The sequence below is a fragment of the Apteryx mantelli genome, chromosome 5, assembly GCF_036417845.1.
Source record: "Apteryx mantelli isolate bAptMan1 chromosome 5, bAptMan1.hap1, whole genome shotgun sequence".
Lineage (NCBI taxonomy): Eukaryota > Metazoa > Chordata > Aves > Apterygiformes > Apterygidae > Apteryx > Apteryx mantelli.
Genome location: NC_089982.1, coordinates 67,986,801 through 68,898,174, shown reverse-complemented (window position 1 = coordinate 68,898,174; position 911,374 = coordinate 67,986,801). Strand labels below are relative to the sequence as shown.

The following is a 911,374-nucleotide window of genomic DNA, read 5'->3' as shown; positions in this document are numbered from 1 at the left end:
AGCAGTTCAGAACGACGTCTTTTAATTCCTTTTTCTCTCCTTTAGAAGATTCTTATTTTTTCAGTAGCTCATTAGGCATGCAAGTGTCTGTGTTTCAGCGATCCCATCTTACAGTGGAGAGCCTGACACACGATTTCACTTCTCCTAAAGTAAAATTCCCCAGCTAAGCCATTCAGGATTCTTGGCTTCTAAAAGAAATATTTATACATTGAGTTGGTATCTCCAATCTACTTAAGATTCCTGGAGTGGAAATCAGAAAATCATTGGTGGTTGTGACTATGTAGGGGCTGTCAGGAGTAAAGTAAAACTGAAGTGTTTGCCTGCATGCCTGGAGAGCCTGGTTCATCCTGGAGAGCCTACTGTTTTACTGTGCTCTTTATGTATTGTGTTCCTGGGAGAGCAGGAAGTAGTAGTGCTCATCCTTTCAGAAATGCCTGAGAGCAGAGGGATTTTGTGTCCTTTTGCAAATAAATTGTCTAGGCTGGAAATTATAGCCCTCTTTGGCCTTCAGCCAGGTTAAACTGTGTATGTATACCTTAACGTCAACCATCATCTTGGACACCAACAGCTCCTGATGTTAAAAAAGTGAATAAATCTTGCTCTCAGTTTAATAAAACGCAGATGGGAAAAGCAAACCAAACAGAGAGTTAACAGCTCTATTCACTAGTCTCCTGGGCTCCATGTGATTAAATCAGAGTTGGAGGGTATGTTCCTGCTGCTGCTGTTCTGGCCAGTGTCCGTAAGGGTGATGGCCAGCAAAGGAGAGGTATTCTGTCAGTGCTGCATGTCATTTGTCAAGCTGAGAAAAACCAGTCATCTCATTGAACAGCAAGACTTCTGGCTATCCACAGTCCCAGCAAATGTGCTCCAGCTCTGCAGTATGACACCCGTGCTGCAGGAATTCTGCTTAGCCATGGGAACAGGCTTCAAAACTGCCTCCCAGATCCACCGCTTAATTTCAAACTGTTGATCTTACTAACACTTTCTGTTCTCTCATCTTCACAACTGCATCCTCTTATTTCATTCCAACTCAGAGGTAAACTACCCTCATTTAGCTCTAAATGGCATTGAGCCTCAGTACTCTCAACAGCTGCCCTATACTATATGCAGGAGATTAAGCCTTATTTTTTGTTCCGTTTTTAGATATACATGAACATTTGCAGAGGGCTCAGAAGACCGCTCTTGAAGAGAAACGGGTTACACTTTAGTTCCAGCTACAGAGACCAGACCTTTCATGTCCTTTCTAATTTGGGAAATGTTACATTACCTCTTGTTTAATAATCTGACATATATAGATTGATATAAATTTACATATTTTATGGATTTGTAGACTCAGACCAGGGAAAGTGTTATCTGTTTTTGTCTGTTACCTTTTTTTTTTCAGTTCCTTTTAGGATACTTTCTGTATCGCAAGAGACAAGCAAAGATAGAATTAATGTGCCTGGGTTGCTTACTCTGTCATTAAAGTTCCTTAAAAAGATCCAGTAGCCTTTTTCCAGCCCATTTTTCTTCCTTCTCATACTTTTGCATATTCTGGGCTTCAATCTGTTGTTTCTGTAGGATGGCCCATTTGTCCACTTTGGTTAATTTCCAGGACAGATTTAATCCTTCTAAAGAGAGGGAAAGGATACCTTTTTTTTTTTCCTGCAGCTGTGCCTAAAATTTCTCACAGTACATCTTTAGAAGTATGTTTTCTTTCAAAGTCCTCTGAGAATAGGTTAACTTGAGCTGTTTTTACTGCAAACTTGGTTTTTTGCTTCTGATTAGCTTTATTTATTTAATCACATTTCTGTGTTTCTGCTATGGTAACAGCAATAAGAGCAGTACCAGCTGACCTATGCTGTAGTCAGTTGCTTGCTGTTTTGAAATAGCAAGTCAAAAGAGTTTCAAGTTTGTCTGTTCTCTCTTATTTTCATTTGTTTTTTGATTGGTTCTCACTCCCTCTCAGTTTGAGCAGTTTTATGATTTACTAGGACAAAGGTAAGCACATGAGTGAGTGTCAGCAATGAATAAAATTGACTACAGAAATCACATGGATCTACCCAAAAATTTGTTTCTGAACTCATAGAAAAATTCAGAAGTAATTATTCATTAGTTGTTGCCTTTTTTTTGCCGAACTCTTGCATGATTAGTGAACAATGCTAGCAAGCAGCCTCCAAATACACCTCTAGAAATAAACTGATGTTTATTTATAATTGTTTCCTAAATAAAGAATGGCAGTGTTATATTTGCATGAACTGAAAGTCAAATTTCTTTTAAAAGCTACAGGTAGAAAGGCAAAAAAGGTATTGCTATCATTAGAAAAAGCATGAGAGGAAGCTAAGCTGAAGCACATCAGCTGGAATTGTTGCAAGTTGCTACCATGAATGCAGACTCAAGAAACTAAATAAAGAATATGCTCCTGCAGAAGTAATATAAACTCTAGGAATCTTTCAATCAGTAACCACTGTGCCTCCTTGGGCAGGGAGACAAAAGTGTCAGATAAGCCTGTAACTAAGAATAAAGAGTAAAAAAATGAGGTTTCCAGTAAGAGAGAGGAAATTAATTCTGGTCAGTGTACCCATAATACAGAGACTGAACCAAGGAAATGGGAGCATTCACCGAGAGGTAACTTTACTCTTAAAGAACAGAGCTGATTATATAATGAGAGTCTTGATAATTTATGTGATTACAAAGATGAGTTCAAATGATCAAGACTGATGAGACCAAGAATTGCTTCTGGGACTCGGAAGAAAGCTTAAGATGGAAACAACAATAATTCCCTCAGGAGTGCTAGAGAAAGGGGCCTAATTCTAGCATAACGTTTATTGAGAGGAAGGTTTGGGCATGTTTATGTGTCCACAGTGTGACCATATGGCACTGCATAGACTCAACTGCAGAAAAAGGTTCAGTGTTATCCTAAATAAAAAAATAAAACTAATGAGAAACTTTGCAAAGCACCTTAAGAAAACAAGTAGTGGAAGGGTTGCTAACTCCAGCTTGATCAAAACACTGCTCATCATCCACAATGACAAACTACAGACCAGCCTTCAGCAGTCGCCCCTTCCCTTTCCTCCAGCCCCAGGCACTACTTGCTTCTCTCTCCTTCTGGACTATCTCTCCGGACTATTTCTCCCACCTCCACACCTGGCTGGTGGTGGAAGAATATTCTGCAGCTAATTAATATTTGGTAATTTTAAAAGCAGGTATTATTTACTAAACTCTTAGAGAAGATTTTAGAATAGTTATTAATTATGCTTGTAGCAATCAGCAGGAAGGGTGGCTGAAAAAATGGTTCAAGTCATAAAACACCTATTCTGTGTGACATGGATACTGGAGAATAAGGCCTGCCTATTTTCAGTCTGGAAGGCATGCATAGCCTCAGGTTAACTGAAAGGAAAAGGTGAAAGATAAAGAGACCTAGACCTAACTGAAAATCAACACAGCAAGCACATTCAAGAGCTGGGGGAATAAATTTTTTTTGACTAATGGCACAAAGAAAGAACAATCAAACAGATAACAAGTTATGAGTAGCTGGGAAAGAGGTTGTAAGAATGATGAAAATGAACTAACTCTGGATATATCAAGTTGCAGGGTACTGGACACACAAGTATGTCCACAAATACAGCTATATATTTTCAAAATTATGTAGAAAAGACTCTTAAAGCCCAGAAAGTAGTGACCAGCCACAGAACTCATCCTAGTGGTACTTTATGCTGACACAAAAGAACTGCTTGGGAATAATAGAGACTTTAGCAAAAATGACTGTAGTCCATTTGAATTTCATATGGTAATGAATAGGCTTGTTAAATGTAGAAAAACAAGGGTGTTAGACTATAGGGAAGAAAATATTACAGATTTAAGAAATCTAGGGCCAGATTCACTGTAGGCTCAAGCAGCTCCATGCTCTGTCAGTGATGCAAAGCAGCTGTAAACCCAACTTTGCTGGCCTGAAGCCACTAAAACTTCTATCTGCTAGAAAAATGAGTTAATGTTTTCAGTGCACAAAACTTGGGTTTGGAACCCAAGTTGGGTTTAGAATGTGGTCCAACTTCTCCAGCGTGCTGGCTAAAGAAGCTGCAGCTTACGTTACTTTGGAAAAATCTTTGTGCTATTCAGCACATGCAGACTCCCTCACTCCGCTTTGCCCCTCTACCCCACATAAGCACTGCCCTGGATCTGGGGGAAAGAAGCTTCCTTTCCATTGCTGCTTTCTCAACTCTAGAGGACAGAAGAGAGCTGGCAATTCCTCTTGAGCAACAACAGTCAAAAATGAAAGACAGGAGGTCTTTAGCCAAAAAATAAAATAAAGCAAGTGTGTACTATTGCAGTAAAACGGCTTTCAGTGAAGTATTTTCTTTAATATTCATTTTTAAAGACTCACTTAATTGTGGCTGCATAATAATGAATTATGAAAAACAGATTCTTCTTGTAAAATCTTTTCTTTGGTGTGTATTTATATATTATATATATATATATATACACATATATACGAATAGAAAGCACGTACATTTTTCTTTTTCAGGAGGTGAACTTATTTATGTTTTTTGGTTCTCCCTGAGCAGTTCCGAACAACAGCAGGTATGATTAAGAATTCAAGGTAGCTGAGAGTGAGGAAGTTTGACTTAATCCATCTTGACTTTGCAATCCATGCATCTAAATGCAGCATTTCTGTATAGAACACGCTGTAGTTCACTGTGGGTACAGCATATCTATTTTAGTCACATGCACACACTGAAATAGCTGTGTGCACATGGAAATCACTTCTTTCTTGGTTTTAGCCACAGTAAGGGATCAAAGCCATGTAAAACCTTTTGTAATGATACCTGAAGCCACATGTAATGAAACCAGATAGTTTTTTCCTTTCTGATCTAAAGTCTTTCCTGTTTTCAGGCATTACTATAAACCTTCATCTTGGTCCAGTCTGTAACTTGGTCCAGCTTGGATTAGATTTGCAAACAGTTTGATGAATCTGGGATGATTTATAACTTGAGGTAGAAAGAAAACAAACAACAGAATCTAAAGTTAGACCTGCTAAAGACTCAAAATCAAGCAAGCCTCCTACTGACTCCTTTTGCATTTTTAGGTCTTTTTGAATATCAGATGGAAAGCAGCCCACTGAATCTTTAATCCAACACTAAAAAGGTACTGCAGTGATAAATTTACAAGTAACAGTTTCAAAAATATCCTTTCCTTTTCTGAGAAATTTTCATTTAAACTTAAATGAGGAATTTGTAGAGAGGGAGATTAGGGAAAATATTTCTTCCTTAGTACCAAGAGCAGAATGTACTGTTCTTTATTCAGAAGACAAGAACTATATCTATCAAACAGCACTTTATTCATACTATCCACAAACTTGTTCATTCTCTTTTAATTCAGCTTAAAAGGAAGATGACAAACATCAGCGGGGAGCTGTTTAGCTAAAGGAAGTGTAACTTTCAGAGAAATCAATACCGATTTGCAAAGAGAGTGTAGCTTAAACTTTGCATGGAAATAATGTTATAGCAGCTATAAGGATTCCCATTTCCCATCTATTTTTAAGCACAGACATTTTATATGCAAGACATGCCTTCAGAAAATAAGGGGATGTCTGTGAAGAATATCTTATACCATCATTTTACAAAGTAGATTCTTTCAAAAATTCTTCTTTACTGTTTTAAAAAAAAAATCCATAGTACCAGGTTTTTCTTCAGAAATCACACTGGTTCTTGGTATTTATATGTGCTACCACTGCACATGCACCAGATGACAGTCTTATCTGGGCCAGGCCACGTTAGCTTTGGGCATCAGCAAGTCGAAAGAGAACAAACCAATCCCACCAGAGACAGCTGTGCAAAATATGCCTTGAGCAAAATGTGAGTGAGCAGAGGCTTCACTCCTCCAGAGTGGTGTGGGTGACACTTCATCCCACTTGAAGTAGAAATTCAAATGAGGAACAGATGGAAGTAAGACATTTGTTTATTCCAGGATTTGGCCAGAAGGAATGGAGTACAGGTTTCAGAACACCTTAATTTCCAAATATAACTAGAAAATAATAACAACATCAACATCTTGAAATCTAGGTGAACATAAGACTGAAGGGATCACTGATTCTTCTCATAAAAAAGGGTTTTGTACTTACAAATGAGGTCACAGAAGTGTAGACTGACAAGCCTGAAGTCAGTATATCACAGCTCTTTCCATTATCAACATTTAATTGCTTGGTTAAAAGAATTATCTGCATCATATTCCAATACATCTGAATGTATATATATATATATACTCTTTATTATTTAATGGCATCCTAAACAAGAGATCAGTGTTCATGTTCCAACGGGTCATGTTTCCTGTTACTAGCAATAGTGGGTACTGTCAAAGAATAGCTGGACAGTTGAGGCTCAGCAAACTAGCCATGAAATCTATCCACACCCTGTGGAAGGTCAATCACGCACAAATCCATTTAGCTACCCTTTAAAATACACACAAATCCTTTTATTCAATCTAGATCAAACTGCTGTTTTCCTCCATCTGTGGGGTGAAAATGTATCTAACAGATTCAGAAAAATTCCTCGTAATTATCCTGGTTGGATGTGGAGTTTCCTACAATCTTTGATCTATAATGTAGTAACATGTCAGCTCGACCAAAGCAGTTTTATGTGCAGGAAATAAGACAAGCTGAGTAGCTTCATGGTTAATTGATTAAAAGGTTCTAAAGAAGGTGCAAGATCAAAGAGCAACTTAATGGTTTTATGTTACTCTAGAGAACTGTCAGTCCACTTATCTGACAAGACTGACCTTGGGCAATGAAATAACAGGCAATTAAAAAAAAATTACAAAACTAAAACACAGATCATATTTATCTAGTTCAGCATCCTTATTTCCTTTAACAGGTTATAGGTGGCACACCCGAATGCTCTAAGACAAGTTGCATTTTGTTATCCTTTTATGCTATACAGACTAAATATCGAGTGCACAAAATTCACTGTTTCCTATACTTGCCATGGGGGAAAAGAAGAAAAAAAGCTCAGAATCACAGGATGCCACGCTGTTGGTTAAAACCCTATGAAAGCAAACAAACGATAAATCATAGCTGAAGGGCAGTTCCTTGAGCAGTCCTTGATTCAAGGAAGCACTGAGCTCCCTCAACCAGCTTCACTGGAACTGGGAACCTTGTAGCTTACAAGATTGGTTCATCCTGAGACATATATTAGGAAACAGGAGCTGCTCTGAAGTAAACTGCTCACAGTTAAGGGGGGAAAAAAAAGAGATTTGTTAATGCTTTGATTCTCAAAGAAGAATTTAATAAGGTCTTTCTCTAAATGACACTTTAAAGCCCCCACACTTTCTGGTTAGGCTGTCATCACTAGGCTATTCAAGATTCTCATGAGCACAGTTTGGTTTATATCATCTGAATATGAAGATCAGAGTTAAACAGAGGCAAAACAGAAATACTGGGAAGATGAGCTGAAGGAAGGAAAGAACTGCACACAGTAAGACTTCCAGAGCTGCACCAGGACCTGAATCCAAATTTTTCTAGTCCTGATCCAGTGTGGTATTTTTGTACCCATGACCAGTTAATATTTTGCTTTACTAAAACAATTAGAACATTTAGTTAAGGCACCAGGGATAAGACTGGAGCTAAACTCAGTCTGGCACTTGATTCTAACACTAACTTAGTCTCTGATGCTTGGGCTTCTGGAAAACTGTATTCCAGGTGCTTGTAAATCAGATGCAGACCCCTTCATGCAACAATGGCTTAACAAGTCAAATGCAGACTTAATGGGGGGAAAAAAATTACATTTTTTCCTGTTTGGCATTACTTCAGTTCTCATCAAAACCTAGGTCCTCTTGCATGTTTTTCCATCATATTTCTAACTTTTAAATAGATGTTCTTACCCCTCACCAGCAAATTCTCAGCTAGTTACTGTGATATAATAAGGCCTCTTCCCCTGTCAGTCATGACACTGTTTTTGCCTTAGCAATGAAGACAGCCCTTCTTCTAGAGAGTTTTCTTCCCTGTAACATCATCAGAAGATCTTGGCCACATGACAAGAGGTATACCCCTATGTCCATCAGATCAAGAAGTCTGAGCACAACTTCCCTTGAAGGAAAGTAGTTCTATTAGAAGCATCTAGCGAATGACTTGAATAATCTGAGCTATTGCAAACAGATCTAGATGGTCACAGAAAATGTCACAAGTCACAGCAGTTTGGGAAAAGTCCTCTCATCTGTCTAGAAAAAGCCGGTCACTTTGTAGTATGCCTTACCGTTAACATCTGCTATGTACATGAACATGACTTTCAGGTCAACCAATGCAGAAGTTCCCTGTTGTTCTATTTACTTCAGACAAACAAAACTAGCACCACTCCTGCTGGCCTGCTTTGCTCCACAAAATAAAACCCTCTCCTTGAGCTGACCCACTGACAGCTCTGCTAAGTGACTGATAAGCTGCCTTTCCTCTGGACACTGCAAAGTGGGAACTTCTGAGCTGTGTAATGGGATTAGCCTTTCCAAACCATTCCCAGAGGGCCCATTGTTGAAAGAGGAATAGTTTTATTCATGGGAAAAAGTCAAATACAAACTCTTGGGAAGTCAAATTAAGAAAAAATAAACAAACAAATGGAGTTCTGGCAGAATTTGGGATTTGCCCTATTGGAAATTTCTTTGTAAACTGATTGAGAAGTTAATTCATCTGGAATCGACCACTACATTTACAATGGAGCTAAAAGCTGTAATTCTTTACACAGCCCTCTTTCTGTTCTGATAAAAGATCTTTCATTACTTCAACTCCCCTTCTCCCCTAAAGGTCCTAAAAAAAAACCAAACTCAGCCCATGAGCACATCTTTAAGATGGGGTGGGATGAGGATTCCTACCTGTTAGATTTTCCGGGAAGAAGTCCGGAATTAATGATTTTATAGTTTTGTAAATGCAAATGGCAGGGAATTATGATTTAAGGATACAATAATTTTCAATGCACAAAATCCCTTTATTGGAGTACAAATGGTGCCTTGAGAGCACACAAAAGCACTGAACTGGGCTGGCAGAATCAGTTTTATTGTATTCTACCTTGCAGAAACAATTACTTTAGTACAAATTGTCATATGTCATTTTTCAGGCTGATCAAGTTCAGTCTTATGAATAAATTATTTTGTAGTTGAGAGATACATCCAAACATTTGTGGTTAATACTGTCTTGAATCTTCTCTTTCATAATCTAAATGCTCTTCTCTTTTTGTTTTCCTCTAGCCACAAACTGTTTTGTTTTCATGTAAAATTTTATACTTCCAGTCTGAGAATTTTTCACAGTTCTTTTCTAGTGTTAATTCCATTCTCCAGAATTGTGCTCTGCTGAGTTTCAGTGCTTAACAGTACTTTAAAGACAGTCTTTGGAACCGGTACTTCATATTTTGTTTTTCTGAATCCTTGGTGGATCAAATGTGTTTCCAAAGTGTAGCTATCAACAGATTGTCACTGAGGATTTGATTTTCAACTCTGATCTCTGGTGCTTCTATTTTTTTATAATGACTGTGTGGCCACATATATATCAGTGAAAATGTGTGCACATGTGCAATTGGATCTTAGACTTCCTAAGCTTGGTGAACCTCTCACAATTCAATTAGTGATTACGATATGTTCATATATCACACCCGTTTATGTATCAGCCAAGCACCAGGCAGGGCACTATGCAGAGATTTGCAGACTTCACAAACTCAGCACAACTGAGAGGTGGGGTAAACTGCACTGGGGCAGGTCTGCATTACTGTGAATATACAGCTTCAGGGACAAGCAAGGCTGTCTGAAAGCAGCTATGTTGTACTGTGACCTATCAGCTCAGCTGGAACTAATCTGGGAATCTATCATCACTACATGGTGTGATTTTAAGTCTGAAATATCTCAAGGTCTTGCAAAATAAGAATTCTCTCTTATTAAAATAACTGTTGCACTTTCAGATTGCAGAGAGAATTTCTTGTACCTATAGCCACCACACCATGAACTGGAGAAATATGGTGCTGAGCTGGGTTTAATAAACCCAGTCAGACCTTGACAAGAGCTTATGAACTCCTATGGCTTCTTGCTGACTGTGTGGAGCCATGTGGTTTTCTCCCCATCCTCTTCCTCAGCATTTCAGCTCCAGGGGTGCAATGTTGCACAGTAGGCTAGCTTGGGTTCATAGGCCTTATTAACACCACAGACTCTGCTCTGCCATTTGTGCTGGTCTATACCCAGTTTAATAACTCCACAAGAGCCTCCATGGCTCCACAAGTCAGCATCCATGGCACAGCTGATCCTCAACATCCAGCTACAAGGATTTGCTCTTTTTGTTTAGTGGTCTAGAGGTGGTTCAGAGAACAGCAGCTCAGAAAATTAAATTGTACTTGTAAGACTGAAAGAAATAATATTAAATAAATAAAAAAAAAAGACAACCAGAACACCTAGGTATGTTTGGGTATAACTACTATGTTCAGCAAAAGAGATTTGTCTCATCAAGAAAATGCTGTCAAAGAAGTGGACTAATTTTGTTTTTCCTTCTGACAAGGTCCTGCATCTGAGAGTACTAAAGAAATAGAATAATCATGGCTGAGAGGCTAAATGTTGTTGTAAGTAAAAGGCTGGTTAAGTGATAGAAAAAAAAAGAGTAGGATTAAATGGTCATTGCCTCTTCAATTTAAGAAAAAACTATCAAATACATTCTGAACTGCTACTGTGATGTTACTGCTACTAATTCTAAGTTATACCATAAAATCAATTGAGTGAAAATTTGCACTTTGGTGGAGAGGGATGGTGTAAGTAATAATATTATTATTTATTTAGATTTGAGAAATAATGTAAATGATGAAAAACCACTTATGCAGCACTCCTTGCCCTTGGTAGATAATTAGTACTCAGCAAAAAAATCACAGAGCATTAAAATAACAATTCAAACAGAATGTGGCCTGTCATAATAAACAAAAACAAACAAACCAAATTAGTGACCTACAAAAAAGACCCTCCAAAAATCATTGCTTTTCTTCACCACTAAGGGAATGCACAATATCTGTCCTATCAGATACATGCCTTTTGTCTGCAAAGACACCACTATATTTACTACTGTTCATCTCCCATTTGTTGTTTCACTTTCCACATTAGTAATAATACTATTAATTATTTGTTGAAGTCATCTTTAGAACATTGTATCAGTTTGCAAGGCTGAATTCTACCACATAACTTACTGTGATCATTTTAGAATTGTATTCATTATTTTGAGTTTATCTCAGAATACCAAAAAAAACAGTTACTTTATGTGTTAGCTCTTTATAACTAATTTTGTAGTATAAATGCTAAGTAAAATGGATAGAAACATAGAATGGAAAAATCCTGCAGGACTGATTCATCCTTGCTCTCAGGAACAGCATTTTTTTGATGGGATACCACACTTACCTGATTGTGTTTGCAATTATGATACCATTTTCAGTTTTGTGGACTGAAATTTGCACAAAAGAAGTTAGTGACCTTAGAGTATTTGAGGTGAGGCTTTAGAGAGAAAAAGCATGGAATGGCCTGTCCAGCAGTGTTATCTATTTCCAGAATAGCAAAATAAGCAAATAAGCAGTAGCATAGCAAGGAGGATAATAGGAGAAAAGAAGATCTGGAAGTCTTTTGTGTATAACAACATTACTATCGTGTGAGTTATCTGTCTGACTTACAAGGCATTCTGCGGCCCACAACATACAGACTGAACTGCTTTGCATTAGTCATTAAGAAAAGTGTCAGAATTTGAACAATTTGTAATTTTACAGAAAATTTAGACAAGTTAAAATGTAAAGGGGTTGGGGTTTTATGAACAAGGAATTGGAACTGGGATTCTGAGAAGTGGCAGCATATTTTTCATTATCTAGTGTAAAAAAAAAAAAGTGAGATGATATAAACTTGTCATACTTATGCTGCAACCTTGAAGCAGCAAGGTGAGGGTGAGCCCTGGGACCCCTTGTCACAAGCTACAGTGGATGCAAAAAAGTCCGCCTGGGTTCAACAGGAGACTAGAAGTCACATAAGAGAAATTCACTGAAGATTACTAAATATGCAGCAATCATCCCTAGCTCAGGATGTCCCCGAATGGCAAATGGTTGAAGACTGGGAGAATACTCAGGGGAAATATTATTTTGGCTTGCCCTGGTCCACTTCGTTTTCCCTAGGCACCCCTTTGGCTGTCTGAGACGGGATACCGACGACAATGGGATATGCTAATCTTTGATCCGATCCAGTGTAGTTAGTTACTCTTATGTTCTTATGAGCATCTGCTGTTAAGTTCAGTTCAACATTTCTTTCAATTCAACATTCTTTCTGCTAGCCAGAACTTGCAATACTATTAAAATGATTTTGGGGGAGATGGCAAGTTCACAGTATCTTTTAAATACACAGCTCTCTTGTTCACTGAATTACTTCTTAAAAGCCAAAGCTGTTAGCAAATGTTATACCAGATACTTGTCTGCACTTTGCCTCATGGTAAGTACCTGGACCTGGCTGGCTCTCAGCAAGTTTCTTCTTCTGCATCCCATACTGTGCAACTACTAGCATTTTTCCTACAAGGAAGTGACTACTAGGTTTCCAGACTTTCACATTCTCAGCCCTTTTGACAACACTGCTACGGTTCTCAACCTGCTTGTGAGACCTGCTTACTGTCTTTTTAGCTCCTACTTGCCAGAAAGAGCAAATATGATCTGCAATATTTCCACAAGGCCATTACTTAGCCATGAGATTTGCCAGTCGATCAGGTGGGGGACTACCCATCTTGGCATCCAGCATCGCCCAGTTAGAGCAGTGCAGTCTGCAGCTGCACAGCTCAGTGAGGTACCCACTCCCTATGCTTACCCTCTCTAGCTTTTCCATTTCCTTTTCCTTCATCATAAGTACACTTATGATGAAGGAAAAGGAAATGGAAAAGCTCATATTCTACTATCTCTAATAAAGATTAAGGAAGTGTATTATGATGAGGAATAGCACTGTTATAGCCAAAGCTTCTGTTTCCTGTTTCTCTCTGATCCATTATGCAGTTCCTCCTTCAAATCTTCGCCAGCCTCTAGTTTGTTATTACAGGTCTCCTCTCATATCAGAAAGTATAACTGTGCAAAACCAAAGTGTTATCTGAATTTTGGGAACTATAATCATGAATAAAGTCTACACATCATGAACTTGAAGCCTTCACTGTGCTCTGCTTGCAGTTCCCCTCCGGTTCCCTGATTTTGATTTTTTTTTAACCTCTCCTCCACATCCACTCATTCATTCTTTCTCACTGCTTTTCTTTGGAACTCTCAAGCACTGCCCCCTTCTTCCTCCCCCAGCCTTTCCTGGAAAGATAGCTTTTTCTTTTTTCTTTTTTTAAGAATGGTCTTTAACTCATCCTCCTCCAAAATCCAGTAGAGCAAGTGACAGCAGGGCAGCCTTGCTCCCCCACTTGCTATTGCTGTGTGGGCAAGGACAGAGGGCTGTGGGCTGTTGCTGCTGCTCCCTCTTTCCACCGCTTTCTGGAGAGAGAAGACTATTTCTACCACCACCATCTTTGGTTCCATCTATATCACAACATCAATCAACCATTACTGTTACCACAGCTACCTTCCTCATCACCATCACTACAGTCAACACTCCTAGGCTGTTCCTAGTTCTCAGTCACCAACCTGAACTAAGATTCCCATGGACCATAAGTCCATCTTTCAACCCTTCTGCATACCATAAGTGAAGAAAATGTTCCTCCCATCCCTGGACCTGTTATCTCAAGTGCCAGCTGTGCACAGGATGGGGGACCCATTAAATGCTTTTGTAAAGCAGCACATCCAAGCTTCATGTGGCTCAGAGCATGGCCTGATACTCTTAATGCAGCTCTACCTTACATCTGATCCCACAAAGGGGGACTTCATGGACTGGGTTAGAAAAAAGCTGAAAGGTCTGCTCATGTTATGAAAGACAACGGCATGTCCAGCTACAGCTTCTGAAAGACATACTTTTGGTTAGCCAGAGCAACAACAACTCTGCCACAACACGTTGTCTTCAGACCAGGAAGTCTGAACTACAAACATTTGTTCCTGTTGTTGGTTAAAAAAAAAATACATGAGGCATACTCTCATGATGTCCTATGACTTCATGGAGGATTTATTTCCTATTTATTATTATTTACCTCATTCTGTGCAGGGCTATAAAGTTCAGTAAGCTTGCTTTCAATCAATGCTTTATATGCCACTACTGATCTGTGTCATAGAGTGGGATAAAATTGGAAGAGATTTCCTAACAAAGAACAGTTTCTCTGACAATTGATCTATGAAGTACTTCCATTTCAATTTTAAAAACTCTCCTATTTTGCTGTGATATTTGAATTAATAGAAAACTTTGATTTTTTCCCTTATTTCCCCAAAATGATTGAGGCTGGAAAGCAATGAAGAGCTGGCTTCCGCGGAGACAATGCAGAAGCGGGAAGGAAAGACAGTGAGTGATCGCCACCAAGTGGGAAAATACAAAACTGCATGATACACCTCGTTGAACTATTTTCCCCCTGCAATCCTGTTAGGGAAGACATCTCCTTACCAATTATATTTACTCTGCTTCAGAAATGTAGTAGTTAGTTAGTTGTGATTTTCAAATAATTATAGAGAAAGCATTTGGTGGGCAAAATTAAAGTCTGTGTCTTGCATGTCTTGCATGTAAAGGACATTGCCCAGTCAAAGCTTTTTTGGTTTGTCCAAAAGCAAATTCCAACTCCACAGAAATCATCAGGAACAGAAACAGAACAGGACACTCTCTGCAGGGGAAGGAGGGAAGGCCATCCCTCTTACCCTTTTTTACATGATATGGCACCCATGATATTATATAAAACTATAAATCTGCATAGAGTATAGTGGTCAGCCTTTCTGAGTGCACACAAAAGTGTGATAAAATCTAGTCATCTTTAAATATGCTGTCAATTTTTCAGTGGTAGATTTTGGTTTTATTTAGAGACCATACCTCTACTTCTGTCACTAGTTTGTGTGACACTGAGTACCACTTTATCTTTTAGGGTTAGTATGCTTACAGACGTATCATCTGACTGTGTTTCTGTTTAAATGTTTCTGCATCTGTTTGGTGAAAAGAGTAATTAATAAAGGTTGGTACCTTGAGGGAATTCAGAGTATCATTAGGATATTCCAAAACAGTTCAAGATATCATTCAGCTATATCACCATGTATTTGTCACTTGAGAGGCAGGAGAGTCTGGGTTCAAGCCTATGCTCCAAATGAGGTAAAAGAAGATTTTGAACTTGAATTTTCCATAACCCAGAGAGTCCTCTAACTCCTGGAAGCTACTGACTCCAAAACTTTTTGTTAGCTTTGAAAGCTTTTAAGGACATGACTCCAGAAAAGATTCACAGATATAAATCCAAGTCCCTCTTGTGTTCCCCAACTGTTTGGCACCTTACTCTGTCTGAGACTACAGATTTCTTAACATTTTCCATGAGCTCGCGTTGGCCACTCCCTGCTCAACTTTGGTACTTTCTGTGAATCTTGTTCTTTGGTGTTTAACTGTTCATGCATTGTGGTTAGGATTCCTGAAACTTAACTTAGGGATGAGCAGCAGAGAGACAGGAAATCAAGCCTCATAAAACTGAGATTTAGGTCCAGTTACTCAAAGAAATATAGTTTCCTAACTCTTGTCCAGTTGTACTAATAGGAATAGATCGCTCTTCATAAATAGGTGAAGTACTCTTGCAAAAGGAGCTGTGATTGTGCCACCCTCTGAGAGATAGCAATGGAATGAATTCTCCTTCCAGTGCAGTTAGCATCGTAAGTATGAATAAAGAACTTTATTATTGATGGTCATGAAGTTGCAATAAGAATATTTAGAAGAATTAGTAGAAAAAATATCCTGATAGGTCTCATTTTATTTCTCAGTTCACTTCTGAGAAAGTATAGCTCTTTGCTGGGTGGGTATAACCCATCTATTCCATCTACTTATTGTACTAGCTAACTGTGGAGACAGGAACTTAAAATACCTGTGAAAATCTGGGTTGTAGTTCTTCTTTTAGGACTTGGGCCTGAGGATCTACTGATTTATTTAGTAATGTGTATCTTTCAAAATACTTAATCCTTGGTTGGTAATACTTGAAACAATTGTGTGCAAGTGAAAATGTCTAGAGGTAAAAAACTAAGGCACCTCATGTCCCATTTGATCTAGAGAACTGTCACCTTGTTTTTGTATGCCCATGGGTGCAAGATGGATGCAAATGTTATCAAATCATTGGAGAGGCACTCTGAACACAATAAGTCATTAAAAAGCAAAACAATAATGAATTGGTATCTCTGTATCTATTTGGACAAAACTTTCTCTGATTGACTCACGTACTGATGAAAAGTCCAAATTCCCCTAAGTATTTCAGATTAGCAATATTTCCTTGGGAGCAATCAAAAAGCCTGGTATGGAATCTTAATCAATTTAACTTCAGCTGCCCATGCTGCTGCTTGACTTTGGTCAGCCTTGTACCATAGGTTAAAAATAATGCCCAATGCACCATGTCTACAGGCTAACGCTAGACACCTGTGTACTCCCTCTTAAGTGTCTCATTCAGTTCCTAAATTTGTATGTGCTGTACCTGGATGCACATTTGTTACTCTGCAACATCAAAAAGCTAAAGTGTTCCTATGGATCAGTTTTCTTCTTGGGAGTTTGCCTTTGAGTTTTACGCAGGACTTTGATCTGCTAATCCAAAACCCTCATAGCAATTTAGCACTTAATAATAGGCAATCAAGTCTGGTACATTTCTGGTATATTACAGAAAAGTTTAAGCAATCCAGTAGTATCTACGGACTGTTATTTGGAATTGCTCAACTGAAATGGCACTGTTTCACACCAATTTTCACTGAAGATATAAGGGAATATTAACAGCTCCATCAGCTTTTGACAGGCACTGAAGTAATCATCTGATACAGCATTTGCAGATGTAAGTGCCTGGAACACCTGAATCTTTGTAAAGCAACGTGAAAACTACAATTAGGTGTCTACAGTCTGTTATGTACTTCACATTTATTGCCAAACCCTATAAAATAACTTCCCTTTTATAAAGTACTATTTATAAAGTGTGTAGAGTGGTTAAATCAAAGTAACAGCTCTGGGGAATAACGTTTGAACACTATCTAAGGAAAACATTCTTAGAGACTTCAGTTTTAAATATGCACATTTCCAGAGACCAGCAAGAATTTCTAACTTTTAAGAATTATTGGAGAAATAAAAACAATTAGGAAATAATGGTGAGTTGAGGAAACATATTTTGCTCTTTTATTATTATTGCTCAGTTGTAGGAATTGTTGATCCCCCAATTGGGGTTAAAGTTGCATTTGGCTTAGAAACTTTTAAAATAATCTCTTAACTGAAATGCATCAGTTCACACAGTATTAGATGAATATTAAAGAACCCGGTAAAATGTAAGATGAAACAATTTTTAAGACTAGATAATCCCTTCCTCGTATAAATTTACATCCTAATGTTAAAGAGCTGATTTTTATATTTGTGACAATGGGGTTAATACACTTTTATGACAACTTTGCAAGGCTGGACTTCACCCATTATTTTAACACAATATAATGTAACTTGTGGTTTGCAGCACGTGTAATGTTAATTTTAAAAATTAGGTAAAATTGTGCCTTTTCTTTGCTACTGCATAGGACTGTATTGACAGTTTATTTCCACTGAAATAAATACTCTCTATTGATGGTCCTGGATATTTTCTTGGTTTTAGCAATAAAAGCAAATGAGAAATATAAATATAAGTATCTAGACCTTTATCTAGACCTTAGGCTTTGTGAAAAGCCAAGCTTAACAGCAAAAACAGTGACAGATTGTAGAGTCAGAAGATAAATATATCACATATCTACCATGCCTGTATATCACATGATTTTATTAAACTTCTAAAGTCAGTGGAAATCATCACACTGTGATTGAAAAGCCATAGTAGTAAGTATGGCTATTAAAAATAACTACTGGGAAAAAGGCATGAAAATATTGGAACCAAGAAAATAACACTTGAAACAGGAAGAAATACCCAAGTTACCAAAATAAAAGGTGATAGTAAAATTTTGAGTCACATGTAATTTCAACAAAATCTAGCAAGCCAATCAGTATAAAAAGTATAAAGCATATATTTTATAATAAAAGGCAGCTACGAATAGAAAGGGAAAAGTTGATGATATAAATTAATGAAAGGATAAAAATTAAAGTACCACTCTTTCCCTCCTATATTCAAAAGTTTGTACTTGTGAAGAAAAGTTCTGTCTACCATTCCTCAGCCAGTATTAGTCTAATGCCAAGCCTCAGCTATACCATATGAATTAGCTTAACAAAGGTATAGATATGCTCAGAAAATAAGATCTTTAATGTGACTGTTTTTTGTGATGTTCATTTAATTAGCCATATTCCAATAAACTGCAGTTTTAATTTCACAAGCCTCAGAATCCATTTCACTTCAGTGAAATCTCCTCCTTCTCAGTAATTAACTATTTAACTGTGACTAATGAAAATAGAAGTCAAGCTGCATATTGGTTTTATCAGCAGTAGTACATAATTAATTAATCATTGCTTATATTTAAATTGGTTGAATATTGTTGTTATTATGAAAAAGCAAGTAATCAGTCCAGAATTAGCTTTCACTAAGTTAGTGGTGTTCACTCTTAGAAGCATTAATTTTTGCCTGCATTAGCAAAACTTTTAGATTTTTACATGCTTACCTGAACACACTCAAATATACATGTGACTGCATTCTTTTTAGTGAAAAAAAATCCTTGAAAATTATTCGTATTTTCATCTTTTATGGATTTCCAATTACTTAAAAGGTTTATGTCAGTTAAATTAAATGAAACAAATTAAAAAAAAACATAATGGAAAAACCAATAATAACTGCAGCTAGTGCTATATATATATACAGCAATACAGTACAGCAGTACAGTAGCTCATGACACCACACGTAAGACTATACAAAGTGATATCACTAAGATGGAGAAAAAACGCTAATATTTGTAATGTTCTATTGATGTACACACAATATCTTACAGTATTTTTCCTTCTAAAATATCCATCCACCAAATATGTTTAAAATGTTACAGACTAGTTTTTATTACAATTATCAAGAACAATGAGACACAGCATGAAAAGTATTTTTTTTAAACGAACACATTTTATTACAAGCATTCTGATCTATATTCCCCATGTCAACATTCAGCAAGATCTTACAATATCCAGGGCCAGGTATAATAATGAGGAAGCCAATCAAGGCGGGTAAGAGCTGAAAATTCATAGGCAAAGCTAACTGTAACAGCAACCTTTTAAGACATGTATGAATCGAAAGGGATTGAGACTGTGTTAGGACTCCTAACTCTTAAAATATCATGCAAGTCAGGCAAAAAATATCCATAAGTTTCATCCCACCAAATTCTAGGAATTCAGGATTATTTCAGTCTGTATTTCTTCAGTGGTGGTGAGAGAGTTAGGCCCCTCCACAAGAGGGTCGAGCCCGCCCAAGATCGATGGGGCCCTGGCCCTCAGGTGCTTGACCCTCACGGACTTGCAGCCAGAGCGTATCTCCTCATACAGTGACGCCTGGTGTCCCGTGCCCTGGCATGAGGAGTACTTCCCTGAGTGCCAGACACAGCAATTTGTCCCAGTTCAAGAAGCAAAATGTCCATGACATGACAGGGACACATCTGTCAGTCGTCTGCAATTCCGTGGATGTCTGTCTCAGAGTCCCTGATTTGACACACCGTGTCTCACTGCAAGGCAAGCAGTGAAGTCTACATATTCAATGTTCAAAATACAGCTGGGTGCTCTGCTGTACCATATATTGCTGGACCATAGCACTTTTTTTTTTTGGGGGGGGGGGGAGAGGAGGAGGATATTTTTCAGGAAACTGAAACTCTGAATTAAGCCCTGCTCTTGCACAGAGACTGGAGTTTTACTTGTCCTTTTACAACCCAGGCATTTCTATGCCTCCAGGAACTCAGTGGGAGCTGCAGACTCCACAGAGGCAATCAGGGGCATTTTGCTTCAAGCAAGGCAGCGGTTCAGACCTCCTGCTGATTTAGGAATTGTACTACTACTTTTATCCACACTTGACTGTTGCTGCAGTTTGTTCTGTATTCGCAGAGCAACTGTAGCAGATATACGTATAAAATGATGCCAAAACATTGAACGAAAAATAAACCTCACTCAGAAATGCAGTTCTGTTTTCTTGTTATGGAGGTAAGCACTCTGATTTGCATTTTCTACCAGGGACTTTCAAAGGCTTGCAAGGTATGCTTTAAAAATATTGGATTTTTCTGAGGTACTTACCAGCCTACAGAATTTATGGATAGAAGGCTATAAATCTTTCTATCATAAGAGTGCCTTCAGTAATGTGGAATAGTAAAATAATTTTGTGAAAGTACTTTAATTTCTGCTGGTTTTAGTTAAAACATTTAGAAATTGAACAGAAAATCTCCCCTCCCCTCCATTAAAATAGGGTTGCATTAAAATATGCAACCCTATTTTTTTCTTCTGCAAATGTCCTCACTTAAAACTTCCAATTATTGGCAGATATGAGTTATTTGTGTTGGACAAAACTAATTATGAAATGCCAGCATTGGCCAAAATCCAAGGCCAATGGTAGTTTTCAAATAGTCAACAACTACTTTTGAATACTGTCAGTGCATTTTCCTGTTGGTGTGAAAAATCAACAGAATAGCCTATCTTATCCATTTGTAAAGTCACATACAGTTCCTCATTATTAATTACAGATGTGAAAAAGAACGTGTGATGATGGAAAGATTGTATATCATACAATTTAAGCAATAACAAAAAAAATTTTACTTGGGGATTTACTGTTGAGTGTTTGAAAGAATAAACATCTCCTGAAGAAAGCAAAAAACATTCTGATGATTAATGGGGTCCACAGAATAAAAATATGTATTCTTTAAGCAAAAAAGTCACTTACTACATTCAGATATGTTAGTTTCTCTGAAAACAGCAACAAGAAAGTTCGATCCTTACTGAAACATTTGAAACGCAAATAAATAATTGCAAGTGGAATGTGGATCGATGCCTGTAAGCCAAACTTTTGTCTTATAAAAATAAAACCAAAATGGAACCTTTCTGAAATCTTTTCCTATGAAGAAACAGGATAAAAATGAGTGGTAATTTCATATTAAAAATTACCATCCTCTTTCTAATCACAAATATATAAGGTAGGTTGAAAGCAGCCTTTTAACCTTTAATCTTTCTTCCTGTGCGTGTTTCGGTGTCTGTAACCCAAGTATTTAAGCTTTGATTTGTTCAATATGCAGCCTTATTTCCTTGACACCTTTAACTGAAGTTTCCGATCAGGCAACCCAATTACAGCTTCCAGCACTCCAGGATGATCTCCAGGGAGTCACTAGCCTCTGGACAAACCAGGGCAAAGGCTGGAGGAGCAACTAAAATTTCTACTGCATTTTACATGTCCATCTGATTGAACTGACTGATGGGACCCCAGGAGGGAAGCTGGATGCGGTCAGGCTGCCACGGCCCCACGGCTGTTGCTGGAGGGCTCGCCCTGAGAGTGGCTTTGCCCGAGGCCCGCGCAGGCTTAAAATCCTTCAACCCCCACCCCCAAGCGCCTGGCTATCGGGGCGGACGGGGATCCTGAAGCCATAGAGGGAAGCCGCTAGCATTCCACAGCAGGGATTATTAAAGATGGGGTGATCGTGGACATGGAAATGGGCTTTCCCTCCTGCGTGCCAGGCCTGGGAAGCGCCCAGCTTCGGCGCTGCTAAACCGTCCGGGCGCCTCCAACGGCCCCGGCACCTCCAACGGCCCCCGCACCTCCAACGGCCCCCAGCACTCCCGCTCCGCTCCCCGCCCCCGGGCCCGCGGCTGCGCATGCGCTCTCCACACCGCTCCCTCCCGGGCTCTGCCCCGCGCGGAATATTGGCCTCTCGGCGGCCCGTAGCTTCCCTGGTAACCGGCCGGAAGCGTAGCGGGGCGCGGTGCCGTGGCCGCCAGGTGAGGGGCGGCGGGGGCGCCCTGCCCCGGCCCGCCGGCAGCGACAGGCCCGGGCCCGGGCCCAGGCCCTGCGGTAGCGCCTCTGCGAAGCGGGGGCCGAGCCCCGGGGCGGCGCAGACCCGCAGGCAGCCCCCGGCCCCTTCGCCCGCGGGCACTGCGCGACCGCCTTTCCCGGCCCCGGTTTCGGCCTTCGGGGCCCGGAGGAGAGGGATCGCTGCGGCCCGCGGCCCTGCCCCGCGGCCCCTAACGGTAATGGTGCTGGGAGCCCTTCTCCTTTTCTTTCTCTGCCCCAGCTGCGCTGCGGGAGGGCTGTCACTCAGCCGGGTAAGTGAGCGAGTTCGATTTCCAGACTCTCCCTCCTTTCATTCCACCTTTCTTAAGTGACTTCCAGAAATCAAACTCCAGGCCTCACTTTTTCTCCTTTGAAAGGTAGCTTTTAAATGTGCTTTTTATGTTTCTGTTCAAGGATTTCTGTCTTCTGTTTGTCGTCTCATAGTAGGATGGTTCACTTCTGTGTTCAGCCTTGTATGTCACTTGTTTGATTTATAGCTGTTTTCCTGCTGTCTGATTTCTCTCTAAATGCATGTGATTCTGTCACCGCGTGACTACACAAGAACTTTCATCTTGTTCAGAAGGCTGAGACCTCCTTGTGAAAAGCCCTTTTTTCTGCTCTCTGCTACCTCCTCCTCTGACAGTGCATGTATGCTTTATCTCAGCTGTGTTTTTTTTAAACACAGTTATCACTGTTCTTGACTCCCATCTTCACCATTACCCCGGAGGGCTGACATTGTTTCTGTCTGTTGTCACACCTTTTATTTTTTACTTCCTCTGATGGTAGGACCAGTGATTTTTTTTGAAATGCATCTAGATTTTGTCATTATTTAACCTCTTAGTCCTTGACATGTATCTTCGTTACCTCTTGGAAGAGGAGAAGTTTTATTATAAGCAACTGTATTGTTACCACATTATCTTTCCTTCTAAATGTTTGTAGATTTTCTATAAGCACAAGGTCAATTGCAAAAAAATTAACAGTACTAACTTATTTGATCTATGTACCTGATTAAAATAGACTATGACCACTGCTTGCCACATGAGAAGATCATTTGTCTCTCAACAAAGCTCTTCAGAATACTTTTCTGAGGAAAGTATTAGTGTTATTTTTTAGCAAGATAACTGTTAGCATTATAAGCAAGTGTATGTTTCAAATGTTTACACTGATAGCATTATTTTATGATGTATAATGGTATCTTATGATATGTAACGGTAATGTCAGGAACTTATCTTGCTATTTTATACTTTTATATTATAAAAAATCTCAATTCCTATTTTTCTGATAGTTAGAAATGCGTTTTCTAACTCTAGTGAAGTTTTGTGATAATAAGCTGGCACTTACAGAATCAGTACATTTTCTTCTGAGTTACTGGTTATGCTTTAGGGCTTCAGAATTATTTTTGGTTTTAACGATTTGCATTTTGCAAAAATAGTAGTTCCTGTAAGTGGCATGTATGTTTTCTATGTCTTCTGAAAAGACTTAATTGTCTAATTGTAGTATGTTAATTCTTCTTTTAAGAAGAATCATCAGTGGAGACAGCCTATATGCTAAGAATGAAATTAAAGAGATTCCAAGATGTACAGTGGATGAAATGATTCAAATCACTAGTACTGATTAAATTGACAGTCAAGAAATATTGGTTTAAACTTTCCGTTTTAGTTTTGCTTTGTATTTGGATTTCAGTTATTTTCCTACATTTGGTTGTCACTTGTTGATAATCATTATAATACATTGGTTTGTGGTGTTTGTTGAACTACATGCTACATTTACTTCTTTCTACATGCCATAAGGACATAGTGTATCTATACATGTTCTGGGACACTTTCCACTTCTGAGTGGAAGCAGAGATATTTCTAAAGATTTACTGATTTAGGTGAAGCCAAAAGACTTCATAACTAGAAGTTCTGTCTGACGGGAAGTAAGCATTAAGTGAGACCACCTAAGCAACAAGGACTGCTTTTATAAGAATCTGGCAGAGATTGGGGTAGGGGGTTCTCTTCCCCCCCCCCTCCCCCCAGGGAGGGGAAGCAGCATAAGAAAGAATTTCTGCCTCTCTAGTTCATCCTCATCTCAGTATTTGGAATTTGCCTGTGTGTTGGTAAACAGGTGCCGTTGTCTCACAAAGATGATGGCTGGATGACAAGAGCCCTGGTCATCCTTATGGCAATATGTTTGCTTATTTGTATTATTTATTCTTATTGTTTTTATTTCTATATGATGTCATTTCTTGTTTAATAAAGTAATGTCACTTCTTATTTACCAATTTTTTTCTATCCAAACTGTGCCTCAGAATAAATCAAGATGAAAATTAATAATAATGGACAAAACTAGCATTCACACTTCATCATTTTATTAACATCATGTAATATGTGTTTGATAAGTAAAGCAACATGGAATCATTCTATGTTAAAAAAACTTTATATATTAGATGAAGTCCTCAGCTAATATTGTTAATTAGTTGTGGTCACTATGTTCTTCAAGATTTTGGAAGCATTAAATAATATCTTCTTCACGCTTGTAATTTTTTGGGGAGAAGAGTTGTGCTAAAAAGTGAGAAAGCAAGATATCTTGCTTTTTCACTTTGAAACCACTAATAATGTGAACTAAGTTTAGCTGAGTAGGACAGCTAGCTGAATCAACTGAAATGAAAAAAAAAAAGAATTCTGTACCAGTAAAAACAACAACAACAACAAACCCCAGAAAAACAGAAAACAACCTCCCCCCAACTTCATCCCACCCCCACGCAGCATTTCAGAAACTGGTTCTAAATATATAATATAGAACTTCTACCTATCAATGCTTTGACTTTCTTTAGAACTTGGGCCATACATAGATGCTGCTTAAATATTTAATTGGGATTACTTCATCCAAATGTGGCAGAGGACTAAAAAGGAAAATAATTTTGCTCTTACGAGTTTTATAAAAATAGGTGGCTGGATAGAGGGAAGAGATCCTATACGGATTGAGAGAAAAGATGTGATTTCCTCTCACTTTATTTAGAAACCGAAAAATTAATGTTTATCTGTTTCGGTATGTTAGAAAACATCTGAAAATCTTGTCTTTTCCCAGGAACAAGTTACATTCTGCATCATAGTGTCATGTTTGGTGTGTTAACTAGAAAGACAATAGTCTAAACAATTTCATCCTAATTACATGTATTTTAGTATAGTCGATGCATTAATAATTAGAATATATGTGTATTTATCTTCATTTTTAAAAATGTATGCAGAAAGTTATTTTTTGCAAACTAACAAAATACTTTCATTTTCTTCCTGGAATTGGAATTTATTTTCTGTGTTCTTTTTTGCTCCTTTATATTTCTGTTCTTTTCTCTTACTGATTCTGCTTTGGTTTTTGTGTCCTGAGTCCCTCTGCTTACTCTCGAATTCATTCCTTCATCCTGACCATTCCCCAGATTGTTATGTCTTCTGCTTTAACTGTACCAGCCACAGCCTAGAAGGGTTTTTTTTCCCCCACTCTGGGCTGCTCTGCTGGGCTGAGCGCTGGTGCCGCTCTGATTCCTGTGGCTACCCTAAAGGCAAACTGTAGCCAATTTCACTTTTGCTGCAGGTGTCTCACAGCAAAGAAATAAAAGAAAGCAGCACAGGACTAGAAGATGTGGTGATGTGCATTTGAAAGATGGAGTGACTGGCTCCTCTGTCAAAATTGTGCTATGCTCTGTTTAGGATATATAAGGATAAGCACTTCTTTTGTAATATATTTGTTCAAATTTTCTTCACTGTTTGTTCATGTGAATCTTTGGACTCAGGTATTCTAACCCTTAATGTAGTATCGTGTAGGAATGAGAATTAATTTATGTTTTTCATCGTTTCTGTTCTGGAAAGTAATGTTATAAGAATGTCATCAAGCATCCGAATAAAACCGAAGACTGCAATACAGAAGAGCAAGACATCTTCTCCTTTGCCTTGTTCTCCAGAACCTGCAATTAAGCCACAGCCAAAGCCTAGTGACAAACTGAATCCCAAAACTATTGATCCGGTATGTATAGATTGTGGGGGTTTTTTGATGGCTTAAAAAAAAAAAGCGTTTTGGGGAAATATGCTCTATGCATCTCTGTTCTTGTGCTCTTCCTTGGAAAATGCTGAGATAGGAATATTTACTAGACAGACCTATGGTCTGACCTAGCATGCTATTCGTAGGCAAATTCCTCATATACTGCTTGGCTCTAAACAAATACCAAAGTTCTAAGGAAGCTCTGTAAGTAAAAAAGTGATTTTTTTTTTTTAAGAGTAGGCCAACATGTTAGATTTACTACAGTTACTGTGTTTATTACATAAAGTATTTAATGCAACATATCTCAGATGTGCTTTCCAGATTAACACTTATTACTTTGCAGTTCTCTCAAAATAAGTGTCATACCTGGGTGGAACTTCCATATTGAAATGTTGGGGCGGGGGGGGTTGTAACAGCCTTAACTTGCAGAAACACTGTTTTCTTTATTTTCTGATGTATCTAATACAGTTAGCAGATGACTGATAGACTTTTTCTTTTAATCACAACTATTGACAACTAATATTGTTTTTTCATGTCCTGAAAATTTAACTTAAATTTTTCATTTCTTTACAAAAATTATGTGCAGTAACAATTAACTTAAAATTTTGAAGTATCTTCTTTTGGCCAATAATATTGATGCCAGAAATGCATCCTGATCAGGAATGCGGTAGAAGGTAAAAAGGTGTGCAGAAGTGTTGTTTTTCATAATGCATCCTTTTCGTTTGTTAGAGTTCTCTTGTAGGAAGCAATGTCCTTACTTTAGAAAATACATGCAGAAGATGCTTCCTCTGGATGCTGGTCCAATTCTCTAAATTTAAACTAAACTTTTGTTCCCGTACATTCCTTGATATCAAAGCACAGTTGCCTGAGGCATAAAATGGTTATTACTTTCTTTTAAAAAGAATTCTTGATACAACCATGGTTTGGGTGGCAGTTCTTTATTTTCTGTGCTCCTTTCCCCACCCAAAAAAATCTAGGACTAAGAGATAAAAAGGATTATTTTCTAATTATAAACTTGTGCTTGGCCCAGTGGGGTAACTGGTCTCAGTTATGGCTTTGATAACCTGTGCCACGTTGTGCAAGAAAACTAAGACTCAGGTAGTATCTTGAAGATCATCTAGACCTCATAAAATCTAGTGAATTAGTTGACAGTGAGAATTATGTGTCAGAAGTCTCTTACTGAGTCCCTCAATCAAGAGAAAAAGGCAGTTCATGCCTTGCTTCTAAGTAGAAGTTTTTGGAAAAGAATCCCGCAAGAATCAGACATTATATTTAGTAGGATTTTGTAAATTCCTGCAGAAGGCTGGCATCTTAAAGAAAATGGCCCATTTGATGTGGATCGCCCTCACACGTAAGAAAGAAGCTAATCATTCAGGGAAAGTCCATTGAAAACGAGGGAGAGACTCACCTTAACTCCCCAAAACTGTGCGCATGTAATCCTTTGCGAAGTACTTGGGATCTCTGGAGAAGACTAATGAAAGGAGCTTCTAATTTCAAGGAAGTCCTGTGCCTGGAGAACTAGCCTTGAATGCGTGAGTTATAGCTCACCACTGGGTCATGCCAGCCAAACGATTAGGAATATCACAGGCTTTTTAGAAAACTTTCAGAGTGCAAGGTACTTAGAAGAGGTACTAGTCTGCCGTTAGCAGAGACTGAATATTTTCTAACTGTGTGGGGGGATTTTTTTTCTCTCATGAAACTTTTTTGTAAGTGCTACAGTGACTCAGTTAAGCCAAGATAAAGTCAAATCATGCATGCAAAATTTTAACAGAATGTTAATGTAAGTTCAGTCACTCAAAAGATAGGAATTCAGATTTCATAGTATTCCCTTGCATATGTGCTTTGTGATAAAGTCTTTAATCTGGAAAATTGTATTGAATGATCATGCTAATAAACTATCATAGTTCATGTGCATAAGAAGGATATATGTGATTAAAAAATAAATTTGTGTAGATGTTCTCTCACATGAAGCTCCTTGTCTCCTTTTCCAGTGAGTTCTCCCTAGATTCTCACCCAATATCAGCTTCCCCACTAATTTCCGGTGCCCTCATACCATCTTCCCAACATCTGCAGTTTCTGCCACATCTTGCTGCCTTGTATTTTTATCTATACTCAGATCAGGCTGGAATGGAGTAAATCTGTCTTCTGCACGTTACCTATGTAGCAGCAACAAGAATATCAAAAGAGTAAGAGATCCCTAATCTGTCAAGGAGAGAACTAGTAAAACTTCAGTGTTAACGTTTGCATGAAAAAATAGAAAAATAAGAGGAGCATTCCATCAGCAGAGCACTGACTATTTATTATTTGTTAATTTTTAAACCTTCCTATCCAGACAGTTTTGGGAGGCATTTAGTTTATCAGTCTCTGATAAATGTGTCAAATATATTTTTTTTTCCATCCCACATATGCAGTTCTTTTTTGATTTTTTTTTTTTAATCATATGAATAAGTTGCATTTTTACTAAACTGCAATTCTCACATATATTCAAAATAGTTATCAAATATTACTATTATGAATGATACATCTCTCCATCTCCTTTTGTCCTCACAGTTTGGTGATCATTCTAGAGCACCTTCTGCATTTGCTGCTATTTATGCTAAAGGTGGTGTTCCATGCAGGTAATGTGGGTTTTTTTTCTTTATTTTTTGTTTTACTTACTTTCTTATGGTTAGGTAGAATTAAGTAGATTGAAATAAGTCTGTTCAAAACTGCTTGATCTTTATAGATAGGCTGTTTGATTACATTCATTTCTGAAAGTATTTCTATATTTTAATTCCTTTCAAAGAAGGAAGCAATTTCCCATATGTCTGAATTTGTCTTCTTTTGGTCTTTTTTTATGCTGTGTTGATACTGAAGCTGCATGTTTTCAAGAGTAGCGAGGTACTTGCGGATTTGGTTTGCCAAGCCTTTTCCATGACAGAAGTTGATTTCTTCATGTAATAGTGTTTTCTTCCCCCTACTGACAAAGAAAATAAAATTAGTGCCATTTTAGCAAGTAAACATCTGGCAGCCTTTTTGTCTGCAGTAAGTAGTATAAGAATATTTTCTTTAATATTGCATTTCTATAATTGTCAGCAATATCAGATATTAACAAAACTACTTATAAGTAGTAGTCTGTGGATTTTTTTAATTACTTTTGTTTATTATATGTAGTAGGCACTCTTCTCTAGTGTTCTGTCAAGTGGATGCAGAGCTGCGTAATGCTTTTTAAAGTAATCATTAATACATGTATATACACCTATAATAATCATTAATGTTTAGTCCTTTTCTGTATCTTAGTAATGAATGATGAATTCCAGTATGATTTTTTTTTTTTTCTTTTGGTTTCAGCTGATTTCCCTTACCAGTTGTTATTGAGGAAAGTGTTTATTGACTTTTATCAGCATAAGTAACTTTGCACAGGGAACATCTTTTGTGTCAGTATGAGAGGCATGCTATAATTTTTGTAACTTTTATTTCTGATTTCTGTGTGATTGGGAGTAGAACTTAAACTGCCATGTTGGGAAGCTGTAATAGTTCCACTCTTATATACCATTAAAAATTTCAATAAGAAGGGCAACATATATTGAAATTGTGTATATAACATTATAGTACTCTTGCAAACCAACTGGGGATATTTCAATGTGAATAGTGTTAGCAATAAATTATATATAACAATATTTTAATCTGTTAAAACTTAATTTATGTAATAGGTTAATACATGGCGCAGTAAAGCACAGACTACAATGGGAATGCCTTCCTGAAACTGTTCCTTTTGACCCTCTTCTTATAACTTTGGCAGAGGTAAACTCACTTTTCTTTTAAAGTAGTGACCTATGTGCTGAAATGAGTGGGTCTAGACAGCTACCTTGGTGAAAATTGCCCTTTGTGTGTTACATCTGTACAATATAAATAGCTCAAATTGCGTTTTATACCAGGTTAAGGTAACTAACTCAGACTCACCTAGTAGGGAAATATGCAAAAACATTTATGGAGATCTTGCATGAATGAAGGTGGCTGGTAACCTTGGCTTTTGTAATTCTTTAGTTAGAGTATTCTGGGAGAGCTCGGTAGAACTATATAACTTTCAACATACTGGCTGGATATAAGGATCTCAGCCTTCCAATTGTTGAATGAAATTCTTGGATCCATTTGTGGACTTGGAGGTTCTTTTGTAAACAACCAATTTTGGGGGGATATAAAGCCCACCTACTGAAGTAAGAGTGCTCTGCTCCATAGATTGAACTAATTCAGGGGAAATAGAACCCTGTAAACAAAAGAAAGAAAATAAATACTATACATGTCCAGGCTTCTGTTTTCTTAGCATCATCCATGACATTTATCACCAAATACGCCAAATACGCTTCAGGAATCTGAGTGTTGAATCTAGTATGGAAGGTGGAACATAGCGCACACTGTAGAGGGCTTTTTTTTTTTTTTTTTTAATGAAACAAAACTGTCAATATCTGAAGTGGCTGAGAGCTCCTATTAAGGAAAGAAGAAAGAGATGGCTTGTGAATCTTTGAGTTCTGCTACTCAGGTCTTCACTAGGAGTGTGTATTTGTACTGTTTACAAGATTTTGCTGGTTTCTGTTCCCTCTCCTCTCCCACTAGTTCCCTTTACTCCCCCCCCCCCTTAAGAGTAGGGAAATCACTTACAAATACAGCCTATTCTTATTCATGGGCTTGTTGAAAAATGAATTTGGGTAAGTAGAATAAAGATAACGCAGTAAATATATTGATTGAATTGGCAGTATTCGTAATGTGAGGCTTAATATTCAATATTGCAAAATAAAAATGAATAAGAATATTCAGGGAGCAGAGTTGTACTCAATGGATCCACATGGTGGAGTAAGTGTATTTAATGTTTTGAATTGATGTAATAAAATCTAAACATTAGCTTGCTGCTAGTGGGATCTTTTTAATGCTGTTTTGTTTAAAAAGAAGATTAACTATTCAGCAAACATGTTTTACATTTTTAACAGGGCCTAAGGGAGACAAAACATCCCTATACATTTGTTTCAAAGGAAGGTTTTAAAGAGTTACTTATGGTTGAAGATGCTACTGAAAAAGCAGTCCCCTTGTTGCCTCGCCTAGTTCCAGTGTTAAAGGCTGCATTGGTATGTCTGACTTTTCCTGGAGAGATTTTCATAGCTTTGTTTATTCTTGTGCCAGTGAAGACTGCAGTGAAAATATTAATGTGATAAATCTGTAGGGTGGGGTGGGGGGAGGTGTGTGTTTCTTTTCCTCATGTTATCCCTGCCTTGTTTCTGTTAGACAAGTGTGTCTTTTAAGTTCAGATGAGAAACTCCTTGAATACCTTTATGTCAGTAGATCTGGGCAAATTTTGTAGAAATATTAAGAATCTGACTGGAGAAAACAGACAGAAATAAATGTAAGCATTGGTGGTGTTTTTATATGTATCCATAGAATAAAACATAAAAAAGAATGATATAAAGTAAAATGAAGATGCCAGAATAAATACTCATCTGTTGCATTCAAAGATTCAAAAATGCTGCAAGGATAAAACAGAGTATGTCAATGAGAAAAGGGAATAATAGAGCTAAAATGTTTAGGTCATATTCTTCATTTTTAAAAAGTTTGTAATTTTTGTACTCCTTCAGAAAATAAAGTGAGGTAAAAATATTGGCCTGGGAGGTAGTTTCTTTTGGGTCTTTTTCATGTTATTTTTCAGAGCCCTTTTTCTTGTTCATCCACTTTCTTTAATCTAGCTGTGCTTCAGTTCTGGTTTTAGAGAAATGGATGAACCTTCAAAAATTTATTGAGATCACAAATCAGAAATGTAGTAGATGACCAGTATTGTTTGTTATCAGTGTCTTTGGTTTAGTCTGGAAGATAAAATTCAGGAATTATTCTTGTCTTACACATCCAGTTATTGTTATTGTTCATCTGATAGCTTTCTTGTTGTGTTATTTTGGTATGATGTCTTGTTAAACTTTCTACTGCACATGCAATTGATGGCTTCTAAAAAAAAACCAAAACCTTCAGGTCCCAAATACCAAAGTGGAAAAATAACTGACTAAACAAAGGTCTGTATTAGAACAAGAAGAAACTAAGTGGTCATCAATCAATTTTTCTGCTAAGGGAAGAATAATATAACGAAACCATTAGAGAAGTCAGGTATAGTAGAACCTTCCCATGGGTGTAATAGGGATAAAGAAGCACCACAGAAGTAGCCAGGAGATTGATAATTGGTGACGAGTGGCAAAGCTGTAGTTGGCAAGGACCTAAATTCAGTGGTTCAGAAAGTCATTGGTTCCTGTGTTTTTCCAGCAAAGACAATAATTGTTATGCATTACTTATGAGTTAATCTGAATTTATTAAAGTTGCAACTAAAATGTGGTCTCCCAATTTCAACATATCCACATTTTAAAGGTTCTGTCTATTATACAGTGGAGCACAGTATGCAGGATCCATTCCAAATTGGAATATTTGAGGTAGTAAAGGGTTTCTCTTGACTGCTGAACTTGTTATTCCATCAAACATAAATTATTAGTTTCCTCATCTCATAATAAATGCAGGAGTTTCACTGATGACATTTTGTGAATGATTTTGTTTTCTACTTTTTGAAAAAAGATACTTCTACGTTTAAATGTTATATCTACATACAAATATTCAGTAGTACCTGTATTTCTAAACCTCTTGTAACTTTATAATTAGCAGTTACACAGTACTTTTAATTTTTCAAAGTACTATAACAAACTATAATGTAGAGAGTATGGTTTTAAAGTAGTTGTGCATTTGTCTGAAGATTACTCTTGGATAGGAATCTATTAATTTTTTTTCTTCCCTTTGAAGGCCCATTCAGCTGATGAAGTATTCGAAAGAGGATTGGATGCTTTAGTTCAGCTGAGTGCTGTTGTTGGCACTTCTCTTAATGATCACCTTAAGCTTCTACTCACAAATGTAGGTTTTTAATGCTGTAATAACAGATCAGCTGTATTTTTATGATATTTTTGTTGAGATGTTTACTGTAATATCTGCAGATATGGTGGAGGGCTCAGCAGTTCCATGAAAAGCATTACTTCATATATTCTTGTGTGCAAGTCCATCATTCTTTAATAATATCATGATTTATAAAGTTCTAAGAAGCGCCAAAAGCTGTTGTTAAAAAAAAAAAGAGAGAGAATAATGGAAGTGCTATCTCTACTATTTAAAAAAGATCCTGCCTTGAGCCCGAGGTGAAACAGACACTATGTTTGAAGGGATGCTTATGTTTACTGTAAAATGAAATTTGCATTTTAAAGTGTATATATTTTCAAAACTTTGTGAAAGTTGCAGTAAATTAACATAAGCAAATATTCCCACTTCTTTCAGATTCTACACAAGGAACTTTTTTTATTACATAAGCTTAGAGTAGGGTTATTGAAAATATTTTTATACTGAATTCTTCTGTGGACGTTCTTCCACTGTCAGACTGGCTTTTCACAATTTAGTTTAGCCTGCTTCCAAAGTGCACTTTTACTGCCAAATAAAAGGATGTTTGAGACACCTAGTGCAGAAGAGAGAATATGCAAGAGTTATTTTAGAGTATTTCCACTGTAGAAAATCCTTTTGATGCACATGAAAACTGTGCAAACTTTTAATGTGGACAGTATTCCAAGAATGACTTCATTTTAAGGTTAATACAACTGTAAAATTTCTTTGGTAAAACCAAAAATCTTCAAATAAGTATTTATATGGCTGCTGTTTATAAGAATTGGGAGCTTTTTTTGGATTTAAGTTTCTCATCAATGAACGTTCTACATTTTTGCCATGAATTCATTCCTTTACTTTGGCATCAGTTACTGTAGAGTAATGGGGTTTTTGCTCTCATTTTCCTAAGATAAGATGAAATAATGTAATAAAACAGAAGTATATTGGACTTTTTGTTTATATTGTACTATATTGTACAACTATTTTTTCTTTTTTTTTACTCTTCAAATAGCTTTCAAGGAGATTAATGGACAAGAAATTTAAAGAAAAAATCACTGTTGCTTTACAAAAGTTGGAGCAATATGGTGGAAAGGTGAGTTGACCAGATGGTTATTGTGTAATCTGCACAGTTGAATGCAGTTTTGCCAAGAAAACTTCACTCTCCAGCTTTCAGATTAATACCCGCATCCTGAAAAGTGCTTATTTTTACATACCATGACTATTCATGTTTTATAAAACACGAGGTTTTGTACTGTGGCAATTTGGGGTGATATGTTCCAGTCCATAATGAAATAGTTGTTTTCATCCATTTGAGGTATTGAGTGATGACAGAAATGAAATTAAATCTATTCTGTATGATCCATATTCTACCAGTTAGCTTTTTATTGTCTCCATTTTTTTTAAACTCTTTCGTTTGTATTCTCCGTTGTTTGAATCTCTGAAGAGCAGGGACCAAAATGTAGGTCTAACACTTCTGAGCTTGTATGCCTTATCAGTAGGCACCTAAGTAGGTTGTCCTGAATTTTATTTTAGTCAGACATGATTTTTTTAAATGTTTTGAGTTTAGTTACTCTTACAGAAAGGCTTTAGAATTGAGTACTTAAGGTTTGGGGGATGGAGCAGGGGAGGAAGGTTCTTCTTCATTTTTGGGTGTGTGCATATTTATTTAAGAGCAATAGCAATGCTGGTATTACAAGTTTTTAAAACATCCTGACAGATAAAGAAGCATTTTTTTTTATTAATTACTTTTATTTATTTATTTGTGTGTAGTGAGGAGAGAAGAGGCAAATTAGCTTTCATCTTGTTCTGAGAATTTAGGCTGGTTAACAGAACTAATCCACTGAATCACTATCCCACATCTAATTCTTATGTCTCCTGATTTCTTGTAGCCTGTCAGTTTTACGAGTGGGTTTTCCTGTGTGTCTTTTATAAATACTGTAAGAAGATAAGGCAGAAAACTGGAAACAAACCCCTAAATTGTGATTATAGTCGTCAATATTATATAATCCAACTAATGAATTTATCAAATATCCATTTTAAATGAGTTATGTTTATGATTACTACATATGTTGGAAGTCCCTTCCAGCATACCACTCCTGTATTTAAAATCCTTCTTATCTCGTGTCTGTATTTATACCCAGTTTTAAATATGAGTTTACATAGCTTTTCTCCCTTGGATGTTTATTGTCCTCCATTAGTCATCTTTCCTCATCATGATGCTACATTTCACAGTTCATTGTTTTCATCCCTTTTAACAATAAATTTCTCAGTAAATATTAACTTTTTTTGTTTTCTACTGCTTCGTTTAATAATAGCAAAGATAACTAAGTGGAAGTTGTGAATTATGTAATTACAAACACTATATGAATAGTCTTATATGTAGTGCTAATATTCCTTGTTTTGTTTAAATTTATTTTATTTTCATCACCAGGCGACTGTTGCTATCATCAAATCGAAAATCCCGACCTATTGTTCTATCTCCTCTTGAACAAGAAATCTGTAGTGATTTGCACTGCAAGGTGAAGCTTGGAGAGAAACTGCCTGTGTACATCACTAATATATTTGGGGTATCACATATTCTCTTACGCTAACCACAGCTCTTCTGCAGTATGATGGAGAGTGGGAAAAGTCGCATCAGTTGGTGAAAATGTAATTATGGAAGACCCTTTAAAATAATTATCTCTGTGGCTGGTATTTGTAAGCACAGAAGTGCACAAACAATGACATTGACTAATTGGCTATTTTTTCAAAAGTATAGTCAATACTGATTTGTATTTTGTCGTAAATTAAATTTCCTTTAATAGTTCTGCAGTGCTTAATATTTTATATGTTTGTTTGATGTAAAATAATTTGACTGTATTTACTTAAATAGTAGCAAACTTAGTGTTAAATTAAATGTGTATGCTTACGTTTGAAAACCTGTTATTTGTGCCACAGACACAGATGACCCCAGTTTGGATTCATCAGGATAGACGTAGATCTATGCGAACTCAGCTCAACTTTTGCAGAGTCAGCTTTTACAGATGTGAAGCTCAAGGTACCAAACAGGTAGCAAACACTGCAGAATTGAGCCTGCTCAGTGCAGCAGTGTTCTCAGCACACTGTTCTTAGAGCTGGGGAGGCTCTGGAGAGCACGGTACAGAGGCATCAAGGCATCAGGTTGCTCCATGTAGCTGCAGCCTAGGTTTTGCTGGACTAATTCATTCCAGGGAGCTAAATATAAGCAGAGAGAACTGTTTTGGTTTTGGGCTTGTTTGTTTGTTTGTTTTTGGTTTTTTACACCATACTCCCTTGCATTCAGTTCTGTAATGCTGCAGATATGCTTGGGACTAGCTTGTGAATTCAGCCTTGGAAAAGCTAATAAGCTTTGAAATGTGGAAGCTGTAGAGAAACATGCACTAAATACTGTAAAACTAAAGACAAAAAGACTGTAGAGCCAACTTACCCAGCTGTCAAGCCCCGCAGGATGTGGCATTTGTCTATGAGCATACTGGAGCTTGATTGCAAAATGCTTCCCAATAGGTCTTGTAATAAACACTAGGCAGGTTTGATATTGTTCTGAGTTACCCCATGAGGGAGAGCTGACTGAGGTAAGTAACAAAATTTGCCGTAGCATCTTTTCCCTGAGGCAAATTAAATTCTGGAAATAAATTTGTTGAAAGGGGTTTTTTTGTTTTTGTTTTTTTTAAGTCATGAAAAGATGGTGTTGCATAGGGAGTTAAAAAAATGCCTTGGTCATGTGAAAGCATGTTTGGAAAATTACCACTGGGTGGTTATATTAAATTTAATTGAACTGTACTAAGATTAGTTAAGATGTATGTATTTAAGTTTTTAAAACTAAATTAATTTTGTTAGCAAAAACGTTAAATCTGAAGAAATGCAACTGTTTGTTTTAACAGCAGAAAAATAAAAGCAACCATTCTCCTGTGTTTTTCATGTTTGTTTATTTTTTACAAAATGTGCACATTTAGTTTACACGAACACTCTACAGCAAATTTCAGGTGTACATGTATTGTACTACTCTTATTCTACACTGGTGATAGCAGAGCAACCTTCAACATGCCTCTTAACATCCCATCTCTACACCAGAATAGATACCTGATTTATTTTTGCAAAAGAATGTTTGTAGCATTCTTTCTACCTCTTTAATCCCCTTTCACATTTTCTGCAGCAATGTCACAATGAAGATTGGTCTATCTCTGATAGCATTTCACATATTTTTGAATATTAGCATATAAAATCTCTGGACAGTAAATCATAAAAATTAAATGTGTATGTGGGGCAGAAACAGTGTTATGTTTTAGATACTTTTTTTTAAAATCTTTCTAGATTCAGAATTAAGGCAGTTCAATGTAATGATCCTAAACACTGTAGACATAATAGATGATATATAGCTGAAGTTTCCATTTCTTCCTGTTTTTTCTAATAATTAAAGATTAAACAGATGTTAGCCTATCTAGCATCCATTATTAGTGATGTTACTACGTACAGATGCTCATCCTGAGTGCTGAGCTGGAATGGAAGCTTCAAAAGAACTTTTGCCTTTTTCTTCATTAAAGGCAGTAAGACACATACTTATGAAAACAATTCTGGGATCCGGTCAGGTTTTCTTTGAGAAGGGTCAGCTCAGAGGATCCTTAATTTTAAGCAGAGAACTGACACATCCAACAAGAATTAGAAATACAGTATATCAGACTCCTGATATACATGTCATAAAAAATTGAATGCAGATTTATTAGCTAAGTACAAGTGATAGAAGTTTACTAGCATTTGGTGGGCAATAAATCTACCTCTATCTGTTTCTTTTTCTATTTTTTGTTATAAAATGATTCTTCCTCTCATAACTTAGGGTTTTTTTAAGAGGAGAGAAGCAATTCAAAGGTGGAAAGCCATTGCAGGAAGATGTGCATTCACATTGATTATAGCACTTTAACTCAAAGTATTATTCAAAAAAAAAAGAGGACTACACCATACAAATGTGAAAAGAAAATACACGGTAATGCCTCTGTATAAATTAGAAGCTAACATTTAAGAAATACAGTCAAACACCTGGAGCTGAATCCAGTACAAATGAGTAGCAAAACTAGCTAGTTTTTAGTCTCCTTGTGATGGTATCTATTTTATCTAGGGGTTGGAATGATAATAAAGCTGTATAATGTCAGGTCCTATTTTGTCTGGCTTTGGAGTAGAAAGCTGACTTTTTATACCAATCTTTAACTAAGTAGCCACTGTTGAAGTGATAAATTATATAATTTAACAATTGGAAAGTTTGGGGGGGGGGGCTTAATAATAAAAAAGGCTTATTTGCATAATACATATCTCAGTGTAAAGCTGAGTAATTTTTTTTTGTGATAAACATGGGAAATCCATCCTTTAGGTAATGTTGCAGAATAGCTCTTATTTGTCCATTAGTTGCTGAGCTAATAACATCTTCGTTAAATCACATTTTCAAAGAGCTGCATGGAGCGCATTATATTCTCATCCTGGGGAAGAAAAAAAAAAAAAAGTAAAGCAAAAATCTTATGCCGTTAGAAATGTTGCTGGCAAATATCTGTAGTGAAATTGGGTAGAACTAACTGTACTTTAATGACAACGTCTACTTCTCAGGTTGTTTAGAGAAACTGTTAGAGGAAGAAGGCCATTAATTAATCTTCACTTAAATAGATATTTTGTAGGTGTTAATTAAACCAAAAACAAATCTGTCAAGAATGCATTAGAGTGCTAAGAAAATTAAGCGCAGTATTTTGGAATTATAAATTTATATCCAGTATAACATAAAAAACTATATAGCCAATAAATACTCAAGGAATATTTGTTTTATATCTGAGGTGTGAATCAGGAATTGTTGCATAGTATATGAAATTGTATAGTATTTTAGTATATGTAAGCCTTTTTGCCTTTCTGGAGCACCCTATCAAGTAACTAGGGATGATTTTAAAATAAAATAGGTTTAAGCATGCATCTTTGTATAAATTAAAGAATCAGTTAATTCCCCAAATATCACTGCAACACTCTGGTTCCTCAGCTTAGATTTTCCTTGTGTTCACCCTGAAAGATGTTGACTGCTTTCTAATGCTATTTCTGCTTTCTGATTGCTTTGCATTAGATAGATAGGTAACAAAACCTACTTCAAAGTTATGCACAATGTTTACTGAAGCATCACTGTGTATTGCTGCTCCTCTCAGTAAATAACTGAGCACAGCAGTCAGGAAAAAAGAAATAATATCTACCTTTCAGTGCAGAGAAGACAAAGTTTACTTGTAGTAGCCCATATATAGTGACACTTCTGGCTCAACAGTGCAGTTGCATTCAAGAGCAGGTTGCATGCTCATATAGCAATTGCCGATCTCCACTGTAATGATCGTCTTTTGCAATTTGACTGCACACCCCTTAGTACTTTCTTGAGGGATTGAGTTACCTTTAATTCTAGTAAATAAGTAAGACTGACTTGGATATTTTAGTAAGTTTCTTGAAAGAGGTGTAAAAAAAAAAAAACAACCCACACACTTCATAGAAAGACGATCACATAGTATTCTCCACTACTGACAGGAAGTTATGTAGGCCTCTGTACATTAATGTTTCAGTAACACATGATCCATATTAACTTACAATTAAATAATTCACTGTTCAGTCTAGCTGCTGATTTGCTTTCCAGAAAATGACAACTCTGAGTAAATTTCTTGATTTCAATTAACTTTGATTCCATCTGTCATCACAAGTGACACTGTAAGAAGAAAATGATCTGCATGCTATTTTGTGTGGATAAACTTATCAAAGCAATATCTGATTTAATAGAAAATAATTATAGAGCTTAATGCTTAAGCGATTCCTGTGGGAAATTTACTTTACTAAATTACTGGCAATTAAAATAAGTTTTTCCAATGCATTGTTTTGAAACATTGATATACCACTGCAGATCACTGATTGATGCAAGGTTAAAATGTGTGGTTTAACTAGAATCAAAAATTAGTTATGTACTGAAGAAAACTGGCAGGTGCTTAAGAAAAACAGCTGGCACTAGTGATGTAGATGTTGACTTTCTTCTTGCTTTTAGTAGCAAGGACTAGCATAGACTACTTCATTAAGGCTTTGCCAAGCTTGCACCTTATTTGGCTCTTTACATGCTGATTTCATTTATTTTACAGGCAAGAAGAGTTCATATTATTCTGGGAAGCAAATGTTTCTGTTGCTGAAACAGCTGCATAGATTACCTCTGATCTATGCAAGCCTTCTCAACTTGACCACAACTTTTCCTGAACTATTCTTTAAATTGTAAAATCCCAAAATTCTAATTACTCCTTAAGATACATGGCATAAATAGTGACAGTTTTGAGCCAACTACTCCATTTGGTGATATTGAAAGTAAGCTTGCACTTTTCCTCCAGTTGATGATAGACTGTGACTTGAGTTGAGCAGACTGTAAAGGCAACTCTGACTGCAGTGTCATTTAATTATTTACAAATGTTTTTGTCTATATATTGCCAACTAAGTTCAGCAAATGTGCAATGCAAACAACATGTACCACATTTAGAAAGTGTTTTGACACTTCCTACCCATTTTCCAGTATATGTATCGTCACTAACAAAACTAGCAGTTTTCTAACATCAGCTCCATTTATCTGAAGTTTGCTGTTTCCATAGAGAAGACTTCTAAATGCCCAGCCTTTAGTCAAATGGGAAGAGTCTTCTCAAGAAGACATAGACTTGTCATAATATTTGAAACACAGTAGCTTTTAGTATCTGTTGCTTCATCTTCAAAGGCAAAAGCTTGATTTACACTTACCACAGAATTCTGAGATGTGCATCTTACCTGCCTCTTTTTCAGTAATTTTTTCTAAATAATTTTTCATAATAGAATTATTTAATGGTGCTTAACTCAAGAAGTTAGGAGATTTTTTGCATATTTCATATGAGCACAGAACTTTACCAGATCTGGCCTAACTTCAAGCCAATTTTGAGGGGGGTTGTTTTTGTTCCCCCACACACACACACACTGAAGGCTGACTGATAATGGCTTCTTTGTCCTATTCAGACTAGCCCAGACCCATCAGCCTTGTGTATGGAACAGGTTACTTCTGCAGAAAACATCTATCCCAGAAGCCTTTTTGTCATTCACTTTTTGTCAGAAGTACCTTTTAGTCATTCACCCTGATACTCACTTATGCACTATGAATGTCTTATTCCTTTGCCTCTTGCTCCTCGCGGTGCTGCTGTAGATAAGAGGCAATACCCGAGTCAGGCCCTTTTCCATCAGCAGCAACCAGCAAAAGGAGATGGTGAAAGGAGGCAGGTAAGGAACTGGATAGGGCCTAGGCCTTGAGTTAGCCCCATATCCTACTGTTTCTCAAGACCTGTGCCCGTTACTTGGTAACCGACAGGTAACAAAGCAAGACAGATAGCATCCATTCTCTAAGACTGGTATACCTGGGGCCAGATAGCCCCCCCCTTCTCCTCTCTGAGAGCAGGTCTGGAAGGCAGGCTGGCATTCAAGCACAGAGATGTGTGGTGGGGTTGTAAGAAAAGAGGGAGAGCAGAGGAACCATCACTCACAGTACCCACACCTTCACTGGCCTCATTTATGTAGGCCATGGGCAAAGACAGGTACTTATACCCAACCACCAGAAAAGAGCTTCTGCACCTCCCCTCGCCCCTAAAGTAAGTATGTCCCCTTGGCCAAGAGGCTTTGGCCTTAAGTATCATGAAACATTAATGAAAAGGATGCACTTATAAGACCCACTAACTTGACTTCCAAATCCAAATCAAGGGATGACTGTTCTCAAAGACTGGCAAGACTTGCATGAGAGAGCATTCAAAGAAAAGGCTCTCATAGCCATTTCCTGGCAGAGCAAGCTTCTAGTATATCGTAATATTCAGACTGGATGGGACTGCAGCTTTAGCACTGGACTGGGGGGGGGGGTTTGTGGTGCTTGTCTCTTGGCGCTGTTTTGAATCCAGCATGGGCTAGGAGTTAGGGGCTGGCAAACATACATATCCTCTATATGCCTTTAGAATATTTTCACATACATCAAATGCAGCTCTGACACTGGCTGCCATATTCAGGAATGGGTGTTTCCATTCCAAGATTTGATGTCATAAGTGATGCAGATGGGCAGGGAAGGTTTTGAGCAAACTTACTCTGATCTCGACCTTAATGCCAAAGGAGGGTCCATCGAGGAAGGATGCACCATAGCTGTCAAAGCTGGGAGCAGCGTGCTTGCTGTGCCCATGTCCTGAATATCTGAGTCCTGAAGAGCATCTTCAAAAAAAGTTAATAGTGGAACCAACAATGATACTGAGAGTTTGCCAAGGATGATTAAAGGTGTGGAATGGTTTCCTTAGGAGGAAAACCTAAATAAATTAGAACTTTGCAGCTTGGAAGAGATATTGAATGAAGATCAATATTGTTATCCACTCTTTGTCATAACACAAGAAGACACAAACAGCCTAAGGAAATACCACATGGCAGGCTCAAAAGAAAGGCAAATATACTACAGAAAGGATCACTTCATTATTGCTTTAACCATTGTTAAAGACTCAAGGAAGATGACATATTTGGATGTGAACTCTTACATGCTGAGAAAAGAATGGAACCTGGTATTATCTTTTTAGATCAGTCTTGTTCCTGCTAGGATATTAGAAAAGGATTTTCTTACAGTTGTGTTTTAAAAGGAAAAGGCTACTGCATCCTTTGTGAGAAGCATAATCTTGACAAGGCTGAAGCCACATTAACAGAGCACACCTTCTGGATTAAATTTCTTAAAGGCCTCAGGCTGAATCCTAAACCCAAATCTGGTTTCTGAAACTAAATCAAGATATAAACATGAATTATGCACTTTGCTGCTCAGAACTCTTACTATCAGAACAGAGCTTAGTAGAAAGAGAGACAAAATATTTAGGCAGCAAAATAGTTTTTGTTTCAAAAAATACTGGCACCTTTGAAGTTAAGAACAAGTGAAGGTAAAGTAAGTGGCAAGGAGATCCATCCACTAAGATGAGAGAAGGGTAACTTTGTCATGTAGAGATTTAGAGGACCTCTCTCTCGCATTCTCTCTCTAAGTATTCTGAATACTTAGAAGAGGCAAATGAGAGATCTTCTAACAAGTCAGAAGCTGTGAATCACACTGGAAAAGGAGAAGAAAGAATTCCTTATTGAAGATACTAATTTTCTTGAAAAAATAATTGCTCTGCTCATCACCATCATTGCTACAGTATCCAGATTAATCTTTCATTTAATTCCCAGAACTCTGCAGACCTCAGCTGGGAAAACAGAGAAATGAATTTCATCTCTGCTTCTGGCAAACGCACCGCTTTAGCGGAGTCAATGCCCTTCATTCATATTGAACAAGAATGACAAACTAGAACCATGGTCAATGCAATATAGCACTGCTGACATATAAGACATCTCCCCATGCCTATTGCTAAGGATATACAGAAGAGCCACAGTTTGTTAGAAGAAGTTTCTTTCATGCCCAAAAGTCAGTGGATTAAAACTGATTAAAGACTCATTTACTGTCTTGCTGTGATGCCTCTGTATCTTGCTTTTAAATCATGAGGGCAATCCTAAGGAATAACTACAGAGGCACATAAAAATAGACCAGTTCCAGAGAATCTTTTCAATTTCCTGTTCAGCTTTCCATATTTGGAGTGGCTGGAAACCTATCACAGACTAGCTGAATTTATCTTGCTAGTCTTGTTCTTGTCTACTGCTCTTTTCTATAAGAAGTAAGAAACAACAGACACAGTCTATCGCTGATCTCTGTCAGCTTCATATTAATCAGAGTCAGCCTAGACAAGGCTGACATATCAGCTGAAAACTACTATGATTCATTATATTTCTCACTGTAACAGATAGTGTTGGTTTTATTTTGCCTTATGGATTTGCATAATATAATCAACCCCAGGCCTGTCTTATCACTAGATCTAATGTGACACCTTACAGCATGTTAAAATCTCTTACCATGCCAAAGACATATCATCACTACTTTGTGCTATGATGTCCTGTTTCTTTTTCTTGCATTTCTTTTAATTGACAAATTAACCACTGTTCCTTAAATTTTTGAAAATTCAACTTATCTTTCATCTTGTCATCACCTGATCTGAGCACGAGCCAGCTCCTAAAGGTCAGAGGAGTGAAAACTGGCCGTAATTCCTGCTGTAGTAGTTTATTCTCCTTCCTGGCTCAAGAGGCAATGAGCTGCTTTCAGCAGTTGAAGGAAATAATGAACAGCCACCTGGGTAGTGTAAACACTTGCAACTAAAAATTACAGTCAGTTCTTACTTCCCTGCCTTGAAAAAACTTGCCTGCTGTTAACTCCTGCCATCCAACCCTTTGGAAGCTCCTTGCAATCTTCCCTTTTTAAGGCCTCATGGCCTTAGGTCATGACCCACAGTTTGAGGAACACCCGTATAGATGACAAATTTTCAAATAATATTATTTTTAGTATGAATCTGTGCCAATTGTAACAGGAATATGTTCTCCAGCATGAGCAGAAGATAGAAGTAAATATTTAGCTGAATGTAAATAAACTGTTTACTGTTATCTACAAACAAAATGCAGTTTTATTCAAAGAGATAGAGGATGCAGACACAGTATTCTAATTATAATCAATGAACAGCTTGTATATAACATCTGTTCTACACATTCAAGCCATGAATTTATTCCCATTGTTAAGTGTTTTTGTGTAATGATGCACACACATATCGTACCTTAGGAAAATATCATCCCTGGTGTTAGGATTACCATCATTCTCACACCAAAAATTGACCGTGTAGCAGTATGATATCTTTAGCCAGCTGATGTGAGTAACTGTGGGCTGAAAACTTATCACTAGTTACTTACTTTTTGGCAGCTCTCAATGAATTCATCTATGGTAACTACTCCATCTTTGTTTTTGTCCATTTTCTGTTCAGAAAGAATAAGCATATATGTTTATCTTCCTGAAATCCTACATAAAACAAGTCCTTTTTTTTTTCCAGTTCTTTGTAAGCAAGCCTAGGCAACAACTGAGCCAAAGTACAGTAAAGAAGTAGTAAGTGATATAAACTGATTAAGGAAAGGCAAGCGGTAATAAGCAGATCAGAGAAACATGTGACTTGGAATGGAAGCACACAGAAGAAAAAGGATAACAAGAACGATATGCAAAACCATTACAACTTTGAAAATCTTTCCATACTTGCTAACAGAACATTCGTTTTGGTTTCCTGTCTGACCCACCTGGAAAAATGTTTCCACATGTTGTCTAGGTGCGTCCTCCTTGAGAACAGGATAAGTGCATTTCCCCATCATATCGTATATTGCTTTCATGATATCAAGCATTTCCTGAAGAGAAAAAAATACATCTGCGTAATGTAAGGTGCATTGTAGCTACTACTTTGACATAGGGCAGGTAAATGATTTTTAGCATTTGCATTTTAGAACAAAATCTTGAGAATGTGCCTCTGTAGATCTGTGGTTCAACAGCTTCAAGAATGAACTACATGCTACGTTCTTAGAAATTCTAAACATATTAAATCAACTTTCATAGTTTGTGTAAATGAGATTAAAAAGATAAACTTGTTAAATAAATGCAGATGTATGTTTCTGATCTTAAATGATTTAGAATATGTACAAATACATTGATTGTGGAAAGAATCTCCTGAGGTCTGCTAAAAAAAAAAATAAACAGGAAAAAAAGTTCTGTAACAACAGTTGAATAGTCGAAACACATCACCTTCTTTTGCCTGAGTTTTCCATAGAGAAAACACACATGCAACACATACGCATACATACTGAGGCCTCCTTTTTTATCAAAAGCTTTGAATTTTGTTAATAAAGAGTGCCCTGTGAAAACTGCAAGAATGATTATAAATGAGTCATCCGCCAGTACGCTGAGAAATTAATCTATAGATGGCCCTTCTATAATAATCATGAAGTGTCTTTTTAAAAATTCAAAATTAACCTCCATGTCTATAAGGATCTAATTTTGAAAAATCATATATTTTTAGGAAGCCACTCATTTGGTCCCACTTTAGGGAACAAATGTAATTTAGGTGTGTGTTTATATCCTTGCAAAATAAAGGATTTAGGAATCTTTTAATATATGTTTTGTATCAGGTAAAAATTTTTTAGGAGTAGATTCAAAAAATAAGGAACCATTAAGGACCACTTAGGTTTTTTTGTCCAAATATCCTATCAACCTACTTTATTGCAAAGTGACTGTATGTTCAAATACATATAAGTTGATGCCAAATGTTTCTGTACCTTTCTGTATCTTCTGGACTTTTACAATTTTAGGATGGTTTTCTGTGTTTGATTTTCATATATGCCTTTAAAATTAGAAAATTAGTTAGTTTTTAACATGTTTAGTCTGTTGAGAAAATACATTATTTACTACTAATTTCATAATTTTGATAAGAGTTCTTCTGAAACCATTTTTCTTTGAAGGCAGGACTAATATACACAACCTTATGTCATTTCAGTGATTAGTGTAAAAAGTAGACTTTACCTCTTTAGTTATATATCCATCCTTATTGATATCATACAAATTGAAAGCCCAGTTCAGTTTCTCCTGTACTGTCCCTCGGAGTAAAATTGAGAGACCCATAACAAAATCCTAAATAGAAACAAAAGGTCTTGGTCAGTTTGGAATTGAACAGTTTTTCACAGATACTCAGAAATCCAGCATAATAATTTCTTCAGAATCACATAAAAGTTGAAAGATGCATTGCTTCTGTTTCTTTCAGTTGACAGTAAGTCCTAGGCTTTGCTTGTTATTTTAATAAATATAACAGTCTAGGCTCTGTCTGTTATAATTAATAAACAGATTGAGTAATTTTCTATAAAATAAGCTGTAACTTTCTTCTGTTAGTGGATTTACCCTCTGAAATGCCTCGCATTAGTAGTTCCTGTTGAACTTAAAGCCAGGGAAAAGCACTTTCCCGTGGTGTAATGGTCCAGAACAAAGCTTAAGTGGAACTTTGATTAATCTAAGCACAGGAGACTGATTTTTGGAGAACTATCCACTAAGGAACATTAACTTCTTGATATATCTATAGCATGATGTAAATGGAATATGTGGTTCCTTTTAGATCAATCATCTACTGCAGTCAACCTTCCAAACTTCTTGTGTGCCGCAATATACTACAGTAATTAAACGTTTTATTGAAAATATAATAGGAAGTAGTATTTATTATGTGTCTGCAGGCCACTTTAATGGTCCAGTGCTCTATTTCTATATTCCATAGAATTAAGCCAAAAAATCGATGAGATGATTATTTAAATTTAAGTTTTGGTTATAGGTAACTGACAAATTAACATATAGTCAGCTATAAATAATGGGATTAGTCCAACTACGCTCTTGACCAGCAGGTAAGGAATCCTAAGCATTAACATACTCACATCAGTGTTAGAACTAGATTTTTGTTTCATAATTAATACTCTTTAACAGCATGAACCTCATTTACATTTAGTAAGCGTCTTCCAGATTGGAGAAAATATCAGTTAGGATGTGTTGTCATGTATCTTCTGCATTTCTCAGCGCATATGTTAACCATCAAATATGTATTTTTTAAAACAGTGAGTTTATTATTTTCTCCAAACCCTCTCTCCCACCTTCTAGTTGATAAGCTTGTAAACCCATAAACCCATGAAATCATCCCCACAACAGATCAACAAGAAAACTGCAAGGGCTTATATTTAAATATGCATTTCTACAATGTCGCCATAGAAATACAGGAAGTCTTAGAGTAATATTAAGGCAGAGGGTATAAAAGCTGAATAATTTCTTATCAACACTGGCAAAGGTTTAATATACCACAAACAAGTAAGTATACCCAATACAACCAAGCATATACAGATATATCACATCCTCAGATGGTATGGTAGGCATAGCTCTTCCGACAGCCTCAGCCTTTTTACAATTCAAGTTGTATGCTCTGCGTTTTCTTAGTCTGTCATAAATTTCTCTGTCATTGGTACATTTGCCCTTTGGGGTAAATGAATACATGGATCTTGAAAGAGTTTTACTCAACTTATCTTGTCTGTATGTCAATGACTAATTGAGGGTCACAGGGTTAAATCTCCAAACAGCTCTTTAACAAACACTGGGCTGTTAAGTATTAAAATGTTCAAGAAATTCAGAACAGATTCGATCACATTATAGTATTAACAATCTACCTTTTTACATTCAGTACCATTTCTTCCCATCTTTTCTGCACTGTTTTACATTCTTGATACAGCTTTTCCTGAAGTACTCTGTGGAGATCTCCAATAACTGTGTTATATCTCAGAACTCTGATTTTATTTTTAATTTGGCACCAGAAGCATTTTTGTATTTATTCTGATGCTCAGACCAGATCTACTTTTATTTCTCTGTCTTCCTTTTCTGATGCACCACCCCTATGTTAGCTGGCTTCCTGGCACCATTTATATCCCCATTCATGAGACAACCCTTCTATCATCGGTGTTAAAAAACATACGTTATCAAAGCTTGACTTTATGTTATTGTGCATTGTGTCCTCATACGGTGGACACTACACTTTGTTCCAAATATGTATAACAGTATACATACGTAATATGTATACTGTTCCAAATTTTATAAGGACCCTATCCTTTTACAATTTGGAACAACTCAAAACCTTCCAGGTATGTGCTCTCTCTAAACTTTGCAGTGGCAGGTCATCTCCATTCCACATTGCATTGATGCCTTTGGGAATCCCAGTTAATTCTGTTTAGGGAAACTGTTCCTGTTTGAACGTTCTCTGGAATTCCCCGGTGTAGCAGTCCATCTCAGAAACATTAAAAAAGACTTATGCTGATAGGAAGTTGTGATGAGCTGACTAAGGACCAGTTAGGAAGGTGGGGGGTTTTGTGGTTTTTTTTTTCTGTATAACTTTTCTTACTTTTATACAATTTAATAATATAGCAATACAACTATGTAGAAATGGAAAATCTGATTCAGTGAATGTAGGCTAAATCCACAGGGCATTCAGGGCTAGATTCACAAAGAGAAAAAGGACAGACCCTGCATGGTGGAAGGCAATGCATTATCAGGAACCATTTAAGTATGTTAGCTATTAAGCTGTTAAACCAGTGTAGAACACCATACTAAAGCAACAGTACTTAAGACAGCAGCTAAGTACAGAGAAAGTCTATCTATACACTTATAAGTAACAACTCAGTGAATCAGACACTCTCCTTCTAGCATAGGATCATGAACCAACTCTCCATCACTGTATTTAATAAACTCAGATGTGTTTTTCTTTCTGGTATCTGACTCTTGGAGAGAGAGAGTTTCTACTCTTAGAGACTTTATTTATGAAGCAAGATTCTCAATACTGCCGAAGCACATCTTCTAAGGGTGTCAACACTGGCCATTCAGAGAGGGACAGTCCTGCTCAGCTGAGCACCTAATCAGAGGAGAGGTGCATCGGATGGATCTAGGGTCACAAAGGAGTCCAAAACTCCAGAGAATGGCTAGAGCTCAGACGCATCTTTGTTTTTATCATTTTGTGTTAGTAAGTTCTAGGCCAGGTCTCTGTTTAGTCTGTGACGGCAGAATTAGAAGCACATGATTCTGTGCTACAGCACTTTCCTTTAGTCCTGACCACACTGTTTCTCATTTCCAACTCTAGCTTCCTGCTGAGTGTGCTGGTGTTTGTGAGAACCCCAGTTAAATGCTGAACTCTCCTGTGCCTAACTTGGACTCTACAAGAAAGGGGGATGTCTCGGTAAAGTGTTGCAAAGCAGAGCATCACAACACCCACGTTAGAGCCTGGTGCCTCTGTATGCTCGGTACACATTTCAGTTCTGCACTAGAGCTGAATAGAGCCTATACTACTTCTGGTTGTAACCTGGGATTAACTGTCTTTTATTCTTTTTTTCCCAACAATGATTAATTATCTCTTAACAAAGTTGCTGATGACTTTCTGATTGCTTCCTCCCTTGGTCCTTGGGGAGAACTATTTCATTAAGTAACAAGCTTAATAGTGTGTTATCTTAAATCCATAGGAAAGCTTAAAATTAATCCACCTGATCACGTGTTCATTTATGTCTTTTTCAAAGCCAGAACAAGTAGGTGGGTACCTAAATCCATTTTTGGATTTAGCTCTTAGCATTTTGGAAATGAATCAAGCAGTGAATTTTGGGGATGGATGCCTATTATTTATCAGTGGAACACTGATGCAACAAAGACAATGAAGGCCTGGAGGAGCTGCTGTTAAGAGGAAAAATGCCTCTCTGTAGCTGTTATACCAGCTATGTTTAAAATGCTTATCAGCATTATGTCCTTAGAAAAATTAACTTATTTCATATAGGACATGAACAAGATCCTTTTGTGTTTACTGCAGAGAATGACACTTGGATACATTCATGAAACCGCTACTCTCATGTTACTATCTTGGAGACAATGAATGTTCATTATACTTATTATTAATTAAATACCAAAGTTGTGTTTGCTCTTAAACAAGACAAAATAAGACATAACTAGCTAGGTTAATTCTGAGGTCTCCTATGGATTTGAGTTAGCATGTTTGTTATTTATTAACGCAGAATTCTCCTGAGAGAATAACTAAGGAATAAAGCCATCAGAAAGTCACCAAGAACTTTACTAAGAGATAATCATTTTTGGAAAAATGAATACAAGTTTGTTTTTGCTTAAAAATGACAAAAGTCTTTAAACATCAGCATTGCACTTGGGCACAGCTTTATATTTTAAGGAACTGAGAATCAGTGGGAATACTGAGTAACTTCCTTCTCATCAAGATCACATTTAGAAGAACCTTAATCTGCATCTAAAGCAAACCAAGGACATTGATTTGAATACATGCATGTGGGCACAATATGCTTTACCTTTGACTATATTTCTTAAAATAATTAGCCTTAACTTTCCTGACTCTCCCTGTGTAAGTAGCCTTGAGGTCCAGATCTTCAGAACTATTTATGTGCTGCTTTACAACTTTTAATGTCTTAACACACCATTAAGAAACCTCAACATCCTCAAACTTGTCACTGAACTGTGCCATAAACTTAAAATTGCCCAGGATTAGACCCAACCAAATAAATCTAATTGGGATTCCACTCTCCAATTAAAATCAGTGGAAGAGAGGCTTCTAAATACCTCTGCAGTTTTCACCATTAGATATGAAGTGTATCAATCAGGTGCCTAAAACCAGAAGATCTGAAATGTTTAACACCTTACTCGGTTGCCTACAAGCTCTAATTTCTTATGACCAAAACTCCTGTGACGCTTGTGTGTCTGCCCAGAGGAGCCTTCCACTTCTTCTAATTCTGTTGAACACACCTGAGACTTCATTTACACTTATTTTCTGCAGAGCTCTCGAATGAGGCATTCCTGAGCCTGCCTTACATGCAGTTCTTAACCAGCAGAAATTGTCAGAAATAAACACTGGACTAAGTCTACCACAAGGTGAAAAAAAAAAAGAAAAAAAAAAAAGGAGGGATTGGGGGATGAATGCCCATTTCATTTTGCTTTGGTTGTTACAATATTTGTGCAGCAAGTGGAAAACATGCTTTCACGTTTATGTGATGAGAAAAGAACTTGAACCCAGTTCATTAATGTGCCAGAAGGGCCTGTGAACAGCTGGGCCACTGGGTGTTTAGAAAGCATGTTTATCTCTCATGTTAAAGCAAAACTGTTTTGCATAACTAATGAAATGAGTTAGTCTCAAAAGAAAACATGAATAAAGGTGAAGAATTGGCACAGTCATGGGACAGGGAGACATCGGTTTGAGCAGCCACTTCTGTGAATATTTATTTTTATGCTAAGTAAAATAGCTTTGGCTGGAGAGACTGAATCTTATCAGAAAGTATATAGATTTAGGGATGAGCAAAATTTTAAGTACATAGCAATCTCACTAAGCAATCTAATCCAACAAAGGTGTGTATTTAAGTTATACAAGGTTGTGCTAAAGTCTAACACCTCATTGCTGATGGTTGAAAATTTGAAGAAAAAAGATACAAAAGCTAGAGTAAATGATCTCTTTCTTCATTCTCACAATTCCAGCTACTACAGCATAATTAGAAAAAGGAGAGTGCAACAGGCAGAAGATACCATTTTTACCTACAAGTTTTATTTTTAGTTCTTCCAGCACCAATTTAGATTTCCATGTCCATTTTACATAGAAGAGAGCCAAAGAATATTTTTCTTCATAGATCATAGTTATATTATGTTATATTTACTGCTACACTGCCCTTTTTCTATAGAAAGTAACTTAGGAAGAATGATTATTTATTCTCCAAATTTTTAAAGCAGCCCCTTTTTCTCCACTTTTTGTGCTGGTAAGACTTAGAAAATGGCAGTACGGATTGGTAGTGAAAGAACATGGCACAGCTGCATATAGGATAAAAATTGAGCAGAAAAGAAATTATGGGATTGTATTTTTCACATTTCTTCTGCTTTCCCAGTTCATAGCTACTTTCACATGTTTAGAAAAAACGCAAACGTTTTTAACAGGAGGAGGAGGATTTTAGAATCCCTTTCATACAGTTTATAAGTATTATGCTGCTACATGTTACAAAGACCCAGAACCAGATTCTTTTGACAGCAGTTGAGTTATGCTGGATTTACAATTAGTGTAAATGAGATCAAAGTCTGGGTCATTCTATCTGAATGGATGTTGAACAGAAGTAGGCCAGAGAATGTCTCTTCTGGTACTGAACAAAACACGACTTCTTTTGTTTCCTATTTTCTTTTATTCCAAAGCCTTTTTTTGCACAAGGAGCTGCACTTTGAGATATTCAAATCCCTTAAAAAATGCTTTACATCTTCTGCATTTTCTTAAGGCTTTCTTTCTGAGATTCAAATGTCAATAAAATAGTTCATAAAAGATATAAAAAATCTTTTGTTCTCACTTTTCCCAATGACAGAAAGTAACAGCAGAAATATACTTCTCAAAAACTGATGCTAAATAACTTTTCTAGCATTGCCTCTGCTGACTTGACCAGAAGGATCCCTTGTGGAATTAGCCCATGTATAAAAGGTGGGGATAAAAGCTCCCTTCCTGCTTGTAGTTTCACATGGAGGCCATTGATTTCAGCTGACCAGAAATAGGCCGGGGGGGGGGGGGGTTCAAATAAACCCAAATAATCCCCACCAAAATGCTCTGGCTATATTTCCAGTTGAAGTTTAGATTTTGTAATTACAGTGCATTTGCTTGGCAAAGGCTTCTCCTTCCATATTACATCAATAATAAAACGGTGAAAATGCTTTAAAAATTTTCAACTCTCACAACATCATTCACTCAAGTAAATCATAAAAACATTTATAGGATGTTTAAGCAAATTGAAAGTGGGTGCATTTAATAACAAACCAATTTCAAGTTGTAAAGATATTATCTATTCATTAATAAAAAAAACACAAAGCAAAACATGACAAAGCAAGCATATCTTTTATCAGGTGAACTGAGAGATTTTTTTCATTCTGTAGTTTAAAAAAATGGCTTTTTTGCAGAAACTTGTACACCCTGCTTTCATCTACACTATCGCAGGGAGCTGCCTTCTTTATTGTGTCGCCAGTGATGACATTAGCCTTAGCAGGGAGATGGAGAATTATGAAAGAAGACTGGGCAAGTAAGTGGAGGAATAATGAATTTTAAACTCCTGTGCTTTTAAATACAGTTGCCTTAAAGTCTTTTTTGCAGGGCTTCCTGGCAACTAATAGTGTGCGTGAGCAATCCTTATTTGGCTGTGTAGTCCTCACTGACATCAGCTGGAGTTCAGAGTCCTTCTCACCTTACTGGAGGCAATGAGGAAGATCAAGTATTCCTTTAGGTACCTTGCATATAAATTAGGTCACCTTTTAAATGAACAGATTTATAAAAAAATATTACAGAGAGGCATAGTTTGAGTTACAGTTCTGGGATATACAATTATAAAATAATAATGGCTTTTGTTAATACATTGGGAAAAACTTGAGACTTGAGTCACACAAGCTAAAGTTTTAATGAGCCACACAAAAAAAAGAAACCCAGACTAGATTTAATTACAAAGAGTGGCAAAATATTCAATTGTAGAGAAAGAATTAACAGTAGCACTTACCTCAAAACTTACCGATCCATTATGATCAGTGTCAAATGCATTAAACAGAAAATGTGCATAAGTTGTGGAATCTACAATTTAAAACAGTAAGAATAGTTTGCAGTGAGCACATCTTATTTCATTTAATTTCATTCCATGAAAAAAATTGATACCAGCAGGACTAAATTTTCAGCTCAGTTTTAACTCTTTTTTTTTTGGCAAAGGAGGAGGGATACATTATAAGTGCAAGTGTACATGTAACTATATTGTAAGGAATGGGAGTTATAAAAATCTGAGCTAGAATGTCTATTCATTTTCATCATAATTTCTGCATGCAAAGTAGTAATCACCATTATCTGAAAGAATGGCAAAGAAGTCATGTTACGGTACTCTGAAACAATCTGTGCTACTGAGAACTCTGCTTTATCAGTTAAATGACCATGATAGCAGATCTATCTCATATGTTAATGAAGAAAAATGTGTTCATTTATTCATTTTAAATGAAGGAAACAGACCCTACCATCTGTGCATCTGCTGCATTGTTTTTACTGTGAAGACAGGCAGGTTACCCAAGGTGAAGAGGAGCTCGTCAGAAGCTCCTACTACCCTCAGAGCTCAACATAGTGCAGCAATGACCTGGAGAGATGCCACAGCTGAGGCTCCTGCCGCATGGCTTCAGCAGTTTACTTTACACACCTGACTTATGAATGGCGGCCCATAGGTGAGATAAAATCCTATCCAGAAAAGCAGATTCTTAAAGGTGGTTTGTGGCTTAATCCCCATGAACATCATGTTAGAGCTAGCTGCTTAAAAACTTTGAAAAAAACCCAGCTGTGACTAAGCAAAGCAGTCAGTAAGACTCTAAAATACAACCTTATTTATATATTAGCTCATTTTGGAAACACAATACAGCATCCAATGTAAATATGTCAATATAAGCTTTTGTAAACATCCATCTTCCTATTTCCACTAAATTACTTCCAAGAGACACAAACTGCTCCAGGAATAATACATTACAAAGGGAAATGGAAAACTTCTCCAGAGATTGCCCTGTTGATGTAAAACCAGCTGCTCCGGTTATGGGAAGTCAACTCTGCTCTCTGTATTTTCCCTCTCACAAAACCATGCAAATTAATATAGGCTGAGGTACTGTTTACTTATAATACTTGTTGCTTTGTCCTTCCACTTCATTTTTATATTAATTTTAGGTTAATTAACACTAACCACACAAACTTTTAATAAGACGAGAAGTGTTGTGGCCCCCATTCCATAGGTGAGAAACTGAGGCAAAGAGAATTCATGCTATTTGGCCACAGTCATGACTGCAAAATCAAAGAGGAACACAACCTGAGTGTTGCCCTGGAAAATAAATGATTCTTCCTGAGGCTATAGAACAAGATCTCAGTCAGGATACAAATATTACAAGGGAAGTCTTTTCCCGACAGTATTTTGGTCCATCATGTGCAGCAAATGCTTTGAAATAAACTTTTTATAACAGCTAACCAAAAAACCCTATATCCCAACAGTAGTAATTGGTAGAAAATGCTCAGCCTTTTAGTTTTCATCTGTTGCACTTTAGTCATGCCTATTTAAATCCAGGGTAGTCATCCCTTACACTGCATTTTCTGTTTACTTCCCATTCTTTCTTCTCTTCCATCAGAACGAGGGCTCTCTTTCATACCCTTTGCTGAGATGCCTTTTCTTGATTTCTTGGGACTAAACCATTTACCCTGCATATTAATCCAGAAAACTGTATTTGTTACAGCCCAAACAATTCTTTTGAATTCCATGGAGTGATAGTCTTGGTCAGATTTAAATGCCACGTTGATCTCAAGAAACCAGATAAACTAAACTCAGATCTTTGTACCTCACAGATTCAGACCTGGCATCAGTAAGACAAGTCGCTGACCTTACCTCAGTGTGCTAATTTCGTATGATATGAACTAATTGTAACCAGATCAAACTCCGCAGCCTTTGAACCATAGCTGTGTCCATTAATGCATTTTCAGTGAATTTCCAAAAAAATACTGTTGAGACATTCATTCATCCATGCATGTAGCCAGCCACCAGTAAAATTGCCGAAGGCATGACCTAACATAAAAATTCCCACTTTAACTGAAAAATTTAAATTTGTTCACTTCAGTTTATATTTAGGATTTTAATAGTCATATTTTATGTAATCTGCTGAGACATCTGCTGTGCAACAGAATATACTCTGAAACATCTTCTGGAAGAAAAATATTACAGAGATACAATTACTGCAAACTGATCATTATGTCTCTTCCCATTCTCTTGGCTTTGATTTCATAAATAGGTGAAATATTCCTAAATATTTTCTGTGGATGTATACTGAATATCACTGCATTAAAACAAGTTTTTTTTCTTACTGTTTGTTGCCCACATACGATACAATTTAATATCCTTTTTGTATGCTGGTATATAAGTAAAAAAAAATCTGTATTTGCAGAATTTTTTCTTGCTAGTAACGTTTTTTGAAAATTTTAAAAAAATTCTCAGGTCTTTTTCAGGGTTGTTTGTTCAGGTAAAACATCTGTTGAAGTTCTCTGAAATTTTGTCTTCACAAACAGTGCAGGCCATGGCACACTAGTGCTTTAATCAGTGCTATGGAATGTGATTTCTTCCCCCACTAACGCTTCAATATTAATCACAGTAGACAAAAGCTTTATTTTATCATGAAATATGGTTTCTTTTCAGTGCCCTGATATCATAACTACTAGGCTACATTAATATTTTGACAGGTTGAGGTAGGAACAGATGTAAAATCCTAATTCCTTTGAGATACACACTTAAGGCATCTTAAATATCGGAGACAAAAAATGATAGGCATTATGTATTCAACAGTATCCCTTACTGAAATATGAACATAAGCTGTTCTGTTCATAACTGAGGAGGAATGCAATAATTATTCAGTGTTGACTCTTATTTATGACCTGCAAGTCTAAGAACAAGTCCCAGGTTATATTTCAGACAACCATTTGAACTGAGTGTTGAATGAATGCATGGGAGCTAATGGGGCTTATTCATTCACCTATACAGCAATAGTTTTCCCATTTACTAAAAAGAAGTTACCTTCACTGGAGTGCCTTTCTAGCAAAGAAAACTTTTCAAAAAATTTCTGCCTTTTAAAATACATTGATTTTGTTGCAATTCTCTATCATTTCCTTTGTTATTCATATGGGTCTGTTGCCCCCGTTTTCTTCTTCCTGGCCCTTATCCTGGATAATCTTGGAAGTCCCTTGATGGACTTGATGCATGACATGGGAAAATAACTTTTTGATGATTGCTTGGTCACCCTAAAGCTCAAATGTTACACAATATCATTCCATTTGCTTAAATGATATGAATAGTTATAATGATACACCCTGTTGTATCTCCAATTTTGCAATACATGGACTATTTGGGGCACAGATGTACATACGTGGTTTAGTTTTGATTCTGCAACATATGAACATGTTCTTTCTCTGCAATTACAAAAGTTTTTTTTTCTTTTCTTTTTAATATCCAGACATACATGAAAACAATATTGTAAGTGCAACTGAAATCCAAAGGCCTCAGCTGCATACAATATGTTGGCAATACATTCAAAGACTTAAGTATATAATCTGGCTGCTTAATTAGATACTTTGATGTGACGATCTCACCTGGCTGTTAACATGCAGGGATATACAAATACAGACAATTAATTTTGCTTGGAAGATATCTTTACTATTTTGGGGAACAAAGAATAGGCTCTGGTTCCCAGACCTCACACAGAATGGCAAAAGTCAACACAGGAATCTACAGAATGAAATGGAGAAACCTGATGAAAGACTAGTGAAAATCAGAATGAATCCAACAGAAAAGAATACAAAGATACGTCCTCGTGATTCTTGGTGTAAGATAGGGTCTTTGCTCTATTCGGTTGAAATTACTACAGTGGTCACGGATGCTGAAAATCTTCATGAGCCAGACTCTGAGGAATGATGACCAAGTAAGGATTACACTATAAAACCTATTTATTTCTCTTTTCATATTGTTGTATTTTAAAGAATATAAAAATATTCTTTTGCAAAAGAAAAAAATTGAAAGCAAAACATAAGTTTGTCATATACTTGTAATATTTATTTCCCCAAGAAGAAAAAATCATTAACACAATAATTACCTATTAGAAATAATAATTGTATAATGTATTCAAGTCTCTTAAAAAATCAAAAAATCAAATATGGATGTAAGAGAATAGAAAATATTTATATAAAATGTACTTCTTATGCTAGACTATATCCATCCATAGTAGGAACAAAATTTTAAAAAGTCACTTAATAAATTTTAAACTTTTATCTTGCGTAGTTCCACAAAATAAAGTGATATAAAAATTAGTTTTCATGAAGATTGGGAAATATATCTTTTCCCAAAGTGGACTACACAAAATTCCTTACTTTTGTAAAGGAATAAAATTTCTGCAAGATACTTTGTAAAGCAGTTCTGCTTTATTCTAATTGTGTTCCCATGGAAACCAGTATTACTTTTATCATATTCTTTTAGGATAATGGGATCTTAAGTGTTTCTGAAAAACTCACTCTGCACTGAAATATGAGCTTCTTTTAACTAAGGGTGTCAGACATTCAGCATAAAAAACTCAAAATGTTTTGAAGAGAGCTGCTGTTAACAAAGCCCTCTGAGAAGTTTAGGGTTTTGTTACTAATCATATTCAAATATCTGCAACTGCCTTTTATGTAAAATACATTGAGCAAAATATAAACATAGAGAAAGATGCCAGTCTCACTGAGCCCACGGCAGTTATAGGAAACATACTAATGATGTGAGCTGTTACACTTGAGAGGACAGTCAGTTCTTCTGCTGTTTCCTGTGAATACTTTTCCTGATTTTTTGAGCAACACTATATGAAGTGTGTACATTTGTTTACACAGTAGTGTACATAGTATTTATGTACTATTTACACTGTGCACCTGTGAGTGGAGGCTATTTAACAGGGAAAGTGGAATGAATCTTCTGATGAGGAAGAGCTTCTGAATGATCTTCACTGAGATCTCTGAAATGATTTTTAAAAAACTAAAAATGCTTTTGATAGTACAAAACAACATATATCGCTGATAAATGAATTGTCTGGATTTGATACTTTCTTACCATGCTAAAAATCAAATGCATGGGGCTTCTTTTCAAGAAACCTATAAAAAAAAAATTTCCCACTTCAGTAAAGCCTAAGGGGCTGTAAAGATGACAGGTAATATTATGATATTAACACCTCTGAACTAAACAAGAGTTTTAGACTTGACTTTCGTGGGAAGAACTCCATTGTATGGGCTCCAAAATGAATGGAAGCTAGGGATTTGCAGTAGTCTGTGGGATCCTGATTTTTTAAGACATCTTTTTACTGTATTTTACAAAAGTTAAATGAAGCAAGAGGGGAAAGCATATTTTTTCCAAAAAGCGTAGTTCCCTATTGCAGATAGGGGAAAGCCATTGTTGAAATGGCAGCAGATAGTTTAACCACGTACCTCGGTAGTACAGTATTGCCATTGCTAGTAACAGGGTTTGTACTGAATTTTCAAGACCTCCGGCAGAGGCTTGTCAGGCTTGCTCCATCTGAACTTTTCTCGACCTGCCTGCAGCTTTGCTTTAATTGGTCTAGCTGTGACTGCAATTTCTCTAATTTATCAGGTGTCTAAGGCTAATTTGTTTTACTTTTGTTTATCTTTGTGTGGTGCAACCATAGTTTTATATAGGCAGCAGAAACAAGCAGTTATTCTATGTACAATGAGATATTTCTGACTCTAACACAATGATGCAGTGTAGAGAAATGCAGGGCTGGTACGACAGCAGAGGCCTTGAAGTGGAGGCACAGGATGTGGCATGGAGGAGCACAGGCCTGGGATGATAAGGGATGGGGCACAGGCTGGCACTGGAGACCCCAGGGCAATAAACTACTCACTAATGGTCAGTTAGAGAAATGCAGACCAAGAGCTGGACAAAACTGATTTTAGGAGTAGCAAAGAGAACAAAGCAGTAGTATCTAACATATGTAACAGGCACTATACATAGTCAATTCAGATGTCACGTGGAGCTGCAGACCCATGAAGAAAGAGAAAGGTAAAAGCATGATAGCAAACATAAAAATGACCCCAAGTGGATCCTAGAGCAAGGAAGAAGACACCATGAACATGGCCACCATATTCCTCCCAGTAAAGGACTCCTGATGCTGACAACTCACCGTCCTCACCACCCCCAGAATGAAACCACTGACCGTAAGACTCAGAGGAGCAGTGGAAGTGTGAGCATAACACCGGGAAAAGGGGTGGAAACTAAGTGTGTGTATAACAATTTTAACTGCATTAGTATTCTTTCTTTTTCTGTAACAATTAGATCTGGACTAATAAACATTAGGCTTCTTAAGATTTTGATTAGACTAACAATAAATTCTTAACTTTACTTTTGACCATAAACAATTTTGAGTGTAACAAATCTCATATATTTTGTTGTTATTATTTTAAGTTTCTAAGGTGAAGAAAATCAAATGCAGAGAAGTGATTTTCACAAGCCAGGGTAACTAAAAAATATAATATCTGAAACTGTAATTGTATCTAAGCTTTTAAACCAGGCTAACAGAAATAATCACTACGCAGGTCAAATCTTTCAGCCTTTTGTTCTTACCTATTGAGCATGCTTACTTGCTGAGGATTTCAGTGATGGTAATCCATAGTGAATACTGCTCTTTACCTTCTAGGTTTTTATTTAAAATAGAAATAATTGGGAGAGTTTGTGTTCCTACCAATTAAAGTTTTTTTTAAATATAAGTGAAAAGAAAGAGCTATGAACAGTCCCAGGGAAACATGCAAATCTCAAGAGCTGTGGAAGCAGATGAAGAGGCAGGACTGAAGTGCTGTAGAAGAATATGAAGAGGGAGAATTGAATGGAAAAAGGAAGATGAAGAAAAGAGAGGAAAACAGTTCAAACTAAAAGAAAATCTGCGGTTCAAGGCAAAAAACCTCTGTTAGTTACACTTTTTTGTGTTACCTTCACTGCACTAAAAGATAATGAAGATAAAGAAATTAATGAAACCCTTGGAAATTACTTCACTGAAATTAGAGTAGCATAAAAGCCCTCATTTAAGTAGAGGAACCCCATAGAAGTCAATGGGGCTTCTCCCTTTGATATTAGATCTGAATCATACACATACTGCCTCCTACAGTTTTAATTCCTACTGTGAAATTTTTCATAGAACGAAAGACAATGGGGAAAAACATGGAAAGTTTAAAAAGAAATAACCTACTCAGAGAAACCTGTTTTTCAAAGATACATAAATCCAAATTGTAACTTCATAACTAGAGACTGACATCTTGTAGATATCATTGCATTTCATTCTGAAATATATAACCTTAAATGTGTCTAGTCATCAAGTAATCTGTGAATTCAAACAGAATTTGGTACAACCATCTTGTTAATTTGAAAAACAGGCTGTTTTGCAAGAGTTAGAAACTAAGAAACATAGTTCTCCATATATTCTCATACTAATTACGTCTGCCAAGTACTCACCTCCCTGTGGAAAGAACTGAGAATAAATTTCTTTGAAGGTGTCTTCATTGACAACACCGCTGGGACATTCCTGAAGAAAGTTAAAGACAATAAATAAATAGCATGTGCATCTAATCTGGTTCAGACAAATTATGTACACGTGAGATCATGTAACAAAGTGGTATAGAACACATATGTGATTCTCAAAGTTTAACATGCTTAAAAAGAGTCTGATTTTGCATTTTAAACCAGATATTAATACATTAAACATGTATCACTGTAAAGTATCTTCCTAAAGAGTTCCCATGGAACAAGTATTCCTTCTGCGCCATAATCTCAACTTCAGTACTGAGAACTAAGTGACAGACGTAAGCGGCAAATGCTGTGGTGCAGTGCATGGAGCTCTCAATGCAGCTGTCAACCAGGGGGGATCGCCCTCACCGCTGCAAGCAGCACTTGTGCATTATGGAAACCAACCCAGTAAAGTATACTGCATTTGCAGTTAGGTATTATTACTAGAATCTGCACTCATATTCTACCTGAAAAGGTCTATCCAAGGAATTCAAAAGACCCTACCACAGAAAGTCTCATTCAAGCCTCGCAGATCCTTCTGCCTCTTTACCTCTTGTTCATGAACTGCAATGTGTAAAAAAGGACAAGCAGCAAGCTACACAGCAGGCAGATTAAGGAGAAAATGAAAGGACGTAGAGGAGAAGAAAAAAGAGGATTAGAGCAGTGACTTTACAAAAATGACTTATGTAAAGAGATGAAGGAAACAGAAGGAGCACAGTATTGTTTATCAGTTAGTGCAGGAATATCAGAGACAAGACATCTGAGTTCTAGTCCTGAATTTGCCAGACTGAGCAGATGATCTTGGGCAATGCACTTAATTTCTTTTTGCCTTAATTCCTTCTTTAATACAGAGGAGAGAAAAAAAAAATGGCATGCTCTTTACCAGGAAAGTATTTCTAGAAACAGAGGAGAGAAAAATTAAAAGTGTTAAATTTCATACATTTATTTTTGTCTATTGCTATGCTGACTATTTGGACTGATGGCTCCAATTTATAGGCTCCTAGTCCTAAACTGGGGAAAAGAAATATTTTCAAAAGAAGATAAAGCATGATGTTTCTTAAATCAAATAAGGAACACGGAGCTATTCATAGTTATGGCAACTTATGCTAAGAAACATAGTGTAATCTAGCTAACTGAGAGATGAATGCACTGAAAAATGCATGTCAAATCTGTAAATCTAAGATTACTTTGATTTATGTCATTTACCCTCAGCCAAAATCAGATCTTCACCAGAAGAACATTAAGAGACAATTCTGTCTGATCAGACAAAGAGCAGTCATGGAGACAGAAGCAGGAAATTATTTGTTCCTAGCCACAGAGGTTGGCACTGATGGAGGCAGAATTAGATCACAGATCTCCATACAAGCAGCTCTATCCAATCTGCTGGAACACACTGCCTTTCAAATCAAAGCCTTTTGGGGAATAGGGAGAGAAGTGCAATGGATCCAGAATCTCTACCTTTCATCAGAAATCTTCCTGTCCAGGTAAGGAGCAATCCATTAATTGAGGCACAATCTCCCTGCCTATTATGTATTCGGGTGCAAGGACATCCTAAAACTCTCTATCTGCTTTTACCAGTGACACAGGACTGTAGTCAGATGTTCTAGCATCTCTGTGGTCCCTAATTAGGTTTACTATGCTGCTTGGCTTTTAATACGAAGCCTTTTGGAGTTTTATAAATGCATACAATAGACCATAATTTTTACTTGTATTTGAAGTCTAGTAAAGAAAACTTCAGTGAAGCATTCAGAAACTCACTGATATAATGATATATTTATTTAGTATAAAAAAATGTAACAAAGGTATTTCATAAATTCCTCTTCCAATTACATATTGATATATCTTTCAACATTCCCAGTTCTGCTCCCTGAGATAAATGGTGGAATGCAAAAGGGCAACACAGTATTTGAGAATTCAGAAAACAAAGCTGTTGCTTTTACTGTGAGGGTGACAGAGCACTGGAACAGGTTGCCCAGAGAGGTGGTGGAGTCTCCTTCTCTGGAGATATTCAAAACCCGCCTGGACATGATCCTGTGCAACGTGCTCTAGGTGACCCTGCTTGAGCAGGGGGGTTGGACTAGATGATCTCCAGAGGTCCCTTCCAACCTCAACCATTCTGTGATTCTGTGATTCTTTCTATTCTGCTTGTCTTTTTTTTTTTTCAGACAAAAGCTTGGAACATTTTGGGGGAACTAAAAAGAAAATCTTTATTTTTGAATTTGTATAACTCAGATTTTGCTTTTTTTTTCTGATAAACTTAATACATAATGAATGACAAAAAGTTTATTTAGGTTCACCTAACTGTATGCGTCACTAATATGTAAAGTGATTTTTCTACCTTTTCCTTGGATGAGAAAGACATACAAAATATGCACATTTTACAATGACTCCCCTTTTTACAGTAGGTCTTACAGGCACAAGTACATCAGCACCTTCAACTGTATCAATTCTTAGTATAAAAACTGTCAAGAATAAGACTTCCATTTCCTGATTGCATTCAAATGTTGACATGCTAGAGGTGAATCAAAGGTACTCTGGAAAAATTTGTCTGATTTGTTTTTTATGTTAGTTCAAAATAAGTTAGCAGCTGCCACACAGCTTCTTTTTAGAGAAACACATGATCTGCATACCTTCAGACTCCATACTTTGTTCTGTCACTTAATGAACTCATGTTTCCCCACATTGTTTGAAAGAAACATTGCTTGAGACAGCAGCCTACTTTCACAGAATTGTGTATTAGTGGAGCCAGGAGTGACCACGTGATCAGCCCAGCTGACCCTCTGTATTTTCCTCAGCTCTTTACCTCATCATTGCCGGTAACACCTTACCTTGTCCATCCTTGGAGATCTGTAGTAGTATCTCAAGAACATTCTTTAAAAATCTGCTGGGCTTGCCAATTACTCCTATCAGGAACGTATAGTTCCAGCTGCTTTTTCCATAGCTTGGATCTTTCCTCTGAGATGCTATAAGACTGTGAACAGTTCTGTTCTTAAATAATTTTAATCAAAATATATATGTAGCCAACATCATTTATCCCCAAGACTGTTCTATTCTTGACTCATAAATCTAGCTTCACTATATTTATTGGAAGATTTCTCTGGTTTGGTGAAGGACATTTAATATTGTAATTGTTAAGTATGCCCCATGGCTTTATGTCAAGTTATTGCTGACTTGATTCTATTGTACCAACTGTAACTAAAAAAATCTTTCTTACCTTTCATTAAACTCTTATAAAAGAAAGTAAAATAATTAAATAGTTTGAAAGAAAAATGTAAGACTCATTTAAACCATTTCCTATATTCTATTTCCCTCCAGCTGTATGTAATTTATTTTGTTTGAGAAAATTTCTGTTTGACAGTCTTTTAAAATTACATTAAAGATGTATTATATGTTCCTTATGGAGAAAAAAAATGAGTAAAAGTTCATCTTAGGCTGTTTTTTCTTGAGTCCAGTGCTCTCTCCTTTGAAGAGAAAATAAGATAAACTGACAGAAAGAAAAGACAGAGAATAATAAATATGTTTCTGCCTTTTGATGATCTCTCTTCTTGCAATTTTACTGCTGGGAAATTACAGTTTGAACACAAGGTCTTATGAACCATTCCAAAACCTGTAAATTATTTACCAGCTTCATGCTGTCCTTTATTTCAGTATTTCTAAGAATACTGCAAGATGTGGATTCTTCTTTGCCACCTAATCAACACTCTTTTTAGACAAGAGGCAAACTCAAAAAGACACAAAAAAGAAGAAATAGAGAAGGGAAGTGCAGGAAAGAGAATGAAGCAGAAACAAGCACAAAACTCTGACTTTGTTGGCATAATAAACAATTTTGTATGATGGATTAAGCTGTACTATGTGCTTTGACAATTTTAAATATATTTTAATTATAGGCTTCTGCATGTCAGCTTCTCCAACCCTTGCTTTATTTTCTGTCAGTGTTTGTTCTGCTTCATTTCACATATGTGTTTATGTCCATTACGTCCATTCACTTAATTATCTCTGACTTGCAGTATTTTCTCCTTTTGCATGTACTTCTATTCTGACTGAAAATTTAAATTTTCCATAAACACAAAACTAAACAGGACTTGGATCAGATCTTTATGGCTATTCCTTACTGCATAAGAGTTTAACAAATGGGCTTGATTTAATAATAAGAAGTAGGCCAAATTATTAACAACATCTGGGCCAACAGACACCTCAAAAAGTTCAACAAGAACTGCAAAATTCTGAATCTAGGAAGAAACAGTCTCTTGCATCAGTCCAAGCTGTGAAGCGACTGGCTGAGCGGCAACACTGCTGAAAAGGATGTAGGGCTGCAGTGGATGTCAAGTTGCATATGACCCAGCAAGGCACTTGGACAGCAGATAAGGCAAACGCCTACTGCTCCATGGCCAGGGGCTGAGGGAGTTATTCCCTGTCTCTGCTTGTCACTGGTAAGGCAGCAGCTGCAATACCGTGTCCAGTCTTGGGGGCCCTCCCAGGTTAGGGGGAATGTGGGGAAACTGGAGACAGTTCAGCAGAGGGCCACGAAGATTATCAGGGACAGAAAGCACACGGCCTACGAGGAGAGGCTGAGAGAGCTGGCCCGATTCAGTCTAGGTCAGTGTTAAGGCATGAGCTAATAGCAGCCTACTTGAAGGGCAGTAGCAGAGAGGAGGGAGCCACCTCCTAGTGGTAGTGGCAGACAATACATCAAGGGGCAATGGCCACAGTCCAAGTTTTGCAAGTTCACGTTGGACACTCGGAAAAGCTTTTTCACTCTTCTTTGTTCACTGAGGTGTGGTTATGATTGTGATAGCCCTTAATTTCAGTGGGAATTTGCACTGTGGAACAGTCTTGGAAAGTTGTCCATGCATGTGACAGAGCTTTTCTAAGGGTTGAGACAAGAAGCGTTGTTTGATAAGTAGATCTTGATAATTTGCCAATATGAACATGAGCATGTTGATCAGGACAAAAGGGTGCAAGTTAGTGACCTGAGACAACAAGTTCTGGAGCCTGTGTTTTTTTCAGTCTTTAATGCCTTTTGGGCTTAAGAAAATTAACTTCCAGTTTTGCGAACTCCCTACTTCCAAAGCTGCATACTTAAGATTCAATTAAATTTGCTATATTTGCAATGTTTCAGACAATCTCTCTATAGTATTTCTCTTATTCTGATGCCTGTGAATGAAACATAGACCTTCTTATGTCTTTTGTTTTTGCAGAACACTGAGCCAAATAATAATGATACAATTCACAACATGAATTGCAATACCAAATTCATTTCCCCCACTAAGACTTACAATGAGTATTTTTAGATTAAACATCTAGCTTTATTCAGAAAATATATATATATATTCTGTGTTTAATAAGTGCACATTTTTGTATACTTAGACTGTATTGACCTCCCATGGCTAGAGATCAGCTGTGTAGTAAAATTACTCAGCAAAATTATCAGCAAAGCTTTATCAAATAGGAATATTTCCTAGAGCAGCTATGTATCATATCATGCAATGCTTACAACTGAAATGTACAGTGTTTTTTCTAGGCTAACTTACAGACCAGTAGAAAATCTGACCACAAGAGAATTCAAATGATCTCCTGAAAAATCATCAGCTACAGTATTCAAGTACTACATAAATTTTCTGGAACAAGCCCACAGACACTCAGTTCACAAATTATTCCAATCTCCCTTCCCTCAGATAACGTGTCAGAAGTAGTGGACATAAGAAACTGAGGTATAAACAGCCCTCCAGATGATGGAAAAGGTAGGGACTTTGCTGAAATATGTCTACATGATCTCACCATGCCATAGATGAAGTAGAAAAACAGATAGATCTCACCCAGAAAGGACCCAGACCCTTTCACGCCTCCCACAAAGGCTGACGCATTACTGTCATCACTACATCCACCCTAACGACTTTTGCCCAAATAACTTTGTTGATAAGCAGCTGTACTTCAGCAGCTGAGCCAAGCAGGTGTTCGTAGTACAGATACGAGGCTAGATCCAAAAACAATTAGGCTTATAAATCTTACCTACTTCCACTTTCCAAACCTAAATCTAAATCTCTGACCTTCAATAGCCTGAATAGGTTTCGTCAATTCACTTCGGATGATAGTGTTCCTACTTCCCAGTGTTGCTATTCAGGTAATGGCTCTTCAGGCACAGGCTCATTATACTGTCTGAAAAATAAAGCTGAATTCCCAGCAGCCAGGAGGGTTGGTAGTTACAAAAGAAGAAGGGTGGAAGGATGAAAGAAAATAGGAAAAAAAAACTCTCAAACAAGCAGTGTAACATTTAAAAAATGGTTTGGGTTTGCTGAAATGACTAATGATTCCTAGTGTTGTTGTGATTAAGCCACTAGATCATTAAAAATGCATATTTCTCATAATCAGATGGATAATTGGCTGAGCAGAGGTGGTAAAGTTATACTGCATGAAGTTAAAGCTGCAGAATAAAAATAAAAACTGGAAGTGACAAAAAAGCCAAAGAGCAACAATGGAATCAAGGCAGTAATTTCAATGTCAAGGTTTCTGAGGTGTTTAATTTGCCTTCCTACCACTGCAAATCCACAACAGTGCATTTCAAGTAACTCCTCTGAATGCCTGGTGTTTAACGTACTATCATGCTTTCTCTCCGATCCAGGGTAGCCCAGGCTGTTTTCCTGGATTCACGAGCCCATTCTGCTCCTCTTGGGCTACTTGGTGCTGCTGCAGGATTGCTCTTGCTCCTGCTCATTTCTGCACACACTTCCCTCTGCTCTCCAGGGAGGTTTCTCCCTGACTAGCATAGTGTCACTGCTCCTCAGGCTACTGCCTTACTCCTACCTGTCTCTTTTCTCTCTACCTTTGCAGCAGGGCACCAAGTCCTACTTCACATATTCTCTGTGTTCCCTAATTCTTGGTAGAAGTGGTCTATCAAGCCCTCTCTGAATCCCTACATCTCAAAACTTTTTCTAGAGCCTAATCTTTTTTTCCCTTTCAAAAGATGCTTCACGGAGTTTAAGCAAGTTATCATTGAATTTTACCCGACTTATCAGACACAACAATCCAAGATCAGACTGAGGAGGCATCAGAGAGATGAAAACTTCCAATCCAACAGATCTAAAATCTCAGCTCACTTTTAAGAACTAGCACCTCTTGTGAAAAGCACCCTTTTAATAATATTCTTCTGCGTTCTTACTTTGTGTCACATCCTACCCTGTGCTGTTGCTGTAGCACAAGCCAGAGAAGGTGGGCAGAGAGAACCCTTTTCTGTGCATCGGCAGCAATTCAGGATTCCCGGCACAAATGAGTGTTAGCAATAGCATCATGTTACATTGATGCCATAAATTCTCAGGGCAAACAGGAAAAAACAGTGCTCCCTCAGGAACCTAAGTGGCCATGAAAGGAGGGTTGATCTTATTCTGGCAAAGAGAAGTAATACTAAAAAATTAATTATTTAATTATTAATTAGTTTAACCCATTTCTCCATAATAAATATAAATCTACTTCACCCTTCATATACTTATTAGGAATAGACTGCCTATTGATTTTGAAGTGAGTGATAGTGTGAATAACTTTATGTCCTGAAAGGACAGAGTTCACTTTTGATATTGATTTTTTTCAGTTAAAAAAAAAAAAAAAAAAAACAGAATGCAAATCAGAAAGGATCTTCATGAAGAAGGGTTGGGTAGCACTGTTAGAGTTCAGATTACATTATTGGGCAGCACAGGAGAAAGACCAAGAGTAGGAGAAGAACAGCAGCAGCTAATAAAAGTGAAATGATTTTAGAGGGACTTCAAAATAGATGGGACAAGCAAAACAAGGTTTTTGGAGGAAAAAAGGGTTTGATGTCATTAAAGGAAAATCAAATGCAGTCTGAAAAAAATCTCAAAAGTGAGATGCTATGTGTTAGCCTGTGAAACAACCTCAAAAAAGGAATTCAGAGAAACCCTTTTTCTGGAAATATTTGAAAAGTGGCTGCACAAAGTGCTAGAAATTAAGACTGGGAAAACTAACTTGGGAATAGTTAGATGATTCAAAAGATCTTTTTGTTTTCTCATTGATACAGAAAAAATATCCCAGACAAACATATGCATACTCCTTTTTTCCATTCCCTTGCTCTAAATACTTCTAGAAGAAGCAGTAACAGAAAAAGATAAGGGGAGAGGAGAGGAGCCCTTTTACTACCACAGCAATGTCACCCTATAAAGGCAATGGAAGCACAGAGATCAAATGGTAAGCACAGCATTGTCCATTATACTTAGGTGTTAGTAAAACCTCAAGGGGTTATTTTTCCTAAGGATTAACTAAAAAGAAACCCTGTCCTTCTAATCTGTTATAGACAGTCGTTTCTCTGAACAGCTTCTTTGAACCACAGTCTTCTGGACTGCTGTATTGTCAATATATGGGCTCCTGCTTTTTAACACCTCTTTTTGAAAGTAGATGAATGACAGAAACATTTAATTTCCTTTGTATTGATTTATCATTCAACACTTCCACATCAAATGGGAGCTTTGAGGAAGTTCATAGAAAATCAGTGCATGTATGAGATAACTGCAGTGACTACAGAAGAGATACCTACTTTGGTTCTTTTGATCCGGCAATTATATTATTCCCCCACTTCTCTGTTCTTCCTCAGCTTTTCTGTTTGCCAACTATAAAAGCCAGTTTGTCAAAGCAGTTGGGGGCGGTGGGGGGGATAGGCAGGAGGGTGTCTCAAACTCCACACAAAGGATGAGAATTGACTTTATTCTATCTTTACACCTATCATTTTGGGGTCTGGCCTGGCACAAAACTATTGCCTATGATACAATGGAACAAGTCCAGACCTTGCCTGCCTTTCTTCCAAAAAGTTATTGAAGGAACTGCAGTTAATTACCAAGAAAATAAATGTGCTTTGCTGACATCTGACAACACTCGTATACTAGGGAAAATGGAAACGTTACATTACAGGAATCCCTTAGTAGATATGTCAGCTGAACTCATGTCCCCTTACACCATAAAGTAGAACATCAAGGTGCAAAAGTTCAGTGGTGAATCAGACCCTGTACATCTTCACTAAATCTGTGAATTCCCTAAAAGACATTCAGTAGTTAAACTTTTTTAAAATAAGATCAATGGACTATACTCCACAGTTCTAACAAGAATAATACACAAAAACCCAGCAAGTCCCAAATGTGTTCAAAGCTATCAACAGAGGTTACTAATTCATTGTTACAGCCCTGTAGGCATATTGCTTGTTCTTTGGTCAATGTCTGTATTTGTTTATTAAAGAAAATACATAATTTTTGCTAGACTAAATTACACTGGCTTTACTTATTAATTTTTTACTAGTATAACATTAATCACAGTTAACATTAATCTCTTCCAGGCCACAAGTGTGGCAGGGCTCTGGTATCATTAAGTACAATTGTTGGCAAAGACAGATATTGTAACCAGTAGTACTGATATACCATTCTCCCAGTAGGGAATGACTGAATTTTGTGCCCTTTCACACTTCACACTGCAGTGAAATGGCCTGTCACTGACCTCTTGAAAGAAAGTGGGAAATGAGATGTGATGGACTGTTGAGTCCCCACCATGGAGAGGGAGTGGAAGAAGAAGGGAATCAGTGAGGAACAATGCACACCCAGCTCCCAGTCTTGATGCAGAGTTGGGGCGCAGTCAAAGTGCACACACCGATCCAGGGACTCAGATCTGCTCCTAGGTATAGTAAACTACTTGTAATCCAAAGTAAAGCCTCAGTTCAGGAACTGATGTGATTTTGACAGACACATCTCAGCTAGCATCCTAGAACTCTTCAGGAATTTTGGATGCTTTCCACTAGGACTGACTGGACTGACTGCTACCCATAACCTATACGCAATTATTTTTAAAGTACTATCTGCTAGTCACAAAAAGCAGAAAGGATTCATTGCCTTCCAAGTCATTGCCATAGACAGTGAGAGTGAACAAAGACTGTATATCTGCCTACTTGCCTTTGTGCAGGAACAGGAAGATAAGCAGAGCAGGCTGCAGTGGAAGCGCACACTAACAGAAAGTTTTGAACTTGGGTGCATTGGATATCTGCTTGTCAGTAGTGGCAACCACACAGACTCAAAGAAAACCCTTTTTTTATGAGGGTCATCTGTCCAGATGAAACCATAGAACTGAGACTTTTAGGAAAATCCACATTATAACGTCTCATATTAGAGTCACAAAAGACCCTCAATATAAATAAGAAAGTGTAATTTCTTTTCTTCCGATAGACAGGGAAATCCTCTCCACAGTTTACATACTCTAACACTGGTTTAGTGGAAGTGTTACTACCTACTCTAGACAACAGATATAGCTGCCTTCTTCTTCATGCCACTTACACATTAACAGAACATCAGCTGGTTTTCTCAGAAAGACAAGAAAATCAGAAATGCCTCAAATGAATCAGAAATCTCTGTTTTTTACTCTAATCAATTTATGTATTACAAAATTACAAAATTATTACAAAATAATTCATATTTTTGCTAACTTTCCTAACATTTTAAAATTATATTCTATATTTATGTTTACATGAAACAATGAATTTTTACATGAATTTTAATGCATTATTAATAATGCACTAATGCACAAAGAACTCTCACACTAATGTGGATCTGGGTATACCAGAGGCCAGAATTGGATCCAGTCAGGGAATTTTTCCCTGATGTAACTGTTTTGATATCATAGTTATTGCGATAACTGTGCTCTGTTGATGTCAATCATCTGATTTATACCTGTTGACAACCTTGCCCTTTCAGACATTTCTGTTTCCCTCCTGCCAAGTCGACTCTTTTTCAAAGACCATAATTCATGCTCCATAATTATATTATGTCTATTTAAAATAAAACACATAAAAAGCATAGGAGTTAAAACACAGTTACAGCTGAAGGAATTTCATATAATTTTTGTTATAAAAATGCTTCCTGGAGTAAAATGAAGATTAATTGGTACATCAGTGAAGCCTTTCCTACTTTGTAGGAGTGTTGAGAGACTCAGCACATTAGTATGTGTAAGACACATGAAGATACACAGAGAAAAGGAATTTTACAAGTCCAAAATACAAAGTGATTTTTTTTTTAACCACACTGCATGAAATTACTCTTATTAAAGATTTAATTCTGAGAAGACTAGCATTAGTATTCTTTTCATCTGTGGGATATTATCCCTACTATATTCAACAATATACATTATATATGAATGAATATGCTTATAATGACCTGTGTCTATCTTGATGGATTTTCACTCATTTTCTCTAAAGAGTAACCTGTGTTCAATTCAGTTACATTGAAAACCACTGGTGTTTTTAATTTCAGTTATCATTTCTACTTATAGTGTTATCAGAAGAGGGACAGCTACTAATTTAACCCTGTCTGTTGAAACTGAACTAGTTCTTAGGTTTTTTTCTACTTAGGTTTCTCATCTTAGTTTTCTCAAGACTTGTCTATAAAAAAAGCTTTCACAGCATCTTTTCTTTATCAAAACTACTCCTGTTTTACATATTTAAAACTAAATTCTGTGCAATCATTTAGAAAGATGGTTGACAGGCAAGTGAAGAGTTAACAGGACTGAAGTTTGTCAACTGATATGCAGAAGAACTGATAGCACCAGAGCTGACCTGCACAAAGCTGTTGAACAGAGGACTTAACAGGACTAAGTCGTCTACCAACCGATATGCGCAAGGACTGATATGCGCAAGGCTGCGGAACAGAAGCATTAACAAGACTGAAGAAGTCTGCCACCCCCGGGGAGGGGAGAAGCAATACGGAGGTGTTGTGGTCTTGCCTCGCTAGCAGGGTCCCCCCAAGCAGACAAACAGACAGTCCTGTGATTGTGAAACTCGCAAAAAGTCAGCAAAAGCAGTGCTTGCCCAGAGCCCCAGCCGTGTAAAAAGAGCTAGGAGAGTTTGAGCAGGGACTGGAACGTGACCTGACCATCCTCTCCGGCTGGACCGTGAGTATTCCCCCCCCACACACCTTTTCCTGGGACGCTGGGTTAAGGTAACTCCTCGACGTTGAGAGCCCTCTCACTAAGAGAGTGAACAAGAAAGCTTTCAAGTAGGGATAAGCAGTCCTTCCAATTAATAGCGCAGTAATCGATGGTTTCAGGTTATCCTTTCTAAATTAGTAACTGATGGTTTTGTGTTATCCTTCCTAAATTAGTAATCGCATTATTTTAATGGATGTTACTAATCCAAGAACTTGTGTGAGGAAATAAACATCTTTTTTATTATTATTATATTACTGTCTCAGTCGTTGCTATTGAACCTTCATAGCATGACAGTGTGACAATGGTGTATCATTACCAAGCAATGAGGAATGCAGAAATATGTTCACCAAAAGTATGCCTAGGATCAGACTAATCTGATGATTTCAATGGGGCCAAAATTTCTCCCTAAAAGAGCTTGCTATTCTTTTCAGTGATTGCAGAATTAAGCCTTACAGTTCAGAACATGTAAGAATGGTCTTGTTATATACTTGAATATACTTATGAGCCTTAATAGTAATGGAGGTGAAGAAATATTTTCTGTTGAGCCCAGTGAAGCTCTACAGGATGAAAGAAATGCAGAGTAACACATAAGGAAGATGGTTTTTGTGAATTGGTTAGGGATGGTTATCTGAGACAGTCGTGTGGCCCAGTCCCTGCTCTAACGCTTGCCTGTGTGTGTGTGTCCGTGTATCCGAGCTTTCCTTCCTGAGCCAATGCACAGTACAATTACAGCACAATTACTTTAGCAAAAGGCTTGCAAGGTCTACACCTCAGATGAATGGGTTATCATTTCTGTCACAGAAGCTGTAGGGTCTTCTTACAGCTCAGTGACAACAGCCTCAATCTCGGGGAATGCTGTGAAAGTCAGCAGGTTTAAATGGCACCTGTCTATGATAACATCCATTTGTGAAATATGTTTAAAAGTTCCCTTCAAGCCTCCTCTCATCAGACAAAACTCAAAGCTTTTTGCTACAATTTAGGCATAAAAACTATAATACTTCCCAATGGCACAGCAAAGATATATAAGATTCTGAACCTCCCAGTGAAAGATAGTCGTACAAACAAAAGCCTCTTCCCACCTCTCGCTTACCGTGGCAGCAGTCTGCTGGTTTCAGACACAACCAAGCAGAAACAAGGGAACTGGCTCCCATCCAGCATGTGTGACTTTGCGCAGTAAATACCGACCAACACTTTGGCTGCTTCTGCTATGCAGTGGCTACGTGCCAACAGTACTTTTCATTGGTGCTGCTCTTTATTTAGCAATGCCAGCTACCTAGTTTAATTTTTAGTTTCCTATTATTAGCACTGGCAGTAAAGCAGCAGTAAACAACCTGGCTAAGGCTTAGACCTTAAAAGCCACCCCAAAGCTTGCCACACCAAACTTTATGGAGAAGCCCCTCGCATCTGCAAGGTGCTTACTGGGTCTGTCCTTGCTCATCACTGCAGGAGGATGTTTTACAATACTGACTTCACAAATAGGCAGAAACTGTAATGAGATTAAATGTAGCAGAACCCAGGCTTCCAAAATTGAGTGGTGCAGTTTGCTGTAAACATTTTAGCAACAACAGGGTACTTTGCCTCTTGGGAAAGGCTGTATTTATGCTCGCCTTGCTTCTGGGGCTTGCCTTTCACACACTTTAGCATTTTTGGTCAGGTTCCTTCAAAATGCCTGAACTCATAGGAGAGGGCAGGATAAATGACCTCCTCCTGGCAAGTGCTAGTCACGCAGGTGCATTCTGTTAAACCCACTCACATAATTCACCTGAACAGGATGAAGGACATCACCAGTCCCTAATAGCAATATCCAAGTAGAGCTAAATTCACTGCTTGAAGACTATGAGGCCTTTGTTTCATTTTTCTTACACAAGGCAGTTGGAGTTTAGAAGCTTAGTCGGTGCTTTAATTTTCACTAGAAACTCCTTGTACCCTTAAAGAACAGAAAAATCACTGATGAAGAAACCATAAGAATATCCTTCTGCCAGAGGGTTTGATCCTCTCATGTTATCAGACTTGGCACAATCCATCATTATCAAATATGTTTTATAACCATATTTGAAAATGAGAAAGTCTAAGTGCAACACAATGTATTTATGAAGCAACCAGAGTGTGTAAAGCAGAAGAACTACACTTTTGATCTGATTTTTTTCCTATGTCAGAGACAACTAGATGTCAATATTTAGTGCTGACACTAAATTAAATTTTCATTTTAATTGAGATAGTAGCACACTGAGAATTTTGCATTCGAGGGACACATCTCTGCATGCAAGACATTTGGTTTGAAAGTGTGTCCCAGCTCATGTGGCTTCAATATTTTTTGAAGAGTGACTGTACTTTGTTTCTTTCAAAGACATGCAAATGGTAAAGGCAGATGGATCAATATTTGGTTGCTAGTAACTATGATGAAATGCACCTAGGAATTTCAGCTCCTACAGAATCCTGTTGGCTTGCAGAAATGGCGAAGAGCATAAAAGTCAATGGGGAGCAGCTTAGAAACTGGAATCATCATTTATATTTTGTATTTTATTATATTTATAGTGATGCATTTATCCCTCAGTAAGGATTTTTGCTTTTTCCACTATTAACAACACTTTCTCTGAAGAGACAGGCCCCAGTACTGCAAAGCTAAGAATGAAAGTGCTTGCCTGCATAAATGTTTATAAAAGAGAGTCTGAAGTTGCCATAAACAGGATCAGGTCCTCCAAGTACTCTGGTGAAAATCAGAAGCAACTGAAACGCAGTGAAGGAGGTGAAGCTACTGTGAGTTAGAGAGGTAGCTGGTCCATGGGAAGAAATGCTTCTATTGTGTTCGGAGCATGAGGACAGTATGTCCAGTCCTCAAGGCTGACTGGCATCTGCTGTCTGCAGCATACTCCTCTCTATGTACCAAAATCTCAGTGTCACTTCTGCACTCAGGCAGCTTGCCATCACATCACACCTACATTTCCCTTGTTCTGGTACCTGGAGAAGTCATCCCGGGAGCATAGGTCTATAATATGCAAAAGATACTCAACCAGTAGAGTTCTGCGGGTTTTGGTGATCATGGAAGGGCCACAATGGACTTTCTGGCCATACTTTGGGTCATAAATCTAAGTGACTTTGACAAGTGGAATGACAAGTTTCATAAGACAATGGAAGATGTATCATTGCTACTTACACGTAAGATATTGTTTTTATAGCTAAGTAAAAGACATCTGAAAAATATCAGAATATTATTTAAAGTTTAGTCAGGAATATAAACTGATAACCTCTTTTAGTACACCTATACCTCTAAATAAACTATGTAAATCAGTCTCTTTATGATTGTTCTGAAACCTCCTGTCCCACGTGTAGATAACTGATACACTGGTTTTGGCAGCGCTTCTAAAATTTGTCACATAAGTCAAAAGAATTGGAATTGACTACTGAAATAAAACTAAATAAATGGTGGTTGATATTTGCTGGGATATTTTTGTGAAAGCATGAACGGCATACGAGGCAAGAAGCTGAAGACATATTCCAGTTATAATGGATAACAAGAAGAGAAAAAGATAGCTAGAGAATCAGACACATCTGAAAACAGAATATGCAATATACAGGGTAGGCCTAAGACAGAGATTTCATTTCTCCTAGTAGTATTATTCCTTAAGGAGATTCCTTGAGAATGACATTGCTTGAGATAAAAACTTCTTGCAAAACCTGCTAAGTTTTTGGCACATAAGACCTCTCTTTGTCCCATAATTGCAGTTTCTGAGAACTAAATAAGCAAAGAAGACTTGGATTCCATTAAAGGTGATGGTACTACATCTCTTGTTTGGTGAAGCAGCTGCTATACAATTTGCTTTATTTATTTTCAGCACTACAGGAAGTTAAGTAGATTTTTTGGAAATCAAATCCAGAATGGTTATTTGATCAAGTCTAAGGGCTGATACTAGACTCAAGTCTGGAGAATTCTACTACTTAAAGGTAAGAAACAGGAAAAGTAATTTATCTCTGAGCATAACCTTCTAGCTTATTCATGGAATATCTAGTGTGGAGACAATTAAATTAGTAATAAAAGGATGGGTTTAAATCTTAGGACCCTAATTAGGACAGGGACATGGAGCAGAAAACTTCTTAGAGTGCCCTTAGTTTTCCCAAAAAATGCTGCTCTGAGGAACTCCGTCTCAATGTGGGAGACAATAGCAAAATGGCAATGGGCAGAGCAAAGCCTTCGCTTTCAGGGCCTCCAGTCAACAGCGGCGAGTACTGCAGAGGCCCAGCACGCTCACAACTCAACTGGAAGAATAGCTTGATTGGGAAGCATACTCTTTCATGGTGTTTTCACGTAGGAGGCAAGAAAAATGATTCTGAAGAAACCTGAAAAAAGATCACATTTTTTAAAAGTGCAGGGCAACAGGGACAAGTATTGTATATCTACTGTTTAAAAAAAAAAAAGAAATTAGATTATGTTTCGGTAATGCCTCATGTGCAGATCTTATGGGGCTCAGAATGGAAGCTTTTGGAGTCAACTACCACTAAATTGCAGTTGTCTGATAGACTGAAGGAACGTGTGGTTCTTTTCATCACAGACAGCTAATGCCAGGAGGGAAAAATGAGCTGAACAACATCCTAATTGCCACTTTTCTATCTAAAGCTCTGGATTCCTCATATAGGCATTCTTCTAGTTAAAAACCACATGAAGAAAGTCCAAAAATCTTCATGACATTTGGGCATGTCCTATTAAAATCAATGAAGATTTGTCACTGACTTCAAGAGAGGCAGGATTTTCATCCTAAAAGAATAACATCATAAATTCAAGAGCTAAGTGTAGCAAGTATCCAGACCAGGTGAATCTATAAGGGCAGTTAAAATCTGATAAACTGAATTTCTACTTACTCTCTTCTGTCTATCTGAGTTTAATTTTGCATTTGCTTTCATATTAGACTAAAGGGACATGCTGTTTTACATTCTGTCACTCTTTTTTATTTTGTTCTGAATAAGGTAAGTATAATAAGGTGAAAGGTAAGTAACATTGCCTGTTTTAAAGCTTCATTGATAATAATGAATATTGTACAGTGACTTTTATTAGGGTCTCATTATCCTGGACCTGGAGAAACACACTAAGAGACAACTTTTGCTCTAAAAACTTAGGAAAGTGGCAAAATAAAGAATGTGAACTAGACTGTTCAGCAGGACAGTAACAAAATTAGTTGTTGAACCTGGATTTCCTGCCTGTTGATCCAAAGCGCTGTAGTTCACTTTCTGTGCACCTGAATCCAATGCTCACTTCAGGTATGTTTAATCGCAAGCACAATCATGTGTCTGTTGCCCTGATACCTACAACTGCTAGTAGATAACACATCAGAGGCAAATGCTACTATAGCCAGCTACTGGAGGCTTACTTGTAAAAATTTTTCTTGACACCTCTTGTTGTGAGGTAAAGCTGGTCTGAACAGGGTCACAGACACATAAACGGACCAAAAAATTCATTGCTAGAAATACCACATAGAGTTCTTCCTATATCAGTGTCTTAGAAAGGAGGTTACTGTTATTTCCATTTCACAGATATGGAACTCGGTCACAGAGCGGTAAATGGTCTTGCTCAAATATGCTGTCGGCAGAGCACACATTAAGCTCTTAACACCAAGAAATTTCAGTGTTCATTTTTCCCTCCTGTAAGGGTGAACTTTGCTAGCTCCAATTCCTGGGAAAATTCAGTTTCCCACAGTTGCTCACCTCCCTACTGGTGCTCTCCACTTTGTTCCCCAGCAGGATCTGAGGAGGCCTTGATCAAAGGCTGAGAAGCAATCTCGCACAGAGCTAGGGACAGGCTAAAGTGTCTGGGCTGTCAAACCAGAGACATTAAATTAGGCAGTTGTCAATGTGGAGCCAGTGCAGAGTGAAGCACTGGTATAATGCACTCTTGCAACCCAGATGGAAAGCTTTTCCATATGAGAGCTGGGGCTTTTAAAGGTGTGTGGCAGTTAATAAGCCAGTCAGAGAGCCAAAAGGCTAGAGTCTTTTGACTTCTAGTTTCACCTTTTTCTACTGAATCATGCTGTCTTCTGAGTTATTGGTTCCTATTTCTTCTGTTATACTCTCCATATCAAAGGTCCTTTAAGTATATTTTAAAATGGATCGGATTGGGTTGAATAAATTTCCTTACTTGAAAGTTAGACACATGAGAATCAGTCAGATAATCTGAGTGAAGAGCAGTTGCGCCAATGGCCAGTTGATCTAAAGAATATTGGTTTTGTTCGATACTGGATTTTAGACTTTCACTCCAAGGTGAATCCAGGTTTGCCCAAGGCTTGTAATAATCTTCCATGATACTGAAAGGAGACTTGACCTTGATGTTTTGGCACTTTTGATTTGCTGTTTTATTTGATGATTTATCAGTATGTATTTTTAGCACAGATGTAGATCAAAAGAAATTTCTCATCTGAAATCAATTCTGTTGCAATCAATAAAAAACTTCAGTCAGTTTACAGTTTCACCATTTTCTGACAAAACCTAGACACTGCTGATGTTGTTTAAAATTATCAGGAATTAAAACAAGAAATAGTGAAAGAGATCCAAAGTCACCTGGAAATTCCTGTAATACAGAACAGATCCCTAAGTCCAGCACAGAAATGACTTTGTCTATAACCTAAAGTTTTGAAGTGTTTAGGACCCAAATAGTTGAACTGCACCATCCAGAAGCATTACCAGAAAATATATTTATTCCATCTCTAATTTTGTCAGCTCAGGACACTCACCTGAAAATGTTTGTCTACTTTGTCTGCCTGAATTGCAATGTAAAGGCGAGGAAACTCATGACAAAATTTAATACAGAATTATGATATTTTATATATACTTCTTGACAAATAAGAAAACCAATAGCAAGAAATAAAAGAAGGATTTTTTTTAACCCTGTTTTCTTGACTGATGAATTGGCTCATTTAAACATTTTAGGCTAAACTGTTTCTTGCACTGTGCAGTGTTTGTAGCAATTAGAATTAATAATCATCTCATGAAGAAAAGGGGTCAGGTGAGAGAAAGGAGAATAAGAGGTGTCTGCTCACTGCATTTTTAAATGGTAACATTCTCACTGATAACATTGCACCAAATTTTACTTCTCTGATGTTAGTGATTACACAAAACCAAGAATGCAATAATTTTGCATAACTCAAATATCAAACTTTGTGATGCTTAGTCCAGCTGCAGCAAAAAGTAGCTGCAGTGAGCTGTAGCCAAAGAATATATTGTGCTGCTCACATAGTACATAAACACTTATATTCCTCAAATATAACATTCTGATACACATGAAAGTTCTATAATAGAAAATAGCTCTACCAGTAGATGTGTTACAGTAAATAACTGGCTGGTAGAACAGATGGTATATACTGTGCATAAAGTGTCAACTCAAAATGACTGATGTAATGCCTTTAACATGAGTTCTGCTGAAAACACACCAGAGCACGGAGCCACAAGAATGGGTATTGCCAGTCTCAAAGAACATAGAGCAACACATTCCCATCAAAATACAAAAATAACTTTTCCTGAATAAAGAATACCTTTTGAGGTATTAAATGCTCTGCACTGTTATTGGCATTGGTGCTTAAAATCATGCTATTTTTATGTGGTGCTTAATTAGGGACTTAGCACCTACATTTTTCAGAGATAATTCAGAAGTAAGCAATCACTATTATGAAGGCAGTCTTTGGTACACTAGATGACAGTTTTTTCCCTAGTGAACACAAACTAAAGTACCTCCATGAACAGCAGTAAGTCATGAGCTAAATAGAAGTGTAGGGACTGAGTCCATTACTAGCTCTCAGAAAGAAGAATTCCATGTCTGCCATCAACTGCAGACTAATTGAAATGAATGTCTTCACTGAAAGCCTTAAGGTCTGTAAATTTGTGAAGACTGACAACTACACACCAGGTCTGTCAAACTGTATCTCTGAATCATTTCCACTCTTATGTTTGAAAAGTTTCTCAACTAACTCCTGAAAGAAATACAGAATGAATGTAAGCATTATTTACTACTCAGTCTGTTAAAAGATTTTCACAAAGCCCTGTCTGAAATATGGAAAAGTTCCCTCTAAGCCATGAGGAAATGAATGTCAGCGCTTCTGAAATACAGTAAACAAACTTCTATGTCGGCAAGATTTTTTTTTAATTTTTTTCTTCAGTCATCTAAAATTGAGAAAACATTTGATCTGAAGCCACTACTAGTAAATAATAACTGCATTTAAAAAATAGAGGATTGAGCTAAGTGCATTTTACAGTTTTCTTCAGAATTTATCACTAGATAGAAAAAGATGATTTACAGAAATCTGTCTGTTGGCAGCAGACATGGTATCCAGCTTCGTGCTTTGCTTGCTTGGAGTTTCATTGTGCTGTTGTCTAATATTTAGATTATTCAGGCTAAGCAAGTCACAGAAGTTTTCTAACATGGGCAAATATTAGTTTTCAGCTTGCATCATTACTATCTGATTTTCTAGCAATATTCAGAACTTCCTTTTCATTCTGTTTTATTAGTGTTCCTATGTTACAAATTTAATAATTTTCTATGCGTGAGGCACAACACTTTTCGATGTCATCACTGAGTCAATTCGAAAAGACAAGTTGTTGGCACTCCTTTGCATATACAGCCTCTGCCTGCCTGCACCACTGCTGCTCATACACTGTTTGTGCAGAAGCGTCAGCACCTCGGTAAAAACTTTCAGAATAACAGGCATGTTTCATGCACTGTTACCCAGTAGTGCAACCCATTCCCCCTTTTACGTTCAGATTCACAGAGGGATATGAGTCAGATGGTTTTAGTGTTGCTTCACGCTAGTCAGCAGAACTAGATCATAACCTCTAACTGATTTATAATTTTATTCTAGTCTCTCTTTTTTCTGTTTGGTCAGAAACAAAATCTGTATCTGGAGAGATCCTGCTCTTGTCAAAATTCCCATGCTATGTAACCCAAGGCCCCTACAGACACTTGTCAAACCATGTGGGAACCACAAGTAGCCTGTGTCTCTGCAACCGCACTGACGGGTGGTGAAGTGAAATCCACCTTGCTGTCCTAGGACTCTGCGGGGGGAGGCTGAGCATTTAAGAACATTTAAGCTATAAGCCACCTCATCTTCCAAAATGAGATTTGGAAGACTGATGTGAGGGGAAAAAATACATTTGCCCTACTGTCATTGTCCGTCATGCTCAGTTTTTTGATGTTATTTTTGTTTGCTTGTTTTCTTTCAACCTGTATTAATCTTGAATCTCCAGAGTAGTAGTCAGTGTACAAATGAATGAAGTACTCTCAAAATTATATTGATATGTTTCAGGTTTTACATAAGACAGAGTATATACTGCAAAATGCTGTATATACACTGTCTTATGCATCTTAAAGCATATATCCGGCCTTCATCTTCTCAATTAAAGAAAAAATTGCAGGGGTGCAGAAATTATTAATAAGATGAAAATTATTTTTATTCACAGTGTACATACATACTTTTCTCAGCCTTGCTCTTCTAAGTGCCACTTACTTTTAACAAATTTATAATTTTTCAAAAGAAATGACATTCACTTTTTTAAATTCTCACTACTTGGGAAAGTTTTCTAGCTACCAGGCTATTATACCAAATGTGGATACAGATACCTTGTTCTTTGAGGTATGTATTCTTAGCAGATCACTTTTTCACATGAACGAATGAAAATACCTAATATTTATACCCACAAACTTTGGAATGGCGTTAGAATTCAGATAAATATTTGTATCTGGCATTTTAGATCAGCCAGCCTAAGCAGGTTGCTCTTCATCTGTAAAACTTTCTTAATAGCACTTGATAGGCTCTATCTCTGAATAAGTTGACTGTAATGAGAGCTGGTACTAAACTTAAGTGCTCTAGATCATGCTGCTGGGCCTAGCACAGATAATTTTGGAGGACTTTAAATACATAAAAAGAGCACTTATCATAGGAAATCTAGAACTGGTCTTCGAAGATCAGCATCAAAACTTTGAATTTGACTTCCTTGTCAGCTAATGTTAATGAGGACATAAGGTACTGTATCTCTCTAGCATTCTTTTTAATGCTAGAGTGCCAACACTACCTAGATATCACAGGTCATATCAAACATTTGTCTAAATTTCCACAGTAAGTATTTATGCAGATTTTGTTTATTATAGTGACTTTTTCCCATGAAGAATGTGAAAATCCACACTGTACGTGCACTGAGGTTTTGAAGAGATTGGGCTGCTCTATACAATATAGAAACAGCAATTAGTTCCAAACAATTAGCTAATCCTGTGTATTAAATTACCTGTCTAATCTGAATTTGGACAGCTTATATCACAGACTGATAGAAATGTTGGCTGGAAGAGGCCTCTAGAGGTCATCTAGTCCATCTTGCTGCATCAAAAATATCCTATGAATTTTCTTACAGTTGGATATACAGATGTACCTTAGATGGTTAAACTCAGATGCCAAGAACCTTATGTTTTTATTTCTTACTCAGTAGATTGGAAATATATTTAACGAGATAAAACAAACTCTTTATCCTCACTTATTTTTTTCTACAAGAAGCTAACAGAGGAATAAACAAAAAGGAAGTCTTTTCCTGAAAAGACTGGTGAGAATAGTTGAATCTTATCGTACGAGACTGTCAAATGCTCTAGACAATCAACAAATGAGTTTTACAACCTAAAAAGTTCAGCTTTTCATTAAAATTTCTGTGAGACTCACAAATGCAACATACAGTAATTCAACATTTTCATCAAACCATAATTGAAATGGAAAATCTTTCAATAAATTAGCATATTTTGAGTTATGCACGCACTTATTCTTACATGGTTGGGTGGTGTGATGACAAAAACCTATCTATCTTTGACATTATCATCAGAGCTATTTCCTTATTGTCATTGTTTGCCTCATTTGCTAACAGTAATAGGGAAGAAAGGTGTCTTAGAAATGTTGGTTTCCCAATAAATGTCACAATTACAGAGCTCCCTATTTAAAGCTACAGTATGTATCCAGGGACATTTTTACGTATGCATAATTTCAATTTACACTTTCTCTGGTATGAAGTAAGGTGAGATAAATGTTCATTAAAAATATTTTCACATTTACATGAAAATCTAGTAGTTTCCTAACATGGCATTCCACAGAATTTTTGATGAGAATACTCAAACAAAATTAGAAGATTATTGACATTTAAGTTTAACACAGGAGTATCTTGCATGCAGCAAAAGCATTATCTAAGTATTTTTAAAATAGAAATATGCCATAGCTCGGGGGCATTTTTAAAACTGTGAGAGATCTATCAATGGACAAAAGAGAAAGAAAGACCACATGCTGAGCATATGCTTGATAGTCTGTGCAATTTATTGTGAAGTGCCACTTGTATTAGGCCTGCCACAGAGCCATTGGTTTGAAAGGTTAATGACTGCAGCAATCACGATTTCAATTTACAAGAAATGGGATGACAGGAAGCCAAATACAAAATGGAGAGGTCCCACTGCGATGGCAGCTGAGCAACAATTCATCAGCAACGGTGCAGGAACATTGTAAAACCAGAGTGCCAGGGACAACCTTCTGAGTCTGGGGAGAGCTTAGGACTTCCCTTAAGCTCCGTTTTCAAGAATAATAGAAAAGCTTTAAAATGGCTAAATTACTGAATACAGGCATAAGTTCTCCCCTGGTGCTTCTCCTTATAACAGTGGTTAGGTCATCTGAAGGCTCTTTTCCCAACTTCCTTGCACTTTTTTTAGTATATCTCCTGTTGTCTTTTAAATGTTGACCTTGGCCACTACCAAAACAACCATTCTTGAGATGGGCAATTTCAATACTCTTTGGACCTTCTCTGCAATTATACTCTACTTCTCGCTTCCTAGAACATCAGCTATACCACAGTGCAATCTGAGAGACTCTGAAAAGCTTTCAGGTAAGTACGTATACACAGAGATGCTATCTGAGACCCTGTGCTCCCAATGCCTGAACTACTGGCTGGTTTTGGAGTGTCATTTTCCTGCACTGGTAAATCAAATCAATGAAAACATCTCTAAAGGTTTGCCTTTTTATTTTTGTTTAAATAAAAAGCATACAGTAAATCAGACTTTGTAAAGGTCACTTACACTACAGAAATACAGTAATACTTTCCATTTTCTTATATGAAGTCAAGCAGAAGTATATGCAAGTCACTTGCAGTCATAAATAATAAATAACTGGATGTAAGCTGTGTGAAGTTCTGGTCATCCCCATCTCAGAACAGACTCAGTAAAACTAGAAGGGGTTCAGTCAACAGGCTGGAATGGGTTCCATATAATGGGAGATTATATAGACAAAAACTTTCAGTTAGGAAAAGAAGGGACTAAGTAGGAATTGTGCTAGAGGTATGTAAAACAATGAATGCCCTGGAAAAAATGAATAAAGTAATGGTTATTCATTTTCATTTTTTCATAGCAGTATGAGAAGGAAAGGCAGTAGGTTTGAGATAGAAATCAGTTATTTTTCACAGAAGACATAATTTGAAGTATGGAGTTAATTTCTCACAGGATGTTGTGGATGTCAAAAACCCCTAATGGATTCAAAAAGTAATTATGAAAGTTTATGGGAGAAAAGTTCGCAAAAGTATGTAAAATACAAAGACGCAGCTATAACTTTCAGCATAGGAAGTACTTCAGTAGCAGAATGCTCGGTGTCAGAACCCCTAGCATTAGGTATTAGGTGAACTATTGCTGCATACTTCCCTTATTCTTATACTGTTTCCCTGAGTATCAGCTACTGGTCACTGTCAAAAACAGGATACTTATTTAGATGGACCCAGTACAGCTTTTCTTCTGTTTCATCAACTGTTTTTTCTTTCTCATGACTGGGACCTATTTCATTCTGCCATGCTTGTACAAAGACAGAGAAAAAAAGGTATATACTAGAAAGGTTATTGAAAATACACAGAAAACAATTTCACTGTTCTTATTCAGTACTTTTTGACACACCCAAAGCATTAAATATTATAATATGGAGATACTCAGGTTCTTCAGAAAGGGATGTGATTTATTAACCTATATACTATCACTATAGTATGTATGTATGCATGGAGTCTTATGCATTCTATTTCTTCCAGCTTTGTCATCAGGGTTATCATTAATTGCATTATTACTGACTCATTATCTTATGGTAGTGCTACAATCTAACTGTGGAAGGCATCCTGATTTTTCAGACCCTATGCAAGGATAGAGTTACCATCTGTTCCTTCTCTAAAGGGATAGGCAATCTATGGTTTTACAGAGGGGAAGATGTTATCTGTGAAACTAGCATTTTCGTATTGGTATGGTTTAACTGATACAGTTGAAGTAGCTTAACTTCTGCATGTTGATTTCACATGATCAGATGGTCAAATATGTAGCAGTATTTGTTCTGTGGTTCACTGGTGATACAAATAATGGTCAACAGTAATGCATACACAGCAGTGCCCAGGGCATAATTCTGTTGAATTAAGCAGAACACACGTCGTAACGGTGCCAGCTGATGCCACCTATTCCACCTTCAGGACCTCAGTCTGCACTACAGCTCTCTTGAGCCCCTCTCAGGGCACTGTGCAACACTGGTGATATTGCACTGTGGGATGTTGCAAATTTAGTCTAATAGGAGTGTAATGCCAGTAGAGCTACAGCAACTTAAATCTCTGTCATAATTTAGCTTGTTTTATATTGTTATTGAAGAAATAGGAAGACAGGCAAGCATTAGATAAAATGCATAAAGCATAAAGGTAGACTCCCCACAGGGTTTGAAAGTGTCACGTTAAAGATTCTCTGCGTGTGTGCTGGTGTGTTTTGTTAAGTCTTCTCTGGGGAGTCTCCTTTGTAGAAGACTGGCTAAAGAGAAGGCAAAGCACGTAAGGGAGGAGATTTTGGCAGGACAGTGTTAAGCTGGATCAGAAAGAAGGGAAGCAAGAGGGGAGGTGGCCTGAGGCATGACAAAAGTGAATGATGGAGCAGTGTCGGGGGAGGCTGTTCAGAGTGCAAGCTTTGGGAGGCACTGTAAAGCCATCCAGGTTCAGGTGATAGGAAAGATGAACTAATCCACGCAGGCAAGATGCTGGAAGAGCTGGGGCAGACCTGCCCCATCCATTTTGTTAGGAGATTAGGGAACTGTGATCTAGCACCAAGTTTTGCAGTAGAAACTGATACAAAACAAAACAAAACAAAACAAAAACAAACCCAAACTCAGCTGAAACTTTTGAAATCATTCATTTCTGAATTCTAGCACTTGGACTAAAGATCATTGCTTTAAATTGCTTTACTTTTATAACAGTCACCAGCCCTGGGCATGTTTCACAGCATTTTTGAAAGTAATTGATAATCTTGCAATTATATTGAACACAAAAAAACTGAAGTTCATGCTCATTAGCTCTAAATATTCAAAGATATTTATACTTGCGTATCTTGGATTACCATGTGCTGTTAAGGAAATGAAACACCTGAATAAAGATGTATTATTTTGTATTACCATCAAAACTGCTTTGATGTAGCTAATCCGTCTTAGAACACAAAAGCATATAAGGAGCTGGAATTCCCCTTTTAAAAAGATGGTAAAATGTTAATCAATTAAAATACTTCCTTATAACATATTCTCTTTTTCCATACCTCATTTTACACATAGAAATACCAAGGGCCTTCATTTCTGAGACTCTCAAAATAATTATTCTTAAATTTTATCCACAATACTTAGTACATTTCTGCCTTAGATAATTAGAGACATTAGCTCATGATTTGCAATACCTAGGGAATACTGTCATTAACAAGGGAATGTTCTCTAGTACCCTGAGGAAATGAAAAGCTTTTAAGAGCAATCACTGTAAATCACTAATATGACAACATTATATACTTTCTGGTACTGGGGATGATGTATAGGAGGACATATTAAATGACTGTGTATTCTACTTGCATTGTGAGTGTTCAATAAAAATGTGTTTTAAAAATCTTTTTGCATGGTCTTCTTTCACTACAAAATATCTGATACCTAAGATTTCTCTAAGATTTATATTTCTTCTTGTACTAGCTATTGAAAACATACTATCCAAATCCATAATTGAGCTTCATTGTGTTTTTAACACTATTATGCTTTGTTACACAATTTCATTTGTACAGTAAATGCCAAGTGAAGGCCAAAAGAAAAACTAAATCCAAAGGTGATAAATGCAGTACAATTTACTTTTGCCTTCAGCTCAGCAGGATACTTAGCACCTGGAACATTGCAGTATTCACAACTGAGTACACAGATTAACATTACACTCATGATTTGCAAGCAATTGATGTTATCCAATTTTTTAAAATATCAGATATTTTATATCCAATTTTAATTGCATGCAATATCATGTAGAAGCGTTAATCACATAAAAGATAGTAGAATAGAAAAGGCTACTTTTTTTTTTTTTAAATAAACCAGCTTTTCTTGTGTATAGCATTAGTAACACCAGAGGCAGCTCCTCCCTTGGGTATAATGGGGTCCAGTCCCACCAGAACTTAATAACACTTAGTAAAGTCTTTCTGTGCCTTATTTCCCTGCTGTGCTAACCATGGACACCTCATGTGCTAGCACCAAGCCCAGCACCACAGGACAGGAAGCACTCACTGGAAAAGGAGGTATACTGCATTGGTGCACTGGGAGCCCTCAGTGGGGGTCCCCGCCGAATAAAAAACATTGTCCCTGCCAATAGAGCCCATATATCAGCAGTAAACCACAAATAATGACTTCTAGTAAATGGAGCTGCCAAGGTTATAGACTTGTGGAGCTAGAAAGGACTGAAGAGATCATCTACTGCTGTCCACCTAACTAAAAATTCCTCTAATGCAACCCCGACACTATATTCAATCCTTCCTTGATCAAAGTCCTGCTTTTCTAATTGTTCTCTTCTGGCTGCTTTCTAATTCGACAGCATCTTTTGAACACCGAACAGCCCAATTGTTGCAGGTTCATTGTTTCCTCACTTGACCAGACATGCAATATTTCACTACTTAATCTCATGAGCTCCATTGCCAGTCAATTTTCATACTACTGAGATTTCAATGGCCTATCCTCCTGTAAATGTGTGATATATTCACAAAGCAAGTGCTTACGTTCTTGAAACCTCTATATAAGATCTGAAGTTCCTTCTTTGTGAATTTACTCTGTGCTTCCAGCAGTTCCAAAGCTTCAGGTCTATGTCGTACTGTGGCCATTTCCATTTCATCTTCTACAGTGTCTGCAGGATACAAAAGACAGAGGAAAAAAAGCTCAGCAAAAATATAGGATGTAGAAATATCTATCCCTTGCAGAAAAAAAAAAGAAAGTTAAACAACATTCTTTGTAAAGAATGGCTTTTACAGCATTTGAGACAAATAACATTCATTTTGAACTCATTGGGAAAGGGAATCTATCTATTTCAGTGGCTGCACACAGCACAGAGCATAGGTTTTGATCCAGTGTTCTGGATGTTATCACAACATCAGTATAATAATAATAAACTGGAAGGTGAATATTTTACAAGAATATGCATGACCCATCTAGTATGACTTTTCTGTTTCTACAACTCTCTGAGCAAGTTAAATGATTTTGTATAATAATTTGTCACCATGTGTGTCCACAATACTGGCAATTTTCCATTGGTTAGTTAATGGACAAGAATTCAGTGCATCAGACTGGAATTCTTAGTGTTCTCGTTTTCTTATGAAGTTGTACTTTGGAAACTGTGAAAGGTTGATATTGCACATTCAACAGCAGGCCTTACTTTGAGTATAGTATAAAGTACCCTTCAGGGCAAACATGATTTTTCACAGTGTGCAGCGTAAGTGGAGAACATATGGACTTTAGTGACCTCATCATTAGATGAATAAGAAAGAGGCCTTCAAGGTTTACAGATGAATGTGGCCCTAAAAGAAATGAGAGAGAGCAATACATTTATTCCAGGTAGAGTTTTAAATGTGAAAGTTCAATACAATTGCAGCTAAAGGAATTTACTGTATTGACATGTCATATGGGGTGCCAGGCATATACCTGATCAAAAATATGAGTGTGTGCATTTATTTTTAAGTATTCCCTCCATTAAATATAGTTTCTGTAATACTGAGGACTAATTTAACCAAATAGCTTTCTTCTTGTGGTATAACAGTTGTAGCAGCTATAGAAATGTAATTTGAGCCAAATCAAGCATGCAGAATTTTTCACTTCTACAAGGCAGAGGATATGCATTTTATTTCATCAGAGTGTGAGAATACAGTCTTAGAAGCAAGTTGTATTCAGTTTAATTTTCATAAGAACACATTCATAAAATACTATTATAACAATAATACAGTTTGAGATCACATATTTTTATTGTGTTACAATGCAGTATTAATAACTTTCAGCTGCTTGGGAGAAATCTAGCATCAGGAGATATAGCTCAGCTAAACAAAAAATCCAACAACCTTTAAATATGTATACACAGAGTATATATACAATTCAGATAAATCTTCACAAAATTGTAGGACCTTGTCTTATCTCTTGCAAAAGAGGTGTTGCTGTCGGTACTCATCTCAGGGACTGAAGGATCAAAGAAGTATTCAAGATGTGAAAAGGAAGAAAACAATTGTCAGAAATTTGGGACCCACAGCCTGGGAGGTGTCCAGTAGAGAATGACTGGTTCAACAGCGGAGGCACTGGGTGACCAAAAGGTTACGGATCCATTATTTCCATTTTATGGGTGGCTTAACTGAGGGTAAGAGAAACCAGTATTCTGCAGTTTCAGGCCAGTAGATTTCTTGTGTAGGCACACCACTGCAGTGCCAGTGTCTAAGTGGCTTCCTAAACCACTGGCAACAGCCTGTGAAAGAGCCAAGAATAGAATTCAGATGGCTTGATCCTCACTTTATGGATTTAACCTTTAGATCGTATCTTTTTAAAACATGAATAATTTTTCTTACGGAACTAAGGACCTTCTACTTTGTAATCAAATAGAACGGAATAGATAAAACTGCTTTCTAAATTCTCAGTAAATGTCTGAACTGAATTTATCTAACTACTATTCTGGGTGAATCTTTGGAACAGTCTCTACCCTGCGTAAATCAGTTTCCTCTAACATCCTAAATGCTACTGCTCTGAATACAGCTTGCAAATAATTATGCACTTCAAAATGCACAGGCACCTGTATCCTGGTCATGGATAGAGATTCCAAAATCTGACCATGTATTAAGCAGGAGTATGCACACAGATCTGTGTGTATAATTACTTTGTCAGTGTGACCTACTGATTTCTATATATATTACTTTTACTTTCCAGAAAGTATATAAATTTAAACAATTGAAATGAGTACATAGGAATAAGCTGAAATAGATATTTTTGATAAACTGTATAGTCATTTGCATACACTACTGTATGAGTTTTCTATAGTCTTTTTATACAGGTATGTGTAATGTTAACTGATCTAGGTGTTCAAAGGTTTCAAGTTCCACAGTGTAACTCCTTTTTTTTTTTCCTTTCATTCTTGTGATTTTTTTCTAGTTTCCTCTTAACAGAGCATTGTCTCTCAGGACAGATGTGCCTCAGTTTATTCTGGTTTACAGCTTCCTGCACTAAATCTCAAGACAGACTAGGTACCTCAGGAGCATGAACCTTGAAATACTTCTGACAATATGACTGATAAATGAGTAAGAACTATTGCTTTTACCTTTACAAAATTAACAAGAGTCATTTAACAGTTGTAATTACAAGTGGAAGCCAAAAAGGCATGGCATGAGATATTATAAAAATGAACCTCATAAACGCTTTATGGCTTCTCAAACCTGATTCTTTGAACATATTTTCTCCTGACAGCTTTCTTTAAGTACATTTATTTTATACATTAAAGCTGTCTCTTTTAAAATTTTTTAGCTTACACTCAATGCAGAAAGATTTATTAGACTAAGAAATACAGCTCTAATCCATTTAAGTGACTTGTTTGCAGATGACATAATAAAATGTAAATGTGATCACTGAACCAGACTACAAACTCCTAGAACACTCTGCATTTCATGACTGACCTCTGAGAGACGTGTCAGTTTTTCTGGCTCTGTACTTTGACTTTTCCTAAGTCATTATTTATCTGCGTAAGCATTACAGAGAAGAATCCCTGTAGGAGGAACTGAACTTGATATTTTTCATTTAATCTGACAGAAGGTATTTTCCAAATCAGTATCACCCATATTCTTATCTTAGAATATCCATTGAGTACCAGCTCACAGGCATGTTATACCAAGTTTTTCTTTTTTTTTCTTCATAGTTTATCTCAGATGATTTAAGGACCACAAGGATTCTTATAAAAAATACAGTCTAAATGCTCTTGGGAAAAACCCAACTCTCACAACTTTACATTGACCTTATGATGTTTGTTAATATTTTTAAAGGGCCAGTATCTGAACTCGTAGGATTTCAAGAATATTTCAGCTCTCACATTAAAAAAAGGAAGTCTCTAACACTCTGAGCTGAAAAGGGAGAGTCTAGAAAATCCTACCCTTAAAGATGAAACTGGAATAAAGCTGGTTCAGGGTTAAAAAGCAGTCTTCCTAGTCTGCGGAAGGTCTAGTACAGTTCTTGAGCCACATTTTAATTATGCTTGAGAACATTCAGGGTTTATTTTGTAAGGTTATTAACATCTTTCCCTCAAGTTTTTAATTGATTTTTCTTTTTATGTTCATTATATAGTCCCTAAAGTCCCTATTACAATGTCATGTTGCAGATACACAACTAAATTATTTTTGGCCAACTGTAAGTCATCACTGAGTGCGTACACTAAATTGACACTAAATTAAAAGAATTAACCTGAGAATAAATACGGTTGCAAAGACACTGCTGTTTTATATGCCAACAGTTATTTGTGATTTAAATGCCTATTGTTTAGGTATATAGGGACTTAACTGGAAAAGAGGATCCTAAGCATCCATTTGTGAAACATCTGGCTACTTCGACATCTACAAGCTTTTCAAGAAGCTAAATGAATACACATAGTAGTAAGGCTACAGATAAAGGTGAGACAATGTGATATTGAGCACAATGTCTGCTATATCCTTGGTAATAAACATTTCTATTGTGTTTTAATGATTCGGTAAAAGTGTAGAAGAGCAGTGATGATGATGGCTTTCTGCTGATGAAAAGATTCAGTATAACAGTCTTATTACAGTCTATTCCTGTAGTCTCTTATAGTTATAAATAATTCACAAATAAGATTACCATGAACTTCTTTATAATGTGCCAACTATCCTGATTTAAATACTATCGCGTTCATGAGTCACTTGCATCTTTTGGTTTTTGTCTTCACACATTTGGCTACAGCTACGCAGACTCAAAGAAATTCTGTACTTTTAAATATGCAGTGAAACTGTGTGAAAATACATGTATTTCTAAACAGAAGTTTTACAATTTTTATAGCATTAGTGAAAAGTTACAATTTGTAATTTCAGTTCTCTAGTCTCTACAGCCTAAGAACATTAAAAGTTTAATTATTTTTTGTACATAAAGGCTAATACATGTCAATCAAAAGAGAGAAACGTATATATTCACTCATCAATATAGTAAACAAAATATTCTTACGGTTGTCATTAATTAACTTTCTTCCAGCTGAACAGTAAAGACAATTTTGAAGTACATTTGCCACAGGAGCTAAGCTTTGAACATTTCACATTTCATTAAATGACAAAGTGGTAAAAACCACTGCAAAAAACAGATAATGGTGGTTGGAGAAGCACATCCAAAGTCAGGCCTCAGTTCATATCTGCCAAAATCATGCACATGCATTTACCTGCACAACCACTGGAGTATATCCCCCCTACCCATTTAATAATTGCACAAACACACTTTTCTTTTCCCAAACCACTCTTGAATCTGGTCCACTCTCTAGCATGTAAGTATCCACCAAGCATAGTAAGTCAAGCATAGAAATGCAAATTCAGGGTTTGTATTTTTTTAACAAAATACTTGTTTTAAAAATACTCCCCTTAAAATTTCTAAAGAATTCACATTATGTTATTATCATTGTAGGTATTGCTGACTTCCTTCCTAGTATATTAGAATGTGGTTTCTCTCATACTAATAGAAATTAAATAGCACATTATGTCAAAATTGGACAATAACGTTGGGTATCTACAATAATATTCTCATTTAATGCAGCATTTTATTACTGACTAGAGCACAGAGCAAAATGCTGACTGTATCTTCTCCTTTTTCTACTTGGTTCCCAAATATGAAACTTTGATGCAAGTTTGACTTTGACTTCCCTCCTGGCTTATAACACACTTTCAGCAAGAAAATGCAGGCTTTTCATGGTCAGCTATTAAGACTGATTCTAAATATTTTTGCATTGCCTGTGCAGAAAAAATGGTTGCATAGAGATGAGCAAGGAACAAGGACATATTGCTCTCCAAACACCTTCAAACAGAGAGATCAAACCTTCAATCCCTTTTTAGTCTAGGACTAGCTATATTACTCAGGTCATTTAGTGGAAAGCAACTTTACTTAATGAATTACTATCAGTAATTACTACAGTAACTGCCCTTTTTAAGCTACCCTATTTTTAAGTAAAACACATCAACTGAAGCTACCATGAAAGTTGTCACTGTGCATCCACATCTTTAGTGCTTTTCATCTTTGAGATCTGAAATAATTTATAAAGAAGAGAAAGTACCACGGTCTTCTTTATGGAGGAACATAGGGAAGAAAGTGAAGCAGGGAAGCAGGATGAAAGCCTAGATTCATTCCACCTAACTCTAGGCACTTAATAAGAGGCCTGTGTTAGCAGCCAGGTTGCCTCAGGTTGCTCCATAATCACTGAGGACAGGTAACTGCTCTTGGACATGTTTTTTACCTTTGATTGATTGGCATGCTTTATCAAGAAGAGTATACAGGAAGAATAGGGACCACTCAGTTTCTAGTTGTAGGTGCTCAGATAAGCACCCAGAATTAAGCCAAATTAAGCTGGACTTAATTGGGTCCACAGGGATATTTTAAAATCAGTTATTTTAAACTATCAGCATTTTATAGAAGAAGACATTACTGTTATTGCTATAATTTATCTCTATGTATGTATTTACATATGTAATGTACCTATGTGTAATGTATCTGTTTATGTATGGATCTATGTATGGATCTATCTATCTACCTACCTTTCCGTCTATCTATGTTAGCTACCCTGGAGGGATTTTATTTCCTGACAGGATAGGATCAAAACATTAAAGGAAATGTCAGTGTGCTTTACCGCTACACTTTCCTACTTTGCTTTCAATCATCTCATTTTTATTTTTTGTTTAGACACACATATTAGGTCTTGTTCCCTAAATTGTTTGATGTTACATAGTCAAAATTTGCAGAGCCATACCTTTCCTCTCAGACCAGCACTGCTGATACAATCCTATCTATTGGACATCAAGAACACACAGACACATGCACACATGTACCCAAAAAGATACCACTCTTCAAATACATTGAGAACGAGTATTTAACTTAACCAATGAATCCCTTGTCAACTAGCTTGCAGAGCAGATGTCCCAACCCAGCAGCTCCTAACAGCAGTCCATGGCACTGGTACCTTGCCATCGTGCTGTGCACGAACAACCGTGTTATCAGCCCACAAAGCTGTTCATCACTATCTTTTAAACCTCAGTAGAGCATACAATTTCCTCAGCAGATATCTTGTCTCTCAAATGAGCAGTTAATGAAAGTATAAATTTTGACACATGCAAACCTAAAAAAAATCAAGTGAAAAATAAAACTTGCTTTGAGTAACAGGAGATGTCGTTTTGGCAGCCGAGCAGGGTAAGAGCTTCATAAGTCGCTCTTTAATGCTGCGTTTGGTACTGTTCTGAGCGTAGAGGAAACCTAAAAAATATATTACCAGGACTGTTAACATAGGCTTGAGAACAATTTCTGTACATGCTGCATAATTTATCATTATACCAGAATTCTGATGGGCAAAGGACAAGCAGATAGCAGCCATCCTGAATTGCAAAAGGCAACCAGAATTTTTGAACAGGACAACAAAATTGCTTTGTCTTTGCATCTTTCCAGCAAGAGGCATTTTTATATGTGTGCATCTCTTGAAAAGTTCTTACAACCCACTTTAAAAGACATATAAGTACCAGACTATGTATTTGAATCAAGGCAATGTAAGAGTATTTTTAAAGATTTTAATGATAAAATATTTTAAAGACTTTTAAATCTATTTAATTTCTTATTTTCTTTTTAGGTTAAATATGGGGCAAAAAAACCTCAAAGAGCTTTTTTGTTGTCCTTTCTGGAAGTCTTGTAGTTCCCCAGCTGTTTTTTTCCATATCATTCATTCAGCAGTTTTGATAACCAACTGGTACTTTTGCCTTTTCTGAATATTAAATATCAAACATGATGTGTAGCCAGTCTCTTTTCTTTACAATTTGACATTCTACATATAGAGAATTATGACTACCATTTATATATTTTCATCTTTAAATACAGACATGGCTGAAAAGTTAATGTTCATGTGCAATAAAGTAGGTAAATCATATTACCTTGAGTTACTGAGAAGGAAACTGTCACAGGAAGTGCCTGTGACATCTAACTAACCATTTTATACAAAATGGGTGACACAAGCAAGAAATCTCCTGGACAGATATTTGCTGCAAATTACAGAGTTAACCTCTGTAAACCAGTTGACTATATGATTTACTTTCCTGAAAAAGGCACTGCTCAGTGTGGACATTATGCAGCTCCTGCACTTCTCATCTCAACTGCAAATGCTCAGGCACAAGCACTGTTGTGTGACGGCTCTTGCTACAGCAGCAAGAAAGCAAAACAGAGTGGAGCAAGAAATAAAAGACACTACTGACAGTTTCAGTGCTAGGGGCACAGTCACCAGGATAACTCCGGGTTATCCCAGCTACTACACTTGTGCTGAATACTGGTATTTATGACATTAAGTAGAACAGTTTCCTGTCTGTCACCAGATCGAGAGAGGGAGAACCTATCGTCTCTAGCATTAAGTGGAGCTTGCAGGCAACCTGGAAAAATTATGTACTTTTGGGAGGAACAGAAGGAAAAAGTGAGAAGGCTTTAAAGATAATAAAGGTTGTAAATGATAGGAAAAAAATATTTACCAGCTTGTATATGAGTAAAACACTGAAAGAATTGAGATAAGAGAAATGGGGAAAAATAGGAAAGATCAGCTACAGTCTGGAAAAGTCAATCAGTTGCCAGCAGGCAAATTCTGCCTCTGAGAAAACTGCAGCTCTGGTGAATGGATTACAGAATCCAGTTTCAGCACAAGGTCAAATGGACCTAAATGAACTATTCTGGAAACTCTAAAACTTTTTAGTACAAATAATAACAATTAATACACTTATTATTTGTAGCACTCAACTGTCAGCTCAAATCATAATCACTGTGTAGATAAATGCATACAATAACAGACAATCTGTGATCTTATGGGTATCTCAAACTTCACATTTTTAGTTTGAATACAAAAACTGAGCCTTTAAACAGACACTTTCTGGTCCCAGCTGGTAGCGTCTGTGGTATTGCACTATGCTTGTACTGCAGATTTTGAGTACAAAGGAATTTTATCTTAAAGATTTTTTTCTTCATTAGTAATTATTCTAGAAAACACATTTTCTAGAAATATCTAATTCTAGCTTGTTAACTGAAGTTAAGGTTTACTAAGGTTTATTGTCCATGTATTACTTATATAATTACATGAGTCTACAACCTTTGTAATTGCTGGAGATGTGTACAGTGCTTTGCAAAACCTAAAGAGATGTATTGTTTTTGTAAAGGGTTTGAAGCCCAAAGCTTTGATTAAGCAAATAATTTTGCTTAATTTATACTCCCACAAAAGCTCACAGAATTCAATGAAAGTCATATAGGTTTTGTGGTGGTATGATCAAGGTCAAAATAAAAATGAAACAAATGGGAGAAAGTAATATCAGAGGTGTAACAGAGGAGGAGAGTATAATTTTGGTATTCCCTTTTGGCTCCTATTTTAAAATGTTTACCACAAAGAATAGAGCTGAGGTGAAGGAACTGGCTTATCTTCTCTCAGTAGAAGAAAGCAGCATGCCAGCTTAGAGCTGCCAACAGCTGCAGTGAGTTCAGTCTGTAAATCTTGCAGTCCACTCCTATGACCTTCATCAACTCTCAGCCTGATTTGTGAATATTTAGCATGAAGGACTGATGCTGTATCTGAGTAGTTTTAGAAAAACGCAGAGTTACCTGTGCTGTGATTGAAATCATGGAGACTATACATATAAGCAAACCTGTTCCCAAATATAGGGGCAGGGGACAGTGATGATGATGAAGTTCAGACACAGGGCAACAAGACAATAGATAGTAAGTGTGAAAAGCTATATATAATGTCATCATAAAAACAGGTTTTGCATATAAATAGTTAAAGGCTGTGATAGCACATAATGAAATCTTATTTTCAGTGATTTTCTCAAATCATCTGGCCAATAAGAATTCAGGGAGAATGATTTTTAATTAATCTGAATAGGCTGTAATTGTTCAATTGTATTAAATTTATTTTTAACTCAAACAACAACCTTCCCCTACACATAAATCCTAAATTCTTCCCACTTTAAAGCTCATCAGGTAATTATAATGCATATTATGGTAACAGCTTTTACTGGTTAAATAGGTTTTACTAGTTTTTCTAAACTGCTTCAACTAGTTTAGGAAAAAAAAAAAAAAAAAGCCTCTTAATATGTTTTAAAGACCTGATGTAATGTTTGTGAATTGTTCCACATCATTAGCCACCTTGTGGCCACATCCCGGAGAGCTGCAGAATAAACCTCCTTACAGTGCCCAGCACATGATTTGAGTGGGACTTACTGAGAACCTGAAAGGGCAGATGCAGACTTACCCGAGTCCTGAGCAGATGAATGGAGTATAATTCATGCATTTTACTTCCTGAGTAGTTCTACAGTTTTCAGTGTGATTTTTCATGACTAAAGTAGTATTCTGTACCCAGAAAGCATGTTGCACTCTCGGCCTGTGCTGAATCAGTGTTTAGTATGTGTTGAGACACTAACAAATGCTAATTAAGATGAAATATTGTAATCATATTTGTGAGTTCTGTAGCTATTTGCCTAATTTAAAATAGGCTGGGGAAAAAGAAGTGGCCTTTAACAACCTAAGATAGATTAAAATTGATTGCTTGCATAAAAATGGTTCCTGTCTTATTACTAGTCTTCAAAACGGCTTTTCATGAAATGGTGGAGAGTCACGAAACACCAATACACTGGTAATGATGAACTGATGCTGCTTGCTTCAAAGTGCTAGAATAGAATAATAGTAATTCTTAGTCTGCAAAGAAATATTTAGAAGCTAAGTTTTCCAAACTCTTCTTGATTTACCTTACTTAATAATTTATTAACTAGAAAGTTCACAGCCATTATCCCCAAGTCAATCACACACAAACTCCTTCACAGTCACTAAGTGTGAAGGTTCTTCATATTCATGTTAGCTAACCAGTGCTGCTTGCTCTTGCGTTTGATAATTTGTTCTTCTGCAATGAAAGTTAAGCCCTGAGACACACTTTTCCCCAGAATTCACTCTGGGGGTATCCTAGAATTCATCTCCTACTGCATCGTGGGCTACTGTCCCAAGAGGGTCTGGTACTTCACATAAAGCTCTGTAACTGGAGCGTGGCTTAGATATTCTCATATTTAGGCACTGGTGCATGGATGTGTGTGCTCAATATAGATATTAGGCATATTAGGCACACTTTAGGAACGGCTGCTATTTACCGTGACTTGTATTTTTAGCTGCATCTGACAAAGGCAGCAATGGTTTAAACCTCAGGTTTGCAGAGAGGTAAACTAGAGAACTATATTTCTACATCTTTATAAATACAGGTATAGTATGGATAGTATAATGCATACACATGACCAATACAATTGTTTTCTGAATTGCAATTTTTTAAAATTATATTTGGCCAAAATCATCCAAATCATTGTTTTGCACATGACATGGTCACTCTAGTACCACAAAGTTAACAGACTGATCCAGATCTGATGCTGCTGGTTACAAAAAAAAATACACAAAGAAGCACAGAAATTGTTCCTCATTAAATAAAAAAACAAGTAAGTATAGCCATAAAAGATTATAAAAGATAGGGAGAAAAGACCAGCTATATTATACAATCTTATGAAAAGTTACCATGTATTCCTAATGATAATTTATCTATGCCTAGGATATGCCTGTCATAATCTTTACAGATTTATTTTCTTCAAAGGTATGATCTCTCTGTTTTAGGAAGACAATACATATTGTCCTGTTGGTATAGAGACAGGACAGGCCCCCCTTGGAAGAATATCAGATTTTTGCAAGGCACAATGTCTCTCTTTCTAAGTGCTGTTTTCTTTCATTACAAATACTTTGCAGTCAGCATGAAAGCAAGGTCAGGTAGCCAGTTTTTCTTGGAATAGACTTCTGTTCAACAGATAAATCAGATTGTCAGCCTTGCACCCTGAACAAGAGCACAAGATGGACTATGACTACTGTGGCTGCCCTTGGCTTTACACCCTTTGCCCTGCACACCACCTCTGCCTACAGCAAATTCTCTCTGCTCAGAGAGGCTGCCTTCTGCCTCATTGCTACTTAGGTGACAAATTTCAATCTAGAAGAAACACTCAGGTGAGTACTTAAAAGAGCATGTTGGGCAGGCGGTCACTCCATTTTCACTCCTGTAAAACTACCTCTTTTTCACACTCCTTTTCCCTCCAAGTTTTTTATTGTTCTTTACTTTTGCTCTTTCTCAAAGTTTCTCTACTTTATTTGGCAAAGACAGCAGATGAGCCTTGTTCCACTTTTTACTCAGCAGTATTGTCCACTGACCACATCTAATGTCTTGGCAGTAGAGTCAAGCTCCCAGTAATGCTGGAATTTGTATTTTGTTCTTTTACAGGATTGTAAGCCTTCCCATGAAAACAGGAAAAATGCTTGTATTCATTCCAAATGGGATCTTTTGGGGTTAGTAAAAAACCTGAAATCCAAGCTGCTCAGGTCATTTTCCTAAATCTAATATATTGGTAGCAGGTGACGAACATTCTGAAAAACAGAAACAAAAAGCGTGAAGTCTTTTGTTGACATAATGGTTTGTGCCCAATTTCAGCTGTATGATCAAATTTCTCCCAAGGCCCTTAGGGCTGGCAGCCCCACTAAACTGTTAATGGTTCAGCACAGATGGAGAGGAGAGGGAAACAAAAATGAAGTGCAATTTTTCATATTCTTAGTTCATGACTTTTGGAAGAGAGCCAAATCAGAATATTAGTTCTTTCTATGTAGTGAACCTGGTTATGAAAAAAAATTATGTACAACATAAATATTTATAAGTCTAAGCCTCAGTTCTTTGGAAACACCTGCTGAATAACTAGAGATTTTAGAGTTGAAACGCAAATGCTGAACTGCAAACTTAACAGCCAACAGCTTCTTTAAGTAATAGACTGTTTCTAACAGACTGTTAAAACCATTGTATAGAATCAGAAGTTGTAAATTTGGTGCAACAGAAATAGATCAGCAGATGAAAGCAGGTGATGCCGAGGAACCTTTAATTACTTGTTGTTTGGAGGTTTCACTTCAGACTAGATTTAATTCCTATATTTGGTTCAAAGCTGTCTGAAAGACCTATCTTTGGTTTGGATCCTGATGTGCCTCTAGGACCGGAGCACAGCTGGTATGCCCTTAGAGCGTAGCTTCTGGTTTAGTTCCCTCCAGACAGAATCTAATTCATACGCACCAAACTGCGTTCAGAGCCAAACTGAACCCCAGGTAGGACCTGCCAAAGGATTCCTTCAAAACAGCACTGCTGCTTTAAACAAAAATGCTTCTGTAGACATAGTCAATAACTTTGTGTTCTGATACAGTATAAATGGAACATCTTTTGTCCATTTAGTTTCTTTTTGACAAAAAATTTGAAATACTTCAATATTTAACTGCTTTGTAGTGCTTTCAGGTCTTGTTTTCAGCTAGAAAATTACTAAAAAAACTATTGGAATTGCCAATGATAATTCTGTCTTTAGGATTACTTTAAATTGTATTCCAGCATCTTTTCCTTAACTATTGTGTGGAAATCCTCTCTGTTCTCTTCATCAGTTCCTACTGTCATCCAGCAACCACCTACGAGAGGCTAGGAGAGCTGAGTGTGTTCAGTCTTAAGAAGAGAAGTCCAGGAGAGACCTTATTGCTGTCTTCCACTACCTAACAGGAGAATGGAGCAAGACTCTTCTTGAAGGTGCACAGCGACACCTTATTGCACAGTGCAATAGGACAAGAGGCAAAGGACAAAACTCAGTAAGGGAAATTTTGATTAGATGTGGGGGAAAAAATTCACAGACAAGATAGTCAAACACTGGAACATGAAAGCAGAGAGAGAGAAATATTGCTGGAAAAAGACTAGAGAAGCAACAGAAAAAAAAGGATAAGTCTAGCAAAAGTGAGAGAAAGATGATGGAAAGGAGTCAAATGGGTGATACTAAATGAGCTAGAGAGTAAAAAAGAAGACTTCAATAGAGAAAGTCAAGAGGGAGGAAAAAGTATAAAAGTTACAGAGAAGGAAAGAATTAGAATAAAAAAGGAAATAGGGAGATATTCAAAATGGTGAGAGAGCTTTCAAATAGTTACTCCTCCCATACTTAGTTTCTTATCTAACTGTGTGTATGGTATATGTGAACACGTACAAAGCTGGAATCAGATATGCCCACATTTTCCAAGAAATTCCTCAGGAGCCTCTGCAAAATTGATCTACTTTATGACTTGAGTGCTGCTTGTGGTTTACTAGCAGCACTGTACAAAGGAAGCAAAAGTTACCCTATGGAAGAGAAGTTATCCCAGTGACCTTTCCCTATGGATCAGAGAATAAGGGAATTTATATGAGTAAATCATGAAATAATTATGGAAGTACATATCAAGATATTCTTGATAATCATATATCACTCAGAAATCAATCAATCATTTCTGTTGAAATGAATGAATGACTAATAGTCTTGAGATGTGCAGCCTTGGAAGTTATTCCAGGTAATATCTTCTGAGGACTACTATTTGTGTTTAAGATAATCTGGCAAATTAATCCACAACACCATCATTGTACTTTTTAGAGAAAAGTGTTTTCATACTTATTAGGAAAGTTAGATAACATAAAGAGATTCTTTTAATGAATAATTTGTGGAGTAGGTCTTGGTAGTGTTCATACTATTAGTCAATTATTCTGAGTGGAAATAATTAGCCTGCAGTGCTCTAGGCTATCATTGTAATGTATTTTTTAAATGCTTTATATGAATTCAGTTCTAATGAAAGATGTCTCACTGAGAGCTCTGAAAACTTTCACAAAATGGCAACACAAAACCAGTGCACGCTCTTCCTTTTTACTGAACTAACCCCAAGTGAGTTAACTGTGACCTAGATTGTTCAAGTGTTGTTCACTTCCAAGCCTATCAAAGTCAATAGCATATTTTCCACTGAGTTCAATAGGACTTGTCTGGAGCTTAATTCTTAAATTCTATACTATGATTGATAACATTTTTCTGCAAATTTTGGTGGTGGTTTGTGTAAAGTTCATTGTTGATGTTGGATGACAGTAACATGACACCACCTTTTTTGGGGGGGTCACCAGGACTTTATTCAGCAGTGATAGTTTTCAGTTGCTTTCCAAACGTGAGCTAAGCCACCAGTCTTGAGGTAAATTGCTCTAGGTTCCTTCAGTGATCTGTACCCTGTTTCTGCAAAGACAACATTTTTGAACCAGACAGTAACAGGGCACAACGAAGTAATGAAGAATACACTTTTGTCTTCTGTAAAGAGATTTAAGGAAGCCAAAAATAGAGCCATTCAGCAAATGCTTCATTACAAAACATTACAAAGAAGAAACAGAAGAGTATCAAGCCTTCCTCTTGATCAGCTAGCCTTAAAAACAAGTGTATCGTGTATGATGTTTACTTTTACATTTCCTTGCTGCAGAGTTGAGTTATTATAACTCACTAAATATAGTTATATGAAGTGCACTATTCCTCATATCAAAGTAGTAATAGCATGTGTTTATTTCAAAAATATTCCGGTTGCCTTAAGAATGATGCTTTTCTACATATAAGACATACTCTTGTAGCTTTTACAGCAACTTAGTGTACAGTGTCAGCTTGAAAACCACTTCTAATTATACAATAGATGACAGTTAACAAATACTAAGTTAATTAAAAAACCCTAGTATGTTGCATGATGAATTTTAGAGGCTTAGTAAGTGTGACAGATTTGCAACTATGTTGGGTATATGTGACAAATACATTCTTGTAAATCCCATCCTTTGAAGGGACCAGTGTGTAATTCATTATACAAGAAAGAGCCTGTGTTAAAAGACAGAACTTTTACTCAGTCTTCTAGTAAGAATTAATGATCCGGATAGCATTGTCCCAATATTGTCAATTTTTCACTTTCGTACTACAAGTCATAATTAAAGAAGCCACTTTGAAGCAACAAATTCTTAGTAGTGGTGTATATAAGAATTTAGCCAAGTCTCAATTCTGATAGAAAATTCATGTACAGTTTAACGGCTTATTAAAATTCAGAGAGGTCACATATTTGTGAATATATAAAATACTAAGATATACCTGAACAATTTTGAAGTAATGTTTTAAAAATTTACATTGTACAATGTACAAAGTGGTACGAATGTCTGTTTCTTAGTAAAATTGAGTCTGTGACTCAATGGCAGTACCAGAACTCTTTGAGGTGAGAGTTCCTGACTAGTCTTCTGTTCCCTGCTGCTGATTTCCATCACAATGTCACACTGGTTAAGAATAATCCTTTCTTTTGCAAACCTTTTTCTATTTCCTGATCCAGCTGACAGCACATCTCAGCAAATAATTTTGTCTGCATGGTGGGATGGTGATGTATTCTGGTGGGATGAGAATGAACTGTCAGCTTGGGAAAATGAGAACTTCCTAGGCCAGCATCACTGCCAAAGTTCCCGTAATGCTGAACCATGATCTCATTTTCTACAACACCAGTTTGGGGGGAGGGAGCAGAGTGTTATTCAATATTGAAGAAAGATTAAAAAAATTTTCTGCTAAACTAAGCCAAAGAAAGAATTTAAGGTATTCCAAGATATCTTCTAAGTTTAGAAATTGCTTTTATTGACAGTTTTGTTCATAAGTGTTTTGAAAGGCATCTAATCTATTTCAGCTGCAGGGTACAAACGCATAACAAAAACATGAAATTATTAACTAACAACAGCCTAAAAAATGTGAGATGATTATATACTGTCATGACAATGAGATTTATCTAACACACAGAATAGTTACGATAAAAATTCCAATAGTGCATTTCTGATAGTTTCTCTATGAATTACAAAATTTAAAAGGCTTGGTTAATTCACAGAGCATTATCAGGACATTTGGAGCAAACTCCTCCAGTGGACAAAACTCCTAATAAAATTAGTGCTAATATTGCTTCAACAAAGAGATATGAAATCTGGCTTATAAAGGAACTTTGAAGCTGGACTGCACAAAAACATTAGAAAAAAAATTCAGCTGATCATTGGCTTTCCATCCTGAGGTTTTGCTAACTGTTGCAAAAAGAGTAACAATCCTGAAACATAGAAGAAAGGTCACTTATTGAACAAGATTTTACACCTTTATTTTTTGGACTGCTTTTTAAAGTAGCTCTTCTCTACAAAGCAACACATGGGGGCACACACATTAGTCACAGCATTCTGATGATAATTACAAGTCTTCCCTATGGCAATTCAGACTGCAAGATGAGAGAAATAGACTGCTGCAACAGGTGGGGACGTTTGATTACATCCTACTGATTTTCTAACTACAAGTTTACCTTTTCTCTGTGGTCACAGGGCTTCTCAGTTATTAGTACTCAGTTTCCTTTCTTTTGCCTGCAGCTTCCATTTCTCCTTATAACCTTTATATTACGGTTCTGACTTGCTGTGTATTTATTGCATTCCTAGTTTTAGTGAATAATACTTCGCATACATATTGAGCAGGGAGAAATGCTTGATATTTAATTCAGTTAAAGAGCCTTTGCAGTGCTCTGTCCTGGGCTAAATGGAGCCAATTTTATTGAATTGAGCCTGACAGAGCTCTTAACTGTGAAGGAAGCAACCTATGGAAAATGTGCTGGGACTGCTGGCTGAATCCTTGTCTTTTGAGTCAGTTGCTTCCAAGCAAGTCATAATGTGTTGAAGATGATACTATATCTCTTCTTTCTCCTGCTTACTTGCTGTAAATCAGAAGAAATGCATCTGACTTCTGTACTTCAGAGATCCTGGTATAAACCAGATATAACTTACTTGCTATACATAAAATCCTTATATATTTTTTATTCTCTATTGCTAACTTTTTTTTTCCATTTAGTGTTTAAAATTTTCAGCTTAGCCAGAATCATATAACCATGTGAGCTAACACACAGCAGTTTGTGTGAAAAGAAATGACCAAAGGAAAGTCAATTTACAAGTGCATACGTATGGTAGAGATGGAGTAGGCAGGAAGATCACTGGGTATTGCTGTCTCGTAATGCTAGCACATAGGAAGCAACAAGAAGCAAGCTTCCAATAGAGGAACTCTCTACCCGCAAGGTCCTATGATTAATAAAAAATGTATCTGAAGAATCCCAGTAGAGCAAAGATTCTTGATTTCTGAGTTCTTGCCAGGGCAAATGTAATCAGTTCAGTGCAATTCTACCGGAAATTTGACAAACTGCACTCTTGCCATACCACAATAAATTGCCCCAGTGGGTACAGTTGCTTAGCAGGCCTAAAAGCAAGCTAATCCACTTACTATTTTCTTTTACAGAGGCCCTGAGAGTATTTTTTTTCTTTCTTTTTCTTTCTTTCTTTCTTTCTTTCTTTCTTTCTTTTTCAGACCACTTTCACTGTTAGCTCCAATTAAATAATAAAATACCTTGGACTTTATTATTAATACAGTTCAGCAATTGTCCTCACACTGCTCTCGTTTCTTCTAATAGCCCATTCACATATGGATCTCAACCATCTTGGGCACTCTAGGAAATTGTTGCCAGGAATAAATTGAAATTCCTTTGGAGTTCCTAAGACTTCTTGGAATTCTTTGTTTCCCAGGGGAACACAAAGAAGCCATGTAATAAAGAAAGCAGTGATTTCACTTTGTTTCTTTAGAGTCCTCACAACATGCTTTACTTTCTTCAGATTAAAAGCCACAGTTAACCCTTTAAACTGTGAAATATAGAGACTCAGCAATAACTCCAGGACAGTGGAAATAAGGCAGACACAATAAAGTAGAGAAATAACAGAACTCATCATTGTGTATTCTTACAGGTGTACACATGTAAGAGCATGAGTTTTGTTATTTCTTCTCTTTTTTCTGTATCTCATTCATAATGAGTTCTGTTATTTCTCTACATGCACAAACCCAAATAGCACAGCTGTCTAATGTGAGCTACTACAGACAGCAGCCTTACAGTACAAAATGCTATCTGCAAAACTAACCCTTTTTTATTGCTCAGTTTTAAATCAAGTGAGCAGACAGTGATATAACCATTATATATGGATAAATATATATGGTTATATAAACTCTCATAAAAATATGTGTGATACTAAAGAATCCAGAATGACTACGTATATTTTGCAACATTTACATGTTTAAATGATACACTTTCAATGTAAGACACAATCAAATAAACATTAAATGTAGATATTCAAAGCTGTAGCAGTTTCTTAAAAAGAACCAAACAAAATGAAAAATTTGTACAGCCTTCGGCATACAAGTGTCACCTTATACATGAATAAAGCACTCAAGTTTTCTGATCTAAAGTAAATCCAAGAAGGAGAAAAAGGAATCCATTTCTTATTACTCACTTTAGCTGTTCATGCACTAAATTAAAAAATAATAATTTGTTTATAAGAAGGCTACCAGATGCCAAATGGCTAGACAGAGAAAACATCCTGATAGTTATTTAAAACCATGGAAGCAACATAATGGTAACAGTAAAGTGTTCAATTTGCTGTCTTTTTCACATGTGGAATTTAACTCTAAGAAGTATCTGAATATAATAAATAGTTCACTGTAGGTCTTATTTTATATACAGTATAATGTTATTTCAACTCAGTGGAATAAACATTTAATCCAATTGAACAAAATCCATATTCAAGAAGATAACTACGTAATTATAGGTCTTTTGATTTGATGTTCTATACTGGTAGATAGTCATCAAACTACAGTTAATTATTATTTTGGAACACTGATAGACATAGTGCAAACCAGTAATACAGAAGTTCCCAAGCTTTCCCACCTTGTGAGCCAATAAAGAAAGTGATAAGATAGCAGATATTATCGATCTATGCAGCTGGGATAAAATAGATGAGATGTGGGATTTCTTTTAGAAATGAACTAAAAGAGAAAGAAATGGTTTGGCAAACCAGAGCAAAGGAACTGCACTGTAGATTAGGTCACTTGTAAACATGTACGGGGTACAAAAGATACACTTTGGAAGAAGTGCATTCAGGCTTGTGAGAGTTGTTAAAAGCTGGAAAACAGAATCACAGAATCACAGAATCGCTGAGGTTGGAAGGGACCTCTGGAGATCATCTAGTCCAACCCCCCTGCTCAAGCAGGGTCACCTAGAGCACGTTGTACAGGATCGCGTCCAGGCAGGCTTTGAATATCTCCAGAGAAGGAGACTCCACCACCTCTCTGGGCAACCTGTTCCAGTGCTCTGTCACCCTCACAGTGAAAAAGTTTTTCCTCATGTTCAGATGGAACTGCCTGTGTTTCAGTTTGTGCCCGTTGCCTCGTGTCCTGTCACTAGGCACCACTGAAAAGAGTCTGGTCCCATCCTCTCGACACCCTCCCTTCAGATACTTGTACACGTTGATAAGATCTCCTCTCAGCCTTCTCTTCTCCAGGCTAAACAGGCCCAGCTCTCTCAGTCTTTCCTCATAAGAGAGATGCTCCAGTCCCCTAATCATCTTTGTAGCCCTTCGCTGGACTTGCTCCAGTAGTGCCACATCCCTCTTGTACTGGGGAGCCCAGAACTGGACGCAGTACTCCAGATGTGGCCTCACCAGGGCTGAGTAGAGGGGGAGAATCACCTCCCTCGACCTGCTGGCAACACTCTTCCTGATGCACCCCAGGATACCATTGGCCTTCTTGGCCACAAGGGCACACTGCTGCCTCATGCTTAACTTGGTGTCCACCAGCACTCCCAGGTCCTTCTCTTCAGAGCTGCTTTCCAGCAGGTCAACCCCCAACCTGTACTGGTGCCGGGGGTTATTCCTCCCCAGGTGCAGGACCCTGCACTTGCCTTTGTTGGACTTCATGAGGTTCCTCTCCGCCCACCTCTCCAGCCTGTCCAGGTCTCTCTGAATGGCAGCACAGCCCTCTGGTGTATTGGCCACTCCTCCCAGTTTTGTATCGTCAGCAAACTGGCTGAGGGTGCACTCTGTGCCTTCATCCAGGTCATTGATGAAGAAGCTGAACAAGACTGGACCCAGGACTGACCCCTGGGGGACACCGCTAGCTACAGGCCTCCAACTAGACTCCGCGCCGCTGAGCACAACTCTCTGAGCTCTGCCATTCAGCCAGGTCTCAATCCACCTCACCGTCCACTCATCTAGCCCACACTTCCTGAGCTTGTCTATGAGGATGTTATGGGAGGCAGTGTCGAAAGCCTTGCTGAAGTCAAGGTAGACAACATCCACTGCTCTCCCCTCATCTACCCAGCCAGTCATTCCATCACAGAAGGCTATCAGATTGGTTAAGCATGATTTCCCCTTGGTGAAGCCATGCTGACTACTCCTGATCACCACCTTTTCCTCCACATGCTTGGAGATGGCCTCCAGGATGAGCTGCTCCATCACCTTTCCAGGGATGGAGGTGAGGCTGACTGGCCTGTAGTTCCCTGGGTCCTCCTTCTTGCCCTTTTTGAAGACTGCGGTGACATTGGCTTTCTTCCAGTCCTCAGGCACCTCTCCTGTTCTCCATGACCTTTCAAAGATGATGGAGAGTGGCCTAGCAATAACATCCGCCAGCTCCCTCAGCACTCGTGGGTGCATCCCATTGGGGCCCATGGATTTGTGGGTGTCAAGTTTGCTTAAGTGATCTCTAACCTGATCCTCCTCGACCAAGGGAAAGTCTTCCTTTCTCCAGGCTTTCTCTCTTGCCTCCAGGCTCTGGGGTTCCTGAGGGCTGGCCTGAGCAGTAAAGACTGAAGCAAAGGCAGCATTCAGTAACTCTGCCTTCTCTGCATCCTTCGTCACCAGGGCACCCACCCCATTCAGCAAAGGCCCCACATTTTCCCTAGTCTTCCTCTTGCTACTGATGTATTTGAAGAAGCCCTTCTTGTTGTCCTTGACATCTCTTGCCAGATTTAATTCCAAACAGGCCTTAGCCTTCCTCAGCGCATCCCTGCATACTCTGACAATGTTCCTATATTCCTCCCAAAACAGAATTAAAGCAATAAGAGAATAGACTGGAAAGTATTTGCAAGGAAAATATCCTTCATTTCCATGTGTTGTCAAAATTGTATATATCAGAGTTCATATTACAAGACACTACTGATCCTTACAGGAGCACCAGTAATTTTCTCTTTATGTAACAGAAAGTAAAAGAAGAGCGATATCAACTTAGTTACATAATATGCACTGAAAGAAACTGTAGCAAGGGGAGGGTCTGATTTTAATTCCTTTTGAAAAGCCAATTCATCAAATTTTATTCACAGACAGAACAAATTTAAAAGAGAAACCTAGGATGAATTAGAGTTCCTCGTCACTAATACCGAAGAATGCTCCTGATTCAGACATTAACTTGCCAATTATGAATTTTTTTACAAAAGTTTCCATATGTTCTTGTAACAGGCTGCGCTAGAACAGCCTTTCTCTGTACCTGGCTTTATCTATTTTTTAAAGAAAAGAACCCTATTAAGCATCTCTTTTGAAATGAAAAAAAACCATAGTAAAACAGACATAAAAAACCAGCTGTTTTTTTCTAAAGAATACTTAATTCAACTGGTTTCAAAGATCTGCTAAGAGATACACAGTGAATAAACTGTTGCTGGAGACCAAAGGAACTAGCGCACTGACAAAAATTAAATTTGTTTATAAAAGAGGAGTAGTAGTTTCAGGTATTATTTCTAATATGAGTTTCTAAAGACATTTCTTGTGATTTACATGTGCATTCTCTTACTTTAATAAGAATTAAATCTCCCCTCTGCTGGTTCTGGTGTTCTCAGAAACAAAGGAAAAGCAATAAAAGTAGTAATACAAAACCACAGAGTAAACATACTGAAAGAGTTAAAATATTACCTTCAACAAAACAAGCAGTATTTTCTATATATAAATGTGATGTTTAAATTGATGCTGCTGCTCTAAATGTAGGGTGTCATACCAGGAATGTTTACTTGAAAACCTGATTGTGTCAATAGGACAGAAACCTCCTAGAAAATGTGTGTTTTGCTGACTTGTGTTGCAAGGCAGCTTATTAGCCAGCTCAGAAGAGAAAAATAGCACACTTTCTTTCATTTTTCTAACAGATCAGTCAGGGTTCAGGAAAAAAACATCCAGGGAATCAACACTCAACAGTCAGAGGCTTCTAAGAGAAGTCAAGCCTGTTTGAATGGCTACAGTTTACTAGACAGCGATAGGGTCAGGCATGTGTCATTTTGTCTGCAATAGTGCATGAAGAAAATTGGGGTCCTGAAACTTTAGGACGTTCCTGAGGTTCAGGAAATGAGCCATTGTAAGAATTTCGTTTAAGAGATCTTCTTCTAATAAAAGAAATTGAAATCAGTCACCTTATGATTGATTGAGAAAAATAGTTACCCAGTTAAACATATTTTGGTTATGAAGCTGGTTGGAATAAATAACCCAAGTTAGCTGTATTAGTGTATTAAGCTTTTTCTTAATAAACACTGTAGGGTTTTGGTATTTCTTTTGCTTGAGCAATTTAACAATAGTTATGTTTGGTGTTTTTTTCAAAGCATCACTCCTGTTTATAGTTACTGATTTTTAGCAGCTCTTTACACTCTTTAATCCCTGTAGACAAAAACTGTAATGCTTTTGCTGTCTCAAGCACTAGTCTTGGATTAACTTTACATATTTGCTAAGGCTAAAAAAAAAAATGAAAGGAGAGAACAGGATAACAAGCACTGAGAAAGAAGCCTGGTCACCCATCAACCAGTGTTGCAGAATCAATAGTCACTTTACTACAGCACTTTATTACTGTGTAGCTTACTGAGTTCTTGAAATCAATCCTGCTTACTTTTCACAGTGCAAAATACCGCAAATCAGTGTCCACCGTTTTTCTTTCTTTCCTTGAGTAACCAGTGACAAAACTGTTACAGCAATTAACTTGGAAGTAAATCTCATTATTCAGCACACATATGTGCTTAGACATGTTAACAAAATATTACTGAAACTGTTTACACTAATGTGGTTTATTTTGGAGACCGAGCTGGTAGACCTGAGAGGACAATAATCTCCCCAGAGTGGCAAATGGCTTGAAAAAGCCTTGGATAATAATCTCTCCTGCTGGCAAAGCTGTAGCTGGAAGTGACTGAGCCTTTAAGGTCCCACTGATGTCAGGGTTGTTATAGTTTCTTTTGTCAGACAGGATAACTATCTATCTGATAAAATTAAAATAAATACATACACATTAGCAGATAGAAAACACACAATCTGATATAAACAAGTGTTTACATTCATATACAGAAAATCAATTCCTAATTGCTCTCCAGCTCTGAATCAACCATTGCTTGAAGCTGTTCTGTTCAAAGGAAATTTAGTTTTTAATCATGGCTACAAGGAAAACATATCAAAGAAATGGAAGCATATTTTCCACTGAAACCTTTGTTTCTGTGTTTTTTCTAAGTTGGAATGTTATTTTTCTAAGTGTAATTTTTATAAGCTGTTCTTCAAAATATTTCTATTTATTAAGAATATTCACCTGGGGAGTTAATCATGATAGACTTTTCTCAGACCTTATTTATTACTGTTTTTATGTATTCTCTATACAAATCTGTGGGACTAGCATATCTGATTTAGCATTTTATGTTTTCTTCTCATCCCCTCTACTCATGCAATGATGCTGCTAAACAAGATGCTGCACAACTTTTATCAAAATCTCTCCTTAACTGTCTTTAGCCTATAATTCCCACTAACTGCATTCATAATAAGAACAAAACAAAAAAAAAATGTAATTTTCTCCCCTCAGACCTCCTTGTTAAAGCCTTCTCGATTGTGAGCTCTTTCAGATGGGCAGAAACTATCGTTGTGCCTTAAATACTGCAGAACTCATTGCAGCTGAATAAATAAAATGTTAACAATTACTCAGTTAAAATTGACTTCACTGAATAGTGTATTTAAAAAGGCTTGTCTCTATTATTAAAGAGCTTCTTTAAGAAAATGGTTCAAACTGATAATATTGTCATTCTAACCAATGTCTGAAATTCTTTAAAAATAGTAATGTAAGAGAGAGAATTCTAGCCAAAGGGTTATAGCTTATCCTAGAGATTAGGGTTATGCCTTGTTATGATTTGTTACAACAGAGGCCTAAGCTTCCTAAAATAATCTTTTGAAATACTGTAAGAATCTAATTTGTTGAAATCCCATTTTGTTTAAAGTTTGCAAGACTGGTCCATAATTGCCATGAGTTTACTGAGGACACACGCATGAGTAAATGACAGCCTGCACGTATCACGCATGGGTCCTATCCCTGAGATTTTGTCTCACATGAGCACTAAGTCCAAGAGCATAAAGTGAGCACCACCACCAGCACCAAGGGGGGAAATTGGAGGCATTCTGCTGTAGCCTTAGAGTCCCGAAGAGCACATTTGCGTTCTCCAGAAACAGCGTCTGATGTCCTTCTGTAGATTAGAGGTGATTATACTTGATCAAAACAGTCAGATTCCCCTAGAACACTTAGGATAAAGCTGGCTGAAAGGGTCAGATTTGGACAGAATGGGGCTAAGCAAGATAAAAAGTAAAGGCTCTATATACAACTTTGTACCTTCAAGGAAGTGCCTTGAATCAATTAAGTCTTCAGTTCTGAATTTAAAGTTTCTGAGAATCCTACCTTCAATACTCATCATGCTGTACACTAGTGTCATTTAATCAAGGAAGTTTTCTGAATGGAACTAGCAACTAAATGATATGAAAAAAGTCAAAGAAAATGTGGCTTTATAGGTTAAACACTATCCTGGATTATTGCCTGATATTTCATGAGGAGCTTGTGCAAAATGATTTAAAGAACATGGAAAATATAATCATACTTTCTCTTTTAAGAAGTAAACAAGTCCTTCAATTTTATAAATTCAATATTATACGTCGCAGAAATATAGTCTAATGTGACACTGCTACAATTAATAGCAAAAAAAAGAGAGTGGCAATATCACAAGTTTAAGATGTGTTTAACTTCAAACACTGATATTTTCAAACCTAATATGCTGAATGACAAAAGCATAACTTATTCTGGGCAAAGTTAGACTTTAAGGACTGTTAACCTACTTGAGTGGTGAGTATGCTGAGTAAGACAGCAAAGCCCTAAAATGTATAGGTTTTGCTGGATTGGAGGCAGAATGCATATCACCTTTCAGGGTTGTTCTTAAGTATAAAAGCCATAAATATGATAAAGAACAAGACCTTGAAGGTATCTCCTTTGTAATGTTTAGGTTTCCCTTTGCAAAATGTGGATTCCTTCCTGCACAAGAATGTAAGAAAACTTAGATGTTAGTTAACAGTTTTATGATTACAGAAGTAAGTTTCTTGGGAACTTTACAGCAGCAATATCATTACAGGTATACACAGAAAATGGCTTGGAACTGGTAAATCAATTGACTTGCCATTCCTATTTTCTTTTATTTGTATTTTAATAAATCACCTTATCAATTGCATTTTCAATCTTCATTTTCTACAAAGTGAACAGGGCTCTTAGATAATTTTGCATCTGGGACACCGTTTTCATTTTAACCTTAAAAGAGAAAAGAAACTCATCAGCAAAAATATGCGAGAAACTCAGGCCTGTTAGATTTTATATTCTCTACGCTGTTCCTAATCAACTGATCCTTACTCTAATAGCAGTTCAGAGGAAAGAGAACATATATCCTTGCTCTTTATCTCTTTATACATCTACAGACAGACACTAAAATCCATTGCTAGTGACTGCGATTCTGGTCTTGTTCAAATGTTCTTCATTATATTTAAATGTTAAAACAAAGAGAAGTTAAGAGGATCTTTTGTAAGAAATTTTATCAGTTCTAATGAAATGTAACAGAAAGAGCACATTAGAATAGCTACTAGAGCTAAAATTGCTTCCAGATCCCAAATCCAGGGGCAGATTTGCTGGGATATCTAAAAGGCTATCCTTTTCCACCACTGCTGGCTATTTGGAATATTCTGTGTTGTGATGATGGAGAAATTGCCCATCTAGCCCCTTCTTTATGAAGGCTGCATCTAGTCCAATATTCAAAACTGTCTGCTTTTGTGTTCAGTAAAACCTATTGTGCAATAAAAACCACAGCAATAAAAGCTGTTACCTTTATTTCTCTTTACCAAGTGTTACAGCCAAAATCAAGCAAAGAAAAAACTATGGGCTGGACCCAAATAGGGATTTAGGCTCTTCTCCAAGGTGCCTACATTTGAAGCACTGGACTGCTTAAATTTGAAAGACCTATGTACTTTTGGAAGATCTTCCCTGACTAGCTAAAATACTGATTGTTTTAACAGACAGAATATCAAATTATCCTAAATTATGTGATTAAAAATGCCAAAATGAGACTCTAATAGTCTTTGAACCCTTTATAATTTTTTCCCTTTCAGATTGCTATTTGGTGTTTTCTATTACAGCTGAATTCCTTTCAATAAGGATCACTTTAATGATCTGAAAATGTGCCACAGGGAACATTTGATTAAAATGTATAATATTGAGGAACAAGGATTCATCAGTAATCATACATTTATAATACTGATGGTAGATGAAATTGTTTCTATCATTTTCCAGCAAGCAACATGCTCTCCAAGAACATTCAATTATATGGTCAGAAACTATGTGGAAGAGCATACTGAAGGGATCTTTAGTCTGGCTGAAAGCATTGTTTTATTTTCAAATTTGATGTTTCTTACAAAAATATTAACAATTTTGCGAAAGAATATTCTGGCTTGTATTCTATTACACGTACATATTCATAAAGAGTGAGGTATCTTCACTGACATCAGTGAATTTACATCAGTTGGATATCACTATTGCAAATCATTGCCTGTGTAATAAAAATGAATGGAACTACTCAGTCTGTATACCTGAGTATCAGAAACAATAGAATTGTTACTCATTATAGCTCATAACAGTTTGAATCTGCACAAAAAATGTGAGAAACAGGCACTGGGCAGATATGAACCACTTTAATTGCATTGAAGTCACTGAGGTTATGCTGGTTTGGATTTTGCTTGGTAAAAATGCAATAATAATACAAAATTGGATCTAGAAAAGTACAGGACTATTGAGTAGGGGGTGAAAATTACATTCCAAAATGTGGAAAATAGCATTTTCATAGTAGCAACTTTATCTTAGCTGCTAATTTATGCTGATCATAAAGTTTGTTATAAATTTTCATTTAATATCACTTATTAAGAAGCAAATTCATTTGCATCTTTATATAAATAATAAAGATGGCATTTTCTTGCAGTATTTCAGTTAAAAATGCTGATAGAGCAAAGCCACAAACAAGTCCAATATTCCCATCTAGTCATTAATATTGTAAATACCTTGTGCTGAGCTTACTGATGACTGATACCAAAAGCAGGAGGAAAATACATCACTACCTATAGAGCATAAATGGCTGAGTTTGCTTTGATTAGAAGGCTTTTCTACATAAAACCACATCTGTTCCAAATGATCATTTCCCAATCCCCGCAAGCTGCATGTCCTCACGGGTAGTAAAATTAAAATAACTGTTCAAGCAATTGTTTGGGAAGAACTGGAAGCACTTTGGAGACAGGATTAGAATTCAGAAAGATCCTGACAAATCAGAAAAATAATTTCAACCCCCTGACAATGCAGTTCAGTCAAGACAAGTGCAAAGTCCTCACCAAGGAAAGAATGACTTGGCTAAGTTAGTTAAGTCTCAGATACGGATCTATGTCTGCATTAGGGTACCATTTTTCAAGGACATGGATCAATTGAAGTAAGTTCAGAGATGAACATCAAGAATCAAAATGAGTCTATAAGAAAAGACTAGAAAAAACAGGGTGGTTTGGTCTAGGGAGAAGACGACTGAAGGGAGACAACGTGATGGTCTCCAGTATGTGCAACATTGCCACAAAGAGAAAAAGAATCTTTTAATGTTCATTGGGTAACAGACAATAAGTAATAAGTTTCAGAAGAGATTTATATGAAATGTTTGGAAATCCATCCTAATGTAATCAGTCATATTTTCTAGGGATGTTATAGGCTCACAACTGCTTAGAGTTGTTTCAAAACATTTGTTGGAAATAGTTTAAGGTTTAGGGCTAAGCAACAGACTAAATGACTGCCTGGCAATCTTCCCAGCATCATATTTATGTTTTGATGAAAAATGACTATGCTCTAAGAAAGGCAAATAATGCCTCATAAACTAAAAGTCTCTTTCTCTAAATACAGCTTATCCAGGATCTTCAGTTGGATCAAATGTTACTTTAGAATGTGATGTCTTTGAGGGAAGGATTGAGTATCTCCTTGAGTCTGTGATATATTTACCATAGCAGCTGTCAAAAAGAAAGTAACAATACCAATTACCCTGGTCCTGAAGAGGCTTTAATCTCCATACTCATATATTACTAGAAGAAAGCTCTCTGACCAGAAAAATGCAAATACAAGTTCCTGAAGATGGATTATTTCCATCATCTTCCCCTTCTGATACTTGGATACTGAGTTCTGAGTATTTAGTATTCCAGTACGTTAGTCATTAGTAAACATTTATCAAAAATGCTTTATCAAGTTCAGACAGGAATGCTATGGGATATACTATAAATTTAAATAAGATAAAAAGATTTCTAATTTTACAAACACACAGATCTCATGAATCATGTCAACCTTCACCAACATCAAATAATTTATTACCTGAATGTAATCTGACTAATGCTTGCTTAAAGATCTGGTCACTAACAGCCTCCTTTTAAATCAAAGTCTTTCACATTTTCTTTCTCCTGTGTGGTCTCTTCCTAATCAGCACCAGAAAACTATTTAACAATGGCCAAAATAAAGACAAAAAAGATACATTTGGGTAGTTTTGTTTTAAAAGTCTGTATATTATTTTCCTCAATATGCATTTCTGTGCTTCTATAAGCAATAATCATAAAAGAAAAATCTAGGTAGGAATCAAAATTACCTTGAAGTTTAATGAAGCAAAAGATCTGTGTACAAGATCAAGTGCACAGTTTCAATTATTAAATTACATTCCTTCTGGCTTGTAGGAACATAAATGCCAGCATCCTTTAGGGTAACCGATGGAGAAAGCAATTATTTACTGGTGTTTGAGTTTTCTAATATTTCTCTTCAGCACTTAGAAAATCTCATTTCCTGCGAACAGGGCTTATGTTATCATCCATCACATCACCTTTTGTGCTGGCTCCTCACTAATATTGCTCATAACAGCTTTGACTCATAAGATGACTGTGGTCATATCCAAGAGAAGAGGCCTGGACCCAAATCAAAACAGATACTAGTCGAACAGTGTATGTTAGCGCAGTACCGGCGACAAACAGCAAGCTTTCTCTTTTCAATCCTCCTCCCCTGATTTTCATGAAAGATCTTCTTTATCTAATTTGCAGCGGTCCTGGAGTATAGCCCAACTACTGTCACCAGACTGTATTATAATTATCTTAACAACACCAGAAGCTGGATGAAAGTAGCTGTCAACTGAATTCTAAAATCACCCAGTTATTCGATTTTGGGGGCCATATAGTGAAAGGCATGCAGCAGCAGTCTGCCGTGTACAGTCACTGGTAGGCAGGCGCATTAGCTTTTCAGAAGTCTTTCTACACATCTTTTGCAACACAAACGCAGGTATGTCAATACTGAGATCTGAATGGCTGAGCCTGGAATACTTAGAAGCACACATGCAAAACTGAGAAATATGAAAATGGCAGGAGTACAAAATGCATGCAAGCCTACTCAATTCCTCTTAGTTCTGAAAGATAAACAAAGTTACACAGCAAGTTAATTGCACCAAAAAGGCATTCAAAGTACCATTATCACTTGTTCAGCACAAGTTGGCAGAATAACATGCTGCTTCCAGATAGCAGAAAATAATACGCAAAGATTGTCTGCTTTGGTTGTGGTTTTGGTTTGTTTTCAGCTCATTGAAAATTATATTACAGTCAAAGTTACAAAATGCTTTAAAACCAAATTGCTACAAAATGCAAAATATATTTTTAAACAATTATTGATTCAAAAGATTCTGATTCTGAAACCTGGGCAACTATTAGGTTGTCAGCCACAGAAGATATTTCAGAATACTGGGATAAATCTCTTATACAGTTCAGTAAGAGATTTAAATGTCTCAAACTGGTCATCTTAGAAGTGCGTATTCTGAGAAAAAGAGCTTCCTGGAGCTGGTCAATAGCAAAGCTGCAGGCTATTTCTGCAGGTATTTCTGACTTTTTTGGAACATAAGCATTCGGCTTTGTGTTAAACTACCGGGTTGACATGCCTAAAATTCTTTGTGCTCAGAAAGCAGTCATTATCATTAACAAATGATATGTCAAAATAGGCTTGAAATGTTCAAAAAGATGCTTGACCACAGGACATGGAGAATGCCAGACTCTGTGAAAACCGAATACAGGCAGAATTTCTGTCACCTTTTTACTCACTCCTTCACCTCAGGTTAAGGTCCACATTCACAATAATCATTCTCCAGCCTTTCATGCCTGAGAAACCCTATGCATTAAAGAATCCCTACCTAAAAGATATTAGATGGGGCTTCTTATAGTACCTGCAGTGATTTCAGCAAAGCTCTAGACCTGATTCCTGGGTTCTTAAAACTTTTTTTGTGAAGTCTCCTCTTAGTCTCCCTCTACACAGCTCAGCTTTGCAAATATTCATTCCAGCTGTCTGAGTGGCGCTGGATCCTTCTCTAATATAAGAAATACTACTGATTTCTCCTCCTATAAACCACAAAAAAGCTTCAGTTGAGGAGATGGAGAGAAGTTGTACAGAGGTCACATTTACAGAGGAAATTTTAGTACAGGGACAAATCTGAGAATCTGAGTATGTGAATGGTGTCAGGGAGGAAAACTGGAGTAAAGCTTATCTCATTGCAGAAAAAAGATAGTTTTGCCTCTGTTCTGTTAATCACTTTTACAGCAAAGAAGATATCTATTGTTTGATACTGATTAGATATAATTGAAATTAAAATAGCCAGATACGCCACACTCTTTTGTATACCAGAAATTTCCTTTCTGTTCAAACATAATGTCATAAAATTGTCCCATTGAAGTCAAAAGGAAATATTGATTGTATTCTTCCATCTCAAGTTGACATGGAAACAGAAAATGATTTTCTTTGCAGACTATGTTACTGTATAGCACAAATGTAATACAATGGGGATCACCATTAAATGCGTTTTCAATCAATACAGTTGTATTCAAACCTTCTTTTTTTACTCTTTGAGTAGTCAGACAACTCCTCGTGATATATAGGTTTATACTGGTGGCTATTAACAGAAAATGGCATTTGTTCTACTTTTCAGTGGCACGGTAAAAAGTGATTTGAACTATTAAAGTAGATGAATGATTTAGCACAAGGCTAACTTTACAGAAAATTCTTGCCATTTTATTTTTATTTTTGAGACTGTACTCTAGAATGTCTCTGGATAGATTCTCATACTCACAAAAAGCCTTATGAAGCCAAAAACCCCATAATGTTTATACAATTTCTTCCTAACGACAACTTTCCAGGAGTCTTAATTAGTATTGTGTGGAAGGTGTTGGCTACTGAACTGGCGTACAGCAACACTCAGTGATCGGGAGGGACAGAGTTCAGAACAGAAATATCTTACCCATAGAAATAAGTAACTTGTGCAAAATAGTGATCTTGAAAACACCTTGCAAACCTTTGATTTATGATATCCATGAACAAACTAATGGATCACTGACAGAGTGGCAGTTCATTAGACGGTTTCTAAAACTAACACAGACAACTAGAAATACAGCAGGAAAAATTGCTAATTTTCAGTAACTAAACTGTCAAAAATTCTAGGCAATTTTCTTACAAAATTATTTTCTGTCTTTTTATTTTCATCAACACATTTTTTGTCTGTATTTCATTTTCTGATGAAAATAGCTGGTAAATTACTAATTGGCTAACAAAAGCAAACAGTGACAACAGAAGATTTTTTTTAAAACTTGACCTCAGCATTGTTTGGGGGTTGCTTTCCAGCTGATGTGGGCTTCTTTGTTGGGGTATTTTGCTTTGTTCTACCTTCACTGGATTTAAGCAACAAAATGCAACTTCACTGGTAAGGAAGTAATGAAGTAATGAAGAAACCAGAAGTCTTCCAAAGCCTAAGCAGCATGTTCCATTAAAGACAATGTGATTTGTGCTCTAATGCAGTCATCCTCCAATTTTGGGTGACTGAGGGAAAAAGAACCTGAGGTGGATGGATGACACGTCTGTGGGAGTAAGAAGGTAAGAAGTAATGAGAAATCCCAGAAAATTCTGATTTATTTGGGTAGGGAGGAAGAGGGTGGAATTCCTGCCTGCTAGATGGCAAAACACAGTATTAGACAGTGGGCAGTTGTAAAAACTCAGTTCTCTTGCCAGGGTAAGCCCAGCAGTAGAGCAAGAGCCTGCTGTGGTGCAGGAGTTGTGCTGAAGGGAAGCCCTAGGAGAATTGACTCACAGCACTACACAGAGCCAGCCACAGCTCCTCCCTTATCACCCTCACACTGCTGCACCTTAGTGCTCTGCAGACCTTTTCAAGAACCTGTTGGTCATGGGGACCTCTTACAACTATCAAAGATGATTGCTGAGTTCCTGGTATGTGTGTGTTTCTGCTCCCTTGATATGTGGGCTGAGGCTGGGGTTCTCCACCTTGTAAAATAGTCCCTATTTCATTCTCCTGACAGAACTGAGACACAAAACATTACAGAAAAGAATAGAAAAGAAAGAGACACAATCTAAAAAGTTGCATACCCAATTTCCTCCCTTCTCTCATCACCTAGAGTTAGAAAAATGTTCTTGGGGATACTTCCTGAGAACCAGAAGATCAGCTCACTAAAGACATTTTCTCATCTCCGAGCAAATCCAGAATGTTTCTGGTGATGTGCTGCTGTGAAGGAGCTCTTCTGCTTTCCTCCCTGCTTCTTTTGCACTGAGTCTTGTAACCATGTGATCATGATGACTGAGACTGATGATTTATTTTCTTGAGTTAGGATTTAGCTAGATCAATGTGCTAATCTCACCATGAGCTCACACAATCCCTACATTCAACTTGCGGATGGTAGCAAAAATGCATGGCAAGGGAGATACTTGGGGATGGACATCCTGCTGGGATCCTTCCTTTGGTACATTTAGTTCACTGTTAGATCAGATTAAGCACATTATGAAATTGCACCCTAATATCCTTTAAATACAGTAATGACATTAAGTACTAAAGACAAAATTATAGGCTATATTAGGAATAAATGTCTTGCTTTTTAATAACTGATCATCGTATCAGTTGTGCTTGGAAGAGCCTGATTCTTCTCCTTATTCTGCATGACAGATCATTCCCTAGAATATCTGGTTGAGAATTAATGGAAGCAGAAACAAAGTTATCTGTTCTAACAGTATCAGAACTTGCATACCAAGATGAACTTCTTCACAGTGGGATAACCACTACTTCTGCTAATATGCTCTTCCTAGGGAGTATGTGTGTACAGGACAGAGCCTAAAAGTGATAAATTCCTTGAATCAACATGTCCTATAATTTCATGCTTTTCAGAGCACTAAGGTAATTAAAACAGCTTTCTGTTCCTTCAGAAGGAATAATATTTCCTGAGAAAAACAATTTCACCCACAATGTGGCCCTTGTGAGCTGAGAAATCATAAATCATTTTGTACAGCAAACACGCCAACGCATACTACTTCCCCCCACCCCCCCAAAAAAGCATTGCTAAACAGCTTCTGTGAGAGCTGTTATCATGAACATTAAAACTTACTGCCAACAATTATGCCTGGTGTGTGCCAGGTGCCACAGAGGCAAGCGTGGGATGCTGGATGGGGCAGCCCGTACAAGAGGGGTTTGCTCTGGGGTGCTCCCCAAGAGTTAACGAACTCCCCCGGGTGCCCCACGGCTGGAGCCACCACACTGTGGGGTTGCTGTAGCCTGGGGGCACACCTTCTAATGACCCCATGATTGACAAGTCCAGACAAAGGAGAAGTGACACCGCAGACCCACACCATAGACATCTCGGCACTGTGGAGCCCTTCCCCGCAGAACAACCTGCTAATGGTGCGTTGTTACCCACGGAGCAGGGCTGTGGGCTGAGCACCAGGTCGCCTGCTGAGGTGCGCGCTGGTATCGACTAGAGCCCTACTGCTTTGGTATAGCTGTGGGCTGGCATTGTTTTGACTAGGTATAAAACAGAGTATGCCACATACATGTGGTGTGGACTTGGACCCACGGTCAGCTGGCCTCTGGACCCGAGGACCCACCCGTCAGCGGGGACGCCCTGATATCTACAGCATGGTGAGGAGAAGCCGGGGAAAACTATACCAGAGGGGTGGCCCATAAAGGGCGAGAGCAGTCATTGTACCATGCACCCGTGATTTAACTGTAAAGCTCTGATATGTATATATTTTTTCAGTTCTGTTATGTTTCTAGCTTTGCTGTACTTGTAGCTTTGTTATAACCTCTTATCTCTAGCAAATTCTTATGCTTGACAAAAGATGATCTCTTGAGTTCAGGGCAGCTAATCCCAGAATCCAAGAGAATCTAGGACACCCCTCTATTGGTGCATCCCAGTGTGCTGCACAAAATGGACATCCAAGGAGGCAAAGAGGATGAGGCCATCAGAATTGAAAAGCACTAAAAACACTGACCTCTAAGCCTCTATTTTTCTGCACACAAAACAAATGTACTATACTTATCAACAACTAAAGCTAAAAATGCTCAGGACTTAAGCTATCCACAGGCAGGGAGTTACATAAATTATTGTCATCCTCATTTTACAACTTGAAGAACTAAAGATCAGAAATTATAAATCTCAGTTTTAAAGGAAAATGTAGCTGAATGGAAGAAACTCAGTATTTCATGAGTTTCACATATTATTCAGTTCACAAGTTCTCACAAATATACATAGCTAATAGACACATTATTTGGGCGGAGCAACCACACTGAGATTTGGGGAGCAGCCCATTTGCCTCAAATATCAAATTATCATTTGCATGTTACTTTCCTGGCAAGCTAGAAAATAGGAATAACTTAAATGTAAATGAAAAAGCTACAAGAGCATGGATTTGGTCAATGAACAGACCTAAGACATTCTGGTGTAAAAACACCCGATGTAGCATCTTTAATGGCTGTTGCCATGGAGACAAGAAAAAGAGAAGGGAACAAAACTTTAGGATAAGAAAATGAAAGCAGTGTACATAAATGCCACTCCACGGTTATCATCTTGGTAGTTTACAGTCAAGTCTATAATTATAACAACAGACCAGAACCTTTTTGTGATCTGTAGGTAGAAGGAATCCACTCTTTCTTCATTCTTAAGGCTAGTATTTTGGCAGAGGGAAAGATGAGCAGAACAGTATTACAGGAACTCACCAAGGTCATTTAAGGAAAGACCAAATTAGTATGTGAAAAAGGGGTATGTGTGGCCTTTGCACTAGTTGTTTTTATGAATTTTATTAAGATAGTTAGCCAGTAGAAAATATTTCTTACAGTATATTTACAAATACTGTGCTCATCCAGCACCATGACTGCTCAGCTGATTGAGTGTCCACAGTTTCCTTCTTACACAAAGATTGTCACAGTTTAACAGATAGCCCTGTCTACCAGGGACATTTAATTACCCTTACGCATCCTCTTATCTCCCCACAACAAACTTTTGCTATAGTAATTCTGTCTCTTCTTGTAATCATCAGATTTCTCTCCTTCACATATTTTCACAATATCCTTCACATATCCTTCACAAATATTACTACCATAATAGCAATGCTTTCACAAAGGATTATGACACAGTAAGTAGGAATGGGCCCAATAGCACAAAGGCAGCCTGGACAAAAGATCTCCCTGGAACTGACAGAGAAAAATAAAGACGTGTGTGTAGGATTTGACCATAAAATGACCATGAGCTACCAGTCTAAAGTGGTCACAATAGAAGATGCCTAAAGAGCTTCAAAGAAAGTATGTCCATTAGAGCTAGGAAATACTGAGACTTTGGCATCAGGAAGACCCAGTCAGTGATACTGTGCAAAATTCTGGTCATTCATGCTTGTGAAAGGTGAACTGGAATTGGAATAGATGAAGAAAACAAGCAAACAAAAATCCTGGGATGACCCAGAGCTTGTTTAGTTTAGCAAAATTAATGCCAAGAAACAATATGATTATTGTCTGCAAGTATACCAGAAGCGTAAACTCAAGAGATGGAAATGATACTACTGAAACCAAAGAATAATATTGGCACAAAAATAAATGGGTATGAAAAGACTGCAAATGCAGATAAGCTGGAAACTAACATAAGGTTTTCAGCTACCATGAACCTGGAGTCCTTTAACAGAACTAGCAGGGGCAAGCACCTATCTAGTTTCAAGATGAATGCTTGATTAAATTGAAGAAAAGATTATATGATTTTGTTACTTTTGATTCAAGTAACTAAGGGATTCAATGACAGAGAATATTGCCTCTAGTCTTTTATTTCTACTCCTACCTTTAGCTGAGCTACACTTTTTTGAAATTCTTGTACATCACTTCTCCTACTTATTTCTGGTCACAGTGTATTTGTGATTTGTTTGTTTGTTTGTTTAAATGTTAACAAGTAGCAAAATCACTCTGGGTATTGCTAATTATTTCCAAGTACGGGTACACATCATTAGTTTACTGTAACAAAGTAACTGGTATTGACCAACCACTCCTCTTCAACTGATTGCTGCACTGACAGACTACTGATGAAGTCTAAAATGTCAGCAATTATGTAACAAGAGTGAAGTTACAGTTGAGACTGAGAATTCCCTGTTGTCCAAAGGTAACCAGAAGATTAGAGAAACTAAGAAGCGGAAACATTGACTAAAAATCAAAGGCCAGTACAAATAGACTGGAATAGCCTGAGAGTGATGTTATTTGAGGCCCTCTGCCTTTTTACTCCCTTTTACTTGTGAGAAAGAGAGCAGCACAAGTTTAAGTTATCTTGCTGATTCTGGAGGATCCATGAAATTTGAACTCCTGAGCCAGAAGGGTCAAGGTAAAGCCTTGGAAATAAGTATGCAAACTATGTTAGGACTTAAATAATAGAGTCTGAGCTGGACAATACTTTCAACCTGAAAGCATACTGTAGTATTCCAGCAAAACACAGCTACTAAAAATCTCCTTTGTCTTTTTACAGAAAGCATGAGGAAGGACTGCTGAGGGAATCCAGGGCATTTAGTCCAGAAATTATAGAGGATAATCACTACTTCTGCATGAATATGTGCAAAGATGGCTACCAAACCTTATCAGACAGGATTTAATAATTCCTTCATAGTCCTAAAGTTTTGCCTCTGGAATGGAAGCAACAATTACTCCTCCTGAATTATTACATTGGATTTTAGTTCAAGTTCTATAGGGACTACACTTCCAGAGGATAAAAGCCTCTGACCAGCACCTAGTCTTATAGCAATTGCTTGAGAATTTCTTAGGTTAGCTTGAAGGCACTTGATTTCTCACAGTCTCCCAGAAGATCGCATTGTGAATGTTAGTTCCTTTAGAAATTGTTAATGTTGTAAACGCATATTCTGCAATACAAGCTGATTTAAGAGCACACTGTGTTCATATTTCATTTGGTTGATTCTTATAGCCAGTAATTGTCACAGCTTTGGTAAAGCTCCCTTTGCTGAACAGACTCCTAAGGCTGCTGTTTGGGGCTTACTTATAAAACTAGTGTTTTCTGAGCTTTTTAAGTGTAAGCATGCTAAACTCTAAATCTGATTTTTACTCCCCAGATGCTGTCTCAGGATAGAGATTCCCCAGCCAGCACCCCCTTGTGAGAGGTAAGACCTCCCACAGTCTAGCTTCCTGGGCCCCATGGCTAATGCAGGCTCTCCCAAACACTTCAGTTACATACAAACATGCTTTCCCAGAGCACCACTTTTACCAGCAGTTTGGTTTACAATTTACCTCCTCAGGAACAAATTTTTGCAGCATATAATATGTATGACTTCCCAAAACCTCCAGTGCACTTTCTCTTTGCTTTAGGTAGCCCATTAAATATAAAAATTCAGGTGAAAAATTATACTTCTATTTCATTAACATTTTATTAAAGTATTAACAAATACTTTTTTATTTCTGCTTGGATCAGAGTTGTGTAAGTGGTGTGGGGTTCTTCCTTATCTCTTGGACACATATTTTCCTCCACAACAAAATCTCTCCAGTCTGCTATCCCTCTCTCCAAAATACCTGGTCAGGGAATGTTTTTTACAACTTCCATACACCTTCATCAGATGATGCCTGATAGCTCTGTTAGGTGATCAAGAACCTGCAACAACATTAGTCAGAAGGACCAGCAAGGTTTGACCATCCTTTGTTAGCTATTTGTCCAAAGTGGAGGCAGAAATATAATACAGAAGTCTCTGAGAGGCCCCACAGTAAAAATGGAGCTTTCAGCCTGACACAGATATAAGTACAGATTTCATATTCTCAAAGTGAATTCTGAAATTATACATAGGCATATTCCCTAAATCACCACAGTAATTATTGTGACCTAGAACAATTACCTTCATTTTAATGTAATTTTAGTTATGAATACTGGTGAACTACAGCATTTTCAGGAGAGAAACCGGGGCAAAGCTTCACCATATTTTTGGTGCAATGCAGATGTTCTACTAGAGTTCTGGGAAGAAAGTCTCTGTGAGCATGTCAGGATTGAAATCCTATTTCATTCTTGGTCTCATAAAACTCCAGTTAAATTTGATTTATCAGATTTTAATAATGAAACAAAGTTTTTTGTCAGTATTTTGTAAGATTAAGGTTATTAGAAAAAGCTCAAAAGATGAGTAAAAGAACAGAGAAGTAAAAAATGGGTGATTTACAAACTGCATGATAAAAGGAAAAACTGTTGGAAAACAAGTGCGGGGTAGCACATGGTGAGGCAGCTTTTACTCCCTGAGCAATCTATTGGGGAAGATGCCAGAGCTCCTTAAGGTTCTGCCAGATACAAGATTACCAACAACCATCCTCAGCTGGTGAGAACTAAGAAATAACATGCACATGATCTTCCTTAGTCCCACCAGATGGAACACTGTGGTTTTCACTTGAATAAAAAAAAAAAAAAAGAAAAGAGTTTTGATCTGTTGTGCAAAAATATGAAATGGAGAAAAGCCTTGCCTAGGCTCAGTGTCCCTTTGGCACAGACGGACACGACATCCAGCATGAAGTTCTGAGGATGTGAAAAGTGTCAGTGATAATTCTGCAAACATCAGAGTGATGTTTTCATAGATTGGAATAAAAAATGTCTATTATTTTCAGTCAACTTTCACTTAAACTGAAATATTTATGTTTATACACATTTCTTATTTATCCACAATCACTTTTTCTTATTTATCCACCACAATCATTGCCATCAAGCCTTTTAGTGCAACCAAATGCTACTAGTAATTTTTGTGGTGAGAGACTTCTACAAATCCTCCACAAGTAATGGAGGGTTGGACTGAAAAAGAAAGATTATAAGTAGAAAAAAGTACAGGAGAAATTTTTCACCAGAGCTCATGAAACAATTGTGATCTTTTTTTGGAAACACCTAACAGTCTCTCCTGCCTTTTCCACAGGAGATAATACTTCTTTCTATGCACCTCCAAGGTTATCGGAGTGGTTCTCAGGCAACTCGCCACCTGCTCCGTAAGCGTTTCTTCCCCTTCACCCTAGTCCCACAGAACTGAGCCTGAATATTTTATGATATTCACTGATACCAGGAATTGTCCCTGAGTTAGAAACCATTTATGTACCAGCAACAGCACAATCCTAACCAGCAATAATACCACTGCCTGCTTTCATTTTTATTGTGGCAGAGCATCTCTGACTCTTGCACGGCTCTGCATATTAATACAGTACATTTTTACATGGTTTGTCAAAGCCCATAAATTTTCACAGTGATCCAGCCACTACCTCATCTCTAGCACAGCCAACTGCTCAGAGGTCTGCAGGATTTATCTATGTTTTCAGCTCAGCTACAGAATGTATGGTTTGCAGAGCAAAGGTTTTCATGCTCCTATGAAATAACTGTAGTATCCCTGTATCACTCTGTGGTAATTGTTGGAAAAGGTTGATTTTATAATAATGACTAATGCAGATTGCCAGGTACATTTGAAGGAACATCAGACCTAGTTATAAACAAAAGTTCTTATAATGAATGTGTCTTGTGATCTTCCCTAGTTTTTTGTGCCATTATACAGTGGCACCACATACCAGTGAATAGTAGTATTTATGAGTTGTTGATTTTGACTGTTGTTCGCTTTATACCTGTCATCCTATCACCAACAGCTTTCAAGATAAACTCAAGACAACACCATAAATTAACTATAATAGCTAACCATATATTTGACCATGACATCTGACACTGTTCTAAGAAATGATTTAGATGTGTCTAAGTTTAAGCATCATTCATTCAACAGACTTTTAAGTGCACAGACTTTAATGGAACTAATCACTTCTCAATTTAGGCATTCATGTAATTATTTTGTTGGACAGAGGAAATGTGGTTAATACTTTGCAGCACCAAGTTCTTTGTAAGTAATCTCTTCAGAAAGAGGGGCCAGCTGAGCAATTTTAAGTCCAGAAAAGGGTCCAAGTCACATTTGAGGCATGTTATTATTAACACTGTACCTGCTCTATGGGAAAGTATAGAGCACCAGCTTTGAGGACAGACAATGCTACAGTCTTCTTTGGAAGTAAAAGTTCAATCACAATATTTTTAAAATCAGTGACTGGAAAATTTTGTTGTTTTTTTTTCCTGTGGTTTCAACTCAAATGTCTGTCTTAAGGCATCCAGAAACTAGGCAATAAGACAACACATGAGACAGCAGGCATGAAACCTCTTCATGTTAATCTCTTCCTAACTCTTTCTCTGCCTTTAACACCAGCCTGTGCAACCATAGTGGATATTTGCAATTAAGAATAAATGCACAACTGATTTTTCCTTCTTCTAAATTCATGTAAAAAGAAAAACTGCTTACAATGGAAGAAATCTGTAATCTTTTTCAACAAAAGGCAACTGAGAAAGTTTAAAAACAGCAGCAATTTAGAGTTGTTTGTTGTGCATTAATCAAGAATGCTTATGTACATTTTTGCAGGTATGCACAAACACAGTAATCTAAGTCAGACATCACAACTCTTTCTGATAACAGCTTTTTTTACATGTGTTTATAAGAAAAGAAAAACAGGCTGAATGAGATGGGATGTGTCATATGACCGAATATAATCTGGTATAAAATAATAGGCCTGACGCTTTTCTGGTTCATAGCAGGTGTGTAACTCCCACTCGTTCTGGCTAGAGCAGCCAAAAGGGACCTGTTCAGCAAAAGCTGTAACCACTCTTTCTGTCCAATCCTGGCAAAGAGCCGTCCAGCATACTGGTAACTAAACTGTAGACCACGAGAAAAGGGTAAGCGGTTTGCAGAACCTCTGTGGTGTTGTGGATAAGCATTTGATAAGGCTGTATAGTTCTCCATGACAAACTTGGATGACCAACAGCGGTCCATATTCCAAAATGTTTAGGAGCTGATACTTCAGCACAGACCTTTTTTTAGTGACCTCCACAGCGCACTGTTTCTCATACACTGTCACCATACCAGGTTTTTGTTTTGTTTGCCAGAACAGACCAAGTTCACAAGGCTGCAAGGACAGCATAACCCTATTCATTGTGGTAACTCTTATTTACATTAATTCTTGTAATCTAAGGAAATATATTTAGAAATAACTAAGTACCAAATTTTCACTGTAAGCAGGAACCTCATGAGCAGAAAAGTTAGAATTTACTGGCATTGAAAACCTGCACGGCAGGAAGTACCTATTTGTTTATCACAAGGGGGCTAAATGTAGGCAGTTACTATGGTCTCATACTCTAAAGTTTGACAAAAAGCGTTCAATAAATTAGGCTCAGGGCTTTGGCTCCAGGCAAATTCCAACATTTGGTTGACCCTGAGTGAGGGTAACTGATTTCTCTCTCAAACAGATGAGCTTTCTATGGCTCACTGACAAATATTACTGATAAAATCTTCTTCTGGGGGAAGAATTGAAAGCCTGACAGTCAAGATTACTCTATCTAAAACTGCCAAGGTAAAAGTTACCTCCAAGCTTGAAAAATAACATTGTAGAATGCTTCAGGAGAAGAGTTAATATCCCTTTTCCTCTCAGCACTTTGTACAGCATTTTCACCATTTATCTTAAAAAAATCACAAATTGATTCCAAGGGAAAAGTTTGCTTTTTGCTAAATCAATCCATTTTGTTTGGCCTTTCTCAATATAGAACTTGTAAAATATATTGCTTTCCAATCTGCTGCTGTTTGTTGCATACATTCAAATAAAATAGCTTGCAAAATATATTAAATTATGTCAGTTATTTATGGAAATTGTCAATTTTGTGCCACACATAATAATCGCAATCTTGTAATTTTTCTTAAATCACTTTTTTTCCTGAAGAACACTCATAAATCAATTAGAAAACATAGTTGTTTCTGTCCCATCACCAGTATCTACTTTAATGAAGTTGGATATTTGTGCTTTGGACAGCAACATTCCTTACTCATTTTTCAAATGAGCAAAAGGTCCAACATGACCTTAAAACAGAAGATTGTACCATTTCTTAATAAAAAATAAAGTACTGAGTAAATGAAAAAGTTTCAACAAACTCTTAGATAACCTTGAAAAACATATTCATATGTGCTTTCTTAATGCACTATACTTCATGGCCTTTTTGAGATATTAATTGCCTTTGGACTGTAGTGCATTGGGAAGTCTGGGAATGGTGCTATGACAAACAACAGAAAACAATCCACATATTACACAATGCCTGTTCCACTATATTGTACAAAGAATAAGAGAAAGGGTGAGAAAGAGAAAGAAATGAATGCAAATCATTAATTTTTCTGATGGTATTCCTACGTACACAATTTATTTGTTGTGTTATACCTAGAAGAAGCAAAAAAGTTGCATTTTTATGTATGATAAAGCTACCAGTTGTTATTATTCCCATTCTGATATACTATTTTCAGTTTTCAAATCTAAAAGTGTCTGAACTAAAATTTGACATGTTTTTGCCTGCTTGGACTGCAATTTGTGTAGACTTCATTTGAGAATCTACTAAAATTTAGCCATAGTTGTAAATCTTTGAAATTCCAAGTCACAAAAACACAGTGAAAATTGTGATAATTTTAATAGTTCGACTCCTTTTGTTCATAGGAGCCAAAGGATGAACAAGATTTTCTCAGTAGGAGGCTGCACACAGGTAACCTGAACTGAGAGTAAGGAATAGGTTCCAGCAGCAGGATGGAGAGAGCTGCTCTAGGGACAAGAGTTGGACTGGCTGAAGCAGCAGATTGAGAATCTAAGGTCAGAAGACAACAGGAAAACATGGAAAATACTACTACTAATCAACAGCAAAACAATCTGGATTAGAAAATGTTAAACAGAAACCCTGCAGGAAAACCGAGAAATAGTTTTTTAAAATAGGATGTAAGTTGGTTCCCCCCCCCTTTTTTTTTGGACAGCATTTGATTGCCCCTTTATTTTTCACTGTTTCAGGATCACGTGTTTTTTGTGGAGGTTTTGTTGTACTAAATAACTAACACTGGGTAGTCTTATATCTTGCTTTGGAGGAACAAAACCATAAATATGGTTTAGTACTCAGTAACGGGGCAATAAATATAACAGCAGAGTAATTTTTCCCTAGCATTTGAACTAGTAAAGACTGAACGCATGGTATCTTTCAACTGCTAGCAGATGAAGAGTGCTAATGACCAAGCCCAGGGAACACAAATCTATTGTTATAGCTATGCCATATAGAAATTTTCAGAGTCTTGTCGGAATAGCCTGATAGAAACAACAGCGTGTTATATAGAAACTATAAGCAAATTCCCTCAAAAAGCTTAATTTAATGCTGTTGCTTAATGCTTAATGCTGTTGCAAAGAGCATCAGAAGTGCTTCCCTCTACTATCCCTATATTTTAAGCTTCCTGGAATGTATTTTTATTGCATGCAATAACCAATTAATTTTTACAAAATAGTAGTGAAGTATGACAAATATTCAGTTTTGGAAGACCACTGTAGACAAAACAGCACAACAAGAATTTACTCCTCTGAAACCTATAACAACACAAGAGATCCAAAAAAACTGATTGCTGAAAAGTTTTTCCTAGGTGTTCTTAGTATTTTTTTTTGTCTCTACACATATTTCAGACTACGATGAGGTTTAGTTCTCCAGTACTCTGAAATGGGAATTATTTTATATTGCCTTGCAATGCTGCATTTGGTGGCATCTGGCACTCACAATTATGTTCCGTCTTCAGGCCTGATTTTAGAAAGTACGAGGGCAATTTGGAAAATATTAATGTTAATTCAGCTACATTTTCAGAAGATGACGAAGAAAGAACCATAAAAGTGCAAATTCTGTTTGTTTTATTGAAGATGACTGACAGGAGAATGGAAAATGATTAAAAGACTTAATGAGTAATGTCTTCCACAGAGAAGTAGGGAGTAAGATTCAATTATTTGTCAGACTAGCTGTCTGCTTTCAGGACATGTACAAGACAGTCACCTACGCCGTGACTCCCCTGGGAACTGAGATGCTGCTTTTTTACTGTGGAGAAGCGAATCTCACCGAGAGGCCGATACAGCTGAACAGTCCCCCAACGGCCCAGCTCTGATGCAGCACGCCACAAACTGATCTGAAAGCAGTAAGTGCTCTAGGACTAGCGCCGATTCACTAGCGTTGCTTTTTGTAGACCCTGCTCCATGTTGGTTACAGGTCAGGATGTCATCCAATTTGTCACTGCCAAGGGGAATCTAGAGCTGACGGCGTTCGCTTCATCCGTGCTCCCCTTAGATGGTGCTATCCCACACCACTCTTGGCCGAATGTCTGGGTGGCAGCCTCCATATTCCAGCTATGCTAGCTTAGCAAAACCAATTACCTTTGCTAAACTATTTTTCTCTGCTAGCCTGTGACCAAGGAAAGATTAAAGGTTGCAGAAGAAGCCAAGAGGTGATTTTCCCACAAATGAATTGCCCAGAAAGGTAGGTTTCTTCGCAGCTATTACAATGGTCAGCCACTGTGACACAGCAGTTTGCCTGAGGGATTTGCTTAGACCAAAGGTGCCTTTCAACCATAATAGATATGCTAGCAAAAAAACAAGCAACCCTCCCCCCCCCAAACCCACAGGCTGTTAATATTTTACAACAATAAATGTCTCATATTCAGAATTTGATTTTGTTAATGAATAAATTTGTGGAAGAGACTGAAGAGACTGAAAATCCTTTGACATTTAAATATTTTTCCCGTCTCAAAAAGTTCTTCATTATTAATAGGAACTATTAGACCGGCAGCAGCAAGAGAACAATTTCACTCTGTAGAAACCAGACAGGTAGAAGCTGACCTTTATATAGCTTTGAAAAACAGTAATTTATTCATATTAGCTGACGGATACTGTTTTGCTGATAACAATAAAAAGGACATACTCTGCCTTTCTTGTGCACTCTAAACTCCCAGTGACTTTAACAATGAAAATTATCATCAACAGTTCTTCACAGGGAAATGTGAATGGGCTGAAAATGCAAGACAGGCCCCAAATAGCTATACATTATGAATACATATTGTAAACTATCACCATTGTACTTCTTGTTAAAAATAGCTTTTAAATGAAATCGCTACTCAGGGGGAAACAACAGCATATGGTTCACTGAATTCATTTGAATGTGACTGGTAAAATGCCTTAGTGTGTATTAATCTAATTTAAAATAATGTTGCAGAAGGAATAACACGAGATAGGTTTTTTAACCTAAAGTTCATTTCAATTACACTGTAAGTAATATTCCTAACAGTCTGTGCTTCCTGAAATTTGCTTTGGTGCTGAAGTGATACATGGTGTTACATGTATTTTAAATACATATAGGAAAAGGAGAGGAAAGCAGGTATCTGTGTCCAGAGCACCATACCCGGTGTACAGCCCGGGCATTTTCACACCCCCAGCTCACTGCTCAGTGGCCTGTTGGCTACTCATCATATGGAGCCAGTGATTACACCAAAGGCTGAAGTGTGGTAAGATGTAGCTTTAAATGGGTACAATGATCCGTTACAGATTCAGTCAGTGAATAGCTATGGGAGGACAAGGCAGCACTCTGCAGAACATAAAGCTCAGAGAGAACAGAGAAGTCTAATTCAATAAATATTGACAGAAGTTGTACCTTTTCAGTGAGCTTTGACAATGACCTTTATTCTTCAATTAATTAAATCAGTTTAGTTCTGGAGATTAATAATTAGTCACAGGTTTTTGCTCCTTTTTATGTGATACTTTTTAATTAGAGTCCCCAGTGGTGTTTCAGGAATTTGTAGGCAAATATTGTGCTGGCAGTGTATCTTCATCCAGGCTAGCATTTACAATACTTAGAGCATTCATACTCTGGGAAGTTGTTCTTATTCTTTATTATACCGTATAACAACAACATAAATCACTATTAAAAACATATATAGGCAATCTTCTGATCGTTTCAACTTGACTTCCCTTCTTTATAACCTTCTACATTTTAAATAGATTGTCACGGTACGTTTGTATGGTCATAAAATATAGGACTGTATAGCTACAGGCTGAACTGTATTAACTGTAGATACCAATATTCAATAGCTTGGAGGTGGTATGCAATGCCTTTGGCACACATACACTTACTGAATCCCTCTTTCCTCCTTTAATGCATTTTACACTTTCATTTCACACCACACCTTTACAATCCAGCACTTTACCATACAGATTTAATCACCTTGAAGGAGAATCACTTCAGTTAACCCCAGCTTAGACTTCTTCATGAATCTGTCCCTTCCAGAGACAGTTAAAGGTCACAAACCTGTGAATTCATTTTTATTATTCTAATATTCTATTTCTTTTAGGAGAGTAAAGAAACAAATTAAAATACGTATTTGCATCAGAAAATGCTGATTTTATTTGCTAATTAAATTAAAACACTATCTGCTACCATGACATCAAAGAAACCTCATTTCTGAAATTATTTTTTAACTCTAAATTTAGTATAAAAACTTGGCCTTTAAAATGTGTTGCTTTACACAGAAGACGACAACAAATAAGGTATCATTATATTGCTCAGAGGTTGTTCCTGTCCTCCTCTCTTTCATAGACATAGCTTTTCTGAGAGTTGCAGGATGACACCATGGCAATTGAAGAAAAAGTGCCTAAGCTTTCAATTCTAATTTTACAACAGTACTTGCAGAGATACTTTCTACCTTCTATCCTGCTGTTGAATGAGAAACACTGGATAGGTTCCAAACACCTGAAGAACTGACAGACATTAAATGGAAGATAGTTATTAAGCATCTAGTGCTTGTTTTTCTTCCACAAAGTAAGTTACAACATCTGATTGCTGCTAAAACTGTGAATACACATTGGCATTTTTAGGAGGAAGAGACATTTACTACTAAAACAGGAGAAAATCTGCGGAAGATCTTAGAAAGCCCCAACATCTATTGCAAGACCATAATCAAAGTACACAGAAAGTAAATATGCAGTACATTTGCATTCTTCATTAGTCATACAAATATGCCACCCTTACTCTGTTAAAAATATCAAGTTACCTCATTTACTTCACGTACCCGATGGACATTTACATTTAAAGATATGGTAATTCAAGGAAGATTAATGATTTCCCCAGAGCACACCAGCCAGGAACTCATTTTAATTGTCATGAAACTACTATACATATAGATTACCCAGGTTGCTCTCTGTTGTCATGACAGAGCAATGTTTTGGAACTGGGAGGTTTAGTAATAGGACAAAAAAACCCACATGAGAGGAGTCATATGCATATCCAGCTGTATGAAACATCTGAGTTTAATCCAGGTCTACATAGAAGGAAGCGAAGTACAGAAGTCCCACTCATGACTTACTCTGAGGTCTTCAATAGGTCGTTGTGGCTTACCTTCTGTACAGGCTTAATATAATTATTTTTCAAAAGAGCTTTCCACCCAACAATTTCTATTTGGGCAGACAGATACAGGCCAAAATTTCAGAAGAGGTGAGTTGCCACATAACTGTTGTCCATCAGGAACTACCTGTTACAGACTTCTTCTGGAAGCCCAGCTTAAAGAGCGAGCTTGGTACTTCTGACTGCTTTTTACTACTTACATTACATAACTCTTAACTTTCCACGATCTAATCATGAAAATTGCCAATTACTTATGATGACTAGAGGACTAATTTATATTGAAGGAATCTAGAGACTTGAAATGAATGCCTTTCATTCCTGCTAATACTATTTTTGGCACCTTTTTGCATGTTTTGAGATTCTTGAATGGAAAGTACTATTTAAAGATAAAACATTTATTAAATATTAAAGCAGATATTAAGTAAGATAATCAGAAAAGATTAAATCAAATGAAACTCTACCATATTCTTCCAGTTCCCAACATGCCCCCCCACATTCCTGAATTTCAGTTCTGTGAGAAGTTTGCTTTTTAAGTTTTAGTCTCCATAACCACTAAAGGAAAATAATCTAACTAATCAACCTACTCTTCCTTCTTTCTTTTCATGATCGATCAGAAAAGCTTATAGCAAAAATCCTCTCAATAATTTTTTATGAACTAAGGTTGCAACAGAGAGATATTTTGGAAGACCACACTGAAAAGAAAACAATAGAAAACATGAATGATAATTATCTTTTAAAGTATCCAAGTACAGACAATGCTTAGCTTTTCATTCATTTTTTAGAAATAGGCTCTCCTAATCATTTTTAATCAGGAGCAATGCTCTAATTTATGAATTCTATTATAACAGGATTAAAACAATAAAGCTATTTTTACATACATTAGTTCCTCAGAAGTGTGCAACTGTAGTTGTACAGTAGTACAGTAATAATACACTATGAATCACTTTATGCTAAATAATGCTTCTTTGTACCTTGCAGGGTAAGACTTTGCTTTTACTGAAATAAAAATGAGAGGGATTATTCAAAAAACAAAGCCATAAAAACTGTTTTCTCAGTGTGAAGTAGTTTAATGCAGTTTCCTGGCAGCTTCATGGCCATCTGAGTCCACAACACTCCTCATCAATCTACTAAAACCTAGATAAACTAACTACCAGGGCAGCAGCAGACCTGCCCTGATTCATCTCACTGAAGAGATTGGTCATGTTTACCCCTACTTAAAAGTTCCAAAATCATCAACAAAACAAAAAAAGCTTACTGCTGAGAATAAATATTATATGAAAAACTATCAATGCTTAAACCACATTTTCAGGTGACTAAACTGGGTCCCACAGATCAATATCTAGGAATTTGAATCAAGGTTGCCTGATTTTCAGAAAAGCTTCTCCTGAAATCTGCAATGATTCTTTTGGTTCAGCCCTTCTAAAAATCAGGGCATCTTTATTTATATTCCCACATTGCCAACTGTAGGCTCCTTTATTTGAAAATAGTGTTTTTTCAAATATTCAATGTTATCAGCCAGTACAGTAAACCAGAATAACAATACTACTTTACAGTAGAAAATCCCAAACAATTAAAAAATAGTTTTTCCTTTGTTTTTCCCTGAGAGTTGCTTCTGTTTCAGGTCTGTGTGTTCATACACACAGACACACACAGATACAAACACACACGTATGGCAGAGGACGGAAAATTAACACAAGCCTGCCTCAAGCCTAAGAAGTCCTTTGGAATTGTACTTCAATCTTATTTACTCTCTTGCTTCTTTTCAAGTGTCGCTGCCAAAGTTTTCTAACATCGACTGCTAATATCATCATGCCCTAAACAAGACCTGCTGCGACTCCTTCCTTGCTGTTCCTTAGGCATTTGACTCCCTTAATGAATTAATCCGTGATGCTTCTAAGACTTCATTCGAAATATGCCTCTGTTGCAACACCACCAGGCCCGGGTGCAAGCCACGCAGCACGCAGAACATCCCCCCATGTCTTCGCCCCGGCACATTGCCTTACGGCGCTCATCGCCTCCTTTGCTGGGAGGACGGAGCCTCCAAGGAGCCCCTCTGACCTTCTCTCTGCACGCAGAAGCACGGCATTGGATCTCCTCCCTTGCCCTCCCATCAGATATCCCTGATTACGATGCTATGCAGGGTGAAGAGAAGATGAGGTGCCATTAATGTTGACCTGCTGCTACTTATTCCTTCTCAGCAGCAGAGCGCTAGGAGTGGGCTTGCTACTGCCTGACTCCCCAGCCGGCTCACGGGCTGCTTATGAAGTGGTGCAAAGAGAAACAGTCCTTGGACTGTAAATGCTCTGGGCAGAAACGTTCTTATTTTTTAAATAACAACCAATAGATTTTATGTGATTAGAGTCTCTGATTATATAAATACCACAAAATTGCACAATATAGTAAAATTCATAAAAGTAAGAATTTGGTACTAAGAATTTTACTTAATTATGACCTTCAGACACTTTTATGCAAGCATTCATCCATGAGATACAGGTTTAACGTGCCACAGATAAAAAAGATCTGAATAAAAGCCTTTAACAACACTAATTTCAGCAATTTCATCTTCCTTTGGAAAAAAGCAAGAAGCAAAAATTCATGATAATATATGGGTGCACAATGAAGTATCCATTTATTGGAAGTACTTTGAGGTTCTCTACTTTTATAAAAAACAGACTACACTTTTGTTTTAATTGCTGCATTTGGAATGCTGCTGCCTGGTGCACAATATCCTGCTGAGAGACTAAAGTGACGGACATGTGTAGCCTCTGAAGAAATCAGCTGGAGTTTTACCCAGTGCTATGCACTAGACTCGTTCATTTGAGAAAAGCAAGTAGAAATTTACAGTTTCCTGATTTATGTAAGGATCAGGGGCTGAATCCAATCCCAAAATGATTATTGTGTATTAATTGATTGGGCTCCATTTAGTGACTTCAGTAACAAGGGTGAAAAATTGCCCAGAGAAGGGAAAAATAAATGGAAACAAGATTATTTTTTCCAGCAGTGTAAATAATATTACTCATTGAAATTAACAAAGAAACATTTATTTGTAATGTGTCATTATAGAAATACAACAAACGAGTTTATGTGTGGTGCCACACTATAAAATATTTTCCTTTATTATTTTTAAACTATTTTACTGGTTTACGTTACAATGAATTGTATTTTTTTCATTTGGGAAAACAGAATCCCATAGAAAATATGCATACTTTAATAGAAGAATATTATCTTATGCTGAAATTAAGTGTATGCATATTAAAAATATGTTGTATTGAAAAACTATTCATATACAAAAGAGTTTAAGAAACAAGGCTTATATTTTGAAATATTTCAGAGGAAATATAAATCAGCGAAGAATTATTTTTATTTGCAATCTGTGAAATACTGCAAATCTATATACTTGCTTTTATGACACTATAAAATGAAAACTTTTAAGAATTATTTGCCACATATTTAATTACATACATCCATATACATACTGTATGTGCTATATATCTCATAAAAGAGTGTATTCATATATATATATATGATTTCAAATATGGATACATTGCTTGTAACAAAGAAGGTCTGTAAATGCCTAAAAAGAATATGTAATATGAAGCATTCATAGCTGAAGAAAGTATACAGAAGTACAACAGAACATGCTGACTAGCCTACATTAAAAATCTTAATGTACTTTACTTTACAACAGCTTTTTATTAGAATCTGAGGTGAGACTACCTGCTTTCTCAACAAGAAAATAGACAGTGTTTGTGGTAAAGAATAGTCTTGCATATTGACTGATGCCCGATTGTATTTCTGGTTGTATTCAGAGTGCCTTTTTTAATTAAATAGTCTCAACAGATTGAAGCTATTTGTAACTCTATCTCTCACCATGACGAGGTTTCAAACATGGGCTCCTACTCTTGACAGTATGATTTAAAAAAAAATCTATTGAGGTGCCTCTCTCAATACTCATGGCCTCACTACTGTAGCATCTCAAGCAACCTCTAATTTACTTATCCTCACAACAACCAGTGAGTTTAGTAGTAAACTTTTCACCATTTTCTAGAGGACTGGCCAAGGCCACAAAGGAAGGGAACTGCTAGGAGGTTTCCCAAATGCCAACCCAGCTTTCTTACTATTTCATCATGATTCTTCTAATTGTGTAACTCAAGTTACTGAAAATTGGTACCCATGTGATAGAGAAATAATGAAGCGCCTTACAAATAACTCAAACTATGGAAGAAATGTAGGGAGAGGCTGAAGGCAAATTATCCAATGGTCGCAGGATACTAATCACTCCTATTGTGAAAAATACAGCAGCAGCTATATCAGCGTAAACAGTACCACTGCTCTCCCTCTTGTCGGAAGGTCGAATCACTGGCAAAAGAACAGCCTTTCGCATCAGGCTGTATATTCTTTCCTTGCCATCTCCAATGGAGGAATTCCGATTACTGCTGCAGAAATGTAACTTTCCAAGATAAATGCTGACCTAGCCAATCCGACTTAGCTCAAGTTTCATGATGACACATAGAATCTAGAACACCATCTTTTATTGAGAGAAGAAGCAATCTAAAGAATTTACAGTACAAAATATGATAGAAATTAAACCGCTAGTACATAGGTTAAACATAACGCTAGCATTTTTCATGACCAGTCCTTCTGTCACTGTGGATGTCCTGAGAGTCACAACTTAGTAAGGTGTTCCCCATCAGATCACAAGGGAATATAATGCTCTTTTTTTTTGACTGTGGAATGCTTCATTTACTCTCGCGCTTCCTTACGCAGGAGTACATGCTTTTATGTTATATGACTGATGTGATTTTTTTTTTTTTTTTGAGGCCCTCCTTGCCTCACTACTTACTACTTTGGTAACAGATCACTGACAAAAATAGACCATTTTTCCCTCCCTACTTCTCTACCACCCCTTTTAGCCTCCCTTTAATTTCACCCTCTCCCCTCCAAACCTGGCAGTTTTATCTGCAAGGGACACATCACCTTTGGGAGCATCATAAATCAATCACTGAACTGTTACACTTCATCTTGTCTAGACTCATTTCAGCAGACTTCAGTCAATATCCTTCCTTCTACCTTTAAAAACCCTGCTGTCTGAACAATGATTTGTTTTACATGACATCACTTATTCTTTCTTAAGTGCATAATGCAAGGCTGAAAATTAATCGTACATAAAATATGGACAGATGCCTATCACAAATATTCAAAGTCTGTTTATCTATATAAGTATCCAAAAATCAGGCAAATGCACATATGGAATCCATCCTTTCACAAATATAAATATAAAAAAATATAAAAATATATAAATATGAAATGGAGAATCAAATATAAAAGAGAAGCAAATATAAAATGGAGAATCAATCTGCCCAACAGCCTTCCATTTTAATATGGAAATAGAGACTTTTCAGCAGTAACATATTTTATAGAAAAACAATAATTTGACCAGTAACTGCAATTTTCTTTTTTTTGTTTTTAATATTGAAAGTGACATTCTTGCACCTATATGTCGTCTAAGAGTTTGCCAGACTTCCCATTATATAGTTGTTCCCTTGGGATACCACAGCCATTAAAAGTTACTCAGTGTTAAAATTTGGTATGCAAGGTCTTAGTTTCAGATTATTTCTCTCTGTTCAGCCAATGTGCACACATGCATACATACATGCACTAAATATAAAGTTATGGTAGTTCCAAAAATTCATAGGCTACAGCTTTCAGAAGCGCATATTACATTTCCACAAGCTGAACAGTCAGACTCGTGGTTCTTTACGCTGTTCCAGTAACATGAAGCAGTTATACAGCATTAAGTGTCCAGATGAGACTGCAAAGCCAGCTTCATGGCTGCTTTTGCAATTTTTATCAAAGATAATTACATAAGAACTTTTATTATGAGCTAAAATCCATATTAGAATGAAATTATAGTATAATAGCTTTAAATTATGTTATTATTTTCTCATTACATGGAACAGATTCAGCTGCTTTGTAAATCCTGATGTTTCATATAGGTCTGCACACAGTACAGGCACAAATCACTATGAAATTCACTGAGTAGCTCCCGTGTTCTCATTACTATCAAAGGTCAGATAATTCTGGTAGAAAATTGCGTCAAACATGGAATAGATAATTTAAGAAGTCAAGAGATCAAAGGTGACTACATTATTTCTACATCAATGCAATATCAGGGATTTTCTTTTCCTATTCAGTCATTCCATCATTGCACATTTTTAATGTCACTCCACAATGTCACTTTAGCCAATGATTATTTATGTCTTTGCATACACCATACTCAAACAATAAAGCCTTTCAGATCCTTTGGCCTAAAAGTACATTAGTGATTAGCAATGCTTTTCACTCACCTATAGCCAGCTGACCAAGTGTGGTCATTTTTCAGGAGTGTACTTTGTCATAGCGAATCCCTGTTGTCTTAAAATTAATTACTTTATGTGGAACTACATTTTAAAAGCAAGCTGAACCTTAAGCTGCTGCAGAATTCAGAGGGAAAATCTGTAAGCAGGGCATTCTGTAGAAAGCTCCTGGTATCCATGGTCTGGGATCCACACTGGTTAGATGCAGACTTTGCTGGATGTAGCTTATATAAATATTATTTACCTATATTACAAGTGCTTGTATCTATACTCTGGGAGAAAATACCTCCATACCTTTCAAATGACAAGTTATTTTGGCCAGCAGTGATTGTTGGGCTGTTATGCCTGAACACTGAGTTTTTGTGTTAAAACAACCCTGACTTCCTTCGCTGATAAAGAAACCAGTTATTACAGTATTCTGTAACAGAGGGATGGAAGGCTATAGATAATACATCCTGATAAAATATAGTCCTCTGTTTCTCTTTGAGTGCTCAAATACATTTTACTCCAGCTGATTCTCAAATGTCTGTGTACTCAACACAGGTATTCATAACCTACTTGAATAATGACAGTAAAACAGTCCTGAAAAAGGGGTATCTGATCTAGATGATTCAACAAGGAAACTGTTTTGAAAATTTTAAATCCAATCCTTTAGCTACCTCTTATACAATTTTGGGGGGGGAAACAGTTCTGAAATGCAATGTAGAAATCAATGAGCTCTGACTTGATTTGATGGCATACTTTATTGGAGTCAAGGACTCACATGGGTACCTTCTAAAACCTGATCCTTCAGCTTTTCCAGAGTGAACTGATGTAGGAGAAGCCCTAACAACAATATTCTGTGCAGATATGAATATCTAGAAAGCAGGGCTAAACGTCCACGTGACTAGAGTACAGCATGGAGTCGAAAGGGGAAAAGCCCCAGGCATCTGTAGGGTCGAATGATCTACTTATGATGAATACTCAACATCCTGTCATGATGCTCAAAAGTAACTTTCTATTTGCAGAGATGAATGTAAGGAGCCCTAACTACTTGCAAATAGCCAATCCTTCAGGCTAAAAAAACCCAGTTGTCAAGAATAAGAAGCAAGAAGTTCAAATGGACCTAAGGACTGAGGGGGAAGAGTTCTTGCAGAGCAATGGAGCCAAAAGGCACCTGCCCAAGATAGGATGCAAATATGCTGTATGATCCTGAGCCAGAGAGTAACGTTTTAGCAAAGCATTAAGTAGTTCAAAAAATGATAATGTCTGATTCTTCTGGAAACTTTCATGTGAAGATTACATAAGTTATCCTTACAGCTGTCTTCCTAGTTTATCCTTCATAGCTTTTAAGATCTTAAATAGCATTCCCCATTTGTCATACAGCCAATATCTAAACTTTGAATTCAGAGTGGTACAGATGTAGAACGACCTGTTCCTCAGTGATTCAGAAGGTCTGGATGTTAGAAAAGCCTGGAGAAACTGGTATTGTCATTGTCATCATCACACAGACTTTACTAAAGTCCATGGGAAGTAGTCCATGAAAAGATCTCCATAAGACAATAAGGCTTTCCTTAAAACTTTTTGTAAACTTTCCTATTTAATGCACAGCTTGGTAAAATCAAATGTTTAGGCCGAAGTATGATTTTGGTATTTTTCTTCATGAAAAGAATGATTTTGCTCCTTTTTGCCTATCAAGTACATTACTTGTATATAATCTCTACATCTTATTACATCTTACATCTCTACACATTAGGTCCAGGTAGGAAAGCCACTGAAGTAAAAACAAAACAAAACCCTCAGTTTCAAAATAACTGTGTTAAGATTATTCTTCTGTTACATAAAAAGATGATGATGTTAGTCAAGAGGATGCTTCCCAAACAAGATGTTCCCAAGACCAGAAGAGCCTTGTTTTTGAGAGACATCAAAGAGAAAATAGAACATCGTCAACAACCCTGAGCTAGATGTGACAGCTGGTCAGAAGTTCTATTAAATTTCAGCCAGTCTTGCACCAAACACAAGCATACACAAACATACTTGTGCAAGTAATCATCAGTAATCAACAAATAGTTTGGACAAATGAAAATGGGTTCTGTTCATAAGTAGTAGACATTGCCTACAAGATTTAAAAAGTGGACTGGGGGAGCACCCCAAAATGGCAGTCCAGTGATTCACCCCTGAGGGGAAGAGTTACGCTTCTTGCAAGATAATATAGGAACATGATACCTTTCATTTAGCCACAATCAGTAAAAAAAGAAAATTAAAATAAAAAAGTCTATGTGGAAAGGTGCTAATATATTTGATGCTGAAGAAATTATCAGTAGTCATTTCTGGTGTGACAGCTTCACTGATGATCACAGGAAACATGACACTACTATGTACCTTGATGCTGTGACTTGGCACTGAGATAGCAATATCCATGAATGGAACTTTTTGAGGCATTTGATAGTGGATTACTCAGAAGAAAGAAGTTCTCACAGTCCTACAAGTGTCTCTGGAGAAGAAAACAGAAAAGTAGAAAGTGGACATTTTACCATGGGAAAACTAAACAGCTTACAGATACCAGAAGGACCATAATTAGTTTTATATGTAGCTGCTGAGAAAAGGCAAGAGGACATGCATTTCTGTTTGGTACATTTCTTACCTTTCTCTTTGCTATGGAGTGATGCTACATTGCATCCCATTTGGCTGACAAAGGCAATTTATGAAAGGAAGCAGCACAGGAGGCTGGAAGCTGGACTTGTAGCACAGCCACCAGTGCACCAGTAAGAGAATGTTCAAATTTGTACAATTCTTATCAGCCTCATGTAGAGAGACATACACTGCTCATGAAATCTTCTTTGCTTTTTGGGGTTGAGAATAGTATAAAACAATGGATTATTTGTCAGCAATACGTCTTTCCCTGTACCATTTATTTTTACTCAATTTACTTCCAAAACTGACTTTATACTCAAATATGTTTACGGATAACTGTAAATGAACTGCTCTCAGTTCTGCATCACAGTAAGAGAAACTGAAGATCAAGTGGTTCTACTCAGTCCTGCTGACCCATTGAGTAGAAAGACATATAGAGCATGACCAGTGGATCCTACCAGCCAAAGACTGAGTTCATGGGGCATTCATACATCAAAAATGAAATGTATATCTGGATAAACATTTGAAAGACAATAACGAGCTCTGAAAACTGTTAGCGATGAGTGGAAAGAAAAGAGGGACAATAGCAGGGTTTAGAATAGATTGCAACATTGGCTAATTATATTCACAAGCAAAGGAAAAATATTTCTATATTAAGTGTTATATATACCTCAAAACATAATTAATAAATGAGGAAGGATGTTGGTCCTTATAAGGACTGATTTACGCAGTCTCCTGATAAATGCAAGGCTGCTCAAACATATTCACACGGCCTCCCCATATATCTACTCTGTGACAGATATTCTGCACACACAAATGCATAGCAAATCCTTTATTTTGCCAGTCTCGTCCCCTACAAGTTTCTGGTGAATGGATTCCTTCTAAGTCTGGTGCTGCTACTTTACCATTCTGATCTTTGGGGATGTAGAGACTTGCAGTTGCTCCAGTTCTGATCTCCCCTCCAGCAGAATAACAAAATGAAATCTTTGGAGGCAAGCTGTCCAGAAGCAAAAGTTTCAGGCAAGGAAGCTAAAGGGAAGATATTGATTATTGTCAAACCACTTTCAAAGTAATGGAAAGAGAGGAAAAGGAGATTCGCACTCACTTCTAGTAAAAGTGATATTGATTCAGTTCTGTCCTTAACAACTGAAACAGGTTGCCAGCTCCCAGGAAGTCAGATTTCTGCCTTTCCTGACCACCCTTTCCTGCTTATTGGAGAGTGGAGGAAGTAGAAGAACACAGTACCTAGACTAGGACACAAGATTAAATCAGGTTCCCTGGCTGCTGAATGCTGGACACATTGAAAGTGCCTAGAATACAAGATTTAGGATATTTTATATTTCATTATAAGTGACTATAAAAGTAATCTAAACAAATTGCTTCAGTTTCACAGCACAAATAGATTAAGGAGCATTAAAGCTGAAGCTCTTTGCCCACCGCCATGGATGAAGAGGAAAAGTAAACTGGAAGGATGGAAACACTCAGGTTACTTAGTTCATGATTCTTTTGTGGAGAGCTGAATCACTTCACTTTTATTCCCATTTCTGCCATTGACTCTTAGTTTGGGCTTGGACAAGTCACTCTGCTGGTAGAAACTGCCATAACACATCATCACAACCCCACTAAAATCAGTGGAGTTATAGCAAGTTACTAGCTAAGAATTTGTCCTTTAGCTGTAATTTCAGTCCATTATTGGCAAGCATCAGAAAAAGCATGCTGCCCTATCTATCAATGACATTTTCAAAATGAATCGATACAGAGAAAATATTAAGACAAGCATGTTAAAGCTTTAGAAAGCCTAACTATAGATACAGATACATTTGTTGCACTGTCCTTTTTGTATATAGGGCTCATGCCCTGCTTCTGTGGGGTAGATGGGGAGGACTCATTGCCCATTTTGGTTTCAGGATCAACACTGACTGTTCAAACACGATTCTCCTTGCAAATCAAGAGCAAACTTGGCCTTGAATTCAACAGAACAACAGACCATTAGTTGTGAATAGCCTACAAAGTATTCCTTAACCATTTGGGCAGAATTCTTGTTTAATTGTATTGGCGGTGCCCAAACATGGAGGAGTTAAAATAGTATGGATCATTCTTAAGGGAATTAGAAATCCCCCAAGCCACCAGAGCTATTCACACTAGAGATGTTTTACATATTTCCACTGTACTTTATAGTGTTTAATCTGTTTACATTTAGATACTGTTATTTTGTTGCTAAGTAGTTTTCAGTGAAATTACTACATTATTATGTATGGAAATACCATGGTGCTAATGAGCATATTAACACAAAGAAGTTATACTTCAGTTGATATATCACCTTGAATCTATTGTTTGTATTAAAATTGGTACAATTTTTACGAGTGGGATTTTCTGAAGGATGATTTTAAATTTTATTTTAAATTATATACAACATTTTCTTACAAACTTCATTACAACATGATTTTGTAAGAAATTAAGTTTGGGGTGTAACTGTATAACTTCCAGAAAGACCAATACTGCATTTTATCTTTTTTTTTCATAATTATCTGTTACTATGTATTATGAAGCTGGAGTTGACAAATATCTAGTAAGAGGGGTTTTAAAATGCTGCATATCCAGAGTATAAAGAAACAAAAAGTGAGCACTGTCACGAGGGAAAAATTACTCATTTGTTTAGGTCTCAAAAAGTAATTTCACAGTTCCATAGCAAATACATTATTAGTAACTATATAGCAAATGTTATATATTCTCACCACATATGGTTTCAAGGACAATTTATTTCACTAGTTCAGTAACTTTTATAAAAGCGCTGTGTTAAAGATTTCACATTTTATCTGCATGTTGAACAGGTTTATGAGGTGATGATGCACATCTACATCCATCAAAGATCCAATTCTACTACGAAAAGTTAATGTTTCAGAAAACTGGAGCGCTCTCGGTGGCTCGGTGCTTCGGGCTGAAGCGGTTACCCAGCAGCAAGGGCTGCTTTGGGTTCACACGTACAAGCACACTGACAAAAGCAAGTCTGTGTTGAGCTTTAGTGCTTCAGTGAGTGAACAGCCTTTGTTTACTACAACATTACACAGGAGGAAATTTAGAAAGTTGACTGTCTAAGATCTTGTTTATAACAACTGAAATAGCCTATTTTATACAATATGAAAAAACTCAATTTGTATAGACAAAAAAAAACTATTAAAATTAATGTGAAGCCCTCTTTGAGATTAGATGAAATGATATGACCCATATAGTAGAGAGCAGACATGAGTCTGAGCAAGCAAATAGGAATTTTAAAACATATATTCGTTATATATATTTAAAATACCCACATTTAATGCCGACATCTATGTCTTTTTTGAAGGGTGTCAAGCAGGCTAATTCCTAAAACTGTAGCTGTATTACTTATCCTGTAGCAATAGTGCTTTGCATTTATCCATGAAAATGTTGTTTAAAGCACAGATACTGATACAGAACAAATGTCTACTTGCATCATAACTCAGAAGAGCAAAGTGTGTTATAAATGTGAACTGTACTAAGATACACTTAATGCATTAAGTTTTCTAGCAGTGGACAGCTTTCAAGGGCAACTGACAGATATGCGTATGTTCACTGCTTTCATTCTTTCTATTAAATATCCACTCACAGACGTTAGGCAATTCAGTTTAAAAAACAAATGTTACGTTAGAGTCTACTTCTGTTTTACAATAACAAAGCAAAAGCAGCAGGAACAAACCGAGATCTTTAGCCTGAATGTTATTTTCACTTTTCAAGCATTTCATTTCACAGCTTTTATACCTGATGCTAGCTAAGGCTATTTTAGCAGATCAGCTACCACACCTACAAACAGCACGAACTGTGAGTGACCACTTTACCTTCTGAAAAATCAATCAGTCCCAGCAAATGAAGCAGCTTCAGAGATGCAAATATAATCACAACAATACCCACTGTTTGCAGTCCCTCCGACTCCCACTCTAGAGTCAACATCCTTCCAGCAGGCAAATCATTCCAGTCTTCACCCCAGCTTGCAAGCAGAGCGAAATCAGAGGGTTTCACCAATATTTTGCTCTGAAGAAAGTTGCAGTGATGCACAGCAACGCTGCTCTGAGCTGTGGTAATTCACTAACCACACTAGCTGAGACAAAACATCAGGAAAAGCCCTGCATCTCATGCTTCTCTAAGCATTTCATTTCATCAGTAGTGAGTCCTCTTAGACGGCTGTGGTGGACCACTAACCCCTGGGTATGACATTGTATCCGGCAAGTAACGCTGCTTCAGAGAGGCTGGAAAAACATCTGTTTCCGACCCGGAGTCTTTGCTGTGTCAGTTCAAAGAAGAAACACTCCCTGGAAACTTGCACTAAGGAGCACGCGGCTGTCAGTGCTGAACTCGCTAACATTGCCAGACCCAGGCTTTGCAGTTCTCTCCTTACAGCTCTTCCCAAGCTCATTTTAGCACAATTTTTGTTAAGTTTGGCAAATGACAGTTTACGAAAGACATCTGTTTTCACATACACTAAATGCTGCATCACAGAAAGCTACTGCCCTCTGCATTAGACAAAACGATGTTTAGAGAAACACTGTCTCTTCCTTTTCTTAAGCATTGCCAGAATCTAATTAGACTCTTGAGCGGAAATGAGAATGAAATTAGAGAAATACACATCAGCAGGATCTGTGCCTCAAGCTAGCAACACACAGTGCTGTCAATGGGAAACCCACTGCCCAAACCCCCGCTCCGGAGCCAGGGAGAACGTATTATTGACGGCGAAATGAAAGAGAACTTTTCTGCCCAGGGACACGAACCTGAAGTGCTGAACCCCCAAACTCTGATTCATGTGAATGGGCATTAGACATTTTCAACAACTACTGGGAAGATCTTGCCCAGATCATGCATCAGGGGAAAAAGAAGAGAGGCTTGTGATCCCGGCTGATTTATTGGATAGCCTGTATAAAATTAATTGTCCTGTGTTTACTAATGTGAACAGGAAGAGGACATCCTAGAATAGGCTCTAAAACATATTTATGAAGCACCTGCATTACTGTCAGGTTGGGCCTGAATGCTTATTCTTGTGCCCATCCTAATAATCCTAAATCCTATCCACTGGGATATAAGACACTAGAATAAAGGGAAGGGAAGTCTCAGAAAAATTAATTTTAGACACTAACTATTAAAGAAAAATGTAAGATCTAACACTAAAAGCAATCTCATAAACCAGGTCTGGTACTGACCACTAATTTTAGGTCATTTAGCTCTTTCCATTACAGACACTTTTTACTAACTTTCTGAGAAGCACAGAAACTTTTATTTTTGGTCCAAAGGCCATTAAAAGTTAGATCAGGATAAAAACAAATCAACATTCTACTGTTTAAGGACTACCAGGAAAAGAGGGGAAATGCACTATTCAATTTACTATTAGCTTTTTTTAGTTTTCCTTTGATGGCTATCTATATTGAGATGCAATTACAAATGAGAGTCATAGATTTTTCCCTATAGACCATACTATAGAAGCTGCAGATTTTTATTCACTGAAAAATCATGCATGTACTTCAGTTCATACTAGGTTTTATTTAGGCAATATATAAGCACCAATATTCTCTGATTTTACTCCTCCGGGTATTTAACACTAGAATGTCATGAGTTCTGTTATTTATATGTGCTCTCAAACTGAATGTCGGTTCCTTTCCCTATTAACCTATAGAGCTAAAAGTTTTCTAGGAGGAATACACAATAAAATTAAATCAGACAAAATTCACTATCCTACATCTGCACCTTCCAAGTACATCATTACCTGTACTTTATATTGTAAAATAATTATTCGAAATATTTTCATGTTAAGTTCTATTCTTTTTTTAAAAAAAGTAACACTTTATTCCCTCTTTTCTATTTCTGGTTATTCCATATCATCTTCCCCTTTTAAGGCTCTGACATGTTTGTCTTAACTCATTCTCATCTCTGACTTCTATTTTCTCGTTAGGTTTATTCCTATTTATTTGTCTCTTCCATCTTTCAAATGATGAAGCATAGCCAAATGCTCTTGGGAGCAGAGGTCCTTCTACTTGATCCCTGAATGTGCCAACCCATAAGCAGAAAGCCACCCAGCAAGCATTACCATCTAGAATGAGTGTTTTATTTTCTGTCCTCATGTAAGGAAAGAGACACGGATCCCTTCTAAAAAAAAATGAAAGGGCCAAAGATTATGAATCCAAAGAGTTTTAGGGGCCAATTTCATCTGTTCTGCAGGTGGTTGATAGAAGAATTTAAGGAAAAAAAGTCATCTGAGAACATTCAATTTAATTAATATAGTTGATTACTGACTTCCAAGAATATCTCCTTTAAAAATAAAGGGGTAGACTTTTCTCATTGTTTTTCATCATAGCTCCATTTGCATTTGATATTTTCTAAGTTAGGGGAACCACAAACATACTTGGTGAATCTCTAAGTCTCAGCTCTGAAAAGTAATGCAATAAGGATAAGAAACTAAATTATACACAAAGAAAAAGGAAGCAGTGTATGAAATGCTTCCTTTAATACACCACGCAACAGATTCAAACAACAGTGTCATTTAAAGAAGTGGAAGCAGTTCAATTAAAAAAAATCCATGCCTCAAAGCATTTGAAAATAAAATCAATCTTGAAAAAGGAGATTTTAAGATTCACTTATAAAAAGACACCTTCTTGTATTCTGATGACTTCCTAAATTCATAGCCTAGTGTAATTTCTATGTCTCATTTCCTATTTTGAGCAATATTTAAAAAAAAAATTTCCGTGACATGTCCTTATGAGGTACCTGTGTTGGCACTATAAGCAAATTAAAAAAGCTGTTCAAAGAAGAGGGAGTTATCATCAACACCATTCCCAGGATCCTCAGGAAAACATCATCCTTCACCTGAAATGATAAAACCAGGGACTGACAGCTTATAAAATCCATACACTGTTCTAGCTCATTTCCTTTTCCTTAATTCCTGCTTTTATTTTGAACATTGCAGTACATCCTGGTGGTGACTTAATAAGGCTTTTGCCTAAACTTTCTTGCCACTTTTCAACAGGTGGTATGGGGGGGAAAAACGTGTTAGCATTATTAGGAAGCTATTACAACTAACCAGTGTGTCTTCCAGTGACCTTGAATTCTTCTCAACAATGGAGATTCAAAGCAGAACCTTTCTCGTTTGCCCAGGATTTGGGCACTATCAGACTGTGGGTTTACTGAGCCATTACACCATGGGAAAGCATAATCATGTCAGTAGCTCCACTCCAGTACGGAGCACTCCCAAATTAGCAATAAACACACACACACAAATATAGTGTTAGGCTGATCTGCCCCTTCACAAAGTAAGGAGAGCACATGCTGGAGCATGAGGCTGAGTCCTCTGTGGATGCATGGCAAACCTTGCCATGTTCCTCAAAGGATGGAGTGAAGATGATCATGGTCATGGGCCTTCTTCCCCCACCTCCTCTTCCCCTGTGATTAGCTGTGTAATCATAAAAGGCAGTGTGTTTTTTCCGCTCCTAGGCAGGTAGCCAAGAGGAACCTATGTGCAGAGCAGGAGGTGTTTTCTCCCTTGAAGCACAAATCTTCCGGGAGTTCTGGACAGGATTGTGTGGATCTGCCAGATTAGCAGGCTCTACCAGAACAATCCCATCTCAGGGTCCATATATAAAGTTTTTCCATGAGCAATCCTGATTAGTTACTGGCTACTCTAACCATTTTAAATAGAATGATTTATATATGGAATACAACGAACATAAAAAGACAATGAACATTAAATATGACAGAGTATTATGTACAAAGTAATTTCTAAATCTGATTGCTGAGTGCTTGTAGAATACCTACACTTTGCAGAAATTTTTCCCTACTTCTTGGAAACAGAAACAAATACTCAAATATTACTTATAAATCTTAGATACAGGAACAGAATTTTAATAATGTCAGAACTGACTAATAGCAAATAAAATCTGCCATTTCAGAACAAACAATATTCCCCCTAATTTAATACATAACAAGAAGTACCAAATGCTTGAGAATAACATGTAGGATGCTATGAATTGAGTAATTAAGGAATAAACTGTTTTGAAATTCTAAAAATAGCTAACTAATAATTCTGTGATTAGTGTATTAGGGTATAAAATTTCCCTATAATTTTATGTCATTACACAGTTCTTTCAAAATTATCTGGTATTATCTTTCATATATTATTATATCTTTCATATACACTGGTAATCTATTTTAATTCTAGTAAACTTCTACCTTTTAACTACAACCTGCCACTGTAATTAACATAGCAAAATTAGGGAGTTTGTATTTTCTTTTAATGGCTTTAAGTTTATTACTATTAATAACAATTTTTACTTTAGTGCTCACAAGGAATTAACACTGTAAATTTGTTATTTATAACAATTCTTATCTTAGTGCTTACAAGGAGTTTACATTGTAATTTATAAAGTCTTCCCTTTTCAATTTCTTCTGGACTTTGTACATGAGAATGGAGAAATAGGAATGCCTAATTGATTCCAATACATTTAAGTATTTTATGTATATTAAGTGTTTTTCTAGTATATTTTAACATCTGCATGTAAAACAGGCTTTCCTCAGAGAAAAATCTCTTCACACCTGTGATCATTTCCATTGCTCTTCTGCGCACACATTCTGCATTTGCTGTTGTCTATTTTAAAATGGGGCTGACCAAAACTGAACGCAGTTTTCAAGGTGAGGATGTATTACTCATTAATTAGCTTGAATTATGTTTTCCTAAATGATGAAATCTGCCCAGCGTTACAGCTAATTTAAGGGAAAAAAAACTCTTAATTGGCTAGCAGTAATAGTTCATCAGAACCTACTTGAATTTTTTTCCCCAAACGTAGCTGAAAAGGGAAACTGCTGATGAGTTAGAAATAGCAACAAAATTTGGACGTATTAATTAGCTGCCCTTCTTTCTGCACTCTCTTTTCCAGAGGGACACGTCAGTCAGCCAGAAGAGAAAGTAGCTGTCAGATCAACACAGACAAGGCACCTATGCACAGGTCAGCTGAACTCAGAATCTTCCACTTATTGCTGATACCAGATCCGAGTTTATTAGGAAAGTTCTGTGGCTCATAATGAGCTTAATCCTCCTATTAGCCAGCCAGCAAGAAATCTGTTCACAGGCAACAATCTACAGTCTTCTACACAGAAAAGTTTATATTTTAGATCTGCAGAAGAAAACTTTGCCCAGTAGAAAACATTTTGGGAACCTGGAGAAGCAATTAACTTAATTCATGCAAATCCTTTCAAGAATTATTCAGAGTGAAAGAATTCATGTTTTTGAAAGCAACACCTCCTGCATGGTCTGTAACAGCTAATCACAGAATATCGTGTAATCTTCAAAAAGTGCTTAGAAAAACAAGAGACTAATATATGGGATGACTTTGTTCATCTCAACAGTGCTGCAGCCACTAAAGAGCACAATAATTACACTACTAAACAACTTATCCAACAAAATTGTGGGAAAACTTTCTCTAAGTAGAATAGCAAATTAGAGTGTAATTACCTAAGGTAAAATTTGTCAAACTCAATATATCATCTCTAATATTTACACTAAGTGCCCTAGATCTTTAATGACTGTAAGTGGATACAGGCTGAGAAAGAAAAAAATCTGGACACCTGTACAGGCAAGATAAGATTCCACTGGTTTGTGGTCAAGGGAGAAAATAAGATATGCAAGTTTTTTAAGGCTTAGTCTCATACCTTGAAGTAAATTACACTGAAATATTATTGCAGCTATAACTGTCTAAAGTTGATTTCCTCATTCTGCTAGTCTGATTCTAGGCTACGGTATGGGATTTTACTAGTATTTTTTCTTTGTTTTCATCTTCTGACTCGCACTTGCTCCTAGAAGCTTTTGTTCTTGCTTTGATCTAAATCGAAGGACCGCTGCCATTACTGCTCTGAAAACAAGAGCTGAAGAGAATCCCTCAAGACAACCATGATCAAAACCCTCCAGTGACATAACAATTACAGGTGGTTTCATTTCTTCTATAAAATTAATTGGTATAGCACGTTATACAATTATGCTTAAAATAGTTAGTGTGCAAGTGAATTGTAAATTAAACTGAGCAGCCATGGGAGTAACAGAAACATTTTCATTTTCAAAGCTTTAGCAAAGGATTAGAGAGAGGCTATCTCTTTCCTAAACAATGTTAAATTACATTTAGTAATAGTAAGTAATCAAATTCTGATTTGTTTTACTGAAAAGCCCAATGGCCTGCTTGGCAAATTAAATTATCTCTAAATTATATGACTATGTCTTCAGCCTACAGTCCTGTTTTTCCTTTTATATTAAATCATACTTGATCTTGCAGTAGAAGAAATTGCCACTATCAAGTTTGTGAGCATAAATGCACGTCTGCACTGGAGAACCACAGTGTAATGTAACTATTTGAGGCCCACAGAACTGAACTACTTTATTAGGTGTAATATAGCTGTGTTAGTATAAAGCTCAGACTGGGTTAAACTGCCCAGTAGAGAATCAGGGAAAGAAAATTTACCCCACAGCTTGCTGTAGATTGGCTCTAAAATTAAATGGTTCTTGCTTCTCTAGCCATTGAACTACCTGAATGAGAGTGCAAGCAATATTTTTAAGATAGTTGAAGCCCAGGGCATGATTCACCTGTACATCTGTAATTCTCATCTCTTCTCCCGAGGTATTATCTGAGTAAATATCCTTGACCCATCTTCTTCTGATGAACTACTTGGTCACACTGCACTTAAGACATGCTTTTCCTACTTATAGCAGGATTTTAACTTTTTTCTGCATGACCCTCTTCTTCAGTCTTTTCACATTTAGAAAGAACACAGCAATAGTGGTGTCTGAACAGCTGATTTTCTTCTTTCACTACTATTTTTGTAAATCATTATCAACCATTTTACTTATATAATGGGGAACTGTTGGGAGGCCTACAGGTCAAGCTGGTAGAAATGAAGGGGTGAAGTAGAAGAATTCACAAGTCCATATTCAGTCATTTCTGTTCAGCAAATTATGAATATATTCATCGGTGCTTCTCCATAAATCTAAAAAGCTACATTTTTATGGACTGTGCAGCTGAGATGACCTCAAATGAGTTACTAAAGGAAGAGACAGGTGTTTACTGCCATGATGAATGAGAAAACAAATGAACCATGTATGTTAGTTGTAAAAACTAACATTCTAGTAATTGAAAGGAATTTTCGCCATCGCAGCTTCAGAACCAAGTATCTATTATTTTTAAATCCTGAAGGTATCCTGTGCAACAGATTTATTTCAGAACCAGTGTGGCTGGCTCCCTATGATTCAATGTATAGGGTTAGCAACTAAACTGAAGAAAAAAAAATATTATTAAACATGATCTTAAGAACGTCGCTGCCCTGCAACCCTCTTCTTGTGATATACCCGTCTTTCTCTCATTTTAAATAACACATGCACAATAAACATACAATAAATTTTTCATTTTGGCTTTTAAAAAGGTGAAGCATGTTATTTTTCCATAGCAACAGGAAAGTATTATAAATGGAGTCTAAAGTGGCTGACATATTTCTACATTTGATATGCTTGTTAAAAGACAAGTATATCTGTCCCATAAAGATGAGCTAGAATGAATTAACCCTTATTACACAGCTGCAGCATATACCAGAAACCTGACTAAAAACCCTGCAGTCAGGATTCTGTCCCTTAGTTATATATAATAAGACTTAGAATAAATTTAACAATTATGCTGATTTGACTACAGACCTGCAACATGTGATAACCATTCACAATAATGCAATATTCAGAATTACTCCATAGCATTTGTTTATGAACTATTGTTTGTCTGATTTATTAACAGCTTCTGAAGCATGGTATTGTTTATTTTTTACCTATCGCTGACAAAACATCATTTATATCCCTTCCAATGACAACTTAAAACTTCCTTTCTTGAGTAGAACCATTTTCAGGTGATCTAGTTTTACATAGGGTATAATATGAGGACAAGCTGCATATGATTTATCTTTATGGGCAATAATTTTAGGGTTAAATCTAATTCAAAGCACACTTAACAACTCTTTCAGGGCCAGACCTCTTCTTGCTTCTAGCTGCTAAAGGCAGCTGTTTTTTGGAGGATTGTTTGGGTTTGTTTGTTTTTTAAGTCTCTGGGGCCCTACATAGTAGTGAGTGGGTTTAATGCAGAGAAATGGTGGGAGAGGTATCAAAGGGAAATGCACACGCATACAGTGATATAGGTAGCTACCATCCCCACACTGGATGGGGCAGGAGCACTGTATTTCTTTTCATTCAGAAGTTTCTCTCTATTACAAATCTCAGAGGCTTCTAAAAGTGCTCACTGCCAATTCTCCCACAAAAAGTGTAAGGGAGGCAGCGTACTAATGATACAGTCCTGGGCACCATCAGACTCTATATTTGGCCTATCTCCTCAGGAAAATTACAGGTTTTGTGAGCTGGATGCTAATTCTTTCAAAAAAGAGAGAGGAAAAAAAAAGTCACTATTTGGGAAGGGGTTGGAAGATACAGCATAACTTGATGAAGTTTCTCAGTTACTAAATGCAATGCACCTCGACTTACAGCTCCATTGCAATTTATTGCTACAGTGATATTTGAGGATACTTGCAACATAAAACGAGAGACTTTATCTGTTGCAGCAGTTTTGCTGATCTAGCACTCTTTCAGCCCTTGCAGGAGGAGATGAACTTACAGTGTCTTGTTCTCACCGAGGTGACGGGAAGGGCCTGCGCTCTCCCCTGAGGAAGCACACCACTTTGGGTTGTGTTAAATACCACTGCAGGGATCAGCTCTTTCCTTCTGTCCTGGCTTTGCAGGGTTCATCACAGACTCGATACCTGCCGTGGTTACGGCGCAGAGGAGCGGACACTGCATTATGCACAGCAGGTTTACAGGGTTGTGAGAAGTTCATCTTCACATGCTTATTGACATGCAACAGGCCATACCCCTATCCCATAAAGGGGACACCTGCATATCCTCCTTTACGTTAAACCAACAGCTTTAAAGCATGGTTCAGAGCTGGCAAAGAGGTGATTGTAGAGCCATTTTTAAGGCCCAGAATTTGTTTGATGCTGTTAATATCTCAAACACCTCAGGCACCATTTCCCCCATTAATCATCTGTGGACCAGGCTATGCATTTTAGTTTCTCTCATCTTCTCAGCAGTAATCTCCCTAGCTTCCCAATAATGCTGCTCTTCTCTGAACTCACTCCCAGTAGGCAACACAGTTGTATAGAAATAACGTACTAACTAGTTTTTAGGTGGAACTCAATTAGTCATGAGCAGGATCAAATGATGAGATTGCCAGCCACAGACTTAGTATTTCATTCATATGATTGTCTCACCGAAATAATATTAAACAACGTTTTGTCTCGTTTATTACTCAAAAGCAAATAAAACCTAAACCCTCCCTTCCCCCCCAGTATTAGACCCCTATGGATGTCCTTAGTTTTTAGAAATTTACATTCCAGTTGAGGTACCCTAAGACTGTGCCCAGATTTCAGCCCATTCCCTCACTGCAACTGTTTGTTTTGGTAACGTTTATTTCCAAACTTATTCTTGGAAATCTTTGTTACTAGTGACAGTAACGCACATTGCCTTTCACTGAGGCAGCTCTGTGATACACTGGAGAATAATTAGGCTGCTGTTCCCCGGCAGCCTGAGCAGGTCTGACAGCTTGTTACCCCGTCCCACAGTCCCTAGCAAGTTCTCCCTTCTCTTGCACTGGCTTTGGTGCCTGTCTGATACTGCATGAGCTTTCGCAAATTGTTAAGCCAGAAGAAAAATAATTTCACACACACACTGACACAGACAGACAGACAGACACACACACACACACAAAAGGCGGCGCCCCAGCCTTTGTCCTCAAGACGCTTTGCGGACAAGAGTGCTCCTCCCACGGCTGCAGATGCTCCCCAATCAGTAATCCCACGCAGGCTCTGAAAGAGGACAAGAGCCCAAATCTGGTGATGTGAGACCAGGCAAGCACGGAAACAAATCCTGAACAGTTTTTAACTGACATGGCCAGCCCACAGATTTTGCAAGACAAAGTCAAGACTTGCCATCCTACCACATATAGATGAAGAAAAGTATTACCCAAGCAGTGAGAGCACTCCCTGCTGTGTGGGATTCAACAAGATACAGAGCCCACATACAGGCATAGCAAACATCACCATTTAGTGTGGCTTTGTATTTTTATTGTGCTTTATGATAAATTCTTATTTACACTTCTTAGTTTATGTATACAGGACATGTTTATAGAACTAATACCTCTGAATGATATTCCTTCAAGTTTCCTAGTTGGATTCTGGCTGTAGGGAGAAGTTATGTTTATATCACACAGTGTTTAGTCAACTGGTAAATTCTGTTGATGAATTAAAGTGCATTCTTCTTCCTAATGAATTACACTTTCTAGCATACCAAAACAAATGTATGATACCTGCTCTGAGTCTCAAGCAAAGAGAACACAATGGCTGTCTTGCTCCTTCCTTGCTACAAGGCTGTTTGATTTTTAATTGCTTCCAACTGCAGAAAAGGTTAAGCAATACTTGCTGCCTTATCAGTTGAATTGAAGCTCCCATTTAGCAGTGTATGGGAATTTCTGAGCACCAAAGAAGCTTCTCAACAGTATTGATGACTTAAGAACCAAAAAACTCTTTTAGGCTAAATGGAGAAAAACTCAAAAGTAGTTAAATGGATTGAGCAAATGCAGTAATTTCTTCCCATCCCAATCCCAATACATACAGGAGTATTTGGAAAGGCCTTCTCTATGAACCAATAAGTTTTAAACATTTCTATGCGAGTGCTTGAATTTTAACACATACAAAATGTCAGTCTTTAAACAGAAACTGCTCTTATACATAAATATATCATTAAATGCACCTGAGGAAACTCAGACACTGGTAGGTTAACTACAATGCATATACCAAGATCAGAGGAAAAAAGCTAGTGAAGAACTAGCAGCAAATTTTACCCTGAACAGATTTTCATACAGTGACAATATATAATGATCTGGGGAATCTTCCTGTACAAGAGATGAATTCTGCTTGATGTTATTCATTTATTTAGTTGCTCCTATGAAAATGAATGCATTTTTAAAACTTCTGTCAATGATTTTCTCCTGTTCCCTCATCTGACTAGGCTGTCTTGGCACACATTCAACAAACGAGTTCTCTGCTGCTCCTGAACTCTTAGAACTGCAAACCAGCGGAAAGAAGAGCAAACAGTATAAAGAATCGTGAAAAGAATGGAAAAGTCCAACAAGACAACAAAAAGGCAATGATGATGGCTAAAAAGTGCTAGTGGGGAGATGGGGCAAAGGGCACAGAGAGCTTCAGCAGAGAGGAAACCCTGAGTGGCTGAGCACACGTTTGCTGCAGGGTGGCCTGTTTTAGCAGCGACACAAACCAAAAGGAGAGTGAAAGCTTCTGTGGCGGCAAAGCAAAATACTCTCTTTACCACACTGCAGATGCCAGATGTAGCAGTAAGAAAGAGCAAAAAGGTGCTGGCATCCTAAAGCAGGGAGCAAGGAGGCAGCAGCAAAGATCCAGGCTGAGCCTAGCAAATGAAAGAGAAGAAGGGCAGAAGTAGAGAGCAGTGACCTAAAAGTGGGCAGAAAGGGAGACAACAGCACTTCTGGGAAGAGCTCAACAGAGGAGGACAGCAGCAAGCCCAAAGAGAAGATACAGGTGAGGAACGAGGCAGCAGGATGGACCATGAGTGGCTTCAGGAATGGTGGGAGGTGCAATGAAAGTAACAGCAAGGGGCAGAGAAAGTAGGATGAGAAACACTGGAATAAGTGACCTTTCAAGTGCTCATCCACCTTTATTTTTTATTGTTTCATTAAAAAACATAAAAATAATGCATCTTCTACAGCATCAAAAATTCCACAAGGACTACTGATAAATTTAATAGAAGAGTTAAGGAAAAGATATTCTACTTAAAAGTAACAGTTAATTTGCACGGAAATATGCCATGAAGGCCTGTCTCTGAGAACAGAGATCTAAGCCATATTAACCAACAACTATCTGTATAAGAGGAACACAAAATACCTGTTGAGCATCACTGGCAATCAATTTGCACACACTGTGACAGACAGAAGTTAACACATTTTTAATGTTTGGAATGCTACCCAATCGCAGAATAAATGCCAAACAAGATTTATATTGTTATTGCACTGAAAAGTCTCAAGAACTTAGGTCCATAAAATATTATGGCACTTTCATCAGTCTGCCATCTTTTATCTGTTATTTACATTTTGTTCTAGAACTCAGAGCAGCCTCTGCCTTGCAGCTGTAGTAGCTTTAGTTGTGCCTGGAGTACACTATAGAACAGAGACTTTTTGCATCTGCTAAAACTCTTTAATTTCCCCCCTCTCCACCTGCAAAACAATTTAAAATGAACAGCCTGTACCAATCTGCTTTTGAAGTCCATGGAAGCAAAATCTTTGTATTGCTGGCTGATCAGCAGCTTCTTCTTTCCACTCCCCCCCCCCCCAACCAGTGTATTTTCACCTGTTAGCAGATCATGACTGATCCAGTTAAAGCCTTTTTCTGCTACCAGAAAAATAAATAAATAAATAAATAAATAAATAACCCACACTCTGGTTTTGCATTCTGCACAACTGAGGACAAACCAAACTGACCAGACGCATGACAGTTCTGCTTGTGCTTCGTTTCAATCCATTGCTAAGACAAGCCGGTTATGCTTCCTTACAAAACTAGAGCGAAGGAAAGGAAAAGAAAAATATGACAAAAGTGAAGCAAAAAACCAAATACTAGTAGTTCAGCTGTGGAAATCTCTGGAGGATTAGCTCAAACTAAGGATGAGCACACAATGTTATCATTTTTGGTGATCCTATTTTTATTTCAGAAAAGGCAGGTGGTGCTCACCATTCTAGAATTACTCTGTAAGTATTGGTGAAGTACGTCGCTCACTTTATATAGCTAATACTCATTTTCACATAGCTACAGTACAGAGGAGTCTTAAAGAAAAACAAACAAGATTAAAGGTAAAACCTCCTGCTTCTAAGTTGAGTCAATTCTGATTTCTGCTCCAGACAACCAGTCCACCAAGCCCGCAAATCTAAGACTTATTTAATCAGTTAATTAAACTCTAGTCATATAATTGTGACAACACACATAAATCAACAAATTTGCATAGATACAAATAGGGAGAGAGTTCATGTAAGAGAGTAAAGTTGTTTGGGTTTTTTGTTTTCACATTATTAGATAATTGCCTTATTCCCTTCTGCTATCCAACCAACCAACCCAGAACAAAAATAAAAAATAGCCTTTTGCCCAAGATCCTGCCTAGTAATCACTGTTGCTCTTATCAGTAATTTATATCAATAGATAGGTGAAAGATGTTTCAGTGTTTGTTTTTTTTTAAATTATCAGAATAACAGCTATTTGTAAAATGGGCCCAATGCTTAGACATATCTTACATTTTGAACAATACTTTTCTAAAAGTGACCAATCACTAGAATTGCCACAAGTTTGAAGGAGCAACCTCTCATTTTAGAACATGAATTTCTGCTGTATGGCACATGTCTAAAACACAATGTCTTAGCCACTTCTGTACAGAAGAATACGGAATCGCCTTTTCATACTAAATGATCAGTACAAGTAGAGCATTTGGCTGCCGGAACTGGTTGGTAAATATGTGCGTTATGACACATTTTCTCTTTGAAATATGATGAAGTTAGGAAGATTGATGGAAGGACAATTTCCTGTGTTCTGGGCAGCCTGCACTTAATCTTGTTATGGACGCAGACTCATCCTGGTGTCACTTTAGGAAAATTGCACGGCTGAGGTGGAAGGGAAGGAACTCATCCTCACTGAAAACTAAAATTGCTGTGGTCATAAAAGCCCACTCAAATGCCTACCAAGTAATGAGCCTTGTCACAGTGCTAAAAACTAGTCAAGACCTCCTACAAGGAAAGCTGTCCATTTCAAGAGGATGTAAAATAAATGTAGCTCTCAAACAAGATATCTCGATAGGATAAAATCTGCTTTTTGTACTCAGGATGCTGGATTAAACTGTAATTTGACTTGTGCGTGCCAGAAAGGCCACACCAAGGCAGTGCAGATGAAATAAGCAGTGCAGGCTGAAACCCTTAAAGCCATCAGTGAACGTCAAGATCTATCTTTATAAAGAAGGTTATCCCCACAACTCAAACAGAAAGTGATGCCATTTTTCTTTTGAATAAACTCTGACTTTAGAATTTACCATTTGCCAGTAAAGAAAAATATTGACCCTCCCAAAATCTTAAGGGCTTTTTTTCTTTATTAAGGTGTCTTTGCAACAAAAAAAAAGAATTAATCTGTCTAAAAAGGCAGACAAAAAACTGTTAGTTTCTCAAAAGTGGAGCTCTTATTTGTCACTGCTTTGGTTTGTGTCCATAGCTCTAAAAAGAGGAGACACCAGTAACAGAGCCTGAAAATCATTCTTCAGATGAAAATGTTGCTATACGAAGCAGAAGAAAGTAAGGCTTTCTCTTTGCTTGGAAGCCGGAATCTCCTTAACGAAGTTACAAAATTGTAAGAAGGTTCATCCTGGTCTCATTTATTTCAAATTAATAAAGCAAAGTAAGCAAAACTAAAGTGTGGTTTTATATCTTAATCTGTACGTCTCAATCTCCGCCAGGGTATTTGCAATACAACTGTGTCATAATATTATGCCACTTCCAGTTTGTAAATTCTGATAGTAAAGTACTGCAACTGCAGATTAGTTTTGCTCCTGACTGCCACCTGCTATTCAGGATGCTGCTTTTGTATGTAGCAAGCTGTTGTGTTGAATGCTATTCTGAGTGCAGAGAACAGTGTTTCTGCTCATAATCACTAAGATCACTGATAGGAAAAAAGAACCTTTATTCTTGTCTGTTTTAATCTTGCATACAAAATATCATAATGATGTTAGATCCAATGGATTGATTGAGGCAATGCTGTTTCAGTATTAAACACAAATTAGGAAATACTAGCTTTAGGTTTGCAGTTGTACTGTTAATATATGGGGAGAGCAAATCAGGCAGTCAGTAACAAATGACAGAGAGGAAAAGGAAGACAAGGAGATAGAAAATGCAAAAATTGAAAAAAAGAAATAATGAGCTTGTAAGAAGGAAAAGAGAAAATGCAGGATGATTGTATGATTTCAGCATGGCAAATTTTTGTTAAGTAATTTAGATAGAACATAACAGCATCATTCAATATAACACTGGAAGCATACTCACTCTAACATTACCACTCGGTAAAGGCAATAAACAATATTATACGAATGAGCTGAGAGCAACACACAGTTGAGGAAGATAGCATCAAGACACAGACCATTCAGAGAGGAAACATTTGCAGCACTCATGAAGGTAAAGAAAGTCACCAGAAGATTTCTGGGATCAAAATCATTCAGATTTATGCCACCTGAAGACTAGGCTCGCTTTCCAGGGACTATTAATAAAAATGAACAAGTGTTGCCATTGTCCTGCATTTTGAAACAAATGCTTTTTCATAGTCTGTTCAACCTATTCTCTCAAAAGTTGTTTTTCCTTTTTCAAGTGAAAATGAAATATAAACCAAAATATATGAAGAGTTCTTCAAAAAAACAAAAAAACCCTCTTCTGGTGATATATTGCACTTTATACTTTAATTATATTTTTTGAATATTTGTAGATTTAAAGCATGAAGTACAAAAGTAATAGATTTCTATTGATACTAAAAGGGGCACCTGTCCATATGACTTTAATGTCTTTGTCAACATTTTAAAAGGCAGTACAAATTATACAGTTACACAAGCTCAAGAACACTAACAGGTACTATGACTCAGTCTGGTGCACTGAATCTCATTGATGTTATCCCAATCTTGGTGTAAGTGCTGAAATACAGCTTATTGGAACCCACTGGCAGTAACTGGAACAGACAGAACATACCAATGCCCATTCCTTGCCAGTGGTTTCCCTAATTCAGGATGTTAACTCCTAACAGCTAATACGAGCTAACGCTCAGGTACTTCAGACAGTTAAAACATAAAAATAATTAAAAAAAAAAAGTTGGATGACAAAAGTCCCTCTATTTCTCATGTTAGAAAATATTTCTTTGGGTGTTTAGTTCATTTTATGATTTGTATTATTTTAAAGGCTCTTTGACTAAACGACTATGGTCTTCAGTGCTTCAGATTTCTGACAGTTCATTGTGTGATAGTGCTGTGGCCTGTTGCAGTAGAACTGCAAAGGCAGGTTATACCAACATTGATTAATATGTACTCGATGTAGTCCTTGTCCCCACTGATTTAGTATTATACTAGATAAATAAAATTATGGAGTATGTTAACAGCACATTATCCTAAAGGTTCACAGTTTTTTTAGCTTAGAATATTTAATATTCTTCATTACACTGAGCTAATGAGAACAGCTCTGCTTCCGGACATCATCTTTCTCCAGGACAGCACTGAAGCAGCATGTCCTCAAGATGTACTGAAGATAATGAAACTTGAATATATACATAAAGTTACCAGAAGGAATTTTCTGTATTCACTGCCCACTAGATGGTTCTGAGCATAAGCAGTAGGTGGCACTGATGCAACAGAAGGAGGTGGAACTAAAGGGCGCTGCTAATGGTTTTGGAAGAGAGTAAAGCCGAGTTTCATTCCTCCAGTTCAATACCAGGATTATCTGGGGGGCATGAGGAGGGGGATAACAATAACAACAACAAATCTTACCAGCTATGACATTAACTTGATAGATATTTTCTGCATATCTTTAAAATTACATTGAAAGCTTTAAAGAGAAAGAAAAATAAGTGGAAGGATTCAGTTCCCAACAGCAATAGCAATTAAAATAATTAGTGAATATTAATCTCTTATACCACACTTCTCATCTTTAGCACACAAAGAGGTTTGAAAGTGAGGTCTTGTTGTTCTCTCTCTTCTATAGAACAGAAAGCTGAAGCACAAAAAAATCCATCTTCATGGGTGTCGGTGACATGACAGGCAGTTGAGAACAGAACCTGGGGCTGTGCTACATCCCCTAGGAGATGCTGCTAATGAAAAGGAGGAACCTAGACACTTTGACAAAAGCTCTGTTATTTGCAGGTTCTATTTAGATATATTAACATTAATAATCTCATATTGCTATTGAAAAAAGAATAGTTGAAGAATACTGCTACACTGGCAGGTTGTAAAGGTTGTGAATGCAGTACAATATAAAAATGACACAGTCTCCTTGTACATGGGATAATTTATTTTTATTATTCTGAATTTTATGCTTCTATGAGCTTTCCAGGATAAAGGACGTAAAATGTGAAAAGATAAATGTTGTAAAACTACTTTCAAGTGCTATGTTTTCTCACCTTACTTTGCAGCTTTTTGGACTTAGATAGACATACCCAGTCAGAGCTACACTAGGAATAAGGTGGATATACAAATATTTACATGCTTCAAATAATATTTTCTACACATAGAGATTTCACATGTAATAGACATCTACATAGAGCCCTTGTTTAAATTATGCACGGTCCAGGGGTGAGAGCAGGAGCTCTTGTGCTTACCTTTAGAAAACTGAAGCCCACCTTTGCCAAAAAAAACATGATATTGGAGTAGGTAATTAATTTTTTCGTAAATCTTCTTACTCGCAGGAAAATAACATTCAACTATAAGGCTTAATTTTTTAATATTTGAAAAGTGATTTCAGATCATTTTATGAAAGCCATTAAGTTATTTCTATTTTGTCATTCATGACCACCTGCTAATGCTTACAGTTCCATCACCAATATCTAATGCCACTTTTACTTTCAGTTTTGCTTGTTGAGCTTTTTTTTGGTCTTAGTCATAATTTTGCACTTTTAATTAACTCAACCCATTGCTGCCTACAGGAATTAAACAAAAGAACAAGAGGTTTGTTGTTTTTAATTTAAAAGATTTGGGTCTATATGTTTGATCATATTAAATAGATTATGAAATTAGTAAGTGATTAAAGCAAGTGGGGAAAAAAGTACAGTAGAGATTCTCTTGTTATAGTGTTCATTTACAATAGATACTGAATTTGTTTCATTAGTTAGATTATTTTTGAGGCTAATCAATTTAGTTGTTCTACACAATTAATGAAAAAATAATATAATGAATGGATAAAGTTAGTATTTCTTAAAACCCTTAATAGTTTAGAATATTGAATAACACATTAAGTATCTTCTATTTTGATTACATAAAAGTGCACTCAAACTATCACTTTGATTAATCATGCTGTATTTATTATATTTATGACAAGTCAAGAGCAGGCTTCCTGCATTTGCCAAAATTTTGGGTTTTCTGGCCTATGTTTTGGATTGTTTCAGATTCTCCTTTATCCTTCCATCTGAGTACTCTTACATGGAAAAGGGATAGCAAGCAATAAAGAACAACAGAAACCTAGGACTTCAGCCCTGTGAGTAGTCTTTTTTTCAGGCTACAGAATCAGGCTGCGTATTGCTTACTCTTTTTGGTCCCACAATCCTGGCTCTCATTGCTAGGCTGCTGTGCAAGAAAGATTTACCACTACCTTTTCTTTTCTGTTAGGGATCATCCTTATAAAGAAGGTTAGTGTTTTGAATCCTAAATGGATGAACTAAATGGATGAACTACCTCTGAGAAGTCTTAAATCAGATGTTTATTCAGGTACATCTTTTGTGCCTATTGCAATATAAACAGGGCCAGTAATTATAATGGCAAAGCAAGATGTTCCTGGTATTAGTGTTGAGATTTCCAAACATCTCTTAATTTGGCATTTACCAAATGTCAAGCTGCCAAATAGTGCACTTTGTGACATGTAAACATCCATTCGGTTCAGCACAGTTGTGCTCTATATACACACAGAAGCTACCTACAGAGGACTTACATATTTAAAACTCCACTCTTCAAATCCCAGCAGTTGAGCCTTTAATGTATAGAAAGGGATTCAAACTATTGATGGTCTTAGACTAAAAACAGCCTTTTTAGCTGGTACAGAGTGGTAAATTTGTGGGTTTTACTGATAATAATGTTTTACATCCCAAACACCAGAATAGAGAATAATCCATTCTACCCAGGAGATGGTAAATTGTAGACAGCTTGTTTTCCCCAATTCTTCTTTCAGTGCACTGCATTTTCCAACATTCAGCAGCTCTATCCATCCCTAGCGGGGCTTTCATTCCAGCACCATTCCCATTGCTTTGGTGAATTACACAACAGAAAGGTTGAGCTAGTCTATATACTTCCATATACAAACTAAATTATGTCCTTTGAAAGGCTGTTAGCTATTGCTGTTTGCCATACAATTTGAATGCATTATTATTACAGTGCTACCACTTCTTGATTTTGGAATTCAGGAGACAAGACGTGCCTTACTGCTCCTTTTATGCTGCTGTTCTGGTCTTACCTCAGCAACTCAGTGTGAGTTTTAGTGCCTTTAAAAAAAAAAAAAAGTTTGCCTTGGTCTAACTAGCTATATGAAGACTGTGTTGCTCACTGTGGCAGCATACCCAATATCATTTTGCAATTAAATATTCAAAACCTATTATTACAACTGTGCCAAAATAGGCAAAAGTCAACTACTTACCTGTGTAACATGCCAGATTTTATCTCAGCAAATGTACATACATACATGGGCATACAAGTTTTACATAATTTTAAAAGAATCCATTTGTGCAGCTGCATGCTTGAACTAGTGTCTTTGCGGTTTCCTTTTTTCTCACTTAATTGTTCCAAATTCATGCAAGTGCAGAATTTCAGAATATCTTGTGAAGTCCTGAGGACTGTATCCACTCATTTATCCCTTCTTTCTCTTTCCTGTATCTTGCTCCCTTTTAATTTTTTTTTTAATCATGAATCAGTTGCTGACAATCCATACACAGCTGGTGAATATGACTAGCACATAAATCATCTGTGATCTTAAACTTTGGTTAAAAAAATTGTTGAAAACTCTTAATAATTACTGTAATACTATTTACTTCCTGAGTGGAAGTGCACTTCCTAAAGCCATCGTAATTTCCTTCCCTCATAGGAGAAGTTGAAAAAGAAGTATTTTTAAGATGGCTGTTATCAACTACACATACAACATAATACTCCCATGTTATTGTCAGACAATTATGTACTGGGTCCAGAACCACTTCCTTGCCTTTGTTTTATGCATGGTAATCATATTTGATGTCCCCAAGAAATTGTTTCCTTTTTACCTTCTCCAAAGCAATCATGATTTTACAGACCTCTAACAAATCCCTCTCACTGACTCTTTTGCAGGATGTAAAATACATTCTGCTTGATCAGGCCCGAAATGGAAGCTGCCCAGTACATTCAAATGTTCTTGCACTGCCCTTCTCTTTACTTTTAGCAGCTCTGCTTTATCTCCTTGCAAAGGAAAAAGGCGCAGAGCACTGACGATGCAGGAGAAATCTTAGAAAGACTGAAAAATGATCATTGGAGCATATTTGTCTTTAGGAAGATGTATATGTATATACACTGATGTATGTACACACACACACTGAATTTTGTAGTTGGAAGTGCTTTCTTATCTTTACAACCATAACCAGCTACCTACTGTGTCTAAACCATAAAATTATGGTTTACACATAATGTGTTAATGAGAAGTAGAAATCTGGAACATCAGTATCAGGGTGCACAAGGGTCTAACTCTAGCTACATATAAATTAGCATTTTGTTTTGGAGCAGAAGTGCGGTTCTGAAAGAAATCCCATGATTATTCCCAATGTGTTGGCTAGAAGCACAGATTAACTTTGACATGTATGAACTAGTTTCCTTCTGGAGTCAACCCCACCTGGAAGCTCTGCTCCAGGCATACACCAAACATGATGCACCCTCTAAGGAGGGCATAAGAATCCAAAACAGTGATTGGTCCTTGGGCCCACTTCAAACCATGTGTGGTGGGGCTGTTTGGTCCAGGGAACTGGACTAAATTTACTCGGAAGTGAAAATCCCTGAACTGCACATAGTATAAAGAAAGAGGTCACGAATGCTTAAATCTACCAAGCCATTTCTGACTGCCTTACTTGCTAATATTGAAATAGTCTCCCTGCCCTCTACTTGGCAATCCAACTTCATAGTAATGAGAAGCCCCCGACTTTCAACCCTCGCAGTTCTTGCAGAGGCCTGGGCACAGCTGTGATACAAAAGCACGTTCACCAGACAATTGGCTAATCAGCTGGAATTTTGAGTCATTAAGATTCAATCTACAAGCACATTTGGTGTGCATCATTGCCTGTTTTATTAAGCTGTTATTTCTCTTCTCTAGTACAGTTATTTATGCACAGAATCCAGCATGATCAATGTAGTAGGGAAGCTTATTCGCTGTAATGTTTCAGGGTGCCCCCTCCAAGTGATTCCAGAAAGCATACTGCAAAACTGTCTTAAACTGCATGAGGCATTACTTGAACAGATGCAGAACAGAAACCTGATCACAGTGTTTTGGAGAAAAATCCTACCCTGACCACCCACTGTACAAACACTGAACTGATGTGGAACTGTGCAGAGTTTCAAATAATCTTTTCTACTTTTTCAGATTCTTACTACTATTATACCTATAACCCACATTCATACATTATTAATTCACATACATTTGAGTGCATTAACCTCCAGCTGCTACAGCAACATAGCCAATTGCAGGCTTTCCTGCTGCTGCATAATATTGATTATTCCCACAAATAATAATACACTCCTAAATAGTTTTCACTGTCTTATTCAGTAGAAGCAGAGTTCAAGGAAGATGAATAAATATGTTTGTAATAATATAGTCATCCTGTACATTCACAGTGCATCTTCTATATTAAAATCCGTTACTAATGAATGAAACATGCTTGAGAATGGGTAATATATTTTACCAACAGAAAAATCATGGGGATTAACATATTATTTTTGAAAACTTTTTGCAGCTGTTTAGCTGCATTACATTATTCCTTTGCTCCAAGAGAATTGATTGGTATCTCACAGTAAGCCAACATGCACACATTCATAAAGAATAAATCATTTCCAGCCTCATCTCAGACACATCCTGCCTGCATGGCTCATCCTCATTGCGGTGAGTTCCACGCTGGGCTGCAGAGCTGGAGAAGCAGGATCACTGTCAGCAGAGCTGCTTTCAAAGCAGATAGAACAAACAAATATTGCATGTTTGACATGCTGTTCTTCAGCATAATCAAAGCTTCCAAATGTGGCTTTTTGCCAAAAGGCAGTTTCAGCTTCTTGCTATGAACCCCTCATTTAGAGCTTTATGACTTATCTGCTTAGTTTACTCAAAACAGAAGAGGGCACTAAGATATGCCTAAGAAGATAAAACTTTCATTATGAATGAGGCAACATAGAAAAGGAGAAAGTTATTCTAAATTAATATTCAAAAAGTGCAAGTAATCAATCAGGGATAGCATTTGTTTCCTTATTTATTTCATTTTTCAGAATATACCAAGCAAGTCTTGGAAGAAAGTGGATGAATTCCTGATGGCAATGATATCAATGATAACTTTGCTATTGTTTCTACTAAACTCACGTTTTCACCCAATGTAGTTGAGGATTGAACCCAGCAAGATGTACCAATCTAAAAACAACCAACCTTCCTTCCAAAAAAATTAAACAAACAAAAAAACACAAACCAAGCCCTGTGTTCTTATCATATACCCCTCATACAGTATGTTAGTTGTTTTATTGCATGCTCTCAAGCGGTGTGAATTCGCCTTTGATCATCAATGGAAGTTTTTTAATTTGTAAGCTTACCCCTCAAAGCCAAGGTATATCTCCAAACATGGACAAACTTGAATAAACGATAATCCTAGTGCCTTCTATCTAGTACCTTCCTGCATGGCATTAATGATTTAAATGGCAATGCAGCAGTGCATCAGCTATCTCTAGAATGATCTTTTAGTTGTTACAATGCTGATCACTTGTTAATATTCTATAAAAGAGTACAAATTGTACTGTTTATTTATGAGTCCTGTCTCCTAACTAAACTTTGTTTTTCCCCTAAAGATTTGTTATGCAGGCTGCAGTATGCATCTTGCATAATTAAATAATTCCACATTAGAGAAGAATAGTTTCTTCCTGATATATTGCATAATTTACATACTTTATAAAAGCAGTTCCAAACAGAAATTATCTGATCGACCACAGAGTCTCTGAAGCAGATCAGGCGATATCTTAACAGCAAGAAACACAGGATTTACAAAACACAAGCATATGTTGTAGAGAGGGCTTGCAGCTTTGTAAAGAAGTGAAAGGTATCTTTTACCCCACAAGAATAAGAAAAAAAAAGTACATGTCTGTTCTAGGCTTTGATTTGGTTCAGTAATCAATTCAGTTACAATGATTTCTGAGACTACATCTTTGTTTAATATTTCTGCATAGGTGTTATGATCAGTGTGTAGCCAAATTGAAACAGTAACTTTATTTCAACAAAAAGATGGAATAAGTTTTGTTTAAAAAAAAAAAGAAAAAAATCTGAAATGCTGTCATGATTCTCTTGCAATGCAGTAGCACTAGCTCAATGCTAACTTAGATGAGATACACTTAATTTCATCCCAGCACTCTTCTGCTGGATAGCTGGAAAAGCAAATGCACTATTGGAGAGGGCTGCTGGCAGGGCTCTGCAGCTTGTTAGTGGAGCGGCTTGTCCCACAGGAGGATGCTGCGGGACACAGAGCCCTGTGGGACAGCACCATGGTCAGAAATCACACGGAGGGAAAAAAGAAGCAGTAGCCCAAAAGATGAGATGATTTTCTCTGACTTCAATATGCCAAAAAAAAGTGCTCAGTGATACATAAAACTTCAGATAAATCCAAACAGATTAGTACGCTTGAGTTTTATTACCCATACAAACTAATCCGACTTAAATGAAGAACATAACAAATCACACTAAAACAAGAATGGAAAAGGATCTAAGAAACTGCATATGATCTGCTAGCTGCTCTGTCACAGCTGCCTCAATATTTTCGGAAAGGAAAGCAAACATGGCTTTAGCAGTGGCCTCCTGGAACTGGGGACTAACAGCTGATAGGAAAGAAGTTGGCAATCTCCTCCTCCTTGGGAAGGTGTTAATGATGGCAACAAATCTCTCTTGATCCTTTACCAGGAGACTCGCAATCCATGTCAAAACCCAAACTCTCTTATCAGAGAACTTCAATGACTGAGAAAATAAAGTAACCCTTGTATCTCTGCTTCTGAGAGTTACTGTGACAAAATAGCTGGCCAGAATCCAATTAGTTCCAAGATACTATTTAAAAAAAACAAAAAACAAACAAAAAAAACCCAGAAAAACAAACTAGTAAAACTAGCGAAACAATTGGAAAGATTCAACTCTGAGAACTTTCAGACAGGAACTAGACACCCTCTGCCCAAAAGCTTTCCAGGCACAGATAAAAGTTAAAGGATTTGCTTCCATGGCTGGAGTTGTAGGGAGCCTCTTTGAACTATTCCAATACTTGATAAGGCCCCATGAGTATCTTTGTCTTCACGGAGAAGGTGGCTGTTGCTTGAGAAGTATATTGCTGTAAAGCTTGAAACAAACAATGCTTGGCTATACCCAATTTACTTCTCTCTTCAATAGCTATTTGTTGAAAGAAAATGGAAAAAAAAGTTATTGAAGGATATCTAGTGAAAGAGGAGGCTGAGTTCAAGAGCATTAGTAATGTGGCCTTCATTAAAGTTTATGTCCACATTACAGATCACAAAGTAGAGTACTCAGCTTGATAATTCTCTTGCAGATTCTTTGGAAAAAAAATAAAGTTTCCATTACAAAAAAATGTTGTTTGATTTTTAAGTTTTAAAAATGTGTGCCTTTATGAAAAAAGGCAAATTTTGATTGCTTAATGAGCAGAGTGTTCTAGATGTGCTCAGAGACTCAGACTCTCTTCATATTTGTCCCCCAGGAATTCTGGGTAACTTTGAAAAGGCATTTCACTTCTCTTAGTTTACTGATCTGTAAAATGAAGCTATGCCACTTTACCAAAAAAAAAAAAAAAAAAGTTCTGAGATTTAGTCTGAAGTTTGAATTATTGTGATTATTATCTTTCTTCCACTGACTTAACTTATGATCTTTGAAAAGTTACTTTATCCTCTTCCAGTATTTCACATTTATCGTTTTAGGGCTTTGAGGAAGTTACAGAGAAAAAACAAACAAAGGATCAGTGCACTATAATCAGACCTCAGAAGTATTTTTAATTATGTTTATGCAATGCCTACTATGATAAAGCTTTATTCTTAGTATCTGGGTGTTCACAGGCAAAACAAAAGCAACAAAATATCAACATTTTAACTTTGCTATTATTAGTAGACAGTCAAAAAAGTGTTTATCTTAAGTTTTCCCACACTCAGATGCACACATCCAAAATGTTTCAGTAAAATTAGTGGGAATGTTGGCAGTAAAGAAGTGATGATATTCCTAGGACTAACTATCTGGTTTGGCAAAGTAGTACAGGTTTTGTTCTCCCAAGTTTGTAGAATGATTTTTCAAAATGGATTATAGCTACAAAAGCCATGACTAAAACTAATCTTGAAAAAGTGCTACATGAGCTGTTTCATGCTGGCTTTTTTAATAAATCTCTTGAACAGTAAAGATGCAGAGGTCATAGTGAGACAGTATTCTGTAGATACAGATCTTTGGAAGAAGTAAATCAATAGAATTTTTCTTTTACTGGATGTCACAAAAGTCAAACAGCCCAGCTCAAAATGATGAAAATACAGTTTGTATTTTGCTCAGACTTTTCAAAAGCATTCATTAACTCACTGATGAGCAAAAAAGGCTAGTAGCTGGTGTAGTATTAGACTTCTTTTGTCTTACTCTCAAATAGTAGGAAAGTTTGCTGTTCTTATCACATTTTCCTTGGAAAACGCAAAACACAATATCAACTATACTTGTAGCGGAATATCTTTCTGTACTGAAGAAACATAAAAAATTGCATCTAATCTATAAAATGAGGTAGCTGACGTACCCATGATAATTGTGGGACCTCGCAAGTGTTGGAATAGCTTTCACTGTTAATAGGCTATATATAAGAAATTACTAGTTGTACATTGTGTTTTACATCACGTGCATCATGTTAAATAAATATTTTATTTATTGGTTGCTCTGTGAAAGTCATTTTCAAAGTACCTAATAGTCAGATTTTAAGAGCCATTCACAAGGTTATTTCCTAGCAGAGATAACAAGGAGATTTCTAGGAATGTGGTCTGTTTGCATAATGTTTTTGGATTACAGATTAAATTAAGGACCAAGTTTCACCAGCAACAGGTGGAAATGAGAGAAGTAGCCCTCTAGTCTCAGAGTCACTGTGAGGCAGAGACTGGAGACATCAACACAGGCTCAAAAACACAGATCACAAAATGAAACCCCAGAGAAGGTGCAAGTAGAGGCCAGATCTGCTTTCCAGCCTTGGGCTTTAATCACAAAATCATTTTTCCTTCCTATTGATTTACTGGATTTCCAGAATAAGAAAAGATTTTCAGGATCTAGTTCATCAGGAGAAAGAAAGCAATATTAGACTACCAAAGACTTTCTTCTTTCAGTAAATGAGAAGAAAATACTCATATTGCTCGCTTGCTTTTCAGTAAAATCTCTCAGCTGAACAGTCACTTTCAAAATGGGAAACATCTGGTTGATAAATACTATTTGTTCTCCTTCCTAAGCATTCACCCATCCCCACGTACCAGGCAATTAATATTTTTGTTGTCTCCCCCCTTCCCACCCCAAGTCAAGTTTTTGAAGAAAAGAAAAGCAGGTATTTCCCTACATACATTTTCCAGCACCAGCACTCTTGACGTGAGTGTAAAATAATTGTGCTAATTGCCACAAACTAATGAAAAGCTAATTTTCTCTCATATGGAAACCTAAGAAATTGAACTCCAAATAATTAGCTTCCTTCTTATGCAGAAGAAAGACCTTATTCTAATGAGCAAGAGAACACTGAATGCAGAAAGTGGCCTGGTTTTGGCCATAAAAGAATACAGCCTCAGATGCAGAAACCTATGAGACCACATATTGCCTGGGACCACAGATGGCCTTTTACTAAGGGGCAGTAACTTGTCCCTAATATTCATTCTTTGGAACAGCAATAGGATAAAGTCCATTCTTACTTCTTTTCAATTTGACTGAGATGAAGTAAGCCAAAGAAGAACTGACTCAAAAGAAAGTAGCTGTTTCTGTTAGGTATTTTGTATTCTCCAACTAAAGCTGGATATGGTATTGGTTGTAATGTTCTTTGACAACATTGACTATAGAGAAAGAAACTGGTAATATATCTGCCTAAAAATTAATATGAGAATCAACCTAGATCTGTTTTTTACTTCTTTTCTTCTTCAAGCCTCTATGCTGCATTCTAAATCATCAGGGCCTGAAGAGGAAAAAAAAAACAACCCAAAATTTTCTAAAATTTAATTTGTACTTTCATTATACTAACAAATGAACAAATATAGTACTTTATAATGTTCACATATTTCAAGAACATTTTTTGAACATCAAGCAAAGAGGAGGACTACTCACATAAGTTAGTAAGCAATCTAATGTGCAAGTATATAACACACTAACTACTCAGAAATCAGCTACTTTATATTTATCATGGATTATGTGCCTACATGCCAGCATTCAGTGCAGAGTATCTAATGGGCCATAAATCTAAACCTTAGTTTGTCTCTTAACTGTAAAGTGAAGCCTAAGTAGTATATGCCGCTCGCAAAAGGAAAGATAAAGCACTGTCAGGTGACTCACCCAAGATAATGTCAAAAGTCACAGGCCAAGAAAAATACAAACACCAGTATCTTGGCTCCTCTTCTATACTCTGTAACGCAACATAGCACGGCTTGCGCTGATAGATCTCATGCAAAGCAGGATGCATATAGTATTTACACACGCAATATTGCCAAAGAAGTAAAGCTTCCAGAGAAAATGGCACTAGAAACTGATGAAAGATTTTAGCTAATCTCTCTAATTAGTTTATTTTGAATTTTCCTGTTACACCTATTCTACACTTAAATTCATTTTTAACATACCTTAATATATTTTCTTGAAAGTGTTGAGTTTATCTGTTGCCTATCTACTCAAAAAACAAAATAGAAGACAATATTTACCAGAAGTGTTTTACATTAACTCATAAGAAATGCCATATGTTCTTTTCATCTGCACTACAGACAAAAGTGATTGAGATGAAACTTGGCAAAGAAGGGGAAGGTGCTCAATCCAGTTCTGAGGATATATCTGAGACAAGAGTTTCAAGGAGACTGAAATCTGGGATTTCCTATTGCCACAGTCTACCACAAGCAATCATTGCTCTGTTATATTATACCACAATGCACACCAAACATTTATTCATTTTTATAAACCTGTGTGGGTAAAAAGATGATGTTTTCACAAAATCCTGAAAAATAAATGCTATAGAAATTCACAATTCTGATACAGTTGATACAGTTCAGTTACAGAATACTGTAAACAACATATAACCATGCCAGAGAAAAATACTTAGGGGTGCTGTACAGCTAACAGGTCAGGAACATTGCCTACAAAAAGAAAAAACAATTATCCTAGGAAAAAAAGTGACAGTGCACTGTGTCACAGATTTTGTGTGCCAAAACCACAGCTAAATAAGAGTTGACTGCAGTCAAAAAAGAACTAAAGAGAATAAATGGTGTTATACTCTTCATGTTCCTATAAGAAAAACCTCTCTCCTAGATTACACAACACGGAGCAAAAAATCTCTTGAGAAGCTTAGGAGAATAAACAAATTGAATTCTATAAATATTTTTCAGATGAGTACTATCTATCTTAATAAAACACACTGCTGATATGGCACTGAATACTGTCTTTGACATTGCTTCAACGATGCCCCCACAGAATTAGAATTTGAAGAGTTCTTGAGCATCCACCATTTTAAAAAAGTTATAAGAGAAAGGAATATTGCTATAAACTCACTGATATCAGAGGGTAATTACTAGACAAAAAAAAATTATAGTAGTATTTTGCCCAGTAATTGTATTATTTTTAATTTCAGTTTCCAAAAAACCATTTGCAATATTAATTGTAAATTTATTACATTTTAAATAAGCTCATTCTAACTCACAGATTGGTATTAGACGCATTCTTCAAACATACCTACTACAAGATTCATTTTTTCCACAGTTTTAACAAAATAGGAAGGAATATTTTTACCCAAACTAGTGTCTTCAGAATTTTCTTGAATAGTTTTGCTTCTTAGACAAGAAGGAAGGAAGGTATGATGAAATGTTACATTTCTGAAGCTCTTTTGAACCCATCAATTTGGGATTCAAAGGCCCACATGCCCAAGCCTGAAAGGTAGTCCAGTTTACTTCCGTGAAGCAGATGACAGCTATTTACACTTATAACAGTATGTGGAAAAAATCAGTGCTAATGCTCTGTGGTTAAGTTAAAACGGAGCACAGCACATTGGTTTCAGTGGATGACAGAATCTTTTGCAGATTGAAGCTGTTCCGCTCTAATACTTTGAACAAGATAAAAACCTTGCAAGAAGTTTTCCACCTGCCAACATGACTTTAAAGATGCTTTTGAATCTCTCTGCTCTGAGGTTGTTCAGACTTCTTTTGCTTCAGTCCTTTCTGCAGCTATTTCTATGTTGTCTGCTTCAGTTGACGAGGGGGGTTCCATGCCACCAAATCGTGTCTCTAATATGCTAGTGTGGAGCTGAGATCATACAGCCAACTATGCTTCTCAAAAAAATCCCAGCAAAGATGCTGAGAAAAAGTAAGGCTCGTGACAATCCACATAGAAAATGAAGTGCTGGGGGAAAAAAAAAGATTTTTCTTTAGAAAAAGAGAGAGAGAGAGAGAGAGAGAGAGAAAGGAGAGATAAGATAAGATGACACCAATAAAACCCAGAAGTAGAAACTAGAGAAAGTGGCAAATCTTTCTCTGATGCACACTTCATTGTGAGATTTTTGAGTTTTTAATTCACATCACAAATATCCCTGAGAAAGTCAAAACAATGGCAACAACAGACATGACCAAGTGAAAACCTACAGAGAGTACAGCATAGCAGAACTAAGCCTTAACTTACTCTTTGCTATTTGCAATTTCTACCTGCTCTGCCCTGCAAGAACTAAGACACACTCAGCAAAGACAACAACAGTTAGTAAAACCACCAAAGAAACAACTGACATACAAATTTTCTACACAGAAGGGAGGGGGGAAGACAGACAGACAGAAAAAAGGCAAACCCATCATCTGAGAGAAACTGTCATATCAGAAGTAAGATGATGCTATCTACCAGTGGTATGAAAATGCCTAATTTTACTACAGGTATCTCACACGATTACTGAGTCTTGATAATTATTAGTAGTCATCTTTGAAAGTTATATACAAATGCAATTTCTTGGTCAATTTTTCTTTTCTTTTCCAGTGGAATTGAAACTTAGTACCACAATTATCTCCAGAAAAAAATAAAATAAATAAAATAAAAATTGTAACTCCACTGAGGTCAGTGGACTATATGCATCACATGGAAAATTTGCCCATGTATCAACTAGTTCTCAGTTCTGTACTGAACAAAAGTTCTCTTTCCTTAAAACTATACCATTTAGAATTATTTACATTAAAATACTTTTTAATTTGTTTTAGAAGAAATCAGTTTTAGTCTAAAACTGTGCAGTTCATACGTTCTCATTTTCTCTTTTTGTTATATTAAGGGCTCAGTATTTGTATCTCAAGATAGACCTGGGGGATCACATCTTTGGTGAAGACAATGACTATAAGAACTACAAATGTTTCCTCCAATAGTCCAGCTATTAAATAATTGGGGTCTCCAAAGAGTAGATTCCACTTTTAAGAGAAATATAGTGGTTTAGTACTGACACACATTTAGTACAAACATACCTGAATTCTTAATCAAGGGTACATTTTGCATACTGTACAAAAAACACAGCATTGTTCTCTGCGTAGGCTTGTAAACTATTGCACTTACCAAGGAAATCAACAGAATTTTCTGTTTCAGTCTCTAATTATTCTCTTTACCAATAAGTAGATGTGACTAATGAATCAACATACACATCTCCATCAGCAGTTTCCACTATATCCATACTAGTGACAATGTACATTGGTAGTATTTACTCCTACACTGATTGTCTTACAACAAGATTAAGAACAAGTACAGGGATGTCTTGCTGAAAAACCAAGCTGAACTATCTAATGATGAAAATGTAAAATTCATTTTGTGAAAGTACATCAAGCTCCTCAATACTTGCTCACAAATAAAACAGCTTTAGCTTGAATTACCTTAACTTAGTGCATCACACCCTACATCCTTCAAGGCAATGTCTATTTGCTGCATATTTAACTATTGGACCCTTCCACTGGCCCGGGAGCTGGAAAAACTCCTTCAAAACAAAAAAAGAAAATAACACAGTGACAGGAAGGGCTAAAAGGTATTTTTTCTGGAAAGTTCAGGGTGGTTCTTTGAAATGATCCTGAGATGTAAACACTCTGCAGGCCAACTTGTGATCTCACTGACTGCAATTGAAATGATCAGTTTTCTGCAGTATGCCCAAAGGTGAACCAATTAAAAGGACATTCAAAGCTGAGACAAATAGTGTAATGGCTTCACCAAGGGGAAATCATGCCTAACCAATCTGACAGCTTTCTATGATGGAATGACTGCCTGGGTAGATGAGGGGAGAGCAGTGGATGTTGTCTACCTTGACTTCAGCAAGGCTTTTGTCACTGTCTCCCATAACATCCTCATAGACAAGCTCAGGAAGTGTGGGCTGGATGAGTGGACAGTGAGGTGGATTGAGAACTGGCTGAATGGCAGAGCTCAGAGAGTTGTGATCAGTGGCACAGAGTCTAGTTGGAGGCCTGTAGCTAGCGGTGTCCCCCAGGGGTCAGTACTGGGTCCAGTCTTGTTCAACTTCTTCATCAATGACCTGGATGAAGGCACAGAGTGCACCCTCAGCAAGTTTGCTGATGATACAGAACTGGGAGGAGTGGCCGATACACCAGAGGGCTGTGCTGCCATTCAAAGAGACTTGGACAGGCTGGAGAGGTGGGCAGAGAGGAACCTCATGAAGTTCAACAAAGGCAAGTGCAGGGTCCTGCACCTGGGGAGGAATAACCCCCGGCACCAGTACAGGTTGGGGGTTGACCTGCTGGAAAGCAGCTCTGCGGAGAAGGACCTGGGAGTGCTGGTGGACACCAAGTTAAGCATGAGGCAGCAATGTGCCCTTGTGGCCAAGAAGGCCAATGGTATCCTGGGGTGCATCAGGAAGAGTGTTGCCAGCAGGTCGAGGGAGGTGATCCTCCCCCTCTACTCAGCCCTGGTGAGGCCACATCTGGAGTACTGCGTCCAGTTCTGGGCTCCCCAGTACAAGAGGGATGTGGCACTACTGCAGCAAGTCCAGCGAAGGGCTACAAAGATGATTAGGGGACTGGAGCATCTCTCTTATGAGGAAAGGCTGAGAGAGCTGGGCCTGTTTAGCTTGGAGAAGAGAAGGCTGAGAGGAGATCTTATCAACGTGTACAAGTATCTGAAGGGAGGGTGTCGAGAGGATGGGACCAGACTCTTTTCAGTGGTGCCTAGTGACAGGACGCGAGGCAACGGGCACAAACTGAAACACAGACACTTCCATCTGAACATGAGGAAAAACTTCTTCTCTGTGAGGGTGACAGAGCACTGGAACAGGTTGCCCCGAGAGGTTGTGGAGTCTCCTTCTCTGGAGATATTCAAAACCCGCCTGGATGCGATCCTGTGCAATGTGCTCTAGGTGACCCTGCTTGAGCAGGGGAGTTGGACTAGATGATCTCCAGAGGTCCCTTCCAACCTCAGCAATTCTGTGATTCTGTGATTTTATTAAAACTCATTTTTCCTTGTCATTAAGAATTATAATTAAAGTGCAAATAGCTTTTAAACCTGAACTCCATGTTATGACCTCAGAAACTATCCTCCTGTTAACATTAGTTCCTTGTTGAACCTTACTGGTTCACTTCAAAGACTTCAAAGGAAAGACAGCAGGACAGGTAAGTGTCACTTGTGGTGATACTAGATTTCTTTTGCTCAGATGTGCATGTGAAGTTAGCATCCTGCAAAGCTCTGCACACAGAGCAAGACACACCTAATATCCCACTAATTTAACACCTCTCATGAACTAATAAGGGTGATGTTAAGAGCATATTGTCAGGGCCTTGAGTGCATTAGTAGGCACTAACAGCCCTAATGAGCCTCACCTGGGACTCCCATCCATACCCTCTGTTCATGGGACCAGGGGCTCTAGTTCAGCTCAAGCCTGGCCACCCACTCCTCAGCTGAGGTATCACCTTTGTCATAGGTGCACCTGTTTCTGGCCTTGTTTCCTTGATGGACCTCAGCACCTCCATTATAGCTAGCCTTGGCTCTGTGTCCTGCTCTTCCTGACTGGACTTTCTGGATTGACCTGACTCATTACAGCACCTTGTCTGATGACCTCTAGATGGCTGATAATAACTCTTACTGTCACCATCCCCGTCCCGCTCAGACCCTCTGGGATTGTACCCTGGTCAATGAGGGCACTGCCTACACTGGGCTCCTGGATTAGTCTCCTCTGTGGAAGCAGCCCCTCTCTTTCCAATCCCTGATGCATGGTTGATATTCCTTTTCCTCTCCATCCCTCACAACTGCTTGCCCTTCTTTTTTTGAAAGCCCTCTGTTGCAAGCAAGTGGGCTCATATCTGCAAATCCAGAGAATGGTCAAGACTAGAAAACTTATAGACCAACAGAAAATAGTGCAAAGGCAGTACTTTCTATAGCCACACAGCACTTAAGTGATCTTTTTATTTTCTGTAAAGAATAAGAGATATGGGAATACATACCCTGAAAATACACAAGGGAAAGGGGAGGCTTAAAAATAGTGTCTTGGAGATACTATTAAGATACACACGTGAGACGTGGGAACATTAATTGTTCATTAGATCTCTTTATACTGTGGTCTTAGGCTGACAAAAATGTACACTTGCATGGCCACAGTCATTAACTGCCCTCAGAAGCCATTATCACACTGTGAACAAAATAAATTCCCTGAGTAAAACCCAAAACATTCTATGTCAAATCCATCTCAATTGTAGACAGACAGCTGCCAGGTCACACTGCCTTTTTCCTGTTCGGTTTTCCAGCATTCTGTGAAATACACTCAGTTCCCCACAGCTCACTTTTTCCGCTCAGCCCTAATCAGTCCAAGCTGCATCTGCCTATTCTTGTTCTTCTTCAACACAGTCCTTCAACTTGCACTTACAATCAAATCATTTTCTGCATATACTCAAATTGCAGGAATACCAGTTTGCATGCTTTCAAATATATACTAAATAGCCTGAGAGAAGGAGGAGGATACTGTATGTGGTTTCTCCACAGTCTCTCTCCACACTGGGCTTTCATAAGATGTTTAGTAGGCTGTGGGCTATGAAAGATCACTCAGCACCATGGATGCTATTAAGGCAGTGGGGCTGTTAAGAATAACTCTAATATAGCTTAAGAAACATCTGCTTTCTCCTAGCAGAGAGGGCAAGGATAACAGCAAAATCAATGGTAATTCTTGGAGGTCAATTTCTACTACAGCTTTAGTGGCAGTTTTCAGTGCTGCTGATCTTAGAGGACCAGAGAATGGCTGCTGGTAAATTAATTGCCAAATGGTGCAAACATCTGATGAAACTTGACAAGAGCAGGTATGTTTTGTTACTTTCATACAGTCACATTTGAAGTTATCTTCTAATGAAGTTTGTTACTAACAATGGAATTATTTTTATTCAGTGAAAAGCAGAATCTGCCATTTGCAATCTAAATGCAATTAAGCTTAAGCAAAACTTTCAAAATTCACTCTTTTTTGAAACTAAACACTGTGAATGATAATTGCTATTGTGAAGAATGTGGATATATTTGTTTCAGATTTATCCTAGCAAATTGGGAATAAGTTCTACTACAGATTGCATGCTAAATTGTACAGATATTAAGAAACAGAACATGTTGTCAGAAGCTGCATTTGATCATCCTTGTGATAGGACCACAGGATAATTCCAGCTGGGAGGGACCTCAGGAGGTCTCCTGTCAAACCTCCTGCTCAAAGCAGGGTCAGCTATTAGATCAGGCCAGGTTGCTTAGGGCTTAATCCACTCAGGTCTTGAAAACCTTCAAGGATGAAGACTGCACAACCTCCCTGGGCAGCATGTTGCACTGCTTGACTGTCCTTATAGTAAAAGCAATTTTCCTTATATTTATCTTGTTTCAATTTATGAATATTGTCTCTTGTCCTTCTGTCATGCACCGCTGTGAAGAGCCTGGTTCTGCCTTCTTGATGATCTCCCCATAGGTACTCGGGGGATTGCTGTTAGGTCCCCCTCAAACCCTCTCTTCTCTAGGTTGAATGAGCCCAGCTCCCTCAGTGTCCCCTCACAGGGCAAGTGTTCCAGCCCTCAAGCAGCTTTTGGGGTCCTCTGCTGAACTAGCTTCAGTTTATCAATGTCTTGTACTGGAGCACCCAAAACTGGATGCAGTACTCTAGATGCAGTCTAATAAGGTGAATAATCACCACCCTCTCTTTCCTGGCTCTGCTCCCTCCTGTTGCTACAACTCAGGATGCTGTTAGCCTTCTTAAGCCAGCAGTACGCTTGGGCAGCATGTTCAGCTTGCTGTCTATTAGGACCCCTGGGTCCTTTTCAGCAGACCTGCTCCCCAGCCAGTCAGTCCCCAGCCTGTACTCCTTCCCACATGCAGGATTTGGCATTTCTCCTTGTTGAATTTAATGAGGTTCCTGCTGGCCCATTCCACCAGCCCGTATATGGCTCTGAATGGTGGCCCACCCAATCTGGCATCACCTGCAAACTTGCTGAGAGCACACTCCATTGCTTCGTCCAGGTTATTGATAAAGCAGCTAAACAGGACAAGTCCTAGGGTGTACTCCACATGTTACCAGCCTCCAGATAGAGTATGACCCATTAACTGCTATCCTCCAAGCTTGCTCATCTCTCCAGACTGTTTTTTTTTTTAAACCACCTCCTTGTCCACCAATCCAAACTGTAATTTCCTTGATATAATACTTCAAGGCACACATGCACACTTTCAGATACCTTACCAACAAACAGAAAAGAAAAACATAAGTATAGAAGCATAGGCTGAATTCTATACCTAGCTGCAGAGATCTTTTAAGAGCTGCATAGACAGTGCAATATAGATGCTGCCTGAAACTAAGAGCTGCAGGATTAGGGATCTATCCAAATAATTTGATAGAATTCTTCATACAAAGTGCAGCATTCTGAAGTTTGTAAGACCTTCTCAATTTTTTTTTTTCAGTCTACATAAGAGGATAGGTCACAGTCGAAGATGTACTTTTTTCTTAAAGAGAACTTTCAATTCTCAAAGAGAATCACACTCACTAAGCCAATGTTTGTTTTTTTATTACAGCTGTCTTGTTGACATGTCTTACAATGATCTTTAGAGACTATCTGGATTACAAGAGAGCAGACTAGCAGGACCAGGTGTCTGATTATATTTAAAGTACTTGTAAAGGCTCAAGGTATCAAGGAAGAAAACAGCCTGACCTAATCTCCAGCTATAATTCAAGTGAAATCAGTGGCATTTTTAATTGAGCATGTAGACTGAATGTGTCAAACTCAATTTTATCTTAAATTTAACTTATTAGTTGAACATAAGAGAATCATTTATATTGGGCTATAGTCTGTTATACTCAAATATCCTCATTTTTAGTAAGTATTGAAGTACCCTAAATTTACTCATTTAACATGAAACGCTTATTTTTTAATATTTTTCTCTGTAGACTTTTGTTTGCATTTAATGCTTATATTCAATATTCACTGTTAGTTCAAGAAAATGATTTTTGTCCAGTGGTAGCCCTGAAAAAGATGGACATGCAGACAATTCTCATTCCAGAAAGCAAGATTAGTCATTAAGCAGCACATTACATAAAGTATGGCAGTGAAAAACCCAAATATTAAAAGGAGTCCTGACCAGAAACAGACTGCAATCAAAAGAACATGATCATAAGACATTTATAATATTCTGTAAACCTTCAAAAGGTGCCAGCTTATTACAGGTCTTAAAGCAAATTAGCAAAGGAAAGGAGCTGGTTTCAACACATGTAAAGATGACTCTCCAACTAATTCCCCCCTGCCCCCTGAATTATCAATGTTTGACAAACATCAATTCAATCAATATTAGAAAATGAAAACAAATATAGAAAAGTAAATATTTTCATTTGTTAGTGGCACATAACCTAAATGTAATCTTCATGTTCTAACGTGTTTTAAACACAGTGTCTGGTCCAGGAGGGGGAAAAAGGGGGAAAAAAAGGAACCTCCTATTCATTACCATCTAGTAGCTGACCTTCAAAGGATCTGTGGGTACCTCACAGATATTTCCTTGATTATCCTCTAGTACAAAAATTTGAATCCATTTCTTCCGCAGTTATCTTCTGGAACTCAGTCCCTGCTCTTCACTCAAAAGTAAACTACATTATCCCTAATGATTTTTAACAAAAGGATCTGCTTTTCTCCAATACCATTTCTTCTGTAAGCATTTGCAGAAATAATAAACCACTGTGAAAAGCCCACAGACAACATATAACCTAGTTCAATGAAAAAAATCAATTATCTTCATCTACTGCTGTCTCTAACACGTTCTGGTGTTGGCAGCAGATGCAGTGAATTTGACTTCTCTCTGGAACTATGTTTGCCTACGTGTTTTAAAGACGGTCACCTGGGATGGTACCAGTGTTTCTGAGAAGCAGGGAGCATGTCACTAGGCAATTGGGTTCCCTGCATTTTTCAGAGAATGGACAAACATTTGCAATTTCATGACGTGTTTCTTTTAGCTAAGACAGTCTGGCGAGGTGGGCTTTGCTTCTAGTAGTCTTACACTACACAAAATAGGAATTTGTCAGGGACATAAGCTTGTTAACACCCTCATGGATGTTCACCCTCCCTTTTTTGGAGGTAGACTTTCAGAAGTCATTGTACCTTTATACCTACATAATTGTAAGCCTCTCCTGTGACACCCATAGCCACCACCTGTCACCACACTAAAAAATGCTGGTGGCATTGCATTTCTTCCTTAGGAAATTCTATTTTCCAGTAATTTCTCCAGGCCACTAGGTCACTTTCAGATATGAACCACACAGCAACGTTAAACTGGTAGACAAAAAGTAGATCTATATGAGTCTTTCAAGAAAAAAAAATAACCTTTGTTAAAGTTGATGATCTTCAAGAGTCTTTATAGATAATTCACACTCATTAAAAAAATACACAAGCAAATCTTTATGAAGCCGCAAATTTCTAAGTGAAGCTTCTGCTGGTTGTTTCCAACCAAAATAAGAATTCTTTTTTATTTTCTCATTGGGAAAAAAAGGATTTCATTTACTGTAGTCCTCTCATCTGGTTACAAATTTGATTCTTCCTATTATACACTGACAACTTTAAATTCATGGTGACTCAGTTTTAGTTATTTCTGCTCTTGATTTTGGCTTATTTTCTCCTCTCTCAAAAATTCCAGAACATTATGTTAGAGAGCTATGGTCACGGACTGATAACTTCCTGTCCCACATTTCTGTCCATTTATATAGGCTACTTAACAAAACAGTCCTTACCTATATCTATTAATTGCAGGAAGGCTGCAATTTTTGATCAGGGATGCAAAGGGACTTTGTTTCTGCTACTGCTAAGCAAAACCATAAAAGTACAGTGCATGACAGCTAACATAATACTAGATACCTCCAAAACCCCAAATCTGTTTCTCTTCAGAGAAATAACTAAGCTTTTAGACTGCACAAGGGTTTCTGCCCAGATTGTCCCCTCAGGTAAAAAATAAATAAGTAAATAAATAAAATACTCTGAAGAGTGTTGTCATGGTCCCTTAATTCTCAGTGCATTCCTAATGCCACATAAATTAAAAAAAAAGAGAGAGAGACACATTGTATAAAACTGATTAATGAAATACACGGAATTAAATACATTATTAATATATGTAGATTCAGCAATTTTTACAATGTTTTTCCAAAAAATATTGTGGGTCCAAAATTTTTTTTTTCTTACCTTTTCTGATAAATACATAGCATAGGATAGCAGAGACAAGCATGGGGTGCAGAGGCAAACAAATTCAAAAGTATGATTTGCTTTATAGGAGTCTCAAGTGGCCATAGTTTTAGAGGCTATAAACAACACCATAAAAGAAGCAAATCTATAGATCCCTATAGGCCATTTACATGTGAGTATTACTCACACAATGGGACACTTGTACTTTAAGTGGCTTTTTTCCTCCAAGACTGCAATGAAGATTCAAAATAAATAAATAAATAAATAAATAAATAATTCTTATACTTACATATTAAAACAATGTTCCTCTTAATACAATTGATCCAAATTTTGAGGTAAGAGTAAACTTGCAGAAGTCATAAGACAAATTCTTTTATAAAAAGATCCTTTTTTCATCTTGCAATGACTGAAGAGTTTTTAAATAGCAGTACCAAGAATAACTGCATTCCCCATTTGCTTATGTTGTCTTACATTCCCACTAAAAATAGATATTTTCTTATTCAAAAGATCAGCTGAAGGACATAATAATAATGCTTAGCAATCACTGTTTGAGAACATATTGCAGTACATTTCCATTATGATCCACAGAATGTTTATCGTATCTCTGTTTAGTATTTGTAAATTCCTGTTCCTAGCTATACTATGAAAAAGTGAGTTTTCCCATAATGTGAGGAAATTTATCTCATTTATTTGTTTAGAAGGAAGTGTAAGCAGTGTTGCAGCTTTGTCATTTCTCTTAAGTGCTGAATTAGCTGTCCAGTAAACAATAATAAATATATCATTCAGGAAGAGTTGGTCCCAAATGACTCAATCCCACCATACACTGTTAGTTGAGAAACATTAGTTTAAGTACAAGCTTAGCTTTTTTCTTTTTCTTTTCTTTTTTAATTGGAGTTAAGACTCTTCTTAAGTGTTTTGTTGGATCATGGACAGACTAGAAGTCTTCAGGATTAGACCCTGAACTGCTTGGTATTGTGAGCCCATTTATATATCTAGAATTGGGTGTTCTTTGTTCAAACGCAAATCATTTCATGATCAAACACTGCAAAATACGTTTTTTTTCAAGTTATATCTTACAATTAAAAAAAGAACAAGAAAAAAGAAAATCAAAGCTACTTCAAGTATTGAGATTGGAAGGGAGGGGCTTTGTTTTTGTTCTTTTATATTATGTCCCTGATGTTGATTTCAAAAACCTCAGTGAACTAAAAGCTCATTAATACATTAAGTGACAAAATACTGACAAATTTATCTATTCAAATGACACTAAGAAATAAGCAGCTGCACATGTTATAATTTTGTAAAGAAATAAATCATTGACTTATATGGTTGGATCTTTTAAAGTGGCACAACAAATCACTACCGTCTTCTGTAAAATCTAAGATCTTAGAACCAAGGGCCTGATCCAAAAATAATCCCAATACCTCTCTGGATACAATAGCTTTGGGTTTCTCAGTGTTAGGGTGGCCACCACAGTTAGTTTTACAGGTACGTTCATAATGATCAAGGTGAAATGGTATTATCACATTAGTAAAGAGTTATGCAGTTAACTCATTTATATTTTCTGAAATCCTTCATTTCTAGAGCTAAAATAATGCTAAAAAGCTAGCTGAGCACACTTCTCATTTCTACTTTATACATGAGAAAAAGGAGGCAGAAAAGACTTTCTCATCCTTAGGTGACAATCACCCCAGTGGACACACCTACAGGCTGAAATCTTTTATTAACTAGTCCTTAAAATAAAACTGCATTTAAAGTTTGCAAACTATCAGATTACTGTGTTTTGGGTTTTTCTTTTTTTGGGGGGGAGGGGGGGCAACTTCTATATCCTGAGCTTAAGAATAGAAAAATTTTTTTAAAGGCAGTCAAAATTAATTAAATTATCGTGCTGCATAGTTTGTTAATATTAAAAATTAAATAGAACCTCAATCTTAAAGCATCGTTGCTTTAATATATCAGCATTCACAGAGAAACCAAGATTACAGAGCCATAGTACAACCTGGGTGGCATCACATTTCAGCGTGTGGCTCCTGGGGCAGGAGCAGAGACACCAAATACAATGAATGCAATCTAGCTAGAGATTTTTATCCCACCGTTATCATTATTACACTCTTTGAACTCCCTCCCATGGCCTCAAGGAAGTAGCATGTGGCACCATTAGATTTATGGCTGCCAGCTTCTCCTGTGGTGCAACTCTTTATTTTCAGCATCTTTGTTAGATTAACTCTGTTTACAAACTTATCAACAATATGACACTTACAAGGAAATAACGTAATTGTTTGAGTCAGGAGGCATTTTTGCCATTAATTAGCACATTTCTGCATAGGCAAACTAACACTTCAGAGAACAACTTCATCGAAACTAAAATCATTTGGTGTTACTATGCATCATCTTCATTTTGGAAAACCAGAGAAGAGAAGGGCATACGCAAGGTAGGAGAGTTAGAAAATATGAGGGTTTTTTTGTTTTTTTTGATTGGTTGGTTGGTTTTTAAGCTTAAATTGGCTATGAGTCAGCTATTAATTGTGCCAGCTTCATCACTGATCTCAGTACTATTTTTTCTTCCTCTTGATCACATCCCACTTCAGCTTTTCGTTTTGCTGTGCTAAATGAGTTGGCTTCTTTCAGTTTCCTGAAGAGGCTCCCCGCCTCCCTGGCTGTTCTCGTACAGCCATTATACCTGTCCCACTTTGAATTCATCCCCCAACCTCTAACCCGATGAGCAGAGTTTCATAAACCAAGATTAGCTGTGACAGCCACCGACTCCTGTGTGAAACAGGCCAAATTAGCAGACAGTCACAGCCCCAGATGTAAAGGGGTAGGAGTTAGGCCTATCAGTCCTGTAAATGAAGCAGGAACGCCACTCTGTTGAAGCCTTTCTCATTCTCCTTTGCCATGGCCGCTTGCTCCAGTACTTGCCACAGCAACAACTCAGCCTCCAAGGTGAACGTGGCATCTAGCTTGCAGGGTCCTGGGCAGGAGAGAGGTTGCAATCACACGCACAAGTCTGCACGCTAGATGCAGCTGAGCACCAGGGCCTCCTGTCTCAGGGCCGGCTGCTCCCCACATGCCAGCGCTCACTGCAGCTTGGTCATCCACACTGTAGCTGAGCTGGCTCTGCCAGCATACACTTAAGTCAAATTAACCTCAATTTTGAGATGAGTATAACTGGTTTTTGTTTTACCCCTATTATGTATATGTGATATACATACTATATATATGTGTATACATATATAAATAAAATGCTGCAAGATGCCTTTTGACTTTTTGCAGAGCAATCCATTCTCTAAGAGACTATAGAGCTGTTTCTGAAACTAGTGGTGTCCCTTTCTCTCCTCTCAGTCTCTATCAGTGCAGCTTAAGATGTTCACCTAAGAGAGAGGGAGACTTGAAACCCCTTCTGTACTCAAGGTAAAGCAAGGATCTTTTTTGAGTACCCAACCCACAGACAGACAAGAATTTTTAGGTTGGCTGATCGGTACAAATCTTTCTTCCTACACTTAAACAAACAAACAAGAAATCCAAGATGAACAAGCTCCCTCAAAATTTATTAGGCCAGAGAAAAAGAAAGTGCGAGCGTAACTCCATAGCCCTTATATTGCTAAGATACCACATGCCATTCTGGATTGGCCATAAAACCCAGGCTTCTGTCTTGGGGTGTGAACAATGCTAATTTCAAGGAAATAAAAAACAATTTGGAGACTGCTAAGGTAAAGGAAAATCATTTTCATATCAGACATGTACAGAGTCTTGCAAATAGGAAAAAGCTTTGTAAGACTGAAGTGTTTTTGCCTTTTCAATCCAAAATTTCAGTGTTTCTGAGCATGACTGTAATAGTCAGAATACATCTGCTCACTATCATCTTTGGATTTTCCTATTCAGGGTGTGAACAGATGGAGACTCCCAGTAACCCTCAGCAGATCTTATTGAACTATGTTTTGGAATAACATCAAAACTGGAATACACATTATTTCATTGATGAAAAAAACTCAGTTACTGGCAAAAACAAAAGGACAAGCCACAAAATAGGCTGGCATTAAAATAACTTATTTTTCTACAACAATATATCCTACTGAGGTCTAAAATTTTATTGAAAAATCTTTTCTGTTATGAACACAGGCATATTTAATTTGGAGGTTTTGTTTCTTGGCTGGTTTATGTTAAAGAAATAAAACAGCAGGCAAAACAACCAACCATATTTAAAGCATGTTATTATTTAAAAACTGCTGGTTAACTAAAGGAGAGAATAATCACCTTTGTTTAATGTTTGTAGGCTTAAGCATTTTGGATTGTGTCATTTACTAGCAACAACTGCAAAGACTGCCATTTTTCAGGCAGCTTAGGCATAGGATACATTTATCCTGCTCAAAGAGCAGCTCAGGGAACGATATGCAGTCCAGTCTCAGCAGAGCTCCTCTGATCCCTTCTTGTCCCTAGCACGAGGAAGTTTGCTATGGGGCATCACTGCACTCATCTCCCCTACTCCCCTACTGCTCCCCTTTTCTGTTTTGTGGAAGCCACCCACTCCCCACACCAGGGAGAGGCAGCAGTTTCATCTCCTGCATTAAACAGCAATTTATGAGCTGTGCAAAGGAGAAAGCACTTCTGCTCTTAAGTCCTCTATAGGGCTGCACTAGGTTGCCAACTTACCATCTGGTTCAGCGCAAGTTGTACATTTTCCAGGCAAATGCAGCACAGAGGCTATTGTATGGCATTTAGACATAAAGCTTAACTGAATAAATTAGCATTCTGCCAATGCCTAATAGCAAAACTTCAAGCAGAGCTTATTGACCGTGTCTGATTACACTTTCCTAAGAGCCTTGTTACAGTCAATAAAATGCATGTCAAGAATGACAACAGTGTTAGGAGAAGAATGCACTTCCACAGATAGAAATTTATAAATTACGGTCACTAAAATTTCAATACAGTATAGCATTCATGTTAATCTTTAAAGGTAATCTGGAATATAATTTCCCTATATAGTCACAAGTCAGAAGGTAAACACTTAACCTAGATAAAATATTTAAACAAACCCTACTCTTTTTTGAATTTTCTGTTTTGCAAAACTGTGCAAGATAAACAGTATGCATTTTGAAAAGGACAATTAGAGCAGTTGCCATTTCTGGCTGTTGTTCTGCAAGCATTCCTGTTGCAGCATATTAACCAACAGAAATGGCTTGCCTATGAAAAACAGCCCCCTGAAGTAAAAAGGTCCTCATAAAAGGAAAAGCTATACAGTGGAGCCTTGAAAGGAGATACCACTAGCTAGAGGAACATGAAACAAAACAAAACAAAAACTTTTCTTTGCCTAATGGAATGCATTATGTATTTCAAAATTATACCTTCAAAGTAACCCATGATTAGGTTTTCATCTACACTATAAACTTGGATATCACTTCACGTAAATTCAGCAGTGCAGCCAAGACTGTATTCCTTGGAGCTGAAAAGTTTGGATATCCAAAGTCAAAGAGACAGTCACATCTATCACAAAACAGCTGACCACCTTTTTTTCCCTTTACTGAAAGTATTGCAAAAGTATATATTGACAGAACGTCTTCCTTTGGTTCAAATATTTCCCCCCCACACACTCCTTTTCTTTGTTCCTACTCCAAGGTTAAAGAACTAAAGATGGTGACATCTCTTACCCTATCAAACTAACCAACATGACTTAAAGCCTGCTCCTCTTTAGCAAAGGATGTTTCTCTTTTATAACACAAAAGTGAAAACAAATTTTGTAATTTGCAGAGTTCTCTGCCTGTTTGAATACATAGAAACTTTTATAGCAGTAGCTGTGGGGTGCACTAAAAAACTTTTCATTAACCCATAAACCACAATAATTCCCTACAAATGTGAGTATTAACACACATTTTCTTCCGAGTCTTAAAGCAGCTTCAAAATGAGATGGGAATGAATTAAAAAAAAAAAAAAAAAGTTGACTAGCTATTTAAGAAAATTTTAGAATCTAAAATTTAGATGCAAATTCTGTTTCAAAATGCTTACTGGTTGCTTCATGATAGGGTCTAGTTTGATCCATCCTAGTGGACACGAACAAACAGCACCACCAAATCAGGGACAGCTTACATGTGATATTCACAGTTATGGCCCTTTCTAGAAAGATTCTTTATGTACAAGAAGACAAACTTTTTTTCACTACTGCAGTAGCAGTTGAAGTGATATATGTTAGGAACATAGTATTTATGGTAAATAATAGTTGCATGAATTAACACACATTTTCAGCTACTGGACTAATCAAATATCAATAACTAGCTACAGCTACAGCTAGCAACAGTTACTGTAACAACTGTTCACACAAGCACGATTTCCAAACATTAAGTTTTATAGCAATCTATTCAGAAAGCAAAAAGGTACATTGCAATTTGCCACTGCTGTCATTTTATTATATGAGTTAGCATAGTTTAACAATTATTACTCTCCAATGGCTTTTCAACAATCTTTGTGAAGTTAAATGATCTGAGTCTAGTTATTTATTAACATGTATCCATGCAGTTAAAAAAGGGGGGGGGGGGGAGAGGAAAGAAATAGTAAGTTGCACTAATAAAGTTAGAATGAAAATGAATAGGCCTGGAGGCTTAATTGCCTTCTCATTCCAAACCCAGCCCCGTGTCCATTAAATCAATTGGTTCCTTTCCTTTGTCTTCAACAGGTTTTGAATTGGGATACCTACGATTGCCCCTTCGTATCAGAGCTGAACTACACCTGGAATGTCTAAGAAAAGAAGCTTAGGCTGTTTGCTTCTGTGCTTCAACCTTTCAAAAAATTAACAGGCTTCTGCTCAATGTTATCAATGCAGATTCTTTAGAAATAGGTAATTTGGCATATGTAAACACCCAGGACCATTCCTTCCTTTTTAGTGGCTTATTCACTAGACTAGGGCCATGTTTTCTCCATGTTGAACTTTCTTTTCCTTGTACTGTCAGTCTGGCACTGTGGGCTGCCCAGAACTACCAGTTCACTGACTGCACTGGAGTTTAAAGTTTTCCTCTGAACTAGGTCATACAACTTTTAATCCCTTCAGATCAAGGAGGGAGTTGCAGAGCTGCCAACAGCTGAGAGACGCATCAGACTTGCATAGCATATACAGTGCGTTATTTGTATGGATACATCTGACTTGCACAGCATACACAGTGTGTTATTTGTATGGATACATCTCTAGCCTGAAGCACCAGGAATGCCAGGTCTCAGTTTGAATCAAGATCTCCCATTTTCCTGCCACAACTGGCACCACTCTCACTGGTCTTATTTTAAAAGTAAAATGATAAACTCTGCTTGGCTCTTCACAAAATAAAAATACAGAAACATCTACCCACGGGCCCTTACAGGCCCTTACACAGGATCCCTTACAAGAGGAGCCCAGTTCAGGCCGCAAGGCCTGGGAGACGAAGCTTCAGGCATTTCCCACAGGCTCAGTTTAGGCAGATCCTCTCTCAGCACACCAGCCGAGCTTAGTCACGTACCCAGACAACACAGCCCTCTTTGGAAGAGGGGAAGGGGATACAGCTCCGGTCTGCGAGTGCCGGAGGAACAGGCGTCCTCCGGACGAAGGAGTACCTTACGTGCCTCGTGTCTCGCCTCCTGCCGGGAGCAAGACGGCCATCCGGCATTTCACCTTTCCTTGCAGCAGGGACAGCAGGGTCATGAAATTTCTGCCCAAGCACTCGCAGCTTTGCATGCTCTGAAGTCGGGTTGCTGTATTCATTTTAAGCATTCATTCTATTCATGTATATTCATATTCAGCTTGAATCCAAGTGTCTTACAGGTGTTATTATGGATAAAGTCAGAGAATATTCTGCATTATAGTCTTAAAAAAATGCATGTGTGTTTGCATATATACACAGATATATATATTTTGCCTACTTGTCTAAGAAGAAATCTAGAGTACACACACAAGACATGTTTAAAAGTTAGGTTTTGCACTGTCTAACCTGTATGTGCCCAGGTCCCTTGCTGAATCTGGCTTAGAGTTACTACTAATTGTTTTATCATTTTTCCTGCAGTTTTTGTAAGTCAGACAGCTGTCTAAATACATGTAGCTGCAGTTTCACGATTTTCACAAAAGAAAATACCTAAAACTAAATTTTTATCATTAGCATGCTTATTTAACTCTTTTGTAGGAGAGTATGAGGTGAGAGAAGAGAAGATTAAATATTTTTTTCAAGTGATTAAACTGCAGTAAGGGAAATCAGCCTCCCTTCTGCCAGTTTTCTTCAGCATTCATTGTACTTCTTTCACGTATTGGGATTTGTTTAAAAATAGTGACTGTTGGGTATAACAACAGTGCAATCTGGCATTTTTAGTACTATTCCTGACCATATCTAGAAGTCTTGTGATTAGGGTCTGAAAGCACCATGATTACACGAGTTTCACTTAAAAAACAAACAAAAAACAAAAAAACCCACAGAATTCTACCATATAGTATAGATTTGCACACTGCTATGATCTGAAACTTTGTATTTGGAGTCCCTCAGATTTTTCTTATTCAAATATAGATAACTCTAAGGAGTCAATTGTTTGTTTGTTTGGTTCCCCCCCCTGAAATGCTACATATCCAAGTCTTTTTAAAAAGGGATTCAAGTTCAGAACAGGAACAGAGAAAGCACTTTCAGTTTTTAGTTGCTAGATCTTTGTTTGCATCTATGCAGAATACCTAGGAGTCCGCATTAATATCAGTCATATGAGTCCATGAATATTCAGAACATTTGAAAAATCGCCTCAGTTATTCAGAGAGTTCAGTATGAAGTTAAGGCTGAAATTTTTCACTTAACAGGCAACTACAAAAAAATGGTAATTTTCTCATTTTCAGAACTATTTAGAAATAGAATATTACTTAAGTATGCATTTGCTACATTTTGCATTGGAAGTTTATCTTTTCTCTAAAGTAAAGACTTTAATCAAGAGTGATGTTCACTGGGGCTTCTTCCCAATTAAAAAAAAAAGTTCAAATGCTTAACTAAGTTTTGAACATAGTACCTACTGCAACAGATCAAATACACCTTCAGCTTGGAAAAGCTGAAAGAAGGCAGCTGGACTTCTGTGTTTGCTTTTTTGAAGCAAACACCTTCTCCCCGACCCCCATTCCTCTAGGAAAACGGAATTGTAGCTGGAAACATCCCCCCCCCTTTTTTCCCCTTTTCTCTCCTTTTTAACTCTTTCTTATTTTGCAACCAGAAGAACTCGTATTTTTCCACGTTTCTTCGTTGCATTTCTCAACTGGGAAATGTGATGTTAGAATGCGTCTCCCTCCCATTTCCTGTTACAATTTTTACCCGTAATATTCTCTGCAGTAGCCAGCATCTTCTACTGATAGCTATAAATGCTAAGTGGAAATAGTCAATTCTAAACAAAGTCATATAAAATGGCTTCTGCATAATTGGACTCCTTAAGGCAAACAAAAAGCAAGTAGGAATGAAGTTAAACAATTCAGTGTTCCCCAAACCAACACAGAATCAACTTTTTAATAAACTGAAATTATTGCCCCTCCTTCAATGAATATCTTATTGCAAGAGTTTCAAATTTATTTTTAATCATCTGCGATTGCTGCAAATATATATTCTTTTTACTGCTACAGAATGAATAAGATCCATTCAATCTTCTTCATTGTTATAATCAAATATCATTAACCTAAACTAGGAAGCTGTGAAATTAATGTTGCAGCAGTCATAAATTTCAGTAAGTTTGTTGAGGGATATAGAATTTTTTTTCTAAACAGTAGAGCACAGGTTAATTGCTTCAAGAGAGTTGAAGAACATATTTTCTCCAGATTACTCAACAGTCTTTTAATTTATTGCTTTTAAAGCAAGGGTGTCATTTAATCCAGTTATTCAACTTTTGCCAGCACTTTCACAGTTTAGCATAACATTTGCAATTTAATTAAATGCTAATAAAAATGCATCAGTCATATCACCTGCAGACCAGGATGTGGGTGGCTCAATTACTTCAGTGTTTACAGCTCACTGAGTTGTGAAGGGCAAATGGAAACTTTTTTTGCATTACTAAACAGCAGTTATTTGAGAATTAACACCAGAGCAAAATATGAATGTCTTGTCTCAGGTTCCAAAAATGGTTCATTTAATAAACAGAGAGGCAGAATGGATATATTAGTGTTGCCTTATGGTAAAGGGAGGGGGGGGGAAAAAAACACTTTACTCTGATTAATAATTAGGACATGTCTTTTAGGAGTGACAAAAATAGCACTTCAAGAAAAAGGGAAACTGATTTCTTTTGTGTTATTAATCAGTTCGTTTCTTTACAGATCTTAGTCTCATATTTGTTCTGATTTTTAGATACATATTTTAAGCCAACTATTAGGATGCTAGAACTATTAATTGCTTATTTTTCCTTCCATGTTGGCTTTTTTTTTTTTTTAATCATTAAAATGTACAATAGCTCATCAAGGCCTGGCGATGTTCACAGGTATCCTTGGTGTTTTTATCCAAATTCGCAGCAGGTGTGAGCAGATGTGTTCTATCACCTAACTTGTTTAATGGCCATTCAGCTAAGGAAGAAAGCAGGAAGGCTCCAGTTGAAGACTCACGCTTCCCTATGTAACCTTTCCTTTCTTGGACTGGACAACATCTCATACAAATACTAATTATCTGTGTTCAGTTGCATTCATCTGGGGAATATTCAATCTCCATTCATCATGGATACCCTGGACATCCCTCCTCTTTATTCTCCCTCTCTTTCAAAGACAACTTCTTCTCTTAAAAAGCTCCTTCAGAAAACTCTGAGTTTACATTCTCCAGATACAGAGACCAGCTCTCAGCAGTCATCACAGTAAGTGCAGGACACTTGGGTTTGATGCTGCTGTGAGCGGCCCTGATGCACCACTCCATCATTGCCTGGAGCACACAGGGGATGTGTCAGGAGGTGGCACTGCCTGTGCTCTGCCTTGCCATTTGTACTGGCAACCGGGAGAAACAATTTAAACAAGCATGCTTTAAGCATATTATCTTTATAGAACTCCTATGTACAAGGGAAGTAATCGTGGACAAAGTTTGTCTTATGTACTGTGTCTAGAAGAGAGAAAGTCTGTGTTATAGGAGACATCATATGCATGCAGATAGACACAGGAACTATGAGATAATTTTGATAGGAATGATAGGAAATGCCACAGACTACTGGTAGCCTGACATGCTGTCAGCACTGGGGGCAGCAGGGGGAAAGAGTTTCAGGGGAAGATCAGAAAGAAAACAGTAAACCAGAAAGAAAAATAGTAGCACTGCCAGTATTTATGGAAGTTTTCCTTTAATCTAAACATCTCAAATCATAATCTTGACCAAATTGGTGAAGGATGCTAATCTCCCTTCTTGTTCAAGAGAGGTATCCTAGAGCAAGTAATGAAATTTATTCAGCTGGTCTTAAAGCATCACAGATAACTTTTCTGGCTCAGCACTTCCTCCTTAAATTTCTGTTCAGGAGCGATTATTCTCTTCTTACTTCCCCCTGCACACAGTAGCACAAAACATCTAAAAAGACCTCAGCCGTGGTGACAAATGAACTACTCTTGCAGTTTAATGTATCAGATGCCAATAATTCTTCTCAACCTTAATGACAATTATGGACTTACAGACGCCAGTTGTGAGGTTTCAGAGAAGTATTCAAGGTACGATATAAATATATGTGCCCTGAGCTGCTTGCAGGCAATTTGGAGAGGTTATATTTTTAAAGTTTATTTGCCATAAGCTATATTCTCTGCAGTTTCTCCACAAATTTATTACTTGTGCTAAATCTACTGAAATGAGGTGGCATCTCATTTAACACTCTATGGTAACTCTTGGTAATGTGAGGGTTTTTATAACACTGCATTATGTATCACATAATAGGAACCAACAATGATTTTAGTCCTGCTATCCTTAATTAAAAATTAAGCAAGCAGTAAAAAACACATTTCTTTTGAAATCCCTGTAATAAAGCACTTTCTTTCAGGTTGCTAGTACAGAAGAGTTCAAAAAGTGACTTCAGAGATGCTTACAAGTCTAATTTCAAGAAGCAGACAAGATATATTTTAGTTACTGGAGAAAACAAGCATCCAGTTATGGAAAAAGAAAGATAACACTTGTATTCAGGTAATGTTTGTAATCTCAGTCTAATCTTTATTTTTAACCACTTCCTTGTGCTTCTTAAATTCATGTTTCTACCAAACTTGCCTATTACTAGCTGATCTCTGCTCTACAGTTCTTCCACAGCAGAGCAGTGGAAATGCAGCCAGATTCCACTTTGGTTTACGACTTCTTCTTTCTAATCTAATTTGCCCCCTTGGAACCGTCTTTTGAAAAATTATTTTGAAGGGTTACACAATTCTCAAAATACAGGAAGTTCTGTCCTATACTCAGAAGCAGACATGGTAAGTCAAAAATAAGATGGAATGAAAATACACTAGTGATCTATAGGATAGTATTCAGACTGCCTAACATAGCTGTCATGACAAATTTGACATCTAAATTCAAGACACTAACTAGAGTCTCTATATCATGAAAGAGCTGATCAAATGGATTATTGCTGCAAAAAGGGTAAATCCATTCCTCTTCTCAACATGTTGTTAGTAGCTCTGCTACTTGTCTGATTGCATGGTAAACTTGTTTTAACTATTAACAAAAAAAAGAGGAGGGGAGGGAAAATCAGTTTCTATGTGGAGGTAGTTTTCTGCAGGTGACTGAGGTGGCTTACTGTACAATCAGCTGAGCAAGAGAACTAGCCCAGAGCAAGCAATAGGATTATATGGCTAAAAGCAGAGCAGAAAGGTGGGACTGGGAAGCAGAGCCTTTCTCTCCTAACAGTGAGCTGAAAGAGCAGCCCCTTATCCAAGGCTGTCTGCCTGTCCTTAGCCCTTACACGATCAACAAAAAAGACATTATTGTGATGTTTATGTGTGGCATTGATTCACGTAGCCAGAACATGATTCACTGTATGCATTTTATATAACGTAGTGTAATATAGACAACATTCTCACCTGATTTATATACATGAGCTGTGATAATTTATAAGCCAGCTACTACAAAAAAGTGAATTCTAAAAATCTTAGATTTGACTATATGTTTAAAATGACTCCATTATAAAGTCTGAGATATCTATTTTACAGAAGTTTGAGCTGTGATTCTGCAGAGAGGTTCAGTTGCTTGGGTGCAGACAGGAAGTTTATGAAGGCAACTGGCAGAGAGGGGAGGCTTGGTGCATATAGTAAAGCAAGAGTCAGTACAATCAATGAGAACACCCAAATAATCTCCCGAAAACAAGAGTGACAAACCCTGTAAATAAAGTATACTCTTACTGTATGATATGTTGAAGCAGATAGTCATACTTAAATTCCATTAAAAAAAAAATCAGAGAATCATTATCGAAGCAAATGAAAATAAAACCTAACCACTACCTTACTAACCAAGTAGGCTTGCTGCATTATCTGGGATGATATTTCTCAGGCTATTTTAGTTGGGGAGGCATGCTATTAATCTTTGGTGTCTAACCTGTTTTTATTTCTACCTGTTTTATAGATATTTTTATTAGCATCTTGTATTGGAAACAAAGATTTTTCCTAAAATTTATTACTTCCTAGCTTTTAGTGTTTCTCCTAGAGACCATTTACAATACAGTTTTATAGTTAACGGCTTAGATATAGACTGTCAAAGAAAATCCTGCAAAAGCAGCTCACACATTTAAGAAAAATATATGGGAAATAAATGGCTAAGCAGTAGTACTTGCAGAGAAGGATCTGATGATTATATTGAACTATAAATTGTATAAACTCTAATGAACCACAAGCAAGACCTCAGCTGGATTACTCTGTCAAGTTTTAGTCAAATAAAGACATACATAAAATCAGATCAAGCTTAGAATACGACAAGAAAACTAATAAGTTTAGAAGCCAAGATCTATAAGGAAGGGCTGCTTGCAGGAGGGGGGTGGGTGGAAGGAAGATAAGTGGGAACAGTATCCAAGTGCTTAAAATTACATTATAAAAAGAATGAAAAATTACTAGGTTTCCATGTCTAAGACAGTATAAGTAGTAACTGGTTTACTTTGTAATACAGGAAACTTTGGTTAGGTGATGGGACTCCCCCCACCATATACACACAGAGACACTTTTTAAAGCTGTTAGGCTGACCTAGCATAAGAAAAACAAGCCAGGGAAACTGAGGAGTTCTGAGCATGGGCAGTTGTGAGGAACCGATGTCATTCTTGATACCCATCTGTGTAAGGACAACTCATCAGCCTTGAAACCACACAAGAGATCTACATGCCTTGACACCGATTCCAGCCATACACGTCTAATGTGCTAAAGGGGGCCAAATTACAGTTATATACTAGTGATATTCAGAGATACTACAAGGCAGTTGGAAGAACTGAGAAGAGAAAAAAAAGCCAAATGTTTCATACTGACAAACATACAACACTAGAAGGAGAGAAGAATGTAACACATATATTGTTCTCCAGCTTTAAAAAATTGCATTCTTAGCTGGGTATTAAAAGAGAATGCCTTGATTCTCCCAGTGTCAGGTGAAAACCTAAGCTCTCCCTTCAAAATACTAGAAAATAATGCATTTTCCAATATACATTATGTATTTGCTCTCTCCACAAGAGAGCCAGTGAACTATAGCCATTTTTATGTATTCTTTATCATGCTGTTCTTCACCAGGACTGCTACTCTCTTCTCAATTTCAGTGGTGAAATAGTTCTTCAAGATAAATTTGTTTGAGGAAAAAGACTCTTAACTTTACATATATTTGTTCATAGTAATAGTATATGTATTCTTTTACGGTTGTGCAGAGACTAAGTAAGTTTCAGCTATGAACTCAAGGAACCTAAAATAGAGCAAGAGCTTTAATGACAGATAACAGTAAGAAGCCTAAAAATTTTCTCCAGAGCTCCACACACTTCTCACCCCAGGAGAGGATAAGGAGTCGGAAAGTAAGTCAATTCTTCCATCATATCCACAGGCTTTGCACTTGGGAATGACGAATGTGTGTGACAGGAGTCATCATTAGGTAAAAAGTTGGACAAAAAAGAAATACAGGTTATCCTGGAGGTTACTCCTCATTCTAACCAAAGTTTGTAATAGCCTTTCTGAAGGAGAAACAGAAACCGTATTCTCACATTCCTGCTGCTGCAATCACACAGTTTGGAGAAAATCTCAAGTTTTATTAGGTTACATTTTGATTTAAAATAATTAAAACATGCCAATAGTCAACCCATTCTGAAAATACATGATGCTGTAGGAGCCAAAGTAGCAGGCAATTCAGACAAAACTAAAAAAATGGAAGAACATCCAGAGAAAGGTTACTGTTTATACACAAGACATGAAAGAAGTCTGAGAATGAGCTAATAGTCAAAACCAATTTTTTTTTTTGTTTCTGTGTCTTCAAAAAACCCCACTGTAAGGAATTTTACATATAATAATTGCTCTAAAATAAAATGTCAGGGTCGTTCAGAAAAAAAGGGGGGGGATTATCATTTTCATACAGGTTTTGCATTATTTCTCTAGAATTCAGTAAAAACTTTGTAGGACTCCATTTGTTTCATCCCAATCCAGTCTGTAATTCTTAATTTTTATTTTCTAATTTATTGAAGAAGTTTTAAGATTTCTGTAACAACTATTCATTTCTTCAACTATTCTTTCTTTCAATTATCTCTACATTTTTAAAATTTAAAACACCATATTGCTTCTGTAGACATTCATTTTTAATGAATGATGGATGTGTGTGTATTTGTCAAAAAAGTCAAATCTAAAGAGCGAGATTATCTCAGTGTTCTGTGGATGTCCAAGAAGATTATGTGGATTTATTTAGAAGTAAGGCACAGCTGTAGCTCTCATGAGCCGGGGAAGAGAGGGAGACCAGAAGAAGGTACAGCACAGCTCTTCCCATCTGCATGCAGCAAGGCAAGATGACTTTAGCATTGGGATCACATCCTGCCAACTTCTGGCATAAGGTCTGCGCTTCTCTAAGCGCTCTGGAGCTGCGTTGCTGTCTGAAGCAGACTGCATTAGCAGCTCTTGAGGGGGTTTTGCCTGAAGAGCACTATTTAGCTCCAAAACTAACATAAATTGTGATATTGCACAGTATTTATCTCACTGAGTAATCGGGGGGTTTAATCACTTTCTGTGCAATTAACATGGAGATTCTCAGTTCTGAAAGAGAATATGAGTACTGCACCTGAGTGCAGGATCACAGAATCACAACACCATTCCTTGACAGCACATGATGGGAATTTTGAATTTCTGAAAGTTTTTTTAGTTTTTAAATAGTTTAAGATTTTTCTAAACTGACCCAAAATCTTAATAATTAGCTCCAGCAAAACAAATAAGAAAAACAGCAGGAAATAAGAGAGTTAAATGACTAAGAAAAATAGAAAATGACTTATATCAAATTCAATGCCATTTCAGATGGAATGTGAATATACTCATCCTTTCAAGGACAGGACATAGTTGTTTGGGATTGCAATATGTTATTTTCTGTGTATCTGAAATGCCAAATAATTCTTTAAAAAGGAAACAGGCCTAATCTTAAAGTGATTTTCCTCCTTTTACTTGAAAATAAGCACTTTTTAGGCTTTTATTATGTGAAACGAGTGAAACTCACTCAAAACAGACAACGAACTAGTGCAAGTTAATACCCCACAGAGGACTCCTCTGTCACCATACACCACCAGTTCTTTGATATACAGTCCATTCAAGCTATATTATCCTTATCTGGGTAGACAGCAAGGAAGTTACTCAAGTCCAAAAAAGGCTTCAATTTTCATTCAAGCATGAGATTCAAAATATAAGATGAGCAGAAAATTTACAATTACCTTGATCCTTAGAAAAAAGACATTGCCTATGTTATTAAAAAAAACAACAAAAAACAACAAAAAACCCCACACTACTGTTGCCATATAATCACAGACCATTTCACATGATATGAAGATACACCTAGGTAACTACTGTAACATCTTATATTAACCATCTAAGATACACATGGCTCACACAATAAGTTTTGCAGCATAATTAAAACCAGTATTTACAAAGATTGTTAGTGTTTGGAATGCCTCACATTAGGAAAACAGATTTCAAATATCTGGCTCTTTTAAGAAGCCTCAAAATAGGTGCTGAAAAACTGCCTGCATCCCTTACTCCTTTTCCCCAAATCACAACAGCATTATTAGAGTTTTCATTGAAGAGCCATAACTTGTCAGACGTGCAGAGACATAGAATCACGGCAAAGAAACAAAGTTAGAGAAACTGTGAATATCGTTGGATAATCCAAAGGCAAATAAGCATATAACATTCACAGAAAACTGCAAATGAGATCTGTGAAATCAAGTAAGTCTTAAATTACATTTGAACTAGAACACATTGTGGCAGAAAATGTGGCCAATAGTCAAAGTCTTTTTCAGGTCAGTGAATTACTTTTGTTCATCTAAATTCTAAAAAATATCCTCTAGCCATGTAGTTACTTTCTTTGATACCTGAAACTCCAAATCAGTACAGGAAGACTACCATACAAACAAAAATTTCAACAATAACAGCTTTCTATTCCACAGTGAATAAGTTCAGTTACTTTAGTAAAAAATAAATTTAATTTTCATGCCTTTCTTTGTATCTTTTATTATTATGGAGAAAAGTTTGAAAAAAGATGAATACCAAGTGATGCCCAGACTCTTGAAATATAGAGTACTGATCTCTACCCCAACAGGACTGCAGAATACAGAAGATTTAATCTAGAGGAGACCTGAAAGCAATCTGAAAACTGGCCAACAACTTTACCAGAATCGATTACACAAAAACAATGAAAAAGTAAACCCTCTAACACAGTAAAATTAAGTGAATGACATTAAATCAAATTCATAACCATACCTACTATAAATAATCTAAATTAAAAAAAAAATCACAGGACAATTAATTTTCTTTGCAACATCAATCATTTTGATGGGTTTCATAATTCGTTAGGGGTTTTTTTTAGCTTTTTTTTTTCTTTTTAATCTACATGTAATGCAAGAAAGCTTTCAGAGATGTGGATCTGACAGAGACGTGGATCTGACAGCATTCCGAGAGCAACAGGCAGGAGATCATCTTTTTTATCTTGCTTTGGAATATCATGCAAACTGTGGGAAAGCAATAACCTGATTTCGGAATTATTAATGTAACCTTGTCACCTAAATGTATTTATGACCCAAAATTCTAACACAGAGCACTAACAAAGGCGCTTAAAAACTCTGATGAATATTTTTACTGCAAGATCTGTACAAGAGAAGAGTTAAATACACTGGAACACTTCTGGGACACAAAAATCAAGTCCCTTGAATACCACAGCCAAACACAACTATGAAACATTCAAAACGCTGAAGACTAATTCAGCCATTGATTATAGGTGAACTTTAAGCCATCCAAACATTTAGTAAGAATGTTTTCATGGTTATTCAAGTGCTTTATTACCTTTTGCCTCTGAAGTTGGCCAAATTCTTCAACTTCATTTGCCATTTTCTTTAACTCAAGAATCTTCCATGCGCAAATTCCTTATCCCCTTTACAGCCAGACCAACATCATTAATAATATAACAATCACGGTATTACTTTGCAAGAGTTTTCCCTTGCTGCCTCTCAGCTCCTAGCTCAGCACTTCGGCATATTCCGTAACACCAACACGTGTGAAATTCTTACAATCCAGTATATAGCGACCTCTCCCAGCAGACTGGTCACATGTTAATGCCCACAGGACTGGTAATGTCATGAAACGTATTTAAAACACTTCTGAAGCGTCATGTTTATCTAATCTACATTTTACTTGGCAATTACTATATAACAAGGGTATACACACTTTCAGATAACAAGTCTCAGCTGAAAACAGCAACTTAAAAATACATCTGTTTATAGCTTAAGTAAATCTACGCGCTAACCAAAGCAATATAGCCATTTTAAACAGATATTAGAATGTCTACATAGAGGCTTGCTGCACTCTAATTAAATCCTTTTTAAACAGACTTAAATTGATTTAGAGCAGCCTCAGCACGTAAACAAGTCTTCTGGCACTCTGACATGTAGAAGCAGCTCACATAAGTTTGTACATGCCATTAAACAGACAAAGTTTTCACCTCCAGGACTAGTAAGCAGTACAATAACTTCCCTGGAAAAGTCTGGTAAACACATGAATCTCAGAGTATTTCTAGTCCCCCCCCACCTGCCCCAGCACCGAAAACTATTCCTCTTTTCTCCTGCAGCTCCATCATGAATAACCTCTAAAACCTTGCTTCGTAATTGCTGGCTTTGCTTCCTTTTCACCAAAGGTCTGCTCTGCGGTAAGAGGCCCGGTTCACCTCCCCGGACCACGCTTGCGAGGACACTTCCGTCAGAGCCGGGTGCCGCGACGCCCCGGGTTCCCTCGCGCTCGGTGGCTGCTGCATTCCGACGACAGGGGAAGGTTTACAACCCTTCCCGAGGTAAATTCGGTTGCTGCCATGCCCACCACGGCGCCTTGGGGCTTCCCACACCAGTCGTATTAAACGCTTAGAGACCGTTACATCAAGCCGACCCAGGATTCACGGAAGAGCCCGGCACCGGGGCCGAGGAGGACGCGTTTCCACACGCCCGGCCCCTCTGCAGGGCCCAGGGAGAGGGAGACCCGCACTGAGGGCCGCGGCCTGGACAGCTTCGCCACAGGTAAGCTCTTCCTTTAAAAGGCAAAACAGAGCTCACTTCTTTTGCATGGGAGGTTTATTCCCCCCGCTCTCATCTATACCCACTAACCCGGCAGCTAGATTGCAGAGATCCCAGGTCTCAGCCTTTCCCCAGTGAAATTCAAGCTCGTTCCACCCATTTTCCGGACGCCGCCTTACTCCCAATGCCGCCGTCCGCCCGGCGGCCTCCGCGGACCGGCTAACCCACCCCTTGCACCCAGCTCTGGCGTTGAGGGACTCATTCCTTCCTGCCTGCCTGCCCGAAGGAAGCTTCCCCACTCCCTGCCTGTGGCGTGGCGTGGCGCGGCACGGCGCGGCACGGCACAGCACTGCTCCACGGCGGCCGCCCTTCCCCTGCCGAGGGCCCAGAGCCGCTGCAGGCCCCAGCGCGATGCCCCGCCAGCTACGACCCCCGTCCTGGCTCAGGTGCGGCTCGGAGGCAACTTTAGTTAAGCTCGAGGATCTGTCCACTAAGAGCCCTGCTGGCTCTCTGTGCTGCCTGCTTCACGTAGTGTGGGGGAAAACACACCATTATCAGAGCAACGCTTGCGTTTTTTACTGCAAACCATCTCCCATAAAATAAGAATCATTAGATTAAAAGAGTAACAGAGAAAAAAAAATCCCTTCTTTTTTCATTGTATTGAAGTTTAGGTTTTAAAAGCATGCTTGAAAGGAAAGCTGAATAAAACAAAACCTCCTATTTCCTGATTTTTTTCTGGAAAGCTTATACTGAATCCCCTGTGTTCTGTACAAATCAGAGACCGTATTTTATTTTTTGAAAACATTTTTGATACTCAGAAACCAACTTTTCACCAATAACACTGTGTGAGTAGGTGAAAAATCTCAGAATTCACTGAAGTCAATGGAATTTTCGCATTACCATTATATTACAAAAGACAGAACAGACAGCCTATCCTTACCAATAGCCTAGCTTCTGCTTTTTTAGCAGTATTTGCTGTTAGCTGACTTAGAAGTTAAACTAGAGATCCACTGTGTAGTTTTTTCCTGTTTAGAAAGAAAGTCAGATTTTCTATTTATATCTTTTAGGCTTTTCATTAAAAAAAAAAAGTCTTAAGTTTCTTGTAATGCTGTTATACCTAAATTTCTTTAAAATAGTTTTCAACTTTTTTTCCCCAAAATGTTCAACATTGGTCTCCCACTGATGTCTTTGACTTTGAAATCTGAATTTTCAGGCCAAGAATAATTTTTTTATTAATTTATCTTTTGCAAACTTGATTTCAGCTTAGTCCCTCTCCTTTGGAAAACATATCCTAGATAGGTAGATTAGAAATGTTTAAAAGCTTTTCAAATCCTTTTCTGAATTATACTGTACTCTTTCCCCCATATACCATCTCTGAGATGGAATTTGCTTTAAAAAGCATCATTGTTTTACTCTCTTTATCTTTTCCATAGTTTTATGCTCAGAGCTATCAATTACAATTCTACAGTGTGTTCTAACACACAATACAGGCCATATAATTGCATGCAATCATTTTTTTATTAAACTTCTTATTCAACTCTTCTAGAAAGGAACAAAGTCTTCATTTAAAAAGCTAAACCTGGCAATGTTGTCCTAGTAACTGTTAACAATTTTAAAAGTTACCCTTTTGGAAATTTAATCAGAACAAACAATGGGTTTCTTTTCCTCTTGCTTTAAACTGAAAGCTTCCCCATATTGCTAATCATTTCTGCTACCCTTCTCTGACTTTTTCTTTTTCTGCTGTAAGCTCATAGTTTTACTATTTTTGCCAGGCCTCTGCTTGTAACATTCTAACAAAGCCATAGGAAAACGATGCCTGCACTCAGGGGAACAAGTAACTTCAGATTCTCATTATCCTCCCTTCAACCAATATTTACCAGATGAAGAAGAAAGAAATTCTAAAATGAAATTCTATTACAATTCAGTTTCAATCGCATTTTATTTGTAGAATTAAAGTTTATTAAAGAAGCATAGATTTGCCTCTGCTTAAATTTGACCTTCAAGTGCAAGATTTAATAGGCTGAAGATTAAAGTAAACCACTGTGGTTTGTTCATTCTTTTGTGTTAGTAAGAGCTGCAAGGAGGAACTAAAACATGAAATAAAAACAGAAGTCAAAGGTAGTTTGTAAAGAGAGATTAGGAAAAAGTATGTGGATGAGAAAGGATAAGCTAGAAATGTAAAAGGAAAACAATTATATTATTTTACTGTTTTCTCTATCCACTCATCCAATACTATGCAAAACATTATTTACAAAGAACAGTATTTATTTGCAGACAATCCCATGGAGAATAAGACACAAATATCACAAACAGTGTTTATAATAGTATAACTATATGTATCAACAAATATATAATTAATAAGAAACACATAATCTACCATTAATTATATCTAATTATATATACTTAATATAATAAATTTATAATAATAGTTATGAAATAATTATAAGCAATTTGTGTGAGCAAGCAGATACATAATATCCTGGATATCATCACAATTTTCTATTAATATCTTTGAAAAAGTTATTAATTAATAGTAGACAAACTATGTCTACAATGTATTGTCACAGTGTGCACAGTGGAGATACTGATGTTATGTCATTCTTAATAAAACAGAGACAAAACAAACCAAGAATGTTATTACATTCCGGGTAGAAAAACCCAAGTCACTAGAATGGCATACAGATCTTTGATCCAAAATAACTCAGAATTTCTGACTTTCAGGGCAGTCTTTATTTCACATGGACTGCATTTATCAGAACCTAGATTTGGACATGGTTTATTTTCTTTAAAGAATATTTTCTGCTTAGTTTACTTAATGTGAACAAGTAGATGGTACCTAGGAAATTGTACCTGCTATAACTTTACATTTTGAATGAGCTTACTTAACCATGAAGAATGCAAGAAGCTATTTTCCATATCAGCTGAATATAACAAGAAAGAGATCTAATTATAAAAATTACAACTGGTAACTCTGGGTTTACTGAACATAGCATGACATACAGGTAAAATGTCTCCACAAGACAATTATCACGTGGTGAATATCTGTGGAGAGCAAGGTCGCCAAATATGGGACCTTTCAGAGGCACGCATAGGAGCAATCAACCAAGTTGTTCAGGCTTCAGAGAAAAAACAGAAACGAAGCAGACAACAGGCCTGTGTGTTTAAACAATGCCTGAGAAACAGGAAATTTGAGAAATAAGGTGAAAATACAGGCATTCATGTTTAATCATCCACGATCTGTATTGTGATTTATATCAAATTGTGTATGTGCATAAATACACATGAATACATATATTTATGCACTGACTTTTGCACTAGAGGCTGACTGTAGGAAAATGTGGGCATTTTACTCTAATTTAATCTTTCCTTTGAAGTGAATTTGTTTTTTACACTCTAAATTAATGAATTTAAAATCAAATGTTAATCAAAGCTTGAAGGACGGAGAAAGTAATGCCAAAGCCACATGGACAGTTACTTCACAGAAGATGCTGAATGAAAACCTTTTCCCCTGTAATTTTAATTCTCCCTGTATTTGGGGCTATCTGCCCCCATTCCCTCAATCTTTCTCCTTCTGGTTGCCCTCTATACTGTTCTCTCTTTATCCAACATTTAATTTTCACATCATTTTCCAGTCTTTTTGATCTTTAATTTCTCTTCAGCTAAGTTTTTCTGCACAAAACTCCACCTAGAAATATAAATACTTTTAAAAATGAAAACCACTGTAGAAATTAACCTGACATTTGCAGGCACCACATGTTTTCATTTGGCCTCCGTATCAAATCTTTCCTTTTCTGCAGTTTGCCTTTGCTCCTTGTAAAGGCAGTGACCTTGACAGGTCAGGGACTGTATCTCATTCTATCACTTTATTATGCCTAGCAAAGTAATACTAATTTTGGATCAATACAGATATTATAGCGACAATAATTATGGAAATGATGGTTAGTAATAACAACTGATTCATGAAATAATTATTGTAAAAATTTTTAATAATCATCCAAATAATTAAATCAAATTAAATAATTAAGGGGTGAGAATTGTAATTTAATCAAAATCAAACTTGTTCCGTTCCTAATTTGAGTGTATCGTGGTAAGACAATTTGTTGAAATAGTATTTGTCAGGTTGCAGAATCAAGCATTTGTGTGCTGAAATGCCAGAACTGAATTTCCCATAAAACTCTAAGCCAGGTGCTTTCTGCATATGACTGTTGATATGATCTTTAATTACATGATCTCATTATTTTCCTTCAAGACCTTTTTTTCATTAAGTTTGCAGAAAGAATGGTACTCATTTAATGAAGAGCTATTTAATATTTTCTTTCCTCCTCTTTTTCCAGTTTGTGGTCTCACAACTAATTTGTTGCACACTATTCAAGACCTGTGTTGAAGAAAAAGAATAATATTTTCCTCATTAACTTTTTTACAGAGCTCATCATGATAGGACCTCAGTTCTTCACAAACAGGAGTGAATTTACTTTTTTAAAACCCTGTAACACAGTTGTTCCTGTTTTATTGTAGAAAAACTGAAGCAAAGAAACTAAATGTGAATTACATTAACACCCCAAAAAGGGGAGAGCTAGTGCAGTTCATTTTGGATTTAGAATAAGAGAGATTCATCAAGCCCTGCAGCGTAGCGTTACCTAAATGCAAACAGCATTTCCAGTCTGCACCTCAGAGTTTCCTGCGCACCAGCATTTAGGCCCTCACACAGAAGTGCTTCAGCGTGAGCAGATAAATGCTAGCTCCCACCCAAACTCCTGTTACATTTATAAGCATGAAGCAGCCTGAACTCCTTTTCCCAGAGGGGCCTCAGTGTGGTGAAGTAAGGGCAGATCTGTATGGCAGAATAGTTGGTGCCAAGGACCTGTTGTACACACGCTTTGGACCAGTGTCCCAGGATTGAATATTCATTAGCAGTTGGAACATATCTTCTGGTTTTATTTCATCTGAAAGTAATCCTGTTTGCAGACTCAGAGACTGCACCACATGTTGTGGGAACAAACAGAAGATTCACTCCAGAACCACAGTCCTGAATTGAACTAAAATGCTAATCTATGCGCAATCCATAGACAGCACTGGATCAGCAAAGAGGAATCATGCTTTCTTTCCAGAAGGGACAGGATAGTGGTGTTGGTAACACTTTCTCTTACCTGCTCTGTGAACTACAATATTATGAAGGAAGTGGGACTAAAACTGCACATTTTTTTAATTTGCAGGATCAGCCAAAAAGCATGAGAGCAAAGAATGTTTGTTACCTTTTCTAGAGGGCCACCACACAACCAAACATGCAAAAGTCACAGAGCCAGAAACAGAGGACAAGAGCAGGGACCACAGGTCTAACAGAGGTGTTAGGGTGCTCTCCAGAAGGGGAAAAGCTGAGGTTCTCAGCCTTCCTGCCTAGTCAGAGACCATAAAATTACAGAAATATCCCTGAGATCAGAGACCAAAAAAACAAAATAAGCACTGCTAGAATTTTTTTAATATGGGAGGAAAATGTTTTTTTCCATAGCCCCTGTAAAGGACTTGGGAATTTTGATTTAAATTTCAAAACAGAGCAAAACAACCACTGCCCCTGCATGATAGTTAGCAAAGGTAGACATCCAACATGTGACATTTAAGTTCAAATGGTTAAAAAAATGCAATCATCGTTAGAAAACAGGATCTTATAAAAGGTATTTTGGGCAGCCAAACAAATATGCTATTAGTCTCCTTATAGTGACCTATTCATATATATGACACAAAAATGATGAAAACCTGGCTTCACTTAAGTCAGAGGAAAGCCTCCTATTGACCTTCATGGGGCTAAGATTTTGCTGTAAGCATTAAAATACAGACACTGCCCCCAAAAAGCAGAGGAACTCTACAGTGAATTTATAGATTAATGTGAACACAACCATTTATAAAGAAAAAGGATGACTTAAAAATAGTACAGGGAAAAAATAAATCTTGGTGACTTTTATATAGACAGACAATTAAAGAGAAAGTATTTAACATTAAATGGCCCTATAAATGAACACAATGAAAATGGGATATATTTTGTCAGCTGCTGATTTCATATCAATACTGCTGATTTCATATCAATACAATTTTTTCCAGAAATACATGCTCATGATAATCACACACAATATTATCCACTCCTCATGCCAGTTTAGAACTGAAACAGGATTTTGCAAACAGACTCACAATTAGGTCATTATAAAGTATATAAATATATAAAGTTTATTGCTGCCCTCTGCTGCTCAAAGGGATTATTCCTTTATTTTAAACCTTGCAGAGGAAACTCAGAAAATTATGAGAGAAGCATAGTGAAAAATCACATGAATAGGAAGATCTTTTTTGGCATTTAAATCACCAGCTCAGTCATCACAATGATTTATTTTCTGTGGTAAGTCAATATTCCTGAGACCATCAAAACTAATTATAAATACCATAAATCAACCAAAGCTCCAGTTTCACAGGCCCTAACATTCCAATTCATATATGTAAACATCTAAAGTCACTTTTGCTTATAGTACTTAAATTTGAAGACTGAAAACAAAGTGGAGCCAAAAATCCCTCAAAAATCAACCACTATGAAAATATGACACTATGAGGTTCACAAGGTACACAACTGTGTATTTCTTCATTTGCTCACAGTCATGTCCATTTGCTTCTAAGTATGCAGAGGTTTGGACTGAGAATCTTTGGCCCAGTTCTAAATTCAGAACCGCAAAAGTCCAGAAACACTGATTTTAAAGATGTCAGTCATGGTTCTGAAGGACGCTAAAAAAGCCAGAGGACACCTGTCAAATTCAACCTTGGTGCACAAACAACATGGCAGGGCTGACCTCATTTCTGGAGTTCAGAAAGAGAAAAGTTGGAATGACGTAAGAACAGGAAAGTGCACAGTTATGCAGACACATGACCAAGAAACCAGATATCTGCACTTCAAGAACAGCAAAGCAGAAGGGTAGATGAAGGCAGTGGGGTAGAGGGTTTGTGGCAGGAGAGGCAAACGTAAAGAGAGCAAGGAAAACTTTAAGTAGTTAAAATGTGAAACAGCATGGCTTCTGTTGGGCCATGATCTCACTTCAGGCAATGAGGATTTGCTTGAGATTGGAATACTCACAATTTTTGAAATATAAAGGCATTGTGGTAGACTAATTAGCTACCCAGTTATTAAGGAAGATACACGGACATTAACTATGATTCAGAATCTGAACTCTGGACTACCAATGGTAGTATGGACTACCAATAAAAGAGGGAGTTTTAGATATAGCCTTGAAATGCAAGGGCAAATTTTTGTTCCATTCAGGTTTTCTAACTGCACCTTTCTTATCCTAACATATGAACAAGTGTCTCCTCAGCATTACCTTGTCAAAACCTGCTTTGAATCTTTGCCTCAGCTAGCTTTTGTCATAAAAAACAAACATATGTAGGTTCCTGACCATTTCCAGCTTCAAGCATCTTTAAGATTTTACTGGATGGCTTGATTTCTATTTGAATTTTGCTCTAAATAAAAGTCTCACTTTTGGAGCTCTGAGCTGGGTAATCCTTAATTAAGTGGTCCCACTGGGTAAGTATTGCTCAGTGTGAACTGAAATTGTACAACCAGCCCCAAAATAAACAACATAAAATTACCATAGTATGAAAATCATTTTCTCTTTTTGTAAAGAAGTATTTCATGGCAGACTAAGCTAATTTTAAAATCTGCTGAACTATGAGATGAAAATTACACCCAATAAGTATATAAAAAATTAAATGTAAGACTCTTTTCACGAATCATATCAAATAATATAATATCTGCACCTAGCAAAACACACAACTCAATTTGTTTGGTTAATCAAAACAATTTATTTAGCAAAGTACAGAAATATGAATAATTTATTTGTTTTGATTCAAAACTGACATTTTCCTCAATGAACTATCTCAGCACTTGTATATGGACACATTGAGCCATAGTCTGGGATTACAGAAATTGAATTGGCTTTGAGCATGGGACATTAAAAGAAATTGCCAGCTAAAGAATAAATTCCCAAACAGCTTAGAGAGCTTTGCTTGAGTACAATGCACTTCATTTTATGACAACATAAATAAGATGCAGAAGAACATTTTGTGATTTCTGTTACTGTTTTCTAAAACTCCATGGTGGATTAAGGAGCAATTGACCAATATATTGCTATAGAAATAAATCTCTGGGCTTTTTATACAAATGTGCATACATAATAAACAAACTTATTTATTCCACAGACATTATTAATGACTACAAAAATGTGCATGACAGAACATATATGATTACATTTTACTTCCCTTTTTCTTTCATTGTTATTTTTATGTTGTTATTGCAAGATATTTAGTCATTGCTTTTAATTTTTTTCAATTGTTAATATTAAAATTTAATCAAACATTTAATTCCAACATTCTTTAATGACAACTGTGAGGTTTCAAAATCTAAGCCTCATACATGTCTAAACTTTGTGGTTAATTTCATTTCTTAGCACAAAGAACTAAGATTTCAGAGCAGAATGTGAAAAAGTTTTAGATTATTCATAGATTAAAAACTTAAAGTTTGCCCTATCCATTTTTATTAAACAGGAGTGTTTTTCCAGCTGATTGCTAATTCCCATAAAACAATCTCAGATAGTTTTCTCTTAGCACATGTAATACAGCCAAAAACCTTTTCACATCAGCTAAGAAAAATAAAAGTTAATTCTAAACCAAGTCAACATGTAAAGCTTATTTGTCACTCGAGCCCTTCATTTCCTTTTTCAGGCTCTCATTGTTTCACATCTAAAATTCTAACAGACAGACTTCAGAGCACAGGCTATTATAAAGCTACTTCCCACATTTTAGGCTGTTGAATACAAATGACAAAGAAGAATAGCAAAATTTACAGTTATACAATACAAAGAAAGCTGTATTTTCAAAACATTCCCCAAAACTCTGTCAGTATGATGATATCTGAATGCAAGATGATGAAATGAAGGAAGAACTGTGGTCAAAACTTTCAAAACTGCCCAGTAATGTTTTGTGCTAATTTGGAAAAACTTGGACATATGGTATGTCCAAGTATCTAGGACACAAAATATCAGATAGTCATTTTCTAGGCCACAATCAAGAAATGGGATGCTCGCATTTGGAAAATGAGATCTAAGGTAATGTTCAGCTGGACAGTGCTCTCTCATTGGAGTAAACTTCTGTTGGAACAGATCATTTAGCTTCTGCATTTAGCACTGGATTTAGCACTACTATTAATGGTTTTGTGATGGTTAACTAATTGAGGTATTGTGATTAGGATCTAAAAACCACCTGTTTCTCTCCCACTGTCTGCCCAACTTATGGTTTTAGATGGAGAGCTCAGGTTCAACCTAGGAGAAATTCTAATTAATTAATTTAGCCAATTACATGAAGCTCAGAGAATTTCTGTCTTCTACTCCATTCTTTTTCAATGCATCTCTTTACTGCATTCCCAAATACAGCAGTGGCCAGTCTCCTTTTCCTCTGCTTCATCACCTCTGCATCATCATGGTCAAAGAGATTGCATCTCTTCTCCACACCTTGCTTTGACTGTTGATTTCTTTATCATCATATGCTCATTCAGAGTTACAGCAATAGCAAAAAGGTGGCTAACTTAACAGCCATCTAATAAATGCATGACAATAGTGCCTTACCAATCTTTACTCCTCATGACATTTACCATTCTACCTTTAACCTCAAGTTGATATACCATTATGATTCCCTGAAATCTGAGCTCAGCATGAAACAGGAGCAGGCTTGAATTGCACTGTGCTCTGAGTCAGATTCAGTGGTTTAAAATGAATAGCCCAGGAGACATAATGAAAGAATACAAATGAGTGCTTTTCCCATTATCATTTTCTATAATGATTTTTGTCTTGACTGATTAGCTCCATTTATTAGAGATACGGTAACAACCATCTCAAAGTTCTGTGTGGAGAGAAACAAAAGTATGTCAGAAAGCAAGACCAGAAAAACGTAGCTAAAGAAAATGGAAAAATAGAAGAAGGAAAAGTTGATGTCATGCTGTTATCTATCTTATTTATCATATGTGCACATAGTGTTTTGGGGATAAAAACACAAACTTCACAGTGGAAATCCAGTTCCTACAAATGTCACAAAAGCTTAAAACTTCCTGAGGTCCATGGGAGAGACACTGAGGAGCTGAGGCTCTAGCAGATATCTAAGGGCTCCTAAACATCCTCTGAAACATAAGGCCCAACTGCTTCTTCAGGCTGGGCAAATGCCCGCAGGGAGAGCACAGAGGCACTGACTCCGGACTCGCTTCCTTCAGGCCTTTTTAGGAGCCAAGCCACTGTCCAGGGCGATGTGCCCACTGTCATGCTGGGCAAAGACACCTGAGAATTTCCTTATCTCACAGCAACTGCTGCTGTGATAAGGGCTCCTTTGAGGCTTTGCATAGGTTTGCACAGTAAGAGTCTGCCAGCTAACTTGTGGTCAATTTATTAAAGATACACGTAGTATCTGCCGTGAAGGCATCCATAGCCAGGAACCCAGGGGCTCCACACGGACCTTGACAGCCTCATGACCAAGCATGAACAGAAGTAGCACAGGCCACTGTGCTTACGAGTACACTAATACCACCAGTGCTTGTGTCCCTTGGACAGGGAGGCAAGTTCTCTGCAGGGAAGCAGAATATGCCCATGTTTTAAAAAACACAGGTATAGTGCAATTTGTGATACACTAGTCCATGAGGGTGTTACCCATGAAAGCCCACTGGAAACCTCAGGGATGCTGGCAGCACTTCAGGATGGAGAGTCTGTTTTATGGACTAGCAGTCCCCAGGTTTGAAAAACCTGATATCAGACTTGCTGGTCCAGAACCTATTGGTGACTAGATGATGGATCACACACAGAGGATAGAGCTTGCCTTAAAGATGTTATGTCAGAGCTTCAGGACCTTGTGTAGTGTCTGAGAAGGTAGCATCCTTCTCAGGATTTGTATTTGCTGCTTGTCATCCTGGAAGCAAAGGAGGCGGTACCTCTGTTAATAAGTACTGGTCTCCCTTTCCAAGACAATAGGTCAATGAAAGCAACTAAGAAAATTACAACCATAGACTGAAATGTTGCGTAGGAAGCAAATGAGAACAGGCACATCTGGCAGAGATGTCCCTGCCTGTTGCTCTAGACTGAGAGAAGACTGCAGGACAAAGTTTTACACATCCTATTACATGTGCTACAAAGGCCCCCAAATGGTCCTCTGTTTCTAAGCTTCATGAGTGGCAGCAAAAGCAAGTGTGGAAGTGAAGTGAGAACAAAACAAAAGCAGTGAAAATGTTGGGAATGACCACTAAGCATGTTCTGGTGTAGTCCCAAGAAGTGCCTGAGATAGGTGGATCAGAACAGGGAGAATACAAGTGAGACAAGTGCTGGCAAGGTGCAAAAAGTAATCAAAGGGCTCTTACACAAGGCAATCCTGTGATTGTGATAATTCTTACAGATGCAAACTGTTTCTTACAATCTGTAAAAATCTGAACATGAGTGAATCCATATCATTTGACCGAACTGCTGAGTCTATCAAGAAAGTATAGACTTAGCCTGAAACTGCTAAACTGTTTTATTGTCTACTGTTAATAATTGACAAGACTTGCTAATTTGGCTGATTTACAGCTTTAAACTATTAGGAACAGCAAGTTAAATGTCAAGTATTCTGCTTAACAAGACGAAAGAGCAGAAAGTAGAAAAGCTCATAATATGTAATGTAAGGCTTACAATAGGGTGACAGATAAAATGCATCATATAACTCAAGATAAGTTCCCAAAGGGTAAAGCTTACTTTATCTCCTGTGCTGGCACTGCAAAAAAATTAAATGCCATTTTATTCATGTCTGCATTTGTTTCTGGCTTCTTATCTGCAAGATGACAAATAGAACTGTGCAACTCCTGCAGGGCTGGGCTGAAAAGCCTAGAAGTGATCTACCCCACTAAAGATTCAATAACTGTACATCAGGTTTCTTTAATGGGTCTTACCAGGAGTGGAGAAATGACATGCTGCAAACTTGCTCTCTACTTCTGCCCTCACTACAGTGCAAACATTAAGTTTTCTGTGCTAGCTGGATTTAACACTTCCAAAAATTTTAGCTAGGGAACACCTGGAGCTAGGAGTGGGAGTGTCTCTTTAGTGCATCTTTGAGGAGAAATCACCAGGGTTCTTTGCTTAAAATACTGGTAAGCATGGGCTTCTACTACTGAAGTTAAGAAAAACCATTTGGAAACAGTGGTTCTTTCTCCCACAGCGTTTTTTGGGGCAAGAAGGCAAATTACACATCATCCCTCCATTAAGGAAAAAACCCTTTGGCAGTGACCTATAACAGCAGTTCTTCATTCTGTTGATGATGAAAAAGCATCTGAAGATTGAATGGGGGAGGAAAGGGAGTATCTGCTTCCTGGAAGGGGACAGAAAACTTGTTTTCCCTATAACAGAAAATGCCTGAGAAACAGAAAGCTGAGAAACATGAGAGCTTCTGGAGAACTACATTTCAGTCAGGGTATTTCCCTGAGGTGATACAAAGGTCACTGGAGGTGGGCTGAGTTTCACCAACAAAAGCAGTGTTGGAGCCTGTGCTCAGAAGCTGAAGTTGATAAGAATATTTTAAACAGCTGTGCTGAGAATGCATATTAATATGAAAAGCTAACAAAACACATTAGTGCAAAAGTAATGTAGAGACAGATTATACCAAGTAACTGGACACTAAAACAGTGGTCTTGAATTATATGCATTTATTTCACTAAATGGATGCTTAACTAAATTTGCTGTTGAACTGACTACTTATTCATTAACAGATGTTTTTCATAGTAGGCTTGCTTTCTAAGATTCAGTGAAGTAAATGAAGCATTTTTCCCTTATCTGTTCTCAGACTTCTTAGCATATCACAAATAATGAGATTATCTGTATTGTTTCTTACAAATATTACCAGTGTCTCAGTTTATTTTCATGATTTTAGCCTATTTGTGTAGCATTAAAGCAAAATGGCACTGAGAAGAGAAACAAACAGAAAACCAAAGAATTAGAGATACATCTGGCGTAAATAGCTTCTAGAAAGTCATAGTGCTACTGGCAAAGGTTGTGGGTTGTTGCAGCTCTGATGTAATGGGGTGAAGCTGTGCATTCACACAACATTATGTGGTGTAGGCCCCAGCTGGTGTTAATGGAAAAGCTAAAGCTGCCTTATCTTTCTCTTGCTCAATAAATCAGTGCCTGAGTTAGACTAATAAAAAGGAAAAAGCTATTTTCCAGGCACCAGGCATAGTTACACAGCAGGTTTGCCAAGTCTTCAAGTCTAAAAGACGTAAGCAATAATAAAACCTTTCCCTTGAGCATTTGTTTTAACCCTTTTTATCTGCTTTATATAGGAACATAGGACTTAAAATGCACCTAATCCAGTCCTTTACTATTTTAGTATTCATTTTAGAGCATACTCTTGTAAACAGAGCAAGCTGTGTGTTAAAAAGTACTGGCTTCTGCAATTACATCAGACTCTCAATATTCTGCTTAAAAAATAAAAAAAGTATTAAAACATGGATAGTCACTTCCACATCATTCTGCAGTGCTCCTGATTTGAAATCATAAGAAAGCCTGATACCCCATCCATTTATAAGCAAGCCTGATTTTCTGTAATTTGTTGTGAATGTTTATTGTTTTGGTTTGAGGATGTGCCTTCAAGATCCTTGAGGCAGACATGGCTTTCCCCTTCCTTCTCCTGTCCCAATAAGGAAGGGGCAAAAGCACTAAGCTATGTTGGGATTCTCATCACACCACACTGCTTAGGAAATAAGGGGCTGCCAAGCACACACCCAGTCCAGGGAAGAGACACTGTGGGATCCTACCCTTGCAAAAGGAGAAGTTGACTAACCCTAACTAAAGGGTATATTCAGGAAAGTCTACTGTGTAACCTGACCTACAACTACACACAAATGTCAGAGCTGTTCTGTCCCTGCCCTGTGGAAAGAGTCTGTATTTTCTTATGCATTGTTCCAACTGGAAGAAATTATCAATCAGCTAGCACTTTTGTATGCAAATGCTAAGCACATTAGGAAACAAAAGATCAGGGCTAGGCCTATAATGAAATATTTACAATTACCAATGTCAGATTTCATTAGAGTCACAGTCAAAATGCTATCATTAAAGATCCATCAGGCTTTCCACTACAAGCCATGATTTAACAGGTATTAATGTCTTGGCTTTTAAATGAGCTACAACAGTACAAAGGTAGTTAGGAGAAATTTCAAATTGCCTTCCCACACAATCCTAAACATGTATCAAATTGTAATATAATTGATTACATAAGAGCCACTAAATAAGCCTGAGCTGAATCTTGCAATCTATGGATTGTGCCCACTGAAGATAAAAAATAACCTATTTGTGAAAGGTCAACTTTCAAGAGCTTGATCCATGAAGATCCATGGGACACAGGGGTATTAAGTTTACTTTGACACATCACCAGACTAAAAAGGCCAAGATTGTAGTACATTTTACAGGCAGATTCCTATTTGGTTTGTGAACTTTAGATTGGATTTGTGCTGAAAATACTCTTGAATACAGCCTTAGTACTTAATTTTAAAATGAAAATCATACCATGGAATATGTAAAACTTTTTAAATAGTTGACAACCCACTGTATTTCTTGAAAATCAGTTCTCAAGATGTCACTGACCACACAAGTTACCCCATTGCTCGGAGTCAAAAAAACTTGCCGTAGGATTTCTTGGAAGTTCAGGACTTTTGTCTAGATTAGACTTATACATTCATATTTGAATTCATAAATACGAACCAAAGTCAGTTAGGCTTCTGATTTCAAAGAACAGGCCCAGGACTTCTGAGCCTTTCAAAGTCATTTATGCTGATATTCTTTTATACTATTAGTTGTGAACGTAGATCTAAGAGACTGTTATTTTCAGCACCCATTTCTCTCTCTTTTGTTTTTAATTTCTCAAGCAATAACTTTAGTAGTTTGCCTGAGTCTGAGAACTGTAAAAATGGACTCATCAAACAAACATGACTCATGAAGGATACTAAAATTGTTACCTCAGAAACAAAGTCCTGGTTTATTTCACAGAATAGACAAAACTTAAGCTATTTCCTTGGCCTGTGCTATATGCAGATCAACAGTGAAGTGAGAGGGTTTGGTTTTCATTTCCATCCAGTTCTTGCCTTCTCTACTGAAGCTGACAAGATTTCCAGTTAGTGCAATAGGGCAGATGCCCATTTAAAGTGTTGGACTGACACTGCTAACTCATTTCATAGCGGTGATTTCAAGTATTTCATAGATTCTTATTCAAATGATGCTAAAATTAAGGATTGTAACCAACCAGCTCCATGAGCAAGTCTTTCAGGTTGTTGTTGTTGTTAGAAGACCACACGATTTTTGAACAGAAGGTTCCACTATGCGTCAAAGAATGTAAACTTCAGTGAAGGAAAGTAGTGGCTCTGTTAGCATGGTATATTCTTTATACCTTCAGGAGGTCACACTGTACTAACAAATATCCTGATCGTTCCATTTCCTACAAAAATATAAAATGCCAGTGAATTCAGCAATATCAATTGGAAATTGAATCGATACATATGTTAGAATTTGGCTGTCTCTCTAGACCCAGGAGATGGGAAGCATCCTTTTAGAAGGAAACGAAGATGTTAGTTTTATGCAAACCCTTTATATTTCATTCACCTGAGGGAAGCAAGAACAGGATCAGACCCACATGTTCTCCTATATAACAATTATAGGGATCAGTGGTTCTGTCCCTGGAGCTAGCAAAGGACTCAAATTTCATTGAAATCTCCATTATGCTACTCAGACTGCGAGGGTCAGTAGGAAAGGTGTACTATGATAACCACATACAACACCTTTGCAAAATGAGCATCTACCGAATAACATATTGTAGGGATACCACTTTCTGTAATTTTCCTTGGCTCTGTATGTTTAGCTTAGGGCAAAATGAACATTTTCTTATGTTTCAGCTTCCTCTCTGCAAGATGGCAAACAGTAACTCATTTATTTTGTTAAAGCTCCAAGGCACAGCTCTGCAAAGACCAATAAAAAGCATACTTACAGTTTATTTGTTTGTTTCTATGTTATCTATATATGTCTCCTATATTAAAGTACTTGCAGTGCCATAAATTAATGATTCTGTCTTAAAATCACATTCTGCCAGACCTGGAGAGTTTCCTTTTAATTAGAAGAAAGATAAATCTACAAAAATCCTAAAAACATCACGCTCTTAACACAAGGTTATACAGAAAAACAGGCTGAATACTAGCTAAAATAATCTTTTTTTCTAAAGAAAGAGGTTTAGGAATATAAAGTGACAAAACTGCTGTAGTTAAATTAAATTGCTGTAGTTACAAAGTCTTCACCCTAGGGAAGAGTGATGTGAATTAATGTATAGTCTAAAGGACCAAACATATTCCCATTTTAATTGCACAGAAATGAGTAAGCTTTCATATAAAAACATACCTTGAGGTTCCTGTAAGTCATGGTCTCATAAATTTCCCCTTAAGCACAAAAACAGTGATTTCAAAAACATTTTGCTCTCCATCAAAACACTGAAGTTGTGTGAAAAGAGGTAACAGTTTATTACCATTAAGATCAGCTTTAACTGAATTGTATCCCTGTCTTGTAATCAGTAATATATTGTGTACTGTTTTCTTACCATGAACTACTTCTTAGGGTTGTTACAAAATGAAACTATCATTCAGATTAGTTGTACGAATATTTAACATACTTACTATTCTGCTGTTCAGCAGCAGAACTGAATATCAGAAGGACATTCCCTAGGGAGAATGGGCGCAGTCTGGAAATGCACAGATCATTCTAGTACAACAGAAAGGTGTGTTGCTTTCAGAAGAGATGCACCAAATTCATTTCTTTACAATCTTTTATTAAGGATGAATTTAGTATTTAACTACATGCGAAGTTTTCATCATTCAAAGATTTTTTTATCATTATTTCCTTTATTTGCATCATGTCTACACAGTAAAATGTAAAAATAAAACATAGGAAGCGTATAAAACATGGGTATACTTTTAAAAAGCAGAAACTCCATGGCTTTTAGTAAGGGCTACATTTACTTATATTCTCTTTCACTCACACTAATCCCATGCAAATTAGAAATGTATTTATACTTAGAAGACACAGCTGGCTTTTCTACTATGCTCAGCTTTGTTTGAAATGCTTTATATAGGATCTGTGAATGAAAAAACAAATATTTGGAAAGCAGTGTTGGGGTTTTGTCTGAGAAATCCTTCCCTAGACCGAAAAAGTTAAGTATTGGCATAAAAGAGAACCTTGGTTTAAGAGGATAACAAAATATGCAGTCATTCAATCTTCAAAGATTTTTTACCAGTGTAAGTCATCCCTGCATATATTCTATTCTTTGTCATTTATCATACTCAGAAGCAAAACTAGTCTGCAGGGAACGTTACAAAACAAGGGGAAAGGTATAATAGAAAAATATGATACAGTGTGCAATATGGGAGTATAAACACCAAAATTTACATATTCTTCAATTAAATATTAGGGGCTTATTTATCTGTAACTTCAAGTCAATTCTGCATGGGTTTTGCAAAGAAGGGAACAATAGGGTTTTTTTTAATTGCAATTTATTCTAAGCATTCTGAATTGCTAACCATTTCATTCACTCCCCACTCAAGCCTCTCCGTTTCTTGGCTTCAATAGGGATCTTGGAAAAATATAAGATAGGCCTTTAAAAGTGGGCCCTGTTAAAGATGGAGGTGGTTTCGAATAAGTCCTTAGTAAGACTGAAGCATTTTACATCTGTGCAAATATATCCTGCAACACAGTGCAGTCAGGGGCACGGACTGAGTGGACTTGTTTCCCTGTTAAATGTCTTACTATCATCAGATGGCATTCAAGGAATGGCAGGTCACTGATGATGTACCTGGCATTGATTTCAAGCATGTAAGTGGGTGTACATGAGAAAGATAGCTCACAGAATTGAGAAGATGCAGCTTAACTGTCACAGACTTCTTGTGCTGCGCAAGAAACCTCTGGTTCAAATAACGGACTGGAAATTGGTATTGGCAATTTGGTTCTGGCACTGCAAGAACTATTCAGGAATGTGGAAAGTTATGGAAAATATTCATAACTACCACTGCATTCTCCTTTTTAACACAATTATTGGAGAAGGAAATCAGCCTATTAGATCAAGGAAGCAAATTCTTCATTTATTTCAACTCCCTTGATCTTTTACTTAATGTCATTACACATAATATTAACATGAAAAAGGATTTTTAATAGACATACAAATTAGAGACTGTAGACAATAACTGCTACAGTTACTATGATACCCTTTGTACAGTCCTGGTTAATAAAATTACAATATATGTTCTCAGAATCACAGAAAATATAGCTGGGAGAGAATCTGAGGGATCAGAGAGAGTCTCTGCCTTAATGGAAAGAAATATCAACTTAAACGTTAGTAATCCCTGGTAAGTATTTGTCTATTTTGTTTCTTTAGAGTTCCTTTAAGCAATGGGAGGGATTGCCTGGCTGCAAGGTACATGAATTGATCCTTCTACTAAGCTTTAGTTGGAATACTAATTCCAAGAAAGTTGTAGACAACTTGGAGAAAGATTGGAGGACAGCAACAAGAAAGATTAAAGGACTAGAAAACTTGACCTAATAGGAAAGACTGAAAAGCCTGAATTTAAGCTAGAAAAGATACTGAAGGGGGATATGATAAACATTTTCATGGCAAAAGCCTGCTGCATGAAACAGAAGCACTGTTTAAATCCGTAGTGGCTAGGAGAAGAAACACTGTTTTAAAACTGAAGGTGTAAATACTCGATTTTCATTTTAGGAAAATCTTTCTAAAGCCAAACACAGTGAGTCACTAGAGCTGTTGAATCTCTAGCCAAACATTTCCTTGGAAAGAGGTAAGAATAGTTGACTCTGGTTTATAGCAAATGGGATGAATTAAATGACCTCTTGATGTTCCCTCTGGTCTTGTTTTTCTAAGATTTTGTCCTTTTACTAGGAAGTTTCTTAAATCTCTCTTTATCACATTTTCTCTTCCTCCTTTCCCTGCTGACAGTGGGAGTAATTTCTCTTTTTCAGTGATATTTGACTAGTTTGAAATTCTTAAAGTGTTTCTCCTCTGCCTGCTTTTCTATAAATTAAATAACACTTTTTCCTAATGGCCTCGAGAAATAAATATTATGTGTCTACTTCACTGCCATTCCCTTTATTCTTGCCCTTTCCTTTATTCTCCATGAATAACGTAATTTGTTCCATTACACAATATTTAATAGTACATTTACAACTGGTATTTTGGAGAAATAGGAGAACACATGGTCAAATTTTCAAAAAGGCCAAGATACTTAACAGTCAACAGAAGTCTGTAAAAGAAGGGCATTGCTGATAGCTTTTATGTTCGTATCTGCCTTTAAAGAACTTGCTATTGTTGTTACTGGCGTGGACCTTTAGATTGACAAATAGCATATTTAGATATTTATCTAGAGTATTACATGGCTAGGAACGTTCCTTAGCATCAGCAGGCAATCCAAGGAGTAAAACATGCCCCCATCTAAAGTAAATGAAATTATACTTAAATTCACATATAACACACAATTTATAATAATTTAAGTAGGCACTGTGACACATTCACAGTGTGAAGTCAATAACATCAGGAGACGCTACTGCATATTTGCTGCATTTGGCTTGTGGACACTGCAGACAACAAAGCAAAGGAGGTGTTTCATACTGATGGTAAATGTGTTATATCTTTTTACTGAAAGACTAACAATTTGAGTTGTAGAAATATGCTAGCTTGTGTAGCACTACAGAATATACTGTAATTTATAACTTTATAAAACATTATTTTGTATTCTAAAAGCTATGCATCCAAACAGCAGTAAAAAGTCTGCTACTTGGACAGGCAGAAGTTTCATCTGTTCCAAGAAAATCTAGTTAACAGAAAGCAATTCAGATTTATTTAAGTCATATATATATTCTTAGGAGAAGAAGGAATTCTCATTTCCTGTTCAACAGGAAAAAAATGGTTTCAATTTTTTATATTTATACTACTGCAACCCAATTCTTTAAAAAATCAATTTGCTAATTGCTATCTTGCTAGCAGGTATTTTTAAAAGTCTCCTCCTTTGCTCTCTCTCCATTTTTATTTATTTATTTATTTTTGGTCTATCACAGCTGGGCTTCTAAACCAAGAAAGATTGCTCTGAAATCCCAAAACAATGTAAGGTGAAATATCTAATGACTGCCAATGAAATGAATTAAATGATGTTTTCTTTAAGTAGTGTTTATGTGCATCTCGGCAACGGCTATTAAAGAAATCACAAAAGCCATCACAAGTCTTGTAGATGATTATATTTTGACAGGTGTAATCATTCAATGTTGGCTGTTCTCTTCTCAGGCAAAGCTAATTACCTCAACCGCAGCACCGCGCTGATGCAGTTTTCCTGATGCAAATGCCTCTGCACAACAGTGTCCTGCACACAGCAGATAGAGTAGCTTGTTCCAAACTACATCAGGTATGTTGAATACATCAGTACTCTGAAAAGCCTTATGATGCTGAATAGCACTTCATGAAATCTAGGTGGGAGCATGTTTAAATAACTTCATGCCTTAATGTTTTTCTCCCATTTTGGGTTCTGGGTGGTTTTGACAGTGGACCTGCCAAAAACAGGAGAAAAGCTCTACATGCAGTGCTATGTTAATGATTTTAGTAGCAACATAACTCACTAGAATGTCTGTTTTTGCATAGTTTCACATGCATTATTTTAAACAGAAGAGCTTCGGTCACTGTAGAGAGTCATACAAACTTTAGCTGCTTATTCAAACTGAACTTTGGGTTTACTGAAGGTTTTTATTAACATCAGCTAAGCTTTCATTGGTTCAAAGCATCAGAGTTGTGTTATTGAATAGCTGTCTTGCATCTAATTGGAATAATTGATAGATAATATTTAAAGGGCAGTTTTATTTATAAGGAACGGTGTTGCACTGTAGAAACAAGTGGCAGTAAGTAATGAGGCAGAGAAAAGACAGCTGTAGTGAGAAAGGCAGGGAGCGGAGGTGCTCTGAAATTCATGGGTTAACTGTGAGACTGAAAATTTATTACTAATGGGTTTTGGCACAGTGAGTGGGACTGAAATTGAAATTGGTCAGAGAAAGTTGTAAGTGGTGATTAGGTTAGGAAACTGTCTTTTGGTCTGACAGCAGCAATGCAAGAGAAATAGGTAACTACTTAGCAAAGAAAATATGGGTAGGCTTAAAGCCAAGAAACTGGACAATGTGAACAGCCATGGAGATTCTTAAAAACATGAAAATCACGGTTTCCTAACACATAATTTGTACAGAGGCTAAACTTTTATTTTAAATAATGACCAAATTTTTGAAAGGACCTTTCTTCTTTTGTCTTTCTGTATCAGCATGTACCTTCAAAGTAGAAATTTCACGTCTATGTAGTTCAGGATACGAATATTTGTGCACACTTGTGGGATGTGCAGCTCAGTAAATACATAGCTGTGTGATTTCACATAGCAAATGCAGCACTGTAAACACATTGTAAAGTCACTTTAAAAAATCTGGCAGGTAACGTTTTTCCCACAGGGTACAGACACATTAGAAGGCATCTTTAAAGCAGCATTTAAAATATTTTGAAACTGAATAGAAAATGAACTCTGTTAAGAGAAGTATATTTAATTGAACACAAGGAGAAATATAAGCATTTTTAAACTCTCAGAATTACTTCCATTCAGGATGTGTTTCTTTTCTTGTTTCTCTGATTATTTTTCTTAGGACCGTGAAAGATTTCAAAACTATAAGATTTAAGAGACCCATAATGCTGCAGGTTGAACTTTTTGGAATCCATTCAACTTGTGACTACTCTTACTTTGTCCTGCTGAGGCTCCGGGCAAGGCATGGATGCTGAAAATGCTAATGCAGGGAGCAACTGCATCCCTGAGGCCAGTAGTTGACAGAGCTTAAAATACATCCCGGAAACACATAGATAGTGGCAGAGTGCAGACCAAATGCTAGAGGATTATTATTACATACCAGAAAGCTATTCAAGCATTTACAATGATGACAGTAACTGCTGTAGCTTCATTTCTTTATATGAATTACACCAAAGAATGGAATGCAAGTGCGATTAGTGCTGTTTTGTCAATGCACATGCATTAGTTGCTAAAACAATTCCGTTTTAAATCAAAATCCTCTTAAGTTTTGTATGAGTTAGACTCTCAGATGGCATAAATGAATGTAGCTGCACTTTATTAAAGCTATTTACATTGGCAAAATAACTAAGTCCAGGACTTTTTGTCGTAGAAGAGTTGCCACAAATTCAAGCGTGTTTCTCAAAACATGACATTTAATGCCAATACTGTAAAGGGGAACTGCTTATGCGGTGCAAAATACTTATATTTGTGGGAACTCCCCTCTTTCTGAAGTGCAGGATAAAGCGAACAGCAAGGTACTAAAGTCATGTAGCAGAGAAGAGAAATGCAACCATAGGAAAACAGGAAAAATCAGATCCCTCAAACTACAGGTTTTAATAGTCAAACTTAGGACAATATTTTTCCCTTCAGTATATTATGTAATCTCATGTATGGCATAGAAATCTACATGTGATATTACAAATTTCCTTCTGTATCCCATATTTTCTCTCCAAAAGTGTTCTAGATTGTCATTCCTGAATTTGTTAAAACTACTCTATGACATTAGATTCATTACTTACATTAGATTTCATAAATCTTAAGTTTAGAAACAGATTTAAGCACTGATACCTCCCCCATTAAACTCAATGGAAATTTATCAAAGAACAAGACTTTATAAAATAAGAAGACTGGCTTCCTAAATATAATCTGCCTTTAGGAAACTCGATTTGTACTATTCTACTCTCTGTACTTCCTGTGTCCACATCTAAATTAATAATTCTACCTCATGAGAGTATTGTAACATGTAATTAATGTCCATAAATTAAATTGACAACATCGTTATTGATTTATAAGCATAAAATTGATCTTTGTGGTAATCCTGAAACCTTGTGAGATGATTGTATGACAGAAAAATTGCTGGCCTTTCCTTCTCATGGATAAATTTAGATGTCAGAAAGGAGAGCTCGAATAGCATTACCTATTTCAAAGACACTGGCAGCTTGGAAGGAAATGACGTTGGGTGCTACGAATCAGTCCCCCAACAGCACAGGCACAGGAGGAGTCCTAGTCCAATATAAGCTATCATGACTTCTCGTGTGCCACATGAAAGCAAAATAAAAGCAAAACCAGTAACATTTATCCTCCCTTCATTAAAATGTCACAGCTCCACAAAGCTGAAGGCAATAATACTCTTAATCAGTCAGGAGAAAAAATGAATAAAAAAGTGAAAATGATACTGGGAACTGAGAATATACTTCTCAGTGCCCTAAAAGCCACAATTCCACAAATGCAAGAGGACGTTAGAAAATCAGTCTGGCATAAAGGGGAAGCCTACACAACAGCTCTACATACCAACAAACTAAATATAGACAAGAAGCCAAGGCTGCAGGTTTCACTGCTCACATTAGTAACACCACTGCAAAGCTACACCAATTCTCCGAGCAGCATCTGCTGGCAGAACTGCTAGAGGCGTCGCAGTCCAGTTCCAGGCTGCTTTGCTCAGCGAGAGTCGACCTGCCGGTCTCTGCCATCTACTGCTCACAGATGCCCTTCAGCATTGAGTTTTCAGCCGGTAAACACGGAGACGAATGCAATACAGGCCTAGCATTGTTAACTGTGGCTGAACAGTGCATCAGGCTGAAATAGCTACTAAATTACTTTGTCACTGGTGGGTCCTTTCCACTCATTATGGAATTTCTCCTTCATATTTGCTTGACTAATATTGTCATGAAGCTATTCCTAATATATCCAAGACTGAGAAGTCAGCTTGTCCTTCAATATCTGTAAGAATCAGAGCCCAAAACATGTTGCTTGAGCCAAATAATAGAAAACAATACTTTTTTTGTCTCTTAAACATTACATATCTCTCTAAGAACACTAGAAAGACTTACAGTAGTGCCACAGGCTTTTCTAAGAATTGACTCGCTGTCCAAAGTCCTTTGAGGATTTTTGTTGTTGTTGTTGTTGTTGTTGTTGTTGTTGTTGTTGTTGTGCTCATAATGTGAGAAGAAAAAGATATAGTGGAATGAATTGCCTTACCATAAATTCCTTCTTCACTCCCTATTTCAAAAATGTTTTCACTTTCTAGGAACTGTCCTTACACATTTTGTCCCTCTCTTTTCTCAAATCTGATTCCTTCTTTTTCAGCTTCTGTTTTCTTCATTTGTTTTTTATTTTTACTTAAAAACAGCAACAAAAAGCTTCCTCAGCACTTTTTTCCTCTTTAGGGTTTTTTGCAAGTATTTAAATCTTCTTCCATAAAATTTTCTGTTTTAAAAAAATCCTTATTTTTTCTAAGCCAAACTCCATTGTTTGAGACTTTATACAGACAGACAGGTATTCTTTGAGAGACAGAAGAGTAACACAGTTTGTCTTTTTTAACCTGTTTTTCCCCTCCAATGCTGTAAAAGTAAATGTTCTCCTTTTCCACCTCCTTTCCGGACAATAGGAGGCAAGGATCCTCAGCAGTACCCATTGCTCCTCATTCCCATTGCCCCCAGTCTCTTGCTCTTCTCCCATAATACCATTAGAACAGCAGTTCTTAAATTAAAAAATTGCAATGGTATAGCAGAGGGAAAATCTCAAGCATGAAATGGGGTGAGGAAACTAGTGGCAAAGAACACAGAAAATGCTGAGATACTCAGTACCTTCTCTGCCTTGCTCTTTCTTGGCCAAGTCTGTCCAGTGGCCTCTCTAGTCCCAGCGCCAGAGTCTAGGGGAGTGAAGTACCCATGGCAGAAGAAATCTTGGGAAACTAGGGACAACCGAAAGCAAGCTGGATGTGCACTGGTCCGTGGAACTAGATGGGACATATCCGAAGCTAAGCCAAGGAGGCTGAGAGGACTGGGGTTTTCTTTTCCAGCTTGAAAAAGAGAAGGCTAAATTGGAATCTTAATTGATACCTTCTTTACCTAGTGGGCAGTTATAGAGTAGATGGAGCCAGACTGTTCTTGGAGGCATACGGAGAAAGGACAAGAAGCAACAGACAAGTTGTAGCAAGGGAAATTCTAATCAGATATCAGGAAAAAGTCATCCACAATAAGGCTGATCAAATATTGAGACAGGTTTAGAGATACTCAAAACTTGACTGAACAAGGTCCCTGACCAACCTGATTTAACTAAGAAGTTGGCCTGGCTTTTAGCAGCAGGTTGGACTAGATGACCTCCAAAGGTTCCTCCCAACCTAATCATTGTCCTATGATTCTATGATTTAATGAAATACAAGCCTAGCTACAGTCCCAGTCTCTAGGACAAAAGGTTATATAAAAATTCAATAGTTTTTTTCTGTGATATATTAGTTTCAGTTGAATGGCAATTGTGCCTTCTGAGTAAAAACAGTTCATATGCAAATTTTCAGTTTGTGAAGCTTTTAATTCATCTGGGAAAAAGCCTCTATTCTAAAACTGAAGGTCAGAAAGCTGTTCTGTTCCTGAAGTGTTGCATATGTGGTCTGCTGTTGCAATATTCAAAGAAATGTGAACGCTTTCAAAGCTTGATTTTATTATTCGCCCTGCCTTCATCCAGAGTGTACATATATAAATAAACGGAAGAAGCCAAGGTCTGGTAGGGGCAAGCAAAAGATCTGATGAAAACAAGAAACAGACAATAAAAAAAAAGTGAAAGAGCAAGCTGTTGCAGTGCAGTCATTCATAATGGAAAGAGGAAATAACAGCTGGTAACAGTACAGCATATCTAATTAAAGCCTTTGGATAGTTCAACTGGCAAATGAAGTGGGCCCTGACATCTTAAGGACCAGGAGAACGTGCAGCAGTGTAAACGGACCGAGTATGTGATTACCTCAGAGGGCTGAGATAATGCTGCACTCGACTTCAGAGAGGATCTCAAAGTTGCTAATTTTTACGTTCTATTGAATTGGTCATGCCAGTTTAGCATGATTGTGCTTAAGGAGGAGATGGTACTAAATTCAATTTTGGTATTAATTCAGACAAAATTTCTACAGTTGTATTGAGAGGAATGCCATAAAAATATACAAGGGTCTGGACTATATCCTAATCTAAGAGATAAATTGCCAAGCCAAATAACTTTTGTTTTGACTAAGGATAAAAGGAAAAGCCATTGGTGACCAGTAGTACAACCACTCTGAGAGCATAAATTTACTTCCACAGCCTCTTGGTGGGGGGCATTTTTGTGTGTTTTTCCCATCTCAAGAAAATGTAAAACCTTCCTCTGCTTCTTGAACCTGTTCTATTTGCTAAGCTTTTTCTTTGAATCTCTGTTGAGAAGATCTACATGCAGCATTCTGTATTTTGAGCAGAAAGGGTGGGACAAATATTTGCATGGTTCCCTTCTGGTAGAGCTACATATGTTGGGTTTTTCAGGATATTGTTTTTTTGCTCTGGCCAGAAATTTTATCTACGCATTTTGGAAAGTCTGGTAAGCCAGCAGGAGCAGAAAAAATGGTTCTGACTAGCCTGTTGGATACCTTAGAGTCCTGCACACAGTCACGGCATGTGCTCCTGTCAGCTTGGCAGAGAACGCCCAGCAGGGTCAGTGCTTTATGAAAATGTGCACTACACAGAACGTGCACGTAAACTGCTTCTTGGAAAATCTCAGAAAGAAATAAAGACATCCCATTTGGACTCAGCTAACATTTTTCTACGTACCTCTTATGGGGTACTGCGTAGTATATAACTTGTCTCATCTGGTCATATGACTTCCAAGAGGGGGAAAACATACTTGGAACTGATCAATCTATAATATAATAATATCCCTGGAGAGCACGAAAAATATGATAGAAATGAAAGAACTAGTAAGGAGCAACAGAATGACTGAGAAAAATCTGAAGACCAAACTGAATCAGTCCAGGATGATGTTTACAGAACCAAGTCCAGATCTCCCTGGTCAAATAATTGCATCTACTTTTAAGTATAACAGAAGTTCTGTGAAAGGAGAATGAGACAAACTAACAGTATTTGATATGATTTAAAAATCTCTGGCTTCTTTATCTGTGAGAAATACCATCAGTAACTACAAATAATTTTAGCAAGAATATTTAATTTTAATGTCAGGGCTATTCTACTGATGTTGCTCAAACAAGTCACAAATCAAATACGCTGACAACAATACTATTACAATGGTAATTTTTTTTTTCATTTTAAAGTACTAACAATCAGGTTAGGAAAAGGGTGTATGAAAAGGGACTTAAGCAAAGCTAAGAAACATCTTGCTGGAGTTTTGAACTACAAATTAAAAGTGCCAGAATCCCTTAAAATCCTGTAAGGACTTTGCAATTAGCACATGCTGTTAGCAGCAGATATTGAGGTGTGGCATTTGAATATTGTGAGGTCAGTATAATGAAAAAGAAAAGTGGATAGGTCTCAAAGCACTCTGATATTCACTGGTGTCTGTGTACACTTGAGCTCAACAGATCATAAGAGTATGTGTGCGGTTTTTACTTGTTGTTAGATGAATGTGGACATTTTATCTAAACTCTAAAGGAATTAAATGAATTCTTTAACATTATAAAGAAGGACAAATGAATGTTAACATGTAATTAAAGTTAAAGAAACAAAAAATAAGACAAGGCACAGGTCAATGTCAGAACAAATGGAGCAATATCCTTGACTTAACAGTCATGCAGACACCCATTATTGAAAAGACCCACAGTCGCACACAATTTTGATAAACAGGACTTCATCTAATGGAGGTCAGCCACCTAGATAGATAGCTAATTTTATTTATCTATTTTTTACCAATAAGTTAAAGCAGCTACAAGATCAAACATGCTTTGAGCAAAAGTTTATGTATGCTAACTGCAAGGTGATCTGGACAATGGAAAGCCAGAGTGATACAAGTAAACTACTGTGGAAGGAGGACCTGTATGGAACGGAAATTTCCTGCACTAAAACCAGCCAATCTAAAGGTTGGAACTTAACAAAGGCTGGATTATAACAAGAAAGACCAATATGAAATCCAGTTATATATAACAGGAAGGATTTAAAAGTTTGAACATTTAGCTCTTTGAAGGAAAGAGAATGCTTGGCATGAAAATATTCAATTTTTCAAGCATATGGGTAATTTCCAAGCATATGGGAAGTTCCGAGAATGAAACAAAAGAAGCAGTGAGGAGGAAGAATGAAATGACTAATACAGCATGCAGTGAACATAGCAGGAGATAAGACAAGTAAAACAGGTAGCTGCAATGCAAATACAAGATATTACAGAACAGCAGTGATGACTTAAGCAGAAGAAAGCAGAAATTTTTCATGATTTCTTGCAAGGAGTAAACTGAGTAAATTTCTTTAAAAAAGAAGAGCAGAAAGAGTAAATCTCTTAGAGTAAATTGAGGAAAGGCAGTTATCCAAAAAGGTCACACCTGAAATTACAACAGTGAATTGAAAGACTATGAAAAGAACGACATTTTTCTGTTTTCACTGGTGTCCCAAAATATGGACACATTGAGGGATGGGATCCCATGTTAATGCCTTAAAGGAAAATAACTATAGAAGTAGTTCAATAAAAGAGTAGTTCAGTGTGAAAAGAGAGTTTCAATGTGTGATTTCTTGGTTCAGAACACACACGAGAGGATGACACTTGACATGGCATTTAAACAACAGGACAAAAACTGGCTGGATTCAGCCAATCCATCCTGCCAGAGTATATCTATCTTCTTTATTTATATAGCCTGTTGTTATCCCATCATGTGATTTGCTTTCCTCTGACTCACTCCTCTGAAGAGGTGAGTCACACACATAAACGGTGTGCTACTTTTCACCAGCTCCAGGCCAGCTAGGCAAACCTCCAGTGAGCCCTGCTATATCTACTTCTTTTATTTAATGGTCAGTTTTTCTAGAGTTACTTGTATAAGGAAAAAAGGTGGTGACATGAACTACTCAGCTCTACATTCCTTACCTGGACCAACAAAATCCAGGGTATTTGACGATAAATAGGGACCAGGGATGGGTGAAAGAAGGAAATTATATTCTTAAGTCAAACATTTTTGGAAGATTTACTGTTTATGCTTATCTTCAATTCAGTTTCTAATATAGATCCTAAAGGACTGAAAATAAAAAAAAAGCCATTCTTTTTAAAAAGTAACCAACAAAATACTGTGGAATTTTGGTAGTGTTATCTCCCTGTCACAATCATATTAATGGAAGAAGCCTGCACCTACAATTAAAAACATGAGACTGCAGGATGGGAGAGCTGGGTTCTATTCCTAAATCTCTCTGGGCTGCAATTTTTGTCTGCAAAATGGAATAACAAAGTTGTTGTGATTCACTCATAACTGGCTTGTGGTGGTATGATCAGACATAGAGAAAATTATAAATGAATTAATAATGTTAATATAGGCCATGTGCTTAGAGATGCAGAAAAATATAAAAAACTAAATAAAGTTAGGACCCATAACTTCTATAACCTCTCTCCCCAAAAAACTGAAGAGATTATCACCTTAGAAAATCCTGACATTGATTTCTTGATTCATTTATTTAGTATATCTAATTGATGTAATAAAAATATGGTGGTCTTCAAAATTATCTGTAAGGGTTTATAATTTCATATAATTAATAGATTAACTGGAATTAAGTCTAGTTTTAAGATATCACAGGCACTTATGTCCATTGATAGTTACTGATATATGATTCTGCAGCTTTACTTCCTGTATACTGTAAGAGACACGCAGCATAAATGTAACTGCTGTGAGTGAAAAACAAATATTTTAATTTGGTGCAATACAGTATTGAAACTGAGAGCCAAAAAGCTTGTGTATTTCGAAATCAAAGAAAAGGTGAAATGCAAGTCACGAGCAGGTGCATTTTTTCTCTTCTTCCTGACAGTCAATAAGCAAACTTCAAATGTCTGTTGTAAGGCAGCAATCAGATGCTCTTAGAGGATTTTGCACTTTGCTTGTTGTCTTCCTTTATTCACATGAGCTTCTTCAGCCGTTGCCCATGGAAACACATGCCGAGAAGCTGACCGACAGTCTCAGTGCATGTATCAAAAGCTGAGAAGATAATTTGGCTTATTAACATAGTCTCCTGAATTAAAATTGTTCTAAAATTTAACTTGCTTGCAAAAGAAGGTACACTTGCTTAAAATTAGTGCTTAGAGATAAAAACATGTCTCAGAACAGATCTAATCATAGAACATCCTCATTACCCTGACCGGACAGGCAGTCCCATCAGAAGCAGATTTTCTTCAGCTTTGAGAAAGTCGGGCTCAGATGAAGGCTGAATGACATGAAGCCTCATAAGATATTGCGCATAGAAATAAGTTGTTCACAGTAATGGAGACATAACCTACAAATTTTTAAAAATTTGGCCCAGGTATACTAGAAAGTTATTATGTACACTGCTGCAGATGCTTTGATTACTTCAGTTCTAATGATTTTCCTTAGAGACACTCTGGCATGTATTCACTTTGCCTAGTTAGCCACTGCCAAATATTCAAGGGGTCAGTGATACAGTTTTAAAGACTTCCTAGCCAGAAGCATATGGTTTCAACTATTCATTTATTCTAATGCACATTAGGTCAATAACATTTTGCTAACATATTTAAAAAATTATTCATGAATCAAGTATAACCACAGGATGTGAAAGACCTTTAAACAGATGGTTAACAACGAATTGTTGATCACCAAATTCAAAAGCCTGACAGATGACATATTGCTTATGTCCTGCCAATTTGGCTTTGTTACCTGGACCGGTGCTGAAGCTGTTCGTGGATGAGGATTTTTGTTTTGTTTTGCGTTGTCCCTTCTTTTCATTTGGAAACTAACTGAAATTCTTGATGTAGAACAAACATTGCAGCACAAGTAAAACTGGTATACTGTGTATCCCTAGTGCAAAATCATTATATTGTCAAAAGTACTCCATGACTTACAGGGAATTTAGTAATCCCACATTTCTTTTAGAGGAAATACATTATGAATAAAAGTTTAATGGTCAAAGAAGGTTTGACTTTAAGGAGTAGATGGGAGGAGGGGGCTACTTGTAAGTTAACCTACTGATTTCTGAAAAATTCTGAAAATCAAAAGTTTTTTCCTGATGACTAGTTCTCAGTTTCATTATTGATGTTAAAGAGCAGCAGGAAATATTCTTTCAGTCTAATCATCCAGTGAATATTTTTTCTTGCATAGCTCTCAATTTCCCATTCAACACAGAGAAGTTTAGTCTGCATTTCAGATATGTTGTACAAAATACACCTTCTTCCAGGTAGATGCTATTTGAATTTCGTTAATAAAAACCACTGTACAATGCAGTGAAAATTACCCCTTTCATGTTTAGTACAAAATGAGAGAAAAGTGTATCAGCCTCTCAGTTTCAAAGGCAATTGGGGGAGATCCAGATTCAGTCTACAAAGGAGCAAAAGGAAATCCTATTTTTTCCATCTAATTTGTGTCAGCCTTATGAGTGTAATCACAGTTATTCCAGCACAGCATTGTATGTTTGACTACATTTTCTCAGGTACTCTGTCTCACACTAAGCACTTCTTGAATTCTGTTATGAGTAAATGTAAAAGAAGAGAAAAATTTTAAAGTAGCCATTTGTTATCGACTGCAAAATGATTCTCTTTGTAAACAGCAGAAACTAAATCCCGTGCAGGTAAAAATATCTTTCCAGTCCAATTTTCTAGCAGCTCAGCTTTGGAATTTTAATTCTAACTTAACATTGACTGAATCTAAAAATAGCCCTTTTCATGCATCACGTGATACTCAGGTTCAGGTTTATTTGAGCTGATTAACAGATAATCAACTTTTGGCACAAACGCTTGATTAAAACTCACATCCAAAGCTGGATGTGGAGAGCTGAATGTTCACTGTCATATCATTAGATTCTCGGTGTTACAAACCAAATACTGCACTTTATAAATAATGCATACATATGTACTTGATACTGTTTTTGTAAAATAAGTTCACCCCGTTCAAATGAGAGGGACTGGTATGAAAACCTTTAATAGAAAATTGTGCCTCAGAAATTGGTACACCACAGAAAAAAAACATCAGACTGAATCTAAATCAGTCATTTGGAACATTACTAATTTAATACTAACCTTAAAGGGAGACAATAAATTACAGATTTTTTTCTAAGAAATTCTCTCACTTTCTTTCCCTTATGCATGCACAATTTCACACACTTTTCAACAAGGAGGAAGAAGATAAAGCAACATAGCCATTTTTGAATAAACTGAATTCTAAGACATTTATTGTATTGCCATTACAGAGACATGGTGGGATAGCTTGCATGACTGGAGTGCTGTCATGGATGGCTACGTGCTTTTTAGGAAAGACAGGCCAGGAAAGCGAGGTGGTGGAGTTGCTCCTTATGTGAGAGAGCAACTGGAATGTATTGAGCTGTGCCTAGGGGTGGATGAAGGGCAAGTCGAGAGCTTATGGGTAAGGACTAAAGGGCAGGCTAGCACGGGTGACACTGTTGTGGGTGTTTACTACAGGCCACCTGATCAGGAAGAGGAAGTCGATGAGGCCTTCTACAGACAGCTGGAAGTAGCCTCACGATCCCAGGCCCTGGTTCTCATGGGAGACTTCAACCACCCTGATATCTGCTGGAAAGACAACACAGCTAGGCACAAACAGTCCTGGAGGTTCCTGCAGAGCATTGGTGACAACTTCTTGACACAGGTGGTGGAGGAGCCAACAAGGAGAGGGGTGCTGCTGGACCTCGTACTAACAAACAAAGAAGGACTGGTGGAAGATGTGAAGGTTGGGGGCTGCCTTGGCTGCAGTGACCATGACATGGTGGAGTTCAGGATCCTGCGAGGAGGAGGCAGGGCACCAAGTAGGATCGCAACCCTGGACTTCAGGAGAGCAAACTTTGGCCTCTTCAGGGACCTACTTGGAGGAATCCCATGGGTGAGGGCCCTAGAAGGAAGGAGTGTTCAAGAGAGCTGGTTAATATTCAAACATCACTTCCTCCAGGCTCAAGAGCGGTGCATCCCTGTGAGTAGGAAGTCAAGCAAAGGAGGCAGGACACCTGCATGGATGAGCAAGGAGCTCCTGGCAAAACTCAACCAGAAGAAGGAAGTATACAGAAAGTGGAAAGGGGGACAGGCCACTTGGGAGGAATATAGGAACGTTGTCAGAGTACGCAGGGATGCAACGAGGAAGGCTAAGGCCCGTTTGGAATTAAATCTGGCTAGAGATGTCAAGGACAGCAAGAAGGGCTTCTTCAAATACATCAGCAGTAAGAGGAAGACTAGGGAAAATGTGGGGCCTTTGCTGAATGGGGTGGGTGCCCTGGTGACGAAGGATGCAGAGAAGGCAGAGTTACTGAATGCTGCCTTTGCTTCAGTCTTTACTGCTCAGGCCAGCCCTCAGGAACCCCAGACCCTGGAGGCAAGAGAGAAAGCCTGGAGAAAGGAAGACTTTCCCTTGGTGGAGGAGGAGTGGGTTAGAGATCATTTAAGCAAACTTGACACCCACAAATCCATGGGCCCCAATGGGATGCACCCACGAGTGCTGAGGGAGCTGGCGGATGTTATTGCTAGGCCACTCTCCATCATCTTTGAAAGGTCATGGAGAACAGGAGAGGTGCCCGAGGACTGGAAGAAAGCCAATGTCACCGCAGTCTTCAAAAAGGGCAAGAAGGAGGACCCAGGGAACTACAGGCCAGTCAGCCTCACCTCCATCCCTGGAAAGGTGATGGAGCAGCTCATCCCGGAGGCCATCTCCAAGCATGTGGAGGAAAAGAAGGTGATCAGGAGTAGTCAGCATGGCTTCACCAAGGGGAAATCATGCCTAACCAATCTGATAGCCTTCTATGATGGAATGACTGGCTGGGTAGATGAGGGGAGAGCAGTGGATGTTGTCTACCTAGACTTCAGCAAGGCTTTTGACACTGTCTCCCATAACATCCTCATAGACAAGCTCAGGAAGTGTGGGCTAGATGAGTGGACGGTGAGGTGGATTGAGAACTGGCTGAATGGCAGAGCTCAGAGAGTTGTGATCAGTGGCACAGAGTCTAGTTGGAGGCCTGTAGCTAGCGGTGTCCCCCAGGGGTCAGTCCTGGGTGCAGTCTTGTTCAAATTCTTCATCAATGACCTGGATGAAGGCACAGAGTGCACCCTCAGCAAGTTTGCTGATGATACAAAACTGGGAGGAGTGGCCGATACACCAGAGGGCTGTGCTGCCATTCAAAGAGACCTGGACAGGCTGGAGAGGTGGGCAGAGAGGAACCTCATGAAGTTCAACAAAGGCAAGTGCAGGGTCCTGCATCTGGGGAGGAATAACCCCATGCACCAGTACAGGTTGGGGGTTGACCTGCTGGAAAGCAGCTCTGCGGAGAAGGACCTGGGAGTGCTGGTGGACACCAAGTTAAGCATGAGGCAGCAATGTGCCCTTGTGGCCAAGAAGGCCAATGGTATCCTGGGGTGCATCAGGAAGAGTGTTGCCAGCAGGTCGAGGGAGGTGATTCTCCCCCTCTACTCAGCCCTGGGGAGGCCACATCTGGAGTACTGCGTCCAGTTCTGGGCTCCCCAGTACAAGAGGGATGTGGCACTACTGCAGCAAGTCCAGCGAAGGGCCACAAAGATGATTAGGGGACTGGAGCATCTCTCTTATGAGGAAAGGCTGAGAGAGCTTGGCCTGTTTAGCTTGGAGAAGAGAAGGCTGAGAGGAGATCTTATCAACGTGTACAAGTATCTGAAGGGAGGGTGTCGAGAGGATGGGGCCAGACTCTTTTCAGTGGTGCCGAGCGACAGGACGCGAGGCAGTGGGCACAAACTGAAACACAGACACTTTCATCTCAACATGAGGAAAAACTTTTTCACTGTGAGGGTGACAGAGCACTGGAACAGGTTGCCCAGAGAGGTGGTGGAGTCTCCTTCTCTGGAGATATTCAAAACGCGCCTGGATGCAATCCTGTGCAATGTGCTCTAGGTGACCCTGCTTGAGCAGGGGGGTTGGACTAGATGATCTCCAGAGGTCCCTTCCAACCTCAGCGATTCTGTGATTCTGTGATTGTTGTTAGGATGCTGTATTAGAGCCTTTATTATGAAACTTATATAGGAAACTAAACTGTGTGTGTTTCTTTTTCAATGTATCACTGCATTTTCTTTGTCTTATATTACCCCTGCTCTACAATACTGCATAAAATTGACATCACCACCAAATTATAATCTTCAATTCCATACTTAATTCTGTAAAAAAATCACTAAAACCTGAAAAACCATAATTATGAATTCTGTTACTGCACTTTATTTTAGATCCCCTATTGGGCTGACCAAACTCAGCTCTTATAAATAAGTATTTTGTATTGACCTTTGGCCAACTGGTTGTCATTTCTCTTTTTTTACAAAAACTAATCTAAATTAGAAATAGATAATAAAATAGCTCACCTTTTGTGGCAATATTTGGTGTTCTAGAAATATTCCTGAAAATAATTCAATAAGGTCTGCTTTTTTGGGGACTTTCTGCTTATTCATAGAGAGCTCCCTGCTAAACTACCTAAAAATAGCAAAGCAGAGAGCCTGTCAGCAAGGCATTAGCTCTGGTCCGCATCTTTCTAAAATTTGTAACTTTTGAATTGCAAAGAGCAGAGTGAACACGGAGTTCCTGTAGTCACCCTTTTCTTTCCTTCTTTTCCCTCCATGTGAGAGTGCTGCTGCTTCCTTCCCACACCAAACTTCCCTCCCTTCAAAATGAAAGAAACAACTTCAATTTGCTGGAACGTTTCAAACTTGCAGTAACAATTTCTTCCACCTTTTTCCAAACTTCACCCATACAAAAGATACATTGACCTAAGCCTTAAGCTGCATTTGCTGAATTATTTTCAGAATATATATTGCATTTGATATCCCACATAAGGAGAACTACATAACGGAATTTTAAGAACAATTAATGAAACATTATTCTCAGCAGCCCTTGGGACTTGGTATTTTCTTCCAGACTCACTAGAACAGTTTCTGCTTCAGAATATAGTTCCGAAGTGGTAATTTGCATAATTTCCATGACAAGAAGTCATAAAATGTCAAATTGTCATGAATTATAATCAAGTTTTACTATGTCTTTAATAAAACATATTTCATTTAGCAAATATAGAAACTACATTAGTAAATACACATTTTAAATGTATTAGGAGTCAATGTGTCTGACGATCTTAATCTGAGAAGTACTTTGTTAAACAACTTAACAGCCAATAATATGTACCTCCTACCAAATAACTGTTAAATGTCTACAATGTTTGGAAGACCATTTTTTTTGCCTCATGTTGATATTGGAAAGCTTTATAAAGAAGTTTTCTCTGAAGTTCTGCATGGTCTTAAATAAGGTCTGTTTTTTGGTCTTGGTCTTGTTTTTACACTGAAATACATGTTACTCTATAGTTCACTACTGAAAGTAAAAGAAGAAAAGGAAAATATGATCTATAACATCTTGAAATGTTGCTTCTTTTTAAGAAGAGGCAGCCGTAACCATCTAGATAAAGAATTTATAGTTATGCACTCAAAATGTGGGATTTCCCCCCCCCCCCAACAGTCTGGTCTCTTCTTTCTAGCATTCTTCTGTTCTGACAATATGGGTACAAACACCTCTGCTGACCAATGTATGACTTTCCTTACTCTGCCTTTTGCCACTAAACTATATCAATCACATGTTTTTCTCCTTTTGCATTAAATTTCAAACTGTGTATATTGCTCTTTGTTTTAAACCTGGAGTTATTATCAAACCCCTCTATGGAGTGGGGAAATAATCACAAGATGTACTGAATATCAGACTAAATTTACCAGAGGATTTTGCCTGACATTGCTTTTTACTCTAAAACATATGGACTTAGCCACAAAAAATTTAAGATAGTGAAATGTCTTCCTTTCTGCCTCAGAGTCTTCTCCTTTCCCCTCTCCATCCTGTCCTCTCTAAAAATGCAAAGTATCTCAGGGCTGACAAGAGCTAATACTGAAGCAATTTACAATTTCAGAAAGCTCCTATTACTGCTGCTGAGAACATAGGGAAGTCAGGAGTCACAAACTGAAACAGAACACTTATAAAGAAATAATGTTATGCTTGTTTTAATTACATAAATCCAAAATATACATTTTATCGAAGATATTAGTAGATGAATATCTGAAGATATTAGTAAATGAATTGTTTAGGGGCAAAATTATGCTGTGTTTTAGAAATCACCTTTGGAAAGATTCCCATCTACATGATAAATGCAACTGAAGAAACTTGCTAGAAAGAAAGAGGTGGCTTTTTCACAATTGTAATGACCATGAAAATAGAAGACAGATGGCAACAGGTTTGCTGTGCAAGCTTGCTGAATCTTTATAAAGTTACATAGAAGAGAAAAAGCTTATTATCAGTTACACCACAATGCTGTAAAAATTATATGTGCTTCGGATAGAAAGCAACCCAAAATGGGATGCTGAGAACAATAAATATAACAGTTGCACTAAAGAAAGACAGAAGAAAACTGACAAAAAAAAAAAAAAGAAATTGTAACAGAGGAGGACTGAAACATGCAGTCCAGCAATTGCATTTCAATGTCTGTAATGGATAATTATATGTTAGGCTCCAATGTGAAGGACATTTCTTTTCCTGAAACAATTCCTTTATCATGCATTACACATCACTTGCAAAGCATACCAGTAAAACAAATACTCCTTTTCTTATAAATACTGGGCAGTCACTTCTACAGAGATATAATGGAAATAAATGACTGCTGAACACAGTGGACCCATTACAAGTTTTTATTGCAAAAAATCAAAATTTGCTATGAAATAATACGAATACTGTATTAGCTTTATACAACAATCACATGTGCTGAGATTTTAATTGGAATGCTGTATTTTGGAGTCAGACTAGTAACTCAAGAGTTAGGCTATAACTAGCTTCCACTTAATTTTTGGCAGCCTTTTCATATTTTCAGGATACATTCCTTCTTCCTGAAAATGAGCTGCCAGCAATAGACCACCAGGGGAGATCGTTTTGTTAGACAGAAAGGCTGCTTAGAAGGTATGAAATTTTAGGGGAAGCACTGTTTTTATTTTCTATGGATGATAATAAATCAGAGCTTTCTAAATGTTAGCTGTTTCTCAGACCACTGTATCCCACAGACATTATTCTTAGGATCTTCAGTTGTGTCCTATTCATTTGTCCTTAATGCAAAGTCATGCTTCTGAGCCCCTTTGAAGAAACTGGCTAATTAACTAAAGGCTTGTAATCAACAGAAGCATAAAAAAGGAGAGAAGTTTTCCAAAAAGCATGTTTATACTCATTTCACTCAGAAGTTCCAGACTCTGTTTTGGCATGTAACCATTTGTTGACAATGTAAGAATTAGCTGATACAAATTCCTTAGGTGACAAACCTCCCCTTATTTGCTCATGTGCCATAAAGAAAATGCTTCCTATCATAAATAATTAAGACTATTGTCTCTATATTATTCCCATAATCCAGATGATCTACTATCCCCCCAAAAGTCAACATCAGAAATGCGCACATTTATTCACTGGAAGGGAATGGGCAGTTATAAATTACTCTTAGATTCTGTTATGGAGAATAATTCTGAGCAGTTCCAGCACAAATTAAGGCCCCAGTGATTAATACTGGCAACAAATAACACAACAGTTGCTGTTGTATAGTACCGTTCAAGCCTATATCTAAAGAAGGCAATCTGGAGAGAAAGAGTAAATGATGCTTGATAGCCACCTGTAGATGAGCAGCATGTGGTGTTGCAGGGCTGTTACTGGAAGGCAGAGGGCATTTGTGAGATGTTCTGAAAAGTGGAGACCGCCTGGCACAGGCTGACTCTTCAGAGTGTTTGGTCTGCACTTTTGGCTTGCCACACCAGCAGCTTTGCTTGCCCTGTGTCACCTCTACTGTTCCTTTGCACAGAGGGAACAAATATTAGAGAACTGTGCTCAGGTTTTGTAAGCAGTTACATGCAATGTTGGTGATGAGGATTATCTCTAGAATAATGTTTAACTTCCGAAAAAGAAACTGCACAGGACATTTTTGAAAGAATTTTAAAACAAGCAGTTACAATAATTCAGAACAGAAGAGATTAAGAAACTTCCTATACTGAAGCCTTTGCTTACAGAAGACGAGCCTGAGAAACTGCATGCTTAAGGAAGGCAGAATCTGAATTTTACTGAAGCATCAGTAGAAAAGGTGCCAGAACAATAAACTGAATGAGTAGTAGCAAGTTGCCAGGACAAAACAGTATCACCCTATAGTTCTATGGGAAGTCCAGTACAATATTACCAAACCTATACTATCTATAACATGTTTCTTATGCCAGAGAAATGGAGGGCAGAAAACGTAACACCAGTATTTATGATGAGCCTGAAAAACTGGTAAGTCCAGCATACAACATTTCTCTGATCTCTGTATATCATTGTCAGAGACAGGGTCCCAGCTGAGATGATCCTTAGGAGTGACCCAAAATATCTATTAATCCTGAATATACTTGTTTTGCTCCTGAAAAGTCCAGCTGAGTTTGCAGTCTCTCTTTCTTAATACTTGCTTTGGGTAGCTGGAAAATGATGTCTTTCCAGCCAACTCTGAGGATCTTTCTATGAAAGAGAACCTGTTCTGCTTATGCATTCCCTTTGCTGGTTTGTATTCAATACACTTTTGTTTCCTGATGATGAAAAGTAGGCTATATTCTTATCATTAAGTAATTATTTTATGCCTAAAATAAATGCTATAGATAAACACAAGGAGAATCAACAGAAAAGGGTACTACTGCTTTTAGAAGTCCAGTAATCATATTCGCGTGAATATGGCTGTGAAAGTTTAAACCGTCTGACATCATCTCAAAACAAAACTAATTAAACCCTGCATTAGAAAATGATTACAGTTTGAATCATATCTGATGTTGCAACAGGCTGTAACCATTGTGAGTTGGATTGGGTCAGCAGCATATGCAAAATGGTAAGTCAGGTTATTGAAGTGCTATTTAAGCTGGGCAGCCAGTGAAGATATGATGTAAGATATAAGCCATCAAGATTTATACTGTAACAGAGAAAAGCACAGGGAAATCCTCAGTGCTCACAGATCTAGACAAAACTACTGTAAATTGCAGTAGATGAACTACAAAGGAAGCTCAGCGCAGAAGAGACTGGATTTTGCTAAAGCATAGTTCAGCACTAAGTTACAGCACTAAGCAGTAAGTACATGAAGCCACTATAACAAATATAACTGTTTTGGATGAAGATAGTCCCAAATGCATTATGGATGCCATCACATATATTGTTAATGTCTCTGCCACATCAAGACGACAGCCATAGGCTAATGCATTAGTTTTAGACACTAATTTAGCAATCTTTTTGTTCCCTCAATTTATTTGCTTGTTACTCTTTGGAAGTTTTCTAGTTAATGAACCTCACTAGCATCTTCAGATGCTTGAGGAACAAAAGCTTTGTACTTGGTTGCTTGTAATAAATATGACATTTGACATATGATCCCGATGAAGTCTATATTGCACATGCTAGTAAGGCTATATTTGGTGGAGATCTTTTTTACTGAACTAAACAAACAAATAATTACATTTATTTAACACCATAAAATGATATACTGTTGAAAATATATTCAGATAAAAAAGAGCACTGAAGTCCCTCTGGTGAGCAACTGCAAAAGTGCATTTCAAAAATCTTCCATTTACTGCTAAATAACCTTCCTTTCTCTTTCAAGTGATTGTTAAGACACAAATTCACTCTATGGGTAGTTTCTATCATTGTCTCACCACATCCCCCAGACCTGAGCCAGTAAGAGGATGCAGGGTGTGAATTCCTTAAGACATCATTGCCAGTGGAACTGCCTTGCCAAGATCTCCTTTGTATCCACAAATATCTGCAATTCCATATTGTTTGGTGAAGGTATGGCTGGAAATTGAGATGGTTTCTGAGGGATGTCAGGAACCTCAGAGGCTGCCTGGAGTGCACTAGGATCACCTCTTGTGCCTCTCCCATATCAGGTCCCAACACAGTCTCCTGTTCAATGTGAAAATCTTTCAAAAAATCATTTAAAATAGCAAGTCTGTGGTGAAGACTGCAAGCAAGACTACTGAGTAGATGACAAGAAAAGAAATCGATTTACCTGGCTACATACTTTTCCTAAATGGACCTGTTGTTTAGAGGATGCTTGAAACCTAAAAGTTATCCAGTGTCTGTGTGGAAACCTGTGAGAAGCTGATGTTTGAGTGGAATCACTGAGCTGAGCTGTGTGAGAGCAGATCTGGAACTGAGACAAAGATTGAAATATCTGCCCTGAAAAGCAGAACAGATTCCTAGATGCAGAAACCAGGCTAGACTTTAGTCATCATACTTATTTTTAACTGAGGATCATCAGTAAAAGTAAGGAAAGGCATATATAGGGATCTTAATCAGAAAGCTATTCAGCTGGGATCCGCTGGACTACCTCAGGCTTAAAGGACTGACATTTCTGGCCTGCTCTCAAGCAAACAAAATGATCACAGTCTTAAAAAATGAGAAGTAGTTCATCACTCTGAATGAACTTCCCGCTTATGATCTCCTAGTTTGATATGAATTAGACTGTCTGCAAACACACTTAAGGCTTCTGGAAGGCAGACAAGTGAATGTAGTATTCTGTTCTCAAGACTGGTTGATTCCCAGCCCTAAAGAAAGGACTTCGTACTTCCATGTTGTTGGTGCTACCTGACAGAATATGAAGTCTATACATGCTGCAAAATGTAGGCAGGACTTCTAAAGGGACTGACAGATTAAGCTTCTTAGTCTAAAAAAAGTGTTGGATGGGTAACAGATGACTAAAGTTGAAAGAAAATTACCTCCAAATAATTTCAAGTACTGACACATTCTGCCAGTGCATAAATTAAATAACTGGCCAAGAGGAACAGTTATACACACACTCCCAAAATTTTGTGACTCAGTAAAGCTGGAGTCACATGTAATGCACAGTAAATTTGGTATGGAGTATAACCTTAGAATATGCTGCAGCATGACCCCATAAGCCACATAAGTCATTACAATCCTAATAGAAAGAACCCTAAATGATTTAGAAAATTTAGAAATCTTTCAGAATTTGAAAATTGTCCCAAGTGAGGTGGGTTCAACTGTAGCAAAGTTCATGAAGCAGTCCTATTAACTCTGCAGTCTGAACTGAGAAGAGGCAAAACATAGCCTTAATCTCCAAAAAGTCAGAGTCACAGAGTAATCTAGAGAGTTTTTGTTACCTCTTCTGAGCTGTTTTTGCCTTTCACCAGGCAACTGTTAAGGTAAAGATTTAATGCTACCCTTCTCCATCTGAGTCATACCTCCAGGACATTGGTGAAGACCCTCGCAGCAATACATAACCCAAATGGTAAGACTGTACTAGTAAAGGACCTGGCCCATCATAAATCAAAGATATTTCCTAAACTTTATTGAAATATAATACATATATATATACACACATATTTATACATACTGATTGTAAGTAGCAAAAGTAGTTCAGAAATTAAAGCCAATTCTTTCCTGAAGCAATGGAATTATCACAGACAGTATTACCATCTCAGTCTTGAATTTCAGAATAAAAATATTCAGCTTCCTCACATGCAAGGTGGATCCTTTTTGCCACCTGAAAATATCATCTGTAAAAGTCCTTTCTTCTGAGGCAAGAGTGAATGGGTTCTTTAGTTCCTAGAACTGGAAGATTAACTACTTCCTGCTTATGGAAGCATTCCAGGAGAGAGAGAGGAAAAGTGATGGAGCAGACAAAAAAATAGAGCAATCATGCACATCCAGGGATACATATGTCCACTCTCCAAGAGCATGATATTTTTCCCACCCTTATGTACAGAGACATGAAAGCCAGTTGCAAAAAGCTGGGAGAGTATCTGACCTCTTTTGGGACTACCTTCAATTTCCCAAAGGAAATAGAGATTTAACAGGAAAAAAAAAATATATATATAGGTTTGTTTAAGATAGGTTTGTTTACTTGATAGTAATGATGAATTTTCTGCTGCTCTTGACAGCAGTGCTTATCTGTGCAGAGATTGCAGAAGTGAGGTTCAGAGGGCTTGAACCCCTGAGTACAACTGCAAATGCATTTTCATTCTAAAATTAAAGAGAAAATTCCAGGCAGATGTATAGTGGCTTTGGAGTCATTTGGGGTGTTCAAGATGTCATGAGGATATGGAAAAAAAAGGGGGGGGTTGATTCTTGAGAGTTAAGAGAGCAGTAGACAAGAATGGAAAATGGGACTGAATGGACCTTTGTATTATCACTTAAGTGGTGTCTTATAGTACAATCTTAATGAAGGCCTTCATCAGAGGGGAACAGTCTTCTCTTGAGACAGGGAAGTCCTAGCATTTCTATAGATGCTAAAAAGGCTTCTGGGTCTAATGGGGATTTAACTCCCAACAGCCTGGTGCATGAAGGGATTCCAAGCAGACTTCTATGTCTGTGGCATCCAGCCACCAGAGAGAGGACCTGCACTATTTCATACACTTCTCTCACCAATACCTTAAAGCAAGATGTCACAGGACTAGAAAAGAAATGTTTCTTCCAAGACAGTGAGGACTTTAGAACAGTGATCTGTCCTTAAGATTGTGGCACTACAAAACACAGATCAATTCACCACCTGTTGAATGCCACCATTAACTAGCATAGCCATTCATAGCTATGTCCGTCGCTGAAAAATATCAAGGAGTCCAAACCAGGTCAGGCTGAACCAATGGTCAACTCAGAGAGAACTAATCATTCGCATGACTGATTATTTGAGAAAAGACCTTATACTGACAAGCCATATGATGGATGAGCGAAGATGTTTTCTACCTTGTATCTGCCTGGCAGGGGCTGTGCAAGAAATCTTGACTTATTTGCCCATTACAGCTCACTTCCAAGATACAGGATGAGGTCAGGACTGTAATCAGCCTCAAACATGGATAGGCAAGGCAGGGATATTACCTTTTACTTCTGGCATGTCTGAGACCAGTTTTGAATCCAGTGTCCTGTTTGAATGTAAATGCTTTAAAAAGTTTATCAAAAATTGAAAAAGCTTTAAAAAAGAACCGCAAGAATTACTTTGAATATGAATAGGAAGAGCTAAAATAGTTCTACTTATTTAGTTTCTGAAATAAAACGGTTAAGATTAAAAAGTAATCTATAAAGCTTAAAGATATCTGATGCTACATAGCATTTTAAATCTAGCAAAGAATATGCAAAGATGTAATAGATAAGATCTTGAGCTAAAGAATAAAAAAAACCCAAACCGGATACACATCTTTAGCACTGAAAGTAATTAAATGCTGGAGCAGCTTGTCAAAGGATGTTGTGATGAATGTTTAACCGGTGTTTTTACAGTGAGATTACTTTTTAAGTAGGAATATTTTAAGTATATTAATTATTGACTCAAAAAATTCTAACATCCAGAAATGGACTGGTATTTAAAATACTCCTATAAGAGATTGATAAGGAAGCAGAGAGAACAATAAGGAACATTTAAAGTATAAATTTTAGCAGATTATTATGACTTTTTGGAATAACAATTTAAAGGTAACATCTTCTCACTGAATAGGTCAGCATCCGAGTTCCTTGACAATTACTTCCCATTTTAATGATATTTTTAGCAGAACTACTAGAGCAATTTGGATTGTGGGCAGATGAGCCAGATTTCATATCTCAATTGCCAACTTGCTAAACAACAATTTCAGCATCATATTCTGCCTTCAGTTACGCCTCTTTACTGCTGAAGACGGTTACTCATGTTCTAGTAACCTGATTCCTCTCAATATAGTTATCCAGCCTTAAAATTGGGCAGAATCTGAACTCTGAGCTTTGTGATGATGAACAAGAAGAAAATTTGTTTTCAAATGCTGAAGAGTTTTCAAGCATGGCATTTAGATTGCCACATTTGGGTAACTGCAAAATAAGTCTTAAAAGTCTTAAAGTTAATTAAGACATCTAGACTGATGTTGCATTAATTATATATAATTAACATATTAAAATAATTTGTGCTCAATCACATATATTAAAAACTTAGAAAACTCAACCTGTGTAAAATTCCTTTTATCACCACCCGTAAGTCACAAATGTATCAAACCAGACCTCAAACACACCTGTTAACCATGGGATCTTGCTAGGTGTTCAGTGGCAAACATTTTTGAGAGTACATGTTGTACATCTGCTGTCTTGCAAATATAAATTTAAATCTCAGACTTCAAAGGAGACAGCTCAGATGGCACTTTAATATGTTTAAAATATTTAACATGTATATCCTAAGGCTAAATAAAATTTGACACAGTGTGAAAAAAAATCTTTTTAATGAAAAAATCGTCACGGACATTAGTCAAATGATAGATTATTTTCCAGGTGGGCAGACTACACACCCTCCTGTAGTGGCAGAAGATGGCCTTATCCTCCAAGTGACCAAAACTACTGCACTTATAGATGAGCATTATACATGAGCTGCATGAATTGAGGCTTTCCAGAATTATCAGACTCACTGTGCATGCACTACCAGATAAATCTCTGCCCACTCTTTAAGCATGACAGCTAAGGGTGGACTGCCACCATTCAAGAAAATTATGCAGGCTGCTTCTTGCTTCTGTCTTTCCTGAAAACTCCTCAGATGTAGGCAGAAACTGGCTGCATATAGATGATTTGTTCTACTGGCAGCAATTGTCTTTCCTGGTGACCTACAGCCACCCCATCACTTGGTAGATGCATAGTGAGAAAAATTGCTGATTATGACCTTCTGCTACCAGAAGAGCATATCTACCTGTGGATGGTTCTCTGTCTGCATTTGATATCCCTGACCAGGGAGGTATTTGCCAAGAAAGCGGGCCTGATAAGCAGCAATAACATGTGAGCTGCAAGACGTCTGTTCTTCTGGAAAGACTTTTTTAAAAGTGTATGCAGGGGGAGAAATGATTCATTTCTGGGTCTCACTGAAGTGAAATGTCATCTTGCTTTATAAACCAGGGTGGTAAAGAAAGCTTTGGATACAATTACTTTCAGTACTGCTTGGGCACACAGCAGATATACACACTTACTTGCATAATAATTTGTCTTTAACACAAGAGGGGGCATAAGCTTTTGTAAATGGAGATAATAGCAATTAACTTCGACATGTGTTACTGTGTTAGCTTTGAAATATTTGTAAACCAGGTAATAAGGACATTTTAATATTAAGTATTATAATGTCTTAGTGGACTCAGACTGTGTTTTTCCAAGAAACTGTTAACAGTCTCCTTAACAAAAGGGTTTTGGTCATAAGTGTCCCAACAAGTGCTCCTACAACTATGAAGCGTGACACACCTGACATGCTGTAAATAACTCATGCTTCATTTCCTCTAAAAGAAATATACCTGAGAAATTTGGGACCTGGCTCTTCAGAACTGTCCTCCAGAACATTTCCTCCCCCCTCCACGCACACACCAGGCACACAGACTCGCACCTTTATATTTGGGCAACCCCACCAATGATTTTAAGACCAGATTATATAACTTCTGTCTGTGTGTGTAAAGGTATGACTGCCATTTTAACAGCAATCGCAGAGGTCACTGATCACATAAGCTTGTTAGCCAGACAGAAAAGGCTAATGGGGGAGCAAAGACCATTGTCATGATGGATTTCATGTAACTTGGTCCTGCCCCTTCCAACAAGGATATTTAAATATAGCTATTTATACAAACACTAATTTGTAAGCAAAGTTTGTCATAACAGGGCAAACCAAATGAAATGTACTCAAAGTACAGGCAAGGAGAAGATGGATCAAGTGCTCGCAAATCCGTATCAAACCTCCCTGATATAGGGACAGACCCTGGGATACAAGAATCTATTTTGATGTTCCTACAGCATTTGATGTGTTATGCATTATCAGAATGGATTTGTCTAGTAAAGGTATCCACTTTAGAGTGGGGAGCAAATTTGCTACACGGTTCACTTCTCTCAGAACTCTTTCTCTTTTCTGTTTCAGACTTCTGGGTTTATTTTGTCGGAGTTTTCTCTATTAGAATTTGACGTTAATAATGAATGTTAAACTTATGATCATATTTCTGTATAAAAGTACACAATACTTCCTATAATAACTTTGACATAACTACTGAGAAATAAGTATCTGATTAATAAACAGGTATTCAGCTGGTTTAATTTTTTTTTTTCATTATCTCACACTACCAACAATGAAAAGATAACTGCTTGTGACGGTGTGCTCCTTCCCGCCCGCAATATGCTCCCTCCCCCTCAAGCTGACCTCCCTGTAGACAGCACGTAGGCAGGGGCTAACTGAGCATGCGCCAACTAAGACCCGTCTAGCATGCAAATACGACTATGAGTCAATCATCTCCCCCCTATAAATAGGGGGCAGCCCAGAGCCCATGGAGCTCTCCTGCGTGGCAGTGGGCTGCACTGCAGAACCTCCTCTTGAGCAGGGACGCCTCTCAAGGTTACTCCTCGAGGTTGAGAGATTCCCTACCCACCCCAGATCCTTGGTAAGTGATTAATAGCATGCTGAAACTTTGCGAACTTCGCGAAACTTTGCTGAGTTATATCTCTGATTAATTGCACACATAATCCCTTAGACATTAACCATTGACCAAGTCTGAGACCAGGACTGGATCCAGCCACACCTAGGCTCCTCCAAGGAGGAGTTTGGAAAGCAAGGGGGTCCTTTCTGAACTTTGTGACTCAACGGGAGGGTCTTCTTTGCACTTGCATCTGACTCTGTCCTCCATGCAGTAAACAACCGAGGGAACCTTGCCAATCAAACCTTGTCAAATCATTCTTATTTACAATTGAACTTTGTTAAGTTGCTGTCTTACCACAATAAACATAGTGCCGCTTCTCTCTTACGAGTGAAGTGCATTACTCCACTCATCCATGACACTGCTGTGGCCTGCTTTCGATGATCCAAGCTTTTCCTGTTTGAAAAATAATAATTTTGGGGCTATTGACCCAGAGAAGAAAGCGTGCCTGGAGAAGCATGTATTTTAATGCTTCTGTAGTGTTATCAGAAATCAAGATCAATTCAAAAATAAAGATTGGACAACAACCAAAATTTCATAAATGATTTCTAGAGATACTGCTAGGGGAAAATGACTGCAGAAAGCAAAAACCAAAGCTGTTGTACCAGATTAATTCATCTGCCTCAGCACATTTAGGCTGCATTCAGTTTGGCTGAACTGAATTTCTTATCAGATGTTGAACAATTCATCTACTGGGGAACCAGCTACCAGAGAAACAGAGCAGATAACTAAAAGAAGAATTCTCTTGTAAAAAGAGATAGCTATAACCCAAGATCTTCCTTACAATATTAAGAAGACGTACAACCATTTGTAATTCTGAAGAAATTTGGGCGGAGAATTCAGGAAGGGACCACTGGGCAATGTGAAAACACAAATTATAACACACTATACGATAGAGCTGTCTAGCACACTTTCACTGGTGATACTTAATCTTTTTCCATTGATATAACAACACATAGGGCTAAACAGATTTAGCAAATTTAGCAGACCTAATGAGATAACTGAAGAAATGGAAAAATTCAAGTAATCCTTACCCCTCAAGCAAGAGCAGGAGAAGGTAAAATAACTGGAAATAAGCCATTTATATATATGATTACTGTGATGTTGATCCACATGATTCTACCTGAACCTGATAATGGGATCTTATAGTGGAGTGCAGAAGCTCAGATATGGATCAGAGATTAGCCAAAGCAACTAGCAGAGTGTTTGAGTTAATCATAATGCAAAGCTCATAACCATCACAATACAAGGACCTACCAAAGCTTAATTAGGGTTTTCACAGGGATCCTGTTAATCCACTGAATCAAGCTACAGAACAGACTGATTCATGTAATCTGTGTCATTAGGGATTCAGCAGTTTGAAATCTCAGGAAATAAAAAAATTCATGAAATAAAAAAGAGAAGAGACACTGACCTTAACATTATGTAAATTAAATATTCTTAAATGTCCTTATACTAGAAAGACCTGGAGTCAAAGCTGGACTAGAAGTTATCGTTTGCATAAGAGCCACAGTTGATCATCTCATTGCTTTCTACGTGAGCAGACTAAGTTTGAATTCAAAGTGTATCTCTCCTTAAATCTATATCTGTATTTCTTCTGGGTGTGTCAAAAACTCTGACTTTCTGAAGCTGAGGAATATTTTAAGTGAAGGGATGGGATGGGGAAATTAGACCAAAGAAATGTAATAAAAAATAGGAATTCTCTCGAAAGATGCATTAGATGGCCAAAATGTGGCAATCCCATAATAAAGAAAGAGAAGTTTTGTCTAACAGCTCATTTTCCTTATGTAGTATAATGACCACAATAGTTATAAAAGAGTAATAGTGAACACATGGAAAAAGGGGAAATAGCAATTTGTATGACTTATGATATATAGAAAAAAATAGATAGGAAACTAACTAAAGGAAAAAAAACTGTAGTGAAAGGGTTAAAGTTCCAAGGACGTATTTGGTAGAATTTTTGTTTGGGTTGGTTATTTTTAAAATGTATTAGTAACAAAAGAAATCATATTAAGAAGGATAGTGTCGTAGGGATAATATGGTAGGTGTGGTTAATCTTCCTGATTTCTGAGACATACACCAAATGACTGACACAGAGCTAATGGACAGAAAACATACTTCCTACTTAAAAGGAAGAGTAAATCTGGGAGTGATTCAGAGGAATGAACAACATGGACTACAAGGTGAAGATTGGAAAAAAATAATAATTTAGAATGAAACACTGTTTTTAACAGTGGGAAAAAGGAAGAAATTGTGAAATAATTACTGCTTCCCTTGTTGTCTTCAGAAGAAGTCTAGGTTCTGGATTCACCCCATTTAGCTTTAGACAGCCCAGTAATTCTCATAAGTTTAGGGTACAGCTGACCCAGACAGAAAGATTCCCCCCCCCCAAAAAAAAAAATCACTTGTGCTCACTGCTCTCTCTTTTCTTTATTCAAACATGATTTGATTTTCATGATTTAGTGAAAACATCATAAATTCATCATAAAGGCAAATGCATGGAAGTTATTTCCCTGTGATACACAGGAGATTAGAAGCCATGATCTCATACTTCCTTTTTGCTTCATGAACAAACCTATAAAATTTACTACTCCCTAAGCTTCATGTTCCTGATGCATGAAAAGGAGATAATTCTATGTATTGTTGCAAAGCATTTTTAATTCTACAGAAAAAAAAGTACAGGAAGTGTTATTAGTACTAATATATTTCTAGCTGGCATGGATAGACGTAATTTCACTACTCAGATTATTTTCTTCTGCCTGCAAAGTTAGGCATGCAATTCTTTCTCCTAATCATTGACAAAACTATATTCTTAGAAAATGCTTACCCGTCTCCTTAGTAGACCATGAAACTAATTTAATTTAAAAATCTTGCTTTAAAAAAATCTATAACACCAATTTAACATATATTGCTTTTATAACTAAAAAAATAAAGATTTATTATGTGGCTATTTCAGTCTAAAGTACTGGAAAGTAATAAATGGTCTCAAAACTTGATATGAATTTTGCACATTTCAGTTTCTACCACCCACATTTACTGACAGCTAACCTACAGGATAAAAGTTAAAAAAAGAGAGTCAATAAATATATCTAGCTGGCATCTGTAGATTTTCATTAAAAGGGAATTCAGCCTTGTGGAGAGCAAGTAAAAGTAAAGGCATTTATGTGCATAATGACAGGCAAACACTGTGCTGTACATAATTTTCTTCTGCTTGTGGTGGCTCTTTGACAGTAGGAATGTAGCATCTGCTTTTTAAAAGTAAATAAATTAAATACATACAAAATATAAATTCTATATTGAGAAGTCAGTAGGAAGCAAGGGAAGTAAACAGCGAAACTGCCTCCTTGAGGGAGATAAAACAGACGAAAATCACATGCCTTTCTCATATCCAGGTTATTCTCATACTTCTTCTAAAGTCACAAAGAAATAAAACTGAGCAATAGGATTCTCTTATTCTTCCATTGAAGAGGCAATGTCCATTAATTCAAGGTCTCATCCCAAATGAGATAACTCACAACCAAACTGCAATGGGAATCAGACCCTTGTGTTCACACTGGGAATAGATCACAGCTATGCACCATAGGGGGAAGTGGCGATTCCTGTGATAAGCAGCCTGCTTGTCTGAGGGTTGGTTTGTTTGTTTTTTTTTTAAGAAAGGTTAATTATAAACCTGTAATTTGCAAGAAGTATTGTATTGATAATTTGGATGGTAGAGCTCTTTACCCACTGCTTATGATATGGAAATAGCAGTATAAATATTCCATACTAATCCTAACCATCTATCACTTCTGAGTGGCCAGCGCCAGCATGGGTGAGCTGGGAGGCAGCACAATTTGCGTCTTGCAGATTTACCCTTGCTTTATTTGCAGTTACAGTGTTTACCTCCTTTTGATCTCCGTGGACGTAAAGCACTAGAGAGGCACACTGTCATCAGCAGTGACAATTAGTTTGAGAAAAGCAGCTCTTCCGTAGACACTGAGCTGAGGCCACGAGAAGGTTTTTCAGCGACAAAGGCACAGCTTTCCCAAGACGCTTCTCAGTGTCACACTGCTTAAAGCAAGCAACTAAGGGCTGACAGCACCTATTGCAAACTCCCTTGGCTAGCAAGCTGCTTTATTTATTTACCCATTTCTATCTGTATGCAGGACCTGAGTCTTCTGGTATGAAAGTAAATAAATAAATAAAAACACGGAAGAGAGCTTTCCTCTTATTCATCCTGTCCAACAGTGGTCTGCTGGCCAATCATGCAGCATGCACATGCTGGCCAGCTGCTCACGTATGCATAGCTTTAAATCAACTACAGCACATGTGTCTGTCTACAAATGACTTACTAGTGCTGTGTTTGGAGCAGAAACATTTACTCAAGGAAAACTTCACTGGAGTGCTGTGTTAAAGATTTCTATCTACTGCTCACCCTCTCAGTATTTGTTTTAACAGCTGTTTTAATTCAATTTATCTTGTTAAATATGAAGACATAATTGAACAAGTTATTTCTAAAGAATGCCTGAAATTGCCAATATCAAATTCTCTATCATCTTTCTTCTTTTGCACACTCTCAGCTACATCTAATCATTTCACATATCAACCTATGATTGCTTTCGTACTTCATAATTCCACACATAACTCTTTTTGACATCAAGGATAAAGGGTATATCATATTGATCCTAAGCAAGGCAGAATGGCAGAAAAGCCCTATGTTTGTTACAGGCTATTTCTAGTATGAAGTGCTGGTGACTGCAAATCCTCTGGAATGAATATTTGTCCATTTCCATCCACGGACATCACTGTGAAGAAGGGCTTCACTGTGCAAGTGCTGAAATTCCCAGCAGATCATAGCTTGGATGACAAAACAACTTCAGTGGCTGCTAATTTCAGAGCAGCCACAAGTAACTGAACTGACATTTCCAGGCATGTACAGTCCTTGTTAAAAGGAGCACCAGGACATCTGCATTCATCTTGAACTACCACAAACAGCTCCCTGTGCAGCCATGGTTTGGTTCTGCTTTCTAGCTGATGAACTGGAACGTGTCAATAACCAGGGTTATTAAAATGGGATAAGAAGCTCACCGTTTAACATCGTTCAAGTGATTCAGTAATTATGTCAATTATTATAATTTTAGCTGTAAAGTTCTACATAAACTACCACCCCCATTCTCTGGGCTCTTAAGGAAGGTTTTTTAGATACTATTCTTGATACTATCATATTAGATAGATAGGAATAATATAGAAACATGGAAGCCACATTTCACAGCAACACAGATGACCACTTCTATGCCAGTTTTCCTGTTTAGCTTCATTAGAGGCATTAATCGCTATGAATATTTTCTATCACTCACATACTTTACTTTTCTTCTCCGAACCATAACTCTAATGGTGTAGGTTTTAATGCTCGCTTTAAGGAAGAGTGGGTTATTTTACAATTTATCTGATTACTAAGTAATTTAGCTTTTGAAAAACAACCACATTTTCCAAGAAACATGAGGACATAAACAATTTAACTTAAAAAGGGCTGATCTGTTGATGCTTCAACCACTCTGTCACTAACCATTTACCCAGAAAAACTGCTATCGAGGGAAGATGTTCACATTCAAAACTCCTCCCATACCTTGATCAAGTTCATATCATGTTTATATAAGATCACAATCCTTTCAGAAGAGTATTAAAAGTATAATAAATAACATAAACTGATATCCTGAATATAGTATAATCATAAGATGTTAACATACTATATATTTTATTTGCTCAGCTCTTGTATCTAATTTTAACTGTGAAAAACTTGTAAAAACTTGCCATACAAAAAGAAATATAATTAATTTTAAATCAATTTGTACCTAGGTGTCAACATATTTGCCTCATTAGGAAATGTCTTACATATAAGATACTACCATATTAAAATTTTAAAAAATAAGTTTATTAAGGAGAACATAACCTAATTTACAAAAGGTTAAATATTTAACCTGGAGATAAAATCTCTGCAATCCACGACCCACAAAAGTATAAATCTATTCTGCTACTTATCACTTTAGGAGCTGTCATACAATATTAAAAAGATCTGTTTGAAAATGCTTCTTCTATATCAACAACAGAATCACTCAGCAGTTGGAGGCAACTGGACAAAACCACAGAAAGCACACTGTCACTTAGTTCAGTACATCAAAAAATTAATATAAGAATATCCAATTTTTATTCTGCAGGTTTTATTATTTTCATATATACGATGTCCTTGCATGCTATTTATTATACACAGTTTGTTTAAAGATTTTGAAGAAAGCAGACTACTACTCGCACTTGTGATAGTTATTAAGACACTAAAATGAGGAAAATGAGATTTTGTTATTGAGTTAACGAACTGCACCTGATTCTTTCAAACTGAGTGTGGAACTAGTTCACAAAGTTCAGAATCATGATAACCCAGTGTGGGAAGGACGACGGTTAGCTTCAAGCTTTTGGTACCAAGAAGGGCTAATTCTGAAGCTTAGATCTCTACATAAGTTTCAGTATAATTTAGAGGGTTCAGATTTAGCATCCTGCTTGGGTCCAGTGTATTATAGATTATTACTCAATCTAGGGATTGTTTTCAGATAGATGTAGGTCATATTTTATATGCCATATGCATGTAAAACCATTGGTTAGTATGAAACATGCATATGCAGGGACACATGACTCTTGGGGACAAAAACCAAAAAGAGGTATCGCCTAACCAAAACCAGACAACTGCAAACATCCTTATAACAAATGACATTTTTCAGAAAACTCCCACCCACATCTTTACTGATTTATGGAAAAGTACATGGATAGTGTGAGTAGACTTGTAAAATTCATTTTTCTTAACATTCTACTTAAAAGTTTCTGTAATATTTGCACAATTTTGTGGGGCATGTACTTTTGATTATATATGGGTGTAATTGAATAGACTTGATACTTACAAAAATCATGATGCACAGTTTTTTCACCTTCCTAGTGAAAGCGTATACATTCTTTTTTCTATTGTGATTAATTCAGATCTTTAATCCTCAAGTTTAAGAAATACACGAGTAACAAACCTACACTGTTCCTAAACTACAGGAAACTAAATCCATAAGTACCTGCTATCTAAACCCCATTTTCATACATCATTGTTTATATCTATTGTTTGATTTCCACATCATGTTATCTTTTATCATTCATAGCACTCGAGCACCACTGAGGAACGAACGGGGCGTAGGCATCTTCCTGTGGTTCACCTAGCGGGCATGCTGCAAAGTTGTACCGCACGAGGCAAGGCACAACTTGTGCATGCACATGCAGACTGACGGTTTTGTGGCCACTGAAGCAGACAAAATAGGCAGCTGCACAATAAACTTATTTCTTACAGAAACTTTACTACTGCTTACAAGCGGCTCCCCTATATTTCTAATTTTCTTTGCACTATCACCTTCCCCAGCCACACACACATATAAAGCAAATACTAAATTTTACTGTGGAATCCAGCTGGATGTGCGAATCAGGTTCAACAGAACATACAGAAACATGCCAACCAATGTAAAAAGCAAATATTCTTTTTTTCAGACTCTCTGCAATGTCTAATGCTGCTGATAAGTTTTATCACAACATTTCTGGAGTTGATTTACATTTCTTTTTACTATTTAACAAAAAAAGAAAAAGAAAAGCAGAAGTTAATACATTCAGAAGGAAAGCTCTCTGGTGTCTTTCAAACCAAATATAATGCACTCTATGGATACATAAACCAACCTAAATAATCTTCTTTATAAAAATGCATTTGCTAACACATTTTTCTGAGCGCCAGCCGGGTTTTCAGAAGCTGTAATTAATACTAGTAAGTCTACACATTTCAAAACACAGCCACAGAGAGAGAGAAACAGTTCTGAGTGAACTTCCTTGTTTAAAGTCTCTTGAAGAAGAGACTGCATTTCTTGGAAGGTTTACATAAAGCAGGATTTCTTTAAATCTTTTCATAAGGGCAAATTTTGCTTAGGTTCTTACTTGTTAACACATGAAACCACAATCTCTTCGTCAATAAAGTTCCCCATTTCAGAGGTATAAGTACATACACTGTACCCAAAGGCTAGCTTGCAGGAATATTGGAGAATACAGTATTTCTTTAATATTTGAGAAACAGAGACTGTGTCAGCCTGGAATCTGATAAAACAGTAGGACACACTGAATGTCATTACATTATCAACCATGCTGCAAGCAGGGTTTTTTTTAACTACTCATAAGGTAAGAATAACAGTGCTTTCAGAAATCAGGTAAAAATAATCAATATGCCACTAGCTTTAACTAACAAAAAACACATGTAAAATACAGCTTCTTATTTCCCATTTTTACTGTTTTGTACACAAACTATATTGCTAAGAAGCAAGGAGAGGATTTGTCTAAGATAAACAAAGCATCAAACAATAAAACTTGCACCTGATTGTCCTAAGTGAACATTAAAGTTGCTTATTTTGAATCTGAGTATTGCAGTTATTCCTCCCCAAGCACATTTAAAAATTTTAACAGTAAATTAAATATTCAACAGGTTTTTGAATACTATAAAATATATATGTATACACAGATAGACAGATATTTTAACAATCCCAGCCCAGAAGACTAGTTCTCACGAATAGGTTATAAGACAATTTTAAGGCAATAGAATCATATTTGCATGTTAACATTATGCAGTCTGGTTTGGTTTCAGATTTACAGATGTAAAACAGGAATAAGGTATGCAGATTTTAAGAAATTTTTCTCAGCGTAACCTCTAAGTTTACACTTGCAGGGAAAACATTTGAATTGCTCTGCTATTTTTCCTGTGGAAGAAAATCATCACAACTTCAACATCAGCAACACGCAGCCCCTGAGGTGCACGGCAGGCTCCAGGTGGCTCCGGTGGGGTCTTACCTCTCGCTACAGGGGCCCCTGGCATCGCTGCAAGAGCAGAGCCAGAACCGAAACATCCGCGGGCACTGGCGAGCACGCTCCCTTACCTTCTAAACCTGCTTCAATCAGCCCAAACTGTTCCAACACTTTAACAAAAAGCACAATCACGACCAAAACCGCTATCATTTCAAGCCCCTCCAAGTTCATGATGAGCTAGGTCATGGTCTGACCACAGCCACTGAGAAAAGTGCTCTTCTGCCCGGCTTTCTTTGCAAAGCCATGAAACTACGTTAGGGAGGCTACGGCGAGGGAGCGGGGAGCGCGGGGGGAGCGGCGGGCGGGCGGGCGGGCGAGGCGCCCTGGCCGCGGCCGGCAGCGGCGGGCGGGTGAGCCGCGGCCCGGCGGGACGAGCCGGCGGCCGCGCCCCGACCTGGCGGTTGCGGCGCGGGGCCCGTGCGGCGCGCGGCCGCGGCGCTGTGGACAGCCCGTTGCCAGGGCAACGCAAGCTCGGGGGGACGCGGGCCCGCAGTGGACACCCAGGGACAGAAACGGCCGCGCACCAGGGGGGCAGGAGCAGCTCGCAGGTGGCTAGGGCAGGGGTGATGCTGAAACCAGAGCACTTAGAAACGCGCAGTTACAGGAAGCTCGTACCGGACGATCCCCCCGCCCCGACCTCCGCTAATTGCGGGGGGGGGGGGGAATTGTGCTGTAGGTGAGCGTTTGATGGGGCATGACTTTTCAACTTTTCAATTAGTTTCTCATATTAAAAAACTGCCTGAATATTGTAAGATACATTCTGTTCCCTCTTGCAGGTAATACGTAGCATTTTATACATTGCAGTGTTTTAAGAATCATCTTTGTAATTAAAAAAAAAAAAAACCAACAAACATGAACCTCTTTAATTCTGTTATCGCATATTCCTTTAAGGTTTATTAAGTATTCAGGCTCTTCTGAGAAACAAAAACTAAAAAGGACAGATTGAGAGGGAGAGAGAAGAAAAAGCAAGCTGCTTATTTGTGCTGGTCTCTCACTTCAGTAGCTTTTGCTAAACAAAATGTTTTCCACGTGGTTAGTTATAGGTATATGTATATGTGTTAATAACACATATACAAAACACAGGACACAATTTTAGTATCTTCTACCAGTAATGGCCACTGATACATGTACAACAAGTTGCAGTGCTGGCTTTGTCCCACATAGCATACAATGCTATTCACGATCAAGGAATTACTATTTAAATCCCTTAATAATTTAATATCGAAGAAGGAATTTACATTAGCAAAACAGTGGCTCAGTTACAGCAGAAGTGAGCAGCGATACAACTGCAACAAATCTAATGCTCTGGGGCAGAATCCTGTCGTCCCCCCCGCCCCCAGCTGGCACCAACCACTGTCCAGGGCTCTTTTTTTTTTTCTTTGCTTAGATACAAATCAAAAAAAAATTCATTATGTCATGTAAGAGCTGGCAGCAACTTTTAAGTCCCCACTTACACTAGAATTATGATGGGTGTTATCATTATTGAAATCAATGGAGAGAAATGGGGAAAGGAGGATTAACTGATAGGTACTTTTTTTTCCCCTACTGTAGATAGGTAAATCCATACAGCTTAATGTTCATGTCACTGTTCTGTGTGCTTTTGCTGGGGATCTGACTTCCTGAAGCTGCTTAGACTTTTCTGTCAAAAATCCTATGGTTTGATAATCCACCTTAAAGATTTTTACTTCGTATTTCACTGGCTGTGCTTAGGACACAAGGCAAATCCTTTAGTTTGTATTTGTTTCATTTCTGTAGGCTACTTTTCCCTGGCTCTTGTTGCCTTTATTCATTGCAAATTCTTTCCTTACATTCTTCTTCTTTCTCATTTCTTCCTCACTTCAAACAAGGCTAAACATCTTTCCCCTCTAAGCTATCTTATCAATGGCTTTAAGAACAGTAGACCCAGCTCTTCCTGAACCGGGGATTAAAATGGGCTTATTTACCATTATAAGCAATGTAACATCTGCAATCTCTGCACCTTTCACCAGGATGATAGTTACAAATTGCAACTGGGTGCATATAGCATTGCCACCTGAACTGACATATTCACTTTCATTAATTGATTTCATTAAAATGTGTCAGCTGAACTGAAAGCACACTGAACTGAAGAGTAAACACTTGAAAAAACACCCAATATTTGCTACTTGCACGACAATAGCACTCACTATTAATTTGAGTGAGCTGAGCCAGTCCCCGCAGTAGAGTCCTGCACGAGACAGCGAGGCTCCCGTGAAGGCAAGGACGTGGTGGGGGCCTCCCGAGGGGCCCAAGCAGATGCTTCCAGGACAAAACAGCAGCGGTGCAGACAGGCCAGGAGGTTTTCATAAAATTTTAGGAGACAGAGGAATTAGGAAGCTCTTCTTCCTCTCTCCTAGCAGCCACGTTCACCTCCACGACTGTGGGGGAGAGGAAGGTCTAGGACTGCTCCCGATGCTGTAAGAGGGAGGGTCAACCAAAGAGCCAAGAGGAGGAGAGCGAAAGCGGAGCTGATGGTGGTGGCATCTGTGGAAAAGGCAACTGCAGCTGCCCCACAAACTCGGATGTTGCTGCTGGCAGCGGTCACAGCAGCCGTCACTAGACAGATGGGGATGCGGGGATCAGTGGTCTGGGATCGGCCTCCTCAACCACGGGCAAAGTGGACTGTTTGTTGTCAGAGGTATAGGTCTAATTCATGTACATCTAATGCTGACTCTTCTTCCCAGGTACAACAGAGAGAATGTGGAAGAAAGAAAGGAGGCAGTATTATTCCAATTTTACAGATGGTTGCCAAAGCATGGTAAAAATAATCATTTCCAGGAAAAGCCAGGAGTTTGCTAGAAAACTGTGACTAACCTGAAGTTTCTCAAGCACTGTGAACCAACCATGAGAGTCTCCTTCTCTATTTTTCTCTCATTTTAATATACATACTATTCTGTTAAAGAGTCTTTCTGTCATTAGGTCAGTAGGTTCTTTAGCAAAATCTGATAAAACTTTACAAAACAGATTTTTCCTGCAGGAAGGCAAAATACTAGAAAGCTATGTCTATTCCCAGCCATATCTGCTTAAAAATGGAGTTGACTCCATTGACAGCTAGAGTCACAAACTGCATGACATAATTATTTCTCCCTCCAACTACCTTGCTGAAACCATTGAAGAGGTTTGCTTATTTTGTCCTTTCCTTCCACTGAAAACAGAAAGGGATCTTTATCACATAGTTTTACCAAAATACAATGGGAAGAATGCAGCAAACATACTTATTGAACCCTTGTTTTCTCTCCCATCTAACTACCCCAAACTTAAACCTTGTGGAATTGAACTTGGAAAATCTCTACAAGAGAAGTAGGAATGAAGGAAACAGGAATGTAAGGAAAGATACTACTGCATAAATTACCATGCTATATGGGTGTTTTATACATAAATGCATGTAGCTGGGTTTTTTGTATGTGTAACTGCAGATAAAAGGTTTCAGCCTAGAAAGTGTTAAATATGCTGCCTTGTGTTCAACAAAGCATTTATCAAACTGTTAGTTTTTAACATAAGAGTAAAGATACTAACTTGAAGTCACTAGTCCTATTTGGAGATCGGGACATATCTAAATGGTCACTTACAGAAAGATCGCTTAGCCTCATTCCGGATGGAGCTCTAAACCACAATACAGTGAATCTATTTACACTACTATGACTAACATCCCCAACACCATGAATCCCACTGCTATTAATTAATGTTGTATATGATGAAATGCTAAAGTTAGAAAAAGATCCAGTCAACTTGGCCTGAAAAGTGATGGCTGGTTTTACAGATGGAGTCCTGGCAATGCTTAAATTTCTACTTCATGTTTCATCTTCTTATCGCCTTTCTACTGATGAAGTAGTTTATGAGAGCCTGACTTGTGTAAGTCAAAATCAGTTGGATTTGGTTAAAAAATTGAGATTAATAATCTGAGCTAACCTTGATGAATTTGCATAAATCAAATGATGGGACGCACCCCAAAACTGCTACAGACTGGGGGAGGCTATCATTGCCAGGGGGTGGTTAGCAGTAGAGCTTAATAACCTCTGGATGCAAAAGAGGACGTCTAGGCACAGCAAGAGAAAGCTGAAATGAATAGCAGTAGTGGGAGTCCCATATCATACATAAAGCCTGAGAATAGCACCTCTAATAGAAGCTACAGTTTCTTGATTTTGACTGAGAACAACCTAAATAATATTTTTAAGCATACATTTGATGAGGGTAAAAGTTAAGTGACCTAAAGCCATGAGATTGCTTTAAAAGTGATGTCTTTGCAACTTACTACAAACACGAATATTTTTCTCCAATAAGAACTACTTTGAAAAAGTATTTCAATATCCAATAAAATTCTTCAAAAATTTACTCTGAGCAGATACTTGAAAGGAATTTATATTTTTAATCCTAAAAAGGGGTAAAACTTCTTTTCCTTCTAAAATAGAAAATGGACCAGAAAATCTTGATATATCACAAGTAAAGTGTATATACTTTATCTGTGTGGCTAACCTTTACTAGACACCTGTTTATCTCCTGTTTTCTATCACTTAAGCTTGCTACTAGCATAAGAAATGAGGAGAATAAAATAAAACTTAAAAGGTAAAGATTTTTTTTAAATATAAAAGCCAGTAAATCTTCTAGCTCATAAAATCAGTGAAGCAAAAGCAGCACAAAGATACAACCTTTTCTTTTTAATTTTGATCCTTTGAATTTAATCCTCTTTCAGTAAATAGTTTAGTAAATCCAAAGAATAGATATAAACCACTGTGATGCATTCAGTCATTATAAACATTAAATCTTATAATGGACTACACCTTGCAACTGTCCTCTAGGCAGTCAGCCAAACTGCCTTGACTTTCATAGGATCTTTCCCAGATTAAGAGCTGGAGAAAAAGACTGTAGCAATTTGCCATTATAATATCTTTTTTGCACATTTTTAGAAATTTTGTATGCATTTATGTCCAGAACCACATGTTCCACTTTTTTCACTTGTCACAACTCGAGGAGTTGTCACATTTCATTGATGCTTATGTCCTCTCAAAACAAGACTGCTTCCAAGCCCCATCTGAAAAGCCATGCTACTGATATTTACAGCTAGAGTATGATTACTCCCTAAACATGCATTTCAGCCATATATTCCCAACAAGCAGTGATAATTTTATAGGCTGCCATGGAGGATGTATTTCACTTAAAGAATCTCCATTCTTGGGAAGGTGGCAAAGATGAAGTCATGAAACAGAAATTCTAGCTCTTCACACTTAGCATTATATTTAGATGGTAATGCATGAATCCCCTATCTTTAACAGACCTGACTAAAATATGAAAAAAATGTGTACTACAGTATTCATAAGCAGGCTTTTCAGAGACTCAGTGACATAAAACATCTTCACAGGTATCCAAGTAAGATGCAGTCTAATGGAAAATTATACCTGAAGCTCTGGATAAGATCATGACACTAACTTTCAAAAGTTTTCATTTGTTATAAAAAGTCAGAAGTAGCATAAAAACTGTCAGTATTCCAGTTATTCTAAATAGTCTTTTGAATAGTCTTTAGATATTCTGGAAAATGGAATTATATTTCAGGTCTGTCCCTTTCTACACAGTGAAATTGTAACTCCCTGAATCTATTAATGTGTATTTGTAAAAGTTGGTGCAGACATCATACCAGCTGTGACCATGACCATATGATTCATTAGAAGACAGAAGTTAGCCTTTTCTTATCATGTGGAATAGAATCATCTAGATAACTCCATCTTTACTGGAAATCCTTAAACCCCATTAAAAAGCAAAAATCATTAAAAAGAAGTTCAACGTCATAAAAAATGTCAAACCACAATATTTTAAAACTCCTGGTGGAAACTGAAGCTGCAAAATGCTTCACTGTTGTAATTCCACTGTTGAAGCTCAACTTTTCTCATGATTTGTTTATGCTATCTATTTCTTAGCAAGATTTTTTCTGCTAAGAAATCTAATGATTTTTCAAGTGTTTGCACTTGAGGGAACAGATTGATCATTTTCTAAACTACAGGGAAAATCCTGTCACATAGAGTTTCAAGAGAGTTATTAACTATCATTTGTAAAACTCCTATGTGTCTTTAGCAACAAAGAGCTAATGCAGCAAGCTTTTATTTCAAATTTTGAAACAGTCAGTGTGTGTCAAGGGATGGTGTTTTATAACATTTGCTTTGATTCTACCTAAATGATACATGGCCTCAAACGTTCATGCTCAACGTCTGCCACAGCTGTGCAATGCCACGGGTGGCCCCAGCCACCCCAGCAGGTTAGATTACTAGGCTTCACCAGGCTGCTTAGTATAATGCGACCCACCCTTCCATTAAATGCAGCATGCTTTAATTGTTCAAGAGACTGCATCATTCTGCCAAAATGCATGCAGGTTAACTCTCCTGAAATAAGTAATTTCACTGAAATTTCTCTAGCTGCATCAGTCACGTAGCCTTTTAACTGGGATATCATCTCTTATCTATTTCTCCTTCTGTGCTCTCAAATCCATGCCATACCTAACTCTTCCAGTACAACAGGTCCAAGATTCAGTGTTTTTTCCTGTCACGTAACTGAAATCTTAATTTAGACTTTCATGTTTTTGCATCTCAACTATTGTGACCTCCTCTTTTCTGTCCTTGACAAGTGCTGTCTTGCCCCTCTTCTTATACACTCAGAATAGTGCTGCAAAGATCATTGTTCTGGCTTGTCACTCCAGCTGTCTCAGCCCTCCCTTTACATTTCTTTAATGGATCCACTTCATCATAGACAAAACATTTGCCATCACTTTCGAGGCCAGTTGTAACTTATTCCTGCTATGTTTGGACACTATTGACATTTAGACAATACTGAACACTAAAAGCATTAATGCTAGCCTTACTTATCCATAAATTAAATTTTATTCATAAGAAATGTTGCTGTCTCTAATATGGCCCCTTATGAATGGAAGGACTTCCCTTAATATTCTGAAATACCACTACTTCTGTTCTCCTTTAAATTCCTCATTAAAATAAATTAATATGAAGTCCATAATGTCCTGCCAAAACCTCAGAATTTAGAGTGCTGTGGTCATTGAAAAACACTCTACCCATAATAGTGCTTGTCTGCTCTCCCATCTCTGTTACTTCTACCTGAGGACTCATTTTATTCTTAGATGTTAGGTGACTTGGAGGTGTTTCTGTTGACTTTATATAACTATGTAGAGCTTTGCTTACTGAAGTCCTAAACCATATCGATAGCATCTACAGGGAAAAGAAGTACAGGCAATGATTTGTAAGAGAACTGATATTTAGCCTAGTGGGATATGAAAACTGATCTACTGATCTCATTCTTCACCATCCTCCAAAGGCAGTCATCACAGTCGAATTTTTTGTCCAGTATTAGGAGAATTATTAGTTAGTCACTTTCTACAAGACTCAGATCTAAGGGATATGTATGCATGGGAACTATAGTTCTACTCACGATTCGTGATGCACGTCTCTGAAAGACTTTGCTTTTGTAGAACAAGGCTAAATAAACATAAGCAGAGATTTCTAAAAGCAGCCAAGGCACTCAGCACAATTTGTGCTTCTAACTTCTTAGGGTCTTTTTGAAAATGCCTACTCAGAAAATAAGGCTATATATGAATTAGTAAATTAAATGTTAAATGCAACTGTTATTTTGATCCACTAGCAGAGAATGGCTGCATCCTCACTTTACATCCCTCTCATCCTCTAATGAATGGCCATGGGCAAAGCCACAGGCACAGTCTGCAAGGAATAGTACCTGGCCTGTGCCGACTCCTGCACCCTGTCCAGAGATTATTTGGGAGAGCTAGCACAGGCCAAAAGCATTCCAGGAACTCTTCTAATAATTTAAGAGAGTAGATGATAGTATCTCAATGTGCAAGAATGTTTCCTGGCACTGTTTAATTTACTAGTCTAGACACAGTCTAAGCTTATCAGCTGCATTTTAAGTGATTCAGTGTAATAATTTGTGAGCTGACATAAAAGGAAAATATCTCAAACTTCCAGAAGAGCTACTCTAATTTTGAGCACATGCATTCAAAAGGGTAGCCAGGGCTGCTTTAAAAGTCATAGACCTTGTAGGTCTTGCAACCAAGAGAAATCACTATGAATTTACCATGTAAAAAAAAATTACTAGTTAATCATGATTTTAATGACTGCAGTTCTATCAAAATTTTGCTAGGGTGATTCTCCAGATTTACCCAATCTGAACTTCACTGAGCCTGTCATGCTGCTTTTATCAGGGCATTTGTGACAGTACTGGGTCTAAGGCAAAACAATTCAGACTCATTCAGATTCTTCATTGCTCTTACAAATGAATAGTATGTTAAAAAGGTTACTTCAACAGCTTAACAGCAAGTTTTGTAAATACTACAGAAAAACAGAATTTGAACAGGGCCTTAATGCAGGTTAGTGAGCTAGTTTTGAAAACATTTATAAAGAGATCTCTATGAGCATGAGTAACCTCACAGAAGTACAAAAAGCTGGAAAGCAGCCTTCATGATTGTCACAACACTGTTAATAATTCAATTACTTCCGCACTCTTAGCTTTTGCTCTTTTTATGTGATCATGAGAGCCTGATGATGATAAAACTAATAGAAGGAACCTTCTTTTACAGAACAAGGAGAATTTCTAAAAACTTTCTATTACAGCTTTCTGCAGCTGTAAATGTTAAGTAAAGCTTTAGTAAACTAAAAGTAGTTTCCAAAAATCATGAAAAAATAAATGACTTGTAATTTTCTTTTCAAAGCTGTGGGAAATTGTCTTCTCCCATGGACCGCTTTTTAAGATATAACAACTGCAATTTTTTTTCTAATAAATAGAGAAAGGAATACTATACATTTAATTGTTGAATATAGGAAGTATGTGAGGTGGAACATTTTAGAATTGTCTTCCAAATGTGCTTAATAAAACTTTAACATTCATCTCTGTTTCTACTCAGTACCGTCTCTTTACCCTAAAAGTTATCTTTTTTCTCCATGATTATTGCCTTAAGATTGTTTACATGACATCAGTCATGGGATGAAGACAACTCAGCAGTAACAGCTTTAAGCAAAAACAGAGATAATGAACAAAAAGAGTTTCCTCAACATAAAGAGCAGTGGTCTGCACATACACTGTGGGATTCGGAGTTCATCGGCTCCTCTGAGAGGTGCCGTTAGCCTGGAAAGACCCTTCACAACCATCAACAGCCAGATCGCAGAAACTTAGCAACTACTGCCAACCCTTATTTTCTCTAGAAGCACTTAGCGCTGCATGATTACAAGTATCACTATGTACTGATAAAGCATTCATACAGTATGTGCAGTTATTGCATTTGTAAAACCACATATAACAAACTATATAGATATCTCAGCAAAAGGACAGTTTTGCTAGTAAAATTTATTAAAACTACGTTAGGGCTTTCTAAAAACACAGTTATGTCAAACACAGCTTTTCAAACCCTTGTCCAAGATTATAATCTCATCAAGAAACTATAATGAGGGATTACCATAAAAAACAAACATTATGTAAGCTTGTCTCCATCACTTCCTTTTTTTCCTTCATGCCAAAACAGGCAGATGTGCAGTTACTGTAATACGAAGCATATGGGTGCTTATACTTTTGAACCCAGAGCTCTGGACAGAGGGTAAGAATTTTATCACACAATGTCAGCATTTGAGTGAGGTAAACATTTTTGTCCAGACAGCAAAGGGGGAAGACACACTGTTAATCATTAGAAATACACTCTGCTCTTTGCTGCATTTTTTGCTGCGTATTATTTGGAAAGCTGTCAAGCTTCCTGGGGGCTTTAGCCATGAACATTGTGATAAATATGCTTTATCATAAATATGTTTAGCAAACATATCTATCACCTCAAAATTAAGGACTGACAGAAGAGTTCCTCCAGTTCAGCTGATGCAGCATGTGGATGTTAGCCAGACTTTTCCTGTTAATCCCTCGTTGGTTCATTAGTAACTCACTGCAGACAACAAGTGACTTTTATGCCAATCAACAGTAAAAAGTCACAAGGAAGCCTAGCTCACACATCTGTGGAAAACAGCTTGAGAAATTGGAACAAGACAGCATATTTTAAAGTTCTGCTTAAAAAAACACTGCCACCCAAAATAAAACAGAAGCAAAGAGCCAGGGAAATGTGAAGCCACTGCCTACTGAACCTTACAGTCTGACTTGGATCACAGCGGGCTGTTTGAGCATGTTTCTAATCTGAACAGGGAGCTTCTACTTTCAGGAAACCAGAGTTTTCCCAGAAGTGGTTAGCAGGACAAACAACACAACACGAGTGACAAGCTCAAGTGTCATTTTCAGGCAGGTTACACAGAACTAACCAATGTCTATGAAGCAAATGAAGCAAACTGACAGGTATACCCAGTTTCCAAGTCTGTTTACTGTAAGCTACCCAGAGGACTATGAAGGAGCCCAACAAGTTTGTTTTTAACATCTTGACAATCCCTCTCTAAATCCTTTCCTGCAGCCCTGCACCTCGTAAGAGCCCAATGCATACGAGTCCATGTTCCTGAGCCAAGCTCACTGCAGGTTACAAAAGTCAAAGTCTTAGTTGTGCTAGGAGCTTTGTTTGGATACCAGCGTGATGCTATTACAGAAATTCACTCAAGGGTGCAGTAGGGTGTCTGAAGAACCAAAGGATACTGGGCTATTTTTCACATGGTGAAAAACCATATTACAAATAACTTACATCAACCATATATCCAATAGTAATGTTGGCCCCATTGATGCCCAATGAACTCTAAGAAATGAGGGTTATTTTAAACTGACTGATAAGGATTGATGGCCATTTTACAGGCACAACTTTACATGAATGACCATGTATGTTAGCAGTCTCAGCAGACCGTCTGCATTAGGCTGGGAACCTAATCTAGTTCAGTTGCATTTCTTTACAGAATAGGTTTGAAGCGCCTTAGTGCAACAGTCCAGAGAGACATAAAGTACTGACATTTACTATTTAAATGAGTGGAAGATTTCAGCGCATAAAGCATTAAAACTTGGAGACTTTCCACAGCACTAAATTCAGTAAAGCTAATCTTAAATTAATAGGGAGAAAATACTTCTTGTTATCTAAACTCTGTCTCCCTCTCCTGTCTTATGCAATATACATGCCCCTATTATTGTTTACTTTCTCTATTATTACACTCTTTGGTATCAGGTGAATAATTTTCTTTATAAAATGGTCATTTACATGCCCCCCAAATTACCATTTTCAATCAGATTATTATTTTTAATTGGTTCTTTAGAGCTCATCACGCTATGCCTTTTGAAAGCTGCTTTTATATAAATTTAGATTTGTTGCACTGGAAAGATTAGGTCTTGATGTATACCTTTTCCATGACTTTCTGCAAGGTGGACACGCGTTTCAGTGTGAGATGGTAACCTCCCAGTTGGCTTGTACATTTTTGGAGCAAAGAGAGACCCATCAGAGATGTAAAGCACACACAAGACATCAAGATTTGTTTACACACTGATCTTTAAAAAGTGACAAAAGTTAGTCTTTAAAATGTGTCAAGAGTGGCTTATGTATCAGAAATTGTTATGACTTGTCTGTGAGTTCTTGTCAGATGACAGAGACTGTAATTTTATGTAACTCTTGCAGAGATATATAAAAACGATTCTCTGGGTATCACGGATGCATCATTTTCCGTTATGGCAATGCAACATTACATGTGTCTGAAAGGGACATGAAAGATTAATTTTGTTGTAAATTCAATATCTTATGGAACACCATATGTAGTCTTCATGTTTTAGATATATATAAATTAAGAACAAATACAATTTGATTGTATTGAAACTAGTATTGAAAACTAACTCTTATTTCCTTTTGCTCTAAGCCTGATATAAATGTTCCCACATTTGTCCATCTTAGATTTTCTCTAACTCTATGAAGTAGTGAGCTCCCTATCTTGTAAAAGAAAAATCAATGTTATTACAAATGAAAATGCCTAGAATAGTCAGTGAAGTGGATCTAAGAGATCAAATAAGTTCAACGTCATTCTAATATAACACACTAAGATGTTTGCTCACAGATTCAAAATGTGAGTTTACTATTTCAAGACACAAATCTGATAGGTAAGTATGTCAGCTTTAGGGATGATCTCTAAAGCAATAATCTGTAATGTGACTGATAAAACTAACCCTGAATTCAATGAGCCTTTTACATTTAGAAATAATAGTTTCATTTACTATTTATTTATCCATTGCACTATCGACTTTACCATGGTAAGTTTGATGCTTTCATCAACTGTCATATTAATTTTGGCCTCTTTATCAGATTTGATCATTTTCCAGTTCACACTGGACGTCTTTCTCAGATATATTATGTTGCAGCAGCCAGTTCCGCACTCCTCTAGACCTGACACCATCACTATTGCCATTGGGCATCTCAACATATCTGAGGTTAAGAATGAGCCTTTCATTCCTTTCTTAAAGTCCATATTTTTTCAAGCTTGAACTTTAGCATGACCTTGATTTTTGCATTCCTCCATTTATATTTGCATTGTTTGATAAATGATTCTATCTGCAAATTCAAGGTAGTTATTTTTCTGTATTCGAAAGTAAATGCTCTACTAAGATCAGACTGCCCTGTGTTCTGAAATAGTGTTCCTCATGGAAAGTCATTGAAGGAATGTGAATAGAATCTAGTTGTATTAGAACCTCTTTTTTGGTGCATTTAATTCTGTACATCTAATTACAGAAACTGATACTGTAATTGTCTTACAGTATACCTTTATTAAATTGCTATCATACTGTAGTATATGTTATCTGATCTTTAGTAACTTGGAGCCGAGTACACTGCTAGCAAGTATCACATTTGTACTGAAGAAACAACCACAGCAAAGATAAGTGTAAGATTTTACAACATATGGTTTTTACTTCTAGGTAATGAATATGCTTCATCACGCGTCTTGTATTTTAAGCTATTAATGTTCTGCATATATCATGACCTTCCTACTAATTCACAAAGAAGAAATGTAGTTACAACATCCCTGTGAAAAATCCACGTTGCTTTTTAATTTTAGTATCTCATAAAAGTTCCAAGAGAAGCCAGATAATATTTGCTTTGCTTTTATCTTCACCGGAAATATATGACAAAGAGAGTTCAGAATGTTCCAGTGAGTTTGGAAATGTATAACAATATGAAATACTACATTTAAGGCACCTCAGTTGGCAAAACACACAACAAAACCAAGCGTGACCACTGAAAAGCCTTACTACTGTTAGGTATTTCCTTATTTTGTATCTCCTATTGCCCTATCTGAATGCCTCATCAGTTTTTTGATTGATGCAACAGTGATATTCAAGCCCTGTGCTCTCTTCTGCCATGAAATGACACTAGGATCTGTGCAAATTTGTGTGCGTGTGTGTGTGTGTATGTGTATGTGTGTGCGTGTGTGGATAAACTAGATCCATAAACAACCATAACTCTATTTTGCACTATTTATGAGAAAGTAAAGATAAGGCGAAGATGACTGTGAGAAGTTGTCTGTTCCCCAGAAATAAAAAAGAACAAAGAATTAAAAGTTATGAGTAATTAAAAAGCACACAGAGATAAAGGAAGAGAGCAGCTACGGACAGATATGGTACGGTTCAGGGCTCCAATTGCCCAGGTCTGCCACATTTAAAGGATACACTGTCATGAAACGAAACATCAACCTTTTTCCCATGAGATATTTTGCTACCATTATTCTCAGAATTACAGATAACAGTGAGTACCAGAGCCCATATTATTTTCTTGCATTCCTTTGAAAACATATAAAAGGACTACCCAAATAGCAAGGTCAAGCACTGTAAAGATAGGCATCAGAAGCTCTATGTTGTGTATGATGTCCCCGTAAAACCCTCTCACCAGCCCCCTCCCTGTCAGTTTACATGACAGAGGCAGAGAGGCAGAGAAAAGGTTAATTTCCACATACTACCAGGTGATAAAATATTCTGCAGAGTAAAACAAAAAAAATTTTTTTGAATGCTTCCTGTCACACAGGAGGACTTAAAAATTTGAAGAAAGTAGATTGTGTCTGCACTTTCTGTCTGGAAAAGTGCTAACACTGAAGATGAGTTGGAAACAAGATGAGTTGGTTAACAAGAAGGTCCTTGAAAGTCCTTCAGAACAGTATTTTGATATCTGATATGAAAACAAAAAGGTCTAAAACTGAACAGAGCTAAAGAAAGAGTAGTATGGAAGAAGGAAAAAAGGTTCTAAAGCACTTTCTTTTCCCCAAATTGGGAACTGGAGGGTTTAAATGGTATCCTGAGACTGCTATTCTATAAATAAATTTTAGGATTTAATTTAGACTCAGGTATGAATATAGCCTTATCATTGTACAGGAGTGCTATGCAGTTAAATGTATACACACCTATACACACCATATGGGAGTGGGCAGTGGTAACAGTCACTAACATTGTACATTCTTCTTTAGCCTTATAAATGTGTTTCAAATATAAAAGTCCTCCTTCATAACTTCAGCCATTCCATATTTTTTTCCATCTGAGGAATATTCCTCTTAAGTAATACAAGGATTTTGCATCATATGAGGAATCCTGAGCTCCATATTTAACGCAAACAGCAAGCTCAGGCAGAGGGAAACCACAGGAGCAGAGATCGTCATGAGTAGAGAACTTCTCCACAGAAATTTTCTACGGTGATACTGATGGCTGGAGCAGATTCCACAACCTCTTGCTTCATATGAGGAAGACAACCCACAGGACGATGGCAAAACGAGTTTGCCAGTAACTTGTTTCCCAATATGCATCTGCTCCGCAGTGTGGGTTTCAGTACTTCATCAGTGAAGGGTTCTTGCAGAGCTGAGCTCTGGAGCGCACATCCATTGCAACCCAACTTCTACAGAATCCTTTTGCTTATCTTCCATCTCCCAGCAACACAAGCAGGATTTTTCCCATGATCCTACTTCTAGAAACCCTACAAACCATAGTGCAGTGATTTTTTGATGCCTGTGGTTCTGCAGTTTGCTTGTCATGGCCTGTGAGTTTGACTATTTCCTGAGCTTTCTGTGACCTTATTTTGAAGCAATGTTTTCATTTCATTGCTTGCAGCAGTTTTCAGTATAATTTTTCTTCATCTTCTCTGGCTATTTTGTGTCTTTGAACTATTTCTTGCTCACATTGCCAATCACTAATAGCATGAATCACTCTGCAGCTTCCACTTTTGGATGAGTTCTCATTGGTCTCCTTTGTCATGAGTGCTAATCACTTGAAATATGAACGTGAAATTCCAAGGAGAAAGTTTGTCCCTGCTTTTTCCAGGTTCTTTTCCAAACTGTTACTGCATGCTAAAGGCTGCTTCGAGTTCATTACATAATTCAGAATCATCATTCTTTCTGTTAAATTATTCAGATTTGCTATGAATCATTCTGTAACTAGACTCTCCTCTTTGCATCTTTGATAACGCTTTGCATACTTAGGACTTTTTTTTTTTTTTTTGCTTTTCTGTTTCATACACTTAAATATCTGTCTAAATTTTACAGCTAGAAATTAAAGCTGGCCCACTTCACACAAAAAAATGAGGCAAATGCTTTCAGCAGCTTAAGAATTCAACTTGTGGAGCAACTTAGTTAATGGTGATAGTCTTAACTCTTTCTGGAAGACACTGTCTTAGACTTTCCTAAGTTCAGGGCTACAGTCAAAAATATTTGTTCTGGATTATTTAAATCTCCTGATTAGAACAGACCACTTAAAACATCATTGGCCAAATTCCTGAAGCTTCATATCTCTCTAGGGCAACCCAGAGAGACCTCTAAGCTGATTAGGAATTTTCCAGATGGCAGATTCAACCAGATGATACTGCTCATGGTTGCAGCTGAGCCACAGAGTACTATCTTTTGACAATTTAGTTGCGTGCCAAATGACAGTGATCTGAGATAAATTCTTTATCCACCTGACACATTAACCACCTATTCCTATCCCTCACTGTTGGATTTCCAAGCTGGGGTGGGAAGTGTGTGAACCTTTTGTCCTCACCAATGCCACACGACTGACACGGAACCACAGGACTGAAACACCTTCAGGACAAATCAAGCACATCTGCTGCCCGTATGAAACTTGCTTTGAGGCTAGAATTGGTCCTATTAGTGCTGCTGTTACAGCACCTCAATATGAATGCTAGATTACTTACAGTCATAATTAAACACAGTAATTAGACTAATAATGATGAAATAATGTAACTAAATTAGATCTGCAATTATTCCTTCCCTTTTTATTTATAAAATTGTTAAAAAATCCAGTCAGAATTAGAAACCATACATACAGTATGAAGATGATCATTGGGAGAGCAGTCATAAGCAACCTTGAACACAGATCAGCAAAAAAAAGAGAAAAGTTTAAATGAAATACCAGTGTAACTTTTTCTACACCGCCAAGCAATGGATGGATCAGGCATACTGGTATATAATACAAGGAATCCTGTTTGAATTCATCAAAATACAGAAACATACATTCACTCCTCAGTAAATAACATATGTGTATGAAACTGCATGTAATGTTCTAGCCATTCAATATCAGGGTTCAATTCTACTATTTACATTCAATTATGGATGCATATACTATCTTCATGCATTAGCAATCATAACCTAATACACTTATAAGGACAAGGATTCCTTTCAGGGGAAAAACCTCGGTATGCAAAAAAAAAAAACCCAAACAAAAACAAAAACAAAAAAAACCCTCAGGGTATTCCTCACAGAGTTTCATATAATCTTTTTCTTGTATAGGAGAGCTATATGGGATCTAAAAGCTAACCTTTTCACAGATTTTTAGGTTTTCACTCCCTTTATTCTAATCATCTTATCAGGAATTCCTGTTCCCATTCTTAGTGCTGCTGATGAAAAGTAAACTGGATCCTCCTGCGATGGCTCTGCAGACACAGGCAAAATTAACTTTCTTTTGGGACTCAAACGATCACAGTAAACATCCTAAGCTGCTTCTTTAGGTATCTCAGGAGCAATATTTCCACTAAACCACTGTGCAGACATAAATCATAGGTTCTTTCATACTCCTGCTGGTGGACAAGGATTATTTTTCTGGGTCAACAGAAAGGATTGCCTCTGATTCTTCTTCCCTCAAATGACTTCTTAAAGTTTCTGAGAGTTTAGTGGGTATATAGTTTTATCTGTTTTTTTTTTCACTTTATTTCTCACTGTCTTGTCTAATAGCTAATATCTTAAAACACCTTTTGAGCTTAAAAAATGGAGAAAGAATCACCAGACGATTGGAAGCTCTGCTGTATGCTCTAAAATTTCTAATATCTTATTTCATCCTCTACCTGCATGCAAAATCTTTCTGGCAAATCACTCTTTGTTAGGAAATGGATCTGTCCTCGAAAGTATTAATTTTTATTAGTTCATCACCAAAAAGAGGTATGACATGCTTCTATCAATAAACATCTTTTTTTTTTTTGGATTAAATATATTTTTTAAAACCTTCAGTCACAGTTAGGACTATAGCTAAGTGAGTGGTTTGAACAGTAATCCTAGTCTGTTTGCATAACTAACCATAGCAATTTTCAGATGAATTGCGATAGAGGTTTTCAGTCCCTTCATCTAGCTTCCATCTTTAACAACAGTCAATAATTGCAGTCTGGAGTTAGTCCACCATACAATTTATTTTTTATTTTGCCCGTAAAAAGTTTTGTTGAAATAGCTCTGATGGAAAAAGGCAAAATCTAGCCACAAGAATCGTTAAAACAAACTATTAAACACATATTCTTTGCTGTGGTTTTCCAACATGATCTTTTTGATAGATTAGTCATTTCTACAAGGAGTTTTTTCCTATTTCCAAAAAACATACATACATACATAATATGCTCATTTTGACTACACTGAGAACTGAACTTCCATGTGCCTTCTTCACAGATCCATTCACACTGTATATCCTTGCTAGGTGGTCTTACACTTTAGTTAACTAAGACATGAACAAATACAGGATAAAATGCTACAAAAGAAAGCCCAAGATGTAGCTTATATGATTATTAAAAGCTTTAAACAAACTGCTAACTTTTGTGACAATACCAAAGTGCCTTGCTCTCATAAGTACAGAGAAAATTCTGAGGAACTATTTGATTAAATATTCAGGGAGTCTCCAGAATGCCTTTTAAAAATATCTTTAGTCCATATAACTGATAATCCATGAATCCAAGGTACCAAAGTCTATGGAGTTCAGGAGTACAATGATACACTCCTAATCTAAATATACATGTGCCAGCTCTAACCATTATTTAAGTTCGTGAGGTCAGAATAAAGCTGATTCTTTTTCTCAATCAGATGTTAATTAATGTGTTTAGTAATTGCTTAGTAATAGTGGTGTTGAAAAGTCATCAATATTAGGCATTTCACACCTCCATATTAAAAAAAGCAGGTGGACTGTAAAAAACTAACATGTGGCATATCACAACCTGATACTTATTACTACCCGATACTAGGTATGAGAGCTTTTGAGAGATATTCCTATAATCAAAAAAGTGCTATGCCCAGGGAAGGTTAGTAGACTATCTGGTATTTTTCCTTTCATGTGGGAACCATTTTCCATGATCCAGAATAAATTCAGAAGACATTTTGAAAAACTGCACAATTTACAGGGAATCATTCCTCATCCTGATGACTTACATCAGTGAAACTTGTTCTGTGCATGAAACTCTGAAGTCTGTCCTAGTCTGTCCTATTGCCAACTCACTACTTTATATTGATGCAAAAGTACTAAAAATGTCAAGGTAAAAATTTAATATAATAATTATCTGAAACCAGAGGAAGATGTTCAGAGATACACCTGGGTCTGCTGAAAGCTAAATACATATAGAACTTACACTTCAAGTATAAAAAATGGGATCACTGAAGTTGAGTGAACTCTTGGAAATCATGACTTATGGAAGACAAAAATAACAAAACAAAAGATGTTCTTATTGGAAAGAAGACTTAAAATATACCTTGGGAAAAAAAAGATATGAGAGAAACACTTAATAAAAATACTTTTCAAAGAATTCTGCAGACTCAAAATTATAAATTGTAGAATTTAAGGGATCTCAAGAATCCAACTAGTCCTTTCTCTTGTATTATACTGATATCACTCCTGACAGACATTTTAAAAACATTAAGAAATTAAAGCCTAATCCTGCCCTGAGTACTCCAGCACTTTGTAATTCCACAGAAGAGTTGACCTCCACCCCAGCCCAATATTTTCCCCAAATCCCCCAATATTTTTTGCTGTTATTTGAGTCCATTTATTGTCTTATCCACACATCTCTGTAAATCTGTCCCTCATAATAGTCAGGTCTGAATCTTTGAAGAAGTAACTTAATTTTCATATGTACTTTCATATGTATCTTGCTTATGAACCTCTGCTGCATTATGTTTTTTTATCCAAAAAAAGAATATCTAAAATGTTCGAGCTACTTTTAAAAACAGTTTTGTAAAAAAGGAAAAAGAAAGTCATTGGGAAACACATTTTTCCTCACAAATAAGTCTAGAAATTTCAGGATCATCCAGAATAAGTTCTAAAATATTCTGCTGTCTGTGGAAAACATAACTCTTACTAAAACTGACTACCGACTACTTTGTTTTTCATTATACTCCTTCCTCTATTGCTTCTCATTTAGGTTATAAGTTTCCCTAGACATTGACTGTATTGTTGTACACATTCAGAAAATCGTATCAGGTATATCATAATCTAAATTGTACATGTCAATAAAATGAAGGAAGGCAACCAAGCTTTCTTTTCAAGTGGAACATGGCTGAACTGAAAAGTCTGATGGTGACATGCTTTTTATTCCATTTGGAAGCCACTATTTATAATTCATTTTGCCTCTCAGATTCAGAACAGCTGAAGCCAGCAAAATAATTCTAGTTTTACACCGTTTAACTAAGGTCAGCATGTGTCCCTGGCTCATATAAATGTATACTGTGATCATGTCCACTGAAAAAAACAGCACATGAAGCCTCACAATATGTTTGCCCATTGCATTGGAAAGGAAAGTCCTACTTAGAAGTTCCACAAATACAGAGAATGGCTGGGCACATTGATTTTGCATTTCGAGCTCTACGTTAGTTGAAAGATAAATGAACTTAGGTGTAGCCATAGCATTCCTGACTTGCTAAAAAAATTACATATCTTGTATACATTATTTATTCAAGCAAATATTTTATGTAGTTGGAATGATTTCATATCTTGTATGAAATAAATCTGGCTTTGATATAGTAGTTTGGTGTGGAAAGCTTTGGGGTGGTTTACTACTCAAGCTGTAACAAGTATTTAAGTCAGGACCCATTTTAAAAAATTTGATCACTACATGTTTCTGACCTCATGAACTCTTCTGGAGCAATTCAGTGTCCCAGTAGAGAACCTGCTTTGTGCCAAGGCAGCTGCTGCCAAATTTTCAACATACAAATTATTCTGCTCTTGAATGTGTTGGTCTCTGGGCAAAGATGAGCCCTAAATTACTGTATCATTGCACATTAACAGTTTATGTGGCTGGATTTCAACTCCACGTACTTTACTGGACACTAGAGAGCTTTATTACAGTGTTCAGGATAAACTAAATGAAAATCAAGCATAGATGAAGTATGGGTCATCCATGAGCAGAATTCAAAGAGATGCAAGAAAGCTGAATAGCATCTGTTGCAGCATCCATAAAGACAGATGGATTTCCAGAGCATCTGTTATCAGGAAAAAACAACAACAACAACAACAAAAAAAACCAACAGAACAGTTTGGCTGAGGTTGGGCTGTGTCCTGTTAGACAAGAAGATACCCAAAGAAAGCGGGCTGAGAATCATCTGGACACACTTTTGGCTTTGCTTTAGGGTAGACCCAATCCCATTTTGAGTGCTGAGAAAGCACTGCAGGAGATTTCATAGAGCTCAGGGGAACAGTATGTATAAGATAATGTCTTTCTTCTCACAGTTGAAAGAGTTCAGCCCAAAACAAGCAAAAAAAAAAGAACCTCCCCCCCACTCCCTTCAATCTGTAAAACACTAAGCAACAAGAGCTGTATAAACATGCGGTCCCAAAGGCACTGGAGTTGGTTCACCATTGCTCTGTAATATATGGTAATTTACAGAAGTAAGAAATGAGTGTAAAATCCTACCAGTTCAGAATGGCTCACATATATTATTTAGTAGTGGAGTAAATGCTAGTATATGAGCATGAGAAAGAAGATGATTGGGGCCAGCAGAAGACTGCAGAACAAGACATCTCTGTCTTTGAAGTTGATAGTAACTTACAGTTTTAACCTCATGATATATGTTATACTTTATGAACCGCAAATGAGAGTGAAAAGACAGCATGAGATATTCTGTCCTTTTTCTTCCCAGGCATGTTCTGGCTTTGCAGCTTGCTGGCTCTGATTTTAGGAAGCACATGGTCATAAGGAACTTCTCCCTGAGGAGCACGCTTGTATTGCTGGAATTTGAGGGTGCGGGACAGATTAGTCTTGTTACAGCTGCCACATAAGTCTCAGCGTGCATTCCTCACTTATGCAGGGGATGACTATGACTTTAACCCTTGTCTCCCAGCCATGAAGAGAAGGAGTTACCGTGTCACGGCTAACGCAGCATGCACCAAAGAGAGCACAGCTATACGCAAGCAGGCACCACAAGCCTGACCTGTTGCAGCACGGGGAAATCTGCAGGACGACTTCAGCGCGGTGCTCTGGGGATGGGATTCCTCTCCCACCGTGGGGAGTACCGCTGGCTACCACAGCTGCGGCTCATGCATCTACAGCAAAGTCCCTTCTACATAATTCTCCATTGCCTTGCAGCCAGTGCAATCATTCACAAGTAAAATGCCGCCTGTCAGAGCTCTCTGCCCATACGGGCAGATACTGCCATCCTTGGATGGTGACCTGGGCCCAAACTGGTCATCGAGGGGAGGAAGAGTACCATTCCCAGCTGCTAGCCTGGAAAGCCTGCTTGCCATGATTCCTTTTTTTGCAGGAACACATAAGCAATTAACACAGATTTAGGCCTTTGTAATTTATTCACACTGAAAATATGCACCTCGTGTTTTAAATAACTGTAAACAAATAAAAACTCCAGCTTATTAAAGTTTAATTCAAATATTTAAAAAACTCCAAACTTTAATTGAAAGCTAGCACCCTGTTTAGACCAGGCTATTTTAATGGGACAGATAATACCAAATAAAGGACATTCACAAAGAGAATTCAGCTTTACATTTCGGCTTGCTTTAACACAAGCTAATGGAGCACCTTAGATTGCCTTTACATTTTCAAAAATAGAAGGTACATGAACAGACACGCACATCAGATTTTAAGAGAAATGAGTCAGGGCTCTCCAATTTTATTTCTTTTCATTGCTCCCTTATTTTAAATTTGAGAAAAGACCTAATTTGTGCATCTTACTACATCCTTATCAAAGTCCTGTGAGTGTAGTTAATCTCACTTTATCTGATCAGGATAACAGCAATAATAACACTGTGAAAAGCAATAGACCACATTGTTAATGTGGTTTATTGAAAGAGATAATGAGATCTGGTATCTTACCTTGAGAGAAAAATGGACAAATAAAACTTTTCTGGATAAATATTCTTGTCTATGACTTGGATAGTATTCAAGGAAAATTTCAATTTTAATATTCAACTTCACATTCTTAATGTATTTTGGAAATTGCTTCATTTCTATATGCATAGCACTTGACACCTACCCCAAAATCCCTAAGTATTTCTCAAAAATATTTTGCAGGAGTATTTGTTTCTCACCTTTAGAAAGGGAAATAACACTAACATGTAATGAGCTGCCTTTTGTAACAGTTACGGAGCCAAGAATACAACCTGTATATCCTGTTGTCCATCCTGGTATTCAGTCTACTATATTAAAGCTTAAAGATATCTAAGACAACACTCTAATTGTGTTACTGCAGTTCCTATAATTGCTTTCAGAGTGTTCTTAGTCTACTATGAAAGATTAGAAAAGAGAAGGTAGAGTACAGCCTTGCTGGGAAAAAAATTGTAATTTGGAAAAGGCAGAAGCTGACCCTATTTTATAAAATAACAGATGACTAAGGGATTAAGCTTAAGAGTCTCCAAGACTGTTCAAAATTTTTCATCTTGAAGGTAGAGTCTGAATCATAATGGCTTATCAGCTACTGAAGTTCACAAACTCCTTAAAATCAAATGTGTCAATAAATTGTCTATACAGATTGATGACTGTCCATTTATTTCTACCTGCTGTGTTCTCTAGCATAGTATTAACTATGCAAACAGTCTAATATTTTACTTGCTTAACACAATTTTTCCCTGAGTGCTTCTCATTCTGAGTATGAGCTCTTCACCCTCACTTGAACCCTTACATGCCAAATGAAAAGGATAAAGAAGAATAAAAGGGGAAAGGAAAGCTTTTCAATTCATGTTATGACACAGTACACAATACATGGCTATAATGAGTTTTATTTTGAATTGCACATGCTATTGAAACACCTTCTGGCAGACACGTAATATAGACCAAGACAGTACCTACAACCAATAAAAAACCTGGATTTTGCCACTCCTCAGACTGACCCATGACCACATATACAGTGAGATTAATGAGTTGGGACATGCCATACCAGCTGTGCATGAGCTGCTCTGTTGATCTGCACAGGTGCAGTAATTTCCACAGTGAAGAGATGACTTTGGATTTTTTTACAGAACAGCTCACAGCCCAATCACTTGGGGCCTAGTGAGGACTCACTGCCTAAAAACTGAGCTGCGCGTGTTTGGTGGCCATTTATCCAGATGTCAGCTTGACTGCAGCTACTTCTTTAAGTGGGCTGCCAGATGTTTAGACTGTTCCAACAAATTGCTAAATTCCTCTTTTTCCATTCTCACTAAACTTCCAGATTATCCATAGTACTCTGGAAGTCTGGGGGCTCCAAACAAATTATGCTTTCATCTCAAGGTAGTCTGAGGTTTGTAAAATTATATTCAGGCAGAGACAAACCCCTTAAGTCATGGAAGAAATAGACCTTGCAACAATGCATATAACTCAGAGAAAGACAAGACCATTCTAGTTGGATGTGGTAGTCACACTTTGGTTAAAATTATGACACCACTTTCCATGATGTGCAGTTATAATCACTCCAAATATAAAACATTTAGATTTTCTATGCATGCTTTCTGCTTCACGAAGAAAACATATGCTTTCTTAAGTCCAAATAAAAGTGGAGCAGACATTTCTGAGACTGAAGATTGTGAAAAATTAAGTAAATTGTATTTTTCCCCCTATTGAATTATTTGAAAACCCCTAGAGATTGCATGCTAGACAAGAGCCTGAAATATGGCAGAAAAAAATTACAAGCCTCAGAGGCAGACTGTGATGGATTTCTCATTGTGCTGTCAGAGAGGACTAAGGGAATCTGACTGGAAGTTTCACCCCTGTTATTTGGGTTGTGGTCAGCAGAAGAAAAGGGAAAAGGAATATTCATATGGGGCTTAGGTATTAAGAAAAGAAGGAAAAACCAGAAATTAAACCCTTAGAATACTGTCATTTAGCTACTTGCTAGTATATAAAATTGTTTCTGTCTTTAACCTGAGGCTGAAGGAGCAAAAGAACTGGAAAGAAGACATGCTTGCAAACAGCTGATGAGCTTTACACTGTAGCTCTTTTCAGACTTCTCTGTTACTTGGTTAAGAAAGTAGGACGGAAAAAGGTTCTTATCACTACCTTCTTTTTTGGGTATCAACAGGTAGGAAAGAATATTCAAATGCAGTACTTTAAGGGAGTCTTAAAAGCCACTCTTCTCCCACCGCCCCATTCTCTGTGAAGAGAAATTGCAATAAAATGATAGAACACAATGTTCATGTGCAGAGGAACGTGAAGAGCAGCCTGTGGGAGGACTTGTGGCATAGCTGAATTAAACAAGGAGGTATTTAAATTAAATATTGTGTTTAGCTAAGGGTGAAAATTATACCGAAATGACAGAAAAAGAAACAAGTACAGAGAGAAAAAGATACTATGGGGACTGGTTAAACAGAAATGTGGGTGAGAAAGGGAATGTTTGGGTCCACAGAGGGTGAAGAGATTTGAATGAGAGATTTCGCTATTCCTTATTTACTCTGTCTTTACTTTTTCCCTCCTTTTTCTTTACTTGCTGTGGATCTTTTCCTTAAGTTCTCATCAAAACTATGTAAATATATTTAAATTTACACAAATTAGCATTGATTTACATTTCAGCTTTGCATATCTATGCCTTTTTTTTTTTTTTTTTTTTTTTGCCTTGAAGACCTTGGCAGATGTACCTGTACTCTCATATTAGAAGTTACGGAATATACATAGCTGCCTAAATCATGTTCAACAGCTTCAGTTAATGTGGGCAGGTAGATTTTACACTATGAAATCCACTTCATCCATAACAATTAAAGTGTACTGCACAAGTTATGTGACGAAGAGAGGCAAAGGCAGTATAAAGAGTTAAAGCTTCCATGGTAACCTCGGCCAGGAGGATGCAATTGGCTCAGACAGTCCCCTCTGTCACATCTTGATTCCATGCCAACAAATCATGAACTGTCCATCATTTCACACATCTATTTTTAAAGCATCCTCAGCTGCTACCAATGAAATGATAAATAATACATGTTCACAGAGGGCTAATACCAGTCACTAAAAGGGCCATTTCTATCCCAAACGTAAGCTGGAGCTTAGATTAAAACAACATTACCAAGGTACTGACCTTCAGTAAAGACGGATTGGAGGTTTCGGTCAAACTGCCCTTTGCTTTTCTCAGCAGCAACCTGTTCCTAACTAAAGGCAAACAAAATCTTTGCCAAATACGACCAAATATGTTTGTAGCTATCAAAGGAATTGTTCCAAATGGCCAGTACTTCTGGTGAGTCACTATCAGGCCATAGGCACTTATATATCGCCTCATCTATATCAAAGTCTCTTCTGTATTATTAATGCGAAAGCATGCTAAATATATTTAAATACAATATATGAACACTGCAAACACAGAACCCTTAATAATGCATTTCTCCAGGAGACAGCTTTATTGATACATGATGCCCAATGAATATACCCCCAAAACTAACAGGAATTGCTACGTTGTACCAGCAGTCCTCTACTGTGTCTGCATTCCAGCAGAAAAAGGCAAAATAGACACAGACAAATTTGGGAAGAGAGATTCTTTTCTTGTGGAGGAATGGTTAAGCGAGAGAGGGCATGATCTGATTGGGATGAGCAATCCCGTCTTCAGGGTAGGGGAAGGAATGTAGGCCAAGGCAAGCGCTCCTTGCAGCGGCCTTGAGCACTACAAAAGAAGGTATTCACAAAACTGGTAAACAAGTCTAGACGGAACTAGGTTCCATAAATGTCGACGGAGCGTGGACAGCAACCTTGCACCAATCATATATCCGCTTTATGCGCGTGGACAGAAACTGTAGCCAATCATGTAGCTATTGCTAGCGCATGCTTATTGCTTGTCTATATATACTTTGTGTAAGCTCTAATAAAGGGAGAATGATCATACTCATATTGAGACTCCATCGTTACTCCAGGCCCGCCTCCCACTCCGGCGTCCTCTGACATCTGGTAGCAGAGGATGGTTTAGCTCCACTAAGATCTCCAAGCCTGTGGTAAGCAGCTAGAGGAGGGGAGTGGGAAACTTCGGCTGAGAGAAGGTGCTGGCCTAAACGGTAGCGGGGCAGACGCCGGTCTGTGGGGTCGCTCCCCACCTCTCAGGTGCAGCCATGGAAACTGAGGCTGCGGCCACGCTGCTCGTCGGAATCCTCTCTAAGAGAGGGATAGAAGCCCCGGCGAAGCAGGTACATGATTTGATCAAGTTGGGATGGCGTTGGGGTCACTTTTCTGACACCCACCTGTTGTTTTCGGTGTCTGAGTGGCGAGACTTTGGGGGAACAATGTGGCAGAAGACGATCGGGGGAAGCGAGAAGGAGGAGAAGGAGATAAAAGCCATTCACCTACTTTGGAATACTGTGTTGGAGACTTTAACCGCTATGAAGGCAGAGAGGGAGGTAGCGTCCGCGGCTGCGAAAATGCTGAGCCCCGGAGCCTCCGTTACCGGACCCCCTCCCCCGAGTAAGTCAGGCTTGATGTCGCGGTTTTTTGGCGGACCACTCCCCATTAAAGGGCCAACGGTGCCGGTATGCCGGTCTGTTGAGGAGGTACTGCAAAGGGTGCGGGAGGACTCTGAGGGGGAAACGCCGCCGGCACCTTTGCCCGCTGTATCCCAGAAGGTGGAAGATTCCCCAGAGCCGGTTGGTCCAAGCTCTGGGGCAAATGCGGAAGTGCACCCGGAGGAGGTTCGGGAGGGGGCGGTGGCCGCGCCCCTTGCTGACCTCATAGACTCGGGCGGAAAGGAGGGCCGACCCTCTCCTAGTGCTCCCCCCCGCCGCTGCCTAGCAACAATCCCCTGTACCCACCATTGCCGCTGTCTACGCCACCTCAGCGGCCGCCTCTACCCTCCTTCAACGAGACCACCCGCTCACGCCAGACTCCATCAGAGTACCCCCCACTGCTTTCGCCCTGCGAGCCTTCGGGAAATAGAGCACCGGACGAGAGGAGAGCACCGCCGTCACCAGGGGAAACCGTAAGAGTGCTACGGGAGCTATCGGAACGCCTGAAAAAAGTGGAGCTACAGGCGCAAGAGAAAGAGAAAGGGATATCTCCCTGCTTAATGAACCCCTCCGCTGGACTTCCAAGGGAGTCTTGCTGGGGTGATATTATTAAAGAAGCCATAGTGGAAGGTCAGTGGCAAGCCACCGGGGAAAAGGGCGGTTCTGCCCCGCTGGCATTACCGATATTATACCAACACGGACAGGGAAAATGGGAACCGCATGATTGGAAGATTTTATAACAGGCCCGTAACACCGTCTCTACGTATGGGGTCAAGTCGGAAGCCACTCGACAAACACTTAACTGGATTTTTTTGGCTGATCTCATGTGTCCATATGACTGTAAAAATCTGATGAGACTCCTGCTTACTCCCACACAGTACCTCCTATGGGTCGCCTCTTGGCAGCAGCAGTGCGCTGAGGCAGCGACGCACCGACAAGGGGCTAATGACCCGCTGAGGGGAATGACCCCTGATATGCTAACAGGCGACGGACAGTATTCGAGTTATACGGTTCAGTCAGGTTTACCAGCAGACCTACTGCAACTGTCTGCGCGCTTAGCAATGGACGCATTCCTCGGGCTGCCAGGAGGGAGCAGCCCGTCTTTCGGCAAACTGCTTCAGGGGGCGACAGAGAAATACAGCAACTTCGTGGATCGACTGTGGGAAGCAATCATGCATCACCCTGATTTGTCTGAGGAGAGCAAAAATCAAATGTTCAAGGTGTTGGCTTTCGACAATGCCAACAAACTAACTAAACAACTGTTGGCCAGCCTGCCAAAAGGGGCTGGAGTGGAAGAGATGCTGCTGAGAGTGGAGAGAGCTGAAGCTCAGAGGCAAGGAACTACGGTTGCTGCTGCAGTCCGAGGGGCGGTGGCTGCTGTAGTTCGAAGGGATAAGCCGCAGAACAAAGTACCTTCAAAGCGTCCTCCCGGTGGGCAGTTCCGAGGAAAGTGCTACCGCTGTGGTGAGTCCGGCCATGTAAAATCCGCCTGTTGCTCTGCCGTCTGGTGTGACCACTGCCAAAAAAACACACATGCCGCAAAAGCCTGTACGGGAAACTGGAAACAGAGCGCGGGAGGAGGCCGCGCGCAGACACAAGTGAACCCCCGAAGCCAGACGTAGGTTTTCTTCAGCGACACCAGCCTGCAACCCGAGGGAGCTTGGGAGTAGACGTGGAAACCACAGTAGATGTCATGCTCGTTGACTCCACGGTTCAGAAAGTCCCCAGCAACGCAATAGGGCCTCTCTTCCATCAAGATAGTTCCGTTGGAGGATTGCTGCTAGGGTGGTCCTCTGCTGGTATTTAAGGACTTATTGTGTTGCCGGGAGTAATCGATGCTGACTATACAGGTCGCATTTACATCATGGTCTATACTGTTTACCCGCCTGTTTTCATTCCTAAAGGCAGTAAGATCGCGCAAATAGTCGCCCTTGGCACCTCATTGGACCATCCGCCGCAACTCCATCCCTATCGAGGTGACCGTGGCTTCAGGTCTACTGGTCCTGCCGTCTGCTTTACCACGAAAATGGACCGACATCCTACAATGAGTGTTGTCATCTCCCAGCAGGGCACATCACGGCGAGTTGACGCAATGCTGGACACGGGAGCCGACGTCACGATTATTAGCCGAGCCGTGTGGCCTGTAAGCTGGCCAGTGGAGCTGCCAACATCATCCATTGCGGGCGTTGGAGGACAGTCTCTCCCTCAGGTTAGCAAACGGCCTGTCCATCTGCAATTTCCAGAGGGCCAACAAGCCAGACTTAAGATATATGTATTACCTCTACCTGGAACATTAGAGGCCTTAATTGGCCGAGATGTTCTGAGCCAAATTGGAGCAGTGTTAACTACAAAGCCTTTTTAGTCCTGGGCACTGGGGAGCAGTCACCCAACCCGCCACTGACTTGGAATACCGATGAACCCGTGTGGGTTGACCAGTGGCCCACGACTAAAGAGCGACTGCAAATCACCAGGCAACTGGTCACCGAACAGCTTGCCTCCGGACACATCAAGCCTTCTGTTAGTCCATGGAATACACCCATTTTTGTCATCCCAAAGAAGAATGGAAAGTGGCAACTCCTGCATGACCTCCGCAAAGTCAATGCACAAATGCAGCCTATGGGAGCGTTGCAACCCGGCATGCCATCACCCAGTATGCTACCAGACGGGTGGCACATACTGATAGTTGACTTGAAGGACTGCTTTTTTACCATTCCTTTACATCCTCAAGATACACAGCGTTTCGCCTTTTCTGTGCCAGCAATAAACAAGGCTGCGCCTGCAGAGCGTTATGAGTGGGTTGTTTTGCCACAAGGAATGAAAAACTCACCGACATTGTGCCAACTTTATGTTGCCTGGGCATTGCAGCCACTCCGAAACCAATGGTCAGACACCATAATCTATCACTATATGGATGACATTCTTTGCTGCAAGGAAAAGTCTTTTACGGATGAGTCATTAACACAATTAAGTGACATTCTATCGACAAAGGGACTTGTCATTGCACCGGAAAAGATCCAGCGCACGGCTCCGTGGAAGTATCTTGGATGGTCCATTGCAGAGTCAAAAATCCGACCCCAGAAAACGGAGCTCGCAACTCAGTTGTGCACCCTGCATGACGTTCAAACCTTACTTGGAGATATTCAATGGGTGCGGCATTGTGTTGGTATCGCTAACACTGATATTGCACCCTTGACAGCTTTGCTGCGAGGCACAAATCCTGCTAACAAGATTACCCTGACACCTGAACACCATGCGGTATTGCAGCGCATTACGGACAAACTACATCTATCGTGGTCCTCGCGCCGTCTCCTAAGTCTGCCCATATCCTTAATCATATGCAATGGGAAAGATTCGCCATATGCAGTCATCTGCCAGTGGCAACACAGCGACGGGGAATCTCTTTCTCCTGTTCTGGTTGATGCCACTGACAAAAGCAAAAATCACAGAGATGTATTTAACATCTTGGAATGGGTATTTTTGAGTGTACAACCAAAAACGAGTGTCCAGACCTGAACCGAAGCAGTTGGTGACTTGATACGCAAGGGACGATCAAGAATCATAGAGATCAGTGGCCAGGAGCCGGACAATATTAGCATACCCGTCAGTATGGCTGACCTAGAATGGTGGCTCCAAAACGCTGTGGCCATACAAAATGCTCTGTTAGGCTTCGGTGGTAAGGTACATTCGTGCCAGCCACAGGGAAAGCTGTGGCAAGTATTAAAGCGAAATCAGTGGCTAGAAAAATCCAAAGTAAGTGAGAAACCACTTCCAGACGGTGTCACTGTCTACACGGACGCAGGCAAGCGCTTGCGACATGCAGCATGCGTATGGAGGGAAAGTAACCAATGGAAGCAACATATTATGGAAGGACAGCCCCCGGATTCTCTTCAGACCCTGGAACTGACTGCAGTAGTTTGGGCTCTAACTAATTGGTAAAATACCCCTCTAAACGTAGTGACTGACTCAATGTATGTAGCAGGGATAGCGCCACGATTGGAGGACGCTTTAATATGGGAGACAGCGAACCCGAGATTGGGAAGTCTGTTTATTGCATTGCGGTCTGTGCTTGGCCAACGAACAGCAGCTTGTTGTGTTATCCACATTCGTAGTCACCAGCTAGATGTGGGGCTAGGCCGAGGCAATCAGCTTGCTGACAGCCTGGTTAGCTCAGTGCGTCATCTACCCCCTATGGACAAGTTTCAGCAGGCTAGGCAAAGTCACGACATGTTTCATCACAATGCCAAGGGCTTAAAAAGGCAATTTGGCCTGACAGAGAGTGAGGCCCGAGGTATTGTACAGGCTTGCCCAAGATGTGGGAACCACAGCCCGGGTATTGGGCTTGGAGTAAATCCAAAAGGGTTAAAAGCTCTAGAATTATGGCAGATGGATGTCACACATGTCCCCGAGTTCGGCCGATTAAAGTATGTGCATGTAACCATTGATACCTTTTCAAAAATGATATGGGCAACTGCATTACCCGGAGAAAAGGCACAACAGGTGTGTAAGCACCTGTTGGCCTGCTTTGCCATATTGGGCGTGCCTGAGCGCATAAAAACGGATAATGGACCTGCCTATGTCAGTCAAAAGCTTAGGATGTTTCTATCTCGATGGGGGGTTGATCATGTTACAGGGATTCCACACTCACCGACTGGGCAAGGGCTCATAGAACGTACCCATCTAGTATTAAAAGACTATCTCAGAAAACAAAAAGGTGAGGAGACGGACGCACAGCAGAGGCTGCACCGTGCGCTCTTTACCCTGAATTATCTCTGTCTCATGGGCGACCGTGAGGAACCCCCGGTGATAATTCACCACCAAAATCTTAAGTTTAATAATACAACAACGTTACCACAGTTTAAAGTAATGTATTGGGACCCAGTCTCCGGAATATGGATTGGGCCCGCCCCTGTCGTCTTTAATGGTCAAGGTTATATGTGTGTCTCCACAGATCGTGGTCCAGTGTGGGTACCCAGCAAGAACGTGAAGCCTGTCTTGTCTCACCATGATCCATCTAGTGGACAAGAAGATGGATATCCTGATTCTGGGGATACTGTTCCCGCTGGTAATGACTCTTCATAAGATTGAACCCAGACAAAATATGTGGGTTACCTGGGCAAATAAGACAGGGCAACAGGCCTTCTGTTTGTCCCTAGCTTCCGCTACTCAACCTTTTAGAACCTGCCTAATAGGGGTCCCCGGCTATACTGTAACCAGTTTTCAGGAGTACAGCACGGGCAGCTGCAGCAACAGTCCGTCAACCGCTAACTGCAGTATCACACTCATTACAGGCTTGCATAAAACACTGCCATGGGACCCACAGGAATTAAACCTGTTAGGGTCAATGAAAATTGGGAATGCTTTGGGAAATTGGACTCAAACGTGCCTTTATTTCGGGAAGCCTGTAATGAGCGGTATGCCTTTTAGCGATTCCTCGGGACAGGGGGAATGGACGGACCTTTCTCCAGACAGAGAGATTTACAACCACTCGTCGGACGACGGTTTCTGCGGCGTCAACGATACCAGAGACTCCGAAAACAAGACTTCTGCCTTCGGGGCTGCGTCAGGGGAAAAGGGAATCTGGAACAATGGTACCTCAAAGGCCCTGCCGCCAGATGTCTTCTTGATATGTGGAGACAGGGCCTGGCAAGGAATTCCGAGAAACGTAATAGGTGGTCCGTGTTATCTTGGCAAATTGACACTACTAGCGCCCAATAAAAATTGGTGGAGCAAGCTAACGGCGCAGGGCCACCATCCGCAGAAGGCGGGCGGCCATAGGGCTCTCACCAAAGTGTGATGATAAGGTTACCCTACGCAGTGCTACTGAAAGAGTATTTTTATCCTTCTTCGTACCTGGGGCAGCGGCAGGTAACGCCTTAAACCAAATAGGACGATTGGCTTGTTGGGCAGAGAAGCAAGCTAACGCCACCACTGAAGTAATAGAGAGCCTACTAGAGGACCAAAATAGCCTGCGACATGCTCTTCTGCAAAATAGGGCTGCAATTGATTTTTTGTTATTAGCTCAAGGTCATGGTTGTGAGGATTTTGAAGGCATGTGCTGCATGAATTTGTCTGATCATAGTGAATCCATTCACAAACAATTGCAATGGTTGAAGGAGCACACAAGTAAAATCCGTCAGAACCATGGGCTATTAGCCGAATGGTTAACTAACCTATTTGGCAATCTACCGCAGTGGCTAATAGGGTTGCTTACTGAAGGCCTGCGCATTCTACTAATCCTTATAATTGTAGGTTTGTGCTTCTGTGTAGTATTAAGCTGCCTGAAGAACGCTTTGCTAAAAGTAGTGCACCACGCCTGGATTGCTCATAAACAAGAAGGGGGAATTGTGGAGGAATGGTTAAGCGAGAGAGGGCATGATCTGATTGGGATGAGCAATCCCGTCTTCATGGTAAGGGAAGGAATCTAGGCCAAGGCAAGCGCTCCTTGCAGCGGCCTTGAGCACTACAAAAGAAGGTATTCACAAAACTGGTAAACAAGTCTAGACGGAACTAGGTTCCATAAATGTCGACGGAGCGTGGACAGCAACCTTGCACCAATCATATATCCGCTTTATGCGCGTGGACAGAAACTGTAGCCAATCATGTAGCTATTGCTAGCGCATGCTTATTGCTTGTCTATATATACTTTGTGTAAGCTCTAATAAAGGGAGAATGATCATACTCATATTGAGACTCCGTCGTTACTCCGGGCCCGCCTCCCACTCTGGCGTCCTCCGACATTTTCTGGAAGGAAAAACATACAAGATAATTTTTCCTCGGGTGGTCAGATCTAAACCAACAGAGGAAGTCATGCTGTGACAGGGAACGACGACCCCAAACCTTCCCCCTAACGTGCCCATAATGCGTAATGAAGATGATGCCTTAAAAAAGTAATGTAATAGCTCAATGTCAGGACCATGCATAATTCTGCTTCTCTCACACAACTTCATCATTTCTAAACACAGAATTAGCTCAATATTTTACAGGTTACTGATACTGATCAGTTAATGTGTTTGAATCACAGTTTACTCCCATGAACTTTATATAATTTTAAAAATGTAGACCAAAATGTCTTTGGAGAAGACAGAGACTAAGAGACGAGACTAAGTTCTTAGAAACTTTTCATCAGTCCCAAAACTAGTGGAAAATCACACTAACTTTAAAGGGTTTTATTAGATTAAGTCAATTTGCTTTCAGGGCTGAAACCTTTGTATATATCCATAACAGTTCATATTACACCTAGGATAGCAAACTGTAGCTTTTCAGATGATTTTACTGACAGAGAGAATACGTTCTGAAAAACAGAACAGTAATATTATCTCAGTTGCTCTATTGTACTTGCTAATCTGCCTGTTTATGTCACAGCAGAGAGCTTTTCCATATAAAGAGGTGAATTCTTTCCTATTTTAATGCCTTGTGTTTGCCTCCAAAGCTGAATAAAGCTCTTGTTTTTAACATATCCTTCTCTGTATATACCTTGTCTGAAGGCAATAAGAAAAAATATTGATGATTGAGGTATAATATAGTTTTCAAATTACAGATTTTTTTTAAAAGGATAGATGAAACTCTGTGGAACTGATTATTTCTGAAGTACAAAAGAAAACTTTAGAAATGTCACTTCATCAACGTCACTATTCCATTCTTCTTCTAGAGAAGATCAGTCTTCTTTAACTATGAGCAGGCTCACTTTAGCGTTTAAGAAAATATTTCTTTTTGCTTCCATGCTACTGGGAAGCACTGGAGTTAGACTTGTACTAAAGACATTTCATAGGAATGGGTCACTTCCAGCTACCTTAATCAAGAGGTTGTTGCATACACTTACTAATGAACCAGGGTTATGAGCTTAAAGACCCCAAAAGGTTAAGGGTTTAAAGATACCAAAACAATTCCACAAAACAAATTAGAAAATATCCTTTAAAAACTAGACGACTGATTTCATAAAATCAGCTTTGTTACAAAGCTGGTTAAAATTGTACCGATCCTTTTAAATGCAACATTCTATTAGTTTATGAATGAGTAACATTATGTCAAATCACTTTTTCCTTGGTCCTTCTAGATATTGCTATAGCACCAGCATGTAAAATTTTCAAAGTATATTAAAAAGTTTACATTTTTTTGGTCTTGCCAAGCCACTCAGGCTCTGAGTATTAAGCTGGCACAGCTGCATGGTGACAGAAACAAGCTGTTCTTTAGGTAGGACAAACGAGGACAGAGGCGCTTTCACCATACCTCTAAGACATCGACACCAGGTTTATACATCAGAGAATCACCTCGATTGGGGAAACTACAGAATCCAGACAGGCATAAGGGGTCTTCTCCTGGGACATGCTATGTCATGAAGCAGAAAAAAATGTACCCTGTCACCCTTTGGCAGAGTATGTTGAATTTCACTGCATGAATGCTTCGCACAGCTTCTTCCTTTATGGAAATGTTAATCAGCCACTCTCATTGCCACTGTCAAAGCCAGAAAGAGAAAAAAGCAAAAAAAAGGAGGAATGAGGAAAACAGAGACTGTCCTGCTAGTCACAGGGAAGGAAAGAGGGAATAGAGCCATCCTGACCAGTTCAGGTCTCTCTGCTTTCTCCTCCCCTCCACGCAGGTCCCTTCTTGGGAAGGGAAGGGAAGGGAAGGGAAGGGAAGGGAAGGGAAGGGAAGGGAAGGGAAGGGAAGGGAAGGGAAGGGAAGGGAAGGGAAGGGAAGGGAAGGGAAGGGAAGGGAAGGGAAGGGAAGGGAAGGGAAGGGAAGGGAAGGGCGCCTACTTCCCAAGCCACCACGGATCACTATCGCACATAGACACAACTGAAAGAAAATTACTAGGCAACTCTTAGAAAATATATTTGTTTTATATTTACAATACATTTTTAGTGTTTACTCTGATATTCCTGTTTAAACATAAAAGTTTTGGTTTTGGTTTTAATTTATAACTGCTTAGCTGCATGCTGGCCCTTCTGCGAGCACTGTGTTTTGTGTGCCACTCCACAGTACTCTGTGAAAATTATATGATGTACAATATGATGAGAAAGTTTATTTTTGTATAATTGCTACAGCACACATGTATAAATTAAATTCCCTAACTTATCTACCTACCCATCTAGTCACAGGTAGTAATGCTTTGTTCTTCAAAACAGCTAGAGTTATTAACAAAATACTTTTCTACTCCATGTGAACAAGCATAGTAAAATGTGGCCCTTAGAAAAATATCTCCTTGATAAAAATGGATAAACATGACTCTATTGATGCTATCATTAATAATTTGGAATATTTGCATAAATGTGAGCAAAGATGGATGACTTTAAATAACTGTCACTAATTAAAGAGATTGAAAGAAATAAAAGACTAATAATACTTTATAAACAAAGATAGGCATATTAGCATACTGTATCCCACATCATTGTTGCTATGTCAGAAAGACAAATATTCCTGATTACACCTCAAGCAATACTATAACTAAAGCAATCAGTCACAGCAAGGGACTTCTGTTTGTTGTTCATTTCACACATAAACTGATTTTTACATTGTGTCTTTTGCTGAAATATAAATATGAAAATGAATAAAATTTCTTGTAAAAATATGCTGATCGAAGGATCTACTTGCAACTGAATTATTAGTCGCCATTTCCTAAAAGTAGCTAATTAATGTGCCGATCTTGATCTAAGTCACAGAGTTAGAAGATCATTAAAAACACTACTTTTCAGAAATACTGCCAGAAAAGCTGTTTATTTTTTACATAACAACAAAATATCTCTTTCTTACTGAACATTTGTGAGATTATTTTTTAGTTAGCCAAAGGCTGAAAAAGCACTCACAAAGTGGTAATAAAAAATGATTTAACTCCAGTTAACATGGCTCATTATTAATTGATGTAGAGAGGCTATTTTGAGCTATATATTTTGGGACATGCAGAGTGTGAAATCTTGAAGACTGGTAGAGAGGCACACTAATAATGTCAAATTCAGGTGATATTTAAATATTCTGATAAGTTTTATTTCGATAAGTCTCTGAAAAGCAGTGATCCCAATCCACTTTTCAAGGACTTCTCAAAACTAAGGTTCTGCATTCTTGTATATGACACAAGCTACTTGACAAGGTTATTGGGGATTAAGAAGTTATTACTAGATTTTTTTCAGGGAATGAGACCTATGAGGGGATGGATGTTCTCTCACTCATAACCCTGAATTTAGTGAACAGCACTGTTGCCATATTTCAAATATGCAAATGGAAGGACAGTCCATTGGTGAATAATGTTAGCTACTGCTCTTTAATAATAACCTAGTCCCTTTGGAGCATGCTTCTTAAAGTGCTTCAAGGATTCATTTATTTTGTCTCACCACAAGATATAACCTTTAATATTACTATCTCCTATACCTCATTAAAAAAAAAGAAAAGAGGAAATAGTAACTAATGGGCCCAGCATTCAAAAACGTCTTTTTTTCCTGGATTCCTCAGCTCTTCAGTGCCAAGTACAGCATTTCTTTGTAAGTACATTGGTATTTTCTCTACAAATTTCATCTCTTCCCTAATCATGCAAGCAGCACCATGTATTGTGTCCTGGGAATTTGGCTAGGCAACCTAAATTGCTGTGGCCTTTGTTCTAGTTCGCATCCAGCAAAACCAAACAAATCTGCATATGCCAATTGCTGTTGTTTCCTACGTATGGTAGAAGGTGGGCACATCATTTTCTCAGGCTTTTTAGGCTGCGATTACTTTGACCAGACTCCTAGAGCTCTCTGCTGTCAGCACCCCTATTTTCCCTTGCTGAGGAGAGAACATGATGGTATTTTTGGCAGCAATGTGGGTGTCTGCAGGGAAGGACGTTGGGATGGTCGCACATTGCTTCTTCTCTTACAGACACATGGAAGAGAAAATGACAAGTTAGGCTCTTAAAGTAAATTCTAAGAAATCGAGGAAAAACATGTACCAGCAATGTGACAATAAGCCCATAAGCCACCCAGGACACTGCTTATTGTAATCTGGACTATCTCAACACGGAAACTTAGAGCCACTCAAATTTTCTCCTATATCTTCAAGACCTTCTCTATGAAACAAATTTCACCCACACTACCTACTTAAGTAGATAAATATTAGTAATAGAGGAAACCTAGCTGTTGAACCATGAGTTCATGGTTCTCTGCACTGTGGTTAGAAATTTGTGGTTAGAAACATTTCTTCTTTTTTTAGCGGAAATTTTTAGAGTAGGTTAAAACACTGGGGCTGGCCAATAATCAATGACAGAAGAAAAAAATAATTCATTTTCCTAAATGTTAATGACCTTATTTCACATTGTTTCACTATGAAGAAAAAAGTATTATTTTGACTTCAAGTCAAACTGTGAGTGACAAATTCAGAGTTCAGATTCAGTTGTGCCATTTTATAAGCCTCCTAGCCCCAAATTCAATGAGAAGCCATTGGAGGGCAATACAGTAGAATTTTTCTCTTTTGGAGGCCAGTGAAGAAAAAATGTGTTTTCTGGAGGCTCAGCAACAAACAAGCCCTCAGAATGGTGTTCCACATTTATAACCTTGATGTGATCAAAGATGGACACTGGAGGTTGTATTGGGAAAGTCCAGAAACTATTACCATTTTGTTTTTTAGTTTACTTGTCCATAGACACATTATGCAAAAAAAGGCATAGTGAATACACTTTTCCAGAGAAAGCATAAGAAACTACTACCTGGAAGATGCAGAAATGTTCTCTTGCTTCTGAAAGCCAGACATTATACAGGTGTTAAACTGTTGAGCAAAGAACTGGAGACAGGAGCTTAAGTCAATACATCACTTCTGTTTCCTTGCACTGATTCTGGCTAGAAAAAAAAAATATATATACAACTCCAGCATGCCTTTGACAACAGTGACTAGCAGTGGCATCTGCAGTAGTTTTGAGTTATACTAACTCTCACTGAATATACTTATGCAAACCAACAGCCAATCTGGTTTAAAATCAAAGGATTTTTTGACTAGTTAACAGAGTCATGAAACAGAGCCATCCCTGGATCAGCTGAAATTCTAGAATCCATGCAGAAGGTGATCATAACCCTATGCCAAAGAAATCACCTCCCTCCGAGGTATTTCTGTTCAGCCTCTGTACTTCTTGAGCACAAAAGCTCAGTCACCCTCACTGCTAGTGCTGGAGGCTCGGCGTGCTTGCTGGCACACTTGTTAGTCCCAAGCATTTAGAGATGCAAGGACCTGAGGGAAAATCTGATTCTTTTCTCACTCTTAGATCAAAGAGCTGAACAATCTTAGGAATCAAATGCCCTGCTTCCTCTCCACTTTCTCCAAGGATGTAGTTACCACTGTCTCTGACAGAAAAAATGATTAAGGTTGCATCTCCTGCTGTTCTCTGTTACTGTCTGAAGTGAAGGAAGGAGAGAGCCCTTCAGCTCGTGCTCTGCCTCTTCACATCTGTGTGTCTGCTGCTGTGCTGGGTAAAGAAAGACTGATACTCCATTCTCTTTCTATTACTTACTTAACAGTTCCTTTAGAAACAAACATGGCAGAGACAAAGTTTCCTGCTTCAAGAAGGTCTTCTTTTTCAAAAAAGTAATCATAAACTTTCTTCTTCACATAGCACAAGTGAAGTGGAGCCTTAGCTCTCCTCCCTCAACACTGAAGTCAGTTCAAACAAGAAAGAAGTCTCTGGCTGCCACTCTGGGAGCAGGAAAGAGGTCTTTCAAGAAAAGTTGTGATAACAAATCTCTCTCTGCTTCAAAATACTTTTCTTCTTCAGTCCTTATATCAGTTCTGCCTTTGTTTCATCCCTGATCCTTCTTCAGTTACTAGTGCTCTTTGCTTTCCTCCCTCCTAGGCCACATCAAATATCTTGGAAACTGGGCAGTTAAAAGGTGTATTAGTTTAATAAAAATTACTTGACATGCTCTAGTCTAAGCAATTTTGTTACAAGAAGATAGTTGATGGTATTCTGCAAAATATGCTCTTTTTTTTTCCTCCTTCAGCACTGCTCTGGGGCTTTAATTTGGACTCCTCTTAGCTAGAGAGAGATAATTTTATTTTTACTATATTAAACTGAACATCAGTGTATGGAACAAACAACAAAAAGGCCATTGGCAATCAAAGTGTTAAAGCACTACTTTCAACCTCTCTGCCATGTGTCTTTCAGCTAACTTCATCCATAAAACATCTATAGCAGTTCTTCTTTCAGGATATCTCAGAATTTTAGCCATGATTTTCTTTTCTCTAAAGCGCTGATCTCAGTCAAAAGCTGTTTCACTCTCCTCCTACAAGGTAGCAAATTGTTTTAAAGCAAGAAATTCAGACCAAGAACAATGTGAGAAACCTTGTCGCTATACAGCAGAGACCAAGGAAAAATCAGAATAGGAGAAATAATGACACAGTCACTATTCTTCCTAATTTACATTTAATAACAAAAACAAACTGCTTATGATGTTTGCTGTGGTATTACACAGATTTGAAGAGCCATTCCTTAGATCACTGCCATGCAAGAGATACTTTTCTCTAGAGTCTAGAAAATGTGTCCAGCTAACACCTGACACAGCTAAGACACTGCTGTACTCTTGCAGACCTGATCAATTTATCTTTGTTTTCTGACTTGCTCAAATTAATTAATGTCAGAAGCTGTACTAGAATTTATTAACTTTGTGTGGATGAATTAATCCTGATTATCTCTTGAGTACTTAGCATCTCTTGTTTCAGTTTTGACTGAAACCTAGAAAGTTTATTAATGAATTAGCAATGCAGGTGAGGTATTTTTTGCTTGACAGTTTAATTTTAAGGTTGATGTCTATGCAAAGTTAAATCTCTGGAGGGACATTCCCAAACCTGTGTGATCTGTAGCCTGTGCAAGACTGAAACATACACAGGCACAATATAAAAATCAGTATTCTAAATGAATTACTGAAATCAAAATATACAGAGTAAATTAACGGTAGGCAGTATGAGAACCACAGTAAGAAAAGCATGCTCTTCCTGTCAGTGCATGATATTTTGTCTGGGACAAATCTTTTATTTTACTTGCATAGGATTCTTAGCTGAGGATACTAAAGTGGTCGGAGCTACACGGCCTTTTTACATTTTTGGCTATGATCAGTTAATTAATACTATACAATGATTCTCAGAACATTCTAAATTTGTTTCCACTGATATTTCTGAAGATTAAAGGGTTCAGGAAATATGACGGCATACTTCCCATTAGTGAAAATCTGTAAAAGTAACACTTCTGCAAAAAATAGTGAAGGAAGAAATGTTTGAAATATGTGATTATAGAATATGCAAGGATAGTAATTCCTAGGCAAGAAGTATAAACACCATGGAATGAGAAGCTAACAGTTTATCATATGAAAACCAGTACACATCTCTGGCCAATAAAAATAATTTAAAATGGGCCAGAATTGGTAAAAGAAGAGGACTTTACTCTTCCTTAAAATCCTGCTCTCTATTAAGAAGAGATGGACATTGCAGACCTCACCTTTGTGAGAGGTCAGGAAAAGTTGGCTTGTTTGTTATGGCAAAACAATACACGAAGAAGACTGGTGATAGCTAAATAAAAAGGATGAATACCAGGAGGAAAGAAAAGCTACTTAAACTGAAGGAACCATCAGTGGTTAAACTGCCCATGAATAAGTTTTGACTGGAAATTGGAAGGTTCCTGATTGTCAGACTAGAGCAGCTATCCAATGGGTGTTGTCAGAATAAAAAGACTTTGTGGCTTTTAAGAAAGATCTAAGTATTTTTATGAAAAGAATTATATGTTTTGGTGCCCACAAAGGGAGAACCTTGATGACTCTGGTGGTTCCTTCCAGTCCGGGGTTCCTAAAGACTCCCAGTGTTAACCATACCGCTTTTTTTCTCCTTTGCTAGATCTGAGAACCACAGCCTATTGCAGAACTGCAGAACTTGCAGGCTTCTTATCTTTGATTGATTGCTACTAAATTAGATTTTACCTCTTTGGTTCTGTCCAGATTAAATATGTTTATAGCACAGCATGACACAGTGAGACAAAGGAACAAGAGGCAATTATTTTGTCTGTTTTGGTCTCCTTCATAGTTAACCATAATTTAAACACCAAAAAGCAGGTGAAGAGATCTCTGTGAGTCTGAAATAAAGCAAATTGAGAGAATAGAACCAGGCAAATTAACCATGTTTAAGCTATAATAGTTTGCAAATAACATTTCTCAGAATAGATTTTCTTCCAAATCCCAGGAATGATTTTTCAATGAAGAGCCAAAAAAATAGGTTTAAACATGCAAGACCTTCTCAAGCTAAAATATACTGATATCAAAAGAGTTACAAAGAGGATTAAATCAGCTTGTTGTATGCGTCTTCCAAAATTTTTTTGTTTAAAGCATATTTGTTTAACATTGATATGAGTTCAGTGTTCCTTCACATTTGGTAACAGAACAGAGAATACACAAAATAAAGGTTTAAATTACATTCCCATTGCCGTGCTTCTGCAAATCACAGAAATCTTTCTTCTCCTTGTTAGTAACCACATCTCTTGTTGGAAGCTACCCAGTAAGATATATATAAGAGTGTATATATATATATATATATATAACCAAGAGCCCTTTGGGCAGAAGGCCTTGCAGGAGACAGTTCTTTCCCATTCAGTAGATGTTTTCAGGAGATAGTACAGAGCTTTTAATGATTTCACTTGCCAGATGACTGAAATGGTGTATGGACTTATGAAAAGACAGAAGAATGTACATCTGTTTCCAGATGTAAAACCTTTGAAAGTTCTCGCCAGAAACCTCTTGCCCAGATCCTGTCAGAATCATGGCACTCATACAATTAAACAAGCCAAGAAAAGATTTGCAGGCTTTGAAAATATGATAGTATATACATGCTACTTTTTTAGCATTAAGTGCTGCAAGCCTGATTAAATAACCAGAAAACCTAGCTTTCCTTTTCTCTGACAGATGAAAGCTTAGATATACATATGGTTGGAAATGATTATCTGAGATGATGATCGGAAACATTTAGAGAGTACAATATACTTGTAATCTCCTTCCCTCATTTGTTCTTCTATTGTGATCTCCTCTCTTGTGAAGAGATCCAAAGCCCCATTTGTTTGGTTGAAAAGTTAACATGTGAAGGTTTTATTAATGTGATTTGCGGCACTGATAGTAGGCTATATGGGACTAACTCTGACTTGTTTCTCTCTACAGAATCACGTATCCACACAAAAGCTTTAAATGACCTTTACAACGGTTTCCTGATAATTGTTCCATGCACACAGTAAGACCCAGATTTGCTTGCATACCAATGCTTTTATGGATCTAGGTCTTACTGTTAGTTAACTTGCTGACACAGACATCAAGTGCAGCTTTCCCTGTCACAATAAAGCTGTAGTGATTTTAGACATCTAGACTTTAGACATTTAGAATTCTGACAAGTCAGAATTCCTTCTCAGTCCTAAGGACATTGTTCAATTCAGATAGCAAACACAGGGCAAGCCAAATTTTGATAGGGAGTTGTTGTGAGTTGCTGTTTACAGTGTGTCACAGCTGTATCTCTATTCTGTAATTTAGAAGTTGTTTGTTATTCTATCACTAACACCACTGGCTTTCATAGTTACTGCTCTTAATAACTAAGCCAGCAACTGAATAGCTGGGAACACAGAGGGGTGTGCAGTAAATCACAGTAGGGTGTTCAAGCAAATTAGATATATGGGTGGTTGCTGAAAGTGGAAATCATCCCTTTAAAAGTTTAAGTGAGATATGCATTATTTTGAGAGGAACTATCACAACAACATGTAATTCCTACCCTAGTGAACACAGGGGATGATTTAATCAAAGAAACAATGGGCATATTGATTTAACTGGGAGTTTTGGCAGTCTTCCTCCTGTCAGTTAGAATCGTAGGCTGCTTGCTGAGGCTGTATGCCAGGAAATTTCACCAGAAAGAAAGGAGAAACCTACACAGACAGCAGAGTGCCACCAACAACAGTGCTAGTGCCCACCATCTCCAGTGCTTGTTAGCTCTGTATATTAAAACATCTGCTAAGTAGCACAGAAACCACACCTGTCCTCAGTTATCTCTACTTCACAGCTGAAATTTTTTGAAGCTGAAACCCTTTGGTAGGCTGAGGGTGGGCATCCTCTGCAGGAGCTTTGAAAACTTTATTTTCTGTCCCAGTACTGAGTCCCAAAACGTGCTACAAAACCCAAAAAACAAATCCAGACACATAGTGTACTTCTTCCTTTTTTAGATCCTTAAATATTGCTTTCAGTGATAATATTTCTGCTAGCTCACATGCAGGGGGAAAAATGCACCTTCCAATAAGACAGATTTTTATGCAATGTCAATAAGGAGTCTGGTCTCTCAATTAATAAACAAGAACCTACTTCTGCTGCAATACTCTCATTTAAAATGCAGTTGGTTTAGAACTTGTCTTTCTTCCCATTTTTGTTCAGGTAGATTCAGACAGACGGGTCTGTCTGAATCAACATATAATCAACATATAATGCTGAAACAACTTCAAGGTATCAAAAGCTGTTAACTGATAGTTAGATGTGAGCTTATTTTTCATGTGAAACTGTGGTATTACATTCACTGTTGAAATAATGGCAATCATTTTCTTTGTGGCATCCTCTGGAGGAATTTTAAACAAAGCCTGCAGTAATTGCTTAGTTATTTCAGACCTGCCTAGTAATTTTCCACTGTGTTAAAAGGCATTTGTTACTGAGAGTGATGGAAAAAATGTACATGTCTGCTGGATGAAGCTTTTACTTGTTTTCCGTCAACATAATTACCTTTCATTAACACACCTGGTATCTAAACAGTAGCCTACTTTTTATTTATTTCACTAACAATTTCATAGGTTCATAACTGTAGGATGTCCATCTGAATCCCCTTAAAAAGCTGCACTGCATCAGCACAAAGCATGCGGGTCATGTAAAGCTGCCAGACCCTCTGCTTGCAAGTATGTCGAAGAGGTGGTGGATCTATAAACATCTCCTTCAGTTTAGGTATCATATAATATAGGTATCACAAATATAAACACTATTATCATGTTCAGGTAAGAGTATATATTTCCATTCTAGCAGCCCAGCTCCAACTCTTTCAGCTGTATCACTTTCTTCTTCTCCTCTGTGTTCCTTCAGGATCTAAACGCCGTCTGGCCCAAAGTTAAGAAACCACCTTATCTTCCTCAATTAGCAAATATGTGGCAGTTGGCACAATATAGGAGGTAGAATGCCATTTAATCATATTTATTGAACGCTGAAACACTGTTTCCTTGACATATTACTTATTTAGGAGTATTATAGCACATTTTCATATGACAAACAGTACTATTACAGCAGGAACACAAAAAATGGATTCAAATTAATGTCAAACAATTTTTTTTGCTTGGTAATTTAACCAAATAAAAATATAATCATTTTATTCCCTAATTTTAATACAACCTATATGGGCTTATTTATCATTTTCCTCATAAATTTCAGGTTATGGATAACTTTGCTTTTTGTTGGAAGATGATTTAAAAAAACCTCAAAATAAGAAAACCAAGCCCAACAGCCAGCAAAGAGGGTTTTTCAGCCAGTAAAACTAGAAGCTATTATTTCCCATGGGGTGCGCTGGTATAATAGATGTGTGACGCTTCTCGCATTCAAGGTCTCATTTACGGTATATGCATTTTTTGAGGAGATGCAAAACATATTCCAGAAAACGTAAATCCTGCACACTTCCTCTCCTTAAATCTGCTTTTTGCTCCCCAGCTGTGAGCTCAGATTTTCCAATTCCCATGCTGTTTTATTGTGCGCACGAGAAACTGGAATTTGTGACTGGAAAAGCAAAAGCAGCGATCCAGACTTTTCCGATAACCACTTTTTGGTCAGTATCTCTTCCTCCCTGATCTCTTTCCCTTTGCCTCCTTAGCATTAAGCCGGGGCCATTTTACTGCGCAACCATCCTAAAGCTATAGTATCTGTTTAAAAACCAGAGCGATGCAGAAGCAAAGAAGACAGCTTCGTTTTGCCTCACACCTGAGTGGCTCAAGCAGTGATCCAGGAAGGAAAGACACTGTAGACCCTTTTCAGCTGACAGCTTGCAGCTCCTTTACCACAAGAGTTCCCCAAATGACAAGGGTAAGGGCAGACGGACAGACCACTCCTCATGCTGCTGCTGATGCCGACCCAGAGTTAAGGCAGCAAGTGCCACCATGGCAGAGAGCATGGTGCCCAAAAGAGCCCGACAGGCTTCCCAGCGAGGGGCAGCCTGGAGTTCAGGTTGCTGTTCTCAGTAGCATTTATACATATTATTCAGCAAGTCTTCAGTGACTCAGTAAGCCATGTTATTTTTCATTGAGCGTGACTACAACGCAACCACTGTTATCTGACTGTATTCCAACAATCCTATTAGTGGTCATATAAAAGTGCAGCAAGGAGGTGACTCTTCCTGCAGAAAAACACATTTTCAGGAATGTTCTATTAGCTTCGCAATCATTATTTCTGAGTCACTTATAATTTGAATCTTTCTACTGAACACGGATATTGGTTTATATTTCTTCTCTAATAAAAGTATTTTTTGTTTCTAGGAGCTTCTTTGCTGCCCTCTTAAGTGCTTGGCTAGAACAGCAGAGTTGAATGAAAAAAGTTGATTAAGTTCAGCAAAAAGGGTGTTTGAAATAGCTTCTGCTTTGGCTCTGTATCTGTTGTTGATAACACAAATATTTTTCTGATTATATAAATGAACTCTCAGCCATAAGTTCCTTAGCTTTTCAAGCTACATGCTATACAGAATCTTTCTAATATAAACTATTACAAGGCAAAGCAGAGTTAAAAAAGGAGAAAGTGCATAATATGGACAAAAAGACAAAAAACCCACAACTGCAAATATTTTTGTAGTATCTCCTTCACATATGTACCAAGATTACAGGGGTTTTTTAATTTAATTTAATTTTAATTTTTCCTCTCTGTTCTTATTTCTTCAGCGTTTTTCTTTCTTAATATGTCCCCCTGCAGTAAAACAGATTCATACAACATTTCTAACCTTTCACAGGAAAGACAAAAATGACTGATCCACTGATTTGTCACTTTTTAATGTCATGAACACCTATACTTGTTATGACACACACGGAAAGAGAATTATAAATACTATCAAAAAGTGTAAAAGCTTTGTCTTCAATTTGAAAGTTTTTGTCAACTGATTCATATCCTTTTTTCTATCTTAACTAGATATTATTCCTAATTTGCTATAACCTGAACATATTATAGAACAAAAACTAAAACTGTTTATTTTAACATGCAACTTTCCTCACTTTTTCCCAACTGTAAGTTTAGACACAACTCACTCGAGGTAACAATCTAAAGATCAATGTGAGAGGGGACAGAAAGGAAAAATCATGTTTTCTTTTTCCTCGTACCTCTTTCTTAAATATTATCTGGTCTTATGACCAATTGACAGAATATATTCCATCCCTCAACACATTTTCTCTCTCTAACCTCTTCTAAAAGAAGTATTCATGTATAGCCAAACTTTTCCTATACACTGCTGAGACATCCGAAGTCTAAACTGCAGAGTGTACTTCACCATGCACGCAGCCAGAGGGACACAATGTCAAGACAGGTTTGTATAAACCCAGACGCAGCATTAGAGAGGGGAGCAAATAACTCCTTGCAGCCTGATTGTCCAAAGCCCGCTGATTGCTGAGGAAATTACCCTTGAGGAAATTACCAGGAAGTGCAACTGTGGAGATAGAATAATTCTTAACCCTTAAATTATGCTTTCAACCTATAGATCTCCCTGCATATGGAGAAACAGAAAGCAGTCCCTGAATAGCAGAGTAGGATGGTCAAGATTGTCGAGCAAACCAGAGCTCCTCCGAGATCAATGACTTCTCCTCTCTGTCATTCTGGTATAGAGGTGGGAAATTATCATCATAATTTTATTATGATATTTATGCATCTATAATACATTGGTTAATTTAGCACTTTCCTCCATAGCCTCCTGCTACCCAGCAGCTAAGAGGGCAGTTTCACTAGACTGGCAATGGCTTGTTTTGGGGGAAATAGAAATCACATGTTTAAATTACGCTCTGTAGCCGTGTGATGTTGGTTGATATAACTGTTTGCTATGACACACAAAATGACACATAAAAAGTAATGGGCACTAGAAACAGTGCCGGAAAGAAGTAGTGCATTTTGGTCTGGGGATTTGGGGAGTGGGGGTGGAGGGGGAAGGGGAAGAGGTCAGGACTGACAGTGAAAGTTTTCAGATTCATGGACTATCTTCATTACAATGGCAATAACTCTAGAGAATTTTTTAATGTCCTTTTTTTCAGAGAATCAGTCAAGAATATTTTAGGATGGCTGAATCTTATTTGGCTGATGACAAGATAAGCCCAAATAACCTGTGGACAATACCTCCATTAGCTTGATACTTGTAATATCTCAGATCTGGACACTTGTGCTTTATGCTTTGTAGACTATTATTTAGAGTAAAGGGAGTTAAGTTCTCTACAAGAAAATTTTACTTGCTGCTCCTAATCCCACTAATTCTAAGATTAGTTTCCTTTTGAGGTTTAGACTGAGAAAGTAGCAGTTGAACTGCTTTAGGCTAATTCATAGGACACACAACACAATGACAGCTCTGATCCATGTTTCCCTGAAAATATAAAGCAAATATATTCCAATACGAAGTGAATTTAGTTAGCCCAAACTGTTTTCACAGATATTATACTACAAAGTAAGGAATTCCCACCACAAAAATAAGTTTCATCCCTTAAAAGTACATTTTTGCATCTGAAATACATTTTTTATTAACAAAATACATGCTACATAATTTAAAACTAAGATTAAAAGTTATACAGGGATTCTTAGAGAAGCAATGGAAGACTCAATAAAGAACAAATCTTGCTTGAAATATCAGATCTTTCGGAATACTAGATATCTTGAAGGAAATGTTTTATTCATTATAATTGTGCATGCAAAATGCTGATATAAGGATACATGATCATACCGAGTCTGAGAAGATATCCGTTTCAAAAATTTATTCTACAGATCACCCCAAAACTTCCTGTTACCATCTTTTTATTAACACTAACTTTCTGTTTGGTGACACAAATAGTATAAGAACTTAGGTCAGCACATTATGAGTCCCTAGGATAATTTGAAGTCCACATAAGTGTTTTGTTTAAATTACTTTGAATCAAATAAAAATTGTACATCAGGCAAAAGAAACACAGTTTGCATGATAAAATGTATCTTTGAAAAAGTTAAACATTGACATACTGGAAGCTTGGCAAAAGCAGTATTTTACAATCAAAGAGAAGGGGAAAGATAATCCTTATTGACACTATTATGATGGCATGAACAGACTAGTCAAGATAAGAAACATTAACAATATGTCCTGGAAATGGAAGCTAAATCGTGTCTGCTAGAAGCACAAGCTGTGGAGCAAAGCCTGTTTCCTAGAGGGAATAAAAATTTCACAGGCGAGTTGCTCTAGATGCCACTGGTTTCCTTCATTATTTGAATGATTAATAGGAGAGTGATTTGCATCCCCTATCTTTCAGACAGAAGCCTTCACTGGAACACTGGGGGTCTCTGCCACACTGATAGAAAAAAGAAAGTCCTTCACAGAAAAGCTGTGTGGAATAAAAGGTTTTAAGATGGAAAGAGAGAGCGTAAAAATGATGAGGCCAGCTTGCCAGGTCTCTGGGCACCTCCGGTAAAGGTTCTGGAGATCCTAGTTTGAGATTCCCTGAATGACAGAAGATGAGAATGGGGGTCTTAACAGCACTCTGCTGGGGCCACACACAGACACTGAAAATGTACTTTAGCTGTATGTTTAACATACTGCATTAGTAAAACATTTTAGATTTAAAGTTCTTAATTAAAATAGAACAACTATTAAATGAACTGGAAAATAATAAACATAAATTGACTGTGTCTTTAGTGTTATTCAATGGCTGAAATACAGTATTTTAAAATCATATTTGAGAGGATATGAAAATTATATTCCCTGTTCCAGGCTTTAATATCACTCACTTAAACATTTTCATTAAAATGCAAATTCATCTATACAGAAGATGTAAAGACAAAAGCTTTGGTGAATATGGAATATCTGAGAAACTATTAGCCAACATCATAGCACATTAGATTACTGCTACTGAATTTGAAATACAATGTTCACTCCTTCACTGTGTTGAAAAGATTACAAATTAAATCAGATTGCTGTACCACCTAGTGTTTTAATTTCCACAAACTTCACTTTGAAACACTTTCTTCTCTGAATAATAACTTTCATCATCATCAAAGTGTCATTAAATCCTTAGCTTAAAACACCGTGACTCCTCTTTGTATGATTTCTCAGCAAAAAGTCTTTCTAATGTCAGTTCTATTATCAACCAGTGTAATTTAATGCAGTTGATGTGTCATATAAATTATACTTATATATATAAAGTAATGACAGAAAAGGAGAGCAGCACTGCCTGGGAATGTGAGAGCACAGCAAGGGGACAAAGGGAGGGACTTGGGGATTATAGACTTTCAATACATCATTGTAAATAAAAGGTTCGTAGTCATTCAGTTAAGACTGAATAAGAGGGCTACCAACCAAACACATGCATGATATTTCTACGGATACCTGCACAGGCAGATCATCAGGCACTGCTCCCTGCAGTTACCATAGCACCCGCATCTGTGTTCAGGTGTCCCAGATGCTGTCCCTGAGCCGGCAGGGTGCTGAGATGCTTGCAGTGATGGGCATTTTGCCACAGGCTTTTGCTTTGCTTTGTTCTCTTAACAGGTACCTTAAATGTTAATTAGGTATGAATATTCCTGTGCTTTTCTTCATACCCCCGAGGACAACAGAACTGGGTGACCTGGCCGTGCCTCTGCAGGTGGTGTCTTAATGCCCAGGGCAGCTTAAGTGTTTCCTACCTCTTTCCCACCCACTGGCATATGCCCACCACCACATTTCTCTCATTTACGTCAGCACAACTACTTGGAAACTGCAGAGTCAATCAAGCTGTGAATAGATGCAGCTTAAAATACAAGCTGCTATTCTGAAAAAAGAGAGGGTTCGGCGCAGGGCGGAAGCGGCAGTGCAGTTCCCACAGCCAGCTGAGCCTGCTCCGCAGCTCACCGTGTCACGGCCCCACTCCAGCCTGCGGGCAGCTCCTGCTACTCATCCTGAATTTCAAGCTCAGTGCAAAGTAAGCGTAGACAGATTTCCAAGGTACCTCCAAAGCTTAGTCACTTTGCTTCAGAAGTCTGTATTACTGGAATATCAAAGCCTGTAGTATCTTGCCAAATATGTGACCATGAACATAAGCATGAGCTCTCAGCGCTTGGGTCATGCTGGAAGTTCACTGCATTTAGTTCCTATTATAGTCAACACACTCTTGGGTGCTCAGCACTTGACACTATCCTTTAGCGCTTAGAGGGTGACACAACACATGGGTTGGTGTAGGCAAACATAGCCATCTGGTACATCCCACACTTGGGATGTGCAATTTAATTGTAAAGGCCAAGATCCCCTGCTTTTCTTCTCACAGATGAGCATGCCAAACTTAATGACTCCTGTAGTTTGTATTTAGAAAGTTAAGACCTTAATTTCTGGCAGCAACATAGGATGTGAGCCACCTTCTTCAAATACAGACAACCTCAGTGCAAATTTCCTTATATTACTTTTCCAGACTCAAAAGTGATAGGTAAAATCATATGTAAAGGGAGTGGTTCTAGTTTTCATGGTTCACTCACTCTTTGCTGACGAGAGCCAGACCATGAAATCATTTGTAACAACATTAGCTGTGTACAGAAGTAATATTTCAACAGGTTCTCTTTACTCATATTTTATACAGTCCTCCAGACACTTACTGCCTACTAAAACACATTAAAACACAAAATACATTATATACATATACGTTACAGATGTCAGCTAGATAGAAGGGCACTTTATGCTTGTAATTTTACTGTGGGGTAGAAAACCTTATCCAAGAGATATATTGCCTTCTCATTAAATTATTAGTCTAGATTGTTTTCTCCACTATAATCTAAACACAGCTGCAACTTCCACACAAACTTGACCTATCATAGAACAATCAAGAACAGATTTTTACGTCTAAAGATGTACTGGCTTTGGTTCCCTTCCTTCCTATCCGTCCTCTCTTCCCTGCCCTTGCTCCTCCCTGTCCATCGTGCAGACACAACAGTTTATCCAGCTGGATAGCTCAGGGATGGTCCAGCTGAAAAGCAACTCCCCCCCTCCGTGCTATTTTTCAGAGGGATTAGTTGTCTGATCTGGCCCACCACGTGGGCTGCACAACCAGCACAGTGTGTGCGGTAGCGCAATAAAGGGAGTAAGTGCAGGAAAGCTGGGGGCTCGCTGCTGCTGAAGGACTCTGCACAGAAGCACAGCCGGAGGAGCCTACTCTCAGTTGCCTCTGGTTATCTGGATTTCACCACTTTGCCTTTTAAGGAACCTGGGCTCCTGGACATGTTTTCCTCCCATCTGTTGTGAAGCAACAGTTGCTTCTGTGGCTGCGTTGTGAAGCAGGACAGAGAACTAATTCAGCTGAAAAAATGTCAAAAGAGCGATACAAAAGAGTGGTAAGACACTTTGGTATCTTTTAAGGACACAGTAAAGCCAGCAGCTGGCTAAAACAAAAACTAAAAAAACGGTTAAAATTGTAGTAAAGAGTTTTCATTGCCATAAACATGTGGAGCTACTACTTACAGACCTGTTTTCCGAAAGAGACTCTCTGTGAAGAACCAAATATGAAATGTTAAAACTATAATGGGAATAGAAAGGAAATAGTTGTCAATAAAAAAAAATGGAATAGCCAAATTATTTTCACTGCAATTATCCCAGATCTGTACAGCTAAGATTGGGATCTTATTATTACATTAATAAGAAGAAAAATGATGAAAAAAACCCACGTTGCTATTTTGTACCAACAACATAAAAGAAAAAAGGAAAGAAAATCTTTAAAGTCTTAATTCATCTGAAATTTTTAATGCCATGCTCAAAATTTTCTCATGGAGGCTGATCAGTGACAATTATTTCACTGATTCCCTGGGTGATTTATGCATAGTTTTTTCTTATATGACTGATACAACACATCTAGTATGCATTCTCTGTTGGAATCTAGTCCAGGAGTCTACTCTACATCAGTTATTGACTCAACTCTGTATAAGCTCTCAATTAAAGGCAGTTAACTAATGCTCAGCTGGTATGTAAATAAATATGTACAAATCAAGACAAATACAGCTGTAGTTACTTAGCAAAATATTAAAAATACAAGACTCTTGCTTGAGCTGCAATTTGCAGCTGTCTTGATGTTCCTAGATGATATTTTATGGATCCTCTGTCTTGTGGCTTTTTCTTCCACGTGGCTATGAACAAACCCCTCTTCCCCCCCACAATCACATATTTTCATGAAGCAGGTGGAAATGTAACACCTTTGAGGCATCTACCCCCTGTCAAATTGGAATGAAATTTCACAAGTTACCAAGCCAAAGACAGGCCCTCACACAATGCATGCATGCACCCAATTAAACACACACAGTGCGATCCCAGATGCTTCCTTTCCATAGGAAACCAAGTTAACCGAAAAGCACTTAAACACTTGGCCAGAGTTGGTGAACATTACCACACAAGGCATAACAAGAAAACTTAGGACATGACATTCTCAACTTTCAAAGTTATCTACCCCCCCTTTTTTTTAAATTTAAAGCATGAGGCCTGTTAAAATTTTTCCTTGTGGGTATGCTAAGGACTTTCAAGACCTCTCTCTTCATTTGCACACAGCCCCTATGAACTTTGCTGAATGACTGTACCTTATAAACCTACTATTTCTCTTTAATCTGGCAGGCAGATGATGGAAAACATGTTGATGCTCCATATGGCTTGAAAGCTCATAAGAACTCTTGCTCCTAAAATTGGCATTTTTCAATGCTTTTAAATCTGACAGAAGCTTTTATAGCTGCCAATTTCTTGTACCATTATTCTAATACTGAAGCAATGTTTATCACTGGAGAATACCACCTGGTTCCAGGATCTGGGGTGTGAGATATCTCACATTTCCCTCCGTGGACTACCTGCCAGTGAATCACCATGGAAACTTGTTACCAAAAGCCCAAACGGCACTGAAGGGTACAGCTGACTGCCAGCAGACAGCCTCAGTCACTGGACAGCTCGAGCCCGTTATTTCTCCAAACGTTGCACTTCTGTCAGGTTGAGCTGCTGTGCTACTCTGTCTTTCATTCTCATTTGTTATTTCGTTTTGATCTCATGTGACTCACTGGTGTGGGTAGGATGTCTGAGCTGCTGTCGGAAAGTCTGTGTGAGGCTATTATAACAACCATGAATGGACAAAATGCATTGCTTATTCTTTTGCATTTACCCTTTTTCTAAAGAATTTGCTTTTTCATTAGCTCAGTGTTAAGTTTAGGCACATCATGTCATTGCACAAAGGAGAAAGTGAATCCTTCCTTCCCACTACTTAATGTTTACTACCATTTCCCCTGAGGCTGTGAACTCCCTATTTCCATGCTGCCAGTCTCCAGAAAGGATCAGGGCCTACTACACATCAAACACAAAAGATCACCACTCATCTAGACTCATCCAAAGGTTTAGGCTGCAACCTGCATGCTTCACATCCTTTTCAAGATTCCTGTCAATACCAGGAAAATATTTTCTGTGAATGCCTAAAGGCTTCCAGAATACAACTTTCTGATTCTTGAGTCAACTTCTTCTGCCCTTCCCACCTACTCTCCATAGGTTCCTCTCAAGTACCGAATCAAAAGATAAATCTTGGATATTGGTTTTCTATGGCAATGGTTTTCCATGAGCTCCCCATGCCCATTTGTGCTTTTCCTCCCATCTTTACTTTGCACTAAAATGAATGATATTGGCTAAGCCTGAACACCCAGATACTCAACAAGAATGTATGTTAACTGCGCATGCAGGTAATACAAGAAAAGATGTGCTAAAAGTCCTCCTTCTAATAGCATCCCTACCTCTGACCTGGTGACGGGCGAGTGAAGAGTTAACAGGACTGAAGTTTGTCAATTGATATGCAGAAGAACTGAGAACACAAGAGCTGACCTGCACAAAGCTGTTGAACAGAGGACTTAACAGGACTAAAGTCGTCTACCAACCGATATGCGCAAGGACTGATATGTGCAAGGCTGCGGAATGGCAGCATTAACAAGACTGAAGAGGTCTGCCACCTGGAATCCGCACGGACCCCCGGGGAGGGGAGAAGCAATACGGAGGTGTTGTGGTCTTGCCTCGCTAGCAGGGTCCTCCCAAGCAGACAAACAAACAGTCCTGCGATTGCGAAACTTGCTAAAAGTCAGCAAAAGCAGTGTTTGCCCAGAGCCCCAGCCGTATAAAAAGAGACTTGGGAGCTAGGAGAGTTTGAGCAGGGACGGGAACGTGACCTGACCATCCTCTCCGGCTGGAGCGTGAGTATCCCCCCCCTCCCCTTTTCCTGGGACGCTGGGTTAAGGTAACTCCTCGACGTTGAGAGCCCTCTCACTAAGAGAGTGAACAAGAAAGCTTTCAAGTAGGGATAAGCAGTCCTTCCAATTAATAACGCAGTAATCGACGGTTTCAGGTTATCCTTTCTAAATTAGTAACTGATGGTTTTGTGTTATCCTTCCTAAATTAGTAATCGCATTATTTTAATGGATGTTACTAATCCAAGAACTTGTGTGAGGAAATAAACATCTTTTTTATTATTATTATATTACTGTCTCAGTCGTTGCTATCGAACCTTCATAGCATGACAGCATGACACCTGGAATAGCTGTGCCCTCTCCTGTAACACGCTGGGGCCCTGAGCATGGTCCCCTCACCGCTTCCAGGAGTGTTGCTCCCTGTGCTCCTGGCCAGCTGGCCAAGCAGTGCAGCGGGAAGAAAGCTAGGTCAGGCCGTCCTTGCTGCTCCGGGCACAACAGTTCCTCTGTCCCGAGCAAATCTTCACAGCCTGCTCCTTCTCCCAGTGATTGCCTGGTTTGTACAGCACGTCTACAGTGTGAGTGGGCTGGTACACATGAAAATATGGATAATTCAATATAGAGATAGTCGAAAGCAGTAAACTCCTGATTGGTTGCTTAAGCTTGCTGAAGTCTGTTAGTACTGGGTTTGATAAGGAGCCTCTTGTAATTATAACGAATATATTTACCTAGATATTTCCCCCTAGGCTATGCAGACGGGAAGGACCCTCCACTCCTTTGTGTGGATTTTCCCAGAGAATTTCCTCTGTTGGAACAGCAGCTGTCTGTTAAGTCTCCTGGCCAGATACCTGCTCTGCCTTAACGCCGTTCATTTCTTTTTGTCAAACCAAACAGACTTGAGGAAAGAGGAACATCTCATTTGCTCTTGGACACCCACTCACAGATTTATGTGGCAGACTTATTCTCATTAAAGGCCCTGTATCCATTAGCCAGTGTTCAGTTATTCACTACGGTTCACAGTTCATCAGTTCAAAGCTGATTCCACTAGATATTTTAAACCTCTGAACATCACTGCTCCCCAGTTTTACTGAATACAGAATCCTCAACAGAGGTCAGTTTGCCTTTCATCCTGATGAGTCTTAAAACCATTTATTAACTCTTTTCCTAGTTACATAGATCTGTCATATTAATACAATAATTTAACACCAGTTATAATTTCAAGAGTCCAAAATCCAAATTAAAGAGATTTTGCTATACCTACTTTTGTATTAGATCAAAACCAACCATTTTTTTTTTTTACCTTGAATTTAGGTATTAATGGTACATGTTATTTTTCAAATTTTGCCTTTCTCCACAGAGATTGATGTAGGGCAATTTACTACATCCTTGCTTAATGATGCCAACTTTATCTTTTTTATAAAAATCCAGCAGTGCTGGACACTGATGGAAATAGCGTAAATGATAAAATGAGAGAGACGAATGGAGGCTAAAACGGCTCAAGGATATTATGAGTAATCTGAGATGCTCATTGGCCCAAAATAAAGATCAATAGAAAGCACTGCAGAGTTACGAAGGTAAAAACTTTTAAAATCTACTGAGAGATAAAAAGCTTAGATGGTAGTTATCATCTAACCACATATCATACATTTTGAATAATAGTGAGGAAATGAAACATGATTTCAGAATGTGATGACACTAACAAGAAGAGTATTCAGGTTTGGGGTGTTCATTGTATGCTGACAGAGATCTTACAAGACACAGAGATTCAGATGAAAGTATTCTCTTGCCTCATCATATTATCATTTCAGAATGTCATCATTTTAACCAGAGATTGTCTTTAATGGACACTTAATTTCAGGGTAAAAACGAACAACTATTTGTTATTCCTCCTATTACTGATAATAAGGCTAGTTAAAGAAGTGTAATCCAATCTGTTGTGCACCAGGCATCATTGTAACAATATGAAGGATTCTTTCTCAGCACATGAATTCTTGGTAAATTACTTCCAATTAAAAAATGAGAAAATAGTTGTTTTCACTTTTTGGTCAGACACTGAGTTTAAGAGGATGGAAACAATGGTGGTTCGCTGCATTCTAGCTGGCAAAGGATATAACCAAGCCTCATTAAAGCAAATGGCAAAAATTCCACTGACTTCTGTGTAGCCGCACAGTGCAGTCATAAAATACTGCCTTTCCACACAAGTAGCCCCATTCATTTCTGTTGGTTCATTCCAGGATATAAATTTTGACACAGTTGTCTGGTTTACAGAAATCATAATAGTGACATATGAATGTCCCTGCTGAAGGCCAGATCTGGGGCACATATTTTTGAGTGGAACACCTCACATGATTGAAAGATTTAAATTGCATATTAGAGGAATAAGAACTGATACAAGAGAGAAACTGAAGAGCTGGCACAAAGTTCTTGTCTGGAACAAAGCAGAAAGCTTTGACTGTAAGACTCTGAACATCGTGCGAGATCCCTTAAGTCAGAGGAGTTTGGGAAGATTTTTGAATAGTTCTGAAGTACTCCAAGTTACTTCAAAGATTACGAGTGTTGAGCAGAAGCAGCATTATCCTTTAATCTTTGTCCTTTTTTTTTAGGAAAAAAAAAAGAGATCCTTTTTCTTATCATTTTTCCTCAGTGTTCTACTTTTTTGCTTATGGATATCTCAATTGCTTTTCATTGTCCTGGGTAGGAATGTATTTATAACAATAAGAGTGACGCAAAACATGGTATAACCTTGCTCTTGGCAATCTTATTTTTTTAAAAAATGCTGGTAGGTTGAGTTTACACCAGCAGGTGTAATGTTGGGTCATATGCCCTCAATACTTCAGCTTTTTACCACAACTGGTATTGTTTGTCCTCCCACAAGTAGCATCAAGGTGACCAAGAAAACAGTACTGGCCTAAATCCAGATCGTCCCTCTGGTTAAACTGACACAACCCACTCATGACCACCCATCTGATCAAGATCAAACAAGTATTGATTGCATGCAGGAGAGCTGATACAGATATCCTGCAACCATGGCTGTCACTGAGCTTAGATGACATTAAAGACTTAAAAGTATAACATCCAAAATCCTTTGGAAGTTATAGTTAATGTTGTAATTACATGCAAAGTGTAAATTTTAATATCAAGTTTGTATTATAAAGCTAACAAACTCTCTTTTCTTACCCTTACTCCTCCTCTGCTTTGCTTTCAGCCATACGCTTACAAGATGTGGAATTTACAGAGAACTAAATGTCAGTTATTTTAGGATTCATTCCTTCAGTGCACACATCACTATTTAATGAACATGGCTTCCTGTACTTAAAGTATTCAAGCCAAGGCTGCCTGCACATAATTAAGAAACTTGACTTGGTTTCCTATTCATTTTGATCTGATTTTCTGTCACTGTGATGGCTTTCTGCTAACAATGCATCAGTGATTACTTCTGAAATATGATGACCTAAACTGCAACAGTGTTGTTTACACAAGAAAAGAGAACATCCTGACATTTTTTCTTTTATTTAACCTATATTTTTCAGGAGTGCATGATACTGTAAAGTAATTTATCACATATCACATTCTGTTGGTCTCTTTCAAGTAAGAAATCCCTCAGATGCTTTAGTAGCTTCTGATCCACTTAAACAGCTGCACAATAGCAAAGATTTTAAATTTGAAAACAACTGCTGGAAGAAACAATACTGGGCTAAAAGTACTAAAAATGACTACAATAGTTAAAGTCTTTCTATTTTTATCAGGACTGGGAGAGCTGTGGGGGCACATCACCTGCTCTCAGCTACCACTGAAGGCACCGCAGGCCTCTGATCATTTCTTCAAGAGACAGGATGCTATCAGATGTGACCTTAATGCATCAGTGAAACGCTGGGTTGCGTATGTTCTGAAAACTAAGGTTATATAGATCATCTGCTCTTTAAAAAGTAAATGTCTTTGGAAAAGCTATGTCTTCAGGTTGCTGAAGTGCTCATAGGGAACCTAAACTGAAACAAAATCCTCTCTGTTACACCCAGTAACCATGCTTCCTGATTCTGGGGTAGTTGCTGAGCTACTATAAAGCACAAAAGTAACAAATGTGCTATGTACTCTCCTTCTACTCTCTTGTGCTGCTCTTCCTGAAACATCCTCTTTTTGGCTGCATACATATATGAACCTATGCATACATATTTACATACATATTTATAAGACACACCTAGAAACATTTGTTTTGTTTAGCTTGGAAAGTATCTCCTGAATGACTTCATTTTAAGGATTTCCTTTCCTCCTTACCCTACCTTGTGGTTTTTTAACACAAGTTTTCCCATCTTTCTGTGGTATTACAGTAATGCTTACTGCTGCTGGTTATAAAGGCACACAATGTGACAAGGACATCCAATGGCTGCAACAGGAATTCTGGCAGCCGTGGCTACAGCTATAATATCCTGTTAGAGTGTCCTTCTTGAAGTCAGTTTTGCTGTTATTTCCTATTAGTTATGACTTTATAAATGGTGGGCTCAAAATTTAAGAAATCTTTTTGCTCACTTAGAAATTGTAGGTGAATAAACATAATTTCCTAATATTCCAATCAAACACTAAACAGCATTATGGACTCCACTTTCAGTATGCTGGAGCTTGACTAGTAGGAAGAAAATTATTGTAAATTCATCCCAGTGGAGTATTTTGTTCTGTAATCTAAATAGTTGGCATTTCAATTTCCTCTGTAGTGCATTGGTTTGTCAGTTTGGATATTTAATTTTTTTCCTATCCTAAAAATAAAAAAATACCTACTTCAAAACAACAACTTCCTTAAAAATAGTATTTAATAGATTTCAGTCTCTGCCAAAGATGATTTCAAAGTCTAACTCAATATAGAAATAATATATGTATATATTAAAATAAACTGGAAACCTGCAGACAATGCATGTATGCTTACATACATTAAGTGGAAACAGGTCAACACCTTTACTTCTGCTGTGTCTCCACTAACATAAACAAGAAAAAAGTCATCATCATTATATCCACCTTCAACTTCTGTCCCAGATCTCTGTTTCTCAATATTAACCTGCTGTATCAGGGATCCTTTGTATAGAAATACGGGTAGGCAGTGTATGGAAAACGAACCAGGGTTGTGACAAAGAAAACAAAAAAAGCATTCACACCTGTTAACGCCTTCTCACGAGCATGTGTCTGTTTACAGTGTAAGTATTAATGAGCTTGGCTGTCCAGATTTTCTGTCTGGTTAGGCATACTCAGCAATCAGAGACACTCTTCAGTGGAAGAGCTTGACTATAACACAGCAGAGCATTCGGAGCATCTGCAGTAAGCGACCTTCCCGCTGCTCTTGCACTGTTAGGGTGGTCACGACACACCTCTTCAAAGAGGAGTTCAAGTGCTCTTAAGATATAAATAGAAAGGGTTGTTTATATTGCAGTAGCCTGGATATAGTGTAGCACATGGTAAAATTAAGTAAATAGGACTAGAGTGATGTAGTACTAGATAGATATGTGTGGAATAAATTCCTTCTTGTTAAAAGTTTGTAAGGAAAAAAAATAAAAAATAGGGTAATATTTTGCTGTCTTTACTAAGTAAAGGCCTCTGAATTTCATGTTGGGCCACAAAGACTGGTATTCACCTGGATATGATCATCAAATCCTTGTCCTTTGATGCTTCTTAAAAAAGAAAGTCCAGCAACTGTGAGATTGCTTTGCCTATAACCTCAGAGGGACTAACACACCCAGCTCTCAGGAAAATAAAGCAAGCCCCACCACCTCTAAGAAGTAAACCCCTTAGAAATACTAAAACTTGATCAAATACTTAATAAACAGAGACAGCACAGGTAAAATCCGCAGACAGCTTCATTGCAGTAGAAACAAACACTTTGTGTCCAACCAGTTGAACAGGTCGTATCTATCACTGATGCAGAAGGCTTCTGTTATTTCCTCTAATGTAAGTGTGCAAATGACAACAGAAGAATTCAAAAAAAAGTGCCAAAAAATTTCCTCCGCAAGACTCTCTTCAAATATAATAGTTCTATACTGTATCTAAGCATTTCTAGTTTAAACATTTAATAGAATTGAAATATAATGCACTTAATGGCTGCAATTATTCTGCAGAAAAATATTTTCATCCTCAAATCATAGAGCAGAAGGGTGAAGTGTTTAATGATATCTAATTGCCTTAGCGCATCACAGTACAACAGCTGTATTTAAAACAAAATAAGTTACAGTCCACAACTTTGAAGATGCACTTTACCTTGTTCCCAGTGATTTTAAAGCCCTTGATTTAGAAATATAGTGTATGTACAATGGTCTTGCTCCACAAACCTTGGATGTACAATTAGATTTTGCATAACTCTCCCTTCTGGTAAAGAAACTTTAGTGTGAGGCTGGCCATGCATTGCAATTATATGAAATACAAACAGGCACAGAGAAACAGCTGTTTTCCCAATATAGCAAACTCTTTAGGGACATTTGAGCAGAAGAAAGCAATAAAGGTATCAGCAACCACTGACATAGTCTGATAATTACCTCAAAGCAAAAGAACATCTGTGTGCAAGAAGGAGTAAAAACAACACTGCAACTAGTGAAAAGAAAAATGAGCACTATGATGGAGAGTAGAAATGTCCTCTTTTTGCTGAATAGCTCGCTAGCATATCACCCAAGAATTTCAGTCTGAACCATGCCATATTTATGTTGCTTGACAGCTTGTGCTTTGTTTGACTGCAATAGTTCAAGCATCAGTAACAGAAGCTTCCCTACTCCTTCAAAAATACCAACTATCCAAGACCAAAGAAACCCATCTCTGATATGTAGTAAAGCAGTAACTCTATCACCCAGCAACCATTCTTGGGCAACCTCATAGCAAATAAAATTCACCTTAGAATTTATTTAACCAAATGAGCAACCTCGATTCACCCCAAGACAGGACATAAAAATATTATGCCAAACAGCAAGTCCAGATATACTACCACAACATATTATCTGCCTGAATAACTTTGCAAAAAGTTCACAGAAGAACATAAAGCAAGATACATGTTCAAGCTGAAAGGACTGAATCAACCAGTAGACTGGAAATCTTAGAACATTTTTTCTCTTAAGAATGATTTTGCTTTCCAGTTCTGGGTTGGTTAGGGGGAAAGAAATGCCAAACTAATGCATTTGTCATCTTTCTCCTGTATCCTTCCCAACCAAAATGGAGCCAAGGAACACAGGAGGCAGCAAATATCCAAACAGATTATTTTGGATGTGTGCTGCAGTTGTGGCAATTCTCTATTTCAGAGAAAAGAGAGGCTTTTCTTCACTACTTACAACTACCGTTAGCCACCTAACCCACCCCAAAATAGTTTTTCTTAGATGTTCTTAGTTGTTTCTACGAACGTGTTTTTTAAAAAAAGGGTCCATAAAGAGGAATTAAGCACCTGGTGGTGGTGGTGGGAGGGGGGGATTCCAGTCATCTGTGTTCTCTTCTGCCTGTTTTGCATATGATTTTACATACTTTACACAACCAGATTATGACTTGAGCTCACTCTGGATCTGCCTGGGGCCTCTAGAATTCTATTTTCTTGCATTTTTTTTTCTCCCATTTTTAAATATTTCTAAAATGAAGGCCTTCCACTGGAAATATTTTAGGAAGTAGGTATAGGTAATGCTTTTTATCCAGGTAAAATTAACTATTACTACTAATAATTTTTAAAATGCAAAAAGAAGTCACATGAAGAGCAAAAGAAGAAAAAACAATGCTGACAGCTATCACATAAATTCCATATCCTGCAAATGTGATTCAGAGTGAATGATGTCAGTCTCAATTCTACTAGTGAATTAAATAATAATATTTCATAAATGTTTTAACTTTAATCAGTGTTACCCCTTCCTTGAGAAAAAAATATACATTATTTTCATCTTAGGTTGACTTCAGGATCTTGCATGATTTAAGATTATTTGCACCTCTTTTCCATGGAAAACTTAGTCAGTTTTGTATTTTAATTTCCATGAACCATAAGTAGGACAAAGATGTTACCTCAAGAGCTCTAAAAAACAAGAACAAATGCAACATTTTCTGCCAGCCAATGGATTGCTCTTTTTGTCTGCTTTTCCTATTTAAATTGGAAGCTCTTCTGTTAGTGTCTCTGTGCTCGCAGAGTACCTACAAAAACTGAACCCTGCTCTTGCTTAGTTCCTAGGTAAAGTTCCTGTAAAAAACATATGATTATTGCTCTTGTCTATATCAACTATAATTTCATCTGTTTTGTAAGCTGTAATAACTCAACTACACATTTCGGGGTCATATGAGCACTAACACACATGAAAAGATAACATGATAATGTCTATGCTGAACTTCACTTCAGCATCCACAACATTTGTTATCACACAAATGAGGGTGAAGTCAAGGGAAGATGAAGCTGTAATGGTCATGGGGAAAATAGGAGGAGGAAATACAAATGTTTCATAAAGTATGCAAATACTTGTTAAGAAATTAATTTCAAGCTTGTGTAAGTGGGAAAGTTAAATTCAAATAAATGACCTGGTTGTTTTTTGGAAATTGCTTTGTGTTTTTTTGGGATGAAATTTCAGTTATTTCAAGTTCTTTGAAAAAAATTTAAATCACTGCTGAAGTCACAACAGTAGCAGTGTCTATATTTTCACTTAGTGTGGGTGACAAAGATAGAACATAAATCTATTGGCGATATTCAACAACTAGCTTTACAATCAGCAGTAAAATCGGAGCTAATGAACCCACGCAGGGCCAATCTGCCTGTCAGCTGGCATCACCTCTGACCTCGTATCTGTAGGCGGCGGCAGCAGGGAGCCGCAGCGAAGCCGTGCGGGGCCCGCGGGCATGCTCCCGCCGGCTGGGCGCTCCCACCAGCTGCACGCTCAGCAGCGCCCGCAGAAGTGCTGAGCGCTGCTGCCCAGGCTCCTGCTGCCCAGAAACTGCACCAGCGTTAAGTTTCTGAACAGAAAATTAAAATCGACGTGGCACCGCTGGTATAGCATGCATTTAATGATTTGCTTTAAAGCAAATGATTTTTTAATTATTATTTCTTTCCTGACAATTTGTTTAATGTTCTGAGCACAGCTTACTTTGAAGGAAATGGAATGAGGGGCTGAACAGTGTATTGATTACGTTGATTAATACAGATGGTGATTAATACTCCTTGCTACTCTTGAGACTAGTCTTACCTCTGACACAGATATTCCCATTCCGGCTCTTCTTCCCATGTCTCTTGCTGTCTGCATTAAATCCTCCCGAGTCAACCCCTCCCGTGCTCTGACTCTCCTTCCAAAGAGAATTAGTTTCTGACTCAGTCTTCAGGCCGCAAACTGGCAGCACAGGGATGCCAGACAAGAATGAATGTGCAGTGTGCGGCCAACAGAGCTTTTTCCGTATTAGAAATAAATGGAACCCTCTTTCGGAAAGGCAAACCCCAAATGCCAGAAATATTCTACTCGTCAGCTGCTAAATGGCTGGAAATCGAGTTTGCAGGTATTCAAGCAAAATCTGAGAAAAAACACCTGATATCTTTGGCAATTCATTTTCGGGGCAGTGAGGGGATCAAGAAACTATTTCAAAAATAAATGCTGAACTAAGCAAAATACACAGCCAGAACGTGGCTCAAACCTCTGTGCCCATACAAACATTCCCCAACACACTGCATTAAACACTGTGATTAGACAGGCTGTGCTAAGCACTGAGGGCTTTACGGAAGGAATACAGATCCTACTCTTTAAATCATTATTATACTTAAACTACATCACCATGCCTGGATTGAAGGACAACACCTTTACTCTGCTTTTTCTTATCTGTCACGTGTTAATTACAGGGTCGCAGGGAAATTCTGGAAGTGCACATTGCATAAACAGTTCATGGGCTTGCTCCTAAGAGGCTGCTAAGCAATCTTCTCTCCATTCCTTCTGCAACTGGACAAACATTAAGAGAGATGGTTTTAGATGCTTGCACTGACACTATATGTATATTATATATATACTGTACTAAACACTTGCAAATAAGACACGAATGCTTAGAAAAGACATCTCTAATTAAGGGGGAGTTATTTTTCATGACTTACTGTGTCATCTGAAATTGAAAATTACCAAAAGTTAAACCAGCAAAAAAGCACGTTGGACATGTTTTTTTGAAAATTAAAAAGAGGTAGGATAGTAAACAGGAGCGGAAAGTGATAGAGATTACAGGAGTGTTTAAAGGGCAGCAAGAAAAGATACGAGGTGTTTCATCACAATCTCTTAGTCTTCCCTTCAATGAAATTGACCCAGTCCCACATCCTAAAGTACCTGAGAAGGTCCTGAAGCTAAGATGAAACCCTACAGGAATAAGATAAATCATGTGCAGCAAACTGATTTCTTTAAAAACCGCATAACCAAGAGAAGCAATGCTCTTTGCTAGGAGGCAGTAGTGATCTAGTGAATCTAATGTGGTCATGATCTAGTATGAGCACAGAAAACAGCTGCTATCTCAATACCATGATATTCATTCTTCTATGAGTAGAAAGCAGCTTATTTACAGAATACCATCCTTTTTTTTCCACTAGTCAGAGAGAACAGTTTATTATATACCAAGACTTCATCAGAAAGTTATGTGAAGGTACATGTGAAAGGTTAAGAGCCTTTTATCTTCTCTGTCACTTCTATGGGAAGTCTCCTTTAGTCCTGGCCAAGCATCAAAGAAGTTCATTAAGAAAATCCAGCACAGACTTACAAAGATTTACCAGCCATCCCTGACCAACTGGGTTGTTTTCTGTGATGAAAAGGCTGGCTCAGGTACGTCATTTAACATTACTTTAGCAAGGTTTTCCAGACAGTCGCCAACAGTACCCTACCAGTCAAACTGGAAAGACTGCAAGGTGAATGGAAAACTGGACTGCCAGACTCAAGAGTGGTCAGCAGGTCAAAATCCAACAAGCAGCCACTTACCAGTGATGTTTCTAAAGGGCTGATAATGGGAACAATATTGTTTAACACCTTTGCTAATGACCTGGCAGGTGGGATGGAAAGGACGCCTGCTAAATTCATGGATGACACCGAACTGTGATGCATGGCAGATACAGCGCAAGGGCAGGGTTGCCACTGAGCGGGACCTCAATGGGAAGAGACACAGGCTGATGGAGCGGTGGGATGGGACTAATAGCAGCCTTCCACTACCAAAGGGGTGGTCACAGAGAAGATAGAGACAAACTTTTCTTGGATGCACACAGTGAAAGGACAAGAGGCAACAGATACAAGCTGTAGCAAGGAAAATTCTGAGTAGACATAGGAAATTCTTTAGATATATAAAGGAAAAAAAAAATCACCATGAGAGAGGTTAAACACTGGAGCAGGGTGCCCAGAGAGACTGTGAAAATCCTTGGAGATTTTCGCAGTTTGACTGGACAAGGTCCTCAGCAACTTGATCTAGTTTCTAAGTTTAGTCCTGATTTCAGCTGGAGACAAGATCAGATGACCAGCAGAGGCCTCTTCCAACCTCCATTTTTTGATGATTCTAAGAAACTTTGAAAATGCACAGAATTTAAGCTTTAACAAATGGTGTTTATTTAGTTACAAAGTAAAACACGCAGATTCAATACTGCTATCATTCCTTTCTGTAGTTATAAGATATTTCACCATTTTTCATGAAGGAGAACATTGTCATTGTTCTCAAGTTGGAGACTAATTACAGACAGATTGACTAAAATGCTTCTTATCCTCACATTACAGTATGTACTTGATTATTTCTAGGATATGATCAATTTACTAAGAGAATTAGAACAACAAATGCAGTATGTTCTAACTACAAGGTTAAAATTTTATCAATCGTATACTTGTATTTTTACAATTTCTTGCAGCAAAGCTTGCTAATAATTGAGCACATAATAACTTTTTCCTTCCATATTAGAAAGGAGATTGGAATTCCTGGAAGAATATTATATTTTTCAGAAAATTCTACCAGAAGTATAGATTTTCCCATTGAAAATTTGTCTCATTTACAAAATTAATATTTCCCATGTCTTTGGAGGTATGAGAATCTGTTTCTCTACACCTTACAACTATGATTATAATAACAACTAGTCATAAGATAGAGAACCAGAAAATTTCATCAAAACACCAGTTGATTATCTGGCAACACACAACCTGTTTTTTTCCAAAACTTTTGCCAAAAAATCTAACGCTGGGGGAAGTACGTGTAAAGGGTAGTTATTGCATTATATTGTCTCACACATGCTCATACTAAACAATGATTAATTTTATTTTTACCTTTTTTACTACAAAGTGAGCTGAGTCCCATTGGTAGCTATATTTAACAAAGCTTTTGTTCCTTTGTTTTTTGATTTTTAATGAACATGCATAACGAGATACACAAATTACCATTCCAAATGCTTTCCTCAGTTTCTGCTTTGATTTTTCCTACAAAAATGTATTTTAAAAGTTTTCATGAACCTCTTCTTTACCACTTAACATTATATTAGATAGCAAGTAGATCTTATGCTTAGTGAAACAGGGAATAATTTTTCAGTATGACAATTTTTAAAATTCTTTCTGCAAAGAAATGATTAAAAATATTTGAATTTTAGATATGGGCACTAAGAACTTTGTGAAAGCTCTAGTATCAAAAAAAGAAAAAAAGTAGATAAGATAGACATTTTAACTGGCATTGATGTCATTAGTTGTGAGATGTTATTTGCATGGTTAAACCTGCTTCTAACACTTCTAATCTGAGAGACAGATTACACTATTATTTAATATATAATTTTATAATACCAGTTGTTTTAATATTATAATTATATAACTATAACTAGAGGTATTTTAATATTATAATTATACAATCCCAATTAATTTCATGGTATTGTTATCTATTTCTATACTGAGGGGTTTTACAATATGTTCAGAAACTTAGATTTACCAGATTTTGGAATCTAGGAACTTATTTCATTTTTTATAATCCTGAAGATCATCATGGTTTTGTGTTTTTCTTCTGTGTTTTCATGTATTTAGTTATTTTATTAAGAACTCTTGGAAGAGTGTAGATACCAATGGCTTGAAAATGTTATGAATTGGTACAATTATTTCATCTGCAGCTGTTCATTTCAACTACTTATTGTGGCTCAGCCTATGACTGATGGAGCCATTCCTTGCTTGAAGACTGAAAGCTACTGTATTAATTTCCACTTTTGTGCTAGGCACTGAAGAACATCACATAGCCCTGAGTGCTGCCCTCTTCTCCTCTTCAGCTTAACCAGAAATTTCAGTTTAAATGATAACTATAAAATAAACTTGGAGAAGGAGAGAAAATAAAACAGTATATCTAGAAAATAAATAAATACCACCATGTGAAATGAAGGATGCGACAAGTGTAACAAGTGACATGTTTAGTCGACAATCCTTTGACGTTTTGTAGTTACTCATGGCAGGAGTCCCTGCACCTCCTAACATTCCCTTCACACCCTTTGCTTCATCAGCGCCCATGTGGAATAAAATGCAAACAGCATCTTTAAACGAGGAACACAGAGAACATCTTAAGCCAGCCCAGTAAGACGATTTTATGCTTATTTCCCAACTCCCCGGTGTAGTGGTGCTCAGTGGAAGACTGTTGTACACGGAGGAGTTAGTGACGCAGGTCACAGGGGACCGAAGCGGGCGCAGGCCCGGGCTGTGCTGCGCCATGCTGCACGTAGAGCTCGGCCTCCCGGTCCGCGCTGTGCTGCCCATATGCCTTGGCCGCAAGGTAAACTTGGCCAGTTAATCATACCGGAGGAGCCTGCAGGCAGCTCCCACTTGGTGCCTAGCGATTACACCACCTGCGTGACTTTGTCTTTATCTTCCAGGGAAGCAGCACGTTATGGGAACATCCTTTTGCTTGAGTGTAGAAACGATAGATAGAGTTGCTTAATTCTAAGAAAATCCCATAAAACCTCCAAAGACCAAAATGTTGGGGAACCTCTCTATGGACTGCTAGAATGTAAAAACTGGACATATGAATTCAGAAGAGTCAAGTCAGAAAATATCTTTCACTCGTACTCTGTTTTTTTTTATTTCCAGCTTATTCTTAAGTATCTGTAACGATAGTGCCTTTGGCTGTCCCTTCTATACAAATGCTTTTCTGGGCCTGCAATTTGTGATTTAATTGATTTCTGTGGGAAACATTCCTTTGTTAAAATCATGTTCTTAGTTTCTTTGCCAATGTTTTCCTTCCTTAGGGTATACAGCTGAGGTCAAAGCTGCAACTAAAACTAGACTGTTAGCTTTCCCTATCTTGTATTTTTAGTTTATTATAGTTGTGTGGCTGTTTTTAAGGGTGGGTTGGAAGCCTGGGAGAGATAGGAACCATGCTTGTGTATTATTTTTAACTATTTTAAATGGAATAAATATTTTTTCCACTGTGTGGCAGCAAAGCCTTTTAAGAGGAAGACTGTATAGTCTCAAGAACTTTTCGCTAAGTCAATTGAAATGTATGAACCACTAAAGTCAGAGTCCATAGTCCTAAGTGAATTGGATTCTATTCGGAAGACTAATTATTTGCTCTGGAATTTTAAATCACTACAAGGTCTTTTTTCTTACTTTACCATATCTATTTATCTTTTTCATGGTTCTTTTTTCTACAGTAAAAATCTTGAAACACAAAACAGTTCACAAAAATTTAGAATGATGTTTTGCTGTGTTATATACCGTGTTAAAGACTCACAGGCAAGAATGTAAAAGAAACCCCTTTCTGTAATGTCTGATAGGAATAACTAGGAAACATGCAGGCAACCAATGTGTGTTCTGCAGTTTGGTAAATGTTATGAATAAGATACAAAAATGACACAGAGCAATCAAAGGGAAATTATGTTGTTTTTTTCCATTACCAGTACCTCTGATTCCACTCTTTCTTTTTGCAAACAAGCAAGAGAAAGTAAAAATAATAAAATTAACTCCTGGAGAATCATATTAGACGAAAACATTTACAGCCCCAGTCTGTAATTCTCTCTATATTCAGAATCACTACTTGAAATAGCAAAAGTCATAATGACATTTCTGTGGTCAGTGGCTAAAAACCTCTTGATTGCAGGAAAGTTCTAGCACGCAGTCTGATTCCAGTTTTCCATCTCAATTTAAAAGAACGTTTCCTAACTTCCACTCTCCACCTTCTTCCTGATTTACTAGGCACAACTTTTCTTCACCTGTCAGGTTGAGACTGTCTAATTTTGAGCACAGCACATTGGTTTTGGTCATCAGTTAACTTTTTACCTTTTCACAGCACTATTTAGTCTTTCTTGGTGTATGTTTCAAAGCAATGCATCAAGGAAAAGACTTTGTATAGCCATGAAAATGAACAAAGAATTAATTATGGCTGTATCAGCTAAACAAAGCTAAGCAGTACGGTTGATTAATTTTCTGCAATAGACAATAGAAAAATGATTACGATAGCATCTAATGTCTAATGTGAAAATGACTTAAAAACATACTAGTGTTTGTATTATAGTGAGGTAATTAAGAGCAGAATTTTAGGTGAAGATAATCCTATGTGACATCTAGGGTATGGATTATACAGGCATCTGCCTGAACCTGTATCTATAGTGTGATTGAATAATACTTTTTTTCCCACAATGGATGATGAAGTATATTAGAAACAAAACCACAATATTGAAAACACTGGACGATATCTCTTACACCTATGAATACATGTATATAGTTGCATATGTATCAGTTGGTCTTATTAGTATGAAACTAAATCTAATTATGCTAACTTGGGTTGTATAGAAATTCAAGAAAACAAGAATGGATATGATGCGTGACATCAGAGAGGTTCGTTTATCATCTGGGACTTGCTGACTTATGATTTAAATATACAGTGATAAATTACTTCTGAGAAAGAGGCTAATGGTGTGTTTCAATCAGAAGAAACTATTAAATTCTAATATTTAAAACCGTGAGAGGAAATAAGTATTTGCCCACATTCAAAGCAGTCTTGAAAAATGGGGAGGAAATTTTTTAAAATTAAAAAAATAGCTATTTCCTTCAACTTTTAATCTCAATGTTGTGTGTCAATGTTGAATGACTCACAATATAAATTGTTTAGAAATTATTCTATTATCATTGTCATATTCTGGTAAATCAATGCTGACTTCCTGTTTTGTCACTCTCCTTTATCTTCAATAATGGAACAAGGTTGTTTTTCCAGTATAAATCTGACTTATCAGTGCTTTGCTGCGGATAACTCCAAGTCCATTTACTATGAAACTACTACTACAAGGTCATTCCTAATCAGCTCTTAACTACAATATATTATAAAACATTTCAAATTAATTTTAGAAACATTTAATGAAAGCAGTTAAAGGAACTGAGCATATGTGCTTCCTGCAGCTATTACATGTCACTGTACCTACTGAGTTCAGAGCAAGGTATGACCTATGTGAAAAGGCTCAGAAGTTCAGACTCCTTTGATGTAATTTGAAATAGACATTTTTAGCTAATCGTTTTTAGGTTTACTGTAGGTTAAACGGTTATGTTACTCTCTGTTAAATCCCTGGATTTAAAAGGAATGATGATATATACCCAATGTTTTACAAGCATACCACTGAGAGCTTCTACTTAGTGAAGGCAGTTTGTAATGATCTATGGACAGAATCACACACTTATACTTTTGCTATCAAATATTTATGCATGCATATACACACACATGCTAGATAGCTGTATACATTTTACAAAACAGAACCTGGATTATCGGATTATTTCCTGAGTCTACTAAATACTGCCTCAAAATTATCTTGCAATAAGTTAATCATACATCTCATTTACTTTTCTAAGTTTCATAACTACAGTTCTTGCCATCTGTACCTATATGCATGAAAAAGTTAAACATATAATGGGCTTATTCACAATTTTAAGGTACAGACTTCATGTAGGTAAAAGGATATTGTAGTGATTTATGAACTCCTGGAAGCTCTAGAAATGCTCCTAAAAGCATGCAAAAGAAAATTAATAATAGCAACTTTAGCACCACTGTGTCAAAGTTCTCTATGCAGTAGTCTATTCCACTGAAAAAGGTATCCACAGGTAGACAAAAACCATGAAGCCACTGTTTCAGTAGAATTAACTAGCTCAGCCACTTGGCTGATTAACATGTAGGCACCATGTACTCACTCAGATCAAATTTGCTTGAATTTATTGGGCTTGAAGGCCTGAATCAAAATTAGACTGCTGTCTGTCTTAATAACATTTAATAATAGCTCTTCTTGCTACTATCAGTGTTCACACACCAAGAAGGGTAACTCTAGCTAACATTCAAATGAACCAAGGCAAGTACCCAAAGTAGCCTAGGTGTATTTGGAAAGTGAGTTCCTCTACCTCACTGAGCTCCACACTGCCAGGACTGCTTTGTTTAAAGTTGATTCAGCTATTTCTACACTATAACGCAGTCATTAGGACAGACATTCATCAAATATACCTTCATTATTGACTAAAGTCAAGCTGACCTACTATGCTTAAGCCTGATACCTGAACCAGTGAACCTGTCCATCAAGGACAGCCACATGCTCTGCTGAGTCCTTCGTCACAACACACTTCCTGGAGACTTAACTGAGTACCTTTGCTTCAAAATCACTAACACCATTTAAAAATAAACACATAAATAAAAGAATCAGCATTGATTATAGCTGGTAGACAGCACAGGTACACAGGGATTCGGGGGTGAAGGGGGAGGCCTAAATGTCCGCTGCCCTTCCCCTCCTCTCAAAGTTTGGTGATTACATAGTTTCAGCATCTGGAAGGTCACTGAAAAAAAAGTGACCTCAGTTTGAAATTTATGAATTAAGGTCTCTTAATGAAAAATGGATTGCAATTGGTTAGCTTGCATGAGGAAGAATTAAAGTCAACCTCAGAGAAAAGCAATTAGCAGACTTTCAGAATCCTGAGAAAAGGCTGTAATTCCTTTAGAGAGGAATAAAAACTCCAGGAAGGGGACATGATGGTTTAATGAAGTGTGAAATTCTTCTATATAGCTTGTGTGTGTGTTTTCACACAAACTCAAAATTCAATTTTCTTTTATTGGCTGGTACTGCCTCCACAAACACATGTTCAATAAAACTACAGACCTGTGGTTTATAGAGTTATTATAATTCTCCAACCATTTTCACAACATAGAAAAACAAACTAGAGAACGACACAGAGATAAGAAGTAAGTCAAAATGCTTTTTAGAGTATTAGAGATGTTTTTCAAAATAAAGTTAGCCTTAGTTAGTTCATTAGGTAATATTGCTGTATTATTCTATGTATTTACATTATTAACATACATATATTTACTCTATACACTTCATCATTGCAGTAATAATTTTATGTTTCATGGACTTAGAAGATACTGTGGAACCATAATTTTGGTCTCTTAGGTATCATATCTACTTATACTATCACTTCCTATTTTGGTAAAGGACATTTGCCTTTTTCAGTGCATGGTTAGATCATCTTCACTTTTCCTTCCTGCAATGCCCTGCCTTATCTTTGATACATGTTCTAACTTCTGCATTTTGCACTCATATTCATTGTGCAGACCTGCTCAAAGATTGGACTGAAGAAGAACCTAAAGGCACAATTTACTGTTTCTGCCTTTCTATTGAAATGTCTTTTAGCAAAAAAATAATCATAAATTCACCACCAATACAATAACAAACAGGATAACCTTAAACTTGATAAGGAAACTAAAAGTGCTTGAGTCAAACATTTAGCTGTACTTAACCATAAGCAAGAGAGCAGTAAGCAGTAGAACTTTTAAAAAAGATACAAGATTTTCTTTCTATTTCTCCATAAATGAGATAAGGGGAAGCTACTTTACTAGATTTTGCAAAGCATCACTTGAGGCTTATCCCTGAACTCTTCAGTTTGTTTTATTAAAAGTCTTCCACTTCAATCAGTCTTGGTTTAGGGTATTTTATATTAAATTATTTCGAGTGAACTGCATCAAAGAAGATGAAAAAAACTCACATCTACACAGTAATGCAGAAGGAAAAGAATTTCTGAAGCCTAAACTTCCCCACTCCCAGTCATAGTCATAGTTAGAGAGTTGTTCTGAAGAAGCACCTTTTAAATTAAAAAGAAATTCAGGGTCCTGAAGAAAATAAAGGAAAGAAGTCAAGACTGAGCTGGCAGAGGCATTGATAAGATTCAATGCCTTTAGCTCCAGCTGACTGCTTTGGGTGCTTCGGCTACCTACCACTTTAGAAAATTAAACAGGGTCAATCTGAGCATTTCTTGACAAGAAAACAGACCATCTTATATTTTTATTACATTTTATTCATAGAAATGTTAATTTTAAAAGTTCTGGCTAAGTAATTATCCAGAAAGAAGTCATTCAAAATTAGAAGGCAGCTTTAGAAATACTGGGCCAAAAACATACTTAGACTTATCCAGCAAAATTAATGCCATTACTCTGTGTAAAATATTCACCTACACCTACATCTGTTGTTCCAGAGATGCATTGTGTAGACTAGAACTAGAAAAACTAGAAACATGATCTTAGAATGCATCAGATTTTCCATGGTAGCATATCCTTTCTACTTGGTTAAAAACTTACCACTTTCTCATGGATGAATAAGCTACTTAACATTTATCAAGGGGATAAGAACACACAAATGGGAAATTACTATGTTTACTAATTTTATGGTATCCTGACTCTTAGTAACATTTAATGAGCCCTGACTTTCAGTCTTTGTTTTGGTAACAGCAAATGCAGTAAACAATTCAAAAAATAACTGTATATATTCATGTTTAATTAAAAGCACATTAGTAGAACAATTAAGCTCACAGAAGCTAGGAAGATGCATGTCTCTGCAGATTTGGTGAAAAAAATTGTTACAGTTGTACAAGCATCAGTACCTTCAACATCAAAGAGCAAAAAAAATATAGTAGAAATTAGTGTTATAGCTCTGCCAAGGATTTTGATGGATTAGGAGTACCTTGAATATTTGGAGAACATGCAGTCTTAGTAGAAGACAGTTTGGAGCCGCACTGTCTTCTCCAACTGATGCAAAGAAGTGATGCCTGTTCTTTGGCTGAGACAGACCATGTGGCCAGGATGAACCATACAAGGCAGACATATGCTACAACTTCTCCATATTGTGTTATTGGGTAGTTCCAGACTTCCAGGTTTTTGTTACAAAACAAGCATATGTTCCAACATGGGATACGACATGCAAATACCCACCAGCACACCACCACCTCACCTGCAGTGCACCTGCCCTATGGTATTTTTAAGAGGGTTTAGCTCCCTGATATATGTATTCCTACATTAATACTACTGCATATTTGTGAAAACAGATAGGTAACTAGGGAATGTCCTTAAATATTTTCCACACACGTTCTTCCGAAGAAACATACGTAACCCACATTTACTTCCTTGCTCCCAACTTCCTACACAGGCAGTAGAAGACAACTTGACAAACATTCCTCAAAGCGCAGGATGAGTCATGTGCTCTTTGGAGGCAAGGAGCACAGAGCACTCAATTGTTTTACAGCACTGCTGTCTAGTACTGATCACAGCGCTGTCATGAAAGTGCTTTATTTATAGCATATTGCTGAGTCTGACTGACATTATTTGTATCTCACAAATTATGCTCCATAAAAAATGACTGGCTTTGTTATGAGAAAACACATCTGCATAACTGATAGCAGAATTCAGGAAGGTGCTAACAACTATCAATTTTTGTTGTCAAAAAGCAGCTGAGGCTGAAATGTGCTGCTTAATGTACTAGCAAGATCATCTGAGACATATATAAAATTGTCTAAAATCCTGTCATTTGGAACCAATTTTATACTTTTCTTTTTTTTTTTTAAGGAATAAAAAATAATCTACAATATATACTAGCCTTTCCCCTAAAGTTTCAAAAATTGGTTCCAACTCTCTACTTAAGAGGGAAGATGTAAGACTTTTCAAATATAAAATATTTATCAAATAAAGGATATAGTTAGAAACATAATTATGTACTGTAAGTGGCAGAAGAAATTAAAAATATTTGTTGCTTTGCTCCTATGAATATTTAAATACTGAATATTTCAGACTCAATATTTCACATATTGATTACTTTTTTAATAGTAGGGAAAAAAAGTCACTTCATCTTTTACTGCAAAGCTACAAGGAAACTTCCTTTTTGAATTATTAAACATCCTTTGAATGCAGCTAGGGTTCACAGATGTGACAATCTGATGAAGCTCATGACTATGTTGCATTATCAAAAACTAAACATCCTTGGCAACTTGATAAAAAATTAATTGCTCTTTCTATCATGCAAGAGGATATAATCTTGCAAAAATTAGATAAATACTTTTTTTTAATGTTCCCACTTTTTCACATGGATTTTTACTATTCTGCAAACATTACCAACCTCTAAAATCTAAGCTGAAGACTGGTTATCTCTCCGGATTATGAATTTAAAAACTACTTAAATTACTAACTGTAAATTATTTATAAAATTATATAATAAAAAAGCATATGATAAAATGCCTTAATTATATTTTGCCTAATCAATCAACCCTAATTTCAACAACATAAAAAATATTTTCAAGTTTAATACCAGAGAGGAATTTTCTTCAAGTTTTAATGAGAATATTACTGTTCTTCCAAAAAATAACAATAATTTATTTTAGTAAAAGGACTGTAAATTTGGTTTCTGCACTGCAGACAGACCTTCCAGTACGGCCACAAACTAATGAAAATATTCTGACACAGAACCTGAAATTACCTTGTTATTAAACATGTGTTTCCTTTCTGAAATAAAATCCTATTTTATGGGCTTAAGAAGCTTCTGAGATATCTATGTCCTTGATGGAAATCACAGAACAACTTGCAGGTCTACCTGTGAGTTTGTAGTATAAAGTAGTCTTGCACACTATTTAATCTTGCTGCTCATGGAAGGAGCGGAACTCTGGAAGAAGGCTCTGACCTCAGTATTCTGGTCCCTTCAGTGTTTCTTGTCTGCTATGAGAACTTGATTTCTCTGCTGGACTGCAGCTCCTCCTTTTCACTTCACTTTTCACTTGCCAGGTAATTCTATTTACCCAGAATATTGTTTTTTTGTTCATTTAGCCTGTCCTAACAGATCAAGAATCTTATTTATCCAAACTAGTGGTCCTTCAAGGGGCAAAGACATTGTTACAGAGGGTTATGAGGGGATCAGCAGCCCAGAAATATATGGGACACTTGCCAATTTTAAATTGGACATGAGTGCACAAGTCAGTGTAGTATCAGCATCAGTGACAGTATAACTGAAAAAAAGCAAAGGCAAAAAAGTTGAGTATGTGAAACGCAGAGCTTACCGTCCAGATTTTATCTTCACTGAGTATCGGCTACATTTTTAATCAATATGTCATAGAAGTTCATTTTGGGGTTAGAAACATACTAGCTTCTTCCTCTTATGCAAAGCATGTGCTCAGTAGGAAAGGACAAAACTGATGAGGAAGCATTTGCAGATGCCTTAGAAGGAATCTCTAAATACTGTACAGAGCAGAGGTGAAGGCACGCAGTCATTTCACAGCTGGCATGCCTAGAAACATTCCTGCCACCTCAAGGGAGTACTGACATAACTGAGTAAGTCAGAGTGTTACATGCGCAAGACAGAAGACAAGAGGAAAGAATGAGAAGAAGAACAAGCCAATCAGCCAACCAACCACTTGGTTGTGTATAGACCCAAAAGATTTAAACAAGCACATGGAAATGAGAAATGTCTTCCTCTACAAGGGGAAACCTTGCTGGCGAGATGGCTGAAGAACTATGCCTGATGCATTAGGAGAGTTCTGGGAACTTCCTTTAGAAAAAAAATACATTTATGTACATTTGGCATTCCCTTTGGGAGAGTGTTTCTTCATATTACCACTTAGGTTCTCAGTTTTCAGAGTTAGAAAATTTGCAGGGAGCTACAAGCTTTTGATGTATAAAAGGGTACAAAGATCTACCAATATGACTTTTTGATCGGGGGAAAAAAAAAAAAACTTGAAAGGCACAACTAGAGGCTCTGATCAGGAAAGAACCAGAGCTTTTGGGCTAGAGCTAAAGACACACCAAAATTACAATGTGACACAGAAACAAGCTGTTTTGCAGAAAGTTAACACAGAAAGGTATGGCTAAGTAACAGCTAAGCCAAAACTGTCACCAAAAGGATTAGCAGAAAAAAGATCCTCATCTAGCTAAGTTAGATGCCCAAATAAATAACCTGATAGTCACACAGAGATCTTCAGATGGATACAGGATGCAAAGCTTACTGAAGACTATGAGACTCTGAATGGGTCACAATCCTAAAACACACTGGCTAAGTCTCCTTTAATCACAGAACTTTTATTAATCACAGGATGGTGGAGGTTGGAAGGTCCTTTTGGAGATTATCTAGTCCAACACCCCTGCTCAAGCAGGGTCACCTAGAGCACGTTGCCCAGCCCCATGTCCAGTCGGTCTCAAATATTTCCAAGGATGGAGACTCCATACCTGTCTGGGCAACCTGTTCCAGTGCTCAGTCACCCTCACAGTATAAAAGCTTTTTCTTATATTCAGTTGGAACTTCCCGTGTTCCAGTTTGTGCCTGCTGCCTCTCGTCCTGTCACTGGGCACCACCGAGGAGAGTCTGACTCCATGGCAATGCCGAAATTGGGATGCAGAAAGAATGACACAGCAACGTGCCAAATATGAAAGGGGCCTACATGTGCTAGGAGTATAGCAAGAAGAAAACAAGGAGGAGACATTAATTCAAAACTAAAGACATAACCAGCATCTCCAAGCTTTGTGAGTCAGATCACAGGACTAGAATATTGGTATAGAACAAACAGCTTGTTTAGCAAACTCTCTTAATGGAATAAAAATGAAAATGTTGTGCTTTATTTCAAGAGCTTTATGCATGCTATAAAATACAGAAACAAGTGAAAAGTCAGTTTGTTTAAAACCTTGGGGCACAGGGGCTATACAAAAACATATGAAAAAGGAAAAGAGCAGACATGATGCTATAAGGTCTGCTAAAACTCAACCAGAAAGTGAGACCTTGGTCTTTTTCTTTGTGTTTTTTGTTGTTGTTGTTATTGTTAATGAGAAATTTTAAAAGCATCTGACTGAGAAGTGACAGATTTTGAATGCTGAGGTACCATGTGAGAAAAAATAAAAATTTACATCTCAGGATGCTGTGCTGGAGGAAAATTTTAGTTTTAGAGAGTGAAGAAGCTACTGTACAAGTTGTTATTTTAGATTTGGCTCTACTTAACAGAAAAGCATGGATTAGTAATATCAAGAGAGGTGTTTGGGGGAAAAGCAGTCAAAACTGATATGTTAGGAAAATGAGATATGACAGCCACAGAAATAAAACAGTAATACCCTCCCACCCATCCACACCATCATCAAAAGCAAGAGATTTCAGTACACTCTGGAAACTCATTAAGTGTCTTTTTGAAAATGACCTGAAGATAAACATGTGCAGGTCTGCCGGCAGTTACTGAGGAAGATTATATTAAATGTACAAATTATCACAATGAAAGGAAAGAATAGGCCATTGCATTATATCTGCATTTGGAAATCTTCAGTGACTGAATAATCAAAAAGGAATCAAACAAAAAAGGAAAACAAGGTCACATAACAAAGGAAGAAGACAGAGGAGAAGGATATACAACAAAAAAGCCGAAGTATAAAATGAGTTTCAAATCGCAAGAGACACAATAAACAAAAAGAAGAATTTTTAATTACCTGGTATATAAAAAACACAGGTATGTGGTAACAGGAAAGGAGAGAAAATAATGGAGACACAGATAAAACTCAGTTATCTAATATCATCTTCATTCCACTCTTCAAAAAATGGTGAATCTTGACAAGAAATTCAAAACTACTTTAAGAAAAAAATACTTTGCAAGCCAAAGTATAAGAAGAATGTAATAAAGAATATTTAGATAAGACGCATTCAAATTGGTTGGGCCTGATTAAATCCACCTTAGAGAAACTAGACAAAACAATTTTTGAATCATTAACAATTACCTCTACAAGATTCTGGAGGACAAGGGAGGTCCCAGAGGACCGAAGGAGGTCAGACAGAGCATCTATCTCTTAAGGAGGAGAAAAGGGAGGACTGATGGAATTACAGACCAATCAGCCTAATTTGATTCCCACAAAGATTCTGTGACAAATTACTAGGCAAATGTTCAGCCACTGCCCAAATAATTTTAAGATTAGCTCTCTCTCACTTGAAACCGTAACCCGAAAAAAACCAAATCAATTCAAAATCTAAAACCAGGAAACATGTTTGTTTGTCAAACCAGTGTATTATTTTTTTTTTAACAGGGTAGGTGGCATGGTGGAGTACAGAATATATTTCAGTTCACGTAATACACAAGGTATTCACATAATACCCAATATTTCAGGGTTTTATGTGCCAAGAAAGATGCACAGGATCAGTATTGTCTTCAACAGAAAATAGGTCCACAGGAATATAATACTCTATATTACATATTTATATTATTATATATTCTATATTATTATACTTACGGGAAGCCACTTTAAAACTGATGTAGAAAAATTACTGTAATTGCTAAAGAGACAGAATATTTACTGAATAATGGATTTTTTTTTCCAACAACAAATAATGATTTGTAAACTGATTTCAAGACTAAAAGTAACATGCCAGTTACGTATTCTCTGCAGGGCATATAGGGCCTGCAGAGGTCCCTATAAAATTGCATACAGTCATACACTCATAGAATTATTTAGGTTGGACAGAAGCCTTTGAAATGATCTGGTCCAACCTCCTGCTGAAAGTACGGTCAACATCAAAGACAGGTCCAACTATCAAGTTAGGTCAGGTTGCTGAGGGCTTGTCCAGCCAAGTTCTGAAAATCTCTGAGGATGGAGATTCACAGTCTTTCTGGGCAACCTGCTCCAGTGATTGATCACCCTCACTGCTGAGAAGTTCTTCCTTATGCCCATTTTCTCTTGCTGCAACTTGTGTTCATCTCTTCTTATCCTTTCACTCTGCATGCCTAAGAGGAGCCTGGCTCCACCTTCCCTATAAACACCTCTTAGGTAGTGGAAGTTCCCCTTTAACCTTCTCTTCTTCAGCCTGAAAAAACTCAGTTCTCTCAGCTGCTTCTCAGTGTCATATAACCCAACCCCTTAACCATCTCAGTGGCCTCAGCTGGCCTTGTTCCGCTTCGTCAATATCCTTCCTGTATTGCAAAGCCCAAAACTGGACACGCTCCTCCAGACGAGGTCTCGCAAGAGCCGAACAGAGGGGAAGAAGCACTGCTACAAGACAAAGAATATTAAATAGAGAGAAAGCTAAGTCATTCTCCCATCTTATTAAACCTGACTATGAGGGCTCTGGAGAAGAACCTATTGGTCTCCTACTCCAAATTCAAAGTCTATGAGGTGGGAAATCCCTCTCTCAGACCCACTAAAATTTCCCCCAAGTCAAGCTGGAGGGCATTATAGCCAAAGCAACAACACCACAAATGCTCACCAATTTAACAAATATTTTTATAAATGGTGAAGTAAATCAATACAAGTTTTAACCACCATATTTCCTTATATGTTTCTTTAGACTACTATAGTTGAAGACATCTCAAATAAATCGCTATATCTATTTTTTCTTTTTTGTGTTCAAATAAATAAAAAACTAGAACAAAAACAAAATAAAAAACAGCCTCTCTCTTTTACTACCTCAAACAATCCTCAGATAAAGCAGTGCAGAAAACATCCAGCAAATTCCCAGGCCAGTGGGAAGAAATCAAGCAAGACAAGCATTCAACCTGCTAAGCATCTCCCACAGTAGGTCTGTTAAGAGGCAATGTGCCTGAGCCTTCGGTTGCTACAGGACTGAATTCACAATAACTTTTACAGAGACATGGTGGAAGTATTAAAGCTCATGGCTCATGATTAAAAGAAAAAACAACTAGTCCCTAATTTTAGACTCTGTCTCAGAGGTTGTGCCTACATTGTTCCATTTGTATTTGAAACGTTCTTTTTTGCTCTAAAATGCATGATTTTTGACAGGGAAGCAAGTCAAGGTGAAAAGATTAGACCATGAGCCTGTGATACGTGTTCATATGCCATGATCCATGCAAGCACTCTTAACATTGCATAAAACATGGAAACATGCAATGTGCAGTCCCTTTGTAAAAGCCAAGGAAAGTTCTAGGAAAGCCACAGGGATTTGGAATCTGCATGGTTTGAAAAGCCACCAAAAAAGACCTGGAATGATAGCAGTCAGCCCTGTCTGTACTCAAACAGTTTTAAGCTGGAGCACTTGGCACAGTGCTGTTTTACAGTAGAACAGAAAATTAAGCACATTCTTTGTGCTCACTTCCTAGGACAGACTATAGGAGTTATATTCTGTTTTACGTCTGAAGTTTCTAAGGAGGATATTCATCCTACACTCACATGACTTTGGAGCCAGTGAAGGCCAGGTCCGTAACACAAGAATGTAAGATTTAGTGTACTGAGTCAGGACAAATACCCATCCAATTCAGTATCTAGTCTCCACTGGTAGCCAGAGGTAGATGTGTAGGGAAGACTATATAAGTGATGCTCTCTCTAGAAAATCCCTGATGTCCTCAGCCAGGACTTTCTGAGACAGAGATAAAATTCTGGGTTTAGTTGGATTGGCCTTGTTGGATTTCTCTTCAATGAATTTATATAATTGCTTTTTTGAATCTTTCTAAACTTTGAAAAACATCAGTATCCATTAGCTTTTCAAGTTGCCTATGCATTGCAGTGTGACAGGTCCATCTCCTGGTATGCTTTGAATCTGACACATGATAATTTTACTCCTCATACTTGAATTCTGAGAAGCAATGAGCCTCTCTGTTTTCCTTCTTGCCACTCAAAATATATAACCTCCTACATAATCTCTTTCCTTTCCTCTCTTTAGTCATTTTTTTTTGAGGTTGAAGATCCCTGATCTTCTTAGTTATGCCTTGTGAAAAAGCCTTCCATACCTTTGATCATCCATGCTGCCTTTCTCTGTACTCTTTCTAGTTTTATTTTGTCCTTTTTTGAGGCACCAGAACAACAAACAGGATTCCAGATGAAGGCAATAGATTCATACAGCAGTATAATGACATTTGCTTTTGTTCTCTATTCCTTTCCTAATAATTCTTAATGTCATATTTACTTTTTTGATAGCTTCTGAGCAATGAAATGACATTTTCATAGCACAACCTATTATAATTCATGGGTCTCATTCCTGAGCAATAAAAACAAGAACACAACACACCACTGTGGATGTAATGAGAGGAGTGTTTTTAACATTTACATTGCTTTATATTTATGAGTACTGACATTTTGTCACCCATTCATTCAACACCCTTCTGCAGTTCTTCAGTGTTTGCCTTTTGGTCCTCACTAAGAGGAACTTTTCCCTCCCCCACTGCCCCATTTTGCCAGGCTGGAATAGCACCAGTGAGGATGGGATTCAAATTTAAGGAGGTCATTACAAAAAAAATTGATTATAACCCTCCTCTGTTAAGCTGGAAAACACCATTATATTTTCTGTTAATATGAGCCATTTTCACCACTTGCAAATACAAATCAATTTGCAAATCAATTTTAATAAAGGCAAAATGAAGTTTCTAAAAAGGTACATAAACAGGGTATCAGAAACATCCTTAAAATATAACTGTAGCAGTGGTACTTCATAGTTTTTTCCTCTGGAGAGTCAATTGCCATTTGAGCTGTTTTCTACTCTGGCAGTATCCTTTACTCAATATTTAAGATTTTTAAGTCATACTGGGTTACTAAGCCCATTAAAGTTTATTCAATCCTTTAGTTTAACTTGCATTAGCCACTCCTCAACCTAATAGCCCCTCCTCATAGCCATGCCTTGAACTTCTCATTCCTCATGGCCATCCCTCCAACAATTGCTTCTGCTGGCCATGCTTTGAGCTGCACCTTGCTTTGATAACCTCTCCCATTTAGCTACAACCATACTATCTGTGTAAGAAGTTCATTATGGGATCAGAAACGTACAGGGTTCTTGCTCTTATCCAAAGCATGTTCTCAGTAGGAAAGGACAAAACCAGAGTTTGTGGATTTTTCTAGTTTTCTTTCTTGGATGTTTTGAATATTGATTTCCTAGTTCTCATAGTTTCTTTGACACTTCTATTTAAGGACGCCCTTTTTTCCCCTCCAAAATCTGTTTTGATATGGTGTTACAGATTTTTACTGAGCCTCTAATATGTTTTAAAATTATTTCCATTACATCTGCAAGTATTTTACTCTTTTGGATGCTTCTTTAAATTTTCTTTAAACAAATTTCTCTTTTTTACATAGAACTCCTTTTAGAAGTTTGGCAGTAATATAACGGATTCTGCTGTTCCTGTAAAGATGCTGAATCTAAGTATATTACAGAGACCAAAAGAGATGCAGATTAGTTCTTTGGCAGTGGCATTTTGAACTGGATCCTGTGCACTATTTGAGATGAACTCAAAAATTACTTCTCTTCTTATGGTTCCCTGAGTAGCTAATACATGGGACAGTCATTTGGGAGGTTTAAAAATTTACATTTGGAACCATATTTAACCTATCTTCAAAGGGGATAATGTAACTTTTCCATTATAGTTGTACTTTTAAGTTGCATGTTCTATGGCACACTTGACTGAATACCTTTCTTAACCTCAGATATTAAATACTTATGTCTATATATTAGGAAGAACCTGAATTACTTTTAAAAATTGTTTTTCAATATGGAACATACTCCTCAAGAGCAGATGCAAAGAACAAGACATAATAAAATAGTAGCAATATTTTTTTCCTTAAACTTAACAAAAATCTCTTACAACTTTGAGAGTACAGCTGTATATTTTCACTCTCCTCATCTTTTTTGCTTTGTGCCATTCTGTTTCTGCTTTTTTCAGGTGCCATTCTGGTTTAAATTCTGTAATTAGCCTTAAAGCTTGATTTTCATAAACCCACTGATTAAATCAGGAGGAAAGAAAAACAATTAGTAGAAAGTCCAAAGCACCAAGCAGCTCATATCCACAAACAGCTACTACCACTAGAGGTGACCATAAAGATTTACAAAGGAAATTCTATAAAGACTACTGAGTTTGAAAGACACATTCTTTGACTATTAGGCTATAGTGGTCTATTTAAGAATGCACTTTGAGAAATCATCTGTTTCCTATAAAAAAGCCATACCTACAGAACAAAGCTAAATTTTTCAAAGGAATACAGGAAACTTCTATTTTCTTGCTTCACCTTCACCCTTCATTATGGCAAGAGCCACAGCTTTATCCAAGTAGGTCATTATCCTAGAACTTACAATACATCCAGAGCCTTGGCATCAGTAAAGCACGCCTGTAAAAAATCATCCCAGAACCTGATTTCTAATCATCACTTTAAACACACAGGGAAAGGGAAGTCTTGATGCACCAGTTACATTATTTATTAGAAAATTTGTATCTAAATGAAAGCATTGAATGTTCAATAACTTAGACCTTTTTACAGGAAAGTAAAGTCCCATATAAACAAGGAAAGATAGCGTTTTGAAAGCTGCATGAATATTGCTACAAGAGAATACCATTTTGCTTAAAGTCTGTTTTGCAGACCTCAGGAACACAATCTCAAAAACTGTTACTGTAATATTCCCTTTATTCTTCAAACTCAAGGATTTGTTTTCTGACATTACAAAAAGAAACGTTGGGAAAATGTGTGTTTGCACAAGTACGGGCAACTGAACTTCATTCTTCGAAAAACGTAAAATGTTTTAACCTTTGGTTGATTTGATTCAGTCAGTGACCAAACCAAAAAATATAAAATAAGCCTGATTACTTATATCACAAAATCCTTTTTCACAGCAGCGAGGACCAGAGGCATGGTTGTAAACGATGAGATAGATTTCTGTAACAGCAGACGCCCGTTCAGTCCGTGCCTGCCTGGCACATCCCTGACTGATGCCTTCAGGGAACAAGGCACAGTGCTTCACTAAACTTCAAAAAACACAGCCCCCTGTGCTTACTGTAACTGTGTTGTAAACATTTTAAGAAACATAATTGGCTTAGAAACATAGTAGCTTCTCTAAAAGTGAAACAAACTCCCCATTAACATGGCAAATATTGTATGTGGAATCCAATCCGTTGCGTATGCCAAGACTTGTAAAGTTTACATGAGCAATTGTTCAAAAGCAGCTTCAAAAAGGATCAAGTAAATGGAACATCAATGTTGTCTGTAATCAGGTAACAGGTTTTAACCACCACGTAGTTTTCCAGGTGATTTAGTCCCTCTGTTATATTATAATTGCTCAAAAATAGATTTATGGATTCTGGGTAAGCACACAACAGCACAACAGTTGCTTACAATAACTGATTTTCTCACTCCTCCCTTTCTTTTCTCTCACCAAGCAGTTTAAAAACAAAAACACACTGAGTTGAAATATGCTGAAAAATCTCTACCCAGAATAGTTATGAGCCTGTGAAAACAGCACCCTCCTTTCTGTCAAGGAAGGCAGAGGGCAGCTTTTTGACCCCTGTACTTTTTCTCTGCTAAACCACTGGATGACATTTTCTTTGACTACTCTCCCAGCTGCGTACCAATTTTAGCAGCCATCCCATCTTACAGCTGTATTTCTGCTTTGCTGGACTCTTTCCAGTGGTGATTAGATCAGATTTTCTGCCTTCCTCTCCCACCTTCTTATTCTCAATTACTCTAAATGCTCAACTATTACCAGTTTTCACTAAGAAGCATTTAGACTGGCAAACGGACAAATAAGCACAGGAATGAAGAATGTAAAAATAAACAAATACCATTTTAGCTTAATAAAAACCTAAAAGATTCATACAAGATTTTCAAGCTGTCTCTCTAATCTCACGTGTATACCCTCAGAAAAATGTAATACAATCCCTATGGCAGCCAAAAATTCAATAAAACATTACAGTCCAGCCCACAGAGAATAATAAATCTCAAATAGTTGGTGTCAGAGAGCCCTTATGTATAATGCAAATGTGTACTTCTGTGCCATTTCTCAACATGTCTCTGAACAGTTATTGAAAAGGTAAAATAGTCTAAGCTCACTCAAAATAGATAAATAAATCAAATGATGCAAACGCGCCCAAGGGACAAAGCATTTGATAACACCACTGACAACCCAACTATTTACTGTAAAACAGATCAATTAACAATGAGGATATATTCTTCACCCATAATAGTGACTGAACGAAGAGGAAATTTAGGAAAATATTTAAGAAGGTATTTGTTCTTCAGCAAAACTTTTTCTTGCAAAAGATAGCTGTGATACAAAAATTAAGAATATTCATTTTAAAAGTATAGAAAGACAGTTTCAAAGTATCTTTTACTAGTGAAATGAGTTTGAAAAACATAAAAATATGATACAGCTAAAAACGAATTTTCAAAAGGATGGTCCTAAGTTCCAAATATCCTAAAATAAAAGCAAAATCATTTGTTCGGTTTCAATTTATAGCAAAAATATAAGAGCAATGGAGAAGGGCAAGAAGCATAATAAAACATAAGGAATGAACTTCTGTATGAGACGTGACAAAATATAATCAGAAACATCAACCTGGAAAAGAAGCAATCAAAGCAAGATGTGATAGAGATCTATAAATTCATGAATGTGAATAAATAACAGCGGCTCAGGAGCTCTTCCAACAGTAAAACTAGTGGACACCCAACGAAACTAGCAGGCAGAGAAAGAAGTATCTTCACACACCGCACAGTTAAGATACAAAGCTCTCTTCCACAGAATGCTGCAGATTCCAGAAATAGAGATGCATCCAAAAACAGCTGGAAAAATTCATGGATGAAAAATATGCCAAGGGCTATTAAATAAAATGACACCATCTCTCGTTCAGGGAGCAAATTGCTGGGAATGGGAGAGTTTCCTAGGACATCTCACTATATGCTTTTTGTATTTTATACTTGTGAGAAACATCTTGATCCCTCACGTAGATAGGATACAGGACTAAATGAACTTTAGTCTGACCTACAAGAGATTTTTATGTTCTGCCTGTCATTTACATGACAAACTAGAATTTTATTTATACTCACAAAAACCTGCATGAACTCTTCAAAAAGGCAATAATAATTCTCTGCAGATAAAACAGCTATATACAGCTATATTGCCTAAAAAAAAAATTATACTTGGCAAGAAAAGCTTGAAACCAATCATAACCTATAGGGTGAAGTTACAGATTGTTAATATCATAACAGCTTATATGTAAGGAGCGTGTAAGTGATGTAACTGCTTAAAGCCAGTTAATATTATATTTTATTACCTGAACTAGGTCAATACTATACCAAGCTGTACACAGATGCATGCTATAATTTAGTTTGAAATATCTAAATAATGTATAATGTATTGTGCAATATAAATATTACACACTATTATGCGCAATACTAATATCTCTGCTAACATGGCATAGGTTGGCACTAAACTGAAAAAAATGGGGAGAGGGCCTTATTATGTCTGGAGGCATTTTCTACCAACTGAGCAGACAGCAGAAATAAAGACTTCTCTCACCTTCTTAGAGCTGCTGAAAATAAATATTTATTTGACTAGTACATAACTGTGTAGACTGTGAAGCCCAAGAAACAAATAAATTTAACACAGCCTACCAGAGAAATAGGTCACCTTATTTGAAAGGAAAGAATTTAAACAAAAAGCAAAACAATCTAAGATCCAGATAGAAATTCTTACAATCAGTGAAAGATTAGAAGACAGCTGAAAGACCATGCACAGCTTAGTCTTTCTTCATCAGATATTGGAAATATCCTGTAGCATTTAGAATTGGATTGCTTTCATGCTTTCTTGTAAAAATAGTTCTTGTATTACATGGTATTGAATAGTAACTGTGATGTGATTATCAGCCTTATTTCCTTATCTACTATGAGTAAAGAATGTCTTTGTCTAACACAGCTCATCCCATGTTGCAGCCGTACAGCAAGAAGCAGTTTCTTCCTTTGTCACTGCCTCACAGAGCTTATTCTCAAAAAAAAAATTCCCCAACATTTGCTGAATGCGTTAGGAGAAGCTCCCTAAACAAAGTAGAACAATCATTGTTATATCCTTCCAATTTTATCATTGCATATTACTTACCAAATCCCACCAAAATAATTTTCAAATTATTGTATTACGGAATGAATCTTTAATCTTGTTGCCAAAGGCAAAGACTGTTTGTCTGAATGCAGTGTAACCTGTTATTTCTTTGCTTTATGTTTTCACTTGCACTAAGCGCGCTGCCTACTCGGTTATAGTTCAACTCTTGAATGCATGAAATGACTAAGCTTTTTTGTGGCTGCTTCCCTCGCTACTGAGGAGCACAGCAAGTTTTTCATGGGCTTTCCTCTTAAAAATGTGGATGGACGTCTTGTTGCTTCATAAACATACTGCGAGATATGAGGAGTTACCACCACTAAGCCACTTTCACCATTAGGAGTTTGAATTACAAAATGATGAAATAATACTGCAAGAAAATAGTTGAGGAATCAGATTCATTAGCCAGGAATCCTGCAATTCCTGCCTCATTTGTTTATAAAGCATTTCATGTAGGAATATGCTAGCTAAAATAAGAAATCAACAAAACTAAAGATAGAAATCCACTATTAACATATCATGCACAAAAAGTAATGCTCATTCACAATGATTTATTTACCTCCATTCAGAAGAGAGTCGGGGTCGGTTATCAGAAAGTATCACCACAGTGCTTGGTAGTGGTAAAACAAACACACACACAAACACACAAAAAAGACCCCAAACAATATTAGGAGTTGTTAGGAAAGGAACAGAAAACAGAGGAGCATCACTGTACCTTTATATACTGCACTCAGCTCTTGAATATTGTGCACTGTGCTGATTTTCCAGTCTCAGACAGAAAGCAGCGTAACAAGAAACTTTCAGAGACAAGGACAACAAGGACAGTCAGATATATAGAATGGTTTCTGTATAAGAACAATTCATTTTGGAAGAGATATGGAGATATGGAGAAATAAGCAACAGAGTACATTTCATGAAAATACCAAATAACAGGTTTAAAACCTGCTACTTTGAAATATTAACTGCTTTAACTGCTAAAAGTTAACTTTTTAATTGCTATCTTTTAAAACATGTTTAAAAGACAAGGAAGCCTTATTCTGTGTATCACATAATTAATTATGGAACTCATGTCCTCATGATGTTGTGAGGTCAAAAGTCTAATCAGGCCAAAAAAACCTGGTCAAAATGAAAAGTGCTAAAAAAAAATAAGTTAGACAAATGAATGGGTTATTTCTCCTACACTTTCCATGATTGGTCAAGATAGGAATTTTACTGGGCGCATAGTCTGACACAAGATAGTTGTTATGTTCTCATTCCATTATTTTATCCTTTTAAAATAATTTTCATCTTCATTGCCTTACAACAATATTTATTCTGTAAGTAGCTATAAGTCAATAGTACTGGTTTGTATTGCCCTTAGTATATTCTCTTCTTGGGCTAAACAGACTTTCTTCCTGATTTAAAAAGGAAGAGTCACCCCCCGTGTTCCCCCCCCCCCAAAAAACCAAAACAAAACAAAACCCAAACCCAGAATAAAACATAGAAGTACAAATCAATATTTCTGAAATGCTGTTCTGACCTTCACCTCATTCACTGTAATTCCTCTATTTCTCCTTAACACTTTTCTCTGAAAATTCTTCTTCACTTGAAAATAACTGAGCCACAAAATTTAAGTGACAGCTATCCTCCATTAGAAGGTTAACTCTATTTAAAAACTGTTCTCTATTGAAAAGTACCATTTCACATGAGATGCTTAGATTAACATTGCAAATTTTAGAAACATGATTGTTGCATTATTATCATTTAATGATTTGCATTTTACAGCTAACTTTTTAATAACAAAGCCATTTCTCCATTTTACACTAACACTGTGCCTACTGACTATACATCTAACTATTGTGGAATGAAAATGGCATAAAAAAAAGTCTGCTCAGGAGGAGAAATTACCATATTCATGACTTTCTAGACAAACTTTTCAGAAAGCAGTAAGAGATACAATTTGAAGGGAAAAAGCTATTGTCCAATTTCCTGATTAAAGAGGCATTTCCTTAAAATAGAAGAACTTGTTAAAAAATATAAAGGAAAAGTTGCTTAAAAGCAACGAAAACAAGTTACAGATCCAATAGTTCTAAGACCCACGTACAACAATGCTAGACAGCAGAGATGTATTTTGTATGTGCAAATCCAGTCCATTTAAAGCCTGTAAGAAAGGAATAAAGGAGAAATATGTACATTAGAAAAGCAAAGTGGATAATGAAGAGAAATTTTCCAAAGATACAAAACTAATCATTACAAAGACTGCTTAAATACGAGTCTGTTGAAGTAACAGAGTGTAAAGCAAGCAATTAAAGAATACAGGCTACTCAGCTTTCTGAAGAACCACCTCATTGCCCTCATGTTTCTCTTTCAAAGCGTCTCTACCATGAGAGCTGAAGAAAAAAATATCCTAGAGCTATGTCATAAGATGCTGAGATATTTAATTATGCTATGGCTTAAACATCCATTTGTATTCTAAGTTGCTAAGTTTTTGTACAATGAGGTAATTAGGAGAACACCTCTGTGTATTTGCATCAGATTTTTTAAAGTCACTTGTTCGATGCCTTTAAGGAAACGGGTATCCTTCTCCAGTCTGAAATGCTTTTTATAACAAAAAAGAATTTAAGGACTAAAATCTCAAAATGATCCTCTATTAATGATTACAGTAGAGACTTTAAATCCCATTATCAAAATGACTTTTGTTTTAACAGCCCAAGTTTCTCCACTTAAATCTCCAGACCGGTCTAGCTATCCATGGGTGAAAAACAGACTAAAGAGTACACTTAGTCTCCTTGGACTGCAAACACTGCTGGAAACAAAACAATTTTATATTAGTGATTAGATGCAAAAGAAGAGGTCTGCACTGGAGCACTGTTAGCGAGGCACTGAACTTATGCTCATGCACAGGTACCTATAGGTACAAGAGCTTCACTTCAAAACAAACATCTGAAGTTTGGGTGAATTTATTCCTGCCAGGCTGGTCACTCATTATTGTTCCTTAATATCTTAAAAATTAAAATTGTTTTAATAGTATTAAGCTTCTTTTCTTTTTATCAGATTTATTAAAATATAGCACTTAATGAAATATTTGTACTACATTATTTTAATTTGTAGTATTCTATGATTACTATTATTATTTCATTTTCTTAATCAGTTCTTTGGGCTACTTTTCTTTTTGGAACTGGTTACTTGAACTTTATTGATTCACCGCTCATGTCTGGGGTTATTCAGACATTTAAGAAGCAACAGCACTTTTGAACATTTTTGCTTATGCCTTCCTCAGTATTTAGTGGCCCATGCATTTATTCGCTTTATGGAAAAAAATCCATTACCGTCCTTACAGACTAAGATCACTTGAAACGGGATGAGGTAGAGAACTACAGAATTCTGGAGCACCTATACTTATCCTTAAATCCCTACACAGTGATTTGAAATCTGTGGGTAGCAGATCCTTATTACTTCAGTACGGTTGCTATAGTGAATATCACTTTATTAATTCATTCCACACTAGACTCGTTCTTTTTGCTGTTGAGAACATCAACACAGAATGACCAGAAAAGTGAACTGTGACAGATCAGTGTCTCAATATTTGTATTTTATAAAAACTGAAACTGATAAACCACCTGTTAAAAGGGTGCCAGTCATCTTAGAGAATGACTCAATTCACTGAACAAGGTTATTAGTTTAACAACTAAAGCAGACATTCTCTCAAGTGAAATTTATGTACTGTGTCTACAATGCATTTTCAATTTATTTTTTACCTAATGCATTACACACTGTTACCACACTTGCTGACGTTAATATAAACCTATGGAGTGAACCAAGTTTTATAAATATCTTTCTCCAAGCCAGGTTTTTAGGTGAAAGCTGAAGTCTTTAAATAAAGTGGAAATTTTCACTTTTGCAGAAACTTCACATCAGAATCTATTCCCTAAACCAACACAGACCCCTCAGATTTTCAGAATGTGTGATTACACTTCCAGTGCTTGCTCAGGATATTTCTGTCACTATAATGGTGTAAGAAGTGCTCTCCCAGACTTGTGGCCTCTCAGGATTCACAAAAGATGAAGGCAGCTATGGCTGTCATCTTCACAGTTTCATGGCTGAATTGAAAGACTGATATATACATTAATTATCTTTCCACTGGCACTATTTCGTGTTTTCCTCAGCAAATCCAACAACTCATGAAGCCTACGTTAAAGCTTAAGGCAAATTAAATGTCAATATGCTAAAAAGTACAATAAAATAATAGAAGTGATTTTAGCAACACAAAACTACTACTGAGACACTGATTAGCTGTTGACAGAATCCAAATTTAGACAAAATCTCTCTCCCTCCAGGAACTTGCATCCATCTGTCCAGAATATCTAATTCCTTCCTGCTGAGCCGCTTGTGCAATGGTCAGGTGCCTCGAGGTAGGGCAGTACTCCAAACTTCTCATGAAATCCTCTCTGTACGCATGGGAACAGAGAGATCCCCTGCCAAACAGTAAGGCATATAAAGTCAAAAATTTCCTGAACTGGGCACATTAGCACCCTTTGACTGATGGAGGAAAAGTGGTTTGCCAGACTTGGGTGGGAGAGACCCAACAGACCCTAGCACAGATACAACTCCCACAGTTGGTGCTCAAGGTGTGCTCCCCAAGCCGCCGTTGACGACGAGGTCTGGAGGAGGGACGGGCACTGCCGCTCGCGTGCCTTTTCTCTTCTCCTCAGCTGAGCCCAGAACACTGTTGCCACCCGAGGAACCGTCTTTAAACCTTTGTTCACCCTTTCAAAGCTTTGCCACAGATGTGAATCAACAAGAGAAAAACCTCTTCCTCCTATTTGGGCACCTACTTGAAATGGTACTGAATATTCAGAAGCAATCTTAGACATCTATAAACGGTCATTCATACTGTCATAAAGCAGTACATATAGCACGCTTAGAGCAGAAAGTATTCACAGCATTAGTCAAGTCTGTGCATGTCCTATGAAACAGTGCTTTTGAGCTCTTGCATCTCCTTAAATAAAAGCCAGGGAGGGAAGCACAGGAGATGAGTCCTAGTGTAACAAGACAACTTTTACATTCCTCTGGAAGGAAAACAGTTTTTGTTCAAATTAACAACGGCCAGACTGTCTTCCACTACGAGGAGGATAGAGGGGTTTCAGGGTGAAAAATCAAGCCAGTCTAGAGCACTGAAACTGGAAAGCAGCTACAAAGGCTCAAGTACACCTCCAAGAGAAAAGTGAAGGCTCATACAAGGCCTGAATCAGGATTACACCTTGTCTTGAGAGAAACAGCAAGTCAGATGAATGAGGGCAACAGATACCCTGTTACACTAAACAAGGAGAACCTCCTTCTCCTATCTGGGCACTTACACTCTTAGTGCAAGTAGGTTAAGCACAGTTGCTCTGCTCTCACAGTTTGCTCATTTGTAACTTGTCTGTCTGTACTGTCATCTGAAACAACTTTAGGTGGGTTTAACAAACCTTGCATGTATCTCTAAGTGGGACTGTGTGGCACATGCTCTGCTCTGGCAGAGGGGCTTCAGTGTGAGGTTTCCTTTGCATCACAGCCCAGGCAGAAAGCTGGCACGCTAGGACCAGGGGAGGCAGGAGCACCAAGTTACTTTTGGTCGCACTGCCATTTGGTAAGATTTCAGGATACACATTTGAAGACCAAAACCACAAAAAAGTACCAGGACTGCTTGTTGAGAAGAAAAGATGCTTAGCTGCTGTGAAAACTTTTCTGAGGCCATTATGCAGTCCTAATACTAATAAAGTACCCATGTAACAACTAAGATGCAATACTAGGCAGATGTTTACGTGACCAGAACATGAAAGATGGACAAAACATTCAGGTTTGCTACCTTTACATTATTCTAAGCTGTTAGGATATTTTTCCCTGACGTACTGAATTGGAAACTAAGGATCAGACTCACTTTTAAGCTGCCTCATTTAACCAATGCATAATTAGCAATGATGATTCATTTGCATAATGAGGTAATGGCAGTTTCTTTGGTTATAATTAAAATGACATTTCCCATTTAAATTTTAAAGAAATATATGTAGCGGTTAGTGGATAGGACATAAAAAAAATGTTACATACATTCACTGATTTATCCTGCCTCATTTAATACACAGTCTACTCAAAAGGCATCCTCTCTATCCCATGATGCTAGTCATTCATGTATATATTTTGAAATACTATATAAACACTTCCTGTTTTCCTTCAAGAAATCCCCAAAGAGGGAGAAAAGGGCTTTTGTCTTTGGTGTTTCATCTACATTTCAACATTTGCAAATATAATTATGGTAAACAAAAAGCCATACTCCTAACAAGAGCAGCAGTGCTGGAAAATTTTTAACTGTATAAAGTTTGTTGTTTTACTTTGAACGTTAAAGTAATTTGAACACTGCTAGTCTAAGCAAAATTTCTGGTGTACATATACATAGAACACTTGTTTCAGTAGGCTTTTCTCAATATATATGACACTTCACTGCACAGTCACCGGGGAGAAGATGGCAGAACAAACAACAGATGACAGATGTTAGTCACATCAGCTAATGCGCTAGTAGCAGACAGGTGGATAGCAGATAGACAGGACCACAATATGACAACTTATACACATCAGTACACCATGTTAATTCATTTAATTCAAAATATGGAGTTGGATCACCCTTATGTAATCATGCAATGTACGGTGACAATTCATTTTCAGCTGATGCAATACGTTAGTTCTCTCCTGTTAGCTTCTACTCCTCCTCAACCATACCATGGCAGTCAGTCAAAAAAACTACATTTGTGCTAATAAATTTAATGTGTTGGGGAATGTCCTTCCTTGAGTACTGATCTGCTTGCATGGAACAACCCATGCCTCTGTTAGTAAACTCTCCTGTCCTCCAAAAGAGTACAGCTGCACGAAAACTGCCTTTTGAGAACGATCCCTGAAAAGTTTTAACTCCTGAGTGATGCCCAGGAATTGCAGGGGAGAGCACTAAATAGCACATTCCAGAAGCTTTCCAGCAACCACCCATGGTACCAGTAGAGATGATTAAGTCCCAGTGCCTGGAACATTCCTGGGTACTGTTTAGTATACAAATTTAGCAGCAGGGAAGTAATACTGGGAAAGCCTTATGCTTTGAAACAAACTATTTTGTTGTGTTGCAGTGCCTAAATAATCTAGCTGGGCTGTGGCCGTGCACCAAACCACAGCCTTTGGTGAGTGAGTGTCCTTCACTCAGCAGAAATGTTAAAACGCCGGGAGCCAGCTGACTACCATTTCAGTGATAGCATCTTTCACAGCATTATAATGCTATAAAAAAAATTAAAAATATGACCATCAGGAACACAAAAACCACAAGAACATTTGTGGCTATTGCCACTAATGGTTAAAGTTCACTGGCTGTGTTTGATGTTGTGCCTATCACAGTTTCTTACATATAATACATGCGGTGAAACAACCACAAACACTTCTATGTCTGTCTATATTCATACTTGTAAATCTACAGAAGCAAACTCTTTACCTAGAATAATATGAGTAAGAACACAGAAAAGATGGATGATTTATTATGTCAAAGAAACACACAAGAAACTCACTTCTAAAAGCAATAGGCCCAGTGGGGACAGACACTTAACAGTGGCAATTCATCGACTACAGATCTAATAAAAGGAGGAATGTGATATTTTTACTGGTATCCCCAAAGGCCAGATTCAAGAGGACTAATTTAGCTTAAGCAACAGGTCATGAAAATGATCTTTGCATCACAAGCCTGGCACACAGCACTTCAGTAAAAGTATGTCTTTTCTTTTTTCTATTTATTTTTAACAGCATCCTTTTGGTGTTTCAACTTCTTTATTTTAGCTATTAATCTCTAAATAAAAGTTTGTCAGCAGTTTTTTGAAAATTGAAGTACATTAACCATCCACTGAGCTTCTCTCCTCTGTCCTGGCAGTGATACCTTCAAAGCATGGCAGAAGTTTTGTTAAGCATGACCTCCCCTGACTGAATTTATGCAGGTTATCCTTAATCAACCCACGCTTTTCTGTATAAGAAGATTCAAACAATTCACATACAGTACAACAATTTTCAGTAAGCATTACTAGCTCAAAACAAGTTCAATTGAATAGTAACATAAAATTGTTGTGATTTTAGATAATTGATGGACAATCTTAATTTTCTTTGGTGGTTTCAGTCCAATTCTTAAAGAGTGGCAGAAGAAGTAACACCATTCCCCTCCCTTTGGCACTATTCCCACCAGTTAAACAAGAATTAAAAAGATGTGAAATGATACTTCATTAATCCAGGTTCTTAGTGTAGACGTGACTGAAATAATAGCGTTATTCATTTCAGTTTTCAAATCCAAGGCCTCAAAGCTGCGGCAGATCATTCTGGATTTGTACCTGCCTTTTGTATACTGATTTCCCTGCCCTGCACCCCACCCCACCCCAAGAATTTCATGTTTCTGCTTCAAAATATAAACATCAGTTACTTAAGGATTTCAGTTATTTCTATTACTGATCCTCAGTATCAACTGATAAAGTCACTCAAACAAAGTCTTTCAGTTCTAACCAATTTAGAGCAATTCTAATGTCTGGGTGTAACTCAAGAGATTCTAATTCATTTTATTGCACTGACAAAAATGAGATGATTCTGGCCCTCTCAGTCCCTTTTACAGCCTGGAATTCTGTTCTGTCAATCACTGAGTAGCAGCACTACAAAACTGCTACACTTTCATAACAATTTTTTGGGCCAGTCTTAATTTTGCTGTATCCAGTGGAGCTGCATAAAATGTTATCTTGATTGCAAAACCTAAGGACACATCTCGACTATAAATACCTGCTTGCCAAGAAACAGTCCTACAAAATGGTCATACTCCAGTAGCTAGTACCTGCTTCTTTTCTGCATTGTAGACGAGAGCCAACATTTTTTTTTCTGTGGCTTTCATAGCAACAAATTTGGTTCAATTTAGTATGTCTCAAAGTGCAAATAGAACAGTTTGATTTCAAAACCACACTTGGGTTCCTTCTAAAAAGAGGAAAGTGCTGCAAGGTGCTGAAAGTACCTGTGTAGCGAAGAGGGCACATACGGGTTCTACACTCTGTAGAAAAAGAAAAAATGTCATTTCAAAAACTATTTGAGACTATTTTTACAGGAAGTTTGCTTAGTTTGGTGTTTTCCATCTGCTTCTTTGCATGCTTCCTTTAAAACTCTCAGAAAATACTTGCAAAACTGAATCTGTTTAAGAAATAAGCCAAAACATTTCTTGAGCTGAAAAAGATTTGCTAGGATTTTTAAATGATTTTTATGAGCCAAAACTGAGTTTGAAAAAGGAGAAGACAACAGACAGTGGACTTTGGGCAGTGGCCCAGGGACCATGTGGGTATGACACTAGTGTTATGTTGCATGCACTACCACACAAATCTAAAAGAAAACGCCATGGGGGGAGAGGTATAGTGTACAGCATTAGACTAAGTGAAAATGAATTTCTTATAGAGGTTTTATAGTTAACTGTATATCTTACAATTGAATGATCAAATTTCTAGAGATAATAACTGTACTTAAAAGCTTGAATTACACACGTTGCCCTGTTCTGTATATGTAGATCAATATAAGCATAGAATGGGCAATGAGGTATAGATAGTAGGCTATACTTCAGCTACTAAATGAAGTTATCCAGCAAAAAGCATCAATTATCTATTAACAAAGAAAACAATATTTTTTCTATATATTTTCCTTCAGTAAAAGTGGTAGAGTGTTCTTAGTGGAGAAAAAAATGAGGAAGCCTTAATTCTGTCTATAAAGCTACTGATTTTATTCCCCACTGCCCGACATTCACCCTCACATTTTTCTCTGTGATTTTCTCTGCGTAAGCACACACACAAGGTCAGGTCCAAGCCCATGGTAGTTTTCGTAGGTGGCTTCTTGTCTATTACATTGATTTAATTTTCATACTTTAATTTAAATTATTCCTTCAATTCAGTAAATGCAATAATCTAATCCAGTTTGTCTGAATTGATTTTATAAATTGAAAATGTCACTAAGAATCATATAACGCTTGGCACACTGGAAAATAAATATAATGATACCTGAAATATTTGAAAATTGAAGAACAAATTCTATCTGAATAAGGGTCCAAATGTTTTGCAAAACCTGCCCCCTTCACTTGCTGTAAAAGCAACAACTTAATTCCAAAATACTGGTAAATTCACTTTCACATTTAGATAGCATCAGAAACAATTTCATGGGTCAAGGTTATCTTGCATTTCCTATTCAGCAGTGTTGGCTTTGCAAACTAATTAACACATTTTTTTTTAGAGTGCAAAATTTTAGTATTTCCTCAAAACTGTCCTCCAGGGTGAGAATCACACCAAACTCACTGCTCACTAGTTTCAATACTTTCTGCAACCAGTGCATCTAAGCTGCTCTGTAGAGATCGTTGCTTTCATCGAGACAGTTATTTCTCTTGTCAGACAGTGCTAAGCAGATGACGCGCTAGCATTGAGCCAGACTGAGCACACAGAATGCAGTAGACAGTTGCATTCCCTGGTATTCCTCATACAGTCAAAAGAGGCTTTCACACACAGCAATCTGAGGTGTACAAAGTATGTAGAACTATATTAAGTCAGTTCAAATCCACTTTCAAAGTTGCAGATAAAAACCTAAATTTTCCTTCCATAACAGACATATGATTGCATTGTTCTGTTCAAGAGCTAAACCCACCGTTTCCACAAAGAAAGAATTCTGAAGAACTCAAATACTAGACATGTAAATTCTTCTACTAATAAAAAACCTAACAGAATGGAAAAAAACTAGAGTATCCAGTAAAATGTACTTTGCCCACTGCAGTTCCTGAAGATTCTAGTGTGAAATAGCCTAGATCCAGATCCATACTGGGCATTTTGGTACCAGAAAATCATCAGCTGAGCATTTTATTAAAAATTACTATCTGATCAAATGGACTAACATCTAAACCAAAATTACCTTGACAATCTGCAGATTTATTGAGAGTATGATCATAAAACTGCAACACACTGATAGCATTAGCTTGAAAGGCGTTAACTTCTATAGAGTTAACCCAGCATTTCGAAAACATGTCCTTCAAGGACATTTGCTATCTTTTCTTAGACACACCTGGGAGACTCGCACGTACTGCTTTCATGGTTGATGAAATGCCGCCTGCACATTTCCCATTGGCAGAAAGCACCACTTGTTTAAAAGTGAGACAATAACTACACCGACATTTCTTCTGTATCTTAAAGAAAAGCTTGTTCTGTGCCACAGTGAAAGGGCTGAACTAAATGCATCTGAAATTAAAGCCTAGGACAATTATACAAGAATGAAATAGGAAAAAAAAATTGTCAGAAGGAGTTGTTTTTCCTAAATATTGGCTGCAGATGACTTTGCTAGTATAATTCTGAATGTGATCAAGATTTTTCTATGAAGACAAAAATTAACCAGAGGCATTTGTTTGCTGTGGATCTAAAAATACTATTTTATATATGCCTACTGGGATCAGTGAGGAAACTGATCCTGAAGTGAACCTCACTGTCCTGGACTTCACAATCTATAACAGGCTGAAAATATGCACCAGCAGACACGGTTGTGTGATGAAACAGTTTATCAGCAGGAGAAATAGTTTTTATCTCTAGCCAAGCAGAAAATAATAAAAAATATTTTCTATATGAAACAGTATATTCAGATTTTGTTAATTTTATGTAAGTTTTCAAATCAATCAAATCAAATAAACAAATCAAATTTATTTATTGAGGAAAACATAATGTTCAAACTTCTTATCTATTTACCCAACTCCTGAAAATTTTTTTCAGTCTGGTCTTCTTTATGCAATTAAATTTTTATACCACATGAATTGAACAATTTCCTTTAATTATTTTCCACCAGTAACTCTTACAAAAACACTACATTCAATCTAATCTTTCAACTCTAAAATAAATCCACAGTAAATCACTGTTACATCACAACTGTTAGACCGATTCCTACATCTAAATCTAAGGCTTAAAAGGAAAAAAACTTATTTTTATTCTAAGAAAAAAAAAATCTGAACAGGCACTTGTCTCCTGTGGATTATTAGGTCTCTCACAGTAGCTTGTGCAACATGCACAGGTCTTATGATTAGCTTGAAAACCCTAGAAGACATATTATTAGTCTCCTAAAGTAAAGGGCCCATACTCGCAGCAGAAATTTGAAGATAAAAATTATTCCAGGCTTTTCCAATTCCAACACTGTTTTTTACTGCAAAAATTCTACTGACTCCTACAGCAACATGTGCAGACAGTGATTAGTGGAGGCAGGGAAAGCACAGCTGAGAGAGGAAACAAGAGGCTGCTGTAACCAATAGGAACTTTTACTATTGGAAGCCTTTACCTAATGTCAAAAAAATGTGAATAAAATTTCAACTCATATGAGCCCTGGTAAATGACCAAATAACAACTAGCTTGTTCACCTAGATGACTTAATACGTTAGATACAACAGTTCAAATGTAAAAGGACATTCTTCAGTCTGAAGGGACAAATCTTTCCAAGACCTTCCTGCTCTGCAAACCATTATAAAAGTAATGATCAAAACTGTTCCGCCTCTTATCTGGCATAAGAACTCAAGAGCTGACTTCTTTGCACATTTATCTCTCCCTTTCAAATCTGAATCTACTAAATACTGCACTTTTGACAGAACAAGTTCAGCCCATGATGGCTAAGTGGGATCAGCACAAATACAAGAGCCCATTGGTTTCATCTCATTCACATCCCTATGATTTGTTATTCTCATGAACAGCACGTGAAGAGAGGTACTTTTCATTAAGGGGATCTCTAAAACTGCAGATTTCTCGGCACAATCATAGAACAGCAAATATGTGCAAGTTTGAGATTTTAGATTCATCTGAAAAATCAGTCAGCTTCATTTTTTATATTATTTTCTCCTCTTTTATTTCTTCTAGATTTTTTTATGTGTACTTTTGTCCTTACCGGTTTCAGCATGCGGTGTTGACTCCTCTGTTGCCTTCTCTCTCTTGCACCACTCCTAGCTTCTTTACCCTTTGAAAGCTCTTCGTCCACTTAATTCTGTCTCTAACCCCCTCAACCTCTTCCTCCATTGCTAGAAAATCAGCTCAGCTGAGTCATCCATAACATGCAATCATGACACTGGGAAGTGCACATGGACTAGCTATCCACAAGAACTATTCCAAGATCCTTAGGAGATGCCACAGTCAGGAGGAACCTGGGGCACCTGGGTGTCCCTTCTTAGCTCCCACTAAGAGGTTGCTGCAAGTCCTCCCAAGGCTTAACAGGACACAGCAAATATGGTAGGCGTCATTATGCTGAAATAACTAACTGCAGCAAAAAGAACATTTGACATTTTAGATCACGCTGACCACTTAATGGACAGGGAAGAAAAATTCCTGGTCTGAGAGGTCTTCAAGTCCTGTCTTGCAAACACCTACTGTTTCAACTAAATAAGGAAAGCAGGAAAACTAAGAGCAAAGCTTGAAGTCAAGAGGACAGCAGAGAAGAGCGTGCTTTTAACCAGGAGAGAGCAGCAACAGCACACTCCCTCCACCCTCCCCCAAATCCTGCTCCCTAGACAGGCAGAGATGGCTTCGGAAACCCCCACCCCCTTTGCTGAAAGGCAAATGGGCTGCAACAAACACTGTTTTCCTTTCCAGAAGGTTGAATTCTTCATCTTTTGACTTGCTCAGCAGAGATCAGCAGGTCTTGAATACTAATTTGTATCTGAGACAGTGTCAAAACTTTCTGTACAAACAGTACCCAAATTTACACTTGGAATAAAACAGCCTAGAGCAACCAAGCAGCCTACTTCTGAATCTTTTCAGGTATTAACGGGACATACGCATATATCACAAAAACTCTTAGATATTTCCAGCCTCTTAGATACCAGTTGAAAATTTTGCCCCTTGCGTAACTCTTATGAGATCAGTGGAATGATCAAGGATGACAGATCTGTAATTTCAAGGGAAACACTATGCCTACAATGGAAAAAAAAAAAGGAAAGAAAAGAAAAGAAAAAAAAACAGATGCCAGGTGATCTGCTTGTGAAAATAAACTCTCTGAAACATCAGGGTGAAAACCTGGCCACAATGAAATCAGCGGGAATACTGCCATTGCCTCATGCCTGTAGGTGTAGCCTTAAATATTACTTGTAGGCATGCATCCCAAGGTCTACGAAATGTTAAATGCTGTGTGAAGTGACTGAAATCCTCACAGGATTTAAAAATATAATCATTAATGCTATTATCTTACTCTTGCTAGACTGGGATAATCCTCAGTGACACTTGCAACTTCCATAAACAAAAAATATCCTTCTAGTTTGAAAAATAAGTCCATTCATGCAAGACTAATCTACATTTCCCAATCAAAATTGGCTCAAGGGGATTCTGCAGTTTTCTTCTTTTGCAAGCATTCCCCTAGCAGATTCTGTCATTTCTAGCTCCTGTGAAGTGATTCTTATCCTAACTTGGGCATCATTACACTGTTTCTGTTCCTCTTAGCAGATCTGTCTGTGAGTTCCAGGGAAAAGAAATTACTATTGCTGCCAAACCAGCTGTTAAATGTGAGAAAAGAATTCAAGAAGTCATTCCACAGAATATTTTCTATTATAGCATCTGGGCTTGATTAGCCTGCCATAAAATTTTACAGCTGCAGAATGTTCAATATAAAAATATATATCTATCTAAACAGATAGAGATATACACACAAACATCCCTCAATGCAGCATGACTGAGATTCAGAAGTAATCCTGCAAGAGGATAAATAAGACAGCAGATTTTTAATTAAGTCAGACAAGAATAATGTGCTGTTTGAAACAACTGCCGAGTAATTAATAGACCTGATCTTACAGTTTAGGAAAGAATTTACCATGGACAAAGTGACTGCCAAAAAAAGACTCGGAAAAATTTATGTTAAAAGTCACTGATATTGAACAATTTTGCGGCTTTTCAATTTATGAATAAATAACGTTTTCCCCTCCATTGGACACAGTAATCTTTCCCCAGAAGCTCCAAGAAGGGGATGCGTTTTGTAGGTCTCATCTGCTAATCAATTAAATATCAGCAAGACCAAAACACTACCTCAGTAGATCTTCAGTTTTCTTTTTCCATATCAATTAAACCAAATTTCTGCAAGGAGAAAATGAGAAGGCTAGGTTCCCCATGTTTTCTTAGGAAAAGGCTAGAAAGGACAACATTCTGCAGCGCAAGGGTTTAAGGAAGAGTTTTGTGCTGTCACGTGTGCTCCGCTGGAGCCCTCCCTTCCTCCAGCCTCAGCTGAAGGGAGCAGGGAGCGCATTCAGAAACACTGTATTGTCCTCAAGTCAAGCCATAACTAATGCATGACAAAAATAGATGAGAGATTCCCACCCTCACCTGAAAGTGTGAAAAATGAAAGTGCAAGGCAACATTTTTCAGCTTTTCAAAGAGAGATCAAGAAAAATTTGCTGAAATTCCTTTGGCCATATCCATAAAAGTAAGAAAAAAATGGTAGATTGCCTTTTTACAGATATAAAAATACTATAATACTTTCCTGAGATGTGTTAGCACACCCAGGCATGTGTGTATTTTGGTCTCGCATGCTCTGAGAGCAAAAAGCCTGCCACACCAAATTTGCTAGCACAACAAGTGTGAACCACAGCGGTAACTCCAAACAAAATTGTGAATCTGCCATCAACAAGCTGCAAGTCGATTTCCCTCCCTTTTCAAATAGGGAAAAGTAAAGTTGCCTACAGAGCAACTGTCTGTAAAACACAAAATTATTTCTAGTTTTCTTATGCTGAGTGTCAGCCATACATGCAACAATGAGGAAAACTTAAAAGGCCAAAATATACAGCCTCTATTGAAAAATCACACATAATGCATATAGTTTCAAAACAGCAGCTGAGTTCAAGAGAACAATATTTAAAATAACTCACTCAAAAACAAAAATCTATGGATAATGTAAATATAAATTACATATTGCCTGATATTTACACCCTATTATTTCATTTAACTTCTTTAAGAATAGACATAAACAAGTGAAGATGGTTATTCTAATCTGACAGTACTGTCTCATATAGTAATAGGTGGCAATACAAGGTCCAAGATAATGAAAAGTTGGGCAGCTACTTTCTGACATTATTCCATTTCACCAGTTAAAACAGAAAAACTAGAATACTTAAAAGGAAAAAAAAAAATCAAACTTCATTACAAAAACATCTTCTGAATAGACACAATATACAAGCTACAGCTATATAGAGATAGCCTAAGTACAGATTAACTATGCCTGACTGAGTTAGAGCAATTTCTGTAAAACCACTTTACAGCGCTTTGCATATCTATTGCTTTAATAGGATTTTTTTTTTCCTAAAAAGATATCTTTCAGTTGCTCTGACAGGTTTATCTTCATGATATATAGTCCCACTGCCCTATTTTGCATAGTACAAAAGAGACTATAGAAGAAAATTTAAATGAGTGAAAACAGTATTAGTGAGTATTACTGATTCATTCATTCACTGTACTTTATGGTATATATTTTAAAATAAAGGCGCTGCAGAGAAGAATACAGGCACATAAGAAGTAAACTTAATTTTCCCTTAAATATTAATTAAGAGAAAAGAGAAACTTAGATGAGGCTGAAAATTAAAGACCATCTTTATGCAGCTGCAGTTAGAAGGATCGAACCATCCTCTCTGCGTCCCCCATCAAGGAATCCATGGGTGGTGACTGAGAGGAAGGAAAATTGTATATGTTAAATAAAGATCTTCCCCTAGAAGCAGCTTCTTTCCCAACACCTAAGATACAGGGTTTAGAGAGGGTGCCCCGGAGGCTGCTCCCGCCCCCGGCAGAGCTTGCTCAGCACCAGGCCCAGCTCCAGCCTTGGCATCCCCGCGGGAAAGCTGCATCCACCAGCACTGTACCCCTCCGCTGCGGGCAAGCAAAGGAACAGCAGCCTGCGAAGAATGCTCTGCAGCACACAAAGATCACGAGGGCTGGAGGAGAACTCCATTTCTAGCAACTCTGGACTTTAAAAACAAACTTTACTTTTAAAACAATCTGGAATTGGGACATGGAAGTAAAATAATCTTGTACCCCTGACAAACCTGGGAACTACCCCAGGAAATCTGGGTATTGCTTCCAATTTTCCTTAGCGCTTGCTGAATTCTTCCCTTCTACGAAATTGTGGCAATAACTATTTGCCTACTGACCTAGGACGTATAAGAAGCTTAATTTACCTGGAAAGTTTAAATGGCATACCTATTTTAAAACACAATATTTGTTACTGTAAGGATACCGAAATAAAAATTCTGGTTATGAAGATATATGAAAATGTAAATTAATATTATGAGAGGCAAAGGCAAAATATTTTATTTTCTAATTAATAGTATACACAACATCCACTGAAGAGCCAGAAGACCAGGCAGAAACCCAAGAACACAGCAGTAGAAGTACTAATAACAAAACAACATGCCCCAGCGTCTCTTCCTACACGATTCTTTCATTCTCAAAAATCAGTTCATAAAGTGATACAGCTCAGGAAATCAGCTGAGACTGACAGTCTTTCCAAAAAAAAAAAAAAAATCAACCACAGTGTTACAACCAATGCTCATGAATTTATTAATGTTTAGCTCTTGCCCCCGTTTAACACATGAAGCCTTCCCATGTGCTCCCTGACATCACCCTCTGGATGGCACTTTTCTTCAGATAAGATCCACTTGTATAACTAGAGGGCAGGCACACAATTTTCTGTTTTCCTTAATCTTAATAAATCTCCATTCTCCTGTATGTTCCTTCAGTACAGTCTAATGAAAATTCATGGGACATCCGCTCATTTGTAACTAGAACAATTTCTACCTCAGAAAATTTTGGTTTCCTACTTAAAAAATAGTACAACAAGCTCTTTCTATTTAGAGATTTTCTGAAGAAGTATTCTCAATCATCCGCTTTCTTGTGCCTTTTTTTTTTTTTAAGACCTTATTAGCCTAGTCGTTTCCCATGCTGAAGGAACCTACAGGAATAGACAGGTAAGTTTAGTGCCAAAAGTAATCTCAACTTCTTATCAAGTCAGTTATATAAAGACAACATAAAATCGCATACCAAGTAGTATAAAACTCTTGAAGTAGAGAAAATGATTGTCACAACATTAAGAAATATTATAATACAGGAAAACCATATTTTTTTCTTATATTGGCTACAACAGAAAGTTGAACTGAGTATCAGTGTCTCAAATCATTATTCTATGCTTGTTTCTAACACAACTGTGTCTGGATGACCCACACAGCATGAGTTCTGTGCCAATCACTTCAAAAACGTGCTCTGTGTTAGTACGAAGTACAGGCATTAGAGCAGTGATGGCCAAAGTTTGGCTTATTCATAAACTACACTGTACAACCAGAAGGATGTCATCACCTGCAGATGAAATGAAGTTTCCTTGCAGCATAGTTGATTAATGTAGACGTCAGCTAGGAAGATTAAGTATGCAAATGGCACCAGACCTTAAGGAAGGAAAGTTTTAGCAGGGGGAAAGTACATAAGTGAAGCAAAAGTTTGAAAAAGCAGCAGTAACCTCTATGCAGAAGGGTGTGCTAATTCAAGCTGTTCTTTTAGTGAAGGATCGCTAGCATTTGGGGAACAGATGTATGGTTCACTGTGCAGAAATGACCACAATATCTATCCAATTAACTGAATGCTTCGAATGGAGCCCTCATTAACCATAACATCCTCTGTGGGCATCATGTAGAGTAGAAGACACCTTGACAAATTAAGGTGTCTGCTTTCTAAAAAGTGTACACTTAGGCTGAAGTAAGTAGCATTAGAACTACTTAGAGGTCTAATTTAGCAGAGATTGTGAAAAATTACAGCATAAATTGTGAAACAAATTGAGAATTATTCTGGATTTTTCCAAGGATTTCTTATCCAGGAAGCTCTCTTTAAACAGCAGGGAACTGGTGGAATTTATGGTAGATTTCTCATTTTGATTGTTCATTCATTTGGATTTCTGATCAGTTAAAGGAGAAATCCATGCAAAATATTAATATTTTATATAATATTTTATTACTAAGAGGTTAGTTAAATAATGAGACCATTAATTAAAAAAAAAAGTCTTTATTTGTTCCAGTTCTTATTTTTTTCCCTAAAATACTACAGCCTTATACGATGATGGAACTACCGTTGTACCATTGTCTTGAGACAATATGATTCTTCGTTGGTTTAACTTTTTTTTTTTTTGAAGAAAAGTCATTGTATCAATATTGGGGATATCACAACAGCAAGGGCACCAATATATCAGGAGACAGCAGAACCAGAGAGTTTTCTTGTTGCTGTACAGACAGCAACTTTTTGACACAGACAGGAATAAATCTCTTCTTGCATTTTATCACATTCAAAACACACCTTCTCTGAGATGCTGTTTAATTTATAGGATTTCTTTATTCCTAGGAGCCCATTGAAACACTCAGTCTACACAGTCATAAGCGCACTTCTTTTCCAGAACAAAAGGTAGCATTTATTCTATGAAACTCTCAAACAAACAGAAATACAATGCAAAAACAACGTCCCGTTCCAGGTGGCAGTAGGAATGAGGCTCTGTATTGTACTATCTTTTACAGGTACATAAATTCTTCAAGGCAGCTTCCAATCCAGCATATTTTTATTCTGTTTTGCCTTCATGGCTTTCATGTAGATTTCCATCTGCTCTTTGCATGACAGGATGGCCACTGCCAAGGCACTTTTATCGACCTTTCCGCTTTGAAAGCTGCTAGAAGCACTAATGCAGTCTATCTTGCTTTTTATCAACACTGAGAAGCAAGTTCCTTCACCCAGATCTCAGCGGAGTAATTGGCCCCAGTTAAAAACTGGCAAAAAGCCCAAGCCTGCTGACTTTCAAAGCATTCACAAAAAGACCAGTTGTTTACATCAGGCCTTTGAGAAAGCTAAATGAGGATGGCATGTAAATTAAGGGGCAGGAAAAAGCAGGGCAACTGATCTTCAAGAAAATCTGTATGACCAGCTGGGAGAATCTTCCACAGAGCTTGAGATTACAGATCCCTCCAAACTCACCAGGAAGATGCCACTGTTAGACTGATTGGCTCTGAGTGATTTGAGACTAAATGCTCTTTGGAAAAGTGGAATTAATGAAGAGGGGGGAAAAATAATGCACTTCTCATAAATGGAGGAATGAAGTGCAAATTCTCTCGAGACAAAGAAGAGAGCTGCAGAATGTTTAAAAACAGGGGGTTTTTTTCCTAAAAATACAGCAAAGAAGAATAGAGTCATAAGGAATACTGACAGCAGTTGATCCCCAAAACCAGATGGTCACTATAGTTTCAAGTTAGCTCAGCATGAGGGCTATAACATTTTATAAAAGAAAAACAAAATAGTGCCATGCAGACATAAGGAAAGAAGAGTATAGATAAGTAGCAAATCATTCTGTCTGTACCTCTTCTAAACCCAAAGAGTTAATCTAACAAATTTGAGGGATTAAACAAATTCTGGACAAGATAGAGAATTGTGACTTAGGACAAAACAAAGACTAGTAGGAGACTTAAATAACTTCTTCTCCAAGATAAAGAGTGCCTTCATTCAAAATGAAGCTGGCAGAATGACAATACTCTTTGCACAGAAAACGAGTCCTGAAAAAAAAAGTCCATGCATGCTTACCATGAAGATAAAAAGCCTACAACAAAGCAATAGACAAAAAAAGTAATAAAATTAGCAAATACAGTAAGATACCATAATGATACTGCATATATTCAAAGTTGATGTTTCACACTGTATTTTTATTCTTGTGTCTATAATGACCCAAATCTTATCTATTAAGTCCCAAATTGCTTCTTTAATTTAGAACGATCATTTTGCAAGATGATAACAACAGGGTCACTGCATGATTGTCACTCCACCCTGAACTACTGATTAGGCCATCGCCCTGAAAGCAAAGAGCATATTTATTCATGTTAAGTGGTCGGAGTTGTACAAGCCAAGAGGAGCAAGAGGAGAGTTACAAACAGTAAAGAGTCAAGAGATGAAACTTGCGGTTTGTGGGGACCAGCTGAGGAATATATGAAATTAATATACGATTAACAAGGTGGAAAAAAAATAGCCATTACTATATTAAAAAGCAAAGCAAACCTTTTGTTTGTTTTTGTTTTGTTTTCTTCAATCAAGTAACTGCTTACATTGGAGCAACAAGGGACCAAAAGCATAAAAAAGGGAGAAGAGTATTTCAGGTAGCAGAGAGCTCTCAAATGAATATAGCAGAGAGTTGCTGAACCTAAACCACCCTGAAGTAGAGGTCAGATGAGCAGAGAACTGAATCCTTCATTTCTATTTAAAGCTCAGAAAATCAAGCAAAGAAACTGTGTGGAAACAGAACAATTTCTAAGAAGAAAGACATTTCTTGAGTGAAAGCAGATTAATATCTTTCTAATATACCCAATACCTCAGAGTCTTGCAAGTCCATTAGGAAAACAAATTACTTGGCTATACTCAGAAATTTCTTTTGCAATTTCTTTTTTGAAAAAAGTTCTAATTCTTAACTGAGTAGTTCCCATGGGTTGAAGAACTGGACTGAGGAGAAAAAGCTTTTATTGGTATAGATGGCACCAAAACCTGCACAAATGGAATACACATTTATTTTTGAGATATTTAATAAATATCTCAGAAAAAAGAACCAGCTACAAATTTTCCCCAGAACAATGAATATAAAAGTGTATTATCTCAGGAGCAGATAATCTGAAGACACAGATATTTGCAGGTAATTTTTTTCTTCTCCCATTAGCTTACTTAGAACAGTATTACCCAAGGAAATCCAATACATATTGGAATAAAACCTTAATAAAGAGAGAAACTCATGAGATAATTAAAGAAACCCCAGGCCTAAAGCATTCTGACAGTAAATACCTAACAAATTTCATAGCTTATTATATGCTGTAAAATATATTCTCTGGAGTTTTTCCCTAGCCTGAACTTTATTAAACTCCTTGGATTTTTTTTTTTTTTTTACCAGTAAACATTTGCATAGCGATAGTGGAAAGAAATTACGATAAAAAAAATTTTTTTACTTTAAGTTGAGAAAATAAAATGAAAACTAAGTTTTCCACCATTTTCTACCATTGAACTACTTTTTTCTACAGAAACAAACTGAGTTTCTGGGAGCAAACCCTTGTGCATCACAGGAGACATCACACAGAAAAATGATCACCACTTCTGACAGCTTACGTGCCTTGTGTATCAGTAGTAACTGACATCCATTTTGGGGTCTATTCTTGGTTTTTCAGAAACACTTCTCTGACTTGGTACACACTAACTAGACATTTGAGAGCAAAAGCAACCTGTCATTTTAATGCCACTCCATAGCTTGACCTGGGGAAAAAAAAAAAAATATATATATATATATATATATATAACAGAAACTAGGGCCAGAAACATCTGTTCCTAAGAATGCAGAGAAACAACAAAACCAAAAAGGAATGCATGGCCTTGGTGAGTAAACACTATCCCCCTGGAACTGTCTTTTCCGTACTGCAGTTTTACACCACATACCTATATGAAGGAAAACATCGAAATGCTGGTCTTGAATAAGGGCCCATGTATTTCATTATTTCCCCTGTACCTGTAGTGTAAAAGCATCTTTCCTCTCTGTAATCCCACTCTGCATTATAACAGTTCCTGGAACACGAAGGACATCTGTGGCAGAGTGAAAACCAAAGGAGCATTCACAGGCATTAGTGTGAGAAGTAGGTGCTCTTTTTCAGTAACACACTAAAAGAAAAGAAAAGTAACCCCTAGTTTACCATCAATTCTACAGTTCATGAGTATAAATCTTATCAGAGGAACAGAATTCTTCATGCTTTTTTATTTTTCTTACAATTTATTTTTCAAATTATGATGCAATATAATGAAATTGTTCAAAATAAAATATTAAAAAAGATACCAAACTGTCAAAAATAATCTTCTAAAACCCATGACCAAAATGTAAGTTTAAAAAGTGAACTTATTTTTAAGACATATAAATCCCATTCAGATTTTTTCTTACATGGTTTTTCATTCACATAATACTTGCACAGTACAGACAGAAACAAATTAAACTTAATAAACATCCATCTGCAATTCAGGATGTTTGATTTAATTCAGTCTGTTGTGCAATTGCAAAATGAGTAGTTTAATTCAGCATCTGGTATAGTTCTATGCCTTGAAATTTTTCATAGTTTGCCATGAAATTTAAGCATACAGAATTTCCAAAAGCTACTGCTGTCAGCTCGGGGAGGGAGGGAGGGAGAAGGAAACAAAATCCACAACAAATTACACGAAATGAAATTTAAGTAGCATTAACATGTTTTTTGTGTCACTCGGAGACAGGCTACTGTGCAACAGACTAACTGTTTGAGAGAATAAAAGGTTCATAAACTAGATAGTAAAAACAAGATTCCATGTGGACAATGCCCTTCTGATAAGTGGTAGATATGGGATCAAATGACTCTTGCTAGGACAAGTAAATGCTGTAACTACTATAGCATTTTATAAAAAGTAGTTTATCAGTCACTACTGAATGAAAGTTGTCCTGGCAACTTTGCTTTGTATTGAGCCTAGTTCTGCTGTGCATATACATGTGTATGCTTTGAACACATCTCCTCGATTGGACTTGTCAGGACTCCAGCGCAGGGGTGCTAATTCCTTAATCCCACAGTTTGGGACAGACATCAAGCTATTTAGTTCTATCAGGACCACAGGGCCAAAGCACAGGCAGTTAGGCAGCAGTTTTGTGAATGTTTTCTTGGACTTCGGAAGAATGTAGGCACCTGAATCCCAGTTAAGTTACTCATGGGCCCAAATGACTTCTTCTCAAGTCCCAAAATTGGTGATGGAACAAAAAACTCAGGCCAGAGCTCTGCATTCTAACTGGCCACCTGTGCTGTGTTTTAAAACAACAGTTCTTCAGGATTCCCAGGAGCACCTACGGAAGAAGTCTTTGCATGACATTCTTGTGCCTTCTAAAGTATCAGACCAAAAGATGCTCATTTTCTTCGTATTGCATTTGCAAGAAATTCACAGTGGCTTACACAGACACACTCTGCCTCGGTAAGGTTTTAATATCTTAATATCTTTAATATCTTTAATATTTTCAAGTAGAAAACAAAGAAAAAAGGTTAAAAAAAAAGGAAAAAAAGCTCTTTAATGTGCCAATTAAGCAAATGAATGGCCCACAGCTGACACTGTATGGAGAAAGTGATCTCTTGGGGGGGGGAGGGGAGCAGGTCTCACAGCCTGGTCCCCTTCAGGGTCTGTGTGGAAACTCCTTGATCTGCATTCACTACTTTAACAGGATATCCAGTCTTAAATGCCTTAGTTTCACTCTGCTCTGTCTTAACTGCAACTCTGGACAGCAAAACGAAAAGAAGATTTATATTTAGAAGATTTATAAATAAGGAAAAAGACAGCGATAAGAAATGGGGTAGGAACAACTGGTCAGATATCACAGCACAGGAAGGTTACAAAGGAGCGAGTCCCTGGGGGGGGTCAAGGCTGAAGCTCCTAATATTCAACACATTCATAAGTTTTCTGAAAAAGAGGATGAATAATGCAGGTGACAACACTTGTTTATGATAGTCAGTCTTTTACTAGAGTAAAGTGAAGGTTTAGTGCAAGAATTGCAGAAGTACCCCATGGAACCGAGTGACGAGATGCTGAAAGATAGCGGCAGATGAGAAACAATGTAGATAAACTTCACATGAGGCAGGCAGGAAAAACAATTTTAGCTTGCACTATGCAGGGATGAACTCATTGCTGACTATAACCACAGAAAAAATCAGTTCTTGGTGCTAAAATATATATACTTCTGAGAAAACATTGGCTTATCAGCACTTTAAAAGAAAAAAGCCAACAAAATGTTAAGAATGGTTACAAAGGGAACAAGGAACTGAAGAGCAAGCATCCAGCATTATTTAGATGCAGGGGTTTGTGCATTTTAAGTACTACATACTGTTTTCCCAATATTAAAAAGAACTTAGTAGAAAACAGCATGAGACAAAGCACTTAACTCCATGTAAAACAGGGGTGGCTTCCTGCACTACATGAAGTAACCAGTGTGAACACCAAGAAAAATCATTTGAAACCTTAATATATATTAATTTTGCCAGTTCAAACCTGTAGCACTGAAAAGAGACAAGATAAGTGATGCTTAAATGGATAGAGACAATTCAGCAAATCAAAGCTGACCAGCAATTAGCCTCCTGACTAGCGGACTTTAGCAGTGCTTCTTATATTATACCGAACCTGCAGAGTGGTAAGGGCCGAAAGGTAGACAGAGTGAGAATCCTCCATCAAACTTCAAAACGTAACACAAATAGAAACACAAAGCACGATATATTAATGACATATTCCACCACTCAACATCTTTCCCATGCCCACCAAACACAACTATGTTTTTAAGTTTTTTTTCCTTCAAATCTAGCCCCTCTATGGCTCAGCTTTAGACCTTGCTAAAGCCTCAACGTTGCACAGCCCCACTAAGACCTACCAGATCCACAGGTGTTCAACAATCTGTATTCCATACTTCTGATTCACTATGCTGACACCATTTCTGTCTCTTATGCTTTGTCTTGTCACACTTTAAAGTTGGTCAATGCCTTCTGGCACGTACAGCTACAGTGTTCATCTCTCATGCTTTACTCAGTCTATTCTTGTGGAATGCCTCATTTGCAGGCATAGCTTTTGGTGCTATTTTTAAGCAGCTGTGTTGCAGCAGAAAAGGTGTTTCACTCTTTCAACTAGCTAACAGTTGTGTGGTTCCCAGCTAAGGGATGAAGACCTCGTGTCTTCGGCCTGTCTTTGCTGTCCACCACAATGATCAGTGCCATGCTCCACTGATGAGTTCTAAAACGAACAAACCCAGTTTTCTACAATGGCCCACATATTCCCTCTACACACAGCAGCATAACGCAGAAAAGGAAGGAGTCAAGCTCTGCTACATGCCTACTAAAGACTTTTTTTTAAGGAGGACATGGAGACTACAAAAAACAAACTGATGAGCACTTCTGCCCTTTCACAAAACAAGATGCTTTTGCAGAACTGACAGCCGAGAAGGTTGCTCTTTAGGAAATTGTAATCCATATTGACATGGCATGGAGTTGTGCCAGTTCCCATCACAGGAATCATGTGAGAAGCAAGACCTCAGATGAAAACTTCCTCTCAACTTTTTGTATGTAACACTACTTTGGGACTCTAGGTCTGATATCTGATGCAGATTAACTAAATCAAAAAAAAAAACAACAAAAAAAAAACCTAGCACTACAGAAGCTAAGTTAAAATATTGCATTGCCAGGAAAGAGTACTGTTGTAAAAAAAAATCTCTAGAACAAATTCATTTTTTGTTCATACACTCACACATGCAGGAAGACAGGACATATTTATCTTACGGGTAAACTGCAATGGAGAGAAAAATCTAAATGTATTCAAATCTATATTTGCTCACTTAGATCAACAATAACACAGCTAAATGGGCATGTTTAAAGACATATTTAAAGAAATGTCCTTATTATGTTGAAGTAAACAGTCAATATATAGGCAAAGAAAATTCTAGATACTATATTTTCTTGGCTCTGTTATTCTATGCTATTTTCCTTCTCCCCTCATAGGTAAACTATACCTGGTATGATACAAGATAAAATATTACTCATACTCTTTAAATAAAAGGCACATAGCAATCTGCCTACTCACAGTGTCAGGAAGAACATTTAGGAGAACTCTATCACTTTAAGGCCAGTTTCCTCCTTTATGAAAATAAAGGTTTTTGCTATATGCCATGACTAGATTGATAAAGACATTTCTGCAGATCAGTCACAAAAGCTCTGCCCTTACTCCTACATTGTCTCAAAAGGATGACATTTCAATTCCTGACACAGCATGATACTGTACAGACAACAGGTAAGTAATTTAATAGATCAGTACAGAACTTCCTGTAAGCAATGCAAACAATTCAGTTAGTTTCTCACAATAGACTACAGTGGTTATTTGATGAGTTTCGAGCACTTTGTCTGGTAATTCTTCACAAGGACAGGAATGCCCCGCTGTCTCCGTTCAGCTCCGTCAGCACTGAGGCTTCAGAACTCGGCGACTGCAGACACCGAGGACGCGAGGGCTCCCAGAGCCACACGTGTGCAGGGCGAGGGAGGCAACTGTGATGAGATTTCCAAAACCAGGAGTTCAGGATAACGGATGTGTCAAACTGAACCGGAGCGGTGATCGTCAGCCACCCCCCTGCACTTCAGTCTTCCCCAACCCAGATTTGAGCTACTGGTCCAACTCTGTGAACAGTAACGGTGTCTGTAGGATTAACCATTCATTGAGGTTATAGCTATTAAACAATAATCACTCTTCCAACATATTATTAGATGTATATGACCAGAATTTGAAAAAAACACTTTTCACCATCTAAAGAACAGTCTACATGCATACAAATATATATGCAATAGCACAAAAACATGTCAGTATAACATGTTAAGAAATATAGAATATTTCTACACTGCTTTTCAGAAAAAAAAAATCATGAGTTTCATAATTTTGTCTTAACTTTCGGCATTTTGAAAGCTGTAAAATTGAGGAGATGATGCCACCCTGTGTCCTAACTATTTTTCTTGGTTCAAGCTCTTAGTTGGCACAGATTTGCCAATGGCTTTACACCAGGAATGAACTTGTTACACAATAACATAGGTGTATCAATGTCCGTAAAAATATGTGCATTTCTATATTAGTGTATCGCCTCTTATTTTTCCTCCATCTTCTCTCCTCACCCTTTCTTATGTACTAAATATTTAAATGTTGTACTTCAGTTAGGTTTTCTTAAGTTATAATTTATATTTTCCCTTCTCTCTGGCATTAATTTGCATGTAGTTATCTTTGTTTTTATTTTTTAAGAAGTTATTAGCTGGTTAAAGAAATTTAATATCCTTTTGCCCTCACTGAAAAGCTTTGCCACCTCTTAAGGGCTCCTGAGGAGCTAAGCACACAGGCTACTCAGGAAAGTTAAATATTAATCACTAATGTGGAATAGTTAAAATTAATTCACTCTCTGTAGACACCTTCTCATTCAAAATTAAAATAGACTTTGTTTGGTTTAATTTCCCTGAGAAATGAATTATGCTAAATTAAAGTAAGGTCACTTCAGTTCTGATCCTTCTGAAACATAACAGCTTTACTTAATTTGAATGACATCTCCACCTGAAGACAATTCCTTAGTTTTCTCTTTTATTGTCTTTTTTTTTCCTGGACTGATAATAGAGTTAAGTTTAAAACAAGTTTTGTTAGATTGCTGTACAGCAATTCAACAGCAGGTTTTTACTGGTGGTTAATATTTGCTAGTCTGGACACAAGCACATAGTTTTGGGTAACTGGCTAAACGACTATAATCATTAGACTCACATTTACAGCAATTAAACTAACTTCAAATATACATTCTACAGAAAGTTCTGTAGTTTTTACTTCCAGCACAGTTTCCAGAGACATTGCTGCTACTAACATGGCTAGATTACTGATCATAGCTGACACAAGAAATGCTTGAATACAAATGCATCTAAAACTTGACTGAACATTAAAAATACATATACTTTGAAAACACCTTAAAACAAGTAAAGACCATCACAATGTACCGAGAAACAGAATAGTGATATGTAATTACCCATGTTACTATGTTACTGTGCATAAACAGGTGATTGCCAGTGTCACACAGCATGAAAGCTGGCTTTCTCCATGGCCAGAAAGCACTCTTAAGGTTTTATCAGTTCTACCGTTTCTACTTGACTGCATCTTAGTCAAACATATAGAATAACCAGTTAAAGACTAAAGTGATGCTAGCACGCAGTTCAGTGTCTGTGTATTTTCAAGGCGATGTTATTGCCATTTTCCAGATTGTCTATTTACTGTCTGACAGTCCAACGTCTTGAGGAGAAATCCCAGTTTATGTACTGGAGCTCCAAAAGAGCTCTGTGTTACCTCAAAGTCACAACCAAGAGCAGGAAATAGCATTTATCTTTTGGAAAAGTCACTAATTTCATTTGAAATCCTTTCAGTTTCCATGTGTGATAAAAAACAAGCAATCCTTCTTTTCTCCGTTTCCCCAAACATGCAAGTAAACAAAAATAACACAAAACAAGGAAAAGATATTAGATTCTAGAAAATGTTATTTTAAGGTTATAGCTAATGTGAAAGCCTAGCAAACCCAAGGCATTAAAGAAGTACATGCAATGACACCTATAATTAGATTGTGTAAGATTTTCTGCAGAGTGTTTTGTTTGATTTCATATTCGATTTACAATTCCATGCAAACTATCTGTTGTAGACTTTGGGTGGGCAGCGGGGAGGAGGAAGGGGCTCAGGAGAGATAATTCAGTCAAGAATACTTTTTCAGGAAGAAGCAGAGGTTACAATGATTAAACTGAAACACTCTAAGATTGTTCGAAGCAGTTATGGTATCCTAATTACAGGGACATTCCTTTCAACATAAAAGCCCAAGAATGGCTGTACTGGTTCAGACTAAGGCTCCATCTAAGCACAGTATCCTGTCTTCAGCCGTAGCCATAAGTAGATGCTCAGAGAAAAGGAGAAATGGGACAAGCATATGTAGTATTTTTCTGCAATACTTTTACTTTCCCAAACTCAGACTATTTTCAGCTCAGGGGATATCCTAAGCATGGTACAGTTTATCTAGTTAGTGACCCTCAATGGATCTGTCTTCCAAGCACTGGTCCAGCTTGTCCTTTTGACAACAGGAACTTTTTGCATTTACAACATCCTTAAGTAAGAAGTTTCAGAGGTTTATCAATCCCAGGGTTTCATTCCTGACTGGTAGTGGTCACCTCACCACCTAGCATTTTAAATGTAAAGCTCATTTTACCCAACATGCATCATTTCATATTAACCTACCCTGAATTTTATCTGCCATTTTATTGTCCTTGAGAATCACTGCATAAATTCGTCCAAGATAGAAAATCCCTGTAAAATAAACAAAACCTCAACAACCAGAAAAGCAGTCTGAGGTAGTATTTACTACAGCATGCACCTACATTCCCTGAAAAGCTTTTCTACTCTGAGTATGCTCTACCCTTCTATACTGTGCTACTCTGTACAATGGTTCATGGAAAAATATCCACACAATTAAGAACCACATTATATTGCATGAAACCGTTAGTGCCTTAATGCTGTCATTTCCTAACATTTTCTGTGCCTAACTGTGTAACCTTCAGATTTTTTTAAGAGTATTTTTAAATAGAACGTCAACTCCCGTGTCCTACATACAGATGAAGCTTTTAATATTATAAGGCATGGCAATAGTTTGGCTTCTTACAAGAAAGTTACAGATTGCAGAACTTCCAAAGAGAGATCATTAAGGACGGCTATAAGACACTTTTCACTCTATCACTTGTCAGAAAAGCTGAACTGCATCTTTCACTATAATTAAGATTCAAATTTGGAATGAAAGAAAAAGAATAAAAACTCAAACAACTTTTCAACAGAAATAGTATCCAGCATGGTAACTTTAATTTTGTCTGACCTTTTCCCCTTTAACATGCCCCAAGAAATCTTAAGACTTCAAATAAGTCTCTTTTGGAAGGATCTTGAAGAAAAGCTTTTGAAATAGGTTATACGATGGAATTAGCGTGTCAAAAATATAGAACATTTGAGCGAAATGCTTTCAGAGGAATATGTTTAAAGATTAAGGATTTGCCTTTAGATTCCCTACTTCAAGAGAGCTTTCTACCCACACAAAGTTTTCACTACTGCTTCAGTTTTCTGTGATGTCCAATCTGTCATATTCAGGATTATAAAATATGAAGTTTAAAAATTTTGCACAACATTGAGTTTTGCTGATCTTGCCTGAAGGAGGCAAGAAGTATGCAAATCAGGAGAAGTGGAGACAGTCTTATGCAGACCCTCTTCTGAAGAGGGAAAATTTAGTTACCAAAGGGAGTGATTAGCAGTGGTTTATTATCATGTATTTTCTAATTAATTACATCTACCTAAAACCTGAGCGATCTCCTAACAAAAGCCCTAGAAGTTCATAGTAGATCTGCAGCGGCTTCATGAGACGTATAGCCAGATTAATTTTTGGAGGAACAAAACAAATATTCATAACTAGCTCCAGGTTGAAGCAGAATAGAACGTAAACGCACTAAGTTGTTTTTCTCAGCATTCCCCAGAATGTCTTTTAAGCTAACTGCCAGTAAGTTCAATATATCCTGATCTTTTCTCTCAGAATGCTTTTTATAGTACAATCCACTTCTAAACAAAAAGCTTATTCTATTCTTTAAGCTGGTCCTATTTCTTTAAGATTATATTAAAAACAGGTTTACTAAATTCAGGTACTCAACCATATGATAAACCAAAAATCCTAGAAAATTGTTGCCATAATGAGGACTTGTGCAAAAATTCAACTAATTGTTTGTTAACAGAACTTTAAATTTATTTATTTATTTGGGGGGGAAGGAGTAAGATTTTTTTTTTCCTCCCAGAATGTCTGATCCTTTACATGTAGGTGTCTCCTTCAAATAGAAGTTTGAAACTTATTAAAATCCAACTTTGCAACATTTCTGTATTCAGCACTGCATTTCCCAGAAGTGATTTCTCTCTGAGGGAGATGAACGTCAGGACTGCACTGGCAACGGTGACAATCAGGAAATTGAGAAAGGGAAACCGTTTAAGCATAAAGCACAACGAAGAACTGGAGAGGAAATCTTGGTTGGTTTCTTTGAAATTGGTGAGACATTTCTGTCTCTGACTATAACAGGACAAAGATTTCACCCTTGCAAAGTAAAATTACCTAGGTGATAATATACAGAGCATTCCACCTCTGTAAAAGAAAAATATCCAAGACCCTAGTGGTTCCTACTAACTCACAGATGACAGGTAGGGATGCAGATCTCAAATCCGGATTTCTCTTTTTCATAAAAATATTTAAAAAAATACTAATGAGGTTGATGGACAATACTGATTTTGCATCAGGACAAGAAGTATTTTAGCAAAACAAAAAACAAAAACCCCAGCATTTGAAAGCATTTTTAAACCCACATTTTTTCGTTAATGTTGATATTTTAGCTTTTTCCATGATATCGTCAAGCTACAAAACTCTTTTAAATCATTTTATTTTAGATCCTAATTGCATAAAAAGTTTGTTCCCTTTTCATCTATCTGCTCTCTAACTTCGCTCATTGTTTAGGATTATGTCCTTTCTTTTTATTTCTTCTATTTCTCATTTTTATTTTATACCTATTATCAACAGATGTTAATGGAATGTTATTAATCTGCATTCAAAAATGGTAATTCACTTTCTCTATTTCTTAAGGTTTCCTAACCCTGGAATAACAAAGTGACCTTGAACAAAAATTACCACTTCTAAAGCTTTCAAGCCATTGTTCTTCCTCTCTTCATAGATTTTGTCAGTCTTCTGCAAGTGCTCTGCTTGGGCCGATCATTCCAATTGTGGATGCTGAATGCTGAGCAAAGTCCTTTTATTATAATTTTGCTCTATATTTCAGAATTTCATCCTATGAAATCAAAGTAGAGAAATGGAAAAGATAGTAGAAATTCTGTGGTTACATTAGAATAGATGAGGAATATTTTAAAATGTCAGTGGAGAGATGGTGTGAAAACTCATTAAAGCAAAGTTTCTTCACTGTCTGCCTTTTCCATTACACACCATACAGTAATTAAGCAGCACTATTTTTTATGGATTTATGCAGAGTAAACTGTAAATTCTATTCTCTCTGGAGAGACTAGTGTGTGTTTTCTTCAAAAAAATCCTCTGTGCTACAAGAAAATATTTCTGAGAAATGAAAATTCATTACGATGGACATACATCAGTGCATCAATATTTGAAAATCTTTTCATTATGAGATGCTCGGTTAATGTTTGCAATGGATGCTGTTAGTGAAAAGAAATATAGAAGAACTTTCTACAGGTTCGTATAATACAGGCTCCAGTCAAAGATGCTCCTCCTCTTAAATAGGTCAACGTAATTTGTTTTTTTCTTTTCCCCTGCTCAAAACAGTTGGGGGGGGGGGGAGAAGGAGAAGACACCATTGCTGTCTTTTTGTCCAGTGCTACTAAAAAAAAAAGAGGCTTGTAAGGCTTGTAAATACACTGTGAGTACACAAGCATGGTTTGGCAGTCACTAGCACAGTCCTGAGCGCTAAAGTCATTCTTCTAACAAAAGACTCTGGACATACCGTAACGTCCTCTGAACTCCGAGCAACATGTCACTGCAGAGAATAGCGCAGTGACTGTTCAGCTGTATGAGCAACACAAGAGCGCAATTAAAATGCCTGTTTGATAGGCCTCATTCTCCCACTTAATCAAATTCACCCTAGAGCAGAGACAGCTTTCCATTAGCAGCACTAAAATCACCTCATGTAATTATACCCGAATGGAGAAGGGAGGAGTGTAGCACATCTCCTGCTTGGAAAAGGGCCTATAACAGCTCAGGATGGGTCAATACGGGAAGAAGTCTGGCAAGAGCTGAAAAAGGACAGGGTGAGAACCACAGCTGCGGGTCTTGCAGGTCCCCCACCCTGGGCCAGTGCAGCAGCAGAGCCATTGGGCCCGGTGTCCGGGCATGCGTTCTCATTACAGGGTCTGGAAAAGAAAGGGAACCACGCAGAGGTCCAAGTATAAAACAGGACCGCTCTTTTGGTGAACATCTGATGGCTGAAAGACAAAGTATTTTATCTGCTCTGTTTCTATAAGGCTTGAGTTACCTTATTAATTGCTATGATAAATTTGGCCTTCCACAGCACATTCAAGATTTTTAAGTTGAAAGAGGCTATTCAAACACACCTGAAAACAGAATGACCCTTAAATACATCTAATCTATGCATTAGACAAGGGCATGTCTAACATCCAGACTGCCTAACTCTGTGGGTTAACAGATCATAATACACATCTCTTACAGCTTATATTTTTGGCACTTTAATAGCAGTAAATAAAAGCAGAACACCATTTGTAGGCCTTATTTCCTCAAAGCACTTATGCACATGCTGAGTGGGAGTCACATCGCACAACTTGTTTTAAAAGCCATTTTACCTGTGCAAAGGTGATGGACAATTTCCACTTCTTTCCTCTGTGGAGCTGCACATAGTGACGTAGCGTGCGTGATGTTACTTTGCAAGAGCTGCTGGGAATTATTTTTTCCTATTTTACGTTCTCTCATGAATAGCTGTAGTTCTTACATAATTTCTTTCAATCTTCACTTTCGAAATATATAAGAATATTCCTGTGACTCAGAGGTGGACTTAACAAGTGAATGCAATTTCTCATTCATTTATTTTACCATGAATTAAGGTAACAAATGTAAGTGAATGGAAAAAATCATCACAGGTCTTTGAGTACATCATCAATACAATTAAACATGAAATCAAAACTGAACCAAAATTTTAACTTGATTTTTCCCTTTTTATCAGACCTTTATCCCAGGACTAAATCCATTAACCAAATGCTTCACATATTTACTTTTTGTATTTTTCTAACTTTTTAAAATTCATTTCTCAATCTCTCACTATTTACCAGAGCCAAAGCTCTGGTGACAAAAAACAACATTCTTTCTCTAGAAATCCCATCTAAGGGTAAAAAAGCAAAGAAAGTTTCAACCAATATTTCCTTTCAGTTCACCCTATCACTTTCAGTAAAATTGCATCAGGAAAAGTTAAAAAAAAAAATCCACTCATACGCTACAATTCTTCACAATCACAATTCCTAAAGTCTCTAAAGGAAATAGATTCAGGGAAAGATGGCAAAGGACCGTCTCCTTTACAAACACGGTATTTGACCCTGCTTTCCCACATTAAGTTACACCAAGCACCTGGGCAGAAGCACAGTTCTGTTGGTGCAAGGCATGAAGCACCTCACGTTTTAGAGCTCAGAGATTCAGAAGACTGAAATTAGAGAGCTGGTGCTTTTAAGTTCCCGTGCTCGAGCCAGCCAAACCTCTCTCAGGCATCACTGGCTCAAAAGACGTTTGATCAATTCATTCATCAGTTCCTGCATCTTGCAGCTTTCAGTGCGGTGCAGTGAAGTAATGGAAAAGCAGAAGGAGTGCCCCTGCCTACGGCTGCCTGCAACCAGCGCAGCGCGGGATCTGACAAACGAGCAGCTCGCGTGTCCTTAGCAGCAGCAGCCTCCATCAGAGACAAGCAGATGCCTGGGGACTGAAACTGTTTCAGCCCTCTGATTTTTATCCTGAACTGCTTTGTCTGCCAGAAACTCCAAGTTCCTCTGAACTTAATTAAGCAGCATGTACTAAAATTGGTAGCATGTATGGAGACTACCTGCTCTGCAATTCAAAATGCTGTTACACAGCTATTGCCAGCCATAAAAAAAGAGAAAAAAAAAATTACAGATTTCCTTTTACAAATTCATGAGAACTTTCCATCTTTCAGTTAAGAAACAAGAAGCAGAATGTCTTACAAATATTCACCTCGAATCACCACTTAACAGCAATTCCAGATCTTTGACTTAACTGAATAGCTTTTGTGACCAACTACAAACAAAAAAATAACCAAAACATAGTGAAAAACATCACTATTAGAAAATAAAAGAAACAAATTAATTAAATAACGTTAGCTGATGAATTCAGGAATATTTCCCTCATGATGTTAGATTATTCAACTTTAAGGCCAGAAGAGACCATTTGAGAGATAATCTGACAATAGCTCCCTACATCTATTTAGGACATCCAGATTTTCAGCTCACCCTTCACATCCTACATCATGCATCTGTAAAGTTCTGCAGGAGAAATGACTGCATAGGAAAAGGTACACTGGACTCATTCCAGGATCAGCTTTATTTAAGCAGTAAACTTATCTTTTACATTAAATACTTACTAACACTAATAAAAATGATTTAAACAGTTGTTCAAATGATTTCACGTGTCATATTTCAGATGACTGTGCTCAGACTAAGTACAAAATGTTTTCATGTTCTGTGGTAAAAAGAGGGGAAAAAAACAAAGAAGAAATGGTGGTATAATTCAATGCAAGAATTAGAGCTAATTAATCTCAGATTCTCTTTTTATATATCCTCTAAGCTGTAGAAGAAACAAGTTATTCTAGAATATTTAGCTACTGTCACTAACTAGACTATTACGTTCTTGTTAAATAATTAATCTTTCGATTTTTAGGAGATCACTTAACTTCTCGCAGCTTAATTAAAAAAAAAAGTTGATAATGGGACAACACTGATATATATGCCTGTGAGGCTTCAAGCTTTACATTCGCAGTCTAAAATGCAGATCACATCCTCTGCTAAATTCTGTAGGAAGCATCACTCCAAGAGCAAAAATACTGGTGTGTTACCCTGATTTCTCTGAATTGTTCCATCAATGTATCCACAATACACATGCCTGAAACTGAGGACTGAGCTCAAATATTATATTTTAATGACCTTGGAATCCACAAACAACAGCGGAACCTAGAACTGAAGAACTGAATTAAAAAGAAATTCTGTGAGGCAGCACAGAATTTATTGTAGAATGGGGGAAAGAAAGGGGAACAAGGCAGAAAACTTGTCCAGAGGTCTACCTAGTCTCAATGTTTCCTGTTCTCCCTTGATGGACTCATGAAATGAGGAACCTCCTTTGGGGTAATTCAATCCATCTAGAATGCAGAGAACCAATACAAAACATTATAGACCTCCATTTGGCTGGGACCTATCCTGCCTTGCTCTCTTTGGAAGGTGAATGTCCAAGTGGTGTGATGATGATACTTGCTCTTAGGACAGAGATTTATTTATTTTTGTTATTGAATGATTTCATGGAGTGGAGTTTCAACCCCAGGTCTACGCCCTCCCAGATGAATTTCCTAATCATCAGAACAGAGCCAGCCTCCCTGTAACTCTCCCTTTCCAGTCCTGCGAAGTTCAGGTGTCTGGCTGTACAATGGATTGGGAAGAAGCAGACAGGGCTCTTCTCCATAACAGCCAGGTTTTGGAAGAAAGAACATTCTCCTGGGATGTCGAGGAGAGATCTCAGTCCTCTTAAGTCTAGGAAGAGTCAGCAGCATACATCATCTTCACTAGCAGATAGCCTAACCAACAGATACTACACACTCCCCCATTTCCACTTTGCATTGATCAGAGTTCAGGAGAGGGACATCTAATGAATCTATACGCCAAAAATTTTAGCAGCCTTGGAAAAAGTCCATAGTAAGCTGCTGTCTCAAACTGAAGTGGACGTTAGGCACAGGTAGGCAGAATTTTGGTGAACTGTAACAGTCATAAGAATACCCTCCTGAACCCCTGCATGCCTCTGTGCTGTTGTCTCCCTCATCTTCAGAGAAAAGTCATCCATGCTCAGAGGATGCCTTCCTACTGGCAGTAGGCATTTCTGTGCACAAACAGGCAAAATTAAAGAGTAGACATGACTTTTCAATAATATTTCAGTTTCTCAAAGGAAGTGCCATCAAAAAGCACTTCTCATTTACACAGAGAGAAATGCCCCCGCCCAAACCTAAGAAACATCCTAAGCTTGTGGCAGCCTTATCTGACACCAAAAGAATCAATTAATAGACAGAAAACCACACTATAGATTTATCTATATGAACCTAAAAGTAGTGAGATTAGCATTAGTTTCTTGGAAAGACAGTACAATTCCACCACTAGAATTGTTCTCACCTTCTTTCTTTCTCTGTGAAATGCATATACTAACTTGGAATTTAAAACTGCTCTGGAAATCCTAGCCTCCATTATGACAGGCATTTAATATGAACGTGCCTGACAAAGGATACACCTGTGGAAATTGAACAATGAAGTCAGTGACAAATTTGCTTCTAACATCTCTTTAATTCCCATGTCTAATCAGTTATGACAGTCAAGAAAAACTGACTATCCATTGCTCAGAAATTATGCTTTCTCAGTTTCACAGCTGCTGGCAATCTATTTCTTAATCTCTGAATGATTTCTTAATCTCAGTGTTTATAATTTACAAATTCATGTGGCATCTGAAAACTGAAACATTCTCCTCAATTGCAGGGCAAAATTCTTCATGACGGTGTTTCAAAGAACGGGTACTTCCAGTAGATAACAGGCTATAGAGTAGGACTTGGTCCAATGGCATTTCAGAAACGCTGTCTTCAATTATTTGAGGGAGATGTTTGAGTTGTGGAAACACATCAACTTAATGCATAGAAGAGCTTACAGAAGATGAAAAACTTTAAGAGATTTTTTTTTTTCCCCGCTACATTCTGTTTTCAATCATAGTAACATGCTGGAGAAAATGGAAGAGATTGGATTTATTCAGGCAGAGATTGCCATTGACACTCCATCATAAAGATTTATGTAGCATTTGCCTTCAAGCAAGGGGGTAGTTTCATTAATATTGGTAACAGCTGAGTTGAATATTGAGAATAAGTCCATGTTCATGCACTATCACAGAGAACTATATCAGGTAATCTCTATTTCTAGTGTAAATATTGAGATTAATTCTGTACCAAGTCCATAGTGCTGTAAATGGCTGTGAAATGTGAGCAATAAAACCAGTAATCAGTGACTTCATAGCTGGGCCTATAGCCAATAAACTGAGCCTTCCTTCTAGCTCTCTTTCTTTTGTTTTCAAATCAAGGTAATTAGACTAACCTCAACAAGACTTGTACCAATTTATATTGATGTAGATGAGGTATATATTCAACATGCCTACACATACAGAAAAGAGGTGTGGATTAGAGTCTATGTATATGCTTTCAAAGTGTAGTTCCAACTTCATACGATGCATAATTTAAAGATTAAAGAACACCTGGAAGAGAAAACAGGGGCCAAATCTTACAACATGGAAGTTACTGTGCTCACCACTGTGTTCCTTAGTAAGCATTTAAATTTTGAAAACAATTGGTCACTTGAGTCATGAGCGCACAGCTGACTGCCTGCATGTAAAAATCTAAATAAGCACACATTTTGTTTCCGATAGCTATCCTACATTTTGCAATACTCGAGATAGAAATAGCAATATCTTTAATATACAAATTAAAGTATAATTTTCTAACTCTTTCAACTAGGCTTCCTCATTCATCTTCATTAATTATCAACTAGTTATCAACATAATGAATTATGCATTAGTTTTTGCAGTGAGAACAGTAACTTACTGCAACAGTTGTGGTAAATGAGCAGACTGGGCTGCATAAGAACTGAGCAGTGGAACTCTACATCGCTCTGAGGTTCAGCTCTGAGGCACATCACATCGATCTCACTTGTTTCAGCACTTGAACACAACAGGGTCTTATTATCCTAACAACCTCTGTGGTAAAAATGAACTGAATTTCCTGGGACTGCCTCTCAGTTCTCAAGAGTTTTGTCAAAAAGACTTTTAAACTGCTACGCAGAATACCTAAGGTATTATTTTTGCTTGCTTGTTTCCTTTAACAAAACACATTTCGTATCACTCTACTGGCTTTCTGGTAATTTGAAGCTTTGAAAATGCGCTGTTTAATTATAAATGAAAGAACTTCTCTTAGTAGTAACATAAGAATCAGTATCCACAACGATTCTTGAAAACAGTTTTGAAACTGCGAGTTTAGAAAGCTTGCAAGACAAATACCAGTCTGAAACGTAAAACCATGTAACGTTTCATTTGGTAGATAGGAAAGGAAAAGCTTGGATGACTTAGTGAAATAGGAGTATATTGGCCTTTATTTTTCTAATAAAGCTTTCTTCTTACATTGTATATTAATTTCCATAGCAACCCCCAGGAGCAAGAAGCCAGCATTTCAGAGAAATCTGAATTGGTATAATACACAAAAGAGAAACCACAATAGACTAGGAATAGTACAGAAAAAGTCAAGGAATTCCATGATACTAAACCCTGAAAGTTACTGAAAGCCTGTATCTAACTATAGAAGTTATAAGTGCGCTAGAAAGCACTGGTTGTTGGTGGTTATACATGATCTTGAGAGCATTATATCTGAAAAATCTGAGATTGCACATATCAATACTTCAAAGTATTTAAAGTGTAAAGTGAACTTTATAATTTTGCTCTTAAATCTTTCTATCAGTGGCTTTCTAAGAAACAGAACAACAACAACAACAAAAATCAATAACAACTTTCAAAACATTTTTAGTAAAGTGAAAGGCATTTAATTCTCGATAATCATGTTAGTGTAATTGGTTATTATCTGCTAATGCTGAGCTTGCACTTCTGATGATTTTTCCAAGGAAAAATACATTTGAAGTCTAGAAAGAACCACAATTTATAATAATATGTCATTTGGGATTGCTAAAATATAAATTGTCATATTTATCAATCACTGGGAATAGCTATTAAAAAAACAATTTGTGGGAAAAGTGTATTTTCCAAAGTGCTAAAAAGAAAACTATACTGTCTGTTCAATCTAGCTTAAAAGTCCCATCTGGTACTGTAAAATTTGTCAAAAACAAACAAACAAACAAACCAACAAACCACCCTCCAAACACCAACTAAATAATAAAGTTCACAGCCATCAGCCACTTGTATTTCAGATTCCTTAAGGGCAGAAAGCCCAAGTATTTTTTTAAGGTTTGCAGCAACATATTAAAACATCTTACTGACACCTTGCAGTTGACTTAGAGCTTAAGTTTAGCAAAAAACTATCTGAGGAAAAACATCCGAGGGAAAGAATGCCAGTATCATCATCTTATACTGTCGTCTGCTTGTCAAGGTAAACCAGTGAAAGCAAGAGTAAAGAGATTAATCCTTTATGAATACTGTGTGTATATTCTGCATTACCTTTACTCTACACATGTGGACAGGTGAAAAGACACACACATTCAGATTTTGATCCAGGTGTGTAAATGCTTAGAAAACGTTGTTATGCTGTCCAAGCACTCTAATAAAAATAACACCGTACCTACTCTTTTATTATACTCAGCCATAAAACAGTTCACAGATTATTTTTTATTTACAAGATGAAGAGAATTATAGCATAAAATAATGTATTCAACATTTTTAAAAGCAGAAAATGTTAGTGGTGCCATACCGCGCCTCTAGACCACAAAGAAAACCAGCCGTTACCTGTGTGAAGAGAACCTGTGATTAGCCTGAGCAGGTACTGGGCAAATTTCAGTATTTCCCGTTTACACCGCTTCCTACAGCCGCTCATCTTAAGCAGCACCGTGCGCCTCGGGGCAGGGCCGGCAGGCTCGGCCAGGCAGGAGCACAGCCTCTGGCAGCAAACTTCTGGGGCACTTCGCCCGCCAGCTGCCTCGCGCGCGGCTGCGGGGCAGGCTGCCGCGCCGGGCCGCAGCGCGCCGGGCCGCGCCAGCCCCCGCGGCGGCCGGCCGCCTCCCGCGCCTCCGCAGCCCCGCGGCAGCTCCGCCGGCGCCGCAGCCGCCTCGCGCTCCGCCGGCCGGAGGCGGGGCCGCCCGGCCCCCCGCGCACACACACGCACATGCACACACACGCGCGCGCACACATGGATGCGCGCGCCCCTCCGCAACGGATCAGCGCGCCCGCGGGGGGGGGCCGCCACGGGCGCGGCGCTCTGCCATTCCCAAGCCCCGGGGGGCGGCGGGATGGAAACACCCGACTCCCCTGAAAAGCACAGACGGGGTGTTAGAACCCCCCCCGCCCCCCCCGCGCCAGCTACTCTGTGAAAGCACAGCGCTCAAGGTCGGGGGACAGGCCGGGGGCCCGCGCCGCACCTGCGGCAGTGGAAGCAAGTAGGAAGCGGCAGGTGATTCCCGAGCGCGCTGCCTTGGCCTGGCGGCTCCTCGGACCGCGAGCAGCCAGAGCTGGGGCCCGCTGAAGGGTGCGCGCATGGGGGGCCGCAGCAGCACTGTACAGATGGGGCAAAGCAGCGAGAGCCCCATTGTACCTCGGGCTGCGGAGCTCCGCCGGCTCCAGCTCCCTGGCCCGGCCAGGGTATGAGGCTGCCTCCAACACACGTAGCAGGTCTGTCCCGAGTAAGCCTCCTTAGGAAGCTATGTGCATTCTTTCCTATTGCCATATAAATTCTTTATTTTCTGGCTTGTGTGAGAGAAGTGTATCCCATTAATAAAAATGATCTGCTGAAGTCTTTATTCATGACCAAAGAACCAGAAGAATATGTTTTCATTTCCCTTGGAGTATTTCCCTGTACTATATAGAAACACAGAACAACTCCAACTATTGCATTAGGTGGTGATGCAATACATAATGCCTAATACAGTTAAAAGAAGACAGAGAACCCATTAGGAAAAGCTTAACAGAAGAAAACCACTGTTTGTCTGATCTAATTTAATGACAGCATTGACCAAACATTTTGGCAAATGATTTTAAAAATTATAATAAACATCAATGCACATCTTCAAACTATTCTTTATATTATGCACTGAGCAGGGATAAATACATTATAGACATAACACATCAAAGCATCAAAGTTGCAGTCAGATGACATAATTTCTACCCAAAGCGTCTGTTATCCAAGACATAAGCTTGCTGTCCGTGCCTGCAGTGAGGCTACACAACCAATGGAAAGAGTCAAAATGAAACAGCATCTGGAAGCCCCCCATTTTCAGCCCAGTTAAGGGTTTAGCCTGAGAAGGAACTAGGCAAATTTCAGTATTTCATGTTTACAACACCTTCTGCAGCCACTCATCTTGAGCAACAACTCTTCCTCTGAGGAGAGATAGAAGACTTTGCCAAGAACAGTTTGACAGAAAACTTCTTAGGCAGCATATATCACAGGCTGCCCTACAAGTTTCTAAAACTCCTTTGGTCTCTGAAAAGGAAATTCCTTAAATAGCTAGGAGAGCTGAATATAGATACTGAAAACTAGGTACTGAAGTGTGTCTCTATCCTAGATGAGGGTGGAAGAGGCCAACAAAAAAAGGTTCTCAACTAGACTCCTTGATCTTTATAAACCTTTGACTTTTTAATTGCTTTACAAAACTTTCAGCAGCAATGTTACTTCAAAATGAAAAAATGAAATATTGATTTCTCAAAGCTTTAAACAAGGATGTTTTCACCAACACCATGGGTTTTTTTTCCCCTCCTTAAAACAAAGCTTTATCAGTTTTGACACATTTTCCTAAGCCTTTTACATTTCAACACAGCAATAACAGTAATTGCTGTCTAAGAAAGAGTTCATGAAAGGTTTCTGACCAGTTTCACTAAGTGCCTTTTAACAAACAGTACAGTATTCAGACAAATTTGGACCTGCGTCTAGCTCCCATTATTCCTTTGCTCAACACAGATGGCCAACTAATCGTTGGAATAAAGTTGCTTATCCCAAATCAAAAAAGAGCAGATCATGGAAAAGCGGAGAGGATAATTACAATGGTAACAATAATAAAAAAGCATGGTTTTGTTGACAAATATAGTGAAACGGCCTGAAGGACAGTTGGGGAATACCAACATATAACATTTTATGATTGAACAATTTTTTGTGTGGATGGAACACTAAAGACCTCTCTCAGAAACAGTCTCTCTTCACACTGGACTAAGTAAAAACATTTTAGATCTCTAAGCAATGTCCACCCCAAGTAATTCAAAATCCATAGGCCTGAACTAAAACCTGAAACAAAGTAAGAAAATTTCTGTTGACATCAGAGGCATCTGAACCAGTTCCTAGAAGTTCTGACTTCAGAATCAGGTACTTAGAAATCCGGGTTTAAAAGCCACTATTTAAGTACAATGGAGAAGAATAAAACACACACACATGAAACAAAATAAGTTTTTTCAGACAGTAAGAAAAGTAACAAGGAAGCATGGTTTGTAAACTCTTGGATTTTCAAATGAGTTTACCCAGTCCAGATGACAGGCATCCCAAAAAAACATTAAAAAAAAAATTTACTTTATTTTGAAGTACTTGGGAGGCATGAAATGAGTGGGAGGGAAATATACGTGCTTTTTTTTTTTTTTTTTTTTTTTTTAAAGACAGACCTTGACAACAACTGACAAGTTTAAATGCAAAGTAGAAAAGCTCCTCTGAATGTACAAAGTGCATTGTACAGATGTTAAGACAAATTAATTGATAATATTAGTCAAAGATTTTCAAGCAAAATTACAAGAAAAATCTTAAATATCTCTAGGTCATCACAGCAAGAAAACACATGCACAAAAACATCAATTTGATGAAATCTAATTTGAAAATGTACCTCAGCTGCTCCCTAGTTGCAACTCCATATGGATTTTCAGAACTCGAGTTAGGATCTCAACATCACTGCTCTAGGCACCGAGCACCAATGTGTTGGCAACTGAAGCCTAAGCATATCCCAGACTAGGGATGTAGCTACTGATGTAGCTTTAAGCCCATTCTACAAAAGATGAAACTATGCAAATCCTATTGTTCAGAGTGAGTCAGTATTAGCAGATATGGAACCAGTATTTCCTTTATAGTTCCTGAGTAGGAATAGCATTGCACTGCAAAACAAAACAATCATAAAGCAGAAATCAATTATCAGCAATATGAATCATTTTAAAATAAGTAAAAAAATTGATTTCTAAATTGCACAGCTAGGTGGGACAGTCTAGTCTAGTCTTCCTTCAGAAAACCTTAACTCCAAATGCACTGTCAGTCTAAGAACAGAGCATTGTGATGGCATAGCATAAAATGATAAATAACTGAGTTAGATAACATTAGTTTCTTTTTGAGAGAGAAAACAGTTATTAAGTACAGATCATATTTAATAATGAAATAAAGCAAAACCATCACTTGTAAAATATAAGAAATTAAATTTGGCTATCATACTAGCTAACAATGGCAAACACAACTTGCAAAAAGCACAGTGTAATGCTTTAAGGAAACATAAATACTCAATAAGAAAAAATCCCTGGAATAAAGGTGACAGTGCACGCCTGATAAATTTGCCAGTCTGGTAACAAAAAAACAACAGTGTGAGTTAAAGTGACATACACAGAACACACAAGCTGATCAGCTTCCTGTTGCAGACTATTTGCCTTGTATGCTTCTTTCATTTACGTACAGTATTTAAACATTCTTCCTACTTCTAAGGGCACAGATCTCCATCCAGACTAGACTTTGCCTAAGAGCAAATCTGAAGCTTCTAACAACAGCAACAAATTCAACCTCATCGAAAGGGCAACGGCAGGAAGTCAACCAGGAACATTGAAAACTTCCATACACTGAATTTCCTCACTGTTGACTGAAGATCATCTTGCAAGTGCTTTTGTTCTTGACGCAATTGCTGAACTCCACAACTGAACATTTTATCGGAGACTTTCTAACCTTATTTCAAAGAACAGGGATAATATTTACAAGCGAAACACATGGCAAGAAATAACAGATGGGCAGAAACAAACAGATGGGTGAACACAAGGTGTCAGTGAGATGTTTATGATCAGCATAATAAACAGCTGCCACACGTAGATGACCATCATTAGATCTCCTTTCAGTAGCTCCTTATCTGTCATATACATAAGAGTCTTCCTAAATCGCAGCTTCTAATCTATTTATTTTAACAGCTCTTCTCTGGTCTTTTATTTCTTCTCAGCTCAACAGTATCTTATACCAAGGTGTCCAAAGTTGGCCAAATTATTGTGAAGTGGAAATAGGATCAAAGTCCTGCATCAGAGAATTCACTGGAAACTGCAGTACTAATTCTGAATTATTCACTGTTTGTATGAACATATCAGCCACCACTTATAACCCTAGCCAGAGAAGGGCAGCAAAAATTCTCCTGCACTCATTTGCTCAAATATAATCTTAGATATTAACACAAACCAGTGATGGCTATATGCTTGAATGTGAACTGAGGATGCAGAAATGAAGATACATATTCCCTTTCCTGCCACTCAATAGCAATGTTAGGTGATGAAGCTAAATTTACTTGGTTTAAAACGTTATTGCTCATTGTTGTCTGTCCTGGATGTTATAGTGACAACAGAGGACAAATTTTTTCCTCTTCCTTCACTCCATATTAAAATTGTTGGGATGTGGCCCCAATTTCATTCATTTCTGTGACTTGTGTGGGAATGGCAACTTCCATGGAGCGCTGGGACAGAAAGCTGGGGGATTGTCAGGGCTCCTGGTTATGAAGACAGATTTTCTTTTACCCTTTAGAGCATAATGAAAAATTTTCTAGCGTCCCAATCACTACTTATTCATACTGTATGTAATGCTTCTTAACGTGTAACACAAAATAATGAGATGTTTATCCTGTCTTATGCCACTGAAAATTAAGTCTTACTGCTTTTTGTCTACATTGCTTTTGACTCCTACTGAAAGTGTGTTAAGAATAATGTCCTCAAACAGCTCTATTGCTCTGCTTAAAACAGTACTACAGAAAAATGACTGCTATCTCAAGCTGCTTGCATAATAACAACAAATTATACATGTGCTCCATTGTAATAGCTAGTACCTCCATAAAAGAAATTACTTCCATCACTGTTATACTACCAGCCTCTGCAGTTTCAAACAATTTTAGATTACATTTTTGGAGCTTAAGAATAAAACATAGTGGCTTAGCCTGTCAGAGCATAAGACTTTTGACCAGTATAACAAAAAACAATTTTTAAAACATTTGTTTCTATTATTTCTAACTCCCCCGTAACAAGCTGAACAATCAGAGTGCTTTTTTTGTCTACTCGATGTCCTTGAAGCTTCTCCAAGGATTCATTTTCACACAACAGTCCAAGATTATACTGCAGACAGTCAACTAGGAACTACCGCTGCCTTAACCTCCCACACCATCCTCACTAGCCTAATTAAATATTCATCACTCCTGAATGTTACAATGTCAAACACAAGCAACTTCCCAACCTGACCTTCCACAGCCAGCTAGAGAATTATGCTGGAGGATAAAGAAGCCTGGGACTCACCTCATGAAACATAAAATGGCATAATGCAGTTTTCATGTTACACATTTAAGTTCTGTGCATGCACTGTAAAATTCTCACTGCAGAAGCTAGACTACTCAGTCTTTTAATGTTCAGTATAAATTGAATCCCTCTACACAAAGCTAACTATAAAAACCTGCAAGGACTGTGTTATCAATAATCTTTCTGCAGAACACCAAAATCTTCCTTATTTGGAAAATAGTTTTGTATACACAGTAATACATTCCAACTTAAAAAACAAACAAACCCATGCCAAGTATTTTAAATAAATTAAAAAATGATTAACATATACTACTATCAACAAGTATTTGATATTTGTGCATGTGTGTGTGTGTGCGCATGTGCACTGGGGGAGCTTTGGACTCCTATCTTAATTTCAAATACTCCATTCATGAGAAGTTTACATTTTGCCTTCAAGAGAAAAGACAATTCTTTTCTTTGATTAAATTCAAATCTCTCTCCCCTGTGGAAAAAATATCTGAAGTTATCATAACTCATTTTAATTGTATTAGACTCTGCATATATTTAACATCTCTATTTAATTGAAGAGACAAAGCAGAACACAAAAATCAGAAGGAATTAATTTCTCTGCTATAGCCTTAGTAGACTATAGGTTCTGCAGCTCTCTAGAGGTTTGATATGCAACTCAAACATACCCATATCATGTCCATACATAACGAACATTGAACATATTTTGCATTTTGACCCTGAACACCACACTGACAATTGGGTACAAAATCTCTTTTATCTATATATACTATGTGTGCAGCATTCTTAGGAAGACTGAATAGTCATTGTACTAAATCAGGTATGAGAATTCTGTAAATATAACAAATATACATATGTGCATGGGCCAGTAAGTAAAAATCTTCATAGGAAGGATGCCTATTCATTTATATACATATAATATAGACATCATTGAAAGAAACTGTTTAATTTCATATCTTTAATAATTTGGTCATCTATGAAAACCCTTTTGCCTCCAGGATTTCCCATGAAAGGTCAAAATTTATTTTTTATCTTCTTCAGTCAAGGGTTTCCCTTCAGTTTTCAGCAGTTTTTTTAATGTATTTTTGCTATCCTAAAACAATTGTGCTTGCTGCAGTTTGCAGATTTGGTTTGTTTCCCCAACTAAACTGATAATTAACCTCGAAAGGTCCCAGTTCTTTAAGTGAGCAGGTAACTGGAGGCTCACATGAGTGGATCTGGACATAATCATGGGACATCCACAATGTTCTAGGACCATGGAAAAGTATAGTTGCATTCCCTGCCAAGGGATGCCTGTGTAGCTTCTTCACATCTCATTTCAAATGCCATGAATTACAATGCATCTGGGTGAATATGCTGCAGCTACATCAGATAGAAGAAAAGGACAAAAATTCCTAGCAAACTGAACATGAAAGAGGTCTTCTGTTTTAAAAATGAAAGCCCTCCAAGCTTAGGAAGCAGGCAATGAGAATTCAGCCTAACAAATAGGGCAGCTTGCCTCCATGAAAGATGGAGGCAACAGCCCAAAGAGTTCTTCAAAGCCTATGTCTCACCTAGAGTCATCTTGACCCAGCTGTCCTTCATCAAAAAATTGATTCTGTTAACTGTTTTAAAACTTCTGTAGTTACATATGAAGGACCAGTATTGAGAGCAAGTTCCACTAGCATACTGCCAAGGCCTGTGGTGTACGCCTTTTCCCTCCTAGCAGGGTCCTGCAACATCAAGAAAAACAGTCTGTGCATTCCTATGGGAATCTATAGGATAGGTAGATAGCTATCTATACGATAAAGCTCTTTGGAGCACATGAGTAGTTACTTGTCTATTCTCAACTTCTCTCACTGATGCAATTGTAACACTGGCCCATAAACTCTCCTTCCACACAATACAGTTGATTAGCACTTGCAATATATCTATAATTTAACTCTGACAAATCAGAAGAATCAGCATAAATAGGCTTAGAGTTGATCAGACCATCTGTATAGCTCGATAAACCTGAGCTCAACCTTACTCACAGATAATAAGAAAGCTTCATATATGCCCAAAATTTGAAAGTAACAACCTCTTTTCTATTTTGCACACGTTTTAGTTGCAGACAATTCAAAACACATTCCAAAAAATGATTTTATGATCATCTTCAGTCAATCTGAAATTCATTTGGGTTTCATTCTATGGGTAAAGACTGACAGAGCTACTCAGCAGGAACTTCAGATAAAACGATCAAGAATATAAATCAGAGAGCAGCATACCCATTTAACTTTGCTGGCCCTATAAAGGAAACTTCTGAGTCCACATTAGGGTCTTGAAGTCATACACTATCCACAACTGCAGATTTTGATGGCCTTATACAACATCTGTGTAATATCACCATTCTTCTTTTTCTCTCTCACCACTTTCTTTTGCCACAATATAGTTGGCTCCAACAAGTACAATGGCAACGCTCTGCAGCTTCAGGCAAGCCTCCCTCTTCTGTGTAATACTACTTTACTGGTAATACTACTTTAAATCAGTCCCCAAGGACCAAAGATGGAAGGAGGCAGAATGGAAGTGAATACTGGAGATTAAAAAAAAGCAGGGGAATAGAGCAACCAGGGAATTCAGCCTCATGTGTGACCCAGAAGAATTAGTGAAAGACAATCTTTGATTCCTAGTTGGGAGTTGGTACTCATGCTTGAGACCTCAGAAAACAGTAGAAGTTGAAAAGAAATCACTGCAGTTTCTTAGCAATAACACAGTCTTAAAGATCTGATCAGATAAAGGCCCTAAGCATAAATTCAAATAATCTTTCAACTTTATAGCTTAAGGAAATGCAGTAGTTTTTATTATGAACTCAACTATTATGAGGTTACAAGTCACCAATAATAATCTGTATTTGGTCTAGCAGAGCAAAAGAACATTTCATTAGTCGACTCTAAATAAATTTCCAGCTCAGAAGTTTAGAAGAGGAAGTTAACTGCATGGCTGGTAATGACAATGGAGCATCTCATTTCTCCCACCTCCATAAACTGGCGCAAAGAAATTAAACATATGTATGCTCCTGAGCACCAGTGTTGGTGTAAGATACAGGAATACCACTACTTGTTTCATTGTCAGGAGCAAGAAATACTACAAAAAGGAAATGACTCCCCAACACTGGAAGAATGATGGTGCTTTTAAGATCTTATATAGTATAGGGGTGAATATTCCTTCTATTTAGCCCCACAGAAATTCCTTAGGATTTTTTTTTTTTCCAGTACCAGGTGCTTGGACTGTGTGCTAGATGTAGAACTTCAGTCACCAAATAGAAACCATGTTATATTACAGAAATTATGACTTCAAACTTTTTCCCATCAGAATAGGATAGCAACCTCTATGGCAGAAACTGTATTAAAAATTGAAGAGATAAGCTGTTCAGTCAAAAAAATTCTGTTAGAATTATCTTATGTCCAAGGAACTTGATTGGAGGGGAAAAAAAAAATTTTACAGAAGTTACTTGTCAGATATAAGCATCTTAATTGCAAAGATGCCCTCACCAGTTTTGGTCAATAAAGAATTTATGGCATTTTGTACAGCTTTAGTTCTTGTCTCTTGATTAAACTGGATAAACCCACTCTCCTTAAAGTTGCTTTCAATTCAGTAATCACATTTTATCCTGCACTATTCTAAATTATCATTAGCCAGACTCACTCATATGTTGTCTCCAGAGAGAATTCAGGTCGGTCACATATTACTAGCCTACCTCCGTGTTTTCCCCTAGATAAAAGAGGAAAAAACAGAAGGCAGATAAATGAGGAACAGATGGTTTTAACTGGTTGACTTTCTCTGAAGGTAAAACATTTATCTCACGAAAACACTTAGACGATTTCCTCACTTTTTAATATTAATGTTTCTAAATAATATACTGCTTTGACTTCCCCAGGAACATTCCACCTTTCCACAGACTAGAAAAAACAAGGCTGGTTTGTGAGGCTCTCTGCCTCGGAATAATTTATATAAAGTAGAACAGTACCAATAGCAAGGAACCTTATTTCAAAACATCCTGCAGTCTCAGAGCAGATTATGGTACTGTTCTGGGCAAGGACGAGACCTAAGTGAAAATACTCCTGAAAGTCTCTGATCATTCAGCTCACTGATCGTTGTGCTATGAGACCTCACTGTTAATATTATTGTAACTGCACTAATAATACTAATTGTTTTTGTATTTGGGTTTTATTGTTAAGATTTTAAATAGACTAAAAATAAATTTTTGGCTCTGTAATCATTTGGACCAGCTATAGATTTAAATATATAGTGTGGTCCCCTGTTTGCCAATAGCAAGATGTCCCTACCATGAGAATCTGTTTGCAATTTGCTTTCCTTCTAATAGTCTTTCACAGAAAGTGTCCTCATACTCTAACCACTTTCATGCTTTTGGGATGATACTGATTTCTGAACTTGCACAGCTACATAAAAACATCATTTCCCAGAACTCCAGCTTTGTACCCACTCTGAACTTGCAGTTCACGCCGACTGCTGGAGCACGTGTGCTTGTCCACGGACAATGAAGATTCCAAGAAGTCAGCCAATTTTTACTTTAGTTCAAGCAAGACACTCCTACATCTGAAGCAGCTGAGCTATCTGAATTGGAGAAATGCAGACTTTCCACATGACTCTAGGTTTTCAGGATTAATTAGATATTTCTCCTGAGACTAGGCTCTTCTTTGCACTGCCTTATCCTGAACCTCCTGTCCTGGTTTCTCTTCTGGAACATGGGACTGCCAAAGCCATCCCCACTCCTTGCAACACAGAGCTTGTTTATTTCTGTTGATGTGTCCAGGCTTCATTTACTTCTCTAAAGATGCCTTCTTATATAACTTTATCTGGTCCTTTACTAGTTAATCTATTGAGTAGTTATTACTGTCTGGCATTTAAACAAACAAACAAAAAAAATCTGGTTTGCCCAGAGCAATTGCTTTCCCCTTTCCAACAGTGCTTTATTTAAATAGAAGGTGATCAAATTTTCATGATCCTCTTTTGTTAGCTTAAACCAAGTGCAAAAATTCCTCCTGTCACTTCCCTTGGGTTTAAAGGATATCAAAAGTTAGCAGGGGTGGGGGAAAGCCAGATACTCAAAATGGCTCTGCAACTGGATGTCTTACATAAGAAGTTCAGTATCAAGTAAAACCTAAATCATAATAATATTCTTATACAATGTTACCCATTTTAAATGCCACAAAGCTGTTGGTAGTAAAAGTTCAGATTTTGTTTTTAAAAAAAAAGATGATAAAAGTTGAAATAAAAATGCTACAGAATAAAGATAAAAGTATAAGCAATCAAATAATTAGGTCAAGACATTTTTCCAACAAAAAAGCAACATTGAGAATGAATGTGAAAAAAGAACCTTTTCAGAAAGCAATATTTAGAATGAAAGTGGGGAAAAAAAAGGTATATTTTCCTCTTTCAAATATCATTCTTGTAACTGACTTTTCTCCCCATCAGCAACTGATGAAAAAATAAGACTAGGCTTAAATAAATAAAGCTATTGCAGGTCAGCCAAGTACCAGCTACCCTGAATGAGCTCAATACTCTTCTTTTTTGTTAAAAACTTCATTAAGTGAGAGAGATTTTGCTTTCTCAAGCCTTGTTTTTTTCTTCTAGACTTTATTTATGTAAAGACCACAACAAAAACTGCTCTAATCTGCATCTAACATTGGGAAAGAAGATCAATGCTTAGCCAAGAGTATTAGGTTCTTGTGAACAGCACATGGAGGCTGAGAACCCTGCATCTATCAGCAAACTCCTCTATCAGCCCTAGGATTACATGACTAGCCCACATTGTCTGGACTGTTATTTTTTAAATGACTGGTACTAGACATTTGGGCTGGTGAAGGATGTTCTTCTGTGGGGAAAAAAATTGAAATAACTTGCCTAGATAAATATACATACTGGTCTAAACCAGTCAAAGTACTGTAAAGTAATACAGCTAACAATGCTTTAAACATGCAATAAAACTATAGCTTATCTCCCTCACATAGAAATGATAACTTCTTCCTGAATCTCAGATACAGAGCAAACAAAAAATTGCCCACAATTTGTTGCTTCCTATAGATTCCTAGTTTCAAACTCCTTGGCAAGGCAAATCTTTCATTGTCGCTGTTGCATTTTGAAAGGCCCAACCAGCCCAAACACTAAAATGCGTTATCTACGCTTAGTGCTTGGAGTTGCTGGATCTTCCCTCCATTCTGGAGTCTGAAGCAGCTACACATCTTGAAAAGTTTTAATAGCCTTGAGAAGATGTAATAAAGCGCTGCTGCTATTCTTTCTTCCAGTAAGCGGACATCTCTTTCTCTTTAAAGAGGAAACCATAAATTACCTCCCCCTCCCCCCCTTTTTGATAATTCAGGAGGCAAAAATTAATGGCAGAATGATATGTAAAAGGGAATCTTCTGAAATAAAAAAGTAATTTTATTCTTGGTCTGTTCAGCTGCATATAGAAGTGAATTATGAAGTAAAAAGCACTTGACAATTTCTTTCTATTTCTTTTTTTCTTTGTCTGTAGGAGGAACATACGCAGCAAAATTAGACTTGTCAATGGATATCATACCAACTAGGAAACATGATGTGATAGTTTTCTGAATTTGAGAGCAGAGTGGCAGATCTTCAGCACTACACTGAAAACTGAAATACATAAAAGATCTTTCTAGGCAACCGGAAAAGGATAGCTGCAACAAGCATTTAACACAACCTCAGAAATGTCTGCTTGTTCTTGTAAAGGTTTTCCACCATGATGTGATCCCACTAGTAGCTGGAAATTAGTAACCTTGTTCTGCCATCTGCCATTAACAACAGTCCCAGGTCTGTCCAGGCTTCTGGAGGCCTGAAGTCCCAGTTATTTGCTGTTGACTCACAACTGCAAAGCACTGCTTGCAGGTCCTCTGGCTCCAAGGCAGAGGACTGAAATCCTTGCCAATACCTCACGCAGAAGCTTCTGGAGAAACCAAACACTACAGCCATCTAAAAATACCACCACCACCAACCACCCAGCTTTTGTTCTCAGTGTAACTAGAGAGAAGGCGGCCCCAGTTTTTCAGCATGTCACCAGAAGAACCTAGTTATTATCAAGGTTATTTCTTCTAAACTCCCAGCAATGAACCTATACCTCTTCCAGTTCCCTCTCATCATTACCATGATATAGCCTAGTATCTTGCTGAGACAACCTTTTCTCCCTCCAGCCCTTTTTCTTTCTTTCTTTAAGGAGCTTTCTATGGAGAAAAATTGCATGTTGAGGCTCTTTAAGAGAGGAGGTAGTGCTTCTCATTACAGCAACAGTATGGTTGCAAAGTACTGGAGCAGAGTATCATATTTTGACAACGTATCATGAGTTATCCCAGAATTACTTCCCAAGCGTATTAGGCAAGAGATTATGGCAGCTTCTAGAGAATAGAAGAGACATCAGGGCAAATATTTCTGATTGAAGTTACACAAAACAAATAGATAAATCAAAATGACAAGAACTTTTGTATATCAACTTTCCAGATGGCAAAGCAAGGAAAAATCAGCAATGATTAGAAGATGGCGAGCAATATGGGGATGCAATTCCAAATACTGGGAGACAGCCAGGAGACGGGCAGGTGTGCATTTCAGCTGTTCTAGGCGTAGCGGTTTAAAAAGTGGGTGCAAAGGATGGCAAAAAAAGATTCTGTCCATCAAAGACAAGACAGAGAGGATAGCTTTGAAAGGAATTGCTTTTTTTTGTAACTTTTTTGCTGTATCTTATTTAATCTAGCCAATGGAGAAGAAAAGACCAATATATGCTTTTCAGACCATTCCTTCTTTAGCTTCGTTTTTCCAAAATGCAGTAAAAGCCATTTCATTTAAGCATATTGTAGTTGAACAAATCTCATGTTTCCAAAATTGAGCAGAACCTGCAAACTTTAAGAATGCTGATGTGCAAACTTTGGGAAATTACCTTCCAGCCTACGACAATAACAAACACAAGGGAGGAAACCGAAGAGCAGGCAGACTATGGCAAGCTGAAGATGTACTGGCCATGAACTCTTAAGGCAAGTTTCTGAATACAGTGTCAACTGTTAGTCAACTTTTTCTGTCATTCAGAAACAACTTATGTGAAGATAGGATGAAAGAGAGAAATATTCATTCTACTATCAGTTTACTATTGCATGCCCAAGACTTTTTCAGAGCATTTTAATTTTGAATCCCAGAACAGTGCAGTTAAACCACATTTCCATTTCAGGTTTCTTCTAAATGAATCTGTCATTGTTCACAATTTATATTAGCCCAATTAGATCATCTCATTCCCTCAGGACCCTATTCCTACTGAGAACAGCAACAACAGATGCCTTCAGAATTCAGCCTTGTTCTTTTATATTTTTATCTCTTGTAGTGCAAATATTCCCATGTTTTAGGGGAAGTAGATAAAACCAGAAAATGAAATTATGCCCCAAGAGAAATTCTGAGTATTAAACATCACAGTTAATTTCAAATTAAAGTGAAATATTTAACCACTGAAGGAAAATTCCAATTTGGTAAAGCCTCAGGGACATTGCTACCTGTCCTTGATTTTACTGTTCCCCAGAGCTGCTATGAGGTGCGAAGAACCTTTATACTAATAACCTATGAAAGTATTCTTCTTGTGGCCACCAGAAGTAAAATCAGTATCAACAGGTTCTTGGGAAAACATTTCAAAAGATAACATATTTTGACACAAAAGCCTCCCCTATTTTCGTATGTTCCTAGCTACATATTAAGTTTTCATATTCCCAATTCCACCTGACTTTCTGATATTCCTTTCTACCTCTTTAATGTTACACAAAAAAGAGATTTCATTACAAGAGACAACTGGCAATCTTTGATTCATCCAGCCTGCTTACCCACCTTTCCACTTACCCTTTATTTAATCTAGCACTCCAGGCCCTCTTTAGCACTACAGACTTGCCTCAGTTTGTCTCACATCTCTCCAGCATACTCAACTCCATTGCTGCTCAGTTCTCACCATCTAAACAACTCAGACACTACTTCTTGCCAAGCAATCTTCAAAGCCCTTGTAGCACATTTCATTCACAGATATCAACTATTCTGATAAGATCTGACTCTGTTACTGACTTGTGCAGTTTTTGATAGTGACCAAAAATATATAGGTATTTGATAATCTGCTTAAATAAATTTGTATAAAATGCTAATCAAGAAGTTGCACAGAATTTGTAGGGCAGCTACAACAATGCACTATACCTAACGACATGGCTATTACAGCACACAGCTGATTACTCTCATCGTGTATTCCTATATCTTAGGATGTGTACATCTCTTAAGTATAAGGAAGCAGAGAGCATGACTATGGGCTTCACCAAGATAGAAAATGACCAAAAACATGCTGGGATTAGAGATGTGAGCCAAGGTTGCAAAGGGAGACTCAGGGGGAAATGGAGTTTCAGCTTCCAGTTCTTTCATAGCCTTAGAGGAATTCTGAAGTCAGACAGCAGTTAGTACAAGAAGAAACCGAATAAATCAGATATAGCCTTCCACAAAAACCTGAACATCCAGCAGATCTCAAAGATCACGTCTTGAAACAGCATTATCAGTGCTGCTTAGGAGCTTCTTTCCCTCTGGGGAATTTTATTCTAGTATTTTCTAGGGGAAATGAGAGATTCGGAGATAATTTTTACCTCTATCCTTCCTTTGACATTTACAACATGTTAGGAATGCATTTGCTCTTCAGGGATATTTTCATTTATTACAGAATATTTATGAGTGCTGCTTGAAAGAAAACCACTGGAATGAGAAATCAAGCAAAAACAGAGACAGGGAAGATTTGCATTTGCAACTATTTATAGGTTAACTCCTGGCAAGGCAAAAAGCAACCCCTAAAATGTATTAAAAATCTGTGTTAATGAAGATCTCAATGCATGAATTATATTCTCTTCTCTCTTCAGTGTTCCAAAGTTGGATATTAGAGTACACCTAGAGAATACAAAAAAGCTCAAGATATTACTATGATTTAAGTGGGAGAAATTAATCCACAAATCAATTTAAATGAAAGCAATTAAAAGGAATTAAACATTAAAAAGGGAGAAGAATTTTGTTGTTGTTCTGCTGAATTCAGTGTCCTTTCATATGTAAATCTGTGCCCAGTGATTCGGAGAGACAGGGATATTATTAAGAGATTTCACAAAAGTCTTAGAATTGATTGAGAGGGTTTAGAAATAGTGCCACGGGTATATATCCCTAGCCATACACCTCCAGAATAAATCAGTAAAATGTTCACACCCTGGACATCAGAGAAGCATCTGAAATATCAGTTTAGAGGGGTGTGAATAGTTGCATGCAGATTTCTGAGCCTCAGAAAGCAGAGAGATCATCCGATGATAAGGTCCAAGAATTCAACTTCATTTGCTCTGATTGCTGTCACAAAAGTGTTAGTTTACTGATACCCCCGTACAATTGGTACGCTGGCACTGGAGCACCGAGCTGCTTGCCTCACCTGCCAGCTCCCCATGAACACTGAGTACTAAAGAGAAGTTATGTCTTAGGGAAAGAATAAGGAAGTGGCCCTTATTTAAAAACAGTCCGAGCCCAGTCTTGCCACTGTCTGCGGTACTGCACTGCACTTACTTTTTTTCTGAATGACAATTGCAGAAGAACCAGGCTACTTTTCATGCAAGATTGCACTCCGTAGAAGTTAGGGCAGAAGAACCAGACTCTTAAAAACACCATCTGTGCATATACGCACATACCTGTGTTGAAAGTGATAGGAAATTTTGAATGTTCAGATTTTTAAGTGGGAGGGGAAACCAAGTGCTTCTGTGCATTTATAGAGTATTTATATAAAAAACTAAAAACTAATACCAGGCACTCATTTTTAAAGCTTTGGTGCGGAGTATCTTATAGAGCAACAATATAAATAAGTGAATTACTAAAATGGGAGCCACATCTATTTCTGGTGAAGCTGAAAAGCCAATGAAGATGAAAAGAGCATATCTGGCATATCTAATTGACTTGAAAGTTGGCAATATTTGTATCATGAAACTCACCAGCTTTCCAAACAGTTGGTGTACTGACATTTTAATGCCAATCCTAACAACACTGTTTCCAGCTATGCTGTTTCTAGGGAAATTGTTACAACTTCACATATTAAGAGGCAGGTACAATTAGTTGTTCTCCAAATACATAATTTCTTTATTAATTGAAAATAATCTAGAATAGAGAAACTGATGTATTATATTATAAAACCTTTGCAAAAATCATCTAGAGAATGATTATTCATATCAGTCTTTAAAACACTAAGGCTCACATGGCAACACTAATTTCAGTCAACTATAAAACTTTGACATCATCTAATTTAAATATTGTGTACTAAATAACAAGTCTTCTTATTAAAGAATGATATTGTTTGTGTGGCAACAAAATCAAAATTACATTGCCTCCAAAGAAAGGCTGTCAGCTCATACTGTTTTTATTTATTGCATGTTGGTGAGATCTGTATTTGAGAAATTGTTGAAATACCCATAGTTTTATGAAATGTATCATGTTTTTATTTTGATAAACAGCATTTTTCAGAGTTTTGCAATCAAACTTATAAAAGTCCTAGGTTCTTTCATAAAATAGGAAGGCTTTGATTTCTCTTACCTAGCACAATTATTTTCTTTGTAGCAATCAGAAATCTACTAAGCACTTTGCAAGTATAATGGCTGTTAATAAATCTTACAGAAATGAAAAAACATATACAGAACTCAGACACTGAGGATTAAGATGCATGAGGATCCTAAAATATCTAACATTTCTATATTATTGTGTTTTTATTCAAGATGAAGCAGCTCCTACTGCACTCATACAGATACTCATATATCCAAATCAATTTTTCCAACAGAGCGAAAACGAAGCAGAAAGTGCGGCCAGTACCACTACAATGAGGATTTGATCTCGGATATTATAGGGGTAGATTAAACAATACCCAACTGCATTTGAAGGCATGTGTGGCCAAAAGAGTTGAACAACTTTTGGCAGCTTTGACCTTGAGGAAACAGCTATTATCCTTTTTATTAATTATGGTTTCTAGAGGTATTCTAGTGCACTGTATGTTTTCCAGACTTAAGAACAGGGGGAAGAATTACAGAGTCTGAAGAATTTATATTCTGGGAGAGTCAAAACAGAAGAAGCAGACTTATTAAGAGAAAGCAGATAGGCACACAAGATGACCAAGTGAAATTACATTTTTAAGTGATAAAATGAGGTCATGCATATGGATATTCCAGAAGCATAAGACCTTTGCTATCCAAGACAATCAAGTGGCAGATATTCCCAAATTACTGCCATGCTATTATTGGACACCAATAATTACAGGTATTTGACCTATGAATCACTTCTAGCAAGCATTATGCTATTTGTAGTCCCACAAGACATTTTATAGAAAGCCAGATAAAACCAGAGTAAGTAAGCATTTAATAAAGCCACAGAAACACCTGTGTTCTTGAAAAAAGGGACTGCAAATAGAAGCCAAACTAAAAGATATTAATGAAAGATTGATGAGGAATACAAGTAAATGACAATTAGATGGCAGAGTATCACTTTTGTCTTCATTTACAAAATGAAGAATGGGAGTTAATATGGCAAATATTTTTGAGAAAGTTTCAGGAAAAGTTTAGACCTCAAAAATGTGTGCATTTGGGAGTTAAAGGGTTTGTTTAACTTTCTTACATTTCCCTCTCCTGTTTTATTGCTTTTAGACAAACCTCTCTTCTCCCATTAGATTATACATTAAATTGTGATAGTCTTTTCTATTATACAAGCCAAAATCGGAGTTCAAACATTATGAATGAGGTGTTGGGAGATTTGGCCTCTTTGGGTGAAGTCTGTCGTTTAAATGCTTTTATAGTGGTCTTCTGAAAGATGCAGGTGTGACCAGACTATTTTAAAGGAGAGATTTTGAATTCTTCTAGCTGTATGTGAGAGAGAGAATCAGGAAAATTATTCATTAAAAAAGCCTCATAATTAGTTATATGCTACTATTTACTCTATACTTGTATGTTTCTGTATTACACAATACTTGCATATTATAGGCCTAATATCAAAGCCTCAGGTCAGCAAAAATCCCAATATTGCCAGCAGCAATTTTGGTCCCATTTGAGCTTCAGACAACATATGCATACACAAAAAGTGTAGTTCTTACACAAGTAATGCAACATTAATTTCACTTAGGTCAATGTTACATCAATATAAAGAATGCAATAAACAATAGATTTCTCAATAAATATTAGGAAAAAATTTGGGTGGCAACCATAGTTTTTTGAGAAAATTTGAGAAGTAACTGTTATATTTCCACAAAATATATGTTAATAAGGGGGGGGGGGGGAGAGAGAGAGAAACAAATTTCAGTTTGATTTTACCACTGTATAATTCACTTAAAGGAGACAGTATAGCTTTAGACAGAACCTTGATAAAGCCACAGCTTTTAGGGAAATATGACTTGAGTAATAAGTGTCAGACACTATCAGGGGTAGAGACTGTGACAAGCTCCAGGAAAGGGCACTGCTGAAGGATTTTATTACTTTTTATGTACCATCACCCAACTGTTGTTAAGGAAATGCAATTACCAACTGAAGGGTCATTTATCCGAATTATTCAGTGCTACAAAGGAAACTTGACATGTAAACAATTTAGATAAGGGATCCTAATGATCTAGTAGCCCCAGTTGTCTGCAACTGATCACTTGAATTCTAATAAAGGTAAGCCTTCATTGCCCTTGGAAAAAACAATTCTGTTAAACGCACACTAACTGCAGTAGTTGTGAAAAAGATGTATTTTTAACTCAGTCTTATAGTTTGTCAGATTTTTTCCAGTTGTAAATATAATTACCAAGAAAGAAATTTTTGAAGGGTCCTTACTGTACTTTGCACTATGTTGCATCCCTTTCACTTTGACAATCAATGTTTGCACTGTAAGTATATATGTATTTGTAATATATAGGTGTCTCTATATGAATTATAATAAAAATAAAACTAAAAATAAAATATTTTTTAAAATAATTGAGTCTGGTTATTGAGGCATTGCATACCTGCCCTCAGCAAATATATGCATGGCACATGCACAGAAGCCATTTAAATTCACCTTTGAATTCGCAAGATCCTCTGTCCTTCACCTAATTTCTTGCTGTCCGATTAACAAAGCTACAAGCATACAATGTACTCTACCTGCAGATGCTTTTAGATGTCTAAAAACCTAGCTGTGAAGGATGAGCATAAGTCAAGGACACCACAGAGCTCCCCTTTTCCTCTGGCCATCCCCTCTTTGCTACAGACTCTGGAAAGCAGCAGGTGCAAGAGCCCCAAATCCCCTCCACAGTTGTGTGCTGCCGCGGGGCTCAGGGCAGGCTGAGCCGGACCGTAATCCCCTGCGAGGGATGGAAGGGAGAAGGGTCGCAGGAGCTTTGGGCACCGGGTTGCTTGGATGAGATGAGCACCCAACACCCCTTCCAGTCTCAATCATTTGATGGCTCTTGGATACTGGAGAAGTGATAATAGGGGACAAGAAAAGCTAACTGCACAAGCAGCACGTGGAAAAGCTGTGCAAGTGCTATGGAGCATGTGATCTCAAGTCTCTTTTCTACTAATTTCTGTTTTGCTATTGATGTAAACAGTAATTAAGAGGTCATTTTTCTGTAACTTTTATTCCGTTGAGGGACCTTTATGCTCAAACATATTCTTTAAGTGACACAGAAAAGAAAAACCAAGTCGTAAACCTAAGGAAGTGACTGTATTCACAAGGAGGGCATAACATGCTCTGACGGTTTATTGGTGAAAATAAGCTAAATATCTAGAAATAGTCGAGTTTGTTTTTCAAGAAGACTTTAAACCATTCTGACAGTGAAATAAGTATAAAGTACACTTCTTTTGCAAGAACAGATATTATAAGAGTTTTAAAAATAAAGAAGTTTAAGATGTGATGCTATAACTCTTAATTATGTAAATTCAAAGTACCCTAGGCATGCCATTTCCGTCCAGGACCAAATGTGAGAGAAAAAGCATAAAGTAAAATACAGATAATTTTAACAGAGTCTAATCTTGACCCATACATAGGATGGGTATTCATGGAATTTTGACATTTCTCAGTATTAGATCACAAAGAAAAAACTGTCAGTAGTCCACAGGAGTCAGGACTGTAGCAAAGTGATAATCAGTCTTAAAAAGAACTACACTTAACAGTAAATTCTGAAGGGTGAATTTAGGGAGTTGCAAGGAATCTGTATTTGCCTACATGTCACTGTTAACATTATTATTTGGAAATAAATAATTTTGTGAGGGGAAATATGATAATGTCTAAAAGGTATTGGCAAAGCATTAGACAGAGAGCTTGAAAGGGCTGCTTTCAAAAATAGGCAGGTAATCAAAATTTTCCAGTGCCAAAGGTTTGTGCATATTTCAGTCACATTCATACATAAAGACAGAGGTTTCAGCCAAGATCAGCAGAATATCTGAGAGAGATTTCCGGTTCAAAATCATTTTCAGTTTTCTTAAAAATGCAGATATATGCACTTCAGCACAGTAAAGTTGATCTCACCGGGGGGGGAAGCAGGTCAGATTAAAAAATCTCCTAGCACATTAGCAGCTAATTTACTTAACTGCACTTATTCAATCAGCATTCCCAAACTGGACCAATGAATGTTTCTTTAACACAGAGAACATAAAAGATATAGATATCTAAAATGTTTGCAGAATAAGAATCCAGGCCCACAAACAACTGAATACCCTTACTGAATTGGCACAATTTATCCCTAAATTTTTTCTCTGAAGTATCACCATAAGTAGTTTTCAACCTTGAAAATACTCCCTGCAATGTATTTTCTAAGCTAAAGGACACCCAGATTTTAGCTTGACAGGAGCTATCTGCACATTTGGGTTGAAATGGTGAACTGTTTCAGCTGATAAAAAACAGGGGAAGAGGGACTGAAAAGAAGAGGCATGTCATTATGACATTTGCAGAATTAAATTTTTTGACACTTTTGTTTTAAATTCATAAGTAGAGGATTTAGCATGCCACTTCAGGTCAAACAACCAGTCCCATTGGTGCTAATTTTTCATGTGTTGCCAGTGAACTGAAAAGGCAGCTAGCTCTGTTACCCAGGGCAGACAAAGCAAATGTGTGGATGGAAAGCAGGCTTCACAGCCGCATGGCCACTTCCTTATTACGTGATCCAAAGCATATATCCTACTAAAATTTATCCATCTGTAATATAAACATAAATTAAATCGTGTCTCACAGGGTCGTTGCAAGGATTAATTATCCTGTAACATGTCCAAAGTCCTTCCAAAAGGACTGGCTTGAACTTTTACAGGCAATTGTAATCACGTACATCAGTAACATAAAGACCGACCATGGGTCGTTAAAGTTTATTTAAGCCTCTCCTTTACGTGACTTTTCAGAAGAAAATATGATCATTCTCCATTTCAATATGTGAAATATCCTTTCATTACAGTAAAATATATTTTAATAACTTCTTTCCAGTTTTAAAATAGAAACAAAAGTCACTGACTATAGTTGTGTAAGTCAGTAAGTCTACACTCACAGCAATCACCCATCCATGCTTCTGACAACACCGTCCAACCTCAGCCATTCTGTGATACACGCAAGTTGTTCTGCTAGCAGATATCTATACCAGTTAAACTCACTGTGTATTATTCTAAGGATAAGGATGGCAGAAGAGTACAAACTTTTTTTCCCCCTTTTTGCCTTTTCTAAATAGATGACATTCCTAGATACTTACTCAGTTTTTCTAAGGACAATATAATAGTAGTTTGCACTTCAATTAATTCTTTCTATTTAATACTCTAATCTCACTGTTCCTTTCTCCTATTTTTCCCTCTTTTTAGTTACAACTTGCTTTAAATTGAACCCCAAAATTACACAAAAGATAGTGTGTAAGCATCCCTTTACAGATTTTACTGTGGTTCCATATAAACTCAGCATATCAACACACTATCATCTGCAGAACAAGTGATTTTATGCTGAGCATCTCTTACAGGCCCCCCAAAATCCATGGCAGCTCTCTGAACTGGAGAGAAAGCCTGGATATGGATCCCGGGATCTGACTAGGGGCAAAAATGTCAGCCAGCACTTTGCTAATCTCAGTTTACACTAGAAAACACAACTGGTGCCTGCCACTTGCCTAGGCTCACACAGCACCGGCACACGAAGCACCCTGGGAAAGGTCTTGCAAAATCACAGCCGCTGACTGAAACAGCGATCGTAAGGGTTTTGCCCCTGCACAACTCCTCCTCAGATGGGAAATGGGGAACACTGCAAATGCTGTCATTGGAAACATCCCCAAAAAAGCAATACAGGAAAGGGTGGTGTTTTCACAGCCTAGAAATGCACACCAATGAAAAGTCTGAAGAAGCTTGTAGAATTTGCTAGAAGCAGCTGAGACCCAGGTGAAAGATTCGCAGGGAAATCCATAGAGCACCATACAATGTAGACAAAAATAATCAAATTAGGCCAGCGAAGACAGAGACAAATACATGCGGCCTCTGTCATCTTTAAGTGACAGCTTCGCCTGGAGCTGGCAGAAAAGTAAACACAAGGTACTGACAGAGCTGCGAAGCACTAAGCTGTATATCAAAGCCCAAAATAACAAGCTCCATGGAAGTCTACTTGTGAGCACCAGACAACCAAACCAGGTAAGGAGCTGCTCTACACAGCTCTAGTCTTAAAAGCACCCAAGAAAAGAATCTAGTAAGAAACAAGTCCTGCAAGTGGGATGTATTTTCCTGTTAAACCAAGGGAATATTAGCAGTATACGGCACGCACAAACCAGACCACAGAGACAGTAACATCCTAACAACAACAATTTCCTCACATATTTAAAAGGAATGGAATATTTACCTTTAATAACTTCAAGGATTCAATATAATACCTTTACATGCCCAAATCTGCCATCTTTGCTCATTGTCTTATAAAAGAAGGAGGCTGACACAGGAGAGCAGGAACTGAAACGATCTTGAAGATATCCAAGAGTGCTATTGATTTGCCTTTTTATTCCAGTGCAGGCTCAATGAGAAAATTAGGTTAAATCAGCCAGCTAAATATATTCTTGAAACTGAGTTGATGGGTTTAGCTATTATAGTAAGAGGGGGAAAAACAAAACAGAAATACAAGTTGCTTTTAAAAATGTCAGTGAATTGGATACAACTTTTACTTAAAAAGTAGTGGGGATTCAGTACTTTTGCAGTGAAGTTGTGCTGGGTTATGTCTAATGTTACTGTGATAGTATTGGCAGTAAAAGGACGCATGAAAAATGCAGTCTTTTCAATAGTTCTGGCAGGTTTTGATTAACCCTAACAAAAGTTTAAAAGATAAAAGATACAAAAAAGGCAAAAAGGAGAAGTAAAAATATTTTTTCATAAGGTAACTAAAGAGATTATTTCCTGCAGAAAGAATATTAGAAAAAGCCATCACTGAACAACTTCTGAAGTCACCTGTGTTTAGATCTATCCTAAGCTCTGCTCATATGCAACTAGACAAACAAATTTCAGAAAATAAACACCGAAAGCCTAAAAAGCAGGCTGATGAGAGATCATGCTTGGCAAAAGCAACAGATCTTACAAATTGAATCAAACTGGCCATTATCCTATCCATAATCTTGCTTTTAAATGGAACAAAATGACAAACAAAAAGCAAACAAACCCAAAACTCTCCTTCAAAATCTGCGTAGATCCACAAACCCTAAGATTCTTGCAAATCAACAGTTCCTGGAAACACTTATATCTCATTAGCCTGTCCAGAATTCTTCAACAGCATTGCGTACTTCCAAATAGTTTTAATATCCCAGCTGATGCTTCCATTAGATTTTCTTCATCCTCTAATAATTAAAAACAAACAAACAAAAAACTACACTGTGAAAGACTTTTTAGAATTTATTCAAGGCAAACTCCTGATTATCAACGATAATCATTAAACTAAACTGTTTTGCATAGGAGTTGGAAATTTATTTTCCATGCTTGCGCATCTGCCAAAGGATTTAATGAATGTATGGTTCTTGTAGGTTAGTAATTTTTTTTTTTCCTCTTGAACTGGGACACTCTTTTCAATCAGAAAATGCCAATTCATTGAAACTCAACCATTCTGTGGAAAAACATGTCAGTTTAGGTAGGAAAAAGCTTAACCCATGTATTTCCAGGGCTGTGTTTCCAGATATTTCGCAGGCTCCCCATAAACAGCTCTGTACCTCCCAGGACTTGTGGGATGCCGGGATTCACTCAGTTCCTGGCGAACCCCACCGTCTTCCTAGAGTTGCCTCTTTGCAAAAGTCTGGCTTTTACTGACACTCCACAGATGAACAGATGCATTGCATAGTAACAGTGTAAATTCCCTCATATAGTCCACAACTCTCTTATTACAGTTGTTACTGCCAGGAGGCTATGACAACTTCCATATCAATTTTGATTTCCATTGAATGCTATACTAAGCTAGGCAAGAAGCAAGTATCAGAATTAGCCCTCTTTGACTTCATTCTTTTCTATCTCATTTTAAGAAGGCTAGCAACTGCAAAAAGTGGCATAGGAAAGAGAGCTAAAATACGAGCAGATCCACTGTTGCCAAATGGCCGCTTTGGTAGCTGTAAATCTGGGTTCGCTGTCCGCTTCTGCGGAGGGAGGCACCAGGAAGCACGAGCTGCCTGCTTTCATCACCCTGCAAACGCAGCACTGGTCCTCAGTACCTTGCCAAGGGTTCTGTCAAGTCTAATTTTAAGCCTTAAAAATAACCTGGCTTTTATCATTTCCTTGGGGAAATGAGTCAACAGCCTATTATATTTCACTGACAACCACCCGGAGAGAGGGTATAACACTAACATCACCAGTCCAGGAGTCAGCTCATAGGAGATAGGCGCCAAGGTCTTTTCTGAATAATTTCCCAATAGCAGGTATGTGGTTTGCTCACCTTTGAAAGGAGCTACTGATGTTACCCATTTACCCCCTCGCACCAGTTCTTCCTCTACTGTTACAATCAGTATTGCAGCTATTGTAGGTCGTACAGCAGATTTGCTTCCAGATCGGCTTTTTAGGGCAATTTAACCCTAACTACACCATTATATCCTAAAAAGGCATTCCATAACAAGCCTCATACACTGAAGAGACTTTTAGTTTGCTACTACACATTGGACAGGGGTGAGAATCCAAATGAGCACAGGTTTTTCTCAGTTGCTTGCTGCTAGCCAGTGCTGCAGTAAAAAGACTTCTGCAGAGTTTGGAGAAGGGACAACCCTTCTTCTGTATATGGAATCATGAAACAGGTCACACAATTGGGCCACCATAAATGAATTTAATGTTGCTTGGCTCAGATTTAGTAATTTTGGTACTGTAGATTTACAAGCTATGTAAATTAGGAACAGACACTTGAATTCACAAACAACAGACGGACATTAAACATAAATACAATACTATATATAATCTGTCCTACCAAACAAGACCGGAGAAACTGCTCCAATTTGCCTCCATATTGGTACATCTGATAGGATATATAAAAAAATACGGATACAATTATATTTTCATATTGTTAACATCAAAAAAAGCATAAAGTATGGGCTGTATGTCATAAGCATTTCAAAATTTTAAATAATGGAAATATACTTTGGGAGACTTGGATGAGAAAAGCACAGGTGTCACTGAGAGAACTATTTCAAGATACTCTGAACATAGACAAGTTTTGTTATAAATCGTACTAAAAGTTTTAATTCTACAATCACCATTTTAGAAATTAAATTTAGAGCCTTATTAAATAGCAGTAATCAGGCTTTCTTTTGTTATTTTATGGTTGGATTATTAAATTAGATTGCATTTTTGCCAGATTCTCAGACTTTTACTTAGCGCTGTAAGCAAATACTTAATGGCTTCAAAAAAACCAAAAGAAAATCATAAAACATATCTGAGAAATATGCACAGCATGTTGAGACAATGGAACTGAATGTCAGAGGATAGTCTTGTGTTTTATGATTATTTTTGCAATTTATTATTTTATAAGCCTTGTACAGCGTATTAATCAATTAAAGCGCTAATTACTTCCAATTTAAGTGAAGCATAATTAATCACTCAGGGCTATGTTTTGAGGATTCACAGATGTTTATCTGTTTCTTCTTAGAAACATAAACGAAAGGTTTTAACAAAGACAGTAGCTACCTATCAAATATACCTTTCCTTAGTTTTATCATGCCTTTTCATAATATTCTTCATAATCAATATGTTTATGAACTTGTACATAGTGATTTGAAAAAAAAATCCTTTTCAATATGTGAATGACTAAATATTTTAAGAAAACATATATTTAACATTGGCCGATATAAAAGCATTAGATTACTGGTATGGAATGACCTGGTAGCAATTATTTTTATTATTGCCATATATATATTATTAGGGCAGAATTTCAGATACCAATTACTGGTTAGGTACAAAGTGATTCCAAGTATGCTGCGCCAGTCTGCCACTGCGGCCACTTAAAAATTCGCTAAACTGTATTAGCATTTCTGAATGATCCCCGGGAGAGCAGCCAAGACCAAAAAAAGAGAGAGCGCTGAACTTCTGGATTGGGTCAACAAAAGCTGGCAATATGTTTCAAATAGCGAATAAAACAACACTTAATTGAATGGTATTTATTTAGCTGAAAACCGACAATACCAGCTTTCCTTAAGCAGCAGTGTCGACACAAACGGACGAGAAAAGCTGGTGGGACTCGGCTCCGCGCTCAACCCATTCCCCCCGGGGGAGCTCTCTGCTCTGCCGCGTCCACGCGCTTGCACGCCCCGGGCCGGCTACCGCCGCGGGGGCTGCGCGGGCCACGCATGCACTCTCCGGAGTAGAGCCAGAGGTCTCCATGCTAGTACTGCTCCTTCTCGCCACTGCTGCGCCCGTCTGCAGAAAGGTTTTACCAGCATTATGGTGCCCTCCTGGACACCTCCACCACCCTGGCCATGCAAACCTAGGCACCCAAGGCAGCTATCCACAGCCCAGAGCAACAGCTGGTGTTTACGCGGCAGGAGCCAGCAGACCGGGAAGACGACTGTTATTCTGGCACCTGAATAGTAATCGTACATTTTCTGAACTCTAGCATTTGACATTGAGGCACCGTATACAGTAACAAAGTCACGGTGCCAGTATGACGCATGAATCTGTCTGCATTGCCTGACCTCTGCTAAGGTAACTTTCTGATGTAAGAGCTTAAAGTGCATCATTTGCACCCAGTTGAGCACATTTGCACTGTAACGTGACATCTAAATAACTAAAGTTAGCCCCTGAATGCATAAGTAGTGGGGAATGGAGGACAGTATGTTGCAAAATAATTTCAATGATCTTGATTATAGAACAGCTCTATAAACAGTGGCACTAGCGCAGCTGAGGGAAGAGTCCAGGTAACACAGTATATGGAAACACAGCCTGAATTCGATTTGATTATGTTAATCTATTAGCCAAAATAACCATCTGAGATTTTTGTTAGACTATGTAAGGATAAACAACCAAAAAAAACTTTTTGCAAAGATCTGCAAATACACAAAGCTCTAGTCCAACTCTTAGTTCTTTTGTTCCCTTGTAGGATTTTGCCCTCTTCTTCTCCATTTGTCTTTCTGCTTCTGTCGTCCTCTCGAAAAAAGAGTTTTTATATGCCTTTGAATACTTTAATCCTTAAGAAATCAAAACATCTCTTTGGAATTTAGAGAAGTGTTAGCAATTTAAAGACAAAAAACTACTATTTCAAATTCAAATTTTTTCAGAATTCAGTGGTTCATATTAAAGCTATGAACTGTCTTACATTGTTAGGACCTCCTTTTGTTTTAAGTAATTCAGCTAGCATAAGCTGAGACCAGGATCAGTCTATCAGGTAGGCTGCTTGTAAAGGTCTAAGTTAAAATTCTACACAAGAGTCCAAGGGGAGCAGAAAGCAAGTTCAGGTGATGCTGAGAAGTGCTTTTTTCAGCCCCTTCCTTTCCCTTTGAGTGTTTCCTTTTTATTTTCAGTATTGGGACAGGCAGCAGTTAGAGAACATTTAACAGAAAATGAGAGTTCCAAGCAGCTTGAATACTAAACCATATGAAAGTTCACAGAAATCAATAAAAACCTGACAGCCTCTCTCAAGTGTGCTGCATTTTTCAGGGAAGGGGTAGAGAGAGGGATTTATGCCAATTTTCTTTTGAAACATCTTTTCTAGCCTCATTCAATTTAACATAAAATGAACAACCTGGGTAGTCTGTAATTTTACCACATCAAATTCAAGTAGCATTTCATTATATTTTTCTGATTCATAAAGCCACATGGTATTTCACAGAGATGTTCAGTGTAAATGCATTCAGTACATTTAGTGCCACTTTCCATAGTCCAATTCCAGCTGCAATTATTTGCAGTTACAGATACAAAATTAGTTAGCAGAACTGAACTTCTCTACTTGTGTATACAATCTGAAAATATTAAAGCACTTCATAAACAAGAACATTATTTCCATAGATCTATTTCCTGTCGCAGTTTCTCCATTTCAATAGGAAATAGATTATTTACCTATCCTACACTGAAAATCACAAAATAAGAATTTCAGTCCTAATGGATGTGTCCTTGAAAAAGTTTATAAAATGGAGAATAACCTTTAATTCTACCATTCTTGGACGGTCCTCCAATAGCAAAGTAAGTCAGGAGCTGCCAAGACAACAAAAGTGGCCACTCTTGTATTTCCAGCCTACCTGACCCTGCTCGCCACTGCTAGGGAAGATTTGGGGATTAATCCATCTGTGTTTCAGAAAGATGGATGGGAAAGTCAAGGTGAGAGCTGCTCCCTTCGAAGCCAGATGGAATTACTTTGACAGGGTTACGAAGGAGGCTCTTACAGCCTCTGCAGTCTGTCACATTGGTCATACAATTGCCAAAAGACATACCTAACTTCCCTCTAAGTTGCACCGAAAGAACATAACCTTTGAAAACAGGCAAACTTGTCTCAGCCTACCAGCTGCTCCTGTCTGCTCTTGAAAAAAGCATGGCACTTCCATCCCCAGTAATTCAAAAGTACTGTGTTTTAAACGCAATACAGTTATTTGACGAATAGTTGACTGTTCTTGAAAAATTCCTTTTTCCAATATCGGTCCTTGAAGAACCCAGTTTTTCCAACAGCTGCTTGAAGAAAATAATTATGATAGCTAGCTTTTTTACAACAGCCAGAGCAAACACAGAATAGATTAAAAAAAAAAAAAAAAAAGAAAAACAGAATCCCAAAAGAATATCTTTGAAAACAGAAAAAAATTTCCACTATATGATGTGTGAAATCTGTGCAACCTGAATAAGCAGGCAACATTTTGCAATAGCTCTAAACACTTGCCTACAGGCTAAATGAAGGTAGTCCATTGTTTAAAAATTGTTAATGCTGAGTTCTATCAGCTTTTTGAAGAGTAGCAGCACAAGTGGACATGTCCAAGTCTATGAATATTTGTACAATGTGAAGTTATATGAACAATCACATGCAAATTTAGGCAGCTTTATGTGAAAATTAGCTGTAACCTTCAAAAGTGAAAACGAAGCAGTCAGGTCAAACAATGATAAAAATAAAGCTTTTCAAAGCCTTTTTCTGAGGGATTAAAAAACAAAACAAAAAAAAACAAAACAAAACTACTTCTCTGTGCAAAGCAAGGAATAGAACCCACAAAAGCTGGCTCTAGCCCTGTCCTTGGATCTCCCACAGGCACATGATGGGACTCCAAGAATTCCACAGTTACAGGGAGCCCAAATCAAGCCGGATGCCATCAAATCTAACCTTTCCAAACAATAAAATCCTAAACTTTGCAAATGCAAACTTTTTAATGTTAATTGCACTTTTTAAACTGCCTCAATAAAAACATGTTGTCCACTAGTTTATTTTGAAAAAATGTGGATAATTTCACATTATACATTTATACATAAATATATGTAAAATAAATATAAACAACAATTACATAGATATTATTTTAGATGAGTCTATTGTAGAATCCTTGAGGTTTTCATATCCTGTACATGCTAAACACTTCTGAATTAATTATTATATATGTATTTAAGATGGCTACCTCTTTCTATTAGATAAGTAACATGGGAATTGACTTAGGGTTTTTTTTTGAGTTTTGGGGTTTTAGCATTGCTACATAATAGGCTGTCCATAGTTAAATCACCTAGGCATCGTGATGTGTCAGTAAGTATTAGTGTTCCTCTCTGCAAATAGCATGCAGTTAGGCATGTCATCTTCCAGCCCGAGTACCATAGCAAAACATGACAAGCAAACGGCTACAACCACGACAAACTTCTAGCCCTGCTTTTACACTTTACAGCTATTTCCCTTTTTGTGTTCAGATAAATAATATCTCTTTTCTTCTTATATTCCCACAAAAATTTTAAGAATACTGGAAAAATCAGTGAGATGCACTAGGCTCATCAGAACTATCCACATGTGAGCCAATATTCATTGCTCATTTTATGTACAGGCTAAAGTTGGAGATGGGGAGTCATCTGTTTTATAATGGATTTCAAGGGAATAAAAATACATATAATCTAAGAATTTGCTCAAAGTCAGTCAAAAGCTAGCTAATATATACACCTCTAAAAAAAATGCATATTCTCTTAACAGGTTTTAAAACTAAGGAATAAAATTAATTTTAATGTTCTTGCAATAAAACATTACTATAAGTAAGACTTGTAAGTTGGCCTACTTATTTTTAGAACTGCAACTAAGACTTCGTTTTTCATATTGCATTTCATATTCCATTTTTTGGTTGCCATAGTGCCTGAAAAGCGAGACAAGATATAGAAATACTGCAATATATTGTTAATTTCAGATTATCACTTGAAAATGCTTAGAAAAAATAAGAGCTGCACTCATTCTACACTTTCTAGATTCACTTTTCCCTATTTTTCCTTCTGCGTAGCTTTATCTTAAGCCATAGAAGTCTTTAGGGTAAAAAAAAAAAAAATTGCTGAATAATGCTTTTACTTTAGATGTACCTCAGATAAGGCAGACAAAGAAAGAGACAGACAAACAGGCCCTGAGGGGAAGAAACTAATCTCTGCTTGATGCAAGTCTTCAGCGTGCGCTGCACTTTAAACGAAGCCTGTTGACACTGCCATCTGCTGGCCATAGACCAGTTACTTGGGTGAATTACAAAAATAGTTTAAAACCAGATATTCCAACTCATGTCCATTCTATCAAAATATTTAAAGCCATATTCTTATTTCATTGCTCAATAAAATGATAAGAATTAAAATTTTTTAGAAGGTAACCAAAGCTGGTCATTTGATCGTTTTATTCCTCCCACAATTATGTGCAGATACACCTGAAGGAAGTGAAACTCGAATCTGAGAAGCTTCTTGAGGCAAGAAGCATCAAGAGCTTACACAGCACATGATAATTCTTACACCTCCCTGCCAATAAAGCAGACAGGGCTAATTTAGACCAATGTCAGCAGAAAATTAAAATATACAATTTGAGGCCATATGGTTGCCAGCTACTCCCCATGACAGGCTTTTGGGGACTTGATGGATACAGCATCCATCCGTGCAGATGCTTGTAAGACCACAACATTAAACTCTGTGGCTAGGTTCACCAAGGGCTAGAGCCTATAATCATATTTCAGAACTGTGACCTTCAGCCAAGAACAGATCTCTGAACTTGCCTAGATGCAAGATTGCTTTGGGCCAAGTGAGGGGAAACGGCATCAATCCCATGTCAGTCTTCACCAGGTGACAGAGCAGGCTGCAGCCCAGACAACTTACTTTCACCAGGATCCTTGGGGAAACAGGGGTCCAACCAAGGGGGCGCAAGCCCCGGCTACAACACAGTGACTCATCCTTTCACAGACAGGTCTCCCCAGAGCCAAAGAGAGCAGAGAGCTTCCCCATGAACCCATGAGAGCCCCACAGCACAGCGGGGACCAGCAGACTCCCAGCTATTCAGGTGCACTGTTCGAGAGCTTCAACCGGGAACCCTTTCCTGAATTTGGCTGGATCAATAGAAAACCAAGAGAGCGCAAACACAAGCGAGCATCCAAGAGAAGGAGAAAGAGAGTGCACCTATAACAAGAATTAGATTAAGAGTGAAAGAACTGATGTACTTGATCAAAGGCTTCCATATAAGGAAAAGAAAAACCCACCAGGGCAAATGCACAGCATTACTTCTCCCCATGTACCTTGCAACCACTGGTTACCTGTGGCTTAGGGGTTCCCAAACAGAGGCTTTATAAAACTACTGTTTTCAATAGCACTTAATGCATCTTTCTTACTTGAATTAGCTTCAAAAGCCATTAGACTATTAATATACAACGGGTAGCAGAAATAAACTCACCAATTTAATGATGCATTGTGTGAAAAAGCATTTGTTTTAAATCTGCTGCCTAACACTTTCATTAGGTGTTCCCTGACTCTTGTATTGTGAGAAACACTGGACCAGTCATCCTTATTTTCATTCCTCATTTCATTTGTATTCCTGTCTCCATTATAATGACATTTTTTCCCCAGAGCTATTTAATTTCTCCCTACATGAAAGCAATCCCATTCCTTTAAGAATCAATGTGCCCTTTCTCTTACCTTTCCTGCTTCTACCATGTCCTTTCTGAAGCCAGTGCAGTCAGAATTTAGGTAGAACAATGTTGATATTTTGTTATACCTTCCCTTCCATTCAGGTTCCCAAGAACATGCCCATTTCCAGAACTAACTTAGGGTTTCTAATTCTGAATACATATATTCTCCATTTGCATAATTTACATCTATTAATACTGAATTGCTTCTTTTTTAACTGGCCAGTCTTTAAGATTCATGAGATCCTTCTGCCACTACTTCTACCAAGTTTAGTAGTTAAATATGCTGATTAACTTAGGGAACATCCACAGAATTTGTCATTTCACTATTCATCTTCTTTCCCAGATAATTTATTGATGTGAAAAAGGCATAAATCCCTTTTCATTTATTCTTATCCCTTTGGTTCTTATAGTTAGTCTATTACTAATCTAGAAGAGTACATGCCCTTTTATCCCACTAAAAGTATTCAGTGAGAAAACTTATCTAAAGGTTTTTCAAAACCTTATCACACTTTAACCAACTACATCAGTTCTACCCAAGAGCTTATTGATGCCCTAGTGTGCAATTTTTCTCTTTAAAAAACACATTGATTCTTGCCCATTATAGCATATTTCTGCTAGTCCAATCATTTTAACTGTTTTTTCTGTTCCATAAATCAGATTTACTAGTCTGTACTCTCTCAAATGTTGTTAAAGACCATTTTTACTTTTGGAATCTCCTATTCCTCCACTAGCGGAGTCAATTTAAGGGATGAGTTATGCACCATAGCTTGGCAGCTTCACACTTAAAATTAAAAAAAAGCTACCATCTGACTCTGGCAATTTGTTGCTATTTATTTTATCAACTTTTTCTACATCATCTACATCATATTAATATTTCATTTTGATGCAGGCATGCACTAGAGGAATTTGTGGGAACATCTACAAGCTCTTCTATAACAGCAAGCATATCAATGACTCTATAAAAAAAGTAGAGGCTTAAAACATCTCTCCCCTGCCTACTTTGAACAAATAATTTCATTCCATGTTTCTTCTGTGTAAGCAAAAGCTTTAGTCATAAAGTTATTAGGCTGGTTGGGTGAGTCACTCATTCTCTGCTGTTTGAATTATTCCATTTTTCACAGTTAAACATTAGATTGGGACTAAGCACAAGAGAGATCAGTATTGATCTCAAAGTTAATGGATTATTGGTCTCCAGTATAATCATCTCTGGTGTCCTGTGTACAATAAGAGAAAGCTGCTGGCAATTCCTTTAGAAATATTGATTAAAAACACCCTGATTTTTGCAAAATGTAAGATTAAAAGCTTTATGGTATAAATTCAGTTTTCTCCATTTAACACTTTTGTCTCCCATTTTGCTTAGAAAGTAAGGGAACAGAAACCCTGTTTTTGTTTACTTTGTGCACATTGTTTCATTACAAAACCTACAACAGAAATATGAATAAAATGAACTTAAACACTCCACAAGCTTTCCATCACTACAACATTTCACTTCATATGGAGTTGCAGTCTTTTGAAACTCGCGTTACGTTCCAGAATGCCTATGAACTTCTTGTGCCTATGTTACGTTTTACCTTTTCCTTCAGATTTCACATCATTTTTTAATGTTACTGTGTGATTTAACATTTTAAAAAAACAAGGTATGACTTCAGGAAAGAATGAAAGAGGAGGTATATCCATTTTTCCCGACTAAGACCATTATGACGCCTGTCAGTGACTACTGAGGGATTCTTTTATGCATGGATCATTAACACATTAAGACATTAATGACTCCTTTGGAACTATTCCTATCTAATGTGTCAGTTGCTCCTGATGAAGCCTGTCATGCATATTAACAAGATTGCCCGAATCATTATATCTATAGCAGTACCATTATTCAGACTCTACATGAGTAGATAATTTAAAAGAAAACTCTCTGTAACACTTCTATAGTAAACTATTACTGTCCTGGAGGAGAAATGCAACATCGAATAAGTCTTCAATCTGCAGACAGTCACAGGACATGCTGAGGCTCAAAACCACCTCAAACCACTTTTTGCTCAGGCCAAACGGAAGACAATGAGGGCAGATCAAAGAGGTCAGTGCTCAGTGCTGCTGGTCTCAAGGGCTGAGCATGCAGTGAGGACCAAAGTTCACACTGCTCGGGACTAGGCCTGCCGTATACCTATTCCTCCCCTGCCCCCAGATAGTCGTCATCCAGCCCCAACATCCTGTCCCGTCAGAGTCCAAGAAGTGCAACTACCCCAGAGCTTTTGAAATTCTCCCCCGAAGCAGGACAAGAAGGTCGATCTGCTGAAAGCGAGGGTCCGGGGTCAATCAGCATGACGAGATGCTGGTTTGGTGAACGAGGCTCTGGAGCAGGACATCGCTGAGACCGTAAAGCACTTCTGAACAAGAGGAACTGAAGGGAAGGGACCTCCCCACTTCTTAACTTCCAACAGGGACAGCACCCCTACCTCCATAACTTTTTGGAGCCCAGTTTGGACTGACTGCAAAAAACAAGGTTATAGTATTGTTCATCAAAAGTGTATACATAGTAAATTAAGAGTAAGATAGTTTCATTTGTCTGGACTACTTGTTCTGAATCTCGAACCAGACACTTAGTCTGTAGAAAGAGAGATGTGAGGCCTGAATCCTTCTCTTGCATACAGACTTCAGAGAATAAAAAAAAAAAAAAAAAAAAAAAGGTAGAAGGAAGTATTTTCCATCATTTCCAAGTGAGAAATAAGCGATTTCTCCATTCCAGAAAAGTGATGGTTGTTTAATCAAACATATGCCAAATACTTCCCACCGGGTGTGCATAAGACATTTGGTTCATAGTCTGCTGCCCCGTGGAAGTCGCTGCTTGCTCACCCTCCCGCTTGGCCTGCACAGTGCCATGAAGCAGTCACTTGCCAGACAACGGCTGCTTGGTGTCACATGAGGTTCTGCAGGTGAGTTTTGATTGGAAAGGGGAAAAAAAACAATGGAAAAGCTACCAGAAGGTGGGGAACTTTAGACATGGTTTGAGTTTTGCAGTAGAAAAAAATAAAAAGAAAACCCAAACAATCAGCTGTCAAACCATCCCATAACTGTTGCATAAAAGTAATTTAAAGCCAAATGGCTGATGAGCCATAGTACTTCCTGTCTTGTGGGATATTACCCAGAAGTACCTGCCACCGCACATAGTTTAGCACACATTAATTTAAGCAATTTGCAGTAAAATACAATGTTTGGCTTGTTTGGTTAATACCTCATTGTCTCCAACGGGTCAGTGGAAAATAGTATGAACACACTAAAGTTCTTAATACACAGGACCTAGATCTGACTCTGACCTGTTTTCATGCTGCTGAATTACAAAAGACCAACAATGAAACCAGCATTTGAAAGCCTGACAAAAACATAAGAATAAATTCACTGTTAGATCCACTGAAGTCAACCTTACCAGAAAATTTGATAGAATCAATTAACATTAAAAAAAAAAAAAAAAAACTCAGTGTGATTTAGGGCCCAAAGAGTTTCTACTATCTCATACAATCCTTTATCACTTTTCAGGAGTTATTTTATGAAACCATCTTACACTATTAAATCATTATCCTTTCAAGAGCAATCTGTGCTCTGAATAAATATTTTAAATATTTAATTTTTTTTAATCCACTCTCAAAGGCAGGAAGAATAAATAAAAATTCATTATTTGCATAGTGTGTGCTGTATGAAGAATAAAATTGAATACAAAGTCTCCATACAAATCAAGAAAATTAAAAAAAAGGATGTAACAAACATAATTATCCCAGACTTACTGGAGATGTATTATTATTACTTCTTTAAGTAAATGCAACATAAGCTGGCTGGGCAAGCTATCCTACACACGCTGGATATACAGAGCATTTTCATTTTCTTGCTTTGGCAATGATTAAGGTGATATATGGCTATCCAGAAGCAATTGAGGTGGGATGTAAATTGCATTCCTAAGTTTCCAATTGTAATTTACTGCCAGAGAATATTATTAAGAACTAAAGAAAACTACAGAACTATAGAGATACCATATGTATTTGGTTCCAGTCAAAAAAGTCTACTATGCAATTTTATCAGCAGCTTTCTTCAGGAAATAAAACCTCAAATATTTTTTCAGTATAAAGTCCAGTCAGGCAAATTTTTAGAAGTCCAGTAGCACTGGTGTATGACTGAAGTAAAATGTTTTCAAGTAAATATCCAGATGCAATTTTACTACAATTAAATCTTATTTCAAAGTTATTTCCTAGTCAGATACAAATTTGATGATTTAAAGATACTCTAGGAAATCTAGCCATTAGTTTCCTTGGATAGCCAAGGAAAAGCCTTTAGTAGAAATCTTTTAGAGACATCTTAAATACTCTTCTGCAGGTGGGGTGCGGAATGGAGAGAGGTGGAGAACTAAGCAGATCTGTAACAGATCACAGAATCAAATGACGCAAAGAAATTTGTTGGGTATGATTAGCTGCCCTTGCTCTTTCGTTTACACTTCGATTCCCTACAAGCGTCTAGGATCCATCATTCTAAAGTCAAAGAGAATATCTGTGATTTTCCATTCTGTACTAAAGCTTTCTGGAACAATAAATATCAACAGTCTTCATCCCCTAACTAAGTAGCATCAAAATGCAACAGGAAAAAGCATACTTTATTAAAAAAATTAAAAGTTGTTTTTAATTGAAAGCCTGTGCTAGAGATTGGAAACCTATGCTACTATATTTAAGCTTTGACTGATTTTACCTTTTTCCACTGCTTTCTGAGATAAAAACTGCGAGTCTGTCAAGCATCCCATACAGCCTGACAGAGTATACTGACTTTTGCATTTTAGGATAAGTTATTCCCCATAATTCTCTACAGACAGGTACTTTATGATCATACATTGCAAAAACCCCTTTACATTATTGCATGTTGTCTATCAGAAAATGAAAAGAAGGCTTTTAATCAATGCAATTCATTCAATACATACATGTGTATTCATGTAGCCTATTCCTGCAAACTTTATGGATTTTACTGGAGAGTGTTTGTTTTTTGATATGAAGGTCGTATATCAGAACTCTACCTATATGGGCACATGCTGTTAGGTCCCAAATGCTCCCAGGTTATTTAGGTCTGAATGCAGTCTAGTCAGTAGTCTAAACAGGGAAAACTGGGTACATTCCTGGTTCAGACCTTTTGCCCAACACCACTTTTTCTTTCAAAGAAAGGTGTCACTCCAAACATTCACTGGTCCAAGACATCCCAGCCATCTCCCCATTAAAAGCACTATCTAAGTTATAAGAAACCTCAGCTTTCTCAGGAAAATGCGACATGATGGAAGCAACAGAGTTGTAGCAAAATAATTAGCTCCTTGAGGAGCAAAACTCCTTGGAGCTTTTGAAGCTTTCAAAACTGATTAGCTGCATGACTACCAATGCAAACATTTTGGGTTGGGTTGTATCCCACTGGCTTTCTTTGCCCTAAAAGACCCTGAAAATGCTTCTTCTTCACTCTCAATGCTTAACCTTCTCAATGGATATTCCTCCACCCTTCCAGCAATCATACAAGCACCATGCACAGACTCTGCTGGCCTCAGAAAGCTTCGTCCCAAGGCTGGGGGCAGCGGAAGAGGGGGAAAAAAAAAAAGAAAGGGGCAAATCTGCAGTAAAGTCACAACTGCAGGAATCATTTCTCAGCAATAGTGTCTCAAAGTGCCAAATACCTGTCAATAACAAGACACTGAATAAAATATATTTTCTTCAGTCTAAGTTTGAGTTCATACACATAACAATACAAGATACCCCAACTTGATACCAGCAAGCCCTGTTCTGTCATATAAGCCTAAAGCACTCTGAGGCTATATATGGTTATCAAACATGTTTTCACTGCTTTGCACTCACCATTTTAACTCCCCCCAAAATAAACAAACAAAAACCCACGAAAAACAAAAAACCCTACTTTCATATTAGAGAACAAGCCAGCAGAGTGGTCTGGGGTCTTTTCTCCCCATAACAGCTCATAACAGGGAAAAAAAAAAAGAAAAAGCATTGGAGAAAACAGGATTATTTTTACTAGATAATGGCTAGATTTGTTCTAACAATCTCAATAAACATCCTAGCAGCTTTGATGTCAGTCTCCCACACGACCTTCTGTGGCAGACCTCCCAGAAACCGCATAGCCAACGTGACTGGTGAAAATTCATATAATCACTAAAAGTACTAAGTCTCAAAAATGAGAGCAGTAGGTCAGACAACTATCCCTACAGACAAATTTTCACTTGAGACATCAGATGAAATTATAACAACTTCAAACAGAAGTAGAGTTTACCAGATGGTACACAGTGCTCCTGGCTGCCACCAAAACCACTTCCATTTATCACAGACTGACCTAAATTTGTGCTTTGTTTTCAGAGCAAAACACATTTACTTGGTCACATCTGCTTTCAGAAAGTATGTGCTTGTAAACATATTTCAGAAATACAACTTTGTCGGTAGTCACAGAAGTAAACCATCCTCTGCTACCAGATGTCGGAGTGGGGGGACGGGCCCGGAGTAACCATGAGTCTCAATATGAGTATGGTCGTTCTCCCTTTATTAGAGCTTACACAGAGTATATATAGACAAGCAATAAGCATGCACTAGCAATAGCTGTATGATTGGTTTACAGCTTCTGTCCACGCGCCTAAAGCGGATATATGATTGGTGCAAAGTTGCTGTTCACGTGGAGGGGCTTGTCGGCCCCCTCCTTGACTTGTTTACCGCTACTTGCCTTCCCCTTTTGTAATGGTCTAGGAATGTTCAAGGACAGTTCACATAGCCATGGGATCCTTCCTCCAGTGTGAAGACAGGATTGCTCACTTCTAAGAGATCATGCCCTCTCTCGCTTAACCATTCTCCCACACAACTTCTTTAAATTAATGGAATTACTACCTGTTAAGTTATGGAATGCTATTTTAGGCATTTGTTCTAATCCTTTAAACACTAGTCCTTTCACTGACTACTTACAGTCTAGGAGAAACACAACCGTTAAGCTCTCCTCTTAGGACCCAAAGTCTCTACAGGTCCGATCTCCCTGACTATGATCTATTTGATGGCATGCAAGTAGGTGCAACTTTGACCAAGAACCTGCAACAGTGCTAGTGCTGTATCAGACATACATACGGCCAGCTTAAATTCTTAGTTTGCTACTTGAGAGGGACAAATTAATTCACTCTAAGATGATGGTGGAAAGTCCTTCTACCTCACAGATACCTATCATTCTGCCTAGCACCATTTCCATGCACTCAGTGCCATCATGCAAACAGGGCCCAGAAGACACCAATAAAGCCACTCTGCTTTGCTCACTATTGGCAGTTACTGGGGCAGAGAGCAAGAGCATCTCTTTCTCTTCATATCCAGTAGTAAACGACTCAGACTTGGTTGCAATAAGTGATTTACAAACACACAACAGCTCCTCCAACAAAACCTTTGGAGGCACCACAAAAGAGAAGAACACATAAGGCTGTTGGCAACATGGTGGCCAATAATTGTTAGTTATACTTTTCTAACTCGTTTGGTTAAAGAAACATTTAAATAAATAAATAAAGGAAAATTAAAAAGAATGCATTTCAGATGAAAGAAGGAGAACAAAGGAATTCATGTGCGCAGTTGGCACAGGACAATGTTGAGGGAGGAGTAGGACCAATCTGGAGCCAACAGGGGCCCAAACTTTAATGTGATGTTACCACTATCTGGATGCAAATGATAGTCAGAACTCTTCCAGAAATCAGGATGCGGGGACAAAATACAAGTTCCTTGTTCCTGCCTTTTGTACCACTCCTGGCCATCACTGGTGCCTCCAGCAGACACAAACTTGCCTTGCCTTCATCTGCCACCCACAGACTTTCTATATCAATGCAATAGTCTAGTGCAATTAGAGAGAGGCAGAAGAGTATCGCACTCTATTTGATACCACGAGAAGCATTTACCAGCGCAAGATTTGTAAGCACATGAACATAGTCGAGTTCCGAACAATGCTTTGCTAATTCTTCGAATTCCCACTTTGTAACATGACAGCAGCTGAATCTCTTAAAAGATGGAGAGTATCATAATTAATTCAATACACTAACACATTAAAGAGCAATGTATCATTTTCAAAAGTTATTAAAGCCTTTTCAGACAAGATACCCGTAATCAGTACAATAAAAAAGAAGATAGTGAGATGGCAGAGGTAGAGCTAGAACACATCCTATCATTTTGCCTAAGCTAGTGGCATACACAACTTGATTTTGGTTGAAAATCTCATTAGATGTTCAATAGAAATAACTTTTAATTTTTCCAAAGCATTACTGGATTTGATGAAACAGTTACTCAAAAAAGTAAGTATTTTTAAACTAAAAAATGAAGATATGAGGTTTTTATTCCTGTCTTCCTGTTAAAACAAACAAGATTTTTATTTAGAAAGGAAGTCTCAGGTGTTTCATACTGAAAATTTTAAGATACACCCAACCAACCAGCCACTGATTTATTCATACCAGTGTTAAGTTTAAAATTCAGTGCAAAGAGTCACTGAGGTAATTGGAAAAGGACAAGTACCAGAGGAAACCTTCCCTGAAGACATGTCCAAAAAGTGTTTAGTCTAACAAAGCAGTCAAATACCTTTCTAACACACAGAACCATTTATGATCAGAGAAAATCATCTCCATGAGTGGAACATAAATTTCTTTTATGTTTGCATTATCAAAACAAATGAACAACAACAACAAAAAGTTTACCACTTCTGTACAGCACATAGTCTTCATGTTCTCAGTCTGCGCACTTTTGGGACAGCCTGCTCTGCCTTACTTTTCCTATTAGATTATTTCATATTTGCATAACTAATTTCAGCAAATTGGAACAAAGCCAGCAGAGATGGAGTTGTGTGAAGCAATTCTAACCCACTAAGAGAGGTAAGTAAAAAAAAAAAAACAAAAAACAAACCCCCCCACAAGATTAAAGCAACTAGTGATTTTCAGCACTGTTACGACTTTTCTAAAACAATAACCTATAAAGTAACAGATCAGACATTACATTCCTTTCTGCCTCATGCCAACTGTCCAAGTAATTAAGATAGTATAAGAAATTATCATTCTTTTTTCAGCAGCTTATAGAAACTGAGGATAAGTTTTTCAGTTTTTGGCAGACATGAAAAAGCTTTTTCCAAGAGGAAAGCATACAGGCAATTTGATGGACAGTGCACAGGGAGATAAGCAATGTGGGCCCAAGCACAGAACAAATGTCAGTCAGCATTATCCTTTCGACTGGATCAGTTTACCTAGCCATTGCTAGAGAGGTCAGCTTCTGGCCTGTGAAGTGAAAGGGTCGATTTTCTTATTTGTTTTTTAAGCACGCCAGCTTGGCATGGTGCAGTACCTTGTGAGACCTATAGCTCAGCCATGTAGATATAGTGGCTGACGGCTGAAGAGCTGTACCAGCGTAGCTCTGCAGCACGTTAATTCAACTTAGTCTGCGTCGGCACAGATTAGAACTTAAAGACACAAAGGCTATCACCGATATACAGCTCTCTGTGGAGGAGAGGTAAAGAGAGAGGAAAAAACAAGAAAACTCCCATATATTCAAAAATTTCCAAAACACAAACAAATTGTGTCTATGTTTCAGACATATTCAGAGGAGAGTTCTCAGGATCACTGAATCTAGCCCCTGCCACTACAGAAAATTATGTCCTACTCCTTCCATGACCACACCAAGCTTCAATGCTGAGCTAAACATCCTTCTTGGCCTATCACTCATTAGTTCACGCCAAGCACTTGTTCCTTTAACAGTTAAAAGCCTGGATTTATTAATGGCCAAATTATTCCTACTTATTCTTGGATAACTTTGCTCTTTAGTTAAATAGCTTTTTCCACTTTCTCCAAGTATTACCCCTAAAAGGTATTCACAGGCAGCACCATATCATCTCTCCCTCATAGCTCAGTTTCTCTAGGTTAAACAAGCCCCGTTTTCAGATAGTTTTTTCCTACAACGATTATCTCAAGCAAGGAATAATGGCAATGCCATTTTTATACATCATTAATGAGGATAACTATACACAAAGAGAACTGAAAAAAGCCTCAAGAGTCAGCTTAATGGAGTTGTTGGCAACAGTCTCCATCACAGTTGCATACATAAAACAGTGACTATCAAAAAGGTATAGGAATGGAAAACTAAGTATCCAGGCAAAACACACATATTCAGGTAGCTATAAAATTCAGGAACTACACAGCCAATCTACTTTCACTGGTGGGCAAGTACATTGCCTACTGTGCATACCTCTGGTGCTTGGGGCAAGAACATTTCCTATTAAAAACATATTATATAAAAATGCTGATGTAGACAATAGATAGATATTAGGCAAATTATCATAAAAGCTAGTTATCAAGAGACATAAATGGATAATCACTGATTTCACCAACTCATACTGTAATACTTAAAATAATGTCACTGCAAAACATACACAGTTCAGGGAAGGTCACGTTGTCTAACAGAGAGAAAAACATCAGAGCAGATGAATCTTTTTGTTTACACAACACATAACTTTCAAAAGCTTAAAACACATAGCTTAGAAAAGTATGACCAAAGTATTCAAGCAAGTCAGTCCAGGGTAGATATGAAATGTACTTAGTAATATTTAAAACTTTGACATTACATAATACAAGACCCCTCACCCTCTTTTCAGTATCAAAATTCCTTTACAATCAATCATATGCAGGCAAGAACAAAAAACTGGTGCATTACCTAATTATATCTATAAATAGCATTTTTAAGAGAGAAAGAATTTAATAAGCAACTATTCTATAACAAATGATCATGCAGTACAAAAAGAAGAGCCATTAAAGGATGAAGCTAGTAATGAATTACTAACACATACATGAGTTTTCATAACTAATCAAGTTCATCAGTCTTACTGCTTCTTCCTTCTCCACAACACTCTGCACAAGCACACCCGACAACAAAATAAGACTTGAAAAAAATCTTTGGGTTTTGTCATTTTCTATCACTTCGATTTTGCCACTAGGTGGTGATAGTTCAACACAGATTAGCTCTGCTAAAATAAGTGCAAATTGCAGGGACAATAGTCTAATATAAAATTTAAACACACTCTCTGAGTATCAAAAAGACAAACAATTTGCTGTTTTGACTCTATAAATTGCTATAGCAGAGACTTACCTGCTTTGGTCACATCCTTCCATTGTATTCTTCTCCATTAAAATACTCACAGATAATTCAGAATAAACTCCTCCTTCTTGGATCATTCACCCCAAACAGCCTTCCCCCTTGTTTCAGGCTGAGTCACACCGCTGCTGTGCACTCTGCAGTCCTGTCTTAGGAGATGCTTCTAAGAAATCATGACAGCTCTATCTTTAAATCCTCTTCCCACTGCACCATTTGCAAGGCTGCCGCCACAAGTCTGTTATAACCCTTAGAGGCGAGACTGCCATTTCTCATTCAAACACCCTCCTAGACTCCTGCAAGAGCCCCACTCAAGCTCTTGATATGTGGAGCTTTTAAAGAATACCCATGCCACAATACTTTTTATCAGAATAAACCTTCAAGTCACAGTGTTCCCCTCAGATAATTCAGCCACAAGGCCAGATGCTGACTCTCACCATCTGCAGGTAGCACAGCTGAAGCCACTTGTATATAAAAGCTTGCCCTGGAGCAGGCCCATTGGCCCCACCTGTGCCAAAGCACCCCTTTACACTCCATGAATGCAGCTGTAAAATAGTGCTGGGTTTTGGGTGTGGATGGGCTGTATAAAACTCTTACTGCAAAGGAACATACCCACAAAACTTTTCTATCCGATAAAAGTAGTCTTTTACATGTTATTTAAAACAAACATTTTGCATTTGTGCAAAGCTGCCTTTGCTGTTAGCAAAGACCGAAGCGTTGCCACCTGCGCAGGTACCCCACCATGCAACGTCCCCTGCGTGGCGAGGCTGAGGCCGACCTGCATGTGTCAGAGCCACACGTGCTCAGTTCTGGGCATATTAGGAATGCCATTGACTCTGAATACCTATTAGTGAAACACATGATGACTGTCAAGGTCCTGCATCTGGAAGCAACCCACCTACTGAAACCATAAAAGTTGAAAATAAGGAGAAAAATGCATAGCTCTTCTATTTTCATATTGCTTACAACTCTATCCATAATAGATGATACCTGGAAAACACGGTGACGCTTTTTCTAGGAGCAGACAAAGTTAATTTCATTTGATTTTTGCTAGGTTTCCATCTAAACAGCTGAAACCAGTTGGGTTCAATTCCATTCACAAACATAAGACTATAAAAATTAACGGAGAATAAGTAATACAACAAAATCAGAAAAAATATAAATCAGTATTTCTGTCTCCAGCATAATCACGCTTTACTGCACCAGAGAGGACACTCAAAGCCTTACCACTGGGTAAGAGCACTGATACGACTATTTGGCAGAATTTCATACAGAAACTTATTGGTAGGGTGAGTTGCAGGGCAGGGATAAAAACAAAACAAACTACAGAAGGTACCTAGGCTACAGGGTCACACGGCATCAGATAAACACTGTAGGGAAAGCAAAGGAATAGGACTGAGCTTGTGTTACAACAACCTTTGCTTGAATGTCAGCATGTAAGTTACTTGTTAACATAATAACTTTTATATAAAACTCCTCTCTTTTAACTTGCAGCCATTTGCTGGCGTGTAGTTTATAGCTCAGCACACATGAGCACTTAGTTTGGAATGCACAGGCTAAATGTAATTTACGTCAGGGAAATGGGAAAGAAGGATGTAACAGGTATGTTAGCTAACAGCACGGCTTAAATAGGTTTCAAACTGAAGCAGAGAAACTTCTACTTAAGCCACAAGTAATCCAACATGAAAAAATCAATAGGAAATCAGAGTTACAAAGCAGTAAAATACATGGATCATTCCCCAAAAGCGACAGGTTTCTCACTAGACTGTGCAAGATCCCACACTCTCCTCAAGTCTGCATCAAACCATCACCTCAAAGAGCACATAGGAAAATGATAAACTTATGGAAAAAGAGAAAACAAAACCAAACCTTGATTAGATAACTGCATCTCCTAAAGCCTTACCGTTTGCTTTGGCCTGCCTCTCTCAAGTAGCCTGTTAGATCCTCTGTCAATCCTGAACACTTTCTGTTCTGCCTCATTACAGCATCCAAGCTGGGCACCCTGCCATGCTCCCAGCTACAGCGCAGGAACCCTCCTGGCCCGTGGGGGAGGCCATACCGCGCCCGCCTGCTGCTGCCTCTCCCCCTTTCCACCCACCTTGGAAAGCGGAGTAAGCATAGACTATGAGACTATGGGCTAGCAGCAGCCTAACACCCTGGCCCCAATCCTGTCCTGTGGCAAGGAAATTCATGGAGTAATTATGGCTTGCTTAAAAAAAAAAAAAAAATCAAATCTATTTTCTCAGTTTTTGATCTGTTTCTCTTCAATTCATAGATTTTTTTCTTGGTTTTGTATTGATCTAAAATCCAGTGAAGTCAACGGAATAATTCTCACTGATGGCAAAGATCAGCTCTCTAATGGAGGGCTCACGAAAAGCAGTCAGCACGTCTGCCTGAGCAGCCCCTGGTGCATCCTGCCCTCTCTGGGTAAGCCTCTGCTCGGGAAAGGCTACTCATAATCACGTCAGGATGCCAGGGCAAGCTTTTCACACAACTAACCATTTTCACTGGCCAGGTTTCTGCTGCTTTTTTAAAGCATTTTGTTTCAGTGAGGAAGTTGTGTGTTGCCATCTTTTCTGTTCCCACCCGTTGTGCTCCCTCCCTTCACTTCCAAAAGGGAAAAAGGGACCGAGTCTCATTTTTTCAGGACACAGAAAAGATCACATGCTTTTCAGTGTTGATATGATATGGATTTTCTTTCACTGAATTAAACTCACAGTGCCGTCATTTGGTGTGAATAAGGAGGCAGTGAGGACATTTTTTAACATTGCAAATAAAAATATAAAACAAATGTTTGAATAATATTCTCAAGTGCTGTTTTCAAAAAAAAATACATGAGGGAAAATAATAATAACCTAAGACACTGTCCTCAGCAAACTGCAAAGTATAAATAGCTCTGCTGAAAGCAAAACAAAAGTTGTTTTTTGCTATCATGCAGCTGAGCCAAAAATAAAGCTTCTTTGGAATGGCTTTTGAGAACTTCATAATTCTTACAAATTTTAATACCTTAATCTTTTCCTTTAACCTTTCTCTTGCTAGATAAAAGGAATTAAAACAAAGCTGGGAATAGAAATTTTGGTATCTATTGTCAATAAACTGAGAAGAATACTAAGCCTTTGAACATTTCTTGACCAGTCCTATTGTATCAATCTAAAGATAGCATTTTTATAAGTATTACATAATTTCAGATCAAAAGTAGAAAAGTTCCCTAAAAGCCATTTTATTAAATCATTTTTCTACAGTAAATCATGTAAAAAGCCAAGACTATGAATAAAAGACATATTTTAACATTTTTTAAAAAACATCAAATTACTTTTTACCTTGAACTTCATTCACTAAAGAAGCCAATTCCAAACCACTCAAGTCTCAAGACACTCCCAACTAAAAAAAAGAATAATCATCATTATATTAAGACCAACATCAATTGTGGATGTACAGTCCTTCTTACACTAGTGAGACTCCAAAGTTGCACAAAAGAAGAAATCAACTAAAAGTAATCTTCCTTATTATATGGGTTTCTTTCCATTTCCCTCAAGTGAAAAAAAAAATGGTTATAGTCATTATGCACAGTCTGAGCATTCCCACATGTCACCTGATAGAGCTTATTCTGAATCCTTGTTGATTGTTCCAGAAGCAGAAAGGAAGAAGTTCCTCTTTTTCTTCTCCCATTTCCTATGATAAAATTAGAATTATGTGGGATATTTTGACTACCTTTCCTTTTGACAGCAGGAATACTAGATCTTTTTACCTTAAAGAATATGGTGGGTCTTTTCACTCCACAGCCATGCATACTTTTGTCTTTATCTTTTTTTGAAACTAGATAACAGAAGTTTCTCAATAATATGATGCCAAGAGATACATGATGCTCATTCATAAGAAAGAATATGATGCCTCAGAGCAAGATTATGATCTGAAAAGGCATGACCTGGTGGATCATCTTGTTCATTCTTAAATCAATCACTTTATGAACAATGCAAGTGGAACCTATTGATGATAACAAAGAATGGTTAAAAAAGACTGTCCTCTACAAAGTCTGTGTACTCGTTCCTTGTCCATAAAATGCACAGTTAATAGTCCATCTCCCCTGACTCTGCCTCAAACAGTGAGAAAAAGCTGATATTCCTGCAGGGAATACTTTAGAAGGGGCTAATCCTTATCAGCCTTTCAGAGTTGAAAAGACTCTCCTTAGCCAACAGATGACTCTTCTGCCATCTTTGCTCAGAACTAGCATATGCAAGTTTCCCATAAAAACCTCCATTTATCATCCTAGAGCTGCTGGTAAGAGAAAACAGACTGTTTTCCGCAGGAGAGGATAACATTGGAGCCAAGGAAGACACCACTTACTGACACCACCTGGGACAGACAGTGAGTCTGACCCAAATGACATGGAGATCCTTGGAGATGACAGGACCTCCTGCCAGGACTTGAAAGTCATTGTAGGCCAAAAGATATTATCACAATATTTCTTGTTGCATTTTTAGTTTGCTGAATGATTTTTTCCCCAGGAAATAACCTTCTGTATATAGTGTATATAACACTGCTTACTGATTTTATAGCACTTGGAATATATGCACTGTGGAGTAAAAAAAGCAGAGTAAATAAGTTATTAATCATACTTTACATCCATTAATTTCTTCCCAAAGTCTTTAGCCACCCGGAAATCATACCAGTGTTTTTCTAAAGATGATAAATGATGTACAATTCAGTAAAAAAAGCACGGAAATACAAAGTGTACCTAATTCATTAAGGGAGGCATTAACATCATGATGGACTTCAGTATAAATCAGAAATATTTTAATGATATCTTCTGAGTATGGCTTACCCTGAATATCTGAATTTTGGTACTCTGGCCATCTACTCATTATAACTACTCCACAACATTTTCTAAGAACTTTTTTTTTATTGGAGGTACTGACTCATATAGCTGGAAGATTTTTATCCAGAACTTTTTTTCACCAAAAAATTATGATTTGGTTCAACTGAAAGATTTTGTGGATCCATGTTTACTTCAGTCAAGCTTTTTTGTTCTAAAGAAAGAAACCAAAGTCACTCTTTTTAAAGGATCTTTTTAATTCAAATTTTGTACCAAACATCAATTTTCCTAACAGTTCAAACCTGAAGAAGACATTTACTTCTGGGCTGCATTAAGCAGTTTTCTCAATCTCGAACAATATTTTTCCTGGAGCTTCAGAACTCAGAAATAATTATCAAAAACAATAATTAGCAGTTTTCAGATCTCTGTTCACAGGCACTACTAATATCTCAGTAATGGTAATGACTTGAAGAAACGGAGATCTCCTCTGACAACCTTTGTATCATCTCCCAAAGCTGTATGGAGCTATCTATCCCATTAGCCCAGGTTTACAGACTGGGTAACAGAGATGACAGGAGAGGAAATGACTTGCTCCACTCAGTGATCAGGCGGCAAAGTCAAGGGCACAATCTGAGTATCTGGCGTACAGCTCAGCAGCAGCAGCTTCCTTGTGTGATCTGCCGAGGCAGGCAGGAATGAGGCTGAGATTCTGTGGGCACCTTCAGGTGACGGAGACCCCAGCCCACAGGTGAAAGAAATTCCATGCCTCTTTTCTTTTTCTTTTTCTTTTTTTTCAAGTTTTGGTGTTGTCTGGAGCAGCCTTCTTCCCTCCCTGCTCCAGGGGGGCAGTGAGATACCTTCAGTTAGCTCTGAGTAAGTTGTGAGGAGTTCACAAAACCAAAAATAGCATCGTGTATAGACAGTAGCTGTGCCTCAAAAGCAGCCCTGCTCTGTTTGTGTGGCATAATTCCTGCTACAGCTAGCACTGCTTAGCAGGCTAATCAGCCCAGTGAAGGTCCTGCACTAGCGCTCGTGTACTACTTCCCACTGCAGTTAGCTCAGCCATGGCATCTCTGCAAAGTACCTCACTGTCCAAAGGGACCATCCTGATTCCTGGTATCTCTGTGATGTTTTAATCAAGTGGACAAATAAGTGATATATATAATACATATAAATTCTATATATAATATTTATCATTATATTATAAATATTATTATATTATAAATATAAACAGTATTTATTATGATACATATATTACATAAAATAAAATGATGTAATATATAAAGATATAAATATAATAATGAATAATGAACTATATATATATTATATATAACAATGTATATAGAGACACATACATATATTTATGTATGTATGCATACCTGTGGTTTGACCCACATTTTTGTGAAAAATTTTTGCTCCTAAGCAGATAAAGTGAAGAAAGGAAATCCACCCTTAATTACACGTCTGAATGTTCAATTTATATTTTACTTTACATACATCAGAACATATATTTGTACATAAAACAACATATATTAAATATGTATTATGGCTTCAAGAACTTAAATTTTCACTTTTCAATGTATTTTCATAGTCTATAACCAAATACTGACTTAAAATTCAGCCCTCACAGCAGAAAGTGTAGCATACTAGAAAGAATAGAATTAGGAAGAATATTCATATTATAGAACAGAACAGAATTCAAGTGGAAGCACTGAACATTTCCAAAGTCTAATAAACTGACACCTTTAACTTAGGTAATTGATTCAGATATGAGTGCTTTATTACATGCTTTGGGCACTTCGTTTAATAAAATAGTAAGTGATAATGATCCTAAAATATTCCCTGGAGAAAGTTCTCATCATCTTATGAGCAGACTTTTTCTCCTCTAGCAATGGCTACTTTACAGGGAATAATTATGAATATAGGAACTTGTGAACTTACAGAGTATTTTGATTACAAATTCTTTCCTTGAAAAAGGAAACTATAAATTGTCTCAAATGTCAGCATTTATTCAATTAATGAAAAATAAAGATTCTCAGCTGGAACTTGTGAACAGTGAGGACAAAATAAAGATAACTAAGACAACCAAGTTATAGAACATTTCACTCAGAGGATCCCAAAGAACATCGTTAGGTTTTTAGAAATGCTGACAGATTCAATTTCTATGAAATGCAGAAGACCCATTTCTCCACAGCTTTATCCTCAGCAATGTCATTTATCTCTAGTGAAAATAGAGTTTTAAGGGTTATTTCTCCTCTGTAATTTTTTTACTCAAGTTGTAGAAGTGCATCTTGCTACAAAAAGTGGAAGGTAAAAAAATACTAAGCTCAAGTTATGCAACGAGAGGTAAGAACGAAGGTATCTATATTCTTCCAGCAAAGGTTAAGGATATTTCTACAGCTGACAATGAGAAGAAATCATTTCCTGTGCACCTCCCTCAGAGCACAGTGCAGTGAAAGGCAGCTAACACAATCAGTTCTTCTGCTCTGAAAACAGATGCGACATTCTGGGCTATACAGTTAACTTCAAATTACTTATCACCTACTGAAACACATGATATCTTACCTGTTATGTTAAAATTCAGGAAGTTTTCAATTTTATTTCTAGTCCCGTTCTAATTCAGGAAAATCAAACCCAAAAGCTATGAGTAAGCAGGATGCAAATACTCAATATGAAATTTAGCCAGGACATTGCTCCAAAAAATCACACAAATCTTGCACTTAGAAACAGGACTGGGAGCCGCCGGTCCACACAATGGACTTGTTTCCAGTTGCTGAAGCACGGCTCCCAGGACAAAGTGCTGCATCAGTTTTATCTGCAGCTTCCAAATTCTTTTTCAAAATTTCCCATTCTGTTGTAAGCTAAACTGTGTATTATGCATTTGAGGTCAGTCAAGGTCTGAAAGCCAGAGAAAATAAAACAGTACACTTTTAACATAGTCAATATAAATGGTGTGTGGAGAAGCAAGAGGTATGTTTATGGGGGGGGGGGGGGTGGAATGATGCAAAAAAAAGAAATCAATTTCTGTTTGAAAATCAGCCTCTCACTGAAAAGTGCCTCTCAGAATTATGAAGGAGGTTCACACAAGTTCAAATCCCTTATAACACCAGCTTTACAAAAACAAAAAGAGAAAGTTACTGACAATTTATTCTGAGCCATTTAATAAACTAAATAATATTATTAATAGTAATAGGAATAACAATAAAAACACACGATTGGAACATAAAACAGCTGGCATTTCAAAGCTCAGAGGGAAAATGGATCAAAGAGCTTTAGGATACTGAAGGTAGAAGCTTCTGAACTTTTTTCAAAGATGAGATCAGAACCTGTAGTTTCCAAGCAGAGAGAGAAAATGGACTAAAACAAATAGCAAACAAAGAAGAAGATAAATAAAAGGTTCAGGTTAATCTTTTATTTTCCATGAATGAAATGTTGGAATTTTACCAGCTTTCAATCTACAGCACCCCATTAAAGTGAAAAGTGAAATGGCAGAATAACAGTACGTTATCTTTACTCTTACTCAAAATTGCTCCTTCCCTGTTTCTGTGAATAAGAAAGTGTTGACTTCCTTAGTATGTTGAACATAATTCTATTTTTAATAATACAGAAGCCACGGAAATCAGATTTTAATTCATTCAACGGCAACAACTGCAAACTTCAACAAGCTATTCTTTCTGAAATAGGTGTCAGTATAGTTTCGCCTACATCAAAGTACATCAGGCCCTGTACAAACAGTAGTCAGCAGTATCTCTCACCTAAAAAAACCCAGAAACACTCCAATAATATTACAGAAATTTGTTCCCTGTTGGCGGAACCCACCAGAGAATGGTGGTTTAATGAGCAACTTCCATTAAACTGTGTATTGCAGTTCGTGTATTGCAGTTTTAACAGGAATTCATTTTGATAAGTTAATTTAATTCACAAATGGCACTCATTCACCAAATTCAGAACTTCACTCTTTCCACATTTTGTGCCCCCATTCTTTACTTACTGAACATTATTGAAAGTCTGAGCTGAAAATAGAGTTTTCTATGTTGTTGATCACTACAGTGTCTGGATACTTCACAGACATGACTACATTTATATTCTCAACAACCCTGTGAGATGAGAGGGTATTATTATGCCTACTCTTTGCAGAACAGGGGCACACTGAGATTAAGATCAAAGGTATTCACTAATTTGGGCACTTGGTTAGAAACTCATGGAAGCTCATTCTCACAATGCTGATTATGCAGCCTTTCATTTATGTTCAAAGCAGAGTTAATAACGCTGAGAGTGCTCAATACTCTGCAGATCAAACCCTAAGGATTCTCACTCAGAATGCAAGGATACACAGTGACAATCCCTAGAGTTTGCTTTAACTGACTCTTCTAACATCACATAGGAACTCTGTGGCAGAAGAAATCCAATTCACTACCATAAATTAACCATAAGTACTTCCTTTCTTTTCTGCATCCTGTTTTGTTCACTACTTTCTAACTTGTCCAAACTAAGAGTAAGGAATTGCTGCATTGTAAATATTCTCATAAACCTTTTCATCATCTGTTAACTAAAAGTAGAGAGGTTTTTTTTTCCTTTCAAACCAAATTAATAGCTGAGAAACTGATAGCTGTAGTAGCTCATTGTACCCCCATATAGCTCAATACTAGAAAGAGAGAGAATAATTTCTGGTTTTAGAGACATTTTCTCACAGTAGACGATGTTGAGATTCAGGAACACAGGGTTCAATTTTAAGTCCTTGTAGGGACATATTGTGAAGTTTCCTCTCCTCCGCCCAAGTTTGATCTTTCTCACCCATCATTTTTCATCTCACTCATGTCAGAAGTGGTATGAACTTAATGTCACTAAAGGCACATAGTTAAAAGCAGTCAAACTATCATGGCTTGGGAAGGTATCTCTTATCAGCTGAAGGGTTCTAAGTTAACACATTTTACCTCCCAACTAGAATGGGTAAAGATAAACACAAACACAGACACTTATTACAATTCAGCTGATAGGCGCTACACTCAAAAGCCTTATTAATTTTATGGTTTCAGATACATGTGCACAGCAAGTGTAGCAAGGAAGTCAGATGAACTGATGTTAGTTATACTGTGAGGAATAGGATGATGTGAAAGACAGAGGTTTAAATACTATGTATTCTTACTGTTAGCTATTCTTGCTGTTATATTCAGGATGGCCTTAACCTGTGCCTCTGCTTAGGCCAAAGGAGGATAATGAAACCAGCTTCGTGTTTCTGTTGTCCTAGATCTTGAGTTATTATATTGTCAGAAGCAGGTTTTTTCTGCTGTTGGGAATGATGATCCCAGCTCCCCAATTCATCTAACTTGCTCAGGGCCAAAGAAATCACAAATTAAAATGATGCATTAGAAAAGGATTTTTGGTGACTCATAGGTATTATACTTTTCAAGGTGTTCACCTGTTATAATTCTCCTTCTCCCAACCTGTACAATAGCACCTATAGGAATAATAGTATAATAAGGAAATCAAGCTGGCTTCAAAGGTGGAGGGCTGTGGAAAACAGTACAAAAAGTGCTTAAGCTAGCTAAATATTTCCAGCATCATTTTCTGCAACATACGCGAAACAAAGTATGCCTTCTGCTTTGCTACACAGTAGAGATTTATTGGCATTTGGTTGAGATGATCTGCAAAATTCAGTTGCAGTGTTGCCACATATGAGTAATACAGTCATTGTGCCCACAAAATGCTTAAAAGGCTCTGTGAAGAATTCCAGCTCCTTACAGACTTTTTGTTACTCTCTTGCACACAGAGAGGATGAGTAAGAAAATTAAAGAACAATTGAGAACACATCTCCTTGCCAAGAAGATAATGCTACTTGCAGGAACAGCAGGGAGGTCCCAGCAGGATGGCATTATCACAGCAAGTAAGAGCACCACGTCCTCCCACTTCCCTTCTTTTGGGCTGAAAGGAGGGGAAATCTATCCTGTCAGAAATCTCATCTCCCAGAGGAACTGTCAGGCCCACAGTGCAGACTCCAGTGGAAACAAGCATTCAAGAAAGGCAACAGCAGAAATAAATTAAATGAAAAGGCAAACAAAGCAACATGCAATTTTGTTATTTTAGTAGTTCTGGTTTATTTGTTTCTTCTGTTTTTCCCTCACTACTTCTGCCCTAACTTTCTGCTTCTGAAATACATTTTTTCCTTTCCATTTAATCTTTTGTTTAAAAGTTATCCAGTCATAATGCTTTATCATGAAAAAAAAAAAGCAGCTTTGCATTCTTTAAAATAGCTGCTTCTGTCAGCTTACTAGATCTGAAATAGAACTGCTCCTTCTAGTCTCAGGATTTTTTGCAGATGCTCACAAACACAGTTGTGTTACACCGCACTAATAGTCTTTGTTCTATACACTTCGGTAAATAAAATGCAGATATCATTAACCACCACAACAAATTCAGTTCTTTATGTGCCATACCATTTATAAAAAGACATTCAGAGCTACCATTTAATCTCGAATACTCTCAATCTATTTAGCCATTTAAATTGCTGGAATAGTGCCCAGATGGAAAGTGGCAAGATATTTAAAGTTTAATTCCATTTTCTAAGTATCCTATGAATATAAAAGTCCTTCCACTTAATCTAATGCAATTCTTTGGCCTATTAGTTTTTGATTGATAGAATGTGTTGAAATAAAAAAGCAGCAGTTGGCAGACACAGTAGAAATCAAAGATACTGTGAGCATGGAGGCTATATAGAAGTTATTTTGTTTTCGTAAAAGATATGTTTTAGTTTCCCAAGAGTGGTGATCCTCTAGGTATTATATCGCAGATTTTCAAGAAATTAGCAACCAATTAAAAAAAAAGGAAACACTGACCTTTTGTAAAACAATGAGGAAACATCTGTAGAGACAGTTAGACATCAGATTTACAAATGAAGAGATCAGAACTTCACTTCACTCTGCTTTGCAAGGTGTATAGTTTCTACCTCATACTGCAATGAGTGATTTTTAAATGTCTGCATCACATTGAAGCTGCAACTCCAGTTCAACTAGAGAAACAATCAGAATTAGAGAATCATTGTATTTCTGATGTAACTAGCTGATTAAAGCACAGTTAATCAGCTACTCATTTTATTCTTAGGCCCAAATTCAAGAAGACGCCAAGGTAATTTTTTCTAACAGTTTGAACTGATTGAAGAGGAAGGTGTTCACTGGTCAGCAGGATTAATGATCTCAATGAAAAAATAAAATTTCAGTATGCAGCGTCTTTGACACCCCTGAAAAGTCTCTATTCAGCTCAACGGATCCACATGCTGTTGGGAGGATCATACGGAGGCAGTTGCTGAAGTCCTCCAGAGCCCATTCTGACATGGGGAAACAAACCTCCCAGGGACAGAGGCAGAAGCCCCCTCTTGTGCAAGGTCTCCATAGCCACCGAAGCGGAAAGCAGAAACCCTGTAAAGCAAGGCACTCACATGTTTCTGATCCATGTTTCTCAGGGGTTAACTGTGGAGCATATTTAACCCCCCGAATGTCAAACCCTGAGGGAATCTAATTCCCATGAAATATCCTTCTTCCTACCAGCACATTCATCCTAAGGAGACCTGACCTTATAATCTGCCCTTTGCAAGCGGCTATCTTTGTATTAAGCATCTTTAAAAACACAATTACGGATAATACTTAGTTTTCCAGACACTAATAACAGTTTCAAGGGCTCGGAAGAGGCATGTACAAACTCCTCCCAAATTGTAAACTAGTGGTTATCACAAGATTTCTACAATGTTTGATTTTTAAATTTGAAAATGTTATCAAAACCTTCATCTATGTATGTACAGCATAAAGCAGCATGGGCTTTTGGTACAATTATGGCCTCTAAGTGTTTTTAAAACTTTAGAAGGTATACATTCATGTTCTTTCTGAGAAAAATACAGTAGAGTAATTAGAGTAAACTTTCTTGAGCCAAAAAATGATGCTACCTCAATTTCATACACACTTGTCAGATCCTCACACAGTCATTGGCTACACCCATTGCTCAAGTTGTCAAGTCTGTACATAAATATACACTAAAAGACCCTTTCAAAACATTAATCACTCTGCAATAATCACTTTGAAATGACTCTAAGTTGTGCGAATCAATGTTTTTTTCCAATTTCACTCTTAATGACCTGAAAGATAACAAACATTCCTACATAATACTCCTTCCTGTTAATTTGTGCCATTAACTATTACTGCTACCCTGGAGAGAGTATTAGCGTCTTAGTGAGATTAGATCACTCCATGCTGCACATCTAAAAGCAAATGACATTCACTAGGGACAGCTTCCAATTTTATTGCCATGATTTGTCTTTCAGAGTTAGCATTTGGCAAGAACGCACTGCAAGAGAGCCTTTTGGCCGAGTCTCTTCATACAAGTTCTTTGGCCTGGGATCGTGGGGGGTGAATAGGCTGGTGGACAGCAAGAAGAAAAAAAGAAAAATAGGTTATTTTCTCTTTTTTCTTTTCTTTCCACCGTGTTTTATTATCATTTCTAATACAATCTTTTCACACCTAGTAAACACAAGCAACTGCATCTCCATTTTAATATTGAGAATTACTTAGCTAAAAATAGAGCCCTAAATTGGTTTCAGGGAAAAAAATCTGAAATAAATAAATAAATAAGCACATAACTTGCATCTTTTTTACAAATAAATGAAATACATCTACATTTTTAATGCTGTTCAGTGAAATGAAATGATATGTATATAAAAAACATGCAACATTTATGCAGAAGGTGGAATTTTTGTAACATAAAATAGAATATTTGCATAGTGAGCCAGAAAGCATAAGGACAACAAAACCTTTTGCCTTTTCGAATAGCAAATCAGTGATAATCATAGTTCACTGTGAATATGCCTAACATTTTCTGAGAGCTGTCAAATCAAGTAATGCTCCACCTATTCAATATTTGTGAGTATTTTCAATGACTCCAAAGAGGCAATCTTGTCAAAAAATACTTTCCTCCAAGATTTTCATTCAAATTACATTCAGGTTAATTAGATGGTGATTTAAAAATAAATAAATAAGTAAATAAACAAACCTAGAGTAATACTGATCGATGCTCATTTTCTTTGAAGAAAGCTATTAAAAGACACAACATGAATATAATTTTTATTCTGTTACTTTTTCTGGGCTTAGTAACTTACTTAAGATTAACATATAGATAAAGAGCATCATCATCAAAATGTAAAACATTTTCATAAATATCTCAAATAGACAAAATGGGCTAAACATTGTCCATTTTCAATTCCCAGGAAAATTTCTCTTCTTCCAGTCATTAAAAAAATAGGGAAAACTTTCTCTACTTCCTAAAGTCATGAAAAACTCCATTTTTAAATAGGTTTCTATCTTATTTGTCTTCAAGAGTATAAAATCTCAGATATATTAATCTCTTCAGTGGTTAATACACTTTAAAACAATGTAAAAATAAGCTACAAAAACTGCTCAATGCGCATTCTTCAACCCAAAAGATTTGTGGGTTACTCATTTATAGATGTTGATCATCTAGAACAGAATGGAGAAGGAGCTCTGGCATGGGACATGGTCCTTTCTCTCTCCTTTTTCTTTCCTTTAAATGACATTAGAGGCTTTCATACTCAAAATAGCAAAGTTATGTGACCTTCAGTTCTATAGCCACATAGGAGAAATCTTTCTCAGTGCCCATATGAAGTTCTACCAATTAGATGATGAGATCATTTGTAAATTCAACAGCAACTCAGTATTATTCAAAGCATCTGGGAGAAAATTGGGAAATAAGCCTACAAAAAATGCTGAAATGACATGGCATAAAGCAAAAAATGACACATCTGTTGGACGATACAAATTCAATCATGGGACAAGTTAAGATCTGAAGAGCACATCAGCAATCCTTCCTTGCGAGAAGGCTGTTTGCAAAGAGCAGCTACTGAAGTTAGGAAATGAACTCAGGACCATATGTTACTCTTGGAACTGCATATCTATTACTTATAGTTGTTTTCTGCCACTTTTACCTACCCTGCTCATTTCATATTCTTCTTGTAAAGAGTGAATAGGGCCAGGCAGACTTGAGTAACTACAGCTCCATGCAAGAGCAAACACTTTAGGGAAAGAGAAGGGGTTGTGCTTAAGTATTAAAGTTAGGAAACAACTCTTGCCTCTTAATTAGTAGAGTTATGAGAATTTTTATTGAAGGCAATTGTGTTTTTTGATAATGGAAAAGACATATAGCTTTAAAACCTGTATGTAACCCTGATACACTCTACCTTTCAGATTGTCTTTGCCATTGCTTCACTGCTCAATAGAAAAGGGGTCCAAACAGACAAACAAGAATTAGAACATAAAGACACATTAGAAGAGTGTTTCAGTCCAAAGGGCACACTGTATCACAGAATGGGATTGGAAGGGACCTCTGGAGATCATCTGGTCCAGCCCCCCGCTCAAGCAGGGTCACTTACAGCACGATACCCAGGACCGTGTCTGGTTGGGTTTTGAATATCTCCAAGGATGGAGACTCCACAACTTCTCTGGGCAACCTGTTCCAGTGTTCAACCACCCTCACAGTAAAAAAGAGTTTTCTTACACTCAGACAGACCTTCCTGTGTTTCAGTTTGTGCCCGTTGCCTCTCATCTTGTCACTGGGCACCACTGAGAAGAGTCTGCCTTCACGTTTTTACACCCTTTTTACCGTCAGATATTTATACACATTGGTAAGATATCCCTGAGCTGCTCTTCTCCAGGCTGAACAGTCCCAGCTCTCTCAGCCTCCTTTGTATGAGAGATGCTCCTGTCCCTTTAACATCACTGTGGCCCTACCTTGATGGGATTCTTGATAATATTGAACAACTTGAAAGAAACTTTCTTTTAGGGGCCTGAAATGTGACTGGATTTCAAAGTATTGCTCAACATATTTGCATACAGGAAGAAAAGATAAATGAACAGGAGACAGTCTATCATCACACTCACAGGCAGTCCATTTTTAAGAAACCAGTACCAGTAATCTCCAGCAAGAATTTTTTGAGTTATCCAAGGTCTGAGAGCATATGAGAGTATCTTAGGGAGGGCAGAACATTTAACTAGTTCCAAATAACTTAGGCTATTTTTTCCTTAAATATTTTGTCAGATGTATTACTTTACAGAGAAAAATACACTGGTTGATTTACAGCTTGGAATTATTCCTAAATTATTCATATCTTAACTCATAAATACATGGTTTGAGACTATTTTATAAATAACTAACAGTTAATAATCTATAATATTTTAGCAATATTTAATGTAGAGTCAGCAGTACAATTCCTCCAAATTTATCTTTGTGATGGAGAACTTGTTGCCCTTTTGGTGTCTCTCACTTGCAATAAAATCTGCAGCAGGATGTAGAGCCATGGCATGGAAAAACCAGGAAAGCCTCACAACTGCCCTAGGTTAATTGAGTAGGCTGCCAATTTAGTGAGGAGAAGCTTCAGTGCTGCTTGTTTTTTAAAGTAAAATCCTCCAATTTTTCAACAAACTCTAAGCTTCTGCCCAGAGCTCATTGAAGTAGCAAGCTCTAACAGACGCATACCTGGCAACAGTCAGAATCTGTTCCTCAGACATTAGTTAGAAGATATGTGTTCTCTGAAACTACTCTGTGAGGAATTACTTAAATTACTGAGCCTTGAATGTTAACTAAAACAGTGTTTTCAGTACAGAATTGTTTCCCATTTACAACTATGTTATTCCCTTTACTTTTCTTTGAAATGCAATAAGCTAGTTTTTATTCTCATGTTCATCCTTTAGAGAAAATACTGTCTGGTGCATTAAATTCTTTCTGTTTAAATGCTCCATAAAAAAGGGTTAAGAATGTAATTATCTATCCAGTATTTATGTTATAACATTCTTCTCTTATTCATATGACAGATGGTGGAAGCAGGAAGACAATCCTAGTGCCAGGACATTCTAAGAATTTATTGTAAGAGTTAAGATTATTTGTTCTCAAAATAGAGTTAAAACATCTGAACATTACAGTAAATCAAATATTCATTTCCCTGCTTCAAATTTATAAATGGAATTTGTCTTTGAAAGGATAATTAATTCCATAACATTAAAACAACATGTTGACAATCTCAGTTTCAAGACCATACAAATAAACTAAAATATGAAAAATAAACTGTAGAGAAGAAATAATCTCTATTTTAAAAGATCAGATATGCTTTATTATACAGTATTTGCATCTACAAATTGTTACAGTGACAATGGTTCACCAAATAATTCAGCATTTACAATTTTCATTTTTTTCATGATTGTATGTAAACAAAACCATGTCAGTTGATTTTTGGTATTAAACTGCAAGCCTCAACAGCATAATGACTATTTTTATACCACTTTATTAGTGCAAGGTAGCTTAAGTCAGCCAATGGCAAATCAGATCTGTCTAAGGTAATGCCTGAGTGGGAAGGAGCCACCACAATACCATTTGCAAACCCAGCTTCCTCCTGTCAACAGAAAACAGTAGGTATTGACCAAATACCTCAGTACCTGGGTGCTTTGCAGCTGCCATAGCAGTTTCATGGGGACAAGAAGGAAGATTAAATTATAGCAGAGCCCTCACTGACCTGATTTATTCCAGAGAACGGATTGGCCTCTGTATTGCCAAGCCTAGGGGTTTTCAGAAATGCCCCAGGAGTTTCTATGTATGAAGTCTTACTCAGCTGCAGCTGTGGATGAGGAGCTCTGCAGGATATACCATATATAATGTGTTACAGCTGTTGGTAGACTCTGCTGCTCAAGGTCAATAAATCCTATTCAGTCACTGAGATCACCTAGAACAACTGCACTACTGAAGACAGTGCTGCAAGGAGTCAGTCTTGTTGATCCTGAGAGTACCCAAAGGTTCTTGTAAAGGTGTCCTTATGAGATGTTTTCTATCATTTGGCATTAAATAAGGCAAAATAGTTAAATTTTAGGTTAACTATCTGTCAGATTCTGATTTTATCTCTACGGGAATAATCCAGAGTAATTTAACTGAGCCTTACTTAACAGTGATTCATATATCTTCTAAGTCATTTTAGCAAGACAAAATAAATCCTTAATTGTATCTATCATTTCTTATTAGTTGTTTTTAGACTCTGTTTTCAGAGATGCAAATTATCATCCAATTTAAAGGTACTAAAGGAACAGACCTATTAACTTCAGTGCAAGCTGCTTTAAAGTAACACTCACATACTGTATAACACATACTATGAAATGACCTAGTGAACAAAACCTAAAATTCCTTTGAACAAAAGGATGAGTGTTTTGAAAGAGTTACAGCAAATTCATTTTTACTTTATTAACTCCTATAACAACCAGAAAATAAATGAAAGTGCAAGCTTCACATGCTGAAGAGAATTACAGGTACAAACTGATATAGTAACCACAAATCAAATATTATATATTTAGCAAACCATATTATTTGTGGTGATTAAAGCAGCTATTCACTGGAAATATTACCCTAAAGCTTTAAAAATGAGTGGCCAAGAATAGCTAAATTAAACAGCTTAGATTAAAAGGCATCATCAACAAGGGCATGTTTACTTGGATAATGCAGGGATAAGGGCAATTAAACAAGAGAGGTAGGTTGTATTTATCTGGCTGAAAATAAGCAACTGGAGCATATCCTTAAAATAAATGTATAAATAAAACATCACTCAAGGCATGGTGACTCAGTTCTTCATGGCAAAAGAATGTCATGCATTTTTTAAATTCTATTTTATACAAATTCAATATACTTATGGTCTGTTTTTTTCCCCTCTCATAAACTCTGTGAAAGGGGATACAAAATGCTGCCAAATCACAACAGGGTTATCCGGGATGGGTTTTTTTTGTTTTGTTTTATTTTTACATAATGGTGAAAAGTACAAATATGATGGCACAAATAGAAATCAGTGCTGAATAAAACCATAACTGTGTATATGTTCCTGAGTAAAATAATGTACAGCAGATTCACCATCACTTCAGGATGGTTGCTGTTTAATATGTTATTCAAAGAAGAGCCTGATTTTCAATGGGTAAGATATTTCACAATCCAGTTCCAATTTAAAAAGAAACATTTCTTTCAGTATTTATTAATAAATACAGTACACAGCATCAGTATGTATAAAAGTGGCAGGATGTTACCTTTCTCCATTTCCTCAAAGACAAAAGAATTGATCATGTAATTTCCATGTAAATATACTCTGACTGTGATGAAAGGAGATTTTCCTTATCACAACAGATTTTCAGATTGGGCCTTGATAAATTGATAAATTTAATTACTGTGATTTTATATTTATTGATTTATCTTATGATGAAGGATTTTTTTCTGCAGACAAAGTATTCTGATGTGCTGCAAAATGAATGCTCATGCAGTGTAATTATTTATATCACATTAGGTTAAAGCATCTTGAATCAAAGCTGTACCATTTTTAATCTCTTTGCACAATAGAGCCAAGGCAGTAGAGACTTTTTGTACCTGTAACTTGATTGATGCTAAAATCAGTAGTACCACTGTTTCAAAAATTCTGAATTCTTGGAAAGACAACAATTTCTCCTACACTAAAAATTTCAATAGGAAAGGTACCTTTAGAGCTCAAACTTTTCCAGGCAAAAATTCGCTTTATCAAGCAGCAATTGCTAAGCAATTTCTTGCAGTTTGCAGGTTTCTGATGATATTGTTGCAAATCTTCTTTCCCTTTGTGAGTTTTCTTCTCTGAGGCTGACGCTTCCATTCTAAACAAAAACTTAACCTTTAGTTTTTTCTGAAGGATATAGATATAGATATAGATATATACACAACTTAAATCCATACACAGGGGATGGAGGAGGTGGGGGGAGAAGGGAGGAGATGGACTAGGGGTAGAGAGAAAAGCTTCAGGATCTCAGCCATTGGGCTTAGTGGATGCTATTTTAGTATTTATTAACTTAAACAGAATTATTGCACTTGTTCGTTTGCAATTATTTATCTGGAACATTAATTAATTTATTTGCAAAAAACACAGACAGGAAAAAAAAACCTTCAGGTTTTATCTGTTATTTTAAGAAACTTTGATTTTGTTTAAATGGTATAAATTACATAACATCCTTAGATGGTAAATAAATATTTACCTCTTACCTTACTCAGTTGTTTAGGTAGAGGAAATAATGCAATCCTCTATGGATGTACCTAGTATCCTTCCTATCTTAGCTTCCCTTACTTCAGTGTCATAAAGGACAGCTCTCCTCTAGCTGTTACTGAAAGACAGCTGCTCTACCCAGAAAAGATGAATAGTTGGGCTTGTGTGCTGCCTTAATGCCACTGTCACTCAAATGCAGAAAGGCAGCCGAGCCACTTAGAGCCAGTTGTATGCTGGGGGACCATTGCTCTACACTACCTTCTGATTCACACAGGCAGACCGATAAATTTCTATATGACATTATTTCTCTTGACGGACTGCCACTTTGAAGGAGCCGGGGGCCATCAGCAACAGCCAACACCGACCAGGACCTAACCACAGTGCTTCTAAGGGGCCCCGAAACCAAGGAAAGGAGCCTAATCGCAGCACTCTGGCACTTCTGTGTTACTCCAAGGTCATGCAGGACTCAGCGATCCTCTCTCTGCTCTTCAGCTAGCTCCAGCAGGAGATGCCCAGGAGATCCCTGCTACCAAGGACAGAACCGAGCCGCGTGCCACTACAGCCACTGGACAGCTAGCTACACGCTACACACCGGGAAGCTACTCTAGTCACAAACAACAACTGCAATCAGCCAGCATCAGGACACACAAGTGGCCCCTATTTCATTCCCCTCCTCTCCCTCTGGCTACCTTCTCACCCACAATCTGAATCTAACAAGAGAGAAACATAGTGTTAGCCCTAAAACAAAAGGTATGAAAGACAAAAAGATTAAAAAAAAAAAAAAGAAATTGTCATTGTCCAGAGCGTACACCTGAGTTCAAAAAAAATCCAACCAACTTTTCAATTGTAAACTTATTATTTCCAAAATAAAGAAAGCAAAGTACGATGTGTGACTTCCCTGTGTATATTTACACTGGGAGTTTCCATTTTTAGGTAGAATAGTCAAGGAACATGTTTCCATTGCCTTAAATTTATCTTTACCTTATTTATCTTTTTATAAAATCCTAAAATTACAAGTTTTTTAATCAATCAGCCTCCATACTAACTTATTTTTTCTTAATTATGATTACACAATTTTGCAAACTTCATGTATTTGAAATTTCCTGCATACATGTGAACTATGGCTTGACTGTTTTGCTCAGTGCAAAATGTCACACATAAAACCGCATACCTATTTATAACAACTGCAGACATCACACATTTATCAGTTTAGGCTATGATGGAGTTTTAAGTACTTTAATTCCAACTCCAGACACAGTCTATCAATCAGCAGTGAATTCAGTTCATAACAGCAGAGAAGCATGGGCCTTGAAAACATATTTTTAGGCAGCCAAAGTAAAGGGGAGCACTTCCATTCAAATATATTTCAGGTCCATTGTTATTGAGAACCAAAAATAACTTGAACTTGTATTTCAGTAGCAGTTTTTGATATTAGGTCCTTTGAGTTCTCCAGCATGACACAGCACTCTAGTCATGGCTGTATTCCCATCACAAGGGCAGTGTCAAAGTGAGTTGAATTTCAATTTCATGGCTGAGTTTCTAGAACTTCAACATACGCAACAGAGGACTTTCTTCCAGCTTAAGCATATTTCACAGTTCTCTTGTCTTATACCTTTGAAAGGAGCCATTCTAAGAATAAATATTAAGTTGGTACTTCTCTATGCTAAAAAAGAAATACTTTGTCACCAAGAAGATTCAGTCCAGACTTCCAGATGATTCCTGAAACAGAAGTTGCAAGAGGAAAACAAGAATTTTAGCTATTGCATGGAAATAATTGCTAATATTAAAAGATAATGCTTTGAACTACTTCTACATTCTGTCTTAGAATAAAAATAACATACTCTAGACCTCATCCCTTTGAAAACTGGAGGTTTAATTCTGGTTGGTGTCTGTGCAGGGCAGGCACCAGTTGCTTCTGGTGGAACACACCTGTATCATTCCTGTCATGTGCAAGAAGACAAACAATAATATGCCCACCAGCACTGGAATATAGCACCATGTAGTATACCTCTAAATAGCTACTGCTAGAAAGTGCTGTTGAAATAATTTAAGTTCAAGTTTTCTTGATGTAAATCTGCAAAGAAACTGCATGCCCATTTAAAGGTCAACCCCAAAATTCTTGATCCTCCAGTTCAAACACTAGCTCTCATGACATACTGTGTCCTTCTCTGAGTGCCAGTTCAGAGCTGCCTTATCTCGGAGATTCATTAATCCAAAGATGGTGCGAATGGGGATGCTGACATGGGAGCTGAGATAGGCAACTGGGAAAATTGAAAAGATAGTAAACAAGAATGCATGCTACCCAGAAAGAAAAAAAAATCATTTTCTTACAGCTAGGCAGCGGCTGAGATAGACACGGAATAACTCTGTTCCAACAGAACAGGAAAGGGTTTGCTGGATATGCCCCCAGATCAGCATCTGAAGATGAGGGGCAAGGATAAAGACAAGCTTTGACAGAGATGGCTATATGGAAGCACAAATTTGACAGCACTACACAAGAGGATATAGAGAGGCAGGACTCCTGCTGAAATCTTCAGGATTTTCTTATGTACAGCGGAAAGCTGTGTCTTATTTGCCATGACTTAGAGAACTTCATGAGAGATTTTACTCTTAGAATGAAGTAATTTTTCTAGAAATGGTTCAGAAGATGTCCAGGGGTTCAGATTACACTGTATCTGTTTCTTCACTTCAAATCTTAAACAAGTCTGTAACAATTCTCTTCCACAGTAAATGTACACATGAATCGGATATTCTGTATGGGGTTGATCACTGTGTTAAAATTCTGTAATCACCGGTTAGTTTACCAGAAACTTAGGCTGCAGGATGGTAAAGTTCAAGGCACCATTTAGTTTTTCCAAGCAAATAATATTGTATGCCATATATCCAACATAATTTATAAAAGGGATTAACATCACTATTCCTAAGCAATGCACTAATCTCTTTTTCCTCTGAGTATCACATGCTCTGACTTTGAGAAAAGAAAATGGATTTGTAGTGAATTCTATATTTAGAAGCCTGAGGACTGTAAAAAATTCATTATATGCAATACCTGAGAAAAAGGGGTCATAGTGTGGGTAACATCAAGAAAAGTATCATGTGCAGAAAGGATTTCATTCCCAGTTCAGTGCCACAGATGAAGCCAGGTTAAGCCAATGATGTCTGCAGAAAACTTGAGGCCAAAAGAGACTGCAGTTTTCCCTGAGGCTGTGGTGTATAAGAAATGAATACTGAAAAATATGGCAAGGTTACAGGATCTAGTCCTGCACGAGCGTGTAGGGAAACTGCTGACATGTTGAGGATTATTACAATGAGCTGCTTCAGGGGAAAAGCAGTTCTATTTTTTTTCCAGCAGAAGCAGTTTTTAATAGTACCTTATGATATCCATTTTTGTCAGCTGAAAGAAAGGATTTGTTAATGGAAAGGAAAATTTCATTCTCTTTCTGTAAAATGAAAGTAGGAATAGAAAAAGATTTGAAGCAAAAATTTATCAGCTATTTATTTACCCGCACTGTATAGTGCTCCCTAAGGTTTTACTGTTGCATTAACTTCAGTTCCATTAACATCTTCTTATGAAGACCTTTTGAACATATTAATTTGTTTATTTATAGGCAAAAATTGGCATTTGAATAGATGAGGAATCAAAAGCTTCCTGTACTTTTAAATATTCATTAAAAATTTGGGTTCTGCTTTTGCCAAGAGGTAGGAAAAAAAGCAGGCAAATCTTTATTTCACTAGAATGCAGTTAAAACTTGAGCAGTGCCAGCCACTCTGGACAGTTCTGGGGAAGGATCTGAAAAACTACCACAACTTCAGGATTAGGCCAAAGTTTTTATAGAGAGAACTGCTATCTTCTCTATTCTCACCTCAAAAAGGTCATCCTCCCTGATGTATTAAATGTCTATAGGTCTTGTCTGTTCATGCATAGTGAATCCATATATGGTAAATGAGGAGCAAGGAAAAGAAATAGGAATATGATGTGAGGCAGCACTGCCCTGGAATTCTTTTGGTTTACTTCGCTCTGGCCCCTTTAATGGGACAGTATATGGCAATAATTGATTTCAAGTTGTAAACGCATGGATTAGAAGGAGAAGAATATCTGTGTTCACACGTATTATGTCTCAGTATTTGTGGGCAACGCAGATGACTGGAACACATTTTGACACCTTCAACAATTATTTGACTGCAGCAAGAACAATCAATAACATAAGCGGGAGCAAGTATTGTAGGTGGGAATTTCAGAGCTCTCCTTCGCTCTGCCAGAGAAATTACAGAGCATAATGAGCTCTCCTGGGGTTAGAGATATATTGGGATGAGCTCTCATGGGATGATTCAGTAGCTGAACCAAACTGAGAGAAAGGGTCTACCTCCTGTCAGATTATGGTGATGATAGAGATGACAGTGACTGTGATATGGGCAGAAAGGATTTTAATGTTAATTAAATGTTAATGTTAATTAAAACATTCCTGATTGCTCTTAGCAGTTGCCTGGAATATATTCTACATGGTTAGCTAAACTGACAGGGGGATTTGGGTGTTCAGTGGTAATAAATATTCCTCAGCAGAGATATATAGTCTATTTACTGTTGAAAGAATAGTTTTGTAGCTGCCAAGAAGCTTTCTCATCACTACTTTAGGGATTCTTATGGGATTTATTATAGATACAGAATAACCTTTCATTTTCCAAAATCATAGGAGAAAGTTGGACTAATCAGAAGAAAAAAAGGATATGCAACACCTAAGAAATCTTTTGTTGGAAGGTTTCTTTTTTTAGGTAACTTTAGAATAGCAAATTTGAGCAATCATATATCATTGTTGGAAAGGCACTGTCAACAGTCCTTAATACACTTTTTTGAAAAATTTTCAGTAGTATCAGATAGTTCAGAAGATTATGTTGGCTGGGTATTCTTTCAAAATTGAAGAGGTCCATCCTCCAATTGGGATTGACACTGGCAAGTATTTCACGACAACCATAGGTCAGAGGGATGCCTTGAGTAAAGCATACATACCAACAAGACTATACTGAGCTGGTCCATTTTATTTGTGAGAATGGTATGGTTTGATACTAAATATGGGGCAGAAACATATCTAGAAGTGCCATCAGTGTGGCAGCAGTTCATGAAGAATTAACTAATATAGTGGACTGTTTAACTTCCTAAATCAAGAATTCATATTCATCGTCACAGGACAAATATACAGAAGTCTTACATGTCTACATGCAAATAGATGCTGTTTTGTACATTTGTATATCATCATGGTTTTACAGCAAAATAGACCTATTTAAGGAGTCTGAAAATTCCAGCAGATGAGAATGAAGTCTGATGAGACTAATTATGGTGCTTTGTCTATAATAGTTACAAATATTGATAGATCAATATGCTACTTTAGAGTTATTAAAATGTGAGATTGGTCCTAACCAGTGTGTGAAATCATGGTATTTATTTGTGTCAATAGTAGTAAATAAAAAGATGGTATCACGAACATTGGAGAGGAGAAATAAAAAGCAGAGGAAGCAAATGAACACAAGTAGATTATCTGACTAGCTTCTGTAAACATATAGCTCTGCCAACAACTTCTAAAGAGCAAATTCAACTAGAATTTGCTGGTCTTCCCCTTCTTCTCCTAGTCTAAGCCATTATTTTTGCAGGTGTTACAAGTAACATCTCACCTATCAGTAAGGGTACTTTATAATACCCAGGAAGCTATAAACAAAAACAAAACAAAACTGTATGCATTTTGCTTCCACACAATGAGAGGTATTAATTTTTAAACTGGGCCTGAATTTATTATATAGTTAGGATATAATCCCACATTGTTACAGCGACTTTGACACCTTTTATGGGCTATATGTCTACTGTGCTCACAAGTATTAACATAAAGAGCAGAAGGTTCCCAAGTTAACTCATAACTATCATAGCTTCATTTCAGGTGATAATCACTAGTATGGAAAGTGCTGAATTTTGAAAGGGGTCCTTCTGTTGCTTTGTCTTAGGTCTCAAATAACCTAATATTTGCCAAAATAATCTCAGAAGCTCTTTCTACATATGTAATTTATAACCAAAGAACCATGAAACAGATTGTCCATCTTTATACAAAAACATATTCTGCTATCTGGAGTTTTCAAAATGCAACAGGATTAAATTTGGCCAGGACATTTAAATATATATTTTCTTCTCCATACTCATAGTTCATCCAATAGCTAGAGAGAGAAAAGGTCTCAGTTCTGACATTAATCCAATTAATTTTGTACAATGCAACCGAATTAAGAACTTAATCAGTAAACCTCGTAGGGACAGTGGCTTATCTATGAATGTCTAAATAATCAAAAACATATTAAACTAGCTTGCAAAGCTTTCACAGTCAAATCAAAATAAAACAAATAAACCACTTTCTCAGTACAAAAACAGGCTCCTTTTCTAGCTGGATGTTATATCTTTGAGCCATCCTTTGGCAGCAGCGGCTAATGCTAAGTGGTAGCCCAGCACTGGTAATGAGAAGGCGCAGCAACCTGCAATTCTGGCAAAACAAACTGCGTACCAGCTAGCCTGCAGTAGAAGGGCAGCTCTCTGCCCTTAATAAACGAAGCTAACTGAATGATGACAATACATTTCCATGGCCCCCTTTTTAACCTGCTTGTTTTTACAAACAATTTATTACTAATACTTGAAATAATTTTTTCTAAGGTTTGGTTTCCTTTATCCAAAGTATTGTCAGAAGTAAACAGCACAGAATAAGAAAATGCTATAATAAATCCTCTACCAAAAGAGTCCCTAACTGCTAAAATGCAGTAATTGCTGCTGTCTCTTACTCACTGAAGAACAGGAACAAAATTTGAATGATTTCAGATGCCCTATTGTTACAAGTGTTGACAAATATAGTAGTTTAAATGGTTAAAAGAAATACAAAAAAAAAAAAGCAAAAAGGGGCACAACTGAGCTATTAATTGAATGGTGGAAATCAGAAGCGTCTAAAAATTTATTTGACCATGAGAAGTGTTTTATCCATAATACAGTCACAGAAGATGGAGCTTGAGAAGACAAAGGAATGCACAATATGCTTAGGAAAGAAAGCAAAGCAGGTTTCATATTTCATTTCAAATAAAATTGATTATGAACTAGTAGACAAGAAGTTTGATGACTTCATATTTCAGCCAAACATAATTCACAGAAAATACGTTTTCCTCAAAAAGATTTAGAAGTCTCATTTAGAAGGGATATACATATTGCTTGGAGAAAGTACACATGAATCAGTATGAATACATTTTTCACTTGGATCCCTGATGAAGTATTAACTGAAGAATTCTTAAATGATGTTCCAATTATGGAGAAAACAATACAGACTATATACAAACTAGCATTTCTAGACTGCTATATTACGTTTCACTAACTAAAATCATCTTGAAAATTATCGTCTCATTAAATTTCATGCCTATTGCCTTATGTTTAGCAAAATAATGATAAACATCTCAAGGACAATGGAAATAGGAGATAAAAATGGTAAAAAATCATTAGAGACATTTTCAAATAGACTTTACAGCTGTGTTTATCTGGATACACATACAAAGTGAACAAAGTTATGAAGCAGATAAAAGCAGTAAATATTTCTGAATTTAATACAGGTTTTCATATGTTGTCATAAAATTTTACTCTTATGGAATTGTTCTCAAATAATTATATTTTCTTGAATCTGAACAGCCTGAAGGTTGAACAGAGGTGGAGAGAATACAAATTTAGGTATATAATCAACTACAGTATTTTGCCGTGCAGAGGCATCGAGGCTTGATTCTCTGATACACTCCCAACTCTTCCTGTGGATAACAGAAGGATGTAGTGTTCAGCATTTTGCAAGATCAGGCTTAGGTGAATATCAAACACTGGCAAATTATCATATGAAACTATTTTAAGAAGGAACTAAGGAGACAGAAATAAATAAAAAAAAAAGCATGAGGAGAGGAACCTCATGAAGTTCAACAAAGGCAAGTGCAGGGTCCTGCACCTAGGGAGGAATAACCCCATGCACCAGTACAGGTTGGGGGTTGACCTGCTGGAAAGCAGCTCTGCACAGAAGGACCTGGGAGTGCTGGTGGACACCAAGTTAAGCATGAGGCAGCAATGTGCCCTTGTGGCCAAGAAGGCCAATGGTATCCTGGGGTGCATCAGGAAGAGTGTTGCCAGCAGGTCGAGGGAGGTGATTCTCCCCCTCTACTCAGCCCTGGTGAGGCCACATCTGGAGTACTGCGTCCAGTTCTGGGCTCCCCAGTACAAGAGGGATGTGGCACTACTGGAGCAAGTCCAGCGAAGGGCCACAAAGATGATTAGGGGACTGGAACATCTCTCTTATGAGGAAAGACTGAGAGAGCTGGGCCTGTTCAGCCTGGAGAAGACTGAGAGGGGATCTTATTAATGTATACAACTGTCTTAAGGGAGGGTGTCAAGAGGATGGAGCCAGACTCTTTTCAGTGGTGCCCAGCGACAGGACGCGAGGCAACGGGCACAAACTGAAACACAGGCAGTTCCATCTGAACATGAGGAAAAACTTCTTCACTGTGAGGGTGACATAGCACTGGAACAGGTTGCCCAGAGAGGTTGTGGAGTCTCCTTCTCTGGAGATTTTCAAAACCCACCTGGATGCGATCCTGTGCAATGTGCTCTAGGTGACCCTGCTTGAGCAGGGGGGTTGGACTAGATGATCTCCAGAGGTCCTTTCCAACCTCAACCATTCTGTGATTCTGTGATTTAATGAGGCAATAGTAGGAGCCTTTTTGTGCAACTCTGGAGTAACAGCATTTTACATTTAATCTGATCATTAGTTTAGGAAATTCAAATAGTAAGTGACATGGGCGTTTTTGCTGCTTCATACAAAGAAAACCTCCTAATTTACCATAACTACTGAATCTATTAACAGATAGTAAGTTAAAACTGTCTGTTCAGAGACTTGTATTGGTCTCACACGGTAGCTTTCTCTATTTCTAGGGCTGCCAGTCAGTGTTTAATCTTTATTAACTTTTACTTATTATACAATATACACAGCAGTCAAAAAATATTTGCATGTGCCACGGACGTTAAGACAAAGGTTGAAGATGTTTACAAATACCCTGAGTACTAGCTGATCAATACCTCTAACTTAGGGTGAAGTGGCATCAGCATCTGGCAGGCTGAATGCCCCCACCGCTAATCACTTGTGCCACCCACACAATGTAAAATGTTTATTTTCCAGAGATTGAGTGTTTGTTGTGAATGCGCCTGACAGCAATGGAAACACAGAGCAGGGGAAGCACAAGCAGTGTGAGAGAGCAATACCTTTAATCTTTCACTGCAACAACTACATCTAATGACAGTGTTTTTGTCCTCCTAAATTCTTGGCCTAATTGGAGAGACTAATAGGGTAGTTAGTTAGCAAAACTGATGGTTGGGGTGACTTTTGTGGCAGCAATTTTTCAGAGAAAATGAGCTGAAATCACACAAAATGGGTTACCAAACAATTAGTAACTACAGGTTTACCATTAACAGAGACAGCTTTCCTCAGTAATTAGAACACAAAATATCAGCAACTAAGAAAAATCCTTTAATGGCCATGTTCTATTTATTGATTTTCAATAATAGCATAATGATCCTCAGGCATTACAAACAGCATGGATAAAATGGTATTATATGAGAGAAGAGCTTCTCATCAGTTTATTAATGCCTATCTCTTAGATTCATGCACACACAATTATTTTGAAACTGAAGTATGAAACCACTGTCCTATATAAGGCTTCTGTCCCCCTAGCATGCCCTCTAGAGCATAGTGTATCCAAAGTGTGTCGTATTGAGTATCTGCAGTCGCCAAGACTTTCTACAATTTCCATAACTGGAACACCCGATGGCATTTTCCTCAAAATAATCTAAAAATATCAAAACAGAGCTTTTCATTGCAGGAAGAACTTTATCAGCATGGGTCTTAATGCTGTGAGATATTTACATGAGATCATATCATGGAGATCATATCATCATAATATTACTTGGAGAGGAAAGCAGTATCTTGTTAAAGTAGTTTTAGGAGGCTAGGAGACTATTTAAAAATGAAATTCAAAGACAGTTTTGTAATTTGTGGACAAAGATGCTCATGGTATATTTTTATATTTTATTACTATATTCAAATCCTTATCCAAGTAGAGTGGTGAGGCGCTATTTACAGAGTTACTGTGAAATTCTAAAATGGACCAGTGATACAGGATATTTAGTACCTACGAGGCAAGTTCCATCAACTGCATGCCTTATTCTAACAGCTTTGCAACAACTGAAAACCCTCTGTAAGCTTATAGCAATTTCACTTCTACCTCCCCCCAAAAAAGTTGACACTTCCTAGCAAACTAGCAAGCTCTCAGAAATCTTCATACTGCGCTGTTACTGCACAGTAACAATGAAAGTATTACAGAACTAGGAAAGAAACAGAAAAGATGTAATTTAGTAGCTCATACACTTTTGCAGTCCAGCCTGTCAAAATGTTGCAGATTTCTACACCATTTGGAAGATGCACTTGAGAGACAAACAAAAGTCTTATCTTAATCCGCCTTTATTAAATGAAAGAAAGCTCATGTATTTCTCAGTGTTAATGAAGAATAGTAACCATTTCTCATTCTTCTCTTTGGGCAAAACATATATCATGAATTTTCTTTCAAAAGTGAGACTGGAGCTAGACTGTACTAATAAAGGATGGAAAATGAGATAAAATTATATCTATTTTTATATTGCTTATGGATGCAGCATAGCTGGGGACTGTTCATCTTTGATGCATTATAACAAACTCTAGATTCAGAAACTGCACATTTCAACAGCTGAAAATGGAGAATAGTTTGTTTGTTATGAACTCAAGAAGGCTGAATAACTATAAGCAGATTAGAACTGTGTTACCTGTCTTAAATATAGGTACTTCTGTGTGACATAGCACTTTAACTAGGTGGTGTGTTATCACTAGTGTCATCATCCCCATCAACTTACATAAGAGTGTCTTCAGCTATGTCTCTGTTCATTAAGTTTTATTGTTTCATAGTTAACATCCTTTTAAACAAAAATGGAAAAGGTCACCCAATAATGAAAATACATCTATGAATGGAGACGGGATGGGGTCTTTGTCCAACTCTTCTAAATTTTATCAGCAATTTAAAGGACACGATAAATTTCTTATATGGAAAATTAGACATGTAAAGATTGATGGAATAAGTACTCAGGAGGATATTTTACTGTTAAAGGATAAACTCAGTAATTTTTCTCAGTTCAGTATAATGCATAATAACACTTCTAGGAACAAAGAACAGAAGCTCATTCTTAGTTCCGACAAAAAAACCTAAGACTATACCAGAATACCATTTTGGTTTTGAGTCCACACCTTAAAAAAGATGAGAAACAGAATGAATTCAAAAGATCACTACAAAGTGATCCAATGATTGGAAAGCAATTATATCTTAAGGAATTCAGATTACCTGACTTACTGAATTGGAAGTTATGAAATAATCACATCTCTCTGTGAATACACATATACACGGAAGAGAGATCTGATTAATGAAAACTATTGAGACTGGCTGACATGGACCAAGTATGACGCGATTACTAAAAACTCAACCTAGACAAATCTGGAAGAGAAGATGAAGTTTCCTTACAGTCAGAGTAGTTAAACATTAGTGGTGATCTTTATTGCTTGGTTTTGTTCAAAACAATAACCGTATTTGAAACAAAGTATGTTCCAACCTCTGGGGAAAGAAAGGCCTCTGGCTGAGGGAGGTCAGTCTAGGAGATTACTGTGATCATTTTTGGACTATAAGAAATGTTATCATTTGCAGATGCAAGGAAACAGCACTATGTTGTTCTATTCTCCTTTCACAGATTGTTTGCAAGGTTACCTTCATGGTTATTAAAAGCTAGAAATGTAACTTAATGAATGTTCTGTAGCAATTCTGTTGGATTCTCTCAAAAAATCCAGAGGTACTAACAGTACTTGTAGTATATAACACCTAAATACTAACAAATGAATTCAAGATGAATCAATTTTTCAACTTTAGGCCACTTGTCTGCATTTGTTTACGCTGTCCTTCAGCAAAGACGACAGTGTCAAAATTCCATATAAATTCGTATTTTATCAGATCATCAACATTTAGCTCTATGTTAAATGACCAAGTGATTAAAACACCTGAATAATTGAAGGGATTCCTAATGGAATAATTACAATAATGTTCTTTAGTATATCCCTATTTTTACAGGTTTAGGCAATATCAAGTGGTTCAAAATAATAAACCATCTCATACATCAAATGACTTTCCAGTATCTATAGTTCAGTTCTTGAAACTGTTGGTTATGAAGGTAGTCATAAACACTGCAAATAATAATGAGAGTTTTGACCTTCCAGTGTCACGTGGATTGATGTGTGGCTGACATGGGCAGACTTTACTGCTAAACATGAAAGCTCTCAGCTTTGTCATCGTCCCCATCTTGTAATTGGATGTGGTAACTGTTAAGGAGACTAAAATAGAAGAGTAAAACCAGGGAACAGAAAGTAGGAAGAAATTACTGTTCTTTTTTAAAAATATACATATTTCTAGTTCTTGTAAAACAGAAATGATTGTGATTTCTCAGTTAAATATTTTATATCAAATGAAGTTGTATATCGCATGCTGGGAAGCACACAGGTAACAAAGCACTTGCATTTTCAGTAAGCTTATTCCCCAACACCTAGCATTTTAGATTTTAAAAGTCAGGTCCAATTAATCAGGAATATGCATTCATACCATTTGTTTGACATTTTTTCACACTTTCCTTCTGATATTCTGATTTTTTCTTTCTTTTGCATTCTCTCATTCATTTTTCACTCATTTATGGGAGTTCCTACTTCTCAGTAATTGGAGTCCACTGACTACACCAAAGTGTGAGAATCACAATATGTCAGTCAGTCACTTTCTGTTACACAATATTCAATGATGAAGCAAAACAATTATACTTAATCTTTTGTAATGATAACTGAGCAAATTTTAACTATGGACTTCAGAGAGCCATACAGAGTTGGTTAAGTACCTTTCATTACACCATATTACAGACGGGAAAACTGAGAGACTAAATTAAATGACTTGCTCAGAAATATTGGCAGACCTGAGGGGCACTAGCAAACAAAGAAAAATATTATGTATTGATAATAAAAAATATATATTCATGAGAATATACAGGCACTGTAAGGTATAAACTTAAAGTATCTGCTGCGCCACAGCAATACTCAGTATATGCGTTCATGACAGGTACTACCAGTAGACTCATCCGGCACACTGACACCAATAGAGTATGTTGATACTGCTAAATATTGTAATGCAAAGAAATGATATATCAACACTAGTATATTTTAAACAATAACACAATAATTATTTCAATAGACTTAAAGGAACTCCCAGTTGTGGTCCTACAGTAAAGGAGGGAGATGATAGAAACTAGGAAAGGAGGAAGGAAACTCATGGAAGGAGAGGGAGAAGGAGAAGTTAGGAAATGCTGCTGCAGTCTGGATTCTCTGTATTATACCTTTGTCTGTTAGACTCCAGGCACTCTTATCAAATTGCTAGTCAATAATGTCAGATCTTTCATGATAAGATACATTTTCTAAGCATTGAACAATTCAAGATTTGATTAATTGCCATTGGATTTATATATCTTTACACTCTAAACAGCTTGCATTGCTTTTAATGTTCCTACACCCATCACTATCAGCTCTGATGGTGGCACTGAAGTGGAATCTACTGTATTATAAAATTCGAAGCACAGCTGTACACCTTTGCAATTCAATATTTAAAAATTCAGTTTGTGATGCAAAATAATTACTGAGACTGGGAACAAGAGCTAAAGATTCAGGATATGTGGCACTATCAAATTTCTGCTTTATTTTCCCTATACTAAAATATTCATAAGAAGAAACACTAGCAGTCCATGTAATTAATAGGACAGTTGTCCTATGGCCCCCAAACCCTTATTCTGTTATTACTGTTAACCTCAGAATAGAAGTACCAAGAGTTCAGCCAATACTTTGAGAAACTAACACTTTGCAGAAAGATGAGAAGGTGATTTAGCATTCAGATGCTTCTCCCAGACCTAGTACTGTACCATGTTAGCGCAACAAAGTGAACTCTGGTGTTCTGATAATTTAGAATAGTTAAGTACCATGATGTTTCCTATAAGGACTGGGATAGTAGGGTCAGTATCATGAATACAAATTGTAGTTTAAGCACACACCTATGGGTTTGGAAACTTTATTACTTAATAGGTATACAATGATCCTAGAATGCAAAATTCTATGATGTATAAACTTTTACTACAAGGATGGAAAATGTGTTAACTTAATTCATCTTCATGTGATATCATATTAATTTTCACCTTACTGTATACCTCTCTACTAATTCAAAAAAGCCAAATTAACCCCAAAAGTGGAAGCACTTGCACTACTGAATAATCTCCAACCTTGCTAAGCACCTGTCAAATACATGTTCTCATTTCCATGTTAAGAGGTATATTAAAATATGAGTATACACAGAGCTGTGCACCAGGAAAAATTGCTTCTTTCCAGACAAATTTCAGACAAAAAAATACTTATTATATTAACCAACCCTTCCTTAAAGGATCATGTCAGAAGATTTTCAGAAGGCATTTCAATGTAAAAGCTATGAAACTAAAAACATTAGGTTCTCTTAAGCTATCTGCAGCCACTTATAAACTGTACCATTTTTCAGTGATAGTGATTGAAGCTTTTATATTAAAAAGAAATTTTCTGCCTGAATAAGATCAAAGATCCCATTCACAAATTGCTGAGTTAGAGGAGAGTAAAAGGCACAGGAGCCATCTGACTCTGGGCACCCAACTTCCGTAGCTAAATTGGGTGGGTAAACTCCCTTGGCTCCGTGTATACTCACACAGGACAAGAACCATCAGGGGGTGATGGAGAATACCTTCAGGTTCTGCTTTGAACTGCTCTCTCTGCCTACATATTCTGACCTGATTAGCTGCCCAAAGTTAGGCAGTGTGAATACATTTTGCTGTCTCCCTTCAATTTCCATCAAGACTTAGCACTCATTGGCACTATGGGATCATGAAATGAAAAGCCATAAAAGCGGAAGCATTAAAAAGCCATTATCTACCAACAGTTGATGTACACCAGGTACAGATAATGTCCTCTAATAAGGGGGCTCATGAGTGGAGAGGGTCAGCAGAATGGGACAACTCGGACAGGGACCACTCGAGCAGAAGCCAGAAATGCTCCTGCCTACGGGCTGCTGTCCCTTACCGTACTATGGTAGCGCCTAATGGCTTTGATATGTTAGGTACCATATCAACACATTTTAAGAAACATTCCTTTTTCCTCTGAACCACAGTGCAAGTAGGCATGATAAAGGCCAGGAGAAAGGATGTTTTCCTTTGTTTGACAGATGGGAACGGAAGCTGAAGGAGAGCGTGTGGTTTGCCCAAGGCAGTCAGTAGCAGAGCCAGGAATGACCTAGACAGCTCGCATTCCAGACCAGTGCCTTCGCTCATTAATAGCTGCTTCCTTATGCTTTTTTTGTCATAATCTACTAAGTAAAGGAGCACCATTTTGTCCCAACTTTAATAGGATCACAGTCTTAGAGATATACAAGAAGCAGTATCTTTAAAAATCAGGCTATAAATTTAGGCTGTATTGATTTTAGTTTCTTCCCTCGGCTGATATGTTCTTTAAACCGTTTCCAGTAATTTGATTCAAGCTTTGGAAGGAAATCCTTTGAGAGCTCATGAAACAGTATTTCAGTTAAACCACTAATGTGATTTTTCATCAATCAAATATGAAAGATTTGAAAAGAAAATAAACATGAACTATGAGAAATGCTTCCGAAGGCAGTCCAAAAGATGTGTATCTATGCAGTTATGCAAATATACAAGAGATTCAGTTTTGTGTCACAATACTGAGTGATTAGGTTTTACGCATCATACATCTATTTTCTGAAGTGTGAGAGAGGAAAACAACTGTAAATACGGATAAACCAGAAGTAAAGTCTTAGATAAGATAGTTGCAGACCATATTTATATAACAAGATTTTTTTTTTTCCACCAGTTATTGCAAGGCAAGAATCACGTATGCAAACAGTAATGGACAAACTTCAAAGAGTTCAGAGAATCATTATTTTGATACTCTCTAAACCTACACAGTGTAATGAGTTACACATGGCTGGATTTTATTTGAGACACAGAAGAAGAGAGCTTAAAAAAAGTTAAATCAATGAGCCAAACGCTGAGCTGATAGAAATCAGCAGAATTGGGGGATTGGGGAAACAAAACTCCCTAAACAAACCCTACTTCAGTGATTTTAACATTACGTGAAAATCTACAAGAAATTGCCAGCTAGTAGTCATGAGGCATATTGACAATAAGCTGCTTTCTGTTTTAAGAATAATATTGTTTCTCTGACTCTTGGGAAATGCACAGTATACTCCGAACTCTTACTTCTGGGATAACCGCAAAATGATATCCACATCTAAAAAAGTAATGATGGAAGAAGCAGGGCAAACGAGGCTGCAAAAATAGAGAAGTTACACAGTCACCTAGGCTCCCATTGATTTTCATGAGCAAGTCCTCAAAACTTGATCCTATTTGCTGAAAGTTAATTATCCACACCACTCACTATACAGAAAAACAAATCATTACCACGGCCAAAGGAATCAGGGTCCTTTGAAAAGAATATAATAAATGCACATTCTGCATATATATCACAAATGATGAGCAAATTTATACTGGAAATAAGAAATGTGAGAGAAAACAACCTGATAAGAAAACCCCCAAAGTATGAGGAAAAAATAATAATCTTCTACCTTCTAATTTTATCACAGCCAAAAGAAGCCTTGTGGCAAAAAATGTCAATTCCAAAGCTATAGCTTTGTCACTCTAACACTTCTTATAAGAGCTAAAAATGAATTTTGAGGCTAGCTCATGCAACAGACTAGGGCAGCTGATGAAATACTGGATGAAGAGAAATGCTGGTACAACAGTCGGTTGCCCATAATATTTATCAAAACTTTTGGACAATTTGGAGAGCGTTATTATCCACAAATAACAGTTCCTACTGCTTAGGCAGCTCAAAGATAGGAAAACAGTTGCTATCAGAAAGATTATTCACTGGTTTGTTTGTGATTTTTTTCTTCTAAACAACGAATGCATTAAGTACCACATGCTCTTCCAGGGAAAAGGTAAGGAAAGATCAGTCGCTGGTGTGGGAGGAAATCGCCATATATTTACAGCTCCTCAGTAACCTTCATTGCTTATACTAGTGCCTTGCTTACAAAAACGCTTGTTTCCTGGAATACTTCAGTGCTCAAAGTTAGGCAAACACATCCGTTTCAGGTCATAGCTGCGTACGTGGTTGGAAGATAGTCTACAAGGGTACCTCAATGGTAAATAACTGACCCTTCTAGCATATCTTCACTGCAAGCTCTTGCTGCATTCCTGACAGGTGTCAGGAAAAGAGGCGAACAGCTTTAACAGGAACACCAGCTGCTCACTGCTAAAAAGCTGGGATCTGCATGTGCTTGAAGCAGGTGAGAGCCCACGGTGACCTCTGTGAGCCCTGGCAGAATCAAACCTTTCTTGCCTAAATACCAAGTGTAGTTCAACCAAACCTAGGTCTGTTTTCACTGCGAAGCTCAAATAATCTTAACCTTAGTGACATTTCTTCCAGACCAGTTTCAACTTGCTGCCTTAATTGACTTTGGCACAAAAAGGAACATTACTTTTTTTTTTTTTTTAACTGATAAGAGAACGTCTTTTCCTCCCTGTTCTTCATTAAGAAGGCTGAACATTTCTTCCCTCCATAAAGTCCTCTAAAGTTTCATCCCAATACAGTCATGGTTTAAGAAAGTTAAAAGTAGAAATGAAAACATCTGAAGATTAGTATTATAATTCGTCAGTCGCAGCAGCAGATACAGTTGACTACTGAAATTTGAAAACAGAAATGGTAATGGTAAAGTTTTAGATTAAAGCATTTACACTGAAGTAATTGTATGGGTCTGAGTTACATTATATTATGTGCTAGTTTTAATGTCTGAGTCATGTAAAAATGTACATGCTGACCAGAAGGGAAGTTGAAGTCTTCCTCGGTCATAATATGAAACACATGTTAAATTAATATTATGAAAGCATCTCTGTGAATGCAAAGTTTGCTTTGTAGTCCAGTCAACCACAAAGCTATTTGACATATGCTTAAAAATAAAGGTTTATTCTATTGTACTTATATGGCCATCTAAAGTACTAAGTATTAAACAGAAATTGAAATACATCAAGGAAGCTATATATAATTATATTTTAGACTAAAATCAAAATATGAAGGAATTATTACTTCCATAATGGGAAAAGATATCAGTCTTTTTCATTATCAATTCTGACACTGCATAAGATTAGTAATAATTATATTAGAAAGACATAATCATTAGTACTAATACGCTTGGGGTACTGAATTCAAGTGTTATACTCCTGTTAAGACTTCTGATTTTAAATGTTTATTTAACTTAATCACCAATTCAGGACCAAAAAAAAAAAAATCAATGAACAGTTTTAAGCTATTGCTTAAAGCCTGTTCATGTCAACAATTCTGGAGAGGTCATATGTCTTGCACTCTTTACAATATTATGTAAAAAGCATTTAATCCTCTTCTAGAAAATGTAAGAACATACCTGAATAAGAAACAAATGAACCCTCTCTATTCTCTGGATCTTACAGCTGCTGTGCTCTTTCAAAGCTTCATGTACAAATCCTTCCACTCTGTCACTGTTCAGAGGTTAGACTTTGATTCAAGAAAATACCTGTATTTAGAAAGCACTCTCATTTCCAAGATTTAGCAAGTACTCAAGCCCCACTGAAGACAATCTGACAGAAGCACGTTCCTAAATGAGACCCTAGGTAAAAGAAAGCAGAGGTTGAATATTCTGCTCACAACTTTTCAACACTTTTTAGTACAGGGAATGCTTTGAAAAATGGGATAGTTCATGCATGTACCTAAACGCTTGAGCAACCATGCTCTTAAGGTAATTTACAAAGATAAGACACAAGCAGGAAAACACTTTTTGGCTTTATATATAATGAATTCTGAGCACAGAAAAATCTTGAAACTTAATTAGCACTCATTTAACTTTGTGCCAGCTGCCTACATTGGCACGAAAAAAAACCTCTCCTTTCAAGTGCCTGAAAAAGGGAGAGAGATGGTTTTAAAGCTGCAAAACATTAGATTACTTATAAAAAGATGAAAGTACAGTTCAAAGAAAAAATCATTTGTATAATCTCCTATTATCAAAAACTATTCATACACTGTGCATTGGATGGCTACTGAATTCTCTCAGTTAATTTGCACTGAAATTACCACAGCGGTGAGGCTCAAAATAAGAAGGCAGCCACGCAGATAGATAGCAGCCCACTGCTTCAAAACAATCCAGTGCATGGATATGGCCAGATGGGAGTAGGAAAGCTAACAGCCCACTGCAAGTCTTTTCCGGTGTGATCTGGAAGTGGCTTTTCTGGCTTCTCAGAAGCCACCTGTAACAGTTTTTCCACCGCCTTTAAATAGCATTGAGAATCACATCTTTGGCTCTAAGAGAGCTCTGGAAGCTAAAAAGTCTTTCCTTTCAGAGTCTGTTTAAAAGCATTTTTTCCTGTTGTTTAAATAGCATAACACATCTCTTGTTCTTCTATATCATATAGACCATATTTTCACATGTATGTCCATATTTGCCTATAAAACAATATCGATATTTTATTCGGCATATGTTGCAGAGTGAAACAACCATTTCTGTAGCAGTAAATTCCACAAAGTTTTGATTTTATTTAAACAGAAAAAAAACACATTTCTTTATTCCTGATACTGATTAAAATAACTATCTATTCAACAATATTTTTCTGATGATACTGTGTATTTTCTATGCCTATTTTTCTTACATTATGTTAGCTCCCTTATAAAAATAACCTGGATAAAATTCTGAATATAAGTACTTGCTACATGTAAAAAGATAATATCTAGGGTTTTGTTTAAAAGCTACTTTGCTGCCCTCTTTTGATCAACACTTCTCATGAAGAACAGAGACCAGCAATGTTTGTGCAGGAACTGTTTACTTGTTTGTTATTCACCTGAACACTAAAAAGTCTTCAAAGTAAAATAAAATTATCAAAATTCTCAAACATCCACTTTAACTTCTGAGTTAAGTAAAAAGCGTACAGCTGGAAACAAATGCAGGAATGCACCACAATTTCTGCTGATGTCAGCAGTTTTGACAAATGTAATAGACGCAAAACATGCCACACCAAATTTTTCCCTATGTGCAAACTATGTATTACCAGTTTTAACCAGTCCTGAACTTCATTCCTAAAGTCCACCTGTATTTTAAATAATATGCAGGATAAAAATATTCAAAAGTATTAAGTACTTCTAGACCTTCTAGACCCCAAAACTCATCGAAATGAACTGATTTCAGAACAAGTGTCCAAGAAGGCATTTTCTTTATCAAAAGGAAAAGAAGTCATAAATGCTGGTGCTCTTCAAAAATCTTTCAAAGGGTTAGCTCTTACTAAAAGATAGTGTCAGGGTTATCACACCTTTCTAAACAATGGCCACACCTCAGATATGCCTAGATCTTTGCCAAAGCCACTTGATATGAAGAAATGGCTTAAAAACCCAACAACAGACTTATCTGGGTCTTTGCAAGACTTCCACTACTGCCCAGTTATCTCTGGGCTGGAAATAAGGCTGTGGAAGAAACTTCTCTTGAACCCAGCATTTTTGCTTCCTTGATGCACTTATCTAATGGAAGCCAGAATACGCAGGCACCAACCATAACAATGTGTTTACATTTTTAAAAAAATTGGGAGACTGGAATCTTTACCACTGCTCCCCGTAATACGAAACCGAGCGCTGTAAACTTTTTGTAGTCAGCTAAGGAGAATTCAAGCTGCTGTCTGGATGCTTTGCAATAGCCCCATCCGAGAGAAAGCAGGTAACAGATTTTTCATTCACTTTATCCCTGTTTAGTTATTTTTAAGTAAAATTGTCATAATGTTATAATTTGCCCAGTAAAAACTTGGTAATTTATTTCTTAAGTAAGTCCCTAGTCAGTCTGAAAACATTTAATATTCAGGGCAAGGAAACTGAAACTTTTGTTTACCATGTTTGCCAGAACCTATATATTTGTATGAGGTACTGCTGAATGTCTCAGTGTTAAAACAAAACATACGAGTTCTTCGATTGCTCTTGCTTTACTTTATTTGAAATGCATCTTACAAAACAGTGAAAAAATCTCACAACTTGCTCTCAGTCTTTTTCAAAGGGAAAACTCACTGGGGCATTTTGAAAAGCACAATTTTATTTCGAGCACTCCAAGACTCTCTGGAGAGCCCTCGAACTCTGATGCAAGTGGAAGAGCATCATTATACTTGGAGACATCCACAGGGGAAGCAAAGAATTCAGAATACTGCTCTCCCTACCAGTGCCTAGTAGTGGTGGTGTGTTGCTGTTTCCTGTTTCAGTAAACTGTTAACATTAAGAATAGGAAGAAAAACTTCTCTAAAAATGGAATTAATCATCAAGGGCAGTTAAGAGGCCAGATGTCATTGAATGTGAGTGAGCCTTACCTAAGTTATCCCATTAAAGGCTGCTGGACTGTGCCCAGCTTTAGTCTAACTTTGCAAGTCCTCAAGTGTGCAGAAGTCTTCTATGAACCAGTAAGAGCTTTATGAATAGAGGGTTTGTAGGGGGAGGACAAATCATCAATATCTGATTGGCTTTGTTAAAGACTGAACTATATAATAGGAATAGAACAACAATGCATCTGAAGTAGTCCATCTAACATCATGCTGTACAACAGTGTTTATTACTTATAAGTACCCTAAATTTTGCAAGTCATTTTATAGGAAAAAAGATCTTAAGCTAATCGAGCAGAAGGATGAACCAGGGCAGCCAGGTATCTGTCAACTTGATTTAAACACACCATTATATCATAGGCTTGTAACATCAGACCCATCCTCTCTCGGCTTGGTTTCTCCTGCTCTTTTAAAGGGGTTACACATACACTGCAAATAAACTGATGGATGAACATGTTAAAGACTCAGTTACACAGCTATCTAGCCGTAGTAACCACGTCCTAAGATCAAAAAGCAATGAGGAAGATGGGATACTAGACAGGCTCTCTGTTTATTTTTTCCTCCATCATTCAATATCTAAATATTTTCCTATTTTCCATTTTAAATCATGACATAATAAAGCCTGAGGCAATGTGTCTTAATATCAGACATAATTAAATGCAAGGAAAGGGAAACAAGGGATATGAAACTTATCCCTTGTATCAAAAGCTTTAAATTAATATCAAATGTGCTCCAAGCAGGTGTGTAGAGCACTCATTTCAGCATTTCTGTGGTTATCTATATCAAAAAATAACAGTGCTATTATACAATAATCACAGACAAAAAATAAACACAAGCAGTGGTTCTTCAATGAAAACAATTTAAAATACAGGTGCTTCCATTATTATTACTTATCAGAATCCTTTCCTGGCTGACCTGCAAATGAGTCACAGAATAATATGCAAGCCTGCTACCATCCACTTTAAATAATTGCTGGCTCATTAGCAGAAATATTCAATTTTAGAAAACAAAACAATTTTATTCAAAAAACAAAGACCATCAACTTTCAGCGCAAATTATGCCCCAACATGTAAAGCTAAACTTGGTTGCAATGGTGAAGAAATAACATAAATAGAACACATGACTTCACTAGCTCTCTGCTCAAAATCACTGCAACTTCACTACTTCTAGAGTTATATAACTGCATTTAAGTGCTTTTAGTTCTAAAAAGTGATGTCCACATACAACACTTTGCACTAGCTTTAATTACAGTTTAATGCATCCCCAGATTGCCCCAAGCTAGTATTAACATATTCATTTTATTTAATGAATGTAGAAATCATAGTGTTGGATGGGCTCTGCACTAATCTGTTAAAAAGGTAGCAAACGAATATAACCAGATTTCTCTGAATATTTTCTTTCTTGTAGTCTAGATGAAGTGCTTCCATCTGAAGTCCGGATGATCATGTCTTAGAGAGCTTGGGGGAGTAGAACAAGGGAGCAGGCTCTCTCCTCACCAGAATACCTCTAACCCCAGAAAATTTTCAAGCATAAATTCAGGCAGGTTTTATGATTTATCCTTTCTGTGGACTACACAACCTTGAATAAAGATGTCAATAGCAAGAGAGATCCAAAGGTCTACGGCTCTACTTTGAGCTGTGCCAGTCATGACAATTTTGTCCAGAAATGAATAATTACACTCAGCTTGGGTCTCCGTAACCCCATGTACACTGCTCTGTGCAGTTATGACTTCATGAATCCAGACTTCACGAGTATGACACCTATCCCAGGCATTTGTCATACTCCCCAAACTCCCATCCTAACAGCACTTCCCACATCACTGGTCATACACACCTTGGGATTGCATCATGCAACACCACTTAAGTAGCCCAATCTATCAACGACAGAGCATGTTCCAACAAGCTGCGGCTTGCTGGGAAAGCATGGGAAAAGCTGTGTTTCCGGCAGTCTGCAGTACATGGGAGATTTGGCCAGTGAATGCTAATTTCCTTTACTAATGTGGAAGGGTATGAACACTCATAATGTACTTATACAGTCTCAAAATAACAAACAGTGAAAAAGTCTGACACTCTTGAGCATAGCTGATATCTGCAAAAAAAGTGAGTTGATACCTCTGACAGTTAGTTTAGCTTATTTATCTTTTCTAGCAGGAAAAACACTATCCAGTTCACAGGGCTAGCACAGGTACCTGGCATGTACTAAAAAGCTTAGTTGCAATATTTCTTGAATCTCCTATTTGTGGTTTTAATTATTATAATATTTGGTGGTTTATTTTAAGCACAAGTGCAGTCATGTTTTCTTATAAGAAAATCCTAGTTTTCATTTTTGAAAACTGAGTATCTTGTTCTCATTTACAGTTTGAAAAAATGAATGTTTCAAAACAAACAAACCGGTAATAAATGAAGTGACTGAATGTGAATCTCCTCTCTACTTCCATCTCTTACACTGCTAAAATAACTGGTGCAGTGTTAAGTTCTAACAAACATTTTTTTGGCACAGAAAAATACTTTGACCAAATGTCCCACTGAAGTCCTTAGTATAGGGCATGCAGGTCTGACGACAATTATTAAAGTCTGTCTGGGCTCCAAAACTGGAAGAGAGCAAATGTGGCTGTAAGGACCACCTCAGAGTACTAGTCTGTTTTTAAACTCTTATGAGTTAGTAAAATCTAATGGATAATTTCCTTAAGTGTGCTTTTGACAAGAAATATAATCTGATAATCAAAAATTTGACATTTAAACTCTCTGGAAAGGTTTCAGAAGGTTTTTTTTTTAATTTCTAGCTATGTTACAAATACCTGCAAACCAGGCTGTGTTGATTAGAGTGTTTTAAGACAGAACAAGTCTCTATGCAATACCTTTTCTGTTTACAAAAAAAGAGATTTTGGAAAAGTACAAACATTCCAGCTCATACTCTTCCCTCAAACATTTTTAAAGCACTTTTTATTAACGCAATACTTTCTAGTAAGAAGCTTTAAGAAACAAATTTTCCCTTTTTCATCAGTATAAAAAATGGTGCAAAACCATAACCATGGTATCAGTATCCAACCTAGCATAAAATAAGTCTCTAAAAGATCGCAGAACTTCAGGTTAGTGGAAAATTGCCCATATTTTCAAATGACTGTGAAGAGAAGAATAAAATACTCTAATTCTAAACAGAAATTTCTGACATATGATGCAATCACCAAATATTTTTCTTTTAAAAAGCAGGCTAATATTTACCTGTGTTCAACTGTGCAGCTCCCTGTGTTCAACCAGTAACTGCAAAATTCTTTGACTTGACTGGAGGCATCTTAATAAGTAATCTTTATAGCATCTGTTCTGATTGCATTCCTTAAATGGGTCATTATGTAATATCCTAAATGTTACTGCTGTGGGCTATAACACATTTAAGAAACTTTCAACATCACTTAATCAATCAAGGTGAAAAATGTGAGAGAACTCCAGAACACCTAATCTAGTTTAAGTTTTCCCTGGGAAAAGAAAACAGCTTAGTACATGTCCCAGACTTAGGTTTTGAAAACTTGTGCAAAACCTACTATGATCAATATGTTTACTTTTCCTTACCTGACTTAGTTTCCTTCATTTAGGGATATCGTGGATGTATTACATAATCAAGTAAAAAGTACCATACACAAAGACACAGAGAAACAGGGAAAAAAAAGATCCTTAATTTTCTTGCCCTCTATATATGCATACACATACAGAAGCACGGTTTCAACAGTGTGGCTCAAACCCCTGATTACTGATGCTCACCTAGGCCACTAAATGCTCTCCGTAAAACAGGAGACTAACAAGGTTGATCAGATATAGCAAGAGCTCTAAAGAAATGGCAAAAAGGACAGATCACATTCTACTCTACAGGTGTGCAAAGAACTAATAACAAGGGTCCTAACTGATAGAGAAACTTGATTTAATACAAGAATTTATCCTAAAAATTATATTCAGATAGATCAATGAAATACAGTTTTGGGGTTTCATTGACTTTCCAGAGATAAACATATTTTCAAATGTATAATGCTTGAGTGCTTACATCTTTGAGTAGATATTAAACTGTTATAACTTAATCAACGTTCCTTTTTGTGTGTCTATACATTTTAGTAGTTGAGAATTGAATTACTTGATATTGAACACCTAAAACAATTCTTTCCTATCCACAATCTATTAGTTACAGGGTACATTTTAAACTGTAGAATCACACTTCCAGTGTAATACATCACTACACTCTTCCTTGACATTTATTTAAAAATATTAATTCATTTTTCTTCTCTCCTCAGATGAGGATCATCCCTGGCATAATTTTTAAATACAAAATTATGCATAAAAAAGTAAACAAGGATGAAAAATGCAGCAATTTTTTGGGCCACAAAATCACAACTATCCAGAGGAACTTAATTACCATTGATGTCCTGTAATGCCACTTTTTAAAAAGTCATCCATTTCAGTCACTTTCAACATTCATGAAATTACAACTAATAATTTCTATTTTTACCTTCCATCATGGCATAGCTTTCTTCGTATAGACTTCTTGGGAAAAAAAATAAGCCTTTGTGGTTTTTCTTAAGTTAACTGACTATGGGAAACAGGGGCTGAAGCTTTCATCTATTCAAGATTTTAAAATGTTTTTCATAGTAGGCTGAGACAGCACTTACATGAGCTAAGAATAAATTTGGTAGCTGCGTCATCTCTGAAATAACAGGATTTGGAAGCGATTTAGCCATGTTGAAAAGAAGTATAATCACTGTGAACAATATATTTGATTCCTTAACACAGAAAGACATTTCAAGCAAATTGTCATTTCTGAGCTTATACAGGTGAACGTATTACAAATACCAAATGGAGTACATTGGCTTTGTGGCTGTTTCTATAGATAGCGAGGGTAATATTAGATGCTAATGTCAAGGCACGCAATTAAGACCCCACGAAACTGTTATATGGTCAAACATTAAATCTGTATACAGATGTCCTTAAAGTACTCCGTGAAGTACACAGTGCTGGCACAGTTTTTTAAAATTTCACAATATTTCATAACATACTAATGTAATTTATAAAATTAGTCGACCTCCACACTGATTTATACTCTTTGCAGTGCTATTGACTTAATTTTATCTCTGGAATTGTAGTGACTTTGTAGGTTCTCTCCTGACAAGTAATTGCATCCTGGAACACAGAAATTACAAGTTACTGGGGCATTGCTGTGTCATGCTGCAGAATATAGTCTGTGGTGCAGCCAGTCTAAGCGGGTATATTTACTGGGCCCAGCACTAAACTTCTAGCACACGTGTATTCTACCTTTCCAGTCTGTGGTGTTTATTTTTGACACAGCTATTCACTTTGCTATTCAAGAACATACTTAGCTGATGGGAGTTTTGTACCCTGTTCTGTACAGGCACGATGCTAGTCACAACTAAATAACTAGTCTGAATCCATGTAATAAGAATTAACTGCAAATTAATTAAAATAACAGTTATCAAGTAACAAGGTACAGTTTCTGCTTGGGTTACATTCGATACTAGGAATATCTCTGACAGAGAATTGGCTCTGATTTTGTAATACATGTAATTCTGTGAAAATAATATCAGCTATTAAGATTTTTCTGTATTTTAGTAAACTCTAAAATATATAGATCTAATCTTTAACAAACACACACTCATAAAAGATCAAGATGTTCCTTAATTCTCTCTCCACATATTCCCTGGCATTCAATGAACTAGGAAGGGTGAGACTTGAATTCTGCAAAACAGATGAAACTAATTCAAGAGCCTCACCCAGGTTCTGGGCTCCGGGGGAACTGGAAGGCTCCCACAGCACTGTCTGAGAAGTGCTTGTTTCCCTTCAGATCAGGAATGTGCTTTCAAAGGAAATCACCTACTAGCGCCCAGTTAGCATGCTTTGGCTCACACCAGGGGATGATCTCAGAATGCCTAACCTGGATTCCCTGTTAGACTAAACTAAACTAAAAGCTGTGATCCAGAAGTTCACTTAAAGCACTCCAACTATTAGCAGGCATTCAGCCCATCGAACTAGACTAGAGCTAGCCTGAAGTAAAACCCTGTAAAATTCTTATTCATTACTGCTGAACGTCACCAATTCACTCTGCAAGTCTGTGCTCTTATTTCCCTAACTTAGTCATAGCCTGAATGCCTAGAGTGAGAAAGTTATGATCTGATACTGAGACATTTCCCTATCAATTCCCAAAATGTTCTTCAAGACTTTGGGAAATGTCCAGTAATTTCATTTTAAGATGGTGAGATTTCTGATTAAAAAGCATTGTGAAAATATCACCCAAAGAACAATGCAGTTCTCCAGAGTACTATCAGATGCACATGATTACTAGCTTAATAGCTTAATAAAAAGTTAATTACTAACTTAATAAAAAGTTATACAGGAATGGGCACAATAAGCAGAATTCAGTGCACACTTTACTTCCAGCTAAGGTCAAATGTCCAACAAAGCTGTTCTGAATGAAAAAGGCAATGTGAGACTGATATATTTATAGAACATTAAAATAAAATTCAAAGGGAGAAAAAATACTATTTAAGCAAGATCATACAATGAATAAAATACATTACTTGTAGTGAAGGTTAACATAAAGTAATTATCAATCAAAATACTGTGAAGTTGCCAAAATATGCAAAAAAGAGAAAGATATTATCTATACATATAAAGGTCAACAGCGTAACATTCCTTCCAGAACACATTTCTTCCCAGCAAGGCTAACACAAGGCAATTTTATGGCATAAAGTCAGAGAGTCAGTTCTATGTAGGACTGTCTAAGAAAAGGCTCTGCCTGGGCTACTTAAAACAGCTTTATCACATCACACAACTGAATTCAAACAGTTTAATTTAGTAACAGACACAGATGACTATCACAGAACTCTCCTGGAACTACGAGACTGAAGATGCCAGTATTCCTAAATTATCGAACTATACAAATGAATTTGGAAAAAATTAGATACTAATTCCTCTAGGGTCAGTTGCATTCAAGAGCCATTCTAATTGTGATTTTAATCAGGCATTGGACAAAAGTGAGATATTTTGGAATATGTACACCAAAAAAATTCTAACTAAAAAGACTTTAGCTGGAATAAAATCTAAAATATATGACATCTTTCTTGATTAAAGCCTTCTAGATATATCAGCCTTGAAAATTGAGAGAGAGAGAGAGAGAGAGAGCGCGCGCACTCTATTTCATCATTATAATAATATTAGGTAAAGACACTCATATAAAGCTGCAGCACATCTTTTCAAGTGTGAGATGGTACAGTACTGATAAAAATAATCTGAATATGAAGTGTTTGAAACTTCAAAAAGCCTCACTATTGCCTGTGACATTGACTTTTCATGTTAAAAAAGGTTTAAAGTAACTGTCTTCATTTTTATTAATGGAAGAGAAAACTAAAATGTTCATGCTACATATCAAATGTTCAAGAGCTAAAAAAATCCTTATAAAAGAGACAGTTCATAAAAAGGTCACTAACAAAGTTTTCTCCTCATATCTGTACTTCCTTTCTGAAGATCCAAAGGCATACATTACCAAGTATTGGAAGTTGAAGTTGTCCTTTATCTTTTTTAATTATTTGAAGTATCTGTTCAGACCACAAAAGAGATGGGCTCTGGAGGCCCATGAGAACCTTGCAGTCTTCCAGCAAGGTTCTCAGAGGAGTAAGATGCCCCAACCTAATTCCTCAGCTTCTGCAAACCAGTTTGTCTTGAGAGCCGCTGCTTCACACAAAAGCAAAAGAGTTGCTGCCCTGCAAGGACGCTTAGTCCACAGCGATTACTCCCCAGAGCCAACAGGAGCTGGGAGCTGCTGCTCTCACTCTGTGGAAGCAGTAACTCCCACGGAGTTCTTCTAGGAAGGGAGGAATTACTGCCAATGGGGTATCTCAAGCTGGAATCTCTCCTGCGTGCAAGGCAGCAACTCCTGGAAGAAAGCTGAAAACTGTACCCTACTTTTATTTTTCCTACTTCATGTCTACTCTTGCCTGCTTAAGTTCTCTACATCATTCTCCCTTGTTTCTGAAGGAGATATATAAGGAGAAATCTAGCTCTGAATGGAGCTCTGAATTAGAGCTACCTTGCCATCTTAGCTGAGTAAAAAAATAGCTTGTATATCCTCATTGCTGCTGGAGGTAGGCATGGCTGAGCTCTTGGTGTTACGAAGTTTTCAGCTTAAGAAAATATCAAAAACAGCTCTGGAGAAGAGTTATGGTTTTATACTTGTTCCAAAGTCTACTTCACCTCAGGAGGTTTGAAATCAGCCCACAGGCTGATCTAAAACCTGAAGAGAAATAAGTATCACTGGCACTGAAAGAATTCTGACTTTGAGAACAGCAATAACCTTTGATTAGGGGAGAGGCAATACAGTTCACGGACTTTGATTTTAGCAATACCTTTGACAGTGTCACAAAATATAAGCAAAAAGATAGTCTAGGTGAAAAGAGCAGAAAATGTGTGTTTTCTCTAACAGATTTTGAACTTAGAAAATAAAAAACAACACTCAAAGACTAGCTATCATCTGTAAAGTAGAAGACAACAAGTAGGGTTCCACAGAGATCTGTGTTTGGTCTCATATTTTAGCCTGTGGAGTACTAGACTATTCATCATTTTCATTAGCAACTGAAATGAGAGGTTGTTTACTAAATCTGCAGGAAACTCCAGTGCTGAAGGACAGTAAGCCTGTTGGAAGAACACATCATAATTCACAGTGGTCTTGAAAAGCTGGAGTTATAATCTGAACAGACATAACTCAGTACAAATAAGTGCAAAGTTATTAAATTACAGATTAGGCAGGAATAACATATCCTGTAAAAACAGGATGAAGGACAACTATTTAGGTAACAGGTCCATATGTAGGAGGTCTGACACTGCTGAGTATGCTAAATCGCAAGCTGAGACAAGCCAAAGGCTGCTTCACAAGGGGCAGCCGTTCATACTCATAAGTGCAAACAAGACAACAGTCTGTAAAATGCATGAAATGATGTTTTCATTCTATTTAGTACTCTAAAACCTTGGCTATGTATAGCATCAATTTTGTGTACCAGACTTCAGCTGTAGGAAGAAGATTAACTTTAGAACTAGGAAAAACTTTCTAACAAAGTTTTCAAAGAAAGTCAAAGAGGAACTCCGCAGTAGGAATGTTAAGAAGCACCCAGCACTGGTTGATTTTTAAGTACAGGTTAGAAAAAAAACTGCCCGAACAGCCATATAAATATTTGATCCTGCCTTGGGGCATCAGGATGGATAATAAAACTTTTCAACTTCTCTTCCAAAGTATTTTTCTGTGATTTTATGTTTTTATATTACTTTTATCTGAAAAGTACAAATGCAACCTGACGTTATAAAAATTTAGAGCTGGATTTTGCATCAGCAATCTGCCCTGAGTAGACAGCTGCGAGTAATTAGCCTAGTTAGTCACTGTCTGCCTAGCATTCAGAAAAGCACATAAGCCTAGAAACTTGACTGAGTGTATGTCCATTTATTCTATCACAAGCCAGAAAACCCATAACATTGTTCCTGGTGTTGGTTTTTTTTCTTAAAATCCAAGTTCCTAAAATCATGTTATTACCAAAAAATATCAGCATTCCATGAAGAAGGTTTGTTTCTCAGAAAGCAAACAGCTGGCTGACTTTTTAAAAGTCACAGTTTTGGTGGTCTGAATTGGAAACATGCTCTGGTATTTCGAGCAGAGATGCAGATTCTATTTTGATATCTCTTTTCTCATTTTCTTTCAAATTACATTAACATTACAAGGTTACATTAGCATTACAAGGTGTAGTCACAGCGTAGCTGACTATCCTATGAAGCCATAGTCTATGTTTCTTGTTATATGAAATTATGGACTATATAAGAAAAGTTATTTCTTCCCTTTTCTGCAAGAGATTTCAGAATCTGAAGGACTAAAGTCTACTCTTCGAACACTTATTAACAAGTATTTTGCTTAAGTATAATAGGACAATTCTCAGTTGTAAACGCTATATGATTCCAGCTGTCGTAAGATCACGCTTTCTAATCATAATGAAACAGACACTGATAGATCAAGAAGATCTATATTAATTGCTTCAATGCAAGGTGTATTTAATCAATACATCATCTCTTGGAACACAAAGCATAGTTTTAGTGTTATTCCAACAAGAAACCAGTATTAGTTTATCTAATTAACTGGATGTTTAATCTTGAATACACATTTGTTCTAATACTACTTGCAAAATGGACAATATGCCATCTATACAATCAGCATGGTAACTCACCGCTTGCAGTTAGATAATGCCATCACCTTCTTTTCTTTGGTTAGGAATTAGTCACTTAACTGACATTTGTTTCTGTACATATTCTTTGTGATACAGCATAATTGAAAACACCATTAGTGTTTTGGGATCTTGAAATGAAAACACACACACATGCACACACACACGCACACACAGAGTCTACTTTCTTCACAACTCTTTTTAATGGAAAATGTCCTAACGGATTGTCAGTCTAGTGGCTATTTAAAGTGTTGTTGACTAAAGTGACTGTTAATATAAAGTGACTGTTGATAAAACACTGCTTTTAGAAATTCAGCTTTCAGATTGCTTTACGTTGCATTCTGAACAGGTCAAAATGTTCTTGCTTTTGAATTTCTAAACATAGGCAGTAGTTTTTCAATTGTGGTAATGTAAAATATACAGTTAAATTATGATTAGAGTTGTTATTTTTTAAAAGGGGGTATTAGCTGAATAATGCTCATTTTTTCAGGAAGGAAAAAAGTTACTGATTCTCAAGAAGCCTTGGATGACTCAAAGACTTTAGAAACAAGAAATGATTTTTATAATTATATATTGAAACATAGAACTGTTTTATTCCATTTTAGCATCAGAAGATTAGCTGAATGAAAAAAAAAGGTGCAACTGAAGCAAAGATTTTTAAGACTCTGCATAATTCCTATACGTTGTGGAGTCCAGCAAGCTAGATAATTAAACAAGATATTCATCTGTATAATTTAAGTTCCACCATCTTATATGGTTAATAAAGAGTTAAAATACTAGGGGGAACCTTGTGTGCCATGTAAGGAGCCAGGTACTCACATTCAGTTAGGTGTGTTCCCTCCTCCCCTTAAATTCCTCCGGGCCATTGGAATTCAGTTTTGCAAAACCTGCACAGGGTGCCATCAGCTCCCCTGGAAGCATCACATATTCCTCTCTTTTGATTGATAATCAACCGACTTAAAAAGAACTGCACAAGCAGAGAGCAACGTCAGGCTGCCGTGTGAGGTGTGCGGGTGACGAGCAAGTGCTCTGTCGGCCGAGGGCTGCCCGCACCCCTTCCCGGTGACACTCACACAGAGGCACAAGCAGGGAGCCATCGCTTGAACTCGTTGGAGGTTTTGTCTTCAAAGGGGATCTTCATCACCATGTAATGGAAGGTAGAAAGGGCAAAACCTATCACCTATTCACCAAACTGCTCTGCTATTTGACCTCCTCTTTCCCTTATGCCCAGGTAGGGAAATAAACACAGGCATAGTCCTATGAACAGAGATTGAAAGCAACAGCTTTGAAGAAAAGAAAGAAGTGGGCCTGTAGGTCCTAGCCAAAGATATAGCTCTTATTTTTCCAATTCTGGACAACAGGCTGGGACGATGATGGCACAATATGGCATATTCCAAAAAGGAAAAGGGAAAAAACTCAACATCATCAGCACAAAGATCAAAGAATGATGTAGTACATAAAGTGTGCCTATTTACCGAACCAAGGCATGAGATTCTCCATATCTCAGTCATGCCTCTAAGTCGTGAAAGAGTGTAGAGTATCTGTTTGGTTTTATTCTGTTTTATTTTGGGCATCTTAGATTTGGTGGACTACAGACCCTGGCTGTGCAGAAATCAGGGCAGCACCTAAGAGCCACTGGGTATGTATTCAGTTATAGCATCCTTTGAAAAATAACAATGAACTTTATTGTGGACTTGTTTCAGTTACCAGCAGGTGCTGGTAGCTGCCAGCACACAATATTCCAGAGAAATAGTCTAGATTTATCCTTCTCTAAAGACAGCACTGCAACATGTGATACGTTTTACAGTGTTACTTCTCTGAACATATCAAAATAACCTCAAAAGCCAATAAATCAACATGGAAAAGGAAATATAAAAAGAGAATAGAAAAAGTGAATCATTAGATATGTACATACCATTCACTTACTGAGTAGTGGAATATGAGAATCAAGAGTCAAAATGATTAAGGACATTTGGGTATCATCTGGTTAAAGCCCGTTACACTGTCAAAACTCAAGACCCGTACTGATCTGGGGAAAAGACCTATCATATTGTTACTAGCATTCAGTGAAGAAAAACACAATTCAGTGGCTGGATCTGCATGATGTACAAGTTTCATATTGCTGCAAAAGAGCATTCTTTAAGGATTTTTCCCTACTTATTTTGGATCAACTGGGTTCATTTATTTCCAGCTGAAAGGAACAGACCACCAGATGCCAGTCAGCTTGCTCAGACGGCACTGAAGTCACACACACCAAGAAGGCATTTCCCCACCTCCTTTCTCTCTCCTGTTGCATGCTCTGATCTGCTCATGTCAGTACTGCTGTCCCACTGCCCAAATCTTCATTCTTCTGTCGCCTCTGCGCGGGGATGCCAAGCGCACTTCCCCAGCATCGTGGCCCCAGCAGTGGTGCTCACAGTCCGTGCAGGGCTCAGCCTGGCACATGGCACTGAGGGCGCTACTGCAGAGCCCTTCAAAGTGCTCTGTATAATGCGCCTTGGCACCCAGACCATCTCAATAAAGTCAGTCCTTTCTAGAATATTTCTTGACAGCATGAGCAGTAACATCCATGCAAAAAGAATCACAATAGTACTGGTTCACTTATTTTGAAAACATAATTGTACATCGCTAATTTATGGTACTTTGCATGGATACAGATGGATACAGATCTCTACATACTGTAAAATTCCAAGTCTCCGTGTTCAGTTGCAACAGTATTCATTGCATATGACAGATTCATACACAACACGATTCTCAGAGGATCCTAATTCCAAATGCTATCAGGTAAGTATGTTACAAATTCCCCAGAATCTGTATTTTTCCTCCATTCTAACTCACTTTGTACATTTAAGACATTCTCCATTTAGTGTATTTCTAGTCATCATACATTTACATTTTGTTTGGTGCAATGTTGCCTTTCAACATGTTTTCATTAAATATGCCATAATATTGTTTAAAATTCTGAGGAAGTCAAATAACTATATTTAATTTTAAAGGTGAGAATTACTTAAACTTTCTCTTTATTTTTTCTCGGGTTTTTCAGCACTGAATAAATAAAACAATTTTCATAAATGCTTGTGAGATAGAATACAACATAATTTATTTGCTTAGAAAGTGTTACCTTGAACTTTAAAACACAAAGCAAAAAACTATATATTGGACCAAAACCAATAAAATATTTTTTAAAAGTCAGTATTATTGCTTTCTATACACAAGTGAGGATATTTGTCAATATTGTGGACTCCATGCCTGCAATGACTCAGTGCTTTCTGATCTGAATCATATTGTCTCTCTTCTATTTAATAAAACTATTCAAGGATCTAGAAATCAATTAATACAGGTTATCAGCAACAGTTTTGTGAGCGCATACAGAAAGCAGAAATGCTTACAAGAAACATGTCAAGGACTGCTTGGGTGAGGTCCCTAACTAGCAAAGTACTAGTATGTCTAACTTCAACTTGCTTCCTCCTATAGACCTCATAGCAGAGAAGAATAGCCACAATACAATGTATTATTGAAATGCACAGATGATGAGTGCACCTTTGGCAACAACAGTCAGGCAATAAAAATTAGGGAAGCCCTCTAGTTATTGTGTACTGTAGATACTAAGACACTAGAGAACTAACCAAGGGGAGCCTAGACACTCTGCTCACTTCACTGTCAAGTATGTAGATGAGTGAATCAATAAGAGTTTTTGGTCATTTGACTTTATTTCAATAAATAGCAGAGCTATAAAAGTTACTGCTAAGTATTTCCAGCATGGTGATTTCTTTCCTTTACAAGTAATCATGTATAAACTTGATTCACATTTCAGTCCCAGGCTTAGTGTCCTTCTCCTGATTTTCACAAGTATTAGGGATGAAATCCTTATTCAATGCCAATATTCCCAAGGGTATCAAAGGGTTTACAGTACGGATAGTCGCTTAGGCTGGATATGAAAATAAAAGCATCAGGGTTAAACAAGTTACTGTGATGCAGGGCTGTTCTGGTTGTTCCCACTTTGTGCAATGGTAAGTGAGTGCATTAAGTGTGAAAGCTGTGAAGAATCAGACCCACCATAATGTTTTAGGGCCACCGATTACCTTTTTAATAAATCCTAAACATGTTTTCTAGATTAATAACAAGAGTAAAATTTGATTAAAAAAAAGAATAACATTTGTTTTATTGAAGCCTAATGACTATAGTGATATTTAATAAAAACTATCTCTGCTTGGAAGGTAACTGTGAAAACTGTGAGAACAATACAATGTTTCAGTAAAATTGGGCTTTTTTCCTGACACTAAAATAGCAAACATTTCCTTACTGACTGCATGAAATAAATACAGCAACCACCTTGCAGTTATGCTAGACACTGCATTTTCAGTGGAGCTTCTGAGTTTACATCTTACTTGGTGAAAACATCTAGCCTACAAATAAAGATATTTTCTCCTCTAGTAAAATCCAGATTTTTAAGTGTGAAGCATTGTTCTTAACAGGACAAAGCATTTTTACTTTAAAATTACTTATTATTGAGCTTTCCATCTGCAGTTCATTTCTTCAGTGGACACATAAGCATCTAAGACTTTCATACTGTTTTTGTGACACTGTAGCATAAATTATAAACATACAGCCAGGAGTTGCATCTATAAACTGTACCTGTAAAGAAGCTGCTTTTATAGGTGAAAAAGAATACAAAATAGCAACACTATATTTTTTTGAGACCTCTGAGAGAAAACAGAAAGATCATTTTAACACTATATTAAGTCTCTGCTGGTCTGCCAGAAATAAAACACAGTATGCGTTCAAAAATACAGCTTTTATTGTGTTTGGGTTTATTCTTAGAGGGGAATGGATTCTATGTGTTTTCAGTCCAGACACATATTTTAAACTGCTGCCAATTAATAGTTGTCTACAGAGCTTCCAAATTCATAGCAGCAATCTAGAGCCCAACTTTCTCTGCTGCTGCACGCATGGAGGGGACAACACAGAACTGATCTCTCCTGTAGGGTGTGAGAATGGGAAATAAAAAAATAAAAATAAAAAAAAGATGTATATGACCCCATGATACCAGACTCCAGTAATATGATTGCAAATAATAATTAAGAACATTACAAAACAACTGTATTCCATGTTTTCCATAGTTCTGTAAATAAATATGTATTACATACATTTTTTCATCTCTTCCATATTGCACATTGCACCTGGTATACTCAGTGAGAAATATGGGCCAAGTACTGCCTAGTCAGCAAAGCAATAGCAACCAAAGATCTTGCCAGAGAAAATAGGATTCTGAAGGGACAACTACTGTCAAAAAATTAACACCTGTGTCTACCATTCACCCATTTACTTTTGATGCAACCACACAATATAGTTCTGGTCAAGCTTTATAGAGATATAATGTCCAACCTAGCCTATGAGCCTCCTCGTGAACTATCTCCAGCTCTGCTGCCACGCCGTGTTCCAAAGAAAGAGGTTTTTATACGTGCACTCCTTATCTCCCCAGAATAGACCCAGGCCTATTAATTAAGTTGTGTGCTAATAAATAAGAGAATCCTGCTTGGTTCAGACCATATTGACTACAACTACTGAAAAACAGATTTGGCTGCTGGCCCAGTTCACAACCTTGTGCCGACGTTTTCTCTCTCGTCTCAAGTAGGAGCATCTCTTATCTCTGCTAACAGGGGACAATAAATGGCCAGTGTTCATTTGGCAAGCAAGATTTCTAAAACAGTCTCTTTCAATGCCTTGTACACTCACAAGAAAGAGAAGACAAGCAGAACTGTGGGGGAGAGGAGGGCAGGCTGGCAAGAATGCACATATCTATGAAATAGTGAAGCAATCAGGCTCTGCAGTATTTTTAGATACTTTCTTTTTCAAGTGCCAAAGATTTGGAATAAATCACAATGGCAAACAGAATGGCTGAGATGGGACAGATTACAGCTGAATGTTGCACATATCAAATATTCAACTCTGCCCGAAAGCATGACTCTTCAGTGCATATCTGATACACTGTAAAAGCTTTCCATGACACATGCTATCTAGTCCTCTTATGGCTACATTAACTGTGAGATACTGTATCTGTCTCAATATATCTCATAAAGTCTAAAAAAAAATCTGGAAAGGAAGTCAGTTCACTAAGCCCAATGAAACCTGAAACTTGTCCAGACATTCGCTTACTCATATCAACTCTCCTAGTTTGGTTAGTAACTTTGAAACACAGAATAATGAAAAAGAAAACTACATATTGAGCAAAACCTATAAAATTGATATTGGTGGAAAGCCAAAGCATTTTCAGCACTCAGTATCAAATATGGCTTTCTCTACTAGAATTTTGCATTTAATTATTGCTTCATTTGCTCACTGAATACAAGAATTAGAGATGAAAATGCATTCAGTTTTCTAAAAACTTCAGTTATTTCCTCATGCATGATGTGTATTTTTATACTTACAATATTTGTTTACCTCCTTTATGATATCATAAGTCTATTTAATTTGCTCTTTCTCTTGTGCTTTTGTAACATTCACAGAAATGTATGGTATTTGGAAATTTCATTTTTAATTTACCGCGTCTCCTCTAAGGAGAACATATCTGTGTTACCGAGGGAAAGATGGAGGATCCACAGTTACATAAGAAAAAATGGCCAGAAGGTCCCACATACCTGCGCAAAGACACGAAGGGTATTTCAGGGAGGCATGATGACAGGAGCCTGGAGGGACACCTACAGCACTGCCTCTGGAAGAGCCCCTAGACCAACCGCAGCTTTTACACTGCTGCAAACACTGGTGCAAGGCACCTGGGAAGCCACTGCAGCTTTCTGTATAGGGTCAGGTGAATCCCAGCTGGGATAGCAAGGAATTGGTCCAGTGCCCCTGCACAGGATGCACTTCTGTTTAATATCCGTTGTATGTTACATGCTCTAAGAGCCCGCTTCCTCATTTCCTTCCTCTCCCCCTTTTTCCTTGCAATTGCTTTCCAGTGCACTTCTCATTTTCCTCATTTTCTTTTTAGCATCCCTCTTCCCAAATTCCTATTGTCAGCTTTTCCCTTACGTAGTTTCTCTCTTTCCTTCTTGTCCTTCTATCACTCCTTCCTCCATCTTGTAAGGATGCCTCAGGCAACAGGAGCGAGACATTCATTACAAGCGAAGTAGAGAACACTATTGCACAAGGATCTCTCAGAGGTATAGCAGAGAATACCAAACTCTAAGCAAACTTAAAATTGCATAAATACTTCTTCACAGTACAGTGAAGTTCACAGTTCTCCACCTTTTGTACATAATGTACAGGTCTCTATCCTGAAATGCAGAATTTGAGACTGACCCATCTAGCCTTTAAAAGACCTCCAAAACTTGTCATAAATGGCTCCATAGCTTTTGTAAAGATTTCTACTGTTTAAATAAGGTGGGGTATATTGGCCAGCACAATTGCTGTTTTGAATTTATGATACCCTATGGAAAGCAAACAGTGACTGTGACAGTGCTTTACTCATATTAGTATTCCCACAGCTTAAATTCATCCTAGATATTCAACCCCCAGGAAACCTTGCTGTTAGACACATTCTTACCCAGGCAAACTTTTTCTTAGTCATCTCCTTTTGCTGTTTTGGTTTTGGCAAGACCCTTCATACCAGTACTCACTAGCAAATGAATTTGGCTATCACAAGAACAAATACAACTTCCTCACAGACAAGACACGTCACAAGAAGAGCTGATAAAAGACTGTTCCTGGTGCGGTGTGATGAAACAGTTCATCCTTGCAACAGCTTAATATCTAGGAGAGGAAGCATTCTGTTACTTCAGCAGCTCCCAGCGGTGCTCCAACTGACATCAACTTGATTGTAAAAGATGTCCTGCAAGTTGCAATACAGTAAATTTAAGGTGAACAGCAGATGAAGGGAGTCATTACTTTTTTAAAGATACAAAATGAAAAAAGTTTCCTTTGTCATTAATAATTTCATTAAAATAGTTTAAAGTCAAGTGATGTTCCCATAATTAAAGCTGCTTGTGTATTACTTGCACTGTATGTCATTTGGAAAATGAAATGGAGGAACAGTTGCACTTTTGTTGATGGTTTCATTTTCTGGCTCTCAATGCACTACCATCAAATCCCTGTAACAATGCTACTGCAAGCATTACTATTTACAAAATATGTAATATCTTAAACATTGTTTGTATTGAAGAGAAATAATGGGAACGTAGCTACAGAATGCTTCCTCTTTAAGTAGCTAACAGATAAATGCATTCAGAAATGCAGGCTAGCACTGGATACATGGTGAAAGTTTGGGAGCCTGAAAGAAAGCGACTAGAGAAGAGAAAGGCAGAAAGGGAAGTTTAGTTCTAAAAGGGCTAAAATTCTCTGAAGACTAAAATGCACTCTTTCACTTAAATAAGGAGGAAGTCCAAAGGGGTGAAGCTAGACACTTGCTTAAACATTTACCTGATCCAGCACAAAATCAAGCTAGCAAATGAGATTTAAGTTTAGTGGTGATCTACAGTATGACATTCTCTTAAAGAAAGGAGGTTATTTCTTTTAGCTCTGTCATTTCTTTTTTTCCTTTTTTAGTTTCTGACATAATAGCTTATTCTCAAGAGCTGCTTTCCCTACCTACACTAATTCATGTTTCAGTTAGATTTTGCTTTTTTATTTTAAAATAGTGAAATAGTGCATCTTTCTACCTCAAGCATAGCAACATTAAAATGAATTAGTCCATCATCAATTTCTAAAAACTACAGGGCATGCTCATCAAGAGAACCAAAATGGAACACACGCAGTTCATATTATATAGTTCAACTGAAAAAAAATTTCTGTAAAAACAGCATCTTGATATTTCATATTACTCGTATGCCAAGGATTCAGATCATAGTTTCCCAGTTTACATACAGGTAGCAGCAAGGAGAAAGTATACCTGTAGCACTGCAAACTACACCTATAAGACAAAATATTAAGCTGTATTCTCTCTTTATGCTTCAACAATTCTAGTAATGACCCATTAACCAAATTATGCCTCAATAGCAGCTGTGCAAATCCATTATGTCTGAATTATGACCTTAGCTTTGTTTAGCCCAGGCTTGAACGGTTGTTGCACAGCTGTAGCTAAGAGCACTGGTGCGGTGTCCTGGAAAACCAGGCTGACTTTCGGATCTCTAACAGTATAGAGCTGTAAGGCTGACAGTGTCATATGGAGGGAAAAATCTTAATTATAAATTGGGGGAGCCAGGATCTGAAAAGCAGTAAGAAGTATCACAACATCACTTTGGTGGCTGAGTGCTTTGTTGGGAGCAAACCATAACCACAATATCTTTAAATATGTATTTTTTTCCTGAAGTGTTACAGAATTGCAAAGATAGTTTAACAACTGACAGCTGATAGTCTAAAACTAATTGCATACTCAATCACAAAAGTTTCCTAGCACCAAAAGCAAATGATCTGGTATCCTCTCTTGAAGGGCTTCAAGCCCTAACACGTGAAGAAAGCTGGGACATTAAGAAGGGAGAAAAAGCGAATACAATCCACCAGAAGACACATGGCTGTGAGTCTCCTCCAGGAAGCAGAAGCATCAGACACCAGGCAAAGGGTAGGACTCTACTGTGCTTCCCAAGCGACTTCACTGCAAGGTTGTTATTCTATGCTGGCATCACATAATTTACGAGAAATCTAGCAACACAGCAGGAAATATTCAATGGCTTTGTACTTTCTCTTAGAAAATAACTTCCCCAAATTTTAATCACCTATTTTGCAAAGTTTTTCGTTAGCTCTCCCACCTTGCTCTGCTTAACCAGCTTACTGGGCACCTTCCTTGGCAACAGCATGTTGCACACACTGCACCCAGGCAGCTTCATTTCTGAATAAATCTATTTCCCACACACGCTGGGAGAAAACTCTAACACCCTAGTGGCAATCACCGAGGACAGCAAAGCATGCTTTTCTCCTCCCTAAAATGCAAGTTATTCTGTAACCTTTTTCGGGTGTAGGTGCAACTGCACATCGCAGTAAAGGCAAGAGAAAGGCGCCAGATAGCCCTCGCCTTACCGAAGAGGCTGGCCTCCATCAAACAGTTGTTGCTCAGGCACCAGGAGAGCAAAGCAGGAGGGTGCGAGCGGGACTGATCTAAACAGCCCGCTGGGAGCCAGCGGCCGGAGAGGACGTGCGTGACGCACCGGGAGGTTCACACGCAGCCCCGGCTCAGTTCAGCGAAGGCAGAAGTACCAGTTTGGTCACAGCAGGCACCTTACGGCGGACTTTGCAGAGCGTTAAACGTTTCTAAGACGAGGGTTAAGCGCTTGCTTAGCGTGTCCCCCCCGCAGCCACCACACACGTACACACACACACACACGCACGCACGCACATTTTTTCCAAGACAGCACAGACGTTTTCACCTCACGCAAGCAGGTAACTCGCCCCGCCAAGTTGCAACACTTGCTGCTTAAAGGTAGGTGGGGGCGACCCCGGCATGAGCAGAGCGAAGCCCCGCGACCCCACCGCCGCGCCCGCCCTACCGCCTGTGGAGCCGGCCTCCTCCAGCTGCGCCGAGATGCTCTCCACCCGCCGCACGTCCATGCTGCGCGCGGCGCGGCGGGGCGAGGCGGGGCGAGGCGAGGCGGGACGGGACGGGACGGGACCGGACGCGGCGGGAGCGCGGCAGCACCGCCGCGCCGGGGCCGCGGGAGCCGCCGGGCCGACAGCGGCGGCGGGGCGCGGCGCGGCGGGGCGGAGCGGAGGGGGCGGAGCGGCGCCGCGGCCGCAGGCGGGCCGGGCCGGGCCGGGCCGGGGTGGTGGCGACGGGCTGCCGCTGCGGCGGGGGCGCGTCCAGCGCGGGGGACCCCGCCGCCCCCGCGGGTCTCGAACCCGCGCCCTCCCCCCTCCCTCCCTCCCCCGCTGCGGGAGCGCGGCCGCGCGCCGCCGCCGCCCCGGCGGAGTGCGCTCCCCGGGCGCGGAACCGGGACCGGCCCCGCCCGCGGGCAGCACCCGCCCGGGGGCAGCGGGACCCGGCGGAGCTGGGCCCGGCTCCCGATTTCCGCGCCGCCTTCTGCCCCGGCCCGGTTAGGCGGCGGGCTGCTCGGGACGGAGGCTGCCACCGAGCGCGCAGCGCGGCTGCCCCCCGCCTCCGTCACGGCCGTGAGTACGCGCGTCCTGTCCGCGGGCGGGGAGCCGGGCTGAGCGCGCTCCCGAAGCCCGAGCGGACTTTGGGCAATTGCTGCGGGGGTCGCCGGCGGCACTGGCACCGGCGGCGCTGACACCGGCTCCGGGCAGCCGTCAGCTCGGCTCTGGCAGAGAGAGCCCGCCGTGTATCAAACCCAGTCCATTCTTACAAAATACTGTATTGATCAAATTACGGTAAATTGTACCAGAGGATATGAAATTCTAGGAAACCACATGTGTCATATGGAGCACAAAAATACTACCAGAGAGAAGTGATTTACTTAGACACTTTGAACAGCTCTGGAGAAAATTGATATAATTCCTCTAAAACCAAGGAGGTTCCACCCAGGCATATCGGGACTGATTTGGCCAATGTACTTAAAATGCTCTTCTAATTTATCATGCCCTACCGTGACATATCCTTAGAAAATGCTTCCATTATGGCAGCTTTCCCAGTTCTATTTTATGCAGAAAACTTTGTTGCCTTCTTTACTATTTCTTCTGTTCTGTGAATAATGACTTGTTTCAGAAATCTCAATTCTTCTCCCTTTACATTCTTTTGTGTACATTCCCCAAACTGTATAGTAATTTTTTCAAAGAACATAAAGGTCATAGGCTAAAACCTTAAGTATTATTTTTGGTGGCTTTTTTTTTAAATGTTATTTCTTGAACCAAGTATTTTAAAGGTCCTCATCAGCTGAAAGATACAGCAGCAATTCCTACACTGTACTTGCTGAGAAACGCTTTAGGAAAAGACTCCTGTTTTCTTCTATTACATGGGACAAACTTATATGTGGATATAAGTCATGTCTTATGGCAGAATGATAGAGGACTTGAATGGGCAGCAGAGACACTACTCTGTAGTATAGCAGTAGCCAAGAATAATTCAGTGCTGAGTAGCTTTTGCCAAGTGATTTTTTTGATAGAAATACATTTGTTGCTGGAGGTTTAGGAAAGACTGTGAAGAGGCAGGAAGAGATCAATGTTACCATATTTGCTATATGCTGTCTAGAGATTTCCCTGCTGAAAGGAGAATCCTCAGGTGGCTAGAATCCATCTCTTCATCATCAGAGATATGCAAAGAAGTCAGAAGAGACACCAGGGTTTGGTTTCATTATCAGGATTTGAAATTACTTATCATTTTCAAGAAGTTTACCTGCCTGATAAATGTAATTTATCACAATTTTGCAGGAGTCCTTGTTCTCACATATGTATATACAGGCTTCGAAGTGAGGCAAATCTGATTTATGGCTGTCACTTCTCTTTGCTCACTTTGCTGTACCCTGTTGTTGTATCAGAACTCTGTGAGTTATGAAAACACTCTGCATATGCTGGAGCAGCTGGCCATAACAGAGTGAGCTAAGAAAAGAAGGGTAGTAATACATCAAAATACCTTTGCAGTTGTCAGTTAATCTAGATGTTCGTCTTGCGTCATAGCAAGAATTACAGGTACGCAGCACAACACGCAATGTCCGCTCTGCAATGTCGAGCAGGGTTGTACAGATAAGGTAGCCTGAGCCATGGCTGAGGCAAGGGGAAGAAAAAAAGTGACCCAGATAAAATGGATAGTCTCCATAAATCTACATGGTTCTCCCAAGCTCATCTCCTTTATTTTTTCTGCTTGTTGTCTTTGTTTCCACCCACCTGCACCTCCTGTTCTTGATGGGCCTTGCCTGAAATTGTTTGATCAGTTCGCTTTGCCAACTTTTTCCTTTCTGTTCTCACAAAACTGATTTTAATTAGTATTGAATGACTTTAGGACTGTCTTCACAGCTACTGTTATGGTAACCTTTTTTTTAAAGCTGCTTTGGCTCTAGCTACTGTCAACTAATTCCTTATGGCGATAGGCCTCATATTATCAATTCTTTTCTTCCTTAAATCTGCAGTGTGCTCTTCAATGGGTAGCCATTTTCCCAGCAATAACTAAACTGTGGCTAATTACTACTAAGTGCCCAACCTACAAATAAAGTGTTGTTCCCATTTGTCATCAGATTCATCTTGCAACATTGTGGTGTTATAACTTGTGCCCCAGGAACAGGGAACCACGTTTGTTATTTATGGCACTTCTGTTGGAAGAAACCATATAGTCTTTCCCAAACTTCCTTTTGAACTGTTCATATTTCTTGGCTGTTTAATCCTATTAGTGTTTTTCTTGCCCTGTAGATATATATTTTCTTGTTTCACCACCTCAACCGGAGATCCAAATGTTAGCATATTATTTACTATTTACTTCTGAATAAAGGATGCAGTACATGAAAATGAAAACCTATTTAAATGTAACAGGACAGATGCTCAGTAGATATAAATAAATATGATTTCCTGACTTCATAAGAACTATAGCAATAATAGAACTATGCAGATTTTCAGCTATTGAGCAGCTGATTTAATTTTATCTGATTCTAAACTATGAAAAAACATTAGCAGTAATTGACAAATATAAACATTAAGTATTTGTAATTTTGATGCTATATGTAAATATACACATATATATATACACGCCTCAGAATCTGATTTTTTCCAGTTGCCTTTTAAACAGCAAATTCTTTATTGTTTTCTAAACCTGACTCATTTTCCTCCATTAGCATGTCAAGTCCATGTATCTGCTCTATATAACATTCAGTAAAAATTGATATCAACTATGATTTCATCATTTCTATATAATTAAATTTTCTATGAATACACAGAAAATTTCATTCTAGTTTCTACCTTTAAAAATGAGAATATTTCAAATACGCATCTTGGAGCTATATTTTAATACCACTTTTCTCATATTTTTAAAAGGTGCATGTATGTCTAAAGGTTTCTCCCAGTCATCTATGATAAAATTTTAATTTCTTCTTTTGAAATAGTTGATGTGTTTTCCAGCTGATTTCTTTTCTTAGAAGCTGAATTGGCATATTTCTGTTAGCCTCAAATTTAAACTAATTGGAAAGATTTAACACAATTATAATTCAGTGTGTCCATATCAAGCTCAGATTTTCACACCTATTTAAAATACATAATATATAAAATTAATAGGTAAATCACAAAGCTAGACCAATGATCAAGGAGGCATTTTCATGCAAAGGAGAAAATAAATCATCTGTGATGAATAAAAGTATTCATCATGATTTCTAATGGTAGTACTAGCCTTTCAGGGAGGACTTGATTTTTTACTACCTATGCGTGTGGATGAGAAAAGGCACAGGCTCTGAAACTGTGTAGGAATATCCAAAGATTCAGTCCTTCCAGTCTCTTCTGCTCTCCCACTGGTCTTGGGACACCTGCAAAGGGCTAACACAGTAGCACAGCAACCCAAACTGCACTTGCACTAAGGAACTGAATAAATTATAAAGCACTTGAATAGAACCAGCTTAAGCCCAAATGATTTAGCCTGACTACCTTACGCTTAGGTCTCCAGAGAAGCTATTTTTCCAGTATTTCCTCTGCTGGAGGGTGTCCCTCTGGGTGGGAGCTCTCTTGATACCCAGAAGAATTTGACATTAAGCTTATACTCCATGTCACTTATAATTTTTTCACAGGGGAGAAAAAAAAACACCTAAATCAGTCTGTCGCTTACTTCTAGGATAAATATTTTTCCTCCTCCAAAAAGTGATAAAATTGCATTTTGCTAATTTTTAGTTATTCAGGCATGAGAAAGAAAAACTATTCTTCATCCTACAATAAATTTCTAAGACTATTTTTACTTTCAGAAGTGTTTTTTTATTTATTTTTAAGTCATATTGTGTAAGGATGTAGCCAAGAAAAACATTGTATTTTTACTCTTAATCAGAAAACCTTAACTATACTTTAGCCATACTCAAATATTTTAATGTCTGTGATATAAGTATTTGATGCAAATGAGTAGTCTCCTACACGTATGAGGGTCCTCCAGCTGCTGGCATCTTAGGATGGATATGGGGGAATCAAAAAATGCAAAATGAGATTGTAGGGGTAGGAAAGGTGTTGCACACTATTAACAAGTTACATGCCCCTAGGACAGTAAAGCTTCCATATTCAAGATTTCTTGTTAGTGCCCAAAGTTTTAGGGTGTTTCAGTGCTCTCAGAAAGAGTAACCTCTGCTTTTTGTCCCTACTAAATCTCATCTATGATACTTCTTTAAAAGAATATTGTGCATTTAATTGTCTATCACTACTCTTGCATAGAAAGGAATAGCAATAAACAGTAAAGGCCAGCCCTGGAATGTGGGAAAAAATTGGTCTTTAGTATTATGATACTTTGTTGTTTAAAAGAGAGCAGAGGGTGAGAGGAAAGGGTGAGAGCCTACTTCCCTTGCAACTCGATTTATTTTTTTAAAATTAAAATTTTGTAATAAGTTGTCTAGGGGTCAAAAGATATTCCACTTACCATAAATTAATGAACAAGTCAAAATTTATATGTAGTGACCAAAAGGAAAAGAGAAAACAACTATTTAACAGGTCTCCAACTTCAACATTTTCTGCAGATGTAAATCAGTGCAGATGTAAATCAGTGCAGACACGGATTGAGTTCTTTGTTGGGGCTTTTAAGAGAAAATGCAGGGAAGTAGGGGCCCACCCCTCACTCAGTGTCAATGGTAAATAAGTACTCAGTTCTTTCAGATCCTAAACTCCAGCATTTTTTTCTGCTGCTGTATCAGTGTTTCTTGGCTTTATTTCAGTATGCTGCAGGTTATTGGAGTTGCTGTGTTGTTGAGTGCCAGTATTTATATATTTGACTTTTGATTTGTCTTCTGTTTTTATATCTTATGTTTTAGCTGTAATTCATGGTTTGTAATATCCAGACTGCAGATATTTTAGAAGAAAATCATTACAAACTAATGCAAGGTTATATTTTAAAAAACACATGTAATATTCAACACCAGTCTGATGTGCTGCTCAAAGACTTTCTTGGCATAATCTCTATCACTTTTTGTAAATTGCTATTAAATTGTTTGTTGTCGTTATTAGACTGTCACTGAAGTTATTTCATTAGTAAACCTGAGTCAATATAATGTTTCATATTTAAACGAACTTCATGGAAAATACCAGCATTGCAATTTTTAAGCACCTCATTCTTAGCCTGGCAGATCACAAAGCATTTTAAAAATAAAAGCATACTGGGAGCAGCTTCACCTGCTGCTGAAATGTAGCCAACTTTAGAGGACACACACTGAAAAACAGTGCATTAGACAGGTTTAGGTTGAAGGAAAATATTGGCTAGTTATGCTGTAGCAAACCTATGTTCTTGGGAAAAAAAAAATCTTTTTTTTTTTTAAAACAGATCATAGGCTTTAAGATCTCAGGTGAAATGAGATCTCGTGCTCATAGTGATCTGCACTATGCTGAGAAAAGCAAAAAAAATCCAAACAAAAAACAGCAACCAAGAACTCTGAATTGACCCTGGTATAGGACATATTGCTCAAATTGAGCCAGTTTGTGGCAACATGATTTCTCAGCCCTTTCTCTGGCAGGTTTACATTCAGTGTATGTTGGCTTCCTATTGCTTTTTGTCCTCCATTCTCACCAGGGAATGCGGCACTCTGCTCCAGTAAGCCCTTCTCCCACTCTGCTCCTCCCTCTCCCTTCCCTACATTTTCCATTTCCCTTTCCTATTTACCTCACGCATCATTTCTTAGGAAAATCTGAATAACAGCTGAAAAGATAATGGCTTTTATGCTCAGCTAGGGGAGATCAGAAAATAGTAGTGCTGTGTACAGCCAACTGCTGGATGTAACTGAATGCAGTGCTTCATATTTTCCATTTCTTAACTCCAAATCCAAGGAGCTGTCAGACTGTAGGATTTTAAGAGCAAAAGTCCAGGGAGTCCTAGGTATTTCGAAAGCCAACTCATAGAATATGAAGCAGTCACTAACGAGATAAAGTTAGCATATTTCAGAATGTTTTCAAGCATTTTCGTTCCTACAGTTTTTCCTCTAGGGAATATAATTATTAAATGTATGTAACTAACGATTCAATGATAGAAATATGGACTATTCAGTTATGGAATATGTTTTGTTAGTATATCTATACACAGAGACATGAGGTCAAATTCTCCTTTCAATGGCAATGATACTCTTTTTTGCATGAGGAGCCCAGTGTATATGAGGAGACTAAAGGAGCTTGTGCAGCTTCATATGAAAAGGCCAAAAGAGGATATGAATGCTATATAAATACATCAGACAGGTAAATATCAGTGAGATGAAAAAACTATTTCAGCTAAAGGCCAATGTGGGCACCAGAACAAATGGTATGATCTATAATAAATAAATTTAGTCTATAATAAATAAATTTAGATCGTATATTAAACAAAAGCTGCTAATCGTTAAAGAATTCAAGCACTGGAACAGCCTTCCAAAATGAATAGGAAGCAAGGCAAAATAAATGTTTTTAAGTGGAGCTTGGTAAGTCTGTGAATTATGTGATATGATGTCTATGACAAAAAAGAGGTGTATGATCATAAATCATATATTTGTTTTCCTCTTCTTAATGAGTATTAAGCTCTTAAACAAATTACCAAATTCCTAGTACAGCATGGGTCACAGGAAGAGGGCTACAATACTTATTGCTGAGATTATGTAACATAGTATCTATAATAACAAGAGCCACTATAATAAACATAATTTCTTTGCCTAATGTTCTGAAAACTTTCAGGACTTGATAATAGTCTCTCATAGTTAAATGATCATTACAAAGAAGACAGTAATCAATTGTTCTCCATGGCCAGTGGTAGAGGGTCACAGGAAAAAGTGGCTTAGTTTGCAGCAAAAAGTAGCTAAAATTCAGGGGAAATTTTCTAATTTCTAAGGTTGTCAAAAGGTTGGAACAGACATCTGAAGAAGTTTGTGAAGGTCCATCATTCAAGATTTTTATTTGAGCTGTTATATACTGAAGAAAGTCTAGGGCTTTTTGATCCTGTCACAGCATTAGTATAGATATTGAGGTATCTTATGTCCATACATATCTCTAAGATTCAATGATTAAGAGAGTGGTACTGATACAAGTCAGAAGGGAATTTGCCCAGCAATGGCCCTATTGTCCCAGATCCCCGTCCCCATTTCTTCTACAGAACTAGTGCTTCTAAATTGTTTGGGTTTTATTCTATGAAATAGAGGTATATTTCCTGATTGTTTTTAAGATGCTTTGTTTCTTAATTTGAATACCTAAGTGTTCTGTTGTCATGGAAATCTCTTCTCTGAAGTCCTTGAAGACCAGCTCTCTGCTTCAATTCTGTTTCAAATTACTGCATCTGCTAATTTTAATTCTTCCTTCAAGTTTACCATGTATCTTCTCACCACATTTGCGTGACACAGTCTTACCACCTCTTGGGTCAAAACCTCAAGCTGTCTGTCCCTTAGAATACAAGCTTCACTTCAAACCTGCAGAGTAAGTCTAGTACAACACCATTTGTTGACTAAAATAGATGCAGATTTTTAATTCTTTAAGTGAAGGAGCACCAATCTTGATAGATATTTGACACCTCAGCAAACAAGCAAGAAGACCCAGTAACTACTGTGTATGATTTTACAAATTGAGGAGGTGCAGGAAGGCCAGTTTCGGACTTTGAGGGTTAATAATGACATGATTCCATTGCCTATTACTGGAAGTTTGGAAATAAATAGCAGTCTTGCACAAAAGAAACATGCATTTAACAAGCCTATAGAAAAGAGACAACTGTTTTAAGAAGCAGACCACTAAACTAACAAGCTTTAGCTTTTGAAGAGGTTTTAGAAGTTGGCTCGTGTAGAACTCTCATCAGCCATATGATGAGTTCAACGTCAGAAAGAAATAATCACAGTGGCTGAGCATCTGACAAAAGGTGCACTTGCAGCTTAATGTCCAAGTTGCTGAAGTCAAGCTTACAGCCAGTGACCTAGGTCAGCTAAGGGCAAATATACATCCTCAGTGAAAGAAGCAGGAACTGCCTTACCGTCCAGTTAGCTGACCCAATGTCATCTGGATTTTCAGCCAAAATGCCTTTATTTGTGCCACAGATCCACCAGAAAGAGAATAACATAATTATCTTCCTTCATCAGGAGATGGAAATGCAGCTATAAAGCTGCATGCTATCTGCATGCTGAAGCAGAACCTGCTTGCTTAGTTTTTTTATCAGCCTCCCACATGTACATATAACTTGATTAATTAATGACTAAAGTAGAGCATACAGCAGTGTCTCAGACTGTATTTTTATTTATTATTCAATGTATAAGGCACACTTCTGTCTCTTAGCTGCTTTCGTCAGCTTTCCTATCCTCCCAATTTGATCCACTAGATTAGGCTAAAAGCCAAAATTATCTCTCGTAATTATTTTGTTCCTTCACTGTAGGATTCTAACTGCTGCAGATCAAGTTAGTTCAATGATAGTAGATGATTATTTTTGTTTTCATAATAAAAAATGTGTACGTCACCACAGTGGAATTTGACTGAAGATTTTTGGTCAGTGTGTTCCAGAATTGAAGTTATTATAATGACAGGACACTGCACTGATTAAGTATAAATTGTTGTACTTATGTAGCTGTATCTCTTAGTCTTCCATATTTAAATACTTCACTCCTCTATTATATATTATACATATTACAGGTTCCTATCAGTTTGTTACCCTATTGCATCAAATTCACAACCAAATGACCCTTTCTGGCCTTAAAAGATTATATATTAATTTTATTTTTACATCGTTCAGAAGAGTGTTCAGAATAGAAAGGTGAATTCTGGAATATGTGATTCCTCCCCCAGTGTGCTTATTTATAAACTAATGCCAAATGTCAAATGACTAGTACTATCTATTAAGAACTTAGTGCTAAGAATTGCCATTCTGACCTTTCAAAAATAATGAGGTTATTTCACTTCTCCCATCAACAAAGCATGAGATTGTTTGAAATACCATAAGCCTGAAACTCATTTTTGTTTTGATTTGCAGTCGTTAGTGTGCACAAAAATCACATTTTCATACTTTTCATGATCTTCTCTATAACCATAACAACTAGAAACTTTCATGTTTAAATAAGTTAAAGTTAAAATTGACCTGAATCTTGAAGATGTGTCTGTAAGAAGAAAGACTATCATGACCTGTACAATACAGTTCATGAGGAATGTACTCAGTACTAAATGTATCATTGCTTACTGCTTTTGAGATTTGAAAGATGCAGTTTGTTAACACCTGTGAATGTTTATATTTCCAGTGGGGGTAGAAAAGATGAGGAATTATCAGGTCATGGGCTAGATTAATATGCTTCTCATTTTTTGAGAGTCACTAGAAAGAAGCTTCATAGACACCATTCTCTGTCAGATGATTTAGATAAGCTTCCTCCCTTTTTTGTCATTAAGAGTTAAACTTGATTCTAAATTACCAGTTTCAGCTCTTAGGTCTCCTTTGCTCTTGGAAATACCAGTGTTTGAACTACCTGAGATTCATGCCACCTTATGTGATGTCTGTCTTTACAGCAGTCATATAAAATAAATATATCCTCATTTTCCTACATGAGAATTTTGGGGAGGGTTGTGGAGGGTTGCACAGCAATGGGTTTGTTTCTGTGGATTTTATTTGCCTGGTTACTTCTCTCTTCTTCTATTTTCCTGCCGTTTCTGTGATACAATTCCTATTTTACTTTTTCCTTCACTAAAATGTCTTTTTTCTTTAATAAACTGTTTTCTTTTTCTTTTCAAGTCAGCTGGCCCTTCATTCCTTTTAATCATTATAGTGGTAGAGTTGAATAGTACATCATTCATTGAGTCATTTAGTTGAGTGACCAAGCACTAAGAGCCTAGGCTAGTTTCAGCAAGCTAAGGGCAGATATCAACTCAAGAAATGCCGAGGATCCATAACAATAATTCCAAGTCAGGACACAGACTTGTAGGAGCAAGGGGCAGGAAGCCAGGAGACTGTTGGAAGACTTAGGAAGCCAGAGCTAGGAAGCCGCTAGAGGAAGTTTCCAATTTCTGAAAACATGGTTAGAGGAGAAAAAAGGGTTATGTGAATGAGATAATCTCATTCTTCATCACTCTGGCTGAACGGGGTAGCACAAAAGCAGATTTCCCTAGCCACTAGCAACTTCCCAACATTTCTACACCATACTTTCCCCACCTTTAGTAGTGTGGGCAGGGAATCCCTACTTTCAGCTTCAGCCTGGCTTTTGGGTATGTCAGGAACAGAGGCAGGTTACAGAAGACAGTCTGCCTCTTTCCATTTCCCTCACACTAAGGTTATAATACTTTGGAGGCCATATCAGGGCTTTCATATTCTTTCATTTTGGGCAGGCAGCATATAAACCAGAAAGTGATGGGCAAGAGGGAATATGCGTAACCTTTTCCCAGCTTACACCAAGTGGTCCTTACTAGGACTTGATTCAAGCAGCTAGGGCTACTGCATGGTAGAGTGAAAAAATTAGCTACCTAATTATCATAAAAGTTGGTTAACTAGGTTGAGTTAACCTCCATGTTATTCCTTTTTCATAAGATCCTAAAGGCACACGATTAGTCACCACTTTGCCTCGTCACGTCAGGTATCTCAGTTCTGTCGCAAAAGTAACAACCAGTCTCTAGCAAAGGCAATTATTTCTCCATGGAGTTGACTCTGGGGCTGTTTCTGCATGCTACCTGACAGAGATTGTTTGTTTTATGAGTGACAACTATGAGAAGAAAAGAGTGCCACTCACTCATTAGGAATGACCTGACCTGAACTACCTCCTGCATTTGACACTTTTTTATGGAAAGAGGTTGTGACTGAACTGTTGAATCAGAAATGAAATTACAGGTTTGTATTCTTTAAAATCTATTATATCACTTCATCTTCTCAATCCTATTTCAGCAGGAGAAATAGAAGGACAGTTTACAGAATAAATTACTTTTTAAATGGCATGTGTACGCATTTAATACTATTAGGGCACAATCTGTCAGACAAATAGAATCAGAAATGGGGATGGGAAGCTGTTACCATGGCCAAGGCAAGTAAGGTCAGGAAACAGGGAAGGAATTGATTCCACAAAGTCAAAGGTCTATGCAGTAAATATTGTCAGGAACCGTGCCAAAGTCAAGAACTAGAAAAGCAAAGATTGGATGGGGTGATCAGGGTAAGAACCAAGCATCAGAATTGAGCAAGTAGGATGTCAGTTCAGCTAGGAAACAAGTTTAACAGTCAAAAGCAACTTGTGCAATAGCCTTGAAAATCTGGCAAATCTGTGGTAAACCAGCAGTCAGCCTCATAAGCCCAACTTCGGCTGCTCAGATTTATCAGGCCTTCGTTCTCCCAGGGCACTAACTGACTGGCAAAGGTGCAAAGGCTGACTGGTCAGGTGGATCCTGATATATCGACAAAGATGATGAACAAATCAGAAAAAGAGGAGACTGCAAGCTTGTGCTAGCTTTATAGCACTGTGTATTTTAAAATTAAAAAGCTGCTTCAAATCATAGCTGTTTCTGTCTGCTGTCACACAGTACTTACAGTGCCTGTTGTGCTGCTGCTACCTCAGCTAGCATCTCTCTGGCGAGTGTTTCTGCATGGCACTGTATTGTATCATATACAGCTCAGACTACCAGTTCTTGCTCTCTGATCTAAATCATTAGAAAGCAAGTACTGGAATGCTCAGAGGAAAAATAATAATTTATGGATATGAGGAAATGTTTACTTTTTATCTTAGACAACTGACAGAGATGGGGGGAACAGTTTAAGTAATTAATTCCTATGCTGGATTTTATAATCAAAACTCCCACTTTATACTAGAAATATTTGGAAGACTATGTGGACTTTGTACATGTGATCTGATAGAAGCACTATTTTATAAGTTGGTATTATCATGAGTTCCTGAATATTTTTGTTGTGTAACCTCATATAAAGAATACTACAGTATTCTGAAGTCCCTATGATAAGCTATGTGCAGTCTTCACCTTGAAGTAACACCCTTATTATTACTGGGCTTTTTATGATAGCTGACTGATAGCTATGAAACTCTGCCAGCGACAGCAAAGAATGATGGAATATGCTGAAAGGTGGGGTTTTGTTTGGCTGGGGTTATTTTTTAATCACATTCAGAGAGATCTGTTCTTGGTAGGCTTCATGTTGTGTTTTCAACAACAGAAGAAACATGGAGCCTTATCGGCCCTAATACTCTACTTAGGTTAAAATCACCAAAGCTGAAAAATCACAAGGAAAATAATCTAGACTAGACAATGCCAAAAAAACACAATGGTTGAAAAGAGGAGTATTTGCTAATATCATTCCCTGAACATCAAACAGCAGCAAAGTATGTAGTACATATTCCAAGTACATTTGCCAGACTAGCATATAACGTGTATTTTCTTGCTCAACAAATTTCTCCTAGTCCTTCAGCTGCTTCCTACCGGTTGATCACACTCATCTACTTACTAACCTTCTTCCAACGCCCAGTTTTAGCCAAATTTAGCCATAATTCAAATGTAGCATAGGTGGCAGATGATGGCTGTATTTCACTTTTCAATTAGCAATATAGTGGTAACATATTTGTTGAACAGAATTGATGACAAACTAGAAAATATACAAAAATAACCTGTTCAGCAACAGGTAGCTGGATTCATGACCTTGAAAAACATTTTAAAAAGAGCAGAAGGAACTCTAGCTCCAAGCAGTTCAACTTCCAAAAGATTGCCAACATTTCAAAAATCGCTCATAATTAGCAGTCTGAGATAGATAACAGATCTTAAGATACAGCATTTGTTATTTGTTATTTATTGTTATAAATTTGTTATTTGTTGTTTAGCGAGCTTGTCAAACATAAAAGCACAGAAGTCAGAATGCTGCTTTAAGGGAAGTTGTGATGTAGCCTCCTGAAAGAAGACCTAATAGTGTCCATCAGTTACTGCGCTAGAGAGCCTTGCTACACTTTCTAGTCAGTTCAGAGAAGGCTATCTGAATTCTTTGAACACCTATTTGATACTAACAGCAGATTTAGCATTTGTTTCTTTAAGATATATCTCTGTGCCACAAAACCATACAGCTTAAGCCACGTCCATGAGCATAAATACACTATCTAGAAAGAAAAATCCTCATTAGCACAGTATCTGAGCACCTTCTGTGAGTTAAAAATAATAATAATCACAAAATAAGCTGTAGGAATGAAAACTAAATAAGAAAGGCACATTCTCCCCAAATTTGCTTTGAAAAACCTACTTGCTATGGGAATAAATTCACTAACAGTTAATACAGCTACTAAAAATTGAGGCATTATTGTTTTTATAGCATGAAAGATATTCAGTAGAGTGTTATCTTCATACATATTAATCTTACAGGCCCCAAGACTAACTATATTTGTTTTTAAAGTTGTGGATGGCAGACTTTTCAATTTTAACTTGCACAGGATTGTCTCTGGAAAGGGAGTATTAAAAAAACCCTTTGGTTTTAGTGCCCAAATGCTGTTTTAGGCATTCTGCATAGTAATGAGAAAAAGAAGCTTAGGTATTAATCATAACTCAGCTTCAGTGACAGGCAATGTGTTGCAGTAACTGTCTGCAACATGCTGATTCAAACTGAGAACATCATTATAATTGTGCATTATCATGTATTTTTGAAGGAATTGAATTCTGGAGTAGGTGTAAAAGTTTAACAATCTATGGAATCACATATACAGCAACTCATAACAGAGGATGCAGTAAAATCTCCATTATGTCAGATGAATCAGTAATAGGTACTGGAATGACAAATAATTTTCAGGTCTATCTAAATGCGTTAGAAAATGACACCTCTGGAACAGTAATATCCAAATCGCCAAAATTATCACTTTTTTTTCTCTTAATACTGCTTTTCACCTGAATTACTATCAAAATATTTTTCTCTTAATGTATCAGAAATAATCAGATATCTTACTAACTATTAACATACTAATGTACCTTACTGATTAGGTTATCTAACTTACTAAGGGGTCATCTAACAGTACCATTGAACCTGGACTCATTTACCAGTTCCCTTTGTGAACCCTGACAGATCTTTCCTCCTCTGTTACATTATCCATAAAATAAAGCTGGTTTGAGTGTGAGCAGAAAAAGACCTCTAAATTCTTCGTGGAACAATCCCATTGCAGATTTTTGAATATATGGAGAGCTATATAAGACAGAGCTACATAGCACAGTGGGTACTGTAACAAAATGCCATCAGGAAGACCAAGCCAGCTATACTGCTTCAAAATAAATTGATTTTAACACAATTTTGTTATTCAAATCATGCAATAAGAACCAATTGTTTGTGTCTTAGGAAAGCAGAAGTCCTTCTGATTTGAGTAAATAGTTTGCATAAGGTCTGTAAGTTTTGACTCAGTATTGGGGCAGAAAAATAAACCAAAATGAAGCCGTCATTTTCACATTTAGTACTCTGGCTCAGGCCAAGCAAAAAAAAAAAAAGGGAATCAAGGCAACCTGTCATACTGAAATCACATCCTCAATGTAATCCAACTCCTTTATTGCCATTTAGAGTAATTTAAGGATTTTTTTATGAACTTGAATGTTTTTTGAGCTAACCAGTGGATAATGTAAAAACTGTCATAATAACTATGTGTTGATTTATTCTGTGTTTGGACAAAGAATATTAAATTATTGTCATATCTCAAATTATGCAGGAGGAGAAAAATCATTTTCCAGGGAGACCCTAATGTGTAAATGAAAATCCTGTATTCCCACTAGGAAGGAGCTTTGCAATAGGGGTGGGAAGGACCAGATATTCTGAATTGTTGCAGTAGGGTTCACTATGTTTCTGCATTTCAGTACTTACAAGTGAGCACAAAGATAAACTAAGCATAGACTGATGACTCTGCCATGGCATGAAATGGTGTTCAAAAAAGCAAAAAATAAAATAAAGGTACTTCTTTATGCAAAAGGCAGCAATTGCAAAGTTCCTTCTCCCTCAGTGAGCTAGAACCCGCTTCCTAACTTTAGACATGACTGTTTCTGCCAAGGTGTAGATAGGACAGAATTTCAGATGCAAGTGCAGACACACCATATTTCATTTTCAGCTCTGCTCATGAAATAGATAATTTGCTCTTATGCTACTGCTTAAAGAACTTTTAGTCTTTTTTTAATGAAACAAATATAACTTTTAAATTGCACAATAGTGTTTAGAATGGAATGAATGTAAGATTTCAAGGTGAATCTGCTATTCTGTTAGCATATTGGTATAGGCTATTAGGCATTAGTCAGTATATTTTTACGATGTTTATAATGTGTATGCTGCTAAATTGGTAGTCCTAAAGCAGGTTAATTTACAGTTTGCCTGGGAATTTTGCTGTGGAACTCCCTATTTTTTCCCATTATGGTTTTGCATAAGTGCCTTCGTCAGAGGCAGACTCTTTAAGGATAATTCATGTGTTCCACAGTCTGTGACTTTTATGATCACAACATACTCAAAATGGAAGCATTCTTTGTGTGAGCAGGATAGGGGAAAATAGATTACCTTTAACCAAATACTGCGTGAGAATCCAGTAATTTTCTACTGCTGTCCTTACGCAGCAGTTGTCTTTAGAAATCTGTCAAGTTTTTTGTGAAGTATACTACCTAACCTGACTATTAATATGCAATAGGGAATTCCTGACAAACATTACAAATGGAGTAATGAATTTAATTACCTAAAACGAGTGGGAAACTTTTAAGAGTAACCTCTGTAGCATACTCTATAGCTACACAGAATATCGTTTATCAAGCATTTCGTTCTCCTTTATTTCTTCTCTTCTTCCATACCGTCTGACAGCAGTGGGATTTCTATAGATAATTGATAGCTTTATATAATTTCTGAATCCAAATCACTCTTCTCCATTATAATGAATCTGGGGGTAAAATGAAAGCTCATATTGCATGACAGGACAGCTGAGCACAGTTGTTCACCAACTAGGCTTTAATATAATAATCATATATAACAGTCAACACTTGGAGTTCTTTCATTCCTAGTAATTCAAAAGAAGATTTTCTACAGAAACTATGTTTACCTAAACAGTATCACTTCAAGGAGGCAAATTTCTCATCAAAATTGTATAATAACCCTGCTAAAAAACTCAACCAATTTTTCATTAAATCTGTACATTAAACAAAATCAAAGCTGGACTGACATTTGCAAGGGAATTCTATCCAGAAAGTCCTTGTCGTTGGTGAAAACCCTGTTCATTCAGTAAGTTTCTCTTTCTTGTCTGATTCAGTGATTGCACTTTTGTCTTCTGAGACCTCGTCTACTGTAGTTCATTGGAAAAACATCCATTTTAATCTTTCATGTGCAGAGATATCGTCAGTATCACTGTAAATAGTACCAAGTTTTAAACATTTCCTATCATTGAAATAAAGTAAGATTGAGGAGCAGGGTAAGTATTGTGTTAATCCATATGATGCTTATGACTGAGATATAAAAGCAAAGTCTGTTTTTCTCATAATTTGAAATAAAGTTTTCATACCACAGGCAGTCAGTGGCGCATAATATTTCAGTGTATTTCATTTTTATGTGTGCAAGTAGTGCATTTCACTGAGGCAAATGTTGTTAATGTGTAAATGGACCTGGGTGGATTGTACATATATAAGCAGCAAGTCATACAAGAACCTTGTCACTATATTTTTTTTTTAATAAGAAATACTAAAATAAATTTGCAGATAGGAAAGCAAGTCTCATGGGGTAACAGGCAAACTTATTATAGCCTTTAATTCTCTGTAGCCTTAAAAAATATGAAAAAACATTTTAATTATAGCAAGGTATAATAAAACTGTGATCTTGTTCAGTGCTTTGCATCTGCGTGAAAAACCTATTTCAACACGCTTTTTTTTAACAGGAAGATTAAAATTGCTTTTCTCTTCTTCTAATCCATTTTTTACTTTGAATCTGGAACTATCTAGATTCAGGCTAGCCTCATCTGTAGTCTCAAAGAATCACCTGTGTGCGGACTGAGAGTTTTGAAGGAGCGCACTACTTTAGAGATTCACGGGAACCAGGAAACAAACTAAAATTTGTGCCAGGTGTGGGAAAGCATTTTGACACAATGAATAGCTAGTGAGATTTTCCAGAAACAGTCTCCCTGGGGTTATACTGCTGGCTGCTTCTGAAAATACTATGAACCACCTATTAACAACTGCTAAAAAAAAAAATCTATTTCTCAGGATCCTAGTAAAATCAGTTCAACTTACATTCCTAAATTCTAATGTAATTAAGAATTACATTCTTGTCATTTCTGAAAATGTCAATTAACTTTTCATAATAGCTTAACGATTTGTGAATGACACTGATCATTAAAATCAATGTAAATATTACAGTGACTTCAGGGATTACAGTGACTTCAGGGAGGCTTTGAAAGCAGCTTCTAACTCTCTTAGGATTGATCCCTCAATTAGTCCAGCAAGACCTACTTACAACGACTTAACTTCAGAGCTATCCTACACTTAATAAAGTAACTTAATAAACTGAACTTTGTTCTTTCTACTGCAAAATTACCTTCTTCTGTTTCTAACCCATCACTCCAATAAAAATACATTAGACCATTTACTCCACTGGTGGGAAACAATCCATACTAGCATATTCATTTTGAGAAACCTATAGTTACTTAACATGAAATTGGAATTATTTTAGAAAATAAGTATTTTTATTTGGAAGTTCTGCATCAGCTACAATATGTGTAGATGAATCAAGAAGCCTGTTATTAGCTTTACTAAGAAAGCATTGCTTATTGAACTAGAAGGACAAAATGTAATAGGTAAAGAGATTGTGTTGCTTCTATCTTATTTTCAGCAAGATATCTTAATGCTTCATCGCACATTGCAAGCTGCAAACTTTCTTGGGTGAGGACTGATGTACTTGTTATGAAAATGCTTCCTTTTTCTGATGTCAACTATTTTTAGGTTACATACTCCAGACATTCACATTTGAAAAACTGGTTTTATATCTAGAACCTCTTAAGAACAGAAGAATTTTGTTCCAAGTCTTCCATCCCTCCAATCCCTATCCCCATTCTCTCTCACTTCTCTAACTGCTTTCTGCGGAATAAAGAGTTTGAAGTCTAATAGCCAATGTAGCAGAATTAACAAAAACTGCATGGGTGTGTAATGACGGTACTATTTGACAGACCAAAGTTACAATCTTCTTGTCAGTCTTCTACTAGCTAGTATTCTTCTGCATGGCTTAAAGTAATAACACAGAAAAGAAACATCTCTTGTGCTATGTATTTTTGAAAGAAAAACAAAACTGAGATGAAGTACTTCACCTTTGGCTGAGTCACAAAAGGGTGAGGCTGCTCTGCTGCTCAGCTGAAAAGCCCAGCAGGAATGCGCTGTCTTAGCTGACAGTCAGGAGAGGAGAGACATCTGAGGATGACTGTGTCAAGCAGCTGGAAGGGTGAACCCACAGGTTCATCTGTGCTGTGAAGGTGTGTATCACAAAGAAAACAAAAAAACCCTCAGGTTTTTAATGGGGGGGAGTTCTAAAGCAGAAGTAGTGCTCTTAACCAAAACGGAAAGGGGAATGATGATGGAAGAGAAGTCATATCTCTCTTTTATTCATAAACACTGAAGAATATTGCAACTCTGTGGCTATGCCAACAGATGAAGAACTGTAACAAACAACCACAACACACTGATATGGGGAAAAAATATGAGATATGATTTTATGTATAAATTTCCATTCTACCCATGCTTGTAAGTTTGGTGATGGTCACCCCAGAGGAAGCATTATAACCTTAGTATAAACAGTTTCAAAGTACTCACTTTTATTTTACTTAAAAAACAAAGACCTTGTCAAAAAAAGTTGTACCTTACCACAAATATCAAAGTATTACAGGCTTTTCTATGAATGAGAGTTGTGACACCAGAACATGGCCAAAGACCCCACAATTAAATACACTAAATATTTTTGCAGCCTCAATGCTCTACATCTCAGTTACTTTATATTTCAGTGCTGCCAATCTCTATTAACTCTAAAAAGCTCAAAATACAAAATTTAAAATTGGGTTAGATTATTTCTATACAGTTTTCATTACATTATAAGGATCATTATTACGAATTTCTGAAAAAAAGAAATTATCAGTGAATCTTTTTACAACTATATTTCCAGATCTATATTGCTATAGTTGCCTTAGCTGTAACAATTTACGACTGAGTTGTAACTTCAATTTTCAGAGGACTTCAGGGGAGAAGAGTTCTTGGCAATGCCAACAGTATCTTTGATATGATGTCATGGAAGAGATAATGTGACTTTCTAAAGCATAAATAATATGAAGGCATATAGTATAAGATCATTTAATTTACCAGAACTCTCTTTTGGTAATATTTTAGGTCAGTTGTCAAAGTTAAATTGCTCTGCTGCTTTTGCTGAAACCTAGATGAAGAATCATAAGACACTGCTTCATTCCTAATGATTGTTATTATTGGAACTATAGTACCAATAGTCTCTCTGAAAACTGTCATTAAAACCTCCTACCTCTTTATCTCAAGTGCACGGTAACACCATATGCTTAAAACATCTTTTTCTCTTTCCTTGTGTAACTTAGAATCTGGATATTTTTAATTTGTGCATATGCTTTACATACAGTTTGATCTTCATTGAATTCAATATGAGGGTTGCTTTCCCTTGAAGGTAAAATAAAGATGCTATTGGAAAGTATTTTCAAAGTGGCGGCTTACCTAGTGGTATGTACCTGCCACAGTGCAATTTACTCCAAGGTCCATGCTTTATCCATATGTTCACAGCAAAAATAGATCACATAAATCTTGGCAAATGCACAAGACATCAATGATACATTACTGGGGAATAAGAATATCTTGATAAGTACATATAGTGAAACCTAGTAATTAAAGTGTGCAGTATTGCCAATGCTGTATGTCCTAAATTGCTATAGCAGTACAGTGTTAAACAAAATCTTAATATTTTTCTTCCATTTATGAATGGAGCAGAGTTCTCTCCACCCGCACATTTGACCTGCAATCCCAGTTAAGTTTGAGGTAGTTCCTCGAGCTTATTTCAGTTTTCTTTAGCACTCGTCATTGTGGATAGTCGCAACTATTTTTTTTTCAGGGTAAGTGGGTTTTAGCTAGGGCTCCCTAAACAATAGAGTCACTCTTCTTTTTTCCTTTTTCAGTTTATAAGGCTTCTCCTTGATTTGTTTTGGGGTAAGTTGTGTAGTTCTGGCTTATGATTAATTTAAGGGTCTAAGCTTTTCTAATTAGAATGTCAATTAGTAGACTCAGGTGGACATCTTTCACAAGACCAAGCTCAAACTCGAGTTTCCATTTCAGTTGTAGTCCTTTCAGCAGGCATCCAAGGAGCTTAGAAAGGATTAATAAGACTTACAAAACTCCAAGGATAATTATGTAAGTTTTATTTAATGATTCTTATTAATTTGAAATATATATTTCTGTTGTTTTGCAGCAGAAAAGTAACATCATGGGTACAATGAGCCACATGATAAGTGCAGTGTTGCTCTGTCCTGAGGACTGGAGTGTTTTGGGTCAGCATTGATGAATGACTCTCCATATATATGATTATGATTGATATATGATTGACTGACTGATATATATGTATATTTATATTTATATGTAAATATATATATGCAGTCTAAAATACTGAAACTCCTAACAATGATAATAGTGAAAAATGAGGCAGTTCTTGGACAAGCTTTTTCAGCAAACAGGAGTGGATGAAGTGGGATCTTAGAAAAGAATAAGAGGAAAGATTCATCAGTTGAATGAACTTATTTAAATATTTTCATTGCTTAATAGATTGTTTAATGCCAGTCCTTGTACATTACACTAAACAATAAACAGTGCAGTATGGAAAGAGATATTACTGATGTATAAAATACATGTATGCACAGTAAGCATGCATAAACTAGCTGCATACTGTGTAGCTGTGTAGTCGTGGATAAGCCATTTTGAGAAAATAGCAGTCTACAGAGAAAAAGAATCTAAAAGATCTTGAAAAGACCAGGCTGATGGAATATTAGCTAGGACAAGGAGAACCATTTGACATGGATCATATACATCACTGACAGTAAGAATTCTTAAGATAACTGACCATCTCTAACTCCTTTGGAGACATAAAAAATATTCTGAAACGGTATAAAATAGTGAACTATCATTAAGGCAATAAGCTGGTAATTAGAAACTACCTAACAATATTAGCAGCATAACTGAGTGGAAAAGAACTTTATCTCTTGATATTGATATCGATGAAGTTAACAATAACAGTAAAAAAACTAATGTGATAAAACAGGAAAATAATTAATTAAGTCCAATTAAATGTATGTATATTTAAATGCACAAACTTGATGTGCCATTAGGTAATTCTGCATAATGGTTTTACTACTCAAAGAAGAGTACTGATTGTAAAATAAAGTTAGTTAATTAACTAGCAAGCAATCAGCAGTGGATTGCAGAAGCACACTCCTGCTACTGGCATCTGTTCATCAACAGACTAGTTGACTGGATTGAATAGTTAATGAAGTGCTATAGAAATTAAGTGTAAAAAGACCATTTAGTTCACGGTAGCTTTTAAGACAGCCTACAAGGATGTGTGCTTGTCAGGGCTTCTGGGTACACCTACTTCAAACTGATTCCAGTGTTTCAAAAAACTGAGCAGAACCTGAAAACCATACTGAGACCATTCCCTGTATATGTGCAGGGAGCATTCCCTATATATATCGTCTTGTATGTGATTAATCAAGGGCTTCCCTCTCCAAATTAGTAACAACCAAAAAATGTCTTTCCTTTAACACTTATTTAAAATTTCAGTCTGCGAAAAGAAGGCATGGAAACATCTGTGAACAAGTAAGACTGCACTTAAATAGGCACTTATTACCTTTTGTATTTCAGAAAAGAGAACAAATACTTGCTACTCATTTTTCAGTACTGCTTTCAAAGGCTGCTGTTGCCCTGGAGTCAGAGATCCCAACATCCCCAGTCAGAATGTAATTAGGGAAGATGAAGTCCTGCCCCTCTGGTTAGACAGAAATGGAAACCCTGGCTCAATGCAGTCACCATGATGGAAGAGTTAGTTTATACTATTTCTTGAAGTGATCCCTTCATTATTCAAATCCATTCTATTTCTGGTGAGCTAGCCACCTGAGTGCTAATCAGTAAGACAGGAAGTTTCAACCCTTTCCAAATTCAGGTTAGGGGATGAGATGAGAGGGTGACCAACAGGCTGAGAGACAAAGACAAGGGGAAACAGAACTACACTGTGGAAAGAACACAGAAAACAATGTAAGTACCAACTGCATTAAAGTAGCTGGCAAAGTACACTCTCAGTACAAGGCAGCAGAGATAATTCATCTGATAAGCAAAAATTCAGTTACCTAAACTAAAGAAATGAGCACAAACAAGTTGATTGACTCAGTAAAAACTAAATAAGCCTGAAAAAAATATTTTTTTCATTAATTTACAAATCTTAAGTGGAGAAGAATAGAAACTTAAGAGGAGTAAGGTACTGAAAGAAGTCTTCAGGAAAAAAACAAAAATCCCTCAGCCTAGCAGCATGAAAGCGCAGCTTGCAGCAGCTGCTACCAGTGTATTTCAATCACCCTGCAAAGATCAGCATCTCCTAAACCAGCGGGGCTCAATTTTTATCCATGTGAGAGACAGAAAAGTGCTTCTGACATCTTGGCAGATGTAGTACTTTTCTCTCACGCAAAAGGAGGCAAATTGGTATTATCTGCCAACTTTCTAGCCTGTCTTCACACAGCTGCATTATGATATATAATATTGACTGAAAATATGTAATATTTGTTTCAACTTGTAACTATTCGAGTTGATATACAACTGATAGAATAGTCTGAAATACTGGAAGTGTATTACTTTTCAGAATTTGGATGCCACTAAGGAAATCAATGCAGAGTTACCAAGTGTCAAAAGTTATTTTCTTCATGAATAGCTTCGGAGTGCTGCCACACAAGTTAACTAAAAATATACACCTCCTCTTGTTCAGCTCTCTCACTTTATGCACATTTTGTTGGTGCTTCTTAAATAACTTTAAATGACTCCTTTGGGCTTTATGATGGTCTGTCTACTTCAGAACTATAGCTTTAGTAATTGGACTGGTGATGTTTTGCATGTATTGAAACACTCCATTGACAAATTATTAGCAGCACTTGTGATAAAAGATAACGTTTGAACTGTTTCACATTAATATGTACATTAAATATAGGAAAGACTAAAATGTTAAACTCAAAGTTCTTGAATATTCATAATTTTCTAATAATATACCAATGGGGCAAAACCTGAAAGAATATTATGGAAGAAAAGAAAAAGGTACTTTTAGAGTAAATAAGACATTGTGCTAACTTTCTAAAGAAAATTCAAATTTTACTACTTCCAGAGACTGTTAGGTCTGTGTAATATTGTTCCTTAAAGAAACGCTGGCCGGGCATGGAACATTGTCCTCCAAACAGGCAGAGAGTCCAGCCACTCTTAACACAGGAGAAAAATACACACAGAATGAGGGTGCAAATTAATTTCCTTAGTCACATAAGTAGCGCACAGGATACACCTCTTTAAGTCATAATACTTCAGGAACATGAATAAACTTACAAGTGACAAAATGTACATCTGATGGCTTTTATTCAGAAATATTAAATCAGTGCAAGTTTGAAGAGTATTTTTAGGAAAGAAGACGTAGGCAAGTGTATCTAAAATGTATTTGGAAAAAAATTAGTTATGTCAAATGATTTTTCTCACTAGCCTGGAAAGGCATTTGGCATGTCAGGAGGAGACATGGCACTGCACTGTAACTAGGAGCAGTAGAACCTATTACAGATTTGCTGAAGCCTGGAGCTCTACAGACCACAGTTGGAAGTCTTTTATGTTAAAATTCAATATGCACAGGGGGCTGCAAATAAAAGGCCTTTGTTTGTCAAAATAAACTTGTTTGTGCTAAAGCAACAGAACTGTTCATATGTGAAAACTCAAGATGAGTATTGTCTACTTTCAAAGTACACAAACATTTTCATTGACAGATATTCTTAACATTCACTCAAATCAATCATGGTTTTTTTCCTTAAAAGTTAAAAGCAAAATGCAAATAAAAAAACAGCACCTGGGAAAATGTTATCAGAGGAAGCTACTGGGCTACTGTCATAAAAGTAAGAGCTTTCTGATAGCTAATAGCTTTGTTAAAACAGTAGAAGAAATGGATTAAAGTGAAATTGCCCATATTACCAGTTTTCTTGTTCCAGGGAATTTTAATTCCTTCTGTTTAATTCCTACTTTTGAATACTTTTCCTGAGTAACATATATTCAGTGCGTTGAAACAGTATCTGATAAAATCTAATTTGAGTTAGGATCACAGTAATTTTCATGCTCCTGTTTTATTCTCTTCCATAATCTGTGCAGTTAGGAATTTTTTATGGTTAAATTGCACAAAAATAGTGCTTCTGTACTCTTTTAATGTAATTCTTTACAATAGAAAATTATACATTCTCTTTAATAATGAGAGTTGTATTTTGAAAGCTGGAGTTCTTATCAGTCTCTAGAAAAATCACTCATTTGAACACTAATTAAGAGACAAAATTTGAAGCAGATTACAAAAGCTATTAAATCCAAATTATTATAGGAAGCGCTGTGAATAGATTTTTTTTTGATATCCTAGCAGTTTCTGCCTTGGGTGGGGTTCTATTATCTACATAAAAACATCTGTTTTTCCTCCATGTGTTTATTCTTTCTTATCCAATACACCAGTTTTCTACTTTTATTTTATGTGGTGACTTATTTTCAGCTCAACTCATAAATGCAACTGAAGATTGTTAATGTGAAAGACAAGGTAAAAAATGTGTGGTTATTTGAAGTGCTTGGATGAACTGCAAGTATTTGCTATCCCTGTTTTCCAGGAGATGGTACCTGGCTCTACACTTATGTAATAATGATAATTATAACTTAAAAGTATTTCCACTTTTATCTCATGATTGGTAATATAAATGTATAAGCAGTTCTGAGAGTATGGAATGAAATCCTGGACTCTCGTTTTGCAGATAAATATCTTAACAGCAACTGTATAGGGACACCTACTGCTTTGAACCCCATGCCTCTTGCCTTCTTGGTGTAGGTTACCTTGACCGCAGTGATAGGAGTGGGGAGTTTCCCACTAAGCTGTTTTATAGGTTGACCAGACCTCATGATTTCCCGTGAATCCTCCTAAGCCACTGGCAAGTCATACTGCTTGATGGTCAGAACATCCTCAGGAGACGTGGGTTGAGTTCCTCTCAGGCAAGGAGGAGACTAAAACCAATCCTCCTGCTTCCTGGGCACATGCTTTACCTGCTATGCATTCATTGAAAGGGTCATCTTCTCCTATGACATTTTGAAAAAAGGAGTTAACCTTCCTCAGGCCTCATAAGAATAGGTGTAGATACATATCTTTATGAAAGGATTCCAGATTCTGCTCTTGCTTGTCTGGATCTATCTCTACAAACAGCATAGAAATCCAAGTCTTGAATTTCACTTTAGGCTCAATTATACACAGTTACTGTAGCTTAACTTGCGGACTTCTAAACCTCTATTAGCTATAGCCTTTCAGTGGCTATAACAATCATGTTTATATTGACGTATCTGTAAAATGCAAGGAGATGCATGATTTCAGAGGGAGTCAAATTACTGAATCAGGGGCAAAACAGAGAGCCACAGCTATGTGTTGATGTATAACCTCTATGAAATAGTTGCAGGTATTCTTTTGTGAATCGACAGCTTTCAGATAAAGAGAGTAATGACTCAAATGTATCTTAGTATGTATAACATCAGTCTAATTTAGGCATATTTTTGTCACTGTTACCTTCATGTTCTTTCTTTCCAGCTCATTGCTGCTCATTTCCAGCTTGCTGTCACTTCAGCTCTGATCCTGATGCTGTTTCTGCAAAGACAGCACTTCTATGTAAAGTCCTATTGATTTCAACAGAATTCTCATTGAAAGTAAAATGTTCACTTGTAGAATTAGGGCTCTAGATTGTAGAGTCCTCTCTTATCATGCAATAACTAAATACAATAATAAGATAGTCTTGTTCTCAGCTGTGGTCTCTTGATGCTACTGCAATGAATATAACACTATGAATTATAGACCAATGTAGTAAAAACACAAAACAAAGCTCAATCGACATGACACTTGAAATATTAGATGAAAATGCATTTCTTCCTCTGATGTTTTTTGACCTTAGTTCATTCTTGACATACATTTTAGATGAACTGTCCATGGGAAGAGTATAGGGAACAAGGTAGGTGTCAGAGTTAGGATGATGCTCATATATGGAAACATGCTAAATTACTTTTCTGTTTATTTAGAAGTTGAGAAGACTGCACTATTACTAAACAAGAAAGAAATATCTACATCCTAATACCATAACCACATAAAAGTGGATGAAGACAATGCTGGCAACACTTGCTTTTCATGGTATAGATTAAAGAAAGACTTTACATACATCATCTTTTCAGCTCATGAGACAATGCTGTGCCCCATCACATCCTGGGCATAGTGACTACAGCAAGGGTTGTCTTTCCGCTTTCCTTTCCTCACCCGCTTGTGACTTGCAGACTAGCTATGTCTGGCAACCTGCCCTTACAGAGCAGGAGACAAGCCACAGTACCAAGCTGCATAAACGTATGAGATACAGCCCTACTTGTGAGGGAGCGTGGCGTAGGAGTCATTGTGCAGCACTCAGGATCTGTACGCGAGGTTTGAGGGCTCTATCGTTAATCCTAGTTCTTGTTCTACAGCTCTGTTGTGCTGCACTTCTGCGAGAGACACACTGAATATATCTGTGAAAAAAGTGAATCTTCTTGTGCTAAACAAAGACAACTGACATGGAAAAAATCTTCCCTGTACTTCTACTGTGGTATCACTAATGTCTGTTCGGGCTAAGTCATAGCTACATACTCAGTTATATTTGTGCTCTTTATCATGCAGAATATACTTTTTTTTTTCTTAGTAGCATGTGATACACCTACAGTATCACATTGGGTACACCTTAATTTCAAGGGAAGTTTTTAAAGACTTCTAATTTAGATTTTATTGACTTTTAAAATTTTGTCATCTTTGGGTGGCTAATGTAGAAATAATTTTTTTTTAGTTTTATCTGCATCCTTAAAGAAAATTTTAGAACGATACATTATTCAGTTCTGTTTTGCACTATATGCCAAGCACCTCATCAATAAAAGACAGATTTCTAGAAAAGATCAGAAATACTTGTCACTGGGATCTCAGCTGGTAAAAATCAGCAAAAGCTCCTCTGAAGACAGTTTTTTACTGCACTGACTAGTACAGAATCTGATCCAAAAAGCCTTACTTAATTTTACTACTATGAGATTTAATTATAAAAAATGAATATATTTGTTCAATTCAGTCTTCCTGCTGCAGCTATGATACTTTAATTTATTTTCTGGATTAATTTCATTTCTTATTTCTCAAGCAATACTTGGTGCTGAAAGGCAACACCTAAGTAAAATTGATGAAACACTATGCTAGTGCTTAATTTCCTGTTTCACTTTCTTCTCCCCTGTTGTTTTAGGCAGTGGGGAGCCTGTAAACAATAACAACAGTGTTAAATATGCAAGGTAATGTGAAAAATCAGTCAAGTCTGAAATTTCTGGGTTTAGCTAGAAGTTAAAGGAACTTCATAGCACAGAGAAATTGGCATCATTTTGGCTTGCCTGCTTGAAGGTAATATAGCTTTACTGCTAATGTAGTCTATAATAAATATTCATGAATACACATCACATCTCAGACATCAGGATTTTCTAGATAAATTTATTTTACAGCTTTCTTTCAATCAAACTTGAGAAGGCAAATAAATAGCTATCTTTTTTCAAGAGCATCAGGATTAGAAGAGCCTAGACTTTAACAATCTGTCTCTCAAACTGCAAAATATGCATTTAGAGCTACACAGTGGATGCAAAATTATTGTGCTATGACAGAAGGACACAGTGTTGTTCCATATCCTACCTGGAATTCCCAAAGCTCATAGATAGAAAAGTCTTTTTTCAAACTTAAAAAGCCTCCAGCATTTGCTCTGTTCCATTTCCGTTCCCCTCCTCCTCCTTTTTAATTGCTTAGGGAGATTAGCACAACTGGCCCAGAATCTATTCTGCAGCCTTTCAGAGTGCTTTCTGTTCTTAGTTGTGTAGCTAAATTGATTTTACCAATAATGTCTACTTTTACATGTTCTGATCCTATATAGCTCTAAATTTATGATTCAATTTGACTTTGTTTGGCTCCTGTTCTTAAAAGGATCATAAATTTGCCATTAATCTTTGATTGTATTCCATCTGCTCTCAAGGTGACTTCTGTTGCTTTAGGACTTACTACAGAGCTACCTGCCAAACAATCTTTTCACTGTGAGGCTGTGTGTTTTTCCAGGAACAGTTGTATCAGGGTATTTCATTCTTGTTTCATAAGCTGATTATCAACTGCACTAGATCATAACATTCAATTCATTTGAAGCGCTATAATTCTGCTTTTTTGAAAGCACCTTAAACTTCTTTCTTTTTCCTCTCAAACTGATTTGAGATCCAACAATACTACCACTGAAGAAACCATAAGTATTCTTAAGTGTAGGAGCTGAACTTTTGCTTCTAGTTAGGGAGAGGTAAGGACATATATACTGTACAGCACATTTGAATTCAAAGACAATGCTTCTGGCACAGAAAACCACTGAATCACAAATTTTTGGAGCTGAGAGAGTATTCTGGGAAACATCACTACGAACTTGTTCTGTTTTTATACTCTTTCTTAGACAGCATTGGATTGGCCAGTGTCAGAGACAGGATACTAGACTATACAGACTGTTGATCTAACCTGGCACAGACATTTGCCTGGTTTTTTTTGGTTAGGGGCTCCACAGTAACTGCATGTGTGTATGCTCTTATCCTGTGGCACAAACAAAATGGCTTAATCCACAGTGAGAGAAGACTAATTATATAAGGTGATGGTCTCACTAGCACCCTGGGGTGTACTAATGAGAAGTGTAGTTTGCAGCTTGTAGCTATGACAAGTCTTCAGTAGTAAAACAGGTAGGTTAAATATTAGAGAAAGAAGACTTTTAAAAAAGAGAGACAGCATCCGACTGCTAATACTTAATTTCTGTCAATGAACAGCATAACTAGAGAATATACAGTGCTTTAAAACTGCTTCTTTCTGGAGGACAGTGTACAGGGCTGATGGTCCAAGACACATATTAAGAGTTCCCAATCAGCCACTGATCTGAACTCACTCTTCAAAGCATCTTGTTTTAGCTAATGCATTACGTTCTCAGGCCCCGGATTACTCTACTTAGGCTTTTCAGTTGGTGTTATTTGTTTCTGTGGATTCCTTTGTGATGTTTTCTGGTTAGACTCTTGGAGACTCAGAATCCACAACTGAAACTCTATCTTGATCCATCTCTTTATCATGAAGGAAAAAAAAAAAAAAAAAACAACAGAAATTTCTCCTCTATTGATCAATAGTAGCTACAGTTTTATTTCAGCATGTAGCTTCACTGAGTTCAGATTTAGATTTGGCAACAAACCTGAACTGTAACCCTCTCAAATAGATATTTTCAGCTCAAATTTGGTTAAAAATTCAGAAGGTGGCATTTGAACCCATATGCACCCTGTCTTGTTCTGCCATAGTGGGACTGCACAATTTAAGATTTTTGAAAAATAGTGATCTGAATTTATTCCATAAGTATAACCTCAAACATACATAACCTCTGTGTGAAGAAAAATTACTCAGGAGTGCTAGAAAACTCAGTAACGCTGACAGCACCTGTAAGTTCATCTCTGAGTGCTGCAAACTAGCCTGACCCTACATAACATCTCCCCCATATGAAAGACACTAAGTATTGCTTGAAAACTGGAGAGAAGCAGTGTGAATAAAATGGCAGCATTTCAAGACTTACGTCTGTAGTGCTGCCTCTGCAGGCATGGTAAGATGAAGCCTTAACCCAAACTCTAGCCTGGTACATAGAGTAGGTAACCAACAGCATTCCTAAATGAGGAAAAACATTCACATAAAATAATAACAGTACCCTACTTAGTTCTTTGGGGCTGTCTGAGTTCAAGAACTGAAACAGCTTTGCCAGACCTTCTTCCTGTAGCTGTAACCCAAACCTGAACCTCAGCATTAGCCTTCCACTCAGGCAGCAAACACAGTACCAAAAATGGAGGAAAAAACTTCGACACTGAGTGATAACAGTTTCTGGTTTGCCAAGAGAGAACCAGCTGAAATCAGCAGTTGAACAGGTTCTCTAGACTTTCCTCACCAAAACCTTTATTCTTCCAAGTGCGCTTTAATAGCTTTCCATATGAGGAAGGTACTAAGGGCTGTCTGAAAAATGAAGATAGATAAAGTGCTTATATCAGTTGTCAGGTCTGATAGGACTGGGCTCCAGAATACAGCCTAACCCGAGCCCTACACCTACTGTTACAGGTAAGCAAGGACACCTTGAAATTTCAGAGGAAGCTTCTCATAGCAACAAAGTCATCACTGTGTACCTGGCTGAATTTAGTTGAACAGATCCTGTTAGCCCAACTCTGGAACCTTATTTGTGGAAAGTTTCGATATCAAGCTTAATCTGAACCCTGTCTTTCCAGGTGGGCAAGGTTCTCAGGAAGTCCATGTAATGAGAGAAGAAACTGTTCAGGTAAGCTAGTTTTAGTCCACATTTGGCAAAGTTTTGTAACAGAATTGCTACAATAAGTCACATTCTCTGAAAACAGAACCCTTAACGGTAACTGGACTTACCCATAGGAAAAGTCCTCTGAACACTTTGAAAATTGACAGCAAAGCTTCCATATAATCCTCTAACAGCCCTCTACTTACACATCTAGCCTAACTAAACTCCTATTAAGATCATAACCCCTGGTCTCCAGAACTTTAAACCCAACTGCAAACCTAAATAATAGCTTCCAGATGGGTAGGAAACCCAGGACTACCAGAAAATTAAGGGGAAGCCAGAACACAGGTGCAGGTATCATTTCCCAAATATAGCTCTGCCAGCCTATGTGAAATAATTAAATTCACTTTAATAACTATTAAAATGAATTTAAATTACCTTTACATTAGCTCTTCAGACTTTAATAACTATTAAAGTGAATTTACATTACCTTTACATTAGCTCTTCAGACCTTGTTCTCTAGAACCTTACCTCTAGCCACAAACTTAGTCTTCAAACACAGAAGGAGACTCTCCACTCTCTGAAAATTCAGGCGAAGGTGTTCACAGTAGCTAGTAACAGCCCTTCATTTAACTCGCCAGGCCTGCACATGGCTTTGCAGACCCCAGTGTCTGAAACCCTTGCTTACACTTCAGCAAGACACCCAACATTTCGCAGAGGCTGGGCAAGTGGTCTCGTGTGAACTGCTGCTTGCCGCGGAGGCTGCACCTGTTTAACGGCTGAGGTGGATCCGCGGTCTGTACTGCATTTAACTCTACTGTCAGTCTGGACTTTCATACAAGCCTGTTAATCAGGAATGGCTGAAAAATTCAGGAAAACTGAATACACAGTGACTAATATCAGCCATGGGATTCCCTGTATTCCTGACTTCAGTCAGGAATTAAATTAGCAGTTAAATGGGATCCAAAGGCTTGACTCTCAGGATCACTAACCCTGTGTGCATCCATTCCCCAAAAAGTTACCATGGGCAGAGCTGCTTAAGGCAGGATTTTGTCCAGGCTCAGGGAGGCCAAGGCTCCTACTAGCTCTAGTCGGCTCCTGCGTTGGGGCATGGGTGCGCAGACAGGCTCTGCAATCTCCCTGCTAGGGCTCGCTGCAAAGTGCAAGCTCAGGCCAGGAGACTAGCCGCAGTCCCATGGTTTTGTGCTCAGGGGTGCCGGGATGCCATGTCCTTCAAGCAGGGTTTTTCGATCACACGCAGCAGGGTCTAAGGCAGGCACCTAGGGCTCCTTGAGGCCTCTGGGACAAAACTGGCTTGCGCCAGCTTATTCCCTCAGTCTGTCTCTTCAAAACATTTTGCACTTGTCTTTGTAGATATACCATTAGATAAAGAGCCAAGTGATAAGAAGTAACTTCAAAACAATACCTTGAAGCTGAGCTAGGCAGGATTTCTGCTAACGCATAACATGCTGCCCTTCCAGCTCACTGCTCTGCGCCCGCGTCGAGGGCTACTCACATGGCTTCTGCTTGGGCGGCTGCAGAAGCTGGAGCCAGATTCAGCCTCTTCATGCAGCCAGGGAAACCTTCCTTTTGTTCCCGCCTTAGGGTTTTTCAGCGGGAAGAACAGTCCGAGGGAAGCACTGCAGCCATGCGCAGTGCCAGGGAGGGTGCCGGCGGCCGAGGGGCGACACCTCCCCGCGGGGCCGGGCCTCGCCTCGCCTCGCCTCGCCTCGCCTCGCCTCGCCTCGCCTCGCCTCGCTGCCAGGGCCCGTCCCGCCGCCGGGGGGGTGACGAGGGCCCAGGGCACGGCCAGCTGCGGCACAGACACCACATCTGCAGGCCCGTTTGCAGTGATGGGGCAGGTCAGGTGGGGAAGCCCACCCGCAGGTCAGAGTCCAGTGAGGGTAACCGGGGCTGGACGCAGCCCTGCCACGGCCGGGCAGCGCCGTGGGGATGGCGCCGGGCCGGGGAGTCGATCTGTGGGACGGGGTCGGCACCAGCACCACTGCGGCGCGGCGGGTGGCGGCTGAGGGCCCCAGCAGGGCTGAAATGGCGGCCGGGGCCGGGGCTGGGGCCTGGGGGAGCCCCGGGGAGGCCATGAGGGACAGCGGGGCCTGGCAGGGCCCCCAGGGCCTGGACACGCCGTTCCTGAACCACCCAACGAGGATGAAGAGATTCGCTATGTTCGTCCTGGTATTTGGCAGCAGGGAGCTCCTGAACATCACCCAGACCCTTGTTTTAGAATTTCAGAATTCCTACTTGTGATCATAATGATCTTATCTTTATTCAGCATTGTTTATTCAGCGAATACCTGGAAGTCATTTGCAAACTTAGAGCGACTGACTGATAATAAGTTTTTCTTTTCCTCCTCCCCCCTCCTCTATAACCCATCTAAATTCAGCCACCTCTAGAGCAAATTGCCTCAACCAGACAAGTGTCTAATCCAAAGCCCCTTTTATTTAGTGGATAGATTCCCAAAGATGCTAATGTGCTTGGGCTCCGTCCATAAAGCAAACATAGTTAATTCAAGCTATAACTTGTTTATGACCTGAAAGGTAATCTTAAATAAAATATCACACAATCCTTGATGTCTTAAGTACTCAGAGCCTTTGCTTTATTTCTCTTCCAAAGGGCAGTGCCTCCAGTGAAGTGCCTGCTGCGCTTTTAACTGGGCAAGGCAGACTGAAGGAGAAAAGTGACAGTATTTCGTTATGTTTAAATACAACACTAGCTGGATGTCCCACTGCGATTTCTCATCCACACCTTGACACAGTCTCACCTTATTTAACTGTGTAATACCTTACCTTGAGGAATAGTTACCTGTACATACATGAAAACACTAACTATGCATAAATCCTCCTGAAAAAGTATATGCAATGTAAATTTTTGTTGAGTTAAAATACATGAATTAAGACAGATGAGGATCACTTGCTGATTAAAATGTATGATTCTGAGTAAAAATAAGATAATTGTAAACACATTTGCCTATTTGCTTTTTATAGTTAACGTCTATGCTATACCCACAGATATAATGCAAGTTGTTTCCTTAGCAACCATCAGTAACACCAAAAAGAATTAATTCTAGAATATTAATTCCATTCTATCCTGAAGTAATTAGCAACTATTCCAAACTGAATTAGAGCACACATTATTACCCTTTAGAGAGTAAATCTCTGCAAATTAGTTAATAAATTTCCTGAATTAGTTTGGAAAATTAAATGAAAATCATTTGCATATAAGTGGAAAGTTGTTTACTACCAGCTTCAATCTGCCCATTTCTGCACTTTAAATTTCAGTTAATACTTTAAACAGCATTAAAACCTATTAATGGTAACCTAATCTGTGCATTGCTAAAACAGCAGTGGGGAAATTGCTGTGGGGAAATCAAAGAAGCAGACGAAAGGCTAGCTTACAACTTCAGCTTGCCTTTGCTGGGTCCACAAATTTCTGTAATTTCATTACAAAAATTCAGAATAACACTGCTGACTTCCATCTATGTGAAGATAAACTTTCAGAAGAGAACTGAAGGTACTTCGTAATGAGATTTTCCTAAGTGCATACAAACAGCTGAAACAGTAATGCTGTAAACTTTCTCGGTTCACCTTAGAGCACTCCTGACTTTGAAGCCTAGAATAACAAATAGTGTTAACTCTTAAACTGTTGAGGAGTTTAGCAGTCTTGTCCTTTAAACGTTTATTCAATTCCACATTAGATAAAGGAAGTTAGATTTTGTTTACCTCTTCTGAAAAATGCAGTCATTGATATGCACTTTTTAGCTTTTTCACTGTCCTAATTTAGAAATAAAAAATCTGGCTCTGCTACCAGTCTGCTCAGGAGACTAATCATCAACATTAAGAAAGATTTTGCTGATTTTTTCATCCAGAACCCTCATTTACCCAATTTCTTTTGTAAGACTCTATAACTGCTCCAACAGATTTTTCTCCACCCCCTTCATTGGAATCAACTCATTATACCTCACTCTGCAATTTTCAGAGAAGAGACATCAGCCCTTAGCAAGGACTATAATCATGATTTCATGTGCGGAAACAAATATCTTTTAGAAGTACTCAGCTGGTTGTTAGTTGTACTTGTGTTTTTATTTTGTCAACCAAGGTACAGAAACATATATACTCAATGTATATATATTTACTGTGTATATCAGAAGTTGCCAAGAGATTTTAGCTCTCATTAGTCTAGACAGGAATTGAAATTTTTCTTTTCATAAGAGGAGAGAAGCCTGACAGGTTACAAGTATGGAATCTCACACTTTCCTATATGTTCCAAATATATGATGAAACATTAGTATTGCATTTAATTAATCCAAAATAAAAAAATCTATATTCCCTAGAAACAAATGCAAACCAAAATTTTAAATATGTCTCCTGCCCCATAAGGGCTCTCATGCAGGGCTTGATATAAGATCATTTCCAATCAGTGGTAATATTTACATCAATCTCTCTTGAAGTTCAATCGGTGTCTTTTGATTTGAAATCTCAGATGCAAAAACACTGAGATTTCAGTTTCTTCGGACAAAAATCTTCAATCTGAAGGATTCCAATTTGTTCATTCTGAAACTTCCCTTTTTCCTTCTGTCCTAAATCCCAAACACCAAACTATAGTCTAAACCTGGGCATTTCCTGCAAAAGTTTGCTTTATAATTCACAAGAATAAAATATTTAATTATGGCCTATATAGCAGCTAGACCTTGATGCTGTCAGTTAAAACATGGCAGCATGTTTTAGGATCTGGCTTTTTTCTGTTAGTAATAAAACAAACTTGCATAATTTTAATGAAAGCTGAAAAATCCTGATTCTCAGCTCTGTCTCAGCTATGTGTGGAGCTGAGGGAATGACCATGAAACCTGATGCAGCTCTGTGATTCACAGCCACCCAACTCAATTTTGATGAATTTAAAACTATAAGGCCATACTTCCTCTAATAGCGTAAGGCACTTCAGGAAATTCATAGCAGTCTAAGATGAAGTAAAAGGGTCACTATGCCATGCATGTTTTGTCCAAGAAAAACCCTTCCTACCCTTTACATCGGGTTGCATATGACCAATAAATTTGGCCTTCATCAGAATATTCATTTGTGTAAGAAGAATTCATATGTCTGCACAAGAAGAATTGTGCAGTGACCTTCCATGGATGTTTTAAGACCAGTTTGTACTGCTAGTAATCCCGCCATGAGATTGAACTTCACATCTGCAAGTAAAGGCCAATGACTTAGACAGCTAACATTATTTGTATAAGCTCAGTTGTTGGAAAACTTCCATTCATTCCCTCCCCAGCAGATGATATCATAGCTATGGGAATACTAGAAGCACCAAAAATTAAGTAAGATGTAATTTTTGCAGGTGTAGCAGTGAGCAGTCTTTTTTGATGTAAATTCTGAAGAGCTTACACAACAGGACAGGGATTTTTAATAAGTATAATTACCAGTTCTTTCAAACATAACAGAAAACTTCACTCTGACAATCACAAAGCATAGAGTGGGTAAAATGTAATTTAAGTTAGTACAAAAAACTCATGATTTCTAGTCTCATAACAAAAAGAAGATACTGGAAAAGAGACAGAATTAGGTCATTCTTCACAATGGTGCGGCAAAATACGACAATGTGGTGTATGCTAACCAGTTTAGAATCAGGCAAAAAAGGCTAGTGGCTATTTTTACTGCACGTAGTTACATATATTGTTTAATTTATGTATAGTGCACAAAAACTGGTTATATTTCTGGCATTAAAAAAGACCTATAGCATTTTGAAATGTTTTCTCTAAAATAATGAATTGAACTGTTCACAGTCATAAGCAAGGTATTTCAGTAGATCCATCCATACATACAGGCCTCTATGAAAGAACTAATGCAGCAGCTGTAATTAATTTTCCTTTGTTCAAAACCAAATTAAAAAGTACTTAATCAGTGGATGCCAGAATACAGACCCTCAAATAGCTTTGAAATGATACAAATACTTTGAAATTACATAGGAGCAGGCCAAAACCTTTCTCTGTAGAATCAAATTAAGTCAAAGGAGTTATATGAGGCCTGAAATGAAACTGGTCCAATTATTAATTGTTGCTCCCACACATTTGCAAAAAGATATCAAGTCAAATCTCTGTTCATTCTTTCAATTGAAAAAAGTGTTTCTGGAATCTTTCTTGTCTTGTGCCTTCTCATTGCTGACTACAGTTTGCCAGAAAACAGAAAGTTCTATTCTACAAAAATCATTTCAGTTGGCATATTTAATTTGGAAAAAATCAACTCTTTGCCTGTTTTTTTATCTAAGAAAAGTTCAAAAAAATTTTTTCATAAAATCTTGCAATTTTCCAGGGAAAGATACCTTTTTTCCAAATAAAATTTCTTTTTTTTTTTTAGAATCATCTGTGTTGTAATTCTTGTTAAAGAGAAAAAAAGTAAAAGAAAAAGACTAAGCCATGACTCTATTATTGTGCAGTGGGGATATCACAGTTTTAAGACCTACTGGAAAATCAAAATGCTCTGCTAATTAGTTTTGTACTTTCTGTACTGGGTTGTAATAGTCATAAAATTCAAGCTCTGTGGAACTTGTTGCATTGCAAACTGTGCACCTATACAACAAATTCATTTTTTTAATTATTGTGAGATCCAGCAGTAAGTATCTTATAGAACCAATGAGAAAACATACATCTGTGGCTTGAGAATTACCTAATTATCAGAAACAGCATAGTGAGGTGAGAAAGGGTACACTGGAATAAAGAGGATATAATCAGAAGAATTGGGAAGAGGTACTTTTCAACTACAGAAAGAATATGTCCATTCACACCCACAAAAGCCAAATCTGCTCATACATTGTTCAGAAAGGGACAAGGGATTCATCTTTTCTTGCAATTAAAAAACAGAAGTAGCAGGTAGAATTAACAGGATCAGAAAAATCAACATTACATCTTACATATAACCTGAGAGCAGAGAATTCAACATTTTATATGAACCATAACCTTTATATTTTTGTGATTCTTAACAGGCACACTTCAGTACTGTCCTGAGCAGCGCTGCTAATAAGACTTGTCTTCCTATGGATCATCTCTCATGTTTGATCACAAAGCCCACCTGAATCTTTTTCCATAGATGAGGTATGTATAATAACATTCTCCCATAGAGACTCTCTAGTGACTGATAAGACTTTGTGGCATCTGTAGCTTTTCCCTCGCTCAGGGCCATTTATTATTATTATCCTCTTTTACTGACCAGGCTACTCTTTTTCATGAAATAATATAGGAACATTTTAAGAACTTTATTTATTTACCATATTTGGTCAAAACTGGACAGCAGATTCAGAAGTTATTAAAGAAGGAATAGTTGTTAGAGAAGGGCTTGAACATCAGTAAAAATATTTATCAGTCATTCACAGATATAGTGTCTGGTTTTTAACAACTCATCAACACCCAGAACTCTCAGAAGCACCCTTCATGATCACTAATAAAAATCTCAGCTTCCAGGTCTGCTAAAATGAGTGAAAATTGAAACTTTGTCAAAAGCCTAAAAAAAAAGTCAGTAACAATCAACTCAGGATTACTGATGATTTGAAGTAGTGGATGTGCTCAATTTTCTCGGGTCCAGTTTTACCAGAAGGAGAAAATGTAAGCGTAAGTGAAATAAACAATTTACATTTTCATAGGTTTTGTATATTTTGTTTATTTTTGTTTATTTGATTTTTAACTTGGAAGGAACAGGAAAAAAAGAGATAAGAAATTACCAGATTTTAAAACTGTTTTTGGATAAAATGCCAAGCAAATTAATAAATTTTTTGGCAGAGTGTGGGAATGTAAGAATGAGATGAAGTGTCAGGGAGAAACAATGCAAACAGTGCAAGAATAATAAGAATTAGGGACCTTCAGAAAGGAAATGGAAAAGACCAGTGAAATACTGCTGTTACACTGCATTCATATCCCTTTCATTCACTGGAGAAAGAACATCATTATGTTTATCAATCTCAGTTCATATTCCTGGGTCATAAATAAAAGAAAGCAGACATAGCAGTAGAAAATGTGAATTTCACAGCCCACAGAAGGTCCTGTCTCCCAGTCAAAAGCTGTTCTTCAAGGTCATGAGATCTTTATTTTCTGAATTACTAAAATGACAAATATAGGTCAGGAGAAGCTTAGAATATATCTGTGAATGAGAATTGTGATTAGGTGTGCTTTTCAATACTTGCAACTGCAGCTACAGTAATTGCATCTCTCAGGTAGCTACTCCGATGCTGAGCATAAAAGACTGACAGATTCTGTCTCCTTGTACATAATATTTAATAGCTGAAAGACATACCAGCATTCTCACCAACTTGCTAACATTTTATTTTGTCTAATGAATGATGATATTCCATTCTAATTTTTTTCTTTCTTTTCCCTTTTTTTTTGACATATCAGAGAAATGGCTTTAGAAGCATAAGTTCTTTTGCTCTAGTTTAGGCATACCCTGGGAGAGGCTAGTTTGTGGAAATATCCTTTTTCTGCATTTTGATCATGCATAAGTGGGCCCCATTAGGCCCCCATAATTTTAACCATGTTAAAATTATCTCCTGCAGTGCAGGGCAGAAGTTAGTAATTTGCCTTAAGATGACTCATTCACTTAGTAGAAATGAAAAACAAACAGAAATATACAATGACAAAAAAAGAGAAAGATCTCTTTTTTCTTCTTTTTTTAAACTTGTTTACTGCAAGAATACATAAGGCCAAACCAAGAATGCTATTCACTGTACAAGCTGTTAATTCAATATTGTTTTCTTACAATACCTTGATAATCTAGTACCACTTTGGAAAAGGTTCATTTTATCATGATGCTTCATTTTTATCAAACAAGTATTAGAAAAATAAGAATGCTTAAGCAGATAAACAAAAATATTTGTGAGAGAATATACAAAAAGTAAAAAAACTGCCTCAAAATTTGCTATAAGTTTAGGTAACATATTAAAAAAATTTTAATATGCCTCTAGAGCAAGCAGTTTTGGCAGTAGAATGTGGGAACCAGAAATACTAATTAAGAAAGTATAAGTGACTCAGGTAAAGATAACAAAGCAGTGTTTGGATCACAAGTCATGCCTGGAACACAAGGATCAAAAGTAATATATTGTTCAGAAAAAATAGAAAAATTAATGTAAAGGTGATGATAGTAAATGAAAATGGAATAACAAACCAACACAGATTTATGGAAGAGACCATGCCAAGCTGCTTCTAGGGTTCTTAAATATAATAAATGTAATCTGTATGCATAAAAATGGGGTAAACACAATCTATACAGACTTCAGTAATCACTGATGACTGTTTCATTGCAAGTTACTGAGATGAATAATAAGGATATTGGTACAAAAGTAGTGGGTAATGAGCTGGCTGTAAAGGCAATTAAAACAGATTATGCCAAAAAACTTGTACTGACACTGTGATGCAAGGTTACTGTCTGAAACCATATGTATCACTATTCACCTTCATACAAGAAAGATGAACAGTATGAAGGCTGTCTTTATGCTTGTTGTCTAAACCATAGGGGGATAAAAATAAGAAGGAACGAGCTATAGTTGATGTAAAGGAAAAAGTTGGCACAGGAACATATGGATATAAACCGCCCATTAGGAAATAAGGGTGAAATTAGAAGACACTGAAATGATAGAATTTGTTGATACTAAAATTTGCCTTTTGATAGGCAAAAATATAAGCTGTTTAAAGATGGACAGAATTACAGACTGCAGTTGCATGTAACAAAGTGGATGTGCAGAGCTAATTCCTTTTCCTATTTCCTATGATCTTATGTACTTATCATAAGCAACTTCAGTGTAATGATATCCATATACAAAAGCAGCACTGAATAACACCGCTCCACGCTCTCTTTCAAAATGGATGCAGTTTATTAGCTTATATTTATAAATATTTATCATACATATAGCATGACTGGCTTAACAGGAACAAAACGGAGCATATCTAGTTGTAAATATAAATAGTGAGATACTGAAATCATTATACTCAACAGCACTTTGCCATTGAATTCAGACTGAAGTGAGGACAAGGATCAGACTTGAAAGCATGGCCACAGTAGAAGAACTGCATACGTTTTTAGAGTGGTTCTCAACTATTTTAAAAGCACTCTCAAAGTACAGCAGAACAGAACAGTATTATAATGCTTTCAAAGGTCTGGAGTTCTACTGGCTGTTGGCCAGATGCCACGATGCTGACTGAGCTACACTAAGTGCCTTCTCCTCTCCCGGATTCAGAATCTTTCCCATCTATAAGCCCTCCCATGTCTAGTTTCTGGCCAAGATTTTCTGAGAGGAATCATTACTGTCTTTTCATATGGATGGAACAAAACTTACATAATTACTCAAGCTAGAAGAAAACTAGCTGTGATGTCAGGGTATCCTGTATAAGGTTTAATTACTCTGCTAAATCACATTATAAATGCCCACTATACAGCATTAATCTGCTTTCTTTAAAGTATTTTTATGCAAAATGATGCAGTTGTTTTTAAAAAAGAAATGTTATAAGCAAGTTTACTGTCTCTGTGATTCAGGTGTTCCCTTCAGCTCTGTGTTCCAATTCCACAGCTAAATATTTTCTGTGAAAAGCTACTTCATAATTATGATGTAGGAAATAGAGGGTACCATTGGGAAAGATTACAAAAGGGGGCACACACTGTGACTCACACTACATGTCTTTGCAAGAGATATGAAGTAATGTAATGTTTCACTGTCCACACTCTTGTCTATCCTTATTCAAACAGGCCTTTCAAACACCTTTGGTGGTTCATACCTGACACAATTTATCTTTTTTTTCATTTTATTATTAGATAACATAACAGTGTTATCTAAGTTCATAAGAACTGAAGTTGTGGGCCACCTCAACTGCACAGAGACCATAAGCTCCCCATTCCTGCATTCAGCAGTCTCCCCAGCTACTTACCAAAGATTTCCGGAAACATGAGTAACAGCTAAGATGATAGATTACAGCTCTCCCATTTTGTGGCCACAGATGCTTAAGAACAAGGGATGTTGAGTAGTCTGGGGAATGCCTTCTGCTTGATTCAAGGGGAAAATCATGGATGTGGTTATCTAAATCACAGTGTTCCCCAGCAGTTTCTTCCTGAATGTGTAAGCCTGTTGTCACTCAGACCTGCCTGAGCTGTGTATATATGTATATGTATGTATGTATGTATGTATTCACACCCAGAGCACATGTTCTCATACTGTAGTATCAAAAACTTTAGAAATAAGGCTTATCATGGTACTCCTCTGATATACAGACACAGATATGAAGCAAACCATTAGATTCATTGCAGAAGAATTACAGCAAAAGTCTGTAATGACTGTATGATACAGGAGGCATCTGTCTGGCCTTGAAATCTGTGATTTGTGGCTGCATTGTAGAAGGTCAGTGAAAATATTTGTACATTTACTTTATACAGTAAGATAAGTATCTGTTTAGGAAAAAAATTACTAAAATATCCTGTAAGTATATTTTCTAATCTCAATGCCCTTTACAGTCTTTTGATTTTAAAAATCATACAGTCTACCCTTTCTACAGTAACCTTACCAAACATATTTTTAATTCTATTAAAATACTTAGCTTCAAGTTCTGCATAAAATATCAATATTATCGATTCATCCTTTTTCTCTCTTCAGGGCATGGTTTAATTTCACATCAATTTGTATAATGAAAAAGGCGGTGAACTGCCAGAAATGTGTGCTAAAGAATCAATTAAAATGCCTTATCAGCAACAAGGATATTCTATATCCTTTTACTAATGAAGGAAGATATACTGCAACATAGAAAATCAGAGATGATCTGATACCTATTTCTGCTAGCAAATTTTGTTCTTCAGTTGGCTACAACAGTTTTATGATGATGTATGATGATTTAATTTGACCATTATCAACATTAAATTTGCTGAAGGTTAAGTAGACGGTTAAGTCCAATGGAATGAAAATGAAATTATCAAATTAAATCCTCAAAAATAATTTTCATTTCTTATCCCTTTGTATTTTGTTAGGCCTTTATTTTTGTTTCATCATTCTAAAATATTCCTACAGTATGACTTCTATTCACAGCCAGGACAATCAAATATAAAAACAAATACATGGATTTTAGATACTCAGATGGTCTATTTTAACAGTGGTAGGTAATTTTTCTCAGAAGAAAATCTTGCTCTTGATTAATCATTGAAAAATGGTGAATTCAGTGGTGCCAGGATTTACCACATAAAGTATACATAAAAATATATTCATCTTATAGACCCATAGAGATGTTGGCTGGAAAAAACTTCTAGCCCAATTTCCCACCTGAAGCAGAACCATCATCAAGTTTAGCTTAGGCTAGGAGAGTAGTGCCAGTTCAGTGAAGCCAGAATTTTACTTGGTAGACCATCCTTAGAGGTGCTATAAAATGCTGCATTTTCGGAAGTGTTTTAAACCTTTGAAGATGCAGATCATTTGCCAGGGATATTCTCAAAATCACTTTAACAGATTCAGTATAAATGTTTTTGAAAATTCCAGCAGAAGCTTGCCACAGTTGTTGAGTATCTATTCCCAGCAACCTGTCTACCTAATATATCAAGATAGTGAACTATGACTGAATAACAAAAATGTAAGCATGACTTTTGTGCCATCTCTAGGTGATGTATGAACCAAACACAGACCTCTATCCAAAGCTTAGCAGTATGTGATAAATACAATTGCTTTTCAATGTAAGAAAGACAAATGTGAAATTGAAAGGCAGGTTTGTTTGTTTGTTTGTTTGTTTGTTTGTTTTTCAAAACAGTATAGCTCCTTACAGTTTAAAATCAGAAGGAGCTTCTGCAATTATTTTTAGTGACCTCTGTATAATACAGTCCATAGGACTTCCCTCTTTTATCCAAAGGTATCCTGGGGAGGAAAGGTGTTTTCAGTCAAATGGTTGCAGTTTCATTTTCCTCTTGGTTAAAAAGGAACCAGTTTGTCCAAATGTATCCTGGATGATATATTCTGCAATAGAATACAGACATTTAAACTGGATTTATAGCCCTAAAAAGTAGGCTCTAAAGACGTGCAAGCTAGAGCTAAAAGACAACCTAGAATAAAAAAAAAAATGTAAGGATTGTTTCTATGATGAGAGTTTTTTCCTCCTTGTTAACTATGGATGTTTATGTGACCATCCTTCTGCTGGGCATGTATAATCAGATAATATAATTGTCATTGGTATCTGTATTCAGGATATTTTAATTAATAATCAGGATTGAAAACTCTATTTCGATCTCTCTGCATATCTAAAATCTGACAGTCTGTTAGAGACTGTGTGATTATACCTTCTTCTATCATATTTGTGCACAAAGTTGGAATTATTTTGATAACAGTCTGATGCAGCTGATGTACCTTGACAGAACAGTTCAAATGAGTTCACCAAGATGGTTTTCTGGGACAAACCATATCAATGCTTATAAGACCCTGTTTTTTAAAAGAGGTTTATTGAGGTAGATCACGTTCTTTCACTTTTTTTTAGGTTTCTGATCTTACAAGCAAGATATCTTAAGCTAAGGAGCAATATACTTACCAAATACTATATGTTATACATTGCTCTTTTTTTAATCTTCTTGACATGAAGACAAGATTTTAAGCTCTTGGTTTCTGTAGAGTTTTGTCTAGTTTTGCTTTCAAAGCTTCCACTGATGGCAGAATAGACCTGATTATGAACTTGCTTTTGGCAGGGACCACTTTGGACTAATAGAAAGCAGAATCATCAGTATTAAAATGACATGGAAAGAAGTTTGTATGAAATAAGTTTCCAAAACACCCAGAAAATATATGTGTATACAAGTATGAAACTATAATTGCCATTTTTATATAAATTACAGAAACTACAGATTAATTTAGGGGAGAATAATCACAGAGCTGAGTTAGTTGCAAATTTATGAGATTAAAAAGAGCAGCAAACAAATCGGTTTGGTAAAAGTTTCTGCCAGAAGCTGTGGATTCAGGAAAGACTAAATGTTTTGGAGGAACATTCTTAATTTACCAAAAATCTCTCTGGCAGAGATTTTGCCAGCGTATCTGGTAGCATCTGATAAGCCAGTCTGGCAAGCATAGGAAGAGCTCAGGGTTTCCAGGCTCCTTGACACCAAGACATTTCACTATGTGGATAGTGCCTGAGCCAGATTGTCTTCCTTTTTATCATATTAGGATTTTCCCTAACATAATAATTCTTTTTGGTGCTGTTCTAACTGTTATGTATTTAGCCAGCAGTAAAGCTCAGAGGTCCCAGTGGTAAAACCCTCCTGTGTCAGCTGAGTGTCTGCGTCCAAGTTGATGTGAATATTGACTAAATGTTGCCTAAAGATAGAAAATTATGAAACGGGTGAAGACAATAAAAATAGTTTTTATTAAAACTTATTTGGTACTAGAGTCACAATGAGGCAAAGCACTTGAATGGGAACAATTTTAGGTCAGTTTTAGAAATAGGTTTGATTGATTGCATATGAAAATATACTATCTAGGCCTAAAAGCATGCTGAAATTAAATGTATCCCTTCTTGGTTTATTCCTAATTTCCATCAAAATATTTGAGAAACATAACACTAGTTTTAATGACTGATAAATAGGAGTTATTTATATGATCCAAGTAGACTTAATTTTTGTGATTTGTTGATTTACAAATATTTCATCAACTGTTGCTTGCACACATTTTTGTTAAAGTCAACATAACTATAAATGTTAAAGGATAAGTGTTTAGATTTTAAAATAAGGGTTTTAACTTGTGATGAATTTAATATTTTTAAAAGCGATTTTAAAATCACTTTATTTTTATTGCTAAAATGTGATTCACTTTTAAAGTATGGTGATAAAAGTAATCCAAAATGTCATTTGAACATTCTGACTGTCACCTAGGGCCCTATGAAATAACAGATTATATACATTTTGCTAAAAAAATTTTTCCAAATTTAATGACATTTAATTAAATCTTTTATCAGTAGTTGGCAGTGGCATATAATGTGATAATCCGGTTATAGATTATTTATTACTATTGCTGTCAATATAATGAAACTAGTTACTTTATTAAAGTAAAGCAGAGTTCCTTGAACTCAGTGTGAAACTTTAACTGCATTTAAGTCTCCAAACGCCAGCCACCACAGGACTGGGACTTTAGTTTGCAAATTGCACGTGATAGGGTCTGAGAGCCATTCTATTAATAAAAGTGGGTACTTCTAGGTGAGGTACCCACATGCTGCCTGGCTAAAAACAAAACAGAATGCAGATGGCTACCCACAGGTACCTGTAGGTTACCCATACTGCTGATAGAGCCTGAGAAAGAGATAGAAAACTGGACCACTGTTCAGTATGCAGAACAAAAAGTTTAACAAATTCAATTTACTTAGCAGGCAACTGCTTACAATTAGCCAAAATATCTCTAAAATCTCATCTTTTGGGTGGCTTAATCAAAATTGCAGGGAAGTATGTTATGTTAGTGTGTGTGTATATATATATATATATGTATGTATGTATGTATGTATATCCAGTCAGGATCCAGATGCTGCAACCTTGATATCTGGTGCTAGTACACTTTCTTTTGAAGAACAAAGTGTGGGTTACTCTTAAAATGTAGATTTGTACAGTAAACTAATATTGGAAGCACATATTCAGGAAGTGAGAAACTCAGATTTCCAGCCTCTGCCTGAGGAGATTCAAAACCGTGTCTCCTGTGTCTTGGAAGGACATCCACACTGTCAAACCATTGGGTTTCGGTGTTTTTTATTGAAACTGTGCCAGAGAAAAACATATTCATTAAGCGCGGATAGGAGCCTTCTCATGCCATTTAGGCTGCGGAGTTTTTCACCTTGACGAATAGATCCTCCATTTCTGCTTTCTGAATGCAGAACAGTTTCTGCAATTTAAAGGAAGCAAGCAGCTATAACCACTAATCTATTACATAGAGGGCACTTTGAGGATTAGATAGCGTGTAAGTGAGCTTTTTAGGATTTCAAGATTGAATTAAGGCCAACTAAGGTTAAAGTCTCCCTCCTTGTGTCTTTTGGCAGGTGTGGCCACCAGCAGTTACCTTTGAGGGTCTGTCATAATACAAATCAGTGAAATCAATAACAATTCAGAGATGTTCCCTTATATTTTCTGATGCCACTACAATCTCTTTTTAGTATCTAGGAAGAGACCTATTGAGCTAGTTCCTTAGCAGATATATATTAATTTAAATCTGAACTGATGGTTGTCTTGTTTCATATTTCTGTAATTCAGACTGCAGAGTGACATCACCATTTACTAGTATTCCTAATGGATATACATAATTAAATTATACTGTACTTAATAGATACTTAAATACAGATATAAAAAGAATACAAATACTGTCTGTTTTCTGCTTTATTATAATGTGACATGCTTTTGGCATCACTTCCTTTTATTTTTTTTATTTTTGACCAATGTTTAGGAAACATTCTTCAGAAAGGATGAAGGATTTGGGCTTCCTAGTGAATTAAATTATGAGAGTTCCAATGTCCTTTCCAACATCTAGATTTCACTCTAAGATCATGTGTTTTACAATATTGTAACTTCCAGACCTGTACTTCTTGCATTGTCCAGAGTTTGTCTTGTTTTTCAATTCCAGAAAGTAAAAGGTCTTTAATTAATTTCAAATTATTATGAATTGTGACTGCTGCAAAGGAAGTCCTAACTTCATATTCAGTCTGCAATTCCTACGTTTAATAGGTTTTCCTTGTTAACATTTATTATCTAACCATTCCTGTTTTAATACTTTCTTTCACCTCCAGTGTAAAGTTCAGTGCAGAGCAAAATTCTGGATCTTGCAAACCTTTTAATTAACCATTATAAATAAATATGCTAACTATGAGAGAATGCTGGTCTTATGGGGTTTTATTCCCTGGGAAAAGAAAACAAAGGCTAGTCTGATGTCCTGGGTGTACACCTGGGCCCAATCTCCCAGAGATCTTGTTTTTAACTTAAAATATTTGAGAGCTAACAAAAAAACCCAAACAATAAACAAAAAACCCAAACCCCAAAGAACAGGCAAACCCTAACTGCCAAGAAGCTCAGTTTTAGGAGCAGCTTTTTTTGGGTGCTTGACAAAGTGCAAGTTCTGAGTTAGACACCTAGAGAGAGAAGAAAGATTTAACCAAATGTACAGTGTTCCTGCAGTAGTGGTATTTAAAATGCAACCATACCTTGAGCACTCTTGTATGATTTAGACCCTTAAATTGCTGTCTTTTGGAGGTTTTTCTCCTCAGTTCAGTGGCTAATCCTCTCTCTAATCCCTCCTAAGGTTCCTACAGCTCCTTAGTATTGTATAAGGAATTTGCATGCCTAACTTAGGCACATGAATTTTACTAAGCTCCCTCTAAAACACAGGGGAAGTTTTGGGTGCAGCAAAAGGGATTCATTCAGCTAAATGAGAAGTCACCTAAATTAACCAGTACAAAATGCTGAAAAAAGAGACATCCACTAGAGTATTCACTGAAACCTGAATCCCTTACTTGCAGATGGGTATGCTAACTAAAAGATATACTTTTCCCCCTCCTTCTGGTTCAATATTTAGTTCTGCATAGCTATTCAGTTTGACTGTTAAAGTATTCTTCTGAAACTTGCACTCATGGCTCCACAGAGAGAGAAGAAATTTGAGCCTGTATATTCTCATAGTTTCATCCTACCCTTTTGGTAGGAGGATAAGAGTCAGGTCTGAAGAATGGAGGGGAAGTCACATCCTTCTAGCTGTCTTTTGTCTGGAGTGAGGCATGCTTTGAAAATAGCTAACAGACAATCCTCTGCAAGCAAAAATGTGGGGAATGCACAGCAATCCTGGCAAGGGTTACATGCAAGATTTATGTATTTGTTTTTTGCCAGAATTTCCATGGTGCAGAAAAATCTCCTCGGGAGTCATTTAGGTGATATGGGAATTAATTTAGTGGAAGTGTAAGAGTCAACAGACTTTAAATATCTATATGCTCTCATTTTAGAGTGTCAATTACATGCTATTCTTTGGCTGTGTCTCTAGAGCATTTCCCAATGATTAGTTGGAATGCTGTATTGGTAACAGACGTTATAGTATTTAAAAGATAAAAAATATGTACATGTGAGCCCAGTGATGCAGTGATTGAAAATTGTGGGTATGTGGAAACTGATACCTGGGGTTTAGAAGATCTGAATGTGGAGACTTAGGCATACACAATTCTTTAGAGAACACCTAAAGCATATTGTTAGGTCAGTGCGGGTTTGAGATCCCAGACTACTCATGTAACATTTAATAGATAATGAAATTGCATTCCTTAACATCTACATTTTCTTTATGTAGTTCCAGGTGCAAAAAGAAACAGTTTTGGTTTGCAACAAGGAAAAATTACTTTTTATTTTGAGACATCACAGAAGTGGAAGAAGTTTCTCCAACATACTAACATTTTCATTCCATTTGTAGAATAGATAGTTATAAAACAGTATGCATAGCATTTAATAGACACATACTCTAAAATGGAAAAACTATTTAATAAATTCTTTACACTAATCAAAATAAGTAAATAAGATTACAGTGGATTCCAAGACATTCATTAATCTTATTCAAGAAAAATATTATGTCAATGTTTTTGGCAAGTATAAAATATCTTGCATGAGGCTAGATGATGGCCTGGCTGGTATAAATCAGCCATACAACATTGAATCAATTAATTCAGCCATATGGTGATATGTATCTGCTGAGGTTCTAGCTCCCTGAGTGATTTTCTCATTCCCAAGGTTCCCAGGTTTGCACAAATTCACTTGCAGCAAGAGGGATCCAAAGTATAACACAAACATCTCATTTAGGTCCATGGGGTTTGGTAGTGTGCGAGCTCTTTCTAATTTGAACTCTCAAAGAAATTTTTCTTTCTGTCTCATGTCACTGATAAGGCAGTAGTGATATATGGGTCAGCTGGTATCTGCTGAGCCTTGCTAATCTATCACAAACAGGTAAAATTATGATTTTGCTATAATGAGCATTGACTCATTAAGTTTTAGCCTGGTAAAGTTTGTATGTCAGACAGAAAGAGCTAGTATCTGTCATAAAATGAAAGTCCTAATTCCTGTTAATCTAAAACACTGCGCAGGTCAGCAAGATTCCTAGCAGAATGTCCAACAAACAGTTCACTCACTGTGTTGATGGTCTGCTATAGGGAGATTCCCAGCAAACATTCAGTGTGTGGATGGTCTGCTATAGGGCATATTCCCAGCATACATTCATTGTGTGAATAGGCATGACGCAAACAGAGATTTTTGACCTTTCTTCTTAGAGCTCAGGGCTGAAGAGGCCTTTGAACCAAAGAACACAGCTACCCAGTCATCTCCACTGATGGAGCCTTTTCTACTCTCTCTGTTTCATGAGATGACTTCCCAAGCCAAGACAGAAGTCGGTGGTCATCAGCCCTCTTAACTCCCACAATGCCTGTCAGTGTGAGACTTGAACATTTTCTCCCCTCCACTGCAGCCACACAACACATTCACAATGAAGCAAAATGCTTTGCCTCCCACTTTGGGCTGCACCCAGTGCATGGAGCCTGAGAGCAGGGAAGATAGGTGATGCTAAGCTGCAGTCAGCCCTGTACTGGCAGGGCATGGCACTGGACACTGGGTCCACATGCTCTGAGGGGGCTCTGGAAGAAACATGCTTCCTAGTCATTGCCCTCCTGCTATTATGTGTTGGCAAAGGCCCCCCTCATGTAAACTCAGCAACCCAGGAAACCTCCCCCTTGCGTGATCTAGTTCATTATCCAGATGCATTGAAATGTCTACTGACAGTCACTTGTGCATGAGGTACAAGGGCCTGGTGAGTGGCTTATCAAAAAGTATGCTCCAGGATGAACATTTTAGTCTTCTATCCAGATATATTCTGGCTTCCCCTTTAGCAACTAAAACTACATAAACCTGATATTCCTCACATCGTTTCCTAGGACTCGGGCAGAAGAGTATGGGATCTTAACACCTGCCAGATTTAGTCACATGTGGTGCTGCTGCAAAATATGCCAGCAACCTCTTTAAAGGATAATTAAACTATTTGGTAAAAAATGTTCGATGTAGTAGATGCAGCAGAGACTATTCTAGCACCCTCCTACTCAAATTTCACATTTTAAAACCTTGACATACCCGTAAATCAATGAGCTATTTTTATTTGTTTACCTGTTGGAAAGCTGGTGAAGCTTTGAATATATTTATAAATGTTCATATCTGCTGTATTAAGAACATAAAGTTTAATACAAAACACACCTGAGCCCTCTGAATTTTGTCAGATGTTTATGTCATCCCATTACCCATCCTTTCAGACTACTTCAGTTTCAGTTTCTTAATGAAAAACAGTCATTTCTCCTGCTGATTTGATTTAATATCTTACTGTTTGTGTGTGAGATAAATTCACAGTTCTGTTACATCTCCCCTCTATTCTTTAGTGTATTCTTGTCAAACAGTGTTCTGGCAGTTTTGCTGTCTATGCGGTTCAATATTTTAACAAGTAGAGATAGACCTGAATGAGTACATCAAGTTGATGTTTCATGATATTTTAAATACATGGAGATACAGTGCAAATTTTGATCCAAACCATCTAAAATTAAATATAAATGTGTAAAATGATTAGTTAATTTCATGTTATTTTTTCACTTAGATTTTTGTATCAGCAAAGTTAAAATGATGCATAGTAAGAAAAGTTATTACTGGAGAATTAGCGTAGTTCAGATGATATTCTAAATTCTTTTTCAAGAGCTTGATTAGTATATGGGGTCAATTTTATCCAGGGAGATAAATAGCCTCTTCACCATGAAGTTGTTCATTCTGGGGAAAATTTCAGTCTGGGAGAAGGACCTGAACTAGACAACAGCTTCCCCATGGCATAGCCCAAACTACCTGAGGTATCAATAGAGAAAAAAGTGCTGAACCGCTTCAGCTGTTAGTTGCTGCTGGAAGATCAAGAAACACTTGGATAAAAGGCAAGGGGGGTAGTTGCACATATCCTTGGTATAGAGGCTTCACCCATGACAATTCAGAGTAAAACAAATCACCTTCTCATGTGTTCTTTGGGGAAAGTTGTAAAGACAGTTTGGAGGTAGAGTCCATCCAGTCCTTTAAAAGGTCTGTTTTTGAGAATCAGCTTCTGTTTTGTCTTGGAAGAGGCCACATACACACGTGTTCCCTAAACACAGACACACACAAACACATACGCACATTCATCTGGCAGAACTTCCCAAAAGAGGCTGTTCTAACTGCAGCTCATCTAACTATAAAGGCTTCTAGAAGGAGAACAATTTTATTTCTTGATCTACATTAACTCACTGCCCAAAGCATTATTTTTATTATTTCTTTTAAAGCCTGGATTAGCTGCAAGCCCTGGGTCTCAAAAGCTTTGAGTTTTTCTTCCATCTTGCCTCAACTTCCTTCTGTAAAAAGTGAATCTACCAGCATCCAGCTACATCTGCCCTATAAGCAGTTCTCAGTTCCTCCTTCTGCATGGTTCCTGTGGTGCTCACAGCTTCTCTGCATCCTACTTCTGAACTCTATTCCAGCCAGCCCATGCTGCACCCAGCATGCCATAAGCTGTTCTCCTGTTTCTCTGCTGTATAACTTCTTCAACTTTTCTGCTTTCTGACTTTTGCCCTTGCTCTGATTCCTGCCTTCTCAGAGCAGGATGTTGCAGCCTGCCAAAGAAGGTGTGCCAAGAGAGTGAAAAGCATCTGCTTCCATCTTGGCTATATCAGCAGAAAGGGGATTGATTTACTAGAATTTATGTTGGAGACTCTAGTTTTCCCTCACAAGCATCTAATATCATCAAATAAAAGAGCAAGTGAACTAAACAACCTCTAAACTGTCTATTTTGTCTCCTGTGTTTGGACCTATAACACTTTTTCAGCTCTTCCCAATATGTGTGAAAATCATGCTAACTAAAAAAGTCCAAGACACTTTGGAAGCAAATTAATTTTAACTCTAAGTGGTTAACAGAATAGGAGTGGATTTTCAAGGGTTAATATTTGATCTTTAGTTAGGAATAAGGCTAACTTAACAAGTCTATAGTCAGGACCAAGACATAGTGGTTTGAATGGAAGAAGACAGTTCAAGTAGAGTTTTATTTCCACCAACAGGGTTGGACCAGATCTTAATTCTCTAGAAAATCCCACCCTTTGTTTTTTGTAAGTGTTAAAGACTCAGTGGTATCTTTACATGGAGCGTATATTAGATGAATAAGATATTCCTGGGGTTTGTATGGTAATAAGAGTCCTTTATATAGAATATATATAGAATTCTTTATATAGAATCCTTTACCAGAGGTGGGAAAATGAACACAATAAATTAGAAAGCCAAATAAAATTGTCAAGATGCATTTTTGAAAACTCGGTGATTTTTCAAAAAGATTTTCTGTACCTTTCACAGTGATTAGATGTGACTAAACAACTGGCAGAAAATGAAAGTACTAATTGTGGGTGTCTGGGCAGCTACACAAATTAACAATAAGTCTGTGTTCACTGAAGAGGAAAGATATACAAAGGCTGTCCTGATGGGTGAGTGAAGTCTCACCGCACAGTGCAGAAATACAGGATAGGGAAAATGTTCCAAGAGTTAGAGGAAAAAGCTTGATTAAATGCCAGCAGAGCAAAGCCTCAGAAAATCATTGAAAAACTATATGTTTGAGCCTCATACTTCAGCTAGTTTTTATTTTGATTATTTATTACTTTTTTAAACATTATCTACAGTGATGCAAAAGTAGTCACTGTGGGAGTGGAACTTTTCCAACTGTCGTATCTCCAGTTTTGTTGAGTGATCCCTTTGAATCAGAAGACACACAGCCCTGCTACTGATTTATTTCTCTCGCAGCTGTGGCCCAACAGCTTCTCAGCAAGACTAGCATCCCGAATCCTAGATCTGTTCATCTCCAGATGCCTCTAAGATGAGGCAAGCAGGAAATGTCCAAGAAATTGGTGCCTGGACCTACAAGAAGTCCTGGTTCCAAGCATATATTCCCCGCTTCCCATGCATTGCCTGCATTGCTTCTGCTGGAGCCTATGGCATGACTTTGCATGGAGCAGTGTGACAGGATTTAAGTTCAACTGACTGCACACCATTTTATAGCCCAAAACTCAATCTGACACAGTACAAACATTCTGGCCTGTACTATTTACATGTTAATGGCTTTGTAGGCTGAGAGCTACTGTCCTGAGTCACATAATGCCCAGTACCTTATCTATTGATAGCAATGAAATGAATGGCTTCTCTTGAAATATGGCTCCAGTCTAGTGAAGAAACATGTAAAATTTCTTTGGAATTATTTTCCACTAGGCTATGGCAGAGGAAGGATATAAGCCGACCTCTAACTAATGAAGGTTTTGACCCAGTTTTTCCTGTGGGTAGTTTTCCTAACTGATTACCAAAGATTTTCTACTCCATTCTCTGAAGCAGTTATTGACTCCAGAAGATGGGATACTCTGTCACACAGCCTTGCTGTATCTATTCCCATTGACTATGTGATTGATCCCTCATAAAACAGTTTTCAGAGGCAGAAAAAAAAATGATAGTGGAACTACTTAAATGGGATAACATTGCTTTTGGAACATTTTTGTGGATGAATTTTGGAGTGTATCCACTCCTTCAGATAAAAGATTTTTGTCAGCAAGGTTTAAGATGGCTTTAGGCAGACCTCTGAGAAAGAAAGCGTATAGATAGTTGGAACAGATAGGAAATACTATGTATGGAAGTGCAAGATTTAAAAAAAAATGACCTATGCTTATGGTGGTCATTCTAGAGCCTGCCCAGAGATGATCTTATAGCTCTTGGATGTATGTATTTCATTGTCAGTCAACACCCATAACTGCAAATTATTAAAATAGCCCCTCATGAGTGGGACAGGGACAAGGATCACAGGTAAATTCATAAAATACAGCCCAAAGTCATTCTAGTTATTTCTAGGAGCTAAAATAAGTTGCCTAAGTTCTGATCCTGGTTGCCATAGCGTCCTTTTGTAGCCAGTGGAAAATGCCTGAGAAAGATTTGTCCCACAGAAGAGCCAAATCATCTTCTGGGGGTATCTGATTCATTTTTCAATGGAGGTGTCTCTTTCTGTCAATTATAGAGGAAGTCCAGGGCAACTAGGCTCCTGGGAACCTCAGTCAAGTGCCCAGAGCTAGAGGGAGAAAAAGGGCCCCAGGAAAATGGATCCAAAAAACTTCAAGGCTCAAAATGCATCAGGCTCTGTTGTAATTCAGTTAATGGACTTTCAGATTAGTCAGAAAACGTGATCATAGCATCCCATTAGGGCACTATTAAGAAGAGGACACTTTGATCATGACTAATGAGGTGCAAAATCGGAAAAAAGACAAAACTTCAATGAAATAAAAAGATAACTAAATGTAAGAACTAATCTGCCTCCATGCCCTCTTATTGACAGGGCAGAGGTTAATATTAGAGTATATTTAGACAGACATTATTATTGAATTATCCAGCCAGTTCTTTTCATAAAAGCTGGGGGTAATTTTCTTGAGAGTAAAAACATCCACCTAACATAAAAATTGTAGTTTATAAATGGATGGTTAAAATACACTTTTTTCCACACCATTTCAGGACTCAAGTAACAACTCAGATCCAAGGATATGGAAAAACTGGTGGGGGTTTAGTAAGTCAAGCAAGAACTAACACCAGCAGAACACCTTACCCATTGATTAAGCTTTGTATCTGTGAGAGGTGAAATGAGTGCCCCTTTTATTGACAGAAAAACTGAAACACATGGATTAAAATGATTTGCTAGTAAGAGAAAGAGAACTCTTAATTTTTAAGTCCAGCATTCATTTGCCAGATAACACAGTGTCTCTGGTTTATTGATAATAAGTATGATATCGGTGTGTTTCTTACTGCAAAAGAGAATAGCCACACTACTGGATGTGAAGGATGAGGCAGTTTCTCTGTGCCCTGAAGGACTGGCACAATAAAAAATGTGATAATAAAGACAGATTTAAAGGGAATTTAAAATGTATTAATTTATCACCATTTATCTTCACCGCTTATTGATCTGTAAAAGGCTTATTGATCTGTCCAAAAATCAAAAGTATGAGAAATGGTGCTGAATCAACAGCTCTGAAGTACCATTGCAGCTGTTGGTAGTATGAAAAATAATAAATGTAAGACAGATAATACTCAAAGTCTTAGGATAAATTTCATTCTAGTGGAACTTCTCTGCCAGCAGCTGGTTGTGATATACATTTTTATAAGAAGTGGAACAACAATTACATCCCATTTCCCCACCATCAACAATATCTAGCACAAATGTGTATAAATAATATATATTAATAATATATATTATACATAATAATGTAATATATATTAATAATCTAATGGCATTATTATAGCATATTATGAACGTTAGATTCGTTAATATTTATATGTCACCTTCTAGTAATAGGCATGTTGTAGTCTAAGTAACAATATGGAATCTATACCTGAATCTGTTGCAGGAATTTACTGAGCACATCTTTATTGAATTTGAAAATTCGTATTTTATTAAAACAAAGATCTGGATGAAACAAGCCTGCCCCTTTCACTTTGTAAGCACTAAAGCTGTGAAAAAATATGTAAATTTGTCAGCTTTTTTGCACAGGTAGAATTCAGGTTTTACCTTCTGAGAATGTGGTCCATGGCATTTTATTTTTCTACCATTTTTCTCGTAAGGGAATGAGGGACTGTACTATGAGATAAAACAAAAGAAAACAGAAAATGATAAGCTTGATAAATGGAAATGCTTTTAAAGTGTGAATAGAACTACTCTGTGGAACTTATTGCAAGAGAGCATTACTGATCATAAGAGTTTGTCAAGGGTTAATGTTTAAATAGCAAAAAAGTAGAACAGTCATAAATTCATAGGAATTTGTAAAAAGTACACTGGAAGGAAAGAAGATTCACTTGCATTAGGCTAATTTCCTCACAAAGAGTAAAAGAAATATTCCTCATGGAAGTATTATTTTGTTAAGTCTGCACATTAAATCTTCAGTCAAAGAGCCCCAGATCCCTTCTTTACTATATACTCTAAAATATTTTAAGATAATAGTCAGTTTTGATAGGAAATTGCAGGACACAGATGTCAGCTTAAAGGGAGAATTTACTTATGAAGAGCTACAGGGTTAAGTATTAGATTATTTTAGCAGTGAACTTCAATTATCTAGTTTTAATTTCCTATATTTCCAATCACTGGATTTTAAAATACTAAAAAAAAGTTAGTGTTTTCCTGTACCTCTTCTTTGTGTGGAATAAAGATTCATTAAATAAAGATGCAGAGTTTGTCAGAGAGTTATGTTTATGGTACCAGTTCCAGACCATTGACAGACAGCATTTTTATTTAATACACATCTTCAATGTAGTGTGCAAATTATGTGAATACTGAACATGAAGTGAAACATCAGTAAAGAAAGAGCAATGCGTCAGATCTCATTTGACTGCCCAAAGGTTTTGCTTCCTGTTCATATGAACGTATTTGCAAGCATATCCATGCAATCTTAATTCTCCACCAGCACAGAAACATTGCAGAAAGAAAAGTCAGAAAAGGAAGAGGACAAGAGTTTGAATTTTTTTTGCTTTCTAACATTCTGGGAAGACAGGAAAATACCACTTGCTAAGTATTTTATTGTACTTAATGAGGTGCAAGGTGCAAGTGTTATAAAGATTGTGATCAATTTTTTAAAATTATGACATACAAAAACACAAATCAAGTAGGGGTAGGTAAATTTTTGGTATCTATATTTATAGACCTTTAATATTCATCTTTCTCTGACAAAAATTAAAAGTGTCTTTCAAAGGCAGCGGGTGTTAGGAAAGCATGAGTGATGTCTGTGGGCAAAGAAATGAGTCATGGAAAACAACCTGTTCTGTGAACCTGAGCAACGTATTTGTCTGATATAAATACTTAAAAATTAATACCTGGAAAATTTAAGAGCATTATGTTGTAAAGTGCCATATGTTGTGATGAAAATATTGATGTTTTGATATGCGTGTACCTTTGGAGTAAACTGCAGAACAGGATGTTCATCTCTATAGCAGGCAAATGACAGCTTTCAAGTTAAGAAAAACTTCTGTTGGGAGACACTTTATTAAGCTGTGTGTTGTTGCCATACTTTGAGCAGAAAAGAAAGTAATAGCAATGCAACTATGAGAAGGTGATAATGGAAGACTTGATAAACTGGACTGTTGCTCTACATAACTCCATAGAACCATTCACGTGCTTTTAAGTATTAAGACTTAAGAGAGGTCCATCGTGTCTTCCTCTTCCCTCTTCTCCTGTGTCTCAGATGGAAAGGGTGATATACCCAGGCTTCTAATGCTTTCTGACTTCTCATAACAAAGTGTTTCTTTGAGTTGGAGAACAGATATCCACATATTTGTTCTCACTGTCTTTGAAGAGTCTATACCTGTTCAATTTTTCTCATTTTTAATCAGAAACTGAAAACTTTCCAAAATCTCAGTTAGACTAACAAGCATATCTGCTTTTGATTTACTTCTTAATTTCTTATGTATTATTGAAGCTGTATTAGCATCTCTCCGCTTGCTGGTGCTCTCTTTGGTTGCCTGGTTAAATGGGCTCCAGTAGCTTTCACAATTCTAAAATGCAGGGCTTTAGTCCTGGAACAGTCTCTGGTTTAAGTTGCTTTAATAATCAAACAGAAAAGAAAGATAATTTATTGAAGTGCTAGGCTTTCTGTTAAGGCAAGAAACAAAAATTATATGTACTGAATTAATTGAATAAAGCAGCAGCTTGTTCTTATGCCAAATATCAACCAGTTGCTTATTTCTTATTAAAATGTGTTGTGCAGCAGATTAAAAAAAACCACAACAAATGAAAACGAATATTTGTTTATAGCACTGATCAACATCTCTGATAACCTTTGTTAGCATTTCCATGAGAAACTGTGTTCTTTCATATTTTTGAATTCATAAATTGCTCTTTCTCCACAGAGTTTATGATTGACAGCTGGTAGCTGTGCAATGTATTTTGGAACAAATGCAACTGACAGCCTGTAGGTGGGTAGCACATATCACTGGCCAATCTCTGTATACAGTCCACATACGAATAGCACAATGTATAAGGTAATTTTTTTTGTTTCCTATTGTTTAAAATTAAATTAAAAACTCTGAGTGTGAATATAGAAATAAAAAAGGACCAGTTTCTCAGATGGTGCAAAACGTGTTCACTCAACTAATTAACAATAGAGCTAATTAATAGAAACATGTTGATTTAGATCAACTGAGGACATGACTACTACTGTATGTATTGGGAGTCATAGAAAGATATAAAGAAACACCACAGCAATTTAAAAGATTTACTGTTTTGTCTTCTGTATATAGAATGAAAAAAACTTTAATTTGGTGTTCCATTGAGTTTATACAGCAGCTAGCAAAATGGTGTCTCAGGCTCTGGCTGCAGTCTGCAAGGTGACAGACTGTAGGTGGGTAGTACGTATAGCTGGCCAATCTCAGTATACTGTCCATGTACGAATAACACAAATAAATAATCTGGATCTTCTTTCAAGGACACCAGCAGGCCATCACTAAGGTAAAAAAATATGTTGTGCAGCATTTAAAGCATTTCCAAGAAGAAAAAAAAAGGATGTGGGAAAAAGGAGTTTGGCATAATTGGTATAAAAACCTATTGATAAAGAACATCCAAATTATAATCTTAAAGTTAAGTAAACTTTACTTAGTGGGATGCTTCAAATGGAGTGATTGCTGTTTGGCAGTTCACTCCAAACACACAGATTGGAGTGAGCACTGCAGGTCAGAACCTATACTTAGTAGTGTACATACTACCCTTAGCAGTAGTGGACCCATTTAATGAAGCTAAGGGGCAAAACTTTTTCTCCTCTGACAAAAACAGACAAAAAATGGCTCTGATGATTATATTGTTCAGAACAGCCAAAAAGCTGCCCCTGAGAGAAACCATTTTCTTGGAAATCTTCTGTTCTTTGAAAGGTCAAATATAAATCTTGTAAGATCTTAAAAACTCTGTGTCATGTTTAGTTCCAGGATGCTGACATTTCATCTTACTACGGAAATTGCTTTTAAAAAAATTCTATACCTGGAACACACAGCTTTCAGATTTTTAGCATGACTTTCCTCTGCTTGTACTCCTTTTTACAAAAAGAAAAAAAATGTCACCAAGGAAATACTGACAGAGCACTGTGAAGAAAGCTGTTGCATTTAGCATTCACCAAAATAATTGGGAGAATGAGGTGGTTTTCTGACCGCCTGCATAGAGCAAAAACTTTTTAAATATTGACACTGTTGCTCAGGAAACCTGAACTTAACAGTTCAAACCAGAGACACTCAAACTAAATAACTGTTTCTGTGTTAAAACTGCAGAGGGGGTTCTGTTACAAAGCTACTTTACAATAACATTATATTTTACCTAACTCATGCTGAAGTAGAAGTTCAGGGCCAGTTTGGTTTGTAACTTCGCTCATCTTTTTGCTTCTTGAGTTGAACTGCTACTGCTCTGTTCTAGAAATTCTCTAGGGATACCCAAAGGATACAAGATACTCAAGCTAGCTAAACCCATTTCTGTACAAGTTGCCCTATTGTAATTCTACTGAAATTAAGATCTGTGTAAGAATGCTATGAACTGTGTGAGGTGCCTCATAAGGGAATGAGCTTCCAACTAAACCAGTTTTTAAATGACTTATATTAAATTTTGAAGTTTTTTGTTTCTTTTCTTCTTCAAGCAGACACACCAATGTCCTTAACACACTCAGTTCACATGAGCACTGATATTACTGGGAATAATAACTTTCCAAAGTAAAATAAAATAATGTTGATCTTCCCTTAAACATACATTGGTAGACACAGAAGTCCATGAAGTCTTTTCCAAATGACATTGCTCCATGAGAGGAAATAAAAGTCTGGTCCCAAGAATAGCAGTACTTGTATTTGAGTTGTCTCCCCCAGGGTAAGTACAAGAACCACACTCATATATCAACCTGAATAACCATAATAAATCCCATAATTATGGATCAAATCTCTTCAGCTAACCCTGACTAAGTCCAACCCCCAATAAAAAGTGATGTCTACTCTTTAAGCTTACTGGCTGCTTCCAGCATCCTCCTTTCCATCAGCAGTTAGCTTACTGTAGATTACTGGAGTACTACACAAAGTATCTGGATAAGTTTTTTTGCAAGAGTGTATTTTATTTAATGGAATTTCCTAATGGCTAGCAGCAAGAAATATGATGGAACAATCAGTTAAAATGTACTGACTCAGGCAGATTTTTTTTCTGATTCAGAGGTTAGTAACAAAACCTACAATTACGAAAGTTTTGGTAAGACCTCATAGTTCTGTTTTATTGCCTTCTATTGCACATAACAAAGGTATATGTATCTCCCTTATAAACAGACTAGAATGAAACTGTCCTGCATGCATTTTTAGAATATACTGTGTACGCCTGGGGGGAATTGTAATGTGAGCTTTGTGTGGATAAAGTATGCTGATGTGGGAAAGGTCACTAAAAGCTAAGATTAAACTTATATTAGCAATACTGTGCTTTAATTCTTAGCTTATCTTGGGAAAAAAATGCCTATTCAGTTCTGCCTCTGAGTGGGAGCCAAAAACAAAACATTTTTTCGTCCCAACAGAAAGCTCCATTGTACTCAAGGCTGAGTAAAGTTTTAGAGAAAACTGAAATAATTTTAAGAGATTCTATTTTATGTATATTCAATTACTTAGTTACAAACATCAGAAATGTGCCCATTCCCTGAAAATTCTAATTCTAGTTAAATTACACACTTCATGGCTGTAACTGGCTGTCTTCCCCATAAAATCCCCCAATTCTGGGATTAACCAGCCCTGTTCAGCTCCCCCATCTGATCTGTGCATGATTTAAGAGCTAATGATCTCTAGGGGAAGAGGGTAGTTTGCTCCTGTAGGAAACTGGGTGAAATAAGGGCTGACGGACTGTGGTTTGATGATGGATCTGAGCCCGTTGTGTTGAATGCAATGAGACAGTTGGTAAGCTGCTGAAGATGGTTTTTGTCTTGAGCTTTTGCAATGGGTCTGGGTTTTTGGATGCTGAGGGATCAGGAAGAGGTGGCAGCTATGAAGACAAACTTTGTGAAGAGGTTTTTAAGAAACAGAGAAGAAAAAGTTCCTTCTAGAAGCTGCAAGCTGGAAATGGCTGTGAAAGGGAATGTGGTCTCCAAGAGATGGAACAAGAAAGAAAATTCAGGCTATTGATGAGAATAATGCCCAGGCAGGAACACTGCAGAATACAGAAGCCGTAAAGCAGATCATCACATCGGTGCCTTCCTCGTTGGGAAAGCGCTAAAAGCTGCTGGCAGAAGTACCAAGGGCAGGAGAGGCAGATCTTTGCTACCGCTCAGAGTGGGGCATGAAGCTGATCTGGGAAGATGTCTGAGCACTTCCGACTCAGCAAATAGAGAAAGTGAAGTAAGGATAGAAAATAAGGGCAAAAACTTTCTTTTCATTTAAGAAGTTAATTTTAAATAGGCAAGGAAAACAGACTCTGAATTTGTAGAGACATCTTTCACGGGTGCCAACTCATTTAACTACAGAAAGAACTTGAGAGGTGTGCTTTCTAATTAACAGGCATGATGTGGAATTGGCTGCGTTAGATGAGGCCTGACGGGAGACCCAGAAATAAGGTGCTAGTTGGAATCAGCCTTACTGTGCCAGGTAGCTACATTGAAAGGTGAACAGTATTAAACTCTGTCTCTGGATAGTTGATGTGTGAGATGTAATCTGAGAGACAGAGGCCAAATAAGGGAGCAGCTGAGGGGGCTGAAAACCATCTGGCAAGGAATGAAGGGAAAAATGTGTTTTGTGCTATAGGACTTGGCCTGATTTTGAACAAGATTTTCAGAGGGATGTGTATAATAGCTATCTAGCTTCTTTGTGGGTTGTGAGGTTGCAGTCTAACTGTTCAGATAATTGTGCTACTTCACTGCTGTGGTGAACTTGAGAGAGAAATAAACCCAGGCAGTAAATGGCTTGTGGGTGGTTGGAGGAGGAGGGTGAAAATGATTAAACACATTTTGCATACAATCTGTCTGGAGCTCTTTGTACGCCATGAGGTGCTGAGGTATGCTACTTACTATGTGGTATTCTGAGAGATGTAGCTGCCCTACGCAGAGAAAAAAGCCCCTGCTTGAAGTTGTTTGTAGTGAACAATGTCTCAGTATGCATCTGTATAACCTGCAGCACAAGCTAACAGCAGTAAGTAATGACTGCGCTGTTTACCGTGATGAAGATTAATGTTAACATTTTATCATTTTACTTTGATAATTCATTCCAGATAAAAACTTGTGATTTGCTTCTCTTCTGGTACAAACTGATCAAGGCTATCCTGTAATTGGCTGAGTTCATCAAGTTCAGTGCTTACATAAAATAAATTGGCATGATTTCTTCCTTCTTTCTGTCAAATATAAAATGTCCAAGATATATGTCTGAAAGCAATTACATTAATGGCAAAATATGTTCCGCAATTGCTTAGTTGTTCTAATTTCGAAGGTAATTCAATGTCTTAAAAAAAAAAAAGAAGTTTAAAAGATGAGATAATCTTTGGCAAATATCTCTTGACTTTTGACTTAACAACCTGCAAAGAGCCCTGGATTTGAAAGAACCTTTGTGATACAGTAGCAAAATCTCATGCATCATCCTTTCCTTTAGAGATGTACTGAATAAAATCTTAGGCCTAGTGAACAAGCAGGACACAGCTTGTTGTTTTTATTTTGAGCTTAAAACTGAAATTACCATGACAATTGTCTGGGATGTTACATAGATATATGTAGGTGACTTGCCTGGGCTGCCTCCGCAAATATGTGAGCTTAGGTTCTTCTTGAGGTACCTCTGTAAATGCAGTCATGGCTGTATCTATCACAGTGAATTTGTGTTAGACAAACATTAAGTATTTACAGTAATAACTTATTTTGCCTCCAAGTGGAATGCTGTTAGGAAGAGAGAAAATGCTGGGAAGGATGCTGTGATGGAAAGGTTGTTATCTGAAAAAAGTGCTTGCCTGCCAGTTGATAAAGCTAGAATGAGGGGAGAAAAGCCAGGGCTTTGCTATTACACATATAGGTAATGAGAAGGAAACCACAGGTGACAGAAGCTAAAAGGATGCAAAAGGATGGGTGCATAGAAACCAAAAGGATGAGGCTGGGAGACATTATAGGCTGAATGATAAGAGCCCTTTAAGTGCACGGGTGCAAGAGAAGCACAGCTGCTGAACAGTAAACTGCAATGTTGTAACTACCTGGTGGGGAGGAGACTGGGTCTGGTTTGGAGGTGTGGGGTGGTTGACTGGTTTGTTTTTTTCTCTAAAGGGGGAAAAAAAATAACAGCTATGCAGAGAAAACCAACAATTATATTTGTTTTAATAGTGTGTTTCTAAAAACTTTCATCTTTGGGAAGACTGTCAAAGATGGCAAAAGGTGAGCTAAGTTGTTTGTGAGATTATTTTTTAGTAACATGCTGCATGGTGAGAAGGGCAGAGGAAATACAAGGGCTTTGGAGTGTATGAGGAAGGTATTGAAGCTCACTTTTATGCTAAAGGAAAAGGAGAGATTAAAAATCTGTGTTTAAAAATATTGACTTTTCAGAGCTGAATCTCTAACAGAGATTTAATGGCAGTTATCCAGCTAGATATTAAAGGAAAGGGCTAGCATTTCAGTGAAATATGGGGAGTGACCATTGGCAGTTGAAGAATGGTGATTATCCTGAGTTCTGCTGGGTAAAGCAAGCAGCTGTGGAATGAACCTCTGTAAATGAGTTGAAGTGACTCATTTTATCTGATTTTTTTTTTTAATCCAGCTGTATGACTTACTTGCTTAGAAGTCTATCCCTTCCCTGTTACCCGCTGTGTATCTAGTATTTCATTGGGAGTGCTGAACGCTCCAAGACTCATTAATGCTATGAGTGAATACAAAGCTAGCATTTGAAGTATGGTTATTTATTTTGACCAAATGACTCTGAAAAATGACGTGTGAACTCAGTGTTCATTGTTTCTCTATGAATTCCAACCCACATTTAGAGGTAAGCTATTTTGTAACTGCCAACGTGCAGATTCAATCTGGGATATAGCGATCAGGCTGTGATTTTATTTTTTTGTTTCCTCCCTTCTTGCTTATCACCTGGCACAAAGAGTCTGCAAGCCAAACTGTGATCTCATGAATATATGTGCCTGAGGATGACTTGAAAGGTATATCTGAAATGTATTTCATAACAAAATTGATCATTACCAGAGAACTTGCCTCCAACTTGCATTTTGACTTTATTGGCCCCAAAGAGAAAAATGGATGTTTTAAATGTCGAAAGAAAAATTGACAGCACAAAGATTTTTTGGCTACAGAAATACTATTTTGCAAAATTCCACTCAAAATAATACTAAGGAATGCAAGGAAGATTGTACAGGAAAAAAAAGGACTTGACACTTCAAAACACATGCTCACTAGAGAACCTTTAAGAAAAGCCACTTGACAGAGAATTTTTAACGAGATGAACTAATGCTTGCATATTAATGTGCAACATGTTAGAGTATTTTCTTTCCACTATAAAACAAGTAGCTGTGCAATTGAGAGAGGTACCAGCTGGCATGGAAATATAACATTTTTATCTCAACTTGCACATGCATAAAGTAAGTACATAACTAGACTTCAGCTGGCTAATGGCTCCTTGTAAACATGTAAGTGAATATACCTGTAAGTTTATGGGGAAAAAATAGGAAATTCCTTAAATACTGAATAGTGAGAGGAAAGAACGTGTCTGTTTTTCAAAAAAATCTTTTTTATTGTTGTTTTTTTAATGCTAGGAAAAATTCTATCGTGTGGGCCAAATGGCTTGGGTATGCTATTGCTGCATCTGGTCCTGCCTGGTTCACTTAGGTTCACCACAGTCTCTCCTGAAGACTTCAGAGTTAGGGATCCCTGCCCCTAAATCCTTAAACAGTGAATTTCCCTGTTGATCCAATAAAAAAACAATAAGATGATTCTGATCATCGTAACAAGCAGTGGTTACAAATTCACTATTTAGCCAACAAAATACAAACAATCGTTGTTTATCACTTATTGTAGCTAAATTAATATGACCATACGGTATTTCTATATTATGAAATATATCCAGATGTGGAGATTTTCACCTTTTACAGTAACCTTTGTGAATTATTATTTCTCACTGAACAGGACTTCAGGCTCTTGACGGTTATGCTGCTGACCAAAAGCTAACTGAAGTCTGTGGAAAGTTTTCATTAACTTTCAGAGGTTTTGAGTCAGCCCTGAGGTTATCCATTCCACCCTTCTGGGTGTTACTGACCCCTTACACCTTGGTTAGTCACTGGTTCTTGACTGCAGGTACCAAAGCTTTATGATGGGTATATCCAAAATAATTGCCTCTGGAATCACACAACTAAACAGTCAGCTTGATCATCATCTGTGTTTCTTGCCAATTCAGCTACCTTTTATAGATGTCTTGAGAACCAGAAAGACACCCATCCTTATGCTGTAGTTTGGTTATAGATAAGAAGCCCTATTGGCATGCCTAGCAAGTGTCCAAGTCTTTCCTGTGATTCGTTCCACTCTGTCCATGAAGATCCTTTCCTTAGATGCCTTACTCAGCCTGTGTGTGATCAGGAAATCTCAGCTCTAAACTTTACGCAGATGCATGACCCCAGACACTGCAAAGCCTAATTACTTCTGAGAATTATCTCGAGTGCCTTGTACAGTGATCAAACAGGAATTCTGTGTCAGTACTGTAAATTGAGCAAAAGCCTCCTGAGTCTGAGTCTTAACCGCAAGACTTTTTTCTGTTGATCCAGAGAACTTTCTGCCCTTGGACATGTAATTGATGACTTTATGAAGTTTTTCACTTAATCAAAATTTGCCTGTCATTGGAGTTTTAATCATAAAGGTCAAAAACTTTTCATGTCCCTTCTATCACTATTGCAAACCCTAATAGTGAATGAATTATTGAATATGTGTAGCTTACAGAATGAAATGTGCACCAGAAATAATATTTGACTTAGTAATTCTGTGGATAGCTGTGAATTAAACAATTATTTTTAAAGCATTTGTAGTGGTAGTATGGAGAAGCCATAAGAATAAAAGCCCCAAAGGGGAGACAAATGCCCTAAAAATTTGACTCTGACTCCCTTATTAAAATGTTTGCATATAATTACAGGATTGGATAAGGCACCAGAAGTCATGTTACATTTTTTTTTAGACCTCATCCATCAAAGTGAATGGCAGGTACTTAAAATATTTCAAATTAGACTTCAGGCACTGTTCTTCCCTTCTTGTTGTGTTTGAATATGTTGAGATGAGGTCTAATTGCAGTCTCTGTTTAGTGATGACAAAATTTGAAATATCATACCAGTTTATAAATCACAAAATATGGTGACTTAATTCATCAATATTTCTCTTTTTGCTCCCTACTCTGTTTCACCTTGTTTTCTTTCTGTTTAAATCCATCATACATACCTGTTCCGGTTTAGGTGTCTATGAAAACAAAAAGGTGTAAGGTAACTAGCCCTTTGGAAAATACATTGAGCATGGGTATAATATATCACATATTTGAGATGTTAATTTTCAGTGTTTTGTGCATTGGAGCATTTATTTTTTAAGCCAGTAAATCATGGTACAAGCTTCCATACAGTGATGCAAATTTTGAAGTAGACTTGAAGGAGAGTAAATGAGTGGTTAAATGTTGAATCACAGGCTCTATAACGTATCAGGAATGATAAAGACTCATACCTTTTTCTAATGTACCTTCACAATAAGGTTGCAGTTTGGCTACTTTGATTCAGTGGGAGATGTTTCTCTTCCCCCTGCACCTGGAAAGACTCACCTCATGTAGCAAGGTGATTTGATGCATTACCCAAAGTTTCAGTAAAGCTCGATTAGCTTTGGGGATGTTGAGGAATGTCTCCTCATACCACTAATTTTGCTCACCGCTGCAAGTTTCTCTCTGCATCCTCACACAGTTCAGTTACTCGGAACCATGTCTGCTCATTACTCAAGAGGAAAGCATAGCTGCTAGTGAGAACAACATCACCAGTTTGGATTTGTTCCCCAAGGACTGAAGGACAGAGAAGAATACTGTGGAACTCAAAAGAAATGAGGTGTTTGTCAATAGGATGGGAAATGCTAGCTGACTGAGCAGAGCCAGGATTACTTAGTGTACTACAGCAGCAAAATGGAATTTGGGTGAGGGAGCACAGATTGGGAGAGGCACCAGGATGCCTTGAAAGCATCCCAAGTGCTAGCTGCAGTGTGTCTGTGAAAAAGCCTTTTAATGAAGAGCAAGTACAGCCTCCTTTCATGTAATAACCTAACAGATGGCAAATCAATGACCTGTGTGAAGGGGAAGATGGAGTTCTGGAGGGAAAAGGAGGGTTCCAGAGCACAAGATATATGGGCATGGATTGCGAGAAACCAGGCAAGCAGGCAACTGTCCTTGTTGTTAATGGAAATCCAGATTTGAAAATGTAGTAGAATAGCCAGTTTGGTATGAGCAACTGACTTCATGTGCTGGGAGATGTGATTTTTTGCAGGGCAGGGATAGAAAGCTGTTTTGGCAGATCTGGCTGCTACTGAGAGCTGTCCAATTCTTTGGGAGGACTGTGTGCTCTGGGCTTTGTTTCAAAATATTGTTTTTGCCTGTACAACTATCTTCATGTACTGTGTTGCTGTAGGTGTCTCCTGGTGGTGGTGGTGGGGGGGGGGTTATGCAAGAGTTTGCTGTGGTGTTACGTGGTTTTGATCAAGCAGAACTTAACTTGCTCCTCTGGCAGGTAGTTCTTCTGCAGAATTGCAGATAAATACCAGATGGGTACTTACTTTTTTGACTCACTTTTTTTGCTTTGAAATGTGTTGAAACATTTTTTTGAGAAGGACGTGATGCCATCCAGAATTTCTCTCAGCCCTGCCTCGTTGATTTGACTGGATATGTGCATAGTTCAAGCTTAGCTATAGACTTGCCCAGCACAACTTGTGGGTTTAACACCTATTTCTTTTCTTTTCTTTTTTTTTCCTCAATGATAAGAAAGCAACTATGGAAGAATATTCACTTTATAATGACCCAAGGAAGGCAGTGAGAGTTAAGTAAATTCTCTCTTACACAGACTGGAAGATTGCACTTGACTCCATCAGTTTGCTGAAGAGTGTAAATATGGCAATCTGGAAGGCTAATAAGTGAGACTACTGTCTGAGACTGAAAACATCCCTTGGAACTGTGGAAACCTGGGTTAACTTAGGAACTTCTGAGCTTCCTGCTACTTCATTATTACCAGAAATTTTCTTCACCATTCCTGGTATGCCTTGTTCCAGAAAGTTTGATCGGTTATATAGTATTCATCATACTTATGATCACAGCTATTCAATTTGTGCCTCCCTCTGACTGCCCAAATCCTAAATTAACACATAGAAAAAACAAGATGGTATAGCCAAAAGAGGAAAAATCAGAGATGGGCACATTAACGTTACCTCTCATATTCATGTTTTCAGTTGCACAGGGATAAGAGCATCCAAATTAAGTAACAGCATTTCTGAGGTACAGTGTATTCCAGGCAAATTTAACAGTCAGAAAGGGATGACTTCTGAGATAATGAAACATGTGTAAGAACAGACTGTTATAATGCAAAGTCCTTATTAATGAGTCTATCTCAAAGTTGTAATAATTGACTCTTATCTTGAGTATTGCTGCTGACCTTCCTAATACTGCACACAGTGAGTAAGGGGATTCTGTGGCTAGACTGATTGGCATTTCCTTGAGAAACAGCTAAATGAAATGCTGTAAATAAAGGGATAAAGGCAGACTGCTGCTTTTTTTGACAAAAAGAGAGATGGATAAGATAAAAAAAAAAAAAGCTTCCTCTTTTTCACCCAGGAACACTTGGCTATTGTTTGCTGTTTATTTTGCAGTCCACCCTGATCCCTCATCTAATTTTTGCTTGATTATGAGATTGCAGTTTTGCAGATCTATTGGCCTTCTTCACCTGTCTGCAAACCACTTGCACTGTTTCCTTCTGGGTATGAGAGAGGAAAGAGAAGAGGTTTTGAAGAAAAGTGGGAAAACAGGTGCAGGAATAAAAAACTATGTATTGCTTCTCAGTCCTTTTCTGTTCATTTGAGCTTTCTTGGTATGTTTTTCTCTCTAGCACTGCTTTTGTTCATGCTATAGGAGGTTTTTGCTTGTTTTTAAGGCTTTCCTTCACTATAGTCTTTCTCCTCACTCTGTAGGGTAGTGAGCTGAAAATAACAAACTACTCCTCCTGATGAACAATTGCTCTTAAGTAAATCAATATTGATTAAACTAGTATATAGTCACTATGTTCCGTGTCTCTCCTTTCCCAGGTTCATCTCAGCATTTTTGTCAATAGGACTTATGGTAATTAAGCGTATTGCAGTAGTGACCAAAATCATCCCTTTAACAGGAGATCTCTCTGCACAAAATCCTTGTCCCAGAGAGCTTGCAATGAAAGACACAACAAACAGCTCAAAACTGCTAAAGACAGACAGAAAAAATATACAGCTCCAAACTTCAAGAAGCAAATCCAAAAAATTGTGGTAGGTGCTGATGTATGGAACCTGAAACTTACACATCTGTTTCAACTCAGAGCTGCATCAATAGTTGTGATGGAAATTTGCCTACGTGGTTTTAGGATGGGTTTCCATGAACCTCAGCTTTGCCACTTGTGACTTACAGGGCTGGGAGCTCAGCACTCCAGGAAGAATCTGCTTTAGCCGGAATGTTTCTTTTTCTCCTTCTCTCCATCTCCCCTCTTTCCACCTTTAACATTTTAGGCTTTCAAGCTCACAACAGGATACCTGATATAACCTTCACTTAAGCTTTCAGAGATCCCACGCTCCTGTGCTGGACTCCTAGGAGCACTAGTTCATCCAGAGTTTTGCTCCTAGCTTCACCACAGAAACCATTATCAGATGTTTCCCTTAACTTCCTCAAATACAGAGACTGATGTTGCAAACTGCTTAATTTAACTAATGACTCCCATTATGCATTAGTGCATAACTCCTGGTTGTTAATTTCAGTTAATCAGTTCTTCATGTTTTGTGCATCTTTCCCTTAGCAAGCTAAATCTCTTGCCTTTGTTTCACTGAACATCTGCATTATCTATATAGTGTAAAACTGTTCTTGTCAAACCACTGTTATTCATAATTAGGTATATCTCTAACACGCCAGTGCTGTAAGTCTTCTCTTGTCCCAAAATTTTGGGAAAACAATAGCATTACATCAGTTTATAATGACATATTCTTACCTTCTTAAGGGAAAAGTTAATATTATGTTGCTGAGGTTAAAGGAAATGTAAGCATCACACGTGAAACTGGGGTGTTTTTGCTTTTATTTCTGCCATTTAAAACAAATGAAAATTGCTACTCTTAAAAGAAGACTGACAAATCCTATTGCAGAACTTGCTTTAATGATTTTTAAGACCATGTACTCTCTTATCTGCTCTGTTCTCTGCTAGAAGTAGCAAGCCAGGAAATTACTAGGAAAAAGCTAGTGTCAAAACCAGTTTAAGCTGTATCTCTACCCTCTGAACAGGCCCTTACCAGCTCAAATCAATTACTTTTCCCAGACAATGATCTCTATTAATAAATTCTTTCCTCACGTGTAACATATGCTGAGCCTTCATAGCATAATGTAGTGTATACGCCTCTGAAGGGGGTAATTATTCTTTCTGATAATAGGAATTAGCAGTTGTGATCCCAGTCTAAACCATGCAGGGAGAGCCTGGTGAGAACTAAACTGAGGAGGGCGAAAGGGGTACTCCTCAGGAGTAGTGGTCTTTGTGGAGCTGTTTGACAGTGACAGATATCTGAGGAAGAGTAAAGGAGGCAGTAGAAGGGAGCTGATCATGAGAAAGCAGGGCTAGATAAAGCTCAGGTTTCGATACTTGTCTGAACAAATGAAGTGCTTCCTCCTGGGTTTCACACACAGTCCAAAGGAAGTCCAAGCTTTTTATCTGCTCTAAAAGTTTCTTGGAAGAAGCTGACATCAGGGAATGAAGTTACTGTTTATGTGCATTGTAAGTAAATATAATGCACCAAAGAAACACCAGATCCTTACCTTCATTAGCTTATCTAGCTAATGAAAATAACCTAGTGAAGTCCTAGCTATTTTTAGCACTTAAGGACCAAAAGGAACAAGGTCTGTCTTCCCCTAGATGGCAAAAGGCTCTAGCATAGAGCAAAACCATCTTATGAGGCAAAAAGGACTTTAAAAAGATTTAACATACCTAGTCTGAATGACACATTCAGTTTGGGCATTTGGGTACTTAAGATGGGGATATTTAAGCCCCCATCCAAAAAAAGAAAAAGAAAAGAAAAAGAAAAAAAGAACCAAACCCTTACTGCAACCAAGATTTGCATGATTAGGCCTTAAATACCTATCTCTTAAGTGTTCAGCTCCGAGCTGACTTCCAGTGCTATGCATGAACTGAGCAGAGTTTTTAAGGATGTGAATTGGAACAGACAGCATGTAAAGCAAAACAGCCCAACAAAATTAGCCACTGTTTTTTATTGTATTTGCTGAATCAGAAACCTTGTTCTCCTTTCCATCTAGAAACACCTTTGCCATGAGACAGCAACAGTTATGTTACTTTGAACCAGGGGTTTTTTTTGTTTGTTTGTTTGTTTTGCTTTTGCTTTTCAAAGTGTAATAGCTTCAACAAATGGGAGTTGGGGCACCCATCAATCTAGTACACCAGGAAATCAGTAAAGTACACTTTGCTTTGCTACGGACATGAAGGATTGAAAAAGATTTGCCATTTCCTGAGTGTTTGTGAATAAAAGGTCTCCTTCATGGCCTAACTCATCTTTTGAAAGGAAGGAGCAGAAACTTCTGTTTTATATTCCAGTATGGTAGATTTGTATGTGGAGAATCCTGCTGGATGCAGCCTGTGAGATAACATGGAATAACATCTAATCTGTTTGGATCCTAACAAGGCACAGGAATGTCAGTACTAAGAAAGGTTTAGTAGTTTGGGGTTTTGTGCTATGTGCAGTACTTGGACATTTGCAGAAACTGAAACTGTGTTGCCTACAGATTAATTGGTCAAAGTAGTAAGAGTTTCTTAACTAGGTTCTAGGAACTAAGTTTATTTTTGGAACTAGGTTATCAAATCCCACCTATAGACTCTATAGAAATGCTAAGATGGAGCAGCCAGCAGTATTAGGACTCATTTCTGCATGGCCTTCACCCATTTATAGATAGCTTGCTTACTTTAAATAACATATATTCCTGCTCTAGTGTATTCTAGTGGCTCATGCACTATAAATTGCAAATAAGGAAGGAGTAATGTAGCTTACGGTACCTTTAATAAACTTTAATAGCTAACAAAAGATAATGTCATAAAACAATCTCATCCCCTTCCAACTGCAACTGATTTTTCCCATCCATGATCTCTAAATAGTATTTGGAATCCATAAAAATGATATAATATTTAATCAGGTTCCAGTGCAGAAATCTCCTGACTCTCCCCAGAGACTTGTTAGAATTACAGCATGAGCTCTGTTAATCAAGCTCCTTGTTGCTGAGAGCAGAAATTGTTGCCCTCTTAGTAATGGAATTGCATACCCATTTAGTGCAGAAAGTGACAATGTACACTAATCTTACTATATTGGTAGAGAGCATGTGACCTGAAATACGTTTGCTGTCTGGAAGCTGAAATTTTCCACAGCAATTTGACTGTTTTATTCAGGCCTGTGGAATGCCTTTGTGAAGGCATGCAACTAAAGCTGCAAATCAACTAAACAGACTTCAAAAGCTCTAAGAGATACCTCAAAACTATTCTTTCCTTCAGCCACGGTGAAACTTCCTTTTATCATACCCAGCTCATTGCATATCATTTAAAGCTCCTCTCAAAGTACAGAATAACAGTGAAAAACCTCTAAAAGCACTATGAAGCAATACTTTGAAAGAATTTTCGTATGTGGACACAATACAGTGTTCTGTTTTCCTTTTGAGGTATTAAAAATACCTTCTGTAGTCAGGTTAGGACTGACTAAGGATCACACAGAGCCTAATGCTGTCATCACTTGGTTACACTGGCTCACTCTTAGTAAGTCTACGTTTCTGTCTTAAATGCAGTAAAATGTCATTTCTTTGCAAAAGCTCCTTTTCAATTACCTGACAGTAAGCCAGTATAAAGATTTATGTAGACATAAGCAATGTTGCTATTGCATCTCCTGGAAAAAAGCTGATGACAGAAAAGTTTACCCAATGGTTGGTCACTGATTATCAGATGCTGAAAAAACTTCAGCAGTGATTGTGCAACAAGCCTTCTTCCCTCCAATGGCAGTTGTGGAGTGATGATCTGAGTAGGAGAAGATGTTTGCAGCAGCGTGACCACATCAATGTCATGTGAACTGGAAACAAATGTCACCCTGGCAGATGCTAGTAGTGGGCAGAAACATCATTTGGAGGTGCCCCCTTATATCTTCTTTCTTTTTCCCCCTCCTCAGAAATCCTATATCTGGCCACCATTCAATCAGATTTGTATGCTACTTGTTTTATAAAACTAGCTGGAAAAATGGTAATTAAGGATAGTGGAGCAAGCACTGCTTTCAATCTTTAGATGAAACAGCCAATGGAATTGAAACTATAGTAGGTGAAAGAATTACTGAAAAAAATGAATCATAATATTTCTCTTATTAGACCACATTATTAATAAAAATGACTAATTCCTCTTGTAGGAAAATATAACAGTGACTAGAAATGAAAGGTGACCCTTTGAAACAAAAATACGAAGTCCCATTGGTCTTTGACAGCAAAACAGTATGTTTCTCTTTAATACAGGTGAATTTTATCTGATGAATTAAATCTATGCTCCTTCCTCACCATATTAGTATTAATACCTAACTATAAACAGTACACACATAAATACTGGGTACATATCATAATACATGAAATAAGACCACCAAATTTCAAAAGCTGATCTTAAGTTGGGCTATGTGTGTTTTGAACTTGGATAACAGTATATGTTAGCCAGCAGGAGAGAAAGCTTTAATAAGTTTCGGAATTAAAACTGAAGCATACAATATAAATTCAGCAGTCTATTCAAGAAAACATTAACATTTATAGGTCTTTGGTCTTGTTCTCAATTTAGGCTCTAGGCAGTTCAGGATGTTCAATTTATACCAATTATGTGTGATTGTCTTGTGTACTTTGTAATGCTTGGGACAATCAGGGGATGTAATCATCTCTGTTTCTGAAGTAATAATGGGTTTCACTTCAAATGTGCTCATTATGCAGCATGTACTTCTAAAGCTAGGTAAATCTGATGACTTTTTTTGTTTACTTCCAACTTAAAACCTAGAACATACCTTGACTTCTAACTTTTCTGGCCATGGAATTTTGAAAATCAAAAGGTAAATGTGAAAATCAAAAGGTAAATGTAAAAATCAGAGAAAAATAAGGCTCTGACGGGTTTGTGTTTTTTAAATTGACACAGATATAATCCAGGGAAAAAAATATTTCATTTAGTTGGAAGTGAATTGTGCTCATCTAACTAATAGCCAATGTCAACAATACTAGAAGAAAAATGGGCTAAGCACCAGGCTAATGTGGCTTCAACACCTTTTTCTCAGTCAATATGTTCCTGTCCTAACCAACAAAGAGGCACTTCGGTTCTTCAGAGATCTATCCTTATATTGGTAATCTAGTTATTATAAACAAAGTATTTGTGGTGGTCTTTGACACCAAATCTTCTATTGACTGGAGGTTTCCTGAAGCTGCTTTTTTCTGCTGTGTGGTAGGATAAAGCAGGGTTTTCTGAGCTGAATCAGAGATAAGACTGCTGTTTCTGGTATCTGTGCTAGACTTGTTCCTGATCTCTGAGCTGCCCCAGCACAGTCACATTCCTTAAACTCTTTCCTCTTCTTCACACTCCCAGCCCACACACACACTTCTCCCACTTTTACTTAAAAAAGAAAAAGAAAGAAAAAGAAAAAACACCTCAGCTCTCTACTTCCGCTTAATTTTGAAGGCTGGTGTATGCGTTGGAAGACATGGACACATCTGCCTGGAAGCCAAGTAGCCTTGTTCCTCCTCCGCCCTGCAAAGCTTCTAGGGCAGATCTGAAAAAGTTCACACCCACAAATGAAACACTGCAGTGCTTGAATGCGAGCGCCTGGCCCTTGTGAAGACTCCAGGGGAAGAGAAAGGCACCTTGAAATTAGATCCAAAATAGTCAGCTGTTAAGAGTTTTCAGAAAGAGAAACATGAACAGAGGGATATCTGAAATGCCTCCTTTACCCGGAGCTGTGGTGCTGGATACAGGTGTCCTTTGCAGAGAGGGCAATCTCTGTCCTAAGAAATAATCAGTCTTTGAAATAAGTGGATGCTTGCTTGTCTCAAAAAAGCTCGCTGGGAGGGCATGGGCAGGGGGGAGGTCAAAGAGGAACAGTAGCAGGGAGTGTTTCCTTCTATTATTATTTATTAACAAAATTTCTGAAGTGCTTCATCTGGCTGGGAGGCACAGGTTAATTTTCCAAGTCTGCCCAAAGGGATTCAGACTCTTGTCCTTCTCCTTGACCAATGCCGTAAGTGCCGGGTTTTGGGACGAGCCATTCTTCAGCTGTCTTGCATCACTCTGCAGGTAGGATTTCCACACTGATTGAGCGTGTCAGAACATGCAAGTCAAAGCATGATGACTGTCCTCTTGCTGCTCAGAGCTTGCTCATGGAGCAGAGATGAAGGCTCCAGCCATGTGCCTGACTTGCACACAGAGGTCCTGGAGACAGTGATGACAGCAGAACCCCAGATGACTTCTCTCCCAATCCACGTTACAAACATTTGCAATGGTATTGTGCTCCCTCAGATATTTGTTCCCCTGCTCTGTCGGGCTTGGTGAATCTTGGATTCCTTTTGTTTCAGCCTCAGCCACAGGGAGAGAGAGAGCCCCTTCCTGTCCCTGACAGATGAAGCTTTCTGCTGCCAAGTGATGTGGCTTTGAACTCCTCAGCCTGAGGGCAGGGCCTGAACATAGCCTTCCTGCTTCCTTGCCACTCTGCTCTTGCACAGAACATTGCTATCCTGAAAGCACTGAGACCCCCAGTACTGTTTCCTGGGTTTAACCTGTCTTTTCTGTAATTATTACTTATACTCTGGAAAATATTCTTTGATCTGCCAACAGAAGAACACCAACTTTTTGGATCTTTGTCACGCTATGAAGGTTCGATAGCAACGACTGAGACAATAATGTAATAAAAAAAATGTTTATTTCCTCATGCAAGTTCTTGGATTAACATCCATTAAAATAATGCGATTACTAATTTAGAAAGGATAACCCGAAACCATCGATTACTGCACTATTAATTGGAAACACTGCTTATCCCTACTTGAAAGCTTTCTTGTTCACTCTCCTAGTGAGAGGGCTCTCAACCTCGAGGAGTTACCTTAACCCAGCGTCCCAGGAAAAGGGGAGGGGGGGGATACTCACGGTCCAGCCGGAGAGGATGATCAGGTCACGTTCCCATCCCTGCTCAAACTCTCAAACTCTCCTAGTTCCCTAGCTCTTTTTACACGGCTGGGGCTCTGGGCAAACACTGCTTTTGCTGACTTTTGCGAGTTTCACAATCACAGGACTGTTTGTCTGCTTGGGAGGACCCTGCTAGCGAGGCAAGACCACAACACCTCCGTATCGGTTCTTCCCTCCCCGGGGGTCCGTGCAGATTCCAGGTGGCAGACCTCTTCAGTCTTGTTAATTCTTCTATTCCGCAGCCTTGTGCATATCAATCCTTGCGCGTATTGGTTGGTAGACTTCTTTAGTCCTGTTAACTCCTCTGTTCAGCAGCTTTGTGCATATCAGTTCTTTTGCGTATCAATTGGCAAACTTCAGTCCTGTTAACTCCTCACTTGCCTGTCAATGGGTTTTTGATATGGACTGGTACAACAGTTAGGCACTTAAGGAACTTCCAAGTAGTACAAGTTTTCTGAAGCAATAGCTGAAAAGAGGGAATAGCACAAAGAGCAGTCTGTGTACCAAAACCCTTGGACTTTACAAGGGTACACCATGGATTACAGAAAGGGGGAACTGGCTGAACCAAAGAAAGCAGACCAGCCACATGATAACCTTTAGGCTTCTTAATAACTTGTGGACTCACTTTTTTTCAAGGCTTAGCAAAACCAAAACCTTTTATTATGCTGCGAAGAGCTCTTGTATTTTGTTCTCGTCACAAAATATCTGAAACTTTTTTTTTCCAGTACATAATTCCAGGCAACATAATTTGAGTATTTATTTTAACCTAGAATTGTTCCATATTAGTGGTCTGTGGTACACACTTCTCTTGTATGTAATGAAGTTTACTGTGTGCAGGAACAAAGCTGTTCTGAACTGAATTAACTCTAGGAATTATTAGTAATGACTCATACTCTCTCATAGTCTCAATGGAAAGGAAATTGGTTGAGTTAATAAGTACTCAGCACAAGGGTTTATAAGAACAGGGCCCAGGTCAGCAGTCTTCATCAGTTCCTTTCCAGTCAGATAGTTACTTAGCAAAAGGTGTGTGGAGACTCTGGCTTATTTTTGAGAGTTAAATTAAAAGATTAAGTTAAATGTCTCTATGCAATTCATGAAGAGGACTTATCAAAGGTCAGTGCAGGTTGGAAAAAAATAATGTAAATCTTTTTTTCTAAGCAGAAAAATATTTCTGTCTAGCTAATCCATTAGTGACTTAAATTCTGCCTTTTGTGTTCCCTGGCACTTAGTTCAATTTTATTTAGCCTGTGTTGCTCTTCTGGCCCTTTAAATCTCTGTAAGTATAAAAGCAAGTGACATTTGTTATATAAAAGACAACTTGGTAATACAGTCATTCAAATTTACTGAAGTTTATAGATTCACAGAATCACAGAATCACAGAATCGCTGAGGTTGGAAGGGACCTCTGGAGATCATCTAGTCCAACCCCCCCTGCTCAAGCAGGGTCACCTAGAGCACATTGCACAGGATCGCATCCAGGCGCGTTTTGAATATCTCCAGAGAAGGAGACTCCACCACCTCTCGGGGCAACCTGTTCCAGTGCTCTGTCACCCTCACAGTGAAAAAGTTTTTCCTCATGTTAAGATGGAAGTGTCTGTGTTTCAGTTTGTGCCCATTGCCTCGCGTCCTGTCGCTCAGCACCACTGAAAAGAGTCTGGTCCCATCCTCTCGACACCCTCCCTTTAGATACTTGTACACGTTGATAAGATCTCCTCTCAGCCTTCTCTTCTCCAAGCTAAACAGGCCCAGCTCTCTCAGTCTTTCCTCATAAGAGAGATGCTCCAGTCCCCTAATCATCTTTGTGGCCCTTCGCTGGACTTGCTCCAGTAGTGCCACATCCCTCTTGTACTGGGGAGCCCAGAACTGGACGCAGTACTCCAGATGTGGCCTCACCAGGGCTGAGTAGAGGGGGAGAATCACCTCCCTCGACCTGCTGGCAACACTCTTCCTGATGCACCCCAGGATACCATTGGCCTTCTTGGCCACAAGGGCACATTGCTGCCTCATGCTTAACTTGGTGTCCACCAGCACTCCCAGGTCCTTCTCAGCAGAGCTGCTTTCCAGCAGGTCAACCCCCAACCTGTACTGGTGCATGGGGTTATTCCTCCCCAGATGCAGGACCCTGCACTTGCCTTTGTTGAACTTCATGAGGTTCCTCTCTGCCCACCTCTCCAGCCTGTCCAAGTCTCTTTGAATGGCAGCACAGCCCTCTGGTGTATCAGCCACTCCTCCCAGTTTTGTATCATCAGCAAACTTGCTGAGGGTGCACTCTGTGCCTTTATCCAGGTCATTGATGAAGAAGTTGAACAAGACTGGACCCAGGACTGACCCCTGGGGGACACCGCTAGCTACAGGCCTCCAACTAGACTCTGTGCCACTGATCACAACTCTCTGAGCTCTGCCATTCAGCCAGTTCTCAATCCACCTCACTGTCCACTCATCTAACCCACACTTCCTGAGCTTGTCTATGAGGATGCTATGGGAGACAGTGTCGAAAGCCTTGCTGAAGTCAAGGTAGACAACATCCACTGCTCTCCCCTCATCTACCCAGCCAGTCATTCCATCATAGAAGGCTATCAGATTGGTTAGGCATGATTTCCCCTTGGTGAAGCCATGCTGACTACTCCTGATCACCTTCTTTTCCTCCACATGCGTGGAGATGGCTTCCAGGATGAGCTGCTCCATCACCTTTCCAGGGATGGAGGTGAGGCTGACTGGCCTGTAGTTCCCTGGGTCCTCCTTCTTGCCCTTTTTGAAGACTGGGGTGACATTGGCTTTCTTCCAGTCCTCGGGCACCTCTCCTGTTCTCCATGACCTTTCAAAGATGATTGAGAGTGGCTTAGCAATAATGTCCGCCAGCTCCCTCAGCACTCGTGGGTGCATCCCATCAGGGCCCATGGATTTGTGGGTGTCAAGTTTGCTTAAGTGATCTCTAACCCGATCCTCCTCGACCAAGGGAAAGTCTTCCTTTCTCCAGGCTTTCTCTCTTGCCTCCAGGCTCTGGGATTCCTGAGGGCTGGCCTGAGCAGTAAAGACTGAAGCAAAGGCGGCATTCAGTAACTCTGCCTTCTCTGCATCCTTCGTCACCAGGGCACCCACCCCATTCAGCAAAGGCCCCACATTTTCCCTAGTCTTCCTCTTACTGCTGATGTATTTGAAGAAGCCCTTCTTGCTGTCCTTGACATCTCTAGCCAGATTTAATTCCAAACGGGCCTTAGCCTTCCTCGTTGCATCCCTGCGTACTCTGACAACGTTCCTATATTCCTCCCAAGTGGCCTGTCCCCCTTTCCACTTTCTGTATACTTCCTTCTTCTGGTTGAGTTTTGCCAGGAGCTCCTTGCTCATCCATGCAGGTCTCCTGCCTCATTTGCTTGACTTCCTACTCATAGGGATGCACCGCTCTTGAGCCTGGAGGAAGTGATGTTTGAATATTAACCAGCTCTCTTGAACACCCCTTCCTTCTAGGGCCCTCACCCATGGGATTCCTCCAAGTAGGTCCCTGAAGAGGCCAAAGTTTGCTCTCCTGAAGTCCAGGGTTGCGATCCTACTTGGTGCCCTGCTGCCTCCTCGCAGGATCCTGAACTCCACCATGTCATGGTCACTGCAGCCAAGGCAGCCCCCAACCTTCACATCTTCCACCAGTCCTTCTTTGTTTGTTAGTACGAGGTCCAGCAGCACCCCTCTCCTTGTTGGCTCCTCCACCACCTGTGTCAAGAAGTTGTCACCAATGCTCTGCAGGAACCTCCAGGACTGTTTGTGCCTAGCTGTGTTGTCTTTCCAGCAGATATCGGGGTGGTTGAAGTCCCCCATGAGAACCAGGGCCTGGGATCGTGAGGCTACTTCCAGCTGTCTGTAGAAGGCCTCATCGACTTCCTCTTCCTGATCAGGTGGCCTGTAGTAAACACCCACAACAGTGTCACCCGTGCTAGCCTGCCCTTTAGTCCTTACCCATAAGCTCTCGACTTGCCCTTCATCCACCCCTAGGCACAGCTCAATACATTCCAGTTGCTCTCTCACATAAAGAGCAACTCCACCACCTCGCTTTCCTGGCCTGTCTTTCCTAAAAAGCACGTAGCCATCCATGACAGCACTCCAGTCATGCGAGCTGTCCCACCATGTCTCTGTAATGGCAATGAGATCATGGCCCTGCGACCGCACACATATCTCTAGTTCTTCCTGTTTGTTCCCCAAGCTGCGTGCATTGGTGTACAGGCATTTCAGGGAGGTGATCGAGCATGCAGGTTTCCCAGGAGGGCTAAAAGAGGGTCCTCCATAGCCACATCCCATGCGCACTTCCCTGGCTGCATTCACCTGCTGGAGGCATCCTGACTTGAGCAGTCTTTTGCCAACTACCCTGTCACTATAACTCTCCCCTTCCCCCATCTTTCCTAGTTTAAAGCCCTCCTTACCAGGTTGGCCAACCTGTTGGCAAAGACCCGCGTGCCCCGCCTCGTGAAGTGGATCCCATCTCTCGCCATCAGTTGTCGATCTTCAAACAGGGTCCCATGGGCGTAGAAACCAAAACCCTGTTGCCAACACCAGCGGCGCAGCCAGTCGTTAACCTGGAAAGTCCGTCTCCTCCTCCTTTCATCCATCCTCCTCACTGGCAGGATTGAGGAGAAGATGACCTGGGCTCCCAGACCCTTGACCACCATCCCCAGAGCTCTGAAATCCTGCTTGATGGTCTCCAGTTTGCCCTTGGTGTCATTGGCGCCCACATGAAAGAGCAGCAGTGGGTAATAGTCCGAAGCGTGGACAAGCCTTGGCAGTCTTTGCATGACATCTCTCACACGAGCCCCCGGCAGGCCACAAACCTCTCTAGACAAGAGGTCAGGTCGGCAGATAGATGCCTCCGTCCCCTGCAGCAGGGAGTCCCCCACAACAATCACCCGCCGCTTCTTCTGGGCGTTCCGGCAGGGCACAGGGTCTGTTGTCCCAGGTACTTCCCTTGCAGCCATGCCCATCTCCTCCTCATCCTGGAGGGCACTAAACCTGTTCTTCAGCTTCAGGTCTTCAGGAAGAGTAGGAGCCTTTCTCCTCCCACGAGCAGTGACCAGTTTCCAGCCTTCTTCTACGGTGTTATGATGTACCGTTTCACACGGCACAGAGCCCTCTGGCACCTCCACTGCTGCAGGGGGTTGGGACTCCTGGAGCTGCACAGTCTCCGAGAATACCCTGTCTATCTATTCACGACTTTCCCCTTTCTCTTCTCATTCCTCTCTGTCCCTGCAAGCTTATTCAATTATGCTTGACTTTTAAACGTTCCCTACAATTTCATCCCCCAATGCCTATATTATCCTAGTTCAGAATATTCCAAACAGGGAAGGTTAGAATTAAATTGAGGACACTGTTAAAGGTCAAATGCCGCATGGGAGTTACTGAGTGTCACTGTCTTTCTCACCTCAGCACAGATTGAAGGTGTTTGCTGTCTTCTCTCTGCCTTTTGTCCCTGGTATCAGTTTCATGTTTGTTTGCTTTTTTAATTGATTTCTATAGGCCGTTTTCTGTACCAACCACTCGGTAGGGATTGGTAATGGAAAGATACCTTTATACCTCCTGCTGGATTCATGTGTGATGAGACAAATAGTGCTCCATCACTGTTTCTGCTGTCTAACTGTGGCTAGTGAGAGTAAATGACTCTCTGGTCCTCTTCGATTCCTCTGGACATGGCAGTTTCTGTTAATCCTATTGCAAGTCAGACTGTGAGACAGTTAGTGTGCTAAAATAGATGGCATTAGTTTTCATTCTCTCTCAGTTACCGATTATGAGGCAGTTCTTAAAGGCTATTGACTGACATATGCTAAAGATGACTTCTTCGCACATACCAAGAATTTATTGTGTAGGAGTCTTGTGAAAGTAATGAACAGAACAAGCATTCATTCCAGATCTTTTTCAATATTTTTGACATTATATTTTCTGCATTTTGTCAGAAATTAACAGCTGGAGACTACAGATTTAACCATTACTCAGTGGTTCATCATTATTTCAAGCATCTGATTTCAACAAAGCTGACTTAAAGAGAAGTGTTAAAGTGAGTTGCACGATAGAGTTTGAATTAGAGACCGGTCTCTCTAGAGCTTAAATTAAGAGACAGACATTTCAGTACTGAAATATCTTTTTTGACTCAAAGTGCATCCTGAAAGCTTAAACCTCAAGATTTCTGCATACTGAAATGGAGATTAGGAAAAGACAAAGTAAAAATATGCACTGAATAGGGGAGAGGATATTTTAGTTATCTGTGTCCATGAAAATGCAATTGAAATCATTGCAAAAAGTGATTTAAAGCTGTCTTCTAGTTTGCTTCAAACTAGGAGAGTGCTTGCCACCTGCTGCAGTATCTCAGTAGAGGAGAGAGAGCAATCACTTTGTGCTCTAACTACTTTATCTCGCTCTGCAATTTCATATCTGTCAGCTCAGTTTTATTGATTCCAGTGGAACATATGCTTCAGCATGTCTCAGCCCAACTGATTTGCCCAAAGTAAAAAATTTATGAGTTCCTTCTTTCTTTCTCCACTCTGGCCAACACTTTAGTTCTGGCCATCTTTTCCTCTCCTTCGTGATTTCATGAATGTTTAAACTAGACAAAGGTGGGTAGTTCAATTTTCATTGGATTGTGCCAAAACATTTGTTGGCGTAGTTAATACCCTATTGGATTTTTAAGGGTGTGGGGGGAGTTTGATATTGTTTTTTAGTTTAACTAAAACTTAACTTGAACCAGATTTTTGTCACTCAGCTGATGTGACTTGGTGTGTTGGCAATACCTTCAACAATAGTGCCAAAAAAAAATTTTTTTTCAGCCTGTCAGACTCAATGGGCATGTGCCAGTTCATACAAATGAAACGTATGATACTGCAGAGTTTTTGCTGAAATCTTGAAAAAAAAAAGGGGCTCTCTGAGCAACAAAGCTTAAACCGTATTTCACAGGCTTTGTGTCTCATCCAACATGTATTAATCCAACTATAAAATGGAAGTTCTGAACAGGTTTTCAGATAGCTGGGATATTTCTGGGTTTAGCTAGAGTGATAGTCTGTCCTCAGTATTTGCATTAAGTTGGCTGATTCTCTCAATACTCACAAAACATGTAAAAACTTACCAACTCTTGAGATATCTACCCCTCTTCAAGTAGTGTTGATACATCCCAGAGCATCAAAAAGGTTTTGAAAAGAAGAAACGGACAATGCAATTGCAGAAGACACATTTCCTGAGGAAACCAGTCTAAAAATACTTTTTGTTTGTTTTCTGTTTTAAAGTATGACTTACCTGTCAACCCAATCTCATTCTAAATTGATGTCAGGCTTATTTGAAAGGCTCACAAACGTCTTCAGCAAGCCTGGGTTGAAATCTTTAAATACGTAACAATCAGAATTTTGAGAATTTCTGCTCAGACCCTATTTTGCTGTGCATATCTTGCACAGCTCTGTCCTCCCTCTTGATAATACAAGTTGTTCTGAATATGCTTTTAGTGTGGTCTGCAACTGTTTGAGTGCCACAAATTAGCTTCTAGTGAACTGCAATATTATCGCCTCAACATACTTCAACATGCACTTTTAAAATTCAGTAAGCTTACTGAAACTGGCATCAGCCACTACATCCATGTGGGAGGATTCAAAGTCATTTTACATCTGCTCATTCTTTTTCTGAGCATTTTTCAGTTTGTCATCAAGTTTTTCTAATGGACAATGTGCAAATTCTATGGATCACCTACCTTGCTGAGTATCAGCATCAAATTCATATAAGAACTTAACCCCCCTATTTTTAAACAATTACTTTAGAGTCTCACTAGTTCTAGAAGGTGAGTGAGAAAGGTGGATTAAATTGATATAATGGAATATAATTTAACTATGCTTATTTATAACCCAAAACAAAATAAATCTCAAGGGTTTGTTTATCTCGGATGGGTATAATTTCAAGTGCTATGAATTAGTTTTGTCTGTCTCTGGAAAAAAACACCTACTACAAAAAAAGACACAATTTATTTTGCTTCTCTCTTTTGTGTTAAGGGAATAAAAACATGTCTAAAACTCACCAAAGCCAGCATCAGCATGTTTCAAACCCTTTCCTCTATCTCACCCATTATAGCTGTATGTTGATGAGAATAATTCCTTTTTTTGATCACCCTGTGAAGCAGCTTGGTTCTAATCTGTCCAGCTGGTTATTTATACATACATAAACATGGAAGTTACATTTGTGACCATTTGTTTATCTGCTCATGTAAAAGCATGTGGAAAAACAAATTAGCAAAAATTAATGTCATTAAATTTAATGCACTGATCTCCTACTTTTCCATGTAAGTGTGGTACAAAAGGAAGAATTGCTTAGTTTGCTCATATAATGGTGCAGACTACACAGAGGAGATAATTAGTGCAACCTTAGGGAATTATTGTCTGGTAAAAATGTGTGGGTGTTAGGAAGACAAACCTATATGAGTATATGGCAAGCTTGTCTAGCAAGCACTTGCATATGAAAACCTGAAATTACCAGGGTAGGTCAAGAGCAATATCTCATACAAACTGAAACAGGTGAAGGTAGGTCCTTATTTGCAAGTGATGGGCCAAAAATGGGTCATTTTCTCCTGCTTTTCTAAAAGGAAGGGAGGTTTATGATACAGAAAGCTGTGAAAGGGAAGTTTGACAGTCTTTCTCTACAGCTCTCGAGCAAAAAATTGCCTCACATACTTGCATGCATTTTTCCTGAAATGAAGGCTTAAAGAATATCCACAGGTCATCCCCCTCAAACTACTTCCATACCTCCAGGACAATGAGAGTGCTTTTCCTGCTGCTGCCTACTCATTGCAAGTAGACTGCTTGGTTAAACGCATTATAGCTTTTCTCTGGGCTTGTCAGCCATCATTAACAGGAAAGGGGAAAAGACAGAGTTGTTGTGTCATATCCATAACGGCCATGGACTCGTTCTGAAGTTTGATGGTTCCACTGGTTGCAAGTACACTTTTTGTAATTGCTGTGGCCTTCAATACTGGTAACCTCTCTCCACATAGCACAGTTGATCCTTCGTCATGGAAGATTTTGAAGTATTTTTGATCATTTTACATAGTTTAGAAAATCATCTAGAAGCCTTAAATCAGTTTCAAAAGTAATCAGCTTACTCTTTAGTGAGAGTTAGTCCTCAAAAGTGCCTGCCTAACCTAGGGCATTTGAAGTAAAAGGCTTAGGCACTGATTAGGACTGTGTAATTGTGTGAAAACAGTGCTGTTTTGTCACTGCTTGCTCTTGCTCAGAGGCAGGACTTACCAGCTCAAGCCCAACATCATGCTCATGTAGCCCTGCTGTGTTGTAGTCCCCAGGTGGCATCTCTGAATGGTACTGCCCAGCATATGCTATGTGGGTATACCCCTGTGGCTGAAACCAGCTCAGGGGGCTGACCACTATATCCCATTTCATGATATAGGTGTGGCCCGTATGCACAACTCTTTGTGTCTGCTTCTTTAAAATGCTACTAGTCGAAACACTTTTGTCTTAAATGTGAATGTGGCAACTGAAGAGATTTGGGTGTTTTACTTAGTTTGGGAATGAAAATACGTTATAGTGACTTCTTACATTCTCACATGTGTACACCTGACCTCACAATCATATAAGTATGCTGTTTGTTTCTCCTTTTGCTCAGTGGACACAGAGTCCCCGGAGGGGGTGGACAGAGTGGCAATACTAAGACAATGCTGCCCCAGTTAGATTTGGAAGGAAGTTGTATTTACTAAAGAAACTTTGGATTTCTACTGAAATTTCAACACAGTTGCCATGGAAGCACTTCTGTTTATTTCTTTTAGCTCCTTAAATGCTTAATAAAACCTCACCTGGAACCTAAATTGAGTCAAATTCTATTTGGCAGTACCCATTTTAAATGTTTACTGGGAATTTATGATCTGGTTTTCTCATTCATATCTCGTCACTTACAGTTTCCCACTACCATAAAATTATGTTTTGTTGAACAGTCTATAATGTTGAAAATGTTGAAAAAAGTCTATAAAACTATTCAGTATTGCTTTTTTTATTACCCTGACTGGTTTTATGAGAGCAGTGCTCTGTGCTCCAAATCTTTCCATTTTTTCTTCCATAGAGTTCTTCATGTTTCAGTAATTAAACTAAGAGATTGTATATCCAGCTGGCTTTACAAGACAAAGCCAAGATTTTTATAGCACAAGAGTTAAAATCATGTTTAGGTATGAGTTAAATCCCAAATATCTTGCTTAAGTTGTCAGTAAATGTTCATTCTGTGCATTTATTAATGTGATTCAACATCAGCCTTACACAGTTTTGAAGGGATTTTGAAGAAGACGACTTGTGTTAGGAGTCTTCATGAGTTTTTGCTCTTTTGCTTGAAAACTCAGGCTTCCAGCAAAACAAACCAGATGCCAAATGTTGTCTTGATTTGTTAACTGGTATGCATCACAATTCATGCTTACTTCTAAGGACACTTTTGGTTAACATTGAAATTACTGGATTTGAAACCAACTCTCTCCCTCCCAAGTTTTTGAAAAAAGATTAAATTGCCTGTAATGTAATTATTCTCTTTACTACTCCTTTGAAATAAGGAAGTGCTATAGGCCAGCTTACAGAAGGAAAGCCGAGGGACAGAAAAATTGAAAGATCAGTAAGAAAACATTCAATTTTCTGTTCTGTTGCTGTTCTGATGTTCCCAGGTGCTACAGGGAGATTATAGGTTGATAATATCTAGTACAGTGCACCAAGTACTGTGCAACAGAAACCAAAAGGAGAAGGATCCTAGTGGAATCAGTATAAGAAATTTTCATGCAAAAAGTACCAAACTTAGTGAGGTTCTTCCTGCACTAGACCACCAGCGAACTGTGTCTGCTTCCAGATGAGGACAGCTTGGAGAGCAAGGTGAGAGCATTGACAATGGCACAGAGAAAGATGGAATCTCCTGCTGCTGATGATCTTGTGTATAGAAAGCATGATTTTTATAAGCTCACCATCTTATATTAACTGTTCAAAAGTATTGCAGAGTTTCTCTAGAAGACAGAAGTAGTCAGTTTATTCCAGCAAGCTGGCCCAGATCTTAATTTGATGAGAAGACTTCAGTAACTACACTCTAACGACTAATTCATAAAATGAGACCTGAAGCACTCATAACTGCATGAAAGAGACCTTGTTAGGGACTGTGCAGACAGAATGACTAAAAGTTTTTAATCAACCTAGTCCTTGTCAACCATTAAATTTGGTTCTGGAAGACTAGTTAAATAGAGATTCATTGTGTTTTGAAACTAGAAGTCTGCATGATGACCTCCAGCCTAACAGAATTTCTATGTGACCTGTGGAATTTTGTGAGTATGTTTTTGGAGGCAGGGAACAGATTCTCTGTTTAAGGAAACTGGCATTTTTTGGTGCTGGTTCGTATCTGGGGATTCTGAGGGCCGTGGTGTCACTGGTAGCAACTCACGTCTAGCCTTGTTCATGTCCACTGTGAAGTGAACATACCTGTGGTTGGAAAATGCTTGCTGAGGTTCTCTCTTTACTTCACTATAATTTATCTAAATGGATCTTGGAGCAAGACCATCCCATGCTTTGATGCTCAGAATGAGACAGTATTATACTGAATCACTAGCTAGCTGCCTGGGGAGAGACACCGATCTAACATGACCATTGCAAAAGATGACTGAAAATTTCTGAATATATATCTGGGTCTCAGGACACTAACGGCCCGTTGCCAGGTGACTAACAGAAAGCAAGGAGGAGGCTCATGTTCATAAGCTATTGATGAGCCCATCTGTGATGAGTTCTAGGAGCCTCTTCCTCAAACAGAAGAGGCATAGTATTAATTTGCTTGGAGAACTGTCTAATCATTAGCCTAGATGGAAGATGCTCATTATTTCTTTTTATTGCAGTGCATGAGGTACAAATTCATATTCAAGGAATTTTTATGCTACTTCATACATTTGTAATGTAAACCATTACCATCCCGACTTCCACAACACAAAGTAAAACTGTAGCAGTTTTAATGAATGTATCCATCGCACAATTTTTTTCAAAACAATTTTTATAATGGCAATAAATCCTAGAACTGCCATTAAAGAGGAAATTAAAATGAAAACCCCAGACCTATTAATAAAGTAACAAATTCAAGGCAAACTACTGAAAACAGTGAGTTACTGCTGCTGTTCTACTTCAATTCATGGACTCTGTGTCCTAGTATTGTACAACTAGCTCAGTGCCAACTCTTTCTTGGAGCAATTCAATTATTTGAGACAATCGCAGCATGAGATCATATTTTTGTCTTCTTGGGTATGAGCTGGAGGTGAAAGAAAATTCAGTTTTGCTGAGGTAAATTAAGTTTCTTCCCTTGTTATTACTACTTTTGCTTAAACAAGTAATAAGGATTTGCATTTTGTTAATTGTTTACGGATGAGAGGTACAAAAAGGTTTTAATTTAGCAGAGAAAGTAATTTTGGATGGAACTTTTCCCTTCCTTCATCAAGATGAATCTGAGGGTTCAGAGTATTTTTAAGGATTAGAGCTGACTTGGGAGAGAGAACTCCCCTTTAAACAACATTACAGCGATGAGAAGACAAGCTAAATGGGAAGAAAAACTAAATAAGTGATTTGGGAAAGAGCAGAGCTCCACTTGCTATGGAGGTTGTGCAGAGATTCACAGACTGTGGTTCTTGCAGCAAGGCTACTGGGGCATAGTGAAGAACTGTACTCTAGGAATTATTTGTATATTGGCTGTAAATTCCTGTGGCTCAGCTGCCTGTAATATATCACACATGAAGGGATTTTACACTGCAGAGTGGAAAAATGTGCATCTTGCAATACAGCCCTTAGAGCTAACTTCTGGGGATAAAAATGGGCATTTGCCAATTTAGTAAATTATATTTAAAAATAAAAAAGCAACAGCAATAAATAAAACAATGTTAACTTCTAAAAATATTTTCAATAGGAAAATGCAGGATAGGATTTTGCAGTGTGCATTTTTCCATTTTAATGTGACTGCAGACAACTTTAAAAATCTGATCCCTATTGAAATCCATGGCAACACTCTTGCCTAGACTGGAATTGTCTCTCTTGACTGTCTTTCACTGGGTCCTTACCATTCTGCTATTACTCATTTTGTTACTTCAGAGCATTTCTTTTTTTTTTCCTGCCCCTTCCATATGTTTGTGATGACAGAGTTCCCATTCTTTTTTTTTTTTTGTCCATGAATGGCACACAGGGCTTGTCACTAGCAGCATTACAGTATAGCTATACATTTATCTTAACTATTTCCCTCCCTTATTCCTCCCTCTCCCCAAACCTTCCTGAGTTACTTTCTGTCCCTTGAAGCTATTTCTGCAGCCATAGCCTCTTTGGAGGTGTGGGAGTCCTGGGAGGCAGCAGCAGCAGCAGTCTGCAGAGTCCAGCTCTATTGGCACCTGTCTAGTACCTGCCCTCAGAGCTATAGTTCAACTGGCCAGGCATAAATGCAACAACCTTTGTATGCACTTCTTTTTCTTTCATATTTTCTTCTTCCAGTACCATTTCCATTCTCATTTCATCTGTCCTTCTTTGTTCCTTTGCTTCCTGCTTTTTTTTCATTAACATCCCACATTCATACCTCTTCAGTATGTCCCAATATGTTTTGCACTTTTCCTCTCCATGGGATGTGCCTCAAACTGTCCGTGTATGTTTATGCATGCGTATGTCTGTAAGGAAGTAAGGGAGCAAACAGGAGTCCTATTGCTTGTGATTTTCTTGAGAAACCCCCTTCACTCAGTCCTAAGTGAACACAGCTCCAGGGAATTATTGTCTCCTCACTATTAAATAGATGTGACTGTAATGCCACTGGAAAACTTCTGCTTATTTTACATAAAGTCTGAACAAGCAAACTTTGCAACACTTGCAATTTTAATTTGGCTTTTGAAGTGAAGGAGGGAATATTTGCATGATTAAAGGTCAGATTGCTTTTTTTCAGTAGCGAGCTTCCTTAAAATAAAGGCTGTTGCACAATGTGTGGAGAAGTAAACATTTTCCCACTACATTTAGTTAAAATCTCCTATGGCTTTGCTCTTCAGAAGCAGTGTATTTAGAATATTGGCCCTCCTTAGTTAGAGACCAGCTATTGTCATTCAAACCCTAAAGAAAGAAGGTTGTGAAATAAAATGTCAGTGTTGCTGGGTTTTTCCCCACTGGTGTGTTTGGGCAGGGTTTTTTTTTCTCACACAGCCACTGAAACTTATGCTTCTGGATGAAAATAGCAGAGTTGAAGGAGATGGGGTACAGGCTACTCTGCATCTTAAGCTCCTAAGTATGATAAATGGATCAGCAATTTTGTTTTCGTGACCTTGTTTCTTCTTTCTTTAAGTAGTTAAGTTGGTTTCCTGCACAGGCACTGTTTCTTTTTCTCATTCTTTTCTCTCTGTTTATTGCCTCCAGATGCAATGAGTCCAAAAGAAGTCTCTCTTGAATTCCTCCGTGGCTGAGTGCTGTCAGGTGATGCTCCATAAAGAAGGTTCGCTAAGGTACAGCTTTTCCAAAGTACATTTAAAAACTAGGCTTTTAACTTGCCACTGTTGCATATGATGTGTGATTTGGGTTAGGGGCGAGGAATCAGTTATGTAGGTTAGGTTTTGGAAAGGAGTATATATTTTCTTCTTGTTGAACTTTTATGTAGTCTTTCATAATATTCTGCATGAGTGAAAAGTAAGTAATAGTCAGCAGATATCTGGGGCTTTTTAGGGTTGGAGTTGATCAGCATGGCTAGAGTAAGAATATAGAGGTCTTCACCAGGATTCTACATCCAAAGAAATAAGGAGTCAGGGCCTCATTATCACCAGGCACAGTGCTGGCAGCTTCCTCTCAAACGCCTGCCTGACAGCATTCCCATTTTGGTTTTGTCTGTACAAACCACCCAAAGGAAATGGCAGGACTACAGCACAGTGGACAAGTCTGTGAGCGTTAATAACCTTTTGCTTTAGCTCTGTGATGTTGGACACCTATTCTGTAATAAAGTGAAAGACTTGTCCTAATGTAAAAATAAATCCTAATAATAACCTGGATCTTTTAAGGGGGCGATTAAATCAACTGTCTGAATAAATGCAACAGAGTATAAAAAAAGCACAGTTTGGAAAGAAAAAATAAAGAAATGTTAATTTTTTTTTTAATAGAGCTTTTTTAAAGTTACATTGGAAAGGAGGTATAAATTTAGAATTTCTCTGTGATGTGTTTACAGAATAAAAGGTTTTCAATTTTTATTTTCTTAAATTTTCTCCTGTGCATTAAGAATGTTGGGTTAGCATGCTCTTGAGAAGATAAGGCTAAAGCTGACATTTGCTTAATAGCAGAATACCTAAGGAAATTAACTGGAATAATATAGGCAGGTTTTAGAAACCTCCAGGCAATCTTTTGAATTTCTGATCCAGACTAATAATGATATCATGCATTATTGTTACCATAGAGTCTATTATCTTTACATGGGTGAACAGTTGTTGTTTCATAGAAGAAATCCCATAGTTTGCAGAAATATGCCATCCCCATTTTAATTTCAATAATATTGAACAAAACTTAAAAAAAAGCTGCCTGATTAAGTAAAAATCATCATGCAGCAAAAGTCAGAATTCTTGGGAGAAAGGGAAAGGAGAACTTGGGGTGGGTTTTTTGTTTTTTTGCTCATTAAGGTACACATCTTTAAAAAAAAAGAAGAAAAAAAGAATATTTCAGTATTTTAGGAAAATTAGATGGATACTGTTAAGAGAAGAAAGATGCTTGACATATGTGTTGGACAAGCTGAGCTACTAACTTGCTGAGTTAACAGCTGCTACCTGTAAACTTCATGGGAGGAGAGGGAAAAAAAAAACAGAACAGGTGCCTATTCAAATTGAGTATAAGCTGTTCGACAGCAGGGACAAAATAACCCCAGTCCTAGGATTATGGCAATTACGCTTTTCTAAGACATGATATTTTGGGAACACGACTCACCCTTCTGATAGCTTCAGTCACTAATTGCTCTGGTATTTCTAACATGTATCTTCATTCTAAGTAATTCGGTAGTGATGTTTTTGAGCCTGCTCGCTCATTTTCAGACAAAAGCTTTGGAAATAGGCCAGTAGGGGACTGAATTAGCACAATCAGATTTCAGTAATTAAAGTCAAGCATTATCAGCATAACTTTAGACTCTGGACATCGATGGCACCTGAACGCAAGAAGCAGCTTCCTTTTTGCCACAGTGAACACGTTGTTATCTATTAAGCAGCCTTAGAATTTTGCTCTGGCTCCTTTTGAGATGTCTCAGAAATCAGTTTGGTTTCCATGCGCAGGGAGGTTTTCTGGTTGTTTTTCAGTTTGGGGCTTTTTTTTGTTCACACTGATTTAAAACTCTTCCTCTCTCCTTCATCAGAAATATTGATTAGGTGCTAGAAAATTCTCCTCGGGTGCCTCTTGAGCTTTTCTTTATACACCAGGTTACTTAGGTCATTCCAAAATTAATGATAGAGACATAAGCTGTCTTTATTTAGTGTTTCCTGGATTCAGGGACAGGAAAGAGGAGGTGGCAAAGGTAAAGGGGAAAGGAAAATCACCCTGATTTAGCTGCTACCTTTAATGAATGAACCTCGCCACATAATTCAATGTTGAATCATTTGATGAAAACAGCTTATGTAAAAGAAAAATCTCATGAACTACAAAACACTTCAGTCAAAGAGGCAGACACAGCATTCACTTTTATTCTTGGGTGGTTGCTCAAAGGTAGCAGGAAAACTACTGAGCCATGTAATTTAGTGAACAGCTGATACCATCTATTCCACATGCAGTTACGCTTATGCGCCTTACTTCATTTCAGCTCTCCAAAATTGACAACATAAAATTGTTTTAACTGTATACTAGTTTTTTTTTAAAGTTCCTTTGAACTGCCTGCAAGGTTTAGAGGAAACTTGAGGTATATGATAATCAGATGCTTATTATACAGGCTAGCACAGTCTAAGAAGTCACTGTCAGGGATGTGTTGTTCTAGTGGTGATGGGTCCCGTGTCCAAATTATCTTTAAATTGAGAAGTACTAGCCAACTGTAAGCATGACTCCAGTATGTCATCATTTTAGGACAATCAGCTGGGTTGTTCATTATCCATAGGGGGAAGGAACAAGGTATCCCTGATTGTATCCATTTTTGGTTATGAAATCTTGAGAGTGTAAAGTCCTGAGAACAGATATTTGTCTACTACTGTATTTATTAAAAATGGCCTTTGAACTATCTTTTTTGTTTTCACATCAAATATTTCCCCTGAAAATACTAGCTGCCTTATAGTACTCACTCAGTGATTACACTCCAAGTACAGTTTTACTTGAAAACTCATAATAGTAGTATGTTTTAGCCCATATAGCACAATGGTCTGCTCTGGTTAAGTGTTCTGTGCCAACTGAAAAGACAAGTGCATGGATTATTGCTCCTTTGAGAGCCAGTAGAAGTTGCATGTCTAGCACCTCTAAAAATAAGGCTGTTAATGATTAGAAGCACAGTGCATCAGAGTATTTATTCTGGTTTTAAATATCACCTTGCTCGGCACCTCTGGGTGCTATAAGGGATCCCGCTTCCGCTAGAGTCCTTCTTACAGAAGTTTCCATTTCACCAATTGTGTCCAGTAGAAACATCATCAGCTATTAGAGGCCAAGCAAGTCAAGTCCCTCCATACTGCATGTTCCTCAGAGCTGGCCTCTGACGCAGAAGAGTCGCTCATTTGCGACTTACAGGGAAGCTGCTGCAGACAGTGCAGAAGTTGCTATCCAGCCTAATGATGCTGAAGCAGGGTGCTGAAGGAGAATGCAGTGGACAGGTATGCGGTAGTATTAATTTGTAGTTCAGCAGAAATTAGGAAAAGGGTTCACGAGAAACACTGAAGGGAACATTGAAGAAAAGAGAATAATCATTGCCAGCAAATTAAAGCTTAAGTGGATGAAGTGAAAGGGTTAGGTATGTATTATATCAAACACAGCTTGTGATACCAAGAATCACATACCAATTCTACACACCAGTCGCTTTAGCCTTAGTCCTCGTCCTCTAAGTAAGAACTCAAAACTGTATTTAGGATTTTTTTTCCCTTATAAATGTTTTTCTTTTTGAATCTTTACTGATTTTATGAAAAGCAATTTCTCTGAAACTAGTCTCTATATACTTAAATGTCCATATATTTGTTATTTTAATACTAAGTATTTTTTTTCATTCAAGCAAGTTAAATTACTATTGGACAGGAGGTAGGTAGCAACGTCTTATTGAAGAACACGTACAAAGACTGTACTAAGCTTTTAATATAGTTAGCAGTAGGTATCATAATGCAAAATTTCAAAAATGTTCATCTAATACAAACTGCAAAATTTCTCAGCAATTTGATCTCATTTTAATCTTAAGTCTTGCCTCATCTATTTCACTATATAGCTCAAAAAATGTAAAATTGTTAAGACTGCGTAAATGCTGAATTGAGAGAAGATGCAGTCTTCAACTATGCACTTCATTTGTCTACACAGACTGTGTATTTTGTGATTTGTTTTTTTCAATATTCAAGGAACTCCACCCTCATTGCAGATTGCTGCCGTGAATAAAACAGGAATATGAGAAAATCGTCACAAGCCCACAGACAGTTAAAGATGTAAATGTCAACACTGCTGTGCTAAACTGCTTTTTTTTTAATGATTATTTTTTAAATCAAAGCCCTCAGTTAATAGCTTCTACATAAAGCAAGGGAACTATTTCCCCTAGATTAAGTGCCACATGCCCACTCTTCAGCTACCAAAATCTCTAGTGGTGCCATAAGGCAGATAGCTAAGCACAGGGGAAAAAAATACACAGAGGGACTATAGGACTGCTTTTCTATTCAGTGTGCGTGCGTCTGTGTGTGTAAACATATTGAAAATGATAGAAATATGAATAAATGCAGTGCTGTAGCCCTAAATCACTAACTCTACTAAATTTGCCCTATGCTTTGAGCTTTTGATTATACTGAAAGTATGTGCCAATGTACCATTAAATACATGAACATACAGCTTCCATTTGGAAACACAGGGTTCCACAAAAAAATTTTTTTAAACTAGAGTTGCACTAAATATGTGCTCAACTGGTTGAAAAGCCCACTCATATTCAGAAAGCCCTATCTCTATTTCTGCACTGAAATTTTAGCTGTTGTCATTTGACTTTGCGATACTGTCCTCCACTCAACTCAGGATTTGGTCTGTGACTGCTGATAACAGAGAAGCCTGATTAGCAACACCAGTTCAGCACGAGAGGAAAGACTTTGCCAGGTTCTAGCCATAAATACCAGGTGTAGAGGCTGGTTTCCTCGAGTCCATACCAAAAGACAGTAAGTAGAGTTATTTTTTACCTGCTCATATGGAGGCAAGTTTCAGGTGTGAGGGGGTATTGGTGGGCTAGTATTACAGAGATGAATGTTTATCATACTCATGAGCTTGCTGACCTAATCATTTTTAAATCTTCCATATCAAGCAGTTTTTATATCTACATACATAGATGCCACCCTTCACTTACTCCTACATTTTCCTAAATACCTGTATTTGACATCTTAGAACCAGAGAAGGTATAAACCAAATTCAAACTGAAAACAAACTCCCACAACACAATGGGTCCCTCTCTTTTTGAATGTGAGGTTAAAAATATTCTCAGGATGTTTAACTTAGAAGCTTCTTTCACATTTTATATCTGATCCTTGATCTGGAAGGCAATATTATTTCTCAGTGGTGTCCATGCTATTAGTTTGTGCAAGATCTAGGAATTGTGACTAAAAAGAAAAACAGACCAAACTGATTTCTCAGTTTGCTCAGGGTTGTTAAAGAAAAGTAATACAAGGCACAAGACGGAGGGAGCTGCCTTGCACAAGCAGCACACCGTTAGCACAGAACAGTCCAAACGGAACGCAATTCTTCAAGTAAAAATGGGAGAACTCCATTAACATTGTTTTTCCTTCTGAACACTTGAAATATTTCTTAACCCACAGAAATTCAATTTTAAAACTAATTGACAGTTACAGTGCTGCAATAACCTATTCATATTCATTACTTAAGATCAAACAGTAATACTGTGAACTCTTTCTTATTGAATAAAAGGCAAAATACCTGCACCTTCATGTCTTAATCATACATCTAAGCAGCGATTGTTTGCAGGTGTGTTTCATGTGTGAGTGTTCAGCAAAACAAGGGAGAAGTCCCTTTTGATAGTTTAGCTTTTTGATTATGAAGGACACTTTGCTCAAATGGTTGTCTATCTAATCAAAAGTGATTATTTTCTAAGAGTTTTTCTTAATGCATTCCCTCAGATTACAGTTAATGGCACTTTGACCAGATGTCCTACTGCTACCCAATATCTGCTGGTGTCAGTATGTATTATACTCCAAAATGTTATTAGTCCTGTAAGCATAAGGATGTCAGTTGCTGGGGATGTTTTCTCCTCTGTGCCATTACAAATGCGTTTTAGCTCTCAGAATCAAGAATTGTTGGTTTGGCTGTGAGACTTTCACGATCTGTATTATACCCTTACTCTTCTCCTGTTTCAGTCAACTCCATTTTCTTATTAACTTTGAATTTTTTTCCACCTTAATCCCTGTCCTTAGTATCACCACCAAAATATTTTTAGCAGGAAAGAGAGTGTGTTCACAGAACGTAGGTGACCCCTGCACTTCAAAGCAAGGTTTGTCAGTCCATTATGAAAGGACAAGTCTACTTTGACTTGTATCACAATGATGTCTAGCACTGTCTACCTAGAGCAATCTCTAGTCTCTACCATTTTTATTGTAATAAACACAACTGTCTCAAAGCAAAGCTGTCCCTGCCATCCCCCAGTCTGTATTATCTACTCCCTTTTATATAGCTACTTTCTCATTGTCCCATTCTAACAGGCAAAAATGTTTTTTTTTCTTCCATTGGAGTGCTTTAGATGGTTCTTCATGCAAAGGTCTCAGATCAAAGTTTATACAGATTTTTAGATACAAAAAACACACTAATGCAATTAGAACAAGCTAATCGCTCTAATCCCATAAAAATTTGAGGCATGCCAAACTATGCTGAAATATTATGTATAGGGTTAAATTTAAAGGCACTTTTAAGATTGGCTTCGTAAACTGGTAAAGACTAAATGAATGTTTCACCTACAGACTTGTGCAAAAGGAGCCAAGTGGTAGAAGCAAAAGACAAGCAGATTCTGAAGGATAACCTGTTCTCATGCAGATCACGGTGATGCTTTACTCAAAGAATAATCTGTCTATGGAATAGTTTGAATATTTTTATGATATTGAATACTTGAATACATATGGGAATTTATATACATATGAGTGTGTGTGCACACTAAAAATCATGCCAAAAATATTTCCTACCATGTCACTGCACAGAAGATACTGTAAAACTGCTCCTACTAGAGATGCCATTTCCTAGTTGAAACTGAAATATTTTTTCTTAAAAAAAAAAAAAAACTAAGTGCCTTTAACTTGTTCATTTGCATTAGTACATAAATTTATTATAAACAAACTTGCACAGTATCTATGCCTGATTAAATATAATCTAAAAAAATCTAACTTTTAGGCTACAAACTACATATGAAGTAACCCGAATGATTAAACTGCTGATAGTTGTGTAGATAATGCAAATTCAGCTTACAGAGATCAGTACTTCTTTTAACACATGCCCTTGTATTTACTGTCTGCAATTTTCTTTCAGTCAGTCACTAAATTGAGAGACAGAGCTGCAGCATTTGGAATGGAGTATTATCAGTTTTGACTTTATAGTTCAAAATGTATTTTGCCATCAAGAGGAAAAAAACCCTGCACTGAATAACAACCCGCATGCAGCTTTCTCTAAATTACAAAGCAGCAAGTTGTCCAAGAACCTACAAGTAGCTTAAAATTTAAATATTTTACATATATTTTAGACATTTGGTTTAATCTCTTTTGGTAATATTTATAAATAACTTTTAGGGTCTGGCCATACAGTAGCTATAAGGTGGTTACAAGCAAAAGAGTAATAAACAAAATTGTAACCACCCCCAAGAAACAAGAATAGCGCCCAAATCCTAGTAACACACTCACGAGATGCACAAATAGACCCAAATTTTAATAATACGTTCCTACTTGAGAACAGAAGTTTACAATGCACATGGAGGTTAGTCCAGACTACCAAACCCCCTGGCAGAGGATGCTGTAAACCTGACAAGCAATAATTACAAACACCCCCATGAGTGCTCCTCCTATAAACTGCTGAAATGCAACTCAGCTGGGAGCGTTAGACCAGGACTGTATTGAGACAAGTATTCTTAACTGTTACATTCCCGACAGTGATAAATTAGATAACCAAGCCACCAGTGTATACAGTCCAATACAATTTTTGCTTAAACTTAAAAGGTGAGCATCTGTTAATAAAAACAGATAAAGTCCCAAGCATTATTCTACAACTACAGCCTCAAGCTTGTCACAGCAGCAAGATTCACAGTGTACTCAAAATATGATTATTTATACTGATATGCCAACAATTCAAATATAGAAAAACTATACTTATAATTGAAAAAATTTATTTCTATAATTGTATTTTACATTGAATATTTTTACATTGACTAATTTTTGTAATTATATTGTAATTAATGTAATTAAATGTAAATTTGATTGCATTGTAATTAAAGTGTAATGTAAATATGTAAATGTAAAAATTGTAAAAATGTAAATGTAAAAATGCAAAAAAGTAAATATGTAATAGTGTAATAAATGTAAATTTGTAAATGTAAAAATGTAAATGTAAAAAATGTAAAAAAATCTAAATATGTAATAGTGCAATAAATGTAAATTTAATTACATTGTAAACTAAACTTTAAATACAATGTGATTCTGTAAATTTTGAAGTTTACATCATTGTAAAAGATTGTGCATTTTAGCTATTTCTCTATTGCAGTGATTGAAGAGTTTTTTTTAATTGATAGCCTTATTAATATGACCCTTCTACTGAAAAGAAAACCTTTTTTGAACATAGATGCTGTATAATTTTGGAAGAGATTTACTCTTGAAATGACTGCATATAAATGAGTAAAAGTGGACTTGCAAATCAACAACCTCTCTCCAAAGTCAGCTCCTACAGTGACGCTGAACTTAGAGACCCTCATTTTTGCATACTGATCATGAACTTTACAAGTGTTTAACTCATTGCCCTCTATCAAGACAGCTGTGGTATTCTTCCAGATGTATACTGACTATCTTTGCAGACTAGCTCCTATTGACTGTGAACATTCATAAACTTTTCAGTACAAATGATTAAAGCAAAGAAAAAAACCCAAACCCCAGCCAAGTAATTAGGAAGGCAAAATAAAATAGAGTGCTTTCCAAAAACATCACCAGGTCAAGGAAGCTAAACTCTGTGTAAGTATGCATTAAAATAAACCACAGGTGCTGAAAATATAACTTATGTAGCAGCTACAAAACAGGTATTTTTGGAGTAACTGAGTTGCCTGTAATCTAAAAATCTGTTTAAAAGATAGCCTCATTTCAATCAAATTCTAGGACTAATACAATTGAGCTATTCACATTGTCCATTTCAGACACCAAATATATTCTTCAGCAACTAAAAATATCACAATTTTCAGGCACTGAAGTAGTAAAATCAAGATGTCATTAAGTTCAATAATCTTTAATTAAAAAAAACAACAAACAGTACAACATTGGGCTGCTGGGGAAAAGTACTATTTATTATACATTTAAATACAAATTTGAAATGTGTTGTGGACGCATCTGCAGGGTTACAGGTAAAAAATAAAAATGTACAAAGTTATGTTCTGCATCACTCAAAAGGTCTGATGCTTCAAAAAAAATTTCACAAAATACCAAAAGTTCATCTCTGTAAGAACAGCAAAGATATAATGTATACAATCTTTTAAAAGGTAGATATCTTTGTTCCCTCCCTGCATTAAGTACCTAGAGTTTGTAAACAGTCTTTAAAAGTGTTAATAGCTTTAAGGAATGTGTAATTACAGTTCATATGGATTTGTCCCATAATTATAATGCTACACAGTAGTTTCATGTTTCCATAACCCAGTTCTAATATTACCAGTACTGTCTGCAGTGAGCAAGGGTCCATTCTGTCCACTGCTTTTAAGTGGTCCATTCTGAATGGCTAAATTTAAGCCATAAGATTTTTGCTGGTTTTCAAGTTCAACCACTATTGGTTTCCTCAGAATATCTTTTTTGTTGTTGGTAGGTAGTGTTTTTTCAGTATTTCTGCCGCTTTTTGGAAGTGTACTGCAAGCATCACTGCTATCTTGTTGGGACTGGTTATACTGACGTTCTCTATATGCTAAATAGGCTCTTCGGCTCCTTGAATGCCCTTCGCTGTTGCTTTGTCGACTTTTAGGTAAGCCATTTTGCACACTTCCTTCCACACTTGTGGGAACATCATATGCATATTCCCTCAATACTGCAAGCCTGCTAGCACGATGTCCTTTGCTTCTGTTTTTATGATGCCGACTTGGGTGTCCATTTGTCCGAAACTGCACCTCTAATGGCGCTACGTGCATCTTGATATCATTATCCACTGAATGCTCAGTGAGACTGTTATCAAGTTGAGGACCTGTGTTCAATGGTAGAGAAGTGGGGTGGCACTGAGCTGCTGCAGCTTGTATATTAGTTAGCTTACAACCTTGAGAAGAATTTTTTAGGCTTGATGCACTTTTATTTGTGCAAGAAGATTCGGCACTACTGTTGGTACACTTAGGGGCCTCTCCACTGGTTCCACTGCAACTGGAGGGCTGAACATTTACTTGCACTGAATACGTACTCCTCCCAGGGCAGCAAGTTGTTATCCAAGCATGTCTGACATCTTCCCTATTAACGCAATGATGCACCATAAGAAAGGCACTAAGGCTTAAACATGTCGCCCCAAAAAAACAGCTAAAAATCAGGTCCATGGGATAATACAGGGAAACCGACAGGGCTCCGAAGATCCACAGAGCAACATATAAAAGCAAGGTTAGGCCCACTCCCAGAAGCTGGGCTTGAAAACTGTGCTCATTCTCCAAAGCAGATGTGGAAACTAGTGACACTGACAATGAATCTTGGTGAGTCAGTTCCCCATGTTCATTGGTGGCCAGACGCTGCTGCTCCTCAACTAGTTCCTTAAGTTCATATTTGCGCTCAGGGTGTCGTTTCAGTTGTATGAATATGCTAAGAAAATACATGCAGTTTATGAAAATTATAAAGCTAGCTGGTCCATAAAATGCTCCTAAGCTAGGCTCCCAAGTCATCCAGCAACTGGAGGGGGTAGGAGAAGAAAAAAAAAAAAAATCAAAATGCATGCCTTCTTACAAGTCACTTACGCTTTATCAGTTCACTTTGAAATGATCTTGGCTGAATAACGTTATCTGGAAGAATCACAATTCAACTTTTTTTTTTCCCCCCACAGTTGCAACTGATAAAAACTATAAAAACCAAAACTATAAAATCTTATTACAGAGCTCTCAGTTATACAGTACTTACTATGGTGCATTAGGTCTGCTGCCATAATTTCGGATGTTTGCTGCTGCTGTTATTCCACAAACTATGATAGGGATTCCTCCACCAATCAGGTAGAACCTAAAAAGCAAGGCCAGGATATTAGTGGCTGCTTAGTGGAAAGAGGTTTTATTCAGTCACCGTGAGGGAAAGGAGAGGTTTCCAGGATTCTAGAGATATGGAAGTTCTTTAAGAAAAAATAGGGTGAATCAGGTTTGGGCTCCAGTGAAACCAATTTTTCCAAGTCTTCCCCGCTATAGTTTTTTTTCCCCCCGAATGTAACCCATCCTCCTCTCACAGCTGCTCACCTCCCTCCAAGGCACAAAATAGACAAGTTATATACAGTTAGAACATGGAAGCAAAAGCCAGAAGTCAAAAGTTATAAACTACTAGAAGAGACTATGGAAACTTAGAAGAAAAATAAAGGGGATCTTTCTCGCTTCCAAAGATGAACTTGTCTTACAGTATTGATGCTATTTACAGAAGACCACACATAAGAACTCTAGTTATTTTCCAAGGACATTAACCTTGTAGCACATATATATTCTGCTTCCCTGTGGTAGCATTAACGATGACTTTATGCCTTCACAGGGATGAGGGCAGGGCATATATTGGTAGAGGATCTAACCTTTCATTCTAACTTCTGCGAACTCATGTTGAATTTGTTAGTGGCAGATCAATAATTACTGATGATCATTTAAATCAACGGCACTTTGTCCTCCATCTTATGTTAAATCAGTCTAAATTCAGATCAGCACACTCAGCTGAAACTACTGCTGTGACATATGGATGAGTTTATTTTGTCAACAATGTATACAGGAGACATCTATTCCTACAGTCCTGGACCTTTCCACCTCGTTTCAGATAACTCACCATAAGTTACTGCTGTCTCTCACTCGAGAGACAAAACAGCAGTCTAAAATAGTTTAAATCTTTCTTGGAAGCATAGGTACACTAAATCTTACCTAGCTGCTGAATCCTACAAGGATCAAATTCTGTTACTGGTTTATTCCACCTCATCATGCAGCTATCAGGTGATGGGCCAGATGGAACAGATCCTTTACACAGAGCTCTAACTCTACATATCTTTCACTGCAGGTTGCTAAATCACCGCCTCAGAGATGCAACGCTTTTCAAACTTGAACAGCTAGTTGAAGCTGGCTCTATATACAGCGAATGAGTATGGGGGGAGGGGAGGATGGGGGAGAAAAGCAAAACAATTTGCAGCCATAGTTCAGTTTCCGTTACTGAAGGAACATGTTTACAACTGGCCTTTAATCATGCCAAGGTATCAAGCACCAACACAGAAAAAAGCATGTGTGTTGTGAAGTGTAGATCTTCAGCAATTCCTAAGAGCCCTGTCGAGCGAGTAAAGAGTTAACAGGACTGAATTACAAACCAAAACTATGAGGGCTAAGAGCTGTATGAACAGAATAATATCTATTAAAAAAAAAAAAGAAAGCAAAGTATGCTAGAAGATGCAGTAATATTAGGATTTGGAGGCAGAATGCTGCGAAAGCTAACACTTTTACATGAGCTAGATCAAAAGAGAGAGAGAGAGAGAGAAATATTCAAATGACATAGGTACAAACAAGAGATATTAAGATGGTGACAGAAAAAAAAGAGAATTTTAATAGTGAAATTTTGTGGTTTTAAGTAGTATGTTCACCCAGTATCTGTATTACAATATTTTGCTTTACATGAAGTATTCCATGACTGAGATCTTCAGTAAAGTTCTTTTAAAAGCAGTTCTTTACTTTTATGTACAAAATTTTGAAATTGCTTCCTCTGTCTTGTTTGAAGTCTGCTGAACACCACAGTATTTCTGCATGACTAAGAAGTTCCATTCCATTCTTGTGATTGACACTTGGGGACCTCAGTTATTTTCGCACCCTCTTGCCTGGCATGTCAATGCAATGTACTTGCCATAAAGTTCTTCACAGTCAAGAAATTCCACCCAGTGCAAGTATTGCAGTATTTTCTCAACACTGGCTAGTGTGAGCCACATCAAATCTCCCCTCTACTCCCTACAGTGGCTTTCTGTGGAAAACCAAATCAATTTTCAAAGTCTGTCACTTTCCGTCTTGTTCATGATTTGTAACAAAGTCACCTAAACACACAGAATGGAGACCACGATCGACAAAATTATCTTACACATAGTGAATTTTCCAAAATAAAGAATAAAGCTCATCTGTGCTGAAGGGAAAGGAAGCATGACTAGCAAGTGAGGGGAAAAATATGTATCTACATCCATCATTTTATTTTTGTCCTTTCCAAAGAACCCTTTCCTTTTTAAGTCTGAAAAGGCATATTGGGGGGGGGGGGGAAGAATATATAGACAGCATGGAGGCAAATAGTGAATCGGTTGTTTTATCTCTCTCTATTCAAGAAATCAGGAACCTCAAAATAGTAGGTGACAAGCTCCAAAACAAGAAACTTTTGCTTAGAACTCCTTGACCATGGCCATAGTAGATAGATTTTCTTGTTTTATTTTTTTAAAGTATATGTTTAAAAGGCCATTAAATGGAAAAAAAAAATCATTCCATGGCTGTTATGTGCAAAAACATCACACATCTGACTGAGGAAGTCCCTGATCTGCAAGAATTTGGACACAGAGTGTATTTTTAGGAAATACAAAGTATACTTTCTCTATCCTTTTACTTCTTCATGGAGCTACTGCCATTTTCACAGATGAGATGCTCAGATCTGAAATGGTATGTGCATGTTTATGGTCACTTAGAGCTAAGCCTGAGAGGCTGGTAATTTTATTGTAAAATTTTTCCAAAGCAAGAACTCTACTATAGATAGTAAAGGAAGGGGGGTGAGGGAGAAATCAAAAAACAGATATTGAAAAGGCTACTCAGAACACTGCTGAAAAGCACACAGTTGGGGATGGATATGATATCCTACGCTGAGCACATTTACGTTCTCTTAAAAGGGAAAAAATAAATAAATTAAAAAGAAGCAAAGGGGGCACTTAACTGGTTAAGTATTAACCTTCTAACTCATTAAATGTTCCTGTACTCTTGTTCATAATGTTACAAAATTTTACTTACAATATTAAGAAAAGCATTTCTGATTTTCCATCTCTGTACTTCAGAAACAAGTTTTTAAAATGTTTGCCTGTATCACTAATCAAAGTTAATCAACTTCTGCCACCTTGTGGAGAATTCCAGCTTAGCAGGTTTTAATTACTACCTGAAGTAGGATATATGAACAAAATCTGTTAAGGTTTACTATTTAAACTATTTCACACAGAGGGGGGATTCACAGATAATTAGTTCCTCTCACTTCAGTGATTTTAGAAACAAAAATTCTAAGAGAAATGCTTTACAGAGAACACTATTTTCTCTTTGATAACACCTGGTATTTTTCCAGTTAATTGTAAAGAGCCTTTTGAAAATCTCTTAAACTTTATTATAGTGCTTGTTATTTCTGTGTTAAAACAGTTCTCCACATTGTTTCCCCATGATAATTTAATGAGAAGTACTGCTATCTATAATCCTAATCAAAGCCCCAGTGGTAACACTGAAACACTACCCATGTCTTAATTACCAACCAGGAATACAGCATTATAACAGTAATATGCTAAGACCAACCATCCTTCAGCTCATCCTCATTAACATAATGTTAAGGATAAAAAAAAAAGAAAAGAAAAAGAAAAATCCAAAATGGACTTTATGAACCTGAAAGAAATCTAGGCATAAAAAGCAATTGCTACAGAAGAGTACTGTTATACTTTCCGGTCAGAATACAGGCATAGCAACCTGGGAAATAAAGAATTACAGAAAGGGACTCACCTGAGCATTGGTCTGGGCGGAGGAGGTGGCTCATCAGGATCTTGACATCTTTTTGCTTTTTTAGTTACTTGCTTGTAAATATTACGAGAGGTCACACCCAGCCACAGTACTGTGGCAAGAGTGGAATAATGGAGAATTATCCCAACCTTAAAAAAAACCCAAAACCCAACAATGAAAACCCCAAACATGTCCATTTTACCAAGTTACAAAAATAATCACAGAACAAATGACTTGCATAAAAATACTGAATTTGTGAAGGCTCGCAGTTTCAGAAAAGAAAATAATCCCTCTCATTTCAGTATGACTGTTCTAAATAATAAGCCACCATAGTTTTTAAAAAAGTAAAGTGTGTTACATGAACACATCTTCATGTTAGTTGAAGAAACATGCTATAGTTGCTACTGGCAGAAGAAAAACGTAGTAACCCAGGAGACTCATGTTGTGCAATTCAACATTCTTAAGATTACAGATCAAACATGCAATTTAGGAAACTTTATTTTATGAAAAACAGATTTTAGCTTTAAAATGTCTTATGTTATAGATCAATATTTAAATCCAAAAGTGAGGGAATTGCAAATTAACAATATCCTGACCAAACTACACACTACGAGCCAAAACATAGACAGCTAACAAGCTCATCAGTGATTTCAATGTAATACCAAAAAACCACCATACTTGGGTACTTAATCAGCCCAAACACTAATTCAAAGTCTGTCTCTTAAGCAAATGGTAGTCTGACAGATCCTTTTGCATTTTGATCTGCGCTATTTTATAAACAGAAATTCCTTGGGTTTTGTTGAAGAAAAAAAAAAATTGTTTCCTGTATTTCCTTAATTAAAAGCAAGCACTGAGGTGCAGACAGCAAGAAAGTACGTTTCATAGATCTCTTAAATGACTGCACATGCATGCATGGAAGACGGGACACCTCACTTTGTTAGATGACTGGAGATATTTCTCTGCAAATTTCAATCACCAGTAAAGCACAACTCTTAAAAGCAACAACCACCAAAAGATATATCCATCCAAGTCACAGAATTTCTCTTGGCGGATTATTGCCTCTGTTTAATCAAGAAAAATATTACAGTTTTGTCAAATTATTTCCCCATCTCCTTATATATATATATATATACACCAGTACATATACACTATCATTCAGAGCTCTCTATCCTAAGGAAAACATCTGGGATGTGTTTTATTGCAACACTTTGAATTATCAAGCTTGTAGCTGTAAACTCAAACAAAAAGTGTTATGGAAAGTAAGGGTGGGGGATTAGAAACTTTTAGGAGTCACTGGATGAAAAGAAGAAGATATTAAAAAAGATTTTTCACCGACATTATTCAAAAATGGCAACTGTTACTACACTGAAACACTACAACTTAATTAGGTACAGCCCAATCTCATAAGAACAAATTGTTATAAAAAGAGGAGTCACAACAAAGCTAGTGATTTTTGTTTAGAGAAAGCACAGGTCTTTGACCTGAAATACTTCTCACTTCTTCCCTTTAAAGCTATACAGAGTGAGTAAGAATATATTAAATATTTTTATACTTGTGGAAATTAGTTTTCACATGGTCTGTAATGCCACAGATAGCTTCTTAAAAAAATTTCATAATAATTTCATCTTGAAAATAAAACCAACACATGAAACTTATTTTGTGATAGCATTTTTGTGGGACAAAAAGAAAATCTGTTCCACTCAAAGTATTTTTCCAGTTTTCAAATAAAGAACTGACTATCTTCATGGCTGGATGAAAATATGAAAAACACTGAGGATTAAAAAACTGATCGATTCTTAGTTTGAATATACATTCAGATGAAAATGCCTATACTGTTCAGTGTGGGGGGTGAGGGAGGGAAGGGGAATATATAGATATTCCAGTATGAAGAACTACTTCTTTCAAGTGAGCTTAAGTAGAATTCCAAAATATTCAAGGTTACAGTATATAAAAAGCTCAGAACTGCAGATCTTCATATATACACAAAAGCTTAGCTTAGCTTTGCCTGCCAAATTAAATTAAGAGTTAATAATTCAATATTTAAACATAGACTTTTGGAAATAACTGTAACTTATTTTCTTGTGTTGTTGTGTTTACTTACTGCTTGGCAAATGCTGGCATTCCTGGTCTGAGTTATGCCTCCAATAAACATCACACACGTCAGGAAAATATGAAAGCTCAGGTTAACTAGCATATGCCAGCTTTTTACACTGATCCTGATCACACTGTTAAAAGAAAAAAATCAGACAACATAAAACACAGCTGCTTTACTGTCTTTCAGAAACTAGCAAGATACATGCATGTTAAATGAGATATAATTACTGTTAATGATTGTTTGACTACCTCTACTTTGTAATCAAGCATAATCTTTGGTCTTCATCCCAAGAAATTAGAAACACCCTCCTATTAGCTAGCTTTATACAGTTATCTGCCTGATTCAAAGACGTTGGCTTCTAGTTTTCACTGACATCAACAGAGATTTAAAAGGTTGAAAAGTTTGTTCAATTTCACTGTTATTCTTGAAAGGGATGTCCTTCATCATGAAGCAGAAGTGAAGAATTAGAGAGATACATGCTTCTAAGAGCAAAATCTCTGGTCAAGAACAGATGAAAAAGTTAATTACTTAACTGTTAGTTTGCAGATTATGGATGAAGATTGCTATAGCACATTCCTATCAGGAAGTAAAGGTAGTCCTAAGCACTATGAAACTGTAACTTAATGTCTGCATTAGGTAAGGCTCCAGCAATTTTGATTCATACCTGTGATGGTATATATAGCTGACTATGATCATCAACAGACACATTAGCAAAACCATGGCAGTGGCATAAATTACTGGATGCAAAAGATCAGCTGGCTGGGTATATAATTCAGCTCCTGTCAAGTCCTGTCAACAAAAACAATGTCACATTAATCCATCTCATCTCCTTGCTTTATGGGTGGGAATGGGAGAGGAAACAGAATAAATAAATAACAGGAACCTTCTAGATAAAATCCCCTCCTCCCCCCACGAACTATTTATTATTTGAAGTACTGGGCTTTGTTCCACAAATACCTGTTATTCTGGCTGAACGTTATAAATGTAGTCACACATTTTACAGAACTTAATATATGCCTAAATATACAAACAAGTTAGCAGCCTACAGAGACAATGCAGTTTTATTCTTAAGATACATTTAACATAAACATAGCATGTAGAACATCTATGTCTTTTAATGATGATGATAAACATCATCTGAAGTAACCTAGAGAATGGAACAGAATGTAGCCTCACCAAGTTTGCAGATGATACTAAATAGTGGGAGGGAGACTGAAATATATTCAGCAGGATCTTGACAAGCTAGAGAAATAAGCTGATAAAACATCATGAAATTCAACAAAGGAAAATGTAAAGTTCTGCATCTGTGATGGAATAACCCAATGCAACAATACAGGCAGGGACTAGACTGGATAGAAGTAGCCAAAAAAGGAGCACAGATAATTCTTGGAGATGCACAGTGAAAGAATGAGAGGCCATGAACACAGCTGGCAGCATGGGAAATTTTGATTAGATATATAGAAAAAAAATTCTGGTAACAAGAGTGGTCAAATACTGGACTGAGGTTGCCCAGAGAAGTTGTGGAATCTCCATCCTTGGAGATACTCAAAGCTTGGCTGAACGTGACCTGGAGCAACATGATTCAACTTTGAAGTTGACGCAACTTTGAGCAGGGGATTGGACCAAGTTACCTCCAGAGGTTCCTTATTGCATAAATTATTCTATGATTACTGTTTGACTGGCATAAACAGTAGAAAAATAGATTTCAACAGCTTTTTCAATATCATTCAAGTTTTGTGAATCCATCAGTCCAAATATTACTGAAGAAAGAAGTATAAAATGGAGCCCTACAGTGTTAAAGCATAGTAATATTTAAAATAGCATCTAAGGAGAGTCTTCCATCTTAACATGAGGAAAAACTTTTTCACTGTGAGGGTGACAGAGCACTGGAACAGGTTGCCCCGAGAGGTGGTGGAGTCTCCTTCTCTGGAGATATTCAAAAGCCGCCTGGATGCAATCCTGTGCAATGTGCTCTAGGTGACCCTGCTTGAGCAGGGGGGGTTGGACTAGATGATCTCCAGAGGTCCCTTCCAACCTCAGTGATTCTGTGATTCTGTGATTTTCATTTACTAACAAGAATAGCAACAAATAAAGATAACTTTGTTTGGATACAGCTGGATGGGTTTCAGTTCAAGCTAGAGCAATTTACTAGGGTACTGTTTCCTTAATGGTAATGAACTCTGAAAGAACATTAGTCCCTCTCAGCACAAAATAAAACAAATTTAATTAAGTAAGATCGGTGGAAAAATTTATTAAATCTTGTCCTCATTCTGAAAAATTATATACAGAAACTGATCTCTTGGTTATTATTTGGAGTAAAAGTCACTTCTAAACCTCTAGAGTTGTAAAGTTCAAATACGTGTTGGGGTGAAGGAGAACAAAGTTAGCATTTATAAAGAACAGTGAAACACTAGGGAGGAAGCTTCTGTTTGTTTTGAGAAAAATCGCTTAGTGATTTTAGGTTAAAATGGGTAATCTGATTTCATAGACAGGAGAAAAGCTCTCGAATTGAGGCTTAAATTAAATTACAGTCAGCAGTGTCTTCACTCCTCCTTCAGTTGCTCTTTTATCAGAATGCAAATTTGTTATTCCTAACCGACTCACCAACCTCTTTTCACACCAATTTAATTAGATTGTCAGTTTGATTCTTATGTATTTGGGGTTCTCTTGAGCACCTGGGAAAAACACTTTGGGAAAGACTAAGATATTACACCTTAGCCAAGGCAGCCAGTGTTACATGATCTTGACAGTATCCATGGCCTGGTTAATAAATATCAAACTGGAGATGCCTAGGAACCCACTGTTTTTATAAGCATGAGTGAAGGTACTGTCACACGTTGGTAGTGTTATGTTGCCTGCAGAGCGGACAACAGAGGCAGTGTGAGAATTCTAGTTGCTGCTTCCAGGCTTGTGACAGGTAACAAGATATAACATATGCATTAGAGTAAATTTAGAAAACAAGATCTGCAAAAACCATTAGTTTTACAATAATCTTCTAAAAAGTTTGAGAGAATTAAGCATGCCTAGCTTAACTAGCTAAGGGCTTGATCCCACTGAAATCAATGGAAAGATTCTTACTGACTGAATTGACATTTGTAATCGGACCTCCTAAAAGGAGTGAGGGGAGTTCATAATCTTATTTTTAACCTAAATGGATCCTAACTAGTAATTTATTTTAGATGTCTGACAATAAAATACAATAGAGATGACATTTAAAAGATTTTGGGCATTTATAACCAACTAGCAGCACTATCTCCCCCCCCCCCCAATACAGGCCTATCATAATGAGATTTCAGATGAGCCTCCTAGTATCTCTTCTATCATTAAACATAGATTAATGAGATTACTAAATAAATAAATAGCTGTATCTTCCCAGATCCCACTTCCCACTAGACTGGAAAACTGGGCACTCAGTTATGGGTTTCCTTATCAGAGAGGAGTTTACATTACATTCTGAAGTGCATAAAGATAGAGCAGTACATTACAAACTTTTCTTCCACAGACATACACAGTCTGTAGTCAAACAGTGAAAGCAGACAGGAGAGTGAAACAACTTTGATTATGTCAACAGCGATGCAGCCAGGATGATGCAATACTGCATTCTGGTCCCTGTGGCTACTACTCTTCATGTATTTCAGGTTAAGCTTAAGTGTTGGATTAAAAGACAAACTTAAAAAATGATCCACTAAAAAGTTTCCCAGGAACCTGGGATCAGAATTCAGACTTTCTTTATAGACTGTCATAAAGGTCTGAAATATGCTATTGTGGCTTTTTGTTGTTCATTTACTATATATATTGGCACTATCAAAACCTTCAGCAGCTAACACTATGCTTTTTTATGGAGCCAAAGGTTTTTCAATGTGTTAATTGTGTGCAGGGAATATTTAACAGTTAAGCTCCACCAACCTCTTCCCCTCCAGTCTCTAGGGCCTATATTTTGGGAAGGAGCTAAATATTTAAGGAATTCTGAGCAAGCATAGGAGAACCACTAGCAGCAGAGAGAAGGAAGAAAGCTGCCCCCCCCTTTTTTTTTGATTTCTGATTGTTAACAGTTTTCTGTATGCTCGTCACAATAAGATATTGATATAATCTTATTACTTGTTAATTTAGCAATGGTCATGCACAGATTATGCCTTTCATTTTTCTTCCTCCATATGGCAGAAATGTGACCAGCGTAAAGTATAATCTCTTTTTACATATGTATTACACACATATGAAGTATAATTCAGTTTTAAAGAACACTTATATTCAAGGGAAGCATTATACGTTAAAGAAAAAATCAAAGAAAACAATATTAAACTGTAGGATTATAATGGTTTGAAGTAGTTTAAAACAGTACTTTCAGAGTAAAAGTGAAAAGTTGTTCCCATTGAGCTCTTTTAAAAAGCTTATGCTATGGCATCATGCAAAATCTTAAATTTGTTTATTTCTGTTTAGCTTTGTGGTATTTATTTAATTCTCTTGAGAGGAAAATTTATGAAAATTTAAGTTGCAAAGTAACAATTTCTCATGCACTACTCAAAAATAAACCCTCTTTTTTCCAAGTATGATTACATAAAAACATGTATTTAATTCAATAACAGCACATTAAATAAAATAGAACAAAATTTGTACCAAATTTACATTTAGTAAGTTAACAGTAGTTCCTAAAACTCTTTAATATTTCACCCAGCTTCCTACTGGTCTCCCATTTTTGTATATTGTATTTTATTAGTATCTGCTGTGGTAGCTGATGAGTTCGGTAACAGTCACTGTCTGCAAAAGAAAAGTTTCTCATTCTGTCTGTGCGAGAGCATGCACGCGGGTATGTATACACACACACATATATTTTTAAAGGAAGAACAGATGCTGTCTGCTAAGTTCTGAAGCAAAGACCTGTGGGAACAAAGAAGAAATCCTACTGCATAACTGAAGATCACCTAAAAGAGGTGCCTGCCTCCCTCCCTTCTACTTCTGCTACCTCTATCTTTTAGAACTGGTTAGCCATTTTATTGGCAAAGAATAGAGTTCAAATATAATTTCTGAGCAATATTTCAAAAATATTTTAGTTTGGACAGTAACTAGAATTTCTTCTAGTAACAAACTTGCATAGCAGGGAACAACTAGCTAATTTAGGGTAAAATAGCTACATCTGATTTTAGACCACAGGGGAAAAAAAAAACAAAAAACAAAAACACACACACCATGGAAAACACACCTAATAGAGAAACAAAATTAACAAATTTAACACAGATTAAAAAAAAAAATTTTTTTACTGTTACCTGCTCTTTATTTCAAACTGTTAATATTAGACAAAAGTTCATAAAAGCACATCTGATTAAATAGTTCATTAGAATGACTTCCTACAATACAGTGCTTTTCATTAGAAAATTCTTCGATTTCTAATCTATTCAGCAATTAATTGCACTCTGATAGCTTTCCACTTAAACATCACACCAGCATTTATATCAACACAAGCATCAACTGAAGATTGATTCCTGAAGTCTAGTTTTCTGTGAAAAGGAATGTGGGAATGTATGCTTTCTTTAATACAAGAACAAAAACAAGAGCTGTGTTTGCAATATTTTAAAGTTTTGGAAAAAGACATTAGTAATTCTAAGTGTCATACCATTAAAACTGCATAGTTGCTGAGGGAATAGCACTGAATGGTAGTAATATTTTCATCAGACAGCAGGATGCGACATCCATCCGATTTCCATCCCCCTTGTCCATTCAGTAGATCAAAGTCCCACTGAGCTGCAACAGCATCTGCTCCATGTGCAATACGCCGCAGTGTCACATTTATAGGAATGTGGTGACTGGCTAGGTTTAAACCATCTGTTACAAAATAAATGTATTTGCACATAAATTTCTCAACATATAGCATGTTAGATGCTAAATAACCTCTTATTTTTTAGATACATGCTACTTGAAACATGGAAGTCAAAACAACTTCTGTATTTTTAAAGATCATGAAAATGTAGTAGTAAAAAACGAACCTATCTTGGTGAGAATAACTGGTGTTACAACTGTACGTCGCTTCCCATCATCAGCCAGATTTGTTGAATTTCCCGTGGCTGGAAAAAGCTTTCCATTGCGAAATGCGATAAGCTGAAGCTTGTAGACAGACTCATCTGCTGGCCTGATTTCTCTTTTTTGCTTTTGGGTGAAAAGGGAAGCAGGCAATTGGATAGAAGCCTCTACAACTGTATTCTAGAAATAAACAGATTTTAAAAGTTTTAAGGAGAAGATGAAATTCTTTTTCAGAGATTAATTTGGCAGCTCCTCTAACTGAACAGTGTCAGATGTGAATGCATTAACCAGACTATGCATTATGACAAACCTATTTGACAGTATGCGTCCAAATAAACCACCTTAAAATACTTGAATTAAACTGTTAAAGCCTGTTAAATGCTGTTAAATGCTTTTTTCCTTTTTTTAAACAGAACATTAAGATTCTGTAGCTACCATACTTGCTATTGCTAATAAAGTTGGTATCAATAACCCATTCCAATACTTTTTCAAGGTAGACTTTTGGCAACTAGAAGCAACAACCAAGAACACACGCAAACACATCCATAAAGCAGATAAAGAGAAATGTTGTAATTGTGGAGAAGTATCATTAAAAAAATAAAAATAATAAAAAAAAAAGTGAAACTGTATACTAACAGGTTTTGATAACTTGTATACAAGTTGTATTTGGGTATGGAAACATGCATATAGTTTTGTATGCACCTGTAGTGCTGTTCAAAAGCACATTAAGTAATAAAAGCAAACTGGTATGTTGTGAAATGTAACTGAAAAATATTTTTATGGACTATGAGGGAGAGGGGAGAGGAGAGTGCGGAGAGGGAGACTGAGCCTTTCAGGCCTGTTTTCCAATTCATGCTTATTTACACTGTCACTCCAACCAGAGTATTTCAGATATTTGGGGGATATTAGTAATATGTAATTTAGTATGTAATTATGGTGAAAATACATAATAAAGACAAATATCATGAACTAGGCAGCATTTCAGTTTCCACACTTATGAGATATTCTGAATGAATCTTTCAACTTAAGATGTTTCAATAAAGAAAATCACACCTATTCATTAAAAACTGTGTCCATTAAGCAATTATAGCATAATCAAACTGTATTATCCCATGTCACTTTGACTGTGACAGTGGATAATTAATCTGGATTATGCAAGAGTGCTATTTTAACATTAGAAATCAATAATTTAAGCTTGCTTTCCAAATGTTTCACATTTAAGGTATTCTTACAAAGTCAATAGGGAAACAATGAGTAGCAGACCTTTAAAGCCAGGCTAGACAGCGTATTTGAAATGTTGCACTTAAAGCTTAGCTGCTTATCTAGATTTCCATCTGGATCTCTTCTCCCATAATCACCGAGTCCTGTACGGTCTGATGTAGCCACTTTCTGAAATACGGTGCACGTCATCCCAGTGAAACCAGCAGCCTTTATTACATAAGCCTCAAGAGCAATATTTGGAGAATACTGTGACAACAAAAATCAGAAACTCATTAAATATTATTTCTACACAGTGCAAAATTAACAAATAATCTTTATGGGATTCTCTGCCAGAACACTATGCAAAAAAACAAAAACCATTTTGGGTAACTGGCAGGAAGATCAGAAAATTTCTCCTCTCCCTACAAAAACAGTAAGCAGTTCAGATGATGCCAACATCTATTAAGCAAAGAAAAATAAAAAGCCACTAAAATGCCTTTAAATAAATAAATTTATGCTTACTGTAGAGTAAACTTGAGCCCCATTCGCAAGCCGATACATAGCAATTTTCTGCAGACACTGTACAATTCTAGTGCAAGCCTTGGCTTCCCTCTGTGCCATCCACAGAACACGTTCATCAGCCAACATAATGTTACTTGCTATGTCCACCATCACATCACCAAGCTAATAAGGAAGAGAAATAGACTGTTTTACATTTTTGATCACTTGCATCAAAGTAGGATCATTTAGCATCATCTTGGATCAGAAAACACAAAGCATCTGCTGGCATAAAAAAAGAAAAAAAAGGAAAATCAGTTGTTCCTATTTCAACCGCTGCTTGTTGAGAGACTGAAATACTTCAACTCAGACATTTACCTCCATCCAACAGAAATGTTACACAAATGTAACTTGTCTATTTGTATTATACTTGGAGAACAAAAGCATGAGAAATACCACTGTTTTAATAAAAGTTAAAGTGCAATACCCCAAGTTCTACTTTACTAATTATTTAAAAGGACTATCATCAACTTTGAACCTGAAATAAATAAAAATAAAATAAAACCTATAAATCAGCAATAGTACAGTTTTTGCGTACAGGGGAAGAGAGCAAGAAAAGAATAATACAGGAGAAATTAGCATACAATCCTCTTGCCCCTTCTTCTTCTCTTCCCTTACACCTTGTCCACCTTTTCTTCGATTCCTCCCTTGTTTTGCCTTCAATTTTTTGTGGACTGTTTTGGGTTGCAGGTGTTACAGTAAGTAACTATAGGTACCAGAGCTGATTTCAAATCACCAATCACATTGTTTATGAGTTTATTTCGTGCTCCTATCTTGTCTTCTGCATGGCAGACCCATACAAACCAACCAAGGAAATGCTTTCATTAGGCCATAATTACCAAAATTCACAAACACCTGTGTCGACAGGATCGGATTTTCGTAGCATTTAAGAAACAGTGACAGAGACTGGACCAAAAGTGAAGCTACATATATTTTCCATTGTAGGCATCTAATTAAAATGAATGAAATGCAATCCCCAGTGCCTAAATTTAGGAACTGAAAATTTCTATATAAAGAAAAACAAATAGACAACCCCCACCCCCAGTCTTTCACATCCATGATAACTCCTTTAAGTAATATTCTGAAAAGAAATCAGGTATTTGCATAACAAAACATTGTTGTTCTGTTTTGTTTTGGAACTGACTCTCTTAGGGACAGATGCTACAGATGCATTATCAACAGCATTTGCAGGCTGTAGCCCTTTTTATTAAATGCTCTAGAACAAATCAAAGCTCAAATAATTGCAGGAGATGCTTATTACTTGAAAACTGGTACCATTTTTTACACACCAACACATTCATTTTTACTGAAAAAGTATTAAAATCTGGAAGGTATAGGACTTGAGTTATTTCATGAAGTATATATATTTTAATATTAATATCTTATTCTTTTTTCTTATCAAGATATGCACAAGTTTTTTCAGCTGCATTCTAATGTAAGACAATCTACTAAGAACTTTCTGAAGCTTTTCAGTTTGTTTCCATTTTGACATCAAAAAGCTATTAAAGATGCATTTCATAATTTAGAGTATATCTCAGAACAGCCAGACTGTAATACAAATTAAAGAACTGACAGCAAATTGCTACAAGCATCAACATATTGCATTCACTTGAGAAAAAATGCGTAGAGCAAGACCTAAAAGAACCCTTAGCATTATTAGTAAGTATTAAAAATTATTAAATGAAATTTCACTCACATTCTTTCAACATATCAATGACTAAACATGTTTCACCAAATAAGGTGAAAAAAAATGCATTGCCTAAGAGAAAATCGAAACCACCTATGAATTTAACTGTGATGTTTTTATAGCATCTATTGCCTTCAAACATGGCAGAATAATGCCAAACTGTCAATCTACAGACACTAAATCACAGCTAAGAAAAAAATACTCTTATAATGTAACAAATCATGCAGCAATCTAAGGCATGTTCCTATTTTGGATTGGGTACAAAAACAACCATTTAATGAATTGCTTTTAAAATTCCAAAATACACAAAACATTTCTGGAGCTATCATTGTAAAAGGATGTCTAGCATGAAAATTCTCCAAGGAGTTCTGCAAAGAATCTACAGCCAGCATTTACGGTTGGCTGGGGGGGGGAATTTGTCTTCTGTTTTTTTTAAGAGCAACTTAAAAAATTGATGCACTGTGGTCTCCAGCTTCCCAACATGCACTGTACAGTGAGATCAATAAAACCTCTGTTCAGCAGTGAAACAGAGAGTTCCTACCCACTGGTGGGACTACTCAACCACTCACATTTTTCTCCCCAACAATGAGCATTCTCTAAGATTTTATTTTAATTTCTTATCTTATATCCTGCAAGATATAGGTAGGAAAACCTTAGAGATACAGCTCAATACTGAATAAAGACAGCCTATCATGGCAGGAGGGGAGAAGATAAGTCTTGTTTTATTCATTATTGAGAGGATCTCTGAGGCTTTCATTTTTTTTTTTTTTTGATAAAAACATACCAATGAAAACCTGTGTGACCCACTCCATACTAAATAAAAGCAGACTTACTGTACCTATCTCCCTGCTCCATTGCTGACCAGAGGTGTTACTCACATTACAGGTCCAGTGAATGCTGGGTCATCGCAGCACGAATGCAAAGTCTGTGACCATGGGTCAGCAACTTCAGGGACCTACTAAACAAACAAAAACATGGAATAGAATCTGATAAACCGCTAATTCAGCAGCTGCATCTAACGTTGAGAAGGTTTCATTGCTCAGTATACTTAAAGACAAACACTTCATCTGATTATCTTTAAAGTGATGGCAAATTTTCCAGTTACCTCTTTATACTTTTCAGCAAATCTTCCAAATTTCTCTATCATTTCAGCCACAAAAATAACATCCATCTTATCAGAAAAATTTGCTGCTTCAACTGTATAAGCCAAGAGCTGTCTTGCTGTTGCCACTGCATTAGTAAGGTTGAGCGGCATCTATATAAAGAAGAAACATAAGCATTTTAAAGAAGTGAAAATTAAGTACAAGATAAAGGAAACGCTTCAATAATTAGCACATCAGCACTTTCCCACAGAAGGTAGCAATCCCCACAGGAATCATGAGAGCGCAAAGAGTGTTTTAACTAGCCATGGACCACTACCTTATTTGCTAGCAACAATAAAGTCCTACAAGTCAGGGAATCAGTACTTGTATTTGCAGCCAAAAACTGATTTTTGTCCTTTTGTCTGAGAAAAGAGAGAAACTGCGAAAGAGATGTTGCACCAAGAGGAGCAAAAAAGATGGAACTGTTAAGTGTTTATTTTCCTTTGCATGAGAGCCTAGGCATAACTATACAAAGCTCCTAAAATACGGTATTTTATAACAAGAGAAGCCAAGAGAAATTCACAACCACCACTGCTGTACCATTCACTTCTAGTTCTATAATTACTGAAAGCATACTTGAAACTGAACACACACAAAAACCAAAACTACAACAGATTCTCTGTAAGATAAAGTTCAAGATTTCATTCCTGTAAGAAGTACCATGCTGGAAAATTCTTTACCACTAAATAGCATGCAATATCAAAACACCTGAGCTAGCAGGGCACGACTATACAAATGTTATCAACTCATGATCCAATGGTGTTTGTCCATGACAATCTAAACTAGAGATGCCTTGTCTCTTTATTTTGTGGCATCTGAATACTCACTCTGCCCTACTGAATTTGTAGTGCTTAGCACACGTCTGTAGATCTAAAAGCAATTAATGGAAGGATATTCTTCTCCTACTCCCAACACTCAAACACGCAATTGTAAATCACACACAAAATCATCATACGTGCTTTCTTTCCACCTAAAACCATACTTGTATGATACCCAAATAAGACCAGTGAAATATAAATTTATAATGTTACAGAGGTTTCCTTCCATTTTAAATGTAGGCTTCTACTTGACTTAAATAGCTTGTCAAAGTTTTAATGTCCAAAACAAGTACACTACCTTTGTGTTCAAAGACTCTAAAGACACTTGCATCATTATTACATTTTAGTCTCAAAGAGACAAAAAGCCTGTGCAAAATACTGTTAACAAGATTTCCAGACCTATTACACAAAAAGAAGAATCTGATGAGAAAAAAAACACCTTAAATACAAAGCATTCTGATCTTTTCTTTTTAAGAAAAACAAACAAAGAACCCCCCCCCACAAAAAATCCAACAAACATGTATTTCAGTGTAGTATACTTGTGCTCCTGTATTTAAGTAGATAATAGAAACGGTTATCTACTTCACTCATGAGAATTACAATTCTGCTGCTGCTTTTCTGAAGATACCATTCTGACCCTCACATCTTAATTTCCTAACACAAAATTGGCAACATTCTTTCAAAATCTGAAAAATGTCGGCTACCCAAGAGCAGATATATAAAATATATGAAATAACTGGCTTTTGAGCAGTTGCAGCTCTTAAGTTGGGCCATAGCATGTAGTCAGGAGTAGGGCTGAGCTGGCACAGGCCTTGCTGGAAAATGTGAATTCCCAGGTGAGGAAAAAACAAAGCAGCAGCAGCAGTTCCCCAAAAGCAAAGATGCAGCCTCGCTGTGCCCCACAGTGGGACAACGGCACCCTGGCACCATCGCCCGCCTGCCAGTCATTCATTACAGTGACTAGCCCTCCCGCTCCCCAGTTTCAACTCTCAAACATGTTTCCTGCGACTAAGCCATGAAACACACCACTAGGCCTAGGAAAGCAGTGCACAAATAGTTGCCAGCCCCCTCAATTACCATTCATTTATATTAGCAATACTTCCTAAAAGAGTTGCAACGGTCCTACACCCTATTTCTTAGTATACCATATACATTGCAAGAGGTGGATTCCTTAGTTTACTGGGTAAATAAAAACAAAGCATCACCAAAATCATGCAACAAGACAGAAAATAAGTAACAAATGACAATATTTTTCTGACTAGCTTTAAAAAGAACAGTGGCAAAGAAAAAGGTTTAACTTGGTGTGGCTGTACTGAGTATCTAAGTTTAACCGTCGTCATAACGGGCAGTCCTTTCCCTCCCTCCCACACTTTCCATTTTACTTACACAAGTGCTCACTGATCCTCAGGGAACCGGGGCAGGAAGGCAAAGTATATGTTTAAGCTCGTAACAGAACACAGTGGGAGCAAGTCAGCAATTCTCCATCTATGCTACATGTGGTTCAAGGCTTTTACTTCAGACTAGATTTAGTCCAAGCCACCAGACCACAAGTGTCCACCGTATGTGCGAATCAGAGCTGTTCAAAGGGAACTACTGGTTTAGATCCTGATGACCCTAAGTAGGGGTTGCACTGCATTTGACGCACAGTGACTTTTCTCCAAAGGAACCAGCTGACACACACTAAAACCACTCTGAACAGACGCAACACATGTTAATCCCACCCTGAGGTCAGATGAGCACCATGGCCTGTGGTAAATATGGATAGTGCTACCAACATCCTCAACTAAAATTAAAGGGGTTTAGCTGAACTACAAAAAAAACACCAAAAAAGTCCTCAGATCTCCAGAGTTCCAGCTGTTACGTTGATGCAAGTGATCTGACAACACATTAAAGTACATCAAGCTTAACCCGTAGGATCAAAGCTTTGTGGCGTATTTTACATTACAGTGCCTATGCATACAAGCTTTATGAACACTGTTTTGCAGTGATGTACCAAAAGCATACTTTAACTGGAGATAAGCCTTAAAAGAGTCTGTAATTGAAAAATGCTGTTTCATAGCTACACTAAATGAAAATCTAGAGTACTCCCTTATATCTCGGTGAGTACTGTTAGATTAGAAAAATCCAGTTAATATTTGTTACTTTTGGCACTTAAATTGTCATCATTGAAATTATTGTAGGTTTACTGCAACACAGGCAGAGTTAGACCTCTCAGCATTATTATAATGAACACAGTTGCTCTCCATTACTGCTTCAGCCTGCCATCTTGTTTCCTTATAACACACGTAAGGGCAGAATCGGGCAGCCTGCTGCCAAAAAGCAGTTATGATAAGTACCATTCTCTTATGCTTTACATATTCTTTAAACATGCGTTTTTCAAGTCCTAACTCATACTGGCCAATACATTTGTGCGTCTAATTCTCATTGTATCACAAAACACATTTACCTCCATCTCAAACTCTTATCAGTATTTGTTATCATAAAACTTAAATCTGACACTACTCAAAAACAATTACAGAAACAATACAAATGTTATCTGGTACAAAACATCTTTGTTCTCAGTCAACAGAAAATCGCTACAGATTTCTGGGGTAATAGTATTCTTCAATATACCAACATGAACAAAATTCAAGTCACCGGCATTTCTTCTGTTTTGCAGAAATGTAGACAAGGAAAATAAATCTTGATACAGGGTCAGCACAAACACAGTAATAAATAATATTTTTCTCTTCACTTTCATTCTGGGGGCACCAAAAAGAGAGGTTAAACTAAAATTTAACATAAAGCTAGAAGTTCCACGGTGGTGCTCAGAGCCATGTATTCATCGTAACTGAGCTAGAATCCCAGTATTACCAACTATAAAGTGGAGAGACAGTTTCATGCTTTTATTTTCTTTAAAGAATTGGAGTTTATAGAAATGCATGAGTTACCTGATTAAACATATACAAAACTCGAGTCACATCATTTGCATACTGGCACTTAGAGTAGTCCTCTTCTGCCCAGTATCCTCCCCTGTCACATCTGCGCCAAGCTCTTCTTTCATCTTGTGAGTTGCCAGGATATATCCCACTGCCAGCAGAGTAACGTGTACACAGCAGGTATGCGGTGATGCCTGCCAGCGTTCTAGGCCACCTGGGGAGTCAAAAGCGGGGGGGGGGGGGGGGGGGGGAAGACATTTACATGACAAGTAAATAAAAGGATTAAGCATTACAACATGAAATAGAGAGACATTCAAAACAAAGTATCTCTAAATTATTTAAAGGGCCACCTTGGCTAGCCTTCAGAACTTTCACGCTGTGTGTATTTGAATACTGTTAACAAAATGAGTTCTAATGCTGGCATGGTTTTTTCCATTCTTTCATGGGGTTGCAGATGAAGGAGAAAAAAGGCGTTCATATAAAGTGCACTGAAAATTTTTTTTACATAAAAGCAGCCAGCTCACTTCATGAACATTTCCAGATTAACGCTATATAAACAGTTGTTAAATATACTATTAGCAAGCCCTACAGTCCTTCTACTTGTCCTGTTCACATGCATTAATGCAACTTTCAAGTGACTGTATTCATAGATACTAAACTATAGATATGAAAAGATTATGTTCAAAGCAATTAAGAAACAGCAGTAGTTGTACAACCACTATGACAAATTTTGTATCAAACATCATATCAAATAGAAAATAATTTTAATGTGAAAATAAAATGTTCATAATGTTAAAAAAAGAAGTAGGAAAGAGTTCCTTCAGGATGAAATTTTCAGCTTTTAGTGATATAGCGCTAAGCATTTTAAAGAAAACTTTTTAATATTCTCAACTTTCTCTTCTGTAATTATACTATACATTTTCTCTATATAAATATATAAACAGATAAAAATGAAATAAGGAAGAACAAATACAGAAAATTAAATTGCAATACACCTCAGTGCACTGATTATTCATGACATCAAAACTGATTCAAAAGAAACATAAGAATAAAAAGAAAACACCTGAATTTAGCTGCAGTTTTGAGGAGGAAGAGGACACTGACAAGGAATGCCAATTAGTCTGCCTCCGCGACAAGATATGAACCAACAATATTTTAATCATTCTGAACATCAATACCTAAATTTTAAAACAAAACACACATACATACAATACATCAAATCCAACAACCCAACATATAAGTTTTAACTAATGAGCAAAAGACAGCTTCATTTGAGCACTGCAGGCTTTCTGTACCATAACCAGATGAGGGTAAACCAAGCCCTCTTTAAACAGCCTTGAGATTTGACATATACTTTTTCTTCAGCCTTAAGAATTTCGAATGGCTTTACTCAGAGCAATTGTCTCCAAAAATTGAAAGGGTCAAACAAAGGATCCTGACAGATTACACTGATTTAAGCTTTGTTTTTTTAATCTGGACAGCGTTTCAGTAAGTGGCCATTTATCCACTACTGCCACCCAAATTAAAAGAAGCTTAGAACATACTTAAATTTGGGAAGGAAAAGAAAAACAAAAACTGAACATTTCTGTGTTTGAAGGAAGATGGAATGAACATCCTGAAGGATGCTCCAGCTCAGGAAAGTGAAACTTAGGTAACATTAACATGAACAGAGAAACTGAATGAGTCTTGGTCAGCTTCAGTTTCCTTCCTTATTAAAGCACACCATCAGTTTAGTAACTTACTGATGATATTGGAATTTATCACAGTTCTCTCTCAAAGAAGAGAAAAATTCCAGGGGTGGTTTATGACCATGGCAAGAGGCTACAGTTTTCAATTACATTAAGTAACGCAAGAGATTAACCTCCTAGGGTATACCAAAAGTCTTTTCTATCTAAAATTCCCATCTATTCTTAATCAGCTCCAGCAGACCACTTTCAGCATCTTCAGTAGTGGAAGAAAGAGACTTACTTCAGGCACTTGGGCAAAGACTATTTAGGTTTGGGCAAAACAACAAGCAACACACAAAAAGATAACTTCTGGCATTCTTAAACTCCATAGGTCATGGCATCACCACAGAGGAACTCAAAGTCAGTAAAGGAATCTAATGGAAAAAACTAGACTGTAATTACAACAGATCAAAACAGGAAAGGTAAAGCCCTAAATCTTGGTGCCTATTATCATAGCTTTGGCATTACAAATCAATTCTCCACATTCTCTCCATGGACAGAAGAAATGGAGACCCATTATTATGACCATCACCAAAATATCTGAATATCAGAAGAGAAGAAAGATGATGATTCGGGTCTTGTAGCAGAGCTTTACCCAGCCTAGCAAATATGCATACACTTCTATTCGGAGCCTCAGGAGCAGTGGCTTGTCTTTGCTGAGAAATCAACAAAATGTCACCATTCATCCTTTATCAGGAAGGAAAGCCTATACCAGAATTGGTGGTGATGGAGAGAAGGTTAAAAGAAAAACAAAAACAAACAAAAACCAAAAGAACCAGCACAGTTTTAAAATGCCAGCCATTACATACAGGTATTCTGGAGAATGTAGAACAATTCAAAGAATAGGTGTGTGTTCTGTAATGCAAATTATTTACCATCTTTTCTCTTGTAGAGGAGAGGAGTCAACAGAAAGGAAAAAAAGTTCCTTAGAAAAAATCCCAGTGACCTTTGTGAGTTGCTGCAGTCACAGTAATGAGCTTAATGAGACATTATGTCCAGTTTAGAAAGTTAACAAGTACCCTCTTGGATCAGGATCACGTCTGGCCAACTCCCATCACGGACAAAACAACTTACATGGATCTGCTCTGAAGGAGAGAGGACACGGTACAAACCAACCCAGAATATAAGCATACAAACCAATCAGAGCATGCAAACTTATCTAAGTCTCTGAAATTCCTATATGGATAATCACACCATGTTCTGATCAACACAGACTTTGGGAAAACAGCTACAAAGATGAGCTACTTCTAATCTCCTACTTCATATGGATACAAAAAACCATCAGAGAATGAAGCAAGAAAGAAAACGGGCAGACAAGAACAACAAATAAATCAGATGGCACAGCTACTGGAAGATGTGCAGGCCCACAAATACATAATACATCCAAAACTCAGCTTCCAGAATGTGGGAAGAGTCAGATTTCTAGAAACAGAGATATTAAATTTTAAAAAGCTCCATTTCCTTGACCAAAACAATTTTCTAAACACTGATTTTTTTTGGTAAGTTTTTACCTCATCAACTATGCCATTTAGCAAGGATGTCTGCTTTTAAAGATAATTTTCTGAAAAATGTATTTCTCCAAGGCATTTTAAGTTACAGTGTGGCCAGGTCAGTTTTAACTGAATGTGCTATATTACAGATTAAATTAGCCCAAGATCATGTGGCACTCAAAGTCTGTGGTTCTCCCAGATGTTATATGGCATAAACTGCAAGACCAGACAAGTAGTATCACTGAAAAATGGCACATGTAATTCCTTTCCTCACTTCTCACTCCCAGTTCTAAAACATTAGAAAAAGAGAAACTGAAGTCAAGAACTAGGACTTAAATAGAAAACATTTTTTTCCTGCAACAGAGCTTTCATTACAGTTCTAAACAAATATAATTCCTAAGGTATATACGTGTTTTAGGACATCTGTAGACAACAAGTAGAAAAAAGGTAGAGAGTTTCAGTGTAATACTAGGTCAATAGACATTATTAGGTGATCACAACATTGTCTCTCTCCTTGCTCTTCTCTCCACTTCCCCTATTTTTTTGATTCACCTCTTTCCCTTTTTTCACTGTCCCTTTATTTCTCCTGCATTTACTTCATTCCTCTTCCTAAACAGCATTTTATCATCTTTTACCATGAACTTCTTAAAGAGATACTAACAACTTCAGACAGTCATATAACCAGTGCCTTGTGCTTCCTTACAAAATTAAATATCTACAGAAACATTTTGCAAATAAAACCAATATATTATTAGTCTAAAGATTTAGAAAACTTTCCACTAAACCTGACGAGATGATTCCCAGGCCTCCTGTCATAATTTCACATACATGGAAACAACATAAGTGAGCACAACCACTAAAAGAAGCACTTCTACACCTTCCCCATGTCCCTTATCCTCTTTCCTGTCCCATTCACAATACTCGTTGTGCTGATGCAAGTTTCTCTGCAGCTCAGTAGTGAAGCAGCCAGAGCGCTGATCCCACTCTTCCTTAATTCTGTTTTTGCTGACTGAGTGTTAATGCAGACCCTTCTCTGGCACGAACTGTTTCTTCCCAACACCTGTACGGGATGAGGCACTCGGCACTTCCCCAGAGCCCAGGAGGGCATTCTCGCAGAGAGGGCATTCCCGCAGCACCATCTGCAAGGTGAACTGAATCGCAACTCTCGTCACAGAAACAAAGGCTCTGTAAGGTCGGCTGCACTCGTCACTGCTCGTAAGCCTAAACTCCGATGTCTTTCACTGTTTACCCAGTTGCTAACAGAAGTGCAAATTCAGAATGTATTAACACTCTTACTTTACCACTGTTTATAATTAGATCCTTAAAATTTATCATATATACATGAGAGGAGACAGCTGTGGGGAAAAAGATGGTTCATTTACATTTAAGTAGTGTAATTTCATTTGAGGGGAAAAAAGCCAGACCATGAGCTTATAAAAGAATCCTTCATGCATATTAACTATTTTGAAAGCATTTATTTAAACCAACGTTAACTTTTAGCAACAATAAATGAATTTTTATATCATAATTTCATTAACTTACAAGTAGTACAATATTTTTTATTATTACAACTTAGTAATTCTCCTCTAAATTCAACATGACAATTACAGTCTTAAGATTAATTAAGCCCTGTGGGTAAGAGTTTTCAAAAGAATAATTCTTATATTCAAGATAGAGCTCTATCAACTATCAGGACAAAATTATTCCGACTACAACAGTTGAAGGATTTACAGGTTAGGACATACTTTAACATGCAAATTGTATTTTATATTTAATCATGGATTGCAACTTATTCAAGGATATTATTTGAATAAGACTTTAAAGAATATCCAAATAAAAAAATATTTCCATGATCAAGACAGTTTTGACCTACTCTTTTTAAACTCATACCAAACTACCATTAATGACACAGACTTCCTCCTTTGCTACACTGAAGTATCATCTCTGATAGGATAAAACCTAGATGTCAGTTTTGAAACAGCTTCTAAGTTGAAATGACTAGCCAGTTCCAATAGAAAAAACTATAAAACCAAATTCACCTAGGATCATTTACAGCCATCTGCTCAGAACCATTTTCTCACTAGTCAAAGCCTGAATTCCATATGGTCTCAAAAGGTGAAAAATTACTCTTTAAGTATTACTCTACCTAATCTACAAATGGGAGTCTGTTATAGTAAGCCCAAGACACAGTGAACCTTCTGATAAACTGAACATTTCCTGAAATCTTATTTCTTTCCGCTGAATTCCAGAGGGGGAAAAACCTATTACACTGAACAATCACTGAACAGCATAGGTTAATTTAATGGAAAACACTTTCAAATAAGCTTTTACCATCTGTTTTCACCTCTAATGGCAAATCAAAGAAGAACAATTCACACTTGTATCATAAAAAAATATATAAGTGATTTAAATAGATGTATATGCTCTTTGGTGAATACTGCATGCATCTGTTTGACTTTCTTCACCTTTTCTCTTAAGCAGGAAGCTCTCATTTCCTGATGTAATGCTCATTCCTGAAGTGGCAACCACCACAGTGTAAGGGGAGGATATGCTTCTTATATAAATAATTCATTACAGTGTGAAAGTGAAGCTCTTCAGGAATTCCAGACTGCCTCTGTGGAGCAAATGATCTTACCACCTCTTCCCTTATTACTCCCCAGACACCAGCTACCCATTTTCTCAAATTGTCCAACTGATGAACATAAAGACGACGAACTTGGAACAAATGTTCTCAGCCAGGACTTTACCTGAATTTTTGCTAAAACCTGGAGAAGGCCTTCTGCACTTGAAAGCTTGTCTTCTCTCCCCCCACAAACTATGTCCCAGCAACATTATTTAACTTGTTTTTCATTTCTTAAAATAAAAGATTAATGGTCTTAGATTATCTGTACAGAAAGAAAAAAAACTTTAAAGAACCCTAACGTACACAGGGAAAGGAAGAAGTTTGTAAAAGTAAACAAAAGAGCAAACAAAAGGCCAACATACCCAAGCAGCAGAAGAAAATGGAGCACATAACTGGACAAAAGCAGTTATTACATTGAAAAAAAACCCTCCAACTGTATTAAGGACATATGCTAACAACATACACTAATTCTCAGCAGGTACTACTGCAGGGAGGTACAACACAGAGTAGTTATAAAGGGAATTACCTTACTTATAGAGAATCTATACAGAAGCTATCTGTTACAGCTGGCACCTCCAGGAGTAACGTGTTGTTAGAGTGACCAGCAGCAGAAAGATCAGAAAAGGGAAAACAGGTGAAGAGATAAGAATAAAAGACAAAATACTCTGCAACATCCAACACTACAGAATATCAGAGCTGCCACTACAGTCTCAACCATCATAAAAAGGAAACAGTATTCATATTATTTACTGTAATATTAAGAGGAAAAAAATAGATATATTTTATGAGCCATAGTGATTTGACTGTATGGGAGCAGGAGAGCTTTAAAAACAGAATGTAAACCTGGTGGACAAGCCCAAATCAGTATGCATTCTAAAGCTAATTTACAAATAGTCTAAAAAGTATTGTTCTATTCCATTAATCTCATTTATACATTTCAAAAATATTATAACTTACTTTCCATCTCTTCCAAAGGTGCTGGTTAAAAAGCTCAAAGTTTAGGATTTCACAGTACAGTGTGCACTTCTTTCAATACACACTAGTTTAGCACAACTAAAAATCTGTTACATACCATTTACAAAAGAACATCTAAATAGATGCCTTTTAAGCACAATAATTTAGGGAAGGCAGGGAGAGTGTTAGGTAGACTTTTTTTCCTCCTTTGAAACAAAATTGATGTTACCAACCTGAAATCTCCTTTATTGTTCACAACCCTCTCTGGAGGACAGTACTGCGCAGAACTTTCTAAAACCACAATGTCTACTGTCCTTGTATTATTTCCACGTCTGGTTTGCACGTGGCAACCCCAGTTTCCAGTGGAGCCAGCCTGAATGTTCGAAATTGTCAGCGCACTGGGTAAATTAAAAAAAAGTAAAAATAAAAATCACCAGTCTTGCAACAAAATAAACATAAGCTTTTACCAGGAGATGAATACAGCACAAAAAGACAACGGAAGAAGCAAACAATTATATACAATTGTAAATGACTTATAAAACTCAGAACTATTTATGAATCAATGAACTAAAGGTAACAGAGAAATATTTAGTATTCTTCTAACTCTCAACTATGTGAAGGAATGAAAGAAAAACAATAGCCAAGGGAACAAAGTTTCTTGACTTCAGAAAGAAGAGAAGTCCAAATTCCCCAAGTGTTATCACCACTCTTCAACACAAAATTCTAAATAGTTGTTGTGGAAACTACAAACTAAAATAACTTTGAAAATGCAAAACTTGTGATAAAGTCAGATGCCCTAATTTTCTTAATACATTTAAAGAATATAGGATCACTCTGGAGATGCTGAATGAGTCAAAAAATTGCTGCAGGTGGAGGCACTGCTACTTATCTCTGTTGGAGAATTTCAGTGCTATCAATCATGGCATACTCAAAGAGAAGAGGAAAGAATACGTGAATAGTTCACTTAAAAGCCTTGTTCTCATTATTTTAACGTTCTAAGAGAACAAATGTATCCCACCATAAACTATCATTTTCTTTTATGCAAACAGTGTTTGGTAATTCCTTACACAGGAATTGTCCAATCAGACAGTAGTAGTTCCTCCTCTAATAGTTAACAATAGTGACCAAAACAAGATATTTTAAGAGATGATGTGTGAAATCACAGACTACTTCCCCACTAGGGAAGTTTCTGTCTACATAGGACTGCACATATGTTCGCTCAGTGAGGATAAGAGGCACTTACTTGCAATTGAAACAGTTACTAAATCAGATACAGCAAGAAATGGGGGATGGGAAATACAGGTTCTCTTTTAAGGATTCACCTTGCAATCAGTGAGCAGTTATGAATCATATTTTTTTCAACAAAAATACCCTGGGACTCATCAGTTTCAACTATTTTTCCATCCTGATACCACAGCACTTGCATGTCTTGATCAATATATGAAGCCATACATTGGAAGGGTAGACTATCTCCTTCAAAGACAACCTGACGGTGAGATGGTGTCATATAGAAAGATGGTAATTCAAGAGGAGGTTCTAGAATTCATGAAATAAAAACACAATTAACAGCCAGAAACCATTATAAGCACATTTATCAAAAGAGGAGAAAACAGCACTAGCTGGATATCAGTTGTTGATATAAGCTTTTGTCAGCTAAAGCTCACAAGATTTACATAAAACTACATATGATGCATCAGATCTTGAAAATTCAAATTCTTGGCAAATCCTTTTTCAAGCTGTTTTCCTTTAATGCAATAAATTTCAAAAGTGAAAATTAAACTGCAGTGAAAAATAACCGTTTATGGGTTTATTTCTTCACAGTATCTCAGTATTACTACTTAAAAATCACAAAGATGTATGTTTTATTATTTTGCCAGACAGAATAGCTCTAACAAAGTAGTTAAGCAAGCTGATCAAGGTTTCATCAAAATAAGATACCATTGTCAGAAACCTCTAATATGTAGGGGTTTGAAGAACAATCTTTATCAAATCTTGCCATGGCAGCTTATGAGGTTGCTATCCCTCTCCTCATCTGTTTACTCCTCTCTCTTTGCAGCATATTCTTTTCTACTGGTAGAGCACAACTAGCTCTTATGCCTCAGATGTTTAAAAAGTTTAGCTAAAACACTGCCAGAATGACTGATTTTCTCACGAGTTTTCTACTCCTGCATGCAGCTCTGAATCAGATAACTGACCAGGACAGAGGAAGCCATTACACTCACTCTCCCTATCCCTTTTATTTCCATTGGAGACCAGTCAACAACAGAATCACCAAATAAAAAAATAACTTAACAAACACAGATCTTTTAACTTCAGAAACATGGGCTTGGAATAAATTGCATGTCTGAAGTGAGACAGCTAAACTCTGGAAACAAGGAAAAAAGCCATCAGTTTCCTATTCCTAAGTTTAGGTAAAAACCCCTTAAAACAAGGTTTAGCAAGCAACAGAGTTTATCCCTAAAGAGTGCCACTCATGCTTAATTTCTACAGACTAACATTTAAAATCACCAATTTTATTTCCAAAAAACAAACAACTGGCTCAGGACTAAAGGTCAGCCTTGGAAAAAGAATCATGATCACTTTCATTTAAATGCTAAATTTCAGAGCAACAAACAAACAAACCGTGTACCAATAGTAACGGAATAGAGAATGTATTAGAAAATAAGTATTGCTTGTCAGGAATGCTTACCACAGGTCAGAAGCTCCTGCTTAACACCAGTTACTGTTTGGGACTGAAGTGACTTGGGATAGGCACATTTAGTTTCACGTACAGTTATATTTCTTTCTTTTAACCACTGATGCATCCACAATATATTACAATCACAAAGAAGGTAATCAGTCTGAAATTCTCTGCAACACAAAAGGGGTATTCACAATGATAAAATACAACTCAGAGTTCTGAAAACCTTTTAAAGAGCTTTAGAGTGCCTATCACGGTCACATATAGTTCATCAACAAGTGGTCAGACTTAATACACAAGCATGACCTACAAATGCATTAAAAGAGCACACTCTGCATGTTACCATCTCAAGAACAGGTTTACACATCCCAAGAAAAGGAATTCCAATTGTAAATATGAAGTGTCTAATATCTGTATATGAAATATATATCTTTTTTTAATGAAGAGAGTTTATGCTGCTTAAGTGAGCAATAACAAGCAATGGCTTGAACAGAGAAAACACACCTCACTGACAAAAAGTTATTTTAGCACTCAAATGCTTTAACAGTAAAATCTATAGAAATATAAAAATATCTTATCACCTATTTCCCTTATGAGAGCCACTACTCATACACTCCCCACGATAGTTTTATTCTGCACTATATGAAAATGATATAGGATTTTAATTGATTCATAAAATCGATGTAATTTAACACTTTCTACTAAAATGATATACCAAATCCCCCATAAAAATGCCTGTCGCAGTCAGCAAAATTAAAAGATGACATTAATATTTTATCTGTTTAGATGCAGTTAAAAATGCATCAAAGGTCCTTGTGCCTACATTGTTTTTACCTCTATTAATAACATATCATTTACTATTAATTTATTTTTCTTTTTACAAATGTCTAGAGGATAGTGTCACATCACAGGCAGAACACTTCAAAGACAATTAACATTCTTTAATCTGAATCTTTAATATGATTTTTTAATCTGAAACTCTGTTTGGTCTTTGTTCACAGGATCCTAAAAACACACACATTTTAAAATAGAAGCACTTATATCCAGGTTCTCTTTAGACCTATGGTGTTCTAGACAGCACTATTTTTGTACACAATTAATATACGAGGAATAACAAATTATGAACAATTATCAGGAGCCGGGGGAAAGCTTTTGCCTTTATAAACAAGAAATTAACTCAATGCCAAAGCCTGAAGAAGTCAGAGCTTTTAGAAAGTCCCAGTATGGTGAGCCAGCCATCACGATGGCCATGAAAAATGTAAACTAATAATCAGCACTAATAATTTTTCATTTATTTCCTTCCTTACACAGCATTACAGTTCATATGAAATTAAAAGAGCAAGAAAAAAAAAAGTGAGGTTGATATGTACCCACTGTTATGTGTAACTAAACTCTATTGTTCTTCAAGAACTAAGTTTTCCTTAGAAGTATTTGTTCCCTTTATTAAAAAAAGTAAGGTTTAAGATGGTATTTATTTTAAATAAAGTAATAAGCAGTACCTACAGAGTAGAATTTTCAGAAGTCTGGATGCTGGTATAGCTCTGCTCTCTCAGAGTCATGTGACAAATAGCACGTTTGGAAGAAAGTTATTTAAATGCTCATGCAAACATCTGTATCTACACTTCCCACACACCTACTCAAATAAACAACTATTGTTACGTTAAAAATACAAAACAAAACTGTAATATTATCAAGTGAGAGTATTCACATTAATGTAGGAATCTATTGTTCACAATCTGCAATACTATGGGTATTTTGATTTGGACATTTTTAGCTTCAAAACAGTGTTTTAGGAAACATGTTTTGTGATTATAATTTATAAAATGTCTTTTGTGAAGAACACAAATGATCATGCAAATTAAGATGAGAAGGAACCACTACTTACAGAGACTTTAGCGAACCAAGATGATCAAATGTTCCCTGTGTGAGTGTAGAAAACAGATTTCCAGAAAGATTTCTAAAAGATAAAAGTATAATCATTTGAACTCTTGTTCAAGCAACTGACATTTGGAATTTATTTAAATAAGTTCCCTTTTCAAAATAGCATTATTTTAAAACATACAAGATACAATTAGAAGGACACAGTGTCTTAATTTATAAGGCTTCAAAGACCATATCAGGTTTGATAGCCTAGCAAAAATCCCCCAAACAAAGAGTTCTCCAATATTTCCCTTTTAGCTGAAAAATTTTAAGATTGGAAATAAGGATTCAAAGCAAATATTTATTTTTATTTAAAGCAACAGCTAGCACATGTTTGGTATAAGCTTCAGGAAATATAAAATTAGCTTCACTGTAGACAGATAACTGAGGTGTTATTATTAACACACTGTAAGAAAATGTTTAGATATTGCAGAATACTTAACGAAAACATTTTATATCTCATGTTCTCTAAAAAGGGAAAGCACCACACAAGCATCGTAACTAGGGCAAAGAAACTTTCCATAATCTTAGAGGTTACTTTGTTTATGTAAATGAAAAACTACAGTACATGCAACAAAGCCAGCAAAGGACAGTCATACTGATGCTGCAGTAGAAGATATAAATATTTACAGCCTGTATAATCCTGAAATATTTTTCTAGGAAAGTATTTTGTACAATCTGTCACTTTTTCTTTTCCACTATACATTCTGAGAACCTGCAGAAGGAAGGTTGCAAAGCAGACAGCCCACTGAATAGGGGTTTGGTTGCAATCTCCCCCTCCCTTTTTTTTTTTTATTAAATAAGCTTGCTACTGAGTAACAAACCACAACCTGGGGCTTGCTCCACGTCTTTTAAGCACATACCTAAAACTAAGTAAATATATTCCCACTGAAACAAAGAAGGTTAACTTGCATGAAAAGTGAAATTATGGCACAACAAAATTATACTTACAATCTAATAAGATTTACAAGTCCTCTAAATATATCTGCATTCAGGCAGCCTATTCTGTTATTAGTTAAGTCTCTAAAAAAAGGAAAAAGCAAAATTAGAATAAATTGTTTCATTTCAAAATGACAGAGTCTACAGACTGAAGTGCTTCACAACTAATATTCATGAGTAATGGATTGCATCATATCTACATTTAGTCTTTTTTAGCAACATCAAAAGGTGCTGTTGTGTGGGTATGCACCCATGCACACAGACAGCAGTCCCTGTTTCGTTTCTAAAGTAGTAATGGTTTGCCTGTATTAAATGAGCCTAGCCTTTGCTTACATCACTAAGCAGCAAGCTGCCTTTTATTTTTATTTTTTTTTAATAATATATTCACATAAACTACATTGCTCAATTTTTTTCACTGGCCAAAGAATATCTACACCACCAGTGCATTTATTTTATATAAATATGACCTCTTCTATTGTATACCATAATGACCTTCTATTATATACGATAATTATTATATACCACAATATAGGTCTTAAGTCAAATTGCCAAACAGCTTTAAAGGTATAAAAATTAAGCTTCCAAGTAACAAAGATCCAGAATTGGTCCTTCAGCTTGATTTCTGAGGTTTTGAAAAGTTTAGTTACCAACAAAATTTCCTTTTAAGTGAGCCAGATCATCCGACCAGTCACAAAGAAACATAAAGACTCTGAATATTTAAGAAGGAAAGCTGCATGCTGACTGAAGGCCTGAAAAAAAATTCACCAAGACTTCTGCAACTTAAAAGCTGCCCCTGATATTTTGAAAATCGGAGGGGAGAAAAATAAATAAATAAGAAAAAACAAAAGGATGTCTGTCATGCTCAGGGCTTGTTTTTCAAGTTTCATCAGGGACAGAATTTTCAGTCAAGGTATAGATCCCTCCAAAACGCTCTAACAGATATGTTGGCACAAACTTTAAATAAAGCAGTAGTAACAGCACTGTTATCTAGGGACTCTGTGTTCTCCTACAATATTTTGGAAAAATCACATTTAACAAAGCACCATGGAATGGCATCAGAGCTCCGAATCATCATTCGGCCAGGAACGTCTCGAGTGGCCGCACCACAGACAGAGGAGAAGAACACAGAAAGCAAGGAACAAACCACAGAGGGGTCGGGCCGGGCCGGGCTTAACACGTTTACCGGGACCGATCAGGAGATCGCCAAGCCACAAGCGGTAGATGTTCTTTCGTCATAAGACGGAAAGCAGGAATATGAACTTTTACGTCGACAGTTTGGCAATGACTCCTTTGTTATATTTATCCAATTTTTTAAGAGATAACAGTTTCATTGTCTTTAAATTTCCAGAACCATGAGACACATCCACACACCTTTTTTTTTTTTGTGTGTGGTTTTTTGTTTTTTTTTTTTTTTAAACTGACTAGCTAGGCATACTACTTACAGTCTTTTTAGAGATGAAAGCCCCATAAAAGCTCCTGGATTTATAGTGCTAATGAGGTTGTTCTTAAGGTCCCTGTGGAGAAAAATTAAGACACTGTATTTATCACAAACTGACCTTTTACGTACAAACATATACATGCATACAAAGATATACCTAACCTGTTCCAACTTGTCTGAAAATAACACACACAATACCCACGACACATTTCTACTTTTTTTTAAACACAGACTTCCAAATTTTGAAATATATTGGTTACATTTTGTTCTTAACTAGGAAGAGGAATATAAACATGTGTGTTCCTTTAAATATTCTATCAATTCGCAGCAAACGGAAGGGTATATAGTCAAAGATATTTTACCATACTGTCAGAAGAGATTATAGCTACTCAGAGTATATTTGCTCATTAAACAGTACAACGCTGCTTAGTACAGAGTCTAATTTTGTTACTTTAGTGTTGCCCAATATCTAACGAGCAGCAAATCACAATCCTAAAAATGCAGCAAAAAGATACAACACTGAAAGCTTCCAAGAAAAGATAACCAACATTGCTGAAGGATAACCAATGTTAACCAATGTTACTGGCACAGAATCAAAGCCTTGGCTGAGAATCCCAAATAAAGCTGGTGGGGAAGGAAAAAAAAAAAAAAAAAAGCCACTCAGATCACAGATTTAAAATCTGAAGTTTCCAGAACAGGAGATTGCAAAGAGCGATTTAAAGTGACTATGTCATTAAACTGTTTCATTAATTGTACAAGTGATACAGGCGTTTTAGTTCGAGATATTTTACAGACATTCTGTAGTTTTAAATATCACAGAAAACGTCTGCCAGCATCTACAGTTTTGAACAACCTTTATCACTGCATGAATGCCAAAAATATTTCTGCATCCTTATTCATCCAAAACTTGTACTATACTGTCATCTGAAACCTCTCTTGCCTTTATTATCACAAGGAAATGTCCTGATTTTTTCATAATATACAAATATTTTGCATTTGAAAACAAAATTCCTAATTCCAATTAAAATCAAAGTTTTAGCAAGTGGTGACAGAAAAAGCATCTCCTAAATCTACCACAACATTAATAATTCTACCAAAAAAAAAAACAGTGCAAAAGGATTAATCAATCTACCAACACAGAAATATACATAATGAAAAAATAAATTCACCAAGATTAAACAATAGCATCCTCATCCTGCAGCCAGATAAATAAGCAATACTTTGTAGCTTTGGTGCAACAGGCAATGCCATGGTACCACAGATCATGCCTCAGTGCCTCATTCAATATGTATAAACATTTTAAATACTTGAAGTATTAAAGTAATACCTTATTATTTAAATATTGATTACATTTACCTTACCATAAATTAATTTTAAAATTAAATTATAATATTGATATACACACACACTTCTAGCAGGGACTGCCAGCTCCTTCCTAAGCAATGTTAGGAAGATGCAGAACTGTAAAGTTTTTAGGCCTCTCTCAGTAGGCACATAAATCAGGTATTGAGACCATGATGAATCTGCGAAAACCAAATATTATCCATCACTTAGTCATCATCAGTCTTTGGGACAAGGAAGAATAAATGATACTTACTGTTTGAATTTTAAAGTTTTAGTTTAAAATCATGCAACTACCACTTAAATAGAAAATCTCCTTGTGGAAAATCTGAGGGGAAAAAAAAAAGCCTTGACAGCATGCCTTAGAAATCCACTAATCTAGATTATTAGTGATCTTGAATTTCATTACTTTAATTCAAAGCATTACTCCCTGAAATGTCTTGTTTAAATCCATTGTCTTGGGGGTGGGGGGAGTGGGAGGATTAAAAGCAAAAGTCTTATTACTTCTGCTATCTGCTTCTACATGGTTAGCTGATAAAAACTGACTAGTCTAGTTTTTACACAATATTTTCTTCCTCCCCCCTTTAATATGCCATTAGAAGGATACTTACATTAGAATTAATAAATTTCTTCTAAAAAGCTATGAAACTCAATGTATAGTGCATAGCAACGCATTAATGAACAACCATATCAAAGTAATTAAAAAAGAGTCATCCTGAATACACAAAGCATTTGTTAGCTCTTTCTCAACCTCTAACTGCAACAGCTGGGGAGTCTTTGGTTTTTTGTTTTGTTTTTTTTTTCCCCAGCAGCAGTCATTAGAAAGCACTAGCTTTGTGTCCCATCTCTCTAAAATATTAGCAAATAAAAACCGTGAAACATAAGAGACAATTAAAGAGTACAAAATTAACACAGTGCTGACATGTTTGGCAGCTCTTCAGAAATACTAAAAGATGTTGATACTCAGGCTGGTAAAACTGTTAGGGCTCGAGGATCTAGGCTAGTTTCTAAATAAAGAACAGCTGCTGCTAAATTAACAAACTTGAAATTATTTTCATGTAAGGGGGGAGAAGGGGCAATACAGTCTCATTAGAAAGTTGTGTTTGGCTTTGAGGTTTTTGGTTTTGTTTTTACCACTCATAAATACGTGTCAACAGAACTACTAATTTTTAGCAACAGGAATTTAATAATCTTATCCACTGACTTTAATTATTTTTCTCTGGCAAAGCTCAACCAACAAGATATAGTTATAGATATTTATTAGTCCAAATAAAAGTTTATTTAAACACAAACACTTACAGAAATCTATCAGAAGAGGTTTTCGGTTAGGGTGATATTATGACTTCCCCAAGCTCTGGCTCATGAGCATATCTTTTATCTTACAACAACTGCATTTTCCATTTAGCAATTAGAAATACTGCTACTATAAAACACAAGCCAGGCAGTAGAGTAATCTTTCTGTGATAATCAATAAAAAATACACTAATTTTTTCTTAAATCTACAGAATACTGTGCATGAAGATGCCCCTGTATTTCTTAGGGAAGATGACTAGCTGATTAAGACTGAAAGGATCTGTTCAGGTCGTATAGTCCAACCTTTGGTTCAGAGTACAGCTAAATTAGCTCAGCTGTCATGTCCAGTCAAGTTCTGAAAAAATCTGCAAGAATGGAGATTCCAACATGTAATCAGGCAACCTCTTTCAGCATTTAACTACTCACGCTCACTGCGAAAGATTTTCTTATGTCCAATTAGAATATTTTTGAAATTTTTGACTAAGTAATGTAGGCAAATAGCAACTTAAATAACAAGCAAAAATATATATTAAATGCCTGACAACTATTCTTAACAATATTTTATTAAGATAATGAAAATATCCTAATGAAAGAATACTTGAATTTGACTATAGTTTGCCATTTAAACAACAATTTTTTTTTATTTCATTTGAATTTAAAATTGAATGTTTCAGTGGCCAATTGCCTACGACTTTACAGTGCGTGCATATGTATTTAAAAATTAATTACTTGGAATTCCATACTTAAAGGTTACTTGTGTGTGTGTACATATATATATTACAACTGACCCTTTTCTATCTCAGCCATATGAAGACTGCCTTAGTTATTACCTTATTATACTGTGTGCATAAATGCATACATATACATATGTACATTATTTAGTCCTCCCAATTACCTTTAAATAATCTTTTCTTCCTGAATAGAATTTGAAATTAATGTAGGACAGAGAAAAATGAGCTACCATGGACTCTTAATATGCAAAATGCCTTCTCAAAGAGGAAATGGGGGAAGAAAAGGAACAAAGAGATTACAAAAATAGATGAAGCATTGGATAAATCCACCCTAGCCCTCCCACAGCTCTGTGGAGCACAGATTAACTATTCTTTGTAGGCATATCCAATAAATGCTTATTACTGATTACACGCTTTTTATGTTTCCTCACCATTCACTGTGTATGATTTAAATTGTGCACTGTACATAGCCTGCTGCATTTCAGGGAGAGATCCTAAATTTACTGAGTTTTCACCATCCGTGAACCAAATATTTAGGCTACCATCAAAACTGTTGATAACTGAAAGCCCAATACTTTACTGCATATGCATCTCAGATTTTGAATTGTTTTCAGGTCACTATATTCAAATTTTATCAAGTGCTGCTGGAGCTGTTTCACCAGATTGAAGTAACTATACCTAGGAAAGGAAAATTGGATTTAATCCATCACTGATTTGGATGATCTTAACAAAACAGAAAAATACAAGAAGAGAAAGCAATTGGAGAGTGTCCAGGTTTGTAAGAAATCAAGAAAAAAAAAAGAGACACTAGACAGTTCTGAGCCATGGGCACTTTGCAAATGAAAATTTACAAGCTGTTGTTACTACTCAAAAAGTCAAGAGTTTTTTTTAGTTCTTATGTATGCCTTTTACAGCTCCTTGCGTCTAAAGTAATCAACAGCGACTTTGTTTTGCTGTGTCTCACCACATCACACTAGCTGTAGAATTCACCAGTGAATTACAACGCAGTCAAAATTTCTTGAAGATATAATGCCAGCATCATTAAGAAGAAAGAAAAAAAAAGCCTCTGACTACTACACCTCTGCAAACTACACAAAAGCTACAGTAGCCCAAACCAGAAAAACTCTTCTGTTTGGTTCTGTTTCCTTCAATTAATTTCTGTGATATTTCCAATAGTTCATAACAGTCCAAACCATTCAATTTCACATTACAGATTTTTCAACAAAGACTAAAACCACATTTTCCCTCTTGCCACTCATCTTTCAAAACTTACCTGTGAAGCAGGGGGAAGAAGTGGAAAAGAATTAACCTAACAGGCTCATCTCCTGGAAGAGCTGCAGCTAACAAAGGGATGAAGCATTCAGAATTGAAACCAAAACTATGGTTAGAACAGAGCACAAGGTCCTGACACTTATAAAACCATTTCTCTCCTCAATAATATTCAAACAAGAAACACTGACACTTTCCAGTCCCTTATTAAAAAAAAAAAAAAAAAAGTTCAATTTCACCATTAGAACCCAGGTCCATCTTTCCCCATGCTCAGCAGCACTATAACAAGAACTAAAATCAGAAGTTGTTACTGTCTGAAACACCATTAGATGATTCAATTTATATTTAAGGCATCCATATATCTGTAGATTGGTGCTGTAAAAACAGACAGAAGAAAAAAAGGACTTTTCACAAATAACACACCCTTCACACCACATATCTGCCCTTTTCCATGGTATATTAGTAAATCCCATAAATACATTGGTAAACCCTTCCCGTTATTTTCAGTTCAATAAATATCAAACCCTTCTTTTGCTATCTAAGTAACTTACTGAATTTCATGCCTGTCTCTTTCTTCTCCCTCTCCCCCTCACATACAAAGAAAAATAGTACTTCATAAATTTATAAAGTAATCTCTCTTATCCTGGCAAAAATCAACAGGCAGCATCAACTAGCCCCAGGATGGAAGACAGCAGTTTGCTTTTAAGTTGCTGGACTACAGTTAATGCCATATAAAATCAAGCATCTACTAGATGAAAAATTCTCTGCTAAAAATTGGTTGTGCAAGAAGTTATCTAAACGTTTAAACAGCAGGAAATACATAGCAAAATACAGCATTAACAACATCAGCCTGTGGAGACTGTAATATTTGATATCCTTTCATATATACACTTGGATTACTATTGATAGTAGTAAAAATCTTTGACCTGCTTACTATCATTCAGCCATTATTTACACGAACTTCTTCCTACCAGAGTAGATGTACTGACATTAGCACAACTGTTTTCCACTATAATTAATAAATATTTCATCCACCCATAGAACAAAACTCTTATTTTGGTAACCTACCAACTGTTCACAAAATAATGCATTATAAAAATCTACATTTTTATAAATTAACATGCATACACAAAACTACAAACAAACAGATTTGAAATATCTGTCTAGGGTCAGCATTTTTAATGTTGTTCCCCATAATTCTGGAACATGCAAACAACAGACGAAACAATCTCTCCCTCTTAACAGTAAAGGCAAGGAACTGTCAAACAGGATGATGTCAGCAGATAACATGCTGGCACAAAATGATAACCTAATGGACAAGAATTTGCCAGGTGCAGATACCATATGCTCAAGTTTACCTAAGGAACTGAAAGAACCCACAGAAACCACTCACAAAAATATGTAAAACTTCATTAAACAAGACAAACATTTTCTGTTCTTGCCCAAAAGTAGGACGAGAAACAGGAGAAAACAAGTTCACTGTGTTAACAGATGAAATTATGCAGTTGTGAATCTATCAGGATTCAGAATATAGCTTAAAATGCAATTAAAAAATATTTATTATGCATGTACATGTTCCTGACATTAGTTTAATTTTAAAAAAGAAAACTCTTTGTTTAAAAACATTTATACACTCAAATTCTGCCAGAAAAGCATTAAGGAGATACAGCAAAAATATATGCTATTGTGATATGTGCTAATTTGTTGCATCAAAGTGAGAAACAGCCTTGGGAATATCTTGTATTGTGGTATGTGCTAATTTGTTACATCAGTGAGAAACAGCCTTGGGAACATCTGTGGGAACATCCTACAGCCTGTGGTGGGGGGCATGTACCCCACCTGAGAAAACTGAGCTGAGCTAGCGAAGCGGCAATGTTAGTTTAGATAGCCTAATATGGCACACAATGCAGAGGAAGACTCCAGCCTTCATCCCCACGACCACCAGAGGGCTGAAGAAGACCCCCTAGCAACAGCCGGCGCAACCGCAGAAGTTACAGGAAGTGCCACATATACCCGGAGCTGGAATTGCATATAAGGAGACTGTGAGGGGGGGATCGCGCGCGCCGTTGGTGGAGCAGGAGACTCCCCGGCCGCCCAGCGCTGTTTTGCTTACTTGTGACTTGCTCAATTATTCTATTAAATTGGGATTTATGCAACCTGGCCCGAGTGGTTGTCAATTTGTCACGTTTACCTATAACACTATTAGGTATAACATTACATGAACTGAACAAACAAGTACTAAAGGCATATAGAATCTCTTCCTTTGATAAGCAGTATTGTACAGTGATGATGCTACTGCCTGAATTAACTATTTAATTCCTGGCTGAATTTACTTCTTTTATCCCCATTTCATCTGTTAAAAAGCAGGAGGAAAGGAGTATCTACAAAGAAAAAAGCCTAGAAGAGGTAAAAAGGAGTAGGAGGGGGGTAAGCAGTAAGAAGAAAAAAGCAAGCAGAAAACTGCCAAAACTGGTGCAATTTTAGAGACATGCAAATTATCATAGTGAACATTAAGGAATATAGTTTGAAACTACTTAATATAAAGTCTAAAATATTTAGTTATTGAGGAGTGCCTTTTATTTATTTATTTATTTTAAACTATTAATACCCACAGAAGAGCTACTGGTCAATTAAGGACTGTATGCACTCCCCAAACTCTGGCACATAAAACAAATTTAAAAGCAAACGTTTTCTGTAGCAAGCTGTACACATTCTTTGCTTTTAAAGGTACTATTTTGAATTAGTCAGCTGCTTATGCAATCTCATAAATGTGACAGAAGCATGACTTTTGTTTTCCTTACCAAAACTTATAACTTATTTAACTGCTTCTGTAGTCTACCCACCACTATTAAAACCCATTTTAGAAAAATAAGAGGATTTATTCAATGTCTTACAGCTTCATAAGCTTAATATTATCTTTCCCACTTGAAAGATACAACAGTCTACTAGTAAAGTGATAATTATCCCCATTGGAAAGTGAATAAAAAATATTTAAAATTTTTAGAATTTGAAATCATAGTTTAATGAGGGGAGCCAAAACTAGTGGTTACATCAGCCAGTAAAACTTTAACACATATGAAAACGGACACAGACTGAGGTAAGCAAGTAAGCGAAATTAAGCATATCCAGGAACATTCACAGCACTCTGTTTAGTGTGTCTCGGACTACACTGGACTGTTTCAAATATTGGCCTACTTGTAATTATATTTTCCCTTAAAAAAAAAAGTTTTTACTACTAAACAAGGTTATTTGTTCTTTGACTGTTTCTGCTCTCCTAGGTTGGTTAATAAAGTTTCCCTTGCATTTATTTCTAAAGTTTTCATATTAGAGAGGTAAAGAATTCAGTGAGAAAAACAGAAATCCATGAAAAACAGAAATCCAGGATAGAACAATGCTACAGAGAACAGCTTAGCATTCCAAATACAGACATACTATTATAAAATTGGGAGGGTGTTTCTGTTCCATGTCTGAAAGAGCCAGACACTTGAGCACTCCAATTTCTGCCAGCAAGCTGAAGGCCAGGGGAGAGAAACACTGCTCTGCAAGATTACTCGCTACCTGACATGCAGATCCACTGCAGAGAATAGGTGTATTTTTATTTAGGAGGAAAGAATCAAGCTTCATGCCCTTGTTCCTCTTATTTTTTTCCCTTCACATCCACCAGAACTCTGATGTCTGTTACTATTGAGGTGAGATTATTTTACATGAGTTTTTTGAAGGAAACAGTACATAGCTATTCACAGTTCCACCATCAGTCAAATATTCTCTTTCACAGAAGCATCCATTAGCCTTTTTTAGTTTTCAGCTACATGTCCACATTTTAGAAAGCTTTCAGTATCAAGGAAATGGCAATAACATTTCTATTGTGGGCTTATCTGGTCACTTCCTTGAAAGAGAACATTTGAAAACAGTCTTTTTTTCCTGGGAGTTGTGGTTGGCAAAAACTAACATAAAAACTGAAGTTTTTAAAAAAAGACCACAGTCTCTGGTTCATCATTTGTATACCTTTTTCCCCATCAGTAGGAAGGTGTCATGGCTAAGTTAAAAACTTCAACAAAAACAACAACAATATTAAAATCCACAAAAGAGATTCCAAAAGAAAAATCCTTGGAAACCCATCAGTCAAGAAGCAAATCAAATAAGGGTGAAATACAGCCAATAGATCTTTTCCAGCATATGATTAAGAGCAAGTAAGTTTTTCTTTTTTCGAACACTGCAGGTAGAACAAATACAACAAAGAAAATAATTATTTTAACTTTTAGTATCTTTTATTTTGCAGACTTTAGAAGCTCAATGAGACCTGTATAGGAAGCACACACAGTATTATTTTCTCAAACACAACCATTTCTAAACTCAGGTAAGCATATATGGGGTGCAGAATAAATAGATGTAAACAAAATACATAATTGTCTTTCTTCAAATTGTTTGCATTAACTTTAAAAGCAAAACAACATATTACCGCCACAATTGGAACCTACAAGTGAATCTACAAGTCTGTCTAGTTCATTGAAATATTCAAGGTAGAACTAAGGTTGCTCAATGAAACCTTGATACCCTTCCAGAATATGGAAGGGGCTAAACTCTCAAGGCAAGAAATTCAGAGCTCAAGTCCTGTCTGATACCAATTGTGGAAAACGCTCAGGGAAATTACAGTATTTCTGTCTTCTCCAACTGCTGAGTATCATGACTGAATATTGTATAGAACACAACCAAACTCACTGAAAACACTGGATTTATTTGGGTTTACTTAGGGAAGGGTATACTGTCCGCTTCAATTCCCACAGGAAGACAGAGTCAACTGGAAGTCTTATTCATTTAAGTCTGAAAAATCATTTTATTCACATGATTAGTTTCCATCCTCAAGCTACATGCACAGGTCACAAGAGCATGTAAAGCAGAAAGGTTTATTTTGGGTAAGATTAAATAGACAATTTTTAAATAAGAGTTCTGCACAAAAAAATGGTCATTTATGAACAACACGCCCTGCTAGCTATCCTCTTCCTTTATGATGAAGATATCTAAATAATTAATGAGCATTCACTGATGTATTAAGTCCTACACCAGTGCACACAAGAAGGTGCATTATCTCATTCAAATTAGACCACCTTACAATCTAAAATATTGCCTATCCTAGATCATTTTACACACCCAAAATATGATGGATTATTTACTGGTTTCTTTTCCTTATCATGAAAGAAGACATACAAATAACTTCAAAAAAATTTTTTAAATGACAGGAGTTAAATGGAAGAAAACTGGTTATTATTTTAAATAAAATTAAGATTAGGATTCATACAAGGAGTTTAAATGATCACGTCCAACTAATTAGAATTTCAAGTACTTCCTGTCTGAAACTTGTAATGACTTACAAAAACTAACAACTGTCAGCAGATGCTTTTATTACTTAGGGCAAGGATGCCTTTGGCACCCTTGCCAAAAATAATGTGCAGAGATCTAGAATGCAGTCACTGCTGATAGCCTTGCTTCTTTGGCACAAAGACTTGTTTCTACAATAAACTTATTCATCAGTACAGAAGACAGATCTTTCTTCTGGCATGTGGGGGATGGAATGGTGGAAGTGTTTGGATTTATTTAGGCCAGGTGACTGGGATTGCAACCTTCAAGTGTTAGAGGATGAATAAAATACTTTTAATCCCCTGAAGCCAGAAGTCCTTTGGAACTCTTCCTAGATGCTGCAAGATGATTATGAAACTGGCTACTTTCCCAGTCAACTGGCCTAGAAAAATCCCTACCTTCTAATGTTTCTGCTTACTACTCTCAGGTAGATGAACCTGCCAATCCTGACCTTCTACCAGCTGGAAATAAAGCTGACTGTAACAGAAGCTACAATGCTTCTTCTTATCCCATAGGTGAAATATCATCTGAAAGGGAAAATTAAAACAGGAAGTAAGAGGTGTCAAAGAAGTTACGCCCTTCAGGTTCGCTCCCATTTTTCCCCCCATACGTTTGGTATACACAGGGGTTGTAGTAACAAGCAAAACTGTTAACTTATGAAAGTCAACGATGAACTTACATTGCGTATAGTCCCATTTAGAGTCTTCATTACATCCATCTCCTACTTTAAATATACTTTACACTTATTTGGAAAAAGGGCTTGACACTTTGTAAGCCCTTCCCACTGAAACTGCCCTAACCTTGCCTGAAGGCATTTGAGAGTCCCGACCATCCTGTAAAGCATCACGTTTAGTTACTGCCCTGGACAAAGTGGGGTTTAGGTATTTCTTTTTGCATTTTCTTCTTTTACACCTAGTTTCAGGGAAATAGCTTTTGCTAAACTCCCTTTATGTTGTTACATAACATTTATTTTCATGAAGAAAATACTTAAGCATGCCAACTCTTCAGTTACCAAAAAAAAAAAGGGAAACTTATCTGTTAAATAAGACCTTTTGTTGTGAGAAGTATTAATGAAAAAAAACAACATTCAACTCAGTTTAAGTGAAAACAGCTTTCAAAGAAGTGCTTACAATCTTTCAAGAAGGCTTAATCCAGAGAAGGAACCATTCTTCAACTCTGTTATTTTATTGTTACTCAGAATCCTGTAAACAAAAATAGACAAGATCAATATATTACGAATTTGACAATACAATTATTTGCTGCAGCTTACACTTCTGGTGCTAAGCTTTCTACACAATCTTTTTGTTTAACAGCCTTTACGTCAAACTACAATGCCTAGTTAATTATGTGAGGTGTATGTAACAGCACTGCCCAAATAGTACAAAGGAAAAAAAGAGGATTTTCTATGTTATGTGCCCTAAAAAACATGCAAGCTGACATCATTAACATATGAAAGACAGCTTACCCATAGAGGATTATCATAATAAAATATTAGAATTAGATAACAGAAAATGAAGTATAAATAAAAACAGATCTACTTACTCAGCATCCTGTTTATCCATACCCACTTCTGTTCTCAAAACCACAAAGCACATTCCCTATTTCCTCACACGGCTGCTTCTGCTGTCACAGCAAGGCCCTTAACACTTGGTTGCTTCTCTCATGCCGTGCCTCCTTTCCCAGCAGAGTCCCTCACGCATTCATCTTTCTCCTCAATGCAATTCTTTTCTCTTACTGAAGGAACTAAGACATGTGTAAATAAGCTCAGCAAGCATTTCTCTACTTCTAGTCATGCCTTCTTTTCTTTCCTTGAAGAACCACATGGCTGCAAATTCCCTCTTCAACATGAATAACTAGATAAGGTCTTTCTAGCCCAGTACCCAGCTCTCCAGTAATGGCTGTAAGCAAGAGGGACAAGCATACGATTCTTCTCAGGATTCTCACAGCCTTCAATTATCCTCAAATTAGGAAACTCCTTGTATAGCTGGGTGTTTCCTTACTTAGATGGATCTGGTTTCTATATAGCTAAACTTTTCTGTCATGAATTTGCTCATTTTCCTTTTGAATCATGTAAAATTTTGTCATCCACAACATTCCTTAGCAATGCCCGATTACATGAAGAACCTGACATCTCATTTGTTTTAAATGTAGCTCCCACTAGCTTCATGTGATGCTTCCTAGTTCTTGCACTGAAACAAACAGTAATCAATCCCTATCTATCCTCTCTTTATCACTCATAATTATGTAGAATCCTAGATTGTCTCTTGCCAGATGGAAGATTCATATTCTACTTAATTACTCCTCATAGGAAAGTCATTTTGTGCCTTCTTAATGATTTCTAAGCTCTTTCCAGCTTTATTATCTCAAAAATTTTTGAGAGTAAGACTACCAGAATTGAAAACAGTATTCAATGTGTGGACAAGTCTGAATCTACTCAGTGGCATAATGATGTTATGTTTTGTTTCCTATAATTTTCCTAGCGATTCCTAACACCTGATCTGCCTTTATTGCTGATTCTGAGAATTGAACTGAAGATTTCATGGAACTACATCATAAATCAAACGTCATTCCTGTGTGTTAACCATCGGCTCAGTGGTCATCATTTTATATATGAAGATGGGACTGTCCCCCCTACCAATACGATTCTCATTTTTCCACAATGTGCTACTTTTGACATTTTATTGTCCAGTCATTCTGCTTCATAAGTTTCTTCAAAAATTCTTCAGGTGACCCCCATCCTTACTATGTTAAGTAACTCACCAGCAAATTCTATCACCCCCTACTCACGCTATTTTACAGGCCATTAACAAATATATTGTAGATTACAGGCCTCTAAGACTCCACTCCAACCTCTCTCCATTGAGAGGGAGAACCATTTACTCCTACACCTGCTTCTTATCTTTTAGCAAGTTAGTTGTTCACACAATGATTTTCCCTTTTATGCTGACATAATATTTTCATTACAAGTCTTTGGAAAGGGACTGCAAAAAGCCTTCTGCAAAAGCCACTATGTCTCATCATATCAACTGGATCATCCTTGTAAATACATTTGCTGATTCCATAGAATTCCAAAGACTTGCAGGGAGATAAATTTTCCAAGTAGATAAACATATCCACCACATCTATTCTTTATTATAAGTTTTGCTGATTCGTCCAGTGAAAACACCAGACTTAGAAGCATGTAGGTCCCCAGAACTCCTGATGCCTTTCTAAAAGTCAGCAATACATTTGCCACCCTCCAACCCTGAGAAATCAAGTTCATTTTAAGCAAAAGTTCAGACATTCATCATTTGACTTTTTTATCCTTGAGTTCTTCTAAAAACTCTCTAGTGAACACCATCTACTACTCCAGCACTTACAAGCACTGCTAAGAGATATTCTTTCCAGTCCGATACATCGTCCAGGCATCCTTTGCAGTTCCCATTATAAAACAAAACAACCCCCCAGAAACAGAACAAAAAAATCCACCACTTTCCTCCCAGGCATAACATTTATTATCTAGTGACAAGAATTAGTAATTCATGAATAAAACTAAAACATGGAAACACCCATCTACGAAAACAGCATCATTTTGACACCGAGTGTACCAAAAACTGTGTAACATAATCTTCTTCTGTACAACCTTAATTCTACCTTTATGTCATACCTCAGTCTTCATTTTCAGGAAGGTATCACAAGGCTATCAGTTAAGTTAGAAAATATAATTTAAGATTAATTTTTTTTAGATAGCATTTTGGGCTTAGAACATTGACATAGGTACCTATACACAGGTGCTTTGCAACAGTTGTGAAATTCATCATTCCAAACACAACCCACAGTTATCTGAAGTAGAGACAGAAACAAAAATAAAGGGAATTAAGATCGCCAGTATGCAGACTGCCCAGTTAATAGCTATTAAAGTACATTTTTCTATTGACTGTACAGAACTAACTAGGAAACAGAGCAAAGCTTGCTCAGCAAATGTACTGCAACATTAAGACATCACTATTTTTTGGTGTTGCTTTCTCATGGGTGGCATGAGAAAAGTCCTGGGGTTTGTTAAAGCGTTGCATGACTACTTATAGTGCAATCAATTCCAGATTGCAGGCAATGAATTACATCACTTGAAAATATCTAATGAGTCTTAGCTATATAATTTTCAAGTGTTTTAAATGCAACCAACTTTGAACACCCCCCCCCCCAAAACTGTGGAAAAAACACTGTGAAAAAATTCTGGGTCCACTTAAAGAATCAGGAGGTTGAGAAGGCATTTTAGGAATGGCCAGTACCAGCCAAGCTTATTAGCTCTCTCTCAAAACTGTTCTCTATTTACAGCATTCTGTTAATCTTCAAATGAGCAAACAGCGCTCACATTACTTCACATGCAATTAACAGTGTTGTATGTGTGTTCCTTGGACTAGCTAGCATTTGATTTTAGATTCATTCACCTGATTTAGCTGCCAAAATTGAGACAGTTACATTAGTTTCCTAAATAATCAATGAAGAAAGTAATTCAGGTCTTAGGTGAAATTAACTGTCCTTTGAAAAGCTTCAGACTTGAACATCACTCTTGCTGAAGAGCCACACTAACCTATACTGCATCGTGTATGTTGGCCAATTAACTTCTTGTGCTTACTTTTAAGAAAAAAAAGGGGGGGGGGGAGAATGTTATATTAACACTTCTTATCATGTCAAATTGGATAAATTATAGTGTTTCCTCCTTCCCCCATATTTCACTGAAAATATTTCCATCATGGAAATACCCACCTTCTCGAGAAAAATACTTTTTTATTTTTTGTTAATATTTCAGTATTTGAAGCTAGACTGTGGAATAATCTCTGAACCATAATCTCTACAAATGTCATTATGTTGCCATGTTTCCAAATACCCAACAAACAGGAGTGCTTAGTTTATTTCCCTAAAGAACTTAAAACAAAAAAAAGAAAATAGCTTAAAAAAGTAAAGGGAAGGTGATGCACAAAAATATCGTACCATGCATGCAGATACATTAGAATTTCTTTTTTGTTTCTTCTTCCAGAAGGAAGCAAATGATCAAAAGATTTAGAATTTAAAGAAGTAGGACCAACATGGAAAAAAAGAGCAATCTGCAAACACAAAGTACAGTATTCTAACAAGTCACACTGCTTCCTGCACAGGTCAACGTTCTGGCCAGCATTTTCTTCTGATACTACAACACTAAAGAATTTTTTTTTTTTAAATAAACATACTTGAAAGAACAGTCAGGTATATACCTTTATTAAGCACATTCCAAATATATTTCGGGGGGTTTACTTTATCACAAAATTTAAAAACATGAAAATACATTCAGAAAAGGGGGAATTTCCTATATTTGTATAAATGTATATTTCTATTAATAAACACAAGAGCCAGAAAACATCCAAGTCAACACAAGCAAGCAAACTACAAACTTTGGTAGCAGAAAAATCATTTGTATTTTAGTTATAATTGACTTCATTTTAAGCTCTACTGATTGAACCTGTACCTCTTCCAGAAAAAGGAGCAGAAGCCACTTCAAAAGTAGCTTTAATTGACTGAATTAAATTTAAACTAAATAAACATTAAAAGTCTTAGTTTTCTGACATCACCTATAAAATAATAGGCCTAAAGTAGAAGCCTTTGAATATGTGCGCACTAAGTAAATTTCTCTCTGGAGTGTGATGAACAAATTACAGTCAGGCTGATTTAGTATTTTCTCTGCAGAGGCTGTTAGTTGCTTGGCCATAAAGGTTTAGTACAATAAATGATAGATTTTACAACACTCCATATAACCTAAGGCATTTCATCACACTTAAAAATGTTATAAGTGTAATCTTTAAAAACTGAAGTTTACAACTTGCTATTAATGTATTTAGTCTATACATTATTTGAAGTGTTTAGGGATGTGGCATAAGAGGACAAAACACAAGCATTATTTCAAAGTAGACATTTTATATCCAATTTCAGAATTCGTGTCCATTAATGTACAGTGAAGTGATGTACTATTATGAACCACTTAGATACAGGCAATTATTTGTGATCAATAATAATGCTAAGTTACTAGTTTAAGACCACAATGTTTCCTATGAGGCAAGTAATGCTGAAAATATGCTAACTTCCACTATTAAGAAGTTTAGGGGGAAAAAGATAGATACTCAGCTCCATTTTGTTTAACTCTGTTTTAACAGGTGACCTTACAACATAAAATATGTTTACCCTAGAGTACCTGGAGATCTTATCAAGGTGTTTTCATAGCCCCCTGTCACTGTTGCTCTGTATGTTACTAGCTCCAAATCAGGTATTTTTATGACCAACAGTATGTGCTCAGAACAAACGTATTCTGCTTGCCCAGCTGGTAGATAAGAACACGAGGTGAGATATGAAACTACAGGATGCAAATACAGTCACAGTCACAGGAATTAAGCACACAAAACTTGAAGGAAAAAGCAGCAGCGAAGTAGGTTGTAGAATAATGACAGCATCTCAAAGTTATTTTAAAGCAACAAATTTCCTTCTCCTTTGACTGAGTGGAATGGTTGTACAGACAAAGAGGTGTTCTGCAAGGGTGCACCTCAGGAAAACAACAAAACAAATAAAGAATACCAAAAAAACCCACCTAGATCCTTCACCCATCCCAGAAACTACTGGAACGCTCCTTTGTTGAACACGCATTGGATCTGAAAGCCCTGTTACTGTTCTCCTCCACAAAATGGCACAAGAACTTAGTAAAACTTTGCAAAGAAATTCATCTCTGTGCCTTATTTATTTCCCAGACCTTCAGCAACAGAGGCACAGTTGCTAGGAAGAAAAACTTAACTGTGCAATCAAACCCAAAGTCTGTTCTCTTTTCTAATAAGAGTTGTCACAATGGATACTAAATGTGATGTAACCATCATTTTCTTTTTGATATAGCAATAAAAAAAAGGCTTGTTTTGTTTCTACCTTTTGGATAAGGTGATGTAACACCAAGTGAAAAAAGGTTTGTTCTAGATTAAACAGACTTAACAACTAGACAGGAATTCAGAATGCAATCTCAAAACTCCACAGACAAAACCTTTCATCTGATACTATTACAATCTACAAATCCATTAATACTATTATAAAAATTCCAAATGGCATCCAAGAAGTACAAAGAATGGGAGATAAAGTAACTCTGAGCTGAATGTTGAAACAGCTTCCAGAACAGAGTTTAAAAGACCCAAATAGTGACGGAGGAAGTAGAAAATAAATCAGACCATTTCATGATGATGGTCGTATACTCTAAGGACCGGGAAACCTGCAATCAGCAAAAATTGGACTAAAGTAACCATCTGTACAACCAAGAAACATGCTTTCTGCTGAAAGCAGTGAGCATACAAAAAGAAAAATATATTTTTCAAAGTTTGTCTTGTAGAAGCTATGATTTAACAGGGATAAAACCAGTATTTTTCAATAGTTAGTATTTTGCCTTCTAGTGAGTTACTGGTGTCAAAGGCAAAAAACATAAATAATATACTGATCAGAACATGAACAGTACTTGCTTAGAAGTAATTCCTGAAATGAAAACATTCCACAAATTATACAGTAGAATGTATTTTCCAATTTAACAAAAATATCATAATTGAGGAAGCTTAGAGAGGAAACTTTTCTAAACTGTAAGTTTGCAACGGATTAGGATTTATTGTGCTATTTCATTATTATGCATACAAAAAACCACCCACATTAAACAATATTAAGATTGTAAACTAAAGCATCCACAAGTAATGAAATTACAGAACTACAACTGTGTCTATTTATATCTCTCCACTTCCACTTTGAACTAGCAATGAGCTGATTTTATACAATGTAACGATGAACAATTTTTCTTCTGCACAGCCCCTGCATCATTCATTTATAAACGCAATGATGCTAACTTTGTGCACAGCTATTCAAGATAATTTTTCTTGCTATTCAGTATGTGGCCACATGCTTAAATTATTGAATGATATTCAAACCTTTAAGGACAGATTTCTTAATTTCCAGTGAAATACAGTGCCCATCACTGGAGTACCTAAGCAGTGAACTTTACAGGTAAAAAATACTTAACAAAAATTATCTATTAAAAAAAAAAAAAGGATAGAACTGAGAGGCAAAGCAGAATGCAAAAATGAGCAGCTGCACTGCTTAAGATAATGCCACCAAGAGAAATGTTTGTCAGTTATAACCCTAACAACCAAACTTCTCTTTCTAGCTTATTCTAGGTTGGAGAGACTACCTGAAACGCTTATAGAAAAATCAGAGTACACACCAACATCCAATTTTTTCCAACACTAACTCTGAGTTGCCAGCCCTAAAGCTAATGCACTGGTAACCTAACCCTTGTGGCCCCTACATTCTGGGAAGCCTCCTACAAGTTCTCTCTTCCCCACTCTGTATCTGTAGCATCTCTATCAGCTTAAGAGTTTGTGATTGACTCTTCCTGGAGTAACCCTGCCATGAACTTCAGCTCCACCCAGAGCCTCCTGTCTTACTCCCCTACCTTCTGCTCCCTCCTCAGTTTCCACTTCTTATCAAACAGATGTACACTTTTTAGGATTCTCCCTTACCTGCATTTTAGTGTAAGTTCACCCTACTGTCCTCCACGAATGCATGCAACAGCGTAACTCGCTTCACAGGAAATACTGCATGCACTTAAATCTAGCCAGATCCACTAACTGAAGCAGTTACTAAACACTCCTATACTTTTGGGGTCCAATATATTCTACATGTCATATCACAGAACTGTTAATTATAATATACAGTCGAGCCCACAGTTCTCTCATGTTTTTACATTTCTAGAGACCACACATAACCTGATGAGAAAGTACGCTGTTTAGACATGCTGGCAGGTACTTCCTTTCAACTGTTCACAAAGACGTATTTTCATAAAAGTTTACAGCCTAATCCTACAGAGGTCAACAGTTTTTTGGATAGTTTAGCTCCCTTAACTGACTCAGTGTGGGGTCAGACAAGCATTAGTATAGTGACAAGGGATGAAGAAACCCACATAGCCAGAGGCTGGGAGGTGAAGGTAGAAGTGTGGCACCCCAGTTTAGGCTACAGTTTTACAGGCAGCTGAATGTGGATGTACACTCAGTGCAGTCCGAAGGGTGAGATCTCATTTCCCCCTCCCTTGCTCCTGACCTTCTCCTCTGTGTCAGCAGGAAGAGGACCTCTCTTTCACAGCAGAGTTGCAACATCAGCTCACTGCGTCTTATGGGAACAGACTGGTATAACTAGACTATCAATACTGAATGTTGAGAATTGGTTTAAGTAATTGTTAACCTAACCTGACGGCAGAGGCTGTCATCCTGAAATAAGGGTTCAAGGTATTAGATCAGCTGGTTGAATGTCTTACAGGATGATTTTAGAAATCGCACACAACTTAAAAGATTCAACATAAAATCTCTTTTGTAACAACATGGATTAAGTCATAAAGCCAGTTTTCTTGTTCTGACTGAAGTAAGTTGCACTAATCTTGTCTTTACTGGTTCCCTGGTTACCTGCTGAATTTCCAAGGATTTTTGCCCATCTCTTCGCTAAGCCAGTTGCACATTGCCTTCAGTACCACTTACCTTATTTATTTACTCTCTTTTCATTCCCTCTTAAGTGATTCTGAGATTCTCCATCTCTATAACCAACCAATCCACTCAAATCAACTCTCCATATCATTTCAGTTCCCTCTGACCCTCAGTCATAGTTTCTGCAGTTTTCTCTACTCTTCCACGAGCCTTCTCTTAATCTAATTTCCTTGCCTTTCTTCACTCCATGTCTAGACCCTAGTCTCCCTCTCTTTACTCCAGAGCATCTTTTTCCTCTAGATTGGGCTGATCTAGCAGAGATTACAGACAGTACAAGGAGCCTTTTCACTCTTAAATTAAGCACATGAAGATGGGACAGCCCACAGCTACCTACAGCTGTAATGCTGAAGACTTGCCAGGACCAAATCTAGGGCACACTGTCTAGCACAGACAGAACTGTGGAATTAAACTGCCTAATTCCAAAAAAAGTCTTCAACAAATCTGAATAATTTTTTCAAAAGGCTCTTAATTTGGTCAAAGTTTGGCAAGTTTTCTCTTAAACAGCAAAAGGCAGAGCTTGGCCACCTTGCCAAAAAATGTCAAGTTCCTACTCCAAAAATGACACCTCTGCAGCCCTGCCAAAATTGGCTGATTAGCTTGGATCACATGTAACACCAGCACAACTATACTATTTATGGACCTACCATCTCTGCCCAGTGCTGCACTGCAGCACACAGGCATTCCCATGCGCTCTAAGACAGCTCAGAGATCTGTAAGGCGATACTGTACTGCACCATTAGACGTGCCCCGTGTCGTTCCTGGGTCTACAATGGAGTAATGTACACAGAGTAATTAATGGATATGATCCATCCCACTGTAGCAGTCTAAGGGCAGCACGGTATCATAATTTTCACTGCTAAACAGTTACATGGTGAAAACCAAGGCAAAAATAAAATATTTATCTCACCTATTTAACCAGAGTTAAACGCTCTTTATCTAAGAGTCTACAAGTTACATTTAAAATTCATTAGTTATTTCACTGCAGAAAGCAAACGTATCATGAAAAAATATTTTATTTTCTCTGAAGCTCTTAAATTTTAAATAATTTACCATCACTAATGAAAAGAAACATAACTTTTCAATCTTCATGGATTAACTACTTGTACAAAAAAAAGCACGTAGACTGCACAGATTCAAAAAACATAGCAAATATTGTAGTGAAGAGAAAGACTAATAAAGCAGTAATGACAAATTCATGAACCCGCTACATAGTTGGTCCATGCAAAGTATATAAGGGAATGATTAAATTCTGAAAAATCTAATCTTGCATCTCCATGCTTATTTTAAGTTACAAAAATAACTTTTGAAATGCAAACAAACCGCAAGCAAAAAGGAATGAGACACATGTTTTCCTCCATTCTTCATTCATCACTGCAGCACAAATTCTATTTCTATTTCTTTAAGTCTTCACGGTAACTTTTAAATGCTTATTATTTGGGCAGGTTTTGCAGATTTGAAGAACTGAAACAAAAACAGGATTACTACTGATCAATAAAAGACAACACTAAAGGAGGAAAAATGTATTATCATGAAGATTAAAATATTTCTTCATGAGGCTAAATACAGCACAATGCTTTGAACATCTAATACTGAAGGGCTAGAGAACATATAAAGGGCATTGCTTACATGGATATCTTTATGGAAGAAAGGTATTGAATAATTCTACATGAATATTTTGTCTCTGAGAATTAGAAATCTACATTTGTATATAGTCTCTGTATATAGTTGTATCTATGGTACAGAAGCCATATTTTTAATATTTCACATATTTAATTGAAAGTACAATGACCTCTTTTTGAAAGATACCTAAAACAATTCCAAAACACTTGAAGAAAAAAATAAAAAAACAGTATGTATTGACACAATCATTGTTGCATGAAGACAATTACCAATGCCAACCCATCACATATGTTAAAGATATTACTGCAAGACTAAGAAACTAAGAAACAGCAGAACACCATGCAAAACTTAATTGGGTGTCCCAGTGCGCATGCACTAACACCTAGCACTGTGCCCTCATAAAATGATGCCTTCAGAAGTTGAGTAGTCATTTAGACAGAACAATATGTTGCAATTTACCTTGAAGAAATAAAACTGTTTGAACTGTGGCCTCAGAGTTTTCTTACTGTACTCAAATATACAAGTAAGCCTACACAATCACAAAAGAACACTGTACTATGACAATATTTCCACATATCCAGTATTTCCACAGTAAAGTGGAACAGCGTATATAGTAAAACATGAATTTGATTTTGAATGCGGATTGCTATCTTCTCAAGAAGGTAAAAAAATGTACACAAAATCTAGTAAGTGCATCTTGAATAGATCATGATAGGTGTATCTTGGACAGAAAATGAAATATCCCTAATGATTTTTGCATGTTGGATGCCACTGGTAAAAAGGTATGCACAGATAACTGCCAACGAAGAAATTTTGCATACAACAGCTTTAAGTATTGTAATGTCTCTTGCCATGCATTCATGTGAGAAATACATTCTGCATAGTCCATGTATCCTTCAACTGAAGGAAATGTTAAGTTTTAACAGGAGTTATTAGTAGCCCACATCTTCAAAAATTTTTATCGCTGTCCAAATTGTAAGTGCTCAGTACCAATAACAGTCTAAAATTGACTATTTTAACTACAGCAAGGGATTAGTTGTCAAGAGTACCTTCAAGTTAGTAATGTAAATGTACTTCAACACTCCCTCTGCAAAAAGCCAAACTTTCACAGAATACACTTACTATGCCTGTATCTCATTTGTCATTGTCATTTGTTTAGCTAAGAATGCATTTTTTTCCCAAACATACACTAGGAAGGTTCAACTAAGTAAAGCAAAGTGAATCAAAACAGTTTAGGAAAGCATAAGGTGATGTCTCAAAACCAAAAAATTAAAAATCATGAATGTAAGTCAGTGCATTTGTTTCTTCCTAAAACTTTTAAGAGCCCTTTTCTGCAAGAATGAAAAGAAATACTCATCTTTTGATATGAGTGACCTTTTCCTTTTAAAATAGTAGGAATTTGTGTTACTAAAAATGGAACGGCATGCAGATATGGAAGTATGCCCTTCAGCTCCTTAATGGATACAGATGTAGTTCAACATGATTGTATTTAGGAGCTGGACAAAGCATACATTTCAAGATGTTTCTCAACAGCAGTCCAGTTAGGCATATCTTTGAACAGCTCTGAACACAAATCCAGGCCAACATTCTCTGCTTGTAAATTCTAACACTTGCAAGTGCAAGCACTCATGCTCATGAATTCCTATCAGGATATATGGGCGCATGGTTTGCAAACCAGTACAATTCCTGTCTCAGAAACACAGTTCTTTAATGCCAAGGTGCTTTTCCTCTGTTTATTTAGATTCTTATCCATAGAATAATCTATGTGTAATTAAAATTCCCAACAAATAACAAGGATTATGACTTAATGGGCTTGTCTTCAGTGGGATTACACACTCTCTTCCATAGAGCTAAGTAATGGCTAATATCCAACAAGTTAGATACCCTTATTTGAACTTGCATCTAAGAAATGAACAACAGCCATGGATACCTTATCACAGACTATTACAAGGGTATCAGGCACTCCACACAGAGCATATCAGAAAGAAAATAAAATTACATGCACCCAGTTAGGCTGTCTTCACACCAGAAGTATCTCATCTGCCCAGTTAAACTGAGAAGATCAAGGCCATCTGTGCATGTCCATGTAGATACACCCTTCATTTGAATCCCAGATGTTTTTTTATTAACTAAGCCTACAAAATAGTCTCTCCCCTATTTACACGTAAGTAAACTCAAACTCACCTTGGAATTTGACCTAATTGATCGGTAAGGCACTAGCCAAGTCTAATCAGAATCTAACAGAATCTCAATTTATAATAGTGCCAGAAATCCTAAACATCACTTTTTCCTCTTGTAGACATCTTTCTATACTTCACTACTGTTCTCCCACTGTTTGTTTTCCTTCTCAATGATAAAACAAACTTACTTTGTCTCTATCAGCTGAAATCAAGTTAAGGTATTTTTTTCTGAATTCTAACGAAAGATGTGGACTAATACCGACCTAAATTAACTAAGACAAAATGTTCTGTGGCAAACAGATGCCAATGAACTTCATAAATTAAGTGACCTTTCCAATTTATCAATATCAATATTAACTACTAACTACACCGATGTGCAGGAATGAAGAATGAAAGAGCCTGGCCAGCATCCTCAGATGCTATCTATTTATTCTGTTTTTCACTATTTTTCTTATTCCTTCACTTTTTATAGTTTTATCCCCCAAAATATTTGATTTTTTCAGTGGAGGAAAAAAACATGGAGCTGTAGATGCAAAATGCACAGCAGCTGGTCTATTGAAATCTAAGAGTTTTTCTGTGATGATAGAATAATGATTTCTGAAAAGAATATGATCACTTCATATGAGTCCTTCCTAGCTCATGCTCCAAAACATGATAATAAAAAGTCACATAAAATTATATAAAAATCTTAAGCTTCATATTTAAAACTGCTTTTTTAAAACAAAAGCCAACATAAAATTAACAGAATTAATTTCGGCTGATCTACACAATAATGATCTATTTTCAGCTACTTATCTCTCCAGTGATATACTAATCCAAAAAGCTATAACAGAGCAAGTGTTCATCTTAATAGAAGAATCCCACAAGAATCATGATTCAAGAGAACTCGGGGCAGTTTCCCTCTAATCAGACAACCTTCCACTATTCATTAAGTGTTGCATTTCTAGACATCAGCTTGGGAAAAAAAGTCACTTTTAGCAAAAGATTATAGATAATGATTAACTCAACTACTACTAATCAACATGTTAGTGAAATGGCACTTGGCAAACCACCTGATAAATCACCAAAACTTTCTAACCAAGTCGACATTGATTCAGTAAAGGAATGATCTCAGAGATATGGGAAGTCATATCACTCAGAAGTGAACAAACTTGGAAGATCCCACAACACAACAGAAATTGTGTCCACTATCTTAGGGAAAAAAATAAAAAAAGAAAAGAGCATTAGTTTAATAATTTTCACTTTATATTTAAATAAAATTTCAAAGTGTGTGTTCACATGAACTGCATCAACACAATTACAACAGTTATTACAGATAATGAAAAATCACATTCTATTTCTTGCTATATGTATAAAAGTTTAATGGTATGTATTTAAGGGAAAAATAAATGTTTCAGAAGTTATTATGAACTTCAAAGGCCAGTTAAAAGCACAAGCAACAAATTAGTTTATGTGGATATGCTCTAGATAATGAAGAAGTATGAAGAATCAAGATGAAAGATGAACCATTCTTCCAAATTCTTCTGCCACTACAGCTGCAAACAAAAGTCCATTCAGAGCAAGGCTGCTGTACCCGATACCTGCTTGTCTTTCACAGAAATCACAGCTGTGGCTCCAAGCTTTTTGAACCAAAAGACTATAGTCAACTTCAGCATTTCCCAGAGTCTAACATGCACTTTTAATCCAAATTTTAACAGATAATACCTTATTTTTAATAGTAAAACACTGTTTAGGAACCACTTAAGTTTAACAAAGACTAAATAAGTCTGTTGATTAAACATCTGTCATCTTTTACTTTTTGCTTTCTTTTCTACTTCAGAAATTTCACATTTGAATATTTCTGGTCATTTTTCACAGGTCCTTTAAAATGTTCTCTGAACCCCTGCACATTTCCAAGCTGAGAACAACTATTTTAACCTGAATTCTTTCCCTTTTTTTGGCTTTCCCTTTTCTTATAGGTCCAGGTTCATGCATCTGCTGCTGACTGGTGTCCATACCTCACTGTCACTTCCCAAGGAAGCCTTTAGTGGTGTTTCAGTGGTGTCAAAGTTCACAAAAACCACAGTCAAATTGCTGTTCTTGTGACAGAACTAGGTATACATTCTACACTTATTAAACTCAAATTATTTGGTTTGCAGATCTTTCAAAAAATAGCTGTAAACCTCTACCCTTAGAAAAAGATTCTCACCTGTGATTTCCAGACAAACAAATATGTATAAGCTATATCCCATAAGTCAGTTTATTTCCATCGATTTTCTTGCAAGCTACTTGGATGCATTTGAGTCTTCCCACAGTAGTACAGGCACCTTAGGCTCTCTAAAAGAACAACGATTTCACTTTTTTGGCCATCCACCCAAAAAATTCAGTGTTGCTGTATAGCTTCTTTGCTAGAGCAACCAGTTAATGTCTCAGGAAGAACAGGAAAACAACTTGCAAATCATCTGTCTACATGCGCACACTAAAGTTTATGTAATAGCAATAAAGTTCTTACTTTGGAATATGCTGCATATCCTGTTTGAAACTTGTTATTGAAATGCATATGCTGTGATTAGCTAAATATAACACACCTACTGTTAAGTGAAAGTAAACTGATCTTTGTCAAAGCAGACACAAAGTAAACGCCTTAGCTGTTTTATCGTGAGCAGCAACGAACAAGCTGCTGTTGGTCACTACAAAACCTCCGACGCACCTGGCCTGCCACACGCTGAGTGGTCACACTACCTACTCAAACTTGGTCCGTCGTGACTGTCTCAGAATAAGGTACCCTGAAGCTGGGCTTCGCCTGAAATAAAGCTCACAAACAACTTTTGGCAAGTTCTAAGAACTGCAGAAGCGGACGCTTAAATTAGAAAAGGAATACCCAAGGCTCTAATCACTCAATAAGGGTAAAAGTGTGAAAAGCCAGAGGTTGCCTCGGTTGCTCTGCACACACGTGTGTGTGTGGGGTGGATTTTTACTTTTTCAGCCTCTGTATGCATGGAGATATCCCGGCACAGGGCAGCTCGGAGGAGGCACCGCAGAAACGCAACGCGGCGGCAGGCCGGGCCGGGCCGGGCCCCGCAGCGGCCGTTGCCCGCAGGGCTCGGGCGCGCGGCCGGGGGGGGGGGGCGGGGCCGCGGGCAGCCCGCGCGCGCCCCCGGCGCTCCCCCGCGGCGGCGGCGGCGACGAGGCGGCCCCGCAAGCCCCCGCCGGCCGCCCGGCTCGACCGCGCCGCGCTTCCGCCGCGCCGGTGAGTAACGCCAAGCTTGTTTACTTTTCCTGCGCAGACATGGCTCATTATGCTAATGAGATTAAAAGCCTCGCACAACGCTCCAGAAATCACTTTCCTCCCGAAATTACCACATCGGAAAGCCAAACGCGAGCACAAAAGCAAACAAAACCCGCTGCCCGGGACTGCCCCCCTCCCGCGCCAGGCCGGCGGCCTCGCTCCAGCGCAGCCTCCCGCTGGGCCTGACCCCTCGCAATCTCGCCGCGGGCGCGGCCGGCACCGGGCACCCCCTTCCCTCCCCTCCGCTGTCCACGTCGCACCGAGGCCGCGCCGCCGCCGCCGGACACTACTCACAGGGTGACCGTCCGGTTGGGCAGCGCGTCGGCGGGCAGCACCTGAGCCAGCTCCAGGTTGCTGCACACCACCTTCACCTCCGGGGCGCCCGCCGCCGCCTTGCCGCCGCTCTTGGGCCGCCCGTCGTACTTACAGCCCGGGGGCAGCGCGCCGCCGCCGCCCAGCGCGGCCAGGAGCAGGAGCGCCGGCAGAAGCTGCGGCGGGCGGCGGCGGGGACGCGGCGGGCGGCAGGAGGGGCGGCGGCCCGCGGGCGGCATGGCGGGAGCCAGCGAGGCGCTCGGGGCGCCGCTCCGCTCCTGCCGGAGGCGCCGCAGCCGCCAGGGCCAGGCGGGAGAGGCGCGAGAGGGGCGACGCGCTTCGCCGCGGCCTAGAGCGGCGCCGAGCTCCGCGGGGGCGGCCCTAGGCGCGGCCGCAGCGCCGCCGCCATGTGGTGCCGAGGGGCGGCGGGCCGCGGGCGGGCGGGAGCCGCGGCCGCCGCATCCGCCCTCCTCTTTGTGTCGGGCCGGGCCGGGCCGGCTGCGCGTGGCGGCACCAGCGCCGCCTTCCGCCGCGACCGGAGCCACGGAGCGTGCCCGGCGGGTGCCCGGCGCCACTGCGCAAGCGCCGCGGCGGTGGCGGCTCCCAGCGCGCCTGCGCGCCGCCGGGCGCCGCGTGAGGGGGGAGGCGGCGGCGAGGTGCTGCTCCGCGGTGGAGAGGGGCGAGTGGTGCCGCCTCGGCGAAGGGAAGGCGGCAGCTTCCCGCAAGGCACCGCCGGTGTTTTGCGGAGGGGCTGCGCCCGGCGGCCGTTGGGGGGGGGGGGGGGACGCCGGGCCTATCCTCCCCCCCCGCCGCGCGCCCGTGGCTCCTCGGAGCGGCGTCGGCGCCGGGACCGGCCCGCGCTCTTCCAGCGGGAGCTCTTTGTCCTGCCGGCTGCCCTGTGTCCCCCGGCCGGTGTCTCTGCCCCCCCTCCCCCCCGCCGTCTGCGGAGCCCCGGGTCCCGCTAACGCCTGGTGTCGGAGCGTTGCCCCCTCTGCAGCTGGGCCGTGTGCCCCTGGCAGCAGGTAGGGCGGAGCAGCTCTGGTTTACCTCTAGTCTGCTTGCACACTCACCCCCGGCTCTGAGGCTTTTCCCTTAGGGAAGGGGCAGTTGCCACTTCATGGAAAAAGGATAATTGCTTGTCTAAGGCCTTACACAGCCGTTGGTACCATCACACTGAGTATCTTGCACTCTTAAGACCATTGTGCATAAATCATCCCTGCGAAGTAAGGTAATCCTGTTGTTCCCTATTTTACATCTGAAAAGCCAGAGGATGGAAAAAGTAATTTCAGTATCTTAAATCTCAAATGTTAAAAATAAAGAAGCCACCTTCCAGGTGTCTTTCATTGCCCACTCAGGACTGCTTTTCTGGGTGTAGTTAATGTGTTTTCATGTTTCTCTGCAGCCATGACAGCCAGGCACAAATGTCTTTGTGCAAATGACAGCTGAAGTTCTCAGATGTTCTTTGCCCAGAGGAGGTGTGAGGCTAATAACTCTTATGTAACTTGCAATCAAATAGTAAGTTTGAGAGACTTTGCAGTACTGATAAGAAGCTGTGGTCTGTTACCAAGAACTTACAGATACCCATCCTTACGGAAGAGCTGGAATAACATACTTCAAAATACTCGTTACCACACAGAAATGCAGTCTTAGATATTAACAATAACAGCAGCCAAAATGAAGCTAATAATATCTTTAACATAGGGTTTCCTTGAATAACATGAAACACCACAGGTTGCAAGCTAATTTTAAATGTAGACTAATGAAACAATAGGAATCATGGATGGGGGCAAAGTAGAACAAGGTTAGAGTAATAGCATCACGCTTATTTGGGTACGTTGTAGAGACACTACCTACCATCATGTTTTCTCTCCTCAGCTCTACCATCTCCTACAGGCAAAAATGGAACCTGTCACACTTCATGAAGTTGCTGACCAGAGTACAAAGAGACCACTGTTCCATGGCCTTTAATACTAGGTTTGTGTGCCACTAAGTCAGTCAGCAGGACCAACCTAATCTGAATCAGATGTGGGGCCACTATTACACTTGAACTGAATTAGGTTAAGATGTGAAATATAAAATTTACAATGCCTTAGTACTCTTACATGGATTTTATGCTGACTGTATAAGACATATCTGATTAGCATAAAGCTTGCTACTGTAAAAATTCATCACTTTTGAGCTTTGTTTTAAACAAACTCAAGCTGGTAGAGTGAATTTATATTGGATCAGTGGTTTGCATCATAGTACCACATCACTTTTGATCTGGCACTAGAAGTTCTCAAGCTAGATTTACTATATCAAACCACAGCCCACGATATCAGCAGTAGTGCTGAGTTAAACAGTTCTCTCTACTTTCTTCCCATGAAGTTAATTCTCAGCTAGGAATCTGCTTCATTGCACAGCTACATAAAAAAATTGTGTTGGGTTGAGGATCAACATGGAGACAGGGCATACAACTGCCTCTTTTGGCAGCAGAAGCAGCTTGTGCCAGTTTAAACCATTCATATGACCAAACCTTTAGCTTAGTATCACCACAGTTTCAGCATAGCCAAAGACTGCACTTCAAGGCTTCTGAAGGGAACATTGCCTCGTTTTTCCCAGATGCTTGTTCCTCTCCATTCCCTTGCATTTGTGATAATGTGTATGTTTCAGCCACATTAGTTTCCAATTGTATCAGTGAGATGATCCAACACACTGCATGGCCACATAATCTAGAGGTGATGACGGAAGTGGTGATGAAGAACTGTTGCTTCTGGTGACTCTATGATCATAGACCATCTTAACTGTCGGTTTTCCCATAATCATGAAGAGATAAATTCTCCCCACTACTTTTCATATTAATATCCTGTCAGCTTCCTTTCCTTTTAATTTATAGATTCAAATATGTTACTTGCCCTTGATGTTTTTGAACTATCTGCTTCTGTCCTTTCCATTCTACTGAAATTACCCCTACAAAGGTCTCTAACTTTGGATCCCAGTTGTAAAGCTCCTACTACCTTGAAACCTTGAAGGGTTGTTGTCAGTTGATTTTTATTCTATTGCCTTCTCTTAGTTTGTCTGCATCTGTTGTGAATTTCATTCCAGTGAATATTCTTCCTCATCTGTTTTCAAAATATTTAAGAAGAACTCGAGGACCTCTGCTTTCACCCCAGTCTGTCATGCAGATTACTTTGACTTCCATTCTATGCCCAAGATTTTAAAATGTATTTTTTACATTGATTTGGGAAAGCTCTTAATCCAAAATGTGTGTTCTGCAGGAGGCACATAATAGATTTCAAGTGGCTTTTTTGAACTGTGATGTATCTTTGTCAAGTTTATTTGCTCACTGGCTGTATTGTAGTTGTGATGGTGTAAAGATATAGGAATGAAGTTACCTTCTACAACTGCTTCAGAAAGCAGACACTCCTATTCCTAAGTTTTGTACCACCCCTCTCCCCCTAGGCTTGGTTATATGCCCTCCCTCTTGCTCCACCTGTGGTAATAATATGATTGTACAGTAAACTGATTCAACTAAGTAGCTAAACTAGCCTTTTTTTTTCTGCCAGTTTTGTGAGTTGAATCAACTCAGGGTAGGATTCAAAGAGTGCCAGAGCTGGAGCAAGGAAAGAACACTAGAGAAGGGAAAGGAGCCTTCCACCTGAGCAGCAAAGCAAGCCATAATATATAACTTTAAGAAAGGCAGTGTTTGTAGGGGGAAGCAGTATCTTTTATTATAGTAGCTGATATAGTTGCAAAAAAGCAGACAGGCTGTATTCCCCCCCTCCCCCCCAAAAAAATTATTAGATATAGTTGGAATAGCAGCTACTCTAAAATATTACCTCTTCCTGCAAATCTTGCTTTGTTTTCTTAAATGTTGAATTGAAGAAACTGAACTTCTTTTTTTTCCCCTCAGTCCCCTCATTCTTTGTCAGTGTCGGTAATCTACTGGTTTTAGTAATGCTTTCCTTCACATGGGATATTTAACCTGAAGAAATTTTTTGAATTGCTTTTTTCTTCCAGATTGCAAGCAAGTATACTTTATCCTTTTTTGTTGTGTCCCTTCACTTCATAAAATTTGCCACTAATACATTGAATTTTAAAAATTATTTTTTTCCTCTGTTCTTTCTAGTCTACTGATTAGTAGCTTCTTGCCTCCAAGATATCAAGAAGGGTGTGGGAAAGAGGGGAGGGCAAAAGAAATTCTTATCAGTGTTTATATGTAAACAAAGATAGCTTTGGCAGCACTTCAAATCCTTCATGTGTCCTCAAGGCAGAGAGATAAATAGGAGCTCCTAAGTGATTTTTGTCCGTCTTTCATTATGATTCTTTATTTTGCTTACTTCTGTTCTTTTTCTTTAACAGTTCAGGTTTCATATCCCTGAACATTTTTCCAGGCTGCTATCACCTTCACCATAACGATTGTTTCCTAATTCTTCTCTGTAGGGATTCCCACACTGCCAATGCCTTCCTATCTTCTCTTTTTTCTTCTCACTGCCATGAAGTCTTCTACCTACTACATTTCATCCCTTCCCTTAATGGATTAGGACATCATTAATTATGTTTTGTTTGCTACAGCAATTGTCAAGAAAGAGGAAGCATTTAGTTGCCCTCAGCTATGTCTGCAATACTGTGGTTATTTGCTATTCCAAGTACAGGGAGGTGATGATAAGTGCTGGCACATGCTGGCTTGCTATTGGTAACCACTAAATCCTAGCAGACTCAGAGTTACCTTTATACAGCAGCAACTTCTTTCACAGCTGCACGTTGTAGTACTCTGTCCTTGCCTTCTGTCTATGCCTCTATGCAATATTCTGTCTCCTGATCGTTCACTCACTCACCCCAAGATCTACTAATGCTTGTGACAAACACAGGCATTCCCAGATGCATAGCTGATGTTTGCAAAATTGGACGTCCTCCATTTGCTCTTAGACACAGAGATATTCTCTGCAAGCCCCTCTCCCCTATCTATTTCAGTCAAGGGTCAGAGACCTCCAGTGTCACTAGCATAACTGGGTGAAATACAGTTTTTACACTCATTTGGGAATCGGAAGAGAGACACTATTTTCATTTACCTGGTTGTGCCTTTAAGTGGGCATGAGAATTGCAAGAATGCTTTGGCAGAATCTTGTATGTTAGCTGTCTTAGTTTGTAAACTTCTTTCTGTGGAAAACTTTTTGGAAGTGCTTAAAAGGAGAAATGCTCTCAAAGTTGTGTATTTAGGAATGTCTGGTTTGGTTATCAGTAAATCCCAAATTAAGCCAGAATTAGACACTGAGATTTCTTATATTAAAACCTGAAATATCACCAGATGCACTTTTGCAGAAAGAAGAGTGAGGCCCTGAAGATTTTCATTCTGTTCTTTGCATTGAGTGAAGGAAAAAACAGAGTGTGTGGATCCAACAGACTCATACAGGGATCTCATTCCTCCTCTGCTGTTCTAGTCTATAATTGTAGACAGAACACTGCCTTTGAAATACAGTCTCACCATTAAATTTCAGAAAGGAGCTTATGCAGCACAGAAATATGTAAAATATGTTGTGTAAGGTTTCTTTTTGACATGCAGTCCCATTACCACTTTTTCAGTACTTAGCCTCCAAATAATTTTCATAACTTTGAAACCTCTTGACTTTCTATATATCTGATGTAAATTCTCAGCAAAATAAAAATAAATTTATAGAAATATATATTTACATGGAAGAGGAAGAAGTAAATACAGCTTTCATACAAGCTTACATGTTAAATTTTTGCTAAAGCATGTAACTGTCATTTTAACCTCTCCTGAAAAGATTTGTCATCAGCTAGGACACATAACTCAGCATTGATAAGCTTACAGGCTTCCAAGCAATAAGTTACTAATTAAAACAAGTAAAATAGTTTTCCTTCTACTCATTGTTATACTCTACTAACAACTCTAATAGATGTTATAATACAAGTAGGATCCAAACACACAAAGTTGTGGGGAAAAAAAAATTAGGGAAAACAAAAGCCAAAGTATTTCATTACTAATACATCAGTGCTTATGGCAGAAAAGTAGAAAATGGTATTCAAGGATGGTAGTGATTACATCTGGCTAGATAGATGGGGATTTGCAATGTTGTGTGAACAATACCTATGAAAGAAAAGCTGTCTGATGCTTAAGCATTCAAATGGTTCAGAAGTTAAACTTCCTTAACATGAATACTTTGAAGAATCTCCTTCAGTTCCAAATCTTATCACCTTAGATTTTGCAGAACATTAACTCTAGAAATGGCTCCTGAAGCAAGAGATTCTCTTTCTCTTCCCTCCCACAGTACCTCAAACTGAAGCAGACAAATCTGAAGGAAAAAAGAAGGAAAAAGGTTAATATGGTAGTTAAAGAATATAAAAAAGGCCACACTGCCCAGAGGCAAGAGGCAGCTAACTCCCACACTGACAAGGCAGACAATATGCTACAGGAATCTACCAGGCCTGGACTATAAGAAAAAGAGCGAAAGGGGAGATCATAAAAAGCACAGATGGACTCGGAGATCAAGCCCCAGCCAGCCAGTGCAGTAGAAGTTACAGACTGGAGAGGGAAAGGCAGGGGAACATGGTTAAGAACAAAGGATTCATAAATGAAGGTGCAGGGACAGAAATATCTAGGAAGCAGATGTTTCAAAAGGATGAAGAAAAGTGATGGTGATGGAAAAGCAGATACAGAGAAAAGGACACTATAGAAAAAGGAAGTTTACATAAAAATAGTTGAACAAAGAATATTGTAAGCTAGTGAAAATCAGTGCTTCAGTGACTTGCCTGGCATTACTTCTACTACTGCTGTTGTTGTTTTTGGATTTTCTTGTCTAGAGCCAGTTGACTGAGTGGTGCTATTTCTGTTCTTTAATTAAAATATTTTAACTGCATAAGATTTTTTTTTACCAGTACCAGTCCATCTACCCCCAAAGTCGCACACATTCATTTTCTTCTAAATGATTTTATTTAAGTGTTGCCTTAACAGAGTCTCCCCTTGGTGGTGAGATAGGAGAAACATTATCATAGTCTGTTCTAATAGAAAATTGGACTAAAATCCATCCATTATTAAATAGATTCACGTATGTACAGTCACAGCTGAAATTCTGGAGTTCGGCAGAACTACTAGTTACTTTCTGAATCAGTTCAGAAATAGAATTTGATGCTCAAATCTTTGACCTTTGTTAATAAACTCCAATGATAAATATTATAATTCTTCCAAAGCAACTGAAGTGGCATCTACAAACAGGAGAAAGGAGCATCCCTTTCTAGAATGGTTATTTCTCTTTTCCAGACTCGAGCATAACTTCTTTTCTACTTGAAAAGTGAAATATTTCACCAATATTTTAGCATGGGTTTATTTTCATTATCTGGGGATTTGTTTGCAAACATTAAATTATTTCAGAATTATTTTATAATTCAAAAGAAATTTGAAAACTGAGAAGAATTCAGTGAAGAGAACAGGAATGATTAAACAGGAATGATTGGAAGACGTGCCTTACAGTGTAAAAACTCAAGCATGAGGTGAAAAAGGGTACATAATGAGGTAATTTAATAGCAGTCTATAGAGCATGGTCAAATTCAGGAACAAATCTTTCTATCATATCTATTATCTGTCATACAAATTAATATGACCCAATAGCTAGAAATCTGTTTTTTCTCTATGCAGCCCCATTTAGAAACAAAGAACATTTTCTGGTCAGGAAGCTGAAAAAGGAAGAAACGTGATATGATATTTCCCAACTTTTCTGTCCCATGGCAACAACATCAGCAAATGACATATGGCAGACAATATCATAAGTTGCTCCTACAGCCAGCCTGTTCCATGGGAGTGGTACTGACTTCCTATTACGGCAAGCAATATTAAAGTAACACGTTGCCCTTCAGACTGAGGTTGAGGTTCTCGTTGTTGTCAAGTAAACAAGATGCATCTACGCCCTGTATGGTACAAAGGTACTTGGCACTGCCAGTACCATGCAGAGAGGCAAAAATCCAGTAAGTGGATAGAAGAAGCAATGAGCGTTATTGTGGTACTCCTTCCAAACTCAAACCCACACCTATCAGCAGGTGGAGCCACAGTAGCACGTTTTAGCATGTCTGGCTGGTTCCAGACCTAGTGTTCCTATCCTTAGAGAGGTGATCTTCATGCCACACCCAATTACATAATAAAAACATGGTCCAAGATACCTGCAGGAAGACTCATAGTGGTCTTTTCTCCCAATACATTTTATCCATAGGACTATTTTTACTTTTGGTAAGCAACTGCAAGCCATAAAAAATGAAGCAATAGAAAGCATAATAAATAGTAATTAATACATCATTACAGGTCTGCTTCTCAAGAAAAAAGGAAATGGGGAAAACAATGCATTTTGATGTCAACATCAGCAAAATTTCTGGATCTTGATTTTGTGTCCTTAATCATACTGACATCGAGTCAGTAGAAATTTCTGCAATTGTGAAATGCACTATCCAGTGAAAACTTTTTGTTCCAGTGGGCCCTACACTTTTCGGATTGTGTTCAAAACAGTGGGATTCTGTCTTGACAGACACAGCACAATAAACATATTCCATTTTCTGTTTTGTATTTCCCAGAAACATTTTCAATTGAGATTTAAGTATTTAATTTCAACTTCATAAAAGTTATTGAATATTAAATAGCAACTACATACTAAAACATATTTGCAGAGTATTATGGCTATGCAAAAGGTTCATATCAATTTCACAGTTATGAATCTATTACATAATTTTTAATCTTTGGTGAATGTTTAATAATGAGTATTCAAATAACATACATTAACTGTCCTATTAAATCTAAATTAATTGTGGCTCAGGGAACATTAATTTAAAGGTTACCTATTTTCCCAGCAGATCTGATCTCTGTTTCATATTTTTTCATTAAAATTAGTGTTAAAGACTGTGTAAATTTGTTTCATTTAGAATATAGTTACTAGGTGCCTGAAATACCTGGGAATCACATTCTCCCAAGCTTCTCTGCTAACAGAGATATTAAAGATTTCTCCCATTTCTTGTATAATTAGCATTACCTGGAGATAATAAAAACATGCATATTTGTTTTTAAAAAGTAATTCCTATTGAGTAAAGGGATTGACATTTAGCAGTTCATCAAAATCAGTGAGTGAAAGTTTGGCTGTAGGGTTTGCGTATTTTGAATTTACAAAACGACCAACTCACAGGAAGATATGTAAGAAATTTTTTGAAAGACATTTCTTCTCTAAATGAACGAGCATCACTACAGAATTGATCTAAAAGTGACTGTATCCCTTGCAGTCTTCTGCATAACAAATACGAGAAGCTAGGATAATGCTGGATTTAGACTTTGGCTTCTGCTGATTGCCAAAGACTGCACAGCAACGAGCAAGAACTGGCATGACAGTATTTTGATCTGTGAACTGAGACGTTTCATTGGAGAAAGAGACAAGATTCACTGAAATTATTGCCAGAAGAAACTCCTGAATGACATAGTCTAACTTATACTATAAGAAGACATCGAAGCCTGTTTTGACCTCAGAGAATTGTATGTGATTCAAGCTCTCTAGAAAAAGATTTCTTAATCTGAAAACATCCAGAGCTAGAGAAGCCATTGCTTCTTTTGGTAGTCTATTCCCAATGGCGATTCACCTTCAATGTTAAAAATAAACATTGCCATTTGAATTTTTTGGGATTCAGTTATGCTGATTTTAAAGAGAGTAAGGCACTATTTAGCACCCCATGTCTAATTCTCATGATTGGAACTATATAGTCATGTCACCTCTCAGTCTTTTTAAAACCAAACAGTCTCTCTCATACATAAATTTGTCCCAGCCCTTTGAATCACTTTTGTGGATTTTTTCTACACTCTTTCCAGTTTCTCAGCATCCCTAAAAAACACAGCTTCCAAAGCTATATACACTATTCCAGTACTAGTCTCATTGATACCATATGAAATAGCTTCTTTGTTCCAACTCATCATTCCTTTTATATCTCCAATGATTGTGTTTTGTTCTGTGGGTGTTTTTTGGGTTTTTTTTTTGCCACTGTGCATTGAGAATCAGTATTCAGGCACCCACTGAACAGTCTGTTGTTTTGTAGATCGACCCTGAGTTCTTTGTTCCCATCTAGATAGACCTGTGTATGTGGCAATATGAAGACACATGTAAATTTTTAACTAAAAACAGTATGGCAGCCAGCTTCATGTATTGGATGTTAGTTTTGCATGAAGGACTCCATGCGTCTGAAACCAAACTTTTGATGTTTTACTGGGAGAACTATTACAGTGATACTATAATAACATCTAACAACTAAACCACAGTCACAATGGAATTGTGTTCTGGCTCTTCCCACACAGTTTCCACTTGAAACCTGCATCTTTCAAATTGCAGTCATAGAATAATATAGATTGGAAGGGACCTCTATAGGTTATCTGGTCCAACCCCAGCTCTAAGCAGGGCCAACTTCTATGTTTGATCAGGTTGCTCAGGACCTTGTCCAGTTCGATACAGGTTCTTGTCCAAGTTCCAGGCAAGTTGCTGCAGTCCCAAGGAATCTGCTGTATTATCCTGTACATATTATCCATCATTATCACAGACATACATTTCAGCAAATATATATTTATTTCCAGAATTGAAATGAAAACATTGCATAGTATCAGGACTAAGTCTCTCATGAGATGCACTAGAAACATCTCAGTGTGAGGCCCAATTCCCGCAGGTATCATTTTAAGTGTATTATTTATTGAATGCTTAATCCAGATAGCACATTTCCAATTGATAATACATAGCATTGATTTCTTTTAAACCAGAATGCCATTTAGTATGGTGTTATAGCACTCTGCAAGGAATTATATCTATGAAGTTACCTCTATCAATCAAACTTTGTCTCATGAAAGAATGAGCTCAAGTATTTATAAGAGAAGTACTTAAAAAAAAATGTAATTTTGTCTTTGTTGATCAGTTAAATCCTGTATTGACTTTTGCTATAGTCTGCAAGGTTAAAAGTTCACATAGGTCATGCTGCTTTGAATATTGGTACAACAATAATACTGCTTCTGTTCTCTGGAGTTCGTTCAGCTTTACAAGACATACTAAAGTGAACATCTCTAAGTAAGAGATATCCTTAGCTGAATCTCCTTAGAGCCGCAGCCACAGCTAATTGAGCATTTTTTTAAATAAAATATTATCCTGAATAGATGTTGTTTGACATCCTCCAAGGTCACTAGTGATGAGTAAAAACCCAATATGTTACTCGTGCAAGACTGTTGACTTCCATATATCAAATATGAGGTTTCAAACTGCATTTTCTACATTCCTGTGCAGACCTGTTAGGTTTGTCCATTGGCTCCTATTTTGCAACATCTTGCAGCCAGGCTGTTCTCCTAAGTTTGCAATGCCATGTTGTAGTTTTTCTCCCACTCTGTAACACTGTATGCCAGATATGTCAGCTAACTACCTGTAGCTGGCATACAAAGTTACAGAGCAGGATGGTGGCTGGGGTGATAGATCAGGTGAGTGGGTAAAGGCTACCTGTTAGCACATTCCTGAAGTGCAGGCTACCATTGAGCCTCTCCCTGTCTAGCTTTGAATTTGGTATACAGAATCTTAAGAGAATTTGGGTTTGTATTTGCTGCAGGAATGAAATAGTGTTGCTGAGTACTGTTCCACAATTATTTCTAGAGATCATCCTGTGGACTCTTTTCCATGAAAGCTGAGTATCAAGGAAGCTGATGGCAGCCACTATGGTGAAGGAGTACAAGCTTCATAATCTTGTCCAGTCTGAGAAAATAGGGAGTGTTTAAAAAGAGTTAAACTGTGTTAGCTAAACATATAATATAGACAAATTTACTACTCTTTAAATTGTATAGAGGTTTGTGGCTGAACGTTGAGTTTAAGGACAAGATCTAAAAAGTGGATGGAATTTAAGTAATAAATGTCTTTGTGGATCAGTTCTCAGCTGCTTAAGAGCCAGATATATTATGCTATACAGTGCTTTTCAAACAGTTGCCATTTTCTTTGCCTTGATAGGACTTAATTTGTGTTTCTCATATAAAGCCAAAGATTACATCATTTCTGGTTCCTGCCATTCTGTTTCCTACTGTGCTGCCACAATACTGATTGTTGTTGTAGCCCTAGCTCTAGTTTGGCTATACCAGTGATCTGTAATCTCAGTTGATTCATGACCCAAAGATATTAAGCAAGCAACATAACAGTGCCAACGTTTTACTTTGCTGCCCCTCTCAACCTGAAGAAATACACACTTATGGTAAACAAGAAGTACAGGCAACAAGAGAAGGCATGGCCTTGTGAGCCAAAGATGAGAAGCCACTTCTCTATTCCAATTCGAGTAAAAATTTCTCCTTTGCTCACTAAAGTCATTTGTTGATCAAACTAGATTTTACTAGTCAAGTGTTACTTACTGTTTAGTGCTTAGTCTGAAATATCACTCTACATCTTTACTTCTGGAAACCAAGGGGGAGTTAAAATTATATTACAGTTTTAAGGATGGGAATAAGCAATGAATGAAGAGAGATGAAGAAGAATTACAGGCTACTAAATTTAACTTCAATACCTGACATTTAACTGGAACAACTAGCAAAGCAAGAGCAGTCAGTATGTAAACAGCTAGAAGAAAATGCAGTGATAAATCAGTAACACATTTGTAAAAAGCATAAATCAAGTGCAACCAAATTAATAGGTTTCTTTCATGGAATAAAGTGTGTATAAAGGAAACATGGTAGACATAACTTTTTGATGTTAGTAAAACACTGATATTGATTGCACATGACAATCTTAGAAAGAAGCTAAAAAAGAGTGGATTAGATGAAACCAGCATAAAATAAATACACAGATAAAATAAAAGAAACACTAAGAAAGTTTATGAACAGTTCAGCTGGTAGCTGGGAGGAGGTCAAATACATTTCAGATGACCAGACATCTTACATGACACAATTTAGACTTGAGGTGTGGCAGGGAGAGGTTTACTTAAAAGAAAAGAAAAGAAAAAAAAAGACCAAAAGACCATAAAACAGCATCTAATACAAGAAACACCTAAATAAAGAAACTGAACAGACTAGCAAAAATTACAGCCATTTTGGTTCTATGCCAGCACCAGAATAGCTTACATAACCATTGTTCTTCTGCTACACAACTGAGTTTCTTTATTTAGATGTATTAAATACTCTAAAGCATATCTAAATAGAGCTTTGATTGCGGCAGGATTATCTCAAATTTATTGACATTGCTTCTGTTGACTGATATTTCTGTCCATTCATCTAAAAAACCCCATGATTCATGAAATGTTTATGCCTTTTTGTTGTGACTGAGTGAGAAAAGATGTCTAGTGGCATCAAAGTCTCTGGGAACTTTTGCTATGTTTTCTTTATAAAAGCGAATAAAGATTCTCATGATTGTTTATTTATATTTATCACAGTGAATATTCACTCTGTTGGCAGTATGGCCACCTAAGAGTTGCTATATTTTGGATTTCAAGAATACAGAACAAAAACCTGTTCTTGTCGCAAAAGCTGATCAGTCAGGCCTCCAATTGCAATAACGTTATTGTAAATCAATATTCTAATTTTACCTGTCTTCCCCACCTTAAAAAAATCTGTATTATGAAAAGCCTTTTGTAGTCCACTACAGAATGATAAACACGACCCGTAATTTTTGTAATGTAAAGACAGTTCCTCCCACACAATGCTCACAATCTTAAGAAAGCTGAGTTCCACAAATATGCATCCCCATGATTTCTCCGTACTGTATCCCATCAATCCAACTCTCACCGGTCAGGAAATTTAGTTTTCATAGCATTTTACTTTAACTAAGAGTCTAACCATATCTAATCCACTTCACATTGAACAATCTAATCCTTTGTAATTTTGGAGCTGGGTAAAAGAGCTATAAGCAAGTTTATACTTCTGGCTTAAGATACCAGAGGTGCTTGAGCTGACAGTCTGTACATCTTCCTCACTTAGGTAGACTTCGTCAGTGAAAGAAAGGCCCTCATCTTTAGCATTTGTGCCCCAGATAGTCTAGCAAGCCACTGTACTCATATCTTCAGAGCATGCTGCAATTTTCCTAGGCTCTTTCCTGAATAGAGCATATAATGTCAGGAAAATAATTCTATCTTCATAAACAATGGCCATGTTGATGACTGTATTGTTTATAAAACTCACCTATTTTATGTTCAAGCAGTACATTATATAAATGTGAAAATAAAATGCACATTTTAGGGTCTTAAAGATGCACAGCTGAAGACTTCCTTCCTCTTCTAAATGCAAATGCTATTAAAATCACTTTTTCAGCAATTAAAGAGCATTAGGTAGACTCTCAGTTAAGATAAATTTACCTCAAGAATGTATTCATCACTTTCTTCAAAAGTAAAGCCCAAAAACAAAATGCACATAGTTGCCAGCAGCTTTAGTTAAAGCTAAAATTAGCCATGCTGATTAAATGGATTTTGCATAACCTTAGCTATTAATTCTTCATATTGGTCTTTTTTTCTTTGAAAAACCTTGCAGTACCAATAACCTAAAGGTTTATAGAGTTACTTTTTAATACTACTTAGTTAAGATTTAATCCTTTGTATAATAGTTAACATCGGCACCATCTTTTAATAGCCGAAGATTTCTAACATGCACTTACCTAACAAAACAGACATATTAGATTCCAGGGAAAGAATGGCAAAACATATAAAGCAGCAGAACTTTAATTTAAAGAATTAAAAATGTACTTATAAGAAATGAAATTGAAGTAACAGTAAATTAATCTTTCAGTTTTCACCCTTTCTGTAAATGGTAGTCTTTTAGAACTTCAAAATAGTATTTCTTTTCATGTTAAATTCTCTCCCCTTCCATTTTCTTTAACTCAGATCCTTATTTTCTAATGGCTAGATTGTTCTCCATCTTACCTGGCTAAGCAGGCCATAAATTCCATTTTCTAGTGAGACCAATATGGAATTTGACTCATAGCCTGTTTTGGAAAACAGCCCTTATTTCATAGATTCTTCCTCTAAGCAAGCAAGATAGTACTAGGGCTTGGATAGTCCTGAGTCTATTACTTTGCTGTCGGAGACAAATTAAATTGCCTCTTTTAAAAGCTGAAATCATTCCTATTCTCAAATCAGGACAAGGGGGAATCAGGTAAATTGTTCTTATTGAAGCGGTGTATCATTGTGAACTTGCCTCTTGTTTTGGCTGTTCCTGCTAGGAGAGGGTACTCTCCCTGAAGATTAATCTAACACGCTTTGCTTCCTGTTTGCTTCAGGCAAAGAGTGCAAACACTGTTAGTTACCAAAGCTCAGCTGACACCTGGAAGCTCATTAGTTTACAATAATTCCTTTGTGGACTCGAGCCCTGTCTCAGAGTTCCATTGCATTTTCTCATGTGACTTTTCGTGCAAAAATTAATCAGCTTTCACACTTTGTAATAATTGGCATTTTCTGATATTTATTTCTTATCACCAGTAGTTTGAAGAGAGTTTGGGAGCCTCAGTGATCCTGCTTTCTTTCACCTAGAAATATTTGAGAAAAATCCAAAAATGAGCTTCTATGGGTAGTTAATAATTATAGTTCACACCTCTCTTTTGCTAGCCAGCCAATTCAAAAAATCAATTATAAAGCAAATTATTAATTAGTCAAGCATTTAATGTTTTTATTCTTTTATATCAATTAGGCTTCTTTCCTCTGTGTTTAAGCATTAATTTATTAATTGTTTCAACCATCACTTCATCAGTAGTGAACTTGGAGCAGCTGACAGTTGCGTTTTGTTTATATATTTGATCAATACATCCAGCTAAAAACTTTCAGACATTGATCATGTCATGTTCTGCTGAGTAATTGGCCAGTAAAATTGGGTATATGGAAACTAATGACTCAGTGGTTCAAGGGTCAATTCAGTAAGAAATTGAAGTTGGCTAAAACAGACTTTTTTTCCCCTTTTTTTATTTCTTCAGTGGGTGGTCTTGTGGATGATCCATGATCTCATCTCCAGTCTTCATAGTGTTTTTTTCTCTTTATTGATGACAGACTTGTTCCACAGATCACCTTACTCTGCTGTCTATACTGCATTGCAAAAGTAGTAGCAATAGTATTCCAGATGGAGAGCACAGTGATGTTTATAGCTGAGTTTCCTTAATGTTTTCTTTCTGTCCTTTTCAGTTACTTATAACTTTTTCAAACTTTCACCTTCATAGCTGAAATTTCTCAGATATGATCATTGCCCAAACTTCAATTTTATCTGAAGTGTTAGCAAAAAACATTTCATCCAGCCCCATGATCTTAAGTTGTGTAACAGATCACCTTTTCTCATGTGAAGGATAATGTGTTTTTCCTGCAGAAATTTAAGCAACGCTCATACCAGAAGACTTTGAAATTTAGCTCAGAGAGCACTTAGTATAGACATATTCTTTTCAGTGGTTTATTAAAAGTCTGTTCCTATTTGGCAGAGTTATATAGATTATCAAAGCTATGTTTGTTTTTCAACAGTGTGGGGCATGTGTGGAAAGAAATAGAACTTTGAAAAACTAATGAAAATTATGAGATTGCCAATGTTTGGAGAGTTGAATTATTTGCTATCCTCCTTGAAAGGTTCATGTTTCAGAATAAGTTCACATGAACATTTATCTCATTAAATGATGTGGTGACTTCGCTCAGGAAACTGGCACCTAGGAGAGACTCCACAATGGTCAAAGAATCATAAAGAGACATAATGCCTGAAAAAGCGAGTGGGATGAATGAACTCATGGGACCTTAAACATATCAGATGCTGCAAGTGGGATAATGTCATTCCTCCATAGATTTCGCTGAAATTAGAAAAACTTTCTTGCCCTCTGTTCAGAAGAGCTCGCTGTGGTCACTGCAGCTTGAGTAACACTGCTCATTTTTTCTTCTCCCTTTTCATGCTGACAGTCACAATTTCTTGCAGTTATGTTAGGCTCAAGTAGCCTAACAATCTTTTGAGCTATTCCCAGCTTTCAACAGAAACTTTCCTTCATTTATCACAGTAACAGATAGCTTCAGTATATATACACAAACATAGATTGAGAAGAGTTTGGATTCAAGTTGTAATGATTGCTAAGAGGATAAATTGTAAAGTGCTGGGTAGACAGCAACAGAAATAAACCAGAATGGAAAAACATAGCAGTTTTTTTGATATTGTTCAATGAAAAAGCTGCTATTGTTTGCAGATAGATTTACCACATCTGTTAAAATTCTAGTCCCACAGTAAAATACTGATCCACCCTCTTATTAGATTGTGATCACAACTCACTTCAAAGGCAATTAGAATTATTTCTTCTGTAAAACCACCTCTTTCCCTGAAAGATTCACAAGAGAAATTTGCATGATAAAAACTACTGAAAAAGGTAATCTCTAATGTCATTTACAGTACTCCTATTTGAAATGATTGTATACTGAACACAAACTTTTAAGATTTACTTCTCAACAGGAGTTGAGATGCTGCAGTATTGACTTAAATTTAATAGGCAATCATTCATTTAACTTTTAAAATACAAAGTAAATTCAGTTCAGGAAACCTGCCATTGCAAAGTTATGGATGAAAAGATCTGTTTCAGCATGCAGTCAACAATACGTATGGGTTGCTGCATACAAAATGTTTAGAAGGGCAGAGTGATACATGATTTTGAGTTTCAGGTCTTCTTTCTGACATTTTAACATTTCACTTATAAAGCTCCATTAATGTCATTTTTTGAAGGATTATACTAAGTTTCCTGTTGAGTATTTTTACATATATACTCTCCAGGACAAAGCAGCACTGTAAACTGACTTTTAATATGTACATAAATAGAGAAGACAGTTAAATCTAACAAAAAACTATTAGCTTTCCATTTTTCTAACTGTATGCAATAAAACAAAACATCTGTTTACATGTTTTCCTAACTCTTCAGAAATGTGCTCAATGCAAGATAATTCTGCAGTAGATGTGAGAAGGTACAGATAGGTATAGTCCCCTTAAAAGGACATTTGTATGATGAAAGATCCAGATGTTCTCCTAATCCTGATATTGATCTTTTGTATGGCCTTTGAGAAATTGCCTTTTCTCTAGGAACTCTGTTTTCCTTCCAAAGGTCTTTTCAGGGACAGAGAATGAGAATCTGAGCATAGCAGCGCTGGAATCTTTGCACTGGGATGTTTACTGTGTTGTGGCAGTAAGGAACAGATATCAGGTTGGTTTTTTTTTTAGGGAATCTGTGTTTTTTGATAGTGTTATTCCCTACTTAGGTCTTACCTTTCCATTTGCTCATTCATGAACTCTTCTCTGGGAACAGTAATTCTGGTTCATAGTCATTGAAAAACTTGGCACATTCAAGAAAAAAAAAAGTTCAAAAAATTAATAGCCTCATTGTTTGTGTATTATTTTTCACTTAGGGGAGAGACTAAACCAATGGCTAGAGAATTGCTAGAGAAAATAGCTAGATATTGCCAGAAACAAAAGATATAATAATCACCAGATCTTCTCCCAAGAAAATATTCCCAGCTTGCTTGATCATGCTGACATCCTCATCGAACTTTCCTAGGAGAACAACAGTTTTGTTTTGTTTAAACCTTCTCCTTGAAAGGCAAAGTATGCTTAAGGCAGTAATCCAGCTATATAACAATTGCAAGCTTTATAAGCAATAGCACATGACAGAGCATGCTGAGAGATACACGTCTTGGGTCTGATCTAGGCATCAATCCAAGACTGTGTGCTGCAAATGCAAGAGAAATATGGATTTTTTTAATATGCACAACCTGCAGCCTGTAGAAAGCCTTTAGAAATCATATACATAACATACCTTAACTAGGTGGGTGTCTAATCTTGATTAGGAGTGGGAGAGCAAAACAACAAATCCCAATCCCTTGTGCAATATCCATTTAAGATCCCATTGCCATACTGGCAGTTCAACCATATTAAAAGAAGGCTGAGATAATAGTGTTTAAAATATCAGTTACAGATATGTGAAAAAAGACAGATTTTGGTCGAATAAACAATTCAGGTACCATTCATGTGCTATAGTTTCTTCTCCTTTCATTCAGGTTGACAGAAGGGTTTATTTTGATGAAAGCTAAGATGGGATACAGCTTCCAAAGATTTTAGTAGAAAGCTTGTGTTGATTTTGTTCATAGAGACTTGTTCTATCTATATAGACTTTGAAGTGGAATCTTTTTATATTCTATTCTACAAATAGGAAGCATGGTAGAATTTGAATTTTTCTGCCTCGCTCTGAGGCCTTCCAAGCTAGGATGTTTCAAAGGAAGAAAACAGCAAATATGGAAGGAAGGACTTTAAAAAGTAGAGATGATTATGAATTTTTAATGAAATATTTTTTACTGTTGAAAACTGATAGATCCATTAGTATACAAATATTTTTCTAGAAGCTCATCATTGTGATACACTTTTTGTCAGTAAGATATCCAGATGTCAATACAAAGGAAGGGAATTTATAAGTTCAACTCAAAATAGCCAATACCTGCTGCTTAGGACACTCAGCTGGTTAGTGAGAAATCCACATTTGAACCTGACTTGAGCAAAATAAAAACTTAATCTTTCTTTCAAGTATTTCATCTAAGACCTCTAGCCATCGTGCATCTATTCTTGGTTGTTCTGGGGGACAAGGCTGCTTGCCTTTCTCTTTTTGGTTTCAAATTTGTCCTGGTATGGAACAGAGGTGTCTGAAACATGAGATTTTTGCAAGAAGAAAACAAGATTGCCCACACACCTCCATTTAAAAGAGAAATGGAGATAAGTCCGTATTTGGGGTTGGGGTTTTTTGTTTGTTTGGTTGGTTTTTAATCTAGGATTTGTACACCTGTGTAGATATGAAAGCTTCTTTAGGGCTAGAAAGACTTATTTACACAGATCACCTGTGATCTTGTCAGCATCCAGCTACTTTTCTATTACATACATAAAGAATAAGGTCTTAAAAAAAACACTTTATCATCCAGCATTTTAATTATATGCATGAAAATTTCACATATCAGTTGACTTGATAAAAGTAATTGTTTTCTTTACAGAAGCCCTGCAAAATAACCTAGCTATTTCTGAGAACAAATCTAGGAAAATACATTGTTTTGGCTATTAATAATATAGAAGCTTTAGCATTTTCAGACACTGAAGGAATGAATTGAAATTTGGACACAAATGACACCTGCTTGTCAGCATGCGTCTCTTGCCGTATCTGTTAAGATTCGCTCAGATTTGGATCCAGTATAAAAATCGGAAAATATACACTTCATACAAACTCGGTGGAGAACTTGTTGGGGTTTGGTTGCATAACTGACCAAAGGTTCAATCTGCTTTGAGAGCGGGTCTGCCCTTCTCAGCTTCCCTGCATTAACTGCATGGGACCATTCCAGCACAGTTTGAACAGGCTTCATTCTACAGTTTAGAGACCAAACAAAACTTTCATTGCCATTTTCCTACTGCTGCCAAAGGTTGTTAAAAAACACACTAAGATGAGGAATGCAAGCCAGGAGCAGAGTATAAAAATAATTTATAATCAGTAGAGCACATGCTGCTGCAGAACTTGGAACTCAACATAAAGTTCCTCAATCTTTGGCAAGGAAACAAATAACTGAAACCAGTGACAAGCTGTAGTAATAGTCCACATAAAAGGTAACAGCTTTCTGTTGTTACATCTTCTTGCTTTGGCACAGACTAACAGAGGAAAGTGGTGTGAGTAGCAGCACCACCAGTGGCCCAATTTTTAAATACATTTAGTGAGCTGTTATTAACTTTGTATTCTGCTGAAAGAATGTTAATTTACAAAATCTAGTTCTCAAGGGCTAGAAATTCATAGATTGCCTTTGTGTCCCCCATCCCAGTCTATGTCATAGATCATGATATAATCTTTTAATGACCTAAACACCCACTATTTTTCTACAGGCCTCCCTGGCAATGTAAAGAACCAGAAACATTTCTAAGAGCTCAGTATTTTTACCCAGCCTTCACATCCTCATGTGTTTAGATATTGCCTCCTACTGGATATTGATCACAGCAGCCAAAAGCTTTAACACAACAACTAGTACTAGGTCTATTCACCAGCATAGTTTGAAAGAGGCAATTGAGAGAGAGAAGTACAAAGGAGTTGGGTACAAAGAATAGTCTTGCTTACCATAAACTCCTTTTTTTTGTTGTGTATTTTTTATAAAATTCTTTAGTATTTTATCAGAAGAGGAAAAATATGTATGATTTTATCTACGCTATGCAACTGCTCAGTTTTCTCTGAACTGAGCAAAAATACAAGGAAAGATCTGAAGAGCTTAAATTGAATGAGATACTGTATTCATCCATGTGACTTCTTTGTTAAGTAGACAACCTCTGTGATGATAAAAAGGTCAATGCTACACCATTATACCTACCGTATCCTTTAATCTTTCTTTCATTTATGTGTTTAAATCAAGCAAGAGACAGCTATGTTAAAGAGTTATATTGATTTTTTTTTTCTTTTGATTCTATTAGTTTAGCTTCAGGGTCAGGTGTATGTTTTGAGATGTTTCCAGAACAACATCATCCTAATACATCACTGCACATCTGTAATAGTGTTTGGAAGACCAAAAAATATACCTAAAGCATAAGTTATTTGAAAAATAACCTGTATTTACTGAATTCCAAATAGGTATTTGGATTACTTTGTCAAATTAAAGTACTGCTATGCTACTTATCTCACTTTCCAGGTGCAAGCAGTAGTGTTCACTAATATTTTGCAGGATAAAAATGAAGAGTACAATGTATTTTTTGCAAAAGGAAAAAATATTTACAGCATAATGGCATAGCACAAATCTTTTGAAAGTAATATCAACTACTGTCTCTCATGGTGTGCTGCTGCTTAATAGTAGATTGTTTCATATTGCTGATATAGGGAAGTGAATTTTATGTAAATGTCCTAATATAATGGGATTTCTTAATCCTGACTGGTGGAAGAAGCTTTTCAAGCATATTTGCTAAAGTCATAGTCAATGTCATTAGTCATAGTCAGTGACATTAGAAACAGCATTTCTGTAAGAAAAGAAAATGAAAGATACAGTTTCACTGCTATAAAAACTAGTTTCACTATTTCTAGCCCATTCTGGAAACAAAATGTGGTGACTTTACAGGACTTAATACATGTCATAAATGGTGAAATCATTTGGTTTAGTCAGCATATCCCAGTACAAAATAAATTTGAGCAGAATCCTTTCCTAGCTTATTCTTTGTATGTGTTAAAATAAAAAATAATATCTGAAAGGAAAAAAAAGACAAAAACTGTTAAGAATTTGTCTAGGTTATTAGTGTTTCAGTGAGAAAATCTGCATAGAACGAAAAAAGAACAAGTAGTTCCATGATCATTAACAGTTTTAAAAACAGGTTTTTCTGGAGGTTTTTGACTTTTGCTTTTTTGTGGTTTTGTGCATCTTGCTTGAAGCGTTTCCCATGGGTATCAGCATTTGTAATGTGTCTCCTCTGAGTATATTCTCTGGTGTCTAATATTATAGTTGTGCTTCCATTTTGGGCAACTTTGCATCAATCGCAACATCAGTGTGAGTATATCCAGTTTATTTAGCCACATATTCTCACAAATGTTATTTTTCTGTCAAATTTGGTTGAAACTGGCTAATGATTTCCATTGATATTAGTGGAGGGTTGATAGACACACAGAGGACAATGTTGCATCATCCTGGTAACAACATTCAGGTTTCTCAATGCCTTTTTTACCCACTATACCAGACTATGTGACTGGAATGCACCTTTTCCTCTGGGGGAATAGAATAGCAGCCAGGAGCTTTGGGCACGTGCATGCGACAGGAGCTATAGTCTGTGCCTGCTCTGCCCTGCTTTGGTTAGACTCCTGCCCACCTCTTCTTGTTGATGAGCCCATCAGTCTGGCACATGGGGTTAGAAGCCCACAAGAAAAGTCTGTGCTGTGCTGGGAAATATGTAAGTTGTGAGGGTTAGGGTGGCAGGATAATATAGAGAGAGCACATATGTGAGTCCCAGGAATAAAACTAAAGTGATCTGTTAGGTTTCTGAGAATAAATACGATTTAGTTCTTAATAGAAGAGAAGTTTCACAAAGTATCTTGATAATGGATACTGGGCCTGTGTTTTCAAAAGAGACAAAATTGACTTCCATATTTGCATTCATGTGAACACTTGAATGATGTTCCAAAGTGAGGGGACCCTTGCTTGAGATGTTGGGATTTTGAGGTGTATATTTTGTAAACAAAAAAAAGGAACATACTGGTTATAAAGCAGAATATGGTACGTGCAGGGAAGATCATATATGCATGGGTTTGAAAATTTGGCTGTGGGGAGAAATAGTGTACAGATTCATGACATAAATAGGGAAATTGTATTGCTTTCACATCCAGTAAAGATTTCTGGGCCTTCTATTTTAAAGATGATAAACAGTGCAGTTTAAAATCATTCAGACAAGTCATCCTAACCAGTTGCATCCAATTTGATTAGCTGCAACAGACATTTTCTTGGCAAAATTGTATCAAGCAACTTTGCCATTAGGCAGTTTCTGCAAACTGCTTGACACTGTCCATTTTTGCAAAATATAGGCAACTCTCCCTGTAACATCAGTGAAGGGGTACTGTCTCAGCAAGCAGGTTTCATTTACAAGGGACCTTTTCCATGTTTGTCTATGATTCTGGTATTTTTTATGTTACTTTTCATATATAGCCTCCTTTTTTTCCCCTGACATTTTTCCCTGACAGTTCATTGGTTTTAAGTTTGTTTACATAGAAGGTGAACAATCCAGAAATGTGGAACAGCAGGGAATATGGTGCATGAAGGAGCTTTTGCCAGTTTTTCTACTGAAATGTAAAAATTTAAAACTGGCTCAGCGTGCTGCTGTGTGCACACTCACTGTTGTGTCATCACAGAGAAGCAGTGACAAACTTCTGAGTGGCCAGACCTATGGAGGCAGTCAGCAATGAAGGACAGCCAAGAACTACCAAGGACTTTTGAAGACTGATGACCAATATGGAATATCACTTTATACAAATACTATACAGGCTAATGCTGTGCCATGCAGAATTATCAAAACTCTTTCTGATACAGCAAGTGGTACAACATCAGAGTTTGGCACCCCACCATAGTTCAGGTACAGTTATTCCCAGCAAGACTCATTTGTGTGAGCTCCTCTACTGGAATTAACTAGCTCACAACCAGCTGTATCTCTCCAAGGTAGTGGGCACATCTATCTGGTATTGGAAAGTTCATAGCAGCTGGCCTTAGATGAGCAGTTTCCTCAGCAATATCAAAAAAATTCATTGCATGATGCAATTACCATAAGGAGTAGGAGAATATTTTATTTCTTCACTGTCTCATGCTCTTTTACTGTCTTTTAGCCTGTCGGTCACTGTTATGTCATTCACTTCATGAAGGACAACACTCTTTGCTAATTGTATTGCTTACTTTTAATTTTTCTTCTTGGAAGAATTTCTGTAGCTGCAAAAAATACTGTTTTTTTTTCTAAACATCTGAGTGATAGTCTGTTTTTTCAGTGCCCAGACTAAATGCATCTTCCAGAAGAGGGCTAAAGGGACAAGAGCTGTTTCAAGATAAGCCATTACTTCTTTGCTTATTCTCTATCAGTTCTGAATATACAGCCCAAATTTCACTGTTTTTTTCCACTGCTTAGTTACAAATTCTTGCCTAGTTTTTCTGATATTCTTAACTTTAAATCTCTCCCAGCATTACGGCTCTCCAGATTTTCACCTTTTACCATCTGTCACTTTTTTTTTAACCCAGATATTCTTCTATTTTCTAAACTGAATTTGATTGCAAAATTCTGCCTGTGTTTCTAATCTTGCCATGACCCCTTGTATTATTTCTCCATTTTCAGCAGTGTGCTCAGCTCCTCCTAGTTTAATAGATCTGCAGATTTCATTAATGTACCATTTACTCCCTCTTCTAGCTCATTATTGAAGCTATTAAATGAGATCAGAAGTAATACTAATCTTTGTGTACCACACTAAATGCCTCCCTTCAAAGTTATTGTTTATCATTACCCTTCATTGTTTGTCATCACCCTTCATTTCAGTCAACATGATAGTTCATTTCCAATTTGATTTAAGTTTGGGAACAGAATTCTGACACATTGGAGATGGGAGAAGAAAGGCTAATCAACAGGCTCGTAGAGGCTTCTAATTTAGGCTCAATTTAGAGAATCAAAGTTAGGAGTCCTCTATTGCAGAACCAGTGTAAGGTGGAAACTGTCTCTATAAGGTAGTTAAGAACACCTAAATTCAATGCTAAAATATCCTAAAGGAGATAGTATACTGCTAAAATTCAGACACACGACAGTATAGCTTCTGCTTTCCATTCATTAATTTTGTATTACTGTAAAAAAAAATCAAGTTTGTCTGGCAGACTTCAAAGTGTTTTAGTAAATTTGTTTTCTCAATAGCTGTTCTATTATGTTGCCAGGGATAGAAGCTAAATTTATGAGTAGCAATTTCAAAGACAACTCACTGAATATGTGAATTTCTTCTGTCTTTGGCTGTTTCAAAGACATATGATCTTGCTTCCAAAGCAGCTATATCCTTCTTCTGTACCTGCACTCTACAATTTCAGGAAAGCGAGTTTAATTTTCACACTCACTGTGAAATTTAATTTCTAAATTCCATAGTAAACACTATTAAAATTATTTATAATATGAAGTTAGGAAACATAGATTCAGTCAGGAAAAGATCACCTCTGATAATGATTAATCCCATATGACCTTATGGACCAACACCAAAGTCTGTTCATCCTTCATCTTAATACAATACCCACCTTTTTAGAAAAGATAGGTTGCCAACTTTTAGCATCAGGGCCAATTACTCTTGGTCTGTATTGACTTGCCAAAAAATATTTTTATCCAAGTACACTTGGATATCCAAGAGCTGCTCAATTTTTCCAGGGAAGACTTGGCTTGAGCTCATCTAGTTACAGTCTGTGTTAATGCAAATGTAAAAGCAAAAAACCCTAAATCTAGTCTGGAAAAATTTTGCCTCTGGGTAGAACTGAAGGTTCTTATTAATTAGATTCAGCTTTGGACCTATATGAGTTGGACAAAACAATGGAATATTGAATTTTCGGTTGGGCTGAGTTTATTAGATGTGGGGAAAATTGCCAAAATAAGAATGACACTGAATCAGTCAGGCATTAAATACCAGTGTTCAGTGGTTTGCATCCTAAAGTCATGACCTGCAGTGGGTGTAATGGAAATATAATTGCAAGTCTCATTTCTGCAACAAAAAGTGGGTTCATGAGTCCAGAAATGTGACCAGAAGTGAGGTCACAAATCTGGAAATTGGGTTGCCAGAAGACTTTGAGACTAGCTGCCATACACTCAGCTTCTCTGAATTTTGAAGCTCTGCATCTTTCAGTATCTGCCTACTTATCTGACATAGTCTGCTATCTCATTACTGTGAATCTGCCTTCACCTCTGAGGCAAATTTTGTTCAGTCTTCCCCAGACTGCTTATGGAATATTTTCCTCCCACTCAATCTCTCCTAAAACCCATCTCTGTCTCTGTTGATTCCTGCCAGGAAATCATCAGTGACACTTTTTAGCCTTGTTTTTATGGTTAAGCATTTTTATAAAACTTCTTATTGGGTTTTTATTGCTACTATCTCCTGTCTGCCCCTCTCTGCCTATTATTGTGTTACATATTTATTATATCTCCAGTGAAATTGAATTGTATGATTTTCTGGGAAAAGATTTAATGTCACTTACATTTTCAAAGGTACCTACCAATAACATTCAATGATGGAAAAATATGCATAATTGCTCTAGTTCATTAATACCTATTAATCATTATTTAAGAGGTCCCTGATGAGTTTTATTGTTAGCTGTCCAGTGCTTGCAACTGAAAGATATTCAGCAGGTGCTAATTTATAATTTTTGATTTTAGGAGTTTTGGTGTTGTACTAGGATACTCATGAGGAAGCTGCTTCAACCAGAGAACATTAATTAGTTCATTCTATCAGTTTTGGGCCATTTGTATAAAACATATAAAGGATGTATGTTTGTCTAAACCGGGTGTCAGCATGTGTTTTGGGAACAAGTTTGTATGTTGTGCTTCATTCCCCCCTTTGTTCCTTTGTATTCATGGAGCTTTTACCTTTCCTTTGAAAGACACTTGAGGAAGTGTCTGCCTGCTGTGAAAGCCTGATTCATTTTGCATTGCATCTGCGCTGTCTGGTTCTGTAATGGGCACTTCAGAATTAAATCAGCTTCTCTGCAACTCTACAAAAATTTTTTTCCTAATAAGCTGACTCTTCCATTGTGTGTATTTCTGGCAAACATATGTGTATTAACTATGTTAGTGGCTCTTCTGTGTATGTTAGTGTTTGTCGTATTTTCAGTGTAAAATAAAAACGTTACTAATGTTTTTCAGGGGTAAGTCCTCATCTGGAAAGGTTTGAAAATCAAAAAGATGCACGCAAACCTAAATAATACCACACAACCAACTAAGAAGAAAAGAGTGTAGCGGTCAGGCATTATTGCCTAGTAGTCTAATAAATGCAGATACTGACCTTAGCAAAAGCAGTGTGGTTATGGTAATATAAGAAATGGGAAAAAAATGCCCGTAAGTCCCAAACCGCCCCCCCAACAAAACTTGCCATAGTGCCATCTAGTGTGCCAGGTGTGAAGGTAATTTACAGGTTGCAGGTTTTGGGGGAGGGACAGTAAACCACTTGCAGCCTGTTCCACTTGTTACAAGCTTATCTAGCCTATTCCTGCTGCTGCTGCTTCCCTCTCAGCGTGCTGCCAAGAGAGCAGTAGTAGCACTGACAGAGGGTAGAGGAAGAGACCTGAGGGCTGTTTTGCAGATGCTGATTCGGGCACACATGCCATATGGTTGTCATTGCTGCTCTAGAAAGAATGAACATCTGTGGGATGTTAAAGGAGAAGGGTAGCTGTTTGTACTCCCATGCAAATCTTCTTCTTCTATTTACTGATTTTTCATGGCTAAACATGTCCTGGTTAAAGCACCCCCATCCCCCCTACTGCAGCATGGTCAGGCCAATTGTTTTGGTGTTTGGAGAGAAAAATACTAATTTGATGCCAGAAAAGAAGAGAGACAGCAGATTTTTGGAGCTTACCAAAAGGGCTGGAAATGATTCTTTGCCAGGTGACTAAAGAATTTATGTTGGGTAGAAGCTCCACAAAGTCCTTTTCTGGGTGGTGGGAGATAGGGGGAGGTCAAGAGAAGGCGAGCAGAAACCTGTTCTGTGTTCTGATGCTTTGTCCTAGATAGAGCCCTTTTACTGTGACTGCTGTAGGCTTTTGCGCTGCTGCCTGAACCTCTCTACTTTAATCTGGAGATGTGCAAGGTGCATGGCTTACCTTTCAGTGTGTGAAACTGCTTAGGGTTTATTTTTGTTTTCAGTATAGAATCTGCTTGTACCAAGTGGGAGTGAGCTAGCCAGAAACCACTGTCTGTAAAGCAAGCCCAGATCTCCACAGTTCTGGATAATGTATTCTCCTGTCCCCTGCAGCTGGTGTCCAGAGCATATTGCTTTTCCAGTTGGATTTGCTTGGGATGCAGCTACAGCAGCATATCAAATTGAAAGTATAAACTTTTATCTGTCAAAGTGTTAAGGGAGTTTTAAGTGAACACAAGCATAAAATCTGGATCCAGGAAGGAGAGTGTTTGATCTTTGACTCATTGCATAGATGCTAAATCTGATGCAAATCCATGTAGCACTTCCTTTAAATCCTTCTGGCCTGAGCAGTAAGAAGAGAGTAAAAAAGATTTCAGATCTCAGGAATATGACTATATAATGGGAGAAGGAACCTTTCAATAATTACTGAGAGTGAGAGAAAAAAGCAGAAATAAGTAATTTCCCAATAGTCATTGATTATTTCCTTTTTCTAGAGCTAATCTAAGTAGATTACTATCAAATATTCCCAAACAGAATGGATGGGAGAACTACCTCATCAGATGTTGGTATTGACAGGGGAGTCCTCAGTAAGGAATTCGTCTCCAAGGAGTATGAAAAACAGTGAACTGAGAGCTTAACAGCTAGACTCGTGGAGACCCTCCCCAAGGATGCATATCATGTTCCAAACAATGAAGGGAGACACTGATAAAATGGTTTGCCCACCGTCATATGAAAACATGTAGCAGAGAAGGGAATGGAAAAGGTATAGGGACCCCAACAGCCATAATCCCAACCTTTATCTCTTCATAAATGTGTGTTTAGGGACCTTTAAAATACATATAGATCAGATTTTCTCATATTATACCCTGCAGCGTACAGGCACTTACCTCCCATTGATTTCAGTACCTAAATGGGAGTTGTAGATCTCAGATTGTCTTTGAGGATGTAGCCTTTAGTTCTTGGTTATTGCTGAAAGTAAGAATACTTGTCCATAGCTGGAACCTTTTAATGAGCTCTGTTAGCTTCACCTAATAGACTGAACAACTCTGCGTTCCCTGCGAATCAATATGCTGGGCCAGATTCTAATTTGAGTCCTGCAATGCGCATTGCTCTACTAACTGATTTTTAAAATGGGAATTGTGTGTGCGTGTAGAATGACATTATAATTTCCTGCCTTTTGAGTGGCTGGATGTGCAACTTTAATGTTCTCTTAATGTAATTTTAATGAGCTTTCCTAAGGCTTCTGAGTGGGAGAAACTTAAAAAAAATCTGTAATGTGATCTAGACACTACTCAAATGACCCTATTCCCACAGAAGTAAGAAACTCAACAGGGAATTCCTCCCCCTGAAAGCTTGGGAAACTGCAGCTTCTGACTTAAAGACAGCATGATTGAAGCAATAGTTCTTGAAGAGTCCAAACTCAGGTGTTGCACGTATCACACGATACACAGTGGATAAGGCAAGGGCTGACAGGCTACTTTATTTTTTACTGTCAGCTATGTATTTATGCACAGCACAACCTTCTTCACTCCGTATATTTCAAAGTGCTAAAAAATCATACCAATTGTACTCTGCATGCTCAAAGTGCAGATTTCAAAGGTTCATGACTCAGTCAAATCAAAATCAATTTGCACCAGAACACTCAAAGGCACTTCTTCTTACTGAGGGCCATTTCTATGCTAAATTTCAGCTCTCTGCTTGATTTTTTGGGGGGAGGGGGAAAGAGGGAAAAGTTGCAAAAATTCTCATAATGGTAAAAGTGGTTTTCTTCACTTCTTTCTCATGCCAGATAGTTGAACTGCATTAATTCAAACAAAAATTCACCTTCTGAGCAGAGACCAGGCCAAGACAATGTCACTCCAAAAGGTGAAAGTACAACTGAATTAGAAAAAAATGTAACTTGGAAAGGTACATGAAAACTTAAATACTCTGATCAGTAATATTTCTACACTAGCTTCATTTCAAAGGAAAAAATATTCTATCTTATTCCATTGTAATAACTGTAGAGAATGAGGAACATCCATCAGCATGTTACATGGTAATTGATTTTAATCATTTGATGACATTATTATAATATGTAATAATTTGATAGCTAAGTCTCACCTCTGTGTTTGAAATGTAAAATCAATTCCTCGTCACTGTTTTTTCTGGCCCTGAAGCCAACTAAAGTCAGTGTATGTCTACACTATGAACTGCTGTGTATGTAGCATAGAGATTTCTGAGCAAGCTTAAAGGTGCAAGCCTTGAAGCTTGCGGAAGCAGTGCAGAGCTCTGTGCAGGCTAATTATGGCTCAGCAGAATACATTAGCGTACGTGGAGCTTTCTGTTGCTGTGGCTAGATTGCTTCCTCTACTTATTTAGTTAGCTCAGATATTCAGCACTGTACAGAGGGGCTCTAAGAATAATCTGAAGCCTGCCTGAAAGTGGGTCTGTTCGCCACAGCCCCGGTCAGGGCTTTATACTGGCTAATGACCACCAGAGTAGTACAGTTGTACTCCACTGAAAATCAGATGCGTCTCCCCCTCCCTCCTACCACCTTTGCTGGAGGAAGGCAGGCAAAAAAGTAACAGTTCAGTCACTGTGCCAACTGATTATACTTAAATTAAAGTGTCTTAGCTGCCCATTAGGGCAGCTTTTAGCTTCTTTTCACCACAACCCTAGGGAAAAGGAACCATATCATAGTCCAGATTGGGGCGACTGTTTCAAATGTATTGCAGGAAATCTGCTGTTAAAGACTTTTAAATTCTAGATACCACAAAAGAATTATTATTATTTATTCCTTTATGCACTCCCCAAAAACCAACTGTTTTTTTCAGTAGGCGTATTTGAAATCAAAAGCAGCACATAGAAAAATTTTATTATTGTATTTTTCTGAGGAACGTTCAGACAGAGCACAAAGTCAGTGATAAGATCTGAGAGTCAGAGAAACTCAGACTGTCTGCATCTAAAAATTGACCTACTTTGAAGGTTGTCCCCTATAAGAGTTTAATTTACTGATCAACCAAATGTAGATGTATTGGTGTTCGTGTGCTGTGATAAAATTCTGTAAAGAACATGAAATGTGACAATGATCTTTGAAAAGCTAGGTTACAGAAGTGATATTACAGATTTTAGTAATGCTTTAAATTAAGTGTCTTCAATATGCTTAACCTTGCATTAAACTTAGATTTAATAAGACAGATGTGTATTAAGTACTGAATATACTTAAGGGAGCAATCTTGCATTGGCAGGGGATGGACTCAATGACCTCCTAATAGTTCTCCTCCATCTCTAATTTCTATGATACTAATTGATTATTAAAACACTTTTATTGAGGATTGATATGTAGCTATTATATAGTTATTAATCTTACAACCCAACTGATATTTAATTTATACATGATTTTAACACACAATGTCATTTTAGTTTTTAGAGAGTAACCCAGGACAGTGCATTCAGTGGAGCTCTGAAAAATCTTGCTGGTAAATGAAGCTGGAAATTTGGGGGTTATTTGGAATTTTATGATAAAATCGCACTTTGCAGGGGTGTAAGTTTACAGAGCTCTCCACTTTAAAAATGAAGTGTTTGCCTGGGCTACAGCATGGTTCTGGAAAGATAAAGAAGCTTGTCATGAAGAAAGGTGCATTTATTTGGTTTAAATACCGTATAATGTCACATCTCAAACAGTAGCTAAATTTCAAATATTTTAAAGGTAACCTCTATCTCAATTTTAGAACTGCAAAAAAATTTCTCAGAACTATGGGAGTGAAGAAAGTGGTGAAGGAATTTTGAACATACAAAACTCGTTTCTGTGAACATTTGGCTAAGCGAAAAGCAGAAGATTTGCAGAGCTGTGTTATTAATTCATCTTGTATATGCCTAGGGCCATGGCTCATAATGGCATTCCTTTCTTTTTAACAGACTGTCAGGATTTTCAAAGGACATCCAGAAAGCCATAAGTGCCTATTTGTTGGATGCATTTCTCATACCCCAAAGGCTTTCTTTGATATGGACTGATCTTTTACATTTATGGATGGAAGTTGCATTAGAAAATGCCCTTTGTGAAAATGTGTAGTATTTCAAGAGTTGCAAGTATCTGATTTTTGGCTAAGAAAGTATGAAGTGCGTCAGAACTCTGAGTGCTTTTTGAAACAGAATTTTCAAATAATTAACAGCAAGCAAAAATATGAATGAATGCAAAACCTAATGCAAATATATACTAATGCTTGAAAATTCCTAGTTACTTCAAATGCTATGGGGGAGGGGGAGCGAATGCTGCTTGATTTGCTCATAAGATTTTGAGATTCTTGTGCCTGCTTTGTGATAAATATTTACATTCAACATATGTCTTTTGATGTCAAAAGTGTAACAACCAAGTTTTGTTTTTCAATCAGGAGGCTGGAATGCAGATGGAAAAGGCCCTAATGTCTGGGACACATTCACCCATCAGGGAGGAGATCGAGTTTTCAAGAACCAGACTGGTGATGTAGCTTGTGGCAGCTACACTCTGTGGGAGGAAGATTTGAAATGTATCAAACAGCTTGGATTGACTCATTATTGCTTTTCTCTTTCCTGGTCACGTCTGTTACCTGATGGGACGACAGGTTTCATCAACCAGAAAGGCAATTGTTTCTTAAAAATAGAAGGTTGCAGCTTTAATTCAAGGTTATTGCTGCAGTCTGGCATAATTAATCCAGTATACTATTCTGCAGTGTAGCTTTGAAATTGCAACTTTTTTCAGAGTAATTATGGGATGATTTTTATAGGTTTGCAACAACTTACTAATTAATATTCTAGATCCCCTTGGATAGCACAGTCTTTTGGGATAGGATTAGTATTATGTTTCCTATGTATTTTTTGCTTACTCCAGTTTTTTTAATTGTAACTCTGAATCACTTTGCTTCATCAGAATGTTTATACTTACAGGGATCCTAGCCATGAGGATATTTTTGGATGGCTTACAATAGACAAATCTCTTATTTGGCCAATACATTTAGATAGTTTATCAGTATAGCCAGATGTACTGAACTCCACATCTACTGTTTTACACTGTATAAGAGAGACAGAATTTCTGCAGATATTTTCGTTAGAAAATTAGAGGGAATTCTTCATACTCGGCTAGCAATTGTGCTTAGTTCTGTGGCAAACACAAGACAGTCCCTGTTCCAAAGCGAACGGTTTTCACAATCTCAGCAAGTGATATAAAAATGTAAGTGAAAAGGGATGCAGCATATAAACAGGCTGGTCAGATTGCTAAATGTCAGATATAAAATTTTTGCACATCTGGTTTGTTTTTTTAACTCCTTTGGTATAGACTGGGGGGAAAGATGAAGGTGACTTACTATGGAAAGAAAGAAAAGGGCAGATTTGCTTGCACAATGTAGGGAATAGAAGAAAGAAGCAATGAAGGGAATTATGAAGAATAAAAGGAACTGAAGCTGAACCAGAGAGGATAGGAGAAACAGGGTAGTTAGCTGAGGCTTCCTGTATGCTGGCGGGAGAATGTTCCAACGAAAACAAAGTAAAGTAGATTTGGATGAACTTCTGAATCTCAGCCCTATCTCCTACTCTTCTGAATCTCATTTCAACCAAGAAGATATGTATCTTTGTACTTCTGGGGCAGAGTTTGCCTCAGCAATTCTTTTCTCCCACTGGTTTGAAGATGGCAAAGATGGAAGGCTGCAAAGGAAAGGATTTCTTAAAAAATGCTCCTTCAGGTTATCCTGATCTGTACTAGGAGAATACCAGCAGAAGCAGTGTCTCTCTGCAGAATTTTGGTCATGTAGAATTTCAGCTGTTGAAGCAGGCAGCAGTCTGGCCTCTGCGTCCTGCAGATTACCTTGCTCACCAGAGAGTGGAGGAGCCTCTCTTTCAAGAATTCACAAGGGGGGGCTGGTGAATCTGCTGTAAACAGGCCAAGCAGCCATTTTCCCCTGCCGAGCAGGACTGCAAAATTGTGCCAGTGTCCCACAGAGGCCTGACTGGAAGCTTTACCTTTGCTACCAAAATTTACAACATACAGCCTGCTTTTACTAGCACAGCTTGCCCTTCCCCAGGAATGCGTTTTGTGGCACACTGAATTTATATTTGGCTGAGTACTTGTGGTTTCTTCCCTGTACTTAGATTCCTTCAGCTAGTGCTGCAGGCACTGTATGTACGCCACCGAACCCCCTACTGAACAGGCTTTGTTATTTAGATGTCAGAGTGTGAGATAGCAAGCAGACATTCTGAATGCACTTGGTAAGGAAAGCTAACATTTTGACAAAACTCAGCTATAATTTTAGAAAATGTTCACTTGATCCCCAGTATAAGCAGTTGCCTGATTAATATTATGAACTTTACATTTAGCGAAAGGGCATTGGAGGAACTCCAAGTAGGCCAGTTTTCATTAGGCAGGAGTTCACTTCTCTTGTGCAGTGATCTGTTGAAGCAATTGTAACTGCGTAGCAAGGAAAGGCCATCATCTTCTATATAAACATTTTTACAAAGAGCATGTGAAGAATTAGAAAGCTTAGAGCAATGTCCTTTCAAATAAAATCATTCACACCAACTGATTCACTACCAATTTCACACCTAAAATTTAGGACATTTGAAAACCTTTAAAATCCTTCTGTTTCCAACTCATGGGGTCTGGGGGGGTTCTTTTACAGCAGCAATCCTCTTGGTGTATTATTTATAAGAAATATCAGGTTTTAGGTTAAAACTTATCCTGAGTTTGTTTTTAAAGTAGTTCTGTACAATTATTTTTACCCTAGAAGCTGCTCTGAGAATAAGTTAGTTACTAAACACTAGATGTCAGTATGGAGGAGGACAGAAGTAGTAGGCATAAGGGTATTATATCTAGGAGAGTTGGTGTTATGCCTTACTTCAGCATTAAGGTAGAGAATCAAGATGGGGAAAGAAGACGGAAAGGAGAGAAGAACAAGCCTTCATTTTCCAATGTGTTCCTTAATGTCTATAATCCCAAAACATTTGGAGTGTCTCCAACCCAACCCGTGTGTACGCACTTTCCCCAGAAGAAAGTTTCCTTCTGTATTTCTTCTTTTAGGTGACCTACAGAGATAGCCATAAAAATGAAATCAGACTACTTTGGAAAGTGTGAAACAATTTGGAAATTTGACTTGACATTTACATTTTTCAGGGATGTGGTTATATTTCTCTTTCTTTTTCTAACACAAAGCATAAATCTTTTCCATTATTGGTGTTTAATTGATATGTAAAAAATGACAGCTGGTTGCACTTAAATGTTATAAATTGTACTAAGTAATATATAATCTGAAAATTAGAATGGGAAACTTTTATTTTCTTTTTGGGACCACTGCTCTAAATATGGTAAAACAGGATCCTGTACCAGAATCCTGTGAAGGATTTTTATTATCCCCAGATTAAGTTTGTGTAGTAAACCTCACAGTCCCATCAGCAAACAGTTAACACATGACCAGTCCCACTAGAGTGAAATGGGTCACTGTTCAGGGGCAGTAGTAACAGACTGTGAATTTGCTCCTAACTGGATGCAAATTGCAAGAATTTTCTTTTTCAAATATTAAAATTCTGATGAATTCGATCCCTTTTTACATGGGTGCATTCTCAGGCATGTATCTTCTCAGAATTTAATGAGTTTTTGTGGTGCTGTATTTAGAAGCAAAAGCAAACTACCTGTGAGATTTATAGTGAATTACTGTGTAAACAAACTTATTGAGTCTTGTTGTGATAAAGGGTGTGTATGCACCCGTTTGTTTACAGGAAGGAGCACTCTCAATCTGGGGTTCATAATTGCTTGTTACAGTAAGGGTTGTATTAGAAAAGCAGCTTGACAGAAATCCTTAAGACCAGCCATTTGAAGTTAGGATAATTTGAAGTCTAACACTGTCCTTTTCAGGATAAGGTAATATAGAGTTCTGTGTCGGCATTTTAAAATACCAATACAGAGTAAGCTGAACCTAAAAACCCATGGGAAGAAGCCAGTATAGTACTAACTTATTTACTCATGAACAAGCGGCCTGTTTTGGAGTAAAAAAATCTCTAATTCACAATTTGTTAAAGATAATAATCCAAACCATACATAATTTCCTAATCATAGATTTTGTTAGTCTATGCAACCATGTCTTCCTTTCGTCATCGTCCTCCTCTCTTCCATGTTCTCAATTTCCTTAATCCTTTCTTAGTTTCGGGTTTCAATCCAGCAAAGGTTTGGGAACTTTCATTGAATTTTAGATTCCGAAGATTCTTAAGCACTTCATGTAAATTTATGTCTTATTTCTACATTCCACCAGCGTGATGGAGACCTGTTCCTAGCTGGAGTCTCTTAGCTTAACAAATAATGCAAGGCCCCTATTGGTCTTTTCCAATTCACTTACTAAACTAGATCTAGTAAAAGAGCAAGCTAACTGATACTCTTTGAACCTGAGCTTATGATGTATTTTGCAATATCTAGTGTTTTCAGAAGGTTTAAAACCAGTGCAGTTGTATTTGGGCTTAAGCAAAATTAAAAATGCTTGTATGAGAGCTTAAAGTATCCTGATATTTAAACTTAGTGACCTCTCAGCAGCATAAAAATAGTTCTTTAGGAAACATATTCATGTCAGCCACTGCTAAATCCAAACAGAAGTTAAATTCCTTTTAAGCCTCTAAAAATACATCCCCAAAGTTTTCCTAGTGTTGGTCAGCTTAAACAATCCATCCAGAAAATTACAGTTGGTGTCTGTCATGTCAAGGGTGGGGCAAGAAAGGTTGGAAGTCTTGAGCTTTTTAAGAATTGAGATGATTCCTTCTTGTAACTAGAGGGATTGAGCTGTCTGTAGCTGTAGCAGTGTAAAAGGAAGAGAGTTGGTTTCTTGGATAAACTAATATCAAGTCATTCATGTTGGTAGCTAAAGAGACCGATGCCCTAAATTCCATCTAAAAGCTACCGGAGCCCAGTGAAAAGCCATAAATGTTGTATAGATCTTGTGAGACATCCCATCTAGTGAGGGAACCATTGAATTCACACCATTCTAGATTCCCTGTAGTTAAAAAATACTGAGAGCATTGGCAGTATCCTCTTTGTCTTGATGATGTCATGGAGAATGATGGACAGTGGAACAACCTAGGGGAAACAGCTGAGTTCAAATCATAAAAGACCAGTTCAGTTACCTGGCTGAGTCTCACACTAAACTTTTTAAAAGGTACAGTTCTCAAGGAAAGAAATGTTTTCATTAAGAACAAATCCATTTGTCAGAATCTCAAGTGTCAGGATTTTTCCAAAGCATTTTGGTCTTGTACATGCCGCTATGCTCCCATTCAGGCATTTAAATGAAAGGATTATATTTTCATGTAACTAGCACCCATCAGCATTATGCTTCTCCTGGAGAGTTGCTGTCCACTGATCTATTTTGAAAATTTGCATTCTCATTTCATTTTATGTGCCTGGATGGAAGACATTGTGTCCTGAGCATTTTTGCCAGCTCTGGGGTCTTGTAACAGTCAGCATACAGTGGAGAGGGAGTATTTGCATTTGAGAACAGAGAAAAATGTGTAGTAAGGTTTCTTCATATTTTGAAATGTAATAAAGTTATTAAATTAACCCTTTTTTGTTTCTTTTAATATTTTCAGGAATCAGTTACTACAACAAAATCATTAATGACCCTCTGGCAAATGGCGTCCTGCCCATGGTGACACTGTATTGCTTTGACTTACCTCAGCCCTTAGAAGATGAAAGTGGCTGGAGATTTGAAAAGATCATTGAGACCTTTGATATTTATGCAAAGTATTGCTTCAGAAAGTTTGGAGACTGAGTGAAACTCTGGATGACTATTAATAAGCCTTATTTTGTTGGCATAGATGGTTATGAAAAAGTTATAGCCCCAGCTTTAATAGAAGCTTGTATCAGAGCTTACAAGGCAGCTCGTAATAAGATAAAAGCTCATGCTAAATCCTGGTACAGATATGAGAAGATATTCAGGGAAAAGAAATGTGGATTTGTGTCTATAGCTGTGAACGTAGATTGGGTAGAACCTCCAGACCCAAATTTTGTAGGAGATCAAGAAGCAACTAAAAGGTACCTGTCCTTTAGACTGGTTTATGAGAACAATATTTACTGATGGTGAGTATCCAGCTATCATCAAATCCCATATTTCTGGACTAAGTTCAAATCAAAGTTACTTATCATCAAGGCTCCCAGAATTCATTAAAGAAAAAACAGTGATCATGAGTACTGCTGACTTCTTTGCTCTGAACTATTACACTTCTTGCAAAATTAAAGACCATGAAGATACGGACAATAAGCTAAGTATTTCATTGGACCATGAAGCTGAACAAATAAAGGATCCTTCTTGGCCTGTTGCAACTGGGAGTTCATGGTTGGCGATAGTACCATGGGATTTCCACTGACTTCCAAATTATACCAAGGTATGACATAAGGCTCACAGAACCATTTTACTAGCTGGCCCATGAGGGGATCTGAGAATCCAGTGAATAATATGGATTTTTTTGTTGTTGTTGTTGTTTTTGGTTTTTTTTGTGAGGAGCACGTCTGAATGGCATAAGACATTGTACAAGAGTATAAATAAACAAGTCACCTTGGGATTCTTAATTTACTTTTTGCATGCTAGCTATAAAGAGTAGAGGCCTCAGTACTTTCTTATTGCCTTTGTACTTGATAGTTATTTTACAGTTTGAAATGACACACTAGTGTTATATCATCTTTTGAACTCCAGAAATGATCTTTCTGATGCCAGCAGTAAGGCTTTCCTGGCATGCATCTACTACCGGCAATGGGATGTGTGGTGACTGCCAGTATCAAGGGGTTAAGAAGCAGTGACAATAAGCAGATGCTAATGCAGGAAAGATATTTTAGTCTTCTCATTAAAATAAGTCATTTCACTGTCTTCATGGATATTTGCACAGTTTTGCTTTTCCATTGTTAGTCATAAAAGGTCAGCTCATGGAAAATTAAGTTAATAGGGTCAGTGCAATTTGATGAAACTAGTTTTAGTTTGTAGCTTATAAAAGATAGAGGGTAATGCATCTGATTTTATGGGCTTTCTTACATCTGTTCTGAGTAAAACTTCTGCTCTCTCATTCTAGGATACATATAATAACCCTATAATTTACATCACTGAGAATGGGTTTTCCCAAAGTGACCCTGCTCTACTTGATGACAATCAACGATGGCAGTATTTGAGGCTGATTTTAGAGGAAATTTTAAAAGGTACCATTTAAAATGATGAAAGATCAATTGTGCAAACTTAATACAATTTTCCTTTGTGCCTATTTGCATTCAGCAATGACCAATGATTCTTGAAGCTAAAACTCATGTAAATCAGGGTAAAGTGATGTAATTAGAAAAAAAATGTTTAGCTGAAAGGAAAGCAAGTAGTTTTATTCCTGCTTCCTGCTCTTGGGATGGAAACAGATGAAAATGTGCTCCATACACATATTATTTCTAAACTCAGTTTTGCATGGCCATAGTTTTTCATTGAACAAAGCAACCACACTGATCTTCAAAAGTGCATGTCACATACCTCTCATTGTGAAAGATAAAGTTGAGTGCACCTGAAAACCTGACCATAAGGTCTCATATTCCTTACAGAATACAATCTCCCATACTCAGTGAGGTCATGCAGTATTTCATGCCTGTGCAAGGTCATTAAGTCATTATAGTTCAGGTTCTGCCTTTATGTCAGGATGAGCCACAGCGTTCAGCACAGGCATAGTTCTATTTTTTCAGAAGATGTTTTACTATTAGCTTTGATAGAAACAAAGTTGGTGCAATACAGAGGTCTTATGGAAATTCCATCTCTATCTTTCTCATGTTGGTAGTATTCTCTGAGGTAAATCACAGGGAATGGACCTTCTTGCTATGTATTGAGTGAACTGTATTTAAAATGCCAATTCATTTAGATGACAGCCAGTCTCCCTGACATATTTGTCCAAAGTGATCACAGTCATGAATGAAATATCATAGTTTCATAGTTTTTGTAGTCATTCCTCCATCTTTATTTTGCTTCTGTTTTACTTTTGCTATGTTTATAGTTTTTTTATCCTTACCTTCAATTAAATGTTCCTTTAAAAACTCTACCTTGCTGTACTCTTCATTCAAAGTCACAATTTAGACTTGTCATCCAGGCCAATTAATTATTTTTCCTTCACTAAATAGAATATACAAAGGACCGTTCTCTGGCTTTGAAAGTAAGTGATAGGACCTACTGCTATCTATCTGTCTATACTCTCTTTCCCCCCAAAAGCAGGGAGACCATGTCCTAACTATCTTTTGAAAGCAGTATCTGGGTTGTGCTATTCTCCCAAGCCATGGCTGGAGAGCTGTAGTTGGCATTAGACAGCAGCTGTGTCAAGGAGTAAAAATTAAACTCTCTGGTCTACTGGGGGCCATTGTTTGAGTCTGAGCCTTGACCCTGTTTTATTTACTTGTAAGGTTGCAGACAGAATGTCTGGATTTGACTTTCTCTGAAGAAGATACAAAGAAATGAATAAACATTTGATTCTCATTGTTTGGGGCAGTGTACATGGGATTAATTTACCAAATCTAGACATTCTACAATGTACAATGTCTTATCCTAAAGTAAACTTTTAAACTAGGTTAGATGAATCACACCTTAGTGTGTATTCTTTGACATAGTTCTGTTCATGCACAGTAAGGTAATCAAGGGGACTAGTTCTGAGGTAGATGCCTATATGGGGACATCAAAAGCTGGGTGAAATGAACCCTACTTTGCCATTCATTCAATCTGACAAAGCTTTTAGACATGTCTGGTCTGAGTGTAATCAGTGCAACTTTATACAGGCTTAGCTGTATATGTATACTTTAAAATAATGTTGGATCATGGTCTGTTTGTACAATACCAAGCACAGTGGGACACTGGTTGAATGGGGTGTCTGGATGCAAAGATAATATAAATATTAAATCCATCAGCTGTAAGGAACTTTATAGAGAAATGCTACTAACATTATCCTCCCAATCCTTCTCCTTTCCTGATAGTCTGAATAAAGTTTGTTAAGGTCACTCACTACATATTAGCCCACAGGTGAGCCACTAGTTCAAGTTTTCAACTCAGATATCCTGCAAAACAGGATATTCCAAGATATTCACTTTATTCAAGATTTAAATGCTTATCCATTTATTAAGTGTTATGTGAAGCAGAACACTTTCATTGTTCTGCATACAATATCTACTCTACAATAATTCCTTATCTTTTGAGCTAACTTAGAAACGATTAATACAGGCTCATTCACGCAATGAGCTCTGGGTCATGACAGGGGCCTATGTGGATTCCAGTGTAGGATTTGGGCATGCCTTTTGTATAACCTTTTGGTATAACCAAGAAATAAATTTCCCTCACTACAAAGGAAAGTGTATCCACAGCCTATGACTGCACTTGTAAATACAAATATTTCAATATGTTATAATTGGATTGATAGTATCCTCACTTTATTTTTTTGTATAAAAACCCTTTTAAGCTTTTAGAATACATGCTTGCAGTAATTATGTTAATATTGTCAGCCAAGATTTCCAAAATTTTAAGGAGCCTCTCTTTTCAAGACTCTGCTTTTCAGAAAGAGCAATGCTCTACTGCTCTGAAAATCAGATACTTCAATGCCTTTCAGGCTAGGTAGCCAAGAATGCTTGCATCCAAAATTACTAAAATCTTGGCCATTGGGACTAATTAAATTACAAGATTTTGGAGGACAGGAGCAGTCTTTATGTCATTGAGTTCATACAACTACTTTCACCCAGTAAGACTGTGGTCATGCAGTATGAATAAATAATAAAGCCACTGTATGTTGCCCGTATGCTTTTTTTTTTAGAAAAAGATTTTGATGCTGCCAGAGAAGGGGAGACTTCTATCTTTTGGGCAGTGTTAGTTAAGAAGGCCAGGAAGATCAACATAAGTATGAACTAGGAAATACAGAATGCACACCTGCAACTTCTATAAATATATCACATTATAGAGTGATTATAGATGGAAAATAGTTTTTAGATGGATACAACTGCTACCATGTTGCCTCTGCACTCTCTGACTAGATAAAAGCATCAATATTTTAATAAATGTGGATATACATATTTAGCATCTCTACAGGGCCATAAGCATGCATGGTGCTTTACAGATAAATGAAAATTATGTCTTCTTACCCCAAGGAGCTGAAAATTTAGTTTTGATACAATGCATGAAGAGATAAGAAACAGAAGGCTGGATGAGTTGTATAAAGAGAACATGGATCAGAGTAGTGAAATAGACAGACATGCTTTTTACTATGGTTGCTCTTTAATTTTATGTAGTATATGTTCAGGTTGACATCTAGACCGAAGATCAAGGCCATCAATAAAAAGTTAATTGACACTACTTAGTTTTGAAAGGTGGATTGTTCTAAAAGAGATAAGAGTTTTTCATAAGGTCTATGGAGGACAGCGATGTGAACACTGGGCAAACAATTGCCATAGGCAGCTGATGGAGGAGAGCAATGAAGTTATTCTGTAATCTGGCCAATGGAAGATTAATATTAATGCTAGTGGAGAGGAAAGAATGAATTAAATGAAAGTCAGATTGCAGAGGGCACCAGAAGTAGGCACTGGAAAGACAGCTGAAGTTAGTAGGAATAGAAAGTAAAGAAGTTGAGGATGATGTCATGTGATATGGGCAGAGGCAAATAAGAGTCAGATGAAGAGCAAGAACAAATGTCTGTGAATAAGCAGGACTAGAGTTGGGAGTAAATAGAAAACATATGAGCATTTAATTTGGAGTCAGCTAGAAGGTCAACATGAAAAAATGCAGGGCAAATAGAAGAAATTATTACTATGAGAAAGAGATAGGTAAAGCTTAAGGTTCACATGCTGTTAATTTTCTCCTTAAATATGCTGGAATGAAGCAGAAGAGAAAATGAGATACAGAGAATGCTGATTGCAATGGGGTGTGCAGAAGAGAGCTAAAATGGACAGTAAGCAAGATGGTACAGTTAAGAGGATTTTAAAAATGCACCTTAAGTTACTTGCAGTCCCTTCTGGTCTGCTTTTTTTTGTTCTTTTCTCCCCCCAGACTTCTGAGAGTTGTAATAAAACCTTTTATATATTGTTGTCACTGCATACTTTGACCTTGCTCTCATGAACTAACCATTTAGTCTGGGATGTAGATACTAGGCTGCTGTTTCTGCATTTCCATGCACATAGAGCAGTGAGGCTATAATGCAATACTGTGGCCCATGAAAATATGATTTATTGTTAAATTAAATATGGATGTCATAATGTGAGCCCCTCAGGTCAACTATAAGCTTGAATGTTATTGAGAGCGCTGCAGCAACAGCTCTGTTTCTTCATTGCTGCTGACAAAAATGCCTCTACAAATAGAATACAACAATGCAGACATCTTAAGGAGTCTCTGAGATATGCTGTGCCTGGCATAACATTGCCATGTGACATTTTCAAGAACTATAAATACATGGACTGCTTTATAGTATAAAACTTAAGGAGCTTTGCAATGGTCACTGCAGAAGTGTTAAAATCAAACTGATTTTGTTGTGAATACTATGAAGAATTCAGTGATCTAAAAAAAAACCCCACAAAACCAAAACCGTGCGGTTATAGCTAGCCCAGAAACAGTGTATTTATCAGATTTTTTATATAGTTTAAAAAGGTCCAGAGTGCTTAGGTAGGATACCATGAAGTTCTAGTCAAATGCCAGTTTTATAACTTCATGTTATCACAAGCACAGCTGCACATAATTTCTTAGGAGGTATGTCTATGACCACCTTTAGACAATAGAAATGAACACTTCATTTGTTGCTGAAGATTTGTACTTGACTGTTTGCCACAATAATCATAAAATCTGAATTTTCTCAGTGTGCCAAAGTGAGTACAGTATCACCTTTTGACTCTTACCCAGCAGTTTTCCAATGCAAAATTGTGAAAAAACATTTTCTTTCTTCAAAATGCTCTGTAAGCTGCCTTTGAAAGCATCTTAACTGATGATGACAAAACACACTTGTGGGCCCATGTTAGGAGAATCACTCTTCTATTAGAAACAGGACACATACAGGAGACTGGCCAGTATACCAACAGAAGAGGACCATCCCTTTGCAACAAAGATATAGGAGTGAATTTCTTTTTTTTGCCAGTGTCTTGATTTTGATTAAAAAGAACAAATTAAAAACAAGATTATCCAATGGCCACCAGATGACTGTGGGCCGATGAAATGGTCCCTGGGGGAAAGGCTGCAGAAGACACAAGGGAGTTTGGTTTGCGCTGTTAGAAAAAGAGTAGCTGGACTGAGTGGTGAAGCAGTTTCTTCCAGGTAAGCCATTTGGCTGTAACCAGCCTTCCACATCCCTCCCTCACTCTCTGGGAGGTGCTTTGATTCAAAAGTAACTAGCCCCCAGCCCCTAGTGAACTGTTAGCTTTCAAAAGCTAATGAAAGCATCAGCAACTGCAGCACAAGAATAATTCCTACTCTATAGGGGAGAGAGAATGTGTCAGAGTTTTTGTGACTACTAGTTATCGCAGAGTATAACCTAAATAGTTAGGCATTATGAATGTTGTATTGTTGCTGGATAGTCCCTGGTTAAGTCCCCCCTTTGGGTATTATTATTGATACCAGCAGAGGATTTGCTTTGCTTAGATAGAAGTATTACTGCATTGCTGAGAGCAAAATTCAAGATTCTTCCTCTTTACTGCCGGTTGCCTCGGATGTGTAAGCTAAGATTTGGCATCTCAACAACTAACCCATCTCTAATCACCAAATCATATCTAGGTGGCCAGAAAGTTTGAGGCAATTCTTACCTGTAAATTAGAGTAGAGATTTCCCATAGGAAATAATTTGTACATTTAAAACATAATCCACAGATCAGAAGTAACTACTGTAGTTTTTTTAATTCTGTTTTTTTACCATGCAAGATGAAAGGTAATGGCAACTGCACTGAAAAAAAAAAAGCCCTCACAAATAAAAAGAAGGGATTTCAGCCTGTATGATGAATAAGCAGACTTTAATGAAAACTGTGAGTTTAAATTCATCAGATGTGGATTGCACATAGCATCACTGGGTTTGATATCAGTTCTAAGCCACATGCTTCATTTGGAGTTACCTTTCAGGAGAAAATGTACAGAATTCACAGAGGCACATCATAAAAAATTACTGTGCTGGTTTTGTGTCTTTGACACAGTTTTTTAATTTAAAAACCCCTTTTTCAAGATAATTCAGTTTTTAATAACTCAAGCCCATTATGTACATTCTAAATATCTTTCCTAGGATTATATGCAGGATCACTCATTGCAGTAACTAAGTTAATGTAAAATACAGTTTGAATAAGCTTTCCCATATATGTATACATCTCCTGGAGATGAAGATAGGTCCAGTTTATTAGAATAAACATCTCTATTTAGACACTTAAAGAGTCACAGAGTCACAGATTTCTATTCCAGAAAATGAGATTTAGCCTTACAATATACAGCAGGAAACATATTTTTGCATAGTGCAGAGCTCTACCAAATATACTGTGAAAATCAGTTTAAAAAGAGTTCAGAAAGGTATTAGAGAATTAGAGAGCTATGTAGTAATAGTACTGGTAGTAGTCCAGTTGCAATTTCAATCTCAACAAGTTCCTGAATGATGATTGCTGAGTATTTTGCCATGTAAATTTGCCATGAGAAGGATCGCAGTATTCATGTCCTGTTTCTCATCTTTCTCTCTAAATATCTGCTATTGACTTTTTAACTAGATGGAGCTATTATCTGACAGTCCTTATATGCATTTGATAGTTACTGTTTTCCAGAACACTTTTTAAACTGTGAAAATAGGCGAATTAATGAGAAGAGAAACTTCAGTTAGGGTTGACAGAAAAAAAATACTATATTAAAAGATCTATGTTTTAAACTGCTTGGATAGCTAATTTATTGCTATGTTATTTTTCCTGCTATTTTTGTGATAATACTAGCTAATCATTTGATTTAATGGGGCTTATTGTCATTCTAAAGGGCTGAAATGATGTAAATACAGCTGTACAGGGAATATTACAATGTCAAATGAAGCAGTGTCATTGCAGGTCTACATATACACTGCTACAATGTCAAGATAAAAGGAAAAGAACCATATTGATCAATAGAGCAGAGTATCAGAAATGATTGAATAAAATGCCAACAATGCATTATCTGTTGTCAAATCTTATTAAATGAAAATACAACTTTCAGGCTATAACACTACATTAGAATTTGAACTCACAGATGTCTGGACATTCAAAGCCATGATTTCCACTGCAGTTTTTACTGAGCAAGTATATGTTTCTTCAATGCCTTAACACATACATTCAATATGACCTACTTTATAATTGCTGTGGGAGTTTGCCTTTGCATTTTTTGATAGCTCTCTGTTCAGATTCTCAACCATAACATTGCACTAGTTTATTTGCACTGAATCAATTTTGCTAAAGGATTTTCCATTTTTATATAAAGAAATACTTAGCTCCATTACATATGGAGTGAAGTATCTCAATCTCAATTTTAAACTAGGGAAATTGAGGTAGCACAAATTCAGAGTAATTTAGCTAAGGTCAAATAGTAGATGGGGTAATAAAAGGAAGAGCATCTGGGTTTTTTTGGTCTCCTGTTCTGACTCTGTGTGTGCAATGTCACATTCTTGCTGTCTATACACATATTTTGAAATAAACATTCCTATTAGAGAATGTGAAGATCTACATGTATGCATGGTATACATTCCTGTATTAAAAACACTGATGGGAAAGCCATTTACTGAAGGTGTATAATAGCTGGAAATTAAATACAAAATATTACTACTTCAAATATATTAAAGACACTTATCCTTAGTCAGGCAAGTCTGATGTTTGAACAGAAGATTTTTGAGGAGTTAATAATTCTATTATACTGTGGAATCATTTGCCCAGAAAAAATGTGGAGGATTATATTTCTGAGAAATGAAAAATCAAACTATCAAAAGGTAATTTAAGTACAAGGTATTATAACTCTATGTGGATGTTGCAACTATGTGGATGCAACAACATTTGAAATATATACGTTTGAAAAAAATAAAGCTTTTACTTCATGCTAGGGTAACCACAGACTAGCTGGATGAAGTTTTCCAGACTTTCCTAAGAAATAACCTTTGGAAAGAAGTGAAAGTAAGAGAAATCTCACTCACAAGTAGAATAAATTAGTAGAATTAAATTTTTCATATTCATGAATGCTTGAAAAGAAGAATTTACTTTTACATTTAATTTTCTTAAAAAATTTTAATGTTTCCTTGTTATTCCCTGTGAGGAGGAACTGTCAGTGGCACCATTTTATTTTGGAAAGTAAGACCTTTAAAGATAATATTTATAGTATTTTTTTGTTCTACTCTCAGTTTGTACATCCTGGCACATCTACCCAGTGTGAAAGTGACAGGAAGCATCAGAATATGGGGTTTTTTTTACCATCTTGTGTATGAGATAAAATCAGGAGTGAAAGAGTTGGCCTGGCATGGCAAGTAGTTGCTTGTGTCGGGCTCAAGGGGTTAATTGCCATTTAGAGGAAACAAGTACAAGCCTCTGAAATGGCTGTGTGCAAAACAAGGTAAGGATGTCTGGAAAGGTTCTCTGCCTTACTTCCCACACCGTACCTTATATGTGTTTCAGTTAGTAAAAAGCCTTTAAGACACTTTCATGTAAGGTAGATACCATGCTTTGTATTCCCTTGGTAACACCAATAGGTTAGACATAGCAAAGACACTTGAATTCCTAGAAACTCTGTCTCCTCAGCTGAAGTGTAATTTGTGCTGTTGATGTTCTTTGTCTTGCCTAATTTATTGGAATTCAGGCAACAATTAGTATGGAATGATAAATAAAGTTTAAATGGATATTAGCAGGGGCTAAGGGAGCTTTAGTGAAGGGCTTAAGCAACAAAGAAAAGCTATAATTTTTCAGAAAGGATCAACTGTAGTCCATACGTACCTTAGTCAGATGGTCAAAAACCACCAAGGACAATTTGCACTCTCCTTTTTAGAAAGTGTAAGAAATTATATGAAACATAATTTTATAAAGGATGTTCAAAAATTACAGGTCTTTAAGTGCCATGTGTCCTTTATAATGAATCCTTATTGATTAGCTGGATGATTTAAAGAATCAAAATAAAAGGCAAAACAATGCTTGTGATCCTGTGAATACAGGGTCAGTAATTCCAGTGAAGAGCTCATGTAATATAATTTCTGCTTTGGTTAATGCCATCACAGTAGTAAGTAGCCTCCTGCTGTAACAACTGAGACTGCTATGCACTTTTCAAATTTATTCTCCAGTCACAGTGCATTGTAGGAATCCAATCTAAAGATTCTACAGGAATGAATAAGCATGGCTGAGTGCAAAGCCAGAGGCAAATGCTTTAGTCCCTACAGAAGGGAGGAAGAAAGTCCTTTTGGCTTCCAAAACTTCTGTAACAGTAATTCTAAAGCTTTCACAGACTTGCATACCTTTTATAATCACAACTCAGAATGTCACCTCTGATCTCAGCAACCATCTTTATGGTTGTCTGATGGTCTTTTTCTCCTGAGCTACCCCAGCAGTTATGATCAGCTGGATGTATAAGTAAACAGTTCCAAGGTTCTACATCCTGCCCTTTGCTCAACATAGAAGCTTTTTAAGCTTCTGTGAAGGATCTTTCGCTAAGAAATACGATTTGCAGAGCCAGAGTGGGGCAAAATCAGTCCCCTCTTTGGTTTGGGCTCTGCAGGATGAGCATTATTTGAATTCTGGACCTGCATCTCGAGACATCTGTAATTTGATGCTTTTTAAATATATATTACAGCATAAACTATGGTCATAAAATCCACTTTCCTTTTGTATTCTTTTGAATGATGTGGATTTTTTCTTTTTTTATTTGACTATTACAGTGTGTCTCTCTTTTTTATTCCCTGCTTGCCCAGTTAGTCCTGTGTTTTCCAGCAGACAGGTGCTGATTCTCCTCATCCATGTGTAATCCCAATGAAATTTTCATTTTCTGTATTTTGTAGTCTGCTGCTATTCACCTTTCTAAACACAGGCAATAGGAGTCCAAGGGAGAAGAATTCACTAACCTCCTGGGGAAACTAAGAATGATCATAGTCTAGCAAGTCAGTCTTTAAATATCCTTTGCCCATTCCACCCTCCCCTCTGCTACTCTTTAAGTATTTAAATCTGCCCCCTACCAGTCAGACTTCCTCACCAGATGGTGCCTTCTGACTAGCTCTGCCTTTCTTCAGAGGATGAATAAGTACAATGAAGAGCATAAGGAACTGGTGAGACAGCTACTAGAATATTTCATCAGTGCTAGTGTCCACTATTTTAAAAGGATGGCGAAAAATTGCAGAGAGTTCAGGAAGGAGCCACAAAAATGATTTGAGGGCTGGAGAAAATGCCTTACTGTGGGACTCTAAAAGAGCTCAATCTGTCTAGCTTATCAAAAAGAAGATTGAGAGTTGACTTGATTACAGTGTACAGCTACTTTCATGGGGAAAATATACCAGGTGCTAAAGGGTTCTTTAATCTAGTGGAGAAAAGCATAAAAAGAGCCAATGGCTGGAAGGCAGGCAAATTCAAATGAGAAATCAGACACACTTTTTAATAATGAAAGTGATTAAACATTGACAAAAATTATCAAAAGTACTAGATTCTGTGCCTCTTGCCTTCGTATCAGTGCTGAATGTTGTTTGGAAGATATTCTTTAGCCAAACACAAGTTTCAGGTGGCGTTCCAAGGAAACTAGTGAAATCTAACAGCCTGTGATTCACTGAGGGTCAAATTAGATGATCTTATCCTCTCTGTCTTTATTTCTATAAAAGTGTTGACTACAATGACTCTGCATACGTCAAGAAAAGCAAGTTGATACAAGGTATTCCCTTGGAATATGAGACACTAGTTTTGTGGAACTAAATCTGTGTAAGTAATTATTTTATTGAACTGGAGACCAATCTGAAAAAAAAAAATCAAAGAAATGGATTGGAGCGATCCAAAAGATATCATTTTAATATTCAGATTATTTCAAATTATTATTACTTTTTAAAGTCAAGTCCATTTGCAAATGAAAACCTCATTTTGTAAAGAAAAGTTAAGCTCTTTCTTTTGGGAGATATGTAGTTGGAATGTTTATACTTTACCAAAATCTTTTCTCATTGCTTTTTTCTGGCTGAGGGTATTCTACCCACCTCAAACCACAATTGCATCTACCGTATGTTTATTTTCAATGAGAAAACCACCCAAGATTTGTTCAGAGTAACAGGGAAACATGTTCCACACTACTGCTCTTTGGCTGTGCTCGTTCTCTCTGAGCCTCATTATCATTTATGTCGGCAGTGATAGGTTTTTAAATGATGTAATCATATATAGGTGTGAAATTGTAATGGCTTTAACTTTAAAGATTTTTAAAAGGTTAATTATATTCCACAAATTGTTTTAACACTAGAATCTTAACATTACTGTAAGACCCAGATGTGGAAAGCAATTCTCTTGTCTAATATATATCACTTAATCCCAGTAAACTTCCTTATTTTCTTACCATTATTGCTACTGTTTCCATTTCCCATGCTAAATAATTTCTCTCCTTTCGTGTTTATTCATACAACTGTTGATGACTGTGTTTTCTCCTCTAGCCATAGGCATCACTTAGCCAGGCATTGCACATTTATCTTTTTTCTTGGTTGTAACTCATAAGTCCTTTTTTCCATTTCTTGATCACTTTTGTTCTTCTTTGAACTTCATTCAATTTCTCACTGTCTTTCTAAAAAAAATCATACCCAGAACATGAGACCATACTAATAACTAGTGTTGCATAGTATGATTGCTGCTCTGACAAGTGAGATGCTTTTCAACAACTCTAGTGCAATTTTAGCCAAGAAAAAGGCAAGAAACAGTCTCAGGTCTACGGCTGGAGAAGGGAAAGAAGAGAAAACATGAGCCCAGTCTGGAAAGTAAAGTTATAGCAAAGACTTAGTGGATGAAGTAGGATTACAGAGATCTCAGGGCTGTAGTCAAAGCAGATTAGAAGGAAAGGCACAGGAAGAAGGAGAACATGACAGTAATGAACCTTGGCTACATAAAAATCGGAGCTCTACTCTAGCCACAACAAAATATTAGGTGCAGGAATTTTATGAGATTTAAGCCACCTATATCTCAGGAGATGAATTCTTCTCACACTTCTCCACATATTTTACCCATATTATCTCATGTCTCTTTTCACCACCCATGTATACAATGGTAACAGCTGTTCATAGTCATCCTTGTTATCTCACAAGCTTGAGCTCTGCCCTCCTTGTCTTGCATGTATTTGGCTAACACTTCTAGAGAGAAGTGTTAGCAAAATATTAGCAAAAAAAGACACAGTTCAGTGCAGCTTTTCAATTCTGAACTACCACTGTATTTTCTAGGTGCATCATAAACCCTCATGACTGGGCCGGGACAATCTGCTGGGCCTCCCTCTTCTCATTTTCCTATGATCACAGGATATTTCTCAAAATATTGGTAAAATTCAGGAAGTAGTTAAGCCTAAACAAGCAAAGACATATAGAACATAGATAGGTAGATTCTCTTCCCTTATACCAAACATTAGCTGAGTGGAGAAAGTACTGAAGTTAGAGATTAAAGTTCTTAATTGGTCATTATCTAGTCATAAGAATTTAGCTAACGTGGCAACATGCTGTTACTAGTATGTGGGGATTGTTGGTTGATTTGTTTCTGTGGTATCAGCTTTTGTTTTGATTTTTTAAAAAATCAGCTGTGATCAAAGACTGAAAAAAGGATATGGCTCTCTGCTGGCACTCAGTCTGAGTTTGTTGCCAGAACTCACGCCTGTTTTTCATTTATTCTGAGTAAGTGTCTGTACAATATCGACAGTATATTCTGTACATGATCTGTAACTGGAGGTGGCAGTGTTCTGCTGCATCCTTTCCACAGTCAGTTTTAGTCATGGAAAGTCCATTTTAATTCTTTCAGTCTTAATCTATTGCTTTTAAATAAGCTAAGTGTGTGCACCTGTTGGAAAGTTGTAATAGAGAAGAAAGATCAAGATGATATGAAAAATGTCTTTACTAAAATAAAAGGTTTTCCAGAACCTTTGTTTAATTAATATATAAGCAATGTTTATAAATTAAATACAAAAAATACTGGAGAATAACATCAGTTCTATATGCCACAAAGGCAAGCCATGTTCTAAAGCAAGAAACATCCCTCTTTGTCACGGATAGCTAGAAGTATGAATATGCTGCATGGTTGCTATAGCTATACAGAAGATTTCAGAAAATAAAGCAAGCTAGAGACTGTGAAAAGAAACCTCTGTTTCAGCCCCCTGTAATAGTAACTGCTTCAGCCCTGCTCCAGAGGTGACCTTTCTTTCTCTCCTGGCTGAGAAGTGGTTCACCTTGTGGAGTAGTGAACACTTTATTAGCCCTGCAGAATTTGACTAATTGTGAGAGATTTTACAGGAGCAGAGGATTAGCTGAAGATGAGCTAAAGGAGGAAGTCTGTCACAGAATCCCCTGCACCAGTCCCAGCTACAAAAATAACACTATATGTGTCTATTGATTTTTTTACCAGCCAAACCACTGAGTGTACCTGAATCTGTGAAACAATAGAATATTGATCTATTAAAGAAAATGATCTATTTAAAGTATATATTCTCTTTGCTAGTACAGAGTGCATATATATGTCCATTTGCAAGTGTAGCCTGGTATATTTGTACTGCAGCCACCAGTTTACACCATTTGGGTGTAAAATGAGCCCACATCTCCTCTTTAAAACTATCTAAATACTGGTAAAATCTGTCACCATCAGTTTCCAGATACCCTTAGTGGGTTACATGGAGCCATTTGAAATAGAAGACCTATTAACAAGCATAGTTGGTTTTTTTCCCAACTAGCAATTTGTTTAACAGGTTTTCACTGCAACTCCTAAATGATTTCACTTAAAAGGACACTGTGAATGTTAATTAAAAACATTCATTAGGGTTTTAATAATTCCTTAGAGGCTTTAAACTCAAATCTGTTTCTGTACCAAAAATGTTTTTCTTCTTGTCTTCATCCATCTATTTTTGGGAAACCAGTGTTTGTTGCTGGACTGTTAATACAGCCTCTCCTCCTCCTACCCCCACCTTGCTTTGAGAAAAAAAGTATACATTTGATTAGTGATGGAGAAAAATCACACTCAGATTTAAGTTGATTTTTTACAATGAGAAATCAGAAATCACAGAAACCCAGCCCTCTGCTCAGTTCAAACCTATTTTATTAGCGTGTTCTGTGTGTGATGCTGGTTAGGTATCTAAACATGATACTGTAAATCCATCCCTCTGTTAAACCAATGCAGCTCTGCCGTCTCCATGAGGATGGCATCAATATATCAGGGACAAAATTTGTCTTTGTAATTTTCCTGAGTCTGTACTGATCATTTTTGTTAGTGGTATTGTTAGGCGTGAATTGTTGTTTGAACGCAGATGTCTGAACATGCCACATGGGTGAAATTCGGGACCTTGAGTCAGCCATTAACTTCGATGTCACCAAAAGTTAGTTCTACTTGATCGTGCAGTCCCATCGATAGCATTGCTAGCTCCTGTCATCGTTCACAAATGGGAATAGGGATCTTTTGAATCTGTGGATGCATGCATTTTGAAATCTTCTATAGGTCTTTTTTGAGAGTATTTCCTGATTCTTTCTGCATATTTCCATACAGAGAAACATAATTCAAATATTTAGACTTTTGCAAAGTGTGACAATCGTGATGCCATATGACTGTCTTTATACGTCCTACTGCTGTGTTAGCAGCCCCGGGCTCACTCGAATTCCTGGAACAGTAACGCCGGGGCGCGACGGGGCCGGCGGCTCCCGGGCCGGGGCCGGGGCTCCCGCGGTGCCGGTGCCGAGGCTCCCGCAGGGCCCGCGCCGGGGCTCCTACGGCGCCGGGCCGGGCCTCGCCTCGCTGCCAGGGCCCGTCCCACCTCCCCGCCGGGGAGTAGCGCGGCCGGGGGCGGCCCCGGCCCCAGCCCCAGCCCCGGGCGTCGGGCACCGCCGCGGGGACGGGAACGGGGACGGGCTCGGCGGGGCCGGCCTCAGGGCTGGGGCCGGGGCCGGGCCGTGGCGGGGCTGGAGCCGGCACCGGCACCGCTGCGGCGGGCGGGGCAGGGGTTGCGGGCCCCGGTGGGCATGAAATGGCGGCCGGGGCCGGGGCCGGGCCAGTGGGGCCCGGCGGGGCCCTCAGGGCCCTGACAGTTAGTTTCTTTTTTTGGTGTTTCTTGTGTACTTTTGTAGTTTATGCTGTTGAAATCTAAGTCTCAGTTCCATCCAGTTACATTGTTCAAGTCAAAGTTTTCTCCTCTGTACCTCTGCTGAATTTGCTAGCTCTGCCCAGGTATGAGATAGTCATGTATATGAGTATTAAGTTATTCTTTTTTCCCCCCCTCTTGACTATGAAGCATCTATTTAAATCAATATATATCATTTGTCTGTGTATTTGATTTCTACCTCTCTGTCACTGCATGACTGAATGCTTCTTGACAGTGAGAAAGATTCTGTATACAATAATATACCAGTTCCAGAAGTTTTCAAGGACAGATGTATTTCATAGTTTTCACTTTGTGGTCTGTGAGGAATCTCATTTTCTGAATAAGTATTGATTGCGTAGTGCAAATGTACTTCCTTTTATTCAGAAAGAATGAGCTCGGCTGATGATGAACAGTATTCATGGCAGTCCAATAGGAAAGAAATACCTTGACACCTGTAATTCAGTAATTGTACTCACTGTAAAATTAGTTAAGTGCAAATGTTGATTTGCAATGACTTCTGTAAAATCAGTATGAAAAGCAGGATTTAACATTTTCATTTTAAGTATGGGACATTGTCAGTGGGTTTCTCATTCTTACAAATTTGGGTGAATGATCCAGTGTTGCCAGCTGTATTGGTAAGAAATAGCCAATCCCATCTTAAAAGGAGCCCAAAGGAACAAGAACAGATAAGCAGTGAACAAGTATTCTCATAGCAAATATCATATCCTCCTATTTTCATCAGTGTACTCAAGCCAGAGTGAGCAAGGGAGATATAACTGGCTCTCAGATTAAATCCTTAATGCAGAACAATTTGGGTTGGGCTAGGTCCAATGTTTGTTAATAGTAGCATCTTAAAAAGATGGGAGCATTCCTAAAGACACCCTAAGGTAAGGAGAACAGAAGGTGCTTTATCCAGAAAAATGACAGTCAGCTTGTCATTATGGGACGCAGTTCAACTGAGCAAAGCCACTTCCCCTGCGAATGACCCCTCCATGCTCATGGTACGCATTGACAGAATTTTCAAGTTTTTATTTTATGCCTGCAAGCTCTCTTACAGTTGCCTAGTCAGAGCTGGAGGTCATACTCTTGACAGAACATGACTGGATAAAGGGCTGCTAGTCATTCATCCTGAGTATTCATGGTCCTGGCCACCAATGACCTTACCTGGAGCACTTCCTACTCCAAATAGGTAAAAGCTGGAGAGTTCTAATAAACAGGTTTATTATATTACATCCAGTGTTTCCCCCTGCTCTTTCCCTTGTTAATATCCCAAGTGGTTTATTGATAATATTTTGCTGGTTCATACTCTGAAGCCTCCTGCTTGTGCCTCTGCAGACAATTAGGTGCTATAAAGTTGTCACTCTCAGAACAACACTTTTGAAAATGCTATTCACAGAAAATCTGCTATTTCTCATTACCCTTCTTGACTGATGCTTCGTGTTTAACTTTGCAGTGCAGCTTATAATATGAAGCAAAAATAGAGGAGTGGAAAATATTCAGCAATACCACTGTTAAAAGCTCCTCTGGACAGCCACCAGCAGACTTTCAGTATTTCACACATGCAAAGCAGAGCAGCTGGTCACTCAATGAACTACTAAGATGACAATTCAAATCTGACCTAACGTGCTTAAATGACCTAACATTTACTCAGCACCAGCAAACATAAAACTCCCTTTTAAGTGCCTAGATGCCCTTGCTGATTGTCAACTAAGTCATGTAATCAACCATGTTTCCCCTCCTAAGCAGTAATATAATTGCATAAGAGTTTTCGCTATCTTATGCCATGGTTGTTGCCATTTGAAAACGTGTTCCCCTACTATCTACCATCACTGAAAACAGCAGAGGAGTTAGATGTGGTCTGTTAGAATATTTGCCCATGATATGCAACACTCACATTCAAAATTCACTTCTGCTCTGTGTGTCTTTATCTTTCATCTCCCACTTTTCAGAAGTGTGTTCTAATATACAAGGTAATACCATACTCTGTGGAAGAGCTGTTCCTCCAGCTAAAGCAGTTGCACGCTCTCTAAAATCCAAAGACAAAATGAGTATGATGCTTCAGCCAGGAAGAAGACTGGGATTCATTCCCTGCTCTAGTGAATAGTTAAGTGTTTTACAAAAACTGGAACAGTTTTCTAAAGCAATTTTGAAGGACTAGATAGAGATATCAGCTATGCTGAAACTGTCCTGCAGGCTGGAAGCTGACATTCCCAAGTTACTGCTTGCTAGAGCTGTAAATTCAAGATGAATTAGAAATTACTGTAAAACACAGAATGTAATAGAAAAATCCTATATCATATTCACAAAGATATGAACAGTGCTATCACAGAGCTAGGGAGTTGCTCTGCCACGTTGGTATAAAACAAGCAAACAAACAAAGGTTTTTGTTAGTGTTTCAAATATTCATTGTGTCAAATGTTTTGGCCCTATTGGCTTAAAAAATACTATATTCTGAACAAATATACTCTTTTACATTTTTCAGATTCAGTTTCAAAAGACTAGCAAATACACTAAATTTGCTGATTTTGAAAGGAGGTAGGGAATAGACTTGATGAATTAGTTTTCTAACAAATGGAACAATAGACAATGATTGAAATGAAGGAAAAGAAGAGAATGAAGGTCAGAGAAGGTGTCCTGTTCAGTTCAGTTCAATTCAGTTAGAAAGAACTTAGCTAAAATTTAGGCAGAGGGAACAGAGGAGCAGTGACGGGAGCTAACAGTATTGTAGAAGGAAAAAGTTTTGGTGATTGCAAGGAGATAAAACTGAAGGAGCAGTCAAAATAACCCTGAGACTGCATAAGCTGGTGATTAGGAGAATAGGTGCCACAGATAAGGCTGCACGTTCGTCCTTAGCCATGCAACATTTAAGGAAACAGTGGGGAGTCCAGTACAAGATACCACAGAGTTAAGCCTGGGCAAGTGTCAAAGGCAGAGAAGTAGATTTAACAGTCATTAATGATGAGAAATAAGTGAGACCAGGATATCTGGCAAAGCCCCCCAGGCAGTGACTGTGAAGAGGGTAAAAGGAATGATGAGGGAGCCCTGAGAAGTGCCAAGAGAGATGGGTGGGGGGTGGGAGGAATAGAGGATCCATTAGCAGTAACATACTAATGCTGTCAGCCAGGTGAAGAAGCAATAAGTTGGTGTCACATAAACCTAAGGGGGGGAGTATCTTGTGGAGCAGTAAGTGGCCCATGGTGTCAAAGGTAACAGAGCTATCAAGGAAGAATGAGTACAGAGAAATGACCCTACAAGAAATAGGCGCTTAATGTGAAGGATGACAAGACAAATTAGATACTTGGCAGTATACCTAAAGCAACTCCTTCAGCTACTGTGACCACCTACACTGGCAGAGTAATTAGAAGATCTTCCAAATACAGTGATAAATGGCATGATAGGGGCAGACAGATCTATGCCTATTTATAAAGTGCCTGTCCTCATAGTATCTAGATATCAGAGCAGCCAGTAAAAAAAAGGTAGTTACTATTCAGTAGCAGATTATTTTCTTCAGTTTTGGTTAGCCGAGTTTGGTATAAAAAGATATCCCAAATGAGCAAAATTTTATCAAGCATGACAAAAGGAGGGTTGGCCTCTCTACAGTGATGCATCTTGTACATCCTTGGGAACAGGAGGTATTCACTCTTTGAAACTGAAATGAAAATATCTTTCATAAAATTTTGTAATGGTAAACCTCTTCTGAAGAACAAAAAAAATCTCATCTAGCCTATGCAGACAGTAGCTGTTGCACAAATTAAATAGCAGTGCTAGAAAATCGTGCTTAGGGCTTAGAAATAATGAGCTCCTAATGTGTTTTTCTAATCAAAGTATCAGCATGAAATTCACTGTATCTGGAGAATGTCCTGTTATCAAGGAAGCAGTGTATCAAAAGTTCACTGTGGATAATATTTTTGTGTCTCATCTTTGAATTTGCCTTTGCCTCTCCCTTTTAATAGTTTTAAGTCAAAAGCAGTAGAAACAAGAGAAGAGCAGTGCTTATCACATCTGTTCCAGCTTCCTAGGACCAACAGATGTTCCTGTCAGTCTCTGTTATCTTTCCATGCAACACTGTTTTGAGCAGAGATTTAATACATGGAAGTTTTTCCCCCAAGATTTAGGTACCTCATAAATCAAACAGACAAGTCACATGATGGTACTTCTTTCCCTATTTAGTCTATTGGATGCAGACAGGCTTATACTGTAGGTTCCTCAATGGCTTATTTTCTAACAAAAGCATACTATTGTGCAGTTCACACACCACAGCAAGCTCTTCGTCGGTTTTAACCATGCAGTATTTCCTGTCACAAAAAGAAGTCATGTTTCCACTACTGAATCTGCATAATTGTAGCAGTTGTGGACCTAGTGTCATTTCTGAAGACTACTTTTTTCTGTTCTTCCCTTGGCCTTACAGTAGCAGCATGATTTATTCTTGAGAGACTGATTTTCTGTGTTACATTTTGTTAAAAAATTATGCATATGTATAGTTAGTGACATGCATGATTATGTTTCCAGGAATATGGAAAAGAAAAGCAGATTAGGTATGTTTTATCTTCTTAGTTAAACCAATCAAAGGAATCCAGGTTTTCTTCACTTAATTTTTGCCTGTTTTTGATTATCCAAGTTATGTGAGCATTGTCAAATTTTATGCAATTTCTCTTGATACTTTTTCCAAGAAAATCTTCAAAGAGCTATTCAGGCAAATAATTACCTGATCATTTTTGTTAGCTGTGTCTCATGTCCACCCTCATATTATATGCAAAAAAAAATACAACTATGGCTAATACTCTGTTATATGATACAGGGGAATGTGCCACAGTCTGGTGTTCATGGAATAACAAAGAACTAGAGGGTAGCCGGAGGTTCTTTAAACCTCACCTTAGTTATTTAACAAAACATGCACCAAAATATATGTAAGCATAGAGAAGGGAAGTCAAGCGATAACATGGTTACAGTGATATGCTTCGTGGCATATGTGTTACTTAAATAGCAATTTGACGGTCAGAGGTTGTATGGTGATTAAATCATGCATGCTGCTTGTTTACTGTGCTGTAGAATGTAACTAGAAATTGGAGTGCAACATTGTGCTTAATACATATACAATGCATTTCAGACTGTGATGCCATAAAAGCTGTCATTTTGAGAAGTTGCTAAAGGTACCATTAAGAAAACCAGAAATTATGTGCTTCACTCCACTTGAATTTCACAATACTAAACCATCTCCAAATTAGGCTCCCAAACCAACCCTTTCTTGACAAAAACGCAGCTAGGAAGAGGAGTAAACACTGTCTTGTACTCATTAGTTTACTGGACAGAAGGCTCCTATATAGATTGGTTTTAATAGACAAAGGTGGAGGAAAGGGAGAAAAGTTTAATGCCCTACCCTAGTTCTCCAACTCACTCTGCACCAGAGCATTTCTAAGTGCAGAGAAGGGGAGTTAATAAGGTGGCTATGCTGTTTTTTAGTTCTGGTTGTGTAATGTTTGTCTGCGGGCAACTTGAACTTGAAGATTGTCTTTCACATAATCCACCAAGATTTAGGTTAAGCACTCTGAATACTGAGTTGTAACAGTTACTCTTAGGCAAGAAAAATTAAATTTGTTGTCATCTGTTTTCCAGCAGAGACTGGAACCCAGCTCTCCCCAAGGACAGGGTTCTATCCGCTAGAGCAGAATATCCTTTTATGCTCTTTGGGACAGTGAAAACTGAATTAATTGTTCTAGAGTTTGCAGAAGGAGTTGAGACCATCCCACAGAATAACCTATAGCATGCTTTTTAGGATGTGGATTGAAATCCTTTTGGACAATTAAAGTTCAAATCTCCTAAATTCCACATCAGTACTTCAGTGCTGGTCTCTTGTGTAAATGGGCAGTGCTGCCATCATCACTGTCTTTCTCCACTACTTACTGGTAGAGCTGACTGGTGAGCATGTTCTGAACATATCATCTGAATCAGGCCATGAAAGTAAGATCGGAGGAAAAAAAATGATTTGTGAATACCATTGCATTTAGTTTTGTGCTTGTTCAGAACAAATAAGACTCATAATTATGAGCATATCCAGCAGCAAACAGGTAGGTGACTAGAAAACTTACAGCAAAAATTAAAATGCCTAGGACCTGTAAGCACCTCCAACATTAAACAGCAGCTGAGATGAGATTATATTTTGGAATTAGACTCTTACTAAAGCAGTTAGTCCTTATCTAGCATATAATATCTATAAACATAGGAACATGAGACCAGCTACAGATCTAAACCCCCATTAATAAAACAACGTAATATTCAGGTTTCCTAACCTTACTGCCAAGGTTTCTTTATGAACAGCAAGAAGAGACTGATTGTCTGGATTATAGTCGCAAAAAGACAGGTTGTAAATACTTGGTGTTACAGTTTGGGTCACTGATGCATTTAAAACTACATTATAAAAAAAAACCAATCCATGTACAGTCCACATTTGCAACTGTATGTTATATTTTAATTCCAGCCATTTCTCTTGATGATGTCCAACTTAAGGATATTTTGTGTGGTCCCTCCTTGATAGCTTTGAACAGATGTGTGAATACAGCAGTCAATTCGGACTTTTCCACATCGATTTGAAAACCCAACCTTGACCTTGTATTTCTTACGCATCAGTAAAAGGATATACAAAAGTCATCCAAAGAATGGACTAACAAGATCAGCTAATGACAGTAATAGATGTGGGTTTTGATACCAGCACAGTTTCCTTCTTACAAAATTCTGTATCATAAAACCTAAACCTAACATTTGAAATAAGGAAATAACACTTACTGACCTGATGACTTTATATAATAATAAAATTGAAACAGGAATATCTCATGCTGTGAACAGAGAAGTAATTTTACTTACGGGATAGTCTTAGGTGGGCTTGGCAACTATCATTTAAGCTGCATGTTAAAGGGATGCTGCCAACCTGGAATTTAGTCAGTCTTAAACAATGTTACATGCCATTTCAACACCCTGTGAATTCTCTTGCTAGTTTTTGTCATTTTACAGCCACAATCTTCTATTTTCAAATGTTCTTCTTTGCCTTGAGGCAGTGTGAAGGCCCCAATCAAACAGAGGGAAATGACTGCAGGAGAAAAAAATGATTACACAGAAAATGTTGACAAGTGAACAAAGTAAATTAACAAAAATAAGGTGAAATATTGATGTTCTTTTTTTCATTTCTTTCAGCTACAGTCAATGCTCAAAGTGCATCAGTATGTCTTGGTGCTATGTAGTATTACCACTGATTTGGGGGTTGTTCTTTTAAATAAGCATACCATCTCTTCAGTATGCTCTTTGAAGGAAAGGACCATTTTGGATGGTCTCAGAAACTCATCAAGGACTGCAGCACCCATCAGTCCCTCCAGACTGGTAGGTGCCCAGTAAGTGGTGGAGTTCCCCAGCTCCTGTGGAGTTCAGCTCTCACTGCCAGCTGCCATTCAGCAGCTGCTGCTTCTCTCAGCTCCAGAACACCTCCCATGGAAGGCAGTGGCTGCTGAGTCACAGCGGTCACCACCAAGTTTTGAACCTGGCCAGAGCCACAAGAGTTAGCCACTTGTTGAGGGAACTGCTGCTTCCAGGTTCAGCTGCATTCAGCAGGCCCTGCTTCTCATATAATAATTTTTTTTAAATCTTACAAATCAGAGGCTAAGCTGGGACTGTCTGCACAGAAGCCTTGCTGAGAACCCTGGACATAGTAACTAGATCATGAGTCCTGCTTACTGCGCCAAAGAAACTGTGTGAGCAAGATCAGAGGTAAAACCTTTACCTCTTCATAGTGCCAGTGCAGTACTGATGTAGGGGTGTAGCAGCACCAGCAGCAGGTCACTGCTGTGGCTCCTCACTTTCTTTGAAGAAGAGGGCAGAAAGAAGGGAATTGTACCTCAGATGAGTGTCTCGGAAGCTTATTACCTCATGGAGCACAGACCTGGCTTAGGGTCAGTCCAAATTAACCTAAACTTAGAAAGGCATAATCTAAGCAGAAATAAGCAAAAAGTTTTCAGACAGAAGCAATTAAGAAAAAGTTGATGTCACATCCCTGTAAAATACATTAGCATAGATTCAAATTTTATGTCAGTGACCCCTTGCTTTAGCAAGGTTCACATCAGAGTCAAAGAAAAAGCTTGCTCTTATAGCAAAATGTTCATTGTACAAACTAAGCAGCCGTCTTCTTCTGACAATGGGGAGAAAAAAGTTGAACCTTTTTTCTAACAAAAAGAATTTACAATGGGAAAAACTAATGGGAAAAAACTGTAACTTCCTAGAAAAGAAACACATAGCTCTGATGCTTAGATTAAAAACAAGTTGCTTTACCATTACACACAATGCTTACAATCTGCAGCTGTTCACAAAAGACCGGAAGACTTAATATTAAGCAAGTAAGATTGTGGATTTGTTCCCTTCTTTTATTATACAGGACACGTGTACTTTACCTGTTCCAGTGTTATATCAAGGTGCTCTCCTAGAATTGAGATTTTATTTTTCTCTTTTTGGCATTTGGGAGGGGGAGAGAAGAAAAAAAGTGATAATATTTTGCTTTTACTTTGAGTAGAGTCTTTCATGCTTCATCTTTAAAGTGCTTTTCTAAGTCTCAGAATGCTAAGTATCCCCCATTTTACAGATGGGGAAGGAGGCAGATGAAAATGCAGTGCTTCACATTCAGATCTGGTATTGTATTGATAGTTAATCTTACAATTGCTCTTTCTTTTCCAATAACTGGTGCATGTCACCTCTAAGCAGTTCAGTTTCTCAGGACCTAGGAATCAAATGAGCTACAAACTGCAAAAATATTTCAATATTTGACCAACCTCTGTCATAAGGTTATCCTGGCCTTTGATACAACCAATGGCAGAGTTGGTTTTACCACCTACAGCTTGAGGTTTGTTGGCAGCAATTATTTTAGATCAGTGCTGGGATCAAGATTAGACTCCAGAACTGTAGCTCTTCACCTCATTGTGAAACCATCTCTTTTTTTATTATTATTCTTTCGATCTTTGCTGTTTTTCCCCTTTTTCACCTTACACAACTTCCAAGAACGTGATCAACAATATACTTTTTCTGTTTAAAATTTGGCTCCCTTGGTGATATCAGTATTAGGAGACCAGCACTGGACCATGTAGTCCATGCTGGCAATAGTTTTTCCTCAGCATAGGGAAGACTGAGAGTATGTGGTAAAAGCACAATCCCTGGTAATGTAAATACATCCTGTATCACTAACGTGCAGCTGAACTGATCCCTTAAGGCCCCTATCATCCTGCACTTGAGAGAAGCTCCACTACATTATTCTCTGGGTACTTCAGCTTCAGCCAAAAAAACAGATCATAAACTTGCAGCTAGCATCAGATTATCACTGTGGTTATTTACACACAAGTATGTCTGTGGAACAAAGCCGGGCAGGAGAGAATCTTAAGAAATTTTCTCCTTTCAGGAGCATGACAGAAACAATTTAAATAAAGGTTACCTGAATCAACATTCATTAGTTAATCATTACCTTATCAGTCTTGACTATTCTACTTTCCTACTGCTTAAACAGTGAAATGCTGATAAAGGCCTACAAATCTACTTTCATATTCTTATTCAAAGACTGCCTGCTTTATTAGTAGTTTCACACCCAGAGCCCTAAGTAAGTGCTTCAAGTGGGGGTGTCCCCATATAAATGTTTTCCACTTATGAGGGGATACATCAGTGGCTTCCTGCAACAGGTTATCTTACTTCTCCTAAGGGCGATTAGGGCCCAGTATGTTTTTTTTGTCATTAGAGGAATACTTGCATTTCTGGAAGGTCAGAGCTTCAGTAGCAGCCACGGTGCATCATACACAGTCCCTTGAGCTTATTACACTTTACTGAAGTCATCTGCCTTCACTTCACCTCTCATCTTACTGTTTCAAGCAGTAACTTTCTCACCCTGCCATTGTTATAGCCCAGTAGTATAATAGCAGGTATTCTGCTTGCACGGATGATTACTTCCGTGGGAAATGCAGTGTGCTGCATTTCCGTTCGCCTGTTATTAAAAAGCTAAAAGGTCTTATCAGACTTCCAAAGTCCCCAGCAGAAATACTGCTTGGAAAATCAGCCTCCATGACTACAGCGGGAGCTAAGAATACTTTACATGTATAAGACGGTGCTGTAATGGTAGTTTTAAGGAGAATCAGGACCCTTGTTTGCATAGCTTGTAGTGTGATCATGAAAGACTCCCAACCTTCCTCTTAAATCAGAGTGACCTTGAGTCTGTGATAAATTTCTGGCAAAGGAACTACTCTAAGTGTCTTAGGATAGAGAGTAAAAATGGCTGTATTAATAGTTATTTTAAACTGAATGTTGTGGAAAAACTGACTAAGGTAAAAAGTTAAAATATTTTAAATTTACTTGCTGATTTTTAATTTTATTTTTGTCTGTTAATTTTTAATTGCACCCTAAAAAGATTTTAGTTATGCTTGTTTAAAAACAATATGTGATATGTATTTTTTATCTGTGTTTCTTAGATTGTCTTGTTCAGTTTTATAACATATTGACAGTTTGCCTTTCCTTCCTGTGTTTCATATGAGGCAGGTGCACTTCTTCTTCTAATTAGGGCAACTGGGTGGTGTATCATCTATCCTATGAAGGATATTTTAATGTTTTACAACAGGACAAATAAGTAATGCATTTTTCTTTGCAGAAATTAATATTCTTTATTGTAAACAATATAATCCATCATGTTTGGTTTACTTGGTGAAATGAACATCCTGATAGTTAGCATGAAGGCTTACTGAAAGTACAATGACCATCTGCATCTCTCTGTTGGGCTTTAAAGGCCAGTTCTCTGTTCCAAAGATTTATAATACAAAGGGCAATTCGCTAATTAGTACTGTAAATTAGTGTTGCCATGAGGTTAAAAAAAAAAAAAAACTAACAGCCCCTGCAGTATTTCAATTAATGTTATTTTTAATTGCATGTATTAGCATTTGAGAACAAGATTGATTAGCTTTTGACTGTCAAAGAAACAGAACTTGAAGCTCTTAAATACTGAAATGGAAGTTGTTAATTATACTTAAAAATCCATAGATACTGTACACAGAAATCTGGAAGGTCATCTGAGTACTAAAGAGGGTGTTCTTCATTTCTCTTCTGTTTAAATGAAAACTTAAAATGTTTGTTTAAAGCCACATGTATTTCTCATGCTGTCCATTAATTGATTACACAAATTAACATCTTCAAAATGACTCTAAAAACAAAACAGCTTTATTACTGCATCTGTTTATAGAAAGTAATTTTAGAAGTTGTATAACTTTAAAGTGATTAGTTAATTCTCAATTTGTGACTAAAGTGGCAAGACCTGAAATTTATCCTAAAGCTGTTGAGTTGTCCTCTGTAGATCCCAATTTAAGGAATAGTCCCTGTTTGCTAAGATTCTATGGCTAGCACCAAGGCAGGACTTGTGCTCCCGCCTCCCCGAGTTCAAGGATGCTGAGGCTCGCTGTGCTGTGTAGCATGTTACAGAGCTCCTTGTGTCTAACAAGGTACCCACAGGGTGATATTCTCTCCAGAATAGATCTGTAGTCATTGTTTGAAAGAAACAGCCAGTATCATCACTTTCCCTATTATTTCACAGGCACAATTGTTAGAGCAGTTATTTAGGAAGCAGAACACCTGGATTCATGTCCTTCCTCAGCTTGAAAGGATTTAAATGCATCACCCATCTCACAGGGACATATATTAACAACTGAATTGTTGGGGAAAGAAGATGGAGAAAAAGAAGATGGCAAAAAATATATATTTTCTCTTCTAACCAGATCATTGAAGCTGTGCTGTTTAAGTTAATGTGTCAGATCCTCAGCTGATGTAAAACCTCTCTCTGCCCTAGATGAAGATCTGCTTTCTTAATGAATCTTGGGTACATGCATAAGTGCTTTGCTGAATCGAGGCCTTTGGCACAAATCAGAAGGGGAACAAAGGCTGTAGTTCCACTTTCTCAGCAACCGGGCTGGTCTAAATAGGCACCCTGTTCTCAACGCCTCATCTCCACCTCCAGGTTGACCCCTCAGGCACATACGTTCCATTAATTGGGTTGGGGAACTTAGGTGGCTAAGAAAACTCTTTTTCTTTCTTTCCCAGCCCAGTTATTTTTCACCCAGATTACCGCAGGTGGAGTATTGTAATTATCAAACTATGGCTATAGTAGACATACCACTTCAGCTTCTGCTTTTAAAGAAAATGGAACCTTGTACCTTTAAATTTTGTTCCGTTCACTGCCCTGAGATAAGTTAGATGGAGGAACATCTAACTGTAGAGTCTTATTGGCTTTAAATATGTGACAAATACCAGAGAGAACTGATGCACATTGGGACACACAACAATGTAGAAATGCCAATGCTTGAGAAACTTAAAAGGCTGTTGAAAAATTGTGGCCCTTAGGAAGTTCATGTGTCTCTAGGTTAGGTGGCAAATTTGAGGACTTGGTTTTGAACTTGTGTACTTCAGATCTTTCTAAGCTACTTTTTGAATTAGTCTTAAATCCAAACACATGGAAGACCTGGCTCCTGCCACTTCTGAACCGGAGAATGTGAATTTTGCCTTGGTAGCAAAGACTGTGGTACTAATTGATAGTGTTGCCCTGACTTCCATACGCTCCCTTTCCCTTGCCTGTTTGTTTCACATCCCCTCACCAACCACATTCTTTAGCTTATAGATAGCCAAAAAAATTGACTGCAGGTAATAAGTAATCATGTACCAGCTATTCTACAGTAATTGTAATGTGAGGGAGTTGTTGTCTCGTTTCCTACTGATTTATATCTTCTTCTAACTAGATGATAGTAGAAGAGAGGGACACAAAAGAAATGGAGACTAGGATAAAGACATGTAATAAAAATGAAACCTGATATTTTTCACTGTTAGGAAGATAAAACAAAGCTACATTTTAAGTGAAAAACAAAAAACTGAAAATCAACATTTCTCAGATTTTAATTTTGAAAAGGTTTTTCAGCTGAAAAAGCTTTCATACAAAAAATTTCAGCTACATTTGTCAAAACAGTATGTCAACTCATCAGAGGACCAGGATTTTTTTAGAGGCAATTAGAAGGTATATTTTAGAGCTAATTTGACTATCTAATGAGAATATCGCAAATGAAGTGATTCAAGATAGCTCAAGTACTAGTGATCGCAGTTTGTCAAGGTCAAAAGTTTCAGTTATTAATTTTTATATATATAAGTGGGCAAATCGTTTATGCACAGTTAATACTTTAAAAAAATCTCCAATGTAGTGACCAGCAAAGAATTATTATACCAATGTCTTCTAACCTGCTGTTGAATTCCTAACTGCAGTACATATGTCAAATAGAATGCTATGTTTAATTCCTGGAGAAACAGATAATAAATCAAACTAAATAGAATTAATAGTGCTTAATTACTAGTTATATACTTCACCTGGAGTATCATATTCAGTAGTGATCACCATACTTTAGGATATAATTGTCTTTTGTGGCTCATAATAAAGAGCCTAAAGTACAAAAAACCTCAGAGAAACACACTGAAAGGAGAGAGAATAAAAACAGCACTTTATTTTTAATACTGGAATAAAAATCTTGAGGTTTAAGAAAACCATCATATATGGAATTTTTAGTAAATGTAATCATAAGACAATGAATTGTGTAACTTGTGCAATTGCATCCTGCTGATCTATGAAGAGGAAAAGTAGCCTTAAAATGTTTTAATTTTTTTTTCCATATAGGGATGTGACTTTCTGGGAATATGGTACTAAATCCACTTGAAGAATTAGTGGGGGGGTTTTAATCCTTCACACTATGGTATTTTTAGCTTGACTTATGTGTATTGTATCAGGGCTGTGACTCAATTTTTGGCCAAAAAAAGAAAGAAAAATAAAAGCTTTCCTTACACATAGGCTGCTGTAGGTGTACACACTTTGCCTTTTCTTTTCGTATCATGTAAATGAGGTTAGAACAATCTAATATTGAGGAATTCTACAAATCTGTAAAGGGACATTGTCAAATGCCAGGTAATCGGTACATTGTATTTAAGTCTTAAAATAGAGTTGGAGGCACCAGGCCACTGAAGACTTTGCAAAGCATGTGTGTTACTTATGTTCTGTGCCAGTTTCCCTGTGCAGTTCTCTAACTGGCTAAGATTGTCAAGAGCTACCCTAAAAAAAAGGTTATTGTTATTTTTCTGCTTACTGGTCCCTCAAGATCTAGAGAAATGAATACTGGAAACAAGGAAGTTCTGTGTTGTCCACTATTAATTAATCATTATACTTTGCCAATATTACTTTATTACAATGCATAAAACTACTGTGTGAGTTAGGCAGATACCACTAGTACTTTAAAATGGAATAATCAAAACAAAGTTTTAAATATTTTTTTCTCAGAGAGTGCCTTCTGAGGATTCGATAAGTTATTACCTAATTTATTGTGTCAGTGAGGAGAGTCTCTTAACATCTATGTCTCTTTTTATCTATCTGTATAGTGGGAAAATGTCTACCTACTTATATGTGTCATCAAGACCTATTTCTCTTTGGTCCTCACCTAATACATAAGTTCCAACTTATTGTTTTACAAGTGCATAAAATGGGAGAGAGGAGATTTGTTATACTGCTAAACCTTTTTCTGCTTTCACTTCTTTGAAAATAAGGACATAAAAATACTTCCTCAGGCTAGACTTAAAGATTAATTTCTAAAGGGCTTTGTAAAAGCACTGGTATTTTATGGAAAGATGGTCCAGCAGTTAAGGATGAGATTAGCTTTCTGTTCACTGAAATTCTGATATGCATACAACCTTAATTTTTGCAGACATCTACTTCTTTTTTGCTAGTATGTAAGAAGTTTTCTCTTCTTTCTTAGCTCTCTCATTAAGAACAATGATCACAATATGGCTAATGATGATGCTTCTTTACTACCAGTGCTTTTTTAGTTTCAGAAAGAATGACAACCACTCAAAGAAGGAGAGGAAACTTACCTCGTCATCGATGAAACTGTAAAAGTGATGTGACAGAGAAGCTATTCTAAGTGAAATAAAAATCCGAGCTTTCCTCTATGAGAATTTTGCTAATGTTTTTATCTACCCAGGTTTGAACAGCATGGCATTTCTCTACTGAGAAGCTGTTATTTCCAGATTTTGCCTTGCCAGTGGGAAGGAAACATCTATAAAGAATGACCTTCTCTCAAGATGCGCTGTATACATATAGAGACAGACCTAAGGAACACGTGTGCTGAATATTACTGCTGGCAGAGTTATGAGTTAGGAACTACCATCCTAATAATCCAACCTCAAGCCTTTTCATGCAGCAGGTTTTACATGCCTTTGTATATTGTTAGTGCCATGCGGAACTGAAAATATTTTATTTACCACTATACCAGCAATAAATGGGACTGTGATGGAAACTCTATATAATATTTCCAGTTTTCTTGTAAGTGTATTTTCACAATATACAGTTCTTATTAGTTTAATGGACTGTTAGTTGATTTGTTTGCACTGTAGAAATAGTGAGAGTGTAGCTCTGAGAATGACATCTTTCTTGCAATTTCATTTTTTACAGTACAATAGGTCACTGAAACTCTCCTCATTTCTCTAAGTTTTGATAAATAATTCCACTATAATCCTTCCTAATGTCAGTCTTTATCTTATCCTCTATAAACTACATTTAACCCTGTTAGGATTGTCTTTACTGAAAGACAAAGATGCACTTATCTGAAGATGCTGAAAGCCTTCCCGCACCAAGATATCACACTCAGCAAATGTGAATGAATCCATTTTTAAACTTTTTCACACAAGTTTGCTACATTATCATGCTGTGTGGGACCTGGCCGGCAGCACTGGATTGTTCTGCACAAGTAATTCCTGTGCACAGGAAGTACGTTCTGTACCATGTAGGATAAGGCATGATATGCCCAGTGAGTTCTAAGCCATCATACCTCATGGAGGGGAAAGGCTGTTAGATCCATGCTCAAATTAAAATAACATGGCTACAGGGAAAACATTTATATAGATTTTATGGCTAGAATGCCTAATAATAGCCTTTTCTCATTAAGATCTGGGCAACCAAATACAGGAATTCTTTATTGAAGTTTACAGGGTTTCTTTAGTAAACTTTTGCAGTAGCAAAAAATTCTGTTTCTAATTTGATGCACTGGAAAACTATGCCAAAGCACACTTTTGTTCTTGTCATGAAAATATGGAGAATAATGTCTGCATATCACTGCTGTGGCAAGCTGACATCCAACAAGATTTATGCTATTTGAAAACCCTATTCTTGCTAAATGCATTGCATACGTAAGTTCAGTGTAATTTACTTGGAACTTTGCTGCTACAAATAATGTTAATATCTCTGTTTTGATATGACATGAAATTTATTTAATCTGGTACCTCATTTTGAAATATATTCATTAAAAGTGTTGAATGGAGGAAAAATCTGTCAGTGCAAATGGTGTTCATTTTCAGTGTGACAGTATTCACAAGTCCCAAGGAATAGAACAGTTGAATAGATAATGTCACATATCATAGTATTATTCGGATGGTGTGATCTTCTTATTGATTGGACAGCAGTTGCAAATTTAAAGCTTATGCTACATTTCACTAATACCATGACAATGAAGAACATGAGCAATGGTCTGTCAAATGTGTGAAAATTGTGCCATGCAAGTAAATAAAGACACAGTTTATAATTCTCTGAAAGGATGAGGATAACATTTGTTCTGGAATTAAGCAATAATGAAACTGAGGCTCTGCTTTGTGCTCTAAACATAAAATGGGGTTACAATGGAAGAGCAATTCTTTCATTACTAATATTAAGAAATAGCTGAAATGGTTAGCTTCCCTGTATTGTAAAAAGGCCACTTCTCAAGCAGACAAAGAGATATTTCTATTGAAACTGCATTTTGTAATCTCTGTACTATTATCAGCCTTTAAGACAGCAGGCATTTTATCCTGTTTTATTGTTGTAAATAACAGTGAAAGCTTTTCTTAGTACAGTTCTTTCTCAGTAAAAAAATAAAATCAATGTTGTTTCATATGCGAGACATTCATTGTAGCTTGAGTCAAAAGGGCCAAATTAACAATTCTACCAGGATTCTTAATCTGTGTCTTTCACTGCAGTATCCGAGAAATCCCAAGAACTGGGACAGTTAAATAAGTAATATTTGGATGGTGTGAATAGTGATGCATCAAACAACCTGACTAAAATTTTGGGCATTTTTTGTATTCCATTCCTCCCCTTGAAAGGTCCAGACAAAGAAGCAATTCAGATGTATAAATATAGATGCTCCGTGGCATTTTAAGTGCTATAGGGTATCCCACTTGGCCTCCAGCTGTCATTCTAGAAAGGCACAGGCCTTCCACAGATCCTCTGTTGTATCTGCCAGCACCATGGGGATGTCTTGAATGCTCCAGATCATCTCGATGGCACTGTGTTTAGGCAGCTGAATCCCCTGAGAGTGTTTCTGTTTGCTATTGTGTGCTTAAAACTTTAAACAATAAAGAAGAAATCAAGAAGCTGTACTATGATCTTCAGCCAGAGGCTCAGGGGCTTGGGCACAAGGGAAAACATGCTCTTGTAACTATGAGAGCGCATGTAGGTCCCAAGTAAGGCTGACTTCCTTGGATCCTTGTGTGTAGGGCATACACAGTTCAACAGTTCACAGTTCAATTTGAAAAGGTAAAGCTTGGCAGAGGAGACAGAGCTAAAGAGGCCTCCCTGTTTTGGGTTCCCAGGAGCTGGGTGAGAAGTATGTCCTTGGCTACATGAATGCTGTGCTTTAAGAGCATTTTCACAGTCACTGCTTACCCTCTGGAGGACACTCTGGAATGAAATTAGAGCAAACCAACTGAAAAACTTCAGGAAGAGGATAGAGAGTTGCCTTCAAGTGTGCCTTCAGTTCAGGTTGTGTACAAGCACAAACTTCTTATACACTGTGCCTAGCCTGGATGCCTCCTTGTGTTTCTTTGTCCTTGTTGAGATGTTACTTGACAAGCATTGACTATACAGAGGAATCTAGTGGGAAAGAAGAGCCTTAAAAAGGTTTTGATGTTGCCTTCCACAAAAAGAAACTATTTGCAGGGGACAGGCTGCCTGTGAAGATGGAGTACATGTGAACAGTGAAATCTCAGAAGAACCAGCAAACTCAGGTATGTATAGGCATAATTATTCTTCTAGTCTAGTGCCTTATCCACAAGCCTGGTTCTGTATTGTTTAGGAGGCAGATTCTGTTTGTTTTCACTTGCTGAATTACTTGCTGTACTGCATTTTTGGCAAAATGCAGATGGGAACATCCCTAGGCATCTTTTCTGATCAAGATCATGCACAAGAAACACTTGCTGTTTTGCCAGATATTGAGGGTGTGACTGCAGTCATTGACACAGCGTCCTCATTGGAACTGGCAGGACAAAGGAGAAAATTTTGTGGACGTTAGTGTTGGGATTTTTTTCTCCTGATTATTGCCATCTTTTCCTTTTCATTTCTTTGTCCCATACTCCTGCAAATCTCCACTTAGCAGCCAAGTTTTCATCTCATTTTGGCATGCTGCTAGTCTCTTTCCCAATTATTTCCTTATTTCTATGCACTTTTGAAAGGTGGGAAGGGAGGTGCCAAAACTGATTTTCTTTCAAAGGTCAGTTCAGGGAAAGAGTAGGTCTACAGGCCTGATCTCAGTCACACTGACAATGTCAGGTATTGCTCTAGACCTTTTTGGCCTGGCAGACTGCATACCCTTGTGTCAGCCCAAGGGAAAGCCATGTTCTGGAAGGATCCCCATCGCTTACTGTCCTGTTTGTGAACAATGTGTCCTACAAATGCCTTATTGCATCAAAGTACTGTGCAAGTAGAGTTGGACACTCCTGGACTTACTTGCAATGAATCTCTAGCTCCCAGGGTTCCCATAAACACAAGATTCCCATAAATCATGATGAAATTGCTGTCCATTCATTCTTTGCGTGCATAGAAATGCAGGAGGCATGGTGGATGAGATGCTCCTGAGCAAACCGCTGTTAATGCCAGACAATCTGTCTGCCCGCAGCATGCTCCTGAGTTGCCTGCTAGAGAGAGAGCCTTTGGGATGGACTTTGGGCTAGCGAGGTTGCCCTGGGAGAATAAATGTGGTCTACAGACCCCAGCTGGAGTGAATAACAATATGAAGTTAATGAATAAGCAGGATCAAGGATCATCAGATCAGTCCTTTATTCTCTCTAAACATTTGAAACTGCATCTCAGACATTTCAGCACAGGCAGTAAGTCTGAGAAAAGTTTTTATATAAATCATTTCAGGGACTATGCCTCCTAGAATGATGAACTGCTGCACAAGGAAAACGGATGATATTATATGACATAAATTTGTGGTTTACAGAAAACGAAAATAAACAATTTGAGTCAATTAGGTTTGTGCTACAACTCATTCTACTGTGTGTTTTACAAGAGAAATTTTCACTCTCCTGACACAGTCTATATATTCTCCTGCTACAGCTATTCAAATGGGTTATGACTTTCTTTTCTAAAATGGCAAAATAAGAATCCCTCTGTTTCTGGCAGCAACAAAGGAGACCCAGTATTTTTACTGCTATCAGCCACCCAATGTGATCTATCTTTAGCCAAAGCGGTGCACCAGCCATGCTGTGCAGTAGCTTCATGAGAAATAGAAGATCCCACACCTCAGCAAAACCATGAAGCTGTATGCACCCGGGAGTCACATCTGTGGAACACATCAGGAGAGCAGCAAAACATTGTGCTTCCTCTACTGGATATCAAGGGATCCTTTATCTTGCTGCAACCATTCATAGGCCCCTATCACTTTCAGATGATGGCAGAAAATCGTTGGAACTAAAGTCCCTACTGTCCAGCAATGACAAAGAAAGCATCACGGTGCATCAGTTGTCTCGTAGCAATTGTCACTGAGCACTGACAGCATGCAAAGTGCACTGCCATTCCAATTATTAAAAAGTCTTTTAGTCAAACCTGGTTTTCCCAAAGGTAATTGATATCAATTTATTTATCAAGTTTTCCTAATTACAAGAAGAAGAAAAAATTGCTTAGTGAGATGCATTGGCATTTCATAGTGTTTTCAGGGGAAAAATCTCTAGAAAAGTAGACAAAATATATTTCAGTAGGAGAATGTGATAAGTCATTCTCTATTGATTTAGAAACTTCGCATAAGGAAGGTTTTGCAGTGTTTAAAATGAGATTGAAAAGTGACTGCATTGGATTTTTTTTATCTGTATTATCAAAGTCTAGGGTTGGTTTTGATTCAGTCTTTTTTTTTTCCTGATGAAATGTTTCACGTTGTAATGTAATAGAATTAATAAGATCTGATACACTGACTTTTAATGAAATTTCATTTTTCAAAAATAGGCACATAAAAATGTCTCCATAATAAATTTAATTAGAGAAAATAGAAGATTGTATTATTTCATCATTAATACAAAGAGATGGATAATTAGGAGGATGCGATATGCATATAGAGTGAAATCAACCCTCCTGCAGGAAGCTGGAGCATAGGGGCCTTATGTGGGAAGTTATTTAAGTCAAAGTATGTGATTCCTAGCCTCATCACTAGAAGGCTTGCTATGGATATAGTGTTCAGGACTGTTAAAAAAGGCCATGCCTGAGGCAGAACCAGTGCTATTCTGAAAGATATACTGCTAGTGGATAATCTGGGCCCATATGGGGAGGGATCCTTTCATCTCAAGGGGCCTCATGGACCTTTTGCCAAACTGTTTTGCTCTCGTGCGTGTGGAAGCAGTGTAAGATAATAGTGATCAAACACCTTCCACGGGGTGTTCTCAACTGCATATGGTTTTTCAGCACTGAAGAAATGGTACAAGGCCTAACTTTTTGTCCTTTCAAAACCTACTAGTGACACCACAGCTCATGAATTTCAAATTATCCCAGCTGCATTGAAGACAATTTACACCAGGTGAGGAACTGGCACCCATAATCCAGTACTTTTGGGGGGAGAGGGAGGGGGAGGGGGCCTCTGGAGCAGTTTCTCTGTAGCCTAAATGTCTTTGTATTAGTGATTTTGTTCCATTTCCTGCCCAAAAGAATCCCCAAACATGTTGTGTTTTCCATATTCATTCAGTTTCCCTTCCTGTTTCTTAGTCTTTTACTAGAGCTCTGCTTTCTTGGTCTCAGTAATTTTCCTGACATTTGTCTTAATTTTCTTTTGTACTAGTATATCTTCATGTGCCTCAACAATGTTATTGTCAGGGTCTTCTTATTTCATTATGTAACTCCTACCTCCTTCAGTTGATACATTGCACATCAATGTTTTTATTAACCAGATTTTACCAAGGAAACAATAAAAATCCTCTAGTTAGCCTGTGACCAGATTATTTGTGAATGTAGTGTAAACTCTGTTACTCAAAATTTTATGTTGATGACTGAACCATCTTATGTTTTGCTGGAGCATGGAACAAATTTATTTCTGATGTGCTCAGAATGAAAGGTAGTTTTTCAACTGTTGAGGGTGAAATTCACTCCTGCTCACAGGGTCTGTATAGGGACCTCATTTAAATTTAGCTGATGCATGAGACCTTGTATGGGCGCTCTACATTGACTGAAATTTATAGAGCTGATTTGTTTAGGCTGTTACATTAGTACTGTTCTGAATAGGCTTGAGCTCTCATTGGTGGATTTCCTCTTGTAATTTCCATTTTTTTACCCTGCAACCAATTTTATGATTGGTATTAAATTAGTCCTGCCAGGGATGGTAGGTTCCCAGTCTGTCCTAAAAGATCCCTAACTTGCTTAAAAAAGTACAGACAATATATTTTAAAATAAATGTTCTAAATGATACTTATATTGAAAATTAGAAAATTAAGATTCTCATGAACAACACTCATCAGAAACTATACTGTAACAAAGTAGTGTAACAGGATTTGGAGAAAAACTAGTTAGTAAAACATTTCCATTTCAAGCCTACAAACAATAACAATGTTTTGAGAAGTATTTCTCATTGCTCTTCCAAACTGAGGTGCCTGGGGTAACTCCTAAAATCATTTGAAATTAATTTTTCTTCCATGGATGCAGTATGGCTTGGTCTTCCACTGTGAAATAAGTTTGTTGTGTAGCTTTTGTTTGTTTGTTTGTTTGTTTGTTTGTTTTAAACAACAGTTTTCATTCCAGGCTGCTGCAATAAGGCAGCATGCTATACCCCATTCTTACAAAGTCTGGAATGAGAATTATTGTTCAAGGAAGTACTGGGAGCGAGAACTAACTTAAAATGTCTTTGAAGCATATTTCCTACTATGCATTCCTGAAATCATGTGGAGTTAGGATCTTTAAAATGTGCCTCTCGATTTCCTCCTGACACATGTGTTTTCAGTAGATGTGTCCATGTGCTTGCTTCCCAAACCATCCTTAGCAATGCACCTTTGCCAGTTGACAGCAGCCTTCCGTAAGGCACAGTCATTTTGCTGTGTCAAAAGGCATGTCAGTGTTTTAGGATCAAATTACTATTTCCCTATTTAAAATTTTGACTTTGTGAAAAGGGCATTTTTTAAACTGAAGAATACTCCTGTGAATTGTTCCTTACCCCTTCTGACAAAGAATTAATTTTGTCACTGCACCTCAGCAGATACCCCGTGGCAAAGGGTCTCGAGTCCAAGTTCAGACACAGACTGGTTGCACCTTATTAGCTGCCTCACTGGTTAAATGTTTCTAAAGCAATTGCTGCTGGGAAGGTGTCTACCTATTAGTCTGTGGGTTTATTTCATGCCAGTTGCTGTGAGGTCACAGTCTGGTCTTGCTGTACTTTTCGGTAGTCGCCTCAAGGTCTGGCTGCAGTTCCCGCTGTAGAACTGTGCACAGCTTGCTGTGCTTCCAGGTATTCCCACTACTTTCATTTCCTTCACTTTCTGCAGAAATGTACTGGTAAGCCTACTTTTCAACAGCTCTCAGAAGGCTCAGGTCTAGAATCACAGAAATATGTTGCTTGTATTCCTCTTCATTTCCCCCATCACTGTCTTTTAAGAGGCAAGTTTGGTGCAGGGGCCTAATCCCTGGAACAGGATCCACTGCAATGAATCACAGGTAGAGGCAAGCTCTGACTACCCAATTGAGACTTTCAGTAGCCTCCCTCTCCACATGACATCTTTTGTACATCTCATTTTGCAAATCCCCCACTTCCCTTGGGTGCAGTACAGGGTAACCCAGGCATCTTGCTCCAGGCTCTCAATGCCGCTGCAGAGGTCAGACATCTAGAAACTAGGCACTGGGGCAACTGTTTGAACCTCTTCAACCTCAGCTACCTCTTCAAACAATATTAAGAACTGGTTTACTTCAGGAAGAGAGTCAGACATATGAGATAGCTCCTGGTCTGCATCAAGCCCTGATGAAGCCTGGTGCTGACCCCTCACTGGGAAGAGCCCCCCCAAGAACTGACAGAGGACTTAGCTAGCTGAGTTAGGGAGTTGAAGTTCAATGGTAGTAATACTTCTACTTAATTTCAGAGCATGTCAGTCCTTTATTAAATGTAGTGCCTGATTGCTCCACTGGTATACTGCCCAGTTTCTACCTCAACATTAACAGCAGCCTCATTTATTTAAGCACCCTCCAGATGGTGGTCCATCCTCAGATAGAAAGGAAAGGCAGAAAGGCTAAATAATTCCTCAGAAGTGTCTCCAGATCTCTCCTTTAACCTTAGAGGGAGTCTAGCTGAATAGCTTTGATTAGATGCCTGATTTAGATGACTAGATTTAGATGAGTCACACACTAAGAAAATGCAACATTCTCTGTCTCCGCGTGTGGTAGTTTGCTTTATAGCAATATAATAACGCTTCTTGAGTGGGTCTCTCATACAATGTCCCTCTCTGAATGTGGTCTAATTCCCTACCTTTTTAAAGAACCGTTCATAACTCCCTTACATCCAAAGCGGAATAAGTGGGCCTCAATGCCCACAAATAGAACAGGTGTTAACAACCCATTTTGTACAGATTTTGAACTCCTGGAGAGAAAATGGGGCAATAAAGGCTATCTGTTCAGGCCAAGATGCCTCAGCTTTTCTTCAGCTTATGGAAGCATCAGTGTACTCTATCTGGCCACAACACATAATTCAATTAGCATTATCCCTTAAATGTCTCTGTCTGCTGAGCTATTCAGACTTATTCCCTGTTTACTCTTGTGATCACCTTTATAGATTTATTTCCTATTGCCATCAGTCTCTATCTTTTTATGTCATTTTACTTTGCAAGAAGCCATATAATTCTTATCAGCTCCCATAGTACATCATCCAATCCTCCTTTGCTTTATATTGTATAGTGCTATCAATATTCCAATCTTATATATTTTGTAATCTCAAACAAGAATATTGTATCATCTTTACTTTTGCTCTGATAAAAGAAATGTAATATTTTGGTATGGAAACTACTCTGTAATCCACATGAATATACAAGAGATTTGTTTTCTGTATTGAAAAGAGGTCTTTTTTGCAGTATCTTTAAATCAGAAAAGACGTTACCTTTTTTACATGTTTTTCTCCTTAAAGGATGAATTTAGTGCTCATGAAAGCTGCCACACTGACAGCTCTGAGAAAAGAAGCCTATTTAATTGGCCATGGAAAAGATAAGTAGCAGCAGTGTAAGCTTCCTGGACTGCTTATGCATTCACCTGGAAAAATCTATGATCTTGCTCCCATTCAAGTGAATGGTAAAATTCCCTCAAACCTGCTACTTCATTTGGCTTCTGAGTCTGCCCACTGAAATAATCTTTATGGCAACAGTAGATATGACGTGTCCTTAAAATTCTTCTCCAACTGGAGATACTGTGAATTTGCTCTGAGAATTGAACAGCTTTTGTGCTGTCACATCTCTGGCTGCTATCAGCCTACACCAGATTTGCATCAGTGACATAGAGAAGAGAGGGGGGTATAGTTCTCTGCCGCTCTCTCAGGCCCTCCAGTTTATATTAAAAGTAAAACTGTAATGGTATTAACTGTGCTTCATATATTACAAATCTCCTTTAAAGTCACATTCTAGCTCTAAAAGGAGTCAGAGACTTTAATCAATAAATAGGTGATACGATGTCTACTATTGTGGTTTGTAAATGTTATGCCCAGAAGAAATCCTATTTTATAAACAGATGGATCCTTTTTACTTTATTCACTAATGCTTTACAATTAACTAATTAACAGGTTTATTGCCAAAATTAGCAATAAAATGTGTTCAGGAGTTTTGACCAAAGCAGTCTTTGGCAATTAGATAGATACAAAACAATCTGCATGATAGTTTGAGGCAAAACATTCTTCAGATCAGAATTTAACCTGCTGTTTTCAAATAAAAGTTGACAAATAGGAAAGCAAACCCTGCAGATTTCCTCAGCCATTTCATATTTGAGAGCCTCAGCCTTAATTAGTATTAATTACAGGTAACACAACAAAAGTTTGAAGGGCTGTTTATGCTGCTTCTAGACAAACAAACCAGTTTAATATCTTAGACTTTGATGGACTAGCTTCTTCCAGGCTCCTCTAATGATATAGTTCTGGGTCGGGAATCATTGTGCTTTTTGTCTTATAAATAATGCTTGGTTTTAAAGGGCATTGTATTGTATAGAAATATATAGCACAGGGGACTCTTAAAATCTAACTATTTGATATTACTTCAGATCAGGAAGAGAAGGGGGAGTCTCATAAAAATGGGCTACTGATTTCTGAATAATCAGCTGAGCGATTTGCCTGTAAAAATCAGGCCCTTTAAACTGGGCACCCCAAAAATACAAGTGAACAAAAAATTATGATCAGAGTTTAAAAAAATCTTATTCGTTCTTTTTGTGGATTTATCTCCAGAATGTATTAATAAATGAGGACCAGTGATTCACTAACTCTTGACCATGAAGGATTCAAAGGAAAACATATACCAAAATGCAACATATAGTCAAGTCAAGAACAGACTAGTTTGTAAGTATGTTGTGTCAGTGTGCATGTCCAGCCATACATACTGATTCACTAATGATTTATTATACTTATGCAGTGTGTAATGGACTCTGTCTGAAGACTGACTATCCAATGTGACCCGTTATGCTTTCTTTTATATTGTTGTGTCTTGCAAACTATTTATATTTTTCATTTTGGACAAGATCTGTCTGTGTACTTTGCTGAAGTTAACAAGTAAATTAACATTGTATTTTACAGAGCACTCAATTTTTAGTAAAATAGACAGAGAATTAAGTGCATAACTCTATTACCAAGAATAGGAGTCTTTAAATTCCATTTTCTAAAGACTACAAAGAGCATGCAGTATTATTTCCTCCTTCTACTCAAAGATTTACCGGACTGTTTAAATAGCTGGTAAGCAAAACTGTCCTTTAAGTGAACAGAAGAATAAAATATTAGTTTTCTTTTTGAATAAAGAAGTAAAGACAATATAATATGGTTTTAATAACACATGAGAGGTTTGTTATTTGAATAAAATATCACTATTACCTTTTAACCCTTTTAATCATTTAACAACAAAAAAAAATTGGAAGATTTGTTTGGATGGAAAGTTTGTTAAATTTACCTATTGTCTTAAATGGAAGTTAAGGATATATTTTTCTGATGACTGCGTTTGTTTTCACTGTTATTCTAATATTCATTTCGAAAGGACTGCTCCTTTTCTGACTCTTATTTATGTGAATGCAATATAGACTTAAGTTCAGATTGGTTTTGAAAATGATCCTTAATTTTATATTTAACAGTGTTTATATATTTGTTTATCTTACTGTGTATGGTAGGTTGCACTTCTTAAGAAGTACATTATATTATGGACTCATTTAATGAACTGTAGCATATTTGCAGTAATTTATTCCGAATGGGCATCTTGTGTTTGTATGTATTAGAGAAGGACTCTGCATGAGATACTGTAAAGATTGTGGAAGTTTGGAATTGCTTTAGGTTGCTGGAAGTTTGCTTCTGTTACTGTTCTTACCATATATACCAACCAGAATATTTTACAAAGAGCATATGTACTAAAAGGCAAAATTTCAATTTATATCAGGTTTTTTTAACTGGTGGATATTATCATTCCCTTAGTAAGGAGTGTTATAATAACAGAAACACTGAAAGGTTTAAATATAGCAGAGCTAGTGGACAGTGCTATAATATACAATTTATCCTATTTGATACTTGTTAACAAGGGCAGTGATCCATGAAGAAAATTCTTCTTTGGGTTTTTGTGTCTGAGAGTTTAAATTAATGGTTTGGGAGTAGAGTCTATTACTGTGCTATATACCTAGCAATCGTTTGAACTCAACATAAACTACAGGACTCGGGTTCTCAAGGTGCCTCGTTATATCTCTGGTTGGCAACCAATCATTTCTTCCTCATTTTCATTACAATATGTCATCAGAAACATAAGTTTGTAAGATGCTTCTTCTGTTTATCATATGTTTGATATTCATGTCCCCAGCTGCAGGGAAAAAAGGAGTAACTTAGCAGTATTAATACCTGTTTCAAATATGAAATAAGTACATACATTAGTTTTCAATCTGCCTGACCTTTAAGGACTAGTAAAGGAGAAACAGACATAAGTAAACAGTATCTGAACCTTTAGGGACAGTTGATGTAATCATACGCCAGCGTGGCCTACACAGCAGTACAGTGATTCCCAAGAATAATAGAGATATTATGTCAGTGAAACAGAAATCATAGAATGATGATCTGAGGATCAGCAAGAAGTCAGGTTTTGACCTTGAAGAGATTTAAGAATGCCTTCCGAACAGTTATCTGGAACATAATTAAAGGCATTTTAACATGATAAGCCCTGAAGAATGCAAGCCATCATCTGTGCACCTTGAAGAGTAAAAGATATTGCTTTTATAGTTGTGGAGCTTATGGTCAGAAGTGATATGAAATATTAGAAATGTGACAGTTCTATAATAATTTTAAACTCATCATAATAATTTTCATTTGTAGCTTTTTGCCAATGAATCTCTGGAATGGCATTAAGTATTTCTAACTACGCCTTGCCCAGTAATATCAGAGAGTCTCTGTCGTTTTCATTTTTTCACACTGGTGTGAGGGTAGAAGTTGCAAGCAAACAGACATTAAGATAATGTCAGTTATTCAAGCTAACAAAAGAATAAGGAACTAAGGCTTTTTGTTACAATTTATCTTAAGTTTCTATGTGAAGAATACACTCCCTGGTCTGCCAAAGTTTATTGTAAAAATGCAAGTGTGATGTTTCAAGCTAGAGAATAGATAAGTGTTGTTGACTTCTGCAAGCTAATTATTGCCTGAAATTGGGAAGATGAAAAGAAAATATGCAAATGAGGAAACTCATAGAACAGTCTTTTTTTTTCCTTTCTTCAAACTGAAGCCATCTAATCAATATCCCCTGGAACACATGGAGGGCACAATGTAATTTAGCTCATCTGTAAAACACAGGGTGAACTATGTAATCCATACTGTGGGTTCATAGCAATGAAATTTCCAACCAGTGGTACATTACATATGAATTCATTGTCTCCTGAGATGCATGCACGAGTCCAGGGCAAAGAAAAGTCCATGTAGTCATAAATGCTTTTATTATTATCATGGAAGCACCATAATTTGCCTCCCTGTTTATGACTGATAGCTTTGGCTTTTAAAATGACTCCTTGAATGTGACCCTTCCTTCAGTTAGAGAGTTACTTCTCATAAGCTAGAGCTGTATCTATTTTCTTTATTTAGATTTCCCTGATGATTCTGATACCTGACTGTAGGTCTAAACCTTCAGCAAAACAGTGAACACTAAGCAACTAAAGCATTTGCATTGTCCATTTAGATAGTTCCCTCTTTCTCTAAACAGCTTGGCAGGAAATTCATCCTCCATGTGTACAAACTAGCTCTCCACCTCATACATTCTGATTATTTATCTTAATAATCATTATAGCGCATTTGGTCTAGACCTCTTCCTCAGCAATGTTTGTCTGCTGGGAGAGATTACATTTATAAATGTCACATACCTTTCATTTTGGAGGATATATGGCAAAGACGTCCTAAAGTCTTACTACAGCACAATAAATATATTATTCTCACCGTCGGTGATCTCACACCTGATGAATGGGTTTTATTTAAACTGTTAGGGACATCAACTTTTGGGCTAAGAGCAAGCATGGAAAAGTTAATCTCAAAAGATTAGAGAAAGGTATAGGCAGATAAGTTTATAATGAACACCTGTGTTTCACCTGAACTATGGCATTTGATAAGTAACCCAAAGCAGTAATGATGTTTTAAAGGAATTAAACTGGATCAGAGAGTAGAAATGATGGCAGCCACTCATAAGACAAGCAACAGGAAAGCCCTGGCGCTCATGAGCGCAGCCTTTTGGGAGCTACTCCTGCCTCTGAGCTGATGCAACCAGTGCAGCTGGTGCCACTGACTTCAAAAGTGATGGGGTTGAACCCCACCTGAGGTGACAAGTGGATCCATATGCCTGGGTCTATGGTGGCAGAAGCCATGCTAGTAGCTTCCTGTAAACAGATAATATTCTCAATCCTTCACTTCCCCAAGCTTGAAATTCAACCCTTTTATGTTTTCAAATTTTTTATCAAAATCATATTGGTGATTTATACAACTGCTGGTATCAAATATTTGTAAAATACAAATGCAGCAAGTTATTCAGACATGCACAGTGTGCAGGTTGGTTCTGAAATGAAAGCTACCACCTTCATTTTTACTCACTAGAAATCTTTAAATTGAGTTACTTGCGCAAAAGGTATAACAGATTCCTAAGATGGTAAATTAATCTGAAAGATACTGTAGAGTCTTGCATAAAGATAAACTGCAACAAGTGTAATGTAACAACTGTGGTAGTCCCTCTGAGATGAGAAAGATTACTTCTCTCGATCAGTTTTTTATTGTTCTCTGCTGATAACGCCCTTTACTACCCTTAGGGTACTTCTCTTCTATTTAATCAAGAATGAAGAAAGCTATTTTTATCACTGAACAATATTTAGTTCTGCATAAAAAATCTTCCATTTTTTTGACATGTTTGTGTTGCTTTGAGCTTAGTGCCTGAGAGAGACTAGCTGTTCTCCTTGTCTCCATTCATGGCCCTCCACAGAAACTTTTTGATTTCCTTTGTTTATTAATCTTTACATCTCTTCTCTTCTTTATACTGAGTGTGTAACACCATTCTTAGCTTTTATTTATGTGTGTGTTAGCCTCAACACTGGTATACATGACTAATTAAAGATGCATGGCATTATTCGATGCACCGACAGTTTTCTGCCTTGTAAACTCTAAGGCTAGAATTCATTTAATCACATTAAGGGCTACAGTAACGGTTTGCCTCCTGCACATGGGTATCCAACAGGGACATAAGTGGAAAGGTGCAGTGTTTTACTTTCTGCATAAATATTATTCGTAACATAAACTACATTCAGAATGAGAATTTTTAGAGAAAATCTTAAAATAACAATGCTACCTTAAGCTTTCAATTCACTCAACTCTTTCAGAAAAAGGTTAACAGTTTCAGACCGCCTACTGACATTATTAAACAAAAGTAAATAAATATTGGTTCAAACATTGTACAGCTAAAGAAGAACAGTGGATTTTGTACCTATGCAGTGCTGCTTACATAAGCATAATGCTAACTACCTCTCAGGCATTGATTTGCATGGTATCTCTGTAAAATGCTTCAGACAGAGACAGATTAATGAGCTCTTCTACATTTAACCACCTTTGCCATTAATTCTGAGACTCAGAGGAAAGGAGAGGATAGGCATCCTACGATACAAATCTAGGCGTTCTCTCAGCTCTCTCAGAAATGTCTTTTGTATTGAGATCATTATGTACCAATAGCAAACAAACAACAATAACAATGACTCACTTTACTGAATTTTGTTCTGCAACCCATTTATTTTTATTATGCTACATCTGTATTAAGGTTTTAGGAAAATGGCATATGAGGCTTGCTAGATACTGGTGACATCGGTGAAAAGATGGCAGACTATTTACAGGAGACTTGAAAAATAATGTCTCTAATTTTTTTCCCCTTCTGCAAATTTTCATGGTCTTGTGGATTTGTGGTTTTGTAATCTGTCTTTACTCTGACAAGAAATCAGTGCTAAAACTCAAATATATTCTTTGTTTTCTTCTGGTTTATTTAGCCCTGCTCTCCTCAAGAAAATGCATATCCCATCTGTTTTTCTAGAACAGGATGGAAAGCAACTGCAAGCAGTTCCCTTGATCAGAAGCTCATGACTTCACAGCACTTTGTACCCAATAAGCTCAGTCTCTTTTCTTCTGTCTCACAACTTCTTTTTTTCTTAGCTTTCTACTTTCAGTAAGCATAAGCTCAACTTAGTTTCCAGGTGTCTTCTTTTGCTTCCAGGACAACCCCCTTACTGCTTGTAGCTCTGCTATGAGCTACTTTGATGCCTACTGCTTTTGGTAGCTAGTCCAATGACTGCAGCAAACTCTTTATTTATAAAGCAGGTTGACTGCTCTCTCCATGGGTAGGAGGAGACGTGTCAATGAAAACACAATTAAAAATTGCAAAGATGAACTACGTGGGGAAAGGGTGTTTTGATTTATTGTGGTATTAGTGACAAAGTAGTCTCCTTTTTGGAATCCCCTGAAGATAGAAAACACCACCCCTAAAAGTTCCAAAAAGCCCCTCTCCAGAAGAAGAGATCCTAAGTGTGGCAGGGGAAATCAGAAATCTCAGGCACCCCACCACTGATATACACAGATAATCTGATCTGATGTGGCATCCCTGGGTTATTCAGATAAAAAGTATCTGAATGTTTGAAACCATTTGCTCATATCTTTTAAATGGCATTGTAGTAAGTGATAAACATGGCAAGAGGCAGCTTTTAACTTTGAACACAGAACAGCGAGCTCCTAAATCATTTAGATATTGAAAATAAAAATGGAATCCAGAAAATAACCCGTGAAACTCAGTACAGGAAAGCTTTTTGTTTTTCTCCACCAAAAAGCTTTAAGACATGCAGACAATATTTAAGCAAATAACTATCTAAACCTCCTTGATGGAGAAAACTATCAGTCTTTTGGAAAGCGGGTATCTCATTGACATTGACTGGATTTCTGGTCTGATTTCTAGGCTGAACTTTGTAAAGATAAAATGAAGAACTGGTACAGTTCTTATGCTCCTTGTAAAACTTTGTACAGAATTAGACACTTCACAGACCATAGTGTCTAGGAAAACTATACAGCCTGATGAAGAAGGTTTGGCTTTCATTTTTGTTAACCAAATATCTGTTTACTGGTGTGTGTGAATAGTAACTTCTCCTCCATCCCTGATGAATTAACATTATTCACTAGTTTGAAAAAATGTACAGCAATGCAGAGCTCATGTACAAAAAGAACAGTTGAGAATGAAACTTCTTGATAATAAGATTAAAATGTTGGGGGATTGTTTATATTTGTTTCCTTTTACAGATTTATTTATTAGGAGTTAAAAAAAAGCAACCTTCCGAGGGCAGAATCCATGAAAGGAGTTGACACAATCAGCAAGATAATGATGTAAGACTAGCCTGAAAGGGTATTGCTCAGAATCACAATCAAGTTCCTAAGGGGGTAAAGGAGGAAAGGGCTTCCTCCTTCTGAAATGAAATGGGAAAGAAAATGGCTTTTTTTTCCACAGGGAAGATGGAAGGTAAAATAAAATAGAATTCTGTCTTTATTATTGAAATACAGTGGAAGACTGTGATACCGCTCTTGATGTTAATAAACACTCAGCCCCATTCAATGAAGCTTTTGGGCAGCATTTGTTATGCTTGATAATGTCAAGGAATGAAGAAATCCTAGCTGTAGTAACCATAATAATGTCTATGATCCTTCAAGAATTGTCTTTTGGCTTGAGGCTTGCAGTCTTCCTGCTGTCTGCATCTGTCTGATCTGAGCTTTTGGGGCCAAGTTATCCTAAACAGGGCTTTTTGACAGATGGAGTGGAACCTGATACTCAGCTTAGCAAATGCTGTCATTCACTAGATCCATGCACAATGAGATTTAAAGGGTTACTATTGAGATGTAATATAGTCTAGAAAAGGAATATCCTCTATATCCTAATGATTAGATTTTAGAAAACTGTTCCCTGTTCTGTCAACAAGAACTTAGAAAAGAAGTCACGGGGGAAAAATCCTAGCCTGATTCAGGGAGAAGTGCTGCCCCACACAAGTGAAAGGGTTGGTTTCCCACTCTCCCAGATAAGTGAGGGAAGTGGGAAGGCTGGATGACTGCAGGGATAGCACCATGTCTCAACGGAGAAAAGAAAACAAGAAGGGGTAAGTAAAGCAAATGAACTTAGTTGGATGTGGCTGAATGACCCAAACTAGATATCAGTGCTGAAGAGCACTGACATAATTCAACTACCTTTTAACTCCTCCCTTTGATTATTTGGTGCTAGCCTGGCTGATGGTGTAATTTACGGCTGGAGGGGTGGAGGGAAAGTTTGTAGATGCTTCAGATGTCCTCTTAAATGTATAACTTTCTGCCAAACACTGACAGCAGCCACAAAGTCTGAGTGCAATGCATTTACTTGCAAGAAAGTAACAGGCAGCCTCCTCCTCTCCATTACATGTTGTACTCTATTTCAGATGTAGCAAAACAAAGTAAGTAAGTGCCCTGACGCCCTTAGCAGCTAGTTCTCATTCAGAACAACCCTTAAGTTTGAGAACAAACAGAAGATTGATTTTTCTTTTAATGAGGAGAAACTGAGAGGTAAAGAAGGAAAAGAGGCATAAAAAACATTCAGGGACAGATCAAAATAAGTATAAATATCCCTCCCCCTGCCAATATATAGAAGAGGGAGTTGAAATTAGACACTAGAAAGTTGCAATAAGTATATGGACACTTTGTGTGCCACTGTGGGTCTGAGCCCTGGGCTTTGGCCCTGTGAGCTTCCTGCTGTGTCCAAATTAGGCCAGAGGCATTCACACATCTCAGCTCCGAGTGGGAAGCTAGTGCTTCCCAGCCAAGAGCAGTGCCTGCCCCTTCTTTTCCAATGTACCATCAAATGGGACAAGTTACACTGCAGATGGCTTAATTTGTCTGCCTTTCAACAAGGAGAAGGAGGGAAATCACAAGTTTCACAGCTGAAATTGGCATGTGTTTATGGGATCCTTTCCCTCTCCCCTATCCAGCAGAGTAGGCTAGGGGAGGAGCGGCCATGCAAACAGTGGTCTTAATGGGAGGCCCTCTGTTGAAGTTCAAAGTCACATGAGTTGCCTGAAGGCTCAGGTGGTGTGTGTGAATGTGTTTTATTTCTCACTCAGCATTAAGAGAAGTACTCTGGCAGCCAGCACTGTCTCAGCTGAGACGCAGCATCTCAGAGAACCATATTCCATACATAGGTGTTCACTGCTGGCTTTTCTTTAACCTATCAGCCACAGGGGCTTAATTACACCATCCATTTGCCACAACATAACTTAGGCTAATGACTTTTATTGTGTAAAGAGATGATAAATTCAAGCCCAAACCCAAGCTCAAGCTCAGCCCCAGAGTATGCAGTGTAGACTTCTTCGCTGACCAGTGGTACAATTCCCATCAGAACCACTCAGCAAGGTCACCTACCTCATCTCTGAGTCAGTTGTCCAAAGCTGATCAGCTAGGAATCCTAAAACGTAAACATGCCCCATCTCACTTCAGAAAAGAACTTAATTCCAGTAGTAAGGAGCAGGTATCTTCACTCTGCTGCTAAAGTGATACTTGTCAGATTTCCACTTTCCCTGACCAGCAGTGGCCAGGAAGCAACTCCTCTACTAGTAGTCCAGGCAGTCCTTGCAGGAGACACCTACTGCTGAGGATCCAGTTATTACCAATATCATTTCAGATGCTGACAGTGAACCGCTTCTCACATTCTTGCTTCTCTGCCAGAAGAGAATTATTTTCTTCATCCCTCTTGCCATATTCAGGCTCCATTACCTAGCCATAACACACCCTTTCCTTCAGAAAACCCTGCACCTGGGATAACTGTACTGCATTTCTTATGCCTATTTCCTGATAGAATTACAGGGTTTTTTTTATCATCATGCTGCACTTAAGATGTGAATAAAAAACAAATATATGTAAATGACACTGACCAAAGCTGGGTTTGCCCCAAAACTCTGAGGCCTAACCCTGCCTAACAGAGGGGCAGTGAGATCAGTCCTTCCAGGTCCTCTGATCCTCTGGCAGTGGGGTGCACCAATGCAATAATGTGAAAACTTCAAGATACTGGTAGGCTACCAGAAAGGAGGTATGGAATCAGTGGGGAAGGAACGAAAGCTGACAAATTAGACTGTGAGCCTTCTTGGGCTTGTGATGTGTCTGTGCAGTGTGTAATAATATTGGGGCACTCAGGATATGAACAGTAATCATGAGAGATTAGTTGATGAGTTGCACAATGGTTAGCTGAAGTAGTACCCTTATTGATTCTTCAAACTGTTTAATCCTTTCTTTCTAGCTTACTCAGATATCTATTTAGTTGGCATCTGTCTTAACTTCATATATCATTGTAACTGTTTTCTTCCTAGACTGGCTGCTACTTAAGGGATAATAGGACGGATGCTCTGTTTTACTAGACAATAATATGGTTCCTGCTTGAATCAATTACAAGGCTGAAGGGAACCTGATTATTGCCAGAGAAAATGGGGCATCCCTCCTATTGTGCTTAATACTCTAGAAGTGAACCAATAAAGTTGCTTTTTGGATATAAAGTTAATTACATTGAAAAATCAGCTGTAATCCAACTGATGAATACTGCTTTTAAACACCCAGAAGTATACTCATTTAGACCTATTATTTCCTATTTGTAGGAATTAGGGTCTCTGTAAAGTTAGCTGATCAATTTCATTTTAATTGTTCCCTTATTATGGAAAGAAGTATGGAAGCAAGATACTATTCCTCTACCCACCTCACAAGGGTGTCCTGGGAGTTAACCAGTTAATACTTTTACAGCACTTTTAACATATACAAGCAAATAAAAATACTATGCATTATTAAGTAATAATTAGTATTAAGCAGAAATAACCTAAATAGATATTACAGATTGCTTTCTCATGCCCTTTCCAATCCTTACTACTTATTTGGAGGAATCCCACCTAGAGTGCAGAGAATACACTGCCTTAGGAAGACAATTTACATCTGTCTCCATTTTTTTCAGTAAATGAAGCCATCCAGTTCTCCTTTTTTCCACCCACAAGTGAGAGGGACAGCTTTACAGGCACTGTAAAATTGCATCTTTAAGCAAGGCTATGTGTAGGCAAAACATATGCCTATAAACCACTAGAGGAGTAGGAACATGTTGGAAAATAGACCAGATGGCTCTTCATTTTATCTTTATGAACTCTCTATGTTATGGAAATGGGCCCCTGATAATACTGAGATTTTCTGTGATACCCCTGACCAGGGAAAGAAGAAAGGATGACATTTGTGCTGAAAATCTGAAAATGATGGGAAGGACACATTGCACTAACTTACTCTGACTTACTCTGCTCTCAGGTCCTTCATGTGATGTGAAGGAAAAACATCTAAGAAAGAAGAATAAGCTGTATGTATTACATGTTCATAAACGTGGCTCCAAAGTATGGTGAAGTTACTGGACTCCATCCAGGAAACAACCACTAGCAGTTGCAGGTGATACGGAGATGTATATCAGTCTTGCTTTACAACCACACATATGGGTTTTCATGAAGGGATAAAGACAGATTTTATGGAATACCATTGCCAATACTCAGATATACACATATAAAATACAGAAGTGATAAGGATTAACAGGAAGAAAACCATGATGATATTATCACATCATTTTACTCACAGAAGGCCTTGCTTTGAGAGACACAGTTTGATAATAACTTTATGTCATTTTCTCTGGCTGAGAGTCTGCATTTTTAACAAAATTTTATGTAATCCTCCCAGAAATTCAAAGGAGAATACAGGAGACTCTTACATGCTCCTGCCACATTTATTTATATCACAGGAACCAGTCACCTAAGCTTTCGATTTGAAGTTAATGAATTCTGTAAGCAGTTACACAATGCCAGAATTGGCAGATAAGACCATCCAGCCCACAGAAAATACTCACCGTCCCCTTCCAGGGATAAATTGTCCTGTTTCAAGGGCTTGTGTAAACTAACACATAGCTTTACATTATTCAACATGCTAAGGGCCAAAATCCATCCCAAATGAATTGAGCAGAGAGTTTCTACTGAGGCTAGGGAGGAAGGACTGTTCTTTCCAAACCACAAAACACCCGTACTTTCGCTTACTGGTGAGACCTTCCCATTATCAGAGCAATGCTTATCAGACTTGTTCTGCACCGAGGCGAAAGAGTTCAGGTTGCTGTGCTGCATAGCCAAACCCTACCTGGTTATTTGACTGGCAGAGGAATGAGATGATACTTGCAGGCAGGTTATTTTTAATAGGATCTGTTTTCCTCGAAAAAAAATGGAAATATTCTTATATGCATAACTGTGAGTTAATTATATCTTCATTTTTAACCAGCATTTATTCCATCTACATTATATTTCTGTAGCATACTTTATATGAATTTTCAATCCTGCCACATCAAGTGCTTCTTTAATGCAATTCTGCTAGTCAGAAATATTAGTAATTAAATTCTCTCAAATATGCTAGTGTAAAGCAGAGGGAGAACATCCCAATTCTATCAGCACTGGTGTTAATTATTTTAGGCAAGCTGTCATTTATGTTTTCTAAAGTGGATTTTGTTCTTGCAGTCAGGAACATTGCTTAGTGCAGAATTAATTAATCATTATAAATATAAAACCTGCAGTATCAGCTTCTGCGTTCAGTAAGGTTTCAAGAGGCAAGGTTGAAGGAGTCAATAGGCTGCTGTGGGGAATCATGGTTTTTTCATCTGATACAAGGACAATTAAATTATACACTTAATCTTTACAGGGATATGTATTTAAAGCATCATTGCAAAAAAAAAAAGAAAAGAAGAAAGAAAAACTGAAAATTTATTATAACCGGCTGCTTTTACTAACATAATATTGTTTACAAAATGCTATATAAGACAAGATTGGTGAGGAGAAAACTGAAAAGCTAAGTTTACCATAAACCTAAAAAGTTGTTTTTAAAGGTATCTTTCTCATTTTACCTCTTTGAGAAAGGGACAGCTCATTAATTTATTCACTATAATACAAATATAAGGTACTACAGGACCACAAGAATAAACATAATTACCCAACCTTGCCTAGAGCATGCTCTGCAAGAACTGAGTACCAGCACTTGAAACTTTGAGGGTGGCTTCACTAGAAAAGACCAAGCAAGACTGACAGCTTAGGAAAACTGGAATTGATGAAGAAATAGGCTCAAAATCTAATCTTGCTATTTGGCATAAATGATGTTAGCATTTTTTACCTGCACCCTCATTTTTCCATCAAAACGCAATTAAATCACATTCATTCTCAGCATAAGGGGACACAATTTCATTGCCTAAGATGTGCACTGACTTTATACCAGCAGAAAATTGGCTGATTATTTTCTCATGCAGGGATCAAAAATGTGAGGGATGGCCACTAGCCGCTTTACTGAATTGACTGACACCATCGTGTTGCATGTTTCATTGTTTTACAATCTAGATTTGCTGGCACTTAATCTCCAAAGGCAATGTTTAATCTGGGGCTTTGAAGAGGGAAGGGAAATCAGTTATCTGAAGAAACGCACTCTGAATCCTGTGCTGTGCATGTTGACCTGCTATTGAAATTTTACTCTCTACATTTCAAAGGCATTCTCTTGACATGTAGGCTGTATGTGAATGAAAGGTATGGGTCTATCTGTGCAATACATAGTATTAATTATGTAAGCTTCTTCAGTTTTATAGTTTATTATAAAAGATATTATTTTATGATTTGTATCACTACAATTATGTTTCTAATGGGATTTTAATTGATTTTGAATCCAATTAAAAAAATCCCTATTTTTAAAGCACACCTCAGCTGCTGCCACTTTGAATCTGTGCCAAGCTGGCAGACTGCAACTCATTGTGTCATCATTTAAATGTCTTGCTGCAGTACTGGCTTTAGGGATTTGGAAGTGACCTGCATTTAATATGTTCTCTTAACTTAGGAATGCTGAAATCTTGAATAAGCATGCTACATACAGTTAGTAGCATCTAGGAGGACTGTGTTATTTTACTTATTCTCAATACTTGTTGAGCTGACAATCTTTTGAAGAGGCTTTTATTAAGTAGTGCAATTACTTTTCCAATACATGCTTGGAGATTGGCCCTACCCCAAAACCTTATTTACCCAGACCCAGGTTTTGGTAGGCATACAATTAACCCAGTACTCTCTAACATCTTTCTTTTTCTTAGGCACAGCTGACATCCACATCCAAATATTCACAAAGTTTGAGGTGAGTAGAAATCAGGATCATCATTTCTTCATTTGGGCTCCTTGTTGTCACTCTATATATCTCAAATATATCAATTTCCCAACCATTTTATACCCATGTTGATTGAAAACATAGAATTTGAGCTGAGTTGGGTTTAGACAATTAGCAATACTAATATAAACAGTAGTTACTTTATACATGCAAAAACCTGTATTAGTAGTTGAGATAACTTTACATAAGCTTATCTGACTATAAACAGGGCATACAACTACCCTCAGGCTGAAGCCACTATCTAACAACCATTGAAACCAGTGGTTCTTTACCAATATCATATATATTCTGCTGTTGCTGATGATGCTCTCAGTTCATGTTTCAGTCTTCTGAGCTTTCCAGAGCAAACTTTCCATTAACTCAGAAGATTCTAAAAGGTTAATTAATCACTGGCTGGGTCTGAGGGAAATTGCAGTAAACTATTGCCCAAAGGTATTCAAGTGCTCCCCTTGATTGGCTTCAGGCAATATTACCTAATCCTAGGAATAGTTTTAACCCTCAGGCAATAGTTCACTGTGGTTGGCCTCAAGTGCAGTCAATAATCTGCATTTGCTATTAGGGCTCTGCTGGTAATTGAATTTTCATTTAGTGGAAGAACCAAAGAATTTTAAAGAACAAAAGAAAAAATGAAAAAAACCTCTTTATTTTTAGATACTATAAAAGATATCTTCTGAGAGCTTTCTTGGTAAGTGAGAAAAATGAGCTTAAAAAACTGCATGCAACTGGAAGGGAGTGTTACTTACATCTGTTTTTGAAAACAAGAATTCAACCTGCTTTCCTCCTTCTTTCCAGATAAGTTCTCTAACCACTAAGCTATGGGACATTGATTTTTCCTGTTGAAATTGTTCAACTTTTTATAAAATGCTCAGATACTAATTAGTGCAGAAGCTAGTACCTAACTACCTTTACTTCAGAACTGTGTGAGGATCCACATTAGTGAATGAAGAGGATATCAAGCTAGCTAATGAGTCAGCTCCAGGACTGGTATGGTTGGGTCCACACAGGGCTGTGCTCAGACTAATTAGCTCATCTGCAGAGAAGAGCTAATTAACTCTGGAAGAGCACTGAACGGCTGCTTCACATACGCAGCTCCTATTCCTGCCATACACCTCTGCAACTCCTGTGCAGCTCTGACTGTGCTGCTGTGTAGACCTATGAATGCAGTGTTCTTCTGTGCAGACCTATCAGTACCTTCTGTACTGATGACATGTGGATCTACTTAACCCAGGTAATCTTGTAGCTGGTCTTTGTTTCACCCCCTTCATCTTGTTTTTATCTCTGCCTGTATTCATCATACATACAAGAGATGACAAAAAATCATTTGGGTATCAGAAACAGGTGACAGAAGCCTTATAACTACATAGATAAGGAAAATTTCAAATGACCCATGTGTTTTGAATCCACAGTATTAAGAGCTGCTTACCCAACACACCCCAACTGTATGCTAGCCGTGCAGACAGGCACGTGGATAAACGTAGACATGACTTTTCTGGCAGTTACTGCTTAGAATTTTCCATTTAAAAACTTGCCCTTCTGTTTTCATGTAGCAGTACTGGTATAAAAGATGCAATTCTGTTACCCTACAGTTTCATTTTTTATATAAGCTCTGAATACAGGCTAATACATCTCCTCTCTCCAAGATACACCAGAGTGTAACCCACTGAATAAAGAATAGTTCCCTATGCAACTGAGCATTATATTATAATGAAGAGACTCAGTTATCAGCTCATTAATATTTCTAAATGAAACAATCAATCTGAAACAAGAAAAATAAAGAAATATTCTATTGTGCAGTTGAATTAGAGTGTTTTTGTCACATTATTGTAAATTGGTTCAACAAAGCTTGCACAAAGTAAGTCCATATATATAAAAAAAATGTTGAATTATTACATATGTTAAGTTTCTGGGTACCATTGTTTGCCATAACTCAACTTAACAGGCAAATGAGGCATTTAAACACCTGATGGCAATCTTTCATTAAATTTGATGAAATATGATTTGTGCTTCTTTCCATATGAGAATGTCTTAGGCATAATAATACAATTTAGTTTTGTATAGCACTTCAGTCAAAAAAAAACCTCTAACAAAATGTCTTATGATGGGAGGCTGAATGGAGAGAGAAAGCTTCTTGGATTTGGGTTCAGTGGTTCCCAGGGAGGCAGCATATGGAAAAATGAGCTCAAGGCATTAGAGAAAAAAAAATCTGGAATTTTAAAGCAGGAAAGACCCACTTAAGCATTTTTGCAGCCTAGTTAGAGTGAGAAGAAACTGGAAGAAAGTAGCAGTAGGAGGAAGGAAAAGGTGAGCAAGGTTTGTGTTAAGTGATGCAACATAACCTAATGCCGTGCATGAATTGTGTTACTTCAGAGCCTTAAACAGATGCTGCTCACTTTTTCCTAGGGCTGACTGGCCAGCTAGCCAAGCTTTCTTACTACTATGCCAAGTATGATAAACTTATTTTTGCAAAATGAATGTCATCATGTGTGACAAATTGTACCCTTCCTCTCTATCTACAGTCATCTGAAATGTACTGAACTTCGCAGCAGTGTCCTATCTGAGGCTGAGCAGAAGGCATGCTGAAGGAAAAGAGCATTCAAACGCGTTTGGTAGCTGATGTAACAAATCGTAGGTCTGGTGTTTGTCTGTCCATCTGTGCCAAAAACTGTGGAATGCTGATACTACAGAGCTTGACAGGAACTAGAAAAGGGATCGTAGCTGTCATTTTCTCTTGGCTCCTCGTACAGTTTTGTAGGAACAAACAGGGGACCCATGGTATGGACTCTTTTGCCTTTCCCTTTATGGGCTCTGAGAAGTGTTTCCACGCTTTTCCCATGCATGGACCCCTGATGAGGTAGATACCTGAATATTAAGTCTTCCTTCTCCATCTTGTAGAGACACCCAACTCAATTATTCACAGTGGACACACTGAAGAGAGATTTTTGTGTGCATATAGTCCCCCTGTCCCTGCCTGAGGGGCTCAAACAGAGCAGATGAGTCAAGGCAGATGGTGAAGGACAGGCAGCCACTGAGACAGCACTGGTGAGCTCACCAGACAGTGGTTTCATCACACCGACTGCCCAGCTGTGGAAAGAAGCATATTGTGTGCGCCAGTGACTGCGGTCACTGAGGGCACGACTTTGAATAGCTTTCAGGAAGTAGAAACAAGGATCTTCAAACAAGAACCTGTAACTAGTCATGAAAATCTAGTGTGATCCTAGAAACAGTATAATGTACAGCTCTTTTTATTATTATAAACAAGCGATCTATTGTATGAATAAATAGGGTGCTTGGTCCTGGACAAAGCTTAGAATAACCTTAATATGCTAGAGAAGTCACGCTCGTTAGTGTCTTAACATATTACATGTAAAAGATTGACTTAAAAATGTTAGTTTCTGAAACATCTCTTGCTTTTAACAATGTTCTGCTTGGGCTGGGATAAACAACTGAAATTTTGAAAGTCTTAAAAAAAAAAAAAAAAAGGGCAAAGACACATATCAGCAGAAAACCCAAGTGTGATTCTGAATATTTTACTCAAGTCACAGTAATTATTGGAACCCATTTGATCCTGATGTTTTCTTCATAATGTACTAACTCACAAATTCAATATCAGAATGAACAAAGCCTTTCTTTTACTGTTTTTATACATTTCACTAAGGGGAAGTGGCAGCATTGTAGTTATGGCCAAAGGGGTGAATTTTACTCTTGTTTCCCAGTTCAGTCAGCCATGAAGGGTTACGTAGCCATTCAGCTTTGAAGGGATACATGCTCATTTGGGATGTGGAGGAAGGATGCCAGGTGCCATCTCATCTTTGGCTGTGGGACTTGGTGTTCTTTAGCCACAGCAGCCTGCGGGGCAGTCAAGACTCAGGCAGACTGTCTTGTGTTGCAATCCTCTTTGAGTGTGTATCTCTTGGATGTAATATATATATCAGTCTTACCTCTCCAACATCTTTTATCAGCATACTTCTTCATGAAATAGTCGTTTTGTTTTATAGAAGATGAATGAAATGTGTTGAGGAGACAAACAAATCAGATCGTGATTTTTGCTTTTACCCTTTGCCTCAGCAAAAAGGCCTCCTATATATAAAAATGTGCTAATGTCACATTAATGACTTTGCATTCAAATTTTATTTAGTTCTAGAAAATCAAAAGGAGGCAATAAAACTCCTAACACTGTGTTAATAATTGAAATAGGACATTCAACCGCTGCTGCTAAAAGGGTTATTTGAGATGGGGATACATTATGAGCTGAGGATAAGGGTTGGGATAAATAAATTTAACCCTTCAGCAACAAGAACTGAGTTTAAAAGGTTAGAAATTCTGTCTAATGCTTTATAAACATTATCTCAAGCTCCCATTTAGAAGCCTGTAGAAATGAAATGCTGCTGTGGGTGCCCTGGGCAAGTAATAAGTCCACTTCACAAGGAGTGAGTACACTATCCCCCCTCACCCTCCAAAAAGTTTAATTTGCCCTTACCCCAAATAAATTTAAAAAATCAGGATGCATGTCACAGGAGATGACAAAGTTAATATTTGGGCAAGTAGTAATAAATGAGTAGTAATAACCTCACACCTGTTTTTTAGTCTTCCAATGCCAGTGTGTCTTGCAAATAAATATCTAGCAAACTTTCACTGCCTAGGCCACTTTCCTGCTCATGGTAGTTTCTGGCTTCCCAGCCCAGCCACTTTACTTGTAAGCATGTCAGCTGCAGCCAGCTGCAGTTGCTTTATTTGGCAAAAGAGACATTTGTTTAACCGCAAACCTAAATTTTAATGGAACGGCCAAATTTTTGCATGTTGGAAATGAAAATAAGACCTGGCCTATTCAGTCTTTTCTTTTTGGTGCCCATTAATATGACCCCAATTTCATTTTGTTACTGTCAGGTATCTTCCTCGCTCCTGTATATCTGGAGTTTTAAACCAACTCTCGGCCAGTTTTCTTGTCCACTGACAGGTGTCAATAGGGAACACCTTCTTTCTATGACTGCAAGCCACAGGGACTACCTGTGCAACAAACAGAGTTGTTAGAAGCATTATGTAATTGCAAATATCAGTTATAGGTCTATGGATGAATGACTATTATATTCAAATACTCTTGGCAGACCACCTGAGTGCACATATGTAGTGGAAGCTGTAGCAGAGATCTAATTTAATTTGCTTTTTTAAAACCATCCTTTGTTTTTTGGGGGTTGCTGTTCTTTTTCTCACAGCAGATTTAGTTTGTATGAAGCTGAAAAGCTGTTGGAAAGATCTGGAAACCTAAACCTTCCTCTTCCAGGAAAATTTCTTTTCTCGCAGGGTTTGGAAGGATAAGATGATAGATTTGCCATTTCTATGATGTTTGGTAGGGATTTAAAACATCGTCTAGAGTGATTCATATAAAAAGAAAATATAGGGTCACTGTATCTCTGCTAGGAAAACTGGCACATCTGGTCACCTTATTTGTTACAAAAAGTATCTTCAGAGTATGGTGTCTCTAGATAAAGAGATTTGATTCTTTCCAATGATTTCTTAACCATGACAGGAAAATAAACATTCTGTTGGTTAAAAGTAGAGCTTAATCCTTTGGTACAGTTATGAATTTCTTATTTTTAAACCAGAAACAATTATTTATTTTATTTACAATAATAAGAGATTCCTATGCCTAAGGCTGTAAGCACATTCATATAATTAACATCATAATAAATGCAGTTACTCTGCTTCTCGGCAACATTAAGATGATCCGTTTCACAGCAATATGCCCAGCTAGCTACATACCTTCTTCAAATCTTTTCAAAAACCTTTGTAAGAGGTTTATTTTGTAGTGTGCCAGAGTGGAGTGGATGTAATGTGTCACAGGCATAGAAGAGGTCCTTTGGATAGGCCATTCATAATGAAGCACAGATATGTTAATGATGAGAAAATGAAACATAACCATATAAACGCTGAAGGAGAATGTCATTACAATCAAATATATCAATGAACAAGATTCACAAGTACTACAGATGCTTGAAAGATAAAGCTGGAATCTGAATTCTTTCAGCATTTTCGTTCACAGGAAGAGACAGTTCTTTTACATTATAATTGTTGGAAAATTTCAGAACATGTATATTTAGAGAAAGCAATTCGTCATTAAAATTATGTTGTATTGAGCTGGTTTTACTACTGTCAGGGAAGATTCCAAACTTGGGTAATTTTTAAGTATTGTCATTGTGACACCAGAAATAATTTAATCCCTCATGTCCACATCACCAAATGCTTTATTGCAAGAGAGACTGTATACGTGACGTTGTTCCACCACTTCATCACCACACAGGAGAACTGCTAAATTAGTTCCGCTGTGTTGGCTTCGAGGCCCAACCTTTACTCCATCTGAAGGTTTGTTCTCGGGAGGTCAGCTCAGATTCTGCTGACTGCCTGGACTTTTTGAATGACCAGACTTTCAGTTCCTTATCATCAGGTCTGTTGCTACACAGATCCATACCTTTTTGCAACTACCCAACAAAACCGCAGCAGTTACTGTGATACCTTGACTCCTTAGCCAATCTCTGCACCCCTTGCTGTGCTGCAGCAGATAGATCCAGATGCCCAGAATCCCCTAAGCCTCCAGGACCTTCCTCCATGGCCTTAGCAGTTCCTAGTATCGTTCTTCCCTTTTCTCTTGCTACCCAAGCCTGCATCCAGCTTATCCTTTGCCATCTCCAGCCATTTCTGTGCTGCCTTTGCAGCTGTAAAATAGAAAGTAAGTGATCCTTAACTGCAGAGGGCTCCTCAGCAGCTTGCTATCTGCAAGAACCTCTTAGTCCTCAGTGAAGATTTGAATTTTGTTTGTATAATTAGACACTCCTGGGTAGACCAGACAGCAATGATTTCAGGTGCTACTTACTGCAAACTTTGCTTAACTGTGACAGAAGAATCATACAGTTTTGCCAGCTGGTTTACTAAGCCCCTTTTATATTTTTGTATTCAGATGCTTCTTCAGGGCTCCCCTTGTGCATGATATGCTGTCTATGATATAACTACTGTATCTTTTCCTTCTAGTGCTAGTTTATTCAGTTTGTGATCACTTTGTTTTATGTGTTCTTATTCACATTTGTACTGATTGTGTTACTAATGTTGCACACCATGGGGATGAAAGTCAATAAACAAAGTTAGTAAAGTAGTCTTTACAAGGTAAACCTAATTTTATTAGCTCAGGAGGAGTACGGCACATGAGCTATGCTGGGATAATATCACACAATAGGTCACACCCAAGGGCTGACATTATTTCTCAGGAACACATGCTCCTGGCATGTCTTATTAATTATATTTAGTTGCATTATAATTAATGATCTTTTTCAGTGACAACTGAGCTACTCTACAGCTGTGAGACAAACTATATTAACTTTGATTTTTATGTTTCTTGGTCTTTCAATTGTTAGATGCTTTCCCTTTATCTTCGTTCACTCTCCACTCATCCAGTATATAACTATTTTAATATTGTTTACTGTTTACCAGCTCCATTGCTTCATGCTTTCAGTAAGAAATTCTGTCTGTTATTTTTATTGCATTTATCATCTGCAGCCGAAACAGCAAACTCATCTCACCTGTGATGAATTCAAAAACAGAATGAATAACTTGCCACGTTTGACAAAGATCAGAAAGATAGTTTGCTACTTCTGCATTCCCTGCATTATTACCTCTCCAGCTTCAGTCAGGAACCACCTTGCAGTTACATCCCTATACAACACTTAAGGTCAGGAGGCTAATATCTCAATGTTGTAATGATTGGTTTTCTTTATGTTTACCTACCTATTTTGTTTTTATTTTTTTTTAATGAAAAAAAGTGTAACCAAACATACTAATTACAAGGTTAAGATAAACACTTAAATCATGTAAAAATATTATTTACAATATATTGAGAATTGTACAATGACTGGTAGATGTCTAAAATTATAAAATGAGCAAAATGTTTTCATGAGTTTAAAAAGCCCTATTCTTCAGAAACCTCATATAGGCCTTAATCCTATGGATCTTTATTTAGAGATTGTTCAATCAAATTTCCCCTTGGTTTGAGAAAGGTTTGAAAGTCATTTGCCAATATAAATAGCTAAGGGACATGATCCATAATTCTGTTAGTCTCCTTCTCCTGCTCCTGCTGGATAATCAAGGTATCTATGATCAGAAAGTGAAATGGACTAGTAACACAGCTGAAAAACAAACTTCAGACAAAGATGTTAAATGGCTGTATTAAAAGTCTAGTGCCTTGTTCTTCAACTGTTCCCAGAATTAAAGCACTAATAGCAGAGAACATAGACTCCTGAAATGCCAGCATAAAAAAACCCAAATAGCAATCTGTATTTCTGAAGGAATTTCCTAGCTTGGGGACAGAGACTTTGTTTTTCTATTTGACTTGACAGGTCCTCGTCCCTTTTGGATATTTCTATACTCTATATGATAAACTCATGTACTCCATATTCATAGAGCTGTGATACTTACTAAACAAATCTAACATTCAGGACATTTCTATTTTTGATAACCTTGTTGCTGAATATAGAGTGTGACTGATTTTATGGAGTAACTGTAAAATGCTGGGAGAAACGATGAATGAATTGAGAAAAACTTATTCCAATGGAGTATAGACGATGCTGTGCTATCACTGCTTAGTGTTATTCATTATACACTATAAGCACTGCTGTAGAATATTTAGTCGTGAACACTTAGCAAGCTCAGTATCTCTTAAGAGCCCAGAAGAATGAATTTGAGCTTTAAATATCTTTCAGTTATTTTTTAGCACATAGTAGACACCTTTCCACAGACAACCAAACTCCTATGAAAAATCCCTTTTCTCAAGTCTTCAAAATATTTCTAAAAGTATAATGAACCCCACTTTTAAAATCAGTATCTCTTCATCGTACACACAATGCAGAGCTTTCATGAACACTTGAAAGATCCACTGCAGCCCACATACCTATAAAATTTATTCTCTGTAATAATATGGTCTTAATGTTCTCACTCATCATTTTATTGAAAATATAAAAAGTAAAAAGTTTTAAATGAGTATAGAAAAATGAGTTTAAGACATTAACTGCTAATTTTTTGTGTATAACATTTTGTATGCATTTTAAAACAGCTATATGCTTGATATAGAAGGAGGAAAAAAGAACATTAAATAGGGAAAGTTCTAACAAAGTTCAAGTCAATTTTAAATTAATGCTGGTGGTTACATGTACAGCTGTATTTAATGGCATGTTTAACTTTCTGGTTCAAAACAACATAAAAAATATGAAGAGCAAAAATTCTCATAAAACTTTCAGTTTATTGCTCACTTACTTCAAAATGGCTGCTTAAAACTCATGTATTCAGTTGTTTAAGAAGTGATGCAATCCAGTATCTGTATGAGGCAGACCTGTTTGATAGCAGACAGCACTTTAAACTAGGATACAAAGATGTAAATATGTCAAATGGTCGGAAGCTGAATTTTGACAAAAATAAGTCCAACATTTTGGTACACATTCTTAAGAATGAAGGTAATTAACTACTGCAACAAGGTTCTAAGGTATATGGTAGATTCTGTTTCTAGAAGTCTTTAAATCAAAATCAGCTATCTTTTTGTAAAGAATTTCTGTAGTTAAAACAAGTTACTGACTAAACGCAAAAATTTTGATGCTCTTTAGCTTATGTTATCTAAGAAGTCAGAGTAGATTATCGTAATAGTCCCTCCTGGGCTTAGCATCTATTAATTTATACATCTTGGCCTACTGCAGAGAAAAGTTTTACTAAACACAGCTTTTCTCTGTTCATTTTTAATATTTAATTAGAACTCCATCATTCTAGACCACTGAATGCTGGTGAACTGGTTAGTGATAAATTACTTCCTGCTGACTTAATTAGCTATGGCACACTCTTCTGGAAGTCGATAAATTTACCACGGGTCTAAAATTTCTTATCAGAGATTCCTTTCACAAAACAGCAGCATGCCCTACTTTTTTGTGGAGGTCTAGAACATATGGACTTGAATTCTTTCATCTAAGAGAAGGCACCTAACTATACCACCTAAATTATTTGTAAAGGTCTATTTCTGTAGTCAGTGGCACAAGATAAGATTTGAATGTCCTTCTGTTGATACCTGTTTATCTCTATGGCTTTAGAGGGATTTTAACTACGCCTCTTATTGGGTATCTGAATTAGAATTAAAGACTTGAAGAAAAACTACATCACTAGCTGTGGAATGGCAATCTAGAAAGAGATACATGTAGAGCTCCATCAACCCATTAAATATTTTCTTAAATCTATGAAACTAGTCTTCCTTGTCCTTTTCCTCTAACAAAATATAATTTTAAAAATGAGGCACGAATATTTTCATATTCATTACATGATAATATATTGGCTAAAATGATCAAACTGATGGCAACGAAAGGTTCTTGAAGCTTTGTGAAATATGCACACTTAAAAATAAACATAATGACCACATTTTCAAAGTGACACTTTCAGTAGGAACAAGAGATTCTCACATTTTTATACAGTCAGCCATCTTCAAAGTTTTGGCTGACACTCCTAGAGCTCTAGTCCTTGAAAAGCTTTTGCGTGGGCTATGCGAAAACATCAAAATATCATTCCTCAAAAGGAAATCTGAAAAACCGATGCATAAAGAGGATCTTTGGGTCTTCCACAAATAACAAAGAATTGAAACTTGAAATGACCTCCTGGATCATCAAAAGCCTTCTATTGCAGGCAACCAGGTCGTATATTCCATTCCAAAGATGTGCTCTTTTAGTTCATTGGCAGCACCTATCCACATCTACTCCTTGGTTACTTGATTTTTTTCAGCCCTCCTGGCTGAAATCTTCTCTGGTTCTGTGAATGTGTTCTACCATAACTTTCCTTCAGCTGTTGGAGGAAGATTAACTGTTTTCTGTTTTCACACAGAAAAATTCTCTTGAAGATCGTCAGTCCAAACTTTTCACTATCATGTCCAAGGATCTTTTCTAAATGCAGCTCTACCGTCCTGCACAATTTGGCTTTTGTCTCAGAGAATTAACTTTCTGAGTGGCTATTGCTTGACTGCAGAGAAGGTGAGTTCTCTGTCACAAGGAAGAATATGCCCTCCTTTGTACCCTAAATCTAAATTCGTTATATTCTAGCAGATTTCACAATAATCCCAGGCAATGCTTGGCTATCCTTAGTTATTTTCCAGAAAGATGTGTTGTACTCCTAGGGCTCAGCTTTTTGAATGAAAGGCTTTTATTCTCCCTCCTATTTTACCCCAGCCTTAAGGATGAGTGCAATGTATTTATCTTATCCCTTCCCTTTCATCTGTGTGCATCCCACATTTCAGAGTCGTCAAAGTACCATGTGATATCTCAGTCCATAAGGAAGATATATACCACATGAGTTATGTGGCCTATAACAGAAGCATGATTTTTTTGAACTGTCAACTATAACAAAAGGCAATATTTGATTCATTTTCTTGGGAATGCCTACAGCTTTTAAAACTTGACAGCCCAGTATATATAATGTATTAGAAGATGGTGATACTCATCACTAGTGGCATGCCCATCACTAGCAAAAGGCTGTACTTCCTCTGGCAAGTGCTCTTTCTCAGGTCCATTTTTGGGATGTCTCTGATATGTCCTGGCTGCCAGGGTGTGGTAAAGAGTGCTGGAGGTAGTGAAATCTTTTCTGATAGGCAGAAGAATCACTATCCACTGAGTATGATAGATTTTTCTGACACCCAAAACCTATTATCAAATAAGCTTCCTAACCTGACCATCTTCCAGAACAGAGCAGTGTTCTGAATGCTCTCTAGAAGTCCTGTAGCAAGGCAAATCTTCTCTTGAAGGTTCTTTTCATGTCAGTGTACATTTTCTCTATCTCTGTTTTACAATGGAGTCAAATAATTTGCCACATAATATGCCAGAGAGGGCATCATTAATGCAAGGGGCAAGATGCAGTTTGGATTAATGCTGGAGCCAAGTACCCAGCATTCCATCTTTAAGAACAGATTAATTAGGTTGGTTATTTTTGAAAACTCATCTGTTAAGAGAAAATGTACACTGACGTGAAAAGAACCTTCAAGAGAAGATTTGCCTTGTTACAGGACTTTTAGATTAAAAGATATAACTGAAAAAATATTTGTAGGTAATACAAAAGATAAATCCTAAAGCAATTCTTCACAAATCATTTTCCTGTATTACTGACCCCATTGGTACATGATAGAAAGACCCCTTTATGGAGGAGTAACTCTTATTGGTGGTAGTATTTGTAAGTGCCTATTGATGACATATGGTGTTCTATAATGACAGTGCTAAAATTGGCTTTTACTTCCTTAAACCATCATTGTATTGAACCATGTAACCAGAAAATCACAATGCAGTGATCTTTCTCTACGCTAATCCTTCTACAAGAGCTTAATGACTTGTCTGTTCATCTTGGAGATAATAAACTCCACAATAGAAGCAATAGCTGTCTTGGTGACTTTGCATAAATCATTATTTGTAAAAGTGAAGGAAAACCTATACACAGAAGCTAAGCAATGAGATTACTCACCTTTTCGGTATTAACTCTGATAATTGGTTTTAAAGCATCTGTAATGCAGTGAATAAATAGATACAAAGCAAAAAAATAAATATTATCCCAAGGTGTAATCAATAAGATCTCCTACATAGTCAGTAAAATCATTAAATATCTCAGAATGATTGACCTTTCCTAAGCAAAACCATGCCATATGCTTGGAAATGCCACTACCGAGTTCAAGGACCTGGGACTATACAACCCATGGAAGAACAAAATGGAATTTAACAACACAGTAGCTGAAAACTGAACTACTACTTAAACTTTGTTATATAAAAATATTAGGGATTTGAGCCTTCTGAAGTAGGAGAGTTGAACATTATGGGTTGCATGTTTAAGGTTTACAAACTGTTGGTAGAAAATAGTGCTTAGGATATCTCCGAGAGATAACACATCTGTAATTAATTGAACAAATGCAGCAGAAAGAGCACCTACTCTGCCTGGCACTAAGAAAGCATGGCCTGCAGAGAAAATAGCTCTGGCATGTATGAGTTGAGTGCTTGAACACCCATTCAGATGCATTTGAACAGAAGAATAAATAAAATTAGTCTGTAACTTTATATCCAAACCCTAGAATGAGAGAGTGAAGGGCTCCATTCTTTTCCTTGTGCTATTGACTGATTCAGTTTCTCATTCCTCTTGTTGAATAGAGATCCTGATTCTTGGTCCTGTGTACTTTTATTCTTTAAAAGGGAAGAAAAAGATCCATCAAACTGTGCACAGAGACAGTAATACATAAGTGTGTTTAGATAGGGTCTTGCCTTAGCCTTTTCTTCCCTTATGCTGTCTGTTATTCTTCTGTTGGAGTTTATTTTAAATTAGACTATAAGCTCTTTAGGACTAGGGCTGTATCCTTATAAGTGATTGCACAGAGCTGGGTTTTTGGCTGGGAAAAGAAGAAACAGAAAAAACACGTAGGAAAGGAAAGAGTCAGGTGTGAAAGAATGAAAAATGGGCCCTTTCAGTACACTACTGGTTAGTGCTTTAGATAACTGAACAGCAAATTTGATTTGTACTGGTATATTAACAGTTCTTGCATCCTCTGTCACAGATAGCAAGGGTATGTTCGGCCTGTTCTCAAAGACAGGTACAGATAATATTAACAGAATTCTAAATTATTATTATTATTATTATTACTTGGAACTATCTCTCTTCTTAAGCATCCCCACACATTCTTTTCTTGTTTAAAAGTAATTAGGAAATCATTTTTCTCAGGCTCTGTAGGTGTAATCGGCCTCACTTCACATAAATGTACGACATATAGGCTGCTTCTTGTTAATAACTTATTTAAAATCACTTTTTACGAGAAATAGTGATCTAATCTTAAACAGGGTCACTTGACTTGTATTACAAAAATGATGTAAAAGGCAGAAATAGAGAAGCTCAAAATTTTTTAGTCAAAGCAGTTCTTTGGATGGCTGACTGCTTTAGCCCATACGGGAGGGCAAGTAGCCCTGCAGCAGGGAGAGTCAGCTCAGGTGAAGTGTGACGGGAAGATTATCTTATCCATGTTTTTAAATTGCTGCTCTGCTTTGAGCCACTAGTGGACCGTATACAAGCTCCCCTTTTCAGCCCAAGCTTCGATAAGCAATTTGGGATTTAGTATGCTGTACTCTGCACACTAAACATACCCTCATTCTGAGGAAGGTTAAAAAAGCTCCAGGAAACAAAATAACTTATCTCCAAATGCATAGTTTGTATCCCGACATGAATAGCTGAAGATTTCTTTCTTTCTTAACTGCTGCACATGTAACACCATAGGTTTAGAGGCAGGGATGCAAACCATGACTGGTGGATGTTATTAAGAAACGGTCTCATTTGTATTTTGAAATAATGAATAAATGGCCTGCATTTTCCTCTCACTAAATCTATATAGTTTCCATTTATGTTAATGTACCTCACACATAGACTGAATGAACACCGTGGTATAAAAAGCGCTGGCTCTTCTCTGTGGTAATGAGTTGGAATGCTTTCTAGTTGTAATGATTTCTATGAGTATTTTTGGAGAACGTGCCTAAAAAGGGTACATAACACACTGGGCATCCTGTATTTCCTTTTAGTTTATTAAAGGTTATTTTACACTATGAGTAATGGTTGAGAAACATTTGTTGCTTAACTAATTGCTGTGTGCAATGAATAATTTAAAGGCTGAATACTTCCTGTGGATACTTACACCACACTTCTGACATCCATTCTAGTTTCGTGCATTTATAGTATCCAAAGGCAAAATTTATACCCAAAAAATTTAGTTTCCCAAAATGCCTTTGATTTATCTTCCTCATTTATATTGCCATACCGTTTGAAGTGTGCCAGGCTGTTATCAAAGAGCCATGGAAGAAATAACCTCTCTATAAAATGCACAATCAAAAGCTTCTATCCTCGAAGCTGCTCTTCATGGGAGGACCTTTGTCCCTGAGTGGAGCTCTTTTGAAACACATCCCAGGAATAAGGAGCTGTCTCTGCAAGACTTTTTTTTTTTCCCCCTAAACAAAGAGCAAGGAGCATAAGTAAGAAAGATTTTATAATTCAGTGATCCTCTACAATTCACCACCACACTAGGAAATGCAAGATAGGTGATGAAAATCTTCAAATATTTAATAAATGCACCAAAAAGCAACCACCTAATCCTAATTATTACAATCACCACAAAAAAAACCCTATATTGAAAAAATGTTATTTGTGGTGCAAAACTAAGCAGCCAAGAAATGCCAGACATGTAATCATCCATACAATCTTAATTCTGCTCCACCTATGTGCAATAATGGGACTGAAAGTGGCAGGAGTTCTCTGGATATGATTATGCTTATTGCTGTATGGGTATAAGGCCTGCATCAGGGATGCTGGGCAACCATAAACTTGACATTTCTAACTCTTCCAGGGCTTGACTTCTGTAAACAAATAACAGTCTTCTACCATAGATTTTTCAGTAACTGTTAACAGATTTTTTTGAATTGTCATGAGGTAAAATTATTAAAATCTTTCCCGCAGCTCCTTAACCATTGCAACACAGATCTGAACTATGGGAGCTAGTAAATTGGTATTAGGTGCATCAGCTGCCAATGAAAGTGACCGCTAGCACAAAAAGATCAGGTAGAGTGAGTGATCAGAAGACTAACCAAATTTGCTGTGCACTCCCGTCATTCCTAAGCATCAGTACCATGCCTGATATTTTAGGTACTGTTGTGTTGGTAACTGTTTGGGTCCAGACCTTTAAAATGTTCACTGTCAGACAGTACTTTGCAAAATGATGAATTTTCTGTTAAAAAACAAATGATAAAAAAATGGAAATTTATACTTCAGGTAAACATGAATGGAATTTTAAGAGAAAAGAAAGGGCAATTCTACAGCTCGAGGACTTTTTTATTGCTGACTTTCAAATACTTGTTACAAACAACACAGCTGCTAGCTTTCTTAAAAGAAAGTAGCAAAAAATCTTTTATAATAAAGTTATTGAGAAATATAGATATGCATTACTACTATCTTTCAAAGCTACAGGACTTTGCAACCCAACTAACAGTTGTTTGAATATAGAGGTTTTGTGGTAACCTTAATAAGCAGTCACATCAGGATTTGTAAAAATGTAGGCAATTCATATGTTTTTCAGCTATTTGAAGATACTTGACCTTTAGTTTGGTGTTTTACAACATATTCACAGTATCCATTTATTAACACATGAATTCTAGAAGCTTACTGATTTATACAAAAACTGAAAAAAACAGTGGTTTTATTTCCAGCTGCAATCATGATTCAGGGCTTGGTCCAGCTGCTTCTTTCCTCTAAGCCTCACTTTTTTTCCAAAATGCAAAGTGACATCCTAATCTTCCTTTACAATTCCATTTAACAGCTACGGGTGAGAATGCTGTGTAAAACAATTACATTGTCCTGATGCAATTTTCAGTTTTCTGCTTTTTAGTGCACATCATCCTCTCCTTACTCAAAGCTGCACTGAGCTGTCCTCACATCACACTATACACAGGAGTAGACCACAGCCATGTTTCAGCTTCCATTTTTGTTTTAAGTGTAAAATAGGATGATAAATATTTCTTTAAGAAAGCATCTTGCCCTTTCACACTGCATTCTGTGTTCCCCTGGCAACTTTCTGTTCTTATTTTATACTATCAGACCACATGTGGGAGCTATTTAAGATTTTCAAGTTAGTATTTTCAAAAAAAGGGTGAATCCAGATTGATCATTGCATCACAATGGTCCACCACTATACTGCCAAGTAATTCACAGATACCTGGTAGTCAGCAGTGTGCCCAGGAAATGATATTTAATAAAATCTGCAGACACCTTCTCAGCAACCATCTCTAGGAACCACATCATCAGCTGCAATTACCTACCTTTGTTTTTATACCAACAAGTCTTCAAAATGTTACTGAAGAGCATTAAGAAAATGTTTACAATTAGAATGACTTTTTTTCTTGAACCGTTACTAGCTCAATTTCAGAAGCAGTTTGCAAAGTATGTGCTACCTAACCTTACCTAGGCTTCTTGTTTTCGAGCTATAATCTAATGTCTCTTTACAAGCATTGGGAGAGGCAAAACCCATTGCTGGAGCTGGCCAGGGGCAAAGATTTGTAATGGCATTGGTCAGGGTCCCTGGGGAGGAAGGGAAAGTGATAGAGTTAGTCTCAGTGTAAGCAGTGGCATTTTCAAGGACTCTAGGTTGCAGTGGCTTGTAATTGTTCTCTAAAACTTTAAAAATTATGGTAAAAGTTGACTATCTTCTATCCCTTTCAAAAATAAGCTGAAAATAGATCTTGAAATGTATAGTAGATGTCTTTTTACACTGCCCCCCCACATTAAAAAGGTTTGCACACATTTAATTCCACACCTTAAAATAGCAATATTCTACTATGAAAACTTTGGCTCGAACCAATTACTTTCAGTGTTTTGATCACTGAATTTAATTTTTTCCTAACGACAAAGAATATCTATATATGATTATTCAGAAATCTGAAAGAAAGCATAAGTTATAGCAAGGCTGAATTAGGTCTGCATTTTCTAAGATGAGCTTAAAACATAAGATTAATGGCTGTACAAATTTGTTAAATTGTCCTTTGCATTTCTATATAGATCCCATTATTCCCAGAAAATTTTTCAGGACATTTCAGTTTTTGTCGGAACTAACACAACCTCTCTTATCTACGAAGCTGGGGTTCCCAGCTGTTGGATGGAGGATGTGCTTTTCTTATTACTCTCATCTGGTACTAAATGATAAGAAGAACAACAACAGTCCATTTTAAAACTAGCTGTTGCAATGAAAAGCTTCTATTGTTATATGGGGCAATGTCAGTTGTTAATATTAATCTCTAAGAATCTAATAACTTAATGAAATCATTTGCATCATGGCTTATTTTGTATGCTGTTGCTTGCAGTACATTGCCAGTAACATGAAGAAAGGGCTTATTTTTCACAATTTAAGCATCCTGTAGCATGGGAGTATTCAACACATGCAAATGAATTGATTTAAACAATGAGAAATACTGCACCTCCTGCAAATGAATTAATTTAAACAATGAGAAATACAGCACTTCGTGAATGGATCAATTTGCAGAGTACTGCAGAATTCTCAAGTGCTAGTATTTTTAATGAGTCCCACATGGTTAATATAGGAATGTCCAGAAGATGAGGCAAACCAATTCACATTGCACTATTTTCCTTTTCTTCTCTCATTTAATAAACACTCAATTCTCATAATCAACCAAATTCACAGATGATGCCAATCCAGTCCATCATCTTCAAGGCTATATTCAACTGTGATGGTTTTGCTAAAACCCAGACTCACAGAACTCACAAAAATCTGTTGATTCTAATGCTGATCTAGTCCTGTCCTCACCCCCCTCCATAAACATTTCAGTCCCTCTAATCATGGACTACCACCAGAGGCAACTGTGGTCTTTTACTAACCACATGTGGTTAGTGCTCAGTTCCTCTACAGACTTGCATGGACGTATCCTACTCTCCAAATTACCACAGGCATGTTTAACTGTGGCAATCCGGCCACACTCTGTAAAATTATATATGTATCACTCATTTAATCACAATAAAAATAACAGTATTGGACAAAAATTTGTTAGGAGCTATCAAAGATTGAAAGATCAGTTTCTGATCAGATACTGAAGCAAAATTACACGTTGAAGAGCAACAGCTCCTCAGACTCAGCAATTAAAACTGTGTTTCTAGAAAAAAAAAGGGGGGGTTCCAGGAACCATCTTCTGAAACCTTTCACAACTGATAGGGATACTGGATGGCACAGCCCTTGGGGCTGTTCTGGAAAGGCATTTCCTGGATCCCTGTATTCAGTAGTTAATGGTGTCTGGCTGAGAATAATGCCAGTCATAGTTTTGCTTCTTCTACCATCCAAGAACCTTAAAAATCGTTTCAGTTCTTTTCATTTGATTTTACTGTTACCCAATCCAGTCTCTAACTATACTAACCACCAATAAGTCACTGCCAATCACTTCAAGAACAGGTCTTCATTTAAAAAAAGAAAAGGCCGCAACTTAATCATTGATGGAATAAAATCCTATGCATAAATCGTGTATATACCCAGAAAAAGGAGGATTCTGTTTACCTCAAAGACACCTCAAGGTGTTTATCTACAAACATATGCATGTCTGTGTGTACATATATATGAACAAAAATGCTGCAAGATGACCATCCACCTTAAACCTTTGAAAGTATGCAGTTTTATTTCTTACAAAGATATTGACAGATTCTGTTTTATTGAAATACTGCAGTAAATCTTTAGTAACTCCACTGGAATGTCTCTGAAAACAACACCAGGCACAATTATTAGAATTGGGTAGCTCGGTGAGTATTGCAAGCGCAGAATCTTAAAGAACTGGGATCACATTTGGGCCACGGAGAAACAAAGGCCTCAAGGTTTTGAATTTCATAGTAATCTGTATCAAGGGCATTCAGACTGTTTGACCCAGCCACAGTTCAGGAAATTGTTTGTTACTGTATTAATCAAATATTGTGCTGAGAACACAGAAATGCAGCATGTGATACTACATCCACTTGGATCCACCATGGAATCAATATACTATAATAATAGAATACAAGTATATACTTTGTGTATTGTACAGAAAACATTCTCAAACATCATATGTATACAGTTTTACCTCTTCTTTTAGTAGTCATTGCAATTCTTCATTGGTATAGTGGTAAAATCTCTATTTATTTAGTCTCCATTTAAGACTTGAATTTCCATTTTGTTTTGCATTGTAACTGTGTAATCAAAAGACAGAAGATTCAGAGGGGAAACAAGTGGGGAAGGAGAGGTAAAATGTTGGGGAGGACCTGATAACAGGAAATGTTCATATTCAGTATTATACTCAGCTATTAGTTACAAATGTTTCTTATTCTCAGCAACGTATTTCCTATGGCAAAAACAAGGGTTGCTTTTCCCAAGGGTTTGCATTTATTTAATGGAATACAGAGGAAACACAAGGCAAGAAAAAAAGATCTACAGAATCACAGAATTGCTAAGGTTGGAAGGACCTCTGGAAATCATCTAGCCCAACTCTCCTCCTCAAGCAGGGTCACTTAGAGCAGGTTGCTCAGGGCTATGTCCAGTCAGGTTTTGAGTATCTCCAAGGTTGGAGACTCCACAATCTCTCTGGGCAGCCTGTGCCGGTGTTCGACCACCCTCACAGTAAATTTTTTTTTTCTTATGTTTAAATGGGATTTCCTGTATTTCAATTGGTGCCCATTGCCTCTTGTCCCATCAGTGGCTACTACTGAGAAGAGTCGGGTTCTGTCTTTTTACACCGTCCCATCAGATTTGTATACACATTGATAAGACCCCCCCAAGCCTGCTTTTCTCCAGGGTGAACAGTCCGAGCTCTCAGCCTCTCCTCCTATGTCATATGCTCCAGTCCCTTAATCATCTTCATGGCCCTTCACTGGGCTCACTCCAGTATGTCCGTGTCTCTCTTGTGCTGGGGAGCCCAGCAGTGGACCCAGAACTCCAGGTGTGGCCCCACCAGGGCTGAGTAGAGGGGAAGGATCACTCCCTCAATATGCTGGCAGTGCTCTTCTTAATGCAGCCCAGGAGGCTGTTGGCCTTCTTTGCCACAAAGGTGCACTGCTGGCTAATGTTTTTGGCCTTTCCTTGCTAAGTGGAGATCTTTTATATTTATATACATATACATATCCATAACCATGAAAGTGCTTGCAAAAATGTAACCTAAATGCAGTACATTCACTAACACCAAACTACTACACAAAAGGAGCTGGAAGGTTTCAGGGCATATGATTTTCTCCACAGATTGAGAAACTGGCCCCACATGATTGAAATGATCCACTCCAACATTCACACTGCCTAGGTCCACAGTGAGCATTCCTCATCCATGATGGAATGATTTGGAAGATACCACAGAGGCTTAGGCACAAATACAAGATTTTGAGGACTATCTTCAGGGACTCCAGTTTGGAGGTTGCCACATTGGCTTAGCTCTTCTCTCATGGCTCATATCTGCTCTCCTTGACATTAGGATCAGGTGCTATGCTTCTGTTGATGTTGATAGATAATTTGTAAATTGTGTTGTCAACACAACATTTAATCTGCTCCAAACAGCTCATAAACAAACCTTTGATTAATTCTTCCAGTCTGTGTCTTCTGGACAGGATTTACAGCGTTCTACTTGTTTGGATGAAAAATAGAGAGAGACAAGCTGTCACCACAGAGAAAAAGAGTATTTTTTTCCTTCACTTTGCAGCTTAAGAATCATTTTATCATGACTTTACTGCATGAAAATGCCAGATTTAAATTTGTGACTGATGATGCAAAAGCTGGGAAACTCGATGGACTCAAGAGCGTTCCTACTGAATTATCAGAAGCTACACACATTTTAGGTTGGTCAGGAACATCCAGTTCACCATGCAATAGAAACTTAGAAGCTTTATTCCCTGATCAATGCACGGGATGATGTTAGCCAATGACATTTGAAAGAGCTGTTTATTTATAGCCTCAGCTGAACATTGCAACATAGCTGGAGGAAAAAATGAGTAATTTCAAAGACAAGTAATTCCGAAGATCTGTTACGGGGGAGGACCAAGTTTACTGTGTCCAGATACTGAATAGCATTATAACAAAGAATCCAAAGAATTAGGGTTTACTTTACTGACCTTGTCTTTTTTTATCATATTACATTTAACTCACAGCTCAGAGGATCATTGAAGTTTGTCCTTGAAATATTTTCCATTGATGTGCCCCTTTGAATCAGCACACTACTACTTCTGTTGATTTAGTCCAGTCAAGATTTATGTCTAGTTGTGAAGTAGTTTACATAAGGTTTTTATATCACCCCCAAACATAGTTACCATCCAACGACTTGAACTTGAAAATCTGAAATTGCCACTTGAATAAAATTCAATTCCTATCAGAATGATTATGATACAACATGTACAAGCAGTTTGTGGCTGATATGAAAAGATTAAAGCAAATAGCTATCTATTAATTTCAGGAGTATTAAAAATGCAAATAGGAACCTGACACACCAATTCCTTTTTGAATTCTAGCTAGTTTCTGCCATCCAGCTCTCTTGGAGAACATACACTTTTGCAATCTGCATTTCTGAGTGTAAATATTTGCAATTTTAAAGCCAACTTTGCCTTGTTTTCTACTTTTTCCTTATTTTTTTATACTGCACCTTTGGGGTTTAAAAAACAAGACAAATGCAATGAGAGCATTTTTTTAAAAGGAATTAAATTCTTATTTTGGAACATGCATTAATTTTCATAATGTAAAAATGAAAAAGTCCATTCCTAAGGAAGTATAGCAATAGATTGATGTTTGTAGATAGTTTGTATATAACACTCAGGGTAATACTAATCCAGATATAGAAAGTAATTACACTGACCTTGATATCTGTCATCATTACCTTGCTTATAGCACAAATGTTTTGCTAAGAATGTCATTAAAACCATAGTTTTAGATCTATTTCCAGAAAGAAACTCCTTCTAATCATTGCTCTACAAATATTGTGGTTCTAAGGATACAAAAGTAGCAGTGTATCTAATCGCCATAATTGTTGCAAGAGAGAATTAAGATAAACATCCTTCATAGACTTCATTCCAATGGCTTTCATGTACTTCTTGCAATGTCAAAGCATTTCAAAACACTGTTTTATAGAAGATTATCCTGTACCTGGGGAAAAAGAAAGGAGAGCAAAAACAATGATTTTAGAGTTAAAACACCTGCAGTGCACTTCATTCTTTCAAAGGGAAAGATGTCAGAAATTGACAAAACACCCCAGTGTTTCCCAACTTGTAGGAAACATTTCTGATGTACAAGGTACGTACCAACAGCATGGCTAAATGTAACACAAGCCCCTGAGAAATGAGAGGCTCATACATCCATACAAAGAGAATAATACCCAGTGATTTTCAATCTTCTGAGAACAGCAGTGGACTATTGGGCTTATTTCATGATTATAAAAGCCTCATAATCTATGATTGCTGCAAGCAGAAGTGTTTTATTGGAGCACTCTCACATATATGAGATAAACCCATAACTTGCTGGCAGCTATTTTTTTTAAAGGAGGGTATTAAAGGAAAGGCCAACAGCTTGCTTACTTTGTAGCCTCAGAAAGTGATGATTTGAAGCTCCAAAATATCAGTTTTGATGAATAGTTGTGGTGAAATTATAACCTCTGTTGTAGAATGAGATAAACTTTCACCTCCATGAAGAAAATACAGATTACAAAACCTGATTGTAAACAATCGATGCTTTATATTCTTCTTCCCTAACTGAGCAATTTTTGAGTTTATGCCAGTCTGACAAATGCATTAATAATGTTTAGCCACTAGGTATTTGTGAAAGAAATTGGAAATTGTTTTTGATTTGTTAGTCTGGTGAAGCGATAACACACTGACTCAAGGAGGAAAAATTGGTGGTATGTGATTGCTATTTGCATATGTAAATACATAAACACACACACAAATGCGTGTCCTTCTACATATATACACACACTCCCACACAAAGGAAGATAAAGTATAATAAACATAAAGAAAAAAGTCATTATCAGCTTCTTAAATATGTGGAAGAAAAGTAGCTCAAAAGCAGCAGAGTCTGCAGTGAGTTATGAAGCTCATTTCCTAAGTCTCACAAACATTTTCCATATTCCTTTTATACTTGTTATATAGTTTAAATTAGCCTTATTTTATGTTCTCATTGAGTTTTCTTCAGTCATCTCTTCTGTAAAATACAGTGTAAACCACACAGCATCTTTGCTCTGTAAAATCCATAGGATAAGGTCTGTAAAGAAAAATACAAATCCACAGAGCCAAATATTCAGCTCCTCTTGGTGTATCTGCGTACTTCTTGGTATCGCTCCCCAACTGCACCAGCTTGCACAGTTGCTATCTCCTGAGGAGGACAAACCAGAACAGGGAGAAGTGATTTTAAAAGGTGCTATTATCATCTCTTTGCGAATTTTCTGATTAATATTTTTTGTCAGGAAATGCTAGTTCAGCAAAAATTCAACTTCTTGCACTTTTATCAGTTTCAGTGAAGCATCCTTTGCAAAAGATTTCCTCAGCCACAAGGTGAAACTTCTGATGTAAGCCAATGTGTTCTCGAATAGGCCATTACTTAGTGGAGATATAATTAACTCTTCATGTGGACTAATCGCAGGCATGGATTTCAATCTCCAGGATATCCCCAGGAAAGTGCCTTAACCACAAAGCTGGTAATTCTCCTGATATTGGCATTTTTCAGCTCCTTCCAGCAGAAGCTGTTCTACTTCATATGAATTATTATATTTTCATTGTGAAAGAAGGACTGACTATTGTTTTGAGTGTAGAACACTGATTTGGGCAATAAATTTAATGTCCTCCTCCGAATCAGAAGGATTGGAGAACTACCTCAAACTGAGATGTCCCATACATGATCCAGTAGTTTATTCCAGGACATCTTGGTCTTCAACTTTTTGTAAAACACTTGAAAAGCCTTTGTTTTGCCTGAATAGAAGATTGAACTATTTTTTAATTCTTGTCAATTTTTGCACATTGCAGAAGAAATTCCAAAACATCTCAAATTATTGTCAGGTGAAAATCATTACTTTTCATAGACATACTAAACCTTTCAGATTACACCACAGAAGAATCTAGGGTTCTAACCAGGACAAACTAGCAATAAGGAAAACAGAGAATTGGGATTGTTCATAATTTGATTAAAAAGCAAAAGCTAAGCAATTAAAAAATCACTGAAGGTTTTGTACCTAAACTGAAAGCAAGTGCTGAAGAAGTTCTCAATACTTTTGGGTTAGCCCAGAACAGAAGCCTTATTTCTGTAACACTATAGGGGAGAGCACACAGCAGCAGACGACAGCAGCCAGCCTCACCACCACAGCCCCCACGCACCCTCCCCTGGGCTGGGCCAAGGCCTTTTATGCACTTCCTGCCTGACGCTTCTAACCAATCAAAGCTCATAATCGAGGCGCTTTCCTTTTATGGAATGCCTTCGCTCCGCCCCCTGGTGCCTCACGGCTGGCTGGAGCCGGTTTTTGCCGGTGACCCTGCTTACAGCTGGCCCCTGAAGGAAAGTGCTGCAATAGTAGAGAAGCATTCATATTAGGCCTCAGCCAAAGCTGTCTTTTAAATCTCAAACAGTAAGTAAGCTCCAAGGTGCACGACGTAGTCTGTATATTTTCACAGACTACCGCGCAAGTAACCCACTTTACTAACAGCTCAGTTCAAGCAAAGCCTTAAACAGAAAAACAAGGTGAAAAAATGAATGAAAAATGGAGAGTGGCTGAATTATTTTAAATGTTTTTAAAGATGACATCAATTTTCATCTTTGGCCTGATTTGCAATTTGATATAATTTAAAATAGTTTGTAATGTTGTTACTTGTATTGTACTGTTCTGTCATTTCATTTCGAAGATTTTATGATTTCCGTACAAACGGTTTTGCAAACATGTAACTCACAGGCAAGCTAACTAAAACATTTGTTTTATTCTTTCTTATTTTGTGCTCAAATGCTTTGGCTAGATTTTCATCAAAGCACAGACTTGTATCCTATGAATAGACAATCTCTCATAGCCATCAACTGCCCTTTTTTTGGTCATGAACCTAAAATAAGATTAATTATGTAATCTTCCAAAGAGAGCTTTCCAGTTACACTTTAAATGAAATGCTCCCCCCTCAAAAGGATTTAACTTAGACTTAATGAGAAAGTTATTGTATGTTAATTAAATACACACTGATTACTATGAATATTTATCGAAGTGTAACAATAATTTGCATGAAGATAGATGTTGAACAACTGAATTCCAGTAAATATGTTCCTAATAATTATTTAACATTCACTAAATTATGCAAGTAAATGATTTTTTGGCAAAGATATGGAGTATTTATTATATATTATAGACCCAATTGTATCATTACCTACACAGGTGCAATCCTGGTTAATTAAAGGGGAAGTTGTTGTCACATAACTGAGGGCAAGATGCAATCATATATACCAGCTGACTACTAAGCATATTTAATGACATTGAACAGTAGTTCTGAGATCTAAAGAAACCATTCTATTCAGTTCTTTCAAAAACTCATTGAAATTAGAGATGAAAAATAGGCTAAATGATCCAGCCCTTTTCCTTTCTAGTACACAATGTGCCCTATAACTAATTCCAGTCTTAGGATCAAGACTGTCAATGGCGTTTTGTGCCTGCTTGCATCTGCATCCTGGTTTTTGAAATTTTGACAGTTGGTTTGGTTGTAAAGGTATCCTGGCTGTACTCAGGCACCAAGCCCTGATAAAAAGGATGGTGCAGGATCACCCCAACTCAGTTTCTTTCTACGGTTGTTTCTCTGTGAAGGAGTGCCTGTATCCACAGCTAATCTAATTTACCCTTGACATTATTAATTAAAACTTTTGGATACTAATAATTAAATTTTGGTTAATTTTGGACATTAATAGTTCTCTGTATTCCCCCCTTCTGGATGCAGTATGGATTAGGAAAAAGAATATGTGTAGAGCATCTGGAACTCTAGCCCCCCCAGATGGAGGAGTTTTGAGACAATTTCTGTAGTTTCTTAGGAGAAAGCAGCAATCTTCAGGCTACTGTCAGGTCTGGCACTTTCTATCCCTTATGTTCAAGTCAGTCTAGCCAGTAGTTCAGGGACCTAACATAAGGAAAGACTAAATATAGGAGACAACCTGTTTCTGTAGGTCAGTGATGACAATATTCTTTTGGAATTGGAGAGCCTCCCTCACTCAGTCTATTATGAAATTCTATCTAGTGTCTCTTAAATTCCTAATCGGTCCTTAAATCAATTGTCAGAACACAGATTCTCCATCCTTAGACTTGCTTGTAAACAATTCAGAGAGTAAATGTCACAGGTTTTGTTCCAGGAATGGAACAAGGCTGAGAGAGCTGGGCCTGTTTAGCCTGAGAAGAGAAGACTGAGAGGGGATCTTGTCAATGTATACAAATATCTAAAGGACCTGGGAGTGCTGGTGGACACCAAGTTAAGCATGAGGCAGCAATGTGCCCTTGTGACCAAGAAGGCCAATGGTATCCTGGGCTGCATCAGGAAGAGTGTTGCCAGCAGGTCGAGGGAGGTGATTCTTCCCTTCTACTCAGCCCTGGTGAGGCCACATCTGGAGTACTGTGTCCAGTTCTGGGCTCCCCGGTACAAGAGAGACATGGCACCACTGGAGCAAGTCTAGCGAAGAGCTACAAAGATGATTAGGGGACTGGAGCATCTCTCTTATGAGGAAAGACTGAGAGCTGGACCTGTTCAGCCTGGAGAAGAGAAGGCTGAGAGGGGATCTTATCAATGTATACAAATATCTTAAGGGAGAGTGTCAAGAGGATGGAGCCAGACTCTTTTCAGTGGTGCCCAGTGACAGGACAAGAGGCAACGGGCACAAACTGAAACACAGACAATTCCATCTCAACATGAGGAAAAACTTTTTCACTGTGAGGGTGACAGAGCACTGGAACAGGTTGCCCAGAGAGGCTGTGGAGTCTCCTTCTCTGAAGATACTCAAAACCTGCCTGGATGTGATCCTGTACAACGTGCTCTAGGTGACCCTGCTTGAGCAGGGGGGTTGGACTAGATGATCTCTAAGGGTCCCTTCCAACCTCAACCATTCTGTGATTCTGTGATTCTGTGACTGGCTTAATTCTGAGCAATTTGGGCATCTGCTACATACCACTAATACTAAAAGTCTCAAAGGAAATAAAACAGGACAGAGAGAATAGAGCCTGTAGTTACGCCTTTTGCACTTATTTGTCATCCTACTTCTATATTTACTTCTCATGCCAGATCTTTTCTGAATCAGCACATTGTCATAACTTCTTTCGCTTACATCTGACAGTGAAGCATTGGAATGGGTATTGGGATTTGCATTCTCACTGCACATCCAATGCACTTCAACCAGTGATGGCAAGGAAACTGAAAGGAAAAGATACACTTCTAAAGGAAAAATCTGTCAGTCATGGTGCAATTGTCATTCATCTCATTCCTTTCTATCTGTCAGTGCTACAAGATATGTGAAAATAGATTGTGTCTTTGAAATCTCAAGGTCTTTCTAAGAGTTGTTGGAACATAAAAGGTTTCTATCCTTAGTTGGAAATTCCATCTAGAATTTTCATCTCCATTCACTGCCAAATTCCTCAAATGACTTGTTCTCTAAAAGTAAGAAAATCAATGCCATCATGTAACCTTATTTTAGTGCTTACATACATTGTGAAATCTCCCTGCTTTCTGACCTTATTCTAATTTTTAGAAATGTAGGAATGGAAAATTTAGGTCTAGGAAGTTTTCTTAGTACCACAGTGAATTGTGGATATGTGTAGAAACTACCAAATTACTTAAGAAAGCTAATGGCATTATCTTGGGTTGCCTTAGCTGTTCAGTAATCCTTCTACAAAGTTAAGATTTAATTATAATATTACCAATGCAGATGATAAATGCTGATAGATCTGATGGATAGTTAAATGAGTGGTTTTCATAATCAATTAAAATTAGAAATTCTGATAGATAACAAGCTGAAGGAGGCCTTGTCTCCCACTACAGTTAGATGAAAGATTTCAATAATAAAGAATGGTAACCCTAAGCTCATGTTAGTGGGTGATTGCTTTTAAACATTTGTAACCAAATGCTTGGGGATAAAACTAACAAAAATAACAAGCTCAGTTAGACACTACCTAACCTAACTAAACAGCTTTCATTACAGCTATGGAATCCATATGAGTAAGGCAGAAAAACCTGAGGCTTGTTGTCAGTTTCTTTGCTGTATATCATCCTGACTATGTTTTCCACAGAGCACATCCTAAATCCAGGCATTACTGACCACCTCTCACTCTTCAGATTTTGCATGAATCTAGCCTTTTTTTTTTTTTTTTTTTTTTTGACATCAAGCAAAACCTTTCAAGCAAAACCCTTGATTGTTTGCCTCCTATGCTCTGGAAATGAAAGGTGTCATAGTTTCCAATCAAGAGTTCTCAGAAGGGTTATTAGGTAGTGTCCATCTTTATTATAACTTGTAACACTCCAAATCTTGCAAGCATGAAAGCTCTTTCAACACTCATATAGCCTCTCAGTCCTCATAAGAATATCCCCATTCTTGGTATATGCTAGAGTGTACTGTTTTTAGTTACACATTATACCTTTTCTAAACACTTGTATAGTACAGGCTTCTGTTGCAGATATTATTTCAGGAAGGAAGGTAGTATTTGTCACAGGAGTGATGCAGTTCACTCATAAGAGAGAAACAGCACTATGTATATTGCAGTAAGACAGCGACTTAACAAAGTTCAGTCATAAATAAGAATGATTTAACGAGGTTCAATTGGCAAGGTTCACTTGGCTATTTACTGCATGGAGGACAGGGTCAGATGGAAGTGCGAAGGAGACCCTCCCATTGAGTCATGAGGTTCAGAATGGACCCCCTTGCTTTCCAAAATCCTTCTCAGAGGAGTCTAGGTGCAGCTGCATCTGATCCTAGTCCCAGACTTGGTCAATGGTTTATGTCTAAGGGAATGTGTGCAAAGGAGACACTCCTGTTGAGTCATGAGGTTCAGAAAGGACCCCCTTGCTTTCCAAACACCTTCTGAGAGGAGCCTGGGTGTGGCTGGATCTGATCCTAGTCTCAGACTTGGTCAACAGTTTATGTCTAAGGGATTGTGTGCACAATCAATCAGATATATAACTTAGCAAAGTTTTGCAAAGTTTGCAAAGTTTCAGCATGCTATTAATCACTTACCGAGGATCTGTGGCAGGTAAGGAATCTCTCAACCTCGAGGAGTAACCTTGAGAGGCGTCCCTGCTCAAGAGGAGGTTCTGCAGTGCAGCCCACTGCCACGCAGGAGAGCTCCATGGGCTCTGGGCTGCCCCCTATTTATAGGGGGGAGATGATTGACTCATAGTCGTATTTGCATGCTAGATGGGTCTTAGTTGGTGCATGCTCAGTTAGCCCCTGCCTACGTGCTGTCTACAGGGAGGTCAGCTTGAGGGGGAGAGAGCACCTCGCAGGGGGGAAGGAGCACACCGTCACAATATTATTGTCCATTCTTCAACAAGGCATTACCTCCTGCTGTCCCTAATGTGTCAGGCAGAGGAGGAAGGCAGAAAAGGAGAAAGAAAGGTATCAGTCTAGTAAATGCAGGGTTTTGAGCTGTCTTATCATCCTGCATATTCTACTATATGCCCTCTTTCTGCTTAGGATTCATGCGCTATGTTTGAGGCCTATGGCTCAGAGAACAGTATGGCAGTCTCTTTGTACAACCTCTGTTCAGTGACTAGCAAAATTTATCTTCTTGTAAGCATGTATGCTTCTCAGAGATAAATACAGCCCTTTTGTGAAGCAGTAGAGCCACATATCTCCTGCAGCAGGGCTTAGGATGAGGTCAGGCCAGCAACACAGAGTTGCAGCAAAGGGCAGGCAACACTCTTGATTTTCTGGTTTTGGGAGACATGCACCTTTACATTTAGTAATGGGTTGACTGGCTGGCTACTAAATGTGGTGCAAATACAATGGCCATAAATGGCATTGTGTCATACCATACTGTGTCAACTGGGGCTGAAGGAGGGAGCTAAGAACTTCTTAGCCAGCCCTTCAATAGCAATTTTGCCAGTTCAGTGGAATAGAGACAAGGGAAAAAAAAGAAAAATTACTGAACTGGTGAGTACACAAGAGATTTAAACTCTTAGATCCTATTTCCTTCATTATTTTTTTTTTCTTTTTTTAATCTTCTTGAGCTGTTGAGTTATTAGAATGTGGACAGGGTGTGGGAAGATATCTCTGCCAACACCAATTCTTATTTGTTTCTTCAATCAGGAAGGAGCACCAGGCTTTGAATCCCAGTGGAAGGATGTGACTCCCGATGGCACTAAGCAAGGTTTTTATGTCAAGAGCTGACTCTCTCCCCTGTGTACTAGAGTCTACTGAAGAGGATCCAGACACATATATCCTTTTATGGATTTGGCCTTAACCTTGTCGAGTTCTGAATCTTGTTTTTTGTCAGCTCCCAGACAAACAGGACATGTTTAGATGTGTTTATTCTCTTAATATCTGTTTGCTCTGTAAGGCTTCTGTTTTAAATCAGATGCTGTTTTGGACATAATTATTTAATGCTTTTGTTTCCTGGGAGAAAGAGTGTGGATGCTTACCTGACACCAAGCTTGCTGAGTTGCCAAAGTGAATAGAAAGATCTTAAGTCCTTAGCAATTTTTGTCACTAGTCTACAAAGAGGAGCACAGAGGAGTCTAGGGCAAGAGTGTTGGTCCCAGAAGGTTGATGGCCAGGTGTCTAAGACTAATTGGAAAAACCTTACTTCAGTCAAAAATGGGGCCAAAGGTGCAATTAACTCAGAAACTGCTGTAATTTGTATTTCATTATTATTTGTAAATCAATACAAATAGTCTCGCCAGACACAGTCAATTGCTTTTTTAATAAAAGAAAATTAGTAGTGAAAGAGAATGCAGTATGTTTAATAAACATGTATGTTACAATAACTTACCACATTTTATCTCATGAAACCTTAGCCTTACATGATTGTCAAAAAAAAAAAAAAAAGGAACAAAGGAAAAAAAAAGAAAAAAGGCGAAGCTTTCCTTTAACTTTTCTATACAGAGAACTCTCATATATGGAGCTCTCAGGCCAAGTAATTGATGTGTGTACTGATTTGTGTGGTTTAATTGTAACAAGATATTCCTAGTGTTCATCAGTCTTCACAAACATCTGGAGCAGAAAGAAGTCTGTAGTGAGAAGAGCAATTAATAAAAGACACTAGAAGAGTCAAATCATTGCAGGCATCTCCCCACCTCATAAAGTACATACTGAGAAAGAAGGAAGAAAAGGCAAGCAGCTGTAGGGTCCATCCATTTGGACTCTGTTTGACTTCCTCGATCAGAACCTCATCACGTAGGAATCAGAGGGCACTTTTTCTTAATCACCATGATCAATCAGTTTAGGCAAAAGAACTGCCAGTAATCAAACAAGAAGATACTCATAACATTAGATATTAAAACCCCATGTTTATGAAATAGTGTCACACAAAGAATTTCTTTCTATAAAACATCCTGGTTTATATTCTTTTAAAATAGCCTTTTAAAGTTTCAGTGAATCAGATAAGCGTTTTAGTCGCTTGTCATTTCAAGTCCCTTTGATATTTTCTGTATTGCTGTCTTAGTACATATTGTTTCAAAATGTTACCTGGCTGTAACATAGCCAGGATATGCAACACTAAGGTAGGACTGTCTCTTCTGCTGAGGTTCCTGCATATAGGATTAGTAACACGGAGGGAGGTACCTTGATGTGAGACCTGGATAAGCTGTCATATGCAGATACACTGGCAAGTAAGCCCCAGGGCAGGGGACATGTTAGTACTGTGGATAGTGAAAAAAGGGTTGGGCATGTGACAGTGGAAGAGCCTGAGCAATGAAGCAGCTCTGGGTAGTCTTACCTGTAAGAAGCCCACACTGCGCTAAAGCAATTAGAGCACTCCTTTGTCCACCAAAAATTACAGAAGACATTTTGCGTTTCTTAAGGTCTCCATGCATTATAGTAATCAAAAGAACTTTTTTTGTTGTTTTTTGCAACTTTTTCTTTATCCTGGTCTGCCTTAGTTGGTCCAAGTTTTTTGGGTTTTTTTTTTTCTGTCTTCTAATGTAGAAGAGACACATTTCTGGGATGCTGGAATAAGTTGGTGAACACAGTGTTGATATTCATATACATCGAAAAAACACCCAGTGTTTGTTGCTACCATTGTGAAAGATGTCTCTCTCTACTATTATCTTAGCTTTATGATATCATATTTTGAGTGGGATGAGACTTTCTGCATATATTAAAAGAAACAAAGACAATAATTATTGAATCAGTATACCACCAAGAGCTAGAGTGGTTCTTTAATCACACTCTATTCCATGAATACTGAGTAGAATACTACAGTAAAAAACCCTGATATTTTGACTGAGACATAGCAGAGCTTTAGTGCTCGTAATACTCTACTTTTATGGGGTCATATTTCTGTCTAAGATATAGTAGGAGATTGTGCCAGGATTTAGGTTGTGCAGCTGCAGGAACTTGAAAAGTTGCCTCTAGTGTATCAGATACAAAACACGCTACATTAAATTTTGTGAACTATAACAGTTAGCTAAGTGTATGATGTCTCTTTAAGGAAAGAGATTCAAATCAGATTCCATCTAGGGCCCAATGAAACAAATGTAGATTTTACTTGTAAAATGACCAGAGCTCCAGGTCTTTACCAGATAAATGACAAAAAGTTAGATCATTTGATATCATTTCCCAGCTGCTTCTTGGAGGAGGGCAGTGCCACAGGAAAGCTGACCTCTATCCAGAGGGAACTAACAGGATAGAAACCTGTTAAGGTCCTAGATACCAGCTATTGATGTCAGTTCCATGCCATATAGTTAAAGAGATTATTAAGAAAGAAAAGGATTATGTGGAGTTTTACTGGGGTATTTTAAAAAGCTGATTTAAATCAGCTTTGCATTTTGTAATTTTGTTCCCATATCCGTGGATACCTAATAATAATTTGTTCCCATATCTGTGGATAGCTCCCAACAGGGGTGTGCTATGATGCTACAGGATTTAAAATGCCGGTATACTTACTGTGTTTGTATGCTTATAAATTGAGATCAAGGAGCTTAAAAATGATCTGAGTATGTTGTAGACAATGATTCTGTTATTTTAAAGTTTTACTAATAGTGTGCATTACTACTTTTTGTAACAGTCCAAGCTATATGCTTGGATAGTAACACATAGCAAAGGAATTCCCATGTTCAAAGAAGTCTACAGAAGGTAAGTATCCAGTTGACAGTGGTATTTGAGGATCAAATCCCCCTAAACTGTTTTAAAAGTAGACATCTAGATTTTTACAGAAAATATGATATAATTTAGTGTTGTTATTATATGCACCAAATGCCCAGGACCAAGAGTGTTCAGATTCAAGGGCCATATCATTTTGCTTTCTTGATGTAAGTGATAAAGTCTGTTCATTTTGCCTATAATAACTTAAATCAAGCCTTTCTCTTGCACCTGTAGTGTGCAAAGGATCTGAGTACTTGCCATTTTGCTTTCAATGGTCTTGTTGAGTATGATTCCCAAGGAATCTTTGGAGCAAGAAGATACTGAAAAGTGTAGTCAAAAACATAAGGAACAAGACAGGTTAACAGGTCAATGAGTTAATGGAAAGATAAGTTTGAAGGAAGAATAAACCATTTGATCCAGATGCACCTCCATTCTCTGGAAAGTTTATATTAAATTACTCAGTGGAAGACATTATCCAGAAAACAGATCATAGGTGAAGATGTCCTTGTTATGCTGTTAATTGCTTGAATTGCAACTGGTGTTTCAGACATTATTTATTCAGGATAAATATTTAAAGGAGTTAATATCTTGTAAAGGAGCCAACACCCAGAGCACAGATCATATGCAAAACCAGAAGCTGAGGAATGTAGATAGATAATTTTTTAAGTGGGCTGAACAAACACACAAAAGGTAGAGTTTCATTTTGCATAGAGGGTATTTGTAGCCAACAAGTGTCAGCATCTGGCTGCAGTTGTAGACAGCAGAAGAAAGCTCTGGAGACAGGAGCATTTGGAGCAAAAAGCTTGAGGCAACCCTCCAGCAGGGTCCTGCTGGAGAGGAATTTGGAGAATTCTGGGGTAGGAACCAGCTTCTGCTTCATTCCGATTGTCTTTAGGGAAATGGGAAGCAATGTATATTCTTTGTAAATAACAAGATCAAATTTTAAAAAGTCATAATTTTGTCATCTAATTTTTTTTTTCTACTACAAACAGTTCATACACCTTCAAATTCTGGCTAACTATTCAGGGCACAAGGAAATAACATGGCTGAGAGCAGAACCAAACTGCATGATCACAGTATGATCCTGAGAGCAACAATATCTCTGACTTTTGTAAATAATATATAAAAGGCATATGATGCAGAGAGGAGGTAAATATTTAGTTTGAGCTTGTCAAAGAATCATGAAAGAGTCAGACTCCTAAATCCTAATATAATTCAACAGGAGTTGGAAACCCTAATTCCTTTAGGCTCCTTTGAAAATCCCATTCTTAATTTCATATTTAAGGTATAACACCAGTTCCACATAACATCACTTTCACTAAGAAGACACCAGTCTGTTTTCCACATTTTTTATTTCAAAAAGGTTGATTATCAGACTGGTGAACATACCCAATCCAGCTGAGGTCAGTGGGTCAAAATTAGACTCAGAAGTGTGCGGCTGTTTTCTTTACTGATTTGTACAGTGAACACCCATACTATTTTCCGTTTTGCTTTGGTTAGCTTACAGTTTTACTACTGCATTTAGAATATTTCCCTAGTATTTCCTACTCAAGCACTTTAATTATGAGATAAGGGCTTACTGTTTCCTGCTTTGATAGGAATTGCTCACCTCTCAAGTAAGTTGGAGTTAACAGTGTTTTTTCTCTTTTTTCTCCTTAAAGAAACTTCTTGCATTAATTGCTTATATTCCTTGCTTTGGTGATTTTTTTTTAACTTTGAAAGTGAAATAAAACAAAACAAAACTAAGCAGGAACCCTTTAGTGTTATTGAGTTGCATGTCTAATTTTTTCTATCCCTGAAATCTAGTAGTATCTGGTGTATTTTCTTCTCTGCATCCTTCATTTTTCTCATTTATCGAGTATGCTGTTTTATTTGCTTTCTTAGCTAAAAAATTTCAGAAATATCAATGCTTGTATACAGAAGAGCTTGGTTTTTCCTTTCCCACCTTCCATGTGTGCCTTCATTTCAGTCTTCCAGCTTTTTGTTCTCTGCTCTATGTCCCAAACTGAGAAAATGGTAGTTTACACTTACTTGGCACTGGTATACATGATAGTGACAAGGATGTGGAGAATCAAACCCTCTGTCTCTTAGCTTCTGTCTGTATGCTTTATATTCTGCTGCAAGACAAAACCCAGTTCAATTAGACAATACTTTTGGGAATGCAGCTGTGTACTAATTACCTTTCCAGCTCACCAGCAGAAAAATGAAAGCAATATAGTGTAGTCCATTAATTTTACAAACACTGGGGCAGTTCCTCAACTGCTGTAAGTGGATGGAGCTAAAAGGACTTTGCCTGATGCATTTACTCCTGCTGGGGATAAGACCTCCTTTATCGACTTTCCTAAGCATTTCCAGATTTCAGGCCAAGCTTTGCAATATGCTGACTAATTTCTCTTAACCCATGTAGATCTTGCCCATCTTGTCTGCTGTGTGGATTCTATTCCTACCACATCTGAAGTGTAAGGTTACTGTCTTCCTTTATTTGTTGTCTTCTCTAAAGCTCCTCACTGATTTTTAATCCACGGATCATTCTTATTCAGCATTACAAGTAGATTTACAGGTTCTTAATACAACAACTCCAAAAACTGCTGTCAGCTGTCAGCTTTTCAGTTTAGTAGTAAAATAATTCTGGATTATTTGTATTTTAAACAATACTGAATAACCTTAGGTTTTGTTATGATGGAAAGAGTGTTGTTGTTTTTAATATTGTTTTGGGGACTGCTGAAGAATATTGAACAGGTATTGAGTAGGTTCAAACCATTTCTTTTCCTTTTCTCTCTCTCTTGGCTGTAATGAGCTAACTTACCTATACTAAGGCCTAGATACAAAGGAAGGTTCATGGAAATAAAAGGACCAATATTTGTTGCTGATGTTTGCGTATTTGGAGTTGAATGAAATCTACAACTTTATTCTACCTGAAATCCATAACCTTTTAAATAATGGTAAACTGAATGTGCTGCTCGGAAGGAAACTAAAATTCCAAGAATCCCAGAGCAGCAGGGAGCCTGCCTTGCAGAGACTGATTTGATAGGCCCATCCTGAGAAGGCTCTGTAGCAAAAGCTGAGGCCAGCATCTGTCATCCACATGGTGCCATGTAAGTACCTGAATTCGGTTTAGGTTCAGACCACAGATTTTATTTATTTATTTATTTATTTTTATCAGGCAACATCAAGGATAATCTAGGGAGGACTCTTCAGACTCTATGAGAATCAGTTTTCTGCTGGCGAAGGGCCAGCAGGACAGCTGGAGGTGACACGGGGTGGCAGCGCGTACACATGGCTGTCTGAGATGCTCCAAAATAAGGGGGATCCACTTGAAGAGGCCCTGGGAAAAGCACATGAATTGTTCCAAAACTGGCCCCAAAGGCATTTCTTTAAGTAAGTAATATTGAAAGTATCTCATCTGGCCTAAATAACAGCCTGGGGAGAAGATGTTGGAAAAATTCTTGCTGAAAGAGGGTGGGAAACACCAAAAGAAGTTAAAGTAACTGTTTAGTTATAGGAAATTCTCCCATTACATTTTTCATCCTAATGTCCCAATAAAAGGGAGGACAGGAGTCTCTATGCCTAGTACAGATATTGCTGGGTTTGTACCTGGAAGTGCTACAGAAACAGCAAATCTTAGTACTTAGATTGTTCTTTTTAAAAAAACGGAAAAGAAAAAAATTGATTCATTTAAACAGATAACATTCATTAGATATCCATGGAAATCCAAAACAAATACATTGCCTAATCAAGATGAAAGAACAAGAATACTTGTGATGTTTTAATCTGAAAAATAAACAGTTCAGTATATTGATAGGACTTAATTAGGTCCTTTCTTACTTAAATGACTTTCTATATTAAAACTGTAGATATTAAATTATGCTAAAGTAAAATATGCTTTATCGTTATTTAACATTTCTTTTATACTTGTGAAACTTTTGTGAGGTTAGTCCATAAATCAACATCAAGCATTTTAATACAAAGGATGATGACTTAAACTCATCAGCTGCTTAATCAACATTTTTAGTTTATTATCGGAAAGCATCAGTAACCTTGATGCACTTTATCTTAATTTATGCTTTCATCAAACATAGAGAGAACTAAATAATAAGTGATCACATTAGAAATACATTGCAAAACGTGCACCAGGAAAATAATTCAGCAACATTTGGCAGCAAATATTACCTTCATGCAACCAAATACTGACAATATGTAGTAACACATTCCTTATCATTTCCTCACAGGCTTTGGGTCTAATGCTGCTTTCCTTTAGTCCATTCCAGTCCTCAGAGTTAAAAACTGGTTGTATATAGTTATACTATTTTCTTTACCCAGTAACCCATTCTTCAACATTTAGTCGGAAACTGTGGCAAATATTAAATCCTAAGAAACAGTTAATAACAAGGCCAGAGCACATTTCTGTTGCTAGGCTGAGAACATCTACTTTATCTCAAATTATGACTATAGTTGTACTTACAGTACCAGGTTGCTCTTGACTCATAAAGTTAGTACTATCACTCTGAGGCACCTTTTCTTGAAGATATCCTTTCCAGATTCTTCCCTGAGTCCCTGTATACAGTGACTGTGAGGCAATCCTTGAGGTATATACAAGCATTTCAATCAGATGGACTTGATGCCATGACCAAGCACCACACTAGCTTCAGGCTCTCTATCAGTCCTGAGGATCCTGACAGGAGTCAATGCAGGAGGTCTGGTTTGTAGTTGAGATCTCCCAGACACTTCACATGTCCTAAAAGCCATGCTCATGTAAGTGCTTCAAAGACTCAAATACTTCAAACAAAGCATTTAAAACTTACATATTGGATGCATCCTCAGAATAATCCATAATCATAAATGCAATAGGAAACCAGGTGGTAATAATTTCTAAGGAAACAATTTAATCAGATTTATGGGAAAAGAGTGTATTTTTCCAAAAACATCAGACTTTAATCAGTTCTTCCAAGGCTGGACATTTCTAGAACTTATGACTTTCTTTGTGACATTCTACACATTCTAGAATTCTTTTATCACAGATAAGTGTCCTTGATTATTTCTATTATGCTTCATTTTGCTTTATTTCTCCTTACTATGTTTGCATTTTCCCTTACCAGATTGCATGATGAAAAGCAAAGAGCTACTTATTACAAATGAAAAAAATCATGGATATGGTTACAGAACAAAGGTTTAAGTTCATGAAAGGATTAAACTAAAGAGCATACATGCACCAAAATTCAAAGTAGGTAGAGAGATGAGACATTGTGCTGGACTCAAGGAAGCTAGACTATTAGACTACTTATGAGAATGACATGTGATGTACCCTTTGAGTAAAATCAATTTCCAAATGCAGTAACGTAGCGTAACTGTAATCTTTTCAGCCAGAAGCGAGCTTCTCAAGGCTTGTTTGGTACAGCTGCTTTTGGGGGACCATAAAGTTCCTACTTATCTAAGCCGAAGTGGTTTGTAGTCATATAAATGCGTACATGGAGATTAATAATTAGATACTCTCATGTCCTGATTTGCTGATCTGAGCCTCCCACAGAGGTTGTTTATGCTTTTTACAGGAAAAAGCCAGATGAAAACCCCAACCAAAAATAAGCAATGGTTTTCAATTTTTGCATGTGCAAGCATTGCAAAATCACAGTCAAAAGCTGGAAGAAATAAATGGAAACAAACATGTAGGCTGAAATTTTGGATGCCAGATCTTTTAGAAGCAAGGTAGATCTGCAGTCTAATGCTTCTGTTTTTGAAGTTAAACTCAAAAAAGAAACTGATTATTGCGTTATTTGCATAATGTAGTCAGAAAGTACTTCTTTGCCTTTACAGTACCTTTCATATTCTGGAGTGGTGAACTCCATGGCTCTGAACACATTATTAACTTTTTCGTGTTTATTCCTGAAGAATAAAGTGAGATCTTGTTTGTTGTGTGTTGTACTTGATGAATGTGTTTTTCCCCATGTTATTATCTTTTTGCACTAAGAACATTTTCAGTAAAAAATCTTGTTTAGGAACCACATGAAACTGACACAAAGCATATGCATCCCCAGATTTATTTGTCTTTTTGCAAAGTGAGTCTCTATTACCATGTGTACCCTTTTAAAAGCTGCTGAAGTATAAAAGCTTTTACCATTTGGTGAGTAGCTATTTTACATTACTACTTTATGGAGTCACATCATAGTCTGTCAAACTCCCCTTTATAATTATTAGTGAATCCTAAATGACAGAGTTCATTCCTTGACACCTTGAATGACAGTGGAAATTAAGATTTTTCATGTAAGTTGCTTGCAATATAGACTAATTGGCATTCTAATTGACTTTTACTATAATTTAAGTTTATTGTTTATTGCTTTTAGATTGTTAGCTGACATTCATTTTTCTGCTAGAACATAGTAGATATTGTTTTTGTAAAGACAAATGTGCTTTAATTGTACTATACCAGTAAGATGTCTGGGTTTTTTTGTATGAACAACCTGTGTTCCTAAGATGTTTTTCTTCATGGATTTTGTCTCCAGCAAAGATCAAATTGTATTTTAACCTAGTATGTGAGGAACAGAGTATATTGTCATTATATAGGTAAAGAAATTAGTATAGACCAGATCTTATACACTCTGCTGAAAGTCCAGTCTAACATAAGGAGCATTATTCAAGTGCCAGGAACCTTTAGCTTCCAATTATTTTAGGTCAGTTGATTGTATGTGTGCTTAGATGGCTTACTGGTCTTCAGATCATACTTAGGAGGTTGCTTAAATCCATTAAATACAAAAGTGAATTTAAGTATCATTAAGGATCTGTCATTGGCCAATAAAAGACAGAAAATTCCAAATCAAGTTTGAAGTGGTTCTTTGTAGACACACATGAGAGAAAAAGGCTTGATAGCATGAATTAGAAACATAGCCTTAGGTGTAAATCTATATTTCTAGATTTTATAATGCTGTTCTCAATCACTGACTAAGTTTTATTAAAATCAATTTAACACTTGTGATTTATGCATAGTCTATGTCAAAGGATCCAGCTGATAAATTCAAATTTCTAAAAAAAGTAACACAGACTTTTGCTTGACGTATTAAATTTCAGGATACAGTACTGGCCATTGCCTGGGCTCTACTCAGATTTTTCATCAAGAAAGACATCTATTTCTTTGACACCATCAATAAAATTAGTCTATTTCATTTAAAGCATGTTTTATTCTACAGTGTATACGAATATTACATCATCTTCAATTTTAAGAATCTATTTTACAATAATATTATTACCCATAATAAGTTTCATACTGATAGTGCTGACAGCACTGAAAATTGTACTCTGTTCATGCACACAGGCAAGTGAAGTTAATTTTCTCATACTGCAGTCCAATTTTAGTGCTGTACAGATAGCCACCATGGTATGTATCACATTTATACATATATGTTTAGGTATCCGACACAGTAAATTACAATGTTTACCATTATCTGGTACAAGTAGCTCATATTCTATAGTTCTGTTACAGCCCATCTTGAACTTTGCTTAGAAAACTGGTTTGTGCTTATTATTGACTAGGGAAATGGACACAGATTCATTTTTCCTAGGAATTAACTGAGGAACACAAAATGACCTGGCAGAATTTGTACAAGTGTGACAGAGCTGAGAGTAGGACTTTAACCTCTGCAAAAATAAAGCTTCACTGCTTCTTGTGGACTGCATGTATTCTTTACAAGTGATTTCACAGCTTGCAGAGTATTTAAGTGTGCAAATGAAAATGCACACGTAACATGAAATTATGACAAATAAAAAAATACATGTAACTTCTCTGCGGAAGTCTCCTGGTTTAGATTTTGAATACAGAACCAAGAAACATGTGTTCCAACTTTGTAACACCTACCTTGCTATGTGTTTTTTTAAGCACTAAGATTCAAAATTTTAAAAATGGAAAAAGAGTCAAGGCATTGATAGGCAGAGTACTTTTTAGAGATGTTAAATGGACCGTCACTTCAAGAAACAATTGACATTGACAAAGAAATTAGATGCTCAGAACTAGACATTTTATCACCTAGTTAAAGTCTGGGAAAGCAACAGGCAAAGTGATGATGAGACTCCAAATAAAATTCCCAAAATTTTCAGTGAAGGAAGGATCCAGAAGATAATTCACAATGGGAAATCCTGGCTGCAGTGCCTTGTGAGGTATTACACTTCTTTCAAAGACAGGCAAAGTCTTTTGTACTGCTGTTAAAGAGAATAAGATACAGTTTGGGAAACCTACAGGAAAAGTAGAACAAAGATAAGAACAATTCATTCAATAAAATGAATTCAGAACAAATGCTAAGATTTGCAAAAGTTACACAGTAAAGAAGATAGAAATATCTCTGACAGGTGTCAAGTATCAGCCACAACAGGCATGCTATCAGGCAATTGGAGAAACAGGGAACAACTGAGTCAATCCAATGAACTAATTTAAGAGGGAATACGTAAGTATAGTTTCTCAAGTACTTCTGTTGGGAAGAGGCATACACAGAAATCATTACTCTCATACACAGAAATCATTACTCTAACAGTATCATAAATAAGTCCATTCAACATCATATTAGGTATCCACACATTTAATTTGTTTACAGCACTCAAGGTGTTTTACCAGCCCTGGAAGCTCGGGGGGTGGGGAGAGTGGGGTGGAGACCTCCCACTGTGATTGAGTTCAGGGGACTCTGTTTTAAGAAGACCTTTTACAATCTGGTGAAGCTATCAGGATTAATCACCCTTTAAATTGATTGATTAATCAGTGATTTGGGTTCACTCTTAAAACTGTGCAGGCCAGAAGCAATATTTTGCTCTTTGCTACTTCAAATTTGTGCCTTCTTGCAATCAAAGATACACAGAACTCTAAAAATTCCGAAGTTAGCAACATCTATAACATTTTCTGTTGAGTCAACATATATATAGCATCAGAGAAAGGCATAGTTTGGTAAATATATATTTTATATCACCTATGTAAAATATGAGTCACTATCTTCCCCCATACAACTTAATATTTCACTATGAAAAATTTAACTCTAACCCAGGATGAAAAGCCTTCCCACCACAGTGTATAATGGGAGCAGCCTGACTTAGCAAGTAGGGTCCTGAGTAGCTGAGGAGCAGAAAGGCACACAGGAGCAGCTCCTGATTTTCCACGATACATAACAGCTCCCAAGAAACTCCAGTGAATATGAGAGAAAGGGACAAACTCAGACAGATGAAGTGTTTTCTGGCAGTGGAAGAAGTGAATCTGGTGGAAGGGGATGATGGGTGGTCAAAATGCCCTGTCAGAGATAGGATGAGGCAGAGCTGAAGTGGAAGACAACCATGAGCAAGAGGCTATGGACAGGTCGCCCCATTGGAGGAGAAGCAGTGGGATGAGGGGGCAGGAAGAAGGGGGTGTCCAGGAGAAGAGAGGAGAGGAAGAGCTTGAGCGTCGTGGAAGAAGAAGCTACAGAAAAGTGTGGCTGGCAGGAGGGTGAGAGGGGAGAGGAGGAGCTGAGAGGCAAGTTCACAGAACAGTAGGATACATAGCACACAGGGGCATCAAAAGGATTAAAATAAAAGCCAATAAATTCTGAATAGCAGGATGAGAGTGTAATCTGAGTGAAGCAAGGGTTAATGATGACTTTCAAGGACCAAGCAAAGGATATCTAAACAGGGAGAAAAGACTGGCTCTCTTTTAGTAAAAAGGATGAAAGAACAGGCTTGGAGGACAAATAAATATAGAAAACATTTCTGAGGGAGGAAAGAATTTTGGATGTATGAAAAAGATAAATAGTGATGCATGAAGGACTTCTGAAAGGACACGAGAGTAGAAATCTTTGGGGCAAAAGGGAAAAATGTAAATGAATAGAGAAGGATGTTTGATGAAGACATTGGATCTTGTCTCTTCAGATATCACAGACTACATAGATGTCTCTCTTCTATTCAAATAGATAGAAAATTGTGCATTGATTTCAGTGAACAGATCAGATCAGCTGTAAGGCTGCGGATTCTCAGTAGACTGTCAAACTGGTGGGGTGGAGGAACTCTAGGTCTCTAAGATATATTTTTTCCTTTCCTTAGTCCTATCATCATTTCTTCACAGACCTTAACACTGATTGCATACGCAAGACTTGTCCAACAAGTGTTCCAACCGTGTTTGGAAAATATTTGTTGTGGACCTATTCCAAGTCTAGTGATGGTAATTCACTTGGCCTGTGTGTGTGAATATGAAATTCCCCAGTTGTCTGTGGCAGAGCTGGACCCTAACTGCTCATTCCCTCCAAACTTAACAACCACTTAACATCTGGTTACTCACTTACACTGATTATTCTTTACATTCCTAGTTTGCCCAACTCCAGATGCCCATGACAGGATTTAAAATCCACCTCTTAAAACTGCATGTTGATCTAACTACATAACTCTTATTAATGTTAATTAAGTTTGTTATCTGAATCCCTGGAAAACCACTTCAAATTTTACTCTCAGCCTTGAGTCTGTATCCTGACTTATCTTAAAACTTTCTGTGAAAGGTGCTTCAGGTTGTCCGGCAAATACTGTTTCTAATTAATTAAACTTTTAAAATTCTCTTTCCTTGTATAAGCAGAGGAATATTTAGTTAGTGTAATGCCCCACTTTGTCTATAGGATATATGAATCATTGAGTATTGGCTACAGAATAACTCCACTCTGAGATAACATTCATGAGTGGTCTGTGTGTCAACTTGCTCTTATTATTCCTTCATTAACCTTTTAGCATTCAGCTTCCTATTTCGTGTGAGTCTACTCAGTATCACAGAATCACAGAATCACAGAATGGTTGAGGTTGGAAGGGGCAGACATCAGCTCTGTGGACTGGTCAAGAGCTCTTCCCACCATGGGACGTTAATCTAAAACAAGAAGACATTGTATTTCTTCCTTCCTTTTAAACTACATGTATTTGCTTGTGGTGACAACTGAAATTTCTTGAGAACTGCTATACTTTTTGCAATGAATTCTTCCCCCAAGCATATTACATGAATACTTCATTGAGTATTTTTGCTGCTCATTTTATTTTCCTCAAGCACAAACTATCTGCGTACAATTTTTCAGCACTTGCAATGTGCAACATTTTAAAATTCTTGTGTCTTTAGAGAATTTTTTCTCATGTTTTTGATTTAGCTTGTACAATTTCCCTCCTATTACTCTGACTAGTTCTACCCTTGCTACCTTGTACTGTGGATCGTCAGTCCTCTTCACCCTCAAAACCCTTGGCATTGAAAGAATTTCTTACAGGCTTTTTGGAAGACTGTATTCTAAGCTGAAAGACTTCTGTGAATGGGCACATACTGTCCATGTTCAGAAATGGGCTTTAAATTTATTTTTGCTGCAGTTATGTTTGCTCAGAATTTTCAAGTTTTCTCTTTTGAACTGCAATCTCCTTTCCCTCCCCCACCTTTTTTTGGCATGCTCTGTCTCTGACTTCTAAATCATCTCTGTTGGTCTTAAATTTTTTGCACTTTTGTCCTAATCATTCTTCTTAAAAGAATAATTACTTAGCTGGGCTAGCTTCTGCTCTGGAGGTATCATGCTTTTATAATGTACTAAGCTGTTCACCTTTTGGATGTTATATTTTAGTACCATGCTCCTCTGAGTGGCTTACATTAACTGTCTAAATGCTGTGCTATGTATATATGCTTATAGAGCTCTTAAAAATTTCTCTTGACTGCCAGACTAGCAATGGCAGCATTTTAGTGGTCTCAGGATTGTATCAGAGTGTTACACCAGAGTGTCTGATTTTACTAAAAATACTTATGACATTGAGTCAGTATAAATGTCTTCTAATTTTTACTAACAATAAAAATGGTGAGCCATGTGTCATAAATGCCTATCCAGGCATTCTATAATCTTCTCACATAACATGGTATGTAAAACAAACATTTCAAATATCTGGCATATTATAGTCTAAAAGCATAAGAATATGGCTAAAGAAAATAGTAATACTATGACATCTAACATAAGATGACTTTCTCATTGGTTCCATTATACCATTAATCTTTCCAGCTGATATTCATGGCATATTTTCTTCTTTATTGCCTTCTATGCATTTCTTTATTGTCCACCTCTAAGATATTCAGTTTTTATACTGGTCTTGAATATGCCAGATTCAAAATGTCTGCTCTTAGTTTTCAGGGTCCTGCCATCAAAATAATTTAACCTACACATTCATTTCACACTGCTGAGCCCTGTGTTTGCAGCTTCATTTGCAGTCACTCTTCTGTCTGAACACATCTCCTCAGTTCCACCATTTCATCATTTTCTTCTCCCTTTCCCACTCCATTTGTGCTCTTTTCATGAGGCACAGCATAACTTGTAATGCAGTATATATTCTTCTGCCCTGACTTGCTTTACAGTAAGCATGCAAATGCACTGGTTTTGGTGTGCCTTCTTGATATCTTTTCTGAAGTTATTATTGTAGTTGTAATTGTAGTTATCCTATATTCACAAAAATTGAAATGTTAAATAATGCAAACCTTCTGATTATTTTGTAATTTAGTCAAAACCAGTGGTTTTATGGAACAAGGAAACTGATGTGTATCCATGCTATCACAAACTCCCTTTCATTTCTTGAACACAGGCAGTCGTTTTTTGATAGGATATGTTTTGCGGTCATGATCACTCTGGCATACAAAAGCTATCCTAAAGCCACAGAGAGAATGTGTAGTAACCCTTTTTTAAACACTTATCGAAGTATATGTATTTCAGTACATTTGGATATAATTACCTGATTTTTTGTCAGTGATAGCAAGGTGCGTGCATTTTCTTAATCTTAAGAATATGAGTTTTTTAAAGTCCTGGTAGTGTGATTTAGGCTTATGGAGGCTCAATTATTAGATGAGTACTGCCATTTGACTAAAGTAGAATAAGTGTTGCACATAGAAAAAGTGAGTTTGCCTCTCTTCCTTCAGATAATGTATTCATTCTTCTACCCTGTAGTTTCATTTAATTTTAATAGCTTATTTTTGTACTTTTTTCTAGGCTCACTTGCAGCATACTAACCGTCTTGCTTCCCCCTAAATTCTGTTCCATTTCCTTGACCTCCCTATGCTACAAGTGTCCAAAATCAGTTTGTAACGAATCTGTTACAAACTTTTCTAAAGGTTTACTTGTCCCACAGAAATTTAGTTTTCATTTTACTTTCGCTAATACACATTACCTACCTTGTTACTTCAGTTCCATTATGTCCTGTCATTTATATTATAATAAATCATTCCTGAGTTAATCAACATCCCTACTTAGAATGCTTATTAATGTGACACATTGTGGTGTTCCTTCTTCTGTGACCACTAAATTTTAAAAGCATATTCTCTACTCCTCTCATGCCTCTCCCTCTTTGCAAGTGATATCTGTATTTTACTCTTTGCTTTCTCATTATTTTCCCCACCCTCCATGCTGTTTTAATTTCTTTTATTTTACATATGCTTGTCAAATGTTCTTTACATTATGGTACTTATTTTTCTATTATTTTGCTTTCTTTTTTTGAAAAATAATTTTCTCAGATGCCTAAAAGACCATTTATCTTAATGGTACAATAATTATTTGTATTATAGTAAAGCCCATGGGACTGATTCAGGTAAGCTCCTATTACCCTGAGCGCTGTAGAAAAGCACTTCAGTCTTTGCCAGAGGTCAATAGGACACAAAGTTAGGCATGCCTGTAAGTGATTTGAGTTGCGTGTTTAATTTAAAAGAAGACACAACAGAAGCTCAAAACCCAGAGAGAGAGGAGACAAGAGGAGAGTGAAGAATACCACTTCGGAGCGGTAGGTACACTTTGGCCTGAAATATTAATTTTCAGCACCTTTCTGGGGTGTCTAGTTGAGCCTTCTTGCCCTAAGCTTCCTACATAGTCTGCAGAGAAAGACAGCTGGAGTGAACCACCCTTGGGAGCTCTCAGTCTCAACGCTAGCCTCCTGTCACCAAGGTGACTAGATGCCTTACTTTGGTCTTTCAGGAGCCTAAAGTTAAATTGGAAGAATTTGGGTCTTATTTACATCTTATCTTTGATGGCTACATATATATCAGGGACCCAGATCAAGTTCTTTTACATTGCAGCTTCATGGTAAGAGGAGATCCTGGCGTGGGAAACAACTCAGGTGTATGTGCCAGACCACAGTCACAGTAAAGTGAAGATAAATTCCCAAGACTACTTGCCCTGCAATTTATTCTATGGGATCACTGCAATTAGGGCCTAGGAAAGTATGTTACCTTCTCTCAGGATAAACAGGCTGTCATCCCAGGTGCTCAGTGGATGATGTGCTTCATCCTATCTAGGGTTTTTTACTCACTGAAAGCCCTAGAATTCACAGATCCTGGAAATTTACACTTGGACTTGACATAATGTGGTTTCTCAATAAAGGCAAATACTTGCACTGAGCCAGTATCAATATTTCCTTGCTATGACTAGTGGCCATTGCCATTTGCAAAAATCTCTTTTGCCAATAGAGACTCAGCAAATCTGGTGTGAGAATAGGAAACCCCAGTTACTCAGCAGTTCCAAGCACTTAATTGAGGTATGACATGAATATTTTTTGTCATGTTTTCCTTTTCCTTACAACATACAAGCTTGAGTTTAGGTTTAGTTTTAAAGGTAAATCATAGGTCTTTTTATCATCTCTTGTGGAGGCTTGTCGTCAGGAAAGTTGCCTGATACTGAGATGAAATATTTCCCTGAATTAGCCTGTGAATAATTATAACTATGGAGTCTATCATTTAAAATAAATCTTCACCTATTTCTTCTACTGATATTCTTTGAATGTTGGCAGAATGTCAACACATCTTCTCTCCTCTACGCTTAACTGTACTGCTGCACCTGAGTACGTAAAAGATACCTAGAGAACTTTGCAGTCATAGCACTCAGTGCATTTTTACATGCTTGCTACAGAAGTGGCAAAAAGAAAAAGTATCCTTTGTTTTAATTTCCATTCAACCTATATCTTTCAAGCCACACAAACACACCAACTTGCAAAGCCAGTTATCTAGGGAGTAAAACTCCATTACCATACATAGTTAGCTCTTTGTTCACATGTCAGTACCTCCAGCCTTCTGGTAATTTTGTTGCTTATCTCTCAACTGCCAGCAACTTAATGACATAGTTCTTATAATGCAGTGCTTACAAATGAATATAATATTTTAGGTGCTATTGCATCAGAACCCAACTCACAAAGGCTAAAATTGCATTTGCCTTTTCTGCTGACACATATTGTAGGCTTGTATCTACAGGTCAAGTCTATACTTGAAAGTTATATTGCTGTAATTCGTATGACTATTTAAAAATAGTGTGCGCCTTAATGTGAAGATATAAGTATAGATGTACTTTAGATAGCTATTGCTTAATTCCTTTCCTATGTGGAATATCTATACCATTATACAGTACCTTTGTATTGGTAAGATCATGAATGCTCAAAGAGAATTACATAGCTTTAAATATACATCTGTATAGTTAAAGCTGGAGAACTTGCTAGTTAAGACAAGCTTCTTCAGTTCCTCTAATTGCTCAGACTTCTTCAGCCTTAAAACCTTCCAGATTTTCTGTTCTAGTTAAATATTTGAGCTACAGATCATTTTTTCCTGAGGTATATTAGCTTTCATTTGTCCCATGTTAAATCTCATGGGCGGTTAGCCAGCTTCTTTATTACTCCTCCAATAATCTTTTAACCCTCCCTCCATTTTCTGCTTTCTGAACCCTTTATGCTAAAATCATAGAAGTGAAGTCTGGAACATATGTACCCACAGCTGCAGAGATTTTAAATTGCTAAATGCACCTTTTTTTTGAAGACTGGGAATGGATTTGCTTTCTTCATAGCTTCACACTGGTGTAATGTCACTGGTTTTTATAACATCGTTTAATGTGAGTGAAGAGTCAGGCAACATGGTCCTGATTAGAAGTCTACTGTTGAAAAGACCCTTATTGACTTCAGTAGGCTTGGGATTCAGCCATAAATCTGTAAAACCAAATGATAGGGTCAATGGTTTAGTACTCTATAAATTTCATTTAATAAATGAATGCAAAATTTGATCCAAAATGTTCCCATAAATTTATACTTCTCTTTTAGCATCCTTTAAATCAATATAGATGTAACACAAGGAATGTATCAGTGTCAAGCTATCAATACTTCTGCCACGGTTGTCTTTTGTTTTATATGCCTTTCCCTTTAAAGATGGAAATACAAATGTCTTTACATTGTTCATTGTTTATAACTATATAAATTCAAATTCAGAGTGAATTTTCTGCTTTTATTTTAGTTACTTCTTAAAAATAAACAGTACAAATTCAAAATCACTTTTTCAGCAAAAAAAAAAATCTGTTTGCAAAATTTAACCCCGTGTGAAGTGTCTTAATGAAACAACTGTGTTAGAAATCCAGGGAAAGCAAGCTCTATAACAGGAGGAATGACAGTGTTAATGGTGCTACTGCATCATACAGAGCTTGCAGAGGGCATATGGGCCTTCTTCCGAAAGATATGGAAAGACATTGATGTATCTCATAAAGCTGACAGGTCGTTGCTATCCATTGTCTTGCAGAACAGATTAATAGATTCATTGGTTCTTACTAGACAAAACTGTTCACAGCAGATAGAATTTATCCTGAAAAGTTGCTGCATTCTGCTTGCTGGTACAAAATGTGCTTCAGCTTTCCATCTTTCACTTGTTGGCAGATACTTAAATAAGAAACACAGAACACCAGTTTGCAGTTATGGGTCTCTGTCCTCACTCATAATTATAGTTCTTAGATACATTTTAAAAGCTCTTTTTGTCAAAAATAGAATATTAGATAGACCCCAAGGGCACAATTAATCACATTCCAGATATGTCAGCAGCATGATACAAGAGTTAGTAAATTTAATACTATTTTTTTTGTGCGTGTTGAATGAAAATCAAATAGGAACTGTTTGGCAATATGCCTCAGATCATTACAAAGTTGTCTACTGTGGCACTCCAACCTCAGCAGTCACAGATGAGCTCTGGAGGAAACTTGCAAAGCCAAAGGGGACTTGTAAAGACAAACTGATCATCATTCTGTTATCCTAAATACCTTCACCTGAGGCATTCTAATATCTTTGTTATCATAAACAGGGAAAAAAAGGAGGAAAATCACCGACTGTTTTTGCATCAGGGAACCAAATAGGGCAATTGTCTGCTGCTTACTAATGTTGGTGAATAGTTAGCATTCACATGAGTATTGCCTTTGATGAGACTGAGTGACTGCTCATCAAGAGCATGTATAGGATTTATATCCTGGTTCTATATCATCTTGGAGTTGATCTAACAACTGCTTCATCACACTCTCTGTGTCCAATACCTTTAAAACCACATGCAAAAATTACAAAATCTGAAAAGAAGAGAGCAAGCATTGCTAGTTTATACCCTGCTGTTATAAAACAAATGTCAGAAGAATATATGTGGGCTCACAACTTAATGCTTTTTACAACTGTGATTTTGTATAGCATCACTCAGTTCCAGAGTACTGGGAAATATTTTGCAATAACTCTCATATGGTCTTACCAGTCTCATGGTATTATTTGAGATAATGTCTCAGGTAGGTTTGATTACTATGATTGCTTCTTGTTCTTCTGTATGTACTTTATCTCCATCTTCTTTTATTTAACAGAAGCGGGTTTGCAAGCTGAAGTCTGACACTGCTTCACCATGTAGGTTTTTTAATCCTTGACTAGCAGGGGCTTAAATATCCTCTTTCAAGTCCATAGGGGAATTCTGTTGAGTACTGAAAACAGAACTTGCTTGGTTGAAGAGAAACCAAAACAATGCCGGCCATATTCCATTGTCTTCCCCAAGCTGAAGGACAAACAAGCAGACATTTGCAAAAGCAACAAAGCAATCTATTGCTGGACTTTATTACCCACATATATGAACATCATATGGGAAAGCCAGATCTTGTGTAGATTATAGCAAATGGAAAGGTTTTGTGACAGAAGTATTGCTTTAAAAACTGATGAGTCTGTGAATTTTCTAAAAGAAGACCATTCATCTTAAAATCTCCTAAGGCTATTGGCAAATGACTAGCTAAGTGGTCAAAAACCAGGGTGAAAAATGGTTTCTGTGGAGGTAGAAGCTACTTTTGATGTACTTTGTCTTTCTTGAACAGTTCCATCTTGATGTTTAACAATGACACAGCAATTTTTAAATGCTGTTTCTGTTTTGGTAAAATATCATGATCAAAATAAGACCATGCATTGATGAAATGGGTTATAGTCTACTAAAGTTATGAAGACATAAATTCTCCAGGACACCTTCTGCTATTATTCTCCTGGACAGTGGGCCTGATGAAGACCAGGTGTGTTCAGAGTTAAGGGGTCAGGCTAGAGTTTGGAAAATCACAATTCTGTACCTATGTGCCTTCCATGTTCCATTATTTAGACCTACATACCCCATATAAAAGTTAGGATGATAGTATCCCTCTGTTACCTAGCTGTTTTTTGAGACTAAATTATGATACTCTAATGCACTGGAATGTTGTAGAGATATGGGCCAAATTAATGGTAATAATGGGGGGGGGATTTCTAACTGAGGGGTTTTAATAGGCATTTAAGTTTTAGGTCAGGCAGGTTCCAACAAATACATACTCAATACTCTCCTGTCTGCCAGTTCTGACTAGTGTGTGTTCCCCTCATCAAAACATACAACACCATGGATAGTCAGAGCTTCTGGGGCTAACCTTAGGCTCTAGTGCTATTTTTTCTTCCAGTGCTGCATCTTGCACTCTGCTTTTAGGAACAGTGAATATATGATAATCAGTTTCCTGTTTCAAAATTACAGGAAAAAAAGGAAGGGAGGACTATATCTTGGGGCTTATTTAGTTCCTTCTCCTACCCTGAAACATTCTCATCTTTTAAACAAATACAAAATATGAGTTTCTAATCATTGAGGGCAGCAGCTCTCAAAAGGTCTTCTGCTGTCCAAGAAAGTTTTAGTCCAAATATCTACATTTTAAAAAGAAGTATTAAATCTCCTTTTTCTTGCAATGTCCCAGGTGATTTATAGGAACCTAAGTGCTCTTTAGAGTAGCCTGTCCATCAGCAGGACTAAATACTTCAACCACAATAATTCTAGGTTCAGGGAATGCAGAATAGCTGCATTCTTCCAGTTTGGCTAGGTTTCTGGCTTTTCAGTACTGCACCTGAAGAAATCTCTAAAAGGTGTAGGCATAGGTGTACTCTGGAAAATATTTGCTAGGGGAATGTTTTTAGTAATCTCAGCTTGTCCATCACAACTCTTCTGCCAAGAAAATATTCCCCTTGGATCTACTGCTCATGGAGTTCTCAGTAACCCACTTCAGTTACAGCAAGTCAGAAAAGCAAAGCCCTTGATTTCAACAGCCTGAGCCAACCCGGCTCATCTTCACAGAAACATGTTAGAGAATGATTACATGAGCAACTGAGTCAGAGACAAGAGGTGAAGTTAGGGGGAGGGAGGAACAACCTCTAACAGAAGGTCAGTAATGAGCAGCCGTGGACAAACTGGAGGAAGAAACTTATTCCACTGGCACAGCTGGATCTGGAAGAGAACAGATGTTCAGACCTCTGAGGCCACTGTTCTGGGAGCTGAGGCAAAAGCTGTAGAATAGCTACCAGGAGTACTGGAGCTGAAATGATTAATGACATCACTAGTTTTTTATTAGTTTTGATGCAAAATAATTCTTGAAAGGTACTCTAATGTGCTTCAACATGACTAGTAAGAACACACAGTGAGAGCAGGCAGTGCCCACTGTAGAAAAAGATGAGGCAGTTTTAGTTGCTTTCTTCACTTGCCTCTTTTCTCAGCTGCCTGTTTTTTGTTGCTCTGGCAGAAAGTCAATTACACTCACAATACACTGCTGTGGAAAGGTTTTTATGCATATTACTCTTTATGCAGCTTACCAAAAAAGGACATATAAGCCAAATTGATTGACTTTGCGTTGAAGCACATAAAAAATGCTCATGCAGCCACTTCTGCTATCCCTGTGATGGGGGTCATATTCTCCAGTAGATAAGTAATAACTAGAGGTAACATTTTAAATGCCCTGGTTGTATTTTTTCAGTGAGCATCTGACTGCAGCCTGACCCATTTATTTCTAAGCTGGTTCTCTGCCACTGATGCAGCTACAAAAAGATCAGTTCTTTGGTGCTGACAAAACCCAAACTGATCTTCAGGGATTTTACTTCTGCACTTCAAAGTAAGCTCTTTCTAGAAGGACTTGGAAGGCAACTGAAACACTGGACAGATTTGTCAGCCATATGCAAAATATTATTTTGCAGAGAGCACAGTAAAATAAAAACATTTGATCAGAGAAGCTCTGTTTTGGTTCTCTGTTCTTCCTTGTGCCAAAAGGTCAGCAAACATATTGCAAGCCATTACCTGGGCCTTGTCCTGGGCAAGGGGAGGTGGTGGGAGGACTCTTGTTTAGTCACAGCATTCTTGCATCATGAACAAGCTACTGCAATAGTGTGATGCTGGCTGCAGTGGGCCAATGTTTGAGATTTCATTTTCTTTAAAGACTGAATTAATGCAAAAGTAAGATGTTTCATTCTCTCTTTCATTCTTCTCTTTTTTAAGAAAAAAATGCAGCAAAAAGCATTGCAATGTCACAGTATTAAAATGTTTAACTTTTAAAATCTCGTTTTCTTCAAACTTTCCCTTTCCTGTGTCTGTGCCCACTTATCAGTGTCCCCTTTGCTTCCTAATTTTGTCTTATAAACCTTTCTTCCTCTTTTTCCTCCCTCCACTGCTTGCCTCTAACACATAACCTTTCTATCTTCCTTTTCCTAGCAATTTATAAAATTATAATTTTCCATACAATTTCTCACGTTGCAGGAGTACTATCTAAATGCAAATATTTAAGAAAAAACATGAAGATAAAGTGAAGTGCTTCATTACCGAACTGTGTATTCAGCTGGCTTCAACATTATGTCAGCAGTAGCTAACAAAACACCTAATAGTAATCCTTGGTAAAAAAAGAGATTACTGAATTTTGATCAAAAAGGAAGTTTTCCTTTATATTTCGCTTATGAATTTTCTTTATCTTATTACTCATGGGAGTATGCTTGAAAATAATATTATATGTATTCAGAAAGTGTCCAATGAGAACAATACAAACCATGCATCTGTGAAGCTTCACTTGATCAGTACATTTAGGATGCCAAAATTACCATTGTCTACTCCTGTACAGTACATGCAGTTCAGGAATATATTCATACCACCTGTTTATGAGATGCATTCAAAACAAAAACATTGTAATTAGGCCTTTTTGCCAGAATTTCAAGTAAATTAAAATTCAACTCTTCCCTCTAATTTTAATCTGGCTAAAATCATAGGCAATTGCAGAACTGAAGGAACATTTTTTGCTCCCAGGTTCCAGTTTAGATGAACCTTCTGATAATATCATATGAGAAGAGTTGATATAAAGAGATTTCCAATATAGGACTGATGGTGACAATGGTAGGCACCTGGAATTACCTATGATAGATGGACAGAAAGGTAGGATAAGCAGCTTTAAATCAGTTTTCCTAAGAAATCTTCCACTCCTAAGATCTCCAGAGTAGTTTAATTTAGTTTCCACTGAGCAACTCATCTGTAACACCAGCCTTTACTCCATGAAGTGTGATTTATGCAGCCAGCACTTTCACAAGAAAGGGAGACTCCTTCACAACTTGCTTTTGCAGAAGCACTCTGACTTTGCTCTTTGGCTCCCTTTGGCTCCCACCCTGTGCCACCTCTGGCTGTCATGACTGTTGCGGCTCCCCTGCCCAGGAGAAGGCTGCTCCTGCTGGCTCACAGCACGCATCCTACCCTGCAGCCACATCTGATCACCAACTGTGTGCAATTCCCCTTCAGGCAGCAGTCATCCCTTTCAGTTATCGGCAGGTGCTGCTGAACAGATTCTCAGTCTGTGGCAGGACAAGGGGAGCATCTGTGCCAGTGCAAATGTCACACTATGCTAGGAAAGGCAGAGTTCAACCCAAGGTTTTTCTGCATGATAATAATCCTATCTTGGTCTCAAAATTTCCGCAGGTAAATTGAGCATGAGCTATAACATAAAGTGAGACAAATCTCACGTCTTTTGCCTCACCTTTGTCCAATGCACTTACTTGCTCTGAGTAGCTCTGAGTGAGTAGCTTGCAGTGTTTCCATTTTCACATTCCCATGAATTTGGAAAGTGCCATTATCCCTTTTTAAAGATAATGATCCAAGGGAAAGGTGCAACTTCTGAAAGACTACACCTACCCTGCTAGAGGAATCTGTCTTGGGCAATGATCCCTTGGACCTAGGCTAAAGGAGGGTAGCCTGATTCATGTTCACATTGCTCAAGTCCAGCTTCCTCTAAAGCAGGCTGGATGCATCCACACTGACTAGTGGCCCTGCATGTCCTTTTGGTTCAAAGCGATGGCCTTAATACATATATCTTTTTCTGTGTTATTTTATACTTCAGAGTGCCTAAATTTGAGAACTGTGTCACAGCCCACTAGAGTGATGTTTTTTGGCATGACCCCAGGGCTGCTGTTCTAAGGCATGTAATAAAGGCTTAAGATTGCCTTAGATTTATTGCTTTGGATATTTCGCACAGATATATTTGAAGGATTCTGTAAAACAGAATGACCAAATCTGCTAGTCTTGTCTACACTGCCTGTGGTGAATTGCCTCTGGAATGAATCTCCTCCCCTGGATTTCACCCAGATTAGGTCTTGGAGAGAGCCAGTTGAATTACTCCAAAGGAGTAATCAAAGAGCAGAATAACGCACACACAGTGTTGATGATCAGTAGATCAGGAACTGGGACTGAACTGGAGACCCAAGTTATTTGAGAGTGTAGATCCACCACAGGTATTAAGGCACTTAATTCCTAGGTTTCTCAATAGACACTTAAATTCACTTAAGGATGTGGGTTTAAATAACTTGTCTGAAGCAATGGACAAGTTAACTTACTCTCAGGCTCCAAAATATGTCTTAGAGGCATGTAAAATCACTAGCTGTCTGAAAATTGGGTTTATGCTTGTACTTTGGCTCACTGGGAATATTGGGTCAAAGCTCAAGATGATAGTCCTGGTGTTTTGCATGATGCTTTGCAATCCTAAAGATAGCTAGAACTTGAGGCCTAAGTCGAAGCATCTTCTGAGCACACTGTGTTCACAAGAAAGACCACAAAAAAGAAAGCGGCCCTGCAGAGAAGGACCTGGGAGTCTTGGTGGACAAGAAGTTGATCATGAGCCACCAATTCTCCCTTGTAGCCAAGAAGGCCAATGGTATCCTGGGGTGCATCAGGAAGAGTGTTGCCAGCAGGTCGAGGGAGGTGATCCTTCCCCCTCTACTCAGCCCTGGTGAGGTCACATCTGGAGTACTGTGTCCAGTTCTGGGCTCCCCAATACAAGAGAGAGATGGACATATGGAGTGAGCCCAGTGAAGGGCCATGAAGATGATTAGGGGACTGGAACATCTCTCTTATGAGGAAAGGCTGAGAGAGCTGGGCCTGTTTAGCTTGGAGAAGAGAAGGCTGAGAGGAGATCTTATCAATGTGTACAAATATCTAAAGGGAGAGTGTCAAGAGGATGGAGCCAGACTCTTTTCAGTGGTGCCCAGTGACAGGACAAGAGGCAATGGGCACAAACTGAAACACAGACAATTCCATCTGAACATGAGGAAAAACTTTTTCACTGTGAGGGTGACAGAGCACTGGAACAGGTTGCCCAGAGAGGTTGTGGAGTCTCCTTCTCTGGAGATATTCAAAACCCGCCTGGACGCGATCCTGTGCAATGCGCTCTAGGTGACCCTGCTTGAGCAGGGGGGTTGGACTAGATGATCTCTAAGGGTCCCTTCCAACCTCAACATTTCTGCAATTCTGTGTGATTCTGTGAAATAAGAGTTTCCCGTTTTTCATGGACAAAAAGCGTTTGCAAGGTGCTCACTGCTTTCTCCTTCCCCTTCTTTTTCTCTTCTTATTCTGTCCACTTCAAGTGGAGACAGGCCAAGTTAACACTAGAGTACTGCCTGCCATCTTCCCAGGTTAACATCCTATGAGGAAGATAGTCTTGGACCTTCCATTTGTGAAGTCCCACACCAAGATACACTTTAAGTTCAGTCTCTGAAAGAAATATTCATGTCATCATTGCTTCAGTGGAAACAGGGAGCCTGTGGTGGAGTTAAGCATTAGTCCTTTGTGCCCCAGGCTACCGTTACAGCTCTTGACTTCAAAGGACAATGGCAGGTAAAAGTGCATGCAGATGAACTTCTGGCCTAATCTGACTTTGCAGGTTAGCCATTCTAAGAATGTATTATCAAAAACAAATGTCTGAGTTATGGTTACAAAGTTTTGGAACATTTTATCCAGCTATGGGTGGGGGGAAAGCTATCAAATCTTTATTTTAAACATATCCTAAACCAATAAGACAAAGCACATGCATAAATAAAAAAAAACAAACATAAGTGGGCTGGCCTAAGGAGATCATTATTTACTGAAACAGATTTTTCTTTCCTTTTTGTTTTTAGAAACAAATGTCAGGTGCAAACAAAGAATAAAATCAATCATAACTAGTTGTGCAGCCTATTTTGAATCACATGGTTGAGATCTACTGAATAAATAATTCAGATTTTACTCAGTAAATCTAAACCCCAAATCCATTTATAAACTGAAAATACTTATTAATCTGTAGCTCTCAGGTTATCAGTTTGTGTCAGTTACCAAAGTAGTCTTGCATCACTGGTAACTCTAACCATATGCTGTGTTTCTGTTCTTCAGTACAGTAAGGGTAAGAATTCACAATTTCTCTGTTTCATGCCAGTCAATTTCTTTATTTGAATATTTGTGGAAATGAGAAGCTGGGGGCTGAGTTGGGACAAGTTGCATCTAAATGTCTGAGCAAATTTTCAAAATTCCCCATCTTGTCTTTCCTGATACCTGTGCAGCTCTGCAACTAACCAACACCTTCCCAAATGCTGGCTCAGAAATCAGGACCCAGTTTTCAGCATTTCCACAAACTTACAGTGTAATTTTTGGCAAGTTCTCAAGGACTGATCTTGAAAACATTTGCAGGTGTGAGGAATTAAGTGCACTGTGTACTCCCTGTTGAGTCAACCTGAAGGCTTTCTGAGACCATTATGACTATCCAATCTAGGTATACTTGACTGGAGAGGTATAACTTAATAGTGAAATGATCATACTAGGGGTGAGGCCCTGGGCTGGGCTCAGCAGCTCTTTCCCCTCTTTGTAATCTATTCCTTTTTCAGAGGTGATTAAGGTTTGGGATAGGGATATACAGGTCAAGCAGAAAATGCAATGGCAGCAGACATCCAGCAGCCTCCAAAGCTGCTCGCCATCCTCTCTGCACCCCTTTGTGATGGCCACGAGCATCCTCCAGAGCAGGATGCCCACTCAGTCTGGTACTATCAGCCTGGGCCCGCTGTCTTCTGTTAGCACTGAAATGCCTCACATCTACCCAGCTGCATATCCTGGGACTTTCTTCAGCTCCTCAGTTCTTGAAATAGAAAAAGTCAAGCCTCACAGAGGCATTCCACTTTCACGGTATAACTAAACAAAATTATATTTTCAGCCACCTGGCAAACCAAGTATACAAGATACATTGTTCCCAGCCACCTTAACAAACCAATTCTCTGCTCTTCTATCATGTTTCAATCTATAACCATAAGTTCTCACTTGACCTAACCACATTTCCTTACCATGCTAGGAAAGTGATGGGAGATATTCGATTAAGTCATGCCTCCTCAAGAAACATGGCACTTGGAAAACATTCCTGAAGGTAACTCAGACAGTAGTATGAGTATATTTCTGTCCAAAAGAAATACAATATTCTGTGTGCAATTAGGAAATTTGCTGAGCTAGTTAAGGGAACCAAAATGTGTTTCCTGAGCTCTTTAGACAAAGCAACCCTGTGGCAGCTTAGGCCACTGGCAGAACCAAACAGCTGTATGCTGTTATGTTATTCATTAATAAGTAGTAACTAATAACAATTATTGATAATAAATGGATTTACATGCCAACAGTTTAACTTGGTAACTTCTGCATGGAATCTGTAACTTTTTAACCTATCTTTCACCAAGAAATTTAGCCTAGGCTTTAAGACTTCACATGAGTAAAATTGCATCAACTGGTAAATTATTCCACTGCCTAATAGGGCTTATGGTTAAAAAAGTGTGCAGTAACTCTAGTCTGAATCTCTTTTGCTTCAGGTCCTAATCAGTGGCTCTTTGTATGATATTTTCTGCTCAATTTCCAGAGATCAAAAAACTCTTCTTCTTTTAAATATCTGTGCAACACAATTAAGTCACCTCTTAATCTAGATATAAAAAGCAGACCAAATCTCCTTAATGCCCTGCTAAACTTTTTGTGTTCCAGACCTTGGAGTGCTTTTTTCTGAACCCTATTTAATGAATCAGTCTCTGTCTCAGTCTTTTTATCCTCACTGAAGTTTGGGCCCAGGAACCAACTGAAGTATTCACAGTAACAGGCTAAGTAAAGATGGATGTATTCAGTAGCAATAGCACAGCCTTACTACCAGTTGCTTTTACGCTGCTTATCCGCTCAAAAATCACATTCTTAAATGCTTTCATGTCCTCATCATTTTTAAGTTCACCATCAAACCTGAAGATTTCACCAGTGAAGATATAGTACTAGCTACAGTTGGTAAATGTGATGAATGCTAGGATGAATAGAGTAATGGTCTTTAAATACCTGTGTCTTCAAATACCATGTATTTAAAGAGACTCTGGAATAATAGACCAGGAAATCTTATGAGTGCACCTAACGAATTGGTTAAAATAATAATTTAAAACACAGTAACAAAACGCTTGGCCAAATAGGGGCCAATCGTGGTTTCTGCCGAGAGAAATAGTATTGTGTTAATCTCTTAGAACTCTTTCAATATGTTAATACAGAAGAGCAGCTGGCATATTTTATTCTAACCTCTCTGGGCCACTGACAAAATTTTTTATGAGAAGCTAAGTAGCGATGGATCAAAAAGTGGTGGAGGGAAGGGAGGAAGAGTAGGATTAAGTGGTCAATTTCATCATGTCAAAGGATAACAGTGGTGGGCCCCAAGGTTCCCTGTTCAGCTACTTATTTATTAATCATCTAGAAAAAGGGGAGAGCTGTGAGGTAGCAAAACTTGCAAGGGATAAAAAATAGTTCGGCTTAGGTTCAAAGATGATTACGTGCAACTTCTGAAACAAACAGAACTGTGTGACCTAGTCACTCCAACGAATTATCAACAAAAGCAAAGTAAGGTACAGTGGATGGAAAAAATATGAATTACTCAACACCTCACAGAGCTCTAAATGAGCATACCAACTTTAGAAAGGGACCTAGTTATCCTTGTAAATTACTTTAGGAAAGACTTCTGCTTAATGTGCAGCTGTACCAGATAAGCAAACATATTAAGATGCATAAAGAATGGGAACTAATAGAGAAAGGATTAAACTGCCAGTGCTATAGTCTGATCTGAAATACTGTGTGCAGTACCAATGACTCCATCTTATAAACAATAATGCTGATTTAGAGAGGCTTCAGTGAAGGACAATGAGAATGATCAAGAGCATTAAAAAGTTCTCTTATGAAAAGCGATTGAAGACACGGGGTCTGTTGACCATGAAAAATGGGATGTCAAATTTACAAACAGTAATGAATGATACAGAGAAGGTATGTCTTATAGCACACACACAAAGGGAGAGGCAAAGCAATTAGGAAGTGTAAAATGGAAAAAGGAACACTTCTTCATACACTTTGCAGTTAGATTCTGAAGCTGAAGAAGCCATTGAGACCAGGAATTGAAGAGGATTTACGAAGAAACTGCTAGACATGGATAGGGATACCCAGAATTTTCAAAGATAACTTATTGAAACAGTTCTTATTTCAACCAAACCCTAACCATTCGTAACTGATTTAGGGAGGGCTTCTCTGGTGCAAATTATCCCACATCACTGCTGTTAGGTTTCTCTGAGCACCTCCTTCTGAATCATCCTAAGTGCTATAGAAGACAAAGTATTAAATAAGACTGTTTTCAGACAATTCTGACAGTTCCTGTGACTCAATTAAAATACTCTCATTTTATATTAGATCCCACTTGCAATTGATAATTGTGCTTTATTCATTAACAGATTTTTAACCTGTTTTATTATTTTTTTATACTGGTCTGCATTGAGTCTGTACAGTGCTATTTTTTAAAATTGTAATCTAACTAAGTGGTAAAATTCATCACAGAAATCTAAGTATATTATGTCAACACTTTAATCTTTATCACACAGACTTAGATGATCTTATGAAAAAATGATTACAAGCTTTCTTGATAAGACCTATTTTCCATAAAACCATATTAACAGGCATTAATTATGCTAAAATCTTAATTTTTTACTGATTGTGTCCCATACAAGCCCTTCCACGGTTTTTAGAGAAGCTGATATCAGACTAAGTAGCTTGTAGCTCCTCACATCATCTCACTTCACTCTTTTTAAAATAGTAACGCTCTTCACTAGTTGTCTGGAACTTTTTTTCACAATTCAAGATTTGTTCAAAATCAACATTAATATTCTGAGTGCTCCTAAGCCAATTCTTTAATATTACTGGGTGCAAGTTATCAGGCACAGTAGATTCTAAAATGCCTAATAGTTTTTGTTTCACATCCTCCCCAGTTACTAATGGAATAGAATGTATTTAATTAATCACTGTAAGAGATGAATACATCATGCTAATGATGAATACTTCTGTTTTTCCTGCATAGTGATTGACAATTTTGCAATCCTGGTCAAGTACTGGATCTATGCGATTTCTAGGATTTCATTTGTTTCTGATTTAGTTAAAATTTTCCTTTTCAACCCTACCAGTTAGAACTTCTTCATACATGCCTTTTAGCTTTCCTTGTTAATTGTCTGCTTTTTCTGACTGCTGGCTTGGGCTTATTGGGATAAGCTTCTCTGTGCTCCCCTTCTTCTGTGTATATTACTGCTCTTTTTACAGCTGCTTTCAACTTCCAGGATGTTTTCTTATCCAGAGGTGGCTTTGGTAATGATTACAGATTGCACGGACTGAATCAGGGCCTCAGACTCCCCTCCTAAATGGAGTGTCTCATTAGAATTAGAGGCAGGTAAGAAAATGCTTTCCTACTTTTCTTTGTTATATTTTTCATTTCTCTGTTTCATTCACAAGGAGTTCTGTACTCTTCTGGCTACATGAACAGTAACAAGTGGAGAGATGTGATCAGAACACATCTCTAAAGCGAAGAGGTGGGTGCTGAGCATCCAGCGTTCACACTGTATTACTCAGGGGTCTTTCCTTAGAACTAGCTCCAGCCAGGGCTTGTGGACTGATTGCCCTTTAGCAGGCGCACTCCTGGGGCACATCTAGCGAAACAGGACAGTTAAGAGATTTACTTCAGGAACACATTACAGACCTGAACTAAAATACCAATGTAGCACCTTTTAATAACTAAAATCCTACTTGATCTAGATTTTTCCAGGAGCTGCTTGACTGTCAGTTACCAAATAACCCTAAACTACCCTGCATACCCTAACTCTACTTTTTCTATTTAATCCAACAGAAAACAAAGGCACCTGCTGAAATAAAGGGACAAGGATATGGTGGAAGACGATCTGCAGAAAAAAATCTCATACTCCTTTTAAACTGCAATATTTTCTTCTATAGTTAAAATGGCCGAGAATTATCAAATGGATCTAAGTACAGGAAAAGTTTGAGGAGGTTATAATAAGCAGCTTTTGAGTTAGAGGTAGCAAAACATTAAACAAGTAAATTTCCAATCAGGGTAATTTTTAAATGACCTCTAAATCAAAAATAGTTTGATTATACACTGTTTGAAGAAAATTAATTATCCTTCTTTTCCTTCAAAGTATGGAAATTTTCAGGCCAAACCAATTTCCAAGCCAAAGTTAAAGAAGGGCAAAAATAGGACTTTAAAAGCTGGTTGCAACCTTAACAATAGGGAGAATACTGCTTTTCCATAATAAAGAAAAGGTGGACGTGACAAAACTGCCTGAGAGGGCTACAGGCAGCCTTTATAATAAGAAAGGGTGAACCAAAACTTGAAAAAGAATCCAGTACTTACAGAATTTAGCTGAAACTTCTTTCACATATGGTGATGAATGGAGTCTGAAATGGGACTAGCAGAGGCAGCTGCCCCTGGGATGCACTTAGTCTCAAGAAGGAAACTCTGCAATGTGCAAATGTTAGCTAGGAAAATGGACATCCCAAATGGGGCACTGAATTTTTTTCCTGGGACATTACTCAGTAAGTAGAACAGAAAACTCAATGTTTTCTGTTCTTATAAATTCAGCAATGCAAAGCTTGTTTCACACATGGAGCCACTGCTTCTTATTCCAGAATCTTAACTTCTTCTGTCAGTTGGTGGTGGACCTGTTGGATAAAGATAAGATGAGGAAGATTCAGCCAAGGTGAAATAGCGTGTTACAGCTTAACTCAGACTTCTCTGATAGCATCAGGGGTGAACTTGACTGTTGGTTGCACTTTACTTTCTGGATGTAGTGATGAAATACAGTCATTGAATTATCTTGAGTCACCCATTTGCTGGGCAGTTAAGGTTTCTGAAAAACTTGATTATATAGCAGAAATACTGGGGAAAGTCATATACCAGCAACAGAGCTGGATAAATGATAATTCATTTGTGATGAGGGGCTTTTTGCTTCATTTTCTATTTGTCAGTCTCACATACAATTATTTGTATTTTTTTGTTGAATAATTTCTATAAATATCTTTGGTATGCAGGTTATTGGCAAGCAGTTTAATCAAAATATCTGATATTAGAAATTCAAAAGGGACTCTTTTGATTGGACATATTAATCACGTGTTTGTTTTCTAATTGGTTGAGGATATCTCTCAGAATCTGCCTGCTAGTGAAAATAATAATAATTACGAATGCAAAGTCATTGCTGCATCGATCATTCCTGCCAATAAACCGATATGCTGGAATATTTGTGGAAAGCAAACACAAAGAGGATGTGAATAGTTAATTACAGCTCATTCATTTGAGCAACTATTTGCAAAAAATGTTTGGGAGTGTTCCACCAAACGGTAGTCACTGTTATCATCTTCCCTCTCCTGTCTTTGAGCCTCTTTGTCTGTTGAAGGACAATTTCTAGCATTCAGTTGTCCTTTTGGAACTTGTCAAAAAACTATACCCAAAGTGAAAGTTCAGGTTATAATATGTAAATAGAAATTTTAAATTTAGGGTTCCTGGTTCCCAATCCCATCCAAAATAGATTAGAGAATCATGATGTACGTTGCACAGTATATACTTATTGCTAATAAACAAAAATATTAAAGGAGCTTAAAATAACATTTAACCAACTTTTACAGGCTATAGATATTTAAACTCTAGATGGATTTTCCCTACAGTGCATCCCTGGTGACTCCTTATATGAATCACAAAAATTGAAGTGTGATTTACGACAATTGTCTCATAATTTGGAATTCCCAGCAGAAGACATGCATCCCTTTATTTCAATGCATAGGTACATGGCTCCTCTGATCCTCTTTACAGATGACTTCCAGTCTAGCACATGGCCTAGTTCAGAGAGTTATTCACTCTGCTTCAGTCATTAAAGTAGAAATGGAAGAAAAGCTACTTGATCTCCATCCATACCAAAATGCTTCTGCCTCGCCAGCAAGAATTCACTGATTCCTTCTGGATAACTCTATTATAGACCTGACTGCACTGGGCATCAAAAAAGCTGAAGATACAATCTGCATAAAATTTGCATATATTCGCATACATATGCCTGGCCAGAAAATACAGCAATTCACATTTCCACATCATAAGAGGGCTAATGGAAGTGTCCTCTGTTCCTTTGGTGTGCCTTTCACTTTTTTTTTTTCCCTCCAGGCATCTGTTTTACTCACAAACTTTCCAAGTTGTCCCTGTATCCCAGGTTTGCTTTTGATCAACCATATTTATAGTTGATGCTGTTTCAGTTTTTGTCCTTACTCTGACTCTTTCTACCCTACACAACTTTCTCATCCAATCAGGATTCTTTACAAATGTCTCACTTCTCCATTATTAAGCCATTGAAACATTTCCACTGCCAGTTTGTGCCAAACTCCCCTAACTTTCTCTTTCTCCATCCTAGATCTCCTGTGTCATTCTGCCTCCATAGCTTAGGTGTTCTCAAGTGTTTTACTACTGTGCAAGTGGAAGAGAAGAGCAGGACAGAGAGTATGGTCCTGCACTTGCTGCACTGGATCTTTAGGTTGGTGCCATTTAACTAATTTCAGCAGGGTCTCTGTTTTCTCTTGGGCTAAAGCAGCTATCACAGATGGCTGATATTCAGCTACCATCCCAGATTTATTGAGTAAACCATAAAAACAGCAAAACATATCAGAGAGATGTTGGAGAATGGAGATAGAGCATTACAAGGGATGGTAGTTAAATAGACTTGGTGCAGTCTTCATCTCTTAAAATTCCTACTGACAGTCTTATTGGATGAAGACATTGGTTCAAGAGCAGCAACCACGAGGACTAGCACATTAAAAGAAGGGAAAAAAAGTCAGGCCCTAACAGGGAAAGGTTCCTTCCAAAAAAATAATTCAGATAAAAGACAAGGTTTAGATTTTGTCCTTTCAACTGAAGTCTGCCTTATGTACAGTCAATGCTAAAATATGGAGAAATAATTTAATAGATGACTGTGACTACTGAAACCTTCATAAGAACACAAGGGCAAAATATGACCTCTGAGCATTTCCCCTGGGTCTCCAAAATACACCGTAAAAGAGTCACTGATTTCAGTAAGGACATCTATACCACTATTAGAGGTTTGCTCAGAGTTAGGTCAACAGCAGCAATATTCTTTAAGGGCATCTGTTTTCTTGTTCAGACTTTCAGCTAAGTCTAACTGCCAAAGCTAATCATGCTGCTTTTCCCCAAGAGTCCTGATTCAGTCAATTCTGGGGCAAAGATTTTGTATAGAATTTCTTCCCCAATTAGAGATTTCCACAGACTGATTTCAAGTGGCTAATGAGAATGTACAGGGATTATAAACACACTTTCATTTGGGTATGATTAATCCTGTTTCCTGACTTCAGAGCACTAATAGGTATATAATGAATTCTTTCTGTGGTGGTGGAGTCTCCTTCTCTGGAGATATTCAAAACGCACCTGGATGCAATCCTGTGCAATGTGCTCTAGGTGACCCTGCTTGAGCAGGGGGGTTGGACTAGATGATCTCCAGAGGTCCCTTCCAACCTCAACCATTCTGTGATTCTGTGATTCTGTGATTCTGTGCTGTTATTCTCATTTTCTTTGGATGTCAGGTATGTAAAAAGGGGTAAAAGGGAGGGTTTTTTTAGAACTGCTCTTGGCATTAAATGATTGGTTTGGAGTTAGGAAAATACTTCTGAAGGGATTTTTCTGCCACTGTTCACAAACTGCTTGAACTTACAAAGTAGCCAATGAAGGCTTAAGAACCTTGTGGCAAATTTTCTACTAAAAGTAGATTTATATATTCCATTTCTCATACTGTCGCCAAAAGGGAATGTACGTATTCTTGCATTAACAGTTTAAAGGTAGATTGAAATACACTTCCAGCAGAAGCGCTTACCAAAGTTATAGTTAAGTAGTTCATTGCTGCTAACTGTGCAAAACAGGCAGCGCAAATCAATTATTGATAGTGTTTGTTCTGTTTTTTGTTTAAAGGTATTTCTTAACAAATTAAGAATATGGACTGTCCTGGGGAAAGCTAATAAAAAAATTCTGCACATATTCATCATATAAAGAAATCAAACCTTGTAAACTTGTTACTATAAGTATTACTAGTGCAGACCTCTGAGGTGAAGAATGATTGTGAAACAACCAAATAGCAAATTAGCGGTTAACCAAGTCAGCAGAAGTATTGCATAAGCACAATGTATTCTGCTACTAGTGAGCATATCATGGTATTTACCTGCATATTAAAGGATTAAAAGATAGACCTTAAGTGCCTATAGATAGGCAGTTCCTTCTTCAGAGTGTTTGGCTTCCTTAAGAATCATGTAGGAGGAAGTGCATAGGATTAAAGAAGATGCTTTCCTTTGAGTAGATATATTGGGACTTTTCTTTATAGTTTTTTGCTTTTGAAAGAAAGCACATGAAGCATTAAGCTCCTATCAGTACCTACTAGCAAAATGCACTGAGATCTAGTCTTCAGGAGTACAGACAGTGAAAATGAGTCTCAGTGACTCCTTTCTGGTCCAGCAAATGCATTAGGCATTGCATTGGCTTAGATCAATGTGTAATAGTAACCTGTTCTGTCAAACACTGCCAACTGATCTAAGTGTTCTGGGGTAAAAGGATATCCAAGGCTCTGAAGACATCATCTGCTGGTGTGAACAGTCCCATGTTTGTAGCATGTTACGCTGTGTAAACTTGCACTACATGAGACTTGTAAGTGTACTTATCAGAAATGACATGAACTCCTGTACATGAATATTCTTGATGGTCAGTGTTACAGGAAATAATTTTTTTCAGTGTTAACTTCAGAAGCTATGGTCAAAAGTCAAAAAAATGAAGGCTTTTTTCCATCTATTTTACCTGATACATTTTTTCCCAGAAATAACATCAATTCCTATCTTCCCCCAGTGTGCACTCAGGCCTGAGTGAAGGAGGAAGAGGTTGCAAAATGCCTTAATAGCTATAGCTATTAACTTTTGTTCAAGGCAGTTGCTTTAGCAGGTCTAAGCCTTCAAGAACAACTGTTCTATTTCTATATACATATAATTTCTATGTACTTATGTTTCTATTTTCCTCTGTATACTGAATGCTACTGAATGGTACTGAATGAACTTCAATTACTGTCACTTTAAAAAGTTCAACTGAATCTGTGGACCTACTCCAATTTTCCCAGCTCTGAAACTGTCATCCAGTTAAAACTCTGCCTTTAAGGGGTACTCTTTTTTGAGTTACATTACACAGTGTTTCACATTCATCTTTAGAGAAGGAGAGAGAGAATTTAACTGATTGCACAGGTCCATATCCTTTGTTAATTGCAGAAAATTAGCACCAAAAATTATAATACTGGTTTAAGTCATGATTCTTATTAGAGTGATTTTTAGTAATTTAAGGACTGAGGACTCACAAAAGTCAGGACTCCAGTAATATCCTTGACTTTTAATAAATGGTAAAGGTTGTTAGAATTTAGGCTCCTTTTGCTTGCAAGCTTAGTCAGTATCCAGGAACACAGAAGATAACAATAATCTTTTTTAAGCCAATGTTACAAAACTAAGAAATTAAAGCCAAATTGGACATGGATATTATTAGACTGTATTTATTGTAAAAGGCAAACATTTATTGATTTTCTCTACTAGCATCTATCAGAAATAATTTTCCTTTATTTTCCTTCTGAGTGACTACATATTCTACCAAGATACAAGGACTGCTGTTTCTCTGTAAACCTCTCATCCAGGCACATAGACAGAAGAGCTCCGTTCTGTCATACCGTAATGTGCAAACTGTTGGTGATTTAACTACTCAAGTATCTATTGCGAAAGTAATATGTGAGAGCATGAGCTGTCCAGCAAGTCCATGAATGCATTGGTGAGATATTTTTTTCTGTGGAAGGATAGGAAAGCAATGGGATGAGTGGCTTTTCTGAATGCGTCTCTAACCAACAAGAGAAACTGTTTGAGAATTAGCACATGAGCATTACCATGGAGTAATAGAGTTTAAGATGCTTAGGACGGGATAGCAGAAGAATGACAAACTAAAAACAACGGATTTCTAAAAGGCAGACTTCAGTAAATTCAGGGAATTGATAGGTGAGTTCTCCAGTGATGCTGGTATCCAGGAAGAATGATTAAGGAGAACTAGGAGGTGCAAGATGTAACATTAGAGCAAAACCACAGACTATCTTACTGCAGAGGAAAGCTATGAAGCACAGTATGGCAACAACTTGATTAAAACATGAATTCAAACATGAGACTTCAAACTCAAAAGTAAAGCATACAGGAAGAGAATTTAGGCCTGTCTCAAAATGGGGGAAAAGAGGATCAGGCCCCCAAAAGAATAGAATAAATAATCAAACAATTTGTAGGCACCTAGGTGAAAATCAAAAATTTATTGTGTCTGACACAGATTTTACAAGAAGTCATACCAAACGAGCCATGTTTCCATCTGCAAGAAGACAGAAACCATATAACTTAATTTCACTGGGTCTTTTGAAAAATGTTTCATGAGACACTACATCACAAGTTTCTTATAAACAAATCAAGGAAATGCAGTCAAGATAAGATGATTTGAAAGCCGTACTAGAGGGAGGAAATCTCAGTGGCTTATTGTCATATTTGTGTTATGCTTCCTTAAGGGTTTGTTCTCAGCATAGTATCACTGAATATTTCTATTACTAGTGACTGGAAGTCTGGAAAAAATGATTATCATATTTGTATGACAGCAAATGCAGAAAGACTTCTAACATGCTGGTGACCTGCTTAGAATCCAAAATGTGCTAGACAAATTTGAAATTTTTATGAAATGAAAAGTGATGGTGGAATAACACAATGCAAAGACATAAAACATCAGCCATACAAACACAATATGGAGGGCTCTGCCTAGGCCACTGCCTTTTAGAAAAAATATCTGGGGGATATAGCAGATCACAAGGTGAATGTGAGGTACATGTGATGTATATTTTTAGCCTATGTACCCCACTGTACCCTTAAAGGAGATTTTCTGTTGGCACAGCAATCATATATGGCTTCAGTATTGGATCCCTGCTCCAAGAAAGATGTGGAGCAATTGCACAGAGTCCAGAGGAAAACAAAATCTTTGAGGAAAGATTGGAAGCCAGTGCAGGATTGTGACACCAATATTCAGATGTGTATCCTTGCATGGAGTAAGGGAACAATATATTTCAATATCCACGGTAGACAGGACAGAAAGCTAATTCAGCTAGGAAGATCCCAAGTAAACATTAGAAAAAGGGTTTTTAAAAGGTAAAAGTAGTGAAACATTGGAGTAGGTGGCAGGAGCAGGTTCTGGAGTGGCCAACACTGTAAATTCTCATGAACGGATTAGTCTAACACCTGTCCAGAACGACAGCTAGAGACCAGTGATCCTCCCATCCAGTGGGAAAATAGTCTCATGCAGTTTTTTTCAGGTATTTAATTTGTTTTAGTTTCAGTCATGGATTTATGAATGGAGTAAAGATGCTGAGTTCCACTTCTTGTGCCAGCAGAACCCTTACAGGCCTTATAAAGTTCTGCTAAACTTTATAAACAACTTTAACTTTTCAAACATCAGTCCTTCAGGCAGAAATGGTTCATTAGCATACTAGCATTTACCTTCATGAAAAAACTATGGCGCCTGCCTCAGTCTCACAGCAGGGCCCTTGCATTTCTCCTACCCTGCCAGGATTTCAATCTGTTAGAGGCTAACAAAACTGATTTGTTTTTATTCTGAGTTTCAGGCTTCTATCTTACTGGCTTCTCTAGCTTACTGTTCCAATTTATAGATGAATTTTCTGCTTCTAAACACACAAGTAACACTACTGTAGACACATATGTCTAGAATTTACAGCTACATATGATGTCAAACATTGGCTTTGATTTGTCTAGAACAGATGGATTTCCTAGTTTTATTTTCATAAGCACAATTTACAGTAGTACCTTGCCCTACCTATAATTTCTATGTTTCTACTTTTGTAAGTCTAATTTAGTGTTATGCTTGAATTTCTTCTTGCTTTTAATTTTTTTAAATACCTCAGCTCTTTGAATACAAACTGAAGTCAAATCTTTCTGCTTAAATGTAGTCTTACATGTGGTTATGATATATATAATACTCTTCTGGTATACAAAACCCTAAATTTTAGCTCTTGCCTTTGAATACCTCTTGCATTCTCTTAGTCTTATAGGATTTGGGCTTATCCAATTTACACCTGCCCTTCAAGGATTTGTATTTCTTTTATTTCCTGATACAGATTTGGTGTTATCTCTAATTTGATCTTGGACTGATGTCAGATCTTTTCTCGACAGCTGTAGAAAATATATACAGTCGTTACAGTTCAGAGCTCTCTCTTAAAGATAAGACATTGAATTCTTTAGCTCTGTGCTTTGACCGGACTCAGGAGTGTTTCAAAAACTACTAATATTTAGCTTTAGTGTGATTTCTTGAAACAAAAACCATTCCTTAGAGAGGCAATCCCTTTTATGTGTATAAAACCAGACTGCAGTAGCGTTCGGATGTTTGGTGTAGTTGTTGTGGGAATTACAGAAGCAAAAATGGAGACAATGAATCATCTGGCTGGAATCCACAATGTAGCCAGTATCGGACAAACATATTTTAAACCCTCTCTTTTTCTATGTGTTTCTGTTTTTCTTTCAAATAATATGGTTTGCTACATACTTACAGATCTTTGTTTAAAGGGTTCTCTATCGGAGACCTGCACCTGTGCTGGGACTCACCTGCGCTGGAATTTTATGTGAGTATTAATGCTGTACCTTGGCAGATGTTGCTGCAGGAAGAAAGCCAATATGAGAATAACTGCAATGCAAAGCTTTATAACTTATTGAAGAGGAGAAAAGAAAAGAAAAGAAAAGAAAAGAAAAGAAAAGAAAAGAAAAGAGAAAAGAGAAAAGGAAAGGAAAAGAAAGGAAAGGAAAAGAAAGGAAAGGAAAGGAAAGAAAAAAAGAAAAGAGAAGAGAAAAGAGAAAAGAGAAAAAAGAGAAAAGAGGAAAGGAAAGGAAAGGAAAGGAAAGGAAAGGAAAGGAAAGGAAAGGAAAGGAAAGGAAAGGAAAGGAAGAGAAAAGAAAAGAAAAGAAAAGAAAAGAAAAGAAAAGAAAAGAAAAGAAAAGAAAAGAAAAGAAAAGCAGGAAGGAAAGGAGAGAAGGAAAAAAGAGAAAAAAAAAGAATTGACATGATCCTCTCTAATAGTATAGGGGTGCTGTTCTGGAGCATCCTGCCAATGACACTGCCATTTAGATCTCCCAAAATACTCGTTACCATCTCATATTTGACATCTTAAAAGGCATCATTATGGTCTATCATGTTGTGATTTGTAGAAAAATAGTATGTGACAGACATTTCTATTGAGTTCATAATGACCTTAGTGTCAATGGGAAAATCACAGACCTTTCTCGGGGATAAACAAAACTTAAGGACAAAATAAGATGGGGAAAAAAATAAATGGTTGACTAAGTTGACTAAGATACAAGCCTGCATTCAGAATTGAAATTTTTTATAACACCCTTCTGACTAAAGGCCATGTGAGGACTCTTTAACATGCACGCATGTTCTCGAACATCTGGGATAGATGCAGTGAAATGGATCACAGAAGTTTCGGCTGAACCAGACCTAGTGGATCACTGAACTTCTTCCATTCCCCTGTCAAGATGTTTAATTATCTACTCATGAAGCCACAACCCTTTCTGCATTCAAGTAACTTATAAATTCTCTTTATTCTTATTTCACATTCATTGTCCTGCAGTCTGAGAGTTTTCTAAGGATAATTTAACAAGTGACTTCAGCTTTAGTACTCCTTTTTCCAGCTTTTTCCCCTTGCAAAGGTGACTGTGGTTAAAGCTAATACCATGTGCTCTTGCTCTTGAAAAGGTGCCCAGGTAGCAGGCCTCCTAAGAGGTTTGTGGACATTTGTATCTTAGATGGGCGAATAATGAATTCATTGATCAATTTATGTTCATAAATGTCTGTAAAAATTAACCATCCTGTGGACTTCTGGTGCCTCCAGCTTCACCATGTCCTTCTCTGAGGTCAGCGAAGGGAAACACAGAAGTCTGTTCACAACCTGCATGGTGCAAGACTGAGGCAGCCACTTTACTGAGCACTGCCTGCCTTCATTTTGTGGCACACTAAACTAGTTTTAATACTGACTCTTAAGCCATAATTGATGTTGTACCCTCAGCTTAGTCGTAAGGTGAGCATTTCACATAAGGGCAAGGGTGTCACAGCCCTTTTATGACATACATCATATTCCTCCAGAAATGTTACCCGCTTAAGGAGCACAGATAAGACCAATAAAAATTGGCTGCCTGACCAAGATGTGCTCTTTAGCTAGCCAACAAAAGTGCCTTAGAAACCTTGGACTATTTTAATGGTCAGCTAAAACAAGGCTTTGTATTTTGGAGAAGGGTGTGTGTGTGTGTGTGTGTGTGTGAGGGTGTGTGTGTGTTCATTTGTGTTGATGCAAGTTTCTCTGGAGTGAGTAAAGTTATCTCCTGTTTTTTTACCTTTCACCTTTTTAGATAGTGCTGTTAGTGTGTCTAACTTTGCAAAATGCCAAAGCAGATGTTGCAAGAAGACAGAGTGAAAAACATGGGGCAGCAGTTCAAATGCAGAAGGATGTGGGCAAAGCAAGTGGTGACAGATAAACAAAGGAGGAGTTCCAGGAAGGATCTGCATGAAAGAGCTTTTTGAAATAGGAGAGGGGGTGTTTGTGCTGTGCGTATGATTTGCCCTTCCTTACTTCATTCTATTTATTTCTACATTTTCCATTTCTTTTATGGAAAAGTACCCTGAACTGTTGCTTCAGACAATAACCTTTGTAAAAACTTTGGTGCAAAATTATCCTTTATTATTTTTAAATTCCATTAAATACTTTTTAAATATTTCCCAGTCATTAACTATCTGAATCCAAACAAGCTATGTGGTAAAATGTAAATAAGGGATTTTCAACCCACAGACTGCTTCTAAGGGGCTCAGAAAAGGTAACTACAAAAGGCAAGCTTATTGCCAAAGGGTTTGAATTTGTCATATGGCAACCTCCACTTGAAAATATTTAGGGATCTGCATGCAGAAAAAAGATGAAAATCATTGATGTAAATGACACCAGAAAAAGAATTAGTCCTTTTGGATGGTTAGGGTCATATCCTTTTCATTTATTATCCCAGGTTCCTTGTGAAGTGCCAAAAGCTGTACTTGGCATTGTACAATATTCAAACAGCCTCCAGAGAAAAGAACATGCATTGAAAAGGAGATGGTTGCAAAGCAGACGCTGTGCCTTGAGAAGCACAAAGGAAGTTATAAGTGGGAGGGCTGACATTTTTCTGCGCTTTTTATCTTTTCTGGACATCATCCAAAAAATAAGACTTCATTTTAAGGATTCACTATAGGACATTTTCGAAAAGATCACTTCATGTTGTGACGCTGAGTGAGCGATTCACCGTGTTATGGATCTTGCTAAAACCTGTGGCTCTATTTGCATTGCTAATTTTAAGTAACTATAAGCATACAATTGCAGTACATTGTTGATTCCACTAGAGGGGCCAATTGTTCCTGTATGATAAATGCCTAGCCACAGGCCTGGGAAGTGGATAACCTCTTAGTAATACCTGTTAGTTGACACCCTTTCTCCTGTCTCTAACAAACAAAATATTATTCACCTTACTAGAAAATGAATGGACAGATACTGGGCTTTTTTAACCCGCTTGCTTCACAAAACCTATAGACATGTCTTAAATCTTATGGCTTATACTGCCATTCAGAGGTGGCAACGACAGCTTGACTTCAGGATATATGCTTACGGTCTCTTCCTGCTTTGGACCTCAATTATTTATCACTGAGGTAAACTGGAAGATCTGCTGAAAGAACAGGGACATTAAAGGCAAGATTTGGAGGCTGCTACTCTAAATGGTATTTATCTGGCACTAGGAGCAGCCCCACTGAAATCAAGGTGACTGCTTGAGGTGAATGAAGGGAGCCCAGTCTGGCCAAAAACATGCACATGCCAGAGCTAGTCAGGATATCATATTCTGAAAAAACTTCTCACCATTTTTAACCTACAGGATTTTAAATGGCATTATTTGCTATTAGGAAGCTGTTAGTTTATAATTATAGCTTTGCTTTGAGAAGCAGTCAGTTCTAAAAGAGCCTGGGTAGGCAGAGACTTGCTAATACCCCCATGTTCGTTTCTGAGGAAGAGGTGGAATATGGGCCTGGATCTCCTCTCTCTCTTCCCTCTGCTTTTCCTAATCTGTTCTCCAACTGGGTACCAGCTGCAGCAGATGAGAAAGCACTGGAGGAAGAGGAAATGGAAATGCTGCAGTCCAGAGTATAGTTAATAATATTTATTAATGCATGCAGAGAACTATTAAATTAAAAAAATTAATGGAGGTCAAAAGTCAGCTTTTAATTCTCTTCAGGCAAAAGAAAGAATTTATTAAAAAGCAGAAGAGGTATCCACAGAGAAACTTTCCACATTTGCTTTATGTGCATGAAATATAGACATCATCTTGACATTCAGTTGATGAAAGAGAAGAAAAGAAATCAAAATTAACACTCAGGCAGTTCACATTAGCCACTTTATTAGGGATGGTGGGGAACGGGACAAAAACTCAGCACTCTTTTTTTGACACAGGCTGTTTTAAAGCTCTGTAAAGTTTACAGAGCGCCATTTCCTAAGGAATCTTTTTGCAGAACCAGACTTCATCATACCATATCTTCACTACAGATAATCTTGTCAGGGCATTATTTTACACAATGCAGCAAGCTGAAAATCTGAAGAAAGGATATCCAGCCCTTTTGACTGTGTGGATCTGTCACAGAAAAATGGATCGTAAAGGAAAAGAGTCACATGCATGCATCAAACATGCCTTTTATTACTGGAGGTGTTCATCTCTGCTGACAAAAACATTTGTTTAAATTTTCACATTCACAGGGCTCTGATGTAGTGGATCAAATAGCCTAAAGCTGCCTGATAACTAAAATCAATTCTTAGAAAGCACCTCAAGTAATTTTTTAATTTTCTGTGTGCTGGAAACATGATTCTCAGTACAGTTCCCCCACAAAATCTGCATGAGGAGAGAAAAAGGGGAATGGTTTGAACCAAATGCTACGATTTACAGAGAGATTTTTGCAGGGAAAAAAAAGGCTTAAGAAATGTCACTTCTGCTGCCACTGAAGCCAATTGCAAACCTCCATAGTTGTCTCATCAAAGTGAAACCCAGACACGTGCATAAGGACATCATAAAGGCTGGGCACTGCTTGAATCTTCCATAAGCCTTTAAAATAAGGTTTGGATGGGATTTGTAGAGGCTCTGGGTGAGACCCTCTGCACAGAGATGAGCTTCGCCCTGGCAGTAAACCAGGACCATTGTCTCACACAAATCAGGTTTTTGTTGTACTTAGTCTTCCTGGATTAAACTATTTGTGCTTCACCAGTCTTATTAAAATCTGAGATGATTTCCCTCCATTTATCGTTTACTCAAGACTGCACAAGGTTTCAATCTGGAAGTAAGTTTTCTTCTTTATCCGTTTCCTTAAAAAGGTAATTATGCTTTTGTAGGAGTTCACTGTGATCAGAGGTGTTCCTGGCTTCATGAACACACAGGAAGATGAGGATCTTTTACATTCTAATTATAATTACAAACAATTAAATGTGCGACATGAGACTGGGAGCAGACCTTTAAGAGGCGAGAAATGCACTGGAAGGAAATATGAGGAACTGCAAGGAACGTTCCAAGTTCAATCATGTATAAAATTTACAACACTACTGAAGGGCAGGTCTATCATTTTCACTTTCTTCTTTGGCTTATATTATTTAAAAGTTATGTTTTAAATCCAAAATGATACTGAACGTATTCATTACCTTACAATATCCTTAGCAGGACCTTTTGTCTCATGCTCAGCACTGTGCTAGCACAGTTACGTAGCTCCTGCCCTGGAGCTGGCTTCTGCCTCTGCAGTACAGAGAGTAGAAGGAATATTCCATATAAACATAATCTTGCAAGTATCTGAATTTTTGCACTCCTTTTCCAGCCTTGCAGCCTCCAAACAACCTCAGTCAAAAATATTGCACTGAAGGCTAATGTCTAGCTAATCAGCAAACAAAAGTTTTCCCACAAAAATTATCTGAAGGGGTATTCATAACAGGCTCCCTGCAAATGTTCTAATCCAATCTGTTGTGTAAATATTACAGCTGGGGCTGAGAGAGAATATGTGTGTTTATAATATGAAATGATAAACCTAAGAGTCAGCCTCTGCGTATGCAGTTGTACACGCAATGGAATCCTTGGAAGGGCAATGGGAAACTGCTAATGTGACCAGTGCTGTCACAGAGAGTTTGGGGGGTAAAGAAACAAACCAAAATAATCTCTAAATGGCATTCATTACTTAATCTTTTACTCTCAAGCTTTTCTGCTCCTGCAGTATTGTACCTCACAGACATTCTAGCTTGTAATTAATTTTTATGAATCAAGTGCTGGTTCATAAATGTGATATTTTTTGTACTTCTGTGTCTTAGCAGCATTTAGAGACATAACATCCAGAGATTAAACATCCCAGTCGAGTTCTCTTTATTTCATGTCTCTGACAATGGCCAGTGTCAGACCATGAGATGAATTCAGTATATCCAAGTATTAAAATTCATTAAAATTTTGTGAATATTTTCCTTGGCTTCTGTGTATTTTCAGAAAGCAATGGCAAAGTCCTGCAACCTGCTTTCAAGATAGATCCTCGTCCTTGCAAGAAGCTCTAGGCCTTGCAGAGAGAATGAGCTCAGGAACAAGAAGCCAGGCTGCAAAAACCTGCAGCAGAGGAATTTGCTTTGTAATGGGACTCCTTTCAGCTTCAATCCCAGTTAAGAGATACTTTTCCTAGGTGCAGTGCAGTGACACAATGCTCCTGCTCCAAGACCCAACATATTAAGTATATCCGACCTTTTGCACTTGGCACAGAGTGTGAGAGACGATGGTGTCATACTGACAGAGCATTACATATAGAAAAGGGAGCAACCAAAGGAGTCGCGCTCGGAGCTGAAGGTTCTGTTGACTTCAGAAATTTCAGTTATTTCAAGGTGTCCCTGTGCACAGAGCTAGTGCCAAAAGCGAAAAGCACATGCTGGCTTTAGCACCTACAAGAATCTGAACCCTGAGCTATAAATAAGAACAGCTCTATTTCTGAAGGATGCAAGGAAGCCCCTGGTTTGGGTATCATGACACTGAAAACACAGGGAGGAGAGAAAGTACAAATATATAGTTACAAAATGATTTTGATGGCATCATTTCACAGTACATGCGAGTGTGTGCACATGTTTCTGTGTAAATGTAAGCTATTAAACCATTCCATTTCATTGCACTGGAATATTATTTTAAAACAGTCTCATTCCAGTTTTAAATCCTATAACTCAACTCTACCAACTGCTGGAAATAAAAAGACAAGGAAGGCATTACCTGTAGAAAGTGTAAATATGAGGAGGAAACATATTTAGTTACCTAGCCCAAGATCTGCCAATATAGTATTGCAGAGGGGGATGTTTTTACTGATCCTTTCCCTCCTACTTGTGTGGGGTTTTTCCATCACTGCATAGGAGAAGACATATGAGACACTGCATCTGGCCTCAGAGCTGCCACCATGGCTCATTACCTCCTGCTTCGACTCCTTGCTCTCTCTGCTCTGGGCTTCGTTTCTTTGACTGTCCCCCAAAGAGTTCCCCAAACTGATTAGTCCTATAGATCAGAACAGCATCCAAAGAGGGATTATTCCAGGGCAAAACAGTCTGTGATAAAACAGAGGACCAATTTCAAACCTTTTAATGTAAAAACATGCATTAGAAGTTCTTAAAAAAACCCCACCCTATATTCTAGGTTTGGACATTTGTTTTGTATTTAAGAAGCTTTACAAAAGATAATAATCTGGACTAAAACACATTGAAATTATCCAGTGCTCCGATATTACTGAAGCTTTGCCTCTGCAAAACTTGCATGCATTGCAAACTTTGTGTAAGGTCTCCACATTATTTTCTATATCATAAACGCCTGCCTTTTGTTATGAGGTTATAATTGTGAAATATTCTGAATTACCTCTGAGGAAATTCACATTTTTCTTTTCAAAGCCTTCAGACTACCTGATTTCATTCGTTCCTCAGCCAGCTGTGTTCAGGGAATCAGCTCCCACAGCATTTCTATAGCAGTTTCCCACCCATGAGGCCCCTGGGCACCGGCAGGTTCCCCATGTAGGCACACTGCTAGCAATCCTTCTCTGTGGAGGAGTCATGTGAGCAGCACTCGTCAAGATTTTAGTTCCTGAAAAGCACATATGCACACCTCTCATCTATCCCTATTGACTTTCTTTTTGCCTGTCCAGACTAGGAAAAGTTTCCCCCAGTCAAAGTAAAAAGTCCCTAGATTTTGTCCTTAATTTTCTCCCTCCGCAATAGTTTCTCATTTGATGATATTTTTCTACACAGATTTGTAACTTTATTTCTTAAAAATAATGTTTATTATCTGATACTTACAAGGAATTCTAGCATTTTTAATTGTTTCCCACGTCAAATATTCTTCTCTGGTTTTCTATGAGATAATCATTTACGTGGGGTTTTAAGCAGCAGTCACTTTTCCACTACATGTCTTCCTACTTAATAATTAATCCCACCCGTCTGACCCCCTCACACACACACACACACACACACCTTACCTTCAATCATTCCTTCGTGTCCTGAGTTACTGGAGGATTTATTCTGGTTTGTTTTTTTCCAGCAGCTATTGGTAAATGAATGTTATTAATGTCAGATCAAATACCTTTCTCTCTTTTTCTAAATTGGATTGCCTGTGACAATAAGCTCGTGGAAATTTCATCTGTTTCATTTCTTTTTCATGGTAGAGTCCTTTATCACATTAGCACCTCTCCATATACTGGGAATGAGTTACAGGTTAATTAGATACTTTTGTTGTGACAATTTAGTTGTCTGTGCCTGGATTTTGGCATTGCCTAATAAGTGGTATGAATTTCCTCCTCTCATTGCCCATGATTAGCCTGCTACATTTTTTAGTTGTGTCAATTTGCTTTCTTTGAACTTTGCAGGTAGGCAGCACTTGGGAAGGGCATATGTCTGTGAATAAAATATTTTTGTGATATTCTTAACACCTCTTTGCAAATTTGGCTGCCTACAGTTAGGTTCTAACTCCACACACTAGTACTTACATAAATGGCCTGGTTTAAAAGTAATAATAATAATTTTTGTTGTTGGATATCTAATAGCTCCCACTGAATGGAATGAACTTAAACTTCTCAGATCAAAAAGAACTACATTAAAACTCCAAGTTAAACTCTAGAATACATAACTGAATCTAAGCAGAAACTCCAGATATAACTGTTAATTTATATTATCATTATATTGAGTTCTGCTATTTTTACATCATGGAAAATCCTGTTCAGTGGATATATTTAAATACTTGTACATACCACAATGGTATGTTACTGTAAAGTATTGTTAAATAACGGTCACCAAAATGTGGAAGTGTCCATCCCAAGTGAATTGTGAGATGATGTAGCTTCAACCTGTTTCTGCATCTTTTTGCTGTGATTTGTAATTTGCACTCAGTGCATTAAGATTTGTTAAAGTTGAAATGAATTCCATTTATAAAGAAATAACAACAGTTTTTCTATTTGCTTCAGTCTTTTTTTTTATTAGGACTGTATTTAGTGGGTCATTTTTCAATTATTTCTCAGCTCTTCTTCAGACTTGAAAAAAACCTCTTAATCAAGAACACAACTTGTCTGAAGCACCAAAGTAATAGAGACAGATGCATACGTATGACTATACAAGAGATGTTGACAATAAACTATAGGATGTTTTCCCTATATGCCTGTTTCACAACATGTTTATTGAATGATGTTTATTTATCCTCTTGGATTTCTTTATATGTTTTTGCTTAGAAAATGGCTAAAATTTAAGCATGAAAAATAAGAACAGAGATTTTAATAAATTGCATTGTTCAAATGTAGTCTCACAGGCAAAGTCCTCTAAGGCATTTAATAAAGTAGGCCAGAGAACTCTCCTTTGTGGATAAAACTCTGTTGCAACTTCCAAGTTGTTGGTGAGATAGATCTATTACATTATTAGCTCTGGGGTAAAGTTTCCCAGTGCTGCTAAAATATGCTCAGTTTAAATTCTATATTATATCACCCTGTCTGAATAATTTTATATCTATATTTTACTTTCAAATGCTTAGCTGACTCATGTATTTTAAAGAATTATAAACATCTTAAAAAAAAAGAATATACATCTTCATGTTACCTCTCTTTTTATTACATTTAACTAGAATAAGAAAGGGCCAAGGTTAAAACCGGAGGTTGCACTATATTTACATTTTGTTCAATACTAGCACTTAAGAACAGAGACCAAGCATTTAAAAATAGGCTGAAGGGGATGAAGAGATTTAGAGGGGAATGCCTGGATGTCTTAGAAACTACCAGGTGAGTCATAGCTCTGCCACTGCAATGAGCTCTGAGCAGGGAAATTGGTACAATTTAGCTCAGGAAGGGAAGACAACAAAATACAGAGACAGAGCAGGGCTGTATTTCCATTGTGTTAAGAAATCCTCCCCGCTCTGAGCAACATCTACAGAGCCAAGCAGGATCTATCCAGATCAGTATAGGACTCTGACAAGAGTGTGAAGATTTCTGTGACAGCACGAGGCTGCTGAAGCCTTTTAAACAGGACTGCAAAGGTTGGACCTGTTCAATAGCTTGCGATGCCACCTCTGAGCCGTCCTTCTGTGCATCTCTTCTGCACCAAAATGTACGGAAAATGTAAGTCTTCTATACGACCATGTTCCCATACTCATGAAGACTACTTAATGCCAGTACATACTCTAAGAAACTATGAAGTAATTTGTGCTACTTGTCCCTAAAAAGGCAACATGGGAAGACAAATAGTAGTTGTGCCAAAGAATCCTGAATCTAAGGCAGTCTCATAAATTCATAGGGTTGAATTTAGGAAATTTAAAAAACTAAAGTATTTTTGTTTGCTTTTCAATAAAGATGGATTTGATGTTGCATTGGTTCTGGCAGAGGAGGCAAAGATCCCAGCATACTGAAACGAACCATCCCCACAGAGGCCGTTTTTGCAGGTAACACTCCAAACTGTGTAGGTAGACTGAGGAAAGCATGGTACATCCCATAAGAAAATGATATATATAAATTAAGCATCCTGGCCAAAGTTGAGCTCAGGTAAGAATATTGCTTCCCTACCCAGGCTAGCTGCCATTTTCAAAGAATATACTTCATCTCCATCTGCTGTTCTGTATTAAGTTATCACAGGTAGGTGCCCAAATATGGCTACACTTTTGCTTAAAAAAAAAAAAGCAAAAAACTAAAAGACATGTTCAGGCTGGGCAAGGTAAAATGACATAGTAAGAATGTGCATAGGGATTTCCCTCAAAAAAACAAAAGAAAGGAAAATCTCAGCACCTTGTTAAGCAGTTGCCTATATCCACACTCTTGACTCATGATAAATGTGAACTCCTTCAGGACTGCCACTAACCTACAAATCCAAAGTGACCTCTGCTTTCTAAATCTATATCAAATGGAATAAAGGGCATCTTAAATTTGAGTAGAAATGATGTAAGTTCTCTCTATGCTTTAGATTTTATGTTGTTATCACACAGTAGTTTTTCACTTCCTGGGGCTGCTTGTGGATAATTCCAATTTTTTTTCCCTCCCTTTGTCTATTTTCCCCTTATTTCAGGGGGCTCATTCCCACAGGCAATGCCAGTAGTGAGTCAAAGTGTGATTCAAGCCCACAAAGTCACACATTTTTGACTGGGAGGTGGGTCTGACTATCTAATTACCTTTTGACACTTCCATGGCCTCCTTTGGCACCCAGGCACAGTAAGCGGGGCATTTCGATATCTGCTCACCCTCAGTTTAGACCTATTTTGAAAATACAAAAGAACCTTAAGTGATCTGTCCACAGCATTGAAATACCAACCTTAGTGGGTACTTTGAAAACTCAAAGGCTTTACAAGATGAATAGCAAACTGTGGATGACAGCTCCTGTGGAGCCATTATTGAATTGCAGCAGTGATGACTGCATTGCTTTGGATTTAGATAAAAGACTCCATACAAGACAAATGGTAGGAGGACATCAAACAAGACTGTGTCCATGCAGTGACAGAAGCAATCCAATTGAAGAAGCTGTTGATTTCCCCAAGGCAACTTACTATTTCTTCTTGAGTAATTTATATTAAGGAACTAAAGATTGTATATTCATCTTCTATTTACACTTTTCTCTAAAAATACTGCTTCTAGTTGTCAAATATGAGATTTGCTTAAACTATTTGCAGAAAGGATATGTCAGTATGGGAACTTGTTAATTATTTTGCATCTGGGTTTTATTTAGCCACAATATCACTATGTCTAAAGGTTATGGACTGAGAGTTACAATCTATAATGATCAGATAAAAAGATTAGTCAGCAAATCAATAACATACATACCAACAGGAAGCACTGTGCACTCAAGACAACAATGAATGCAAAGGTTACAGATAAACATCACCACCTTTATTTAGATGAAAGCTGATTCTAGAGCACTTTCACTATGTCATTAATAATGCACAAACCTTTTGGACTCTTAGTTCGCTATACAAGCATAATGTAGGATCCTGAATAGGTTTCAAAATCCTCCCTTTTTGTACATAAAATAGCTCTGTACAAAACCATCAGATTTTGGTTTTACTGACAGCTATACAAGCTGCACCAGGGAAAGAATGCAGATGCTTGTTTGACTTATTGCAGCAAGTCTGCATTAGCATTTGAGTCTTCCCGTCACTCCCACTCACTGTGCCTCGGTTTACAACATGGAGGGGACCTGGAACGTGCAAGCCGGCCTCCTTCGTAATAAACCAAACAGGAAGATGCACCCCATAAGCACACCTCACCAGCTCCAGCCCATAATGGGCATTTGCTTCGCAGGGCTAGACTAGCTCTTTTCCCAAACTGAGCTGCCTGAAATACATATAATGCTGTCAACGGCTCTCAAATGCCTACTGGTTCACTCTACAGACCCACTCTTTTGTCTGTTTTGTCTACTGTAATTGCTAATATAGACTAAGCATTACTCTCTCAGAGCACAAGCGCAGATGAGATTAGCATTCAGTTTACTGTAGCTTCTTGAAGATATATATTTGCATTTTTGGACTAAATGTAGGCATTTTATATATGTGAAGAGATTACACATATATACATGCATGGGTGCACACTGAATCACGTAAAAATTCTGGTAATTCAGATTTTTTCTGTCTGCCTTCCTTGTATCCTATTTTGTAGCACTTCACAACTTGCTATGCTTGCTTTCTTTTTTGGATCAGGTCTAGCTGCCATCCTCATATTTTCTGCCCTTTTCCAACATATCTCAGCATATTTTTCTCTCTGCCTGTCTTTCTCTTCTCCCCTTCTAACTTCTTTTCTTTCCTAGGCCCTTCTTACTAAACCTAATGTAGGCTAGACTTAGATTAAAACAAATAACTCTCAAAGTATATGCCCCTCTTTATTTGATCCTTCCATCCCTGCATCCCATTCAAACTGCCAGACAGACTATGGTCACCTGTCATGAATTTTTTTTTCCTGGATGCCACCCTGCTGGGAGGCACAGCCCAGGATCCTTGCTTGCCTTGATGCAGCCTTTGCCTTTCTTGCTGAAAGTTTAATTTAAATGCCCAGGATTGTAATTGCCTAAAACCATAGACATTTTCAAAAGACATAAGGCAATTCAAACGACATTCTCACAATGAGAAAAGGACTCTCAAATTCAAAAAGAGTTTTAGGAAAAAACCCTGAACAGCAATTTTTTGCATAGTCAAGAAACAGAGCCCTTCCATCCCACCTTCAAATGCTTGACTAATTTAATGTGTGCATGTGAGTCTCTAAACTCCTTGCAATGGTCTTGGTCCCAGGAGGAGTTATCCACATCTGCTTCGTTCCTTCTAGGATACTACGAGCAATATACTGGAGAATCTAAAAGCTGAGTTTGTTCTGAACAGCTTCATTGAAAAGAACAGGTTTCAATAAGCTAAACTTAAAAATAGCTTCAATAGTGTCTAATCTGTGATTCCTGCTTGGCACTGATAATTAGGACTGAACTCCCCCCCCCCCACACACACACAGAAAACTAACATGATTGATCTCAGTGAAAACAGTTATGTTTTGTTCTTTTGAAGCTATCCTCAGAATTGTATTTTGCATGATTACTTGCAGTATTTTTCCATCTTCTTTTTTAGTTTTCAGAATCGGCGAGTTTGTCCAAGACCGAAATAACTGGCAAGTTGAATTATCAGCCTAGGGATAAGATCTAAAAGAAATTATTTTCACTTTCTCTTTTCCATCGAAGTCCTAATGGGAACAAGGCTACCTGTCTCATTACAAAGTTTTGACTTTTAATTAGCTCCTTCCTCTTGCTGACTGCTGCAGTACATTGCCCTGGGTGGGAGGGTGGAGCACTCAGCTTCTTCCCACTTCTTCCCTTGATTAGCCAGCAGGAGAGTGAGGAACCGAATCACCGCCCTCATCCCACCTCAGATGTAGCATCTGATTTTTGATACTGCTTAGTATATGTGGCTCCCCTTGACTTCAACTGTATTTATGGCTGCTCAGCATCTCAAAAAAGCAGACCACAACAGTAGCCTTATGCCTTGCAGTCAAAAACTATAGACCTTCAGGCTCAAGCTATTTCCTCCCTTGTAGGAAGCTATACATGCAGAACATCTGTGGAGAAGCACAATTTTCTCCTCAACATCCATACACGTACCTCTCCTTGAACACAAAGAAATGTAAAGAGAACAAAAACAGGCATCCTCTGAATCCTTTTTCAAAGAATCATTTTGGAAAACGGAAGTTTATTTTTTATTTTCTGTTGCAGAGGAATCCACTTCTTCTCCCTCCCTTTTTATTACTCATATTGTTGGCAAAAATACTTTCTCTCCTAAAGTAAATTTCTGATGTGAATTTTGTCTTTTGGATTCTTCCTTCCTGCAGACTCTTACCTGTTTAAATTCTTCTGATCCAAAGCACTAAGTAGAAACGCAGTGATAATAGATTGCAATGCCTCTGCAGGTTCCTCTCTGGGAAAAAAAAGGAAAAAAAAGAAAAGCCAACACACTCCAAAAAAAAGAAAAGGAAACATAACAAACCACCTCAAAGCCAGTGTCAAATGCAGGTCTCAAAAGCATATGTTGATTCCACAGTACAAAGTCACTTTAAATCCCCCAGTCCCTCGTTTCTACTCCCCAAGAGAAATCAAACCAAACAGAGAACAGCTTACATTGTCAAGACCTGGGAGCTTGTTGTAAGAGTAACTAGTTCTTGACATTTGAAATTACTCTGGTTCAAACATTTTTTGATCTTTCTTATTAGCCCTGTGTCTTGAGAAATAAAAATATGATAATCAGAAAGTACATAATTGAGTTCAGGGTATTCTGTGGTCATCCTCACTGGCTCTGGAGATAAAGGTACTTTGAAAGATTACGCACAGATATCTGGAATTTATTCTGCACGGTCTGTGAAATGACAGATTTTTTTTCTTAATTATGCCAGCTATCAGTCTAACACCTGTAGTTAACCATTCTGTCCTGAGGAATCTCTTCTGATATGTTTTATTGTTGCACCAGACACACAGCAGCGAAATGGCACGTGGATGTTGAGCCATTTATTACTGCAGACGCAGAGCCTAACGCCAGTCCCCGTGATGACTGTTTCCCGCCACCACGCCTCCTCTGCCTGCAGGCTTGGAGAAGGTGCAGCCACGCTTCCGCGAGCGCGTTGTGGACGGGAAGCTACAGGTTTACAAGGTATTTGGCCAGAAATACACGTGCATTAGCCAACACATGCAACTTCTAATTAGGTGTTTTAGGGAGTGGGGCTTTGTGGCGGGGCCAGCCCTGGGCAGCCGCCAGTGCTGCCGCCTGACAGCGGTCCCTGCTCCCTGCTGCCCGGCCCACCACCATCTCTTCTTTAAACCTCCACCAGTACCCTTGCTGCAGCAATGAATCACATGCAGAGAGAGGGCTTTCCGCAAGCTGGGTTTATTGAGCTGTATTATAGGAAAATATATCTCAGATGGCCCCACTGCAGCCAAAACAATCTGTCATTTTTAATTCTTTCTGTCACCTCATTAGGTATACAGCTAGACTGACGGTAAAAAAAATGAAAAGAAAAAACTCCAAACCAGCAAAACCCAGAACTCAATGCTTCCACAACTTCTGTTCAGACTTTAACATAAATATCAAGTCACCAAAAGATTCATTGACCAAACAATGTGACTCAGTGCTATACATAACAAACTGACATGCAGAACGGTCTCAGTAGGCGTATAAAACAATTAAAAATAACTGTGCTTCCAAGCATTGTACTATAACGTAAAAGGTCATCTCTCTAAACAAGAAAAAGATGTTTGTATTTTTTTCCTACAAATAGACACACAAATACTCAAATAGAGGTTCCATTCTTACAAGCTAATTGTAAGATTGTAAGATATGCCATATCCTGTATCCTTCTCCATCAGACTGGGTCTTTTCATCAACACTTAATATTTTAAGTGAATGCAACGGAAAATGTTATCAAGGCCACCTATATGTCAGAAGACAAAATTGTACTAAATACAAAATATTTACCCAGTGCGTACATATGAAGGAAACCTTGGCTAATCTTCTGTGAAAATGAAAAGCCTATTTTTCCCTCCTAAAGCTTGCTTGTTTTCACATTAATGCATTTAAGTTGTATTCCAATGGAAGCTGCAGAGAGTACATTTTGAGGACTCTGATAATTTTTGCAGTAACACTCTGAGTTTGTGATAATAATGTTAATGCACAGATGTAAAGAATGTGCTGACAGATTAAAAAGGAGTCAGCTGGTGTTTGCACAGTGTTCATTTTTATTTAAGGAAAAAAATAGTACTACACCTGGCTATGAACAAACAGCTTTTTCAGAACTGGAACTAGTTCACAGGGTTTTGCAATTCCTGAAGCCCCCCTGGACTAATTCAAAAATTCAAGTTGTGGGCGCATCAGAGAATTACAAGCTTTTATTTTTATTGCAAATAGAGAGTTCTCTTTAAATGATTGTCCTACTAATACTAAAAGAAATCTTACCAGCATTATTAAGTAAGGATGTGTTCAGGAATGTACAGTTATTGCAGAGATGATCCCATCTATGTAGACCCTTTTCCTCATGCGTTTAGGCTATATTTGCATTTTAGCTGTACTTGGAATGCCATAATGCCCCCCGGGGTGTATTGAATGGTAGTGAAGGTACAAATGTAGCATATGGCAATAGGTATCTGCTGTTTCTTAATATGGGATTATGGTATTGTAAAGCTAACTGATGTACTGAAACATCATATTCTACAATGCCATAGCATGGGGAAAAATTACAGGTAATGCTGTTTGCTCTCAGACAAATCAGAGAAACTACTCTGATCAATACCTGCAGAAGTATGCAGCATCTACAGTCAAAGGAAATACACTGATGTGGTAGGAAAAAAAAAAGAAAAAAGAAACATACTCATGAAGAGAAAAGCAGAAGCAATAAAATAATCAGTTGTAAGAAGCATTTATTTGGAAAGTTGAAGCATGCAAAACCCTGCAACTTAGCAACTGACTCCACAACTGGAATGGGTAACTGCAAGCAATACCTCCCTCTTTTGAAGGATTCGCCTTTCAGCCTAATTAGAGCAGGGGCAGAGAGATCACATGTTCCTGGCTTCTTTTGAAAAGTGACTGGGAAAACTCCACATAATCAGGAGGTATTTATGATTTCCACTGACTTTCAATTTTCTTGGTTCATCTATTCCCTTTCAGAATGTTTGATGCTAGTCTGCTCTGAACTGTCTGTTGAATTTGCTTTAATCAGGTGTCTTTGTAACAGGCATTAGGTCATTTACTGTTTGATTTTTTTCTATGAAAATACAGGGTTTCTAAGTTGCAAAAGTATTCTTTGAAGAAGCCCATCACGTTCCAGGCAGCAAAAAAAGAGGATCAGGCAGGGAGGCAGACAGTAGTCCTGTAAATCTGTTCTTTCCCCACAATCGCCCTGTTGTGAGGGGGGCCTTTTTACCCACTGGTGCTCCCCCAAGTTACTTCCTTATGTGAACCAAGCTCATTCACAGACATCAATTGCATAAACAGAGATTAATACTAAAGCAGAGAATTACTTGCACTGATATGTGCTAGCACAGCCAAATGGTCTTCCTGGTTTTACCCCTTCTCTCTCCATAGCCTCCTTGCATCTTTGCTGCTCTACTGCTCCCAAGTCCTCTTTCCCCACCCAGCACCTGGTCCTGAATTTAGAGTCCCAGCCTTAACATCACCTCACTTCCAGCTCCAAATTTCAGCTCCTCACCCAAACCCACCTTTCTGTTGGCCATTGCAGCCACCTGAAATTACCTGCTGGCCACCTGCAGCCACTTGCTAGCTCTTTCCATAAAACTGAAAGTCCTGCTTCTGACAGAATTTTCCAAGTGCTGCACTTAATGAAAAGGCACTTAATGGAGGCTCTGCAGATAGATGTAGCATGTCTCACACAGTCAGTGGATCTAAGCAACTTCCCACTCAGTGCTTAGGCCAGCTGCATTTCCCTTCGGAAGGGCACATCTTTCTCCAGTGCCTCTAGAAGGACCCCAGAGTAAACATACCACTCTGCTCCTAACCTAGAAACCTCAATAAAATAACTAAAGTTAAGGCTCTATTTCTTTAGCTTTCAAGTTAAGCTTAAAAGAAAATGGTAAATTAGAAAAGTTAGCTACTATATTTTGGCAATGAAAGCTTCTCCAGAAAGTCTCTGTCAAAGAAAAATATAGTCACCTCTAATAGACATGTGTCTGTTTTTTAGAACGGCTTTCCCATATATTCTAGATTCAATGATAGTAGTAGGTGCTGAGCACCATTGAAAAACAAGCCATAAACCACCTTGAAAATCTATTTTAATTGTCCCTAATATACATTTTTAAGATTAATATCCCCCTGCTTGCATTACGAAGGGGGCTCTTGGAATGGTACTGCTTCGGACATGGAAAGAATAAATTGTGTAATGCCAGCACCAAAGGTGCTGAGGTAGCTGGTAATTGACAGAGTTAATGAAGTATGTTAAGCAGGTACAATATAGATGAAGCTGTCCCCTGCAGGGTGATTGGCCACTGGGGAAATAATGTGACAGTTGTCTTTGTGTAAAAATAATGTGTTACTCTTTCTTTGCCAGATCCTATCTACAATGAGAGATGAAAGAGATCTTGCAAGGATACCTAGGTCTTCCTTTAACAAATACTGTGCTTGTAGCTGGCAGGTAAAGGACACGATAAAGAGAGGGTAAGGGATGTAATAGCTATCTGTAAAGCAGTTAGGCTGTTTCCTACAACCCTGCAACAGGGTTGGCTGTTTCCTACAACATGAATTATCCGCTATTGAAAAGTAATAATTTGACACCGTTTTCTATAATCCACCCTCACACACTGGAATATATTGTGGTGCTGTGTGGGGATGAATGAGAGGAGAATTTGGCCTGCTGATTTTCTGGAAGTTGATTATTTTTAGATATTGTTTTAATAATTAACTAACCAGCTCCCAAGCGGTACAATGGATTTAGACAGCAAAGGATATTTTAGAGAATAATACAGTTTTTGTATTGTTATCTCAGTCTATTGCATGTGAATATTAACATTGAATTGGCAGGGAAAATATCAAATGGAAATAGAGCTCAGCTTCTCAATTGTACCAAGCTGTGTGGTCAGCACTGGTTTAGGAAGAGGTGTGTAGAGTGTGGAGTAATGAAAAATCACTGATAGCATCAGTTTGGTGTCAAAATAGTCTAATGCATTATCCCAGAGTTGTTCTTATTAAAAACATCTCAGAAATGTAGTTACTCTTCCTTGTTCATCAAATCTCAAAGTATAGGTTACCCTGCAGTTTTTCTGCGTCTTTCAGGAGCTGACAATATTTTAATGTCTTGGACAGAAAAACAGATGAAAATTATACATTTTTAAATTTTTGGAGTTGTAGCTCTTGACGTTTTCTTGGTTGATATTTATTTGTTCAAAATAAAAGAGAGTTACTGCTTATTGGACCTTTGAGTTTTTAGATGTGGTTTTGTCCTCATCAACATTTTAAAAATCCAAGAGAGAAAAAAAAGAGGTCTATCAACAAATACCCTTTAAAAGGTGTCCTTCAAATAGAGTCACTAAAGAAGGTCAACCAAGGTGATCTTCTTATGGTTTTTAAAGGTAACAGTATTTAGAGAGAGAAGAAGTTCTTAGTAAAAATCTGAGAACATAAACTAAGAAAATATTGAAAAGCATCACACAGCAAGCAATCTATTAATTTTCAAAATACAGTAAGTAGAAAAGAGACTAAATGGAAACATTTGTTCATTGTAGGATTTAGGCTTACAGTGATCATGATCTCTTTGCCTAATCTTTCTTATGGCTGTAAGTTTTGTATAGCCATTTCTTATTATGTTATCAAGAACTGCAGCCTGGACATAAGAATATTTTCAGCAGAACTCCTTACTATGGGGATTTGAAAATCACTCCCTTACAATTTATTAGGGACCATGGTTTAAAACATTTTTGTACCCAGAGAATCTCAGGTGGATGCCATTAAGACTGCATAAAACACCACAAAATACCAGGAGATCAGACCAAGTAGCAATTATCTAAAGCATTTTTCTGGTATCTACGCAGATTTGCCTTTTGGGAGTGCTAACTCAGTAAATAATCACTATACATAAACAAAGCATTGGCTTTAACTCTCAAAAGAACTTAAAATCGTCTTTAAAGTGTTTTGCTTTGTTTGACAAAATAGTCTTCGGGGATGTACTAATGGACAAAAGCTAAAGATCCGAAGAAAGGGAACTTGATCCATTTGAAAGAGAATAGAAGGCTGAAGGAAGCAAATGTAAAAATATGCTGGTACTCACTCAAAAAGTGCTGACTTCCTCCTGTAGGTCATCTCACCAGCCCACCTTATACCACATAATAGTGTAATTAAAAAGTGCTGATGTTCTGTGCTAGCAAGACTTTACCCTGTTCAACCCTTGTCTGGGGCCAGCCAATGAGCCAGAGTAAGTTATATGCGGGGTTGTAAGTTTGTATCTTACAGACCGCCTTAAAAATAAAAAATACCATACAATCCCACAATATCAGGTCAGCCAAAGCACTCCTATCTATTAGTAATAATTAACAAACTCTGAAATTATATTTTATATCCCAAGACTTTGTACAAATATCGACATGCCACAGCTGTAATTAATTGTTACAGTTGACAAGTAGTTGCAAATTGCATGTGGGTGAATGAGATACCCACTTGCTCAGACAGACAGGGTATGTTATACACTGTAACGTATAAAACTGTCCTGTGTGAAGAGTATTTTACAAAGACTAACAAGAAGAAGACTGGTCATCTCTCCCTCCCTTTCATTTTCTGGCTAAATATACTACCATTTCTAAATCTCTACACAATTGTTTGAAGAGCAGCAAGTCTGGGCCAGTTGTGAGGAATTAATTGAACATACAAGAGGAATGTACTGTGTGCAACATCTCAACTAAATTACTCGCTAAATAGGTAATGGCACTTGACTGTTGAGTTGAGAAGGAACCTGTTTGTTAAATGGATATTGCTACTTGTTTAAAGGATACAGTCTAAGGTCTTGCTAAATAATGAGGACTCTAAAGTGTGCAGAAATCTGAACAGTGTATCAGGAGAGGCTGGTTCACAAAAGACTGCCCTTTCTCCTGGTTCAGATACTTTTGTCTACTTGACAGGGTATTTGGATGAGAAGACACAGGAAAAGACACTAATATCCTAGGAACTCTGGGATTCTTTTTTTTTTTTTTCCTTCTCCAGCTAGCCAGGTTTCAGATTAAGAAGGATCCTATTTCAGTTTACACAATCTCTGTCAGGGCAGGAACAGAGCTGAGATTTCAAACATATTTCTCGGAAGAATCAACAGCATCATGCTTCTCTCTCAACTAGGGTACATTTTTTTCTATTCTTCCATTCCAAAAGTTTCCCTTTACATCAGTAGCTTCCATAACAACAAGGACAACTGAACCTGATAGGGGCTTGCTCTGAAATGTCAATGTTGTTTACTTCCTCTGCTCCTGATTTCAGCAAATTGGCCTGAATTTTTAGATCTTGATCTGTGGGAATCATAAATTATGTGGATTAGGTACATGGAAAATGAAATAGTATGGTCCATCTACTTAGTTTTCAAGGAATTTTGGATCTCTAGCTCCAGAGTTGTCAGCTCCAAACTTTGGTCAAGTCACATTATGGGGGAAAAAAAAAAAAAAAAAAGGAAGTTAAGCAAAAATCATTGCATTATCTGATTTTTCCCAAAGTTTGAAGAGAGGATGTCCTGATGTGGAGTTTTATTTAGGAACATCTCTACTTTTAATTAAAGCAAACTATTACAGAATGTAAGGGCTGCATGTTGCAGTTCAATTCTCCCTTGGTACAGGCCATCTTATAAATACAGTGGCATCTCTTTGAAAGTGAGACAGACTCTCTAACCTCTTTGCAGGATTCATAAAATCCTGCCCATATGTCATGTGGCTGCCACCTTACCTTCTCATGGGACAGGGAGTCCTGGCAACCACTTCAGAAGTTGAAAGAGTTTCCTTTTAGAAGGTTTATCAAATAAAAACAAAGCTTTATATTGTCTAAAGCATCCTCTGAGATGGATAAAGGATAAATCCTCTCCTCTCCTCAGTGCTTAGCTCAGGTCTCTCAGCTGGATACTATGGAACTAAGGGGAAGCAAAGGAAGAAATATTTTCTCTGTGGTGTGTAGGCATGATGTTGCTCCTGTTTAAGAAATGACATTGGCTCAGCAGCTTCTGCTCTCCCTTCATGTGAAAAGATCAGGGAACAGTTTTGAGAAGTATTTGGGGCAGTTACAGAGGATTCTTTGTCTTCTGGAAAGTGCCTTATTGAAAAATGGAGGTTGCTTTTTCAAAGGCAAATAACATTTCCAACAAATGATATTTTAGCAGCAGATCTGCCTCCCATAACGTGATTCTGTAAGCAAGAGTAGCCCTTGCGACTGCCTGGGTTTTAACCAAGGTCACCAGGGTCCCACCCCAGCCCAGGGACTCTCTCCGATCCAGTTGCAGGATAGATGGTTACAGTTCAGCCACTATTTTTGCCATACTCTATCTAACATACTGCTTCTATTGGTTATGGTCATCTTTTGCATTTTACATGTGAAGTTAACACAAGGAGAGTGAAAAAGAAAATTTCTCGGTCAGATGGAAACACAGAGCCAAACACTGCAAACACAGTGCATTTCAATAAATCATAATTACACATACAAATTCATCCACTAAACTTGGGCATGCAATTAGTCATCTAAATATGCTGTAATTGTGACTGAATACAGAAACAGATGACCACATACCAGCCTCCACCCCACCCTTTTGCTTCAATGATTTTGTGCTTTAATGTATATACACAGTGGTATCTCTGCTCTTGTCTATCTCCTGCTGAAAATATGAAAGTACCAGATGTGTAAATGCCACTGATTTCTCACTAAGCCACTAGTTCTTCCAATTGTGTCTTTGCAATCAGCTTGCTATTATAATAGATGTGACTGAGGCCTGTTGTGATGTGTTGTCGCAGCACATAATCACAGACAGCCCCTGGCCCAAAAGCTTACAGTCAAAGAGGACAAGAGTTGTAAAAGTACTATTGTCCTCATTTCACCTGAGAGAACCTGAGCTATGAAGAGATAGAGGTGTGCTGATTTCAACAGATATCTAGGCACCTAATTCTCTCTTATATCCATGGACTTTGCAGGCACAGCCATGAATGGTAGGTTTCACCTAATTTTAAATACTTCGTTGAAACAGCTGCATTAGTTGTTGTAAGCTCCCTGAATAATCAATGTAAAGAGAATCACCTCTAACAGGCTATTGTACAGAGAGCAAGACTAAACAGAGAGGTGCCTCACTTACATTTGTAATGTTAGCTGGGAGGAATCCAGGCCTAAATTACTCGTCTAAGTGCTTTGCCCAAGATTCAATGAATAGTTTGTAGCACAGTCTCCTTTTTCTTTAACTCTCAGCAAATTAGCCCTTTGTGTTATATAGCTTGTTTGTGTAAGTTTGTCTATATTTTTCTAAATGTACCGATGTCATCAGTGCAGTGTCTAAATATCAGTATTTTGATTACTGTTAATATGCATGTGTTTCAATAAAATGAATTTAGCTAAGAATAAAATACCTTTTATACAAGATATAGCAATTTTTAGCAATGTATTGATTTAATGTACTTAGTTCAGTGAAAAATCTGTTGGTTTAAGCTATCTGCCATTAGTTTCAATTAAAATATATTGATCTGAGTAAATGTTGGTTAGATTAAGTGTTGCCTGACTGTGAAAAAAATATTTGCTTAAGCAAAAATCGTATGAGTAGTTAGACATGCATTTTAGGTCAGGGACCCTACCAGCATTGGTAGAATTGTTTAGGTATCAATAAAATTCTTCAGGTATAAATTAAAATATTTTTTATGAAATGAAAAAAAGCTGATTGCAGTAATATTGGGCCTACTATACCTATTAACTTTTAGTAAAAGTGGTTTGAAATAGTAAATGTTAGGCAGGATTACTGTAACTTGAAAATACTGAAAATTCAAGCCCTCTGAGGGCACTCAGGCTTCCCCTGGAAAGGCTTTTTTTAACCACCAAGCTAAGATTTCCTGGTATCCTCTGAAATAAAATTTGGGGGGGTAATAAAGTATGTGGATAGCCTTATCTAGTAGGACAACACAGATAGAGGATAGGGTATGTAACTATTTCAAAGTGCTGTATGCATATTATTCATGGGATTAATTTTAATTCTCAGCATCAAAAAATATATGTGGAAATAAAAGGCATATAAGCAATAAGGCTGGTATAGCAATCCTTTATTAGTTCTATAAAGACCAGAAGCCCTGGGGACGCTGACCTGCAGGCAGCAGAAGGCCCTCACCTGCTGGTGCGAGATGGCACCGCCGCCTGCCGCGCTCCTCAGCTCCCGGCCCCGCAGGCGGGGAGCAGCCACGGCTCATCCCATGGGGGGTCGCTCACCGCCACGTAGCACTTCAGCTTCAGGGTTCAGATTAAAGCACGGGAGAGCTGGCCGTTTGCACTGTTTACACTAGAACTGATTATTTTAGGCATGCGTTGTTTGTTTTGCTCCTGTGTGTTTAGTTGAAATTATGACCCCTGGATAGAAACTATGCTTTTTAATCTTCACGGAGTTGTTGGGGGGAAATGTGCTGTCCGGCCTCTTTTTCTGTGTGTGGATGTGTACAGAGGAGAAATCCTGTATTCATGGGTTTTGTACCTGCCACCTGTCCTATATTACAATAGCACACTTTGTCTGCTAGAGCTGCACTGACTGTGGCAGCGCATCTGTATATATGCGCTGTTCACAAGCACCAGGAGACTGACAATTAAAAGCACCAGCACAGCACTAAAGCTGTTTCTGGATGGCAGGGGAGCAGCCAGTGCCACAATAGGGCAAAGCGGCAGTGCAGCATTCAGGGTGATCTGAATTCAGGCAGGCGCGCACCATGCGATTTTGGGGAGTTCAAGAGGAAACGAAGTGCACACAAAGGACATTTGGGGACAAATTTCCAATGCAATGTATGTGAGACGTACAACCACCATTAGCTTTAGTAGGATTCCCAAAGTCAAATCCCTTATGCTGTACTGCAAGTGTCCCCCTAAATATTACACACAATAATTAAACCATATATAGACAGGTACTGAAACCTGAATTAAAGAAGCAACAAGTAATTATTGAAGTTACAATGTAGTTCTCTAAACAGGCAGAATTACTAATCCCAAACTCTGAAATTCTTGAGGGAGAAAAAAAGACGCAGGGTGCTCTCTTTTCTATGGTTTCTGCATCTCAGATTTTTAAACTACACTTACATCATTGCTTTTCAGGATGTTCTCTAAAATTGTGAAAGTTAGAAACATATTGAATTCAGTAGTAGAAGCTGAGATTTTCATGTTTCCAAGAACTGTGACTTTAAAAAGGCATAAAATCTTGAACTCTCGTGATAAGTTTGTGAAGACTGAGCATGATGCCTACATGAAGTACATGAAGCATTTATACAGTTTCCTATTACTGACTCAGGTAGCTATCAAATTTTGGACATTTAGCAGCGTATTACTTCCACTAGAGAAGAAACAGTTGAAGGGGCAAGATGCTGTTGGGTCTTTCTTCATATGATCCTAGATACAGAGAATGTGAAAAGTCCTATTTTTCTGATCACGATAGGAATTAAGCAACCACAAGTAGTTTATCTGATTACGGTTCTACTTTCAGGCAAGGCTTTATCCAGCAGCTCCTTCTTTTTAGCCATTTCCTGCATCTAGCTGCCATATAGCTGCCAGCTATATGTGAATAGCCCTTCGTTTTGCTGGTTACTTTGCATATACAGACAAATACAGTGTGTCTTTTCAATTCCCCAGCCTTTTGGATTGTTAATTAGAGATGTCAAAAAAATCTCTTTAGCTGTGTGGTTCACAGTTGTTCTTTGGGCAGAGGTTGCTGTAGTTTCAGCTAGCTGGTTCCATAAAATATGACTGTTTTTTACATTTATTTTAAATGAAGAACAATACACTTACTCACTGGTTTCCACAAGGTTTTGATTAAATTCTACAGTAACAGTAGTTATGCCTCATTACTGTCCTTGTGTAGCAGAAACAGAAACTCATACCTGAAAATACAATGTGTATAAACTTTCACATTGGGATAGACCTCCCAGACTGTATGTCACATAGCAATTATAACAGCCATTATCATCCAAAAGGAAAAACTATGCAAGTGTGAAAATGAGAGAAGAAATACAGGTGCATTCCTACATAGGGATGCATGGATCATTGAGCAAGTCTTGGGGCAAGACAGGGCATGAAAATCAGCCATAGCACTGCGCAGCCAATGTCATATGTAGTACATGATTATCAGCCATTAAGCAAAAGTAAGCTAAGAGCTTCTTAAACAAAGAAAAGAACAAATAGAGGGCTGGATCCCAGACATCCCACAGTCTAACACATTTTGTAGGGCTGTATTTTCAAACAAGTAGGGCATAACACAACTCTTTATTGAAGTTAGATGGAACTTTTCTGTTGATCTCCTTCAGTTCTAATTTGGAGGAATCAGCACAGCGTGGAAAAAGGAAGGAAGAAACAATTCTCTTTTTCCTTGATGTTCATATTTGCTTTTATTTATTAATGTTCTTGCACATTGCCAATCTTGCAAAACTGACAGAGACCAGAATACCAGATACAATACCAGAACAAATCTCTGCTGGCTTTTTAAGACAACAATGTTAAGAGATTGCTACTTGCCTATCCAAAGTACTTATTTGCCCACAGTGAGTTGACATTGCAAAAACAGGAAACTATCTATAAAACAGATATTTCTGATTTAAAATATACATGGACTTTTTTCCTCCCTTATTTACCTCAGTGGAAGTTTCTGACTAAATAATTAAAGACAAAGTTAGCTTTAGAAGTTGAAGAATCAAGTGCTCTTTTGAAGCAATGAAATAACAGGTAGCCAAGAACACCAGTGAGCAAAGCTGCTTACAGCATGATCTGAATCACTTAGGGGCAAGTTGCGGAGATACAGAGGCTCCCTTAAACAAATTTCAGTCCCAGTAACCAAAACCCCAGAAAAAACACAGATAACAAGGCAGAATATAGAAAAGCAAGCATATTTACATTGTAGGATTTACTTTAACCCATATCATAAAACTAGGTCAGATGTTTATCTAAGCAGGTGAGGATTAAATGAAGAACAACTACAACAAATAAGAAAGAAAGGAATCAGTGGAAGATAAGGCGAAAGAGCAAGTCAAACACAAAATATTGTACTGGGCCTAAGCAGCAAAACACGTGCATGAAGTGCTGGAAAGTTAGTTTGTGGTACTTTGCATATGAATGTAAACTCAAGGAAAAGATTCCAGAAGGTGATAGAGGGATTTTTAATGTAATTAATTAAAAATATTATGTTTTAATGTTCGTGGTCTGATGTCATCTATACCAGTTTCAGATCACATTCTGATACAAGTGTCATCACACTGTTTTTGTAGAATTCATAAGACTGGGCAAAGAAATTGGGATTACTGATTCCATATTCCTTGATACGACTCTAAGTATTTCATGCATTGTGTTTTGCCCAGCAAGCTGAGGTGATATAAAATAGCCTAACGTTATCCTGCATGAGCCAAGGTGAGGACATCAAAGTTTTGCAAGGTAAATTGACCCTGATATCATCCTGCCTATGTTCATGAAAGATATGTATTTTAGTGGAAAGCCAGACTTTCTTCATTTGCCTACATTCTTATTTTGTCTTTCCTAAAGTTTCTCATTCCAGGAAAGTTTTTCCAAAGGTGAAGAGACTGGGGAGTGGGCAAACATCATGAGAAAGGAGAAAAGTTATTTACAGAGAAGCTGGACTCAGCCAGATAAGTGACTGTTCTAACAAATGTTTGACTTTTCTCCCCCATTTTCTGGAGAGAGATTCAGGTTAAAGAAATAAAATGACTAAATTAAGAAGCTTAATAATTTCTGCATTTAAGCTGACTCGGTGGCTTGTGGGAGTGCTTAAGGTTTATGCTAGACATTCCCTTGCATCCTAGGGATCAGGAGTGGAAGCTGATAAGATAACTTGAGGCATGGGAGCAGCATGTCTCACTCCACTAGCTCTGCCTTCAGAGAACATTAGTAGCTGGCATGAGGATGAGTGTAGCTCTGTTTCAAAAGCACAAAGGAAGCAAAGACAGATTGCTACAGTATACTGCCTATGGTTACTACCACGTGCTCTCCTGAGCGTGCAAATTCATTTCCATTGCCTCAGTGGGCTTTTTCAGATTTCTTCATCATGGTAGAATCATTGTCAGGTGAAAGGAAAGGAAAAAAAGCTTTGCGTCAATTAGTATCAAGCATTGTATAGCAATATGTGTCCAAGAGTCTTATAACTCATCTTATGGTCAAAGCAGCAGGAAGAAAAATTGTTTCCAAATTATCTACAAGCAGAGTCAAGACTGTTTCCCTTAGTCAAAATAAATATAGAAATAATCCACTGCACACATTTCCTAGCATTGTTTCTCCTTGCTGCACAGGAAACAACTGATTTACCTAGGACAGTGTTCTTTCTATATATCTAGAGAAGATACCACCTAACAATTGGCAGAGAGGCCGTGTAACCCACACTGCTGGGCTTGAGTAAGTGAATTAAAGATTAAAAGCCTACACACTGTCAAAGACTGAAGCCTAGGAACTGAACTATTAGCTGTAATTGTGCTTTTCCAAACCAAATATCTCCTCTTCTTTTTAAGAGTTTTTGGTGGAGATGGGGGGGAGAAGATGGACAGGAGGTTTCAGAAGCTCCTTGCCTCTTTGGAGCCACACTGCATTGTGCAAAGCTACTTTTCATGCAGCCCCATTGCACACATGTGGAAGCAAGATGATAAATGCAAAACCACAATATATATCATACAGTTCAGTTAGCTAGACATTGCTTTTAACTAGAGATATTTAGTCCCATCAATTAATGGCTAGCCAGTGTGACTGAACACTGCAAAATACTCTCTGTGAACATTTGTTTCAATTCCTAGTCAAATTTGCCTGCAATCACATTCCTTCTGCCTACACTTCTCACAAATGGGCTATTCATTAGTTTTATGCTAGGCCAGGAGTGTGTTCTGCAAAGGCAGCTGCTCAAAATGATTTCCATTTCAACATAAAAAAAAGGGAAAAGGAAGTGGAAAAGTTTGAGTGCATTCACAGTTATGAAGAAGAAAGAGTAGAAAATAAAAATTGAAAGTGAGTTTCAATCTGTGGCAACAGCAAGTCTCTAATGGGTCTCTAATGGTTAGGGACTGCCAGAGTAGTCCTATTCTATGCATAATGCTGAACTAGGGGCATCCTTGCATGTATTAGGAAACTGGTCCCAAACAGCATCTGAGGACATCCAGTATGTTCCAGTTAAGGATAGGGTTAGATAAAGGCTTGAAATTCTAGGACAAACTAAAGGCATGACAAAAAGGAAGGAGGGAAGGAAGGACAGAAGTAGTGTTCTTGTTGCCTTCCATCTTCTTTTGTCTTTTTAGACTTTAAGTGCTTCAGGGCATGTCTCTAAATATGCACATTTCTAGATAAAAACAGCAAAGGCAGGCAAAAATTGTAGTGTGTGGTGAAAAATAACTGACAAAAATGTTTGAACAAGTAAAATCATGAATGTATTCTTCCGTTCAGATTACTCACAAAATGTCTGGAAAGGAGCTGCAGGTATTGCCTCAGGGTTTTATTTAACCAAAACTGATCTTAAGAGTTGGGAGGACCTGTCAGGAAGAAGAGATGACAAGGTGAGGCAAGAGGAGCAAAGCCAGCAGCCCAAGGGTTAAGGCAGCTGAGTAGGGATGGGGAGAAACAGCCAGGAAGATGGTGACAAAGCAAACACCTAGTCAGCAGAGCGTCCAAAGCCAAAGATCAAGCTATGGCATGTAGCTGGTAACATTGCTGGGGTCAAGAGGCTGCAAACCCCCTTACGATGGTTATCTCTGTCTCTCAGCTTCCATATTTTGGACTTCTGCTCTGTTTTTCTTTCACCACCCCACATGGTAGGTGCCTAGCTGATGGCTGTTCAACTCAGCCTTTGAGAAGGGAGGGTAAGCCCCAGCTAGCATTTCTGCAGTTTCTGTTTCCTGTGTCAGCAAATAACTCTGAGTAACAAATACATTGAGGAAAATCAGGGTCTGTTCATGGACAACTTGCAAATGTAAGACTAAAAAATCCAATGAATAACTGGCTTGTTAAAAATTATTGTCTCTGCCTCTTCTGTTTGCAGCTCAGCAAATGTACAGGGCTAGTCAAGGCAGCAAACACCCCCATAAACATGAGAAAAATCATTTCTGACCTTGTTCTTCCTGTGACCTTATAGCTCTGGCTTGCAGAAAGAATATGCATATACAGATATCTTGGCATAGCTTCAAGAGCAGTTCAGTAAGTAGTTCACAACCGCTGACCATCTGGCTGTTAGATCTAAGAAGAATCTATTAATGTTAGAGCTAGAACATTGCCGAACTGCAGCAGAAATTGCATGACAGAAACGCATATAGGTTCTCTTTAAAACCCCAAGAGAAATCATTGCAATTGTTTTATCCACCCATTTACTCAAGTAATATCGCATCATTTCTGGTGCCATAATGTCCAGGGGCACTACCTAGGAAGGAGCTCCATTGTTCCATATTAAAATGTTACACAGCCCCAAAGAGCTTCAAATCTGAATTTATGTCTCCATCATGCACTGGGGAAAGACAAGTTTTTGTGCCTACTCTTAAGAAGACTTGGTCTTTCCTGCCCTCTGAGCTCATCAAAAGCAATGGAATACGTAGGCACAGCTACTGTCAACACAGTGCCAAGCCTTGGTTAGAGGCAAAGCAAATTAAATGTGGCTCTGTACTGTAATGTGGTTACATGGCTCTTGATCAGCTGAAAGCCTGGTAGAATAAGTTTGTATCAGCCAGCTGTTTACTGTGCTGACAGAACTTATGATAAGCAAAGAAAAAAGAGAGTGTGTGGGGGGACTCAGTGAGTCAATTTATGGGTCAATTTATACAGTATCATGGGGGCTGATGCACAACACCTATACTCAGACATCTCTCCACCCTTTTATTTTATTGGTGTCATAGAAGAAATGATCTTGAGGGATTTGGCAGTAACAACATGTATCATCAGTTTAGGAAGGTCTTTTCATTCAGTGGGAGCAACAAGAAAGAAAAGCTACGAGAAACATACAAAAGTGTAATGGGTTGAAATTGTTGCTACTACTTTTACAAAATATTAAGTCATTTTGGAAACAATAAAATACAATAATAAAGTCTGCACTTGCCCCGAATAAAGATTTTGAAAACTGTCTAAACACCCATGCTATCCCTTATAGCTGCATTTAAATGTGTTTAGAGTGTGTACCGACTTTCAGGCCCCAGTTTAAAACGCATTTTCTAAACATATTGTCCTTTTTCCCACTGTGCTGATGAGTCTAACTTAAAATATTACCTCCAATTATTTTTCCCCCTTATGTATGCCTCCAGTGATCAGATCAGTCTATGAAATTTAGGGAGCTGATCTGAACTGAAACCAGTATATAAACCTTTTGAGGTTTGCCCATCACTGCTTACATTGCTGTTTTGAAAAATAACCTCAAGGCTATTTAATTAATCGTTCATTCTTTTAGTCTCCCAACCCAGGTAGATTAATACCTGCACTGCCCACAGATCAATGAGTTCTGCAGTCTCCTACAGATTATCACATCTGTAGTTTAAAGCGCTTTTGCGAAAGAAAGAAAGAAAGAGAAAGAAAGACAGACAAAGGAAGGAAGGAAGGAAAAGAGAAGAGAAGAGAAGAGAAGAGAAGAGAAGAGAAGAGAAAAAAGAAAAGAGACACATTCCCATGGGGAACCTTTTAGGGATCAATTCATAAGCAAAGAAAAACATGCTATTCTCAGCAAGGAAACAATGTATCTTATGTCTGCTGCTGTGATTAATAACACGCTATAGCTAGAGTATATTTAAAGGGCTCCATCAATCTGTTTAGACCAAAAGTTGACCCACTTTAAATTCATAAAATATGATGAGAAGCGTTCCAGAAATTTTTTGAAACTTATAAAATCAAAGCCGTAGAATTGCTACCAATAATTTCCTCCACCCAGAAAAATGAGTATCATAGTGAGGAACTCCCAGAAAATTTGGTAGAAATGTAGCACTACAGCACCCTGAATAAAATCTTAGGGCTCTTAGAAAAGTCCTAAGAGAAAACAGTTTAAAAACCTCCAAATCACATGGTAGGTGGGAACTGCAACGTATCCTGCTGCTAATTTTTTGTGAGTACAACAATTCAGAAGGAGAAGGGCTTTTTTCCCAGCCCAAATTAGATCTCCCAGGAAATGTTCTGCCTGTCTTCTGACTTCCAGGACCATAAATACAAACCTGGAAAGATGAAAAGTTTCATCCGTCTATTTCTATCTCATAGAAGTGGTGGCATTTCTCTAGAACTGATGAGATAATCTTGATGTCTGTAAGCATGCAGAAGCTTAAAGGTTACATCTTAGGTTACACTTAAGAAAATCAGCCTTGAACCTTCCCTCTTCCACATTAGTTGAAGATCACTGTTTTGCCGGTCTTCTTGGGCCATCGTTCTGAAAAGGGACAATTCCTTGCAGATGAGGTTTAGTCGGCAGACAAGACAGTGCTTTGTATCTTTAGGAATCAGACCCTTAAGCTCTCCTCCAGCAAAGCACAAGTATAGTTACTCAGCTGGTGAGTAATCTTGATGATTTCAGTAACTCTACACAAAGTCACATTGGGATTTGAATGGGCTGGTGGCCTTCAGAAATAAATAAATTCATAAATCCTCAAAGCATGAGAAGGCTGAAAAATTAAATTTTTAAAAAATCATCAAAAATTTCAGTCAAAATAGATAAAAATCTCATTTTTCTTATCTAGTGAAAAAGTAGATTTTATTGAAGACAAAAAATGGAATTATTAATATATAGCCAATAGTCAAACATAAGATATAGTATATGCTAATTTCAGAGTTCAAATAGGCATTTATGATCCTAAATATAGCCTCCCACTAAAAAAAAATCTTGGCCAAGCTGTTTAAAAACACATCAAACCCATTAAGAATGAAGCTCAAAAAGCTAGGACAGGGTCTTCAGTTTCAGACAACCAGGCAGCAGAAGGGCTAGCAAGCAATACCTTCTTCCATGCCATTGCGTGGGTAGCATGTGGTAGGAACAGTCAGTTGCCAGTGCTACCCATTGCAATTAAAAGAAAAGAAAAAGAAAAAAGCTAACCAGTGAAGTTAGCAGGACTGATGACAAAGCAAAATCCTTGATATAACATGGACTGGATAAATGATAATACATACTGTACTCTTGGGGCCCAAAACTGGGGAACTGGATTAAAAGTATCTTGCCATGAAAAAGGCTGTGAGTTAATGGGCAGACAAATGCACACTAATTGTGCAGCCTGAGTGTGCAACTGGCCAAAACTATTGCTCTTGGCTGGGACACACATTGGTTTGGTTCATTTAATTGATGAATGCCTCAGATCTGCCTTTCAACATCTTGCGAAGAAAGACTTCATGCCCCTTTTGCTCTCTTTTTCGTAAGAAACTCATTCAGTGCTGTAGATCTCTAGCTGACTTCAAAAGATTCAGGGCCGTTCACAGCATCTCAATATCAGCCCCCCCCAGCATTTAGAAAATATGAGGGCTCAGGCCTATAAGTCCTTAAAGCATTCCCCAGATTTGGCCCTCCCTTAGCAAAAGGCAGTGGGTTAGCATTATCTGCATGTAGTACATAATGAAATTCATACTTGAATGCCAAGTACTTTAAGTGCTTTTTCGTAGTATATCACCAATGTATTTTCTGACTCTAGTTATTACTTATTTCTAAAACCATCATTACAGAAGCAGTTAAAAAATAACTTTCTCCTTTTAAAATGTTGATTTGTTTTTCTTGCAGAGAATGTGCTGTGAAATGTCGAGGTAAGCATTAGTTAAAGGGCTACTCCACCATGCCAGCAGGAGCAATTTACTGCTTATGCATATATTCCTGAATGTTATTTTGTTCCGTTTCTCTTTGTGAATGGGAACCACGGAGTGCTTTGCTCCCCCCTCCCCAGCCCTTTCTTCATCTGCTCAACAGCAGGACCATGCTGAGGGCATGGGCAGTGGAAGCACACGTAGCAGATCCGTTGATTAGTAAGTACACTTGCCCCAGATAAGTGCTGTCTACAAACATCATTTCAAGCTGAAAGTTCAACATTTTCTTTGTGTTAAAACTGTGTTAAGCTGTTTAATTGTTTTGTGATTACCAGAGCACCTACCTTGTGAGGATATCAATTATCCAGACATAAAGAGACCAAGTTTTTCTGCAAGGAGAGAGCCATTCTGATTTTTTAAGTTATTCTAGTTTCTTTTACTCATTCCAGTTAAATAGATCTTGCCTGGGAAAGAAAAAAAAATGGGTCTAAATGCAAATTAACATTACTGTTTAAATATCACAGACTATTTTCTCTGAGCCCAGTTACAATAACTAGTAATTATAAAAATTGCTCGCCTTGGGCTTCTGGCTAAGCCAATGCTAAACTTGTCCTTTTATTAGATCTGTCAGACTGAGTTAATTATCTTTATGATAATAGATGTGCCTTACCTCAAACAAAACAAATACCCGTATAATTAGCTTTTTAGTTAGAATTTTAATTTATTTATAAAGACTGTTTGTTTTTTTTTCTTTTCCTGCCTTATGAAGAAGTTCAGTTTTTAACAGGTTACTAGTCAGCTTAGTAATGTTTAAGAGAAAAGACACATTAAGCTGACCAAAAGGTTTGTGGTTAACACTGTCTCTCTTCTAGCCACTGTGAAATCTATCGAGCTCTATCAATGTGTCTGTGTATATTTGTGTGAAAGATAGGGAGAAAGGAAGAAACAAGGCATATGCTTTTATTCCAGAAAGTTCTCTTGAATCTGGCTTTTGAAACAGCACATTAACTGAATTTAATAGCAAACACTAATCCTAGCTGCATGTTTTCTTTTGAATCCTTGTTCTGAAGTCAGAGCTGAACTTCCCTTAGACTACTGAAAATAGAAAGCGTAGTCTGGTTTAATATAGCTCTGTCGCCACAAAATCCCTTTCAATCTCTCTCTCTTTTCTCTTTTTTTTTCTGTCTTATCTTCCTCACATATTCTCTGAACCCATCCTGCAAGCCCTCCAAACAGAGCTTCCAGAAAGAACTGAGGGCTTGCAGAATGGGGTCTACACTTTATTCAGGCTATCAAATGTGTTTCTTCCACTAAAGAAAAAAGAAATGCCTTATGTCTCAGGACCACCTCTTTTTTTGTAAAGAGGAAAAAAAAAAAGAAAAAAGAAAAAGAATCCCCAAATCAGAGCAGAAAATACAGTCTACCGATTAACAAATAATGAACACAGTTAGGAAACAAGTGTCTTGTGTTTTATTTTAGTTCTGTCACAGCAATAGGACCCACACTGTACTTGCCAGATGAAAACTGCCTAAATCAGGGTCTTAATGCGACTCCCTTAATTTTGCAATATCTAAGTGTCCCTGTCAGGGTAAAGCAGTCCTATCTGAAAACATTGTCAGAGGCTCAGTCCATTAATATTTCTATCAATATTTGAAATTCAGGAGTAGATGAGTCTAACTAATACTATTTTATCACATCTTATTTCCTCTTATTGAAGTAGTTGAACCAGCTTGATATGCAACAAATGTAAAGGGAATGTGGATAAAATGTGGTGGCAATTACAGTAAGAGGAGACATTACTAATATTTACAAGTTTTTCAATTAATAAAGTAATTTCAAAAGTAAACAGCTTTGCAACCAAATGAACGCAAATGCAGGTGTTTGGTAATGAAGAAAAAATACCAATGCCATGTACCTTGTGTAAGCATACAAAAGGAAAAAAGGGCCCAGTTGAAATCAACAGAGATATATCGTTCACTGTATGTATACATAATATCATCAAAACTTACAAGCACCTCAGAAATACAGGAATTAATACATAACAATGAAATATGTAATGTTTACTAAAAATAATAGTGACAGATAACATCAAAACTAACTCCATATAGACACACTTCTGTTTGAAATTAAGAATTTCTTCATTTATTTTTCATAAGTTAAAGCTCTTGTGTGAAAAGAATATTTCTGTGGCTGCTAATTAAAATGAAAGTGACATTAGGTTATATTCCTAACTTTGTATTTGAGTAGCCTAAGTCATCACTAAAGATTGGATGATGGTGCCATATTTTTGAGAGATGGCCGGAAAAATGGGAAGAGAAGGAGAGAGTAAATCAAAATAGAAATGGAAATATTTTAAATATGAGAGAGGAAGAGAGCGTGAAATATAACGGCAGTGTGCCCTCTTAGAAAAGAAGTTTGTATGCATTACATACTTGCCAGAAGTTCTCTGAATTGTGTAAAATCTTTAAATTAGGAAGATCAAGTTTATAACTTTTTGAGTCCTTCTGTGGTGTTCCAATAGCTCTCTTACAAGTAACAGGTCTGTGTAAGCTTCTTTTTCTGGGGGCATGGGAAGAGAGGAGGGGAGACACCCTTGATGTAGTCACCTTTTTGGTGAAGCTGCAGTTTCTGGTCCCTGGTGAATAACTATGCCTGCTGGCAGCCCGGTGGGCAGGGCTTCCTTGGGAATTTTTGTTCCACACACATGGAAAGTCCTGGTGAGCCACTAGTGACGCAGAAGTAACCTCCTCAAAACCAAGGATAATTTTTTGTCAGGACAGGTACTGCAGCTGGAAAAAGAGACTTAGAAGAACAGGTAAACTCCTACCAAAAAAAGAAAAATCATACCTAAACTTGGCATTTTGCTCAAGCCATTGGAGGGAAAGGACTCATATTTGGTGCTTCTCCTGGGGCCCTAGAAAGACCTTTTCTGCTGAAAACAAAGCTGATCTCCCTCTATCTTAACAAGGCAAGGTGCAGCTCCATGACAACATAAGCCAATCTAAGTTGAGGCTTCCTCTGCCACCCCTCGCTTCCACCACCGAGTTTTGCCTTCCTGGCCCCTTGCATCGGCACTGGTGCTTCTCTGACCTTGTAAAGAGCTGGTTCAGGGAACTGAACTAGCAAAATTTTTTTTGCCAGGTCAGTTTTCTGCTAGCTTAGCTCTCTGAACCATGTCACTGTGGTATCGGATGAATGCCAATGCTTGTACAGAGAGGAGGTAGGAATATGAACAGCTCCACACTGGATGGGTCTTTTGGGGTGGTTGCTGGGATCCTCTTTACCCAAGCCAATATTTTAACTTTCCTGAATAGTTTCTTAAAACTTTCTGGTTTATTTCTTTGTCGAGCAACGTAGCAGAAACAAGGCATGCAAAATAATCTACATTCGTCCCGGCTTTCCAGACCCTTTTTCCTTAGATGCCTTATTTAGATGGTTGATAAAGATAGGGGAACTTCAGGCTTGAATCACTATTATAGCCATTACTGTCCATGTTTGTTTATAGTAGGAAGTCTGAATTTGGGCTGTGGGCTTATTTATGCTCTCTTGCATGGAAACATACAATAACACTTCCTGCTCAAAGAATTTATATTTTGCATTGAAATGAGATACTCTAATTCTGTAAAAGCATACCTGAGATGTAGATGTTCTATGCATAGCACATAATATTAACAGAGGTTACAATATCTTTTATGTTTTTTGTAGCCCTAGGGGACTCCACATACATGGAGTATGTAAGGAACTCTCTCTATCAAAGCAATCAATATTTTCTCCCTCTATAAAATTTTCCAAAATTCGTGTTAGTCATGATTGTGTATGAAATATATAGAATCCAATGACAAAAATTGCTCTTTTCTCCACAAACTAATGCAAATGTCCTTAAACATGGCTATCTGTAAAATTATGTGATCAGTTGTATAAAAACAGAGAAATTATCACCATTGAGAAGTTATCCCCAGGAAAGGTCAAAGCATTACTTGATCCTGTTCTGCTCCATTACAGCTCATGCAGATCCTATGCTCCACTTCTCTCCTGCAAAGAAAAGTGCTCTGCAACATGGAGATGGCAGTGTTAGTTCCTAGAAATCTTTAGAGTTATACTTTTCTTTTTCTGCTATTTTAAAGTGAACTTCAAACTGGACTGCAGAGATTTGTCGTGTATCATAGCCATACGAATGATCCTGTGTGCACCACAGAATGTGAATATTAACTAAACCTATGGGGAAAGAATGTTATTAAGGTTGCAAAGTCAGACCTTCCAAAGTTAGAAAATGTCGCATTTAAGGCTGCAACCTTAACTCAGCCGTCTAGGGTACATGCGTTATGATGCAAATTTTAATTAGTTCAAGATCTCTTCTTTTCCCTAGGACTACTGCTTGAAGGAAGCAGTAATATGCATCATAGCTGGCTCCCTATATAATTTAAAATTATGAAAAACACTGTTACACAGGCTAAACATTATTTCTGAAACATCTCAGTGAAAGATAGACTGGTGTATATAAATTCTTTGTATCTGCATGTACAGTACATTATTGTGAAAGTTACTCTCCTCATGAGATTAATAGTGTCACTTAGGCTGTCAGGGATGAGCGAGCCCGTCGTGTGGGCTTTGACAGAATGCTTGGGTTGATTAGCTTCATGTAGATATCATGGTTTAATAATTACATTTGAGTAACTAACATTTTACAAACACTCTTTGCATTTTTTTGGCTTACAGAACCGCATCCATAAATATAATATACATCTTACAAATGACATTGTCATGTACCGTACATCAGTTAAGTATGTTTGTTTACATAGGTTTCAGCCATAATTATCAAAAACACCATTTTGCATGACTGTATGAAATTCTTTTTCCAGGTAAAAAAAACAGTGAGTGACTTTGTTTTGGGCTTGTTGAAGGTAAGGACACTTTTCTTATTCCTGTATGTACTTTATAGGGCTAATCAAGGGTGATTAATATCTGTGGAGGAAATATGGCAGACAGTGTCCTGTTGGCTGGACCGAACATTAGGCTCTGCAGTTCCTCTAACCCTTCCTAGCAAGCAAAGGAGCCATAAACACACCTCTTGGACACCACATCCTTCTGCTGCTTCCTCTTCACATGTCTTTTCTTGGTGGAGCCTCTTTTCTGAACAGCAGTCTCCCAGCTTGGGAAGTGGACAGGAAAAGGAACCGCTATTACCCCTTGCTGCAGCCTTAATGTAAAGCGATGGAGGCATGATGAGGCGTGTTACTGACGGGAGCTGGCCGCATGGCTCGTGCTTCACTCTGCAATGCAAATGCAGTTCTCACTTAGAGACCAGCAGGACCTGGAGTGTGTTTTTTACCAATTCATAAAAGAGATCTTAAATTTTTAAAATGATAATACAATGTGTCAAAGGCAGATTTTCTTCAGAATGTCATATATCGCTCTCAGCAGGGCTTTTAGTTTTCAGTGATCTCTGTTATATATGCCATCTGCTTTCAGTTGTGTCCTGACCAAATCTCCTCTTGGATGCTATTTCAGGGCTGTATATCTTAGACATTACAAGGTCAGAATCCCAGGCAAAGCACTATCACTGTGCCAAAAGACAAACAACTTCTCAACTTTTATTTGGTCCGTACTCAAAATAACCTTTCATTGACTTCAAGTCAGGGCTCTGGAATTTGGTTCAAAATAATATTTCTAATAAAATGGAATTTTAAAAAGTAAGAAAATGCATTTATAAATAGAACCACAAATGTATGCAATGTTTTAAAACATTAAATAAAACATATCTTATCCCAAGGACATCTTTCATCATACACAGACTGGATTCTTGGTTTTGTAGCTTGAGTTTTACCTGTTCTGGTTCTGCCTGCGTCATGTGTGGTCTCCAGTGAGACTGCAGGGGAGCTAGATGCAGGTTGAGCACTCAGGCCCTTATAATTTCAGTGCAAGCTTTAATCTTTCTTCACCTGGGTTTATCCATAGTACAAATGAAGAACAGCCAACGGGCTAATCTAAATCAGAGCAGTAGTACTCATTCTCCCCCACACTGTGGCATTGAAGGACATGTCATGGGTTCACTAAGTGAGGCAAGAGGAAGGCTAGTGGCTCCTATGTTGACTTTTCACCACATCAAATCTTGCTGTGTCAGGGATACTTGATCACTGTTATGGGAATTAGTAACTATGTAGGAAAAGCCAGTAAGGATTGTTCAGAGAAGTGTATTTTAAAAGAGGGATTTGAAGAAGCACCAAGAGAGCAAATGAATAAAACATGACAGAGGTAATCAGAGAGGTAAAGGAAACAAAGGGAGCATTAAAGTGAAAATATTAAGTGAATGATAGGGAGAAGGAAAAGATGCATGAAAAGTAAAAATGAAGATGTGGGATAAGGCAAGATTGTCAGGGACTTTGGGTGTTCCAGTCAATAGCTTGAATTTCTTTATTATATATTTGCATTGCAGTCATGCCAGGAACAAAAACAATGAGCAGTAAGGTGGCATGAGAAAAAACATAGCATTTGGAAGTGAAGGAAAGGGTATGCTTGGCTGGCAACTTTAGAAAAAGCAGTGAGGAGAATACCTCTCTGATAAACTCTTCCTGAATGTGCTGCCAGCAATTTAAACATAGCAGAGATTGAGCTGAACTCCCCATTTTTCACACAAAACCTCTTTCCACTTCTCAGCTATAGGGTCACCGGAGGGATGGTGGAGGAGAGAGAGAAAAGCTCACATTAATTACAGCTTGACTGTGTCAACTCCATTACAATATGAAAGAACAAGAGCTGGTGCTGTGAGACAGGTAGAGGGAGCACATATAAAAAGTGGAAAGATCTGAGAAGGGGCCTCATAACCTCCACATCCCTTACTGCTCCCTTGGCAAAAGAGCAGTAACCAGGGCAAAGCTCCAGTGAGCTACAGGCTGTAGCTGGGGATAAGAAATTAAGCAACAGCATTCTCTCTTCTCCTATTCCTTATTGAGGAACAGGCTAAAGCAGGAGAAAATTTGAAGGGGATCATTGAAAAGAACCATAGCTGCACTAAACTCACCCATGTCTTCTCCGGACTTGCAATGTATGTGACCTGCTAGGGAGACATGGCACCTGTAAGGGGAGATTATGTAAAGATATTATAATATCAGACAGATCTCCCTGTCCAATTCCCAAGGTGAAGAATTACCTGAAATTCACAAATTAGTTCATCTAATCTTTACAAATCACAAAAGTTTTCCAGGAAAGAAAAAAAGGAAGTCACTGGATTATAGCTACTATAAAGCCAGAGGGAAAAAATGCACAGTAAGTTGGTATATTTATATCTACAAAAACATAGAGTGCAAACAAAACAAAATAAAAATAAAATACCCCTAATCAGTCTAAACTGCATTGCAAATAAAACTTTATATTGAGAGGTACATTTGCATACAAGGAAAATTAGATGTGAAACTCATAGTAACCATAGATCAAACCCTTAACAGTAAAATGTAGTCTATGGAAATCTTGACTGAGTGATGACTGAGAAAATACTCAGTAAGGACTTTGTGATTTGACCTAATAATAGGATTTGCATGTCCAGTTTTAAAATGAAACCCCATGGAAGTAATTTTCTCTTGATACATACATGTGCTTCAATCTAATAGTAAAGGGAGAAACATGAACACATTAAGAATAGAATATACCATGTAAGTATCCCAAAAGGACTTAACTGAGTTTAATTTAGATTAATAGGATACTGTATAAATACTTCTTGCTTGTTAAGCACTTTTTATTAAGATATAACTACTGTCTTATACTTTTCCATCAGTCACACTATAGAAACATAGAGAATAGCAATTTCAAAAGTAATGAAGTTCCATTTTCAGAAGCAACTAAGACACTCAGAGCTGGGTTTGTTTTTAGGAGTGTAGGAGTGGTATTCATCTCTCCTAATTTTACCTCTTCAAAGGACAATTTAATCGCGTTGTTTAGTCTAGTCTAAACTAGCTGTCTAGGCTTCTGTCTAGGTTTCTGAAGTCAATGGAGAGCAATAATTCATCCAACAAGTAATTCATCCATTCTAAAAGAGGAGCCTAGAACAAGTGGGTTGTGTCACCCTCTGGAGTTGTTTATTTCTCTTCATTAATACTGAAGTCGTGTAGATGACCACCTCAAACCAGACTCCTAACCTTTACATAGCTGAAATGAAGTTAGATGAACCTCACCTCAAGTATAATTTTCAAAATCTCCGAACTGCCAATTATTTCAATACTATAAGCATGTTTGGCCCTTAAGCAACTTCAGATGGGACATTAGTGCTCTTAAACCATCTAGTCATTTTAGATGATACAATCTCTGCTGTTTATAAAAACTATTAAATGAGAATGAGGACTGGTGCTTGCTATGGAAAGAAAACAGGTCATGACTCTTTATTGTTTTATGTTAATGGAAAAATATTAGCACATATATTTTCACCAGTGATACTGTCCAGATATGTGACTACTACTCTAAAGAGAGAGTACAACCTAGTCCCGTTACCCTGAGCTATAAGAAGGACTAATCATTTCCCTTCAAAGGCAGTGAGAACTACGTATAGTGGGACTGTAGTTTCAGCTGCATGTTTCTTGAATATTTGAAAAATAAGTATCATGAACTGGAGCAGGCAAGTGATGAAGGACAGAAGGCCAGACAAAATTGTTTTTTTGCAGAGAGAAGTGTAGAGGAAGGATGCCTGCCACTGACAGAAGGAGGAATATTTACATGTGCATATCTGGCTTAACTGTTATATCTGAATGTCTCCGCAAAATGAACAAGTATATCTTCACAATATTATTCTGAGGTAAAAAAACTACTATTTGCATGGAGAAAAACGAGGTCCAGAGAGATTAAAGACTAGAGTCAGAAAAGCATTCATGGAAGTGCTAGACTTTAATGTCAATGAGAACTGTAAGCTTAACACGTGCTTGGAGCTTTGCTCAATCCAGACCATAATTCTCTTTTCAATTCTTCCAAGTAGTTAAAAACTAAGATGGGTATAAATTGCTATTTAATTGTGTACATTTTATAGCATTTCCATAGGACTTGATTTATTATGTATATAACCCTATTGATTGCATCTTTATTTAACTCCATTAGAATGCTATTGAGAATGAATGAATTAAGAACGAACTCACTCTTACACTTAAAATCCCCACCAAGATAGAATATTTTTGAGGCTTGTAAAATAAGAGATAAAGATTTAAAAATATACTTTATAATAGACCCATCGTTACCTGTTGTCAGCCGGGACAGAAGAAGCAATGGAAGACAGTCATCATGATACTTCTGACAGAGCAAAAAGCCAAATTTCATGAAGCTCCCCTTCCTTGCTAACTTGCTAACACCATTTTTCAGATGGTAGGAGTTACCTATACAGCTGGGATAGAAACTTGCATTATATAGCCTTGTTGAAAATGTATTACATATATTTCTTCTATTTTTACTTATCTGTAAGAAAATATCCACTACAGATTATAGCAGCTGGTAGAGGAACAATATACCTTTAGTCAGGCTAGAGGTAAACATGGTCAGAGTTGTTTGCAACCACTGTGCTTAAACAGCCAGCTAGCAAGTCCCAGTCTCCCCAGAACCAAACATTTTCAGAAGACTGTCCACACTTCTGGATGTCTAAACAATTTGAAACTTCAGGTTTTCTAACATTCACCTATTGCTCATTTCTTCATAATATTTGCTCTGAGTTGCCATTTTAGAAACAATGAAAACCCTCAAGGCAGGAGAGGCCTGCTAAATGGCAGGCTAACAGCAAGCATTTCCTGAAAGATGACATCTTATCTGAAATATGGAAATACAGGGTCAAATTCTGGTCTCAGAAAGTGAAGCCATGTCCGTGAAGGGATTCATTAGCCTGATGTAGTGAATCTGAATAGAGTGTAACCTTCAGTGCATTGTGCACTTCCAAACACCATCGTTCCTCTTTTTACATACGTCCACCTAGGTATAGGCATTACCCCATTGCTTACTATTAAGGGCTGCTTTTATCTGATGAATTTTGGTGACTTCCTTCTACTTCTACAAATTTCAGCGTTTACAGTAAACAGAAGATGATGAAAGCTCTTTGAATCATTTGCAATCTTCAACATCAAAATATTGTAATCACCATTTTTCCTAAGACTGACTTTCCTGTGCAATATCTTAATGGCGTGTGCTTTAATCTTACCATTTTCAGTTTGTGACAGAGTTCAGCTAACCACAGTATCCTCAATTCAACACCACCCACCGTTTCTATCCATTTTGTACTGTCAGAAGCACATCAAGCAGCCTCTGAGTGTAATCACATCAAAATCAATTTTCATGGCTGAGAGAAAAATAATGGAAATTTCTCTAATGTAGAAAATGTATGTGTTCCTTTTGGTTAACCAAAATAGACTACATAACAGGGCTGTCAAAATTAAGTTTTCTTGATTCAGTGCTCTTCCAAGACTTGTATACAAATTACAAGCCCTCACTACAGAATGTCTTTAACATAATTTTCTGTTGGACTGCCTCAATGTGGTTCCCGCAAAATGAATGGTCTACCCAAGTGGTAGACTACAGATCATTCCCCTGATCAGATCCACAAGTAAATTATTTCAGGAGTTATAAACAGAATCCCTGAACCTAAACTGAAATGGGCAGCTGGGACTTCATACTTGCATGGAGCCTCATGACATTACTGCCTGCTAGATCCTGCAGGGTACCAAGGCTGCACATGAAATCACGGAGCAATTTGTATTGCCTCCCAAGAAAAGTGAGACCTTCTGTGCAATATTGTGCAAGTAAATCTGAACAAAACTTTTAAGAACAATACTTTACATAGCAGAAGTGTGCTGTAAAGAAATAAGAGCCTCTCTAATATAATCATTGTTTTTAATTATTTGGCAGCATTGTCTGTGAATGGTGTTTAGCTGCTGGTTTGCTATTTGAAATGTGTTGCTTATCTGTGACTATTCAGACCAGTGCGTGATACTGTGTCTGTTTCAGGGTTAGACTTCCTTAACTCTTTTAGACAAGTTTGAAATACTGAAGTGAATGTACATAAGTTTACTTTCAGAGATTCTCTTAGGTGCCAGAAAAAGAGAAAAAGCCCACATGCACTCAAATAGTTGATGTTGTTTCCTGGGGTTATCTTAGAAATAGGTGCCAGAGAAGCATGTGGCAGCAGTAATAGCTAGGCACATGTATTTGGGATGCAGCAAAGACATTTTCTGTGGAAATACACAGGAATCTTCTGAAGGTAATTACAGATGGACATAAATATTTATTAAACTTTGAAAATGAATATGGTAGTGACCTACATTCTTAAAATGGGATTAGTTCATTAATCTTAAAATGTGCTTTTTCTGGTGCATATGGAAAAATAGGAGTGGCTGATTTTGATTTAGAAAGGCTTTTGTTGTTGCTTCGCCTGATACTCTGTTAAGTATGCTAAGGAGACATAGTCTAGATGAAACTATAACGCCATGGGTGAAAACTGGTTAGGGAACTTAATTCAGAAAGTAGGGGCATCAGATGGGGTTCTGCAACAGCCTGTTCTGGATCTTGTTCTATTCAGTCACTAACTATTTAGACAATGGAATAGAGAATATGCTTATTAAATTTACACCTGACACAAAGCTGGGAGAGTCTGTGCATAGAGTTAAGGAGAGAATTACAAATCAGAACGGTCTTCACAGATTGAAGAAATAGTCTGAAAAATGTACAGTGCTATTTAATAAGTATGAAGTATTAACAACACTTAGGCAGAAATGAGCAGTTGCATGATACAAGAAACAGAGCAGTTGATCAGAAATGAATTGGGAGGGCATAGGCGCCTACAACCTGAACATGAGCAGCATGATGCCAAAAAGGTTAATACCATATTAGGATGCATAAATAGAAGTTTAAATGCAAAATAATGTGGAACAATCTTTCTTGTCTACTTAGTCCTGTTTAGGCTTAGTTAAAATAACTTGTCCAGATTCGGGTGCTGCACTTCAGCAAGAATTGAACCACTTGGAGAGACACTTCCAGAGCAGAGCAACCAGAATAAGTAGAGGCCTAGAAAACATAATCTAAGGGACAAGATTGAAAGACTGAGTTATTTAGTTTAAGAAAGAGAAAACTGTCAGGAGACCTGAGGAGGCTGTTGCACAGCAGAAGGGAACAATAAATTCTCCACATCCTCAGCTCACAGGATAAAAGGTGATGATCTCTAATTACAGCATAGAAGATTCAAGTTACAACTTCGGAATGATTTTTTAAATTTAAGACAGTGAAGCTCTGAGGAGATGCTTCCAGTGCCAGAGAGCTTCCAGTGCCAGAGATCTCTAAGAACAGGCTAAACAAGAACAACATAGATTTGCTGATCTCATCTCTAACCAAAGAGGTGGATTAGATGAAGTTCTTTCCAGCTCCGTTTTTATCCTAAATGATGACCGTGCATTAAGTGTCTCTGCAAAGACATTTGGACAGGTCCAATTATCTTGGTCATGATGGTATGCAGCATTTCCTCGTGACAGAAGCATCTAAAAAAACCCATCGGTATTGTCAGCTCCTGCAGTTTTACATTGGTTCAGCTCCTGAACTCATATGGTGACAAGAAAATCTTTGTTCTCATAGAGGTAGAAAAAAAGTAAATTTCTAATCTTGTCATTGTGAATAAGAACTTGAAAACCTGACTCCAAATGACTTAAAAAATCAGATGACAAAGAAAAAGGCCCAGTGTTTCTATACCATTAAACTCTCATGGTTTGGGGGGGGCCTGACTCATGGTTTTTCAAGGGAGTTGGCGTTAATGATAATGGGCTAATTTGAATAGACAAATTTAGAAATTGATATTCCTGAACTTCCTATTATAGAGAAGGCAATACTGCCTGAACAGCAGGTCTATTTCAGGAAATTAAAACCTCCTCGTATCCTTTCAGATGACTTGATCGTTTCTACATTTCAGTCAATGTTACACAGGGGACATTGCACAATGCTTAACATGGTGGCAGAAAATTTACCTAGTAGAGAATTGTGGAGGCTCAGTGTATCTGCTGAAAGACACTCCAGCTGGGAACAGGCATAATGGGGGCACAAGGAATTCATTCTTGGGCAATCTCTGTTGGGAAGCTGTTGCCTCAAATTAGCAGTACTTCTCCCATGGGTGGATCTAGGTACCAATCGCATGCAGAAGAGCAGCTCTCTGTTGCACCAAACAGACCCAAAGACATCCGCGTTTTCAAAAGACACAAGTTAGAACATCGTAGATGTCAAATGTCAGATCTGTTTGATGAAGATTCTGCCTGTTGAAACAGAGAGAGCACAGAAGGTTGTCACACACACAAAAAAAAACCTTCAAAATGCCTTTTTCCCAAATAATCATGTCCTTTATTATAAACTTTATTTTATCTCTTCCACTGTATGCAGCCTTACTGACTGTCCCTATTTCTCCTTTCCTGGAAATAGGTGTTTTCTGTCATCCATGCCCTCCTTCTCACGGAGAAGAGAGAAGACTAGTACCATGAGGGATCACTTTCCAAGGATGGAGAGGAAAGGAAAACCATAGAAAAGACCTTTCTGATTAGCTAGTCTACCTTCTGCAGTACTTGTCTCATTAAGACCTCGAATAAGTATAATGCGTGTTTTACAAAGTTCTGATTGAATTATGTTCATAGATGGGTATTTACAGGTGTTGTTTAGGCTCTGTAGGACTTGGTCATGTGTGAATTGCCACAGCAGCCTTTACCAACTTCACAGCCCTTCTGTGAGATCTCCTCTCTCAGCTTTCACAAATTTATAGGAGATTCATAACATAGAGACAACACAGAGATGTCTTGACTACTGCCAACTTCTACCTCCAACTTCTACCTCCTGACATTTGATTCTTTCTGTACCTTTATCTCTGGATTTAAAATATCTTCCTGTACCAGATATCTTCTCCAGGCATTGCTAATCAGCTTGTCCTTTGGCTTTTTCTTTGCTAAGATGAATAAAATGAGGTTTATAATTCTCTCTAAGTAGGTAATATTTTTCACAGTAGGAAGCGTTTTCTGTAGTACTCATTCTGAATCCTCACCCAATTTTTATCATCCTTTTGAAAATGCGAACTTCTCAGAAGACTCTGGCTGAGACAGCCTTTCCATTTTGCTGCTCTTGCTCCAGCTACTATCAATAAGGCCAGAAGCCACTGAAACTCCCCTGTCAAGCAATAACTTTCCTGTTGCTTTCATTGCAATTGCTTGTTTCATGAACTTTCAGTTCTGCAAAGAAAAGCAAGAGGATCTCTGAAGCATTCGGGAATGCAAAGAAAGGGAAGAAGAGCTGTTCATCCTTTGATGGAGTGGAGAAGCCGTGTATACCCATGCTCTACCCATCTTAGCTTAATATCTGCTTAGAAACAACTGTGATCTGAATCACTGACAAAGAAGGCACAACAACGGGAGTTTTGGCTTCACAGCTGCAGGAAGAGGAATTCTTCCTGGAAATCCTTGGAGCACAGTGTTGTGTTCCCATAGCTGGATTTAGTCCAGTGAATGCAAATATGCCCTTAAGTTACATCCGAAAAGGAAGAGCCTCCTTGCAAACCTTAAGCACAGTTATAATGATCCATACATAAAGATCAGAGACCACAGAGAAAAATCCATTATTGTTGCTGCAAAAAACTGTAGCAACTCTTGAGAGTTTTACTTTTATTATTCATGTTGCTATTAGGAGTTGCATTATTACCAGATCCTGGCTGGCACAGATGGCTGCTGTGCTTTGAGGTCTGCTTTAGTCATGTTTTCAGCTGCTTTTTTCTGCAGATTTTATAGGGTTTGGGCTGATTTTAGCTTCCTTCACTTGCTCGATAATTGTTTTGTTTTTTGTTTTAGTTTTTACTTAATTAGCAGGAATATGTTCATGTTTATAGTGTGCTTTATTCACTCTTTTTGAACTTGTGGTAACCAAAATCAGCGATACCTTCTGTTGTTTGTGTGGGACAGGCACAGACCAGATGCTTTGATGATGGCAGCAGCTTTCCTGGAAGGTCAGTATCAATTTGTTGGCACTGCTGGACTGGTATTTTTCACCTGTTGATAACTTTCTCCCTTGCATAGCATCTTTCTCAATATCACTTTTTGTTTGCTGCTAGAGCAATGGGGAACCTCTCATCCAAATGGCTCTGTTTCCCTGAGCCCATCCTTTGAATCACTGCCCAAATGCTGCTGCTGATTTCTCCTTCCTGGGCTCCTTCTCAAACATGCATACACTCATCTCAGCCATCAACTCTACCGCTTTTTTTCCCTTGCCTAACAGATTATCTACATGCAGAATCTTCTTGTTCTTTGCGCCTTCCAGCTGTTGCCTTAGTATTAAAGACAAACACCAGGAGAAGATTATTTGGGCTGCTGTATCTGGTCACCTCTAGTCACAGGTGTGACTGAGCAGAACCTACTGATGAACCTCTATAGTCGGTTAGGCAGAGGGTCAAGTTTGATCACAAAAAGCTGTGCCTACAATGCAGTTTACCCTGGCTGCATCCTCAATGTGGGTGTGAGTTTCTGTGCGTACTGCTTTCCTCTGAAATGGAGCATGTGAGTCAGAAGAGGAGGTGTGGTGTGCTCCCACATGTCTCCTGGTCTGCATGATCTGTATTGAGCTTCTATGGTGGACACAGCCAGTAAAACTTCCTGTTCAGTCTCCATCATGGAAGATGTCCGTATACTTACATGCTGTACTTTGTCTTCAGTAATTTCCTGTAGTCCTGTTCTTTGATTGCTAAATGTGTGGCTGACTTTTTAGAAGGTTTCCTGAAAAACTTTGAGTCCTGGAAGCCTGTGGTTACACTACCTCTTCTCTCCCTTCCTCTAAACATCACCACCCATTTGGAACAGGTAAAGAAAAGTTTTAATGTATAAAGTTTGGGAGCAAAAGCTTCATTTTACTGAAAAATGAGTGCTTTGAAGGCATCTGTGTTAAAATTTAGTTTTGGAAACCTGTGATTCTCATAGCTCTCCCACTACATGAGGGAAGTAATTAATTACCATTGTCTCAGTGTCATAGGATAGTTTTCAGTGTTATGACCAAAGGGAAAATATCTTGAATAGGATGCAGTAACTTACTGTAATTGGCTCCTAATCTTCTGCCATAGGATTTGAGTAACTGCTATTAAAGTCCATGGTAGTTGTTTCCATGCTGTGGCAGGGGACCAGGCCCCTTAGCTTTTATCTGCTCTTCACATTAGCCTGACTGAAAGTCTTTGAGCCAAAACTATAACCCCAGCTCCATATGCCCCTATAATTTGGATCTGGCTGAGAATTTAGGAGTTCAGGCCCATCTCTAATTACAACAGACAAATTATTGGATAATTTCTTCTGCTTTATCTTTGCAATTCACTGGAGCAGTTAATTTCTCCAAAAGCAGGCACATCCTTTCTCATTAGAAATTCCTTTTTGGCCTTTTTAATACAAGTTCCTTATTATTACACACATACACACACACGCACATGCACAAGAAAAGTTTTGCTGATAAGGGATTATATAACTGGTACCTAAGATAACATGAGATGTTTAACAGAAACTTGGTTTTAGCCACTAGACAATTTGCCACTTCATGGAAGCAATCGCAGCTGACTTCTTTTTTTCACAACTACAGCCAAAATTCAAAGAATAGAAGAAGAAGAAGAAGAAGAAGAAGAAGAAGAAGAAGAAGAAGAAGAAGAAGAAGAAGATGACACACATTAGTTCATATGCTTTCATAATACAGAGCTGGTGAGCAGCAAGGAAGAACTGAAAGAGGAAAGGATGGGCTAGCAACTGATTTGAATAGCCACTTTGTGGTGTTATGGGACACAATTTTCTGGTTTCTATTTTCACAATTTCTAGTTTTGTTTCTTTTCTGCTCTATGGTGGAAGTGAGGTGTTCCTCAAATGCTAACTCAGATACTTGTATTACCTTTTCTTTGCCTTTCAGACCTCTTTTTGCCCAGTACAGGTACACCCTTACTGATTACTTGTAAGACCTCATTTGAAAGTGATTTCAGCTAGCCCTAAGGACTGTACAAAAGCACACTGGAGAAGCAGAGAGGTTCCAGTCTGTATAGACTAAACAGAAATAAGGGCAAGATGTTTGCGACAGATGGAAGTGTCAGTTTGTAGTTCTACAGTCACTTGTGGCATAGTCAGAAATAAAACTCTGGTTTCTTGCTTCTTCTCTGCATTTCTTGCTGTGATTCTTCCCATCCTAACAAAACAGCTGGAGAAAAAGAACTTATATTTTCACGAAACACCCCAGAAAAAGACACTAAATACCATTCTGCTTTGCTTCATATTGACTGAACACTGCATTATTCAGTTTGAAGTTACTCCATAAGGAACCCTAGGGGTTTACCCTGAGACTTCCAGGGCAGTAACAATGGCATCTATAATTTTGAAGCTGCTGATTGTGATTTTTTTTTTTTCAAGATCTCTTCTATTAAATCAGTAGTGTTACTTAGGAAGTCCTGGCCACTTGACTTAGCTGCAGAACTGCGTGCCTCTCAGTTGCATGATATTTTGGAAATGCATGCTTCATTGAAGTGTCATTGATTTTCAACTAAAGCGAAAATGCCCTCATTTAATGCTTTCTTAAGAGAATTAGAAAGGAGACTGGAGAGGGTTTTGACAAAGTCATTATTAATTGTACATCACAAAATTGGGATTTATTTTTTTTTAATGCAGAAATTCTTTACAGCTCCTAAATCAAAATGCTGTTCTAAAATTATGTCTAATTTTATAAATGAAAAGACCCTATTTTGTTCAAGACTTTTAAATTCCTTTGCTTTGTTCAACAAACCCCTGTACTTGCTGTGAGGGGATTGCTGATTGCTTTGTCAGCAAGACCAATGATATTCAATCTTTGATTTCTGATTCATTTGCTTCTTCTTTCCCTTTGATGAGCAGAATAAACATCTAGATTTCTCCTCTCCTTTCAAAATACTTCTCTTGCTTCTCATTTCCGTAGTAGTGAGACTGTTTTATGTGTGAAACATCCTGCCTGTCTTTTGGACTATCAGTTCCTGTTCACTGAGCTCCGAGCTGCTTTGCTTTATAATCTTGTATTAGGGAAAACAAATTTCTGTTTCCTTCTATCGTTGGCTCTGATATCGGGTGTCAGCTCTGCCCCTGAGGCCAATACTTCCTGCCCACACCTCAGGCATACCAGCATTGCCCTCTGAGGCAGCCAGATTTATCTTCTGCTCCCATAGGAAGTGGGTAAGATGGTCAAATTCTGAAACTGGTGTACATAAAGTATGCCGTGAGATTATGGAGTTAATCTTGAAGCAAGCTCTAGCAGTTAGCATAAGGCTGGCCTATTTGAGCCTAGCATTGGCACAGGAAGTGCAGCAAGCCCTATAGGATAGGGGAGCAGCTTAGTTACCAGAGCAGAGTTGCGCCGTAGGTGCAAACAACCTGTCAGGCACTGTGAAAGCTGCGACCCCGTCAAGAGCTGCCAAGAGGGGCAGATGGTGAGCGCCAGCCCTGGCGACAGCCAGCTGTTCGGTGGCGTGGGAATTTGAACAAGCCAATGAAAAATGGAGTCTGCTCTACCCGATCCTGCACCCGATGGTGTCCAGAGTCATTCGGGGAGATGCCGCATGGGTTCCCCCATGCAGGGGACCCCTGGCCTGGCCTCAGGACCACGCACTGAGGGGCTGCAACCACTATGCTGACTGTCCTGATGTTTCTCCTAGACAACATCATTTTCTTTATGGGGCAGGACAGTCATGTAATTCATAAACTGCCTATGTCTGTCATTATAGTGTTTTGGTATCTGAGTCCATCTAGTCTCCACAGTCAGTTGGTCTTAGACTGCAACCCAAGCTTCTGAAGTTGTATCTTATTAACATTTCAGAAAGTCCCAGATGTGCCGGCATGCTACATGTCACACAAACACATGGCAAAAAGCAGTTCCCACCAGCTTGAGCATGATTTAAAGGAAAACAAAACAGACACCAAATTGGAAAAATTAACTATTAGCATTGTTGTTTAAAGGTGGAGGAGAGAGGCTCAGTGGGACAAGCAAACTTACCAAAGGTCGGGCAGCAAATCTGAGAAAAAAGCAGGGTTAAAGATCAAAGATGGGAATCACAACCACACTGCCATGTTACAATTGCTAGAGTTTTTCTTGTTTGCTAAAAGAATCTTAAAGCTACAGTTCATCTGATCTCTGTTAAATTATACTATACTTTAGTTAACATGAATTACCAGATGCTAATGGTTAGCTAATAAAAAGATCTCTTTGTCCTGTGAAATCTTGACCAGCGTAGTTAATCGCTTTGAAAAAGCACATGTGCTTCCTCTGAAATGCTGACCGCAGCTGTCTCCTACCTGCCTCAGTAGATATTAATTGCAGTAGGAAAATCATGCCTCATCTCACTGGGAACATCTTGCCAGATTTGGCTTTTGCACCCACTCTGAACATTGGAAAAGTCCGAAGGCTCCCTTTTTGTCATGCACCTCGGCAGACAACACAAATAGGAAGCATTAGGCAAAATTCCTGCCTCAGAATCTATTAGCTGTCCTCCTGAAAAACTATTTATTTCAGTGGTACTACAGAAATGTGAACAAATATGTACTCAGAGATACTCAGGTGAGACTGAGACTGCAGGTATATCATGCTTACAGCATGAGCTTTATCAAAACCTTTGCAATGTAAGCAAAAAAATCAAAATATTGATTGCAAGGTTTGATCAGTTGCTCTTTTCAGAAGAAATTTCAATCTGATTTTTAATGTTATTGATTTTTTTCTTGCTCTTTGAGTAATTATTTTCAGTTATTCTTAGTTGATTGCTTCACTTTGAACTAGTATCAGATATCAGATTTGGGGGGTTTTATTTAAACGTGAGAAAATATTAGAATTAAGAAGAATTATAAAGTCAGATCTGAAAGAGAAAGCTGGTATGTGTCCTTTTGGGGAAAAAAGGAAATAGAAGCTCTTTCTACTTCCTAATATGGCAAGTAAGACTATTTAACAGTGTGAGAAAAGTAGAACGTGGCTTATTATGTTCAAAGGTGCAAGATAACTTATCACATCTTTAATTCATCATGTGCTTTACAGTGCTATTTACCTAGATATCACTTCCAAATATAGCCAGAACATTTGTAAATGTGTAAAGACATACCTTTAATGCAATAGGTATTCTTTTCTATGATTCAACAAAAAGTTGAGTAGTGTATACAAAGTTTGCAGCTCAATCAGTAAAGGTTGTTAAATCTGAACAGGTGACATACTGAAATGAAGAGACTTTCTCTCCTTGCTACCCACACAGACTATTTCAAAATTATTCTTCCTTCTTCAAGAACTGTGAATAAATAAACTTAAATGTTTCCTGATTATTAGTCTACTAAGATTGACTTGATCCAAAGTTTGTTGAGATCAGTCAAAACACCCTGGCAATTTTGGATCAAGTTCTCTAGTTGCTCATGATCATTAATTGACTGAAAATGCACTATAGGCAGTGAAACTTCACTTTTAAATATGGATTCTTCTCTCTCTCTCCTCCTACTTACTGTAACACATAAATACATTTTATACCTTTGGCAAAAATGATAAAATCTCAGTCATGCCTTTTTGCCACACTAATGTTCATCTAGAACATTCTGACTTACTTAATATGCAAATCTTTTTGGAGAGCTCTAAATAAGCTTATTCTCAGAATTTGTCCCAAAATACAAATACAGGAAAACATGTAATGAAATATTCAGTTTCTTCTCAGAGAGTCTGTATTTAGGTACATCACAGATTATTGCAGAGAGCACACTAGCTCCTTTTTTTTCCATGGCACAACACCTTTTCCTTGAAAGAAGATCATCAGACTGAACACATGAACAGGCCTCCTCTTAGGAAAATTATTATGTGTACATTTTATAGGACATATCCAAGACCATAAAATAAAGTAGTATGGTTTTAAGGTCTCTGGAGAGGCACAGGGAGGAGGTACACTCATGAAAGTACTTACACATTCATATGCAGTAACTGATCCCTGTTTCTTTGCGGATTATTGTACAAGTTAAGCACTTTTCCTATGCAGCAATAAGTAATCCTGAAGCAGGTTCACTGCCTAATGTGCACAAAAGAAGGACAGTTCCTTCAGCCTCTCTTCATATGCAAAGTGTTGAGGTAAAAAGAAATAGGATCTTGGTAGCAGTTAAAGGAACAAATATTTTCAAAAATGAAATGTCAGTTGCTCAAAAAAGAGAGCTTTTAAGGTGTCAGAATAGAAATGGCATTTTTAACAAATACATCCATATTTTTATATTTTGTCTATTTAAGATTTTAGGCATTTTTTACATGAGTATGAAATTTGAAAACTTCAGTGTAGAGATTTTCTGGATTTGTAATTATAGAATCATGGAATCATAGAACAGCAGTGGCTGGAAGGGGCCTCCAGAGGTCACACAGCCCAACCCCTACTCAGAGCAAGTCCAGCTAGATCAGATTGCTCAGGACCGTGTCCTGCTGAGTCTTGAACACCTACAGGGATGGAGATGCCTCAACCGTTCTGGGCAACTTGTTCCAGTATTTGACCATCCTCATGGAAAAAAAAAAAAAATCTTTGTACTGTATCTAATTGCATTTTCCCTTCTTGCAGCTTGTGTTTGTTGCCTCTCGTGCCAATGCGCACATCCAAGAAGAGTCTGGCTCCACCTTCTCTACACCGTCCCCAGTCCCTTAGGTAGCTGAAGACAGCAATAATGTCTCCACTTCACCTTCTCTTCTTAAGGCTGAACAAACCAAGTTCCCAGTGTTTGTATCAAGAAACTCAGCTCACTGAATAATTCAGTTTTAAAATTCTTCTTTTCAGGGTTATGAGGACAAAATATGAAGAAGTATTATTTCAGGATGGTATAACTGGGATTTCTTAAATGATGTTACTGAAACTGATAAACATGGTTGCGTTAGGATATTTGGGGAAAAAATGTTAGATTATGCTCTTTGATTGATTACAGAACTGGAAAAAATAGCAGTTTAAAAAAGATTTAAGATATTTGCTTGCACAAGCATTACTCAGAGCCAGTTTTATTTTTAAGGATGCAATTTTTCTGTCAGTCTATAATGTGGTACTGTGACTGGGTAATATATCTTCAGGCTTTGCAGACTCCTGGCATGACATACTCTTCGACGCAGTAGATCTTAATAGATCCTTCTGCATTAATCCTGACTAATGAGCAGATGAATAGTTAATTAAAAATGCTCCACACAGGCTTTGACACAGTAGACCATTGCAGCTCCACTGTGGTTCTTGCTTTCTAATAGATGAACAGAACTTAACTTGCGTTTTTCCATTAGATCATAATGGCTCAAAAAGCTCCATTACAGTTTGCCAGATCATTGATCTATGTACTAAACAGTATTAAAATATTTCTTGACTTGATTTACTATGGTATATGATCTTCTGTGCCTTCACTGAATTCATATAGTAAAAGAGCCATTATGTCATTTCTTTAGTCACTGATCTAGCAGATCATTAAGAAGTCTTTCACTCTGTAGGCATTAGGTGTAAAGGGGCTTGATTTTTTCTAGTGTTCTGGCTGCATCATCTGCACAGGGGGAAGCTCTTTGATACAAATAGTACTGTAAGGGCAGTATGTATAGCATGCCCTGTAAGGGCAGCCCATATTGAGTTAAAATGATGTCTTCTCTCTCTAAATAGAATCCTCTTTTTATTTCCTGAATTATACATTCACTGGTTTCTGATAAGACTGCACATTTTAAAAAATGCTGGCAGGTGTAAATGGATGTAAAAAGACTGAGTTTTGATTTATACCAGAGAAGAATGTAGCCTTCAACTTCTTATTGAACTCTCAATGAAGTTTACTTGTGGGTAAATCTTCTGCCAATGACCCACTGAAAACGAGGAGAGGACTCTAAATGGTAAGGATAGCATGCCTGGTCTCAAACATCTGCAAAACTCAGATTCAATCAGATCAAGGTCTCAATAACACTAACACTAATTTTTTGCAACTTAGTATTTTAGCCCTCAATTACAAGGGAATGGTCATGTCTTCATTTAGGAATAGACTTGACCTTATTTTCCTTTACTGAAATCATGTCTGTTTTGGGAATAATCAGTGTTCTGATATGCAGTGATTGCATCTTGCTTCATTAAACCAAAAGCAGGCTGTCCCTTGTTTAGCTGTGCAAATTTGAGTCCATTTCTTTAAAAGACAATATATTTTACAAAAGGACTTTCTCTAACTTTTCAAATTTCTGTATTTAAATGCTGCATAGAAACAACAATAAAATTAAGCAAGGATTATTATTTTTGTATTATCAACACTGTATTACAAAAAAATGCGTCAAGCCAGTACCTTTGGAGCAAAGATCAACCCAATCACATTGGATCAGATCGTTTCTTACACGTTTGCCAAAATGGTTGATTTCAATGTTCACTTGTCAGCAAAAAATAACACTTTTCCCTTGAAATTTTGCATGACTAGAAACTAATACCAGGTGCTCAAAGGAAACTGCAAGAAATCAGAGAGGACAGCAGAGGACAAATGTGCCCACTCTAGAAAACTCTTTATATAAATACTGCTTAGATCAAGTATATGCCTTAAGGGCCAAGATATACATCCCTTTTGGTTAAAAAAATAGGTATATCTAATATAACTGTATTTTGTAGAATATCTTTCTATAGTTTGGATGCTCTCAGTGGAGTCAAATGCATTAGTTGGATTAGGTGAGAGTTTCTTGAGAGATATTTGCTCAATTCTAAAAAATAACATTGTAAGAGAATTATCAAACCAGTAGAAATTAGAAAGAAATGAGTCATGGTAATTAACTTTCTACAGGACTCTCGTGTCAGAACCTAAATGTTACTCCTTGATAGACTTAGCTAAGGTATCATATTCTACCTACAGTTAATAGTAACAAATGCTCTATTAGCAAAGCAGGACATTTAGAAATATGATAAAGATAATGCTCAAGAGAGCTGAATGACTGCTAGGATTGATTGTTGTACTACTTTGATGTCCAAGTTTAAGGCTACTTACACAGTTATTTTCTGCTTTATTTTGCAACTCATTAAAGAAGAAAAAGAGCGTCCTACCAGCAAGAAGTATTGTCTTCCTCCCACTAATAAAAGAATGTTACACTGGAATACTACAGGGACACTGGCCAAAAAGCAATAAAGAGAGACCAGGAGAACTTCTGAAACATTAATGATGCCCTTCTGCCAAAGCCTGTAAAAATGTGCTAAAATTTTGAGTATTCATGAATATGGCAGCTTGAGATTTAACTCAGCTTATCAACTCCCTAGGCTAAGTTTTCACTTACCCAATACTTATCCCAGACAGGATCTCGGTAGGTTTATGAGAGATAAGGGGGGAACACATACAACCTCCTTAGCCAAGAGATAATTAAACAGAGTCATCAAGGCCAGACCTCTGACTGGGCTGTGAAATCTACTGCCAGATGTTCCAGATACATCTGTCTAAGTACTAACAGGATCCCTCTCATTACCATGTCCAAGCTTTTCACAAATATTAATGGATTTTCTCTCAGGAAAAGAAATATTTTTTCATTCTAATATAGTAATAGACAGAGCTGAACAACTAACAGTAATAAGGTAGGTGGTTTTTTGAGTTTAGAGGTTGTTTTCTAACAACTGTGGTTTTTTTGTACATAGGGGAAAAAAACACCTTAAACTCTCCAAAGCATGAAAATCTGTGGAGTCTAGTTGCTTCCACATAAAAGATTCTTTCCTCCATAGTTCTGCAGCTATTGTTCTGCAGCCACACTTTGTTGATGGTTCACCCCAGTATATTTTTAGGTCTACAAGTCTTAGATAGTGTAGTAGTAGTAAATGTGGCCTAAAGATTCAAGAATTGAAAGACAAATATAAGGAAACCCAAAAACATATATACGTATGTATACAGGTATAAACAGCAAACTAAATGTGTGTATGTATACAAATATATTTTTATAGAATTTGAAATCTGCATGTATGTACTTATAATCACACACAGAAGTCCATTATTTTTCATCTATTTCATGGTGCTTGGGGGTTGCCTTGTATTTTTGGAAGAGTTTGGGTTGGCCATCCTGAACTTCCTGCATTACAATTGCATACTCTCTACATGAACATAATTGTGAGAGGTAGAAAATCCTGCTCCCTCGATTACTTTGTTTCCTTTATATTGCTGTGGGTTATCATCCACACTGTGAGTAGGAACAAAGGTGAGAAAGGAAAAATGGGGAAATGGCATCAAATCTCATCCTCTGTGTTAGAAAATGGGGGTCTTGTCTGCAAAAATGCAAGGAAACCTCACAGACTAGTGGAGGAAAGCTTGTGTGCACATACGAGCACAAAAATGGGACACTTTCAATAGTTTTGGTATTAGATGACAAATAACAAAATACCACACGTAAGGCATCATTATACATACACATCCAGGTGCTGCAACAGAATGCAAGAGCATTTGTTTAAATGTCTGCAGTGTTGCATTTCAGGAAATTAATACGTCATAATTAGAGATGTTACTGATGTTAACGTGTTAGTAGTTCAGCTGTGAGGTTCTATTCTTTTTGCTAGTGAATGGTGTCCAGGTCACACTAGCTATTACTGTGAATAAAAAAATGTGTTTTCTGTCAGTGTCCAGAAAAGAGGTACATTTTCATTCAGTAATGCTAGGAATAGAAACTAAAATCCCCTTCAATGCCCCTCTTGCTGACTGCAGAAAGCATTTCAACTAACTGCCAGTGTACCTGTTGGGCTACCCTTGGAGGTGCCAGGCATCCCAGGGAGCCATTTGTACCAGTCCTTGGACAGACTCCACCACACTTGTGTCTGCCTTCCTCTGATGACTACAGAGAGAACCCAAACCTCTGTGTAGACCCAGCACGAGTTGTCTCTAAAAGGCTGAAGATGGGGGGTTGGAACCGAGGATATTATCCTGTCCGAGTTCCTTTCCTAACCCAGTCAATTCTGAAGTATTTGTTTTCTTACAGAGCAGTACAGATTTGACAAAAGCAGCTGAGAATCGAGTGCAGCAAAAGCCTTTCATATTGGGACTGTGGCAATCTTCTTAGGAAGGCAAAGGAAAGAGACCGGGGATCTCTTGAAGCCCTAGGAGAGATCCAGCAATCAGGCTATTGACAGAGACAGGCACAACCATGAATGGAGGTTGGGTCTCCTCCTTCCAAAGAAAGGACAGGGAAAGTAATCTTCAGGGAGGAACGAGGGTGCCTCTGCGCCACCCTGGAGAGGCATGCTGTCCTTTTCCAGTGTTTCCTATCAGCTCACTCCAGCCAGCTGTGTAATGAATGTGCTGACTGAAGGCACCTTTGTGCAGGGAGCCCTGGCAGTTGTCAATCTCTGCGGTGTCTCACCCTCCGAGCTCTGTACAGGGAAGGTCAGTTTACAGTATTTGAAGACTTAGGCTAAAGTATATTAATCCATTATGCAGTTTCCTAAGTATCGCTTGCCAAATTCTATGATGGCATCACATATGTCACACACGGGCACCTGCTACTAATCTAGCCAGTATTTCATCTTGTTGCTGAAGCTGGAAGTTGACACACTAATTAATGATGTAACTGTGCTACGCAAAGTTTTAACAAAATTATTACAGCTGCATAGAGTTTAGGATAAATTTCTATAGAAGATTCTGAATAGATGAAAATTTATTTTTAATCATTTGTTAGTTGTATGCTGCATATAGCTGCATATGCAATTATTATATCACTTAAGAGCTCTGTATTTTACCACTTTATTCATATTTGTAAAATAGTCCATTTACATTCTTGATTCTGCCCCAAGGGTTTAGTTGGACCTTGTTGGAACTTGAAAAGTTAACCAAACCAGGGTTCTTTTTTTTTACATTTGAGCGCAAGCTTCACTTTACAAAATTTTGTTAGCTTTTAAATGCATTTTTTAATTCTCTTTAGAAGATGAATTAGGTTCTAGCCAGGAAACATCTTGACAGGTGCTAAACAGTTCCACAACAAGTGAAACAAAATTGTTTGGGGTCCATTTAGCTGTCAGTAAATTTTGGTGTTGTCACTGGAATAATATTGATATACTTGTAATATTGATATATTTGAAAAAATGCATGTTCTTTAGACCCTGTGGTATTTTTAAATATGCTTCCCAAGATTAGTTAAGTGTTTTCTATGATGATATATAGTACAATTGATGCTATGAAGTATTTTACCAGCTCTCTTGGGGACCTGCTAGAACTTTTAGCACAAATATTCCTCACTCTGTACTGACTATGTTCTCTCTACTCTTTTCAGAATTGGGAGGGGAAAATGAGTCTGTGCAGAGCTGCATATGCTGGGAATTACATTACAGTCCTGTTCAATTGTACTCTTGGAGGTGGAGGTAGAGTTTTGTTTGGTATATGTGGAATTTGTTGCCAATTATTTATTTAAATCCTGTAATTTGTGCCACAGAGATTTAAGGCCTTGACTAGTGACACATTCCCAGCAAAGTAAAGAAAAAAAAAAAAGATTCCAGTCCAAATGTAGTCACTACCTTGAATGGAAGCTGAATGTGGCTTAGTTTCCTTCTGATCTTTGACTCCCAGAGCTGTTGCAAACCAGATCTCCCTCTAACTTCAAGATGAGCAGAAGATTGCACATATATCAGGCTGATAACTGTCCTTTATATATACAGGTTATTCCACTGATGTAAGAATTCATAAATTCCTAATTAATGCCAACGTTTTAGGACCTGTATTTTCAAAGTTAGATCTAATCTTCCATCCTGATCTAATGACATTAAGGTGTTATGGGCCCAATCATCTCCATCACTTTCATCATTAGAAATGTTGCTCAAATGCTCCAAGTGCCGGATGATCCTTTTTGCCGGAGCGATGCACTGAAAGATTGGAACAGCGGGTAAATAGAGTGCTCCAAACTGTAAGCTGAGCCGTATAGATTAGTTTCAAAAACTACATGTGGTACCCACCTTGTTCTCTTCTTAACATCATCTTCATTCTTGCGCAGATGTAACTCAGACAAATCAGAGGTTTTTACTAATATTTTCTCCATTCAAGAAACTACAAATAGGACTGGAAAAAAAACATTATATTAGCTAAATTAGCATTTGCCACATTTCATACAGAGCATTCTTCTGTATAGTCAGTAATGGGACTTCCAATATTTTCCTTGGGAAGCCTTCCAACAATTATTTAATGAATAATATCATTAGCACACTTGTTCTGAAGTCCAGCTTAAGCTTTTCTCTGCTCAGCTTCACTATATTACACTTAGTTGTACCTTCTTGCATTTTAATAAACAATTTCTTTCTATCCTTTACAAATACTAATAGATGAGTCTCAGACACTCGACTTTCTAATGACTTGGCCATATATATCCTTGAAATTTTCCTTATTAAACAGATTGGCTACTCCCTGATTATGTTTTATATTCTTTTTTAAATTGCTTCTGGTTTGCAGATAAAAGATACAGAAAATTTTGGTTCTGAGTTGTCACCAATAAAAATAGTGATTATTCTTACAAAGTTCCTTTTACATTGGTACCCCAAAGTTTATTACAAACATTACACAATAATTCTTTTTATGCTTCTCTAGCAAAGGTGTTTCATACTTTAAAGCTGTAAAACAAGGCACCCCTCAGAACTGCAAGATTGTTTTTTGACTTGAAATTGCTCAGTCCCTTTGAAAATCAGGCAATAGGGCTTTCAAGTCGGATAATTAAAAATGCAGGCTTAACAAAAGAAATTTTCAGGTTTGATTCCATTAGTCTGCTGTAGTCCTGCTTACAAAAGCAGTGACACATATGCTTACACTTAAGTGCTTATAACCCATTGACTTCAACAGGACATAAACGCATTCATCAAGTAAAAGTATGTTTTGGATCAGAGCCTTAATTAGTAGATCACATACTGCCTGACTGCATATGTACATAATATATTCACTATGTCCATACTATACTAATGCACACATTACTGCCTTGTGAATAAATTATAATACTGATTGTTCCTTAATCACTGAAATGTGAATATACCTTCTTTCCTTCGGTTGGATAGCAATTGAAAGGGAATGAAAACAATGACTAGAAGTCTCACCACAATTATTTCCTTTGGTTCATAACATGTGTCACCCAGAAATGCAAAAGCAGGCGTTCAGAATTAAGTGGTTGTCACCGAGCAGGGGGGTGCAGGTATTAACTCTGGGTTTACTGCAACAAATTTATTGAAGATGGCAATATATTGTAGTCATAGCAAGCGAATCTTACTGCACATTTGTTATTGCCCAAGTCTCGGTTTATTACCTCTCCAAGAGTTTCTTTTCAGGGATTCTCTTAACTCCCGGAGAGTAACCTTGAGAGGCATCCCAACTCAAGGGGAGATTTGCCACCGTGCAGCCTGCTGCCATGCAGGAGAGCTCAATGGGCTCTGGGCTGCAGCACTATTTATGGGCACAGAGTTTGACTCATGGTCATACGATATTTGGTGTGGAGATATATATTTTTTGCTGACCTCATGCCCTGTTGGGGAAAATATACCCTTTTTGCTGATCTCATGCCCATTTCTGGCCTTGCCAGTTGCAACCAATATGGCCTAGTTCCTCCTAGTCAGCACTGGGTGCTGTGAGTTATCTGGGGTCAGCTGGGCCCGAGATAAGGTGGGGGGGATTGTGCTCCACCACAGTGGTCAGGCTTTCAAGGCTAACTGCATCAATCCTGGGTGAACAACAAGCATAAAAGCTCATCACTTTTGGATGATGAACAAGAAAAATTAGGATGATCATTTATCTCTTATTTTAAGCAAGCATCCCTTACCACTGTTATTTATCTCTTGGTTGTTACCTATCACTTATTTTAAGAGATATTCCTTAATTCATTCATTTGTGTTAGGGATAAAGCAAAGGCTGAATGAGTTAATCAAAACTTTGCAGCTGTTGCTTACTTTCAGTGAAATAATTCAGCATGAAGAAACCTTTATTTGCTTTATTTTTTTCACAAAATAAATCAAAACATAACAAGAACAAAAATTCCCTTTCTGAGCTGTTCTGAAAAATTAAACAACCAAAATACAAAGCACAGATATTAGTCTACAATTCTTGCTAATTTCTTCCTCACTTCAGCAAAACTCTACCTGCAGGGAGCAGGTACAAGGCTAGAAAGCGTCCACAGTCATCTCCTATCAGTTCATTCATTAGGCCACTAGCTTATATGTCTTATGGTTTTGGACCATAAGCCATCCCTTGAAGAGCCTTAGCTGTAGTGTGATGGTGATGTTCTGGACAGCTGAGGCATTTATGAGAGAGTTCAGACTTTATGTGTGAGCTCAAGTAACAATAGCTATCCAACACTTTTAAATCCAGAAGATCCTAAAAGGTGTGTATACAGACATCGTACAAATATGATATCAATCTGCCAGAAATGCAAGAAGATAGTTTTGAGACATTTTTCGAGAACTGCAGCTAGCAGCCTGAACAGTCAACTGTTTAGTATCTAAATGTGATTTTGTCATGTTTTTATCATAGGCTAAGTACTAGCTATGTGAGTATCTAGGGTCTACTGGCCTGCTCCATTACAGGTACAAAGCAGACAGTGAACATGGTCTTAGATAGCGTTTAAACATTATTTATGTGTTTCTAATTGGCTGAGTTACAGCCCAACACGGCTTATGACCATGATAGCAATTGTGAAGGAACATTCATTCAGCAAATGAAGATACAACCTGCTAACTGTCTCATAAAGATAGGGCTACCTACTCCTTTATTCATGTCATGCTTCTGAAGACATTATTATAAAAATGTTATTACTCCCTTTTTGTAGATCTGCACAGCAGAAGCCAAACAAGACCTAAGTTAACTTTTTCATTGCTAAAATCAAAAGAAACACATGAGTGAGGAAAACCTCTTAACAGGCTGATATCATAAAATCCTCAGCTTGGGAGGACAAGAGGAATAACAGGAAGCAAAGATGCCATCTTCAGAAAGCAGACCAAAAAGATTATCTTTAAAACGTGTCATTACCTGCATTCATTATGTTGTGTATTCTTTTTGCTAAACTTGAACATATGCCTTACATTCTGCTGGTGAACCATAACTTATTTGTTTGCTTTACTTCTACATTAACATCATTACATGATTCATTATCATTATAGTAGCCTAACCTTGTGGGTGTCTTAACAAAATGTCCAGTACCAAAATAACCCTGGGACTTAGCCTGCATACATTCCAGTCTAACAGATAACAATATCTTTGTAGTCTATTCCCCAATTAATACAAAGCAAAATTAGCCTTTCTGGGTAAAAATCTACATGTATCATCTTACCCATAATTCATTTGCTTATGTTAAGTAGCAAAACTTCTAATTAACTAAGCCTCTCAGGGGCCTGGTTAACTTCTACTTGAATTGCTATATTGCTAAAAACCTTAATATGGTCAACAACCCCCTAAAAAGGAAATGCTTTGCACTTTGCCCTGGGATGAGAGGAAAAACGATTTTGCATGGATCAGTAAAGATAGCAATAATTATTATAGGGCTTACTGTAATTTATGCAGAAGAGGTTTCTCAGTTGCCTATAGTGGACTGTCAAATTCAAGACAGCATGCAAATGGAGCAGATCACAAAAAAAATTTCTAACCTAGATTCTAAGAACAAAACTCTCAGAACTTTTCTTTATTGCTAAGAAATGTGGGCATACAGAAAACAAGGTCATTTCTAGAAAAGTAACAGAAGTGCATATTGTATTATTCATACTCTTTTGTGTATCTGCATATACCAAATAATACAGTTTTCCAAGATTTATGCACAACTATAACTTGGTAGGACAAAATTTTCATATATTGCCAGCAGTATATTTGTCTTCTTTCAGTTTGGAAACAGTTCAAGTTTTGGTTGAAATATTGTATCTCTCTGTGGCCACTGGTGCCTTAAGCCATGGAAATACAGAAATGTTTCTTGTAGTTGTGTGCTACTGTACAGTTGAAAGGTAAATAAACCATTGTCTGTTTGATTACTTTCAAGACAGCAATGAAAATACGTTAGGAATATTTGGAAAATAAAAACTGAACTGAAGTCACATAATTTGAACTTTGACAGTTGTAGTAGATGCTTCTTGGAAAGAAGAATAACTACTTACAGCCAGCTGGTTGTCTAGCTCCTGGACTGCATATCTCAGCAAAGTATGGTATATCTGACCTTGAATATAGCACTTCAAACACTTTCAGTCACCTTCTACCGTCTTCCCAATGACTTCCAGCATTCTCAGATAGCTTACTTATTTAATTTTGAATACATAGAAATATTGAAACATATCTTTCCAAGATGGCTACCTCTGTAACCTGCATCTGAAAGGATCTTAAAATGTTTTTTAACTATTAGCATTTATCTGTACACATTAGATGTGGGACTTGTCTCTTCTAAGTTTACCTATATAAAACTATGTAACGTCTAATCAAAACTAGTTGTCTAATGCAATCATCTAGGGAGAAAGATAAGCACTTTCAGAGAACAGTTCATCCCTCATGCTTGGCCAATATGTATGAAGTGGAAAGAAAAATCCTAAGGGAGTATTTGATATACGCAAGAGTTAAGGTTTTGTTGCTACGATGTCCTAATACTAAACAATACTTTGATAGCACCTCAAGACCTTTTCCACAGCTACACTGTGGCATTCTGAGAATCTCACCTCAAAGATAGTTCCTGTAGTTAGTATTTTCTATGCCCTTAGAATACAAGCTGCATCCACAAGTGTATAAACTCCTTGCCTAGGAGCCTGTGCTCTCTACATGTCAGAGAGGAAAGGCAGACTCCTCATGCAGGTGCTCTGAGCTGCTCTGGATGGTCTTTTACCATAAGGATTCTAGACCTCTAACATAAATTCCTAAATTAGATATCAAAACTTAGTGAGAAAAGACAGATGCCTTCAGTTCTGCTTCATATGTTAACACTCTAGTTCACTGTCAGACATGTTCTTCACTTAACAGGGACAGTAATATTTTGGACCACCTGACCTTCCTAATCTTACTGGCTAGTGTCATCTCCCAGGTTTTATTATGCTCTGCTAATAATCAAAAGGGCAAATGAAAATATACTGACTGTAAAAAAGAGGAGAGCTCCACACTCTACATCTGCCAGTGATCTGTCTACCTTTTTTTTTTTTTTTAACCTACATAGCTGAGTGACAGCAGACATCCCTTTTTCTTTTTCTCTGTGGAAAATACACTGCTGCTTCACCTGTTCCTGATCTTGTTTTACGCTACTTATCTTTGGGAAGGCATAAGTCTTGGAGGGATTTTCAGTGCTATTCAGAACCCGACCGCTGAAGATCAGTGGCTTTAGCATTTGCCTGTCAATGGCAGATGTTTATGTAATCCTGCGCTCCATACTCAGAATGCTGGACGTTACAGCCCTGACATTTGGCCTAAGATTGAGGAGTTTCTATTAGTATTTCCCCAGGAAACTGACACTTGATGGACAGGCTACGTAATCCATGCTTGGATATGTTTCTTAGTGAATTGATCTCCATTTCAAATTGACATGGGCAAAGACACAAATGCAGTAGATGACCATCTATTCCCCACCCATGCTGTATTTTAATAAAATGCAACATGCATCGCAGTGTAAGCTATGAAGCATATAATCTGCAGCATGCAGTTTGAAATTTGCTTACAAAATGCTATGAATGCCTTCCACATTTCCCTAGTGTTTATTTACTTATGCAGTAAGCCTAGAAAAATATTTTGATGTATTGCATGCCATAATTTTTAACATTACTCAAAATGTTTCAAAAGATTTTTAGCGAAAGTTAACCTACATCAATCATGACCTTGACATGAAAAATTACTGCCAACCTTTAAATAAAAAAAGGAGAGGGAGCAAGAACTCTAACACTCCTGGCTGATGCTGAATTGTTCAAAACATTCACAGTGTTATGCGCATACTCTGTCTACAGTGGAACTATCTAAAAGGAAGCCAATCATTTATTACCATGGAGAATGCAATTAAAGATTTTTTATCTTTTCAACTTATAGGATCCCAGAATATGCACTTTATATAGTGAGAATTATATTTAGAAACTATTGTATTAGTAACTATAGTAACTATTTCTACTTTTGATTAACATAGATTCCAATGAATTCCCTGGGAACCTTTCAATTTTAGTAAAAGAGTGCATTTCTGGCTATGACTCTGTAACATATGTTGCTCCTACTCATTGTATTTCCCCAGCTGAAGATGTAACTGTTGTCCAAACAAAAGATGATATTACTAAGCAGGTTAACCTGCTTTTCCAGTATTCTCCTTACTAAGGGAACAACAAGGAGCTGCGTGCCAGGGCATGGTTGTCTCCCAGGATCTGAATACAGAAAACTTTCTATTTGGTAAGCACAAACAGTGTTGTCTCTGACTCCATGCCAAAAACTCATTAATGTGCCTAATAAAGATGACATATATCATGTCATTTCTCAGAGAAGAGTAAATCTTAAGGGAAGTCTGAAAGTTATGTCATCGTCTCAAATTCCCTGCATCTATGGAGAGTTTTGGTCAATGAAATATCCTTGGGCACAGAATTAAATACAATTCAGATAAGGAAATGCTTCTTTTCTCTGTTGTTATGGAAAACTTTAGCCCTGAAATATTTTAGCTGTACGTTCCTCTAGACTGGATGCTTTATAAAACCTTGTTATTACAAATTCAGCTTATTTCAAAACCTTGATCCGCAAAGCCTCTTTAGATACAGATTTCTGATGTTTTTTACAACACATCTAAATCATACTATCTAATTTATTCAGAGTTCTGACTGTGCTTCTCAGTCTCTTACAGCATTTCAACAAGTTGTGTGATCTATGAAATTTTATGGAAATATTCTATCTACCTTAAGATATAGAAACTGCTGTCCTTCTCCACCTGACTTTTTAGTCTGTTCTTGCAGTGGTCAGATTCACCCATAAATGTCACACTTCTAAATCATGCGGTTCTGGAGATCATATGGCAATAGAGGAAGGCAATTTCCTTCTGCTCATGGTGGTGGTTTTACACGCTTAACTTGAACTCTCACTGCCAAATGAACTAGAAGCATTTTAACTGAGCTAGTAAAAGGCCTAGACTGGGCATCAGTCTTGAAACAGCCACCCTGGGACAGGTACTGATTCTACAGTCAATTTAAGAAAAACAGTCTCCAGAGAATATGCAGTGGTTTGAACTTTGATCACAAACAAGAAACTAAAAGTAATGAAAAGCAGGTGCAACTATTCAAGTTCTTTCCTATGACCTCTTTTTACTATCTGAGACTTAACTTTAAATTCAGTGTTCTTCAGTAGTAATTAATAAGACGTCCAAGACTGAGTTTGTAACTATGAGTCTTTAACATAACTTTTAAGCAGCTAATGTTAAAGGAAAACACTTATGAAGGAGAAGCTGGGATCTGTGTGTACACACATGTTCCTTTTTGTCAAATTTCTCACCAGCAGCTGGTTCAACTCTTGGAATTCAGAGGAGAAAACAGTTTATTCCCAGTATCTTAAAGGGCTGGCAAGACTTACATCTCTCTTTTCCAAAGGAAAACAAATGATTGACAGCACAGACATTAACAGTTTTCAGTCACTCTTAGAGTTGATCTTCTCTGTGTTAGATAACTCCAAAGCATCTCATGAGTTCAGTCTTCTCATTTGTCTGCTTTTGTGGAAGATGCTGAAAGTTGCTTCTTTTCTCTTCTGCCTGTTTTCAGTAACTGCTTCATAACAGCAAGGAGCACTTCAGGAGAAGCTATTGGCCATGTTAGATTATGTCTGACCACTAGACTGATGCTCTAAAGGCTTTAACTCACGGGATCCTGTGTCATAATTCTGCTTTCACTTCATTTTTCATGGTGTGTGTAAGAATTTACAATGCTCCTATTTTTAACATCAACATGAGACAGATCCAGTTATAAGATGATAACCTGCAGTTCAGTAGTATGTAATAGATGTCCAAATTTGACTTTTGAGTTATTTTAATCATCCTTTTCACATTTTAACATCATTTACATGATGCTCTTTGCTTGTAAACACCCTTGGCTCAAAGTCTTGTGGTTAAAAACGTATCTTTCAAAAAATACTTAGATGACTAAGTAACACATTATAGCACCTATGTTATGTTTAACAAATATAGAGTAACACACGAGATTAAATTTTTAGCAGATGTATTCTCTATTAATAATTTTCCTGAATAGTGGAAACAGTAATCCAGAACCAACGTGTACTCTTTATATCAGTGGAAATTTGAAAAAGCTGCTGTAAATTTGAGATTTCCTTTCCTAGCTGTATTTTAAATTAGTTTTGCTTCCTCTATCTACACTTTTTATTTCTATCTCCCGTGGCTTCTATCCTTCAACAGCAATTCCCAACCTTTTTGCAGCCACGGTCCCCTTGACAGTGGATACCCTTCTGCACCTTAATGTGAATAGGTGAGAATGTGGAACCCTGTTTTTTTCTCTGACATGTGTTTTCATGTGAACTATTAGCAACGAGTTTGCAGTGTTACAGCAAAATTTGTCAAACCCTAAGCACCAATCTGAAATCCAGTCTCCTAAATATGTCTACCAATCTCTGTCTGGGATTTCCCACAGAGAAATATCTTCTTATGTGTGATAAAATAAGCCCTGTGCAGTTATAAGGCAGCTCTGATGTTTCCCAGACCACTTGGATTTATTTTATTGCATATGCTTAGAACAGCTGTGCAGCGCAAATATGATTGGTCTTGCAGAAGCCTCTCTGCAAATTTCCAGACACCTAGTAACCCTATAAGGTTGAGTGCTGCTATGCATATCCAGTGGAACTAGCCAGGCTACCAGATGTCAACAAATCCCAGACAAGTTCATTGCAAATGTGCCGAGCAGTAAGGAATTACAGGCATTCAACAGCCAGATTCCTGTTACTGCATACGTTCAGCAGCAAACAAGTTCAGGATGATCTGATAGGACCATGAGAAAAAAATAAGTATTCTGTAAAAATGTAGAATTATCTTCTCATGCTTTACAGGGTCCTTTTCATCTGGAAAAGGACATGTCCCGGGGAATCCATTTGTGTGGTAACTCTGATTAAATAAATAATAATAATTAAAAATAAATAAGCAAAAAAGTAGTGCTATGTTCAGTCCCCTTCAGTTCTGCAAGCTAATGGGCAGCTTGGACAACCTGGAGGATGGGAAATGGCCACACCAAGCCGTGCTTAAGGTAAGATTTACAGATAGCACACTTGACAAGAATGTCCATCCCCAAAATGTTTTCAGCCCAGAGCATTTCAGACACCTTTGGATAAGTGTAACTTTGTAGGACTTAGCTTAACGGAGCCCCAGAACTATGTATATAACATCCTTCAAGAGACTAAACTGTCACAGCTTATTTTAAGTACTGATGTGGAAGAGAAAACACCAGTAGTATTATCTTCTCCCAATCTTGTGGTAAATTTTGATTTGTATATGCTGCATTTCCACTGTACGCTTACATCCTGTTAATGCCCACAGCATATCAGAGTTGAGAACTTCTGTGCATATCTAAGAGGAAATTTTTGTTACTGGAGAGGATCTCATAGTGTCTGAAAGATATAGATTTGTTTGTGATGAGATTTGGTCATTGTTCCCAGAGCTCTGTAATTAGTCTTAAATGTCCTGGGTACAATCTTGGCATGGATTTTTATGTGTAACTGTTGGTGATTAAAGCAGGATGTGAAGAGCAGAACTGAGCTTTTGCTCTCTATGAGGAGTGATATATGAAACTGTGCCCACTGAAATCACTGAGTATTTTCTCTTCTTTGGTGAGTCAGGATTTTCTTCTGTGTCTGGCTGAGTACTCGATAGAGATTCATTCTCAGAGCCTCTATTCCTTATCCCTTCTCTCCTGGTTAGATAAGATAAAGTATTTCCAAGAAAAACGTAAAAAGAGAACTAACCCAAATAAATGCATAATTTCAATATCCTACCCTAGCATAAAAGGAGAAAGAAAGGGTTTATGCGCCTACTATAGTTTTGATTCTAAATCCAATGTAAATACAGAATGAAATGTAAAGCCACTGGCTTTTCAAGTTGTGAATTTTATGAACATTTTTAATATTGATTCAGCTATGTACTGGAAAGTGTCTTTCATTAAGAAATCCATAGACAGTTGAGGAGAGGTTGAGGTCATGGCCTTGTATCTGCTAAAGTTTAAACTCCTCTTGTATACAGCCAGGTGAAATTTGGGAGTGGGCAGACTGACATAAATTACGTCCTTCTCTGATCTCCAAGATTTTAAGCCATACTTGCCTTTACACTTGTAACTCCTTGGTTACATTTCAGTTGAGCTCTCCCTCACTGTGTCACTGTCTTAAGTATTTTTCACTTTTCTAATGTCAAAAGCTCTTCTGTTGAGAGGACTCAACAGGAAGTGGATGCAGGGAGTGTGAGCTCTGATGAGATCCTTTAATCTATGCCTAATCCCACTCAATTAAAACTCCGTTGATGGCAGAAAAATCATTAAGTGCTGAAGAACAGGAAGATGAGGGAAAACAACCCTGCATGAGAAATTAGATGCTTAGCTTTTAACAAGGGTGTCCTGCTCCTTCCTTATATACCTCCTTTCTGTGCCATCCCTGGAAAGCCAAGTCCTTAACTCTTACAGTTGAATAGGTAAAAATATATAATCTAGTTGGCAGCTTAAGTAGTGCCGCTCTCAGGATGCGCGGGGAGCGTTATGCACAGAATCCCTCACAGATCGCACATCTCCTGCTGCGGGGGGAGGCGGAGGATCCCGAGGCTAATGTGAAGTGTCCATTCAGTGACTGCTCTCTTCTTGGGCTGAACTCTAAACACACATGCATTGCTGCTTGCATGCGTATTTCTGTAAATAACATCCAGATAGGAAGTTTGCAGAGACTGGAGAAAAACTACAAGAAAAATAAAAAAATCATCATTCTGTTTATAAATAAGATTTAATTATATTATTTCCTTTTTCCTAATGTAAACTACAGAGGGAAATTATTGTCTGATATCTTTACATTTAGTGTCTCAATTTTTCTGCTGTATCTCTCCCCTACTGTAGTTGTGGGGGAAAATGAAGTAAAAAGCCAGGAAAGCAATATTTAATGCTGCCCTTCCCCTTTCATTGCATGTCCTACTCCTCCAGTGCATGCAAGTGACTTTTAGGTCATAAGGAAATAGGAGACATAGTAGGGGAGGTAGAAAAAGCTAAGGAGCAGCAGGTCTAAAAGGTAATTTCCACTGGGAAACCTGGGAACCATATGCTGCAAATGTTGAGTAAAGTTAAAGTGTCTTGAAGCAGCATTAAATTCATTACACACTGCATAAGCCCCCTCCTCCCAAAGTGCAAACATGGGTCATGGAGACAAAAGCAGCATAGCAACCAGCTGGACCTTGTTGCTGGTAGTAGTGGTGGCCAGAAGAAAGCCATTGGGAATAGTGTCTTTGCATGCCTAGGCCAAAAATTTACAGCATTGAAGTGCTGGTTTCTCCTGGATTCCTGTCTTAATTTTTTTCTTTTCTTGGCCTGGGCTAGCCCTATTTGGCCTCTCAGATAAGCTCACAGACATAAGGGGGGCACGAGCTAAATTATAGAAACTTAAGGCTCAAACAGTACCAGATTTCTCGGACTTGTTCATTCCCCCAATGTGATTTTACACTGGAAGGGAGTATTTAGACTTTCATCTTTCTTCATCACTAACTTAAAAAAAGAATGGCCTGGTACTTTCCAGGCAATCTGTGTGCACCTATAAACTGAACTGCATCTCATAAACATTAACCATGTTGAAACAATACACTCGCTGTTTGCGATCACATTATAGACAACTTGAATGTAAGACACAATTTGTAGACATCTGTAATGTCACTGCACTGCACAGGGAAACCCAACCTCCACGCCTAAAACACAGACTAATTGTCAGCATATGTATTTTTTGCCTTGCACGTAAGCTTTCAACCGATATTTAAAATGTCCATGTGACATTGCTCTTAATAAGTACTTCTTCATCGAATAGTGCTGGTAGTTAACCTCTGACCACTTCTTTCATGCCTCTTCTCCCTATTTCTCTGCTTATGCACTCACTGCTTTCTGCTTCAAGCTACAGATTACCAGAACTTCTTTGTTACATGCAAAGTTCCTTCTTCAATGCCTTTTATGCTAATTCCTATTTAGTACCCTTAGGCACTGCGATAAAAATAATAACTCATGAGTCCTGGGCCTTCAGATACTTCCTAGCACAAGTAATACCCACTAAGGCAAGCAAGAGTGTCCAAGAACAGGCTGATGATTTGTGCCACTGGCAAGCAGAGTCTCAGTACGACCTCTGGAGGTTTCACTTGATAGACCAGCAAATGTTGCCATGCTTGCATTCACTGACATTTATTTTGATATAACAAAAAGCTTTTGAAAGATATGCAATTTCCAAGTATTGAAGTACCTTGCAATTTGGTTGTAGATTCTCTTGGACAGCTCTGAAGTCCTCTTGCTTGCTTTTCAGGCACCAGAGCCATAACCGGCTGCCAGTTGTCAGCTTCAGCTACAAAATTACATGATCTGCAAATCTGCCACAACTTCTTCCACAAAACTCTTTTCATAGGACAATACTCTGATCTACGTTCAGTGTTTCTGGTGCCAGTGATAATTTTAGAGGCAACTTGACTGGTGTCTTCTGTCTCCTTCTTGCACTACTTTGATGCAAGTGATGAAAGGTCAGAGTCAAGACCATGCTGAACAATTTCTCTATCATAACTTTTTGTTATTATCACTTACTCAGTGCTGTTGCAGAGCAGTCCACCAGCAGACACTCTCTATCAGTTTATTTTTTGTATTGTGAAATAAAAAAAGACAGCTCTTCTGTTTTTTTGCAGGAGTAGAGACTACATAGCTTGATTAGCCTTATAAATAATAGTTGAGACTGTTTATTTTTTTTAAATCAGCCAGACAATTTAGTTAGAAAGTCCCCTGAAGAGTTAGAGAACACACACAGGAGATGCAACACTCAGATGAGTCCCACGAAATGTCTGTTCTGTGTCAGCTGTGATATTGCTATGCTATCCAGCAGGTAAGCTGGTTCCCCTCCTTTGGTTGCCTCAGTTTTCCCATCTGTTAAATAGGGCTGAAGTTCCTGATCACTTGTGTGAAGGTTCTGGGTCTATGAATAGTCAATCTATTACAATCAGATAAATTATGGTCAGAGTTCATCCTGTATCCTTCATCCTTTCTTCCTCCAGGCTCAAGAGCGGTGCATCCCCATGAGTAGGAAGTCAAGCAAAGGAGGCAGGAGACCTGCATGGATGAGCAAGGAGCTCCTGGCAAAACTCAAGCAGAAGAAGGAAGTATACAGAAAGTGGAAAGGGGGACAGGCCACTTGGGAGGAATATAGGAATGTTGTCAGAGTATGCAGGGATGTGACGAGGAAGGCTAAGGCCCGTTTGGAATTAAATCTGGCGAGAGATGTCAAGGACAACAAGAAGGGCTTCTTCAAATACATCAGCAGCAAGAGGAAGACTAGGGAAAATGTGGGCCCTTTGCTGAATGGGGTGGGTGCCCTGGTGACGAAGGATGCAGAGAAGGCAGAGTTACTGAATGCCTTCTTTGCTTCAGTCTTTACTGCTCAGGCCAGCCCTCAGGAACCCCAGAGCCTGGAGGCAAGAGAGAAAGTCTGGAGAAAGGAAGACTTTCCCTTGGTGGAGGAGGAGTGGGTTAGAGATCATTTAAGCAAACTTGACACCCACAAATCCATGGGCCCCAATGGGATGCACCCACGAGTGCTGAGGGAGCTGGCGGATGTTATTGCTAGGCCACTCTCCATCATCTTTGAAAGGTCATGGAGAACAGGAGAGGTGCCTGAGGACTGGAAGAAAGCCCATGTCACCCCAGTCTTCAAAAAGGGCAAGAAGGAGGACCCAGGGAACTACAGGCCAGTCAGCCTCACCTCCATCCCTGGAAAGGTGATGGAGCAGCTCATCCTGGAGGCCATCTCCAAGCATGTGGAGGAAAAGAAGGTGATCAGGAGTAGTCAGCATGGCTTCACCAAGGGGAAATCATGCCTAACCAATCTGATAGCCTTCTATGATGGAATGACTGGCTGGGTAGATGAGGGGAGAGCAGTGGATGTTGTCTACCTTGGCTTCAGCAAGGCTTTTGACACTGTCTCCCATAGCATCCTCATAGACAAGCTCAGGAAGTGTGGGCTAGATGAGTGGACAGTGAGGTGGATTGAGAACTGGCTGAATGGCAGAGCTCAGAGAGTTGTGATCAGTGGCACAGAGTCTAGTTGGAGGCCTGTAGCTAGCGGTGTCCCCCAGGGGTCAGTCCTGGGTCTAGTCTTGTTCAACTTCTTCATCAATGACCTGGATGAAGGCACAGAGTGCACCCTCAGCAAGTTTGCTGATGATACAAAACTGGGAGGAGTGGCCGATACGCCAGAGGGCTGTGCTGCCATTCAAAGAGACTTGGACAGGCTGGAGAGGTGGGCAGAGAGGAACCTCATGAAGTTCAACAAAGGGAAGTGCAGGGTCCTGCACCTAGGGAGGAATAACCCCATGCACCAGTACAGGCTGGGGGTTGACCTGCTGGAAAGCAGCTCTGCGGAGAAGGACCTGGGAGTGCTGGTGGACACCAAGTTAAGCATGAGGCAGCAATGTGCCCTTGTGGCCAAGAAGGCCAATGGTATCCTGGGGTGCATCAGGAAGAGTGTTGCCAGCAGGTCGAGGGAGGTGATTCTCCCCCTCTACTCAGCCCTGGGGAGGCCACATCTGGAGTACTGCGTCCAGTTCTGGGCTCCCCAGTACAAGAGGGATGTGGCACTACTGGAGCAAGTCCAGCGAAGGGCCACAAAGATGATTAGGGGACTGGAGCATCTCTCTTATGAGGAAAGGCTGAGAGAGCTGGGCCTGTTTAGCTTGGAGAAGAGAAGGCTGAGAGGAGATCTTATCAATGTGTACAAGTATCTGAAGGGAGGGTGTCGAGAGGATGGAGCCAGACTCTTTTCAGTGGTGCCCAGCGACAGGACGCGAGGCAATGAGCACAAACTGAAACACAGACACTTTCATCTCAACATGAGGACAAACTTCTTCACTGTGAGGGTGACAGAGCACTGGAACAGGTTGCCCAGAGAGGTGGTGGAGTCTCCTTCTCTGGAGATATTCAAAACGCGCCTGGATGCAATCCTGTGCAATGTGCTCTAGGTGACCCTGCTTGAGCAGGGGAGTTGGACTAGATGATCTCCAGAGGTCCCTTCCAACCTCAGCGATTCTGTGATTCTGTGATTCTGTAAAAGAGCTGCTGCCTGTTGGCATGGGACTGTTACCGCCAACACATAAAATAATCAGATATTCTACCTTCACAGATATTCTACCTATACAAACCCAAGCACTATTCTACACTGAGCGTAGATCTCTGAAAAGAGATGTGTTCATCTCCCCAGTGCCTGCTGTTGCTGGTGATCAGCACCCACTCACGGACTGCAGCTCCTTTACGATGTGTTCCTCTATGAATAGGAATTACAAATGATGCAGGCAAGTATGCTATTTTCCATCCATAGATAAGGACTTTAAACCTCTAAGCAACTTCGAGGAAAACAATACAAGTTGTGGGATACACAATGGCTTTGGCACAAGTTGCACATAGGGAACAGTGTTCAATACGCTGCCCTAGGGAGAGGTCCAGGACACAGACTGTAGCTTAAGAGAGCCACAGCCTGCCACCTGCCCAGCCGTGCACCAGGGATCTTCACCAGACCGCACAGAGCTGTGGCTCAGCAAGATGAAAACAAGCCTCTACAGGTTTTCGTCTCTTCTTTAGCCTGCACAATGAAAGAGTTGGCTCTAACGAGGCTGCTTTCCCACCACCCCACCAGTTATTGCAGTTGAGGAAAAAAGGATTTAAAAGTACTTTGTATCCCCTTATTGGTCATGCATTATGGGCTTCTATCTAGCCCTGTGTAACATAGAAGTAATGGGTTAATATTTTTCTCCTGGCTGATTTTTTTTTTAAATCTCAGTTTTACCAGAATCAGCATTTCTAGCATCAGACATTTATGTCCAGTACAAGCCAGAAAAAACACCTATGAAACTGCTTGACTGTGGAAAACAAGTCAAAGAAGAGTTGTGTACTTTTAAGATGAGTACTATGCAAAGTCAGTAGACTGCAGGAGAGGCAGAAAAACAGGTGGAAAAATAAAATAATAATCAGAAAGTCAAAATTCAGGACTTTTCTGGTGTCTTCAGAGAATAAAACAGTACCCATTCCAAAGGCAGTTATCAGGTACTTGTGACATGATATCTGTTCAGCTAGAGGAGACCCAGCACCACCCTAGTAGCTGATGTGCCGGATAATGGCAGGCTACCAAAACCCCAGACGCCTTTTTTCCTGCCACTGCAGATACAAGACTGGAGTGAGAAGTGATCCAGACAAAAAAAATGTGAGATGCTGCCGTTCATTTAAAATGGTTTAGACCATTCCTAAAATACACTTGCTTGCTGAGAATAGATGTATTGGGTGCCTTTCAGCTGTGTTTTGTTCTAGTTTCATGCAAAGTTAGCACTGTTAGCCTCACAGATACTATGCTCACTAAGCATGCAGTAAGAAGCCAGCCCATAGCTGTGATCCAGCACTGACATCATGAGCAAGATATAATCATTTATACCTACTTCCATTTCAAAACCTTGTTTTAAAGCCCCATATTCA

The 911,374-nt window shown here is 37.6% G+C and overlaps 4 protein-coding genes and 3 long non-coding RNA genes across 19 annotated transcripts; 5 read left to right on the top strand and 2 right to left on the bottom strand.

The window, feature by feature from the left end:
• Positions 1-22,019: 22,019 nt before the first annotated feature.
• On the top strand, positions 22,020-36,870 carry PACRGL (parkin coregulated like). Of its 4 annotated transcripts, XM_013959994.2 has the most exons (9): positions 22,020-22,284; positions 25,858-26,011; positions 28,577-28,644; positions 29,719-29,809; positions 30,991-31,125; positions 32,825-32,932; positions 33,954-34,034; positions 35,373-35,590; positions 35,879-36,870. In XM_013959994.2, exons 2-8 carry the CDS (start codon positions 25,871-25,873, stop codon positions 35,427-35,429), a joined length of 681 nt encoding a protein of 226 aa, XP_013815448.2. In that variant the 5' UTR covers positions 22,020-22,284; positions 25,858-25,870; the 3' UTR covers positions 35,430-35,590; positions 35,879-36,870. The 4 variants fall into 4 exon arrangements, with proteins under 4 accessions (XP_013815448.2, XP_013815447.2, XP_013815446.2 ...); XM_013959993.2 differs by lacking the exon at positions 22,020-22,284 and having other exon boundaries at positions 25,764-26,011; positions 35,373-35,460; XM_013959992.2 differs by lacking the exon at positions 22,020-22,284 and having other exon boundaries at positions 25,764-26,011.
• Positions 36,869-503,064, bottom strand: KCNIP4 (potassium voltage-gated channel interacting protein 4). Of its 8 annotated transcripts, XM_013960002.2 has the most exons (9): positions 502,914-503,064; positions 96,202-96,303; positions 89,562-89,686; positions 61,505-61,574; positions 53,975-54,045; positions 46,425-46,532; positions 45,155-45,259; positions 44,780-44,842; positions 36,869-38,424 (listed from the first exon to the last, which is right to left on the bottom strand). In XM_013960002.2, the coding sequence occupies exons 1-9, from the start codon at positions 502,972-502,974 to the stop codon at positions 38,377-38,379; spliced, it is 753 nt and encodes a 250-aa protein (XP_013815456.2). In that variant the 5' UTR covers positions 502,975-503,064; the 3' UTR covers positions 36,869-38,376. The 8 variants fall into 8 exon arrangements, with proteins under 8 accessions (XP_013815456.2, XP_013815454.2, XP_067154282.1 ...); XM_013960000.2 differs by lacking the exon at positions 96,202-96,303; XM_067298181.1 differs by lacking the exons at positions 96,202-96,303; positions 502,914-503,064 and adding an exon at positions 396,234-396,321.
• Positions 503,065-534,058: 30,994 nt separating this feature from the next.
• Positions 534,059-545,432, top strand: LOC106498702 (uncharacterized). The gene is made up of 3 exons (XR_001295020.1): positions 534,059-534,080; positions 541,050-541,158; positions 545,312-545,432. It is a non-coding gene; the product is annotated as an uncharacterized lncRNA (long non-coding RNA).
• Positions 545,433-562,013: 16,581 nt separating this feature from the next.
• Positions 562,014-602,302, top strand: LOC106498701 (uncharacterized). Of its 2 annotated transcripts, none has more exons than XR_001295019.2 (4): positions 562,014-562,054; positions 594,913-594,998; positions 599,683-599,819; positions 602,182-602,302. It is a non-coding gene; the product is annotated as an uncharacterized lncRNA (long non-coding RNA). The 2 variants fall into 2 exon arrangements; XR_001295018.2 differs by lacking the exon at positions 562,014-562,054 and adding an exon at positions 573,487-573,597.
• A 1,866-nt stretch (positions 602,303-604,168) lies between these two features.
• ADGRA3 (adhesion G protein-coupled receptor A3) lies at positions 604,169-667,147 on the bottom strand. Of its 2 annotated transcripts, XM_067298178.1 has the most exons (19): positions 666,891-667,147; positions 651,105-651,176; positions 639,990-640,061; positions 638,560-638,631; positions 637,574-637,645; positions 635,698-635,858; positions 634,331-634,544; positions 633,242-633,406; positions 626,227-626,428; positions 622,442-622,591; positions 619,614-619,775; positions 619,155-619,358; positions 617,858-618,071; positions 617,488-617,696; positions 612,544-612,668; positions 611,886-612,009; positions 609,788-609,933; positions 605,973-606,068; positions 604,169-605,747 (listed from the first exon to the last, which is right to left on the bottom strand). In XM_067298178.1, exons 1-19 carry the CDS (start codon positions 667,145-667,147, stop codon positions 604,505-604,507), a joined length of 3,960 nt encoding a protein of 1,319 aa, XP_067154279.1. In that variant the 3' UTR covers positions 604,169-604,504. The 2 variants fall into 2 exon arrangements, with proteins under 2 accessions (XP_067154279.1, XP_067154280.1); XM_067298179.1 differs by lacking the exons at positions 619,155-619,358; positions 666,891-667,147 and having other exon boundaries at positions 651,105-651,191.
• Positions 667,146-736,495, top strand: LOC106498639 (cytosolic beta-glucosidase-like). Its single transcript, XM_067297252.1, is given in 7 exon segments — positions 667,146-667,217; positions 667,906-667,930; positions 699,601-699,687; positions 704,798-705,254; positions 705,256-705,592; positions 706,271-706,394; positions 736,350-736,495. Coding segments are annotated over 7 exon segments (1,161 nt in total). The 3' UTR covers positions 736,409-736,495.
• Positions 736,496-760,656: 24,161 nt separating this feature from the next.
• On the top strand, positions 760,657-771,651 carry LOC106498754 (uncharacterized). Its single transcript, XR_001295039.2, has 4 exons — positions 760,657-760,699; positions 763,246-763,354; positions 768,272-768,443; positions 771,617-771,651. It is a non-coding gene; the product is annotated as an uncharacterized lncRNA (long non-coding RNA).
• The last annotated feature ends 139,723 nt before the right edge of the window (positions 771,652-911,374 follow it).

Bases quoted from the DNA above. Each gene is read 5' to 3' on its own strand.
- PACRGL (XM_013959993.2), top strand. From the start codon at position 25,829: ATGTTTTTCATCGTTTCTGTTCTGGAAAGTAATGTTATAAGAATGTCA. The intron at 29,810-30,990 runs GTAAACTCACTT...CATTTTTAACAG, and splicing joins TTCTTATAACTTTGGCAGAG to GGCCTAAGGGAGACAAAACA. The intron at 32,933-33,953 runs GTAGGTTTTTAA...CTCTTCAAATAG, and splicing joins TTAAGCTTCTACTCACAAAT to CTTTCAAGGAGATTAATGGA.
- KCNIP4 (XM_013960002.2), bottom strand. From the start codon at position 502,974: ATGGACGTGCGGCGGGTGGAGAGCATCTCGGCGCAGCTGGAGGAGGCC. The intron at 54,046-61,504 runs GTGAGTACTTGG...TTTAAATTGTAG, and splicing joins TCAGTTCTTTCCACAGGGAG to ATTCCACAACTTATGCACAT. The intron at 45,260-46,424 runs GTAAAGTCTACT...TTTTCTCTTCAG, and splicing joins ATGGATATATAACTAAAGAG to GAAATGCTTGATATCATGAA.
- ADGRA3 (XM_067298178.1), bottom strand. From the start codon at position 667,147: ATGCCGCCCGCGGGCCGCCGCCCCTCCTGCCGCCCGCCGCGTCCCCGC. The intron at 612,669-617,487 runs GTATGACACTTA...TTTTGTTGACAG, and splicing joins GCAACTATGCAGTTTTAATG to GACTTGACAGGAGCTGAATT. The intron at 609,934-611,885 runs GTAAGTAAACAC...GTTTTTTTTAAG, and splicing joins ATGCCAGCATTTGCCAAGCA to GTTGGGATAATTCTCCATTA.